The sequence below is a fragment of the Trichoderma ghanense genome, assembly GCF_004382785.1.
Source record: "Trichoderma ghanense strain CCMA-1212 chromosome Unknown scaffold_1, whole genome shotgun sequence".
NCBI classification, from domain to species: Eukaryota; Fungi; Ascomycota; class Sordariomycetes; order Hypocreales; family Hypocreaceae; genus Trichoderma; species Trichoderma ghanense.
Genome location: NW_027395664.1, coordinates 2,145,385 through 2,993,629, shown reverse-complemented (window position 1 = coordinate 2,993,629; position 848,245 = coordinate 2,145,385). Strand labels below are relative to the sequence as shown.

The window sequence follows — 848,245 nt, the reverse complement described above, 5'->3', positions numbered from 1 at the left end:
ATCTTATTTATTAAAAATATTAAGAAATTTAATATATTATTATCTAAGTACAATTGTCTGATTTATATTAAGCTAATTCATAGTAATAGGATCTGCCCTGCACCGTAGTTCACCTTCACATGTGCTTGCAGCCTAACGAGGTAGATCGCCTCGTCCCTTGCATGTGCCTCGGCCCAGCCCGTTGTCGCTCACCCCACCTAATCCTCAACTTCTAGCAACAACTTTCAAGATGGACAGAAAGCCTGACTGCAATAGACCAGACGAGGTTGCATCTTCATACTCACTTCCATCTAATGGTAAAAGCCCACAGCTGAGGTCAATGGATTCCAAAGGCAAACAAAAGGCATGGCCGGAATCGGCAGCTTCTCGCCTTGAGGCCTCCACCAAGCTGGTGGTGAACGCCATCACATCCTCCCGGGAGATGCCAGCTTTGGCGTCAGAAACCAAATCGTCCAGCGGCTCAGCGAATCTGGCTTCGCTGTCCGGCATTGCTGGCGAGCCCTCATCGTCTTCTTCACATCAGCAGACGCCGTTTGAGCAAAGGCGAATGGCGGCAAATGAGTGCCACAGTGACTTATTCGACAGCTTCACTGAGAGTTATACGGATGTATCAGCCGTTGATGGCTACCACGAAGTCATATCTGAATCCTCATTCGCGAAGCAAGAAGCAGCAGACGGCCTGGCGGTTGTGGACCTGCTCCGTCAGTCAGGAGGTGAGGGCCGCTCGCCAATGTTCGGCCAGGAGCATGACCTGCGTGCGTCAGCAGACGACGATCCATGGCTTGAGGCTGCGATTGGAACTGCCGATGATCCAGAAGACCAGCTTGATTTCACACCCGACTTTCTCACCAGACCCGAGCTGTCTGAAGAAGCAGCATCGTACCTAGGAACGGGAGATATCCAGGAAACAAGCCGCACCTGGTTTGGGTATTGGAGTGGAGTGTTTGCGACCTACAATGCACGGGTTTGGGGCAATGCGCCTCCGACGTCGTCAGGAAGCGATCTTCAGCAAGAGCACTGCAGCAGCGAGCCGACGACGATAAACCGAGCGCTAAGTCGGCTAAAGCAGATACTCTATCATCTCAAATAAGAGCTAATTTGAATTGGAACAACGGGAGTTGAAGTTAACCTCACGTTGGTGATGTTATATAGCAGGCCTGTCATCCATCGTTTACAAGGACGCAAGGATGAAGGGAACATGTTTCAAGCACCTCTAGTAATAAAGACTACACCTGTGAATCTCAGCCCACAGTATCTAATCTACCAACATTGCAGTCCTCAGGAACCTCGAAATCATTGTCTTCCTCCTCTAGTTCGCCAGTATTCTTTTACGTTTGGAAGAAGGTTACTTGACTGACGTGGGGTACGAAGCTATTCAAGCTACCGGCGTCTTGGGTCCCTAAAATGCGCTAAGCCTTGATTGATCACGCCTGGGTACGTCGTGCTATCAAGGCCGGAATTATTTCCATATTTCATCCTCGCATCGCGCTTATCAACACCTACCTTGAGTGACCAGTGAAGCTATAACAAGTACGCGATCGCATTCTCTCATGGTCAACCCAGTGGCTAATCAACCTTGGCGATTCAGTTGGTAGGCCCCTACCGGGCCTCATCGCGTGCACAGCAAGGCCAATCTGCGCACCAAGCGACAGCGCTTCTCCTGCAACCAGACACCGAGCCGATCGCCATCCACCGCATTCTCCATGGTCGACGCTGCTGGACAGGGCTACGCAGGACAGAATGCCTAGCGCGCAGCATCCACAGGCGAAGTTCGACCCGATCCCCCCAGATCTTGATCTACCCTCGCTGGTGGATCGGACACCGAACTTCCGATGGGCTCAGCGGGTATCTCGAGCCCAGATCCGCAGTCTGAGCCAGCAGGACTTTGAGAAGCTTGTCGCGATCCATGTCATAGCAGGCGGCAAGCCCCTCGTCATTGAAGGCTGGGACGCCGTTCTGCCTTCGTCGCTATTCAGTGCAGGATGGCTTGAGCATTCTTACGATAAGAAACGTTGGTCAACCCNGCCCCCCCCCCCCCCCCCCCCCCCCCCCCCCCCCCCCCCCCCCCCCCCGGATCTGTCGCGATCAGAGCATAGCACTAACCCACCTGCCCTGCAGAGGAGAATGTCCGTGACATTTCCAACGGCACTGATATCCCCATGACCACGGGACATTATCTGCGGTCTATGAGGCAGCTCACCAACCAGTGGACCCCGAGTACCTACCGCGATGAGAGGCGCCAGCGACTGTACCTCAAGGACATCGACTGTCCCGTCGAATGGCGCGAGGCGTTGCAAAAGATCATACACCCTAACCTCTTCTACCTCAACGAGAATGTCACCAGCAAAGGGGGCAAACGGATGTACGACGAGGAGGTTTCCGAGAGCGAGACGACTGCTGCCCCGGCCGGAGATCTCATGTCCAGTTTGCCAGAAGAAATGCGAGCCCAGAATCTCATGTGCTACATTGGTCATGAGGGAACCTACACGCCTGCTCATCGGGAGATGTGCGCATCGCTGGGGCAGAACATCATGGTCGAGGCGTCGCGAGACGAGAACGGAGAGAAACGGGGGAGCTCTGTTTGGTTCATGACGGAGAGCAAGGACCGCGAAGTTGTTCGCGAGTACTTCCTATCGATGCTCGGCCATGACATCGAGATTGAGAAGCACTTCGCGCAAGTCAACGCCTGGAAGAAGGCACCGTTCGACGTCTACATTGTCGAGCAATGTCCGGGCGACTTCATCCTCATCCCCCCCCTCGCCGCGCACCAAGTCTGGAACAGAGGGACCAGGACGATGAAGGTCGCCTGGAACCGTACAACAGTCGAGACGCTGGACCTCGCACTGCACGAAGCGCTGCCCAAAGCTCGCCTGGTGTGCCGCGATGAACAGTATAAGAACAAAGCCATCATATACTACACGCTTCAGAAATACCACGCACTGCTTCAAGGCGCCCAGAAGAAAGCGGAGATGGTCCAGATTGGCTTTCCCGGCTTCGGGCGCGATGTCTTCAGAAGCTCCCCGCGTGTGAAGCAGTTGGCAGCCGACTTCAAGAAACTGTTTGCGCTGTTTACCGAAATCCTCGTCGATGAAGTCTTCGCCTTCAAGGAGAAGGACGTCGAGTTTCTACCGTTCGATTCCTGTGTTACGTGTTCTTACTGCAGATCCAATATTTTCAATCGATTCTTGACCTGCAAACACTGCATCAGGCCACTGATCAACGGGGAAGAAGACGCATACGACGTCTGCATGGAATGCTATGCAATGGGCCGATCATGCGCCTGCCTCTCTGGTCTTCAGTGGTGTGAGCAGTGGTCATGGTCAGAGTTAACTGACGATTATGAATCATGGAGAGCAACCGTTATCGCCATTGATGGCCATGTGGATTTGGAACACTCTCCGCACCCGCTCGAGGTAGCTAGACAGAGGACAGGGAAGAAATCTCTTGCCCAGATCTGCCAAGAGGCTCTACGACGGCGTCCATGGAAAGACATTACAAAACCGGAGCGTGAACTCACGCCCAGTGACAGTGAGCCGGGCGACGGGGAAGGCAAACCAACGAAGAAGCCAAAGAAGAAGAGAAAGAAGAAGGGCGAACTTCAACGATGCCACGTCTGCTGTCATCCGGATTACAGCTATCGAGTACATTCATGCACCAACCCCGGGTGTTCCGAAGCCTACTGCTACGGCGTCTTGTATCGGGCATTCGATCTAATGCCGCAAGCTGTCTTGGAAGATGAAAACTGGCAATGCCCCAAGTGCCTCGGAATATGCAACTGTGGCCACTGCCGCCGAGCAGGCATCACGCAACCGTACATGCCCAAAAACACATCTCTTGGGCACGATACTCGCCGAATAGCCGACGACCGCAGCGTGGAGGCGCTCGTCGATTTCCGAATCCACAACCTGTCTTGGTTGAAGGCCGCAGGGGAGGAGAGTCGTAGCAGAGACAGCAAGAGAATGCAGTTGCTACGGGAGCAGGCGGATAACGCCAAGGCGCAAGACGTGCTCACACAGGATCAAGCAGAGCCCAGGATGCACCCCAGTAACGTTTTCAACACGCAGCTGTCGGAGGTTCCTACAGTCAATGGTTATGGGGACCAAAGCCATGTGCTTGGTCGGGACGGAGGACATCCTCCAGGCTTCCCTCTCGACGTGCCTAGTGTCCAACCTCGCAACGTTGACAATGCGCAGCAGGACGATGTTGCGGCGCCTATCGCGGCCAACGTCGGAGAGGGTGAAACAGCGGACTCATCTCAGTATCCCGATCCATCGGTGTTCGCACGCCAGCGTATAGGAATGGGTTATTACGAACAGGATGACACTCCGGACAAAATCCTCTTTGATCCATATCAGGCGCCCTCCACAGACTCCATGCAAGCTGACGAACCTACGGTGCCGGAGTTTGTAAAGAAATCCATCCGGGCAGCCAAGAGAAAAGCGAAACGGGAAAATGAAGATCCCGAGTTCACAATTCGCAAGAGTCATTACAAAAAACCCAAGCTCATACCAGAGTCGTCCGATTTCCTTGACAACATGGATCCGGCCCTTTTTGCTGACGGAGGCTCAGCGGCAATGCCTACTCCAGCGGCTCCTCTGGCTCTCATGGATAGCGCAGCTTCTGCGACTCCGTCTGCAGCCCCCGGAGGAGACGCGGAGCCCAAAGTGCCGAGGATATCCATGCCTCAATATGATGCAAATGAGCCAATTCTTCGGCATGCTAAGCCACGGGCGTCCTACGTGGAGGTCGACGACCTAGATACAGATGAATTAGAGGAAACAGCTGTTCCTTCTTGGCCCTCCCCACCACTGGCCGGGAGTTCGACGAAAACTCAGAACGCACCGGGTGCTGAGACAACTCAAGCTGTACTTGCGAATGGCGATGGACAGGAAACGAGCAAGCCCGAGGGACAACGATCTGACCCATCAGCCCGGGAGGCAAATGGGGAGGCGGCGCCAAAGCGACGGGGCCGACCCCCGAGGAACTCGTCCAAGAAGCCCTCGTCAGCGATTGCGGTGGACGATTCGCCGGCGCCCCGAGCTGACAACCGCAAGAATAAGCGACGGAGGGGACGCCCAAGGAAGTCTCTGTCTACATCCTTGATGGAGCCAGACGATGGTCACGAAGAAGACGAAGACGATGGTGATGCAGATTTCATGCACGCAAAGGCGGCGTTTGATGATGCGGATGATGCGGACTTTAGCCCAGCTCAGACCTCTCGGAGCCGGCGTTGGCCCTCCAGACGTCGAGGCATCACCACCATCGCCGCCAGCAGTGCACGGGACGATGAAGATGTTGATACCTCCACGGAACTGCCGCTCGAGGATGAAGCAAGGGACCAGGCACCAAAGAGGAAGAGAGGCCGGCCTCGAAAATCCGACGTAGCTTCTCGAGGGACATCCTCCCTGGATGTGGTCATACCGGTGCATTCTCAATTCATGTCCATGGCTGAACGGATGGCTCTTAAAGGGAGGTCTATCAAAATCGGCACACGGAAATCATTGAAACAGTCGAAGGTGTCTCGAGCGGGGCAGGACACGAATGATGACAAGAAGGAGCAAAATGAAGAGCACTCCGCCGCCGAGAGAGGCTCTCGCCTGGACAAGGCTGCCCAAGACGGCGTTGAGGGAGAAGAGGGCGGCAAGAACTCAACATCGGAGAAGCCCGACGACAGTGCCGAGAGTCACCATGGGCGCACGGGCCGAAGGGCGGAGTACAATAAGACGAGAAATCGTTCTCCGTCGAGCAGCTCCAAGGAATCAACGGACGACGAGGATATACCTTCGAATGGTCGCATGGTCCGAAGCATCACCAGGCGTTGATGAAGAGGGAGTTGACAAAGCAAGAGGGGACGCCGCCGGAGAGGGGGGGCAAGCTGGGCTGAGTGAACGTAATGTTGAGCCGATACAAGAGTACTGTATGAGATGAAATGTAAACTGGAACGGGAATAGTAGTGTAATTAAATAACGAACCTACGTCACGACCGTGTGCTCATCGTCGCTTTGTACTGCGTCTTGCTTGAATGGTCCTTGGCTTGAATGGTCCTTGGAATGACTGGCTTCATGCTCACGCCAGAGAACCCTCGACGGCGAGAAAGGCCACTGCTCTTCTCTTTCTTGTACTTGTTGTTGGTCTGTATAGTAGGTACCTAGATTATCAATAGTACGTCTTATTTTCAAGCTATACTATCGCGTTTATACTTTGTCTTCTTTTCTTTTGCCTAAATCTGATTAGGACGCTGCTTCACATTCCTGCATTCACTCCTTAGTATAGACTACTATATGCAACCCATGAGCTGTGACTGCGTTTAGGTGGCCCTCGAGTGTTCCAAAAGATTTCTACCTGTTGGCTACAGTGCTGAAAATACAAAGAGCTGTTGCAAGAGCCGGTTGGATTAGCTTCCAATACTCGGTTGAATGACTGGGGGAGAGGAGGACTCACATTGTTGGTTGCGGCTATGGCAATACTGTCCTCAAATGGATGCCAGCTCATGTGTAGTATCTTCTTGTTGAAGTCAATCTGGTCCGCATCCGTCTCCTTCCGCATCCTCTGACCCTGGGCACCACCGGCCGGGCTCCCCGCTCTTGAGCCGCCCTTCTTGCCTCCGTTCGCAGCCGCGGGACTTGAAGACGAGTTGATGGGCGTAGGGACGCCCACCTTCTTTGCCTTGAAAGCCGACTTGTCCGCCTGCAGGACCACCTCCACCTCCTTGTCCGGGTCGGAAGGATAGATCATGAAGTTGTTGTTGTAGCTGCCGGTCATTACGTTTTTGGCGTCGCCAGAGAACACGACCTCGAACTTGTCGAAGATACTATCGTTTTCGTACGTGTCGCATAATCGAGGGCGCAGGTGCTCGTGGATGGGTATCGTCTTGACCGGTTGCCGCTCCATGTTGATGTCCCAGATCTTGACGGTCAGGTAGTCTCGAGACAAGATATATCTTCCGTCGTAGGAGAATCGAACATCTGATATTGACGAGATGATTTCGGAGAAAAACGACCTCGACGAAGGGTCCTCTTCTTGTTCGAATACTATGAGTGGATCACCCCCGGACCCCCTTTGATTAGCTTCTTCTTCGTTCTTCTTCTTCTTCTTCTTCTTCTTCTTCTCGTTGGAAATGTCCTTTAGACGAGTCTGGAGAATGGGGATGGCTTGGATTGGTACAAACATTTTGCGTGCTGGTCGCACAAGGCGCTCTCTCGCATGTCGGCAAGCTTGATGGTGCCCTTGGAGCTGGCATACATGAACCAGTTGCAGCTGATGGGGTGGAACTCGGCAGCGGTGATCACCTCCGTCAGCTCCTCCATGTTGGCGGGTTTGATGTCAACAATGTTGAAGCTCTGGTCCTGAATGTTGAGGTTCCAGAGGTTGATGCGCAAGTCGTCACTGCTAATGAACGTTTCGCCATCGCTGTTGACGGATATGCTGTTGATGTGGTACGCGTGAGCGTTGGCGTAGGTACGTCGCGGGACGGCGGCCACAACGGTGTCATGATGTGTGAGACGAGGCAGCTTGAGATCCGCCGCGTTCCTGAAGTGCTGAGTCGTGGGCAGAGCTCGAAGGCCGCCGCCACCGCCTACCGGGCCGCCGGGCGTTACGTCGTGAGAAAGATTGTTCTCGGCCACCACTTTAAGAGACTTCTCGAAAACTTTCCACAGCTTGATCGTCTTGTCGTTGGTTGATAAGAGGTAATGGGAGGCATTCTGTCGACGGCACCACTTGATCTTGTTGATCTTCTCCTCAATCTCGAGCGACTTGAGGTAGTCAAACTCAGGCTCGTGGGACTGAAACTCGGTGTGAAACTTGTATTCACATGATTTTTTCTGCGAAGAATGGCCATTAGAGACGAGCCGCGAGCTGGGGCAGGGAGGCAGAGGGGCAGAAGGGCAGATAGAGGGGCATAGGGGCAAGAAGGGGAAGGGCGGCGAGGTTTACCGTCTCGTTCCGCTCAAACAGAACCACTCGTCCTCCCTTATCGCCGGTGGCCAGATAGTTGCCTGTGTGGTCAAACTCTACCGTTGAGATGATGTCGGCTAGGCCCCGCGGTCAGTATCTCACAGCATACGTCAGAGGGGGAGGGCTGCTTGTCTGGCGGCGAACCTTCGGTGATATCCTCGACATCGCCCTTGTCGCCGAAGCATCTGCAGCAATCCGAGTCAGCGGCACGCTCAACAATTCAATTCCATCATCATCGGCAGGCTCAGAGACGGGGCACGTACTGGGTGAACTTCCAGGTCGGCGAGCTCGCTTCACTGTCGACCATTTTGGTTGGCAGCGATAGCAGGGATCCGAGGTGAGAGAGGTCAGAGGTGGCACAGGCAGCCCAGGGGTGACGAGATGCGGGCGGAGCAGGACAGGAGGTCGATGGCGGGCGCTGGCTCGGGGCGCTGGGCAGGTCGCTGCAGCTCGGTGAGGATTCGGGGCTGGCAGAGCTCGAGCTTGGGTGGGTTTGAGTCGGGGCGGTGGTAGAAGCGCAATCAGTCGTGATGAGGCGGATGATGTCGTTTGCCGTGGCACTTTGGCGGGCTGAAGAGAGTCCGCACAGCTCGAGGTTACTAACGAGGTGCCACAAGCTCTAGTCGGTGGTGGGGCACGAGAGCAGCAAGAAGCCAGATACACTAAGGAGGAGCCTAGAGGAGCAGCAGATAGAGGGGTTGGTTGGTTTGGTTGGTTGGGCCGCAGCAGATGCTGGTTTGGTTGAATTGGGATGAGGTGATGATGCACGTTACGCTGACGCCAGCAACAATCCAAGTGGTAGGTGAGTATGCATTACCACTCCCAGCTGCTATAGAAAAGAGGAGGGGGAAAACAGAAGAAGGGGAAAAGAGAGAGAGAGGAGAGGGTGGCAGCCCAACTTTTTGGAGGCTTAGTACCTGATGATGAACTAGACTCTTGTATGCACTATTGCATTGCCTGACGTGCAAGAAAAGCGGGCTGCTTTTGGGCAATTGTCTACTGTGATGATGAAGAGGTACACACGATCATACCGCTGATTGGTTTCTCATTTGGAAAAGCAGAAGACGTCACAGATTGCGTGTGATGAGCATGAAACAGCTGTCTGAGAATGCAATCAAGCCTTTCGGATGCCCATGTACCTCGGCGGATGCTTGGGTGTGCATCATGGTGGCGTATTTAGGGTCTCGGTACCAGCACTGCCTCTGCTCTGCCCGTGAACTACACCAACTCTATGTACATGAGTAGTTAGGACACAGAATCAAGCAGAGGTAACTAGAGACAGATATGGAGGTAGTTGGAGAAGGTTTTGTTTGTTCCTCTGTTTCGGTAGGTAACGTAGAAAAGTAGTTGGTTATTACAAGATCAGAAGCAGCCCCTCCCCCTCCCCCTCCATCTCCATCTCCTTCTCAACGCGTCCGTAGAATCTGGTCGATATGCTCTCGGCTATTCTTGTGCGTCGTCTCCAGATACAGCAGTCTTTGATTCAGTCGGTCAACCTCCCCATCGAGGTCCTGGATCTGGCGCTGTAACTTTTCTTGTAGAGTACTGGGAGGCAGAGAAACAAACCTGGAGAGCGTCAACGTTCGTTCCGTCATGGCGCAGTCGCCATGCTTTTGCAATTGGCATATCAACGTACATTTTCCCGACGCCTTCATACATGACAGAGTCGCTCGGAAAGCTCTGCACTTCGCTCATGGTCAATCGCAGCAGGCGCTGTTCTCGCTGTTTCGCTGCTAGCTGGGTTCGGACGATGCCAATCTGTTGCTGCGCTGCGATGGCTTGTGACTCGATCTCAAGCGCCAGCTTATCACGACATCAGTACAGATGGCAAGAGCTGAAGAGCCACGGTACTCACCTTCTGCAGCGCCTCATTCGGTATGGCCATGGCTAGCAGCTGGTTGTCACCTTGAGGCAGCTCAAGGTCAGTCCATGAACGTCGCAGAGCAAAACGACCAGTACGGCGATCGAGCAAGGGACCTACAGGCAAGGCAGCTAGTAGCGACCTACGGAGTGTTTATCGATACAGTAGACGGCGCCTCCTGAGCCGATAAGGTACTTCGTCCCGGAGTGTCCAGTACCTTAGGCTGCTGCTAAAGTTGTAGAACCAGACATTCAGCTGTCAGCTGCAAGAGGCACTCAGTTTACATAACAGACTCAAAAGGAAACAGGCAAAGTTGATTGATATATATAATGAATGATCTTCCAGTCGAATGAAAATGATTTGGAATGATGAAAATGAAGCAGCCAATGCTCATATGCAAACGTCTTGGATACCTACTAGTAGGTACCTACTTACCTAGTGCCTATTGTATGGCTGGCCTTTGTACCGGATACCTGCTTAGAAGTGCAAGTGACACAAAGCTGAGGTCGGCGTAAGGGACGTCTCCACTTTATCAAGTTGGCTCGAGATTTTTTTGCCCATACGCCTTCTTGCGTGCAGCGCCGGTACAGACCAAACTTCCATCCATCATCACTCCTTCAACTTTCGCGTTCCAAGGCTCTGGGAGTCTTCGCACAGACAAAGAGTCGCATACCTATACTCAGGAGTGCGGACTCTCGGCCTCCGCTGCCTGGATTGATAATTACTCCCGCGGACGACTTAAATCTCGACCACGAAATCTCGACCACGCGTAACCGCGTTTCTCATCCTTCTACCACCTCACCTGACGAGAATCGCCCAGCGGCACCAAGCGGTTGTATTTTTCTCATCACATTAGTCGTAGCCCAACATGGGTATCCCCGCGGCCTTCCGATGGCTATCCAACAAATATCCTAAGATCATTTCACCCGTGATAGAGGAGACGCCCATCACCACCGAAGATGGCGTTACCATCCCGGTTGACACCACCAGACCCAATCCCAATGGCGAGGAGCTCGACAACCTGTACCTCGACATGAATGGCATTGTCCACCCATGCTCGCATCCAGAGGACAGGCCTGCGCCCGCCGATGAGGAAGAAATGATGCTCGAGGTCTTCAGATATACTGACCGTGTCGTCAACATGGTCCGCCCGCGCAAGATCCTCATGATTGCCGTTGGTAAGTACTGCATGCGCTGGTCGCTATACTCGTCCTCCTTCAACAGCCTACGATGGCTTTGCAATCTCTCAGCGTTTGCTAACGAACCTTTTTCAGACGGTGTCGCACCAAGAGCAAAGATGAACCAGCAGCGGTCGCGACGATTTCGATCAGCTCGGGAAGCCAAGGAGAAGGAAGAGGATAAGCAAGCGCTCATCGAGTTACTCAAGCGCCAGAATGGCGGCGTTTTCGAAGCTGCAGACTCCGAAGCCGTTGTCAAGAAGGCGTTCGATTCCAACTCCATCACCCCAGGCACGCCATTCATGGATATCCTCGCCGTCAGTCTACGATACTGGTGCCAGTACAAGCTGAACACGGATCCCGCCTGGGCTAAGCTCAAGATCATCATATCTGATGCTACGGTCCCAGGTGAAGGCGAACACAAAATCATGTCGTTCATCCGATCCCAGCGCACCTCCCCGAATTACGATCCCAACACACGCCATGTCATCTATGGCTTGGATGCCGATCTCATCATGTTGGGGCTCGCCACGCACGAACCTCACTTCCGAGTTCTCCGTGAAGATGTCTTCTTCAACGAAGGCAAGAACAGGGCTTGTAAGCTCTGTGGCCAGAAAGGGCACGAGGCAAACAACTGTCGCGGGACCGCAAAGCCCAACGACATGGCCGAGGGCGATGAACAAGCCAAGGCCGTTCAAGCCCCCTTGAAGCCTTTCATTTGGCTGCACGTCTCCGTCTTGAGGGAGTATCTCGCCATCGAGCTGTCTGTTCCTGATCTTCCCTTCAGGTTTGATTTGGAGCGGGCCATTGACGATTGGATCTTCATGTGCTGCTTCGTCGGTAATGATTTCCTGCCTCACTTGCCAGCTCTGGAGATTCGCGAGCATGGAATCGACACCTTGACCACGATTTGGAGAAATAGCTTACCATCCATGGGCGGCTATGTCACCAAAGATGGCCACATTGATTTGGAGAGAGCACAAGTTATACTTGATGGCCTTGCCGGTCAAGAGAGTGCAATCTTTAAGCGAAGAAAAGAACAGGAGGATCGGCGGGAAGCCTCCTTCAAGCGCAGGAAGCTTCAAAACGAGGGCTTCTCGAGGAACGGGCAGCATGGTGCTTCTTCCAAGATCAACGGACATGCAGATCCTTCCAAGGGCCTGCATCTCTTCCCTATTGCATCGCAGACTGCGAACTCGACCAACAATCTCACCGTCACCCACGACATGGTAGTCAGCCGCGGCGCGGTCCAAGATGCAACGCTTGCCAATAGGGGTGCCGCCAGCGTAATCCGAGATCGACTTCGCGCTGTAACAACCAAAGTCGAAGTGGTATCCAGCGCCCCAGCAGACAGCACTCCGCAGACTCTACCTTCATCTCTTGGCAAGAGAAAGGCCCCAGATTCCGATGACGTCGCCAACTCTTCTTCGGCGGAGTCATCGGCCAGCAAACCAGTGGCACCCCAAGAGGCTGAGCCGGTTGACAATGTTCGTCTCTGGGAAGATGGCTACGAAGATCGCTACTACCAGCAGAAGTTTGGAAAAGACCCGCAAGACATTGAATTTCGCCACAAAGTAGCCCATGCGTACGTGGAAGGATTGGCGTGGGTTTTGTTGTATTACTTCCAGGGATGCCCGTCCTGGGAGTGGTATTACCCTTACCACTACGCCCCCTTTGCCGCTGACTTCAAGGACCTCGCGAAAATGGAAATCAGCTTCGAAAAGGGACGAGTTTCCAAGCCTTTTGAGCAACTGATGAGCGTCTTGCCAGCGGCGTCTCGTCACGCTCTCCCTGATGTGTTCCACGATCTCATGACAGAAAAAGACAGCGAAATTATCGACTTCTATCCTGAGGAATTCGAGATTGACCTCAATGGAAAGAAAATGGCATGGCAGGGTGTGGCTCTCCTCCCATTCATCGACATGAAGCGTCTCCTCAAAGCTGTACAAAGCAAGTATCCGCTACTGAGCCCAGATGATATTGCACGAAACACGATCGGCAAGGATGTTCTGATACTATCCGACAATCACGAAGGCCTCTACGACGACATCTTGACCACCTTCTATTCCAAGAAGCAAGACCGCTCAAGGCTCACCATTAACCCGGCAAACAGCAATGGTTTGGCAGGAGAAATCGAAAAGCAGGAGGACTCGGTTCCCCACGGAGCCTTGCGCTATCCCCTGGAGAGAGGATCTATGCCAGATCTCGATTACGACCATTCCATCAGGTATTTTCACCCTAACTTTATGTGACACTCGGCTAACCAAGCGCAGCGTTTACTATGACATGCCCCAGGTATCGCAAACCCACAAGTCAATGCTACTGCGCGGAGTGCGAATGCCGCCGCCTGCTCTGACCAGAAGTGACATTGAGGAGATTCGAGGAAAAGCCAACCGCGGAGGCCGCAACTACGGAGGACCGTACGGAAACAACAATGGCCGACAACGCGGCGGTTATTCTGGCGGCTATAGGGACAACCGGGAGCCTTACAACGGGCGCAACAGGGACAACCAGCGCTTCCAGCCATACCCTCCCAATCCACCTTATGGCATGCCGCAACCGCCGCCTTATGGCATGCCACAACAACCGCCCTTTGGCATGCCGCAACAACCGCCTTATGGCATGCCGCAACACGGTGGGTGGCAGCCGTCAACCGGGCCGGCGTTTGATGGGAGAGGAGGCCCGTCGTCATTCCCCAATGCGCGACACCAACAAGGCTGGTCTGACGGTAGGAATGAGTATCGGGGCCGAGGGAGGCGCGGACATGATTCCGGGCCTCGGCCTCCGTATCGTGGCGGCCACTGGCAAGGACGTGACCATGCGTAATTGACATAATTCGCCCTCATGTGCGTGTGTGAGAACGAGATCTTTTGCCCTTCTCAAACCGAACATACACGTCGTAGGAGCATTATATCTGAAGCGTCTTGCTATCCTGCCCAGCAAACCATGTCCATGCCAGAGAGCCGTCCTGCGTAAACCAGTCATCTCACATACATCAGAGCTTTTCATCTTGTCCATGTGTACGACGAAGTAAACATTGGGAGTAAATAGAATTAGTAATGTCAGTTTCTTGTCATTTTTCTTTCGCCTTTGCTCATGCATATATTCATATCAACCAAGACCGCCCCAGATGCCTCGAATTCTCCTCGCAAGCTGTATGTCTTTCTGCATCAGGGTGACCCTCTTGGCGTGCACAGCGCACAGCTGCGCATCCTCAAACAGATGTACCATGAAGGCCTCTGCGGCTTCTTGCAGCGCCTGAATGGCCTGGCTCTGCCACCTGAACTCTTTTCCCCTCGGACGACAATTCAATCCAATCTCTCGAACCTATCCATTATCAAAAAACACGTCCCAAGGTCGACCGGGGGTTTTCAAAGCGCGGCACTCACGAGGCGCATAAACGGCAGCTTCAGCAGCAAAAGCTTCGTGTTGGCCTGGTATTGCCTGATTTCTCGCAATGCGACGGTGCCCGGGCGGTATCGTCGCCGCTGTCTCGTCGGCAATGGATCGCCCGCTGACGAATGGTTAGCGAGAACGAGGGCAACGGAAGAATGGGATTTTGTCTTGACAACGCACGCTGTACATCGCTCGGTCTAGAGCGCACTTTTTGCGAGGTCCCCGAGGTCGACTGACGAGGAGGCATGGTGGGCAGAGTAGCAATTTAGTGAGGCAAAGCGCGGAGAAGCGTAAAAACCATGCGCGATGGCCAGCTCGTGGCCTACATCGAGGCTCAATCGAGGCGAGGAACAAAAGGTTGGTTGCACTATTTTGTCCTTGTTACCTTTATGTGGAAACGACGCGTTTCCCTGGTCAACCCGGTGACAGCCAAGCTCGGCCGATAAGATAACGTGAGGTGATCCATGCTGGGTCTATCTTTAGAAACAGCTCTCCCAGGGTCTCTGCATGTTACTGTACTTTACCTCTCAGTGGCCCAGAGACAACTAGATGTCACCTGAATATAGAAAGGGAAGACGATAAAGACCATTTAAGAGAATGGAGACGTAAAGGAAATTATAGATCAAGAGTCGCGAAGTTGAAAAATGATATGAGTTTGTTGCCCATATGTATTATGTTTCTTTGCTATTATCATCGCCAATGCAATGGAAATGGCCAAAATACAGGGCGATGCCCCTAATTCGCCAATCGATTATTAGTGCTTGGTAAATTGGAACGTGTTTCTAGAAGGTCTCCGCCGAGCTCGAGTTCCAATCATTGCTCGCTCCTCGAAGCACTCCTCCTGCAGCAGCCAATTCCTTACGCCAACTGCCGGCCAGGGACATGGGTGAGGCGACGACATGTTCTCCATCTCCAGCACGCCGGCGAAACAATCCGTTGGCGATACCATCAGCGTCCTCAGCGGCCGACTCGGTTCCGCAACCCTCCTCGAAGACCGGCGCGCTGCTGTGCTGGGCCTGCGAAGCTTCGCAAAGGACTACCCGGCAACTGTAGCATCAGGAGCCCTGAGGGGTTTGATCGGCAGCCTGTCCAAGGACGCCGAAGATGTCGACACAATCAAGATCGTGCTGGAGACGCTGTTGATGCTCTTCAACCCCAACCAGGAGTCCCCCGAAGCTTCAGACGAAATCGCACTCTGGCTGGCCGACGAGTTCACCCAGCGCCAGGAGAATATCACCCTCGTGCTCGACTTCCTCGACGCCCCCGACTTCTACTCGCGCCTATACTCTCTCCAGCTGCTCAGCTCGATCCTCACTGCGCGGACGCAGCGAACGGAAGAATGCGTCCTCTCGGCACCCCTGGGCATCAGCCGTCTCGTCGCTGCGCTCGACGACCAGCGGGAGGCGATCCGAAACGAAGGGGTCAGTCTGTTAATATTGCTGACGTCCAGCTCGCTGGAGATACAGAAACTCGTTGCCTTTCAGAATGCGTTCGAGAAGTTGTTCGACATCATTGCCGCGGACGGCTCACTCTCCGAAGGCGGCAGGACGGTAGAGGACTGCCTGATACTCCTGGCCAACCTACTGAGGGGCAATGTCGCCAACCAGGCGCTCTTCCGGGAGTCGGGCTGCATAGGCAAGCTCACGGAGATGCTCAAGGGCCTGCTCGAAGCGCAGAAGCAAGAAGATAACCTCGCCAAGTGGGCGCAGATTCAGCACAACCGCAACATATACGCATTCCTCTCCATCATACGGCTGTTCCTGTCGCCAGGCTCCGCGGAGACTCACATGAATCAGACTACGTTCTGGAGACATGGCCTCAGCTATCTCGCCCTGCAACTCGCGTTCGACCACGATGTCCAGTTCCAAATCAAGGCCGAGGTGCGAACGCCTGCCACCCCTGCTCTTTGCGTTGTTGGGCCACAATGATAACATTTCGAGTAGGCCTTGCTCGCATGTGGCGATCTGATCCGTAACAACATGCCCGTCCAGGAGGCATTCGCCTCTCTCATGGTCCCTCCACCGCTGGAATCCGCGGCCGAGACCCCAAGTGCAGTCAACGGCCAGGCCAAGATCTACATCATTGACGGCCTGCTTGACTTGACATTGAATGTGCACGAGCTTTCTGCGTTTGACTTACGATACGCTGCCTGCCAGTGCCTAAAGGCTTATTTCTCCAACCACGCGGAAGTAAAGTCTCACTTTCTCGGCAGAGCCATAGAAGGCTACCAGTCTGGCCGGGACGAATCTGCCAATATTCTGAGTGTTCTGCTGAGGCTCCCAGGTGACGTATTTCTCGGCGACCCGTATCGCGTGTGGTTCGCCGCCGTCATCGCGTTCCATCTGCTCTATGACAACCCCGCGGCCAAGGCAGTGGCAAAGGGCTTGACCGAAGGGGATGCCTCTAAGGGTGAGGAAGTTGTGACCAGCATCCAGACGATCACAGCACATCTTCTCATGCGGATACGCCGAGATGATGATACGCGGATATTGGTGGCATACCTGATGCTACTTCTCGGCTGGCTCTTTGAGGACCTTGACGCCGTCAACGATTTCCTGGCCGAAGGGAGCAACGTTCAGGGGCTTATACAGGTCATCACGCAGCCAGTCCGTGTGGCGGGAGAACTTGTCCAGGGGCTCTGTGCCATGCTGCTGGGGGTTGTGTATGAGTTCTCCACAAAGGACTCGCCCATACCACGAGCAACGCTGCATGCTATTTTGGAATCACGGCTGGATAGAGACGGGTACGTGGATCGACTGACAAAGCTGCGGAACCATCCTTTGCTCCGAGAGTTTGAAGTCACGCCGCAAAAGCTCATGTCTTCGCCTGATGGCGAAGAGGTCAACGTGTTTTTTGACGATGTCTTTGTCGATTTCTTCAAGGATAACTTCAGCCGTGCCATCCGTGCCCTTGATAAAGCGCCCGATATTGAGGTCTCGGTGATCACGAATGGGACGGAGCAGGGTGTTTCCAGGCAGCTCGTAGACTCCTTGCGGCAGCAAATAGAAGAAAAAGACCGCGCACTTGAAGAAGCCAACAGCGCCAATAAATCCCTTGAGGGAGTCATTAAGGAGGTGCAGGAGGCACATCGCCGTGCAAAGGAAGACGCCGAGGCCGCGAGCGCGAGACTGGCGGCAGAGATGCGGTATGTTTGAAGCTTTTTTTTCGGAGAAACGAATTTTCTTTGCAACGGCCAGCTGAACAGGTAATAGCAAACTACAAGGCGAGCAGGCTGCTACAGTCGCCGGGCTTGAACAAAGAATTGCGCAGATGCAACAGCAGCTCAATGCCAAAGATCAACAACTTCAAACCCAGCTTGCTGCCAAGGATCAGTATCTGCAAACGCAGCTGAGCAGCAAAGATCAATACCTCCAGGCCCAGCTAAGCCAGGCTCAGAAGGCGCACGAAGTAGAAGCAGAGCGTGCAAGGCAGAGAGCGGAAGCTGAAATTGCAGATTTGCGAGCAACTGTTAGCAGGCTTGAGGTCGACGTGATGAAGGTGAGTTAGAACACGCCGGGCGACTCATGGGTATCAATTGCTATGCTATCTACTGGTTAACTAACTGGCGCTCTTTCTAGGCCAACAAGAGCAAGGCTTCTGAGCTGCAGGCCCTTCGCAAGGAGCATGCAAACGCGCTCGCGGAGCGCGACTCCCAGTTGAAGAAGGCCAATGAGAAGGCGGAAGAAGGCGAAAAGCAGCTACGCGGTTTGCAAGAAGAGGTTGAGAAGCTGAGAAAAGAGGCCGACGCGCTTCGAGAGGAGGCTGAGAAGCTACGGGAGGAAGAAGAGGAGAGTCGGACAGAGGTTGAGAAGCGACAGAAAGACGTTGAGAAGCTGCAAACTGAGGCTGACAAGCTGCGGCAGGAAGCTGCAAAGGTGAGAAACACTATCAATTTTGATTGCCAACGTGACATTGCTGACGCTCAGCCTCAGTCAAAGCAAGCCTCGGCCGATGCTGAGAAGGCCAAGGATTCGGTGCAGTCGGAACTCGACGATCTCCTCATGGTGTTTGGTGATTTGGAGGAGAAGCTCGGCAAGTACAAGGTAGGCAGCTTTGCCCTTCACCCAACCAATGCCTGCAGGATTGGAGGACAGCATGATGTGCTAACGTGAAGTTGCATCAGGCTCGCTTGCGGGGGCTTGGACAAGAAGTATCCGACGGCGAAGACGACGACGGAGACGATGGTAGTGAGAGGGAGGAGGATAGTGAAGATGGCGAGGACGATAAAGCTGTTGACTGAGTGGTGAGTAGCTGAGATGAAGGTGTCAAAGCCTGTGCAATATTGCCACAGTATAGAGTACTATGTAACAAGTCAGTTGTCTTTATCAAAACAGAGGGAAAGAATAGGAAAGAAAAAAGCATAACAACACCCCGATGAAGCCGATCTCTTGTGTCGCCGTTGACGTAGATGTTGCTGTTGAGATACAGAAGCTCCCTCCCATGTTGTGTGAAGTAGGTTGAGCGAGTAAAAGTATATAAAGGGCTTTAGAACAAGAACAAATTGGAGTGGGACCTCCCATCGAACTCACCTCTTGCCTTTTACCAGATGTGACCGTGGGATTGGCCCAACAGACTCCATTCAAACAATCTTTGGCACTTCCTCATCTGGAGCTTCCAGGTTCGAACGCGACTTGAGGATTTTTTCTCAAATCACTTTTTTTTTTCTTTTTTCCCTCAAATTTTTTTTTTCTCAAATATAATATGCCACTGTAGACAGCAACGATGAGATTCATTTTCATTTATCCTGTTCTTTGAGTGTCATTAATGAGTTTGTTGCTCTTTTCAATCTTCACTTTTGCGGTTTGCAGATTGGAGCAGATCCCGCTGGGTGGGGCCTTGCCGTCCTCCAAAGACGAACCGCCATAGAGCACCGCTCGACACCCGACACACACTAAAAAGATTTCGATATATACTTCCTTGGAGTGAAAGTTACCCCATACAAGGCCATTTATACACAGTCTATAAAGTATCTTCTCTGACTGTGAAGTAGCATTCGCGTGTAGCTTGTACTTGGTTGGTCCCTTGATGTCCCTCCCGGCAGCAGTTACACTAACAAAAAAAAAAAGTATGGAAAAAAAGACTATAATTTTCAAGATTCGTTGAGAAGCAACAACAACAACAACTGACCAGCAATCAGTTGAAATTACGGAAATTGTCTATATATCTTGAGAGAAGAGAAAAGAAGCCGGAGAACAAAAGAAACTTAAATAAAGAGAAGCTCAGCAAAATGAGTGCAAAATCAGTATCCGAGTCCTCCTCGGCCTCAAGCAACATCTCAGACGAAGCAGAATGGCTCGACGTCGAAAACGACGAAGAGGAAGCCATCCCCATCGTCTCCCTCTTCGACCCCCAACAGACCTTCCCCAGCTGGGCAGACATGCTCGACAGCTGCAAGCGGGACCACGGCTTCGACCTCGTCGCCACCATCAGGGACCTGCAGCTCGACTTCCACGGCGCCGTCAAGCTCGTCAACTTCATCCGCAGCCGCGTCCGGGACCAGCAGCCCGTGCCGTCGCAGAACCTCACGCTGGCCGACTTTGAGGATGATGCTTTCTTCAAGCCCGTGCTTGACAATGACGCACTGATCGTGGCGCTGGACGAGATTCTCGACAGCGACCTGGTCAAGGCGGATGCGGGTGCGGGTGTGGACCAGCAGCTGGATGGCTCTCGTGAGGAGCTGCTGACGCAGAAGAAGGCGCTGGAGGCCGAGCTGGAGGCTGTCCGAACGCAGTTCTCAAACTACCGGCTGGCCGTGCAGGAGACGCTGGATCGTCGCTGGGGAGATGACGAGGAGCAGAGCCCGGCCAAGGGTAAGGCTGGCGGCGAGGACCGTGGGAACTACTATTTCGAGTCTTATGCCTACAACGGTAAGAGAGCTTCAGTCTCATGACTCAATGATGGATGATCAGTCCAAAACAAAAATGCTGACCAGTCTCATAGATATCCACGAGACTATGCTCAAGGACACGGTCAGGACGGAGGCTTACCGTGATTTCATCTACAACAACAAGGACATCTTCAAGGGCAAGGTCGTGCTCGATATCGGCTGCGGCACAGGTGAGATAGTGTTGCTTGACTGGCTGATGAATTTTGGCCTCGCCCAGCTTGACCTAACCTAATCAAATCGTTCTCCGTAGGCATTCTGAGCATGTTCTGCGCAAAAGCCGGCGCAGCTCGCGTCATTGCCGTCGACAAGTCAGACATCATCAAAAAGGCAACTGAAAACATCTTCAACAACGGCCTCTCCGACATCATCACCTGCGTCAAGGGCGGCATCGAAGACGTCAAGCTGCCCGTCGACCAGGTCGACATCATTGTCAGCGAGTGGATGGGCTACTGCCTCCTGTACGAGGCCATGCTTCCCAGCGTTCTCTACGCCAGAGACCGATACCTCAAGCCTGATGGCCTGCTGGTTCCCAGCTCCGCCACCCTGTGGATGGCGCCCGTCCAGGACACCGAGTACACGCTGGAACACATTTCTTATTGGAGAGACGTCTATGGTTTCGATATGAAGGCTATGCAAGAAGGCATCTACGACGAGGCGAGAGTCGAGGCCGTTCCCAAGAGCACCCTCAGCGGAGAGCCGTACCCCTTCAAGGTCCTCGACCTCCACACGGTAAAGCCTGAGGAGCTCTCCTTCACAGCCAAGTGGGAGTCACGGCTGTCGCGGCCGTCAGAGGGCTTGGATGGCTTCCTCATCTGGTTCGACAACTTCTTCGCCACTTCCAGAGACGAGCCCGTGCCCGAGCCCTTCACGACCCCCGAGGATTTCGTAAAGGCGAAGCCGGGCAACGTCGCATTCACGACCGGTCCATCCGGCACTGTGACCCACTGGAAGCAAGGCCTGCTTTTGGTGCCCCGAGAATCCACTCCGTCCAAGCTCCCAGAAACAATATCGGGGGAAATCACCTTTGCAGCCCTCGAGGAGAATGCGAGAGCGCTGAGGATCGATGTCACATGCTCCCTCGAAGGCCAACCTACCGCAAGCCAAGAGAAGAAATGGTCCTGGAAGTTGGACTAGCGGGCAGTCTCGAAGCCTTGAATGGATTTGGGGAGAAAATCGTAGAACAGGGGAGCTAGAGGCCGCATATCGCTAGTAGTGAGGTACTTTCAGTGCCTGTAGCCACAGATTCACAATGCTAAGGAATCCCTCTCCCAGGATGAAGCCCTGCAACACACACCCAAGGTCAGCGAGCGTCATTTTCGGTAAACTCCAAGGCTCTTACCGATGCGACAATGATGAGAGGCGTGGTTGACTGCTTTCGTATACTTAGCCAATACCAGCTGATGATGCCTCCAATGGCTCGAGCGAGCGTAAACGACGGCACGTTGTACATGCCTTGGTTCTAGAATTAGACAAGCTCTCCTGTACAAGCCTGGTCGAGATTTGCTTACCGACTGCGACGGCAATGCCGCCGGGTATCCAAGAGCGCCATGGCCGCCCGACCGACAAAGTCCGCGCAAGGGTCGTGACGGCAAAGAGAGCGCCAGCCCCCGTTGCCCATTCCTTGGCCATAAATGGCAAGCCTTGCCCTGTGACGAGCCTGGCCGTGAATATCCAGACGTATGCTGTAGGAACCTGGAACAGTTTGCCGGGGATCTCGTATACCCTGCCGCCAGTGACCAATACGATTAGCAAACTCATCCGAGGCAGCCGGGCCACAGGAGGGCCCAGTCCATCACTGACTGCCGCGGACAAACTTACGCTGTGTAGATGTGATAGGCAAAGGCACTGAACACAGCGCCAAAAGTAGCGCCTATGATTTGTCCCCAAAATTGTGCCTTGGGAGCAGCGCCCAGGAGGTGGCCGGTCTTGAGATCTTGCATCAAATCTCCAGCCTGCAACGCGCCCTATTGTCAATGTTAGGAGATAGAGTTTGATCTATGAACTGCTTCGACGTAAGGAGCTTACAGCTTCAGACTGAATAAACCCCATTGTTAGCCAAACTAGATCGGACGAAGGACAGCATGAAAGGGGCGAGTATACATACGATAGCACCAGCAACCAAGTTGATGAGAACGCTGGACTTGTGAGACTGCGGGATAATCAGAGCGAAAAACAGCTGCGCCAGTTTGCTGATGCCGGATACGGGGTTAAGGTCGGTCTCTCCAAGGGCCCTCACACCCATAATGCTCAGGACTAGGGCCATGAGAACGGCAATAGCAATGGCGTATAGTGGCACAAGGTCGCCAAACACGATTCGGGTTGCTAGAATGCAGACCAGAACGGACGCGAGGAGTCCCCAGGAGACGATTTGGCTGCTAACCTGTTGTTCAATTGGGGCATCATCCAAATCATCCTCCTCTTCGATGGCGGAGGACTGGTCATCCCGAAGTATTGAGGGCTCGTTCTCTTCTTCCTCTTCGTCCCTATCTTCTTGAGCAGGAATTGGAGAATAACGATGAGATGACCCAAACAAGGCCGCGATCCTGCCATGACGAAACCGGCGCTTTAGTGCAGACGCAAACTTCACGACGTGGGTTTCGAAAACAGGGCGAAAAGCAATGTAGGCGAGACTGACAACAGCATCGACAAGCATAATAGCCAGAGACACCCAGACAATCCAGCCTTTGCTGCCATTTTCCCAGTCATCCACTGGGCCGGGAGCCCAGCCCTTCATCTTGGCCAAGGGGCTGAGAATGCCCCAACCGACAACTGCGCCGAGAGTCATGTGCAGCGTAGTCTCGGTTCCCATGATGATGCCTTGTCCGACGTATGCAAGGCTTGGATTCAGCGTCCAGAGCCAAGTAGACGCCGCGGCAGTCCCAAATACCGGGAGGTCCCGCAAGATGGGCAGGAAGTAGTTGCAGATGGTGAAAATGCCGGAAACGAGGAAGCTGAGAAGCAAAAGCCTCATGTTGTATGCCCAGTCCAGGTCCTTGGGTGCTGTTGGCTCTTCCTCTTCCGCCACAGAGCCGCCCTCGTCAACCAGCATAGGATCTTCATCTTTGGGCACAAGGCTGGCGAATCCGCCTTTGGCAGCGGCGTCAAGCTCCTTGGGAGATGAGCTTTGTCCTTGGCTATGGAGAACGCGGATAAGCACCGCCGTGCTGAAGCCGCTGGGGAACCTGAGTCGCTCTCTGATGATGACTTGATGGCGCCTGTGCGGTCATACAAAGAAAACCGTCTCAGCCAACTCGCAATATCATCACTGGAGAGCCGTTCGTTTCAAGGACACTTACAAAGGAACAGCAAAGACGACTCCGAAGTAGCAGAGACCCAGGGACCATATGATGAGCTGCCATGTACTCAACGACAACGGCCCCTGCTCATCAGCCCCGAGGAGGTAGTTCATCGCGGGAATCTACAAGTCATCCGAATGAGCAAGCCTGACGAGCGGGAGAGCAACAGCGTAAGGGAGTGGACGCCTACAACACCAACAAAGCCACAGCCCAGAGGCATAATGGCCATGCCGCCAGCTACGCTCTGCACCAGCACGTTCTCGACCGGGCTAAAGGGGAATCGCAGGTACGGCTTCAGCAGCTTGAAGACGGCGAATCCCATGAGGCTCGAGGGCATCGACATGATGGAGACCCAGCCGGTCTGCAGGCCGAAGTACATGTTGGCGGCGCATATCACGGTTCCAACAGCAAGGCCGGCAGCGACACCGCGGACGGTGAAGCTGCGCCCTTGCGGCGACGGAGACGTCATTCTCACAGGCCCTTTGACGATGTGTGCATCTGGACCGGGAGACCCTCTGTTAGATGACTTCGATCAATCAGCGGCGACGTTGGTAAATTCACGGTGATGATGACGATTTTGGCGTATCGACTTGTATGTTAGCTCAAGGGAAGCTCCGTCCGTCAGCTTTATATAAGGGAGTGTCTCGGTGGCTCCCTGATAGCAACCATTACTAATCCAAGCATGCATTAGCGCGTCTCCCAAGATCCCAGACAGGCAGGAACCCCCGAATATCGATCAACTACATCATTCTCCTGCTTCATTGGAGCTTCATCGAAATAGCACATCTCTCATTACTGATCCATGGATAGTATTCCCACGGTACCTCATGGATCTGCTGCCCAATACTCGTACTATCCGCGCTAATGCCTTGAGCTTCCAGAGGCTCACGGACCGATCAGTGATCCAAGGCCGTGCCATGGCGCTATTCGACCCGGACTGTCCACAGTTTGCAGATTCAAGCTTGGATCTCTTTGAGCCTAGGGTCGTAGTCATAGAAGATGATTTCTTTGTAGGTGAGTAGGTTTGCTGTATCGGAATCTATGTATATGGCCCTCGAGCATTATACCAAAACGCCCAGCACAACCCCGTATCTGCTTTGTATATCCCGTAGGTGAAATGCCATCGCCGAGGAAACGTCTACTGATCCTTCTTGTCCTGGTCTTGGCCATTCTCTACCCTTTGTAGATACGGAACGGATGTCAACACCCTCGGCCAAACGAGGATGTAATTGCTGCCTTGACCCGAGAGACAATGCCGCAACCAGGTCCCCCAAGTGATGTAATAGTAGGCTAGAGACAGCATCAGTCGTCAGCAAGCGCGAACACAAACACGTCTAGGGTACTGCGTCTGCCCACGGTCGGGCCAAAAGCGCCTATCCGAGGCAGTACGTGAGGTGCATGATGTGGAAGAGCAGATAGAAAAAGAGGCAGAAAAGAAATGGGGCATAGGGCAGTCGAGTGTTTACCTCCTAGTAAACATGTTAGTGACCCTGTTAACGCACAATTATGGTGCGAGGGGAGAGCTTCATTTACCAAGACCTGTCATGAGGTGCCACCAGGCGTGGCCTTCAAACAGCACGGCCCAGGGAAGACCAACAGCATGCCTCAGTTGCCGCACCTGCGAGCAAAAGACATTATCGAGATTCCAAATCAAAAAGCCGCCAAGAAAGACGCTCAGTCCTATCATAAACGGTTAGATGTGCTTTGCTAGTTTGCGCAGGTCATGAATGAGACGAACCGGTAGCGATCATGGCCCACATCGTGTTCAGCACCTTGGCCGCCTGCTGTGGATCGCGAGCACTCAATACAGGTCGTAACTGCGACTCCATCACCCACATGCTTCGAAAAACAACTGTAGCTGTAAGGAAAGCATAGGCGACCTGGTGGAACACAGGATCCTTGGTGACGTGGTAATAAATCTGAGCCTCTCTTAGCCAGTCGATTCGGAAGTAGTCATCTTCTTGCATTCATGCATAACCCACGAAAGACTCACCGTGATCGAACCGGCAAGCGAAAGCAGGCCAATTCCCAAGAGAGCTGAGAACGTTCGTGAACGTGAGTATGCAAAGCTGGCATGCATCATCAAGCAGGTAGTGTATATCATAGACAGCTCATCAATCAGTTGCATCGGATCTCCATGTGTCGTCTGTTAGTCAATCCACTTGTATGCTCAGTGATGCCACCATGGGCAGCAATGCTTACATTTCAATGTCGTATGAAAGAGGATGGAGCCCAGTCCTACCACCATGTAACCAAGGTAAGAAATCAGAAATATCGACGGATGCTTCTGTTGCAGACAATTCACAACCCCTCTTATCCCAAGCCACATGAAAATAGCGTTTGTCACTGTCTGCTGTTGTGTCAACAGAGAGAACAAGTTGAAAGGGTGATGATTCATGGCCGATACTGACATTACAGAGCTCAGCGCAGTACGAAGTCAATGCATAATCCTTGAAGTTTTTAGCATTTCTGCAAGACGAGATGAGCGTCTATAGCCGGGCCCAGCTCACCTCTTCGCAAAAGTTGAGCGTTGACGTCTGTTCGCCCCAGAATCCATTGCCGGGATCGGCGGTTGGATATGGGTACGAGATGGCCGTACGGAAAGCGGACAGGGTCATTTTGACGTTGCTTAGCAGCCTTCGATATGAGTATTAGAAAGATGGACAGTAGATAATCCGGGAGATGGAAGTGCCTCTCTGATGGAAAAGAGAAAATGAAAATAGAAAGGAAAAATGAAAACGATACAGGAAAGATGGAGAGGCCTGGGAGCCTTCGCAAGATCCCGTGCTTCCCGCCGTCTTCGATCTACCATAGGTGGGGCCGAGTCTTGAACTCGGAGGCTTGCTCGTACTGGGGACCTCAGCGGTCCATCGGGCGTGGAGCGGATGCAGGTACTCGGTACATTTAGCCCCGTTGTTGTGACGCATGCGCCCTGAGGTTTAGGTGCAAACCCGCTAAACTTTCAGGTTCCATGCCTCCCGTCCCAACCTGGAAGTCAGCGGCAGCGGGCAGGCATTAGGTTGTTATTCTGCGCTGGCAATCTGATCCAACGCTTTTCCATGCCGCGCCATTCGCGCCCAATGCCGTGAAATCTTCCTCGTCGCGATGCTTTGATGATGGATTAATGCCAAAGAGCGTGTTCAACAACCTCGAGTAAGTCGCCGCCTCCGACAAGCGATTCACGTCAAACAGCTAGAAACTCACAAGCATGTCTGCAGTGGCATCCGTGCAATCTCCCTACGACGATGGCTCTGCGCCCGACAGCGTTCGCGCATCCCCCAGTCGCGGCCTGCCGAGCCAGGAGCCCTACTATTCGAATCGAGGTACGGCGCTTCACGACGCCTCGTCCATGTTTGCTCGTTGGTTGACAGTTTAGACATTGCTGTGCTACACGCGATCATCACAGCCGCCCAGGAGCACCTTGACAATGCGGCCGGCCCGAAACCACTGCCCGCCGCTGCGCTCTTCAAAGCCTACGACGAAATTCTTCCCCAGCACGGCATCGATCCCGAGTCGGACCATCATCTCTCAGCTCTTGTGTTCAGGGTCGGCGGCGAACAGGGTGGTGGCAGCTTACTGGACAAGTTCCAGTCAATCCTCGGTCGTATAGGCATCGTTCTCGAATTCAGCGACGACTCCACCACTTCTCCCGAAGGCTATGCCGAGCACCCTTTGTCTCCAGAGCCGTTGGACACTCATCGTTGGTACCCCGACGACCTCCCGATCGATGAGGATGAAGACGCCCCTCCAAAGAGACCTCGGGCCTATAGCGCGACTTCCTTGGGAACCGACTCCGCTCCCCAGAAGATTCAGAGCCAAGAGCCAAGCAGCAAGAAGGATTACCGAGCGAGAGATGACCACGCTCCTGCTCATACCGACGCAAAGGCGTACTCCTCGGCCCAAATCTCCTCCACTGCAACGCGACACGTTGATCCATATCATCACTACCCAAGTCCGCTATTCGACCACCTACCTATCGATCTCGATGCTCCAGATGACGACCCCAAGGCTCGCCTGTTGATGCCACAAAGCGACATCTCCCTCCACTCAGCAGAAAGGAAGTCCGAACAGTATAATCAGACTTTGGACCGACCACTGGGACGCGTCAAAGAACACGACAAGAATCAGTTTAGCGATGTCGAAGACGATGAAAAACTCGCCCAGGACGCTGCGAGACAAGAGAAGCGAAACTCGGAGAAGACGATCGAGAGACCTAAGCACAACGACAGGACTGAAGACGAAGCCAGCGCACAGCCCCCCCATTACTTACCCAAGGAAGCCCAACCGGCAGCGCAATCAGAGCGGGATGAGCCTCCAGTATCAGTTCAGTCCGACAACGAGCACACCTTTTCGCGCTTGCATCAAGAGCGACTGCTTACAAGAGCGACACGAGCTCGCGAGATCTACTTGGCAAGCAAGGTCTTCAACCACTGGGCAGACCGAACCGCAGGGCGACTTGAGCGGGAAGGCGTAGCTAGAAGACACATGATTCGCTTTCGCTGTTTCCAGGGCTGGAGCTGTGCGCCGAGTCTGCGATATCCGATCATTGAGAACCTCAAGGCCCTGACGGCGGTGCAGAAGCTACACCGCGCCGTGTCGTATCAGCAAGAGCAGCTGCGTCTGGCAGCATCGGCGATCGCACAGAGGCATCGTGCTCGAGTCGCGTCGCGCGTCTATGACCAATGGTGCTCACACCTGGTGGCCCTCGCCTACCGCCGGAAGTTGGAGAAGAAATCGAAGCAATTGGCCCTGCTGGCATGGAAAGTGAGCACCTCCAGCAACCTCGTCAAGACTCAAGCCATAAGCAGGTTCAATCGGCGCGAGGGCATCATCAACGCACTGTCAAAACTGCAAGACCACACCATAATCAACAATCGCCAACTTCATGCAGCCAGGCAACTCGGGTCACTGCAGCTGCTATTCGGCTGTCTCACGGAATGGAGAGATCAGGTCCAGGTCAGAGCGCAATCATCTGCCTATCGTGACAAGCTGTCGATTGCAACCGTTGGCCGGACGTTGGAGAATTGGAAGCTGTCATCACGAGTGCAAGCAGTTCGATGGAGGGCAGATTTCATATCAGTGACGCGCGCCCTTGCAAGCTGGCGAAGGCACTACATGCAAGAGGAGTGGCGGCGAAACTTGTGTGCGAATCACCTCAAGTCATACCGCATATCAAATCTCCTAGGCGCCCTACAGCGCTCCAGCAGCATCGAGGCGCAGCGGTCGCACCTCAGCAATCGAGCCAGGTTGTTCATCGTCACAACACGGGTATTGCCCATCATGGACTCGGCTGTTCAAGCGCGGAAAAGCCAGATGAAGGAGATGATCAGACAGTACTTGATGATGAGATATACGCAGGTCTCCTCGGCTCGAAAGCGGCGAAAATTCTACGAGGCTTTGGATCAATGGCGAGCCGTGACAGTCCAGGCGACCTCGGAAAGCGATGTTGTCACCATGTACAATGCAAAGTACTATTATGGCCAGGCTGAGCTCGCTCTCACGAAGTGGAGAGCACGTACCGAAGAAGATCTACAGGCTCAGCTGGCTGCCTACAAGCATTATGCGCAAGGCGTTTTGGCGACCTGGGGCGATATTGCCAAAGAGCGTGAGCGGGTGGAGATGCAATCCCTGGAGCTATGGGCTGCCCGCAGGCAACGGCAGTATCTCAAAGCGTGGTCGATTTGGTCACTGCAGCGCAGTGGACAGGCCCATACCGCGACAAAGGTACAGCAGAAGAGATACGGCGAAAAGAGGAATCGCACATTCCATCACTGGAGACAGGTTTGCTTGAGCGGAGATGCTGCTCGCTCAGAGCAAGACCTGAGGTTCACCCCACGAGCCGAACCCCCGAGTGGCCGCCGCAGCGGGTGGCGGACACACTCTGTCCGTCGACAACTGCTGGTGGACAGGCACGGCAAACAGGATGTCACCGCTGTACAGCTTGAGACGCCAACGCGCTGGACCGGCAGGCCGCTGAATATGTCCTTACCCCTATCAGCCAAGCCATTAGCCTCATGGCGAGAAACTGACGAGGAGTCGGCCACGTCCAGTGATACGGAGGATGTCGGAATGCAAAAGTCTCCAAGCAAGCCCCCATCCTTTACAGGGCGCGTCACTCTACCATCTACGACTCCCCGAGGTCCGGTGCCCGTGCGTTTGGACCTCAAGGCCATGCGAGCAGGCACGTCTCCTCACCGTTGGAGCAAGAGTCCTTCGAAAGCTCAACCTGGCACAGTCCGAGACACGTCTCGTGGACCACAGTCAACACCTCAATCGATTTCCAAGCCGAATTTTGGCAGTTCGGTGGGTGCACTTGGTCGTTCTATCCAAGTACTGTCGGAATCGAGGAGGCGACCAGCAACAGCTCCGAAACAGCCAATCGGCCGACCAGTACCTTTGTCTGCGCAGCGCTCAAAAGCAGGGCAGCCATACGATTCACTTTCGGCCGACAAGCAGGATTCTGCCAATTTCGGGGACATACAAAACTTGCGAATCTCATAAGGAAAACCGCTGTGGCGGCTACCTCACGCATCAACTTGAGCGATCAAAGTCACCATGAAGATAGATCTAAAATGAAATGCCTCTGTGCCTCATGAGTCTTACGGCTGTTGATGGCTTTGCTGCTTGACTTACTCTGTCTCTCATGTGGATTGATTGAATCATGCCTACTGAGTAAATCGTGTTGTTCTATACCGGAGTGTGCCCAATGGACTTTGAGAGCTATCCATAAAACAAGGGTTGCATGCAGTGTGACGATAGGACGCAAATATGTAATGATCTTATAAGGACTGTGATGAACTCCAACTTCGTTGATGAAACAACCCTTGAAGTTGATCTCGTATGACATTCTATGCTTACTAATAAGTCTAGTAGAACCTGGGCAGTACTGTTCCTGATTTGTGCAATGCCACTAACCTCCTTCGTCATACCGCCCAGCTTAAAGCTACGACGCGTGCAGCCGCAGAGACGCGGTTCCAATTACCTTTACATTTCCACGCCGTCGAAGTGTGAAATTTGGTACCTTCATCTGTCTTATCTCAAAATCATTACCCTATGCACTTTGTCCTTATTTCCTCTGAGATGCATCCATCAACAAGGAGCTGTTAAACGGAAGAGAAGAAGAAGAGATAAGAGCGAAAAAAAAAAATCATCGAAAAGGCTAGGCCATAGCCGCTACCAAGAGAGCTATCTACGTCATGGAACAGCTTCAACGCATCCGCAGCATGTGGCAGTTTGCCAACCTGTGCCAATGGATTTACATCTTCGGTGATGCTGCCTCAATTGACGATGCGGTTGACGTCGATGTGAGCACGGACTTGTTTTCCTCACTTGATAATTCGCGAGTGCATCCTGACCATTGCGCTAGTATCTCGAGACGGAGTGCCTCAAGCCGAACTCACCGGGACTGAACGACGTTGCTTTGGCCCTCTTGCGGTTGGTCTCTTCACAGCGCGGTCTCACGTACGTATTGTGTCTTTCGACTGCTTATCTCGCCCTCCTCTTTCTCAAGGGCAATGACTAACAACCGGCGCCTCGATGAAGGCATGCATCGTTCGATGACCAAGCTCGAAAGCAGTACCTGCTGAAGTCGCCAGACACCAATCCTTTCGGCGACGATGACGCTCCCAAGTCTTTCTCTGAGCTCGATGTATTCAGCAAGGTAAACCTCATCTCGAGCTGGAATTCCTTCTCGGCATCAGCATTGACCATGACGTGATAGATCAGAGTGATGCAACAATTCACGCAATGGGCTATGATTCGCCCGGAACTGCTTCGGGAGAAGATGAAGGAACAAAAGGATACTGAGCAAACGACCTGGGTGCGTATTGTCTCCTCTCATGATGCGTATATCCTCTAAATGACTTGTAGCGGATCGAACCCTACGGCTGGGATAGCGAAGACCGCACCTACTACGTCCTCGACGATAACCGAGTATACCGTTTATCAGAAGCGCCCCCCAGACCCAAACCGGCTTCTTCCAAGTCTAGCCGCCAGTCTCGACGTACGGGGAAAAGGAGACGTGTATCCGAACCGGACGATGCCGCCGACGCCTCCGTCAACGATGCTTCGAAAGAAGGGCTTGAACTGGACTATGAGGACACCCATCTGGGGAACATGCTTTGGGAGTGTGTGGCAGTGACTCTTCCAGAAGTCCAGGCGCTCGTTGAAAGCATGGCCAAATCACGAGACGAGAACGAAAAGATACTTCGAAAACAGCTGCGAGATCATCTGGTGCCCATTCTGGAGAAACAAGAACAGGAACGAAGCCGCCGGGAGCTGAGGCGCGAGAAGGAGCTGGCAACTCTCGCCAAGATGGCCAATGCCAAACGATCAAGTCGAATTGCCTCCAAGGCGGAGCAGCGAGAGCAGCAAGAGAAGGCAAGGATCGAGCAAGAGCGTCTCAGAGAAGAAGCCGCCATCCAACGCCGGGAAGAGCAGAAAAGAGTCAAAATTCAGAGGGAGCTGGAAATGAGGCTCGCTTCCAGGGAGCAACGCCTGAAGCAAAGAGAGGAGCGCCGCGTCCGGCGAGGCGAGAGCGGCACCCCGGCATCTGTAGGTGAAGATAGCGAGGTTACAGTGGCAGATGCGATATCCGGACAATCCCGGCATGAGAATGGCGAGAATGGCCGCGATCTCCAGGGGAAGCAGGAGGAAGAGGAGGCGTGGGTATTTGACTGCTCATGCGGCCTGTACGGGCAAGTCGACGACGGCAAGCACAGCGTCGCCTGTGAGAGCTGCAGTGTATGGCAGCACAGCAGGTGCCTCGGGATCAGTGAGGCTGCTGCAGATCACCCAGATTTCCACTTCGTCTGTGCCTCTTGTCGTCAAAAGAACCCTCCTAACACGGAACCGAGGAGCAAAAGCCCTGCTGCTGCACCGGAGAGCCATCCTGCACCGGAGAGCCTTCCTGCACCGGAGAGCCATCCTGCACCGGAGAGCCATCCTGCACCGGAGAGCCATCCTGCACCGGAGAGCCGTCCTGCACCGGAGAGCCCTGCTGCTGCACCAGAGGGTCATCCTGCACCAGAGGGCCCTTTGGCACCGAAGAGTCCTGTTGCTCCGAAGAGCCCTCCTGCACCACAGAGCCATTCTACACCAGAGACCCATCCTACAAAGAGCTCTCCTGCACCCAAGCTCGACGTTGCAGACAACGCCGAGCCTGCCGCTGCCTCCATCCAGATGGGATAGGTATGCAAAATCAAGCACGTCCTTCTTGGTACAAACCCAGACCAAGACACATCACTACAGAAGCAAACCTGACGACAGTATTACTTACTGGCTGCTTGCCGCTCGACCATGAGTTCTCGTTCTTCCAAACGACTCCACGGACATGTCAAGATGACACCGCATACTCTCACCCAAGTCACGCATGCGTTTGGCAGCCAATGTTGCTCACCAACGCCGGCGTATAATACCGAGGACTCAAGTATCTGGGTCCATGATCAATTTCACATACTGGTAACCATTATCAACTGCGCCACTCACAAACGTCAGCTGATCGTCGTCCTCGAAGCCCTAGTCGTGATAGCCTCCCGCTTTTGTAATACATCTGTGCAAGTATACAACTGGCAGACACTGAAATGGTATTTTTAGAGCCATCGATCCCCTTGCAAAACTTGGGAACGCAGCGAATCAAAGAATGCCGCTGCTTTGCTCCGCACGAGCAAGTCGAGTTTCATCCACTGGTGTTAGTTGCTCGCAACAAAGACGGAGACGCTGAACAGAAACGGAGACTCTGAAGCTTTCAAAGCCGCCTTGTCTTTTGCTTTGGGACGGTCATTGACGGATCTTTGTCCGCTCACTTGGCCCATTGAAATACTCTCCATTGGTTCGAGCGTCGACTGCGTTGGGAATGTTAGCTTTCGACTTGGTGGTTTGTCCGAATCGCAACAGGCGTCAAGACGACATCATCGACCACCTCGACTCAACTACTCCATGTGTATCTCTCTACTTACCTGTCCATGTCTCTATCCAAAGCAATCACTGGTCATCTCTGTCTGTCATTTTATTTCCTGCGTGTCTCCACTTCTACTCATCTGTGGGTAGAAGAAGTTTGATTGGGAACAAGCCGCGATATGCAGCACCAGCTGAGGCGGACTCGCCCATCGGTCCGGCAAATGGCGATATGCAAGGGCCCGGCTTGTCCTGACAAGCCATGGCTCCCTCCGAGGGACTGGATGGTCCAATAAAGCTGTCCCTTCCAGCGGGACGGCGAGACTACCGACCGGATGAGCTGCATTCGAGCATCCACGGGGCCGCACGGCCAATGGTTGTTATTGGCGAGCATTCCAACCGCTGCAGCGCTTCGAAGCTGTCCTGTGCGCTTGACGGACGCTTGCCACATGCGCGCCGGTTGTTCCCCTCTTCTGAGCTTGGCTGCGTGTCACTGCCTCCGCAGTCTGTCGCTTTGGGCCATCTGCGACTGAGTTTGGGTCCCATGGTTGTCACAGCGTCCGCAGAGTGGTCCAAGGGGCCAGGGGAAAGCGAAGGCTGCCAGATTCGCAATACCGCATGCGGCAGAAGCTTTGATGCTCGTTTGTTTGTAGGCTTCACGTGGAAGTCATGCGTCCAGGGACGAGGTTGTCCATCGCAGAATGGGGTGCGGCTGAGGGTTGGCCGTCAAGGCCTACTCTGGGGAAACAAAGACAACAAGCCATCTCTTAAAACAAGTCGAAATGTCATTTAATGCATCTATCCCGTCAGCCCTCGATGAAAAGCGTTCTACATCAAAGAGAATCGAACTCGACTTCATGTGCCATCACACCACATCCTGCTTGTCATATTCAACATCCTCCGCATAACTCGTGTTGCACCCGAACTTCAGCAAGCTGACAACTCGAGACAAACAAGTATCTCCAAGAATCGCTTTCACATTGACATCTGCCCACCGGACATCTCCATGGAGCACATCAAGCGGGAGTACGGCGTCTCAAAGCCAACAATCCTGCGTAGTCATTCTGCTTTTGGCGAGGCAAACGACTCGACAATTGTCTCAGTGCCCTATTCCAACCAAGCCTTCATCTCCGTGAGTTCTACCTTTGGAGTTTGAAAATCCTTCAAATAGAATGCTGATAGCTCCCAGCCTCCCCATGAACAGAACGTTCTCCAAAGCACTTCACGGTATGGGTTGGAGACATCCCCCCTGGGCTTCTCTAGTATCAGCCTCGTGAGACGCCCTCGAGCGCGGTCCAAGTCATCGAGGCCCAGCAGCTCCCGTAGTCGATCAAGATGTCTCCCCAGCAAGGACCGGAAATCAGGTAGGAGGACGCGAGACTCGGATGGAAAAGGGAGCAGCAGCTCTCTCACCAGGCCGCTCTCGGTCATCGCGGCCGAACTGCCTCACTGTCTCGTTCCCGACGCCGCAGCCTTTGCAACCCGCACAATCAAGCAGCGAGTGGAAGAGTACAACCACTCCGGAAAGATCAAGCGCCCCCTCAACGCCTTCATGCTGTACCGCAGGTCGTACCAGAACATTGCCAAGGCCTACTGCAGCAAGGACAATCATCAGCAAGTGTCGGCGATTTGTGGGCTCTCGTGGAGGAACTTGGAGCAACAGGAAGTCAAGCTCGCGTTCAAGGACCTGGCTGACGTCGAGAGGAGGAAGCACGGCGAAGCTTTTCCGGAGTACAAGTACGATCCTCTGCACTCGAAGAAGGGAGACGACAAGAACCTGCCCCTTTCTCTCCCGACACCAGACGGCAGCGATGTTGAGCCCATCAACGGCCATGGGTCTGTCAAGACGAGCGTGGCGAAGCGCAACAGGACAAGTGCGGCCAAGTACGAGTTTTCGCACTCGGACAGTGAGGGATACCTGAACACAATCGACGCACACCAGCCACTCCAGGCCAGGGCCTTTTCGTCCTACCCTTACTGGACCCCTCCCTCTTCGCACGCTTATCCCGCTGTGTATCTCGAGGAGCAGCACACACACGTTGATCCCGCCCCTTTCCAAACATACCCACCACCATCTGACGACAACCGTTTGGCTTGCAGAAGCTCACCACCCGTCGTCTGCGGTCTTTACGATGACGCAGCGGACCACAGCGTCGGCTATGCGGAGATCTTCATCGACCCTTCACTTCTTCCATGCCAGCCCAGCATGGTGTACGACATCTCCGGCTGCTCGGTTTCGGTTCAAGGGCAGTGGCATCCCTTGACCGCCGAGAAGTCACGCACGGAAACGATGCTGTCAGAGCTGAGTATGCCGGCGTCGTCTTATGACGCGTATCTCAGGGGGGTTGGGGGAGAGTGGGACGTGGAAGAGCTGGAGGAGCTGGAGGAGCCCAGCCACTTTAGGGATTGGATGCGCCAGACGGGTGCATAGTGCAAATGATTGGGTGTGCTTTTGGTTTGATTAGATACGGTTTGTTGCGTTGTTTGTTGTTTGGTGTGTGTCGTGTTGTTTCTGAACCTTGCATAGAAGGGAGGGTTTCTGGAAGGAGTTATTTTGGGGGACGGTTGGTGCGTTGAGCTGGCTTTGACCACCTGTTCAGTGTAATTGTACGCGGAAGATATCTAGGTACCTAGTGTTTAGTGTGAAGTAGCTGGAAACGAGATGCAGACATGGAGTCAATGATATTGCAACTACAAGTTAGTATATGCAGTGTGTGATGAGTTGCCCCTCAACTGGAGATCTGCAGCATTCCAGTGTTGCTTAACAGAGCTAAACGAGCTAGGCAGACGAAGAAGACAAGAGAGTTGGAAGACGAAACAGGGAAAATGAGGCTTGCGAAGCTGCAGGTTAGTTCTGTTGTTGGCTTATAGTGGCAGACGGTGCTGATGGAACTCGCGTCTTTCTTAGAGAAACTTGCCATGCTTTGCTATTCATAGTACTCATCCGGCCATAATCGCAGTGGGCTTACAAGAGCCATCGGTCTCCAAGGCGATACAATGCTCGCAATTGTAACTTTGTGTCGAGATGAGTTTTGCTCATGAATTTGCAGTGAGAAACTGAGCTCCCGCGATAGCTGCAGAGTTGGTGGTACTCGCAGTGGACTTGACATGTCAATGCTTGATTCCACACGGCTGGGCAAAATCAGGCTAATCTTCACCCCACCCGCACAGGTACTGGGCAGGTACCGCGCCTTAGTGCGTCCAGTTGGCTTCCAGACACCTGCACTCTGAAGGCGAGAATAATTCTTTATACTATAAGATTGATAGAATGAATTGAAGACTATTTACTGTCACTTTGAATACTAGATAGGTACTGAGATACTATCTCAAAATCTCAGAGTTTGATATTGATATCTATAGGGGAAGAGAAGTTCTTGAGTGAAATAAGAGAAATTACCAGCAAGTGATATTGCAGCTTACTAAGCGAGCATACATACCTGGGTAGGTAGGTACCAAATACTACCTAAGTCACCGGCATCAAGTATAGTAGCGGCTCCCCCAGAAGACGGATTGACTGCTGGGCAGTGCTGCAGTGGATCCTCAATATTGCGGCAGAAGCAACCTGTTGGACAGGGGGTCACTCCGTGCTTCTCTGGGCTCGTCCATCATTACTACCTCAGCACTTCCGCACTGCTACCTTACCAGCATCTCTCGCCCATCGCCTGCCGCATCGACGGACTAATGGAGTTCACTCGCTAGCACTGCTCGGGACTGGCTTGCTTTTCGTCACTCAGTCAGTTGCTCGTACAGCCCGATCGTCTCCCCTCGATACCTCCACGCCAACGAAGCGCAGTTCCAGTCCAGTCGAAGCCAGTCCAGTCCACGCGTCGGAACCATCCGCACTTCGAAGCTGCGTCCAAACCGGGCCAAACAACACGGCCAAGATGGGCTTCCTGGGCATCTACCGCGCGCTCTACGACTACACGCCCAACGAGGATGCCGAGCTGGCCATCAAGCAGGGCGACCTGCTCTACGTCCTCGAGAAGAATGACGACGACGGCTGGTGGAAGGCTAAGAAGAAGGCCGGCACCGATGACGAGGACGAGCCGACGGGCCTGATTCCCAACAACTACGTTGAAAAGGTATGCCCCCTCTTCACTCCCCTCAGTTGGCGCCCTGGAATGGCTGCCCTCGTGTCTCCCGTCTCTCCCCCCCTTCCGTCATGATGTCTCGCGACCCCCAACGTCAACCCTTCCATCAACTATCAACCGTCAGCTGAACTCAGGTGCTGGCCGAGCTGCGCTGCATGCCTCCGCACCCACCTGCGCGGCCTCACGAAAAGTTGCGCGCATGCTAATCTAATGTCCCCGCGTGTGCAATCAGGCCGAGACCGTGGGCCACGCCCGTGCCATTTACGAGTACACCCGCCAGACCGATGAGGAGCTGTCCTTCCCCGAAGATGCCGCGCTGGAAGTCTTCGACACCAGCGATGAGGATTGGATCCTTGCTGGATACGACGGCGAGTACGGCTTCGTCCCGGCAAACTACATCGAGCTCCAGGCTGCCGCTCCTGCCGCCGCGCCGGCACCCCCAGCAGCCCCAGCGCTACCACAGCGGCCGACATCTCAGAGCATCACCACCGACGACAGCACTCCCCTATCTGAACATGTGCCTGCTGCCGCTTCCCCCGTCTCCGTTGCTCCGCCCGTTGCTCCGCCCGTTGCTCCGCCCGTTGCTCCAGCCGCAGACCCAGCCGCCGCCATTGCCAACGTTATCCAGAACCGACAATCCACCAAGGAGCCAATGACGATAAGGTTCAAAGAACCAGACCTGTCCGATGAAGAATCCGTCAGGTCCCCTGCGCTGCCCACGAGGCCTCGCCCGCAGTCTCAGGCGTACTCAGTCTCATCGGAGCCACCCAGCAAGCCCGAGCGAATCCCTGAATCCCAGCCCAAAGGACATCTCATCCCCGGCAACTTTCACCTGTACAACATCAACGAGATGGTGTCGGTCATGGGCAAGAAGAAGAAGATGCCAACAACCCTGGGCATCAATCTCCTGACCGGCACCATTCTCATCGCACCCGAGAGAGCCGAGAACGACCCCCCTCAAGAGTGGACTGCCGACAAGATGACCCATTACTCCCGCGAAGGCAAGCACGTCTTCATGGAGCTTGTTCGCCCTAGTAAGAGTATAGATTTTCATGCCGGAGCTAAGGATACTGCAGAAGAAATCGTCGCCTCTCTCGGTGAGCTTGCAGGCGCCGCTCGAGCAGAGGGGATACGGGAAATTATTGCGGCGGGTTCTCAGAAGCGTCAAAAGAAGGGAACCATTCTGTATGACTTCATGGCACAGGGCGAGGACGAGGTGACTGTTGCTGCTGGCGATGAGGTGGCCATCATTGATGACACACGGAGCGAGGACTGGTGGCAGGTTCGCCGCTTGAAAAACGGCAAAGAAGGCGTTGTCCCCAGCAGCTACATCGAGTTCTCCGGCACCATCACGCCGCCGTCAGGAGGCCAGATTCCCGCCAAGTCGATGGTTGAGCAGAACCGTCTGGAAGAAATACGTCTCACCAAGGAAGCAATGAAGGCTAGCAGAGAGCCTCAACAGGTAGGCCTTGGAACGCCTTTGCCTCGAAGAGGCAGCAGTCTCGGAACTACGGATGATGGTAACACTTTGGGACAACAGCGGCCTCGACGTGAGAATGGACGAAACGACAGTGGCAGCCACTCTGCGAACAAGTCTAGTGAGTCTTTTTCCCTTCAAAACCGTTCATACAGAGGGAAAAGAGAAGGACAAGTCTCTCGAAGAATATTCATACAGAGAGAAAGAAGAAAAAGGACAAGAAATGCTGACAATCCACCCTAGAACCTGATCCCTCCAAAGTTCGTGTGTGGACAGATCGATCAAAGTCATTCAGTGTTGAAGCGCAGTTCCTCGGACTCAAAGACGGCAAACTACACCTCCACAAGATGAACGGCGTCAAGATCGCTGTACCCATAGCAAAGATGTCGCATGAAGACCTCGTGTACGTCGAGAATCTCACTGGCATCTCCCTGGACGACGAGAGACCCCTGGCCGACGTCAAACGATCAAAACCTCCGGAACAGAAGAAGGCTCCTACGGTTGGGGCTACCGTGGACAAGGGCCCGAGTCGACCAGAATACGACTGGTTTCAGTTTTTCCTTTCTTGCGATGTCGCTGTGGGCCTCTGTGAGCGCTACGCTCAGGCGTTCACGAGGGACTCGATGGATGAGAGCGTCCTACCAGATGTCGACGCCGGCGTCTTGCGGAACCTAGGCTTGCGGGAAGGAGACATCATCAAGGTTATGCGTACTCTGGATGCCAAGTTTGGCCGTGAGCGCGGCAACAAGGTCAATGGCGACGGCGACGGCGGTCTCTTCTCGGGTCCTGGCGGAGCTCTTCGGAACAACACAAGAAAGGGTCGGCCCGCCCCTGCGGTCCAGACTGGCGATGTGGTCGATGCCGCCGTGTTCGCGACCAAGGACGGAGACAGCACTGCCGAAACGGCCGCGAAACCAGCATCTCCTCCAAGCCCTGCAAAGTCGCCCAAACGTCCCGCGGGTGGATTTGACGATGACGCTTGGGATGTGAAGCCTACAAAGCAGGAGCAGCAAACACAAGCGCAGCCATCAGCTCCGCCGGCCGAGGCACCTGCAAAGAACGCGGCTCCGGCTCCCGCTGCGGCCCCGGCCCCAGCCCCGGCTCCCGCGCCTGCTCCTCCAGCGCTCACTGGTTCCCTGCAAGAGCTCTCGCTATTGACAACGCCTTTGGAGCCGAGCAAGACCGAGCCCCAGCCCCAGCCCCAGCCCGTGGCTCCGCTCGTGGGTGAAAACAAGGCGCCTGCGCCGGCGCCCCAGCAGCCACCGTTGGGAGCAAGCCCGGCCTTCTTTTCAACGGTGCCGCAGCCGAACCAGGTTCAGCCCTCTCTCACCGGTGTTCACATTTCCCCCAAGACTCTAGGAAGGCAACGCCCTATCGCGCCGTCCATTTCGCCGCCGGTTCAGGGGTCGCTTGGCGTTCCTCCGCCGCCGCAGCGACCCCTTTCTGCTCCGCAGTCGACTCTCCCCCAGGGCATGTTTGCTGCTCCCGCGCTCGTCCCCCAAGTCACCGGCCTCGTCCAGGGCCAAGTTGCGCCCCCGGGACAGAGCCTCAGCGACCTTGCCCAGGCCCGGCTGCAACAGCAATATGCTGCGCAGATGCAAAGCATGCAGCCGATGCAGCCAATGCTCACGGGCTACGTTGGACCGCAGCCGCAAGGCCTGGGCCAGTTCCCTCAAGGAGCTCCTGCGCCGTACCTGCAGCCGATGATGACCGGCGCGCCTGGCTACATGGACCCAAGCCGCATGAGCCAGTATGGAGGGCTTCAACCTCAGCCGACCGGCTTCCAGCCAGGGTTGGGGCAGTCTCCCTTTGGCAGCGGTAGCATCAACAACTTCCTCCCGCCGCCTCTACAGCCACAACCCACTGGCTTCCAGAGCTTGCAGCCCCAGCAGACAGGGACTACGAATGAGCTGAAGGCACCCATGCAGCCTCTTGTGCCGCAGAGGACGGGACCTCCTCCGCCCGTTCGGTTCGGCGTCACGCCAGAGACGAAGAAGCTGACGCCCCAGGCAACCGGCCGCCGGGCCAACCTGGCGCAAGCGAGTAAGTTTTCTCTTGCCCTTGTGGTTCTTTGAAGAAGCCGTGCAACTAACCATATCCCCCTTCTTTTGTAGCTCCCGACAACCCGTTCGGTTTCTAGATGGAAGGGGTTTTCTCGCGACAAACCTGTGATATATAGCTAATTATATAGTCTGATTTCCACCCAACAAACACTGCCTGCCTGATCTAGCCCTTGTCACGAGTAGAAAGCAAAGCTAGAGATGTTTTCTTTTTGAGTTGTATGTAATTTTAATACGAAGGCATGTTGAATAGACGGGGTTCTGGGCTGGTCCACATTTCAGAGGCTCCATGGCAGTCGCAGCGACATTATTGTAGCACCTATCCTTCAGTGGGCTGGCCGCTATCTTACAGGGGGCCGATAGCTTGTCTTGTCACCTTCAGTCCATCCATGTTCATTCAATGCTATCGCACTAACGTGGTTCGTTAGCCGACCCCTTCACTCCTGCTCTCTCAACCCAAACCAGGCCATCATCACGAACTCGCTCACCCGTCGCTTCTATATGACCGCTTTGAAGCCAATGCATATTCCGTAGCCGCCTGAGCCTCACTCCCTTCATCTCCCGCCATGGCAGAAGCACTGCAGGACCTGCTGGGCCTGGGCAGCGGGCAGAAACTGGATGCCGCGACCTCGGACTACATCGCCTACCTGGCCGGACAGCCAGTCGATGCCCTGCGGACGACGGAGCGCCAGCAGCTGTCGCAGGCGTCCAACTCGGCCCTCCTCTCGATCCAGGCCCTGTCCAAGAAGTCGTACAAGGCCGTCGTGGGCTCGGCCGACAGCCATGCGTCCCTGCGCGAGTCCATCCCCGCGCTGGCGGGCGACGCGCAGCAGGTCGGCCGCCTCATCTCCAGCCTGGACTCGCAGGTCGAGCACTTTTCCGCCAGCGTCAGCAAGGCCGGCGACAGCAAGGCGATTGCGCGCCGCAGGCAGGTGCTCAAGCTGCTGGACAACGCGGACCGCCTGACGGACCTGATGCAGGTGCCTGCCCTGCTGTCGTCCACCGCCAGCATCTCGCCGCTGGGCTTCTCGTCTACGTTGGATCTCTACGGCCACATCCAGCGGCTCGGGGCCCTGTATCCGGACTCGCAGCTCGTCTCGTACGTGCTGAGCGAGTCCGAGGCCTCCATCCAGCGGCTGGCCACGGACCTCATCAACACCCTCAAGGCGCCAAACCTGAAGCTGGCTGCTACGTTGCGCACGGTGGGATGGCTCAAGCGTGCGATTCCCGACCTCGTCTCCTGGGCACCGGCGCAGGACATGATACCCGCCGTCTTCCTGGTCTGCCGCTTCATCACCCTTGCGGCCACTCTGGATGCGCTGGAGCCCCTTCGACTGCTAGCGGAAGAGGAGCGGCTCGGCCAGGGGAAGCCGGGACAGCCACGGTCCTCCACCGGCCAACACACGGAGCGGTTCCTGAAGCGCTTCATCGAGGTGTTCCGCGAGCACAGCTTCGGCATCGTGTCCATGTCCAAGAGCGTAGACACCAACCTGGGCGGCGCGGCCCCCGACAGCCCCGATCTTGTCCATCCCCTGCCGTCCGCGCTGTCCACGTTTCCCGTCCACCTTGTCGGCATGCTGCTCGAGCCGCTGCGCCTCTATCTGCCCGCTGTCAAGGACAAGGTCGCTCGCGAGAGCATCCTGACGCAGGTGCTCTACTGCGCTGGCAGCTTGGGCAGGCTAGGGGCTGACTTTGGCATGTTGCTGGCCACGGTGGGAGTGAGCGAGTGGGTGGATTTAGTTAAGCGGCATAGGCTGCTGGCCGGGCGGCTGGAGTCGGTCATCGGGGATTACCGGTAACAAAAAACAACCAATTCCAAGCAAAGCAGGCAAACAGCTTCGGCGGCCCGGCAGTCTGCACTGTGCGCCAATGCGCGTCATCTCAGACGTCCGGACACAGGCGACAACTTCTCAACAAAGCAAACCGCTGAAAAGGCTCAAGCCGGCATAGAGAGGGCCCGGGCCACGATATCATGAGCACAACAGCATCATCGCAGGCGAAACCGGCTGCGGCAGGTGCGCACTTCACATTGGCTTGTTCTGAGGAAATGTCTCATCCCCATCAATAGCGCAACACTTCTTCTTTGGCCTCGGGTCTGGCGTGGCATCGGCCGTCCTGCTGCAGCCGCTGGATCTGCTCAAGACGCGGACGCAGCAGTCGGGACATCATCCCTCGTCGCTGCTGGGCTACTGGCGGGAGCTCAGGCAGTCGCCGCAACCGATCCGCGCGTTCTGGAGAGGGACGCTGCCCTCGTCGCTCCGCACGGGGTTCGGGTCAGCCCTGTATTTCTCATCGCTCAACTCCATCCGCCAGTTCCTGCAAAAGTCCAATGCCTTCAGCCAGAGGATCCATGCCAGCAGCGCCTCGTCGAGCCTGCCCACGCTGACGCCCACGGCCAACCTGGTTGCGGGAGCCGCGGCACGGACATGGGCGGGCTTTGTCATGATGCCTCTGACGGTCATCAAGGTCCGCTTCGAGTCGAGCCTCTACTCTTATCCGTCCATGTGGGCCGCCGTGAGCGACATTCATCGCAGCCACGGACTCAGAGGCTTCTTCTCGGGCTTTGGCGCCACCGCCATCCGGGACGGTCCTTATGCGGGCATGTACGTATCCATCTACGAGATGCTCAAGAAGAGGCTGGCGTTCCTGGTGTCCGGCAGCCGCTCCTCCGCCGAGGGGACAAGGGCCATGACCGCGTCGGTTGCCAGCTCCGTCAACTTTGTGTCGGCCATCTCCGCGGGCGCCGCGTGCTCGGCCATATCAAACCCCATTGACGTGTGCAAGACGCGCATCCAGCTGCAGCCGCAGCGATACCGGAACCTGTTCCACGCGGGATACCGGATGGTGGTGGAGGAGGGCTTCCGCTCGCTGTGGCGCGGGCTGGCCCTCCGGATGAGCCGCAAGGCGCTGAGCTCTGCGCTCTCGTGGACGATATACGAGGAGCTCATTCGCAGGTATACCGCCAGCTACGGCGCAGGGCGCAGTCTCAAGTCGGTATAGATTATGGCTGGGTACGAGGTTCGAAAAAGACTTAATGATGTACGATATATGAGCTTGGGGACAGGTTATACATGATGGGCACTTCGCTCGGTTTCTTCTGATTTCTCGTTTTCAATTCATGTACTCTTTAGACATAACGTAGCCTGAAAAAAAAAAAAAAAAAAAAACCAATCAAATAGCAGCAGCATACGGACTACATGAACCAAATCAAAAATCATTTCGGCCTGAACGCACGTGTGGCAAAACAAAAAACACGCCATACATAATCTCGTAAAGGACGTGAAGGGGGGGGCGTCATTCATTACGAGGGGCGAGCGCCGGCCAGGTACATGAGCAGCGCGGGCGACTTGCTCCTCTTGCGGTCGTGCTTCTTGCGGACAAACTCGAGCTCCGTCTCGCCGCGGTGGTGGTGATGCTTCTTGTCCTCGACCATGAGCAGCTTGCTGCGCTTCTCGCGGATGAGCTCCGTGTGCCGCCAGAACTGGTCCTGCTCCCATTCGGGCACCCATCGCTTGATGAGGACGTAGTCGGGGTCCTGTGGGGAGAAAGTGTTTGTTAGCCAACGTAGCCCTGCTATATCGCGAGTCCTTCAAGGAAGAAGGAAAGGAAAAGGAAAGAAAGAAAACTTGCATTGTCGTATTCAAAGTCGATGCTAAACGTCCGCAGCGTCTCGAGCGACAGGTACTTGCGCGACATGCGAGTGTACGTCGGGCGCTCCACGGGATGCTCCGGTGGCGGCGGCGCCGGCAGAGCCAGGGTAGGATATTGATTGGGAGGCAGAGCCGGATGCTGCGCCGGGTGCTGTTGAGGAGGGGGCAGAGCCGGAGGCAGACCGGGAGCCTGGACCGGTGTGGACGGCACCTTTTTGTTGTTGAGGATGGCGTCAATGGCGTGCTCGTCGAGGCCCGACTTGACGAGGTCGTCGTGCAGGCGGCGGCGGTACTCCTTGTCGCTCTCCTCCTTGCGCTTCTGCTCCTGGGCGATGCGCTCGGCCTCGGCCTTCTTGTACCTCTCGACGGCCTCGTGGGCCTCCTTTTCGCGGCGGCGCCGCTCCTCGGCCGCCTCCTGCTCCTCCTTGAGGCGCTTGAGCTCCAACTCCTTCATGAGGCGCTTCTCCAGCTCGGCCTCCGTCTCGCGCTTCTTGATGCCCTCGAGCTGCTGCTTGGCCTGGCGGAGCTCCCACTCGTCACGGTACTCGCGGTCGAGCCGTCGCTTCTCCTCGGCGGCCTCCTGCTCCTCCTTGAGGCGCCTGTACTCGAGCTCCCTCGTCATGCGCTTTTCCGCCTCCGCGTCGGCCTCGCGCTTCTTGATGAGCTCGAGCTGTCGCTGGGCGAACCGGAGCTCTGCATCGTCTCGGAACTCCTTCTCGAGCCGCCTCCTCTCCTCGGCGGCTTCCTCGGCGGCGTCTTCCTCCTTGAGCCGCTGGTACTCGAGCTCCTTGGCGATGCGCTTCTCCACGTCCTTCTCGGCGTCGCGCTTCTTCATTTCTTCGAGCTGTCGCTGCGTCAAGCGATGCTCGGCTTCCTCGCGGTATTCCTTCTCAAGGCGGCGCCTCTCCTCGGCAGCTTCTTCGGCAGCCCCCGCGTCTTTCAAACGCTTGTACTCAAGTTGCAGAGAAAGGCGCTTCTCAACGTCTTTCTCGGCATCACGCTTCTTCATCTCGTCGAGCTGCTTCTGGGTAAAGCGAAGCTCAGCTTGCTCGCGGTATTCCTTCTCCAGCCGCCTCCTCTCTTCGGCAGCTTCCTCGGCGGCCCCTTCATCCTTCATGCGCTTGTACTCAAGTTCCTTGACGATGCGCTTCTCCACCTCTGCGTCAGCGCCACGCCTTCTCATCTCCTCAAGCTGCTGCCTGGCGATACGGAGCTCGGCTTCATCGCGATATTCCCTCTCGAGCCGACGCTCATCCTTTGCGCGCTCTTCCCTCATGCGCAGCTCCTCGAGCTGACGGCGTGCAAGCTCTGCCTCCCACGCCTCCCGCGTCCTGTGCGCCGAACGACGGGACGACGACGACGAGGATCGAGAGCGCGACCGGGAAGACCGGCGGTAGATGGTGCGGCGGCTGCGGCGAGGGCCGTCGTCGCTGTCTTCATCAGACGAATGCTCATTGTAGATTCGGTTGTTGATGACGATCGGGGCCGGGGCGGCGGGCGGCGGAGGCGGGGCAGCGCCAGAGGTCGAGGCAGAGGCAACGGCGCCCAGGCCTGCGCGGCTGTTACGAGGGCTCTCGCGGCTCAGGCGAGGCGGCGATCGAGGGCGTGAGGGCGGCCGGGCGACGGCGGTGGCGCGAGGCTCGGAGCGAAGATAGTCGGTCCCGCTGCCATACTGGACTCCCCGCACGGGAGGGCCCTGGACGTAGCGGACGTTGGGGGGCGACTGGCGGCGGGCGACGTGGATGCGGTACTCCTCGTCGGAGTCGTAGAGGCTGCTGCTCATCTTTTGGTGTCGTGAGCAAAAAATAGCTGGTGGAAAGACGGAAGAAAGAAACAAGGAAGAAGAAGACGAGGAAGGAAAAAGAAAAAAAAAAAAAAAAACAAGAAACAGAAAGAGTCACAGGCAAGACGTTTGCTCGCTCAAGACAGAGCCGATAAGGCAGAATCACAAGGCAGGAATTGTGGGGGGAGGGGGAGAAGAGGAGAGCGAGAGAGGAAGAGAGGAGGGGACGATGCCATTTTTGATTATTCTCACATACAGCAACCACCGCCTCTTTATACCGCTACTCGCCCTCGATGCGGCTCATTTGCTGGCGCTGCGCTCCACAGGGTGCCAAAGGCAGCAGCTGCAGGTGCGCAGGCGGCGCTTCAATGCATGCATGGGATAGTACTAGAGGGACCTCGTTGGGGAGTCGAAGGGCGGTTCTTTGTTTCGCTGGGAGCAGGTTGATTAGCGCTTATTGGCAGCAAAAAGCTGAGCGGGAGGATTTGGGGGGGGGAGTTGATGGAGGAGGGGGGAAGACTAAGCCGGGTGTGGATCGAGGGGTTGAATGTGCAGTTGAAAGCATCAAGTCACTGTAGATACCTTGGTAGAACAAATGGTACAGGAAGAGAGATTTGATAGTCGATATCGGGTGAACTACCGATGAGTTAAGATGATCTTATCTTGGGTTTCATCCCATCTCATGTCCAGTTTTCTGTTCCATTGATACCGACTCAATTGCTGGCGCGATATAGTATGATTACTACTTGTATTCGTCGCTTGCGGGATCAGCTGGCCTCGGCCATCACCTGCCCCCTCTAAACCGCATTCGGCCTCGCTTTATGCTTAATGCAAGGCCGTCCCCGTCCGCTCTAGCGCTGAGGAAGAAACAGAAAAAGAAAAAAAAGTAGAAAGGGCGAAAAAAAAAAAAATTCCCCTGTGGCAGATGACCCGCCAACGACCCCTGCCAACAAGGCACTATAACCCACTGCAACTTGCTGTAAGGCTACCAAACTCCCACTTGCACCATTTCCCAAGGCTGTTGAATCATACATCCACCATCGTCATCCCTCACACACATCGACCGTCGCATTCTTCTTCTTCTTCTCTCCCGCCAAAACATCTTTGCGCCGCCCGCGTTACGCAACTTATCCTCAACTTCCACACATTACAAAGAATCATAAATCTACGCTCAAAGTCATAGTCGGATAATCAGCAACGCCACATGACTGCCCAATTCGCTTCCCACGGCCGCGGCGGCGCAGGCAACATGGCCGACGCCGCAAAGTCCGCCAAAATCAACGCCTCCGACCTCGAGACCCCCGTGCTCAAGACCCCCGTCGTCACCACCGGCCGCGGCGGCACCGGCAACATGACCCGGAACGACGATCCCAAAGAGACCCGTCTCCGCCAGGACGTCCAGGCGTAAGTTCGAATGAATGATAGGAACGAGGAGCAGCAGCGATCCTTGCCCCTATGTACCTTGATGGCGCAATGTGCAGATTTTTCAGAAAAAAAAAACACATTTACTAACGTATCTTCTTTGTTTTATTTGTACAGAGTACCCAGGCGACTCAGTGCCGGAGCCCAGCTGGGCGGCCGCGGCGGCGCGGGCAACGTCTTCAAGGGCGAGGAGGAACTCGAAGAGCTGGCGCGCAACCGGAGCATCGAGCAGGCCATTGACGAGGCGCCCGAGAGGACGTCGGACAAGGCCTCTGACAAATCGGTCGAGAAGACGGACAAGGACAAGGCCGAGGCAACGACGAAGCGGCGGTGGCTGTTTGGCAAGAAGTAATGGAGTGTCCACAGGCAGGATGCTGGACTTTTCGCGGCTCTCCTATACCCTTTTCTCTCCCGCTGGTCTTTTCTCCGTTCTTCTTCAGATACCTTTTTTTTTTCATCGGCTTTCCTCTTTTGTTTCATGGCTTTCTGTTTCGTGGTTTTCGACGGCGCATTATGCCAGGGTTTTGCCAAGGTACGGAGTCTTCTCGGTGGTCCAAAAGAAAAAGAAAAGAATTGTTTGTGGGCTTCAATCAGGAAATGGCATCCAGATACAACAGGGTTATCAACAACAGACGGAGCGGTGCTTGGTTTTTGTTTCTTTTTTGGATCGGGCTTACAGTACATCTTTGCCAATGCAATACACACTCTGACTCTGCTGCTGAGTTGAGAGTTGGTCCTTTTATTTTTTTTTCCTTTGCTCATCTTGATTCTTCATTCCATCCTCTTTACTTTTGCAGTGACTTTATGATTTAGTCAGGCGATGAATCTCCTCAAAGAAGAACTTCAGGTTATCTGGGTTCACTCCTGGTGTGATGCCTAGAAACGACAGCAGTCAGCAACGTGAAAACAAACAGGTTCAACATCAAAATCATCCTACCGTGACCCAAGTTGGCAATCCAGCCCTTGTTTCCAACCCAGAATCCCTTAACCATGTCCTCAACAGCCTTGGTAATGGCGGCTTTTGAGCCGTACAAAACTCCAGGGTCGGCATTGCCCTGGAACACCACGTTCCTGTCGCCTCGGATCCGCACAGCCTCGGCAGGGTCCTGCAGCCAGTCCATGCCGACGACGTTGTATCCCAGGTCGCACGCCGAATCGAGCGCATACCAGGCTCCCTTGGGGAACACCGTCATGGGCACCCTGTCCAGCCCCAGCTCCTGCAGCTTCTGCGGCAGCTTCTGCGCAATGTGGGCGAGGTAGGGCTCTGAAAACTCCTTGAACGACGCAGGACCCAGCTCGCCGGCCCATGAATCAAACACCATCACCAGCTACACAACCCACAGTTAGCTTTGCTTCCCACCGAACATTGAACGAACTACTCTTTTGTAGTTCTGTAGTTGGGGCCACGTCATACCTGAGCACCAGCCTTGACCTGCAGAGCCAAGTGCTCCACGCAGACGTCCGCAATCTTGGCCAACAACTTCTTCGACTCCTCGGGGTACTTGTATATCCACTTCTTGCTCTGCGCAAACAGCTTCGTCCCGCCCCCCTCAACCATGTAGCAGAAGAGCGTCCACGGCGCGCCGCAGAAGCCAATCAGCGGCACCCGCCCGGCCAGCTTCCTCCGCGTGAGCGTAATCGCCTCGTACACGTAGCCCAGCTCGGCGGCGACGTCGACGTCGCCCGCGAGCACCCGCCCGTACTGCCCGTCCTCGGGGTCCTGCAGCGGGCTCGGGAAGTGCGGGCCCTTCTTGTCCACCATCTCGACCTGCATGCCCATGGCCTGCGGGATGACGAGGATGTCGGAGAAGATGATGGCCGCGTCCAGCAGGCCCGCGAAGCGCTCCACCGGCTGCAGGGTCAGCGTCGAGGCGACCTCGGCGTCGCGGCAGCACTCGAAGAAGTCGCGGGTGCCCTTGGCTTCATGGTATTCCGGGAGGTAGCGGCCGGCTGTGACGACAGTCTCTTGGTTAGACACAAGTCCTGCAGAAGAAGAGACCGAGGTCACATCATATCAGACGCAGCGTACCTTGGCGCATCACCCACATGGGAGGTCGTTCCACGGTCTGTCCTGTCGATGGGCGCAACAACAACGTATAAGCAAACACCGTCCAGAGAACTCTCAATTCCGCAGCTCAACCGGGCAGAAACCCACCCCATGCCGCCCGCAGCAGCAGGTCGTTCTTCAACGGCTCAAAGTTGTGCTCCATCGCGTCCAGGCGGAGATCAATGCGCAGCTTGTAAAATGGTTCCTCACTTGAGCAGCTGCTGCTGGAAGCACTCAGTTGCATAACTGCAAAAAGGCAGAGAAACAGCTTTCCATCAATGCTGCAAATCCCCCCACCACTCAATCCTCAATCCAGTCAAGGCCTCCCCGCGGGGTACGTACCTGCCATTGCACGGATTTCGGAGCTCATTCGGCCCGTATCAGCTTGCCTGGTGCCAACTTGAGGTACGTACCCCAGCTGTGAAGCTGTCTGTCTGTCTGTCTCCAAGCTGTCGCTTGAGTTCATCAGCATCATCTCAACTCATCTCAACACATTGAAACCATCCATCAACCGCGTCTCATCACCACAGCCATGTCGGAAAAGGAGCTTCAGATCAACCCCATCGTCCAAGACTCAGTCATCCACAACACAAAGGTACATCCAATGTCCTCATCCCCCAATTCTCCCATCTCCTTCACCTCATAGCTGCCCATAAAGTCATTGCATCAGCAACGTCCAACTGAAGTCTAACCCACTCACTTACACCTTCCACCAGACTCTCACCAACCTCCACAGCCTGACGGCCTCCCTCTTCGGCGTCAGCGCAGGCATCCTCGGCCTCGAGTCCTACTACGGCTTCCTCTACTACATCGCCCTCTCAATAACAACCAGCCTCCTCTTCTACGTCTTCAAGCTCGCCCCGGGCTCCCTGGCGGAAGGCCGCAGCGTCCTCGACACGGGTCGCTACTACAAGGGCGCCCTCGAGCTCTGGACCAGCCCCATCTTCAATGGGTTACCGGGATTCATTCTGACGTGGACTTTATTCTATGGCTTGGTGAGAGCTTGAAAGCGCAAGGGCTGTCTTGAGGAGGGGGGATGTGCATGTATAGTATCAACTGGCGAAGGACAGGGACGATGCAGACAAGCGACTACCCATGGCTTTGTGTCGAACCAAAAATCTATTACGAATACTATAACGAAACAAGTAACCTACTAATGATGTGCACTTTGCAACCTGGATGTTGTTCATGTCAAGGTAGAACGTCCGTTATCTTTCCAACAAATCCCTGTAGTCCTGACCCGTCCTGACTGCCATTTCCCATGATGATGACCGACGTCCCTAGCTCAGCCCATTTTCGGCTGTGAATCAGCTCTACAGATACCTTGGTCACTTTTCCCTCCGGAGGATGCGCTGCAGCTTCGACTTCTTCGTCGGCATCGGACGCCGCAGCTGCCTCAGTTGCTCTGTCGCGGCGCTGGGTCGAGGCGTCAACGATCCGGGCAGCAGTTCGGACACAAGCAAAAAGCACATTGACTGTTGTGCCCAAGGGAGGAAACTGGGCAGCATCCTCATCAAACTCTGCCGTAAATCCACGAGCGGCCTGGAGAGTGGCTTCACTGCCCAGCGCATCGACAGGCGGCGTCGCCATGACCATGCCTCTTCGGATCTGCGGCGTCTCCGATTTCAGAGGCATCAGCTCGGTTTGGATTTGCTCAAACATGATGCCAATGGTCCCCACCTGGCCAGCTTCCAGAGTGCCCACAGGTAGCCGAAGATTGCGGATGCTTACAATGCGGCCCCTTTGCCACTCGTCTGCAGCAATGACAGGTGGTGTGTCAAATATCCTGGTGCTGCAGGCATGTTCGGCGGCCACGGCTGTCAGCACCGGCGATCCACGATCATCAGGCGACGACTGCTCCTCGGAGCCAGGAGCACGACCGTGGCCTGTTGAAAAGGGCCCTACAACGATGCTCTGTCCTACTGAGAAGCCGCCGAGACGAACGTGACCGGATATGATGACCCCGTCCGCATTCGATAGCGAGTCGTCAAAGGACCTTGGCAGACTGAACGTGTCGTCAATGTAGAAGAGGTCCTTCGGCTGTTCCGGCTGTGCCTTAATCTCCGCAGAGCTAGTCTGCGGCGTCGTTGTCGCCATCTCTGGCAGAGGCAGGCTTGCAAGCAGAGCATGGACAAGGCCAACGCCGACTCCCTTCAAGACACTGGTGAAAACAATGGGAACATGCTTCAGCGGGCCTCCCTGCTCAGCAATGTTCTCAACTAGGTTCTGCACCTTGTCCCAGTCTGCTTGGGGGATCTCAGCCAGCTGATCTTGCGGCTGCTGGTCTGGCTGCAGGAGCTTCGGTATTCGCTTCGCATCCCTGATAGCAGCGAGTATCTTCGTCATTGTCTTCTGCAGGCTTGCCTTGGACGCGAGGTCCAGCTTGGTAATGACGATGGCTAACGGAACGTCTAGCTTGAGCGAGAGGTCCAGATGGGCCTTGACTAGATCAGTGTCTGCCGAGTCCATCACCGCAGATGCCATGTCATGAGTCACTTCAGCATCGTCTGCAGCGATGCAGAGCACCATCCAATGCGGAGCCCAGTTCATCAGCCCGCGGAAGACTGTATGTCGATATCTCGGATGGCCGCCTGAATCAGACATGAACACAAGCCGGCCGTTGTTGGCGTAGTCGTGAATGTCGAGCCACGACTCAATGTTGCGATGAGAGAAGTTGAAGATGAGCCGCTCCTTGTATCCAATGAGCTCCTGCGCGATGGAGCTGGTCATCCCGGATGCCATCTCATGGCGATGCTTCAGCAAGCTCAAGCGACTCTTGCCCCGGCCGTTATCCAGAGTGCCTGTCGACAACGTCCCCGAGAGACTCGACTTCCCTGACGCTATGGGGCCCGTCAGCGTCACCCGCAACTGCGGCGTCGTGGACTTGGCGTGACCTGGTGGTGCCGTAGTAGACGTAGATGACTGCAGAGAGGTTGTGCCACTGGACCCGCCATGGCTCTGGACATCCTGAAGCGACTTTGAACGCTGCACTTCTGTATTGGGCGTGATCAATGCCTCGGCCACCCAGAGTTTGTCCTGTCTTGTACCCGGGGCCGGCTTCTGGGCAGCATTGCCGTCGGGCTCTGCAATCTCGATCCATTCGCAGTCGCCCACAATCACCATCCGCAACACGGTAACGCCGCAGCCAAGGCTCGCTGCCATGTTTTTCAGGGTAGCAATGCTCTCGTCCAGCTCGTCCCTGCTGAGCCCGACAAGCGTTCCATCGTCAGCGACGCCTATCTCGTATAGAGCGCCCTGAGACTCCTCAAGGCCCGGCATTTGGGTGCCGCGAGAATCCGGCGACTCGGCATCTCCCTTGCCGTCGGATAGCTTCGGTATCCTCACTTCTCGGGAGCTCGACGCATGATACGGCGACGACTGCTGCAGGCGCCACAGCAGCTGCGTCGTGAGGCGCTGGAGACGCTCCTGGCGAGGCTGGCTCGACGAGGAAGGCGTCGGAGACGCCGAGTACAGCGCCGCGGCGTCTCCCGGCTGAGCGTGAAGCTTGTCTCTCTTCTGGCGCACGGTGCTCATGTACACGTAGCTCCGCCGTGACCGCAGCAGCAGATGAAGCTTGTACTCGATGGGGCCGGTCTGCGGCTCTGCCTCCAGTCTCGTGACGCCATACTCGGACAGCAGGCCGGTCTGAGTCACGGCCGCTCCGGAGCCCGGCGAGCTGTCTGCATCATCGGCCTGGATCCAGGGCGATGAGACGCGGGGAGGGTCCGGGTCGTACGTGAAGACGGAGGCCATTGGTGGCGTTGGTGATAGTTCGATCTGGTTTTCCCTGCTCTACTAAGGCGATATGATTCATACTCTCATGGTCCGATACACTTGCGCAGAGCAATACCGAGCGATGCGTATCATCGTGAGCTGTTGCGACACTGGCTGTAGGTAATGCGAGGCGCCTCCTAAGGTCCAGGGATCACGCGTGTAGATACAAGCATATAGACGATGAGCGGTGGCAAAAAAAGAACAGCAATTGGAATGAGATGATGGATGAAGGACAGGGGAGAATATATACAAGCAGAATCGAGGATCAAGTCAGGCCATGAGCGAAAGTGACAGACTGAGCCAAGCCACTGACCAGCTTGTAGGTGTGACTCAACGGAGCTCCTGATGCCTGCTTGAGAACCGAGGTGAGGTCAGGTAAGGGAAGGGGATACGTTGAAAGGGGGATAGGCCGGTACCTGGTTGAGCCACGATGATGTAACCCGCTGGCAATGCCATTGAAGGTATTGATGCTAAGGAGCTGGTATGGCACAGTACCTGCCTGACTAAGATGCCGTTAGCTAAGCCCGACGGTTTCCATTCTGTGTAAAAGTACCGTCATATCATGGGAATTCCAGGTCAGATACGGATACGGAACATCACACGACGCCAGCTCTATTACCAACAGTCTACCTGCATCCTAAGAATAAAAGAATGATCATTCCCAATAAGACATGTGGCATGTAATGTATCTCAGAAATCACTACATTATATCGTAAACACACGTCAAGCCTCGCACAACTCCGCAGTCTATAACATCTAGACACCGAGCCTCTATTCATCGCTTTACCTGATACGAGCCAGCCGTTCTCTGTTCATCCTCGTGGCGTCATCAACCGCGTCGCTCTGTGATAAAAGCATTAGCCATCCGATACCGGCAGTCGGAACGTAAAAGAGTCAGAGGGCAATTACCTTGTTCATGATCCGGTCAATCTGCTTGTTCTGAGAATCCACCTCGTTACCGATGGCTCGGCCAACCATGTTCATCATCTTGACCTGTCCCTCGAGCTCGGTGAGACCCTCGTCGATCTGGTCTTCGAGTTCGTCGGCGCCCTCCTCGTCGTCCAGGTTGAACTTGCCGTAGTCCTTCTTGCGGCCCTGCTGCCGGCCAATGCCCGTGTTCAGCTGGCGCATGTTCTGCTCCATACGCTGGGTGGCTGCGTAGCCATCTCGCCGTGTGGTTTCTCGCTGCTCTCGCTCCGCCCGATGACGAGCCAAGATCTCTTCATCGGCTTTTTGTTGGCGCTGTTTGGACGTGAAAGGGTTCCCCACGTGGACCGCAAACATGCTGCCGTTGAGCGTCTTCAGCTCTGCTGCCCTGTCCTGGGCGATCTTGTTCTGGTTGGCTGCAAGGTCGAGGTTCTTCTCGGTATTGTGCAGCCGTTCGCCCTGCGCACCGAGACGAGCCAGGGTGGCGCGCCCGACTTCGTTGGCCTGCCTGGCCATCTGTACCGAGCGCTGTACTGACGACACACTCTCCTGCTGAAGCTGTCTCTTTTCGGCGAGAATGGCCTGGTAGTCGGCCTCCTCTTGCTCCTCCTCTGTCAGTTCCCGCTGCTCGCCATAGCCTCCATAGGAACCGCCGCCCGAGACGCCTGACGCTGAGCCGTAGCCCCCAGCTGCTGGGGCGGCCTGCTGCTTTTGTTCGAGTCGCTGTTGCGCTCCGCCGAAGAGGGCGTCTCTGTTGTTGTCGGGAGCGTCACGGCCAAAGCCGCCGTAGCCTCCAGGGCCTCTAGCTCCCGCCGAAGCATTCTGAGGAGGGCCGCTGTCGTAGCGGTTGGAGCCGTAGCCGCCGCCGGAGCCGTATCGGTCGCTGCCGTAGCCTGAGGAGGCCGTCTGCGGAGGGCCTGCGTTCTGTCCGCCCTGGTACGAGCTGTAGCCGCTTCCAGGGGGCGGTCGGGCGCCGTTGTTCGGCCCGCCCTGGCCCGGCTGGTGGGAGCCCATGTTGGCATATTTGGTCTGCTCGGCATAGGGGTCGCTGGCGCCTTGGTTGGCATACGGGTTGTCCGAGGGGGCGGGCGAGTTCTTCTTGCGACTGCCGAAGAGGGCGTTTCTATTGGCGTCGTCGCCGTCGTCGCTCTTCTTGCCGAAGCCGAATTTCTTCATCGTGCTTTGCCTTGGTGTTTGTTTAATCCAGAGGTATGATTGCTGTGTCGCAGGTCAAGGAGATGAAGGGAAAAGAGAGAAAAGGGCGGCACGTGGATGATGCGAGAGAAAGGAGATGTCACAGGAAGAGAAACAAAGATGCAGTGGTGAGGCTTGGGTGCCAACTCCCTACTCGGTACTCAAACTAATCTGAGCCACTGCAATGCGTACCAAGTTGCCCCGTAAGGAACTAGCGTGCAGGTGGGACGAGGACCCTGGGGGACAGTTGGCCCACCCACAGCAGGACAGGATACCCCTAAGATATGGATCTACTGAAGGATAATCAGCTCAGATATCGACGATGGAGTACATGGATCGTCATCAAGAATAATTGTTCTACTTTATTTACTGGCGTAGATTTGAAACAAGAATCTGAGTCAATGTAAGCCTTCCAAACGCTCTTCCGCAGTATCAGGTAATCGAGACTAGTACCTCCAGCAAAATTCACACCAGATGGCCCACTTCGGTACCTGGCCGCCGCCGATATCTTATCAGTGACCTTCCTGCATGTGAAATTTTGAAGGACATCACCGAGCAAGGGAAAAAAAAAAAAAGGCAAGCTCTGACCAACAATGACTGGCTGGTGACATATTCTGTGCAGCCTCTCCCCAATCCTCTTCTTCCTCTTCTTCTTTTGCCGTACCTCGTCTCTCGACAATGGCCGCCCCAAGCTCGACGGAGCATGCGCCCAAAAGACGAAAAGTTCGACAAGATTCCGGATCCGTCACCATTGGAGGCAAGACCATCTCGGTGGCAGGATATCTTTCTGCTTCTTCCAAGCCCAAACAAGCCGAGGCAAGCAGCCTGAAGTCGACACCTTCAAACCTGTCGCAGGATCAGCCCTCGAAAGCCACGCCACAACAGCCGCCGAAATCAGCGCCGCGTGAAAACAACGAAACACGCAACAAGTCTCGAAAAACAGGAGGCACAACAGAAAACCCGTTGTTTAAAGCTCGCCGAGAGCTGCCGATATGGCAACATCAAGACGAGATCCGAACGGTCGTGAAGAGAGTGGGCACCGATGTCATTGTCATCGTCGGAGAGACTGGTTCCGGTAAGAGTACGCAGGTGCCCCAGTTCCTATACCAGGAACCCTGGTGCAAACGACACAAGGTCAAGCTGCCAGGCCGGCAAGAGGAGGTATATGTGGGAGGCATGATTGCCATCACACAGCCGAGACGAGTTGCTGCCACGACTCTGGCGCAGCGCGTTTCAACAGAGGCGGGCACCCCCCTCGGCAAGGGACGGCCGGATGGGCTTGTGGGATACTCCGTTCGATTCGATCACCAAGTGCCCAAGGGAACCAAGATCAAGTTCTTGACGGAAGGTACTCTGCTGCAGGAGCTTCTGCGGGATCCCTATCTGAGACAGTATAGCGCTGTCGTCATTGACGAAATCCACGAGAGAAGCCTAGACGTTGATCTCCTGGCCGGGTTTCTGAAACAGATTCTGTTTGGGGATCAAACGCAACGGGGAGGCATTCCGCTCAAGGTGATCATCATGAGTGCGACGGCCGAGGTGGGTGTTATCCAGGAGTTTTTCGGCAACGCGGCTGCGGAAGGAAAAGAGAAAGCAAGCAATGTCGAGCTGCTTCGGATCGAGGGCCGCCAGTTCCCCGTCACGATCTTGTACGAACCCCGGCCGGTGCCCGATCTCCAAGACGCGTTGCTGAAGAAGATTTTCAAAGTTCACGTCGAGGAGCCGTTGCCTGGGGACATCCTGGCTTTCCTCAACGGCCAGGAGGACATCGAGGCTGCGCAGCGGCTCATCGAGGAATATGCCACAACTCTCGCGTCCAATGTGCCCAAGATCGTCGCCGTTCCCCTGTACGGACAGCTTTCGATTGAAGCACAGAGCGTGGCCTTTCGACCCGCCAAGACTCCTCGCACGCGCAAAGTTGTTCTCGCTACCAATATTGCCGAGACGTCCGTCACGGTGCCCGGCGTGAGATATGTCATAGACTGCGGCAAAGCCAAGGTGAAGCAGTACCGGCCGCGGCTCGGCATGGAGTCGCTCTTGGCCAAGCCCATCTCGAAATCATCCGCGGTGCAGCGTGCTGGTCGTGCCGGCCGTGAGGCCCCAGGCAAATGCTTCCGGCTTTACACGGAAGATGCCTTCAACAGCCTTGAAGACTCAGACCTCCCGGAAATCTTGAGAAACGATGTCCTAGGGGCCGTTCTCACCATGAAAGCGCGCGGCATACAGGATGTCATGGCATTTCCGCTGATAGACGCACCAGAGCCCGCAGCGATAGAAATGGCCTTGCTTCATTTGCATTTCCTGGGGGCTCTCGCGGACGATGGCACCATTACGGCGGCGGGCGAGACGATGGCCAGGTTTCCGCTTTCAGCTCCCCTGGGGGCTGTTCTCCTTGCCGCCGCAGGGCCCGAGTTTGACTGTGTCCTCGAGGTGATTGATGCCATCTCCTGTCTCACGTCCGGAGACGACATATTCATGCACGTACAGTCAGAAGAGGGCCAAGAGGAAGTAGAAGCCTACCGCAAGGATGTGCAGAGACGAGAGGGCGACATCATCACGTACCTGACAGCGATGCAGATGTATGCTGCAGAGAACTCGGACCGGATCGACTGGTGCAAGAAGCGCAAGATCAACATCCGAAACATGAAGCAGGCGCTCAACATTCGCCGGCAGCTTCGAGGCATGTGTGTGAAGGAGAAGCTTCTCTCCGAAATGCCGCCGCCCGATCCGCAGCCGTTCACGCCTCTGTCGCCGGAAAAGGCAGAGTCCGTCATCAAGTGCTTCCTCAGGGGCTTCGCCATGAGGACGGCGATGCTGGCGCCGGACGGGAGCTTCGTGACTGTGCACGGAAAGCATGTGGTTGCCATCCACCCTTCGAGTGTCATGCACGGGCAGAAGAAGGAGGCCATCATGTTTCTTGAGCACGTGTATACGAACAAGAACTACGCAAAGAAAGTGAGTGCGATTCAGGCGGCATGGATTGCCGAGGCATTGGGGAGGTAGACGAGCGATTAGACAGCGTGTTCCATGTCTGCACAACGCAAGAGATAGACGGACAGTCTTCTTATACAGGCCTTAATATACAGTTCTAATTCTACAAATATCTCGGTCCACAAGATGTCTTTCGAGCCGGGCTATTCGGCATCTTCTCCCCTGTGGTGCTTCTGAATGGCCTGCATCAACTCGTATAGCTGCTGGATTTGCTCGTCTGGGAAGGTACTCGTTCAGCTGCGGTGCTCATGACGGCGGCATGAAGACTGAGTTGAAAAGGCTTACCGCTCATTTTCTGGAGTTTGCTCTGGTCAATCTTTTCGCCCACCCAGGACTCGCCCTCGATTTGCTGAGCGTACATTTGCCATTCGGTGAGGAAGCCGATCTAGAAAGAGCCCAGACACAAGTCAGTAAGTGTCACATGCAAACCACGCATATATCGAGTACACCGAAGCATATCCGTAACTCATATATCCATCCCCATAAGGCACTAAACCGTGAGCCCAACATAGATGAACCCCAGCAAAGGCAAAACAGAACCATCTCCCCGACTCTCCCCTTTTCACCACCACTGCATCAAACGCAAACACACAACACACGTACCAAATGCGCAGGATTGTCCACGTTGCGATGCGCCCTAAACTCCGCCTTGACATACTCGTCGCCGAGGACTCTCATGTCCGGCGGGAGGTGTTTTCGGTGCGCGCGCAGGAGGCGTCGGTAGAGCGGGATGGGAGGCAGGAGGGCCATTGGCTTGGGGCGCAGGCCGCCGCCGTTTTGCATGGCTGCGGCAGAGGCCAGTCTTGCAATTGACGGGCGCATCGCTGTGTTTCTTTGTTGTGTTTTTTTGTTGTCCTGGTGGGGAGATGGGACGAGATTTAGATGAGATCGGATCGGATGAGATGGGATGAGATGATGCTCAGGCGAGAGGGTATGACATCAACTCGTCGTGAAGCGCAGGTGTTTCAATTCGATTGTCTCGGTCGTATCATCTCACGTATAAAACTTCAGAAGCACAGCTGAAAGCAACTATGTTTTGAATCGTCAAGCTCGTATGCAGTGGCTGTCCATCAGTCGGGTTGGAATGATAAGCTAGATTGGTATGATATAAGGACTCGAAGTCGCTCAGCATGTCTCGAGGCTAAAGGCAGGCGCCGTCTCGTAGCCGCGGGCCCTAGCAGAGCAAAAAAGTCAATGGGCAGCCCCACCAAACAGACAAACAAACAAACCACCAGCCCCGAAACTGGAGGGATCTTATAAAATCATTCATCAAGATTTGACACGCTCTTTTCGATTACACAACCCTCTGCGTCTGCTTGGACATTCTCTTGCTCAGTCATCTTCACTAAGGATCCTCAGTCCACTCACTTTGCCAACTCGCGCCAGCATCAAAGACTGCTGCTCTTTCAAATCACATCACCAAGAGCAAAAAGCATTTGAAAATGGCCTTTTCATTTGGCTTCTCCGGAGACGACATAGACCCCGATCTCACCGAACCTCAACCTCAACTCCAGGCTGAACCTGCATCTCAACCCCCCTCCTCATACAGCGCCTTCCCCGTCGCCGGCAAGCCCCAACTCCCCGCCACCATCCACCCGCTCTCCTCCCTCCTCGCCCAGCTCCCCTCCAAAATCGCCTACGACACCCTCGCCATCGACCTCGCCAACGACATCATCCCCAATGACAGCAGCTCCTCCTACTACCCTTCCAACCTGAGCCTTCCCCGCCGCGAGCTCTGGGACGTCAGGGTCCAGCTCATGGCCGAAGACGACGACGTCCTGTCCGGCCCCAGCGGCGAGGACCGCGTCGACGACGGCGGCCTCGGCAAGCACGACGTCAAGACGGGCATCTACGAGGGCGGCTTCAAGAGCTGGGAGAGCAGCATCGATCTCGTCCGGGTGCTCGCCGCGCAGGACGAGCTGACGGCCGCTCAGCAGGCTTCGTCTCTTCGTGTAATCGAGGTACGCTCACAGACTCGACTCAACTCAAGTCATCTTTTCCTTTGATTTCTGCTTCATGTCATTCACCCCCAGTATATCCAACCCAACTAACCTCCCTCAAAACAGCTGGGCTGCGGAACCGCCCTCCCCTCCCTCGCCCTCTTCACCTGGATCATGCACCGCCAATCCCTCTCCCAATGGCCCCAAACCCCCTGCTCCCTCGTCCTCGCAGACTACAACCCCTCCGTCCTCCGCCTCGTCACCATGCCCAACTTCCTCCTCGCCTGGGCCCTCCACAACGCCAACGACCCCATTCTCGCCGACGCCTTCGGCATCGAAGGCGAGCTCGAGCTGTCCCCGGCCATCGTCCAGGCCTTTGAGAACTTCCTCTCGTCCAGCGGCATCCACCTGTCCTTCATCTCCGGGGCTTGGTCCCCTGAGTTCATCAGCTGCCTGTACGAGTTGCCGGCCTTCTCGGCGGAATCGCCCGCACCGAGGACGCTCATGATTGGAGCTGAGACCATCTACTCGCCGTTCGCCCTGCAGGCGTTTGCACAGACTGTCTTTGCTCTGCTGGACCGCGAGAGGGCTTCTGATGCTACGGCAGCTGCATATGTGGCTGCAAAGCGACTCTACTTTGGAGTCGGTGGCTCATTGGACGACTTTATCGGGGTGGCCCGGTCAAAGGGCGCCACGGTTACAGAGCTGAGAGAAGAGAGCGAGGGTGTACGACGCGGTGTAGTTCACTGCGTCTTGCAGCAGTAACAACAACAGCAGCAGCAGCAGCAGCAGCAGCAGCAAAATCATTAGCCATGATGCGATCCCACGGCATCGTCGATACCAAGGCGAGAGGCGGCGCAGCCGGTTATCAAATATTATTCATTATCAGAGACCCTCCCTCCCTAGCACTCAACAGGCCTTGTTCGATTGACTACCTAGGCAACGAACACCCCTGACAAGGGGACGTTGTCATGGGGAGTTTGCCACATCCAAACATACCATGACCTGCGCAACAATATCCCAAGCTTTCATTTTCCCTTTCGTTGAAACTTCTCGGAACACTCAGGGCAGTACCAAGTGCCATTGGGTTCGCTCTTGAGCCCAACACAGGACCAATGGAACCACTCATAGGGGCAATTGTCGTTGTCGCAGGCCACCATGTCTCCATAGCTCACGTTGTGGCATAGGCAGTACCGTTTATCGTCGCCGCCTTCTTCGTCGTCCTCGGCGTCTCCAAGCACTTCATCTCCGTCGCCATCTTTGCCGTCCACCATGGCGGCCCTCGGCCGTGACTCTGGACCGTCGTCTTCTTCGCCGCTGCCGCTACCAGCGTCCGACAGGTCACTATCAGCCGTCGACGCAGGGGAGTTTCGATTAGACGCCTTCTTCACGCGTGAAAGCGATGACCTGTTGGGCGGCTTCTTCCGGCCGGTCATGGTCGGGGTGCCTCTGCGACCCCCTACACCCACCGCGCCTTTGACCGATCCCGCTCTCGGCCCAGCACTGCCTGCCCGGACAGTACCGCCGGCTCCGGAGCCAATGGAGCCGCTCTTTGGTATACCTGGTCCAAGGGATGAATGTCTCGCCAACCCACTCGACGTTGTGGGCAGGTTTCCGGGCCCCGTAATAGACCGTGGTCCTCTCTTGGTTGCCGGCCCAGCCGAGCTCTCTCGCTGCCTGTTCAGGATGATGCTTGCAGCAGGCGTGGCCGGTGCAGAGGATGGATGCTGGTTGTATTGTGCGACATGTTGCTGGGCCTGGGATTGTCTGATCTGGGGGTGCGTGGGGAGCCGGACCATGGCCGGGTTGGCGGAGCCGGCAACGGGATTGCGAGGTGAGGCCTGAGGACCAGCCGGGTTGATGTTGTTGGATAGATTCAATGTGCGAACCGAGGGGGCGCTGTGATTTGCCGCACTGGGCCGGATGAGCGAAGGGACCTCGTCAGGATCTGTGAAGCCTGGCTCGGCGCGGTCGTAGAGCAGCTTGATCTGGACATCCAAGCTCCGCACGTGCTTGTCCATGACAAGCTGCAGCCTCTGCATCAGGTTGATCTTGTCTTGGGAGAGCTGATCGGCGCGGGCATAGCTCTCTCGGATCTGGGCTCGCAGCATATCCTCCTTTGGGTTGGGCTCATGACTCCCATTTGTCTTTATCCACTTCTGGATCTTTGCATCACGGTCGTCAATCATGCGGATGCATTCGTTGTACTGGCGGTCCTTGTCTGCGACCTCCTCCTGGATGAAGCGAATCTCCTCGGGGAGGTTCTGGACGCGGTTGATCCAGTCATCGAGGATCAAGCCGGGGTCGAGAGGCTCTGCCTGCGGCATCCTCTTGACGAAGTCGATGGACAAATCGTCTCTAGGCATGATGGTTAACGACTTGGCGACGCCGAGATGATGGAATCTGACGATGAACAGATGACGAATAGACAACAAGGACTAGCCACAAGACGGCCAGGCTAGCAGATGAGCTCTGAGGGTGGTTGAAAATTCGATGGAAATGGAAGGCTATTCTGAACAGGACAATGTACCGCTCGATGTTTGCGAAGGATGGCAGACAAAGTAGGCAAGAGGAGCAGCAGCGGCAGGCTGAGTGAAACAAGAGTAAATGAGCTGAAAAGCAGGCTGGTGCTGATGTCAAGCCATGTGCATCTGAGGCGCGACTGTTGCTCTCATGTGTATATGTTCCCGTATCCACGATATTAAAGGTGGATTCTTCAAGAGGACGAAAGTAGATGAGTCAAAGAAGACGACAAGAACTCGTATGGGATATATATGCTAGAGAGGGCATACGCCATCTAGTTAGGGACACGAAGCCGGCACAAGGCAGACGAGGGTGCGTGACAGAGCGGGCAGCAGTGCGGTGCTTCGTGCTTCGTGATTCGCAGCTCTAGCAGCTCTGGAGCAGAAAAGGCAGAACCACGACCAGACCAGACCAGCTGTCCGAGCACGAGTCCGAGTCCCCGCAAAGGAGAAGCCGTCGGTCCCCAACGAATGGATGCGCCGTTCCAGCTGCTGCTGTGGATAGGAAACGGGTCCCAACCAGCCCTATCCCAGGCCAAGGCAGGGGAAGAAAAGAAAAGAGAAGAGAAAAAAGAAGAGCAGCGGGTTGTCAAGAGCAACGGCAACGGCAACGGCAACGCAAACAACGGGCGCAGATCGGGCTCGACAAATTTGGGCCGGGCTCACCTCGATGGCCAACTGCACGGAAGCGCAACAACTGCCTGGTCCCTTGCCTTTTCTGAGTCGGCCGAGGATTTGTGGAATGGAGTGTGAGGAGTAAAGGAGTATTTGTTTGTGAGTGAGTTGAGTGAGCTTTCGTGGAGCTTCTGGAGGCGGAGCGTTTACGTGCTTGGCGGCGAATGGGTGAGTGAGTTTGGGTTGCCGATTTGGAGGAGATGCAGAATTAGCTGGTGAGGTTTATGCAGGCCTGGGATGAGTTTGCTGGGGGGGGCAGGACGAGGGTGGTCTGGACTTCACTGGGCGGGCGGTTTCCGAGGCTTAGCCACGGGGAAGTGCAAGTACAGGTACAGGTGCCTCATGGTGTCTCTAGCGGACAATTTGAAATGGCCAAATTTTGAAACAGCTGGAAGCTACCCTGTATTACAGTACTGCAGATTACATGGACTCGGATGAGTGGTTCTTCCTCATATTCAGCTAATTCCAGAATCTCATCAGAGGCACGGTTGTCGCCTTACCAATCACTAATTGCCCCTTCGAGAACGTTCCAGTCTTCATCCTCTCTCACACAGCGCCAGTATCTGGTACCATCAACTCAACCGACTTCATCCCAGCCAAGCCACAGATCAAGTGCACGTGACTGGAGTTTCAATCTCAAACTCAATCCGTTTTGTATTAGTCACCTTTCACTCCAGAGGCAAACAACCTTGAACCCTCAAGACTTCATACCTAACCCATCCAAAGAAACCATAGAAAAACAGGGATATCAAAAGGGATTCAGTCGGCGTTTGGTATCTTGGAATTCTTTGGGATTTGTCTTGGTGAAGCAGCATAATGCACACTCACACACATTCTTATTGCTGAAGCTGAATCAGCAGCCTCACTCACTTCACCCCTTGCCGGTCTACAGCCAGCTGAAAGACGCAACGCCTCATCCGCCAGTTCCATCGTTTTTCGCTACATCTCATACTCGCTATTGATATCCGCCATCAAGCATCACACTCGACAGACGCTCATCTCATTCTTATTCTCCTCATATTCTCATCAGTCACCCGGTTCGCCGCCATGGACACGTACAGATATCGGGTTCCCAAGCCCAACTACCTCCCTCACAAGCTCGACATCGACCCCGATCGCGACATAGTGGAGGAGTACACCCAGCCCCTCGGCATAGCCAGCGACGCCGACAACGCAAAGTTCTACCAGCAGTGCAAACGCCTGGCCGAGTCATCGGGCATCACCCGCCCCAAGGGCTACAATGTGTCCTTCCACTGCAACCCCGAGATGGAGAAGCACCACTTCGGCATGACGCATCCCATGAAGCCCTGGCGCTTGACGCTCTCCAAGAGCCTCATCTACTCCTACGGCATGTCCTTTGCCATGGACAACTACCTCACCAGGGCCGCGACGTACGAGGAGCTGGCCTCGTTCCACTCCACCGACTACCTCGACTTCCTCGGCACCGTCCTCCCGGAGGCGGTCCCCAGAGACCTCGAGAACCAGAACCCGGATCTCAAGTTCAACCTGGGCGGCTCCGACTGCCCCCTGTTTGACGGCCTCTACGACTACTGCTCCATGTCCGCCGGCAGCGCGCTGGACGCCGCGCGCAAGATATGCTCGCAGCAGTCTGACATCGCCATTGCGTGGGGAGGCGGCCTGCACCACGCGAAAAAGGCCGAGGCCTCCGGCTTCTGCTACATCAATGATATCGTCATTGCCATTCTCGAGCTGCTGCGCTTCTACCCGCGCGTCCTGTACATCGACATTGACGTGCACCACGGCGACGGCGTCGAGGAGGCCTTCTTCTCCACCGACAGGGTCATGACCGTCTCCTTCCACAAGTACGACCCCAACAACTTCTTCCCCGGCACCGGCGCGCTCGACGACAACGGCCCCAAGAGCGAGCACAACCCGGGCGCCCACCACGCCGTCAACGTCCCCCTCCAGGACGGCATCACCGACGAGCAGTACGACTCCCTCTTCAACAACATCGTGGGCCGCATCGTCGAAAAGTTCCGCCCCGGCGCCATCGCGCTCCAGTGCGGCGCCGACTCCCTCGCCGGCGACCGCCTCGGCCGCTTCAACCTCCAGGTCCAGGGCCACGGCGCCTGCGTCGAGTTCTGCAAGCGCATGAACATACCCATGATCCTCTTCGGCGGCGGCGGCTACACGCCCCGCAACGTCGCCCGCGCCTGGACCTACGAGACGAGCATCGCCATCAACTGCCAGGACAAGATCAGCCCCATCCTGCCCGAGCACGCGCCGTGGAGGGAGCACTTTAGGCAGGACACCCTCTTCCCGACGATTGAGCAGATTCTCGGCGAGGCCAGGGCGAATAAGAACACGGCCAAGAAGATGCAGGACATTGTCAACCACGTCACCGAGCAGCTGCGCTTCGTCGAGAGCGCCCCCAGCGTGCAGATGCAGGTCATTCCGCCTGACCTGGGCAGCTTCAGAGACGAGGTGGAGGAGAGGCTCAAGGAGGAGCAGGAAGAGAAGAACGAACAGCTACGTAAGGAGAGAGAATCCGGCGTGGGAACTGCCATGGAATTCTAATAGAATCGAAAGAAAAAAAAAAGAAAAGGGAACAAGCGAAAGAAAAAAAAAGAAAAAAAAAAAACGGAACGAAAGAATGGCAAAAATGGATCAACGACTCATTAATGATATATCTTCTCCAACCCCCCTCCAGGATTCCCAACTATCGCCTGAGCGGATTCTTGAATCTGGAAGCAATAACCCACAGACAAAGACACATATACAAAAGGATGAAGAATAAACAGTTCAAAATAAAAAGCATTGAATCAGACACCAAGCGCTTGTACCACCACCGGAGAAGGGCCCGTGTCTACTACGGTAACATGCATCACACGCGGCGACATGGTGGGCCACGCAGCCAGGGAGACGGCAGAAGAGAATCGCAGGTGCATTAGTGGAAGGCCGTATTCTCTCTTTCTAAAGGCCTTCCCTGGTATCGCGAGATGCCCCCTATGATCCATCTATCCCAAACTTCCCTATGCACACAACGAAGATGGCCGGCGAAGAACAGCCAACCCCCTTCTCCTTCCACCAATGTGCTCCGCGGCTCCGCGGCAAGGACTATGCACACAAAAAATATCCAATTATATGGTTCAGGAGAAATATAAGACAAAGCCAACCCGTCAAGAATAAAGGAAACTCATCGCCCAGCTACCCCTCCTTAAAAGTATCGGATAATGGCCTTGCCACCAGAGGGCATCGACGTCTATTGCACCTTCGTTAGCTTTTCTTTCTTGCCCTATACCTCCTAAATCTTACGATTGTCGATGGTCTGACAAAACGCAAGGCATTGCCCACCACCAACGTCGTACGGGAATCGGGGCTACTTACCGTGCAACCGTTGTCTCCGCCAGTCCACACTCCGTTGATGTAGGAGCATTTGCTGCTGACATCACCCGTGATCTCAATGTTGAAGTCCAGCAGAGCCGTGCTGGTGGGGAGGTTCTGGAAGATGGAGAGCCAAGTGGTGCCGTCGGCAGTCTTGCCGGTACCAATGATGACAGGAGACCAGTTACCCGCTCCCTTGGGGTCGAGAGGGCTGTTCCAGACGCAGGCATCCTCGACGGCGTAGCCCTTCTTGTTGACATAGTACTGGGCGGAGGTGCTCTTGCCATCCCACACGTAGTAATCGGACTCGTTGGGGTTGGTGAGGTCGATCGTCTCGCCAGCAGTCGAACACGCGGGAATCACCATGCTCTCGATACCGGGGTAGTCGGTACGGCACGTGCAGACGGAGTCATCGAGGTCGTTCTTGATGGTCACACCGCCAGCGCCAGTCTCGCAAAGCTTGGGGTGGTCGGGACGAGTCAGCTCAAGGAAGCCGTCCTCGTTGCAGTAGAGACCGCCAATGGACTGCAGAGTCGCGCCCTGGGCCTTGGGCCACTGGGTCTTCTGGTAGCCGGGAGGGCAGGCATAGGAGCACATGGCTCCCTTGCCGCACGTCTGGCCAACGATGCCGGTGATGATGTCGCTGATGCTCTGCGAGTCCGGGCTATAGCCAGGCACAAACTGGAGACCGGACCAGCCACCGGTGCCCAGCCAGTCGAGGGCCACAGCGCCGTATTCGCTAGGGAAGGTATCGCAAGAAATCTCGCCGCTGGGGAAGTCGGCGTCCAGCCCGGTAGCGCCAGAGGACGGGCTCGACTGGGCAGGCTTCGAGGTCTTGGGAAGGGGCGCAGAGCTGGTCGTGGCCTGGGCCGTGGTCGTGGGAGGCGGCGGCGGGGCGGACGTGGTGGTAGGAGCAGCTGACGACGAGATGGGCTCCTCGACGAACTGGGCCCTCAGGGGCGCCGCGCTGGAGGTCGCAGGCGGAGGAGGGGGCGGCGGGACGAAAGTCGGGGTGGTCTCTCCAACGATGATGTACTCGCCCTCAGCCAGACCGGCCTTGGCCGTTGCGGCATCGACAATCTTGCCGTCGAGCTCGAAGACGGTGGCGGTAGCTCCGACGACGACCTCGGTGACAACATCCGGAGCGCGTTTCTCGACCTTGGCGGCAGCGTGCTTCTTCGCATGGCGATGCGCGTGGTGGTGGTGGTGGTGAGAAGGCGTGGCAGCAACGCTGGCAGCCAGAGTGGCGGCAAGGACCGTGTACTTCATCTTGGTGGGCTGTTTCTATTGCGCACTGCTCACGAATTGCCACGGGTTAGAACAAGTCCCATAAGACGGTTTCATACCGTATCGCCATCTGAAATGAAGGGTCGAAAGAGCGGAGGAGAAAGGTGTTGGTGAGGTGAGGGCATAGGGAGGAGTTGGTTCATGACATTGTCTGTTCCCCGGACGTCGTTACTCACCTGACAATTGTAAACAAGAGCTGCCTGAAACTCAGAAGGAATAGCGTATCAATACGAGAAAACGAGAGGAAGCGTGATGAGCCAGAATATAAAAGAGCGTGATAGAGAGCAGACAAACTCTCAGTTGGAGAAGAAGGGCCCAACGCAAGTGATGATGATGATGATGAACAAGGAACGAAGGAGTCAAAAGGGAGGACAGGACAGGTAAAAACGGAGCTGCAGAGCATGGGGGTCGAGGCCCTTGTCGGTCTCCATGGCATTGACCCACGGAGATCAGTCCCCTAGAGGCCAGGGATGGCCAAAGCGAGACAAGGGGGTGCCACTCCTGAGAAGGGGTTGGCGTCTGGGAAATTGCCCTCAACCACTGGTCTGGCGCCAAAAAGCAACGGATCGTCTGTTCGCAATATGCCTCGATATGCATGTACTTGTACTGCTACTTCGTTCCTGGGTTCCATGCATGGTGCGACTGTGCTTCGACTCGCACATGCGGTTGGCGATGTGCTGGCGCTGCTGGCGTGACTGGTGGGAGCAATGTTGTTAGTACGTTGCGTTTGTCTGAAGCATTGCACGAGCTTGTATCTGTACCCAGAGCCCGCCGGCAAACGGAGTGTGTAATTAGCCATGCGGACGAAGAATTCCCCCATCACTCCATCACCCCATCCCCCCCCATCTCTCTCCGTCTCTCGATGAAAGAGTAGTAGTTGCTTCATTCGGGCTCGAAGCAGTTTTGAATGCCTCTGCTTCTCCGACTTGCTCACCGCATTCCTCACTGCCCGATGCCCGGCACGGAACCTGTTATCCGGCACCTCGCATCAGCCGTGGCCCGTGATGCTGTTCCAGATCCCAGGGGGGAGGCTGCTTGACTGTCCAGGGCCGCTTCCATCTTGTTTCCTTTCTTGTCCATGTCCCGTCACGACTTACTCATGCTACAGGCACGGGATGCCTGCGTGCCAGGTAGTAGCGCCAGTGATTCGCACAAGCATGTATGTACTTGTACCATCGCGAGCACAAGCGCTTGCGTGGACAAACTGCGAAGCATTGACGGCAAAAGGGCCAAGATGCCTGGACTGCTTGGCGCACAAGCCCCCCCCAGAGTCCTTGGTAGCGGATATACAAGCACCATCACCAACGAAAACGAGGCGTGGTCCAAGGCACTGAAACGGCCGGGCCTGGACAGAGAGACCGCTAGCAGCTTCTGCTGGTGCACGATCACCGCCGCAAGCAGCAGCGTGAAGAAGCCGGGGTCTGGGAAGATTGAGGGAGGGAAGTGATGGGAAGACGAGATGATGGCAGTTGTGGCGATTTGGGTTTACTAGCAGGACGAGGAGGGAGCGGAGCTGCCAGGCACAGGGAAGGTGCATTTCGCTTGTGCCAGTTAATTTAAAATTTCCTAGTGGTACGTATTGCGATGTGCACAACTTAGAGTGCTGTGTGTGAGGTACCTGTGATCTGTGAGTCGATATGCGCATAACGAGACGGTGCTGCCTTGATTGAGGGCAGCGTATCCAAGTTCCTCAACTATACTATCTGTTTTGTTCTAAGTTTTAGATAGAGCTACTGTGGTACATAATCCACTCACACGGAAAACAAGCCATGGAGAGCATGTGCTTTGATTCGTACCTACCTACAAATCGATGAGGCTGTTTGCGACAAAGATACGCGTGTTTTTTCCCTGTTTGTGTGGTGTTTGGGGTGTCGAGAGCACCGCGCGTTAGTGCCCTGGAGCTAGCAGTAGTCGTACAGGTGCCTGGCGCTAGTCCCGTCTAGGGCAGATTCTGTCCCATCTCCTGAGCTGGGCTCTTTTGGCCATGGGACACCGGAGGGCGCCGGTTTCTCAGCCGCCGCTTCTTGTATTTTGACCTGAAGCAGGTAGCGGTATATATTTCAAGGCTGTCTTCTAACGACGCACAGGTACCTTACCTTAGGTAGCGGAAAGGAGTGATATCGATACTGTGCATCAAACGAGATCCGTGATGCTGCGATACGAGACAGTACGGCATCTTGCATCTGGGTACGGGTGTTGGTTTGTCCATACCAGCAGTTGCCAGTTGTCAGTTGCCTCTGCCTCCGTCTTCATACCTTTTCCCTCGCAACGTGGCATCGAAGAAGGAATATTGGCGCAAAGAGTTCGGATACAAGTGGCACCCCCCCTTTGTTTCCGCCTTTGGTTTCCCTTTCCATTCAAAGAGGCAGATCTATCCTGAAGCTGATGGCATTCTGCGAAGCACACGGATCGCCACGGTACCTTATCATGTGTATCTTCTTCTCCAGCCTCCGATCCTGGGCTTGGGTTCAGGGGGCAAGCTTCCTTTCTCTTCCGCCTTTCCTTCTTTTCGTCTTCCTTTTTCTTTGTTCGATAGTCTGTCAAAGGAGCCGGGAACTGGGTTCATCAGTCTCTGTCTTGCGCAGGCGATAATGTTCCGAGACAGGGCATGCCCGCAGTTTGCTAATAATAACAACATCATCCAGGCCACGGCATGTTGGCAGACAAGGTATTGCTTCGTAGGGACGGGTCATCGTAAGGAGCGCGGATGACAAGTGACAGACGCCACGTTCAGTACAATGACGGCGAGTCCAAGACACCGCCCGGTGCTGCTCGATGAGTGGAAATGTGATATTTAGCCATGTACGGGCCTTGCTCTCATAGTATCCCATTCGTACCAGACGTTGTCGCTGACACGTCTGTCTGGTCTAAGGAGGCGATCTCATTGCGACTTCTGGAATATTACCTCCAAGAACGGCACTCAGCTGAACTGCTTCTGCCATCTGTGGATGATGCCTGGGCAGTCGTCCGTCGATCGACGCTCTTCGTAGCAACTGCGGCTCGTATGTACTCCATACGGGCATTCCGGACGGCGCAGGGAGAGATGCATGCTTCGTACGGCACCGCCGTTCCGCACAAAGGAGCACGACCTACTCGACACCCAAGAAGGTTCTATGCATTTCTCAACATCCAAAACTCCGTAGTTGTGTACACGATCATGCCGTCGGGTCAGTACAAGCAAGGAGGTAGCAGCTGCTAAGGAGCAGCATGCGATGAGCCAGGGTCAGTCGCTGGAACGAGAGGCTGATTGCAACTTCATCCCCCGTACCTGGCAGCAATCGGGTAACTACCGGTACATCGGTGAAAAGTAGGCAGCGTGAAGCAGTTGGGACCATGAAGCCTGTAAGATGACGTCGCCCCCAAGTGGCTGAGCCGAGATTCAATGTGGTCTCTTGTGCTGAGTGTACGAGTATGGAAATCGGCATCTTGTTGCTTGCATGACTCATAAGAATTAATCCTGCTAGCTTCCTGTAAGTACAGCACAGACTGGCCCTGTCAAGCCATCAGCAGTGGAAAGTTTAGGATGTAGATAAGAGAGCATCAAAGTCAGGAACAAAAAAACAGATGAACTCGCCCTGATCGCGATCCGACGCCTCGGCCCAGAGAACGCGGGTGGAGAGCTCCATCATCCCAGCAGCATTTGACAACCTGGAAGTGGCTGACGCTCGGCCGCTTGGCCTAGTGGCCGGTGGTTGACACCGCCACGACGCGGACCCAGTCATACGGACAGTATCAGAGCCTTGCTGCAGCACGGAGAGAGCGCGGGTTTTCTCAGGCTGTTGTGTTCGCATCTGCGGAAACGCGGTCAAACATGTGGCTGGCTGAGACGAGGCTTCAAGGCTCTGCCATGTTCGACTGAGTAAGTGAGCGAGTGAGCGAGTGAGTTCAGATGAACGAAGCGCAAGCTCAAAAATTGGCCCCCTTCACAAACGCCGTATCGCAAGACTCAACCTCTCCATTGGTCCACCAAACTGACGTATCCTCTCCAGGCCTCGAGCAGGGCAGGGGCCTCGCTCTCCAGCCACTGATGTAGACATTAAAGGGGAGAGCCCTCTCTCACCTGAAAAAACGGCGCTGGCGTGGCACTGCCGCCGACGCCGTGCATGCAGATAATGCACAACGATTCGCCCAGTAATCTCTCGTTGTTTCTGCCTGTCGGTTCTCTTCAGCGGACAAGTTCGATTCGACTGGGCTCCGGGCCAAGTTCACGAACGGGGCCTGACAAAATTCAGCCCGCACCGCTCTTCTGGGCTTCCAAGGCTTCATACCAGCCACTTCTCCAACCGGCTGTCAGCATTTTGCCACTGGCGGGCTGAGGCAAGCATGGGGGCCATTACATGCCCTCTCCTTCTCCGCCTGGAAGGGAGGCGCAGGCTGCAAGTGTGTCAGCGCGTGAAGCCTTGTCCGAGACAGTACGAATGCTCGTCCATGATATGCTGAGACCTGGTGGTGGATAGGAACAAAGCACGCCTCAACTCCCAGGAGGTGATGAGGTGTGAACAAGCTGCGGCGCTGGCCAAACTCATGGCATACAGTACTGTTGACTGGCTCGTAAGAGAACGGAGTTGGCTCCGTGAGCGAACACACACAGTGCGCAGTCTTGACCAGCATCAGCCCATGATATCGCAGTTGCTGTTTTGGATTCGGATGCCCTCTCGGGGGGAGGATGAGGGACTGTGTCTCAGTAATAGTACACCGTACCTGAGGCTGTCTGCTGGACAGAGCGTTGAGGCGCAAGTATTCGGAACAGTCAGTGGTTGTCTGCTTTATTACGTGTAACTCGATGCCCGTACGGCAGCTGCGGATCGAGATGCGCGCTAGCTGGCCGTTATTACAGTATTCGAGATGTTTTTTATTTTTTGCTTATCCTTTTGAAAAGGAAATGGAGTGCTTTTTTTTGTAAAAAGGTAAGGCCGGGAACTCTTCTGTAATCCATACCGTGTAGCAGTCCAGTAGCAGTAGAGAAAGGAGAAGCAACTTGAACAGGCAGGAAATGGCGAGCGTTGCCCTGAGACTCCGTATGCGGAATGCTCTTTTTGCACTATGACGGCATTCATGATCGCATGGACTTGCAGGTTTTTCTGCCCACTCACTTGCCGCAAGAGGCAGACAGTTTTTTCATCCACCAAATCCCTATTACCAACAAAGTATTACATAGCGCGCTACTGCATTATTAGTACCACTGATTCATCACCAAGCGAAAAGAGCGTTTGTAAGTCGAAATTGACAACTTTTCCCATCCTCTCAGGCGCGTGTATGTACAAGCAACAAAAAGCGGCTCCCCGGGTGGCAGGTGCGAAGAGTTGTGGCGCAGGCAGCCCACCGTCCGCCTTTTATTGTCCACCGCCCTTGGCCTGCCTGCCTGCACGACAACCTGAACGCGCTAGAGGCTAAAGCTGCCAAGGTCCAACCAACTTCAACCGCCTTCTTCCCATCCCCAGCCTGTCATCCAGCCCCAATCCACGTCTTCATCTCCATCTCCCGTCTGCCATCCTCGCCCGCCTTCTGCCATCGCCATCGCCTGCCAATTCCGGGCCCTCGCCGAGCATCCGCCTGCTGCATGCCATTCGCCTGCCTGGCCTCGCAGTAGTCAGCGCTTCTGTGCCGCAAGGCTGTCGAATCTCTCGTCGGGAGCAAAAAAATTACCCTAGCTCTCGCCACAATCTCCAGCCACACCTCGAGCAGCCTCGAAATGGTGTCGCTGCTCTAGCTGCTCTCCCATCTTTGCGACTGCATGCCACCCGTCCCTCTGGCCTCGCCGTCGCCTGAATTCCTCCCGCCCATTGCATCTTCATATGGCCTCTCACGCCGCTGCCATTGCTGCCGAACCCCCACTCTCTCCAGGCCCGACTCCAACCCCTCCCCCAGCTCTCCCTTTGGACGACGTCGCGAGACTGCCCAACAAGCGCCGTCGTGAGTCTGAATCCGACCCATCGCGTGCTGCTGCCTCCCACCGGCCCAGCTCCCAATCGCCTCCCTCGAAGACCGCCAAGCTGCTGTTGGCATCCGCCCAATCCCCGCTTCCGTCGACCGGCGCCGTGGCTCTGGAAGACGAGCGACGGCATCGAGAAGAAGAGGAGGGAGAAAGAGAAGAAGAAGTTGTTGTTGTAGCACCAGCACCAGCAGCGACGTCAACAACAACTGCAGCAGACGGAGTGGCTCAGCACGACCAGACTGCTAATCTAGGCGCAGACGGCGAGAGTCACAGCCAACCCGCCCTCTTAACCCTCTTGTCTGCAGGAAACCAAGCCATGAGCCGTCCGTCAGACGCGCCTCAGCTGGCTCCCACAGCCGCCATGGAACCCTCCTCCAAACTTGCCACGGCTGCCTTGTCCATATCGCAGAACAGTGGCGACCGCATCGAAGAACGGAGCGAGATAACTGCCCCGAGTCCTGCGAGCATTGCCGGCGCGCAAGTCACCGAGAGCCCGACAGCCATGGATGTTGACGTCAAGGGCGATCCGCTCGCGTCTCAGCAGGTGGCCGTGCAAGAGGAACGGCCACAGCCCGGGTCCCTATCATATCCAGGCTCCTTACAAACGACCGGCAGCATGCCGGAATCGCCTGTCCGTAACATGAGCTTTCCGATGCCCTCCCAGAGTCAGGGCTCTCCGCCGCCGTCGGCGAACAAGAAACACAAGTGCCCCTATTGCAACACCGAGTTTACTCGGCACCACAATCTCAAGAGCCATCTCCTGACGCACAGCCAGGAAAAGCCCTACGTATGCACCGACTGTCAGATGCGCTTCCGCCGCCTCCATGACCTGAAGCGCCATGGCAAGCTTCACACAGGCGAGAAGAACCACGTGTGCCCCAAGTGCGACCGCAAGTTTGCCCGAGGCGATGCCCTCGCCCGCCACAGCAAGGGCATCGGCGGATGCGCTGGCAGACGATCGAGCATGGGAAGCTTTGCCGATGGAGACGAACTGGATGGCGGCATGGAGGGCGACGAGGCGGTCATGTCGGGCATTGCATACGACAATGTTGACGAAGAAGAGCTCAGGCGGCAGAGCCTGCCCAGCATGGGTGTCCAGCATATACCGGGTGGCCAAGCGGACCAGTATAGCAGTCACTCTCGGACTTATCCCCCAGCTGGAGCAAGAGGAGCCACTGCCGCCTCGCTGTATGCCCCCGGCGGCGCTCAGAACCCTGCGGCTACCGCCGGTAGCTCGAGTGTCTCCAACAGCCTGGGGGGGAGCCACACGCCGAATACCAGCATCTCTTCTGTGGCGGTTGGCGGCGCAACCGCTGGTCTCTACGCACAGGCTGGCGTGGCGGATGTTGCGAAGCCGCTGAGCCCCGGCGGGGTGCAAGCCCACGACGGCTCTGGCGTCGTGCGGCAGCGGTCGCCCAGCCTGTCCCAGCAACTGCAGCAGCAGCAGATGGGCAGGCGACAGTCGGACATGCAGTCTCCTCACGGCGGACAAGGCAGACCGAAGCTTCCCGGTTTAACGCACCCGGGATACGTCCCGGCGGGCTCCCCGGCGTTCTCCCACGGTCGTCCGCCTACTGCAACCGCAACCGCAGCCCCGGCTCCGGCCCCAGCTCCGGCCCCGTCGAGTGGCGATAGCGGTAACATGTTTGCCCAGAGCGACCCGAGCGTGTGGGCTTACATTCAGACATTGGAAGAAAAAGTCAAGTCGCTGTCGGATAAAGTCGTCTCGCTCGATCACGAGATGTCTGTGCTCAAGAAACAGCTCGGAGGCAATGAAGGGGTGCCTGCTGGATGAATCGTCCCGCATGTCTCGTTTCGTTACTCAAAAAGCGTCTAGGTGTTCTGGGAGGGGCAGGGGAGCAGGGCTTGCTGAATCTACATTAGAATGCGTTTTGCTTTCTTTCTTTTCCCCTGGAGCCTCTTGCTGGTCTCTCTTACGCGGTGGACACCAGAAGTCGTGCCTCAGGGGGGATGGCGTTCGGGCATGGGGAATCAGGGCGGATGATTGAAATCCTCGACGCCAAACAGACGGCGATCATGGTATAACGATTGTTCCTTGTTATCATTTGTTGTAGTATAAAGACTTGTGCGATTAACCCTGGCTATGGCATTTTGGAAGGTCATGTCTGTTGTTGCGTTCTTGTTTTCCTTCCTGGTAGTAGGTTACGAGTAGAGTAGTGCAAGAGTGAAGTGACGCCTTGTCTCTCAAGTGCCCCATACACATAAAGGCTGATGCTCACACTGATGGTCTTGGGCGAAGTTCGACTCTCCTGCATCTTACTTGATAGCACCTAGTCACCATCTTACTGTGTGAGGTGGCGCAGCAGTTCTTGATGCTTCGAAATAAAACTGCTCGCACTGTAAAGGCTTACTGTATGTACACTGTGCACGCACTTGGACGGTCACGTCACTTTGGACCAGGGGCCGCACAAGCCCAGAGCTTGGCGCATCAATGAGGTAATGGCACCTGCCACGGGTTCGATCAACTGCCCGGTCCTTTGCTGGCACGCCGATAAGGTGCCTGGTGGCGCGCGCTGGGGCTTGCGCCATCCAACCTCCATCATACACTATTATCCATCATCTCCTACGAATCATTTCTTGACTTGACGAGCGGAATCGGGGACAAAGACGGATACGAAGAGGGAAGGAGAAGAAGCAGAACAAAGGGAAGGACGACAAGAGGAAAAGAGGCAAAGAGGAGGACACGAGCACCTAAAAGCGAACGGATCCGGGCACATATATCCCTTACTCCTCGATTTACTGAGCGGAACCACCGGGTCACTCGGCCAAGACACACACCAAAGAACGAGCCGCGAATCCTACAGACAAAGCGACTCCGATCGAACGAACTAAAACCAATGCTCCTTGCAGCTTGAAGACGACGAGAGTCAGCACAAACCATCGCGAGCTGACCCCGGGTCGAGCGAACCGAACCAAACCACCATGGAGGCAACCAAGAAGCCTCTCCGCACCGACGAGAAGGGCGCCGCGAATCCCGACGGCACCGTCATCACCAACGGCGACCACGACTATTTCGACAACTCCGAGAACCGGCCGTACCCGGTTCTGCCGGACGATGGATACCCCCAGAGCTACGAGTTTGGCGCCTGGAGGGCCGGAGGCATCCGCTTCGCCCCGTTGCGCATGCCCTTCCCTCGCCGGCTCCAGACCGCCGCCGTCTTCTTCCACTGCATGACCATTGTCGTCCTCATCTCCATATTCTGGTTCACCTGCGCCAACCCGCTGACGTGGCCCCTCCTGGTGCCCTACCTGGTGCATCTGAGCCTGTCCAACGCGGCGACGGACGGCAAGCTCAGCTACCGGTCAGAGTACCTGCGGTCCCTGCCCCTCTGGCGGTTCTTTGCGTCGTACTTCCCTATGAGGCTGCACAAGACGCACAACCTCCCGCCAAACAGGCGGTACATCTTTGGCTATCATCCACACGGCATCATCTCTCACGGCGCCTGGAGCGCGTTCGGCACAAATGCCCTCGGCTTCTCGGAGAAATTCCCCGGTATCACCAACACTCTGTTGACGCTCGAGTCTAACTTTCGGCTGCCCTTTTACCGCGACTATATCCTGGCCATGGGCATGGCCTCGGTGTCGAAAGAGTCCATACGGAACATCTTGTCGCGGGGCGGCCCCAAGAATGACGGGAGAGGCCGTGCCGTGACCATTGTCATTGGCGGGGCGCGGGAGTCTCTGGAAGCTGAGCCAGGCACTATGCGGCTCATCCTCAAAGGCCGCAAGGGCTTTGTCAAGATGGCGATGCGAACGGGAGCCGATCTCGTGCCGGTCCTGGCGTTTGGCGAAAACGACTTGTACGACCAGCTCAGCCCGAAGACGCACCCGATGGTCCACAAGTTCCAAATGTTCGTGCTCAAGGTGTTCAAGTTTACGCTCCCTGCGCTCCACGGCCGAGGCATCCTCAACTACGACGTTGGCCTGATGCCGTACCGCCGGCCCGTCAACGTTGTGGTGGGGAAGCCGATTCGCATCGACGCGGAGCCTTGCGAGCAGCCGCTGCAGGAGGATGTGGATCGGTACCACGACTTGTACATGGAGGAGATTGAAAAGATATGGGAGGCTTACAAGGATCAGTTTGCCAAGGACCGAGCGTCTGAGCTTGTGATTTCCGCATGATTTCGCGATGGCCGCTGATGTCGACGTCTTTTTTCTTGGTTTTCTTGTTCTTGTTCTCGCTTTATCTTCCTCCGGCGCTTGTTCTGTTTATATACTTGACATCAGGCTTATGGTTGCTGAAACTTTTGGATTGCTCGAGTTGTATCTGTCTATTGGTTCATCAATGGTAACTGTTGAGCTGCTGAGGACGTCGTGGCAATGAATCCTTGAATCGCAAGGCAGGCCTTTGGATATCTTGAGATCGAAGGGAGCTCTTTTTTCTCGCTTGGCTCTTCATCTTGTACATCTTGTACTTTGTCTCTCCCTGTCAGTACAAAGGCTTAGCGGTAGCTTTTTCTTCCCGGTTCTTCCCTCTTGAAGCAGTTTCACATGATATCTCGTCGCATATGTCGTTCGTTTTTAAGTTGTTGCGATTGATGTAAGTGGCGCGCAGCTTGAGCGGGCAGTTCAGAGAGTCACCTGATCTCGCGTCGACTTCCGACGCGGTCCTTTAATTGAACCGCGAACCACATGATCTGACTTTAACCTCCCACTTCTGGCTCAACTGCTGCACTTTCGTTCGAGTGATATCCGCGTTTCTTTGCGTTTCTTCTTGTTGCATGTAGCCGCAGTATCAAAGCTGTCAAGCAAGAATGCCTCGGCCCACCAGAAGCAGCCAAAAGGCAATCAAACGCGAAGAAGAAGACGTCAAGGACGTCGCCTCCTCCAAGCCAGCAAAGCCCGCCGCATCCGCGCCGAAGCGAAAAGCCGACTCCCAGCCAGACGCCGAGGAACCCCTCGCCAACGGCTCCGCAAAGGAAGAACAGCAGCAGAAGCCCAAGAAGCAGCGCAAGACCAAGGTAAAAGTAGAAGAAGAAGCAATGGTCCTGGCAGAGAGGACGGATGTGTCTTCCCTGGCGAGGGCCATGTACATTGGCGCCCACGTCAGTGCCGCAGGAGGTTCGTAACAACAACAACAACAACAACAACTACTACTACTTTTACAAATCTCTGCTCCCTTTTTTCTTTTTTTTTTTTTTCTCTTCTTCTTTTTGGCATGCTGTGAAATGAATCTTGTCTCTGATATCCAAGCATCTATCAGGCGTCCAAAACTCCGTGACAAACGCCCTCCACATTGGCGCAAACTCCTTCGCCCTGTTCCTCAAGTCTCAGCGCAAATGGGCCAACCCGCCCATGACGCCCGAGTCCCAAGAAGGCTTCATCTCGCAGTGCAAGCAGCACCGCTACCGCGCAAACGAGCACGTCCTCCCGCACGGCTCGTACCTCGTCAACCTCGCGCAGGCGGACGCCGACAAGGCCCGCCAGGCGTACGACAGCTTCGTCGACGACCTCGCGCGGTGCGAGCAGCTCGGCATCAAGCTGTACAACTTCCATCCGGGTTCGACGGGGGGCGACGCCAAGGACAAGGCTATCGGAAGGATCGCCGCGCAGCTGAATAGGGCGCACAAGGAGACCCAGACGGTCGTCACGGTGCTGGAGAACATGGCGGGCGGCGGCAACGTCGTGGGCTCGACGTGGGAGGACCTGAGGGACATTATTGCCCTGGTGGAGGACAAGACGCGGGTGGGCGTGTGTATCGACACGTGTCATGCTTTCGCCGCCGGCTACGACCTGCGCACCCCCGAAGCGTTCAAGAAGACGGTCGATGCGTTCAACGACATTGTCGGCGCCAAGTATCTCAAAGCCTTTCACCGCAAGCCCCCCTCCCCCCTCCCCCCCTTCAACATCTAACGCCTCAAACATTTGCGGCTAACAAATACTTCGTTTCTTACCAGTAAACGACAGCAAAGCCCCCCTCAACTCCAACCGCGACCTCCACGCCAACATCGGCACCGGCTTCCTCGGCCTCCGCGCCTTCCACAACGTCATGAACCACCCAGACTTCCAGGACAAGCCCATGGTCCTCGAGACGCCCATCGAGAGGAAAGGGCCCGACGGAAAGACGATCGAGGACAAGCAGGTCTGGGCCGACGAGATCAAGCTCCTCGAGAGCCTCGTCGGCATGGACCCGGACACCAAGGAGTTTGCGAAGCTCGAGGCGGAGCTGCAGGATAGGGGCGCGGATGAGAGGCGCAGGATCCAGGAGCAGGTTGATAAGAAGGCGGTCAAGGATACGAAGGCGAAGACGAAGAAGAAACGGGGCTCGAAGGTGAAGAAGGAGGAGACGAGTGATGAGGAGAGCGGGTAGAGGGAAGGATAGACAAAAGTAGTGATTGGCATGACTTGGCATATGCGATTGGAGTTTTGGTTAGGGGGGCCCCTTTATGTGCAGTACGTAGCATTGGAACTGTTCTACTACCTGGAGATCAAGGCTATGACCCCTTTCGAACAGAAAGCAGATACACAAAGGAAGCTTTGCTTCTCTAATTATCAATAATATGGACAAGTGTATACAAGAGCAACGCTCCCTAGAGTGAACTTGACAAAACCAAAACAATTACAGGAGAGAAATAAAGGAAGGAGAAGGATGAGACGGAGAGAGCAAAGATGAATGAAGGAGTATCATAGCATTGCTGGGCATAACACATGCACTCTTTGCGAACAGGGGCTATCATAACAGGAAAGGATACAATAGAAGAAGAGCAAAAGAAGAGCAAACGCAAATAGACGACCTCAAATACCTCTCCAAAGCCTAGTCAGCCTCACCTCCGACTCTTGACAAACGCCTCCACCCTCCCCATCAAAGCCTTCAATCCCGCCCCCCTCTCGCAGTTCTCCTCGAGCCACGCCTCCATGCGCTCGCGGATGCTCCTCATCGACCGCAGCACGGGCATCCTGCCGCCGTCCTCGTGCGCCACAAACGACGCCGGGTTGAGCAGCACCTCGAAGCAGTCGGCCCAAATGTCCGTCTGCCAGTACCGCTTCAGGCTCTCCCGGATCCTGTACCTGCGTCCGCCGCGCCCGAGCCCGCCCTGGTCCGCCCGCACTGTCTCGAGGTATTTGCCAAACAGGAGGCAGTGGATGACGCCCGCCAGTCCGTAGTAGTCAATCTGCCACGTCCAGGGCCGGCCCTCGCGCATCTCGGGGCAGTCCTGGGCCGTCGTCTTCCAGTCCGCGACGAACTGCACGTCCGGCACAAACGCCTTCATGTCGATGCCGCGCCCAAAGTCAATCAAGACGACGCCCCGTGAGCCCCAGCCGCCGCTTCCATCCGCGTGCCATTTACTGGACAGGCCCTGGTCTGAAGAGAAAAACGCCGACTTGGCATCGAGACGGAGGAGGCAGTTGTCGGGCTTCAGGTCGCCGTGAAGGACGCCCTTCGAGTGGAGAGCCTCGACGGTGCGGAATATCTCAATAGCAAAGAACATGGCAAGCTGCTCGTCCATGACACCTGAGGGCTCTGCTCGGAAGATGTTGATGACGTCGAGCAGTGTGCCGTGAGGATGGAACGGCAGGAAGAGGAAAGCCTCGTCCTGGTAGAGGTGCATTTCGTGCGCCAGCGATATTGAGGCTGTGGCCCGATGCTGAGGCCCCAAACGCGTATGTGCGGTACGCATGATGTAAAACTCCCACGGCGTAGGGGGAGACTCCATCTTCAGAGCTTCTACAGCCGCACGGTGAGATACGGCAAACGGCCCCCTGCCCATCATGACTCTGTTGTCATCCTGGTCCGGATCTGAGTTCTCGACCAAATAAACTGGTGCAAAAGCGCCAGCGCCAAGCTCTCTCTTCACCGTGTATCTCGACTGGCAGTCGGCGAATCGAATCACCACAGGGGCGATCCCATGCCCAGCTCTATCCGGGTTCGCCTTGCCCAGCCTGCTGACAGCTTTGGCAAATCTGCGAATCTCTCCGCCGCGTTCGTACCTCTGATTGTGGTGGTCGTAGAAGCCGGGATACGCCGCCAAAGGAGGCTGCATGTTCGTCAAGATGGTCCGTCGGATGTTATCGTCGATGGGACTGCACTGCGCTTCCTTAACAACGGGGCCTTTGACAGGAACACCCCTATTCGGGCCGGTCTTACTTAGTGCTTTGGCTGCCTTGGACCCCAGAGGTTCTCGGCCTTTGACAAAGGGGCTCTCTTCTGGGAAGAACTCTCTCAGGGGGCTGCCTGATGATTCCGAATCCAATGCCTCCTCAATGGACGTAGCTCTACCATCCCGCTTGCTAGGAGTCTTGAATTGATAGGCTCGGTCCATGTCGACATCCATCGAGTATTCGGTCCTCTCCGTGATGGGCGTCATAAAGGGCAGCCGATTATTGGCCATCGTCGCCGCGTCCCTATACGGGCGTGTCGGCGGCTCATAATCTTCTGGAGGAAGGGGAATGAAGATGGTGCGTGTCCTAGGCGGTTCCATTTCTTCGTCCTGGGAGAATGCCTCTTCTGCATCGCCGTCCAGGTTGTGTGATACCTCATCTACGTCAAAGGTGATTAGACTCTTGAACCGTTTTTGTCTCCTCTTCGAATGCTGTCATCATCTAGAAGTGCGCCTCTGGCTGAGAAGCCCAATCCTTCGCCGATGCCCCCGACCCCCTGTATTTCATCACCTTTCCTGCTCACCTTGTTGAATCTGCCTCGTAGTGCCTGTACTCTCGACATCACTCGCAAAGTCGGCGTCAGTCACAATCTCGTCCTCATCGCCATCGTCGTCGTCATCATCGTCTTCATCTTCGTCATCGTCGTCATCGTAATCGTCTCCAGCCTCATCACCCTCCACAGGTGCTGGCTTGAGGGGTGCATTGAAAATCTCGTATATGTCGTCCGTGGCGGCTTTCGTGTGGATAGTCATAGTAGGTTCTGCTGCTTTCTTCTTGCAAAACTTTGGTCCTGACGGAGAGTCGAGCTTCGCCTTGACTAGAAAGGCGTTAGCGGTCGCATGCAAGGATATTGAATAGTTTGAGAGGCTTCAAACACTTACTGATCTGAGTCTCATTGACCTCCATAATCTTCTTTCTCCTACCCGCACGGGGTTCTCGAGGCTTCTCTTGTGCTACGCCATTCTCATCAATATCCATTGGGTCATAGTCTTGGTGAGTAACCAATTGATCTGTCGTCGTCTGTGTCAAATGGTGGGCATCACGCAGTGGCACCATGCGATCTGAGGTGTAGTTCTCAGTCGCCATGTCAGTATCCCACACCCGATCGAGCCAGCCACGATGTGCGGCAATAATCTCCTCGAAGCTCAACTCTGTACCAGGTTCCTCAGGGGTTGGATATACGGCCGCAAGGTCAACAAAGATGTGCTCCCTCTTCCCCGTTTGTGGATGTACCGTTACTTGATGCTTGGACGGGACAACAACAATATTCTGTATTTGAGCAAGGGACTGAATTACATGAATCACCATGGTAGAGAATGAATTAGTCCTATTCTCATCAACAGCTGCACGTATCTCGATGAAGGAGGAGGTTCACATACCGGATCTCTGAACACTGCCAGCTTGGCTCCCCCAGCCGCAGGCTTTCTACCACCCGCCTTGAGCGTCTCTCCAACCCAAGGCTTCGGCTCCATCGTATTCTCCTTCTTCCGGTCCGCCAGCGACCCAATGCTATCCCAGCCCTTGGATGCCGCATCTCTTGACGAGAGGGCGGGCTGTTGCGCATCGGCATCGGAGAAGATGGCCATCTTGGACTTTGCAGGCCGGGACGAACTCCCACCAATGCCGCTTGTTTGCCTGGGGGCCTGTGGGTCGACTGGATGCGACGAGCTCGCAAAGGGATCCGTCTTGCTGGCCAGCGCAGGACGGACGGTGGGTAGAGCTGGTGAAGAGGGCTCCGCGAGCGCGTCTGGATGTTGAGCCAGCCTCTCGCCAAACTCCTTGAACTTCCGCAGCAGCCTCTGCACTGGCCGCGCCTCGCGCTCGATCCCGAGCTTGTAGACTTCTTCCGCTTGTGCCCATCGGCCTGCACCCTCTAGCCACGCAGCGTACTCTTCGTAATACAGTGCTAAGCTTTCGCCAATTCCGTGCCGCGAGAGGAACAGGAACGTCTCGCGTGGCGTGTCGGAGAACAGCTGGATGTAGTACATCCACAGCTTTAGGTATCTGGGGTCGTTCTTGTACTGAGACGATGTGATGAACGCCTTCGTCGCGCGCTCGAGGATCGTGTGCAGCTGTGACTCGGCCGTCGCCTGCGCTGATGGGTACGCGTCGATCGCCCAGCGCACATATCGGTCAAAGACGTCCAAGGGGTCGTCGGATTCGGAGATGTTCTCGATTTCCGCCTCAAATTCTGCGCGGATGGCGTCGTTGAGATTTCTCGTGTCGGTCGGTGTGGGTGTGGATAGTTTGTGGAGAGGAGATGAGGAGAAGAGGCCGGCAAGCTTTCTTGCTGAACGGCCGCCGGGCAGCGACTGGATGTTTTCCTTCTGGTTTTCAATCACCTCGAAGTCGGTAATGTCCTCGGAGCCCGCCATGTTGCTTCGCGGTGAAGGGCGATGACCCTGTGGCTTTGGGATTGATGTGGATGCCGAAAGCCTCCAAGATCAGTCAGAATGACGCGCCTCTAGTGATTATTTCCAGAAAGAAAAAGAAAAAGAAAAAAAAAAAAAAGAGCAGGTTGATATACCTGAAGTCAGATAAGGGACAGCCTCAATATTCAATAAAAGTCCCTTTGAATGTTGATCAACTTGCTACGTGATTTAGTTGCACGCTGCCGCGTTCGGTGGCATTTTTGATATGTTTTGACCCCGCGTTGCTCTGGTGATGTTTATATGGCAACAATCCCAAGTACTCTGTACTACGTCTGGTCCCTCCCACCTTGTTCTCCTGCTGTTGAATGTAGAGCCTAAAAGGGACCATCTGGGTGGGATCAAATGTTTTCCCTCCCCGCTCCAGAGGTACTGAGTACTTGGACACTAGCTGGCGCCGGTGAAAGCCACCATTCAAAAAAGTTCATGCAAGCAATACTAAGGTAATGAGCATCGACGGACAGCAACGGTACTGAAGCTTTTTATGTCGACTCTGATACCAGAGGCACTGATAAAAGCTGTTTCATACAACCCAGCGGCGTCCTTGAGCAGCGACTTCACATTGTGCAGGATCATGGGTAGAAGTTGGTCATCATTCAGCTCATTTCATTTTTCATCCGCCGTATGGGCGTCTGGATAATTATTATGTTTTTTTTTTTTCATACGCCCATATTTGGTCATTTCTCCGGGCATCCGTTCTTTTGGTAGTTGTCTCTCATAGCCATTTACAGGTTAACGGCGTTGCGGAAGTTGGCGCCAGCGTAGACGGCAAGGTCACCAAGCTCCTCCTCAATACGGAGGATCTGGTTAAGCTTGGCCAGACGCTCAGATCGGGCGGGAGCACCAGTCTTGATCTCACCGGCACGGATGCCGACGGAGATGTCGGCAATGGTGACGTCCTCAGTCTCACCAGATCGGTGAGAGACCATGACACCCCAGCCGTCGGCGTAGGAGTCCTTGGCGGCCTGGATGGACTCAGTCAAGGTACCGATCTGGTTGACCTTGAGGAGGAGGGCATTGCAGGCCTTGAGCTCGATGGCCTTCTTGATGCGGATGGGGTTGGTGACAGTCAGGTCATCACCGACGATCTGGATGTCCTGGGTCTTGTAGAAGTAGCTCCAGGCCTCCCAGTCATCCTCAGCAAAGGGGTCCTCAATGCTGACGATGGGGTACTTCTTGCAGAGCTCGGAGTACTTGGCGGCGAGCTCCTCGTAGGTGATCCACTTGGCAGGGTCGCTGTCGGGGTTCTTGAAGTCGAGGTCGTACTTCTTGGCGTCCTCCTTGTAGAACTCGCTGGAGGCAACGTCCATGGCAATGTTCATCTTGCCAGTGTAGCCGGCCTGCTCGATGGCCTCGGTGATGAGGTCGAGAGCCTCGTCGGCAGTCTGGATATCGGGAGCGACACCACCCTCGTCGCCGACGTTGCCAGCGGACTGGCCGTACTTCTTCTTGGCCAGGGCCTTCAGCTTCTGGTAGACCTCAGAGCCCTGGCGAAGGGCCTCGGAGAAGCTAGGAGCATCTCTATTGCGGGTTAGAAAAGACGGGCCGTGTTGGGGTCAAAACATTCGTCGGCGACTTACGAAGGAACGATCATGAACTCCTGGAAGGCAAGGCGGCCACCGGCGTGGGAACTAATTCATAATTAGGGACTGTTGTTCGCTGATGGTTTCGACATACAGATAAGACTCACCCGCCGTTGAGGACGTTCATGAAGGGAACGGGAAGGACGTAGGGCTTCTTGGTTCCGGCGAGGTCGGAGATGTGGGCATACAGGGGGACGTTCTAGTTCAAAATCAGCTTCTGCTCGCGATTACGGCGTCTAACCAGAGCACTTACCTTCTCAGCGGCACCGGCCTTGGCGACGGCCAAGCTGACACCGAGGATGGCGTTGGCACCGAGCTTGCCCTTGTTGGGGGTGCCGTCAAGGCTGTTGAGGAACTCGTCGACCTTGGACTGGTCCTTGACATCAAGGTTCTCCTTGATCAGAGCGGGGCCGATGATGGTGTTGACATTCTCGACGGCCTTGGTGACACCCTTGCCACCCCACTTGGTCTTGTCGCCATCTCGAAGCTCGACAGCCTCGTGCTGGCCTGTGATTCCGGTTATTTTTCTGCGGCTATACGGTATGAATGGAGAGGGATCGGGGGGGACGAACCGGTAGAGGCACCGGAGGGGACAATGGCGCGGTGCAGGCCAGTGTCAGTGACGAGGTCGACCTCCACGGTGGGGTTGCCACGGGAGTCGTAGACGGAGCGAGCGTGAACCTTTGTAATGGCCATTTTTGAAGCTATTTCAGGTTGCTAGATGGACCGATTTTCTGTTAGCGGGTGTATTGGAAGCTTTGTTAGGAGATGGGTAGCTGAGCGATCATGACATCGACCGCGAAGCTCGCGAAAGGACGGAGCAAAGTCGTGACATTGCATCCTTCTTCCGATAAAATAAGCTCCCGCGGATAGCGAAACTCGTCCAGAGGAGCAAAATAAGTATACTGGAAATATGCCTCAACACGTTTCGCCTGACGCCGCGTCGTTCAGCAGCTCTGCTCCCAATGGAGGGGTAGCTGGAAAGGCTGAAACGGGAAAGAGGGGCAGAAGCTTGGACGACAAAGAAAGAGACGCCCTGCCTCTTGTGGAGGTCAAGTAAAGGGAAGCACCGTACCTATAATGGAGGGTTTAATTGAGTGTTCTCGGGCTCTTGCTGTGAGGCTGATTGAGCAAGTCGAGAGAATCTTGGGGAGGAAAAGGAAGAAGGATGGTGTTTTTGTTGTCGAGAGAAATGGAGGGGTCCAAGAGAGCGAGGCGAGTGGGGCAAGTCATGCCTTCCTTCCATCACAGATAACTGCAGTGGATTATTAGTTACCTAACAAGAAACGGAGCTCTCAACCGGCAGGGCAGGCGCAGCTGGGCTGCTTGTGAGGTAATAATTGGCCCACTTCCTGCCGGGTTACGTGAATCGGTAGACAGCGAGAAACGCTAGTCCTATTTCTCCGGCCTCTCAGCGAAAAAGTTTCTATCGCAACGCAGCTGCCGCTTGCCCTGATGTGGGCAGATCGTGGACGAAAGACGCAGCGCTTTTGTATGTATGTTTGCACCTATGACTATTCCGTGCCGTATCCCGCGCTCCTCTCTACTCATCCTCTCGTCATTTGTCTTACTCCCTACTGGTACGCCTCCGTTGAGCCTCTACACATGGATGCGTCACATCAGTTCGGGGCCGATGTCGCCTCTGCGGTATTTGAGAACCTGCAAGAGCAGCACCAATGGGCTTCGCTGCAAATCCATCGCCTCCCAGGCCTGTCGCGGCCAATGATCCGCGGCCTGCCGCCACGCCTCTTGTATCTCCACCCCGACGACCAGATAGCAGCGCTTGCATATGAAAAGTCAACAGGGACAAGGGCCCAGCACGACGCCGAGTTCGAATGGGTGCTGGCCGTCCATCTCGCCGAGAAGTGGACGCTGTCCAGCCTTGCCGCCGTCATGGACGCCCTTCCGGAGGCTCGCAAGAGGGCAAAGCGGATTGTCCTCGCCGCGCTGCATAATGACTCTACCGTCGTTTACTACATCGTGCAGGAGGGCATGATCAAGCCTCGACAGAACTAGAGCTCGAAGCGAGATCGGATCGAATTTGTGCTCTTACGGCGGCCAGCAAGGCTGTCGAGCGTTTCAGGGCAAGGGACATCTCTATCGGCCCGTTTGGCGCCAAGGAGTTGGCAAATCCAGGACGGAATCACGGAACACACCCGACTTTGTTTTTCACAGGCTATGATACCCATCGAACTGGTAATTATGAGCAAAGAATAAGGCTTTTCATTTCAACTCATTTGCCGCTTGTCAAGGCATATGAACTACATACTATATCCCTCCGCTTGGTCGCATCTGCAACCAACCAAGCAGACCAGAGATGGGCTGCCATTTCAAAGAAAGCTTCATACAGAAGAACGATTCCGACATATATAGACCACCATATCCGCCAAAGAAAACAAGAAAGACATGAATCATGAAGATATCCCCGCCTGAACGCCAAGACTACCGCACATGCTTGTCCCATCCCGCTTAGAAACGCTCCTTCATCCTGGCAGCAACCGTTCTCAGGTTGCCATAGACCTTTCCAGGGGGCTTTCCGAGAATCAAGCTGACGACGGATTCTCGGGCCATGTGGATGTTCTTGAAGCCTCCCAGGATGTGGATCTTGGAATCAGCCAGCACAATTCGTGTCCGGCTGGCGTTCTCAATGGCAAACTTGGTCTTTCCCTGGTGGCCGGCGATTCGGCCGATGGCACGGCTCTGGCTATCTCCGTGGACAGTCTTGACGTCCTTGATTTCAAAGGTCTCGATGTAGAGGTCGTCAAGTCGCAGAAGAGCAATGGCGTCGTCGACGTCGAATCCAAGGGTGAAGGCCTTGACGAAATCCTCGCCCTTTTGCAGCGCACCAGAGTCCACCGTGGCCTTGGACGTCCTCAGCTCGACCGTTTTCCGCGCAATGTTCATCCGGCACTGCAGTTTGAGATGCTCCACGATGGGAGGGTAGATGGAAGGCCAAGCCTGTTTCAGCGGCGTCATTCGGTGCGGCGGGATGGGGATCTTGCGCGTTTCAACTCTCGTCATGGGGTCCTAGGAAGCAGAAATTAGACTATCAATTCATTGCAGACTTGAGAGGTATTGGTTTCGGCGTACGATGTCTTTAGACGGGGCGAAGCGAGGTCGTCCCTCTTCGTCGATGGCCATGCTGTTGCTTGCGTCTGCCGTCTCGGGCACCATGACTTCAGCTTCGGCCGAAGCAGCGTCGGGGGCGTCTAGCAGGAACTCCTGATCATTGTCTGTGTACGTGTAAGCTGTTGAACATGTACTCAGTTGCATGATATGTACCCTGAGCTGGTGATGGCACATCTGCGACAAGCGGGGTGCTTTCGGTCTTCTTGAGGGCGGTGGGAGCAGGCATGATGCTGGAGGATAGGTCACGCCTCTATCTATTCGACTCTGTGTTGCCCAAAGTGTGTGAATGTGTTATCGGTAGATGAATCGTCAACGATATCGCATGTATTTCGTTGCGATAACCCCGTCTTTTCGTCGGTCGTCAAAAAATTCTAGGGTCCAAGGCCAAAAAAAAAAAAGTTGTACGGCTCTGGTTTCGCAGGCGGACAAGCCACACCTTTGCTGTTTCTGCCGCCATCGAAAATTTGTGGACGGGCTATCGCAGCTTATCGATTGGCCAGCCACAAAAGCACACTGTAAAACGTGAGTGGCGCGTCATGCAATGACTTTTGCTTCGCCGCCCTGCTTCGGTTCCGTCCTGCAAGTCCACCAACTGATTCGGGGAACTTTGCATCTCCCAGCGTCTTTTCATCCCGTCTTGAGGTTCTGAAGGCGTTGCCTCAAACGCCTTCTCTTCTTTCCTTTTTCCTTTTCCTTTTCATTTGGCGCACCGCCTCCAGATCGCTGGTCGCCATGAGCCTTAAGCATGTCTAAGGGCATCTCACCATGGCTGATTGTGCGCCGCCATCGTCCATGCCGCTCTCAAACCCCTCCAACATGGCCATCTCCACATGCCGTGACATTGTCGAGTCGTCGATCAGCAGCTCTTGCGCCGTTCCACACGCAGACGCCAGGGACTCAACGCTCAATATTGGCCTTTGGAAAGGATGGCCGTCACTCGCCAACGTTCATCGGGCTGGGCATCCAGCTGCCTCTGCATGGTAGTCCTCGGCGCCTCGCTTCAGTGAGCATCCTGGACAGGCATCGTGTATCGCTCAGTGTCTCTCAATGCTCTGCGCGGTGGTCAATTCAGAGCGGCCAGTACAGCACCAATGGCGCAAACGACACAAAGGATGTCGCAGAGGGTGCCAAGAGCCAGCTGGATGGCCATAAGTCTGCCACTGGAGCGCATCAAAACTCGGGAACTATATCCCAAAGTCACAGTAACGAGCAGGCTCCAACAGAGCCAAAAGACCACGAACATCATGAATCAATAGCAACGTCAATGTCAAAGTATCTAAATTTCCCAACAATGCCTCACCATCCTACGAAAGCAGAGCTGTTGGAGGCTGCGAACGGGTTCTGGGAGCGGTTCAAGGTCCGGTTCAAGTGGGTTTCCATCAGGAGCATGCGGCCCTGGAACATTGACGAATGGGGTGCTTTCGTGTCTTGGTTCATGCTGGGCCATATTGTCTGGATCCTGGTGGGCACCACGACTTTCTTTTCCCTCCTCATCTTCTCGATCAACACAGTGTTTGCTCAGGGTAAGTTGAAGCATTGCACTCTCCGATTGCACTTCAGGAGGCTAACGCTTGTCCAGAAACACTCGCGCGGTGGGTTGGAGACTATCTAACCCAGTCGGCCGGCGTTACCGTCGTCTTCGAGTCGGCCATTGTTCCCAAGTGGAAGAACGGCGTCATCGCATTTCGCAACGTCTTCATCTCGAGACGGCCTGGGCAGATCGAATCATCCGTCAGCAAGGGCTCCTCCGACGCTGCCGCCGTTGCTGCCGTGTCTGCTGCAGGGCGCCAGGCCCCGCATAAGGACGCTACTCCCGAGGATGATGGCAACTATACCCAGTTCGACGTGACGATTGCCAATGTCAACGTCACACTCTCCTTTCTCAACTGGTGGAACGGAAAGGGGCTGCTCAAGGACGTTGAGGTGAATGGCGTAAGAGGAGTCGTCGATCGCACTTCTGTCCGCTGGCCCCAAGAGCAGGTTGATCCATTGTCTTATCGGCACAAACATCAACCAGGCGACTTTGAAATAGAGTCCTTCAAACTGGAAGACCTCCTGCTCACCATTCGCCAACCCGACGGCTTCCGCCCCTTCTCAGTCAGTATATATTCCTGCGAACTACCCCGACTGCGAAAGCAATGGCTCTTTTACGATTTCCTGTCCGCGAGCCACATGTCTGGGTCTTTCGATGGCTCCCTCTTTACGATTCATCCGCGACAAGTTCACGGCACGGTTTCCAGTCGATATCAGGGCGTCATGATGGGGCTGGAGGAATCCAAATCGTGGAAGAAGTTCAACAGGCTACGAATCGATGGCTTGAAGATTGACCACTTGAACCGTGGAGTGGAAGGGCCATTTGGCTGGATTTACGAAGGAAACGTCGACATCGTCGCTGATGTCATGTTTCCCGAGGATATGGACGATAGTATCACCAAGGTCGTAACGGACTTTTACGACCAGATAGAGGGCACAGTCATGGCGCATCGCTATCGCTTCTTGCCGAGAGCCCCTGCACCCGAGAGCGTCTCGGAGGGCGAGCGCTCAACGAGCGACAAGAAGGCCCAGAAACAGGCCAACGAAGCCGAGGAGGATAAGCGTCTTGTCATCATAGACTTGCGCATCCACCTCAACGACGTAAAGGCTGCCGTGCCTTTATTCACCCGCGATCTCTCCTACGTCAACCAAGCGCTCGTCCGCCCCATTGTGGCCTATATCAACGCCAAGAAGACGTACATTCCTATCTCGAGCCGCATCATCAAGCCCCTCAGCGACTTTGACGGCAGCTGGACCGTCTTTGACTGTGGGCTCCTGGACGACGCCTCCGCCGAGACGTACGAGGCTTTTGCCAAGGACGTGGAGGATCAGCAGAGCCGCGTCCGGCGGTTCCGCAAGGTCGGCTTCTGGACGCTGTCACTGGCCATTCACGCCTTGTTCATGGGCATGGCCGGGAACATGGTCTGAAAAGGAGAAGAAGACGAGGACGAGAGTTGGACTTGCTTCTACTTTACTCCAAAAAGGGGGTTGGGCGGCGCGGAGGGTTCCTGTAGAATTGCTGTATATTTACAAATCATGATGGGACGGGGCGGCACATGACGGGATTTCACGATAGGCGTTGTTACAGGGGCTTTATGATTCCAGGCATTTTTTTTTTTTTTTTTGGCGACGGGGAGAGTGGGATTGTTCATGGACTTTTATTTCTCTCTCTGGTGAACAGAAAATCATGTATTGCTTCCTAGGTAGGAGAGGCCATCTATAACTGATACCCTAGCCTCTCATACACTGGAGCATTGCAAATACAAAAGGAACAACCACACTTTTAACGAATCACCAGCATCTCTTAACATGGAGGGGGGACGGTATCAAGTTAGAAGAAAAAAAAATGTCTTTATTCTAGCCTCAACTTTTGGTGTATACCCGAAAGAACCGCCGTATCAAGTGCATCAAAACCTTTTATCTTGGCCCAAACGCTTTGTGAAAATGGAAACAAAAGACGAAAGGGGATCAAGCAGGTTTCCACCACGATTCCATTCTAATATGTCCCGCCCGCCCACTCATTCTAACAGTCCCGTGAAATTCGTCCAATCCTAAAAGGAAACCGCCAATTCGAACATGATGGCCAGCCCTGCGCCATGCTTAGATGTTGCTCTTTGGTATCAGATAACCACATGATCAGATTAGTGGCAATGATATGGCCCGTTCTCGAGGGCAAAGTAGGTAGTCCAGGAAATCAAACGTCTTGCCACACTTTCGTTTGTTGACGGATGGAGCAAGATGCCGAAGACACCAACATGATGCCTGTTCTAGCATCCCCTCAGTTCCGTTCTCCTTTCCTTCGTATAAAACGCTTGTATTACGCGTGCTGCTTGGGGCTTGTTCACATGAAGTCGTCACTATAGGGGGAAAAGGAATTAGCACAATCCTTTCGACAAGAATCAAGGAGCCAGACGAGTTCGTAAAGCAAAGCCCAGCATCCACTTACTCTCCAAAAGCGTCATCATCATAGGTAGCCGTATCGGTAGCATTGGCGCGGCTAGTGACGAGCGAAGTCTTGGTCTTGGCAGCCTTGGTCTTCTTCTTGTCGCCCGCCTTCTCCTCCTTCAGCTTCTCGTTGCTGGCGCGGGTCAGGGTGCTGGCAATCTTCTTGATCTGGTCGCTGTTGAGCTCCTTGACCAGCTCCTTGGCGAACTCTTCGAGGAAGAGGCCGTAGTGAGCCTTCTTGCTGTTGGCGGTGATGAGCGGCGTGAGGAGCGTCCTCATCTTCTCAAACTGCAGCTTCGTCTGGGGGTTGAAGATGGGCACCGCGGCGAGGTTGATGAGGTTGGTCGGGTTGTTGGGGTCCGGGATCATGGTGCCGGAAGGGTTGGCCTTGCGGCCGTCGCTGATGCCGATGCTGCCAAAAAGGTCCTCGGCGTGCTTGAGGTCGGCATCCTGCTCGGTGCGGCGGAGCCGCTCGCGGCGCTGGGCCTCCGTCTCCTCCTCGCTCTCCTCGTCGTCCTCGGCCTGCAGGCGGGCGCGCTCGGCACGGTGCTCGGCGATGCGCTGGGCCTTGGGCTTCTTGGCGGCGGCGGCGGCAGCGGCGGCCTTTTCCTTAGCTTCGGCGGCCTTGCGTGCCTTTTCGCGCTCGACTTCGGAGTCTTCGGCGGCGTCCCAGGAGTCGAGGACCTGCAGGGGTTCGATAGCGGGTTAGCCACGGGGGAAGGTGCATCGGGATGTTTGCTCGCTGGCGATAACTCACATCGCCGTCATCTTCCTCGTCGCCAAACTGGCGTCGACGGGCGCCGGTTATGATGGGGGAACCGGGGGCGGACTCGCCGCCACTGCTCTCTTCGTCATCTGGTTGCAGGACATGTCAGCCGGACGTCTTCGTATGTGCCGCCGCGGTCGCTGAGGTTGGCGTGTCGCAAGGGACTCGCGAGGCTGGCGGCATTTTGCTGGCAAAGTGTGCGCTCTGCGGCTTCAGTGACTCACCCCACTTCTTGGGAGGCATATTTGCAAATTAGTTGAAAGTAAGTTGAAAAGCAGATAGATGGTCAGACGGGTGCTTTGCGCTCTTGCGACGAGAAGTGCGGCAGCTGGGGGCTGGTGGTGATGGCGGAACCGTCGAATCGTGTGATCGGTTTTGAGGATGGATTTGGGTGGAAGATCAGTCGAACCGATTTGGCTTCTGGTGTATTATGTACGTAGTTTTTCATGGCGGGGTTCTAAAGGCTGTTGGGGGGGGCAAAAACTTTTGGCTTTGAGGCGCAACGGTTGGCTGGGTAGCCCGAATCAATTTTTGGAGGCTTTTGGCTGCGGGCACTAAGAGGAACGGAAAAGATTTTTACGTGTGCTCGTTGGTCTCTGACTGAACAGACGGTGCTTATTCTATCTCAAAGTGGCCATTCTATAGGCGCTCATTGCCTTGCACATCTTGAGTGTTCTTTCTTACAACAGAGCAGACGTTGACGCATCAAAGTGCCCCTCCATGATGATGAATTTCTTGGTTCAGCCAGATGCAGTAGCTACCCTACTTATTCGAAAATGAAAGCGTTTACAAAAGAATGGACATTCGAGTAAATCCAGTCGTTATCTTAGATTTTATATCATCATTTCATCGCCTCAACCGTTCATGTCTCGAACATCGAGGCGAAGAGCAGTGTAGTACAAGTGCTCTGGAGTGCGGAACACCGGCGGAACGAAATACCGTGCAAAAATTCCAGTGAGCCCAGCCAAACCCCCACCACACACACATGCGAATCATTGGTGGGGAAGCATTCTGGCCAACCTCCAAGTTCCTGCTACCAAAGGTCCAAAACTGAGTCACAGGTACCGTCGCCCCATGAAGATTTGCAGGATTTCCTTGAGCCAAAGGAGTCATCATATACACACACCAAGTCTCTTCCCTGCGTGGACTGCGAGATCGCTCCTTCAGCAGCCACTGACCACCTCGGCCAGGCCCTTGACGTCGTTGCGTGAGCCGAATCATTCAGCCTTAGGCGCTCGGCAGACGACCTGCAGGACTTCTTCCTTCAAGGCATTTCCCTTTACTTTGCACCGCTCAAGAGGCATCGCAACAATGGCTCAGACAGCGGGCATCGACCAGCTCACAAGCTTGGTCAACGGCCTGACGCTCGACGCCGTCACCGAAAAGTACCCCCAGGCTCACCCTGAGATCAACCCTCTGGATCTCTACAGGGCACACCTCAGCAATGTCCTGGCAGGCATCTCCGGCGTGGACTCTCAGATTGTATATCCCGCCATCAACTGGACAACCGGCCTCGACAAGGGCGACTTTGTCCTTGCCGTTCCAGCCTTGAGGATCAAGGGCCAGAAGCCGGATGCTCTCGCCAACAAGTGGGCTGAAGAGGTATACCGCCTATTCTCGAGCTGCCATCACTCCCACATCTAACAGTCGAATTGCACAGTTCCCCCAAGATGACGCCCTCTTTGACAAGCCCACAACAAGCGGTCCCTTCATGTCATTCTTCCTCAAGGGAGCCCCGCTGTCCAAGTCTTTGATCCCCATGATCCGGAATCTTGGTGGAGAATATGGTAACTCTTGACTTACATTCCGTCTCTTATTGAGTGAAAACTGACAAAGCGCTGTTAGGCCGTAACCGATTCAACGGCCTGAGGGATCCCAAGGACCCCAGCCAGGGCAAAAAGCGCATTGTAATTGCAACCCCCCCCCATGCATGCTCCTGTTCGGGCGTTAATCGTTGTGCAGATTGTCGAGTTCAGCTCTCCAAACGTTGCTAAGCCATTCCATGCCGGCCATCTCCGATCAACCATCATCGGTAGCTTCTTGGCCAACCTCTACGAGGGCAGCGGCTGGGACGTGGTTCGAATGAACTGTGAGTGGTCCAGCCATACGTCACCAAGAGGAGAGGAGGAAGTACTTTGTGCTAATGCCATCTTACAGACCTGGGAGACTGGGGTAAGCAGTATGGACTGCTGGCTCTGGCATATGAGAAGTATGGCAACGAGGAGGCACTCAAGAAGGACCCCATCGATCACCTGTTCAAGCTCTACGTGCAAATCAACGCCGAGATGACTGCAGAGAAGGAGGCTATTGAGGCGCAAAAGAAGGAGGGCAAGGATGTTACTGAGCTTGAAGCCAACAGCCTGGACGAGCAGGCTCGTCGGTACTTTAAGCGCATGGTAAGTGATGGGCACACTCTAACCCCGGTTATCAGTTGCTAACGACGACTTCTATCTAGACTGATAGGGAACCGGAGGTGCTCCAGCAGTGGCAGACCTTCCGGGATCTCAGCATTGAGCGATACAAAAGTGGGTTATTGCGCATCGCAGCCCTGTTCTTGGATCAAACCGTACTGACGCATTTGGTAGAAACATATGCACGACTCAACATCGAATTTGACAAATACAGCGGTAAGCTTTGATCGTCGTCGTTGCTAGGCGAAAGAGACAACTAACTCGTCGCAGGTGAGAGTCAAGTCTCAGAAGAGGCCATGGCCAAGCTTGCTGTGGAGATGGAAGAGAAGGGCATCTCCCGAGTGGACAACGGCGCCACGCTTGTCGACTTTACCCAGCTTCTGCCTGGCAAGGAGGGCAAGCGACTGGGCGTAGCGGTCATCCGGTACGTTTTGAAGTCTTGTCTTCTGTGACGTTGTGCTAATGCCGTGGATCATAGAAAGAGGGACGGTACTGCCCTGTACCTCACTCGCGACGTTTGCGAGTTGCTTTCCCGAGTAAGTAAACTTGCATCTCCGATGTCCTGATGGACATTCTCTTCTTTCAAGAGCGGGAACAAGGCCGTTGACAACCCTTAGTACGAAACCTACAAATACGACAAGATGATCTACGTCGTGGCGAGTGCACAGGATCTCCATCTCAAGCAGCTCTTTGAAATTGTCAAGCAGCTCGGCTACAAGGACATTGCCGAGCGCTGCCAGCACATCAACTTTGGCCTGGTTCTGGGTATGAGCACCAGGAAAGGTACCGTCAAGTTGTGAGTATCCGCCCCAAAATTCGCACGGCCAGTTGGGCTGTAAGGTTGGCTGACACGGGATGCAGCTTGGACGACATCTTGAGGGACTGCGCAGACCACATGCACGAGACGATGAAGAAGAACCAGGAGAAGTACGCCCAAGTCGAGAACCCTGAGGCTACGGCCGATATCCTGGGCATCAGCAGTGTCATGGTCCAGGACATGAGCGGAAAGAGGTGAGTGCTTCCCAAGCCTGACGGTGTAGCTTTCACCATACTCATGGAGATTCCAGGATCAACAACTACACGTTCAACATGGACGCCATGACCTCGTTCGAGGGCGACACGGGCCCCTACCTGCAGTACGCCCACTCGCGACTCTGCTCCATCAAGCGCCGCGCCAACTTGACCGACGAGGAGCTGCAGAGCGCCGACCTGTCCCTGCTGACGGAGCAGCACGCCGTCAACGTCGTGCGCATGCTCTCGCAGTACCCCGACACGGTCCAGAACACACTCAAGACGCTGGAGCCCACGACGGTGCTCACGTACCTGTTCAAGATGTCGCATGCCGTGAGCAGCAGCTACGACCACCTGCAGGTGGTTGGCAGCGAGAAGGAGCTGATGAAGGCCCGCATGGCGCTGTACGACGCCGCGCGGATTGTGCTGGCCAACGGCATGAGGCTGCTTGGATTGACGCCCCTGGAGAGGTATGCTTTTAAAGCCCATTACTTCTTTTCCCCTTTACTTCTTTTTCCCCATTTGATTGATTCTCAGAGTCAACTTGACCCCCTTGCGCTGTTTTTCTTCTTTTATACTGACTTGGGACCAGGATGTAAAAAAATGGGTACCGGTGCTCCGTATTTCGTACTCCGTACTCCGTATGCCGTGCCGCTTTGGGCCGCACAGTTGCCGCAAAAAGGCTCCGGTTTTATCTGTTAGACAACAAGATGGAAGATGTAGCCACAGAAGGTCTCGGGAAGAATCGCAATAAACATAAAGTCTCTGACTCAATCGTAGTCCAATACTCCATCAGGCTGACTCCGCAATGATTTTTGTTTCTCCCTCGGTGACAAAAGGGAGCATTCCCAGTATTTTCATCCACTAATACCACCTAATGCCTCGTAGGTACATACGAAGTACAGGTGTAGAAGAGTTCCGCTATCATTGACGCCAAACGAGCTTATGCTTGATAGCTCTCCTTTACACATGTCTTCGTCTTCAATGATACAGCTGTGAATTTACTAGGATTAGGATTCATCGCTTGATAGTTTTGATGACTTGTTGTTGTAGGCCTGGCCCGGTGAGCCGTTAGCGAAGAACAGACCCGGGACAATGACACGTCGAATATGCTCCATATACGCACTCCATAAACGTGCTCAACATAACGAAACCAACGCAGCAAAGGAAAAAAGAGAGCGTCCAGTTCGTATACGGACCGACAGCCGCAGAGAACAAGACGGATGTAAACATCATAAAAATAGAAAGCCAATGAAGGAGCCTCTATTGCTAATAATTGGAGATTGAAGAAAAAAAGTTCCTAGCGCCCGACAGCCGACAGGCCGTCACCCTTGCCGCTCATGCAGCCTGTTGCCCAGCTAATAAGAGAAAAACAGAATCCGCCGCTGCAGATTCCTTTCACGGCACTGTAGCACGCTTCAAACTGTATGCATCCTTGGATATGTGAGGTAACAGATTTCTCTATTTCCGGCTTCGCAACTCCAAGCTGTCATCATGCATAGCCCAAGGAGAGTATAGGAATCCGGGCACCGATCGAAACGAGAAACTGGAGCCTCGAGAATTATCTAGTACTTTAAGTGAAAAGAAAGAGCAGGTTATGATTTCATCTGTCCTGCTACTTTTCGCTGACCGAAATGAAGAATCGAAAATAAATCGGAAAAGGAGCACTCGCCTGCACGAGAAAATACGAGTATGTAAGCACGTAAGAAGAAGAGTCATAGGGGAAGAAAGGGGGAGAGGCAAGGTCGTTGCAACCCGAAAGGTTCCGACTAGCCTATCGAGCGCCTCGGACTTCGTCGTCTTGAGGAACGCCGAGAGCCTCCAGAGGGTGTGAGAGGCAAGCATTTTGCCCTGTAGGGGATATCCGATTGAGTTTCTGGTAATAACGCGGTCAGACATGTAACATGTCTGTTTTCCCGTTTTTCTTGTCCAGAGTTCTGACTCGTCTTAGCATGCGAAGGGGCCTGATATAAAGCATTCCGGCGCCCCGGGACCAGAGGGGGGTGCTTGCTTACATGCATTATCATGACCATCAACACTTGTCGCGGAACCATATAGCCTCCCCTTCATAGCTTATATTTTCGCATAGTATAAGCTCCGACATGACCTACACCAAGACCGACGCCCCCAGACAAGCCGCCAAGCTTGCCAAGGTCGTGGCCAACAGCCATGGAAGTTTACGCCTCGCCGGCCATCCGGCCCTGACACGAAGGCTTGCATGCACCGTCCGACCCGTGTGCTCTTCTCACCTCCTCCACGGCCAGACCATGCGAGCCTTTTCGACGACGCCCGTCTCTCAGCTCAGAGATTTCTTCCCTGCCAAGGACACTCCTCACATCAAGAAGACGCCGCCGGCATGGCCCCATCCCGGCTTCACGATCGAGGAGCTCAAGCAGGTGACGCCGTCGCATCGTCCGCCACGTGGCTTCGGCGACTGGGCGGCGTGGAAGATTGTGCGACTGGCGAGGTACTTTATGGACAAGGCCACGGGCATGGACCGGGAGCAGCAAGTGGACAAGAAGCATCCGACAACCGCCGTCAAGGCGGAGAAGCCACTGACGGAGGCCCAATGGGTATGATAACTCGCTTGTTCTGAATGACTGTCTGTATCACGAGACGCATAGATGGCTAACTTGCCTTTTCGGCATTGCAGCTCGTCCGGTTCGTCTTCCTCGAAAGCATTGCCGGTGTCCCAGGCATGGTGGGCGGCATGCTCCGCCATCTCAGCAGCCTCCGGTACATGAAGCGCGACAATGGCTGGATCGAGACGCTCCTTGAGGAGAGCTACAACGAGCGCATGCACCTGTTGACGTTTATGACCATGTGCGAGCCCGGCTGGTTCATGAAGCTCATGATCATCGGCGCCCAGGGAGTCTTCTTCAACAGCCTCTTCGTGGCGTATCTGCTGCACCCCAAGATTGTCCATCGCTTCGTCGGATATTTGGAGGAGGAGGCGGTGCACACGTACACTCGAGCGATTCTCGAGATTGAGGAGGGCCAGCTGCCCAAGTGGAGCAATCCCAACTTTCGGATTCCTGATATTGCCGTCCAGGTTAGTGACACGAAGCAAGAGAACATGGTGGAGAGCAAGCCGGCTGACACGCGTGATTGCAGTACTGGCGCATGCCTGAAGACCACCGCACGATGAAGGATCTCATCATGTATATCCGAGCCGACGAGGCCAGCCACAGAGGCGTCAACCACACCCTGGGCAACCTCAACCAGAAGGAGGATCCGAACCCCTTTGTCAGCAAGTTCAAGGACAGGGACGTTCCGAAGCCGGCACTGAAGCCCGAAGGCTACGAGCGAGAGGAGGTGATTTAATCGGACGCTCGCTCGCTGTGTTGTCGGTTGATGCTGCAGAAAGGAGAAAGTAGAGGGTTAAGGTACCTATGCGTAGGTAAGACACTGAATGGCGTGTTTGATTTGTTTCGTGCGCAGACAAGAGTCGGCTGGGAAGAAGGGACTCGGAGAACGAATTGCATCATTACGGAGTTTTTGATTTTGGCACAACTGCATCGTGCCTGCCTTGGGTAGAACACTTTCCTCTCTCGACTCTCTTACAAGATTAGGTACATATACACGCATGATTGATACTGCAAAGGGGCATGGCATGATATTCCTTAATTCAAATTCAAAAAGACGAGAGTGGCTATGGTCTCGTGCTTCATACACCTCGTCGTCATTCGTAGTGACAATCCTTCTTTCTCAACTTGGCAACATGACACATGCTTTTGGACAACGAGCAACGGCTTAGACGCTGCGGCCCGGGACGATGACCCGTTACCAGGAACTGCGATACGAGAAGCCACGGAGAGGTGCATGACAGGGTAGTAACCAAGGAATATCCCTTTGTTCTTCATATGCCTGTAGTGGTGAGTACTACGTTTAGAGGGGGGTCTTGCGACTCCAGCTATAGACCGAACACCGTCCGACACAGGCCGCAGCACATCAAAACGGGACGTCGGATTTGGTGGCATCCACAAAAACGCGCAAATTCGGCAACGACCCCCTTAATTCGGACGATTACCGAGTTTGATCAAAAGTTGGCTGCGGCAATTTAGAGGGAGAGACTGGATTACGGGGAAGAACCAGGGGGGAATGAATAGCATAGAGTTCGCGAGGGGATAGTGACGACAAGTCTGTGTGTGTGTGTTGGAGGATGGAAAAAGCCTTGCGGAGAGCCTTGCAGCTGATCCGAATCAAAAGGGCCTATGGTTAGCCAATGGGACGACGGGATCTAGATTTGCTGGCAGGGCTGGTAGCCGATTGGCCGTCGGGAGCCGAGGATTGGCGGTGTCTGATTGGATGCTTCCCGGGGAGCTCCTTGCGTGTTGAAAATGGCCGTTGACTTCGCAGACGCTTTGAACCACTGTGGAGAGAAGAGCGTTGATGCATTATTGCCTCTCGTAATATATACGGCAAAAGAAGCCATCAGAAGACATCCTCATCATATTACCTGAGATCTTGATCCATCTCTGAATCGAGTTATTGTCAAGCTAGATACCAGCGTTCTGAGTAATACGACCCCAGCGTAAACTTACCTCGCTCGCCGTCGACTAAGTACGTCACTCGTGTGGCTGTGGCCGCCAGGATGGAGCACAAACCCACCTCACCCGCGTTTCGCAGGATCCGAATTCTGTCAATCTGTCCTTCGTCCCATTCGTCCCATTCCAAATGATCTGATCTGGCTCCATTTCGTCCCATCCACATCCACATCCCATCACATCACCGCCGACAGGGCAAGGGGGGCACTTTTGTTTCTCGTGTTGTGCCTGTGCCTGTGCCTGTGCCTGTGCCTGTGCCTGTGCCTGTCAACGTGAAACTGCTGCGGCCACGCTCCTTCGGTGACGGTTCATATTATCTACAATTGCTCTTCGTTGTTTCGGAGACCCTTACGTGTACTTGCACCTTTTTCGGTCTGTTGGTTTGGTTCCCCACTGCTTTCCGTAGCCTGAGGTAGCCTATATGCTATTTTCGGATGGACCCTGGAATTGCTGTCCCTTCACATCATTCTTCCGATCCACAGCCACATACAGTATGTTTTCAAAAACCCCTTGATTCATGTGAAACATGCAGAAAACACTTCACGGGGATGAGATTACGAAGAGAAACTGTGACAGACGAGGAAGACGGGAAATATAATGCCCATCGCTTCAGGCTACACGCTCTGCGAAATTTCGTACACTGTACATACTAGCTCCTAGGTGAATTTAGCACACGACTGAAGACAAAAACAGTGCTGCTGGGCGTTCGGTATGTGTTGCGCAGATCATTGGGGTCCCTGGTTCGGCCAGTTGTCGTCAGCTTCTGGATGTTTTGCAGATAACCCGTCACAACTGGGCTAATAAGGTTATTTGCGATTCTGCGACATGACACAACATGGCCCTGGTCCTGGGCGTGCGTGCTTTATTCTTCTCATCTCACCGTACGCCTGGGCGGGCATGTGTTCGCGAACAAGAGAATCAGCATGGTCATGGTTGAAGTAGCGTACCAGACAAGGGCCCTTCGCTGTTTCTCCCTACAAAGATGGAAAAGTCGTCATCATCATCTCCACCACGGCCGGTCCATGTGGGGGAGGCGATCACGCACCCTGCTCTCAAGCTCTGCTAAACGCGGGTTTCAGGGTTCGGTTCCTTCATTCAGCGTTGAGCTATTTGACGGTGGCTGTACCGGTCGAAAACGGGCTGTCGCTAGGCGAGTTTGTTAGGGGCCTTTGAGAGCATGATTCGCGTCCTTCCAGAGAGAAGCGTGTGGTTTGATGACGGATACTGGCAAATCCGAGGCTTCTCTTTCTCTACAGGTGTGCCACCATGATTCAACATGAGAGTGAGAAGAACAAGCTGGTGGTATGACTTGTAGATGCCCGTAGCATTAGGGGGTCGCTTTTGCTAAACCTTGTAGTAGTAAAGTCAACAGCCGAATTTCTCACTACCTACCTTGGAGCCACGCGGCACCACAGGGTTGTCGATTTGGGACATATTCCAGATCTTTTGGAATTCTTCGCTGACCCCATTTGGAATACTTTCCGTTTCCAATCAAGTTCATCTTCCCGCGTTCCTGTTCTTCTTTCTACAGCATCTCACATTTCACTGCCGCTGTGGAGGGGCGCCAGCGACAGACTACTAAGGCCATCCATGATCCATACGACCTTGTGCGGGGCCGTGCTCGACGAGCCTGGCACAACCGTGAGCTTGACGAGGTACGAGGCGGTACAAGGCGCTACGCAAGGGAGGTTGAAATTGGTCTGGATTGTTGGCTGGCAGATGAAGATTGAAGGGACGGAGGCCGCTCGCGTTGCTGCTCGGCGCCAACTGCCGGGTATCGCTAAATGTCAAATTCCAATCATGTTTGGCCGTGTACTCAGTACTCGGTTCTGTGCCCTTCAAAGGTATCGCTCAGCTATCCTAAGGCGTGCTTCCCCTCACGCTGGTCTGGAAAGTACATGCAGCAAAGTACAGCCCACGTATCCCAGACTTCAAATCCTCAAACAAACAGCCTTTCTTTGGTGCCCCTCGCCTAGACGATTTTTCTCTCTTTTCTTTTTCACGTGGATATGACAGCACAAACAGAATCCGGCCAGCTCAAGCTCCAGCTGCTGAAAGCGACCTCCACTGGGCTACATGTGCTAAACTCTAGCGGCTTGCTCGCTGCTAGCACAGTTCCCCAGCAGCATTTAGCAGTGCTGCTCCGGCAGCCTAAGCCGTGGCCCTTCAGCCCCTGCTGCTGCTAAAGCCCCAGCGACCCGAGGCCTGGAGCGGCCACTTGGTCCAGCTCAGTCCCATAGAATCCATATCCATCCCACCTTTTGCGATCACTTTGGGTAGTAGCTTCTGCCTCCTCCATCATCATCATCCTCCCGCACCTCGACCAGCCCGCAGCCTCTCCAGTTCCCGTACCGGCTGCGTCGTCATCAGTGCCGTCACACGCTGTCACTGCACTCTCCAGCACCAGCTCCGGCTCCTGCTTTAGCTCTTGCTCCTGCTTCCCTAGCAGCAGACTTGCGGCCACAAGGTTGCTGCTCCAGTTTGTGCACAGCCTCGCGGGTCCCCGTCTCTGGTCGATGATTTGGCGCCCAACCCGAACGAACCCCGACAAAGAAAGGTCGCAGAACGATCCTCCCCCTTCCCGTCATCTCTCTTGCTGCCAGTGCCGTGCCGGACTTCCAAACTTGTCGCCAGCATTTCTCTAGCATCTCTGGCCTCCAGCACCCGTCATCCAGCATCCAGCATCTGGCATCGCCTCGCCTCGCCTCGCCAGCAGACCCTCGGATCCAGGCCCAGCCCTATTTGATACTACTCAGACGGCTATACCCACGGCTCATCCACCCCATACCTGGACGCCCGCACCTGCTCGGAGATCGAGTTGCAGCCGGCCTCAGGACCGCCCGTCTGAAACAATTGTCCAGACTGTGATTCGCACCGCTGTACGCGTCCTGCCGCTGTGATAGGGCCGCACCCCCCCCCAGCACCTTGCATTGCTGCCGCCAGTGCACAGCCTCCCCGCTGTAGCCCGGAAGGCTGACTGTGGAATCTGCCTCGCGACAACGAGGTACAGTACGAAGCAGACAGATCAAGCCCTCGGCCGCCATCATGGCCCATGAACCCCAGCGTGGAAGGTCGCCGTCGGCCGGTGGCTTTCAGTCTGATATAAACCAATCTCACTCGCCGGCACGGAGCCCGTTGCCACCCACAGGCGAGCAGCCATCCGCTGGTCTTGGAGTTGGACTCGGCGTCGACCTGGATCCGTCACAGCAACAACAACTGCAGCAGCAGCAGCAACAACAACAACAGCGACTTCAGCAGCAGCAGCAGCAACGAGCTTTCGCGGCGCCTCTGCATCCCAACTACGACTCCTTCGGCGCAAACGGCTTCCTCGGCGCACAAGCCAACGCCGTCGACCCGACAAACGGCTTTGATCCCAGCACCAGCTTCGGACAGCAGCCGGCCACCGGACCCGACTCCACCCTCTCCCTGAACGCCCAGGCGCAACACAACTACCTCTCGCCAAACCTCCACGACGGTGACTTCTCCCTCTTCCCCTCGGCTGCTGAGCAAGGCGATCAGTACAACGCCCCCCTCTTCGACCAGCCGCCCCTGGGCGACCTCAATGCCATGACCTCCCCGCACTCGCACCAGTCTCCGACCCCTCCACAGCTCTTCCAGCCGGACAGTCTGCAATCGCCTCCCTTCAACCGACATCAGTTCTCGTCGCCGCCGTCGGCTCATTCGAGGAATGCTTCTCTAGGACCCGAAGCCGCGCTTCTTCCAAGCCAGATTGGAGACTGGACCCAGCCGCAGTTCCAGGGCCATCGGCGAACTCCCTCCGAGTATTCGGACGTCTCCTCCGTGGCCCCTTCGCCCCATCTTGTCAGCTCCGATACGTTCGACGCCGACCACTCGGGCCACTCGCCTCTGCAGAGGCCCGCGGATGTGAGCCTCTACCAGGAAGTGCTCGGCATTGGATCCTTCAGCCTGGCGGATCACGGTAGTCCGGGGTATCATGGTCGAAGTCCCTCGCACAGTCCAGCCATCAGCCCTCGAATAATGCCCCAGCAGATGCCGGACAACATGCAGCCCTCTTTCAACCTGATTCCACCGAATGGCGGCTTTGACGGGGTGTCAGGATACCCGGACCTGCAGCCCGGCCACGAGAGCTTTCCCTCGCTATCAGGCGGCATGGGTGGCGATGTGCACCAGATGGCGCCCCCAGCCATCAACATCGACTTTGCACCGACCAATTCGAGACAGGGCAGCTTTGAGCCGCCCAAGTCGCAGATGGATCAGGATTCGCTGACGCCGCCAGAAAGAGGTAGGTCCTTCTTCACCTTGCAGCGTAGGTTTACCAACTGTAGGCGCCCCGAACTGACGCGAGTATTACAGGTCGTCCAAAATCTCGCCCGAGAGCGGTCACGGACCCGTTCCACCCCGGTAGCGGAATGCTGCCCCCTGGCAATCTGGGATCCTCTCTCGGCGTTGATCTTGCGGCCCGTTCGGATACAGCATCTCGATCCTTGTCCCCCCTAGACAGGCAAGGAACCAGCTCACCAGCATCTCGAAGACGACAATCGACGTCCTCGGTGCCGAACAACGTTATAGCCTTACGCCTGGCGGACCCGGAATATCAGAATAGCCAAGAAGCCGGCACAAGCAAGCGCATGCAGAAGCACCCGGCAACCTTCCAGTGTACCTTGTGTCCCAAGCGATTTACCAGAGCTTATAATCTTCGGTCTCACTTGCGGACTCACACCGATGAGCGTCCCTTTGTATGTACTGTCTGCGGTAAAGCATTTGCTCGACAGCACGACAGGAAACGGCACGAAAGTCTTCACTCTGGAGAGAAGAAGTTTGTCTGCAAGGGGGATCTCAAAACTGGTGGCCAATGGGGATGCGGCCGACGGTTCGCGCGAGCGGATGCCTTAGGAAGGCATTTCCGGTCTGAAGCAGGCAGGATATGCATCAAGCCCCTTCTGGATGAAGAAATGGTCGAGAGGCAACGCCAATGGCAGGAACAGCGGATGCAGCAGAACATGGCGCAGAACATGGCCAACCCGCAGGTCATGGGCATGGATGCCGGCCCAGCTTATCCCATGGACGCCAGCGGAAACTACACTCTCCCCCAAGCTCTCTTGGCTCAGTATCCAGCACTAGCACAGATGAACTGGTCGGCGACGGATATGGGAGGCGGACTGGACGATGAGCTCAGCGGAAGGTCGTCATTTGATGCCAGTGACTACGATGACGGCGACGATGGTGGCTACATGAGTAGTTCTGGGAGATATCCAGAAGAAGGCATGGGTCAGAACTATGCCGACATGAATTATATGGGCGAATACGGGCGCTGACGGAAGGTCTCTGGAATCTTTCGTTTTCTTCTCCTTCTTTTTCCATAGTTGTCCTTTTATTCCGCCCTTCACCCGTACCCCTCTTCGACTTGCTTCGATTATAACCCAACCCCCCCCCCAGCTCAGTCCCATAGAATCCATATCCATCCCACCTTTTGCGANCCCCCTTTTTTTTTTTATATATATATTTTTGGACTTCAACGGCCGCCGTGCCTTACTAAGTTTTCTTCGATCTTGTCCTCCGGACCCTATGTCGGGAAGCAGCGAGCTTGGATTATATAGCGCGGAACGGGCGGCAGGTTCTTCGAACCTCTTTTTTCCTTTTTTGAATAATGCGTTTGCTTTCGCTTTGAGGGTCACACGAAAACGAAATTGAGATGGCTCGGGTTACCAAATAGACGGCTTGTCGCATACCTAGATACCAATTCTTTGAAGCTCATTCTCACCCGGATTGTGAGATGTCACAAACGTTATGGTGTTGATAGGGATTGAATGAAGCAAGAGACCTACTGAATACGAATAAATCTTGTTCATTCAGGCTAGGTGTGTTGATGAGTCAAGATCGTATCTTGTTGTGAGTGTTGATTTGGGCTACTTGCTGGTGATGTGTACAGGTCTCGGCTGTCAGGAACAATATTGAGGTCGAAGGGGCAAGTCTTTCTACCTTATACGCACAGTCCATGAGACAGTCTACCTTGCCTACCAAAGAGCAGACCAGACTGGGTCAAATGCATCGGAAGCAGCACATCAGGAGCGACCTGGAACAGCATAACATGCATTTGACTATGTCGTATCCCAATACTCTACATTGGAGCCTTGCTCGAGTAGTGAGCGGTGTTAGTAGAAGAGATATGGATCTTGGACGAGGCATGCTGCTGGATCTATCTCATCTTCGTAGATCCGCATATTAGCTTGTCAATGTAGCCTCAGTTGTTGGTTATGAATGAACAAGTGCTGCCGCTGTGGTGGAAGTTGGGAAATCAGCCAAGCAAATTACCTCAGATAAACAGACAGTCTACAAACTAGGTAGCCTTGAAAGCCTCTCATGGGCCACGACCTACCTTAGGTACTCTGAAATCGATCACATCGGGACACCAGTCAGATGAGGAGCGCCTGCCTACGTCCGGCGCCGAAGATGTGGAGACCCCGGCTCCGGGTTTCGAACCGGGATTACGGGGGCTTGAACTCGATTGTCTGTGCTTTTGTCCGGCCGGCGTTCATGGCGCAAGCCGTGGTATGTATGTCCGTGTATGTATGTGCAAGCAAGGTTCCCTTGGGCGCAGCTCCAGCAGGGTCTGGCGAACAGGGCAGGGTCTGCTGTGATCATGATGTGCATGCCGTGCGGTTCTCGCAAGCATCGTGGNGGAGGGCATGGATATATGCCCGACAGCACCATTTGAAGGAGCTATGTAATAGTGGCTGTGATCAATGTCCTTAGATAGCGAGGATCGGGAGTTTGCCAGTGGCTGACGCCTAGTTGCAGTTGCAGTTGCAATTGCAGATGTGGTGAATATGAAGTCCGAGGTGGATCAAGCGTCTAATCATCATGAGAATGCTGGCACGTCATTCATCATCTGACAGCAGAACCACAAATACAGAGCGTTGCTGTGGCCTGATAGAAGCGCGAAAGCAACCGAACTTGCCGCTTGATTTGCCAGACGTCAAGCTGTTGCCAAGTCGACTTGGGTCTGACCGCTTCAAAGACCCCTGTCATGTTGGGGTCCTGAGCTTTCGTTGCTGTCGCACAAGGACACCCACAGCCGACTTGTACTCAGTTTCTTTCCTCGACTTTTGATGGACGATGCGATAGAGCAGATGTCTGCCATTCAATCCTCTTGCCGTGTCGTTTCTGTCACCGATGTTCGAGCATGCTCCTGCGTGATCCCTTCTCTCAATCCTTGTCCAGAGCAAGGAAACGCGGTTCGGCGATTGAGGGCATCCCACGAGAGGGGCACGGACAGCCCTTGGCGTGGCGATACCATCAACCCTGAAGTTACTGCTACCTGCACGTCGCAGCATGCAGCTGCGCGCATGAATGGTTCCGTGTACGGCAGAATGACTCAAGGGGGTCAGCTGAGGGCTGGGGAACAAGAGTTGAACCCTGATGAGACGGCCGACAAGCGGTCAAACGAGCATCCCAAGTGACCTGTAACAAAGCAAAAAGCCCGCTGAAAGCACCCAGACGTGTACATGTACCTGGCCGTATGCATTTGGCGACGGATGGATGGCCGCAGGCTCTTGTTGAGGGCTTCGTGACAGCCGCTGCCATTGGCCGTTGGGCCTCGAATCGACGTGCCCTGCATAGCTGCGGCAGTACCAGTACATGCGCCTTCAGGCACCTGCAGAGGGGCTTTGCGCATGCGTTTGATGTGCGGCATGCGAGATATTTGTCTTTCTTGATTCAATCGGTGATGTGCAGCCGGGTGGATCGAGGGCCTGCCTGCATGAGCCCCCATGTGCTGAAGGTCTATCTGGACGGAGCTTCTGCGTGCGTGCGTGTGTGTGTGTGTGTGCTCATGTGCATGTACTCTGTCACGCGACGAGGCGGCCGAGTGGAGGATCGAATGGTCATGTTCATTGATTTCTGTTGCTTCTTCTGTCTGCATCTTCGGGATGGTGATGGTGGTGGTACATGAGATGGCATTTTTGTGCTTAACTCAGCTCGACGCCTCTATGAGCGCGCCCTTGATCCTTCCAGTGCCACTCGGTACTGCAGGGCATCAGAGACAGATCAACAAAACAAACAAACAGCTGCTGAGAGTCCATGCTCTGCCTCGCAGCGGTGGGACATGCATGCATTTGCAGCGATGCATGGAGTTGCATCAATAAAACAGGATGTGGCTGCAGAAAGAAGGGATGGCAGTCTTGGACCCACGAGGTGGTCTTGTGAGTACCGCGGCGGTAGCGGGGGGTTTTGATGTTTTGAAGCAGGACAGAGGAGCAGCTCATACAGAAGCAATAAATGGTAGGAGACTCGAGACGGAGAGGCACTACTAGGTACTAAGAGTCCATTGTCTTCCAGTTGGCCTCCATCGTCTTCCTGTCAATACCTTGGTAGGTATTGAATGCCATACACCTCGACTCCCAGCATCAAGCAGCGCCATTCCCACCATCAATACCTCCAAGGTACACGAGAACTACAAGAGGGAGGTGAGCCAGAGACGCCAAAACGCCGCAGAGATCCAATCCGCATGCGAGATTCCTTCTGGCTGCAGCCTCTTGCAGAAGGGATCGAGAGGCTAATCAGGGACTAAGACAGGCGCTAGACGCATTTGGGGGTCTGGTGACAACCTCGAGCAAAGGCGACCCGCAGTTCGAGCCAACCCTCCCGCCCAGTGCCGCTCTGATTGGCCGGGCCGCTGCCTCATTCCTGGTTTACATCTTGGGAAAATCGTCGAGGCCCGTCCGTACCTGCTCTTGCAGGTTGTCGCGGCGTGGTGCCTTCTCATTGTAGGTGCAATTCGCTAAGCAAAAAAATCAGGTCCAATCCGCGAAACTGCAAGATAGGGCAAGGGCGAGGCAAGACGGCAAGCGTAGCGTCACGTTGTCGCTTCAACCCGCCTCTAGCTCTCCAGATAGGCGCCTTCCACGTCTAGCACCTGCTTTAGTAGTCGCCTTCCGTTGCGCTTTCCTGGTTGGCATGGGCATGTCCCACGAGGGCTCACGCACGTCTATCGTAGGTCAGTCCCGGCGGTACCCTGCCGGCTGGTAGCTGTTACCCCCCATCGTCCATTACAATATGCTGCAAGGCGGTGGTCATTCTACGAGACACAAGGGTATCCTCTGTCTCTCCAGCTGCCGATTCGCAGATGGCAGAGGCATGGAGGATGCGATATTGGGGCGGTACATCGTTCGTACTGCCTGTTATGAATGCCTGCTCTGGCACGGGTCGGATGCAGTTGCCGGTACTTGTCTGTACATACTTTGCACCGCTAAGTAGAACTGCCCTCCTGATAACGCCCGCTGGGATTCTATCAGATGTATGAAGATGGTTTAAGGTGCCGCATCACCATGGCACTTATTGCATATCTGCTACTCCTCACCTTGTCATAGTAGCTCTTTATCATCTGCAGTGTCCCGGACCACTGCGAGAAATTCCTAGTCACACCCAGAGTCATGATCTGAGCAGCGAAGAAGAACCAGCGGAAAAAGAGGGTGTCAAGGTGCTCTCGGAAGCAGCCCTTGTGCCACCTCGAGCTGAGATACTCGCCTCTTTGCCTCCACGGGCTGCCAGACCCCAAGCAAGGGCGCCTGTATCAGTCATTGGTCCCTCCGCATCTCGCATCTTTTGGGTGTCGGTCGCCTTGGCCGGACATCTTCTTCCTGGGCCGCGGTCGGTGGTTTGTGTTGCCTTCTTTGGCTCAGCCTCGCCAGCAAACGACGCTTTGGGTCCTTGATCCCGCCAAATGTTCATTGAAAGTTGCTTGGCTGCCGCACCAACTCCAAGACACCGCACTTGTTAGCCTTGTTCACTCATTACACGCTCCTCGGCCTACCTACTTGCCTATAACTCTTGGAGCCTCACAACCACAGACCGCCCAGTACCTTTAGTTAGGCGGTGCCTTGTGGTCCTTGTGCTACACACCGATCAGTAAGTATATACTACCTCCAGGGCAGTTGGTGGCAAGGGATCTCGAGAGGCAAACGGTCCGGCACGAGCATCGTCAGCCCAGCAATCTCTATCGCGTTGCACGAAGGGCGAGCACATGCTGCTGCCGCCACGTTTGGGTCCTTGGTCAGATAATCAATCTGAGCTGCCGGTAGCTGCGCTTGCGACACACCTCGCCAGATGCTGCAGAATTCTCGGGTTAGTAGCACCATATGAGAAAAAAAAGTTTTTAGTAAACAAAAAAAAAAAAATGCAGACTCAGCTAATACAACCACCATGGTGCAGTAACACTCCATTCGATCTGTGAGTACTGTGGTGTGTTGATTTCTTTTCTCCCTTGTCCGTCCTTCTCGTGGATCGCAGCTGTCGGAGATGAATGTCAAGCGGGCCGCCACAACTTACACGATCGCGACAGCTTCTTCGACGAAAAATTATACCTGCGCGCTGGCGAGTTACCACGTCTCTCGGCACCTGTTGACGATACCGTCTTTTAGGGGCTTCTTTTCCCTCTGCTGTGTTGCATTTCCGACAAAACATCGACCAAGCCATACGTGCGAGCGCCGCCGCGGAGTCGCCTTTCTCCCTTGTTTCTTTTGTAAGGGACCGAGCTTCACAAGGAAGCTTCCCTTCTGAATCACCCTCGCCTTTGGTTTCTCTGCTCTACGTCAAAACGCATAGCTTCCATGATTGCGACGTTGCGGTGCCACTGCATCAGCTCCCATTCTCACAATGGCTGCCGCCGATGTCCTGGCATTCGATCAGCCTTGGAGGAGGTACACACAATGGTCGTTCCCCAGGTGTCCGGAGCCGAATACTCGGTGGAATGAGCGCAACCTGCAGTTCCAGCTGCAACTAATCTCTCGAGCTTGGATCGATGGTAGAGAGGTGCGTATCGGGTCTTTTTGCGGGGAAAGCTCATTGATATGTAGGCCTCTTCGCTTCTCGGTTCATCGCACTGACATGGGATTCATAGCGTCGCTCGTCCTCGAATTGCACCTCGCAGCAGGGCAGATCACTGATTGTGCCCAATTTCTTCCTGCAGCGGCTCTCTCGACATCATGCAACATCTGCAGCGACTTCTTCCGTCCATCATGTCATAGGGCCTTGCCACGCCGACTCGACTGCTCGCCGACATGCACCGCACATTGAACCTCTCCATCCACCGGCCCCGGCCCAACCGGAGCGGCCCAGGCGATCCGGGTCTAGCCTCCTTGATGAACCGAATTCCAATGTAATTATCGATTTCACCTCCGAAGACGGCTTCGTCGCCTGCAAAGGCAAGAAAAACAAGAACAAAGGCAAGTCCAGCAACAACAGCAAACCTCCAGACGGGCCCTCCAAGGAAGGCAGCAAGAGCCCCGACGGAAATGGCGGTGGGGATCAGGGTGGTAGTGGTGGTAATGCGGACCAGGGCGGAGCTGCAGGTGACGGAGATACTAATGCTGGTGGTGGCGGTGATGGGGACAAGGATAGCGACAAGGGTGCAAACAATGACAACGCGCAACGTGATTTGTCGGTGCCTCCCAAAGGCAGCCAAAAGGATACCAAGACCAAAAACGGCCCTGAGACCGAGTCTCTTCATCCTCCAACCAACGCGATCGACGACGACTCTCTTCACGACGTAAACCTCAACGACCACGGCGGCAAGGCTTCCGATTCTGGGCTGCACGCGCACGAGTCCAAGAGTGGATTTGGGGCCTGGAGTAGTAGATTGGTGTCGCTTGTTGGTGGTGCCGCCAGCGGATCCTCGAGTGGTAACGATGCCCATACCGACGCTGGCGACAAAAACAACAATCTCGATAGCAATCCTTGGAGCGCCAGCGACTCGAAGCAATCCAGCTCTGTAGCATTTGCAGTCGCCGATACCGATGCGACACAGAGAAAGCCCCAGGACCAAGTTGAGACGCCCCAGGACGCTGTAGGCGGGGACGATGACCTCTGGGGATTTACTTCCAAGAAAAAGAGCAAAAAGGTCACTACCGCACTTAACTCCGTTGCTGCGACAGCGGCTCCAGGAGTGAACGACGGCCTCACCAAAGGCGACACCGAAAACACACACAACAAGACAGCAAGCGACCCGTCAGTTGAGGACGAAGTGAAGCCAGACCCCATGCCGCCGCCCAAGGGGACGTCCAGGCTGGAGGCGGAGCAGAAGAAAAAGCAGGAAGACGAGGGTTGGTCATTCTCCTGGGGCTTTGGGAAGAACAAAAAGAAGGCCGAGGAGAGCGTGAAGCAGTCCGAGCAGCAAATACCCGTTCCGCCGCCGCCTCCCCCTGCGCCACCTGCGCCATTCGCAGCCCAGGCGGAAGCGGCTCTCCTTTCGGAGAATGTGTGGGACTCCGTCCCTACTTCAAAGGACAAGAAGAAGAGGAGGGACAAACTAGCGCAGCCCGACATCGTATCCGTCCCGGAGCCAGAGTCAAAGGAGCTTCCACAGCCGGACGACGACCCCTGGGGATACCCTGGCAAAAAGCAAACCAAGAGGGAGAGGGAGAAAGAGCGCGAGAAGGAGGCGGAAAAGGCCAAGGAGAAAGACAAGGACAAGGACAGGAAGAAGTCGAAACTGGCGACATCCGACGAACCAGCTGCGGAGAAACCTGCATCGCGCATACCTCTTCCTAAAGACAAGCGTCTCAGTGGCAATGAACCTTTGGTAGCCGGCAAAGAATCATCGCGAATCACCAAAGAAGCAGTGGCAAACGGCAAACTCAAGGAAGCGGAAGTCAAGAATGAGCCAGATGAAGCGAATGCCGACGCAGCCAAGACCGGGCCTTCTGAAGAGGGCTGGAGCTTCTGGGGTTTTGCAAACAAGATAAAGGGTGATTCAATTACTGGGTCTGGCGCAGACGAAGCAAGAGAAGGGTCGGCAAAGGCAGAAACGCAAAGCCCAAGTTCCTCGGGAGAACGCGTCGGCGAGACGGCAGACAAAACGGACAAGGACAAAGATAAGAAGAAGAAGAGCTCGACTTCTGAACCGTCCAAGGGCGACACCAAACTCGACAAGTCCAAGAAGGAAGACGTCTCAGCCTCCAAGAAGGACAAGAAGAAGGGAACAACCGATTTGGTTCAGTTGGGCGGCCCGTCCGCGGACGACTCTAACAACTTAGGGCTGGACGCGACAGACGCTTTCGGCAGCGAAAACTTCTTCGGCTCTTGGGGTATCGGGAAGAGCGATAAGAAGCGAAGAGACGTTGACGATTCTTCATGGAGACCCGACGTCATCGAGGAGCCAACCGACCACACCTCGCCTCAGGACAAGAAGAAGCCCACGTTCAGGGGCGGCCCAGTGGAAGTTTTGGATGAGACCACCGGTGAGATTGTCCTGCCTGACGACGTCGAGGAGGTCAGGGACGGCAAGGCCGAGGGTGTCGACAGCTACATCTGGACAAAGTCCAGCAAGGCGTTGTCGAGATCTCAGAAGGGGGCCCTAGCTGATCCACCTCCCCGTGCGCCCACACCCCCCTCGATGCATTTTACTGAACCTGAAGATGAAGCAGGAGATGCCGATGCCAAATTGAAGCTCAAACCGTCGAAAGACAGAGAAGCGGACAAAGTTCCCAAGTTGACCGATAAGGACCTCAAGAGGCTCGAGAGGGAGAAGAAGAAGGCTGATAGGGAAGCCGATGAACGTCTCCGACAAGAAGAAGCCGATCGAACGGCGGAAGAGCAAAAGGCACAGGAGCTCGCTCGCGAGGCAGAAGAGAAGGCCAGAATCGAGGAGGAAGCTGAAGCTGCGATTGCTGCCAAGGAGGAGGCTGAAATGGCTGCGCTGGTTGGAAAGAAAGGCAGGAGGGGTAAGCTGACGAGGAGAGAACAGGATAAGCTTACCTCCCTCGAGGAGAGTGCCGCTATCCGAGCCGAGAGACGAGCTGCGCGAGAAGCCAAAGCACGGGAGGCTGAAGAGCGTGCCGCCGAGGAACAGGCAGCTCGAGAGGCCGAAGAGCAAGCAGCCCGCGAGGCCGAAGAGCAAGCAGCCCGCGAGGCTGAAGAACGAGCTGCCCGAGAGGCCGAGGAACGTCAAGCCATCATTGCCGGGGAACGAGCAGAAATGAAAGCCTTGCTTACGAAGAAGATCAAAAAGACTAAGTTGCCTCGGAAGGAAGAAGAAAGACTCGCCCAGCTTCAAGAGAACGCCGCAAAGCGTGCCAAAGAGCGTGCTGCTCGCGAGGCACAAGACCAAGACTCCAGAGAGGCTTTAGGGCAACAAGAGACAGACGAATCCCGGGCTGAGCCTAACGAAGAAGTGAAGAATGCCGAAGCTGCTGTTGCCACCCCAGCTGGGGATGGAGACGATGTCGATGATGAACAGCAGCAGGCAGACCGCGATTCCGAGGAACAGGCCATCCGTGAAGCAGAAGAGCGAGCCGCCGCTATCGCCAAGGAGGAAGAAGAGGAATTGGCAACGCTTACTGCAAAGAAAACGAAACGGGGCAGGCTTCTCAAGAAAGATGAGGAGAGGCTTGTTGCGCTGCAGGTCAATGCCGCAAAACGAAAAGAACAAGCAGCCCAGGAAGCGGCACGGATAGCCAAGGAGGAAGAGCGTGCTGCCCGCGAAGCCGAGGAACAAGCTGCTCGTGATGCTGAGGCTGCCGCCCAGGAAGCCGCCCGTCAAGAAGAAGAACGCGCCCGGGAGGCTGAGGAACAGGCCGCTGCTATCATTCGCGAAGAAGAGGAACTGGCTGCTTTGGTCGCAAAGAAAGCTAAGCGAGGCGGTAAGCTTCTGAGAAAAGACGAAGAAAGACTTGTTTTCCTCCAGGAAAATGCTACTAAGCGGGCCGATGAGCGAGCTGCTCAGGAAGCTGAGATAGCTGCCCGGGAAGCTGAGGAGCAAGAGCGGGAAGCCCAGGAACGAGCGGCTGCTATCGCCATAGAAGAGGAGGAGCTAGCCGCTTTGCTATTGAAGAGAGCGAAGAGGGGCAAGTTCCTAAGAAAGGACGAGGAGAGACTCGCACTACTTCAAGCCAATGCTACAAAACGGGCGGACGAGCGCGCAGCCCAGGAAGCGGAACGGGCTGCACGGGAGGCCGAAGAGCAAGCCGCTCGAGAGGCTGAACAGGCAGTAAAGGAAGCTGAAGAACGGGCTGCGCGAGAGGCTGCAGAAGCTGCCGAGGCTGCCGCGATCGCCAAGGAGGAGGAGGAGATTGCTGAACTGATCAATAGGAGGGACAATTCGTTCATGGGCATCTCAAGCAAAGGAGAGCAGCGACTGAAACTCCTTCAAGCCAAGGCAGCAAAGAGAGCTGAAGAAAACGCGGCGCGTGAAGCGGCCATTGAAGAGGAGCGGGCCAGGCAAGAAGCTGAGCGTGTCGCACGTGAAGCTGAAGAGCAGGCCACGCGGGAAGCCGAACAAGCTGCCAAGGAGGCAGAGCAGGCAGCCAAAGAAGCCAAGGAGCAAGAGGAGCGAGAAGCCAGGAAGGCCGCTGCGATTGCTAAAGAGGAAGAAGAATTGGCTTACCTCCTCGAGAAGAAGGCCAAGGCGTACAAGGGCAGACTTCTCAATCAGGCCGAAGAAAGAATCGTCCAGCTTCAGGCCAACGCCGCTCGACGAGCCGAAGAAAAGGCGGCCCGGGAAGCTGAGGAACAAGCGGCTCGGGAAGCTGAGCAGGCAGCCAGAGAAGCCGAGCAAGCAGCTAAAGAAGCCGAGGAGCTTGCCGCTCGGGAAGCAAAGAAACTCGCCATGATCGCCGAAGAAGAAAAGGCACTGGCAATGTTACTCGAAAAGAAGGCCAAGTCGAAGCTGTCGTCCAAGGGAGAAGAGAGGTTGAAGATCCTCCAGGCCAACGCTGCCAAGAGGGCTGAAGAGAAGGCTGCCAGAGAGGCCGAGGAACAGGCCGCCCGGGAAGCTGAGCAAGCGGCTAAGGAAGCCGAGGAGCAAGCTGCTCGGGAGGCGGCAGAGGCCGCTGCGATCGCCAAGGAAGAGGAAGAACTAGCGTATCTCCTTGAAAAGAAAGCCAGGTCGTATAAAGGAAAGATGCTCAACCAGGCAGAAGAGCGGCTGGCCGAGTTGCAGGCGAACGCCCAACGGCGCGCTGAAGAGAAAGCGGCACGGGAAGCTGAGGAGCAGGCAGCCAGGGAAGCCGAAGAGCGAGCCGCACAGGAGGCGGCAGAAGCTGCCGCAATCGCCCAAGAGGAGGAGGAGATTGCCCTTCTACTCAAAAAGAAAGCCAGCTCCTTCAGAGGCCTGTCAAGCAAAGCAGAGCAACGGTTGAGTGAGTTGCAGGCCAATGCGGCAAGGCGATTGAAGGAGAAAGCCGACCGAGAGGCTGAGGAAAAGGCCGCTCGGGAAGCTGAGCTGGCAGCCAGAGAGGCAGAAGAGCGGGCCGCCCAGGAAGCTCTAGAGGCTGCAGCCATCGCACAGGAAGAGGAAGAGATGGCAGCGCTCCTTGATCGGAAGGTCAACTCGTTCATGGGCTTGTCAAGCAAGAACGAGAAGCGTCTACAAGAGCTTCAGGCAAATGCTGAGAAGCGGGCAGCTCGTAAAGCCGAAGAGCAAGCTGCATACGAAGCAGAACAAGCTGCAAAGGAGGCGGCAGCCATCGCCGAAGAGGAAAAGGAACTGGCCGATCTACTGCACAAGAAGGACAGGAAGGGCAAGCTGTCCAAAAAGGACAGTGAACGATTGACTCATCTCCGAGACAACGCGGCAAGACGAAAGGAAGAGCAGGCCGCACGCGAAGCCGAGGAAGCCGCTAATGCCAAGCAAGACGACGACGGAAACGAGGACGCCCTTGATGATGCTGATAATGCTGACGACAATGATGACGACGACGTCGACGCTGACGACAATGACGATATCGATGCCAACGACGACGAAGAAGCCATTCGCCTGGCTGCTGAAGAAGAGGCAGCCCGCGAAGCCGAGGAGCAGGCAGCCCGGGAGGAAGAGATGAGAGCTGCTCGAGAGGCTGAAGAAAAGGCCGCACAGGAAGCCGAAGAAGCCGCGAGGAAACTGAAGAAGAGCTCCAAGAAGGACAAGAAGGACAAGGACGACAAGAAGGATAGGAAGGACAAGAAGGACAAGAAGGACAAGAGGTCTCGGGATCTCCCGTCCGAACCTGAGGCGGAGCCGGTTGTAGAGGAGGAACAGGCAGAGGCAGGGACCAGACCGTTCCCCGATTTCGACATGAGCCCTGCCGAGATTGAAGAGCTGCTTGCGCCCAAGGAGAACAACGCTTCCGGTGCGTTCAGCTTCTGGGGCCTAGGCGGCAAAAAGTCGAAGCCCAAAGGTTCGTATTTCTTTACATCTCCACTCCGTTCAACCTCCTGGCTTAGCCGCCCACGGGCTGGTGACACATTGAGGATTTCTGACTGACATCGCAGCATCAGAGGAACCAGAGTCCCGATCCGTCGACGATACATCTCTGAAATCCTCGGAGCAGCCAAGATCTCTCGGCGGCAGAATCGCCCAAGGCCTCAAAGCTTTCCAAGAAGAACCGGAAGAAGTAGCCGATCCCACCCATCCACCAACCCCCCCACCGGCATCAGACTCGGACAAAGAAGAGGAACCCGCGGATATACAAGACAAAGAAGCGGCAGATGATGAACAGGTGGCGAGAGAAGAACCAGCAGCTAACTTTGAACAGGCGGCCGAAGCTTTGCAGTATGGAGAGGATGTAGAACAACAGCCAGCCACCAAGAAGGAGCCTCCGCGAGAAGACCGTACACGGAGACGGCGAAAGGTGGATGAGCCCATCATCACAGCGGACAGAGACCTCCCGAGGAAGTACCGCAAGGCTTCTGATGTTCCAGGCACATTTCCTGAAGACGACAACGAAAACGAGATTGTTGCCATCATCGACGAAGCGCCCAGGAGAGAAAAGGACAGCGCAAAGAGGCACAAAAAGCGACGTCCGAGAGAGGATGTGGTAGTACCACCGCCTCCTCCGCCAATGGTCCCGATGCCGCCTCCTCCTCCTCCTCCTGCGGTCCCTGATCCGCCTTTGACGCCCCCTCCGGATCCGAAACCGTCAAGAAAGGATCGATCGAGATCCAGTCGAGAGAAGGAGAAGTGGCCCGCAGTGGCATCCCCTCCACGCAGGGAAAGGGAAGAAAAGAGATCGTCAAAGCACAAGTCGGAAAAGTCGTCCAGACGGGCTATGGAAAAGACGTCCTCCAGAGACTCCAACTCGGACAGGGTGGAGCGACCGGAAAAGCCGTCAAGGTCATCGGGGCGAGACCGAATCTCAGGAATGTTCAGCGGCAATCCACCTGCTCGGTCAATGTCGATGCGAGAGAAGGAGAAGCGACCGGGCATGAATGGGAGCAGCAAGCCATCCAGGAGACACTCCATCCATACCCACGGTCTTGCTTCTCCGCCTCCAGAAGAGGTCCTCACGTCAAAGGCGGCCAAGATCCTCGGCTTCGACAAGTCAGGCTCAAAGAGGAGATCTCGCAGGACGAGCCCACAGGATGACGAGGATATTGTCATGATGGGCGCGCTCAATACCGATGCCGATGTTGGTGCCGATGCCCACGCGCCTTACGGACACGAAAGGCACCGAAGCAAACGATCCCGCGATGAGGACATCCTCCCAATGGAGCCTCCCAGCCCGGAGCGGCCAGACAGACGGGGAATGTCAGCTTCCAAGAAGACTGGGCTCTCTGGGCTATTCAGCGGCTTCATGACACCCAGGGCGTCCAAGGTTGAGACGGGCGTAGATTTTGACGTGCCTGCAGCAGATACCGATCGAGAAGGTCCTCGGGTATCAAGCCGGAAGACCAGAAAGTCGGAGCGAGAAGCAGAGCGGCCTGCTGAGGACCGTGAACGGCGACGGAAGCGCAGAGACGATAGCGAGACCCGCAAGCTTGAAGAAAAGGAGGCTCGCCGTGAGCGACGTGCTGCTCGCCAGCGGGAGGAGGAGGAGCAGCGCGCGGCGGACGAGCGAGAGGCTCGGAGGGCTGAGCGGCGCCTTCGTAAAGAAAGAGAAAGGGAGCGGGAGCGGGAGCGGGAGCGGGAGAGGGAGAGAGAAGAAGAGGCTGCGAGAGCAGCCAAGCGTCAGCGTCGCAGATCACATCCCGATCGATCCGAGGATGAAGCCGCTGAGCGGCAGCGCAGACGCGAAGCGAAACGTGCCGCAAGGGCTGCTGAGGAGGAAGCAGCAGCAGCAGCAGCGCACCGGCAGAGGAAGAGCAGTCGACGATACACCGAGCCGACGGCGGATGACCACATCTATCCAGTCAAGGAGCGTCGACGTGACGGCAAGAGAGCGGCTCCGACGACTTGGCCACACTCCGGGACATCGTCATGGGTCAAGGAGCATTCCGACCCCCCTCCGCATCTCGATGATGCCGGACATACGACAGATGCGGCGCCGCATACTGAAGACGAACATGCCCGACGCGAAGCGCGGCGCGCAAGGCGGAGAGCCAAGTACGAAGAGGTGGCCGTGGAAGATGCAGACGAGAAGCGCCGCCGAGAGAGGCGCGAGCGACGAGAGCGGGAGAAGCGCAATGGCGTATCTGAGGGAAGCGATGAGCGACATCGCAGCCGTCGAAACTCTGCAGCGGCAGCAGAGCCGGCGCCTCGCAGCAGCTGGTGGAGGAGGTTTGGCTGAAACTGAAGGTCGCATGGAACCATGAGCGAGCGTGTTTGGCTTTGTCTTTTTCTCTTTATCCTTCTTCTTCTTCCTCTTATTCTTCTCTCTATGATTTGTCGACTCCTTTTCACGATTTCTGTCATCTGAATGTTTTCTTGTCGGTTTTCATGATGAATCTCTCATGCCAGACCATACCTAGTACTACAGTTCTGCCGATTCTTTCCGGGATTTCGGAGACGCCCTGCATGGAAACCAGTCCATCTAGGACATCTCCAGGCATCTCCGCCTTGTTACAGTGTAAGATGGAGCTGGTGGTTGTTTTCCTTTTCTCTCCCATTTGCTTGCTCGTTTGACGACGTTGACATGATTGATGTACGAAGAGCCGGAGGATTTGTTTTTGATTTTTGGTTGCTGAAGACGGATGTGTCTTTTGTGTATCCCTAGTCATGAGATGATGAAATGCTGCAAATTGCCTCGCATACGTTGGATTTCTTTATCTTGCATATGCGCAGTGGGTATCTGGGTAGCCCTTCTTTTTTTTTTTTTTTTTTTTTCCCACGAGTCTCTGGCTCGCAGAATTACATCAATTGTCATTCCAAGGAAGATGTGCCCCGTGCAGTAGCGCAATGTTGGGTGTGATACTTGGATCGGGCAAACGGGCCGTTGAGTTGTACAGCGGATATCGTGTCAATCTGTGTCGAGATATACGGAGGACGAGGGTAGTTTGTATATGAGGCTGAAGAGTAGAGGGGACATTGGGTGGGATGTACTGGCGAGAGCAGAGAACCCGTGGCACAAAGTAGAAGCAGATGCAATCATGATATGTGATTTGCTGCACATTGGATTGGATGAGGTTGGAAGAGAGTGTGGTTGTTCCCCACCCTTTGGCTGTGCTGTCGATAACGTAATTTGGACAAATGGAGATGCTATCAGTGTCCGGCTGTCGGGGAGCAGGAGTTGGATTGGTAGACATATTGGCAGTGAAGAGGCAGAGACTTGCGATGGATGAAGATGGGAAGCTCTGTGAACGTCATCACGGATAGTTTGGATCTCAACGATCGGTCTATACAGATGGTTTCTTAGTAGTACGGGGATCTATGTATGTGCTAACAGATGACCAAACTAGTAGCAGCTTAGCGGTACATGGAATCCCTCAACCAAGCCAAAGCAAGGCAAGTACCTCCAGTACTAGTAGCAGCACTGCTAGACGCAACTGTCCATTTGTTCCTGTACGCGTGTCAGCTTTCCCCGGAACCTTGTAACACTGATCAACATCCACCCACCAAGAAAGGTGGCATGTTGTAGAATACGAGGGAAAGAAAGAGGGGCCGGAACGAAGCTGAAAGATTGCCGGATCGGAGTCTCAAGGCTTAAACCAAGCACTTGCGAACCTCGAGAACCGACGGGCCTCTATCCGCCAGCTTTTATCCCGACCTTGATCAATTGCCATTGGTCGGGGACAAAGACGAGAAAGCTGAAAGGACAACCGCCGAAACATCAGAAAGAGGAAACGTACGGATATTGTTCCCCCGTCCACGCCCTTGCGCCTCCAGGGGCCGAGGGGAAAAAAGAACGAATAGCAAAACCGGCAGCGAATCACCTCAAGGCGCATCGAAGAATTCAGAACCTGCTGTGATAAGAGACCATGGCTGCGTCCGGCGGCGGCAAGGCGTCGTCGCGATGGGGCTCGTTCCTGCAGCAGGCCGTGGCCGGAGTTGAGTCGCGCTTGGACACGATTCTGGCCGAGTCGGACGACGATCGGGGTGCGGCGCAACCTGCTGCTGCGGGGACGAACAACGCAGCAGCCGGCGCAAAGGCGTCCAGTGCTGGTAAGTTTTTGCTACAAGACTTCAAGTGCAAAAAAGGGCTTGCGGGACAAGGAGGCGGGGGAAGTTTGGAGGGGGAGGGGGAAGTGGGAAGAGGCCTTGTTCGAGCAACCCGCAGACGCAAGCCGAGGGCTAACCAGAGTCATGTTTCCGCTACCACAGCAAATTCCCGAGCGTCGTCAACGAACCGCGCAAATGACCGGCTGCAGGCGAGGCTGGCCAAGGCCATGGCGGGCAAGAATGCGGCGGCGGGTGTCGATAGGGCCAGCGCCTCGCCGCGCAGCTCCGTCGACGTAGCCAGTCGGAGTTCCATGGAGAGGGCGTCGATGGACAAGGGGGACAAGGCGGAGGCGGAGAAGCCGGCGGCTGAGACTGAGACCGAGACCGAGTCCGAGTCCACGCGGACGACTGCCGATTCGACGGCTACTGCTATTTCTGCGACGGCAACGGCGACGACGATACCGATACCGATTACGATAACGGACGGGGATACGGCTGCTGAGGTTGCGGCGCCGACAGGTGCAGACGAAGTGAAAGGCGGAGAGCTTGTGTCAGGGCCTCGGGTACAACAAGAGTCGGAAGAGGCACCCTCAAAAGAAGACGGGGTTGGGTCATTACCACCAGCCAAGGATGAAGCCACAACAGAACCCAGTCATGGAGGCTCGGAAGTGGTGGGAAATGGCGTCGACGTGTCCGAACTGGCCCGGGAGCTCGAGGAGGCCAAAAGGCAACATCGGGAGGAGATGCAAGAATATGTCGAGCGGATAGATTCCTTGCAGTCCAAGCTCCAGTATCTCTCCAAGAGCGCCGCCGACGCAGCGAAAGAGGCTGCATCTTCAGCTCCCCCCGGCAGCCTGGAGAAGAAACTGGCGGAAAAGGACGAACGGATCGCGCTGTTGATGGAGGAAGGCCAGAAACTCGCCGGCGCAGAGCAAAAGTACCGAGCGACGATCAAGACACTGCGGCTGCAGATTGGCGAACGTGACAAGCAGCTCGACGAGGCGCGGAAAGCGAGGGATAAGGCGGTATCGGAAGCTGAGGCGTTGCGCAAACGCTTGGACGGGGATGAAGAGAAGGAAAGGCGGCAACAGGAGGCGATCAAGGCGACTGCGGCCCTGCGCAAGGAGATTGACAGTTTGAAGAAGGAAAACAGCAGCAAAGACGCAGCCATCCGCCGGCTGGAGCAGGAGGTCAAGGCCAAAGAGGAGCAAGGCGAGGCTGCCAAGGCCGACGCCCTGAGCAAGGCAATAGCCGCAGAGCGAGCGAAGCAAAAGGAGCTTGAAGAGGCCAGTGCTGCCCTGAAAGCCGAGCTGGAGGCTCTGAGCGACAAGGCCCGACTGGACGCCATGGAATGGGCCGAGAAGCTCGAGCGCGCGGTCCAGCGTGGCAGCGCCGTCGAGGCCGAGCTGCGGCTTGAGCTCCAGAACATGGAGAGCAAGCTGGAAGGCGTGCGGGTGACGGCGGAAGAGGCCGCGTCAGGCACAGGCGGCGAGGCCCAGGTGAAGCTGTTCCGGCAGATTGAGACGCTGCAGTCCCAGTATGCAACTGCCAGGCAAAACTGGCAGGGCATCGAGGCCTCCTTGATGGCCAAGACGACGAGCCTGGAGAGGGAGAGAGACGAGGCCGAGCGCCGTGAATCGGAGATGCGCAAGAAGGCGCGGGATGCGGTGAGTCCTACGTTACCTTTTCATACATCGTTTGCCGTCAGTACTCATTCTGACTGCATCATAGGCCAAACGCAGCAGGGCCTTGGAGGATGAGCTGCAAGACGCTCAACTACAGCTAGAGGCTTGCCGCGAGGAGCTGGCCGCCCTGAAAAAGTCTACCAAGGCCACAGAAGCGGCCCTCGAGCAAGTCCGCGCCGAATTCGACAAGGAGAAGCGCGCAGCGAGCAGAGCCTTTTCCGCCGAGTCGGGACGGCAGTGGGCCGACGAAGTCGCAGGGGCTACATCGCGGACCCAGAGCCGTCCCGAGTCGCCGCTGCTCTCCGTGCCGCGGACCTTCAGCTCGGAGGCCGTTGGGCTGTCCGTGCCCCCCAGCCGCATACGACGATCCCCTACCCCCGTGAGCATCACGGACAATGCGACAGAAGGGCTGGGCATCCTTCGACGTCCTCCGCACATGCCGACTCGTACGGGAACAGGCACATCATCGATTGCGGGATCGATACCCGCCACTCCTTTCTCGCCGCTCGAACCACCCTTGGGATCACCTCCCGCGATCCCCCCATCCGTGACAGAGAGGGAGAACGGAATCAGCGACACGGCCCCCTCTTCGCCTCGAAACATTGCGCAGGACATGATTTCCGTGTCGACAGTCGCGGCGGGGCCATCGGTCCAACTGGTGGAGCGGATGAGCGCCGCCATCCGCCGCCTGGAAGCCGAACGAGTGGCCGCCAAGGAGGAGATGGCCCGGGTGTGCAGCCAGCGGGACGAGGCGAGGGCGGACATGGTCGGCCTGATGAAGGAGCTGGAGGAGGCCAAGGCGGCGACGGCGAGGGTGCAGCAGCTGGAGAAGGAGGTGGCCGAGCTGGACACGAGGTATCAGACCACGCTGGAGCTGCTGGGCGAGAAGAGCGAGCTGGTGGAGGAGCTAAGGGCGGATGTGGACGATGTCAAGGCCATGTATCGGGAGCTGGTGGAGCGTACGGTCAAGTAATGTCACGAAATCTTGGTCGGCGGGATAGATATAGAAGGGGGGNTGTGTGCTCCAGGCGGGGGGGAGGAACAAGGAAGGATGAAAAAGGGGGGGAGGGGGACGTAATGAAGTACAATGACTTGAAATGACGGTTACGGCGCTCAGCTGTAGATTAGACTTGTACATTTCTTATTTTATTATTTTATTGCATTTTTAGTTCAATCTTGTCCATTTCGCACGCAGTGTGATGAATGAAGATGGCTGACGGCTCCAATATACCGCGCCGGATAACTAGTCGACCAGCGAGATGCCTTCCCTCTCCGCGCCCTGGATGATGAACTGGCGGACCTGGTCGGCAGGATTGTCAGTTGTAATGTATCTTGGAAGCTTTTTTATGTCACAGAAAAAGGAAAAAAAAAACTGACCTCTTTGTCCGGGGCCAAATCAATGGCCAGCTCGCCTTCGTTGGTCTTGAGAGTAAAGTCGGCTTCTTCCTTGAGCAGCGCAACGGCTGTGTCTCCTATACCACACAATTATCCATACACACATCAGTCTCCTTTCATCGCCCACCAAAAAAAAATTCAAATCCTACTCCCATAACGAAAGAACAGAGAAAATGGGGGGGTGGAGACGCACCGTGACCTTCAGCAACAGCATGATGAAGCGGAGTGAAGCCCTCGCTGTCGGCCACGTTCAGGGGGCTCCTGTTCCTCAGGAGGAGCGTCACCATGGGGACGGAGCCGACGGCGGCGGCGCGGTGGATGGGGTACTGGCCGCGGCGGTCGCGGACGCGGGTCGATGCTGGGGGGGTGGCGGCGAGGAGGAGGCGGGCTACGTCGAGGTTCTTTTTGGAGGCGACGAAGTGGAGGGCTGACTTGAGGTGTGTTAGCCTCTTGAGGGGAATAAGCTTTGAGGAGTTAAGGGATGTGTGTTGCTGTTATGCTTGCTGTTATCTCGGGCGGGTAGTAGCCCCGTGTGAGATATGTGAGATGATGGTGTTTTTTTTTTTTTTCTTTTTTTGAGAAAAGGGGTTGAAAGGGGGTTTGGTTGGGTTTACTTGGCCGCTGTTGTCTGTACGGGGTGAGCCATGGTTAGAGGAGCCGTGGATCAAGGTTGATGGGAGGGAGCTTACTCTTGATGTTGACGTCTGCGCCCCTCTGAAGGAGCAGGTTCAGAATGGGCTCGCTGTTGGGAACACTCGCTGCGATCATGAGGGGCGTCCAGCCGCTGTCGTCCTATCAAGAATGTGAGCGAGAAAGATCGAGTGAGACTAGGGAGGAGGAAAACAAGTCTGCTTCGGTTTGGTCTTGTATCGAATGATGACGAAAGCTGGGGGATAGAGAGCAGAGTTGTACCTGGATATCTGGGTCAAAGCTTGCTTGGTTCGCCAAGAGGAGGACAATCTCGTGGCTGTTGGAGGAGGCTGCCCAGTGGATGGCATACCTGCCGTCGTCGTCTTTGCGCTTTGAGAGCTTGGGGTCCGTCTGTGAGAGGTGGTTGGTATTGTGAGGTTGAAGCTTCGTCTTTGCATGTGATGCTGGATGGAAGACATGTGAGCCGACTCTTTGCATACCTTGAGAAGGCCTTCAGCTATGGCGACTGTGAATCATGTTAGCTGTGGTGCCTGCTGCTGCTGGTATAATGGATGAATGAAAGAATGGTTTGAGGATGCCGTGCCTCTGCCTTCTCTAGCCGCCGTGTGTAGGGGAAAGCGATCGGATCCCGTATCAGCCATGACGGCGATGGATTTTGGTGGAGGGTGTATATCTGCAAGTGACTTCACGAGGATAAAGACAACGAGGATTCACAGCAGAAAGATGAGACAAAAGGTGTAGGAAGAGCTGGAAGTTGAATGTGTTTGGTGAACGATTTTACTCAGCGTACAGGGTAAGGCGAGGCTCAAGTTGAAGTTGCAGCAAGCTTCCAGGCGCCTGCAGTCTTGCGTTCCAGGTACAGGGCGATTGTACCGAGTGTTGCGCCACAAGTTCACTCGAGCAAGAGCTGCTGCGCCACAGAAGGCTGAACGGAATTCAATTCCAACTTCGCCTCTTGCCTGCTTTTGGCTCTCCCAGAACGCGGATTTTCAACATACGACGACAACTTTCCCCTCTCCCTCCTCCTCCTCCTCCTCCTTCGCCCTTCACATCGCAATGGAGGCGCCACAGCCCGCCCAAGACGCGCTTCACCTCAGCGCCCTCGCGTCACAGAATGCAACCTCGACGAGGCATCTCTACGCGCGCCTCGAGCTGGCCAACGGCAAGCGCCAGAAGCTCGAGGGCGTCTTCCAGGACCCCGTCATGAAGCGCCGCTTCGAGGCCGAATACGCCGCCGTCCAGACGCTGCCCGAGGCCCTCGCCGCGAAGCAGCCGTCGTCGTCGTCGAAGCAGCCGGGGCGGAAATCAACGGCCGTAGCGAGGACAGCAGGGGCGGCGGGACCGGCGCGCAAGACACCGAAGCTGCTCGAGGCGGGACCCGGCGCTGCACCATCATCATCAGCAGCATCATCATCACCATCATCATTACCATCGACAGCTACGACGGCCGGAGGCGCATCGACGACACCGTCGGCACGGCAGAACATGAGCCTGACGGTCAGGGGAGCGCCGGCCATACAGCAGGTCAAGCCCGAGTGGCATCCGCCGTGGAAGCTGATGAGGGTCATCTCGGGCCACCTCGGCTGGGTGCGCAGCCTGGCCGTCGAGCCGGGCAACAAGTGGTTCGCCAGCGGCGCCGGCGACCGCACCATCAAGATCTGGGACCTGGCGACGGGCTCGCTGCGGCTGACGCTGACGGGCCACATCAGCACCGTGCGCGGCCTGGCCGTCTCGCCGCGGCACCCCTACCTCTTCTCCTGCGGCGAGGACAAGATGGTCAAGTGCTGGGACCTCGAGACCAACAAGGTCATCCGCCACTACCACGGCCACCTCAGCGGCGTCTACACCCTGGCCCTGCACCCGACGCTCGACGTCCTCGTCACCGGCGGCCGCGACGGCGTCGCCCGCGTCTGGGACATGCGCACCCGCAGCAACATCCACGTCCTCTCGGGCCACACCGGCACCGTCTCCGACGTCAAGTGCCAGGAGGCCGACCCCCAGGTCATCACCGGCTCGCTCGACTCCACCGTCCGCCTCTGGGATCTCGCCGCCGGAAAGACGATGGGCGTCCTCACGCACCACAAAAAGGGCGTCCGCGCGCTCGCCGTCCATCCCACCGAGTTCACCTTTGCCTCGGGCAGCACCAACAGCATCAAGCAGTGGAAGTGCCCGGAGGGCGCCTTTATGCAGAATTTCGAGGGCCACAATGCCATTATCAACACGCTCAGCGTCAACAGCCACAACGTCTTCTTCTCAGGCGGTACGTGTTCACCATCCAACCCCCCCCCTTCCCTTCTGCTCTTTTCTCCCTGGGTTCATTGTGAAAAAAGGAGTATCTCGTGACTATAGATTCTAACTGTGTGCTCCAGGCGACAACGGCTCAATGAGCTTCTGGGACTGGAAATCAGGCCACCGCTTCCAATCCTTTGACACAACCGCGCAGCCCGGCTCGCTCGACGCCGAGTCAGGCATCATGAGCTCGACGTTTGATCGATCGGGTCTGCGTCTCATCACGGGCGAAGCCGACAAGACAAGTATGTGTGCCCCTGATATCCCCTACAAATTCCAACCGACAACATCTCCGTATGCTAACTTTTTTTTTCCCAAATAGTCAAAATCTGGAAACAAGACGAAAAGGCGTCTGAGGAGACGCATCCCCTACAATGGACGCCGTCGTTGGCACATAGGAAGTTTTAGCCAGGAGTTTAGGAGTACCTCGTTTTTTTCGTCCCTTGTTTGCTTACCATTTCCCTCTATATTACATCAGACAGAGACGCAATTGTCATGGAGCGTTGCGCCGCTCTCAAGAATTACAGATGGGCACCATGTACATTTCCGGGATTTTACACAATTATGGGTCATTGGACGGACATCCTTGCACGAAGTCTCAGATTGCCTCGTGTCGGTTGAGATTAATGAACTAATTGCGCCATGGCTTTTGCAAACTCGAAAACAATGCCGATATTCCCCATGATCTAGCATGCTGTTGTAAACCAAAGGTGCTAGGTATAGAAAACGACAAGAAACAACACTCGAAATAAATCATCCTATAATCGTAGTATCGCTGCTGTTCCCAAAACCCAGCAAGGTGGCCTTGTTGTCCGCTGAGAAATTCAAGGGTATCACGGAGAGAGTGGTTCTGAGTGTATAATGCAGATAGACAGATTCCACGCTTCTTTTAGACGCTCAGACCCATGGCCTTGAGATCGGCGTCATCACGAAGCGCCATCTTGACCTCATCATCCGCAATGGCCAACCGCAGCCTGCTCGATCGGTCTGCACGATGAGCCTCGAGGTTGACCAGGCCAGCAGCCACCAGCTCCAGGGCGGCCGTGTGGATGTACATTGGCCGTCCCACTAAGCGTCGACCAACGACCTGAGTCCCCTTGGCGAGACCGGGGAGTATCTGTGCCATGCCTGGAGGAGGCCTGGCCCCAAACGCGGCAGCGCGCTGGAGCTCATCCAGAGTCTCCCCCAGCGTCGTCTCCGCCAAGCCGCTTCGTCTGATCCTCAGAAGGAGTGCTGCCATGAGCATCTTGGACGTCAGCGGGAGGCCACGCAGATGCTGCTGGATCGGGTTCGTCGTGGCCTCGTTGATGGCCCTCTTGATGGTGGAGATGGTGACCCTTCCGCGTTTGGACTGCTCGGGGGCTCCCTTGTCTTGGGCTCTCCTGCTCGGCGTCATGGGATCGCCGGGGGCGTCGCTCTCGGCCAGCTCGACAGCTCGACGGCAGATGTCCAGGGCTCGCCTGGCATCTCCACTGACGGCGGCGACTTTGCGACTGGCGAATTGCACGGCGTCCGCATCGACGATGTTCCCTGGAACGCCTTCCAGGCGAGACTGGATGATCTTCATGAGCTGCTCGTGGTTGTAGCCCGGAAATGTGATTCGAGTGAGGCCTGTTGTTGAGAACGTTAGCTCATCCCTCTTGAACTCTGTTAGTGGCATCTAGTGACGCACCCAATCGACTACTGATCTTGTTGCTCAGAGTTCTCTCTGGAAGATCCATCGTGTTGGCTACTGCGAGCACAATCAGACGGCTGTGTCGGAGGGTCGGCCAGTTGAAAAAGTTGTACATGACAGCCTGGTTTTTCGTGACGAGCTGATCAAGCTCATCCATCAGCACCACGCACGGGATGCGTCGAGGGCTGGGATTGTTGAATTCTCGCTCCAGCAGATCGAGGGCTTGGGCAGGGCTGGCGCGCTCCCCCTTGAGTGCCTCCCAGAGCAGCGAGTACGCCTGGTGAGGGTCCGTAATCTTCATGCCATTGATCTCGACAAAGATGAAGTCGTCCAGCTCGTCCAACCAGACGCCTTCTTCAAGGCGGGAGATGACTTCTCGCACCGTGGCCGTTTTCCCGGTACCTGGCGTCCCGGAAATGTAGATGCAGTTACCGGTACCCTCGGTGATGGCAGCCTCCAGATGTGAGTATACAAGCGAAAACTCCCCCTCACGGCAAGGCAGACTCGAGGGCACTGCCGCGACATGGAGGCGTGAGCGGGCTATTTGGAACGGGGACGACTGAACCTGGCTTGGCGACAGCTTCCGCGTAGCCAATGGGGTGAATTCAAGCTTCTTCCCTCCGCTCCGTTGCCCTCTCTTCGACTTCGGGGTGGTAGCAGAATTTCTGCCAGTCTTTGTCGGTGTCTGAGGCGGCAGATATGTGTCTCCTGCTGGCGGCGATGTTGCTCGAGTCTTGCGACGGGTTGGCCGAGTGCCCTTCTCGACCATTTCTAGCAGTGCAGGCACATCCTGTCCGTTTTGGTACACTTCCTCCCATACAAACTCGTCCGTGTATGTCGTTGACCGGGTGTTGCAGCCGCGCCGACAGACAAAGGTCTTGCCGTAGTCGGGAGAGTTGCGCGGAATCTTTCCAGAGGGATATGAGCGGAGAAAGGCTTCGAGGGACATGATGGTGGCTTTGCCGTCGATCGAGGCGAGGGGATTAACGTCGCAAGATGGCGATATGTAGAGCTCATTCTGCATCACTCGTCAGACGCTTGCCGCAGCAATGCATGAGCAGGATACAGCGGTGGCTGTACTTACCCAGTAAAAGTCCTTTCGTTTCTTGTCCTTGTTGGGAATCTCCTTCTCCGTCGAAAACCACATGAAGTTGGCAGCCATTTCATCAACGGCATCGTCGTCCCGGAAGTCGCAGATGATGGCGACCCATGTGCCATTCGACCCGTCGGCCTTGAGCATCACCGTGTCTCCCACGCGGCACTCAAAGTCGCCATATCGAGCCCCGACAATCTTGGAGTTGCCTGCGACTTTCCTCCTCTTCCGATCGCCCGCACCCTCATCCTCGCCGTGCTCTGACGGGTCGCTGCTGTAAATCCATTCCCACGCCAACTGCTCGCTTTCGGCGCTGCCGTCGTCTGAAGCCTCGTCTAGGGCGGCGGTTGAAAAGGCCCGTTTGCGCCCGCGGGTCGAAGGAGTGTCGGGTTGGGTGGTGGATTGGGCGGGCATTGACGAGGTGGCGATGTTGTCTGAAGTCGCGGATACTCCAGATTGAGGTTACCGTGACACTGTGTCATATGCAATACCGCTGAATTTGAGTGATGGGCTCTGGATGTGAAGTTGTTTGTGGAATGCAGAGCTTCCCTCATTTACGGCTGCTGCTTCATAAGGTAGTGACAGGGTAGCTTGGTCAATTAACGCGTCTAGCTTTTGGTGAGACGCGTTCGGCAAGACTCTGTAGATGCATAGCCACCTCATTGATGCATACTCCAATCCACCACCAATTCAGCCGCTTATACGTCTGATGCAACGTCCTGAGAATGTTGATGTTTTCATTGTGTACCAAGGAATGGTAAATACCCATGAATGACTCAACGAAATTGATGTTTCGCAGGCTTTTAGATGTTTAGATAAATAATGTACTGTTCCTTCTATTCTATGAAGAGGAGACCAGAGGAAAGCGGTGCTAAAAACTGTACAGAAACAAACGGTCATTGGCAACTCGACAGCAGTGTCGTATTGCAATCAAGGCGCATCTTCCAAGGCCACCATGACCAGACAATAACTGTAGATTCCTTATTTATCTTCAGGAGATGAACTCTGATACAGTGTGCTGCACAGGAGAAGAGCACATGCTCCGTTGCTTGATAGAGCCTTGACGGCACCCTGCATAGACGAGTAGGTAAGATACTTTGATGTGACTAAACCTGGTGTCACTGCCAGACCGATTCACTGCTGCTCGAGTTAAGTAAGTATGTGTACCTTACTAGACCTACTATTTCTCACCTTCCTCTCGCTTCTCTCACCGACGGCGGTTGCCTCAGGCTGTCAGACATTATATAACCCCAGCCAGTCTGAATCTGATTCACCTGTGCTTAATCTTTCTTTAACCACCATCGATACTCTTCTCCGTTCCCCGTCTTTGACTTCGCAGCACAAGCTTTTTGACAGTTGAGTGTCTTGGCAACTGAACCAAGATCGACGTCTCTCCAGTCTCCAAACAAACTAACAGCATGAACAAGGGCAAGGGCCGAGACACTCCGTGGCCTGCCCGAGATGCCCCGTGGCCTCCTCGAGATAGTCCTTCGAAAGATGGCCGCTCCGGAGGAGGCCGCTCCAGAGATGGGCAATCCAGCTCTCGTGGACAGTCCCAACGCCGACAACACGAAGGGTCAAGGAAACCTTGGGCCTCGCCCCAGAAAATGGCCTCTGCCAAAGCTCAAGTCAATGACAAGCGCCTGGTCGCTGAAGTGGCCGGCAAGGGAGACTATTCTGACGAGCCGCCTGCCGACCTGGATCTGATCCGAGTACGTTGTAAACCCCGTCCCTGTCCAACTCAATACCCGTTGCTCAACACTTGCTGACTCCCAGCAAGGCCCGAGTCGTGCTCCCCCCCAATTGGCTCATATACCCGTCTGGCCTCGAACTGCCGGAGATGCTCAACGACATCCGCGAACGATACCAAGTGTGGATTGTCAGCTCGGAAAGCACACAAGCCTTCGACATCTACAGTGACTCGATTTCTCGGCTGCAGGGTGCCGTTATTGCATTCAACCAGCTTGTACACGATCTGCGCTTGCGCAAAGAACTTCTGGCCGAGGTGCTCACCGTCCAGCACTGCGCCAGGGCGAATAAAGACACCCGGATATCACTCAAGCTCATGGCAAGACCTGAAGTCATAACCCCACTGGTTGGGCGCCATGATATACCGGCGACCTCAGCGGCGCTCCTGGAAAGCCTTCGCCCTCATCTCATCAACTCTACAGAGTGTTTGATGAGTATTAGCTCCAACCTCAGGATGCGTGTCAACTTTGGAATACTGAAGGCAGTACGGAAAAAGAAGGAGATTCCAGAAGTACTTACCTATGACGAGTTCGCGGAGGCGGCCAAGACGTTTTCCATTCGCGGAGGCATCGGCCTACATGACAGGTAACTCTAACCAACTGCTCCCCTTGATCTCTCCTTGCTGATCGTCTCAAGGTTTTCCGAGATCAAGCTCTCAAACCACATCATAAAGCACTTGCTAGCTTTGGACGGTAACGGTGGTATTCGCTTGGTCAAGGACAGTGTGAGACGCGCGTACTCGTTGACGCTGCGCTTGAATCAATTGGATCAGAAAGAAGTATGGCTGCAAGACTGGACCGGAGACGGCGAAGTCGCATTGCCCCGGGCCAAGATGGGCGTCGCAATGCCCACCAGCTACCTCAACTGGGTAATGGCCGCCCCAGACATGTAAGTTGCACACGAAGGACCGTCGAGCATGACAACCCGGCTAACGCAAGCCGTGTTAGGAGAATAGACTGGGGCCTCAAGGCCGATGAATACGCTGTAGAGGATGTACCAGAAGAGTTCCATGGCCTCATCAAGGAGCTGAAGCTCAAGCCGGCCAGATACAAGGAGAGCGGTAATTTTCTCAGGCCGGCTGAGGTGATATTCCCTCGACCCGGGGGGTGGAAAGACCGGATCCAACAAACCCGCTTGAAGACGTCATTCATCGCGGAGATTCACGACACTCCCTATCTGCTAGAAATAAGCATCACCCAGATCTGGGACAAGTACAAGACCAAGGCAAGGCCAAGAACCGTGTGGGGGATGGAAATTTATGGCAAACACTGGGACTCGGCTATGAATCATGTCGATGCCATTAGCCGGAGAAAGGACTGGGGAGAGGCGCAAAGGAACGTTTGGGTTGGAAAGGATCCAAACATGTGGAAGAGGTTCCAGAGCTTCCTTGAGGTCGTGCTACACGTCCAGAAGCATGTGGAGGACATACCGCCGCTGACGGAAGAGAATCTCGAGAACACCGAAAGCGAAGCCGAAGAGTAGAGGCAGGACAAGGGTAGGTTCTGCCTTGGAAGGATACCAATAATTAGCCAGGAGGGCGCTCAATGCACTTGATCATTTGGTCTTTTCTCCTTTCTTTTCTCCAAGCTATGATTCTCAACTTTGACCTTCTGCTTGACTGGCCATGATCTTTTGCCGTAATACTGTCGACGATGCAACGTTAGTACCCAGGTAGTCGTGGTGTAACCAAGTGAGACGGGACAGGCATACCCTCTTCTATTGTGCGAACATTCATCTGTTTCCTCTGAACGATTCCCTCGAGCTCCTTGAGATTGCTGCCTACTTCTTTGACCTTTGAGTCGTAGAACTTTTCCGCCGATTTCAGTTTCTGTCGGCCGTCAGCTATCCGTCGCTGGTTGAGGAATGAAGAAGGAGGCAGCATAGGCGCAGCGCAGAGTAGGTAGGACAACCTTTTCAATCATGAAGCCTGTGCCCACGTCCACCAAGACGGTCTCGGTGCTCGTCAGCTCGCCGCTGACATAGAGGGAGTTGGTCAACGGGACCAAGACGGATTTCGAGCCTGTTGTATGTTTGCCCATTTAGCCTCTGTTCTCCCTTTTTCTTCTTCTTCTTGTCCGGCCTTATTTCTTGTTTCTTGCTTTCCAACAATTGGAGAGTAAGTTCCCATATTGTAGTATTTTCGCGGCGTTTGGGCCAGAATCGGAGACGTATATCGTTGTTTTTGGGTAAATAAGTTGGTATGGTAGTAGGGCGGCGCGTTGCGTTTTACCTTTGCTATCGGCGGCGCGAGCCTGTACGCATCGGAGGCACTCCTTGAACTTGTTCTGCGCGCCGTGGAGCTGCGCGAAGGAGGTGGTCAGGTGCTCGAGCTCTTCCTCGAGCTGCTTCTTGACCTGGGCGAGCTGTTGCGGCTCGAGGGTGTCGAGGTTGACTGGAGGGAGATGGAATCCGATGGTTAGCGCTGCTGCACTTGACTTCAGGCCCTTGGGCAACGATGTTCTAGACGAGGGGGATTGTCGTAAAGTATGAAGGGTAACGTTACTCGTTTCTTTTTGGTCGCTCGACATGGCTGCTTCGTGGGGTGTCGGGGTTTTAGGGAGGGAGGATGAAGCTTGGAGCTTGGGGCGAGCTTGGATGGATGGATGGATGGATGGATGGAGGTTTGGGAGGTGAGCCCCTCCAATGCACAACTGTGGGTGCGGGTGGCTTTAGAGGGGCTGGTGATGCTTGTAGCGAGGGCGATGAATTACAGCTTTTTGGACGAGCTCCGATATTCACGAGGATACAAACATTGTCTTGAGGATTCTTTATTTTCATTTCTCTTTTTACATGAATTTTACAGACAATTCCTGGAGCGGAAAAAGTCGTTGATTATCATCGCCGTCACAGCCGCTCCAGCAAAGCCGTCACATACCGCGGCACATCTTCCGCCTTGACATTCTCCTTGACAGAGAGCCTCCTGCACTGCACCTCGCACTCCCCCCTTTCTCTCCAGGCCTTTCCGAGCACAATCACAACGGGATACCCCGTCATGTCCGCGTCCTGCATCTTCCATCCAAACGCCTCCTTGCGATCGTCCAGCACAACGTCCAATCCCGTCGCAACGCCATCGCGCTTCGTCAACGAATCGTAAAATCCCAGAGTCTGTTCGTTGACGCCAGAGCTTGGAATGACAACCACTTCAAACGGCGCAATTGCCCGGGGCCAGTTGAGCCCCTTGTCGTCTGCGAGCTGCTCTGCCACGGCGCCGAGGATGCGGGAAACGCCGATGCCGAAGCAGCCCATCTGGACGGGGACTTGGACTCTTGGGTTTTGCGGGAGGGCTACGGTCGCCTCGAGGGGCTCTGAATAGCGTGTTCCGAGGAGAAAGGTGTGGCCCAGCTCCAGTGCGCGGTGGATCTCGAGTTTCCCCGTCTCGCAGCGAGGACAGCCGTCGCCGTCCATGATGCGTAGCAGGTTGAGGTCTTGTCCAGCGGGCGTCTGCGTTATTGAAGTCTGGGGGATGTTGTCGATATCGAGACCAGTGGGGAATAGAGGAAGCTCGCCGCTTAGATCTTCAAACGCCGATGCAAGCCTTGAGTCAATGACATTCAACAGACGAAGCTCTCCGCTCTGCCCTTGTGCCTGGTGTATGGCCTCCTTCCAGAACGTCTCTGTGTCTCTGACGCTGTGATCTAGCTCGGGAACAACAGACTTGACTGCATGGATATTCCAGCCGTCGTCAGACGATGCTTCATCTGCCAAGCGCGGATACCACACGTTGACCAGCGTTGTCCTGTCTTTTGTAATGCCGCGCCAGATACCAAAGTTTGACGGAGAAATAGTGCCCTCGAGCTGCCTGGATGACCGAGCCGCGGCCACTTCGTCGTTGGCGCTGTAGCCACAACTGCTGCAGGAGGCAACAGTGTCCTCTCCAATGGCATTTGAAAGGTGATATTCGTGGCTGTGCTCTCCGCCCATGTCGCCTGAGCTGGCTTCAGCCACCAGTATGGGAAGCTTCAAGTCTGAGAAGAAGGCAGAGTAGGCGGCGGCAACATCGTGATAGGTCTCAACCGCAGACTCAACCGTCAAGTCGAATGTGTACAAATCCTTCATGATGAACTCGCGGGATCGTAGTAAGCCATGTCTCGGACGAATCTCATCTCGGTATTTTCGTGCTGCAAGATCAGTCAGGGGTGAAGGGAAGATGAATCGGTTCGTGGCCTCTTACTGATCTGGTATAACTTGAGGGGCAAGTCTTTGTATGACTTCAAAGTGCTCGCAACCAACGATGTGATTTCTTCTTCGTGTGTGGGTGACAGCATGATGGGCACACCTTTGCGGTCACTGAGTCGGAAGAGCTTTTTCAGATGTTAGCCATGAAACGAATCGCATCAACCCGCCAAGATAATCCTACCTCGGGAGAGACTTTGTCCAGGCGACCACTTTTGCGCCATAGCTCTTCGGTTGTGAGGGTCGAGAGGGCAAGTTTGGAGGCACCTGAGATCAAGGTCAATCATCGAGTCGACAGTAACCGTGGATGAATTGCTCGATGATGAGACGAACCCAAATTTTGCATGTGCTTGTCGACAAGCCTCTCGATCTTGTCCTGAACCCGCAGCCCTAGAGGCAGAAGTTGGAAAACTCCAGATTGTGCCTGAGAGAATCAACCCAGGTCAACACGGCTGTTCTGAACAGACTTAACCCGACAATTGTAGGTAAGTGCTCACCTGGCGTAGAAAGCCAGCTCGAATGAGCTTGCCATGACCGGCTACGAGCAATTAGCCTCGCAATACTTCAGATTCGATGGATAAATTGTGCCCTACTTTCACCCTCCGTGGCAGAGACGCCGCCAGTGGGAACCCATATCTTGGACAGCGTCGATCTCAGTCGTATTGACTGGGCGAAAAGAGGCTGTGAGAATGTCCGGATGAGGTTCGAGCTACGAACCGGACGGAACCCGCCATAGGCCGAAACTGGAGGACGCATTTTCAGTGGCTAAGATAGCAATACATTCTGTATTTTACATATTCATCGCCATCGACAACAAAACATCATCGCATCTTGTATGCAATGAGACGAAGCATCACCAATGAGCGAAGCTTGTGTTAGATGGCGGGAATGAACGCAAGGCGCCTAAGGCATAGCCGCGATAAGCGCCCGCATTCTGCGCAGGCAGATAAGATAAGAATCTTTTTTTTCCTCCAAAAATTACGGCTGGCCTCGCATCTGCAGATTTGATGCTGGCAATCCCCTACAAACACCCAGCAGCATCTTTTCCACCATGGCGAAGCATTCGAAAAAGACAAAAGGGCCGCAGCGCCCTCAGGTCGATGCTGCCGAGCTCCAGAACGGCATGAGCCGAATCGCCTCCCAGATCGAGGCGAAGCTGAACGGCAATCCCTACAAGCGAAAGAATCCGCCCACGGAAGCCTCTGGGAAGCAGAAGCAGCGAAAGCAGCGCGAGTCCGAGGCTGCGCCGCCTGCGAAAGGCTCGAAACCCGACGACGAAGCCCTGCTGGCTGAGATCAAGGCCCTGGGAGGCGACGAGGATGACTGGCGCCTGATCAACGAGGTCGCTTCGGACGATGAGGCGATTGCTTCCGAGTCAAAGGCGCCGGTAGACAAGCGCCTCAAGGACGAGCTGGCCGCCCTGTCAAAGGAGCTTGGATTTTCTGCCCTTGCGCCGGCAGATGCTAGCGACGAGGAGGAGGACGATGAGGAAGAAGACGACGATGACGACGACGAGGAACAGGACAATGCCAAGGCGGGCGCTGGCAAGAACAAGATCAACGGCACGAGCAACAGCAAAACCACCAAGGAGCCCAAGGAAAAGGGCCCTGCAGAGAACGACATGCGACGAGTCGAAGGCCTGGTAAGCTGACATCCTCGAGTCTCAACGGCATCTCTGACAACTAACTCTCAAGTGAACCAGATCTTCGAGCCGCGCGCAGACTGGCATGCTGCGAGACTCGCCGCTCTGCCGACGCCTACGGTAGACGACATTGGCCCCTTCATGTCGGCCATTAACTCGCTGAAGGAGCACGGAAAGTACCTGCTGGAGACGGAGGCGGCCAAATACAGAACAACCATCTTTGCGTCCTCGTCCCACAAGTTCCTTGCCACCATCATGACGTCCGGTACTCTTACAGACAAGATTTCCGCTCTCACACTGGCCTGTCAAGAGTCTCCCGTCCACAACATCCGCGCCTTCGACTCCCTGATGAACCTGGCCTCCAAGAAAAGCCGAGCGCAAGCCATTGGAGCTATAGGGGCCCTCGTGGATATGCTCGGCCCTGGCACGCTGCTGCCATCGGACAGGAGGCTGAAGACGTTTCAGGCTCAGCCGGGGCTTCTGGGCTCACTTCAGCGGGCTTCGGTCAAGACGTGGGCGCCAAGCCAGCCACTGCCCGGGAAGATTACACAGGCGCACCTGATTTCTTGGGCATACGAAGACTGGTTGAAGGATACCTACTTCAAGATCATCCAGCTCTTGGAGGTCTGGTGCTCTGACGAGATTGAGTACTCCCGAATGAGGGCTGTCGACTTTGTCTATGCCTTGCTCAAGGATAAGCCTGAGCAGGAATCGAACCTTCTCACCCTCCTGGTGAACAAACTCGGCGATCGCGATCGCAAAATTTCGTCCCGGGCATCATATCTCCTCCTCCAGCTGCAAAACTCTCACCCTGGCATGAAGCCGGTCATTGTGCGGACAGTGGAACAAGAGATCTTGCTGCGACCCTCGCAAGACCATCGCGCACGCTACTACGCCATCAACACTCTCAACCAGACCATCCTTTCGAGCAAGGAGCCCGCCGTGGCCGAGTCTCTGCTTCGCATCTACTTTGACCTCTTCGCTACAATTCTCAAGACGGGAAAGCTTGGTATGCCGATAGAAGATGAGTCTGGCAAGTCCAAGAAGCCTGGCAAGGGCCCGTCATCTGGGAAACAGGCCGGCCAGAAAAAGCCGGCAGCCACCGCTTCAGTCCCAGAGACCGAGGCAGCTGACAAGCTTGTTTCTGCCCTGTTGACCGGTGTCAACCGTGCCGCACCCTTTGTTGGCACCAATGACATGATGTAAGTGCCTAGATCTAACAAAAGCTACACCAGGTATCAGGAGATAAGGTATGCTGACTTTCTGATAGTATGGAGCGCCATCTCGACACGCTCTTCAAGATTGCGCACTCATCCAACTTCAACACCGGCATCCAGGCCTTGCTGCTGATCCAGCACCTCTCCGCGGCGAGAAACCTTGGCAGCGACCGTTTCTACCGGACGCTGTACGAGTCGCTACTGGACCCTCGTCTCATCACCTCTTCGAAGCAGGCGCTGTACCTGAACTTGCTGCTGCGCGCGCTGAAGAACGACGTCGACGTGCGAAGAGTCAAGGCTTTTGCCAAGCGAATGCTGCAGGTGGCCGGGCTTCACCAGCCCTCCTTTGTCTGCGGCTTGCTGTACGTCATCTCTCACCTGAGGCAGACATTCCCGGACCTTTCGACTCTGGTTGAGTCGCCGGAAGAGTCCGTGTTTGACGACGAAGAGCCTGAAAACCGACCGACGTACGATGGACGGAAGAGGAACCCGGAGCACAGCAACGCCCACAGAAGTTGCCTGTGGGAAGTGGTACGTTAAACTTGCATGCTGTGTAATGAAAGAGAAAGCAAAGCTAACATTATTGTCCCAGATTCCGATCCAGAGCCACTTCCACCCTGCTGTCAGCAAATTCGCCTCTTCGCTGTTGGATAGGAAGCAGAAAATGCTCAAGCCCGATATGGAGAGCCACAGTCTCATCAGATTCCTGGACAAGTTTGTCTACAGGAACGCAAAGGCCACCGATTCACGCGGTGCGTCCATCATGCAGCCTCTCAAGGCCGCCAAGGATATCGGAGACATCTGGCTGGGCAGCGGGCGGACCAGCTCGTCCACGACGCAAGTCAACTCGGCTGCCTTCTGGAACAAGAAGGCGGAGGACGTTGCCGCGGAGGACGTCTTCTTCCACAAGTACTTCCAGCAGGTCGCCAAGGAGGGCAAGGAGTCCACGAAGAAGGCTCCAGCGGCTGGCGAGGACGGAGAGGAGGATGCGGAAGAGGATGAGATCTGGAAGGCGCTGGTCAATGCTCAGCCCGACATTGACGAGGATGCCTCGGATGCTGGGTTCGACGACATGGACGACCTGGACATGGCTTCCGACGACGATTCTTCGCCTGCCCTGTCGCTCGACGAGGACGACGATGACGAGGATGACGTTGGTGTGGAGTTTGGCGACGAGGACGACGAGGAAGGATCCGACGAGGACGACGACGGCCTGGTCGCTCCAGACGTGCCTGATGAGGACGAGGAGAAGGGAGACAAGCGCAAGGCTCGGAGAAAGATGCTCAAGGGCCTGCCTACGTTTGCGTCCGTGGATGATTACGCGGAGCTCTTGGCTGGAGAGGAGGACTTGTAGAGTATATATGGGAGGTTTCGTAATGTTTAGATATCAACCCGAAGGCGGGGATTTCATGCTTGTTCAACTGAGTCTCTGTGTGTGTGAAGTGACATGCTGGGATACGTTGCCACGGAAGATGGTATTTTATCTTTGCCTCTTGTCTTGGGCAGGCATCAAGTCATGAGGACCCCCATCTCTTCGGTATCATTCAATAACAGCCAAATTACCTTTCAATTTCGAAGATGGAAGCAATAGGCAAATGGGGAATAATTGTCCGGTCCTCATACTTCGAGGCTTCAGCTCTTTGTCGCAACAGCCCGAAGTCGGACAAAGCCGAGCCCGTCGCCTCCTTTTGGCTAGCATCGGCACAACACGGACCGCTGATAAGAACATTTTTTTTATCAGCCTATCTTATCGGCGCCAATGTGCCGATTAGTTGTTCTAAAGGCGTGATGCAAGGCTCCGAAAGAGGATCTACTTTGCCTCGGCAAGTTGATGTACGGTCTCCTTTTGCGGCTTTCCTTCCTTTTACTTGCGTGTGCTTCATTTCCTTCGTTCATTTTCATTCCATTGTAGGAGAAGTATCGTGTGAAGAAGAGGAGGGAAAGAATCAGAGTAATAGGAAAAAAAAACCGGGAGAGGCAATTCAGAGAATGTTTAGCCAGCAAGTCGCCCGCGGTGGGCGGCGAATCGGCCAGATGGCTCGAGGCGGGCAGCGGCCTTCGCTCGCTGCGCTGAGACGAGCCGGGCAGCGACGATGCTATGCTGATGCCGCAGCACAAGGTACGTCATGTCCTATTTTCCCCCTCGCATCAGTCTTGTGGAGGAGACGGCGCGAGGTAAAGACAGGCAGGGAGAGAGAGTTAGAGAGAGACCAGAAGGCTGACTGGAAGTTGTTCGCTCTCCAGCAGGCGCCCCCAAGGGCCGAATCGGACGAGCCCTCGGCCTGCTCCTGTGCGGCGCGGCCTTCAGCGGCCTCGGCGCAGCAGCGACCTTTTACGCCATGGTCCGCCAGGGCTTCGCCTCCTTCACCGACGCCGAGTCGGCCAGGCTCTTCGTGCCGGACAGCGAAGACCTGCAGCGCATCGAGGACACCATCAACAACCACCCGCTGGTGCAGGAGCTCCGGTCGCGGCCCGAGTTCAAGGAGTCGCGCCCGCACCTCAAGATGTCGGACGAGATCCGCCGGCGCAGCCTGACGGCGGGCGTGCTGCAGGGCGAGGGCAAGATGGTGGTGCCGCCGCTGGCCTTTATCGAGGACGGCGGCAAGTCGATCGTCAGCGTCACGTACGTCGGCGACCGGCTGTGCGGGCACCCGGGGCTGGTGCACGGCGGGATGCTGGCGACGATGCTGGACGAGGGGCTGGCGAGGGGCTGCTTCGACGCGCTGCCGCACAAGATTGCCGTGACGGCGAGCCTCGAGATTAACTATCGCAAGCCGACGCAGGCCAACAGCTTCCTGGTGCTGCGAGGCAAGACGGTCAAGGTCGAGGGGCGCAAGGCGTGGGCCGAGGGACGCATTGAGACGTTGCCGGCGCCGGGGGAGAAGCCGGTTGTCTTGGTCGAGGCCAAGGGCTTGTTCATCTCGCCCAAGTACGCGGCGGTAAGTTTTGCGAAGAGCCTCTGTTGAATTGAGTTCTGATGTGGCTGACTTTTTCTTATGCAGCTGATGCCGCGAATTACCTAAGATGATGACGCGGCGGATGGGGAGATGAGGATATCAAAGTGCTTCTTTATTTATTAATGTTCTTCTTTTCTTCGACATGAGTTTTGAAAGCGACGGCGGATTAGATTTACTAGAGCCATGTATGTTGCATTTACACTACCTAGACATGAGGCAGATATAGGAGCCTGCAAGAGGATACCCTTGTTTGCCTTTTCCTCTTTCTTTTACACGGCAGATACAACAGAGGCGGATGACTTGCATGAGATATACCTCTTTTACCTTTGAGTAAATAACTTGCGGTTCAAAAAAATATACAACTTAGTATTCACAGTTTCATAGCACGTGTTATATAAACACAGAAACACTTAACCGTAGGTGAGGTAGAATACCTATGCTTAAACAACCAAGACAGAAAAAACGCGGCTCTTTCACAGCGGGGAACAAAAGCGGAAGTCGGCGGTTTCGGACTGTCGCCATCAGCCTCCCCAATGAGCACATCATGCGCCTTGGCCAATCTTGGAAGGGGACGTTGACTTGTAAGTGGGCTCAACTGACACTAGCATTTTATCCTTCTTTATTTTCCCTGCCCGTCTTGACTGCAATATGTCATGTCTCATCGTTTACCTGGCCATGTTATTCCTACCCAAGTAGTCTGTATGTATAAGCAGGATCAAGGGACTAGTATCTTTGATGGAGGGGCGGCGAGGGCCCGAGGGGTTTTGCCATTAGTGGGAGATTCGTTATAAAGCCGATCTTGAAGATCATCATCAGCCTCCTTCTTTCATAATCACATCTCGACTCTTGTCCCCTCTCCCGTGTCTCCCTCTTCTTCTCTTCTCTCAACCCCAACTTGATCTCTCTAGTTCCTCCATCCTCTCAACTAATAAACCAAATCACCACTCCAACACAATGGCCACGTGAGTTCCCCCCCCCTCCTCAACACCACCCCTCAAGCATCACCACTAACAAAACCACACAAGCAACATCACCTGGCACCCCTCCCTCTCCCGCCGCGAGCGCAACCAGCTCCGCTCCCAGCGCGGCCTCACAATCTGGCTCACCGGCCTCTCCGCCTCCGGCAAGTCCACCGTCGCCACCGCCCTCGAGCAGCACCTCCTCCACCTCGGCCTCGCCGCCTACCGCCTCGACGGCGACAACGTCCGCTTCGGCCTCAACAAGGACCTCGGCTTCTCCGAGCGCGACCGCAACGAGAACATCCGCCGCATCGGCGAGGTCGCAAAGCTCTTCGCCGACTCGGCCACCATCGCAATCACCTCCTTCATCTCCCCCTACCGCGCCGACAGGGACCTCGCCAGGGGCCTGCACGCCCAGACCGGCCAGCAGGGCGGCGACGAGCCCATCCCCTTTGTCGAGGTCTTTGTCGACGTGCCCCTCGAGGTCGCCGAGCAGCGCGACCCCAAGGGCCTCTACAAGAAGGCCCGCGCCGGCGAGATCAAGGACTTTACCGGCATCTCGGCGCCCTACGAGGAGCCGCTGAACCCCGAAATCACCATCAAGACGCACGAGAACACGGTCGAGGAGTGTGTTGCGCAGATTACAAACTGGCTCGTCGCCAAGGGCTACATCCGCAGCGGCGAGGCGCAGGTCAAGAACTAGAGATGAACGACGGGTAGGCGGCTGTAGAAGGACAAGAGAAGAGAACAAAAACGGATAAAGGATCAAAAGCCAGCCACATATAGACGTAGAACGTGACGAGATTCAGCCGATCATGTCGGAGAGCAGCACCTGCAGGATTCGCTAGGCAAGGATCGTTGCTGCACCCGTCATCATCCCTGAACAACATCATCTCGTCGAGATCAAGGCGGAAAGGCAAGTCTGATTACGGAGATGGCAAATCAACATAGAGTACAGGCGTATGACGCTTTTGAGAAATGAAACAACATCTATACCCGCTTCAGGGAAATGCGGCCTCGTAGTACACAAAAGCCGTGTACTCGTTTCCCTCGCCAGTCCCCAGTCCCGCCGCGGCCATCTCCGAGCTGAGCGCGGCATCGTCTTTGGTCACCCTCCCGTGCTTGTCCCTTCCGAATGCGTTGCCGCCGAGGTACGAATATTTTGCGTCGAGAGCTGCCTTTGCCTTAGGAGCCAGCTTCGACGTTGTCTGCGTTACATGAAGTTAGCCATCTGTATACGAAAGATGAATTGGACATCATGCTGTGTACCTTGATCAGAGCTGTGGCATAGTCCAGCGGCAAGCCGTATCGCAGCACGGCCTCGACAAAGACGCGCAGGGTGAGCACATGGATCCAGATCATGACGCTCTCGCTCCATCCAGTCCGTCCCATGCGCAGGGCCTCGCCGCAGACCTTGCGCTCCTCATTGGTCACACGATCCAGCTCGCGCTGCTCTTCTTCCAGCCCGCCCTCGACGTACTTGTACTGGCGCGGCGTCCACTTTTGCTCTCGACACTTGTGAATGAACTCGGCGCTGTGTTTCTTAAACGTCACAACGGCAAAGAGCGTAAACTCGTCGTCGTGGTCGACTTCGATGCATGATCGGGGCACCACCATGGGCGCAAGGGTTTCGTAGCTCTTGATGAAATCCTTCTTCGCATTCGTCGGCACGGCGATGAGGTGTGTCTCGAGGTACTCGGAGTCTTGGACGAGAAGCGATGGCTTGACAATGGGGGTGAGAGACTTGGTTGCTAGGTTGCCACTGCGGCCGAGACGGATCAATTAGCTAGGAGCAGGTGTGGCAATGCGCGGTGCTTACGTCTGTCTCCTCTGCAGAGCTGCGAGGTTCGTCTTGACGGAATTGTACTGGTTAAACTTGGACTTGACATCGTTGTCCACCGTGTTGAGCTCCTACGCCACAAGTCAGATGACAGCTCGTTTGACGAGGTCGGTCCAAGTTCATGGACGGAGGAGAAGGGTGAATACCTTCTGAAGAGTGTTGATGAGCTCGGCTATGGGCTTATCGGCTCGGTATCTCATCTTGTTCCAGCTAAAGTTGCGCAGGTAGTGGTCGGTTGGCTCTGCCGCATGTCGTCAGTCTCCCCCACCAGGTCCAAGGCACGCAGGAGCTTCGTCTGGCTCGACTAACTGTCATTGACCATCTTGTAGGACGCCATTCGATCCTCATCATTGTTGAGCACCGTGCGCAAAGAATCTGCCACCTTGGCGACGACAGCTTGACAGGTCGAATCCAACTTTGCCAGATCGTCCGCTTGCTGCACGAGAAGGTCCAGGGTCCCGATCTTGAACTCTGGAATGTTGAAGGGCAGGACGGTTCCGTTGTCTGAAGTAATGGTAGCGCTCAAGGAGGAGATGGCATCATCGCTGTCGAAGACACTTTGGGGCAGCGATACCAGCGCATACTTGGTAGACATGGTGATGTTTCGACTCGGGAGACGGAGATAGAAGTAGAGCCGATGAGGAGGAGAGGCGAGAAAGGACAAGTCGAAAGTGGTGAGGGAAAAGAAGAGCAAGAGGCCGGAGACAATGACTAAGGAAAGGTGCCCCTTGCAAGAGTACTCGAGGAAGGTATCTCAGCTTGCTCTTGCCTTGAATCGAAGAAGCAGAGGAGGAGGAAGGAACGATGGTTGGTGTGATAGAGTCGTTAGAGTCGGCAACAACCTAGAAGGCAGTTCGCACGCAAGTCCAGTCCAGTGACAGTTCAGCTAAGCCCAGCTCCAAGCAGTTGGGGGTGGGGGCCGTTAGAGCCTAAAAGTACCGGTTACTCGCATGTCGTCAGTCATGACATCTGAAACAGAGGCAGAACAAAGTATTGGATACCCAGCCCACTGCCCACTAGTCCTGATCGGGGCTGGTGAGTCCCCCGTTAAGCACCAGCCCCTCGCCTTGCGTGGAAGAATCTCGGCATCTGCTCTCCCAAGCGTTATGCATCTATCAAGTTCCTTTTGTCTGCTTCTCTGGCGGCGCTGCATCACCCCCGTACATGCATACGTCGTCACAGCGCTCCCAATCCGCACTAGTCCCGTCTCGGCAGCACAACTCAGTCGGACTACTAAGGCAAGTACCAGACTAGCATGAAGAGAAACGATTGCGCCGTGCACCGCCAAACTTCTTTGTCAGGCCATGGACATCAAATGACAGCCGCCTGCAACGCGCGACATCACGGCCTGTGACGGCGATACAACCGACTGCTGACCGCTCCTCGGCTGCGGACCATGTGAGGCGCCTCGAGACGGCAATTCCAGCGCCCGTTTGCCCGCCCTCTGCCCTCTGCCTCTGCACTCTGAAGCCTCGCCTTGTCTCGCCCAGCCCAGCGCCAGACCAGACAAAACGACACAGCGGCAAGGCTTCCACGTTCCCATCTCTGCCCTCCCCGGGGCCCTCCAGCCTCTGCCGGCCCTCTCGAAGCTCCAATTCGCCCGGCCCTCGCGCTGGGCATGAGGCGGTCTGCAGGCGCATCCTCCCAGCGCCATGGCCGCAGCTCCTGGTTCGTCTCGCTTGCCCGTCTCGTTCGTTCTCTTCGTCGTCATGTCTTCCTGCTACCGCCCCGTCTCGTGTCGCCTCTGACCTGTCTACTCCAGCTTCTGCGACGCTTGCCATCAGCGACTCTCCTCCGGCCGGGGACTCGCCCGCAAAAGCTGACGCCGCGACGGAGTCGTCCGCGACTCCCGGCCCAGGATCTGATGCCCCGGTCCGCACCTCTAGTCACGGTATGTAAAGAGGCGAGGAAGCTCTGCCCGACCCCGAGCCCCGATGCCCGCTCGGCAGCAGTGGATTGCAATGCTCATCGCAGTGCCTAGATGTGACCGATCTCCCGGACGGAGCCTCCATCCACACCACGGATGGCCGCGTCAAGAACCCTGTGCCGAGCAAGCTCAAGGGCAAGGCCGACAACAAGAACGGCAACTTTGGCGTTATGCACATCGACATAAATAGCTCACAGGCCGCCCTTCGAAACGCTGCCGCAAAGCGTACGAGCGAGGAGACGGAGGCCGCGGCGAGGCTGGCCAACATGCGCGGCTACCAGTCTATCAAACGCAGCAAGCTGGCGTGGATTCCGCCGTCTGAATCGGATCCGCGCTCCTCCGCCCCGGCCTACGGGGCTCCGCAGAATGGCTACCTGAATGCGGCTTACCCTCTGCCTGCCCGTCCTTTGGGGCCCTTGCCGCACGAGGCCAAGGCTGAGCAGGCTCGTCTTCTCACGCTGCTTCGCAGCTTGAATCCCCTCGTGGTTGTGGATCAGCTGTGCAAGGCATTGGCCTACTTTGGGGGCATCCCTGGAGCTCCTTCTTCTCACGACTTTGTCTTCCCTGAGAGCCAGCGTAACAATGGTCAGGGCTCCATTTTCGTCGGCTGGGTTGCCGAGATATTCCCTCCGGTCGAAGGAAACCCTGCGGCCATAGCGCCGCACCCCTCGCTGCAGAGCGCGGAGATTGCCTCTGCTGCTGCTGCTGCCGCCGACGTCGCCGTCGCCTCCTCAGATATGCCCGCTTCAACTCAACCTGCGACCCTGTCCCAACCCGGCAGCGCTCCTCCCGCTCAGCCTACCTCCACAGATGCTGCAGCAGAAGCTTCCAAACCCCCAGAGACGCAAAACGCACCTGCTGCGACTCCAGTTAAGAGACCGAGAGGACGGCCAAAGGGTAGCAAGAGCTCCAAACCTCGGATCGACAAAGGCATCAAAAAGTCGGATTTGGCGCATCACCACGCGTCCAGCCAGGCGGACGGGCACGGCTCACACAGTGCGCTCAATCTGTCCCAGAATGAGCAGGGGTCCAGTGACCAGCGAAATGGGCTGCATAATCCGGCCTTTCCTGGTGATATCCCGGCGCACCTCGACCCCGACTCCAGCATGGTGAGCACTCCGGGGACGGGCAAGAAGAGGGGTCGACCGAAGGGGTCTAAGAATCGGCCAAAGAACACTCCAGATGCAAGCCAGGCGGCGCCTCCGGCGTCTACGGACGCTGCTCACAGTCTGCTGCCCGCATCGACAAGCTCCAATCCAATCGCGCCCTCGCCTTTATCACATAAGTCAACGGGAAGTCTGAACAACATCCCCTCCTATGCAAGCACGATGCCATCCAGGACAGACCAGCAGCAACAGCAGCAGAACCCCTCGCCGACGATGCAAGAGAGCGCAGTTGGGCAGCACGGCGGACACATGGCGATGCGGAATCCTCAGACGAGCCAGACAGCGAGTATACCGGCTGTCAGTAGCTGGGCCGGCTCGGGAATGCAGTCTCTGGATCACTATCGCTCGGCTAACAACCACTCGCATGTCAAGAAGAGGAAAGTCGGCGACCCAGCGCAGGTGGCCAGGGATTCCCTATCGGCACTCGCAGCCCCCGATGCCTCCTCCCAGATGCGCCACGGCGACGAGACCTCGCTACAGATGGCTCCGACCGATTCGGCTACCATGAAGCGCCGGCGGGTGTCGCGAGAGTCGATGCAGAACCCCATGTTCAGCAATATCGACGCTCAGTCCGGCCGAGTGGGCATGAATACGTCACCTATACTCAACAATAACTACAACAGCATCTCCCAGGCCATGGCCACCAATAACTTTGACAGTCAGCTGGCCAGTGCTGCGGTTAGAAAAGTATCGACTCAGCAGCATCTACAGCCGCAGCAGCAGCAGCAGCATCACCCCCAGCGATCACCAACGCAGGCCCAAGGCCAGAATGTCGGCCAGTCGCTCCAGAACCAGCAACAGCCGCAGCAATTTACGCCTCAGCGGGCGCAGCAGCAAAACCCAGGAATGCGCCCACCACAGCTCCAGCAAGGGGGGCACATGCCGCCAGGGTCTTCGAGGCCTAGGCAGGGCCAGATGTACGGCAACAGCCCTACAGGCATGACCTCGCAAGGGTTCTACGCCCAGACAAGGCAATTGCCCGGACAGCTCGGGCACGTCACCGGCGGCAGCTTTGCCAGAGGCGCGGGCAGTGGCCAAGCGTCGCAGTTTGGGCCCTCCAACATGTCGAGGCAGAGCTCCGACGACCGCGCCGTCAGCCTGTCGCAGCAAGCGTCTCTGGCCATCTCGCGCAGCCAGGCGGGCCAGCAGCAGACGCCCACGGCTCGCCACCCGTCCTCCGGCTTCACCAACGGCCAGCAAGCGCCCGCGACATCGGCGTCGGTGCCGACGACGTCGAGCCTGAGCCAGTTCCAGAACTTTGCAGAGCACAGCTACCTCGACATGGACTACGGGCTCAACGAGCGCGACGTCCAGGATGCCGCCGCGGCATTTGGCGACTCGACGCAGCTCGAGGCGGCGCTGGCAGAGGGGAACATCAGAGAGAGGCTTTACCAGGCCATGACCAATCGCCAATAGGAGGGCAGCCTTTTCCGGTGGTTATGGTTATAGTAATGTAGCGTTTTGCTTGCTGGCTGAGCCGGGTTCGCATTTGGCTTATATATTGCATTTCGGCGTTTCCATCACGAGACAAAAAACTGAGGAAAAGCAAAAAAGTTTTCAACGCATATTAACGTGTTAACGTGGGAGGGGGCCAGTCGTTTTCTCTTCCTTTTGCCTTTCCACGAGGGTTTCGGTTTACTTTTCATTCGACTACAAAAAAAGAAAGAAAATGTGTTTCCGTCGTTTTCTTTTTTTTTTTTTTTTTTTTTTTACTGGGAAGTTAGTTTGGCGCGCAGGGTCTGAACCGGACGGGTTTACTTCTTTCATGTACAAGAGGAGTTGCAAAGGGCAAAACCGGGTATCTGTTTCTTCAACTTCTATGTTTCCGCTTGGCTGCTTCTAGTGGGCCGTGTCTTGTTTTCTTCCGAGAGATGGGGAAAGGTGAAATGCATGGAATTTATGATGTTGATGCCAACAACTTGTTGCGGAGGGATGGAGGTTGTCAGGCTATATGAATGTTTTCGAGTTGGCTTGAAAGACAAAAGGCTGTGTGATATGTGTGTGTATGTGTGTACGTTTTTGAAATGACGGGGTGTGTCTGATGGGTGATGACATGATGAGTTTTTTTTTTTTTTTTACCGGCGTTGGTCGTCTTTTTGCTCTTGTGTCCTCCTTTTCCGCTTCATCGTCATGTCTCACAAGTGCTTCCGTTTGAAGTCAAAAGGGAAAGCGAAGGGTCTTGTAAACAGGGACGCATAATAGACAATGCCACGAAAATGATCATCAATGACACAAAACGGACAACTACTTCGTACTCTCCTCACTCTGCAATGTTGTGTCACAGTTTACATACAATTTCCTCAAAAGAATGATTGAATTGGTCTCCTTTTCAATTTTTTTTTTGCAGTCAGCGCTACATAGCTAAGCAAAACCGCAAAAAAAAACCCCAAAAGGGCATTCACGCTGATTTCGACCCTGAAAAAAAAAATGAGAGTCCACGATATCAGTAGCGTCGAAAAAAAGTCAACAAGCAAAGAGGAACGAGGATGGAAACAAAAAGAAGAAGAGCGCTGTTATCAAGACCAGTTGTGTGCGTCAAAGGAACAACAAAGGCTCAACAAGGCTAGACAGATAGATCAAGAGAAAATAAAGCGAACTGTCGCAGTTCTATGCATTCGTATCGAGCAATAGACGGCCCAGCTCCGTAAAACAACACGTAAGAAATGAACGCAAGATATAGGAAATCTTTGATGGAATATGAGAAAAAAAAGGAGAGAGAGTATGACAAAGAGTCCATAAGAGGAACAGCAACAGCGAAAACGACAAAGAGCCACACTCTGTATAAAGCCCAGATAATCCGCACCCAGAAATGCCCACGTTAACGCGGCTATTTCTCCAGATCCCAGAAAGCGTCTTCCCATCCAGCAAAAGAGAAAGAAAAGATGATGAGAAGATATAAAACGCCTGTAAATGCTTCTTTTGGTGTCGACGAGGACACGCAACAACGCAAGGAAATGTGGTATAGGCCAATGGTTATGCTTGGCTCGGCAAAGGAAAGATGGCAAGCTCGTTTCAAGCAAGCGTGTATAGAGACAAGAAATGTTGAGAACCCGTGTATGTATCGGAGGAGTAGATATATCATGTATGGTAGGGGATCAATCCGCGTCGTCATGGAGGGCTGAAACCGGGGGCCTGACCGAGTCGGAGATCTGGCGGCCGTAGCACCACTCGTCCTCTTCGTCCAGGCCATCTTCGCGAATCAGCTCCAGCATGACCTGCTGGTTCCGCTTGATGTCCTGCGGCCGGTTCACAATCTTGCGATCCAAAATCAGGGCCTCGGCCGTGGTCAGCCAGATGCTCTGCAGCGACGGCAAGTCCCCCAGCAGATCCTTGGCCTGGTCTCGCTCAAGAGGCGCCATGGGCGCATCGGCCGAGAGACTCGTGTTGAAGACGCTGTACGGCATCTCCATCCCGGAGGCGGTAAAGTCGACCGATCCCCACGGACTCCTGCGCCCGCTCTCGCTAAACGATGACCGGTGCGGTGGCCGATCGCTGCTGGTCGATTTCTTCCGTCCAAAGCTCTTCAACAGCCGGCCCTTGGAAGGAGCCTCGTTCGCAGGCGGCTTGGTGAGAGAGGCGTACCACGTGTCAACGGCAGCCCGACGGTTGTTGTAGCCCTTGGTCTCCCACAGCCTCTCGACTTGACGAAGGCCGCCAAGGCACAGAATGGCGACATGGACCTCGTCCGGGGGTCGCTCCCTCAGGTAACCACGAAGCGATCGCTCCACGCGACCAACGTACGTCGGCGGCCGCAGGCGGCGGCAGAAGGACGAGATGACGAGAGGGAAGACTTCGTGGACCCTCAATAGCGTCCGGTCGTCGTACATGTCCATGATCCGCTTCTCGATCGGATTCACCGTGTAGGGCTCCTTCGTCAGACCGTGTCCGTTTTCCGCAATATACTCCAGATGCAGCTTCCTATACGTCTCGAAGAAGTGGAAGACGGTGAACAGTAGGGGTATCAATCGTCGGCGCATGCGCTCGTGCTGCGGTGCGAATGCCAGCCGCTGGGCTTCGGTCTGTCTTAGAAAGATGTCTTTCGTGATCCACTCGCACATCAAGTAGGAGAGCTTGGCCGCGACATGAAGCCGATGCCACAGACTACACAAGTAGTGGAAATTGATCTCGGAGTTGTCCGGCACGGGATACAGGCGAGTGGCGTAGGCGGGTATGTGGTCCCGTAGTAGGTGTCGAACGATGAATGTTTCGTTGAGGGTGATGCGCGCGTGCCATGATTTCGAGGCTAGTCGGAGGTTAAGAATGTCTGTCAAGGGGAGGGATGAGATGATTTGGAATTGAAGTTCGGTCGGCAGCCCGAAGAATAGTTGATCAAAAGCGACGCTGGTCAGAGCAGGTGCTGTTAGCAGATGTGACTCTACTAGGAATGGCGACTCGCAGAGGAATCCAGATTGTTTCCAAGCCTTCTTCTTCCTTGCTCGTCTTGGGTTAATTCATCATGACGAACCTTTTTCGAGTCGAATCCGTCGAGGCTCTTATGGGTATGGCCACACCGGTCGAGTCCGCATCGCTCTTGGTGTGCTTTAGGGCGACCTTTTGTCGGATGCCGCCAAAGAAGCGTCTATTATGTTTCGAGTCGTTGGGCTTGATGGCGTCGACGTCCGGGACCTTTGCTTCTCGCAGCGGCAGGATGAACCTCGACGTCGCCTGGGCGTTGGCGGTGATGGTGGCCGTCGTTGCCGTCGTCGTCGTCGTCGAGGCGCCGGAGTCGGCAGATTCGGCCTGCTGGCGGCTCGCGTGCAGCTGGTTGAGCTTCTCGAAGTAGCGCTCGGAGGCGAACTCGGTGAGGTGCGGCGGATCCATGGCGACGCGCCGAGGAGGATGTTGTTGATGGTGAGGCTCAGCCATGGTGGGCGGCGGAGACGAGGTGAACGAGCGACGAGATAGCAGAATCTATGAGTGACGAGCGGCCGCGGCCAGCTCGGGGTGTTGAAGGCGTCCTCTATTGTCGGACGCAGGGAGACAGCAGCCGTCTTAACATGGCGGGGACCGGTAATATGGCGAATCCGCCCAGCAGGGAGGGAGAGATGCAGCGAGCAGAGAGGAGAAGAGGGGGGAGCGGAGGATTGCGGCGACTCCAAGGGCGGCGTCTGTTGTCTTTGGGCGGTGCGGTCGTCTCGTCTCGTCTCGGCTGGAGGTTTGCTCTGGCTGTTGGGACTGCGTGCCTCGTGTAAGTCCAAGCAGGCGAAGAGTTCTATCGGATGCGGCGCGGTAGAAGTTCTTGAGAGTCGAGAGGGCGAGCAGAAACACAGGCCAGAGGCGACGCGATGCAGAACCGGGCAAGGCTCTCTTGGGCCGGAGGGAGGAGAGAAGATGAGGTGTGGACGAGCAGAGGATTGCGATAGGGAAGAGAAGCGTTCAAGGGCAGAAACAGAACAGAACAGGGCAGTGGAACAGGGCTCTGCTGGGGGGTGGGAACGGGTAGTAGATACCTACGTATGTACCTGCTGGTGCTATCGCTGGGTGGGAGGCGGACGGGGAGGCGCCGGGGGGGGCATCTTTGGGGGATCCGGGAGCTGCTTGGGGGCGCGCAGACGCTGTAGCGACAGTGCAGTGCACCGCTGAAAGCAGGCACCTCCAGCGTCGGCACCTCACCCTTCTGGCACCCCCCCCCCTTCTGCCAATCGCTGCAAAAGGGCGAGGCATTGCCGCGGCGCTGATTCGCCCAGGACGGCGGTTTGGCCGGCGCAATAGTGGAGCTGCTGAGTGAAAAGGTGCCAAAGGCTGCTGGAGCCAGCGACCGAGAGCCACGTTTGGGGGGGGGGGACGGGCACACGGTGGCGGCACACAGTCCAACGCACCGTGGCGCCGCCGCAAGCAGGGGGGGGCAGAAGGGAGACGCGGACGCCCCGTACAGTGCGCCGTCTGCCTGCGATGCGGCGTCCGGGGCATTATCTGGGGCGGGAGGCTGTCATTGGCACTCGAGTCTGCGCTTCTCCGCTTCCTGCTGCCAGCGGCTGTCTGGAGGCTTGTCGCCATGAGCAAATCGGCCCTCTGTGGGCCAGGCCAGTCGGGCCGCACAGTAGCGCCGCGAGCAATCCGCACGATGGCGGATCCCCTTCTGCCCTTTGTACCCTTTGGACACTGGACGCAGGACAGGGGAGCGATAGCAAGCATTGAACGGGAGTCCATCACACGGTCGCTGTCCAGCAGTCACAAAGTATCCATAGCGGCAGCTCATCGTCGGAAAAAAAACAAAGCAGTCGGAGACAGATAAGGTACTGCGTGCGTGATGACTCGGTTGCCCCGAGGTACTTCCTGAGCGAACGTCTTAGCCCAGAGATGCGCAGCGCTTGCAGTTCGTCGCGTGCACTGCTGAGATTTCACCAGTCCTGGCATTTAGCCGAACAGCCATCAATCGCTGCGCTTTCCGCTCTCCTTCTGTCATCCGGCCCCAGAAAAGAAGGAACCTAAGGCTTTGCGCGTCGGTTACAGTGCGCGATAACGTCACAGTCCGGAAAAGACCAAGAAAAGAAAACCCAAGGTGGAGGGAAAAGGGAAAGTCCACGGAAGGAACCTGGAGCTAGGGCAAAGATGCCTTGCTGGGCGCAAGTACCTCGTGCCCGCAACGTTCCCAGAGCCACTCCATCGGAGCTGCCCGTTTCTTCTCTTAGCACCTTCAAGTCCCCTTGAATGTTCTTTCGCTTTACTGTACCGAGCCGCGGGGCCTCGACTAGCCCCAAGACGGCCGTAGCGTCTGGCTGCCCATTCGAGCGGCTGTCTCTGTTTCTAGCAAGGTTCCCTTTTCCATTTCCATCTCGTGCGTACCTTACGAGGTACAGTATCAACGCAAAAGTACGGGGTACTCCGTCCGTCCGTCTATCCGTACCGTCGCTTCTCTTGATTTCGTTGGATCTGATTCGACAGCCTTGACGCTACAAGTACTGTATGTACCTGCCATCGTGTTTGATGTTGGATTGCTTGCGTGCGCGAGCCATTTCGGGCCACAATCGCGATCCACAGCCGCACAGCATCCCCAAGATGGCCGAGGCTCCATATGGCAGCAGCCGGACCGTGGAGATATCACGACTCACCTTGGGAGCTTCAATCACCCGGACCGTTGCGCTGCTCCATCTCGACTGACTGACGATGCGGACAGACGCTGGTGGCGAAACGCGCTTGTTCGTGTTTCCTCAACCGGGTGCGTTGACCTGTATCATCTTTTCTCATCTCTGCATCACTTGAGCTTCCTCGTATTCCTGCCAGGCCGTGCGCCGTGATGGCTCCTCAGAGGGGGGGGAGGAGGAGGAGACGGAACGGACAGACAAACAACGCACACCAACCGCCCGATGCCGCTACTACGACGAATAGGGCACGATGCCCCCAGGCCCGAGCAGATGCCACTTGTGCGAGTGTTATTATCTAGCTTCATGCGCGGGAGAGCGAACACACATCGTTCTTGCTCCATCCTATTCGCACATGGCGCCGTCCGCGCATACAACGACTGATATAGCCAGTGCTACGCGGCTCCAACGAGGGCCGTGGACTCTCAATTCCCGACGACCTCTTTTTGCTTCTTTTCCCGATGGCGGGCTATGCGGCGAGATGGGACGCAATGCCTACCTGTACGCCGAGTCGAACACGGTCTGCCATCTCTTTCTGTCTGTCATCTGTCAATTCTCAACTTCAGCTTGGTCCATCTGATTAGTTTCGTCCGATGATAACATGCAAGCACAGACGCAAACCTGAAGGCTGCCGGCATGACCTTGCCGATGGCAGGTTCAACCGTCATTGTGAGCCGAATGGCTTCCTGTGTGGAATGCTCCCTGCCCTCTACCCTGCTTTCACCACATCATGCCGGAGTCTGGAGCGCCCAACATGCCCATTGTATGCCGTACGCCAACCGACATGCATGAGATTACTCTTATCCATGCATCACGAAGCCGACGTTGCGGCGCTACCACTATGGGATGCTAGCCGTGGCGTCGCGGCAGCCCGTCCCGGCCGGATTCCCTCCCTAGCTAGAGTTGGAGATCACAGACTCGGAAAAGCCTGCGAGGGGGGGGGGCACCGTCAATGCTCCATACATCACGGATAGGGCTGGGCAACGAAGCAGACTCGGCATGAAATGAGAGAGCAGGCAGGCACCTCGGTCTCGAAACGCCGTGGGCAGAACAGGGCAGTGTGGGAAACAAGGACGATGCAGAAGACGAGACAAAGAGGGAGGAGGAGGCCACCGCGGCCCTACTCCGGCCGTTTTGATGTCTCATGGAATTGTCGATCCAAACACGAGAGGACAAGATTGCAGCAGCGAGTGATGAGTGGCCCAGTCCATGTCCATGCCTTAGCCTGACCCCGACGAGCAGGCTCCCCACACCAACCAGGTCTCGTCGTTAATTGGGAACAGAGAGAACGTTGCGCAACACAAGGGACGATGGCAACTTGAAGTCACCAGGTGCTACAATGTACCTTGGCATGTCGCATTGCCTGTGTTGGTTAGGATCCTCATGCCAGGCTGGACAAGCATCACGGAGCTGGCGCCAGATGCTGGTTGCTGGTTTCCGTCTGCCTTGTTGATAGTGATGATGGGCGGTCCGGTAGATGGGGGCAGATGATGAAGTCATGCCATCTCGAAGCCATCGAGCAACTACCGAAGGTGCCGCCCTTATTTCTGGCTGGATGTGCCGGCATGCATCCAAAGAAGGTAATGCTGTGATGCCCCAAACGGACAAGATGTGCAGTGTGTGGGCTGTAGGAAAAAGACAAAAACAAGCTGTGAATCGCGTACAGGAAGCAGTCAAGGGGAGAAGAATAGTTTGTGTCTAGTGTGGTGTGTATGACGCTTGGCGTTGTATCGGCCTTTGCTGTATCATCCGGGAATGCCTTATCATTCGATAAGCCTGGAAAACAGCAGGCGAACATACAGTTTCCTGTCTCTCTGCTCTCTGATTGACTGCTGACTCTGGATTCTCAGGTACACAACTCCGTACCAGTATTAGCACTCATCAACAGAGCATCACACCTGTTCCTCGCTCATACTGTAAATTAGTCCAACTAATTGCCGTGGAAGATCGCCCGCAGCAAGTGGAAATCAAAGCACCGTGGCCGTTTCACTTTATGGACTGTGGTCTAGCAAGCATCAGAACTGCAGACGACGACGATCTTATCAATTTTGCCGGTCAGGGCAGCTCTTCATATTAATTGGTAACTATATTTAATTCATTCGCTGCTATTCCGTATATAGCAGTCCCGCAGAGGCTGTCAAATCGGAGTTGTCACCAAAATGCTTGATTAGCCAAAAGCTCACCTTGAGATACCTTATGCCGTACAGTGTCCTGTTGTGTGTCTTTTTACTCTATTCAGGATAGGTAGCTACATTATTTTCGAACGATTTGCCACGCATCCGGCCTTTGCACTGTATTGCAGTGACGTTGAAGCTCTCTGCAAAAGAGCGTGTCATCTATCAAAATAAGTCCCCATATTTTGCATGCCGACGCCGGGGAGCTCGGAATGGAACTTCATTGTCCTTGTTCAACTCGTCCAAGATATTAAACCAGCTTCCATCTGCGATGCACAGTACTCAGATAATGAACTTGTTCTGCATGTGTTACCTGGTCATTGGAAAGAAGAAGAGATGGATGCTACCGTATCATGTCTGGACAGTGCAGCAAAAGAAGATTGACAAGAGTCCTGCGGCGGAAAGGCCAACCGGGGGAGCCATGGCTGACCGGGATGACACAGTAGCACCGACCCGGAGCTGAGGATTTTCGCGTCGATTTTTTTTTTTTTTTTTTTTTTTTTTTTTTTTTTTTTTTTTTTTTTTTTTTTTTTTTTTTTTTTTTTTTTTTTTTTTTTTTTTTTTTTTTTTTTTTTTTTTTTTTTTTTTTTTTTTTTTTTTTTTTTTTTTTTTTTTTTTTTTTTTTTTTTTTTTTTTTTTTTTTTTTTTTTTTTTTTTTTTTTTTTTTTTTTTTTTTTTTTTTTTTTTTTTTTTTTTTTTTTTTTTTTTTTTTTTTTTTTTTTTTTTTTTTTTTTTTTTTTTTTTTTTTTTTTTTTTCTTTGTCTCAATGCAGAGAATAGCACTCGTATGGAGCTCGTTCAGGTGTTGCGGTACGGTAACATCAAGATATATCACGAAAATGCCCGCCAAGCAAAATTAAATACAAGAGTATCACCTTGACAGATCGCATGTGAATCGAACAAAGCGTCCAGAATGGCCGGACCACCTCACACGGTGAGCGTAACGTCGAAAAGATGCGAAATCTCGCCTCGTCAAAGGACCGATACGGCGAGCCAACTAACTTCCCGATTGGAGCGACAGCTCAATGGGTTTGATGCACTGCATTCTTTGCTGCAACTCTGCTAGGTTGTCTACGAAGAATTATTACTAGGTAGCAGGTAGTACACGGGTGGATGGATGGATGGTTTCCTCGGAGGATTCTTTGCAAGGTCGAAGCGTATTGCCGCGTCCATTCGGATGGCTTCCGTGGAACAACCACCCTCTTTTTCTTTTTCACTCCCTCCTTTTGTCTTGATGGACTCTCAAGACCTCTCTCCCTTGCTCAAAGGACCTACCTAGGCAGTGTGACCTTAATCTCAGCTCCCCATATCCCACCCGGCCCAATTGAACAAAACACTGACGGGGATTCTACTGGGCAACGCGCATGCTTCTAAGCCAAGCAGCGTAACAATGCGTCCACAATACTCCCTCCGAATTGACCGAGATGACAGTCGAGAGCAACAAGAAAGGCCCCAGAAAAAGCCACAAGGCGCGAGTAAGGTAAGCCTGCAGCATCACATCACATCACACAGACAAACCGGACAGCCGACAGGGCAAGCGAACGTGATGGTGAGAAGAAGGAAAACGCCAAAAATGGGTCGGAAATATTATCCGAGGATGCAGTTATCATCGCCCTATCAGGCGTGCTAGTACTACCTAGTAGGCTATCAGGGGAGGGAGACCCGTATATCATCTCGGGCGGACTATTTGCGTTCGCTTCGGTTTCTTTGTTCCCACTCGGCAAGCCCACTGCCTGAGGTATGATACGGGAGAGAGAGTTGAAGCTTGGCTGATGGAGCCTGTGATCCATGATGCTCGAATCCACGGGAGAGGAGGGGCACGTGGAGTATATCGCCGAGGTGAAAGTGGGAGCCTGGCGATCATTGTTTGACGGCGGTCCTATTTCTCCGTCACGACTAGCAATCAAGCTGTGGTGGCGATGCTGCAGGTACTTGATATGGATAGTTCTCATCAACAAGAGGCGATACCGGCCTGACTGCGGGCAATTGAAGCTTAATTCGCAAGAGCCTCGCCTAAGACACAGTCAGAACCGTAGCTCAGGACTGGTGATGGTATTACAGTATGCAGTGGTTATAACCATCTTGATAGAGTTGCTTACTGTACAACTTCGACGCCTTTATCCGCGCATTTTAACCGGCGAAATCCTCGACGGAGCTGAGGATATTTGATGGCACACATTTCTGCCTGTCCAACTCCCATCTTGACTCGCACATGGCCGGGTTCGTGCAGGAAAAGTGCCCGCACCAATAAAGTCCTGCACCTGTTACACGCCTTTGTGGCAGGCAAAGAGAAGAGGAGATAAAAGATCTCGGCGAATTAAAATCTACGGCTTCATTCCGGTGGCATTGCAGATTTGATTTGGGGGCCATCGTCCATTTTCTCTTAGTGCGAGTTACATGCAAGAAAAGAGAGAGCAAGCAAAAATCAATATGGAATTGACACTGTGCATTTAAGCAAAAGATCAGGGAATCCCCGTCTCAGCTGATTGCCGGCACAAGGTCAGATAACTCCGTACCGTACGAGTACTATACATGCCGATAGGGCCTTTTCGGCGGCTCTCGGTGGCGATGGGTGGAGATTGTGGAGGGAGTTTGGACGGCGTAGAAGATGCAGGCTTGGCTTTTGACTGCGTGAGACAAGCATTTGGCAAGACGACCTACATAGTAGTAAGACCCTCTCGAGCTCTTGTCTATCCCGCTGACTCATCACTGGAGGGAGCTTTTGAGCTTTATTACCTCGGCTGGGTAGAGAAAACGAAGAGGAGACGAACCTGTCTTGATGCTTCTTGATGGATGCGCGGTTTGCGGGTCGATGCTATTTATAACAGCTTAATCTATGTATGTACCTATGTATGCAGGATAGCATCACAAATGGAGGACCAGACTGGGAGCTGCAGGGATCGGATTGGAGCCGCACCGCTGATAAGCTGGCCCTGGACCCTCTTGAGTGCGTGTGCAGTGACATGTGGTGCATCACGGGATGATGAAAGAGACAAGGCAATGTTGGTCCATGGCTTTCTACGATGTTGATGGTGAAGAACAAAGAAGGGTGTATTTGAGGTTGACATTCATATGATGCCTTTCACTTCAACTTGACTTGACATGTTACCTTGTGACTCTAACTCTTCAAGTAAGTAGGTAGGTACCTACTTTGCACCCTCTACCAGAAATAGATCGAGGCAGCTCGTACCTGGACTAGAGCGCCATCACATGGAGGGGGGCTTGTGTCATTCATCCCAAGTTATTCGTTCATCCATGGACCTTGACCCTTATTCCGGCCGTCAATACCAATTGCGATGCTTGAGCCGACGCTGTGCTGCAATACGTACAGTACAGAGTACTATTGCCGCCAAGACGCAGCAGTTTGAAAGCAGAATGAGCCCGAATGTTACCGCTATACCTACTGGGCATTGACTGCAGGACCTCAACTCAAGATCCAGAGCATCAAAGGATGGAAAAGAAAACGAAGGGAAACAAGGCTACCTTATAGCAAGCAGTGCAAGTACATACATACAAACAGCATCAACTCCAACTCCAGCAACCGCATCATCATCGTCATGACCTCAGACAATGGAACGGGTACAGTTACTCCCACTCCCGCTGGCTCCGCACGCAAGCTACAGTACCTAAACATGTAATACATACCGTAACCCCCGAAAACCCCCCCCCCGCGACCTCTCGCCCTCTTACCAATCACATCGCGGCAACACCGCAGAAGCTCGACTCTTTCCTCCCTCCACCTCGTCTGTTTGCCCGTGATCCCCCTTGTTCAATCTCTCTCCGCCGTGGAGAAACGATCCCTTTTTCCCACTCAGAGCAGCCATCATGTACCGCCTACTGCAATTCTAGGTACCGCAAGACAGAAGCAACGACTGGGAGTGAAAAGAGACAGGACAAGGCGGAGGGAGAGGGAGAACAGGGAGAAGAACAAAAAGATCCCCCGACTCTTGCCCCGAGTGTCACCGAGAGACTCATCATACACCCCCCCGGGCGAGCGGACATTTGCCTGCGACACACAGCAATACAGTACCTTGCCTCGTACCTACAGACCGACCACCGCTGCTATTACGGACTTCGGCTGCGTGCTACCTGCGACCTGCTACTTGCTACTTGCTCCTTGCTGCCGCCCGCCTGGAACTTTGACTTGACCCAACGAGGCCTCTTTGTCTCTGATTATCAGATCAGCTTCTCTCGCCATGGACCCATCCTCGGGGCCTCCTCGGCCACCTGCCGATGCTGCTGAGCACAAGCACCAGCATCAGGAGGTCCAGCATGAGGCCGAGCCTGGCCTTGTCAAGCACGAGCAGCAGCAGCAGCAGCAGCAGCCGCGGCATGAACCCGAACCTCAGCCCGAGCTCCATCACCACCACGACCATCGCCAACACCAGCCTCATCCGTCTCAGTCCCCGTCTCACTCTCAGCCCAATCAGCTGCCCGCCGTCGACAGCGCTGTCGTCGCCAGGGACGACGATGCCGAGGACAAGCTCGCCGCAGCCCCCGAGGCGAGCTGGGACGCGCCTCCCGTGGCCACCCATCTGGCTCGCTTCGAATTCAGCGATCATGGCACCAAGATCTTGATGGTCGAGTGGTATCCTGGCGCCCCCACCCTGTCCGGTCAAGATACGACGACGACTCCTAGCGTCGACGTCGTCTCCAGCGATAAGGCCCATGACGACGCCGTCGACGCCGCAGCCTGGGAGGTCTCGTGGGCCGGCAAGTCGATTTTCCTCCCCGCCAGGGACACGGACGACGACGACGACGCCAGGCGTCGCGTCTACTTTATGCTGCCCCCAGAGGCCCCCGTGCCAGCAACCGTGACGGTCGCCTGCCCCGGCCGCCCCAGCATCGTGCTCAAGCCGCTGCCCGCCATCTTCCCCGAGCACTTCCACGCCGAGTCCGGGCCCCGGGGCGTCCTGCACACGATATGGGCCAAGAAGCGCCTGCGGGAACTCGAGCTCGAGATGGAGGCCGAGATGAGGGCCAACGCCGAGAGCGTCGGCCTCGAGATGGCTCTGGCGGAGAAGCAGTGGATCGTCGACAACTTCCTGCGCGCTCCTCCCTCGTCTCCTCCCGCGAGCAGCAGCAGCAACAGCAGCACCGCCGCAGCCGCCATGTCCCCCCGCTCCCCCGTCTCTGGACGCCTTGGCGATAAGCTCAAGGGCTTGCGCCTGGCCACGTCGCCGGCAGATCTGGTGCCGAGCCCAGCAGGTAAGCAATCTGATAGTAGTCGTCTCATCCACCCCCATCATGCCATCCCACGCCCCTTCACTTCGCTTCGCCTTCGCCCGTTCAGTCTCGGACTAATACAATGAGTTGCCCCGAAACCAGCAAATACCTTCACCAGCCCCGACAGCCAGTCCCACATGCTGTCCCCCCATGGAGGTGACATTGCCGTGTCATCCTTCTCGGCCATTTCGCGCAGCCGCCCAACCGGCCCGATGTCCCTCGACGCTGCCCTCCAAGGCGGCGCAGTTCCCTCGCAGCCCGACGCGCAGGATGCCGAGGATGACCTGTTTGCCCTGCCCATGAGCCCTCGAAGCCCGGACATGATCAAGAGTCCCTTTAGCGCCCTGGGCGTGGGCCTCTTAAGGTGAATACACGGCGCCTCTTTCCATCTCTTCGCTCTAGACAAAAGGATAATCCATGGGAGGGGGGAGAGGATTGGGGAGAGAGAGTGAGAAGCCCAAAATTCGGTTCCCAGCATGTGCATATAGCCTGTTGTCTATATTTGTAACATTTGATACGATACCCTTGAACGCAATCGTTTGTTTGTTTTTTTAAGTCAAGGCCACATTAGAGAGTTCTCGATGATAGACGTATTATACACCCCCGTTTGAAGAGATGGTTGCAAGGCTGTTCACCATCTAGATCTATGGCTATTATCTTGATGCTTCTATGTGAACTCATATCAATTGTGCCCTCGACCTGTCAGCTCCATCCTCGTGTTTACTTGCACAGATGACGGTACGTATGTAACGCCCGGCCTCTGATGTCAATCTCCGAAGTGTATCATGACTGAAATGTAGAAACCTTCTATAGAGGGTATATGTCAAACCGTTCCACCTCTAGTGACCAGCAACGACATCTGACCATGATATCCGCGACAGGAACAGTAAAGCAAGCTCATAAACGGTCATGATAAACCCGCTATTCCAACCAAAAAAAAAGAGAAGAAAAAGACGCCAATCCCCCTTAAATTCAACAGATCCCAAGAGCAAAAGAAAAGCACGCCTCACCTCCACCCCCCAACCCTCCCCTCATCCCACCTCTCCTTCCTCTCCTGCCTCAAATAAAACTGCACCTTGGCCTCCCTATACCGCCTAATCCACTCCGCCGCCTCCCTCTCCCCCGTCGCCTCCCCCCTCCCATCAGCATCATCCAAAAAGCTCTCCTCCAGGGCCTGGCACACGGCGCCTTGCTCCTGCACGCTCTGCGCGAGCAGCTGGTACAGCGCGGCGGGGCTGAAGCGCGCGAGGGCCGTGTCCATGTCCGTCTGGCGCTGGCGCCACTGGCGCTCGAGGGCGTGCATGGAGAGGAGCTGGGCCTGGGTCGCGGAGCGGTGGCGCGAGAGGCGGGTTTCGAGGTCGAGGAGGCGGGTCGCGAGGTCCATGTTGGAGGAGAGGGCGGAGGAGAGGGCCGCGTGGGAGGCGTGGAGGGAGGGGTGGATGGTTTGCGGGGCGTGGGTGAGGGCGTTGAGTAAGGATGGGCTGGAGAGGATGTCGGCGATGTCTTGTTTCCTGGGTACGAGTTAGCAATGTCCTGTCATTTCTCCTCTGGTCTATCCATCTCTCTGTTATCCTGGGAGGGGGGGGAGCTTACGACTTGTCTTGGACGACCTGCGGCAGCCACTGGTCGCCCGGATCAGGAATCTCAGAGGCCGTTGTCATGGTGGATGGCGGAGGAGGAGGGGGGGGGAGAGGCGGCGTTGCTCCGGTTGTCGAGACGAGGACCGAGGCCCGGTATTGCTGCCCCGCTTCGGAGAGGGAGGACGGCGGAGGCGGAGGCGCGCCGGAGGTTGGCGTGCCGATGCGGCTGGGCTCCTGGCTGCTTGGTTTGGGGGGCGGAATGGGGGGCGTCGGGGCGTGGGCGTCTGGTGGGAAGCTGGACATTTTTGGCGGCGGTTTATGGGAGAAGTTTGTTGAGGGGGGAGGAAAGGAGAGATGTTGATGGGCTGGGAGCTGAGGAGTGAGGTTGAGGTTGAGGTGAGGTTTAAGGTATGACGGAGCTGGAGTGGATGATGGTGGGGTGGCGGCACTAGGACGGATTCGGTCGTTGGACGCCTCGATCTTCCATCTGATAAAGAAGACGGAATCTCTTTACTTGCACAGGCAAATAGACTTGGATGATTTGCTGTAGGGTTTAGGCAAGAGCAGCATTTCGAAATTGTTCTATAGCAACCGACGCTCAATTTGACTCTGTAAGCCCAGTTAGGTGAGTAGTCATGCATCACGTTGTGATGATGGCGTACGGAGTACACTAGGAGAAGATATATATATATGCGTATTGTCTATCACCATCAATATAATTCAAAGAGTACCATGCCTTGATAGATATTCTCTCTACCACGGAGAATCACGCCGTCTACAGAGAATATAAGCAGCGCTGCAAGTTTCGCGCATCACCCAGAGTTGTCGACTCCCACAGCAAACTACTATTACCCTGCACTCGTCACAGGAGGAGTGTATCCGTATATAGATGTAGGATTTTGGCCCCCCTCATATGCCGTCATATCCTCAAGCATGTAAAACCCAGCATCCCACAGCAGACATGGCAGCCAGCCGAATTGCTACATGTATATGCGACGGCCGCTTCAGCTCAATGCACCGCACCGCACAAACGAACTGCCCACCTCCTCGAAAGGATCCCGACGTTCCCGGCTTCCCCGCCATCACGCGATGATCGATGAGCTGGACAACCCTGATCAAGTCATGTCGAGCTATGAGCCAAATGGACATTTGATAACTGACAAGCTTCAAGACAAACATCTCTCGACAGAAATAGAAATAAAGCAAAGCTTGAAATTATAATGTGATGTTCTTCCACCGTCGAGCCGACTTGTCCCGAGGTTCCAAAACGAACTGTTCGTCCGCAGCGGCCGGTCACAGGGGCGAGCGAAAGGATTCGACCTCGCAGCAACACAGGCAGACGAATGATTTGCAACAAGCCAATCACAGAACATCAAACACCGCCCAACACTCTCGCATGGCCGTGTAAATAGACTGGATAAATGCCCAGCGCACTTTGACTAAAAGCTTGATGGTACCCCGATGCTACATGCTATTACACCTGGCATCCGCTGCCGTGGCGTGGTATTGTAAAGTGTCCATGACCAACTAGTTCTACAAAACACGGCAGATTCCCACGAAGCATTGATGCCGAGGCAGTTTCGACTCCGCCATGATCTGCAAAACACCGCCGCCTGGCACCTGGAAAAGGAACCATGGCCCGAATGCCCTCCTCCTCGCCTCTCCGCCCGCTATTTTTAGCTCTCCCGGACGGGCCCGAGATAGTTCGCCCTCTTGCCCAGGAATGTCTCGTGCTTGGGAACTTATTTCTATCCTGTCTCCCCCCACTGCGGCTCTTTCTTTATAGTTCTCAATACTCTTTGCCTCCCTGTCTTATCCGCCGCAATCTGCGGTTATAAACATGTGAATGAACGTAACTCACGATTGGGCTTGAACGTCTTTATACTTGTCGTCGAGACTGGCGCCTTTCACGCTTTGAGACCTACAATCAACAGACTCAACCAAAACATCCCTACAGGATACGAACATTTCCTAACCAGAGGGCTTATCAACGATGGGCTTCATCGAACTTCTGGCCCAGCATGTCTCCATCAAGGCATTCGCCCTCGTCACACTCGTCACATGGACAGCCCTAATGACCATCAACCGTATAAGAGAGCACCGCAAGATCAAGAGCATCGGCAACTACGCCCACACTCTCCAGCCCCGTCTTCCATTCGGTAAAATGACCATAGCCATCTCACTCATCACTCCATACTTATCCAACCACCATCTACATCTACTAACCTCCGTCATCCCCTCCCCCCCCAGGCCTCGACTTCATCTACTACGGCATCCGCTCCACCATAGCCCACAAGAACCTGGAACTATGGCGCGACATCTTCTTCGCCAACAGCACCTACACCACCTACACCTGCGAAATGCGCGTCCTCAACGAGCGCGTCATCTTCACCGTCGACCCGGAAAACGTCAAGGCCGTCCTGGCGACGCAGTTCCACGACTTCGGCAAGGGCCCCGGCTTCAAGGACGAGTGGGCCGAGCTCCTCGGCGACAGCATCTTCACCACCGACGGCGCCCAGTGGCACGACAGCCGGCAGCTCCTGAGGCCGCAGTTCACGCGGGATCGCCTGAGCGACCTGCACTGCTTTGAGAACCACATACAGACGCTGTTCAAGGCCATGGCCAACGGCGGTCCGTTGGAGGGGGAGGACCAGGAGGTTGACCTCTCGCGGGCTGATGGACGACGGCTCGACATCAGCCAGCTCTTTTACCGATACACACTCGACGTTGCCACCGACTTTCTTCTGGGCAGCGACGTCAAGTCCCTGTCGTATGTCAATTCGCTTCAGATCTCCTCACTCCATGTCACCACATCTATCGTACATCCCCAGCTGACCATCTCTCCAACGACACAAAGAACCCCCAAGAACGACTTCGCAGAAGCCTTCGCCCAAGCCCAGCGCCTCCAAAACATCATGGTCCGCGCCTCCCGCCTCCGCTGGCTCATCCCCAAGGGCACCTACCGCGCCAGCATCCGCAAGATCGACGCCTTCGTCAACGGCTTCATCCAGCGCGCCCTGCTCATGGGCCCCGACGAGCTCGCCGCCCGCTCCTCTGACAACAAGGGCACCGGCAGCTATACCTTCTTGCATGCCCTCGCCGGCTTCACCCGCGACCCAAAGGTCCTGCGCGACCAGATCCTCGCCGTCCTCATCGCCGGCCGCGACACCACCGCCGCCACCCTCTCCTGGGCCGTCTACGAGCTCAGCCGCAACCCGCACGTCGTCCGCCGCCTGCGCGCCGAGATCCTCGCCACCGTCGGCCCCGGCAATCGCCCCCCTTCCTACGAGCACCTCAAGGACATGCCCTACCTGCGCGCCGTCCTCAACGAGACGCTGCGCCTCTACCCGGTCGTCCCGTTCAACGTCCGCGTCGCCCTCAGGGACACGACGCTGCCCCGGGGCGGCGGACCAAGCGGCGCCGAGCCCCTGCCGGTACTCAGGGGCACCAGGCTCGGCTACTCGACGCTCGTCATGCAGCGCCGCCCGGATCTCTACCCGCCTCCCTCCGAGACCTTTGCCGACCCGGCCGTCTTCAGCCCCGAGCGCTGGGCCGTCTGGCATCCCCGGCCGCACGACTACATCCCCTTCAACGCGGGCCCGCGCATCTGCATCGGGCAGCAGCTTGCCCTGACGGAGATGAGCTACACGCTGTGTCGCATCTTTCAGCGCTTTGAGCGCGTGCAGAGCTTCATGGGGGAGATTGATGGGGGCGAGCCGCTGCTCAAGTCGGATATCATCTTGTCTCCGGGACAGGGGGTGCATGTAGCCTTTTGGGAGGCAAAGAAGGGAACAAACTAACGATGATGATGATGATGATAACGATGATGATGAGGATGATGTGTAAGAACTAACGGCCAGATCGAGCAAATGGGGAAAAGAAGAAGGGTAAAAAAATTTAAGGAAGAGAAGGGTAGGGAGAGGAAAAATGCGTGGTGGAAGGGGTATGTGCCCCCTATATGTATGAGTATCATGATTTTACGAACTGGTCCCCTCTCATTCTCTAAGATATTAGGAATCTTCTCACATGGCAACGATACCAAGGATAAAGCATGAAAATCTTCGCTATGAAAAAGCCTATGCTGTAACAGTGCAGTCCTGGACCCCTTTTGGTCAATTGCAGCAGACACGGGACGGGCAAAGGTGCAAAATCAGAAATTCGAGAAAAAGTCATACATGCCATCGTCAGACGCTTCACATACACCCAACCCAGGCCCATCACTACCTCTCACTTCCTCCCAAAGCTATCCTCGACGGCCTTGCCAAACCTCGCAATCGCCGCATTCATATTCTCAGGGCTGGCCGCCGCAAAAGTGGCACGGAAGTGCAGGCTCGTCAACGGAGCGTCCTTTTCGGTGAGGAACCACGATCCGCGGGCAACGAGCACGCCGCCCTTGATACACGAGTCGAAGATTTCCTGCTCAATCTCTTCGAGGCTGCGGGTGCCCGCGCTGGGATGCTTGGTGTGGTCGACGGTGAACCACAGCTGCCAAGATTAACTGGTTAGAGGATTATGTGCTAGATTTTCTTTTCTTTTCTTTTTTTTCGAGACGATGATCAACTTACAAACATGCCGGCGGCAGGGGGCGTCCAGCTGACGAGGTCCCGCGGCAGGTTATCCTCGCAAGCAGCAAGCAGCGCATCCCGCTTCTTGGTGTACTCCAGCCGCAGATTCATCAGCCACCGCAGGTATCCCTCGTGGCCCCATGTCTCATCCAACAGCTTGTGGACAATGACCTGCGAGAAGCCGCTCGGTCCCTGGCTGGCCACCTCGGCGTGGCGCTGGTATCGCTCGACAATCTGCTCCGAGGCGACAATCCAACCAAGACGAGATCCGGGGACCAGCACCTTTGAGAGAGAGTCCATTCGCATCACTCGACCGTCGACATCCATGCTGACGTACGTGGGTATCAGAGACGACACAAAGTCCTCGACGTTGCTCGGCGCAGGGACGTCGGGCTGGCCACGGCCCGTGTACGGCTGCATCTGGAGGAAGTAGTATGGCTCATCTTCGAGAATGAACAAGTCGTGCTTTTGCGCAACTCGATAGATGGCTTGCCTCCTCTCGAGACCCTGGGTTGCTCCGGTTGGGTTCTGTCCCGAGGGGACGGTGTACAGGAGATGAGGCTTTCTGGATCCCCTAGCCTTGGCATCCCAATTGCTGAGAAGCTCGTCCATGGCCTCGGGAATGAGACCCTGCTCGTCGACCGGCACACCAAAAGCCTTGACGCCAAGGGGAGTGATTGTTTCAAGAGCTGTTGAAAAGCTAAAGTCTTCTGTCAAAACGGAGTCACCGCGGTTCTTGTCCAGAAACATGCGCAGCGCCTGTTCCAACGCTCCGGTACTGCCAATGGTCTGGCATACCCTCCAATCGGCGTAAGGAGGCTTGCAGACAATCTCGGTGTGCTCGGTCAAGAATCGAAGCATCTGAGCAGATCCCGTGGACTGGCCATAGTTGAGAGCAATGGACAGATCGTAGGTGCCGTCTCGGTCGCGCACGTCGTATTTACCAATGGTCACATGCTGTCCGTGGTTGGCCGTTGCTTTCTCCGAAAAGTCTGGCGGCATGGCGACCTTCATGTTGAGTTCGTCGAGGGGGAACAGCTCGCTGGAGGGCAGGCCGCCGCCGAGGGAGATGAGTCCGGGCTGTTTCAGATGTTTGGCGGCTTGCTTGAGAGAACAAGGCTCTCTGGATTTGCTCTCTTCACTGAGATGGTCTGCAAGGTGTTCACGTCAGTCAACTAATGAGCCAGATGATTCGGTATATAGGCTAGTCATGTCTCTTGGTCGAATGAAAGGGTAGGTTATGGGAACATACCGTCCCATCTTTTTGCTCTTGGTTTCCCCGTTTGCTGCGAGACAAGTCAACCGTTAGTTTCTTGTGTTTATACAACAGCAATATAGAGTCTCTGTTCCACCACGCTTACAGGACCCTTGAACATGTCACTGTCCGATGCCGCAGCAATGCCTGCAACCAGCTTCCCCGCCTTGGCTCTTCTCGCAGCAATCTCACTCAGCAATGAGGGTGCGTATTCTGCTTCATGCGTAGCTGGCTGAGCTGCGGCAGCTGCTTCGGCGCTGTTGAGATGGCTTGATCTGCTGTGAAGGGGTCTGGCCGTGCGGAGGGAGATTGTGGCGGTGCCATGGCGAGAGACGACGAGGGCCCGGAGACGGGCAGCTCTTGCAATGGGGAGCATGTTGGCGGTATAAACAAAGCTGAGTGTTTATACTCTCTGTGGCTCCGCCTGTATGAGTGTAGGATTTGCCTGTAAACTCAAGTTGTAGTAATCGCCACTGCCAGCTGCGAGAACATGTAGCTTGCGTCTGCTATAAGCTATCTCTAGTAGATCTTGTTGTATGAAGAAGGAAGAAATGGAGGCGAACAAGACGGAGGTCGGTCAGTCAGTCACGCAGGAGTCGATAGCGATACGGACGTACAGCGTACATGTACATGCATGCACATGTACAGCTGGCGCCCCCCTCCAGCGATTTCCACCGACTCGACATAAGCGATAATGCAATAACCTGAAAATAGACAGACCGGCGCAAAAGCAGGCACGCTTTACGCGATAGTCGGGGGAGCCGGCCGACCAGTTCGGGGGAGGCGCCGGGATCGGGGTTCGGCCGCGAGTAGCCGCCAGTATCCCGTGATGTGTTCCCTTGCATTGGCATTGGATTGGAGGGGGAACAAGTTCGAGCTTCTCCAACTGGGATTACGTACAAATGCCAATACATACATGTCGTACACTGTAACGGCGCGCCCTGGCCGTTACGTGATGGACGAGGAGGGGAGGAGATCTGGGGTTGCTATTTTAGGGCGTGCGAAGCTGTGGGTTCGGATAACTGCCTACTTGGGCAGTAATTGTGAGACGATGCCGGCAGACACTAACAAACATGACACTGTCTGCCTTCCGACAGCGGCATCGTGGTACTTGTATCATTGATAAACGTGCCAGTCTATCATCTGCGGAGCACCTTGATAGCGACATTGTATCGGTATGATAACAAGGAGATGGGCGTTGCATGGTTGGCCTTCTTACTATACGTACTATACGGAATCGATACCCGATCACCCATGAGTTCGCAGTGGCAATGGTATACGGTATTCTTAATGGACACCTTTTGATCAATTAGACGACTGATTAGATTAGATCTCATCTCACTGCTATAATCAAGCAAAGCCTGTATGCTGGTTCCATCCTAGGTAGTTCTGACCATGACCTCTGGAAGCTTGCATCAGCTCCGCACTGATTACATAATACCACCAAGCTCCCCATTCACCTTACACCTTGAACCTTAGCTCACCTCACCTCACCTTGTTGACAGACGGACCCTCCCTGCCAAAACGATGGCCTCACCACCACAGTAAACGCCTCTCACTCCGCATCGCAGCATCTTCGGCGCCCACACATGGACCAATGCTAAGCCGCCGCCCCCGGAAATGACTGAGACTGAGCGTCTGCGCTGCGAATCCCCGACAGCTGCCGCCTCTGGGCCTCCGCCTTCGCCATGTACTGGCCTATCGGAACTCCGCGCATCCATGCCACCAGCAGCAGCAGAGCCTCCGACGCCAACATCTACGTCTCCTACGACGGCCTGCAGAGCCTCTCGGGCTCCTCTCTAGCATCGCCCCAGCCCCAGCCCGAGGCCAGCGCCCAGGCGCCGCAGCACGACGACTCCGACGATGCGCAGCCTCCGCCGACGCCCATCACGCCCGCCACGCCGGCCGTCAAGCCCGTTGATCGCTACGAGTTCTTCCCGGACGGCGGTCCTGCCAAGGGCCAGGCGGAAGACGGCGGCAGGGTGCCGCTGAAGGACCCGGTGCTTGCGCTGCGCATTGCCCGCACCGGGCAGATGTTTGCCGTCATCACGGCGACGTCAATCACTCTCTGGCAGACCAAGGTGAGTTTCATGTCAATCTACCTTACATCGAAGCCGAGGTCCACGTTTATACCATATTCGACGGCATTGGCTAACCACGCAGCTGCACGCAGCCTGCAGTGGTCCTCGCTTTGGTCGTTCGATCCGACTCATCCCTCGAATCGTACGGCACCAACGTCGATCTGCTGCTGCGTCCCGATTCCGCCATTCTCGTCGTCCATACCTCCAAGGGATACCTCATCACCTACTCAATCGCATCCGACGGCGAGTCGAGAGTCTACAAACCGCACTTTTCCAACTACCACAACGTGCAGAGGAGAAAGCAGAGCCTCATTGGCCCGCAATCTCATCTGCGGCCCGATCAGATCCTCTGGGGCCCCGGCGAAGGAGGCGGGGTTCGCGATGTCAGCGTGCGGTTCCGCATGGTGATCAAGGTGGACGCCGGCATAGAGAGCGCTCTCGCCCTTGACGACGAGCTGGTGGTTGCGACGAGGAAGCCTGCCGCGGTGCAGTGCATCCGCTGGACCCCCGACAGCAGCGGAAACCAGACACGGACGGAGATTTTGAGTCGCATGGGCTGGGTCGAGAAGAAGGCGTCCATAGTGGAAATGACCCACGACCGGCCGATGAATCTGGCCACCTGGATCACAAGCGACGGGCGAGCATATGCCGTCCAGCGCCAGCAGCGCAAAAACGGCACCGAGGAGGAGTCCGACGGCGCTGACTCGAAGCGGCTCTTCAAGGGGCACTGCTTCCACATTCCGCAGGATTCGAGGGGAAAGGCGGTGCGCGCCGTCATCAACGCCCGATTCTCGCTCATTGCCGTTGGCTGCTCGGACGGCGCAATCCATGTGTACTCCGTCAGGGACTACGAAGGCAACATTGTGCATTCCCACTCCCATCGCATGCCCTATTCAACAGCAACGGCTGGCTCCTTTACGACTCTGACGTACTCCCCCGATGGATACTGCCTCTTTGCGGGTTTTGAAAAGGGCTGGTCAACGTGGAGCATGTTTGGAAAGCTGGGAAGCAACAGCTTTGGAGCAGAACCCAGCATCTCGGCCCTCAACGGCGAGCAGTGGCTTCTGGGAGTCAGGGGCGCCGTCTGGTCGGGCGGCGGCTCCGAGATTCTCCTGATAGGGCATAAGCATGAAGCAATATGGTCGCTCGAGATGGCGAAGAATGCCATCACTGGCTGCTACAACGAGGCCAATGTTTTCCGCACAGTCCTACAGACACCGACCAGCGTCATGATATACCGGGGCTATGACCTGCCCGACTTGACGAGTATATCGGCTGAGCCGTTCTTGTGGCACACTTCTAGGATCCCGTCATCATACCTGCTCAACCAGTGGCCCATCCGCCAGACGGTCATTTCGCCAGATGGACGCTACGTCGCCGTCGCCGGCCGCCGGGGGCTGGCCCACTACAGCGTCAACAGCGGGCGCTGGAAGACGTTTGCCGACGAGGTCATGGAAAACTCCTTCTCGGTCCGAGGAGGCATGTGCTGGTATCAGCATATCCTGGTTGCGGCGGTGGAAGATAGCCGGACCTTTGAGCTGCGGCTCTACTCGCGCGAGGCGGCGCTGGACAACTCGCATGTGCTGCACACCGAGCGCCTGCCTGCTCCCGTCGTTCTGGTCACGGCCTCTGGCGAAGACTCCCTCCTCGTCTATACCTACGAGAACCTCCTGTACCACTACATCTTCGTGCCGACCGCTGGCTCGGTCCGCCTCATCCAGGTGGGCCAGATTGCGTTCCACGGAATTGTGAGATCCCCCGCCAGAGTCCGAGGGCTCAGCTGGATCTTGCCAGACAGCCAGCTCAGCGACGGCGACCCTTCCCAGGACGTGGCCGTTGCGTCCGTGCTGTTCCTCGTCGACGGCAAGCTGGTGTTGCTGAGCCCCTCACTCAACGACGAGGGCCAACTCAAGTATGATATGCGCATTATTGCGCAAAACGTAGAGTACCATGTGAGCATGCGAGACCAGCCCCCTCTCAACGTCAGCCACTCCCCCGAAGAGACTCAAGTGCGGTATGGACCGCCGGCCCTCCGCGACTCCCTGTGGCTGTTTGACGGGATGGAGATCAAGGCATGGACCGATATCCACGACCTGTTGACGGCGGCGAACGGAGATGGCGGGACGAGAGAGCTGCCAACGCCGGTATCGGTAGACGTTGACTTTTACCCCTTGTCTATCCTCCTAGAAAAAGGCATTGTTCTTGGGGTGGAGTCAGACCTGGTGCAGCGACGCGACGTGAGCTTTTCCTTTTTCCACTTCGCAATCAGGGTAAGTTGCGTGAGAAACTGTTTACGTTGATGAGGCTCGTTGCTCACCTATTCATCTAGACGCACCTCGTCCTGCCAGATGTGCTACGGTTCTATCTTGTCAACAACATGACGGTGGAGGCGGCAAATCTCTCTCAGCAATACGAAGGGCTGGAATATTTCTCTCATGGACTCGAAGTGCTCCTTCATCGTGTGCTGGACGAAGAAGCAGACACATCGCCGAAGCCGGAAGACGCTGTCCTGCCGCGCGTCCTGTCTCTGCTGTCATCTTCCAAGGAGTATCTTGACATTGTGTTGCAGTGCACGAGGAAGACGGAAGTCCGGCAGTGGAAGACGCTGTTTGCCTATCTGCCTCCAGCGCAGGAGCTGTTTGAGGAGTCGTTGCAAAGGGGTTCGCTCAAGACAGCGGGTGGATATCTCATCATTTTGCATACGCTAGACGAGCTAGATGCCTCCTTGGAACAATCGGTGCGAGTGCTCTCAAGAGCAATAAGAGAAGGCGACTGGGAGCTGTGTAAGGAACTCGCCAGGTTTCTGGCTGCCATGGACGAAACCGGGGAGATTCTCAAAGAAGCCATGAAGATGGCCAACGTGGGCTTGACACAGGTGTCTAGCCAAGACAACATTTCAAGCAGACTCGAGCTTCCTGTCACGGGGCTGGGATTCATCACTAATGGACGAAACAAGAACGGGAGCGATGACGGGATGGGATCCGACGTACGGTCTCACAGCGATGCTAGCAGCATGGGCTCGACGGTTAGCCCCTGATGAAGTAGGGACAGGAAGAGCGGAAGAGCGAAGCGACGGTGCAAGTTCAATGCGATGGATATCACGAGGCGAGGGGCCTCCTGTCTTGTTTGTTTCTTCTAGTACTCCCTTAGATGGCTGTCGTCTTTTTCATGGGTCTGATTGAATTGGCGAAACGGATGAGATGCGGGATTGATTTTTTGGGTACAACGCAGCAATCTGGCGAGAGGCATAAAGGAGACACATCCCAGTGTATATATTGCGACCTTACTTGGCAATCAGAGTGGTGCTTGTGTATTTATATCGGGTACAGACATGGTATGTATGGCATTTGACTGGCTCTTTTCCAAGCCAGGATGCTCCTTGCCTCTGTGGGAGCTGTTCATGCTGTGTCATGGCGGTTATAGTAACCGCGCATGAAATAGCAGGATCACAGCTGCATGCATTAGCAGAGAGGCAAGCACCGGCATCGTCTCTGCATCTCTGCATCTCTCACAAGCTGCCTCCTAGTTCAAGAAAGCAAAAGAAAGGCAGCGTATGTTTTCTCAACCCTGATAGCCGAGAGCCATCCACTGCTGTTATCGCAGCCATACAGACCGCTCCCGCGCACTAACAGCTCCCATCACCACCCTCCCTTCCTCCCTCCCGCCTTAGTCACGTTATCGCCCAAACGACCAACCAACCCCACCATCAACCACCATCAGCCAAACCTCCCCAACTCCCAACTCATCGCCAAACCTCGACGAAACTTTCTTGGGGCTTTCGCGTCAACAAGCCACCCGATTCCACGGTCTTACAACTCCCCTCGATACCCTCTCGAAATCTCTCTTTTGAGGGCATCTCCGCGATCCGCCTTCTGCCCCCCTTCCGCCCGCCAGCTTTCTCTCTCCGCTCGTCTTTGGGCTGCCTCGTCCTTCTGTCTCGTGCCTTTCTTTTTCTTGCTTCTTCTTCTCCTTCTTCTACCCTCTTTCTTGTCTTGCGCGCGCCTTTCGTCTCGACCTGTCGCGCGTACACGATGGATGACTATGTTAGCGAGTCCGACAGTGACTACACCAGCTATTGGCGGGACTGGGTAAGCCTTCTTCTTCTTTTTTCCCTGCCATCTCTGCCATCTACCCTCTCTTTATGCAGTTTTTCTTCTTCCTTGTCTTTCATCCCATCTTTCCTCAGAGCCGTGTGGCTCTCTTGTCACAAGTACCATCCGCTCGTTTCCAAACAAACGGCAGACGTGACACGAGAAAGCAGAAGAAAAAAAAAAGAAAATACACAAAAACCTTCAAACGAAAAACATCAGACCAAAGCACACGTCCAAAAAAGAAAAAAAATGTCCCAGCTAACAAACTTCTTCCCCTTCCGCCTCCAGTTCATCTCATCGCGCGGCAACGAATACTTTTGCGAAATCGACGAAGACTACCTGACGGACCGCTTCAACCTGACGGGCCTCAACACCGAGGTGCAGTACTACCAGTATGCGCTCGACCTGGTGACGGACGTGTTCGACCTCGACTGCGACGATGACATGCGAGAGACTATCGAGAGCTCGGCTAGGCATCTCTACGGCCTGGTGCACGCGCGATACATTGTGACGACGCGCGGTCTGACAAAAATGGTACCGTCTCTTCCTCTCCCCTTCTCTCTCTCATTCTGCCCGAGCTCATCCAGCTCAACTGAGCCTTAAACATACGTAGAGAGTTGCTAACTGGACGAATACGCAGCTCGACAAGTACAAAAAGGCCGAGTTCGGCAAATGCCCTCGCGTCAACTGCCACTCCCACCCCCTCCTCCCCATGGGCCTCTCCGACGTCCCCAACCTCAAGCCCGTCAAGCTCTACTGCGCCCGCTGCGAGGACCTCTACAACCCCAAGTCGTCGCGCCACGCCTCCATCGACGGCGCCTACTTCGGCACCTCGTTCCACAACATCATCTTCCAGGTCTACCCGGCGCTCATCCCCTCCAAGAGCATCGAGCGCTACGTCCCGCGCGTCTACGGCTTCAAGGTGCACGCCGCCGCCGCGCTCGTCCGGTGGCAGGATCTCAAGAGGGACGACATGCGGAGGAGGCTGCGCAAGCTCGAGATTGAGTCTGGCTTCAGGGAGGAGCAGATTGAGGATGACGAGGAGGAGGATGACGATGTCGAGTTTGAGGGCGTCGAGGCCAACAACGCCGCCAACAACGTGAGGCTGATTGAGGGGCCCATGTGAGCAGCAAAGGGGAGGACGAAATGAACAACACAAAACACACAAAACACATATTATACCTGGGAAAAGAAGCAAATGAGATCGCATGAGAAATAATCTTCAAGGGGAGGCGAAACGAGCAACGGCTAAACCTCTACAAAGCAAAAGGAGAGCCACGATGAATCAATGCTCTTTACGCGACTTAGTCTCGGGCTTCTCCGTCAAAAACACCCCAGCGTCTTGCTCAACGCAGACACCATGCTACATAAATGCATCTTTGTTTTCTTTTTTCTTCTTTTCATCCGTTTGCACGGATAGGCGTTTGGCAACAGCGGTTGGGAGAGGGGGGATAGGCAAGGGAGGGAAAGGAGGGAGAGCGTCCATGTATGAATTCCTGTTTGTTTCACTTTCTGTCTTTGTGAATGCGTATTGTTAGTCTAATAGTGTAACCTGATCCCTTTACCAACCGTTGCCCATTCATCCCAAACTCTTAAAAGTGGTGGGTATATCAGGAACGAGGCTGACTGCACTGCTGATCTATGCCTCGAAAGAAACAAAACCTGCAGCATCTAGCACGCTCCTCAAACAAGATGACACTTTCCCAACTGAGACGCTTGAATTGTTCAAGGTGGTGCCTCGGATTCTGCACAATTCACCAACATACCAACAGACCAGTACACCCGTGGTTCTTGCGGCTCTATAAACAATCAAATGGAGTCTATATTGATAACGAAAACTTGACTATTCCAGACATGCAACCAGCCTTTTATACAAGGCAAATATTTCAAAGACCATTTCGCTCCTCGACCAACATCCCCTCAATGCTTTTCAAAGTACAATCTCCCGCGGAGGAGATGGGTATCATCATCAATAAACCCCAAATCAATTGCTTCGTTGCGTTCCTCGGCTCGGCTCCCCTTGCAAGTTATGCAGCTCTACGTCCTGGTACGGATTATCCCTCGATACCGGAGACCGATAGCTCATAGCTGCGGGCATCGCCAGAGAAGCGCCCCGAGCCTCGACATCCGTCGACTCTCCAAAGGTGGCAGAACGCGGCGTCGCACGCTCAACATCATTGTCGGCAACATAGCCCAATCGGCCGACACCAGCCCAATACGCCCTGTCTGGACTGCGAGGGCCCCACGCCCAACCAGCTCCCACGGTGATGGGCAAGTGGTAGAACCTGAAGCTGAAGATGGCAGTGAAGACACCGATGAGGAAGCCAAACAGAATGTCGAAGCCGTGGTGTCGGAAGTCGAACCAGCGGGAAGCTGCGATGAAAATAGCCAGGCAAAAGGGCGCCACGGTGATGACGAGAAGGTAGACGGGGGGAGCGGCTGCCTGGCGACGCAGAGCTTGGATGCTGGAGTTGTATGCGATGGTCGGGTTGGCGCCTTTACCCGTCATGGGAACGGTGGCATCGTCGTCGTAGTGCTCGACGGCGGACCCCAAGCGGGAGGGAAACGCGGCATGAACCTCTTGGTTGGACGAATGCGTTCCTGTGGCCACGAATGGCATGGTCACGGCAAACTTGCTGGCAAGGAAAAGCGACAGGTAGAGGAGGCCGCCCGCAGAGGCAGCAGAATGGCCACTGGGATAGCTTCGGAAGCCATCATCGAGCTTCGCCTTGTCGGTTTGCTGGCAGATGTCGGCGGAAAAGAGCTGACCGATGCTGTTGCCCAGCTTGAACTCGCCCTGGAAGCCGCCGATGAGGTACTTGGCCGCGTTCTCGAGATCTGGCTGGCATCGAGAGAGCAGGTCGGGTCGAGGCTTGCCGCACATGTTCTTGATACCACTAATAAAGAAGAAGCCACAAGCAACGGACATGAGAAGTCCCAGCAGACCAATGTGAAGCTCCCATAGCTTACGTCTCCATATCAGCGAAGCAGGGGTGTTCTTGGGGACTGTGGCCCCGGGCACAAAGATGATGGAGACAATGATGATGATGACGACAGGGACACCAACGCTCAAGACAAAGAGCAGCCAGTCGGGCACAGTCTCGTGTTCTGTAAAGGGAAAGCTAGGGCACTGCTGTCAGTGGTCAAGGTCAAGACATGCCTTGGTCTAGTCTTGGCACAGATGTAGCACGGCACTCACGAGATGTTTGGATCAACCAAGGAAAAGGGCCGCTTGTTGGGCGTGATGACTCCGAGAACGTAACCGACGGCAGCAACGGCGAGGAGGATGACCCAGTCGAAGATGTACGATGTGATGAGGCGGATCGAGGGCCGTCCCCTTTTGGCGTCAGACCCGGAGCGGGCCATTTTCTGATATGGTCGCATCAGCTTCCGTCAAGACAAGAATATAGCACAAGAGGCTATAAGAGGCGGGGGGAGAGGAGGGTATAAAGGGAGAGTCGAGGCTAACGGTGGGTATGGACGAGATGGGTGTCTAAGGGGAGAGCTCAGGACGGAGTGCAAAGCATCAAGGTTGAGAACCCGAGCCGGGGTTTGGCGAGGTGTGGACAAGACAAGCTCAGATCTGCCTCCGTTCAGTGGATGCGGCGCCCACTCTAAAGTACACAATCGCCCAGCTCGGCTCTCGGCTTTATGAGGCCCAAGATGGATTCCACAGTGGTGTCGATCCATAGGGGCCGCGCGGCAAAGCAGATGCACAGCCTTCTGGTCGGTCGCTCGACGTGGCTAGCAGCAGCAGTATGTAATAAGGTAGTAATAATAATAGCACTCGCGGCAGTCTGCTGTCTCTGCTTGCACAGGCTCACACGGTTGCTGCAGGGGTTGGGAATTTCGAATGGGGGATGGAGGCGGTTGTCCACCAGCAGCAAGTCATGCTCATGCTAGGAGGAGGGGCTGAGGATGGAGCAGATGGAGAGACGGAGCCAGATCTGAAGCAAGACGGAAGAGCGAGAGGGACGGAGGAGGAGGGAGAAGTGAACTCATAATCACCTTTGTATGCTCGATTCTGCTGTTGATCGAGTTCGATCAAATGCCGAGTCGACTGCAGGGAGAGGTTCAGTCAGGAGGTGAAGCCAATGGAAGGGCAAAGCATGCAGGGTTAGTGCAGCAATATGGCACTGGATGCCGGTTTCCAGTTATAACGAGCAAGGCTTGGAGCCCTACCAGGTGGTACCAGCAGGACGGGGCAGGTGACAGAGCACCCCGTGCAGTTACAAGGGGGAACACGGGGCCGCAGCTGGTACTCCGGAGTCACCTACGATATCCCAGTTCGGAGGTATTGGAAGCTTCTACGTCTGCAGTGAAACGAGGACAGGTACGGTACGACTCTGTAAAAGGAACGACCTGGCGCGTGTTGTATCAGAACGCCCTGGAGGGAGAAAAACCCCAAGCGTCCATGTTTCGATCTGGATGTGGAAGTGGGTCGCGTGGCCTGCGCTTTCCCAGCGGCGGTTTGGCAGCAGTGGAAGGAGCATTAGAGAAATCTTGGCAGGCGTCACCCTTGTCTCATTCGCTCTTTCTGCCGTCGCTCGCGCCGGCTCTTGGCTCCTTGGCACCTTTAAGACCTGTAGCAAGTGCCTTACTGCCGCACAATGAGGTTACCTGCAAATCACAAGGTAACGTTAATAGTTAAGCATAATGTCAGCAGCCTCTTCTTCTTTTGATTCAAGATGGGCATAAGGTACTATACATGAGCTTCAAGTGGCGAGAACCCTCCAATTGCACTATTCTTGTACTGTACTGCCACAATAGGGTCTGAGTCATCCTTTACAACGCAAAGATGCAGCACTAAGAATCATCATGGCTGCGATTGGTCAATTTGAAGAAAGCCCAAACAATGCGCCCTAGGTACCTTTGCTGGTCATAGAAGGTATTATGCAAGTCTTTTTTACTTGCCAATTTAGCGCCTCTTTCGCCTGTCCAATCTCTCTTCTCTGCAAGGGCGCCAAGGGGGTACACGAGATGCTGCTTCTCCTTAATAAGCGGAGATGCCTCGTATATACGACATGGGCTGCTTTAGCTCACTTTCATGCTGCCAAAACGAGCAAGAAACAAGAATAGGAGAGATGGATCGTAAGCTCGTGCGTTTCTGAATTCTGTTGGATTCTTCTTGGGACATCAGTGGCTTGCTTCCCCGTTTGAGCCAACGAGGAATCGGTAAAGTGCCTAAAGCAAGGCGGCGCTTCATATTGAAGCATGCGAGAGATTAGGTACAGACGCAATGGCACTAAGAGGCAGTATGGAATGCCAGCATATCTAATACAACTCTCGCCCTGCCGGTAGAGAACAGAAAAGAGAACCATTCTTCAGTCCAGAAGTGTAAAGTTGCTAAGATGATTCCAGGAATCATTAAACCAAAATGCTACGATCTCGGCAGTGCTTAGCCCTGTTGGCAAAGTAGCGAGATTTGCCTCTCAACCACGTATACCTATCAAGGTAGGAGACATCTGCAGCAAAAAACCACTCCTTACAGACAATCCGGAAGATCAAACCATAGGGACTTTTAAGTCAGAATGGCGCGTGAATCGTCTACAAAGTTGTTGGCCCTCAAGGCATGTCGATAATGGCACATAATATACAATTGCGCAGAGCTACATCATGCTCGCTGCCGGCGCATATACATAGCTTCGTGTCGTTTCCCCTCCGTCACATCACAGCGTCTATTGGACCTTAGAATCACTCCTTGGACGACCTCTTGTCTCTCCGCTTGCCGTGGTTGCGTGGCCGAGGCGTCACAACCCACTTGTTGACATTGTGCACACGGCGAGTCTTGTAGCCGCTCTTGGTCTGGTGGTGATATTATCATTAGCCTCACCTTTACAAATTCGCAGCAGGTGAATAATCATGAAACTTACCGGTCGGCCCCAAGGAGTCACAGGATGACGGTTACCCTTTGACTTTCCTCGACCACCACCGTGAGGGTGATCAACTATCGCAAATTGTCAGCAACTTGACCAAGCCAACGGATATACAGAAGCATTTACCTTTGTTCATGGCCACACCACGAACGGTAGGCCGAATGTTCAACCATCGGCTTCGGCCAGCCTTACCAAGCTGCCGGTAATGGTGATGGATGTTGCTGGCAACTCCAATGGTGGCACACGCATCCTTGCTCACACGACGGACCTCGCCGCTCTGAAGCCGGATCTCGACGTACTTGCCCGTCATGATCTTGGTACCGTCGTCCTTTGTCTCTTCGTTCTTGTTCACCACCGTGGCGGAAGTGCCCGCACTGCGGCAGAAGACGGCGCCCCTCTTGGCTGCTGAGCCAACGCAAAACACCTGCGTTCCAACGGGAATCATGTGCATCGGCAAGCAGTTTCCTCGGAAGGCCGTCTTGGCCGCAAGGATACCGGGATCAATGACACCACCCATGCTGTCCAGCAGATCCTGCGGGATACCGGCGCGGTAGCTGTGGACAATGTCACCGGCCCTCAGCCCATCGGCAGCGATAATGTATGACTTTTGTCCAGTGGCCTGCTCCGTGACCAGAGCAATGTGAGCACTGCGTCCGGGGTCATATTCGATCCGTTCGACCAGGTGCGGGCCGGGGCGCCATCTGATGAAATCAACCGTTCGTATCCTCCTCTTCGCACCGCCTCCTCGGTGTCTGACGGTGATTCGACCGTAAACGTTTCGTCCACCCTTTCCTTGGCCCTTCTTCGGAATTGTCAGAGGGAGGAATGGCCGACCCTTCCAGAGATGGTCGTTTATAGGCCGCCGTAAGTGTCGAACGCCGGGAGTCCTGGGTTTGTAGGTGCGCAGCATGACAGATTGGGTCGAGCGTCTCTCCGTGGTGGCCACCGGCTCGCTGGTGGTCTTCGCCTTGGTGGCATAACCCCTCAGCGAGAGATTGTTGAACGCCGCAAGCAGGTGGCGGCTGCTGAGCGCCGGAGCGATGGAGAGCCTTGGCTGCAGCATTTTGGAAGCTGTCCTCAAACTTGCGAGGATGAGGATGTCGGTATGGTGAGGTATGATTTCCCAATGTCGTCGATGAGCATTGGCGGTGGTGGGGGGAAGATATTGTATGCGCTCGACGTCTCACAGACCCCAGCAATTGGCCCAGAGCAGCCTCGCGAATTCCAGATCCAAATTCCCCGGAAGCTGCACAAGACGATCTCCAACCGCTCACAGGTCTGCAAGCGCCGTGCCGGTCGTCGTCGAGCAATTCGGCGTGGAGTCGCAGATCGAACGACTCGGCCTTGTCGTCTTTTCGATGTCCCACGTTGAAATTTCAACGGAGCGCTGAAAAACGTTGTGCCGGGAGAGTTGAATGCTTACCTAAGCATACAAGCAGCAAAGCTCACCAGCTTACCAGCCTCGCGTGAAGAAGAGCGAGCCGTGCTGACTCAGCCCATGCCACGCTTCCAACTCGTCAAAGGCGTCCAGCCACTCAACTGGCGCGACTTGAGCTGCCAGCTCGCGTCCGGCCAATCACAGCCCCGTTGCCCCGCGGTTGCCAGTGTTGACATTCGGCCGGTTTCAGCATCCCAGCCCCCGGCCCGCGAAAGCACCGCCAAACGTCGCGTTGTGAGTCGTTGCTTGAGCCTCCACTCGTCGCCCGCCGGCTTCTGGCTGCAGTACCTGTACAATCCATCACAGCCCAGGATCTGCTCCATTCTGCAAGCCGTCTCTTAGTCTTGTTTTTTTCTTCTCGTTTCTTTCTCAGCTGTGTATCGTATCGTATCGTATCGACTCTCTCTGTCTCTATATCGGTATCTCCATCCCCCAGTCCACTCGTTGAGCATCGATCCCGCCGGAAGCAGTCCTTGCTGGTGTTCAGTCCAGTCCAGCCCGGCATTGACTCCCCTCACCTCGACTCGACTCAGCTCAGATCCCGATCCAGGCCCTCGCCAGACTCCCCTCACCGCTGTCGCGAGACGCATTCAACAGCTCGCCCTCGTCAGCATCAACCCACGAACTGCCTACTTGACTGCATGCCTATCGTCCTCACTGTGCCCCCCAGCCCTGGCCGCCACTAGCCCCAGACTTTCTTTCACCCACAGACAAAGCCAAAAGTGCATTGTCAAGCGGCCATCTTTGTTACTTGCCTTGACTTCCTGCCTGGCAACCGCCGAAAATCGCGAGCCCAAGCACAGGTACCGGTACGGGCACGCCTCACACTGGCACAGGCTCAGGTACGTACCCGGCCGCGCTCCACTCCGCGCTCCCTTGTCCGTTTTCTCCTCAAAACACCGCTCGCCCTCACCACCATCCTCTTTCGACATACGCAGTTTGCATCATCCCCCCCAATCGTGCTCGTTTGATACCCTTTTCTGTCGCCTTTCCTTTACACTTACCCATAGTCGTGCTGCGGCGCCCTCAGCCTGTTCATTTCAATTACCCTTAGGCCAGTCATTGACTCTACCGCGAAGCAGCAGCATTCCTGCCAGACAGCTAGACGTGCCGGTTCCTGGATTCGAACTGGCCATTCAGAGGTCAGTAACATTCCCAACCCCTTGTCCTGAGATGACTGTCTCAGGAGAGCTTCACTCGATCTCTTTTCACCCCGGTTGATCCATCCTTCGTTTGTTGCATGCACTCTTTTCTCTACCTTGTCCGACGCGTTCTGTGCTTGCTGACATGTCGGCAACTACAGTACCAAGCCTCGACGCTACTTACACAGCCACTAGTTCTTCATCTCAGTTCATACTCTCGAATATGCCTCCTGTGAGTATCTCGTGTCTTTCATGGTCCAACAGGAAGTCGCGCTTTGGTCGGAAGAGTGCTGACGCGATTCCCAGGGACGACCTCGTACCCGCGTCGTCTCCAACGAGAATGACGAAAACAGCACCACAACGCGTATGACCCGGGCCAAGTCGGCGGCTCTTAACGTGGCCGATTCAGCAGTGCCCTCGAAGGCTGGCCTCCAGACAAAGAAGACTGTCGGCGTCACCACTAGCACCGGACTCAGAAAACGCGCTGCTCTCGGCGATGTCAGCAATGTCAGCAAAACGGAAGCCGTTGAGGCAAAGAAGGTGACGGCATCCAAGGGCCTGGTGTCCAAGGCCGCTCAGCCTACGGGCATTCAGAAGAGCACTCGCCCAACCGCGGGTCGGACGGCTTTGAGCAGCAAGGAGCTGAAGAAGCCCGAGACAAAGAAGTCGGGGGCCGGTACCATTGGACCCAAGAGAAAAGTTCCCACAGCTGCTCCCAAGGAGGAAGTCGTGCCCGAAGCAGCGGAACCGGCTCGCAAGAGGGCCCATCTCGATGCCGAGAAGCGGGCGCGCGCCGAAGTTGAGAACAAGGCTCCCGAGCCTGCTGCCGCCAAATCCGCGCCTGTCAAATCCGCGCCTGTCAAGGCTGCTCCCGCCAAAGCTGCCCCAGCCAAAGCCGCTCCGCCCCAGCTCGACCCCAAGGAGGCTGCGAAAGCCGAACTGCTGGCCAACATCAAGAGCCTCGACGAGGAGGACCTGGACGACCCTCTTATGGTTGCCGAGTATGCCAACGATATCTTCGACTACTTGAGAGAACTCGAGGTTCAGTCGATTCCCAACCCCGACTACATGTCTCACCAGGACGACCTCGAGTGGAAGACGCGTGGAATTCTCATTGACTGGCTCATTGAGGTCCACACCCGATTTCACCTGCTCCCCGAAACCCTGTTCCTAGCCGTCAACATCATCGATCGGTTCCTCTCCGAAAAGGTTGTCCAGCTCGACCGCCTGCAGCTTGTCGGCATCACCGCCATGTTCATCGCCTCAAAGTACGAAGAGGTCCTGTCGCCTCACGTGGAGAACTTCAAGAAGATTGCCGACGATGGCTTCAGCGAAGCTGAGATTTTGAGCGCGGAGCGTTTCATTCTTAGCACCCTCAATTATGATCTCAGCTATCCCAACCCCATGAACTTCCTTCGCCGGGTTTCCAAGGCGGACAACTATGACATCCAGTCACGTACCATTGGCAAGTATCTTACGGAGATCAGCTTGCTGGACCACCGGTTCATGGTCTACCGTCCCAGCCACGTCGCCGCCGCTTCAATGTACCTGGCGCGACTCATGCTTGATCGCGGCGATTGGGTGAGTGAAGGACCAGCACTTTTACGCTATCAGTGTTCAGCGTTGCTAACAGTGAGGACCATAGGACCCGACTATTGCGTATTATGCAGGCTACACAGAGGATGAGGTTGAGCCTGTTGTCAACCTCATGGTTGACTATCTGGCACGCCCTCCTATCCACGAAGCATTCTTCAAGAAGTATGCTAGCAAGAAATTCCTCAAAGGTATGCTTGACAGCCAGATGTTGATGGTGTCTGGAAGTCCCGTTGCTGACGCCTTTGGCAGCTTCTATCCTTTCCCGCCAATGGGCCAAGAAGAACGCGCCGCTGTTTGGCATCGAAGATGTCCATCTTTCTTTGGACGAGATTTCATGATCATGACAAAGTTGGCCGTCACTCGCATTGTTCTTCTTCCAGTTGGTTGCCTCGAACTATACGAGTCCCGTTCATCCGTTTGGCATACGACCATTTCTCGTTGGACACTTTCATGACCTAATTGTTCAACAGTAGTGAGCATGACCACGCCATAATGTCGCTTTACTTGTGTGCACGACACGCGAAAGTGTTAGTCCTTGCATTGTTAATGGCGACTACGAAGCATCAAGGTCTGGAAGCCGCACTGTTTCGGCTACATTGCATTGCCATTCCCATTGTTTGATATCTAGCAGGTTATGTCTGCAATTGTCTGGTTTTTCAATACTTCAGCATGGAATTCCGCTTCGCGTTTTTGTTTTTCTTTCCTTCTCTTTCGTTTTTTTTCTCTTTTGATACAGGCGCCTTGGAGTCATGGGTGAGGAAAGGGTAAAGGTATTGGTTTGCCAATCTTTGGAGTCGGCTTGATGCGGTGGTCTGGTACAGGGTGACTCAACATTCGGAGGACGGACTGGTCGCGGCATCTGCTGCTCTCGGCTGGAGCTGCGCTTCGATCCTGTTGGACGAGCTTCATGGCCTGCGGCCGTTGAGCAATGGCAAAAGTGTCCGCGCTGATGCAGTCCGGCCCTTGTTGACGGGCAGGGTCCGAGATAGAAAAAGTGTACACATATCATGATTGGTTTACGGAAGGCTTTCAAACCTGAATGAGAATTGACTTGTATGAGACTTTACTGGTTGCTGTTGCCTTTGTTGTTTTACGCCCTTTGACCATCTTTCCTTTATCGTGTTACGTCTCTCTTCATGATGCGTATCCCGACTTGGCATTCCTTTTGTGTCATGCTTTTTTCTTTTGATCCTTGGCTGGATGTAATGTCGCTGCTAGATTACACTAGACTAGTTATAATGAGAGATGGGGGATGGTTTGGTCTTTGCGAGTCAATCAACACAGACTGCGATGAAAGGTGTAGATGAAAGTGACGATGGGCATGACAGCGTCACAGAGAATATTGACGGTTGTGAGGGCAACTGTTTCCGATGAGGTTTTCCTCAGACGTTACGTGAGTCAAGGAGTTATTCTTGGCTACCTTGACTACAGTCAGTGACTGTGAGGCCATTGACGTTGACTGTCACTGTTCGATGGCACTTACAAGCAAGTCTCAGGACCAAAGGTGATCTGTCTGTGAGCACCACCAGGCAAAAGGCGTTTGCATGGTGCTTGCTACTGCGCCACACCAGTCGCGGGCCACTAGCCACACTGAGATCATGTCACTAGTGGCTCGTCGCCGCCTTCAGCCTGGCCTAGCCTTTTACACCATCCTTTGACGATATTCGACGACTGCTTCCATGCCGACCAGACTTTGAAAAGCACTCCATTCGACACTCGTACGACACTATTACGCTCAAAGTGCTCTTCAGCCGAGCTTTCCCCGCGTAAATAAAGTCTTTTCTGTCTCCAATTGTCGCACGTTTCCCACGGAGAGAGAGAGAGAGAAGGCAGAGTCTCAACGCGCGACACTCGCTGTTGAATCGGTGAGAACAAGGCAGAGCACAGTGACGCGGCCATGGCGCCGATTTTGAGGCCTCGCGTGAGCCTGTCCAAGGAGAGGTTTCCAAGCTACTTCAACAGCCTCAGAAGTCAGCCGTATACGGATCCGAATTCATCACGGGCCGCCGGGCCCTTGAAGTGAGTGGTGGCTGGATTGACCTTTATGAAGCGGCTTAAGATGCGGGAGCTGATGCAGCTACATAGTTTGAGATCGATTGCGTGGAACCCCCCCGGCACTCTTGTTGCTACGGGCTCAGCTGATAGGACACTCCGAGTCTGTAAGTGAGCCTGCATGAAGTGAAAGGTGACGAGCGAGGGAGAAAGCGGCTGAGATTGACGCGTGCGCGCGCCGTAGGGAACCCGGAAAAGCCCAACGTCAAGTTTTCAACGGAGCTCAAGGGCCACGCGGCGGGCATCGAGAAGGTGGCCTTCAATCCCACAAAGGACGCCGAGCTGTGCAGTCTGAGCAGCGACGGGGTCGTCCGGTTCTGGGATGTGCGTACCAAGGCTTGCTTCAACGAAGTCACGGGCCTGGGTGATGCGATGACGCTCGTTTGGGCCCCGGATGGGCAGACGCTGCTTGTAGGAAACAGGGTATGTCTCATTTCTTTCATTCGCCCTACAACCCTATCACGTCGATTGGTGTTTCATCGCTTGAATATGAACAGCTCACGGTTTCGCACCAGTCAGATAATATCTTTGTTCTATCACCAACACAGTCGACCCCCCTGGCGTCACACCAGCAGACGGTGCAGACGAACCAAATCGCCTTTTGCTGGAGCGGGAAGAAGATTTTCGTCACCACGTCCGAGGGCCAGATACGGATCCTGTCGTATCCCGAGTTCGAGCCGGTGCTGCGCATGGGCGAGGGCGACGGCGCCCCGGAGTTTACGCTCAAGGGCCATACGGCCGCATGCCTGACGGCCGAGCTGCAACCTACGGGCAGGTACCTGGCCACGGGGGGAGCCAACTCGATCATCGCGCTGTGGGATACGACGGATTGGCTGTGCCAGAGGACGATTACAAGGATGACGGGCCCAGTGAGGAGCATAAGTGAGTTTTTTCTTGGATCCCGCGAGGCTGGAGGTCTTGCCGTGCGCGAGGAAGCTTGTCAAAGGCTTGTCTGAAGGTTAACCACCAACGTGTTTTTTTTTTGCAGGCTTCACATTTGACGGCAGCTACGTCGTCGGCGGCAGCGACGAAGGTGAGTCGGCCAGGTGGCATTCCGCGGTTCAGATATCCCGTCCCAGACCGACCCGTTACAGCATTGGCATTGGATCAAATCCCGGACACGCTCTTTGCTGACGCATCATCACAGGCAACGGACTAGAGGTGACACACGTCGAGACCGGGGAGCACGTCCACACGTTCAAGACGGCGGGTTCGTGCCCCGTGGTGGCATGGGCGCCGACCCGGTACTGTCTGGCGTACAGCGATCTCGGTGTGCTTCGAATTGTGGGGGTAGATCTCGACAGGAAGTAAGCAGCCACATTTCAAGGAGAAGGGAGTAGGGGCTAGTGGCTCATTGTTCGCTGCTCACCCCCTTTCCCTGTGTCTTGTCTGTCTGCTGGCCTCCCTCCTTCTTGAGGTGCTCTTTCAATCCTGCGGGAGTAGAGCGAGAATGAAGGCGAGCTAGCTACCTAGTTGAGTAGCATAGCCACTGTGGTTTACGTGGTTTGGCATTATGAGCACGGAGTCGTCGGCAAGGACATTGTTCTGCATGTGAGGATGTACGTATGTATGTATGGCCTAGGTAGGTATATCTGATGTCTGGTGGCACCTGAGCCATCTTAGCCGACACGTTTTCTTGGCCCCCCCTTCTCGGATAAAGCATCCCGATGGCGTGTGGAAACAAAGCGTCATGCTATTTATTCCCTTGTCCCGTTATATTCCCAGGACGAAGTAAGCATGAGTGAGTGGCCATGCCATGCAATGTGCTGAGGGTCGATGTATGTAATCCGCGCGGACAATGATCAGAGAGAGAAGGCTTGGAACTAGAGGAAATAATTCGGCATCGCTGCTCGTGTGTGAGAGTGGATGGAGTACGAATACGTGGGAAATGATGGGGAATAATTATAGCGGGAGGATGATGTGTTTGGATCGTGAAGGGAAGCGGCCGACGTGCCGACGCCACGGGGGCTGTGATGTTTGATAGTTGGCTTGGAAGTCTGTGGAATCATTTGTCTATCTGCGTGGTATTCCAGAGGGATGTAAGAGAACTTCCTCCTCTCTGTCTTTTCTTCTTCTGTTTCTCCTCTTTTTTGTTTGACAGTTCTCTGGGTGGCTTTTTGATAGCACAGTTGGCGTTCGCAAGTGATAAGCTGCCTATAGATACTTCCTAGTATCAACGCGCCTACTTTCTCACTCCCGCACCCTGCCCTTTTCCATGTTTCCCATGGGATTTTCCGCCATTACAGCATGCTGGTCTTCGTCGGGATATTCCGTGGGTGCGTCTACGATATGCAGATGGTAAGACGATTTGCGCTCCTTCTGCCGCTGATTGTCATGCAAGGAGCAATCAACTGTTGAGCTTTCGGAAGGGAGCGCTTGAGACTGATTTGGGGAGAATGGGCAATCCCTTGTGCCTTGGAAGAGAAAATCGTTCTGCTGATGGTCCGGAGAAAGCGTGGGCATGGCGAGATTGCCTCCTTTTCCTTTTGATGTGAAGCGCGATTGGGAATGCATTCGAGTACGATAGTATAAGGGAATTGGAACTAGATGTTCGGCGGGGGAAGCCTCCATCCCGGGGTTGCAGGCTCTTGCTGGTTGCAGGCATGGCAACTGATGAGCTCTCCCCATGTTTTGTTGACAAGTGAGCCATCTTCCCAAGGACCTCAAAAAATGAGATGCCTATTTATAGAAACTTCAAGGTTCTCATCGAAGCCACCGGAGAGCCAACCCGGCAGTTCGAGTACGGCAAGCCGGGGTTGATGACCTATCGCATCCCTCCTCTCCTCTCTTTTCTCTCTCTCTCTCTCTCTCTCTCTTATCTCAAAGTCGAATTGAATAAACGAATGGTCATACTATCTGCACAAGGGGAACATGCTTAGGGCTGAGTGGGGGTTTGTTTTCTTCCTGTTACTTCTGCGGCGTCATCAACACGGCACGTCTGCTGTTGTCTTACCAACCATCTTTGTTCTGACCACATGGGCTGCATGTGTGCGCGGAGTAGTAGTGCGGAAGCATGTAAGAGCAAGGAAGGATGAAGTAGGACAGGGAAACGAGGCTCCAGGTCCGTTGATGTATGAGCCACGGATTTGGCGAGGGTGAGAGCCGGGAGCCTTGAGCGGGGAGCATGACAAGATCCGGGTCAAGGAACGGAGCACAAGGCTGGCCTGAAAGGTAATGGACCCAGGATGGCAACAGACGGAAGACAAAGGGAGTAATGCGTGCCATGCGTGCTGCTGTTGATGCTACCACTTGTCCTAGTCACTGAGATCGGAGCTCGCAGACTTGAGGATCCGAATACGCTGTTGCATGAGGGCGCTAGAACGGTGAAGCAGAGAAGAGATGAGGTAAAAAAGGGCTTGGGCTGTGCATCTCGCTGCTCATCCAACGGGGCGTCTCTTTCCCAGTCTCTCTCACTTCGATTCTCGCCTTTCGCTGCAGTTACATAGCTGCCAGAGAAAAATGTGAGGCCACCCAGCCTTTGATGTTATCTCCGGCCTCTGATGCTCGCAGCGTCAACAAAGTCCGCACAACAATCGATATATCAGATCCGGGGATATACGGAGAGCCCGAAGTATATGACTGCTCTAGCACTAACAGTATGAAATGCAATGAGGGATACTGTATGTAAAAAGGTAGCAGTTGGAGGAAGGGAAAAAGGATGCCTCACATTAGCAGACCCCCAAAAATTGCAACAGGAAGAATTTGAGCCTTGGCAAACTCACTAATAGAAGCTGCGAATGAACCGGGCTAGATGGGCCGGAATAGGTAGGTCATCTTTTCCTCTTCCCGTCTTGTCCGTGGTCTGGGGCTTGGGATTTTCCCCTGCGTGTCTTCAGTGTTGTGATGTGTGCACCGAGTGTCTTTTTCTTATTGCGTGCTTCTTCCCATGAACTGCACTTTTTTATACGTCGAACGACGTCAAGATCTTGATGGTGAAGAAAAAAAAAAGGACGATCAATCAGCCAACAACAAACAGCAAAGAGAAACAAGCCCGGAAAAGGGCGGAAAAGCAGACAAAATAGTTCGGAAAAGGTCGCCGAACGGGCCAAGGCTCCCAAGTTGGCTCTCTGCCGTTGCAAACCAGTGGGTGAACTTCTTCAGTCAATTCTCCTGCAGAAGAAGCAGCCTGGAACAAGCCATGAGCCAAAGTACACACACTGTAATAACCGAGCACTGGAACGTGGAGCCCACAGCGGATGTCAAAGAGGAAGATCACTGGACTGACTGGCTGCTGAGAGGGATGGGGGGACTGGGACTGGGACTCGAGGTCAGGGTGATCCGTCCCCTGTCCTTGCCCCCTGTCCCTGTCAAATTGTTGCACCCTTGTTTGACGGTCGAGGGTTTCCTGCCTACAGGATTCTGGGTACAGGAACTCAATACTCACCATTGCTGGATTTGCTGTAGCCTCTGGGCTTGTTCATGATGCTGGCGGTCGTACTTGATGTTTCCTCTTGCGATCGGGGCTGGTCGGGGAGGGCAAAGAAGCCAAGTAGCAGTTAACAGCTCCATGGCGGCACGTTCCGCCCCCCCCCCCAGGCTTTTACAAAGCTTTTACACAGCAGCACTATAACTAGTTGCAAGTCCCATAGCGGTTCATCATGGTAGTGGTGGTGGTGGTGGTGGGGGAAATTGGAGGAGGAGGAGGAGGGAAAGAATTTGAAATAACTGCCCCCATGTCGTTTGACACTTCGTTTCCGGGTTCTGTTTCTGGGGACATTGCTGCAGAAAGGCTGGGTCCATCCGGCACGAGGGTTGTATTTGGCACTAGCACCGAAGATGATGGGCGAGAGGTCGATGCGGCAAAGCTGGGCGATCGCAAAGTCTTTCCTCGGGAGGCCTTATCGGACACGTTTGAGTGGCATCATGTGGCGCCGGGGGAGGGCGGACCATTGGCTGTACTGTAAATGGTAACCTGACAGCTTGACAGAACCTGTAATATCTGCGATGTGTGCTCTGTAGGAGGCTGCTGTGATGGTATTCAGACTCACTTTAGAGATAACAATAAGGTGGAAGCATACATACCAAACTCATAGTCCGGATCTCTTGCATCGCTCATACAGCAACTAGCCCGGGGGCATATTGTGAACTTTGATTCGCAACTATCACAGCGGCAATGGATGATGGCATGTATCCTGTCTTGCCTGTAGGTACGACCTCCCAGTAACCTCGCTACTGTGCGACTACAGTCCATCCGATCCATCGAACCCCTGGTCCCGGCAGCTGTTGGACTCGCGCTCAACTCTAATAGCCACTACGTCTCCATCAAAAGCGAACAGCCTGCTCCGTGTGTCATCGATCTTAGACCAAAGCTACTAACACCATGATTCCAACGCACCTACGCGTATGGAATCGCCCCCAAGTTTTGTCCGTCGGTGCGTGTGAAGCGGCCGGATGACGCCAAACCCGGACGCGCCACCAGCGAAACTGCATCGCCACTCGCTCGATGCGACGACTAACAGAGACGGTCGATCTCGAAAGCCATCGTGCTCGCCTCCTGGGATTACCTCGTTGATAGTGGTAAAAGTATGGGGTACCCAACCCAGCCAGTCAGAGTGAGACAAGAAGAAAGCAACTGATTGAACGAGAGTAACATGAGCCTAATCGGATGGAACCAGACATGCGTGAGTCCATCCCAGCAGCAGCAACGACAGCATGAGCACCTCCGCAAACACGGTAGCATCGCCTGTAATCATCAGCAGCGGTCCAAGCAGGTTGTAAGTGTGAGAAGCAAGGGGATCTACAGCATCATCTCGAGCTTGCTTGCGATGAGAGGGGAAACAAGAGCCAGGGCCTCACCACAAAGAGAACAAGGGTGGCCGCTTCGCAAGCTTTCCCATGGAGAGTGCGACCTATGTAGGCTCGATCTCGAGCTTGACGTTGACATTGGCATCGACTCGTGCTCCTTGACGCTATTAGCGAAGAATCAGGCAATGCTCAATGCCCCAGTGCCCATTCTCTAGCAGCCCCTCCAGCGCCCTCTCAGTGTCTGTCCACTCGCTGCCGTTCAGCAAGGTATCGTATCGGCCCAGTAGGCTGTACCCGCTACAACTCAACTGCCCCCAGGGCGAAGCGACCCACGCAAGTGGAATAGCTGGCGAGCCAATTCCAGCCCAGGCTCAGCGGAAGCGTGCAGGTCACCGTCTGGAACGAATGCATGAATGAATGGATTGGACCGTTGAGGGTGAGTGGAAGACGGGATGGAGGGGAGGGGGAAGAGTCACCCTTAGCGTGTCTGCCCGCTGAGTTTCGGCGAGGTGGATGCCGGTGCTGACGGGAGGCACGCTTTGGTGCAGCGCTGTGATGCAGCGCTGTGATTGACGGACGACTTGTCGAGTCTTACTGGCTGTGCGTGCATGCTTGTTTGGTTTGATCAACTGAAGCTCAAGTCCATCTGACATTTAGTTCATATACCTAGGTAAGCATTCCGGATTCCACTACAGGCTGAGGAAGTCGTCAAATCTCTGCTAGGTATTACTGAGGCTGTCGAGGTGCTTTACATCTGATCCGCTGTAAGTAATCACGGATAGCGTCTGTAGCGCCTGTAGCGCCTGTCCGTCGCCCGGAGTGGTTCTTTCTCGGCCCCTCTTGTAGCTGGTACCTGGCCAGCACCGAGCCTCACCGTTGCTGCACTGGTGCGCCCCATGCCCTGCCCGCGCACGCAGTGCTAAATATAGCAACGACCCTCCATTATTAATGCAGGCTGCGACGTAGCCCGGCAGTACAGGGTACAAGCGTCCCTGGCACCTGCCTTGCGCAACCCACTTCGATGATGCCTCGCGGCCAGCGCTATTACCCACTCGCAGTTTCCCCAAACAGCCAGCCAGCCCTGGAGGAAGGAACACTGGACTCGAGCTTGTACGGCGGACTCGCCTCACTGCCCGGCTGCCCGCATCCACAGCCTCCGGCAGTCTCAGCTGTGCTTGCACCAACCACTGGAACCACTGCAGTACCCTTTTGAGCAGGTACCTTCTTCAACAGCCGTCATCTCTCTGCTGCCTTTCCTCCTCCTCCTCCTTCATCCCACTGCCGCGTCGGACCCTCAATCTGCTGGCTCGACTTATCTCATCTCTTTACTCATCTCTCCGCTCCCTTTTCCTTCCGTTTTCTTTTCATTCTCCTCGCCTTGCATCTCGGTTCAAACCCTTTTGCAGCTGCTTCGACCAATCGTCCCGCCTCCCGCGTGGACGGCGACCCCCAAGGCGATTTTTGCTACAGAAACTGGGATTCAGCAAGGGGGGAAACGAACCAGCACTTACTCAATCGCCACCACCAGCAGAGAACGTCCGATCCAAGCCCATCCATCGCCTGCGCCCAGCCGCAGCGCTTCTTTTGCGCCGACGCCCATCACCGACCAGCACCATGCCCGGCTCCTCAGACAACGGCTCGTCGAGCAACGGCTGCAACCACTCGGGCCTCAGCCCATCTCACGACGACTCCATGGCGCCTCGCGATGCGCATCCCGACAACTCCAGCGTCCCCAAGCCCAAGCGCCTCGCCTGCATGATCTGCAGGAAGCGCAAGCTCAAGTGCGACGGCATCCGGCCCAGCTGCAGCACCTGCTCGCGCCTGGGACACAACTGTGCCTACGACGAGCAGCGGAGGAAGAGCGGGCCCAAGCGTGGCTACGTCAAGGCCCTGGAGGAGCGACTGAGTGAGGACCCCCGAAAAGTCTCCTTGTTGTCGTGTTATTTCTCTACTTGTATTGTCTGATTCTTCACATCGTCGCTGCGCTGTCGGTCGGTCTCTGTGAGGACGCGCGGGGAGAAAGGGGGGAGATGGTGGGGGAGAGGAGAGAGAGAGCAGAGGACGGGGCAACCATTGCGACCCTGGTTAAAATATCGACAACTAATGGGGACGACACTTCATCATGCGGAAATGCTAACCTGAATTCGCAGAACAAGTCGAGACGTTACTAAAGACCCAGGAACCACCGGCAAAGAGCCCGACAAAGGGCGTTGGCATCCAAATGCCGAATGCCCACAATCAGACCCATGCTCCTGCGGCTATGCCTATGCCCAATCCCAACATAGGCATGAATGGAGAGGAACGCTGGCAATTCAACAATGGCGAGTCGCCTCAAGCAGCGCCCCTTGATGACTTCGGCTTCAATGCCAACATGGGCATGCCCGTCAACAACATGCCTGGGAACTTCACCTGGGAAATGATTGGCCTGGGACTGGAGGAGCCGCTACCGCCACAAGAAACCATTGATGAGCTACATCAAATCTACTTTGAAAAAGTTCATCCGTCGATGCCCATGATTCACAGATACCGGTACCTGGCCGCAATGAACCTGTATGTCGCCTCGCCCTGTGGACTCTGGCACTCATCTGCGAGACGAATCCGCACTCTTCTTGTTCGAAACATATAGAAGCAACTCGTTGAAGGTTGAAGTGGCTCACAATTTGTATAGGGCACCGAGTGCACGACCCCCAGTCTGTTTGCGATACGCCATGTGGACATTGGCCTGCTCCATCTCGGACAAATACACGGATCTCAAGGATCTATTTTACCAGAGGGCACGCAAGTATGTGGAAGCTGATTACATGAAGGGCTTTGGAGAGCACATGATTTCCGTCGCGCATTGCCAGACGCACATCCTCCTGGCGAGCTACGAGATGAAGATGATGTACTTTCCCAGAGCCTGGATCAACACGGGCTCTGCTGTCCGCCTAGCACAAATGTAAGCCCCGCCTCCTCTGCTGCCAATCAAGGACGTCGTGGACTGACAAGCTACAGGATTGGACTGCACCGCATGGATGGCAGTGGCCTGGACGTCAAGCAGTGCCTGCCGCCTCCCAAGGACTGGACCGAGAGGGAGGAGAGGAGACGAACGTTTTGGATGGCCTTCTGCGAGGATCGCTATGCCAGCATCGGCACTGGTTGGCCCATGACGATTGACGAGAAGGACATCAAGACCAACATGCCATCGTCGGACCAAGCCTTTGACATGAGCCGTCCGGAGCAGACGCTTACTTTAGAGGAATGCACGAGCCCATCCGGAGCCGGCAAGCTCTCGTCCTTTGGCGGCATCATCCTCATGGCTTGTCTGTTCGGCCGCAACCTGATCCATCTGCACCGGCCCGACGACGATGACCTCGACCACGACATTAATGGCCCGTTCTGGAAGCGCCACCGGCAAATGGACCACATCCTCCTCAACACCTCTCTCTGCCTCCCCTCCCACCTCAAGCTTCCCGCCGGCCTGGCCAATCCCAACGTCGTATTCACAAACATGAGCATCCACACGTCAACTATTTGCCTTCACCAGGCGGCCATCTTCAAGGCAGAGGCAAACAAGCTTCCGGCATCTGTCAGCTCGGAGAGCAAAGTTCGATGCATCACTGCCGCAAACGAGATTGCCAGCATAATGCGGACAATATCGCACATGGATTTATCTGCCGTAAGCCCTTTCCAGACGCACATTGTTCATTTGCGATTGGACTTAGTGGCAGTTGCTAACGTGAGATTCCTAGATGAATCCGTTCATTGCCTTTTGCCTCTATGTCTCTGCCCGAGTTTTCATACAGTATCTGAAGAGCAAGCCTGATGACGCGCAGACGATTGATTCGCTGCGATTCCTAATCTCGGCCATGAACGCCCTGAAGCGGCGGAACCCCCTGACCGAGTCCTTCCTTGTGCAGCTCGATGTGGACTTCGAAACTCTAGCACAAAAGATTCCCAAACTGAGAGGCGCTTTCCCTCGCCCTGGCGATAGTGTAAGCCTTTGTATCTCTTCCACTTTCTCTCGTTTCAAACTAATTGTTTGGTGTAGCCTGCCGAAGCCCCCAAGGGACTTCCTGTACGGGCCGGAGCTGTCTGCGATGATCCAGAGGGCGTCAAGGGCATCCTGTCTTACCGAAACGAATGCCACTTTATGAAGACGACGGGCGATACCGGTAACGTAGCCACGGCTCCCGACATCACTGAAGCTACCACCGATTCCCAGAGCATGTCGACATCAAACTCCAACAATTTTGGAAACGGAGCGTGGCTTACGGCCGAGCAGCAAATGCACGTATTGACGCCCAATTCCAGTAGCATGTATGAGAAGAACATGGGCAGCGGCGGCGGGTTAACCGGCTTTGGCGATGGTCTCGATCAAGATGCGTCCGGATCCCCCGACATGCAATCTGCTGGACGGACTCCTAACTCGAGCGGCGGCGCATCAGACACACGGCCTCACCTAGCACCTGGCCAACTTTCCGGCGGTCAGTCGGGACACGAATCGTACCGCGCGAGCCCCATCTCGCCGCAGCAAACGATGATGAACCACGGCGGCATGGACAACGGTGCTGCTCAAGGATTCTATAACGACCCCAATGGTTTCACGATGGCTGCGGGCATGGGAATGCCACAAGCACCGTACGGCATGTCCAATGGGTGGGGAGGTCTCAACGGGCCAGCTGCTGGGATGCAACCGGTCGGCGGCGAGGGCGTCCTGAGAGCGCTGATGAACATGGGGCCTATGGACGCCATGGACCTATCATCGTGGGACTCTGGAAACCCTCATTAGTGAGCCATATTCAACAGGCTTCTAACGCGCCAGCATTACATTACATATGAAAGAGGAGAGAAGGGGGCGGAAAATCACAGTCTCGGCTAGATTTGACTTCAAAGTGAGGAAAGGACTTTTTGGGGGGGTTTTTCTTATACTGGGTATCTCTTGTCTTGCACGAGGAAATGTTTCGACGAGTATATACGGACTTTTTTACTCTCGCTTTACGGCTTCACGTTGTCTGGTGGATTGGACGATTATATGGCGTGTTAGGGACTGGGCGAAATTGGTTGTTCTACTTGCCTCTTTTTGCCATTGATTTTACTCTTTTCCGATGTTCACATCTTTCTATATATCTTGACATTTCATCGTCATCTTCTCCTCTTTACATCTTCTCAACTATGCTTCATATTCTTACCACCCAGTTGTTCCAGCTGTGTAACTTGTGAGACGGTTTGCCAGGGGGGGGAGTTTGTGACGGCAGGATGACATGGAACCAGACAACTGTTTAGTTTATACCCGGCGTGAAGAATGTAGCTTGAATGAAGCAACGAATTAACTTGCCAATGTGTCTCAGTAAGGCACGTCTGTTTTCCTCGACCATTTCAGAGGGAGTCTCACGACAAACACCTTGTGGCGAACATGAGCAGCCTGACAAGATCGTAGGGAAAGAAGAATCGAGGTGCATGCGTCTGAACAAGGCAGGTGGTCCGTGCACGCATTGCCGCCCTGCAACGCTCCTTCCCTGTGCAATTGCTTACTTTCCCCGCTCTGACCTCGTCTATTGGATAAGAAACAGGGAAGCTCCGATTCTCTCTTAAAGCAGCGACCGGGGATTGTTAAACCAAACAAACAACAGCAGCAGCAGCAGCAGCATCATCATCATCATCATCATCATGATTATTTTCATCAACCCGATGACAATCTATTCAGGCGCTGCATGATATCTTACCTTATTCAATGGATCTCCATTTCTTATCTTATACATACAGCAACTGTTGATCTTTTACTTGGATAAAGTTGTCATTCTTTACCGCCACCTTTCCGTCTATTTGTTTCGGCCCTTGAGTGCCCAGGATGGCGGCCCCAGGGACCTCATTTGGCGCTCCCTCGGCAGGCCACTATCTAGGTGTTGGATTGGACCTTGAAGCTGTCGGGATTGCTGCTTATTCGAACCTGGAGGGTGCGTATCACGGGAACGTTGGCACTGGTAGTGGTGATCAGGTTGATGAAGGCGACGAAGGTCGCGGGAATATGAATGGGAGCAGGAACAGCCGTAATGGTGATGGTGACGACAGCAGAGATGTCAATGGCGATGGAGGTGGAAATGATGGATGCTCGGCGGCTTTGCTGAGTAAGGGGAGAGTAAGGGGGAGAGAAGGCGGGTTTGGCGGATATCCAGGTGCGAGACATGTGACGGCCATGGCTGCGCAGCAGCAACGTCAACACCAGCACCAACAATTTCACCATCATCATCATCAGCAGCAGCAGCATCATCATCTTCCGGCTGTTCCAGTCCCTCACCAAGCATACCCTCACAGCACCTACCAGCAACAGAGACAAGTGTCAGGAGGGCAGTTTGGCATCCTCCAGCCGACTCCCATGTCAGCTGGCATTCCAGCCCACAATGACTCGTCATTGCAACCTCGAGACCACAATCACACCTATCACGGCCATAATGATGTTCGAAACATAGCAGAAACACCTGATTCTGCAGCTGTGCCTTACAAGCTCAGCCAAGCCAGGCTCGTCGTCGACCCTCCTGATCTCCAAGCGTGGCGCCAAAAGCTCTTCGACGTGGACGACCTCATCATCCTCACGCACGAGCAATTCGAGACGTACTTCCCTCACGTCGACAACGTCTACTCCCACCGCTCCACCCAGAGGTACAAGCGGAAGCCCTTCATCTCACACTATTGGGACTGCCGCATGAAGGGCCGGCCGCCCGGGACGCCCAAGTCGGACGACCCGAGCAAGAAGAAGCGCAAGCGCAGCGCCCGGGAGCGCGACCTGTGCGACGTCAAAATCAAAATCACCGAGTACTTTCCCGATGCCGGTGCCGAGGCCGCGCTGGACCGGGACGTTGCCGCTGCCATTGCCGCCGGCACGGCCGCCGCTTCGGTTGTTAGTGCCGGGAGGCGCTTCTGGACGATTCAGCGGGTCAACGGCAACGGTGGTAACGGAAAGGGAGACGGAGTGGCGGGGCCGCATCGGCATACGCTGGAGAGGAGCGACGACATTAAGAAGAGCAGCGTGCAGCGCTTGGTGGCGACGAGGCTCAAAGAAGGCAAGAAGACGCAGGTTAGTTGGTTGAAAGGGGCTGAGCTTACGGTGCAAGGATAGGCTGACACGCAGTTTTTCTTTTCGGACCTGAAGAGAGCACTTCAAACAAAGGCTGCTGGAGCTGCGCAGGAGACGGCTCGGCTGCACAGCAAGGAGGCTGATTTGAGGCTATACGCGGCATGCTTCTGGTACGCAACCTTTGCTTCTTCTCACCTCTTCATCTTCTAGCTTCTGACCGCGAACTGTAGCCCCTTTTCCCAGCGCGTCTGGATCGCTCTCGAGGCCAAAGGCCAGCCATACCAGTACATCGAAACAGATCCCTTCAAGCGGCCCATTTCAACGCCCCTTCGTGAGGCCAATCCGAGAGGCAGCGTCCCGGCCATTCGCCAAGGGGACTGGGCTTGTTCTGAGAGTGCTGTTATTTTGGAATATGTACGAACGACCGTCCACGCGTAGCGATCTATGCTAACGTGAAGCTTCGATGTCTTGGAATTAGTTGGAAGACATCTACCCCGACATACCGCTGTTCCCTTCTGACCAACGCCTGAGAGCCAACTGTCGCCTCTGGATCCATCATGTAAGTCACATCTGACTCCCTGTCGTCATCCTGATTGAAATCAAATGCGCTAAACCTTCTTTGAAAGATCAACACCCGCCTCGTCCCAGCCTTCTTCTCCCTACTTCAACCACCATCACCATCCACAGATCCTTCTCAAGCCGCCATTGACGCCCCGACAACGACAGCATCATCCGCATCATCCGCTTCCACCTCCTCTCTCGCCCTCCTTCAATCCCACCTAACGGCCCTCGTCCTCGCCGCCGACGAAAAAGGCCCCTTCTTTCTCGGCCCGTCCCTGTCCATTGTCGACATTCACTTTGCCCCCTTTGCCCTCCGCCTCAGCCGCATCCTCCATCATCGATATCCAGGTTTGCTTCTGGCTGATGCCACTCCCGGGACGCGCTGGCATCGATGGCTGGACGCGTTGGAAAGGGATCCGCATATTCAAGCGACGACGAGTACAGCTGACTTTTACTTGGATACAGTCGAATTGCTTCTTCAGACGTTGAACGAGGAGAGCTGACGAAATTGTTTGACGGTTTCATGTACCTTGTTCCACAAAATAAGCCAAGATGTATAGGAGGAAAAGGAATTCGAAACAAATGATACCCGTACACCATCTCTTCAAAATGCCCGTGTGGTATCGAGAAATGTACATGCTGACCGCCAAGCTGAATATAAGGCATGTATACAGTAGTATGTCCAACAGGTCTGATCCTAAACCACATCATATCTAGGCTTAAGTCTCAAAATTACCAACCCAAGAGGTAAGAACAAAGTATAGCTATACAGCAAGTGAATGATAGGTATCAAGAAGATGTGCGTCGGAACTGGGCCGTGTCTCTCCTCCGCCTCCTAATGTCGGCCCATTTCTCGCTAAAGGTGACGACGTCGCCGCTCTGACGAGCCCGGACGCGGCCCTCGCCGAGCTCCTCGAGATCTTTGGTCTCGAGATACTTCTTTCCTTCTCCGTCGTCCACCCACCGCTGTGGATCGGGCAGATACGCCCAAGAAAAGACGGCACCAAAGGCTGCCACCGAGCCAAAGAGAAGAAAGATTAGGCCCTGGCGGCTGTCGCTATTGTACGCCCGGTTGATGCCATACACAATAAGCAAAGAGAAGATGCTGCCGGCCTTGCCTGCTGCCGCCGAGATTCCATGGCACGTCGATCGGTAGCAAGTCGGGAAGATCTCAGCCGGTATGATAAACGTCAGTGTGTTTGCCCCTGAAACGCTACGGTTAGCATCAATTTAATGGAGAAACTGAAGCTGTGCTTAGGAGGCTTCTTACCCATGTTAAACATGAAATGGCAAATGGCCACAAACACGACCGTGGCGGGCGCAGCCGACTGTTGGTGGACGCCGTAGTAAACGCCTCCGGTGATGATGAAAAGAATGGCCAGAACGAAAAAGGAATTCGTGAGCCATCGCTTGCGCGGGATGCGATTCGCGAAAAAGATGAAGCAGACGCTACCAGCAATAGAGGCCAAGGAGACTGTCAGTAGATACTGCTTTGTCTGCTGTATCAGCACGTCGTAGATGGTGTTGCACGGCTCTGTCTTGTCCGTCTGCCATACGGGGAGCCCCGCTGTCACCCAACTAGGCACCGTCGAGTTTCCTCCCGGCAGTGACGATTTCCAGCACGACAGTGAGCTGTTGATGGGCTTCGGCTTCGACGTAGCCCACATATCGGCCAGAGTACCCCGGTTGTCGAGCGAGAGGCCATAGAAGCTTACGTCAAGAAAGAACCATGCTGCTGATGTGCCAAGGAGGTAGTACCAGTTGCCGTCCCGTATGAAGTAGTTGTAGAGGTCCTCCTTGGAAAACTGGATAGGCATCGGCCCATGGGAGTTTTCCGGGTGTATACCGCGGGCGGGGTTCATCTGGACATTGTTGGAGTTGGTGCCGGGTGGTGCCCCGTAGACACGCTGCGTATTCATAATGGCAACAGCGGGCTTGTTCTTGACCTCGAGGCTGTAGAGACCGCAGTCGAACAAGAAGAATCGGAAAATGATGGCGAGGAGGGCGGGCACGGCGCCCGAGCCGATGACAATGCGCCAGATGCCGTCAACAGCTCGGCGACACTCCTCCTCATGCAAGGTATCGAGCCCGCACCGCTTCGCCTCAAGTCCATGGGTATTGTTGAACCCTATTAGGACCAGCAAGCCAATGATCTGGGCCAGGGCTTGTCCAACGGGCTGCATGAGGAAAACACTGGCAAGCATGCTTGATCTAGACTGAGTACTAGACCATTCAGAAGTAATCGTGGCGCTTAAAGGATATTCAGCTCCAATGCCTGACGGAGAATTGGTAAGTCCAAGATGCAAAGTCGCGGGCATAAAGGAGGAGGTAGAGGAGGGGTGCTGGGTGGTGAAGCATACCAATGCCCATGACAAAGCGCCACCAGATGAACAAGCCGAGGAAGGACATGTCGCCGTAGCCATGGCTGCTGGTAGCCACGCCAATGGTCGAGACAATGACAAGAACTAGCTCAATACCATAGAGGCGGGTACGGCCAAAGCGATCAGCGAGGTAGCCAAAAAGCACCTGTCCGACGATGGAGCCAAGGAGGGTAAAGAAGTTGATGAGGAGGCTAGCCCATTCGCCTCCATGTGGCCAGTACACAAAGGCGACAGAAGCAAGAATGACATTGGTCGAGAAGAGGTTGTATCTGTTAAGAAACAGTGTTTAGCACGAGGAGGAGTGAGTTGTAATACCTTATGCACGGTGATACCGAGTTGAGGATAATGGAGAGGATGAAGAGGGTATAAAATCGAAGCACAGCAGAGACAGATTGAAGACAATCGAGAGGAGGAAGAGCATGAAGAGCAAGAGGGTCAAGAGGGACACAAGCTGGCAACTCACGAGTCGGTAAGGAAACCCGAGGCGGCAACGGCCCAGATGCGGAAGTTCCAAGAGTTGAGATCAAGCTCGTAGCGCAGCTGATGGCGATCCTATGACAGGCAAAGACTCGCAGGCCGAGTGTTAGCAGGCCGCAGGTTGTGGCAGAGGCAAGGCATCCGGTTTGCGCGGGACAGTGGGGCGAGCCCCCATCTAACGATCCGCAGCCGCAGATGCAGATGCAGTCGCGACGAGGATGGAGAAGCAGCAGTAGCAGCATGTGGGATATTCAGATGTAGCATAGAGTCGTGGAGCTGGGCCGCGGATCAAGATGGGGACGGGGATGGGGAGAGCGGTAGGGGATCGAGAAACGGCGCACCTGGACGTCCTGGGCTGACAAGGCAGAGCTGTCGGCGCCGAGAAACCCTCGATTCCTCCGCCCGGAGCTGGTCCCCAGTTCCCAAGGCATTGGCCGCGAGACACGCTGCTCAGGCGTCGCGCCCAAGCGGACAGACGGGCGGGGAAGGGTTGCAGCAGCTGATGATGTGCTTTCTGCTGCTGAGACTGAGACAGTCTCGGGCTGCTGTTGCGTCCCTCTGTTTCCAAGTCTCTTCTCTCTGCCTTTGTTCCCCCTATCTGTCTGAACGGCTTCAGTCAAGAGACAGGGCCCTCAGGGGGGAGGCGGAAAACGGCAAGAGACGGCTGTTGCTGTAGAACGGGGCACGAGAGGCAGAAATCGGACGCAATACCAGCGGCCGGCTCATTACGAAAGACACGATTCGACGTTAGCATCTCATGACGGCGCAGCAAGATCGTCGTGCGTGAGTGAGTGAGTGAGTGAAGCGGCGAGAGGAGACCAGAGAGAAGCAGAGGGGGGATGGAGTGAGAGGACGGAAAAAAGGAGCGAGGTGAAGACGGAGAGAAGAAAATTTGTCAGAGCGGCGGCAAGGCAGAGAAATGATGAAGAGAAGACGAAACGGAACGAGGCGTCTCTAAGGCGAGCGGGCAGGAACTTGAAGTGAGCTGGAGGGTCGAGAACATGAACTGGAAGCCATCGCAGCCTGTGTTAGAGAGCTACGCGGTTTGCAGCAGCAGCGCCAGGCGTGGCCCAAGTATTGGAGCATTACTGGGTACCGCAGTAGCAGGTAAAGTATTGAGGCAGTAGCCTGCCAAGCTCGCGATTGCCTACCTTTTGCCTGAGGCTGAGGACAGGCAGGGCAGGCACAGCGTCTGGCGACTTCCAGCTTCTAATGAAGTACTCGTACTTGTACGCTTTGGACGCTCGGTACCACATCTTGCACCAGGGGAGGTGGGACGCGTGCTAGGACGGCCCGTGGGTGGACATTGCCTGATACCTGGCTCTGCCGCCACTGCGACCACGCACTCCGAGTAGCAGCTGGTAGCAACGAACGTACCTTGTTAGGTCTCTCGGGTCTGTCCAATGTCTGGGTGCGACCTCGGTTGGCTCCTGCAATTGCAGGTTAGGCTGGCATTGGTGAGAGCTTAATTCTGCGCATGCCCACGACTCTGCTTCTTCAATCGCCATCTGCTGGGATCCTACAAAAAAAGGGTCCTTCGTGCTTCCTGCTAGCATTGCGACTCTACAGCATTATGGAATGGCCCGTTCCCACTTTACTTGCCAGCCATGAACCAAGCACGAATCCAGACTCGGGGAACGAACCGTGCCCAAACTTGGACGGGCTAGGCGTAGCAGCAAGAGCTGATGCTACGACGAATACGGGGGACGGGGCGATTGGCTTCGATTGGGGTTGGAATTCGAAATGTCACCCCAACCCTCGACGGCCTTTGAGGCAGGAGTCCAAATTCACCGTGACGGAAGCGCATGCTAACCAGCTGAGCTGAGTCGGGTGGCCCTCGGTGGTTTACAGGGCAGCCACGACGAATTGACTCTACCCGCTCCCACCATCTTCCAGTCAAGCACATCAACCCTGCTTCCACACCACCCGTCCACGAGGAGCAAGACAACGAAGAAGCAGGAGCAAAATCAAAAAAGCATAGAGCCAGCCATGTCAGAATGTCATCGTCACACAAGGGCGGTGGGTCGGCAAGGCATACCTACCTACCGCACTGGCTCGATGAGCCATCAGAAACCCATTGCTCGGAACACTCGAACTTCAATCATCAACCAAGGCCGTGAATCCGTGGCTCCCACGCCATCACGCGGCTGCCCACGCTAAAGCATGGGCAGAGACAAGACCGGCCAGAGGTGTCGGGGAGAGCACGTGGAGGCCGGCGCTGGAGACGGTTCCTGAAGACGAGTGGGGGAGAACCGAAAGGTGGCTGTCGCGAGTGAAGAATCCCTGGACTACCGTACCGTCCTAACGGCGCCAGCCCGCCAGCCGCTAAGCACTTGCTCGTGGCCCCAGCAGTGGCCATTAGCAACAGCCGGCCGTCCTCTGATTCCCTAGTACTCGCCGAATTACTTGACCATCGCTGTCGATGGCCTCATCTAGGCCTTGGCCGGGGTGGGTGGTCTTCTCGAGAAAAGCACGTTATGGGAGGGGTCTTGAGGCTGGAGCAAAGAGGCTCTCTGGTCGCATCGCACCGTCGCATTCGAGCGCTGTTGAGGGATGATAGGTAGGAGAGGAGAGGAGAGGAGGATGGATGGATGGGACAGACGTCTTACATGATTTGACGAGCACAGATACGGTCGCAGCAGTGATGATATCAAACGGCACACGGCGCACACAGCTGAACTCTGAACTCCAGCCCGCATCGCCGAATCCGGGCCACTGCGACTCTGGAGTGCTGCAGCAGCCCTCCATTCCGGATGGATACGGCCTGCCGCACGCTTCTTCTCTTCCTGCTTGCTCTCCCCGTCGCTCCTCCTAGCTGCCCTGCCGCTGCTGAGGGATACATAGGGGACGGGAGACCTGGGCTCGCCTCTTCGGTAATGCTAGGAATAACTCGTACAGCGACAGACGCCATTCCGAGAGCCCGGCCCCCAACCCGCAAAACTTCTGGCATAGCATGGCGGCGGCTCACCGGCCAATCAGAGCGCCGGATGGCTCCCCGTGCACGCTACGTTCGCTTCCAGTGGAGCGGGTCTTACAGCCTCTTCCGCGAGAGAGACAAGCGACTCGTACCACAACCGGAGATGTGCTTGAGAGCGTTCGGTTGCCTTGCGCTGCATCGCGCCAAAGCCGTCGCAGCTAGACGCCTGATTGTCTCATACAGACGCCTCACATGCCGGTCCATGAGGTCACGCCGCAAAGTCTCTGGTGCTGCTTAGCCGGATTACCCAGACCAAGTTCACCTTTCACTTGAAGTAGCTCGTTTGGTGCCAAGGTCAAGCCTACAACTTTGCGTCGGATTCCGGACGACCATGAATCAAGCAACATGGTGGGCAAGATGCCCGGATGTTGGGGGTGCTGCCAAACCGCGGGCTTGTACCGAGTACAACACTGACTGCAGCTCCCCGACTCCGGTCCCCCAGCCTCAAGCAATGCACTGTCACCACCCATTGGCGACTTCACCACAGCACTCGTGCATTCGGTTTGCAGGCGAGGTCTGCCAAACGGGCTTTCTGCATCGTCGCGGCTGTGGGCCGGGACAGGGGGGGCCACGAAGGAATCGTCCTAGAGAGCTCCCCCAGCAGGCCAAATATTGGATCGTGCTGCTGCGTTGCTTGTAATTGGAGACGCAAGCCCTTGCAGTCGCATGTCTGTACGGTCTCAGACAAGTCGTGCAGAAGCCGGACCTGCGAGTGACGACGCATCAGCAGCAACCCCGCGAGATACGTATGGTGGAAGCGTATGGCCTGGGGGTAGTCTTCTCCCATTATCTTTTTCTTTCCGTCTCCATCATCATTGATCCCCCCGTTGCATATCAACAGCGTGAACAAAGTATAGAGTACGAGTGCTACGACTGTGGTTCGTCCTCGCAGTGAGCAGCAATCTGCCAGACGGCAAATATCTGGTGCTAAGGGCTATTAGTAGCTTGAACCTTGTTCTTATCCACCTGCAGCAGGACGTGGGACTCGATCCAGAGCTAAGGCAGTTCGCATGTACATGTACAGTCGCAGCCGTCGTCGCAGTTCCTGTTCTTGACCCAAGAGCCTAGCACATTGGCTGTACCCTGTACTTGGACGAGGGTCCAGGGAGTCGTGGGTAAATCCACCTCACGGCAGCAGCAGTTGGTTAGAGGTACTAGCAGACCTTAGCACTCCAAGTACCTACTGTATTGCAGCCGGGGAGGAAGGAACATGCTCCCAAGATCCGTTGCTTCTTTTTGCGTCTGCTTCCTCTAGATGAAAACCTCTCCCCGTCCTTGCCTCCAACCCGCCCACCAGCAGCGTCGCCATCGTCGTCCTGTTGTCCTTCTTCTGCTTCTGCTTCTCTTTTCCTTTCTTCTCGTCTCCCTCTGTCATCTGGAGCTGGGGCATGGCGGCAACGAATCCTCGCACCCGTCCAGATTCAGCCCGTGACGGCGCCGTAAGCCATACCGTGCCGCCAGTCTCTCCTCGCTCTGTGGCCAGTGTCATGATAGCTTCGCCAGCGCCGGTCCAGCCCGCGGATAGCAGTCGTCTCCGGTGACTCTGAGCGCCCGTTCCACCCCTCGTCCGGCTGCCTGTAGCATCCCAGCAATGGCCGCCTCGTCCTCGTCCGGCTCCTCCTTCACTTCGTCTTCTCTCGGCCGCCCTCCCACCTACAGCCGCTCCTACGTCAGCCCCGTGGACTCGACCTGGACGCAGACGTCGGAAATCTCCACGATATCAGCCACTTCCGCCAGCGAGTCCGTCGTGCCCGCGGCCTCGCTCCGGCCTCTTGACCTCGGCCCTCCGGGTTATACTGCCACAATGTACGATGAGCTCCTCCGTCATGCCCCTCGCTTGCTGGGGCTTCCTCCGCTTCGTCTCCATTGCAAGTCCAGTCTGACAGTGCCTGTCTTCTTCCCTCTCTTCTCCTCGATATAGAACCCTGTTCCAAGACACTCCCAACGAACGGACTGTGTATCTGGGACCCTGGGAAGTGGTGGGGTCCGAGCATCGACGCATTCGCTGGCAATGCAGCTACCAAAGCGAGCTGCTCGAACACTTTTGTAAGTGCTAGGCAGAAGCCCGTCGTGACCGTTTGCTGTTGAGTTTGCTTTGCTATTCACATGGTTCTGTCCGCATGCTTCCTCCACTTTCTGGCTTTTTTCCCCCATAGCCTTGTCGTACCCAGCCCGAGCTCATCATGCCATCAAGTGCCCTCAGATATACCTTCAGATATCCACCCTCACACTCTTCACTCTCGACATCGACAATTCAATGATCCTCCGGACATGGAACGCTTTCTATCCTTCAACGACCCTCACCGCATCAGGTACACCACGGGCGAGGGCATCTGCGTCCACGATCACTTCATCCCAGTCAGGTACGAGTTCACCACCGTCGAGGCTTCCATTCAGTTCCAGGGCGACTTGCGCAGGAAAGATCTCGTCGACTTTTACGACGTCGATGTTGTCTGGTCCAACCTTCAGAGCCGCACCGACAGCTTCGGCAAGGTCAAGGGCATCGGAGCCATTCAGAGGCTCAAGCTTTGGAGAGACCGATATACCACCTTCCACTCCCTGACAGTGTTGGCCAATAAGACGGACTACCAGTACCGCGAGTATGACGTTCATCACTTCGAGGGCGAGCTCCGGAACCGAGATGACCGCGCAAAAACCCTCCGCCTCAACGTCCACAGCCGCCGAGGAAGCGTGCCCGACGAAGCTCCGTCACGCCGAACCTTTCGCATCCGCCAACGGGTCCGATCCGCGGGCCAGGCCAGCCAGGCCAGTCCCGAGCTGGGCCCGTCATATACAGCCAGCGCCCTAGATATTCGCTACCTCTCTATTCAATTCACGCACAAGCGAGGTAAGATGGGGGGAGAAGGTTCCAAATTGCAGAAGCTGGGGTAGTTGCAGGAAGCAGTCGTCTAACGCAGAGCATGGCAGACTACAAGCGATTCATCGAGACGTGGGTCTACGCCCACAGCTCCGACCGCGAATTCAACGGCGTCCCGTTTCCTCCCAACCACTTCGAGCTGCCTTCGCCGGAAATCCCTCCCGGCCGAAGTGCCGATACTGGCTGAGCCGTGAGCTTCTAGGAAGCTCGCATTCTGTTGCATTTTGCCCAGCCGGCATGTGTGACGCAAGTGTACGCCGGGCATTGGTCCTGCAGTCGTTTTGACGACCACGCGTGTCTCCAGGGAAGAAGTTATAGACCATTTCTTCGCCTTCTAAACCCCCCGGATCTGTTCCCGTTCAGGCTCCTCGGTGCCTCCCCTTTGTCAGCCGGAGCGCCACTATCAGATCCGGCTGAATTGAGGACGTCACCAAGGGCCGACTTGCATGGCGTGGCACGAGCCCCGTCTATCATTGGCCCCCCCACCACACCACCAAAAGCCCCCGCGATCATCAGGCCATCACTTATCGTCAGTGTCGTCATGACCACCCTCACCCGTTCTGCAGCTGTCGGTCGACATTCTCTTACCATACTTGCTGCTCTAGCTGCCCCTGGTGCATCTTGACGGGCAGGTGGGAAGGAATCGATCGAATTAAAAAGACGTAACAAGAGCAGAAAAGCCCCAAACTTCTTCGAGACGCTGACATCTCAAGGCTATCCACGGCCGCAACTACAGTACTGCGCAGTTGCCTCCCACCCACACGCAAGAGTCAAAACAAGAAAAGCAGACGGGCGCTATCACAGAAGTGTTGTCCATTCCAGACACAGAGCTGCCTTCTCTTTCTCCCTCCATCTCACACACAAAGATTGCCTGCCATGAAAGTCATCCTCGCCATCAACGCCGGCTCTAGCTCCGTCAAGATATCCGTCTACCTGGCCGACAAGGGAACAGCGCCGCGCCAGATTGCCGAGTCTCAAGTCAGCGGGCTTACGGCTCCGCCAGCTAAGCTGAAATATTCGCGAGCTGGCGAGAGCATCATCAAAGATCAGAACGTGGACGATGCCGTCAACAGCCAGGACGATGCCTTTGCCTTGCTCCTCAAGACACTGGTAGACGATGCTGAACTGAAAGAGATTGGCTCCAAGTCGGACGTGGCCATTGCCTGTCACCGCATTGTCCACGGAGGCGACTATGCCGAGTCTCAACTCATCACCCCGGACACGTATAACCATCTAGAGGTCCTCAGCGACCTTGCACCCTTGCACAACGGTGCCGCGTTGGCCATTGTCGACTCGTGCATGAAGCAGCTCCCGGACGCCATCAACGTTGCCTGCTTCGACTCCCAGTTCCACTCGACGATACCGCCGCACATCTCCACGTACCCGATCGACCCGACGATAGCCAACAAGAACCGGCTGCGCAAGTACGGTTTCCATGGCATCAGCTACGCCTTCATCTCCAAGTCTGTCGCCGGCTTCCTCGGCAAGAGCCTGGATGAGCTCAACATCGTTGCCCTTCATCTCGGCAGCGGAGCCAGCGCCTGTGCGATCAAGGGCGGCAAGAGCTGGGACACCAGCATGGGATTGACCCCATTAGCCGGGCTCCCTGGCGCCACCCGCAGTGGCAGCGTAGATCCTAGGTGAGCAGAGCTCTGTCTTGCCGTGCCAAAGTACGAAGCTGACAAAGATGGCTTTCCAACAGCTTAGTTTTTCACTATGCCAGCGATGTGGGCAGACTCTCGCCCGCTGCCACTCAAAAGCTGCACATCTCCAAGGCCGAAGAAATCCTCAACAAGCAGAGCGGTTGGAAGTCTCTGACGGGCACCACGAACTTTGGCACCATTGCTTCCTCGGACGAGCCCCAGCACCGCCTTGCCTTTGACCTGTTCGTAGACCGCATCTGCGGCTTCGTGGGGAGCTACTACGTCTCGTTGAGAGGTCAGGTGGACGCAATCGTGTTCGCGGGAGGCATTGGCGAGAAGAGCGTCCGACTCCGCAGTGCCGTCGTGGATCAAGCTGGCTGCCTGGGATTTGCCATTGACGAGGCGCAGAACAATGCCGAGGGCGATGCAACGGTATGGGACGTAGGCAGCAAGGACTCGAAGCACCGCGTGCTCGTGTGTCATACGGACGAGCAGTTTGAAATGGCCAGAGACTGCACAGAAATGGACGCTCTTTGGAAATAACAGATGGAACTCGAAGCGTCTTCTCTCAGATGGTAAATGGCTAAGGTAGAGAATATATAGTGTGTATATAGGTACATAGGTTGCAGCGTTTGTGATATAGCGGAACGAATATTTCCATGTCCAAGTTGATTGGTTATCAAGAATGAAGAGAAAGATCGAAGAGAGAAAATGGTAGCTGAAGAACTTGAAGCCATTCGCGTACAGACAATAAAGTCCCAGGGTAGGTATGAAGCCTGATGACAGCTGAGGCATCCTACAACCCCAGATAGTAAGAAGCACAACTATTACCTAGGTAGGTAGTACATCCTCACTGACAACAAAGCCTGGAATCACATGGGCAAACTGCGTAGGAACAAGGTTTCTCAAGAAAACGTCAAAGTGGTATCAATTAGCATCCCAATCCATCCATCCCAAGCTCCCAAAAAAGAGACTCAAGCGCGCTGCCGTTTGTTATATAGATATATATATATATACAGCCATGAGCATGCCGCTCACGCGCACGATCCAACCACTTCCCCTAGTCTCGACCCATTTTGTTTCCCAATGCGCGCAATCACGTCGTCTAAAGGGGGAATTATTTGTACCGCCCAAAACGCCTTGATATATATATGACGGAGCCTCTCTTCCTTTCTTGGATGAGCACCTGTCTTCGAACAGGGTCCGTCCAACCGCCTGAGAGCCGCAGATAATACTGCACAGCGACCCCCCCCCCCTCTCTCTCTCTCTCCAATCTCAGCAGAGACGTTCATGTGCATGAAAGCATGGGATATCAAGAAGCGTAAGGTAGAAAACAGATACCCTGACCCAAGGAGAAGGAAAACCAGTAAAAGCCCAGATAGTTAGGCAAGGAAAAGGGTGGAAAGTGGTGGAGTAGAGGGAAAAAAAGACAACCCAAGGCGCCACTCGTGTATCTTGCGACCTTTTTCATATAAGATGCCTCCTGTATGCCCGCCCAGCCGTAGCTTCATAGATGATCCCTGTGTCCGAACTGAAAGTATTTCGAGGGAAACCTCAAGGAGTGGATATGTGAAGATTCCACAAGGAAGATGAATGAGAAAGGGGAACAAAAGAAAGGAATAAAAAGTATAAGGAAAAGTCAACCAAGACATGGCAATGCCATAGTGCAAATCGCATCCAAACGCCGTTGACGCCAAGCCGAGGCAGCCGCCAGTGCCCCGCTGCCTCTGATCAAATATGTAGTACCGAGGGTGCCCCGTTGGTTCCCTGGCCGAGAGATTCAGAAGGTGTTTAATACCGTAGAATAACCAAAATCAAAGCTTCGTTGTGGCTTCTTTTTCTGATATTTCGTGGTTGAAGCTGGCGGAGCATTAAAAATTATAGTCTTCCCTCTCTCGCTTCTTTGCTTTATGTGATTGTCTGTGACGCTTGTGTGCGCTTTCTTCTTGTTTATGTCCTCCTTCTCAGAGTCCTCGGCCTTCGCGGCAATCCATCTCCACGGCCATGGCCAGAGTGTCGAGGCCGCTGGGCATGCGACCGACGGCAGAGGGGCGATTGAGCAGTGGAAGCTCGATACCGCCCATGCCAGGCTCCCAGTCGCGAGTCGGCTGCGAAAGCGGAGACGTCGGGGAGAGGGTCTGCTTCTGGCGAAGTTCGCTCTCGTCCCAGAAAACAAAGGAGTCAGGCCCCGTGGTGGAGGACATGCTCCGGCTGGATGCAGTTGAGCTGCGGCGCGCATTGGATGCAAGAGAGGCCTTACTGGCGCGCTGGCTGCCCGACGAGCTTCGGGTCTTGTCCTTGTAGTGGGTTTCCAGATGCTGCTTCATATTGTCGGCTCTGGTGAACTTCTTGTGGCATCCCGGGTATTGGCAATGGACCGCCTTTTCCGCTGTGTGGATCTTGGAGTGGCGCGAAGCGTGCCCCGAGGTGGTGAAGGTCTTTTCGCACCCATGAAGGTCACGGTAGCGGCAGGGGTACCGCTTGACGGGGCGCTCAGGGACACAAGTCGCAGCGGAGCTGTCCTCTTCGCCAGAGGTTGGGGGGCTGCAAGGCCCGTACGCAGGGCGCTTAGTGGGAGGGCCTTCGGCGTACTCGCGCCCGTAGGCGTAAGTCAGAGGCCGCACGCTTCCGTAGTAGCTGTCCCCCGGGGGGGTCAAGGGCGAGATGGCGGCTTCGCTGAGCTGAGAGTCGAAAGAGTCCGATCGGAGGAGTGCAGGAGTGTTTGGTAGCGAAGATTCACTGCCAGAGTAGAGCTGAGATTGCGCAGACGGCCAGGAGAAGGCCGGGGGGCGAACAGTCGCCCTGGTCACCTCGTCATCGTTGAGCAGCGAGACTCTGCGGCCACTGGCGTCGCTGCCGTGCATGCTGACGACGGATCTGTCGAGCTGTGACGAAGAAGTAAGAAGATGAGAAACCGGAGGGCGCGTTGTCTGCTTTATACCGCGCGCAGTTGGGCTGTGGGAGGCACCGGAATTGTAGAAGCCAAAAGCTTAAACAACCCAACGAAACTTTGAGGCTGGAGTGACGAGATGGCGTCGATCAGGAACCACGCAGCTTCGATTCGCTGTTGGAGCGACTGAGGCTTTCAGACTCGATGCTGGAGAAAAAAGAATAATGGGCGCAAAAAGGTCGAGATTGGCCTCAGGTTGCAAATTTTGTGCTTGTTTGAGGATTCGCTTAATGTCGTTAATGACGAGGGCAGGAGCGTTTGGAGCTGCAGCAGGCGCAATGCGGAAAGAGAGACGACAGCTGCACGCGAATTGGGGCCGAGAGACTTCGGACAACAGGGCTGTTGAGAATATGGACGCTTTTTGTTTGCTCGCTTGTTTGCTTGTGATTTCTCTCTCTCTCTTTTTTTCTGCGTCTTCTTTTCTTTGCTCGCTACAGATTGATATGCAGCGCTGAGAGCAAGGCAACGTGAAAAGTGACGGCTGTTGCGGTGCGCGCTAAGCCTTGGGCCAACGGGTGTGTGTGCGATGGCCGATTTGGAGGCGAGATGAATATGCACGCTTGCCGCTGGTGGTTCTCGCCAAAGCAGTGGCTGGCAAACGAGAGACGGGAGACGGACGGAAGAGACAGACGCTATGCTGGGATCTGGCGTGAGGCAGAAGCAGCAGCAGGAACAGTTAAGACGAGGATGGAAATGCAGGAGGATGCCGCCTAGGTAGTGCTATGATGGCTCCTTAGGTAGGCAGGGCGAGATAAGAGGAAGAATGGTGTGGAGAGAGGTAAGAGAATATGGAAGAGGCTTCGAGGTAAGAAGGAGAAGGAAGCTGGAGATGTCGGAGGAGAAGAAGGAGGAGGGGCGCAAAGAGGGAGGACCTGGAGGTTTTGTTCAGAGCCGGAGAGGCGCAACGGGAGCATCCATGCCATCCCATCGATCGAGGGATCGAGAAAGTACAAAGCCGACAAGCCCACTTTGCTCCGTAATCTGTGCCCGTCCTGGTACCGCGCAGACTGCCTTAGCCTTGCTCGGGCCCAGTACGAGTACTTAGCACACACCAGACACCCATGGCTGCCGCCCAGGGGACCCCATACCTCTAAAGTGCTAAGGCACTGCTTGCGAACTGTATGTGTGTACAGGTCCTGCCGAAGTACCCCAGAGAATAGACGGAAGTGCAAGGAGGGGGAAAAGGCAGAGAAAAAAAAAAGAAAATAAAAGAGAGAGAGAGAGAGAGAGAGAGGAGAGAGAAAGAGAGAGAAAAATACAACGCTCTCAGAGAGAATAATATCACATTTTCCCCCTTTCCAGAGCGCGACTTCTCTTCCTTCACCATTTCAATTCTTTTGCATTCTCTCCGTCTCTTCGTGAGCCCTGCAAGCTGCATGGAGAGCAAGTTGCAAGTGGGCGCTGGAGCTGCGGCGACAAGGGGGGGTCCCCCTAGAGGGCCCAAGCGGGCTTCTGGTGCTCCCAGCGCTGCGTGTGTGGTAGGGCCACAGAGGGCCACAGAGGGGCCACAGAAGGCCACAGGGTGCTGGAGCTGGTGCTGGAGCTGGTGCCGGGCAGGGAACCAGGGTCCAGCAGGGGAAGGAGAAAGGGCGGGGCCTCAGGCTGGGGAGGGGGTGTGGAGCTGCGCTTTTGGAGGGGAGGGGCGCCTGGAAGAGGAGAAAGAGGGGAGCGACATGCGGTCACCCTGGAGTACCGCGACGTGGGCGGCCATGTACCTTTCGGAGCAGTGACGGGTAGGGTAGGGTGCTGTCTTTGAGGCACACCATGAAGTGCGAGCCTCGTGTGGCTTGACGCGCAACGCTGATGGCAGGCCTTGCCCGGTTTTGATGCCAGTTGTATGTACCGCCAATTGATGCGAGCCTGGAGTGAGATGCAAGGTAGTTTATTCTCTCGCTTTTTTTTCTGCTCTACTGTCTCTCGCTTTCTTGGAGCAGAGCTGCTTGGCTTTGCGCTACAATCTGGTCATAGTCGCGCCGCTGCGCCGCTATCAACCACTTGGGGCTTGACCTTTGAACCTTAACTGGTACCGCCGCGATACACGTACCTGGCTTGTACAGTAGAGTACATTCCACCATTAGAACTCTTCAGGTTCTCTGCGCACCTCCGGGTTCCTCTTCTTCTGCCTCTTCCATTCAACTTCCAGCTCCTTTCCCTCTTCCTCCAATCTGCATCTCCATGCTTGGCCCGACCACGCGTGCATGTGCCGCTGTGCCCGCCTCTGTCCCGCTTGGGCGTCGAGGTGCAGCCGGTGAAGATCCTGCCTCTTTAGCGCCCTGTTGGAGTTGCGTCGAGGCACGGAGAAGATGCGGGCAGATGCAGATAGACAGCGGAGGTGGTATTAGGGACTGCTGCAGTACTCGTACATACAAGACACAGAAGCAGCATGCAGGTGTAAGATGGGTCTGGGTAATTGTCTCTCGCTTCTTCACTTCGTTTCTCTTTTCTTTTCTCGCTTTTTACTCATCCTCGCAAAGTCAGTCACCTCGCTCTCTCCGGACCCGTTTTTCGCGCCGGAATGGTAAGCCACCTCATGTGCGGTGTCCCTGCGCGCGCTTCAGCCACGATACTTTGGCACCAGGCTCATCGCTTTCGCCCTAGCACCTTTTGACGTCGAAGACTAAAGCCTTCGTTGTGGGCCTCTTCTGCCCCCGATGGAGACCCTCTTTTCTCCTTCGTTTCTTCTCGTCCTTGTCCTCTGGCGTCCAGCCAAGGGCTGCGGCCGGAGGGCTGGCAGAGACAGGCCAGAGACAACACGTTCCTTGGCCGTTGCGGCAGTTGTACATACACACAAGCACTGAATCCACGCGCCTGGAGGACCCCTCAGCAGCGAAATCTCGATTGCAGACTCCGAGCCTTTGCCTACGACACAAGCCGGTGGATCACAGGGCCCTTGTGCTCCCCTACAGGCACTACGGACAAGGTACGAGTACAAGGGACGCTGGTGATGAACGGACGGCCCTTTGAATGGTTGACGTCACAATGGTAAGCCGAGGGTCACGTCAACTCGACTGTTCCGACCCTGGGACCCATTAAGCGTCTCGCGTTTTCCCATCAATCTAGAGCAGCGCCGCTCCCCGTCTCGGCGCAATCTCGACATGGAAGCAACAGAAGCCATGCGGACCAGGGTAGCAAAGCCTGACGGGGAAAGAGAAAAGAAGGGGGACGGGGGAGACATTGGCGTTACACGGGAGTATCACGCAGCCCTTTCTCTCGACCTGGTGATGGGTACGAATACTATACTCATACATCACGACTGGCACGGCATGTTGCGGACAGTGAGCCGGTCAACGAGGAACTGGGCGCATTATCCCCATCAGCAGGGTAAGCAGCATTTGTCCGTTATCTGCTCTGGTACAGTACAGACTCGGTGCACGATGGCCGTCTTGGAGGCACGGCAAAGTACGCGCATAAGCTTGAAACAGGGCAAAGGTGGAAGCACCCCAGACATCGTCCACGCGCTTACAACCTTGATGTAAACGCCAAGGCTAACCTTCAGCTCTTGCTGACCTGCGAGTACAACGAAGTTGTATGTACCTTAGGGATTATGTGTAAGAAGTACTCGTGCTAACAGGCAACAGCCCTGCTCCAACGATCGCGATGAGCATCCGTGCATACTGCAATCTATCCACAATACACAATTCAGTCGGCTATCAAACGGCATCCCCTTCCGCAGCCGGAAAAATGGTCGAGCGCTTTTGCAACTAGGTCGCGAGGCCGCGGATACAATTTGCAAATCTTGTCCCGAGTGTTCGCCATCGGGGACCATGCGCAATTTGCAAAACGCGGTGTTTCTGGCCAGAAAGCGCATCGTCAAGGCATCGCTCAGCCCTTTGACCTCATGGTGTCGTCATTGCGACTGTGGATAGGCCCCTAAAGATCCCACAGGGGACCGGAGCAACAGGACCAAGTGGAAGGTGGGCGCCATACCCACAACAGCTTCGGATCCCATCTTTCGCAGGGGTGCAGTGACAGCCGGCTCGAGGTCGAATGGAGGAAGAGACGGACGGGTCTTGGGGGAGCCCAAGGACAGGGGCCCTGGGGGCGCTCGACAGGTTTTCTGTACTCGTCAGTACAAGCATGGCACGGTGCTTGGGTTTGAGCTCGCAAGAGATCCTTCGAGAAGATGGAGAGGCCCAAGTTCATTCCAAGTCCCCAGTACGAACAGCAGGGCGTCCATGTCCTGGAAAGGGGAGCGGGGACCGGCGCAAGGGTAGGCAGAGCGCTAGCGCCATCCAGGGTCGTTCGCATTGCAACGGAGACACCACAGCAGAGCCAATGATCGGGGAGATCGAGCAACTGTCCAGCACAGACTGCATGGCTGCGGATCTCCTGGGACGTCCGGAGAAGGTTCCCAGCAACCCTGAAGGTACCTCTGGGCACGGCTCCAGCACACCCCGCTATGCGAGTACTTCCAGGTATCGGCCTTGCTATGGAGCAGGTACCAAGCTCCAGCTCCAAGGGTACATACAGGTAATACGCTGCTTCACTCTTCTCGAGGCTACTCCGCAGAGTCCGAATTCGTTGCTTTCGCCGGGCCATTCGCTTGGATTCTGAGAGGCTCCGTTCGGAGCAGGGAATGCGACTACTATGCACGAAGGATGGAGAGAATAGTCGAGAGTCTGGCGATGGACCCCGCGGACGGCCAAGGCACCCTAGCCAACAGTCTGCTGTGCGGCGCAAGCCAATTGGGGCGAAACAAGAGGTTGTGCCGCACGCAGAACGCCAAAGCCGTGTTGGGACTTGACGATACGGATGGTGAGCTCGATATGCCGACGGCGCAGCACGACGTGAGCAATACTTCGATACTACTTGGTTGATACTTGATGCCCCCTCTTCCGCTTGCGCTTCGCAGCGCATCCGTGCGCTAATGCCTTAGATCCGTTAGGATGAGCAGGAGATGCGATTCTTTGGAGGAAAACATGCGGATTTTCGTTGGTACCAGATTTGCCCCCTCTCGAGAGCTCCAGAAGTTTTTACACGTTGTTGCTTGCTGCGCCCTACTGGGTAGAGTTGCAGTGCATTGGTGCATCTCGCTCTCTCTCCGTCTGCCTGGGCTTTTTCCCAGTTTTATGCATGAGTTTGTACCTGCCCACATGGGGAAGTGAGAGACATTACAGGCTGACGAGACGATCAGGGGGGTTTTCGATGCTCGTCCGGTGCTAGGTAATTGAAGAGCACAGGCACAGCGTTGACACGCACCAGCTTGTATTTTTAGGAGCAGTCATCAGGGTCTTACCGGCTTGCTTGTCCCTTTCCAGCACTGCGGGCTGTTACAAGGGCTTACGGGCCTCTCTAACTTTGCGCGTTGCAGACACCCAGGCATCTTCAAGGCGTCACTTACATGGTACTTGGTAGCTTGACCCTCCTCGTTTGCAGACGCGGAAGGACCTCTCCGGACCAGCGCCCGGCAAGGCGTTTCGGTTTCTGTCCAGTAGCTTGCACCCGGCTTGCACCAGGCAATAGCCTACACGGTTCCGGAGCAGAGTGCGGAGCTCGTGTGATTGGCTGCTCGAGGTATTGGCATTGCGAAGACGAACAAGGGCTGGAAAGTATATTTCGCGATTGTGACAAACCATCAAGGATCAGCCTCCGACGAACGAGCGGAAGCAGTGGAGAGAAGAGAAGGGCACAGAAGAGAGAGGACCACGGACAGAGACCGGACGAAGGAGAAGGGAACAACGACAAACGTCACCAGAACATCAAGACCTGCAGAAAGGCCCCGGTCCTGCCCTCAAGTCGACGGCCGATATGATGGGCATGAGAGAATGGTGACAGAATGGACAAACAGAGCGGCATCTCATAGCCGTCTAAGCAAGGGGCAGCGGCAAGGCCAGTGGCACTCTCGTGGCCACGCACGCAGGAGGCGATTTGCTAGCGGCTTTGCTTCTGCAATGATTACTGGGTAGCATCAGCTGTTCGTCGGCAGAAAAGAACAGGCGCCTTCGATAGTACGGGTTTCGTGGTGATACTGTTTTCCAGCAAGTCGCACGACGTTTTGAGTCGTACGAGCTGTTTGTAAGTTTTTCCACATGTACAAGGGGCTGCCGCCACGAGGGTTTGGGTTTGGGTTTGGGTTTGGGGAGCTGTGGCTGGTGAGGAGGGGTGAAGCTGTTTTAGTGCGCACGTTCTCGCCAGAGGCGGCGGCGGCGACATGTTCCTGTTCCTACTGTAGGGGCACTTGACCAAGCTGAACGAACGTGAGGGCTCACCACCCGTACCTTGGTAGAAGAGAAGCAAGCATACACGTCCCGCAGTTCCGCAGTTGGGGAAGCGGCACACACGCAGGTCTGCAAGTACCGCAAGTACAGCTGCGTCAAGACTAACACACGAGCTACAGACAGGGGATTTAATGCAGCATCTTATGATATGCGTATCGGAGCATCATGCTCTGATGAGCTTGAGATCTCGAACGACGTATTAATTAGAATGCAACGATAAGGTCAGCTCGGTTGCTCCGGGAAATCGAAGAAAGGACTAAGGGATCAAGAGAAGGAACGGCGAGCACCAGCCGGTGGAAGGCAGAGGAGGGGAAAGATAAGAGAGACGATGTAGCCGATCATTGCCAGGCAAAGCTAGCCTGTTGTCCTTGTCTCTGTGAAAGTCCTCGATCATCTGCACTTGCCGGCTATCAAGGTATCGATTGCTATAGTACTTGTCTTCTCCCGTGGCATCACGGCAGGAACGGGCTTCTTGTGCTTGCTTGCTTGCTTGCTTGCTTGATACATTTGGTAATACTTCGCTCCCGAGCGAGCTGTGTGCGATTATAGTAGTCGTACCTTGATAAGAAGGATTACGAGAGGAAAAGAGGGACGGATCCCTTTGGCATCTGCAAGCCTAGAGTTTGTTCTTGCATCGTGGCCCACCGCGCTTTCCTTCATTCCTATCGTCCTCTGCTAGGGTAGGTGCGAAGCACGAAGCACGAAGCACGAAGCATCTACGAGTACAGTACGAGGCGACGATGCTTAGGACCCCGCATTGCTCCTTCCTGCTGCCTGGCGAACTACTAATACTAGCTTTTACTAACACGATGCGCCTCCAAACTTTGCTGCCCTCCTTCTCATACTACTAGCTCTTCGTTCGAGGAAGAGCCCTGAGCCGGGGAAGCCACGATAGTGCCGGTTTGCTCATTGACTTTGGTTTAGCGACTTGGGCACGTTTTCCTTCATTCATTGTCCCTCTCGTCTGCTTCGTTATCCCCTTTCAATCTCCGGGCCGGTGTCAGCCTTTTGCGTGCATTAGGCCCTGATTTTACTCTCTGCTTGATGCTTGTTCGTTGACAGGTACAGTCATTCTACTTCGTTTGCTTACGGGCCTATTCTTCACATTTGCTGCAGCATAGATTTCAATTTCAGCCTGGGGGAGAAGAAACAGAATGGCCCAGCCCGCAGACTTCAGGCTTGTCAGGCACATGCATGGAGACAAGAAAGAAAATTTTCAACACCTCTTTTACTGCACTGCTTGCTCGGCGACAGCCAAAAGGAGAACATCAAGAAAGCAAAAAAAAAAAAAGTTGAGAAAAGAAGGGACATAAGCGGCCCCCTTTGGAAAAGACGGAAAAAAAGGTTCCTCTTCACAAAGTGATGACGTTCCTTTGACCTAGCCAGCTCTGTCGATCACACAGGCTTTTTGCACCCCCGTTGTTTCGCTCTCCACGCCGCGCATGGGCTGCGAGGATCTCGAATTTTGCGGAGGGATCGCTGGAAGGCAGGAAAAAAAAAAGGTCGTGGTCCCTCCGTGAATGGACCAGCAGAGAAAGAGGAAAAACCGCTTGACCGTTTGACCGGCCTTCCCCCGGACCCCAAGAGCCCTGGGCGTCGCTCCGCCTGACCCCACATGGGCCGTGAGAAGGGGGAGTGGTGGAAGAGGAGGGAAGAAGAAGAAGAAGAAGAAGGAAAAAAAAGCTTTTCTCGGGCTGATGAGGTGGGCGTGCGAGTTGGCCTTTTTGGGTGCGTCGACGAGGGGTTTGGGGAGGGGGAGGAGGCTAATGAGATGCCACAGGGACAAGGGACAAGGCAAGGACATGAATTTCGGGCCGGGGGTTTACGCGGACGAGGGACGACACGATGGGGCCTTGTTGCTGGCTGCATGCGGCTGCATCAGCCTCTGGAGCTGTGGCTGCCTCGTGCGGAGTTGGTGATGATAATGCGAAGCCATCAGAGTTTCGGTTCAGCTCAGCGACGACACGACGCAAGCATACAGAGTTTCGATACGAGGGCGACAGAAGCGTGAAGCTTTTCTTGCACACAGCACGCAGACGCTCCCCGTCCAAGCGACCAAACCTTCTCCAACACGGCCATCCCATCGAGACGGTGTTGCAGCAGCAGTCAGGACGTGTCGCCAGCAGAGCACGTCCCATTGGATATCGAGTAGACGACCAGGCCACCACCAGCTGTCACTTCGCGCCCCTACCCTGGCTGTGATCGACAGCACCATCTCTCAAGCAAGATAAGACAAAGGATTTCCCCTACACCCCCCCTTTTCTCCGCAATGGACATTTCCAAGAAATCGATCCCGGGACGGCTGCGCTTCCTGGACTTTTTCTCTTCCAGGTCAGAAGGGTCCCCTTTGAAGATCTCAAAGGGAAAAAAAGGCGCAAGACCTAGGTCGGGATCCTTTGACAGCTTTGCGCCACATGGTGTCGAGTTGGCACTTTGGATGCTCGATGTCGCTCACGCTCACTTGAATACGTCGCTCACTAGAGGTGCAGAAACCTTGTACTATGACGGGTGCATGTCGTCTCGGAGGACTCCGTATTCCGCGCTACTCTATCGATTCTTCTCCACGCACTGCTGCCTCTGAATTGTGGACGAGGCGTGTACACGCCTCTTGCTGCTGGAGCTGCGGCGTGGGACTACGAAGACGCGATCATCATTACTCGTTTCGTATTTCGGCTGCCGCTCATGCTGCTTTCCGCGTACCCATGTGATTGTGGCAGACGCCGACTGTGATATGGATACGGGGCATCTCAAAAATCAGGGTTTTCGAGATGCAGGGGTCCTTGGGGTCCTCGTCCTGGTTCTGCTCGAGGACTCTGTTTGGATGCATTGTCTCGAACATTCGTTCGTGATGGGGCATCAAAGGAATGGGCATGAATTTGGGATCGAGATGGTGCTTTTGCAGCAAACTCGTCTACCCACTTTGTAGGACCCGTCCTTAATATTTCCTCGAGCTGGGTGGAGAGCATTGACTGGTTGGCAGCGTCATCACTTGTTGCTTCCGATCCCTTGTTTTCTTGTCCCTTGGATTCTTCCCTCTCCCTCGGGTCTTCTTTTCAGCTAGGGGTCCGGAGCGCACGGTCGAGTCCCACAGCCACCAAGAAGAAGAAGAAAAATCATCACGATCATGAGCATCCCCCTCATCCACACAACACTTCTTTGCTATTAGTCGCAACGGTTGGATCCCTGGCGTTGACCTGCATCTTCCCGGTGCCGCCAGCGTGGTAGCTGGTAACTGACCTATCCCCATAGAAGCTGTGCAAAACGGGGCCAGGAGTATGCACAAGCTCTTCTCGATCGCACATGTACTTGCCTTCTCACACCTGCTGCAGGACCGAGCAAGTGTACTTTGCGTCGTCGTTTCAAGGTACCGACGTGCCTGCTTGTGGGGAGTGAGTACGACTCGTCCCGCCGAGGATTTGGGCTGATCTCCGGGCCTTGGTCTGTCGTGGACTGGCATCGAAGGAAAGGGGGGCTCTCATCGAGATCTGTGAATTGGACTGGCCCGTGATTGGAAAGCTTGGCTGGCCCCCGTGCATACAATGTATGCACGTACGTGTACAGAGCTTTCAGGGGGTGCGTTATACCATTTTTCGTATCCGCGGTGAGGAAAGAGAAAAGAAGCTGCTGGCTGTGTGCAAAGTAACAGGTAAGTGCTGATGAGGAAGATGTGATTGCTGTGATGTTGTGTTGGTCTGTTGCGTTCCAGTCGTGCTAACTGCTGAGTGTGCATATCGACCATGATGAAGAAGTGCACGTTCTTCACGCAACAACGTGCAGACGAGAGCGGAATTGCACCTCGTGAAGATGTACGGGGGATCATATCAAATGAGCGGCTGTGACGTGAAAGGGATGAACAGCTGGCTCACGTCCAGGGTTCTATGCCCTCTCTACTTGATCACTTGATGACTACCGTCTGGTCGTTCTCACGGTAAGATGACTTGCAGATTTCCCTTGTGGTGCTTCCGTATGATGTCCGAGATGGATTGATGTCCATTCTACAGGCAGGATCTTCCCAACCATCTACGCACAACGCGCTACTGTGAATCGATGCGCATATCTCGATCTCCTCCAGGTCAGGCCCGACCTTCGAGAAGAAGACGACGAAAGAGAAACTCAGCCCATGTAACCCCAGAGGCAAGCCGCCGCTCAGCAGACGCGAATCTGTGACATCCAGGGGACGATCAATCATCAACGCACGCCCCCCTCGCCCCCGCCGTATCGCGTCAATCCTCCCGAATGCCTCGTCTGTCACATATCCTTTCAACTGGCTTTATACATCACGATATTGGGTATCCCTGGACGCAACCCGGTCAATATTTCGTGCCTGGCGTGATTCATTGGTTGGGTACCTTCTCACCTACTCACTCTCACTCACTTACCTTGTGGTGTAAGTGGGTGAGCTGCGGGTTTCTAGCCTGGCAGCTTGGACAACAGCCACATTTGTCGGGTTCTCCTCTGTGGCGGAGGAGTTCTTTGGTCTTTTCTTACACATGTTGAGGCTGAGGCTGAGGCTGAGGCTGCGGTGCGGTGCGGGAAGGGAGATTGACAGGGGAGATCTCCGTGGCACGACAGGATCGTCAGTCGTTCATGTCAAGCTTTCATAAAAGTCCGATTGACAACAGGGAGATCTTTCCTGCAGTGTCGATTTCCTGATATGTTTACTCGAGCGGTTGTTGCAAGAGAAATTCAGGACCTCAAGACGCATTATGTGCATACACGGAGACAAGACCAGTTATTTCGAGAGGGGTTAAACGTGGCCAAGATGTGTGTGTATTGGATCTTGGTCTGTGTGCTGATCGTTTCTCGGTTCCCTATTCTTTTCGCAAAATGCTCTCTACATATGAAGCTTGGGGGGAAAGAAATCCAATTTCGAATCGCAGAACGAGGTATGGAATTTGATGGGATCGGACGAGAAATGAATATTAAGCCTCGTCGGATGCTCGTATTTCTTCCTATATACATCCCTGTGCGAGCCTTTAAACGCCTAATAGAACAACCCCCTTCGAATACCGTGCCGAGAGGTGAAAACATGAGAAATAATACACCAGATATAAGCAAAGCAAAGCGACAACCTCCCAGTGTAAGGGCATTTTCCCCAACTTCCACAGACATTTTCATTTCCGGTTTGGCACCGGAGGCGGCCCCATCTTGGTGGCTCCGGTATCGACCTTTTTCGACGCCGGCAGATCGGGCACCTTGAAGCCTCCTCCTCCTCCGCCGCTGCCAACCTGTGTGAAGCTGCCGCCCTTGAACCACTTGTCCTCCTCGGCCTTGCGCTTCCGGCTCAGCTCGGCCTGCATCTTGGGGTCGACCAGCTCCAGCCCCTGAACGGGCGTGAAAGCCAGCGACGACTGGATGCCCGTCGCGGAGCCGACGGTGGTGCCCACGCCCGACGTCCGGAGCCCCTTGCCGCGGAGGTCCATGCCGGGCGCCATGCCGAAGCCGCCGATGGACGACGCCGTGCCTCCGCCCAGGGTGCTGGCGCCGCCCCAGCCCTTGCTCTTGACGCCCAGCTTCGCCCGCGTGCGCTGATCGACTTGCATGCCGCGGATCCGCCCGTCGTTGGCCAGCCCGATCATGCCCATGCCCACCGTGCCTTCGCCCGTGCCGTAGCCGACCTCCTTCTCCTCCTTGCCGAACGCCATGCGGTTCTGGGCCTTGCGCAGCTCCGTCATGGCGAGCGCCTCCTTGGCCTTCCTGGCCCGGCGACCACCGCGCTTTCGGGCGGGCTTATCGTCCGGCACGGGCAGCGCGCGCTGTCCCTTGTTCGGCGGTGGCTCGGTCAGCTTCTCTAGCCTCTCCAGGCAGGCGGACTTTAGCTGCTCTCCTGTTGAGCCGTCTGGGCTTGAGTGGATGCGATCTACTCGCGCGGCCAGGACGAGCTTGGCTGCTACGATTCTCATTGCCTGCTTCTTCAGGTCGTTGGGGATGCCCCGGATGATGTCGGAGTTGTAGAGGTAGCCTTGCTGGCGGATGCCAATGTTGGTCGCCAGACCAGCCTGGCGCTTCTTGGACCCCCAGGAAGGAATATTGCAGGCCGGTGTCTTTGACAGCCCTGTCAGGCCCCCGGCGGCGTTTAGCAGTTGCGCGGCCGTGAGGGATCCAATAAGGACTGTCAAGTTGGGGGCAAAGATGTTCATGCGTGATTGCACGTACTCGGTAAGAGTCTGCTTCGCTCGGTGCAGGGCAATCATCATTTCGCAGGCCTGACGCACTCGCTGCAGCTCCTCAGGCGTCATCTCATGGCCCTTGGAGGTTGTGGCTTCTACCGTCACGATCATGAGCGACGGCCCGTCGAGGACGGCCTTGAGTCCGACTCCGAGAGGGTTGTCTGTAGAGGTCTGGAGCGCCTTGATGTTCTCCGCGTCCATTGGGCCGTTCCCGATGATGGCCACCACCTTTGCATATTCTAGCGGCGTCGTGACGAGCCGCTCCAGTTCGGGGAATCGCGTTGAGTAGTGGTCGCGGATGAACTTGTGCACCAACGCGACCTCGCCGTCGATCATGGTCGAAAGGCTGTTGGACTGCGTCAACAGGTGGTACTCGGGGTGGTCCTCGATGTTGCCGACGCTGGTCTGCTGCGCCGTGGGCTGCGATCGGTAATGGTTGATTTTCTGCAGGAGTCGAGCCAAACACGTCAGGGCTAATTGCTCATCTCGAAAGCGATGTAAACGAGCCATCCAAGAGAGAGAGAGAGAGAAGAGGGACTATGATTTTGGGGGGGAGGGTGATTGTACTAACCTCGAGAACGGGCTCCAGCGTCTGCATCAAGCTGGCGACGCTGCGGACGTCTTTGACAGCGCCCAGCTGCATCTTCTCGACCTTTGCCTTGGTCGCCTCTGCGTCCTCCATGTCGTTGAGCGCACCCGCATTGGCACCCGCGCCCTCCTCGTCCGACGCTTCGTCGTTGTCGTCGTCGTCATCGTCAACATCCATGGCGTCGCGGTCGCCATTTACTTTCTTGTCGGCCTTTTCCGGGAGCACGAGGCCGCCATTTTCCAGCTCCTCTGCCTCGTCTCCCGAGCTTCCAAAGTCGTTGAGCAGATCGTCTGCGACGGTCGACATGGTGACGACAGGCGGGAGCCCAGGTGTCGTGTTTCGCTTGGCTTCGTTCTAGAAAAAGGTACAAGTGAGGTCAAGTAGAGAATGCTTTTGAAAGGGTAATGCAGGGCCCGCTGGAGGGCAAATTGATGCGGAAGGCTTCTTTGATCAGTGTCAAGTTGAAGCTGCGAGGCTGAGAGACGAACCGAAGTTCGCTACTAAAAGGCCCAAGTTGGTCCGTGCGCCACTGCATTATCATTTCTTATCGATAAGAGCCAATTCCTCCGTATCCACTCCAGCCGCCTTCGCAGCAGCTTCGTGTTCCAACAACTTCCAACGTCTTTCGACGCCTCGCCCAAGCTGCTCGTACTGCCTGAGTGGAGTCTCTTCATTGCAAGAGATCGCTCCATTCAGTCAAGTGGGAGCACCTATCTTCATCTTCATCTTCCTCTTCCTCACCACCATCATCGTCACCCCCCTTGGACACGCAGTCCGCCGCCAAAATGGAGTCGTCGCGTGGCCCGCCCAGGGTCAAAAACAAGGCCGCGGCGCCTGTCCAGATCAGCGCCGAGCAGCTGCTTCGAGAGGCCGTCGACCGGCAGGAGGTCCAGATCCAGGCCCCGACGCAGCGCTTCGCCGATCTCGAGGAGCTTCACGAGTACCAGGGCCGGAAGCGGAAGGAGTTTGAGGACTATGTGCGGCGGAATCGCGTCAAGCTCAGCAACTGGCTGCAGTACGCGCAGTGGGAGCTGGAGCAGAAGGAGTTTGCCCGCGCGCGGTCCGTCTTTGAGCGCTGTCTCGATGTCCATCCCAACGAAGTCCAGGTGTGGACGCGGTACATCGAGGCCGAGATGAAGTCGAGAAACATCAACCATGCCCGGAATCTGCTGGACCGCGCCGTCACCCGGCTGCCCCGAGTCGACAATATGTGGTACAAGTACGTGTACATGGAGGAGATGCTGGGCAACATCCCCGGCGTGCGACAGGTCTTTGATCGGTGGATGCAGTGGCAGCCGGGCGAGGCGGCGTGGAGTGCGTACATCAAGCTGGAGAAGCGATATGGCGAATACGACCGAGCCCGCGAGATCTTTCGGACGTTTACCATGGTTCACCCAGAGCCCAGGAACTGGATCAAGTGGGCCAAGTTCGAGGAAGAGTACGGGACGAGCGACCAGGTGCGCGAGGTCTTTGGGACGGCGGTTGAGACGCTGGGCGATGAGTTTGTCGACGAGAAGCTCTTCATTGCCTATGCCAGGTTTGAATCCAAGCTCAAGGAGTATGAGCGAGCGCGAGCCATCTACAAATACGCCCTTGACCGCCTGCCCCGATCAAAATCAAGACTGCTGCACGCGGCATACACGACGTTCGAAAAGCAGTTTGGCGACCAGGACGGCGTGGAAGACGTGGTCTTGTCCAAGCGACGGGTGCACTACGAAGAGCAGGTGCGCGAGAACCCCAAGAACTACGACGCCTGGTTCGACTATGCCGGCCTGGAGGAGGCCTCCAGGGATGCAGACCGTGTTCGGGACGTCTACGAGCGAGCGATTGCCCAGGTCCCGCCGACGCAGGAGAAGCGGCACTGGCGCCGGTACATCTACCTCTGGATATTCTACGCCGTGTGGGAAGAGCTCGAGGGCCAGGACATTGAACGCGCCCGGCAGATTTACACCACATGTCTGAACCTGATACCCCACAAGAAGTTTACCTTTGCCAAGATTTGGCTGCTGGCGGCGCAGTTTGAGATTCGACAGGGCGATCTGGCAGCAGCCCGGAAGCTGCTGGGGCGCGCGATCGGCATGTGCCCCAAGGACAAGCTGTTCAACGGATACATCGACCTCGAGCGGAAGCTGTTTGAGTTTGTGCGGTGCCGAAAGCTGTACGAGAAACACGTCGAGTACAACCCGACAAACTGTCAGACGTGGATCAAGTTTGCCGAGCTAGAACGCGGCTTGGACGACCTCGACCGCGCGCGGGCCATCTTCGAGCTGGCCGTCAGCCAGCCGCAGCTCGACATGCCGGAGCTGCTGTGGAAGGCCTACATCGACTTTGAGGAGGAAGAGGGCGAGTACGAGAGGACGCGCGAGCTGTACGAGCGGCTGCTCGAGAAGACGGGCCACGTCAAGGTCTGGATCAGCTACGCGCACTTTGAAATCAACATCCCCGAGGACGAGGGCGCCGCGGGCGAAGACGGAGAAGAAGAGCAGGACGAGGAGCAGCCCGTCAGCGACGAGGCCAAGGCCCGCGCCCGCCGCGTCTTTGAGCGCGCGCACAAGAGCATGCGCGACAAGGACCTCAAGGAGGAGCGCGTCAGCCTGCTCAACGCCTGGCTCTCGTTTGAGCGCACGCACGGCTCCGAGGCGGACGTCGAGGCGGTGCAGAAGCAGATGCCGCGCAGGGTCAAGCGCCGGCGCAGGGTCCAGGACGAGAGCGGCAACGCCAACGAGGACGTCTACGAGGAGTACTTTGACTACGTCTTCCCCGCGGACGACCAGCAGGCCAAGAACTTGTCGAATATCATGGCCATGGCGCAGAAGTGGAAGCAGACGGGCGGTGATTTGTCGGGGGCAGCTTCGTGAGGCGCCTGTCAAAAAAGGGGGGGGGCGAGTGAAAGAAAACATTCGCCGCCCTCACATGCCCCCATCTATAGTGGCAAGACCGGGCGGTGTTTTCTTTCACCCTGTTTGCCCTATCTCCTCCTACCATTCGAACGTCCTAATGCAACACACAGCTGCATATCTCTCCCGCATGCATGTCCCAACCTACGTACAAATACATACGAAAACAAACACGCACATTTCACGCAACACAGAGTCGTGGAAACAGACATACATACTACGTCCTATCAACGAAATCCAAATCAGCCCCCCCCCGACTCCAAAGAGAAATGCACGACGACGTCACCCTCCATGCAGGAAAAGGGTACACGATGTGGCGGCGCGCTGAGCGAGGGTCTTCGGGCCGTGCTGTGACGTTTCCAGTCTCACTACCAGGAGGAGCGAATAAGGAAGGAAAAAAAGGGGGGAGGGGTCCATGATTGTTCCAAGATTTTTTGCTTGATGCAGGTTGGGATTTTGTCTCGCAAGGGCCCAATGATGTCATAGACTGCTGTAAATTTGAATGCCTGGATTTTGTTCATCAGGAGCGGGATTAAGGATTGCCTGACGAGTCGTCGATTTATGTATATGCGAATCTCGAGTTACTGAGGCCTGGAATCCAACACGGCGATTCTTTTTTTCCACTCACTCTTTTTCATTATATAAAAAACATACATCGTAAACATCAGCAGTCATGATTCGTAAACGGCATCGAGATTCATCCAGACCCCGCATCCAAGGAATGTATTTCCAACCAATCCAACAGTCATCCATCCTTCAACCTGTATCCAAGTCCGAGCGTTCCCAAGCATCCGTACCTTGTAGATCTGCCCCTCTCGCCATTCGTCCGTCCCGAGCCGTCTTTGCCGTGGCCGCCGCCCAACCCCTTCCCACTTGATCCAAAAACGGGCATCACGTTACTCTGGCATGATTGTTGCGCGGATACTGCAGAACAAACCCTGCGTCTTCCTCGTGTCGATTTCCATGCATATGTGCAACCCACCTATGCAACTCGCCAGACTCGGCTCCTGCATCTGAGAAACAGCTGGCTGCTTGCTTCAGTCGATCAGCATGTATCCGTGCCCAAGCAGAGCAGCGGCCGCGATTCCACCCTGTCGGATGCGTTCCTTATTCTCCGGAAAGAACAGAAAATCAGTAGCGTCGGTGGTCTGTAGCAGATCAATCGTCATTAGTCATTCTTGATGCAGATGTCAAAATAACAGTGAAGAGGACAAAAGAATTTGGCTAAGCTTGGAGCTTAATCTATATAGCGTGTCACGCAGCACAGGAGTTTGAAATCTTTCGCCCTTGGAATAATGCCATGTCTTCAGAAGGCGGAACCAAATTCCAAAACAAGTGCCAGAGGCACTTCGCAATCTGTGGTGCCACGCAACGTGTGTAGGGAATGTGAGCGAGTGGTATGACGTGATAATGTAGCGACGCTTGTCGCCATAATGAGCGTTGGTCCCTTGGAAGCGCAAGGCCGAGTTGGCGAGATCCGAGATGTAGAAGCTGGATTAGGCTGCCGCGTGAGTGCCTCTCAACGGCTATCGCGCCTGACAGGTGGTTGGAGCAGCGGAGGGACTCCGCTGTACCTGTCGAGGCCGTAGTCTGGCTCATCTTCGCCGTCTCCAAAGTAGTCGCCGTGTCTTTCTCGCGTGGGAGTCGACCAGCTTGACGATCGTTGCCGCTCACCAAGCTTCTGGCGCTCCAATCGCTTCTGGTGGCGACGAATCTTTTCTTCCTTCCACTTCTTGCACTCCCGGGTCATTTCTCGGGCTTCCTTGAGCTCTCCAAGTGCGCCCTTGATACCAATGGCAGCAATGCCGATCGAAGCTGCGTCTTGCATGAGGGCTTTGGTCTTGAGCTTCTTGGCCTCCTTTGAGCTGAGTAGACCCTCCTTGACAGCTTCTTTTCGTGCCTTTCTCTTCTCCATGCTCTTGTAGACTCCATGTGCTGCGTGAACTGTGGCAATGGTCGCAAGACCGGTGGTTAATATCTGCTTACCTCGCATCTTCTTGGCTCTCCTTTCATCCTCGGAAGAATCCCCCAAGTCGGACTCAGACCCATAACCGCCTCTCCGCCGCGACTGGTCGCGAGAGCGAGAACGCTCTGGCGAGGAGCGATCGCGGGACTCCCCGCGATGCCCACGACTGCGGCGGTATCGGGGATCGTCGTATACATGGTCGTCGTCTCGTCGACCAGAATAGCGTGAGCTTCGGTCATCGTAGTCGTCGTCATAGTCGCGACGACGACGTTCATCAGCGGCCACCAGGGCACCGCCGCCCAAGCCTAGCTTGGCAAGACCGTCTCGTGCCTTATCCACGATGCTGCGGCTTCGGCTGCGATGACGGTCTCGCGAAGGGCTTCTGGAGTCGTAGCTCCTGTCGCGTCCGCGAGATCTCGATCGGTCAAGGGCCTTCTTAGCCCCGAGGGCTCCCAAGCCGGCCGTTGCGAGCGCAGCAAGGCCAACGCCTTTGTGGCCGTCCTTGGATCGTGCACGAGATCTCGAGCGGCTCCTGCCAGTGCGGCGGTCCTCCTCGATGTCATTCCTGGAGCCGTTAATCAAGCGGTTGCCCACCAGGCCACCGATGACGGACTCGGCGAGGCCCAGCTTTCCGTGGTCGGCACCGTGGGCGGCGTCCACCGTAGCGGCACCAGCGGCGGCAGTGAGGATTCTCTTGGTCTTCTCTCCCCTCCAACCGCCGGGCTCCTTGGCGACCCGGAAGGCCTCGGTGGCTCCGGCAAGAAGCGATGCAATAGCCGCCTTTTGGACTTTGCTGGCACCCTTGCCGCTTCTTGATCGAGAGCTCGAGCGGGAACGGACGCTCCGAACGCTTCGGGAGCTGGGGCTGCCACCGCGGCTCCTGGCATCAGAGTGCCTGTCGTCGCCGACGCCAGCGAGGGATTTGACGGCCGCGCCGAGGCCAGTGGCGGCTAGGGCGCTCTCGAGGAAGTTCTTGTGTCCCTTCTTCTCCTTGGTGTCGCTCTCGCCATCCGAATCATAGTATTCGTCGAGGTGGCCATCCCGGTCTCGCTGGAGGATATACTTTGCCTTTTGATCCTTCCTTGCCTGCTGCTTGCTGTAAAACTCGGCACCTGAATAGGCGGCGAGCGCGCCAAAGCCGGCAAGGGCAGCCGACGACAGTGCATTGCGCTGCACGGGAGTGCCGCCTCCTTCCTTCTTGGCTTCATGGCGGTCATAGAGTTCCTTACCACCGACGAGAAGGGCGGCACCGGCAACAGCAGCAATGAGCTTCTCCTGCTTCGACAAGGTCTTGTTGTGCTTGGGCTTTCTCTCGCGGTCATCGCCGCCATGGCTGCTGCCGGCATATCTCGAGTGGCGATCACTGTCCCGGGCGTCGAGCCGCGGTCCGTAGACGCGGCGGTATTCGATATCCTCCTCGCGGTAGTAGCCGGGCTCCGCAGAACGGGCACGACGCACGTCATGGACGTACTCGCGTCCGACGGGCGGCGGGAAGTCGCGGCGGACCTCCTCTACGGAGGTGCTGCTGTCGCGGGGATCTGCGCGGGGGACGAGGTCGCGGCTGCTGCGAACCTCGCCGTAGTTGTCGAAGTAGCGAGGATCGCGCTCATCGATCATGTCGCCGCGCAAGTAGCGACGGGAATAGTCATAGTCGTGCGGGCTGTGGCTCGCCATTTGGTGTCTCCGGGAGTCGTCTGTGAACAAGGGTGATGATGGCTTTGGTTCTGCGAGATTCTGCCTCTCAGTGTGCTGGCGGGGTAGCCGAGCTTTGTATAATATGCCGCACACAGCTGAGTGAGTACTTGTGGCAGTAACTGCCGATGGACTTCGTATTGCCTCGCTGCGTTCAAAGTCTGTCGGATGTGCAGAGCTGAATAAGCGTTTCTGCCTCTGCTGCGTTTGCTGATCTCCTTTGTGTCGAATCCCTGATGCTGATGTTTGCAGCAGGTGATGTCAAAAAGCGGTTTGGTTGAGGGAGGAGGCAGGAAAGGAGGATTGAGAGGCAGGAACTTGTGAGAGGCAAGACGAAAAGATATTGTCGAATTGGGGCCTTGGAAGGAGCGACTTGGCCGCAGCGCCTGCATGAAGCGGCGGGGCAAGACGTAATGGCGACACACGAGGACCGGGGGGGGCAGGAGCACCCCTGCTATTGCCTTGCTTTGTGCCCTGTCCCGAGTCTTGCTGATGGCCGGCGATTCGCGATTTCATAGGGCGAGGCGGTCTGAACGGCGGATTCAGCAGCAGTGACGGCCTGGTACTTGCGGGTGTTGCGAGCGTCATGTGCGAGAACCGGTACTCTGGATGTATAAGCGATAAAGGCAGCCCAGGGCGTCTGCATTGGAAGGCATCTGCAGTTCCAGGAGAATCTGCGAGAGTTGTGGCACAGCAGCTGCGCCTCCTTTGGTTCACTCAACAGCTTTGCACTTGCACGATGCTGTCATGCACCGACGAGCACCTTGATGGTATCTGTCTTAGAGTATCTTACCTCATGAAGCAGCATCGGCGGGTATCATCCAAAATTCAGCCCGAGTCTCGCATCTCAGCAACACAGACAGACTCGGCCATACCGAGTCCCTACCGGTTCGCCCTGTGTTCAGCTCATGCCGCCCACTCTCAGCCTCTCGCGCAGGCGGAGAGAGAGGCAAGAGGGAGAGGCATCAAGGGCTTCTTGGGCCTCTAGGCTGTTTTAGTTGGGTCAGCTTCTGGTCAACTGAGCAAGCCTTGAACTAGACGCTTTACCCGGTGACCGACAGGTGCCTTTTCCGCTACGGCTTTCCACCTCCATGGACCGCACATGACGCAAGGACGTGAGTGAGCCCATATCGCCTGATCACTAGAACTACAGACTCATCTCGCTCCTCTGTCTCTCTTGGGCCTTGTGCACATCTTGCCGTCGCAACAACCTACGCGGGACAGCCCACGGCCACCCGCAGCCCCATCCCCAAGCCCCCAACGCCACACCGAACCCAAAGAGGCCCGAAACGTCCTCCTTCGCCTTGTTCCCTCTCTCAATTTCCTTTTCTTCTTTCCATATTCCAACCCCGCTTTTGCTCCCGAAGCCTCACCCGCCTGGAAATCAAAGAGCCACAAGCGTCAGCCACCCGAGCCCTTGACCTCTTTCGTCTTGGATGTGGCTCGTGATGCAATGCTATTGGCCCGGTGAGAAGGCTATTGCTCAAGCCACTTTTCGCGGGGGTGTGAATGATGTCATCTCTCCAGCTGCCGGAATGACGACTGCATGGGGGGATTCGTCGTCCATCCTTCGAGGCAATGTTCAGTTTTCTTGGTTACTTGAGGACTCATCGCATTCATCAAGCCCAACTGTATCACAACTTGAAAATACCTACGTGTATGCCAAATCGTCTATTATACCTTATGTAGGTACTATATCGATTGGATTATATGGAAAGGGTACACCAACCGCTATACGAGGAATCTCATTCCCATTCCAGCCTAGCCGCCAAGCACCACTGCCTCGTCCAAAGTCCATCTCGCCATGCTCTCGAGTCTTCCTAACTCGGCAGCCGAATGCGACTCTAGTATCGTATCGGTTCTTGCTTCTGAGAAAAAAAAAATACACAGCTTGACCCGTATCGTATGAGCTTGCAACGTACTTTTGTTTGGGTACTTGTAAGAAAAGAAACAGTGTGTGTAAATGGGGAACAAGAAGAGGTGCAGATCCTGCTTCGTGTCGCCGTTGTGTGACGACGTATGTAACGAGGCTCAGCCTGGGGCGACTACTAACCTACCTTATCTGCATTCCAGCGTTGTACATAATGCCTTTTGCGCCCAGCACCTCATCTGAACTGCCTCTTTGAACTGTCGAGTATTGCTGTGTGTTGGCTATCGCCGATGATGTCGCTCCACCGCTTCATCGCCATTGTGCTCACCGCGAGCTCTCTCGCTATAGCGCAAGGCTCGTTGTGAGTCCATGTCATGCTTCAACCCTGCACTCTGAAGTTTTAGACCAACGCAGACCCGATTGCTCATCGTCTTTGGCTCTAGATTGCCGACACGACTTGTCTCCAATCCCGTCCAGCCAACTGCCTTTTCAGACGATCCTGCTTTGACCACCCACAGTCCGCTCGTCATCATCACACCAAGCGAGTCCGTCTCTGGAAGCGATCAAGCCGAAAGCACCCCAAGCATCCTGTAAGCCATGCCCACCATCAAAACACAAATCTCACCATCCCCATCCTAACAACCTCCCAGAACACCCCCCGAAACAACAACAACAACAACAACAACCACCCAAGAAACCCTCTACGTTCAAACCACCATGCCCACATCCTCATCCGCAACCTCAACTTCAACAGAATCAGGTTCAGGCTCCTTCTTCCCGCAAACGACATTCCCCAACGCAACGACGACCGCAACAGAGACTTCTTCTTCTTCTTCTTCTCCTTCTTCTCCTTCTGTCACTACGCTGACGGGGACAAAAACGTCGTTGACGTCGAATCCGGCTTCCGTGCCGACGGCGTTTGCGAATGCTGCGGCTGGGTTGATTGCTCTTGTGGGTTTGGCCATGGCCTTGTGAGCTTGATGCGTCTTTTATATTGGATTTTGCTGTTCAGATGTTGTGTGGTTTTGCTCAGATGGCCGCTGTCGTTTGATTATTCATGGGCAGCTCAGGGTATGGAAATATGAAAGTCTTCACTCGTTTTTCAGGGACGACTTCAGGGCTCGGAAGGTGGGACAAGATACGACATGTATGTATGCTTGTTCTCTGATTCATGAACTTGAAGCGCTTTCCAACTTCCGCATATACAGTAGACTCAGCGCAGGTTGTAAGTCAGAAATCATCAACCATCTTTCGAGTTGTATCGGACCATCTCATCGATGAAGCAACATGAAAGTTGATCGACATGAACCAAGACCATCGACCAAGGACAAGGGTATAAATGTTCCTATGCGGTTCATCAGTCTCTCCTGCTGCGTATGCTCGTCCGTTCCCAGACATGAGTCAAAAGTCAAGAAATATAACAGATGGACATCGAAGATACAACACGATACAAAATTCAGCAGGTAACACGCCAACAGAAGAGTGTCTTGTTGCATTCCTCACATCTTATATTCAGATCACACAGCAATGCCTTGGATAAGAGGGAAGTCGAGCTCCCCTGAATCATGAAATATGTCTTTTTTTTTGTATTATTCTTGCTTAAACCTTATCGTACATATCAAACACTTTCCACGGCATCACCACCCTGCGTTGCCTCAAATCGAAGTCAATAAATGCCAGGAACAAAATCCAGCTGCCAAAGTAGCCCTCCAAGATGTAAAGTATGAACGCAAGAAATCAAATGAGAAGAGAAAAGAGAAAGGAAGATTTCAACAAAAAAAAAAAAAAAAAAAAAAAAAAAAAAAAACTCATTTTGTGCAACCGTTTGCCAAATTAGCATCCATGTAAATGCCCATGAGCAATTTGCCCGTCTTCTTCATCTTGCTTCGTTTGCCTTGTCAATTTTGCAATTTTTTTTGTCCCTCAATTTTTGTTGCCCATCCATCAATCATGCGTTTAGCAAGAAAAAAAATAACCTCGAATGAAAAAAAGATCGTAACGGAGAACCCTTGTTTTTGTATCTTTCTCATCAATAGCATGGGGTAGCTGGAGCAATCTTGAACTAATGCCCAGGAGGGAAAACATAGAAATGGCCCCCGTTTATAAAGGGCCACCCCGAGATCCCAACAAATGCAGCAGGACTAGCGTATGCCTTTCCAATCCAGATCCTGCAAAGGAACATCTCCTTCTCCCGAGCTTCTCCTCCCCAAAAGGGCGTTTGAAAGAATGCCATCCGCCCTCTATCGCAAACCACGTCAGAGATCATGATGGTTGCCCGCCAGGGAGATCGGACTTCCATGTCAACACAGGGTCTCCAAATGCCCTTGCCCTCGAGCGCTGGCTCTATTGCCCCCTCTCAGACTTTTTGTCCACTTCTTTCCTCTCCCCCTATTTACTTTCCATTTGCCATTCTTCTTTTTTTTTTCTCCTTTCATATTTTCTTCTTCGAGAAAAAAAAGCCAATTCCCAAACCAGATTGCCAGACGCTTTGCGCGTGATAGGATCCGGACCCAAGATGAAAACACAAGTCTCCGGGGGTATCTTCGCCCCCGCCCCCTTTTTTTTGTTATGCTCTCCTATAACAGAGCAGCGAAAACGCCCCGTCCGCATCGTTTGGCCGCGTAGGTAGACACAAAGGGCAAAAGAAACGAAATCTCTTACAAAAGCCAAAAAAAAAATCCTCAAATAATTCACAGTTTTGTTGCATCGCTTTTTGTTTTGCCGTTTCCCACGCCCAGCCTTAGCCAAGAACAGCTAGGCAGAACTGACGAAAAATGAAAGGTTAAATGCACGATCACTTGAGCCAGCCGAGGACAAGCCCATGACAAGCTGTCCGACCCAGCACAAGGGAACTCATATGCGACGCGTGTCTTCAGAGGCCATGGGCTCAGACACTCACAATACGAGAGGGGCTCCCAATCGCCAGGAGTCAGCAATCGCAGCTCCGTGACCAGCTAGGATAGAGTACTGTCCTACGCCGACTGTTCGTGGGAGACGCCATTCGTCAGCGCAGTCTCGACGGCCTTCTCAACGTGCCCATTCGCGATGACCGGGCCATCAGTCTTGGTCTGCTCGCCCAGGTTAAGAACACCAGAGGGAGAGAAATCGGGTACATCGGCGGACAGCTGGCTGGAGCCGACATGGCCGTTGGAGTGGCCGTTCACGAATCCGTTGACTCCCTGGTTGACGAAAGAATCATCGGGGAGTTGCTGCTGGAACGCAGCGTCGGTGGGGACTGCATACGCCTGAGGCGATGTCATGCCGTAGGCAACCGGCATTCCGTTGAACTGAGGCGGCATCTGCGCTGGTCGGTTCTTGAATGTGAGGTGGGCAGGGCCGTGGTTGCGGGCAAACTCATCCCGGACCTCCATCGGGAGGACAAAGCTTTCCCATGCCTGGCTTCGTCGCACGCGTTCAATGTCGTCTTCGCCAACGACGAGATCAAGCTCGGTGGACATTTCGCACACGGCGCGAACCAGGGCGATATCGGCAGAGAGCTCTCGCACACGCTTGAAGGAGGCAATGAAGTGCAGGGGCACGAAGCCTTGCGAGTCCATCCGCGCGCGGAGGTACACGTCCTTGCAGAGGTTCTCGATGGAGAAGTAGTACTCGACCTGGCTCTTGAGAACCGGCACCAGCATGTTGTCCCAGTAGGGCTGAGGCTGGAAGGGCATTGCCGTCATCGGCGTCATCGGGTACTCAAACGGAGCAAATTGAGTCTGGACCTGAGGAATGCGTCCCGATCCGTTGGGGAGCGACATCCGATGGTAGTTGCCGGCATTGTTTCGACCGCCTCTGCCGCGACCTTGAGATGGCATGTACATCTGACCATGGGCACCTTGCCTGGGAGGCGGGCTGTAGGGGCCCTGGGCGCGTCCGCCCATAGCACCCGACGCAGAGAAGCTGGATGCGGTGTGTTGATGCTGGTGCTGAGCGTTGACGGGATGGTGTCCGCCACGTCCACGATATCCACCTCGTGGTCTATCACCGCGGCTCTCTGTTCGCTCACGAGCGGCATGACCCTGCTCCTGAAAAAAGACGAATGTTAGCACGTCACTCCACAGGGAAACGGCGGTGACGTCGGTATGAGATTTCCCCCTCCCTCGGCTGTCTGCAATACCGTCGATCATCGAGAAAAAGCTACTTACGTTGGAGTTCGAGATGGCATCCTTGTTCTTCTCGTTGCCAGTGTGGCTCTGAGGTTTCCTCTGTTCACGTGCGCCAGACATGTCTGTCGATGAACGCTTGCTCGTAGCCTGAGGGGGCTGCGCAGTTCGGTTCGGGCCGTTGGCGCCGTCACGAGGGCGATCCTTGCCGCTGGTACTGCTGCTGCTGCTGTTCTCGCTGGGCTTGCCCTGGCTGGCGGCGGGGGCGGCAGCCTTGTCACCGGCATTAGATGCCCCCGTGGCCCTGGAGCCGTTGGCATTTCTGGCACCACCGCGGGGCTTGGAGTTGCGCATCTGGGGGAGCTGGGTCTCAAAGTTGACGCTCGGCACGTAGTCCATCGTCACCCACTTTCCCTTCTGTCTCGGCTTGGACTGGGAGCCGTCCTCTGAAGCCTCCTTCTCGGGACGGTCAGACTTCTCTGCGGGCTTCTTCTTGTCTTCTTGAATGGCCGTCTCGGGAGTGGGCCAGGCCGTGGTGTCGGCGACTGAAGGGGGCACATCGCCCCTGCTGGCATCTTTATCTGTTACCCTTGAGCCACGGCTGGCGTTTCTCTCGGATCGAGGGGCATCGACCGATTTCCGAGGAGGCTTGACGCCATTCGGTATGCTCTCACGCTGGGCAGCGGGCGCTGGAGTGCCATTCTCGGCCACTTTGGGGGACGCTTCGGGCTTTGGCGAGCCATTGGCGGTCTGCTCTGCAGAGGGGGCCGGAGACGGCTTAGCCTTTGCCAAATGGGCCTCGGCGCGCTGCCGCCAAATGTTGACAGAAGGAATGGGCGCCTCAAACAGTTCGACCTTGGGGGCCTCCTTCTCAGGCTCCTGGTCCTTGTCCGCCGCTGACTGGTCGTTGGCTTGCTTTTCAGAAGCCTTGGTCTTCTTAGACTTCCGCGGCCTCCTGGCATCTTGTTCGTCGACCGATCGCGTGGTGGTGCTCGAGGACCTCGTGCCCTTGTCATTTCGTCGCCATGGGCGATCTAGCCGACCGGACTCATCGTCACGTACGGGCTCGCGGCGGGGCTCCTGGGCATCCTCTGATCGGGGCTCGACCTCGGGAGCAGTGGCGCTGGCAACATCCTGCTTTTCCGTGGTGGCAGGAGATTCGGCGCTTCGAGCGGCCTCGGCGGGCTCGGTGGCGCTCTCGACGTCTGTGGCAACCTTGGGAGCAGCTGCTGATGGCTGGGCGTCCTGGACGGGTTGCCCAGAGGGAGCATTTGACGGGGCAGTGCCCTGACCCTTGGCGGCCTGCGCATAAGAGAAAGCTGAAGCGGTTGCCATTTTTGCCGACAACCGGGATGGAGAGGAGAAGTGGTAAATGGGAAAGAACGAAGAAAGGAAATGATACGGAAGCGAAACCGATGAGTGTTGACGAATTACGAGAGACGGGATCCTCGGTCCAGGGTCTCAGATCGCTCCTCGTCGCGGTCAGGCTGTCCGTGTGGAAGGCAGAAGGGTCCGGAGTTTCCTTTGGCGAGTTGGAAAATTATCGCTAAAGAGGCACCAGACACCGACGATGCTGCTGCACGAGGGCGAATGTTGTACTTTTCTTTTCTTTCAGATGCCTCTCGGAAGGAGAAACAAGAAAAAATTGCGTGGGATCCGTAGCTGTGAAGCGTGACGGTCGTCTCTCGAACCCAGGCGAAGGGACCAAGATCACGTCGGTAAAAGTTGTGGCGGAGGGGCCCGAACCTCTGTAACTGGTCGAAAAAACACACGAAGGCGGCCGGTCGGCAAAAGGCACCTCAGGTCGGTGGCTTTGTCGTACACTTGAGAAGCCTTGGGAGCGAGCTGTCGCACGTAAGAGACGTGCGAGCCACGGGCAGACGGGCAGAGACGCAAGGCCGGAGCAACAGAGTCAGTCAGCCAAAGGGAGAGGCGACAACAAGCTGCCGGAATGAGCGTCGACGAAGAAGTGACCGGGGTGCAGCGAGGACGACAAGGCGTTGCGTAGTTGGCACGCGGGCAGTGCAGGGAAGAACCACAAGGAAAAGGGAAGAAAAACCAGCTGCGCTGCTCGACAGGTCGCGGCGCAGCCTGTCAGAAAAGGGTCAAGCAGAGGCCAGCCGACGCGGCAATCCTGGAGAATTGACTGGACAAAGGTGGTGGTGAAGAAGATGAAGAGGGCACAAAGGGCAAACGAAAGAGGCAAGTTGATAATTTTTTTGCGGTTGTGTGAATAATAAAACTTTTTTTTTTTTTTTTTACGTTTGGTTCCCCTCTCTTTTTTTTCCTTAACGATAGGGCGCCCAGACGGGTTTGGCGGGTTCGGCGGGCTTTCTGGACCACAGGAGACCCCCGAGAGAGCAAAGAGCGTGCTGATGGAAAGCGGAGCGCGAGTTACAGCGGCGAATGGGCGCTGGATTATGGAGCGCAGTTGGCCCCTACAGCCGACTAGCGGGCCTATGGAAGCACGCTCTTACAGCGCTGCCGGTCCCAAACGAGTAGGTCAGAGGATAGAGTCGTAAGAGGCTGGGCGTTTGATGCCCGTTGTTGGAATGGGCTGGGGATGGAGGGGAGGGGAGATTACGATGACGATTAATAAGAGTGAAATAGGTATTGAAATAGACAACACCGGGTAATGATGATGAAAAGACAAGACAGCCAGCGAGAGGAAGGACCCTTGCCGGGACGCAGAAGAGGCTGAGCTGATGCAATTCGATTCCAAACCGCCCGGTTCGAGGGCAAACCGCTGGGGCTTTCCGAGGCCGGCCCACAGCTGGGTTTGATGGAATTGGAGACTAAGTGCAAAATCGTTTGCTGCGCTGCGCTGCGAGTGGAGTGACCGGGCTTGCCAAATGCGCGAATAGGGACTCTGGCAAACCGGACGTCGGGTCGAGTCGGTGCTTCTGGTGACTGAGAGAAAAAGAGGTCGAGACAGAGGGGAGTGCGCGTGTTTGTGCTTCCGAAGAGCGAGGCGACGTTGTAACATAGGTACTTTTGTGCCTGTTTGCCATGTGCACTCCTCACGGCTGCCATGCGTTGTCCTTATATAGCGCTGCCTGCTTGAGTATCGCGTTTACCATCTTCCATTAGACTTTTTCACGATCCCCAGGCCTTTCTTTGATTTTGACGCAGTGCCTTGGCCATTTTGGCGTTGGATACGGAGCACCAAGCCTTGAGCAGCAAGGCAGCGAATTGGAGGCTGGCGGCCGGCGTGAGACATGCGCAGTTTTTAGCGCCGAGTCATTTCTCATTCACATTCAAATTCATTCAACCAAAGGACCGTGTGTGGCCTCGATTCGTGTTGATACCTACTACCTACCTTGCCTTGCCTTACCTGCCTTTGGTGCACAAGCTTGCGCAGAGGTTGCACTTTGCGGCCAGCCAGCGCTTTTCCGGAGCATTTTCTCTTTCCTCGGCCGGAATGCGCCGCCAGGGTGCGTCCCGCAGCTATTCCTGAAAGTAGCCATCAGAGGCCGCGCGAGGCCTCGTCCTGCGGCCATGCATGATAGCACCTACAGTACTTCGTACATACAGGCAGGTAATCACTGATGTTGGCCCTGTGTCTCACCCCGATCGGGCTGATTTCGCTTCGTGATCAGCAGGCAGGATGCCGGGAGATCGCCAGCCTCTTTTGCTGCCCTTTCTCACACGGCACATCAAGTTGTTGTCCAGAAACCTTATCCTCGGCCCATTTATCGTTTATCGCTCTTATCGACAAGCGATAACCCGCGATAAAGTTGAACTTCTCCATCATCATCTTCTATCAAACAGATCCTAAGCAGTAATGCTGTATGTGACTTGGTCATGGAAAGTGAGGGAATCAAAGGAAAACGTCAGCTTGATTCATCACTGCTTTTGGCTCTCTGTCCCCTCTGGCATGATATTGCTCGCGCTTTTAATCTCTCATGCACTCCACGCGTGAGGCCGCAGTACATGAGACGAGGTACCTGCTGTAGCAGCAGGTTTACACGGCTTTAGCAGCAAATGCTCCGCAACATGCTAAAGAGTCATCTTTGCCGAGGGCCACGCTTGAACTTGTCTCAGTCCAGCCCTTGCGGATGAAATGTGCGCCGTAACCCGGCACCAAAATGGATGTGACGGGATCCCCATCGAGGATACCTGGGTATTCTGTGCTTCGCAGTCCAAGGCCAAGGGAAGCAACTCTTGGAGTCACATTGCTGCCTCCATTTCCTTTACTTCTGTTCGGTACCGAGCCCCGGACGAAAAACTCCCGTCTACCATAAGGTACCTATGGAAGCAGATACATGTATACTCGAATATTCGTCAAGCCACTCGTGTTATCTACCCTCTCAGCACCTTATTCCTACCACTACCAGCAGCACCCGGGAAACCAAATTGTTCCGGTGTCAGTTCGCCTTTGCATACACACAAACCACAGCGCACCTCTTCTACCCAATCCATCAACACAAAAGACCACCACACACAGTAACAATTCCTCTCATCCACACTCAAAGTAACGTTCATCCAGCATCCCTCATTCCCCTCCCCTCCCCTTCCCCTCCAACACCCGCGCCCATCCCCCATCCCGAATCGTGTAACCCCAAAAACATGATCGTCATCGCAGGCAGGCACATAGACATCCATATCCCAGATATTGGTCCTACGCAGCACCAAGACTGGAACTGTCTCAACATACCTACCCAGAAGAGCCTACCTTATCCAATCAAACCCTTGCCCCCCTCTTCCCCTTCAAAAAAATACCTTACACTCCTTTTACAACTTCAGGTATGTACTTTGTACATGTCAACGACCCTCGTTCAACCCCCCCTCTCCCCTCTCCCCTCTCCCTTGACATGGCAGGTGACCTCTTGCCCGCTCTGCACATCATCTTTATCCCAGTACATGCTTGTGTTTCCGGCACGTGCATGAGATATGCCGTGTCTGCTCAGGGCCAAAATGTCCGGAGAGATTCATGCATTAGTTCCCTGTGAGCGGTTGATGATGGGCACTAGATTATGCACAAGCACGGAAGTCGAGCTTCGGCACTCCACTAGACAGGCACGCTCTCAAGGGCTGGTTCCTACTGCTACAGAGAACTACTGCCCGGGTACAGATACTGCTGAGGTGTTTCAGAACTCCAGGCTGCCAACATAATACATATTCATCGTACATTAAAAATCGCAAAAAGCCCTATCCAAGTGGCATCACGCGGCTGGCGTGACTTTGGCAGGGCGAGAATCCTGCTTGACAGGACTTCTCAACCAAGGCTCACCCCGACAACCACGCCGTAGCCTGTCTTGCTCCGTAGGAGGTTGCCAGGCGCAGTCCCGTGGAGCCCATGGGAAAATAACTGACTAAATACCACAGCAAGGCAGCAAGTTGTGCCACCGCCGAGAAGAGGGTGAGGATGGTGCTTTGGACCTTGTTCGAGTTAGCAGGCTTCTTGGCTGTCGAGTACGCGGCATCACCCCCGCCCATTCTCTCGCAAAGGGTGAGGGGGGAAGGAAAGAGGGGGGCTCCTTGACATACCTTGATGGCGAACACGAGGGTCAACGCAATGGAGCCAAAGTAGGCAGCGGTAAATGGCAGTCGGGGAGCCGAGAAGAGGTGGTAGATGTAGTTCATCGGTCCCATAATGGCAGCAAAAGATGCCAGGAAGAGTGTCGATCCAACCGTCCATCTAGGTGGGGGATTAGCATTGCGCAGCAACAGGGGTGCTTGGTCTCGGCAGGTATGGAGGCATGCAAGTGATTGATGCAATACCGTCTACCGAGAATTCCGGCTAGGCATGTTGCGGGCATGCATGTCTTGATAGGACAGGCGTGACAGGTGTCAAGGACAGATTGTTGGGGATAGGAAAGGGGAGCTAGGGCAGCAGCAAGAAGAACAAGGGTGGGGAGAAGCATCGCAAACGAAGGCAGCGACGTCATCAGAGACTTACAGAATCACAAACTTGCGAGGTCTCAGAGAAAGGACCGGGAATAGGGTGAAGCAGATGACGAAACAGGCGGCGGCAGCCAGATTACAAAAGGCGAATACCAGCATGCGGTCCCATCGACTTACTACACTCCATGTTAGCTACATCCAGCCACGAGGCGTAGCATCTGCATCACATGCAGCATCCAAGGTGCGAGCTAGAGCTGCCAATTGCACATGTTTCGCCTGCAGGGGAGCAATGAAGAAGGAGGGGGGGGAACAAGAGGGCGCGCCGTGAAGGTAGGCGATGGGACAATGTGAAGGCTTGACTCACGCACAAACCAGCCCTCCTCCTCTTCGCGCCGACTGGGCGCCGGCAGAGGCGCTCCTGGAGCCTCTGATGTGGGAAGGATCGTATAGCCACGATCCTGGAACGGGTTCAGGTTCTGGAGGGAGGCTAGAAGGCCGGACGACTGCTGAGACGTGGTGATGGGCGCCTCTTGACGTCGGCTCCAGCCCAGAGAGTTGATGGAATCTCGAAAACTACTGGAAGCCATGGTCGAAGTCGGCGACAAATCGGCAAGCTTGACAGCAGCAGCGGGCGGGCAAGACACCCCGATCGACGCGGCAGAGCTTCGAGGTAAAAGAGGCCAAGGGAGACGAGGAGGGGGGGTGTGGTCCGTCTTCTCTCTTTCTCTCTCTCTCTCTCTCTCTCACTCTCTCTGTCTCTCGCTGCGCTCACACTCAGCGCTTGATAGATGACAGCCCTAAGAGCTTGGAAGCTGCTAGCTCCACTGTGGACATGGTCAGTCGAGGGGGCATGATCAGATATGTATAGAAGCGCTGGGTGTGGCTGAGAGCAGGTACGAGGAGAGGGCGAGAGGGGGGGGGGGACGGGGCAAGCAGAGTATTGGACTGCTTACCTTTTCAAGCTTCGACTATCGCGGGCACGAGGCAACGGCCGCGTCGGCAGCGATGGCGACGGCTGGGAGGAAGCGGGCGGCACGGGCTGGTGGGGGTGGGAGGAATGCGGCCGGAGGCGTCGAAGCGATGGACGTCGTCTGAAGATGGCTGCTATCCTAGAACAAAGCGCGCGCGGATGGGGAATCTGGCAGCGGGAGCGCGATGGTTGACGAGGGGAGGTTCGGGCCAGATTCAAGGGGTGTGGGATGAGAGACGATACGTCGTTGGAGGGGGCACATGATTGGCAGCACTGGGCCAGGCGCTACTTAGCGCGGTCGCACCGCTGGGGTTCAGTGAGCTTGAGCTCCAGAAATGCCCCCCCAAGGTGAGAGAGAGTGCCGCTTGTTAGGTACCAAGTACCAAGTAATGCCGCTCACCTGGGCGCGGATAAGACGATAGCGATAAGCGGCAGCACAACGTCATCGTCGCGCTTTGGTATGGCCGAGTTTCTGGCCTGGTTGCAACGGCGACGGAGTGAGGAGGTGGCCTTGCGCATTCCGCAAAGGCATACCACGTTCTGTTTTGTTTCGAAGTACGAGGCTGGCTGACCGACATTTGAGCCGTTTAAGGCGTTATTGCCGGAACTTTGAGTCGTGGAAATAACAGTTATCTGATCGATCGACCTCGCATCTTTGCAGTTTGTAGCACCAGAGTACTACCTACTTAGTACCTACAGTACATGCAAGTTGGTGGCAAGCGTTGCTACGCCGTATTCCGTGCTCCGTGTTCCGTGTACACCATACCCAGACATCTCTAGCCTAGCCCATCGCTGTCTGTGCCTGGCCTGGGCCCGACTTGATCCGCCTGCCTGCCTACCGAACTTACCCAGCCACAGCACTCGTACTCATCCAGCCCGACCAAGGTGCAGGGCATCGCTACGGCAAAGCGGAGTCAACAAAGGGCCAAGGACAGCAGAGCAGAGCAGAGCAGAGACAGGGCGTCCAGAGTCGTCATCGTCATCGCCATGGGGCTGACCTCTGGAACCCGGTGCCTTACATGACCGCGTGGCCCAAGGCGGTAGACGGCTCACGGAAGGGCTGGCAACGCATGACCAGGAGAGACACTGCGATGGTTCATATCGTCTGGCGATGGGAACCACCCCCGGAGAGCAATAGCGAGCCTGGCGCTGAATGTCTTAACGGCATCGAGTCACGCTCAACCTGGTCTCTCTGCCTCCCCCCCCTCCCTGCCGGGCTGTAACGTGGGTGTGGTTGCTGGAGGGGAGCGGGCCAACCAACCACTCCATGGCGGCCCTCTCAACCGAGTCAGAAGACGAGAAAGGCATTAGAGATTCCTCGTTACTGGAGGTACGGTATTTTTAGCTGTCGGCACTGGACAGACGAGTATAAATTGCGAGGTCCGGGTACCTTGATGCGAAGTTTTGGAGAAGGAGGTTCGGAATGATCCTTAATCTGCATCGCCGTGCATCCATCTGCACTTGCCATCTGCTGCTGCTTTTGTTCTGACTTTGCCTCGCCTCGAGTATCAGCGTTTGTAACAGGCTGCAGCCTAACAAGTCCTTCCGCATTCCTCATACTTCAGACCTGCCTACCTACTACACGCCTCACATAAGAAGAGCCCACACGGCCCCATTCTTCCGCCTCAGCCAACAGCAAGCATCAAGGTATTTCCTACCGAAGGATAAGGTAGCAAGTGCTCAAGCTGTGGTCCATCTCATCACATACATTTATGTATAAGCACTTGCATATGCGCATGCACGTTCGAGCCCTGAGAGAAGACGCAGCGCAACAGCAGAGACTATCACGAACACCGTCTGGTCCAGCTAGGCCACACCTGGGACATTATAGGCTGGTCCGTCTACAAGCGGCATCTAGAGCGACCCGAAGGAAGGGCTAGATACCTTACTCGGGACCATTTTACTCTACCTTGCCTTACCTTGGCTGGCGTGATTCACATTTACCCGCAGCTGTGCTTTGTTCTGCCCTTTGGATCGTCATCAGCTAGGCGTCTGCATCGGGCTTGATCCAGTCCTACGCCTCGTCCTCATTCGCCGACGGCTGGCTGCATGCGAGAGAGTAAGGCTGCAGGCGACAGAGCTTAAAGCAGGGACTCGGCGAGAAGACGAGAAGAACGAGGCCCAGGAAAACAATAAAGCCGCAAAAGGGCGCCCCAAAGCCCGTTGGACGCACAGCTCAGCGGCCTATCAGCTTATCGCGGGCACCTCCATCAAGGCCGCCACGGCAACAGGACTTCCGCTCTCCTGTCCATCCACCTCACAGGCCTACCGGCAGGCAGATATCCAGTACACCAATAACACGACCACACCGGCGCGCTACTGCCGCTACTGCTCTCCCTCTCAACCCAGGAATACGGCCATCGGCTTCAGCTCGCTTGGTCGGAGGGGATCACTACAGACAGATCCGAGAAGACGTGCGTCTCTGGCGGCTGGCCTTTGTGTGCACTAGCAGGGGAGGGATTTGCTAACAGCCGCAAGAGGCAGAAAGACGAACGCCATCTCACCTCACCATCCCCCGTTCGCCAGAAGAGGGAGGGATACTACTTTTTATAGGAGCTTTGGATGGAGCACGGCGAGGGTACAAAAGGCCAGAGTTTCGATATTTGAGCGCCTCATATCCCACCGAACGGCGCCGAGCCATCCTTGATTCCTGCTCGACTTTTTTTCCTTTTGCGTTGTGGCCTCTAACGGACTCAACCTCACCTCACCTCACCTCGCCAGACCACCAACAGCCTGCGGCTGCCCAACACGGCGCCCACTCACATCCACTACCAGTATCAGCCTCCTGCACAGCATCCCTCGAGGACGCATATACGCGCATATACGTGCATTGCTTTGGTGCTGGGCCACATACCTACCCACAGGCCGCTCTATCCTGGCAATATCCCGATTATTGCCTTTCCCCGTCAGCTCTGTTGTGCCACGTACCGAGCAGAGTTACCATCTCAACCACCGCCACTAGTGCCCGCGCGCCCCCTCAAGCCTCCCGTCTTTCGCTGCCTTCTGGAGCGAAGTCTGTTCACCCAGCGCCTCATCCACGTTCTTTGGGGATTGTGGGCCAGCAACCTTGAAGTCCTCGCCATTTCGTCATTGTGCTACGCGGCACGCAGGGTTTGGCGGCCGCTTTACCGAACCAGACGACGCCAAGGCCATCCTGCCGCAGCGACGCAACGAGGGCATATTGCATGCATTGTTGTTGTGGGCAAATAGGCGCAAAGAGTTGGAGCTTCTGTCCAAGAGCTGCGACGCCGCTGCCTCCCCACTGGAGCGCTATTTCGTGCCAAGTCCACACGATACAGACCATACCCTCCCGCGATAAGGAGGTTTGCCTGCTACCACCAACAAACATACATCGCCATATATAGCACGTCTTTCGTTCTACACCGACCTTACCTACAGTGTACACCTATTCTGCTACAGGTACTTACTCAACATCTACACTTATTTCCTGGTGAGTCGAATCGGCCGTCATCTCCTTCGTCCGCCTCCCCCGTCCCTTGTTGCATCCCTCCCTCTGCATATTCCCCCCTCCGTCACATTCTCCTGCCCCGCGCAGGTGGCATTGCATCTAGACTCGCTGCAACGCCCCTCACGAAGAGCGCAGGGAAGAAAGAAATACACACTACACCAAACCACGGTGGGCAGATCGTCTTGGCCCGTTCTTCTTCCCCTCCCCTCCTCACCACCTCACTGCTTCTTCCCCCCGACCCGTCTCATAAACGTCCCATCGTCTGTCTATTCGTCCGTCCATCCCTACCTAGAGCCCCATGAGCCCCTCCGCGGTGTCTCTGCACCTCTTCTTCTTCTACTGCTACGAGCACAACGGAAGCGCCTCAGGACCCCCGACGGGCTAATCAGAAAAGCGCGCAGCAAAGGGCACCCTGTCCGAGACTCTTGTCCGTCACCAGAGGCTTCACCTCGCGACTGGCATCTTCTCGCTCATCAGCGTCATCGCACCTCGACCTCCTGCGCATCCCGCGGGTTCTCACGCTTTTTCTGACTGCGCATCGCATATTGCGGGTTCCCAAGCGCCCGTCACCGCCTGCACCCCAGTTACACAACAGCCCGCCATTTCCGCCCCTCCTCAATCGACCGGCTGCCTGCACCCTGCAACCCTGCCACTATTCCGTGCTATTTTCTATTTTATTTATTTTAGTTTCCTCTGCACCCGCACGCACCTCTAGCTGCGTTAGCAGCCAAGTTGCCGAGACGACTTCGGCCCTTGGGCTCACAAAAAAGCAATCGTCGCCAAACCCCTCCGACGCTCGCATCGCATCTTTGACAGCCCTCACCCAACCCGCTGCCTCCCCGCGCCCCTTTGAAACGCTTGGAGCATTTCTCGCCGCCTCGATCTCGATCTTGATCTTCGCATCTGCCATCTGGCATCTCGGTTCTCGCATCCGCCATCTGCACCCGAGTCCGCGCCATCGTTGTCTCATCTCGCAGCGCTGCCCTTGTTTTTGTGTCAAGTTGGTCTCTCTCTTGTCAGCCCCTCCTACACATTTCGTCTTCCGGTCCCTCCATTTCTCTCCCCGACCGCTTGCGCCACGTCAGGCCAACAGGCTCCGTCGTTGCCGCCGGCTATTTGATCAGCGTTTGTTTTGTCGCGCACGGGCTGAGCAGTTCGAATCGTTTCTTGCGCGCACTCGGACTGACTCTTTTTCTTTCTTCTCCTTTCGCTGTAGCCGCGACCCGATCCCTCATCAGGCATTGTCTGCCGACTTATCGAAACTCCGAGACCGCTGTCGGTCGCCTCGTCGAGCAATCGCCAAGCGTGCTGAAAGAACGGCTACAAACACCGACAAGACCAGGCAAACCCGTGTCGGTTACTCCTCTGCCCGCCGACCGCGAGCCTCTTGCACCGAGCAAAAGCCATCCGACTTCTCCTTGCGATGGCCCAGCACGGCTTCGCCCAGTTCGGGTCTGGCCCAAATGGCGGCCACATCGACCCCAACGACCTGGCCATGTCGGGCGGATACTCCTCCCCGTCCTTTGCCAATACCAACTTCAACACAGCCTCCAACACAAACGGCTTCTCGAGCGGCTCTGCCGTATTCGCCGACGACGAGCTGCTGGATGGCCTTCCTTCAGACGGCCAGGCTGGCCTTCATGGCCAGGGCCAAGACTTCCATGGCATGAACATGGGCTACCAGAATACCTTCCAGTCGCACCGCGGCTCTTCTCTTCAGATCGATCCATCACACATCAACGGCTACTCCAACACGCCCGATGGTGATCCCATCCAGAGCCCGTACGCCTACAATACCCACTACCGCGCCCTTGGCAACCCCTTGCAGTCTCCACTGTCCTACTCGCAATCCCCGCTGGCCGCCGCTGATATGGCGGACGGAAACGACCCCAACTTCCTCAACGCCAAGGCGAGGGCCCGGATGTCCCAGCAGATGCAAAGGAAGGCCTCCAATACCAGACACCCAATGACCCCCAAGACCAACAGCATGCACAGCATCCCCATCGGCAGTGCCCAAGACTCTCCCGGCTTTGGCCCGCAGTCTCTCCGGACGGACAAATCGCCATCTGGTCATTGGCTCAACACTCCCAGCGGAAGCATTCCTGCTTCTTTCAACTCTGGCTTTTCATCTCCCATGCAGCCAAGCATGGTGCAGATCAACGAGGTGATGATGAAGGGAGGCACTTCCATGCCTGCCAAGCTCGGCGTGGGCAACGCCATGTCTACCCAGGAGATGAAGCGGAAGCGCCGCCGTGAATCCCACAATCTCGTGGAGCGCCGCCGCCGTGACAACATCAACGAGAGGATCCAGGACCTCAGCAGACTCGTGCCCACACATCGACTGGAAGACGAGAAGATTCGCAAGCTGATCTCCAACGGCACGCCCCTTTCGCCCACCCTCACCGGCGTTTCAAGCGCTACCTCTGGGCTTGCCGGACCCGGTGCCAGGAGGGCTGCCGGCGCCGGCGCTGGCAATATTACCACCGGTCTGCCCATTGAAGACAAAGACAAAGGTCCCAACAAGGGTGATATTCTCAACGGCGCTGTCAGCTGGACGCGAGACCTCATGTGGATGCTGCATCTCAAGCTGCAACAACAGGAGGAGCTGATCAACACCATTGTCGAGCTAGGTGGCACTCTGCCCTTTGAGCAGACCGACGACGAGCGCCGGATGCAGTCCGAACTCATGGATGCCATCTCGCGGAATGACTCGGGATCCTTCTCCTACAGCCGCACCTCTGGCTCAGGCCTGCGTGTGCCTCATCACACCGACTACCGCGGTGAGCCCACCAACGGCTTGGGCGGCAGCCTCGACTCTGTCGGCATCACTCCCGAGGGCAGTGGCAGCGGTGGAATGCCTGGTGACATTGGAGACACTGCTCAGTTCTGGCACGACCCGGATGACGATCCCAATGCCCCCTTGAACTTTAAGGAGGAGGACGAGTACGACATGGACCTTACTCAGTAGATATGAGTATCTAGTCTGTGCGTCTCCGTCTCGTGGACTCCACTGTCTACTCTCCACCCACCTCGCCATCTCTGCCCGTCTTCCTTCCGTTTGCTAGCATCTGTCTTTCAAGCATCTGATCGATCTGCTACCCTGGTTTTCTCTTTGTGCGCCGTTGCGTTCTACTGGTGTTTACCTGCAATTTGCAGTCAACATCTCGGAGAGGAGGTCCGTGTGGCTTCGACGTATTCCAAGGAACTCGTCTGAGTGCCCATACTGGCGGCGTTTTAGGTGTCATCTATTACATCGGCAGGGCCTCGTTTTTATTCTCCCTTTTCCTTTTGTGTGATAGGGTGTGTCAGGCATATGGCATTGGGCATGGCTTTCACATATAGGACGGATCATGTTTTCTTTTTCGTCTCTTGTTCTTTTTTTTTTCCACACCTGGTTCTTTCATATACTACTGCATTACAGCACAAAGAGACTGCGCGTCTCTCCTCCTTTGCTTATCCCACACACACCCACACCAACACCCAACTTTCTACGTTCGTCTCTAGCATTGAGAAATCTTTTCTTTTTTTCTTCTTCTCCTTTTTTTACAGCTGTCGAGCGCTCTATTTGGTACTACAACCCGTTATGAGATATGCATTTGTTGGTTTCGTTTAGGCGGGGCACAATACAGAGGGCTCTCATAGTGTGAGTTGTCCCTACGACTGGTATGGTCTTCTTTTCATCTCCTTTTCAAGTATCTCGGTTTTCATCTCTTTGTTTTCCATTTTATTTTATTTTTCTTTTAGGGGCACCAGTTCTGGCGGACGAGGCTTCGGCCTCGCCTGGGGCGGATACCCGGGGATGATGCTGATATAGGTCTTTTCACTCCTTTGTCTGTTTCATTTCTTTTCATTTATCACTCTCATGTTTTTTTTTTTTCCCGAAGGGGCGCATGCGGCTCTTCTTACATCTGGTGTATTTAATTTCTTTACCAACATATCATCAACATCCCCCGCCTTGTGTGTCCCGTTTTGACTCTTGCTTTGCTTGCATTTCAGTTCTTGTCATGTTTACTTTTCAGATACCACTTATGACCAATAAACGGCTGAGATGCAGTCTTTGCTATTATTCAGCAATGTGTCTTTTTCTTTCGACGTGATGTAGCCGCTATGTGGCCACTATGCTGTCCAGGTGAAATACCGGTTTATCAAACATTGTCCTCTCTCTGGCGCCTAGATACACGCTCATTATACCAACGCCGTCTCAAGTGCATTCTACCAATGCCTTGTCAAGAGCAAATACTCCCTCATCCCCGTCAACAAAGCCCATGCCTCCCTCCTCTTCATATCCTCCTGCAGCGCGATCCTCTCGAGCGCACACCGCCCGTCAAAGTACTTGCACAGCAGCTGCCACCCGTCCCTGAGCTTGTCGTCGCGGAAGCGCCGCGCGATGGCGGCCAGGTAGCGCGACTCCTTGCCAGCCGCCTTTTTCGGGTCGAGGATGATGTGCGGAGTGAGGCCGGCGAGGTGCGGCGCGTCGTTGAGCGACGGGTTGGGCGTCGGGACGGGGGCGACTTTCCGGGCGTGGGCGGTGGCCTTGTCGGCGGCTTCGCGGTGGGCCTTGATGGCGATGCGCTCGAGGCGGGCCATTTCGGCGGAGTGCTCGGCCGCGGAGAGGGTCGTGGATGGGTTGTTGTTGGGGGCGTGGTCAGGGGACTGGGAAGGGGGATGTGTCTCTGGTGGTGTCTCTTGTGGTGGTTGCTGCGGCTGGGATAGCGGAGACGTGAGTGATGAATGCGTCGACTGTGCGTCGAGGTTCTCCTGGGTCGTGTGGACGCTGGTGGCATCGCCGCCATCGACGGAAGAGGTGGCGATGCCCAGTTCCTCGGCCTCCATCTCGTAGTCGACTTCGTACAGAATCTCGGGCCACACGACGACGTAGGCAAACGTGCACAGCTGCGTCACCCAGCCGCCGCGCATCAGCCAGGCCAGCATGCGGAGGTACAGCGGCCGATGGGCCTTGCTGGGCGAAATGTGCTTGTAGGGCCTCGGCAGCACAGACAGCTCCGCGAGGAAGGTGGACAGGGGCGGCGCCAGGGGGAAGGCCCTCTGCCAGTCCTGGGCGTCCTGGGGTAGCCTCTCCAGGTCACAGTTGGGGGAGACGATGTAGACGTCGCGGGGGTGGAGAGGCGGGATGGCGATGGCGCGGCGCCAGAAGATGAAGTGCTGGGCGTACTTGCGGACTTGATCTAGCGTGAGGATGTTGCTTTGGCCGACTTGGTAGAAACTTTACGAGATATGACAAGTTAGAGATAGAGTGAATCGTGAGCATGAGGGATAAAAGGGGGGCAGAGAGAGTACTGACGACACGGTGGGTTTCGCAAGCCGCACAAACTCAATCATGGACAGAGTGGTGGGGTCACGGTCGTTTTGCAGCTCGGCGATGATCTTCTTTTCGTCGTCCATGAGCAGGAGGGCAAAGTTGCGGTCCAAAAACCCGGGCTCCTCAAGGGCGTCCTGGCTCAGAAAGGCATTCGATGTCGTGAGCCAAAGGCCACGATGGCGCTCGTCGTCCTCTGCCGGCAGATCGGCCACAAAGAAGGGTACAGGAATCTGAACAGACGGGGTCAGGATGCCGTCCACAGTGTCGAGGTGCAATGTCGCAATCCTATTCTGGGAGATGGCGTTGTAGACTTCACACATTGAGGCGGCCAATGAAGAGTTTTGGATGAGTTCCCTCCACAGAGCACTCATCTTCTTTTCTAAAAGGCGAGCGGTTAGCCCTCTCACTGTCCCTATCACAAGTCTGCAGGGTTCTGCGGACAAAGACTCACTATCTTCACGAGCCTTTTCTTTTGCGGCCAAGATACGCTTAGACTCTTTCCACACAAACTCACTGTGCTGCTGGCTATACTGATATGCTTTGTTGACCTTCTTGACGATGTTGGAGAACAACGAGTCGACGAGCTCCTTGGCCTCGTGCCTCTTGGGATTCAGGAAGAAGACGAGGTTGAACATGGTCATGGAGCTGCGCTTGTCCTCATCTGACTCGTCCCTCTTGCCATCCTTGGCCTTTTCCTCGGTCTTGGTGGTGGCGGGAGGATTGGGCTCGTCTGGCGCAATGTTATCATCCACCTCCTTGTTGGCCTTTTTCGTCTTCTTCCACTTCCCATTCTCAGGCACATGGATTGGATAGGAGATGCAGAGCAGCGGATCGAGAGAGAGCTGGAAGATCTTCTTGTGATAGGGCCTGGCCGGGGTCAAGATGCCGGCAAGGTCTCTGGCCGGAAAGCCGGCCACGTGCTCCCAAGGAACGACCTGGACTCCCGCCTCGGTGGTGTAATGGTCATCCCGGACTCCCCCGTCCTCGGCGGGTTCAGGGGCGTCACCGGCGGGTTGCGCTATCTGCTCGGACAGAATGTCTTCGATGTCAATGACGTCCGACTTCTCATGCCCGTTGGTGAGGGCGGGGACATGAGAGGGATAGTGGAAGACGAAGGCCGGCCCGTCGCGAGAGCGGTTGATGACGAGTGCGACGGCGACAAAGTTTTCGTCGTTGACGCACGACATGGCCGCAGATTCGGGGAGCTGAGGCGGCCGGGCGCCTTACATGATGCGGCGGAACCAACAACTGTCGCCGTCACTGTCCGGACGATTGGATGCTGGTGAGCGTCACGATGGAGGCGCAATTGGCTGCGTCGTGCTCGTGCTTGTGTCCCGCCTTTGTGCGTAGATTCTGGACCGATGTTCTGCAAGCAATCCGACGTCGGTCGTATATGTGCTGCAGAATAAGAGGCCACTGATTGCCGATGCAGACAGTCACGAGTTGAGTTGACAAACAAAGACACGGCTGTGGTTGGATTTGGTGATGTTTGCTGAGATGTTGACGCTAAGCGGTTTGCGGTCGTTGCTGGTGGTAGCAGTGCAGCTGGGCTGAGCGAGAGCTTGCTGATTGTGTATCAGGGCGAAGTCGCGTCTACCTGCATCCACTGCGAAATGGCGTGCAACGACGTGTACATTGTACTGCTCCACAGATGCTGCGTTAGCACCAATCTTTCAGTCGCTATCGGCTGCTATCAATCTCAACGCTGCAGGTATCACGAGTAAACGTTGACCGGCGTCTTGCAAGTAACAAGAGCACACGTGGGTTTCTGATGAGGTGAATATGCCCCCCCAGAGAACGATTGGTCGCATCATGTTTTCGCAGCAGCACGTCGTTTCGCTCTGTCCTCTCAAGAGCAGGCTGGGATGATGCCGAGCTGTCTCAGTTGGTAGCGAATGCGGGGCAGCAGGGAGAGGCCTGAACCTGGCGACAGAGAGCGAATCTCCGCTGCAAAATGCCCCTGTAACCAGCTTGCGCCTTCACATGCCAAATGCCAACCGCCAAAGCTGTGCCTCAAAAGGGATGCAGATGGGGCTTTCAGTTCAATGTCAGGCCCCAGACCTTACATGGAACTTCGCTAGGTACAGACGCAAGATACCGCACCTGCGCAAGGCCGCAATCTGAGCTCAGTAGCAGTACCTTGAGTGCTGTTTACGAGCCCAATCACCTCACGTTTCAAATCCAACCTGAAGTCGTCGATCGTGTGCTGTTCGTGGTGTTTTCTGCACTAGGGCGGTGAACAGATGCGATGAAAAGGGACCTCAATCTTAGGACAAAAGACTAGCGCGGTCACGCTTCAAGCACGTGCAAAGTACCTTTTCAGCGTCGGACAAGTATAGCACCCATCGACTTGAGTGGTGGCCTACTTATGCGCTACCTCTGATCAACCTCAGTCCCCTTGGCCATTCTGCCGGGATGCTGGCGCTCCGCTAGCCCCATGCAGCCTAGCGCCAGCAGCTGCTGGCCGGTATCCCAACAAAAATTCGCAGCGCCAGGCTGATGCGACCTTTGACCAGCGACTCCAACATTCTGGACCCTGCAGCTTCGAGAGCAGCCGGCGTCGTCATTGCGCAGAAGTACTCGTACGTGTAGGTACTTTGCCGTCTGCGCACAATCGCCGCCGTTTTGCTGGGGTTTCGCAGCTGGCCAAAGTACCCCTTGCTCCCGCTGCTGAAGGCCGTCGTTCGCCGCTCGCCTCGCCCCCTAATCTAATCCCCAATTAATAACCCGGGGGGGCTTGTCTCGTGCCTCTGGATTGCAGCCACCGTCACATGGCAAGCCGTCCTGCCCTTCCACAAGCGGCCCACCCCCGTTCGACGCCTCTCGGTCTTTTCACACACACACAACGTCGAACCACTACGGAGGGCAACAGGTCGTGTGCGATTCCTCCAGCCTCTCCCGCGCTTCCGCCATTCGCCAGCCCGTTTGAGCCCATCCGGGTGCTTTGGCATACCATTACGAGATCCCTTATTCGCCGAGATCACGACAACCATCGACCAACTCTCCCGTCCTACCTGCTCTTGTGCTTCGTACGACGATTCTCATCAGCGCAATTCCGACAGGCCAGACGGGACGGAACCACCTCGCCGAGCTGAGAACGGCAGAGAAAAGGCGCCCCTGATACGTAATCTACTGCGCCAGTTTGTTGAGCGGTTATACCCTGAACAACGTTGCACGGCCCATGGTCCAGAACCCAATCGACCGACTGATATACTAAGAAGAGAGTACCGAAGGAGGAGGAAAGAAAAGCGATATATCACGATATCGCCGCTCGTGGACCCCGTTCTTTCTTCCCGCGGAATTCTCATCACCTCTTCCGCCGTCCTCCCACACACAACCCTGGCCAACTGCCACACTATCACCTCTTGTCGTCATGTCACCAGCCGCCACCACCAAGGGCAATGCCCACGGACACGTCAGGTTCCTCCCAATCACATACGATAGCAGCGACTCCCAGTCGGCGCTGAAGCTCATCTTGAGCCTGTTCCCCGATTGGGCCAGCGACGACTCCAAGGTCGACTTTGTCCGCTTCACCGATGGCATCACCAATACCCTGCTCAAGGCCGTCAACCGTCGACCGGGCCTGTCCAAGGCTGATATCGACCGAGATGCCGTGCTGCTCCGGGCGTACGGCAACGGCACCGCCGTGATCATCGACCGGGAGCGCGAGGCAGCAAACCACGAGCTGTTGATGAAGCATGGCCTGGCTCCGGAGCTGTTGGCTCGCTTTGCCAATGGAATGCTGTACCGCTTCGTCCCCGGCACTGTGGCCCAGCCCAAGGACCTCTCCGACCCAGCATTGCTCGCAGCCGTTGCTCGACGGCTGGCTCAGTGGCATGCCACGGTTCCGTGTCTGCCTGACTCGGCCATCAAGGGAGAGGAGCCGGCCGAGGACGGGAGTTCCGACAGCGACGACAGCCGCCGCAGGGCCATGATCGCCAAGGCAGCGGCGGGCAAGCCGATTCCCAACCTGTGGTCGACCATGCAGAAATGGATCCTGGCCTTGCCAACGGATACGGAGCAGCAACGCGAGCGACAGGCTCGGCTGCAGCGTGAGCTGGAAGAGATGATTGAGAAGCTCAGCCAGCGTCCCGGGTTGGGGCGGAACGGGGTGTGTACTTTTGGTCTTCCGCGACTCTCTGTCCTTTGTAGCTAACCTGGCGATCTAGTTGGTGTTTGCCCACTGCGATCTCCTCAGTGCCAACATCATCATGCATCGCGAGCCCGGCCAGGAGCTGTCCGTGAGCTTCATCGATTACGAATATGCGACGCCATCGCCGGCCGCGTTTGACATCTCCAACCACTTTGCCGAGTGGGCCGGCTATGACTGCGACTACTCAGCCATGCCGACCCGGCCGCAGCGACACGCCTTTATCCGCGAGTACGTTGCCTCATACGCCAAGCTGTCAGGCGAAGCGATGAACCTGGAAGAGGAGACGGAGAAGCTTATGCACGAGGTGGACGTTTACCGCGGGGTCCCCGGCTTCTACTGGGGCATCTGGGCGCTGATCCAGGCAACCATTTCGCACATTGACTTTGACTACGCCTCGTACGCCGAGTCAAGACTTGGCGAGTACTGGGCTTACAAGGCAGAGGAAGACGGAAGCCGTGCCGCGGCAGGAAAGGAGATGCCGCTCCGAGAGAAGACGTGGTCACGAAGCGAATAGAGGCCCGAATCATGACAAAATAGAAAGGGAAGCAGGGATAGAAAAGGATAGAGCTGGACAAAGGAAGCGGAAAGGGGGATAAAGCGAAGCAAGGGGAAAGGCGGTTGGATGTCAAGCTTACAGTGCTTCAGGCAGAAGCTGTCCCCCCATCAGCGGGCAGCTACGGCTACAGCATGATCAGCCTACGGTATGCTCTACGGACATGGCGGTGATGGCAATGAGAGGCAGCAACGGGACATGTCTTCCAGGGGGTGATGGCAAGGAGGGCGTTGGCGCTGGTGGGTGCTCTTTTTATATATCATATCCCGTCCTGCATTCCTGCATTGTTATATGGACTGGGACCGGCATACATCTTTTGGGGAGACAGCCATGGGACTTTCAACCAGCTACGGTATCATGAGCACCGGGGAACGGGGAATGACCTGACAGACAACGAAAAGGGGGAGAAGAAAGGCGAGACGAAGAAAAAGGGCCATGCATTCACTCAACATGAGCCTGGTATACTACAGCTATATGGTATCGGTGGCCCTGTCTTGTCTTGTCTCGCCTCCGCTCGGGATTGTTTTACTTTTTCGAGTTCTTATCGCCTGAGCGGCTACTAGCATGCGCTTCACTATCAATTCTGATTCAGACGACGCTTGGCAAAGGGCATGAGTGAGTAAGCACCCGTTACAACAAGTGCGGAGTGAATGGTTGAATTTATATAGAGAGCAAGGTCGAAATTGAACAGACGAGAGCAGGGAGAGCGGAGCAGAGCAGAGGGCGCAGAGAAACCCAGTGGAGAGACGAGCGAATGGGCAATCCTTTGGCGACCCTCCCGATGCCGTTTGTGTTGTCAGTAGTGCCGTTTCCTTTGCCTTGACCTTGCTCATTCTTGCCATGCAAGGCCATAGAGTATTATGCATACAGCAAAAGGTGTCTCGGCAAGTCCTTCATTGGCGGCATGTACATAAACCCGCAGGAATCATGCAGATTGGTCGACAAGGAACAAATGACCAAACAGGCCATGACAGGCTGATATGCGTTTGACTAGGCTAGAGATGACATCAGGCATGGGGGTCTCTTTTTTTTTGCCATTTGTTGAGCGGACTTGCGGAGGCAAAGGCAATTCCGAGGAGGTCAAGTGTGCATACAGGTGAAGCTGTATGGATGGATGGATATGTCCGAGAATGTATCATGTTGCTTTGTGGTGATTGGGGTTGAAGGTCATGTAGACCGACGTCGTTATACGTCTTGGAGTCAAGATGTCCCCGTGGCCTAACCTGTTGTTGATCTCTTTTTCATCTCCCATTTCCTGGTCCATCTCCTTTCCATTTTCCGTTTCCTGATCCATGTCTTATCAGGTTCATGTATTGTATGTGTATATATGGGCTTTTGTCCATCTTTCTTGCGTGTGTGGGGGGTTGGATTGGCGATTGGCGGCAGTCAGCAGGCTTGGATGCCAGGGTGCTACCTCCACGCTTTTTGTCCCTTTTTGCCTCAACTACCTTGCCTTTGCCTGTCAGTATCACTATTTGCCCATGCAAGAGCATGGATCGACAGAAGCTATGTGGAAGAAGAAGGATTGGGTGTCAATCCCGTAGGTTGTGTGTACGTACGTACACGGATGGAGCGGACTCGGCCATGGGATTTAAATGTAGGTACGATTGCCTGAACAACAGTTATAGGCAGGGTATGTGAGGTATGTATGTAGGCTACTGTAATGTGATGTAACCGGTAGTTATGAATGGGAAAAGAAAGAAAACCCGGGGGCAGACTTTGAAGCCTGGCCCTTGTTTTGTCTGTCCTGTTGTTTATCTGGTTGGTTGTATTTTGCGCATCCCAAGGCCGTGGGATGAAAAGAGGTCGACTCCATTCTGCTTGGGCGTGCGTTGCTACCTTGACTAGGCTACCGTGTGACGATGGAAAGCAGACAATCCATACTGATCTCCTGGGAAGTATTAGGAACATCTCTGCAGTTAAGTGACATACTCGTATGGATGGGTTGTGTGCATGTGAGGTAGCATGGATTTGATGACCGCGCCGACTGTTGCTGGCTCCAGCCAAGGCTTGTGATGATACTCTGTCCTCCATAGATGGAAACGAACACGAATCTCACCTTTTTTTTTTTTTTTTTTTTTTTTTTCGTGCTGCTTTCACACGTTTCCGCCAAGTTGATTGCCTTGTTACAACCTACTACATACTATACACACTTACTTGCACATGCTGTATCACACGGCGGCTGTTTTGATCCTGACAATCTCGACTTGCCACCCCTGGGAGCTTTATAGCCTGTTTGTCTGTAGCTTTGTACACACAAGGTCGATCATGCAGAATACCTACATACAGTACATACTACTCCCCCCATCGGGCAGGCTCTGGTCGGGGGATAGGCAAGGTAGCTTGGCCTCCTTTCAGCGGGTTTCGCCTCTGGCCAACTCTGCTCCATCTGGCTGTGACAATCTGTCCCCGTCTTTTGCTCCGTACAGTAGCGATAGCAGTTACATAACAAGGAACGAGGACGAGCGTCTGTCTATCAGGGCAATGCCAGATTTACCCCAGTTGTCTGATACTTTGCTAGGTCGAAGCATGTCTCTCAAATGCTTGTCTGCGTGTGTATGTATTAGGTATGTGTGGCCTGTTGTGTATATGAATGAGCACAGACATTCATGCAATCGCCTCATCTGATAGAACCTCGATGGAAAAACGGAGTATTGTAATGGCATGACTTTTGTAACAGACAGGCGGATGGAGCAGATAGTGAGAGTGGCATTGCATGCGACGCGCATATACTCGCACCGCACGGCGTATAGCAGGCATGTACATGCCTCCATATCTTGGCCTGCACGAGCGGTTACGCCGTGGCTTGTTTCAAAGGCGGGCGGCAAAGGCGAGGAGCAAATCAAGCGCAGCGCAGCAGAACTCGTCTCGGAGGAGCATCGTCATCCCTTTGAAGAGCGGAAGTATGGGGGACGCCCTTTTGCAGCAAAAGCGGGTTCCATGAGGCGGTTAGGAGGAGGAGAGAGACAATTCGTAGGGGTGTCCGTATGTACGTTACCTTGGGTACCTTAGGTATGTGAGAGAGAGCGGGTGAGTGTAAGTACGAATACATGTGTATGTGCATAGTAGGTAGGTAGGTACTGTAGCATGTGCATGTACGTCCCTTTTCCAACTACACTCTCGTACATACAAAAAGCACCTCCAGCGAGTGGCTCAAACATCAGTCTAATGTTGTCTGACGCAGCGCTGGCATGACAGGCAAGGCAAGGCAAAAAGCTGTTCCATCCTGCTTCTCTCGTCCTGTTGATTCCCTTGCCTTATTTCTAATTTGCCAGGCTTTGGGCTGGAATTTCCTGATTGGGGGTGGAGCCCTTTGAGCGGATACGCTTGAAACCGTTACAGGTCGCTGGTATAAGTACAGTACTTGCTGGCATTTTAGACCCGGCACTGGAAAGTGTTTTAGCGTGAAAAGAGGGTTAGAGACAAAAAAAAATCTAAAAGAAAGGCTTCTTTTTTTCCCTTTTGGCCTGCGCGTTGCGGCTAGCCGCATTGGGGAATGATGGAGAAGAGGGACTAGCGGTAGGGGTTGCTTGGGTGTGGCGAAAAAGGAACGGGACGAGTCGGCGTTGCCTGGCGCGCAAAGTACCGGTACGAGCGTGTGCTTGTGTGTGTGTGTGCTTGTGTGTGCCTGTGTGCTTGTGTGTGCCTGTGTGCTTGTGTGTGTAGGTAGGTAAGTACTGATGTACCTAGATACACGTGTGTGTGCGCGCATGGCCGGTGCGGACGCGCATGTACCGCCATGAGCCGCGGGTGAAACGGCGTTTGAGAGCAATTGGCGGCCGCGGCTCCTCGTTTTGGTGATGTGCCGAGCGATGGAGTCTGTGTGTGTTCTCTAGCATGGACGAGCGGACATCGGAGGAGCTGCAGGCGAGGCTTGACGGCTGCTAAGAGGGCACGAGGACCCCGATCATCTCGTCCCTACAAGATACCAGCACCCCGTTAATCCTAGTAGAGGAACGCTTGCGAGCAGCAATAGGCGGTATCTTGAGTCCTCGAGTCCCAGGCAACGTTGGGAGCCGGAATCCCCAGACGCCTCTGCTTTAGCGAAGCCGTCGAGAAGCGGCAGAGATTGTCGTTGGCTGGCGCTGCGGCGTCATATTGCGGCATCAAGCGCAGCGCCCTTGCCCATGTGCCGATGGGCCCCCCCCCCTCCCACTTGCGTCGCCTGCGACTTGGCACGGACTTTGCTTGAGGGGGGAACGGAGCACTCGTACGAGAGAGAGACAAGGACACCCGGACATGGTGCTTTGATTTGGCTTGCGTGCGTGAGAGAGAAGCTGGCTGAGTGGCTGAAATTGGACGGGATGGATGGCTAGCTGGCTGTTATTAAATTCACTTCAAGTTGGTGCTCTGTACAGGTACCTTTGTGCGAGGACAAGCAGCGACCACAAACAAGCAGCAGCAGCAATCGCCGCCCTCGCAGTCTTGCGCGTCCCGTACCGGTCGGTGCCCTTGGAGCAGAAACCGGCTGGTCGAGCGGGACTGGATGGATGCAACATCAACCATCAACGAGTGAGCAGGGCTTGCGTGGAGGTTGTCAGTCAGGTCGTAGCGCTGGGTGACAGGTGAGGCGAGGCGGTGATTAAAAACAAGCCCTGGCCCCCAGAAGCAACGCACCACGCTCAACCGGTACTAGTACGCGTACACTAGACGAGACGGAGGCGGCAGGGGTGCGAGAAGGAAGCTGGACGGGGACGAGCAAGAAGGACGAAAGAGACCCGAGACGAGTGGGAAGAGATGGAGACGGGACATGTCGCCGGGTAAAAAGATGGGGACAAGGTGCATGTGGTGCTAGGATGGAGAGGGAGTTAGCATGAGCGTCTAGAGAGAGAGAGGCTAGAGACCAGCAGAGGGAAGATGTTCGGCTCCAGGTTGTTGCTTGGTGGTGGTTGAGTTTCGGCGAGGGAGGAGGCGGGCGATGGCATCAAATGCAGGAAACGTCAGTGTCGCTGTCAGTGTGTGAATGTGTGGAGCAGGACGAGTTCGACATCTTACTCCGACAGACCAGACCAGACAAGGCCAGGACCACACAACGTGTGCGCACAAAAGCCGCAGCCCATCCATCCAAAGGACTCCGTGGAACGAACAATGTCCGCAGCCGCTTCGATCTGCCTGCCACTCTTCCTGCTGCAGTCGATGGGTTTGGTGATGCCACCTTCCACGCCGGGGCCTTTTGGAGTTGCAGCACAGGCGACGGCCGCGGCGTGTGAGGATGGGTGGGGGGAGGAAGAGAACAAGGGAGGCAGAGGATCGATATCTTGCCGTTGTACCGATACCGCGGGCATTTGTTGAGCTGATGATCTTGATTGCCTGTCTGATTGATTGATAGCAAAAGGCCAAGACGAAACGAAAGAGGTGCGGAGCCAGACCCTGTGACTCTTGTTTTGGGGGTGGCTGTCGGGAAGCTTGTGCACCGGCCACCTCGTTTTGGTTCCCTTCCATTCGCCCTGCTCTTGGTGCGCTTGGACGTTGTTTGGACCTTATGCTGCTGTTGTCCTAGTGTCGTCGGATGTATTCCGAGGCGGCTCGTGGTGGTTGGGCTTCTTTTTTTTTCTCGTCTTTTTCCTCTCTCTCTCTGGTTTTCCTCCCTTGCCTCTTTGGCTTGACCGTCCCTCCTCCCCGCTAGGTTCTTCCTTGTTGGACAGTCCTTGGATATTCTCTGCGATTTCCCTTCTTTGACTCTGTCATCTGCCCAAGCAGACGAGTCAGTCATACAAGTATGTACAAGTACGGATACAGTCAGTCCACTTCATCTCCTGTCCACAGTCGCACAAGCACGGAGGAGAGATTCCGTGCCGCGATGCTTGAGGCGGCTGCGTCTCCATGATACATAAGGTAAGGTAGAGGCGAATTGATATCGCTGGTACTTCGTACTCTCCAGTACTTGCCGGCACCTGTTGTGCGGAGTCAGTTCGTTGTACCTCTGCAGTATTCGTGCCATCTTTGGCCATGGCATGGCATGTCCCTCGTGCGCTAGCTTGAGCAGTTGCGCTAGTCCTCTTGCAGCAACGCACTGCTGCTCCGTCGCCCTCAGTCTAACAGGTACTGGTACGAAATGCTATCAGACGGGCAGGACAGCAGGTTGAGCTTCCCGTCAAGCTTGACTAGGCCTGTACAGTGCGGAGACAGCCACATGGCATGCATCCGAGGTCTCAGACACGTTGCAACGGCGGATCGGATGGGCGTCGAACACAGTGCCCCAGTCCCGGGCCTTTTTTCCTGTCTTGTCATGTCCTTGTCTCTCGTCTTTGTCTTGTCTTTGTCTTGTCTTGTTCAACGCTCTCACCCGCACCCGTACCCGCATCCACCCTCACTCCCACACCCCGCGTGAGACATGCCGTCCAGCCCGTCCAGCCCGTCCAGCTCGAAAAAGACCTGGATTACGGAGCCTCTCGGTCTGCAGAAGTGGGTGTGCATCTTGTTCGAGTACGTAACTAGGGAGGTACCGACTACCTACGTATTTCGTCTGCCCGCCATCAGCCCGTGCGCTCTCCCTCGCCGCCGTACCGATACGCGCTGCTGGCCTGCCGAAAGGGCCCCGTGGCCGTTGTGCGCCCGTTGTATGGCGTAGTAGTACAACTAGGTACCAGCGCGGCGCCTAATCGGATGCCGTGCCTGCAAGGCTGCGCCCCACGCGCCTCGCAGCCGGCACCGGGAGCGGTACCTGTACCTGTACCTGTACCTATACGGAGAGGTAGTACCTGTACATCTGCCCACGACGAGAAAGAACGAAAGGAAGCGAAAGGAAGCCGCGAGAGAAAAAAAAAACCGTTGCGCCTTTTGCCAGCCATGCGAAGGCCGTAGCACCCACCTTTTGCAAAAAGGACACACACACACACAACGGAAACCCACCCGCATCGCCCTGTTGATAAAACACCCCCAGCCCGCAATTCCCGCGAAACGGCGCCAATGGACGATGCAGGGGAGGGACGAAGGGGGCAGGCATGGCACAGGCCTGTGGGCGTGCGGTTGGGAAAATGGGGTGGTGGAGGAGGAGGAGGGAGATGCAAGTGAGAAGAATGGTCGGACAGCGAGACCGACAGTAGGCGCGCAGGGGACGAGAGAGACGGACGGACGGCAGAGGAGAGGAGGGAGGGAGAGGGACGAGAAGAGGAGGGAAGAAGGAGGTCAGTCTGATGGAAAAGGGAAAGGGGACAGACGGAGGACCTCGTGCGGTAACGAGCATCGTTGAAGCGAAGAGGAACAAAGAGTGTGTGTCATCATCCATCGCCAGCCGAAAGGGAAAAAAAAGGTCAAGCTGGGCGAGAAAAGAAACGAGGAAAACCGACACGGCTCCGTCATAAAGGACCGGCGGGAATCCTTCGCCAGGGACCAGCAAAAAGGCAACCCGATCGCCTCCATTCCCCGCGAGATTATCCCACGCCCTTGCGCCCATTCTCCCCTCCTCAGCTTGCTGTTTGCCTGCCTGCCCTGCCTTGCCCTGCTCACCGGTTTCGCTCGCATCCACCAGCCCTGCCCTGCCCTGCTTGCCCTGGGCGCGTGCCAGGCTCGGCGTCGACAGCACCTTCTAAGACCGCGATGCCGAACCCCGGCGATGAAGCAGCAAAAGGCAGCACGCAGAGCAGCAGAGCAGAGTTGGGCCAAGCATGGCCAGGAAGAGCAAGGCGATGGCAGGATGCCAAAGCAAAAGCAGCATCAAAATGAGCAAGAGTACTACCCTCACCCCCGCGAGACACCACCATGGCTGGGCATCTCGACTTTTTGACTCTGCCGTCCCCCAGACGGTCGACCAGCAGGGCGAGATCCAGCTCCGACCGACCCCTTGCTGCACGTCTCCCACCGAGGCCTCAAACTGCCCGAATAGCTCGCCATGCTGCGCCACAAACTGCGCGTCCTCCAAGACCGTCGTTGATCTCCACGGTATGTCTCCATGTTTCTCGTCTTCGGTCCGCCCTATCTGCGTCTGTCTCTAGTCTATCTATAGTCTCTGGTCGTCGGAGCTGTCTTGCCCAACTCTTCATGGCTCGCCTGTCCCGTCTCCCCCCAAAGCTCCCACACCTGCACCTCCCACCCCCGTGTGCTGGCTGCATGCGTGTACATGTACGGGCTGGAGCCCCGTGTGTGTGCGTATTCGCAACCCACAGCCTCCCCCCTCAGTAGCTGCTCTGTCTGCTTTCTTCCTTGCCTGTCAACCACCCGCCCCCCTTGCCCTGTCGTCCTGATACAGCCTTGTCCACATTTGAGCCCGGCCTCAATTGGCACACGCTTTGCCCCCTGCCTTGCCCTTTTGCCTTGCCTTGCCTTGCCTTTCCTTACCTCACTGGTTCCTTATTCCTCCATCCATGCCTACAGTACATGCCGTATGGAGTACATGCAGACGCACTTGGACTAAGGTAGACAGAACGGACTGGACAGGACAGGACAGTCCACACCAGACGACACCAGACCAGGCCCAGACAGAAGATAGCCATACAGAAGAGTGCGCCGTACATGCCCTCACATGCTCGTACATACACACTTGCACCTTACGAGCCGTCTCTCGCCTTTTTCTCTTGTGGTCCGGCAACGGAGCCCATGTGCTGACTCGCAAATGTTTTATCAGGCCTGGCGTCGCGCGTAGGGCCCCCCCTTCTTCATGTCCGACATGGAAGAGGCTCGCGCGATTCATCACCGTTGCGAAGGCCTCGAGGCTGCTTTATGTTCGCGATAGTAAGCTGAGACCCTCCTACCGCTACTTGATTAGCTAGCTGCCCATCTCCCGTTCTCCACGCAGCCCGCCGCCGCCGCCACCAACCCGCCTCATGCAAGCCCCCAATTCCACCTGTCGAGAGGATAGTACTGCTACTGTTGCTGCCGCTGGTGCTGCCATTGCTCCATGCTACATCTGCCTTGTACTCCATACCTCCATCGCCAGGTTAGGCCCGAAGAAACAACAAGCCGGGTCCGAGTCTGTTAGGGTTCGCCTCGCCTTGCCGTGCCAGACGCTGACCTGACTCTCACCCTCACTCCTCCTCCCGCCGCTGCTGCCAAGTAGAGCGTGGATGCCGTCGAGCCCCTGAGGAGAGAGCTCTTCGCGATCGGCGCCGCCAGGGTTCGGCTCTTGGCTGGACAAGCATCTGGAGCTCCACGGACGGCCCTGTCCTCCGGGCTCAGCGGGAGCGCGGCAGCAAAAGTTGTGTCCAGCGCTTATCCGCTTCCCTCTCTGAAAGTGCTGGGACGACCGGTGCATCCACTACGTCCTACGGTTTTCCCACCGAGCTTGATCGGAGCAGCCACGTCCGGATGCATGCCTCTCACGCAAAGAGAGACTCGGAGCTCTCTGCCGCCAGCTCGTCGCTGTCAACCTCGTCACTCTTCGCCTCTGGTCACGGCCCCTTCTTCTCCAATGCCTCTGAACCGCTGGGCCCGTCGCCTCTCATGCACCTCCCACGCCCCGCCCTCTCCTCCAAGCTCCCTCCTCTCAGAATCCCGACGCCGTCGACCGAGCGGCGAGACTCCCTCATAACCTACGCCTACTCCAGCCAGCGCTCCGCCGCCCCGAGGAGCGCCGTCGACGCCGATGCCGAACCCCTCCTCCCGCCGCTCAAGAGGAGCAGGGTCGGCAGCTTGCCTCGCCTCCAATCCATCGGAGAGCTCCGTCTCTTTCACGACCAGCAGCCGTGTCTGCGCTGTAAAGCGACCCAGAAGGAGGTGGGAACATGGTTTTCTTTCCTCTCCCGTCTGAATACTGGTGTGTCTCTCTGGGCCTGGACTAACTCGTGCTTCGTCTCCTTGTCGGGAATCCAGTGCGATAGAGGCCAGCCGTGCTCGGCCTGCTCGAACCTGCCATTGATAAGCTCCGAGGACCATTGGGCCGTCGTTGGGTGCTTCCGCGGCTCTCTCAGCGCATTTACCGATTACTTACTGCCAGGTACAAACGATTTGATTTTGCTTCTCCTTGCCTCGAGCCTCCTCTCTCTCTCTCTCCCCCCTCCCCTTTATGCACAGGTCGCCTTTGCTCTAAACTCGTTCCTCTCGGCTCTCACAAAACCGGAGACCTCCAAGATGTCTAACAAGGCCCAAAGGCACTTCTTTCTCACAGGGACAGATCCACACACCCACGTCTTCCACATCACCCACACGACGACAGAATGTAAACGATTATCTACAAAGGACGTGTATCTTCCCAGCGGACATCGCTGATCACGTCATGACCTGCATGGACTATCGGGATGCGTTCTGGTGGTCAGGACAACAATCGTATAGGAGCTTTGATGGACATCGTGAGGCACAACAGCCAACCAGGGATATGGCCGACCGCCCTCCGCCGATTCTCTGCGCCCTGGCCGCTAGCTGGAACTGCCAGGAGACGTCAAGTAGCCCGCTCGAGCTCTTGAGGTATACCGGATACATATGCCCCTCCCGCGAGGTTGAGGAGTCACAGTACCCGGCCTTGTATCATGCGAAAGTGCTGCTCCGAGAAACCGCGTTCTACTGCCTATTGCACCCCAAGCCCGTTATCCAACTGGATCCCAGCTACGGATATCGACCTCCCTCGGACCGCCTGGACTTCACGGGGGAGCACAGCCGCCTTGTCGAGCAGGCCATGGTGGTATTTTTGCAGACCTTTGAGGCGATTGTTTTGCGAAGCTCCCCTCTCCACTCGAAGGAGCGGCTGGCCGTCTTCTACTCCCTGTGTATTTTCAGCATAGTTCGGACTCTGCTCATGGACCTCGCTTCAGTCTCCGTGCTGCCTTATACCGCGTTTCGACATCGACCACTCCTCAGAGACAGTCCTCCTCAGAACACGATAGACAGCGTATACAAGGCCCTTGTCCACCTATTCATCACGGGCGGACCGATGTTGATGGATGGCTCACCCAGCGACGTGCCACAGGAAGACATCCCCGTGTACGAGCTGACGCGGCGCATCATGCGCATGGATACATGGCAAGCCCGGGATATTCGCTCCAGTGCAGATTTCCTCATGAGCTTGGGGAGCGCAAGGACAAAAGACGTGTACGGGTACAACGGCTTCATCCGTCCTTTACAACCAATCGCTACGCCCGGCAGTGATGCTCAGCTATCGACGCCCCAGTCCGTTTCGGCACGTGAGCCGCGCTGGTCATCCGTGGGAAGCTCCGCGTTTCCCCCTCCATCTTCCCACAGGGAAATACTGCTCGGACCGCGTCCGGAGGCGTTGGACGATGCCAACATCAGTCGCGGCACCGTCACGTCGTCCCTCAGTCAGCCGGTCCCAGAACACGTTGGACGTGCCAGAAGACATACGGTTGCGGAAGCACCGACCAACATCAACCCGTCGAGCTCAATTTTTGGAAACCACTTGACGCCCATGAGATATAAGCCGGCCTATCAGAGACCGCCTCTGCGGCGCGTATTCTGTCGCAAGTGTCACGAATACCCCGAAGGATTCCGCGGCGAGCACGAGCTGAGGCGGCATACGGATGCCAAGCACGCAGCGTTGGTCAAGCGATGGGTCTGCTGTGAGCCCGCAGGTCAGGGCCCTGCGGCTCCGCAGCCCGCCATTCCCCTGTCGAGCTGCAAGGCCTGCGTGATGCAGAAGCACTACGGCGCCTACTACAACGCGGCGGCTCACCTCCGCCGAGCTCACTTCAACCCACACCGCGGAGGCAAGGCCAGCGGGGACTGGCCCCCTATGTCACTCCTGAAGGACTGGATGCGGGAAGTGAGACAGTCGGTCGCAGAGGCGGTCGGGGACGCGGACAATGACATGTCGAGCGACGGCGAGGAAGACGAGGAGGTCAAGCAGCCCACTAGGACGGTGCCACTGACGGCCATACCGCCGGCGCCGGTGATGGAGCTCCCGCCCATGCCCATCAACAGCGGACATTTGTCGATGTCGTCTGTCGGCTCGATGACGGTATCGCCGAATGTCATGGAAGAGCCGGTGCCGTGGGAGATGGTGTCCAGGAGCCCTGCTGGTCGACTGGCACCGCCGCCGCCGCCTCCCCCTCCACTGTCGCTGCCGCCCCCGTCATCATCAACTCAGCCGCCGATTCCGCACCACTTACCACGGCCGATCCCGACACCGCCAGCGCCCGAGAATCGTAGCCGATGTCCGTTCCCCGACTGCGGGCGCGTGTTCAAGGACCTCGCAGCTCACATGCTCACGCATCAGGAGGAGAGGCCGGAGAAGTGCCCTATTGAATCGTGCGAATATCACACAAAAGGGTTTGCTCGCAAGTACGACAAGAACCGGCACGCGCTCACTCACTACCGAGGCACCATGGTCTGCCCATTCTGTCCCGGTGTCGGCTCAGCGTACGCAAAGGCGTTCAACCGAGCCGACGTGTTCAAGCGCCACCTTGCCGCGGCCCATCAAGTCGAGCAGGCGCCTCTGCATAGCCATACGACCAACAGAGGCGGTCGGCTCATCACGCTGTCTGCAAACTCGGGGGCCAGCGCCATCTGCTCCATCTGCAACAACCGCTTTGCAGCGCCACAGGACTTTTACGAACATCTGGACGACTGCGTGCTGAGCGTCATTGTCCCGGCGGGAACCCGAGCGGCCATGGAAACGAATAACGATGCTAACGACGACGAGAAGAAGACAATAAGAGGAGGATCAGCCGGAGCCGGAGGAGCTGGCACAGCCGGAGAACGAACAGCTGGGAATGGAAATGGAAATGGAAATGGAAATGGGACAGGGAACGGAAACGGTACGGGAACAGGAACAGGGTCCATTGACGGTACACAGGGAATGATTTATATAAGAAGAGCGAAAAAGTCTTCCCGGATGGAATAAGGAATAAGCTCTTGCTTTGTTCATTTTATTTTCAACTTTCTCTTCTTCTCTCTTCTTCTCTTGTCTATTCTGGTCATGTCATTGTTTTTGTCGTTTGACTTGGTGTTCTCTCTTTCCCCGTTGTATCCTCTTTCATAGGTTTCCTTGGAGAGATTTTTCATATCAACTCTGCCTCGTCCCTTCGGACAGAGGCACAGAAGCGGCATTTTTCCTTTTTCATTGTTCTGTTTCCGACGGGTATACGCCGCACGTCACCAGCATGTCTACATACCCAACCCTCACGAGTGCAGATTTCATTTCATGTCATGGGATATTGCGAGCGAATGTAAATACACGAATCATAGCGTAGCGATGCTCATTGTTGACTTTTTGGAGGCTTGGGCCGGATGGAACGAGAGCGAGTTGTCGTTGAGGCTGAGATTTGTAGGCGTGAAGCGTGACTGACGAGCAGCGGAGTGACGTACAGAACATGGATATGGGCAGAGGCTGACGAGGCATTCTATCTGTAGCTCAACTTGATCTGTCTGTATACTCTGCACGTACGTATGTATGCATGTCGAATTATGGAAACGACTGCAGCATCGCCAGGATGCAGTTGATACTGTCGATACTGTACGGCTTACACGGGGGCTGCGGAGCGGATTTAGGTGGGACCCGGGCCGGACTTAAACCTGTCCGTAAGAACGACGACGCGCCAACGATCCGCAACTACAAGAAACAGCATCTCGACGGCTTTCCGCAAGGCTCGTTTTGTTTCGTGCATTGTGCGGCATCGCAGCAAGATGATGAAACATCACGAGGCTATGCTTTAGAGCTTCATCAACACAGCGTCTGATCTTGGGAGTGCACGGAACACCATGCCAGAAGCCGCGAGTGCGGAGGTGGAACGGGAGGGAGAAGAGGTGTCGAGTGCGGCTGGGCGGCGGAGGTTGCAGAATCGGCTGAACCAGCGAGCCAGTCGTAAGTGGCAATGCCCTGGCGCGATGATGTTGATTGATAATCACGATTGAGTGAATGCGTGAGATGAAGTGGGAGCTGATAAAGGGGATACAGGCCAGCGGAAGAGAGAGTCGCAAAAGGGGCAGCAACAGGACAAGAAGAAGCGGCAGTTTAGCAAATGGGTCTTTTACGTCGATCCAAGGAACGGCAAGACGCAGCAAGACGGACAGCGTCCGGATCAGGATCACCACCAGCATCAGCATCAATACCGGCTGGCCCAATCGCACCCGGCGTCGCTCACCGAAGCATGGAAAGAAGCCTCTGCCGACTCGGCCACAGCCGCCGCCGTCGTCAACTGCAGCCCCTTTGACGCCGACATCGCAGACGTCACGGACATGTTCCTGTCCAAAGAGTACCAGAACAAGGTCTTCCGCTTCTTCTGCACCATGACGGCCGAGGACCGCGCCGTCTTCTTCCGGCGGCTGCACGAGCTGGTGTCTCGCCACGTTGCGCAGCATACGCTGGACAGCCAGCTGCTGCTGTCCGTCATGCAGTTCAACGTCATTCGGGCCGTGGTCGTGAACGCGAGATGGCTCGGGCTGCCGATGGAGAGGATGGGCGAGGACATCATCTCGCCTTTTTACGTCGGTAGTGGTAGCCTGCCTGCTTTGCCTCCTGCGGCGGGCGGTCAGCAGCATGTGCCGCTGGCTTTGCGGCCGACTGCGCTGCAGAGGCAGGTCGCGCATCACCCCTGGATCGACCTCTGTCCGCAGCCGTCGCTGCGGGACGCGCTCCTGAGGCGGCTGCACGAGCTCGACGAGGACGAGTTCTGCCACCACATGTTTCTACAGAGCCACATGTCGGACGACGGCATGATTGGAATGGTGGTGTGGGGGGAGGCGTGGGATCCCGCGTCGTACGAGATGTCGGCCACCATGGTGCGCAAGTGGCCGTGGCTGGCGGACGAGTGCCCGGACATTATTCGGACGACCAACTACTGGCGGGCGACGAGGCGGGAGAGGCCGCTGAGGATTTCATGATGCAAAGATGTCTTGTTTTTTTCCCTGGATTTCTATCGACGGAAAAAGTATAACTGATGCTGATGAGAGAAAGATGAGCATGGCTAAGGGGGACATGAGTGTCTAGATGGCAAAGGGCTCCCCGATGAGTTTCTCGCTAAGCTCCCACAGCTTGACCCAGTTCTCGCGGTTCAAGATCCAGGACGTCAACTGCTCGTCGGCCACCGCGTTACGAGACAGGAAAGCTCCGCTGGCGTCCTCAATGGTCGGGTCGACCATGGCGGTGATGAGCGTCGAGGCCCCCTCGGAGGCGCCTGTGAAGGGAGGCATGTGATATGGGCGGCCGTCATAGTCCCGCAGGACGGCTGCAGAAACAGTCAGCAGGGAGAAGAAGAAGATGATGATGATGATGAGAGAATAAGGAGGCTTACGGTCGGCCGACTTGCTCATCTCCTGGATCTGATCGAGAAACTCGCCGGTAAAGTTGCGCTGCAGCCCCGATGCAACCGCTGTCAGAGTTGAAACATCAACGTTAGTCGCCATCCCGCAGTGTTCAGCTCTCACATTCATCGCAGGATACATACCGCCCGGGTCGACGCTAAAGACGCGAATGTTTTCTCCCTTGAGCTTCTCAGCCAGGAACTTGGCAAAAACAGCTCTCGCAGCATTCGACTGACCGTATGCGCCGATGGCGTCATACGTCTTGCCGTCCTGTGCAGCGGCAGCATGTCAGCATGTCTTGCGGAATACAACATGTATCATATGGATAGTCCACTGGCGGGTTATAGACGAACGTTATAGTTGACATCGTCAAAGTTGACTGAACCCGACCGCACAGCCGAGCTAGCACAAATGACAATCGACGACCCTGGCCCCGCCGCCCGAACTTTGGGCAGCAGCTCCTTGACGAGCAGGAAGTTGGCCAGGTAGTTGACGGCAAACTGCAGCTCGGCGCCGTCGACCGTCTTCTGGTACGGCGGCACCATGACGCCCGCCACGGCAACCAGGTGGTCGATCTTTGGCACGTCGTCGCCGAGCTCGCGGGCGGCCCTCCGGACGTCGGCCAGGGAGGCGAGGTCGAGCTTGAGGAAGCGCACGGCGACGTCCGGGTGCTTGGCCTTGATCTTGGAGACGACGGGCTCGACGCGGGACTCGGAGCGGGCGGTGACGATGAGGAGGGAGGGCTTGGCGGCGCTGAGCTGGAGGGCGAGCTCGCCTGCGATGGAGTCGTTGGCGACGCCTGTGATGAGGACTGGGCGGTGTTGGTACATGTTACAAGTTGGTGTGAGAGAGGGAAGAGGGGGGGGAGAGAAACGTACTCGTCTTGCCGGCGAGGGACTCTCCGTATCTGCCGAGGACGAACTCGGAGGAGAGGATGACTTGGTTCCCCCAGTTGGCTTTTGCGTTGGACATTTTCAGGGCTTTTTGCTGTGAAGGATATGGAAGAAGGCAATGGAGAAGGCACCGAATGAGAAGGCTAAGAAGAGACGATGGAGAGGATGGCTTGAGTTGTTGAAGGACCGAAGACGAGTCCATCATGAAGATATATATACCCAAACGAACCGTCCATAACCGACTTACACGCAACTACGCAACAACCTCCCAACTATACAGTCCGTCCTCTCCGTTCCAAAAGAGGCTAGCAACAAAGTCATCAAGTGAGAACCTCTGCCAGTACCAACCGGAGACGGGGTTAACGAAAACTCCTTTTTCTTTCTAGTGACTTTATTCATTTTCTTCGTACGCGTCTGTCACTGAGCTCTTTCATAATAGGGGAGAAACCAAGGTGGCAAGGTCAAAAACGAAAAACGAAATGTCGTCCGAATCTCCGTTGCGCCAAAAAGCCGTATTTCCAGATTTGGTTAGTTTGGCTGTCATCAAACCTGAATCAAGCCTCCATGAATTTTTTTTGCCCTTCTAGGAGGGACCAATTCAATCAGACAGCAGATAACCAAATTCAAAATTCACAATTCACATAACCGTATCAAAAACACTGCCCCGAAAGAACAAAATACAAAAAAGAAAGGAGGCGAACAAAAAGATGCACATTTCACAACGGGGAATTCATGCCTGTAACCTTTCCTTGTAAAGCACCCCCCCACCCCCCTTTACCACGCCAAAGGGATATCACGGTAGTAGTTGTTCTTGAGAGTGATAGCGGGAAAAAAACAAACAAGATATCGGGGTATCAGGATCGTCAAAGCCTGCGTCCTGTACAAAGTAACAAGACTATTGTTATGTTCGAGACATAGAAGAGCTTTGCCTTTCCTGGTGGNCATCCGCCACGAGCTTCGCAGTTTAAGCCGCTTTCGACGACCGAAAGACAGATATATATATATATATATAGCCATTAATCATCATCAAGATGGGACATACTTGACTCGTCATCAATTTCGACATGTTGACAGAGTTGGTGTTTGCTCTCTCCAGCCATTTCTCTGATCCCCCTTGAGCCTCTGTATGTTAATATGCACTGCACCTCCAAAGACAGCACGTGGCAGTCAACAAAGGGGTCCCAAGAATTCGACAGTCATCACTTCGGCCCGAACCTTCCATCTTGGGACTCATCACGAGCCGAATGTCAAGTCACTAAAGTTAAGGGCACTCAAACGCTGCTGTAAAAATATCGTCATATATACTTTTATTCATACCATAGCCGCTATCAGCTATCCTCCCTCTATCGGGCAATGTCGTCGGGGAATCATGACATCCAACAACGCGGATACGCCGAGCATCGTGCGCATCCGTCATTCAATCCACGCTTCGCAAGTGATACAAGCCGCTTCCTCAGGCACCGCCTCATTCATTGGTATAACGGGAGAGAAAAGAGACCAAACCCATCCCTCAAGCAAAACTCCCCGATGCAAATTCCGCAAACAAAATCATCATGTAATAAAAAAGGTGTAGTACAAACATTCGTCAGGACGAGAAGAATGAGCAATGCAGAGGGGAAATGTGTGCAAGGTTAGCTCCCAGATTTACTCGGAAGAAGCCTCGTCAGTAACAGATTTCTCATGCAAGACACCGTTGGAACGCGGCGCACGAGGACTGGAGCGCATGAAGAAGTTGTGGATCTCGGGAGAGAACTCGCCATCTTCGGGCATGCCACTGGCATTACCCTCCGTCTCCTTAGGTCCGCGAGCAGCCTGAACAGCCTCCCACTCGGCCCGCATGTCCTCAATCTTCGCCTTCCAGTCCAGCTGGGGATCGTAGGACTTGCTAGCGCCACGGAAGCGCTCCCACATAGACAGGTGGTGGGGGTGGACGGCAACGCCGTGGTACTCTTCAGCCTTGCCGTCTCGGATGTAGCGCCATCGTCGCTCCTGCTCCTTGAGGTCGAGGCCGGTGGTGTCGGGCAGGAAAAGCCAGGTGAGGAACATGCCAGCAAGGCCGAACCAGGGGACGACGTAGAATCGGGTCTGGATGTCGATGTAGTTGTAGAGGATCGAGGCGAGCAGGGCACCAGCCTTGCCGAGACAGGCGGAGAAGCCGTGGGCGGTGGCACGGATGGGGGTGGGGAACACCTCGCCGGCGATGAGGAAGGTGACCGAGTTGGGGCCAAACTGGTTGAAGAAGGACGACAGGAAGTACATGGCCTGGAAGGCGTGGATGCCGGCGGGGCTGGTGTAGTACTCGTACTTGAACGCGGGGATAACAAACATGAGGAAGCACATGAAGAAGCCAACCTGCTGCATCCACTTGCGGCCGTAGAGCTTGTTATCGATGAGGAAGGAGGCGGAGTAGTAGCCGGCCAGGGAGACGACAATGTTGACCAAGCTCCAGGACCAGGTGGTCAGGAGGGAGTTGGGGTTGTCGGAGATGACCTTGATGAACTGGCCCTGGAAGAGCTTGTTGCCGTAGAAGAAGACGTCGTTGCAGAACCAGGTGCCGGCGGTGGCGAGCAGGCGGCCACCAAAGTGGGTGAAGCACGACTTGAGGGCCGTGACATCGTAGCCGGTAACGCTGGTGCGGCTCTTGGCTTCGGCGAGCTGCTTGGAGGCGTGGGGCATCTTCCAGGTTCTGTAGTAGACGAGCCACAGGGTGCCGATGGCGGGGAAGGCAAAGGACAGGCGGAAGGTGAACTGAGCGGCCTCCTTGCTGTACGGCGGGCCACCCTTGCCGCTGTTGAAGATGACGAGCAGGACAATGAGCAGGACCTGGTTGACAAACTGGCCCCAGCCCTGCATCAGGAAGGCCATGGTGACACGGCGGCCACGGTGCAGACGATCCTCCTTGGTCGACAGCTTGCCGGCAGTAACGGCGCTCTCAAGGGAGGAAGTGGCAGTGATGGGATACTCGCCGCCGACACCGAGAGAGTAGAAGAACAGAGACCAGGCGTAGCAGATAACCCAGCCCTGGAGACTCATGCCCCAGCTGGCGGTGAGCATGAGAAGACCAATGAACATGACAATGGCATCCTGAATGAGACCCCAGCGACGGCCAATCCAATCACCAATGACCTGCAAAATGGGTTAGCGTCTTGCGTTCCTGCTGCTGCTGCTGCTGCTGCTGCTGCTGCTGCTCCAACCGGCTGATGTGAGAGCACTTACACCAACAATGACCTGGCCAATCATGATGCCCACGACTTCCAGATATGTCACACTGGCAACCCAGTTGGCGTCGCAGACGGTAGGCTTGGAGCCCCAGCACTCGGGCCAGACCTGGCTGAAGAGAGGCGCCAGGTTACCAATGGAAAAGAGGACATATCCCTCCAGACCAAGGCCGGCACCGGGGATGACGGCATGGCGGAAGTACCACGAGACGGGGGATAGAGGATCCTTCTTCATCATGGACCAGATGGTGCTCAGCTCTTCTTTGGCGGCTTGTCGGTCGACAGCCGAGACGAACTTGACGCGCTGGGCAAAGGGCAGGTCGGCCCAGTAGGTGCCGTCCGAGGTGTAACTGTCGTCGGGCCGGGTGACATGGCTAAAGACGCGGCGCTCATCACCGTCCAGCGGGTAGTCGTCGCGGTCGTCGCCGTCGCCATGGGGGCCGTGGGGGATGGGAATCTCGCCGGGTATCAGGCCGCCCAGGCCGTGATGCTCATGGGCGACGGGAGCCGGCTTCTCACTGGCCATGATGGTCGCGACGCTGCTCGTAGCACGAGCGAGTTATGCAATGCACAGTAGAGATATTCTCGAAAATTGTGCTGCTGCTGCTGCTGCTACCACCAGAGGTATGTGATTGGCGGGAGAGTCTGGAATTTGCGGGGGAAAATGTCCAAGGGAGGGAGGGAGGACGGTGCCCTAGCCAGGGATGGAGGTGTCGCTTCGGCCGTTTCCACCACACCAGCAACCAAACACACTTGGACAGCAAGCGTGGATGAGGATGAGGATGGAGGAGAAGAGAAAGAAGAAAAGGGATGAAGACGAAGGGCCGCAGTTGCTGTATTTGTTTGTCGCAGTCGCCTCGCGCTTCGTCACCCTTGCCGGATGGTATCGGTCAAGCTGGAAGCTAAAGAGTCGCGAAAAACGCACCTTTTGCTGGAGCATTGAACATCCGCCACGAGCTTCGCAGTTTAAGCCGCTTTCGACGACCGAAAGACAGCATTTCAACGGCCAGTCAGAGCTCGAGAATCAGCATCGTGGGCAGGCCGTGGACTTCGAGTGGCTTCGGCCGGGGGGGCGGATTCGCCTGGCCCAGCTGCTCCATTCCGTTGCCCGCCTCGTGGTTCCTTGGGGGCTCCCCACAAGCTGCCCACACAACTTTGTCCAGCCTGCGACCCGCTCGCTGGCATCCCTCGCCGTCGGCCTCTCTGTCTTGCTAGGCGGCCCAGGACCCGTTAAAAAGGTGCAACCTGACAACCTGGTCGGTCGTAGCGGACAAGTCCCAGGGTCCAGACGGTGCTTCGTCCTCGCCGAGGCAACAGGCGCACAGTTGCGAATCTGGAAGAATGGACGTTGCGACTCGCAGTAGCAGAGGGGGAACGCCATGGCGCGAAGCCATCGCAGTCTTTCGCCGCCACCATCTCGAATCTGTCTGTTAGGCCGTTGTGGCGCTCTTGATTCGTCGTAGTTTCGAGAAGGTTTTTTTTTTTGGCATACGGAGCAGGGTGGCCTGTAGCTGGTGCTACTGAATTTTTTCCGATTCCCCCCCCCCGGTTGCTCGCCCTTTGTTGGCTTGTTGAGCAAGATCTGCTGAGAAAATCGGGCCATGATGACCCTCGCCTCTCGTCTATGATGGCGCTGCAAGGGCATGAATTGGCCACCTAGTTCTAGGTACTCGTATGCAGGCCATCCATCCATTCGGTCAGGGTTCCTGTTTGCCTGTTGCCTGTCTACAGTACAGTACATACATAGACGCCGGACATACGAACCTTGTTTTCCTCGGTGGCCTTTTTGGCATCCCCTAGCAGTTGGTGTGCCATCCTGTTGAAGCCTCGGTCAACCGAAGCGCAAGGGCCTCCCGCTGATGGGCAGACAGGCCCTAATCGTTCACGCAAAGTGACAATGCGACGAGTGAGGGTGCATGAATTCTGCGCCGGCGGGGAAACCTGATGATCCTGGCTGTAGCCATTTGAACAGGTACGGTGACAACAACGAGAGGGGGGAAAGGAGAGAGAGAGACAACACAACCCCCACCTGGTTTGCTGTACAGACGTGCAGTTGGTTTGGATTGGTGGTTTGTTGGTCTGGTCTGGTTTGTGTGCACACCTTGGCGTCCGGCCTCTCCTCCCTTTTCCTTCTCTAGAGAATTCTGGAACCAGTGCACAGAAGCTTTACAGTACACTTACAGCGGTCTGCAGAGCCCTTCAGCGCCCTTCAGCGCTCTTCGGTGCCCCATTGGCGAGACGCACGGCTCTGGTCAGCATCTTAAGCGTCCCTTGGGCAATACGAAGGTGCGCAGAGGGCAGGGGCGTGGTGCAGCGTGCCTTCCCGGTTGGCGCTGCTGCTGCTGCTGCTGCTGCTGCTGCTGCATCCGGATAGGACGGCAAGAACGGCCACCCAGACAGACAAGATGCGTGCCGATCTTGCCCAAAACTACAGGGTCCCCGCCAAACAAAGAAGAAGGCGCATGGGCAGCTCCTGGAATTGAAAGAGAACGCCTCACAGGAAGCCAAAACCACCTGAAATGAGGCTCTGGATTGCTTCTTTTCCTGTTGCGCTTCGCGATGCTTCTTTCCCATCGCATCGCATGTCGTCCAGTCGAGGTCGGCAGTTGCGACCTATCGCAGGCCGGATGATCTTGGCGACCGCTCTTGTGCGTCAGGCAATCCACCTTTGCCAAGCACGAACCAACCGAAGCGGGAAAGCTGTCGCGTGAGTCAAGAGCTGGCAAAGAGTCGAGACTTCTCTCTCGGTGCTACTCGGGTCGTAGTGGGAAAGTGCGCCGCGATGGGCCGCACATGCAAGTGAAAGGGGTGACGAGGAGAACGTCAGCAACACCAAAACCACACAGGAAGATACCTACCACCTATACGGGTAATGTAAAAGGCAACGTGTCGAGCTGATGCAATAGAATACAAACAATCTGGTATCAGACCAAGTATGGAGTAGGTATTGAGCGACAATATCCGTCATGTACCTCAAAGATGCACCGAGGGTCCTAGAGTGCGGCGCTACTCTCCACACGCAAGTACCGAGTACAAGCGCTGCAAAACTTTTCACCGCGCCCTTCTGAGCAGATTCTGCACTTCGGACACAACTCGGGAAGTACCGAAGACCTGTGATGGACAGGATTTTAGGTTGGATGGCAATTTCGTTTTCTCGGCCTCGCCCGCGTGCCTCGTGCCTTTTGCCTCTTGCTCCTTGTCCAATCAATGGAAAACGTGCAATGCCCATGCGTGAGGCTGACCGAAGATCGATCTTGAAGCGATGGTCCCTTGCAAGTGATGACAGTGCTGCGACATTGACGGAGATTCGCTCTCCAGTATCTCCCCGGCAGCACTTTGTGATGATGATGATCCCTGCTCAGGTGGGAGAGATGCACTCCAGGGTGAGGAACGAATGGTGACCACGAGCAATACGAGAACCGCTCAGAGCAGCTCATTGCATCATACGCCATGTCGCAGAAGAGAAAGGAAAAAAAAAAAAAAAATGAACGACGCAAAGTCAAATCAAGCTCGAGCCCTCGTCAGGCGATGGCGCTTCCCTGCAGTTGACTTTCCGGCCCGCGCTTGTCTCGCCAGGATGATTTTGCTCAGATCATTGCATCAGCTAACGAGAGCACGTGTCTACGGCAGAAACAACAACAGGGAATCAACCGAGAATTACAAGGGGAGTGGAAAAACTTGGACTTGGACGGCCCGCCGGATAGTACATAGACGTCTGACAGAGCCGACGCCACTGCCACAGAACGGCCGAAAGCCTCCCTTATTATGTCACTATAGTCAAGGAGCAAGCATGGAGATTCGTCTCGTGTTGATGATGCTCGATTGAAACTCCGTGGCGGCAGCCTCGTCAATGGATCGAGAGACTCCCGGCGCTGTTTGACAGACGTCGGCCTTTTGCAATCTCGATGATCTTCTTTCAGCTTGCTTTGGTGTTTGCGCCAATCCGCGATCTTCGCCAATGAAGCAATGGACGCATGAAGCTGAACTATAGACCTGTGTTAGCTCCCCAGTATTGCTTCATGATCATCATGCAAGCCTAGCCGAATATCACGAGTTACCCTGGAGAGTCCTTGAGACCGTCATTCAGCTTTCGTTCCATCGCCCAACGACTTGATGTCACACCTCCTTGCATCTTGCACTTACATCACCGCACATCATCCGCAAACTATCCAACCAGACCTCCGCTTGGAACCATTACCCCAGACACGCATCACGGGCCCCAGAAAAAGCCTCCATGGCGTAGTAGAGACAGACGATGTCAATAAGCGAATCGACCACCAAGCCACAACTCCTCATACTAACATGCAACCGTTCACCGAGCAAGCCAAAGCCTAAAGTATATATCTATCCGCTGCGACAGCCACAGACGCAACGGGTTTCTTCACCCAGCCGCTGTCGCCACCATAGGCAATGCCTCTTTGCGACGGACGAACAAATCACTGAGTCTGTGGAATGCCTTCCGTCTCAGGCAGCTGATTCGGCCGCTGTTCTCGAAGGGTAGGGACTTGTTGCGTTCATTCAGATGTGCATGATGCTTCAAGTGCTCCGAGTCTGTGACCTTTTGTGGTGAGAATGATGTACTATTTCGACCTTGTAAACCCTTCACAAGTCAACCCCCCCCCCAAACACCCCTTGTTCAATGACTTTACAATGCTCCGTGGTAACACGACATAACGTAACAGTGTCCGGACTTTATGTCCACATGGAGCTCAACTCCAGTCATCTACCGCCTCCTTACTGACCAGGTAGAGGGCCGAAAACGAGCCTTTAACAACCTAGCCAAAGGAGTGATAAATAGTAATCGAGGGCAACCACGCAAAAAGTCAGGAGGAAGAAAAGTTATAAGCCAAAGCAAACTGCCCATCCAAACACAACAAAAATGCTCAGAAAAGGCCTTCTTCCCGTGGCCATCCCACCCTCTGCAATCCTTGGCAAGTATCGCGGAGCTCCTGGGATGACCTGCCAAGGTGAAGAAACTTCCGGTTTCCTTGAAGAAGTCGTCAAAGTCCAGCCCCCCTCCCCAAACCCTCTCGTATGTTTCCCCTAACAAACTATCTAAATCAATGAGCCAAGAAAAAGTAGAAAGCTCATCTTCTTCTATGGAGAAATACCTCCGCACTTCTGCCAACTGAGTTCATAATCCGTGGTGAGATGGAATACCCTTGCGCAGGAACTGCGTTGGACTTGCATATTAGAGCTCAACTTTGTCTCATAATGTAGAGTCACTTATAGAACAACTCATATAAAGAAACTTCAATGAGCTCAATTGAGATATCTACCAAGAGCTTTCCCCATCAACCAGGAAACAGCGCACAAAGATGTAGAATAGGTTCAATCCAAGTTAGACATCTGACTATTCCCACAACATCAAGATACATCCTCCCAACCTAGAAGTTCTCCATTCCTCCAGCCCCCTACACCTGATACTTCACCTATCCCTCCCTTCCACCATCCTTTCTCAACATCTTCACAATGGACCAAATCTCCACACGATAACCACAAGCAAGGGCAAGACAGAGCAAAACGTACAAAGTAAAAAAACACTCATGATAGATAGCTAAGTACTCTTCATTCCCAGCCGTCCAACCCTCTTCTATATGTACAAACACACCGCCGCACTACCAAAGATGAAACTATAGGCCATGACAAACCCTAGCAGGTCGAACCGTCAAAACCACCCGAATGACAGAAGCCGTCTTTCGTTGCTCCCTCTACAAAACAGATGTTCATGAGAAGAACGGAAAACAGCAAAGGCTCGTTTGTATGGGTTCGTCCGCTCCGTTTTCACCCGTCATCCACCGCCCCTTCATCTGCCACCTTGTTACCTGCTAAATATGCTTTCGCTCTGATCATCTCGAGTCGTCATGTCCCATTAAACGCCTCGCTGCTGTTTTCGTACAAAAGAAAAAGACCCAAGAACATCTGGGTTTCACTCGTTCCCGAGCAAAGAATATGTTGTAAGTGCACAAAAAAGCGGCTTCAAAATTGGAATATTTTCCCCATCTGGCATGCCAGGAAACAATGAAGAGAAGATGAGCGGGCCAAACAGAATGTAAAAAAAAAAAAGGGGGGGGGATTGAGCATCATAAATGAGTGAGTGGGAGGCGAAAAAGCGTGCAAAATAAAGGCACGACTATCTCGACATGCCTATTTTCCCAAGGCCCTTGGTGTTGGCTCTTGTTCTTCGTCCAGCTGAATTCTCACCAATGAATTCCCGCTTTCAGTCCGACCAGAGCTTGACCCGGCTCCGGGCGGTCTTGGGGTTGCCTCTGTGCTTCCAGGGCCCAGGAAATCGTCATCCCCGGGACCGGCCGCTTCGATCCTACCCGGCGTGCTATGCACCGCCGCAATATCTGCATCAACCAACTGCCTCTCCAGCTCAAGCGCAGGTGTCGTCGCTACCTGCGTGACGGCTTCCGAGGTGCTGTCAGAAAATGTGACACTGTCGTGGCTGTCCGCTCGCATCATCTCAATGCCGAGCTTGGAGCTCGGCAACGTGCCCTTCCCAGCCACGGCCTTGCTCCCTCGCCTCAGATGCAGGTCTCTCCTGCCATCGGGCTCTTCGTCTTCGTCATCCGCCGACTCTGTACCCTCCGAAGGCTTCTTTTCAAAGATATCTTGTCTGACTTTGAGTCGGTTATCCAAGCCCCGTGACATGGCCTCGAGGTGCGCCGGCGCCGACTGCTGGCACAGGAGCAATGGAATGCTCTTTGGAGAAGGATCAAATCCCGAAGTCGCGTCCATATCAGTGATTCCAAGGCCGCCGCTGTCTTCCCAGTCCCCGGTTGCCTTGCGGCTGATGACGACCGGGATCTCATCCGTAGTGTAAGACTCCGAGTCACCAAACATGCTAGATGTGATGGAATCCTCCCGGCTTGACACCATTGCCGATCCCTGGCGGCCCGTGAAGGCGGATATGCTCGACGTTGGGCTATCGTCCATGGGACGTGGGTGCGCTCTTCTTACGTTGAGCGGGACGGCTTGCGACATGGACGATATGGCTGGCCTGTGCGGGGACTCGGGCTGCCACTGGCAGAGGCTCCGAAGCACCTCCGTCAGCTTCGAAGAGCTGATGGGCTTCTCAATCAGGGAGTCAAAGTAGTGCGGTGCCTGCAGCTCCTTCAGGTAGGCCGTAATGGCTACGATTGGCGTGTGAGAGTTGGCGTTCTTGGTCTCTCGAATCATACGGGCCACGTCGGCGCCGTTGATCTGCGGAAGCCTGTATTCGAGAAAGATGATGTCGAACTTGATCTCGCTCATCGAGTACCGCACTGCTTCCGAGCCATTAGCCACGGAGATGGTGCGACAGCGTAGCTTCTCGAGCAGTTTCTCCATCACCATTCGAGACACGGGATGGTCTTCACATATCAGCACATCCAGGGGTCGGAACGTCGGCCCGTTGTCAAAGGCGATCTGAGAGAGCCGTCGGGAGCTTTGCCGACGCCTCTGGACTCTCAGTAGAGCATTGTGCTTGTCCCCTTCATTGTCAGATGACGAAGGGGACATGTCAAATACCTGACTCCGGCGATTCCGGTGATGATGAGAGAGCATGTCCGTCGCCACGGGGCTGGCTTCCTGCGACCCCACGGTCAAGGACCTCGACCGGCTCGTTGAAGATGTGCTTCCCTGTCGAGCAGGCGTTGCCATTACCTTTCCGGGCGACAACGCCAACGGAGGTGGCACCGTGCTTCCTGCACGGGGCTTGACCGGCGAGGCAGCCGCCGATGTTGCCGCTCTCTGCAAGCTGGGAGGAACCTTTGGAATCTCAAAGGCGGCATTGGGTTGCAATGAAGAGGAGGTCGATTGGTACGACAGGCTGGACGAGTTGCTCGATGCCTTTCTACGGCCATCGGGCTGCATCTGTCCGGCCGTAAACGAAACCAACAAAGGAGAGGACGGTTGCGAAGGCTGGTTGACCTGTGACATGCGATTGGGAGAAGCGTTTGCGAGGCTCAGACCGGACGGCGATTGCGGGCGACCCTTTGCGTTAGACAGCGTTCTCTGAACATGGGTCGCTACCACGGGGCTGCCTTCGAGGGACTGAGCCGGGGACGGCATTCCGCCAAGTCCTCCGGGACTAACGGACGACTGCTTGCTCTGGGCTGCCAGGGCCTCCGCTCGAAGCTTCTGGATCACGTCCTTGTTCGCCTTTTCCAGCACGGGGAGGTTCTTGAAAGAGAAGCTGCCGAAGTCATCGGCGGCGATTGGCTCGCTCAGCCTCCGTGACTTGAGGTCTCGCACGTGAGGGGGAATGTGAAGCGGCATCAGCTTTCTCCCCGCCGAATTCACCTGCGAGCGGACTCGCGAAAGCGCGTCGTGTGGTCTGTCTGCGTAGTCGTTGGATCCGGTTGTAGACGACTGCGGCGACATTTGGTCCTCCATCTCTTCCACGAACGATTGAAGGACGGCGCCTCTCGAATCAAAGTACTCGGTATCTTCGGGGTTCTCCGGCTGGGGAACAAACTGGGCCTCGTCTTCTAGCAGGGTGTCCCAGTTGACGCCTTTGAACCAAGGGTGGCTTCGAATCTCTTCACCACCAGAGCCATACTTCTCTTCGCGATTCGCCCCCAAGCGCTGGTGGGGGTCCATGCACAGCAGCTTGTTGATCAGATCCTTGGCCTCGTCAGACACGGGCTCACACTCTGCTGGATCTGGCCATTGAATTCTACGCGCCAGGATGTTCTCAAACACCTGCTCGGCTTCGCTGGCATGGAACGGCGGGATCCCGTACAAGAACTCAAACATGATGCATCCGACAGACCACCAATCGCTCGTCTCGTCCTGTTTGTCACCCTTGATCGTTTCCGGCGCGAGGTAGTCCGGGGTTCCGACAAAGCGACGATTTGTGTCCTCAGGATCGAACAGGGCCATGGGCGGCGGCATCATGTTTGGCGGAGGGAGAGAGTTCCGGCCATGGCTGTCCATGCTGGACCGGGTGGTCGACTGATACGGCGTCAGGTCTGGTGAGCCGTGAATCACGGCATCCTCGTCCATCAACATCCTGGCGCTCGGCGGCTGAGAGCCGGCCTCGGAGTCCTGGATGGAGAAGGCCGTGAGCATGCGGCTCAGTGTTTCGCTCCCACCACTGTCGCTTCGATGGCTGTTCGAAATGCGGCGTGGGTCGGACTGAGCAGGCCCAAGACTAAAGTACGATGGCTGTCCTATACTGCCGACGTCTGGCGTCATCTGGGGGGTTGCACCGGGGGAATGCGACGGAATGTCGAGTGAAGTCGAACGTGATGATGCCATGGACGTCGAACGAGCGAACGGTCCCTGCTTGAGCAGGTCGGGCGTGGAATCCGCGTGATCATTGTTCAGAGCTCTCTTCTGGCGACCTACTAAGCCCATTCGTGAGAGTCCGAAATCAGTCAGCTTCAAATGGCCCTTTTGATCAATCAATAAGTTGTCCGGCTTGAGGTCGCGGTGGATGACGCCTCGCTCATGAAGATGTTCAACCCCCATGACAACCTCTGCGATATACTTCTTGACCCAGTCCTCGGGAAGGCCACCCAGCACCTTGATGAGAGAGGCACAGTCACCTCCGTTGAGATACTCCATAACAAGGTACAGATAGTCCTTGCTAGAAAACGTCCAGTACAGCTTCGCAACGAAATCGCTTTGCCCCTGCCACATCATGATGGCACGCTCGGCCTTGACATTGCCGACCTGATTCTTGGCAACCATGTCCGCCTTCTTCAACACCTTGATGGCGAAGTACTCCCCCGTAGATTTCTTCTTGGAGAGATAGACGCTGCCGAAAGCACCCTTGCTGATGGGCTTGATGATCTCGAAATCTTTGATCGACGGCTGCGACGACCTTGGCTGCGGCGGCGGTTGGCTGTTGGCATTGAGACGCGGAGACGGCGGCGGCTTCATTACAAAGTCGGATACGGCAGCGGAAGACTGCCTTCTGTGGTGCCTAGATGGATGGGTAATAGGCGAGCTGAATTCGCTGCTGGGAAACATGGGCGATGCCTCTGGGGACGCAATGTTCTCGTGCGCTTGGGGCAATACCCGAGCCTTGATCCTGAGAGGAGAGGACGGCTGCGTCATCATCCGCGACGGAGATTCCTGCCGTCGAGGAGAAGCCGTATCTGGGATCACCAAGCTCCGCCTATGCCTCCTGGAGCTCGCTGCGCGTCTGAGGTCACCAAACTCGGAAATGGGCGACTCGGTCCTGTTGTGCCCTCGCGAGGCTACCGACGAAGACCGCAGGCTTCCCTCACTTTCGCCGATCTCGCTCTCGACCGGGAGAGTCGACCCTCGACGCGAATCTCGAGACTGGCTCAAGATGCTCAGCCCTCCGGGATGAGATCGGGGAGTTGGGCATTCTCTAGGACTGCTAGACCTAGTGGAACCCACAAATGATGTCGGGCGAGAGCGTCCAAGTCCCCCAGACATGTCGACCTGACGAAGCGCCGCAGCCAAAGCAGAGGGGCTAGTCATGGTGTGCTCAAATTGCTCGTCACCACCGCGGCTCTGAGGCTCTTCCGCTTCGCTCCTCACTTCGACATCCTCCGTGTACGGTATCTGCGACTCATCGAGTTCGTCCTCGGTGGAATCGCTGTAACGGCCCTCGGCGATGCGAGCGGCTTTCCTGGTAGCCTCATCAACCAAGTCTTGCACAAGAACTGCGAACTCGATGCGGATCCGTTCCGCATATTCAATGATTTGCCGATGGCGAAAGACGGCATCCACCTTGGCTCGAGCCACCTTTTCAGTGTCCTCACATAGCAAGGCCAGGCCTTGTTCTTGCTCGAGCGTGTTGGAGCTTGGCGACTGCCACTGGAGCACCTGTGAGATTCTCGATTCTGACTGAGGCGACTGGGTACGCAGTTCCCAGTGACCCTGCTGGGAAGAGCTCTCCTTGATGCCCGGGCAGCTGATTTCGATGGCGGTGTCGCACAGATCGAGGAGGAGCTCAACGATGCGTGCCTGTGGCCGACGGATGGCGAACGAGCGGGCCCTGGAGTGTCCAAAACTGCCGGGTCTTTCGCGCGAGCGAGTGAGCGATGTTCCCGGGGACGACTGTGCAGAGGGGGGAGGCCCAATTGGCTGCCCCTTGTATTCGGCCACTGGGAGATTGGGCGAGTCGCCGCCACTCAACGATCGGCTCTTGCGTGTTTCCAAAGCGTCGAGGACCTTGACGATGTGATTCCTATGTTCGCTCAGGTTCTCCTGAGCCATCTGCACTTCCATTTCGGCATGGTGTTCCTGCAGACACAGGTCCGTGTGCTTTTCGAACCACCAGGGCGGGATCTGACGCTCGCAAATGCGGCAGAGGACCGGCGGCGGGAGTTCTGGCTCTTGTCCGTCTTCGCCTGCAGCTTCAGCTATGCGGGTGAGGATGCCGGCAAGGATTTCGGCTCCCGATCCCAGGGAGTCGACAATCACAGCGGGGAGGTCGATTTGCACTTCGTGGGGTATCCATGGACGGATCATCCACATTGTCTAGAGCATCCACCAGTTAGTAAACCAAGAGAGCAAAGCCAAGGAGTAGCAGCAGCACTCCTCGAGGTCTCTCCCTTCGCTCTTTTGTTCATCTGCTCAACGTCAGAAGAGCACTTACATGGCTTTCGCCGCCCGACGCAGGGTCGTACACCATGATACCCTGTGCCTCGAGGTCGGCCACCTCCGTCGGTAAGGCCTGAGATGGGTCGAGAGGCTGAAGGCTCTCCAGCGAGCGTAACTTGGACAGGGGGCCCAAGGCGACAGAGAAGCGGACCCTGTGGCTCTTGGAGTCATCCCGCTTCATCGACTCGACCACATCGGTGAAGATGTTCTTATTCTCGCCGACTATCAGGTCGGAAATGGGGATGCCCTCGACGGACTCGGACGGCGTGCCCACGACATCGGTCCACGAAGGGCTCACCCACTTGATGGTGCCGTCGAGGTTGAGATAGGCAATCGCATTCAGCGTCTGCTCGGCAGCCTCTCGCAGTTCCTCGCGCTCCTCCCGGATGTCCTGGCTGATGGACCGTTCCATGGCCGTGGCCTGCTGGGCACGCAGCGACGAGACGGCCGGCGGGGCCAGCGAGGCGACGGCGGGAGAGGACGGCTTGTCCATGGCGGGCGAGGAGGAGGCAGCGCCGCCGCTGCTGAGGCGCCCGAGGTGCGGAGGGGACGGTGGCCGCGGCTGACGGCGGTGACGGCGGGGGGAGCTGGAGTTTTGTTCGGTCGAGAGACTCAGGGTCTGGCGAGGCGGCCAGAGCTACAGACCCATGGAGGTCGGATACATGACTGAAGACGGCCGGCTAAGGGTCACAGCAGTCGCTCTGATTCCGCTCTTTCGGTTTCTCGCTCTCTCGATTCTCGCTCCGTCGGTGGCGTGGCTTCGTGCACTCCGGCAGCAGGCAGGCCTGGCAGGGTGCCACGGCGAGGGGAAAAGCCCTGGAACTTGGGGAAGCAGAAAGAAGAAAAAAAAAAAAAAAAACAGGATGCCCTGCAGGCGAATACCCACGGCCCAGGCGGACGCAGCAGCCAGGAACGAGCTCGGCGGCCGACTCTCTCTCTCTCTCTCTGTCTCTCGCGCTCTCAGCACTCCGAAGACGACACGACGCTTGCTGCGAGCTGCGAAACGACCGATTCGAAACGGCGACGGATTCGTCCGGGAGCAAACAATCGCTGGCGAGGCACCACGCGCAACAGGGACAGAGAGACCGCAGGTCAGCTCACGGGAGTGGTTCGGTTCGTTTTCACGATGGCTCAATTGCCCGTTCGCCCAGGTACGGGAATACCTCTTGGGAAGCCATCGCCCTCTTCCCCCCCATGACACATTAAGCGGGGGGCCAGCGCCTGTGGGCCAATCATGGCACACCATCTCGGCTGGCCCTTTACCCGCCTGATCCAACCCTCCCAAGCCGCCTCCAAACTCTGCTAGCCACAGCGCAGGCATAGCGCGGGTTGTAGCGCAGCAAGGCGCTGCACGGCGCTGCACAGTGAGGCCTACGGGGGGATCCTTGGCGGCTCTAGCGGGCTTGGAGGGCTGTTGGAAGCGTCAGGACGTCCGCCCCATGCTGTGAAACGAGCAAGAAACATCCGCCCATGGCTGGAGCAGGCTTGAGGAGGTGGGCGATAGGCGAGCACAGAAACAAAGCAAGAGCTGGAGTTGAAGCTGAAATGACGCCGTCACCTCTCCAGACAACGCCCGCTCTCTACTACCCTACTGCTGTGTTGATACATGCGCATGGCACTACTGGGGAATGTTTATGCCATTACCGGCTCCGTTATCACTACCTACCTTCTCATGTTGTTCTGCGAGACTGACTGAATTGGCACGGCACGGCACACGGCTGCTGCAACCACGCCACGTCACGTAAGCGGTGCGGTGGTTTCCAGCACATAACATCGAGGTAATGGCATTAATAACACCAGCAGAATCGGCGTCCCGGGTGGCACCCCGCTGGATCGGATTGGGCCGTGAATTGCTGTAGCGGCGGGGGTAATTGCCGCTGCCCCAGGCCCAATCGTCACAAGCAACGTGCGGTGCGAGAAGAGGCATCATCACTGGGCCAACAGGCCCCAACTTTAAGTCGAGCATCGCATCCTGTGGGTGTCGTCGCAGTCGGCTGTCGTGGTGACGGCAACGGGGGGCATTCACCGGAAGCAAGCAAGATGCGAGGGCATGTGAGGGGTGGCGATGATGAGGCTTGTGCGCTTTCGGAGAGAAACGCTCTAGAACCGTCACACCACCAGGCGCCATCGTCGTGCAGGTTTGGTAGGATCGAGCAAACCGGCGAAGCTGGTGTGTACACCGTTGAAAGAAGAAAACGCTGCGTTTGCAATGCTTCGTATGAGGCACCCAGATCAGCAGAAAGGGCTTGTTTGGTCCTGGAACATCCCCTCCATATTCCCTCGCTCTCACTTGTTCCGTCAGTGTGATGCCTCGTAAAGTAGCTTCAAGCTCAAGCTCCCTCTGCAGCTCTGGCAAAGGGCTTAATGGCCGTTCGATCGGCCGTCTTCACGCCTCCTCCTTCTGGCTTCTAGCGTTCAAGCGAGCGGCGGCGGGACTGAGAGAAGGGAGCGAGAGGAGTGGGAAACACAAACAACCCGGAGGAGAATGTATGTACAGTATCTCCCAGGGCAGCAGACCAATACACACTGGGCATTCGCACCGTGTGCTGCTTGCTAAGCTCTGCAGGGAGCTGCATCTCGAAGGGGCGGTGCGTTTGGGACGCATATTCCGCTAGACGGGCAATTAGGGTACTACAAGTACACTATCAACAGCAACCACAGGAACCGATTTCCCATGTCATCTTGCAGCCCAACTGAAGTTGAAGGACCGTAGCGATCTATCAGAACTTGTCAAAATATACTGCAGCTCATCCAGTCTGAGGAGTCCCGAAATCCCGAGATTGGTCAGCCGCGGAGACGTACAGTATGGAGTCGAGAGAGGGACATGGAGTCTGTGACTCGTAAATGCATGTACCTTATCGACCCATGATGCCCTGGACCCTGCCTGTACTCGGGACGGCACGAGAAGAAGCATCGACGCTTCTGATAACGGTACTGTATTACTTGTATGAGCGCAGCAATATGGTCAATGGCGCACCACGGCATGTCCAAGGCCTTGCGAGCCAGACACTTTTGCCCTTTCAGCCCCAAGCCACTCTCCCGTTACAATCCATCACTGCTCCAGCCAGCCAGCCATCTCATGAAGCCTTTGGGTGCGGGAATGCAGGAGATGCATGGGATGGCGGCGTTCCGTCGGCTTGTGAGCGACTCTTGGCGCTTGCGCTGCTAAAGCGGGTGGCTTCGCTGAAGCTGATGAGTCCTTGACTTTGATTCTCGGTTCTCAAAGACCTCGGCCCAGGAGTGGTGATGGGAATTGGCGATGAGTGGGAGTCTCAGTGACAGCGGAATGTCTGCTAGGAGCAGATACGGGAACCACGGCGCCGTCAGCGCTATACCGTGGACATGTCTGATCAGCGAATTGAGCGCAATGGCCGGCGGCGTCATGCAAGGTGGAGCACCAATCAGTTCAAGTCTGCGTCCTTATGATGAGGAGCAAGAGCAGGAGTCCATCGCTCAGCCCCGTTGTGATGGGATTCGGCATCGGGGTTTGGGCCGGATTTGGTCTCCAGCTTGGTGGTCAGACAGTGGACTCACATGAGGCCCTGTATGATCGTGTGGAGGGAAATGCCCGATGAAATGCAATGGGCATCCAGGGAGATGAGCTGAGTAGGAGAGTGCAACGGTCACCTCATACAGTGCTGCAGATAGTCGTGGCTTGTATGTCCGAGCTAATTGGCAATCCCAAGCATAGTATACTGACTAGTAGGTGATCTGTATGATACAGAGAGACTAGGTTGAGCTGGGAGCGAACAGTATCTCTCGCTGAATAGATAGGTAGTAGACGTAGGCAACTGAATATCCTCCCCGAAAGCAGTGGACTTTATATAGATCTAGGAGATAATCAGATAAAACTTCCCGTAATTTGTTACTATCTACCCAAATTCTCCTTGGACCTCTTGGGGTTATGAGATGTCTACTACTGAGAGCAAGGTACAGTTATCAATCATCTCGAAAGCCTCCAGCTCTCATGGTTATCAGATCCACTCTCACGACCGATGAGCCAGACTTGCCAGAGTCAACAAAAAGTGCATCGGCAGGCCACCTGCTTCCTATCCGGCTGGCTTTTGAACGACTGCCTCACCGCAATACGCTCTTCATGCGCAATGTCTCACATCCTGCATCCGCAACCCGCCACAATGCCCCAACTTACACAGTGTCTCGGTGCCACCACCAAAATGGTCCCCTAAACGGCCTCTCCATCAATTGTCTTGCAACCAAGCAAAGCACAAGTGTACAGTATTACATACTCAGGCACGGAGTTAAGAAGCAGTGCAGACTCCGGTCAACTTGCAGTGCTTGCGGATTCTCAGGTTTAGCATTACAAAAGGAACATTCCTCGCATTCTTCGGCACTCGAGGCCGTCTGTTGCGTGGATAAGCCGCCACTGGGTGGCCATTGGCGCATGAAGAGAGTTTTGATAGGTTGGCTCGATGCTGCTGCACCCTCATCTGCTATCCAAGTCTCTCGTTTCAAGGACTGACGCAAGAGGTGGCTTTGCTCGATGGCGGGGAGATGACCCGTTTCTGCTTGCAGGAGGATCATGAAGCTCGAATTCTGGCCGTGATTGGGAGCTGAGATAATACATGCAGCATTGGGTTGTTCGTACTATCTCGCGGGTACCTGTACAAGTCCTCGGGCCCTACTCTGGCGGTACGAGTAACATGACGGCACCCCGAGACACGGACCCGCGCTTCGGAACAGCTTTCCACTAGCAGCAGCTGCTGTGCTGCCCTTGGCTGCTTCTGCTCAGACAATCGGGCGCTCCTCTTCCTCCATTTCTCCAAGGCTGAGCATCTCACGACCCGTTCCGGTGGGCTGGGGGGCGCGCTCAGCGGGATTGGATTGATGCAAGATAGTTCTGCCGGCGCTCCACTGGCTCGCCTGTTTTTGCCCTGCACTTCCCGCTGGGCTTCCATTCCAATCCCCTGCGCGCCCGGGCCAAGCACCCCGTACAGGTACTACTGACTTGGTGTTGCTCCCCCGTCGCATCGAGAAGCCTGGACGTTTTGACGAAGCAGGGCAAGACCCGATTGCTGGGAATCGAAGCGTCCAGGACGAGCTCTTGTCATATTAACACGAGTGCATCCCACTGCGATACTGCGGTTACCTAGTGAGTGTTACTGGCCTTGGCCTTTCCGGGCTGTTTTGCACGCCTTGCCCTCATCCGATTCCTTATACTGCCCTACCTTACCTCCGAGTTGCCTGCCAGCTTCAATCCCGACCAGTTGAACTGCCTTACCCAGGCACAATTCCACTTGTTGCGTCTCCTCTGTTCGCTGTGGAAGGGGGTGACAGCTCGCCCCCAAGGCTATCGCCCTATCGGACCGTGCAGAAACGCCGCCTCCAGCAGCCCGCCAACATCTCACTTCAATTCCGCGAGCTTCATCCCTCTCGCAGACCTCAAGAGCACCATAGCCAGCGACCTCACGCAACTGTGGCCACTCGCCCTGACACGTCGGCAGCTGGAACATCACTTAACGCATAACTACCTACCTAGTAATACGCCTCCCACCCCCTAACGAGGTTCTCGACTCCCACTGCTCCTTTGTGCTTCGGGCTTGGTTTTGCCACACCGTGGCTGCCACCCTCGTCGGAAATCTCACGTCGCACAGTGGCTTACCCTTTCACAGCCCGGCCGTATTTTAGCATCCAATCTCTCGCGCCTTGCCGCCGGGCAATTGGACCTTCTTCCACGCTTTTGCAGAGAGCACCGCTTCGAAGCATCGCGAGCTGCCATGTCGTCATCGCTATCTCCAGAGCACGCCGAGGGCAGCACCTCCCGGGCCTCCACCGAGGGCACCGACAAGGGCGTCCTGTCGTCGCTGAACCTCAACTTCTTCAAGTCCCTGTCGGATAAGAAGGTTACTCGCAGTAAGCAATCCCGGACATGCTGCAACCCCGGCGGCATGAGCAGGACTGGCCGACTGATTACTTTTCCTCGCGCCTCCAAACAGCTGGGAACCCGCCCAAGCGACGTGGACCAAAGCCGGACAGCAAGCCTGCCCTGACCAGGCGGCAGGAGCTCAACCGACAAGCTCAGCGGTAAGCATCTGCTCAAAACCTGCGGGATAAGCCGGAGCGTGCAACGTCTAACGAGCTGTTGTTGGTCGCCCGCAGTACCCACCGCGAGAGAAAGGAGCTGTACATCAAGGCACTGGAAGACGAGGTCCTCAGGCTAAAGGAGGTCTTCAGCACAATCTCCCAGGACAAGCAGAAGCTGTTTGACGAGAACAAGCAGCTCAAGGAGATCCTGGCCCAGAGGGGCATCCAGCTTCCAAGAGGGGGCGGCGTCGACGAGTCGAGCAATGTCACGCAGCCGATGAGTGTAAGTGCCTCGGGCAATAGCTTCGCACATGGCTCCCAAGGCGGCTTCTCGCCAGCTGGCACGTCACATTCAACCTCCATGTCAATGTCGCCAGACAACCGCCAGCTGTCGCCTGCTGCCAACGGGGCTGATCTGGAGCAGGCTGGTATTGACTTTGTCCTAACGTACGAGAACTCCTCCGCGAAGGCATATCTTTCACCTCCCCCGCAGTGAAGCCTCGAGAGAGGCTGCCGCTTCACAGCTGCGCGAGCCAACACTGTCGGGGACCTGATGCGCAAGGGCCGGTATGCTAACGGGTGCGACTTTTTGTCGAGGCATCATTTGTAGGCTCGAGAGACCTTGTATGGCGCACATGCCATTCTTGGTTGACAGAGCGAGCGACGCCGACGGCGCGCCGTGCGGCCACGCCCTCATGGCGTCCTGCCCTCCCACGCCCTTTCAAGACCTGAAACCGGACACTCCCTTTGGCCATACGCACACGCACCCCCACGGCGGCGGCGGCGGCTGCGATGAGCCTCTTGCGCAAGGCACGTGGGAGCTCACCAAGGCCGACCTGACCACGCTTCTGGATCTCAGTCGGAAGCTCAACCTAGACGGAGAAATCACGCCGGTCATGGCCTGGGGGATGGTCCTGTCTCACTCCAGGTTCGCCGAGTTGGCTCCGTGCGACTTTGAAAAGATTTCTGGGGAGTTGCTACGAAAGGTCAGGTGTTATGGGTAAGTCACAACCGGGCACTGGGCGCTTTTGCTGTGAGGATCTCGGCGTACTGACCATGACGAACAGTTTCGGCGCTGTTCTGGAGGAGTTTGAACTGCGGGATGCGATTGAGAATATCTTTTCGGGTCGTCCCGAGGCAATGGTTTTCTAACTCGCTGCTACCCCATCATATCATTCTACTTCGCGTATTCTAAGGGGTTATTTCTTTGGCTATTCTATTCCCTCTTTATTCAAGGTTGCGTGTTTGTATAAAGGATCGACGGCGAACTTTGGCTGCGGCCAACGCCAACGGTGGCTCTTGTCTACTGGGTTACGCCGTCACGATGTATATAATAGTATCCACTGTCCAATGCAGAAGACCAAAGGCTCACACCGCAATGGTGAGGACTGACTATATACTTGTGAATGAATCTCATCGAGCGTTAAGACACTATATGCACGGCATGTCTTGGAGAGAATACGAAGAGAAAGAGGAGTTGTGGCTGAAACAGGATACAAGCGATAAGATAAGGAACCGTGGCGGTGCACCAGCAGGCGCGGGGCTTGGAACTTTTTTCGTTAGGCTGCTCCACACCCCACCACAATTTCGATTCATTGTTGGAAACCAAATTCATCCCAGAGCCGGGACGGCGAACCATCACGAACACGGCGAAAATCCTCTCTTTTCCTCTTTAGGTCCCCCGACTCGTTGCCTCCATATCAAGGCATACGAGAAGACGATAAAACAGAGGACAACTTCGAGGCTTACCACCCAAGATGGCCGACTCTCTTGACTATGTCAAGATTTGCGAAAGCTGTCCTCCCGGGGACGGCTGGGGTCCTCCCGTGACCAACGAAATCACCCTCAACGGCGTCCCCTACGCGCCTTTCTCCAAGGGCGACAAGCTGGGGCGCATGGCCGATTGGACTGCTGAGGGCAAGGACCGCGAGCGCGGTGGACGCCTGCAGTACAGCCGACAGTACAGAGGTACAGTGGCCACCATCCCGATCATATATCTTTTCAATGAGGGACGAATTGCTGACGAGAGACAATTCGCAAACGAACAGACCAGCAGGTGTACGGCACCGGCCACGCCGTTGTCTTCAACGCCCCTCCCGCCGAGGACGAGACCAGCTTTTCCGTCGTCAGCAACGTCAGAGACTCCGCCAAGTCAAAGTTCGGCCGCGGCGCCATCTTCACCCGTGGCCGGGGCCAGCGCGGCGGCCGGGGCGACACCCGTGGTGGACGAGGAGGCCAGTTCCAGCGAGCCCCCGGCGGCCGACAGGGCGGCTACGGCTACGACCGCGGTGGTCGGGGCGGTGCCGGTGGCCGTGGCGGCCGCCGCTTCGGCTGGAAGGACTACGACAAGCCGGCGCGTAACCGCGATGCCAGCATCAACATCAAGGCCGACTGGGAGCTCCTCGAGGAGATTGACTTCAACCGCCTGGCCAAGCTCAACCTGGATACTGACGATGGCGAGGACCTGGACGACTACGGCTTCCTGTACTACTACGACCGCTCGTACGACAAGCAGCCCGTCAAAGGCTCGGAGAGGAAACTGGTTGCCATTGACCGTGCCGCCTTCAACGTCACCACCTCGTCCGACCCCGTCATCCAGGAGCTCGCCGACAAGGGCGAGGCCACCATCTTCGCCACGGACAGCATCCTCTCCATGCTCATGTGCTCCACCCGCTCCGTCTACCCCTGGGACATTGTCATCACTCGCCAGGGCAACAAGATCTTCCTCGACAAGCGCGACAACTCCAACCTGGACATGGTGACGGTCAACGAGAACGCCGCCGACGCGCCGCTCGAGGCCGCCGACGGCGGCAAGGACCTGATCAACCAGCCGTCCGCCCTCGCCGAGGAGGCCACCTACATCAACCACAACTTTGCCAACCAGGTCGTCCTGGAGAGCGAGACGAACAAGGTCGAGATGAGGCACCCCAACCCCTTCTACAACGCCTCCGAGGACACCGACCCCCCGGCCAGCAAGGCCTACAAGTACAGGAGATTCGACCTGTCGACCAACGAGGAGGAGCCCGTGTACCTGATTGTGCGCACCGAGGTCGACGCCGTCCAGAAGAACAGCATCAGCGGCGAGGAGCAGCACCTGACCATCAAGGCGCTCAACGAGTTCGACAGCCGGGCTCAGGGCAGCGGAGGCGCCCTCGACTGGCGGACCAAGCTCGTCACCCAGCGCGGTGCCGTCGTGACGACGGAGATGAAGAACAACAGCTGCAAGCTGGCCAGGTGGACGACGCAGAGCATCCTGTCCAAGTCCGACGTGATGAAGCTTGGGTACGTTTTCTCAGTCCTTATTTCTTATCAAATAACCTCCCCCCTCCCCCTTTATTTCACTCTCCCCCTTTTGTCTGAATATCAAAACTTGGCTAACAACTTTTTTTTTTTTTTTCCCAACGTACAGCTTCGTCTCGCGCGCCAACCCCCGATCCAACGATAAGCACGTGATCCTCGGCGTCATCGGCTGGAAGCCCCGCGACTTCGCCAACCAGATGAACCTGTCGCTGTCCAACGGCTGGGGCATCGTGCGCACCATTGCCGACATGTGCCTCCAGAGCGGCAGCGGCAACGATCAGCAGGAGGGCAAGTTCGTCCTCGTCAAGGACCCCAACAAGGCCATCCTGCGGCTGTACCAGGTCCCCGCCGGCAGCTTCGAGGACGACGACGACGAGGGCGAGGCGGAGGCTGCGGAGGAGGAGGCTGAGGAGTAGAAAAAGGTTTCGAGGGCGTAAGAGGAACCAAAAAAAAGAGTTCTTCCGGACCTGGCTGAAACCCAAAATGTCGTGTCAATTTTCTTTCTCTCTGAGTATCATCCGTCCCCTGTGTTCCCCAGCTTGAAATCACCACTTCCAATAATAAGGATGAGTGAGCCGGTCTGTATTTAAAAGACTTGGGGAACAAAAGAAAGTCATGAATGGATGCAATAAGCTAGATTGGTCTCATTTCAGGAGCAAGGTAGCTTTCTAGAAATGGGCAAAAAACGAAGATATATGCAAAAGTTCTCCTTCCCCCTTCTTTTCTCTCACTCTCCTCCTGAAGTTTCTCTTATATCCGTATCATGTACTCCAATTCGTGGCCTGCTTCACCAACTTCATCTACTGCATGGGTTAATTTATGATACATCTCACCATCACTTTGACGAAACTTGAGCTCAACTCTTACACTGTTTTTCTATTTTATTCTGTCCTTCCATACAAACTACTCTAACCATTCCCACCCTGAAATCAAAGGTCTACCCCCCGCCCCCCCCCTGTCCCATACCTGTAGTAGTAACCAAGCTTTCTAGAAGCAATCCGTGGCTCATCTATCGTGGGTATCTCATTCGCCTTTTCGTATCCCTTCCCTCGACACATGCTCTGGAAAAAAAAAAAGAAAAGCCCGTCTCCCCACCCTCGTCGAACCTCTTGTCGAATGTCTCAACACTCAGCAGTTCCTGCCCAGATCCCTTCTGCTAACACTGAGCCTGTCGCAAATAGCGAACGCCAACCTCGTGCAAAAAGTCCATCAACGGCACCGACCTTATCGACTCGTACCCCATCTCCCACAACTTCTGCTCCTCCTGGCACATCCACTCCCTCGCGGCATTCCCCTTGGGCGACAGACCCAGGCAAGTGCTGGCATAGTACGCCGCGGAAAGGAGGCGGCGATACCGGAAGCCCGCGTCACGGTCCTCGTTGATGAAGGCGGGAGACATCCATACGGCCTGGAGCTCGTCTCGCAGGCACTGGTCCAGCGGCTTCCTAGAGGATACGTGGCTTGCACGAGCTGCGTTGGCGAGGCCGTTGCCGAGGGAACTGACATATTCGTTCAGAGGCCACGCCTCGCTGGCGATGGGCTGGTCCTCGCGGTGGAAGCGTTGCTGCGGACGGCTGTGCATGTCCGGGGTGGTATGGGATGGGAAGCACGGGGGCCTACCGCTGAGCAAGGACGCGACGGGAGGCAGGACTGGCCGAGAAGCCGCAGGTTGAGAGTAGCCGTCTGCCTGAGGGACAGGATACTGGGAAGGCTGTCCTGTGGTGGGAGCTGCATAAAAGGGGTCTTCGTCGGAAGACGTCCGGTAATGTCCATGGTCATCGTCACCGTAGATCTGGCGCATGACGGGTAGTCTCGACTGGTTGAGAGTCCTTGTCCCCGGCTGATAACGGGCATCGTACGTGGGCGGCATCGTATCCTGGTGTCGTTGTTGTTGTTGTTGTTGTTGAGCTCGACTGGCAGGAGGATGGTAGGCTTCCTGTGCCACAGAAAGCCGCGGTTCAGGGGCGGGCTCCATGAGACCAGCGTGGCCATAGACTCGATATCGGGGCTGGCCAGATTCTGCTCGATCGATCTCCATGTCAAGCGTCGAAGCAGCTCTGTCAAGCATCACCCGAGGAGACGCAAAGCTGCCCCTTGCTTCGCCAGCAGCCGCTGGCTCGCCGCTTCGTCCTTGTCCTGGAACTCGCCGTTTGATAATGATCCGCTGCTTCCTGACTCCCTTTGGCGGCTCCGGCTTGCTCGCGATGGCCCGAAACCGCTGCTTGCGAAGGCCAGGCGGCACATCCCAGGCCACAGCCGCAGCGTCGATGGAGTGTCGGCGATCATTCTTCAGGCCGTCTCCGATGCAGCAGTCATGGCAGATGGAGAGCTTGCAGACGCGGCACTTTTGCAGCGTGCCACAGCGCTGCCTGTGACAGAGATCGCACTTGGCCGTGGGCACGTTGGACGCATCCCATCCGTGGTGAGCAGCGTCGAAGCTCGGGAGGAGCGGCCGCGCAAGCTGGGGGAGAGCATCGGATGGCTGGGAAGCTGGGCCTCGGGGGGGTTTGTTCTCCTTGTCCGAGGAGCTGGCGGGACTGTGCTTGTTGGAGGAGCTGATGGATGTGTTGCTGGGTGGGAGGGGGTTTGAGAAGCCGGATGAGTGCTCGCCTTGGCTCGAGGAGATGGAGATGGTGTCGTCGTTGGAGGTCGGCATTGTTGGACTGGAGTGATTGCCGCCGAGGGCGGAGGCAGCCTTTCTTTGTGATTGTACGTCTGTTGAGGGGGATGAATGATGCCGAGTATTCTGATATTGCACTATCAGCTGAACAAAAAGGAGGCCTGCCTGGAGCCCAAAGGCGATATTCAAAGTCCGTGACGAGCGAGGTCACGTATAATCACCAGAGACACCGCCAACAAGAGAGGCAAATGAGACAAAGAGGCAAAGTTTGAGGTCTCGGGAGAGAACTGGGCAAACCTGTACGACGGGGAGGAAGGGGAGAGGGGGGAGGGAGGAAGGCTGGGTTAAGTACACGGAAGGGGAAGAGCAGCCGCGTTGTTTGAAGCGGGACTTGAGAGCTTTGGACGCTCCATTCCGTGGGTGCAGGATTCACCGCTCGAGATCAACTTGACGGCCTCGAGAATGAAGGGTGTTGTTTTGTTGGTGGAGAGGCGAGCGGTCAAGAACGGGTGCTTTTGTGATTCAGTGTTGGGAGGAGAAGCACGACTAGAGTTCTCTTGGGGGGGAATGAATGAATGAGTTGCCGTGCTTTGAGCTTGTGCGTTTGGTGATGCGTTTGATGTGGATACTTGGCGTTGTTTATTGGCTGGAGGAAGCAGTTCTGGAGTAGCTGTTGATGCGTTTTCTGTGGTGTTTCTGTCAGTGAATCAGAGAGCTGGAGCTGGATGGCTTCGAATGCGAGCTGAGCCACGACGAAAGAATGGCGAGCCATCAAGGTAACAGAGTTATCAATGATAGAGACGTGTTACACAATAACGGGCACTTTGTTGACTCTGGTGATTATGTGCTTTGCAATGTGATGACCTTTGCCACCTCTCAAGGATCTCGCGTATCACGAGCAAGGCACACGCATTCGAGGCTACGATAGTCCCGAGTCTGGATACCGACTCTCAAGTCTGGCAATGGATCGATTCTCAGTGCAGAAACACCAAAACACATTTTCATCTAGAAGCACGCTCACAAGGCATCATCTACTGGCATCCAACATTTTCCGTCGCAGTAGCAGCGCCTTGGGGGCCAAAGCCAAACGTACAGGATTTGCCGTCATGTCAGATCGGACGAATCTGCGGCGCTTTCATCTCCAGTTCTACTTTGTCCTACATGAAGCTTGGGAGACCTTGGCCCTGGCTGGGGGAAGCTATTTCTCCGTTTCCAAGGCCACGTACAAGTCGGGTTGGCAGAGAAGAGGATAGAAGAGGGAATCGGCGGGCAGAAGTTGGGCCGATGGGGGAACAGATATGAATGCGCCACGCATGTAAGAATCATCGATGACTTTGAACTTGCCTTGGTACGAACTACATACATACCTTACCTTGGCCAGGTACCGGTCCTAACGAGCATTTCCATCGTTACAGTTAGAAACAGAGCAGCTTCAGTGAAGCTATCCCACATCATCGCGCTGCCCAAGGCTCGAAGCTGACGCAAGCATCAAAGCACCAGCATCCTGAAACTTCCATCTGCACCTTCAACTGGTACCCTGAAACAGATGTGCAGAAAATCTGAAGCAAATCTCGCAGAAAATAAAATAGAAANCCCCCCCCCCCCCCCCCCCCCCTTTTGAATTCCGGCACTGATTTGTTATCACGGAGGCTGGACATGGATTCGCAGCTGTCCACGTGGGGATGATGATGTTGCATCCGGCCAAGATGTTATTTTTGTCGCCGACTGTACAGCGTCCTCTTCATTAATCTCTCTTTCTCTGGCCGGGGGGACTTCTCCCTGTCGATTATATGGGATATATACGGCTGCGTACAAAGTACATCATCCACGGCGGGACAAAGGACAAGAAAACAAAGAGACTGCCCACAACCGCTTCCGGGGCTTCAACATCAGTTGTCTCGCTTGCCATTCTTTACCCTGCGAGCGAAATCTTGTCCGGGGCCGGGATGAGCGCATCTCAGCCTAGTTCCATCGAAATGCCGAGCGCATCCCGCAGCTGGTGCTTACATGTACGATTGCTTCAAGCGCTTTGATGCTACCTACATACATAAGCTGGCACTCAGCCATCTCCTCGCCTTTGTAAGCCAATGGAGACGGGGGAAAAGGCGAATACAAATCAATCTTGTCAGCAGAGTAGCGCCGGCAGTGGCTGTACACGCCTCCCCCTTATGCTTACCTTACTTTATCGTTACGAAAGTATTTCACGCATGATCATAACAGTACGAGGGCCAAAAAGAAGCGTTGATGATGATGTATGACTTGACCGGGGGGACGGGGAACGGCCCGCTCGGGAGTTGCGGCCTCCACTTGTCTAGATGCCGGGATATGCATAGATGAAGGTAGCTAGTAGGACGGAGGACGTGGATGATGAGCTGCTGTCAGCGCTGCTGCTTGTGAGATTGAAGGTGGCTGTCGTGGTGGTTGCTGAGGGCTTTTTCTAACGACCGATGGCTGCGTTGAATTGTGCTCTGCACTTTAGAAGAGGGAGTAAAAGATGTGTGAGATATGGTGTAGGATGATCGCATCTCGTGATGACGGTGCTCGTGGTATGGCAGCTGCTTGATTATAGGCTATTAGTTATCTTTGTTTGTGCTCTACGTTGAGATGCTCTCTAGATGAAGCCGACTGTTTCAAAAAAGGCATAACTGACTTGGACTTTGAGGATACCTATTGGTTACTCTGTCTGGGGCCTAGTTATAGCTCCAAACAGATGTCTGAATGGTCTGAGATTAATGGCTCGATGAGATGTACGCCATTTTACATGGCCAGGATGCTCGCAAGGCTTGATATGCGTGTCATCGTATAAGTAGACAACCACCCGAGGGAAAGGGTCTTGATAGGAAGATGGTATTGTATACTAGAAAGTTTGATCCAAGAATTGTAGAGGCCAACGAACTGATGGACGCAGCTTTTGATCTTCTTGATTGTATATCTAGGGGCTTTCATGTAACATGCTGCGGCTTTATGATGTTGTGAAAGGACTCAAGCACGCCACCAAGTCGGTCACCAAGTGGACTAGGAGCCATCAATGAGATGCGCATAACAGTCACAATCCCGATAACCGTGTGCACGAGCTCTTCAATGGCTACTCCCCTGAGTTGGCTTTTCCTTATCTTCCTTATCTTCTCGGGTAGACCTCTTCACACCAGGTACAACTCCCTCTCTCCCCGTCATTCTCCCCCGTCTCTCCTCGATACCACCTCAAGCAACTCCCCCAGCTTCGCACCCTCTCCCTCCGTCATCCATCTCCAACCTTTTTCATCTACTTCTTATCCTCCTCCCATCTCTCGTTCCTCGTCCTCGTCACAATTCGACGCCTTCTCAACCGAACTCATCATGTCCATGCATTCTCACATCCCACGTAATGCACCACCACTTCTTATGTCATTCCTGTTTCTCCCAGAAACACTCATATCCCATCATCCACGACCGTCCTTCCCTCCCCCTCTGCTCCTATTCGCCCATTCCCGTCCATCCGCTCTCAAGCCACCTACTCACACAAGCGAATCATCTCACCCCTCCTTCCAAAGCACCAGCTTCCCGCCGCACCTCGCATTGACCCCAAGCCGCGCCATCATGATCACCGTCCCGTAACACCGCAGGTGCCGGGCTTACACAACATCCTCACCCACTCCCCATCAGTTTACAAAAAAAAAAAAAAAAAAAAAAAAAAAAAAAAAAAACCAGACGCCACAGCAGCCTCGTCAGCGCATCGTGCCGAGCCAATGGCACGCAGAATGACAGGGGAGGGAGGGTCGCTCAGCCGGAACCACGGCACCGCCAGCTCACCAGGCAGCTTTGCTTCTTCCGCGTTCTGCAAAGCTCTGGAGAAGAAGAGAAGGAATGGAAAAGAACGAAACAAGGGTGTGCGTGTGCGTGTGCGTGCGCGCGCGTGTGTCTGTGTGTGTGTGTGGCTGAGATGATGATGCTCGGGGGTCGGGGCATGTACCTCCAGGTACCGACGAGGCCGCCAAGTTCTTCATTTCCCGCTCCCTCGTCTTTTTTTGTCTCGTCATTATTTCCCGGCTTGGACTCAAGACACATTGACGCCTTACACAGCATTTCACGTGCATCTCCAGCTTCATCAAACAGCCGGCATCGCCTCGCCCGTCACCGTCTCTAATGCCCACGACTGCTCAGCACCTACTACAACTAACCACATGCCCCTACTCCGTATCCACCCCCAAGAACTGCAATCCCTGGCCTGGCACAGACACTGGCACTGGCACGCCCCGTTCTGAATCGTTGGAGCTCAGGGTCCGCCATCTCTCCGCCATCTCTCTCCCATCGCCTTCACCATCGCCTTCACCATCGCCTTGAAATGCCGTGGACCCCGGTTTGCGCTGCTGGATGCCGGTGCGTGCCAGCCCAGCCTCAGCTGCTGGCTGTCCATGGAGCCCGTCCACCAGCAGCACCGTTTAGCGCCTGGGACGCCCGTGGTTCAGTGGGCACGGCGCTTCTGCTGGACCTTGAACCGCCACAGCCTCCTCCCTGACGTGCCCCATACCCACTGTAGCCCGCTGTTCGTCGCCCTTCAATCCCAGGCACCTCCATGCTTCTGTAGCACCATTTCCTGCCCTTCCTTCGCCTTTTGCGCATTGCCGTCCTCAAGGTTCCATCCATTTGCATTGCAGTTACCGTAGAACCTTGCCGGTACTTGGCAGTACTCCGTGACCTCCCGTTTTCGTACCCGTACCTGCGCTGTTCTTCTTCCCCAGTCCTCCAAGCTCCGTTCCCCTTCCTCTTCCAATTTCCCTTCCTTTCTCTCTCACATTCACATTGTTCCAATTCTCCAAACCACTTTTACCTTCGTTTTTTTTGCCCATCTACCAACCTTCTCTTCTTTTCTCTCATTTGATCCCAAAAAACCTCCGTCGCAGCGCGATTCCAATCCGAAAAGAGAACCAGCACAAAGCTCACCAACCCGAACAATGTCCAGCCAGGAATACTATCAACAGGGCGGCTACCCTCAGCAGCAGCAGGGCGTCTACCCTCCGCAAGGCTACCCTCAGCAGGGCTACCCTCAGCAACCCCAAGCTGTAAATACTCCTCCTCCTCCTCCTCCTCCTCTGCCCCAGATCTCAAGATTCCCGATCGATCCTCCCCCTCCCCCGATTCCAGAGCTTCTTCTTCCACCACCATGGAAACTCGGCAATCGGGGGCGTCGCAATCTTGCAGCCACATCCGTCCGTCGCAACCCATCGCTAACACAGAACGCGTTTCTTCTCCTTTAGAGCTACGGTCCTCCCCAGGGTCAATACGGCCCCCCTCAGGGCCAATACGGGCCTCCCCAGGGCCAGTACGGTCCTCCTCAGGGCCAGCCGCCCATGCAGTACGAACAGGCGCCTCCTGCCCAGGACCAGCGCGGCCGCGGCGGCGACCAAGGCTGCCTGATGGCCTGCATTGCCGCCCTGTGCTGTTGCTGCGCCGTCGAGGAGGGATGCGAGTGCTGGTATGTTTTGCTTGCTCATGATGTGCTAAACGGTAAATGTTCCGCCGTGTGGGCTAATGCGTCGCTTTCTTTAGCATCGATCTCTGCGAATGCTGCTTCTAGATTGTCATTCGACCCCAACATATCGGACACCCATACCGAAAACATGCCGCACAACACGAACAATATCCAGCGTGGATGGAAAGCGAAAGAGTTGAAGAAGCAAAATCACCCCCTTCGTCTCGATCCGGTTGCGCCCAGCAAGGGGGGATTGGCGCTAGAACCACACGAAATACTACTACTATGTCATTGAAATTGGAATAATACGCGACCCGTCCTTCTCCCGCTATTTCATTATTTCAACTTGTTGTCATTTCATACCCCTCTGTTTTACACGTACAAAAGATGGGAGAAGAGGCGGCTCTTTATACTTTAATCCGGTGGATTCTACAAGTCTTGATGGAAAGAGAGGAGGTGAGAAAGCAGAAGAGAATGAGAGCAACGTCTTTCACATATCCAAGAAAAAATGTTCACGTACCGCAGTATTCGTGCTTTTTACTTTCCAGCTTGTATGAAACGATTCCGTCAAGATTATGGCGAATGACCATCTAGTAAAATTTTACGCCCAAGCTTCATTTTCACATGTCAGACGTGCGAGAGAAAGAAGCGTCTTGTTGGTTCCGCCATCCGCCTGCTAAACCTGTTCTATGGAAAGCAATCCATTTACATATTGTACTGCAAACACCAGCCTCAAACGGCATAAACATGATGATATATTTGTTTGTACATATACCTCTCTCTCCTTTGAACCCTCCAGCAGCACTCTTGCATGCCCTCGACATCGGAATCCCCTAGTAGCTGGGTTGGGAATTGTCTACTCGTCGAGCTTGACATAGTTGGCAGGGAAAAGACCAGAGTGGCCGCCGTAGTGGCCGAACCACCAGTCCTCGTCGGGGAACTCCAGGTTCGTAATCGTGGCGTCCTCGGGGAAGCTCAGTTCTGCCACGACGCAAAAAAAAAAGTTAGCAATGCCCATGACAGCATCATCATCATCATCATCAGTTCAGGGGTTCTCCTCACCATTGTCTTCGGCAGCTTCATAGTCGTACAGAGCCGTCGCGGTCGGGCCTGCAGCCGCGCTGGCCGGTGCTGCTGGCGCGGCAGCGGGAGCCGCGGGTGCCGGCGCCGGCTCCGGCTCTCGCGCGGCAACGGGGGCGGCCGGGGGAGCGGGCGCGGCGTCTCCGCCCTCGACAAGCTCGACGTAGTTGCTGGGGAACAGCCCGCTCTCGCCCCTGGCGTTGGTGCCCATCCACCAGTCGTCGTCCACCATGTCAATGTTGATGACGTACTCGCCCTCGACCAGGTCAATCTCGTTGTCCTCGGCCTTTTCGTAGTCGTACTGCACAAGAGCGCGCTTGCCGCCCTGCTGGTCGTCTCGGTCGGCCGCGTGAGCCGCGTGCTCAAACGTCTGCTCGGCCACGGCGCCCGCCGCGGCTCGTGCAAGGTGACCAGCCTCGTGCTCATCCTGAAGCTCTTCTTCTCTGGGAACGGGGACCTGCTCCACGGGAACAGGAGGAGGTGCACGATCCTCGGGCCTCTCGACAACGGGCTCGGGGCCACGGGGAACCGGGGCAGCGACGCGGATCGGGGACGGCGAGCGCTCCTCCACAGGCTGGTACGCCGTGGGGTCTTCCTCCTCTTCCTCCTCGTCCGCAGGGACGGGCCGGCTGGGAAGGCCGGGGAGAGCGAACCCTCCGGTCGGCCGAGAGCTGTCGGGGACGGGCGGCGGGGCATGATGCTCTTCCTCGACTGCCCGTGTCGGCGGGGGGGCGCCGGCGCCAATGGGAGCGGTGTTCTTGAAACGATCTCTCAAGGCGGACACGCCCGAGGGAGTCGAGCCCTCGTCCTCGGCGGTCTGTCTGTTCTCCTCTGGCTCCGGTTGGTCTGAAGAATCGGCGACACCACGCGTGGCACCTCCAGTCTGCACTGGAGCCCAGCTCTTGCCCGTGTAGCCGCTCTTCCAGGAGCCACCGGTCTGCTGGGCAGCTGGCGATGGCGCTGCCGGGGTGGGGACGCTTCCAACGCTTCCGCCTTCTCTGGCCTTCTTCTCTGCCCAGATCTGAGCCGGGGTCTTGCCGCCTTGGTCCGCAAACGTCCGGCTAGCAGCTCCCACCGGAGGAGCAGCCGGGGCAGCCGGGCCGCCGAATCCAAGGCCACCGGGAGTTGGGGCCTTGGTGCCGGTGAATGCGGAGGCTCCAGACCACTTCTTGGCAACGGTGGGCTTAGGGAGGGAGGTCAACCGTGCGGCACTTGGCTGCGAAAAGGCAGCTGCGCGTTCAGACAAGGACTGGGTTTCCTGCTCCTCTGCTGCTCCGGATGGTGGTGTGGGCTTCTGTGCCTTGGCCCGAATGGCAGCAATGTCGACCTTTCCGACCGGCTCATACGCTCCCTTGACCGGCGTGGGTCTGTCGTCACCGGTCTTCTGAGCCTGTGCCCTGATGGCCGCAATGTCAACCTTGCCCACGGGCTGGTAGCCGCCTCCAACGACATCAGACGAGCCCGTCTCCTGTCGGGGCACGCCGGCGAAACGCGAAGGCTCCGGCTTCTGACTTGTGAGCTCTGCCATGTTGACCTTGGTGGGCTGATAGGCAGGGGCGACCTTTTCGATCTGGGTTCGAGTGACCGGGGGAGCGTCGGCTCCCCATCCATCCGCATCGACATTGGCTTCTTTCCGTGATCGAGCAGCAAGAAGGGGGTCGGCAGGACGGCCGGCCGATGACGAGGGCGTGAAGACGGGCTTGGACTTGATGGGCGGGGGAGCTGATGCAGACACTCCCACGGAGGACCCGGCCGAGTACTTGGCGCCCGACGCGTCGGCAACCTTGCGCATGATGGCTTCAGGATCTAAGTCGCTTTCGGAGCGGGCGGTGATTTGCACGTGGTAGCCATGGAGGATCTTGGACACGGCCGCCAAGTGGCTTGTGAAGTAACCCTTTGTGCGCTCGGGAACGCCTCCTCCGCACCAGCCGATGAGGATAAACTTGGGAAGACCCGAATTGGGGTCCCTGACCTTTGCAAAGGCGAACTGGATCCGGCCCTCGCTGAAGTCTTCAAATAACTCGGAGAGCTCGCCATCTGGACACATCATTAGCATCTTGCATCGGTGAGTGCAAAGCGCAAGGGCTCGTCATTGGGCTCGCGTACCGCCTGTGCTTTGGACCTTGAGAATGCTCTCCTTGGCGCCGCTGTCCTGGAAGGCGTTTACTAGGGGCGCCTGGACAGAGAAGAGAGCCCATTGAGCGTGCGTGGGCGAGCCGGATGAGGGCGCTTCTCCGCCAACAACGGCATTGTAGCTGCTCTTGATGGAGGCGCCGTTTGTAGAGGTGTTGAGGGACGCCATCTCGGGGCAGGTTTATCGCGGACGTATAGCGACGTGAGGACAATGTTCGTGTGAGTCGAGAGGATGACGGGGGAGGGATTGCGTCCCAGAAGCTCCGCTTAGCAATGGCTAGTGAGGCTTCGTTAGCATCCAGCTCAGGGGAGACTAGCAGAAGTCGGGGAAAGGCTGGCTTCTCACGCAGTCACGGCGGCGGCGGTTCGTCCAGCAGCCCAATAAATAGCAGCGGCTTGGTATGCAGTAGGTACGGAAGTACGAGAGAAGAGGAAGATGTGCTCAGGCACGAAGAGCAAAGGGGGATGATCGGGGATGCGTGGACCTGGACCTGAGCCAAGCTGGCAGAGCTGATGGCGGGACATGCGTCGACGCTGCGTGGCGCCGAGGCGGGGACGAATAAGCGTGGCAGGCTGCGTAAATGCATGGCCCCGGGGGGGGGCGGGTGGGAATATGCACGTACCGGGTCGCGACCAGCTAGGGGGAGCTTCAAATGACGCAGCGGTGCCCCTCTCTGGTTCTTTGGCCTTGATTGCCTTGAATTGCAGCATTTCCTGTGTCCAGGCAGCGCTAATTTCAAGTTGTTTCTATTCCTGTTTCCTTGATGCCTGAGAGTATGAGATTAAGCTCAGATCAAGGTTGTGGCTATCATTCCAGGGGATGGTGCCAATGCTGCAGCCTAACGCAATATTAACAAAAGGAACGGCCATAATAGTTGGTGCCTAACGTGAGAGAACTTTCCTTGTCCGGTTTTACCGAGCCTTTCATCAACGAAGCCCAGAGTCCACGTAACGTCCATGGCGGAGCAACACGACTTCGCAGGCACCTTTACGCGGATCCATGGGGGGCCTCATGCAACCACGACTACCAAGATTCACATCCCACTGGCTTCAATCCGGGAGTGGCCGTTGAAGAGAACCACGAACCATTTGATGGTCGTGACGCCTTGCCCTGCGTGCGTCACTGCTGGTCCAATGCAGAGGATCGCTAGCCGAATACGTATGCAAGGGGAGCATAACCACCACTTTGTGCTGCAAGATCAGTCCGCACCCTAGTGCCTCTTCGAATCTTCGTTCCGGAATCAAGTCTTCGTTACAAGCCGTGCTATATTTGGCCTTGGAAATTGTCGAAATACGGAAAGGAGAGGAAATGCGGTCGAAGAGCTCTAGATCGTCGCACTGGGCACGAGTGATCAGGGCTCCATAATGCGATGTCAGCCTTCGCCATCTGAGCTACGAAGCCACTTCTTTCGAGTATCTTGAACTTACCTAGCCCAAAGACATGCAATTTGTCTCGCCGCTAGCCATCCACATCCCCAATGTGCCCCGAATCACTCCAGGTACACACTTTTTGATCGGGGACAACTGACAGCCAATCGGAAGGATTCCCACGGCCTACCCAAAATGGAAATGGAAGTACCAGCTGAACCTGAACGTCCCAATGACTCTTGATATGCTGTAGATTTGGGTGATTCCCATCGTGATATGAGACGATTTTTAGTTACAACGGAAACACTTTCCCTGTGTTTCTTGTGAGTGTCTTGTAGCTGATTATTTACAGCGTTGGCTCAGCATTTACATTTCGAGACTTCAAGATGGTACTAGTTCCTGGCTACCTACCCTAGGACGTCAATAGAGATGAGTACCTTAGGTAAGCGCAATGGTGAGGTTATTTAATGATGCTTTGATACGTACAACTCGAGACTGAATCTTCCATATTCTCCAGCGAGGCTCGAACCCCAGGCACTCAGTTTACTGTCTCAATCTCTGTGAACTTCGATCCAGGGGAGGTGTGCAGGGTACCTACCTACCCAAGGCAGGTACACGTTCAGCTCTCGTCACCCGTCAGTTCGTGTCCTTCCTCCACGTAACATCTGGTAGAGAGGCTACAAAAGATGTAGACTAGGTAGTAGACCAGTCCATCAACTACCTACCTTATCGATTTAATATATCAATGCTGTGCTCAACTCTGCCTCTTCCATGATACCGCCTCGCCACCTCGAGACCCCCTCGCCTTACCTAAGAGCGTCCACCAGCCACACCGGTGTCCAGCTATCAACGGCACTGATTTGAAATGCCTGCGATGACCTACTTCCTCCAGCACTTGCGCCATCAATTACCCCGCTAAAAACCCAACTCTGATAGCCCGTTACTCCAATACTACCACAACCACGACAGGCCGATTTTCGCCGTCTTTTGCCCACGATTTGCCATACCCAAACCAGCATCCGTCACCACCACAATTCCTCGACTGCGGCCAAGTCGAAGATGTCGACGATTACCGAGATCGAGACCGACGAGCAGTGGCAGCAGCTGCTCAGCACCGCGCCCCCCTCAACCCTCATCATCGCCTCCTTCCACGCTCCCTGGGCGGCACCATGTGCACAGATGGCCACCGTGCTGTCGACGCTGGCGTCCGAATACCCCGTCACCGAGCCCCCGAGCACCAAGTGGGTGTCCATCAACGCCGAAGAACTCAGCGACATCAGCGAAGCCTACGACGTCACGGCCGTTCCCTACCTGGTGCTGCTGCGGAACCGCCAGGTCGTCGAGACCGTGAGCGGCAGCAGCGCCGTCAAGGTGCGGACGGCCATTGAGAAGCATGCCAAGAAGGACGGAGGCGCGGCACAAGATGCGGCGGCACCTAACGGGGTCGCTGCTGCGGCCGAGGTCGCCCAGCCTGATGCCGCTGCCGTTGATCCGGCCAAGCAGAAGGAGGAGCTGTTTAAGCGCCTGGACGATCTGGTCAAGGCTGCCCCCGTGATGCTCTTCATGAAGGGCACGCCTAGCGCTCCTCAGTGCGGTTTCTCACGGCAAATGGTTGGAATCTTGCGGGACCACTCTGTTAAATACGGCTTCTTCAACATTCTTGCCGATGATGATGTCAGACAGGGCCTGAAGGAGTATGCCGAGTGGCCGACATTCCCCCAGCTGTGGGTGGATGGCGAGCTCGTCGGTGGACTGGATATCGTGAGTGCCGTGCAATCAACTACCATAATCTTTCTAGCTGACGTTTGATGCAGGTCAAGGAGGAACTCAGCAGCAACAGCGACTTTTTCAAGCCATACAGCGTCAATTCTGAAGAGACGGCGGCTTAAGAAAGGAGTCGGAAAAGGTTGTTAGCAACGCCTGCCCACGCTTCCACCTTTGGCACTGGAGGATTGAGCCGTCTCCGCAACCGGCAGAAATGCGATCTGAAGCGATATTTGAATGGAACGACCTCTTACATCCATTGAGTTGCGTGCCTTTGCAGTGCTGGGAGTGTCGGGAGGCTAGAGGCATAGGATGGGAGAACGGGAAGCATAATTGCCCCTCCATGTTGAGGTGTTGGATGAGCGAGTTTGAAAGTGGAAGATGATACCTGTGGTTAAGGCGCCCACAACTGCGTTATGAGAGCCAAGCATGCGTGGGCAGGAGCAAAAAAGAAAGAAAAAAAAACCCCTTCCGGGATGTGTGTGTTTTGTAGCTAAAAGTCAGAGGAGGAGACAAGACGAAGAACTGAACAAAGTCAACAACAGCAACTTGACAAGGCCTTTGATGCCAGCAATCGTCGGGATGCTCCGTGATGTCCAAGAATAAGTTGGTATTTGGGATCATGAGTGAACAGCTGCCGCTGGTTGTTTACAACTGAATGACCTGCATTCACTCCACTTGGAAATTGAGAAGCCTCCAGCTTTTGAGTCGCATTCGACGTGACGTGACGGCAAGTGCAAAGTACACGCACAGGTGCAAGCCGGGTTGATCATCCTTCGTCCTGAAGCGTCCCGTGGCATCGGTATCGCAACTGCCGCTAGAACAATCCAGGCCGCCACGAAAAAGAGGAGACGGTCGAAGCAGTAGACGGAGGTTCCACGGCTTCGTCTCCGCTCTTCATTGGACGGATACCCTTGAAGTGGGGGGTTAATGTTCTTTTCCTTCTGGTGACGAACGGCGCTAGAAATCGACAGCTCTTTTTTTTTGTTGCATGTGGTGAGTGAGTCACAGATTGGAGATTTGGAGGATCAAGGGTTGCAGCAGCTGTTCAAGCTAAGATACCGTTAGGGAGGGAGGCTACGCCATCTGTAGTACGTCAACTAGTAGGAGCCTTGTTGCTACATGGCTTTCCCTTGCTTGACCTTGTCTAGCAGGGGTTTTGCTCTTTGGTTTCCCCTCTTCGTATGGTGCGAGCTTCTGCATGAGATGGGCTTTGGATCGGCTTACTTCCGAGCCTGTGCCTCCTGTCGCAGAATTTTGCGCTGGGAAACAATGGTGAACGAAGAGTTTCTACTGCTCATTCGATACAGCGGACTTGATGCATCATAGGTACCTTAGTAGTAGCATCAGAATCGACACTATCCGAATCTCTAATGAACGACTTAACCTAAGGTAAGGTAGGTAGTTAAGGTATGTCTGGGGTTGAATTACTAATACCCTTAGTCAAAAGGTAGTTTCGATGCAGGTCAAATGACGGAGAGGCTTTTCCAAACTGCTTCAATGCCTTAGCTGGAAGTACGTAGGACAACTGCAACGTGCAAGGAGTCTGGTGGCATCAGGGTGCCCATGGATCAATCAACGGGCCGCCAAGTTCCCCATAGCTCGGGTCCGGTGTTGGCCATGAATGCCGTGCACTAACACGGGGTACATGCGGTGGCTGAGCTGACAAAGCAGCTGTGCGTATTGATGAGCTCGCAATGCTTCAAGATAAGGTATCGCTTGCTGCGGGTTTGATAAGTGGAGTGGTGAGCAGTGCAGATGGACTCATTCGGGATACAGTGAATGCTTTGCAAGGCTTGGGATTGGAAGTCTTCTTTGATAGACCTTTGAGATGAAATCACTTGTAAGAGCGCATGTAGCTGCGTGAAGCATGGAATGAGAGTTGAGGCTATGCTTCTGCTAAAGCTGCTAGCAGCGCAACTCGTCGGGCGCCGCCCAGGTGGAAGACATCACAGGGGCCGGCGCCTGATGTAAGACGCATGTACCATCTCCTAGTGCTTGGCTTGGACCTGTCTTCAACAGGCACTGGATCGGGCGACTCTCACGCCCCCGGGCTTGACACCACTTCCCTGCTGCCCCCCCCACCACCGCGACTCTCGGGGGTTCCTTTATTATATTTTGTGCTTGAACCTCCAATTCCAGCAGGCGTCTCTCTTCTTCTCCAGTCTCAAAACTTTCTTCTTTCCCCTCTGTCCTCGTCGACTCTCCGCAGAGTCTCCCGCGTGACCGAAGCAGCTCCTCTACACTGTTTCCGCCGCTTTTGGATTTCCGCCCCCAAGTCCACCGCAAACGCCTTGGACGCCCCTCTCCGACGGAACAGATAGCCTGCCATATCAAGCCACCAAGGCAATCCCGCTCGCTTCTCGTCTGATTTCCCATCGAAGCCGCGCAACTTTTGGCATCTCCAGTCCGGGCTTTGCAACCAGCTCCCTGCCTCACATCGCATCGCAATCGCAGCCCGAAGCCGCGAATCGCCTACCTGTTTCACTTCCGGCGAATGCTGTGTCTTCGTACTGGTTGCCGGTTGAGCTTCTAGACGGCCAGCGTTCTTCTCTCTGGCGTCGCATCGAGTCGTCGCTTTGATTCTCGCCCCTTCCCGGCCTGGCTGCTTTCTAGCAATTGACAGGCTGCCTCTCCCGCCTCCTCCGAAGCCCTCAGAGGTCTGATATATGCGCCGCATCAATCATACCCGGCAAGCCGCTTGTGAGGCCGGCTGAAGATCAGAGCACCGCGGTGTGATCCTTAACTCCGAATCGCCTCCTCAACCAACGGCGGCCCTTTGAGACTACGACAAGTCCTCGGTGTCGTCCCTCCGTTCTTCCACGATGACGCCCACCCCGCCTTCGACCAACTCTTCCACCGGGGGCCGCTCCCCCGAGGAGCAATTTCGCGTTGTGAGGAAGAGGAATCGCGTGCCTCTGAGCTGCTACCCGTGCAGGACAAGAAAGTACGTTGTTATCTCCGCGTTGTTATGAATGAGGGTGTGGGTGTGCTAACCTCTTATGTAGATTGTGAGTGCCAGCCTTCGAGCTCGATCGATGATTCAACGAGCTGTACAACGAGCGGCATCCTTCCGAGTACGTTGTACCGACTAACGCGGCGTAGGAAATGCGATCGAAACCACCCGTGCAGCAACTGCACCAAGCGAGAGGGCATGGATACCTCGTCATGCTCATATGCAGCGCCAGCCACTCGGAAGAAGAGCCAGAACCAGGTCGACGCCACTCCCGACGACATGCAGAACAGGATCGACCGGTTAGAAGGCCTTGTCCTGTCTTTGATGCATGGCGGGGCTAACGTAGACCCTGCTTCAGCCGCTGCGGCTGGCCGTGCTGCCTCCACGTCGCAGTCGTTGACCGACAGCGGCTCCTCCGCCAAAGCCGGCCGCGGCGAGGGCGTCACAATGGCCGAAGACGACAGTGACTCGGAAGATGCTCTCGCGGCCTCGCTGGGTGTCTTGAAAGTTGACCCCGACAAGGGCAAGTCGATGTATATCGGCCAGGAGCATTGGCATACACTTTTGGCGGACATTGCCGAGGTCAAGAACTACTTCATGCACCACAAAACAGAGTTGGAGACGAGTTACGAGCGCGTCAGGCTATCCAAGCCCATGGCTGCCCGCGAAGGTCCGACACTGTTGCTTGGAGCTCTGCCAGCATCCGAGATCGAGCTCCGCGCCGAATTACCTCCCAAGTCCAGCATCCTGACCTTGTGTAGCCGCTACTTCAACTCCATGGACAACGCCGTGTGTATAATACACGGGCCGACCTTTTTCAAGCAGCTCAAGAGTCATTGGGAGGATCCGTCAAAAACACCAATCATGTGGCTAGGGCTGCTGTATTCCGTGCTTACGCTCGCGATGCTGAGCTATCACAAAGTTGGCGATGAGCCTCCTGAGTGGAGGGGCCGGACTCTGGAACTGGCCTCGCAATATCGGCTGAGGACGGTGCAGTGCCTGATCAAGGCAGACTATACGAAACCGGTGGAGTACACCGTGGAGGCCATGCTTCTCTACGTCTTCGGAGAGTACTCCTCTCGGTGGGATGCCGACCTCGGGCTGTGGTTGATTGTCTCCGTCATCACCAGGATAGCCTTTCGGATGGGATATCATCGAGACGCGAAATGGTTTCCCAACCTTACCCCATTTCAAGCTGTAAGTAGTGGACTTCTGAGACGCATTCATTGTCGGACAAGCGGCTGATGCCAGACAATGCAGGAGATGAGAAGAAGATCATGGGCGCTGGTGCGCATGTCCGATGTCGTCTTTTCGCATCAGGTCTCATTGCCCAATATGATTTACGAGAACGACTGCGATACCCAGCTCCCGAATAACCTGTTTGACGACGAGTTCCACCCAGACAGCAAGGAATTGCCACCTTCCCGCCCTGCCTCGGAGCCGACACCTATATCGTACATGATTGCCAAAGTGAAGCTCTGCTCCGAGCTGGGCAACATCATGCAAGCCACAACCATGGTGGGAAAGACTGTGCCTTACGATGAGATTATCCGATTCGATGCAAAGCTTCGCCAGGTGATGCAGGAACTCCCTCCTCACCTCCGACTCGGCGCATTAGAAGCGTCCCAGGATCCCGTGACGTTGATCATTGCCAGGTACAACGTTGATATCCTGTATCAGAAGATCCTCTGCCTGCTACATCGGAAATACCTTGCAAAGGCCCGGCACAACCCGAGATATGCCTTCTCACGGCGCAGCGCTATCGAAGCCTCGCTGCAAGCATTGGACCATCTGGCCAAGCTGCATCGCGAATCTCAAGGCAACGGCCGGCTGCGTTCCGTTTCATGGTACATCAAGTCGATTGCGACAAAGGAGTTTACCTTACCGGCCATGCTCCTTGTACTGGATCTTCACTATGACAACATGGCGAGACAAGCAAACAGCCCTCCGGAAGAAGGCGTTTTCTTGTACACTCAGGAGCAACGCGATAAGATGATTGGCGCTCTCGAGACTGCCAAGGCTATCTGGGCTGACCTTGCCAACTCCTCTATGGAAGCATTCAAGGCCACCAAAATCATCGAAATCATGATGGAGAAGATCAAAGTAGCCCCTGCAGAGACCATGGACTCCAACAGCGATCCATTGTCAAGTCGGACGGATTCCTTGTCCGCCTCCATCGTGGGTTCACAAATCGATCAAACACCGATGTCTTTCCTCGGCTCTCCGTTGGGAATACCTGGCGTTGGTGTTGGTGGCCAAGACCCGTTCATGCAGAACAATGCTTTCATGGGCATGGACTTTGGGCTTCGGGGTTCGAACGCGGCCGATTTCCAGCAATTCGATGCTCTCAACGCTGGGGGCGCCGCCTCTCCGCTGTCCATGTTTACCAACCTGGGCGGCACTGGGCCAGGCGACCTGGCCAACTTTGACTGGGTAAGTCTGCGGTTCTCATCACCGACACTCCTTTTCCTATGTAGATGAACACTAGCTGACCTCTTCTTTCCATAGGGCGCATTTGAGAACTACACACAGATGACGACTTGGGGGGCCGACCAGAGCTTCCAGATTTATGGTAATGTAGAGCCGTCATCTACAGATCAGGGGCTCGACGATGGCATGTTGAACGGGACTGGCAACGGGCAGCAGTAACTCGGGATGTAAAATTAGGTATATCGGGATCTGTTGTGTATAATAGAGCACATTCGTTGGACATATCTATCGAGTTGTTGATCATTGAAGAGGGCCTGCCAGGTGTTTCTACGGCAGGAGTATCTATAGCTACCTTATCGAAGTCTCTTCTCCCTGCATCATAAAGACGAGCAAATGTGTTCTCCCTTTCTCTCTTCTTTCTTCTCTTCTTCCGGGACCTCACGTTGGAAAGCTGCATGACGCCAACGCACCAGATGCCTGTGGTCGCTTAATCATCTCTATCGATAAAGCTGCATTTCCCTAATTCGTTTGTCAGGGTGCTTTTGGCTCTTCGCCATTGGAGCTCTGGAGTTATAGGGGATCTAGTGCTCTGTCACTGCTGCAGCCCAGCACAGACCAAAAGCTCCAAAGGCACCTCGAGGGCAGGCTCCTCCTTCCTTGTGTTTACCTATTACTTCAACTTTCCTTTCTCCTCACTCTTCTCTTCCCTTCCCTTCTCTTCTCTTCTCTCCTTCATCACACCTTGATGGTCATCCACTAGAGCCTCTCATCTTCCCTCTGATGATGCTCTATCCAGCCTTCCGGTTGCTTGCTAGGACGGTTTAGCAGGGGTTGAATCCCTTGCGTCTCTCCTTCAGCTTCACCCAGACGCTGTGAAGTCTGCATCACCCCCAAGCACTCCTTCAGTTCATGTCTCTACCCAGACAACTCCGGTTCTCTTCTCTCTTCAGCCATGGATGGCCGTCCGCAGAGGCCTGAGGCTGGTGCCAACCTGGTGTTTCTGCAGAAGCCCGATGAAGAGCGAGTCCCCAGCAAGAGGCCTATGGACTCGCAGCGTTCACTCGCTTCGTCAGAGACCGGCAGCAGCGGCACCATGGACCAACCAAATGCTGCTGACGAGAAAAGAAAACGAATGGCTGTCTCAAGTCCAAGCGAGGCCGGAGCTGCCAAGAGGGCCAAGATCGCTTCAACTGATCAAGACCTTGTTGGCGTTGGCACTACCAAGCTTTCTCACCACGATATCTCGCAGCATCTTCCAGCGGAGGTGTGGCAGCGTATCTTTACCTCTTTGCCTCCGCATTCGCTTGGGGAGTTGATGAGTGTCAACCGATTGTTTCACAAATATCTCGATCCTACTTCCCCATTCCAGGTTTCTGCTCCAGACTCGTATCTGCCTTGTTCGTTGCCTAAGCTATCACCAAACACTATATGGCGAGCATCGAGACGATGTCACTGGCCGAACATGCCCTCGCCGCTCAGTGGAAGATCCGAACTTGACATGTGGCGTTTTGCCTGTACGCGGTCGTGCCAATTCTGCGGCCAAGTGGATGAAACTGACTACACTGGAAATCCCTTGCCATGGAGCCGCGGACCTGGTAATGATACTGTGTCTCTTGTCTTCCAGTTCTTCGTCGCCTCATGCGGGCAATGCTTGGCTGAAAATAGCGTCAAGGTGAGTGCGGTACCGAGCCTCCCCTTGGTGGCCATCTATCTGCTTGCTGGCTGACATGAAGCTTTACAGGAAGTCGAGTTGCTATTGTCAGCGTCGAATCCTTCGTTCATCGCAGCCGGGGCCCCTACGGTTTTTTTGACGGCTGATCTGAATGTTGTCACTCGTCAAATGATGCGGAATACGCCAATGCCGACTAGTGTTCAGCTGACGAAGGTGTTTTGGCCAGCTCAGCTGGAGAGCCTTCGAGCGGAACTTGAAGATGCCAGGCGGTTTGGTGCCGGAGCTGTCGAAGAATGGGTCAAAGGCCTAGAAAGTCGCGGTGCAGAAGCCATTCGTGACGCCTCTCGATGGGATGGCTGGTACTTGTCGGGAGGAGTCCGCCAAATGCGCAGGCGATCCTCTTCTACTCGAATGACATCGTCCTCCAACAGTCGACATGTTCAACATGCTCAAAGTCGACAAACCCGGGAAGAAATGAAAGAGCTCAAATGCAAGAGGCAAGCGGAGATAGAAGCTCGAGCTGCGCAGCTTCATCCTCCTATTCTTCCAGGCGTTCTCCATAAGCTTCAAGCCTTTCAGGTGGCTTCGGAGATGAATGCACCACTTGATGACAATGAGTGGAAGGTATTGAAGCTTCTTCTCCTGGACCAACGAGACAAGGCAGAACTAGGAGGTAGAAAAGCTGCACCGAAGAAACAGGCTACTCATAAGTATCCAACTCGAAGCAAAACAGCGGGCATCGAGACCGCTGAGCCTCCAGTTCAGGGGCTCGTTGACCCCACCATACGAGCTGAAGTATCCAAACTCGCAGACACAATCATCAATGGTCGATGGGACGAGGGTCGAAACATCAAGAAGAAGAACTGTGCAGCCTTCGCCTCACAAGTGCTGACCTGCGTCCGCGATCAGTTCTATGCAACCTCCTCCAAGGCCAAAGCATCTCCGATGCGGAGACTGACTCTGGATGATATGAGATGGATATTCACTCACAAAATCGCACCCCTTACCGACTGTCACGGGATAGACATATTCTCCTGCAGCAAATGCCCGACATCCAAGCTCTACTCTTTTCAAGGCGTCATGCAGCACCATTGTCAGACACACTCTGGAAAGGGGGGGAAGATGTCCGTCCACTGGAAATCAGAGTGGACTGCGGAGCTTCCGTTCAAGCCAGCTCCGGTGGCAGAAGGTCAATCACTCAGCCACGCAACCGTGAAACAGAGGGCCAGCACCTTGGCCAAAGATCTGGCACCCGCCTGGTATGCGCTGAAGTCTGTTGAAAACATCCCTGCCTCGGTCAAAGTGAGTGCCGCGATTCACTTCATTGCCAAGAGGTATCAGGAGCTGTACCAGGAGCCAGCACCATGGGAGTTATTGTTTACGGGGAAGTGTTATAACATAATCGCCGTGCAAGCATGCTTGGCTTGCAAAGTTTGCACGCAAAAGCCAGCCATAGGAAAGAATAGGACGTTTAAGCTAGCCGGCTTGGCCCATCATTTTCACCAAACTCATGAGCACGTTGATTGGCGTACAGGCATGGTCTGGGTGCCAGACTTGTGCCTATCGCAGGACGTCGCCATCCGGAAGAACAAGCGAGCCTTTGAGCTGATATCAGATGCTTTACCCTGGTTGTTTGAGGACAAGGAGGCAATGTGCCAGGGAGATCCCGTTCTCTTGCGGGGTCGGCAGACTCCTCTCGATGCAAACCAAGAAGCGAATGATGCAGTCGCTGGACCGGCAATGCATCTCTATCCTGCCGAAAGGTCTGGCGAAACGCTCCGTCTTTTGCCAGCAGGCGCTGTGTACTCTACACCGGGCGTGGCCCACAGGCAGCTGGCATACAAGGCCGATATCGCGTCTGGGCCGAATAGTAACGAGACGGGACTTGGAGACCATGAAGCACCGGGCAAGATGGCTGCTCGACACTCTGCCAGAGAGGTTGAGGACTGGGGTGGCGCAACCTGGGAAGCAGCACACGTCAGTTTGAGGAGCGTCAATCCAAGGCATGCTGTGCCAGAGCCAAGGAGCTATGTGGAAGCCTATTACGTGCACCGTGAGCATGTGCCTCACACAAGAGAACCGCCGGTCAGCTATCCATACTATCCCGACATGGAGCGGCAGGGACAGCAGACGCACGCGGCGGTTGAAGTTCGACACCCCAGCCGGCAACCTTGCACGACCAGATATTACGATCCGTCGATGTCTTCCACAGCCGCCTACCACTATGCTGAACCGATCCCGTCCTACGACAGATATAACGTTGTGGACTTGCGGAACTTGCCGGATCACCACTATGTTGAACGTCCCGTTGCTTATCACAGGCAGAGAACTACACCGATGCCGACCATCTCAACTATACCCACCACGAACTATATCGATACCGCACTTGCATCGCGGGTGTATAGCGCATATCCTTCACGACATTAGCTGGTTGAAGGAAGGTCTGGGGTGTTGGAGTGTGATTTCGAGTAGAGCCCCCACACGGGGGGGTTTTCCGCCTTTTCTCTCTTTTTCGAGCATCAAGAGGGTCACATCGGCAAGGGCGTGCGGGTTATAGAAAACGGAATATCGTCTTGTTCAGCATCGAGGCAAAGGAGAGAGGCGAGAAACACCATGAGTGTATGAGTATTACGTACGAGTTCAATCAATCATATCCACCACGACTGGGTGCGCTTTGATGATATGGCGCTGAATATATTTCCTAACAATGAAGACATGGCAAAAGTCGAGCAGTGTACATGTAGTTGTAGAGATGTATGAGGATCGCTTGTAGCAGCCAGCCATGCTTTACGGACATCCACCCGTCCATTCGTCCATCCTCCTGCCTCCCCCTTGTCCCCCAGTTGCCTGCCTTGAAGGCTCATGTACAGAGTTTGTTTACACATCCAAGAGGAACCTCCCCCGACTTACTTCCCACCTCACACTCTCTGGAGATTTTTTTCTTTCTTTCTGCTTTCTTGATTCATTCTTCATCTTCTTTTAAATCTTCCTCGCCCTCTCTCCATCGTCCGCCTTCCCCCTATTTTTGAAGCCTTCGTTTAAGAATCCCCCGTGACGCCTTCGAATCGCACCCTTTTTTCGTGTTTTCTTTCTTTCGAGAGAAAAGATAACCTACCGCTTTGTTTCTTTTTTATACAGACATATAACCTCCCAATTTCCTTTTTTATCAAACTCACGTGTATAAATACCCAGCACACACAGATACACACACCGCTCTACAAGACCTCGCCAATAATCTTGGCCGCCTCGCGATACGTCTGGAGCAGCTTCTCGCACTTTTCGCGCTCCTTCTTGACGCCGTCGTCCTCGTAGAGGAGCTCCTCGAAGAGGGCCTCCTTGTAGAGCTCGCTGACGAGGCGGTTCTGGACCACGTCCTTGCAGTGGTTGACGAGGAGGTGCATGATCGCCTTGGGGACCTGGTCGGCGATGGACTCGCGCACGATGTTGAAGTAGGAGGAGATGAGGGCGCGGATGAGCTCCGCCTCCATGGCCTCGCGCTCGGTCATGGCGGGCTCGGTGGATTCGCCCTGGGAGAAGGACAGGTTTTGCAGTTAGTCCCCAACGTTCGGCTGTGGAGTTGAGGGTTGGGGGGGGGAAAAGAGCAAAAGACTTACCAGATGTGATGCCAGGCCGTAGCTCCGGGATGAAGGATCGTACTCGTCCGTCACGGAGGGGGGAGCGGTCCGGATCGGAAGCTTCTCCTCGCGGCGCAGGCTCTGCGAAAAGTTGGGCTCGGAAGGGTGGCTGCTATGTCTGCCGTTGGTGGTGGGCGTGATGGGGGCGCTGACCGGCGCCATGCCATCCTTGCCGAAGAAGTAGTTGAGGAATGTGTCTCGGGCGCCGCCGATTCCCTGTCCGTTCATGCCCGGAGACGACGGGCGGATGCCGTTGACGGACGCGCCGAGGCCGACCAGGGAGTCGTGGTGGACGGCAGGCGACATGCTCCGTGACGTCTTTGACGTGGCGAGTTTGCGCAGGCTGGGCTCGGGTCGGTCGGGACGCTCCGCGGTGGGAGTCTCCTCGCCGTCTTCTTGCCCTTCGGTGCCGTTGGGCCCAAGCTCCTTGATCCGCCGCTTTTCCCGGCGCTCGCGCTCCTCCTGGATGAGCCTCTTGCGCTCTCGCTCCTGCTTGGCGCTGACAACGTTGCTCATCGCCGCCGCGGCACCCAAGAAGTTGGGGTGGTTTGTGTTGATGTATGCGCGCTGGATGGAAATGAGAGACTCGACATAGTTCGAGGCTGGACCAAGTCGTTCTCGCAAAAGGTCCGAGACCACCTCGATGAGCTTGGCCTGGAGCCTTGGGAATCTGGACAGTTCTATTGAGCCGCAGGTGTGGCAAATCTTGATGAGTTCTTCGTAGACGAGCTCGACGCAGCGTTGGCTGGGAATCTCCAAGAGCTTGATCTGGGGCTTGACGAGAAGGTCAAAGGCCATCTCGGGAACGAACAAGCTGGGCCGGGGACCGGTAGAGTTGCGAATTGCCGTTCTAATGTCCAACGCCGACAGGTTCGAAGTAGGGTCAATGGTGTCTAGTGAGCTTCCAAAGACAGAGTTGAAGATGTAGTAGATGCGGGCACCACCGCAGAGCTCCTTGGTCGAGATTTCGGTGGACGTGCCGTCAATGGAGGAGATGAAGGAGGTTGCGAATCGGGTCATGAGCTGCAGGATCAATGAGCCGCGATGCTCCTTGCCGCTAAAGTGCATGTCGCCGTAGCCGGCCAGTTCCTGCTGCGTCTGACCCATCAACGTGTTGAGGCGGGCCTTGATGTCGGGCAGACGTTCTCGGATGTGAGCCATGAGCGTTGTGTTGAGCGTCTTGGCCAAGAACTGGGTGCCGCATCGACTCGCGATGTTACGGTAAGCCGGGTGGTGTTTGAAAAAATCCATCTCGGCCTTGAGAGCATCGTCCATGGGCTTGTTGCCCTGGATATCCTGCTGTGAGCGGTTCACCACGCCAATGAAGCCGAGCTTCAAGGGGTACACACGACCGGACAGGATGTCGAGGGCATTGGTGCCGTGATCCATCAGGTCGATCTTGGTGAGGACTCCAATCGTCCTCCTGCCGAGAGGATCCACATGCCGGGCAAGCTTGAGGGAATCCGAGTTGACAAGGTCGACGTTGGCCGGGGAAACAGCCAGGATAATACTGTTGGGCTTGGCGATGTACTCGGATATCAAGTTTCTCGTCTGCTTCTCGATATCAGACGGCTGATCTCCGATCGGCACCTATTCGCGGTTTGATTCCCAGGTTAGTCGACAAGAGCATTCAAGAAGCGGTTTGAGCGGGCGAAAGTGGTCAAGACGAACCTTGGTCAAGCCGGGCAGATCGACCAGCGTCAGGTTGAGGACATGCGGTGAGTAGATTTTCAGGTTGATGGGCTGTCTGTTGATGCCCTTGTTGGTGCCGGCAACCCTGGCCGTCTCGTTCTCAATCTCTCGCTTAACGTCTATGAAGTCGTTGAACCGCCGGTTCGGGATGTGATGGAACTCGGCCCATTCCGAGCGCCGCGCAGCACCGGGGGACCGGTACGGGTCGTTGTACGGATCGGGCACGGTCTCGTCCTCGGGGATGTTGATGAGCTGCAGGATCAGCGGCCGGCGGGTGACGATGCCGCTGCCTCGGGGCAGAAAGTCGCGGCCGACGATGTTTTCGAGGACGGAGGATTTGCCGGCGGACTGGGATCCCACGACGACCTGAGCGGCGGGGCATCACGAGCGTCAGTATCAGCATACCACTTATCGGGCATAGCAAGCAGGCATGTCAAGCGAGGGACAAGGGTTGATTCTTTTGCAGCCACGCACAATTTGCGGCAGATCGAGAGAGTCGCTGCCAATGGTGTTGAACACCAGGTCCTGCAGCTTGTTGACCGTGGTGAGCAGATCTTCGCCGAGGGCCGCCATTGCAAACGGCGTCTTGGAAGCCTTTTTTTTCTTTCGTCTGTCGTTCTTTTTCCGGCCCTGGTTTCTCGCTTCGGCGGGCGTGATCGCAGGCAGATGCAGTTACCGGGTTGTCAGAGCAGCAGAAATGCCTCCAACCAGGTGATTCGTGCAGCAAGACGCAACGCGACGGCTTGCGCTGGGCTCTTGGGGCGATTTGAGATGGAGATTGAAGGGCAGAAGCAAAGGCCGAAACAATCAATGGCTCTGGCTCTTGTCGGGCTGTTTGGCTGCGAGCCGGTACGTACCGAGTTCACGTGTGGGTGGTGGGGCTCGTCGATTCCGCGCCACAGGTACCGGATACTCTGTTGGCGCGAGGATGGGCAGTGCTGGTCGGCGGTAGACAGAACCTCACCCTCTAGACTGCCTCCAAGTTCGTTTCTTTTCAAGGTTGGTGATCCGCCACCCCCAGTTCTAAGATAATTCGCGGAACATATTGAAGTGGCTTGGCTTGACGTTCTACAGAGGCTTGAGGGAAATTGTTGACGAGAATGGAGCCCAATTTGAGACGTTAGCAAGGCTAGACAATGGACTGCGTCTCAAACATTGGGCGAGCTGATCAAGGCAGAAATACGCCTGCATCTGGGCGATATCGGTTATCGTCTTCATCTGTTGAGAACTTCAGGTCACTGATATTCGCGATAAGGGCTATCCTCGGATCATGCACGACTGTCAACGCTCGCTCTTCAGGCCCGACATTTCAGGCAAAGCTCAGTCTCTATGCCATTCGCGAAAAGCTGCAGCATTGTCACGAGCTCTCGCGAATGCTTCAACTACAGCTTGCATTGAAGGAATGGCGTAGAGATGTGTCCAGACAGGGCAAGATGTCATACTGCGCACAATGCCGCTCACCTGATTCTGTGTTACACCTCAGGCCGCTCCTCATCAAAGACATGGGACGGCATTAAGTCGCCTCATTCGCACATCAACCACACCCCAGACGATGCTTTGCGACCCGATAACTCGCGACAAGAGGCGCTCCCGAGCCAGCCAGCCAAGGACGAGCCGCCTGCTTCAAACGCCCTGTCTCTGGTTGGGCGCCTGTGGAACCCTCCCGCAGTGCTCGAAAGAACACGACTGCTGCAGCTAGCGGTTGAGCTGGCTTTGCAGTGTGTCACAACGCCAATGGTCCGTTCCAAGGCCCAGAGAGGGAGGCCCTGCAGGGAAGAGAGAATTTCTCTGTCTTCCGTTGTCGACCGGTTTTGAAGTCACGGCTGCGTTGCCTGCCACAGCGTAGTTGCGCCTATTCATATCCGCGGACTGTTGTTACCGATCACATGCCTTACCATCTTGACAATCATTGAGAACGAAGATGATGAACAGCAGATCCCTAGGGATGGAATAGCGTGTAGAAGTTCTATAGCAGCCTCCGGCCAAGTTCCTTCACAGCAGAAATCCTCCGTCTCGAGTGCCGTCTTACCCAATGCGGCCAAGGCCCCAAATTCCTGTTACAGTACTAGTACGACTATGCAGCTATGCGACCTGATTCGCCACCCGGGTTGCATCCAGTGCCAGGGCCGTGATTAGCTAAGCAATGCGTGCCGCTCTATCGGGGCCCGGCCCCACCGCTTTTCGACAACTGAACCATCATGCGCGACAGACGGCCTGAAAGTCTCATCCCATGCTACTAACGCAGCAAAAAGAGAGAAGGGAGAGAAAAAGGGATATGCCCCTGTTGCGGCACCTGGAGAAATGAGTACATTCGGCAGCCCTGGGTCGCTGCCAACAACCAAGCCAACCCCGTACGTGTCCCCTCGACCCTGATTTGAAGCTCAGGAGCCGGGCTGACCCGCCGTCTCCATACCTAGGCCTCAGCGAGGGAGCTTCCCCTTGGACCACGATGGTAAGTAGGCCTGCTTGCGGCAATGGCATTGCTCTCCTCGGCTGTTGAATCTGACTGGACCAGGCGAGTGCAAAAAGGCCATGACCAGCTATCTTGCCTGCATGAAGAAGGTTCGTGGCGTCAACGAGGACGAGTGCCGCAACCTGGCCAAGGCGTATCTTTCGTGCAGGATGGACAGGTAATCGACGAGACAAGAATACGGGAGCAGTGAGACAGTCGTTGTGGGCTAACACATTGGCAATTCCTAAAGAAACTTGATGGCTCGCGACGAGTTCAAGAACCTGGGCTTCGCAGAGCCCCCGGCAGAGCCAGAAAAGGGCGTCAAAGGCGAACTCCGGTGGTAGCAGGGCGAGTGGGCATCTCACTCCGTAGCCGGAAAGGCGTCCCCCCAGTCGCACGGGCACAGGACAGGCACGGAGTTGCAAAGGGGGAGGAGGGAAGGCTTGCGGCCATTGGCCGTTCCCGTGTTGACATTTGCCCAACCCGTTATCCCATCTGTCCCTGTATGTACACACATGTTATTCTAGCAGCGATCTGGAACTTTCCAAAGAGCCCGCTGTATCATAGCGCCCTCCCCCCTGCTAGCAAATCTCTCCTCTCCCTTTTTGCAAGTCAGTGGTATTACTACATGCCTTACACAAAAAGTTGTGTCTCTCTCGTCACTTGTACGCAGTCAGCGAACCTGATGCTAATGGATGGATGGGATGCCAGCTCACATGCAGAGATTTGGGTTCCATTGGCGTTGCACCAGTCGACAGCTGAGCTGGACGGGCTAGTGCCGGCTAGCGGTGCGGATTACAGGCACACGCAGCGCTACGGCAGCACCCAGGACCGCTAGCCAGCCGCTGTGATGCAGCCATTAGCAGGCGTTGGGCGCCCCTGGTCTGGGGTCTGTCTGGTTCCAGCCCAGGCCCCAGCTGTCTCGGAACATGCCAATTGAACAAGGGTTGCCCCGTCAACGATCAAATGGCTGGGGACCCGACGATTGATGACTTGCACAACTGCACTCGCAGAGCACCAACTTTTGTTCACGCCTGCATTGCATACAAAACGTCACGCCTCGCATGCGAACCTCTCTAGCCTCCCGTCACCGCCAGCCTGCGGTACCTCGACAGCAGGCCGAGTGCACCCATAAAACCCCCGTACCGCCCCTCCGAGACCAGAGCCGCTCTCCCTTCGCCTCGTTACGGTCACGGTCACGATCCCGATTCCCGCGTCCAGAGAAGCGTGCGTGCGAGCGAGCGAGCAAGAGGGATCGAATATGAGGCAATCGGGCGAGGTCAGGTCGCGGACGGCGACGCCGCCATCACCATCTTACATGACGAAAGACGAGTTTGGTACGAACCTGCGGCGTGGCTTTTGCATCTACCTACATGTAGACTGGACGACGGTGTTGGAGCTGGATCGCTAACGCACATGGTCGTGAGCAGCAAGCTACCTCGCAAACCTTCGAAACAAGCCCGTGGTCAGGCCCGGAGGTGCCAGGCCGCTGCCCCCCAGCAACCGGCCGCAGGTAAACCGGAACAGTCTCAGTCACATTAGCTTCGACGCATCGACGGCGCCATCTCGAGACTCTCCGTCGCCCGCCCCTCATGTCGGTCATCAGCGGTCTCAGTCTTTCACCCCGAGCCTCGTTGGCGGGAGCATGGTATCGAGTCGCCTTTCGACAATCAGCTCCCGGAGCCGCGACTACTATCCCTCGCGACCAACCCCCCCTCCAGTGAAGCCCGATGACGTGGTGCCTACGGCTAGCTATATGGAGCGAGGCCGGCGGTGGATGGAAAGGGAAGAGGCCTCGTCGCTGCGAGACGCAATGGAGGAGATGGACCTAAGGGACAGCAGAAAGAACACGCCCGATGTCGACCCTGCTGCCGAGGACGAGGAGACTCGCATCTACAACGCTGCTCTTAATGAGGCCGCCGAGCTCGTATGGGAGCACCAGCACGGAGTCAAGCCTCGACCGCCAGAGGGTGCGTACCGGTACCGCTCACACCTTAGAAAGGATAGCTACGCACATGCCCGGGCGGCCACTCTGGGCAAGGGAGAGGATTCACCCGGGGCGAACAAGTCAAACAGGAACTCATATGCCTCCTTCCGCTCATCGTCGGCCACTTCGTCCGAGGAGGACAACGGCGCCCGGCTGAACGGATCCCCGGAGAGAAAAGGCGCCCAGGCCGAAGAGTCCCCAACCAGCAAAATCAAGTCGTATGGAAGTGTCGGCGGGCGCTTCCCAGGCGGTCGACGCAGCAGCATGAAGAGGAACATCAGCGGAGAAGTCGAGCGGCCGTTTTCAGGGGATCAGATATGGGAAGAGCCCGAGGCCCAGCCGGGCGACGGCCCCGCGACGTCGACTCCTCCGAACGGTGATTCGCCCGTTTCGCTGCATCCCAAGCCGTCCAACCCGATGGGCCGCGCTCCCTACCAGCGCAACCAAGGCGAGACGAGCCCGACCAAGCGGCTGGAGCGCATCGAAATCCACAGGAACCCGCCGAGCCGATCGCGTAACGCCCAGTACCAGGTCAACACGCCCGTGCCTAACGCGCAGCAGCCCGCGGACGGACAGCACCTGAATGGCGTCGAGATCCGCAGCCAGGACATCCGCGAAGCCACGAGCATGAGGCTGAAGGACCGCAGCTCGAAGCTCCCGGAACCTACTGCGGTCAGCGACAGCCCTGGGAGGCCCATTGTAAGCTTCGATGCGAACTGGAAAGCCCCGGAGGAGGCCAAGTCCACTGATGCGAGCTCAGACCGACGACCAGACCCGACAACCCCAGCATCAAACCGCTACCAGTCCCAGCCACAGCCCCAACCTCAAGCCCAGCCCCAATCCCAGCCCCAGACACCGTCGCGGCCTATGGATATCCCTAGTATCGTTGTGGCGGAAGACCCTGCACCGCGGCCACGGGCGCAGACGAGCACGGGTGTGCCGTCCATCTCGATAGCAGAGCCGGACGAGGCTCCAAAGCGGCCGACGCCTGCCATCAACATACCGTCTATTTCGGTGGACGAGACGCCGACTCGCCGCGGCATCCCCAGCATCTCCACGCCACCGGTCAAGGACTCGCCTGTGAGGGACTCGCCGTTACGAGGCTCTCGTCCTCTGCCGACCCCGGGCGGTCGAGGACCTCAGGGAGCGCGGGACCTGCCGCGACCGCGCGGCCACTGGTCTCCAGCCTCGAGTGTCCATGCGCGAACAGGAACGATCTGTAACCAGTGCGAGCTCCCCATCGAGGGCAAGTTTGTGGCGCTGGCTGGCCTCTCTGAGCGCTTCCACCCTCACTGCTTCCGCTGCTACACCTGCAGCACCCGGCTGGAGGCCATGGAGATCAGCCCTGAGCCAGAAGCAGCGCGCAGTGAGCGTCTGGATCGGATTCGGCGACGCGCGGCGGGAGAGATACTGGAGGAGAAGCCCGGCATGACCATGGCGGAGGACGGAGACGAGCGCCTCCGCTTTTACTGCCATCTCGACTGGCACGAGCTCTTTGCTCCTCGCTGCAAGCACTGCAAAACTCCCATTCTCGGGGAGCACATTGTCGCCCTGGGAGCGCACTGGCACTACGGCCACTTCTTCTGCGCCGAGTGCGGCGACCCGTTTGAGCACGGCATGACGCACATTGAGAAGGACGGCTACGCCTGGTGCATCAACTGCCAGACAAAGCGAACCGAGCGGCGGGCGCCCAAGTGCAAGATGTGCAAGACGGCCGTCATCGGCCAGTACATCAAGGCTCTGGGAGGCGAGTGGCACGAGCACTGCTTCCGCTGCGCCGAGTGCAAGGGGGGGTTCGACGACGGGCAGATCTTCCCCAAGGAGACGGCGACGGGGGCCATTATCCTGTGCACCAAGTGCCGGCAGAGGGAGCTCAAGTTTTGAGGCAGAAGAGGAAGAAGAATGAGAATCATGCGACTGATGCCGGCTACGGGTATTGCGTATTACTGAAGGACTTTTGCTTTCGACGGGGCGTTTTGTTTGATTGATTTAAAGGGGGGGGCAAGCACTGGGGTGGATAGGTAGCATAGGCAAGGAATAAAGAAGAGACTTTGCACAGGATGACGAGCACGAGGGAACAAGAGACGTTGAGTCGTGATGGTCAAGGACGGCGGGTTTTCCCATCTCTCTGCATTTGACGTCTGGCTCTCTGCTCTAATTTATTTCAGATGCCACGATTACTCCGTAGATAGATCGCAGTACCCGAATGTGTGTGTGAGATGAAGAAAAAGAAGGGCAAAATAAAGCAGAAAACGCGCAACCATAAGAGAAAAAAAAAGATATCACCCCAGCTCAGACGCCCGTGTTCCATTCCTGCACTGCCTCTTTGCCCATTTGACGTTTTAATTTTCTTTCTTTTTTTTTTTGTTGCCCCTCAGGTCTCCGAATTCGTAAACGTTCAATCATTTCGGTCTCTTCTCTTGGCTTGTCTCCGCCATCGTTCGTGATGGGATGGAGTTAGGGCGGTGTCGTCATCCTAGCAGGCGCCCTCCGACTTGTTCCTGATGGACCTCGAGGGTGTCGCCATCCGCCATTTCGAGCTGTCATCGCAACACAACGCGTCAGCAACACTTTTTCGCACAAAGTCTCGAAAACACTCAAAAGCGCAATAAGCGGACAAGGAAGAAGAGGGAGAGGGAAGGGGAGGAGAAGGATATAAACGTACCGCGTCCGGAGTGTCCGTGGGCTGGACCCGCGTGCCGTCGAAGAGGAAGCGCACCGAGTTGAGGGACTTGCCCTGGCGCTCGCAGAAGGCGGTCATGAGCTTCTCGAGCTTGGTGCTGCGCTTGATCTTGAAGAAGACCTCGTTGTTGTTGTCGGTGACCTTGATGTTGAGGTGCTCTGTGTTGGGGGGAGGGACGTTGTCCTGGGGGGACTGGTTGTCGTTGTCGGCCATTGCGTTTTTATGTACTTTGTGCGCTTTTGCGATTCTGTTGGTTTGTTGTCTGTTGAGAGAGTTTGGTGGTTGTTTATGGGTTTCTGGTTTGCTGAGAGGCGAGTTTATGCGAGAAAGGAAAATGAAGCTTGACGCAAAGATTGGGCTTGGGCGAAAAGTGATGTGATGAGCAAAGGCGATGCAAGAGGGTGGTGGCCTTGTTTGGGGACGGGGAGTGGGGGAGGGGAGAGGCGAGCGGAGGCTTCTGATTGGGCGGCTGAGGAGGGAAATGTGTTCGAGGGTACCTGCGCCGCTGAGCAGAGGAGGTACAGTGTCTTGCACGGCTGGGCGGCGGTGATTGAGAGCGCTGGAGCGCAGCTGTGCTGTTAGAGCTCTTGTTCAGCGGCTGCGGGTTGCTGGGGGATGGTACCCTGAGTGACTTGCACGGGCGGCGGGTTTGTGGAGCTGAGATTGATGGGAAAAGGTCACGGCTGCTGGGATTTGATGACATCAGTTGACGATAAATTCCCCGAGACTTTCGACGTGCTTTGGTGGATGATATATTCGGGACTCGGTCTTCACCTTGCATCAATCGCGTGCTCTCGATATTCGTTTCCACCATTGAAATCTTTTCGGTGCCTGCTGTCTGCTCTGCTACCTTGTTTCGTGTTGACTTCTTTGTCTGCTGCCTTGGCTCCGGTATTCCTTCAGTCATGGTTCGTCTCACCCCCTTCACATCATTGAAAGCTGAGATGTGATTCATGTGAACTGACGGCAAACATTGATGTTGCAGCCGTCCCCCAAAGACGACGTTGAAGCACGTCCGCCGTGTCATCCTCGAGCAGTAAGCATACCGGCAAGTCTACTTTGACGCATGGAGCTGACAAGAGATTCTTTGCCTTGCCTCGAATTGCAGTGTGCTATTCAGGGTAGGCTGTCTTGACGACCGCGCACAGAAAGACACGAGAGCTGAAATGCCACAGACTGTCTCACCAAAAACAATTACAACGAGGCTCGCTGCCAGGATGCCGTCAAGGCGCTGTACGAATGCTGTGACGCCTTTTACCGGCGTTACGGCGACGACGCTTCCTCTCCCAGCTGTCCGAAACCGAATCTGCTGCGGTTGAAGATGCAGCAGCAGAAGGAGGGCAAATGAGGATCCAGCAGACAAAGAGTTACTGTCTCTGCGGCCAGAGTCGGGTTGCAACGCATTTAGACACACGCACAGAGCCTACGAAAGTTCTAGATAGAATGTACATCTGCCAGTTGGGGGAAAGAGAATGCGAGGCAAGAGAGGATTTGTACGCTCATCGTATGGTGTGTCAACCAGTGTAGAGAATTTCAGGCAACGTTTATGAGGAGCGAGTTTTTCTAGGCGATCGTTGAGCACGCGAGAGATCCTCATGGGACCTGAACAAGCATCGAAGCGTCTTGTTCCGAGACTCTAATACGAATGCCGATGACATTATGATGAAGAAGAAAAAGAGGAAAAAAAGAAGAAAAAAGAGCGAGACGAAAATTTGCAGTAGTAGTCGGATTCACCGGTGCGCTGGAGCCCGCTTTGATGCATATCGCAGTATGAGGGTGCGAGATCCACCAGGGACCTATCGCGGTCTAGCGCTGCCTTAGCGTTGAGCAAGCCATTCGTGTGCAAGCTCGAGCGCGTGAAGCAACAAAATATCAAGCTGCTGAGTTTCTGCGCTCGCAAAACCCACGATTTCCGCCCGATAAGCATCACGAACTCCTCGAATCGACGAAGAACTCCTCAACGACTGCGACGGCATCGACTCTTTCTCAACTACTGACTGCGACTCACACTTGGGTTATGCGGCCGAGGTCAACGCTCTGAAGAGTCGGCACCTGGACGCCAGCCAGACTTTCTTTGTGGTCGCTGTTTGGGGACGTTCGAGGGCGAGACCAACAACTTTGCACAGCCCTTGACGTGTATTTTCGTCTATTAATACACCGCAGAAGCTTCGCGGTGACTCCCATCAAATCGCCATGGAGCAAGGCTTGTCGTTCGACCTCAATGCCGGCCCCGAGGTGGAGGAGTTTGCCAACGCCCTCGACAACTGCCTCTCGCCATACCTATCGCCAGAAGACAAGCAAGCCCGCATCCTCGACCTTCCCCGAAAATACTACGAAAATGCGTCCAGACGGCTGCAGCAGGTGCGGCCGAAGCGAGCTCGCAGCGGCTACGAGGATGTAGACATGGATGCCGACGACGCTGAGACGGCGGATGGAGAGGGCTTCTCTGGGGACGTCGATGAGGTCAAGCAGCTGGAGAAGGAGGTGCAGACCTGGGACCTGGTTCGAAGGCTACTACCTCTACGCTTCGCGCCGCAAGAAGCAAAGACAGACGAACGGCAATCGATAGAAGCAACAAACCAGACGCAGTCCGACCTGCTGCTCGAGTTTCTCCTTGCGGACCCCACAGCCCGAGAGCGCCATGCTGTCCTTCAGTGGCTCCAGAGCAACGCGGCTGCTGGCCCGGACATTGACGATCTGGCCCGAGATCTGCTGAAGCAGGCCGATCGAGGGGACATCATTGCCCATGGCTGGCTGCACACGCGCGCGACAATCAAGCTGCGGAAGAACTTGACGGCATGGCATGGGCTTTTGGATCGTCAAGCGCCCAGAGTCATGGAATCCCATGTCAACAAGGACGGCGCCCCCCTGATCACGCAGCTTGACCCCGACGCCATCACGCGCCAGGGCCGGAAGCTGGAGCCTGCGGACGAGTACTTTGAGCGCGCGATTTGGCTTGGCTGCTTTGAGCATCTTCGCCGCGGCAGCAGCCTGGAGGAGTTGCGCGAGTGGTGCCAGGAGCGGACCGAGATGTGGCGAGCCGTGTCCATGTCTCCCATGCTTCTGTCCGTCGACGACGAAAGCGCCCCGATGGACGACCTGAAGCCCGAGTCTCTGGCCCTCTGGAGGCGCATGTGCTTTGCCCTGGCTCGCCAAGGCGGCTCGGATGACTACGAGCGTGCCGTATATGGCGTGCTTTCGGGAGACATCAGCAGCGTCGAAAAGATTGCCAGGAGTTGGGACGACTTCCTCTTCGCCAACTACAACGCCCTCTTGCGGACCCAGTTTGACACCTACCTGCTGAGTCGATGTCCGGCAAATGTCAGCTCGACATTGACACAGAATTTCTCCTCCTTTGACGCCGTGCAGTTCTTGGGAAAGCCGCAGGGTGTCGAGAAGCGTATTGTTCGTTCGCTGGAAGCTCAGCCCAATACCCGCGATGAGGCGACGGAGCCTAGTAAAGCTCTGCAGGCCTCACTCATCGCCAAGGACGTCGAGCGGCACTTGTACGAGCAAGGACTGGTCATGACTGCGGATGCGAATGCAGACGGCAAATCCATACTTCTGCCATCTTCTCCCGAGGGCGTTAACCTCTCCGTAGTGAAGAAGAAGTACTTTAGCCTGGATCAGCATGACGGACTTCGTATTGTAGCACACGTCTATGTGCTCATAACGCTCATGAACAAGCTGCTGAACAAGGCTGCCGCTGCCCAGAGGAACATCCCCAGCTCACAGTGGACGTTTGGCCAGGAGAGTATCTTGGCGGGATATACAGACTACTTGCGCCGTGCCGGACTACAGGAGCTCATCCCGCTGTATTGCTCAATACTGGAGCCCCCTCGGCAGTACGACGTTTTGAGCTGGAACTTGATTCACGAAGAGGACCCGGAACAGCGCTTACTGCAGTTGAAACTCATAAGGAAGGCCGGTATCGACGTCTTGAAGTTTGTGGATAGGCAGGTGCTGCTCTTTTACGAGGCATTAGGCCCGAAGCCAGCTCAGCAAGCCCCCTTTAGCATCATCAGCGACGAACCGGCGGGGCCGCAGTTTGGAAAGCTTATCAAGGCCGACTTCTTTGGCTACGACGAGGGCGCCGCCCAGGAAGATGACGACCGTGCGATTCGTTCGCTGGAGTGGCTTCTGATGGTGGACGGAAAGTGGGCGGACGTCTTCGCCATGGGGACAAAGGTGTACAAATTCTTCTTGCGTACGTGAACTCGCATTCGCAGTTTTGGTCTTGGGGGGCGCGTGGCTGACAATCTTGACAGGGAGCGGACGGCTTGCCTCTGCCCGACGGCTGATGGAGAAGATTTCTCTCGACAAGGTCATTCAGGGGATATCAGGGCAGGAAGAGGCCGACGACAGCTGGTACGAGGACGTGGACTTTTGGGCCGGACTGATGGAGCGCAGCGAAATCTCCAACATGACGCCCGAGCAGGTGCTGGCCGAGGCGCGGAACTTCCGCGGGCTCGAAGCCCTCGTCCGCGCCTTGGATGGTCTGGAGACGGTTGCGTCGTTGATGGTCCTCTCGACCGAGTATGTTCACCTCCATTTTCCAGCAATACATGGTGTGAGATTTGACTGACAAACTCTTGGGTGTAGGCTGACGCACGGAGACCGCGACTTTTGGGGCCCGGCGGCCGACACGTTCAGGAAACTCAAGGGGGACATGAAGCCCTTGCTGAAGGGATGGCTGATACCGGCCATCAAGGGTATGTTTGGCTTTGTTCGCCATCGCTCATGTCGTCCGTCTAGTCTGCTAACGAGTTTTCTTTTTTGTCACAGCTGGCGACGTCGAGATGCAAGAGATCCGAGCGGCCTACCTGCCCGAGACCATCCTGGCGTACATCAGCGCCCTCCACTTCGCCGGCACCGGCCTGTCGCGGGACAACCTGCTCGAGTGCATGGAGCTCGCGGCCAAGATTGCGGACAGCGAATCGGACCTCAAGGACGCCTTTTCCGACGCCAGGCGCATGACGGAGCTCGTCGAGGCGTTTGCGGCGTGCAGCAAGGCGCTGGCCGTTGCCACGGGGGACAAGAGGCCGTCTGGGTCGAGCAGCAAGAGGCAGCGGGAGTCGGGGTGGTCGAGGGACTTGTGGTCTGTTAAGGCAACGGCGGCGGCCGGGGTTGGGAATGCGAGTGTTTAGGGCCCGCGTGAGTCTGAGGGGGGCTTTGGTTACGTTTGTAATGGCATGGATTCAATTTCGCTTGTTCTCTTTTTTCGGTTATGGGTAGTTGGGATGAGTGAAAGATTATGGATTCTTCTTTCCTTTTGTCTTCTCTGATGTTGTTATGGTATTTATAATCGGTGGACGCAAAGATGTATGAGGGAGAGCATGACGTGCAAAAACAGAGAAAAGATGGGAGGAGACGAGAGGAGAGGTTGTGTGCGGGAGGTTGGATGACGCTTTATATACACGGGTACATAACTCCCCCATTGCAGATAATAGAAGCATCAAGCAAGGCTGACTGAGATATTGTTGTCTCCCATCTTGAAAAGATTTGAGTATTGTTGACAAGTATACTCACTGCAATAGTGATACTCATTAAGAATAAGATTATATATACAAAACGCTTCAAGGCATGCCCCCCAATGTCATGATGCATACCTTATTATAACCCCTATACACTTCACAATAAAAGACCCCAAACATGATCGAAACAGTGGAACAGACGCTCACGGGAAAAGGGTACAGGCCGTGGCGTTGAGCTGCGTGCAGTACGTCATCTGTATAGGCATGGCGCTGACCCCCCTCGCGAGCATCCTCTCCCTAAACTCGTTGAGCCGGGGCACGACCTCGAGCTGGCTCCGGTTCTGGCCCGTGGCGGCGTCGACGTTGCCGGACCACCAGACCTCGCCGGCGGCGCTGGCGCGCGGCCAGATGATGTTGTCGAGGTTGCTGGCGTCAATCATCTCGCTCCAGACGGCGAGCTCGCCGCCGAGGACGTTCTTGGCGTGGGACGCCGAGATGCCGGCGGCCGGGTCGTGGGAGTAGATGAGGCGCCAGTTCTTGGTCGGGGCGCACCAGTCGCCAAAGGGGTAGTACGTGTCGAAGGAGGCGCCGTTGGGGAAGTTGACCCATTGGCCACGGCCGCAGTCGAGGTACTGTTCAGACGGTTTGTTAGCATCTTGCGACCGTTGGGACGTATGTAAAGAGTGCGCCGAGGGATTCAAGAGACTCACGTAAAAGTTGTAGTCAGTGTCAATGACCTTGTGGCCGCTCTCGGCAAGGTCCTTGACGGCGGTGCCTCCCAGCCACGACTGCACGACGGTGTCGCTCCCGAGCGTCAGGTTCCAGGTGGTGACCATCTCCTCCCAGACAAAGGGCGACAGGCCGGCGGCGCGGATCTTGGCGTGGGCAAAGTTGAGGAACTTTTGCAGCAGGGGCTGCAGCACGTCGGTGGCGTTGCTCCTGATGTGAGGGTCCAGCATGGAGTCGTTGGCGTTGAGCTCGTCGCCGCCGGTGTGGAAGTAGGCGCTGTAGGGGGCGACGCGGGGCAGCAGGTCGTCGAAGAGGGTGTCGAGGAAGTCGTAGACCTTGGAGCTGTTCATGGAGAAGGCGCCGCAGGGGGGCTCGGCGCAGAAGTACTGGTAGGGCATCTCCTCGTAGGCGACGATGAGGTCGCTGTAGGCCAGGTCGACGACGCCAATGTGGCCGGGCATGTCGATCTCGGTGATGACCTCGACGCCGCGGGCGACGCCGTACTGGAAGATGCCGGCGAGGTCGGCGGGCGTGTAGACGAGGCTCGGGTGGTAGGCGCCGGCCTGGGACAGCTTGGGCAGGCTGGGGATGACGAGGGGCCAGGACTGCGAGTCGGTGATGTGCAGGTGCAGGCGGTTGAGCTTGTTCCAGGCCATGGCGTCGATGGTGCGCTTGATGTCGTCGACGGTCTGGTAGTTGCGGGCCAGGTCCAGCATGATGCCGCGGTGCGGGTACTTGGGCGAGTCGGTGATGGCCACGGGCGCCTGGGTGGTGTAGTAGAAGGGGCCGGCCGAGTGCTTGTAGAAGAGCTGAGAGAAGGTCTCGAGGGCGTGCAGCACGCCCGTCGACGACTTGGCCGTGATGCTGACCTGGCCCGTCTTGGACACGGTCAGCGAGTACGACTCGTCGACGTCGCCGGCGCGCGGCTTGAAGGTCGAGGCCGAGTCCTTGCCCGTCTGCTGGATGGCGATGGTCTGCACGCGGTTCTGCAGCGCCAGCTTGGGCTCGAAGTTGCTGTTGCGCGGGTGCAGCTTCCAGGGGACGTAGTTTGTGCTGAAGATGGACTGCAGGGCGCGCGAGACGCCGCCCTGGACAATCTGCCGGCTGTCGAAGTGGGAGCTGGCCGGGGGCGTGTAGCCGATGGGGATGATCTGTCGAGGTGTCAGTCAATATCTGTACCACCACCACCATCATCATCATCTTCATCGTCTTCTTATTCTTCCTCAACATACCGGCACTCCATTGTACGTCACCCGGACGGCCTGGTCGATGAAGAGCACGCCGTCGCCGGTCGAGATCTTCTGGGGAATAGGCCACAGCGCATTGGCAGGGCTGAATGCCAGGGCGGCAACGGCCAGGACGGCCTTGGGCAGCATCATGGCGGCGATGGTACTGCTACTGAAGTCGCGATAGTGGTATTAGTAGACCGGCAACAGCAACACGTCGGTGGAGATGGAACCGCCGCTGACGATCCCCAGACACAGCGCGAGGGCCCAGCGGCATTAAGTATTTAAAGGCCTGGTCAAGGGATGCTTGTGCGGACTTGGGTCGAGCGGCCAACATGATCCCTCCCAAGGAGGAGCAGCCGTGGTGGGCGGGAGCACGACCCTTGCCACGCGACTGGCGAATTCGATGATCCAGACGCCAATCCGCCCGCCCAATCCAGTCCAGTCCAGTCCAGGTCCGTCCCAATGCGATGCTACATGGCAGCTGATGCCTGTCCATGGCAATATGCACCGAATTGCATCGTTCGTGATACCACCAGGTTCCATGCCCCATGGCCCCAGCTCCAGCTCCAGCGATTCGGCAGGTCGGCAGCAAACGAGAGATACTCGCCGCCCTGAGGCTGAGCAGGTGCTCCGGATATGGAGCTGGAGCCCGTCTGTCCCTTGTCTGCGTGGCGAGGCCGGCCCTGTCCTGTGGCGCTTTTCGCTGCCGGGGGCCGAGATGGCTTGGTGAGGGCAACGTTACCTTAAGTCGACCTCGATCTTGTCTGGTGGTGTTTCTGCACATGCAGCGCTCCTCCACACGGCTGGCGACCAACAGCAAGTGCGTCTCGTTGGCATCGTCTGTGCTTACATGATTGCTGGAGGAGAGAGACAAGGCAGAAGCTGAAAGGTCACTTGTCGTCGACATCGGATGAGCCTGTGCATGCGTGATCCAGGTAGAGACAGACGGCTGAAAGGGTCGTGTCGGACAAACTATTACCGGCATCGCAGCACATACAAGGTTGTGCCTGTCCTTGTCCCGGGGGCTTGAAACAAGACAAATGACGCCTGCCCATGGGTGGGATCTGACGAGATCCAAGTCACTCCGTGATGATTCTCCATACCCAAGGTACGCCACGGCACCGCCGCCTGACCACGCCGGCCGCTGGTTATTGAACCCACCTCACGAGAACCTCCCGTCTTTGGAGCGATTCGGTCCCAGACCATGGACCGATCGAGGCCGCGAGGTGAAGCTGCGGTGCGACTTTGCTAGCTGGTCGTGAATAGCCGCCGAATGCCAGCTGCGTCCATTCCGATGGTCATTCAGCCAGTCATTCATGCCTTTGGCCAATGCAGCCATCGATCGATCGCGTGTCGCCTATTCACGGGCGGGCCAAGCAGTCGTAAAGCCGACGCTGCGTCCATCTTCTCTTGCTGCTGTCCCTCTCCTCTTGCTGTGGGAGCCGGTAAATGTTAGCGGCGGTTGCCTTGGCCCGTCTCCTCCCCTGTAAGCCGCTGCAGCCCCGGGACCTTTTTTTCTGTGTCTCTTGTCGCTTCTCGTCAAGGTCGCTAAAAGGCATTCTCGAGTGTGGTTGTACTGTGGTAATAAGGACAAGGACAGAAAAAGAGCCGACAGAAATGGTTGGTCGGATCCGTTGGAGAATCCCTGATTGCGATCGTCATGCGGGGACGCCTCCCCCCAACGGGCCGTTATCGCGGGCCAATCACTGGCCGGATAAGCCCCCGGTCCGTTGGCACACGGGGTTAGTCTCGATCAGGCATCTGTCAACTGTCCACTTCGGTTCTTATGGGGGTTTTCGGTGGTTTGCCGGGTCATTTTGCGGGGGGCCGGAAATTACTGGTGAAATGCTGCTGACGGTGGTGATAAAGACTTTGGTCGAGGTCGAGTAAGATATGAGAATGCCGTCTATGGTGCTTGGGCACTTGAGTTGAAGTCAGTTTCTTGACAATATGGAGTATGGACTGATAGAACCCCCACCTGCGGATAGGGAGGCATGGTCAACCTTGTGTGCAGGAACAGAATCCACAGTACATTGGGCACCATCTCGTTGCTTTGTCGATATAGTGCAATGGTATGTCGACCCTTGGCACGGCTGTAACCTCACCTCTCCAGCTCCTCCTGTGGCGTGGCGTCAGGTGGAATATGCAGCCCTTGCCGTTACTTGTCCTTAGGAGGCTATTCCAGCAGCGTCCACTCTTGGACCATCAACTAATATCAGTAGCACCTACATAGCTTCATCTTGCTAGGTTACACTCCATGGCGCTGGGCAGACATGGGCATCTCCGGCGATGCGGCATGTAACACTGGCTCGTGGTGTCTTTCAGCTCTGTCCGTCACGATGCCAATCTCTGCCTGGTCCTCGACAGGCTGGATCCGATGTGCGTGATTGCATCTATACCCCAGCTTATCTCGTGATGCTAGAGCTACCTAGGAACCCTCCTTGATGCCTTGCTGTGCTCCATGTCATGACCAGGCGCATATTCTTCGTGCCAGGTCGGGTCATCTCTAGCTTCGTCCGCCTCTTACCCCGCTATGAAGCACAGGTAACGGCATCAAACATGATGAAACGGGTACCTACCGACATTCGTGATACAGCATGCTCCGTACCACTCCCCCTCAATTGCTTCACAGACTTTTGTGTTCTACCGTCGAGATGAAATCTATGCCATTGGGGAGAACAAGTACCACATAGCGTTTCATCTGCGCACAACGGTCACCTGTGGGACACGAATGCCAAGCTATCGATACCTAAACTTCATATAGACTTTTTGAAAATGGGTTCATATTGTACACGCGAGCGGTGCCCCGGAGTAGCTAAACAGGAGCTTTGATCCAGGTCCTAAATGGAATGTATCTAGAGGGGAGATGGTTTTCTGAAAAGTATCGGACGCAGTTGATTGTGAAGAACCCGCCTGAACTCGAAGAGTATGGGGAGAGCTCGTAGTCCCAGATTGCCGCATCAACGCTGGTTGTTGAAAAGGTAATGGTTCGCACGGTGCCACAGAAACAATTGATGGGAAACCTCAAAGAAGCAACAAGTCTTCAGCAACAATGCAGACAATGGCCATAAATAGCACATGCTGTTCAGCTCGAGAATAAAGAAGCCTTGTCTCTTCGTGATGACGGTGGCCTTGCATGTGGCTGGTTGGTTTCACCTTAGGCATCATTACAGGTACCTTGTAGTTGTAAGAGAGCAGACAACTCGCATTCAATTGTTATTAAATATTTTATTAAGATTCTTTTTCATTATAATTTTTTGATGTTCCTTGGAAGAGTCGCATGCTGGCACGTGAGGCTACTGCAGGTGCAGTTGGGTGCATCTTTTTGAAAAGGGGCCATTCGTTAAAGACGAAGCAAACAAACGTGCGCAGAGGCCGTTTCACGGTACTCTTGAGTGAACAAATCACCAAGAAGACAGCTTAACGGGATGCTGATACTTCATCTAAGCTACTACTAGATATCCCTTCAGATGAAAGCTTCGAGGCTGAATAATGGAGATACATGGTAAGTCGATGAGAATCCATCTTCTCGCAACTGCACAGCCACAGGCGGCTGATGACAAACCGATTCGCCACCAGCGACGCCGCATCACGTGACGGCCTTCTGACCCAATCTTTTACCTTGCCTAGCACTCTCGGAGAACTTTGTGAACTTCATCTGCTACCACCATCCGCCATTACAGACTTATCTCACTCCTGCAGCGGCTTCGCACCACCTCGCGACCGTCTTTCCATCGCACGCTCGCTTCGACAGATACCGTCAGGATTGAGAGACCTTCTGTCGCGTCCTCATTTCCTGCCGTATACCTAAAACGCGTCTCAGAAAGTCGGACACGGGCAACACTCCACCGTCGCACTGGTTGCCCAGACACAACGACAGCGATTCTCTCGCCTCGACACCATGTCTGTTGAGATTGGCCTCGGCACCCCGCTGGCGGATGCACTCAGCGCTGCGATCCAGCCCAAGCTGGTGGAGGTCGGATGGGGCACGGGAGGCGGCGATGAGTCCGCCCTCGCCGAATACATCATCCTGATGCTTGTCAACGGCAAGACGCAGGACCAGATTGCCGCAGAGCTTTCAGGAGACCTTCTCAACCTCCCGCTCGACGATCCCGTCGTCCACGACTTCTCCAGATGGCTTTTTGAGCAGATCCACATGCTTAACGCGCATGGCGGGCAGGGAAACAGCGGTGACTCCATGGGCGACACTTCACAAGGCGATGCCGCCGGGGCGATGGACACCGATATGGGTTCTAACAACATGTCCGAGCTGAATGCGTAAGTCACTTCTATTATGATTGCTTGCCCTGGATGAAGCTTCCATGTCTCATCAGCGGCGCTGCCTCTGCCGGAGCTAACTGGAGCTGTCCTTCTAGGCCCACCGGTCCCCGCTCGATGCGCAACGGCAACATGAGGGGAGGCCGAGACAAGCGAATGTTTGGGCAAATGTCCAAAGCCATGGACCGATCAAACGACAACGTGCTTCACCGCGTTCGCACACAAACAGGCGGCGAGCGAATCAACACACACGGCCGTGCGCCCCCCAGTGGCCCTCGTGGCGGCCGAGGCGGGATGATGCGGAATCACAACAACAACCGGGGGATGCCTGTCGGCCCCATGGGTGGCGCCCCCGGCGCTCCTGGATTTCCGCAGTGGCCGATGCCGCAGGGGCACCCTTCTCAGCTGGACGTCATGGCGCTGCTGGAGCAGCAGAGCCAGATGATGCTGGAGCTGTCTCAGCAGATGATGAACAATGGAAACCGAGGGTTTGGCAACCAGCGACGAGGCAAGTCGCTGTTTGAGAGGACCCAAGATCCTCGCCACAAGAATAACTTTCGCCGTGGCCAGGGTCAGGGCCAGGGCCCGCCCGATGCCAATGGGGAGGACTCGAACATGGAGGGTGGTGCGGAGGGCGAGGACGTCGACATGGGAGGCAAGCGCGAGCCTCCGAATCCGGACGAGACGGTCTGCAAGTACAACCTTCACTGCACCAACAAGGACTGCAAATATGCGCACCAGTCGCCGGCCGCGCCCCCGGGAGCCTCGGTCGACGTCAACGATGTTTGCAGCTTCGGCGCCGCCTGCAAGAACCGCAAATGCGTGGGCCGCCACCCCTCACCGGCCGCGAGACTTGCGCACCAGAGCGAGCAGGACTGCAAGTTCTTCCCCAACTGCCAAAACCCCCGGTGCCCCTTCAAGCATCCCTCAATGCCTCTCTGCCGCAACGGCGCAGACTGCACAACGCCAAACTGCAAGTTTACGCACGTCAAGACGAAATGCAAGTACAATCCTTGTCTGAACCCCACCTGTGCCTTTGCACACGAGGAGGGCCAGCAGGGAGGCTTCAAAGACAAGGTCTGGACTCCTGGCCAGGGACAGGAGCACGTCAGCGAGAGGAAATTTGTGGATGAGAATGCTCAAGAGCAGCTGATCCGGCCGGAGACGGAGAACAAGCAAGAGGTGGCACAGGATGAAGAAATCACGGCTTAGGAAAACATGATGGGAAAGAGGTACGAAGAGAGACGAGGACAAAAAGAGAGAGAAGAAGGAAATTCCTCCCGAACAAAAGACGGAAAGTCTCTGAATACCGCGCATCGCTCGAGTGATGCTTTTTCTTTTCTGCTTCGGTTGCTATAAAAGATGGGCACTTTACAGCCTCCTGTATGAAGTTTTGACTTTGGGCTTGGAGGACCTGTACGATTATGCTGGACGTATGTGTGTTTCTTGTCAGGCTGGGCGTGTCATGGAAAGGCGTTTTCGGCTGGGAGATGATGGTTACTCCTTTTCTTTTCTTTACCAGAGAGTGTGAAGCTTGGTGGCAAGCGTTTTTATACAGCGTGCTCGGTTGGCTTGGAGGCTGCTGCCGGCGGGGACTCTGGCGGTTGGCCTCAGCCATGAGAGCTGGCGACGGATGACAACAGAGGTCTTACTTTCTTTCTGTCGCTCTAGAATTGGTGTTCCACGCTTGATATCCGTGAAGTCTATGAAGTAGTTGTTACAATTACCTAAGGTCCCTATGTCGACGTGACAGTGTTCGAGGATGCTGTTGGTTCTGACAAGGTGCCTCGTCTTAGTCATGTCCAACGGCGGAGGCGTTCGATTGCCGGATCAAAGTGGGACCCGATCTCCGATCATCTCATGTCATACATCACCCGGAAGAAGCTCCAGAAGTGGCACCATCTCGGATCCTGGAAGCTCTCGAAAGATGAGCAATTGAGCTGCCGCAGCACCATGAGCCTCAAGCGCGCGGATGGCGCTGCAACGGCTCTCCTCAGGCTGTCGTCGGCCGTCTGCAGGAGGAGGAGAATCCCCGCCGTCTTCCCACCAGCAGTGACGACGACGAGCAGCAGCAGCTTGCGCTTCTCTCCGGGCCGCCGCTTGAGCTCCGCCCGCGACAGCAACAGCAGCAGCAGCTCGTCGACGAGCGCAATCGACAGCGACGGCGATGGCGGCGCAGGTTCGGCCGAGAAGCGCAAAAAGGCCGGAGGGCTGCCTGCCGACGCAAATGTGGCCGTCCTGGGCGGCGGCCTGACGGGCTTGACGACGGCGTACTACCTTGCCAAGTGGCTGCCTCCGACGACCAAGATTACGCTGCTGGAGGCGAGCGATCGCCTGGGCGGGTGGATCAGGACGGACAGGGTGCCGGTCAAGGTCGGCGGCGTGGATGGGGTTGTGAGTTTCGAGAGGGGCCCGCGGTCGTTGTCGTCGTTGAATAAGAGCACTTGGAGGTTTGATGACTTAGTGCTGTGGGATTTGGTGCGTCTATACATGATGACGGATGGTGATTGCGTGCCCGTGTATGATGAGAGAAGGCTAATGGCAGTTTTGTAGGCCCTAGACCTCGGCCTCAAGGTCGTCTCGCCGCCCGATAAGCCCCGATACATTTACTATCCCGACCATCTCGTGCCGCTTCCTCCTCATACCAGCTTGGCTGCCTTTGCTAGCGAGCCCCTTGTTCTCGAGTCTCTCTGGGCAGGGTTTGGATACGTGCTGCGACGCCTGTTCAGCAGAAAGGACGGCGTACCCGTACAGGATCTGTCCATCGCCGACTGGATCCAGCACATCACCGGCAGCAGAGCCGTGGCGGAGAACCTGGCCTCGGCCATGGTCCACGGCATCTACGGCGGCGACATATATACCCTCAGCGCGCGGAGCGTCCTGGACAGGTTCTACTGGGTTCACTATCTGCCGGCCCTGGGGCCAAACGTGCGCCACATGGCCCTGTCGGAGCAGGTGTTTATGGAGGCCATGGGCCAGGACCCCCTGATCCGGAAGCTGGCGCAGCAGCCGAGGGGCGCGCTGTTGCACTTTGGGGAGGCGGGCATGGAGACGCTGCCGATTGCGCTGGCGGATGCACTCAATGGACAGGCGAATGTCGAGGTGAAGCTCGGGGCCAAGGTTACCGGCCTCGAATATGAGTCTGAGACTGAAATGATGAAGGTATGTGATGCAGAAGCAGCTCTGCCACCATCGCCACTCACCATGGAATATAGATCACAACGAGCGGCCAAGACTCGACACCTGAAAAATACCACAAGGTCATCTCCACCCTCCCATCACAACATCTCGCCCGCATCACCGACGCCCTCCCCAGCCTCGCCTCCTCCCACGCCGTCTCCATCATGACCGTCAACATCTGGTACCCCCAGACGAACCTCAAGCCCCCCGGCTTCGGCTACCTCATCCCCCTGTCCGTGCCCGCGGAGCAGAACCCCGAGCGCGCCCTGGGCGTCTTCTTCGACTCGGATGTCGGCGTCAGGGGCCCCGACGAGCCACCCGGCACGAAGCTCTTCGTCCTGATGGGCGGCCACTACTACGACAAGAAGCAGCCGGGCGCGTCCGTCCACGTGCCGTCCGAGGAAGAGGCCATCCAGCAGGCAAAGAGGGTGCTCGAGCGACATCTCGGCATCCCGCAGTCCACGCCGTGCTTCGCCATGGCCCGCCTCGCGAGCGAGTGCATCCCGCAGTACGTGTGCGGCCACCAGGACACCATGGCTGCTGCGGACGAGGACCTGCGCGACAGCTTCGACGGCAGGCTCGCCGTGGCGGGAGGGTCGTACACCAAGATTGGCGCCATGGGAGCGCTGCGCAACGGATACGACATTGCGAACACGGTGGTGCGGGAGGACTGGCTGACGACGGGGCTGGAGCAGCTCGAGTTTCCGACGCAGTTTTGCGGGGTGCCGACGGAGAGGATTCCTGTGAGGAGGTTTTCTAGACGGTGATGGGGGGGGGGGGGGGGGAAAGATGGAACGGAAGAAAGAGGAGACGTTTGATTCTTGAATTGTAACTATATAACTATACACCATTTATACAACTGGATGTCCGACTATCACAAGACGCCTTGTCCATGTGGCAGCACATCTCCTTTCACGTGGGGGCAAGCATCGAGACAAGACAACGGCAAAAGAGGACCTGGAACCCCCTCCCTTACACCGGCGAGAAATTGCGGAGAAAGGTGAAGTTCTTCTTTCCCGAAGTTAGTATCTTGTCCCTTGAGCTGCCTGGCTACTATTTGCCCCCTTTACGTAGAGAGAGGCTTGGACTATATGAAAACTGCAGCTGGTTTAACCCAGGAACAGCGCCATCACGCCACAAAAGCACCACCACTCCCACCCTTGCTTCTACGTTGGTAAAAAAAAAAAAAAAAAAAAAAAAAAAAAAAAAAAAAAAAAAAAAAAAAAAAACTCGAGGAACCGCTTGCTGACTTGTCCCCCTTCCTTTCCTTTCTCTTTAACAAAAAATTCGTACTCTGGCGCGACATGAACTCCTTCTCCCCGTATATATATATATATATATATATGTCTTGGTATATGCTAACCCTAAACCCCGTCTCAGCAACGACTTTTCACCAGACGAAATCGCTTCGATAAGTTACAGCCACTGGGGCAAATTCATGAATAGTTTCAGTTAGAATGCCAACTCTTTCTTACCTCTGAGGCTAATTCCTATCTGTATATGTCAGTCAATGCAAAAGTGTGGCTTCTGTGCGAATACTACGTAACCCACACAAGGGTCTCAAACTCCACCCCCCTTTTGGCAGAGCTAGAGTTCCAAGGAGATAGATAGACCTCTAGAGATCACGCGCGCATGCAGACGGCATAAGAGATGGACTCCTACAGTACTCTTATCGCAAGCAGCACAGCAAAATGTCAAGTCACCAATTTGAAAACGGCACTTAGCATAGATAGAGACATTCAGCATCAATAAAGTCAAGTCATGACAAGCAGAAACGTAGCAGGTTGCGCGTCATACACGTAACACAAACATTATTCCACTGACATCTATCGTGATACATCTCCCTCGCCGCCTACCCCCCCTCCCAGCCCTTGAGCCCTTTCAAAGCCGGGCGAAAACACCAGCAAGGTAAATCATAAAAGGCCAAATCCAACGCAGCCAGACCAAAAACCCTCTTCCGTCCACCCGTCCCATTTCCTCATTCCCCCCTCACCCCCCCTTTCTTCTCAGGATCCGAATGCTTTTTCTCTCTTTGCTTGCTGCTTCGTCGTCAAGGTATCATTAGGTTTGAATACTAAATGTTAAAAAAAAACCAAAAAAAACCAAAGAGTGCCGCACCCGCCCCCCTCACAAAACCCCAAAGCTTGTCTAGCCATGTCGAGCCCCTGAGCACACAGCCCTCCCCCCTTTTTGTTGTAGAAGTGAATCCCATTCCGCCCCTCCCTATGAAAAGTTCGTTGTGGATGGAAATATATATAACTGTAATCGTAATCCTCGTCGTAAACCCCTGCGACTTCAGTCCAAGGCAATCACCTCTCTCTGCACGCCATTCCCCGGCGGAGCAGAAGACGCCGCCGCCGCCGCCGCCCGAATCGCGCCATCAATCGCAAACAGCATGTCCATGACGCCCTCGTTCGACGCCGCCGCCGCCGCCCCGCTCGACAGACCGATCCAGTGCTTCCCCTTGCCGTCCCACACGGCCTTGAGCGCCTGGTCAAACTCGTCGCCAGGCGGCGGCGGGCCGGCACCAGCAGCGACCCGCTGAGCGTGCCACCAGCCTTCTCCCTTGCGCGGCCGTATCCGCAGCTGCAGGCAGACGACCTTTTTGGTCCTCTCGCCGTTGCGTCCCTTGGCAAAGGTGTTGTAATTGATGACGATCCAGCCCACGGACTCCATGCTAAAGTCGAGGTGGCCCAGTTCCTTCGTCGACGGCTCGAGCCACTGCGCATCCAGCTCTTTGATGGCTTTCACTGCGTAAAAGGTAATGGGGAGCCAGACCATTAGCAAGCCGATGCCGTCCTCCGAGTTGGCCAGTGTCCTTGCTATGTCGATGACCTTGAGATGAGGGTTGTTCGGCTCCATGTGGATATCAATGTCTTCGCTCGACAGATCCAGCTGTACCCTCCACTGTTCAGGGGCAGCCGTATCAGGAGCAGAGGCGCCAGCTTCCTCGTCCGATTTGGACGGCGGCTCGGACGACGGCGCTCTATAAGAGAACTCGACCTTCTTCAGCGTCATCGAGGGGCTCGTGATGGAGCCCTTGGCCTTCTCCATCGCCTCGAGGAAACTGACAAATCTGTCAATGGCCTTGATTCGAGACTTGAGAATGTCGAATATCGGCTCCGTGGCGCGACGTCTGACGCGCAAGATGAACTCGCTTGTTCCGACGTTGTAGCAAACATCGCGATCCCTCAGGCCTTGCAGAGCCAGGAACTTCATCGGCCGCCGGACTTTGATTGCCACTTCTGACGTGCAGATAAGATCGTGCATCATGTGCCCGCCGTCGCCTGTTACCGGTCTCAACTCCGAATCGGCACGCTTGAATTTGATGGCCACCACGTTCTCTGCCCATGGTTCCTTGGCCGATGAAGAGATTCCTGCCTTTGACCGTAACAGCGCGAGCATGTCCCGATCGCTATGCAACTCGAGATTGTTGTTGTTGTTGTTCTGAGAGGCTGCCTCCTCTGGATCGTCTGGCAGTATTGATGGGAAAATGGCCGACAGCGCAACTTCGATAGCTGGTATCCTAACCTGCTGTGGTAGCGAAAGATCGATGCTTCCGTTTGCCTCGCACTTGATCCTTCGTCGATGGAGCTCTCTCATATCCACCGACTGGGTGATCATGCTGGCTGCAAACTGGTTGAGGCTATCCCAGAAGGCTCCTGACAGCTGAGGAGTCCCTTTGTTCAGCGGCAGTCGTGTGTGGAATCTGGACGCGCCGCCATTCGGATGAGCGGGATCCCTAAACATGCTTGGGTTAGCAGTCGAGACAAAAGAAACGGCGTAGAGAGAACCAATGAGAGTGGCAAGGCAGATCAAACTGCTGGCGAGCAACTCACGTCTCAATCAACCACCATTCATCCCCGTCCAAGCTGAGAATGACACCGACAAACCACGTTGGGCCCCATCCTCCGTGCTGGAGCCATAGCGCGCGACTCCATCTCCGCATCTTGGTGATTGATCTCAGCTCATCAACATTGATGGGCGATTTTCGGACAGACCAGCCCCTAGCAGTTCCCATTCGACCCAATTCGTCTTCGATGATTGCACATCGCAGGTGCTCCAAAAAGGTGACTCCGTCCTCCGCCGGATTTTTGCCATTGTTGAGCTGCAGCTCCGGCTGGATGGAGAACTTCGAATGCGGCTTCATCGCGAAAGCGCCGCTCGTCGGCTCCATCAACAGCGACACCGTGCTACCGTATCCCACCTGCAGAGTCAAGGAAGACGCCCCCGGATCGGCTTTGGAGATGTTGAGCACCACGCCGGTTTCGCGATTCTTGAACCTCGGGGCTGTCATTAGTCCAGAGTAAATACTTGACAGGATGAACTCGATGTGTCGTCCGACGATGTCGTTCAGCAAGGATTCCGCGGACAGATTGTCGGCGTTCACCTCGATCTCGGCATCTTTGACCTCCTTGCCGTCGCGGTACCATTTTGCCACCAAGTGACTTGACGCCTTCGGATCCGGCCTGCCTCCTTGTTTACGACCGCTGTTTACAGCGACGATAACCCAGCTCTTCAGGCCTGTGGCGGGCGAACGGGATGTCCAGTACTGAATGGCCACGGCCCGGTTCAAACGTTCCACCGCCAACGTGCCGGTCCACGATGTCCGGCTCAGTTGCAGAGCTTGACGCCTGAGCTCGTTGATCTTGGCCGTCAGTACGAATTCGTGCAGGAATTGATAGCAGCCGGTTAATCCATCTTTCGCGAGCGCCTCGTTTACACAATTCTCCAGGAGTGTCCGTAAGGAGTCGGGCAGCGACGCGGACGCCGGCCGGAAGGCAAATCTGAAATCAATGAACCAAAACTGCTTCTCAAAATCCTCATCAGCAATCGTCAAGTCCACCTCGAATTCTCCAGCAACTTTGAACGTGACCCGGCCTGATTCGATCGTGTAATCCCGGAACTGGGGTGGGATTTTGTCAAAGTCATCCAGGTTCAGTCGCAGGGACAGCAGCGTATCTAGATCGCCAATGCCCCTCAGCTGCTCCTCTGTTGTCAAAGGGGGCGGCTCGATGTAGTTGAGCTTTGAGACACACAAACCCGTCAGCAACAACACTCCACTGTCATGTGAGTATCTAACTTACGTCAGGCATCCACGGTGCAGTTCCGGTGGAGAGCACTTGTAGTGCCGTCTTGAGGTCGGGGCTCGGTATCCGGGCATACGTCAGGTCTCGCTTCACATTGATCATGCCATCCAGGGCTGCATCGTAGAGGATCCGCTGCTGGTCGATGTGATACTTGAGATCGATGAGCTTGCTGACCATGGAAGCCTTCCTGCTCCATTCCACAATGACCAGCGCCTTGACCCATTTCGCATGCATGTCCTGGGCGAAGTGCAGCAACGCGGCCTTTTTCCTAATGTTCTCGTTCGACGTGTCATCCGGGGCGCTTTGCGTGTAGTTTGTATTCCCGTTCATGGCGGTAGCAGGAATCGGCATCTTTGCCAGCTCGGCGATCTTGTCCTGGACCATGTTGTGCGTAGACTGGGCGAGGCGTGTGAGCAGGAGGGAGAGCGGGACGAAGCCCTGGGTGATGTGAATGATTTCGTCGGGGAGGTTGTTCATCCGCGATGGCTGTCCGACCGGAGAGACTGCTTTTTCAGCCTCGCCCGCGGCTCCTCCTCCGTTGACGGCATTGCTCCCATTGCTGGCCGCGGCCGTAGCTGGCGCCTTTCCCTTGTCCGGCGCGGCTCGTGGCCCGTCAATGCTCTTGACGCCGTTGACGCCGTTGACGACCGAATCCTTGCGGTGGTCGGAAAGCGCGCCATTCTGGCCTCCGCTATCCATCTTGACGACGCCCGGCATTTATCGAAGCTGCGAGAAGCTGTAAGAAGAAAGAGGAAAGTCGCCGCAGCCCTCCACGCAGAAACTGCTACTGCCAGCAACCCGCGCCCCCCTAGCGACGCTATTCGCGTGTGCTGAAGTCTGATGTCACACTACCGCGCGCGTATCATGGAAGGGTTGAGTTCTGCCTTTGTGTGTTCAGCAGCGGCAGTGGAGCACGGCCATCGAGGTCGTTCTGCACCGATGCGGACAGTCGCGGAGGGCGCGTTGGAGGTCGTATCGCATGGGAAGGGAAAATGAGCACGGCGAGGGTCAAGCAGCTATTCCAGAGATGCTGCTGCGGGCGAGGGGCGCTGGATGGACGATGGCAACAGGGCTCAGCAACGGTCGAAAGCGGCGGCACGTGTTCGGATGGCTCGATTCGAAGACGGGAGATCCTTGCGGGAGGAAAATGGCACCGGCGAGACGGCAGAAAAGACGTCGGGACGCGGCGCAGAGGCAGGCACCGGATGCTGCACAAGGCTCGGCAATTTCGCTGTCGTGCGGGATTCAGTGCGCGCGAGGCTGCAGAGGCATGGGCGAGAGGCGCGGTTTGCGTTCGTGGTTGGGGGTTGAGGGTTTGAAGGTTGAGGGTGTGTGACGGACGGGAGATGCGCCAACAAAGCCGCCCTTCTCCGTTTTCACAGCTTCGACGTAACACGGGCAAGGCGGACGCCGAGACGCTGAGAGCGAGCTGGGCTGGGCGCTGCGGTCACGTGAGCGACGGGGTGCACGGGCCGTGTGGACTTGCAGGGCGCGCAGAATCACGGCCCAGGACAAAGTACCCGACGATTTACCTACGAGTACCACCTACCTACCTAAGTACCTACCTTACCTCTGTGCCTCTGCTAGTTCGAGGTCGGTAGCAGCTTCGGGTGATGCCGACCATGGAATCTGGGGAGCGTTTTCTGGCAATTGGATGCTGGTGATGCAAAGGGCTCGTCGTCGTACCACTACAAAGATGAATGAAGGACTACCTGGGGAATTCTCGCGATATACCGTATTGGCGACTTCGTAAGCGAGCTACTCAAAGCCATCATTGCATCACCTGTACGAACCAATCACGCTGATGATCCGTCATAGTCTCACAGTCTGCTGGACAACCACAGAGGACTTATCCTATGTCCGTATGCCATCACTAGAAAAGAAGCAGAGAAATTAATTGTAAACACCCGAGTTGGAGCAAAAAGTTGTTCGTTTCTTTATATTCTCAAATTCGAGCTTCAGCTCCTATAAATCCAGTACATGCCACTGCAGCTCAGACGACGCTCAATTTTCTTTTTCCATGAAAACCACACTGCCTCACATGCCATGCCTTGCCTGACACCCAATGGTAGATACGTCCTACATGTCATCTTATATTGGGAGACGAATGTATATATAACTGATAATTTCCCCCCCCCCCCTTGGATATTCATTTTTAACTGCAAGAATTGTTACTTATGCTTGCTCCGCCAGGGATCCAAAGCAATACATGACAAAACATTGCACCAGCATCAAGGCTCCGGCGACTTACAACTTGGTAGGAGCAGCAGCCGAGGTTGTCGGCCATTGGTAGCCGGCAGCATCGCTGAACTTGTATCCGTAGGAAGCGGTGAAGTCATCCAAAACAGCAGGACCTCGGGATCCTATGATGATGCGTTAGCTATGAGATGCCACAGATAGGGGCGGTGGATATATCTTACCGTAGGGGTACTCCATGGGAACAATCTCCTTGTTGTCCTCGAGGTAGTGCAGCAGGGGAGTGAAGATGCGCCAGCTGGCATCAAGCTCGTCGTCGCGGACAAAGTTGGAGTGGTCGCCCTTCAGGCAGTCGAGGATAAGTGACTCGTAGGCCTCGGGGATCTTGAGGTCGGAGAATCGGCGTCGGTAGGTGAGGTCGAGCTCAGTGACGACGGTCTGGGTGCTGAGGCCGGGGAGCTTGGAGTTCATCTTGATGTAGACACTCTCGTTGGGCTGAATGCGCATAACAAGCTCGTTCCGCGGAATGTCCTTGAAGATGCCAGAGGTGACGTCCTTGAACTGGATTCGAATCTCCGTCTTCTGCTCGTTGAGGGCCTTGCCCGCCTTCATGATGAAGGGAACGCCGTCCCATCGCTCGTTCTTAATGTAAGCGACGAGGGCGCAGAATGTCGGGCATCGGGAGTCCTTGGGCACGGTCTCGTCCTCCTTGTACGCCGGCTTGGTACCATCCAGTGACCTTCCGTACTGTCCGATAATGACATTCTTGGGCTCGATGGCGGGCATGGCGCGGAGGACGCGGACCTTTTCGTCTCGGATGTCCTCAGAGTCGAACGAAATGGGGCGCTCCATGGCCAGGAGGGTGAGGACCTGGAGAAGGTGGTTCTGCATGACGTCTCGGATGATGCCGAACTCGTCAAAGTAGCCACCACGGCCCTCGGTGCCAAAGGGCTCCTTGAAGGTGATCTGGACGTTGTCGATGTGCTGCCTGCTCCAGGTGGCACCGAGGAACGAGTTGCCGAAGCGCATAATGAGAATGTTCTTGACCATTTCCTTGCCGAGGTAGTGGTCAATCCGGTAGAGCTCCTCCTCTTTCCAGTCGGGCTCAAGGGACTTTTGCAGCTCGCGAGAGCTAGCAAGGTCCTTGCCAAAGGGCTTCTCGATCTGCATGCTGTGGTTAGATGGGAGTCAAGGCCAAAGACCAGTCAACAATCCACTTACAATCACTCGAGCGATGCCATTGGTCGGGTAGCAGCATCGCTTCAGGTGCTGGGAGACAATGGTGAAGACGCTGGGGGGCAGCGCCATGTAGAACAGACGGTTCGCCTCGGGCCAGCCCTTCTCCAGCTCCTTGAGGTGGTCGTTGAGAACTACAAACGACTCGTCCTTGTCGTACTGGCCGGAGATGTACGAGCACAGCTCGGCGAACTCCTGGAGCTGCTGCTCAATCTCTGGGGTGGGCGTCTTGATGTATGACTTGACCCGTCGCAGGAACTCGTCGTGGTCCATCTTTGTCCGGGCATAGCCGACGATCTTGACGCCTTTGGGCAGGAATTGGTTTCGGTACTGGCAGAGAGTCACGGTAAGCCGATGATGCACATTTCAAGACCGGCGCGTTTCTTCCATTTCCATCGAAGGGCCGCATAGCCAGTTCTGCTGTGATCATATGGGCGGTTGGGCTGCTTGCTTACCAGGCCGAAGAGCGCGGGGAACTGCGATGATGCAGAGGTGCCAGTGTCAGCGCAACGAGACTCGGAGCAGAACGTGCAGACGCCGGACAGCAGCTGTCTCTTACCGTCTTCTTCTTTGCGAGATCTCCGGAGGCACCGAGAACGACAATCGTCGTGTTCTCCTTGAGCTCGCGCGTTTGGCTGCATCGCAATTGTTAGCAATTCGAGCCGTTGCCGCTGTCTTCTTTTCTTCTTGATTTCTGCATCATTTTGGTGTTTTTTTCCCTTGTTGGCTCGACCCCGCGCTGTGAAGCTGTCGGCGTCGCAGTGACGATAGCTGGTGTCATGGTGGGGTTGCCGGTACTTACGGCTGGCTGTGGTCCATGGCTGCGGCTGCTGGCTGCTTCGGTTTAGACTCGGTAACGCTGTAAATCGGGATCGGGAGGGTTGCTGAGTAGACGACGAGGAGAAACAGCCGGAATGCTGTTCTTTTGATCGAAAACAGAGGGCGAGAGCGCGGTCGTCGGTCCAGGCCGGAGGGGAGGCAGCAGGTCCAGGGCGAAGAGTGTTGGGTTGGGGGAGAGAAGAGAGAGAGCTTGGGGGTTCCAGAGGTGGGAGGGACGCGGTGGGCTCTGGCTTTTAGGGCGACGGGGTTACAGCTGCGCTGACGGAGTTTATAGCTCTGGCAGGCAATTAGTGCTCCAGGCTGGCCGAGAGGTGAGGTGACGAGCTTGCTGCTACGTTCCAGTAAATAATGGGAAATAATAAGAGGAACCTGGAAATGCTAGCATTTAGCCCAGCCCCTCTGCCTCCATCTTCCGCTCTCCGTCGGTGCCGCTCCAGGTACAAGTACCCAACGTTCTTTGCCTTGCCTACTGCTGAGGTGCTGATGAGCTCAGTCCCCAGTCCAGTCATCATCGAAAGCTCGTGCTAGCCACACTTCTTTGGCCCTGGACTCCCATTTCGAGGGTCGCTTCTCCACCATCCAGCACGTTTAGTTGGCCACTTTGCCCGGCCTGAGTCTGGCCGGTGGCCAATGGAAGACGCGGCTCCGGTTCGTGGGCGATACCGGGCGGACGGTGGAAGAACATCGAGTCTTGGAATGCAGCTGCTGCAGAGCGCGTCCATGCTTACATGTGATGCATTGCTGGTAGTATAAGCGAATAAGTCGAGTTGACGGCAAAAAACAGCAACAGGTCTGCGTTGCACATACGAAGCATCATCACCGAGCATCAGTTGCCGCTGAGCCGTTTCTAGACTCCGCATTCCGGTGCAGTATTATCAATCTCAACCATCGAGGTAATACCAGGACACTCAAACGGCAATAGCCGCTACTGGGCACCAGATGCCTATTTCGTCGGTACATCCAGAGTAGCATTGAGGGGTCATCTGCAGATTGATTGAATTGGAGAGATGATATTAACTCCTCTTCGACACCAATTACCCAAAGCGGTCTCCTAGTTCGTGCCCTTGCCAAAGCACTGCTGCTGTTACTGAGAACGAGGTTTCTTCTGCTAACATCTGGCGCGTTGCAATCCATGGACCGCCCTTGTGAAGCCATGCTGCTTACAAAGTCTGCGAGAATCCACCCGGTGTTGGGCTAAGCGGTCTTGCTGGGAAGCAAAGCAAGAAGAAAAAAACCGCAGCCAAGATAGCGATGGCCGATCCCGGTGAACGTTCTGCGACTGATATTGACATTGATGCATGACTCCTGACAAAGTAGCCTTGCCTGATTGCTGCTTTTATCCCAGATGTAGGAGGCTCTAGATAAGTTCACCTCATCTGTTTCTCAGCGTTGAGCCGTTATACAAACGGACTTCGAAGATAATTCCGCTGGCACCGCACCGGTGGACCGAGGACAGGAGCGCACGTACGAAGTATCTGCGAGTAAGGTAATAATACCACCTGAAGGGATTGGTAATCTTGCGACTGCCTGGCTTTGTGCTCGCCCCGGCTGGTCCCCCCAAAGGCCCCCCTCTCAAGAGCCGGGAACTTTTACACGGCCTGTGGTTGATCAGTCGCCGCATCTTCCGAGAAGTGCCCGGGGCCGGGCTAGCTGTGGCCTCGGCGGTTTTTGCGAATTGATGGAAACTTTGCCCGAGCATTCCATGCCGATTATCCCAGCATCTATATAGTCTGTGCTAATGCTGCATCCTACGCTGGCCGCGGGTTTTCTGTCAACGCCCCGGATAATGGCAGTTACGAGTAGCATTATCAATTTGTAATATTTGTCTCCAATTTTTGGTTTCACCACGGTGGGTGATAACCGAAGGGACTGTCGTCGATTGAGTGTCTACATACTAACTTACATCCCGCACTGGGCTCGATGACGTAGCTTTCCGCCAAGCGGCAAATAGTATGGACCCTGACTGGTGATGATAAAAGACGATGGAAGGAAAACGAAGGGAGCAGCGAGTGAGTTCACGGTATCGCAATATTTCGTACTCGTTCATACAAGCGAGGAGCTGATAGGTTGCATCCGGTAATCAATGGACAGTGGCAAGGTATGCTCACTCGCAGCCCAGCTTTCTCACTCATGGGTCAAAGCTCGGGACAAAGATACCCAATTTCCAATAGCTTCTCCGCAGAGACAAAAGATATACATCTTCCGAGGTATAGCCTCAACAAACGTTCTTCAGAGATGGAAAGCATCTCTTCCAATTCATGGATCGTGGTCAAGTTGCAGGCTTCTCCCAAATCGGCTAGTCATAGAACCTTGATAGTAAGAGAAGAACCGCAGCTATCGATAAGCTCACTCGCTGCACATGAGGCGGTGCACGGCCGTTTGAGCCACAATCGCTTGTCACCAAAAATGCCCTAAGCCACCACGTGATGCCCAGGGCTCAAATTTTCGTGCTAGAGCCACCACACACCATATCGCATCCACCCCATTGCCCTCAGTTCGACATCACGACAAACGACGAGCACCAGACCTCCTAGTATCCCGGTTACTTGAGGGCGGAAGCTACACAACAGACACGATGCCTTCCGAAAGTGGTCACAGATGTGAGTTGCCTCATTGCTGGAGTTTGCGATATTGGCGTCTGATTGTACTAACTTTCCGGCAGTATACGTCAAGTAAGTCATTTCGACCGCGAACCTCGAATCGCAGCGAACACGGAGAGGGAAATGGAGATGACCAGGGAGGAACGGCCAGGGGCAGAACGGGCGCCTTTTCGGTTCCAGCAAGAGTCGCCTCTCCGTGTCTCGAAACGCGTGCACCCTCGACTTTCAAACCTTCAACTGCTTGAACAACTCCGAAAGACAATCGCGAACGTTTTTGGCTAACGACGATGACCATAGGGGACGTCACCTGAGCTACCAGCGCTCTCGTCACATCACCCACCCTGGCACCAGCCTGATCAAGATCGAGGGTGTTGACAGCACAGCCGCTGCCAAGTACGTTTTTTTTTTCCCCAAGTGGCGAACGCCGAAACGATGGGGGAAGGGGAACGTCCATACTAACATCGCTTGAACCAGCTTCTACCTCGGCAAGAAGGTTGCCTTCGTCTACCGTGGCCAGAAGGAGATCCGCGGCACCAAGATCCGCGTGATCTGGGGCAAGGTTACCCGACCACACGGTAATGATCAATCTGCCTCCTTACACTTTGACGGCAAACTCGATCCGACTAACGCTCTCGACTAGGTAACTCCGGCGTTGTCCGCGCCAAGTTCGCCAAGCCTCTTCCCTCAAAGTCTTTCGGTGCTTCCGTTCGCGTCATGTTGTACCCCTCGTCGATATAAAAAACCGGATTTCGGATCGGAGTTGGTAGTGAGGGCGGTTCTCATTTGGTTGCATTGGTCGAGGCAAGGATAAAGCATACCGCCTTGCTTTGAGGCATTCAATTAAAAAAGACGTCAAATTCTCAACCCTTCTATCCCCCCCCCCGAAACGGTGCAGGAACAGAAACAACAACATCAAACAAATCTTTGGCGCATCTGTGACCTCTTTTCTTTGACGTATGTGGGCAGAGAATATTCGCGGAACACTGCAGAAAACGGGGATTCGAAACGAAACGAACTGAGGCTATGGCAAACCAATTCTTCCTTCTTCTTTCTTCCGACCCCCCCTTTTTCTCTTTTTCCTCCGAAAATTGGCGCCTGTCTTGTTACGCGGTCTCTGGGCTTTTTTTTTCCTTTGTGTATCCATTCAGCAGGAACTGCCAATCATGGTGGCTCGCAATTCGAAGGGATTGCACATATAAAGAAAAGAAACACAACATGATATACGACATATGGCGGACGATTCGTGAAGGATATCCGCTTAGTGTTCGGAATTGGCGTTAATGGAACTTGATCTACAGAGTGACAGTTCAGAAGCTTGCCTCCAGCAGCTCTCCTATAGAGAGAACAACGTGCTCCATTGTTACGACGTTACTTTGTGCCCCTGCCCTGTGTTCCTTTGCCTCGTCGCCTTTGCCCATTTGTCAATGCGAGCATGCCAGACTGATGCCAGACTAATGCCCATGTCAACCGCTATTGGAAGACGACGTCATAGCCATGGGATAGAGGTGTAGACGCCCTACTCCATCGTCATACCATTCCCACCTGACGAGGAAGCCTAACATGGACGACTGTCAGGGGTTGCCGTACTCGTACAGAATCAGCATTGTTCGGCATTCCCAGATGATGTTCACCATTCCCTTTGTATGATAGCCGGTGTCTACTATCCCAAGATCACTCGTCTGAGGTATCTATTCATATCTGGCCCAGATGCGTGAAAGTCCTACTTGAGAACCCAGCCATCTCCTCTGCGGTCAATGTCGAATGTATCGACCCTGCACTGTGAAAGGCGTCCCCAATTATGACATTCGATGATATACACTGAAGTGACGGTCCAGGGGCTGTGCGGCACCAAAGTATATACGAACACGCTGATGTGAGTAGGTGGCCAGCATGTTTAACCCCTCAACAGCGACGGCCAAAAATACTTTTTTTTTGCGAGAGAGGAGAGGGCAAGATTCATTCATCCAGAATCGACGCAACACCGGAGTTCCGGATGTCCAACCGCATGATCGTGCCCAAAATCGATATGTAGACACTCTCACTTCTTCAACTACCCGGGGTGTCACGCACGGCCAGCAACTTCCATGCCAGGGGACGGATATACCAGTCCCGTGGAGGCCATGCATACATCATCAGAGTATCCGTCGTCAAATGTCCATTATCAAACACCATGACTTTTGGTTCGATAGCATCTGTGCGTTCAAGGACTATCGCGGCTCACCAGCTGCTGCCTACGTTACCTGGTGTCTTAGATACTCCATCGACATACTTCTACAATCTGCGGCAAACGCAGGCCACACACAAACTCAAGCGCAACACCTCTCAACACCCTCGACCACAAGGTGCCCACACGCAGCTCGATGCTCGCTCCAATTCAACACCCCAAATCAGATCCCAACGAGTCCTTCTCCCATCTCCACGCAATCATCCAGTCACGAGACAAACACCCCCCCAAAAGTCCACAAACACACGTATCTGCAAAACTCCATCGTATCCACAAGTACGACATACGCGTAAACGATAAACCTCAACGTCCTCTCCTTTCTTCAACAATCTCATAACTGGCCATTGTTCGTTTCAGCCTCCCTTCCAGCATAGCCCCGAACCAGAGTCAAACCAGCACAGAGTCCAGTGAACCCTTGCCATCAGGGGTCTCAGAACCAACAATATCATCGGCCTGCATTCCACGCCACTGAATCATTCTTTTTGCATTCCGCATGCTTTGAAATCAGTATGACAAAGACGTCGGCGCTGATAATGCATAATCCAACGTACGGAGTACCGTTACGAATTATGTGGTAGTACAAGGGGCTCACCCGACGGCATCTTCTCACTCTACAACCCAGGTTACAACAAATTCAAGATCAAAGCTCATACCTCGATATCGCCCTATGTACGGTCTATCTGTGAATGTAGGCAGCATCTCATATATCCTTTCATCCAAATCCAAAAAAAACATACAGCCTCATACACGTCCCTCACTCAAGGCACACGTAAAACCTTCATACATGTACCTTCACTGGACGAAAAAAAAAAAATCGTCTGAGACTTTCACGGCCTCCTGCATTGTCTCAACAATCCTGATTCAACCGCATTTATGGAAACGCCGCACACCCTTCCTTCATGTCTTGTGAAGTCGCCTCAGACTTGGGGCACCCTTCGGACATGCAGCTTCCCGCGGTTGAGCCTCACTTCCTGCAACACGGCATTTCGGTCCTATCAACTTTGCACGTCTCAATCTTGCCATCGCAGCTTTAACAGTCATTCAAAGCCCGTGTTGGCGCTTATTCAGAATCACTGGACCCGATATCAAGGAGCTTAGGTACAGAGTGAACCCATCAATGTGGAAAACCTTCAGTAAACCAGGATATTGCAATCCAACCTCCAACAAACAGCAAATCGTTATCTATCCAGCCCCCCAGCAAACCTGCAAGTGCCCTCTTCCTAACCCTCAGCAATCACACATGCCTACAACCAACCAACCAACCAACCCCAGCCACACAACAAGCCACTCCGCCAAAAGTCCAACCATTCTTCCCTCTTCCCAAGCCCAAGGCGAGCCACGTTCTCCGAACCAGCTCAACCAACGGATTGGCCAGCTCAGAAACACACAAAAAGACAAGCTTAGTAGCCGCGCTCCTAATCAACCCACCGGGTACTCCGTACATGTTCCTTCACCTTCGTCCACACATCCATACAAAAAACCTGAAAGCAAACCCAGCCTAGTCCCTGAGCAGGTCTCGTCCGCCCCTTGCTTCCTTGCCTGCTTCCTTGCTTTGCTCGCCTTGCTTGCCGCCCTTCCCCTAAAGATCCTTGTCCCTCCAATTGCCTTGTCGCCATTGGAGAAACCAGAAAAGGTGTCAACGAGCAACTTCTTTCATTGTCCGGAAGGCTCGGGAAGAACGCACAGAAGACGCCCTGTTGCTTGCTGTTTGGAATCAGGAGCGTTTAACTACCTACAGGTGGTACTATGTATGTATGTATGTATGTATGTATGTATGTATGTATGTATGTATGTATGTATGTATGTATGTATGTATGTATGTATGTATATATGTGCGTGGCTTGTTTTGGGCGCCGATGCATATAGCCCTTCCCATTGGTTGCTGTCAACCTTGGGGAGAATGGTTTCCGTGGTTGTTCGTGTCCAACTTTTGTGCAAGTTCGAGGCGAAGTGAGCGAGGAGGAGCTCAAGTACCAAGTACGGAGTAGATCACTACCTAGTACCTAGTAATTCCTCGTGAAGCGCGACATGATGATTACAGGAAGCGCCCGGAAAGTCTTACTTTACGAAGCAACAAGCCATACTAGTAGTAATATCTAATTGTTGTAGCACTAAGCACTCGTACCCCGGATCTAAGACACGCCACAGTAAAGAGTTATACTTTGGAGAATGACGATTGGACAGGCAGATCAGAGGGAGATCAAAGGCAGATCAATGGAAGCCTGCATTTTTGCATTCCATGCACCAAGAATAGCATCAGAGCTACTCGCTGTCTTGGTACGTTTGCCTACCTACCTCAAGGTATCCTGGGCCCCGAGCTGGTATCACGGTTTCAAGCCTAGCAAGCAGCATCCAGCCACCAATCGCTTGCTGGCTGGCTCCTCTCAGTCGCCAGGATTCACATCACCGACACTTCAAGAGTAAACGGCAGACAAGTAAACAGAGCCGAGAGGAGAAAAGGCGGCCAAAATGTCAACAGATGAAGTCACTGGTCTATGCAGAGGCACCTTCCAGCGGCAAAAAGGGAAAAAAGGGCCCAGCATGTATCGAAAGAGAGAAAAGAGAGATCCGTGTGCTCTTTTACCGATCGGGACGATCGACGATGCTCCTGTCTCGGGCATAGGAGAAAGGATTGAAACGTGGCTAGTCGCAGCCGCCGGGAGGGCGTGGGATCGACGATTCCAGTCCATTTGCTGCTGCTGCTGCTGCTGCTGCTTGGGCTTGGGCTGCTATTTCATGTCTGGGTGCTTGGCTGCCGGAGGGGGATCCCAAAATGCAGCATGTCGCCAACATGACAATTGGACCAAGCTGGGGGTGCAAAGTACAGTAGTGTGTGCAGGAGAAGGGGAAAAAGGATGGGAGGAGGGATTCGAGACCCAGGCCAAGGCGATCCCATCGGAGACAACCCACGGATACGGAAACAAAGCAGAGGCGGCAAGCAAGCAAGCAAGCAAGCAAAGCAGGACATGGGCAAAGATAAACTGGCAGCATGGGCAAGGGAAGAAGAAAAAAAACTGGCTGAACGGCAGCCAAAGTGCCCCTGAGACAGCGGGACCAGCAGCTGCATCCTGGCAACCCTGGCAAGCTCCGAGGCACGATGAGGTGGGAGATACGTCAACAGTCATCTGGAATTGGTTTTCGGTCGCGGAAACAAAGGCAATTGGCGGTGGCTGTTCGCGCCGTCGATGAGCAGCTTGTCGCATGGTCGAATCAGCTCGTGCAGGCCGTCGTGATGGTGGTGCGGCACAACGCATGCGAGGCAGGCAACTGGATTGTCTGCTTTGTTGTTGTGGTTGTTGATTCCATGATTCTTGGTTCCTTGCTGGACTCGACCACCAGTTGAAGGCTGCGCGGGTTTCTGTATGCCTGCATCAAGCTGCATCCGCTACTGTCGGTGCTGTGGAGAGAGAGAGAGAGAGAGAGAGAATTGCGAGTGAGAGGGAGCTCGGAGTTGTCATGGGAGACTATTGAAGCAGCGACATGGATAAGCACCGGCAACAATGCCTGCATGACGCCGTGATGATGCGCTCCCACCCACCGGCATCAACGTGCCTCCCGTATTGCAGAGGGGAGGGCAGAAGATGAGATGCCGGTCCGTACATACATACTTACGGAGTACTGCTACTATCAGCAAGGCTTGTCCCCATACGGAGCGGTGGACGAAGCTCGAGCCGTTAAACGACGGACGCTTGCAAGGTTGTCCGGCAAAAAAAGATGAGAGGGTGTGAGCCAGCGCCAGAACACGAAGCCCCCGGTTCCCACGCTTGTCCAGGAACATTCTGGCAGAGGCACACCATTCCGTATCGTGCAGTCGCCGTTGGCCGCAAATGGTCGCACTGCTTCATGCGCTTGTCCTTGTACGGGACACTGCAGCGTGCAAGCCTTCAAGTTGATGACGGCGTCACTGACTACAGTAGATGATAGATAGTAGTTAGTTTTCCATCACCAGCCTCGTCGCGTTGAGTCGTCGTGATGCCGTCATAGGGTCAAGAGATGGAGAAACGGACGTGTGCAACGGACGACTCAGAATTGTCCTGGTGCCTGGCCGAGCGCCTAGGTATTAAACCATGTATGCAAGTACCTACTGTAGCATCCGAGTTTCCACAGGTGACGCGGCGTCCCGCGATAAAATTAGAAGAAAAAGATAAGCAAAGGTTAATTCACAGAGGCAACCAGCAGGGCAAAGGGGAGAGAAGAGGGGGGGAAAAGAAGCGGGCAGAGAGGCAAAAGTCGGTTCGGCTGGAACATCGTGAAGATCAATAGCTCCTCTTTCGAAGCTTTAACAAGGTTTGGTTCCAGGCGTGGAGGTGAGCTGATCCCACGCCACCAATTGCCTACCCCGGCCATCTATTTCTGGATGCGATTCTGAGGATATGGACGATTGCAGATTGGATGACAAGCACGATGTCGATGAGGAGGAGCCTATTCTCGAGACGTGGGGACGGACTACTGCCAGACGGGAGCCTGGGGAATGGCCGAGCCCAGAGCAGCTGATGGCGATACGAGCACTGCAACCTTGGTGCTCCATATAAAAAATGCTCCGTTTCTTGTGCTGGCTGCCTCTCTGGATTAGTAGTTAGAGTAGTAGAGTAGCAGAAGCAAGGTAGCACTCGATTCCATGGCTGCCGGATCACGCCAGACCGGGCAAGTCGAAGCAATCGTGGCTGTTTATCTCCCCTCTCTTTCTAGTCTTCCGTGCGGATATTGCCATGACGCTGCAGAGGGAATCATGATGCTTCACGGAAATGAATATGCGAGGCGCAAAGAGGGTCCCTGCTGTGGTGAAAGTGTCTGCTGAATCAAGTCCCGATGCCTCGTAACGTGCATCAGCCCTCAGCCACAGTTGACGCACACCTTGTTGATCTTGGCAAGTCTCAAATCGCATCATATCCCGCTCACGATCGTCCAACGGACGTACGTATGCGCATACCAAAGTCTGGAGAGCATGAGACGGAGGAGCTTGGGGAAGATCAGCCAGCGCCACGCGGGCATCATGGCGCTCTGGCGGTGCTCTCCCGGTGTCTCGAATCTCGTTCTTGCGCTGCCGCACCCGCATAGCAGACGCGGTGCTCCATAGCTCCGTACATATAGCGCGCTGGGATCCTGCAGCGCGTCTTGTCTGCTTTTGCCGCCGACCTCGTATTCAGCCAGCATCACGCATCACGGCACCTCACCAGGCCTGGGCGTGTCCAATCCCACCCAGCAGCCATTGAGAGTCTTGTGGTGAGACCGACCTGTCCTGTGATGAGCCCTTTCTGCTTCTGCTGATTTTCTCGCTTCTGTCTCGTCATCTTCTCTCTTCTTCTTCTTCTTCTTCTTCTTCTCCTCCTCCCCTCCTCTGTTGGTTTCGTATTCGGTTCTTGCGCATCATCATCAGCAGTAGCAGCGACTGAACAACGGGCCAATCGCAGCATCGATGTCGTGTCGCGCCGAGCTGGACTGAAAATCGTCGTCCGCTTTCCCTTCTCCCATTCCCATCTCAGCCGCCGAATCTCGATTCCTCGCCCCAAGTGGCGCCGAGACACACACGCTTCCCTCAGCGCACACCCTGCGCTCTCCACTTGTTTATATTGACCAGCAGCCGCATGCGGTCTGAGACAACGGGCGGTTGTGTCATCGTCGCCCAAGACCAAGAAGCCGCCAGTGGATACGCAGCAGGGGGGACCCAAGGGGAGCCGGCAGACCAGCTCCAGGAACTCCGTATCGCCAGCCAGCAGCTCCATCGTACCATTTCGCACCAAGCCCTGTAGTGGTGGGCAGCCTGTTGGCCGGCAGCCAGTCGCCGCTCGACATCGCGGCGTCGCATCCACCGCCGAAGAACAAATACAGGAAGAAAAAGAAGAAGCGATTGACACGGAGAGTCAGAGGCGCCGACAAGCTTGTCTCGTCCAGCTGGGTCAAGCTGGATCCAGGGAGTTGCGCTGATCCTGTTTTTTTTTTCCCCCAGCCTCGAACTTCTAGCCTTTCCAGGCTGCTTCTCCTTCGCCCATCCCTCCCTCCCCTTCCCCCCCTTGCTGGCTGTACACGTACGAGGCTAGGTCGGACACGCAAGAGCCAGAGAGCGAGGAACCAAGCAATTGACGTCAGCAAAGGCAACGGCGTCTCGTCTGGTGCGGTGGCAGCGCGTCAGAGCACAGGTTTGATGTGACTGGGACGACACCAGCCACACTGCGCCAGAGGGAGATCAATCACCCAGGCCTCGTAATCGAGCGTGCATTCACTAGCCGCACCCCGTCGGTGAGCGTATGTACAGTACGAGATACCGACTCTGGACGGCCTGTCTGTCCGGAGCAGAATCCAATCAGTGCGATACGAGTTGGAGAAGCTGTGGGCGGCTGCTTGTTTGCTTGGTTCAAAGTCAGTCAATTGGGCGCGATGAGAAAGAGATGGTAAAAACGAGAAGCAAACTCAACATCGAAACAAAGACGTAAAGGCAGCGGCCACAAGAGCGCCTCCAGCTGACAGGTACCGGCGCCACTGCCCAACTGCGGTCAAGGCACCTCAGCCACAAGGCCAAAGTCAATCTTTGCAGGCATTTTGCAGTATCGTATTGCAAAAGCCCGTCCTATTGCCTGTCGAGCACTTCATCGTCGTTTTCATCGGCCGGCTCTGGGGTTGGTTCTGGCTCCCACCTCCATCCCAGCTGCTATTTTTGCCCTGGGGCCGGCGGCTTCTGTCGTGTTGTTCCACCTTCTTCTTTCGTTTTCGTCCATCTTCTCTGTCATCCTCTCTTTCTTCTCTGCCTCTCCGACTCCTCTCCATCTAACTCTCTCTCAACACTCTCTCTGCCTTCGTTCGTTCTTCCTCTACGCCCCTATTCTGATCCCTCTCTCTCTCTATCTTTCTTTCCCCCCATCTCTCCCCCTGCCAACGGCCCGTCCATCGATCCATCCACGCAGCCAAAAAGGGTTCAGGCTTTCTTTTCTCCTCTCCTCCAAGACCGAACGTCACGCCGCTTCTTGTGCCCTGTCACAACCCCCGGCGCCGCTACCAGAACCAGGACCACTCCATCCTCCATCCCTCCTCCTCCTCCTCCTCCTGTGCAGCAGCTTTCGGGACCAGACGTCCATACACCTTTTAACGGCCTCCCAAGTGCGAATCAGATACTACAAGGGCTCGACCTCCCGTGCTTGGCGTCATAGGCCCGGTTGCCAGGTACCTAGCGCGTACAGCCCGGAGCTCCCTGGCCTGCAGCGCCACGACACACCCCTCCCCCCCCTGGCCATTCGTGCTGTCTAGGGCTAGTTCCCTCTATCGTTACCCGCTGCCACGCAGCTCTGGCACCACAAGCTGCTGGGCGACAGCTTCTTACAGGCTGCCCGGTTTCCACTTCTGCTGATAGCCAAAAGGCTCCGGAAACATCGTTCGCCTTGCCCCCAACCTCTCCCGCCAACCTCCAGTCTTTTTTCCTCTCTCCCCCAGCCCTGTCCAGCCCAGCTCGCTCGCGGCCTCAGTCAAACACCATCGCGAGACTGCTTCTCCCCCGCCTGCCACCGCCTGGAATTGTCTCTCTGGCCGTTTTTTTTTTTTTTTTTTGGGCTCCTCGCAGAGAAACACAGCGCCGCTCGCCGTCCGCTCTCTCGGCATCCCAGCATCCTCTCTACACTACTCGACTCAGGCTGCAGTCGAGCCGTGCACGCCCCGTTCCTGTGCCTTGGCCGGGGCCCCCCGTAACATTAACATTAATTACTGGCACTGCTGTGCGACGACGACCGTCCGGTCTCCTCTTTGGACATTATCGTCCGCTGAGTCTGCGACCCGCACTGATCGCTCGATCTCCACGACCGTGCCGAATGCCCTGGGCATCCTCGTCACAGAGCCCCAGCTATCTCGTCTAGCTCCCTCAGAGATAAAGAAGCTGCAGTCCCAGACGCAGGCGCCATGGCGACTCCAGGAGACAAGGAGCGCGGTCTGCCGTCGCCCACCCAGCAGGCTTTCCCGCAGCAGCAGCAGCAATCGCAACCGCACCAGCACCAGCAGAGGCCGAGCTCGCGAAGATTTAGTTTTCTCTCCGACAAGTCTCGCAAGAACTCCGCCGGCAACAAGGTCGACCTGCACGAAACGCACGCTGAAAAGGATTCTAGACGCCTCCACAGCAAGGCTGATCCAACGTTGGCCATGAACGAAGCGGAGCCCTGTACGTTGTGTCCCTTATATCACGCCTGGCCGCGCTTTCACTGACAACTGGTGATATCTAGCTGTCGAAGCTGTCATGACGGCGTCCTCACGCCCGCCTCTGCGCTCTATTCAGCACAAGGATGCGTATGGAAATGTAATTGGTATGTTCATATCCCCCTGACTGATGCCAATTGCCACCTCAACTCACACTCTGGTCTTCTCTAGCCGACCCTGACCTGTCCAACCCTACCCGCAACCGTTGGGAGCGGCCCCTCGACACTATCCGAAGCTTTGAGGCGGCAATCGAAGGCGACTTTGCGCGCAGGTCCATGCATCGCTCAGGTGAGTTTGATCTCCGGGTAAAGCTGCCTGAGAAGAACGCTTCCAGCTAACCTTTTCTCAGACACGGACCCTTCAGCAAACTTCAGCCGTCGAAATAGCTACTATAGAGGTATGGGGGCGCGATGCTCATAAACGCAGCTCTCGTGGTGGCCATTCTAACAATTGTCATAGCAAATCAACCACGTTTCCCCCAGGACAGCTACTATGGCAGCCGTGCCGCCTCCTTCAGAGGAGAAGGCAGCCAGTCCGGGCCACCAGCGCCCATGTCGGCGAGGAACAGCTACTACGACAACCAGCATTACAGCAACAATGGCGGCTACTATACCACGAGTGCAGGCCCCAGCGGCGGGCGACGTCCTTCGCGCGAGCAGACCTCCAGGATGGCCATGGCTTCTGAGCCCCAGCTCCGAACGTACGGCCGCGAGCAGAACGTCTACCCCATGCCTCACAAGGATCGCTCTTATGAGACAGTGACATCCGCAGCCGCCAGCGGAAACTCGGATCCCGCAGGTTACCAAACCGACCCTACTAGCAGTGACAACAGCTCGATTCACCGGACCTCCCCCGCCAAGCAAGTGAACGACTATGGCATCGCCTTCAGCCAGTCCCAGTCCTACAAGCCTCCCATGTTGACGGTCAACCTCACGACCCCCGCAGGCAAGATGCCGACGCCGCCAAACGCGAGTTACCAAAACCCTCAGTCAGCGATCCCTAGGAAGGATGCTACGTTGCTTAAGAGACAAGTCTCCACGACGCCGTCTGGAGGAGAGAAGCGAAAGAGCTGGTTTTCTCGCCGGTTTAGTAAAAATTCCTAAGTCTTCTGGAAAGTCAAAATACCCCGTTTATAACACTCCTTTGCGTTTTCTTTGTACATCTTCCTGGACCCGAGTCTCTTCCGCGCACTCACACACGCTCCCTCACTCTCCCAACTCTCTCTTTTTGGCGGTGTGGATGGAAAACGGCTCCATCCAGTTGCTTCACGATTGGGTCTGAACATTTCTTTGCTTGCTGCTTATAATTACGCCTTTACTGCCGGCCGGAGAGAGATGCATACGAATTGGGTGGTTGTCAGTTTTTTCCTTCTTCTTTCTGTTCCTGCATTTATTCTTTCGGACGATTGGGAATCTCGTTTGTTTGGAAGCTCTGTAAGACGAGCGTTTAGCACATGACACTGTGGAAAGGAACGGTATATACGCGGACAAGCTCCGCCATGCGGCGTTGCGGTGTTGATAAATCCTTGCCGTTGGCTCTGGAGGAGAAATAATCATGTGCCGTTGAGATGCGCGGCAAGAGCATGGCACGGTCCATGGCAGTGATGCCACTGCATTCCCCTGTCAACACGCTCCTTGTGGCATATAGACGACGTCTCCCGGAAGAGGGACGACCAGATCAGCCCGTCTCGGCGACGGGCTCTACAAACATAATGAATAGGAGACGATTATTTCTTTCGTGTTTTCTTATTTTGAATTCATTTCTCTTTAGTTGGACATGATTGCTCCTTTTTTGCGCCATGCAAAGTGAAGTGTGCTGTTGTGATGAATACGACGCGACTTTGTGAGACATGAAGTGGTTACTGTGTCTTTTTGCTGTCGGGTTTGCCGCCCTGTTGGAGATCCGTCTGGTCCTCCTTCATGGCTACGATGATGTAAGAGATGAGGACGACGTTGGCCAGCACGGCGGCCATTCCGCCCGCCAGCGATGAGTTTCCTACGAAATGCGAATGTTGGTTAAAAGCCAAGATTCCAATTGGTTCACAAGAAGTGTGAGAGAGAAAAGGAGTTCTTACCGTTGAAGATTGTGTGCACGGTCATGAAGTAGGATCCGATGGGGATGATGATCATGGCTGCGGAGAAGCCGAGGAGCTTGTAGATGACGTCTCTTGTTTCATGTGTCAGTACATTGTTCAGGAGACAAGAAGGAAGGAAATATAGATAATTGATGGATGAGGGTATAGGGATATGAAGAGATGTGTAGGTATTTCCTTTTGCTATTTTGATATGGGGTGTTTTGAGTGAGTGAGTAAGGTGTATTGCGTACTTTGGGACGGCGGGGCTGATGTTGGACTTCTCCTGGGCGGTGTCGTCTTTTTCGAGGATTGTCTTTTCGGAGGCGATGATGCGGCGGGTTGCCATTTTGGCTGGTATTGTGTTTTTTGGTTGTGAGGGTGAGTGTTGTCGTGTTGTTCGGAGGTTGATGGTGGAGGGCTGAAGTGATGAGGTGAGGTTGAGTTGAGATAGGTAGGTGAGATTGGGCCCAATGAGATATGAAAGGAGGTATAATGATGGAGCTCTCGACAGAAGAGGGTCCCAGCTGTTATAGAAGGGTAACGTGGCTGGGGTAAATGTCTTTTGTAATTGACCTTGTCCGTGTGCCTTTTCTTCTGCTCCTTACTGATGAGTTACAATCGAAGTCGAGCCTTTCCGCTTACTATTGTTGGACAGATTGCAAAATATGATGTCGTCTCTTTCCGCGCTCAGCAAGAAGGTGACGTTGTCCTCGCAAGCTTCCGCTTCTTGCTTGAACCAGTTCAAGAGCAGTAAAGTGGTCATGTGACTTCGCGACTTGGTGTTCACACTTCACGGCGCGTCTCGGATCGTCGCGAAAATTTGGTGCCGGAGAAAAAGAACCAAAGAAAAAGTGCCACTTTCAATGTGGCGGCCACTGACCGGGCTTCATCCCTCCATCTCCTCCCCCCATTGATACAACCTCACGCCTACGAAAGCACGGGGTAAACGCCTACCGATTCCGATACGCCACATTAGTAGATCTGGCCAGCGGCTGTCCCTGGTTTCTCTCTTTTCTTTTTCTGGTCGTGCCATTGAGCGTTTCTGTGATTTGAATTTGTTCTCATTTGCTCTTCACTTTTGTGTCACTTTCATCTCAGCTTTGCATTTGGGTTGCGGGTCTCTCTGTCGACTCTTCACTTTGCTGTCTTGGAGGTTTCTTTTTCACTTTTCTCCCCTCCCCTTGAGGGCCAATTCCTCGTTTCTTCCTCTTCCTCTTCCTCCTCTTCTTCCCCTCTTTCACATCATGGCACGAAGTTCGTCTCCACTGCCGCCACTATCGCAACTGGGCATCGTGCCGCGAACGCCTTCTCGACGAGTCCCGCTGCCCGCCCACGACATGGACGAGCTCGCCGGAGACACCATCCCCTGCTCGCCGTCCGCCTTCATGAAGGGTCGCGACGCCACCCAGGCGACCCAGATCCTCGGCCGTCCTGGCCTGGCGATGCCCGAGTCGTCGTCGCCCGCGCCCAGCGTCATCGAGGTTCCCGCGTCTTCGCCCTTTCAGCCAAAGCAGCAGCAGCAGACGCGACTGGGCTCTCGCCTGGCGCCCGCCGGCACCGTCTTCCGCCCTCCTCGACCGCAACCTTCTGCTGTTCCTGCGCGGAAACCAACTCCAGAGCCGATCGATCTCATTTCGGACGATGACGAGGACGATGTTACGCCTCCGCGGGGAAACATCCGGCCTACCGAATTCAAGGCGCAGATTGCCAACTTTGCGTATAAGCCTGCCTCGCCCGCCAACGAGGAGGTGACGAGGAACAAGATGCGGCAGATATTTGACATCTTTGGCGCGCGATACCCGTCGGACAAGGTCAAGGAGGCGCTCAAGGCGTGCAGAAACGACCTGGACGACACCATCGCTTGGCTGGAGCGCAATGTGCCGCGACAGGCACAGCCCCGGGCTTCGAAATCGGCTGCTCAGCCTGCCAACCGACGACTCGTATCAAAGGGCCAGATGCTCGCTCTCGCGAAACAGGCCCCTCGTGCCTCTTCGCCTTCCGTCACTTCCATCACGTCGAGCCCTCCGAAGCCGCAGCCCCCGCCGCCCAGACGACGGCTTATTCAGGGACTGCGCAAGAGACGTGCTTCTTCCCTTGAGCCTGATGAGGAGGAAGCGCCGGCGCCTGTGTCGAGCGACGATCCGCTGGTTATAGACCTGGTGGATGATGGAAGAGAGGACTCGTACCAGGCCGAGGAATCCCCCGAGGCGTCACAGGAAGACGACGACAAGGTGCTTGTGTGTATCAATGAGAGTAGCGTTCAGGAGCTGGCCGCCATGACGGGCATGAAGGAGGACCTGCTGAAGCCCATCATCGACAAGCGCCCCTTTGCCGACTTGATGCAGGCGAGAAGAGTCAGCGTCAACAAGAAGCCTGGTGCCCGCAAATCCGCCAAGATCAGCATCGGAGAGACCGTCGTGGATGCCGTCGAAGTGTTCATGGACGCTGTGACCGCCATAGATCAGGTCGTGGCCAAGTGCGAAATCAAGGGCCAGGCAGTCAAGGGCGTTGTGGAGTCGTGGGACCTCAACATGTTTGGCCAGAACAAACGCAGCACGCGATCGACTCCCGCGGACGACGATGGCCCCCTGACTCCGACGAGCTTGAGCAGCACCAAGTACTCGAAGCCGCTTGTCCCTCGTCAGCCGCAGCTGATGGACGGCCACTGCGTCATGAAACCCTTTCAGCTGTATGGTCTGAACTGGATGTCGGTCCTCTACAACTATGATATTGGCTGCATCCTTGCCGACGAGATGGGTCTGGGCAAGACCTGCCAGGTGATTTCCTTCATTTGCCACCTGGTCGAGGAGGACGAGAAGAGCCCCAAAGACAGACGTCCGTGGCCGAACCTGATCGTCGTGCCCCCAAGCACGTACAACAACTGGCTCGGCGAGTTCAAGAAGTTTGCGCCCGGCCTATCCGTCATAGGATACCGAGGGTCTCAGTCCGAGCGTGCCGAGATTGCCTACGAAGTTGAAAACGATCCTGACGCCTACCATGTCGTCCTGGCGACGTATTCGCAGATCAACTCGGAGGAGGACATTGCGGCCATGCGGTCGTTTGACCTCAACGCAGCCATATTTGACGAGGGACACAAGATGAAGAACCCAGAGACCAAGATCTACAAGGACCTTCGCCGGATTCCGTCTGCTTGGAAGATGCTTCTGACAGGTATGTCTCGCCTACAGTGACTTGGGATAGGCCGCTCGATATGCTAACGGTATCACATGCAGGCACCCCAGTACAGAACAACTTGCTGGAGATGACCTCACTGCTCAACTTTATCAACCCCAGACTCTTTGACGGCTACATGAACCAGATTCAGTACATTTTCAGCCAAAAGGTCACGATCCGCGACGTCACCAACGGCGCTTTCCTGTACAGCGAACGAGTCAAGCGCGCCAGGACAATCCTCGAACCCTTTATCCTTCAGCGTCGCAAAGACCAGGTCCTGTCCGATATGCCCCGGAAGATCTGCACCGTTGTTCACTGCGACATGCCCAAGGAGCAAAAGCAAGTATACGATGAATACGAAGAACTGTTCAAGATGGAACCGTCACAGCGTACCGCGCGAGGCTCCCGCGGTCGTCAAAACGATCAGAACAACGTGTGGATCCAGCTGCGAAAGGCGGCGCTGCACCCTCTGCTCTTCCGCCGCCAGTTTAGCGACGACAAGGTGACGGAGATGGCCAAGATCTTGATGGACAGGCTCCCCCAATCCGAGCTTCATCAGCCGGACATCAAGCACCTTATTCAGGAGCTCAAGAACTCGTCCGATTTCGAGCTTCACCTTTGGTGCCGCGACTACCCCCGCCTGCTGAAGGAATTCGACATTGCTGCGACAACAGAGCTTGAGAGCGGCAAAATCCGAAAGCTTTTGGAGCTCCTGAAACAGTACCAGGACAATGGCGACCGAGTCCTCGTCTTTAGCAAGTTTTCACGCATCATTGAGCTGCTGCAAGAGGTGCTTGCGCGTCAGGGCATCGATCACCGCGTGCTCATGGGCAACACCAATGTGTCTGAGCGGCAGACGCTGATTGACGAGTTCAACCAAGACACGAGCATCCCCGCGTTCCTGCTGACGACGGGCGCGGGCGGCACGGGCATCAACCTGACGTCGGCGAACAAGGTCATCATCTTTGACCAGTCGGACAATCCCCAGGACGACATCCAGGCGGAGAACCGCGCGCACCGCCTGGGCCAGAAGCGAGACGTCGAAGTGATTCGGCTCATCTCGACGCACACCATCGAGGAGCTGATTTACAAGGCGTGCCAGAAGAAGATTGAGCTGGCGAACAAGGTGACGGGGGCGGTTGACGAGGAGGACAGCGCGGCGGACGCGAGCAAGAACCTCGAGCAGGAGGTGCGCAAGATGATGGAGGAGCAGATGACGCCCCCGTAGGACGAGGGCAGTCCGTTTCCGTTTTGAGCGTTGCCGGCATTCATTTTTTTTTTCGGCCCCATGGATGTTGGCACCATGAGCGTGTTTTGCTATTTTCTTCTTCTTATTGTTTCTATAGGTTATATACTCTTGTGTCGAATGCGCTGGTCAGTCATGCGGTGGACATGATCTGATGAGTATTGATTCGGTACATGCATTCATGCATGATACAGTGCTTTTGAGGATGGAGTAAGGGATGCGTGTAATATGCTTGATGGATGGCATGAGAAGCTTGGTGTCTATTTACGAGCTTTCATCTCTGATTCGAGGGAGAGGAGGGCGGTGGCTTTGAAGGCGGCAAGGTGGGCTAGATATAGAACGCGAACGAAGACTACGTTACGTGAAGACTGATTAAGAAAGGAGAGATCGGGGTGAGCTCGGAAGGGAGCAGCAGACACAACGGTGACTTTTTAAGGAGTACGTGTGGCCTGCTAAGAGGCTCCCTGCTATTGCTCGTAAGATCACATGATGTTTCGATGGCGAGATCTCGATACGTTTGGAGCCTGAGAGTTCGAGTTTCCCTTTATGAGAGCGATAGTGCCCCCTTTTCTTCTTCGTCTCGTTTTCAGGAGATCAGGGAGGTGCTGTGCAGTTTTGCCGTTGCTGGATTCGTGTTCATTTGCTCTTCCCGAGGAAACCTGATGCCCATTGATTGATTCATTCATTCACTCATCAAGACAGAGGATATCTGCTCTGAGCAGATGCTCGGTTATACATACAAGAGCCCTACTCTACGAACCACTCCAACTCAGCCATACACAACAAGAAGATGTCTTCCCAGAATCCACTTCATCCATGCCCTGCAGTACATCGATTTGACTTCTAATAGTAAGATGCAAAACGAAAACGATCGAGATCTTTGCCCTCCCTCCCTTGCCTTAGTTAAAGGGCAGCCAAGCGGAGGAAGGAGGAGGAGGAGGAGGAGGAGGAGGCTGGAAACTCCTTTGTCTGAGACCTTTTCTACTCGTACAATCGATGACGACGATGGTTTTTTTTTATACGTGGGGGAGGCTGAGACAAAACGTGGCTGATTCCTTGACTTTTCTTCCTGGTTTACTTGATGGTCTTCCCAACATTTTTTGCCTTTTTCCTTTGTAAAAAGGAAGGGGTTGGGTTAGAGTTGGGTTTTGTTGCGGTCTGTTTGGTTAAGCTCGTTGACTACCTACCTCATTTATCAGTGATATAGACGGTACATGTCATTTACCAATAACAACATGGCAACGGCTGGTGAGTTTATATCATATTTTTTCATTATGCTGGTTCAGCTTGTAATAAGGTAGGTAAGGTAAGGTAGTAGTAACAAGTACCAAGGTAAGTAAGTGGTAGTAGGTAAGGCAGCAGGTAGCAGTTCTGCCACTGGTGATGATAATCCCAGAATGATATCCAAAGGGCATCCAATATCCGAAATGCCTCAAGTAAACAAAACCAAAAAGAGAGAAAGAAGGTTAATGAAGAAAGTAAAAAGACACTCGAAACAGCGTACGGATAGGTGCCAGGTGGCACTGATTGCCCTCCCCAAGTGTCCGTTGGTTTTTTTTTCCCCATCGACGCCAGTTGTTCCCCCAATGATGCGCTGTTGTGACAGGTATTGTAGTACATGGTAGACCGAGATTGACAGGATGTGAGAGATAAGATGATGTGTGATGTTGGTACAAAGAGCTGGTCGGTTGATTTGACAGGTAAAACCAAGACAAAGGAAACAGGAGGTATCCAAGAGACTGTACAGACAGACATACTAGTTGAAAACAATACACCGCTAGCTTTGATCAAAAAGTCCACGCCTTTCCGTTCCCACGAAAGAATAAAACACAAGGATATAAAAAACGACACGAGGAGAATCGCGTAAAAGATGGTGGGTATGGTTGTTCGTCACCGCCAGGAAGAAGGCAGCCTCGCCCGGCGACTCCTCGTCTTGACGCCAATGTCGCCGTTCATGACGAGGCTCTTCCAGCGGCGGTTGACGCTGTGCCGGTCCTTGCCCAGGCTGCGCGCGCAGTCCTGCCACTCCATCTTGGACAGCTTGAGCTTCTCCAGCACCAGCTCGACCAGGACGCGGTCGTCCTCGACGCTCCACTCGGCGCCGTCCGCCTCGACCTGCACGTCCGTCCCGGGCTTGCGCGCGCTCTGGTCCAGCGCCGGGCCGCCCCCCATGAGGTGCACGGTGTGGAAGTCGGACCGCTCCAGGCCCAGGGGCAGCTGCTCGGGCGAGATGCGCGCGCGCTTGGGCGTCGAGGGCGCCTGCGGCGATGACGATGTAATAGCAAAGGAGGGCATGTTGCGCAGCGCCTCGGCGTCCAGCTCGGCCTCGGTGTCCATGTCGGAGGAGGAGTAGTCGTCGTCGCGCCCCATGTCGTCGCTGTCTGCGCGCCGGCGCTTGTTGGCGCCTCGCGGGGGCGCGCGCCTGGCGATCCTCTTCCTCGCGACGGGCGTCTCGTCGCCCTTTCCGTCGGCGGCCTTGACAACGGGGGGGCGCGCTCGCAGCCGCAGCTTCATGGGCGTCGGGGCGTGCGCGAGCGGCGGCGTGGGGAGCTGCGTCAGGGTGGGCGCGGGCGCGAGCGCGCCGTGGTCGACGGGGGCGGCGGTCATGGAGATGAGGGACTGGAGCGAGCGGCAGGTGTTCATGATGTTGTCGATGGAGTATTGCGCCGAGGACAGCGTCGACGGGCTCGAGGGCGGCGATGCGAAGCGCGCGGGCTGGGACCGGGGCAGAGGCGTGGCTTGCGCTCCGCCGTCGCAGGAGAAGGCGGATGGGAGGAGCATGTTTGGTCTGATGAGGCGCGTTTTGGTGGTGGTGGTGGTGTCTTCGATTCAATGGTTTTCTCTCGAGAGGAGCGGCTTTGCGTGTTGGCGCTCGACAGTGCTTGAAGTGATGCGTGTGGTGTTGTGGTGGTTGTTGTCGCGACTTTTGGCTCTTCAGATGCGCGTACAGATAAGCCAGCAGGCAGAAGTCGAGTGACTTGAGGCGACGGGACACAAGTGAATGTCGCTGAGGCGGTGTTTGTAAGTGTGAAACGGACTGGTGAATGGCGATCGGATGTCAGCAGCCGTGAGTCGGGCGAATATGTTGTAAAAGAGTGTTGCTGTTGACGCGGTTGTAGAAGCTTGGAGATGCGGGAAGCGGGAGGGCGAGGCGCAGGTAATATGAGCGCTGAGCAGTGCCTCTGGGGGGGCAGATGGCCGGGGGCTATAACGGGTGAGACAGCCCGGGTTAGGGGGCCTGAGCAGCTAAGGCGATGGTGCCCTGTGCAGTGGAATTAGGCGGCGGGTTAGCGCTGAAGTGCTGGCAGGGCTAGAGGGCATCCGTCTGGACCCTTTAGGCGCTAGAGACATTGGCAGCGGGAGGGTCAAAGGGCTAGAAGAGCGAAGAATAGGTGGTTCACGGAAGCTGCACCGTGCGAGAATACACAAAGGGATCGAGAAGTCAAGCAGCAACCTGAACCCAAGGCGCCAATTTTTCAGCAGACAGGGGGGTTGTCCTTTCAGGGGGAGAGCCTCAACGAGGCCAGCTCGCTGCCCTGGGGCAGGGGTGGCAGCGCCTTGGGTGCGTGTGCTTGCGCTGCACAGTGTGCGATGAAACAGTGGCCGGATGCGGGCTGAGTTGCAGTCATGAGGTCTGAGGGTTGCAGGTATCGCGTGGGTATCTCCTGCGTCCCTGCTCTTGTACCTGCCAGCGCACCAGCTGCGCGCCGGATGCGTGGGTGCCATGTGAAACAGCGACGATCCTGCACGAGGCGCCCTACAGCCGGGGTACCTCACTTACACGCAAAGGAGACCGGAGACAGGCACAGACAGTGTCGTCTCTGAGCAAGCACACGAACTCAATTGGCACTGTGCGCTGTCAGGCGCCTTCTCCCGGTGGGTTGGACCCACAGCGTCCAAATGCGGCTGTACGAGTAGTACCTCGAAGTTGTTCGTCTCATCCCGACTTGTTCTTCCAACGCCCGACTTCTGGTTCCTCCCAAGATGCAATTGTTCTGTGCTCTCTCTCCCTCCCTCTCCTCTCTTTCTAGGGCTGATTGCTTCCTCGTCTTCTCCCCATTCATCTCTCTTGCGGCAATCCGTGCATCTGCATCTCGTCGTCCGCACGGGCCAAATCAAACGTATCGTGACGCCGTGATGCTTCTACCTTGTCATTCGTCTGTTTCTGCTGATGTGATGCTTTCAGCTGCACCGCCTCCCCCGCGACTTCGCTTCCGCCTCTCTGTTTCTACTCTCTTGCCAAGCTCGTCTGTCTCTTCGCCAGTCCCCAGTCAGTTGGTCAGTCCGCCTACAGCGTCCTCATGCAAGCACTTTACACGCGCCCTGCAGGGCCACGAAGGGTCAAGATGCGCCGGTGCAACACCCAGCGGAGCCTACAGTACGAATCCCACCCTCCTGAGCCGCCCTCACTCCAGCTTCCAACACTGTGCCGCATGACGGACGGACACACAAGAAAGACACTGCGAGCATCTCTCCGTGGCCGCTTCTGCGCCTCGTGTCTCGCCTTGTCCCTCGCTGTCGAAGCCCTTCTAGCCCTCCCTCGCCAAAGGCTCCGGGCTTGTCTCGATCCGGCCGAGCTATCGATGGCTGTTGAGTCGTCATATGCAAAGCATTGCGGGGGATCTGTCTTCAGCGCCGTCTCACGGCAACGCCCTAGCAGACAGGAGCCATGCGAGAGAGAAGAAAGGAGGAGGCAGGCAAGTCGATGTGAGCCAAGAGTGCTAGTTCTCCCTCTCTAGGTCTGTCTCTCGCGCCTTTTTCTTCTCGTTTTCCTTTCCCTTTTCTTCAACAACCGCTGTGGCCCATCCTCACCTACATGTTCTTCTTGTCTCGGCCACTTTACACTTACACGCTGTCTTTTCGTGCACCATCTCCGCCTCCCCTCTCTATGTATCTCTCCACACACACTGTTGTAGCTACGGCCTAACAACCGTCAAAGGTGTGGCATGACTATTAGTGCCACCGGACCAAGAGGCACGGCTCGCCCTTGTTAGCTCACTCCTCTTGCCATCACTCCCATCAAGGGGACAAGCAGGGCTGCCGGCAGACCAGCATTGCCAAGGACGTGGGCAGAGCTGATCAGTTGAAACCGATCGTTTTGTCCAATGACGTTTCTACAGTCTAGGCCAAGAGATGAGAGCTAGAATGCTGCTCGTCCTGTACACGACCATCCAACGTCCTGGTGCCGGACGCGAATCGACCTACTCTTTACTCCAAGGAAACGTGCAGATCCCGGGCCAGGTTCCGGCAGGATGCGCCGCTGACAGGTTCTGTTGTTCTTCCATGTGCTTCTCTCGCTTCCTCTGTCCCGTGTGTTCCTGTTGGCTGCTCTTACCGTATGACGATGACCGCCTCGACCGTCCCCGATTGTCCCTCAAGACAGAGATGGGCATGATACCAGTAGCGTCATCAATGAAGTCAGCGTCTCCCTCAACATTGGAACTGCTCACCCTGCCCTAGGATACGATGGTTATCCCCAAGAGTCCGAGAGTCCTTGTGAGGAGTGCAGGCCTCCGCCATCTCGATCCCTCTTCCCCTTTCCATCTCGACACCTCCTTTTAGCTGATGAATGGGTTGGCCTTCGCTAGCTGTGTTAGTTGTCAAAGTCATGGTTGCAGATTCTCCCTGGGAGGACTCGCGTGTTTGTCTTGCCTGCGTGCAAGTGGCTCAGAATGACGAGCGCAAGCCGAGCTGACAAGCCGAAGGGAGGATGCTGTTTCCTCCTGCTGTCAATAGCTGGACAACTACTACAGTATTGCCTTGGGGCCTCGGTTCTGACAAGCATCATACGGCTTGCAGTTTGACGCTGCAAGAACCGTCTTCTCCCTGTCTTCTGCGCACCAACTCGACCGCCTGATTGATCGAAACGCATCGAAATTCGGCCCCCCTCTCTGCCCGTCATGGTTACCAGGAATTGCCGCACACCAAGCTCGTACCTTAGTTATCGATCTACCCGCCGCTGTCATGATCCGGTGACGATGTGAACGCGCCTAAACGCGTGTCTGACGCGCTCTGACGCGCCCCGTTAATGACGCAGCCTTGGAAACTCGGGCCAATGATGCCTCGCAGCCCTGTGGGCCGAGCGACCAGCCCCCCCCTTGTTCCTCATATTCCGCTTAAAGAGCTTGCAGCCACAGCCGCCAAATTGCACGTCAGGGGGGACCCCGAGGCTTTTGACCTGCATATCATGGAACCGTCTCGATGGAACGGTCGACGCTTGAGAGAGAATCGCCAGAGTTGTCCATGGCTGATGCCTTGTACTAGCAAGTTCAGAGTTGCTCAACCATTGTCGCGCTCCAAAGCCTCTATAATCTCCACACAGAAACAGGAGCTCTGCAGCCGGCTTCCTTCAACCGCCATGATCTCGACCCCATCATGGGCTCAACGTTGTGGAGCTTGCAGGGGCCCAGCTGCACAACCCGCACGTGTCAAGGTGCAAAGCGCCGGCCCAGCCTTTTGCTCGTACCCTCACATTTTATCAACGCAGTTTCGATACAGCCCACATGCTGTCCTGCCAGGCACTCACTCCCCTTTCCTTCTCCGTCCAATCGAGGCGCTCCAGTGACGGCACATGTCGTTTATGGACAACTGTACGGACGTCTGCCAGATGTCTGCGCCAAAAGTTCGACCTCACCGCGCCAACTCCAGCCTCGTCCCGAGTCGGCAGTTTGTAAAAAGCACTGTGAGGCTGGAGCGCATTGAACCTGTGGCCCAACAAAGGACGAGCTAATTCGTGATGCCTCGTTTCGTTCACTTGTTTCACAGACCGCAACGGCCCTCGCCCCGCAGAAAGCCTTACTTCAACGTCCCTTACACAGACGGGAATATGCCGTCATCTGACCGAGCGTCGGAGGATGGAGACGCGGTGTGACGCTCGGGGAATCTCGATCCGTTTGTCATTGCGGACATGTTTGCGACCTCCTCTTCTCATCAGCGCCAACCTTCGTTTTGCGACTCATTTGACGCAATGCCATGCCATGGGCGCAGGGTCGTCTGGGTTGGACCAAGCTTTGCAAGATTTGCCCACCCACCATGTCATGTCGCCAGGTCCTCGGGGCAACCAGTCTGTGCGACGACTCAAGGACAGGACAGGGCATGTTGTTGCGCTGCAGAATCTTCTGGTCCCATGATGTCCTCGCCATGCACCACCATGCAGGACAATTCATGCGTAGTTCTGCGGCCTCTCCCAAGAACGAACCCCAAGCAAAGCTGCGCCTTCAGCCACCCCTTTGAACAGGCGTGTCCACCACCATTGTGCTACCGCCTAGGGAAATGCTTGATGACTGGTGATGTTCGGCGATTTCCGGTTCGCAATGGGAGCCGTGTTGGCCGAGGTCCTTGTGTGCTCCTCAGTAGGTGTAGTAGGTAGGCGCCTTGACGTTGTGATGCCATTCGATTCGTGACACGGGGACTATCGACAGTTCAACTTCAGAGGCAACTCACACAAAGTCTCCGATACAAGGAGCAACAAGACGACGACTCAATCTACAATGAGAGCCGTCATATGCCTTGCATGACGATCAAGTATCATTCATTACCAGGTTAGGTTTTAAGAAGAGGGGGAAAAAATAATAATTTAGCAAGCCATCCATGCAGCGTGGAAGAAAAGAAAAGAAAAAAAAAAGCCTCTCACGATGTATACCCTCTATTTCACGTTTGTATCGAGACAAGATGCAATGTGACATGTACCAATCTGCTTCAAGCAGGATGAATGCAATCACCTCAATTATGTATGCTTGCTTTGCTCTGCTCTGCTTTGCTCTGCTCTGCTCTGCTTCTGCTTCTGCTCCTGCTTGCTATTTCCCTCCAACAACAACAACGCAAAAATACAGCAGTAGGTACTCAACAGCAGATAACCATACCCAGATGCAACTCCCAAAGCGCCGCCCTGGACAAGATCAAGTAAAAGAAGAAACAAACAAAAGGAGAGACAATCATGGCAAGAAGTGGCAAGAAAGAAGATAAAAAAGAACAGGAAAGAAAAGTGAAAAAAAAAAAAAAAAATACAAGACATTAAGCAGAGACGACCGGGAGCTTCTCATCCTCCCCTCGTCTCGTCTTCTCGTATATACCCAGGACGAAAAGGAAATAGTTCAGTCAACTGTAACAATATGCCTGCTGTATCAACCCTTGTTTTGTTTTGTTTTGTTCCTTCTTCCCTCTTGGCCAAGATAATTTTCGTTAAAGGGGGCAAAGGTCCCCAAGTCCGAGGTCCTTTCGGCTCCCACTCCATCCCTCTCCTTGTCCCCTTCGGCGCCTCCCTCTCAACTCGCTCGTCTCGCCTCATTCGCTCCAACTCGTGTGTTCTAGACGGTCCGATCCAGAAAATAGCAGCATAGTGGGTATGCGCTCGAAAAAAGCATGTAGGCCACAAGAAAAACTTGGCGTAAACGTCGTTGAGGAGGCCACACTCGTAATTATCAGTTTAGAGTAATGCCGGTATGCAAAAGATTCGAAAGGCCAAAAAGATTATCAAGGAGAGATTGTGGTGAGAGACAACTCCGTCTCTAAGATATCCAAAGGGAAAGGAAGCCGTCCGGAAAAGGTACCCAAGCTCGCTTGTTTGTATCAACGTCGTGTCGTTTTGCTCTTGTTGTTCATGTTATGCCGTTTCCCCCCGAGTTTTCGCCCGCGTGTAGTATTATGGGATTTCTTCTCCTCTTCGCTTCTCTTGTTCGCTTCTCACATGACAACGCAGTCCTTGTCATCTTTGCCTCCCTTTGCCAGCTTGCCGTTTCGCGGAGCGGCAACCTCCATGGGAGTTCCTTTGCCGCTGACGGCTGCCTGGATGATGGCCAGCCGCTGCTTGGCCCTCTCGTCGCCAGCGTCTGCGGCCTTGACGTACCAAACATTGGCCTCGAGGATGTCTCGTCTGCATCCGATGCCCATTTCCGTAAAGTAGCCAACAGCGTACTGCGCCTTGACGTAGCCTATTTTCTCAGATTAGCAGGCGCAATTGACGCAAAAGTGCACGTATCCGTAGTGCAACGCCTCCAACTTACCCATATCGGCCGCTCGGCGAGCCCATTCATACGCCTCTTCCTCGTCCTTCTCCAGGATGGGCGGGGCCCCAACCATGTACCAAGCACACAGGCCCATCATGGCGGCGGCGTGTCCTCGTTCGGCAGCGCCCGTGTAAAAGTGAACGCTGAGCGCCGGGTCTCGCGGGCAGTTGAGACGCCCGTGCTCGTAAGCGTCGCCCATGCGGAAGTTTGCCTCGGGGTGCCCAAGCTCTGCGGCTTGCGTGAACAGCTCGGCCGCATAGTTGAGATCTTGGAATATGTCGTCGCCATAGCCCGTCTCGTACAGGCATCCCAGGTGGTAAGGGGCGGCGTTGTACTGCGCGTCGGCAGACTCTGCAGCCAGCTTGAGCCACTTGATGCCCTCGCGATACCTCTTCTCGCCCAGGTCCCCGGAAAGGCACGCCTTGCCAAGGCGGGTCATGGCGCCCGGATGTCTCTTGGAGGCAGCGGAGCGCAAGAACTGAACCGCCTTGGCAGGGTCCTTCCGGCAACCCCAGCCAAACTCATAGCAGAGAGCCGTGCGGTATGCCGACTCGGCATGGCCGTGCTTGGCGGCAAGGACGAAGAGAGGGAAGGCTTGGTTGTAGTCTTCCTTGCCCTTGTTGAAGAGACCAGAGGCGAAGCCATCGGCCAGGTAATACTGCGCAAACGGATAGCCTGCGCTGGCCAGGCGTTGCAGAATCTGTCGAGCCTCTCGGACCAGCTCAACGGGGCTGGCCACGGTGGCCTCGACAATGGGGCTGTCTAGGTCGCGGAACGGCTGCGGGTTGTGCTTGCGCCCCTTGGGGTCGGAAAAGTCCAGACCTTGCTCCTGGGCCACGGAGATGAGGAAGACGGCAAAGGAATACTGAACGGCAAGGTCATTTGTCTTTTTGACGTTCTGGCGGTACATCTCGAGCGTCTTCTGGACGCTGAGCAGCGAGGCATTGTTGCCCACCACATTTCGAAGTCCAGAGTTGTCCAGCGTGATGGGAGGCGGCGCCTGTTGGGGATAAGGCGTGTTGAGAAGCTCGACGTATGTTGATTGGCGGACATCAGGCGACTTCCGCGACTGAACCGAGGGGGCGCGCATATGCGAGTTGCCAGGCATCAAGGCAGGCGAGCGGCCTCGCTGTCCATCTGAGAGCACCGAGTAGGCAGACTGAGGGCGCGGCAGGGAGCTTCTGCTCACGTTGTTAGACATGGGAGTCAGGTGGCGCCTGATATTGCCTGCGCTATCCACCAGCTCTGGGTTGGATGGAGTGTGGATGCCTTCAATCGGTACACTCGACACGCGTTTCGGGTAATCTTGCCTGCGATTCTGGAGGTGCTGCAACGACTGGCCTCGAGGCAAGTTGCCCTCGATAATCGAGCTACCGGGAGAGTCCTCGTCAGGCAGGTATTCGGGTCCCTCGTTGATACCTGATAGCGAGCTTGCGCTCGTCGTTGCCGAAGACTTGAATGAGATGGGCTCTTGAGAAGTATTTGTTGCCTCATCGGACTCGCGGCTGTTCCTGTAGATGTCATCTTTACCCAACGAACCCCGAGAGCCGGCAGCAGTTGACTCAGCTCTGTCGGCTACCTTTGCGATCGGAGCGGGCGGTGGCGCACGGTCAGGTTTTTGATAGCTCTTGTCGGCCGCGGGACCGGATATGCCATCCTTGGATGACTCCTGCTTCGAGGTCTCGATGAATGGAAGCTGCAAGTCCAGACCACCAGAGGCAGGCTTGCTCAACAGCTCCGCGTAAGGCTCCTGTCCATGAGGCCTTTGCTGATGCGAGCCAAGCTCAGTCTCTGGCTTCTGAGGCGCATCGTTGAGACTCAGATCGAGGTTCAGATCGAGCGGCTTGCTCCAGCTATCCAGCCGCGAATGCATCTTGTCAGACGTCACCGGGACATGCTTCGGCGACGGCGCTACTGCTGCCACTTCAGAAAGCGCCGCTGCCGATGGAAGAGGCTTGCGCACAGTTCCTGCGACTGGTTTCCTCGGCGGCGACAGGGGCTGGGGAATAGAAACTGAGTCTCGCTGGCTGGGCGAGCCGGGAGAAGCCACAGTTGGTGGCGGCGAGGCAGTAACTGCGGCCATGATGGTGGCGGACGGGCCGTCCACGTTGTGACAAGCCTCGTCGAGTCCTGAAGCGTCCGAAGTCGTCCAGGCACAGAGAAGAAAGTGAAAGTTCCGTAGCAATGAAGTATGTCAAGCCGTGAAGAGGCTGCCGCTGAACGAACGCCGGTTGCTGGCGAATCCTGAAACGAATGCGAGAGCAAGGCCGCTGGCGCTGCGACTGGTCTCCTTCCTTGTTCTTTTCTGCTCTCTCCTTTTGGGTCGTATGACAGACGATGGTGTTCTTCAATCTTCTCTCTTCTCGAGGCAGCAGGTGCTCTGTCGGTGTCGACCGCAGCTCTCTTGCGCGCCGAAGCCTGCGATTCTAGTCGGTGGTGCGGCGTCTAGACGCAGCGGAGAAAGCGAGCGACTGATGTGGTCTGCGACGGCGAAGCTGGCACCGGAGCGTGAGGAAAAGGCGCGCACAAACGCCAGAGGGCAAGGAGATGCAGCGAGTGAATGGCGGTGGTGAAAATCACTGGCCCGGCAGCAGCAGCAGCTCGCGGGAAGCTGGAGGTTTGGCTGGCTGGGGGTGGAGGAGGAGGAGAGGCGGCTGCCAGGCAGGTTGGGGGAGGGTTAGCCAGCGATATTCAGCGAAGGAGGGAAAATTCCACAGCCCGAGACAGGCAAAGACAAGGCCAGGTCCCGGTACCTACCAAATGAGTTAAAGTGGAGGGAGCGCTGCGGCTCAGCGAGGGTGCAGGCGCTGAAGCACTAGACTAGCAGCCCGCGAGGTACCTTGGACGGGGAGCCGCCCGGGCTGGTTGCAGGTCGCCGGCAGCGGGTACCTTCAATGTGGGTGTCCGGGCAGCTGGAGCGCGCTGTAAATTGAAAGTGCCTGTACTCCACGCTCGTGCTGTGCGTCACTCGAAGCTGTTCGAATTGGAAGTTTCCAGTCGGGTGCCTTGAGTTTCCACATACTAAATGTCAGTCGATCCTGTGATACTGGAGCTGGACAGGCAGAGAGTTCGGATTCCAGAGGTGTCTCGAGGCTCGCACCTGTCGAGTAACAGCACCTACTTGCTTTCTGTGTAAGGGGCCCTTCCACACGAAGTAATCCTGCGAGCAGCCACCATAACAGGAATCTGCTGCGGCTACGGTACTGGACCTGTTGAGGTCGGTGTTAGCATCCATCGCATCAGCACCCCTCCATGGCATGCGGTGGCGCGAAATGCAGTAGCGGGAATAAGGGGGTAGAGTTTGGCGGGCGATACGGGGTGTGGGCAAGGTTCAGCGCCTCCAGATTTGGGCTTGCACAGCAGCGTCTCGCAAAGGGTTTAATGCGTCGTCGTGCTTCTCTTACAGGCAAGGTCCCCAGCACGGGTGCGTCCCACAGGTCAGATCTCAGCCGAGAAAAGTCATCAATAACTGGAACTCAATTTGAATTCGGCCAGCGGGCGATTCAGTCAGATTCGGTGGGCGGCCGTCTTCGGCAACGCGCCAGTCGTCGTCGAGCTTTCGAATGGCTGCCACCAATTCCTCGCAGCAATTGGACCAGCCTTGCCTTTTAACGTTGCCCTTAAGCCAGGCACGGAGCACCCCAAAGCTGAGCCCACCACCACGCAAGGGCACGGAGAAATTGGTTGAATTGAAGGATAGTCCAAGGGGCGGCATGATGACAGAGAAGAGCCTTGTCGACGCACGCCATTGACTCAAGTTCAGCTCCAAGGCTGCCGCAGCGACCCCGACTGCCTATAAGCTCCGTGCTATCGCTTCCATCCAGCAAAGCTGAATGCTAGAGCGGTGGGGTTGTTCCGAGCAGAGAGCCTCATCATCCCGCTAGGCGAGAGGGGAAGCAGAAGCGCCGAGCTACATGTACCCAGTGGGAAGGACGAGCACCGGGACAAAGAGCCTCAGTCGAACGGACAGACAACGGTCGGGGAGGCAGCAGAGGCTCCAGCTGAGTGCGATTGAGCCTTGGCTGGGCTGCGTCCCAGTGCCCCTTGATACGTGGCCCCTCTCGCAAGAGGGGGACGAAATATCGGTCTTGCATATGTGCTCGAAACACTCGAGATCCTGCCGATGGCGTTGACTGTCTAGCCATGCTGTTAGGCTTCAACAACTAAGCAGCTAGCGAACTCTCCATGCCCTCGCAGACGGCCTCTAGCTTCAACTTGCACATCAGCCCCGACTCACAGCCGCAGCGCCAAAAGAGGCTCTTGCGTCAATGCCAAGGGCCAGGCTCCATAATGTCGAGTCCACTAACGACCTTGAGGACGATCAAGCAACCGGGGCGCAGACGAGCTCGCAGGTGTCGAAACCGCTTCGACTCAACCATTGACCGAGTGAAGTGGTTGATCCATCGCCGAGTCGCGGCTGGAGCGGATGCTCGTGCATCAAAGGCGCAGTCACACGCGTTGCCTGGTGCGGGCCTTCCAACGGGACTCTTCCTGCCAAGCACGAGTGCACCTTCGTACAGACTTTGTCGATGCATGCACGTCTGACGCAGGCCCGAAGACCCTGGGCTCGTAACCTTCTCTTGCCGGCCCCGTCATGCAACGTCCCAAGACGAGCACTTGTAATACTCCTACTGGCGTACCCATACTGGTACCCATATTGCGTGCGAGCCCCCTCTGCTCGTACAAGTGCGGCATGCTCTGTGGCCACGGTCCCAAGTACGAGGACAAGGACGTACGCAACGCGGTCAACCGCCAGTCAATTCCTCTCTTGGCACGGGACGCCGGCTTCGCGGTGCCATGCCGCTGGATCTGAGAAACACGACGTTCTGCGCCTCAAGTTGGAGCAGCGGGCTACAGCCACGCCCAAACCCCGGAATCCCGTCCCGCCATGGCGTCCAACCACTGCCTGCAAGTCGGTGCCGTTCAAGGGGACATATCGGGCCTCGTGCTTTCGCACACCGTTTGTGTGCGTACGCATATATGTCGAGAACGCCGCCAAGATCCTTCTCCCAGCATCCATTACATCAAGAATGGGCGCCCCCCCTTTCCGTGACATGGCATGGCATTAGCATGGTGGCATCATACCGCGTCGTATCCAAGACTCGCTGGTCATCCGACACTGCCAAACCTCGTACAGAAAAAGGTCTCGCCCAGTGATCCGTATTACCTCCCCTTTGCGGCGGAGATCTGCCGGTGTCTGTACCGGCCACGGAGTGAGTTTTGCTTCTTCTTCTTCTTCTTCACCTGCATCTCCTAAGCGCAAAGCACTTCAGACCCCATGTAATTTCCACTTTTCCCCAATGGACTTTCTCAGTCCCTGCGTTTGTCTAACCTTTCTGTTGTTTTCTTCCCCAATTGTTCCTCTTTCTGTTCTTTTTTTAGCTCTCGTGTATGTATGTATGCTTCCTCTGACTCTCGTGGACATGGGATGAAATATCGAATTGGCGGCACCTCCTACATCGTCTAGACAACCCTTGATCTACCAAGTGAATCCCTGAGGCCGACTGTCTGCTAGGGTTGTCCAAAGCGTATCAGGGATGGCCGTTGGAAGAACACATGGAAGAAGACAAAAGGTTTCGAACCAAAGAATGGATCGCCGCCAAAGGGAAGCGAGGCTGCCACCCGCATCTTTGGACTTCCGCCCAAGATCCTGCCAAAGGGCCGGCTTCTTCCTTAAAGCCGCCCTTGTGATCGAATCTGGACAGAATGGCAACACTGCAACCCTAATCCAGGCAAATCCCCTTGACATCCGGCATATGGCTTGCAATCTCAGGGCGCCATCGCAATAGTGGTGCGCCTCTCAGTGCGACTTACCCGTTTTGCGCCAGCACTCGACAGCATACAGCGTCTTGTGGAGATGCTCCTTTGGGTGTGTGCGCATGCAGCCTGCTTGGCAGCGAGTTTGCTTCGTCTGGAACGGATGTATGTTGTCGGCATTCCGTACCGCCCGAGTGAGCGCTTCAGCCGATAATTCCTCAGCTCTGCCGTTGCCTGCACCAGTCAGCGTGCTGCGAAGGCGCCTTGCTGGCGGTCAAGCTCTTTCTACTGCAGCAATGTGCCAAATGTGCAGTGGTGAGTCCGTCCTCAGCTACACTCCTAACCGCCCAGCATCCAAACACTGCATACTGTCAAGCCAGGCCCTCCGTGAAGAGTGTGTGTAGATATCCATGCAGTATTAGAAGGATCTAGCTGCCGTTTGGCGATACTACCTAGGTTGCACAGGTAGGTAATGCGCGAGGCACTTGTCCTTGAAAAACCTGGTTGATACCAGGGTTGAGTTGATTGTTATGCTTCGTGACAGGAGAACATTTGGTCTTCTATTCCAGCGAATCGAAGCCAACGGTGGCAATTTTCTCATAATCGGTGCAGATGGTGGAATGCCCTGTGGTCACATGGGTACCAGCCGCCCCTTCGTGCACATCGCCCGTGCAGTCGTCCAGCAAGCAGGTGGGCGTGTTACCGTTCACTGGAGAACCGCCCTGCGAACTGCTGTGTTCTTCTTTTCTTTCTACTCCTGAGGCTTGAGGATTGATTTAGCATTCTGAACACTTCAAGCATGGAGCAACGCCGTCCGAGTCCATTGATCGATTCTCAAGACTACTGCCCAGTGGTGGTAGTAGTTGCCGTAAGAGTCCTCGGGAAGAATCTCTTCTTGGGGAGAGAAGAGCCAGAGTTGGGTCTGAGCACTGCAAATGGTGCAACAGATCTTGCCGAACACATCCATGAATGCCTGCACTGTGCTCGTGATTCGGCGGAGCCCCCTTTTGCCAGACCACCAAGTGGCCTCGTATTTGACAGGGCAATGGCCTTGGCGTTCCCCCATCCCAGCACATCGGAATAAGAGCGTCCATCAATGGGTCGTTTTTTTGTGGTCCCTGTCGCTGCACATCACCCTGCCTGAATGGGCGACATCAAGTGCACACGGCTTAACGGCCCAGAGATGGATACCAGTGGAAGAAGTCGACCGGAGCCAGCCCACACGTCAACGTCATACTCGTAACTGATGTAGGCGCTCCCATTCTATCAGCATCTCCGGGTTTGGAGAACGGGCTCTGGTTGCATGCCCTCCCTACCGTTGCATATGTCGGCTTCTGTTGCTCCATGGTTGTGCGACGAATTCACGGGCTGTCGTGTATGCCGGTGGTAGATGAATAATCAGAATGCATGCCTGGAATAGATTGTGGGTAGGAAAAAAAAGAACAGGGCTCGATGGAGAGACAAGGCTCGTTGCAAGTGAGTGCATTAGGATGCTCGCCTCTTGGGCGGTTTCGATGCTAGCTGCAGTACTCTAGGCCGAGCCTAGCTTGGCGCCGGACAGTGCGCCAACTGCAACACCGGTCAGGGGCTTTCAATCAACATCTGAAGCTCGAAGTCTCGTACTCGTACGAAGTATTTCATGTGCAGGGCACAGCATGACATCTGGTTAATGTTCGGTAGAGCCTATGAGGCCTTGAACTCGAGCTCTAGGTGGCTGCTGCTATGCGCTGCTACCTCGATATTCAAGTCAAAGTCCAGAGACAACCCGAGCGGTCCAGCAGTCGGTATTTTGCGCGGCGAGAAAGAGCTGTGAGCAGTGATACTCGCTCGAGTGGTCTCGGTGATGCCACTGCTATGGATGCACCTTGCCGGCTGCGAGTTGAACCTTGATTTTGGGCCGCCCACCCACTATACTAATAGTGTAAGCAGGTTCCGTATTAAGCTTTTGAAGTCGTCACATGGTGAAATCGGGGGTACAGGATGTTGGATTGATTGCTCCAATCACGGCGTGGTGAGACGACCTACTAGCGCTCTCATTAGTCGAGGGATCTGTGAACTCGGCAGTTTCTCGTCAGGCTTCCGGCGGTCTTACCCTAGGTTGAAATACCCAGGTACGGAGAGAGATGTAAGTGCAACTTGAAGTTATACTCCTCGGTCCGGTGTACCTGAAACCCGCATCAATGATTCCTCCTCGAGCTCTGCAGCGGCTTGGCAAGTGCAGGATTCGCCTAGCTAGGGATTTGACAGATCGATGGTTTTCGGGGGTTGGTGACGGACATCTAAGACGCCACTGCCAGGCAATCAGGCCTTGTAGCAGTAATTTGCCTTGGTATATCTGCTGTTGGCCATCTCCTCAACTCGTGAGGTTCGGCTCAAGACGTTTCGTACACTGCATGACGGAAAAGTGCAATTGTAAAAGGAGGGAGAATTTGAATTTGACGCAGCTCTGCAGTATTATATAAGACAGAAATCATAACAAAACATACAGAGTGATGTAAGGTGAGAGAGCCATTGCTTCTAAGGTATAGTACCTGACTGGCAAAGATACCTCGAGGTCCGACAGAAAAAGCTGCACCTTCCATTCAATAGGTGTACAGTCGAGGCTAGCACGAGGTACCTCGTGCCTGCCACCCGTCACCGTCCCAGCAATTTAGAGTTTGGCAAGAGCAACCAGTTGAGCGGCAGCTCGTGTAGCAGCGGGCGTGGCGTCACCCGATCTCTAGGTAAGGTAGGCGCGCATGGTTCTGCAAGCCTCTTGCCAATTGGAGCTGCCACAATGTGAATCTTGCTCGGCACGACAAATCGAGGCAATTTCCCGACTGAGGTTGATGGCATCGGGATGTTTGGTGGACATACGCGTATCACATCGATACTATAATAGAAGATGGGACCAGCCTTCACGGTGAGCAGGCAACAATGCCAGAGTTTGATCCTTCCGTTGATGTCCCGGGTAGCACTCATACGAAGAAAGAATCATATCAGCTACCTATGCTTCGTCCTAATCTGCCAACCCCAGATCTTGGAGATTACTGGTCAGACGAAAGCAAAAAGGCACACAAATCCCATTCGGCCGTCTGAGAAAACGCGTGTGTTACGCTTATTACCTACCTTACGGAGTACCTATCGGAACTCCATCGAGTACTACGGGGTAGTGAGTACAACTGTATGGGGAGATCGACTGGCTGGGGTTGTCTTTTATTACACCTGTGGAGAATGTCGTCCGTGCATGGGGTATTTGAAACATCGAAACTCGATGAGAATCGACAAGAAAAAGGGACGCCAAGAAGAAGAAAAAGAGGAAGAAAAAGGCAGAAGGGAAAAGGAAGCCCCCGCAGCCAGCGAGACAACTGCTCGATATTCTCCGCAGAAAGGAAAAAGCGTCAGAGCACGAGATCACGGTCCAGGAACGAGGCAAGCGAGACGGATTCGACCAGATGGGCAGGTACCCTGCACCGCGCCTGTACCCGCTGTCTAGGCCACAGCAAGGGCTTGAGAGCGGTACCCCTGGGCCATGCATGACCTTACCGGGCGGACGTACGAGGTACCCCTCCGTCTGCATCCCGCACAAGCAGGTCAACTTGAGCCGACATCCATGTCGTATCGATCCAAGCCGTCCAACGCTGGCTCGGCGCTTCTTGCGGGCTCCTAGCAGACCACCGCCTAAATGCTGCCCCGAGTCGCCCCCCCCCGCGTGCTCGTGGACAGGAATAGGTACAGGTACTCGCCTTTTTTTTTTCCTTCTGGTTCTCTCTGGACGAAACTCTCCCCCCTAACCCAACCGGATCTCTGCGAGCGCTGGGGACGAGGCCGCGCTCATCTTGTCTCTCGTTCAGTCCTTCACCCTCTCCCTCACTCTCGTTCTGGCGGCGTGTTTTTCCTTCGTCAACAGCCTCACAGTCGGCGCGAACCTTGTTCGCCGCGCCTGCATCCGTCGCGAGCGAAGTGCATCGCATCGCTTCTTCAAATTTCCCTCTATCCGAAACGGTTTTCGCCGGCTCGTGTCGCTCGCTGCCAGCGCCCCTACTCTCGCTTGTCTCTCTGCTGAGCGCGGTACTTCGTACTCTGGGGAACCATCGATCGTTCTGCATTCTCTGCCGCGGTCGACTTTCTGTTCCTTCTCCTTGAGCCCCTTCTCGACTATCGCTTAGGATCGAGTTGCTTGAGCGGCTCTGAACGGCCAGCGCAAGCTCGTTGCCAGTGGGCCGCCGTGGTGGAAGCGGGCTGACCCAACCGTCGCCTGCCCGGATCATTTCACCTTAGCTGCTGAGCTCCAGCTGCTTCTTGGGCACTTCGGAGCTGCAGCGACCGCTGAGAACAGCGCTCTTTGGCTGTTGGTCTTTGTGTGGTCACGGCCTCCATATTTCTCCCTCCCCACCTGCGACGCCTTCTTTTAGCGCTGTTTCTCTTTTTGGCAGGCTGAACGACGGTCGCCCGTCTCCCAAACAACCCGCCACACAGCCAGGAGCAAGCCAATTGGCTGCGCATTGTTTGTTCGCATCGGGTGAGCATTTTGTGTTTATTTCCTCTGCCCGTCGTCGCTTCACTGCTGCTCTCCCCTTCACCCTCATCGCTGCGGGCTTTAATCAACAGGGAAGCAGAGCAGCACAGTGGCAGGCCGAGCGTCTCCCTCCTGTGACTGTTTGTTCCCTTTTCCCTTCTTGTTCCCTCGGCTTCGACCACTGCTTCGTCGCCTGCAGCGCAAGGGCGGTCCTTTGCCTGTGTGTCGCTCTGGAATGCTGTTTCCAACGGCCACCCTGCTGCAGCAACCGGACGCTTCGTAACTGACATCCTTTTTATAAGAGCCATGTCTCTGCCTGAGAGGCCCGGGGCGAGCCCCAGCTACGACCGCCGAACCAGCTATCGAAACCCGCCGGCATCGCGACGCGCGCGACCCATGGACATCGAAACCGGCACGTACGAGTCGTCAGGTCCCGGTCAGCATTCTCGTGGGAAATCCGTCTCCTCGTACGCAGAGACCATTTCGAACTCTAATGTGAATACAGAGAGTATGCCTCTGTCACCCACGGAGCCACATGCCTCGTCGAGGACTCCCGACCCTACCTTCACCCGCAAGAGGAGTCTCATCAGGCCGGAAAGGAACCGCATCGACAGGGACCACAGAAACTACCACTATCATCGCCATGCTGCCAACATGAACGTTTTGCCCTCGTCAACGGGAAACGACCCGCTGTTGGAAAACTTGGCTGGATCGACTGAGCGATCGGTCAATAGTGAAAGCATCACCGACGAGACTCCGCGCCCGTCCCGCAGCCGCACCGCCAGCGGCGACCACGAAAAGTCCGGCGCCGCTGTCAAGACCTCGCAGCGCCGCAAATCTGGCAAGATCACAAAGGAGAACAGCAGACGATCCTCAAAGCGCAAGAGCAAGCCTATCGAAGAGCTACGGCCGCCCAGCTTCTGGAATGTCTACTGCGCCATTGTGACTTTCTGGTGTCCTGATTTTATCCTCGGATGCTGCAAACCGACGAGAGCCCAGCGTCGGGCGTGGAGAGAAAAGATGGGACTGATCAGCATCATCCTGGCCATCATGGCCATTGTCGGCTTCCTGACTTTCGGCTTCACCGCTGCGGTTTGCAGCGCTCCTCCAGTCCGTTTACGCGTGAACGAGGTCTCTGGCGGCTACATGATTTTCCACGGCGTGGCCTACGATTTGTCCAACTCTCACCATCCCGTCGCCGAGGGTATTCCCTTGAGGCAGGACGGCCTCGGCGCCAACGTCTTGTTCGACCTTCCCCAGAAGCACTCCGGCGAGGACGGCAGCTTTCTCTTCCAGAACGTCAATGGTAACTGCAAGGGTCTCATCACCCTCGCCGAAGGCTCCGACGTTCCGACTGACCCCTCTGGTGACCTGGCTTGGTATTTCCCGTGCACAACCTTCAAGCAAGACGGATCCTCGGAGCCCAACTTGACTATTCCTTACTACCTTGGTTATGCATGCCACACCTCGGCCAATGCTCGAAATGCCTTCTACGTCGACCTCCGCGGCACGGCTGATGTGTATTTCACATGGGATGACATCAAGAACAGCTCCCGCAACCTCATTGCTTACTCCGGCAGCGTTCTGGATCTCAACCTGCTCAACTGGTTCAATGAAAGCCAGGTCCAGATCCCTGACCGCTTCAAGGAACTGCGAGATACAACTTCCGACGTGAACAAGGCGATCCGTGGTCGCGATGTGACGCGAATGTTCCAGTCCTCGGCCGACAAGAAGAATATGCAGTGCTTCCAGGACATCATCAAGGTTGGCTCCATCGACACGGAGACTGTTGGCTGCATTGCCTCCAAGGTCGTCCTCTACTGCGCCCTGATCCTGATTCTCTCTGTCGTCGGAGCCCGATTTGCTCTGGCTCTTATCTTCCAATGGTTCATCAGCCGCAACTATGCTGCCGCCAAGACGTCGCAGAGCTCTGACCGAAGGAAGCGTAATCGCCAGATTGAAGACTGGTCAGAGGACATTTACCGCGCTCCCGTCAGGCTCCCCGGCGATGGCAGCACTGTCGTGACCTCGGAAAGGAGCAAACGAACATCTTCTTTCCTCCCCACCACCTCTCGATTCTCTGGAGTATACGGTCCCGATCGAAGCTCCTCGTCCCGCCGTATTCCCACTACGATGGCCAGTCAAGGCGGCTCCAGCACTCTGTATCCGCCAACACCCATGTATAAGCAGAGCAACGACAGCCGCGCGAGCTTCCTGCGATCCGACCCGTATGGCTCTGGCCCCATTTCTGAAGGCCCTGGTCCAGCTGGCTTCATCCACGAAGCCGTGGTGCCCCAGCCTCCTTCTGACTGGATGCCCTTCGGCTTCCCTCTTGCGCACACCATGTGTCTGGTCACGGCCTACTCTGAGGGTGCGGAAGGTATCCGGACCACTCTGGACTCTATTGCCACGACGGATTACCCCAACAGCCACAAGGTCATTGTCGTCATTTGTGACGGTATCATCAAGGGTGCGGGCGAAACTGTGTCTACTCCGGATGTCTGCTTGAGCATGATGAAGGATCTGTCTATTCCCCGCGAGCTTGTGAAGCCTTACTCGTACGTCGCCGTAGCGAGCGGATCGAAACGACACAACATGGCCAAGGTATACTGCGGCTTCTATGACTATGGGTCATCGTCGCGAATTCCAGCCGACAAGCAGCAGCGCGTGCCCATGATCACCGTTGTCAAGTGTGGTACCCCTGACGAGGAGAAGGCATCCAAGCCCGGCAACCGAGGCAAGCGTGACAGTCAGATTATCCTCATGTCATTTCTCCAAAAGGTCATGTTCGACGAGCGAATGACGGAGCTGGAGTACGAAATGTTCAACGGGTTGTGGAAGGTCACGGGTATCTCTCCCGACTATTACGAAATCATTCTCATGGTAGACGCCGATACAAAGGTTTTCCCCGACAGTTTGACGCACATGGTGTCTGCCATGGTTAAGGATCCGGATATCATGGGCCTCTGTGGCGAGACCAAGATCGCCAACAAACGAGCCAGTTGGGTGTCGGCCATTCAGGTCTTTGAGTACTTCATCTCTCACCATCTCGCTAAATCGTTCGAGTCTGTCTTTGGTGGTGTCACCTGCTTGCCCGGCTGTTTCTGCATGTACCGCATCAAGGCGCCAAAGGGAGGACAAAACTACTGGGTGCCCATTCTGGCCAACCCCGACATTGTGGAGCACTATTCTGAGAACGTGGTTGAGACTCTTCATGAGAAGAACCTGTATCTTCTCGGCGAGGATCGCTATCTGACCACGCTCATGTTGCGAACCTTCCCCAAGAGAAAGCAGGTCTTTGTTCCCCAGGCTGTCTGCAAGACTACGGTCCCAGACGAGTTCATGGTTCTGCTCTCTCAGCGGCGTCGCTGGATCAACTCGACCATTCACAACCTGATGGAACTGGTCCTGGTCCGCGATCTCTGTGGCACGTTCTGTTTCAGTATGCAGTTTGTCGTTTTCGTCGAACTCATTGGTACGCTTGTGCTTCCGGCAGCCATCGCCTTCACCTTCTATGTCGGTAAGTATCACCTGAAGTCTATGAGACCGTATTCCCCGAAATGGTAGACATTGCAGCAGCTGACCTGACGCGATCTTACAGTCATCACATCGATCATCCACCAGCCACCGCAAATCATCCCGCTTGTGCTCCTGGGTCTCATTCTCGGTCTTCCCGGTGTTCTCATCATCGTCACCGCGCACTCGTGGTCTTATGTCGTCTGGATGTTCATCTACCTCGTGTCTCTCCCCGTGTGGAACTTTGTCCTGCCGGCCTACGCCTTCTGGAAGTTTGACGACTTCTCTTGGGGTGAAACCCGCAAGACGGATGGCGACAAGGGCAAGGGCGGCCACGACGAGAGCAAGGGCGAGTTTGACAGCAGCAAGATCACGATGAAGAGATGGGCCGAGTTTGAGCGCGAAAAGCGAGCAAAGAGCGGCTACTGGGGATCGAGGGAGAATGTTGTTGGTGGCAGCACCAACAGCTGGGCCATGCCCCCCCCTGGGCACCACAGCGAGGAGTATCTCTCCGACGCGTGAGTGAACCCGTCATGGCATATGATGATGTGATAACCTAATAATCTTGTACCACCTTTTCACTATTTTATGTTAATCTCTTGGAAAAATGGAACACATACGGCAACATACGCGTATTTAGTACAGCACAATCTTGTTCACCTGCGCATATGATTCAGAGTGAGCTCATTTTGTCGTCTGTATCCTATTTTGTACTTCTTTCACCTTTTACCGTTTTCTTCTTATTCCTTGCGTCAAACCTTCTGATGGAGGGGAATGACTGATGGCTTTTACGAATTGGCGGAAATCACTCACTTAGAGGAGGTAATATGACTAGAATGGGGACAGGAGATGATATGAATGGCATCCAGTTTTGTATCTTTTTTTCTTTTTTTTTTTTTTTTTTACTTTCTATCTGAAGAAGGCGGTGATTTTGACCGACTGTAATGTGACTCGTTTTGATGGATGAGTTGACGAGTTTCTGTCTTGTACATTAGGTCATTTGTTTTGTTTTATCCAGTTCTCACGATGCCGGTTGGTGTTTCAATTGTCGTCATGTAACTACTCGTTTTTAACATTGGATGAGGAGAAAGGTGTATAACTGCAGAATAATGCTTGTGTCCCCCCCTTTTTTTCTCTTTAAGATACGTAGGTAGCTCGGTGGGTAGTAATAGTATTTTACCTACCCAATATCACGTTATCCTCTTCTTCCACTTCTCTGCTGCCCACAGAACCATACACCAAGTCTTGTTTTATCCATTCCGAGTAGAAAACGTAAAACGAAGAAGCTATGCTAGCTCTACCAACGACACTGAACCAACCCTCTTATCCTTCCAACCGCCCCCCTTAACGCCAGCATTTTCTCCTCCAAATCAACAAAAAGCCAAAAAAAAAAGGGAAGAGACCCTCAATAGACCAAGTCCGTCGACGCCGTTGAATGCCGGCTTATGCTCATGAAGAGGTAATAGAGAGAAGAGAAGGCGAATCGAGGCCAACGAGGCCTCCTGGATACTGGAGACGATGTTTTATTCATAACGGCCTTGCTCTCTCCTTCCCTCTCTCTGAACCTCCCTCGATGATGATGATGATGGGTTTCCAACAGGAAAAAAAAAAAAATTACCAAGGGATCAATCCATTGCCCCAGCCTGCTTCATAAACCCCAGTCGCCGCGGTATATTCATTTCTTTGAATTCTCCACCTCTTCGCCCAGCTCCCAGGGTTTGCATGGGTCGACAAGCGTTGATATGCGCTGGTCGCCCCAACGGGCACCGATAGTGACCCAGACGTGCTTCTGGGGGGCCGTTGCGTGAACCGTCTCTCGGTATCCGGTCCACCTCAGGCGCGATTCCCTCTCCATCGAGCTGTTGCCGAGGCCGCCGTTGGCAACCCACTCCTTGACGACGTTCTTGATGAACTCGACCTTTCGGCGGAAGTCATTCGCTGCAGGGATGCCCTGGATCTCCGGGTCAATCTCGGGGCGCCTCCTCGATGCCGTAGTCGAAGCTCGCGCCGACGATTTCGTCTGGAAGTTGAGCAGAGTCTGCAAGGGATACGAAAGCGTGGCGCGGTCGTCCAGCGCGGTGGCACCTATCGAGCCCGTGCTGGCGAGCCTCTCCGCCGCCTCCTGAGGGAGGTGCCAGAAGTGGCACCACGTCCCTGTTGCGTCAAGAACAATCTTGGTGTGATCAGGGAAGTTGAACTACACACATGAATCTGTTAGCATTTCGTCAAACGTCGCCGAGGGTGTTTCTCAGTGGCCGTCCTACCTGGAGGTGTCCGTCGCAAAACACCCAGCACCCGACATCTCCGAACCTCTGATAAAAGGTCACGAGCTCCGCGGGTGTGCCCCTTTGTCCTGGGGACATTGTGCTCTCCTCCTCGTCTTCTTGGGCCGGTATCTCATCCCGGCCGTAAGCAATCATATAATTAGCAAATTTCTTCCACAGGATGATCCGCTCTCTCTTCCGATGTTGAAAGACGTCTTTGCCGGGTGCCATCTTGCCGGCCGTTCCATCCTCGTTGATGGACACGCGAAACTGGTGGGGGGAGATTGTGACCTGTGAAAGGCCAGCCTCGCCGTTGTTTTCAAAGAATTTGATGGGCTCCATCATGGGTACTGGTTGATGGCGGTCTTGGTACGATTCGTCTTGCCGACGAAGGATATGCTTCTCCGCGCCACGAATGAAAACGCCAGCCGGAGGAAGTAGAGCTGTTTTGCTGCCCTCGGTGGTGGGAATGTCACGTAGGATACATCCCACGCTGCCGTCGTTCAAGATGTAGCCGAGGCCAAACTTGTTAGTGTAGTCCACCCACTTGACGACGATGTGAGGGTGTGGCGGAGGAACCGTTTTCGCAGAGATAATGGCCATGGTACGGGCGTTCAGAGCTCGCTCAAGCTCTGCCTGGAGTCCGCGCAATCGCTCGAGGATCTCGTCAGGCTTCGTTCCCTCCATTTCCGTAGGCGACTCGGATGGGCTGAACAGAGTGGCTGATCGAATAGACTCCGAGTTTCGTCTCTTGTGAAGTGGCGCAGACGACGAGACGGCTCCCGCTCTCTCTGCAAGTGGCACACTTGGTGCAGATCGAGTCCCTGATGGCTGAGTCCTCGCTGACACGCGCATGGCTCTGGCGGTGGTGGAGGAGGTGGTGGAGGCAGCAGCAGTGGAGTCAAGAGCTTCCCTCGAGGAAGATGGCGTTTCGCGAGTAGCCGACTCTAGACGCTCTTGACGTGGTCGGACTCTGGTGCTTTGCGAGGCTGAAAGGGCGGTCTCGGGAGCGGATCGAGTTCTCGTAGAGGCGGAAGTGGCAGGTCGACCTTGAGTTCTTTGCTGAGCCGCAAAGCTCTGGGGTGGCTGGCGCAGGAGGCCCGTGGGAGGAGGCATCTTTTGCGAGCCGGTGGTCGAGTCTTCCTGTCCCTCGCTCGACGTTGACCGTGAAGAAACGGAGGCTGCGTACTTTGCGCGGATTTGGTGCTGCTCTCTAAGCCAGTCATCAAACGGTCGATAGACGACGCCATCCGAAAGGGGGATGACTGGAGTCAGGCCAGCTTTCTCCTCAGCAGCCATCTCCTTCCAGATCTGAGTGTGCGTCCTCTTTTCCGCAGCCCAGGGCCCAACGCCGCACTCCCGACACTGGTCCTCGAGGTTACGGAGAGATTGAGCCATGGCAAGGCCGCTCAGGCGGGAGGCGTAGTACTCGTCGGCGTCAGGGGGCACTTCTCGCAGCTTGGACGTGATTTCCGCAGACGACGGCATATAGCCCGCAGTGAAGAAGGGATGCTGGACAATGGCATCGGGATCGGGTCGCTGATCTGCATCCTCCAGCATGGTGGCCACCAGGTCCTTAGCCTCCTGGCTAATATATTTCTGGGACACCTCTGCACTTGGCCACTCGTAGTCTCGCTCCCTGGCACGTCGATAGATTTCGTCTGTCGTCGAGGACTGGAACGGCGGCTTCGAAGTGAACATGGCGAACCTATGGCTCTCGATTAGCAACGGGGGGGAGCCAAGATGCTCAGATAGCCCTCACATGATGATTCCCAAGCTCCAGATATCCACCATGTGGTCATGGCCTTTCTTTCCCTTTTCGAGAATTTCTGGAGCAATGTAGTTTGGCGTGCCGCAAAGCGTCGTTCGTCGAATGGTCTGCATATCCCTGCCCGTGACCACCAACGCAGCAAGTCCAAAGTCGCCAATCTTGGCGTTCATCTGTGAGTCCAAGAAGATGTTGCCCATTTTCAGATCTCGATGAATGATACCCTTGCTGTGCATGTACTTGATGGCGCCGGATATCTGGACGGCGTAGAACCGAACCTCGGGCTCGGTGAGGCCCTTTCGTCGCTTCACCATGTCCATGAGGGAGCCGTTGGGACAGAGCTCGAGCACCAAGAAGGTGCAGTTGACAAACGAAAACGCCCGGAAGAACTGGACAATGTTCCTGTGCCGCATCTTGGAATGGATTTGTAATTCGGTTTGAAACTGCCAAATGGTGAGCGCATGTCGAGACCCAACCCCCAAAAGTCTGAGCGGCACCAACCTTTTGTTCCATCTTGGAGGGCATCTGGCTCTTGACGATCTTGAGAGCAAACTTTTGCCTGCTCGGCTGCAGCTGGCCGCTGTAGCAGATCGCGAACCCTCCCTTCCCCAACAGCTTCCCGACATGGTACACGGCGCCCTCGGGACGATCTGTGCTGCTCGGCTCGACGACCTCTGGCGGCGGAGGGGGCGGGTGCTCCTTGTCCTTGGCGGCTTTCAGCTGGGCGGCGGTCTTGGTCGTCTTGGTCTCCGCGGCCTTGGGCATTCGCTGGGCGTTGACATCCCTAGGGGACAAAGCCTCCATGTCGAGGGCGCCCCTGGCGACCAGCCTGTGAGCCATGGCGGCAGACGAGCGGCCGGTTGGGCGACGGAGCTGGTCGAGATCACGCGGCGACGGAGGGCCTGGGCAAGCTGTGGGAATCAACAGCTGCCTGGGGATCGTGCCGTGACGAGCCTAAGAAGTAAAAGAAAGGAAATGAACGCGGTTAGAAGAGGAGTCACTTTGGATCTTTTGTGTTTTCTTCAAGAGAGTTGCGCTGCAGAGCCTCGCGTGCGCCCGAGGCCCAGCAATGCGGCAGGGAAATGACCGAAAAAAGCAAAACATGGCTGAGGCTGTCTCGACTGTGGCGTAGGCCGCATCAAAAAAAAAAAAAAAAAAAAATAAGGCAAGGAATGCTTGTGACAAGGGAAGGGAAGAAAAAGCGACCAAACTCACAGGATGCTCCAGGTCACGCACGGCATGCGAAACGAATCGTGACGCGGCGCAGGCCTCTTGTTGCGAATGGCTTCACAGCACCCGACTCGCAAGGCGGCGCTCTGCAAATAACTGCTGAAAGAAGGTCGAGGCTGACGATGCAAGAGAAGGTGAGGGCAGCGCAGTGACGGCAACGACCAGTCAGTGGCAGCCACGGAAAACAGCACACAACAAGCCCTGGCAAGTTCCAGCTGTCGTCGGCCCCATGTTCATGTTGTGATTTGTGTACGTTGTGGGAGCTGGTTGCTGCTGGCAACAGCATTGGCCTCTGGGCGGGTCAACACCGCCCTTGGGCTTGGCCGAATCGGCTGCGCCCATTGGGCTGAGCGCCTGAAGATCCCCATAGCGGCCAGATGGCTGCCGCTTTGGAGGCGCTGCGAGGGAGGGCTTTAGTGGACGTTGGTGGCTGGCCGCCACTGTAGCTGTGCCCGCTGCAGCTCTGGGCTGCCACTCCATACATACGAGTAGGTACCTGTCAGGCATTTGACGCCCAATTCATGTTCCAAAGGGAAAAGGGCAGCACGAGACATTCGTCGATTAGCAACACGCAATATCCAGAACAGTGTAGTAAACAGCTCTGAAGTGTCTCGAATCTGCAATTGATGAGCCTCGTGGGGTAGAAAATACACACCCGGTCTGTATGAGCTGGCAACAGCTTAGGTACTACCTTAGCAGAATGCCTCCGTAAGGCGTTCCAAGCTCGAGATTGGGGGGCCAGCGCCGGTGGGCACCGGAATAATCGCGGGCTCCGGCTCAGATGGGCAAATCCACGCCGATGGCCGTCCAGATCAAGCCAAGGCAAGGACCTGTAGCTCTTCCCGCAAGGCCTCCACGAGAGCCTCTCACATGCGCAGCTCCGGCAATCACGAACTCACGATAAAGCCAACAATGAAGTAGCCGACAAAAAGTCACAAGACGCCGAGACACATCGAATTGGACAGGGACCAGACACCAACCCCGCAGACAAACCACCCCCCGCGAACATCACCATGGTGCCCCTCCCCCTGTTCAAGCTCGCCTCTCTCTTTGTGCGGCACGTCTCCAAATATGGCGCGGTACGTTCAATTGAGCTAATCTCCCGTCGAGATGCCCTGCGACTGTCTTCCGATACTGACCCCTCATGGCTCCCCCCCTCTAGAACCGCATCAAGGCCCAAGCCCATGAACACCCGCGCTTCCGGGCCCTCGCCGCCAAATACGGCCAGGCCATCCACCAGCTCAACATGAAGCTGTCCGTCGCCCTCCTCCGAGACCCCGAAGCCGAGCGGCGAGCAAAAGAGCAGGCGGAAGCGCCGACAGTCAAGACGGAGGAGCAGGTCAAGCGGGAGGAGCTCAAGTCCAAGAGGAAAGGAGAGTCCCAGCAGCCCAGCTACCCCAGGTTCACGCTGCAGAGCGTATGGAGGCGCAAATTCCGGCCGTTGCCCGAGAACAAGGCGGTGGACCTGTTTGCGGATGTTGCCGGCGACACGTTTATACTCGGCGTGGCGGGCGCATTGATCATTTACGAGTACTACAAGTCGTCGCAGAAGCCCGATGCCAACAAGGAGCGGATAGACGAGCTTAACAGGAGGTTCGAGGAGCTTCAGAAGAAGGAGGAGGAGCTTGCCGCGGCCGAGGAGAGGCAGCGGCAGCGATTCGAATCGCTCGAGGAGGCGCTCAGGTCGTTGAAGGATCCGAAGACGAAGCAGCCGCTATTCCCGTCATTGCAAGCCAATGCATAGGCGACTTGCGTACTGTCTGCCCAGCAGTCATTACGACCTTGACCGCTGGATAACTACCGACGCTGGCAGCGTGACTCACCAGATACGACGTGGCAAGCCCACGAAGCCGAGGCGCTCATGGATAGCATGCTTGACTCGAGAAGAAGGGCGAGATTGGATATCGCACAGCCAACTGCGACGCAAGCGGGACTCAAGACAGGCAGCCATCCATGAGACTTTCCATACTCCGCTCACTACCGCAAAGAAGATTATATTCCTTTGTTTCTTTTGCACAGCATATAGATCGTTTGGAGTAAATATTGAGGGATCGAAAAGAGTGATCAATGGGAAAGGGTCTGAAGATAGTCTCGAGAAGGAGCAAAGTGGCTTCTGACTGTTTTGGGGACAGATAAGGTTAGGTACTACTATATAGACTTCTTCATGAGTACCATGAGGTACTTCGTCACGCGGGTTTCTGGCATCGCTGGTGACGGGTCCCAGGTTTGCCCGTGCAGGTCTGTCCACATTGATTGCCAACCAGTCCATTGGACCGACTTGCACGTCCAAACACGGGATTTGTCACAGGCAATGCCAGTGCCCTGTAGCTCAAGCTTTATATGAAGAAACGTTTCAACTTCCAAACCAAGAAACCTGCGTTGTCGAACCTGTCGCCGCCATGTTTTGCTCATCGCTGAGGCGGCGTAAGGACTGGGCGGCAGTGGTCCCGGCTCTGTCACGAACCACTTCTTCAGGCTGGAGAGGCAGGTCAAGAGGCTCACATAGACGGACCATTTCCAAGAAGCAAAGACTGACACCGGGCGCTCAACAGAGACGCGGCTCGACGGCTATGACGTCTCCTTCACCCTCCCACCGCAGGACAAGTCTCGCCCTGGCGGCTCTTTCAAGGTGCTGCTGCTCTCGTCCGAAGAAGCCAAGACAGCGACGGCCAAGGCCAGAATCGAAAGGCTTTCCATGCTCGACGGCGGCAAGAATGTGGCCATTATCCTCCTCATGGAAAAGGGCGGTTGCGTTGACTCGCTGGTCGGCCTACAGATGAGGTAAGAGACCGATCACAGGCATATCCTTATCCGCAGGTCCTCTGCGCAACATGAAGTGTTCGTTCCTAACATCAAAGCCCAGCATCATGGCGCACGGCATATCCTCCATGCCCATCATCCCCACCTCATCAGCATCAGAGCTGGTCTCCCGCCTAGACGCCCTACGCCGCCAATTCGCAAACGCAGCCAACATCTCCATCTCCCGAGCCGACGAAGAAGCCGCACGCGCGGAGCAGCTGCGCGATCTCGTATCCCGCTGCGTGCACGGGCAGCCGCTCCCTCGCGAACATGTGGACGTCGTGACGGATCTCTCGGCAGGATTGGCAAGCTTAGCACGGCTGGTCTTTAGTGCCGATGGGCAGAGAAGGATTCGCGATCTGCTTGGCGATGCGCAGGGCGGCAGATTGATTGCCTTCTTTACGCATGGGTATGAGAGCAGTCGCCGGCTGGGTGTCTGGAGTCGAGATGCGGCGCTCAATGACGGCGCGGCACAGAGCGTTGGTAGAGAGGCGATGTTGCAGTGAAATTGTTTCTTTTGTTCTTTCATTTCTTCCTTTTCCCAACGGTGCCCGATCAGACCGTCATTGCCGTCTTGGAACAGTGGGCGCTTGCGCACTGCTCAACCCGCACGAAGACAGAGAGTCCCCGGAACCGGGTATCGAGTCACATCGTCTGATGTCTGGTCATTCACATGGTTACCTTAGTCCCGGACCATTATTTCGTCACCGCGCCATGAAATGAACCGTCACCGATTCCATAGCCATGGCCGTGGTCTCCGGGTCCACGTGAAGAGACACAAAAATCGGATGAAATTTAGTTCGGCGTGGCGGTCAAGGCAGGACAAGAACCTTGAAGCCTGCAATAATTGGGCAATTCTGGCGATATATCGGTGATGGCGGCCGTGGTTGGCTGGGCGTCGGCTGGAGCTACAGGAGGGGAGCCAATCAGCGTTGGTGTAGAGCCGCCCTGCGGCTGAAGAGGGCAACTCTGATTGTCAAGTGGCCGAGCATTGTGATTATCATCTGTCAGTCATCTTTGGCATGCCGCGGTCCATGAGATACAGTTCGCTCTTGTCAATGGAAAGTGAAAGTGCCTTTCAGGCGGTGTAATATTTCGGCCCGGTGAGGGGATATCCAACTGGGCTCCAATGATGCTAATGTCGAGTGATTTGATGTGACGAGCAGAGGTGACGGGTGATGCAGTCAACATCAGCAAGAGGGGGTGATTGATGGTCTTACTGGATCCGAAGACAACGAAAGCAAATGACAGAAACAGTTTCTAGATTCCTACGAGGAAGACTATTGCATTATATGTAGAACTCATGCGAAACATGACGATGCAAGATCCAACCAACAAGCGAACAAACACACCGTCGCATCGCCTGGTCCCCCCATCGTGGCAAGCAGGGAACGATGATACATCAAGCAACAAGCATGACAGACGGGAACGAGAGTCGACCCAACAGCGAGATCTCCAAGAGGCCCCCCACGGAAACCGATGACTGATGCCGGAAGGAGAGACTAGGCTGAAAATTAAAAAAAGGCAAAGAAGTGAGTGACTGGCATCGAGTTGTTGACCCGCACTTCTATTTTTGAGATACCCTGTCACTCTTGGAGCTAAGGTACCTACCTAGCTCAGGTTGAGGTAGCTGTTCAGCGAGTGGTTGGTTATTTTGACAGCGTCTTTCGTCATTGTCTTCTCGTCTTCGTTTCTCAGACATTAAAGTTTGTGCATGTTTCCTGATTGATGAGCAAGATGAGGGGAAGTGAGATTGATTGAGCAAAGTGACTGGAAACATGGGCATCGTGGTTTGGGCAGCTCCCGTGGCTAGTTGCCTTGGGCGAGTTTCGCGCAGGGGCAGGCGGGGGCGAAACAGGCCAAACGCGGCGTGCTTCACATGTTCGTGGCGTGCCTCACAATTTGCCAGGTGAGACTGCGAGGGTGTCGCGTCGGTTAGAGATGTCACGAAAAAGAGGCTGTGTTGAAAAAAAAAAAAAAAAAGCGTCTTCCTACATTCTACTTTGGTTTCTTCGTGAGGTTATATGAGAGAGGAAGAATTGAGTTGCGATATCAAGGATTGAAGGCCTTTGTCAAAGTTTATCTGCAGGTAGGTGAGGTACCTGCGTGTAGGTGCTTGCTGACGTGCAGCTACATGTATGTACATGTAGCCCGCGTAAACGGCTGCAAGGCATGCGGACCAACAAGTTACCGGATCTAGAGTGTTCCGGAGCTGCAAAAGAAGAAAAAGAAAAAGAAAAAGTAAAAAGAGAGACAGCACCTTTCCAGAACAGGCCTCCGAGCTTCCCTGATGCCGAGACTGTCGCTTGCAGCGGAGGTGCTTCCAAAGTCGCTACAGTGGTACCGCATTGGCAGCCATCGGACTTCAGGCGGGTTTTGAGAAGAACCAGGGTCGTCGGCCAAGGCTACTCAACCTGTACTTGGCCACCAGAGGCATAACCTGCAATAACAGAGTCGTTTCCCATGTATCATCACCACCACCACCCGGTACCCCCCTCGGTAGCAGCTCCTTACAGGGCATGGGGTCCCTGAACAGCGCCCACGACCACCTGCAACCCGGTGGAGCCGCCGCCCCCTGTTCCCCCGACGCGCAGGAGCAGCGGCATGCGCCCTGATTGGCCGGCGCCGCCTCTGTAACCGCCGACGACGCACCAATCGCCGCTGTGATTCGATTCCGCATGAGAGAAACACCACCGCTCAACACTCACATGAGCCAGAGACACGGCGCCGTTTTTGCGTGACCATCATGGGCGGCACGAGAAGAAGCAGCAGCAAATCGGAAAGGCAATTATGGATGAGGTACTTTTCTCGCAGGCGCAAGCCACGGCCGCGCGCCAGGTACCGCCGCTAAACCTTGAACCTCTCAACACCCCCATCTCTTCGTCCATATGGTAAACCGTCCTTGTGCTACTTGCAGCTCTCAAAACCCTCCCCCCTCCCGCTTCCACATTTCTCTTGCTCCCACTGCTTCAGAACAACCTCCTTCGTGATACCCCCTCCCTCTCTCCTCAGCGTTTAATCTGCTTTTACAAAGACCTCCTCTTTTGTTTCTGCTTTTCCCAGCTTGTCCCCTGTTCGAAGCCCCCCCCGTACGAGACCAACGAACCTCTTTTCAAACGAAACCACTGCTACGCTACCACGGACCTCTCCCACCTCAAACCGCCTCACCTGCTACTACCTACTTCTTTGTACCGCCACTGCAAACGAGCTTCGCGGAGTGACTACGCTTGGTCCAGCAACGTGAAACTCAAAACCTGCTCAACATCAAGCCCCCCTCTTCTCTCTGGACAAGACCGGATATCTCCAGAGTACACACCAAGCTTCTTTCGCTCGTCAGGCTTGTGCCTCAGGTCTACCCGGGCCCCCCCCTGCTCGAAACGGATATCGATCTATCCGGCCCTTGCTCCTCTCGCCCACGAGCCTGGGACGATTTCATCAGAGGGCATCGTCGTTCCATGTTTCTGCCCGGACGCCCATGCCTGCTTGCACGGCCGCTCTGAATCCCAGCCAGACACGAGATCGCCCAAAGCTGAGGCAGAGCACGATCTAGCTACCGTTTAGCTCCCGGCCCTGACAACACTCAAACCGGTTTTTGTCCCTTTGGCGCCAGACGAGACCACAGCCGGCATTGCCCCAAAAGGGCCCGGCCGCGTTTGGGGCCAATATAGATTAGAGCGCCCTCCGTCGGCTCTCTGTCCCTCCTTCTCGACCTCTTGTTCTTCCCTTCGTCAACTTTCGTTTTCCATTCTACGGGTTCACCAGCTGCTAGCCTGCTCGGTGTCTCTTTTCCTTTTCTTCTTCTTCTTTCGTATTACAGGTCCGGTACCTGCTTTTTCGACGCCTTTTTAATCAAACTTGTTTCATTCTCTCTTATTTCCTTATCTTTTTTTCTGGAGGATATTCGGTTGATCCGATTTGGAAAGCGATCTTGGTGGTTCTTCGACGGGTTTTGAGGATACCATCTTCGAGAAGGGAAAAGAAGGCCGACATCTGGGAAGGTTTCGACTTATCACGCCTTACGACAAGACCAGAACAAGGAAGCCATATATCAACACATCTTTCTACTCCACCAAACCGCAACAATGGGCAAGCTCATCAAGAACCACTGGGCTCGTCTCATCATGCTCACAGCCGCAACCTGTAAGTCAAAGTCTCCTGCCTCTCTCACTTCACTCCCCCCCTCCCCCATCATCCTCCAAAATGACTAACACAAACCCCCCCCAAAAAACAGACCAAATCGGCGCCGCCATCGAGGGCTACATCTGGCCCAAGATCTTCTGGGACTTCCTCACAAAGTCCCTCGACGCCGCCGTCAAGCCCGCCCCCATCCTCCAGACCATCAACCTCGTCTTCGGCCTCCTCATGCTCGCCCTCGAGTGGCCCCTGCCCCTCATCGCCGGCACCAGCATCCACCGCTCCATCGAGTTCCGCCTCGCCATGCTGCCCCTCACCGCCCTCGCCTGCCTGCTCATGTACCAGTCGACGAACCCGGGCATCTACTATCTCATCGGGATGGGCGCCTACTTCTGGGCTTACAGTGAAGGCGAGGTACGTTTCTTTCTCCATTCCCCCGTTTCTGCATCTCTTGGGAAGCTGACCCTTCTGCTAGATTATCTGCGCACAGCCATGGACTCTACCTCCCCGAACACCCAACTCAGGCGGCAAGGTCTGATTCCGGGAAAGGGGGGAGAGGAAGAAGAAGCCAGTGGAAACTTCACACGGTAGGCCAGAAAAGGCGAGGGGAACAGAAAAACAATTCATACAATGAGCAAAGCAACACAAGAGAGACAAGCCAGGGATTCAGGATCAATCCTGCATGTACACTAAACTTAACGAAAGCCCGCACAATACCCACGAGGGTCAAGGATGGAAAGGAACATGGGAGCAATAGGCGAAGGAATTAATTCCAGTCAAGACTCAGATCAAGCAGTCAGGCGGTTACGAGCCCCAGGTCGGCCAAATCAAACTTGCTACAAGATGCCTCACGAATCTCATACAGTCTCCAATTCTTTTTGTGGCGTGCCGTGCTTGTTGATTGCGTCTTTTCCGGCTCCCGTGGACGTTGAGGCGTAAGCCATGGGGATAATTCTCGAGGCACGTGAGGCTTTGACCAGCCTCACAGCAACAGGGCGGACCAGGTCCGTCTTGCCTCAGGGCCAAGTTGATGGCATCATGCACTCGAACCACAAGATGTGTCGATGAACAGTATCGCTACGAATCACGAATCCACAAAGCACACAGGAGTCAGGCATGTCTTTAGAATTTAACCGCTTTATTATTCCCGTGTCATGAAATCTCCACAATACGTAAGAAGAGCCTCCATGCAGGCACTATGACCCTTCGCCGGACTCTGAGCCCTGGCCCTGAGCCTGGGCCTGCATGATCGCTCAACACGACACCTAGGACACCTACAACACGCCTATTTTGTCCTCATCGAGTCCATGGTATCGTTGGTAGGACCTTGCCGTTCGGGCATCTGCTCACAACGCTGTCAGTATCTCTCCGTCTTCGGAACAGTCAAGGGGAACGTGGCGGATGGAAAAGACTAACCTCCATAGTTTGCAACGTGCCCTTCTCCAGGATGATCGGAATCACGTCGTCCGTCTTGTCGGTGTCAAATTCGGCCGAGAGGGACTGCTTGGATGCCGTGTCATAGGTTCCCTGAGCACCTTGCCTGTGAAGGAATGCTTGTTAGCCGCCGGCGTTCATGTTTCCTTGGCAGCATTGCGCAACACATCGCGGTTGGCTAAGCGCTCAACGCCTGTCCCCCGCCCCAACGCATCCATCGCCACCGTTTCCAAAATTAGGAGCGGCAGTAAGATGGCCGAGCAGCTCGAGCCATATCGATGCATTCAAACAGATAGAACCCCAAGCCTATACATACCTGTGCGTCACGAACACCTTGAAGGCAGAGATGAAGTGAGCCAACGGGACGCTCTTATCCTTCAGCCACGTCCTGTACTCGTCGACATCGTCCACAAAGACAAGGAAGTCGTCCGCCTTTCCCTTGTAGTGGACCTTGGACTTGATAGCTTCTCCTCGAGTCATTTTGGCTGTGGATTGAGGTTGTGAGACGGAGGGGTGTTGCTTGTTTAGCTGTTTGGTGTAGGCGGATGGAGCGGTCGCGTGACGCTGAGCTTTAGAACGATTGTGTGGTAATTTGTGAAAGTAGAAAGAAGAAGATTGAGGATTGGCGTGTTAAGGTGGATGGATGATGGTATGCTTGTAGAGAGTTGAGAAAGGTTATGAGATTGGAGGAAAGAAAGAGGCAGAAGTTGGGACGAGCAGCAGTTCTTAAAAGAAGGTAGAAGAAGCTGCTCTTTCCTTGTCTCTGTGAGGAGGGGAGCTGTCAACTGCCAACTACGTCATCGTGGCGTGCGGAATGTGTACCTCTGCGCGCACCTGCAGCGAGTAACCAGGTCGTTCTTTCCCCATTCCGACCGTACCAGATTCACTGCAACCTCCACAAAAAGCAGCGCAACGGGTACATGATGACCTCATCACGACTGTATCCGGTACTTGGCGAGACGGCCAATACGTAAGGCTCCCCCCGTTTCCATGCTTCACGGTGGATCGTCCTCCTAGCTGGCGATCCAGGAACAATTGAATCCGACGAGCCTCATGAGCTGTTCAGCTTGTTCGCTGCCTGTCAATTGCTTCTTCCGTCTTCTACGCATGTGCTGTTCCCAACTGGCAAGGATACTTTAGCTCAGTAGGTAAGCGATTACCTTGGTCGCCCAGACATGCATACCTACCGGCTGCCGTGGTGCTATTACATACGTTCAAGTACAACCAACGCCATCAATCCGCGATAGCACCAAATGCGTGCGTCTATTGCAGCGACCTCTGTGCTTATTGCAGATTGAATAATCAATGCTCCGCCTCCTCCGGAGTCCCTGTAGACATGCTCCATCTAATTCTACAAAACTCCAAACAGATCCCTATCGTTATACTCGGTCTAGAATGGGATGATGACTTACCCACCCGCAATCCTGCGGTCCCCATTTCCAAGTGATGCATCCAACATGCCCGGGGCCTCCACGCATAAGATTATCACCGCTGCTACAGTTATTTGCCAATTGAAAACAGCTTCCTGAAGCTGCCAGTACCCTCGTTGCTCCCCACACCAATCCTGGCCCAGCGGCCAAAGCTTCGGGATTTTTCTGCTGACGCCTTTCTCGTCCTATCCAGGTTCTCGGGCAAAGATGTCATGGTCCGGGAGCTCGTGGAATCTGACGGCAGTAGTATGTTTGCAGATGCTGCGCGTGAGGGAAAAGAGTGCATGTCGCTGACGGCATCTTGCTTTGGGGATGCATTCACCCGCGCTCCTCGGCGTCGGAGGCTCCCGGAACCATCTCTCGAGCTATGAACGGGTGCTTGGACAGCTGCATGCTCCTTGGCCGTCCGCTGTCGCTTGACCTTTCTGCCTGCTTCGTCGTCCATGCATGCATCATCCCTCAGAACCGAGTCCATTGGGGTTCGCATACCCCGGCGTTTGATCGTTTCCAGGGCAATGGTCTCGATGGATTGAGCTCTCTGAGCGGAAGCGGTTGACTTCTTTGCAAATGAACTGGCAAAGCTGGCCACACTGAGTTTCCTCATGACCGTAGATGCCGAGCTACGAACCATATTTTCGCTTCGAAACTTCATCGGCATTCCGGGAAACGGGAGTATTTCTCTCGTCCACACGTCGGAGAGAAGCGCTTCTAGCCGGGCTCTCTCACCCCTGGGCGGCGCAAGCACCGGGATCCGGGTTGTGGTTGTCAGAAGAGACTGAGAACGCTTGATGGTCGAAGCCGTAGGTACATTGCCGCCGTGGTCTCGCAAGCCGTTGGTATTCTTCAAGATGACTTGGCATAGAGGAGATTTGGCGCCTCCAACAGTAGTTGCCCGTTGAATCGATATCCGCCGCGCGAGCGTGCCTTGAGTCTGCGTCAGGTTGCGGAAACAAGATGCATGTCGATATAAGCATTGCTCACCTTGCTTTCCAAAAACAGTCCCCAGGCTCTTGATATCCATATGAAGAGTACTAAACATGTCCGGCGACTTCTCCTCTTGGCCTTCGGTCACCGGACGGGTCAATCGTGTCTTCCACTCTGTCTCTTCTTTTGGGGTGCAGGCTGTCATGATGATTTCGTATAGTTGATGATCGCATTCAAATACTAGTTTCCAGGAAAAGGGTGCGGTGTGACATTGCAGCCCTACCGATTGTTAGTACTCTTCGCTCATGGAAGACTGTAGACGCCTGTTCGTCTTACCTCGTCCATTGTCTACGTCTTCGATCCTGATTCCGTCAATGTTGATGCACGCCATGATGGTGTATATCGGGTCGACCTTGCCTGCAGAGGCAAGGCAAAGAACGTCTCGATACAGGAGACAAATGAAGTATTGCCCGTCGACTCCGTCGTCTGTCTGCTAGCATACGTGAAGCGTTCCACAGAGGCGAATGTGGCCGAATGACCGTATTTGTCGTTTAGAAATGGCATCGAGTTTCTAGGTCGAGCGTTAGCTTCGGTAACTGGGCAATGCTATGAATATTTGGCAAAGAACACCCTGTCTGGAAACACGAGTCGATCTTGCAGTATCCACGTCTTTTCGAGCGTGACTCTGATTTGATCATCATTTGATGCCCGGTTGATTTCCGTGGTTGCTTCGCGGAGTCTTGTCAGAGTGTTGTCAATTTCCATGTGCGAATTTGGGCAGTCTGATATTGGGGTGCACTTCAAGAGTTCGCAGAACAAGAGGGGGTATTTGCAGATTCTCTGAATAGGCTACCATGTGCGTTAGCCCATGCCGGGAACAAGCGTAGTCCGCAGAAGGGTACCTTGACGAGGAGGTCATTGATCGTGAGAGCCTTCTTTGTCCCTTCTTCGCTACCCTTGGCAGAGCCCAGGGCCAGTGCCAGAGCTTCGAGTCCTTTTTGATAAGTCTCCCAGTCTGGCATGGCTTCCTGGGCTGAAGCAATGTCTTTAATCATCATCTCGTATGTGGCTCCATATTCTTCGTATATAAAGAACCGACTGATCTGGGTACGAGCCAAGGTCTGTTAGATTTATTACATATAAAGGCACTCGAGCGGTATGGCAAACAAATACCTTCTTTGCAAAGACTTTGGAGACCTCGGCAGCGACTTGCGGATCTGACAGCATGCCTGGGGCTTTCAAAAGCCACCTCGCTTTCACATTTTGCTCCGGTATGGCGCCGAGGCTAGACCATCGCCTGTGGGTATGAAGGCCATCGGGATTTGGCAAAAGTGACAACGAGGGCGTCAAGTCAGCTTGCGTGTATTCCGAGTGTGGAACTACCCGATGTAGTCCACCCAAGAGCTCCTCGTGTAACTTGACAATCTCTGTCAAGTTCTGGTTGATTGATGATCGCAATCCGACGCAAATGGAAGGCAAAGCAGCCAGAATCGTGACATATACCTTGACGAGCGGTTAGACGAATGATGCCTCATGGACGCGAAATCACCTCGACTTACATTCATGAGAAAGCGTACGTCACCAATGTACCCTTCTTCTGTACTGATCAGCTCCTCCAGCACCTTTCTCCGTTGCAGCGATCTCTCGATGGCGGCCAAGTCGGCTAGGGGTTGGTGATCCAAGAAGCCGCTGTCCTCCGAAGCACGAGGACCCGAGATGGATGCTCTGCTGCTACGCTCCGTCGTTGAGAAGGCTTGGGAGCGCACCGTGGTCCTTCGTGATCGTGCCACTGCACTGACACTGACGAGACTGGCACCAGCACTTCGAACCGCTGCAACAAAGGCAAAAGAAGACCCCGAGGACGAGTGTCGATGATGCGTCCTTTTCCATGGAGATGCCCGGCTGGGGATGTCATTGTCAGAAGGTGACCGCAGAGAATTGATATCTTCATTCGAGAGCGTGGGCCGATGCCGTGCTCGACGATGTATCGTCCGCATCCATTTGTGGAATGGCCCTTCGGATCTGAGCTGCTCTGGGCATTCCACGTCTGTCACGAGAGCGTTGCTGTCATCAATGGTAATCTGAGGCGCCGGGACAGCGGCAGCCACAGAGGTACTTTCGCCAATTGTTTGAAGCTCTATATCGGACTTTTTGACAGTGGAAGGAGGAGTATCAGTCGCTTCGATATCGAGCTGGGCCATTTTGGCCACCACTTCAGCGTCGCCGTCGCCGTCAGATCTGGCGTCGTCGCTTCGATACTCGATGGCATCTTCATACTCCTGCATGAGAGCAGCCCAGCTTGAACGCCGAGAGCTCGAGGCAGAGCCACTGGGACTGGCAGCTGAATCGTGGGGAGCCATTTTGAATCAAGGTGGAACGTGAACTGGATAGAATGAGAAGCCCAAAAAGAAGATGCAAAACAGGCTCCAATGCGCCAAAGATCAAAGCAATGTCGAGGACTAATAGCCAGGCATGACGAGGTGCAAAAACTGGAATAGAATAATACGGACAGAAAGAACATGGGCAGTGTAGCGAGAAGAATCGAGATGGAAACGAGTTGAACTGCTAAAGGGAATATTAAGTTGTTCTAAGGTAGGTAGGTACCTCAAGGTACTAGGTAAGGTAGGTAAGTATAGCAGGCATAGTGATGGAAGCGTCAGGAGCGATTAACTGCTGGTTGGCAGGGCATTGGCTCTTTCCAAGAACCACAACTGCTGATCAGAAGAAGGTGCATCACGACAGTTGCAAAGGGACAATAAGTCACTCATGGCAGTAAATGAGGAATGGGGGCGTACATAATGATGCTATACCTTACCTGGTCAGCGTAAGTAGAGGTAGTAACTGAAGCAATGTCTAATTGAAGTATCACATTGGAGGGAGCTTTAACAGTCCATGTTGAATGTGTAACAGCAACCAAGTACTTCGAGTCGGTCTGGACTAAGTTCCTAGGTATTGGACACAATAAACAGCTGAACACAGCATCTAAACGGCCGATGAAGGCATCCGCGTCTTCTCTGTATGTGGAGTAGGTTGCCGAAGGCTGATAAGATAAACTGATGCCGCTGAAACAGTGTTTTCTTACGATCGAGGTCGGTTATTTGCCACTTCGCGGAGCCATGATATGTGGACCGACACGGAGGAGAGGTGTGGAGTTGACCGGCTTCAGCTGACAGAATGACTGAAGAGGTACACTTGGCACAGTAGAGAGACTGATTGATGCGGGCATGGATTGCCTATCCCGAGTGCGTTTTGAAGTTGTCGTTCCCTCTCAGTAATTTGATAATTCAACTCGTCTGTAATAATACTAGTTCAGGTTGTTATTGCAGCGAGAAGAACGCCTGCCAAGAATTGACCTTGTTTGACCATGCAAGGCAGACTGGCGGCGTTATCGATATCTGGAAATGAAGATATCGAAGAGCAAAGATGAGTATGAAGCAAAAATAGCATCTTCCACGATATCCTTGGAAATTACAAAGAATGCCTCTTCAGCTAACGGCATGGGAATCATGACAGGGATCTTGAGCTGCCTTGCTACACTATACTTCGTATGTGCGTACAGTACATGGAGAGCACAATAATAACCGACTTCCATCCCCTCCATCCGTCAATCTATTAAATCCATCAAATGTCTCCAAACGCAAAGGTGGGAGATCGCACTGTGGCTGCGTCGTGTTTCAGCATTTCTCCCCCGCCAAACCATGCCGCCGATGGCCCGTCGCCTGCCGACCACTGTGCGATGCACCGTCCGGGGCTGCCACTGCAATTCCAGCGAGTCCGCCGGGGCCGAGTCGCCTAAAAAGGCGCTGCAACAGGGCCCTGAAGCTAACCGCTCAGGGACAAGCCCAAGGCCGGCTGGCGCGAGGCAATGCAAAGGTCTGCCCCTTGGCTCCAAACGAACACGTTGAACTTTTCCCACGGTGACGGCAATGGAAGCCCCTCGACTTTTCTGCTCTTATTCCTGCGGGTGCTGCTAAAACCGACCATTAGGTACTTACACAGCGGTAGCCTCCATTCTTTTGCCGCCCACCACGTGGAGCCTTGCGGGAGACTTTGACAAATCCCATGTTGGCAATCCGCTGAACTGGCCTCGCCTCTTCCTCGCTCTCTGCCTTGTTCACCCACTCCGTACTTCTTCCTTTCTTCCTTTCTGCTTCTTACATCTTTCTTTACTTCCGTCGAGTGTGTCCTGAGTCTCTGGGAGTAGCATTGTATTACCCGACTTTGCTGGAGCGCATCGACACCCGCGATAAGGATCACAGATCGTCGCCCCGCCGCTTTCGGCGCAACCCGCCAACATGGACAACGCCTACGCTCTCCCCATCGACGCGGTGCTGGCCAACTTCAACGTCCAAGAGCGCAGCGGCTTGACGGACAGTCAGGTTGAAGAGCTTCGGAAGAAACACGGCCGCAATGGTGCGCAGTCCCCGAACCCCCCAAGTTGTGCATACCTCCCCCCGCCAGACCACGGGAGGAAAGAACATATCTCGACTTGATATGATGCTAACACCAGCATAGCGATCCCGGAAGAGCCTCCTACCCCCATCTGGGAGCTGATTCTCGAACAATTCAAAGATCAACTCGTTATTATCCTGCTCGGTTCCGCCGTCGTTTCCTTCGTCCTCGCCTTGTTTGAAGATGAGGGTGGTTGGAGCGCATTCGTCGATCCCGCAGTTGTAAGTGGTCTCGCGTGCAACTGGCTTGGTTTTGGTCGCTAACTGGAATCTGTCCTCTGCCTCTAGATTCTCACGATCCTCATCCTCAACGCCGTCGTGGGTGTGTCCCAAGAAAGCAGTGCCGAAAAGGCCATCGCCGCCCTTCAAGAATACTCCGCCAACGAAGCCAATGTCGTCCGCAACGGCGGCCACGTATCCCGAGTCAAGGCCGACGAACTTGTTCCCGGCGACATTGTGTCGGTTGCTGTCGGAGACCGCATCCCCGCCGACTGCCGTATCGTTTCCATCGAGAGCAACAGCTTTGCGGTGGACCAGGCTATCCTGACGGGAGAGAGCGAGAGCGTTGGTAAAGACGCTACCGCCGTCGTCAACGACGACAAGGCTGTCTTGCAGGATCAGGTCAACATGCTCTTCTCGGGAACCACGGTGGTCACAGGACGAGCCAAGGCTATCGTTGTTCTGACGGGCTCCAACACTGCCATTGGTGACATCCACGAGAGCATTACCGCACAAATCTCCGAGCCCACGCCCCTGAAGCAGAAGCTCAACGACTTTGGCGATAGCCTGGCCAAGGTCATCACCGTCATCTGCGTCCTCGTCTGGCTGATCAACATTCCCAACTTCAACGACCCCAGCCACGGAAGCTGGGCCAAGGGCGCCATCTACTATCTCAAGATTGCCGTGTCCCTAGGCGTGGCTGCCATTCCCGAGGGTCTTGCGGTTGTCATCACGACTTGTCTTGCTCTGGGTACCCGCAAGATGGCAGCTAAGAACGCCGTTGTGCGAAGCCTGCCCTCGGTGGAAACCCTGGGAAGCTGCAGCGTCATCTGCTCCGACAAGACGGGTACGCTTACCACCAACCAGATGAGTGTCAACAAGGTCGTCTATCTCAACGAAGCCGGGACCGACCTGACCGAACTCACCGTCGAGGGTACAACATATGCTCCCAAGGGAAACATTCTCCTCAATGGCCAGGTTGTCGAGGACCTTGCCACTACCTCGCCCACGATTTGTCAGATGGCCGAGGTTGCCGCTCTCTGCAACGACGCGAAGTTGGCCTACGATTCGCGCACCGCTACCTTCTCCAGCGTTGGCGAGTCCACCGAGGGTGCCCTCCGAGTTCTTGTTGAGAAGATCGGCCCTTGCGCCCCTGCTGGAACTGCTCTTGAGGATTGTGGACACTTTGCCAGCGCTGCGCATGAGAAAAGGCTTCCCCGGCTGGCGACTTACGAGTTCTCCCGTGACCGGAAGAGCATGTCTGTTGCTGTACAAGATGGTTCGGCCAAGAAGCTGCTTGTCAAGGGAGCCCCTGAGTCTGTCATTGATCGCTGCACAAGCACCGTGATTGGTGCCAACGGCAACCGAGTTCCCCTGACCGAGAAGCTGCGTGGCCTCCTGCTCAAGGAAGTCGTCGAATACGGTAACCAAGGCCTTCGCGTCATTGCCCTGGCCAGCGTCGATGATATCTCTCAGCACCCGTTAGCTGGATCGGCCAAGACCACCGAACAGTATGCGCAGTTGGAGCAGAACATGACCTTCCTCGGACTGGTTGGCATGCTGGACCCCCCTCGCCCCGAAGTGCCCGCGTCCATCAAGAAGTGCAAGGAGGCTGGTATCCGCATCATTGTCATCACCGGCGACAACCGCAACACCGCTGAGAGCATCTGCCGGCAGATTGGCGTCTTTGGTCAGCACGAGGATCTCGAAGGAAAAAGCTATACCGGACGTGAATTCGACAACCTCAGTCCCAGCGAGCAGCTCGAGGCGGCTAAGCGAGCCTCGCTGTTCTCTCGTGTTGAGCCCGGCCACAAGTCCAAGCTGGTTGACCTCCTCCAGTCTCTCGGCGAGGTCGTTGCCATGACTGGCGACGGTGTCAACGATGCCCCTGCTCTGAAGAAGGCCGATATTGGTGTTGCCATGGGCTCTGGAACCGACGTCTCCAAGCTGGCTGCCGACATGGTGCTGGCTGACAGCAACTTTGCCACCATTGAGGTTGCCATCGAAGAGGGCCGCTCCATCTACAGCAACACGCAGCAGTTTATCCGCTATCTGATCTCATCCAACATTGGCGAGGTGGTCTCCATCTTCCTGACGGCGGCCCTTGGCATGCCCGAGGCCCTGATCCCGGTGCAGCTGCTCTGGGTCAACCTCGTCACCGACGGTCTTCCCGCCACGGCCTTGTCCTTCAACCCCCCCGATCACGGCATCATGAAGCGCCATCCCCGTAGGAGAGACGAGCCCCTCATCGGCGGATGGCTGTTCCTGCGCTACCTGATCATTGGCACCTACGTGGGTCTCGCGACCGTTGCGGGTTACGCCTGGTGGTTCATGTACAACCCCGAGGGCCCTCAGATCAGCTTCCGCCAGCTCTCTCGCTTCCACCGCTGCTCGACCGAGTTCCCCGAGATTGGATGCGACATGTTCAGCAACGACATGGCCAAGTCCGCCTCGACGGTTTCGCTGTCGATCCTGGTGGTGATTGAGATGTTCAACGCCATGAACGCCCTGTCATCGAGCGAGTCGCTTCTGACCCTCCCGCTGTGGAACAACATGATGCTCGTATACGCCATCGCCCTGTCCATGGCTCTCCACTTTGTCCTCCTGTACACCCCGATTCTGCAGAGCCTGTTTGGCATCCTGCCGCTGAATGCGCTGGAATGGAAGGCGGTCACCATCATCAGTCTGCCTGTCATGTAAGTTCCAATGCAGCCCCCCCAGATGTCTTTAATCCGAGTGCTGACGATTTCTCTCTAGTCTTATTGACGAGGTGCTCAAGATTATCGAGAGACAGTTTTTCATGCAGCAGAAGCCGGCTGCCAAGGCCATCAAGGCGAAGAAGGAGGAATAGGGGAAGACATAGAGGATATATCACACATATACATATACAATGCATACAGGTATAGAGGAAAGAAAGGCATCGCATCGCTATTGTTTGCTGATTGTGACTGGATCATCGACGTGCTGTGCACTGTGGTAGTCTCATGTGTGAGGTTGATTGATTCTATTTGCTTGAATTTTATGGCTCACCTGCAATGTGATTCATGTTTGGTGCAACTAGAAGGACAATTGAGGCATGAACTGGTGTGAGCTGGAAGTGGAGGCGCAATAACTTGGATAAAGCTTCTCACAAGCGAGCTCCTTTTCTTTTTTCCTGTCTCTTTACCTTTTGTTGCATAGTACCTTGGTTATGCCCCCCCATATGAATTCGGCCTCTCCATGAATACAGCACGACACATCTCTCAGTCACTCGCAGGGACGCCCAGGTATGGATAGTAGTTGATCATATGCCCCATCTCTATAACGTGTTTGGTATATCGTATCTAGTCCTGTCTGCCCTTTAGTAACCTCTTGGTGACCTTGTCCTTCTCGATGATGTACACGTGGGCGCCCCATCCGGAGAGGGCGTCACGGTCGACGGCATTTAGGAGGGCTTGTGAGATGGTTTCGAACAACGCATCGGGCTCCTAGGAAAGTTTCACAGCACGTCAGCAATCCTCCGTCAAAGTAAAGCAAGTGGAAGGGAAAACAAATAGAGAGAGAGAGAGAGAGCATACCAAATCAGGCTCCCACAAGCCTTCGCACATGCCAAACAGCTGCTCCGACGCCGTCCCCGAGACGATAAAGTCCTTTGCGAAATCGATGCACCCGATACTGTCGAACCCGCAAATAAACGGGCTGCCCGTCTTGGGATCCAGACCCGCGACGACGGGGGACACAAAGTAAGGGCCGAAGCGGCGCTCGTAGAGGGAGGAGGAGACGAGGTTGGCGAAGGTGCGCGGGGCGATGGCGCGCTCCTCGCGGAGGCGGTACATGTTGACCTTGTAGCGGAAGAGGTCGCTGACGGTGCTGACGTCGGTGGCCAGGCCCGTCAGGCCGAGGAAGACGTCGCCGTACTGGAAGATTTTGGGGAAGTTGTTGGAGATGGTGAGGGCCTGGAGGCCGAGGCGGAGGTCGCAGGCGATGGCGACGCAGTCCTTGCCGACCATGGCGACGCAGGCGCCGCCGTCTATTGGGAGTTAGTTGGTTGTACGAGAGGTTGAGCTCGGGGGGGGATGGGGACTGACTGATTGAAAAGGGAGAAGACTGTTTGCCAGAGAGAGGAGAGAGTCAGCTGGTTGTCTTCTCTTGTCTCGGTGATGATGCTATCGAGGGGAGCCGTGGATGATCCTATACAAAACGTACCATGATGGCTTCTGCTTCTTGTTGGAATCCGCAGCGGGCAGAGCAAATCAAGCGACCCTAGTCCACGCCCAAATGCCGGTTATTTCGCCTGGAGGTTCGAGGGAATCAATGCCGTCGTGATCTTCGGTTCGTGTGTAGTCGTCGAGTTGTAAGTTGAGGTTTGGTAAGTTGGTTCAGTTGCTTGCATCAGAGCTTCCCACGCATAGCTCGCACCAGCCCCAAGCAGCTCCTCCCACAGGCAAACATGGTCTGGCGTGGCCCTTGCCTTGCACCTGGTACGGCAGCAGCGCAACTTGTGGCGCGTGCCTCGCTCCCGAGCTTCTGCCGCTGTGGCTGGTGCTGCTGTATCGCATAACTTGTGGCTTATGTAATGCACATGCGTCGTCTTGAGAGGCTGCCTGCGGATTGTTCGAGAAGTGCTTTGTCTGAGCGGTTGATGCGGTGGGTCCCTTGATATCTAAGGTATCTAATCTGGCTTGCTTGAGCTTCGCATCGAATCAAGCGGTTGCTTCTGTTTCATTGACAAGCAGAGATACACAACAAAGAGACTGGGCGCAGTCTTTGGTTTTCACCACAGCTTTTGCTTTATCTTTGCGATACGCCGATTTGCAGGATCTTGTGCTACTTTGAGTGCTTCTACAAACTGGTTGATCCCGGCCTTATTACGACAACTTGCCTCCAAACCCCCACCAATACGTGCTACACAGCTCCAGGATCGCCTGCTGTCATAAGGTTTCCGGTGCTGCAACGACTTCAAACTGCGACTCCAGCTTCTGGGGATCATCGCAGTCTCTGCCTAGTCTTCACGCAAACACCAGCCGCCATGTCGTCGCACGTCGTCGTCATCGCCACGGATCTGAGACGCACAACCGTCAAAGTCAGCCCGGGAACATACCTGTCCGATGTCCTCGCGGAAGCCTGCAAGAAGCTCGGCCTCGACAGCAACAAGTACCTGATAAAGTGCGTACACGCAAAGCCCTCGCCACTGCACTGTCGCCCCCATCGCATCTTTCCCCATGATCTAACAGTCGTTCCAGACACAGGCAGAAACAAGTCGACCTCTCCATACCCTTCCGCACCTCGGGCCTCATCGCCGGCGCCAAGCTCGAGCTCGTCCAAAAGTCAAAGACGCCCTCCGCCGTCCAAATCGCCCTCCAGCTGCCCCAGCCCGAAGCCAAAGACATCCCCGGCGGCCGGCTGATCAACAAGTTCCCCTCGGACCTGTCAATATGGCAGGTTCTGCGGCAGTTTGAGAGCGGCGAGGCCAGCGCGGGCAAGAATATCAACATCACGGCCAGGGGCGTGGCCGAGACGGCCGGCGGCGGCAGCTCGGGCGCCGGGCAGCTGTACTACGAGACGCCGGTGCTGAACATCATGGGGCGGGAGCTGGCGTCGTTGGCGGACTTTCAGAAGACGCTGTCGCAGCTGGGGCACAATTCGGGAAATGTCCTGATACGTCTGACGTTTAGGAGGACGGACCAGACGCTTTATGAGGCGATGGAGCAGATTGGGGCCTTTTTCAAGGAGGAAGAGAGAGTCAAGGAAGAGGAGAAGAAGGAGGATGAGAAGAATGCGGCATCGAGCGCTGAGCAGGACAAGCCTCAGAATCCGCCCGCGGATGGAGATACACCAATGGCCGAAGCTCCGTCAGAGCCCCTGGGCAACTCGACAGACGCTCAGGAACAAAATGATGCTTCGGCGCAATCTACACAAGACACAACCACCTCACCATCACTACAAAGCGATAGCCGGCAAACACCGCAGGAGACGAACAACTCAGAACCAAAGTCACGCTTCCAGCCAGTCAACGTGTTTCTTGCGCCCACAAACTCGACGCCCGCCGCAGCTCTGGTCCCAGCCGACGAGGACGACTTCACGCCCACCGTCGCCCACGCTCAGCTACACCAAGCCCGGCTACAGGAGAGCTCCCGCAACAAGCGGCTCCTGTCCGACAAGGAAATCGAGGAAAAGGAGGCCGCCGAGCAGGCCAAGCTCGCGGCCGTCAAGTCCGTGCTCATCAAGGTGCGGTTCCCGGACAACACCAGCAGCGACTGGGAAGTCGGTCCATCGGACACCGGCGCGTTCCTGTATCAAGCGGTGCGGCATGTCATGGCCGACAGCGAGCAGCCCTTCCACCTGGTCATTCCGGGCAGCAAGGCGGTAATCAAGGACGACGACGCTCCGCAGCATAGCCTGATCAGGGCGTATAAGCTCTCCGGGAGGGTGCTTGTCAGTCTGGTGTGGGACGACGGCGTGCCGGCCGACGTGAGGAAACGGCCGTTTTTGAAGGCGGATTTCGCGCAGCAGGGGCAGGCTATCAAGGTGCCTGAGATACCGACGGTGGAGGACGACAAGGATGGGCCGAGCGTGGTGCCGCAGGTGCAGAAGGCGCCGGAAAAGAGGGATGGGGGAGAGGGTTCTGGCAAGAAGATGCCCAAGTGGCTCAAGCTGGGGAAGAAGTGATTTGACGAGAAAGAAGGCGAGCTGTAGATTAGCATTTCCTTTTACGTGTTCTAATGTTGGGTAGCGTATTGCGTACGGATCATTAAATCTAAGCAGACGATAGCACGTATGGAATCACTGCGCAGCAGAAGTCTCTTCCATGAACATTGATCACGGCAGTTTTGTAGACACATTATTCGGAAACAACTGGTAGAGGGAGCGAGGGAATAAACGTCTCGGGTTTCTGGGTCATAAAAGACGGATTGTCCTTCTCTTTGAAAGAATTTTTTGTTCAGAAACTCCGACAGGCTATAACAATGCGCCGCACCGTGACCCTCAAGTCGGATCAAAAAATCACGACCACGCCCGAATCCCATATGAAACCCGTTTGAAAATTCCCAATTGATTTGGTACTCTGTCATGGAATGTCATTTTTTTATTTTGTTGCCATTACCAAAGGTATATATTCCTCCCATCGCTCCGCTGTTTTCTTTTCCGTTATTGTGAAAAAGTACACCGTTTAGTGAGCACGACGGGACTCGGCGATGACGCGCTGGAGCTCGTCGACCTTTCTCTTGGCACGGCCGAAGGTACCGAGCTGGAGACACACACGACTGTTAGTATTCCTTGTCGTGCTGAGCGTCGGATATGTGTGTGTTTTGGACGTACCCTCTTCTTGGCCAGCTTACGGGCACGCTTGTCCTTGCTGTTTCGGAGCAGTTCGATGACACGGCGCTCGTAGGGGGCGAGGCTATTAACCGAGTAAAGCAGACAAAGATTAGCACGAACTCTTCTCTCTAATTCTCCCAACAAAGAAGCAACATCAAAACAGGATTGAACAAGAAGTTGGAAACTCACCCAGCAACCTCCTTGACGACCTCACGCACGAAAGCGGTTCGCTTGCTCAGGTGGCCCTTTGTGCGGGAAACACGGGGCTTGACAACACGAGCAGTGGTCTTCTATATTGTGGGAAAACAACACACAAACCAAAACGTCAGCGTCCATCGTCTGCCAGCGAGAGCATGGGGGGCGGCAGAGATCCTCCACGAGGTGAGATCGCGAGTTGACGTACGTGGCCCTTGTTCAGGCCAACGGCCAGACCGGTCTTTGCAGGCGCTTCCTTGGCCATCTTGTTCTTCTCGTCGACGTTGGGGAAAATGTGTCGAGTTGGGAATTGAGTGGTTGACGAAAGGGAATCCTTCTCTTTTTTTCTTCGCAGAGGTGGTTCTGGGCCGAAAGACGCTAGTGGGTTAATTTTGGCGAATGGCTCGGGTGTGCGTATTTTTCCGGGTGGGAATGTTGTGGGTCACGTGCGCGAGGGTAAGCGATAAGATAAGAGTGATGGTTGAGTTGAGTGGGAGGTCAGGTAGAGCCTGTGCGGCGTGATTGGTCTGCTTTGGGGCGCTGTCTGGGTTGGGGGTAGCAGTTGGTTTATTATGTAATTGGAAGATACTAGAGGGAGATGCAGATTGCTGCTCGAGCTGTGGTGATTGATGTCCATCGCTTACCTCAGGATGGAATCCATACAAGCAGTAGCAGTGGTTGTGATATCGCTTACTACCTCATACTCGGCGCTTTGCAATTCATATTGCTCAATTGAGCTGAATATCGCGACAGGCTGCTTGCCAGATTGCCCCGTACTGGAATTCTTCTCCTCAAAAGCACAGTCCTCTAATAGCTAAAAGTCCGTCCCTTCCACAAGCCGCCTCGCACGTATTATCGAGCTCGGCGAATTCTAGAACAAGCTTATCGCAAGACATCCGCCTCGCGAGTCATGGAGCGGTTCGCGGCGGCAAGTCAAAGCTGTTGCTTCGCGAATTGGTTGCTACGTAATGCAATGAGATACTGAGTATTCCCGCCGGCTACCCGGCTGTCAGGCGAAGAAATGGCGTGAGGTTGCTTTGAGGTTGAAGCAAGGTGAACGGAGGCATTGTCCCGATCGCCAATTGAATCGGGATAGACGTCGATCATATGGCCTGATCGTAACCGAGCTCAAGTACTCCGTCCAGTAAGGGGGGGGGATAGTCTTCGTTACGTCAGAATGGCCATCAGTCTGCAAAGCCGCAAGAAGCACAACAAGAGGAAGAAAGGCACCTTGCTCCGCCGTTTTGGCGGCAGCACTGATGAACGAGCTCCCCCGCTTCGAGCCTCGGAGCTACCATGTCAGCTCGCTGTTGGTCGTTGCAACGGAGAAACAACAGACCAAAATGGCCGGCAGTTAGAGGGGACACTAAGAGCACCCGAGTGTCGTCTTGCATGCCGCCATCGAACTCCACTGGCGTTGTCCCTTGTATCGTCGTCGAAAGCACGCAGTGTTGCGTCTAGAGCGCTTATTCCATGATAAGACCCAGCTTCTCAACGAGCGTAAAAGTCCATCCGCGGTACTCATAGCCGGTCATGATGAAGAGGCGAGTGAGGAAAGAGACAAGAGCTGCCTTGGCCCCATCCCACCGTCACATTATGGGCCGTCTTCCGGATTGTCGTCAGATAACGGCCGCGTCTCACAAGGACACCTTCTCCGTTCGGCAACACCTTTGACAAGCTGCCAACTGCTTTTCCCGCCTCCATTCACAGGCGATTGGACGGGTGGTTCATCAAGGTAGGACATGACGTAGGCTTCGGAGGACGGGGTAATGGTTCGGCTTGGAATTGTGCCTTCGAGGTTGGCAGCACGAGGGTTGAAGGGTTGAAAGGGTCTGGTTCACGGCCTTGCTTGACTCGACTGCGGGCGTGTTAGCGTGCTGCTACCAGCGCTGACCATGATGGTGAGATAAGGCAATGTGCACTCCGTTGGAATCGGCAACGGCTGTTGTCCTCCCAACTCTCACAGATGCACTCCTTGGCTGCACGTGTGCCCTCTCCGGCATTCGTTATCAGGGGGCTGGTTGATCAACTGCCCCTGGTGCTGGTTGACTTGCGGTCTGTCTGTCTGTCTGTCTTCTGGCAGTCTGTCACGGTAAGGCAAGGTACTTGTTTTCTGCACCTCCGATTGGTGTGACGCTGTCCGTCAGTTCTGTGGTAGTACATTCGTATCTCATCTCCCCGTCTCTCCTCTTTTCTTCCCGCTTCTCCTCACCGTCACCCCGCAGACGCACAAGACAAGACATGACATGACATGAGCATACAAGCAACAACAGCTTCTCTCCCTCTCTCTCTTTCCATCACTCTCGATGCTACCTTACCTCGACCACTTGCTGCACGGGTCCCTGCTAGACCAGCCCCAAAAGCGCGGGGTGACCCAGCCCAAGTCGAGCCTAGCGGAGGGGGGCCGGAACAAAGGGCTGGCCAATGGCCGCCGTCCGCCGCCTCCAGGGCCTGTCGCCTAGCGCCGTGGCCTAAGCCTAAGCAGAAGCAGCAGCAGCAGCAGCAGCAGCAGCAGCAGAGGGCAGGCAGCTAAGAGATAGGGCCCGCTGCGACATGTGCAGCTTCCCCGACTCTTTCGATGCACCTGCTTCAGTCAGAGTGCGAGCTACTTCAGTACGTACGTGATGGCAGATAATGGAGACCCCCCCTCTTAATACCTCAGCCTGGTCTCTCTATCTGTCTGTCTTATTATACCGAGAGAGAGCGTGACTCGCCGTCTCCCTTCCTCTCTCTCTTCCTGTTTCCCTCCCCCCTTCTGAGTCCTCTCCCGGCTTTGTTCCCCATCAACTTCTCTCTAGATTCGCAATGACACGACGGTAATACGCCTTTGCTACACCGACGTCATCAGCACCCACTCCGCCGGCGCGCCCTCGTCGAGATAAGGCGGCTTCACCTCCGACGCTTCTGCCCCCATCGCGGCCGTCACGCACCCAATTCCGCCGCGGTCCCTCAGTCACGGCACTGTTTCAGGGCGATAAAACAGAAAAGGATAGAAGCAAACAAGAAAGAAACAAACCATCATTCTTCTACCGAAAGAAGACGGAAACAATAAAACGGAGGGAGGGCCGCAGCGACATCCAACCCCCCCAGGCCTCTTTTCCCCCTAGAAACCACGAACCATCGTCTCCAATCCTCATCACCAAACAAAAAAAAAAAAGTCCTCAACATGTCCAACCTCCCCTCCCAACATCCCACCCTCGCCCTCCACCTCACCGACCTCACCCTCACCCCGCTCATCACCTCCTCCTCGTCGCCCGCCCACCTCGAGTCCCTCACTTCCCTCACCTCGAGCGCAATCACCGCCCAGACCGCCGCCCAGCGCGCCAACCTCGGCCGCCCCCAGCGCATCATGGTCGAGTACCCGGACTCTGGCGCCGTCGTCCTGCAGTCCTATCTCGACCCGCGCGAGTCGGGCGGCGGCGGTTTAGCGGAGAGCGAGGCCGGGTCCGTCTCGAAATACAAGCACGATCACGGCCACGATGTGGATGCCGATGCCGAGGTTGACGTCGATGCTGACGATGCGACTGTGAGGACTGCCGACGACGCCGGTCCGCCTGTTCTCATCGGTGTCGTCGTCGCCGCTTCGTCAGACGATGCGAGGGAGGCCAGGCGCGCTGCTGCGAGGCTGGAGCGCATCGGGCGGGAGATTCAAAAGGAGTGGGCGGCTCAGGGGCTGGACAACGACACCGACGGGAGGAGCTCGCCAGAATGACGGATGCATTCAAAGCTCAAGGGGAGGAAGACCAAGAACCATGAACGGCCGCTCTCTGCCTTATATATACTACGCCTGCAGCCATTCCGCATCAGCGACAGTCCCGACACCGAACCAGGCGGAGTCGGACAGCATGAGCAAACAGCTCAGAGAGCATTTGGGGGCAGCTGCATTTACGACGATCGAATAATTACTACCTGCACAGAGAGAGCAAGGGGAGAGAACAGGCAGCATATTTTGGGAAGCGTTGGCGCAGATCAAAAAGGGAACGGCGGTTAATTACACATGCGCATCTAATGAGAAGACGGCTGGCTTGCTTTTGTTTTGTTCTTTTTTCGTCTTTCGTTAGACTGCACGCAGAGTCTGGGTATACCGGAGATTCAAAGGATCTGCATATTAGTACCTGAGTGGCTGCATGTTGGCTCCAGATGGCGTTTACAAGAAGTCGGAGCTGTTTTGGAGTATAGGCAATTGAACTTTACTTTGTTCTCTTTTTCGATTCAAGATGCCTGTTTCCGATCCCAGGTTCATCATCTATTTTGTAATGCTCTTTACAACAACGAAATCCCGACATTTCCCTTTATCCCGGGTCTTGTCGTCGCAACGCAAAATCCCTCCTTTTTTTTTTCAGTCGGACACACTTCTTTCCACATGTTTTTTTTATTTATTGAAACTTTTAAACTAGATTTCTAAGCGATATATCCTCTTACACCCTGCTCCCAGCTTAGATGAGCTGCTGGAAGGCACGGTTGATGGGAGAGCGGACGTTGGGGACGTCCTTCCAGAAGTCGATGGTGAGGAGAGCGCGCTTGGTGATGCCCTCGGGGGTGAACTCGAACTTCTATAGTGGCGGGTCAGCAATCTGTCTCTTTTATCTGTTTCTTCTGGTTTGTAGCTTATTCAAACGCACCTTGTAAACATCCTTGTAGGCGCCAGAGGCACCGAATCGGTTGAGGCCAAACTGCTCGTGAGTGTATCGCTCCCAACCCATGGTGCTCATCACCTCAATGGACAGAGAGGGGATGCCGTCGGGCAGAACGGAGAGTCTGTACTCCTTGGACTGAGCATCGAACACCTCGAAGCAGGGCATGGAGACGACACGGGCCTTGACGTTGTGCTTCTCCAGCAGGTACTTGGCGGCGTCCACGGCAATGGAAACCTCGGAACCGGTGGACACCAGGGTGATCTGGGCACCCTCGACCTCCTGCAGGACGTATCCACCCTTGATGGCCTTCTCGATGACGGAGCCCTCGAGCTGGGGCAGGTTCTGGCGAGACAGGGCAATGATGCTGGGGGTGTGCTTGGAGGTCAGGGCAATGTAGTAGGCAGCGCTGGTCTCGTTGCCGTCAGCAGGGCGCCAGACCATGCAGTTGGGCAGGGCGCGGAAGTGAGCCAGGGTCTCGATAGGCTGGTGGGTAGGACCGTCCTCGCCCAGGCCGATGGAGTCGTGGGTGGCGACCCAGATGACGCGGACGCGGGACAGAGCGGACAGGCGGACGGCACCGGCGGCGTAGGAGACGAAGTTGAGGAAGGTACCACCGTAGGGGATGATGGTTCCGTAGGCGGCCAGGCCGTTCATGATGGCACCCATGCCGTGCTCACGGACACCATAGCGGATGTATCGTCCAGAGTAGTCGCCGAGGCCGGTGGAGGGGGGCTGGAAGTCAACAGCGTCCTTCCAGCGGGTCAGGTTGGAACCAGTCAGATCGGCAGAGCCACCCTGGAGCTCTGGCAGGACGTCGTGGATCTTGGTAAGGACGGTCTCGGACAGCTTTCGGCTGGCAATGGCAGCATCGCTGGGCGAGTAGACGGGCAGGTTCTTCTCCCAGCCCTCGGGCAGCTCGCCCTTGAGGCGGCGCTGAAGGTCAGCAGCCTCAGCGGGGTACTTCTCAGCGTACTTGGCGAACAGCTTGTTCCACTCCTCCTCGGCGGCGGCACCCTCAGCAGAGTGGCGGGAGTAGAGGTCGGAGACCTCCTTGGGGACGACGAAGCTCTCCTCGGGGTTGAAGCCAAACTTCTGCTTGAGCTGCTTGATGTCGTCGGCCTTGAGGGGAGAGCCGTGGACTCCGTGGGTGCCCTGCTGGAGAGAGCCGAAGCCAATGGTGGTTCGCAGCTTGATGATTGAGGGCTTGTCCTTGACCTCCTGGCACTTCTTGATGGCGGCCTCCATGGCCTCGAGGTCGTGGTCGCCGTTCTCGACGACCTCGACGTGCCAGCCGTAGGCCTCGTAGCGCTTGGCCACGTCCTCGGTGAAGGCAACGTTGGTGTCGCCGTCAATGGAGATGTGGTTGTCATCGTAGATGCAGATGAGGTTGCCGAGCTGGAGGTGGCCGGCCAGGGACGAGGCCTCGGCAGAGACACCCTCCATCAAGCAGCCATCGCCGAGGAAGCAGTAGGTGTAGTTGTCACACAGGGTGAAGCCGGGCTTGTTGAAGGTGGCGGCAGTGTGGGCCTGGGCCATGGCCAGACCGACGGCATTGGAGATACCCTGACCCAGGGGGCCAGTGGTGACCTCGACGCCGGGCGTATCGTGGGCCTCGGGGTGACCAGGAGTCTTGCTGTCGACGGTCTGTAGAAAAGTTGTGTTAGTGCTGCAAGGCTGCTTCCGGCCGCTGTTGTGTCCGGCCTATGGTGACGGGGGCTTTTCCCCTCGAGTCTTCGTCATCTTCCTCGATTCGGTGTAGGCGGAAAACTTACGCGGAAGGCCTTGAGGTCATCGATAGTCAGGTCGTAACCGAACAGGTGAAGCAGAGCATACTGGAGCATGCAGCCGTGGCCGTTGCTAGATTGGGCCGAAAAAGCACTTTGTCAGTCTCACGATTCCGCCGTGCGGGGAAGTTCTGCCGCTTCCCACGGATTTCTTTTCCTTCGTAACTTGTTTGTTCTGGGGGGGTGAAGCACTCACGAGAGGACGAATCGGTCACGGTTCAGCCACTTGGGGTTCTTGGGGTTGAACCTCATGAACTTGTCCCAAAGGACGTGGGCAACGGGAGCCATGCCCCTGCGAATTGTCGTCGTTAGCAACCAGCACAGCACGGCGGAAGTGGCGGGAACTGCGCGTCACAGGAGGCGCGGGCAGACTCACATGGGGGCACCGGGGTGGCCCGAGTTGCTCTTGAAGGTGGCATCGACCTGGTATTCGCAAAGCCAGTCAGTCAACTGTTTGTCATTTGTCGTCGTTTTGCTTCATTTTCCGATTCGTCTTGATCCTCCTTTTGTCGCATATTTTTTCCCTTCTGAGGTGCTCCGCAGCTTCGGTGCTTACGGCGACCCCTCCTCGTCACCACTGCTCTCGGGCGTAAAAGCCGACCATAGCTGCTCTCGCATGGAGGGGCAATGGCGGGGTAAAGAAAAAACAGAGCAATTGAGAGAGAAAGAAGGAAAAGGAACGTACCGCGAGCAGGCGGATGGTGTTGATGGCCTTCTGGTCAACCTCTGTGTAGCCCATGATTGCGAATGGTCGATCAGCGCTCTGACAGAGAATAGGGTATCAAGATAAAATTGGGGGGGGGATGGAGAGAGAAGAGATCGGAGGTGCGAGACGGGGGGAGGCAGCAATATAAGGCCAGCGGCAGCTTGGATCGGAGCTGGTGTTGAGGGAGCCTCTTTTTGTTGAGGGGTTTCCGTGCTAACACGGTGTTTATGTCATGCACGGCGTCGTTTGTAAGGCATTAGGGGATCGTTTCCAGCGGACGCCCCTCTGGAGCTTCCCAGTTCCAGGGCCAGGCGCCCCTCCAGACGCTGCCACGAGCCCCTCTGATGCCGCCCTACTGGAGCCCCGGAGGCAGCGCAGCCAGGCGTTCGGCAAATGGAATTCGGAGCGCAAGTTCCAGCGGGTCCGGACCATGTCGCCGCTAAGGGTCAGACGTTGCCTGGGCTTGTCGTCAATTCGATGCAGTTCGCCCTCTTTTTGTCATGAAGCTTGATTGCATCTGCCTACAACGAGGTTTTACGACTTCTTTGAGGACTCCGCCCTTGCCGTGCTGCGCGTAAATTAATCAAATCAATCAATCAATCAACTTCAGCTATTGACACCACGGCTTGCTTGTATGGTGTCACGGACACGGCCATCGTTCTCTACCTACAGCAAATGCTTCTCTCACCTTCCTGGAGCCCCCGTCGAGGCAATGGATCTACCGCCGCTTGACGCAATCTATGCCATCCACCGGGGAAACGGCTCCAAACAGCGGAGAACTCCCAGAAATCTCGTACCACCAGAGGCAAAACAAAAACCCAAGCGGCCGCAACTTGCTGGAACCAACCGTCTTGTATGTACCCTGTCCTCAGCAACCGATGGCTCCATTGGGATACTCCGTTTCGGGCCGGTGACGTAGAGCACGGTATCTTCCACTTCGGCGGCTTTCCCGTCTCGTCACCATCAAATGCTGCCATGGTCGGCATCCATCTCGCAGTAAATGCAGGTTCCCAGGCAACCTGACAATGATTCCATCGAGCCATAGACGTAGCCTCGATAGCCCGAGCAAAAGTCTCTTCAGCAGCTTGCCTCGGTCCCCAAACCCGGGCAACCCGCACATGCAGCCCCATGCGCTTCGACACCGCAAAGCGATGCCGACACCATTCACAACTCACAGCATACGAGTACGATAAGCTACAGTATCATTTCTCAAATGCCTATCCACGCATCCATCTCCCCCCCTTGTATGATGTGTAAGCCCGCCTCAAGCATTTCCTAAGCAATCAAATCCAATCGCAAAGTCCTCCTCACGGAACCCCCACCACCAATCAGACGGCCCGGCTCAGACACCTGTAGCGGTTGGCGCTATCCCAGTACCCGACCCAGGCATCCCGGTGTTCCGCGTAAACCGGACGTTGAAGTTGAAGAGAATGGGGCGGCGCTGGCCGGATCGCTGCTGGACGTCGATTTCAGGCTGTTCGGGCTAGTTGGCTGACCGAAGTGTTCAGCGTTTCTCGGCACTCCAAGGGAATGACCGAAGACGGACTTTGAAACGCGGACTCAATGGAGTCTGCGATGCTCCATGCCTTTCAATATACGATTGAGATTATGCGAAATAAAAAAAACAATGAGTTGATCCAGTAAGATGAGTCCGCTCAAAGTGAAGCATGCCAAAGCCATGTAGTACCGCCTTCATACCCACTTTCCACGAAACACTCAATTTTTTCACCACTCACTAAACCACCACTCTCATCCCATCATGCTCCATCACAATCACAAACCAACATACATCAAACCAAACCCATAAAACCACAATCATGGTCAAAAAACAGCCCACCAAGAAATCCTCCCAACCCAAAAGAACCCCCCAGCCACCCCCATCAAAATCATCATCATCATCACCGCCACAACCTCCCATCGACCCCCAACTCCTCCTCCACCAGCAGCGCATCCTCACCCTCTTCTCCGACGCCTTCAACCCCGTCCTCTCATCAGACGACTTCTCCGCCCGCCTGCAATCCATCAAGCAGGCCCTCTTCAACAGAGACTTTGACGCGGCGTTTGGAGCGGAGGAGAATCTTCAGGCGTATGCCGCACGATGGAGTCCCACGAGGGCACTCTGCTACTCGTCCATTTTTCAGACCATCGCTCACTACATAGACACAGCATCTCCTTCAGATGACATTGATGTCAATGCCGATAGTTCAGAACCCAGGGGCACAATTACAACAACAAAAATGCTCTGCATAGGAGGCTGCGCCGCCGAACAAATCGCCTTCGCATCACACATCCACCAACAAGCCTCCTCCGGCACCCTCTCCCTCCTCGACGCGGGCCCCTGGGCATCCGTCACGCAACTCCTCCAAAAACACATCACCTCACCCCCAACGCTATCAAAATACGCTTCCGCGGCTGCAAAAGCATCAAACACGCCTCTTCTCCAACAAGGCCGACTCGAAACCACGTTCACGCAAGCCGACGTCCTTTCCTTGGAAAGCAACGCCCTCCAAGAAATCATTGGCACGGAACCGCTCACCGTGACGATGCTGTTCACGTTAAACGAGCTCTACACGAATGGCGGCATCGGCAAGACGACGCAATTCCTGAAACTCCTGGGCAGAGTCCTGCCGCATGAGAGTCTGCTTCTCGTCGTGGACAGCCCGGGCAGCTACTCCGAGGCCGCGGTGGGCAAAGAGAAGAAGCGGTACCCGATGCAGTGGCTGCTAGACCACACGCTTCTCGATCCCCGGCCTGCTGCGGTGCAGAGTCGCGGCGATTACGAGTGGGAGAAGCTCGAGTCTCATGATTCCGTGTGGTTCCGTCTGCCGGAGGGTCTGAACTATCCGATTCAGCTGGAGAATATGCGGTACCAGATGCATCTGTATCAGAAGAAGAGGACTTCTCAAAGTGGTGAAAACACTGTGGAATAGCTTCCAAACACTCCAGGAGAATAAAGTCGATAAAGCTGCTTTGAAGTTGCTCTGTATCAAGAACCACGCCGAGAAAGGCCTCTCTATCTTAGGGATGTCTACTCTATGCCCACACCAGCTTCTTCAGCGAGTGTCCCAGCTGCTCCAGCAACCCCGTGTTGCGCTTCGCCGCGTCCAGCGAGATGATGTCGCCCCTTTCCACCAGCCTCTTACGCTCTTCCCCTTCCTTCACCAGCTGCCGCTCGAACGCGAGGCGCTCAATCTCCGAGCAGATCGTGTCGATCTTCTGCAGCTCCGTCTGCCCCGGCCCGGCCTCACTCACCGACATCGAGGAATCAGCGTACGGCGCCTTGAAGGCGAGCTTTCGAATGGCGGGCTCCTTGGTGGCGTTGCCTCCGAAGAGGCCCGCGAAGCCACTTTGGGCCGGTTGAGGCTCGTCAGAAGATGTGAGCTTCGGCGCCTCTTTGGTCGATAGCGAACGGGTGTTCCTCCTCCGCACGTCGCTTTTGCCCGGTTGGTAGGACACCACGAAGCCCACGTTCCTCGACTCATCCATGTGCGCCGGCGAGATTGTAGAGGTGATATAAGTGCCAATCCTGATGTTGGTGATGCTCGCTAGGGTCACCCTCTCAAAGGACGACACCTTGTCCAGGTCCCAGTCAAAGCGGCAGAGGTACAGCGCAGCATCGGTCAAAAGAAGGACGGCCTCTTCCATCGGCCACGATTTGAGAACATTGGCGGCGTTGGGAGTGATCAAGACCCAGCCTCCGTGGAACTCTTCACTGACGTCTGCCACAACTCGCTTCTGGCACAGCTCCACGGCACGCTCCCGCATCTTCTCAACGGAAACGGCTGGGTCTTTGGTCATCATGTCCATCTCAAACTCTTCAAACACCTTGGCCGTAACGTTTCCGAGCAGGAAATCGATGGCAGCTTGACTGAAGTAGTCATTGACCATACTGGGAAGTAAATGTTGTTAGCCACAAGAATTTGCACTTTCATGGAGGGTATCAGAGACATGGAAAAAAAAGAAAATTCAAAGAAACGACAATAAAGGAGACTCTTACCCCGAATAAAGACGTGTGAGGGATATTCCCAAGTCGTTGAGTGCCCCCCTGTAATCTCTCTTTCTCGTCCTCGTATAATCACCTTTCATAGCGGAGGTAGAGGCGTACTGCTTCGAAACGGCATCGCCGTTATCAGCCCAGAGAGTATTAAACCAGGCCGTCTCTTGGTCTATCTGAGCGCTCATGTCTATGCCATCTTCCTTCAGCTGCAGTTCTAGCATGTGCTTTGCAAAGGAGCTCTGGCAGACGTTGGTTCGGTCCAGGCAGTCCATGCAGTTTGTCCGGATGACACCTTGCTGCCTGCGGACCAGCTGGCCGTTGCTCTTAACCGTGCTGCCAAGCCTCTCTAGTTGGTCTTTCAAAGTCAATAGCAAGTGGCTCACGTTCTCAAACTTCATCCCCCGACAAGCGTGGTGAAAGTCAAACCACTCAAAGGGAATCTTGGCCTCGTCGTCCAGCCCTTCGTTGATACGGGCGACAGTGTTTTGATATTGTGTCCCAATGGGTGCTTCCACTCCCCGCTTTTCCACCAGATTGACAATCTGTATGCCGCCGTAAGATGCTGATAGCCTTTCAAAGTGCCGCTTGGCCGCGTTGTAATTTGCCTCCTCGGAATGCTGCAAGACTGGCACGGGCTTGAGTGAGTATGCGGTCTGGGTGAAGAAGAGCGGTATGCTGCCCCGGATTTGAGTGAATGAATAGATTGGAGAAGCTGCATCCCACGTAGGGGATGCTAGAACTTGCTCTGTCTCAACAAAGTTCGCCGTATAGCCATCCTCGTCTATGCCGCGTCGCAGATATCGCAGACCAGCTCTCTTAATTGACCTTCGCGATATGAGCGTAATGAGGTAGCTCTTCTCGGTGGGACGCAGCTCTAAAGATTGCCGCGCCGTGCCAGGAGGGGGTGAGGATGGAGCGGAGGGCGACGGCGAGAGGTTGGCAAGCTCCATGGATTCCATTCCAGGATCATCCGCCTGGGGAGGTTGAGAATCCACCACAAAGGTTCTTTGGCCAACAAACCCTTGCATCAGAGGCAAGGCCAGGGCATCCTGCCCGGCATCTGTGAAGGGCTGAAGAATATGCCGGTTCCAAAAAAATGTCCTCTTGACCTGCGTATGCAGGGAACTGTTGGGGTTGGCAGTCGAAGCATTGTCAGTTGGACTGCGAGTGATGTCCAGGTCATATGAAAAGTAAAAGCTATGTGATGAGCCAAACAAGACTTGAATGGTTCGAAGCAGCTTCGGGAGGAGCGCGGATGCCGGAACCACAGGGCTCTCATCGGCCGCTTGTAGGCTGGAGGGGCCGGCCGCCGGGGTCTGGGGTGCTGATTGCGCAAGGGGCGGCGTAGAGGTCGGCGAGTTGCTCATTCCCATGGTCCTTCTCTGGTCGGCCGTCCAGCCGCTGCGACTGAACCAGCGCTGTGCGAATCTCCCATAGCTGCCTCGCTTCCGGATCACGTCCTCGGCCACGCTGCTCTTTGGGTCCGCCGGCACGCCTCCCTTGTCGACCACTTCGTCGTCCACCTCCTCGTCAGGAGTCCCAATGGGCATCTCGCCGTCCTCGTCGCTGCTGCTCTCGGCATCGTGATTCACGCTGCTGGACGTTTCGGTCCGCAAGAGGCGTGCCGTCTTGCGCACTGATTCCTCCGCTTCGCTCTGCGACGAGCACGGCGTCACGGCCACCTGCGTGACGACGTAGATGGGCAGTCCAAACACCTGGGCCACCTGCTCTCGGCGCGTAATCGTCACCAGGTACGTCAATCGCGACACGGTGATCAATCCTGGGAGGGACTGTTTAACACAACACCGTCACATCACCGCCCGTTCGACACCGGCTCACACTCACCTATGACGCCCAGCGCCTCAAACCACGAGTCGGGCTTTGTTTGATCCGGCGCCTGATCACGAGCCGCCGACACAGATGCATCGCCGCCATACTTGATCCTCGCGGACTGGAATGGCTTCTGTCCCTTGGACGCCAATGGCTGGATGACAAGGCCGTCGACGGCGGCGAAGACGAGAATCTTGCGCGCAAGGCCGGGCATCGTGCGGGGTCTGTCGGTGTCTTCTGTCTGTCTCACTGCTGGAAAGTCCGGAATTTGCTTCATAAGTCAGAGGCGCGGCTCGTGCCTAGAGCGAATGGGCGGAAGAAGCCATTCGGGAAGGGTGCCCGACGTTGAATCAAGACGAAATAAAGGCTGAGGCTTATAGGGGAAGCTCAACGTCATCAATTGCATGTATAGCCCGCCATAGAAGGTACCTGGCCATACTTTACCTTAGGTACAATCACACCGCGGCGCTGTGACGAGTTTAGTGCTGCTTTAGCCGTCGTGGAAACGTGGGTGAACCGCCAACCAGAGGCTGGGGGGGGACAATGGGGGGCTGAAGAGAGACTCCATCAGATTCGACGGACTGCAGCCACTGCCTTGGATGGAGGATCGAGGCGTTTTGACAGCGGCCCAGCCAGTGACACCTCGGGTTCGATGCTAGAGCTGCGACGCGAAGGTGACAGCAGAGCAAGCATGCTCGATTGATGTATTACCAGCCTGTAAGCCATCCTGCTGTGCTATCAGAAAGCCAATGCCAAACAGTCTATTTAGTAGGTAGCTTCACGATGGATTCGACACGAGAGAGAAGTGAAAGTTAATTCAATCTTGGAAAAGAGCTCGAGCTACCCTGAAGACATATCGAGACAAAACGCCTTCCGGTTCGACAATCACCGTCGATCATGGCTCCTCCAGGCGACTCTCAGATGTCAATTAGGTACGTCCAGACTGGCATTCTTACCATGGACTGGGAAGCTGTACTACTCGGCAATAGTCACGATTGCATGCTCGAAGCACGGAGCACAAGTCAGGCAAGCTGCAGCCTGCGCGAGATCAAAAGGCGTCATCTCTGTGCTTCGTATTATGTGCATTGATAGCCCAGGCGTCGTGGTTGGCCAGGCCAGGTCCTCCCAGAGAGCATCTGCATTGGTTACATGTCGCTGTCGAGCACTCGAGGCGCTCAGTCCGCGGTCCAGAAAAACCCGTGGGGTAGCTCAAGCCAGCAGAGCAGGCAAAGGAGCGAGAAGCCATTTGCGTGAGTGGACGGGCAGGCAGCAATGCATCCAGACGCCCCAAAGGACGGAGTCGGCAGCTGCGGCCTCTGCTGGCCAACAGGACGAGCGTGATTGATGCCACCTGTGGAGCATCCAGCGTCTCATATGCAGTTTGCACGTCGTCCGGCGCATGAGGTCGGCGACTCGCTGTAAGCAGGGCCAGTGAGGGGTTGCGCCGCTGGCTGGCTGGACGACTGGACAGGACAGGAGCTCGCCTACGCAATGCCCTCTTCACGCGCATGCATCCGTGCCTGGGCCTGGCCGGCTGTGAGTGTGGTCAACAGCGCGACAGGGCGGCGTGATCGGGGCCGTCATCGTGATCGAGGGTATTGGAGTATTAGCATGGCGAGCATCGAGCCCTAGAGTAACGCCAGTACAGGGGGCTATTGGATCAGAAAGCTAAAACACCCAAGGTACACACTCGTGGAAGCTCCGGACATGGGCAGAGAGGCTGGCTGCATCCCATTTGCTGCGATCGCCCATTCGACAGATTGGATCTGTCAGTTTGTCTAGTCGTTGGTGGTCGGACGTTTTGTGACTGCCACAGGTGCTCGTCGTTGGGCCACCCAGAAGGGCTGCGTAGCTGCAAGTGCACCGTGCTAGCCTTTGGTATGAACTCGACACTGCTCGCTCTATCGGCTTCTACGCCACTGGTACACACGGCCATGGCGCCGAAAGGGGAGCACCGGGGCAAGTCACCGTCCACCCAATCTGTGCGCGCAGCTACATGGCCGGGAGGGGGGGCAGCACCGGCTGGATTGGGCTAAGCGGCCACCACCTCACCTCACCACTTCGCAGGCCAGACACCAAACCAGCACTTTTTCTCGGGCTGGCGTCAAATCTGCCGCTTTCTGTCCTGGAAACCACCATCACGAACCTCCCATCTCTCGCCGTCCTGGGCCTTGCATCATCATCAAGGCGCCAGAGCACAGCTGTCTGCCCTGTTCTCGTCCTTCCCTCGTCCCCTGTTGGCCCCTGTGCTGCAACCCCCGCGGCCCTGCCGAGCCTGTGTGTTTGCTCGCCATCTGCTTCTCTGCCGTTCTCTTTGTGTCTAGCACCGCGGGACGGGTTGGGCTCCTCGTTTCCACCTCCCACCTCCCGGCCCTCTGCTGCTCAATCCCACGCCGACTCGCCGTCCATTCCCGCACACCGCCCGCCGCTGCATGGTCTTCTCTGATCCATCCCTCGCCCCCTCTCTCCGTCCCCGACGACCCCGTTCGTCTGCCGTCTCATCGTCTCTGCTCAAGCCGCCAACTAGAAAAGCCCGTCATGGCTGCTGCCCCCCGACGTAGGAAGCTCATCGGCCAACGCCGCCGAGTCGAGGACGAGGGCGACGATGAGGGCCGTCCGGAGACGCTCGAGCTTGATGACGACTCCTTGACGGAGGGCTCCGTCATCTCCGACGACCACGACGGTGCTGACGATAGCGACACCAGCAACATCGACGAGGTGTCGCCCACCTCCCCCAACGCCCGGAAGTCTGCCAACGGCACCGCGGCGGGGGCCGGCCGCAGGGGCTCCAGGCCCGGCCCTCAGGGAGAAACCAGCAAGTCAGTCTCGGACACGGAGGTCCTGCTTCGCGGCATGTCTGTTGCGGACCCTCCGGAGGCTGCAAAGGAGGTGCAGGTCGACGAGGTGACGGTGTCGCCACCCAAGTCTCCCTCGGCTCCCGTCATTGTCAGCTCCTCGAGTGCCTCGCGGCCTCCGCCTGCGCAACCTGCCAATCGACGCCGCCAAGAGCACGAAGATTACAAGCGCCGGAGGGATGAAGATCCAGCTTTTGTGCCCAACCGGGGTTCGTTCTTCATGCATGACCATCGGCATCCGGGGCCGGCCGCGAATGGGTTCAGGCCGTTTGGCAGAGGCCGGGGCAGAGGTGGCGGCCGCGGCGGCGTGGGGGGGCCGTATGCTCCGATCAAGTAAGTGATTGCAATTCCATTGTCGTCGTCGTTGCTGTTGTCTGTCGTCTCCCGTCGCTTCTGCATCCCTCTGTTTGCTTGATGCCCTTTTCGCTAACCTCACATTGCTAGCCAATTGCACCAGCCTGCCGATCCGACCACGAACTCGCCATGGACGCACGACATGCACGAGACTGTCGCGGACGTGATTCCACGTCGCACTCGACAGGCAGCTCACGAGGAGGGGCCGCCTAACGGCAATGGCTTCATCCCTACGTGTGAGCCTAGTGCTACTCCCATCAACAGGACCTTGTCGACCGAGAAACACATTGGCAACACGCAGGTGCGCGTCGCTTTGCCGGTGATTGCGCTTTCCAGGGTCTTTGCCGGCTTCCCCGTCAAGCAGTACACAAAGCTCCCTGACCACCGCCCACCCTTGCGTAGGGACAAGCCTGTGCGGATCTCACTGCCGAACCACCCTCCGAGATACATATTCCCTGCCTCGGACCGGTCATTCACCTTTATCCCACGTGCGCTACGCCCCAACCAGCAACGGCTTAGAGGTAAGCCCCGGTCTACATGGGGCTCCATGGGCGGATTTTCAAGGAGGACCAGCATATTTGGCGGCAGCTACTACGGCGGCAGCATCTACTCTCCCAGCGCTGCCGTCAGCAGGCGGTCGTCCATCGTCATGCATGACAGGGACGCCGTCTTTTCGCCCACGGGGTCCATCATCTCCCGGCCCGCACCCCAGGCAGATGCCAGGCCCGTTGTCCGTCTCCCTCCGGCTCCGCAAACGTTCAATATGCCGATGCCCGTCGGAGTTGAGATGCAAGCAAGCCACCCTGAACCAGTGCCGATGGCTGGCCCGGAGGCGTCGATTGTCGACATGCCCCAGCCACAGACGCATCCCCTTCCGCAGAAGCCAAGCTTCCAGGAGAACCTGCCTGCGTCGATCCCCATGCACCAGCCTCGCCCTCAAAAGAACATTTCTGTTGCGGACATCGAGTCGCCAACCATGACACAAAATGCTCCCGCCTTCCAGCAAGCCTTCCACCAGCAGGTTCCCGTGCAGATGACGAACGGATATCAGGACCCGCACGCTCGTAGGCCGTCATACTCGGCCCACGTCTTGACGGGCACGCCCCTGTCCCAGATTCCCGAGCGAGCCATACACGCGGCGCCGTTCCAGCCAACTACCTATGGCCAAACGGCCTACTACGGCGGCCAGATGTACCCTCCTCAGCCTCAGCCGGGATACTACTATCCGCACGGCTACTCTGGTCCCGGCATGCCCGCTTCCGCGGTCACCGCACCTCCCTTTGTCCCCGGGGGACAGCCGGGCATGCCTGGAAGCTTTGCATCCCAGAATCCGGTTGAGCAGCCTGGCGTCCCTGTGACTGGGCCGCCACCGCCCCCCAACACAAACCTGGTGGCCCAGGAAGTCAACGGCATGGTTTATTATTACGATGCATCCCAACTGCCGTCCGTAAACCCTTACCAGCCTTACCCTGCCTCGCAGCCATACCAACCTAGTGTGATGGGGATGGGAGGCATGGTGACACCTAGCCCCGACGGCTTCTACTATCCTCAACCCGCACCGGGCATGGTCTACTACCCTCAATAGTATTGAGGACTGGGCGGGTGGCATGATCACCAGCTCCCCAATGCCTATCGACCTTAATCGCCCTATCGCAATTCTCCCGATACCTCTCTCATTCTCCTGCAATTTTTCTCCGACTCCTTTCCGCTTTGGTGTCATGGTTTGGGCTTCTACGTATCATTGTTATCTTTATTCGCGGTTGGGTGGTTGGGTGCTCAAAATCACGGGTTTCTTCTTCTCTACTTTCTCCTTTTCGTTCGATGTTTCATACTTCTGTCAGATCCTGGATCGACCAGCTGGGAAATCCGGGAGCACCGTAGCGTTGACGTGTGTGTGTCTTTGTGAGTGCGCGCGCGCTGTATTGGGAGCATATTTTTCTTCTTGAAACAAAAAAACAATCATTTGGAGTTGGAGGTTGAATTGCGCTCTTTGTGGCCTTTGTCGTGTTTATCATCAGTTGATGTCGTTACTTTGGGTCATTGTCCTCTTCACCTTCATCAGGAGACAGTCGACGACCAAGCGTTGTGGAGGCCGAGATGCATTATTGCGAGCTACAGTACTTGTTACGTCTTTTTTTTTTTTTTTTTCCGGTCTCAAATCCTCTTTTTCTGGCCTGAGCTCAAGGGGGAGAAAAAGAAATGCACAAATAGCAGGGAGCGATTCTGTAGCGGCTTCTTATTTGTTCATTGCCCTTTTCTTGCCAGCAGGGATTTGTCCTGTTCACCTCTTTTGCCATGCAATTCTAGGGTGATTTCGATTCTTCCTTCTTGTTCTGTTTCATGGCAGCGGCGTCTATGGCAGTGTACTTCTTCATGGGTCCATTTTATGTGGTAGCTTTTAAAAGAAAACCTGTGGGAAATGGGAGTTGTTTTATGCGGAATACTATTGAGATTCTGGGATTGCTTGTATGTGCTCTTTGAATTTGTGGAGTGAACTCGTCTTGGTTCCTGGTGATACTTTAAAGTGAAGGTTGTAAATGCTGTTTTGAGGTTTAACAGGACGTGATCACAAAGTTCTCAGTATCTTTCAAGTTGTAATCCATCGCAGCTTAACTTGGATCGGGTTCGATGAACTTGGTCACTGTGTTTTGATAGCATTATTCACCATAGCCCGATCGCTTTAGACGTAGGCTCGTCGTGGCGGCCACAAACATGGCGAATTTCCGGGCTGTCCAAGACATTCGCGCATTCCATTAAGCTTGAAGCCGAAAATCACATTGATGAATACAAGGAGGAGAGTCTATTATTTCTTTGCATGTGTAGGTACGCAATGACATTCAAGTCTACAGAGTAATACTACTCCCCCTTTGCGAATTACACGCTTTCCACTCCGAATTATTTTCTCATCTTTCCCACCTCATCGCGTCAACGGCCTTTGTTCAACATCTATTAGAACTTGAAAGTTGCTCGGCGCCTCGGGAAGCTTTTGCCCGGCGTGCCTCCGCGAAGGGGCTTGTGGCGCTGAGAGAATAATTGCGTAGGCAGGATTGATGTCATTGTCAGACGTGCGGCTGGGAAAAAAATGGAAATATCTTTTGGAAGGGGTTGGTCAATCACTTGAAATCAATGACGAAGCTGGACACTGGTAAAAAAAAAAAAAAAAAAAAAAAAAAATCGTTGTCCTAAGGGGGTGTTGATAGAGGAGGGTTGATGGAATATTAGGGTAGCAGTAGATGGGTGTAGAGAAATGCTCGGTGCACGTGAGCATCAAGGGTCGCATAGAATGGACCTCCCCTTCTGCGTATAATAGGAGCTTAACTAATTAAGCACTTGCGTCTTACACTGGGATTCCATGGAATCAAATAAGATGCCTCAAGTTGCATCACGAGGTGGTGGAACTGAAGCCGGAAGGCGATGGGTGAATGGTAAGGCAGGCAGGCAGGTAGAGGTACTAGGTAAGGTATGCCTGGATGACATCGAAATGGCAATGCTGCCAGACATCCTTTATCGTACTGCCTCCCATCTCGGTTCACCCTGAGTTATAAACCCCATTTAATATAATGCATTGCTGTCTGAATCTCATATCTACTTCCGCTCCTCGAAATGGCAGATAACGGTTTCCCCCAGCGCGTTACCATTTCACTAGTGAATGAGACAGGTCAACCTCTTCTGCGACATCAGTTACTTGGGGATTAGTCCTCATCTGTGTCTGAGTAGCACAAGGCAGAGACACAGATTCGTGGCGAAGACGAATCGCTTTTCTGACTGGTAGCACAAAGTGTATGCTAGCTCTGAAGTGATCAGGTAGAAGAATTGGCTGGCATTTTTATAATAATTTACAGATCCATTAGGATTTGCTAAGAAAGTTAAGTAATACGTGTTTTTTATTTAAAATAATAACCGTAATTTAGTAAAAATCTGCTGATGCTATTTCGCAGGTAGGCAACGAGCATCCAACGCAATATTTTCCATGTAATACTCTTTATGAATAAGTGGGATAATTGACGACGCCAGGGAGGACGCTTTGACTTGGCATAACGATACAGTTGCACATTCTTGGTCTTTCTCTTGTTGCCCACAATGATGGGGTCCTTGAGGTTGAATGTGGATAATGACAGGATACGATGTGAGAGGTCGAAGCTCTGAGGCAGTACAAGTACGAAACACTGTAGCACTCGCACCTTGTTCAATGGAGCTACTAGCAGCACCAATCTCACGATTCAACGCTAAAGCAAGACATTTGAGAAAGATCGAACGTTGGAGTATTCCATGGGTACCTCATCGTCCTGAATGTAAGTATGCTGGAAGTAGAACGGACTAAATACCAACGCCAACAGCTTCTTCGAGTCAAGGATCCGCGCTCCATCTGGTGTAGAGATACCTAGGTCCGAGCAAGTAGACACTACATACTGGGGCTCATGAGTGGGTTCCGAGGGTGCCGCGAGCGAGGAGCCTGTTTGCACATCAGTCGATCGAATTCATCGTGTTGAAGAATGAGCAAGAATCGAAGGCTGCTCGTCTGTGTGCGATCCACAACATGGCTTGTCCTTCCCAAATGGCCGCTCATCAGTCAGTCAACGGATGGAAAAGCCCTGCTTGCGATGCTCCGAGATGCTGGTCGTCGTGACACGATGCGTTGCCGCATTCGGCTCGTCACGCGGACCCTGCGGAGCCATACAAGCAGCGATGCTTCAGGCATAAAGTGATACTCGCATCATGCTCTGTACAAAGTATCGACCGTAGCAACGGGACAGATTGCCCATTGCACCATTGTAAGCAGCGAGTATTGGTTACATGACGGCAGCTTACCGATTGAGGTGACATCGGGCCTCGGGGCCAGTGTTTGCCTCGCTACAAGGTCCAGCCTGCAAAGGAGCTCGAGTTGTCGTGAGTCGGTGTCTGCACGATTGCACAATCCTGCGCTCCTCAGTGGCGGCGAAATGCGAGCGCGAGTCGAGATGGAGTCCTGAAACCGGAGTCAACACCACCACTGGCCAGGAGATGAGCTCATCCGCTGTCTCTGGGATGGTGGCAGGTGGCCAAGGACCGAGCAAAGGTGCTAGCAGTGTTAACACGTACTCGGTTTGTCGCCTGAGAGGGGGCGCCAACGAGGCAAGGGAGGCCTTTTGAGCTATCGAGAGAGAACTCGTACATGTTTGTAATTGTGAGGACAGTGTGAGCGTCGAGAGTGTGAGCGTGGACGGGCTTGACTGGACGGGAGGGAGGCAGAGACGCTGGCGTGGCTCGTCTGCAGCCTAGACTCTCCTGTGTCCCGTCTGGTGCTTCGCCTCATCCGATTGCTTGCTTTTGCGGGCGAAGTGGCAAGCCTCCAGCGTCCAGGCATCCGAGCCAGCTAACAGGCAGCTATTGCCTGTACGTAGAAGTGATGCAGAACTAGCACCGGTCCAGCCCATGATCGCGTTGAAACCTTGAGCTGTTGGCCTCCCGATCGTAGCGGCAGCCTAGGAGCAGAAGCTGAGGGAATGGGGAGAGCCGAGGATACCGTCCGAGTAAGCTGAAGCCGCCTCCGCGGCACCACAAAGTATCGATAGCCACTGTCTGTCACTGCCTGGTACGAGCAGGTCAAGTATAGATACTTGCGGTGCGACAGAGGCCGACACAAGTTGAGGCAGCGTTCTGAGACAGGCATCAGCTCTCCTCGGGGTTGTGATCCCTCGCCTTCCCTTTCTTTTCCTTTCCCCTTTCCTTTTTTCTTTTCCATCAATCATTCATCCATCCACTCATTCATTCATTAGCTATGCCTCGCTCACTCTTGTTGATGCAGCGACACATGCAACAATTGAATCGATCTGCGCTTGACCGCCTTTGGGCTGGAATTCCTTCGCTCCGCGTCGTGATTGGTCGCCATCCGGCCTCCACCAGTGACTCCTAGTCCGGCAGGGCTTCCTTCCGTCATCCGCTCCAGGGCGCATACAGTAGACCACCACTCGCACTGCACTGTGACTCTGCCGCTTCTTACGTGAATCCTTCTCCAGACTGTCTGCAGTCCGCACTGTGCCGCCCCAGCCGGCTAAGGGTAGCGAGTTATCTCGGTCCACTTGGCACTGACATGCGCTGCAGCGGGTACGGTACCAAATACTGCCGCGGTACCTGAAGGGCGCCGAGCTGGTGCTGCTGGCCACGTCGCTGCAGAGGTCGCTGTGACTCGCCGAGAACTCGCCAAGATGTATAAGTTCTGGTACTTTAGCCCCGCCCGCAAAAAGGGTTCCGGTCCACCTCAGTTCACTGTTGCCTCATCGCCCCGACGCCGCTCCCTGTCGGTGTGCCAGAGCCAGAGCAGAGCCGACGCCTGCGTCACTGCGCTGTCACGTAAGGTCGCCGCAGAATTACCAGAGCCCGCTGCGCACAGGTCCAGGCCACGGCCAGGTGTGCAAAGGACGCCCCCAAGTACCCGGTACATGCGCCAGTCGCGCCAGTGCCAGCGCCTCCACTGCACGTCTCCAGTCCCCGGCTCTTCGCCTACCCCAGTCAGCGGCGTCTGGAGCTTCTCTCCCAGGCCAAACCGTACTCGTACCAAGCCAAAACCAAAGCAACGCAATCGTCATCTCTCCTCCTTCTCTCCTCCTTCAGCCATCGCCCATTTCCTTCTCCACAACACATCATCATCCCATCGCCTTGCATCGCCTCTAAATATCGCCATCTGCCCTCCATCGGCCGTCCTTTGAACCTGAGCAGCCTGCTCTCGATAACACCGGCCGCCGGGGAAAGGTTGTTATCGCGTGAGTCCTCGCTCCACGGTCGCCCACCGCCTCCACCACCGCGTGTGGTTATCGAGGTGCATCCATTTACATCCACCATTGCTAACACGGCGTCATCGCCATCATCACCACAGGCTGCCCATCATGTCTTCCATCCCCCAGCCGGGCCCTGAGGCCTTGATCACCGTCAAGGTGACTTACGAGAATACTCTTCGTCGGGTCAAGATGCCGCTGCGTGACATGGTGCCGCGCACTCTTGAAGACAACGTGGGTGCCATCAATCTTTCCTTATTTGTCCATGACCCATCACGCTTGGCTCTTCTCTATCCCCCCACTGCTTTTTCATTTCCTCGCCGCAACGCCGCTGTTCCTCAGGCACCTCTAGTGGCCGCCGCAGGCAGTTTCAAGTTTCGATGACATGCTAATGTTCACTGGCTAGATCCGACTCTTTCTTCGCATCGCGCCAGAGGACCGGATCATCATCGAGCGCTACTCCGACTCTGCTGGCTCTTTTGTCGTTCTCGACCCCATCAACGTGCCTATCTACAAGCAGCTCTACAGAGCGGCCAAAGCCAAGTCGAAGTTGAAACTGCGTGTTTCTACTCTTCAGACGCAGCCAAGGCCTACGCCCAAGCCTGCTACGGTGGAAGACGAGCCGGAAGAGTCGGTGGTAGAGACGTACGAAACCACCGACAAGACTACTCCTCTCGAGAGTGACGAGTCAGCCTCGACAAACGAACCTGCGACGGAGATGTCAATGCCGTTCGAGGCCCCTCCATTGTCAGCCACCCTGCTCTCGGGAATTGACCTGCCTCTGCGAACAGCTTCATCCACCCAGCTCGAGACCGCTGAGACTACTAAGGCTGAGGAGGAGACTGAACCTCTAGCTCAAAAGCTGTCGGCTATTTTCGCAGCTCCTAACATGGACTCTGCTGTTTTCGACCACAGGTCCACCTACTCTTCTTTCGACAACTTCTGTGCTCCTCGAGCAGCTGAGCCTCCTGCTGAGCCGCTGGTGGAGCTGCATCCCGTCATCACTGCCGCTCCGTTTGCCGTCTGCTGTAACAACTGCGAGAAGACGGTCTCGGACGTGCACTACCACTGCCAGACGTGCGATGACGGTGACTTTGATCTCTGCCAGCACTGCGTTGACGAGGCTGTCAGCTGCTATGATGACAACCACTGGCTCATCAAGCGAACAATGGTCGACGGCCAGCTCATTGCCAGCAGCACCGAGAAGATTGAGCCCAAATCCCAGATGAAGAAGCACGTCGAGGACCTCTTCAAGGCGGCCTCCGTCATCCCGTCAGTTGAGACTCCCGAGAGAGAGGAAACTGAGGCGCTCAAGGCTGCTCGCCTCGACAAGGCTCCAGCCCTCTTTACTGCCAAGCCGACTCTCGAGGAGCGAACCGCAGCTGCCGTCAACGCATTCACTCCCCACAACGTTCCGTTTGTCGGCGGTGCCATCACTAGGTGGTCTAGCCTGAGCAACATGCGAACATGCAACTGCTGCGTGCAAGAGCTTCCCGAAGCCGAGTTCCTCCACTGCACAACTTGCGAGGACTACGATCTCTGCCATGCGTGCTTCGGCAGGGATGCCCATGGCCACCATCCCAAACACTCCTTCATCCCTGCCGTTACGGGCAGCCGAATCCCAGATCACATCGCCATTAAGATGAAGGCTGGCCGCAACCAGGCGCACAACGCCATCTGCGACGGCTGTGACAAGTACATCACTGGCGTCCGTCACAAGTGCCTGGACTGCCCAGACTGGGACTACTGCGACACCTGCATGCTCAGCGCAGCTATTACTCATGTCAGCCATCGCTTCGTGCCCATCTACGAGCCTCTTGCGGACGCCGCAGCGGTTGCTCAGCCGGTGCACATGGGCATCTGCTGCGATGGGCCCCTGTGCTCCAAGAACCAGGGCTATCCCACCTACATCAGAGGCGTGCGCTACAAGTGTGCAGTCTGCCACGACCTCGACTTCTGCGCAAGCTGCGAGGCCAGCCCCGCCAACGAGCACAACAAGACCCATCCTCTCATCAAGTTCAAGACGCCTGTTCGCCATGTGAGCGTCACCACTACTGGCGAGCACCAGGATGGCAAGCGCATGCCTCCCATGGGCGACCGTGCCAAGAACGTCCCCAAGACCTCGGAGTCGTCGACCCTGAGCGACAGCAACACCATCAACACCATCAACCGCGTGCAGACGGTTGTTGACGTGAAGCCCGAAGAGCCCAAGATGGAGGTGGCAGAGCTCAAGCAGGAGCCTGAGCCCGTGGTCGAGACCAAGCAGGAGCCTTCACCTGAGATCAAGGAGGAGCCCAAGGAGGAAAAGGTCGCTGAAGTTGCGGCACCAGTCGACGAGAATGACCTCCGGGCCGTCTTCCTTCGCGATTCGGTGTCTGATGGCACAATCATGCCTCCCAACCACGTCTTTGAGCAGACGTGGGTGCTCCGCAACGAGGGCACCGCCACATGGCCTGCTGGATGCTCTGTCAAGTTTGTCGGCGGCGACTATATGGGCCACGTCGACTCTGCCCACCCTGCCGGCATCTCGGAGCTTGTCTCGGCATCGGAGTCGACAGTGTGCTACGCCCCGCTTGCCCCAGGCAACGAGTTCCCCTTTACCGTGCTGCTCCGCACGCCTGCCCGCGTCGGCCAGATCATTTCCTACTGGCGCTTGACTACGCCCAGCGGATTCAAGTTTGGCCACCGCCTCTGGTGCGATGTCAGTGTGCGAATGCCGCCGCCGGCTGAGGCCCCGGCCACGCCCGCACCCGCCGTTGAGGAGCCCAAGAAGGAGGAGGACACTCAAGCCGACAGTGTCATGATCTTCCCCAAGCTTGAGAAGGAGTCGCCTCAGGCTAGCATGCACGAAGAGCACCAGGCTGAGTCTGTTGCTGGAACCGCGGCAGAGACTGAGGGTCTGACCGCCAGCGGCGAAGAGTATGAGTGGGATGGCTCGGATGACGAGTTCGTGACGGACGAAGAGTACGACATCCTGGATGCGTCTGACGAGGAGTACCTTACGGACCGTGATAACAAGAGGCTGAGGAAGTAAGGGATGGGCTTGACGAACAAGAATTTTTCTGTCACGGAGTATGGGCTTTCAGTTTTTGGCATGCGTTATCGTTTCCTTCGTTTTCCTTTTCCCTTTTCCCTAACAACTGGGCCACAGTACTGTGCTCTTCTCTTATCTCCCCTTCTTGGCTGGCAGCCAGCACACTCTGACATCTCAGCCTCTGGGCTTCCATGGCCGGCACCACGCTCGCTTTGATTTGCGTGAGTAATTGTAGGATTCGATTAGGTTTAGGACGCTCATATCTGTTGTTATTCCTAGCTGTTATTCCTTAACTCTTTTTGGTCGTTCCGTTCCCGTGCATGTCTCGTGACAATGTTCAAATCCTTTCATCGTCCTCTTTGTTCTCTGCCCGTCACTCCATCGTGTGCCAGGCGTCCTGGTGTGATGAGGGTGGTGCTCAGTATGGGGTACCCGATAGGTACTTTGCACCTGCACGGCGTCTGCGCCCGGCCGCGGCGTGATTGGCTGGGGCTACGATGCGTCAGTGTGCAGAGCAGCAGAGGGACGGCTCAGTCCGTGTGTGAGGCGAGAAAGAAAACTTGGCAGTGACGTTAAGAGGGTGCCGTGTGGTGGTAGCGGGCAGGTAGCAGTGACCTCGGCCGAGGGTCAGCCGATCACTTGCGTCTGGTCGCAGCCATCAAGCTGACTTGGGACTTTGACGGACTGCTTACCTAAGGGAGCACAGCTCTTGACTTTTTGCTCGCTTTTTCCCTCCCGCCTTCTCTTCACTTCTTCTCGCCTGAGGCACAAGCGACAGCCAGCCAACCACGGCAAATCCTGGACCTGAGGGGCGCGGAAAAAGCGGGCCCTAGCGCTGCTTCCCTGCCCTGCTCGAGAACCCACTTGCCCACTCACCTCACACTCACTCAGCGCTCGCTCTTGCCCGCCGCTGTAACGTATATTGATAGCCCCTTGCACTTGCTCCTGCCGCGCCGCCCGTCTCTCTTTTTCCCCCTTCTCTCCTCTCTTGCGGTGCCGCCAAAGCAAGCTTGCGGGCCATCACTTCAAACTCGACCACCTTTCTTCCCCTGCCATCTGGACTCCCGCCAAAAAATTCACACACGCCTCCCGCTGGTTGTCGTGTCAACTCTTCTTGCACCGCCCAGGGCTGGATGCCATCGACTTGCATCCGCTGCATCGCGACGACTTTTTCAACGAGCTCCTGATCTCTCTCTGGTCGCTGTTGTTATTTTATCTTGACGGCGATTTTTCTTTTCTGTTGTCTCTCTAGTTGCATCTCCGTTTTTTTGTGGTGAAATCATCGCCGCATCATCTGGTGCTCGTTTGCGAGTGCTTGCCCTTGGCCAGACTTTTTTTTTTTCTTCCCTTTTTTTTTTTTTTTTTTTTTTTTTTTTTTTTTTTTTTTTTTTTTTTTTTTTTTTTTTTTTTTTTTTTTTTTTTTTTTTTTTTTTTTTTTTTTTTTTTTTTTTTTTTTTTTTTTTTTTTTTTTTTTTTTTTTTTTTTTTTTTTTTTTTTTTTTTTTTTTTTTTTTTTTTTTTTTTTTTTTTTTTTTTTTTTTTTTTTTTTTTTTTTTTTTTTTTTTTTTTTTTTTTTTTTTTTTTTTTTTTTTTTTTTTTCTCCCCTTCCTCGCCTCTGGCCTTGCGGGCATTCACCCACCCCTTGGCCGCATTCATCCGCATACCCTGACGCGACGCAGCAACACTTAAGCGTCGTCGCGCCGTGTTTTCATCTTCCTTCCATTCCCGAGCATAACCTCCACCCATCTCTGCGTTCTCTCCAACTCCCCCCATCCTCATCCCCCCCTCTGGCTGACGCCATGGTTACCTTCGCCCTGCCCGGCGATTATGACGCCGCGGATGCTGGAAACAGCACGCCCAAGTCACGTCCTCCTTTGCCCTTTGCGAAGCGCACCTACGTCGCGACGCCCTACGCCAAGCGCCAGGGAACCCCCACGACGGCCACATCGCGCAAGCTGCTGATCAACCGCGATGCAAACGTCCACCGCGATGTCGCCTCGTCGCGCACCAACCTCTTCGGCGCATCCGCTGTCGACAGCCCTCCCACGGCGAGCACCTTCTCTCCCACCCTGCCCAAAAGCACGATGAAGAAGGTGTTCGCTCCCGGCGTGACGCCTGAGCCGAGTCGCGTCTATCGCGAGATGACTGCTCGCCCGACGCCGCGCGGTCTGGCCGCCAACTCCTCCGACAAGGAGCTGTTCAACATGCGCATCTCATCGCCGCCCCCTGAGTTGACGGGCGAGGTCCTCGCGAGCAAGGTCCCCAAGGACTGGAATTCTAAGGGATCCATCTACGCCGACCAGTTCCTGGCCGACCTCTGCCCCCCCAACCTTGACGACGAGCAGCGTCGCCAGTTCTTTTGCATTCTCGATCTGCGCCGACTGAAATACGCCGCCAACGAAATCTTCTGCAAGAAGAGCTGGAAACTCAACATTATGAACTTCGCCAAAGAGTTCGAAAAGAGCCGAAGCCTTATCCTTCTTCGATACGGACTCTACGAGTTCCAGAGCATCAAGCCGTCCAAAGAAGTTCTCAAACGATGGCGACGGGAACATGGCTTGCCCGATCCCGAAGAAGAAGAGGAGGAGGCTGCCGAAGAGTTGAACGGCACCCCGACCAAGCGGGCCCCCTCCATGAAGCGAAAGGCCGATGACAGCCTGTCCAAGGAGACTGCTGATGCTACTGAGAATGTGGCCACGGCAAGCAAGCGAAGGGCTACCGTCAGTGAAGAAGTGGACGAGCCTACTGCTGCTACTTCGGCTCCCGGCAAGAACAAGAGAAAGACATCCACCAACGAAGAGTCACCATCCAAGCTGCAGAAAGCGACACCTTCCAACGCCAAGTCTCTCTTTGAGAAGATTGCCAGCAAGCCGGCCATTTCTCCCGTCCCTGTCAAGGCGGCCGAGAAAAACGGTGCCAATGGTAGACTTTCCCGCTCCGTTTTTAACAACAGCCTGAAGCCCCCGGCGAACGGCGTCAGCAATGGCAACAACATCTTTGGTTACCTGTCTGATGCTAGTTCTGCCAAGAACAGCGGAATAGAGGCTGATGCCGAAAGCGAGTCTGAAACCGACAACGAAGAAATAGAAGAACACGACGAGACGGAAGAGGGCCAGGAAGCTACTCAGAGCGACGAACCTAGCGGCCCTGGTGAGGCTTCGCCTCAAGTCGGTTCCAACCTATTCAACTCTAAGCCGTCTACCCTGTTCGGCACCGGCGCCTCTACCACTGCTGGAACCAGAGAAAGCACCCCGGGACGCAGCCTCTTTGAGCGCATCACCAAGGGTTCTGATGGTCAGCCTGTTCGTGCCGACGACTCCGCGGAGGAGGTTGTCCCCAAGGCTTCAACCTCATCCCTGAACCAGACTTGGAATCCCGCCAGCACTCCTCTCAAGTTTGCCCCTGCGACGTCCACTTCTCAAACTGGCTCGCTTTTTGGCAAGCCTGCTTCGACTTCTGCTGGTTCCATCTTCGCACCCAAGAGCACCGCACCATCCAACATCTTTGGTGTCTCCAAGCAAGACCAGAGCTCCAAAGCAAACACGCCTGTTTCGGAGACTGACATGACTGGCGGAGAGTCTGATAAGGAAAATGACTCCCAGCCGGCCAAGAAAATGTTCTCCGAACCCAAGGTGTCTGCCGTCCCGACCTCCGCGCCCTCGCTCTTTGGCTTCAAGCCCGCTGCAGCCGAGCCTGCCAAGGCCAGCGAGCCCGCGAAGCCCGCAGCCACCACCAACCTGTTCGGTGCCATTGGAAACTCGGAGTCGACCTCCAAGCTGTTCGGCGATGTCAAGACATCCGGTCCCTCGGCGCCCATCTCTACCCTCTTTGCCCCCCCGAAGGCATCTGCGAGGGTTGAAAGCGAACCTCACTTCACTGGCGATTCTGCGGCCCTCTTTGGCATCAAGCCAGCTCCTGCCACTGCCCCCCCTGCCCCATCTCGTGGCCCCAAGTTCAGCCTCTCCGGCGATGCGCCTGCACCGCCCGCAGCTCCTGCGCCAGCTGCTTCGAACAACCTGTTTAAAACCCCAGCCCCAGCCCCTGCCCCCACGCCTACCAATCTTTTTGGACTTGCTTCTTCTGAGCCTGCCAAGGCGACGCCGACTCTCGGGTCTGGTACAAACCTGTTTGGTACTGCTCCGGCTCCTACCACTTCTCTGTTTGGTGCTCCGGCCTCTGTGGCGGCCAAGAAGGATCCCTCTCCCCCTGCTAGTACCCAGCCCGCGCCTTCGTCCCTGTTTACCTTTGGATCGGCGGCTGGTCCCAAACCGACCGAGACCTCTCAGGCGGCTGCCAAGTCGCTGTTTGGAGCTCCGAAGTCCCCTCCTGCTGCCACTTCTAACCTGTTCTCCGGAAGCCCCATGAAGCAGGACGACGCATCGCCGGCCAAGAAGCAGTTTGGCCTCGGCACAGATACTTCAACAGCGCCTCCCCTGTTCAGCTTCGGCACAGCCGGCGCAACGGGCACCAGCTCAGGCTCCAACTTGTTTGGAAACACCAAGAGCTCTACGCCCACGCCGGCCCCCATTTTTGGCGCTGCTTCTTCAAATACGCAATCGGGGTCTGGAGACAACACTGGCAGCGGCGGCTTCAACTTCAACTTTGGATCGGGAGGGGCCTCCGCCTCCACGGGCGGGTTCAGCAACCCCTTCTCGTCCAACACTACTGGTGGAAACTCGACCCAGGCATCGGCACCGACTTTCTCTTTCGGATCGTCTTCCCAGCCGGCAGGCTCGGGAAGCACTGGAGGAATGTTCCAGTTCGGCAGCGGCAGCGGCAGTCAACCTTCGCAAACACCGGCACCGCTGTTTGGTGGCGCCTCGGCGTCGACCAGCAGCGTGCCGGCCTTTACTGCCTCGGCTCCTGCGAGCCAGCCGCCGACATCCATGTTCACCTTTGGATCTGGATCGAGCCAGCCTTCCGCCGGGTTCAACCTCGCACCACCAGCTGGTGGGTCGTCGACCACCGGGACAAGTAAGTCACCTTTTCCGCACCGGAAAATCGCCCCGCTAAAGCGTCGGGTCTAGACTCTCCATTCAACTTCGGGGGAGGCTCTAGCTTGGCCACCACCCCAGCCGGAGGGACTCCGGAGCCATCGGCCCAGGTGAAGTCCAGCACTGGCGCCGCTGATAACAATGACGAGGAGGGCGAGAAGCACGAGCAGATCAGCTTGACGGAGGGCGCAGAGAAGGACGAAGACATCCTGCACGAGGTTCGCGCAAAGGTGCTCAAATTCGTCCCCATGGGGGAGATTTCGGAGGGCGAGGAGAAGAAGGCCAAGAACCCCTGGGTCACCAAGGGCGTTGGCTCTCTACGCTTGCTGAAGCACAAGGAAACCAGCGCCGTCCGCCTGCTCTTGCGAGCGGAGCCCAGGGGCAACGTCGCCATGAACCGTATCGTGCTGCCGGATCTGTCGTACAAGTCGAACGAGAAGTATGTGAAGATGACTACGTCCAACGAAACGGGCGACGGCCTTGAGACTTGGATGATCCAGGTCAAGACAAAGGAACTGGCCAAGGAGTTGAGCGATGCGTTGGAGAAACACAAGGCGCTGAACAAGAAATAATGCGGAGGAACAACATGTACCTTACGACTGGACGGTTGTCAAGACCAAGAAACGAGGGATAAGGGAGCTTGCGGTTTGTCGATTTCAAGCATTGCGGGCGTTGGAAGGTTTCGAAGCTGATGCCATTGGCTTCTTCCCCTTTGATTTTTTCGGCTAGGGTTTGTGAAGAATGAGCTCTATATATCCCCGGGGGCCTTGATGCCTATTGATTATGATGATTTGTTCTTCTTGCCCCAACATCACGATACTGTAATTGTTTGTTGTACGTTTATGGAGGAATGCGGCGGCGGAGGGGTGTAGAGATCTAAAAGTCTAGCGTTTTCACAATGTACAACATGCATGATGTTCACCATGCACGATGATTTACTCCTCATGATTTGATATCCGTGACGAACTCATCAATAGCCCAGTGCGATAACTAACTGCATGCGAAAGACCACACATGTTGACAGTGAACGAACGTCAATAGAATACTACTATAGATATACCTCTAGTCGGTCGGTAGCTTCCTAGCCGTGGGGGCGGGGAGGTCGCTATCGATAGCGGCACTGGGGAACCCAAGCCCAGTGGAAGGTTGTTGCGCTGCGCGTTGGCGCGTCTGGCAGCTAAACCTCATTCTTTCGAACCACGGGGGGAATCGAGAAGCCTTTGCAGTTCGGAAGACAACGAAGCAGCTATGCCGCGGTATGACTTGATTCTGATCCTCGTGATTTGATTGAGGAAGCTTGAAGGACCCCAGATTTTCTGACTTTTTTTTTCTGGCGCAGCGAGATCATTACCATTCAGGCTGGACAATGCGGTAACAGCAGTGAGTGTTGCGCTTTTCGGTTCTTTTGTCCTCCCTTTGGGTTTGCTTGCCTTGCTATGGTTCGATTACGTTGTCGCGTGATCGTCTACATGCTACGCTGCCAGATACGACTGCTTCAAACCGCTGTTTCATTGGAGTTGAGGACAAACTGACGAGTCTTGGGTGTCTTTAGTTGGGAGTCAGTTCTGGCAGCAGCTTTGCCAGGAGCACGGAATCAGCCAAGACGGCAACCTCGAGGACTTTGCGACGGAAGGGGGCGACAGGAAGGACGTGTTTTACTATCAGAGCGACGATACGCGATATATCCCGCGGGCGATTCTCATCGACCTCGAACCTCGAGTATGCTTTCCTTTTCCCCCATCTCCCTCGTCGTGTTATTCTGGCTTTGCCTTGCTGTTGCGCTTGGAAGCTCCGTCAATTGCTGGGAGTGCTAATGTGTCTGCTTTACTCTGTGGCATAGGTGTTGAACAGCATCCAGACGGGGCCGTACCGAAACATTTACAATCCAGAAAACTTTTACGTCGGCAAGAATGGCATGGGAGCGGCGAATAATTGGGGTGATGGGTATCAGAGCGGTGAGGCGGTTTACGAGGATGTGATGGAGATGATTGATCGAGAGGCCGACGGCAGCGACTCGCTAGAGGTGACGAATCTTCCGCATCGTTGCCTGCTTTGTTCAAGCCGGAGCTCTTTGCTGACTGGAGTGATCGTGTGCGCAGGGCTTCATGATGCTGCACTCCATTGCTGGAGGTACTGGCTCGGGTCTGGGATCGTTCCTCCTCGAGCGGCTCAACGATCGGTTCCCGAAGAAGATCATACAGACGTATTCGGTCTTTCCTAACACGACGAACGCGCCGGATGTTGTGGTCCACCCTTACAACAGCATCCTTTCCATGCGGAGGCTGACGCAGAATGCTGATTCGGTTGTCGTGCTGGACAATGGCGCGTTGTCGCACATTGCGGCGGATAGGCTGCACGTTCAGGAGCCTTCGTTTCAGCAGACGAACCAGCTGGTGAGTGCCATATATGATACGCGACGGTCTTGCGCAAATGAGAGAGAGCTAATGCGTGTTAGGTCGCCACTGTCATGTCGGCGAGCACGACGACTCTCCGCTACCCTGGCTACATGCACAACGACCTCGTGAGCATCCTGGCCTCGTTGATACCCACGCCGCGATGCCACTTCCTCATGACGGCCTACACGCCCTTCACCGGCGACCAGGTCGAGCAGGCCAAGACGGTGCGCAAGACGACGGTGCTGGACGTGATGAGGCGGCTGCTGCAGCCAAAGAACCGCATGGTGTCGACGGTGCCGGGCAAGAAGAGCTGCTACATTTCCATCCTCAACGTGATCCAGGGCGAGGTCGACCCGACGGACGTGCACAAGAGTCTGCTGCGTATCCGGGAGCGCAAGCTGGCGACGTTTATCCCCTGGGGCCCGGCGAGCATCCAGGTTGCGCTGACCAAGAGGAGCCCGTACATGCCCATGAGCCATCGGGTGAGCGGGCTGATGCTGGCGAATCACACGAGCATTGCTACGGTTCGTATTTGCTGACCCTTTGTCTCTCTTTGTCTGTTGCGTCACTGACTGACTGTTGGTGCAGCTCTTCAAGAGGATATTGAAACAGTACGACGGCATGCGTAAGCGCAATGCCTTCATCGAGGGCTACAAGAAGACGGCGCCCTTTTCCGAAAACCTGGACGAGTTTGACGAGGCGAGGCAGGTGGTGTCTGACCTGGTGGCAGAGTACGAAGCGGCAGAGGACGCCGACTACTTGAACCCAGACAACGGAGAGAAGCCCACGTCTGCCGAGACGGATAGGCGAACAGCGTGAGGGGGATGGGAGGTGTGACATGTTTTGGTTTACCGCCAAGGTCGATGAGGTGGCACGTTTTGATAGAAGCTGCAAAGGATTTCTGGAGCGGCTGGCGTTTTTAAGGCAAGGACATGCATTGCGATATATCATCATTCTTGTTTTTGTTTGCTTGCTTTTCGTTTCAGCATTAGGTAGCTAGCTGGTTTATGACAAATCTAAGTAACGGTGGCTTTTGATGAGAATGCTTTCGTATGAAGCATCCGCGATGATGGCGGAAATACCATCAAGACCGGAATCCCATGGGCCCCCCTTATTATCCTGGCCCATTCGTCTACGTGATATCGCAGATAGGAACAAAAACTTTTTTTTTCTGTGTCATTACCGTCATGAAACCCCAGTCCCGTCTAAACCAAGCTCCCAGCAAAAATACCCTTTTCCATTTGGCATCGCAACACATATATCCCCCCTTTTCACCCTTTTTTTTCACGCCAACGCCTTGACAGCCATCTCCAACGCCCCCTCAAACGTCTTATTCCCACCAATGAATCCCGCGGCATGCACAAACACGCACCCCTCAACGCCCGCCACGCCGTCAAGCTCAGCATCACGGAACCCGCGCCAGGCCTCAGGCAGAGGCTTCCTGCTGGTAAACGAGTCCGCAGACTCGGGCACGCACTGAATGCGCCACTTGGCGCCCGGCTGAGTGCTCTCCGCGTAGAGCACATACAAAACGCTCGGCTTCCCCTCCGCCTCCTCAAGGCTGTAAAGGTGATCCTTCCAAGGCACGCTCTGTCCCTCGAGCACGAGAACCCTCCCGTCCGCATCGTGCTTCGTGCGGGCATCAAACGCGCTCTTGACAATCGATCGCGCGGGCAGCCACGCCTTTGTCATGAAGTCGAGCGTGCGCTCAAACTCCTCGCCGATGCGCCGGCTGGCCGTCAGGAAGAGGGAGTCCTCCTGCGCCTGGGCTTCTTGCGGGTCGGACGGCTTGGGGTCGTTCCAGTTGGGGTTGAGCCGGCCGACCATGGCGCCGAGGGTGAAGCCGCCCGAGGAGAAGCGCGGCTCGATGGACGCGGCGGCGAGGGCGTCGCGGGGATACTTTGATATGCCGTTGTCGTGGGCGTCGACGGCCTCGATGAAGGATTCGTAGATTTTGTTGTAGAGCAGGTCCACGTCTGGGCTCTCCTCACTGACGACATCTTCCGAAGCAGACGCAGCAGCAGCAGCAGCAGACTTCTCCTCGGCAAGGCGCTGCGCAATCAGGGCCCGGCCGAAATGCATGTACACCAGCCCCGCGCTCGAAAGCTTCGTCTGCTTGCCCGGGAACGTCGTCTCGAAGCCGCGCTGGTGGTGGTCGTACCGGTTCCGCTGGGCGTCGTACTCGCCGCCGACGTCGACGACGGTGTGGCACGTCTCGAGGAGCTTCGGGTCGCGCGTGCGCACGAGACGGCTGTCGCGGTAGGAAGGGAGCATGCGCAGCATGTGCACGGCCAGGGCCTCGTCGGCGTGGAAGTGGCCGTTGTGGGTGCCGACGAGGAGGCTCGACGAGGGGGAGTCGGTCTTGAGGCGCTTGGGGGCGGATTCGGCCATTTTGGTGACGAGGCGGCGGAACATGTACTATATAACTCCTTTGCTCGTTATAAGATTGGGGGGGTTGAAGAGGGAAAGTAGAGAAGGGGGGGAAAAGAGAGAGAAAGAGGTGAGGCTGGGGAGATGTTTGGGCTGGGCAGAAAATTTGGTGGAGAGGCGAGGCGAGGCGGCCAATTGGAGGGACCCTGCTAGTAAGCAGATTCTCTGTGTCCAGCAAGGTGCCCCTCTAACTATTGCGGGTAGAGCTTCTGGAGATGGCCTCTTTTCGATGGAATACGGGACCTTCATCTCCTAGATCCAATACCATGTGCTGATGCGATGAGTTTGGCGCAAATCGAAGGAATTGGTGTCCTGAAAACAGGTTATACAGATATGGTACGAGGGACTCATATAAGGAAAGGGAAATGTCAGATACATGAGAATTTCATGACTAGAACCCTACAGCAACAATTCATCCACTACAGACACAGAACAAATCAATGGACAACAAGACAGCCCAATAGAACAAGATAAAAAAACCTGGAGACAAGGTCGTCCATTCTGCTCAAGGCGTGATCGTTCTTTTTGTTCTTTTCAGATTTTCCGGTGCAAGGCTCTTGACGCCCGAGCTTTAAGACGCGATAATCAAACATTTCCTTCCGCCTGGTCCTAGATAACGCCCATAAATCAGGAAAGAAGACGGAGAAATCAACTGCTGAAGCAAACTATGGCTCATGAAACAACGGAGATTTTCTCATCTCGCTCCACATCGATCCTTCTTTCTCAATCTCGTGCCGCCTCGTAGGTAGTCTCCCTCCTCGGGATGGAACGTCATGGTACGTGAATTGCGAAGCAGAGCAGAAAAAACAAAGCCAAGAAAGACAGAAATCAGCCATGCATGTTTTGCTACGGCACAAGTTGCTGCGTTGTGCCTCGTGTCACGTCGCCTTCAAACTTGGAGGGAGGAGCCTGCGCAAAAGTCTTGCTCTCGCAAACCTGCTGCCTCCCCATACCATGCTGAAAGCCCGACAGGGTGAATCGGGCGTATCATCAAATGCATCAATCAGACCACGCGAGCGAGGCTATTGCCGGACCGGCATGGCCCCTCCGGCGACGATGGGCGTTCCGTCGAGTCCAGTGCCGACGGGTTTGGCATCCTCAGCCGCCTGCCCCTGGCCCTGCCCCTGCTCGTCCTTCTTGTCGTCGCCGCTCAGCGTCACCTCGCCCTCGGCCGACGTCTCCCTGTTCAGGAAGCTGCCCTCCTTGACGGGGCTTCCCGCCTGGACGCCGGGGATGGAGCCGCGGTGCGTGTGCCCGGGGGTGTTGGGCCCGCCGTTGGTGGGCGACGTCAGGTGCGGGATGTTCTCGGGGACGGGGTGCTGCGAGCCGACGGCGCCCGCGTCGACGCCGTCGCCCTTGCCGGCCTTGGACATGGCATAGTCGCCCGAGTCGAAGTACTTGCGGTCCTTGAGGTGCTTGGCGAAGTGGTCGGATCGCGAGGGCAGCTTGCCGTAGAGACGGAAGAGGCGCTGCTCGTCGGGCGTGAGCGACTGGAAAAGTGACGCATTGGCGGGTTAGCTCAGCGTGTTCTCTTGGAAAGACGGCATCTCCAATCTGCTTCGGCTCGACAAAGGGCGGTCAAACGGTGCCAGCAGACATCATCGTGCTCCCATCTGGCACTTGTGGCATCTCTACCCCAAGGCTGCTGGGCCAGGCGGGAGGAGGGGTAAGGTGTAAGGGTCGGTAAGCTCACATTGATGTCGACCTTGTTCTTCTGGTGAGGGTTCATGGTGGCTGTAGGGTAATGGAAAACCAAAACGAAGGAGTCAATCTGTCGCTCGTCGTACGCGCACAAACAAACGAGGGTTGGCTTCGAGGCGGGTTCGTATGTCGTCGGAAAAGCTGTCGAGTTCGAGGTCAGGTTCGGTGTGGGCTGCGTGCGTGTGTGCGTTTACGTTGTGCCAGGGACAGCAGCTAATAATGGCCGTCGTTTGTTCGCCAGTCAGAAGCTGAGAGGGGCGGATGCGGGGGAGGAGAGACAAGCGAGGTCAATCGAGGTTGATGAGAAGCTTGTTGGTTGGAAGAGGGAGATGGAATGAGGACAAGAAGATGAAAAAAAAAAAGAGAGTCGGGAGTTGATGGATCAAAGTCAGGTAGGCAAATGCTATGAAGGTCGAGATAGAAATAGGAAAGGTAAGGTAAAGTAAGTGAATCGAAGATAGTCGGTCCCTGAAGGCTGGCTGGAAGAGATCGGTGGAGGACGAGGAGCAGGTGATGCAGCTGAGGGTCGATTGAATACCTTACGTTCCCGTCCAACTCCCACTGTGTTTAGGGGCCTCTTAGGGACCTCTTAGGGGCCTTGGGCTCAGCTCTGGTTGGCTCGGCAGTGGAGGCTGGAGCTGCTGCAACCGCTGCTACGGCCCAATTGCCGCTGTTTTTACAGCTTGGGTGTGCCGACTCTGGGCTTGATGCATGCCCAACAGTGGACTCTAGCTTCGGAATGACTGAGCATTGCATGAATCTGCAATTAAGATGTTGACAGTTGAGACGAGAGGTTTGTAGTTGATCGTATTGGCTGCTTCCATGAGCTGCAGCATTCTTACTGTAGATGTGCAGGAAGGGGATGATGATCCCATCCCGAGATTGACGTTGCAAATCGCCAGGAGAAGAGCAACGTGACCAGCATCGGATCGACCGTTGGCAAGATGCAATGAGCAAGTGCAGCTGCTTCGATCTTCCGAGGAACTTGATAGAATACACATGTCTGACAGCTAGAGCAAGCCCTCCGTCTTCAGGCTGAAGCAAGCCCTGACGACAGTAGCAGAAACTTGTGCGAGACCTACCTTATTCTGATGCCGTCACTCTAAAATCGTTCTGAAACAACAACGGGGGCGTACCAGAGTACAAGCACAGGGCGATCATCTGGCGTTCACAAGGGTCTTTGCTCAACAATACTTTATTTGCTTATCCTCACTCTCATCACGCACAGCCTTCCATCGCTGCCATTCTCTTCTAGCCCTCACTCATCAGCAGCCGTCAGTGACACATGCTCAGGCATGACGTAATATGGCGATGGTTTGTTTGTCTCTTTCTTGAGATGAAAGGACCTGCAGTTGTTGCTACTTGTACTGTACATAATGACCAATGCGCTTTGATAGATAAAAGGATGGACACAGGCAGCCAACAAAAGGCATGGGAACACGCACTGCCAAACCATCGAGCCATTCCCCTTTGCCTCACGGCCATCATCTAAGCCAGAAGGGGCCAAGAGTAGAATCGAGATACCCCACAGCTTTGTGCTAATCATCATCATCATCATCATAAGTTTGACAGAACCAAAGGCTCGACGACGGAGCCTTCTCCTTTTGCTAGTCCGGGCCAGTCACGTCTCTCCCAAGACACACATCTCCCCCCTCTTTCACACTGTAGCCAGTCACGATTCGCCCACCCTCCTTTGTTCCTTTCCTCTCACCCGTTCACCCTCCCGCTTACGCCCTTCTAGCCTTGGTCGTGCGTGTTGCATGGACGAGACCCGGACGGCTCATAAAAGTCAATCCTCCTCCCGTTCATTCTGTCGTCCCTGTTGTCCCATGAACCATAGGGACCGGGCCATCCGCTGTCCGGCGCACTGGGGGCGTTGGAGAGCTGCACGCACTTGGCTGATAGTTTCATACCTCTGCCACACACACCCATAGACAAGACAACAGAGAGAATTTGTCAAAGAGTCGGAACTGCCGCATTCCTTGAGTTGATCGGGTTGGTGCCGTTGCTCAAAAGGCCAATCACAGGCGATAATGCGTTCTTGGAATTGCATTGCTTATCCATCCTTTCTAAAGTACATGGGTTTATTCTTTAGGTGAACAATGAGTGCGTGCAATAAAGGCCATTCATTCATTCATTCACCATCCGCGGCCGATCTCACCGGTTCATCCCAACGATGTCATCAGGAATGCGCAAGCAACAGCCTCTCTTCTTCCACTCATGCATGCACCTGCCAAGCCCATCATGCATCCGTGCGTGAATCCTCCTGCGTAGTGCTAGAATCAGTCACTGGCAGGGCGTCGACAGCATTTCTCAGCAGCAAGGGAAAAAAAAAAAAAAAAAAAAAAAAAAAAAAAAAAAAAAAAAAAAAAAAAAATCGACCCGTGGATGCTCCTAGCTGTAAAGTCCGGTGCGGAGATGCGGGCACTTGCCGATTTGGGAGCCGTAGGAATTTCCGTGCTTTCGTCGGCTTTCCACGGCATGGCATGATGTTGGTGATGGTACATGTTTGACATTTAGGTATATGATGTGCATATACATGGAAAGAGTAACAAAGAGACGGTGAGCCCCGAGGCCATGTTTCGGTGAGTGCAGGCATGGACCAACAGCTCCTCTGTCCTTCTAGAAAGCAAAAGAAGCCGCCGTGTCTGCAAGTTCCGTGCATGTCTTGGGTACCGTGTCTTGAACTAATTCCGCTTTGACAGCTGTAGATTTACATTCCAGCCATGCATGGAGAATGCTTCAAACAATGAACCCTGATGGCGAGCACGCCTCTTCATCAACAAGAAGAAATATGAGAAAATGCAAAATGAACAGTGATACTCGAGCCACGCATGAACCCAGTCCTCGACGGCTACCATACCTCCTACTGCAGGTCGTGACGGCTGACGGAAGCTACTTCACTCATGTGTATGCGCCTCACTCGTAAATGCCGAAAGCCAAGCCCCGGAGAACCAAATCCGCAGCACGAATCTCCGCAAGGGGAACGTCTTCCATGGTCTATTGAATGGTGATTGCAATCTGCAGGGTTTGTCTGGTTCTTGATCGTGAGACACATCACATACATTCACATGACGCAATGCAGCCGTTGCATGTTGCCATCGCCAGCCGAGAGTTGGGGCTTGATAATGGAGAAGCAAGCAGAGCTTTCATATCACGAAATGCCAGCTCCTTGCCAGCTAATAGCAGGTTCACCTCAATCAAGGTGACTGAAGATTGTGTGTGACTTTGCATTGGTAAGTATTGTGGTTACCAGGTAGTCTGGCGGAATGCGAGAAGAAGCAACTGCATCCCAGACCCGTATGTAGCTTCAACAATAAGCACGGTCTTGTGGAATCATCGCGTACATCAGCACAGAAGGCACGGCTCTCTTCCTGTCCCATCAATCCATTCCTACTGCTCGCCGCAGCAATACGCTCCTTCCCTCGCGCCGACAGTCCGACGACGAGGAAGCGACGTTCCAGATGTCGGGGCTCCATTGTTTGCTGTTGGATTTCTAAGCTCTCACCAATCTTCGGCTACCGACTTGCCGCGGCGGCTCCACTGCTCCTGCTGTTTAGACCTCTTTGGCTGGGCGGAAGCGGAGAGGAGGAAGGAGCAGGGAGGCTTGAGGTTATTCACTCGGATTGTTTCCTTTGCTCTAGGTCCTATTAGAACACTTTTCTTTGAGCTATTGATAAGGTAGTGGCTTTACTGTTAGTGGTATCGCTACACGCTCCGGGGGTCGTTGCTGTCTGATAATCTTGAATTCTCAGCCGCAGAGGTGGGGGAAGGAATGATAGGTACAGTGCCTAGTAAGTAGCAGTACCTATAGGTAGTTGTAGTATACCGAAGTATGTAGAAGAAGAGATGGAAGATATGACACCCAATTGGGTCTGTATTATATCATCCCACTATCATCATCCTTTACAATGACTCCCGTCACTTCCTCATATCGCAGCCTCCATCTCTTGAAGTCGAATTGACTCGTGGATCCGTGCTTTCAATATCCGTCATTTGCTGCATCTTTTTTGTCCGCCTTAGCATCCCGGTCTGGCCTGCCAACCTTTTGGCGCCCTTCTCCCGGAGTGGGGGCGTCCGTCTTTCGATTAATCGAGAACTTTTTTTTTTTCCTCTCTCTTGCCAAAATAATAACCAGTCCAGCGCCCCCAATATCGCCATCATCCTTTTTCTCGGTTGGTTGGATTCGAAGAAGCAGAGAAAGCCATAAGGGTGTCCGTCGTACTCTCTTTCATCGGGGTCCGAGCTTGGGGACATAGCTTTGACACTCTCGTGGCATCGCGCCCATTAATAATTCAAGAGGGTTCGTGCGACTTCAAAGAGCACGTCTTCGCCGCTGTGGTCGGCGTCTTTGTCCGAGGAGAAGAGCAGCACAGCGACTTCATCCGGCTTCTTCTCATTCTTTGCCCTTCTTTGGTGGAATCTTCTGTCGTTGCATTGTTTGTCTCTGTCGTCACTAGTTCCGTCTGGGGTCATACTCGAGTTTCGATAAATTGTCACCAGCTCGCCTTTGGAATCTCATGCTCTCAAGATCTTTCAACTTTCACACTTTCAGATCTTCAACATCCTACATTCAACTGATCATCTCGCTGCCAACTGCCGACATTCCACTCAACAGCTAAACCATGGGTCTCTTGTGCGTCTTTCTCCAAATGTTTGTCAACTGCTGATTCGACTAACGAATGAGTGTTCCAATAGAGCCCTGGGAACGGCACTGGAGTGGCCAGAAGCCAAGCTGCGCGCAAACCAAGTGAGAGAATGGGGCATCAGGGTTGGTTGACTTGACATTTTCTGTCTTTCTGAGCTTGAACAATGGCTAACATTCGTCACAGCAACTTTTGGAGATATGGAACAAGGCCAAGGGCAAGGAACGGGACGCCATGTTATGGGGAGATGAGGTTATACGCCCTCACCTCCATCCGGCAGTGTGCTGCTTTCACTTCAATCCACTAAACAATGCCCTAGGTCGAGTATCTTGTCGTCATGTACTCCAAAGACGATCCAAAAGTTCTGCTTTCCCTTCGACAAGCCGAGATCCTCAAGGCTCTCTCCAACAATGAGGCGCTCGCCGAGGCCGGCTCCGTACCTGCGCTTCAGGACGAGAACCCTGCCGCGAAGCCAAAGTAGGGCTGCCAATCCTTTCTCAGTGCCTCTGTTTCATTATCTGACGCCATTGGTGTAGCAAAAACAGCGGGGCTCTGCCCGTCTTTCACCCCGAGTTTGGCCGCTTCATGCTCGAGGCCACGCCAGGAAAGCCATGGGGCATTGGACTCAAGGAACTCCTCGGGGTTGAGCCCGATATGAAGCTCCGGAGGAAGATTGCAAAGGAGCACATGTTGTCTACCGAGTACCCCATCACCCTGACAACCTTCCCTCAGATCGGCGTCCCAGGACAGTTCACTCACCCATTTTACCCTCCCTCTGGGCCCAAGCTGCGGTCGCAATTTGTGCCGGACGAGATTGCCAATCCACATATCCGATTCCCAACATTGGCCGCCAACATTCGCGCTCGGAGGACTCGCAAGGTACAGGTCAATGTTCCCATCTTCCGTGACAAGAACACACCGATCCCATGGAAAGATCCTACCGTCAACTATGACCTGCACAACTGGCCCGAGGACGATGACGTCCGCAATGGAGCCGCTCCGGACAACTTTATCCACATGGACGCAATGGCCTTTGGTATGGGAAGCTGTTGTCTCCAGATCACCTTTCAGGCCAAGAACATTGTCGAGGGCCGGGAGCTGTACGATCAGCTGCTTCCTCTTGGCCCCATCATGCTGGCTTTGACGGCGGCGACGCCCATCTACAAAGGCTTTGTGGCGGGCACTGATGTGCGATGGAACCAGATCAGTCGCTCAGTCGACTGCAGAACACCAGAGGAGCTTGGCGAAAAGGTAAGCAGAGTTCTTCTCTTTCCCTTTGTTTTCCTCAATTGAAGAATCACAATATGCCCTCGAAAATGTGTGCTTTATGGTGATACTAACTAGCGCTTACGCAGCCCCTGAAGCATGATCGCTGGAGGATACCCAAGTCGCGATATGCCCCCAACTCCACATACATCTCGACGAACCCTCGACTTCGACCAGAGTACCTGGATCCCAATCTGGTCTTTGATCCAGACCTCAAGGCCAAGCTGATCGAGGGGGGCATGGATGATCTTCTGGCCACCCATTTCGCTCATCTCTTCATTCGAGACCCCATCGTCATCTTCGAGGAAGACCTTCAGGAACTCGACTTGACAAAGACGGACCACTTTGAGAATATCCAGTCGACTAACTGGCAGCACATGCGATTTAAGCCACCGCCTGCTGACAACAACATCGGCTGGAGAGTCGAGTTTCGATCGATGGAGATTCAGGTGACCGATTTCGAGAACGCAGCTTTCTCGGTCTTCATGGTTCTGATCACAAGAGCGATCCTCTCGTTCGATCTCAACTTCTACATCCCCATCAAGAAGGTGGATGAGAATATGGAGCGAGCCCACGGCATAGATGCCGTTCTCAAGGACAAGTTCTACTTCCGCAAGAACCCCTTCCCAGGCCGACCGTCGCGCGCGAATACCGCCTTCAACGACGATAGCCGGCCAGGGTCTGCGATGCCCAGCCGACCAGGATCGCCCGGCAGCCTCCCTCCTGTCGAGGAAGAGTACACAGAGATGACGATCAACGAGATTATCAATGGTTCTCCAGACGGAGACTTCCCAGGACTAATCCCCATTGTTGAAAGCTATCTCGACAGCGTAAACCTCGATGTCCAGACGCGGTGCGAGCTGGCAACATACCTCTCTCTCATCAGCAAGCGGGCGAGCGGCGAGCTCGACACGGCCGCGCGATGGATCCGCAACTTTGTCGATGCCCACCCCAACTACAAGCACGACAGCGTCGTCGACGACGTCATCACCCACGACCTCATTGGACACGTCGTGGCCATTGGCGAGCGGGAAAGCACCGGCAGGGGCTTCGCCGGGCTCGGCGTTCCCGGGCTCTCCAAGTTCTTGGGCAACTTCCGCGCCATCGGCCGGGAGGTGAATGCACCGGATGCCGGCGAGAACGGAGAAGAAGCGGATCGTGTGTCGCGGAAGCGGAAGAGCGAGTGGATAGACGGGGCAACGGCCGAGGTTGGAGCGTAGATTTCGGACGTGAGAGAGCCTCTGGAGTTTGGATACCTACTTGTGCGTTGAGAGCAGCAGGTTGTCTGGCGAGTTCAGTTCATGGATACCAAGCATATAGTTTTGAGTTCTGGTTCCGTTGATTTACTGCGTTTCTAGCTATCTCTATACATAATGACAACAGCTCGTGGCATCAGTTTACCCCCGTCATTTGCTTGGCCTCCTTTTCTGAGCATCTTGAGGGTGAAGATGTTCAGGGATAACCAGCAAGGACCATCTCGCGTGATGCGGCCAAGTTGTAATCTGTAGAGATTGAATTCCAGAATCACTGACATACGGGGGAGATAGCTGAAGAAAGGGGTAATACCCATCCTTTTGGATCAAGTTACTATATGTATATTGAGCCTCATCGCAATGAGTATCTTGAGGCCCTTGACGAGGTGTCAACGTGAGGCCAAGTCAATCAAATATACCATCTTAACGACCTTCCACTCATTGATGGAGAGAAATATCATGCTGCAATAACGGCATCTACCCTAGGCAAGATGTGTAGACACGAAACGTGATGATATCAGAGCGAAACGTGAATTGCTCATATCAGAAATAAAGCAGTCAAACAGATCGTCTCACCATCTTCACCCAGCTCACGAGTCTCATGCACAATCACCTCGGCGTGAGGCCACATACTGTTTTTTTTTTTTTTTTTCCCCCAATTACGCCCATACCCAAGGACCGTAAACAACCTACCCTACGTGATAGACACAAGCACACCCAAGCAGAACACATCACCGAAAAAAAAAAGCACGACATATCCCGGAATCGTCATTTCCAAGCTTCCTTTCTTCTCCCCCTCGCATTTGCTTTCCCGAATACTGGTCACCCGATACCATGGCCCCCCATCAACAAAACAAAACTCCACCCGAGCCGGTCAAAGTAGTAGTATCAACACAAGCGTTTGTTTTGCAGCCGAGCACTTTTCCAACGGTAATGTCTCACGGTGTCGCAGTCGCTTGCATCCGTCTCCATACACGACACGTAGTCGTATATGAGTGAGTACTTGCAGTATACACCATACCGTACACCGTAACAAAGCCGTAAGCAATCCACCAACCTGATAGATCAACCCCCCGTTGCCAAAATCTCGTCCTGTCTCACAATCTCCAGGTGCCCGAAGCTTCTTGACCCCCGGCCCCCAAGGCATCTCAATCTCCAGCCAAACCATCAGATAGACAAACAAGGGAGGGTGTGCGAGATCGAACATCTCCCGCAAGTTGAAGGGAGGGGAAGGGGGGGGGGGCCATCTGGCACAGCTGACATCAGATCTCTTTGTGCCGACCTCCCATTCCAGACGTTCATCTGCCTCGGGATGGATGCGCCTTAAGATAGCAACAGCAGGATCGGAAACTGACCAACGGACGCCGTCCCTTGAGTATCGCTCCCGCCCTCCATCTTGGTGTCGTGGGTGTCGACAACGATGGACCGGGAATCTCATCGCCCACACAAACGATAGCGTGACCACCTCCAAGAAAGCCAAGCTTGTTGCAAATTGTAGAGTAGCACTCGGTACTCCATAGTCATGCTTGTAAGCCGCATGTTTCAACACCACCGGAAGGCAGATAAGTTACCTGCTAACTGCCAGAGCAGCCAGTTCGCCGAGACGCTCGGCTCCGACCAGCGGCGAAACGGGAGCATGCGATAACACGACGGGCCACCGGCACCTCGCTGCCTTGCGACGGTCCTCTACCCCCCCGTAATTGCTGTCAAATCAAGGCTGGAATGGACCACGTCAGGTGGCCTCTTCCACCAGCCTGTGTCTCGGAGGACAACCGATCTGTCGGTCAATAGCATTCCGCGGAGGACCCTTGCTTGAGAAAAAAGGCTTTGTCTCGGGTGTGTCTCCCGCTCCGGACAAGCCCTCTTGTTGACTACTCCAGCCGAGTTTTGACGCAATTGAGACGTGTCTGATAATGCTACGATACTGGAACCTTGCCAGTGGGGGAGAAGGAACAAGACTTGTCAGGGGCATCGGAAGTCTCTGTTTGATGTCTCACACTTCGCTGGCAGCGCGTGGCAGTGAACACATGAGAGTACCGACATGTGAGAACTGACAGCTACAGGCTCTCACTCTCCTGTCATTTCGTTTACTTCTTCATTTAGGCATTCTCTTGACCGGGCACAATGAGAGACAGTGTAACTCGCTTGGTGATAGCATTGACAAGGGTTCATATCGTCGGGATAAGCATTAGTCGCGTCATGATTCAAGCAGACAAAGACATGGAGCAGGGCCAAGTAATTTGCAACGAGAAACTGTAGCTAATCAGCACTGGCCTGGGGTTCCTGCTCTATTCGGGTGTATAAAGGACACGGCTATTCATCGAGGGGAATAACCTCTCAGAGCTGGTTTGCCATGTGATGGCTCGCACAGTAGCATCCTGAAAAAGGGGTATGGTAACCGACCTGCCTCGGAAATCTAGACTCTCGGTAGAACTCGGTACGAAGAAAATCGCATGATTCTACGGAACCATGCCTGCAGGCTCAGTTGTGGAAGCCAAAAGCTCGACGTTTGCTTCTTCAGCTGTGACCATACTTGCGCGGTTCCTCGGAGACAGGGCGTACAAGCACCATAAGCCGGGGGAAGGCACTAGTTGGCTGGGATGTTTGCAAAGATGCAGTAGTAGCGCCTGTAGGCATTCCAAGATGCCACCGGTCTCGTTCGCCGGCTTCCAAGTGAGCGGGCGTTCGTGATGCAGCTCGGCTGAGATTGCGATGTATTCGGATGGAGCCTGTTCAACATCCGTCTACCCAGCTTGCCAACTCAACTCCACCTCTCGCATCGGTGGAGCAGCATGTATGTATGTATCATGCCGAGTGGAGATGAACCGCAAACACGGAACTGGACAGCAGAGTCCAGAGAGGTCGAGTCCCAAGTTTGCAGCAAGGAGGCGTCGATAGCCTTGGTTGACAGGGCATAGAGTCTGGTTGCCGTGTCCTGATGCATCGCGAAGTCGCAGGAACAGTGGGGATATGGGGGGCGTGAGAAGTTTTGCCGCCAGCAGAGATCTCGCGGCAACAAAGAATGACCTCCTGATCTGATCTGATCTGGCCCCCTGGGACTCTAGGGGCGATCTGCGGTCCTCCATTGGGGTTGGCCACACAACTCGCTGGGACCGGAGAGGGCGTGCGAGGTGTGTGTAGCGGAGGAGGCGTGTTCGTAACAAGCCATTAAACGCTGCGGATAGTGGATATGGTCTGTCTTGTGCAGGCCGCCTCGTTTGGAAGCGCAGAGAGTCCGCTGCTTGTCTGGCTGGGGCCGGGCCTTGAGCTGGAAACTGGAAACTGGACGCCGACCATCTGACAGACCCTCACAGACCCTCAGATCCCTTGCCTCTTGAAATGATGCCCGAGCGGAGGAATCTGTCCGGCGGGCCTGTCTGATTCGGGCCCTTGTAGTCGTGTCTTAGGTTGCTTCAGCCGCAAATCCCCAGTTCAAACGTCACCGGCACAAAGAAGGGAGATGCGACGGGGGCCACGTGCCGACTTGGCCGTTGGAGGAAAATAAAAAGGAATGAAGACAGAGACGAGAATAGCCGCCGCTGCTAAACATAGCAGCGGCAACGAGTAGTGCTGTGTCGTACTGTAGCACCTGGAAACGCATCTCCAGGGGCATCGACTCCTCGCGTACTTGCAAATGGCCGGGGAGCGTGTTAGTCTGTAGTAGTCGACGGTGCGAAGTCAGTGCTCGCATGCATCTTGTTTTGTCTCCGGGCAGATCCGTTGGTCCACTATGCGGCTGAAGGTGTTGGCGCTCATCGACTCCAGAAGATGTTTCAGAGATGCCCAGGCCGGGCCAGAAGCTAATCTCGCCGAGCCTGCATGGCTTGAGGAATCGGCGAACTTGGTGTTGCATCTAGTGTCGGCTAGTTTTTCTCTGAACACTCTCGCTTGCCCCAGATATACGATGCTCCGCTCACAGTTCCTTGGATGGGTAGATGCAGTCCATGCTTTTGTACGATCGGCCCATATCTGACAGGCGAGTCAACTCCCATGACAACTGGACGGAGCACTCCATTGATGGTTCATCGTCACGGCATCGATCTTCCCTCGTGCTGCAGCGCAACGACATCTCCAGGCAGCCCCCTCTTTCTTGTGGCCAAAACTCCGAATCCCCTGTCACAATCTGAGTCGATCTTACTTCCCATGTGCTCAAATCCCTTGGACCCCGTGGATCGGAGCACCCTTGGCAACGGTGCGAAGGCAAAAGTGGCTCAAGTGATGCCCACACCCTTCCAGCAAGCGCCCACACGCTTACAATATGGCGCAGATTGTTGTGTGTGAAAGAGTTTCAGGGCAGTTGTGTCCAAACGCCCTGGTCCCGAATTCCTGTCGAGTGGGAATTGGCTGGGCCACAAGGGAAGCTTCCTCGCATTGGACCCATAGTGATAGAGCATTCTCGTGCGGAGTCCTCCGTGCTTGTGCCCGATAGATAGCCATCATCGATGTGCGATGCCGCAGGAGATGACATGGCAAGGCACAGCAAACCGGCCGGCCCATTTCGAGTTGTACGGGCGACAATGCGAGGCCAGGCCAACTCCGCTCCTCTTCTGCGAGTATCCGCTTGAACCGGCCGTCGATACGAGAAAATCGTCGATTTTGCTTCCGTGTATCCAGCACGAGCCGGCGCGTGTCAGAGACAGCCGCAGCCGGGCGCCAAGTCACAAGTGGTTTCTGCTGTCAAAGAGTGGTGTTTGCCTGTTCCTCGCCTTGCTGCTCTTCTTGTATAGCCTTGCGGCCAAACACTCCCCTCCGACCTCTTTAGAACCCGCGACGATATCATGTTTCTCTTTCCTTTCTTCTGCTCTCCTCTCTCGTGTGCTTGTTCCTCCGCCGATCGGAAGGCGAAAGAGGCCGCCAAGTCGAGGAGAGCAGCATGGCTGAGACTCTGGACCCGCGTGGCTGACTGCGGGCTCACATGAATATGAGCAGGATTTGATACCCGGCAGCTGTTCAGGTCTTCCATTGGCTGCAGTATCCTGGCTGTGGCTTGACCGTTGAAGGTCTGGATTCTTCTGGTATCAGAGCAAGTCAGTCAGTCGGTCAGTGAGTAAGTCAAGTCAAGGGGGAGAAGACGATGACAAGGTAAGGGAAGAGAATGGCGTTTGTTTGTCTGTGATGCTGAGCCGAAAGGAAAGCTGAGCTGAGCTGAGCTGAGCTGCAGTTCCTTCCCTGTCTGTCGCCTGGAGCCGGATTAGCACGGAGGTACCCTGCCCTGGGCTGTACCTGCCGTTGTGCTGGCAAGAGCACTGTGACCCTTGTGTCCGGTGATGCGAGATACTGCAAGCACAACTGATGCACAGATAAGATAATACGGTCCCTTGCCTCGATAATCCCCCTAGCAGTTTGATAGCATAACGAATCTGATAGCATCGCTAAATTGGGCTTCTACCCGACCTACTGCGCCAAAGACCGCCGTCAACGATCAACGATGGCTTCATCCGTGATTGGAAATGACTCAAAACCCTCCCCTGCTTCATACGGGACCCGGGATAATCAAAGCACGCACTCAGCTCGGCCCTTGCTGCCGCTGAGCCCCGGCTCGTCACATCTTTTGCCTTCACCCCCTTCTGCTGGTGGGTTGCGCAGCATGAGGCTTTGGAGCCATCAAAACGGCCACTCACATGATGCACACGCGCACTCGTGCATACGGTATGCTCAAGGCAGTATGCTTGGAGTAGTAGTTTGCTTGCTTGCTGGTGGACAAGTACTTGTGGCATCTTGCATGTTTGCATACTGGGATGGTGTAGAGAGTACGGCACATGTATACATCGCGTACATTGCACGCGCACTGGTGATACCACCGAATCTAACGCTGCATATGCCATGATGCCCAAAGGTAACCATGGCTGGGCAGCCTCCGGGACTTGACGGAAATCGAGATCAAGATTTCGACTCAGATCAAACGGGCTGTGCCGTTTGCAAAGTCCCTGCGTAACCGGGGAGAGGGCGCGCAATGCAACCGCCGTCGCTACGAACGCCAACGAGCGGCACGACTTGTTGCCAAGAGGCGCATGGAGTTTTGCCGATTCTTGGTCTGCAGGTTGGCGTATGGATGATGATTTGTACTGACCAGTTGTATGCCGTCTTTGTTGTCAATTCGTAGAGTGAGGGCCGTGTCTGCTTGCCCGGAGTTAGTTCGTAGTACGGACGTGATAGATCAAGTGTTGCTGCCACGTACAAGTACAGGGACAGACTAGTTCGCAACCAGGACAACTCGCAATCTATCCAAAGCGAGCCGAGTAGCGTCTACTGCCGCCTGCGATGTGATGTGATGTGACTGATGGACTGATTGGGACAAAATGAGATGAGATGAGATGAGGGCAAGGCTGCGTCTCTTCCAGGCGCACGGCAAGCTGTGTGGGACGGCCCACGATCGCTGCAGGGTATTGCTCCGCGTGGTTTCTGGTTTGCTGGTCATCGCTTGCGATCGATGCAGGGGCGGCTGGTAAGCTGTGGCTTTCCCGGGATTCGACCCTGGCTCACAGCTGTTCCGAGGGGACGAGATGCAACTTCAGGTGTCAGCGTGGGAAAACAATGCCCATGGGTGTAGATTGTCTGTGACTCGTATTCATACAAGGACAACTACCTACTATAGCTGTCTACCAAGAATCTTATCTTGATCCTCCCACCATTTGGATTGCATGCATGGCCCAAATGACCAGTATATCACGTTGGCTTACCGCAACAATCTTCAAAAAGCAAGCAAATCAGACCACTTCAGCTCGCCTATACAAGCCGCAGCTCCATACACAAACAGTTGGCGGGCCACGCATGAAAAAGGAGCGAAGAGAAAAAGCCACTCAAACAGGGATATCTCCTCTGCAAGTACTACTCCAGTCCTTCTTCACTTCTCCTGCAAGAACACACGGGGGTACAAGGATACATTCGTACAATCGCACATCACGAACGCGCACTGCATACCAAAAACGGCATTCTTGTCTCTCGATATCCTCCTGCGCAAAGGAGACAACATGCCTCTTTCGCCGCCCCCCCACCCCCTGGCTGCAAAGAGGCGGGAAGCAAACTGGAATACTGCCAGAGGCAGATGCAGGAATTGAGGAAAAGGAGCAAGAAAAAGAAATAGAAAGCAGCATCCCATGGCATTTGCCATGCGTTCTCTGTGCTCCGTCTGTAATACAAGCTTAACGCCACCGAGCCCGGCAACCTTCCCCTTTTGCCTTCAACAACAAGTAAAGAAGACACGGCAGCTTGCCTTTTCATGCTCTGTGAGGATAACACGTCACAGAGTGCTACCGGGCGGCATCCTTGAAGATACCATGGATTTTTGGCCTAGCAGTTGCCGTGTCTCTTACATGACAAGTACACTTCGAGTCATTTGTCCTAATAGACGCGGTTGATATTGAGTCGCGATAGATGCTAAGCCCGAGTTTAACTGACTCAACTAGACTATCGTCCTAAACATGCCATAAAAGCACACACTCCTGATACAAAGTACTAGACCCAACTCCTCTCCCTTACATACAGTATAACAAATCATCTGCATCTGCATCATGCATGCACCTATATCCAACTCCATGCTCATACCCATACCGACGTCCGCGTCCAACTAACCACAGTTGCACAACACCTCGTCCGCGGCGTCACTCCCATGATTACAAAAAAGAAAAAGAAAGAAAAGCCTGGTGTACCCGTAACACACGTTTCTTTTGCTCTCTACCTCTCAATAAGCCTTGTGGACGCCAAAAGCCAACGCACACAGCACACTCACACACACACATACATACGAAGGGGGAGGGGCGCACGAGGAGGGGGAGCACCAAGGCACAACGAAGCACGAAAGCATGAGGCCGTGCCACAAGACGCAACCCAAAAACGATTTCTTGCAACACAAACGCAACGCAAGAAAAGAAGTGAGAAAGAAAGACAAGATTCCGCGTCTTGTGTCCGATGAAGTCCAGCAGGCTCCCCGCCTGTCCGATCTCTTTCCGCGAACCCCCCCTTTCCTCCTGAACGCCCCCCCTTTCGTTCTTTCTCACACTCACCAGCCTCGTACGACCTCTTAAACTAGGCGTATCGTCCCTTTCTCACTCTTCTCAGATGAGAGGCAGATGCCCTTGTCTGGATGTACTTCCTGCTCCCTGTTTCATGCAACACACATGCACACTCCTTTGTACTCCGTACGCCCGCCACATAGTAGCAGAGCAAGACCTGCCTTGTTTCCTCCATCTCGGCTCCTTCCAGCAGCAGCCCTTTTCTTTTCTTTTCTTTTTTTTTTTTGCCCCATGTATCATCTTGCATGCGTCTTCCCACACTTTCACTCGCCCACTCCTCACCCCAATCGCCCTTGCATGACACGCCGGACCTCCTCCCGGCCCGTGGCTTCTATTTTCCCTCCCCCTGTTGATGAGATGTGACGAAATTTTGTGACGAGTCTCCTTCTCCTCCTCCTCCTCCTGCTGCTGCTGCTGCTGCTCCCACTCGTCCTTCCAACGCGGCTACGGGCAACAACGCCGAGAACTCAGATGGGGATTGGTGCGGGAAAATGTGGCGTCCGCCCAAGTCACGTTTGTTGCTTCTCCCCCTTTAGCGATGAGCCAAAGTTGCCGAGCTCCCAAGGTATCTCATCGTTCTTCCTTGTCGGTTTGTAATCATGTCTCACTAACGAGCCATGTCGTGGTTTCTGTCCCCCTTCCCGTGCGTAATGGAGAACGGCGATTGATTGATCGATTGAAACTGATTGATTGATTGCCAGCAGAGCGCATCCCCTGCTCTGTGCTCTCATCCGTGTCCAGAAGGTGGCCTCTTTCGTCATTCGAAACTCGGCCAGTTACCAGCAAAGAAGTGGTCCAACTTCTCCCCGTATGTACACGGAGCAGCACATGGCGGAGAGACGGGGCAGAAGAAGAAAAGCGCCGCCAACGGCTATTTTGCATCGGACTCTCCGAGGCACGGCACGGCCCCGGACGAAAACGAGCGAACGAACGACCTGCTCGATGCCGAGTGGCTAGATGAATCGTAGTCGTAGTGGTACCGCTGCTAGCCCGGGCCATTGTGTGTTGGGTGCCGTTCTAAACGGGCCTTCATCGAGATATGAGACGATGTAGTGCAAGTCCGAGCCAACAAGCGATCTCGTTGCATAGTGCAGGGATGCCCGTCCTTCCAATCAAGTCCACCAGCACGAGCAAAGCAGAGACTCAAGAAGCCGTCAACCAGCAACCAAGAGAGATGGATATAGAGAGGTAGGCAAAGGAGGGGAGAACCATCAATCCTTCCACCTGCGAATCACAAGCAGTGACACATTGCAATATCACACCTGCAATACCAGCGTCCTCTCTCTTCCTCCCTCTGCACGCGGCGCCCACCCGCTCACACAAAGCATCTTGCCGGACAATGATAGGCCCTCTCTACCCCTTCTTGTCTCCTCGCCTTTGTCCCATCATCCATCTTCCCATTCCGTAAGGCCATGCATATCCGTCTCTGCAGCTTCCCGCCTGCCGATCCGTCCGCCGTCAGTTCTCAACCCCCAAAGCCCGCGGCCTTTTGCCCTTGTGATAGTAGAGGCCCCCAACCTCTCGTCTTTCTTGTTTTCCGTTCCTTTTTTTTTGGTCCCCCTTTTTTTGTTCTTTGCTATTTATGTAGCCGAATGCAAGTTCTATCGCCTGCATGAGAGGGGCAGGGCAAACAGCTGAAGGGTTTTTTGTGAGAGAAACCTGGTGCAAGCGAGGGAGAAGAGTATACATGGAATAACATGCAAGATGTAAGCTTCGCTAATGTCGAGTCCCATGTCCCTTTTTTTCGCTCTCGGGGTTCATGAACTTGCCTCGTTTTATACGCACTCCATACCGTACAGATAAGACGGATTTGGGCCCCCATCATGATCGTTCATAGTTAGGGACTGTCCAGAGTCCACACGAAAAAAAGAAACGAAAAAGATAAAGGACATGAACTAAAAGGGACCGTTGCATGTAAATCTCCGTCCCCAGAAGCAAGGCCCTTGTGGCGGTCACGCCATATACCATCTTCGAAAGCAATGTTGGTTACTGCAACAAGCTGTACAAAACCCCCCACCATCCAAAAAAATTAACAAGCAAAGTTGGAAAAAAAGAAAAGAGAAACACGACGCTAGAAGCCCAGTTTGTCCCCAGCATACCTACCCATTGAACAAGACCTTTTACATACACGTACCCACAGCTGCAAAGAAAAAAAAGCAAACAAAGAACGAGTTCATGGAACAAAAAGAACAAGCAGTCGAACAAACAGAATCTCTAGCTTACGTACTCGTTCTCCTAAAATAACCACTAAAGGTGCTTGCAATAGTAAACACAAAACCCAGCCTCGCCCATCAAATCGAAAAAAATCAGCACTAATACCCCCTTAGCCGCGGACCGAGTGCTACAACCTAATCTCACGTCCAACCCTTCTCTACCCGAAACACAGCATCACTTGATCTCCCCCTCACCCCCCCCAAGATCTCATTCCCTTTTCCCTTCCCTTGCCTTGCCTTCCTTCCCCCTTCCCCCCTCCTCCCACCCCGATCCTTTATTACTAAAATAGCAAGATAGGCCAATCACCGTCGTATCTGTCTGCAAAGCTTAGCATTAGCCTGCCCTGCCCTGCCCTGCCTTGCCTTGCCTGATTGCGAACCTATGACGCGCACCACGGGTATCTGGGTAAATTTGGGAGCCAAACCTGATACCTTTCGACGATGGACATTGTAAAACGCAAGATTGGATGATAAAATAAAGTAATGAGTCATTACTGAGCGGCAGCAATGGTCGTGGTAGCTGTAGTAGAGATAGTCCAAGATGCCTCAGATAATGCAGCGCACAAACAATTCACGTAGACCAGCTGGAAGCCATCACGCGCACGGGGTGCTCATGTTCGCTTATTTGCGCCTCACTCTATTGAGCATTACGTAGAGGCAGCAAAAGCAAAAGAGAGCGCCAACGCCGGTTGCTTCTTGTACTCCCTTCTGACCCAAGGCTTCCATCGCACAGATGAGTCCTTAGCTTTCATTAATCTCTTCTTCATTTTTTTGCCTCTGCCATGGCAGCAGTACCGGCGAGGTAATGGCAGACGCAGTAAGCTATTTTGTCTAAAGTCCTAAGCAGGTTTGGCATCATTGCTCCCGAGACGAAATGTCATCATGAAAGGCAAGGTCGCCCAGAGCCTGGAGTATATAGGTGTATATATATTGAACGCCTGCAATGCCACGGCGATTTGCCGCCCAAGTCCAGTGAAAAGGTAAGAAAGAAAAAAGGAAAGCCGAAAAGGAAGGAATCCCCGCAACCAAAAGACACATGTACAGTAAAACCCTCAATGCAGGCCCTCGAATAAATGAAATGGGTATTTTGTTCTGCAAAAGATTTTGTTTTCTTTGACTCTGAAAATGTTCATCGTTTCTTGGGATCATGAATGCGCTCGCTGCTTTTGAAACCCCGCGCCTCGCAAGGATCAATAAGCACGGTGCAAAAGGATGTGAAGAGGCGTCGTGTGTGAGCCGCGCTCTAGCTTCGCTCCTCGGGCTTGGGCCGTAGTGATCTTGCTTCCAGCTGGCGCTTACGCTCCAGCTTCGCGTAATGGAGACCGCAGGCATTGCACAGCGTTCTGGCACCATCGGGCCCCCGTCTCCATTCTGGTGTGTCGATGCGATTGCAGCTGTGGCATCGGCCAGGAGGAGCAGCGCGCTGTCCATTGTTAGCGGAGGCCCTTCGAGACAAAGACGGTAGTGGCTGAAAAAGGCGGCGTCAACTTACCCCTCGGCGCTTCTTGACTTCCGTCATGCCATATGGCGGCTTGATGGAGTCCCCATACATGGGAACGTCTTGATCTTCTTCATAAGGGCCCTTTGGCGGCTTGGCACCTTCGCGGGCCCTCTCGCTCTGCAGCGATGCCACGATCACCTCTCTGCATTGTTCGAGGGAGCGTTTGAGGTACTCGACGTTGGAAAGCATGTCGCTCACTTCCCGTTCAGTCGGGAGGCGCTCAGGGATGGGCTGAGATCCGTGCTGTTCCTGGGCAATGCGCCCGTAGGCCTCGGCGAAGTTGAAGATGGTGCGCGAGCAGGTCCCAATCTACAACTCGACTCTGGTTAGCCAACATCCTTGTCTCAACAAATTTTTCGGGCTCGCCACTCACTCTACTCAGAGCCTCCTGGTAACTCCAGCTCTCAAACGATCGGGATGTCCCGTTGTCGTATCGAGCCCGGGCAGCGTACTCGGCCTCTTCAACGTGCGTGGGCGCCGGCCTAGCATCATACTGCCCTGACAGATGCGAAGCCGGATGGCCTCGAGGTGAAACCTGATAAGGAGGGAGCGGCTGCTGGCCTGGAGGGAGCTGTGCCGGCTGGTAAGGAACAGAGGTCGGCGGCGGCGGCGGCGGTTGGGAATACACGCCATTCAGTGAGCGGTGATCAGACGGCTTCGGCGGCTCGGCCATGTGATGGGGGAGTGGATGGGCATCGTGCTTCGTCGGGGGGGTTGACCGGCGCTCAGACACGGGCGGCAGACCGGGTCTGCCATTGCTAAAGGGTGGTCTGGGGGAATCCGAGTAGGTAGCGTGTGTTTCCTGTCGAGGAGGGAAAGCAGCGGGGTGCAGAGGCTGCGATGAGTGCTTGTCGGCCTCGGGATACTGTCGAGCAGAAGGGGCAAATGGCGACGGGAGGCTTGAGCCAGGCTGCAGAGGAGGATGCGCAGGCGGAGGGTACTGCCCGGGTCGCGCACCCGAAATGACTTCTGAGATTGATGGTAGTGACTGACGAGTCGACGACTCGTTGTCGGGGGACTGTCGTCGAGGCTCTGAGGAGATCATGTTGGCGACGCTTGGTCCAGATGAGGGCGGGTGAGAATAGCTGGTGGGATATGGCTGCGGCGGATAATGGGCGTTAGGGGCGAGAACGGAGGCTGCTGCCATGACAGGCTGATCCAGGTACCGTCGGTCGACGGCTTCTCGGTGTTGCTGTTGCGAATGGGGAGGTTGCAGAGGTTGATGCTCAGGTCGCGTAGGAGTAGAAAGAAGACTGCTGTCGGGGAGCGAGGGGGGAGATGCGAGTTAATAATTCCGCCGGCTGGAGAGGGGGGGGGTGTATACGATGGAGCAGCTACTTAAAGGCCTGGGGGAATGCACGAGTAAGAACGTACCTCTGTCGGGTTCCAACGTCACCCGCTTCCATAGCGCGTGTGGCAAGCAAAAGATCTAGCGCTCAGGGTCGTCGATACATCTGACTTAGCACGAATGCTAGGGGCACAGAGCGCTGGGTCGAGCTCGGCGTGTGCGGTGGAGTGACGGCTGGGCTGACAACTTGGAAACGGGGCCAAGGATGATCGCAGCAGACACGCATATGTACAAATATGTACAGGCAGTATGTATAGGCAGGCCGGGCCCAGGCGTGGTGGGGGGGCGGCAGCGATAAGTTGCGAGTTTGGATCGAGAGAATGAACAGGCAGCGCGGGATGCGAGGACAAGGCTATGTATAAATGATGATGCTGGATGGTAATAAAGGCCCATCGCCGAGTTGGCCAAGCCCTGTTGTCTCCCAAGAGCAAAGACCGGGGTCCCAGGCAAGAGATCTAAACTCGTGGTGGCGTCGAGAAGTTGGGTGATGGCGGCCCCAAAGCTGGGCCAGTACGGAGGCTGCTCCGTACACCTCGAGCGGCTCGACCAATGGGCAGGGGTCCGAAGACAGCCTTCTGAGATGGGAGGATGCCCTAACGAGGCCCTTGGCCCGGCCCCAAAGACAAGAGATTGAGGGACAAGCAAGATGAGTGCGAGTGGGACCCCGGCCCAGGCAAATCCGCGGTACTGGATTGCACTTGCTTCTGCGTCCGAGCTAGCGATTTTAGGCGGTCATAACGTGGTCCTGGGTGGTGGTGTGAGCCTAAGAGTTCGAAGTTTGAACCTTGCTTGTCTAGCGCCCGAAGGGGTGAAGATGATGGACAAGGGCGGGAGTGGGCGCTGGAAGCCCGTGGGAAGACGATGGCGCAGCGGACCCCTCCCCGGTTCCTAACGGCACGCCTCGTGCTGCTGGAATGCTGGAGCGGCAGTGGCAGGGGAGGCTGAGATGGACGAGGCCATGCTTTCTTCGCAGAGAGCGTGCGCCTTCGACGGCCCGGAGGCGTGTGGGTAGGCACTGTGCGATTGATGGTACGGAGCTTGGTCGCCGAGACCCAGGCCAGAACAGAGGTCGCAGCATGCGCGTAGGGTGTGCTCCGTATTTGATCTCGATTCGCGCCCTTCCTTGTTGACGCCACGATATGGAGTGTTCGCGCGGCGAAGAATGCTGCTTATTTGCCTAGGCGCTGCGGAGCTGAGAAAAGTCGACTGACACTGACAACCCAGCTGATGGAGTCAGCCATCGCCATGCACTTACGTACGAAGTACTTGCAGTCTGATCGCGGTCATTCAGCCAGCCCGGGTTAGCCAGCCGCTGTTGGTTAAAGACGGGAGAGATGATGAAGCATGAGGAAGATGGAGCACGGAGGAGATGAGATGATCAGTGAGGGAGAAATGATGGACCAGGTTGCTTCCATTGGCCATGACGGCGCACTATACAAGGTACCTTGGAACTTCTTATACAAGGACCTCGAAGCCAAGAGCCCTGAAGAATAACCTCAGTTACTCGCACTTGCCGTACCAGATACCAGATCCATCAGTTCGAGGTAATGAGTCTTGCCTGCAAGGCAAGGCGAGGGCGGGTAGCATTATCATGCATGTATGTCCTGATAGACGACGGCAAGAACAGGCGGCAGTATTACCTGGTACTTGTGTGCGCAAAAGCGGAAAGAACATCAGGGGTTTCTGGCCCGCTTCCAGGTCCAGATCAGCAGAGATTTTGGAAGGATACAATGACGGGGAAGGAACCAACGGCTCTGGCTAAGCCAGTCTGGGAGCGCACTTGCCCATACCCATTCAGCACCTTCATTATGCGCGGCCTCACCGCAGACACACGGCGCAACGTGTGTCTACAAAAAGTACATGGTACACGTCCACTGGACGGAACGGACCAAGTGAGCGTCTGTTGCGACCGAGGGCCACTTGACGATATCTCTCCAGAGAGGCTGCCGAATCAATGGTATGTCATCACCGCTGCCTCGTGGATACCGTTCGCCCCTGTGCTTTACTCCTTCTTCCAATCAACGCAGTCAAGGGAAGGAGTAAGCGTGCATGAGCTCGCGTTGTTTGGGCGCAGCAAGCCGAGTCAACATAATGGCGACGCGGCCAGGTGCTTCATGGCTGTCTCAGAGGTACCTGTCAGAGTGCTGTTACGGAGAGGTAAGGTATAGAGGACCCAGATAGTACCTCATGGAGTTGAGCCTGCTAAGTACCTACAGTACCCAGACCAAAATGCCAGGATGCGGCTTCCTTTTGAAGTCAAGTCCTTCCACAAGTGAAGCGCTATTATCTATCTACTCGGTACCTTGCCGCTCCACTGGCGTTAGTTCTGGTACGGCACGGTGAGATGCGCCTGCCTCATCGGTATCCGTACGATCAGACAATCTGCAATCACGAGTCGCGGCCGGAGAGGGTCGAGGCCCTCACGAAAGACGGGATGACGCTCAGCTGTCGCCATCGTCAGCCTCTCGTCTCCCGACGTGCGAGGTACCAGAGCCACTGTTCTGTTGCGACAACCAGCAAGGTGAAATATCTACTGTAGGCAGATATGGTAGCTCCTCGCAACGGGGGGCTGTGTGAGAATCCCATCATCCACGAGTTGCACGATCTCGCCAGACCAAAGAGCTGACGGGGAGGATCGTGCATTACATCTTCATGCAGGAGCACAGCTGACCACTGGCAGTAGTCGCGCTTGCTACTCCCACTCTTTCGCACCAGGTCTGGACGAGACGGGCCCGCCAAACGCATCTCAAGCAACCCAGAACGGCGGTCGACTGCTGGTCGACTTGTACGTGTACGGTCGCTTCATCTCGGGGCTGGGGCGGTGCCAGATATACGGTCCCCAGATCGGGCCTCTTCATGCCGCAGCTTTGACAATGATTCCTGCATACAAAGTGCCTACAGTTTATATCAACCCCTTATTGTACTGCGCCCACTGCCGGAAAAGATCCTCCCCAGGCAATGCGACGTCAGACTGCCCGCTTCGTACTGGGTACACTGTCTCTCATTTTCACTTCGAAATCGCTCCCATTTAGCGCTCTGTGCCGCCCTCAACAACCGCCGATTTGCTTCAACCAGCGCTTTAGTGATTCGCCTACCAGGAACCTTGGCGCCATAGACGGAGCATCGTCAGAGCGGTAAATCTGGGCCCCTCGGCTGGGGTGCTAGTTACCGTGCATCGTGCTTCTTCAGTACATTGCTCGTGCATCTCCCGGTGGTTGACCATTGTCTTGAGCTTAGCGACGGCCGCAGCTCAAACAGCCCGGAACATATAAGCATCTACACGTTACCTCAGTCGTGGTCTGCTGAGGATCTAGTTCGTATTACTGATGATGTTCGCTTCTCTCATAGGTGGCATGACCAACAGCACCGTCTCTATACATACAGGCGTTCTGAGGATCGTGAGGACTATGACTACTGAAGTATAGGCAGAACAAACCACAGAACGTTAGGTGGGTGTAGGGCCAAGGCGACGCTTTTGAAAGTGTCCAACTATGTACCGCCCAATCGATTGACAAGCAGACACCCTTCCCTCAGCGGCTAGTCTCTCGAGAGGTCCTTGCAGCCATTCTTTGCACCAACTTATCTGTCTTGGCAAGTTTAGGGCTTTGATACGACGACGACGTCCGCTGCTACCATTGTACGAGGATGCAGTCAAGAAGTATACGCTTTGCTCGTACGGAGTTGAACCTCCCTATGAACTTACTCCCGGTTGAAACCGACCCTCGAAGCCAGTGGACAACCCCCCTTACTACCGATGCCCAAGCAGCGACGGCGCTACAATAGCTGCGTGCGGGTGGCACCCCGTTGCAATCGCGGCCTTGCAAGATGGCGAGATGGCCCGCCGACCCAATCTCCCTGAGATGACGACTAGTCTAGATCAGATGCCTCTGAATTATGGATCTTGATCACGCCAGGTCAGGCGAGCCTTGTCCGCTCCTGGGTTGGCACCAAGGTTAGTATGCCGATGAGCTTTACTCTCCCTCCGTCACTGTAAGTCCAGTCCTTTCCGCACTGGTTATACACCACGCCTTTAATTTATGCTAGATGAGCGATGCGCTGCTTGGGACAACTGGTATTTATGATCGCAGCTGCTCTAGTGGATGTGGAGGAAGACTTAGAGTTCTCTGTCCCCTCGGACCGCATCGAGCTGAAATGTTGGAAGCGAGCGCTTTGTTGGGATGCACTTGTTCTTGCAGGTGCTACACCATGTGCATCTACGACATGACTCCTCAGATCCTGGAACATGAAGCAGGCTAGACACGGAGTATGTTCAGTGGCACTGGTATGATTTCTGCCCGGTTGGCTCTCTATTGCGGCGAAGCTCAAGCCATGTTGAACCTCAAGGGCATCGACCGCAGTCCGTCTCTATCATCGTGGCGTGCAATTTTGACAATACCAAGGCGTTGCCTCGGTATCATGGAGCAAAGCGACTTGACCAGCCATATTGCTTCGACTACCTATGCAGCCTCTTCAACCTATCAGACTTGCTCTGGCCTGATTGTAGCACATGCGCATGTAGGTCAGCCGTGCTGTGCAACCGACTGGATAGCGCCATGCGGACGACCCGCGGCACCAGCTTCTGAGGATGAGACGGCAGACACTCACCACGGACTCCGGCCGAGGGTTATTGCAACTGTTCGAATCTACAACCACGGTCATAGTACGTCGCATTACTTGTTCCCCTTACTTGTTCCCCTTACTTGTTTGTTGTCTCTTTGATGGCGCATCATCTCTCCTTCTCACTGTTCCCAGCTTCGGACAGGTCCCTTCGACGGAGCAGCAAAAGCCGTTACATGCTTGTACCGGTGCTCGTACGTGCATCAGAGGATCACGGCCATACGGCGACTGCTGCTATTACTGCTACGTATTACTCAAAACCCTCGAAGTGGTATGGGCGCAAGCGCAGGATGGCATCCACAACGGAGCACTAGCTTCGATCTCTTCCCGGCAACTCCTCCTAAAGTCGATATTTGAAATCAAGCCGCTTGCTTCTGGCCCGTGGACAGCAGGCCGGCGATACACAGAAGCGTGATATTTATCCTGAGTGGTGCGCCGTACGAAGTTTACGCGCGCTGAACAGCAATCAAGCCGCCGAATTGGCAGTTTATAAATTTGGGTGGCTGAATCCTTCACGCTTCATATTCACCCACGGTGGCTGATGGCGATGCGTCTGTTCAAGGGTGTAGCCCGGCCAATCTGAAAAGTCGAAGGCTACGATTGTGCTCACGTACGCACACATCACCATAGCCTCCGCTCCTTGTGCCGCCAGATTGACCGTTCTGCGAAACTCGGAAATTTTCATAGCATGGCGGAATCTTGTAGTCGGCGCAGCGAGCCGGTATACCTGGTTGTGTTACCTCTCGGCGAAGGGACATGGCTTAGACTATGCAGCCAGAAGTTGCGGCTGGCCGTCATACTCGGTGCGAAGTATTAGCGAATCGACAACTTTGCAACACAGGCACGGCAAGCTGGTGTTCGTCGTCATGAGAACGTGCAAAGCGGGGTTCAACGCATTGCGTCTCGGTCTAGAACAAAGGGCTCTTCCCTCTCACAAGGAAGCTTCCTCAGCTGGTTGCTCGTGCAGACGGAAGTCGACTGGGAGAGCCAATGGACGCATCAAGAGACATATACAATGCACGAGTACTTTAGCTGACCGGGAAACCCTTGCCCGTGCGGATTGAAAGCCTCTCACATCTGTGGCCCAATGGAACACCCCACAGGTGTCGGAATCGCACGTGGCGTGTGCTTTGAGCTTCTAGGCCGGGAGGATCGAATTTTCTTGCAGCTCCGAGCCAAGCAGACAGTCCACTTCTGATTTAGGTCGAGCAGCGGTATCGATCAATAGCGCCGATTGTCTCTTCAGGATGGATCGATCAAACGGCGTCCCACTGCAGAGCCACTTTTACGTCTTCTCTTATTTTCCCTTTTTTTTTTTCGATCACACGCGCACGCGCCAAACCTCAACGTCCGACACGAGCCTTCTCCATCGCGAGCCCGTTTACGAGTCAACGAAATTAGCATGCATTAGTCTGTGTATAGACAAGCCATGTACGAGTGCAGACTCGCTGAGCCGCTGCTTAAAATCACGCTCTCGCCGTGGTCCATGCATGTCCTGCGATCAGTCACATCCAATGTGACGAGCCTCTTGTCTATTACTCCCTTTACATTGACGTTCATGTTCTCCTCAGTGAAGCTCGTTGACGGGCTCGGCAGTCATTAACCCGATGGGAAGTGGCGGCTTGGCGGCGAACAAAGGGAAAGGGAAGGGATAAAAGTGTGACACCCGGGTCCAACAACTAAAAGATGGCCACCCCAGGGGCTCACTGGCCCGCCATGGTGTTGCGAGCATTCGAGATCGGCCGTCCCGTTGTCTGCCCGTTGATCAATACTAGCAAGCGAAGATCCGCTGGGAAATAATGACAGTTCCTCCTATCCAGTGTGTCCTTGATGTGGAGGAAAGCGACGGATCATCTCTCTGAAAATTGCGTATTCGGCACGTTTTGTCTAAGCGAGCATGGCCCTCCTTTGAACAGCATCAGAGTGATAGGCCGGGATGCAAAGGTTCTGCCATCAACGATACGGGCACCAACCAAGGCACCAATACCCCGTAACACGATCAGTATCATTCGCTGTGCAGCCCTAGAGGCGGTCATGATGCTTGGTTATTATGTCACAGCGGCGGGTGGATAATCTCAAGGGCCTGTGTCGAGGCCATCTGCAAAGCCGTTTAGGCACCTTCTTCACTTCAACACCCTCATCGCCCAGTACAATCTGGCCATCTGGTGTGGCAGGCAATCTGCAAAATTCACCATGTAATAAGCGCACAGCATGAAGAACGGAGCATTTCCGAAGCTGGAAGCCTCCCCGGAACAATCTGCCTACCAGAACAGATCCTTCTCGCATGACCTTCGGATGGCCAGAGCGAGAAGCGTGGCGGGCTATATCCGAGGACGGACAAGGGAATACTTCGCACAAACAGTATGATTTACGGACGGGGTTACGATGTGGCCGATTATTCGCCTGCTTGCACTCTTAACGCTGTCTGGCTGAATTGATCTCAGCAGCTGCATTCTCCGGCTTTTTGGCGTCTTGATATTTTGATGCACAGGGCAATCACGCAGCCTCCAGCTCACCTCCATATCCGCCGTGTCTCTCATCCGGACCTCCTTTTTGCCCTCATCGCGCAATCTCAACGCCAGCTGGGACCCCGGTACTACCGATTTCTGGACTGGCAACTGCCCTCTTTGATGAATTAGTCCAGAGCAGCAGGAAGGGTCTCATGGCAGGGTACGGCGTAATACATGCTATTCTTGGGCTACGTCTATCTGAATTTCCGCCAGGGAAATCGAGGCTGTTGTGGGCTGGCGTCGGATGACACCGCCCCAGCTTCGTCTCCATCTGCTCCCATGGAATGATGGCTCCGCAATACAGGTACGAAGCACTGCAATGCTGGACACGATGGCATCCCATGTCATTTCTCGATGGCTGCCTCCGAGATGGGGCACGGGCATGGCATAGCACAGATGGCATTTTCCGTTCGTCATTACGCACCCCGTCCTGCCCCTATGCAGAGGGTCCATGACCAAGCTCATTCTCCGGGCAATGTGGACGACTTCAGCCAGAAAGCCTGGCAGAATGTTCAAGAAAGACTCGAAGCTGTGAAGGGAAGTCCGACTCCTTTGGCTTTGACAGGCTCACCCTTTTACAAGCGCTATCATGACTCGAGGAGCGGGTTAAAACAACCTTCAAGTCAATCTCGACCGGTACGAGCTACGAGTACTACGCATGTTTCACCACGGCAAGACATGCCAGTACTCCGTACCAAGGCGAGTGCCTCATCATCTCGTCGCCTGGTAGCTGGTTCTACGGTGCCGTACGGTTGGAAATAGAGTTGCAACCAAATTGCATGGACTCGGAAACCTACATGGGTAATGGGAGGCACAACAATCTGGAACAGTGTGGATCTCAAACATTGACCTAATATCCAGCAGTATCAAAGGAGGTCAACATCTTCACTCTCTTCTACTTTGCTCTTCAAGCTGAGCCAGAAGACCAGCTGTCTATGCTGGAAGGAGGAACGAACACCGAGTACATGCAAATCAAAGCATAGGCAATGGGGCGATACTGGCCGCCTTGACACTCAAAAGAGAAGGGCCCAAAGTTGCTGACAAGGACCTCTTTCACAACAGGCACAGTAGGCGCTGGGCCTAGCGGTTAACCATGACTTTGTTGGAGACACCGAGGGCTGACAAATGGCGGACTGAAGATCTGGCCACGATGCTTGTACAATGAGATGCGGCGGAGGCTGAAGCTTCCAAAAATCCACGCCCATGCAGCAACTACAAGCAGAGGTACTAGTAGCATACATTTCTGGTGGTGATGCTACGAGTATGACCCAAGAAGGGTGAAGCTCAAAACAAAGGGGGTATCGCCGGTGCCATTGGTTTGGCTACCCTCACGCCCCTCTCGGCAAGGGCCGGGTATGTTGACATTTTTGGGTAAAGGGACGATTCCCGATTCTGGGACGCAGCCTTTGTGTGAGATAGCTTGGCTTATATCAGATGTCCTCGCCGATGTTACTCAATCGAGGGGTGCGCAGATGGGTGCGAATTAACTGTACTGGGCTGCTGAAGAAACGCGACAACGCTCCAGCGCCCGGATGGGACAGGCGGATTAGAGGCGCTTGGGAAGGACAGAAGAAGAAAGAAGACGAGAGGAAAAAAAAAAGGGAGAAAAGAGGGTGGACCATCCCCGATCGTCTGATCTGAGAGATCGGCCGTTGTCAGCGTTGAAGAGCTACGGTACAGTATACAGGTACGGTGCTCCATGCATTGCTCCGTACTCGCTTCGCGCACGCAAATTCGCACGCGTTTAGAGCTGGGATGTAGGGGGCGTCCACATCCAGCTTTCGGCGTGAGATTTACCCTCCGTGTGACTGATCGTAGATGGATCAGATGGGCCGATTTCCTGCGGTGAGGAGGGGANGGGGGGGGGGCAACAGCCTAAGATTTGGGGGTCAAGGAGTGGCTCTAGAAGGGCGGGTTGCCTTTGCGGCAAAGGGCTCTGCTGACCAGTTCCAAGGTCTTCTATTTTCAGGCTGCACCTACGAAAATGGAGGAGGACTGTACTTAGAAAATAGCGTCGGAAAAGCGCCCCCTTCCCCAAAGGTGCTATTCTGGGTGGCGATGGTGGTGGTGTTGTCGAACTCCCGGGTTGAGGGGATTTCTCACTGCAAGGGATTGGGACGGGAGTTCAGCGATGCCTTTGGCTCCTTGGCGAAGGGATGATTTCGTTTGGCTTTCGGGCTACAATACTGTACGTGATATCATGGGCTCTCATAGGGTGAAGCCAGAGGAGCACCAGCGAGATGAAGGGTTAGGCTGCAGCTTGCATCGAGGGGGGGTAGAGGCCTCGGGAGGGCTGGAATGTCATCGAGCCTACCGGGTCGAGGACGTTGCGAGAACTTTGACGGGATGAATTCTAGCTTCGAAGCTGTTGGCAGCCATGATGTCAAGGACCCGTGGGAATGGCTCCGCTGCCGGCAAAATACAAGCTGCAGTAGGGAGCATGTACGAGTGTGTGCAGAACGCCCACGAGACATTCTCCGTAAGAGGCCTCTTGTCTGTGGCTCCTCTGCTCCTCCGTCTCAATTGTTATCATTGCGGACGACTAATCAGCTACCCCAGGACTTCAGAAGCACCCATGTGTGGAGGACACTGCATGCAAGCGACAGTTATTGGCAAGGTGAAACGGGCAAGTCATGGGCAAGCATTTGCAGGAGTTCCTACAGTATGTCTCTGGTTGGGAAGAAAGCGCCGTGTGACGCATCCTCAAGTAGAGATATCTGGGATTCTCTTCCAATCGCCGCCACACCCACCACTGGACAGTGCTGTAAGCCCTTCGACCTAACGGAGGATGTGAGTGCTCGAGTGGTTTAGCAGCTTCTTTTTCGGCTTTGCATACGGGAGATTTATTTTCAGCCACTGGGATCGAGCTGGGGGCGCGGCTGTGCCCGTCGAGGTGTCAGCCGGACAATGCGCGATGCTGCTAGCAGTGCTCATAGTGCTACTCTACTCTTACACCATGCAGATGCAGATGCAGACAGAAATGCCATACCGAGACGGAGTATAGAGAACATGTATACCTACAGACGCACACTTGGACGTATTGTACGAGAAGCCTCTCGTAAGATTTCCCCCCCTTCTTAGACGGGGATGAAGGCCCGGGGGGTTACGGATTGGGATGTTGCGAGGGCGGGTTTGGGAGAAGCATAAAGTGACGTGTAAGAAATGACAAGACGAGCAGTTGACAAGAACTGAGGTGGTAATATCTCGAATAAGTAATGACATCAAGGACCCGACAGCCCTGCGCTCGGGAATCCTTCTGCGACGTTTGATTTAGATTTGGAACAATGACGGAGATGAGCAGAGATGTAACGGAGCTGAGCTCCGAAGCTTGGGCGATTTGAAGAGGCAGCCCTTCTGGACGAAACCCTGTCTATTACTTTCTTCGTCGGTAATGATGAGGAGGGAGAGAAGCTTTTCTGCTTCCTTGGACTTTCACATGTTGCCTACGGACTCTACATACGGCTGCCAACGTCGTCATCCTACATGTGGAGGCATGCAGACGCAGCATCGGACTCCCGGAGTCACATCACGATATGTAGCATCTACGGCAAACCAATATACCTGTACTGTACTGTTTATCCGTACGCGCTGCCATGCTCCAAGCGATGCACGAACTCGTAAGTGCATGAAGGGGGCGGTCGGGAGGCCTTGGCGCGACAGTCTAGACAGAATCGAATGAGAGGTTCGAAATTGTCTTTATGCCAAAAAAATCGTAGCCAAAGGCCGGGCGAAGGAACACCTTTGTTGTGCTCGGTCAAACTCCCATTGGGTCTTTGTCAGTTTGGTGGGATTTTGGATGTTTTATATTTGGACGTGCGCCTTTGAAGATTGGTGATGGCCGTATGCGTGACCGGGAGGGGCTGAAGGGGGGTGAGATCTGGGGAGGGTTGCATCTTATTGCTGACGGGTATAGGGATCTTTGTTCTCTTCGGAGTTTTGCCTTGAGAAAATAAGATGCGGCCTGCTGCTACGACTATTCTCTCCTGGCCATGTCAGAACGGCATCCCGTTCGGGGTGATGTTGCTTAGGAGCCAGGGGCCACAAGGGGGGCGTAATACATAGAAGCAGATTCTCAGGCAGATTCAGGGCCTGGTGGATCGATATGGAATAGTCGCCGAATACGCAGCGTCGTAGCAGCTGCCCCAAAGAAGATGCTTCCCGGCAGCTCTTGTGTTGATGACGCTCCTCTGCTGTGTTTACGGCTGTTTATCAATCCTATGGATCGTATTACCTATCATTGTAGGACGGACGTTGCCTTGATGCCTTACATAAGCCTCTAGGAGGTCGCGCGTGATACGGACAAACAGAGCAGCTTGATGGGCAGGAGCAAGGTACGTCAAAACAAAGGCAACTGTAAGGTACCTGGAAAGTAACTTGCTCTTCTTTCCTTTTTCTCACATCACGGTTAATCAATCTCTCTAACGACACGCCACCATTCACGATGCATCGTCTCCCATCTTTCTCTCATTCTTCCTCCTCTTCCTCCACCTCCTCCACGTCCTCCTCTTCTCTCAACACCCTCAACTCCGCGAGCTGCAAATAAGCGAAGTCCTGCTGCTCACGCATGCGCGAAGGCTGCCGCCCGTCAGCCCGCGATTTCGCCCTGCGCTCCTGTCGAGTCGAATCAACCCCTCGACTCGCGTCATCCTTCAAGCTAGGCATCTGGTCGAGCCAATCATTCGGCCATGGGCTTCTCGAATTCTGGGCAGAGGTGCGCGAGTAAGTTTTGCTTCGGTTCGCCTAAAGTGACGAGTCTCTCTTTTTTTACCCCGTTTTGTCTCTGATGTTCTTTGCTTTTCTTGCCGGGTTCGAAAGCCACCCGACGAGTAGTAGGTATTAAGGAGGCTCTTGTCGACCGTTAGACAGGGGGGCCCCAAGGAGGGAGGGCTGATACGACGCCGTTGGCCCTCGTCATCGCGTGGAATAGCCGGGCCATCGACGCCGTCTCCAAGTCTTGGGCCGATTCCATGTCGATTTGCTACGGCAAATTTCCCCCATTGGGACTGGGCGACATGGGAGTGTGCTGATGTGCTGTGTGCAACTTTGACCTCTTAACGACCTACATACGGTGCATGCACCACTTAGGATTCCATACACGCCGGCAACAGGCCAAAACGGCACAGCGCTATCTCACCAACAAAGAACGAAGAAGAGGGCGAGGTCACACTGGCGGGGTGGGCGTGTTTCTTGGATTGTCAATGCCCGGTCATGGTGCTTCTCACCTCGCCCCGGCCTCTCTCCCTTCCCCTGTCCGGTCGAAACGACAAGCTCGATCTGGGCCGCGGCGATGACGCATTACCGCCCATGGCGGCACAGACGCACCTGCATGTGCATACACGGAGTGCTGCTGCTGCTGCTGCTGTACGATACCATTCGAATTGGATACCTGTGCCGTACGAGCGAAAAAGCAGCATCAGTTGTATTTGCAAATCGGTACCAGCATGGATCGCCGGGAGGCTAATATCGACCCGCTCGCGCTCTGGCGATGGGCTGTGATAGCTTTGCATATGCAGTTGCAACGGCAACCCTCCGGCTTCAACTTTCGCTGGCAACTCAAACGCCACTGGAGAAAACTTCTGGGACACGGCCGATAGCGCGCTTTCAGTGCGCCCGGCTTCGTAAAGCCAGGCTATCCCCGCTGTTCCCACCCAAGCATTGAGATGAGAACGACTCAAAGCCGATGGCAGCTGGCGCTGGTCACGGCACAAGGATGATACTGCTGCTGGGTTTTGGGTACTCGTACCAATACTAGACCACCTAACTACCTAGTAGCTGGGACCTCCATGCAGCTACCCATTTCGGCGACACTGCAGGCATCACAACTGGCCCGCCAAAAGCCAAATCACAGCTTGCGAGCTGGGCCGTCAAGCCTCACGTTGGCAGGCCTCGCGGATCTGTTGCCTGCCTCCTGCTGACATCTCAGCCTTACCGCATCAATCAAGCATCAAGTCGAATCCCAGCAACTCCGATGCTACGCTCCAGTTCAGAGAGACTAACGATGATACGAAGACGGCCACCTTCTATTCATCTCTTGCTGCATCATGCCGTGCTACCATCAGCCCACCACCTCTGAGGGAGAGCAGACCTGCAACTGGACGGCCATATACAGCCACCGATCCAATTTCTCTCAGCACTGTCCCCTGCGGTACCAGCCATCGGAAGCATGGAAAGCCTCTTACAGCTGTTTGTCTAGGCCGGAGATTCGCTCCTCGATTCAAAGTATCGACAGTATGCCCCCCTGAGCCGACACCCTAGCTCTATTGTATGCTTGTGGTTTACCCTTCTTTCTCCACAATCTTCAAGGCCTTTTCTCCACTTCATATCCGCCGTCATCTGGAATCGCACTCAGACAAGTACGACCACTTATCTAATATTACCGGTCCAAACTACGCAATCTAGGTTGGCGTCGGGCCAAGGACTGCTAGTTGACGTTCAGTTGACTACCCAGGTGAAAGTACCAGCCACTCCGTGTGACGAGCACGATGCTTCTGCTTACTCTTTCTTTACAGGTACGAGAGGGCTCCTCTGTAGTCCAGAACGTCAGTTCTGCTCTCGGCTCGCAGTCAGCAATCAGCTTTGCACCGTACCCGGAGTCAAGTACCGCTGACCAGGAGTCGGGGATTGCGTTGCCAGCTCCTTGACCAAGCACGGGTGCGGTCAACTCCGTGCATGAACGAGGCAATCTTCTGGCGGAGTTGCACTTTTCAGTACTTGTCTGCTCCTTACTCATGCACAGTCTAAGTTGTACGCTGCGAGTATGATTCAAGGTAATCCTGCAAGCCTACGATCAGCTCATGAGAGGCAAGCACAGGGTTCATAGCGGCAATGATGCTTGTTGAGCATGCACAAGCACGGAGTAAAGCCTCCATCGTTACGGTCGACAGATGACGAATGGTGTCCTCTTCTCACCCTTCGATTCGTTACTAGATCGCGCGTGAGGAGTCGGAAGATCTCGCTTCTACTGACAAGGACAAGGGACGGACCGACATCATGAGCTTGGGATGCGCTAACAGGGGGACTTTGTACCGCATCGACCTGGCTCTCCGACAGCCTTGCCTTGCAGTCGACGGCGCAGATTGGTGCTCCGTAGCATCGGTCAGATCCCTCAATGCTCGGCCAACCTTGGCCTAGAGTGGTCTTTAGCCGCTTCTTCTGAAGAGTTGGCCGAGGGGGGTGAGAGAGAGCAGCCAGCAAGTACAGACCACGGGGTATAGCCCGCCTCCTACCTTGCGCATGCGCAGCAGTGCAAAATCACGTCAAACGCCGACTTTTGGGGTTCGAAGCTCGGCTTTGGCGATGAGGAGAGGGAGTGATGCACGAGTATCGTCTCGTTTCGTATGCTTGCGTAGACGTCTGTGTGTTCTAGGTACGCCCGGATCCTGTATGCAGGCCTTCTGGGAGATCACACGGACATGGACAGCTAATCGCAGAGCTTATTGGAGGTTCGCCATGCAACATGCTTGCCGTGTTTCCTCGTTCTGATTCGGCCATTTCCTCTCCCCTCTTCGATTCACGCAACCGCGTTTGTCCGCTGGAAAGCGTATGATTGTCAGCCCTTACAAGTTAGTGTCCAATGAGTGGAATGGCTTCCCGTCTTCGTGCTCACATGTACGAAGACCCCGTCTAGCTTTCTCCCAGTGTGGGGTGATTGGGCGAAGTGACAGCTTCATCCGATGCCACTTACGGGGGAGAGGGTGTAAAGCTCTGCTTTGCGCACAGTTCCTAGCCCCCCTCCATGAGACTCTCTCGTCGAAACTTGGCTCATGTTGCTCGCCCAGCCGGCAAGCTGACCTGGACAAGCCGGGCTGGCGGATATCGGGCGATAATGGTCTTGTGCGCCGGTGATCTCTCCAGGTTTGTCATTTCGCAGCCTCTGCTGCTTCTGGTGCGCTAGGCTGAGCTTGCTGTCCTCCTCGCAGGTACCCGGTGAGAGCTCTTGTCGGCTGCTATGGATCTCCAAACCTGATTCTAGGCATCTCGGGGTCATTGGAAAACACAGGAAGTATTCTAGACACCCAGAGGATATTGACTGTCGAAGGGCCGTCCCGCGCCGAAGCTGGTTTCGTATGTACACCCTCATGCGCGGTATCATCATCGACTCGCTCCTGATCAAGTCCCTGATATCCTGTCATTCAGCATGTCTGCCTGGGTGAGCGGCGGTGGCGATCAGGCAAGCGAATCCCGCTTCTGCCTTGAGCCTGCAAGGGTGATGAACCAATTGCTTCAAGCTTCGCCAAACACACATCACCTGCAATGCACTGCAAAGGAGCAACCGAAGGCAGAAGCGTCGATTCGATTGGGATATGAGTTGAGGATTGCACAGAGTACGCAACTTGTTCTGACCCTTTCGGGCGTCGCACTCTGATCGTACTTGCATCAGGCATCTCGCTCTGCGATCAACGGCTTCCGCCACCCGCAGAACTGCAGTCCGAAGCGGGAATTGGGTGCGTCTGTGCAACAGCCTCCACTCGGTGCTATTCTGCTTGTCAACTCTGGTCATCGACGCCCCCCTTCCCAGCGAGGCGAGTGATCCTGGACCAGAGTAACTGCCGGCCGCTTACGCGCGAAGCCACATCACATCGGGGCACCGGATTACTAGCCTCATCGCAAAGCATCATATCACATTTTGACACTTCGCGACAGAAATGCTTGAAATATCCGGGCCGAGATTCTCAAGGGCGGTGTCCTGGACCTGATACAGAAGCCGCACGCCCCCTGGCGGGCCATTTTTCCTTTTCGCTTCTTTCTTCCACCAGTGCCGCGGGCTTCTTCCGTGTCTCTGGTCGCCCACACCCCTGCTATTGCTTCTTTTTGATGTTCCCAGTTGGTGCTCCGTTCTCTCTGCACATGGTATGAACAAGACAGGCTTTCGATCCCATCGAGCTAGGCATACCGGGGTCCAGAAGAGGCATCGGCACGCGTGTACGATATGTACTGTACATACTCGTACAACTACGTCCATATGGACCCATGCTGGCTTCACAAAAGGGCTCAGAACGTGGCGATAGTTGTTGCACTCCGCCATTTCGCTCCTCCTTGTAGCCGACGGGCTCTTCCGAGATAGTACTAATCGATGCGACAATTACGGAGCAGTTTCAGCGCGGCAGCGGGCAGAGAATCGGCGATAATGCGGGTGCTCGAGCATGCGATACATCTAGATGGCGATTAATCAGACATCACCACCAGCACCACCACCACTATGGAGTCGCGAGATGTGAGATCGCCGGGCTGTGATGCACCACTGCAGCATCGCTCGATGGACGATGGCCAGACGTCACCCGTCCGTCCTCCGCCATACAGTACGCAGATGCAGACACGCGCACATGCTGCCGTTCCGAGACACGGAATCTAATGGAGCGGCCCAGATGCACTGAGCAAGCCCCCCGGCCGCTAGTCTGCGCTGCAGGGCTCTAATATTACGAGCTACCAGGAAAATCGTACGATTTTCTGGCCTCTAAAGACGTGGGGGGAGGGGGGAACATCAAGACATGTTTGTCCGAGCCATGTCTGCGACCCAGATGCTCCGTATTTTTCTCTTTTTCCTTTTTTTTTTTTCCACCTCTTTCTTTTCCCTTCATTCTCTTCCCCAGCCCCTCCGGGACATGGGCAACCATCGCCTTTGCCTAAAGAAGCATCGTGATTGTGCCGAGAGCCGCTCCCTTACCACCAATGGCGATTATGGTATGTATCTATGTCTACCATGGCTCTGGTAATAAGGGGCGTCGTTGATGGAATCGGGTTTGCCGAAAGGGTTTCTGCTGCTGTCAAGCGTCCAGGATGCCCGGCCCTTTGTTGAGATCAAAAAAGTCATGGCCCTGGAGCCCCCAGCGTCCAAACCCCGGCTAGGATCTTGGCCATGGGGGAAATAGAGAGAGCGCAGGGATGTGCCCCTGCTCGCCCTGTCCGCTGTCAATGATGCCGATCGCTTAAATCGAGCCGCACTGTCCATTGTTGCAAGGAGGGGCCAAACTGGGCAAGACGGAGTCTGGAGTTCCGGTACGAGATGTGCCTTGGCCTCTCGCCCATCAGGGCCAAGCAATTTGCGACGGAGGCCACTTTTTCTGTTTCGAGCAGGAAACGGTTCATGCGATCGTCGATCGTGTGACTTTTGGTCCGCGCTGGTGGCCGGGGCTTCCCTTCTATTCTTTCTCTGTCCCGTCTTTTCTTCTGGCTCGCCTTGTCTGCCCGTCAGCTTGTACGGTATGGAGTACGGTACGGAGCAGTACACACTTGGGAGCAGCATTGCTTAGAAGGAGACTCGAGGCCGATCTCTATTCGCAATCTTGTGGATTCCACGCCGCTCGCTCCAGATCCAGCCAGCTAACAGCTGCTAGTCAGGTTTCTAGCGATGCCCTTGGTAGCTTCTCCCCCATCATCTATCTAAAGCAGCCGGTCTGGTTCTTTATTCGATGTCATCTCGGGGGGCCCAGAAGCGACGATGTCAATCGCACGGCAGACCGGCGCCTTTGCATTGAATCGTAATCTCGCCGGCCGCACATTTGGAGAGGATCCCATCGGAGATAGCCAAGAGGCGTGTGGAGTTTTTATGGAGAGAAAGGGAGAATGATGATGATGATAATGATGACGATGATGAGAAGCTAGCAGGCATTGCATGTCCGTAGTATCTCGATTTGTCTCGCCATGACTTGTTCATCAATCAAGATGATGGGGGAGGCTTTGAAAAGTGGCGTGTTTTGCGTGTTGTCAGAGCATTACGATACACGTATCGACGCTACAGCTTACAAAGGACGCATGAAAAGATGGCGGCACATGACAGTGGTCCATGACATCAAATCTAGCCTGTCCACACCACCCCCCTTGTTGATGCACTATTATCGCCTTCCTTCTAGAATCTGTTGCTGTTTCAACGTTTCATTGCATCTTGCATCCCCCCCGTGCGAGAAAGTCCTTGGGGAAGAAGTAGTTACTGTACAGTGTTGCCAAGATCCTCGAGGTTACGAGTAATGTGCTGTATGGATACACACTAAACAACCCCGACCACTTGGCGGAGGCCCCGAGCGCTTGAAGAATTGAGCGGCCGGAGCGAAGTCCGAACTAACAATGGATGCCATGTACGACTAAGGAATCTCCTGTTGATCGCGTCTCTAGAGCATATGGCTCTGCATGGCGAGCACGAGGCGGTGAAGATGTTATGTTGGATGTAATTGCTGGAGAACTTTGTTCGCATTGAAGTTGAGTTTTGAATTCGGGGTCAAGCCGTTGGTTGGTGTGTTAAGTCTTGAGTCGGGCCAACACGTTTGCCTAATGGAGCATGCCCTGGCATGGGGAGGGATGCAAAGTACGGTATGTAGTCCTCGCAAGCTCAAGTGAGATATGGTGTGTCGAATAGACAGTTTTCTTGTATAGTCGTGATTCTTCTATTCGAGACCGCAGAGCTGTATTCGTCGATATATGTACAGATGCAGTATAACCACCATGGATGCATGTAGTTTCTGCCGTGAAGCGTCATCATTCAGTATAATGATGGGCCGGTGCTCTCAAAACTCCAGAGCCCCGTTAAGATGCAGTCGTCTGCTGCTGCTCCCAACGTGAATCTTGTATGTGCCCTGCTGCAGCTGCCACTTCTGCCTCTCCACGCTCCAAACGCTCAAGTCCCTCCTTGTGAGGTGGAACGTCACCGACTCCGACCCGTTGGGCCGCAGAAAGGGCTTCTCAAACCCACGAAGCTGCTTCGCCGGAGCTCCTGGAATGCCAATGTAGAGCTGTGCCACTTCGTAACTCGCAACGCCGCCCGTGTTTCGGATATCAACGCTGACAGTGGCGATGGCATCCCAGAGGTCGGTTTGTCCACCGCTGACAATGGGGCCTCCAGGCCATGGATACGTGTTTGCCCCCGGAACGTGGTTGATGGACAAGTTGGAGTACGCAAAGGTAGTGTAGCTCAGTCCAAAGCCAAACTCATAGCGAGGTTCGATGCCCTCCTTGTCAAAGTAGCGATAGTCGAGATAGACGCCTTCTTTGAAGTCGGCCTGGGGAAAGTAGGCAAACTCGCCCATCGCCTTTGCCGGATCGAGAACGTCGCCGTAATCGGCATCGTTCTTCGCAACAGTGTACGGCAGCCTTCCGGAGGGGCTGGCCTCTCCGTAGAGAAGCGAGGTGAGCGCTGGCCCGCTCTCCTGGCCCGGCAAATGCGCAAAGATGACTGCTGTGACGTTTGGATGGTCTACAAATCCGTCCACTAGCCGAATGCCTGCGTTGTGGAGGACAACAATGGTCTTGTTGCACTGGTCGGCCACCGCCTTAATCATGTCGTCTGTATAGTCATCTCGAATAGCCGGACGGTCGTTTCCTTCACAGGCATATGCGTTGCCAAAGACGATGCAGGCGTCAGATGTTGGATCAACATCCGGCCTGTCTGACAGGAAGTTGTTAAAAACTGCCGTTCCATCTTGGGCAGCCCTCCACTTCAAGGCTTCAAAAGGAGAGATCGCGAGTGCGGGTGTGATGGCACCAGAGCCACAGCCACCAAACGTTGTGCCGTTTCTGCCAAACGTGGCGAAACCGTCCGGCGAAAGGTAGTTGGAGTTGTACGCCTCCTTACCGAAGATCCAGCTGTCGCTGAGCTGCACATCCCTGGAGGGACTGAAGAAGTCGGGAGTCGTGGCTGAATAGCCGAGGAGCGAGAGCTTTCGCGGCTTCTTCAGAGGCAGCGTATTCTTGGTGTTCTTGACGAGTACGTGGCCTTCAATGGCGCCGTTGAGAAGAACCGGTGCAGCGGCAGGATCTCGGGCATCAACAACCTCGTGAGGATCCATGACATCGGACGGCATCCCGATTCCCTGTGTTGGGATGCCGCTGTCCTGATCAAACCGATACCAGGTGGCGATGATTCTGCAAGCACGTCAGTACATGTAAAGGATGACGATCATCATTGTCTTCACCTCATTGCCATATCCGTTACCCGTGACTCAGGCAATGAACCATTCTTCACAGCTTCAACCAGGCGCTCGCCCCAGAATCCGGCCGCTCCGGGCATGGCCATGTCCAGACCAGCTTCTGCAGAAGCCACGCCAGCATGCTGAGCGCCCCAGTCGGAAACAACAAACCCCTTTATTGAGAAGTTTTGGGTCAGTGCCACTAAGTAGAGAGATGAACGGACGGGGTGCGAACCTGAAAGCCGAGCTCGGTCTTCAAAAGGCCATTCAAAGTCTTGCTGTTGGAACAGCCGTACGAGTTGTTGATACGCTGGTAAGAGCACATGATGTTTCCGCTGCCCGCTCTCACAGCATCTTGAAAGGGCCTAATGAAAGATCAGAACTCCATTGCAATGGTCGACGGGGAGCGGCTTAGACTAACCATAAGTAATACTCATGCATCGTCTTGTCGTCAATATTGGAAGACACGGCAGAGACGTTCCCTTCCGGCTGTCGGTGGGTCTCCTGCTCGTTGAGAATGTAATGCTACACGCATGATAGTCAGTATCCAACTTTTGGGAGAGGGTCGGTTGTTGCAATGGGAAGACGACCGACTTTGGTACTCGTAATAACGCCCTGTCCCTGGACGCCAGAAACGGTTTCAGACACCAAGACTCCCGCCAACCAGGGGTCAACGGAGAAGCCTTCCCAGTTCCTCCCTCCACGTACGGTACGTCCGGCAGGGCCAACCACGGGACCGAGCAGGACATTGACGCCTTTCTTCTTGAACTCGGCGCCCATGGCAGCGGCACGCCGGAAAGCCAAGTCCTTGCTCCAGCTGGGCGCGGTTAGCTCGAGAGCGACGCTCAAGGGGCAGCTTGGGGGCATAAGCTCAGATCACATAGACTCTTTGAACCACTCACCTGGCACCAACATGAATTCCGCTGGGAAAGCCGCTGACAAAGTCCGTGTTGCGAAGGCCATTGCCAGCATCGCTGAGGCACATGCCGGGGAACTCGAGACGCTCGATGGCGGGAATCACACCGCTGCAAGTAGTATTGGGCGGGACCCCAGCTGTGAGATCAACCTGATGAATGTTAGACCAGCCAGTCCCTTTGTAATAAGTGGCAAGTGTCTCTGTGTGACCGTCTCTGCTCACCTTTTCCTCCAAAGTCAACTTGCCGACAAAGGCTTTGGCCTTTTGATACGCCGCCTCCCACTCATTGCCACCAGTCATTTCAGCTATTAGATGATTCCATCAGTATCATGGTCTTCCAACATTATTGAAATAGATCCGGTAGAGCATACGTGAAGGATAGACAGGGGGCGATTGGCCGTAGAAGTGAGTGTCGTTGGTGATGACCTTCTCTGCGGCGTCCGCCCAGTGGGCAAGGCCCGCAAGCAGGGCAATCTGCTTCACAGCTACCATGATACCGATCCGGCGGTCACAAACAAACTACATGTATCAGTTTAGGGGTTGCGCTTCCACTGCCGCTGTCGAGCCGAGTTTGTCGTCTAGCTTCGAGGATGGCCGGCTGACTAGGTAAGGAGCAGCGACACGCCCTCGGGGTCAACAGTTGGAATCCGAGGGAAGACGCAGTAATATGGTATATAGCTTGCCTATCGCGAATCGCACCTAGCATCCACAGGAACAATACCCTACCCCTTGGCGGAGACGTAGAAGAAGGGAAGTAGATCAGAGGAGACGCAAGAAGGGAGGTGGATGTAGGAGTGAAACAGGATGATACACTTCTGATGCTCGCCCTAGAAGCCGTGAACCGAGACATGCATCAACACCAAAGATTTCAAGGCAAAGAAGCATCATGAACGCCGCCTCTTTTCCCGCATCTCCTCAAAGCGGTCGTATTGCTCTCCGCTAGGCGTGCAATCCCGGCCTCGGCCTGTTCGGGTCCCTGTTCTCACCGCAAATCTCGAGTTTTGCCAATAATGCCTAAATTCACCATCTTTCCACTCGTCACGAAGCATTTGGGTGGTAACGGCACGTCATGTCACACCCCACGATATGCCGTCTGCTGTGGCAGGAAACAGAAACTTGCAAGTTTGCAAGTGCAACCCGCAGCCGGCCTGTCTTGTCATCTGCTGCTTGCCCACCTGGCTTTACTGCTTTCAAGCTAGGCGGTTCCTTCCCCGCGAAACGAAAGCCGTAAATGGGGGAAAGAAGGCGGGAGGAAGGAAGGGGGGAGGTGCGGGAGTTGCGGGAGGGGAATTGCGACACCCGATTGGCGGATTGGGATGTTGGAAGGTTACTTCCTCCTGTTCGCGTTCTGGCATGTTGCGTACTCGGTATGTGCTCGCGGGTTAAATTGTGCGGGGTTGAAGGTGACGAGGACGATCTTGGTATGCAATGACGTTGACGTTTCTTTCGGGAGATTTGTGATTGAATTCGTGCACAGGTGCGCCGTTGGACAGATTAGAGAGCTGACAGATTGATTAATCATGACAGTTCTGCACAGAAAGGGGAAAGGGTGAGTGATGAGGAAGGTTGATACTACTCTATATAGGTCAGCAACGACAGAAAAGGAAACATCAATGCAACAGCCCCAATCCTGGTGCAAGGCAATGTGTGAATCATCAGAGACGTGACATTAGTTGTCAACGAACTCTGAATCAAGGCACTGCTCCATGCCTTATGGCTGGGTTCAGAAGGAAGCCGCACCGACTTGAAGCTGCGAGCTGTTAGCCACGGAGACGCTCAATCTCAGAGGAACATGTATCCTGCTCATCAAGTGAGAAATCAAGAGGCTGCCGCAGTATTTTTTTCATTCTGTACATTCAACTTATAAATATATGTGAGCATCTTGGTTAAGGAAGAGAGAGTTCGTATATAAATCTACACTTATCATCACATCAAGTAGCTTTAAGGACAAGCCCATGTCATCTCCGCCCTCTCTTCACCATCATACCACGCCCCCACAAAGAGACAAGTGTACCTTGGACATTGCCAGACAACAATTCCTTTATCTCCTTCTCATTTACCTTGATGAGATGCACCGCAAAATGACATCCACCAGGCGTACTCATTTATATATTGATAAAGCATCCTTCGTACAGAGAAGCCATCCGCCTCGCACTCTCTGTGCATATCCAGCCATCACAAAATACCTATACCTGTGACAGAATTACCGACTACAACTGTAATAGAAAGAGATCATGTTTCCCCTCCCTTCATACCTATGCACCACCACATTCAAGTGATCATATGCAAGTGTTTCCTTCTCTCACCTTCCCTTATTCAACGACAAAGGAAAATGAAAATAGCAAGAAAAGGTGGACAAGGAAAAAAGAAAACTTGTTAACCCTAGGTGAATATAAAGGTTAGGGGAGAAGGGAAAAAGGACAAAAAAAAGAAAGTAAGCAAGTAGCAATTGCACGTTTCGATCGTGCGACCTCCGGGTTATGAGCCCGGCGCGCTTCCACTGCGCCAAATTGCTTTTTCGTTTAAACTTGCCCGCGGCTCGAGTAGCCGCGCTAGTGGATGTTGGATGGTGGCCGTCAACCCAACTATAAACGTTAAGCTGACTTACAGGGCAAAACCCACACAGGGGAGAAGAAAGCTGAAAAAAAGAATCTTTGAACGCTGATGAGGATATCTGCTTCTCAGTGGTCCCCTTTGGTTCTCTTCAAACGCTCTGCAATTTTCTCACTTCCGTCGCATCTCCTTTCCTGGAGTTCGTGGGGTTCAAAGGGGTTGAAGATTTTACTACTTACACATGCCTCCACTGAGGTCGATCAAATGCTCCATCATAACAAGCCATCACGAAGATGATCAGATCCTTAGAGGCACCAATAAGAACAGTTTTCAAAGGATGCGCCAAAGGCTCTTCAATTAGACACCACCCTCCAATCTACACGTCAGAACACATTTCTGCAATAGTCATCATCCAATGATCAATATACACCTGGAGTTTTTTTACAGCTAAGCCAGATAGTGCCTTCAGGAGCTTTGCCAAAGGTAACAACCTTGAAGCTCCCAGATGCAAAACAGACGTCACTCTCGCACTCACGATGTTGACCCAACATTACTACAAAACAACACCATAAAACTCTTCATGTACATACCTCATCCGCTTAGGCAGACTGACCAAGTCAAATACTAAGGCAGAGATGATAAGAGACAAGAAAAGAGAAGATTTAGGTATCATTGATGAAGGAAAATATGTATATCCACCGATCCTTCCTTAAACCCAAGAAGGACCTCCGATCCCCTCCTCATCCTCCTCTTCCTCGTTTAGCCACTCTGCAATATGAAAAGAAAAGAAAAAAAGAAATCTTTCTGATGATATCAACAACATCAACCCCGTTCACGGAATGAAAGCTCAAGCAGGCTGCCTCCATTTTTCCATCCAAGTCTTGCAACAGCCCGCCTTCTCCTGTCCCCAAGCCTCGAAGCATCTGGCTGGAGTAGACAGATAAACAGAAAAAAAAAATACCAAACAAATAAAGGCAAATACAAAAGTGTAGATGAGTGAAAATGAGAATCAACGGAAGAGTGGCATGTCCCCGCTAGATGTATATGTGTGTACCGAGAAACGCGAAGAGATGTAGCCGGAGAGAAATTGTTGCCAATGTGTATAATGAAGGTAAGCCGTAAGATGCCATAATCATGCATGAAAAATGGGGAGAAACTGAGTGGACTCAGGCAGCCCTATACCGAGTGGAAGGCTGATCGAACCGGAGATGTCGAGACTCGGAGCTGGTGTGTATGGTGGTGGTTGTAGTGGTGGTGGTGATGATGGTGACGAGTAAGCGATAATAAGCGACAAAACTGTAAAAACACTGGCCGAGAGACGAAAAGGAGCGGATCAAATGAGCAACCTGGAGAAGAGCAACGTGTTAACGGACACACACTGCGGTGCAATGTAGTGTGATGATGAATTGTGAAAATAGGTATGTTGGGCCTTATAATATTAACTTTTTGAGGTTTCTCTGAATAATCATGTCTTGCACGGAGCCCATTGTGATTTTCAGCAGGTTCGTGTCCGTGGCATTGGTAAAGTGGCCGTAGATTTCCTTTTCGGGGTTTCTGCTCAGCGCGCGGAACTTGTCGAGGAAGTACTTGCTGGCCGCCTTGTAGTCGTCGTCGGGTCCGTGGTAGTCGGTGAAGCCGTACTTGGAGATCGGGCTCTTGGGGAGCTTCTCCTTGAAGAGATCCATCTTGTTGAGGAAGAGAATCAGGGAGGTCAAGGTGAACCAGTGGGAGTTGGCGATGGACTCCCACAGCATCAGAGCCTCGTTCATTTGGTTCTAGCGGCCGTCTCGTGTTAGCTCATCGGGAACGCCAGGCGGTCATGATCCCAAACCCATCCACTTACACCGTCCTTGTCTTCCACGAGGCACTGGTCATAGCCACTGATGGCGACGAGGAAGAGCAGGCAGTTGACGTTCTCGAAGCAGTGGATCCACTTCTTCCGCTCTGACCTCTGGCCACCGACATCGAACATGCGGTATGTCAACTGGCCAAGATCAAAGACGCTTTCTGTGATACCCGTGGTCCTCAGACGAGAGCGCAGCAGATCCTGGTCATTCGGTACGTAACCCTCAGCCCATATCCGGTCAATGTCCGTAACGAAGCTAGGTGGGGGGTTAGCAATGATAACCACCAAAGTGGGAATCTTGAGCATCTAGGGGCGAACTGACTATGTCAAGTTATCGTGCAGGGCGTATTCATTGCCCTTGGAAACTGCCGTCAAAACGCCGCTGTCTTTCCACAATGCCTGGATGGGTTCTAGGTAGTCCTGTGGCATTCCGCTGTCTGGGCTGATTTCGTTGTCAACCAGGATGTGAGCCATGTTTTTCTAGAAATAGTATGCATGTCAGTCAATGATCTATGGCATCATCAGCTGGACGGAGCAGTGCCAGCCTTATTAGCCGGGTGACGAATAGCATCCCATCCGCGGATAACGTAACACAAGCACAGCCTCTGGGGCGCATAGAGATGTACTTGAGGCATGCAGGTGGTACGGGAAGGAGAATGGACTGGAGCCAGTGCTCGCGGATGGTGACTAACCTCGTTATCCGGAAACTCATATTCGATACCCAACTCGCCCATAGCCTCAGAGATGGTCCTGAATGACTGGATAATGTTGTTGAAGATGACGGGCTTGAAGTCTAGCCTTTCGCTCTTGTTGAAGCCCTGAGCATAGATGAGCTTCATCTGCTTGAGGATCGTAGACTTTCCAGACTCTCCAGCACCTGCAGACGGAAACACGGCACGTTAGCAATTTTTTGATACATTTGACAGCAGTGAACCAGCATCGCGGTTGGTACAAATTCTTCGTCAACTGCTTCTCTTCCAGCGGGCAACGGGAGCCAGAGCAACAAGGAAAGAAGATCGTAGGAGAAGATGAGAAGAGATGAGAGGAACAAAAAGAAGAAGAAGAAGAAGAAGCACAAAAGTCGAGCAACGTATCGCAACCAAGGCTTACCAAGCAGCAACAGCTTCACCTCCTTCGCCATGCGCTTCTCGTCCTGGCGGAGGACCTTGTCCACCTCCCGCGAGCGAGCCTCGCCATCCTCGTTCTTATTCCGGGCGCCAAAGCACATGCTGGCGTTCTGTGGCCACGGATGCGCCGTGGTGACGGTTTTCTAATGCCACTGTCTCTCTGACGGGGTTGCGGAGGGCTGTCAATTCGGCAGCCCGGGTCGGTTCAAGGTTGGTGTCCACGGAAGCGGCGGGCCTTGCGGGAAAAAAAGGGCTTTCTGGATCAGACGGACGGGTAGCGGCAGCGTAGACGGATGACACCGGCGCTGTCTTCGATTTTTCTTCTCTGCTGTATTCCCCTTGTCCTTTTGTCTTTCCTTTTCGGTGTTCGTGCGCGCGCAAAAAACGTGGGTGTCTGAGAGGTGACGGAAGGGATGGCAATTGCTCAAGATTGTCGCCTAGCAAAGAATTGCTCCCGTTCTGCCAATGTTCGGTTTTGGGAGGGAAAATGCGGTGCTGTCCAGCCGTCTCTCTCTAGTATCTCCTTCGCCCCTTTGTTTCGGCGGCGGTCGCTGAGCTGCGTGAAAATGCCCCTGTCAACTCTCGAGGTCCCCTTGTCGGCCCGTCGCTCTTCAATGCAGCGTCCGTCTATCGTCGCCGTTCGGTCGTCGATCGGGGGGGGAACGGCGTGGAGGGGAATTGGGGATTTCAAGGGCACGGATGGGAGAGGAGGAGGAAAAAGGGCAGAATTCGGCGTGGGAACTCGGGACTTGGAGAAGGACTGCTCTTTGAGCTACCGACGGGTAGGTTCCAACAGCCACTTACAAGAAACTCGATCTTTACCTTGTACGGCCACACTAGCAGAGCAAGGCCCGGCAGAAACGTGCAGGATACTGTACTAAATACTGATGAATAATAGGAAGAGAAGGAGAGAGAGAGAAGGGGAGCAGGCAAAGATTAGGCGGATGATGGAGATCGGCCGCACTGTCTGCTGAGGGCCGTCCAAACGCCGGACATGAACAAGCTGCGACAGCCTAGTCCAAAGTATTTAATTCTGCCTGCTGGGAGGAATGGGCTGGGCTGTCTCTGCCTCTGCAGCACTGCAATTCGGGAGCAAGTTAATACAACTCATTCGTTGAAGCACCCAAGCATGGCATGGCATGGCAATTGCATGGGGGCGTTGCATGGGCTTTGCAAGGGCTCAACATGGTGCTCGGCATGGGGCCCTGGGCAGTTCTCGCTACTAGCAGCACCTTCTCGACATGAATCCTGGGTGCAGTTGACCGGGGGTCCGTTAGCGGCTGCTGCGGCCAGAGCCTGTGCTGGCGCTGCCATCGAGCTTCTGTTCGAGCGCTCTAGCGGCCTTCGACGCTACGCTACCGGGGGAAGGGGGGGGGAATAAGGGGGCTGCAGCGATGTGGGCTGGCCCGCGCGGTACTTGGGCACTACCCCACCGTGGCGGAGAAGGTACCTGAGTCCGGCCGGGACGGCGTCGACGGATGCAGCATTCATCACCGAAGCGTGCGGTATCTGCGTCCCGCGGCCAGGTACTGCCTCGGTTCCTGCAGCATGTCCGGCACCGGTGTAGAGGTTACCGCGGCGTCTGCCACGATTCCAGTCTCTGCCGTACCGGATACCATTGCACAGCAGTCCACGTGCAGCACTGCTGCTCGCTGCTGGAGAAGCAGAGCCGGACCGCTGAGGTTGCGAGTACCGGTTGACGTCTATTGCCTAGCGATTCGCAGGTATACGGTACAAGTACGTGCCCTCCCCCGTCGTCACCCACATCGCATGGCTTCCCTGGAAGTTCTCTCTTCCTGGACGTACCACCACCACCCGAGTTGAATGCCGCGTGTCTCCTCATCGTCAAGCCAGACTCCATTTAAATGCTGCCTCTTGAGTGGTCCCTGCATGGGCAGCACGCGTCCTTACACACCAGAACAGAGCAGACGGGGTGCGAGAGAGACATTTTGGCGTAAAACTGCCGGAAGGGCGGATCGAAGACGACTCGTGGCATGGCCGTAGGAAAAAGGGTGGGCGAAGATCCCTGTTACACATTTGCCCTGCGGAGCATCTTCTCATGGGGCGCGAGTAATGGCAGGAAAAGAAGCGGCGAAGAAGGCAGAGGAACAGGCCAAGGAAGGGGAAAAAATTACAAGGAAAAGAGAAGAGGTCTCGGGAATGTGGGGGACAGGAAGCAGCGGGAAAAGGAAAAAGAAGCAAAAGCAAAGGGAAGAGGCAAAGAGAGAGAGGGTGGAAGAGATCACATCACAGCACAGGCACAGACCTATGGCTGGAAGAGGGAGGCCTTCTCTGTTCTGCCATGGATGCAACACAAGCAGACGGCTGAACTTGCATCGACGTCGACTTGCGAGGCTCCTACTGTACTACTCTCTGATAGGCATGCGGAGAACGGAACGGCAGGACCAAATGCTTGTTTGCTCGTGTTTTTGTTCTATAGTAATAGTTTCCTTGTTTTTTTTTCCAAGCGTTCTTGTTTGCCTTGGGGGTCTTCTCCTCTGCTCCTAGCGCTGCTGCATCACCATCACCAGCTGCAACCTCATCCATCCGCGCTCGCCCCCAAGCCAAGCCAGGCAGACAAGGCAAGACAGGACGGAACGAACACGAAGACTCATCTTCGGCCTACCTTACCCGCAGGTTGTGGCTTACTTGCACGAGCCGCGCAACTTGCCAATGCTTACTCCTCCATACTGATAGGCATCCCGTCTGAGAGGCTGGCTCTCATGCGCTGCAACTACGCACTGCTACCCCCCCAAAAGAGACACCGGACCGTGGCCGCTCCGAGGCAATAGGCCGTGCCTTGGGATTTACCGTGCAGAACCGCCCCAAGGCGTCGTTTTACTCGTAACGACATGACGAGCACATCGTAGACCTAGTAACTGACTGAGGGACTGACTGACTGACGTCTGGACGACACTAGCCTTAGCCGGATGCTAACGGCGTCGAGCGCACGATTAATCCCATACCATCTCCGGCAGACATTGCGCCACCCCGAATCTATGGAGTCGTAATGGTGTTGACAACCTATTGCCGCACTGCTCTGCTCTGCCACGACTATAATAGTAACCATTGCTGCTTTGTGTGTACACACAGAAAGATGCAGTAGTGCCAGTAATTACTGGCAGCAAAGACTAATGCGGCCTCGGTCCTGTATCATCTCCTCTCGGGTTCGGCTCCCCAAGATCAAGGGCGACGTTTGATGACCCAAGGACGCAATTTCGTGCCTTGCCCGCCCATTCAAGGATGTTCGACTTCGGCAAACAGGGCCATCGTCACCACCAGACGCTGATCCGTCGTCTCAGCCAGCAAGCATGCGAAACACGATCCATCTCGCTGCTTTTTCCTCTTTTTCTCCATGCTTTACCCTTTGGCTCTTCTTTTTCCCTGTTTCTCGGGTGCCTATCTTTTCCCCTCCAAGCAGCTACCGTCCTTTTTGCTACCAATCCGCCCTCTGCCTACCTAGCGAGAGACGCAGACGCGCAAGACATCGCCAACGGATGGCGAAAGACGGCCCGTGCCAGGGGAAGGCTGTCCGGCTGTCCGCCCCTTCGCGTGCTGGGTGGAGCAAAGGTGTATGAAGTAGTTTGGTTCAAAACTTGCTAGCAAAAGAGGCCGGTCGATTTGGTGTCTTTGCTAGCTTGAGCCTCCAATATGCCGTTTTTACGAGGCAGAGGCTCGTGCTAAAACACAGGTTCATCTCGCGCAACAAAGCCCGTACAGTAGCGGCGATGATCTTTCTTATTTTTTTTTCTTTGCATAGATTGATAGATTACTATGATTATTATGAGGCGCAAAAACCAAGGACAAAGATATGAGGCGGATCGAGCATGTAGGCGAGTGCTTACTCGCATAGAGTGTGTGCCTCTGCCGTAGCGTCGGCAATGAGCCATTACATCGCACTCCCTCCGCAAACGGAGACTCCACGAGCGTTTCAAGGCTGGCTGTAAACTTTGTCTTGGAGTTGTCGCAGTGGCTTGGCAGCCTCGTGCTTCCAAGACACGATGTTGCAGTGCAGCCTTGAAAGATCGGCATTATATGGGGTGTCTTGCTGGGAGGCCCGGCGAGTGGGAGGTTGAGGGGGAACGTGGAGGCTCTCTCCCGTACGAGCATGTATTTACGCCGATTCCACGGAGTATCTCTGAGATGCAGTGACGCTACGGAGGGTGTGTACGTCTTCCTCAGGGGCGAAGATGCAACAGGCATTGCAGACTTCAGCTGATGAAGCTGGTAAAGAGAGGTGATCGAGTGGCTGGATATGCAGCGCCGCATGAATGTTCACCCATGTGCCATGCAAGTCATTCGCAGCATTCGTTGCATTCAGCAATCTATCGTCAGACGAGAAACCTGGAGGACCTGCCAAGCAGCTACGTGAGTACGGAATCTGATAGCTATTGAGCAGCATAATCGTCGGGCTTTGCAAGGCTTCCCAGACTTTGGACCAGGATGTAACGACTTTGTGTGAAATGAAAATGACTTTGTGTAAATGAAAATGCCTCATTGGGCATGAAGCATCTCGGAGCTCCGTCGTATTAGCTCTAGTTCTTGACGAAACAAGAGAATAGGCTCAAAGTGCTGCTCGGCATTCGGATGCTCGTACTTCGTGTACTTGCTACGGAGGATGTAGAAGTAGGTATGTAGTAGCTTACGCGTAGAGTTCTGGCTCTGACTCGGCTACATTCCGTACCACCGGATTTTCAAGACTCGTGATAAGTTGGCGTGTCTGAATATCCTACAACTTGAAGTTAGTACAGATACGGATATGGTAGCAGATGACAAGCATTGACGTCGAACCGCTTCCCACGTGTGCAACCCTCCCTCGTGCACGTCGTCTGCCGAAGTAAGATGGTAGCGTCCAATGATTTTGAACCATCCCATCACCCCTCGTTTACGCCTAGTCAAGTCGTCAAAAACGTGCAGAGGAAAGACTACGCATCTCCGTGGGACTGTCAACCCGCTACTATCATGTTGACCAGAAATTTTGAAAGGAGAAAAAAAGAAAGGAAGGGAACAAGCTTAGTGCACCCGATGAGCGGGCCAGGTCTGATTTGAAACATCGGCGCGAATGACATGGGTTCGTAGCGTGGAAGACGGTTTGTATCGGGTGGGTTGATGGGTTGACCCTTGTTTGGCTCCCTGATGAAGCGTGACAATCGCGGACCGGCACAAGCACAAAGTACTTGTACAGTCGCAGTGGGAAGCTCTGCAGAGTCGCAGCGTGTAGGTCGCATGTCTGTGCCAAACTAAAGAGACAACACAGATGTGCCTTGGGGGCAATAGAGGCATGAGTTGCCACTTCGCATCGGGCTGCGGATGGAGTGTGGATGGGACGGTAGAAGGGCTTTTCTCGTCGCCTCCTCCGCGATATGTGTGTGAGAGGCGTCCTCAGATTGGTGCGCGTGCGTTTACATTCATGTACTGCCATGCTGCTAGAACTTGTCGAGGGACCGAATCCTACTGTACAGTTCGAGACGGACTAGTTCGACTGGAATCAAAGTCCCGAGTTGTCGATTCGATTCTGTCCTCTCGCATTTCCTGATACGTCATTTTCTCGTGCCCGTGGCATGTCGATTGAATCCATCGTGAACCTCTGGCGAATATTAGTTACTACCACTCCCGAGGGTGTCGCCCACGCACGTGGCACGCAAGCAGGTAGGATCCAACGTCAACCAACACACACGGGATGATCAAGCCACATTCCCCAGTTCCATCGTCTACGACACACCGCTTGCTTCTATTTTGATAAGGCAGGTAAACGTGCATGGGGGTGGTATCGTCCTGTTTTCGACCTCACACATGCCTTGGCGCGGTGCTACCCTATAATCCCTCGGTGGGAAATGGGTGCACTTGTTGAATCTCTGTTATGTTCTACAACCCCAAATCCGGCTTCCTGTAACAACAGCGTGCTGCTCGCATTGGTGGCATTGTGTTGCGACTGCGCGTAAGCAGTAAACGTCCTTCTCGATATCTACAAGGCTGCGGAATACATGCAGGTGAGAGCAACTTCAACACCACCGCATCAAGGAGTTCCCGAACAGGTGTAACCGACTGTCACAGCGGAAACAACTCCAACGACAAAAGGAATCACTAGCAGCAACACAACGGAGTTACCAGAAGGGCCACCGCCGCTCACGGAGGGTCACCTCTACCCTCCACTCCAGAACCATCTCCGGCACCATGTCAGCACGAGGTGATACAACATGTCACAGCCTTTGCGTATAAGGACCGATAGCAATGTCGTATCCATATTCCGAGCAGGATAGAATGCCTCCGCAAGGCTTAGCTCACAACGTGGCCAGATCTCTTGGGGCTTTCCCCGAATTTGTCGCAAAGCCACATGGAACTTTGACAACCGTTGATATATGCCTGGGGTCGTTGCCCGAACCGGAGGGGCGCCCAAACGTGCAACGGGCGATCGCCACGTGGAACAATGTGCGGTTAGATGCGACCTGGGCATCCTCCTCATCCTACGGTGTGATTTGGAGGAAGGCTTTGTTGCAATCTGTTGTAATCCCGATCTTGAAGGGGAGCATAAGCTAGCCTCAACTTTCAGTCTGGTGCGAAGTGTTCGGGAGCGTTGATGTTGGACACGGAGCAACTCTGGCCCCGAATGCCTTGAAACTGCAAGGCAAGGCTATCGGCCTTGTTCACAATGATTCATCTTCTTTTTCGCCGAATTAGCTCGAGGGATCAGGTTGAGAGCTGGAAGTGCCGTTGGGACATACGGCCTCCCCTTAATTCGCACCGAGGCCTGTAAGCATGTGTAGGTTTGCCCCAACGGTCCCCTCCAATCATCATCGGAGCACTAGCAGAGCTACAATTCAATACTCGGAAGGCAGTTAGGACCCATTGTGTCCCGCCAAGTAATGAAGAACCACTGTCGGAAGGGGGGAGCATCATTGACTAACATGAGGTTGAGCAATTGACGGCATGACAACGCCTAGCGCCCCAGGAGCTTTCCATCTGAATTGTAAGCTCTGATCGTACCTTGCGTGGTGATCGCATTCATCTTATAATTGAGTCCAGTCTTGCCGGCTTTTGAAGAGGCAGTCCAGGCCTGCATGCCATTAGAACTTCGTGAGGAGTCACCGTATGGCAGATGCGCCCCTTAAGTGGTAGGAAAGGGGAATTTCCGCTGTTTTATTGACGCCGTACTCGAGCATAACGTTGGAGACGGTGCTTCGTCCGTGGAGTTTACGGTCTATTAACGGTCAACGCAGCGGTCTCGTCTTGTTGAACTGCTCAAGCTATGTTTCGATGACGCTCCTCTGTGCCCCTAGGTTTCTTAGTCCACGACCGTATAGGCTCATTTCGGTAGCCATGCGTGTTTGGGCAGAACTTGTAGGAGATCCCCCTCAATTTGTCCTGTAGATACTCTAGGAGGTCCTACAGTTTATGTCGAACTTGTCTGCATCACGCATGTCTTGATCTGTTGCGAAGGGGCTAAATCCTCGATACAAGTAGAAGAGCTTCAGTCAGTTTAGACTGACTTTGGCAAGTTTCGTGGAAGGCACGGTGCTGAACATTCTAGTATCGGGAATCTGTTCCTTGATCGAGTGACGGGTGTAGACAGTCCCAGCCTTTGGCCAACGGCGTCTTGGTCAACATCTTGAGACAACGCTTCTGGGAGATAGTGGCCACTTTCAGCCGAGACTCGGAGTAAGTTGCTTGCTAAACGCATCTACTAAGCCGCGAGAAGCACTAAGCCGCGAGACTACTAAGCGCGAGACTACTAAGCCGCGAGAGTAACTCTCATGTCCTTTCTGACGACTTGCGAACTCACCTGTACCAAGCATCATCGACTGAAGCTATCTGAGCATGTACCCGAGATCGGAAGGGTTTTCGGCGCAAAAGGAGACACCGACATGATGAATCGATCAAAAGACCGCCATCCTAGGGCAAATACTCAGTCCTCAAGTAGCTTGGCCATTTCGGTGTTGGATAATTAAGGCGCATCCTTGATACCGTCGAAGCTAGGCTATGCGATATCCCCCAAGAACACTTTCACTGCCACACGATATAGTCAAGTTGTCAGCCAAAAGAGTAGGTCACCACTTATGACACCAGCTCACCGCAGAAACAGAAGCAGTATCTGTATATGAATTGGGAAGTTGAAGTGCTCGGTAATGAACGAGCTGATTCAGTAGACGACCAGCCACCACATGGAGAACGGAACGGGGCAGCAAAACTTTCCATACTCCATCTGTTCGGCAACCTTATATGGAAGCTTGGAGTAGCCTGAGATATTGCCTAATGAAGCAATTTTATGAGAATTCGAAGGGTTGGTGGATTCACGACTGTTGAAAGCGGATCTCGCCGACCAGTCATTGCTCAAGGATGGTGATTTCGTGGGTGCAAACTTCTGCTTTTACCTCCCCGCCCTGCTTGTGGCTTCAGGTACATGGTTGCATTCCGTAACCTTATAAAGATACCTGCGAGAGATTCCGTTTCGGTTCTGGAGCTGGGAGTTTGAGCCAATCAGCAGTTTTCTGGAGCAGCTGTAGCCCAATGACTGGGCTCGGTTAGCTCGAAGCTTTCGGACGTCACGCAGCTCAGCAAAGTAGACGAGTGGTACCGCCAGAAACAGACAAGGTACCGAGTAAACTGACATAGCACTCAACTCTCCTGCAGCATCTGCCTCGCAGCCACCGACAGCGTCAATATATGTTGAGTCTCTGTTATAATCGAATGAAGACTAGATAAATTTTCTCACAGGCATGATTCAGGAACTGTCGACCTGCGTGCACCAGCAAAACAGAACCCTTGGGCTGCGTCTTGGCTTCAGGTTCAGGCTCGAGGCTGGCAAAAACGCGCCAAAAATTTTCACCCCACCAAGAAAGCCAATTGCGCCTCGAATTTTGCTGGCCTCGTCTACGACGGGCGCTCGGCGCCCTGCTTTCCCCTTCCCGGCTTTCCCTCCGTTAACTTGGACTTCTTCTTTTACCTCTCTTCCTTTCTCTTCCTCCTCATCTTCTTCTTCTTCTCTTCTTCATACTACCTTGATACCCCGTTGTACGCCCTCGCGCCGCTTACACACCACCTCCAAGATGTCTGGCGAGATTGTTCACCCCACCATCCAAGGTTTGTAGCTGAATCTCGTCCTTCCGACTCTCGTTCATACCCCGCCTTGCCATGGAAGTTTTTTTTATTCCAACTGCCCCTCCATGCCAGTTGAGATTGTCATGAGTATGAAGGCAATTGCGCTTGTCTCCCAGCTTCAAGAAGCTTTCCTTGATACGGGGACGAAGCAATTGCTCTACAATGCCCGACCCGAAGCAGGAAAGTTCCTTTGTCCATCCGGGTATCGTGATAAGAGGGTATCCCGATAAGAAAAAATGTTGCCATAGTGGGATCATCGCCCGACGCTGAAAGAAAAAAAAAAAAAAAAAAAAAGAGAGATTCTGTGCAAAAACAAATCAGCATCCGCACCTGATTGTCTTCATATGATTGGCAAGACTTGATACTGATCACCGCTGCTCCGACAGATGGATGGTTCCGCGAAATCTCCGACATGTGGCCCGGCCAGGCCATGACCCTCAAGGTCGAAAAGGTCCTGCACCACGAGAAGAGCTTGTACCAGGACGTGCTCATCTTCAAGTCCACCGACTACGGCAACGTCCTCGTGCTGGACAACGTCGTCCAGGCCACCGAGCGCGACGAGTTCTCCTACCAGGAGATGATCACCCACCTCGCCATGAACTCCCACCCCAACCCCAAGAAGGTCCTCGTCATCGGCGGTGGTGACGGTGGTGTCCTCCGCGAGGTCGTCAAGCACGACAGCGTCGAGGAGGCCATCCTCTGCGACATTGACGAGGCCGTCATCCGCCTGTCCAAGCAGTACCTCCCCCACATGTCCGTTGGCTTTGAGCACCCCAAGGCCAAGGTCCACGTCGGCGACGGCTTCAAGTTCCTCGACGACTACAAGAACACCTTCGACGTCATCATCACCGACTCTTCCGACCCCGAGGGCCCCGCCGAGAGCCTCTTCCAGAAGCCCTACTTCCAGCTCCTGCACGACGCTCTCCGCGAGGGCGGTGTCATCACTACCCAAGGTTGTATGTCTCTTTTTTCTTTGAGAAGGCGAGCAGCCCCCCATGGGCTAGGCCGGCATGCTGGAAGCGACCCGTGCTGTTTTCTTTCCATATGGGAACAGCGTTGGCGATTGCATCCATCTCCGACTCCCTAGGGGCTGCCAGAGCTAGTGCTGCTTTCTCAACCGGGCCGCTCGGTAGTTCCGAGAATGGCAATTTGTCTCGTCACAGAACGCATGGGGGCGAAGCATTTCCTCCCCTGGCCGGAAATCCCATACTATACTTCATATCTTGGGGGACAACCAGCTAACGTTTGTGACGCGAACTAGCCGAGAGCCCCTGGCTGCACCTCCCTCTCATCGCCCGCCTGAAGAAGGACTGCAAGGACGTCTTCCCCGTCGCCGAGTACGCCTACACCACCATCCCCACCTACCCCTCGGGCCAGATCGGCTTCATGGTCTGCTGCAAGGACGCCAACCGCAACGTCCGCGTCCCCCTGCGCAGCTGGACCAAGGAGGAGGAGGAGGAGAAGTGCCGCTACTACAACGCCGAGATCCACAAGGCCAGCTTCATCCTGCCCACCTTTGCCAAGAAGGCTCTGGAGTAAGGGGTGTAATAAGTGCTTGGGTATAAGTGGCTTTGGAAAGCAATGGCTATGAAACGAAAAAATAGAAGGATGAGGACGAGAGCTCGCCCTTATTAATGAGAATGGCTTCATGACGAAGAAGAGTAAAAAGAAAAAAGTCCGGAATGACACCACTATTGGAAACATTGAGGGCCACATGAGGAAGATCTACACCAAGCAAACGTGACATATATCAAGGTTGAATAGATCGTTCTCTTACGCGGAGGCCGCTCCATATCCTGTGATGGCGAGTAGGGATGTAAAAGTCACTACAATGAACAGCCGTCTGAATGGCAGTTATACAATGTCATGTCCACATAATGAATTATTCGCGAAATGACGTCTCCAAACTCCTAGGCTAGCAATGTTATCCAATTCATATACGACTTGTCTTGGCAGTATTTGTCCATCTTCATCTATAGCTTGTCGAATGAAATATCTCCTTTGCTGAGATCAGGATACACATCAAATCTCCTCTGACTGTTCAACGGGATGTTCTTCCGAGCCTCAGCAATGTTCTCGCCCACCAGCTCCCCCTGAACAATCGTCTCATGCTCATCAGCCTCGACCAGCACCTTGGCCATTGGATCGACTATCAAGCTGTGGCCCCAGGCGTTGTAGGTAGCGCCCATGTCTCTCGCCGGACTGCACAGCGCCACATAGATCTGGTTATCCACGGCGCGCGCCTGGGCCAGCAGGCGCCAGTGCAGGGGACCGGTGGTGAGGTTAAAGGCACCAGGGTAGATGAGGGCAAATGCGCCGCGGCGGGCAGCAATGGTGGCGAGCTCGGGGAAGCGCACGTCGTAGCAGATTGCGACGGCGATGGTGCCGTACTCGGGCAGGTCAATCAGGGTGACCTTGTTACCGGGGCTGAGCACGTCGGACTCCTTAAACTTGATCTTGCCGGGGATGTCAATGTCGAAGAGGTGGACCTTGCGGTGCGTGCCCAGCAGGCTGCCGTCGGGGCCAAACGTCAGGCTGGTGTTGTAGTACGTCTTGGTCTCGGGGCTGAGCTCCGGGATCGAGCCGCCGACGAGGTAGATGTTGTTGTCGGCGGCCATGGCGGACAGCGCGTGGAACGAGGGCGACTGCTCGCGGGCCGGCGGCGAGGGGAGCAGCGTCTCGGCGTACTGGGGGAAGTAGTCGCAGCCGTAGGGCGAGTTGAAGCACTCGGGGAGGACGACGAGCTTGGACCCGGACCGGGCCGCCTCGGCGACCTTTTCGGCGGCGTGCTTGAGGTTGGCATCCTTGTCGGCGCCAGAGGCGAGCTGGATGCACGAGATCTTGATGGGCTTCTTGAGCACCGGGGACGGGGAGGAGGAGGACATTTTGCGGGAGAAGAGGAGGCCGGAGCGGAGGAGGAGGGGCGCGACGGACGTTTGGGGCTTGAGGATGTATTTGGGGCCTTGCAGGATGGGGACTGTGATTCTCCGTAGGGACGTTCGCATGACGCAGAGACACACTTGGAAAAAAAGGAAAAAGGAGAAGAAACGAGAAACAAGGGCGAAAGCAGAGCAGAGCAAAGCGATGGTGATGATGAGGAGAGATGATGGACCTCCAATTGAGGCCCGATAGCGATGCCGGAGTAGCGGCGGTTCGGATCGGCTACGGAAGGAGACGTGCACTAAAGCTTTACGGGGAACCACTGCAGCAGCGTAACGTACAGCCTACCTCTGATGCAACCTTGAGATGAGGGGCAGCATAAGTACAGGTACTAGATGCACGTCATTTGGAGAAGGTGCAGCTGAGCACGAGACTGCCACAGAAAAAAAAACGGCAAGGATAAAAAAAGAGGGAAAGGCCGAGAGATCAACAGAGGCACGTGGAAAGGATGGTATGGAAAAAAAGTCAAGAAAAAAAATGATGAGAACCAGTTAGCAATTGCACGTTTCGATCGTGCGACCTCCGGGTTATGAGCCCGGCGCGCTTCCACTGCGCCAAATTGCTTTGTTTGCTGGTGATGTGGTTGAATGCTATGAGTCATTATATAGGTAGCTTGACTGAAGGTGGATCGCTGTTGTGGGCGTAAAAGGTAGCAGCATCGTCTCAAACCGTAATTGTGGTACTGTGTATGAAAGTTAGTAGCATCTGTAAGCTGTTATCGCTGCTGCTGTCCGGATAATCAGTTGCCATACCTCTTATCACCAATGTGGCTGCTGCTGCAGTGTAAAGGTTGTCAAATGGCTGATGACCCTCTTGCGAGGCTGATGGATGCCGCACGCTGTGCGTTCATTGGCAGCGATAAAAGATTGCAGCGTCATACATGCAAGGGAAAACGACGACATGTCGCATTCGTCATTGCGATTGGACTAGCAAGGACTCGGAGGTGACAGGGAGGCAGCGTTTGGTGTCGAAGCCGTCGCAGCGTCATAGGCGCCTAACACTGTCGGTGAGCCACGGTGCTGCAGCACTGTTAATGCGCTAGCCTCAGCCACGTACCGTTTACCAGGCACCTCAATCTGGCCAGGCAGCTCTCGGTCGCTTCCTCTTCCATTTCATTGCTCAATTCCCATCTCGACACCTGTTCTCAAACGACCAGACAAGAAAAGTCACAGGAATCATCATCCACTAGTTTCTTGGTCTCTTGGCCCTCATACGGACAGCGCCAGCGATTCGATTTGCGTGCCTCAGTCATGACCCGGGTCTACGTTTACACGGCCGGCCTGGTGGCTTTTGTCGCCGGTACGTCACCATCTCCAACGATCCGAGCTGTCCAGCTCGATGAAGCTTGTCGCGATGCGACCGGTACATTGCCGAGAGGCAAAAGACAAGTTGTGCATGAGCAAACAGGGGAAACTGACTGAATCGCAAAAACAAAACAGCCACGGCCATGATCGTCGCCTCCATCATCCAGCCTCACTGGATCTCGTACTCGGTGACCACGACCAAAGGCGAGACGCTCGAGAAGCACATTGGGCTGCACAAGAGCTGCTCCAGCCTCGACGACCCCTACTGCCGCGACTTCCCGTCCCAGGAGCTCTGCCAATACGGCGAGCGCTACTTCTGCTCCATGTGGCGGACCGTGGGCTTCATGGCCTCGTTCGGTATCGTCCTGTGTCTGGCGACGCTCATCTCCTTTGCGCTTGTCATGGGCGGCGGCAAGTACAGGCGCGAGACGGGGTGGCCCTTTGTCGTCGTCCTGCTTACACTCGTGTCCGTGGTCGAGTTCGTTGTCATCTCCATTGTGGTGCGTATAGATAAGGGCGCTGGTTGCTGCAGCTTTCCGTTGTGTGTGTGCTTCTGTGGCGCAGCGATACTGACGGTGTACAGGCATTCTTGTACGACCATGACGCCCAGTTTAACATTCCGGGATGGAAGCTCGATGTTTCGTGGTATCTTGGCACGGTTAGCGCTGCGCTGTCGTTGATCACGGCGGCTGGGCTGGCTGCGTCTGCCTACTTTCTTCCACCGGAGGAGGGCTACGACTTCCTCGACGATCCGCTTGATGCTTGATTTTACGACTGTTCTGTCTTTTCACGTTTTACGGGCATGCTTACAACGGCTTGGCTGATTTCTATCGCATCTTTTCTTCAAAGCCTTTCCTTCTCCTTCTCCTTCTTTGGGACCGGACATTTGGTATATGGTAGCTTGGCGCTTGGGAGTGTACACGCACGGTTGACTTGAGTCTGGAGTTTTGTGTGGCGCCATCCGGACGCGAGGTCTGGTCGCTGTTGCTTCTTGCTTTCTCAGAATGCAGTTTGCCATGACATGTATGATGAGCCCTCGTGAGAATGATTGAGATATTTAATCTTTGCCATACTCTCCAAGTGCCGTATTCCGTTGTTATCGTGGCTATCGGCGTAATCCGACTCCGGAAAGAGGCCCGGGGCGACACGAGGCGGCTTCCGGCGGGGTTGATGCAGGGCCTGGAGCAGGAAAACGAACTTCACCCCACCTGGGGACACTTACAACCACCACCGGCATTGTCATCAAAGGTTCGCTCGGCCGTAAGACGCTCACAATAATCTCCAACGACTGTCTCTCTTCTTCACCTCTCTTCACCAGCCTCTCCGTCTCTTCATTCTCCAATATTGCCTCATCTTCACGTCTCCGCCATGGCTGATCCAACCCCCGGCCTCACCCCCGAGCAACTCGCCGCCTTCCACAAAGACGGCTACCTCATCATCCGCAACGCCCTCACCCAAGACACCGTCTCCTCCCTCCTCACCGAAACCCACCAGCTCCTCGAGAGCTTCTCCCTAAAGGACCACCCCCTCACGCGCTTCTCCACCGGCGAGAAATCCGACCACGTGGGCGACGACTACTTCCTCTCCTCTGGCGACAAGGTCCGCTTCTTCTTCGAAGAAGACGCCTTTGACGACGCGGGCAACCTGACGAAACCCAAGGAACGCGCCGTCAACAAGATCGGGCACTACCTGCATGCCCTCTCGCCGCCCTTCAAGGCGCTGCTGGACGACGCCCGGGCGCGGAGCAAAGGCGAGGTGAGCCCCGCGGCGGTCGCGCGCGACCTGGGCTTCGCGGACGCGCGCTGCCTGCAGAGCATGGTGATTTGCAAGCAGCCCGAGATTGGCGGCGCGGTGCCGCCGCACCAAGACTCGACGTTCTTGTACACGGAGCCGCCGTCGGCCGTGGGCTTCTGGTACGCGCTTGAGGATGCGACGCTGGAGAATGGGTGTTTGAGTTTCTTGCCGGGGTCGCATCGCTGGGCGCCGATTGAGAAGAGGCTTGTGCGCAAGGAGGGGGGCACGGGGACGGAGATTGTGGATAATGAGGGATCGAGGTTTCCGCCTGGGGAGGAGTATGGCGGGGAGAGGAAGAAGGAGGGGGAAGGGAAGGAGGAGGAGGAGGAGGAGGAGTATGTGCCTGGGGAGGTGAAGGCGGGTGATTTGGTGCTGATTCATGGGAATCTGCTGCATAAGAGTGAGCGGAATACGAGTTCCAAGGGGCGCATTATTTATACGTTTCATATTATCGAGGGCGAGGGGAGGACGTATGATGAGAGGAACTGGTTGCAGCCGCCGAAAGACGGCTTTACGAAGCTGTTTGCCTAGAGGGATAGCTAGAAGCGAAGGGTGCCGTGGGCAACTTGAGAGATTGCTGTTTCTCTTAACCCCATGTGCTCATTATGTTGTTGAGTCTATCCGTCGCTCATGCGCTCTAATGATACATATAGGCGTACACAGAATCAAAGAAGAAAAAGAAATGTAGCAATTGATACCCCTTATAAAAGCGAATCCCAGTATAACTCAAGAGGCCCATCCCGGGTATCATGATATCCGCCACCCTGCAGCGTGGCCACAGCCCGTTCCCAAAAAGACGGCTTACACCTCGCAAGCTTACTCCATGAAGTCGTATTATGTCCAAGCATAACGCCCGCATGCGGGTCAAGATACTATTCTTCGTCGCTCGAGCTCTCGTCATCCGAATCAGACTCTTCCTCGGTATCGGACGAGGACGAGGATGAAGATGAAGATGAGCTGCTGGAGGACTCGTTGCCGTTATCGTCTTCCTTTCCCCCATCACTGTCATCGTCGTCTGAATCATCGTCTGAAGAACTGCTGCTCGAGTCCGAGTCGCTGTCCGACTCCGAGGAGCTGCTGCTGTCATCGACCTGTGTACGCAGCTTTCTCCGCCGCTTGCCCGCTCCTTCGCTCAGCTTCACCTTGGCGTCGCCCTCGGTAGTCTTGCTGCTGTCGCTGTCGGCAATGCTGGCCTTGCCGGAAGAAGCCGTCGCCGTCGTTGTAGTGCTTGCGTCCGTCTCTTCGCCATCCGACAGATGATCCAGCACCAGTTCCGCGCGCATGCGCTTAATCACACGCATGATGACATCGTCCACATCTTGCGACGAGCTTCGGTATTCCGCCTCGTCAAAGGCCTTCCGCTTCCGCCCGGCCTGTGAGTGCAGCACCTGGGCCAGCACTTGGTCGTATCTCAGTTGCTTCTCCGGGAGGTTCACTGAACCTTCTGGGAAGCCTGCGGCCCCTGCTGTGCTGTCCGTTGTCCGCAGCTCCATGGCGGTTTCTTGTAGTCTCGTGCGGACGAAGCCCTTGAGATCGCGGATGTATGCGTAGAAGGTATCAATGTTGGCGGAGGGGACAAGAGTAGGGTCGAAGGCGAACTTGATGAGGGTCGATTGGTGGTTCTTGTTGAACTTCCACGAGTCTCGAGCCGTGTTCCACTGGTTCAGGTACTCCAGCGCAGGCTTGATATCGGAAGGCGGAGGAGCAGGAGCCTGCTTCTTGCCGGGCACCTTGGCCTTCTTCGGCGGCGGCTTGTTGCCGGCGGGCTTCTTGGTGGTGGTGTCGACGACGCCGCTCTTGGTGGGCGTCTCGCCGAACGAGACGGACTTCTTCCTGTTGAGCTGAGGGCTGGGCGCCGCAGCGTGCGATTCGCTCCGCGACCTTTTCAGCGCCGACAGACGTTCGCCCGCCGGCGGGGCCTCGGGCTTCCGCTTGAACGGCGTCGACTGCTGGGGCCTGCTGCTGCTGCTACTGCTGCTTGGATGCCCAACCTGCAGGGTTTCGTTTGCTGCCTCGGGGGCCGAGTTCTGCTTGAGCTTCAGGCCCAATCGCTTCCAGGCCGGCGCACGAGCCGCCGCTCCGTCGCCTGAGGAGGCCATTCTGGGGATGGTGACTGGAAAAGGTCTGCTTTGGTGGTGGTGGAAGGCTGGTGAAGAGTTGATGGTCGAGTTGAGTCGCAAAGGATCGTCAATTGGGCTCCAAGCCCGCGGGTTTTGGTGATGGAGCCAAAAGCTCGAAGGCAGCTCGACAAGAAGCGATTGATTGTTCCTGAAGGAAGATTGAAGAAAAGAGGCGATTTCCGCTCGAAACAAGCCAATGCAGGTCCCCAATTGCCTGCTGCAGCCGCAAATCAGGTGCCAATCGATCTCTTGGGAGAAAAAAAGTTGCGCGAATCATCTTTTGTTCTGATTTCTGCGTCCCGAGACCGATAAGATGCCCCGCCGGCTTTTTTTTTCTGGGGCTCCACAGAGAGGCAGGAGGTACCTCTCAAATGTACTTCCTGGTGGATGCTTCAGTTCTGCTCTTGCGTTTGCTTGGGCGCCTCAGGCTCCGAGATTACGTAAGGAAGCGACCTCAGCCTTCCCAGACAAGCTGCCATGCTCCAGGCAAGCTGTGCTAACGCGTACGGCCGTAGAAGCTCAGCAACTTGGCCCATATCAACGACATTGCGACATCTCCAACTCATCTGCTCTAAACTCGATCCAAGACGCTTCTTAACAACTTTCTGCGCCTCCATTTCCTCCGGAATTGCCCTCCATAGGGCTGCCATACCGCCAACATGTCTGGTTAGTCGCTGTGACGGCTCTCCCCGCCAACATCATGATGCCCGCCGCTTACTGACATGCAACACTGTTAGCCAGCGCATACGACCGACACATTACCATCTTCGCCGACAATGGTCGTCTGTACCAAGTCGGTAAGTTGCCGCTCTCCTCATCTAGGCCGATTCGAACGCATAGCTCGAACTGTCGCACCCACCTTGTCACCCAACGCAGCCCGACCTCGCTGACATCCCGTCTCCATAGAATATGCCTTCAAGGCAATCACAGCCGCAAACATCATGTCTGTAGGCCTGCGGGGCAAGGACTGTGCCGTCGTCCTGTCACAGAAGAAGGTTCCCGTACGTGTTTCGGCCACAGAATGCGGCATGGACATGGACTGATCTCGAGCGTGCAGGATAAGCTTATCGACCCCTCATCCGTCTCCCACATTTTCCAGATCTCGCCCTCCGTGGGATGCGTCATCACAGGCTCTATTGCCGATGCCAGAGCATTTGCCCAGCGTGCTCAGGGAGAGGCTGCCGAGTTCCGGTACAAGTACGGTTACGAGATGCCGGCTGATGTCCTGGCCAAGCGACTGGCCAACATCAGCCAAGTGTACACGCAGCGTGTAAGGATGGCCTCTTTTATTATATCAATGCCTGAGAACTACGTCGCTAACTCCGTGAACCAGGCTTACATGCGGCCCTACGGCGTTGCCACCACAATCATCAGCCTAGACGAAGAGCGAGGACCCCAGCTGTTCAAGTGCGACCCGGCCGGATACTTCATCGGTTACAAGGGCACTGCCGCTGGTCCCAAGCAGCAAGAGGCTATGAACCACCTGGAGAAGAAGCTGCGGAACAAGGACCATGCCGAGGGATCCTGGGAAGAGGTTGTCGAGCTGGCCATTACAACGCTGAGCACAGTTCTCAGTATGGATTTCAAGAAGGGAGAGATTGAGATTGGCATCGTTGGCGGACCTCGGGCGGACGGCAAAGAGGGCACCGAGCCCGGTTTCAGGAAGCTCACCGAGGACGAGATTGAGGAGAGATTACAAGCCATTGCTGAGAAGGACTAGAGCACTGCATAGATGGGTTAATGAAGCAACTTTGAGACGTCAATCTGCCGGACAGAGCCAGATTCTTGGGACAGAAAGATGGCCTTTGTCTATCACGTGCTGACAGCTCGTGATGTATCGCTTGCTCTATATAGGTGCCTAAAGCAATATGGCAAACATGAGGCGGCTGCTTTCCATGGGAAAAGACAATAGCCAGAGGTCACGTCCAAGGCAGCAGCAATACTCGGAGCCAAACATTGCGTACGGGGCCCTCGTAATATGGAAAAAGGGATGGCCATCCTTATTCGTAAACGAAGCATGGCTACATCAGGACGGATGCCTGTACGGGGAAGATCCAGGCAACCGGATAAAGGAGGTGAGGCTATTCGTAGCTCATGTGACCGGCACCCAATCCCCAAGCTGACGATCGACCAGGTAGGTATCCGGGGAACAATGATGATAGGCATCAATAATAGCACTCTGAATATGTTCAGGCTGCAGCGTTCTTACTGGTGGTAGGCAGCACTTCAACTCCGAGCTTCGTACCCGTACCTCGGAGTTCAATAACCCTTCAAATGGGAAATCTTGTGGTTGCTTATGCTCGGTGCTCACGGCCACGGCGCTCACAAAGGGGACGATGAGGCGGTAATTGGGGTCTGATATGGAGCCCCGCCGGTGGGGATGGGGAGGCCACGAGCAAGGGCTTCTCGAAGTGCGACCAGGGGGATGCGGAAGATGCAGCTTTTATTAGCCATGACAGGCGCTATTGAGTGTTTAAATGAAGCTGCTGTGCGTTTGATTGGGCATGTGATGGTGACGACTTGGTGTACGAGGATTGAGATGATGAAGCAACTGACGTAGAAATTGGACCGGAGAAGCTGTCATGCTCCATAGAACTTGTAGACTAAGATGCGCAGGTGCATAAGATATATCGATCAAGTTGACGTGCCTGGATCGTGTGCATCTCAAGTGGTGGATAGAATATTAATGATGAACAAACACACAAAATCCGCAATAAAACAGGAGACACGATGAAGAAGCCCCGAGTGATCCTTCTTTCAAGTTGCCCTGGCCATGGAAGCAAAAAAAGAAAAGGTCTACCCCCTGATTCAAAGCCCCTAAACCAGGTACAGACTCGTAATATCGCCACGACAGCTTAGCACAGAATTTCCCCTTGGAAATTGTCCTTTGAGCTGCGGACGCAGTTCATATTGGCAGCTCCCAATCCGGACTAGCGCCATGCCCTTCTTCAACCGGAGAGCTAGACCGGATCATCCCGTAGCCACCTAATCCTAAAAAGGCACTGCTTCTGTGTTTATTTTCGCATTGTTTATCTTGCAACTGCCTACCGCGACTGGCCACCCTCGACTGGGCCTCTTTTTATTTTTTTTTTCTTATTACCAACTCGCCCTCCCTCCTTCTCCCTTCCCCGTCTCTGCAACTCGCACCTCTTTGCATCTCTTCGCATCTGAAGCTGCAGCAACCCGATTCTCCTATCTTCCTTTTAATACCAACTCTTTTGTTTCTTTAGCTTCTTCGACAGCCTTCAAAATGCGTGAGATTGTGAGTCCTGATGGCTTCTCTTCCCCCCACCTTTGAGAGCTGGGCGTTTGGGAGCTTTCTCTCACGCGCCCAGCGCTATCCATTGGGCACCTGAGGTTCAACTCTGGTGGCTTGGATCGAGAATCAAAATGTCTTTACTTCTGGAATGAGAATACGAGCTGACTCGTGATTTTCTCTACTACAGGTTCACCTCCAGACCGGTCAGTGTGTAAGTTGCTTCTGCACCCTCCTTTGCCCCTCCTTGTGCATTGGGCTCCCCGCACAAAGACGCGACATCGCGATGCTGACTATTTGCGCAGGGTAACCAAGTTGGTTCTGCCTTCTGGTACGTTTTTCTCTCGAAAGCCACGACGAAAAGCTCGAATCGACGCGTTCTCGCCGAATCTCATACTTATACCTCGATATAGGCAGACCATCTCTGGCGAGCACGGCCTTGACGCCAGCGGTGTTTACGGTGGTACCTCGGACCAGCAGCTCGAGCGTCTGAACGTCTACTTCAACGAGGTGTGTAGAACTCGCCAGCGAGCGGGGCAGCCAACATCGATCGAGACTCGAGGGTCTAACGTTTGCTCTCTCTTCTAGGCTTCCGGGAACAAATATGTCCCCCGTGCTGTTCTCGTCGACCTCGAACCCGGCACCATGGATGCCGTTCGCTCGGGCCCCTTTGGCCAGCTGTTCCGCCCTGACAACTTTGTCTTTGGCCAGTCTGGTGCTGGTAACAACTGGGCAAAGGGTCACTACACCGAGGGTGCTGAGCTGGTTGACAACGTTCTGGACGTCGTCCGTCGCGAGGCCGAAAACTGTGAATGCCTCCAGGGTTTCCAGATTACACACTCGCTGGGTGGTGGTACCGGTTCCGGTATGGGTACCCTGCTGATCTCCAAGATCCGTGAGGAGTTCCCCGATCGCATGATGGCCACGTTCTCCGTCGTCCCTTCGCCCAAGGTCTCGGATACCGTTGTCGAGCCCTATAACGCCACCTTGTCTATGCACCAGCTGGTTGAAAATTCGGATGAGACGTTCTGCATCGACAACGAAGCCCTGTACGATATCTGCATGAGGACGCTTAAGCTGTCCAACCCCTCATACGGCGACCTCAACCACCTGGTTTCTGCCGTCATGTCTGGTGTCTCTACCTCCCTCCGATTCCCTGGCCAGCTCAACTCCGACCTCCGTAAGCTCGCCGTCAACATGGTGCCGTTCCCTCGTCTGCACTTCTTCATGGTGGGCTTTGCGCCGCTCACCAGCCCTGGAGCGCACTCCTTCCGTGCTGTTTCCGTCCCCGAGTTGACCCAGCAGATGCTGGACCCCAAGAACATGATGGCGGCCTCGGATTTCCGCAACGGCCGTTACCTGACGTGCTCCACCATCTTCCGTGGCAAGGTTGCCATGAAGGAGGTCGAGGACCAGATGCGCAGCATCCAGAACAAGAACTCGAGCTACTTCGTCGAGTGGATTCCCAACAACATCCAGACCGCACTCTGCTCTATCCCCCCCAAGGGTCTCAAGATCTCCTCCACCTTTGTCGGTAACTCCACCGCCATCCAGGAAATCTTCCGCCGTGTTGGTGAACAGTTCACTGCCATGTTCCGGCGTAAGGCCTTCTTGCATTGGTACACTAGCGAGGGTATGGACGAGATGGAGTTCACTGAGGCCGAGTCCAACATGAACGATCTCGTTTCCGAGTACCAGCAATACCAGGATGCTTCAGCCGATGACGGCGAAGAGTATGAGGAGGATATGCCCGTTGACGAGGAGTAAATGCACCCCAACCTTGTGGCATTGCTCTTACCCTCTGGGGGTTTGGGATAAGAAAGATTGTTTGTTTTCAGCGGGGTTAATTGTTCGAAGCAAGCCCCTTCCCTTGTGATAAGATACTGTTTTAACTAGGCTCATCAATATACTCGCGGGCCCAATATTGTATTTGACTCTTGAGTGATGTCTTAGCGTTGTGCGTGTCTAGTCTATTGTGGCTCATCCCGATTGGGAGCGTGGCCGAATGAAGGGCTTGTGGGCTTGTATGAGAGCTTATAATGTCAGATGAAGTTACGTCAAGCGTGCTTGATATCGTTTGCTTCTGAGACGAAAAGAACCCTCTGCTCTTCTGTGGTGAAGTGACCCTCTGCTGGAAGAGAATCAGGCAGTGGGCTAGAATGATATTCTTTGACATTTCCTAGAACGTGGGTGACTTGACATTATGGGCGTCAAATATGATGCGTGTTGATTATTTAACCAGAGAAATGTCACCGGTAGGATCATTGATTATCTGAGTTGACGTGACCAAAGGTGCGGTAATTGAGCCCAGACGACACGGTGTTTTTCTGGCTAGGGCGGTGTTGAGATGCCAGGGAACATTGGCTTGCGATTTGAGGAGCGAACAAGGCGTTGCTGGGAATCGTCTCCCGTCTCGTGGGTTGTTTTACGGGTACGAGTAGATGGCGTTCTGCAAGAGGTGACGTCGTGCCTTAGGGGTGCTTCATTGAGGATTCCCGAGGCAGCCGCTTTGTAAACGATGCTGTTATCAACCAAATTTTGATAAAACTAGTGCAGAATTTTCTTGAAGGGGTCTTCAGCATACTGCTCGGCAAGGGAGTTCATCCCGAGGCTCGGTTTCTGCGGGATACGTACCGTTGCGGACGAGTCTCATGGAACATGTCCGAATGAGTTACACCACAAACGGCGAACGATATGCAAGCAATGGCGTTCACGTACCGGGAGATTTTCATCCCGAGATTCGGTATCCGGTTCCATAGGGGGCACAGAGCGGAAATGTTGCAGCTTGTATCATCTGGACTGCGCGGCTATTTGCCTGCCGGCGCAGTCGCAGCCTTGGCCCAACAAACGCCATGAGATCCCCAGCTCAGGCCAGCCGTGTCACCGCACAATGAGGCAAAGCAGACCGTTTGATTGGGGGCGCAGGGGCTCAGCTCCATTGTACAAGATCTGAGCTTCCGGGAGGGAGCGAAGCGAAGCCATCGCCCTGCGATATGTTGCCATCACGAAGTGCGACGGGCGTTTGAGGGATCCTATTGGCAATAGCTGGGTCTCTCTGTCACAGTGGCGTTACAGGAGGGTGTATTCTTCGGGGCCGTGGAGCAAAGGGCGTGCGAGTGCTGGTCGGAGGTGGTTGCGGCTAGGAAGGTCTGATCACTCGGGGTATTTCGCTTCCGGAGAGAGTGAGACAAAGGTGGCCAACGTAGGGATGAGTTCGCCGCTTCTGCATGCCCATGTTGCCGCTTGGCGTAATGGTTCTTGTCTCCAACTTGGTTTGATGCCCGTTCTGGGCCGTGATTTGTCCAGTGAAGAAGCATCAGGATACTCGAGATTGAGGTGACTCAGATGAGATGAGGAGGCCCCAGGACGGCTCGATTCCCAAAGCTGTAATCAGGCATCATTGGGCCAATGCTTCTTCAGTTGAGCTTGACATGTCAAGAGGAGGTGGTGGAATTGTCGTCCAATGCCCTTCTCATCTCTCCCGTCTGCTGCCTACGACCAACCTGTTGTAAGATGAGCCAATGTCTTTCCGGACATCAGCCGTGTCTCTGTCTTTGCTGAGTCTGTCAATCATAGCTGAACAATCCCTCCAGACACGAGGACTTGGTACGTAAATCGCTTCATTTCAAAGCATGTAAGCAAGCGTGATGAGTGATTCATCAGCCAAGCCATCCATCTGCATGTTCTCAGCTGCACTTGCATCAACACGAACACGGCCATGATGCAACATGCGAGCAACCATCGGCATAAGGCTGCATGTCCACGATGTTCAGTAGGCAGCAGCCTCGTCCGAGGCCCTGGCTCCAATCACGGCCCCTGAACCCAGTTCCGCGTCTAAGTCGTCGGGGCCTCGGTCAAGGGGGTCCGAGAGACAGAGGGAGATGTGACACTGCATATGGCCCTTGCCGTGAATCATCGGGCCACGATCAAGGGACCGGCTCAGCAGGCGATGGTATCGAATCAGGCACATCGCCTCGAGGGCCGCATATTGAGGCGTAGATGCAAACGCCAACCACGGGATCAGCGACGTGTCTCCTGACTGATGACGCGCGCATCTGTTTGCCATATCGAGGCGTAGCTCTGCGCTGGGGATGTATGAAGATGAGAGTAAGGATCGGGAGAAGTGAAAGAGTGAAAGAGTGAAGGAAAATATCGGGATAATAAGGCTGTCACATAAACCGATAGATTAAAATAGATAAAATCAATGTTGGACTAAAACGGAATAAGTGAGATCAGATGAAACAAATTGAAACAAGTCTACAGAGGAAGGGAAGGAGCGTTGCCAGGCACTGCCTCTGAAAAATCACCCTCCCCGACGGTTCAAGAAGGCTCGATGCGCTGTTTGACAACGATCGCAGGGCGCAGCGGGTGTGTCTGCTGAATCTCTTGCCTCTGCATCATCATCACTGCTTGCATGTATGCACATACACATGCACATGCACACACAACTCTCCCTGAAAGAGGCACCAGCAACGTCGTCGACTCTCCCAAAACGAACAACTGAGCTCACGATGCATCTCCCGGCAGGCCTCAACGCGCCGTGATTGGCCGCTGGCGATGATCCCCGGCACACGCAGCTCATGCAGGGCCCATCACTCTGGCTTCGTTCGGCAAGGCTGGCGTCGTAGCGCCGCTGAGCCGGAGCTGAAGCATCGTTTGGGACAGGGCCAGAATGCACGCCATAGGCCCGATCATTCGTGGCCCGACTCCACCGGAGGGCAGGGCGACAGGGGCGCCAGGCGAGGATCCAGCATCGGGTCTGCAGCGTGCAGTAGCAGCGCAGCAGCGTCGAGACGGGCGGACGGACAGACCAGACACGATGATTCCATCATTCGTTCGCTTCCCTCTCCGTCTCCAGCAAGGGACATCCGGATGGCATGGACTCGCGGGCTTGGCAGGCAGAGCCGGGGTATGGAGGACCTAGGGGCTTTCCGCTTGGGGCTCTGTCGCTTCCCAATGAGTGCGTGCTGCAGCATCAGAGTCACTCACCCACGTCGACAGCCGGCAAACCGCTGTCCGGCGGTGCGGCGTGCATCTACAGCGTGCATCTAGTTGTACAGCGTGCGTCTACGGCGTGCATCAAACGGCGCTGCCGGGACACCCCACCTGTGCATGCTCTGCTCGTGGCTTCGTCACAGGTCAAATCGATGGCCTGATGCACATGTCCCTGAACGTTTGGCCCACGCAACGGGGACCAAAGCGCTTCCCCCCCTGGCAGGCAAGGCTTTCCTCTGCCTCGAGTCGTTAGCCTCGTCTCGCTCTGCCTGACGTTTGCTGCTGAGATCGACGGGTCCCGGTACTGGCGCAGAGTCACCCACACGCAATTTGCGAGTCCCCAGCCTGTCTAGCACCACACAAATGCCCAGCCTCGGGCCTCAGGCTGCTGGCCCAAGGGGGCATCAAGGGGCTGGATAGGGCTGACAGCCGCTCCGGTTGGACGGCTCCCCAACTGCCAGCTTGTCCGGGGTTCTTCAGGTCTGAGCTTGCGAGAGAGCCACCGGGGTGGAGATGACAGAGAGACCTCTCGTTGGTGTTTGCTGGAGGCTTCGTGGTAGCTGATGGTTCAGCCTGTTCGCCCTCTAAGACCCTCAGATTCGATCCGTCTGCCAAAGCCCAAGTCCACCGTCGCTGTAGGGCCGAGATGGGCATCGAGCCCTTCAAGGTCCAGGCGAGAGCGATGCTGGATCCTCCCACAACACCGGACGGGTCGATCATGGACGAAGCATACAAAAGGATGGAGCATCTCGCTCGAGGCAAATCGAGCATAGCATCCCGCCCAAGTCTTCCTCGCTCTACATTGACCTTGCCACGCTGAACGTGCCCTGCTTTCGACCATTCGACTCCATCTTGCCACGCCGTCGGACACAGCTATTGATTTTGGTCTTGCTGTTCTCAGCTCAGTTGCTCGTTTCTTCAGCTTCAGAGTATCTGCATCTGTTTGCTCCGCCTGTCTCTCCCACTTCCTCTCGAGGCCACCAACTGCGCCAACTGTTTCTAAGCGGCAATTGATCGGCCGAGAGCCATTGCTGTATCCCATCATTGGGGGTTTCTATCTACAGGAAACACCAGCTAGGCTTCTTTGGCATCCCCTTTGCGTCTGACCCCCAAGTCTCGCCGAAAGCTTTTCTCTCGACGCCATGGACGGATGTAGGTCACCAGCCACTTTGCAAATTGTTTTGTTTTTGCACTATTCTTCTCCCCGAGCTCCCATGTGAAGCATATCACTTGCAGACCCAAAGAAGCACGCCCCCACCCCCCCTTTAAAGGTTCAAGTATATGCGCTCGCGCGTAATCTAGGAACCCACTCTCTCTTACAGACACGGCACTCTAGGGCCCTCTATGCGTGAAAGATGGCCACCGACTTTCTCGATTGCTTTCTTTTTTGGTGAGAATGATCGCTGACGGAAATTGCAACACAAAGTGAACGAGTGTCGCACCGCCCGCGTTGCTGAGGTGCTCTCCGACTTCCGAACACTCCAGTATTACATTGCAGCCGCCCCTGTCGAGCCGGAGAACGAAGAGGACTACTACACCGAGGGATGGGCTCTCCTGCGCCAATGCACTGTCGACGGGCAGTACATTCTCGACGTGGCCGCCGATACCAGGGTGCCCGCGGCCCAAGGGGGAGAAGATGAGCAGGCCAAAGCCGAGTTACAGCAGTACGTATTTCCCGATGGCTTTCTGATATCGGAGCCGACTAACACCATGATTGCACAGGGTGTTGCTTGATGCGTATGCGCGGCGGCACGAGGCGCAAAAGATATTGCTGAGACAGGCAGCGGCGCAGCGATGGATTGGGTACCGAGAACAGGTCTTGCAGGGCCAACGTCCGCATCCGGGGAACCATGCCCAGCTGCAAGCCCTGGACAACCAGCTTCGAGCGGTAAGCTTACATGCGCTGCACCACCATCAAAGGCTCCCTCCCTGTCCCAGTTTCTCGGGCGCAGCCCTGTCCCATTGCTGCCGAGTGGCAGATGGCGTCTCCACCCAGACGATGTCGGGGAGAAAAACTGGCCATGCTCGCCCAACACATGCACGGCCAAAGCAGTAGTGGGGATGTCACTAACATCACCCATTCTTATTAGGAATTGGCCGCCATCAGTGACGAGTACGTCTACAACGAGCTGTTGACTGCAGACCAGGGGCAGGGCCGCTGGACAATGGAAGATCCGAGTTTGCGGAGAATCCAGCGCTGGCTTCAGTCTCGACGACGATAACAGAGCCCGAGTCATGAGTCGGTCGACGATCATGAGTCCGAAGCTATTTGACGGCTATGAAGTACTACCCGCACGAAGTGCATCTAGCCTCACCTCCACTACCGGCACACTGGCAGGGGCTTGACACCACCAGTACCTGGCTTCGTACTACGTCGGCCTTTTTTCCCTTTCTTTCTTTCTTCTTCGGTTGCCTTGTACAGCAGATGCTGCAAGGTCTGTTTGTTACCCCCTTTATTTTCTATTGGAGTTTTCCTCTTTTCGCGGGCGTGGCTTTGGCGTATTGGCATGGACAGCAATGCCCAGATGCAGCAACGGGGCAACAGGGATGCCTCTTTTTTTCTGGCTATACTTTTCTTTTCTAGGATGTATGGGAGTCCTGTTGACATGGGCATGGCGTGCTGCAGGTTACATGGTGAAAAGCAACTATTTTGAGGGCAAAAACTGGAGGACAATGGGTCTTAGAACTTCTCCCTGTTGGGACTGCCTGGAGCAGCTTCCCTTCAGCGAAGCAATTGTTGGTTTTATTTCGTTCTGTATCATCTACGCATCAGTTGACTTGAAGCAATTTGAACCTCGATAACTTTATAGTATATATAAGTCTTGGCACGCGGCAACGACATGTTTGAATTTAGTTCTTGCTTTGAACACACAAGGCGATTCCCACCAGGGACAAGACCATGCCAATGCCAGTTTCTTCGGCGCCAACATTAGCACTTTGATCAGATGATACGAACATGGATCCCCATCGGCATCCAGTTCCAGTTGGCAAAGCGTTGCACTTACCTCTACTGATGACTTTACCTTCGACGAGCCACTCGCCCAGAACGGTGAACAGGAAGGCCATGGCATTCACAATCGGGACGGTAAGACTTAGTTCTAACACGCAGCCAAACGAGCAACGAACATTGGGTCAGACGTGGTGTTTTCACAGGTGGTACGAGAGATCAGAGACGAAATGGGGAAGTGGTGGCCAGCCCAGCAGAGCGGTTAGGTGTGGGAGTATACAGTAGAGGGGAGGTCCAGGAAGGGGGGTCAAGGTGGAGGGGGAGATCTGAGACAAGAAGACCCGGAGGCCTTTCTTCCTTGACTGAAAAGCCAAAGACAAGATGAGCGAATAAGAGAGCAAGGAAAGAAAGAAAGAAAGAAAGAGAAAAAGAGAAAAAAAAGGGGACTCACCAGCCTTGCCAATGAGGAGAAAGAACCAGACGCTGCCGGTGAGGTTGAGGACGAGCGGGACGGCGTAGCGCGGGTTGCGCAGCAGGTCGAGGGTGGCGAAGAGGGCGGCCAGGAGGCGGGACCGGAGCCAGCTGGCCTTGACGGCGGGGCTGTCGAGGATCGGGTGAGGCTGCGGCTTGTGGGCGCGGGCGGCGCGGCGGATGAAGGGGGTTGTGAGGCCCCAGGCGAGGCCGACGAGGATGAAGGAGAGGATGTAGTTGATTGCCGGGGGATTGGGAGATGGTTCTGCTGGTGAGGTTGATGAGGTCATTTTGGGGGGTCGTGTTTTCGGTTAGTTTCGGTGTGTTTTGTTTGGGTCTGTGTGAGTAGCTTGGAGAGGGGATAGAGAACGTGGTAGGGCTTGACGGAGGGTGGAGAGTGCGAGGCTGTTGGAGGCCCGGGAGGTCTGTACTGTAGTTGATAGCCTCGTGGGTAATAGAGGTGGAAGAAGAAGGGTGACGAACGATGGACAGTGGATGGGATGGGAGATGCCAGATGGGGTGTTTCAATGTCTGTGATTGGCCAATTTACGCCTTTCGAGAGGGAAGCCCATTCCCGTATTGGTGTAGCGCAAATCTGGTCGGCGGGCACAGCCTTCCTTTCCACTAGCTCAATCTTTTGCCACGCGACGCTGCGTCATGCAGGGCCGGAGCGAGCGATTGGGACCGCTGCCGCAATGGGGATTGTGTGGCATTTTTTTTTTTTTTCCTGGACTAGGTTGAGGAGGGCTATCAATTCTCGGGTACGTTCTTTTCCCGGTCGGGTAAGGTAGTTAAATGTCCAGAAACGAGGGTGTGTGGTATCTGGTATCTGAATTGAGATTGAGACAAGGTATCTGCTGGACCAAGGCTACCTCACAACTTGAAAGCAAGGTACGGACTTTGTCCATGCCTCACCAGCTACCGCCAACTACCATAGCAGATTTGCTACTGCGTGCTAGCATGTACCGGCCGAGAACACCAAAGAGCTGCTGGCAGTTGTTAGCAGCGGCTATGCCCGGCGCGAAAAAGAGGCAGCCAAAGCAGCGAAAAGCCGCGCTGGACCGTTTTGTGATGTCAAAGTGCCTCGGCAAGTTGGTACCTAACATGCTAATCTAGCCAATGAATCAGGTTCTCGACTGAGTCACCGCACGATACATGCAGTCTCTGCTGCATACAGATAACTGCTGAGGTATGACGCAAATGCCACCACGAGCCTTATGTGCAAGAGAGAGTTCGGAGGCGATGGAAAGCGAACTACAGCCTTAGTAATACAGACTCAATAAGTCGCCTTTCCCATCTCCCGCCCACCCTCTTTCTTCACGACCAAACTACCCATGCAAACACACACACACAAACACACGCACGCACACACTCGTCCAGAAAAAGACGTCGTCTGTTGTCCAGGGGTCCCGCGCCCCGGTTTCTCAGCTACCACTAGCGTACCCGCGAAGCATCCCTGTCCAGCTGGAAGCCTCTCCTCAGATCACAAAAATCAGTGTCGCTACACAAACAGACAAACGACAACCACTCGTTTTCGGCCCCCCGAGGACCCGGGAAAACTGTCAGCTACTTCGCCTGTTTACGTTCAGGGTTGGGTAGATAAGGTATGTATGCAGTGTGTCGATATGTAGACGCGACCCCCCCCTTCCCCTCCAACAGCTGGACAAGACCCCTGACGAGGCTCGAGCATGCGTCGGGCTCGTCATCGTCTACAGGAATGCGCGGGCTGTCTGTGGGCAGGGGTCGTGGACAGATGTTCGAACACATGGGAGAGTCGTTATGGCTCGCCCTCCCGCGCGTCTTGGAGCCAATCGGTGGTTTTAGAGGACCCATTGCTTGGCCTTTTCGCCTTTTCTGCACGATGCAACGGCGCCGCGTTGAAGAAAAGAGACTGCCTACTATATGACGGGTAGAGCAGATTTGGCCGAAAGCCTACGGATCTTGCCTACCCGGAAGCCATGCTCGCGGATCAATGCTGATGTTTTGAGGCGGCTGAGGCAGCCACATACGGCGACAACTTGCGACCAAATATACGTGAGCTTCGTAGCCCTGTTCGCTGCTTCGGCTGAAGCCTCTTCCCTTTCAGCTGTCCATATCGTAACAACAACCTAAATTGCAAAGACTTAGTACAGAAACACCCGTCCAAAGCCTGTACTATGTAGCTGAGAGCGTCCATTTCCTGAATCCTACATCAGCTGCTGCCATGCATGTCCTCGCGCCTTTGGTCTGACGAAGCGCAAATCCGATGACCCTCAAAGCCGGCCAATCCAAACGTTCCAAACGCAGTATACCTTGTATCACCGAAAGGCTGAAAAGTAACAAGTGAGCAAAGAATTACCAGAATAGCAACTACCCAACGCCGCGCCAACCAAACCGTGGTTCTCCAGGATCAGAGTTCTTCCCGTCGTGCCGTCTCATGCATTAATCGCAGCCAAGAAAATCATTCCTTCAAGAGTCTCTAACGCGTCTCTGAATAGTCATTGAGCGCTACGCATACGGCTCCTCTGTGGTGGCCATTGTACTGGCGTATGATCTGCTGACTGTGTAGCTCCCACAGCCGCGCATAGTGATCTGAGCATGCCGTCACTAGGTACGCCGAGTCTGCGCTGAAGGCGCAGTCCCAGACCCACCGCTGGTGTCCCTGGAGCGTGGCCTCGAGGGGAAGTGGCCTCTTCTCGTCGGGGTTGGACGCCGGCTTGACGTCCCTAATGTCCCAGATCTTGGCCGTGTGGTCGGCGCTGCACGTGGCCAGTTTCTTGACGTCGGGAGAGAGGAGGATTCGGGTAATGTACTCTTTGTGGGCGCTAAACTGCGTGACCGGGAGCAGCTCCGTTTGATCATAGTTTTGGCGGAGTTGCCACACAAACACATTGCCCTGAGAGATGTTAGCCAGGGCCAGAGCAAAGGCAAAGCACAATTCTGTCGGACATACCGCTGTGTTGGCGGCGCACAGCAGCGTTCCGTCACTGGCAACCGTCACGCTTGATACGCACACGTCTTCCTCGGGGATGAGCTCGTGCGCGCACGTGTTCTCGGCCAGATCCCAGATCCTCACGCTGCCCGCCCTGTCGCAGCTGATGATTTCGCCCTGGTTGGGGTGAATGACCACGTCGTTGGCCGGGGAGCCGTGATTGTAGCTCCGCTGGATCGACCCCGTCCGCGTCTCCCAAATCTTGACTGTGCCGTCCTCGGAGCTCGTCACCATCCACTTGCCCTCGCAGTGGAATGCCACTCCGGTGACGTTCCCCGTGTGGCCCTCAAAGGTGAGCAGAGGATTGGGATTCGTCGACTTGATGTCGTAGAGCTTGACGGTGTGGTGGCCGGCCGCGGCGAGGAACCGCTTGTCGGGGGAGATGCAGAGACGGTTCACTTGAGAGTCGGGGTGCTGGATCGTCCGCGAGCATATCCCCGACAGTGCCTCCCAGAACCTGCGTCAAAGGGAGTCAGCACTGCGCGTTCAGGCGAGGTTTCTATGGCGCACGTCTGCGAACCTGATCGTGTGGTCGTAACCGGCTGTGTCGTCATTGGTGGTTAGCAGCTGGGGAGGGGGGAACACAAAACGAGAGGGACAGAAGCTGGGAATGGACTCGAGACTGACCGGTACACAGAATGACGGACATTGCGACTGCTTTTGTCACCTGCTTCGGGCTCACAGACTTTGCTGCTTGTTGCGGCGACGAAGCGGGAGTCTGTTTGGTTGGGATGGTTGGCGAGGCTGCGAGTTCCGCTGGGTGATTCCGCGCTTAGGTAAGTTCTACAGAGCTCTCCAGCATTCTTTTGGCGGTGGTTGACCCTCCCGTCGTCTTTCTTGCTCCGAAGAAAAGCCGTGGGCAACCGTCTTCACCTTCCATGTCTCCTCTCCGTAGCTCAACCTTCATTTCTTGCTTACCTTGACCCGCCTCGTGACGAGACCAGCAGCGAACCTTGCTCGGGATACACAACCAACCATTTCCATTCTTTCACCATCCGAGCACCTGAACTGGACTCTGGACCTGCAGCTCGCACAAAGGAATTTGTACTCTCCAACGATTGGTTTTGCTCGCAAGCACGTGATAAGCCGCAAATGCGCCTGGCCGTCGATGCCATCATGGGGCCGCCTCTAGATGCTTTCGCTTCCTACCTTGACTCACCGTTTGCCGGAGCGAGCATCCCGGGCTGTGACCAGCAGAGATTGATGATATCACAGCACAGAATGGCACAGCTCACACTTGGCCGAGTGGCTTTTATGCTTTACCCGAGGAGCGGTTGCCGGGCTCAATCGTCGGATGCTCTCCTTCACGTTGCTACGTCTACTCCCTCTGGATATGTGCTCAGCGTCTCATGACCTTGACGTGGTACAAGATACCAAGGCACGCATGAACTACAGTTGTAAGGCAACAGCTTCCGATACAAGCGGATTGTGGCTGGGGAAACATGGCTCCTCGTCCACTGCTTCATACTACCGCCCTCTCTGGATACCCTCGTCTGCTACGGATTGGGAGATGACTTGCAAGTTGAAATTGCCGGACTTTGGTGCGAGTATCCACTCGTTGAGACTGTTTCAATTGAAATAGAGAAGAATGATATTGACCGTGTCTAACTCGTGTACAGCAGATCATCCTCGTTACATGACCTCGCTCTGGATAAATGAAAAAGTCACACATACGTGACACCTTGCCATCTTGCTTGGCTACCGGCATACTCGTCGCCAGGTGGTCCTATATGTCCCCCAGAATTCAAGCCAGGCCTCCCTGCCTCCTTGGGCAGGTGTGGACGCCGCCATCCCTTTCATCTCTTTCCCCATGTAACCATACCATGAGACCGAATCTCGTCTTTTTTGGAACCGAATATACACCAAAAGAAATTTACACAAACGAGCTGATCATGAAAGGAGGCAGCCAAGTGCCGGCTAACTGCGTTTTGAATAGACTCCCGAGGATCTGTGCCCCGAGTCTGGATGGTTGCTTTTCCCTGGTGATGACGTGCCGGCCTTGTGGGCGAATGGTGCAGCCGGCAACGATGAGAGATATGGATAATCATGAGGGACCATCCTGACGAGCGAGCCTCTGCAGTACTCGCAGTCCAGCCTTCAACTTTGGTTTTAGCAACTGGACTCTCGAAGCAGATCTCAATGGCAGAACATACTGTCTCATGCTGCACATGTCGCAGCTGATTGGCACCATGCCTGCCTTCATGCCAGCAGCAAATTCAGAAGCCATTGGTGTATATCTGACGCTCGCTTTTCTGGAGCGAACTTGATTTTTGAGGCGAAGCGAAAAGGGGATTGGAGAGAAGCAGCGGGTTGATGCCTGGAGAATGACTGATATGAACGCTTGAAGGGATGATTCGACTCGAAAGAATGACCGGCGAGCCTTCTTCTTATATACCCATCTCGACGTTACAGGGGGCGCGGCAGCGTGGACAGCATCATCCTGCTTGCCTCTATTATACGCTATCCAAAGGACCGTGAATCCTTTGACCGCCTGGATCATCATCAGACCATCGTTTAGCCAACGCATCGGCTGCAACAAACCTCACGATGGCCTCTATCTCAGCCTGTGTGGTTGCCCCGGCATATAGTCGAAGCAACTAGGCTAAAAGCAACGTGATACCGACCCGCCTGGCTGGACATGGATTCTACGTGGAATGCTCTCTGCTCCAGCATCATAAAACCCCAAAGGCACGGCCTATTATGCGCCACCGTCGCGGACGAGTGCTCGGTTATGTTGAACAAAGTCTTACCGCCTCATCACGTTGCCTTCGCCTTTTCTTCCGCCCACGGCCTTTGTCGAATGAGAGATGGGTTTGACAACTGCCGCTCTGGCATGGATGAGCCGATTTGGGTGTTTAACTGCGACAATGGGCCCGTACTCCTGTCCTCTCCTAAACCCGGACCGTTCCATTCTGTGCGCTGGGGCTGAGATCATGCAGCCACCCGTGATGGCTGATCTCGATGCCCTCTCATTTGCCAATAACCGGACCGGTCAGGTCTCCGAGGATTTGCCTCGTCGACGCTGCTCGCTATTCTGGCCTTGGAGGAGACGGGACTGTAGGAGCTTCAGCCCCAAAACGTGCGGTCTGCAAGATGACGATTGCCCTCATCTTGGCAGTGGCATGGCGTCCATTGTTTCGGACACGGGAGCCGCGGCTATTGCACTTGTCATGGCCCAGCGCGAACGGCTGATCATTGGGGGCGCGCCCCTGCCTGTCTCGAGGATGATGGATCCGACGCAGTGGCTGGTGTCCCGCAACACAAGCAACATGCAGCTATCCCTGGTCGAATGCCTCCCGCCGCGAGAGAGCCACAACCCTGGACGGCTCAGGCGGCCAGAAAGCTTGAACATCGTAGTCACCAGGCCTATATCGGCACCCTTCCTGGCTCCCTCCGATACGGATTTGGACCATACAATACGGGCCACGAGTCTAAATCCGCCCTGTGTACCCTCTGCCGCTATACGGACGATGCCCGTCTGGGTCACTGTATGCCCGTCAGCGCCTTTGGTACGGAATTCCTCATCACTTTCGGCCGCGAGCTCTGCAGAGCACCCACCGTCTATAGCATATTCTCAGCAAGCAAAGGGAACCCCTCAATGATCGATCCATGGAAAGCTGCATCAGGCATCAACCGATGCGGATAACCCTCCCGAACCTTTTTGACCGGCCCGCCACGTGGGGGCTGCTGCTCCCTCTCTCGCACACCGGTCGGTTGGCCTTCTCGCCTCTTCGCTTCTTGCACTCCCCTCCCAAAAGCCCTCACCGGCTTTTCCTCATTTTGTGCGCACACCCGTCATGGCGGCGAGCAATGACACCTCTCTCTCGGATTCGCATTCCGACATGCGGCTATTCGCTTCGTTGAGGGGACTAGGCTAGGGAGAGAAGAAGAGAAGAAGAAGAAGAAGGAGGAATAAGGAGGAGCACAACACCAACCAACCGAAGAATCCATGAGGTAGTAGCAGCAAGGAGACGCCGAGTAATTGGAGAGCGGCTAGGGAAAAGGCGGCCACTGGATTCGCTCTCTGCTGCAACACGAAGCGAAGGCTATCTCGAGAGGCTTCCCCCCCTATTGATTGTTGCCTCCCAGGCAAGGCGGTGACTCGATGCTCCTCTCGTCGATATTCGACACCGAAATAAGGTCCCTGCGGGTAAGCGTTGGGTCGGAGAATGGCGTATAGGTACACGACCGTGTGTGTCTACCTGCCCAGACGAAATCTCTCGCGCCAGAACTCGGTTTCCGAGCCTTCGGCACTGGCCTGATTGTTAAGAAGGAAGTTGGGGGAATGAGGAGAGAGGTCGTGCTTCTCTTTCTGTGGTCGTAGGATCTCATGGCGTTTTATTTTCTTTCCTCCCAGCTCCTTGAGCATGGGGAATGAAAGGGGATGGATTTCCTGTGGCGTTCCTTTTGCGGCGCCGCCTACAATGTCCCATTTCGTCGACCTAAATTGACATCTTCTTCATCTTGTCGAAATTGTTATGGGCGAGTATGTCTCTAGGGTCTTTGCCCTTTCGGAACCGACAAGAACTCCTCAACGGCAGATGGCATATTTTGCTTCAATGTAAGCGGAGCACAACAATCCACATGTTGATGTTACCGAACGAGCCAAGTCTTTCTTGGCACCTTTGGGCAACAACAACAAGAACAACACATTCAGCAGTAACGATGGCAGCAGCAGCAGCAGCAGCAGCAGCAGCAGCACCAGAGTTACAAACACCAAAAAACATACCGACGAACGAAACCCCTTCCCTCTTCCCGAGAACATAAGAGAAAACAGGGTTGTTGAGAGAAAAGAACTGTAACGTCCGAAGGAAGAAAGAACCGAAAATATAATAAAAAAAAAAAAAAAAAAAAAAACCTGTTCCAGCTCCAGCGTCAGCTCCCATTGTCCCCCTCTTCCCTCCCCCCTCCTTGCCAAAAAGAAGGGGGCGTATCACCGGTATTACGCGCTGACGAAAATATTCCGTAACGAGAAAGCTGTGATTGGGCGACTCGGGAGTCCTTTCTCTCCCCTGTGAAGCGTGCGTTTTCGGAGATTCATTCAAATGGCATTTCTTTCTTTTGTCTTGTAGTGCGCTCAGTAACACAATCTGGCTGGTCAGGGAATATCCAGGCAATAAACGGATGCCTTATTGCCAAGATATAAAAAGTACGATGGGAATGAGGCAGTTGAGGCAAGTATCACTTCACGGGGGCGTCATCTAAATACCTAGCGGAGGCACACCAATCTAGCCTTTCCACGATACAAGAGTCATAGAGTGTAAAGAAGAGAAAAGAAGAAATGGATTCAATTTATTGACTATCCCTTCTGGGTATAAAAGTTCATTCTTCCTAAAAGTCCCCGTTACATCAAAGACGAGTCAATGTTCCCCTAACAAAGATACCGGGTAAGAAAAGATCGTAACTACAGGCGTTCATAAATAACAAACGAAAAACACATGAAGGTTATAGGTGGGTAAAGAAGCTACCATCAGGCGGAGTCCAATCCATGTCCAATCGACTAAAGGAAGCTGATAGTCAGATGAATCCATGGCAAGCAGCCTCACAAGTGGTTAGCGGATAGTGAACTCGTACACCGCAACGCCAACAGATGGAAACTCGGGTGCGGGTCAAGACATTCCGACTTCGTCAAAAGCAAACAGGGGGTCGACGAGACGAAAGACCGTATAAAAGAACAAAAGAGAAGGCAAGTCAAAGGCAGACACCGATTCTTCGAAAGTCAGTGGCCGACAAGCGTCTACAGCGTCGGAGCAGTGGCAATCAAAGCAGACATGACTGCGACTCCTCCAAGTGCGGCATATCCGAATATCTCGGCAGCTTTGCGCAGTCGCTTTGCCTGCGGTCCCTCAACCGCAGAATGGCCGGCGGCTGGAGAAACGTCCATTGCAACATCAAGGGCTCTGGGTCTCAGAGAGGGCGAAGCTGAGGCCTGAGTCGGATGAAGTCGAGAAAATGCAATTTCCTCGACTGTTACTTCAGAAATTTCCTCAGCTTTGCGCTTGTTTGGAGATGCTCGCTCCTGCGGCTCTGCATGCTGGTCACTCGGACCTGCGCTGCTAGACTCATCATGCTGCTGCTGATGAGGTGGTTGTTGTTGATAGTAGGTCTTGGTCACCTGGAATTGATAGGCGGAAGTCTCATCCAACTCAAGAGGATGTTCGACTGCAGGCTCTGTAAGAGCTTGCTCCTTCAACGGAGTCTCAAGGAACTTGGCTCCCGAGTCTAGCAGGCGACTTGATTCTGTCGCTCGGCTTTCCGCAACATCTTTAGGCCAATTTGGCCAGTCCCGCTCAAGGGGCGCCGCAGACTCGTTTGCGCTCTCCGTCTCAGCGACTGGGTCGCTTGGAGCATTGCTTTCAGTTGTTGGGATCTCCTGCGATCGAAAGCAGTCAAAAAGAGAGGGTAGATGGACACTGGGTCGAGGTTGGTTTGGAGCAGGGGCAGCATTCGCGCGCGTCATGTTCAAGATCGGAGGAAGGCAGTCATCCTCGAACCGATCATATACCTCAGCCTCGTGGATCTCAGTAGCATCGGGACGAGAGACGTCCTGGGTCTTGTCCAGGAAGCTTCCGCCCAAAGTGTCGTGAGGAGAGGGGTCTTCCAGTGAGGAGCGATCTAGATGGACATGATGGTTAGTAGGCTGAATCTGATGAAATGCTCTCTCAAGTCTCCTGAAGCGCAAGAGAATACTCACCATCATCATAATCAGTCACCTCGTCGCCGTCGTACTCGTCTTCGTAAAACATGGGATCCTCGTCTGAGACATCGTCCGGAATATCAATCGTCTCCGGGGGAGTATGAATGCGCGAGGGAGACTGGTCAGAGCCAGTGTTGTCGGTCATATGGTCCTGGATGGACCTGGCGGAGGCTGTTTGCTCTTCGGTCTCAGGCGCTGGTGAGTCCATCTCGTGGTCAGATTCGTCAATGGTGATGACGGGTCTTCGAGAAATGCAGTTTTTGGCTGGACGGATACCGTTGTCCCGGAGGATCTTGGTGCTCCATCGGATATTCTCATCCTCGATATACTCTTCTTCGCTCTCTTCGTCGCTATCATCGGGCACTCTGAAGACAGTTGGGCCTTGCACGGAGCTGTTGGCACGTTAGATGGAACTGCTTCAGATCGAATGAGATGATGAGAAGTGTACCTTTGGGGCTTATACTCGAGGCCGACTCGCATCTTGCAAGGAGGACATGTGTCTGTTCCTCTAGCAATGGCAATGCCAAACTGGAGGACATCACCGTCCTTCAAGGCCTGCACTTGATGCTTCTGGAGTCGAGTGTCATTGTAAAATGTTCCGTGGAGAGACCCGACGTCTCTGATGAAGACCCTCTGCAATCGAGTTAGTTTGGGCCCAGGCAGTGGCGGCCGTGTGGGGGATGAAGGCGTGCGTCTTTGCTCGTGGGCACTACGTACCTGAGCTTGGGGATCGAAAAGGAGAGTGGCATGGTTTCTGGACATGACGGCGGATTCCATCCAACCGTTGCTTTCCTTGGCGGTATAGTCGCCATTTCTGCTGCTCATGCGGCCGATGGAGGCCACTGACTTTGAAGAGTCAAGCAGGAGGCGGCGAACTGGAAAGGCAAACCACTCAGGCGGATCTATGGCCGTCAGATTGACCACGGCTGCACCACAAGTTAGCTTTGGAGGATCTCGACTGTTGCGACGCAGCTTGACGAGGGGAATGTCACCTTCGCTGGGAGAGGCCATGATGGAGATTATCTTTATCGCTCGATGTGCCTCGAACGTCGTCTGGAAGTGTAAAATCGGTCGGAATCGAGGCGCAACTCCGGCTAGGCTGCAGTTCGAGAGCCAAGTCGGGGTGAATCTCAGCTGTCGACAGCCTGGCGAGGGAAGGGAGGCTGTCCGGGCTGCTTCTTCTCGCGGGCGGCCAAACGTAGAGGCGGCAGAGGACTCGAGCAGCAAACGAGCCGGTCGAGACAAGTAGAAGAAGAAGAAGAAGGCACTGGTGCGAAAGAGATGAAGCAGGTTAAAGAGCAGGTAAGGAGAGCGGAAAGTTGTTTGTTAAGAGGGGAGAGGAGGTCGAGGTTCGGAAGTCAAGGAATGGGTGGGGCTCGAGTCACCTTGGTCTCAGAGGTTAAAGCACTCGGGCGCTGTCCAACAGCGGCCTGGACTCTAAAATACAGTGCTTCAGAGGGGACCGAGGCGCTGGAAGTGAACGTAGAGGCCAGGCAAGGTACAGGTACTGAGCAGTATCCAGGCGGTACAGGACGGGGGCGCCAGGCTTGGGTATCCTCACTGTCCGGTTGTCGGTTTGGCGCCGTGCCCAAGGGGAGGTCAAAGGGTTGTTTGTCCGCTGGGCGCCGTCTGAGACTTCAGACAGACCCTGTAAGCAATATGAGGCAGGGTTGACGTATAAAATGGGTGACGGGCCGGTGGACGTGCAAGGTACTTGGGATGGAGGATTGCAGACTGAACAGCAGAGGCGCTGCATGCAGAGAAGAAGAGGACTTGGATGGAGAGCGCAATGAAGGTAACGGTACCTGCCGAGAACCTCGAGGCGTCTGACAGTCGACAGCAGACGTCAGTATCGAGACCTTGCAGGCAGCCCCAGGCAGACGCAGTGGAGGCAGCGATAAGGTAAGCCCCGCGATGGGAGGGCTTATCGTAGCTTGGGTGGGGCGCTATTGAGCAGCCGAGTGCGGAGACTGGGGTACCGGTACAAGCATGTCACTGACAGATGGAGCATTCAGGGCACTTGGGAGATTGGACGGGCATCCATAATCTTCGCCAGAGCCTGATGCGCCAGGATGTTGAAGTTGTGAACAGGAAGATGTTTGTTGGAGAGGAGCATTCGAGTGCCTCACTGTTCGAGTCTACGAACTGCAGCGCCGCCGTCAGCGAGGCTGCGGGTCTCTGCAGCTTTTTGCGTGGCCGCCGTCAAGGAACTCGCTGCAGTGCCTTGCCGACCTCGAAATCGGACGAGCCGCAGTAGCAGTACAAGCCTCGCACAGTTGCCGATGGCGCTGGCCGTGTAGCCGCATCCTCTCAAGCAGGTACAGGTACGGGCAGCCACCGAGACCTTGCTGTACCAATTAACGGGCCGTGACGGGTGCAGGTCAGCTGCTGCAGCTGCGTTTGCTTTGCCTTAGCGCGCCAGCCAGGCATTCCGCTTCACAATTGTGTTTGATCGCGGGCTGTTCGTGTTAAAGGAGTACAAGTAATACGGCCGGATCCACAGGGAGCATGGTGAGTTGTACTGCTAATGGGAAGAGAGATATGAGTAGCAGCCTGGGCTTACGATGGCCAAAGGAGAAGGCCGACGTCTTTGTGCCGAGTCAGATGCATTCAATGTCTGCAGAGCTGCTGATGGATGGTCTGCAACGAGAGCGGAGCATCTCGCCATGCCCGGTCAGCTGTTTATCACGGTTGCCCCGGCAAAGATTAGGTTGAGTTAGAGGCCAGGAGGCTGCGAAACCTTCGTATCGAGTTTGCTCAACATACCTTAAGCCAAATGCGCTCTCTTTAAGCTTCGGCCAGCTGGTGTTAGTCTCGAAAATCCTCAACAAGGGTCCATGGAGTCTGTCCGGAAAAGTTCCTCCTCTTGAGCGCCCTTGGGCTAGCTCCAGCTCACACGCTCGGAATATGACGGCCTGCTGACCCGATGCCCAAACTCCCAAAGAGCGGTCCCGCCAGACGAATCAAGCCAAAACTTCTGCCTGATTGGCCGAGTGCGCCAGCTGTGCTGTATGCAGCAGCTCCGTCGCATGGCATAGGAGCTTTTTCATACTAGTAGGCAACAAGTCGGCCGGGAAGCGAATCGCAGTTGCAGCTCGGGGTGCGTGAAGATGTGGCGCGAGGGGAGAGCAGCAAAGCGAAGCGATCGGGCATGAGTCGGCGTCGCCCTTTTGCTGTGTCACCGAAACAGAAGCAAACAGAACTGGAATTGTTCTTGAATGAATAAATCGACATCAGCCCAGACTCACAGACAAACCGGCTTTATCTTGACGGTTGCGCGTTAAAGTGGCTACAGCAATGACGCATGACCAGCAGGGATGATGGCCCGTCGCTTTGCGGAGTCGCCCGAGCTTGGCTGGGGCGATGGAGCCCCGAGGCCAGCGGAGGTACCGCTACTTGCGGACAACTTCAAGGTTCTGCGTCTCTATCAACAGTAATGCCAGCGTCATCACCACCAGCAGCGCTTTTGGAGGCGATTGGGAATACTGGCCAATAAGGTAGCCGGCCATCTCCTGGAAAGACTCAGTAGGGCCGAAGCAAAAACCGAACAGCATGGCAGCGTCAAAGCAAACATGGCTCACGTTGCTGTTCGTGATGCACCAAACAGCTGCAGAGTCTGTAGCTTTGATGCCCTGATATCAGGCAAAATGAAAGCAGAAGTTAAGGTAACAGCACTTCACGTTGCACGAGGCAAAAGTACCAGTACAAGGCCCGACACTGCAGCTCGAACTTGCAGCTTCTCACATGTCCCGCGGCGATCGTGGTCCTTGCCCTAAGCAAGTACCGGCTACTCAGTGCTTGCCCCGGTCAGCCTAGCGGAGAACCACTTTTCAGGTAGCGTCGACATGGGAAGACAAAGCTTGTGAGCCGGTCATGCCCACAAAGCGAACGCCACCGGACCACTCGCCTTGTTTCTATATTTCTCTGGCCTCACCTTTGTCTCATCCTTCTGCCTTTCTTCTTCTTTCTTCCTCCCTTTCAAACCTGCGTCAGCCGTGCTTCTTGTCTCGCTCACCTTCATCTCACGCTGTCGTCCCTGCGCTTTCTGAATCTCGCCTTTTCAGCGCCGCAGCTCTCCGATATCTGCTTCCCAACTCTCGACGCTCGATTCTGATGGACGGTCTACTCTTCCACAACCCCATCAATTCATCATTTGACGCTCTCGCCCACAATCTTGGCCCATCCAGACCAAAGCGCAAACCGACGTGACGCAGTCTGTGCTTTCAGCGATCGAAGGGAGAACTGAGACCGGCCACCAAGGGCTGCAGGACTGGGACGAGCGGCACGTTTGATTCCCAGACATTTTCCTACATCAGACTTCGGGCACCGGCGACATTTGGTGTCGACATTCTAGCTTGGAGGCTGCCTGGCCATCAGAAGCACATAGGCGACCTCGCAGTAATCGAATATCTCTCTCTTCTTCCTTCACCTTATCAAATCTACTCACGCAAGTTCTTGTCCAACAAGTGCGCAATTCAAAATGATGAACCACGCTCGAGTCAAGGCCCTCAAGGGCAACGTCGGGAAGACAGTCTCCAAGAAGGCGATCAAGTCGGGTCGTGCGTCGGGCGCTAGCACGCCGCGACACTCTCCGCTGCCTTCGCTATTGACATCTCCGACCCATTCCGCTGCACAGAGCCGCGTTACATCCGATGTTAGTGACGAAGATGCCGACTTCGAATTGGACGACATGGCATCCAGCGTCTACTCTGGCGGGTCTGGCGAAGAAGCGACCGACGAGCCCGAGACTCATGTCTTCGACGTCAGCGCCTTTATAACGAGTATCAAAGACCGAAAACGCAACAACGGCGAGATGCGCGAACATTTTCTCAGTCTCTACATCAACAAGGTCCGGCATCAATACACTGCCGAGACCCATCTTTGGCTGGATGATGCCGCGAGCGAGCTCGCAGAGCTTTTCCTCAACGACGCCAATCGTGCCGCCACGGCCAAGGAGCGACTGCTTAGTCTGCAGGCCTTTGTCCTCACGGTTGGAACGGTCGACAACCTCGAGATTTACGACGGCGCCCAAAGGATCCTCAAGCAGATCATTATGGACGATGATGACGACGATTGCCGCGTCTACGCGATATACGCACTTTGTGTGACGGTGCTCTACGCCGGTGGCCTGGAACAGGCTGCCCTGGAGGTGATGGAATATTTCGTCGAAATTGTGCGCACCGACGGAGAGCTCGTTGACGCACACGACAATGTCGTCATTGTCGCAGCCGCTCTGCAAGGATGGTGCTTTGTTGCCAGTCATGTTGGTGACTTCTCCGACTATGCCGACGCGGCCATGGATGCGTTTGTGGATCAGCTTGATAGTGACGACGTCGAGATCCAATCCAACGCTGGCGGATGCATCGCCCTCATCTTTGAGGCGTCGCGGCACCATCTGGAAGAGACGGGCGAGCCATTCCAGCTCCAGTACGATCCGCAGAGGCTTGCCGATCGCATGAGGGAACTGGCCAAGCTGAGCGCCAAGTCCGTCTCCAGAAAGCACCGCCGGAATCTGCGAGAGAGCCTGGTCAGCGTAGTGACCTCCCTCGAGAGGGGCGTCGGCCCCTTTTACTCTACCGCTCAGTACATTCCTGAAAGGGGCGAGCATGTGCCGGCCTCGCTGCTTACCGATGAGGGACGGGCAGAGTATGGTTACCGGTGCAAGCTGAGGCTGGGCAACCAAGTTGCCAAGGTCGACAACTGGTCTCTCTACTTCAGAGTCAACTTTATGAGAATCATCTTCAAAGGCGGGCTTCAGCACCACGTCTTCATCAACCCGGTTGTTACGGAATGCTTGGATGATGCAGAGTTTGTCCAGGACTACTCACCACTTCAGAAACCACCCAAAGGCCGGAAGAAGTGAGCTGACGTCTTTTCTCTCTCTCCTGTAAAAATTGTTTGCCTGTCTTTTGCTTTCTGAATACGGGGTACGAAGCGCTTAAGAATTAGAACTGGGAGGGGAGATGTCCTTGAATATCAGGCGAACAACGCTCTCTATTCCTCTGTCCTGTCTGTGATGATTGCGCGTGCGAGATGACACAGACCAGCGCCTTGTTTCTTGTTTGTACTCTTATACGGTATTAGTAGGGACTATATTTGGTAGTTTCAGATTGTACCTTAATAGACACCATGTTGCAAGCACTTTTTGTGAAGAATTACCTGGCCACGATGAGGGTTGTGATGCCGACGCAGTGGAAGGACAGTATCTGAGTGAATGACTTGAGCTTGCTGCCCTTTCTCTTCTTATGTGACGTCTTGATGATTTATACTTTAGAACTTCATTATCGTCTTTATCTCATTACAAACATTTTGTTTACCCCTCAAACCGTTCCCTCCAGCATACAGCGTAAAAGGACAATGCCAAATATGTGTAGCCCAAACGCCTCCATGATATCTCATCTCTCGATCGTCTCACTTTCTTGCTTCATAAATCGTCCAACGCCAGAAACATGCCGCCAGTCAAGAGCTAGATTCTCGCCAGAGCCCAGAACCTAACAACCACAACAACTTGTTCCTCTCCCACCAAGCTGGAAAGAACCAAAGAGGGAGCAAGGACCAGGGGGATCATCATTAGGCATTTCAGAAAACGGCCTCCTCCCCAAAAGGCCTCCACCAAAACCGCACGGCCAGCAGCATCCCCGCGCCGGCCAGCGTGATGGCGGCGGAGAAGGAGAAGACGGAGAGCCAGGCGGTGGTGGCGTCCTTGATGGCGCCGCTGGCTGGGCCCCCAGCGAGGGCGGCGAACGAGGCAAAGGCCATCATGAGGCCGATGCGCAGGCCGATGCGGCCCATGTCGGGCGTGGTCTGGGCGACGCAGGCGGAGCCGAGGGGCACGAGGCCGCCGGAGAAGAGGCCGAAGAGGAGGGCCGAGGCGGTCATGCCGGCGGGGGAGGTCATGCTTGCCCAGGAGAAGGTAATTGCGGCGGTGAGGACGCCCATTATGAATAGGATGTTGAAGCTGCGATGTCCATTTTGTCAGTTGGAAAGAGAGAGCGAGAGAGAGAGAGAGAGAGAATAGAGGAAAAGGGGGGAACTTACCGGCCGAAACGGTCGGCGATCCAGCCGCTGCCGACGCGGCCGACGACGGAGCCGGCGTATCCAATTGCCAGCAGGTTGTTGGCCATGGTCGCGCCGAGGCCGTGCTCGATGGCAAAGAGCGGGATGTAGTAGAAGGGGATGAGCATGCCGCCGTAGATGAAGAAGAGCGAGAGGCAGAGCGCCCCGAAGCGGCGCTCGCAGACGGCCTTGAGGATGCCATTCTCTTTGGTCTCTACCTTGGTTCCGTCCTTGTCCTTGTCTGCTGCGCTGCCGTTCAGGTTGGCCTCGGTGTCGGTGATGATGATGACGGTGGGGGGTGCGACTTTGCGCTCGCGGACGAGGAAGCACGAGACGAGCAGGATGGGGACGGAGATGAGGGCGATGATGCGGTGGACCCAGGGGGCGGGGACGGAGGCGAAGAGCTTGTTGATGATGATGGGCCAGAAGATGCCGCCGACGGAGGAGCCTGAGAGGGCGATGCCTAGGGCGAGGCCTCGTTTGTGGTTGAACCACTCCGAGATGGCGCCGGTAGCTGGGTAGAAGCTGTGAAATCGAGGTGTTAGTCTCACGATGACGGGTTGTTGTGGTATGTGGAGGAGGGTTTGGGTTGATTTACAGCAGCGCGCTTCCGATTCCGAGGAGGATTCCTTGAGCCAGGAGATACTGGTAGTACTGAGTAGCGAAGCTGGAGCAGATGAAGGAGAGCAGACAGACGGCTGTGCCGGAGAACATGAGCGCGCGGGAGCCGCATCTGTCGAATATGGGTCCGACGACGGCGCCTCCGAGGAAGAGGATGAAGAGCTGGAAGTGTTAGCCATTGAGTTCTTGGGTGGAATCGTGCTTGAGCTTTGGGGGAGAAGGGGGGTTTGACCTACTTGAATGCTGCCGATCCAGGTGATGGTCGAGGTGGAGAGCCAAGGCCATTCGCTTTCATAACGAGCTTGGAACGTACCAAAAGAGTTGACGAGTCCTGTGCAACAAAGATGTGTCAGTTTTGATTTGAGTCATTGGCGTATATCAAGGGGGGAGCCCAGCCTCACCGAAAGCAATCGCAAAATCCAAGAAGCCGCCGAGAACAACCAGCCAAGCACGAAGTCCACCATCCGGAACACCACCACCAGCGGGAATTCCATCCTCCTGAGCAACGATGGTCTCTTCACTCCTAGCACAAGAAGTCACTGGCGAGTCGAGGCCTTCCTCAATTGCAGAAGTGACGGGCGGGATGCCGATGGTGCGAGCTTCCAGGGGGAGAGGCTCCTGAGCAGCGAGGCTCGACTTCTCGGGGTTTAGCAGTGTCATCCTGATGAATCTTGCCAATCAACTTCTTCCTTTTGGGTTTTTATGAATCTGGTGATTGTTTGTTTCTTTTCAATGTTCAAAAAAGGCCAAAATGAGGGACGTCGAGATGACTGTCCTTGAGCCGAGGGGCAGGATTGTTGAGACGGAAGAAGGCGACTTGTGTGTGTTGAAAAGAAGGGAAGAGAAAGGACCAAAGGTTATCAAACGAAAAATTTTCCTTCCGTCAACCCCATTCAATGGGGACAAGCAAACGGAAGATCAGATGAAATAAGGGGGGCCGTTTGGTTCAGCATGCAGGTCGGTGGGTGAGTGCAAGGGCGGGCGAGCGGCTGGCCAGCTGGCAGATGTTCATGGAGGGCTGCTCGACAGGACGTCGAAGCAACCAGGATGACGGAATTGCCGGTGTCGTGAGTGGCTTTATATTTGGAGAAATGGAAAAGAACGGAGGGCTGGTGTGGGAAAGATATATATCGTGCTTGTCATGTATGAACAGCCGAGGTGTGTTCCCGGGGGAGCTATCCGGCAAATCCTGGAGGCTGAACCACAGCTCTGGGTCAGCCCCGAATATTTGGGTCGAGATGCTACATGTCATTTCTCAAGTAAATCTGATGATTGCATGGAATTGAGTTGATGAGGTGGTGTGATGATGTGTATGTTTCATGCTGTCTTGTACAGCTCATTTCCGGTATAAAAGCGCTCCGGCATAAGTAGCCAAGGGGTGTATGATACGAACCGAGCCGCTGCTGGCGAGGCCAAATGACATGGTCCAATGCAAGGGCATTCGGGATCATTGAGTCAGTAGTGGGCTTGAGGGCTCGTTCTCGTGGCTGACGCAGAAGATGAGCACCCTTTGAGTGTTTGATCTCGTGATGTCTGCAGGAATGGATTTCGCGCGTTGGGTGGCTGACTGATATGAAGTCGTTTGGAGCCTACATTTCTGACGGCAGAATCCTGAGCTTGATTCAGATATGGTCAAGTGTCTCAGGAGTACTTGACATGGCTTCCCAAACGTCGTTGGCGTACATGGTTGATACTCCTCTCTAGGGGTAAGACGAACTACATGTGAGTAGACACTTGATATGTTGTATTGCGTCGGCTGACGCACTCATTTCTGTCTCTTGTCCAGATACTGCATGCTAAGCCTCATACAGTACACCCTGGACACCTTCTCAAGGGATGCCCCCGTTCCATCAAGTTGCCACCATACTTCATGACTCGAAGACGATGATATCTAAGCTCTCCCATCTGGAGATCTCATTACAAGGCATCAGCTTCACCTGTAAACCGCCGCAGAATATAACGTCACGATCCACCAAGCTACAATCGAACAAAATTACTTCAACCCACATACCGGTCTGTAGATGCTCCTCATCTAGACCACGTGTGACTTTCTTCACCGATCGATTCTGCAGGCTCGTTCATCTGCGACAGCCGACGATATCCTCCCGAGCCAATCATATGCCCTCGTCTCCCAGCTTCATTTCCACTTTGGGACAAGCGCCAGTGCACTGGAATTGCCTTCTGGGCCTTCTTCAACTATGTTCGTTGACCCTTTCGTTCAGCTGCCTCGCGAGGAAGCTTTCTTCATTCTTGCTATATAACCCTTCATTCTTGCTGCAGAATCATGTGGCACTTCTCTTTATCGGCAATATGGATCCAATGGCGGAGGACAATGCAAACCTGCTCAGAGGTGCGTTCCCAGACGTTCTTCGGCTTCCCCGTATCAGGGCTCTTCACCTACTTCCATGTAATTGTAATGCGTCTTACCCATTAGCTATCATTTTCCTTCAGTAACTTGATCAAGGCTTTTACCCAAACTTAGAACGTAGATTATACGTGTTTGTCCAGGCAAAAAGCGACAACAGCTGTCCCCTGGCTCATCTTCAATAAGCCACCGACTACCCATCGAGTCATTCATTACACCAACGGCTGGGCTGTAGCAGACAAGCAGAAGATTGCAAGCATCAATTGGCAGCCTGTGGACGCCATTCTGGCTCAGCTCATGGAGTGAAGAGGCTCTGCCAGGGAACCCCCCAGTACCAGCTGGCCACCGCCATTCCGCCAACACTCATGGTCACGGCCATCAGAAAGTTGACGTCGTTGTTGTCAAGCAAGTCCCAGCCATTCTCAACAACGCGGGAAGGCTGCTCGTCCCCGAAGCTAGGCTTCCGGTGCTTGTTCTTGGGGTCGAACTTGTCAGTTGCCTCGGCAGACTCATCGACTGCTTCATTAGCGGCCTCCCCTTGGTGCAAGGAAGCCTTGACGTCGGCCCGCTTCTTCGAGCCTCCGGCTTCGCTAGACACCAGCACTCGGGAGCCGCCATCGCCTTCGACGATCTTGCCCGTCCGCACGTCCTTGACAGACCGCTGGAAAATGGCGCCGAGGAAGCTGTCCAAGACGCTGCCCAGAGCGCCCCAGATGACCAGAAACCCCATAAACAGTCGCCTGTTGTCTGCTGACCAAGGAACACCGCCCGCACGCTTCGCAGCAGTGGTCTCGTCACACATGGGCAAGAAAAGCATGGAAGCCGTGACGATGGTGAGCGATCCCAAAAGCCCAGCTCCCAGGCCCAGCAGCGTCACCCCGCCATTTGTGCCGCGGGGCACCTTTCGGAGCGTCAGCGACGTGATCAGGCGGGGTTCGCTCTTGGACAGGATGCCCAGCTCCGAGCTGAACGTGTCGGCGGCAACCGCAGCGTAGTTGGCGATAATGCCGACAACAAAGAGGTCGCCCGGCCAAGAGAAACAGAGAGATCCGCTGGGCTCGGCAGCGCCTGGGGCCTTGAGGGCAGCTGCCCGGGCGTAGAGCTGATTTGCGTGGAGGACAGACAGGACAGATGCCACGAGCGAATTGGCGAACACTGGAGCGCAGAGTCAGTTTGAGTCGATCCAGACTCCAGACCAATGGAGGGGAAGAGGACGCCTAAGCACTCATCGCACCTTGAACGTGTGTCCGAGGGCCCTCGCCGCCCGAGGTTCCCTTTGCACTCACTGTGAGCTGGGCCTTGACGTTTTCCTTGACCTGCTCCATCGTCAGCACCTCCAACTCCAGCAACGGCGGTCGCACTCGGTAAACTCACATGCGTGACTCGCGTGCCCGCCAGGAAGAAGACAACAAGCAGAACAAAGGGCAGATTCCACGGGTGGTAGGCATGCGCAATCGCCGTGGCGGTAGCAGCAACGATGCCTGCCGGGGTGAGAGACTTCTTCTTCCAGGCCCTCAGCACAAGGGCCGCAGTTGCCGGAATGGCGATGATGGGCTTCATGATGCGACGAGGCGGCGCTGCATTCAACTCACGAGCGAGTCTGTGGTAGTTTGAGCGTGATCAGTGGTGAGCTGTCCAGAAAGAGAGGCTGGTGGAATTGTTTGGGTGCTGACCTTTGCTTATCTCACCTGTAGCTGGGTATATGCCGGATACGTAATCGCCTACCAGCGGCGCTGTATTCACGGCCTGTTGCAGCGCAGCCAAGAACTCGTTCAAGTTAGCAGCTGTTGTATCTCGATGCATGTAATCGATACCTTGCAACTTGCCCTCAAGGTCCCCGATTCTTCAACAATCAACTTCTCCCCTCTTTCTTTCTTTCATCATCATCCGCTTTCTCTGCAGATTGACGAGACTTGGGCATCGAGGCCTTTCCACACGATACGTCATGGACAAACCGCCAAAACCCTGATAATCGCGAATGAGGCTTACAGAAACACAGAGCCTAATCATCTGCCTTCCAACGCAACGTGGCGTGCTACAGGCCATGATATAGGTAGATCTATCATTCTCATTGTAGCCTTTGGTGCTGACTCCCAATCAGATTCAAGTTTCTAGTTGTGACGCGGTACAAGAATTCGTACCGTTGGACTACTGAAGAATCATCAGGCCTGTGAGTCGCACCGCTTGCAGATCCTTGGGCTCTTCAGGTCCTTCGAGGATCGGTGCCAATGATATGCCGCCGTCGTATTCCAGTCTGCAAACACCCTTTACGCCCCTGCTCCCTTGGAGAACCAGGCCTTTGGAATTCAGGGCCCTTTCTCAATTTGATCAGCTGGGGGAAATCACCCAGACATCACCTCAACCATCTTGAGATGTGATGAGCATCAGTGTTTAGTCTGTCGTTGAAACGCAAAACAGCCAGGCAAACATGGCCAGCTTTCAAAGCTATGAAATGATCCGTATAACGACCAGGAGGCCAAGGCAATGACTGACGAGTGCCCATTCCACAGCAGCACCCTCGCTGTGCCTGAAGTCAGACGCATGCTTGTCGCCGAAGCTTCGACGAAGATGGCGCCCCCAGAGGTCGGCTGCCTGCTGGGTGAACGACATGCTTAGTCTGCGAGTTCAAGTTCACCTTTGCACCACACGCCGGCCAGACCACGTATTCCAAAGGGTTTCACAGTTTCACAGTCGTGGCCGCCTGGCTATACGGAATATTATATGTGAGACAACCGTTGAAGCCTAAAATAACCACTCGTGTATTTGGCCCCAGAGATTACAACACTAACAAAGCATGGATTTCAGATACCGCCACTTGCGCAGTATAGCTTGGGTATGGAGGCGGAACTTGGACATCAGATGCAGTCTGCCTCGTACAAGTCGAGATGGCACATATCATCGTCTCCGGCTCGGTTATGGCTTTCGTTGTCATCGTCAGAGGCAAAGATGTCGAATACCAACAGACTGGCAGCGGAGACAAGATGATATGAATTATAACAGTCGCGAATTACGGACCAGAAGCCCAAATAATGCTCATGATCATCTTCGATACAGTCATTGGGATCTAATCCTCTTATTGATACGTCAGCGGAGCGCGGGCCGGCCCGGCATAAATATCGCCAAGAGCGTTGGAGTTTGCTGTCGATCTCTCAGCCGTCCGGGTGCATGCAACCTTAGGCCATGAAAGAGGCGCTGGCCAGGTGACAGAAAAGCGGCGTGTGATTTTCATGGCGTTCTCTTGCCTTGACTTGTTCTGAGTGGCTGAGAGTCGGAGTGCAAACCCCCCTGTTTGCCCTCTGGCGTCCCATGAGTCTCTCGTCAACGAAGGCTCTATGAGAAACACCTGACAACGATATTCGAAAGGGCAAGCCGATCACTACAACAGAACGACTGATGCCATGTGAAGATCTCTCTCTGCCAGGGCATCTCAGCCAGTACCTTTGTCCTCTTCTTCATTAGCCCTAGATCAGGCACCTGTGCTTCCTCCCTGCGAGCTTCGGGCATCCCTCGTCGTCTCTCGGCTTTCCAGCAACGCAACAGACCATCCAACTAGTTCAGAGCTGACGGTCTGCAGAGATCATGCTGTATGTCGGTTTCACGTCGATCAACCTCCTCACACCGAACTTTCCACAGCCAATTATCAGCCCCTTTCATGGAATACATACCGCGCCTAGAAGAAGGGCGTACGCGCAACACAAATTGAGTTCATTGCGCACAAAAGGCATCCTTCTTCTCCCAGCCGTCGTATGCAACAGCGGTTTGTTCGCGGCACCTTCTCGAACCGGTTAACATGAGCTTTTAGTCGCTCTCGGCGTTGATGACGAGTTTGCGGAACGAAAGCATCGTCGTAAGGCGGCGAATTTTCCCAGTTCTGCTGATTTACAGGAGTTCTGAGAAGCTGCAAAGCAACATACTGTTCCTGCATGCTAGCCATATTTCACCGCATCTTTCTTTTCTGTCAGAGAGGTGACGGACACCTAAGACTCTACGGAACTCCCAACGTCTGTCGGTGTCTCCTCGCCGCTGTCCGTGAGATCTTCTAACTGTGAAATCATTGCAGATCCTGCTCATCGTCTGCAGCGTGTTCTCTCTATTTGCAAGCTCTGGTCCAAAGTTACACTATGACGCTTCACAGGCCGGGAGGCTATGTCGAGTCCTCCTCTGAATCTGCTAGCAGTCCGTGTATATCAGGACGCACGCTCATTGCCTGTCAAAGCTGCGCGAGTGCAAAGACTGGCTGCGATAAAAAGATCCCTTGCACGAGATGCGTGGAGAAGAACATACAATGCACCGCTCGATATGCCCGCCGGGCATCCAAAGCTGCGATCCGGGCAGCACAATCTGCGCCGTCATCGACGAAGACTCAGACGGCCGGGTTTGGCTTCGGTTCACGACACCGTCAGAAGAACTCTTTCTCTTTTGAGATGGAAAACTACCCTGAGACTGTCTCTCAGGAGCCTCTACAGCAGCTGTGTTCAAGTGCGGGCCAACGCGGCGATACCATCTGGGATCTTGTCAACCCCCTTTCGCCGCTTTCTGGCTATGCAGATCACTTAAACATCCTTGAACGCAAACAAGAGTCACCTATAGCTATTGGCTTCTCGGAATACACCACATCTGTTGACTTCATCAACCAAGATCCGTCAATGAGAGTGCCGAGGAGCCATGATTTCTATCCGCAGGATCAAATCAATGGCTCCCACAAATCGCACATTGTCTCCGCAATATCCTACTCGCCAGGGCTGAAGGGCTTCTCTAATCTGGTACAGACACCGGACGCCTATGAAGTCACGTCCGGCTTCTTTGGCGGATGTCGCAACATCGAGATCGAGATCGGCAGCGCCCCCAACGAACCGCATCTGTGGGAAAGGCCAAGTCTTTGCGGCGCAAGAATGTGGATGAGAAGTCTTAGATCCAAGGGACTGTTTGACAGTGCTGCTCGGGATGTCGCTGGGAGCGAATCGATGCGTTTGCACCAACAACCAAGAGCGAAGACTCAATCCTCCACTCTTGATATGTATGAGTTTCCCCTTTCTTTCCATCGCATCTGCTGCTTGCGTTGCTAACCATACATGCAGATTGGCATATGACTGGGTCCAAACAGACCAAGAGCTCAGTCTCTTTCACGACACTGAGCAAACCCTGTCTGCTTGCGACCTGGAGCGGCCCCTCCCCGAGCCGAACATCTCCTGGAATACAAAACACATTATTCAAGACAGTCACTTGTATCTTTCTGGTGGCTTATATGCGGACGCCAAAGCACAAGAAGCATTCGAGTACGACTTTCGCCCAACCTTGAGCCAACTCTTCAAAGACTTGCTTCACGATACGTCATCGGGCAGAGTGCCACCGAGGCATCTTCGTCTCCTTCTCCATCCGCTGCAAGCCCTGGTTCACCAGTCTCAGAGGCTTCTTTCGCTTGCAAATCCCGATTCTTCGTCAGTGCTTTCCCAAGCGGCGAACTCTGCTCTCTTAGAAACTCAGAGGCTTCTTCGTGCGTGGTACAGAGTTGCAATGGAGGCCCAAGAGGAAACCGCATATATGCCCGATGCCGACACCACGCTGGGCATGATTCTGTATCACTTGATATGTCTCAACCTTGTAGCCAACTCCGTCGACGTCGAGCGGCTCGCCGATCGACAGAGCATCGGCACGGGCTTTTGGCAGCAGTCCCTCCAGCATGAAAGAAGCATATACAGCCGACAACAGGTCATCTTTCACTGCGGCCAAGCGCTGCGATACCTACGGGCGGTCAGTATAGACTCACTCCCTTGGTGGTGGCCAACCGCCGTGCAACGAGCAATCACAACGCTATGGGCTGCTTCAATTCTCGGACCCGGGCCAAGCGAGGATAAAGAAACGACACCAGTATACTCGCCGAAAGTCTTCTGGCCACGGGACCCCATGGACATCGAAACGGCAACGAACCTGTCGGTCGCCCCTGAGCCCTCCTCCATCATTGCAATCGACAATGTCGCCCCTGAAGATCCGGCCTTTAGCGATGCGAACTGGAGCGAGAGACACTTGCTTGTTCTCACTAGTCGGGACGAAGGGGTAGTGGTTTTGACTGATGCCATGGGCATCCTGCAATATGGCATTTCCCTCATTCATGCATTTCCGAGTTCGGTCGATGGGGAGGCAAAAGTTGCGAAGCTCAAGGATTTGGGACAGGCTTGGGAGCGGAACAGCAGTGACCAGATGTGCTATCAGGGTTGATTGTTTGTTGTCCTCGTCGATGGTTAATATTGAATTTTGCTCTCGGCAAACACGACATTTGGAACATTTCGGACGGGTTAGGTTATATTAAACATCAAGCCAAGCTGCTCATAGCATAAATTCATATACTTCGTAGAAAGTCCCTCAAACGCCGATGAGAATGCGTCCAGCGTAGTCTAGACAGCACTATTCGAATCCCAAGATCATCATCATCATCATCATTTGCCATACCATCTCCATCTTCTTCTTCTTCTCCCCCTTCCTTATCCAACATTCCCAGATCTTCTCCTCCCCCTGCCTTATTCGACATTTCCAGCCATCAAGCTCTGCAACTCAAAAGGACTAAGCGTACTCCTCCTCCTCGACGACACCTTGGCCGCCCTCCGATCCCTCTTGCGCTTCTCCGGATGCTCGCCCTCCGGCTGCGCAGCCTCTCTCTTCACCACGGGACTGGCTCTTCCCATAGCGGAAGCGCCGCCCCTCGTCGCCATTTGTCTCGCAGGCTCCGCGGCAGAGGAGGCTCCAGCGGTCCGTTGCGGGGTGCTCCGAAGAGCCCTGAGCTTCGCGCGGTTGCGGGCGGCAGCGGCCTGTTTTTCCGCGGCGGCGAGCTTGACGGCAATCGCCGTCTTGGACGGCGAGGCATCCTGAGGCCTGGCCGGCCGAGGCTGTGCCAGACGGACGGGCACGCGGCGGGGATTTGCCCGCAAGGAAGAAGAAGGGGCGGCAGCGGCACCACCCACGGCGGGTCCGCTTCTCGAAGAACCGTGGTCTTCGGACCGGCTGTTCTCTCTCCTATCATTCGACAGCAGGACTTCGTCCAGAGACGTCGTCGACCCGATACGGATTCGGTCATCGGCGTTGGGCGCCTTCGAGGGAAGGGGACGCGGCCTTTGAGCTGCGTCGAGAGGTCTAGCAATAACTCTGCCGACAGTCTGTCTGGCCGTTTCGACGCTGGCCATTCCGGCCGACGCTTGTGAGCCCCTTGCTGTATTGGCAGCAGAGCCGATAGCCTTCTGTCGGAATCTGCTCTGCTGAGAACCGCGATTGCCAGCCGAGTAAGAATTCTGAAGAGGGCCTTGTGGAGCCGGATCAGTATGCGCCCCTGGCTCTACCGATCGTCGAATATCCTCGACCTCTTCCGGTTCTGGTGCGTGGTGGTTGTTCGGTTCCTCAGCCTCACATCCATCGGCTTGTATATCATCGTCTTCGTCGTCAGAATAGACAGTGGCTTCCTCGTCGCTGTAGCCGTACATGTCTTGCTCGGGATCTGCTTCTTCCTCTTCCGCTTTATTAGTCAGTACACGGCACGATATATCAGGAGGGAAAGGCGATGGCATACCCGGACGATGCTCCATCTCGTCTTCGCTCTCCTCCTGGACGGCCGATAGATCGTGCCCACGAGCAGCAGCTCTCGTCTCCTCCACATCGGGAACACGAACCGGGCTCAGGTGCAAGCCCATCCGAATATCGTCCTGCCCGACAGGCCTGCCATTTTTCGCCATCCTCTTCCGCCAGCCATCCATCAGATGAACGGCATCCTCCCATCGGCTCTCCATCTTGACAAAGCCCTTCCTCAGACGGTCAATCTCCTCCTCGCGCACCATGACCTCTTCGATGGGCACAAACGACGGGTTCGTCAAGATGGTCCGCATGTGGTCCATGACAGCCCCCAGCTCCGAGGCGATCTCCTCCCAGCCCTGCGGCTTTACCACCTCAGAGTCCTGCCTCTCCTCGCCGTCCCATCCGCTCATCTCCCGCAAGTGGTCTTTTGCCTGCTGCATGACCCTCAAGAGGGCCTCGTTCTCCTCGCTCAGACTCTGCGCCAGACTCGCCAGGAAAGCATTCGACTCGCTGCGCAGCGAATAGTCCCTGTCGTCGAGGTTCCCCCCACGAGCAGGCGACCTCCGGTCCTCATTGCCCACGTCTCCCGTCACCGTAATCGAGAGGACTCCCGAGCTGGACCTCGTTCCCCTGGCGCGCCCCGCCTCGCCGACCTGCTTCTTGAGAGTCTCAATCTGGCGGTCGCGCCTCCGAATCTCCGTCGCGCACGACGCTCTCAGCTGGGCCACCAGTCCCTTTGTCCGCGCCAGCTCGTCCTTGAGGCCCTTGATGGCCGACTCGGCCGACTTGAGCTGCGTCTTGAGCGACGCCTCGGACGTCGCGGCAATGTCGCTCCTGCGCTGCGCATCGGCGCACTTCTCCGTCAGGCGGACGATGTCGCTCGTGTGCTTGAGGTTCTCGGCTCGAAGGTTGCGGACCGCCGTCGATAGCGAGTCCCGCTGTTCTGCGTCGCGCTGCAATGATAAACAAACGAGTTTTGTTAGCCAGGATATGGGAGCTGACGGGAGGAGCTGCTGCAGAAGCCTTACGTCTCGTCGGAGGATCAAGTCGTTCAAGACGCTGATGATGCGGCTTGCGCTGTCCGCAGTGCCAAAGTATCCTCGCGGTCCAAGGTCGGCAAAGTCAATCTCGTGTCCATCGCGGAGAAGGCCTCTCGACAGCAGCTGGTTGTTGATGTACAGCGAAGCGGTCCGGAGGTTTTCCGCGTCAATCATGGTGAGCTGGGTGTAGCAGCTCAGAGGCGCTCAAGAGAGTGGCTATAAGGAAGGACGTATGCAATCGGTTTTATTCTTGGCTATTTCAGTGTCATTGCTCTTGTTTGAAGCTGCAAATCTCGGTCATGGTGGATTGGATCGGATTTGGGCTGCTGGCCCTATGCGACGTGGTTGCCATGCGGGAGAAGTAAACAATGCCAAACCCGCATGACTAAGCCTCACACTAAGCACCATGCATGCATGCACTGCACTGTCATTTCCAAGAGTAAACAAATATCGTTCCCAATGATTATTTATAAAATGCCATGTATTTGTTTGAAGATGTGTGTCCAACATGTTCTTTGTTCTTTATATATAATGGGGGTATCATCATCCACCTACGCTCTTGCGGGGCGATGTCTCATGACTTGCCCCCTGACTACCAAATATCTACATATAAGTGAGCCCAATGGCGGTCTTCAGGGCAGAGCAGCCAAAGGCTGATGTATTGTCCCACCAGCCGCCCAGGAAGTGATGTCCGCAAGCTGCCAGTAGGTGATGGCGTGGGGATGAGTTGGCTCCACGAAAGCATCGATTGGTGTCGAGCCGTTCGAGTTCCCCGCTGAAATGAGATGGGTATACGTCCGTGTGTCCTGTACATGGCGTTAACACACTCACTCCATTCTGGACTATTGTGCACAAGGGCCGTTGGGGATTCATCCAAGATTCAGAAAGTTTGAGAAGATTATTGTAGCGCGGTTTTTGTCGACAGCAGCCAGGACAGGTCCCAGGCGAGCCCAAGCCCATCCCAGCTTCTCGATGGCCCCGCGTGCGTCATCATGGTAGGATTTTGCAAAAGAAAAAAGAACATGACGAAATCTCGACTTACTTGACATGTTCCAAGTTCGCCCATCTCATGTCTCAGGCTTGAACTTGCCCCTCTTTTCCCGCATGGCGCTGACCTTCTTCTTGTCCTCCTCGAAGCGCCTCAGCAGCTGCGCCTGCTCTTGCTTCCGCCGCTCCCGCAGCTGGAACCGGTAAAAGTCCGTCATCTCCGACTTCTTCTTGGCCGCCTTCTCGATCATCTTCCGCCTGGCCTCCTCAGCCTCGAACTGGTTCGCAGGAGCAGCCTTTCCGCCGCGAGTGACAGTGACGAAACCGTCTTCATCGGGCTCGTTGCGCAGGCGCTTGCTGAGTTCCGCAGCCTCCTTCTCCTTCCGGTTGAACACGTTGAAGAATGCGTGAGTCGCCTTCTGCACCTCGGCCTTGTCGGCGCGGCTTAGGCGTAGATGGGAGGATATCCAGGGTGCACCTAGTGGCGGGATGTCGCCCACCAGGTGTTCGCCCCATATGGGATACTTCATCGTCTTTTTCAGCTTGGCAATGGCCTTGAGGACGAGCTGCACGCTCTTCTCGTCGGCGAGCAGCACAATCGCCGTGCTGCTGCTCCTGTGCAGCTGGCGCGTCCAGATATCGGGTAGTCGCGCAGCTTCCTCCTCGGCCTTTTCCTCATCCTCCACGTCTCCCCTCTTTCGCTTCCGCGCAAAGCCAGCCGCCTTGATCGCTCTGGCAGGGTCAATGGCAAGCGCAGCCTTTTCGTCGCGCTCGAATGTGATTGACTCGAATCGTCCAGCACCCACGAGAAAGGCAAAGACGGCCCGGAAATGGGGCTCTGTGCTATCTGCCGGGATGTTTTTCAGGAACAGACTGCGTGAATCGTTGGGAGTCGGGATCTTGGGAGCGTTTCTTCGTACTCGCACTTCGTGGACAGCGGTGTGTTTGAATGACGGCACGGGCGGCATCTGGATGGGAAGAATGGCGAATTGATCGCCGGCTGCGTCGATTGCCATTTTGAAGAGATGTGTAGCACCCTCGTGGGGTGTGCGAGCTCAGGCGAAGAGATTCGGTTGCATAGGGTGCGAAGACAGCAGGATGAAGTTTTGCGGAAGCTCGACAACTTTCCTCAAGTCGAGAAAAAACGGGCCCCACTTTACGTATCGATACGAACGGGTTGTGTCCGTCAGCCAGCATTTGCACTTTACAGTACAGGTACCAACAGAGGATTCAACGGCAACATATGACGAGTACAATTGGGACCAAAAAAAACCGAATCGGCATTGACGACTACATTTTCATAAGATTCTCTCTCTCTCGTCAAGGCCATGAAGCCCATGACGGTGATTTCTGCAAAAATAAAAGTGCAAGAACATCAAAAAATGACGAGAGTGGGACTCGAACCCACGCGGATTGCTCCACCAGGAATTGCTGTTAAGGTAGCCTTAACCTGACGCCATAACCAACTCGGCCATCTCGCCGTTCGATGGAAACTCTACTACAAAAGTGTACTATGAGGCTATCCCATCTGCCAGCTCCCAAGAAGCCCTCGACAAGCACCCGGCTCATAAATCTCACGATGCATAATCTTGATATCTTTGAAGACTTGAAGGTAAAACAGATTGACTCAAAGAGGCTCATCTATATACGTATGCGGGCTTCCCCTTGCGAAACCATAAAGAACTCCTCGAGTTCTATACCTCAATCGCAATCCTTCCAACACCACGACTAACACACGTCAACATGGCCGAACCCTTCTCATCAGGCATCAGCGCCGACCCACGATGAATCACCTTTCCGCTCTTGAGGGTAACCTTGCAAGTCCCGCAGTTGCCCACCTCGCAGCTCGAAGGAATATCCCCAAACTCTCGCTGAAGAACCTCCAGGAGACTCTCCTCCTCGCCCACCTTGACAACCTTGTTGTTTCTGTTGACGACCTGCGCTTCGAAAGGGTCGCCGGCGGTGTCGGCGGAGAAGGCTTCAAAGTGGATTTCTTGAGGGGCAACACCAGTCTCTTCGGCGGCGGCTTTGGCTGCTTCCATCATACGGTTGGGTCCGCATACATAGAGGAAGCTGTTCCACGGAATGGTCGTCATGGTTTTGTTGATATCCATCCTTTGGCCCTTTGACTTGTCGTAGATGATGACTCTGTCTCCATAAGACGCCAGCTGTTCTCGATAGGGTATATCGTCCGAGGACCGCACAGCATAGTGCAGTTGAAAGCTCCAGTTGATAGAGTCGTATTTCTTCATGAGTTCCAGAAAAGCTGTGATGCCAATGCCACCCGCAATAAAGACGTGATGGCTCGCCGCGCTCGCCGGCCCATGGACATCGCTCACCACCCCGCCCACCTCAATGATGTCGCCCACTTTGACATTCCCGTGGATATACCGCGAGCCGCCTCTGCTATTGTCGTCAAGGGCGATGCAAAACTCCAGCCTTCTGGCGGACCCACCATCTCCTTGACTAGACACGACAGAGTACTTCCTCACAAGCCCATTCGCAAGCCGAAGCTTTGCGTGAGACGCCCACGGGAAGCCGTCAAACTGGGGCTTGACGGGAGCCTCAATGACGAGTGAAAGTGCCCTTGGCGTCTCCCTCTTGCGGCTGACGACTCTGTAGGTCTCCCAGGCCTCTTCCTTCTTCTGCTGCTTCCGTCTTAGTGCCTTTGCCACGCGACTCTTGAACTGGCCGCGAGCTTCGTCGCCCAAAGCCTCGATCGCGGCCAGCTTCTCATTCATCTCGTCGTTGTCGGTTTGTCGATGCAGATATTCCTGGATACGCTCGATTGTCCACTCAGGCCACTTTCTCTCGACCAGTCTCAGCTCATCGCCAGGGCTGACATGACCCTCCTTCAGGACTCGGTAGTACCATCCGGTGCGGCTGCTCTTGTACGTCTCAGGGGCAAAGTTCTTGAGTGAGAAGCGATGGTTGAGTTTGAAGCACGGCTGTCTGGGAAGGGAGACCTGGAGGACCACCTCGGGCCCAACTGATATGACGTCTCCAATGCAGACATTTCGTTCGTTCATGTGCGCCGTGACAAAGTTTTCTCCAAAGCCTCCTGGGACGAACTTGTCGGCGCGTTCGGGGTAAGATTCTTGCCAGGATGGGTAATGCGAGGAGCAATCTAACGTTGGGAAATGCTCGTGTCAGCTCTCTTCACTGGGTAAACGGCTATGGGAAACAATTACATCCGAGAATGGCCTTGTCCAGGCCGCCGTGAAACGTCAGATCGTGTTCATCCCCTTCGAGCCCCAGCTTGTCGACCTTCATGGAGACAGCACGAAGCTGCTTGTCGATGCCAGACATGACGGTCAAGCCCGGCATTCGCTTCATTCCAGATGTGCGGATTTCAAGGAGCCGGTCGGCCTCAAAGGGCGCCGCAAGATCTTCCATGTAGGCTTCGATCATTTTCTTTCATCAATATTGTCAAAAACGTGTGGGAGTGGTATATCGAAAGGAGTAGAGTGACATACAAAGGTGTAAGTGGGAGTTCTGCCAAAGAAATGTGCCTTACATGCATTTGTCGTGTACAGTTTGCAATACTGTCAAGCCTTCGCTGGCTCTTGGCAGAAAAGGGCAGGTAGTGGCGACAGTTCCAGCACGCTTACAAGAACCATTTCCCGCATGACTTTCATCGAACATGTCGATTCCATTTTTCCATCTTGTACAAATTGTGTGTATTCCACCACAACGGCCACGGCATTGTCAACGAAAGCGAGGCGTCGTTCTACCCTTCCCTCCTCGGCCACTGCTTGAAGCGATCTTCCTGGCGCACTGTGCTTGATCTTTGCGGTTAGACTCCCGAGCTTTCTCATCCTTCATGCAACTCAGCGTTCGGCATTGCACAAATCGAGACAAGAAGGCGTGCAAACGGACACACGGTGAGTATTTGCTTGTTTGGGTCCATCTCAAGCCCTCGAGTTGTCGCAAACCCAACACTTCTTGTCAGCAATACGCAGCGTAGTATCACTGCTGCTCTGGGCGCGCGCAACAACCCCACGAGACAGTCAGTCAATGAAAGCCGACAACGCAATCCTTCCTTTCACTCTTGACTCTCGTTGTACACTTTTGCAGGCGAGCACCTATTTTCGCGGAGTTGATGCGTTTGTTACCCTAGAATAAGTGTGAAATTTGTTGAGAAAATTGTTGTCCAGGTGAGAAACCTGTATAAGCCAGAATTTTGGAATTTTTGGTCATTGATGAACCTTGACGGTTCTATGGTCTAACGGTTATGACTCCGGATTTTGATTCCGGCAGCGAGGGTTCGACTCCCTCTAGAACCTTTTTTTTGTCTGTCCCTCTTTGTCTTTCTCTTTTTGTCTTTTTTATGGTCTTTAGGCTGTTGGCTGAGTTGAGCTAAAAGTTGGGCTCGTGCCGGGTCAATCCACTTGGCATTTGCATGTCCAAGCGTGGCTCGGTCTTGTCAAGTCCTCATCCCCTCTTGATCTCATTGCTCCATTTAGTTCACTCGCCGTATCTCGCAGTATCTCGCAGTGAGTCAGTCTCTTCTGATGACTGAAAGACGTTCCGATCATGCGTCAACAGCTCAACGCAATCACTCACTCATTCTCCGTAGACTCCCAAACAAGGTCATCTTCCAGTCAGTCATGAAAAGCAACTGCCGGTTTTCGGCCCCGAAATGCCACTTTGCGGGTCGGCACGTCGACTCCGGGGCGATGATACCCCGCGCAGCCGGTTCCGTCCGGTCATTTCCCCGGATCTTGCCTTGTATATCCATCCTTATACCATACCTTATATATCACCGTGCCTACCTTATGATTTGTACAAATCCTCGTCTTTCTTGACTCTTTGATACAACAACACCACCACCACCACCACCAGCGAATCATCCAGCATGCGCCTCCCCTACGTCCCCGACCCTCCCCCAACCTCCTCCCCCCAAGACGCCGCCATCGTCCAGCGCATCCGCGACCGGCGCTCCCCCCGCCCCCTGCAAGCCCTCGACCTCACCCTCCTGCACTCGCCCCCCGTGGCCGACGGCTGGAACTCGTTCCTCGGCGCCATCCGCACCAGGACCTCCCTCGCCGACGACGTCCGCGAGCTCGCCATCTCCCGCGTCGCCGTCTGCAACAAGGCCTGGTACGAATGGGCCCATCACGCGCCGCTCGCCGTCCAGGGCGGCGTCAGCGAGGAGGCCATGGACGTCGTCAAGAGGGAGGACTTGAGTGCTGGTCGGCCCGAGGGGCTGCTGAGCGAGAGGCAGTGGGCGGTGTTGGTGTATGCGGATGAGATGACGAGGAACGTGCAGGTCAAGGATGAGACGTTTGCGGTGTTGAAGGGGCTGTTTAGTGATCAGGAGGTTGTGGAGATTACGGCGACGGTGAGTTACTTGAGACGATTTTTGTGCTATGGGGGGATTCTCTTCTGATATGTGGCATTGTAGGTTGCTGCTTATAACTGTGTGAGCAGATTCTTGGTTGCTCTGGATGGTAAGTTCAATCTCATCGGCAATCCCATTTATTATATCTAGGACCCTGGTCTAATGCTGCATGCAGTGGGTGAAAAGAATGGCACTGGCCCAGATGCTGCTCATTGATGGGGGCGTCCTCTTCAAACTGAATACCCATTTGATGATGCGATAGGGGGTAAGAATACAGGGAAGAGGGCTAGGCATGAAGACGAGTCGCGATAAGTGGGAGTTGCATGGGGGAACCGAAGAAAAGATAACATTATTAGCCATGATAGAGTACATAGTGGGCGAGGAGGAGTATCGTGCAAGCCAGGTTAGTAGAATGAAACGAAGGCGAATTTTAAGGGATGTCCCATCTTATCGTAAAGCAATGTGATGAAGTAGAAACAAGAGAAGGGGGGAGAGCCGTTGTAGAACTTTAAACTCCACCGCCCATGTCCCATGTTCCATATCCGCGCGCCCCTCGGATAGTAACCGAATTGTTTTCTCATAAAATATCATCATTTCCTCTCTCATACGTCAGCTCTGTTTGCTGCTGAAAACTTGTGATCGCTTGTCAAAGGCCTCTTCAAAGGGTGTTTTCGCTGCTAGTGGTGGCATGTATCGTGAGGAAAATCATGGCCATATCATCATAAACTTCTACTGTCTGTATGTCGTTGAGTTGCTGTAGGTGTAAGGCAGGTGTAGATGTCATATCAAGGTGGTCGACTGGCTCAGCCCAAGACCGAAAGAAGAAAGCCAAAGTGATGAGTAGGGGTCCAGCAAGGTAGAGGCAGAATCGGCCCAGTAAAGCATCAGGGACCATGTCGAGGCGATGCTCTCCCACCATCAGGGTGACGAATTCTCCATGAGCTTCTCGATGGAGGCATGCCGTTCCCGCATCCGCGGAGACATCTGCAACTCCTGGACGACTCCAGCCCAGCCACTGCGCTGGGGTGTCTCGACGTGCTCGTTGTGGCCGATGGCCTGCGTGGTGAGCCTCCGCGCAGGTGTGCGCCGAGGGAAGTCGTCAAACGACTTCTTGGCCGACGGCTTGGTGGGCGTCGCGTATGACACTGTGTCAGGCTGCTGTCTGGGCATGGGCGGAGGCGGCGGAGGCGGAGGAGGCTGTTTATCTGCGATGGAGGTTACGATGCCAAGGTAGACCATCATGAAGCGCATGCGCAGCGTGTCCAGACGCTTCATCCTCTCCTCCAGCTGCGCTCGCTTCGACGCCCACATGAGTCTCGAGCTGGTCCGCAGCGTCGTGGCGCCCTCCTCGAGCACCAGGCGGCGCAGGTCGTCGCGCAGGTCATCGCCGACCCTCCGGATCTCCCTCAGCATGCGGCTGAGCCGGATCTTGTCCTCGAGCCGCTGCACCTTGGAGACGTCCCGGTCGTAGCCCTCGCTCTCCTCGATGGAGAAGTCGAGGGTGTCAATGAAGCTGGCCACCTCCTGCGGCGCAACCTTGTACGCCGTCCAGTACGAGTTGGCGGTCTGCGCAATCATCACGATAGACACGCCGGTGGCAGTGGTGGCCAGGAGATAGGCCCACTGGAGCCAGCCCGAGTCGGCCATTATGCTGCGGCGGAGGACAACGGAGCACGAATCGTGATGCCGTCCTGGAGGGGCAGAGGCATGGTCCGGAGGGAGGAGGCAGGGAGCTTCGAAGGCTGAGTTGAAGGTGGAGGGGGAAGAGAAGAGATGGAAGAATAATAAAAAGACTGGGAAGAACGGAAGACGAACTTGCGTAGAGGAGGAAGAGGAGGAGGAGCCCTGACTCCTAGCCCTGATCAGGCGGATGTTTGGCAGCAAAGGTGAATAGTACTCCCTACACCAAGGGAACACCAAGGGGATCTCCAGCACAACGGCATCGTGGGCCTAAAAAAACAACGGCCAAGGGAAGAGGAGAAGCAGGTAGCCTCATAGCGCTACTACCGGAAGGGCAGATACTGTGTGTCCGGCTTTGCTGGCACCACGAAAGAGGCTTTTGGAAGCGAACACGAGAGATTCGACCTGCGTCAGGCCTCTGCAAGGGCATCAGCTAACGGCTCAGTTATGGCGAAGGGATCATTTTGGTTGGGGGAAGCGGAGAAGCGTGTGTGTCACATGGATGTTGTCGTACAATGTTTTTCGTGAGGCAGGAAGTTGGATGCTACTGGGAAAGCCCGAGTTTGGTGCTGGTTCAGTCAGTCACTTGTACCTAAAAATGCTGGTGTCTCATAAGGTCCTACTAATATCCGTCAAGGTACCAGGTATGCTTTGGGAAACTGTCCAATTCGACTTGAAGCATCATGATGGATCGCCATTCTCTGTTGAATCTGTCAGACATAGCCCTGCAGAAGTCGGGACCCAGTCCAGTGACTTGCGTCGCCAATTCCTTCCTTCATCCTGCATATCGGCTTCATCCTCGCGCCTGTTGCTGCTGAGCCGGTCTCGATCGTCAACCAATAGCACCGGCCAGGACCCCTCGCTTTCCACCCCACCACAGTGCGTCACATGTAGGCTTTTTTTTTCTTGGGCCATGATTTTCCCTTGACAGCTTCCGGGGGCCGCTTGTCTGCGATGGACCTGTGCTGTACCCTGCGATGACCTGCAGACTGCATCGCAGCGGCTGTCTTGTCCATCTGTAAGGTAGTACTAGCTGTGCATTGTGCCTTGCTAGTTGCAGCGGCTGTATTCTTTCCTTATCTTATCCGGGACTGCGCCCGAACAGCTCTAGACCTTCCACTCTCTCTTCTCCTCCTCCTCCTCCTCCTCTTCGTCCTTCTTCCCATCATCTATTCCTCCCCTCCAGCCGCCATGACGGCCACCGCCGCAGAGGCCGCGGCGCCGCACGAATTCCCGCTCCCCAAAATCCTCACCAACCCCGCGTCGACCCCGCCAACCCTCATCACCCAAGGCGCCGAAGGCCGCCTCTACAAGACGACGTACCTGCTCCCCGACATCCCCTGCGCCCTCAAGTACCGGCCGCCCAAGCCCTGGCGACACCCGGTCCTCGACCAGCGCCTGACCAAGCACCGCATCCTCTCCGAAGCCCGCATCCTCTCCAAGTGCCGCCGCGACGGCCTCCGCGTGCCCGACGTCTACGCCCTCGACGAGGCGGCGGGTTGGCTGATGCTGGAGTGGGTGCAGGGCACGCCCGTGCGCGTCAACATCAACCAGCGGCTGGGCAGCAGGACGGAGGGCATCGAGGACGACGAGGAGCTCAAGGATCTGATGCGGAGGATTGGCGCTGCGGTGGGCAAGATGCACAGCATTGGCGTGATCCACGGCGACTTGACGACGAGCAACATGATGCTCAAGCCCCCCGCGCAACAGACCGATGGCGCGACCGGTCTCGAGGGCGAGATTGTCATTATTGATCTGGGGCTTGCCAGCGGAGGGGTTCACGACGAGGACAGAGCTGTCGACTTGTACGTTCTTGAGCGTGCCTTTGGGAGCACGCATCCCCGTGCGGAATGCATCTTTAGCGAAGTCCTGGACGCATATAGACAGTCGTTCAAGCAGGCTGGTGTGGCGCTCAAGAAACTAGAAGACGTGAGGATGAGGGGTCGCAAGAGGAGCATGCTTGGCTAGAAGGGGGACATGACGAGTCAAAGACAAGCAGAGAGACAGCATGAGAGAGTTCGAAAGCAAATGTCTTTCTTCTCATTTTCCCCTTCTCGGTAACCAGAGAGAGAGAAGGAGAGCATATTTGGTGATATAGACAGCTCCCTGTAATGATGCCCGCTATTATGATATCCATATGGACAGAAACCAAATCAAACAAAAAAATCCAAGTATATCGCTTTTAGTGACACAAAATAACCATGGTTTCCAAGAAACCCTTCCCCTCTTCTTTTTTGTTCAAGCAAGTTCAGCTCCCGCAAAGTAGCCCTTGTTCTCAATGACGCCGCGATCCTTGACCAGCGCAACATAGCGAACCACCCACTGCGGCGTGAGCTCGCCCTCGAGCCCGGCGCCGCCGTGGGCCGGATCCGCCAGCACGCCGGCGCCCCTGGGCCCGTGGCCGAGCAGCTCGCGCAGGGTGCCGCGCGGCAGGATGTCGGTGCAGTCGGTGTGGACGTGGAGCTCGACGCCCTGCTCCTCGGCGAGCCTCTTGAGCGGCGCGGGCACGTTGCAGCAGTCGCGCAGGTTGACCTGGTCGACGGCCGGGCGGACGCGGGCGCGCTCGAGGAACGCGCGCAGCTTCTCGCTGCCGAACTCGGCGACGCCCAGGCGCTTGGCCAGGCCGGCGGCGTGCAGGTCCTCGAAGACGCGCCACGACGCCAGCTCCGCCTCCAGGTCGCCCTGCTGGGCGTTGATGCGCTCCGCCGCCTTCTCGCAGGTGCCCTCGAAGGACATGCCCGGGAAGGAGACGATGAGCAGGTCGATGGTCTGCACGCCCAGCTCCTTGCGCACCAGGTCGAGCGCCTCGCGGGCGTACTGCTCGCGCTCGGCGACGGGCGTGCCCGGCAGCAGGAACAGCTTGACGGTGATTTCGTAGTCGCTCGGGTCCTCGCGCAGGCCGGCCGTCCGCCAGTCGATCCGGGGGATGTAGAGCGTCTTGTCGTCGCGCTCGGTCCACAGCTCGACGGGGGTCTGAGGGGGCGAGGGGAGGGTGCCGGAGCCGTCGGCCGGGGAGGCGTCGGCCGCATAGTCTAGCCTTGTGGAGAGGATGTTGTCTCGGAGGGCATTGACGAGCTCGAGGTTCGATTTGGAGTTGCTGCCGCCTTTGCGGATGATGGAGGGGCCCGCGGACATGACATTGCTGCAGTATTCATAGTGATATTAGCGAGATGGCAACAGAGACAGAGAGAGTAGGTCGTGTCGTTGTTTCCAGCGGCTGGACGAGGAGAGAGACGAACCCCGTAGACAGAATGATCTTGGTCATTGTGATGGTGATCTGAGGTCCTGTGAAAGGTTTGCAATGGGAAGTTGAAACCTTGATGGACAACTCGTAGAGGAGGAGGAGAGGAAGAACCGTGCTCTGCTCTATGTTATACCTTGGTATGCGGACTTAGAACCCAGAGCACCGACCCGGTTCCCGACCCTATATATTGCGACCAACAACTTTTTTTTTTTCTCTTTTCCGCGATCTTCTCGAGATGCCTAACCAAATGTGATTATAATCTTCCGTACTATATCTACTCCAGATGGCGCTTGTGGCGGATGATAAAGGGTATTACTAATGGGCAGGTTGCCCGGAGTGGATATCAAAAGATCGAGGGTCTTCCGCAGGAGATTTCTCGCCTTGTTCGTGAAAGCGTTAGTAGGGTGGTCCTGTTGTAGTGGTAGGTGTAGTTGAAGTTGCGCTGCGATCCTTGGGCTATCTTAAGCACGTTGGAAACAATAATGGCGACACCGGGAGAGGCGCTCGGTTGAGGAGGGGGAAGGGTGATATATGTGCCGCCCTCTTGGTAGCCGGCGTTCTCTTCTTCTTTTTGTTTGTTTGTATGATGTTTACATGTGCTTGTGACGTTCAGGATCTCCCCACCTGCTTCAACGTTGATTAATGATAGGGCGTCGGACTTTTGGTCCTTCTCGTCTACCTGGCCTCCCTTTCCGACAATCACAAGCCATCTCATTGTCTTAGATTGCCTTTTCGGAATAGTATTTCTTGGTAGAAAAGACCCCTTTCTGAAAGTGTCAACGGAATAGACTTGTCGTGCAAGTTGAGCGCAGCCACGCGGGGTTGATTGAGCCTTCGAGTTCGAGCCGCCCGGCTCAGATGGCTCGAAAAGGACAAGGCTCTGGTTTAGCAACGCTGTCATTTGTCAAGGCGACAAAGACGGAACGAGGGGCATAAACGCAGTACTGGTACCTGCACCACGGCGTATCAATGGCCACAGAGCAAGTACTGAATACTTGACCCAATGTACAGCAACTGCAGCAGAACAGTGCAGTGCAGTGCGACCAGTGCAGTGCAGTGGTTCTGTCCAAGTGCCAGGCTCTCTGTGTCCCGAAGCACGCGCTACTGCCTCGTCACCGACCTGCAAACCTTCAGCGAGTCCATACCTACCCTTACATACACCGGCTCAACTCTATTCAGACCGCACCTCGTCTCTCGCCTTCAACATCGTCGGCTTGCGCTCGGTGATGTGAGAGAGAGCTGTCACAATGGCGATCCAGTGCGTCCACGCCTCTGCTGTCGCGCTCGTCGGAGTCGGACTGATGCTGACTCGCATCTTGTAGCTACTTGATTCTGCTGTCCCGTCAGGGGAAGGTGGTGCGTTGCTCCCTCGCTGCTCCTATGGCTGTCGGCGCCGTGATGGCGATGACTTCTCGATTTCTATCATCAAGATGCCCTGCTGACCCTTCATTCTATTCTCGCCAACAGCGCCTCGCCAAATGGTTCACCACGCTGTCCCCCAAGGACAAGGCCAAGATTGTCAAGGACGTATCACAACTGGTCCTCGCCCGGAGAACGCGCATGTGCAATTTCTTGGAGTACAAAGGTACGCTGCGAACACAGCCATACCCCGTCGCTGCATGAGAATGGTCGCTGACGCGCATCTGCCATCCCCCAGACACAAAGATCGTATACCGACGATACGCCTCGCTCTTCTTCATCGCCGGCTGCTCATCCGAAGACAACGAGCTCATCACCCTCGAAATCATCCACCGATACGTCGAGCAGATGGACAAGTACTACGGCAACGTGTGCGAGCTCGACATCATCTTTTCCTTCACAAAGGCATACTACATCCTCGACGAACTGCTTCTTGCGGGAGAGCTACAGGAGAGCAGCAAGAAGAATGTGCTGCGCTGTATCGGACAGCAGGATTCACTGGAAGACATGGAGGTAAGTGGATTTTGCATTGGGTCTTGAACTGCTGCATCGCCCGACTCTTGGCGCGCCTCCGGCATGATGCGCTCTTTTACTATATCTCATTTCGTCGACTACGGCCATGCGACTTGACACAGCTGACACCGAATCTCCTCAAACGCAAAAGGTCGAAGATGAGGTCACCAAGCTCATGTAATGATGACAACCACGACGAAATGGCTACGCATCCGCGCCGCCTTGGACGAGCGATACGTTCTCGCCGACTGGGATTCGAAATCCGCCCGCTACCTTACCTGTCAACACCTACGTGCCACACAATGAAAGCCCCCTATCGTCCCCACCAGCTGCTTGGAGTCATGAAGGCGCAAGAGTTGAGATGGATCTGATAGTTAACACCTGGCGTAGCAGGCCGAGCAAGTCGCAGAGAAGCTTCGCGACGTGGGGATCCTCTGATACACAAAGTCTCAGAAAGCTGAGCATCTCTTCGATGGGAAGGGAAGATACATTGGCGAGAAGGGGACTGAAGAGTCATGTGCAGTGTATTGGGAGGATGGGAGAATATGGCGTTATTTCCTTTTGTGTTTATAGATCTTGGAGGATGGAAAACCATCCTCTCTCATGTCAAGAGAAGCAGAAGCAACCGGTGGATGTCCCCGGAGTCGGCAGACGTTGTGTGCCCTCGACCATGGGCAAGGGTCATGACTTGGCCTCTTCCTTGGAGGAGGCGTGAATCTAATGTACCAGGAGCCGCGGAGGCAGACGCAAGAAGCGCGAAGCCAATTCAAGAAGATTTACCCACGTCATTGAGTCCCGCTCAACCTGCTTCACAGTTGTCTCTCATCCGGATCATCACGTTGGAGAGCACGACGCTTCATCGTGTCGAACGTTTGCGCGTGGCAGCTCCATGGGCCGTTATTCGTCGCAGGGCCGAAGCTGACGCCGACAAATGGGCTCGCCAGAAGCGCCCACTCCGTCGACTTGGCCCCCCCCTCTTTTGCCGGCGCCATGACTAGCAGCGAGCATCGACAATGCTGCGGTTCTTGTTACTGGCATGCTGGTGGCATTATGCCGCTCTTTGTCGTCTTACTGCAGTCCACACAGACAGCCGTTGCCGGACGAAGCCGACGCGCGAGCGAATTCGGGGCATTCAGCAGAGGCGACGCAGCCGCAGCCGCACCGCCACAGAAGCAAGTCCCCCCGACCGACTGAGAAAAACGTGGGCGATGAATGGAATGGCGATGGACGGTGATGGCGCAGTCCGGCTCCTGGTTACCCTCAGCCCGATCAAACAAGAAGTTGATCCGAAACGGCCCAAATGTTGTCGACACATGGAATTGAGCCCTGTTAGCGAGGCGGTTGAGGGTTCAATCATTCGATCAGACCAAGCCCGGCTATTACAGGTGGTGCAATGCGCTGCTCTAGCGCCCCAGCTTCCCCTATCGCTCCCCCGAAACTACAGCGAGTCCAGCGATCGCATCCTCCCCCCACCGCCCGCAGCAGAGACCCCCCCACCATCTGCCGACTCGGGGCCAAGTTGATGTCACTGCCAACCGCTGATGAATGCGTGTCAACCCCCCCGATCCGGCTCCTGGCCATCCATGCACTAACCAGACGAACCGCAGCCCATCTCACGCTCTTCTCCTGATCCTGCTTCCAACCGTCCCCCCTTCTTCCAGGCTCGTTCTCCAAACAGAGTCTATCCGGTCTTCACCCAGCCAAATCAGCTGCGCTTTAGCGTCGACAAACGGCAATCAGCGCCTACTACCATACCGGTCCTCGACACTCTTAGACTTCAGACTGCGAGGCTTGCCGCATCACATCATCGCCAATCCCTCACCCCTCCTCCTCCGTCTTTCTCCTTTCATTGTCCTCTACTTGGGCTACAATTGTTACCAAAGCCACTGCCCGACGTCGACTCTACTTATCCGACAGCAATCGACAGAGGCTTCGTCCCGCGTTCGTATCGCATCACCGCTTCCCCCTGTTTCGATCTGATCGACGTGCGGATCTGCGACCACGCACCTCTCCTCGAAAGAGAGGCCCGACAATCAACAAACAATCGCGGCCCGACCTCGTTCTTTGGGGTTTCTTTGCGCGCAGCACGACCACCTAACGGAAGAGACACTGCATGATTTGCTCTTAATCATACCCGCTCCGAGACGGCCTTTCTTCCTCCTCCTCCGAGTTCATACATACTCCCGTCGCATTCACCGCTCATCCCTCGAAGAGCCAGCCTCGACGCTGTTCACGATATTCACCGCACATCATATCCCGAGAACAGTTCTTCCCCCGTCATTCATTAATGCAAAGAATCGCAGCCGCATCTGTCAGCCAACATGAAGGTGAGCAGCATACACCCAAACGCGCGCAGCTCAGCTCCGACCTGAGACATTGCCGATGCTGACGAGACATCTACGCCGCAGTACCTCCCAGTCCAAGAGTTCGAGGCCGTAACCGGCGCTCTCAACTTCAACACTCCCGACTGCAACGTTACGGGCGGATGCGATCTGTACACGACCAAGTCCACCGGGTCCGACAAGAAGCTCTACAAGAACATCGACAAGGACCTCAGCTCCCAGCATGCCGCGCTGCTCAAGCTGGGCGCCAGCCTGTCGCCCCCCGACCGGGAGCACATGCTCGCAACGTCGCGCAGCATGCAGCTCTTCTCACACTCGAGCGCATTCGGCCCGCTGTCCGAGCTGTCCAGCCGGCGGACGTTTGCTTACCTGATTGCCACGCTCAACGCCAGCCACCCTCACTACGACTTCTCCCACGTCCTGCGGCCCGGCGACTTTAAGCGGGAGCGCAATCTGAAGCGCGTCATGGCCAACCTGGACTCGATCCTGCAAAACACACGGCCTGGGGTTGAGGTCGGCACCTCGTATGATTCCTCAGCGGGCAGTGACGTAAACGCCCAGTGGGGGCCCCATTGCTGGTCCCTCATCAACAAGGAGATGCGCCTGAACGAGTGCACCATCTTCAGCTACCACCCAGAGGTCGACCCCTTTGAGGAGGACGAAAGCGCCATCTGGGCGGTCCACTACTTCTTCTTCAACCGGGCGCTCAAGCGAGTCGCTTACCTCTACGTCCGCGTCGTTCCCGTCATCTCATCACAGAGCCCGAATCTGCGGCCCGTCAAGGGCGGCATCCACAAGCGACACACGGCGCTTGAGTCGGACGGCGCAAAGAAGCGCGCCAAGTACTGGCTGGGCGATCAAGACGCTGAGCTGATACCGCCGTACGAGGACGACGAGGAGCCATTGGATGATGGCCTCTACTGGAACCGTGGCGAGGACGGTGACATTGTACAGTTCTCGGACGACGACATGGCTGAAGACGAGCCCATTGACGAGGACGAGGACGAAGACGAAGACGATGATGATGACGACATGATGATAAGTCCTAGGCGAGAGAGGCTTATGAGCGAGGACATTGCAGGACGGATGGAGATTTAAGCTGTCAGGCTGAAGTCAATCAGACTGGCAATCCCCTGGCCCCGTGTGGGATCGATCAGACTTCATGTCTTTTCAACAAGGACATGCACTTGAGACATGACAAAGCTGGCAGGATCATGACTTCAAGAGAAAGGACTCGGCCTGTTCATTGCCCCGGGGCCACATCTACACCTGGCCTCGCTCCATGAGGACGACGAGTTGCAGCCGCAGATGCTCTTCTCCATTCCGTCCAACTCTCTGTTTTCTGCTTGCCTTTACTTTTTCCATTTTGGGACTGGTTTCATGGGCTTCTTCTGCCCGTCGCAATCTGCTCTTTCCTACGGTCATGATGTGTATGTGTGTGTGTGCGTGTGTGTCATTTAGCGGGGCGCAAGGGTCTGGTTTCTGGTCGGTGAGAGCGGCTGGGAACATCGTCGCCGGGAGTTTGTCTTTTTTTTTTTTGGTTGTCGTTTGGCCTATCGTCAGCATTTATTTTCACGAAGTTTCCTTTCCATCATTTCCTTTTTCTCTCTCTCTTTTCTGTTTAGTCATGATGCATTGTCTAGGAGAAATGGGTGGCCTCTGTGAGATGGGTGGCTACCCCTTTGTTGCTTTGGTCTTTATTTTCTCTTTTACCGGGGTTGGATCGGGTGTCATCCTTATTTGGTATTCGATGCCTCTCCGAGCCATGCTTTCCTACGCGCCTTTATTCAACAACGTTTCTTACGAGGCCTCTCTCCTTTTGTTTTCTGAACTGGTTCCGGTATCGGGAATGCGGACGGTTCAAACGTACATATATGGTATAACGCTGTAATGGCTTTTCATTGCGCCTCGCTGGGGAGAGGCTTCATATCAACATGGATTTTTTCGGTGGAATTTGATTCGTACGCGGCTTCAACTTTCCGCTGTGCGAGTGTGGGAAGGGCTTTTATGCAGTGTAGGGTTTTCAGTGTATGGTTTTCAGTGTATTAATGCTCAATATTTCTTCTCAAAATGTTTGAATATGGTGAAGACTAAATGATGTCGAAAGACTGAAATAAATGAAACGTGCCATACGCGTGGTACATCAACCAATGTGGCGGCTTTTGGTCATCTCCATTGATAGGTAGACAGGCCATGGAGACTCGACTCCTCCATACTTGTTCTTCACTCAGTACACGCAGGATATTGCAGCACGAGCTTTCCATTCATCTATATAACGCAACTCAACGACGCTGACGAAGACAACCTCGCAGAAAAAAGAGAAAAGAGAGAGACAATCAAAGAAGAGGTATGAAAACAGAAAACCTGGCCTTTGATATGTTTGTCTTCCAACGTGACAAGACGTGCCAGATCATTCTCAAACGGCCCTATATCTCGGCGTGCATGTCCATCCCTTCCTTGTGAATAAGCTCGGGTATCAATTATGTTAGATGTGATAAAGTGACGAAAGGTAAATCTGAAGAGCACGCTGCCGCCAAATGCCCCTATCCAATCTCCATAGATTGGACAATTATCTGTTTTGTAGTTGTAGTAGTATGGGGGAAAATGCCTTCAAGGGGGGAACTGAAGAAATGCAGATTGTAGAACGAAAAGGCAAAATGCAGGACGCAAATTTGTGCCATGCCATGCCATGGAGTGGATGGCAAGTAAAACGGTACCAAGAAAGGAAAGCTCATAGATAATAAATCTGGAGATCCCGGCTTAAGCTACCGACGCCTTCCTTCTCCGCCCAAACATCTTGGAGAATCCGCTGGGCTCATCTTGCTGGCTGGCAGTCTTCGGAGGAACAAACTCCGGCGGGGGCTCTGATTCGCGCAGGAACCTTGCCAGGTCTGCCGTCTCGCCCAGAGACGCAGGCTCCCGGGGCTCGAATCGCTTCATCGTGACTCGGCCTACAGTAGGAGGCCGCTCTATGGAGACTTTTCTCACGGGAGGAGGTCGATCCATCGAGGCGTTACTCACGGGAGGAGGGTTTGCGCTGATCGGTCCGTACTTGTCGTACCCCGGCGGCATCTGGATCGGAACGTGCTTGCTGGCGGGTCCCACGCGGCTGTTCAGCGAACGGACATCGTTGGTGAAGCCCATGGCGCCTGCGCGGCTGCTGATTGATCGAGAGTCAATCAAGGTATTGGTCTCCTTGGAGCCGCTGCGAGTAAATCGGCCAATTAGACTGGGCGTGCTCGTCCTCTTCTTTGGCATCTTCGCGGACGAAGCCGGAGGTGGCGGCGGCGCAGGAGGAGGTTCGCAATTGAGCAGGAACTCCGCCAAGCTCTCTTCTTTCTTAGCAGGAGGCCTGGGGGCCAAATCAAAGTCGTCCTCGTCCTCGTCTTCATCGCTAAAATCGATCGCGTATGGATCGCGAACACGGCGGGTCTTTCTCACTGGCATGGGCATGACCATATCGTCATCCTCTTCTTCTTCACCGAACATCTTGCTCATCTTGGACCTGCCCTGATTCTTGAGAAGCGCGGAGCTGGAATTGATGGACGACTGTACCGACGGCATCGAGTTGTCCGTGGAAGCCTGGCTATGCCGCATGTCGGGCAAAACCGCATCCACTGCTCGGCCACCTCCAGCACCAGACATCATCTCCGAATCCATCGTGTTGCGGAAAGGGGCCACATGCCGGGGGATGTGGTTCTGGCTACCTGGGATGGGTGGACCTTGTCGGATGAAGTCAATCAGGTCCGAGTTGTCGTTTCTGCTAGTAGCGGCGGCCTCTCGGGGCTGGTAGCGACTTCGGTTGTTGTTGCGACTGGCCATTGTGGAAATGGATTGCTGGGATTCCATGAAGCCCTTCGTCGAGGTGACGGGGTTATGGGCATTGCGCAGAGCTGCAGGCGCTCTGTCGCCCGGAGGACCTGTAGACTTGAGGAAGTCGGCAAAGTCTGAAAGCGACTCGCCTGGCGCGCGAGCATCACGAGCCTGGGAACCGCCGATGCGGCCAGACAGGGAGGTAGCTCCGGGCGGAGCCCGAGGAATTGGCCCAGAGAGTTTGGGCTTGTTCTCTGTAGGAGCTTTTTGGCTGGGGGGCTGCGTCCGTGAGTTCGAGGGTGAGGCATTCGAAGGCGTTGGTGACGGTCGCATCAGATCCTCGCTCTTCCGAGTGGTCTTGGTAACAACCGGACTTTCATGGGGAGTTGGGACCTGGCGGAGGTGTGTTAGCAAACTATAGCTGTTGAGAAATATGGGCCAAGACAGCGAAGAGAGTACATACATCGATATCACGCATGTTCTCGGGAGTCAACGTGTATGTGATGGTTTGGTTGCTTTGAATAAGCTCCTCGAATGTGCGTGCCATGCTCTCCGCGCGGCTCGAGGCGTCGTCAGAGATGGTCCTAACCGCTTTGAATCTGCCGGGAATCGAGGACGTAGACGAGTTAGACGTATGGATCGGTCGAGGGGGGATGCCGGAGCTCCGCGGCGACGCAGCCTCCTCGCTCTCTTCCGGCACTGTCTGTTCGGCTGTGGGCCTGGGAGACTGTCGACTTGGATATGCTGCGGTCCTGTAAGGGATATCCGAAAACTGGGTATCGGTGGCGCTTTTGGTGGCTCTCAACAACTCTCCTCGGGCACCATGGTGAGACTGGTCGCTTTGGACAGCCGGCAGACTCCGATCAGCAGTCCTCATGTTCGTCTGCAGGCCATGTGGAAGGCGGCCGAGCTGATCTCGGGTTCGAGACGACGATATGGGCGTGATAGTAGTGCTCACTCGGTCAGTGTCTTCGTCAGACTCCGAGATGGTTTCTGCGTTTCGAATCGCTGGCCTCGTCCTCTCTACAGGCGACCGTGCGGCAGCTACAGACACTACCGTCCGCAAGCTGGTGTCGAGTGCCTTAGCTGCCCGTAGCTCGTCGGTGCCTCCCGCGCGCGACAGAGGACTAGAGCCAGATACGGTCTTTGCGCGCGGTCGCTCGGCCAATTCCTGCGATGGTGGACGAGTAGTGACGGGACTGCGGGGTGGAACGTCGATGAGGCGCGCAGAGCGTACACTCGAAGACCGGCTCAGATGCAGAACCTTACCCGAATCTGAGGCGGAACGAGAAGAACTGCTCGAGACAGACACTCTCGACGAAGTCAGGATCTCGGCCTTTTCGTATACAAACTCATCCAGGTCGTCTGAGCCGCTGTCCTCCGAGTCACGACCTTTCTTGAAAGAGCTATCCGGGTTCTCGGGAGTTGCTTCTGCCTCCTTTGGCTGCGCGGCATCGCTTTCGGCTTCGAGAGGCTTCGAGCTCGGCCGTGCTGTGGCATAGAAAACCGACCCTCTGGTCGGCAGGGAGGTAGACCTCCTGTGAAAGCCTAGCAAGGTGGCATAGTGGCCCGACTCCGAAGCCAGTGAATTCTCAAGTAATGAGGTTACTCCAGAGAATGACTTGACACGGCGCGCGTCAAGGTCATCTTCTTCCGCCTCGTCCTCCTCTTCTTCATCACTGTAGTGGGCTAAGCCCGGCACCTCGATCTCGGCGATATCATTGTCTCCCATAGGTAGCGGAATGTTCATGGGAAGAATGTCCTCAACCAGGGCACTTTCCGGCTGTTCGCGCACCTCGGTAGGGCTAGCCTCATCTTCATTGGTACGAGACTTGCGGCGGTCGTCGAGGCCATTGGCGAGACCATCAGTTATCATGTGGCTTATATGGGGAGATCTGCCGGGGGCAAATTCGACCACCGGCGCACGCAGCCTCTTCTTCCATCCTCGCCATAAGCGACCCAGGGTTCGATCAAGCGCCACTCGTTCCATGTCGACATCCTCCACGACAATTCTTTCGACAAGGGCAGCGGGGCTACGCGTTCCATCCTTGAGCTCCCTCTCCAACTTGGAGCGCATTCTCTGGCCGGCCGCCTGTCCTGCCACAGTGAGCGTGAGCTCGCCGATGTATTCCAGGACCGAAGTCAGGAAGATGGCTACCGCAGGCGAGATGATATCGGAGGACTGTTCATGCTCGCCCACTTCGAGATGTTCTTGCTTCATGTACTTGTCTTCGTCGTCTTCCTCCAAGTCTCCTAAAGACGAGTAGACCATGCAACGCAGTCGGGCTCGCTTCCAGGCCAACTCAACATCCCAGTCTCGGCCATTGGGACTCTGAGGGTCGGTGTATTCTTCGTCCTCAGAGCCACCAATGTACTCTTTCAGCTCTTCGTCGGCATTGGTTATGGTTTCCTTGGCCAACTTGGGCTTGAGCACGTCCGAGACTGCTGGTCGCAGAGCTGAGAGCGCGGTCGATCTGGCAACTTGCAGGAAGTTTAGGAGCAGCTGGTCGAGGAAGCCGTTGACGAGCTGCAGGGCGGCGGGGGATATCAAAGCGGCTTCCCTAGAGGGCTCGACGCCATGCTGGTCGTACCAGAGATCTCTCTGGCCATCGTGATCGTTGGTTATAATCTGGGAAGCTGCGGTGGAAGCGATGAAGGCGGCTTCTGGGGATACAGACAGCGGAGGTGCAAAGAATGAGTGGCTCGCGGTCGAAGGCCTGTCGCTTGAGATGCTCAGTGACCGCGATTGGCGCGCAGGCCTGTCGCTGGAGATGCTCTGCGAGCGCACCTGGCGCGACGAGTTGACGCTGCTCGCCGGGCGCGACTCGACGGCTGAGCCCGTCATGGCTGAGGCTGGGTCTCTATCGGATGTGGTTGTGAAGAATATGTGGCTTCTCTCGTCCCTCTGCTTCTCGCCTATCACCTTTGCCGGAAAGGCTGGCCTGTGTGCAGCACGAGATCAGCGTGGGAAAGGAAGAAGGAAAGAGAGGCCAGGCGAAGACCCGTGTCGGAATTTTTGCAGTTCGTCGGGAGGCGATGCGGATAGGCGACGAGCAGAGTAGTGCGACTAGGTCCCTAGCTGTTCGTGGCAATGGGACCGTTTAAAGGGTGATAATCAATGCCGTCGATTAAAAGGGCCCCCTGGTCATTGTTAGTCTATGAACCAGGACAATCGAACGACTGGAATGGCGACAGGCCCGCAAGCACATGGCTTCCCAGGGACCGGGATGATGAGACACACGAGAAATGGCAGATGGAGGCTAAAAGTGGTTTCAGCCTGGGGTCGTTTGGGAAAGAAACAGGAACAAGGTGAGCAGCTGGATGTGCCACGGTGAGAGCAGCAAGCAGATGCTGAGTTGACGGGATGGCGGCTCGATAGGACGCAGCAACTCAGCAATCAAGAAAAGACGGTCAAGTTTGCTTGCTGCGAGGGAGATGCAGTGGAAACAGGCCAGACCCTGAGAGTCGAACGCAGTACAAAGAAAAAGGCATCAAGGCCAAGGCAAGGGAGAGGAGTGAAGAAAAGCCGGTACCACTCGGTAGCAGCCGACTCCACGACACGACACCCAGTAGGTACCTTGCTAAGTGCTGGAGGAGTGCTGAAGCTCAGAGTGGCTCATAGCATCGCAATACCTGTTTCCCCATACCTGGAATGCGAGCACTTGGTTGGGGACGTCAAGGACTGTGCGCTGGCCGTCAATGCAGAAGATGAAGCACGGCTCGTTCCGTGTCCGTTGCTGCAGAGGGGAGGAGCAGGGATTGAATGTGTGCAGGTAGGAAAAAAAAAAAAAAGGCGATATGGTAATACCTACATACAGACAAGTAAGGGTAAACTTGCGATGATGCGACACGAGGCGAGGGACTCAGGACAGGCCGTCTAGACGGTAGTACCTTAGATTGACGAAGACGGCAAACTGAGAAAGAGAAGAGAGAATCGTGAGAGGCGTCAGTCTGAGTGTGTCCTCCCAGGTATCATCAAGTGATTGTGGTAGTTTGGATTCGACTATACTTTCTCTCGTTCTGCTGCTGAAATGAAGACCCCTTTCGCTAGCGGTGGTGCCACGATTAACGCCGTTGCTAGGTAGCGAGTAGGTAATTTTTTGGAACCTGAGAATCAGTGCGTGGGTGGAAAGCGGTTTGATGTGTGTTCTGCTTGAAATAACATCAAAGGCAGAAGAGCCGGGGCTTTTCTAAATTAAGCCCGTCAAGGATCGGCGTGCCACAATGATTTTGATTCCTGACTCTTGCGTCCGATGCCGAAACTGCAGTCTCCTCTTCGGAGGATTGCCAGTCTTTGTGCTGCGTCCAGGTACGAAGAGGTACATCTGGGTACCCTGGATTCTCGCTGCTGATCCTCGCCTCATCCGAATTGGACCTGACACAGAGCCGAGTATCAGCAGTTCGTCGTGCCTTCCATGCGAGCAAACACTGGGCACTTTCCATTTGAGCCCTCCATGACTAATCGTTCTTGTACTTCCGTTGTCTAACCTCGTCTCCTCTCTCAGTCAGATTTTTCTCTCTTCACCTCTTCATCCTCCCTTTATCGATTTTTTTTTTTCCCCATCTCTTACAGTACGATATTTGTCGCCTTCGACCCGGTGTCTGACCCACGACGGCCGACTCGCCCGCCGCCTTCCAAATCTCTTCCCAATTCCCCATCCTGCAGACTCCCGCCTCCACCCATCAGCCATGGCGAGACGGCCCCTGGAACTTGCCTTGGCCCGGATGCCTGAAGGAGCCTAGCGCAGAGGCCCTAGCGCTTCTCTAGGCTCCAGAGGGCCCCTGGCGGCGTTCCCACACCCGCTAAGGGAGCTGCCAGTGCTCGAATCAGCAACGATAGATTTCAGGGGTCGCATCAACGATGCCGGTCAAATTCATGTCGGATCAAATTGATTGCGGGACGTCTTCACGCATCGGCGATGGGTGCCATTTCGTTGGCTCTTGATTGCTTTCCCTGGAACCCGGAAGATTGGAGCAGCACAGGCCCGTTGCTTGACGACGAACCTCTGGCTCGCCTAGTCCAGATGTCGCCTGTCGTACGAAGGGCCTGCAGGTGCTCCTCCTGGCCTCAGTCACCACAGCCAAAGGACGCTGCGTTGACAGATGACCGTCCTTTGACTCCCTCGCATTGCACGGGCCTCCACTGCATCCATCTGCAGCCGCGTTTCGTCTCCTGCTTGTTCGTGCTCTCTTACCTCTCTGAAAGCCTTCGGAGCTTTACGGTATGGAGCAAGTCTCAAGGTCGCATCGGCAAGTTGGCTATCGGCTAATTCAACACTGCAGTCCTGATGTCGCGATGTCACGATCCAACGCTGCTGGTGCTACGGAGACTCTGCGAGGGATTGGATTTTGTTGAATTATTACTCCGCAGACGAGAGCAAAGCCATCCTACACTAGTGATGGAGCATCCGCAATGAAGGCTGATAGTTTGTCTGCTATCTTACTAGCCTCTCTTCACTGAGGGCGACTGGACACGAGATAAGATGCGCTGCTTCGTCTGCTAGCCTCGCCGGCTAGTCAGTCGCAAATGCGGCCCTGATTGCCCGCTCCGCCCATCAGAGAAGGATGCCCGCACAGGTAGCATTCGACGCCGACACTTGTCTCAAGATTGGTGTTTTCATCTGCTTTGATAACGTGCAGGGAATTTGCAGCCTCACGACTGGCGTCCCATGTATGAGCATCTCGACGCTTCATCAGACGGCAAGCAGTACGATCTCGCCATAACTCGAGATGGACGTCTGTATCGTACATAATTCTAGTCTCTCCAACACGCACTGACCAGCCGCCACCCGCTCGCTACCTTTGCTCCCAAGAGCTGTCGTCGCAGCGCCAATCCAAGGCTAATCTCGGCTCTCAGCCACTAGGACGAGGCCGAATGGCTCGGGGCCAACACCAGCAGGAGCATTTTGGTTTGCCAGAACGCGATCCTTTGGGGGCGAGACTCACAGATCCTTTCATACTCGTCTGCCTCGCACTTCGGAGCAGTGATGGCTGTTCTACTCACCACATACGTGTACTCGTTGGCTGATCGCAAGGCACGACCTGATTTGATGCGGAGCATTCGAGTAAGTGCCCTGATTAAGTGCCCCTTCATCCACAAGCCCAGGAGCATTGGTCAATCTCCATGCCCGACAGAATCACTCCCAAGTCCCGAGCCGGTGTGACCAGCAGGGCCGGGCCTTGTGGCGTTTTCTGTCTCTGCTGGTGCTGAGCCAATCAACAAAGTTCGTCTACGCAATGGCCAAGAGACGAGACGAGCCGAACTCGGCTAAGAGTCGAGAGTTGTTTCGTTTCGACGCTGTCGGCGAGCTTGCCTTCACGCTGGAACCTATCCCGTCCTCGCCTTTCTATCCTGCCCGTACGGTTGGACAGTGGAGAAGAGGACCAGTAGCTGGGCAGAGAGACTCAAGGCCATGCGGGTTTCAGTCAGCAAGTAAGACTGGGAAGGACTTGTCAGGCCTGTCCCATCCGCCGATCGCTTATCTCAGTTGCTTGGTCCCTCCCTGTATAAGCCGCCGCCCTACATCCATGTGATTTGGACCTCTGCAGGTCTCGACGCCGATGTATGACGAAGCGTCCAAGTACGAGTACGAGTCCTCCCTACTAGGTAGGTCGAAAGAACTGCCGAGGCATGGTTACATACAGTACACAAAAGCTCAGCAGCCGCCTTGCAAGTACAAGTATGCCGATGATCTTCGTGCTAGGAAGCGCAGCAGCGGGTGCACATCCATGCATACGAGTCTTGACCTGCCCGAAGGTGGATGCTGACTGCATAGAGCGCCAACGCGTATGAGCAGCACGACTTAGGACTTCTGCAACCGCATGAAAGCTCTGACTATTGTCTAGGTACCAATAGAAGCGTGGGCTTTCCATGCAGCAGACGTTGGCAAGGTATTGTCCAAGCCGCCGTGAAGCGGCCAGCCGGTCTGCAACCCCATCCGGGGCAGCCGCTCTTGTATGACGAGGAAGCATGTGTAACAACTGACATTCTTGTCACTTTGGAGGATGTTGTTGGCCACCAGCACGGACAGCGGCAGTTGGAGATGCCAAGGTGTCTGGTGTTTCCAACCAACACTGTCCTCGAATATGCAAGGGATGCATGCAGCGGCTCCTCAACCAACATGTGCACAAACACTTGAAGATGCAAGTCGGGGCATTACTCGTTGGTTACGGATCTGGAGTGGCTATGAATGGTACCATCTGAGTATCGCTGTGTGCATGCATGCATGCATGCATGGCAGATACATCACCTGGTCATGGCCAGCCTCGCTCGTTCCCAACATGAATATGATCTCTCTCATCCTTTGTGCTTCCACCCCACAAGGGGAATACATGTGGCTCCGCCGCCCCGAACATTCCACATCGGCATCCTTCATCCTTTGCAGCATCAGGCGCCCTCGAGCAAACAGTGAGGGCGAGTAGAGGAGCGTGACGCAAAGGTGGCCTCCCGTCTACCCCAAGAAGACACACAAACTTCCTGAAGTCGGCTCGGCGAAGCCCGATGCCCGCGCCGCCGCTGTTCAGAAGAATTCGGAGGCGTGCATATGCCGGAGACCGACTTGCTGCACGTACATTGACCAGGCTTTCTGGATACGTTGTTCCGAGGGATTGCCTGTGGTGTAACAGCTGCGCAGGAGGCGATGTTGTAAGTCGCATACAGGTCTGCGGACTCTGTATTCGATGAATAGGTCTACCAGCTCCGGAATGGCTCTTCGACGACGGGCTGTACCTACTTCCCAAGGAACTGATCTAAGGTGCATCATTTCATGCTTTTGATGCTTGATATTGACACGCTGGTCTTTGTGCCTTTCCTCCTGATGCTTTTGCTGGATGGAAGAGGTCTCACCATGGCTACATGCTTTGTTTGAGAGCAGTCTACTATGATTGCACTGTAGACGAGATGGTTCTGTCCAAGGGTGCATAAAGGTAAAGAAAAAGAATCTTGACGCTGCTGCTCTGGAGATTCGACGATATGCGGATAGGGGCCTCGTTCAATATGCCAAATGAATGATGGCAATACAGCTGCTGCACGCGCAGGACTCGTGCCACAAGCAAAGACCATGAGCTGAAATTGATATAAAAAAAACAAAGGATCGCACGGCATCAATAAAACCAGGTTCAATAGCCATCAATAACAACCACGCAAACAAATCCCACCACGACCCTGATGATAGTTCCTTACATACATATTTGCAGGAGTTTCTGCACGCTTTTTGCCGTCCGTGCAGAAAAAAATCGATAGAAGCGGGAAGCCGCATAAAAAGACGTCAGCCAACATGGCCACAGCACCTTCAGCTGAAAAACTTGCCGCGACGCATTTGCGGCGGCCAAAACAGCCCATAACAGAAGGCTCTTCGATAAGGGGGAACGAGAAAGGAAGGAAAAGAAGGTGTTTGCTTTTTTGCAAATTTTTGTCTATGGGCGGCGGCGGCATGCATTATTGTCGTTGGAAAAGAAAAAGGGGGGGAGAGAAAGAAAAGCCAAACGCCCTTTTGAATGGTTGACGCTATTGTCTTGGTTATTCTCTTCCCATTGTTTTGGTTTGAGCTGGGATGGAAAAGTGAAAAGCGTTGAAAAGGAGCCAGTCGCCTTTTCTCTTCGGTTTGATCAGTGACAACAGCCATATCTACTGTGATAGTATCCTTGGCTTCAAACTTGTCTCTTTATTCCCTGCATGCTCCAGAAACGAGACTCGACGCCGTATAAGTCGACCCAGGAGGACATATCTCAAGCATCCCCAAGCACTCCTACACAACCACACACAAACCCTCACCATCTCTCAGCAACAACAAATCAGGAAATCACAAAACGAGAAAGAAGAAAAGGAGGAGTAAACAAGCCATGGCCCCGAAACTCCGCCGTCCCACCGTCCCAACACCATGGCTCCTCCCCCTTCTCGTCGTAAACCTCTTCGTTATCAACCTCGGCCTCTCGATAAGCGACTACCCGTCCATGAAGCTCTGGCAAGACATCATCTGCAAGCACCACCTGGGTCTCTCATCAGACCAGCTCCTCCCCGAGCGGGAATGCCATGATCGAGCTGTGCAGAGAGAGCTCAACATCGTTGACATCGGATCTTCTGTGTCTTCTACAATAGGGAGTACGTCGTCTCACTACGCCAACGACAGAACAAGCACATCCCAAATCATAGACATCACACATCCCTCCCTTGTTAAGAGTAAAAAACAAGGAATGACATACTGCTAACGCAAAAGGTAAAATAGGCGCCCTCGTCGCTCTCCCCCTCGGCATGCTATCCGACAAACTCGGCCGCGTCCCCATCCTCGCCCTGAGCATCACCAGCCTCTTCCTCTCCGAGGCCTACGACCTCCTCGTATGCTGGAAATGGCGCCACGTTCCCCTCCGCGCAATCTGGGGCTCCGGCGCAATCATGCTCCTCGGCGGCGGCAGGGGCGTCGCCGAAGCCATGGTCTTCACCAGCATCTCCGACGTGATTCCCGAGTCGAAGCGGTAAGAAAGATGCCGTCTCCAGTTCCCAAGATCCCTCCGATATATCTATACGGTTGACCCCCCCTGAGAAGAACGCCGATACTAACACACCGAGTGTGTAAATAAAAACAGGGCAACATGCTTCCAATGGGTCGTCGCCGCCGTCCTCTCTTCCGAACTCTTCGGCCCCTTGATCGCGAACCGCCTCACCGAAATCTCCATCTGGTGCCCTCTCCTCCTCGAACTCGGCCTCATCGCAGGAGGCGGCATCATGCTCCTCCTCCTCATGCCAGAAACCCTCCCGGCACGCAACTCTCCCGTCCTCATCGGCGAAGACACACCCATCATCACTTCCAACAACAACAACAACAACAACAACAACAACAACAACAACAACACCAACAAAACCACACACAACACCATCGACGAGGCCACCACCACCGCCGAATCCCCCCTCACATCCTCCTCCTCCCCCTCCTCCCAAACACCCACAAAATCCGTCCTCGCAACCATCTTCCGCCGTCCCGCAATCTACCTCCTCCCAGGCTCCATCCTCGCCATGCCAGCCGTAACATCCCAGTACGGCATCGTCATGCGCATCATGCCCCTCCAATTCAACTGGCCCCTCTCCCGCGCCTCCCTCCTCTTCTCCCTCAACGCGGCCGTCACCCTCCTCACCCTGCTCCTCCTCCTCCCCGCGACGTCGTACCTCCTCCTCCTCCTCCTCCACCGCCGCAGCAGCAACCCGTCGTCCTCCTCTTCGCCGCTCCAGCGCGACAGGATCCTCGCTCGGGCCAGCGTCGTCTTCTTCCTTCTCGGATCGCTCTTCCTCGTGGTCGGCGGCAGGGTCAGCCTCGTTGTTCTCGGCGTCGCCGTTTCTGCGCTCGGATCGGGTGTCCCAACGCTGTGCCGCACGCTGCTCCTCGCTCTGGTCGGGGAACATAGAACGGGATCCGTCTTTGGTGTCATTGCTGCTGGTGAGGTTCTGGGGATGCTGGCTTGCGAGCTGATCATTGGCCCGCTCTTTGATATTGGCCTCAGGACGTGGCTGGGCTTGCCGTTTTGCCTTGGCATGGTTATCTCTACGACGACTTGTGTACTGACGTGGTTGGTCCGGAACATCGATGTATAAGGTCGTGCTCCTGGAAACACAGCCCGGTACGAGCCACAGGACAGGATGCTACATGTCGTAGATGGATCACGTAGTCACGTAGTCACAGCTGCGATACAGAAGGTAGCTGCTGGGCTGACAATCATGTCACATTGTTCTTGATATAGCAAACATAGTCAGTGCTTGGTAACAGCGAGTAACGTACACAATCGTCCAAGATGCTGAATACCCCGGCTACGCGAAGTAGAGAGCACAGACTAATCATAGCAAGCACGATATTGAGGGATCAAATCTTTCAATTTGGCATCGATCAAACTAGGGAATAATCACAGCAACGATATTCGTTTATGACTAGGGGTATCTTTCCACGCCATCAGGCTTCTCTCCATCCATCCATCCTCAAGTGTCCACTCTAGTAGTTGGCCTCGGCCTGCTTCTGAATGTCCACCTCGGCACCGCGCTGCTGCGTCTTGCCCTTGTCGTGCAGCTCCTCGTATCGTTCCTGGCCTTCCTTGTCTCGCGCAAGGCCCGCGACGGCACTGCCGACCGCGCCCTGGGCACGGTCGCTAAGTCCGTGACCGTAGTCGCGCACCTGGCCCTTTGCTTCTTGCTGCTGGCCCTCGAGGTTCTGCTCACGTCCAGACTGCTTCAGGGACTGCAAACATCGTGTTAGATGACTGGACCACTGAAATGTAAACTGCATTAAATGGGAAGCTTACCTCGTTGCCGGTGAGACCACCAAGCGTCTCCTTAGCAGCACCCACGGTCTGGTTCCACGAGCCCTCGGTCCTGTTGGGGTCGTCCCTGGTAAAGGTGCCCGTGCTGGAGATGGTGCCTCCGGGGAGCTTGGCCGCTGCCTGAGAGGCCTCGTACTCAGCCTCGGCATTTTCCCGGCGAGCCTGGCCCTTGGCCTGGTCACCCGTGCTGCCCGTCAGGTTGCCGACGGCATGCTGGACTGCGCCGGTGGCGGAGTTGATGTAGGACGAGAGGGTGGAGGGCTTGTTGTTGGTGTTGTCGGACATTTTGCTGGAGTAGAGTCTGGATCAAAAGATGTATAAGAAGTGGTTGTTGTGCGTGTTGCTGGGTTTGTAGGTTGTTGAGATGGTTGTAGTAGTAGTTGTTTGTGTTGTGATGTGCAAAAGGTGAAGAAGGGCAGCAGAAGCAAGCTCTTATATACATACCAGGTCCAACCATCCGCCGCCTCAAGGGAAACCGCAATCCTGATCTCCGATGACGATCGTTGCAGCCGCCATCCACGCATGGCTCCTTCCAGCCAATTCACCACATGCCTTCTTTGCACAACCCATCAAAGCCCACAGCTGATGTCATCGCAACCCTGATGTGCCGTTTGAGCTTGTGAAGCTGCTTGGCAGGTTCTTGTCCAGGCTGTGGCGCAGGAGGTGGCCGCGATGACGTCACAGCGTCGTCAGTGACGGCCATCACTGGACGGTACGAGTTGAACGTTCCTCGAGGCAAACACTGGTGCCAGCTGGATGGATCAACAACATGTTTGACATGTTTGATGCCATTCTCCGATCAATCGGTTATTGGCTGCCGCAGATCTCTTTGAAACAGCGTGCATTGCCAATTTGGGCTGCATCGCGGTATCGGTTGGACGGCAGAGGATCATCGTCTGGGAAGCATCTCGAATGTTCCGCTCCAATTCACGACTACGAATTCGAAGCCAGTGCCATCGACGAGAATATGTTCATCTTTGTTGAGAATTGTCATTATTTCGTGCTCGCAGATAAGTGAGCGTTGTTCAGGTATCATACACTACATACATTGTTTGCTCTTACAGCGTGGCCTGTACTGGCGCAATATCCGGCGCCTATGGCCACATTCCCATCAAGATTTCGCTTATAATCCGTACCCAGACCCAGTAGACGGGTAGCCTCCCGCCCCAAAACACCAGATGTCGTCATGTCAATCTCGTGACGATCCTCAGTGCTGGCTCCACTGGATCGTGTTCAGATCGATGCCCTCTTGCACAAGCTCCCACAGCGGGCTCAGCTCGCGCAAGAACGTGACACGCTCCCTAACCGCCTTCAGGACGTAGTCAATCTCGGCCTCGGTGGTGAAGCGGCCAATGCCGAACCGGATGCTGCTGTGCGCGTTCTCGTCGCTGTTTCCAAGCGCTCGGAGCACGTAGCTGGGCTCAAGCGAGGCCGACGTACATGCGCTACCCGAAGACAGCGCAATGTCCTTCAGGGCCATCAGCAGGGATTCACCCTCGACGTAGGCAAATGAAACGTTGACACAGCCCGGGTAGAATGACTTGGAGTCGCCATTCTGGGAAGTGTGCTCCATAGCCAGCAGTCCACTCAGGAGTCGATCTGACAGGAACTTGATCCTCTTTGAATCGTACTATACAGTGATGCTCGGTTAGCCATGCCGAAATCCGACAAGATGATTTCAAAGCCAAGATTGAGCAAGAAAACGAAAAGGGGAAACCGCAAGAATCAGACAGTTTGCTACACTCAACACGAAGGGCCTTGTCACGGGCCATTCAGAAAGCCATGCATGTAGAAGCAGATCATCACGCGAATGCGGAAGGGGTAACGCAGGCAGTTAAAAGAGAAACAACAAGAGAAACAACAAGATAAACTTACCTCCATCTCCTCCTTGGCAACGCGGCATGCCTCACCAAAGCCGGCAACCAACGGTGGTGCCAAGGTACCACTTCGCAGACCTCGCTCCTGTCCACCACCGGTGATCAGGGGGTCCAATCGAACCCTCGGGCGTCTCCGGACGTAGCATGCGCCAATGCCCTTGGGGCCGTAGATCTTATGTGATGAAATGGACATGAGGTCAATGTTCAGGGCATTGACATCGATGGGGATCTTGCCGACGGCCTGAGCGGCATCGGTGTGGAAGAAGACCTTCTTCTCGCGGCAGAGCTTGCCAATCTGCTCAATCGGCTGGATGACTCCAATCTCGTTGTTCACAGTCATGATGCTGACCAGGGCCGTCTCAGGCCGGAAGGCAGCTTCGAGATCCTCCATCTTGATCAAGCCGTTGTTCTGGACAGGAAGATAGGTGATTTCAAACCCCTCATCCTGCAGATGCCTGCAGCTGTCCAGCACACACTTGTGCTCCGTCTGAGTGGTGATGATGTGCTTCTTCTTGCCGGATCGGCCGAAAAATCGAGCAACACCCTTGATGCTCATGTTGTTGCTCTCCGTGGCGCCGCTGGTGAAGATGATCTCCTTGGGGTCGGCGCCAATCAGGTCCGCCACATGCTTCCGGGCTTCCTCGACAGCCTTTTCGCTCTCCCAGCCGTAGGCGTGAGTTCTTGAGTGGGGGTTTCCGAACTCGCCGACGTAGAAGGGCAGCATCGCGTCCAGGACACGGGGATCAACAGGCGTGGTGGCCTGCATGTCGAGGTAGATGGGCCTCTGGCCCTCTTCCATGACGGCTGCGGTCTTGAGAACCTCTGCAATGCGCGCATTAGCCTCTGTGTATGCTCTTCACTCATGCTGCTGATAACTGAGGTTGGTTGAGGACGACATACCGGCCATCGGGCTCACCTTCATGTCGGACGAGCCCACCTCCATCTGCGGAGGAATGTCCACAAAGTCCTTCTTGTCGAGCTTGATTGCCGTCTCGACCCGCGCATTGTCCTTCTTGGACTCGGTCACATATCGCCGCCGTGAAGCCGCCACCAGGGCAGCCCTCTGGATTCCGCGCAACGGCGCGGCAGCAAGCGTCGAGCTGGAGCCGAGGCGGCTCGCCGACCTCAGCGCTGACGATGCAATACTAGCCATGGCTGATGTGCGGATGGATAGTTTACATGGGGAAAGAATTGCTCCAGCCAAAGCGAGAGGTTGGAGGTTGTTGAGGGGAGGCGATGGTTTTTTTTTCCTCTTGGAAGTGAAATTTGTACTGGGGCTGGTATTTGTCAATGATCGGCTCGGTGGCTCGGGGATAACTGCGGCACTGTGCAATCTGATTGGCTGGGCAATAAGAGGCATCGTCGGCTCAACGCCGGCAGGGCCGCTGATGGGCGCAAATCGATCTGACCCGGATATGCAAAGGCCGAGATTGGCCACTTGCTTTGCCGCGGGGGAGCTCGAGGTTACTGCTAGGGAGGGTACTTTGGCAGTGAGATGACGGCTAAAGGGGACTCGGATATCGAGGCAAACGACGTCATGTCAGAGAGCTGGCGGTGGTTCGGTTGAGCGCCTCTGCTTTACAAGCGTGCGTGAGCATTCGCCTGTGTTCCAGTCGAGATTGCTCATCAGTGGAAAGCACTGGGCATCTGAAGAGAGATCCGTACTCTGTATTAATTTCGTTGCCTGTACCTGCAGGAATATCTGCTCTAGAGCTCTGCTGTCAGTCAAACTCTGTGTGCAAAATACGACAAGTTTGAGTGCGCCACCGATCTTACTTGCGCCTGATGCCCAACTTGTCGCTGCAAGTCAATCATTACAACGTCTCCCAAGGCTAAGCAGGTCGCTAACAAAAGCATGGCCCGTCATCAGATGACGGCGCATCTCACACACAGCCATGGCTCTGCCCCCCCAGGCAAATTCCGGCGGCTTCCACCAAGGCCAAGGCCAAGACCCAAGCCCAGCCAAGACGGAGTGCCGGAGTTTGAAATGACATGCGCCACATGCTAAAAAGCTCGGGCACAGCCACTCCACCCACGTCGTCACCGTCCCATTTGCTTCATCAACTCAGCCCTCGGACCTCGAAATCAACAATCAGATCCAAGCTCGCGAGTTCTCCCGGATCGCCGGTGCCTTGCGCGCGCAACTTTGCTATCCGCCGCTGCCACAGACCTCGACTCTTGCCTTGCTCCCGCACGCAGATTGCACCAACTTGCTCGCCATCATGAGCTTCAAAGGCTTCCAGAAGAGCCTTGTTAGGGTAAGACGCTCGCCTCGCATCTCCCCTTTGCCCCTCACCCCAAACACCGCAGCAAACACACAGAAAAGAAGAGCACGGCCAGAGCAGCTGAACCCGTGCTTCGCATAATTCTAGGCGCCGCAACAATTCAAATCAAAGTTCAACATCGGCGAGCACACCAAGGACGCCGTATACATCGACGCCGAGCGACGCTTCCAGGAGCTGGAAAAGGAGACCAAGAAGCTCCACGATGAGTCCAAGAAATACTTCGAGGCCATCAATGGCATGCTCCAGCACCAGATCGACTTCAGCAAGGCAATGACGGAGATCTACAAGCCCATCTCCGGCCGCGTGTCCGACCCCGACTCCATAAAACCCGAGGGCAACCCGGAAGGCATCCGTGCCTGCGAAGAGTACGAGGCCGTTGTTCAGGAGCTACAGGAGACCCTGGCGCCGGAGCTGGACACCATCGAGACCAGGGTTATTCGCCCGGCCAACGAGCTGCTCGACGTCATCAAGGTTATCCGCAAGACGGCCGTCAAGCGAGACCACAAACAGCTCGACTACGACCGGCATCGCACCACTCTCAAGAAGCTGCAGGACAAGAAGGACCGCTCCCCCAAGGACGAAAAGGCAATGTGGAAGGCCGAGGGCGACTGCGAGCAGGCAACGCAGGACTTTGAATACTACAACAACCTACTGAAAGAGGAGCTGCCCAAGCTCTTCCAGCTGGAGCAGGAGTTCATCAAGCCGCTCTTCCAGTCCTTCTACTACATGCAGCTCAACATCTTCTACACATTACACGAGCGGATGCAGCGGTGCGATATTGGCTACTTTGACCTGACTAGGGACATTGAGGAGGCCTTCATCGAGAAGCGGGGCGATATCCAGGAGCGCGCCGAAGCTCTCTCCATTGTGCGGTTCAAGACCACCGGACAGCGGCGGCCGCCTCCCAAGGCCCTCGGCCGCCCTGCCCTGGAATCCAGCAAGCCCCAGGGCCTGCTCACCGCAGGCTCCGCGACATCAGAGAAGACGAGTCCCAAGTTCGGCAGCTTCCAGACGGAGCACGCAGACGCAGGCGAAGCGTCCGCCGCGCCGCCGCCGTATAGCGCTGCGACGAAGCCCGGCGCGGGCGCCCTCTCCACGCTGGTCGCCGGCAAGGCCAAGCCCCCGCCGCCGCCGAAACCGAAGCCCAGCCGCCTGAGCGGCGCTCCGCCGGCCGAGACGGTGACGGCACTGTACGACTACGCGGCGCAGGCGGAGGGTGACTTGAGTTTCCGGGCGGGAGACGTCATTGAGATTATACAGAGGACGCAGAACGAGAATGAGTGGTGGACGGGCAAGGTGAATGGCAAGACGGGACAGTTTCCAGGTATGCTTGTTTCCTCTAGATGCTATGCTACTCTTTCAAACATTGAAATGCTAATGCTGCTGCAGGAAACTACGTCAAGCTGAATTAGACCACAAAGCAATACAGGGGAGATAGCAACGGCGAACGAAGCAAACGTGATGCGGAATCATGCAACCCATCAAGTCCAGGAACGGCGACGAGGATCAGAAGAAGGAGAAGTGACGATGTCAAGTGGACGAAAGTGCCTTAGAAAAGGGAGACGGAGCGTTTCCCTTTTCCCCAACTTCCCGTTTTCTCTCTTCTTCCCTCCTCCAACTTAACACCTTAGAGCAAATGCCAGGGGAATTCACATCGCATCACCACAGGTTTAGGCCCTACAACATGTACATAGTGTACTTTTGATGATCAGGATTCACAAAGCGGAAATACCTAATTTTCTTCTCTCGAGCCTTCCCGTATGTTGATGCTTGCTCACTTTCGGGCTGTGTAACATAGGCATGTCTATCTGGACAGCGCCTTGGAGGTGTGAGACTCGGTTTTTGCGAGGATGACTGCATCTTTGCCTGGACCTGGGGATTCGTGTGATGTTTTTTGATGACGAGGAATGAGCACGTCACTTGGCGTCACACACATCATATGATTGATTGATTGCATTGCACGATACGAAGACAACATGTCCTCGTCGGAGTTGTACGACCGCCTTCTTACAGCACTTGATGCAAAGCGGATGAAGCTGCGGCTACTTGACCGACGTCCAATGGAAATGTGACAATTGTCCAGGAGAGAGAGTAAGTGATTACACAAGGAGCTTCAAAAAGCAAAACATATTAAAAGAAATGAAATGCCGGTGATACATCATATATCTATTACCGTCGAATTGTGTTCATCTATGGACAGTAGTATGCGGCATGACTATATCGATAAAGCCACGTTTCGAGCCCAATGTGCGGCATACGTGCATGTATACATATGTATGTGCGTAGATACGGTGCTTTCCCTGACATTTCCCAAAATTCCGCGTGTGGGAGTTAATGTTGTGTTTGCGACATGTGAAACGTGAGAGAGCTTTCGTTGTGATATTCGTGACACATGAGAAAAAGTAAAGGACCGTACTGTGTATCAGTAGATACATTCGTGGACAATAGAGGCTTATTGCGTGTTCGCTCGTACCCGTTGCATCGCTTAGTAGACGCAGCATCCAATGCAGATTCCAACCAGGTTTGTCTTAGCCAAGGTAGACTCAGCTGGCGAGGCAGACAAAGAGTCCGCACCCCTGCAGTAATGACGAAGTCCTTGTATGGTGGTCCGTCTCATTCGTCGAAGCGGTGGTGCCTATTGAGTCGTACATACTAGCCAATGTTGGGCAGTATCAAGATTCGGTGTCAAACGTCGGCAGGTCTCGGGCTTCTCCCTAGAAGCACCAGATAGAGATACACCCCGACATGATGCCAAGAGTAGTTGAGCGAGTTAGTCTTCAACTGATGTACCTCAGGTTTCGGCAAGGGAGCTTCTGTCTCCTTGCGTTGGGTTTCCAAGGCTCTCACGGCTGAGCTGTGCTGATGAAGCGGCAGGACCCAAGAGGAAGGGCTTGTTGTCAAATCCCATGTGCCGTGATGATAGCTCACTTTAGGTCTTCAACCAAAAAGCCATCTGCAGTACAATTGAGCCGCGTTCATCGGTATGAAATCTCGGAATCGGCTTCTCCCCGAAAGTGAATGCACCTAGATGCCCTTCGGTGATGGGGTGGAGGATGTATGGGTCGTCTTCTCGCTTTTCTTGGGCAAGCGAGAAAGGTCCAGACCGCGAATCCTCGCGAATTGTTGCTGGCTCTCCGTAGGGTCCCGCCCACATTGCGAAAAGCTCAGAGAGGCGTTGTCCTTTTCCAGCTGGCTGCTTGTCCCAGATGGCGGTGTCGAGCTTGCATGGCATAGCCCCTCGAAACGCAGGCTGGGATCAAAGGAAACGACGACGATGGATCGTGGCTCATCAGGGGGATACACAGACTTGGGAGAGTAAACAATGACGCTCTCGTCCATTGCTGAGTCGATGTCGTCAAAGTACGCCACGGGATTGAGAAGCTCGTCGATATAATGGTCCCAAGGCTGCTCTGGAGACGTGCTGCGTTGCTCGTCTTGTTCCAAGTGGTCCACCGGCCAGAGTCTGACGTGTTGATCTTCCGACTCGTTGGCAGCATCGGCCACTCCGTTCGGCGATGGTGGTAACTGGCGTGATCCCAGAGTTGGGCACGACTCATGCGGTCGGCTTCTGACCCGCAACCGCAACCGCTTGGCTGTCGGGCTCGAGGCCATGGTTGTGCTTACAATGTCCACAAAGGCTTGGCAGCTGGGGTTGTAAGAACGAACCGGAGAGTTGCGGAAGTCGAACGTTGAAGAGCAGAAGCCATTGTCGCCACGGTGAACACTGTCCCCCAGTTTCGTTTCCTTTGGGGGCATGACGTTCCACCCATTGCCGCACTTGCCATCGCCATGCCAGTCGGTGTTGTCGCAGAAAGATGGCCAGGAGAGTTGCTTTCGGTAACAGGATCGCCGACTCCACGACGTGAGCCACTCCTTTCGGGTTTCGAAAATGGACACTCGGCCGGTTTTCTCGTCTTGTCCAAGCTGAAGTTGGTTCCAGCGGTCGTCGATTGGACCGTCTGTAGCACCTCGCCTCCACAGAGCAGATCTCGGCAAGACTTTGATGGTGGGATGGTCTCCCAGAGGGAGCTGAAAGGCGTAGTAGAAGGAGTTGAGCGGGCTTCCCGGCGAGCCCCATTCGGCATCTTCCACTTCGGCCACCTCCTGGCTCGAAACGCCGTACAGAAGGTCGTCAAAGAGCTCGAAGCATATTGTCGATCCGACATCAGCGCCAACCAGATCCCGAAGGATGAATCTTCGAGGTAGCCAGCTTGACGTATTCAGATTGAACCCACAGATAGACCATCGCCGCTGTCCCTCCACTAATTCGGACCTTGTGCCGTAATAGAGATATCTGTCGTTGTTGCGAACAAAGATGTTCGAACTCGAGCGCAGCGGGTGGGAGCTTAGAATCCTGTCATCTTTCAGGCTATATATGATCAACCAGCGACTAGAAGCAGGAGATTTTCTCTGATCGTATAGGCATGAAACTATGCCATCTGCATGATACAGCGGTTTGAACTGGTACGGCCGACTCTCCTCGAAATCTGTTATGGCGGAATCCCCTATCAGCTGAAGAACGTCTATGCTCACATCCTTGGCAGATGGACCCTTCAGAGTCAGGATTCGCAGATGGTGTTGATGGACAGGTGAGGTTTGCTTCGTAGTATAGCACACGGCGCCATTTGCATATGTAAAGTGAACGGCTTCTCTGGAGACTTCCAGCACTTGAAAAGGACGGGCCATCTGAACGGCTCGGCGCCGTTTGACAAGTATCCTCAACGCTCTGGCATATTCTTCCGGTTGTGTTGCTTGATCTTTGGCGTTTCTGGCTTTGCATTGTCTATATTCTGGAGAATATCTGGCATTCTTTGCGGTGCCCGCGGTCAGTATTCATACATGTATCAAGCGTGGATTGAGTAACAGTGGAATATCGCAATGACAAACCTCTAGGACGCTTCGGCAGATGACCCCGTCATGAATAACGTGCTCGAAATGGCGGCTAGTCAATGCCAGATTGAAGAGATCATCGGGATCGAGGCTCGCTGCTATGAGCCGAAGGATTTCGGAGGGGACCCGACAGAGGCTCATGGCTACGAACCAAAGTAGGTGAAAGAGCGCGAGTCGAAAGGAGGCCACAATAAGTGACAAAAGGAAGAGAGACTTGATTATTGGGAGGCTTGCGGGGAGAATCTTATGGCAGAGTAGAGTACAGAACTAGGTAGTGGCGATGGAACGGTCCAGGACGGCATTTACAAGGAAAGACAGGACCTATAGCTTCAATCCTGCCTCCTCCTTTCTGCTTGCTGCACCCCGGGCACTGAGTCAGATCACCGGAAAGGCTCGGAAGCATGCCGCTGGATCAAGAATGATGCTCGCTCGCTCGCTCGCTTGCTTGGCTCGAATAAAGAGAGGCTGAAGTTCCAAGCCGGGAGCTCGTGCAAGTGCCTCTAAGGCCAGCACGATCACACCCAGGCCCGTGGCATGGCTTCATTCGCACTTGAACGCGGGAGATGCTGCTGAACAGCCCAAGGTTCGGTGAGCTCAGGCCGTTGTACAGATAGTGAACAGAGGGCAAGAGCAAGACATAGTCTGAGGTAAGGGGGTCGATAGAGTTATTATTGGGGTTCACGTTACATATCAGGAGACCCTGGAGTACAGGCAGGGTAGGTAGGAGGCTGAAATCTTAGTGCGGACTAGAGGTAGCAAAACATAAAGCTCGAGAGCACCAGCATTTTGAGCCGCCAACAGGGATCAATGCTAGACCGCGCGTCAGCTTTCCATCCATGTCTCTCGCGAGGGGTCGCTTGGCTTTATTTGTTTGTGCTCACTGAGAATCACGAACCTCGTCGTCGAGGCTCGTAATCGGCCTGAGACAGAGCAGCGTGGGTAAAGTATCTATTAAAGATGCTGCCAAGGACATTCCGGAAGGGTGAAGGGGGTTCATCACAGGCTTGACCAAATTCATGGTTGGCTGCCTCGCTTGGCTATAGATATACGGATCAGCTCTAGTGAGTCGCTGGTTGAAGAGAGGATGTGCAGAGGATTGAATCGCGGATATCTATGTCCATGTATTCTTTCCCTTTGTGACCTTTATGACAGAGGCATGAACCATTGGCTCGAGGCAGGGATGGTACTGGTCGTACCATCACACCCACTTGTTTGCTGCCTGCCCACTACGTCGCAGAGCCTCATATCACATGCAACAATGTTCAAAACGGGCTGACAGATACTTAGGTAAGTTACCACTCTCTCTCTCTCGCTCTCTCTCCTTGCCTCCGTGCGGTTAGTGTTCAGGGCAAACGGTTCTAGAGAGGTACCACAGCCTACCTACTTGTAGAGGGATAAGGAGGTCGTTTGGAGTTTACCTTATGCGTGTTGTCAAGAGTTGACATCCCATTGGCAGCGTTATGCCTCTGACCCTCACCAAGAGCGACGAATCTCAGTGCAGTACATGTACATGTACCCACGCACCTGCAGTGCTTGTATGCATGGGCATTCGTACCTAGGTAGTACCTTACATGCAGGCGGTGCCTCCGAGTGACGAGGAAACGGCAGCACCGCAGAGCACCAGACACATACATGTAGACACGAATGATGATTGGCTTCCAAAGTGCCATTCATACCTCATAGCATCGAGAGCGAGGTGCTGATAAGGTACCTTGAGATTGGTGGCTTCAGCCTGTCGGGCTCCTCTCCCAGGACGCGAGGAGATGGCCATCACGTGACAGCTTTACGCGACCGGGCCAGAGCCAGCCCAGCAACTTTTCCTTCGCGTCACCCGTGATCCAACCTTGGCCTTGCCTCACCTGCGCAAATCCACCCGCTTCTTCTTCTTCTTCTCCCGCCAAATGTGCATCCATTAACCACAATGGCGGAGATCAAGATCGACAGCAAGCTCTTCCAGGAGCGCCTCTCGCACCTCGTCACCGCCTGGAAGAATGACCTCCGATCCAAGGATGGGCTGTTTGGCGGCGCTTCGTCCCTCGTCATCATGATGGGCAAGGTCGAGGAAGTGCCTGAATTCCACAAGAACAACGCCATGCATGTAAGTGCCGACTTGCGCGCCGGCTACCACCTGGCTACGAGAGCTAACATTGGGTCCAGTTCTGGCTTCTGGGATACGAGTTTCCGACGACGCTCATGCTCCTCACCCTCGACGCTCTCTACATCCTCACCACGGCAAAGAAAGGTTTGTTCCATCGCCTACCAGGCTGAGCTGCTGCTGGACCGACCCCAAGGCTAACCGGCACTACAGCAAAACATCTCGAGCAACTCAAGGGTGGCCGGTTTCCCATCGAGGTGCTCGTAAGAGGCAAGGATGCCGCCGAGAACGAAGCGCTCTTTGTCGCCGTCACAGATAAGATCAAGGAAGCGGGGGTAAAGCCGCCATCGACGCCTATCCGTCTGCACACACAAAGCTGACTCAATCCCATCACAGAAGAAGGTTGGCGTCATCACCAAGGATACGTCCAAGGGCCCCTTTGTCGACGAGTGGAAGAAGGTGTATTCCGAGCGCTGCAAGGACGTCGAGGAGGTTGACATTTCCACCGCCTTGTCCACTCACGCCTTCTCCATCAAGGACGAAAGCGAACTGCGCGCGATGCGAACGGCCTCAAAGGCTTGCGTGGCCCTCATGACGCCCTACTTCTTAGACGAAATGTCCAACATCCTCGACGCCGAGAAAAAGGTCAAGCACTCGGTGCTGGCCGACAAGGTCGACAAGAAGCTGGACGATGCAAAGTTCTGGAAGACCGTTGAGCTGCCCAGCAAGGGCAAGCTGCCTCCGGATCTCGACCCCAGCCAGCTCGATTGGGTCCTGGGACCCTCCATCCAGAGCGGCGGTAAATACGATCTGCGCTTCGCTGCCGAACCGAACGACGACTACCTGCACGCCGGCATCATCATCGCCGCCCTGGGCCTGCGATACAAGTCGTACTGCTCGTCTATTGCGCGAACCTACCTCGTTGATCCCAACAAGTCGCAGGAGAGCAACTACAAGCTCCTTTACATGGTACACAACACCATCATCAAGGAGATCCGCGACGGCATGGCGGCAAAGGACGTTTATGCAAAGGCATTAGCCGTCATCAAGAGCAAGAAGCCTGAAATGGAAAAGCACTTCTTGAAGAACGTTGGCTGGGGCGTTGGACTCGAGAATAAAGACCCTACCCTCGTATTGAATGCCAAGAACCAGCGAGTCCTCAAGGACGGCATGACCTTGATCATCAATACTGGGTTCCAGGATATCGAGAATCCCCAGCCTCAAGACAAGAATAGCAAGATCTACTCGCTCGTTCTCACCGATACCATCCGAGTCACTTCGGCAGAGCCAGTGGTATTTACAGCCGAAGCGCCGACAAGCGCCGACGCCAACTCATTCTTTTTCAAGGACGATGAGGAGGCACAGCCCACGCCCAAGAAGGAGAAGAAGGATTCGAGGGTCGGTGCGGTCGCGACTAAGAACATTACCAGCACTCGACTCCGCTCCGAGCGCACGGCAACAACGGACGAGGATGCAGATAAGAAGCGTCGAGAGCATCAGAAAGAACTGGCCGCCAAAAAGCAAAAGGAGGGCCTGGCCCGCTTCTCCGAGTCAACGGGCGGGCAGAATGGCGGCGAGGTCAAGAAGTTCAAGCGCTTCGAGTCGTACAAGCGAGACAACCAGTTCCCCCCAAAGATCAAGAACCTGGAGATTGTTGTCGACTCAAAGAACAACACAGTCGTCCTTCCCATCATGGGTCGACCCGTTCCCTTCCACATCAACACCATCAAGAACGCCAGCAAGAGTGACGAGGGAGAATTCGCCTTTTTGCGAATCAACTTTTTGTCCCCGGGTCAAGGTGTTGGCAGGAAGGATGATCAGCCGTTTGAGGATGCGTCTGCTCACTTCGTCCGCAGCTTGACATTCCGGTCGCTCGATGGAGACAGATACAGTGAGATAGCGACTCAGATCTCGAACCTGAAGCGCGACGTTGTCAAGAAGGAGCAAGAGAAGAAGGATATGGAGGATGTTGTGGAACAGGACAAGCTGGCGGAAATCAGAAGTAAGTCTGACATGTCTGGCCCCTCAGGCGAACGATGGATGCTAACTATTTGCACCAAGACCGTCGTCCCGCTGTCTTGGATAACGTGTATATCCGACCAGCTATGGAGGGCAAGAGGGTACCTGGAAAGGTCGAGATACACCAGAACGGTATCCGATACCAGTCGCCTCTCAATGCCCAGCATCGCGTCGACATTCTCTTCTCCAACGTCAAGCACCTCTTCTTCCAGCCCTGCCAGCACGAGCTGATTGTCATTATCCACATTCACCTCAAGGACCCCATCATTGTGGGCAACAAGAAGAAGACCAAGGATGTGCAATTCTACCGTGAAGCGACCGATATCCAGTTCGACGAAACCGGTAACAGGAAACGAAAGTACCGCTATGGAGATGAGGACGAGTTCGAGGCGGAACAAGAAGAGCGGCGCCGCCGTGCCGAACTGGACAGGCTGTTCCAGGGCTTTGCCCAGAAGATTGCCGAAGCCGGTCGCAGCGAGAACATTGAAGTAGACATGCCCATCCGGGAGCTCGGATTCAACGGTGTGCCGTTCCGCAGTAATGTCTTCATTCAGCCAACTACGGACTGCCTCATCCAGGTGGTGGAACCGCCGTTCATGGTGATTACGATTGAGGATATCGAAATTGCTCACTTGGAGCGTGTCCAGTTTGGATTGAAGAACTTTGATATGGTCTTTGTCTTCAAGGACTTTACACGGCCTCCATACCACATCAACACCATCCCGGTCGAATTCCTCGATCAGGTCAAGGATTGGCTGGACTCTTCGGACATCGCCTTCACCGAGGGTCCTCTCAACCTCAACTGGCCGACGATTATGAAGACCGTCAACCAAGATACACACCAGTTCTTCGTCGACGGTGGTTGGTCGTTCTTGCAGGCCGACTCTGATGATTCAGGCGCCGAGGACGAGTCCGAGGAAGAATCAGCTTTCGAGATGGACGAGGATGAGCTGGACGAGGCGTCAGAGTCCAGCGAGGAAGACTCTGACTTTGGCAGCAATGCCAGTGACGATGATGAAGATGACGAGGCCGATGTTGACAGCGAGGATGAGGGCGAGGACTGGGATGAGCTGGAGAAGAAGGCCAGGAAGCGCGACCGCGAGAGTGGTCTGAATGACGATGAGGGCCGAAGCGGCAAGAACAAGCGCAAGCGATAAACTTGCGAGGATATCAATCAACACAGGTGGAAGAGGCTCGAAGCCGATTCGTCGTTGAATAGGGAGAGCCAAGAAGGCTTTGATTTGCTTACCTACCTATTTTCTTTTCTTTCCTCAGGTAACTTGGGCAGTGTTTTCAGTGTTGGAACTTGTATGAAGAAAGAAAATGTGTGCCGATACGGCTGTGTAATGAATACTGGTAGCCCTTGTGGCTTTTGTTTACGTCTCATACTATCTTGCCTTCCATCTTATTTGCGTGTTCATGTCGACGTACCTATTGTGACTCCAATAGGTACCTTACCTTACCTACTCCCTCACTACTAGGTACCTAGGTACCTATCACTTTTTCTGATTGATTTGTCAACATCACGGTCATACCTATGTACCGTTTCGTTACGGTAGATTCCATTTCAGTAATGGATTAAAATCTCGACATGCCCGAACAGGTAGGGTTAACAAGATGCTACATTTTTCTATCAATAGCCCCTTGCCAGTCATTTTCGAGGAAAACCAGCTGTAGGCCAGTAACAGGGCAAACAAAAAAAGTGTGTTTGTCTGCGACAAAGAACGGCCTCATAACTCCGTAACTCCAACAAGGGCGCAGAATCCTTCGTCCTTCCCTCTCTCCTCCCAAGGGAATGTTTCCATCCACGCATGTTTCGTCATGTGCTGACGTGAGCGTGAAGCGAAACACCGCCTCTTTTTTTTCATGGTTGTGTTTTGTTTTGTTTCCTTTTGAGTAATGATCGTTTTGGCCATGAAAGCGTGGTGTAGCAATAGGAAAAGGGAGGAAAGGAAGGGGTCGCCGTGCCCCTTTAAACAGACTCAACCAAAAGATGTGGAAAGGGGAAATTGTAAGGACAAACTTAAACAAAAGCCGGCCAACGAGGTAGGAAACAACAAAAAAAGCAATGCATTACATCGATATAAAGCCACATGAGGAATAAGAAAAAAAAAGGGGGGCGAACCAGCACCTAGCTCGTCACTTCCTTTGGCCACCCGCATTGAAACCTCCCGGCTGCTTTTTGTGTGTCTTTTTTTTCTTCTCCTTTCCCATCTTCTTCTTTTTTTTTTTTCAAAAGTCTACGCAGGTCGGTGGCTCAAGCGGTCGTAGAGCTTGCTGTGAAACCTCGGGCTCATGGGCGCCCGGAAGATGCGCGAGCGGAAGCCGCCCCCGGGATGATGCATCGGGGCCTTGCGGAGCGCCGTGCGGGAGCTGTCGCGAGTCGCCTAGGCCTCGCCGGGACGGATCTCACGGCCGGAGGCCACGGCGGTGCTGCCGCCGGGCTTGGATGCTGGGACGTTGTTCCACGACAAGTAGGTGTGGTCGCCGAGTTTTCTGATAGTCGACATGTCAGCAGGAGGAGAAAGGAAGAGGGGGGAGGGGGCGTGTAGAATGGTCGAGTGGACGGGCATATATCAAACATACCTTGGCTTGATGAGATGGGAGGCGAGGAAGATGACGCCGAGGACGATGCAGAGGCCGGCAACGACAATGTAGGCGATGCCCAGGAAGTTGTTGCGACCGCCCACAACGGTACGGGTGGTGATGATGATGGACTTGGTGCCCCTGTATTCGGTGGTGGGGAAAACTGTCATGTCACGGTTAGCACGACGGCTTTGCGCGGACATCTGGGGCGCAGTCAACATATATCACATACAGTCATCAATGGCAATCTGGTAGCGTCCCTCAGCCATGGCTACGGTGTCATTGCGCTGGTAGAGCTTGCTGAATGTCGGCAAGCCGGCAGTGCGCATCCAGACCTGGAATGCCTCCCATGTCTTCAGGTTGGGCGGAGGGTTCTCCTTGGTATAGCCGTCGGGCCAGCGCTCACGCCAGTTGGGCGGCGGCACAATCTCGCTCAAGGATTGCGTCGTAGGGTTGTACAGCTCTCTGTCGCTGCTCCAGGCGATGTTGGTGTTGTTCTCCATCCGATATGTTCGCGTCTCGTTACCACGGCCTCCGGGAGGGTTCAGGAGCTCGGGGCTGGTATACGTGTCGTTGAACATGGAGTTGGCAATGAGGCCGCACGGGTAGTACGGTTTCTTAACACCGTCGACGGTCTCGCCATACAGAGGAGTGCATTTTCCACTATGGATGTCGCCATACGATCTGTTGTGTCCCTTGAGCTGATCAACGTCGAACGAGTCGGCGTAGCGGCGGTGGTTCTGGTAGAAGTTGGTGAGCTGGTAGTAAAACAGGACTGGCGGGCCCATGCTCTCGGGGATGTTGAATCGCAAATAGCATCGGTTGCCAGTCACGTTGACGCCCGGGTTGACTGTGATGTTGACGCCGGACTGCACGGCCCATTGCGCGTCAATCGACGAGTTGGAGCTCTTGAACGCAGTCTCTACGTCGCTGCCGCGCATGGGGCCGAAGCCCTTGTTGAAGTCGGGAGCATCGGTTCTGCAGTGGGTGTAATCCAGGCGAATCTCTTGCACCTGCGCGAGGTCCCAATCCATCAGCATCCGTGTGCAGCGACTCGAAGAAAGCAAACAGAAGAGTCTGAAAATACCTGGGTGCTGGCATATAGCAGCAGGCCGCCGATTGGAGCGAAAATGACGCCGATGGCGAAGAACAGCGGCAAGACTGTCTTTGGCGTAAGAATGGGTCTGCGAGGCTGTCAGCATGCGCGGACTCGGGCTTCTTGCGCCGTGGAGTGATCGAGGACACCCACTGCCAGGCTTTGAGTCGCTGTTGTCGAAAGGCCGTGTCTGTGATGGTCTCGTCGTCAGCACTCGCGCGTCTCTCCCAGGGGCGCATCCAGAGGCATCCTCCAGCACTCACTCGCAGGGCGGCGGCTCTTCTTCTTGTCCGGCTTGTTCGGGGCGGAATCGTGGGAGTCGATCGAGTCGGTATGACCGCCTCGCGGTGAGTCGGACATGACGGCGGGTTCGACGGGCGCAGCAGCAGCAGCGCGCGAGATTCGAGATGAGGCTGGGCGGCTACAGGACGATGGATGATGGAGGTTGTTCCAAGGGGTTTGAAAGGGCCTCGAAACACGGACAGTTCAGAGCGTTCATGGCTGTGGCTGGTGTGCGCATTACGAGTCTGCCAAGGCTGTGTGGAAACGTGGCGGTGCACGCTGCGTCAGCAGGATCCGGGCTTTCCATGCCCGTGAATCTGCGTGGAAGGTGATGGGACCGAGAAAAAGAGTTGTGGCGCAACTCGGCACATAACTCTAGGGTAGGTGCTGTATCAAACCGACTGGAATTGCGACGATGCGAGCGCCGACATGGTGTTTTCTGTCTCTCTTCCTCATTCATTTCATGGTGACGTGCATCGGCCAGCATTTGTCCGCACGATAAGCTAAAAGGTAGCCAAGTGTAGTTGAATCAATGATTAGTCATGTCCCATTCAAAGTGGTGGTTCGTTTATCGAGTTAGCATCGTGTAATTCGCCAAACAAGAGGACACAGACGGACGGTAAACCGCCAGAGTAATAAATCCAAGTATCGGACTACTCTTTACCCGGGTCTGGCTGCTCATATGTGATCAAAATTACTCAAGATGCTGGCTCATGATTCTCCCGACTGACAAGACGTCCAGTGCTCATTTCGCTGATGTCAACTTGCTAGTTAGTTCGATGTGCCGCAACTGATTTCCCATAAGGCGGAAAGAAAGGAGGCCAGGGATCAACGCCGCATGAAGTGGCAGCCAAATGCCCATCTCGCTTCTACCAGACAGCTGCACGCATCGTCGTGGAGCTCATTCACTGTCCTGATACTTCTGCCCTTAGTCGCCGTATATACTATATATACCATCTGCCTCCGGTATTCTAGAGGATCGAGCGACGAATCCTCATATAGAATGATGGAGCTATGAGCTGCAATATCGCGGCTGCTCATCTCTGACAGACCAGGTTCTGAAGTCCTAGAGGTAAAATTTTGATCAACGGCCCCTTGAAAGCAGAATCACGCTTCTCCTTCTCAGGCTTGATGTCACTGCTCCGACTTGCCAAGCACTAAGCGTGCAGGCGGACACTCCGGACGAGTGATTTTCATTGCGGCATCTCCATCAGCGGAATTAGATGCCACATGGGCCTTTCATGAGTGTGCGCAGCTGATCAACCGATGGAAGCTTTGCCGTCTTCCACGAGAGACGATCACTTGTCACGGCAGGCCGGGTATCGTTGGATCGGCTTTTCGCATATGCCTTACGAAGGAGCTGATGTCCCCTGTACTCCGTGATTGACATCCATTTGTTCAACCAACGCCCCAATGCAAGCGAACGATACGTGCATATCACCCGGAGCCTCTAGATTGTAGAGCCATCCCAGGACGACGGCGAGAGAGGAGGTAGCGACCGAACAACCTCCGATGCACTTGTCCAAGTTACTCGGCTTCCCTTCTCTGTCTTGTCGTCTGGAGAGCTGAAGCCAGTGGGCGCCATGCAGCTTCCAGTTTCATGGCTGGCTGCCTGCGGCTGCGAGACGCGCTTATGCGGCCCATTCGAGTAAAGCCGGGGACGAATCCAAGAGAGCAGGCTGTCATCGATACATGTGTTCGTATGCACATGCACCTCGCAAATCGTCCATATGAGCAGGGATATTCGGTTCGAGAGTTCCAACATTTGTCGTCCTTGGGACAGCCCATGGGCCAGTGGCATTCTGTACTTACTGTGCATCGACCCTCGCACTCGCTGAACAGGTACGCAATCAAGCAGTCCATCAGGCATCCGAGTAAGTCCTGAGTAAGCCGCGCACAGGCAAATCGGCGACGGACAAAGGGGCAGTCGGCCTATTGTCTCCAGTTCCTCCAGTGCTCGTGCTTCCGCAGAATCCTTCTGCACCGAATCCCGCACACAACGCTAATGCGGGCAGCTGTACGGAGTGCTGTACATACGAAGTAATGCCTGCCTCGTACCCCATGATGCGAGACCAGACATGGTCAAATCTGTTGGGAAAACGGTGGCAGCGATTCATCCCTGGAGACATCCGCGGGGACGGTATGCAAATAGCAGTAGCACACCACTAAACGTGAATGCCGCTTCGGCACGATGTATCCGAAGTGGCCAATTCCCACGCTCGACGTCAACAGGAAGGCTGACGACAGCGCCGAGCCCCGGAGGGAGGCGGATGCTCCGTTTGTAACTCGTCCCAACTCTGTAGGTACGTAATACTTGGTGAAAGCCTGTCATCAGGGCACATGTCGGACTTACGAAGAAGAGACTTCTGGAGGGCCAACGTAACTGTCGAACAAGTGGCATCGTCTCGCAAACGGGCTCTGAACCTCACCTCCCGTTGACTGGTCGAGGCCGCTCGTTTTTGAAACTCTGTGTCTGGTTTTGTCTTGACGCAAGAACGGTGTTTGATAGGCTGGATCTTAGCCGCCGCTCCTCCGCATCCTCCTGCAGAAGCACTTTCTGGGTACGAATTCCATTCATTGCCGGTTCGCGTGGCGCTGTTTGGGTTCCTGGGTCATCTTTTTCCACACGATTAAGTGGTATGTGGTTTCCCACGGCGCCTGTATCGTAGCGGGAGGAAGAAATGCTGCCGGCTGTTGCCAAGCGCCATGTATATACAAGCAGCTGCAGAATCAAGTCTGGCGGCTGTTCAGGACGCCAAGGGCCGAGGCTAAAAGCAAGCCGTGTGGTAGCCAAGGGCTGAGGACAGGGAATGTCCCAGCACGAGCTCGACTGACTCTGGAAGCATTAGCCTGTGGCTGTTATTTGTGCCTCACGCCTTTGCTGATGTTTGCCTTGATCTCATCTCACACCCTTCTTCACATTTAGAGTTCGCCGTCTTCAAGAAGTGGACAGTGCTTTTCTCGTGTAATCCGTAGCTTGTGGTCACTGGCGGTGGTCAGGATTCATCGGTTGACCGCCAAAGAAGAGATGGAGATGCAAGGGTGAGGCGTTGATGTCTTGGCCTGCGCTGTTGCGTGCAGGAGTGCCAACTCTCAACTGATTAACACGTATCGATTAGCCAGTATGTAGTACATATCGTTACCAAGTGACGAGGAAGGTGCGTTTCAGACGGAACGTGCACCTGCAGCATGTATCCAACCACACGTCATACTCCCGTTCTGGACACTGTGAAACATTCATTTGTTCCCCCGACTTCTTCCTTTATCCATCTGTCCGTCAAGTCTGCGATATCTGATGTGCTACAGGTGCAATTATAGACAAATTGGAAGAGACAAACAATTGACAAACAATCACAGAACAGCCTGCAAAGGTCCAGAATACCAGGCACACAACTCAGTACGAAATACGAAGTAGATCGCGCGACTGGCTTGGCTCTGTTTTCTCTGGTTGTTCGCTAACAAAAGAGCCAGAACTTTGTCTTTGTGCTTCTCGCCTGCCTACATTTGCCTACCTACACTGTACGAATTCTCAACTTTTCCATGCTGGCTGCATAACGAGGGTCTGTGAAGTACTTCATACTTCATCTACAATACATGCCCACCCACAAGAGAGAGGCGCAGCAAAATGGACTGACCTCCAAGTGCTTCCAACTCCCAAGGAGAGCCCCATCTGACGACCCCCTGCTTTGCCGCCCACACTTGGGAGACACAGATTTGGCAGGCCTGGATAGGTCAGGACGGGCTGGGTCTGACACCTGGGCTCAGCAGGGCCAGCGAAGTGTGCTGCGAAAGCGAGCTGCTCCGTACGAGCCACTAGGTGTCGCATCTGGCATCAGGCTGCGGTCCATGTATGACCTGTCTCGGAGGCTGCAACGCGGCAAAGAGGGCTTCCGTTGACGGGCTTCCCATCGACAGGGCGAAAACGTGTGTCCAGGCAGCCCCCACAGCAGAGGCTCGCTGGAACCTCGAATCTCCAGGCCAGCAACGGCACTACGGGAGCTCGCAGTACGATAGTTGCAGTCGTGGAGGAAGTTGGACGAATTCCGAGCCATCGGCGAGGGAGACGGCTGCCGGGGGGCTATGGACCGCTGGTAGCGCCGGGTCGTTCTCGTTGCGGTGCCATCAGCTGCCTCCGCGACAACAAAGTGCCCACTAACCGCCATAGTTCGATGCATCGCCTGCATGCATGCAGCGCCTGAGCTACGACCAATGCAATAACAGCACCCACGGCACAGACTGCTCTGTCCTTCGTCCACACCACATATAAAGCGGCAGACTAGGTGACCAGGCCGATGCTGCAAAGTATCTGTACCCGGGCCAGTCGCTAACTCGGCACCGGGGAGCACACTGGTTTGCTTTACAACCTCCACTGAGAGTAGCCGCCCTCATCTCGCTGAATTTCCCACACCCTAGACGCGGGCGGTTCGGCTCCTTGAACCTCAGTCAAAGCCATCCTTGCTGGGGGAGCCAATGCAAATGAAGGGATTCATTTGACTTTCCCCAAAGCCCTCGACGCCACCTTGGAACGATTAGATCTCACCGAGACCTTTAAGAGTAACCTTGCCCCCCCGCCGATATTTCCGTGACGCCTGCAGACTGGCCTCCCTTAACCTTGGCTGCTTGGCTCTACATATACCCAGGCAGCATACACGCATTCCCAGCGGGGCAGCTCACTCACCCGCCACCGAACTCTCTGGACTCCCTCTTACAAGGCCACGCGCCTCTGCTGTCATTCGGCTATCTACGCCCGTCAGGCCCATCAGTGGCCATTCTATAATATCCTTCTCCCTCTTCTTCTTCTTCTTCCTCATTCTCCTTCTTTCTTTCTTGAATTGTCTCCATATCAAAGAGACACTGCTGAGGACTCCATTTCTTTCCCGTTTCCGCCTTATTATTTCCGATCGACGCATCTAGCCTCGGCTTGTTTCTCACCATGGCTTCTCAACCGACATCTCGTAAGCCCCGTGTGAGCCGGGATACTGGTTTCCCGGAGCCATTTGATCAATGTGAGCAGACCACACCTTTGCCACGCCGCCGTCTCTCATCTTCAGTGGAAATTTGGCTAACTCTTCCTTTTCCTCCTTCAAGTCAGCAACACTACTCTCCCTCACCCAGACGCCGACCTCTCACCAAACGCTTGTATAACACACGACGACCTGGTTGGCGACTATGCTCTCAAGAGAAAACGAATGTCGTTCTTGTCCCGAAACAAGAACAGGCGAACCCTCACCCATGGAAGCCTTTGCGCCCAAAGCGGTCTCGTCAACAGTGTCATGTCCCTGTCGCTATCCCGCTCCAGCAGCAGCAGCCTTCAAGTCGGTGAAGCAGCCCCTAGGTTGACGAGTCCTTCAACAGCCAGCTTCCAATCCAAATGCGGCAGCGAGAGCGCAGAATCGACCAAGAAAGATGACGAGACACCGCCGTCCTCGCCCGATAGCATAGGCCACAGCCCACAGAAGTCGCATCGGTTCAGCAAGTGGAGGCGCTCTCGAGGTGAAGACCGGGATTGAACCACTGGCCACATACATACCGCCTCTTTACATATCGTCGACGGCATACACCGTACATTTCCTTGCTTTCTTTGGACACTGGATGCGCAAAGGGAAAGGGGACAAAAAGACTGGAATGAATTTACGACTCTCCTTTGTTACCTGGCTTAAACAATTGTTTCGTCCTTCTAATCTATAGGCGACGGAGTTATGGGGCGGGGCTTGGGATTGAAAATTGGGAATAGGGCAGCAACAGATGGATGACAAGGCTTTTCTCTTGAAATCATGCGCATTGCTGCTGGTTGAAACCTTCAAAGAGAGGGAGTCTGTCTTTAACTCGGCAACGAGCATACAATGGCCTGGGATCTGGATCTACTTTTTGAAACTACGACATGCAGACTGAGAAGTGTAGTAGTAGATGTGTTTATAAAGCTGAATACAGTGGCTAGTATTGAACAATCACGACCAGCAAGCCTTCATGATGAAACATTTGCCATGTTTCTCGATTGCAATCTCAATTCTCAGGAACTGAATCATAAGAGCCACTATGAAAAGGCGCATTGCGCTTCAACTCGGCTGCGGAGCTCCATCTTCCGTCTCCTTTCCCCTGAATGACACGGATGGCATGAACGTCTCCTCTCCACTCTAGCTGCCCCGGTAGGTGGTGTAGCTGTACGGACTCAGCAGCAGCGGAACGTGATAATGCTGCCCCTGATCGACCCGGAAGACGACCGTCGCCTCCGGGAAGAAGGTCTGGTCCTCGCCAAAATAGCCGGCGGTGTCGAAGCGCAGGGTCCAGCGCGAGGGCCCCTGGACGGCGCCGAGGACGTCCTCGAGGGTGTAGATGGGGACCTCTCCGGAGTCCGTCTCGGAGCTGTAGGGCAGCCAGACAGTGATGCGGCCGTCGTCGTTTGTGAGGGACTCGAAGGTCTTGAGGGCGTTGTGGGCGTTGTGGCTGGAGGGGGCGGCTCCGGAGGCGGAGGAGGAGGAGGAGGAGGAGACGGGGGCGGGACCCTCGAGGCGGACGCGGAGGCCCTTTGCGGGGCGGCCGGCGGTGGTGTCGAGGACGTGGCAGGTGATGCGGTCTTTGCTGGCCATGATGGGATGTTTTATGGGGTTTTGGGGTGAGTTTGTTTGAGAGGTGGTGAAGGGTAGGTAGTGAGAGAGGAGATGTGTGAGATGGTGGGGTAAAGGCCGATAAACAAGATGCTGCTTCTGTCGATGCGAGATGCCGGTTCTATAGTGTAGATGAGGATCGAAGCTTGAGGAGGAACAGAAAAGAGAAGCGCCCATAAGAGGGAGGGATCTTTGCTTCTTTATATGCACTCGGCCGTCTGCCGTCTGTAGCAAGGACCTGCGCCTTTCGTTCCCCAGGCTGTGCGTGATTGTGGGATGAGTTCAAACAGCACAGCTCAATACAGACAGGATTCACCAAAGGCCGGGTGCAGTTCAAGTGTTTAGTGTAGGACTTAGAGCTGGTGTTTTTAGGTATAGCGGGCATCCAATCAGTGCGAGCCACGCTGTGCGCCGGCTGCCGTTGGTGGAGGTGGCCGCCTGTCGAGTTGCTTCTGTTCTGAGCCTGGATCTGGATTATTGGTTCGGCGGGCTGTGATGGGTTTCACGTTTGGTGAGCGTTCATTGCTTGATTTGATTGCTTGATTCGGTCGCAGCCAGGCCGGGACTTGACGAGATGCAAAGCCAACGTCGCATGCTACCTTTTGACAAGGCTGTTATCAAATGTCGTCACATCCCTGGGTATGTGCTTCTATATAAAAGCAACGCTCAACTTATAGCATCAATCCGCCCCCCAAAATAAAGCCTGTGGCCTCCCACCACCTGGCCGGCATCGGCTGTCGCCCTCTATTCTGTCCGCCGTTGCCCCTCCATCGGCCGTCGCATTTTGTTTTCTTTCGCCTTCCAAACGCCTCGAACCGCTCTTATCCGCCCCCTTCTTGCGCGTGCCTTTAGCTCTGTAGCCTTGCAAGTTATCGTCTGCGTCACTGCCAGCCTCGCCTCCTTCTCTCCTGCCTTCCCTGCGACTTCTTTTTTTTCACTTTCCTCTTTTTCAAACCAGCTTATCTAATCTTTTCTTCGTCTATTCTGATACTCACTCGCTTTTCTCTTCTTCCCTTCTCTCCTCCGTCCCAGACCCTTCGCATCACCCCGCAATCTACCTACCTACATACAGCCACAATGGCCGCCGTCATCGACGACGACGCCCTCGAGCCGTCCCTCCAGTCGCTCCTCGACCAGCGCTCCCTCCGCTGGATCTTCGTCGGCGGCAAGGGCGGCGTCGGCAAGACGACCACCTCGTGCTCCCTGGCCATCCAGCTGGCCAAGGTCCGCCGCTCCGTCCTGCTCATCAGCACCGATCCCGCGCACAACCTGTCCGATGCCTTCAACCAAAAGTTCGGCAAGGAGGCCCGCCTCATCAACGGCTTCGACAACCTGAGCGCCATGGAGATTGATCCCAATGGCAGCATGCAGGACCTGCTGGCTGGGCAGGGCGAGAACGCGGAAGATCTGAATGCCATGGGCGGGGGGATTGGCGGCATGATGCAGGACCTTGCCTTTGCTGTACGTTTACTCTCCAGCAGAATGCTATCAATCTGTTACGGGCTCAGCTAATCGTTACTGTCATGTCGCAGATTCCCGGTATCGACGAGGCCATGTCCTTTGCCGAGGTCCTCAAGCAGGTCAAGTCCCTCTCGTACGAAACCATCATCTTTGACACCGCCCCCACGGGCCACACCCTCCGCTTCCTGCAGTTCCCCTCGGTCCTCGAAAAGGCCTTGGCCAAGGTCTCCCAGCTCTCGTCCCAGTACGGCCCGCTGCTCAACGGCTTTCTCGGCTCCAGCGGCGCCCTGCCCAACGGCCAGAACCTCAACGAGATGATGGAGAAGCTCGAGTCGCTGCGCGGCACAATTTCAGAGGTCAACGCCCAATTTAAGGACGCGGAGCTCACCACCTTTGTGTGCGTCTGCATCGCCGAGTTCCTCAGCCTGTACGAGACGGAGCGCATGATCCAGGAGCTGGCCAACTACGGCATCGACACGCACAGCATCGTTGTCAACCAGCTGCTGTTTCCCAAGAAGGGGAGCGATTGCGAGCAGTGCAATGCCCGGCGGAAGATGCAGCGCAAGTACCTCGATCAGTACGAGGAGCTGTACGCCGAGGACTTCAACGTCGTCAAGATGCCGCTGCTGGTGGAGGAGGTGCGAGGAAAGGAGAAGCTGGAGAAGTTTAGCGAGATGCTGGTGAAACCATATGTTCCGCCGCAGTGACGGTGAAGAGGGGAGGGGATGCGGTTGGCTGTGGGGAGAGGCAAAATACACAAGAGTAAAAAATTCATAAAATTCGAGACGATATACGGAGTAAGAGTCATGCTGTATGGGATCTGTATGTGTCTAGATGCTTTCCGGGATAGATTTGTACAAATAAGAAGCCTCGGTGGTGTTTCTACTAGGTGGTTGTGCTCTCTCACACGACTATGAAGAGACATCATGCCAATATTAGAACAAAGTCATTCACTAGACCAGATAAAAAGGCACATGTTGATGGATATTCGTTTCTTCAATTGGAGCTTGCTATACTGCCCCCGACCTATCCTACCGAAACAAATCCGTATAAGGCGCTTTCATCACGCCTCAACTAAACCATCCACCCCTCCCACCCTTCAATTCAAATCGCCAAATTGCAAGCAGGGTAGAAAAAAAAAAAACTGTCTGCTGATCCCCCTCACCCTCTCTCTCTCTCTCTCTCTCTCTCTCTCTCTGAGAAACAGTAAACAAACAAGACCTCCGCTCTCTCTCTCTCTCTCTCTCTCTCTCTCTCTAGGGAACACCGATATATTGAAAACCAAGTGCGAATACCGGTACCAAGAAATGGCATGGGTAAAAAGTATTGAAGCGTTGTGAAAGATAGGGGGGACGGGAACGCCTATTCAATCAAAGCCCAGCTGGGTGAGCAGCCCTGTTGCTAAAGAGGAAACTGCGCAATATGTCCTCCATGTCGTGTCCATTGTATGTTTTGTGTTGTGTGTCTGCCAGCTGTTTTCTGTGGTTTGTGAGGGTATGTGTATTTATGTGTGTGTGTGTGTGGGTGGGTGTATGCGTGAAGGGGGTCGTTCGTGGGAAGCCAACAAAGGGGGAGAAGGCCTGGACAGCTGAATGCATGTCGCCGTAGATATCATGGATAATCCAGACAGACTCTTCATTCTGCCTTTCCGCACTCAAAGCTCGCGGTAGTCGCTTGGCCGTACTCTGCGTTGCTTGTTCTGGTGTCGATGAGGGTTGACGGGTTTCCGGAAATAGGCATCCTCTTCGCCGCCGCCGCCGCCGCCGCCCTGAGAAAAGTTGCCGCCGTTCTGGTAGCCGTTCATCACGCCTCCGGCCATGCCGCCGCCCATCCTGCCCATGCCGTTCATGTTGTTGTTCATGCCACCCATGTTGTTCATACCCCAGTTGCCGTTGACGCCGCCGCCGCCGCCGCCCATGTTGTTCATGCCGTTCATGCCGTTCATGTTGCTCATGTTGTTCATACCGTAGCCGCCGTTCATGTTTCCGTAGCCTCCGCTCATGTTGTTGAAGCCTTGCATGCCCATCATGGGCATATTCATCATGGGCATGCCCATCCCCATCCCCATGTTCATACCCATGTTCATGCCCATGCCGCCCATGCCGCCCATTCCACCCATGCCGGGCATGCCCATCATGTTTGGCATCATGCCCATGCCTCCGTTGAACATCATGTTGTTCATACCCATGTTGGGCATGTTGGGCATCATGTTGCCGTTGGCCATGTTGTGGGACTGTTGGTTCTGCATCGCGCGGGGGCCCTTGGGTATCTTGGGATTCTCCAGGAAATCCTCGGCGGGCCTCTTCTTTGAAGTGACAATCTCTGCCTTGACAACTTCGACCTTGCCATCTGCGGTCAGAGTGCCAGAGACGAGGCTTTTCGCCTCGGTTGAGGGGGACTTGGATGTCGAAGCAGCCCGTTCTGTAGCAGCAGCCGGCGTCTCGGACTTCTCCCTTGGGGATTCGATGCTGGTAGGTAGCAGCGCCTTGCCCTCGGCGGCATCTCCCCCTTCGTCTTCCTTCTTCTCTGCATCTTTGGCTGAGTCGTTCTCCGCGTTTCCCGCACCTCCTTCCGAGGTGTCCTTGGGTGAAGACGGAGGCGTCGCCTTGGCAGCTTCCTTCTCCTTAATGTACTCCTGAATCTTCTTTGACGCCTCCTCGTCTGGCTGAAGATCATCGATTAGCACGCCTTCGGTCTGACAGGCAGGGCAGACGAAGTCGCTTTCGATGAGTGCATTGGTTATGCAGTCATTGCAAAACGTCTTCTGGCAGCACGGGGTTTTCATTGGCTCTATGAACATCTTCTTGTCAATCGAACACTCGAGCCCACGCTCCCGCACTTCCTTGTCCTCCGCCTGCGCAGTCTTGGCAGCGGCGGACGAGGACTTGGCCTTGGCCTGGAACTGCTCCCAAGATGCCTTGTCTGGTTCAGCAATGACAAAGTCTCCCTCGGCGTTGACCATGATTCCCGAGGGCCGCTTGGTGTCATCACCTTCTGACTGAGCTAAGATGACAGACTTATCCACCTTTTGCAGAAACGAACGGGGGATACCGGTGGTACGCTTGACGCGAGGTCGGTTGTCGAAGTCAGGGTCATCGTTGGTCGGGCACAGTTGGATCCAGTGGCCCTTGTTTCCGCACCGGTAGCAAATGTAGCCGTTGGGAGGATCATGGTCCGGAACATTTGCTGGCCGCTTGGAGCCAGGCTTGAAAGGAACTGGTGCTTGGCTATTTTGAATGAAGTGGTTAGCGACTATGCCAGATGAAGATGGGGAACATCATAGGCGTCAACTTACTGAGACAGCTCTTCCTGCTGGGCTGACCACTGCTCCGTTTGGGCAGCAAACATGGCGGCCATGCGGTCTTCCTCCGTCATGGCATCGTTCATCTGGCTGAAGGCATTCGTGCTCGGCTTGGAGGCCGACACTTTCGACGACTGCTCCTTGCGGCCGGCATTCTTCGCCGCCACGGGCATTTTCCCAGAGACATATCGCGCAGCTCGGCCGGCTCCAGGCTTAATAGCCGGCTGTCGCCGGGCGATTACTGTCGTGGATCTGGGGACAATCGTTGTATCGTCATCATATTCTAATCTCGAGTCAGTAACTGATCACTCACGGTGATGCAAGGGATAGGCTTTGTTCGTTGAGATCTCACCTTCACTGTTGTCGTCTGTGTAAATAAACAGGTCGAAATCCGTGCCATCGCCCAGCCCGCTCTTGTTGATGATTTCACGCTTGAGCTCAAAGACTGAGATACCTGTGCCGTCAAACTCCACTCTCGTGGGCTCCTTCTGCGACTTGAACTTGAAGAACACTGAAGAAGACATTGTTGCTGTTGAGGAGGGTGACTCTTTTCCTCCTCGTTTCGGTTACGGGTAACAAAAGCAGTAAAGAGGAAGAGTTGTAAAGGTGTGAGGACGTCAAGACTCGTCAACGGCAAGCCCGAAGTGGTTATATAGGTATCTGTGAAGTAAATACGTCGGAAGACCTCAGTCGTAGAACAATGACTAAGTGAGTATTGATTTTCTTGCTGCTAGAACCTTTTTTCTTTTTTTTCTTTTTTCCTCTTCTCTTCTGCTCTTTGTGTGTGCACCTCCGTGCTGTTTCAACTCAAGCTGAACTCAAAATAATCAATTCTGATTGTAATTGGAAGAAAAGAGAACAGAGACAATAGGGCAAAATGGGTATTGTGAATAATGGAGTACAAGCGGCCAAAGCCAGAAGGAAAGACAACCCTAGAGTTCCCCCTCACTTCCTGATCACCATGATAGACCAGCCTATGCACCAGCAGATAAACAGCCCTTTGTTAGCCGTCTCCGGAACCTCCGTGAGACAGACTGAGAGAAACTCCAAGAAAACGGAAGCAAGCGAGGATGGAACAATGAGATGTAATCAGCAAGTCGATGGTCGGCGGCCGATGGAATACGAGAGACGCTTCGTGGGCGACGTCGCCAAACGGCTTGGTTACGAGTGCCGATTCACTAGAGGCTGAGATTCACAGCGATCGCACAAAGCGAGGCCGCGAGGGCTTTCAGAGCTGCCGAAATCGCTGCTCAGCGTGTCAAGAATCGATGCACAGATGGCGAGCAGTTTCCTGTCCGCAAATCGTCGATGGATCGGTGATGGCTTCGATGGCGGACGCTGGAGTCGGTGATGTGTACAGGGAGAAGTGAGGAGAAAAAAAAACAAGCGGAGGACGGGGACTGCTTAAGGCCATTATTAATGGGACGCGTTACTGTACGGTATTGATAACGAGCCGGGGCCGCTTTTCGTCCCAACGGCGTTCGCCAGTGACGGCAAAACCTTTCTCCGGGACGCACCGCTCACGTGCTCAGGCGCCGTGTTTGAAAGGCAACTGCAGCCACCAAAGGCGATTGGGAGCGACGGAACCTTGAACGATAAGGTAAGGGAGACTTGAGAGGTACTTTTGTCCCGGGACGGCTTTTCAGTCTCCGCTCACGCACACCGGGCTCCGTCCACGATGGGCCAGCCTTCGGAGCAAGTACCGCTATGGTACCCCGTCCCGTTGCAGCACCTTGATCGTTCGCACCTGCCGCTGGTAACCGGCTTGTCAGAAAAAAAGTTCCCCTCCAATCTGCCCCGCCGCGTGAAGCTTCTGCAGCAGGTGCGACTTGCTGGAACTTCGCGCTGAAGGAGGGCAGTTTGAGGTAGGGCGACATGCCCCGCACCGTTCTTTCTTCATGACTTCTCTGCGCTGCTCGCGACAAATCTGGACGAGAATCAAGCCCTTCTCTCCATTCTCTCCTTTTGCTCTCCAATCTCCTCAGATCCCTCGATTTGCGTCCCGGCCGTATCTCACCGACTCGATCCGTGCTCACCAAGCAAGAAAGATGGCGCCTCAACTCGACAGCTTTTTCAGCCAGGTCGACAGCTCTGCTGACCACTTCATCGAGCGTCTACGCAAGGCTGTGGCTATTCCTTCCATCTCGGCCGAAGATGCCCGCCGTCCCGATGTTGTTCGCATGGGCCACTTCTTGGCCGACGAGCTGAAGGCTCTGGGTGCCGAGGTTGAGCTGCGCCCGCTCGGCAAGCAGCCTCACAAGGAGCACCTCGATCTGCCTCCCGTTGTCCTCGGACGATATGGCAACGACAAGAACAAGCGAACGATCCTCGTGTACGGACACTACGATGTTCAGCCTGCCGAGAAGAGCGACGGATGGGCAACCGAGCCGTTCGAGCTCACGGTCGACGACAAGGGCCGCATGTTCGGTCGCGGTTCGACCGACGACAAGGGTCCCGTCCTGGGCTGGCTCAACGCCATCGAGGCCCACCAGAAGGCTGGTGTCGAGTTCCCCGTCAACCTCCTGATGTGCTTTGAGGGCATGGAGGAGTACGGCTCTGAGGGTCTGGACGATCTGATCAAGGCCGAGGCCAAGAAGTTCTTCGCCGATGCTGATGCCGTCTGCATTTCGGACAACTACTGGCTGGGAACGGAGAAGCCCTGCTTGACCTACGGTCTCCGCGGCTGCAACTACTACTCTGTCGAGGTCTCTGGCCCTGGTGCCGACCTGCACAGCGGTGTGTTCGGTGGACAGGCTCACGAGCCCATGACCGACCTTGTCCAGATCCTGTCATCTCTTGTTGACTCCAAGGGCAAGATCTTGATTCCCGGCATCGCGGAGCAGGTCGCCCCTGTCACTCCGGAGGAGGAGAAGCTCTACGACAGCATTGCCTTCACCATGGAGAACCTGCACGAGTCTCTGGGCAGCACCACCACCATCCACGAGGAGACGAAGCCCACTCTGATGGCTCGCTGGAGATACCCCTCGCTGTCACTGCACGGTATCGAGGGTGCCTTCTCTGCACCTGGTGCCAAGACGGTCATCCCCGCCAAGGTCATTGGCAAGTTCTCCATTCGAACTGTCCCCAACATGGACATTGACACGACCAACGCCGTCGTCTACAAGTATGTCGAGGAGCAGTTTGCCAAGCTTGGCAGCAAGAACACCATGAAGGTGTATGCCCAGCACACCGGCAAGTGGTGGGTTGCCTCACCAAAGCACTGGAACTTTTCCGCCGCTGCCAAGGCTGTTAACCGCGTCTGGGGGGTTGACCCCGACTTTACTCGAGAGGGTGGAAGGTGAGTTACAATTCCATTTCTCATTCGTTCCGCAAGCCGTCGCCTCTGCTTTAGCCATCGAATGCTAATGTCATTCTGCAGTATCCCCGTCACCCTCACCTTTGAAGAGGCCACTGGCAAGAACGTCCTGCTGCTGCCCATGGGAAGCTCAACGGACGGCGCCCACTCCATCAACGAGAAGCTTGACAAGCGCAACTACATTGAGGGCATCAAGCTGCTGGGTGCTTACCTGCACTACGTCGCCGAGGAGCCCCAGAACTAGCTGGACACAATAAGTAAATGGATACATAAATTGAAGCGTTTGAAGCATCGGCACCGTTTTATATGTAAATGAGCTTTAACCCCATGCTAGAAGGCTGGATTCGTGTGAATTTCTGTCAGCTCACTATCCTTGGTCTGCTACGAGGTGCAATCAGGCAGTCCCATCCTGGGCTTGAGTCATGCCTCCTCCAAGGCTCGTCTTATTGACGAAGCCCATGAAAAGAGCATTTGCCCGTATCATCCAACCCATCACTTCAATACCATACCGTAGATGGATGTTTACGAGCACCCTGAACAGCACGATCGAGTCGCTCAGGCCCTCGAATTATTCCCCATCACCACCGTGACCCTTCCCCACCCGTGCGTCTGACGGCTCGTCCGGCTGTTCTAGCGGCCCAACTTAGCGGCATCTGGGCCCCAAGTGACACGAGGAAATGGATCGGTTGGAGGCCAAAGTTGCAGAGCCAGCGACAAAGTCCCGGCGCTGCAGCCCGCCGCTAATCACTAACGGGGCATCTTGACGCCCCATGACCCTTGAATCGGGCGGCCCAAGGGAGCTCGAGCAGTTAGGCTGAGATGTCATTTGGAATTGCTCTACCTATCTGATGAAGTGCTATATGTACGAGTGAGCTATATATGGAAGTTTGGCGGCAATATTTTAGATGTAATGTCAATCTTAGTAAATGGTCGTCGATATGGCAGTAAACAGCTCTGGAGAGGGCAGACGACACCCCGACCCCCAATGCCATACAGGAACCGACGTATGATGCTGAGAGCTGTGTATCACCTGGTAGTGCCGCTTGTTCATCGGGCGCAAACGAAAGGATTTAAGACGTCGGGTGCCCGTATGCGGGGTTATCTGGGTGATCAATCATAGCACCATACGTAGTCTTATCACTTTTGTAGGTAAACGGCGATATTACAGTTCGAGATGGTAAGGCGGTGTCGGCTGTTGGGGTCAAGCCACCGGGAACATCAAGGTTTCAAGCACCTCATTTCTGGGCCGAAGTTTGTTTCTATTCTCAGACAATCTCCCTTTTCTTTTCTATCGCCTCTCGCTGCTGAGCATCTCCTCTTTGGTAATCTTCTCCGTCCTTCTGGTGATTTGGAGAACCCAGCACTGCCAGTGCATGGCGAGCTTGATCTGGGGCGCCTTCACTCTCAGCAACGACGACACGCCCGCCATGGTGCGCGAGAGCGGCATCTCGGCTACTAAGCCCATCTTCCCCAGCTACCTCCTCCCCAGCTTCAAGTTTGCTCTCTCCGGCCGTCGCCGCCACTCTGCGTCGTCCACATCCTCGACAGCATCCACGTGCTCGGAGTCGTCCAGCGTCTCATCAGCAGTGACCACGCCGGCTGGCTCTCCTCCAGATAACAGCGATTCTGCCTTCGACGCACTGAAGAACAAGGCATCGCCGGGCCGACGGCTCTCTCGGACGGCGGCGGATACGCTGCGCTGTTCAAGCTGCTCGACGGACATTGCATTTACGTCGCAGATTGTTTCCAAGGGATTCACCGGTCGCTATGGCCGTGCCTATCTTATTTCGCCGGCCACGCCAACAGGACTGTCGTGGTCATCGGCGGTGACGGCGCCTACGCTGCTGAACATACGGATCGGCAAGGACGAGAATAGGCAGCTCGTCACGGGGTGGCACGTCGTGGCGGACATTTGCTGCGGGATATGCTCGCGCAAGCTGGGATGGAAGTACGTGGACGCCAAGGAGGAGTCACAAAAGTACAAGGTGGGCAAGTTTATCTTGGAGACGGAGCGGGTGGTGACACATCGGAGCTGGGAGGACGTGCCTCTTTCCGAGGGCCGGGAGGCCGCATATGGGATGGAGGGGGGAGGGGAAGATGAAGAAGAAGAAGGGGGCGAGGGGGAAGAGGAGGTTGAGTTTGATTCTTCGGATGAGGAGGAGTGCGAAGCTATTTTTGCTGGGGTTTGGGATGCGAAGACGGCTGCTAGGCGGAGGATTCGCTTGGGGAAGTGAATGGCTGGCTTGATGGCAATTGATGAGGCTGCTGATATGTTTATGAGATACCATTTTGCTGCGACACTTCCGAAGGGGAGAGACTACCCAAACAACAGTTGCGTCTTCTTCTTCTTTCTTCCTTGTTCAAGCTTTAACCGATGATTTAATGATAGTCCATCAGTTACAGGGATGTACGGCCGATTCGAGCCTTGGCTTGTTGATTTCTTCCATGAGTAACACGATTACTTGCTTCGATACCGTGAAATCGGCGCATGCCTTGTCGGTGCAACATAATGAATCCGTCCAAGTCTAGAGGTGGTATTGACGATATCCAGATTCAGCCCTCCATTTCATAGACCGCAGCCTCCTTCGTAGCTGTACGCCAGCCATCTGGTTCATGGTACTTTGCCATACTTTGGGCATCCGACATCGCGAGGAGTGCAACCGACGCACACGTCTGAGCTGACAAGCCACGCTTATTCCTCCTACAGACGCCTATCTGTACGACGCGCAGCCGGTGTGTAGCAGACATGTATGTAGGCCAATGTGGCATGAGTCTGCCTGATAACCAAAATTTTGGCAGCAAACACTGTCCCAGTTTATCTGTCCAGAGGGATATCGCCAGAATGCAAGGGGGTTGATGGCTGATGAGCCGTACCGGAGGTGAAGTGAGGTAAGGCAGGTAAGACAGGTAAGCTCATAGTGTCAGTGAGGCGTGGACAATCCTTCCGCGCGTGCCCTCGCTTTCATCTATCAACGTGAAGTAGACGGTACATGCAAGGATCCAGGTCACTTGATGCTTTTTTCAAGCTGCCTCCCCCCCTTCATCTCCCATCTGGTCTAGAATCCTTGTGGATGGATGGGGGAACGCACACCGGCTTCAAGCCCCTGAGCGGGATGATACGCGCCTCGTACGAGCACTGAGATGGTGTTGAGGGAGGTGCCTGGAAGTTGTCTGCTAATCATGTTTTGTACAGATTCTCATAGCATTCCGTGCCTGCCCAGTGCATTCTAGAGTTATGTCTTTGGCTACCTTGTCTGTTGTCGTGATGCTACAATCGGTGGAGCTGTCTAGCGGGTTCAACTCCAGCCGTGAAAGGCATTTTACGGAGCCGTATGGTGTCACCGGTGGGCATCAATGACTTGCAGGTGCCCGTATGTACAGCGCTGCACCACCCAAACCTGTACTGCACTGGTCGGGTATGGACATCCGGAACAGCAGCGCTTGGATGGGATGTTACAGTACCTAATACTCGTGCGCAATATCATCACCGTTGACGGGCTGTAATTGCTAATAGAGGAGGGGGGACCCTTTGGGGGGAACCACTGCGAGCCCTGCCAGATTCCTGTTGGACTCCAACGAAAGGGGGACAGGGGTCGACAGCAGCAACTCCAGCCGTCAAGCCCCGTAGGAACCGAAACGTGGGGGGAGTTTCCAGCGGAAGCCATTGGAAGCTGGCCCCAGTTAATCCGGCGGCTTCCATTTGCTGGCTGGCCAGAGCCGCAGTGCGTCATATCGTCACTTTGTGCAGATGACTGCATTTTTTTTCCTTTTTCTCGTCTGAGGTATCTCTTATTTTCTTTAGTAGTACCTTATTAGGCCAAAGCCATGAGTACCTAAGCCAGCACTGCTGTAATAAGAGTGGGCAGTGGACTTTAAATGTCTGAGCAGGTGCCACAGCGGGGTGGGCGGTGAACGAATTGTGTCGAGCAGCCCAAACAGCTCGAACCCACAGCTGCGTAACTGGTTTGACGTTGACGTGTTGATGCAACCGCATCCTCTGCCCTTCTGCCTCTGCCTCTCCCCTCCGTCGATCGTCTGTCCCGACTTCTCTCAACACGCCCTCTTTGTATCATTATTACCACGGCCGTCTCTCGCCAGTACCTACAGCTACCTACCAGCCTCGCCCAGCTGCCGCCCTGCCGCCTCGTACCGGTACGTCGCTGCGTCGCCTCCCTGGGCCAGATTCCGAGCCCCGCAGGGTCCATGCATCCCGTCGCCGTGGCCATCCATGCCAGTCCATGCCGTGCCATGCCCTGCTAGGCGGCAAGATGGTGGTCATGGCGAATCAGGGTGGTGACGGAGGGCGGACGAGCTGGCCGTTGAAATGGGAGCTCGCCCACGCTCGTGACCCCCCTGATGCCGGCCCTGCGTATCCTGTACTTTGCATTCCTGCTCCTCCAGCCATTTGCTGACCTGCCCACTACTACAGACCGGCCATCGGTATCACCTCCAGAGCCCTCGACGTTATCTATCACGCCCCCCCGAGATTGTTGGACGAGAGCTGGCTGCGTTGTCCCCGGGCCCTCCTTCTACTGGTCCATCACGACACCCACCATCATCGCCGCCGCAACTGATAATTGATACCCCTCCGACAGCTTCGGTCATCGCAGCCGATTCGAGAGGCGTCCGATACATCCATACTTCGACACAAGCGACAAATTGATACATCCCGCATCCCAGATGCAAGGCACGTCGAACCACCGCGCTCGCGGTTCTGACGACTACGGGGTCTACGACGATGCAAAGACGTACTATGCGTCCGAGGAGCGGCACAGCAACCGCTATGGCGTTCGGACCCGAACCTACTCCCAGGTGGGTGCCAATGGCGGAAATCGAGGCAACTTTGCTGGGACTGAGAGTACTAACGCAAAATGCTACAGAACAGCTTGGTGAAGCAGCTGGAGAGGATGGGAGCCTCGGAGCCGTTCCGGCGCGGAAGTCACGGTAAGTCGTCTCGTCCTCGTCCCTGAATCTCGTCCAAATGGTGGGAAACATGTTCTTACCCTTTGCCCTACAGATGAGAGCACCATGGATCAGGGTCGCCGGTTCCTCGTCAATGTGGATGCTACCTTGGAAATCCTCAAGAACCAGGAGGACACGGATGGAAACATGCAGATTACGATTGAGGACAATGGCCCCAAGGTCATTTCTCTCCGAACGGCTGCCTCGGCTGGCCACAACCGCTTCGAGGTCCGAGGGACGTACATGCTGTCGAACCTTTTGCAGGAGTTGACGTTGGCCAAAGAGTATGGCCGGAAGCAGATCATCCTTGATGAAGGCCGCTTGAATGAGAACCCTGTGGACCGCTTGTCCCGCTTGATCCGCGATCACTTCTGGGATGGCCTGACGAGGCGAATCGACGCATCTAGCATTGAGGTCGCTGCTCGTGATCCCAAGGACTGGACAGACGACCCTCGCCCGAGAATCTACGTGCCCCTCGGCGCTCCCGAGCAGTACGAGTACTATCAGAAGGTTGCTGCGGACAGGCCAGAGCTCCGCCTCGACGTCCAGCAACTTCCGGAGAAGATCACGGTGGAACTGATCCGAGACCTGAACGACAAGCCCGGTTTGCTGGCCGTCGCCGTTGAGAAGGTGGAGGAGGACGACGGGAAGGGCAACAAGACGACCACCTTGAAGGGTCTTCCCTTTGTCGTTCCCGGCGGCCGTTTCAACGAACTCTACGGTTGGGACAGTTACATGGAGTCTCTCGGCTTGCTGATCCACGAGAGGGTTGACCTGGCCAAATCCATGGTGCTCAACTTTTGCTTCTGTATCGAGCACTATGGCAAGATCCTCAACGCCACCCGGTCTTACTATCTTGCCCGATCTCAGCCGCCCTTCCTGACGGACATGGCGCTTCGAGTGTACGAGAAGATCAAGCATGAGCCGGATTCCAAGGAGTTCCTGAGACGAGCGATTCTCGCAGCCATCAAGGAATACCACAGCGTCTGGACCAGCGAGCCTCGATTGGATCCGGTGACGGGACTTTCGAGGTACCGACCCGACGGTCTGGGAGTGCCCCCGGAAACGGAAGCCACGCACTTCGTCCACATCTTGGAGCCCTACATCAAGAAGCACAAGATGGAATTCAAGGAATTCGTTCGAGCCTACAACTATGGCGAGATCAAGGAGCCCGAGCTGGACGAGTACTTTTTGCATGACCGTGCAGTCCGCGAATCCGGCCACGACACGTCCTACCGCCTCGAGGGTGTCTGTGCCAATCTCGCCACGATCGACCTCAACTCTCTACTGTTCAAGTACGAGACTGACATCGGACGAACCATCCGAAGCCTCTTTGGCGACAAGCTCGTCATCCCGGCCGAGTTCTGCGCGGGCACGCCCTATCAGCCCGGCGAATCCGTGTCTTCGGCGGTCTGGGATCGGCGTGCCAAGCGGAGAAAGCTGACAATAGACAAGCTGATGTGGAACGAGGAAGAGGGCATGTTCTTTGACTACGATACGGTCAAGAAGGAGAGGTGCACCTATGAGAGTGCCACGACTTTCTGGGCTCTCTGGGCCGGACTCGCCTCGCCCAAGCAGGCTGCCGATCTGGTAAAGAAAGGCCTGCCTAAACTCGAAATGTTCGGAGGTCTGGTAGCTGGCACGGAGAAGTCTCGAGGCGAGCTTGGGCTGGACCGCCCCAACCGGCAATGGGATTACCCCTATGGCTGGGCGCCTCAGCAGATGCTGGCCTGGACTGGCCTCCTCCGCTACAGCTTCACCGAGGAAGCCGAACGCCTCGCCTACAAGTGGCTCTTCATGATCACCAAGGCGTTTGTCGACTTCAACGGAGTGGTGGTGGAGAAGTACGACGTTACGCGGCCCATTGATCCTCACCGTGTCGATGCCGAGTATGGAAACCAAGGCCTTGATTTCAAGGGCGTCGCGAAAGAAGGGTGAGTCCTACCGCCTCTTGTCGCCGGGGGGGATGTGATTCCGAGATCATGCTAACGCGAATGTGTGATAGATTTGGATGGGTCAATGCCAGTTACGTTTATGGTCTTCAGATTGTGAACGCGCACATGCGACGAGCGCTGGGAACCCTTACCCCATACGAAACGTTTGTCAAGGCCATTGAGCTGAACAATGAACGAGCCATGGCCAATTTGACCCTGTAATGATGTCTTTTGACTGCGGAACCCGATTGTCGAAGCGGTGGCCGTCCCGAGGCATTGCACCGCCAGGGGTGAAATGCGGAATGAAGAAAACCTAGCCTGAGGGGACGGGCAAGTCGAACTAGAAAGGCTGTGAAAAGCAATTTTTGCAACTCATTGACCGACTGGGACGCAATTAAGAAAGTAAAACAGAAAGCAAGCAATAAAACAGTGTTGTTTGGGGCGGTTTGGTTCGATTCGGTACGGTTTGGTTCGATTCGGTAGATGAGCTTTAATGTAGTCGAGTATCTCTTGAATAGAGGCTGATTTGCTGTGTGAGGCAGCGAGTGCCTGGGATGCAGCTGTTTGGGTTGCATTCAGGTGCAATTCCATGTGATCCAAGACTGGCTCTCCGTGGTGGTAGATTGGCAAGGCTGGATGACCGGACGGGAGTTGTTGGGTTTGCGTCAACTCGACGAGAAGGATTCGGGAGTCATGCTGTTTATTGCACACCTTAGGCTGTCAGAGTTGGGCCCGGGATACCGCGGCTGATTGATCTACCGAGCCGATTCAGTCCGTGCCTTCTGGAGAAGCTTCATGTGTATGTCGTGATGAGAACATCCGGCCGAACGAGAGTGCATCTGATGTTGATGAGCGCAATGGATCTATTGTGTAAAGTCAATGAAGGTATGGGACATTCTTCTCTTGAACACATATGAACAATCACTTCAATACAATCTGCCAAATTGGGATTGAATATTCATCTACGCGACTACAGCTCTTAGCTGAGAGCCATGTCTCACTGATGACTCCTTGTGCTCTCGACATGCTACTTGTAGATGCGTCACTTCACATGCCAGAGTCGAGAGTTCCGGTGGGCCGTCCGTTCGGGTGGGGAAGGAGTGGATTGGCTGGCGAATTGCCGATTTGAGCGTGAGGAAAGTTGTGGGGGGAGGAAGGAGGGCAATGTCGCCACTCCTGAAAGCCGGAAAGAAGGTACAACTGGGCATTTTGGAGCTGGAAAGGAAGGCGCAGGGATGAGAGGGAAGGAGAGAAGGAGCTCGTTTCGACAGTGAAGATGAAAGGAGCTGAGATTCTCTTGAAAATCTACCTTAGTTGGCTCCAGCAACTCCCGCGATGCTTCACTGCGAAAGCGCCTGGATGAGCACGACGATACCTTATATAATACTGTACCCATCGATCCGTCTTAGTGCGAAGGTACGGACACATGGAGGCCATTCGACCAAAACGCGGGGCCGACGGCTGACCCTCGTTTCGGCATCTCGGCCAATGGCGGCTACCAACCACAACTCGAACCCACGCCCATCACCTTGGTTCCAGAGCTCCCCTTGAGCCGAGCTGGAGCCGCGCCGCAATCTGGACTCCGGGGCAACGCTCTTTCAGCTATCCTTTCCGTGGCCCTTGCTTTGCCTCAGCACCCTGGGAAGCTCGGGGGTACGTCACGATGTCTGGGTCGCTGCAGGGGGGGTTTGTGGGATCTTCAAGCATATGGCCTTTGTCTGAATGCCGAGCTCGGATTGTCACTGGCCCTCGTCTAAGTGGATGGCGGGGAGTCGCAGAGGGTGTCGGGCTATTCCGGCGCTCCTTCAGAAGCTGGGGAGGAGTCAGACTGCCAGATCCGAGGTGAAATGGAGGAAAGGGAGAGACTGTGACAGCTGGGGTTGTGGCTTGGCTCGGAGCACCATGGCTGGGACGGCGTCTGTTGGTGCTTTGCGTGAGGGCGAGGGTCGTAGCCTGTGACTCGGCTTAAACTTTAACTCGGTCCTCTTCTTCTTCTTCTTCCTTCTTTTTAACAATCCCCCTTCTGCTCTACATCTTATCTTTTTGAAGCTCCTTGGGTCGTGCGACATTCTCCTGGACCTTCATCTGCCTTTTTTACACAATTGACCTGACCCGTCCCTAGATTGACAAGCAGCAACCACTTGCATCTCTCCATCATGGCTTCCAACAATATGGTGACGCCGGCTGTAAACCCGGAGATTGAAGACGAGCTCTTCCAAAAGGAGGTCGAGCAGGTCAAGGAATGGTGGCGCGATTCACGATGGAGGCACACGAAGCGTCCCTTTACCGCCGAGCAGATTGTCTCCAAGCGAGGCCATCTGAAGATTGAGTATCCCAGCAATGCTCAGGCTAAGAAGCTGTGGAATATCCTGGAGAACCGCTTCCAGGTGAGTCATTCAAGTGATTCGTACGATGTGATAGAATATCTAAAATGGCCTACTAACAGCAGAATTAGAACAAAGATGCCAGCTACACCTATGGCTGCTTGGAGCCTACAATGGTCACTCAGATGGCCAAGTACCTCGACACCGTCTATGTCTCCGGCTGGCAATCATCTTCAACTGCCTCGGCATCTGATGAGCCAGGTCCCGATTTGGCAGACTACCCCTACGTAAGTTCTTCGAACGCCTGACATACGCACAAGGACGCACAAGGACCGCTTTGGCTGATAGTCCTTCCTAGACTACTGTGCCCAACAAAGTCGGTCATCTCTTCACGGCCCAGCTCTTCCATGATCGAAAGCAACGTCAGGAGCGTCTGAGCGTTCCCAAGTCTCAGCGATCTAAAGTGGCCAACATCGACTACCTCCGACCCATCATTGCCGATGCTGATACTGGCCATGGTGGCCTGACTGCTGTCATGAAGCTCACCAAGCTCTTCGTTGAGAAGGGTGCTGCTGGTATCCATATCGAAGATCAGGCGCCCGGCACAAAGAAGTGCGGACACATGGCCGGCAAGGTTCTCGTCCCCATCAGCGAGCACATCAATCGCCTGGTTGCCATTCGCGCGCAGGCTGATATCATGGGCGTTGACTTGATTGCTATCGCCCGAACCGACGCTGAAGCTGCGACGCTCATCACCACAACAATCGATCCTCGTGATCACGCCTTCATCCTTGGCTCTACAAACCCTAACCTGCAGCCCCTGAATGATCTTATGCTTGCTGCCGAGCAGGCCGGAAAGACTGGTGAGGATCTCCAGCGTATCGAGGACCAGTGGATCGCTTCTGCTGGCCTAAAGAGATTCGATGACGCCGTCGTGGCTGCCATTGAGGCCAGCGGCTCTCCCAATGCTGCCAAGATCAAGAGTGACTACCTTGCTGGCTCAAAGGGGAAGAGCAACGCTGAGGCTCGTGCCCTGGCCAAGAGTCTCCTTGGAAAAGACGTCTTCTTTGATTGGGACGCCCCTCGGACCCGAGAGGGATACTACCGCCTGCAGGGTGGCTGTGACTGTGCCATCAACCGTGCCATTGCTTATGGCCCCTTCTGTGACGCCGTCTGGATGGAGAGCAAACTGCCCGACTATGCTCAGGCCAAGGAGTTTGCCGATGGTGTTCACGCCGTGTGGCCGGAGAAGAAGTAAGCCATCCCGTCTCTCTCCCCTTTCTTTCTGCCATATGACTAACCCGTATCGACACAGACTCGCTTATAACCTTTCGCCCTCCTTCAACTGGAAGACCGCTATGCCTCGTGACGAGCAGGAGACGTACATCCGCCGCCTTGCAAGCCTGGGCTACTGCTGGCAGTTCATCACGCTTGCTGGCCTGCACACCACCGCTCTGATCAGCGACCAGTTCGCCCGTGCCTACGCCTCCCACGGCATGCGCGCATACGGCGAGCTCGTCCAGGAACCCGAGATGGAACAGGGCGTCGACGTGGTGAAGCACCAGAAATGGAGTGGCGCCAATTACGTCGATGAGCTGCAGAAGATGGTGACTGGTGGAGTTAGTTCTACGGCGGCCATGGGTAAGGGTGTGACTGAGGATCAGTTCCATTAGAGAGGGATCCTTGTTGCCTCTCGTTGTACCATTACCACCCTCCTTTCGCCATTCTTTATACCCTGTTCCAGAGGATGAGGGGAGAAGCACGTTGGACATAGTGTCCCCGTAATAGTTGGGAGACTGCTTGAATCGAAGATGAATGCACGATGTTCATTCCAGCTGTCATTGTCATGATTAGGCACAGCCATGCCAGTAGCCAGATTTAACAAAATACAAAAAAATTGTTACACATTAAAATATGTACCTATAGTGACTACCGTCTTCTTTCTTCTCACAGCTTCAGCAAATTCAAAAGGCTGAAAGAAGGAGAAGAAGAAGAGAGGCCTGCGCAACAGCAGCAGTCCCTCCTGTTCATTTGCTTGTTGTTCGGCATTCTGAACGTTTTGCGACTCATCCATCGTCAAGAACGAACCCGGCCCATGCCCATCGGCTCGCCCGATACCCTTCCGCCCAGTTTTACACTTTCCATGCCCAGTCATCCCCCGCCGTTGGCGCTGACAATAAACGCTGCGCACCCCAAAAGTTTCTAAACCCAGATTTGACGCCCACCCAGAACAAGAGGGAAAAAAAAAAAAAAAAAAAGGGAAAATTACGATGCGAAAGGTGAGTGAGAAGTTAGAAAGGAAGAGGCAGAGGTTGGAAAGCAAAGCAACAATGGAGGAGACTTCCGAATGTTGCAGGGCCATCCATTTTGAAGAGAAAGGGTGAAGAGATAGGGAGCAAGGTGAAAAGGGGAGGAAAGGGGGGGGCAAAGTACAAACAAAGGAACCACGAAGCTCAAACACCAGGAATATGAGGGAGAGCAGACCTCTGAGATCATTCCTAGTGGTTCTCTCGTCCTTCGTCCTTACTCGAGGGTATATGGAGAACCCTCAGCCAGGAATGAACTTGGTGGTCATCGACCCAGTGGGCCAAAAGCGCCCAAAGGCAGCAAAGCCGCGGCGAACCTAGTCGGCCTCGGCCAGCTGCATAATTAGTTTGGCCGCCCGGTCGAGGAACGGGAACGGACTGGTGACCTCCTTCTCCTCGAGCAGCCTTCCGTCCTGGGTCTCGTAGCCCGAGCACTTGAAGTCGACGAGATAGACCCCTTGCTCCATCTCATAGATTTGGATGTCCATGTGCAAGGCGACAAAGTCCTTGCGTGAGGTCGAGTCTCCACGGGTGTAGACGAAGCTGTCGGGAGATCCGGTCTTGGACTCAAGATCATCTCGACGGTCTGCCTCTGCTTGCATGCCTAGTTGTTTAGTTCCGCTCGTTAGACGACAGTCTCTCAAAGCCCGGAGCATGGAACAAGACACAGTTCGAGACTTACTTGTTGATGGCCATCTGACTTGGATGTGCCACGGATCCGCAGGCAGCTTATACCTCCTCGCGGGATCCTTGTCATGTCCGTGGGGTACTTTTTCTAAGGGGGCGCCGTTTGCGAAACTGCCATCGCGGCTTGCGGCATCTTCGACCCCTCTCCGCTGCGCCTCATCATAGCCTTCGTCGCGGAGATGGGATGCGCCCAGCTTATTCAGGGCCTTGTGGATGCAAAGGAGGGCCTCCCAGGGTGCATTGCGAGATCTTATGCCAAATTGCCAGCGCACAGGCTTGGGCTTCTTGACTGGGGCGGTGATCGGCGTCATGCCCTGCGGGCGTTTGCTGGACTCGTCCAGACGCAGAGCACTGCGGGAGTGGGGATTCAAGCGACGTGCTGCCTCCTCTTTTTCGGCCTCGGTGCGAGTGACGGGCAGCTCGTCGTTGATGGTGATGGCCGGAGTGACGGGGTCGTGGCCGGTCCCGTTCTTTTCCCTCTCCATGTAATCCTTGTGGTAGGCGGGAAGACTGCTGGGTAGAATACCGACTTTGGTGACATACGGGCGAGGGGATGCGCCTCCTGGCGAAATGGCGGATCGTGTAGATGATATGCTCATCATAGGACTGCCTTCATCCCCAGTGAGGCCGGCGTCTGGGTCTCGAAGGCAGTTAGTAAACGGCTGGCTTGGTTACAAACGGGCGGCAAGAAAAGGGGAGGAACGGGAAAGCCTTGTGTGGACTCACTGTTCGCTAGCATGAGCTTGTTTTCTCGGACAATCATGTAGGCATCTTTGATGGCGGAAGGCTCATCAGACTGGAGAGCCTCCTCCACGTCGTCTTTGCCATAACCCATCGTCTTGCTGATCTTTTCAGTGACTTCGTTATGCAGCTTCTCCTGCACCTTTTCGGGGGCATTGGGCGCAATATCACTCTTCTTGATTGCCTTGTTGGGGTCGACGCCGGTGTTGAAGAACTCCTCGACGGGAGGCTGCAGGTACGCAGGCAAGTCGGTGTTGAACCACGGGTCAGCCCTGATCTCGTCAATCGTCATGCGCTGCACGGGATTGACCACCAGCATGCCCTTGATCAAGGCGGCCGCGCCTGGCGGCATCCACTGCGGCATGCTGTAGGTGCCCCTTGCGATCTTGGCAAAGAGGCTAGGGATGTGCTCGTCGTCAAAGGGCAGCCTGCCGACGAGAAGAACGTAGAGGATGACGCCGCAGCTCCATACGTCGACCTCGGGGCCGGCGTAGAGCTTCCCGCCAATGACCTCGGGGGCAGCGTAGTTGGGACTGCCGCAGCTCGTCTTGAGAAAGTTGCCGTCGGTCATGATGTTGCTGAGGCCGAAGTCGGCAATCTTGACGTTGAGGTTCTCGTCCAGCAGCAGGTTCTCGGGCTTCAGGTCGCGGTGTACGATCTTGTGGCGGTGGCAGTACTCAACGGCACAGATCATCTGCTGGAAGAAGCGGCGTGCCTCTGCCTCCTTCATGCGGCCGTTCTGGACAATGTAGTCGAATAGCTCGCCGCCTGCGTACTCGAGCACCATGATGATCTCGGAGGGGGTCTTGATGACGGTATAGCTGCTCGAACGGTTAGAGTCTTGGAAGCCCTAGCATAACAGACAGAAATTGGCCAGAGGTCAGCGTACAGCTTGATGATGTGCGGGTGCCGCAGCAGCTGCAGATACTCAATCTCGCGCTCGACACGGCCGGCCATGTCGCGGCTGATGAGCTTCTTCCTGGTGATGATCTTGAGGGCGACCTTCTGGCCGGTGCCGTTGTGGATGGCCAGCCGCACCTTGCCAAAGGAGCCCTCGCCCAAGGTCCGGACGACGGTGTAGGCGCCAATCCGCTGCTCCGTCTTGGTCTTGTCCTGCGGCTGGTCGGCTCGCGCCATGGCGGTGGGCGCATTCGCAGCGTCGCCCTGCTGCGGCTGGGACGGAGGCGGCTGCTGCTGTTGCTGCTGCTGGTGACGCCGGACGTGGGTGGACGACATGGAGATGGTCAACTCCTCATCGTCGAAGCCTCGGGGGACCATGGCGAGCGGCAGGAGGCTGGGCTGGACCGCGCTCGCGGGGAGGGGAGAGGGCTTTATATGCTGCCGCCGGAGGATGGACTCGAGGAGAGATAAGGATGATGGATAATTCGAGATTAAACTCTCGGATCCGCGGTCAATCAATGCCAGACGGGGAAGAACCTGGAAATGCTGGCTTTTGGCTTTGGGGCAACCGGGCAGAGAGTTTCTGGGTCCGTCTGGGTTCAACTGGGTTGGGCTGGCCGAGATGGAGGGGTAACGTCACTAGCAGTACCAAGTCCGGAAAATTACAGCAGGGCCAGCCGCCTAGACGGCGCGGTACCGCAGTACGTGTGCGCGCTAGGGCGGCTGGTGTGGAGTGCGCCCAGCAGGACAATTAGCGGACAATTGGAGGGCAGCAGCCGCCAAGGCTCGACGGATTACAGGCGCCTTCAGCGGCCTGGCCGTTCACAGCTGGTCACTACCTAGTACTCCGTACCGCCCGAGCTGATCCATGTCCTCCATTGATATGAGCAGAAAGGACTCGACTCGCCTACTCGTCCGCTCAGCCGTTGCGCCATCTCAACTCTGCAGATATGCTGAGACCAGATCCGTGAGCTCCATGGAATGCCACCAATGTTTCAGTCCAGCATCGATGTTGTGTCAAGCTGAGGGGAGCTGCACTTGGATGGTACCAGAGGACAAACGGGCTCGATGCTGCAGTACTACTAAGGTACCTACTTACCTAGTATGAGACGATGCCCGTATCGAAGACGGCCGGCCCTCTTCTCTCTTGGCCAGATAATAATTCATGGATCAACCAACGAACTGTCTGCACGGATAGAATCACCGTTGAGACATGAAAGCTACCCAAATATGTCGGTATCCGTCGACAAGCAAGCCACTGAAGATCTCTTCTGCATCCGCCTCAGGCAATACGCACGTCTCCCAGCCAGCCTCTTCACATGTCATTTCCGTGTACATACGGAGCACCATTGTGCATCGTCAGTAGCAACAGCCTCGTCCCGCTGACAGCCTTCACCAGCATTAGCCTGAGACCTGCATGAGATGTATCGCATTCCTGCCAAAGGCTTCCTCTGATTGGGTCTTCGTAGCCCGATTGTTTGGGGCAACCAAAGAACAGACGGCTTCAACCGCTCTCTGACAGCACCACCATCCATCATCATCATTGCATTGCCACTCGGCAATTGTCATACGACTTTGGCGACATAACATGGGCTTTTATCTCCGGAGCATCTCTGACATTTATAATTAACATGCCTTGAATAAGCTCGCAGTTGAGCAGAGCGAGCACCTTTGCTTCTATGGAATTCTTGGGCGTCGGCTGCGCACGTGTCATTGCAGCGTGGCTGAAGAGCTATAGCGAATTAGAGGGCGTAGGGCGAAGAAGAGCTTACAGGGACGAGTCAGTCTAGTAGAGAACAGCGTAAGAGAATAGAAGACGGCAAAGATGGAGGAGGGGAAAATGAAAGTAAGGGGAGGAAGATACATCGGGAGCAAGGAGTAAGTCGGCGCAAGGGTCAAAAAAAAAAAGAGGTCTCTGCGTGAATCGAACACGCGACCTAGAGATGACTGCGCGAAACTGCAATCTCTCGCTCTAGCCACTGAGCTAAGAGACCCATTGATGACGTAGTTTCTTTTTATCATAGCTTATAAAGCTTCAACCTCAAATTTAGAAGCTCCTGATCCCCTGAGGATGTAGAACGGTAGTATCTTGTAGAGACTCGGGAATGCAAGTTCCAGAGGTAGATTGATAATTCTCGCGATATCGAGTTCAATAAGCCGCTGGCGTTCTGAACCCGCTCCTTCAGATACGTGGCTTGAAATAGCTCAGCCTCTGTTGTGAGGCTGTTGACGAAAGAGCGGGTCCGCCATTCTCTGCAAATGGTGTTTAGGATCTCACCAAACTCACTTACCCGACAATCGCGAAGATTAAGCAGATCAGTTGATGAGCGAACAGGACACATTCGCTGCCTCGCCTGCCAAATCTCGGGCCGGGTAAGATAATCAATCTTCGGCTTACTTTCCTATTATTTCCTTTAGTATGGTAGTTCAAATACTGTGTTGCCTTATATACCCGATACAATGTGCGCACAAGTCCAAATGTGCAATACCAAGGAAGGCACGTCCGTAGTCACAAGTCGCGTCTTAGTGACAAAAAGCACCACGCAAAAGAGAAACAAACACTGGGGCGTTTAAACAGCGATGTCCGGACTCAATGATGCAGTTTAGAGATTCGGCGTGTCAACTAAAAAGCTGGATTGGACTTTAAAGCCGCGAGCACCTACCGCATGGTTTCCACTATTCCCAACACATGCGTCGAAGAAAGGTCCTGATTGATGAGTCAACGAATCGTATACAAGCAATTTGTTGCAGAGCGTACAGATGTCCTGGATGAGAGTATTCATCCGTATCTCGTAGTCGAGGTAAAAAGGAAATCAAAAAAGAAAAAGGAAAAGAAAGAAATGCCATCGAAAAAAGAAACCCAATGCGTAATCTGGGAATCGAACCCAGGGCTCCCCGACGTTGCGGATGGCAACGGAGAATTTTACCACTAAACCAATTACGCTTGTTCTTGCTTGTTTGGTGCTGGTGTATTGGAGCTGATGAGCCTATGGGACAGTCCGGAAGCTAATCGTGCTCCTCAACAACGCCATTGGGCTTGCTCCAGAAAGCTCAAGGTACGCTTCTTGTCTACGATAATGCCAATTGGCGTTTATTAGAGCAACCTCGTCGTTATTTATTCTACTCAAGACTCATCCAGGCTGAAGACTGTTTTCTTGAGGCTCCACCAACCTCTCTTGACCACTACTAGGTACGTAGTTTGGCGTCAGAAAGCTACCTAATAGCTGCAAATTTTCACACAGAAAACATCTCCAGAACTTTGGTCTCCCGGCGGTTCTGCACATCTTCTTGCCATTCTACATTGGAAGTAAGGTATGAATATCATCATAGCTAGGGACAACACAAACCCCCTTGAAGTCTTTATACGGCTTTGCCGAAAAGACTAGTGTGGCCAAGAGGAAAGTGACACAAGAATGGCAACACAGAATTCGAGGGCAAGCCTCTCTCACGTTGGTATGCGCACAAGGTCCTCTTTACACGTAAACCAAGGCCAAAAGGAAAAAAAAAAGAAACAATATAGAGAGCAAAAGAGCAAAAAAAGAACTTCTTGACGAGAGTGGGACTCGAACCCACGCGGATTGCTCCACCAGGAATTGCTGTTAAGGTAGCCTTAACCTGACGCCATAACCAACTCGGCCATCTCGCCAGATGCCGTGATATGATGGAGTGCTGCCTTGTTCAGAGAGACGTTTCTGGCACACGGGAACACGTCGAATGCTTTGTTGCTGTGGCAGCAAGACTCACCCGCGAGCAACGTCACCAGCATTCGTTCGTTCCAAAGGCCTCACTAAAAGGGGATTTGCCTCGGGCTTTTTGTTTGATAGAATTTATTACTTTGCCCTTTGGAGATTCATGCCCAGTAGTTCTTCGCATGGTGGCAGATCATGGCATAATGCGTTCCCTTCTCGGGGCTCAGTTCAGCGGAACCGTGCTTAGGTTTGGTATGTATACATCTGCGAGACGGCCAAGTCCGCATGCTGAGTGACCCATCGAGACTAAAAGATTCAGGCAGCGGCGGAGAGAGCTTGAGAGATGCCGGCAGCCGAGACCCATCGAAACCATTGGCAGTCACATCGATTGCATGGCTCTCTTCGAGCTTCTGAACACGTCCGGCTATATCAAACGCCCCTCTCCTGTGCCTCCTCCTTGCGCAGTCTATCGATCAGCTTGCCTCTCAAGAATGGGCTCAGATTGAGGCTGCAGTGCAATGATTAGCCAAAAAGAAGGACAACATAATCGGTTGCAGTTGCTCAACTTACATTCCTTCGTTGGTCACGATCCTGTACGTTCCGCTCGGCTGCAGCTTGCCGACAACCTGTCCGGAATCGTCCACTTCAACGCTGCCCAGGATGTCTTCTGGCCAGGCAATCCGACCAAAATCCGGCGGATTCCTGCGGTCGCTCAGATGGACAAATCCGCCCCGGCCTCCACCTCCTGGACCGCCCTGCGCGCTCGCTCCTCCAGCTCCGTCTCCCCCAGCTCCGCCTCCACCTCCTTGCTTCCGAGAGGACCCTTGATGGCGCGACTGACGTTGGCCAGGGAAGAATGAGCCTCCAGATCCGAGGTTGAAGCCGCCCGGGCTTGCGAAGGCTTTTGCCTGTGAGATTACATCCTCGTCCTGATGGCCGTATTCGGCCACGACTTCATTGAGGATCGAGACGAACTTGGGGTTTTGTTTGAAGGATTGAGGGGTTGGGGGGATGGCTGTGGTAGAACCAATGGCGAGCGATTTTGAAGGAGGATCTGAGTCTAGATAGGTGAGGATATGTGATGAAGGTGCTGATGTATCTTTGAAGACTTTCTGAGATGGGTTTGGTCAGCTGTGGGATCTCAACGGAATCTGTATGGAACCGCTGCAACTCACAATGAAGGCGTTGTTCCTCAGCGTAGATACTGCTCTGATGAACAGTCCAACTTTTTGGGATTTGACTCGAAACTTTGTTGACATCATTTTTGCGGTCTTTGAGTCTTTGTATTAGAGATGGTGAAGTCTCCGTTATGACGGGATGAAAAGATGATCCCGGCAAGTCCAAGGTCCAATGAGGTCATTCAGAGCGGCAGCTTCCGTAATTGAAGCTCCAAGACTGGACGTTACCCCACGCTCCCCGTTTTGCGCATTTATGCATCTACAAGAATCAATTAGACGCGTCGACGCGGTCCCCCCTCCAAAAGTTCGCGATAAGCTTGACCATGTGAATTGAGTAAAGGTGGGATTTTTAAACATAACTTCAACACCAAATCTCCTGTCAAGCAACTGGCTCCCCCCCTCGATATCTCCCTCTACTGCGGCCGAGCGATGCAGGCTTCAAGCTGTTAACGCCTACCACACCGAACCATGGACAAAACACCAGCGCCCATCTTCCGCAAGCAGCGGCCTCTGGTCCCATCCTCATCCGTGGCGCCCTCCTCCTCTCCAGCGTTTGGAACTCCAGTCCACCCTCCGAAGCCATTCAGTATCAATGCCCCTAAAGCTGCGATCCTCCCAATCATCCTCCCGCCCGCGACCCTCCGACCGCTCGCCTTCCGTACATTCACAAAGAAGCACTCTCTAACCCTCACATCGTCTGCACTACAAGAGCTTGCCTCCTTCATTGGGCGACATTGCGGCTCAGGATGGCGCGAGGAAGGCTTAGCAGAAAGGGTGCTGGAAGAGGTGGCCAGGAGCTGGAAGAACCGTAACGGCGGCGTCATAGTGGAAGGGTCTAGCAAGGAGCTGCAAGATATCCTCAAGACCCTGGAGGGAAATATGAGTGGCGGCAAGATCGTAGGCCAGGCCAGAGGGCTCCCGAGAGGAGACAGCATGCTGGATATCAACGATAGCGACACATTAAACGCTAGACTGGGCATCAGGCCGGTGGCGCTCCCTCGACAAGACAGCAACGCCAGCTTTGGCATGTCTGGACTGGGCGTGCATGAGGAGGCAGAGGACGATGACGAAACCAGCGATGCCCGGGCTTGGTTGAAGGTCATTGACGCCTACGAGCAGCCACGACTCCTTTACAATGTGGATAAGAAGCACTTTGAAAGGTAAGATAAGCACCTCTCAATGCTCCGTATGCTGCCTTTTAAGCGGTGTCTTCGAAGCTCACACGTCAAACCAACCATATCAGAGACACGGCCAAACCCTCATTACTACCTCCGGCTTCCCACAAAACCACCGTGTTTCGGAACCGATACCACGTCATCCACCAACGCCTCCTCCGAAACGAATCCTTCCAGACGTCTTCCGTCACTTCATCCCGCAAACACACTCTTCACCGCTCACTCTCCAACCAACAATCTCTCAAAATCACGCCAATTGCCAACCTGCTCGGTCGACATGGGAGCAATCACATGCTGCTAGGCCAGCTGAACTTGTTGCCGACAGGAGACCTTGCAATAAGCGACCTGACAGGCACCATTGCGCTCGATCTTTCACAGGCCGTCGTCATTCCCGAGGATTCGGCATGGTTTTGTCCCGGCATGATGGTCCTTGTGGATGGCGTCTACGGGGAAGAAGAGGAGTCGATCGGCAAAGGATTGAGCGGCAGTAGCGGCGTTGGAGGAACCCTGGGTGGCCGGTTTCAGGGCTTCTTCATCGGACAGCCTCCTTGCGAGAAGCGAAAGGCGACACTGGGCATCACCGGGGCCGACTCGGCAGACCATGGCCAGACCATTGGCGGAGGTTTCGGCTGGATCGACTTTCTCGGCGTCGGTAGTGAGCGTGCAGTCGGATCGAAAATGCGAAGGCTAGAGAGGAGGCTGCTGCAGCCCGCCCCTGAGCCGGACATGCCGTCTCGAAACCGGGTGGTGATCATCGGCGAGATCAACCTCGACCAACCTCGGGCCCTCCAAGCCCTCCGCAAGATCCTGTCGCTATACGCCGCCGAGCCTGAAGGAACCTCGCCACTCACGTTTGTCCTGGCCGGCAACTTCACGCAGCACGCCGTCATGGCCCGAGGTGGCAGCGGCGGCAGCATCGAGTACAAAGAATACTTTGACGCCCTTGCTTCCGCCTTTTCCGACTTCCCGACCCTCCTCCAGTCCTCGACCTTTGTCTTTGTCCCCGGCGACAATGACGGCTGGGTCTCCTCCTTTACAGCCGGCGCCTCGGTGCCGCTACCCCGAAAGGCCGTCCCTGAAATGTTCACCTCGCGCATACGTCGTGCTTTTGCAACCGCCAACGCCGAGGCTGGCAACACTGGCGTCCAGGGCTCAGCGATATGGACCAGCAACCCCAGTAGATTGTCCTTGTTTGGGCCAAATCATGATATCGTTCTGTTCAGAGACGATATATCCGCCAGGCTAAGACGCACAGCAGTCACTCTCAAGCGCAAACCACCCGCCGAAACAGACGCCGGACAACACAACACTTCCCATGATGCCACAAAGGAACAACAAGACCACCCAACGTCATCCGCGCCCGAAGAAGACGCCATGGACCTCGACTCCGCAGCCCCCGAAAACCCCCCCTTCCCTTCTCCCGCCGCCGCCGCCCCTCTCCCCCTCGACACCAAGACCGCCCAGAAGCTCGTCAAGACGATCCTCGACCAGGGCTACCTCTCGCCCTTCCGGCAGTCCACGCGCCCCGTGCACTGGGACTATGCCTCGGCGCTGCACCTGTACCCCCTGCCTACCGCCATGGCCCTGATCGACACGACGGCGCCTCCGTTCTGCATCACGTACGAGGGGTGTCATGTGATGAACCCGGGGAGCGTTCTCGTGCCGGGGCGGAAGGGCGTGGGGAGGTGGGTTGAGTATGAGATTGGGCGGTTGGGCAAGTTGAGGGAGTGTACGCTGTAGGTTCTCATGCAAAGGACATTGGATTTGTGTTTCTTTTTGTTTGGTCGGAGGGTCATGGTGTGAGAGAAGGGGGGGAATTGGGAACCAAAGGAAAATCTTGCATGGTGGAATGTGTTTATAAAATTCAGACGTAGCGTCAGTCTGTACGCATGATGTATGAGCCGGGTTTGTGAATACCAAGGTCAATGGATATGAAGCATCATGACTCCCAGTGAAGATAGAAGATTTTATCTACGATATCCCAGAAATCAAAAGCCGTGTGTGATCACGGGAACCCGCTGCGTATGCGTCATATGCCCATCCAGTCATGATATTACCCAGCCTTCACCCCGGAATTCGCCAAGGACAAGGAAAACAAAGTCGTATACTTCCGGTCAGGACCTCGGTACCCCCCAGAGCCCTTAATCATGTCGAGCCAGATCAATGCCACATCTCCTTCTCTTCATCCTTTTACTCCAAAAGAAGTTCATCCTGGCGCAGCACTCCAAACAAGCCCTCAATTTCCTTCTTAATCTTCTTCAACTCGGCAGCCACCTGCGCCGTGACGAGGGTATACGCATAAAGCAGAGCATAGTCTCGCTCTTGTGTCACGGCCTGCACGGCGTCCTCGTCGTTCCTCAGGTTCATCTCCATGTGCTCCTTGCGGTACTGATATATCTTGTTCAACAGCCGGTCTCTGGTCCGGTCGATTGTGGGAATGGCGTCCGTGAGAGGGTACTCTAGCATGACGCACGAGGCAAGGACTTGGAAAACGTGGCAGATGCGTTGACAGAGCTGCATCCTTTCGGTGGCCGTGATCTCTAGCAGGGCACTCTCGCCCTCTGAGAGCGTGTCTCGGCGCTGCGTGATGAGGCGCATGGCATACATGCCGTCCAGAATGTGCTTGGTTGAGTGCATGATCCGGCCGTAGGCAGCGTTGGGGAACGGCCCGCGGAGCTCAAACTCGGATTTGGCAGATTCTCGCAACGACTCCAGTTTGTAAACTGAAAACAAAGACGCCGTTCAGTCAGCCGGGTGCAACAACACCGACTCCCATAAGGTGTAAAACTTACCATATCTTCTGAGGGCTGTCTGCTCCCCCTCCTTCATGAACTCCAGACCACCGCGGTTCCCTTCGAGTAAAGGAGCCAAAGGACCGCGCTTCCAAATGAGTCCAAGCTGCAGGTATAGTACTGACAGCCCCTCTCTAAACTTCTTCCTTCCAGAGATGGGCCACAGCAGTCGACAGACGAGGATTCCCCACAAGATTCCCAGTGTCACTGCCACTACACGATGGTATGTAATCTCGAAGATGAGAGGATCTATTCCGCCCTCATCGTCGTCGTCGTCATCCACGTTCTGCGTCAGGCTATAAGCATACAAGACGATGACATTGTACGCCAGCAGCGAAATTCTGCCCAGAGGAGCTTTCTTCAACACCAGGATCACATAGAAGTTGGCCAACGCCACAATGGCGGTGCAGAGCTCAAGAAGCCAGGGGTTGGACATGCTCGCCAGCCATGCGAGGCAAGCACAGGCACCACCAATCAGTGTGCCAATGAACCGAGCGCTTCCCGTTGTGTTGGAGGCACCAGTTGTCATACCGACAACAATCATGTAAGACAGCAGGCCCCATTCGCCTCTCCAGTGTTGATATACCGGCCTCGTAGCTGGTATAAAGGCAAACATGGCCCACAGAATGGCACCGATGCCGACCTTGATGCCAAAGAGCACATCCTCACGTGTAAGAACTCGAAGAAACCCGAGTAGAGCTTGGGATAGTTTGCGAACAAGCATACTCGTCTTCTGCGGCGCAGCATCCCAGTGGAACGAGTCTCTCTTCTTCAACATGGCTTTGGGCAAATCACCTGGTGTAGGCAATTTCACCCGGCTGCGCTTCGGCTTCGAAGCCAGCAGCGGCCGCTGCTCCGCATCAAGATCGCTGCGACGTTGAAACACCTTCCACTGCCTCCAGAACCTAAGCCACTTCCAGCTGCGATCTAGAGACTCCGTCGAGCGCTCCAAGGATTCGAGGACGTCGAGATAAGCATCCATCTCCTCTGCCACAGCCTGCAAGCAGAAGGAGAAGTGGCCACAAGCAGCGGCAACCTCCTCAATATCGGCTTGGATATCCTCGGACCGTGATCTCCCGAGCTCGATGCTTCGATATAACTGGCGAAGGGCCTTGCCTCTAGCAGTGTTGTACAGGTCCAGCGCATCATGGAGGCTCGCGCGCAAATGGTCGTTGACAGCCACCTGCTCCTCGGGATGTCTGCCAAAGGGATTCTCTTTCAGCGTCTCAGACAGAGTGTATGCCAAAGACTTCATGGAAGGACCCAAAAGTGCCAAAAACAGTGCAAATATGTCGGACGGGACGCGAAAGATGGGCGACTTGTCCAAGGTAGGGTCTGAATGGCTGTTGAGGGCCGAACGGCGCTCGAATTCGTCCTCTTCAATGACCGACAGCCGATCTCTCGTATCATCGGAAAAGTACGAAACACTTCGAGACATGCCGGACGGCTCAGGAGAGAAGAAGCTCGGCGGCGGCGGCGGCGGCGGCATGGCAGAGCTGGGTCCCTCTTTGAGAAGCGCCAGCTGTGTCTGAAGCGCACTACGCAGACCCCCGATTGCCTGTGACAGCGTTTCCAACGACTTGATGAGACGCTTGTCCAGGGAGTATATTTTCTCCCTGCCAAGGACATACTGCTCAATCTTGGCCTCTCGAAGAGTCGTCGTTATTTGAGCATACGTCGAGTTGTACTGGGCAGATGCCCGAGTGTACTCGGGAGAGCTGACCTCGTCCTCCGAACCATTCAAGAAGCCACTGGTGACGAGGGACAAGCGGTCGCTCAATGCTACAGCCGCGGTGCGGACAGACCGGCGCAACACCTTTCTTGCGGACACGCGCCACACCAGGAGGTTGACAGCCACGGTGAAGGATATGCCAAGCAGCAGCAACTTGAACATCTGTACAATCTTGCCCGTGGAGAAATAGCCGCTGGCAACAGACTCTTCCTTTGTTATGACCGATATAATGGCCATGGACGCCAAGGTAGACGCGGTATTCACAAGGGGCTGGTTTAATCGCTGCTTGGTCCAACCGACCAATCCAAGACCGCCCCCGATGCAGACAACCAGGACAATGGCGTGTGCCGGGGCAGTCGATCCCGATATGGCGCGAGTGGCCATGGCTATGCCCATGGACAACATGCAGACCAGCTCGGCATATACCACGGCCACGCAGGCGATCACGACAGCCTCCAGCATGGATCCGGCGGTGCGAGCGGGGTGGAAGTACACCGTCAAGGTGGCGGCAATGTGCTTGCCATCTCTGCGGCCCAAGAAGTTGGAGAGCGGCGGCCAAAAAGTCGCCGTAGTGCCCAAGAGGTATGCCAGAGTACACTTGAGCACCTGATGACCCGCGTCGGTCTGGAGCCACGCCCACGCCGCCAGGGCCTTTGTCCGAGCGAACCTCGAGGCCGCCCGGATACGCTGTCCAGCCGAGATCCCAGACGCAGCCGGCGGACGCTGCTCGGGTGTATTGCAATGAGATCGGTTTCTGGGCGCGCGGAGGGTGAATTGGCGCCGTGACCGCTCGCCCGTGGCAGGGATGACGAAGGTGCCATTGCGCATTTTCTATGTACCGGAACGAGTCTGAATTAGCGAGCGAGTCTGGCGGACAGCCCTCATGCAGAGCAATCCGTAACGGGGACGAGGCGAGTGACATACGCTCCTCTTGGAGGGCCGCGAGGGCGGCTGCGTGGCCGCTGTCGAGTTCGAGGAGCCGTTACCGTTGGAGCTGCTCATGGCTGCGGTTTGTGGCGGGACAGCATTCTCGTGGGCTCGACGATGGCCCGCGGCCGTCTGTCCGGTTGAGGCCGCGAGCGGTCCAATTGTGTATGTCAAATTGCTGGCGATGCTGTGGCAGGAGTTGCGCGGGCTCGGGTCTGGCGGTGGGCTCACGCTCGAACGGCTGAAGCTGGGACGAAGCTTGCCACGACGATGGATAGAAAGTTGTTGGAGTGCAGAAGCGCTAACAGCGGAGGAGCAACGCCCTCAAGGATCAATACCTACTACCTAGTAACAGCTCCCGATCCAGTGCTAACCTACCTATGGAAAGTTTGAGCCCAGGTCCAATGACCGTGCGATTCCCCAGCTCTGGCAGGGGCCCGACTGCCGGGAGCTATTGGGCGCAGAGGCCAGCTAGCGGCCCTGAGCGTGTCCGCCTGCAGCGCTGGCCAGGTACAGTACCGGCAGTGACAGTTCCAGCGGGGTAGCCAGTGGGCCGCATGCACTCCGGGCTTGGAGGAGGGAGTGCTGGGCTGTCACTTGTTGCGAGATGCCGCCAGATCGTGGCCAGAATCAGACTGGAGCTCTTCCTTGGCGACCTGGCCGAGCCAACATCCATCCATCCATGTGATACTCGTGCTTAGTGCCGGCATGAGGTAGGTTGCAATAAACGGGATGTCACTAGACAAGAGTCCAACTGGCGGTTGGTTCAATACGTCCATGGATCAGAACGGGTCTTTTGGGCGCGCTTCTGCACGCCGCCAGCAGTTCAGCGGCTCCAGCAGCACCTCGAGCGACCTGGACAGCTGGAGGCCATTGGGCTCAACTGCGCCACCAGCCGACCACTAGCCACCCGACGCTCAATGCCTCCCGCATCACCCAACAACTATTCGCACTCGCAATCGAGCACTTCGTCTCCTACAGTAGCCGCTGACACGAACCTTGCTCCTTGTCGCTGGTCCCTAATTGAGCCTCTTGCATACGTCTAGACGCAGCGGATCTTCGCTCTATTTGCTTGGCATTGTGCACGTTCATGGAGCCCAAAGAAAAGAGCTATAGTCAATTCCATTATTACCTGACCTCTTAGCTGGAAAACCACGATAAGCCTGCGCTGTCCCTCTAGCCCTTTCACACGCCCTTTGTCTTGGCATTCTCTTCGTCTTTGTCTTCCTCCTCCTTCATTCCTCTCCCCTCTCCACCCCGTCACGCAGTCTCCTCAGCGTCTGGAGCCTGTGTGTGCCTGATCATCTCACTTACACCCCCCAGACGCACCCGCTATCGCTTCCAGTTTCGTTCACAAGCTCAATCGACACGCTGGCCGCGTACTCGTATATCCGCAGACGGCTCTTGTCCGCCATGGCTTCCCCCAGGCCCAGACGGTTCGCCCCTTTGCGAGGCACGGCAGATGTGTCACCGTTCCATGCCGATCCGCCGCTCAAGGGCATCATTTTCGACATGGACGGAACGTTATGGTATGAGTGACCTCGCACCGGCTTGGCTGTTCACGCCCTTAAGCCCCTTGCAAGTTTTTCAAGAAAACAATACCCTTGCCTCCCTTCTTCTTCTCTTCTCTTCTCTTGAGGATCTCTGTATAAGCATGCCAAACCTTACTCTATATGAAGCCTGATATCTTTCTGTCCTGTTTGGCAACCTGCGACCTGACATTGAGGTCTGCTCGGATAGCCTCATCGTCCCAGCTCCTGGCTCACTCGCTTATACCACCCCTCTCATCCTGATGATACAATGAAAGAAGCATTCAAAATCACACAAACCCGTCAAGCAAAAGACAACACTTACAACTCCACTCAGATCTCATCTGCCTACATGTACCTAATACTAATACCCCTTCACAGTGAGCCACAAACATACATGTTCAGGGAAATGCGCTCCGTCCTCGGCATCCCCAAGTCCGTCGACATCCTCGAGCACATCGACAAGCTGCCCGCCCACCAGCAGCCCCCCGCCCACGAGGCCATCCGCGCCATCGAGCGCAAGGCCATGGCCGCCCAGACGCCCCAGCCGGGCCTCGCCGCCCTCATGGCCTGCCTCGACGCCTACCGCGTGCCCAAGGCCATCTGCACCCGCAACTTCGACATCCCCGTCCAGCACCTCCTCGCAAAGTTCCTGCCCGAGTCCCCGTTCTACCCCGTCATCACCAGGGACTTCCGCCCGCCCAAGCCCCATCCCGCCGGCATCATGCACATCGCGCAGAGCTGGGGCCTTGTCGATGGCTCCGGCGCCGTGGACACGAGCGGCTTGATCATGGTCGGGGACTCCATCGACGATTTGACGGCGGGGAGGCTAGCGGGCGCGGCCACGGTGCTGCTGCTCAACGACGTGAACAAGGAGCTGGCCACCCATGAGCACACCGACTTGGTCATCACCCAGCTTGACGAGTTGATTCACATCCTGGAAAATGGGTTTGAGGGGAGAAACATAGAGCCAGCGCGGGTGTTACTGTGATTTCGACGGACATCTGGAACGTTTTAGACCCAAGCGCTTCTCGGCACAAAGCATGTTGCATGTAATCAAGTCCATCAAACAACTCATGAGGCATAGAAGCATACATATATCTGCAGACTCTTTTGCATATGGGAGGCGAAATGGCAAATCCAATAAAACTCAAAAGCTTAATGCTCAATTGCAAAAGTCCTTTGCCGCTGTCCTCCGTCTCTCACGCTCTGTCTCTCCTTTTTGTGTATCCAACTCAGCCTGCTTTGCTGGATTCCAAGCGCGTAAAGCGTGCTCGCCGCATATACGTCACTGATAACATGAAACAATCCAAGCACCATGCATGTTGCGAGAGACCAAGAAGATGTCCTTACGCATGTGCAACGTAGAATGACTGTCTTCACAAATTTCACAGCCCATTCCTGAAATGTCATTCTGTCTTGTTTGGCGTCCGTAGCCAGATGTGGCATAAAAAGAAGAGACGCAAATCCATCACAAAACTAATATTTGCGCCGAGTTGATGCTAAAGCAGGAAGCTGACGAGGGTATGTAGATACAAGTTTGGTCAGAGGGTCTAATCGTATGGTGGCGGCGGATCCTAAACGCCGTATGAAGGGTTCGGGGGCAGCCCATAAGTCTTGACCTGCCTCCGGCTCTGACCCCGTGCCTCGTCTGCCGCCGGCTTTTGCGGTCCTTCTCGCGAAAAGGAGCTTGTGGGTGGTGCTGGTCGGACTGGGAGGCTGAAGGTGGTCGGGTTGGAGGAAGAGTGGTGGGAGCCGTCCGAGTAGCCAGACGCCGGGCTTGAGGTGACACCCCGAGGGGCGAGGCTCGGATGGCCGGTCCGGCTAGTCGCCGCACCGTTTCGCGAGGGTGAGCGGTTCTGTGTGGCCGCTTGGTCTCGGGGCGAGAAAAGTCGGTCTCCAGCGATCGGAATGTCGCCAAAGACGGGGGTGTCGAGCGGCACCTCTTCGTTTCGCGACTGTGGCGATGAGTCGCTTGATCGGAGCAGCTCGTGGGTGCCGCTGGGTGAGAGCTGGGGCACAAGATGAGACTTGCGGTTGTCCCTCTCCATGAGACCAACAGCCCACTCTTTGAGGTCCACCGGTGTCCTCTTCGCAGCCTGAACAAAGGGGTCCCGTTCCTAAAAAGCACGTCTCAGTCACACCTGCTTCTGATGACGTATGGGGACACACAACAAAGGGATGTCAACTTACAAACAGCTCCTGTGGAGTGGGTCGCTTCTCAGGCTCCTTGAACAGGCACTTCTGAACCATATCCTCCAGGATGCTAGGGAACGCGTCGCTCTTGGGCAGCTTCGGAGCCGGCTCGTTGACAATCTGCTGCAGCAGATCCAATATGCCCGCCGGGGCTGATTCGGCGTCGTCAATGTGCTCGCTTGCGTTGAAGGGGAATTTCCCAATGGCAAGCTCCATGATGGTCAAGCCAAAGCTCCAGACGTCTGACTTGACAGTGTACTTCTCGCCTTGGATTCGCTCGGGGGCCATATACGTCGATGTGCCGACAAAGGTGTCGGCGATGGAGTTGACCAGCTCTCCAGACACACCGAAATCGCACAGCTTGATGGAGCCGCGAGAATTAATGAGGATATTCGACGGCTTGATATCTCGGTGCATAATGTGGTGCTTGATGTACAGATAGGTCAGGCCGCCCAAGGTTGCCTCTGCAATCTTGCCCAAGACGTCCACTCGAATTGGGCCAAAGACTCTCGAAACTCGGTCGAGCGCACTTAAGCAAGCAATCCCAGTCAGCCAGGTTCCCATAATACTGACCCAGACTACGCAATGTGACTGCATAGAACGAAGTGATACTTACCCAACATCCATGTATTCCATGCACATAATGACATCGTTATTATGATTCAAAAAGGCGCCATAGAATGTGACAATGTGTTCGGAGTGGCATCCATGCATAATCTGGAGCTCCCGAACGATTCGCCTTCGCATCTCTTTCTTGGCTTCGACGTGTATTATCTGGACACTTGGATGTCAGCTCCGAGGCTCCAACAAAGCAGGTCCAGAAGATGTCCAGCTCTCAGGGGCAACAAGTCTTTGTGTAACGCACCTTGCGAGCCATGACAGTTCCCGTCGTCAGATGCCTGACTTTGCTAACGGTACCACCGTTGCCAGACCCGAGTTCTTTTATGACTTCGAGCTCCTCCGGTCTTAGATCGAGCTTGTACTCGATGCCAATCTCCAACTGCTCCTCCTTGCCGGCTTCGTCTTTGTTAATTTCTGAGCCGCGTCTGCTCGTATCGGCCGTTGGTGAAGGGCGAGGTGCTGCCGGCGTCAGAGCAAGGCCCTTGACGTTCTTGCGCTTCATAGTGCGCGGCGCAAACGGGTCAGCCATGGTGGGCGAGGTGAAGAAGTGCTGAATCGGCGAGGTTCGGTATCAGAGGCGGCGGTTGATAAGGGGGGGTCAAGTCTCGGGCCAGCTGAAGAGATGACTGGGCTCCCAAGCACGGGTTGGAGGCAAAAAGAACGGCAGACAACACTCCTTGGTAGACAACAGGCTGCGTTCGTCGAGGAGATGTCGGGTGAAGTGCTAGATGGCCAGAGCCTTGCGTGTGGAGGGAAGGGAGTGTTGCGTCGTCGCTCGGAATAGCGCAGCCTGGGGCAGATTCTTCGTCAAGTCGCAGGCGGTCGGGCTTCGAATAGGTGCGGGCTGTGGCGACGCTCCCTGGACGGACAGGCAGCCAGAGATGAAGAAGAAGAAGAGGCAGAGGATCGAGTAGAAATGCCTCCGAGCCTTGTCGCTGTCTCGCTTCTCCGCAGATGAAAGGACACACCCCTCGAACTCGCTCCTGTGCCGTGGGGGATATTTACAGGTCGACGGCAGCAGTGGTGCTCCGTTCTCCGTGCTCCGTGCACCAAGATCCCAGGTCCAAGAGACGGGTGGCGGCTAGCGAGCGGTGCCCAGGCCTGGAGTAGCGGTTACACGTCCAGGCGGTACCCGTAGCCTGTAGCCTGTAGCCTGTAGCCTGTAGCCTGTAGCCTGTAGCCTGTAGCCTGTAGCCTGTAGCCTCTCGCTGCGGCGGTCCAGTGTGGGGTCCTGCAGAGATAACGTGATCCCGGCCGTTCCTTTGGCGGTCCAGGACGGTGAAGCTACAAAGAATTGAGGGCTGAGATCTGTTTGAATTCAGCTTGTCTTCTCCTGTTTGCCTCTGCTCTTTTTAAAGTCTCTCTCGACAGCAAAAGAGCACATGAGATGAAATGCCGCGCATGGAGATTTTCGCCAATCATGCCGGACCAACTTCTATTTTTGTCGCCAGCAGCCACACACACAGTCGCTGCTCGACATGCACGATGCCTGTTTGGGGCGACCCCAAGAGCCACCAGAGCCAACCCCTGGGACGCTGGCTCTGGTTTTAGGCGCCGGAGCGCGCTGGGCCCCCCTATCAATGGACAGCATTGGCCCTTGTTAGTACAGACGCGGTGCTGTGCCTCTTGCACGATGCGTCCAGACGCACCGCATGCTCAATCATACTGTACAGTACCCAAGGTATGGATCAATCAGTCCATGCACCTATTACTCGCATCCTCAACACCAAAACGCTGCTCACACGAGTCACGTCCTAAGGGTTCTTCCTCGTCCGGCGGGGTCTCGGGCCATTCCCGCGTACCCTAGCGAAGAGACGGCACGTTTGGACATGTCCTCATGTATACGATGCGCAGAGGGATGAAACCCAGCTAACATGCTAAACGCTCCTGAGCTCGCTCAACCCTCGCCAATCATGCAGAGCGATTCTCGTCCAGCATCCCTTGAGCACTCCGCGAAGTTCACCGCGCTGAAACTCTAGGTAGTGTATGCGGGACGATTCAGGTGACGGTGCCTGTGCCTGTCCATCTCCTTTCCGTCTCCCTTCCAGAGTGCCCTTCTAGACGGCTTCGGCGGTTGAACATGTCAGCTCAAGGGCACGTTTGCCGTCTCATCCCCAGGAGCATTGCCTGTTTCGATATCGCCCCATTGCTCTTCAAAGCGTCGCTTACAGTAAATCGTTTCAAAGCCACTTCCCTGGCATGGCGTGCCCCCGCGAACATGCAATACTGAGCGACTCCTTCTATCGCAACCACCAGGAGAACCTTCGCCCAGATTTCGTCCTTTTTTGTCCCTACACAAGCATCAATGAAACACAGATTGCCCATGTAGGTAATTGCTACTTTGTTCTTGAGGCCTTCGAGGGTCATTTACACAATCAATAAGCACCGGCAGCCCTTTACAGGGGATCGTGGAGGCTCGAGATACGTCTTCACCAGCTACCTACCAATAGATTCTTCTCAGGCGTGACGTTGATGGCATTGGGGTAAGCTTCTTGTCATAGTCTTGAGTTGGGTATTCACTTGGCAATGACCGATTCACCTTACAACACCGGTTCCCAACCTCTCCTCTGCTTCCAAGTCAACGTCCATGGAGAAGCTGCTGTCAACGGTGGGGTCTTCGATCCGTCTTCTAATTTAAGTCTCCGGCTTGCCGCCCATCTGCGGGGCTCAGCGTTTAGATGCCAACATGTTCATGCTCAGGGACTTTCAGTTGGTATCAATGAGAACTGCGACTCCACACCGGCCGTGTGCTTCAAAAGCTGAGGCCCGATCCTTGAAGCTAGAGCGAGCTGCAGCAGAAGATACTTGCCGCTTCCCGAGTGCTCGGGAGCGGGGAGCATACGAATATAAAGGACACTGACTTGGCTGCATGCCGAATCTTGCAGTGGCATTGTTCTCACCCTGAGACTGATAGGTAAGGTACTTTCACTTGGTTGAAAGAACATTGATCCAACGAGTATTTGGGCAGTATCACTGGGCAATTGGGGGAGGAGGCTGCGGAGCTGGTAGCGACACGTAACGTAGTCTGTTTGCAGCGTATCTTCGCTTTATGACATCTCTCAATCCATGGATCTGGAGTAAACTCGTCCGCTTCCCTCCTTGATCATTTAGGGGAAAAGAAGTAGAAATCGTAGCAAAATGGAAGACGCTCAACACTTGATATCCTCGCAGTGTGGCTTGTGGATGATGTAAGCCGAGCAGACCGGATGAATATAAGTCCGTGTCCCCCCTGCCACACGCGACACGAGGCTGAAGGCTGCCGGCGAGAGCAACTCAAAAATTCATTGTAGACTTCTCAGGAGAGAGAAGCCCAGCTGGTCTCATCCAACTCTTCGACATTATTTGCGGGAATCAAGGCCATCTCCGCGTTTCCATCGTTATCCACTCCAGCCACCGCCTCAACTGCGTCATCCGCGCGCAATTTGGACGCGAGCCTCTCGATCCAGCTTGTGACATTCATCCAACGCGATAGCGCCCAGCACCGGCAAGATGAGCTCCGCGATGCGCGATTTGATCTCGGGAGAGGCAGAGCTGGATGACGAGGAAGATGACGAGTCCTTTGACGAAGAGACTGGCCAGGAGCGCCGGAGGAAGCCTTCCGCCCATATCGACGACTCCAGCGAAGAGGAAGAGGACGACGACGACGAGGAAGAAGCTCGCAAGGTAACACCGAAAGCGCTGTCTCGCTGCTGACACGGGTTTCCACTAACGCGCACAATCAATTTAGATCCGCGAGGGCTTCATTGTCGACGAGGACGAAGAGGAAGAAGAGGTCGAGTCTGACGTCGAGAGTCGACCAGTAAAGCGAAAGCGAGAGCATCGGAATCGCGAAGAGGAAGAATTACTCGACGAAGAAGATTTGGAGCTCATTGGCGAGCAATTTGGAGAACAGCCAAAGCCCCAGGCACCAGTTAGCCCCTCAACTTTCCGTGATGATATAGAGTGATTTCATGTCCTGACACCGCATACACAGTCAAAGTTCAAACGACTCAAACGTGGCCACCGAGACGAGGACGATGCCGCCCACGAGAAGCGAGGACTGGAAGAAATCTTTGCGGACGAGGAAGATGATGCCGCCGAGCAACGTGGCTATGGTCGACCCGGCTTCCGTTCCCAAGTCGACGAGTTCGATGACTTCATCGAGGAGGATTACCCCGAGGATGAAGACGAGCGCATACGCCAGCAGGAGGATGCCGAAGTTGCCCGCCCTAGAGATCGCGGCGTCGGAGGCGTCGTCGATACGACTGGCCTGGACAAGGACGCCCTGGATGATATGGAGGCCATTTTCGGCAACGGCGAAGACTACGACTGGGCACTTCAGATGGAGGAAGAGGAAGAGGACAGGGAGAGAGAGGAGCAAGGCATCGAGCTCAAGGATGTCTTTGAGCCTTCACAGCTTAAGGAGAAGCTGCTCACAGACGAGGATAACGAGATTCGGTTCACGGACGAGCCCGAACGCTTCCAGCTCGACCGCAAGCCTTTCAAGAACCTGCAGCTCACTCCTGATCAGTTCAAAGAAGAGGCTCGATGGATTACCAACCAGCTGTGGCCGAAGAAGGGCTTGATCCAGGAACTCCAGGCTCCCTTTGGCAAGGCCGTTGGTAAAGTTCTCGAGTTCTTCATTGTTGACGAAGTCGAGGTGCCGTTTGTGTTCCAGCACCGAAAGGACTACCTCCTCCATTCCAAAAAGATCCGAAAGTCCACGAGAGACGACCCTGACGGCCCCGATTACACGATCCAGTCGGACAAGCTGTTGAACCAGGATGACCTGTGGAGGATTCTTGAGCTTGACATCAAGTTTCGCTCCTTCGTGGAAAAGCGGAATGCACTGGAGAAGTCGTACGATAACCTCAAGTCCATGGATGTCAAGGATGAAATGGTCGAGGAGATGATCCCCGAGGCCACGACCATGGAAGAAATCCAGGATCTGCAAGACTACCTGCAGTTCCAGTACGCCAACAAGCTGCGAGACCTCGCCTCTCTATCCGGCAATGCATCACAAATGAAACGACCGGGCTCAAAGTCTTCACTGCTCGATCGTGTTCGCAACGGGAAGGCCTATTACTTTGTCAAGGCTTACGGCATCACTGCTGATCAACTGGCGAAGAACGCTCTGCGCCAGGGCCGAAAAATCGCACCGGATGATCACGAGCAGTATCCGATGGACCTTGCTGATACTCTGACTGACGAGAGCTTCAGCACCGGCGATCAAGTCATCAATGCTGCTCGTCAGATGTATGCCGAGGAGCTCTTTGCCAGTCCTCGGATGCGCAAGTACCTCAGAGCATCCTTTTACCAGGCAGCCGAAATCAGCTGTCGCCGGACGGAAAAGGGACTGCGAAAGATTGATGACACACACCCGTACTACGAAATCAAGTATATCCAGAACCAAGCCATTGCGGATCTGGTCCACCAGCCCGAAGTATTCCTGAAGATGATGCGCGCCGAGGAGGAAGGCCTCGTGGAGATCAAGGTCGAGATGCCTTCGCGGTATGACTTCCGCAGACAACTCTACCAGGAGTTTGAATCAGAAAATTTCAGCGACCGAGCGGAGCAGTGGCGAGAGGAGCGCAGAAAGGTGCTGGACCTCGCCTATCCCAAGCTGGAGAAGATTGTGGCCAAGAACATCAAGGAAGTCATTCGAACCTTTTGCCAGGATGAAGTTCTCAAGATGTGCCGGCAAGAGTTCTACCGCAAGCTTGACCAGGCTCCTTACAAGCCCAAGGGCATGATTCTGGGAACCACGCCGCGAGTCTTGGTGCTGTCCAACGGAGGTGGTGACCCTACCCGCGACCCTGTGTGCTGGGCTTGGGTGGAAGAAGAGGGCCGGGTGCTTGAACAAGGCAAGTTTGGCAATCTCGGCAGAGACGAGGCCCAGCGCGAGAACTTTGTCGAACTTGTACGACGGCGACGGCCCGATGTCATTGGTGTCAGTGGCTGGTCAGCGGATACGCACAAGCTCGTTCGCGACCTGGAGGGCCTGGTGAGCGAAAAGGGCCTGATGGGAGCAGAGTTTGAGGACCCCGAGACAAACGACTACCGAACCGAGCTGCTCGAGGTCGTCGTCGTCGAGGATGAAGTCGCACGCCTATACAAGGACAGCCCTCGCGCCATCGCCGAGCACCCCTCCCTCAACTCCGTCACACGATACTGCATTGCCTTGGCGCGGTACCTGCAGAACCCGATGAAGGAGTACGCCGCGCTGGGCAAGGATGTGGCGTCTCTCTCATTCCATCCATGCCAGAACCTGCTGCCCCGGGATAAGCTGATGAAGTACTTGGAGTCGGCCATGGTTGATACTGTCAACATGGTCGGAGTGAACATCAACGAAGCCATGACGGACACGTACACGGCCAACCTCCTCCCCTATGTCGCAGGGCTGGGCCCGCGAAAGGCCACCAGCGTGATCAAGACCATCAACGCGAACGGAGGCGTCGTCAATACGAGAGACGAGCTGGTTGGTGACCCGGACAGCGGCAAGCTGCCGGTTGTTGGGCCTCGCGTCTGGAACAACTGTGCCAGTTTCCTGTATATCGAGTACGATGCGACGAATCCCTCATCAGACCCCCTCGACAACACCCGTGTTCACCCCGAAGACTACGAGCTGGGCCGCAAGATGGCGGCAGATGCGCTCGAGCTGGACGAAGAAGACGTCAAGGCGGAGACTGACGAGAACGGACCCGGCGCCATTGTGCGGAAGCTCTTCAAGCAAGACGAGCAAGAGAGGGTCAACGAGCTGGTGCTCGACGAGTATGCCGACCAGCTGCAGAGGAACTTTAGCCAACGCAAGCGAGCGACTCTCGAGGCCATCAGTGCCGAGCTGCAAGCGCCCTACGAGGAGCTGCGTAGAAGCTTCGCGCTCCTTACGCCGTCCGACATCTTTACCATGTTCACGGGCGAAACCAAGTCAACGCTCTGCGAAGGCATGATTGTCCCGGTCAATGTGCGCATGGTCAGAGACGACTTTGCCATTGTGAAGCTGGACTGCGGCATCGAGGGCAGGATAGAAGGCCACGAGGTATCGAACCGGGCGTCGGTCAAGGATGTCCTCAGCACAGGGCAAACAGTGCAAGCCAAGATTCTCGAGATGAACTACAAGGACTTTATGGCCAAGCTGTCGATACGGGAAGAGTCTTTGCGCATCCCCTACAAGGTACCCATCAACTTTGGTCGCGATGGCTGGGACTATGCCCTCGAGGCCGCCGACAAAGAGGAGCTGCGCGAGAAGGACAAGACCACAGGCCGGACGCAGCGCGTGGTGAAGCATCCCAACTTCAAGCCCTTCAACTCGATCCAGGCAGAGGAGTACCTGGGATCGCAGCCTCCTGGCGAAGTCATTATCCGGCCGTCCTCCAAAGGCAACGACCACCTGGCTATTACCTGGAAGGTCGCCGATGGCGTCTACCAACACATTGACGTGCTGGAAATGCAGAAGGAGACGGAGTTTTCCGTCGGCAAACTTCTTCGAATCGGTGGCAAGTACACGTACAGTGATCTGGACGAGTTGATCGTGGACCATGTTAAGGCCATGGCCAGAAAGGTCGAGGAGATGATGAGGCACGACAAGTACCAGAACAGGTCGCGCAGCGAGACTGGTAAGTTATCGTGCACCATCCATTGCCCAGATTTGCATTGTTCTAACTTTGATACAGAGAAATGGCTCATCACATACGTGGACGCCAACCCCAACCGATCTGCTTACGCCTTCTGCATCGACACCAAGCACCCGGGATACTTTTGGCTGTGTTTCAAGGCGAGCAAGACGGCGCGTGTCATCGGCCTGCCGGTGCGAACCATTCCTCAGGGGTTCGAGCTGAGAGGATACCAGTATCCCGACATGCGCGCCCTGTGCAACGGTTTCAAACTGCGGTTCCAGAACGAGTTTTCCAAGATGGGGGCTCGCTAAGGGCCTCATGAGGACCACCTAGACGGGGGGGCTGGAGGAGGACATGGAAAAGCGAGATTTAGGGTTACAGATTTAATGACTCGTGTGTTGATTACTTGGCATCATTGTGTAGAAAGTCGGCATTCAATTGGCTCAGGAGGAACTCGATAGCAGTCTCTGGGAACGAAATAACTTTTTTTTTTTTTACTTTATGTGTTCATTACTGCAGAGGAGGAGGCTTGGGGGTCAGGAAGCAATACTCATGAAAAATAGAATACTCGTTGGCATTGTGATTTCTCGGATGAAGGATTCAGGATCAGCTTGCGAGTTATCCTTTCCTCGATACAGCTAGATTGGGCATCATGAGGTGCAAAAAGCGTGCATCTCATCAAGGTGAATCGTGATCATATGTATCTTGTCCCACCCAAGCTTATTTGATCAAAAGCATCTACCACCTCATGTCCGTCCATTGCATGCATACGGTCCTTCATTGACACAGGGGCAGTCAGCAGATTGACGGGCAGATAGATGACGAGCGCAACCAAAAAGAGACTCTGGAATCCATCATCACCCAGCATCACGAAACGTCGAGAAGAGCAAAAAAAGAATTTGAGCGACACCTGCAGGATTCGAACCTGCGCGTGCGAACACAATGCCTATGATAGTCTGTGAAGAATAGCAGGGCATCGCCTTAACCACTCGGCCAAAGTGTCTTCTGATTGGTCTGTGCCTATCTCATCCATATCCCTCTCCATAAGCCAACATCACATGGAGAAGCGGAGATGTTTCTGTGGAGACATATGGTTTGCTGAGAGGTGAGGTATATGTATGCCGCTAGCAGCCAGGCTGATAAGAATTGATAAAGACACTTTGGCCGAGTGGTTAAGGCGATGCCCTGCTATTCTTCGGATTATCATAGGCATTGTGTTCGCACGCGCAGGTTCGAATCCTGCAGGTGTCGTTTCTTTTTTTTCTTTGCCTCTGTGAGGAGCTGCGGCATGGGATATGTATGGTCTTTTTGCACTTCTGGTTGATCAATTGTTGTATCAGCATGGAAGTCGTAGTCTTTCTGTGGCAATTCTTTATTATGCAAATGGCCCTTGAGGTCGATGAAGCTTCGTGGCCAGTCCCCTGTTTTCTGCATCCGCTCACCTACGAAGAGTGTATGTATTCCAGAAGTGCTTCCAGTCAAACCCCTTGCCCAGTTGCAATTTCTCTATTAGTGACTTACATAGTGCTTAAATTTGCTTCGCCCTGAACTTGACTCCCGCAGATGGACACTGAGCTTACATCACGACTATTCTGCTTAGATTCCCACAGCGTAGCAGCCGTTTCCACCTCAGATGTACAATGCTTGTCATGTACCGCGATGTTGTAGCACTGGATGCTGAGCACCTACTGTTCACAGTCAACTGACGCCTTGCCGCCCGACATCCTTTGAAACGGGACTCGCTGTGTTACCGTTGATGCCATTGTGCTACCTGGACATGATCTTTTTATTCGCTGGACGACGGCGGTATCCTGTCTCCGTGGTGCTCTTCTTGAACAATCTTATGGGTTTCCAAGTTTTCAACAGTGACACCAGCTGCATATTGCATAGCGCAATATTGACATATAAGAAAGTACACGGCGAGACAGGCAGAAAGATTTCTTCTGTAGGTAGTCCTTCCTGAGGACTCAGTCACGCTCTACCTCCTTGTCGTCCTAGATAGCCTCCTCTGGCCTTTCGAATCAGCGACCTTGGTTGCACGTCGGCCATTGAGAAGATGATCGCTGCCATCTCGATCGCGTTAATCGCGGTCTGCGTGTTGTCAAGGCCTCTTATATCGGTATGGTCTATCGCCTCGCTACTAGTCCTTCTCACGGCATCCCAGCGATATCGCACTGATCATGGCTCTAGAGGCGATATGGAGAACGACCCCCCAAGACACAGCACGATGGCAACACCAAAGACAGGGCTCGTGATAATCACCAGCTCTCTCAAATAGAACCATTGAAGGATTTCGATTACACCAAAGTGCCTCCCATCCAAGACAAGCCGTTCCTGACAAAGCCTCACGTCTCACTCGGTAAGGAGCACACACACCAAAGCACATCACCCTCAGCATCTTTCTTTCACTGACCTCCCAAGGCGTCAAGAAAATGTCCAGAAACGAATGGATGCGCAGCGACAGAGACTACTCCAACCGCAATCATCAGCGCCAAACAACCATGCGCGACCACGCCGCCGACGCCTTGTCAACCAGCCCCATCGCCAACCCAGCCATCGCCGAGCTCTACGAACAAGTCATGCTTCACCACCTCCCGCTTCGCTTCCCAACCATGTTCTGCATCTCGGGATCCAGACTGCTCAACCTCGCGACGGGAAACTCGCACGCGATCGATGTCAAGGGAGCTCGCGCACGCCGAGATGCTGCGGAATCTGGGCGAGAGCGTGGAAGAGGGCTTTTACATCATGTGTCCGGACGAGCAGGGCGACGAGATCCGGCTGCAAGGGTACGTTGCCTGCTTCCCGGGCGGGTTTCTGAGCCATGCGAGGGTGGGCATGTCCGTGAGGGAGATCCATCGACCGGTGCCTGGATATACGGAGAAGGTTGCGAGGAGGGCGGAGCGTCACTTGGAGCTGCTCTCGCCGGGGAAATACATGGGACGCATGAACGTGAGCCATAGTGCACGTTTTCTCTTCTACGCTTTCTAGGCTTTCTACAGTTTTGTCTAGTTATGCTACTTATAGCAGAAGAACTGACTGGCATCTTCTCCAGTGGTGTCTTCAAGTCGACAGCCCAGACTTCTCTCGCGTCGACGGGCGAAATAGCTTATATCCCGAGAAAGACGAGAACCCTCCCGAAGACCAAGAGAAAGACGCCGTCGACTTCTCCGCGGCATATCTCAGGGTAGAGCATCAGACGCTGAACCGCCCGCCAAAGACCAAAGCCGTCATCTTCTGCGTGCGGTCGGTCATACCTGACTTCTCTGGAAGACGTCAAGAGGGAGGGGGACGGGCCTTTGCTTCTGGAGGCTATCAAGAGCATCCCTGAAAAGCTGGGAAACTATCAGAAGCGTCCGTTTTGGTGTGCCAGACTGTGTGTGGCTACCTTGGGCTCGTAAATGCGGCTCTTGGTTTGGGCTCGGTCCATTATCCGAGACTGCTCTGGAATTCTGTTTAGATTGTAGACCATGTCTTGCATCTTCTAGGCAAGGACTTGAGCACCTTGATGGAACTGCGGTAGAAACCCAATTGGACGCTTCAGTGGGCCAATGCCACGCGTCAACTCATGGCAGTCTTTCGGCAATGGATCCCCGTTTCCCAGCATCAGCATCATCTGGAGCCATCGTGTGAGAAGTGGCTTCTGTAACGATGCCTCGTAGGGCGCAGTAGACCCTACTAGAATCACCGCGTCAACCATATCAATCACAGCTCCAGTGGCTCCAACATGCCGCTTGCCACCTCTTCACTGCCTCCATACAGCGACATCGGCAAGAAACCGGCAAGCTGATGATAACAGAACCGCGAAGAAATGACTCTTGACGTTCACACAAACGTGTTCTTGTTCCCTTGTCCAGATAATGACCATGTCCAAGAGTGACTCCTAAGCATCCAGGGACCCAGTGGGGCCTCGACTAGCGAGCTCTACAGTACATACCTCTGTTATCTGGCCATGTCTTGCATTCAATCGTCAAATGTCGCCATCCGGACCCGGAAGCACTGTCACTCGGTGGAGCGGCTGCGACTATTTGCCACGGCGAGTCCGGCGCTCCGTGCAGAATGTCGAGATAGTGGCAGACGATGAGAAAATCCCGCCGAGATCCATGAGAGATATGCCGGAGGCCGGCAGACGGTGCCGTGATGACTCTATAGAGCTACGGTAGACGCTCCATTGGAATGGTTGGGATAGTGAGGAGTCAGGCTGATAGTACTCTTCCGCGCTCCGTATTCCGGAGCATTTCGCCACCTCCAAGCACCGGAGGATTAATGGCGTCTGCATGCAAACACGAAACCAAGTACACCGTACCCCGCCGTGCTGTGGCTGTCTCACCGGGCAGACCGTACCCAGGTACTGTGCAGTACCAAACGCGCAGAGCAATGGAATCCACTTCAGAGCGTCACTAAAGTCTGGGGTAACCGGGGCCAGCTACTGTAGGGGTCCAGAACAGGGCGAGAGCAAGTGCCGCAAGCGGGCGGAGCATTGTACGTACAGTACGAATTACGGTACCTAGTAGTGTACCAGCCGAGGTAGACAAGAAGCCAATTGATTGGGAGAAATTGGAATGGATTGGAAGAGGCAAAGAAAACGACGGAAAAGGGACCACAGCAACTGATAAAGGAAACGGAGAGAAAAGGAGAGAAAAGGCAATGGAGCCGCAAATCGATGGGGACGGCAAACTCCCACCAAAAATAGGAGAGCTCCATTCACTCCAATGGTGCCTGGAGAGGTACTCGTATTATCAGTACCACGGACCGTGCAGTACAGTACGAGTACGGAGTGACATGTTGCGTCAGGTCACGCGATAGATGATGCTATTGAGCCACCACCCGTCGATATTGGGCAAGCACGCACGGAGTCGATAGTACGCGGTACCTGGCTTCCGGAGGCCATTCCACGTCATTCGCGGGTACCGGGACTGTTCTCGATTGATGCCAAAGGGAAGGTCCAGCCCAAACGCTGCTTCCGCTGTTTGCAACTGCCCTGAACCTCGCCGTTTCCTCCCAATTCTCCCCCAATTCTTCGTAGGGGTACGAGTACGAGTTGATTACGTACTTCCTTACCCGTAACGTGCTCAATTGTAATTGCACCCCCTCCGAGAAGATCAGACGAGAGCCACACAGAACAGCAGACGGACCACATCCGGTCTCCAATTCTCGAGTCAATGCAGCAATTCCCGCCCGAGTCACTCCAGCCCTTGCTTCACCGTTTGCCTTGCTCCCCTCCTGCCCTCCCCGCGCCCCTGCTGGTGTGATTGGCCAGTTACTGCTTCTGCTTCCTGCGTCTTGTTGGCGCCACCCCCGAGAAGCTTCTCGCGTGACACCTCGTGATACAATGCTACAAAAGCCCAAGGTGCCCAGCATGTCTGTTGCCCTGCCCTCGACTTCTCTCGCCTCGTCTTTATAAGCATATCATCCTTCGTCTCTGAATCACTGCCATCTCTCACACAACAACAATCTCGATACCACACGCTCACACTCAATCACCTCGACTTGTCAACCCCAATACACCTCTTTCGTGTTCTTCTTCTCCTCTACATACTCTCCACCTCTGCCCGTCTACACAACACCCCAAACACGAGCAGCACCCGTTCCGGTAACGCCTCCTCACCCTTACTCCAACTCTGCCTCCTCGACGCAACAGACCGTCTCTCTCCGGCCAATTCATCTCCCCCCCCGCTCGACCTCCGTCTTACCCCTTCTGCGCCTAGCCCTCGTTTTATCGCCTCTCGCCATCCATCCGTCAAAAGTAAGTTTGTCCAGCTGCAGCTACGCACCCCCGCATCTGTATCACGCTCGCTCTTTGCGTGTTGCATTGGCACTGTCTCTGCTTTCCATCATCCCCTTTGCCCCCTCTCACCCCCCAGGCCTGCCATAGACGTCTGCACTACACACTTCATCAGCAACACCAGAGGTCAACTATCAGGACCTCTTTCCATCAAACTTCAACCCAAAGAGTCAGCTCGCAGCCCTTGTCCATGCCCATTGATGCCCATGGTCATCTTCACATGAACTAACACCGTCCCCTATTAGTGACTCGCTCTCACAAGTACAACGACCGTGTCCACAAGGGCCATGCCGAGGGCAGCGTCTCTCCAACAGAAAACTTGCCTCGCTTCTTTGCCAAGCACGGCCCTGTTGGCGCCGACCCCAACAAGATCAAGAAGGACGGCCATGGCAAGGGCAACTGGTATGTCCTGACGCCCACCATCTCTCATCACACCACATCGACTAACACACCTTGACAGGGGAAATCCGGGCGATGAAGTCGAGGACGAAGACTTCCACTTCGCCCATGCCCGTCGCCGTTCCAACAGCTTCTCCCAAAACCTTTCCGACTTCAAGACCAAGTTTGAGGTGAACGAGCCCGATCCTCTCTTTGAAGAGTCGGTCCACGGGCCCGCTGATGAGGAGAACGGCGATGACCTCTCCAAGACGGACTCCGCCGAGAGTGTTCACTCCGTCTAGACGAGACAAGGCGTCTCGCGCCCAGAGGCGCTGCTGTCGGTCCTGTCCTATCCTGGATCTGTCTTGATGCATTCCACTATTCCTGATGATGATTCATATTTACTTTGGCTCTGGAACTTTCTCTTTTTCTCTTCTTTTCTCCATCAGGAAGGACGGGAAAGTGGTAGTCGACATTCAGGAACTGGACATGACAGCACTCATCTGCGGCCAAAGTTCTGATACATGCCCGCCGTGACGTTGCTTTGCCGGCGAAGGAATGTATTGCTGTATAATATGCTATTGCTCTTTACCTTTCAGTCACACTATATGAAGGCTCGGTCTCTCAGATAGATCCAATCAAAGCCGTGTAACGTTTTATGAGGTTCTTGCGCTCTCTACAGTAGTGATTATGATAGCTCTGCCTATTACACTGACACAGTGTGTCGATTTAAGTTCTTCTCCCTAAGCCCCGGGTATCAACATTTTCAACGTGATGATCCTGCGAGTCATTTCATTGATGCTTACTCGGTCTCCTTGGACGGGACACGCAAGGTCTTACTCGAACGAGCCGAGACTGCCTCGACCGTGCCTCGACCGTGCCAGAAGTCACCGTGTCGGTGGTTGCCGATAACGACAGCGTACCCCGCTCTGGGTAAATGCGAGGTTTGAATAGCCCACGAAAGGGCTGCAGATCCATGGGTGAATGGGGGAATGTATCGGCAGCTTTGATGCTACGGGATGATGTGCTCTTACTTGGTGCTTGCATCCGCAGATAACAATGGCTCCAGGAGGAGTTCTGACGTCTGGCGGTTTGGGGAGAAGGACGGTATGATGCCATCCGGGATGCTGTACTGTAGACGACTCGCGCTGTCCTACGTCCCCAATTGCTTCCGCTCTTCATGTGGCAGAAAGTTCTATTCGAAACCAACAGATCTATGCCATAGTCTCATGTTCCCAGGGAGCCGTAATAAAGTGACTCTCATATCAATGCTCCTCATCCTTCCTCACTAGAACCCCCGTCAGTTTCTATGCCATCTTCCTTTCTTTCTCCGTCTCCGCAACCGCTCTCCCCCGGAATTTACACCAGCGGCCGCCCGCCCCCATCGCCCCCCACTGGTAGTACACTTGGTCCGTGCGCGCGCGCGGCAGACCAAGGAATTATCAAAGCATCTTTGCAGAAACGACGCTAAACCGCTTTCTCCGCTCTGCTGGAATGCTGTAGGGAACTGATTAGATAAGCTAAAGGTTCAGCCTTGCGTTGCGGTTTTGTGTGCAAAACACGTGCTGGTTGGCTGGGCTGGGTTCGGCGCAGCGCTGAAGTTGCTGCAGCTACCTTTTTTTCTTGAGCATTGATTTCTCTTTTTCTATACGAATGAAGCTTTGATTGAACGACGAGAAGACACATTTTCTTTTTTTTTTTTGTGCCACGCGAAATACCACAAAAGAAAAGACACGATTAATGAAAAACTAATTCCTCTGGCCCTCAAGATACCGTTTGTTGTTTCTCTGCTCGTCTTCTTGCGGCGCGGCAGTAGCATTCCGCAAAAATAGAAGAGCGCGAAACCGCGATCAACTTCTTCAGCCTTGCGAGTTTCACGACGAGCCTACCACGAACCCGGCCGGCCAATTCGTCCCATCCCATAGTCCTTGTTCGAAAAGACTACCAGGGCTCATCATAACACCAAAGGGCGGAGAAACGAACTCGGAAATCGCAAAAAATGGCCGTCGCCCCAGCCTACCACGAATCCCTCCCATGTACGTCGTCCTCATCCCGCCAATCTTCAAACAAACCCAATAGTGCTCCCCTTGCCTCACTCTGAGAGCCCAAACGCGCAGTTCAACCGCTAACCAGACATTCCCCAACAGACATCGACCCCGAACCCACCCCCGAAGCCCTCTCCGCCGCCCGCGCCCTCGTCGCCGCCGAACAATCAATCTCCTCCCCCCCATCATCAACCACCTCCTCCCTCCCACCCCTCAAAGAACCATCCTTCTCGCCCGCAATATCCGCCCAACTATCCCGCATAGCATCCTCCCAACCGCCACAACCCCCCCTCGACCTCTCCCGCTACGAAGCCCAGGAACTCCCGCCCCCCGAATCCTCACCCTCGACAGACTCCGAAACCGCCCAGGCCACGCGCCGAGCATTGCAAAACGCCTTCGTCTCCTCCGCGTACCTCGCCTCCCGCGCGCAGAACCTCGCCCTGCTCGACGCCCACGGGCGCAACGCGTGGCTCCTATCGAATTACCACCTCGAGGCCGAGCTCCGCTCCCTCGAGCGCGATCTCGCCGCCACCAAGCGCGACATTGACCTCGTCAACGCCGCGCGCGCCGCCCGCCAGACGGACGTCAAGGCCGAGATGCAGGGGCTGGAGCAGAACTGGCGCGAGGGCGTGGGGAGGGTCCTCGAGACGGAAATCGCCGTCCAGGAGCTCAGGGAACAGATTCGCCACGAGTTGAGGAGCAGGGCTGCCACCGCCGAGCCTTCTCAGTCATGACGAAAAGGATTCACTGTCTTCTCTTTTTCATTTTCTCTCCCTTTTCAACTTCCTTATCGTGCGAGTTTCCTGTTGCATGTACATATAACTCCGCCATAGAGCTTTCACTGTCTTTTGTTCCTACATGTAGTGGTACAAGGCAACGTCAACAGAGGACGGGACCTTGTGAACTACAGCTACATGAGCCAGGCACTGCTGGCGCTACACTTTTAACTAGCAATAAATGTGACGGACAATTCACAGCCGACAGCTCCACGCTCCATGTAAAGTACAATATATTCCTTTCCTGCTATGAATAAAGAAAGTAGGCGCAGAGGGCAATTACGGCCGTATCAAAACGAGCGATCACCCCATATCATCTCTCAAAGAGATATTAGTCGCATTGATAACGGTATCAAACAAGGTATCTGCTCAAATAGACATGTCTCAAAGGGAGTGAAGAGCGAGGGTGAGACGTAGGAGTAAAGGAAAAAAGCAAGAGAGAAAACACATAGAGTATCCCGAAAACGCCGGTAGCCGTGCCCGTTACAGAGGGCCTCCGATAGAGCGAGCAGTCGTTTGCACAATGTCGCAATCGGCCAATGTAAAATGCAACCCTTTGCCAATACCCCAGCCCGCTCCCGTCACCTCCGTAGAACCGATCTGTAGAGCCCATCTATGGTCGGTAGCCTTTTCATGTCCAGAAAATCCTGCCTCTTTAAAACTGCTAGTGTCATCACAACCCCCTTAACTTATACCCGTGCAGACATTATACACCTTGACAAAACGACACAAACGTTCATGTCGATATGTCACGCTTGTTCGTTTCGCAGCTTACTCCTGCTGTAGGGGGTCCATCTCCTCGACGCCCGTCTTGACTCCTTGGTATCTTGTCCTTCGCAGGAGACCCTCGACGGGACCGAGGAGCCGTTGGAAAGCGTTCTTGCCCAGCGTAGCCACCTTGACGTCCGTCACAGCCACGACACTAGCGGCTCGCGGAGCATCATTGAGCAGTGCCAGTTCGCCAAAGAAATCACCCTTGTTGTAGGACAGCACCTTTTCAGTTCCCTTGTAGGCAGCTGCTTCGCCACTCTCGAGAAGGTAGAAGGAGTGGCCAGGGTCACCTTCGTGGATGATGGTGTCGCCGGGCGCGAACTTTTGCGTCTCGAGGGCATCGGCAATCTTGGATCGTTCGTAGGGGGTGAGCGAAGAGAGGATGGGCACTTCCTCCAAGAAGCTCTCGTACATGCGTCTCCGGGCGAACGTCGACTCCATCAGGATGCGACGGAACGTCACTCGGTCCAAGGCCCACAGCGTGCAGCTGCCTTCGGCGGAGATGATGGTTGCCGCACGGGGCGCGTTGTACATGAGAGCAAGCTCACCAAAGGAGCCCCCAGCCTGAATGATGCCGACCTTGTTGCCCAGTCCGTCCGGTCCGGGCTCAATGAAGCCACAAGCGTTGACATAGACGTCGAACGAGCCTCGCTCAACCACGTAGAAGTAGTCGCCAGCGTCTCCTTGGCTAATGACCTGTTGTTTCGCTGTTAGCGACTAGAAATGTTGCGGGCGATCTGATGAAGATGCGCCTTTTTATTTGATCGGGACCGGGGAGTGCTCTTACCTTGATGCCCCTGGCGGGAATCGGCTTCTCGACGAGGGCGCCCAGGATCTGTGCACTCTGCTCATCGTCTAAGTGGTTGAAGAGGAAATTTCCTTCAATGGCATGCTTGAGTCGCTCAATCTGCTCGGGCGTCTTTTCGGTGAAGGGAGGAGTCCAGTTGTCATAGCTGTCAGCGCTCGGCTTCAGAGACTCTGCTGAAACGGATGTCCGACGTCCAAAGTTGTACTGTGCCGGATAGCTGTCGTTGCTAGGGGGGGCTCTCATAGTGGGTGGAGCCTCGGTAGATGCGTCGCCGCCAAAGGCTCCTGAGAAAAAGGGGCCACCGGGGGCCAAGTGGTCATGGTCGTGGTCGTTCTCTTCCTCCTCCACGACGCTGTGCATCACGCTGGAGGCCATCGGCGAGGTGCTCCCGCCAAAGGGGTTGCTATTGGCCCCAAATGGGCTCGAGAATTGACTAGACATCATGGCAAAGTGGCTGGTGGGCGAGGGAGAGAATCGCGGCGAGGGGGCGAATCCTGGCGAGGGGGTACCTCGGTCGCGGAAGATGGAGAGGCTCGCCGCTCGTTCGGATGCTAATCGCGAGTTGAAGAAGTCGGCGCAGAACTGGAGGATATCGGACGGACAGGTCTGCAGAACCTGCCGGTTGAGAGCTTGAATCTCATGTTGGTAAGCTTCTGGCAGAGACATGACCAGTGAAGATGTGTTTAAACGCTTTGAGTGCTTTTGAATGGTCTTGAGTGCTTGGTGATGGCTGGTATTAAACAGGTAAATGACGTAAAACTTGAACAAGAAGAAGCAACTCGGAGAAGGAGCGTAGACGAAAGGTAAAGACCGGAGCGAGTTGGACCTACAGCTTGCGCGGGAGCGGGTCTGGGAAGCAGAGCCGTTTTGTATGCGCGAAGCTGCGCGACGAGAATTAGCAGCACGCTACCAGGCGGCCGGGGTAGGAGAACCGGGTGGCCCGCCATCGCAGACAAGACTGACGGGAAATTCAAACAGAGGGGCCAATCGACAAGGGCTGTCAGTCGTGGGCATTTTGGCACGCCCCCCAGGCCTGGCCTTGACGGCGTCGTACCGGGGAGGCCGACATGCGAACGACTAGAGGGAAGGGCAGGACAAGGACAAGGGCTGCCTGGCACCCGATCGGGCGGCATGGCAATGGGCTGGGACGGGCATGACGAGAGCGAAAATGAAGGCAGAGGACGACGGAGGGCAACCCGACCAGGCTGGGGGTTGCAGAAACGGCGGCAAACGAGGCACAAACGCAGCGCCTTTGTTCTGCAACAGGCCCAAGGAGCACAAGTAGGGGGGAGAGGCAGAGGTGGCGGCCAAAACGTCACCAGCGCGCTACCTGTCCAGCCGAGGACAACCCCCCCAGTCTGGCGCAAAGAAAAAGGGAAAGGATGCACACATAGAGAGCAATGAGAGAAGAGGAAAAGCTGGGACCTACCGGCAGTTTAGCGGTGCAGCAGCTGGATGCGGGACGCTGCGGGCAGAGCTCGACGAGATTAGATGAGGGAGATGAAAGAGCAGAGAGGCGATAGCGCGAAAAGGGACGGAGGAAGACGAGGGGACGGAGGAGGGGTCGTGCGACTGGACAGGACAGGACCCAGAAAGGCGCCCGTTTGGATCGACCGAACACACGGGCAAACGAAGAGGCACGACAAAGAGGGGCCGAGCCTAGAAGGGCGAAGCGGCAGAGCGGGCGTGGGGAAGGGGAAAAAAAAGGGAAGGGAGGAAAAGATGACGAGCCAGAAGGTGAAGGTTTTTTGGTGGGCCGATGCCCGGATCAATGATCAATGATGCTCGCGATGAACGGTGGCGATGCTGGTGAATTGTGTGGGCTCTGAGGGATGATGATGGGAGAGAGAAGTTTTGGAGCGATGGTTGGAGGAGAGAAGAGCAGAGCTTTGGGTTCTACAGCTTTGGCAGGAAGCAGGCGGGTGGTGGCAGTTGCTCAGTGCGGGAATGGGGCAAGAGCAGCAGCGAAGAACGAGCAAGAGCTGGCCGAGCTCGACGGCGAAAAGAGCAGTGGCCACCCGGACGCCAACAGCTCAGATTTACAAGGCAGGCGTCAGCCAGCACTCAAGCTACGCCTTAGCCTTCTACGTAATGGCAGGAATTAGCGGATGGCAGCACGACGCAGCGGGTGCACTTTTGCCTCCTGTTTCATTTCTTTTTTGCCTTTCTTTCACAGTAAGAAGCCATGAAAATCCGCAAGCAAAAAGCGCAAAATGCAATGGGCTAGCAGTCGATCGATACATTTGGCTGATCAAGAGGCGCCATCCATTCACCTAGGCAGAGTGAATTAGAGTGAATGCAGCAAGAAGGTGGGGGGAAGCCGCAAGGCAAAGGCATGGGAAGGAGCGCAGAGAAGCCCAAAAGAATGAAAGAACAAGCAGCAAGGGGCCTGCGGAAGCTTTCTAGAAGCGTCGCACGGGCCCTCGCCTGCCCAAAGTCAAGCCCCACTCCTCCCTCTTTCCCTTTCCCTGGACCTTCCCTGGCGCTGGCGCTGGATCCCTACTGCCTGCCTGCCAGCCCAGCCCACCAAAATTCATTCCAGCGCCGTTCCGCCAGCCCTTCTGTGGCCTTTTCTTCCATTCTTCTGCAGGGCCCAACAGGGCGCCCTCGCAGCCTGGCGCAGCTCAGCTCAGGCGCCTGTTCTAGCGGACGCCTGCCGCTGTAGCGAATGAGGTGCAGGCCGGTTTTAGGCTTCAAGTCCCCCGCCGTCACTCAGGAGGCAGCCCTGGAGATCTGATGGTTTGCAATTGTTTCCTTCAGCATGTGACGGCCGCGTGAAACGAAATGGCCGCCATTTCCCACCACAACGCCCACAAAGAGAAGCAGTAGGTGACTCTTCTCCCCCCCCCGTCAGGTGGACAACTCTCGAGAAGCAAAAGAGAAAAGAAAGAAAGAAAATGTCTTACCCTCATTCACACCCTGTCCGTCACCGCAGAAAGAAAAGTAACATGACTAGCTCGACCCGAAAGGACACCCCGTACTTGCATGGGCTTTCATCTCGTGGCAGTGGTGCTATTCGAATTGTCTTCATTTCGGGATCTCTCACGCGCCCTGCTCTAAGTGGCCACGACCCTGGCTTCCACGCCTCTGGATGCCCAACCCGGCAAGCCACAATTTTTAGGATCTCGTCTTTTCTTTCATTTGGTCCCTTTTTCTTTGACGGCTGGAAGATCAAGAGAAATTCAAAGAATGACTTTTTGTGTCCAATGTGACTCGTAACAAATACCCCATCAGCGCACGTCTTACGAGCACAACTGATGGGCAGCACGATAAGCACTTAATCTTCTGACCTGAGGGATTGCAGCGTGCATCACCGTCCTTCTGGCGCTCCTTATGGTGCTTTACATCGCCCACGTGTAGGCCTGGGAAAAAAAAAACAAAAAGAAGGCTGAGCTGCCATCACTCCCACCCTTGAGCCGTGACTCCAAACACAGCGGGATCACCGCATCGATGGGCACGGAGTGCTCCGTATTGCATCGGTCAAGAAATTAATGGTGTGTATAGAATCGATCCAGGGGTGGCCGAATTAAGCTGGCAATTAATTACTCGTCGAACCCAGAACATCCAGCAGATTCAAATCACGAGCTAGATACCCGTAATTAACGTCAATAGATCTGTCACGAAAGAACTGTGGAACGAAACCAAAGAATTCTTTGGTTCGTCCTACCGCTTGCGGCCTTGTCAGTCAGTCGTCACAGAACCACACACACCTTCTTTGTTCTCGTCCCCTTTCGGAGATGACCTTCAAACAGGAGACACCTTATTGACCAAAGACAATCAAACGAACACTCATGCCATGATTCTGACAAATCGTTTCTCTGCCACCATCTTCTCATTGTTTTAGAAGACTCAACGTTGCATTTCCTACTTTGTGAGTACCTACCTACCTACATAGTGTGAATCGTCTCCTTTTCCCGCCAATTTGCAACACTCCCGTAGCTGCTTCAGAATCTCGGGGCTTCCCAAGTACCGCCATCTGCCGGGCCTCAATCTGACGTCGTTGCCTCCTTTGGTGGCAAATTATGAAGATTGCCTTCCATACCTGATGACATCCACTGTGTTTCTTCCAGTTTCATCGTTGCCAAACCAGGTTCAGTCAGGAGAGAGTACGAAACACAGATTCGTCCCCCCTTTTAGGCTCCTAGAGGATTCACGCGATGGCAAACGGGCAGACAGCTGATATCGCAACCCATTGATATTTTGCCGCTTTCACAAGCCAGGATTCCCATGCACCAGCTCAATCGTCAGCGCCTTCCGAGCGAGACGTGCTTACGAGTACCTTACATGTAAGGTATGTGTGAGTCGCTGCAGGTTGAGTCAGAGCCTCGCACACCTCTTCAGCTTCCATAGATGGGCAAAGTAGCTATATATAGAGCTCTTCTCATGCGAGTGTCTATTTCTTGCATTAACGCCGCCTCCAACTCGGCATATGTCAATTAACAGCATCGTGGGTAAGACGCTGACTCCGGCAGCCCAACGGAAACGCGGCTGTCCTACCAATACTAGACTTTCTCCCACGTAAGATTGAGCGGCCTGCTCCCTCTGCGGCGCATCAAAATCCCTCCGTAGGTACATACGAACATTTTGGCCCGACTTTGCGGGCCATTTTTGCCCTCTGCCCCCTCTTTCAACTAGGGTATCGTTCCATATCGAAAACACAATTCGTAGAGATGAACAAATCAAAACCATGTATCCCCTCCCCCATTAGCCTTGAGAAGAAGAACGCTGTGGTGAATATACTTGCAGCCCGGCAACGCCGTTGAGTCCCCCACCAGTGTGAATAGATGTTACAGAGCAATAAGAAAGAAAGGGAGGAGATAGAAGGAAAAAAAGATGACAGAACGCAAAGAGAAAAGCCCAAAAAAGAAAAAGAAAAGGAGTATATCCAGGCTTGCTAGTGTTAGCCAAAGCCTCGTGCCGGAGCATCCCGTCTGCCGGTACTTGTAGCGCTGGCGAGGCTGCACCTTGCTTCCCGACTTGCGATCCATCCACTCTATTCATGTGTGGATGTCCCGTTAAAAGCCTGGCCCCCCATCGTAATAGGTGCCTTGTCAGCCACTTAGTCTATCCAAAGCCGCTTACCTTGAGGCTACACCTCCCCTCTATCGGGTTTGGGAGGTGACTCTGGTCCTCGGAATTGCCGCCAAGGTCTCCTGCTCAGAACGGCAGCGAATAAGCGTCAAAGCCGCTGCTGTGTCTCTCCTCTTTTGTCTTTTTTCTTCTTTTTGGTTTCATGATCCAACAGCCAAGCAAGAGTCCAAGACGCTATCCAGCATATCCATGTCGGTGGTTTCTGCTCCTTCCCACCACATGTCGTTATCGATATCCATTGCATCGGGGTTTGTGCCATTGGCCAACTCTGCCTCGCCGTTTGGCAAAATTTCCTCGACTCTGGGTTCTGGGGGTTCACCATTGACCCAGGTGTAGTCTGTCCAGTTCTCGAGCTCACCCTCTCGGTACCCGTACAAGATCTGGGCTGAGACAATGGGAAATTGTGAGACTCCGCAGTCCGCCATCTCCAAGGCAATTCGAACATCTGCTATGCCCAGGGGACCTCTCTCGCTGGCCGCCTTGGACTCGATGGGCAACAACCCTGCCTTGTCTCGGGTGATCTCGCCTCTCTGAGCCGCATCTTCTTCGCGATGAAGCTGTTTGCTGTACTTGTGCGTCTGGATCCATGTGGTGCCCACGCCGTAGCCTGCGCTACCAGAATCGCCGGGCCCGTTGCTTCTGGTGCGGCTGAAGATTTGCGTCAAGACTTCCTTGATGAACGTCTCGGTAGCAACAGACATGAGCTGGGGTGCATCCGATGCGTGGCCATTGACAAGCCCAGCCTCGTAGCAGAAGGGAAGCATTCGTCCCGCTATCTGTCCAGTATCCGGAAACTCGCCGGATTCCACGGCGAGAGGCTGTGTATATCGTTTTCGAATCTCCAAGTCAAAGTCTGGAAGAAGCCAGGTTAGAAGAGGCAAGAAGAAGAGGGATCGAGGCCAACCACGCACTCATGTTATTGATGCCGCCGGCCGCGCTAGGAGGCACGTCGGCAGCCACCGATGGTTTCCGATGTGACTCGCTAAACATATTCGCCAAGCTCTCGTGAGGATCATACTGTTTTGGGGGCTGGTCAGGACTAGGACAGCTGCCAAAGGGCAACAGACTGATGGAAACAAACCTCATTCTGTGTGAGCTCCTTGATGCGCCGTCGATCCCGGGCGGGTAGTTGCATCACTTCTCCCTTGACCCTGCGCTCTGCTGCGTCACCCGACACAGGTTTGCTGCCTGTCGTCGCCGTGGGTTTGTCGTTGGCACTGACCCATGGCGCAAGGCCCGCGTCGGGCATCTCCCGGGTGACATTGCCGTAGATTGCAGCAATGAGCTGGTTATGCAGGTGGTCCTTCTCGCCCGTTGGTGACGACAAGATCGGGTCAATTCGACTAGAGTATTCGGCCTGGTTGAGGCGGCCTGTGATATCGCATGATGAGCATACAGCGCAGTATCGATGATTAGGGGATAGGGAGCGCCATGGTAGTCCCCAATCAAAGTGGTTTGTAGAGCCATACCAGTCAGAAATTCCGTGGTGGATTCTTTGTATATCAGCCATTGCTCGGGGCTAATGGCGGCTTTCAGAGCGGTATAGAGCGGTTCAAGGTCAATTCGAGACGGTATGATCTGGCTGGTCTTGACAGCCTTCTGGGAGCCCGGCGCCGTGAGCGTCAGCGACTTTGTCGATAACACAGGCGTCGAGACGCTGACGGCCGGGCGGCTCAGGGCCGCGGGGTCGATGTCGGGCATCGTGGATCGCGGAGGGACGACGGGAGTTGTCGCGTGCGGCGGTTGAGCGGCGCGCAACGCGAGAGCAGGCTCATGGGGTGACGGGCGGAATCAGAGACACCATGCGATCGCGGCAGTGCAGCTATCTTGATGAATAATGCATGGTGAGGCCGAGCAGCTGATGGCGGACGTCGCGTGTTTTGGCTTGCGGGCGGTGCGAAGGAGTCGAGCTGGTTGGAGTGAAGTCGGAAATTTTGCCGCAGGAGTGACGGATTCGGAGGCATGTACTTTGCAGCTCAACCGCGGCGGCTGCGGTAGCCGGTACATCCCTGTCGGGTGCAGCGTCGCCCACAGCTCAGGTTGCGGCTACCTTGGCGCTGGCGAGACAGGCCAGATGCTACATCCCACTTTATAGACTTCAGCGCGTCTCTTTCAGCGCGTTGGAAGACAATTGAATACCTACAAGCCTCAACTCACTTCCTCCTTCAACCTGACTTGACTTCACCTCATCTGTCGAAATATCCCTTCAGACTCACTGCTTCTCCCCTCTTTCTTCTATTGCATTTCTCACCCTCCTTTCAAGTCGTTGCTGGCCTCGACAATGCAGCCATGGCACCAGATCGCGTCGCTAATGCCCTCGACAATCTGATAACCCAAATCGTCCCCCCTCGAGGCCCAAACGAAGGCCAGGACTCCTGGCTGGCACGGTATAACCTGAGCCATGAGCTCGTCAGGACCATAATAAACAAGTAGGCCCGTCTCTGCAGAACTGATATTGCTCGGCTTGCTCAACGACCGTCTGTCACAGTCCCCCCGATCCCGACATCTTATCGGACGTCGACCGAGCCGCCGACTCCATCAAGCGGAAGCTCATTCAGAGCAATCCCTCCCACGCGCTTAGATTCTCAGATCTCTACTCTCGGCTGCTTGCGCTCCCCGTGCTCAAGTCAAAATGGGCCATCCTCTATCTCCTCTACGCTCTAGCCGACTCTCCAGATCCCAGAGCCCCGCCTCCTCCCCTTAGCATAATCCAGCCCTCTTCCTCGAATTATCGCGAGGCTGTTGCGCGAGATGCAGTCAAGAAGCGCGCTAGGGCCCGCTCCAAGTCTATCCCCCTCGCAAGGCTCGAGGACGAACCGATGAGAGACGCTCCCGCCGCCGAGGAGCTACCACACAAGCCAGCACACCAACCGCCCAGAGAACCGAAGCGCAGCGCCGACGAGAGGCAGCCCCAGAGCGAGCCTGTGAGAAGAGATGTGTCAGTCAGGTCTAGCCTGCTGTCCAACAACTACGCCGAGATCGAACCTTCGGAGACGGCCATCCTACGGGATCTCCCATTTACACTACAAGGCGTATCATCCACAACCCTACCCTTTGTGAAGGACGATGTCTTGAAACTTCCGCCTACGCTTCCTCTACCACTCGTTTCCATCCTGCACACTCTTGCTGAGCCCTCGTTGCTCTACCGACGCCTCCACAACTTTTGCCAGACCCCCGCCAATGGCCTTCTAGCTCAGAGCCTGCGCTCTGCGATTAGCAACGAGCTACGATCATATCTAACATTAGTCGCGACCCTTGAGGGCCAGATCCGAAAGGCACTGTCTTCCCTGGACGAAAACGCACCCAGAGGAGGGATTGGAAAGACTGGCGTCACACTGAAAAGATGCGTGGTATGGACACGAGAGGCTACAATGGGGCTGAGACTCTTGTCCCTTATTGCCGAAGAGTCTGAGGAGAAAAAGGGCGGCCAACTCATTTCCCTCATACACAGTTTTGCTTCCTCCAACGGTGACCCCGTTGTCGCCGCGTTCGCGGAGCGGCTGTTGGGCAGCTTCACTCGGCCTTGGTACGGCATCCTTCGCCACTGGATTTACGACGGAGAGCTATCAGACCCGTCCCTCGAATTCTTCGTCCGGGTAAAGAACATTACTCAGGAGACTGCGAGAGTCAAGGGCAATGTTTGGGAGGACCAATACGAGATGGCCCAGGACATGATTCCGAGCATCATCTCGCAGGAGTTTGCTCAGAAGATTTTCCTCATTGGCAAATCGCTCAACTTCATCCGTCACAACTGCGGCGACTCGATGTGGGTCGAGGAATACTCCAAGGCTGCTTCCAAGGAGCTCAGGTACGGCGATACGGCCACTGTCGAGGTATGGATCGATGAGGCGTACAAGACAACGATGAAGCGCTTGATGGACTTGATGGAGACAAAGTTCCGCCTGTTCAACCACCTCCAGGCCCTGAAAGACTACATCTTACTTGGAAAGGGCGATTTCATCGCCCTGCTCATGGAGTCCCTTGCCGCCAATCTGGATCGCCCTTCTGGCGCACAGTATCGGCACACTCTTACAGCTCAGCTGGAGCATGCCATCCGGGGCTCAAACGCCCAATACGACTCGCCCGAGGTGCTGCGGCGGCTGGACGCCCGAATGCTCACGCTGTCTCACGGCGACATTGGCTGGGACTGCTTCACCCTGGAGTACAAGATCGATGCCCCCGTGGACGTGGTCGTTACCGAATGGGGCAACCGCCAGTATCTCAAGGTGTTCAACTTCCTATGGCGGATCAAGCGGGTCGAGTTCGTGCTCCTGTCGACGTGGCGGGAATGCATGACGGGATCCCGGCGAGTGCTACAGAGCCCCAACCAGGCGGTGGTGCAGACGTGGAAGTCAACGCGAGGCGTGCTCGCCGAGATGATTCACTTCGTGGGCCAGCTGCAGTACTACATCCTCTTCGAGGTCATCGAGTCCTCGTGGGGGGAGCTGCAGAAGCGCATCCGCAAGGAGGACTGCACGCTCGACGACGTGATCGAGGCACACAGGCGCTACCTCGAGGACATTACGCACAAGGGCCTTCTGGGCCCCAAGCTCCGCCACCACCCGTCCGATAACAGGGAGCAGACGACGTATCTGGACCAGCTCAGCGAGATCCTGCGCTCCATGCTCAACTACCGCGACACCGTCCTCGGGCTGTACGGGTGGACCAGCTCGGAGTACACTCGGCGACAAGAGGCCGAGCTGCGACACATGACGCGCCGCGACGACGACGGCGGCCTCGCAGCCTCCGACAGCGTGCCGTCCGAGTTCCCCGCCCTGCAGGAACGCCTGCGGCACCTCGGCGCCTCGTTCCGCAACAGGCTGCAGATTCTGCTGGGCGACCTGGCGTACCAGCCCGACGTCGACATGCGCTTCCTGGGCGTCGCCATGAACTTCAACGACGTGTACCTGCCGTCGAGGAGGAGGTCCAAGGCGGCCTCGGTGTCGGCAGGGGCAGCGTCGGCCGTGGCTCCGTCTGCCTCTGGTGCGGCATGACGATTCGTCAAGAGGACCAAGCATGCAGCCACTAAGTCGTTGAGGGATGGGGGGCAGATACCCAGGCACTTTCACTTGTACGTCTACCAAGGTGCCTATCTATGTCAAAGCAAAGGGGGAGGGGGGAATGTATGATTCTGCTCAACAACTCTTGAGGTTCCGGGCGCAAAGGTGTGACGATGGCACGATGTTATGTTATGTGATGCATTTCAGTTATCCAATGAGCCTTGTACGAAAGTGACGGCTTCTCAGCTTCGTGCACCGGTGCGACATTTGACACGATGCCCGCTCCGGTTTTGAAGAATAATAAGCTGATCATGACAGAGAGCAGCGAGTAGCTCGAATGGCGAGAAACACCCATCTACAAAGTTCCTCTACCCGTGTCCAAGTAGGTGCATAGTAGGAAAGGTAACCACTTCGCGGGCTTCGCTTGTTTCGGCCGCCTGGTACCCTTTGACTCACCTACGAATCCTGCTAAGATCGAAAAACCTGATCTGGCCCCTGGCGTTCCGTGTCTTGGATGCGCATGCATGCACGATAAAGGCCGGTGCTTCATGCGAGAAATGGGCCCTTTTACGGGCGATCACCTTGTGCAGGATGCGCAGAGAGTCACTGCGTGCGACCTGACGTCCGCATGATAGCCCACCATGTCATAGACATGGCACGGCATTATATCGAGTTTGAATCTTCGTGCCCATCGCAAAATGTCGTTGGTTTGGGGTCACAGCAGGGAGAAGGGGAGAAAAGGGGGGAAATCGGGATTGGAGATAGACCTTGGTCTCATAGCCGATACCTAGAGACAGGATACGGAGTTGGATGACGAGTATATGGATGCGTGGCATTCCAGACCATCCGAGTCGGCCAATAAGCTTGGATACCTCTGTCTTCACGGCCCCTTGATGATACATAGCTCATCCGCAGGGAAGCTTTGGTAAGACATGGGGTAGAAAGCCTACTACAGCAATAGTCAAACAAATCCCAACCGACCTCGTATGTAACCGCAAAAGACCGAATGCCCCTAGGAGGGGGTATTCGAGAGACCAACCACTAGTATCGCTGATAGTCCAAGTGTCAATCCAATGAGCAACTATCGTGACTCTCTCGATGAAAACCAAGTGAGACAGTAAGACAAGTCGTCCAATAGTATATAGTAGTTCGCGTCCTGCTCCACGGTTCGTGCTGCTGCTTGCTGCTAGCTGCTAGACATCTTGGCAGGAGCGCAAACCAGGACGAGCTCCTCCAATCATTCCGATATGGCCAGTCCTTAATGTTGCACCAATCTTATTTGGTCCTCGTCAACCATTTCTCAGACGGCGGCGCTTTTGGCCGAATTATCGATCTATTCAGGTCCGAAGGGATGAGTACCCGAGCGAGACGAACAGAGGTCTCGAAGGGAGTCGGCTCAACCTGCTTGCTGACAAGCCTGAGGTCACCAAAACTGGCAGCTGTCTTAAATCCAGGTTGGCAATCCTCAAGGATCTCAAGAGATGGCCAATCTAAGGCGCAATTGCGAGAAGGACGCGGTCCGGTCTGAGTAATACTATGAGCAGCTGGTCTCTGTTGGCCTGCACTCGTATACTCTGCTTGCCAAAAACGAAAAGGCTCGAGGGAGCTGTTTGCGTTCTGTTGGCGCACAGGATATAAACTTTCGACGAGATGCCGTAGTACGCAGAGAGGGAGCATACTAGGTAGCTACCGACATGGACTTGTGTCTTGCAGAGCCGCATCGCTTGAGCTAATCCAGTTGTAGTAGCAACAGTAGGTGGTCACTTGGCAGCATTTGACCGCCAGGCGACATTAGTTGGTAGATGAATCGATTCGCGAGCACATGGCCCTGACTCTCATGACTGTCGTAATCTTCTAGAAAGGAGGTGCAGCCAGGATCCATTACCGGTACACATGGGCTACCGGAGAATGCGACGCTTCCGCCAGGGAACCTGGTGCCGTCGCCAGTGTAGCCTGTAATGGGAAAACGAAGCCTGGCCGGCATTACTCGTGTGCGGTGCTACTACCCAGCACTGTCCAGATATGAAGCTTCCACAGGAATTCTCGAAACATGGTCAGCGTCGGGGAAGCCGTGGGAGCTTCCCCTGGTCACTTCTCCTCCCTATAATCAGGCAAGCCGGGGTAAGGGGGTCCTGGAGATGGTGGAGCCACGCCATGGAGGTCGTCCGACGCAGCGTCTGTATGTACGAGTAGGGCTCCGACAACCTTTTCTGATGGTACAATGACATGTATGCGCATATATGGCCCGTCTTTTTGGCCCGGCCATGAGTGGTAATCGTGCAATAATCGATGAAGACTTGCCCGGCGGGTTCGGCCACCCTTCATCAGTCGGCTTGCCACGTCAGGCCCAAGTTCTGCTGGGCAGCATCGCCAGCGAGTGGGAACATGGGGGCTGCCTCAGACGAGAAAGTAACTTTCGAGGCAAACAGGCTGGCGGCAGCAATCGGGTGAATTTGCGTCTGGGCGGCAGACGCATTAATGCCCTCGGGCGGATGGATGGATGCCCTATCGGGGCTCGTTTGCTCTCCAGGACTCTTCGTGTTGTCGTCGCTGTTGTCTGGAATCGTACAAAGCACCTGACGTGATCTGTTCTATGGATTGATGTTGGGGGCACGAGATGGATGCCTGCCTGTCCGCTGTCATGTTGTCTGCCTCGGCCTCGGTTTAAGACACCGTTGGGAGCTACTTGCTGCTTGCTCGTACGAAACACGCCGTGCGCTCGAGTTCGCGGTACCAACAGCAGGCAATGCTCGAGTCGCGATTTGTTTGTTCACTACTAGGCATTAGGGGCCCAGTCAGTCCTCACAGTATCTGTACTTGGGTGCGAGTTTCGACAGAATCTTGCAACATACGGAGGGCCATGTTCCGTGCCTTTGCACTCTGCCCAAGCGTCGCCTAAGCTCCCCAGTAAGACCGCCCGAGGAAACCCGCCGAGCTCGAGGTCTGCTCGTACGAGCAGCAGCAGCAGCACTCGCACTAGCAGCAAGCTTCGAACTGCTCTGCCTCTCCCATGGTTCGCTCGCTCGCTCACTCAGACTCTTGCGCTGCTTCTCCCCCTTGTCGACCAGCAACCCTGCAAGCCGGCCTGTCCCCACAATACCCCAAATCTCCCAATTAATCGGAACGTCGGGGCTACGACTCTAGCAGCTTCGGCGTGTGGCCTAGAGAAGATCCCGGTCGTGACGGGTTCCGTTTGCCCAACGCTTGGGGTTGTTCGCGAGGTGGTTTTGTGTCATTTTGATTAGTGGCGTTGGCGACGTGTACAAGCATGAATCAGAGAAGAGCGCTGAAATGACAGGATGAGAAAGACTTTTGGATACACGAGGTGCTACCAAGCTCAGCTTAGTGCGCTGTCGTTCGTACCTACCTACTCCGACTCGTACGGGGCAAGGCAACTCCAGGTTTGTTTGTACCTGCCAGCCCAAGGCACAACACAACGCGGAAGCCAGGACAAACGGGAAGGCTCTCGCACGATGGAAGGCGCGTTGGTGTTAGTATAACGCCTTCACGGGGTATTTCGGGCACAGTTTGGACAGAGGTACAACTAAAAGGTGCTGGTACCTGCCAGGCAGCTGAGGTCCGGCAGCATTTTCGGTTCACAAACTTTGAACTTCTTGATCAAGGGCTTCATCAGGGTTGTTTTTCCGCCCTCCCCAGCTGCACGCCCCCCTTTTCCATCCCGCTTCCCCTCACACGCCCAGTGGCATTCTCGGCACAAAGGCTCTCGTGCCTGGTACCTGTGTGGCTGATTCCACGGCTGGCGAGATTGCTACTAAACACAGAAGACGAGTCCGAACTGATCTGTGAACAACATCATGGATGTCTCTGTCCAAAAAAGACTTGTCGATGGTAGTACCTACATTACAAGCTGCTAGGTACTACCTAGGTAGTACATGCCTGGAGCCGGCGATGGTGCTGGGAGTAAAGCTCCCTTGAATTCCTGCTGCATGCCCCATGCCTCGTACTAAACCTCGCACACACCCCCCGAGCTCCATGTTATGCAGCTTGCCACAGCATCCCCGGATTCTCAAGAGTTTCCCCGGAGCGTCTCTCGTGCGCCCCAAACTGGTGATATCTGACCCCCAGACCTGATTCGCACGCCCTCAAGTCTCTGCCAGCACCGACCAGGTACTTTTTTGCTTTTGCGACCGCACGAGAGGGCGGATTGGCTGATGCCGAGGAACAGACGGCGGTACCAGCACGAAGCTTCCACTGCTAACCACACGCCCCAGACTCCCGGCTCTCCCCTTCAAACGGCATCTCTGCTCTTACACGCCCTCCTCGTCTGGCAACCGCCCTTCCTCCCCCCCCCTCTCTGTCTCCTCTCNTTTTTTTTTTTCATTTTTCCCTTTTCCTTTTTTCTTGTCCCTTATTTTTTCCCTGCCACGGTCTAGGCCTCGATCCCCGACCAATCTGCCCTCTTTCTGTTTATAATTCAGCCTCTCCTCCCGTCTGCTCTTCTCGGTTGAATGTGAAAAGAAAATAATAACAAGAGGCCAAGGTCCCTTTGCTTCTTCCACTTTCCGCCTAAGCTTGTCCTCGCTTTGAAGGCCCCTTTCCTCTCACAGCAATCCATCATTGCTCTTCATCTTGTCTGCTGAGATAGCAACGAGTTTCAACTCGCCGTCGTTCTCTTTCTCTTCTTCCGGCACCGACATACCGTTCGTTATCCGTGCTGCTGTTGTCTATCGGCGACTATCTGCCATTTGCTACGAGCACATAGTCGAGCCCGTCGACAGGCCCCTCCATTCTACAGGAGTCTCTTCGTTTTGCAGACTACCCTTGATACTACTCTGCCGGTACAAGAAAGTGTTGGTCTTTTCATCAATTTTCTCTTCTGCGGTCGACTTCTATACTAACTCTTCAAGTCAGAGCTTCATCACCGCTTTCACCAACCCTCTCTTGCGTCGACTCAGCTCGTCGCCATCTTCATTCCAAACCCGCACGACACACGATATCCCACAGACTACCAACAACATGTCAAGCGGTCAGATCGCGGCGCCTTATGCTATCAAGCCTTCCCAGCGGGCCAACATTCGGCTGTCGACGTCCCAAGACCTTTATACCACGCTCAGCAGTTCTCTTAGCCCGCTAAAAGGACACCAGCGACCAGCCATTCCTTTCGACAATGCCATGACCAAAGAAGTCGACAGATCCCCAACTTCCGGCCCTCGCATCCTTGAGGATGATTACGCCGTTCCAGCGCCTCCTCCACCTAGCCCTGTTAGTTTCAGAGCCGACCGCTGGCCCACGCCAGCTTGTCACTGAAGGGGCTCGGAGTCCTGTTGCACTACCTTCAGCCTTGTCCATCGGACCTCAGAGTGCCCAGCGCACAGCTGAAAGCACAGTGTGGCCGGGCTAGTCCCGGCATGATCAATCCTTCGTTTCGTTTCTCATTCACTTAGGGTTTAGACGGATGGTATTTCTTGTCAGCCCCCTTCTCTCTCCTCCGAGATATGAAGAGGCGGCCTCTTGGGAGTTGGGTGTCTAGGTATGGTTAATGGTCAAATACAGTGGGAACTTGGGCAAAGGGTGGAAACACAAAACAAAAGCAGTGAGTTTGCCTGCATTTGCCCAGGCCAGCACTTGGCGGATAGCAAGGTACAAGTGGCGGCGGGCTATGGGATCACGGGTCAGGAGTCTTTGTCTGCTCATTATCATTATCCGGTCGAGTCGTTCTCCTCCTATAATCAAACTTTTTTCTTGATGCTGTATCACCTGGATTTCTCCCCACTGGCAATAGCAAGCCTAGCACGGCAGACATGCAAATTTCGCGATGCGTACCAGAAAGGAGCTAGCGATGGCTCAGCCTCGAAGTGATACAAGACAGGTTGGAGGAGATTGACTCATAAAGAGCGGTCAGAATACTCGTAGTTCGGCCATTGGATATTATGCCACCTTCTTGGTGAGGAGGATGTAACTACGGAATCTGCATGCGCCCAATCAGTCGAGGCCGTTGCCACCGTCATTGGCTTACACGAGACGCAGCTTGGGGAGGAAGCCTGCCGCTATTGCCATTAGCGACTGAGGCCGGACGGGGTGGCAACGGGCAGCTGTTTTCTGACCGGTGCAGAGAGTAACGAGCGGATTTATTTAGCCGGGGGTTTGCATATGAGCCATGGTATTTATGTATGTATGCATGAGATGCACGCCACGATAGAATCATCTGGAGAGTTGAGATGAGTGGTGATTCGTCATGTGCAGCCGGTCTGATGAAGGTGGTACAATATGCCGGGTATGCATGAATGGCGGATTTTGAAGCAAGATTGTGATTTCGATGAGGCTCTGCATGTTTCTGTGGTATGGGATTCGATTGTTGCTGGATTTATGTTAAAAAGGCATGATTCTGCATCCATTCTGCTTCTATTGGAGGCGTCATTTATGCCTTCGGAGCTCTGTGGCTTGGCATGATGGTTGTACCCTTTGGTAAAGGCCCTCAGGCCATCGAAACGTATTCAGATTGTTGCGACAAGCAATGTAATTGTGAGTGTGGTGCATGATGTAGCTTTACAAGATGCTGTTCAAGGTATCATCGTGGCTTACAGGCAATGAAAATTTCATATATTGTAGCTTGGCTCGCATCTATGACGCGCGACATTTACAGCTACATACAAGGTTACCAACTATTGCTTTCACGACATATCCCTCACGGCACGAGTGTGGCCGGCTTCATCAAACGTCAATGGTACTCATTGATATATGTGAGGCATAGCACCTCCAATCCGACCACACCTCCGCCGGCTACGGTTTCTAGAAGCGTGGTCGTCACGATACTTATTTTGTTAGAAGGGTATGGAGTCCGCCTCACCATTCGCGGTATATGACGAAAAAGCCAAAAAAAGAATCAGTCAGTATCCGGCAGTATATGAACAATATCCCAGGTACCTGAGCATCTTGACAGGAAAGTAGTAATGTGTCGTCGTCAACTTGAAGCCCTTCTATTCCTCTCTTCGAGGCTTCGGCTACTTGTCAAAAGCTTACGATCAATCGCGGATATTCTTTTTGTGATTCAGTGTGATCTTTTCGCTCTCAGTGCTGCCGGCATCGACTAATCGCATGTCGTTCGTTTCTGATTCTTACGATTGCTCTCTCTGTGGGAGATATGTGGGCGCATGGAAATTACATGAACAGCCGTCCGGACAGATACTATTGCGGTGCACTCGAGCATCGGTGAAATGATCTACCCAGTGAGAGACGTTTCAACATACCCATTGTCGAAGGAGCCCACGAGCAAAAGACTGTGTTCCCTTGTTACTGAGCCACATTCGGTGATGTCGATGGTTTATATACATATATAGTATCTCCAGCAACTTCTAGCGCTAGTAGCGCATCAACAAGATACAAACACCTGACGAGCCAAATGTCACATGCCACTTCTGTGAATCCACGTCGACGAGACCCAAATCCCACATAGCATATAGGATATTCTACCTTGTTATATGAAGGCCCAGGGAACGAATGCATCTTTCAAGCGTCAAAATGACAAACGGTCAATGTGGGGGAGGGGCCACCACTTTACGCGCCGCTCAAAGAAACCATGTGTGTTCCTCGTGCCAAAAAATACTCCCGAAAACCGCGTTCGTGTTAGTGCTCCCGACCCCGTACCGCGTCTGCGGGTCGCGTCAACCTGGAATCGAATTCTAGCGCTTGGCAAATTCCGTTGTCGAGGCAATCTCACTCCTTGTTCTTTCTTCTTTTTCTTCCTTTGAGTTTCCCAACATTGCAACTTCCTCATCAATTCGACACTGCGCGTTACGTGGGATCCCCGGCTTTGACTTCCTTCCCGTTTCATCTTCGAGCAGTGTCTCTTTCCCAGTCTTCATTCTGCACGTTAATTCTTTCTTGGCGTATCTCACCGTTCCTGCCATTTCACTCTCTTCAAATTGTCGCAGCTGCAGGTTAGGCACTCCAAGGGAAGGAGCTTAGGACACGTGCAGGACCTCCAGGGACCAGAAGGAAGGAAGCCAGCACTTCATCGTCATGCCTCGGACCACGAGAAGACGCCAGGTCGAAGCTCCCTCTACAGCTCAGCCCATCAGCAACTTTATTCGCGTCTCCAAGAGTCAGGCGTTCCCCGAGGCCACCAAAAAGGACGTCATCTCCCGCACTGAGTCCACGAGGAAGAGGAAAGCCGCCGTTGACGATGCTGAGAGCAACCACGCTCGAGTCACGAGAAGGACCGTCTCGTTCCACCCCAGCAGCGACGAGGAGCCGGTGGCAGCTACACCATCGAAGCGCGCCTGTCGAAGAGACTCGTCAGATGAGGCGGCCCTGAAGGTGGAGGTGAAGCTTGCGGTCAAAGCCGCAGCGCCAGCGGCTGTTGAATCTGCGCCAAAGGCCCTGGTCAAGGGCAAGAGAGTCGCCAAGTCGACGCCTTCGCGCGCCGCTGTTGCTCACAAGCCAAGCGAGTCAACCATCATCGCAAAGTCGAAGCAAGACGTCAGGACCAAGACTGTGCAGACAAAACTCGACGCGTTCCGCCTGGCTGGCCAGAATAAGGAACAGGGCAAGACGCAGGGCATCGATTCCGAATTCGCACCCGAGCTGGTCGACCTTATCCGCCTCCACAAGGCCTTCCTCAAGATTGTCACCCTTCAAATCGCTCACAGCGGAACCATTGCGCCCATTGACATTTCATCCATCACGCCCAACATCTCCCGCTCCTGGGGCAAGCGACAGGTCACAGTCGACGACATCCGAAGATGCATTGCCATCCAGACTTCCAGGCGAGCTCCCGATGTCGTCTCGCCCTTCATCGTGTCCGACTATGGCCGTGGCAAGATTTGCATAGAGCTGCATCCCGACCACACCAATGGCGCAGTTTCCATCAACGAAGATCGCCTCTGCCGGCAATTCGAGGAGAATCTCCGCGACCTCTGCGCTGGCCGGGCTCATGATGACATGTCGGACGACGTGGACGTGCCTCTGGCCAGCCTATCTCTGGACGAGCTGCCCCGCGCTGAAATCAGAAACATGGCCACTGGCATCAAGGCCAACCCGATCCTCACCAAGGGGCATAATGCCCTGTCAGCACTCAAGGGAGGAATGTTGGCGAAGCAGCAAGAGAAGGAGACCAAACAGCAGGCCACCGCCGCCATGGTGAATCCAGACGGCACCAAGATGAGCCTGTTGGACCGTCTACGATACAAGCAACTCGCTAAAGCCAACGAGCCTCTGCCGCAGTCAGGACCGGAGCTGCAGCGCCGGGCGGCTTTGAACCGCGTCATTGACGTCGCTGCTACGATTTCCATGCTCAGCCTGGCCAACCCAGCGTCTCTGCCACGACAGGCCTTTACCATGGGGCTCATCTCGGACAAGCTCAAGGACTCTCTGCGTGTTCCCCTTTCAAAGGAGGAGGGAATGATTTGCGTCCGACTGATTGCCAATGAAGTGGCGCCAGAATGGCTCAAGGTTGTCACCATTGGCGGAAGGGAGAATGTTGTTGTACAAAGGGGCTCGCAGCCTGTTGATCGGATACTCCAGGAGCGAGTGCAGAAGCTGCTGGCATGATGGTGTGGGCTGATTCTGTTCATCTACTTTGGCGTTTCGCACAACGTCCAACACCCCGACACAGAGGAAAGTGAGAGGTTTCTACATCCTTATGTGGAACAGGTTGCGGCATGTTTGTTGGTTTTATGCATTGCATTGCGTTGTGTTTTGTCGGTACTTTTATACACTTACCGCATGGAAAGAGGTGGTTGACGAGCTTCCGATGTACAAGACGATGCATGCGTTGGAGTATGGAGTTTTGCATACACAAATGATTCAAGTAGTAAATCAGAAGTACGCTAGACACTCTGGGAGTGTAACGAGAACAATTCTACAATATCATCAAACGCGCCATTCGTCTGAAGATGATGTGCTGAGCATCCAAATGTGTGGGTTTGGTAAGCATGTGGTGACGCATGGGAAAGGAGCTGCCGAACGGAGCTTGGCCGATATCTGTATCATCTGCTCACTCGGCATCTCGGGGAGACCGTTGTGTTGACAGCAGATGGATTCACCATGCATCAGGTCCCAACGAGCTCTTACGAAAAGCGTGAAAGGACGTCGGCTCCCTCTCTCGATCGGCAGCCTCATCCGGCGCAGGCACACCAGTGAGCCTTTGACTTGTATGTTTGGAAGCAACCGGCCTCCAAGGAAAGACGCCGAGCCACGGCCGGGTATTAAACGGCCATTGACGCAAAGATAACGACTTCGAATCAGGGCAAAGGAGAGAAATCGTCCAACGATAAACCCACCTCCATGCAGCCACCGATCAAATCCGATCCGATGCTCACAGCAGACAAACGAAAAAAAAGAGGGGGCCTAAAGGCGGGCCGATGGCGGCGGTCTCAAGGGCTGCAAAACAAGAGCAACCCGGCTTGCGCCGTCCGGGACAGATTCGTCCGACAAGTTCGACTGAAACGGTGCCTGGAGAAGGCTATATGCGGCTTCTTGGCTCGGCTACTTTTGCGGCGAGCTCACCGGCGCATGGAGCAGAGCACGGCATGTTGCGTTGTGATATAGCTCGGCCATGATTCGCTTCTTGTTGGCAGTTGGTTTTTTGTTCTCAATCATGGTCAGTGTGCATCGTTTGCTCTCTTGAGGCAGGCTCTGATATTCTTCACTCGTTTGCCATGGAGAGTTTGTTCCTGTATTTCTAGGTACGGCATCGACGACTTGCATTCTTTGCATTCCCAAGAAATTCCATGGCGTTTCGCACGCTGCCTTTTGCTTTGATGTACTGAAATCCTCTGCGTCTCGAAGCCTTTGGAGTCAGTCAGTTCATCTTTGACAAGCGTGTCTCGAGTCATGAGCCGAATGAACGTCAGATCACAACCATGACTTCCACTGAGAAGACGTTACCGCTATCCTCCTCCGAGGGCGATGGCATGTCCAAGCTGTCACAATCGCTGCCGAACGAGAAAGCCAACAAGTCCGTGGTCGAGCCGGCGGGCGTCGTCTATCGATCAATGTCCCATGTGTCCGGACCAGACGTACTGGAATCATCCTCACCACAGGAACAACGGCAGTCTTCGAGCCCCTATATTGAAGCCGGAGAGGAAGTATACGACCGCGTGTCGTCAAGCCGCAAGCATGTCATCGTGACTGTCCTGTCCTTTTGCGCTTTTCTGGCGCCCCTGTCAAGCACGAGCATTCTAGCCGCGGTGCCCGAGGTTGCCAAAACATACCATACAACAGGCTCCATCATCAACGTGAGCAATGCGGCATACATGGCGCTGATGGGTGTCTCGCCCGTGGTATGGGGACCGATGAGCCAGGTATTCGGCAGACGACCTGTAAGTCTGGCCCATCCTTGTTGCCTTCTCCTGACAGTACGCATGCTCAACATTACAGATGACACTGTTAACCACAGTGTTGTTCTTCCTACTGAGCATAGCAACTGCTCTTGCTCCGAATCTGGCATCCTTCTTCATATTCAGAGCTCTCTCGGCATTTGAAGGAACGGCGTTCATCCTGCTGGGAGCGTCCTGCATAGGGTATGCCACCCCGTAGTCCGCAATACTGCCAGGCTAACTCGCGTATCAGAGATATATATCGGCCCACGGAACGAGCAACTGCTCTCGGGTGGTTCATGTCTGGCACACTGATCGGTCCTGCCCTTGGCCCTTGCATAGGGGGCATTTTGGTGACTTACACATCGTGGAGGTCCATCTTCTGGCTGCAGACGGCATTGGCTGGCACGGGTTCCCTCGGTGTCTTCTTCCTTGTGCCAGAGACTATCCACCACAAGAAGATCGACGACCTGGGAGGCCGCTCCAGGAAAGAAAAGGCCAAGGCTATACTTCACATGACGAGTCCCATTCGGGTGATGCGGCTGTTTAGATACCGGAACCAGGTCCTGGTCGCGCTCGCCAGCTCAGCGCTTGTGTGGAACATGTATAGCCTGCTCACGCCGATCCCGTATGTGTTGAACCCGCGGTTTCATCTGGAGTCACCGATGCTGTCAGGCCTTTTCTATCTAGCCCCTGGGAGCGGCTATTTGTTGGCAACGTTCATGGGAGGCAGATGGGCAGACAGGACGGTCAAAGAATGGATCAAGAAACGCAATGGCGAACGTGTTCCGGAGGATCGGTTACGATCCGCGATCCCGTTTATGGCCTTCGTCGTGCCAAGCTGCATTCTTGTATATGGATGGGCGGTTGACAGGGCCGTGGGTGGCATTCCTGTTCCAGTCATCATGCTCTTTTTGCAAGGTGTCGGGCAGCTCTTCTGCTTTCCTGCCCTGAATACTTACTGCTTGGACGTGATGCCTGGACGCGGCGCAGAGGTGACGGCGGCTAACTACTTTGTTCGGTATATGGCAGGCTGCGTAGGCACAGCCATAGTCCTCCCGGCCATTGAGGGCATCGGTGTTGGCTGGTTTGAAACCATCTCTGCCGGTTTAGTGCTTCTCTCGACACTGGGTGTCCTGGCTACCATTCAATGGGGCAAGGACTGGAGGGAAAAGGTTGATGCGAAGAAGAAGTCGTCAGTCGAGGATGACGCCGGCGAAGTGACAGAGGTGGACGATCGCCAACGGGAGGAGAAAGCCGCAGACGGTGAGAAGCCTAAAGAAACAGCCTGATGAGGTGTGTTGGCGATGGACGGCATTTCTTTGTGGTTGTTGATATGCGAGCAGCGAGTGTAGTTACCCATACATCCTCTATACCCTTCTTTCACCAGATCATCTTCTCTGCATCAGACAGCGTTGGCTGGCAGCCGGGTTATTGCCAGCCAATAGGAGCCATAGCCCGAACATCATGTATCGAGTGAAGCCATCGTTGCTGGCTTTCGGCAGAGCATCCGTTTGATGCAGTCAGACTCCCAAGACGCTGCTTCGTTTGCAAGTAGCGTTGAAATTCTGATGATCAGCACAAGGTAGGCATCTGCATCTGCATGATGCCCCGTGAATCCCATGAATTACACGTCTCTTGCCGGACTTGCGCACTTGTATGTATCGCGTACGAAGTAATACAGCGTAGCAAGACCAACATCGCGGCCCCGAGTAGTTTGAGCATTGCTATAAGTGGCATCCGACCTCGTAGTTACCGGCAGTAGTGGTCAGTTCTTCAAGCTGATGTCCTCCGTCTTTGGGGTGCAAGTGCCTCAAAAGTTCGGTAAGAGATACAGCGAGGTTTGCACGACAACTGCTGGTTGGACTGTGACCACCCTATCGCATTGCGTTGCCAGACATGATGGTGGGCGGACTGCATTCGTATGTACGAACACCATTATGAACCCTCACGTCCAGGCGATCCGATCATTCAATGGCAGAGCGCTTTGGGAGGTGGCTTAACGAAGCTTGGCGAGTCCTCGCCGATTGCTGCACGAAAATACAATCCGCAGCCAGTTTCTGGCGGCCGAGGTCTGTCACCCTTCGCAACGGCCGGCCCACTTTTATGACCTAGGCCAAGAATCCCTCCACGGGGACCCGGGAAAACGAGATGACAACTGAATCCGAGCTCCACAAAGCAGTCGATAGTGGACTGGCAGTCTGCTGTCCGGTCGTCACATTTGATGAGATGTTTGGGAGCCCCTGTTCTTCAAAAGGAGAACCTTACAAGGAGACAGGCCGTGAACTTTGGGCGGTAGGCAGATCGCGAAGCGTTGCGAGATACGTGTAGCTTGCGTTGGCTTCGAAGGCTCTCCTTTCCGATGGCAAAATCGAGTAAGCACTGGCCAGGTGATTGACAGGCCGTGAGGCAACGAGACCGGACTTCGGAAGCCCTTCAGAATGTGCCAAGTGTGTACTGCACCATTCTACCCCTGTCGTTCGACGCGTTTCATGTCGCCAGCGGGATAGTAGAAACGGCAGGGATCCCACGCCACAGCGTCCCGCCGGTCTTTGCTTCTAGCGACAATGGATTTCCACCGTCAGCTGCGAGAAAGCCCCGATCATCCCGGTTGAAGGCGCAGCAGATGTCGCAAGAGATTGTTTGACAACCAGAGTTGAGCCCCTTCTTTGGTGGTAAATTGCGAAAACTACGCAGCCGTTTGGCGTTGGCTCGATGGCTTATGGCTCGATGGCTCGATGGCTCTCTTGGTTCCTCGTCTTTGGCTGTTATCATCTGCCGCATCAGGATGACGCAATGGTCGATCAAGAGACCGGCAAGGCAAAACCTCACGGAAGGCTTCACAGGGATCATAGGGCGGCACCCTCGGGACAGTCGTACGGGGTTCCGGCCAGTGCTCGTGCAGTTCTGATTGGTCTGGGACAAAGTAGACAACGCTGAGAGCGACAAGGGCTGTCGAGGTTATTGGGATTCTTTGGACTAGCGACGCCCTGTGTAGTTTTGAAGAAGCGCCACTGCTTATCGCTCTCCTGTTGACGCTGTTGCGGTTTGCTGGTTGCGGCATCAGAACGAGAGCCACGCGTCCATTCTCGTGTTTGAGCCGTGTGTCGTCGGCTTCATTATCTTGCCCGAACCGCAAGGCTGCTCCCCTATAAGCAGTCACAATTGTACCAGAAAGAGCCTTCCCGCATGCAAGCGTAGCAGCAACTCATAGCAGGGGACATTGCATGTAGACGAACCGACCCCAAGCCTGAATGATGATTTCCCGTTCCTTCACCGTTGACGAGCGCGGCTGATTGGTTGTGAAGATGAATGAAGCCTTATGCCGATTCGGGAGACGTTTGGCTGTGGGCGCCGCTTGGCTTCTGTTCTTTCTTCAATAGGTACCCAACGGAACTAGGTAGTACTTGCTGTAGCCCTTCTGTGTGTCTCTCGTCGAACATGCTGTGTCAGTGCGGCTGCGCGCGGATGGCAATGCGGCTCGTATCATGGCTGCAGCTCCATCGTCTCACTTGCGTACTCGCTCACACCTTCTCGTATGCGGGCACAAACGCGGCTGCGATTCGCCAGCGAGGATTGGCCGGATTGGTCTTTGGAGGCGTGGAGCTTGTGTACGCTGCCCCAAAATAGCCTTTACGCTGTGTCTGGTCTTCGAAACATTTTCTGTCTGTGCTCTTTGTAAGATAGCGCTAAGCTAGACTGTGAAGAGCCGGGCCGAGATTCGATTAATCTCTGGGTGAAGTGAGGGCTTTGATGATGATGATGATGATAATGGCGACGATGAAGAAGAGGAGGAGGAAGAGAAGGGGAATTACTAAGGTGCACTCAGAGGTAGCATCTCAAGCGGCTCTTGCCAAAGGTTCTTGCGCATTTGCATGGAAAAGCCGATCCTCACTGCGCTGCACTTGCCTTGCCTTGCTCCTCTACACCTCTTTCCTCAAATTGTCTTTGTCCTGCCCTGAGCCTGCCTGTCGATCGCTGTTTGCGCGCGCGCGCATGGGCAAGAGCGAGCTGAGCTCAGAGGCTCCTGCCAGTTCCCACTTGGCCTGTCCCTTTTGAGGGACCCTTGGCCGACGTTTTTTTCTGACTTTGACTCCTGTACAAGGTTTATGGTTATTACAACATCGCAACCCCAATTCTTGTACATATCACCCATTTCTGCACAAAATCCGCTCTTCTCCCCTCTGTTCAGCTTTGCCCTCCTTCCCCTCGCCCGAAGCCCGGAGTTGCTGACTCTGCAGGCTCACCGGCTTGTCACCAGCTGTTCTTCGTATCTCGCCATTCGCTCCCATTTCCACCGAGACGCAGAAGGCAGTCGCCACCATTCGCTCACAAGAGGGGCACTTCACCTAAACCGTCAGCCTCCTAAGCCAAACGTCGATTCCCTCTAACTGGTTGCGACAATTCGAGCACTTTGCTAGAGGGAACCAGGAAACTTGCATAGTAAACAACTTCACATCTACATCCTCCTCACGATTGCGTTGCCTCCGGAAATACAGAGCCGCGGGTGATTCTCACCCTGCCACGCTCCAGCCGCCATGGAGCGCACGGCTTCACTTCTCAGCTTCAGCACCCGCTCTAGCTCTCACGATTCGACGAATAGAAACAACGATCCACTACTACCATACGCCGAAAATGTCTTCGAGAAGAAGGCGCTCCGGGGACATTCATTCTTCAGACGATGTCTATATCGGAGGGTTTTGATATGGACCGTCATAAGCATGATCCTGGTTTCATTTGCCCTCTTCCAAGCGGGCGATGGCATGGTATCCTCACGAGTTGTTCAACCGAGCGCAGCCCCTCCAGCAGCAAAGCCTCCCCTAGCTCAACCTACAATTATTGGCAATGAAGACGGTGGCCCTATCTTGGTGATTGTGGATAAGGATAAGGAAAACCAGAAGGATAAAAATAGCCAGAAGTCCGACAAGGTAGCTGAAGAGAAGATGGAGCCAAGCGGAGAGAAGAAGGCCGAAGGGGAGGGCAACAAGGACGAAGAGAAGAAGGCCGAAGGGGAGGGCAACAAGGACGGAGAGAGGAAGGCCAAAGGGGACGGCGACAAGGACGGAGAGAAGAAGGAAGAAGGAAAGGAAGAGAAGGCAGCCGAACAGGGGGAACATGATCAAAAGAACCAGGCGTTCCTCGATGCTCCAGATGAACTGAGTGCGGAAGAGGACGCAGCAGCCCTGAAGAAGTGGGAGGAGGACTTGAAAAAGATGCCCTGGCTTCGATTTATCCCGTAAGTCGCCCATCCGCTTCGAAAAGCCTTGCACCACTAACGCGGCTTCTTACCTAGTTTGAACGGCTACTTCAACGGCCTCAAGTCCTTGGTTCCGAAAGCTGACCACACTCCCGAGTATCCGAACCCTAATGTCGAAGTCCCTCTTGGCGAGCCTCCGCTAAGCCAGGATATTCCGAAACCTAAGCCGTACGATCCTTACAACTCATCCGACTCGAGCGTTAAAACTTGCTATCTTGACAAGGACAACAAGATTCCGACCCCCAGCGTATTTGCGTACGATGGGATCCCGCAATATATGCCTGATCCGGCCATTGGCTCTCACTCCATTTTTGGCATTCGCGATGACGTTTGCTTTGATCGATTCGGTCGTTACGGGCCTTATGGGTTCGGTTACAAACTGGTCGATGGCGGATCAGACGTTGGTGTTGATACAGAAAGCTCCGGCAGCGAGGCTATCTGGGGAACGACTGGTCAAATCAATTATGGTCAGATCGACTGGGGCGATGTCCAGGAGCGATGTGCTACCGCCAACAAGCACCGGTTCGCAGAGCCCGATCCAGACACCGAGACGCTCAAATTTGACGAGGGCAAGAAGGGTCGGATCGCTGTGGTCATCCGCCTCTACACGGGCTTCCAGTGGACGCAGCTGGCGGTGCTAAACTTCCGGGCCATGATCAGCGAGTTGTCTCTCAGATCTGGCGGAGAGTACCACGTCCATTTCTTGTTGCACGTCAAGGATAACGAGACGCCGATTTGGTCCGACGACGTGACGGTACAGATGCTACTCGACTCCAACGTGCCGCCGGAGTTCCACGGTCTGGTGACGCTGTGGAGCGAAGCACAGATGGAGTTGTTCTATCCCGGCAAATTTGAAGATCCCATCAGCAAACCTCCCATTAACAACCCTGCCGCAAGGGGCGTTCACGGCGTCTTCCGCAGCGCCCATTTGCCCCTTCAAGTCTTCGCCTTGCAACACCCGGAGTATGAGCATTTCTGGAACTGGGAGCTGGATATGCGGTACTTGGGCAACTGGTACGAACTGTTTGATCGTTTGGGCCACTGGGCGGACCAGCAGCCGCGCAAGCTGCTGTGGGAGCGAAACGAGCGCTACTACGTTCCAGCCCATCACGGAACCTGGGAGAACTTCACGGCTGCCGTCGAGCAGTATACGAAGGAGTCGGGCAAACCTGGTGTCTTTGGCTCCGTAGAGTTTCCCGAGCGAGGGCAGCTGCGGTTCGAGCAGCGCGGAGGATCCGCCGTGCCCGCTTCCTGCTTGGCTGATCCAGAGAACCCAGAGTGCGGTGTCGGTGAGCCGGCTGATCTCATTACTTTGAACCCGATCTTCGACGTCCACGGCTCTGCCTGGGCTTTCGCGAACGACGCAACGGCCTATGGCAAGACCCCTCCAAGACGATGCGCCATCATCACGGCATCTCGGCTGAGCCGCCGGCTTCTGATGGCGATGCACGAGCAGGTGTGGCGCCACCACCATACCATGTTCTCTGAAATGTTCCCTGCCAGCGTAGCCTTTCACCACGGGTTCAAGGCCGTATATGCACCTCACCCCGTATTTCTGGATCGTGCCTGGGAGCCCCTAGGCAGTGCCGTGGACAAGGTGTTCAACGGCGGACGTGATCACTCGACGTCAGCCGTGGGAAGCCCCTTCGACTTGCGCAATGAGCACAATTTCAAAGGGGCTACTTGGTACTTTAACAGCGAGTTTGCCGGTCATCTGTGGCGGCAATGGCTTGGATTCGCTCAGCTGGACGCCAGGGGAAAATCCGGCCATCGGAAGGGTGGAGGCAAGATGCGAGGCGGAAAAGCTGAAGAGGAGAGCGACGCGAGCAGCGGCCGGATGTGCCTGAGGAGTTTTCTTGTGCATCCCATCAAGTTTGAGAGCCCCGACGAGAAGAAATGACGAGGAAGCCCGTGAGCCAAGGCTCGGGACTCTTTTGGCGCGCGCTGCAATTCAGTTTGGCAAGCGGATGCATACAGGAACGGCGTTTTGTTTTCATTTGTCTCTGCTTTCTCCTACATTTGCCTCATCATTTCTCGTCTCCATATACATCGGTGGATACTAATAGTGTAACTTGTCATAAAGGGGTTTCACGGCGTTGGATCTCACACAGAGAGCGTTTGTTGGTCTTGTGAGACTCGCTGTGCGGGCAAGACATGGTTCATTGTTGTTCTGTTGTTTCTATATACCACCTCAGCAAGTGGTGTCGAAGTTTGAAAGCATTAGACGTGTGGAATTTGGTCATGATGGATCATGCATATATAGAGAGGATTTACAGTACATAGGTGCAACGCAATTCAGGGCACGATGTTGTACTTGGCACTTTTCTCTCGCTGCAATGGCGACACATTATACGCCACTTGATCGCACTCCTGCAGTGGCACACAACAAGATGGACTGGAAAGATGAGGTGCAAATAGATTTCTCGTTTCACTCATAGCCCAACTCTCCTCCCACCGTTACAAATACCCAATTCCCATTCACAAAAAGCTACCAAGACTAACCCATTTTCAAAGGAAGAGTAAAGAATAAATAACCCTTATTGCACGATCAACCCCCGCGCCACAAAGTAGATTTCAACCCCCCTCCCCCCTCCCNTCCTCGACCGACGCAAGCAAGCCCCTTAAGGGGCCAGATAGAAGCACCCCAACTACAGACCCCTGAGATGCGCCGAGACGAGAGCATCAAGCGAGCAAGGTTTTCAAAGTGTAAGTCATTGGAAACCTTGCTTGCGAAAGAGAAAGGAGCCAATTCACCGACACACGATGAAAATGACGTGAAAAGTGGCTTGCCCTTGTCTCGTACAAGAGAAAAAAAGAGCCTGCTTGCTTCATACCCAATTATGCCAATCAGCATTTCGAACCGGTTCAGAAAAACGACCGAAAAATGGGCATGGTATCGAATCGATGGAAACCAAGATAAAAGTCCAGACGAGAAAAAAAAAGACGACAATAATGGAGAGCCGCGCTTTGACGCCGTCGACACCTTAAAACGCCGCCTTCCCCTCCCTTTCCCCCTTCTGCCACGATCCCTTTCCTCTCAGACAGGTCGTGGCAGCTTGGCCCAAGATATCGAGCTGTAGCAAATGTGCTTTGATGCACGTGAGAACAAGAGACTTGTGATAATGCCCATGGTTGCGGAAGTTCTCGTCCCCCAACCGCAATATCCCCCTTGGCTCCGTTTATTTCTTCAGCACCGCATCATAGATGCTCATCAGGCCCGTAATGGCGGTTCCCGTGATCACGCCCTTGTAGCCGCCATAAACAGCCCCGTTGAGCCGCTCGATGGCGGTTTCAGAAAGGAGTCCACCAAAGGTGACGCCTTGCGCATAGACAAGGTAGGAAACAAGGGCCTTGGTGATGCTGTAGGTCAAGGGGTCGACAACACTCTCCTGAGGCTGAGCACGGGAGCGGGTCTTGAGTCCGGTAGGGGTATTGGCCGCGCTGAGGTTGAAGAAGTAACCGAACAGGCTGGGCAGGACGTAGCTGGTGAAGGCCCAGGTCAGGGCAGGCGACCAAAAGCTCGCAGTAAGCAGCAGGAACATGTCGGGCAGGTAGACGGGATGGTCGGAAGTGCCGAGGAACTCAATGGCGGGGATGGTAAAGGCATAGCGGTTGGCGAGGACCTCTGGGCGAATGTGCCAAAGCTCGAAAGCAGAGACGCAGAGGAGGATGCTGGTCACGTTGCTGAGCGTCTCGCGGGTGGCGTTTGAAACCTCGCTGATGCCGCTCTCCTGGTAGAGCGACGAGACGTGACGGCGCACGGCGACAGTGGAGCGGTCGACGGCCTGGGCCACGTCGGCTGGCGTCGCAGGAAGAGAAATGCGTGAGGCGACTTGCGACAGGCTGCGGGCGGGAGTCTGGATGAGGGCAGTGGAGGCGGCGCGGACGTCGTCGGCGTCTCTGTAGAAGTGTGTTAGACAGGACGAGGAACAGGCCGAAGAAGAATGTCGCGGCTTTCGGTTTTCCAGCGGCGAAGGGGGGGATGGTGGGTACTCACGCAGACATGATGTCCTCGGCAGCCTTGGTCACCCGTCGCTTGGCTGACTTGAGGGTCTTTTCCAGCTCTTCCTTGAGGGGCTGCTCCTTGGGCTCCTTTGGTTCCTTTGGTTCCTTTGGCTCTTTCGGTTCCTTGGATTCGCGCTTCACGGGGGAGCCCATGGCTTTGGTGCGGCTGTTGAAGTAGCCGGACAGATCTGGTCGGGAGGAGAAGCGGCTGCTGTTCCCCGCAATGAAGTCGTCGAGAGCGGACTCGAGCTCCGTCTTTTTGAGACCATCGTAGCTAGTTCCCGGGGCGGGCGAGCGTTAGCTTGCTTTTTTCCTGGATTGTTTTGATTTTGCGTGTTTTTTTTCGTCGTCTTTTGCCGGAGCAGCGAGTGAGGAAGCCGGATGGCGTGGCGACGCGCTAAACGATGAGGGCAACGGAATGGGATCGAATGCGAGAAAAGAGGCAGACGAGGGCGTCAAAGGAAGGGAAGGGCAACACGAAAGACCCGATCCTTGGTTCTCCGAAGTCGCAGCTTCGGGGAATCGCGACGCCGCAATCGTCAAGGATTGCGCGCCTCATCCTTGGAGAATAAATCGCAGGTTGACAGCGGTAAACAAAACCAGCGGAGGCAAAACAGCAACCAAAACAATGACGCAAAGGAATGTATGATGTGACGACAACACAAACGAGATGCGCCGGGCTAAACACCAGAGGGCCAAAAAAAAAAAAAAATACGAGTATCCAAAGCACGGTGAAGAAACGGTAAAGAAAGCAGAAGCAAAGAGAGACTTACTTTTTGAATCCGACGCTCTCCGCCAATTCAACCAAGTCGCTCTTGCGCTGGGCGCGCAGCCAGCTGTTCGACGGCGCGGTGATTGACATGGTTTCGTTTTGTTTTGATCGGGCCTGTTTTGTTTGGAGAATTGAGAAGCTTTGACAGCGCGATGGCTTTTCGCTTTATCGGGATTGTGGGAAAATGCGCCGCGAGATGCGTAAAATGCGAGCGATAAAATATGGATATAAAAATTGGAAAGGTGAAAGAAGGGGCCGGTGGTTGTCGAATCAAGAAAGGATGAGAAATGATTCGATGCCTAAATGGTGATTTCTTGCGGTGTGTTCCGTTGCGCTGCGTCCCCAGCAAGAAGATACCGGGAGGAATCGATTGGATTGATTGGCTGATGGAGGGGGAACCGAGCTGCAGCTGAGTACCTATCTGTGCCTGTCCGTTGAAAGGAATCGCGTGTTCTTCTTTTCCTTCTTCTTCTTCTTAGTTGCAATCCAGTTTGAGTGAGGGTGCAAGTTGTTTCTGTTTGGTGGTTGCGGAGGACAAGGCGCTAATCAGAGTGCAGCTTAAGCTGTTATCGTGCGATCGATTGATTGCAATCTGTACACTCTGCTCTAAACCAAGCCGGGTTCGTGCCGGATGAGATCAAGCTCGTCAAGATATTTTTCTTCTTCTTCTGTTTCTCCAACGCTTGCTGGGGGTGGTCCCTCGTAATAATAAAAGTAAAAAAAAAAAAAAAAAAAAAAAAAAAAAAAAAAAAAGGAAATCGGAGGGGGGGAGAGAAGAGAACTTGAAGCTACGCAGGTTATTGGCTCTTGTTTACGTTGTCCTCTTCAGGACTAGACCCGATTTTCCCGCGATCAGCTTGCTTCTTTTTTTTTTTTTTTTTTTTTTTTTTCTTTTTCCTCCCCTCTTTGCTTTCTCTGGTGTGGGAAGAAGAGAGAAAGAGGGGGAAAAAAACAAGAGGGCTAAAAAGTCGCTCGCTTGTGTGCCCGCGTTTGCGAGGTGCCACGTTGGCCGGGCGGCGGGCGGCGGGCGGGGGAGGTACCGCACTATCGTGCTGGTACTTATGTACTACAGGTAGGTTACTTTGCGAGTTGACGGGAAATGGATGACGGGATTGGATGGGGCTTGAAGCGCCGCTGATGACTGGTGCTTGGTTTGCGATTTTACTATTTGATGCGCGTGGTGATGAGTGATGATGGGCAAGTTGCGGTGATGCATGTGTGAGACGAAGATCTGATGATGATACGATTGATGATGTTGTTGATGGTTTCGGAGTGCTGGATTGTTGCAGCGTGGGATCGTGGATGGAGTTTGTCGAGAGCTGCAGCAGCTTCTCCGCACTTGTTGATGCCCGGACAGGCTGTTCGATGCGTTGTCCCTGTCTGATGAGAAGCAAGAGTGTGAAAAAAAAGATTGATTCGAGACGTGTCGTTGTGCTGCCCCTTTCGAGAGGAGATGCGTAGACTTGAGCAATAAGCTGAGCTCTTCTTGCATAAGTAGGTATACATCAGACAGTAAGTAGTAGTCAACACCAAACTCACTCCCTGTCCACCCAGTCAACAAACTTCTCCTCCCCCCTCCTCACGAGCCGCAACGGCACGTGCATCCCGTCGCGCAGGTTCAGCGTCAGCCTCGTCGACGCCTGTCCCACCGTCCACCGGCTCTTGTCCTGCGCCCGCCGGTACACCCGCGCCCTCTCCTCGCGGCCCATGGCCTCGACCTCGCCCTGGCTCGCCCACTCGTCCACCGCCAGCTCGACGCTGTAGCTGCGGAAGATGACGGCCAGCGCCGCGATGATCTCCACCACCGCGATGCGCCGCCCCAGGCACGACCGCGCGCCGTCGCTGAAGGGGATGTACGACCCGCGCTCCGGCTTGAAGAGCTGCGCGTTGATGTCCGACCCCTGGAAGCCGCCAAAGTCCTCCGAGTCGGCGCCCGCCACCGACTCGCTGCCCTGCTGCTGGCCGCTGCCGCTGCCGTGCTCCTTGTCCTTGTCCCTGGCCTGGAGGAGGAACCAGCGGTCCGGGCAGTAGTCGAGGATGTTGGACGCGCCGGGCGTGATCTTGCTGGGCCGCGTCGGCCAGTACCGCGGGTTGGCGTGCGTCGACACCGTCACCAGCGAGATGCCCGTGCCCTTGGGCAGCACGTACCGCGTGCCGTCCATGACCAGGCTCTCGTCCGCGGCGGCCGAGATCTTCTTGGGGATATCGGCCACGGCCGGCACCAGCCGCAGCGTCTCGTACATGGCCGCCCCGATCATGCTGGCCGTCATCGGGTTGACCAGGCTGTCGTAGTCCCAGTCCTGGGGGTCCTTGCCGCCCAGGATGTCGTCAATGTCCCTTTGCATCGCGCGCTGCGCCTCGGGGTGGGTGGCCAGGTAGATGATGGTGAAGTGGATGGCGTTGGCCGTCGTCTCGTGGCCGGCCACGAACATGATGAAGGCGTTGCCGATGATTTCGTCGCGTGTCAGCGTGGCCTCCTTGGTGTCGGTGCCGAACGACGACCTGGCCAGCTGGCCCATGAGGTCCATGCCCTCGGCGTGCTCTCCCTTGCGCGCTTCTTCAATCTTTTCGTCCAGGAGCTCGTTCATGTAGCTGACGTACTCGTCGTAGGACAGCACTGCTTTCTTGATGTTTTCAAAGGGGAGCATTCCTAGAGTCGCCAACGTGAGCATCTCTCACGTCGTAGACAAGGGGGAAGGGGGGCATACGTACTCAAGATCCGACGGGGAACAATGAGCAGAAGCAACAGGTAGTGCAGCAGAATCTCCATCGTGTCCGTAAAGCTCAGCTGGTGCCCGTCCGTGGGCTCATGTGAGCCGTACTTGACAATCTTGGGATCCGTCCCCGCAGGATGCGTCTCGCCCGGCCACAGCAGACGCATGCCGAAGCCGACGTAGCTGATGATGTTCAAGGCCAGCTTCATCGTGTCGCGCTGGAGCGTCCTCAGCGGCTCCTTCCTGGTTTCCCCCGACGGACCCGTCCACATCCGCAGCATCCCCTGCGTCTGGTTGATGGCTTCGCGGAACACCAAGGCCGCGTTCCTCTCGTTGAATGACGCGGACGTGACCTTTCGATGCATCCGCCAGACGCTCCCCTCCGTCGTCAGCACGTTCTCGCCAAACTGCCTTAGAATACTGTAGGCGGCCGTCCACTTGGGGAAGTGCTCCCTCTTGAGCGTGACGGTCCGGATCGTCTCCGCATTGTCCGTCATCATCATCAGCCCCCCGGGAGAGACTACGAGGAAGGACTCGCCCAGCTTGGCGAACCACTCATGGCGAGTGCGGTACGCAAAGTTGGGAATCATGATCCTGGAAAGAAGAACACCGTCAGCACGATTTGCTGTTCTTGTAATTCAGCTCGGTGTCTGGTCCAAGCCATACTCGAGCCATCCGTCCCACCATGACTTTGGGAACAGCTTGATGACGGGCACCCAGAGCTTATGTGAGACCTGCCACGGCAGCCAAAATGGGTTGCACGCTACAGTATTTGAAATGGCTTCTAGTCAGTCTTTCTTGAACGATGCCAGAGCAGTAATTGAGCGAGGTGGCATGGAGTTTTGGACGCACGCGTGACAACGTAGGGCAACCCGCTCCGTTTCGCCTCTTTGATGTGGTATCGCAGGTTTACGGCCCAGGTGATGATGCCGTAGGCGACCAGCACCGCCACCGCCATTGGAACCAGCGCCATTGCTCGTTCAAAATCGACGACTGTAAGCAAGTCGAGGCAGTCTGTTTGTCGGTGGTGAAATGAATAGGAACCGAAGTTTTCGTAAACTGCGCCCCGGAGGTTAATAAGGGGGCACCGGTTTCAGCATCAGCTCGAATCCCGCGCCGCTAAGCAGTATGACCCCCGGCCCTTTTGTGAAGCGGACGAAGACGCAGGGCGGATGAGGGGGACAAAGACAAGAGGGAAAAGAGACAAGGATGTATGATGAGGACGACACAGCAGAAATACTACCTCCTGATATTATATAGAAAAGGTAGGCCTGCATCTATGTATACTACTACCAACTAAGTGTCAGATGCAAGCTGGATAGTTCCGCACCAACGACACACTACCCATTACTATTTTATTTATTGCCATCCATACCATTCCATTTCCAGACTTTCTCATCTGGCCCGCTCCGTGTCGAGTGCCATTTTGTTCCATCGATGCTTGTGTTTTTTAGCCCTTTCTACCCCCGCAACGAAAAAGCTCGGCCATGCAGTCCATATCAAGCACCCTCACTACCATCGGACGGCAGGATGGCAAAACAGAGTCACAAAAATAGATTAAAGAATCGATAGATTTACCGTCCTCTTCCGTGGCTCTCGCAACGATTTGCCAATCGGATAGAAACCCGCGCGCTTATTCTTGTCGAAAGAAGAGGAACGAAAGAGAAAAACAGCGCAGACAGAGTCACTGAAGGAGCAGGCAGCCAAGCGCTATAGATTAACGGTAGCAAATCACATGAAGCTTGGCTTCCTGCGGGATTGGGCGAGACACACATTCTTTGCCGGGTTCCCGGTCTCCGGGGTTCTGCAAGTTCGCCGCCCTATTACCTTACTTACAGGTGCAATTAGTAGCTCTTGAGGTAGGGATGAATGGAAATTGTAGCCTCGTCATGGATCGAAAATTGTAGAATATCCGTTTGCTGTATTAGCCATGAGAGGCCTTCTGCGATTCGTAGAGTGTTCTTGCATCTTTCTTTCACTATTCGAAGTCTTCTTGGGAGTCATCATGCCCTTGCAAACTTCATGTAGATTGCAACAGACCTGTGAGAATCCCGTGTCTGTAGCACCCATACCCATAGTATATACATGACTTACATATTATACCCAATCTTCTCTTCGGTTGACTGAGCATGTCATCTTCCCAGTCTTGATTCCGTATTTCACTCGCAGACCACTGATACGCGTACAAATACAGCCTAACCATCATTGATCTCTCCATCTCATCTACTACTTACAACCAGTACACATTAGCAACTCGATATACCTACCACCTCAGTCTCCCAAGCCATCGTCACGCCCAACAAAGAAAAAGAGGCTTGATGTGTGTTTCCCTCAATCCCGCCTGCTTCCTCGTTTTGATTGCCCCTCCAGCAGCTGAATCAACTCGGCCGAGAATTCCTCCGAATCCCAACCCGGATCGATTCATCCAACCGACTCAATCTCAGCCAAATTACCCACCACTGAGCAATACCATCTTTAGAAATTGCCAATGCCTTGTATTAACCGACCAGAGTGAACAAATGAAGGGACAGCTGTCAGCAACCACAGACATGTCCAACTCCGTAAGCTCGACATTGTCAACACACTTTACACGCGCTTGGTCATACCCAGGAAATCCCCGCAAAGGGAGGGTAAAGGTGGCCTTCTAGAGCATTTCTATTATTCTCAAAATCTCTCTTGGTTTACTCTAAACGGGTCAATCATCCAAATCATGACCCTGTATCCTGCATGCCTGCGCCATATGTTGAAGATGCACCTGCCCCGGTAAAATCCCATATTCTGTATATCCTTAGTCGTGCCCACGTTGAGTCTCTGGGTATATAAATGTTTTCATCACCATATGAAAGAAAGAACAAAAACAAAACAAGCAAAGTTAATGCTTCGCGCTTAGAAAAGACCATCAATCTCGCCAGTCTCCAGGTCCACATCGACGTTGAGGTAGCCGGGAGCGGTGGGAAGACCGGGAATGGTCTGGATGTCCGCAGCCAGAGCGTACCTTGAGGCAAATTAGCACAAGCCATTTTGACATGCGTTGAAAGGAGAACACGGGGGAACACTTACAGATATCCTGCACCGGCGGCCATCCGGACATCCCGGATGGGCACCGTGAAGCCGGTCGGCGCACCCTTCAGGTCAGGGTCGTGCGACAGCGAGTACTGGGTCTTGGCGACGCAGATGGGCAGGTTGCCGTAGCCCTGCCTCGTGTACGTGTCGATCTTCTTTTGAGCAAGCTCGCTAAACTCGACGCCAGCAGCACCGTACATCTTCTGGGCAATGGCCTCAAGACGCTTCTCGATCGAACCGTCGAGATCGTATGTCAGCTTGAGCTCCTTGGGCTTCTCGCTAGCAGCAATGACTCCCTTGGCCAGGTCAACAGCACCGAGGCCGCCCTTGGCCCAGTGGTCAGCAAGGATAGCATCCTCAGCACCGGCGGCAAGAGCCTCTTCGCGAAGAACGGCGATCTCGGCCTCCGTGTCGGTGGCAAACTTGTTGATGGCAACGACCACGGGGATGCCAAAAGACTTGGCGTTGGAGATCTGCTTCCGGAGGTTGACGCAGCCAGCCCGGAGGATCTCAACATTCTCCTGCTTGTAGACGGCATCGAGGGGAGCGCCGGGCGCAATGGGCGGGCCACCACCGTGAACCTTGAGGGCACGGATGGTAGCGACCACCACGACAACGTCGGGCACAAGACCTGAGGTGCGGCACTTGATGTTGAAGAAGCGCTCGCCGCCCATGGTGAAGTCGAAACCGGCCTCGGTGACGACAAAGCCCGTCTTCTCGTTGTGGTCCTCGTCAGGCTCGGTACCTGCAAGCTTCAGAGCCAGTCTGTCGGCAAGGATAGAGCTCTGGCCGATGCTGATGTTGGCAAAGGGGCCGGCGTGGACAAAGACGGGGGTGCCCTCGAGCGTCTGCATCAGGTTGGGCTTGATAGCATCCTTCATCAAGGCGGTAAGGGCACCGCCGGCACCAATGTCCTCGCAAGTGACGGGGTCTCCGCTGCGAGAGGTGCCGATGACCATGCGGCCCAAGCGCTCGCGCATGTCGGCAAGGTCGGTGCTGAGCGCCAAGATGGCCATGCACTCACTGGCAACAGAGATGTCGAAGCCCGTCTCGCGAGAGTGACCCTTTTCGGTAGGGGCGGTGCCGACAGTGACGCCTCGAAGGTGGCGGTCGTTGACATCCAGCACACGTCTCCAGGTGATGGTCTCCGGATCAATGTCCAGGCGGACGAAGCGGCGGATCTCTTCGGGAGTCAGCTCGTCGGGGTTGGTCTTGTCGATACCAAGCTTCTGGAGGCGGCGCAGCATGGAGGGCAAGAACTTCCTCACGCCGTTCTTGGCGGGCACCAAGCGGCGGTAGAGAGGACCGTCCTTCTGGGTGTTCTCATGGAACATGCGCGTCTCGATCGCGGCAGCCAACAGGTTGTTCGCCGCAGTAATGGCGTGTATGTCGCCCGTAAGGTGCATGTTGAACTCGTCCATAGGGATGACCTGGCTGTAGCCACCACCGGCAGCACCACCCTTGATACCGAAAGTCGGTCCCTGGCTGGGCTGTCGGACGTTGGCAAACGACACTCGGCCAACGTGAGCACCCAGGGCCTGAGCCAAACCCATGGTCGTGGTGGACTTGCCCTCACCAAGAGGAGTAGGGGTGATGCCGGTGACGACGACATAGCGGCCGTTGCGTCGGTGCTCGAGTCGCTTGAGCAGGCCGAGGTCGACCTTGCCCTTGTAGGCTCCGTAGGGCTCCAGCTCGTGGGCCTCGATACCAATCTCCGCGGCAACACGGGTGATCTGCTTGGGGGCCTGGGCCCGGGAGATGGCAATGTCTGACGGAACGGGGTCCCTGAGGTGCAGAGGGAGAGGAACGGTCTGCCTGACCTTTTCCTTCTCGAAAAAGTTGTTAGTAGCCTCGACAACGTTCTCCAAGAGCATGGCAACGGTCATGGGACCAACGCCGCCCGGAACGGGAGTGATGACGGAAGCGACCTCGGCGGCGGAATCGAACTCGACGTCACCCACGAGTCGCTGACCGGACTTGCGCGTCGCGTCGGGGATGTAGTTGGTTCCCACATCGATGACAACAGCGCCGGGCTTCAGCCACTCGCCCTTGACAAAGTTGGGAGAGCCAATGGCAACGACAACGATGTCTGCGTTCTGGAGGTGGAACTGGAGGTTGGAGGTCTGGGCATGGCAGATGGTGACCGTGGCATTGGCTCGGTTCAGGAGCTGAGCGACGGGACCACCGACGATGTTGCTTCGGCCGATGACGACGGCGTTCTTGCCGGCAAGCTCAACACCAGCCTCCTTGAGCAGGGTGATGACTCCCTTGGGGGTGCAGGGGGTGAAGATGGGCTGGCCGCCGCGCTTGGCGAGCTCGCCAATGTTGTTGGTGCCGAATCCGTCGACATCCTTCTCGTGGGAGACGGCGGAGGTGATGTTTGGCTCAGAGATGTGCTTGGGGAGAGGGAGCTGGACGAGGATGCCGTTGACTGAGTCGTCGTTGTTGAGGCGAAGGATCTCCTCGAGAAGCTCGATCTCGGCAATGTCCTCGGGGAAGTGAAGCAGCTTGCAGTCGATGCGGGCCTGGAGGAGATGGCATGTTAGTCCGCCATTGCCTCTGAAAGGGTAGCATGTTTTTCGTCGAGATTTACCTCTTCAGCGGCCTTGAGCTTCATGCGCACATAGGTAGCTGCGAGACAAGGTCAGCAGCGGTTCAAAGACGAGCCGATAGGAGCGTGGGGTCAGATAAGGACTGAGGGGAGATTTGACTTACTGGAATCAGAGCGATCGCCAACTGATATCGGAGACGAGAAAAAAAGTCAGTTACAAAATTTTCCCGCGATAAAAAAGGAGATTGAGTGATGAGGAGAGTCTGCTTCTTCCTTTGACTCGGGTTCGCTTTCGTTTCCCCGTCTCTTCTTCATGCAGAAAATAATCTCTCGCGAGTGTCAGTCGTACCTTGGATGATCCTCAAGCTGGGGCGGTAGCGGGGGTTCTTCTGCTGCTTCTCTGCAATTTCTGCGCCCAGCCGTTCGCGAATGGCCTTGGCAATGGAGTTGCCGTCGAGCTTGGTGGCGACCATGGCGGCGGCTGTCGTCCTGAACGATCGCTGCTGCTGGAGTTTCGGGGGCAGTCTGCCGGTGGAGAGCAGAGGCGAGGGCAGACGAGAGGAGATAGAGGATGGAGAGAGGGAGGACGGGATAGTCACCGAGCGGGACGCTGACGCTGCAGAAATATGGCCGGCTCGGACTGCGCCAGGGCTCGGGTTAGTGGACACAGGCCCTGGCGCAGCCGCCGAGGGGCCCCAAGGCGCCGTGGCCAGACCCCTGTGGCTGCCGGAAACAGACGGCAAGTGTCGGGCGACTGCCACTGAACTCCGAGCGAGTCCAGCGATGCAGCCGCGGCGCAGCGATGCGCTGCAGGGCGATAGCGGTCGGAGGGACGCTGCCATGCGCAGGCGTTGGTGAGGCGCCATTGGATTGGATTGGATCTGACCAATTCTCGTCAAGTGCTGTGCTGTGCTATGTTACCTGGATGGCTGCAGCTGCAGGTTTGTGCCTGGGAGGACGAAGGACGTCGGGTGCGATATCGCTCGTCAGCCAGGTACCAAGTCAGCGCCTTTCGGTCCTGATAGGGACAATTGCCAGCGTGCAAATGCAAGCAAGAATCCGTCTGGACGTCAAGATGACCGCAGCACAGGACAGAGGGAATTGACCAGGTCTGACTTGGTTTTTTTTCTTGCTCGACCTTGTCTGCCCTCTTTATTTTCTTTTCTTCCCACTCAGTGCTTCTTATTTTTCCGGCCAGCAGCGAGCCTAATGAGGGACGACGGCACGCTATTAGTGGTTGACTCGCTTGTCGGTGGTCCCTGCGTCGACGGTGCCGAACGGCTCGAAATGTCAATGTCTGCCCTCCGAACCAACGGCCCTATTGTGTGCAGCCCGTGATACGATGCACGGGCGGTGGTTTGCAGTGTCCGTACGGGACAATAAGAGAGTTGGAGAGGGAGAGGAGAGAAAGAAAGGCCTCGTGAGAATTGGCCCTGCCTAGACCTATTACGCCGAATTTGGTGGCGAGCAGCTGGACGGATTTATAGAATATTTTTTGTCCAGCAGGGTCGATTAACCGCCATGTGGGGTGTGGATTTGCGACCAGCGGAAAGGGCTTTGCTTGGACTGAGTCCGTCTCGGCCAGGACCACGTTTGCACGCGTATCATGGGATTGCCCTTGTATGCATGCTACATGTCTGCTTGCCGGAGTTGATAGACTATAGCAATCGGGTCCGCCTTTGATGACAGCTTCGGGTGTGTCATCGGATCCTCTGGCCTTGTCCGTCAGACAGAGCGGTCCGGCAAGATCAATTGGCATCGTGTACGACTTGGTCCACGGCCTGGACAAAAACATCGCCAGTCAGGGTATCATTGGCGTCAAGCGAGCATTTACTTGACGTTTTGGGCGAGTTTGGCTTTCAATGTCGGCAATTCGACGTGGCAAGGGCAGGTGTAGCATCGACTATAGCATCTGCTAGGTACCTCATTTATCCAGTTGAACCGTACTCCGGAGCTTGGTAGCATTGCATGTGCGATCGTACATGGTCAATGATGCCGGGTCACGGAGGAGTGAGACTGGCGCCTGATATATTATGTACATACCGCTCCGCTCTGCCTATCAACGAATGCTTGGCGTACCTTATGGTAAGGTTAAGTATGATTGCAACTGTCTGAGACTGATATGAAGTGTAGAGATTAGTACTATGCCATCTTACTCCACGTCATCGACACGCAGACGGTCAAAGGCCGTCGTAAACGAGTTGATCAAGGGGTTTGAAAAGAATCTTCGACAACGAGACAGATTCTCAAATGCTGGACTCGGCCCCTTCCCTTTCAACCTGACAATGATAACCTCTTGCTTCCATGTGGTATGGTATAGATATACCATAGCAGCAACAGGCAAATCAACGTTTGACTCGACTGAACTCTGCCTAATAATGGGAGTGACTCAGCAGAGTCCCTGTGACTCACCCTCCAACTATCCCGCTGGTTGATGAATCAAGCCGTTAGCTGCAGAAATGCAGAACGATAGATCGTTCATTAATCACGGATGTAGAATGAAGTAGGTAGTTGTGTGGCAGAGCAAGTTCCAGAGACTTCTGCCTCCTTGATGAGTGAGTTGTTGACGTGCATGAGGTGTAGGACTACTACTAGGTACATATGCCCAGATTCTGTATGGTGCAAAACAGTCAAAATCCACACATGGCTGCCAGTTACTCACCCGCCAAATCCCCCTTTGGGTCACGCCACCAATGACTCCCCGCGCCACAACTCGCAGCCCCACCAACACGCACAATTATCGCCAAAATTTCAAAGCACCACCACCTCCAACTGCGTCCCTCGTGCTGGCCCATATTATATTTCCCCCCCTCCGTCCCTTGCTAAATCGTCTGCCTCAGCCTCTTCCAGCACCAGCATCACCGACCAAAATGAGACCCATCCTCCTTGCCGGGCACGAGCGTGCTCTCACCCAGATCAAGTACGTCGCTGCTCCAGGGAACGGAGGAGGAGGAGGAGGAACGGGCAGCTTCGGCGACAGCTTCTTCTTCCTCTTCCTTTTGCTCTTCAAACCAGCCCCTCCCTTCTCGCGACTCTGCTCCCAACCAATGAGAGGCCCCAGCTAACCAAAATTTGCTGCGCTCAAGATACAACCTCGACGGCGACCTCATCTTCTCCGTCGCAAAGGACCAGCAGATCTGCGTCTGGTTCTCCCACAATGGCGAGCGCCTAGGCACCTACCACGGCCACGTCGGCGCCATCTGGACCGTCGACGTCGACCCGACTTCCACCTACATCGCCTCCGGCTCGGCCGACAACACCATCCGCATGTGGGAGGTCAAGACGGGCAAGTGCCTCAAGACCTGGGAGTTCCCCACCGCCGTCAAGCGCGTCGAGTTCAACGAGGACGGCACCAAGCTGCTGGGCGTCACCGAGAAGCGCATGGGCTACCTCAGCAACATCGTCGTCATCGACATCAACCCGGACATCACCGCCGAGCAGACCGACGAAAAGTCCCTGACCATTGTCTGCGACGAGAGCAAGGCCACCGTCGCCGGCTGGAGCCAGGCCAGCAAGTACATCATTGCCGGCCACGAGGACGGCAGCGTCAGCCAGTACGACGCTAAGACCGGCGAACTGCTCGACAACGTCCCCATCCACGAGCTCGACAAGCCCATCGTCGACCTGCAGTGGTCACCCGACAGGACCTACTTCATCACTGCTTGCCGAGACAAGACCGCCAAGGTACGGCCTCTTCCAACATTTTCCCCCCTCTGACATGATGTATCTCGTTGCTCACACGGACTCTCCTCTCATTCAGCTCATCTCTGCTCGCGACCTCGCCACCCTCAAGACATACGTGGCCGACACGCCCCTCAACAGCGCCACAATCTGCCCTAAGAAGGACTTCGTCATCCTCGGAGGTGGTCAGGCCGCCATGGAAGTCACCACTACCTCCGGCCGCCAGGGTCGATTCGAGGCCCGCTTCTACCACAAGATCTTCGAGGACGAAATCGGCCGTGTCCGCGGCCACTTCGGTCCCCTCAACACCGTCGCCGCCGACCCCACCGGCCGCAGCTACGCCAGCGGAGGAGAGGACGGTTACGTCCGCGTTCACCACTTCGACAAGGGCTACTTCGACTTCAACTACGAGGTGGAGAGGGAGCGGTTGAACCGATCGCAGTAAACGCTGGGAGAAGACAAATTGAATCTCTTAATTCTCTCCATTTCTTTCTCTTTTGGCCTAGATTTTGTTTGAAATCGAAAGAAAGCGAAAAGGGGGGAGAAGGAGGCGGAGGGGGGCATTGAGAAAGCGGGGGAAAGGGAAATCAAAAAAAATGACCAGTCTGTGTTTTCATGATTGCGGACTGCTTGCTTGCTTGCTTGCATGCGTTACATATATAGTACGGCGTTATGGGAGGGCGGAAAGGGAAACAAACAAACTTCTTCTTGAGAATGGAGGAAAGGGGGAGAAAGGGAGAGAGGGCTATGTAATCCATACTAGGTAATCTCCTTATATGTTGTAGTAGAAAGAACGGGAAGAAGAGGAAAATATTGTGCCACTTCAAGTTGAGTCTAGCTTCTCCTTTGAAACACTGAAAAAGGAGTGAGAAGAGAGCGAAGTCTTGCAGATGGCGCAAAGATGCCAGAAGATGTGTATGGCTTCTTTTGGCTCCCACTTCATACGATAGATAATGATGAACTTGACCACCTGCCCATGAAGTGAGACCATAATTATAGGACAAATCGACAGAATTGCTGGAGAAGTGAAAGAACAATAATATATCAGCCATGCAACAAGGACGAATGTGTACCATTCTCTCAATTTGAGCGGCTTCTCATTACTACTGTACACCTACAAAAGCAAATCTTCTTTTTTTTCTTCTTTTGACACAATCAAAGTCCCAGCACTGTCAGGTGTCGTTGCCGTTCCTACACGACTCAATGCCCGGGACCGAAAAAGGTAACACTGTCCTGTACCAACAGGAGCTTTTTATCCTCCCCTTTCCTTCACCAAAAGCTCAATGCAAATCCGCATTTACCCCCCTCCCTTACGCCAATATGGTTTTCGTCAACAACAAGGTACAAAAAAGAGATCCCTCATCTAAAACAAGATTCATACCCACGGGGGCCTGGCCGCCCTTTGTTTGTGCTTTTATGCCTTTTTTCGTCTCTTCATTTCTTCTTCTTGACCGGGGTCTTGGTCTTCTTGCTCTTCGACGAGCCACCACCCACGGAGTTGGCGTTGGAAGCGACGCTGGAGGCTCTGGATGGGGAGGCTGAGCTAGGCTTGCTGGACTTTGACTTGACGTTATCAAGGGTCTTATTCTGATAAGACACGACATGTTAGTATTCGATGTTTGAACGCGTTCGCATTTCGTCACGTACCTTGACGCCGTTCTTGGACTTCTTCTTCGCCGGTGCCATGCTCAGGATGCTGTCCTCATCATTCTCCTCGTCCGGGTCCCGCTTGGACTTGCCATTGACCCCATTGGAGGCCTTTCCGGTGGTAGCTGCGGGGCCATCCTCGAACTCCTTCACAATAGTCGTGAGCAGCGTGTTGCATCGTCGCGACAGCTCAATAGGCGTGCGGCTGAGGAAGAACCAATCGAAGCGGAAAAGGGGAGATTCACGAATGTCGTCCCGCATCTTCTCATACAAGCCCTCGGAGTCGATACCATAACGGTCCAAAAGGACCAGCAGGAACCTGTCCTCTTCTTCGGTGTAGACCTTCTTGTTGGTGGTGGACACTGAGTAGTTAATCTTGAGCTGCTGGAGAGGAACACGATACTGCTGCATCTTCTTGCGAAGAAGCTTGCCCTGGTGATCGATGCGCCTGGTGCGCTCCTCTCCGTCTTCAATGATCTTGATGTACTTTTGATAGTCGGCGATTTCCTTGTACCGCTGCCAAAACACCTTGGCATAAGCCCGGATCTCCGCCGTCGTCTTGCTGTCAATCTCATTGGAGATGCCTTGGTAGTCGGTACGTCCGTATTTGCCGGACCCGTTGATGAACTGCTGGAAATCACGGCGGTTCCAGTTGCCAAACCCTTGGCTAGAAAGCTCCTCCTTTTCAGCTCGTTCTTCCTCTGTGAGGGGGGTTGCATTATCAATCTCTTGTTGTTCGAGTGCCCTCTCGGCTTCGCGCTCCTCTAGAGTATCGTCATCGCCATCTGCCAATGGCACCTTGTAGCCAATCTCTTTGCGGTAGAAGGCAGTCTCCCTGTCCTGCAGCTCCTGCAGACGGGGAGGATAGAACTGGTAGTCGTGGATCGGTACTTGCTTAGGCGCTCGGGGAGCCTTGGGCTTGACCTCAGTCTTGGGGTTGGGATACATGGCTTGCCGGAAGTACTTGTCCATGGAGTAGCTCTGCTCTCTGCGCTCTCGCTTGGATGGGTTGATCCAGTTCATGCCAATGTTCTTCTTTGCCTGTGCGAAGTTTTCTCCGTTCCACTCATAGGCTGATTCCGACGTGAACTTTTGAAGATCCTCAATGCCTAGTTTCTCGTATCTGGCATTCAGCTCCTTGGTACGGGACTCGCCTCGAGTCAGGATCTCATCGATATCCTCATCGTCGAGCTCCTTGTCCTTGTTTGCTGCGTCGTCTGTGGAGCCCTTGGATTGGAAGACCTTCTCAGCGCCATGCTGAATCATGGACAAGAGCTCGTCCTTGTTTGCAGCAGCCTTGGCAGCAACCTGAGCGCGACCCTGCTGAATGACGACCTGGTCGAGTCGCAGCTTCTGGGCTGCTCGCTCGAGGACCTTTTCTTCAATGGCATTGTCGGTCACGAACCTGTACACCACAACCTGCTTCGTCTGTCCGATACGATGCGCGCGATCCATGGCCTGCAAATCGGCCTGAGGGTTCCAATCGCTATCGTAGAGAATGACAATGTCGGCCGTCGTCAGGTTAATTCCCAGACCGCCGGCTCTTGTCGTCAACAAGAAGACAAACTTGTCTGAGCCTGGCTTGTTGTACTCGTCAATGGCCGCAATTCGATCCTCGTGCGCGGTGCCACCATCAATACGGCAGTACTTGTACTGTCTGAAGACGCAGTAATCCTCCAGGATATCCAGCAGTCGACTCATTTGAGAGAATATCAAAACTCTGCTGCCCTGCTTCTGCAACCGCGCAAGCAGCTTGTCCAGGACTTTCATCTTGCCGGCATTGTAAATCAGATGCTCATCGGTTGTGTAAGGAGGACCCGGCTCGGCACCTTCAAAGAGGTAAGGGTGATTACAGCACTTTCGCAGCTGCATCACGATGTTCAAGAGTCTCGTCTTGGACTCTCTCTTCCCTCCGGCGCCGTTGACCGCATCAATATCCTTCTCCAGGATCTTCTGGTACCATTTGACCTGCATCTCAGACATGCCCAGGTACACGTTGATCTCCTTCTTTGGCAAGAGACTCTTTTCCACGTCGCTCTTGACACGCCGGAGCAGGAATGGACGCAAAACTCGATGGAGTTGTTGCACCACCTTGTCCTGGTCTTGATCTTGCCCTGAAAACCATTGATCAAAGGCATCGGCATCGCCAAAGACGTCGGGCAAGAGGAAGTTGAGCAGAGCCCAGAGTTCGTGGAGGTTATTCTGTAGCGGGGTGCCTGTAATGAGCAGTCGGTTGCGGGAGTTGAAGAGTCGAATGACCTGCGACAAGGAAGACTCTTCGTTCTTGATACGATGAGCCTCGTCGATGATAATGTACTCCCAGGCGAATTTCTTGAGGTGGGCCTTTTCCCTCAGGACCATTTCATAGCTCGTAATGCAAACATCAAACTTCTCGTCCACCAGGCGTTCATTGATGAGGTCGTGGCGTTCATCCTTTGCACCCTGGAGCACCAGGACATTGACCTCGGGGGTCCATTTCGCAAACTCTCGCTTCCAGTTGTCGAGTGTCGACTTGGGCACAGTAACAAGGTGGGGACCAGTAATGCCCATGATGTGGCGGAGATAGCCCAGAAAAGATATGGTCTGCAGGGTCTTTCCCAAGCCCATTTCGTCGGCCAGGATGCCTGAAATGCCATTTTCGTGGAGTGAGATCAGCCAGTTGAGACCTGCCACCTGGTAGTCCCTCATGGTACCCTGGATGAAGGAGGGCGACTCTCTAAAGACTGTGTCCGCGGATCCACCGTGCTTCTCATCGCTCAAGAGTTCCGCGTCTTCTTCAGCTTCAGTTCGTCGCCTTCTTTCGCTCGTAGCGCCTCCTTTCCTGCCGGCACCCTTTTTGGCTCGAGCGGCTTCGGCATTCTGATTGTCGATCTCGGCCATGATCTCGCGAATCTTGGGATCGGGATTCGTCTCGATGAAGTGTCGGAACAGGTCGGTCAGGCCGAGCAGATAACGGAATCTTCGAATGGTATCATCTTCCTGTAAAGGAGAGAAAGAGAAGGATCACGATGCGTTAATATCAGGTGCAATTCCAAGGCATGCTGTCTTATGGCTGGGTTATTGGGGGAGGGCAAACCTTTGACTCTCCCAGGCGGTCATGTTTCTTTCCGAAGATGCTCCGACGCAATTGGTTCGCCTCGCTACGTCGCTTCCTACCGTCTGTGAGGGGCTCGCCAACTACGCTGCTGGCTGTGGTGTTGGGGTTGGTGTCGGAGTCGGTATAGTCGGGAGTCTCGTCGACGTCCTGCGGTTGAGCTCGGTCAATATCATCCATCACGAGGCGAGCGCCCCCGATGACACAGGCAACAACTCACCATTTCCTCGACATGAGGCTGCTCCGGGGCGTCGGACATGGACGCGTCAGTGTCGACGCCGTTGGCTCGAGGTCGCGGAGCCATTGCGCCTGAATTCTCAAAGGGTCGGAGGGGCGCCTCTTTACGCGACTTTGCGTGCACGAAACGCGCTTCAAATGCGGCAGTTGCCGGCGGTGCGAATCGCGGAGGGGGATTCCGATGATCCGTGAGGGCACGCGGGCGTCTGGAGATGAATTTGGGCGGTGGTTGAAGCCCTGGACTGCGCTCCCTGCTGCTGGCGGCAAAGGAGGAAGATGTTTTTTCGAGAATGCGCCTGGCAAGAGGCACGACGTGCTCATCCAGAGGTGGCCGCCTTTTGGGCCTAGCGCGCGTGCAGGTCCCACCCCTTGTCTCTCCGCGCCAAAGACAGCCGATTGAGCTCTAATTGGCCCGCTTTCTTCGACACTGGGCTGGAACAAGGAAAGTCCGGAAATAATCCGCGGCCAACGACGTCAACAGTGTCAGGGGCTGCTTTTCTCGCCGCTGCAATAGAGGCGCAGAACATGCGGGCAGGCGGTTGGCAGTGGGCAATTGGCAGTGGAGGGCAGCATGCGCTTAGAGGTACTTAGGTACAGGGGACCTGGGCTCTACCTTATCGCAGCAGCAAACCGCCGAGCTTCTAGTGCATGTGTCTTGGTCGGTTCATGTATCACGATCAGCGCAAATGCTTACAGAAGGCATAACATAAGAAACTACCTCAGTTCGTGTCAGCCTCAGAAAATGTTCCATCTTCAGTCGCCGCTTATTTGGGGACTTGTCTCATAGCGATAGCTACTAGTACCTTCCTACGGATTACTGCACCTTCTCCCAGCAACTATCAAGGTCACGTGAAAATGACCAGGGTAAGGTATCGACCCATCGACCCCACGTGCCGTTCTACCGCCTTCGCCCGCCTTTCCAACCTGCTGACCTCGAACTTTGCCGCCTTAAAGCATTTTGCAGGATTTCCCCTCCATCGTTTGATCCGGTTTAGGAACCTTCAACAACCTCTTTGCTCTCTCCCCCCAACAATTTCAAAAGCTTCACCTTCGAGAGCTGGAGGCTCTGGGGCTCGATTCTGGCGCGTCTCTGCCGTGCGACCCCCTAAAACACAGTCAGCGCAGCGAAATTTCCCTCCCTGAGCTGAGCCTGCCCACCCCGGACTTCTTGATATAACCCCCCTGGTAGGAACACAAAGCTCCTGCTTGCTGTTACGCCACCCTAAGTCGACATCGACTGTAGATCGCTACACACACGCACCCTCGCCGTCGCGCACCCTTCGCTATAGACAAACAACGCTCTCCCAAGATGGACTCGTCGAAAGCTCGAACCGCCGTCGGGAAGCAGGCGGCCCACTATGACTCACCCGAGCAGCTTCTCGACGTCTTCAAGGCCGCAGCGCTCTCCGTCACCAAGCTCTACAAGACTTCCGCCAAGGCCGAAGCGCGCGCGCGCGCAGATGGATATCAGGAGTGCTTGGACGAGCTGCTGATGTTCCTCGATAAGGAAAATATTGGGCTGGATGATGGAGAGGGGTGGAGGATCCGGAGATGGGCCACGGAAAGGCTCGATGGTCGGGACGCGGGACAGCAGAGCGCTGAGAGCGAGGATGAGGTCGACAAGGGCGAGAGGAATGCGACTCCCGAGATTGCTAGAGCCAGTACTGAGCCAATCACCTCGTCACCAATTCAGATCCAGACACAAACCGTCTCTCCCCCCGCCGCCGTCCCCGTCCATGTCTCTCCCATGAGCGAAGAGCCAACACACTTTGTTGTGCCCACGCAAGAAGCCTTTACCTTCCATTCTTCATATCCGAACATTGCCACCTTGGATTTATCAGACCAGCGACCGCAGGAGCCATCCTCTTTCGCACCCGCATTCAGTTCCAAATTTGGAGGCAGCTCTTCCAGAAGCGGCCCTCGGTCTTCATCACATCTCGGTCGAGGGGCCGGAACGAAACGAAGGATGGACTTTGACGACTTCTTCGGCGGCTGTCTAGGGGGCAAAGACCCCATCGGCAACGGAAGCAAGCGCAGTCGACACACATGACCGCTTGCAACTTCAACAACACGTATCTTGTTTGTTCAATTTTTTACTTCTACCAGCGATCACCATGTCAGTCAGGGACTAGCACGCCGCATATTTCGTATACACCGGATGGGAACATAGGGCAACTGTGGGACATGGGAGGGAGGTAGCATAGATATCAGGGGCGTTATTTCATTTTATCTGGAGGAAACGAAACTGCTTCGACGGTGTCGGAAGATTGAAGGATTCTCACCATGTATACCTGGGGCCTGTTTCGAATAGAGGGTACGGATGGGAGTAATCCACCTGTATGTAGTACCTACACTGTGAATCAGAATTCACATGCCAGCTCTGAATCGTCTGGACGAGCTGTTATTTTCCCTTTCGCAAATTTTCTTATGCTGTAGATGAATTCAATGTTGTGAACCGTTATGTACATTGAACGTAACATTGGCAAGACCGCTGTTTTCGTAGGAAATCATGACCGCTTCTTTCAGCAGTTTCCCTCGTTGCCTGAGTGGGTGGATGACTCGATGCCCAGCTGAGCTCGGAGTCTGCTGTTTTCAGCTTCGAGGTCCTCCAAGTGTTGCTCGAGAACCTCCATTCTCTCTGTAGCGCCCAGCACCACCTCTTCGGATATCTTGGCCAGCCTCCATAGACGAAGAACGACAATGAGAGATCCGATGGACTCGGTCAGACCTCTGGAGGTTACGTCTATGATGAAACTCGCAATAATGACGGCAGAATCGAAGAGATGAAACCAAGAGGCAAGGTAGCTTCGGCTCAAGAATTAGATAAAGACCCACAGGCATTTCAACAAATAGATAGGCGAAAGAACATTCCCGAAAGAAGATAGCATAAGATAAATTCAAGGGAAGAAAATACGAAACGAAACGGAGATAAAGATGAAACAGGAGCTTGAAAGCAAGCGAACCAAAACTCTTTGACCTACCTCAACCCAAAAGCAAACAAACACGCAAATAGTTCAAGCAGAAACAGGCTGCTAAACACCAGGCCAGCAATTTCCAGGCCCTCTGTGAGCTGCTCCACCCAGGGCTCGTCGTTCTCGTGCATCTCGCAGGCGATCAGCTGGATGAAGATGTTTGCGAGCAGCGCGGCCACATCCAGCGCGACGACGCTCATGACGACGAAGTGCTTGGTGCGAGACTCGAGGAGGCGCCGGCTGGACTTGCGACATTGTCGCCAGTGTCGCGAGGGGGATGGAGGCGAGGACGGAGACAGTTGGGAGGCTTGAGAGTCGTCGCTGCTGTCGTCGTTGTCGTCGTCACGGTAGGGTTGGAGCAATGGGACAGATGAGCGATGTGCCATGATGGTGTCAGCTAGGTATTCAAAGGTCAATGTTAAACAGGATAAGCCTCTGATATGTATTGCGAGGAGACGATAGCAGGGTCAAGGGCATGTGTAAGTTCGGAGAATGGCCGCTGGTCACGCAAATGAGTTGAATTCGATCGATGTTTTGTAGGAACCTGGAAGTGCTCTCATTAAATGGCGCTACGAGGGAAACTGAAGCTGGCATTGCAGTAGATGCATTAGCCCAGCAGGGGATAATCGAGAATCGCCCTGCTGCTCGTCATCTGAGTGGTTAAGCTGCAAAACGCTCGTCTCGATGAGACGTTGGCATCAGCTGCTGCTGTCCATCCATTTGAAGCCTGGAGGGGCAGAAATGGCGCTGCAGCTTCAGGGCCCGGGGTAGTTTAGCTAGTACCTAGTGGGTAATAGCGAGTGACTCGGGAACGACTTTCAGGGCAGCTGAGCAGCTGGATCTCTGGCTGTCCAGCTCCATCTGACTCCCCCCACAACGGCTGGGCCCCATGCTGTACGAGTAGCTGTCTGGTACCTTGGGCTCGGGCCACGCTGTAACTGCAGTGCAGCCTTACCGCCGGAACAACTTCGGCTCTGCGTCGCGGCAACACGAGGCTCAAAGTGACGATTGTTTCCATCTCGAATTCTTTCCTTTCGTCTGCCTGATCACATCCGTACTGTCCCTTTCGTCGCAGACAATCGTGCTGTCGCGTCCGATATCGCTGCAGCCAGTTAATCCAGGTCGGTGCCATCTCGCTTTTGCCAGAGAAATCTAGATCCTCTGGGCTGCAGAATTGGAAGCGGCCGCGCTTCAAGGCTTAGCCAGAGGTTATTCCCAACGAGAACGGGGGCGCATCCTCACCTTTTCCCCCGTACCTTTGTCCCCCGTCTCAACAAAAACCATTTCCGTTCTCCGCCATTCTGCAAACATTCATTGCTGACAGCCATTCTTATCGGCTCAGTTATCCCAGCAGAGACTCTGTCGATTCATTCGGTCAAAGCACAATGTCGGACGCAGACAAGCCTGAGGCAATCCCCGAGGGGGAGCGTGAGCCGGAGCACGAGACTGCGGCCAGTGAAGAGGTGGGTTTAATTTCGACGCGCGCTTCGAAGCGAGAGCTTGCTACTTGATGGAACCTGACACGCCCGCCCGCTAGGAGGAGATTCAGGCGATGAAACGCCGAGTTGCAGAGATGGAGGAGGAGGCCAAGAAGCTCCGCGAGATGCAGGCGACGCTGGAGCAGCAGTCTGCCGATCTCGCCGACGACAAGGAGTCCGTGGATGCGCGCAGCATCTTCGTGGGCAACGTCGACTACTCGGCCTCGCCCGAGGAGGTTCAGGCGCACTTCCAGAGCTGCGGTTCCATCAACCGAGTCACCATCCTTCTGGACAAGTTCACCGGACAGCCCAAGGGGTAAGCATGGCATTTCACGATTCCTCCTCTGCTTCGCACTACCATTTCGCCTCGCTGTTTCTCATCAACGACCCATACTAACGATGATGCTTTTCTCTCTCAGCTACGCCTATGTCGAATTTACCGAACCTAGCCTGGTGGCCCAGGCCCTCGTCCTGAACGAGAGCGTCTTCAAGGGACGCAACATCAAGGTCACTCCCAAGCGTACCAACATTCCTGGCATGAGCCGCGGCCGTGGAAGGGGAGGCTTTCGCGGCGGTGGCCGAGGATTCCACGGACGCGGTGGGTTCCCCCGTGGCGGCGGCTACCGTGGCGGTTACCGGGGCCGTGGACGAGGCTACGCCCCTTACTAGGAGCAAGGACGTGTTTCTTCAAGCACGACACCTGCCGAGAGTAACGGTTTGTGCGAGGATCCTGTAGGTACCTCGTCTGACGAGGGGAGGTTCATCATCCACCGCTACTAGAACGGTAACCTGCTTTTCTTTGTTTTTTTTTCTTTTGTTTTTTCCTTTCTTTTGGAGAACTATGGCGAAATATTGTTCTTCTCCTTCTTTTTCTCTATCTATGCAGATGACGAAAGATATCCAGCACCTAGGTTGGCATAATTGAGGAGAAGGGCTGGGAGGGCACACGGAGGGTCATGAGTGGCTACAATGAGAAAGTAGAGGGATAAGTGGGCGGTCCGTACGGCTTTACTTTGATGGACAGTTGCGTGTTCATCCGTAGCTGGATCCAAGTTGAGAAGGGCAGGGACGGAAATGGGCGTGTGTGTATAGTATCAGAACTTTGACAAAGGGAAAGGATCTGGAGTTTTGAGGCCTTGATATTGACGCCGGATGCTATCAGCAGGCTAGATGAGGAAGCAAAAATCGATTTCTCTCCTTGTTGGCTTTGGGCGGACAGCTTCGTGCCTATCTCACTCACGCTGGTGCAGTACATCTAATTGTCGGCCTCTGGCCAAATTTCTAGAAATTCCACCACCACTTGCGGCGATGCTGATACATGGACTTTTAAAATATGAGATATCTCACCGCGGCAGCTTTCTGTGGTGCGCTCATGCATAACGTAGTGTGCAGCAACGACACGCCCCTCATCGGACCTCCGCCGTATTATTGACGCCATCACCACCTTGTTCGTCCGATGCTCGCATCATAGACATAGGTTGCACGGCAGATCCATACCTTACCCGTAATGGGAGTCATCCTCAAATACCTACTCTACTCATACAGTACCTACAGAATACCGACGTGGAAAAGCCCGAATAATATCTTGGCAAAATTACCCACCATGCGATGGCAAAACCACTTTGCTGTGGCGTTCCTGATTCTATCTCCTCAAGTTGGATGGCGTACTGTCGTACGTACTTCGCAGATGCGTGTCCTCCACAGACACTCAAGGTATCTGGGCAGAGAACCGATCTGGCGACGGATTGGATTCGAAGCGCCTTGACCAGCACAGCGTTGTTCAATCCGAGACTTAACTCCTGCCCAATGAATGTTAAAGAAGGAAACCCCAGTATTACATGATTCTTTCGCAAATACTCAAGTACCTACTTACCAGTAGCACTGACGTGACCTTGAAGGATCCGCTCTTAGCCGCTTACTGTAGACCTGATGACTGCCCAGGGAGCCATTCAGGCCTGCCAGCTAAACTGCGCCTTAGACGGTTGAATGCACAATGTGACTGTTGGTCATCGATGGTCATGAGCGCTTCCTTCCTCAGCGTAGGAGCTGACAAGATTACCGAGTAATGACAGACGAAGCCAGGCCCCAAGAAAGCGTGATTTGGCAGCATTAGTCAACGAGGGCTGTGTATCTGGTTAGGGCCAGCGAGATCTCGTCAGATATGGGCGAAGCATTTTGAGCACCTTAAGAGCCTGAGAACCTTTGAAGTTCTCAAGGTACATGCTACATTCTAGAAGGCCGCCGTGAAAAGGACTCCACCCCGGACTGGAGGCAGTGTCAGTGAAATTCTCGCCGTGTTCGTGCTTTCAGAGGCATTGCAAGCTGTTGATTTCCCAGTCGGACGCCCTGCGTTGGCTCGCATGTCACGTAGGGCGTATCTTCCATGTCGATACTGCAGGTAGGTATGCTCGCGTGGTTGTTCTGGCACCGATGCTCAGGGCCCTTGGCCATGACGACAGGTACCCGTACAGATCTGTATTCCATTCCGTGGATTCGTACCACACGAAGAAAGAAAAACATCGGCACGGACTGCGTGTTGCCCAGCAGGACCATCTAAGGAGACGTCCAATCAAACGTCACGCAGCGGCGACTAGCGGCGCGCAGAGGGAAGCTTCCTGTGGCTGTTCTGTGCCGAGTCCCCGGGGATCGTGATGGCGTCGTGGACAGCGTACCCAAAACATCCAAACGTTTCCAGTCTGTTTCCGGGAGGGGGGGAAGAAATGTGAGATTTATTTTTCATTCGGTGCTCCCACATTGATGAGGACCACAAGAAGAGATTTCTGTGAGGAGTGAGAAATAGCGAGAGGCACCTTATGTGCTTGACGGTCAGAAACAGCCTCGTGAATCCTGAACCTGTCCGCATGTTGTATGTAGTTGTACCTCGCAACGGCAGTCCAAGGAGGCCAAAGGAGGCCGCCTCTGGGCCCCAGTCCCCCACCCTGGCTGCAACAAACAGGCCCGTCGAAGCGCCTGAGCAGCGCTGGGAGGGGGATTCCACTTGTCAGCCCGCCTCTGCAATCCCTGGATTCCATCTCCTCCATCATCAACCCGCTGCAGCGCTTCGTTAGCCACTCTTGCCAAATCACCGCCGCCTCGTCCTTTGCTGCGGTCTTCTCACCTCAGCCTTTTTTGCTAGAGGTGCTGCCCAGGCACAACATCTCGGTCACGTGCCCCTTATCGCGCCCGCCACCCCGACCCAGGACTCAGCCATAGAGCGGGGAGTCTGGCCTACACTGCACAGCCCCAACTTTGTCTGCTCAGCATATCCTCGCCTCGCCTTGTCCCCGTCGTCACTTTCACTTGCAGCGTCGCCGCCGTTCGTTCCGTTCTCCTTACCGTGCAGCAGACGTCCTCCCAGGGGCGCCATCTCATCACCGCCGGGTCTGTGCTGGTGTCTAAGTCGTCCGCATTGCCCTGACCCTGACTCTCATTGCTGTGCCTTTGTCGCAAGGCTGGTGCTGCCGTGCTTGGAGCGCTGCGATACCCGACACCGAATCTCGTCAAGATGGCAAGTCGAAACGACAATGGGTAAGACGCACTCCCTCCTGTCCCTCTTGCATGTGGCCGTGGAGTCTACGTAATTGATGCAGCTCTCATCTGACCCGCATGGCTTGCAGGAAACCCAATCTTCGCGTTACAAGTGCGTCCCTCGATCCAAAGCTTGCTTCCCGCCAAAGAGATCCCTACGATGCTGACCTCGATATATCGCCATAGTCATCGCCGCCGATGGATTGTACAAGCGAGATGTCTTCCGTATGTGCCCTGCCCTACCCTGCCTTCGTCTTGTCGATACACGCACCCTTTCCCTAGGGAAGTCCAGCTGCAGCTTACAATCCATTCATAGGCTTCCCCGACCCCTTCGCCGTAGCGACCATCAACGGAGAGCAGACCAAGACGACCACCGTTAGCAAGAAGACGCTCAACCCGTACTGGAACGAGAGCTTCGATTTGTACGCCGATATCCGCCCACTCCCCCTTTCATAAAATCGTGACATCGAGAAGCTAATGCTAAAACGCTGTATCCAGTCGGGTTGACGAATCAAGCATCCTGGCCGTCCAGGTATTTGACCAGAAAAAGTTCAAAAAGAAGGACCAGGGTTTTCTTGGCGTTATCAATATCCGAATCGGTGACCTGATTCCAGAAATCGGACCCGACGCCGACGGTATGTCTCGGGCCCTCCCTGCCCCCTTTATCCCTTTATACTTGCTCGCAAAGGAGCTCGCTAACACTCTAGCGCTTGCCAGACCAAATGATTACCAGAGACCTCAAGAAGTCGACTGACAACCTCGTCGTGCACGGCAAACTCATACTCAACTTATCTTGCAACCTTAGCACCCCCATCCGCGCAGGCCAAGCGTCATCCAGCCGACCCACGCTCGGAGCGCCCAGCGCTTCTAACCTCTCGACCTTGTCTGCTCCGGCCGGCGATCGGCCGAGTTCTGCCATGTCCGGCGTTAATAACAACGCGCTTGTCCCTCAGCCCAGCCTCTCTCACCATCCCGCCAGCGTCAACGCCGTGCCGTCTTCTTCAAGCGTCAATGGCTCACAGTCACGCCCCACCAGCCAGCTGAGCCCGTTCGAGGATGCGCAGGGTCGTTTGCCTGCAGGTTGGGAACGTAGGGAGGATAATCTTGGCCGAACGTACTATGTCGACCATAACACTCGCACCACCAGCTGGAACCGCCCGACCGCGGGCGGCACCGCCGCCGAAACCCGAAACGAACGAGAGGCCGTTACCCAGGTTGAACGCCAGAGACATCAGAACCGAACCCTCCCCGAAGACAGGACGGGCACCAGCTCCCCCACTCTGCAGCAGCAACAGCAAGGCTCTGGCGCAGGCAGCCCTGGCGGCGCCGCTGCTAACAATGCCGCCGCCGGCAGCAGCCATACGGCCATGATGCACACCGGGGCCACCAGTCCAGGCTCCGGCGAGCTTCCCCCAGGCTGGGAACAGCGCTGGACCCCCGAAGGACGGCCCTATTTCGTGGATCACAACACCCGCACCACGACTTGGGTCGACCCTCGCCGGCAGCAGTTCATCCGCATGTATGGTCAGAACAACACCAACGGCCAGATTCAGCAGCAGCCCGTATCCCAGTTGGGACCCTTGCCCAGCGGTTGGGAGATGCGTCTCACAAATACTGCCCGAGTCTACTTCGTGGACCACAACACAAAGACGACGACCTGGGACGACCCGCGTCTTCCTTCCTCACTGGATCAGAATGTGCCCCAGTACAAGCGTGACTTCCGGCGAAAGCTCATCTATTTCCGGTCGCAGCCTGCCATGCGCATTCTCAGCGGGCAATGCCACATCAAGGTCCGACGCTCTCACATTTTCGAAGACTCGTTTGCCGAGATCACTCGCCAGTCCGCTACGGACCTCAAGAAACGCCTCATGATCAAGTTTGACGGGGAGGATGGCCTTGATTACGGCGGCTTGTCGCGAGAGTTCTTCTTCCTCCTTTCCCACGAAATGTTCAACCCATTCTACTGCTTGTTCGAATACTCAGCGCACGACAACTATACCCTCCAAATCAACCCTCACTCTGGCATCAATCCCGAACATCTCAACTACTTCAAGTTTATTGGACGGGTCGTTGGCATGGCCATCTTCCATCGGCGATTCTTGGACGCCTTCTTCATCGGAGCTCTCTACAAGATGATACTGGGCAAGCCAGTCACGCTGGCGGACATGGAGGGTGTGGATGCAGACTTCCATCGCTCGCTGCAGTGGATGCTGGATAACGACATCTCGGGGGGTATTCTCGAGCAAACCTTTTCTACGGAAGATGAGCGCTTTGGAGTTGTGACGACTGAAGATCTGATTCCTGGCGGTAGGGATATTGAGGTGACGAATGAGAACAAGAAGGAGTACGTGGAGCTCATGGTCAAGTGGCGTATCGAGAAGCGCATCGCGGAGCAGTTCCAGGCCTTCAAGGAAGGCTTCCAGGAGCTGATTCCGCAGGACCTCATCAACGTCTTTGACGAGCGGGAGCTCGAATTGCTCATTGGCGGTATTGCTGAGATTGATGTCGACGACTGGAAGAAGCACACGGATTACCGAGGATACACCGAGTCGGATGAGGTTATCCAGAACTTCTGGACAACAGTTAGGTCCTGGGATGGCGAGCAGAAGTCGCGTCTGCTGCAGTTTACCACGGGTACCTCGAGAATCCCGGTCAACGGATTCAAGGATCTTCAGGGCAGCGATGGCCCGAGAAGATTCACCATTGAAAAGGCCGGTGACCTCAGCAACCTTCCCAAGGCGCATACCTGGTAAGCCGTGCCCCCCAGCCTCAGATGACAAACGGCAAAAGCTAACAGTGACACAGCTTCAATCGAATCGATCTTCCCGCATACAAGACTTTGGAGACGCTACAACAGAAACTCACCATTGCCGTGGAGGAAACCATGGGCTTTGGCCAAGAATAAACGACAGGTCTGGTGCGTTGGTGTCCCGGACCAAGGGCCACTGCCCCCCAGCCCTCTACAGTGGTCTTTGTAGTGGCATTGCTTTTAGCACGGATCCTTTCCTCATTGATCGTATTTGGGTTTCTCTTTGGGTACACATGCTCGGCTGAAGAGTCAGCAGACAGAATTGGTATGCTTGGTTTGGCGCTGGCTGGTTTTATTGCTATCAAACGAGTTAAGATGAGATGAGCGAATCGTTGTCATTAGGCATGAGTGAAAAGGGGGAGGCATCAGAAGCGGGTCCGTGATTAAGACTTGCCGTGTGGTGTCTGAAGCGAAGAGGAGGGCTGTGGGAAATGGCCAGAATTGTCATGCAAGGTACGACGGCGTCAGTATCCGGTTGGTGATGGTGGCCTGAGTGCTTTGCTAGCTGCGTGCCGTATGGGCTTCCCGAGGATGGATTTGGGATGCCAATGGTTATTAATGGCGGAGGTCTCGCGATATTATATATACACACACATACATGTGGTAAAGGCAAGCATGAACTGGAATTGAACGTTTGCTTTTCTCATCTTTTCGCGTATATTGTACGTTAGTGCTAGAGAAAAGGATTTGACGTTCACGCACTATACGCCATGCTGGATGTCGTTGGCATTGGTACAGTCTTTTTTGTCAGATACTCTAAAAGGTATATAACCTCCGCAACCCAGAGAGTGTATGTACACTTTGAGAAAACAGAACCACATCTCAAAGACAAGAAATTAGAGGACTCGAGTCTTGCCAAGCTTGACATGGCGTTGCCCTTTTGAGTTGTTCTTTGACCCTCTTCCTTCCATTCTTCTTCCTGGAATCCTACTGAATGACCCTCGTTCAGATCCCATTCGCCGGTAAGCCCTCTCCTCCACGGACCGACAGCTCTTTGCTCTTCAGCCCGCAGCATATCCGTGCCGTTGCAAGGCACAGCCCCTATCCTGCCGCGCGCGCGCACACACACACACACACACACACACACACACACACACGCACCGCCCCAACCTTTCCACTCTCGTCTCTCGCTTCCACCTCGCCCTTTTACCTCCTCTTTACCGCCTGTACCACATCCGCGTAATCTTGGTGTTGCGCATCTTCCTCTGCAGCTGGAAGATGCCGTACATGAGGGCCTCGCTGGTGGGCGGGCACCCGGGGACGTAGATGTCGACGGGGACGATGCGGTCGCAGCCGCGGACGACGCTGTAGCTGTAGTGGTAGTAGCCGCCGCCGTTGGCGCAGCTGCCCATGGAGATGACCCAGCGGGGGTCGGGCATCTGGTCGTAGACCTGGCGCAGGGCGGGCGCCATCTTGTTGGTGAGGGTTCCCGCGACGATCATGACGTCCGACTGGCGCGGGGAGGCGCGGAAGATGATGCCCAGGCGGTCCTGGTCGTAGCGCGGGGTGGAGAGGTGCATCATTTCGACGGCGCAGCAGGCGAGGCCGAAGGTCATGGGCCAGAGGGAGGACTGGCGGGCCCAGTTTGCGATGATGTCGAGGGAGGTGCTGTTTTACCCGAGTGGTTTTGTTAGCAGCGCAGACGCCTTCTTTGTTTTCAACCGCTCCGGCTTGGGGGGGGTTCGATATCAAGGGGAGGCGGATTCAAAGACGTACAGCGCATATTGGATGACGCCCTTTGTGCCCTCCTCGCTGGGCAGGGCGACTTCCTTGCGGGCCTTTCCGAAGCTCGGGGAGTGGGGGGAGGGAGTCAGCGAGGTGGCATCTTGTCTCGAGGTTGTTGAGAAGGCGGCGGAGGCGGCTCGGAAGGGCATCAGCGCGGAAGCGGGTTTGACTGCGAGTGATTTGACGATTAGCTATTGATTTCCAAAGGTCCAGGGGGGGGAAGTGGGCGTTGCCGTCTTCGTTTTGATCGGTGGTTGCGGTGTTGTTGGAAAATTTGACGCACCTCGGAGGGCCATTGAGGCCGCAGATCGCGTTGCCGGCAGCATTTCTTCTGTATAATCAGGCAAAGCCCGTATCCTATAACCCTCGTATTTCCTTTCCGACGGCGGGAGGTTTGAAAGGATCGTTATGCCCCGCGGCGTTTGTAGGGGGAGGAAAGGTGCTAGGATGCTAACGAAGGGCAGTCGGCGGAGGGAGTTGGAAGATCAATTGAGGCGAAACTCGATCGATTTCGCCTCTTTGGAATTCCGGGGTTACTGATTGGTTGGAGGGAGATTTGGGGGTGGGAGCGAGGTTTAGCCGTGGCCCGGGGGGTTCGCCCCGCTATTTCATGAATGGGTGGTGGGTTACCCTGGAGGGTTGACATTCAATGTGGAAGAGGATGTGATTCTTGATGAGACGGGGGAATCATGTAGATCTTAGATCCATCAAGATTATTTGAAATTTTTTCTTTTTTTTGAATGAGTGAGATTCAAGATGAAAAGCCGTATCGGATTATCGCGTACAAATTTCACGGCAGTGGTAGGAGGAGATAACGGATAATCAGCTTGGTTGGTCATTGAGTGGCATAGATCCAATATGCTTTCACGAGACAAAACAGCGACAGATGACAATGCCAACTGAGGAAAGCTCAACCACAATTAGATTCATTCACACCTTGCTTGACTACGGATAATGTGAGATGAGACGAGACAAGACAAAAAACGCGGGCAACTTACAAACTAGTTGATGTGTCTACCGATTCGCCCAATGACCGTTGGCTGGCGTCCATGTAAGTCGACATACAGCCGTAAAACCTCAAAACAGACATGTCATCCACAGAAGAAAAACACAACTTTGCTAGCAGCAGCCCTATCTCCTGCATCAAAGTAGATTCCGAAATACAAGTTGCGTCCCTCCTATCCCCGACCCCCTTCGCCCCTTTCGGCCTTTCACACAAGCCGCAAACAGCCATTAACCATTATCCCCGCCGGTGAAGTCACACTGACTTCAGCCATGGCACTAGTATACCCTCTGCCGCCCAGCTAACTCGCCCGGATCCTCATGGGCTTTTCGCTCTTTTTGATGGTTGGTACGTCCCAAAGCTGAAAAGAATCTGTCTCGGTCATTGGTTGATATGATGCGGTAAAGGAAGGGATGCCAGTATCCAGCGTTGGATCACGTCATTGCAGCCTTACTCTATGGTGAGCAGCCTGTACATGAGAGGCAAAGGATGAGAAAGCAATATATAACTAGCGAATTCCTTGCCGTTGGAGCTGGTACTGTGATGAAGCTGTCACCAGAAATAAGCTGCCTGTCGCTTCACCGAGCCGTGTCAGCACTTTGATCTCAAAGCTTAAAGACAGGCACACAAAGCACCGTAAGAAGAACATCAACATGGCACCCAACCTCCCAAAGACGTACAAGGCCGTCGTCCTCACCGAGCCAAACGCCCCCTTCGCCATCCAAGATGTGCCCCTAAAGCACCCCGAGGCCGGCCAAGTCCTCGTCAAGGTCCTCGCCTGTGGCGTCTGCTGGTCCGACATGGAAGTCTCAAAGGGCAACATGGGCAACGTCTTCCCGCGCACCCCGGGCCACGAAATCGTGGGCGACGTCGTCGAGCTGGGGCCCGACGTCAAGAACCTCTCCGTGGGCCAGCGCGTGGGCGCGCCCTGGCACGGGGGCCACGACGGCGTCTGCAGGGAGTGCCAGCGCGGCGACTTTCAGTACTGCAAGAACGAGGCCATCAACGGCGTGTCGCGCGACGGCGGCTTCGCCGAGTACGTCGTCCTGCGCGTCGAGGCCGTGGTGCGCATCCCGCGGGACATGGACCCCGCCGAGGCCGCGCCGCTCCTGTGCGCCGGCGTCACCGTCTTCAACGGCATCCGCAAGCAGAGGGTCGAGCAGGGCCGCCTCGTCGCCGTCCAGGGCCTCGGCGGCCTCGGCCACCTCGCCATCCAGTTCGCCGGCAAGATGGGCTACGAGGTTGCCGCCCTCTCCCACGAGGCCGACAAGGAGTCGTTTGCGCGGCAGCTCGGCGCCCACCACTTCATCGACACCTCCGCTGCTGATGCCGCCGCCGAGCTGGCCAAGATGGGCGGCGCCTCCCTCATCGTCCAGACGGCGCCCAACCCAAAGGTCGTGGGCGCCCTGGCCGACGGGCTCGCGCCCAACGGCAAGATCCTCAGCCTCGCGCCCGTCGGCTCCGTCGACGTCAACACCGTCACCCTCATCGTGAAGGGCGCCAGCCTGCAGGGCTGGGCGAGCGGGCATGCGCTTGACAGCGAGGAGGCGATTCAGTTCGCCATGACGCACGGCGTCAAGTGCATGATTGAGAGGTATCCGTTTAGCGAGGTGCAGAAGGCCATTGAGAGCCTGGAGGCCGGCAAGCCGCGGTTTAGGAATGTCTTGACGATGCAGTGAGGTGATGATGTTGATGTTGATGTTGATGATGATGATGATGATGATGTGCTGGTGTTGGGAGTTGGGTGATGAAGGGAAAAGATTGGGAAAGATTCGCCAAGCAATGCTCGGTACCCGGAGGTCGTGAACGGGAGGCTAGGGTACATGTGTATGGGTGAGTGGAAAGGGATGCTACAGGCTTGTGCCTCGACTTTATAATGCAGTAATAAATGCTAATTAATATTTGAACAAAATCAGTGCCAAGAACTAAAGCTGAATGAATCAGCTTCACGATAGCCCCCGTCCTCAACCTGAACCCATCATTGTTACCGTCCTTGTCAGGTAAGTACTATACTGGAGCATGCTGTCAAGTAGCTACTCCTCTGACAAAGTCCACAGCCTCTCGTGTACAAAGCAGCTTCAAGATAAACATGCATCATCAGCCTGCCGTCCATTCATTCCATTTCCGTTATGCGCCATCCCTCAAAAACCGCCCCATGCCAAACTCCTCCTCACTTGTCCACCATGACATTCAGGACCCTCCTAAGGCGTCGCAGTAGGCTTAGACGTAGGCGTAGGCTTGACGAAAATCGTCTCGGCATCCGCCGGACACATCACTGCCAGGCAGATGCAGTCGATGGCGGGCTTGAACTCGCACCGGATCTTGCTGACGCTGGGATCGCAACAGCAGCACAGCTTCGGCAGGCCTGGCACCGGCTGGGGCTTAGGCTTGGGCTTCGGGCCCGGCAAGTGAGGCGGAGCCGGCGCAGGAGTGGGACGGAAGGTGGGAGGCCCGGTGACTGGCGGCGGCGTGCCGTGCCAGACGGTCGGCGCGTTGGCGGGGCAAATAACCTGCGCGCAGACGCACTCCGACGCCGGGATGGACCGGTCGCAGTCGATTTGGCCCTTGGAGATGTCACAGCAGCAGCACCCCGAGTCGGCCGCGGGTTGCGTTGGCAGCGTGAGGGCCGAGGCGCCCAGCAGGAGCGCGGAGACGAGGGCAAACGAAGGAGTCTTCATGATGTAGGTTGGTTCCGTGTAGGCCTTTTTTCCTGAGCAATCCCCTTTTCAAGGCCAGAAAAATGAGAGTCTGATTTTTGGTTTGCTTGTCCCGTTCCTTTGCGTACAACAGGTATTAGGACGGGCGATTCGTCTTCTTTTATTCCTCAGCGTCAGCGCTCGCAGGGAGGCCAAATGTCTCAGAATCCAAGACAAAGCTGTGGGGTCAAGAACACTTGCCTGCTTGTCTCGGGCGGAACTGCTGTGTTTCCCTGTTCCTTTGGTCTTGTGCAGGCGTGTGTACTTTTGTAGGGAAACGCAAACAAAAGAGGCCGAGAATCTGCAAATCAGGAGAGGGTCAGGAGTGCAGGAGCAAAGTAGAAGTGAGCGGAGAAACGAAGAGCGCTCTGTAGGTGAAGACGTGAAGCGGGTTATCGTGAGGATCTGTTGAGAGCGTTGAACGAGGTGAAGAGAGGGGGAGAAACCAAAATCAATCTGTGCGTGATGCACATAAGTGTGTCTCAAAGGTAAGGTACTTGCTGCTAAATTTGCAGGTCCACGAGGCACACCCGCTCTTTCCCTTGCTGAAGTCCTCTTGTTCAGCTCCTACCTTGGCTGCTCTTACCCTCCGTCACTTGATGCCTCCTTCCCTCGTCTAATTCGACCAAGAAAAGGGTTCAATTCCAGACCCTCATTCCTCACACATTCTCGGCCCTTCTGCTCCTCTCCATCTCTCACCGATAGTATGACCCCTACTCCGAGCCTACCGGTACTCGTAAATAGCAAGGTACCTTCTCTCTTGGCTTCATATCACCTCTCCCCCGTGTGTCCTCTGTACTCCCCGAGTCCACCTCCCACAGCCCCATTCCAGGCAATCCAAATTTGGATCTACGGCTTCCAGCTCCCGTCTCTCCACCCGAGCTGGTTCCCTCTCCCTTTTCTTCTCCTGAGACCACTCTTACATAACATGTGCTCCATGTATGCATACATATGTGGTCATGTATAAGATTTGCCGGGGGAACGGACCATCGGGAGGAGTCGCTTCTTCGCCCGCTTCGCCAAAAGGGGCGCCACTCCGGGCCATTTTGTCCATTCGTCTCCCTTTCCGGCTCGGACCTTGGCTCCTCTTGTCAGTATCGTCAGCCTCATGATAGTCATCAAGCGTCACTAAGAGTCAACCGTGTTCTCGGCCGTTGCTTTTTGCGTCAGTTGTGCTCGGCGTCTGTTACACACACAGAGCTGTTCATGAAGTCAACAGGCCTGCCTTCCTACCCATGCTGCTGCCGCCTGCTCTCAAGGCTTGAGCTGAATCACTCTGCTCTAAAATTAGACTCCTGCAATAGAGCAGTGACTGCGCCAGCTGAGAGAGTGTATTCCTGCGCCAAGGCTTTGAGGAAAATGACACGCTCAAGAATGTTCATCCACATCACTTTCGGCTCGTGCCTTGCTGGCAAGGAATGTCGTCAAAGGCATGGTATAGTCATTGCAAACTTTTTTTACACCAACATGAGATATCCTTCCGCCAGCCTGAATCGTACATAAATTGGGAATAAACAGAGAATAGACCTAGTAACACATACGCCAATTGCGAAGGGATTGCATTGCGTCAACTTAACCCGCCGACAACCATCGACGTAGATCGTGAAAAGAGAAGAAAAGATAAAAAAACGGCCAGTAAGCCTCCTCAGGCATAGGCATCATGATGCATGCAAGGTTTAGGTCCCAGGAACGGGAAGGACAGGGTAGAGAGAGTTACCCTCCTTGGACTTGGGACGCTCGTTGGCAAGCGGGCTTTTGGGCTTGCCGCCAAGGTCCATGGCATCGACATCCTTGCGAATTCTGGCGAGACTGGGATACCCCTCCTCGTACTCCCCGCGCTCAAGACGTCCTCGGACGTAATCACGGAGAGTCTCGATCACCCGCATGTTGTCGACCCACATCTCGTACTGTTCCTCTCGTTCACGGGTGGCCTCGCTGACATCAGATTCCGAAGATGGAGATCCAGTCGATGCTGCAGACTCGCTGGCCTTGGGCGTGACGGCGCCGCTGGGCTCCTCAGAGGACCGTGGCGGTGCACCGCGAGCCCTTTGGAGCATGCCACCCGAGTAGCGGCGGCGCTCACCCGTGTCAAAACTGGGGCCAAGTGCTGCCGTGGTGGACTGCCCGAATCCTTGACTGACGGCAGGCAAGCTTGTTGGAAGGCTAGGATACACGATGGACGAGGCCGTCGAGCTGTGACGAGACTGCGGAGAGAATCCCGAAGAGGCGGAAGGGCTTGGGGAATGGCCCGAGGTATAGGACAAGGCGCTGGACGGAGGCGTCACTGCAGGAGTGCCGGTAGACGAGATAGCAGTTAGAGGCGACGCCATGCTTGCCGCCGAGACAGGATGATGGTAGCCATCGGTGGCGATGTGCATGCTGCCTGGGCCGCGGTGAAGTGTCGTGGGCGACTGAGTGCCGCGGTATGCGGCGAATGGGCCGTCGTGGGCGTGCAGTCCGGCGGTAATTTGGGGAGCTGTCTCGTACACGGTATCTTGCATCTGGCCTAGGATCTGCTCGAGCTGGACAAGGTCCTTCTGAGTCCTCGCATTCGGCATGGGCAGGTAATATTGCTGCGCCAGAGGGTTCTGGGTTGGCGCGGGAGCGTGCGTCGCGTGGGCGACAGCATGCCCAACAGCATGGCCAGTCGACTGAGGGAAGTACGATTCTGTGGCGGCCATTGACCCGCTGGGGATTTGCAGCGCATTTTGAAGAGGGAGCAGGGAGCGTCCGATCTGGGCATAGGAGGTTGGGTCGATCTGGCGGCGCTTGGCGCTGGCAAAGAAGTCGTCCACCAGCTCGTGAGCGTTAGTGCGCTTGCGGTCATAGCCCGCCGAGTAGCCAACGTGCTCGGAACGAGGTGCCGTGTTGACATGCTGCTGGTTAAAGTAAAGACCGTAGTTGGTAGAGGGCTGGGGAGCGTAGTAGCCGCCAGGGTGATGCTGAGGGAAGCCGGCGAGAGGGCTTCGCATCTGCCCAGTATGATCATAATAGCTCGGGGCTGGGGATCCGTGTTAGTGGCGACGAAGAATGCGGGCACGTGGAATAACGCCATCAGGTACTCACGTTTGGGAGCTTGAGGCCTGTAGTTCATGCCGGGTTGGTTGTCCTGGCCAGGTCGTGAGAGAACCGAGTCATCGGCATGAGTCTAGAAGACGGGTGAGCCAACCTGATCCGAGCGCATGGAAGAGAGAATAAGTACCTTGACGTGCTTCTTCAGGTCCTGGGGTCGCTTGAAGGACTTGCCACAAAATTCGCACTTGTGAGGCTTCAGGGGAACGTGAACACGGATGTGGGAAGTGATGTGATCGCGCTTGACGGTGGTGGTGCGACAGGAGTTCCACTGGCAAGTGAGGCTCAGGTTATTTGTGCTTTTGCGACCAACGTGGCGCTCACAGATGTGTTCCTGCAGGAGTCTCGAATCAGTATCCGCGGATTGAGTTTTGCCGCCCCTGATATCACCACATTGACATCTTGCCTCTCGTTCGTCCTTCCATTTTCATGCTCGTCACTTACATAGAGCGTCTCGGCGTTGGTGAACTTCTGGCCGCACTGGTTCCAGCGGCAGACGAGCGGCCGGGGCGCATCCAGGGCATCGCCGACCGGCGGCGACACCTGCGAGTTGGACGAGGCGCTGCCGGCGTTGTTGCTGGTGCTGGAGCTGCCGTTGGGGCTCGTGGTGGACGAGGCATCGGTGGACGAGGCGGACTTGAAGGTGCTGTCATGGCTTGGAGACAGAGCCGAAGCCTGGTCGGGGACTTGAGCCGACATTGTCGGGGTGCCTTTGATAGGCCTGATGCAGTGGGGCAGCAGCGAAAAAGGGCAGCCAGGAGGAGAGAGCGATTCTGTTTCGGGGGAGGGGCCTGAAGCCAGAGGCGCTTTGGCGCAGGAAAAAAAGTTCGGGACAGGGCAGGAAAGTGATGCAGATGCAGAAGCGCAAACGCAGCCTCGATACGCAGCAGGTGACGATTTTGTATTTGGCAGCACCGGATCTGGGGGACACGGGCCCTGATATGCGATATGGATCAGGCCTGGGATTGCGATGGACACACAAGTTCAAGCTCCGGGGAGAAAGACTCGCGCCTCTGGGCGAGCCGTTTGGGGGCAGACGCTCCCTTTACATCGACACAAAGGCCTGGGCAGGCGCGAGAGGGCCAAGCGGGAGGTCTTGGCGGTCTTGGCGTTGTCTTGGCACCGCTTGGCTAGTGGGTGCGATGGTGAAGACTGGGAGGAGACCTGCGCACCAACTGCTTTTCTACGTGATGCATAGGTACCCCCAGGTGCCCCCTTAACAGATCAACTCGCCGCAGCACCGCAGCGCAGACGGTGCCAAGCCGTGCCAAGTCTTGGCATTCTTGGCGTGGTGCCCACCCGGCGCTCTGCGATTGGCCCTCGCGGTCCTTCGCTCTGGTCGCTCCTGTCGCAGTCGCTCGCTCTGGCCGCCGACTCCGTGACCTTTTGCGGGCTGCGTCGAGTCCGCGTCGATTCCTCGCACCATCCAGCACAAGGCTGTGTGTCCCTCAGGCCGACCTTGGGGTAGTCTCTCTCTCCTCCTGATCTCCCGCCCGGCTTCAACTCGCCACTCTGGCTTGGTGCCGTCCTGCTGCCATGCGTGATACAGAAGCTCCTGCTCCTGCTGTTCCATACGGTGCGTGCGCATGGTCATGGCATGACGGCACACGTAGGAACTCGTATCGCCTGAGAGATGCAGCAGAGGAACAATGCAGGAGAACGGGACCGAGATGCCACAAGGGACGAACCTCTTCTTGCCTGGCCGGATATTACTACCTAGATTGAGACCAAGAACGCCAACGCCAGCGGATAGCAGCAGCAGCAGCAGCAGCAACACACACATGCAAACCTCGTCGATATCCAGCGGTCGCGCGGCCTTGTCCTGATGGAGGTACAAACAGCGCCTGCTCTGGACTGTGCCGGATGCTTGTACGAAGTAGTTTGCACCAGCAAAAAGTGCCCAGCATGTCGGGACTTTCGTGGCCTACACGCTTGTACGATATAGATTTCATACGGAGTCGCCTACCGGTATCGCTTCGGGTCTGGTCTGCTTCAACCCCTTTACCGTAGCATCCAGCCGCCACCTTTTCTCTTCCGCCTTCTTCTTCTGTGGCACAATGCTGCTGGGTGCCCTCCATCTTGCTGTGTCGCTCATTTGCCTTGGCGTTTCTTCGAAATCACACCATACGACGAGTGTACGCTGCTTCAGCGATTAAGCCTGTCGTTGCCCGATGACGGCCCATGTGTGGGATGATGTGGAGTTTCCAGATTGCAGACGACTACAGATTGCCTACTGCAGACTATGGATGACCGTGTCTGTACCTGCCTGGCCATATGAGCCCGCCAAGTCGGAGCAGCGTTATGCATATCTCCAGCAGCCGAATCAAGCTTTCCGCCGCATTAGGGACAAAGCCAAGTGCGCCGAGACAGACAGACACCACGGACTAGCTCTGGGCAAATCAAACCCTGGCACCTCGTCTGGGCCGTCTGAATCCCGCGTCAACGCGTCTCCCTTCCCTTCCGCCGGGTCGCCTGGAGGCAAAAGGGACTCCGGGGCAGCAGAAAGGAGGATAGCTGACGAATGCCGCTAGCCTGTCGCAGCCAACATACACGCACGTTCACACACGCACGCATGCACCGAGAGCTGGACGAGTTGACAGCGGGCCAGTCAGTGGCTTGTTCTCGGGCCCTGATCAGCTCGTGCGGCCTCCAAACTGTCGGGACCTGCTCCTGGGGAATCTAAATGTTGGAAATGTTATTGGGTCTTATTCAAATTGCAACGACTTACAATTACACCCCCCACGACAGCAGTACGTCTGCGAAATGCTTCGCATGGAGTATCAGCCGTACCCCATACAGACGGCAGTGTGACGACGAATGCAAAACAACCCGAAGGGTGGAGAGGTCGACCAGGATACGACAACCTGGGCGAGAAGCAGCGTCAAATCGCGATCCCGACTGAACTGCAGACTCAGGCTTCGGCCTCGTTCGTTGCAGTTGGATCCGATCACAGTCGTGCAAAGGCGACCCAGCTCCTTCATCGGGATTATGCAAGTCCCGGACCAGTCCCGACAGCTGCCGTAAACGGTACAGACAGACGCCCACAGCATCTCGTGTTTATCGCCTTATATTGGGAGCCAGACTTTCGTGATGATGCGGATCTGTGATCCTGACCTCTGCGTACTGGGATGGTGGACAGTGAATCAGGAACGGGAGACTGGACAGTAACGGATACCGGGACCTGGATACCTTCAGATTAGCACAACGGCAAGGATTGCGATATATTTCTTGCGATGAGTTGTCGGCCTCTATTTAGAGCAGCTTGGTTTCTTCAACAGGCGCTGCTCTGCATCAGTTACGGTCTGTTGAGTCATTCTTCCCACCTACAGGCCACCAAACTCAGCCAACCAGAACCGCAGTCTATGGTCACTCAGGATATTGCAAGCTCGTATGAGTTGGCTGCCCAGCTCCTCCCATCGTTTCTTTTATTGATTGCTCCTAAGACAGACACACTCAACAGTCCCTGCAATATCGAAGACTCAGCACATGCTTCCCCCTTTTGCCAAGATACATGGCACCCACCTCCAAGTCTCATTGCCACTTTGCCAAGGAGCCGCTACAAGACACATTGGCCCCGGAAGCGGCAGTGCATCGAACCAAGCTGAGAAGGGGAAACGGCCTCTTTGCGTTGTCATTATGACTACATCTCTTGCCGCGACTGAAGGCTACCCGAAAGCCGAGGGCAAACTCTCCAGCAACCTTTGAATTTGTTCGTACGTATATGAGTAGGTAAGTTTGGTCGACGAACGCTGCCTCACATCACCAAGCTGTGATTCGTGCTATTGCTCGTTACCACCGAATACTACAAGCGCACAAGGTCAGGACATTTACAACCACTCGTCGGGTGATGATTCATATCCTCATGATGATGATTCATCTCGCTACGAGAACTCACAAACCTCGGAGTCTCTAAAAGGTATCGGCACATAGGGCAAGTTGTCACCCACCTCCATACGAGGAGTTTCTTCTTCGCCTCAATTTACTTCGCTGTCCACTAGGTATCTCTCAGCTGTCCATTTCGACTGGGAAGCATACAATACATGGAAGCACGTAAAGACGCACAAATGTCATCTTACCTACATCAACTCCCCTCACTTAGTAGCAAGCCCAATGCCACAACACATCACTCACTAACAAGCACATCTTTGCCTTCAGTCGTCTTCTAACTTTTCACCATCGCAATAACAGATGGTTCGTACACCGCACTCGATGTCTTTCCCTTCAGTGCCAATTGTCATTCCTTCCTTTTTCCACTGATGTCCCCTCATGACCCCCTCAGTGATTTTCATCCATCTCCATCTCCATCTGCACCCCTCACCAAACCCGCCAACTCGCCAACAAGCGTAATGCAAATCGTAACCACATCTGCAGAGACAACTCAGCAACAAAAAAGGGCCGTTAGTCCTTTTCCACATGTCGTACTTCTGCCGGTGAGAAAAGGACGAGTTTACATTATTCATCGCAGCTCCCTTGCAGGAGAAAAACAAGCTACCCCTGTGCCTCCTCTAGCCGGCGCTGTGCGTGCTGCTGCGGCATGCATGTATGGAAAGGTCAGGTAGCTTCACGAGGACGTGTAAGATGGACTGCATTCACACTACATGCAAGTTTCAAGCCCTGTGAGAACAGCAGAGTTACCAAAAGAAAAACTATTCACCATGACCTAGACACATCACAAATGGCAAATGACTCAAGTTTGAGGAGGGAAATGGTCGATACTTCCATTCTATGTAACCGAGTCCTATGACGAGACCAGGGAAGCTAATCTGGCTATGCCAGTCCTCCATTAATTCTGCCTTTTTTTTCCTCTTTGATTTCTTCCTTCCACGCCCTCTCCGTCGCTGAACATGCCCGTTTCTTGTTGAAGGGCCGCCCTCCAAAGAGACAAGCATCAGCAGCGATACCAGAGTACGGGGACCATCACCCGCCCACTTCCTCTTTTTTTGTTCTCGCATCGCGCGTTGTGTATATATTCTTTCCCCACTAATACCATCCAACAGCCAAGACTTCCCAGTCAGTCGTGATGCCGTTCCCAAATCTATAAAGCCAACCGATCCCCTCTCCACTTGTGTAGCATCGAGCAAGGGAGTGTAGTAAGTGAAGAGAGAAAATAAATAAAAAAAAAATGGAGAGAAAAAACCCCCCCATAGCAGCTGAAGTGGAGAATGGTTGCAGATCGTGCCTGAAGTGCCGCCTTTGGGCAGCCACGGCAGGTTGAAAGATCCTCCGCAAGTGGTGTTGAAGAGCCAAGCGCTTTCGGGAGGCGCCGCATGATTAATATTTTCTTGATTTGAAACAGGCAAAAGAATAGAGAAAAGGTGTATGTGCAAGAAGATATGCCATCGTCAAAGAAAATAAATGCAAAAGGGGCAAGCCATCCCAGCTAGGGACAGCCACAGTTTCGTCGTGAGACGGGGGTATAAGAGTTGTCCGTATGCGGCAAGGCAACTGTTTGTTCGACGTGCATGGCAGCACATCAAGTCGTCCAAGCCGCGCAGAACAGTTCTAATGGCCAGCGCTGGCAGAGTGAATCGGATCAGCGCGTCCGTTTCTCTCCTTCTTAAGAGAAACTCATCCAAGGGCGGTACCAAGGAGAGGTCGCAATGAGGTCCAATGCAAGGCGTCCAATTTCGTCCATCTCATCCATCTTGATAGACGGAAAAGAGTAGTGATCCCCGCTCCAGGGAGGCGAGGCCAAAACGCAAAGTCAGAAACATGCCGCGTGCCGCGTGCGGAGTATCAAAGGTGAAAAGGGGCCCAAAAATTAGCATCAATGCATGCAGAACAACCGTGTCATCATCAGCATAAACGGGTTCGATCCGGGACGCCGCCCTGGCCAATGTGTGACACGTATTCCAAGGTCCAGCCAGCCAGCCCGCCAAGATCCGAGTGTTGCGTGAACCCTCCCACCGTGGGAACCCGAGGTATAAACAAGCGACGCCCAGCCAATTATAAGGAAAATGCCAAAGAAATAGGAATAAGCAAACGCCATGCATGCAGGTGGTGTTATACAGAGCCAAGTCGAAGGAGGGCTTCGACAGCCTCGCGTTCCTGAGCGTCCGAGGGGCCGGGGAACGCAGAATAATCAAATCTGGCGCGTGATGGTTGCGCCGCACCTCCAAAGGTAGAGGGCAGCGTTCGCATCCCGCCAGCGTAGGTGTTGGAGGACAGACCGGACTCGAAGGCTGCGGCCATGTTGGGGTATGACTCGGCCCGCAGGGCAGCGGCGCCGACGGCAGCCCAGTCCTCGTCGTCTGTCACATCCTCCGGGTCGTCATTCATGGCGACATCGTCGTCGGGGGCCTCGGAGCAGGAAGCCGACGCAGAGTCGTCCATGGACATCCTGTCGGCCTCGTGCTCCATCATGGAGACGTCGTAGCGGTCGTCGTGGGAGAAGTGCACCGAGTCGCCGCCGCTGGACAGGGCCATGTTCAGCCTCGCCCTGCTCAGGCCCAGGCCCCGGCCGCTGGCCCTGGAGATTGGGATCCCAGCAGTGTACGAGGACGGGCCGCTGGGCGGGGTGGCTTGACGGTGTCGGGCAGCCTGTCCCCGTCGGCGCGCATCCCATCGCCCCCAGCCCACCTTCTCGAAGACGACGTCACCATCGACGCCGCGGCCTTCGCCTCCACGGCCTTCCAGCGCAGCAACCACGACCCTGCGCGCCTTTGTCGGCGGGATGCCCGAGAAGCCAGGGACCGACGTAGTGAGGTATCCCATGATGTGGCGGATGGCCAGCGGGCCGTGGTTGAGCAGGATCTCGGGCAGGTGGCACTTGGCCAGCATGGAGCTGGTGATGGCGCCCGCGGACTCGAGGGCCGGGGACAGCGACCTCTCGTGGCCGCTGGCGTTGTCGTGGAGGTCCAAGTCGGAGTCGATGGGGTCGAGCCTGGCCTTCTGGAGCTGGGCCTTGAGGCCGTGGGCCGGAAAGGAGGGAGAGATGGAGTTTGGAGGGGTCGGGAGGTCCCGAGATCGTGTCACAGTCATCGCAGGATCACTCCGAGCCGCTACAGCAGTTAAGTTGTCTCGGCTCAAGGAGGAGGCCTGGGGGATATCACGGGCAGCAGTCGCCAAAGAAGCCATTGTTTTCTTTCTCTTTTGCTTGTGTACCGGAGTTGCAAGGTGCTTTTGATAAGCGAGAGTCTGCGGCAAGGGAGGCGAAACGCGGTCAGTATATGTACTCGCTCTGGCTTCTTTGTCGTCTCTCCTCTGTCCCCTCTTCTTTGTTCAGGTGGTGGCGCAAAGCAATATAATGACGAAAACAGAAAAGAAGCAGAAAGAAGGAAAAGAAGAAACGGAGCAAGGCAAAAGCAGCCGCAAGAGGCGGTGATGATTCGAACAGCGGTAATGCACGTTTTGCTGGCAAAGGGGGTTGAGTCACTGCCAGGGGTCGTGCAGCGCTGCGGAGTACGTACCAAAAGGAGCAAAAACCAGTGACAGCGACAAGTAGCAGCGGCAGTGGCAGTCGCAGTGACAGACAGGCAGGCAGACAGGCAGACAGCGGTCTTTGCCGTTTGCGACTGGAACTGGCAGAGGCAGAGAAAGAGGGAAGAAGACTTGGCTTCTGGTGGCGGGATGCTGGCGCGACAGTCGAGACTGCGACAGATGGTCGTTTGCACGGATTTGCGGTGTTGCGAAGTTGCTTTGCAGGAGGGAAGAGGGAGGAAGGGCGACGAGGCGAAGGGTGCGACTTGATGCGATTATGAATGGCCGCCTGCTCTGTCCGTCTGCGTGTGTGTGTGCGAAGGAGGGACGACGTACCTTGCCGGCGCAGCACAGGCGCTGAGGTACCTCGTGCCTCCCTCAGTACTCCGAAGTCTCTCTCTGGCGACTGCAGGCACGAGATGCAGCAGCAAAGAAGGCGCGACTTGATTGTGATGAGTCCGGGTCGCTACAGCCACGCCCCTGCGACCGCGTGCAGCCGGCCCGCTATGTAAGAGCCCAAGCCGGGCGCCCCCTAGGGGAGACAAACCGGCTGGGGGTCCCACTGTGCGCTGGTGCTTGCGCTGTGCTTTAGCGGGACGGGCGTGGCTCCAGGACAGCCCGCCTAACCAGAACGGAGCGCGCCTGAGATACAGCGCGTCTCTGGCTGTGGCTGCGCACCAAACAAACCCATTCGCAGGTACCCGGCCGTCACTCCTTTGTACCCTCCAAGAACGCCATTTCCGTTCCCATGACTTCCATGACAAGACATGTTCCTTGGTGCTGGGCACGCCGGGGGAAGATCAATCAACTGACAGACGAGTACCCCGACTTGAGACGACGGCAGCCAATGCCGCCGCAAGATTGAAACTCAGATGCCTGGTTTGACGCAAGCATGATGGAAACAGACAACATGCAATCAAATAGAAACATCCAAACAATCTGGTGGGAGTACGATACATCCATGCGTACGTTGGGAGTACCTTAGCTGCTCGAGCACGCTTACCTTACATGCAAGTACCTCTTGCGTGGGGACCAGCCCCGGCCTCTAAATGCTGATACCTGCTTCCGCGGCACGGCGCCCCGGAGCCCAATGCGACCACCTGCTAAGGCAAGGCGATGGATTCATTCATTTGTTGGCGTCGATTCTTTGTAAAGGGGGAGGAGCAGCTGGTTTGCGTGGCCAACAAGCGAGAAGCACGCGGAAACAAGGAGAACTTTGGTTTGCCTTTGTTTGGCTGCGGGAGGGCAATCTGTTTGTATCGGTGATGAAGCCCAACTCGTGTAGATATTTGATACTGTGTTGTGTCACTGGAGGTATGGAGTAGTAGTTGGAGCATCGTTATGCCTCCGAGTTTCTCTGCATGCTTTATTATTTCAATCAACTCACAATGACAACAAAGAGGGCCGAGTGTTCCTTTGGTAGGCATGATAATCCATCGTGTGCATCTTGAACGCCGTCGTATCAAGTCAGCGAAACCGGAGCATGATAAACCCCCCCCCCCGGCCGACACATGTACTTTCCGAGATACTGGAATGCCTGCTGACTTCCACGAGACTGCGACTCTGCAAATGTTCCCTGTTGAGCTGACTGTATGTACCTTACGAGCAAAAGCAACAAAAAGGTACCTGACCTTGCACGTATGCCTGTCTTCCTGCATCGCTAATAAGGCGCCGGCATGGGGCTGCTCACCGGAGTTCATGTAAACGTCGGTATGTATTTCTTACATGCGATGCGACGCGATGCGATTCATCACCACACGCCATCGCAAGCTCGACTAACGTAAGTCTGTGTGCGTGTGGGCAGCGAGTAAGGAGCCGACATCATACCTCTGGTAGTTTAAAAACGCACAAAATAAATATCATCGCTAAGATTCTTGTTTCCAACCCCCAAGTCGGTCATTGCTCTGCCAAGCAAGTTGGGTCGACTGCGGGGATTCTGCGTCTTTCGTCGGAGCTTTTCGGGGCCAACGGGCTGGACAACGTGCAAAAAGCAGAGGCCGCTTCGTCGACGGCTTCCATGGGACCCTCCCCATGCCCTTGGCCCCAGAGTCTGGGGAACCTGCTAGCGCGCACATTCACAGCGGGCTGGCTCTTATTCGACGGCGAGCCGACAAGACGTGGTCCTTCTCGTACAAACACCGGGTTTCCGACAACCGCGAGCCTTCCGTTCTATGGAGCACATGTACTGATAGTAGTACTCGTCTGTGCCTCGGAAAGGGGTGACTGAGCCGGTTTTTGGGCTCAGCACCTGGCCCAGGTCAGAGGGGGGCATAAACGACGGTGTAAAAAGGAAGAACGATCTCCACGAGATGTAGCAAAGCGGTACCACCCTGTATGGATACGACTCGGTATCAAACGAGTAATGCCTTCAACATCGCAGGTGGCTCTGCCTGAAACTCCCGACTCTTACACTTGGTACTCCCAGTACTAACACTATTGGCGCATCACGAGTCGTAGCCTCTCTCAGAAATTACCCCGCCGGATGTTGTGGACAATGTTGTTGCTTGCCTGCTGCTCAACTCTTTGCAGACTTGAGTTCAAGGAAGGCGATGGGACACCAACGGATCCTTGTGGCAAATACCACCTCGCATGTCAGCAACCAACGTCATTGCAGCTGGGGCCTGCCATGGCATCTGACACTTTTCGTCTCGTGCACAGATCAAATCACCAAGCCCTGATATTAGGGCTTCTGCTCGCGGGGCGGCGTCCGTAGGCGAGAAGGAACCTTGCGCCAATTTCCATCGCGATAAGCATCAAAGACCCATGGCGGGAAGTCGACGTTGGTGCGCCGCCTTGGTATCGCTGCGGCATCGCGGCCAACAAGACTCCGTACAAGAGCGGGGTGTGCCGTTAGCTGTCCAGCTAGGACCATGAGACGATCTCCTCGGCCGCGCTGAATAAACCGTCCAGTACGGAGCACATGGAGGTCGAGTCCACTTGCATCTGTCACGATGCTCAAGGCAATGGAGAGCCGTGGGCAGACCCGATAGCCCGACTGGGCAACACCAGAGAGCCGAAACACCTAGCTTTCCCCGCCGGCTCTTGCTTGGGGAACCGCCGGTCCAGTCCCCCATCTGGGTCTCAACCCTCTGGCGCAAACCAGGTCTGTGATTTGCAAACACTTCAAGCGCTGAGAAAGAGCATCCGACGTCAAAACGCGCATCCGCTGGTCGTTTGGACGGCCTCATCACTGGTTGCCGCCTAACGAGCGTGAATGGCGTGTTGAAGAACTAAGCGTTGGCCATCAGCCAATCGGGGTAGCCCGACGGCGCAGCTGGTCGAAGTGATGAACGCCTGTGGGAGGTGGGAGGGCAATCAGGCGATCCCGATCTTAACACTATCCGCAAAAGCGGCTTCTCGACAGAGTTGATCTTCATCGTCCTGTGCACGGCATTCTGCCCGAGTGACCAGCCCAAGCGAGAGCGAAAGCCATCGACTTCGTCGGAACTCTGCGCAAGCAGCCTTTTAAGCACACATACATGGTCGTACCTCCTGCTTCCGAAGGTGCGCACACGGATCTGCCTGGGATGAATATGCACGCTGCCAACGGGATCTATCATGTAGCACGTAGTGAGAACGACCGGACGAGAATAGACACCCGTGGCCGAACGTTTGCGGACCGTTGAGCGGCTACTTACTGTGTACCTCCATCTGCTCAAAACGGTCCATGGGCTTCGTCTAAATCGATACTGTGTGATTTCCCCAGCAGCGGCTGTTGGTACCCTCTCTTCAGCGTCCCCTTGAAGGACAGTTGAAAGCTGGGCAACCGTCACGTTGTTCGATAGATAAGCTGATTGGTAACCATCCACTTCGCGCCTCCATGTGACCCCCCCGATTCTCGATCCAGGGTGTGCGTTAAGGAGTGTGTAAGTGGTGGCTAGGCTGGCCAGGCGTGTATCTGCGTGTGCGCCAGCAACGCCGAAGATGGACCCGATTCTCGAAAAAGGTTCAATTTAGCGACGGAGGTCATTTTGTTCGACTCTTGCTCATCCCACTTTTTTTTCTTTTCGATCCGGGTATGGTTGAAATTTGCATTTCAGCATCAGCACTTAAGTGGCTTCGGATGGTGGTTTGAGGGCTGAAGCCCCGTTTCCAGACGACGGCGGGAGCTTCTTCTGTGGAGTTTCGTTTTTATTGCTCTCTTTGGTGACGTATGGATGATCAGGTACCTCGATATCTCCTTTTGGTGATCGACAGCGACGCTTGTATCGTGCACCCCCCCTTAAATGAGTCGCGAATTAGTATCGTGGAAGCTCAGAGCTGTTATTTATAGGCCAGTAGTATCGAGGAGGCGGATGATGACGCGCGCGTGTCGAATCAAGGAAGTGAAATTGGAATATTCGTTTTTGTGTGGTGACGGCAACGGAGAATAGGGTTTGCTACCCCTAATCAGTAAGATTGGGATTGTAGTACGCATCGTCGATTTTGGGATCAAGGACGATGCACCGGTCTTCACGCCGCTGAGAATGAAGAGACGCGTTTCTTGATAGGATTGAAGCAGAAGCACGCACAGAGGTGACACGCTTTGGATCGGGTTATGCTCTTGGCCCCTGGCCAAAGATAAACTCGCGGCAGGCCTAGATGTTCCCACGTGTTATTCAAGAGTCCTCTGTCCATGTGGTCGAGAATAGCGCTCACCTGCTTAAGGACTCCTACTTGTTCCTGGGACTGCAAAAACACCTGTCTGTACTGCGCTATGCTGCGGTCAAGCACCTCCCGGCGTGTTGTGCTGCCTTGGCAGATAGCCTTCATCTGAAGCTCCATTTCTTTGCGCAAAAAGGGCTTTCCAAGGCTCGTTTCGAAACTCATCCGGTCGAAGCCCAGGATAAGGGCCACGCCAAGTTGAGTTGGAACGAAGACCTTCACGCCGCTGCCCCTAACCCCTCTCGTTGAGCCGCCGCCGCCTCCTCGGCCTCGGCCACCTCTTCCACGTCCACGACCACCTCGGGCAGCCGGTGCATCATCATGTTCTTCGTCTTCACCATCTGCGGCTGCCGTGCCTCCTCTCGTTGTAGTTGCCACGTATTCTCGGTCTTGAATCTTTTGGATGTGCTCAGCCATGGTGGCATCCGTTCCAATGCCGTTGGCATCCATGAGCGCGATCAGATCCGCTTCTGTGAGATAGTTTGGCGGTGATGTCCTGCCTTCGGTCATCATTGCCTCGGTAGGCTCGAATTGCTCACCGACGGTGAATCGCGGCAGCTCTGTAGTGTTGGTCCAGTTTTCATAGATGTACACATCCAAGTAGTTCCTTTCGAGCACAATGACTCCTCGCGTACTGAAATGCTCATCACCAAGTTGGACGTCAATATCCGTCGCCATCCCTTGAGCGTCTTCCGAACAGCATGCCAGAAATCGGCGCACCACATACTCATAGAGCCGTCCCTCGTCATAGCTCAACGCGCTTGGTGCCACATGCGCGATGGGATGGATCGGAGGGTGAGCTTTGTCGTCATGTTTTCCCTCCCTCGGCTGTCGAAAGCCGCCGTTGACGAGTCCCTGAGCATACGTGCCCCAGCGCTGGTCCGTCGCCTGTTTCTGAACCAGGGCCTTCAGATTCATGCCTTTGTCGAAGCGGTCGGTTTCTGTCCTCGGATAGCTAATGAATCCTTTGTTGTATAGGCCTTCGGCTATCGTCATGGCCTGCTGACCAGACATCCGCAGCAAGCGAGTTGCCGCTTTCTGGAGCTCGACGGTGGTGAGAGGCAGTGGCTTAAACTTTCGGGTCGGCTTTTCTTGCACCTTTGTGACCTTTGCCTTTTTGGCAGCAAGGCACCTCTCGTATAGGAGTACAACTGTCATCCGGTCAAAGAGACGATTCCGAGCCCAGGAAAACCGAACCTGTTTGCCATCTTTGTTGTGAGTCAAGGAAATGCCCCAGAACGGCTCGGGGACGAAGTTCTTGACACGAAAGTATCGATCCACGACGAATCCGAGCGTTGGAAACTGGCAAGACCCTGCATGTTCTGATTAGTACGAGATCCAGTGGTTCGGCCGCTTTTGGGGGGCCAGTAGATCCTTACCGTAACTCAATACCAAATCTGCCAGAGGCCCGCCTAGTTGCTTGAGATTGTTGGTGATGAAGCGAGTGAACGCGTATCCGATGCGGAGATCCAGTTCGATTCTTGCCGCAACAGCGTTGACCTGCTTCTCGTCCAGCTCAACGAGGCGTCTGGCAGCGGACAACACATGCCTGTGAACAAATTGTCAGCTTATGGGAGGCAGAGCATCGTGAAGTGCAAAATCCGTACGCTCGTTCGACATTACTGAATCTGGCACGCTTCACTTGGATAGAGGCATTGCCCTTTTTGGCAGCGTCGACAATCTCTTGGCCAATGTGCTCCCCCTCTCGATCACAATCAGTCCATATCACCAGCAGACGCGCATATTTCGCTTGATCTGCTATGTTCTTGGCAATATCCTTTTTGTCCTATGCACTGGTTAATGACGGCATCTCCCCCAAGTAGATCTGCATCACTCACATCATGGACGTTGGTGACTATCGGCGCCGCGAAGAGCGACTCTGGCGGAGGATGGCTCCAGTTCTTGTACTCGCTGGTGAACTCGACATTGGTCAGATGGCCTGTCACGGCGGTCATGGTAACGGATGAGGAGCCCCATTGCTGGCCAAAGTCAAAGTCGAAGGAGTAGTTCTTGATGTATTTGTTGCGTGTGTTATGCTGGTGGATGGTATTTCACGTCAGTAATTCCATGTTGCTGCAAGGGCGCCATGGGGTTGCTTTTCCGGTGAGGCTTCGCGTACGCACGGTTGTGAAGGAGCCTCCAGAGAGATGGCCGGCCACCGCCTTGGAGATGGATGGCTTTTCAGCCACGCAGAGGACCCTCATATCTCGAGGCTTGACGGCGAGTAACCGAAGCTGCGTGAATCTCATGGAGCTCTGGATCCGCGGTTTTTGTGGTTCGTTTTCATCGCAGGAGAGCAGTTGCGCAGCAGCCTCTACCTGCAGTCCTTGTGTCACCAGCTAGTGATGGTTCGCTCAGCTGCCATTCTGCGGAAGCTGTTGCTGAAGCTGTTGAAGTGGACGAGTTGTTCGTTACTACATGTAGTAAGTAAGGCAGAGGTTGAGAGTATCAGATTCCATTGGATGGAAGATTTTACTGGAGCAGGCCCCACCAGAGCTGTAACTTGAAGGTACAAACTCTCGGTACCTCGGATCCTCCATCCGATCAAGGTGGATGCCGAACAGCTTGAGAGAGCCTGGAGGATCCCCGCCTGGAGCTTCAGCGCTGTGACGCGCTCATCAGCGGGAGGCTCCAGGCTGTGGCACCCACAACCAGCCGCTAGCCAGCGCCTCGATCAGCGGGACGGCAGATGCTGGAGAGCATCGCTGGCCCAGCATCTGGATCAGCCTGAACCAACACCAGCCGCGCCGGACACCGCATTTATCGGTCTGCCACCGCCTGAGATCCAGCCTCTGCTCCGTCATATTGATCGAACCCTGTCTTGCCTTTGACTGAGACTCCGGCTGTGCTCGATCCCTCCACAACGCCATGGCCGCCCTCGAGTACATAAAGTCCATGGCGGGCGTCGAGCGCTTGCCATCCTTCGGCTCGCTCGTCTCAACCCTCAACTCTTTCGGCATCTGGCGAACTCCCGCAATGGCTCTCCCCCAGATCAGATCCCTGCAGGAATGCGTCGACTACGCAAAGGTCGTCGAGCCCTTCCTGCCCCAGCTCTACCAGCTACCCCACCAAATCTGGCAGAGCCTCGACAGCCTCGACGCCCTCAAGCAGGTCTACGTCACGACGAACCCGCTGGTCTCGGGCTTTGCCGTGTCTCTTGTCGTTGGGCTGCTCGCCTTGATCGTGTCCGAGATCAACCGCAACTATTCGCAGGTTGACCGGCTGTGGAGCATCGTGCCGAACCTGTACGTTGTCCACATTGCTCTCTGGGCACGTGTGGCTGGGCTGCCGCATAGTCGAGTGGACCTGATTGCTATGTGCACGACTCTATGGAGTGTACGTCAAATATCATTACACTTACCCATATGTGATTATCCCACGTTCAGAAGAAGGTTAATTTAAGATATGTTACAGATTCGACTGACGTATAACTACTGGAGACGTGGCGGCTACAAGGTCGGCTCGGAAGACTACAGATGGTATGACATGGTCTCTCTTACTACCGCGTCAACTTACAGCAGTTAATGCTCAGCAGGATGATTGTCAAGGGGCAGCTCAACTCAGTCGTCTGGTTCATCTTCAACGTCACCTTCATTTCCTTTTTCCAGAGCATTCTCCTTTACCTCTTCTCCGGTATCCCGGCGTACGTCATCCTACTATCATCTCAGTTCGAGACCGGGATCCAGCCGGTTGATCTCGTCTTCGCTGGTGTTGAGATTCTCCTCGTCCTCAGTGAATGGATAAGTGACGGCCAGCAATGGGGTATGTCGACTCATGAATCTATTACTTTGAAACGGTGTATTGTCGAATCTCACTAACAAATCGTCAGCCTTCCAAACCGCCAAGTACAAGTACAGAGACACCGGCAAACTGACCCCTGGACACACCGCCGCTGAGCTGGAGAGGGGCTTCGCTACGAGGGGCCTATGGGCATACAGTCGACACCCCAACTTCTTTGCCGAGCAGACCTTCTGGTTCATGCTCTACCAATGGAGCTGCTTCGCCACCAACACCCCGTACAGCTGGGCTGGCATCGGCGCCGTTCTGCTGGTCTTGCTCTTCCAGGGCTCCACTAACCTTACGGAGAGCATCACGTCTAGCAAATACCCAGAGTACAAGGCCTATCAAGAGCATGTTGGCATGTTCATCCCCAAGACGCTGACCCCGTATACGACCCCTGGTCCGAAGATTATCAGGTCAAGCGAGCTGGTGAAACGTTCTGAGCAGAAGCAGAAGCACAAGAGGAAGCAAGGCTAAGCTGGACATTTCGAAAAACGCATGTCCATGTCAATAAGCTGTATCTATAGAACCTTGGTGGGCGTTGTGATCCAAAGACGATATTCCAGTCTGACAGGTAGGTAAAGGGTTTGGAAAGAAGTTATTGGGTAGATTTATATTGTCTATGCTGTCATATCCGCATCTTTAAAAAAAAAAAAAAAAGGAATACATGAATCTGCTCTAGTCATTCCAAATCTATGCGCCCTGAAGAAGATCACTCAGCTTATCCGCATAATACGCCGGCACCGCGATGGCGTCCTCGCGGTCCCAGTCAGCCTTTTGGTTGACGCCCGTCAAGACGTGCAGCGTGCCACCCAGGTTCCCCTCGATGCCGAACTTGATGTCCGTGTTTAGTCTGTCGCCGACCATGCACGTCCTGGCGCGGTCGAGCTGGAACTTGCCCTCGACGGCGTCCATCATGGCCTGGCTCGGCTTGCCGAGGACGGTGGGCTGCTGGCCGAGGGCGTTTGCGAGGGGGATCATGACGGAGCCCGCGCCGAGGAAGAAGGTATGGTGCATAGGCAGCGTGGAATCCGCGTTCGTCGCCAGGAAGATGGCGCCTCGCTTGACGTAGTGGAAGCCGAGCGCAAGCTTCAGGTAGTTGACGTGGAAATCGAGGCCGCACAGCACAACGCCGACTTCGGGATCCAGCAGCGAGCCGTCTGCGATGCCCGCAAAGTCCGCGGGCGTAATGTCCCTCCTGAAGCTAGGGTCCGTGCCGCCGATGAAGGGGATCCCCTCGGAGGCCAGCTCCGTCTCGATGCCGGCCTCGCCGATGGCAAAGACCTTGTTCTTGCCGGGGGGCAGCTTGAGGATGCGGTTGATGTAGATGGCGGCTGAGTAGGAGGAGCCGAAGACGTCCTCGGTGTCGCAGGGGATGCCGAGCTTTTCGAGTTTCTTGACGTAGTCTTGCCGCGACTTTGTGGAGTTGTTTGTTACGAAGACGACTTTTTTGCCTGGGGGGTGGGAGGGAGTGGTGAGCCTCATGGATGTTGTGTGTCTCATCTTTGGGGGGGCGAACCTTTTGATTTGAGCAGGGCGATTGTGTCGGGGATGCCCTCGTATACGTGGTCTCCGTTCCAGAGCACGCCTGGGATAATGTGAGATTTCAGCTCTGTTCAATAAAATTCAATCACACGAACCATCACAGTCGAACAAGAATGTCTGTCATCTTCATATCAGTGACCCGTCATGAGAGTTGAGTCTGAGCTCAGGTACTAAAATCACTCACATCGAACTTGTCAATGAACTCCTTAATTCCGGCAGCATCGCCAGTGAGATATTTGGGGCCTGCAGCCATTTTTGATCCCATTGAAATCACAAACGAAAGGCTGGAAACTTAGGAGGCAAAAATCGTCTTCTGGAACAGTTACGGTCTTGAAATGAGCGATGATTGGGTTTTCGCCATCTACGGTGTTGAATGACTCGGGATATAATGACGCTTAGTCACGATTTCTACGCCCAAAGATCTTGCACCTGCTGTACTGAGACGTGACAGCACATGATGAGCATTATGAAGAGGGTTAATCATTCTATTTCATCTTGAAATTCATTGCGCCAATAGTCAGATGTTCGAGTGAGATTGAGATGCGCTCTCACCAGAGGACAAAGAATGCCCAGTTGGTGGTGGCCAAGGTATAGGGTAAGTAGAAGGACTGGGATGTCGCTGGCTGGCGCAGAAACAAGGTACGTCACAACCAGAGGACCTGCAGTTTGTAAGCAGAAATGCATCTTGTAGTAGAAGTCTTCCATTCTTCTATATCATTCTTCATCCATATGTTCTCTTAATAAGCTCGCATTTGACTCCGTCTTGGTCATGATGCGTGAATATATTACGACTCTTCGTTCTGCATGCTGCTGTTGGTGTCTATGCATGCAGGTATGATTTGAAGCCCAAACATGCCGTATCATGCACTCTATATGCTCTTCATTCCTTTAGGCAGTCAGCGAGCCGGTGTGTCTGGAGCTCTCACGATGGCTCATGCCAATAGGCTCCATCGTGGGGGTTACTTCTGTGTAATACATATTGGTTTCTTCATACCTTACAGCTGATGGACTTCACAAATGTGTTGCTGCCCTACTGACAACTCGTACATGCTGCAGTGAAAGCCGGATAACATGGGTCTTTTGTCACGGGATGGAGGCAGCTTCCGATCAAAGTTGGACGATGACGAGTGCATTTTCCCATTTGACTTGTTCACCTTCGCTTAACACAGACGTTAAGCTTCACTGTATCATTTGTTGTTGGGTAAACAAAGAGGAATTGGGTTTGCTTGTAGTTAAGCTGCCTATTAGCTGTGTAACCATCGACCTTAGTCTTCCCATCCTTACCTCATTGTCGCACCGAGCTTGTGTAAAAAAAAAAAAAAAAAAAAAAAAAGCCTGTGGCGTAACGTTCTGGGTAACGCGCTCAGCTGAGGCGAACCAACTCCGTCTCACAAATCCCACGTCTCATGAGTACCGAGAGGCCAGAATCTCACTCCATACTCGTGAACTCAACCGCGGACAAGCAACCCGGAGCAACAGGATTCGTGTCAGACGGAGCACGAGCATCAAGTACGAGGATGTGGCACTTCTGGCCATCGGCAAAACATGCCCGGGGTTTCGATTCCGGACCGCCGCCGTTGTGCTTCTTTATCGGCAAATCCCTTCCCTGGTTCCTTAGCTGGATCTCCGGTAATGGCTGGGCCTACAATTTTGATTTGCCCCATCCGAAGACCCTTGACGGGCGGCTCGTTATCAAAGAGGCATGGTGCCCATGTGGCGTCAACCAAAACAATGGACCCTGTGGCGCCAAACCCCGGCCAAACCGAAGTTCAAATGGAAAATCCAGTAGAACCCCTTGCTCGACGGGAGATAAGGGCGGCGTTTAAGTCGGCAGACGTCAGGACAGAAGAGAGCGGCTCATAGGTGATACGAAGGGCGAGAGGATAGGGCCACGGGCCGGAGCCGGAGGGCAGATGACGAGTTTGCTCCGGGGAGAAAGCAACCAAAGAACCAGAGTAAACAACAGAACAAGAAGAGGAGGAAGAAGAAGAAGAAGAAGAAGCATCAGGCTTGATGGCTTAGCACATGCTTTGGTGCCTAGGGTTTTGATTTAGCATTTTCGCCTAGCCTGAACGAGGTTCCACGGCCCGGCAGCACTTGTCAAGCCCGATGGGGGGCGTCACTTGCATCGCCGAGAATGACTCCTTGTTACCAGTGTTTGACTCGTGGGACCGTTAGAGGCTCCGATTACGTGTAAGGCAGAAGGGGGAGAAAAATTAATTCTGCATTAAAAAAAGATTAAACGAAATAAAAAATAAACTCATCCTCAAAATAGAAAGACGAGACTTTCCCCCGTAGCCCAAACCAATATTTCCTTCATCGACCTCCTACGGCTCTGCCTACAAATACCTTACCCTCCCCCATCCTCTCCCGCCTCCTCGAGTCCCTCCTTTTCGCTCTGCACACCAGCTTCTCTGCTTGACCAAGCTTGCTTTCGTTTGCTTTACCAGAGAACCTATCGCAAGCATTGCTTAACATCACCTATCAACCAACGCAATACCAACATACAAACATACCAACAACAAGGGTCACGTTCCAACTGTCACCAATGGACACCAAGACTACCAACCCTCGCCTGACCACAGAGTCACTCGGCCTCAGCGACAGCACTCAGACCACTCCTTCTGTCTCGGCCGTCTCAACACCCACGCTCGAGACTCACGAGTTCATCGGCGGCTTCCCCCACAAGCTCTCGGCCAACCTTCTACCAGCTCTCTCGCGAGACTTCCCCAAGCCCACCGACGAGGTCGACGTCAAGGAGGCCCTGGAGCGCCAGCCCGGCAGATGGAGCCTCCAGGGCCAGATCAAGGCCAACAACATGAGAGCCCGGAGCGCCGCACTCCGGCTCGACGACAAGGAGGGCAAGGCGAGAGCCTTTGAGGAGGCCAAGCGCGAGTTGCTGGCGTATCACCAGAGCGCCCTGCAGAAGCATTCCGGCGCAACACGATGATCTTTATCACGATGACGAGTTCACGTACGCTGCTTTGTCATATTTCTGCTGTTTTTTGGGTCCTATTTGTACGGCGCATTGGTTGGGAGGATATACCCGCGGAGAGTGTCCAAGTGGCTTCTGGGATTTAGAGCGTCATTAGCAGGATAGAAATGGTTGTCCGGGGGATGGAATTGACTTTTCACCACAATGAAACTGTTCACTTTGATCTTAAAAGTATTTCCCATTGCGTGACTAGTGAGGCTGCTTTGACTTTGTGCACTAGACGCAGAGAGGGTTTGGCTGCAAGAGGGGGATCCAGGAAGGTGTATACCAACAGGTATCAATAGATGCATAGCAAGCAATGTTTCTGCAATGGCGTGAGATTGCCCCGAGTCTACTGGATGCGAGCTGCCAGCGTGAAGCCGTACGCCACCAGGGCGCCGAACTCGACAAGGTTGACGAGGGAAGAGATTCCGTGCAGCATGCCAAACTTCTTGTTAAGGGCGCGCATCTCATCCGACTGTGCATCCTTGTCATACCACTCCTTTCCGTCTCGCTTGGCTGGTAGGAAGGGGGTTAAACAAACCCATCGTCAGTCTTCCGGGGGTCTCAAATCAATGGCGTGCGTGCGGAGTTGGAGTGGCTAACCTTGTCCATGGCGGTCCTTCATGGTCTTGATAGTGGCGGGAAGCAGCACGACGAGGTTGACGAGGCCGCTGACGAACATGGTTGCGATGGGCACCAAGGAGCTCCACTTGTTGGGAGCGTCAACGAGGCCGCCGATGCCGCCCTTGATGCCCAAGAGGGCGTTTCCGGGGAACGTGAGGGCGAGCAGCGCGGGGATGGCCGTCTGCATGCCAAAGTAGATGGGGAACAGCTTGCTCTGGATGGCGGAGAAGGAGGGCCGGCTGACGGTGCGGAACATGACGATGCCGTTGATGAAGGACTGCAGTAGCGTAGTGCAATGGTAAGCAGCTGGCCGGTTTCATGGTGTTGAGGATTGGGAAACGTAAGAGGATGGCGTAAAACTGGATCAAGAGGCGGACGAATTGCCTCGGGGACGTACGTGGAAGAATGTCGTTCCCAGGAGAGTTCCGTAGCTGTATCAGACGAACGATGAGGCCCAACTGTTAGCTCACCGGCTATCAGAGAGACAAGCTTAGATCGAGTTATGGTGCTCACGATATGACGTGGTACGGAGCCGCGGAAGCGAAGATTGAGCCGGCCATGGCTGCGTATATGATTGGAGCGATGCGAGCACCGGATCAATCCGCCGTTGGAGAGAGGAAAGACGGAAACAAAAAGCAGAAGCTGTCGAGCTGGGCTGGTGATGTCGGATCGTCTTGGACCCGATCTCTCCGACGGCAGCTTGAGGTTGATGAAACATGAGCTCATAGATGGTCACGTGATGTCGCGATACACGCGCGTTTGTAACTGGAACTGGTCTCGCTCAAGCAACGAAGCTGGCGTCTGTCTGCCTAAATCTGAGCGAGGGTGCGGTGCTCGCTATAAAAAGGAGGCTCAACACTGCTACAGATGGAATGAACAAGTGTCAGACGGTTCTGTTTCTTTTTTTCTCTTGCCTCCTCTCCAATTCTTCATTTCTTTCTGGTCCAGACTCATCACCATCTTCATCTGCCCTTCTCAATTGAAAGTCAAGATGGCGGACAAGGAAGCAACCGTCTTCATCATCGACCTCGGCGCGTCCATGGCAGCCGTCAATGGAGGTCGAGAAGAATCCGATCTCGATTGGAGCATGAACTACGTCTGGGACAAGATCAGCAACGTCGTGGCCTCGAACCGCAAGACGCTGTGCGTTGGCGTCGTGGGATTCAGAACCGACGAGACGAACCACACGCTGAGCGAGGATGGTTACGAGAACATCTCCATCTTGCAGCCCCTGGGCCCGATGTATATGTCTAGCCTCAAGGCTCTTCAGCCCAAGGTGAAGCCAAGCAGGACGGTGGAAGGCGACGCCATCTCGGCGATTGTGATTGCTGTCGACATGATTGACAAATACACGAAGAAGAACAAGTGGAAGCGGCAAATTGTTCTGATTACCGACGGCCAAGGCGAGATTGATCCAGATGACATTGGCGACATTGCTAGGAAAATTCGCGACTCGAACATTGAATTGACAGTCTTGTGAGTGAGCAAGTCGTCTGACGAACGGTAATGGTGCTGACGGCGATGCAAGGGGCGTCGACTTTGATGCTCCCGATTACGGCTTCAAGGAAGAAGACAAACCTTCAACCAAGGTACTCATTACCATCGCTTCCTTTTCTTCGAAGCTTCACTAACACCCCGGCTCAGAAGCAGAATGAAGAGACTCTGAAAAAGCTGGTGGACGGCTGTGGCGACGACTCAAGATTCGCCTCCATGGTGGAAGCCATTGACGACTTGAACGAGCCACGAGCAAAGTCGGTCAAGCCCTACAAGACGTACGAAGGTCTCTTGACCTTGGGAGATCCGGAAAAAGCTCCCGCGGTGGTGGAAATCCGCGTTGAGAGATACTTCAAGACCCATCTAGCCAGGCCACCCGCCGCTAGCACCGTGGTGGTCAAAGAGGAGCAAGCTGGGGCATCGCAGGCACCCGAGGACGAGCAGATGGATGGGGCGGAACTTACAGCTGTGAGGCAGGCTAGGACATACAAGGTCAATGACCCAGATGCCCCTGGCGGTAAGCGTGACGTCGAGTTTGAGTCCCTTGCAAAGGGGTACGAGTACGGCAGGACGGCAGTCCACATCAGCGAGTCCGATCAAAACGTCACCAAGCTCATGACAGAGAAGAGCTTCAAGATCGTCGGCTTTGTCCAAAAGGAAAAGGTATTGGTCGACTTTCAGCACCTGGCCGTTGCTCTCTGCTAACCCTGGCTTAGTACGAGATGCTATTGAACCTTGGCGAAACCTGCGTCACCGTTGCATCCAAGTACGATGAAAAGTCTGAGCTGGCCTTCAGCTCTCTGGTGTGGGCGCTGTCGGAGCTCGACGCCTACGGCGTGGCCCGCCTAGTAACCAAGGACGAGAAGGATCCTATGCTGGTGTTACTGATGCCTTATATGGAGCCTGACTATGTTTGCCTATACGATGTGCCTCTACCTTTTGCAGAGGACATTAGGACGTATCAATTTCCTCCCTTGGACAGAGTCGTTACCGTCAGTGGTCAAACGCTCACCAACCATCGTCTCTTGCCATCGGATGAGCTCAACCAAGCGATGAGCGATTACGTAGATGCCATGGACATTTCAAGTTATGGCATTGATGAAGATGGGTTAGTAAATCGCCCATTGTTTCTATCTTTAACTTCTAAACACCGTTCCTAATCTAGGCAACCGGCTGAATATGCCACCATCGATGAGTTATACAACCCCGCGATACATCGCATCGGCCATGCGATCAAACAACGAGCGATCCACCCAGAGAAACCCGTACCCGAGATCCCCCCAGTCTTGCTCAGATTTGCGGCACCTCCAACAGAACTCGTCGAGACCGTGCAGTCAAGTATTGACTCGCTGATCCACGCTGCAGACGTGAAGAAAGGTAAAAACACATATATGCTCCACGTATACTTAAGACTTTCAATGTGCTAACGTCCCCCTCAGTGCCACCCAAGGCCAAAGGCAAACGTCAAAGAGAAACGGTCAAACCCATTTCGGGGTTGGATGTGGATGCTCTTCTGGGAGAAGAGAAGAAGGGTTCCATCAGTCCCGAGAATGCGATTCCTGACTTCAAACGAGCCCTCGACTCGTCTGAAGAAGTGGAGCAGATTGCCGACGCCACGAAACAAATGGGAGCCATTGTACGATCTCTCATTACGGACAGCTTCGGGGATAGCAAATATGCTCAGGCAATGGAGGGCATTGGTGCAATGCGTGAGGAGTTGATAAACCTGGAAGAGCCCGGTCTGTACAACGACTTCGTGCGCGACCTGAAGAAAAGTTTGCTGTCTGGGGCGTTGGGCGGCGACAGGCGAGACTTCTGGTTCAAGATGAGGTGGGCGAAGCTGGGCCTGGTAGATCAGAAGCAGTCAGAAGTGTCTACGGTTACTCTTGAGGAGGCGGACGAGGTGAGTAGCGCAGCATGCTGTCGGATTATACAAACGTTGTTTGCTAACTTGCGGTATAGTTTTACAAGTCGAGGTGAAAGATTTCCGTTGGTCAGAATGGTAGTATGTACATGAGCGGTGTAACACCGGAATGCGGTTCTTTGAGCATTGTACGATATGATATGATAGTTGATGATATATGAGCGAAGGGAGCAGGGAATTGACGCTATCACGACCCCTTGACCGGACCCCAGATTCTCGCACAACATGTTGCTTGTTTCTTTGACTTTACGAGGTAACATCACGGAAAATCATTCTATTACTTGTCATGATTGAATCATGCGTCTTCGGGTCCTAACTCCGTCTAATTGTTGATCTTGAGGTTGTGTGATTCCACTCAAGCAGGCGGCCGTCTGCCAGTGCCTGCCTAAGCTGCACCGGAATCTGCCCAATCAGCTGCCCTTCAGTTTCGTTTGACCCTGCAGCTGCCCTTCACCTTTCATCCTGCACACAACTTTTCTTCGTCTGCGCATTTCTTCTTCTCTTCGACTTCATTTTTGACCATTTTCAGACCTATTTGTCTTCAGCCACAAGACATCGCGATCTATCGTCTTTTCATTTCGACTACTACCAGCAAGCAACCAGCGGTAATCGATCTTCAGCATGGCTACCTTCAACCTCACCGTTCGCCTGGAGATGCTCAAGGAGCTTGGAGTCACCGTCCAATACAGCGAGCATGTGCAGGAAGAAGCAGCCAACGACGAAACGGCGAGGGATTCCGAGGAAGAGTTCCCCGCCGTTGTGCCGCCCAAGCCAGAACAATACACCTCTGTTCACGACGCTGGCCACGATGCGTGGAACTCGGTTGTCCACACCTCGAATTCGGCACAAGAGCAGCAAAAGCTGAAGGGAATGGACGACTCGTCTGCCGTGATGCCGCTAGACTACTCAAAGTTTGTCGTGGGAGAGCCTGCGGATGAGTCCATCAGCTTTTGCTCGTGGAAGGTCATCGAGGCTTATCCTGACCAGTTCATTGGCAAGGCAAACAGACCTCGTGTATGTACCGATTTGATTCCATGCAATATGGAAAGTAGAAGAGAGCAGGGGAGGAAATATCTGACAGCCTGCAGGCCAAACCGTACTTTGACAAGATTCTGGAAGACAGAGTCTGGGATTTGTAGGTACCTCAAACTGATGCATCTATAACAACAACCCTGCTGATGATAATGATCACTACAGTTTCTATCTCTACAACCCCGAGAAGCCTTCTGAGAAGCCTCGCGTGCTGGTGCCTACTGTTCAGCTTGAGGGCTTTCTCAAGGGCATCAACAGAGCGCTCGGTACTTCTCTCGCCATTCCAGGAGGGGCAAACCAGGACCGTTTCTATATGAGGTTCGGCCAGGGAGGCACCCCAAGGCCTCGATATCTCCAGAGATCGAGAGACCAGAAATCTTTAAAGGTTGAAAGCTTCCCAGACTTTCAACAGGCAGACTACGACAACTTCAAGAACGCACATGGCGCCATCCAGGAGGACTGGTTGAAGAACTGGCAGATGCTGGTACCCCGGCCGAGTTTCGACAAGAAGAAGAACGCAGACAAGAGAGCAGCCAAGAGAAGACTCGAGCGAGAGCGGATGCTTCACAACGCCCAGGAATATCTTCATCTGGCAGGCAAGGGCAACGGGGCTGATGTGGTATTGGTTTGCATGGATGTCGAAGCCATCGAGATGCCACCGAACCCCATATCTGAAATCGGAATTGCCATCCTGGATGTTAAGGATCTCGAGGGCGTGGAGTCGGGCCCCGGGGGCCAGAACTGGTGGCAGTTGATCCAGGCACATCACCTACGAACCAAGGAGTACTCAGGTCTGATAAACCACCGCTTCGTTCGCGGGTGTCCCGATTCCTTCGACTTTGGGTGAGCAGCTCAAGCTGTATATTTATCGCTGCGCAGCTTTGCTAACATTTCCAACAGCACCAGCACGTTTCCCCGAGAATATGAGCTTCCCGAAACCATCATGGCCATCCTGGAGCCCTATGTAAGCAAGAATCGTCGGGTGGTATTTGTCGCGCACGACGCTGGTTCAGACATCAGGTATCTCGCGAGCATCGGGTTTGATATTCTGGGACTTGCAGGCCTCGTTGAGCAGTTGGATACAAAGGAGATACACCTGGCTTGGAAAGAGTCTGATCAAGGCAAGAGCCTGGCGAGCGTCCTCAACGACCTGTGCATCCACAGCAAGCACCTCCACAACGCCGGCAATGACGCTGTCTACACTCTCCGTGCCCTCCTCGGCGTTGCCATTGAGCAGATTCGGGAGAAGGATGCCGAGGCAAAGGGAGAAGGGTACAAACCGGCTCTGTTCGACGTGAAGCAGGAGACCGTGGTTGAAGACCTAAACAGCGCATGGTAAACAGTTCACGGGATTGATACTCTTTGAGTTGAGACTTTGGTATTTCTTGCCGTCCCTGGTAACTGTTGGCAAGCCGCGAAATCTTTCGTCTGGCTAGCCCCTCTTCCTCTTTCTTGCGAAGATGTTTCCAAACACCTGAGCCACTATGTGGTCGCTTATGGGGTCATCAAATTCAGCCCACCAACCAACCCAACGCCATCGCTATGGAAAAGGAATATCGTACAAGACAAATATACACGGCCACACATGGCTCTTCTTGACCTTCTATGACCGAACACAGATCGCTCGTTCCGCTCGTTTGCAGCTTTCTTTTCAATCGTTGAGTTCTTGCGCATCAGACGGTTTTATCCAGTAGTTCTTTGGCCTCGTTGACCTTTGTAGCGAGATAGGGGCTGCCGCCTCGATCGGGGTGGTTCAGAAGCATGAGGGTTCGGTGGGCCTTGCGGACCTTGTCTTTTGTGATGGATCGCTCGCTATAATCCAAGTCAGTCAGCTTCGTCGGGGTTCTCGTATCTCTTGAAATCGTAACAGTGGGCGTGTGTGTCCGTACTTTAGCGAGAGAATGAGCGAGGCTTCCTTCTTGGTCATGCGCGGCTCGAAGCCGCCCTTGTAGAAGGCCTTGCCCATGGGGCCTACGCCGCCGCGGGAGCGACGGAGGGCGACGAGGCCGGCTCGGCCCTGTGAAGTTCAGTTAGTTTTCTGCTCCAATCTGAACATGCGTAGCTGCGCGCGACTGTGGCGGTTGGGCTGTTATGCGCGTGGAACGTTTTCGATGGATGGGGTGTTTGAAAAGTCGTCGCTTATGTGATTCGAAGAGTTTTGAGTGCGAGGGAGGAGAACGTACGAGAAAGGCTGCGACTGCGACGCCGGCGCCCCAAGCCATTACCGAAGCCATCTTGGATCAAGAGATGCAAAAGATGCTGTATTTCGTCGGAGTGAGAAAGGTTGTTGTCTGGCAGATGTTTGGTTTGAGGTTTGGGCGCATTGGCATCTTGGGGTGGCGCTGAGAAGTTGGAAGTTTTGCAAGGGTTCGGGGTTCTTCTAGGAGCGGGGTATTGTTTTTCCGGGGATACGCAAGCACCTTTTGGAGGTGGAGTGCGTTGATTGGTTGGCGGGGTTGAGATACTTGAATGTGCACGAAAGTGTGTTCATGTTGGAATAGGATGTTCGGGAGACCTTGATAAATTTGTTGATATGCTTGTTTTTGTTGCATTGTTTCTCTGAGAGCGGATTCTCATGGCCAGCATGAAATCATGTAGCTTGTAATCTTGCAGTGTAAGCAGTTGCCAGGAATGTTCCACCCGGCCTCTCTTTTGCTCTTGGGACTCTGGCTGCACATGGGTATATGTCCCGCTAAGAGTTGAAGCGTCTCAGCTGATATCCAACCTCGCCTCTTCGAACATCAGCGAAGACGACGCTCGACCCTTCACCCCTGTTCCTCTTCATCTTCCTTGTGCAAATGGTGATGAACCTTGTCCGGCAACTTCAGCGCCCCTTCAACCGCCTCCTTGATTTTTCTATCGAGCTCAGCCCTGCTCCTCCCATCCTCCTCCTCCCGCGCCCTCTCAGTGTCGGCAACCTGATCCGCGTGAAAGTTGCCCGCGCCGCCCCTCCCCGACCAGCCCGCGCGGTGAGGCTGCGGATGCCTGCTCACCGCCGTGCCCGTCTCGTCGGCCTGCAGGTTCTCTTCCTGGGCGGCGTGCTTCGGATCGATGAAGTTGCCTGCTCCCCCGCGGCCGACCTTTGCGGGGCCGTGCGGGTGCTGCGAGGGGGTTGCCGATACGGAGGCGGCGGCTTTTAGTTGCTGCGCTTCGAGGTCCTACATGATGCCATGCCGGCGCATTAGAACGGGTGGAACGAGCTGGGATGGAAGAGTTGAGAGGGCAAGGCTGTCGTTATGATTTACTTTGGCTACCTCGTCGGCTTCTTTCGATGAAACGAAGTTGCCTGCCCCACCGCGGCCGACTTTGCGCAGCGCATCTTGATCCTGAGGCATCGCAAAGAAGAAAACGGCCAAACCCGCAAAGGGGGGTGTGTGGTGTGTGAGGTAGTAGTAGAGACAGGAGAAGACGAGAAATAGGTACGAGATGGTACAGGAATGGAGCCTCAATGGAAAAGCTAAGTACCCGCCGCGTCAAATGGCACGGAATGTGGTACCTTTTGAGAGTTTCCCCTGGGGAATTGCGCACAAATCCGCCAGGATCCCACCCTATTTCTGAGAATTCGACCAGGATTCCGCTTCCTTGGTTTTAGAAGTAGGGAAAAAAAAAATACTGGGTAAAAAGAGGCTGCCAGGGCGTGATGCTAAGAACGACTTGATGGCTTCGCTGACGTCACGAGAGCCGAGTGGGTCCGTATTTGTCGTGATGACGTACGGGGTTGCGAAGGAAAGGGATTCTCCCGAAACAGCTAGAGAAATAGCCTTTTGGCGGAAGGAGGGTTTTTTCGTTCTTTCTCTTTTCGTAGACGCCATGTGCGAGAATGCGGAAGTTAGAAAAAAAGGTTGGTTCTTTGGTTGGCCCTGGCATAAGGGTCGACCCTAAGTTGGTAGCTGGTGGGATGAAGTTTGAAGGGGGATCGGCAAGCCTCGTATGACGGTGGTTTTGCTGTTTAGGGAAAGTGATGAAGATTGGTTACTTTCATTCTTCTTTTGATAGCCTTGATAAGTCAATTACGCATCCTCAATACGCTATCCGTAGTGTCAAGATCACATCTGTGAAGTTGTTCTATCTTGTCTGTGCCGCTGGGGGGGTAAAAGATTGAGATACAAGTACGAGAAATCAACATGAAAGTTCCAACTTCGAAGCCTGATTTATGGAGTCATGTATCGTCAAGTACCTTAGTCGATGTATAAAACCTTCAAAGCTTACAAATTCCTGCACTCTCCCATCGGAAGTGACGGACAGGCACCACTGACATCAAATCTTGAGCGTCAAACTCCAGGTTCTGAGGCTCTTGCTCGGCTTCCATGCAATCATCCATGCACGTCAACATCAAGCTCCAAGCCTGAACCATTGCGCGTATTCTCTGCGGCTTTGCCCTCCGTTCGAGTTCGATCCGCAGATTCCGACAAGCCACGAATGAGATACAAGCAGGAATCCAAACTCCATCCACTTGACACAGACTGTAGCCCAAAAAAAAAAAAAAAAACCAAAAAAACCGGAACCGTTTCCCCAGCGGCCGTGCTGATGCAGGAAAACGTCAGCGCTGTTTCGTACCACAGTGCGGACGGTTAAGCGCTCACACATGACGTTACCTAGTACTTGGAGAACGGGGCAACGCAAAGTACACGCCTCTGTGCCAGCTCCTTGATGGGGGCCAATTGCGTGTGCCCAGTGCTTACTACATGCTCGAGGGAGTGTAGCCATGAAGTCGACAGTTATGTACAAACAAAAAGCCCATGCGAGCTCGCGAGGCTTTGGGCAGCATTACATAAGAATCGGACGTTGGTGGGTTTTGTTACAGCATGGATGTGGGAGGTACGAAGTTCGAACAGGATGGACGTCGATATGCCTGATGTGAGATTCGTCCGGCTGTTTTCTCAGGCGTCGACGGCAAAAAAAGAGGAAAAAGGCACTCTTCTTTTCTCTGCCCGGATATTATTATTGACTGATTCGTGTTACCCGAGTGTTGATGCCCATACATACATCGGCGCCGAAAATATAGAGCGTGCATTTCTGTGCGACATGACGTTCGTGCGTTATTGGCGAGTTATCGAGCGTGCTTTAATTAGGTGGTGCATCCTCCTCGTCTTGATACCGGCAGCGGGAGATGTCTTGAAGAAAGCTGGACGAATGATGATGAGACGGGCGTGTGTGTGTGTGAATGCATCTTCGGTAAGAAGTAGGTCAGTCATCAAATAATGCCTCCCTCCATTTCATGTTCCATATGTGCTGTCATGTTAATTGATCCTTTGGAGAGGATCGAGATAAACTTGGAGGCTTGAGCTCGTCACCAACCCAACAAGGTGCTCGGGAAGTCGAGAGAAGACGGTGATTGGCTGTGAGGCTAGTGGGCTGCGATCTCCGATTGGCTACCGATTGGCTGCCGAAGGAACTGTGTATCAAGACTTCGAGTTACGATGGACGGCACGCAATCACGACGAGGTATAATACAATCCTGGGCGAGTCAACGTGTTGACAGCGAAATGAAGAGTAGATGGTGGGGGCAGGGATCAGAATATGGTAGAAGAATGCTGGTAGCCACTGAATGTTGTGTGTACAGACGCTACCTATACCTCTCGAGTGAAGCACTGCGTACAGTGTGGTCAAGAGGCCTCATGCTGGCTTGTGTGGGTAGAATCAAATGCTTGTTTGACAAGTCTATTTGAACGGCAAAACACAAGCCTCATCCAATATCAATCAATTTCATACCGACCAAAGCACTCCTACACGGCTTAAAGAATCGACAGCTCAGCGTAAAGCATGAATCATGCACCAAAACTTCGAGCCATGACTTCACCCATCACATCTCCCAGCCCTGGACACGCCCGGCTCGGCTCGTTCCCAAGCTGATCGTCCATGATACCACCTCGTCCGCCATACCATACCTCGTCAGTTAGTTAGCCTCGACAATCCATCGCCATTGCCATTGATATTCAGGCACGATTGGCCCTAACTCTGAACCCAAAGGAACCATCTCCGACGATCAATTGGCTACATTGCCCGTCAAAAAGCCTCGGTGGTTCGTGCCATATGGATGGTGTCACTCATCCGATGGCTAGGTACATGTAGATAGCATCAGTTGGGCATCATTTCGCCACTGCGGCTGCACGTCGTATATAACGAAAATTTTTTCATTCATTTCCCTTTCAATTTTTCATCGATTGCTTCCTTTCGAGCGGATATCATGCATCTCGTTCTGCAGCATCAGGGGTTCTTTATGTGAGTGCTTTTTATTTACGGGCAGTGCGTTGGCAATCCTGTATGGGTGCGAGGCCGCCGAACGCCGGGGGTGCAAGTCGGTTAGGCAGCGAAATTGGATACATGGACAGAGATCCTAGAAGAGGCCAATTCGTTCGTTCTCGTTGGCCGCAGGTGCAGAAAGGCTGCAAGGAGTATGAGATTTTGGTGTATGGTGCCTGTTCGTGAACGTGGTTGCCCTTATCTGCCCGTATGATACTATCAATCTGTTGCCTCGTCTGGCAGACGGTTTTGTTCTCGCCTTGTATCTCCGCAAATCGGCAGTCATGCTGAAAAGGCTTGGTCGAAACGGTGACGAAAACGTGGCCAAAAAGCAACAAGTCCAAAGAATTGCCGGTCTCTTTGCCCGGCAGGCTTTCAACATCAGATCACCATCCAACATCGTTTCCCGCTTTGCTCTCGATGCGCCTACCATGGGCAAGATGCCCTTAGCTCGCTGCCGGAAGTCGTGACCTGCGTAAGCGCACGGCCGGGGGGGTGCGTCGACAGCGCCAATTAGCGGGTGGTGTTGGCGCTGAGTAGGGGGAGCTAGAGCGTGGCTAGTGCGCTAGAGTGCCTGTAGGAAATACTGTGAGGGCTCAGCATATCGCACTGTATGACCGCCCGAGAGGCACTCAAGTTGCGCGGGTTCCTGGTGTGGCCTTTGACTTCCATGCCTTTTCGTCTTCTTCGGACATTCTTTGTTGTGTTCCAGAAGTGATTCCATTCCACTCCCGGAAACCTTTGCGCCAGGGGCTTTTTTCCCCCCCCTTTGTCTTCATCTTGTTTGTATTTTCTTTGCGACCATAACTTCTCCCCTCTTCTTCCGCTTTCAGTTGGTCTTTGTTTGACGCTCTTGACCCCATCATCTGTTGCTGTTAGTTCCAAGCCGACTCCGTACAAGGTGCTACTCATCACAGCTCCAAGTCTCCATGATATCCACAGCGTCTCCATCATCTCCATCAGACCGGCTGCCTTTATACCTGAAGCCGACAGGACCCGGTTCAAGCTGTGACTCTTACTTGTTTGTACATGTTTGCTTTTTGTTCCACAGACGAGCGGTGACTGCCAGATCATGAGCCTTGTCTCCTCCGCAACTTGGCCCTTATGCTTAACGATTCCCCAGACTTGCCGTACTTAGCCGCTTGCTGTTGCGGTGTTGTCTTTGGTCATTGCCTAGAAGAGGCAAAAGTGGTGAACCAGACATGCATGTTCCTGCTCAGCCGTTGGCCAATTCGTTGCTTGCTGGCAAAGCAGAGGCCATGTCGTACCTCGTGAGAAGCTGCATGACTGGCCGATTGGTCAATTGAAACTTTCGGTACCCTCAACCCTGGCTAAGGTAGTACATACTCGTACAGACATTGCCTCGAATCAAACAATCACTGCCGATTTCCCCTGGCACCGACAGCACGCAGCTCGACGCACCCGTCGGTCCCCAACGGACAGAGAGCTCTCTTCCCCCTTCCCCCGCTCCGGAGCAGCCCCTCATCCAAGCCGTATTCGGCCCAAGGAGTCGAAGCAGCAGAAGGCCTGGGGCGTACAAAGGCAGATAAGTGCATGTACTCGGGCTCCGAGGTAAGGTCCCTTGCGTTTCTTTTCCCCTCTCTCGTCGGATGCGAGAACATAGTAAGATGAGATGACTTTATTTAGCAGATCGACGATGGCTCACTAGGACAAGTTGCGAATACACGGAAAGTGAAGCCTGGCGGAGCATCTTGCGGGGGTGGAACGGGGCTTCCGGGGGGCACTTCTGATCCAGTTTGCTGTATCCACTTCGGCCTGGCAATAGTCGAGTCCGATGCAGCATTCTATCGACGATGAGCGATTCAGTTTTTTGCGGGCAGCTTTGGTTCGGCCATCGGGGGGGGTGACGAAAGGGTTGAGAGGGGTGAGGGGGGCCATGGCTCCGACGTCGTTGGAGGGAACATAGGGCTGGGGCTCTTATCGATGCAGCGGCGAAATCACCCGCGAGCCTAAGGTAGCTGGTGCGAGTATAGAAGCGAGAGCTGAAGATTCGGGATTGTTGAGCTATCGACGTTGTTCAATTTCCGCGCTGAAGCTGAACTGCTTCTGCCGCTGGCCCCCTTTTCGAATCAATGCGGCGTCTCAGTGGTATCAAGCTGAAGTACCTAGGTAAGGTACTTGAAAGTGTCAGTACCTGATACCATTCTGTAGACTTTGTAGAAACTGCTCCGACGCAATGAAGCTGCATGCATTCTCGCCAATCGACCACGAAGCAAAGCCGCTGTCACTGTAGTTCGCCTGCATCGATGCCGCATACGAGAGTGCTGATTCCCTCGACCGGGCACTGGGTTGGGCGACGCTAAGCACGGGACGGTGCTTCTTCTCATACTCGTATGGCTTAGCACCTAGGAGATACTCTGCGATACTTGTTGATGTCGACTTGGAGCGTTCGTCGTTCCCTCCGTCAGTCAGCCACTCCCCCTCCACGAATGGGATCAGGTGCCTCCGTGCGAGAAACGTCTGGCGCTGGTCATGTGAGCCGGACGGGGGTTCGGCCGGAGCACGATACGTGAGACTACAAACGAGCGATGGGCTGAGTAAGGAGGTTTGGATGCGAAGGTGGCCAGTTCTGGCGTCAAACCGCGGTATCAGAAGGTAGTCGCATTGGACAGGACCCTCGAATCTCTTGCGATGCGCATTTCCATACTGACACGGTGTTTGAGGTCGCTCTCTTGCGTATAAGTCGAGTATTGCTGCCAAGATGGATACTGTATTTATTCACACTGGCGCTGCCAATTGGTCCCCCTCCCAAGTATCGCTCGCTGAGCCATGACATGGTCCCGATAGGGAGTCAGGCCTCATCCCCTTTCGCGGAGCATTACGGGCCGTCCGAAGTACAATCACAATCAAGCACACACTTCAGCGTCCCTTGATAGGGCTTGACACCGACAGGGAACCCGGAGGCAGGTTGCAGGTACTTATGCGTTATCAGTGCCGGCATGTATAGGTATTTCACCAGGGTAGAACAGGACACAACAATAACAGCCCCCATGCTGATGAGTTGGCCGGTACGGAGTAAACATTGGACGAGGACGTGCCTGTTGGTGTCAGCGCCCCCGTTGAAGGAACCTGGATGGGCGCAAAGGGGAGCGTATCCGGTACCTGCGCCTCAATCAGACGGATGGAATTCGATCATCCAGCTTCCGCAGCGAAATGGTACCTTAACTGGACACGTCTATTTAGCAAAGGGAGACACACAGCAGGCGCCAATGTACGAATACAGAACTCGTATTGATTGCGATGCGTCTTGTAGGCGACAAAATACACTGTACATACGATAGAGGCCGACCCTTCTCTCCATTAGCGTTACAGGAGTGCACTTGTTTCCTGCGTCGTCCTTCTCGTCTTCGTCGCCACACACCCCCTGGCCAGCGCCAGAAACCTCCAATTGCTCCCTCGCATGCCTCCAGCATCCCCCTTTACGGCCTCTCCATTCGACCTGGTGATCAACCCGGGTCAGCGGGCCCCAACTTGGCCCCAGGCCAGACCTGGCCAAGCAAACCAAAGGTACACCCCCACATACGCCGTACGTACGGTGCTCTACCCTTAGGCGACGCGCGAACTTGTGGATGGGACAGATGAGGTTGAACGGAGTCAGGAGAGACAATGGAAGAGGGCGGCCCAGCATAGTCGCAGGTACAAGCAGCCTGTGGAAGCCGCTGGAAGGGAAACCGAAACGGCCTGCTAGGGAGGGCCCCATGCGCTGGAAAAGCGCCTGCCTGGAGCCCTGCCTCTCGCTCTCTGTCTCTCTTCACGCTCAGTCTCTCGTTACTGTGGGCTCAAGTCCTTCCTCACCAGCCCATCCGATGGATTCCCTGCGCCCCACAGGCTGAACGTTTGGGCCGTGCTAATCAACCAGAAAAGCAACCGCTGCTTTGCCGTGCCTTGCTTTCTTGGTGCTTCTTTTTTCTGGGTCCTCACCGTCGACATCACAGTACAGCGTTGGTGCTCAGGCGGCCGTTTTCTCCTGATTCTCGTACTGTCGAGGACGGGTACCCAGCTTGCTGGAAGGTTCCGTCCCCGACACGGAGTACGGCGAGGTACATGCAGAGTACGGAGGGTGTTCCGTGCCCTGTTTTTCGTCACTGGCTTTGACGCAATTTCAACTCCAATCTCGACAAATAATAATGAACGTCAAGTAAGGTACAGGAATCTGCGGAATCAAGTCGAAAGACGGAACAGAGAGGTGCTTGTTGTAAGAGACAAACATGTGCGCTGCCTCCTTTGTTGCGACTTACACGCGTACTCTGTACCAGCAAACGCAAGTACACGACAATTGCTAGAAGGCGCGGATAACGACTGCCTGAGGGTACCTTGTACTCCGTAAAAGCAGCACCTCCAGCGCCGCGAGAGCCAGAGCGGGACACAGTAGGAGTCGTCGTGTACTCCCGGACAAGGGACGAGAATACACGCCTCCCTCCTCCGGCCTTGTAGCTAATACACGCGCCCCCGCCGTGCCGCATCTACGTACACACACTCACCCTCACAACTCACACACACTCCCCTTGCCTGTTGCTCCTCCTAAAATAATTATTTCTCGTTCTCACTACTTGCTCAGCGAACCTGGGTGTTTTTTTTCTGACTCGGAACTTTTTTTTTTTTTGGCCTCTCCCTTCACAACATCTGCCCGCGCTGAGAAACTTCATACGGTAGCGAAGCATCGTGATCGAACCCCGACCGCTTTGTTGCTGGACATCCTCTTACATCGAAAGCGTTGCTGCTGCAGCCCCCGAGCCTGCGACAGTCCAACGTCTGTGTCGATACATCCCCGAACGACTTCAATCGCTCCCCCCTCCTCCCCCCCCTTTTGGCAATGGCCTCCTCAAAAGTATGGCAATGATCGCGTCGTCCCGGAGCCGCCGCTCAGCCTCCGGCTCGTCCCCTGCGCTCGCGAGGCCTCGTCTTTTGCTGACGTCTTTGTCCACCCGCAGGAGATGCATCCTTCTACGAGGCCATTGACGCACCAGCGGTCGCCGTTGTCGAGCTCCGCAACCTCGGTCCTCGCCGGCCGGCAGTCCCACGCCCGAACCAACTCGCACTCGCACTCGCACTCGCTGCTCGCCGGTGCCCTCAATCCCACACACCGCATCACCCGCCGAAAGTCCGTCACCACTCCCGGCGCCAACGTCGCGGCTCTGGCGGCGGCCCTGCGGGAGAGCGAGCAGAGCGGCGCCATCCCGATTGCCAGCGGCGGACGGCGGAACACGAGCAACGCCATCACATCCAAGCAGGCCTCGGCCCAGCGGACGGGCCTCGCCGACAGCCTGCCCTCACCGCCGGCCAGCCTGCCGAACAACAAGTCGCTGCTCGAGGCCAAGCGGGAGGTGACGGACAGCGCCATTGACGACGATTCGAACGAGCTCTCGGCCGACGAGGCGGCGGCCCACCAGGACCAAAGCCGGATAAGGCGAGCCAGCGACGGACAGCCTCTGACCAAGGATGGCAAGAAGAGCAGCCGCGTAGAAGTTCGCTGCGAGACGTGCGGCAAGGGCTACAAGCACAGCAGCTGTTTGACGAAGCACCTGTTGGTCTCCCTCCCCTCTTGTGCCTCTGCTATCTGCACTTGCCTAGGTTCGGGTGCAGCCACATCCTGCCTCTGGTCCTCGACACTCTCTCCCTTGTCCCATCTTGTCCCCCTTCCTCCTTTCCTTCTCCTTTCCTTTCCCTGTCTTACATCCTTTACGTTGGCAAAAGCATGCGTGATTTGAGTTTCATTTTGTTGACTCGTTGGCTAGATGGGAGCACACGCCTGAGTGGTCCTTTACCTCCAAGCTGCTCATCTCCAAGCACCAACAAGTACAGCTGCTGGAGGCGGCGTCTGTCCTGGTGGCAATGAACGGCAACCCCAAGGAGAGATCAGTCACCCCTCCGGACTCTGCCCGAGACTTTGCGAGCGAGCCAGAAACGGCTTCGTCCCCCGCGGCCTCTGGCTACTCGGACCAGGCTGATGGCCAGAGTTCCGCCGACACCACCCCACCCCCGATTTACGAGCAAGGCGTTGCATTTGATACCTCTGCATATCGCGACAAGCGCTACAGCATGGGCAGCGTCTTCTCTCGGAGCTTGGCATCGCCGCAGCCGTCCAACCCTCTGATGTACGGCAGCATCCCCAATGCACGCGGATTTGACCATGGTCGTAGCCCCAGCATGGACCTGCGGCCGTCATCATCCGGCGTCAATGCCAACGGTGAGGACGACCACGAGCTGGCCGCAGCTGTTGAGCTGTTGAGCTGCAGTTTTGGCAGCAACACCGGATCGCGCGCCGCCGTAATAGCGCACATCGAGGACGCGCCGCCCGTTCCACCGGTCCCGACGCAGTTCCTAGATCAGGCCGCCTCCTTCGTCAGCGCCGGCTTCATCAACAGCTTCCCCAGCAGACAACCCGAGAGCTACACGCGCGGCGAGATGCGACGTGGGAGCGAGGATGTCAAGATGGAGGAAAGTGAAGATGACTTTGACATGCCATCTCGCGCCCGCAGCGACGAAGACGACGACGGAGTTTTTGGCCGTATGGAAGAGTAATCCTTGGGTACGGACTGGAGCAACTCTCCTGGGAACTCGATTCGTGACGACGTTTTTTTTTTTTTTTTCGCTTCTGCTTTATAACATGACACCGGGAGTCGGATTGCTCTGGGACGAATTATGGATATCACCAACTGGGAGGAAATCGGCGCGGTGTCTCTTTTGTACAATGAATATACTCGACGGAACTGCATTGGGGGATGGTTCTGCTCCGCTGTCGCATCTTCAGCACCGAAGAGTGGAGGGCCTGTCCGGGCTCGTCGAGGTCTGGGCGAGATTGCTCCTCCACGAGGTTAAAGTGAGGGTCCGGCGAGGCGTCGAGCGTACGCCCGAATCAAATTCTGAATAAATCATAAAAACAGGAAGTTGAAAGAAGAATTAAGAAGAAACTTCACACCATCACTACAAAGCCATGTCGATGCCATTGCATGAAAGCACGCGCGCAGAGTGACGATTGTATATGCATCTTTGAAGCCTGTCAACGAATAACATATGTAACCAGCAAAACACGGGCAAGTCGGTGAAATGAGATGCAGTCAACATGGAACTCTGAAGCAGCCACGACGAGAAGACAGAGACTGTTTTTCTCGATTTTCAATGGTGCGAGTGTTGTGGAAGAGTTGTGGGAAGAGAAAATCCTGCAGAATTTGTACGAGACCCTGGACTAGCAGCACGAAACGGAAATTGAGCTCCAGCTGTGTACTAAGCAGCTGCTAGTAGTACTTAGTAGACTACTGGTAATAGAACTGCACGCACAAGGTGAGCTCCATGAGGAAATTGCGGGGACCAGCAAAGCACCTTTCGGTCCGTCAGTTTCCCCAGCGACCCAAACGTCACGTTTCTCCACTCGCAAAAGCTCTGGGATCAGGTCAGAGCAGCTCTCGACAAGACATTGTCGATTGGAAGCAAAATTTGCGCATTCTGGACGAGAGTCTCTAGACGGAATCCCGGTGCGAATATCTGCTACTCATAATAGTAGCTGTGCCGACCCGGATTACCTGATCTGATTGACACCGATTCAATTCGCATCGACCGCGTAGGAGACGCGCATTACATATCGTTGCGGGGACAGGACACGACGCAAACCTGTCGCTACCATTGCGACACAGCTCAGACAACGCACATTCGCGAGCAGAGGAAGCAAGGATGCCGACGTTAAGGCGAGCGGTGAGGGGCGAAAGTGCGCGGAGACATGTTGACGCGGGCGCGGATGAGGTGAATGGGGTAACTACGCCGGAGAAGTCGAGAGAGAACAACAACAACAAGGCGGTCGAAAAGGCGACACCCAAGCGTCGCGGTGGTGACGATGCTGCTCTCGTTGCCAGCACTCCCCGTGGCGCAAGTTCGGGCGGGGAAGCAGCTTCGACGGCCAGGATCCCGACGCTGGTGCAGTTCCCGCTGGTCGCGGCCATCAGCTTCGCCACGGCGAGCCTCGGATACAGCGTGGTGGCCGAGCTGACCCAGGGGGAGCTGGCGGGCGTGAGCCGGAGCCCGGGGGCGAGGGAGGAGATTGCGATCCTTGCCGGCTGGAGGATGTGAGTGGGCTTGCTTTTGTCTTTGACCGTTTGTGTGGAGGAAAGTTGTTGTCGCTTTGCTAACCAGATTGGCGTAGATTTGAGCTTGCGCTGAGCTGGTTCGGCGGGTTGGACGGGCTGGACGTTGCCATGATGGATTTCTTGTCCCACGGGCCGGCGGTAAGTTGTCGTAACACGCTCTGCTGTTACCTTCACCGTGGTGGAGACTTTGAGACATGTGGCGGTTGAAGCTGACTTGGCGAATTTCTTACTTCTTCTAGATGTACCTCCTGTTCGCCTTTTACAACCTCAGCGCGAAGACGACGATTGCTGCCCTCCTCGTTGACGTCGTCTCTGCGTCGGTGCCCTTTTCGCTTCTGCGGCCCCTTTCGGCCGTCCACAAGCCGTCCTCGGCGCTGCCCAACCGCGAGCTCATCGGCCTGCCACTGCAGCTGCTCACGGCGGGGCTCGCGACGAGCATATACTCCGTCGTCCTGGTTCTGTCGCTGCGATTCCTGCTGCCCAGCATCTTTGTCGTCCACTTCGAGGGCCTCCGCAATCTCGAGCCGGCGTACTCGGCGTCGTACCTCGCCGTGCTGCCTGTGACGCTGCTGTTTGGCGTCGCCGCGAGCACCTTCATCTTCCCGCCGTTTGCCACCACCGGCAAGACCAAGGAGGACGAGCGCGTCACCAACTTTGACCCCGCCGAGGCCAGCCTGGGAGAGACGGTGTGGTGGAACTTCTGGGGCTATACCACCAAGGCCAAGGTGGCCATTTGGCGCACGGCGGTGACTCTGCTCGTCACGGGCGTCAACACATATCTGGCCTGCGCCATGACCATCCCGGGAGTTGAGCCAGAGGGTGCTGCCGCATATGCGGGCGTGTGGGTGGTTGCGGCTCTCTGCACGGGCCTGGGATTGGGCCTCGTGGGACGCGACTGAGAGACGCCCGGTTACGATATTGCACGTTTGCCGTGCGGTTCCCGAGGGTGTGGGCGGCGGCGGCAGCGGCGTCTTCGGATGTGGCTTGAGGACAGGTATGGAGGGGGCAATCATCAATGTAGGTCTTTTTTGCTTCTTCACCGTCTTCATTCAATCATGTATTCTAGTACCTCGTCATATCGGATCCTTGAGTTGGGCTCGGATGGTGTCTTTTGGCGTTTGTTTTCTCTTTTCTTCCTTCTCTCGCTATCTAATTGGGGGGGGATGGACAAGGTGAAACTCGCTATCGGCTTGGCTTACATGTTGCTTGCTTCTCGTTTCTTTGCTTGTTGCGTACGGGTTGGGTATATGGTATATATGGTATGAGCTGAGGATGAGGATTAAGAAGAAAAAAAAAGAAGAAAAACACTCATAGGCATCTACTAGGCATCTCCGTGTGTATGTAGCTGTGAGTCAGGGGGTCAAGGGGCATGACGAGGGTGATGTAAATGGAAACAAACAGAAACGAGGTCACAATGCATGAATGTACTGTATCTCGAGAATGTAAATCATATCCTTGTCTGGGGTGTGTTGTTGTGTGCTGGGTAGGTATGTTCAGCTTGTCATGGGAGATTGGCACGGTGAGTTGGGGCATGGACTCATCAAGACGCGTGCGAAGCCGACTGACTGATCTTGTCTGGCCGGTTCAATAAGTATGCATGTTACCAGATTCGGAGGTAAATCACCTCATTGCTATTCGCTCTGTAAATAAGGATGGATCGTAGGATCTGGAAAGGCTAGGACGCTTGTGGTATGATCTTTCGAAAAGGGGTGGCAGTCAATTCTAAATGTATGTACATGTCAATGGGGCTGAAGGTTTGGGCAGGCCGGATCGAGATGCCTTGAGATTGATTGAGTGCTTGATTCAGCCTCAGCCTCGGGTATAATTACTCGGAGATGGATTGCGATACAGGATGCACTACCGTAGTTTGTGTGTGTGTGTGTGTGTGTGGGCGTATTGGCCGTTATAACCGCCGGGTTCTGGGGGCGAGGGTCACGCAGAGCGCAGAAAGGAGCCCTGGGATGGGTGTTGGCCTTGTCAGTTGGTTTGTAGGTAGGGTAAGCTATGAAGAGAACTCGGAGAAAGGCGTTGTATATTTGCTCCGATGATGACATTATTTTGAGAAGAGATATACATACCCAGTCTTCACTGACGTCTGTGACACCTTGAAGGGAGGAAGGAAGAAAAAAAAGAAAAAAAAAAAGGAAAAAAAAAAAAAAAACAGCCCCCAAATTCAGGTGCACCAATGCAAAGTTTCTATATTGGGCTTCATCTGCACACACTTGCACACGGGAGCTGAATGTAGGGGGAGGGGGGAGGCTTGCAGGGGTTGAGCATGAGCGACACGTGCGAAGAGGGCTGAATAAAGAGACAAGGTCGGACTTTGACTGGGGGGGACGGAGACGGTATTACTAGGTAGGCATGAGATGGGCTGAAGGGGTGAACCTGAGCTTCGGGTCATTTTTTCTCTTAGCTGCGGTGGTGTGGTGTAGTATTCGGACTTTGGGGGGACAGGGATGATGATATTGGTTTGGGGGCCTGTCGGATGGTTGTCATGTCTATTTGGGTCATTGTGATATATCTCGTTGTAGATCTGAGGTCAAGTAAGAGCTCAGAGATTTTACTTTAGGTTTCTCCTCTTGCTTTATACATACATCTCGTCATGTTTTGCTCTTTTGCGAGTATGAGAGGAAACTCTCGTGAAGTGATGTGAGGGGTTATAATTCGAGTTCTTCAGTGAAAGTTTAGAAGGGGAGGGGGAGAAAGGAAAGCAAACAAAAACAAACAAGACAAGAGCTAGAAATGGCCATGGACGAACTAACTGCTGGTATTACTCCGCATACCCGGTAAGATAGAAAGGCGGCTCCATAAAACGAGCCAGGCGAGAAACAGAGAGAGGCTCTAGGCCAGATTTTAGACGGTTTGAGAGGTGGCCAGCATTTCTTCATCTTTAGTTTTACGTCTTTTCCTTTTTCTGCATTTCCATTTTTATCTCCGCGCAAACAAACCGGCACTTACACCAAGAAGAGAAGCACCTGTTTTTTTTTTTTTTTTTTTTTTTCTTTTTACTCCTCTTTTGCTGATTCCTCCGTCTTCTCTTTCTCCACCGTCCACCAACACCTTCGTGCGGAGTCCGGCATTCTTGTGAGGATCTTCCAATATTTGCTGGTCTCAAACAACCAATATTACCACGTTGCTGCTTGGGACTCAACAAGAAACGGGAAAAGAAGTTCAAGAGCCGAGACACGACACACACACACGGAAACTGGGACAACTAGGGGGGGTGGGCAGCAGTCACACAGCCCGCGCAGGTTGGGCGCCATATCGAGCTCTCTCTTCTGTCTCTCACTGTCTCGTTGTCTCCTTGTTGGTGTGTGTGTGTGTGTGTGTGTGTGTGTCTGTGTGTGTTTTCTCATGACAAGGGGAGAGAGCAGGCAAGGCGGAGAGACAACATTAAAAAAAAAAGTAAAAAAGCTCAACGGGAACCTGGAAAGAGCAGAACAAGGCAAGGAATCGTCACTTGTTCAGCTCGCTGTCCAAAACGGTGCTGAGCTGAGGTAGACAATGACCGGTGTGCCGGCAGGGGTGCATCAGGCGACGGCGGAGACTCATCACCAACGATCTTACACCTTCTGACGTGCCCTCTTTTCCCAAGAGCTGATCCCCGGGGTGTTTGCTTCCTTTGCGCGGTCACTCTCTCTCTCTCTCTGTCGTCCAGCTCTCGGGAAGAAAGACGAGAACGAGGACGACTCGAGGCCACACGTCATCCGGCCGCGGGAAGCCCTCGAACGAGCGAGAGCCAGGTCGTTACACGCCATTCCCCGACTTATGGGTATAAGATGCCCCTCGCCCGGGCCCTTGGATATAAGAAAACAAAGAAGAGAGAGCATCAAGTTGCCATTTTTTTTTTTTTTGTTGTCAAGACAAGCTCGTCCATGAGATATTCTCTCGGCTATCGCGCAGACAAGGGGTGTGAGCACTAACAAGCCGATACCCTAAACTCCCAACGACTTACAAGTTGCATTTCGTTCTGCGTTGCCCTTTGCTCTGGACGTGGGGAGCCTCTTCTTGCCCCCCAACTAAGGCATATTCATATATACCTGCCACCGCTGTTCAACAATCAACAAACCATCATCCCTCTTGCCGGCCATGTCCGAGCACTATGCTGCTGCATCTGCGTCGGGAAACAGGACGAAGAAAGGCGTCAAGGTGACCAAGAATATCTATACCGACAAGGAAACCGATGTCCAAGGGCCGCTCGAGGTGACTGGCTCGGTCCAGTGTAATGGGAGCATCAACTTCCAGGGTAACGTCTCTGTGAGGGGAGCCGTCGAAGCTTATGGCAACATCACCACAAAGGGGCAAATAGTTTGCGAGTAAGTTCCATCCATCACTCCCATCTGAAAGGGGGCAGCAGAAGAGGAGGGACATGTGGGGGATGGGGGTCTGCGCTGGGGGGAGCAAGTAATATAAGCAGACTGCTGACTCGTGGGCAAAAAGGGGACTGGTCAAGGCGCACGGCAACATGATGGTCAATGGCTACCTAGCCTCCAGGTGAGTTGTCGATCTGTATGCATCTGGCTGTTGCTAACGCAGATCTGATGTAGTGACAAAATCTCCGCAGCTGGAAAGCTGAGAGTCGAAGGCGTCCTGGAGGGCAATGACCTCGAGATTTATGGAAACGTCATCGTCATTGGCTCCCTGTAAGACTGAGTCTCACACACATGGCAAGCTTGCTGTTGCTCTTGAAACATACCAGCTAACTTGATGACGCGAACAGGACATGCAGGCGCCTGCTTGTGTACGGCTCAGTGACTCTCATCGGGCCGCATTCCAGCTGTTTTGCCGCAGAGTCGACAGAAGTTCTGGGGCCCTACCTGACGCGGGACTCGGAAGCGGACTGGGATTTCTGAGGCGGGCAGAGGATCCTGGCGGATGTTGCGACTGTATACAAAGTCATGAAAAGGGATGTAGAGGCTCTGAAGCCACCGAGGAGAGCTGAGGTTTGAAGTCGGTGGTGCAGCACCGCCTGTGGTGTAATAATAGATACTGGACTAAGAGACAAGCTCAATAGGACAAGGATAAACTGCACAAACCAGGATCTCGTTCAGATTGCCGCGTCAGCATATAAAGATTATTGCTCCGTGCCTCGTATTACCGCTTGGGATATGCAAGGTTTGCTGCAAGATGGGAAGGATTGTCAGAATCGCCGGGACGGTTGGGTGAACTGGTGGAATGAGGCAGCAAGAAGCAAACACAGTCGTCTGCCAGCAATCTCGAGTCGTTGGTTGCAACATCAACCTCCGAGTGCAAGTTTCTTCACCATTGCAGAATCTCTGGGTGCCTTGAATTTCGAAGCCTTGTGTAAGGTGAACTCTCCGCTGAGGCAACATGGCAGTTGAAGTTGTCGTCTTGCTCGGGGTGTACAAACAAGAGGTACCGCCTCAGCTTCAAGTTCAACGTCAATGATGACTCAGCACAGCCGTCACCATCACGGCGCACGGGCCAACTTCGTCCCGTCGGCGCTGCAGCAACCCCAAACCGAAGCGACCAGATAAAGTCGCCTCAACGCGGTTTGCCAAAAGTTCAACGCCAGCGAGTCAACGGTTCGTGTCACGTCCAGCCGCATATTGAGCGTCGCCGCCAGATGGACGGCATCGGGCGCGAATATTCAACATCCGACTGTCTTTGATATCATTCCCGCTAGGGCGTCCAGCGGCCAGTTGGTAGCAGCAGCGCGCCAGGAGTGAGGCTCCAGATAACGGATCCAGGTTGCTGCGCTGCGAGTTGGATGAACCGCCCACCATCACCATGGCCGCCTCGACCGAGTCCGCAATCGCCCCAGACGCCATGGATCACGAAGAGGTCGTCTCCCCCAAGACCAAGACGGCGACGTTTGAGCTCGCCGAGGGCCCGTCCATGGGCCCCATGAGCAGCGTCCTCACGGCGCGCGCAGACCCCGATGCCCAGACGACAGTCACCGATTTCCTCGACTTCACCGAGTACCTCCCCGCCGACATGATGCGCTCCCTCACGCTCGTGGGCAAGCTCGACCAGAGATACGCGGATGCGTCGCACAAGGTCGACGACCTGACGACGCTATGGGGCCAGCTGCCCGCCCTGCCAGCCCGCGAGCGCCCCTCGCCGGTGCAGCTGCGCGCCGAGATCTCGGAGAACCTGAAGCAGGCGCTGGATGCGAGGATATTCGCCCACGCAGAGGCGGTCAGGATGGCCGACAACGTCAACCGCCACTACAACAAGGCGACGGCGCTGCTGTCCAAGCTGCAGGCCATGATGGACAACTACCCGACAGAGGAGCAGGCCCCTGCCGAGCCGAGGTCTCCTCAGATGACTAGGGCGAAGCTGACGGTCAGGGCCACGGGGGAAGATGGACAGAAGGTGCGGCGGTCCCGGGTCCCGCGAATCACGGTTCCTGGCGAGGTGCTCGCGCCATACGAGATTGAATACGATACGTTTAGCGACGATAGCGATATCAGCTCCGACGAAGAGTCTGAGCCGCCCGCCACAACCACCAACCGCAGAATGCCAGTTGCCGCGCCCCGCATCAAGCTGGTGAGCAACAAGAGTCAAAAGTCCAGCGGCCGCTCTTCGCGAGGACAGTATGCTACGCCTGCCTTGAGCGCCGCTGCTGCTGCGAATGCGGCGGCGCTGCTCAACCCTCCGCCCGAGAACGCCGTCATCGGCAGCCCTGATGCGCCGTGGCTGCAGTTGACGCAGTACGAGCTGGCCAAACTAAGAAAGAGGATGAAGAAGAATGCTACGTGGACGCCGAGCGAGACCATGATCGCCAGAGAGCTCAAGGCCCTGTGTCGAGGGCCAGATGCCTACAGAGAGGCCAAAAGGAAGGCAGAGGAGGAAGGTCGAGTGTTTGAGGCCACGGTGCCGACGGCCATTGTCGACAACGAGTCGGGAACCAAACAGTTGCCCGCTGGTGCCATCAGCGTCGACTCCTTGGCTGCCACAGAGGTGCCGACCAGCAACCGGGGGATGAAACTCAACGAGGCCAAGAAGCTCAAGAGAGAGCAGCTGGCCAAGCTTGCGGCAGAAGAAGCCGAGGAATCCGCGAGGAAGATGCAGCAGGCGGCAAAGCTGTTCCTGGGCAGCAGTACGACTTCCAGCATGACGCCCGAGAACGCAAAGAGCCCTGGACCACAGCCCAAGCCGCGGACCAATTCCAGGTCTAAGCGGAAGAGGGACGGCGAGGAAGAGGGCAACGGCGACGTAGCAGCAGCGGCAGCAGCAGCAGCAGCAACAGCAGCTGCAGCGCCAGAAGGCGGTGAAGCAGCGCTGTTATCATCGCGGCCGACAACGAAGCGCACCAAGACGTCTGAGACACCAGTCCCACCACCGGTGCCCGGTCTGATTGTGCAGGGCGGCTCGGTGTCCTCCGACAACTCCGCACCCCCAGCTGCCACGTCGTCTGGGGTTCCCCAGTCGGAGACTCCCGTCCCGATCCCCATCCCTCCACAGTCCTCCGTCACGACGAGGTCAGCGACGTCTCCAGTGCCAGGCTCTACCCTCGCCATCACGACCAGTGCTGGCAATGGCACCGTTACTGTGTCTGCCGGCGCGCCTGTCAAGACTCCACACGAAACCCCTGTGCCTCTTCCCAAGACGGAGCCGAGGATGTCTACCACGCCGATCCCTCCGCCAACAACGATTAGAGAACTACCCGGGCGAGAGGCCAGTAAGCGCGAAACGCGGGGAGAGGCGGCAAAGCGATCACAGCAGCAGCAGCAGCAGCAGCAGCAGCAGTCTGCGTCTACGTCGCCTCAGCTGCCTCAAGGCCAATCAGGAGCTCCCGAGGCGTCCGTCAAGCAGTCAACATCACGCGGTGGCACGCCCAGGTCAACCCCGGTTCCAGACTCGCTGCCTTCTCGCCGGCCTGGCTCGCGGGGCAAGGCCGCAAGCCAGGAGCCGCAGCCGTCGCTGGCGGTCGATAGATCTCGCCGTGCCAGCACGGCACGCAACACTCCAGTCCCGGAACTCATCAAGCAGCCGGGCAAACGGACTAAGCGTCCAGCTCCAGGGGTCGTCACTACGACTAACAGCGGCGGTAACAGCGCCGTTGGCAAGCGGAAAGCGGCACCCAAGAGAAAGCCTCGTGCGACCAAGAGGGACAAGGGCCAAGTGACTGAGGAAATGGTGGAAGTGGATGACGAGGGCAATCCCATTGATCCCGACGAGCCACGGTACTGCCTCTGCAACCGGGTGAGCTTTGGGACCATGATTCAGTGTGATAACGTCGATGTAAGTCCAAGACACAATCTTCCATCTACGCATCTCCTTCGGGCAACGAAAGCCGCAGAGGTATCTTCTGAGAGATCTGAAAGAACCATGGCGCTGACAACGCAGCAGAATTGCAAGCAGGAGTGGTTCCATCTCGAGTGCGTGGGCCTCTCTGATATCCCTGCGCGGACGACAAAGTGGTACTGCCCCGATTGTCGTAAGCTCCTCAATATCGGAGAGAAGGGAGAGATTAGTGCTCGCGGAGTCAAGAAGTAGGCCTTTTTCCTATTTCTCAAGCATGTTGTGTGCGTTTTATTTGTCGTGTGTTAATTTTTTTTTTTTGAAGCCTGGAGTCTGGGGGCCTTGGAATACGGGTACTGGGACGGATTACGAGGTAGGTGATTTGCCCGCCTTTTATATACCTGAGGGCCATCGGGTGATGGCGGGGCTTGATATGGCTATAAACAAGATACCGGATGCCTTGTTCCCTCCAGCCTGACAGTTCATATATCGCTTATGATGAGCGTTCTAATATTTGTTTCACATGGCTGTTGAAATAACGTGCCGAGTCGGTACTGTGAGTTATAAACATGAACGCAGCATGCTATAAGAAACTGCAACTTTTTTTTTTGTGCTGTCGGGAACACATCCGACGCCTTTCGGGAACTTTGCCGCAGCGCCGGAAGAAGGGATCGGAGGCGGGGTTCCGATTGCAAGCCGGCATTTGTTGATACTAGCAATGGATTACCAACCAAGGCCAGCTTGATAAATTAGTAAAAAGTGTTCGTTTCAATGACGGAGAGAGAGACCACGGAGACGGATCCGATCACGTAGTTTCGTGTGGGTTGAAGGGCTCAAGCGTCCCAATATATAATAGCAATCTTGTCCCCCCCATTCTGCCAAATCTCACACCAACCCAAGCCAATTTTATCCGTTTGTCTGCATTACCTTGATCCGTCTATCCGGACTACTTTCTCTCTCTCTGAAAAGAAAACAAAAAAGGGCAAGAGAAAATAACAAGAGGGAGAAATGGCGGGCTCGGTCGACGAAGCGGGATACACGCCTCTGTACGCGGCGGACAGCAGCCTGCCCGACGAGGCCGGGATCCGGGCCTTCATCAGCGCCTTCTACAGGACGTCGGACAGGCCGGAGGAGAATGAGCGCTGGGTCGGGCAGTTTACGGCGGATGCGCGGGTTGTTATTGGGTCGGGGAGGGCCAACGGGACAGAGGGTGAGTTTTTCCTTTTTTCTTTTTTTTTTCTTTCCTTTTTCCATTAATCCATATCTACATTGTTTTGCACCGGAGACGAGGCTTGTTGTGAGCTTTCCGGCGTTGAGCTGCTGCTGCTACAACATGGATCAAAGCGCGTGAACTCATGGAATTCATATAGAGCTCCGCACCATGCGTCAGGGAATGTGGTCCGTCGTAGCAAAGCGCAAGCACACCGTCACCAAGGTGTTTCCCGGGCGTTTCAGCAACGACGATGATGGGCTTGCTGCTGCTGCTGCTGCGGAGAGCAGCAAGCGATGCGAGCTGATGCTGTACGGGGACGTGGCGTATACGACCAAGGAGGGGGATTCGAGCACGGTTGAGTGGGCGGGACATGGGGTTTTGAGAAAGGTGAGGGATGATGAGGGAGGAGACGAGGTTTGGAAGTTTGCAGAGTATCGGGTTTATATGTTGAAGTAAGAGGAGGTGCCCTGCGTTGAGGTTAAGCTGTGTAAGATTAAGGGTTGATATCAACTCTGTTTGAACGGTGTATGAGTTTGCATCAGTACATGTAGTGAGTAGACTTGTCTGTACGAAACGACTTGTGATCAATCTCAACTGCTTGGTTGGCAACTTGACGTGGGCGTGTGTGTTGTGTTGTGTTGCTTTGCTTCCCCGCTATGAGGTGCTTGGACTCCGTGTTATACGGATAGTATTCGCAATTGACTGGCGTTTCACATGAACAAGCCGACCTGTTACAGACTACAAACTACGGACAAACAGACGAATCACACAGGCTTTTCTAAATCATGCGTGCTCAGTTCCTCAACTTAACGTGCTGACGCTCCCAAAACGAACCCTTTCGTTTGCGGAAGAGGGGATGTTCTAAAAGACTCAAACCCCCCAAATCGAGAGCAAAGCCAGCCACAATGCAAGCTTCCCCCGCCCTGCCTAGAAGATAAGGAGCCGCTGCTTTGGTTCATTGCCCATCTGGGCTTATCACAAGGTGTATCTTGGTAAGGTAGGGTGAGGTACCTTGCATGTAGACAGTTAAGGGGGGGGTGCGCGATACCTGGAATTGGGAAGCTAAATGGGGGGCCGTTCTTTGGACGTTTGGTTTCTCTGCCTCGAGTGAGTGAGAGTGAATGACGATGACGACGATTGACGATGATGGAGGGGAGCATGTTGACCGCGTTGTTTGTCCAACCAATACTGCTTGATGCTAGAGGTAGCAGTAGGTAGGTAGTCTAGGCAATAGTAAGAGAGCTTCCCCGGGAATCCCAGTGGCGATCCCGCGGCAACGTCACCGTCCCTTGCATTAACTGGAGGGACAGTCGCAGCGTGGCTTCACTCTGAACTCGAACTAGAAAGACGCTATGAAGTAAATAGTCGTATCAAACAACGTACAGAGAGAGAAAAGGGCCTTGATTTTGCCATGGGGGAACCCTGAGAATGGGCTTGTCTCTCGTTTCCCCCCCCACTCGTGTCCATGGCGTAGGAGGCACCCATCACCTGACGCCTTGTCATGCCTTCGTTTGGGGGGAAACTGAGCGCCGTTATGTAAATGAAATCATGGTATGGGGACCGGGTTATGGGAATACGCAAGGTAGGTAGGTAGCCAAATTGATCAGGTTCTTCTGTGGGCTTCTACGGACGCCCATTCCTGGGGGTTTGGGGGTTGTTCCGGTGGTTTGATGAGTGTATGTACTTGGATGAAGGGATGGGAAGGGGGCGTGAAGGGGGAGAGAGAGAGAGCCACATGAAGTGTGGCGCAATAGGGCCAGTTATTTGCATGCTGTGAACGGGAGAGGAGCTTATCAGTTTGAATGCCCTCTTTGGATTTCTGTTTGTCCTTATTCAGCACCTGCTCGTACAGTTGGTCAGACAGCTCCGTATCGGGACGGGCGTCTGGTGCAAGTCGAGACAGAGGGGAGATAAGGAGCAAGGGAAAGGAGGCCCTCGCGATAATGACGGGATCTTAGTCATTTGCCGGGGGCAGGCTCTCGTCCCTATTCGGCGGGGGGACGTCATTTGGCTGCGGCTGATGGGTGATTGACGCGCCGGAGCCGGTCAACTGGTCACTGGCCCTTTTGCGCTGGTCGGGTGAGGTGGCTGAGGGGTTGCTTTAGTGCTTTGGAATTTTGCCGTTTTGTTGCTGTGTCTCTGTGATGACGGGGATTTTGTTTCGTGATGTGTTCTCTTTTTGGTACCAAGGGTCCATGAATGAATGTACTCGGTACTTGCATATAACTTGCGAGCATTCAGAGACAGTCGGCATCAGAATGACCGAGATCATTCATACGCAACGGGGTCCAGCAGCAGCGTTACTATGCATCTCTTCTGTCCTCCAGACGCTGGACTCCCCCATCTGATCCCTTGCCTTCGGCACTGCCCGGGACGGACGGAATAGTCCTTACCGTATGGGGGAGCGCCGACGCCCAGGTCGTCTGTACAAGGGCGACATCGCGATCACCGCCAAGCGGGCAGCGAGCTGAGATAACGGCGTGCCTGTGCTCGGGGTAGAGGATACCTACCTGGCCTGGTCCATCGAGTGTTGTCTCGTTCGGGGAAAAGTGGCTGGCGGCCATCGTGCTTGGGCTGCAGACGCGCCGCCAGCACCCGAAGCCGCAGGGCCACTCAGCGATGGGATGCTGTTCGCGCGTGGCAGCCCGTCGATGCGATTGGCGGCTCGCGGCCGGTACAGGTACGAGGGCTGTACATGCATGTGCGTCTAGATACCTACGTGTGCCTTGTGACGAGAACCGTGTGCTGGATTCCTGTTCTGTCCTGCCTGCTTGCTTTGTGAGATAGAGTACCTTGCATAAACCAGATGTAAGGCACCAGAGCAGCAGCACAGGTGATGATGCACGAGGCATTTCTCCGTAGGTCCTTGCATCGTGGAAGCGCTGGAACTTGACCAGCTCACACAGAGAGCGAACCCGAGGTGAACATGAGGCATCAGACTCTAGGGCGCCCAGCTGAGATTAGCGCTGCTGCTGCCCCCTGTGGGCCGCTGACCACAGCACAGGACCAGGCTGGGAATCAGGACTGCTCTTGCTCTGCTCCCGATCGGCCAGCGTGGCCCCGTACCTCGCCGTANTGATGCGCGAGGCTACGCAGGAGCTCACCCCCCTCTCTGGCCCAGACCCCCCTTGGGCCCCCCTGGCGCAATCACGCCCCCCCAAACCGCTCTCACTGCAGCGCCGGCCAGCGGACCTGGAACCCCCCGCGTTATCAATGTCACTGACAGCAGCCGTGGGCGTCGCGGTACCGGGCGGTACATGCAGCTCCCAGGCATTCATGTGCACTTGATGCTGTAATTGGCGGGCGGCGACTCATCAAAGCTGCCGCCCCCGAAACGTCTTGACAGACTCTTCTCTCCATCATCCACTGCGTCTTCATGTTCTTACAACTCAAACCGTCAACTTGAACCGGCTACCATCACTATCATTATCGTCTGCCTACTGTACCTTGCATACAAACCTGAACGTTGAACGATACCAGCTGTCACGGCTCTTGTCTCTCTCTTTTGATGAACCGGCCCTGCTCTGTTTAATACCTACTGACCTATCCTTGGATCTTTCAACAAACTATTCCTTATCATCTCTTTTTGCCTTTGCCCTTTTTCTACCGTGTCATACATCTTTTATTGTTATCTTTATATTGACGATAGACTTTCGCATTTTCTCACGAACAAACGAAAACCAACGACCCCCCGTGGCTGCGCCATTCCCCTGCCTCAGATACCAACCCTTAGAGAGCGCCTGTTTCCCTTTTGTTGCACGAACCAGCGTGTTACTGCACCTCGTTTCCTCTCCGTCGTATTGACCTTGTGCCAATAATCCCTTCCGTACGACGATACCCGCCCGCCTGCCTGTCAACCGTACCCAGACGTGCCCAGGCAGTAGGTAGGCAGTACCTTGGACGCGAGCCCCTCGTCACCGTCGATACCCCTCTGTTGCTCCCGCGGGCAAACCCCTTATCGGGCGGTACCTCCAATCTCGTCTACGCCGACTGCCTGGCCTGGCCGAAGCTCTGCGAGAACCTCTTTGTCCGCCGGCTCTTGCTCCGTCATCGAGGGGTTCGGGATACCTGAACAGCTTCGTCCGATACCTCGACTCTCGTCCTCGATACCCCTTCGCTTCTTTGCCTTCATTTCGTTTTCCCACCTCATTTTGTCTAGCAACGAGCTTCTCAGAACCCGTCTCGTTCTGCGGAAGCAACAGGCACCTGGAGCGGGACCACTGCTCCAATCCCCTTACACAGGTTGAATGCCGGGTGAGTTGACCCAGGCCCTTTCGCGCCCGTCTTATCTTGTGCCACGGGCTGTGACGACACTGCGATAAGCCGTGCATCTCCAATCCATCACCTTGACCAGCACCAGGCGCATCACGCACGTCGACCGACCGAGCGGCCGGACACAGACATGCAGACACAAACGCATAAAAGGGCGCCTTGACTGACTTGATGCATTCGCGACAGCCAAGAAGGAACGGAAACATGCAAAGCACAGCGGCGGCATTGCCGCGGCGGTGACCAAACAGACGGCCGGCAAGTTCGCGTGAGTCCTCAGCTCCCACTGACGTCCACCCATGGCACGGCACCGCATCGCATGGCCCTCCTCGGCCTCGTGACTCACGCCGTTCAGCTGCGCGCCTCCTCCTGCCCTCTTCTCTTCCCTGTCCTCTCCGCTCGGCTGCCTGGTGTCCCGGCACGCTACCATTTGATGTCAAGACTGCCCTGGTTCGCTGACCCGGCGCCTGTCCATAAATAGGAGACCTGTCAACGACGGCGACGAAAGTGGAAACGACTCTGCAAAGAGCATCCCTACTTCCAACGCCTCCTCTCCTCCGATCAACACCCCCGAGATCAGACCTACGGCCGCTCCTGAACCTGACAATGAGAACCCCGAGCCGTCGCCTTCCCTGGATGTCTTGTCCACCACGTCCGTCTCCGCGAGCACAGCTCCGAGTGTGATACACGACTGGGCGAGGAGCGGAATGGCAGCCTCTCCGAGCAACCTCGTCGCGCTGGCCGGTGAATCGCCGCCCACGCAGCCCTCTTCCTACGAAGACTCGGGCCGCCTTCACCATGGCTGGACCGCCCAGAGGGCCTTCATGACGCCGTCGCCGGCATCGCCCTCTCCGCCCACCAGTCACCCGAGGCGTCCTCTCAGCTACCAGATGGATCCCCATTTCGTCTCTCCAGACAACATGCCCAGGCCCTCTTCGACTGCCGCCCACCACCGCCGGAGCTCCCTCCACTCGCCGGCCCCGTACTCTCACACGCACTCCCGCATCGGCTCGCATCCCCCTCCGCTCCCCCACCAGCCCCAGGCTCACTTCTACGGCGTCTCAGACCTCGACCTTACCCTCAAGCCGCAGTCCGGTATGAAGCCCGGCGACCACGGACTCTACTTTGGCTTCGACAAGCTCCCGAGCCCCTACAGCAGCGCTGGCTCTACAAGTGTCGTCTTGGCCGGCTATCAGGGCGGGTTGGAGGTTTATGGCGTCAGCAAGAGGGGGTTGGAGCACATCGCCAGCCTCAAGGGCCTGCGGGGTGGTGTCCATTACGCCAAAATCCTTCCGTGGACGGTTGGCGGAGACAAGGACTCTGTCTTCCCCTTGGTTGCTCTGGTAGTGCACGGCCCTGTACTCCCCCAGCGTCCAGCCTCGGCGGCAAGCCCGGACGATGATGAAGACGCCACGACCAAGGCCGACGGTGCGACAAGCCCCCGGTCTGCTTACGCCCATCACGACGCCTTCTCCGGTCGCGGTGGCCAGGTGATTGAAGCCTACCAGACAGCCGTCGAAATCTACTCGCTCAAGACAAACAAGCTAGTCGACGTCCTGCTGCAGGCTCCAACCATTCCCATCAGCGCAGAGGTGTCTCTGACGAGCCCCATCTTCCAGCCTCCTCCTCCCACTGGAGCGTTTGCCATCAAGGCAGATGCAGGTACCGTCGCGGTGTGCTCTGGCGCCACCGGCGAATGCTGGATATACACGCAGCTCTTGCAGCCGCAGAACGGCCACGTCTTTGCCTGCACGGCCAAGCTATGGACCTGCGTTCAACAAGGCCAGCGGGGAGGCGATGTGGCCGAGGAAGGTGACAAGATGAACCCCCTCGGCACGAGCCGTCGACCGAACCCTCCCACGGCCATCATCGCCCTCAACGGCCGCAGGATTGCGTACTGTCCGGCGGCCCCGTCGTCGAGCATCGCCATCCGAGCCCATTTGCCAGTGCCCATCTTGGGACGAGGGGCCGGCGTTACCTCTCACACGCCACCTCACCTTCCTTCGCCCACCGCGGCCGTGGATCTTCCCATTTCCGACAGCGTTGTCAACAAGGTGATGCGCGAGGCTACGCAGGAGCTCATCCAAGGCGCGAAATGGGTCGGCCAGCAGGGTCTGCAGGCCTGGAACTCGTACTGGAACCGATCATCTAGCCCACAGTCGCAACAGTCGCAACAGGCGCAACAGCAGCAGCCCCGGTCGCCGCCTCCGCAGTGGGCTGCTCGCAGTGACGGTGCCGCGTTTCCACCGACTCATGGCACGTCTGGACAGGCGGCGCCGGCCAAGGACCCGGGACTCGTCTCCGTCGTGGACGTGGACTCGCTGGTGACGTCTCCCTCCGTCCACCCCATCTGCACCTTCGCCACGCCTCTAGGCTGCAGTTTCCTGTCCTTTTCGCCCTCCTCGTTGGCTCTCTTCACCGCGAGCAGCAAGGGAGATGTGCAGACTGTGTGGGACCTGCTCCGTGTTCAACACACCCATTCCTCGCCCCTGCAGGCGTCACTGCCTTCCCACGAGAGCGTCGGCCCTCTTGTTCGCCAGATTGCCCAGTTCTCACGCATGACCGTCGCGCGCATCATCGAAGTAGTCTGGACGGAACCGCAAGGCGAGCGGCTTGCCATGGTGACCGAGAGAGGCACGGTCCATCTCTTGGAGATGCCCTTTAGCGCTTTCATGTGGCCACCACCGCGCAGGCGCAAGGTGACGACCCAAAAGCCTGCCGTCGAACCGCCCGAGCCTTCGAGCTCTGCCGTTTCCCTCGCGTCTGGCGCCTTTGGTGCAGCATATCAGGCCGCAATGCCGTTTGTCACCCGCTCGCGCCAGGGCAGCAGCAACAGCTCAAACACTGCGGGCAGCATCCTGAAGGACTCGGCAGCCCACGGAGGGCGTGCGATTGCCGCGAGCATCACCAGCTCCCTCGGAAAGACAGGCTCCGCCATCAGCCAGCTGCGCAACACTGGTGAAAACCGGGTCTCCTTGCCTCCCGGCGGCGCACCGCCCTCGGCGTCGTGCGTTGTCTGGATCAGAGGTAGACGGAGCGCCGCTCTTTTCAACCTCGGCGGAGGCCTTGTACGAACGTATCCCAGCAAGTCTCGACGTCACGCAGGCCACACCGGCGGTAGGCGTCATGCCCGCGCCAATCGATACACCGATTATCGAGTGCCATTGCTCCCAGACGACACTGTTGCTCCGGCAGTCCGCCAGGTCGTGGAGCTGGGCGCCCAAGAAGAGTATCTGGATCTCTCAGACGCCGAAATGGACGTGGGAACGACGCTGACACTCAGGGGTCGTCCACGCGCGGTAGCCAACACTCTCCACACCATGGGCGAGACCATTCCCCAGGCGGAGATTGACTGCAGTGCGCCATATCAGCCTTTCCACACTGATCGGCGCGTCGTTCTTTGCGAATATACCCCCGGCTACGGCAGTCAGCTCGATGGAATGCCGGAGGCTCTCGCACACTCCTCGTTGGATGCCAATGCGACGTCGGTTTCCAAGAAGGCAAAGAAGGCCCAGAACCTCGCCGTGAATGCGCCAAGTGGCGCGTCAGATGCGTCTGCTTGGGCGTTTGGGCAGGACATTTCCGTCGTCAAGTTGGACCTGGGGCTGCCCTCTGCTTTTGAGGACGAATACGACGACCCGGAGGACCACCGGCCCCTGCCTCCGTCTGCCATGGAGCGTGTCATGGAGTATGGTGATTCCGAGCAGATTGTCGTCACAACCCGGCGACGACGCGGAGCCCACCAAGGAGATCCCGATGGTGACGGATTCTTTGAGGACGACTGTGAGGTTCTCGATTTTGCCGACCAGAGAGTCTAAGCGGCTTTCAGGCGATTTTGCGAGTTCGAGAACCGAGCTCTTCACGATGGGATATCGGGGACTCGAAATGTTGTTTTTTTCCTTCTCTCTCTTTGGGTATAAGCTAGGTTCTACTAATTTGACAACTTCTCACATAGTGGTTGATTGTTTGCTTGGCTTTCCCCCCCCCCCNNTTCTTAAGCAAAGTTGAGCAACACTGTTGAAGGATTGGCTTGACGGATGCTTATACTCTTCGAGTCCCTCTCTGCGCTGCTCGGATATATCTAGATAGATGCGTTGCCTGTACGGCTGCGCATTGTGTCTGTTACTTAGGTAGCATCTCTTCTGTTTAGCAGCTCCTGTTGCGCCTCAATATCGAATAGACACCACTCGAGATACCCAACCAATGCCTCTCTTACCTTGCATCATGATAGAGCTCTGCTCCCATCCTACTTTTTGCACAATGCATATATGTCAATTGGGATTGTCCACGATGGTGCAAATGCACTATTAGGTTGATTGCTATGGCCAATTCTAACACCTAGATTCCCTCGTGCATACAGATGATTGACGGCGGGCCATTATCGTACATGAGCGCTAATACTGTAATTACCTATTTTTTTTTCTTTCTCTTCTTCCCCCTCCCCCTGTACTTGTTCCTGTCTCCTGTCCTCTCAATTGTTTCTCTCTATGTCGTCCCTTTTTTGCTGCTTTACGCCTTCTTCTTGGCGGCGGCCTTTGCCTTGGCGGCCTTCTTCTGGTTGCTCCGGATCATGACCATGCCGACGAAGGAGCCGACGACGGCGGAGCCGAGGAGCAGGAGGATGACGGGGATGCGGATGGCCCAGACGCGGGGGAGGAAGAGGTTCTGGAGGGGGTGGTCGTCGTCGACAAAGGGCTGCGTTTTGAAACATGTGAGTATGAGTCGTGTCCTGGGCGAGGGATGAAGAGATGTATGTATAGAGAGGGAGAGGGATCGTACCATGAGGAGGGTCCAGACTGTGTAATAGAGGAAGATGACGGAGGCGGCCACGAGCATGGCGAGGCCGACGAGTTTATCGAGCTGAGCAGGAGAGTTGGTTGGTTAGCTGCTGTGTCCTTCATTTGGAGATGTCGCGACAAGGGGAGATGGACTGGAAGGCGCACCATGGTTGAGAAGCTTTGTATTAGTAGAACGAAAGGGTTGAAGGGTTGTCAAGTTTCTGTGTTCTCTGGAGAGAGAGAGAGTTGGCGATCGAATAGGCGTTGGGTCGTCGTAAAAGGAGCGTATTGGTAGATTGAACTTGGTGACGGACGAAGATGGAAGCTTGGATTGGGTGAGGCGCGGATTGTGCCCACGCTGGCATGAAGTCTATAGGGAAACGCGCCAGAGGTGCCAGTGAGAGAGCGAGGCCTGGGCTGGGATTTTAGGGGCTTGGTTTGGGTGAGAGGTACGGTGCGTGGCGTTGCAAAGTACGTGATTTATGCGGCGAAGTGTAGGCCAGCCCAAAGTAGAGCCTCAAGCTTGAGTATGTACTGCTGCTTGGAGCTGGCTGCTGTGGCGCAAGTGACGTGGCCCGTGCACGCCTTTCCATCTTTTTTTCCTTGTTCTTGCTCAGCCTTAGACTCTCGCAGCCTTGAATAAAACCCATCCGCGCCATCACTCGATCCTGGGTGACGACAAGGCAGGCGTTTTTGTTTCGTGCAGAGCATTGCCTGTGCCTCGTACCGCCATCCAGCCCAGTTCCATTCCCTTCATCCATCGTCACCGCCCCTCACCGCCCATCTCTACGACTCGGACGACACCTTCATCCAGCCGGATCGCGAACACGATGGCGGCCGTCGTCGACATGCCACACCGCGAGCGCGGCAAGCAGCGAGATGGCGGCGACTCGTACCGCCCGTCCAGGCCTGCGCGCTCGCGATCACGCTCGCCCCCTCCCGCGCCCGTGCCCGTGCGGACGGAGGAGGAGAAGCAGGCGGCGGCAAAGGCCGAGTACGAGAAGCTGCTCAACATGCGGTCGGGCGGCACGTACATCCCGCCGGCGAGGCTGAGGGCGCTGCAGGCGCAGATCACGGACAAGAGCAGCAAGGAGTACCAGCGGATGGCGTGGGAGGCGCTCAAGAAGAGCATCAACGGGCTCATCAACAAGGTCAACACGGCCAACATCAAGCACATTGTGCCCGAGCTGTTCGGCGAGAACCTGGTGCGCGGCCGCGGCCTGTTCTGCCGCTCCATCATGAAGGCCCAGGCCGCCAGCTTGCCCTTCACGCCCATCTACGCGGCCATGGCGGCCATTGTCAACACCAAGCTGCCGCAGGTCGGCGAGCTGCTGGTCAAGCGCCTCATCATGCAGTTCCGCAAGGGCTTCAAGCGCAACGACAAGGCCGTCTGCCTGTCGTCGACCACCTTCCTCGCCCACCTCATCAACCAGCAGGTCCAGCACGAGATGCTGGCCGGCCAGATCCTGCTTCTGCTGCTGCACAAGCCGACGGACGACAGCGTCGAGATCGCCGTCGGCTTCTGCAAGGAGGTTGGGCAGTACCTCGAGGAGATGCAGCCTGCCATTTCCATGGCCGTCTTCGACCAGTTCCGCAATATCCTCCACGAGTCCGACATCGACAAGCGAACGCAGTACATGATTGAGGTGCTGTTCCAGATCAGGAAGGACAAGTTCAAGGACCACCCGGCCATCAAGGAGGAGCTGGACCTGGTGGAGGAGGAGGACCAAATCACGCACAAGGTGGAGCTTGATGGCGAGATTGATGTGCAGGACGGACTCAACATCTTCAAGTATGACCCGGAGTGGGAGGAGCATGAGGAGGCCTACAAGAGACTCAAGGCGGAGATTCTGGGCGAAGCCAGCGATGACGAGGAGGGCGACGAGGACGATGAGGAGGATGAGAGCTCCGAAGACGAAGAAAACGAAGAGACAAAGGCCATGGAGATCAAGGACCAGTCCAACGCTGACTTGGTCAATCTGCGGAGGACCATCTATCTCACCATCATGTCGAGCGCCGACCCAGAGGAAGCAGTCCACAAACTGATAAAGATCAACCTGCCCGTCGGCCAGGAACCCGAGCTGCCCTCGATGATTGTCGAGTGTTGTTCTCAGGAGAAGACGTACACCAAGTTCTTTGGCCTGATTGGCGAGCGCTTTGCCAAGATCAACCGTCTGTGGTGCGATCTCTTCGAGCAGGCCTTTGTCAAGTACTACGAGACGATCCATCGATACGAGAACAACAAACTCCGAAACATTGCCATGCTGTTCGGCCACATGTTTGCTTCCGACGCTCTGGGCTGGCACTGCCTGTCCGTCATCCACCTAAATGAGGAAGAGACCACGTCGAGCAGCCGTATCTTCATCAAGATCCTGTTCCAGCACATTTCAGAGGAAATCGGCCTCGCTAAGCTCCGGGCACGGATGACTGACGAGACGCTGCGGCCCAGCCTCGAAGGCCTCTTCCCCAGGGAAAACCCTCGAAACATCCGATTCTCCATCAACTACTTCACCAGCATCGGCATGGGCGTCTTGACCGAGGAGATGCGAGAGCACCTCTTGAACATGCCCAAGCCTGCACTGCCCGCCCCTCCTGCCCAGGATCGCTCGGATACGGACTCGGTCTCGAGCTATTCGTCTTACACTCGGTCATCGTACTCTTCGCGCTCGCGCTCACGCTCTCGATCCGTGGGTCGTCGGAGCGGTGGTCGAGGCCGATCTCTTTCCCGGACTCCGCCTCGACGTGGCGTAAGGGATCGATCCTACTCTGCGGACTCGCGGTCACCGTCGCGATCAAGATCACGATCCCGCTCCGATTCCGCCTCTACTCGCGGGCGAGGCCGAGGGTCCTACTCGGCCAGTCCCCCCCGGCGAGGAGGCCGTCGGGATGCCAGCAGAAGCCGAAGCTACTCGTCGGGCTCCTCACGGTCTCCGCCGCCGCGGAACCGCGGTCGCGCACGAAGCGGCTCGTATAGCTCCTACAGCCGCTCCCCATCTCCACCACGACGCGGCAGAGACGCAGGCTCGGCCAGCCCGCCTCCTCGAAGGGGCCGACCTCGTCAAAGCCCCGGCGGTCCCGCGGGCCGGAGGAATAGCTCGTCCGTCAGCAGCGGAGGACCCCGGAAGAAGCTCCGGCGAGGCAGTCGATCGCGGTCCCGCGACTATTCGTCCCGGTCCCCGTCGGGATCCCGGTCGCCCCCGCCGGCTGCGCGTGGCCGAAGGGGCTCTTACACGCCGTCACGCAGCCGCAGTCCGCCTCCGCGCAGGGCAAGAGATGGCTCGGCGGGGCGTCCGAGGGGCGGGAGGTCGCCTAGTCCTTTGCCAATGAAGAGGAGAAGGCATGATAGCGAGAGTGTGTCTCGGTCGCCGCCTCCATTGAAGCGTGGGAGACGGGATAATTAGTCTTTCTATCTGACGAGTGGGCTTCATCCTTTTTTTTTTCTTTTTTTTTTGATCTGGAAGATGCAGATTGAGACGGATAAGCGGAATCGAATGCGGTGGGATGGGATGGACGTGTAATAGATTGGTTGACGGGGTGGGAACAGGAGGATTTACTTGGGTTATGCGTCACATAGTTGCACCCTTTTTACCCCCTTTTTGATATCATTAGCGATTCAATAAACTAATCATGGGCCATGAGGTCTGCTTCCGTCGCTCCGCCATTTTTTTTTTTTTTTTTTTTTCAGAAGGTCCTATACTGGTCGAATGCCGCACAACATACATCAAAGCCTGGTACTGCTACCCCTATCATGGCAATCTATCAATGGGCCAAAGAAGAAGAAGACGCTTCAATCTTCAACGACGCACCATCCGCCCCAACAAAAGTCCACAACAACTCACCCGCCCTCAAAGCGCCCCCAACCGTGACAACATGCTTCTCCCCCGGCACAACATCGAACCCGTTGTCGCTCAGCCTCAACCCCTCCACCTCCTCAAAGACGAACCCCTTGACGGGCTTCTCCGCGGAAACGACGACTTTATCGCCCGCAGACGAGACCTCGAACGCGATGCCCCTGTCAGACAAGTCGAGGTACTTGATGGGTTCGGGCCACGCCGTGTCCGTAGCGAGGACGGTGCGAGTCGCGGCGTCGGCGATGGTAGCGTGGACGACGTAGGGATCGTAGTCTGCGAGGGGGAAGGGCTTGGTGACGTCTTCCGGGTGGGGGATGGATGGCGGGAGGGGCTTGCACAGGAGGATGTCCGTCGTGGAGTTTGCGGCGGCGGTGATGCGTGAGTTGATCGGCTCGACGACGTCCCTGCCTGTGCGGACGGAGACGAAGCGCACGACGAGGTGCAGCTCGACGGGCTTGGTGTCGCTGCTGACGACCCAGACGTCAAAGGTGCCCTTGCGGGCGGCGAGCGTGTGGTCGACCTGGCCGGTGACGAGGCCCGAGTTCTGGTCCACCCAGTCCCCCGTCTGCGTCCAGTCGTGCAGCGTCCGGTGGACGCCCACGTCGACGCGCCGCAGGGCCCGCGCGATGGCGTAGTACGCCGGCTTCTTGACGAGACGGTAGTCCACCACGGCCCACGACACGGTCGGCCAGCAGTCGTTGAGCTGCCAGACCAGCGCGCCGCCGCACCGCCTGGCCCCCGGCACTCCCCACTGCCGCCTCCAGGCCTTGTAGGCGGCGCGCATCGTCTCCGACTGCACGACCTGCGTCAGGTGCGTGTACCCGCCGAGGTCGTGCCGCGGGCGGAAGTTGTCGACGACGTAGCTCATCATGCGGCGCTCGTGGCCGATGGCCTTGTTGTGCGCGTCGAGCACCATCGAGCCGGGGTGCAGCTGGGCTGGGTCGGTGGCCATGCGGCGCGTGGTGCTGAGATGGGGGTATGATTCCATGCCGAACTCGCTGACGAAGCGGCCGCCCATGTTGACGGCCTCTTGGTACTTGTTCATGGTTCCGTGCCAGACTGTGTGAGAAGAGTTTCAGTGGATGTTTGCGTGGGAGAAACTCGATGAGATAAGGGGGATAGCTTACTGTTCCACTGATGAATGTCGCCAACGGTTGGGTCGGCCGTGGGCTTTCCGTCGCCCCAAGGACTGCTCGGGTGATAGATCTTGCCCGCATCTTCCTCCTCAACCAGCTTTGGCAGGAAATGCTCGTAAATGTACCGCGCCGGGAACGACGACTTGAGCCACGACTCCGGGTCCTTGTTCTCAAGGTCATAGTCCAGCTTATACCTCTCCTGGACCTGGTAGTCCTCATTGTTACCGGCCCAGATGATCACAGAGGGATGCGTCCGCAGACGTCGGATTTGCTGCCGTGCTTCCTCCTCCAATGTCTTCAGATAGGATGGGTAAGCGGGATAAGACGCGCAAGCAAACTGAAAGTCGTGGAACACCAAGATGCCCAACTCGTCGCATGCTTCAATGAGGGCATCTTCTTCGTAGACGCCTCCTCCCCAGACGCGCAGCATGACCTGGTTGCCCTCCGCGATGAGCTTGGCCCATGCGTGATACCGCTCCGGGGGCACGCCAGCGAGATAGCTGTCGGCTGGGATCCAGCACGAACCACCGCCAAACACGTCGACGTTGTTGATGCGGAAGTAGAACGACTTGCCGTGGGCGTCCGGCTCCTGGACGAGCTCGGTGCGACGGAATCCAACCAGCTTGGACAGGCTGTCGATTCCGCCGGCGTCAGACGCCTTGCGGTGCAGTTTGGCGTTGAGTAGGTAACGGGACTGGCTTCCATATCCTCTAGGATACCAAAGCTTGGGTTCCTCGAGCTTGAAGGGAACCCTGATCAGACCATCTTTGGCCGAGGCGACATCGACTGTCTGCTGAAAGACAGCCTTACCGTCCAACGACAGGGTCAAAGAAACTTGGTCGTCTTGACTCGGCCTGCCCGCTACACGGGCAAAGATGGATCCGGATACAGTTGTCAAATCCTCGCCGACGTCGCTCTGAGCCCAGACATCGTCAATCCTCGCAACATACGTCTCAAGCGTGACGGGCTTCCAGGGCCCCGCCGTCATGAGGATGGGCCCCCAATCCCAGCCCCAGTTGTACTGGGCTTTCCGCACCGGGACGCGGCTCCTCTCCGTCTGTCTGACGAGGAAGTTGTGCTCAGGGTGCTCCTTGATGAGCTCTTCGCCTCTGACGATGGCGGAGCGGAAGACGATGCGGAGCGTGTTCTCCGAGCCGGCCCTGATGCGGTCTGTGACGTTGACGCGGTAGGACACGAACATGTTTTCCGCTTCAAGGATTTTGTCTTCGTTGAGGTAGACCGTGGCAAAGGTGTCGAGACCGCTGAAGACCAGGTCTCTGGTGGCATCTTCGGCGTGAGCGGCTTCGGGGGTGAATTTCACTTGATACTCCCAGTCCTTGTGGCCGATCCACTGGACAGCGCGCTCATTCAGGTCCACGAAGGGATCTGGGATTCTGGAAGGTTGTTAGTCTTGCGCTGCCGTCTTGCAGAGGAGCTTCATCGCACATGGCCATACTTCTTGTTGGCCAGCAGATCAATGTGAACCTGCGTTGGCACCTTTTCCACCGGCAGCCATCCTGCGGAAGGGCCTTGGTGCTGCCGAAAGGTCCAGCCCTTGTTCAACTGAGTGCTCTGGTGAGCCATGTTGCGAAGAGTAGCAAGTCGATGGTGTACTGCTCCTGTAGTCTGGCACAAGGTGCTCCAAGTCAGAGCAAGTCGATACCAAGCACAGCTCAGCTCTTGTCAGTCCTCTGCTTCTCCTTCTCTTCTCCTTGCCGTCCGGACCAGGCAATAGAACGAGAAAATCCTCCGAGGCACCGGATCCGGGACCGCGGGCTCTTTTATCATACAGGGCCCAGCACATCCAGCTCCAGCAAGACAAGCTCTCTCCTCAGCCAAGTCTCCAACTTTCATCCTCTTCCTTGTCTCTCCCCCCACGATAAATCATCAAAAGAGAGAACCCCTCCCCCACTCTGCGGGGAACCCCGGACGAAAGAAAATAGCTTCCTTTCCATTCATGGTCTCCGAAAAGCGGCTTGTCGAAAGGTGAGCAAAAGGGCGTCGGAAGCATTGCACGGAAGCTCTTGTTTTGGGGGAAGCAGGGAAAAAAAAAGTCGGGGCTGGGATTAGGTGCTCCGTCTTGTTGCTTTGGTAGGTCGGGTTTGCTTTAACTAGGGGTACTTGTTCTGCTGCTTCTGGCGAGGTGGGTTATCTGGTACCTCGCGATGGCTCCCATTTGAGAAATACCCGGGCTTGAGCTTCTGGCTCGGAGTCGTGGCTGAGAAGATGGGCTTGACCGACAACAGGAAATAAGCAATTGGTCAGGAAGCTTGCCGGAACTGATGATGTGTTCGGAAGCTCCCTTTCGACTCGACAGACGGTTTTCGCCGTGCATATTCATGTACCTTTTCAGGCACATTGAGACATCTCGAGGTGCTTTGGCTTCAACCAAGCTGAAAACCCCCCCTTGGGAGGACTCATCTATCAGCGGTCGCCATTGTGGACGGAGTCCCGAGATGATATTGGGGGCTTTGGTGTGGCCCTGATAAACCCCCACGGTACGGCTAGTGCTGAGAATCAACGTTCCATGGAGCTCAAGGGTACGATTAGAAGGATTGCATAGTCTCGAATCTCAGGGTTCGGCATGAGCCATCAATTTGGTTGATTAGAGGCGAATCATTCTGGAGAAAGACCCAACGGACCATTAACTATGTAGTGCTCTCAGTTTCCCATTATTGCCGTTGAAGCAGTGCTGCCGGCCTCCCAACGAACCTGATGTATTCCGTTCATGATAACGCCGGGCAGTCAGCCAGCCCAATCATCCATTCTGCCGTCCGTTGCATTCAGTTTCCCGCCAAAATAAAAAGAAAGATTATCCAGGCCATCGCGGTTCCTCAGTCAATGACTTGAGTGTCAACATTATGCATCTCCTTGGGGAACCAACACTTATCCTTATGGCAAGGCTCCCTCGGACACCGGTGCCCGGCCACGCAGTCTCTCTGGCTGCAGCTCAGTCCGTTCAGACATGGAGACTGACGAGCGATACCTCGCAAGGCTTCCAGCTGCTGCGCAGTCAACTTTTCCCCATGTTCGTGATGGCATTTTCCGTACTTTTCGAGGAAATAGCACTTGCCCAACAGGTGAAAGTTGTTGCAGAGCTTGCGATCTTTCAGATTAGAAAAGTCGGCCTGCGAGTATGAAAGGCGCGAGTCCACTCGCTGTCCAAGCCTGTTCCGCAATATGACTCCAGTCGCAGGCGGCTTCGGCTCTGGACAGTACAACTGAGCTGGGGTGCTTTGAGCTGGGCTGGGCACTTTTGCAGCAGCCGCAAAGTTCAAGGGGGACGTTGACGGCATTGGGGTCCCCGGCGGTGTGATGTGGAAAGACGTCCTGCGATTCGCATCGTTGGGAAGCTTTTGGCCCCTGAAGATGTTGTCGAATGTCACGTTCTGAAACTTGTCTTTGATGGCCGCCAGCTCAAATGCAAAAGGAGGGCCTGCCAAGAGCGTGATCTGCCCCCGAATTGTTTGATCTTCGAGGAAGGAGTCGAAGACGCGCGCGTATCCGTTGTCTCCTGGTCCGCCGAAATATATCTGCTTGCAATGGCTGTCCTCGAGACCAAACTTGAGGGCGGCTTTGTCGTGTCAGTCTCCCAGATTGAAAATCAAAAGCGACATTAAGGCGAGAAGGGGAAGAGACAAGACTCCATGTCACGGTGGTAGCTCACCTTTGATCTTCTCATCCGCACACTCTTTCCCACACCCAGCGTCGATGAAATCGCACGTGGGATGGACTGTGTTATATCCTCGAATAAAGTCTTCAAACGGTCCAGAGTCTGGCAGAAGCTCTCTATATTTCTTGGACAGCCCTTTCAAATTCGCATACACACGAATCATCACCTGCGCATTGGCGGGTAGGGCTGGAAATCTCGTCTTGATATCCTCGGCTATCGCTTTCCTCAGGAGGCTAGCTACCCTCTTGCCTCCAGGCATGCCCTCTCTCACGAATTCATCATGAAACTGTTGAGTTTGTACAAGGTTAGAACAGCTCTGCCCAGTAGCAAGCGTTTGAGGGAAGAGTAGGTGAACCTGTTTATAAGGCACTCACCGGCATGTTGTCGCCATCGATTATCACCATACTAAAACCATGTTCATCCTGTCACCATGGTTAGCTCTCTGTCGCCTTCAGGTAATGTTGGCTCGACCCTAACTGTTTTGCGTCGTAAATCTTCAAGCTGCTTCTCGGCGTGGTCAAGCTTGGTGCGTTTAAGCTCAAGCATGTCCTTTCTGTCTCGAAGGTCCATATGCGCCTCGGCGAGCTGTGCCGTCAAATCACTGATATGTCCGAACAGGTCCTAGGAAAGATCTTAAGTCTTTGCGCCGGAGACAATGACCCTGGGGAGCAGCAGATTTTGTTGAGTGGGTGGTGGGAAGGGGGTCTTACAGAAATCAGTGCATGTTTACGCTCGTCCTCTGCCACGACTACACTCCATTGCTCCTCCAGCCTCTTCAGTTGCTCTTGGTTGTCCGTCATCATCTCCAATACTGGGCCGTCGAAGAATGCCGAACATAATACTCACACTCGCGGAGAAGGCGCGCGTGTTCTGTGAAGAGGAATAAACCAAGTATAGATCGTCAGTTTATATGCATGGTGGAACGACTGTGCAATATTCTTCTCATCTCGGCGCGCGTCGCCCGTGACTCTGATTTGGCCACCAGGTGGCGCTCGCAACAGCATTGCGCTGGTCGAATAGCAGCACGACAGGTCGCAACGCAGGAACTGATAGAGCACCAGACGTCCAATCGAAGGGTCGGAAGCCACAGGCCCGAGGACACGACACGACAACATGACTTCCTTGTGAGGTGAAGCGCAGCCACCGCTTAAGCAAGCCGCTCCGTCCCATGCAGCGAACTTTGGCTGCATAGGTAGCTCTCGAATTGTGATGAAAACCAAGGATTGAGAACTCGCTTCCCCCCTCGCTGCGAGGATCGCATATGCACCTTGCATATTACATGTCTCGGAACGCCCCCTTGTTCTGCGATGTTTGCTGCCTTTGGGCAACTTGGACGATCGACAGCCTGACACGGGGCATGCACGCGCATGCAACTCGTAACCAGTGCATGACGCTGGAGCATCGCTTCCCCGACGGCTTATTAAATGCATGAGAATCTGCGATGCAGGCCGCCTTGGCGCTCACTAACAGGCCGCTCCAAGGCAACCATGAGCCAAACGATGCCGCGGAGCAACAAAGAGTCCCCGCCCTTCCATTCATCTTGATGGGATCAAGCTCGTCGTAGGAACCAATGTTGATCAGTCTTGCCGGAACTGGATCCCATTGGCTCATGCACGCCCAGATATCCATGAGTCTTGTTTCCCCTTTTTAAGAGCGGCCGGCATCGAGCCTTCCGAGTTGTTGTCGCAAATCACTAGATAGTACGCCGTCGGCGCTGTTCTGAGCAACATGTCGGCTTCGTCAAGACCAACCTGGCAGCCATGATTTGTTTGAGCTTGTCTCTTTACTCCCCTTCAGATGTATTGCTCTTGGCTTTCTCAAGAGACTTCGCCCCAAAGAATATTTGGCTTCAGTCTCCTGCGGGCTTCAGCGCTGGTCAAGTCGCGACAATCGAATTCGTTCTGAAAAGAAGAGCCATTGAATATGATCAATGGCGCCCAGGTGAAGTCCTGTACCGCCGACAGACTTCCTAGTGAGCGGAAAGCTGCAACGGCCAGATTGACATTGCGCCAGTCAAGTAGTTCAAATGTCGACTATCAGCAACAGCTCGACGTCTCATGGAGAAAACCTATAGCAAGTTGATCTCCTAGGATGTCGACAATAACGGTCTCACTTGAGAACCAGCCGCGACGCTTCTGCCCCCAGTAAAACGACAGTGGCGGCCCGAGACTCGAGGTCCCCGTCCCACGATGCCCAACGCTGCGAGGGTTGGAACAAGCGAAAGATGCGGTGGCGATCATGGTGGGGAAGTCGAGTTTGAGAACACCGTCAGACGCTCAAGCAACGGGACGGGACGGGCGGAAAGCTCCTGTCCTTGAGAGTAAGATTGCTGTTCAGTCTGTTATGCAAATGGGTTAAGGCCAAATTTGGGGAGACAGGACTGACCGCAACTCGACCGGGGCTTCCCCAGATTCTGACTGCTCCAGATGACGGCGAAGCGAGCCAAATGACTCGTGTCATGGCAATTTCCGTTTGTTGCTGAAACTCCCCTGTTGTCGATCGTCTGCATCTCTTAAGACGCATTTGCCTTTGAAGCTTGATCGGTACTCATTGGTATTCAACCACTGCCGACTCTGCTTATTCACGAATTCGATAAAACTACCCTCGACGAACTCATCGAACGAGAAGAATAAATGAAGTTGAATGGTCATGAAGGAAAATAGAGGGATGATGAAAATTGGCAAGTGGGAAGCTATGGGAGGTGAGAGCAGGAAGGAACGGAATCGACTACCGATAATCCGATCCCCATTCGCGATGTCGTCACTCTGTCTTTCTGCCTCTCCCTCCCTCCGCCTCTTTGCTGCTTGTTTTCCTATCACACAAGGCAAATGGTGGGGATGCGGCACTTCAATCAAGCCGCAGCCAAGCCAGTTCATTGTGCTGCATCATGTGAAGCCCCATCAAGTGGATGGCCTCTTCAGAAAAGGAAAGCTCGCTTGGCACTTTTGGGACCAGAGTCATTTGCCTCTGCCCGTCACAAGTTCATACGTGAACCAGAGTGAGTGGTCCTTCTTCGAAATGCTACATGCGGTTGGAACTCATGGCATTGTATCTATACTAGGTGGCTGACCTTGGCTTATGCAGTCTCCATCAACTGCGATGGCTTCCTACATTGCTGTGTAGGCGTACTCTTCCTCATACTACAGGTGCTCTGCCTCTGCTTGGTGGAGCCCGGCGATGTGTGCAACTCATTTGTTGTGTCCCAATCGAAGGAGTCGGTTTCAGAGCCTTTGGGTGCATCCCAAGCATCTTCTATCCGTTCCTCAGTCCGCTTTTCGAGAGAAATACACTCTCCCCTCTGCCATGATACGTTCTCCTCTATTCATCGTCAGTGCCCAAGGCACTATATCATACAACATGGTTTTGAAGGAAAGGCGACCAGCCATTTTGGCTCTTTGTTTCCTCACATATCGGGCCGTTGTTGTCTCAGTCCAACGTCGGCAGCATGATCCTTCACCAACGAGAACCGGGCAGCATGAAGCGGCCGACCTGCACTGCCCGATGCTCGAGAACAATACCCCATCAACAAAGACACATTACGGGGTGCATGCAACCGCACGTGCGTATGTGCAAGAGGTCCTCGGTGTGTTGGGATTATCGACGCAACCTTGTAATATGATATGTAGGAAACCAACTTGCCTGGTCCGCTTGATATTTCTCTTGAGTTATTATTAGTTTCGAATGGGATCCTGCACCTTGCTAATCTCTTTCTCAGCTCAAACATAGATAACGCAGCAGACAACGAATCGAATACGAAGCTTGATGGACACAAACTAGCAGGCCCAAATCAAGCCGGCTGCAGTATGCTTGCTCCCAACTACCTACCATACCGACTGCACAGTCACTCACGACGGCTGCATACACAGACGGGTGGGCGAATCAAAAGAGTGAATTTGGTCCTAGAGGGGGGCCATCGAGTCAATTAATTGCCGAGTGCATATTCACCACCTGCATGCAAACGGACATGGCTCATTTCACTGGCTGCCGCTCCCTGCGGTGACAGTTGGCAGACTGTTATTGGAACAATCCTCCATTTACGCGTCACGTAAATTAATACACGCCTGGCGCTTCCCAGCTCTGATCCTGATCCCCCTGCGGAACCAGCAGGAGAAAGCGAAAACAATGTGACAGAACAGACCGAGAGAACAACAGAAGTGAGGCAGACACTGCAGGATCTCGTTTCGGGACTCATCATGACGCCTGTACAGTGTGTAAGTTATGACTTGCATATTCCGTACACCCAATTTCCTCGAAAGCCATCCTTATGCAATAACCACGTACTGTACTAATGGTATCATATAATCATAATTCCAGCTTCAGCGATTCCTGACCGAGAATCCCGTCCAAGCTGCGATTCTTTTCGGTGGAATAACGGTGGCTACTGTTTCAGGGCCCTTGTTAGGCGCACTTGGCTTCGGTGCTGGTGGCGTAGGAGCTGGGTATGTCGGGTTGACCCCTTGATAACCGGTGGCAACGCACAACTTGATCAACGGCTGACTAGGTTCGCAAGGCACTCCGGCTGCATTCGTTCAATCGCTCTTGCACCCTATCGGAGAAGACAGCCTGTTTGCCATTTTCCAGAGCGCGGGAACTGGAAGCCCTCTACTGGCTACTATCAGAGCTGCCGGGGCGGCGGCGGCTTCAGGACCGGTGTACACCCTTGCGCAGTGCATCGCCGGTAATCATACGGCAAGATGAGCATCGAAGCCAAGCTTCGTGAGGGGACGGGTAGAAGGAAGGGGCAAACTGGTATCAGCTCTGTGTCTATGCCGTGAGCCTGGGGACATTGCATTGGCTCGGCGGCGTCTATTCTACCTGCTTGGTAGTACTCGTATGCAACGTAAGTTTGCTACCCAACTCCTGATGGGTCTTTACGCTGGTCTTTTCAACCCCCCTTGCTTTCTCGCAATGGTGTCCCTCATCCGGAGACGAGCTCGTCTCTGGATGCAATCTCCTGCTTCGTCTGCTGCTGTGTTTCCGTCTCTTTCTTGTCTTCCGCCACAGCGACCCCATTCTCACTCTTCGCCTTGCCATCAACCTTCTCTTTGCCCTTGCTCTTTTCCTTCTTGAGCGAAATGGCCCCCTTGGCCAAGGCCTCGCTCGGCAGCGGCCGAATAATGGGCTGGGCCACCCACCAGGGTCTCTTGCACCGCTTGAGCGTCCCCACGGAGCTCTCTTCTTCAGGCACGCCCTCGATGGTGCGCTCGGCAATCGTCCTCTCCATCTCCTCGTCGAAGCTCCGGCCGCCGGTGCGCTCGTACTCGAGCAGCCCCTCGGCGACGCGCCTCTCCACGGCATCGAGGACGCGCTCATAGCCGGCCATGCCGTCTCTGCGCGCGCGGGCGAGCATGTCCCTGATGTCGGTGTGCCGGGTGACGAAGTGGCGGAGGACGTGGAACAGGTGTGGCTGCATTGCGGAGAGGTTGGGGGACTGCTGCTGCTCTGCGGTGAGCTTCTTCTTGGCGGTAGTGTTGGTAGTGGTGTCGGCTTCGCTGGCGGTGGTGTCCGTCTTTCGCTTCTTCTTTGCGGGCTCGTCTGCGTCGTCGGGGGTCTCGCTTTGCGTTAACCATGCGGTGTCGTCGCCGGGGATGAACAACGGTCTCCGTTGCGGGGGCTCTTCGTCAAAGACGTATTTGTGTAGGATGTCCAGATAGCGTCTGGTGATGGCGTCGACTCTCCAGCCACCGTTTCCGTCCTTGCCTCTCCAGTATTCCCTGCTGTTCTCTTCTTTCGGCGGCGGGTTGCCGAAGAGGCCCGGGTCGCTGAGGTTTCCCTCGGCCGACATGATGCCGTCTGCTCCCGTCGCGTCCAAGCACCTCTGTAGATCGCCTGGTTGTAGGATATTGCCGTTCGCGAAGAGCACGGTCTCGGGAGGCAGGTTATCTCTGAGGAAGCGGATCATGTCCCAGTCCGCCACGCCAGTAAGATGTCCCTTTTGCTCCCGCCTCCGCCCGTGGACCGTCAATATCGAAGCTCCGGCCTTGAGCACGTTCTGAGCGTATTCCAGAGTCTTCTCCTTCGTCTCCAGCACACGTATCTTGGCCGTGACCGGAATGGGGAGCTCCCTGTGCAATATGTTGACCAACTTGAAGATGAGATCCTGATCCTCCTGCAGAAACGCTCCGTAGTGGCCCTTGCGCGCAATCCCCTGCGGACACCCAAGATTCAAGTCGACAGCATCGCAATACGGAACGACGTGCTTCGCCGCAGCGAGCAGCGCCTCGGGATCGTTCGCGCAGAATTGCACGAACAGAGGCCGGTCGATCTTGGGATTCCCATCCAGCCACGGCTCATCGGAGCCCGGCCGCACGGCCTGGAAGTGCGCCCTCCTGTATTTCTCGTCCTGCGAGAAGAGTCGCGCGTGTAGCATGGGGGTGTAGGCTAGGAGCTTGGACTGCTCCTCGGGCAGCAAGAAGGATCGCGTGAGCATTCTCCAGGCCTAGAGAGATGTGCGACACACGAAAGCGTTAGTCGAAACATGGAAAAAGCGAGATTTCATGGGGGGTTGTTGTTCGGGTGCAAGACAAACAAACTCGGATTGGTCCACCATGGGAGCCACGATGTACTTGGGACTCCCGATGCTCTCGTAGAACGCCCGTCCATGGAGCTTCTTCCTCTCGGGAGGCGAGGCCGCGGCTGCGCTGGCCGCCTCTGGCGCAGTCATTGTCGCGACGCCGCGAAAGGTGTTGGGAACAGCGGAGAATCGGGGCTGGAGCAGCAGCAATCGATGTGTCACCGTCTTGGGTATCAAAGTCCGCCACATCTAAAGGAGACCCTTTTTTCAGACAAGCATTGTCCTGCGCGATTTGGTAGGTAGGGAAGAGAGGTGACAGGGAATTGCTTCAAGCGATGGGTGAAAAGACGTCGTGTTTGAAGCTTGAAGATATTGGGAGGGAAAAGGTTTGGGAAATCGATAGCGAGATAGGCTTGACGTTTTACTATGCTTGGCGGGGCTGCCCATTTGCTTCTTTCTTCTTTCAGCTTTTCCTCTTTCCGCATTGGTGGCTGATTAATACGATGACAGCACTGCCAAGATTCGCGGAATAGCATCAACCAGATGAGCACCATGACAAGCATCTATCTACATGACAATACAATTCTGATGATTGGAACTAGAAGGAGATCTATTCATACTTTGTATGCTGTGTAGAGTCCTCCAGATCGACACTAACATTGTATTGCAAATGCGGGCTAGGCTAAATCTGCTCGACTCTGGGTAGAGTGATGGTGGTACGAGGCCTTTGGACAACCAAGGCAAGGCAAATCAAGGCGAAACAAGGATTGAATAGAAGTACTGAGAGATTTTATTTGCTGAAAAAGGAGAAACCCAGATACATCACGCTCATAGACTGAATCCGGCTATAGAGACATGCTTGAAATGAACCAGAGAGAAAGAAAAACACAAGTTGCCGGCCTATTTATCACCCTCCAATCGGCCGAGCGTGCCATATCTCAACATGTTCGCCTCAGCGGCCAACTCTGAAATGTTCCTCCTGCGCCAACGTGGCATTGTGTCGGCATTTTTTTCCGGCGTGCCACTGCTCTTCGACGTTGGGTTTTCGTGGTTGAGCTGCAAGCTGCAACGACAGGTTTCCCATGTTTCAATGACAGCAAACAGAATCATCTGACACCGGCTCATCCCGCTTCCCCTTGGTGGCCCATTTCCTTGCCCACGACTCCAACTGAATATTAAGGAGATGTACGAGTCTTTGGGGCTAAATACCATGACAAGTGTAGTGAGGTAGTGTGACAAAACGCCCATGACACCTTACTATGCTGTCCCTAAACGCCGCAAAATGGTAAATGTGAAGAAATACATGGCAAGGTCTTTATAAACCACAGTAGCAGAGGTGGAGAGAAAAAAAATAATCAGCTGACAAGATTCTCGTCCATCGGATAATATCATCAGAAGAAGTGCGTATAAATCTTGGAATTTTCATGGACTTCCATTTCCTATCATCGCAGACTTCGTTAGCAACTGAGTCCACACGGAGTTGGCGGTTGTGTTTGACGAACCATTTTGAAGCTGTTCAGCTCTTCCTTGATCTGCTGAGCAAGCATCGGGGTGAGGCGATTGCAGGTGGCAATTTCACCTCGGCGATCGTACTCCTGGCTGGGCCAGGTGTCGTAGAAGATGATGCGCGGCGAGAATGTGGCATTCCTCTTGGGGCCAGTTTGGGGAGTTCCCGGTCGGCTCTTCCCAAGCCGCAGGGCCGACATGAAATAGTCTTCATTGCCAATAGCAATCGAGTTGGATCTTTTACCGTCGTCATTCGGCGTACTAGGCGCGCTTGAGTTGGGCGAGTCGGCGACATTTGGTATGTTTGGCAAGACGAGGTCGGGTGACTCCGATGGGCGAATGGAAGGGCTTGAAGAGCCTGGACCTATTGTCAGTTAATTATCCGCGCAAGTGGGACAGATACAGGACACGGAAACTGTACGTACGCTTCAAGATGCCCTTGCGAACGGCCGCAAGTACCTCGGCGCGCTCTTTCTCACCGCCCACGATGCTCTTACGCGGCCCGTTGTCCGCTCCCGAGCTGCCCGCACGCTCCGCTCCACCTTCGGGGATCTGCGTAGCGTCAAGGGAGTTGCGCTCGAGACGAGGGAATCCCGTGCCGCCCTTGCCGCCCTGAGGATCGGCAGTTACGTTGACACGTCGAGTCTCTGCTTCCACGGTGATCATGGACACAGCGGCCTGGCCAGCCTCCGTAACAGGAGCATCGCCGGCCGGCGTGCCCACAGCGGACTTTGGCCGGAAGAGGCCAACCAGGGAACGGGTACTCTTCTTCATGCCACGGCCCATCTTCCTGATCATAATAGAAGCAGACGAGGCGGTGGATGAGATGGAGAGGTTATCCGTCGACCCACCAAAGAAACGACCACCATAGATATTGTTACCGATACCGGCAGCTTCCTGCGCTTCAGCGATTCGCGCTTGCTCAGCATCATAAGCCTCCTCGGCCGTTGGGTCTTTGCGGAGCTTGGACGCCTCTACCCTCTCCATGCCCTCGCCGTCTGGCCCGGCAGCCTTTCGAAATTCGGCTGCGCTCCCGAAGGAGAAGGCTCGACGTAGCCTAGAGGTCTTGGTCTTTCCCTTGACATCCTTCTCGTTGATGGCAGCGAGCTGCTTTGCCGCCGGTGATGCCACGGCCTTGCCCTGTGATGATGTGGCTGCGGTTGTGGCGGCGGCAGCGGGAGTGGCGTCTCCAGCTGGTTCATTAGCCATCGTGGCGGGTTTGGACAACGGAGAGGGACTGAGTGTCCGCTTGACTCCATCGGCAGATGAGCCTCTTGGCGGAATGTTCGCTACCTTGAGCTGGTCGCTCTTGGTCGGTGTTTCGTCAGCGGCCGGTGAAGAGGGGTTGCTGGTGGAGACCGTCGCATTACGGTTGGAAGACTGCACATCAATCCCTGGTTAGCATGCACAACCTATCAGGGGCCCCTAGCCCATTAGGTGACGAATGGCAATGAAATGCCGACTTACCGAGGCAGACGGTGACGGAACGCTTCGACCAGACGATGCGCTGTCAGAGCTTCCTTTGCGGGCATGTAGCGGCATCCTTTGAGCAGCCTGAGGCGACTTTTCACTCTTGGCGATGGCAGTTTGCTCCAAGCGAGGGGAGTTCTCGGGCTTCAAAAGAGGCCGGAATGAGTCCGTGGACTGAATGGTATGCACGCTTCGGCGGCGCATCTTCTTGGCTTCATCCGGGGATGGCCTGCGGTTCAGGTGCGAGTCATCCATGGATGCTCCGGGGCTCCGGGTGGGAGACGCCGTAAGATTCGGAACGGACCTAGAGTCACTGGGCGCGTGGTACATCTGGGGTTGGCTGCCGGGACTGAGCGGTGGGTTTGTGCTCTGGGATCGCGAATGCTGAGAGCCTGAATTGCTGGGCCTCCTGTATCGATCGGGGGTGTACTTGGGCGTTCCACTGGAAGGTAGCGTCGGATGAGAGCCGGTAGAGACAAGCTGCGGGCGCGAGGTGGAAGAAGAAGTGGCATTTCGGGAGGGAGATTTCGCGGAGTCATCGCGTGTGCCGCTGCTGCCGTGGCTGCTCCCGTGGCTGCTGTGACCGCTGCTATGCCCACTGCTGTGACTGCTGCTGTGACTGCTGCTATGGCTCGAATAGGCGGGAACCAAGGCCATGTTCGTCACGGACGGGTTGGGGCGGTGAGAACGTTGAACCAGGCTGGGGTCGAAAGTCTGCGTGGGAATGCTGGAGGGGGATGAATTCGTCCGATAGGACCCGTACTGCTGCCATTGCAAGCTCTGATTCAGATTCGGCGTGGGTGCAAAAGCATATGACTGAACAGGGACAGTGCTTCCGCGATAGCCGCCTCCTCCTCTCGGTGCCGAAGTGGTGTATTGATGATGCCCGTTTGATGGAACGGCAGGCATCATGCCGCCTGAGGGTGTTGAGCGACCCTGGAGCATCGTCACCGTACCAGTCTGCTGCTGATACGTTTGGATCAAAGCAGCCATACTCCTCCCAGACTGGGAATCAGGAATAACTGATTGGACCAGCGAATCCTCCTCGTGATTGTATGAAGATTGGGCTACGCGGCTTCGGATTCGAGCGTTGCTGGCGGTCCAAGATCGAAGCTGGCAGTGCTTTCACAATGAATTGGCAGTCGATATGCTATCAGATCACCAAATATTAGCTGCTGGTCGCTCAACGGTGAAACTGGCGGTTGCCTATTCGAAGAGAATAGAACTACGACAGAAGAAGAAGAAGGGAAAGCAACGTATCGAAGATGGGCGAACCTTTTTCTCTTTTCTCTTTTTCTTCTTTTTGTTTTTGGTCGTTTTCAGGAGCTGGCAACGGGATCAACAGCAAGTAATTGCGGTTGCTTTCGCTTTCGAGTTGTTGTTTTTTTTTTCTTCCAATGATTCGCAAAACAAGAATGGCCGGTTCGACGACTGTATAAAAGGACGCCAGCGGCCGAGGGTGCTAAAGAATTGCTTGCTTTGTCGAAATGAAGAGCTCACTATTACCACGATGCCACAATCGACTATTACAGGACAGACGGCCGGACTGGTCGAGCAGGATCAAGTGTCACCCAAGCCACGCTGAACCACGACTAGCTGCAAGAGAACATGGGGTTCTGCAGATATCGGCCGTTCGTATCGCGGTGAGGCTTCTGGAGGTCGTCGGATGGGTCCTGAGGTATCACGGGCTCCGAAGGGGGATTGACGGGATAGAAGAAAAGATAGAGCTTTCTAGCAGAGCCAGTCACCAGAACAGACGAGGAGAAGAAAAATCGGAAAAAGGAGAGGTAAATGCACAGGACAGAGACGATGGAGTCAGAGATGCTGACGTATGAGCAGCAAAGCGCAACGCCCCAAGGTGGTGGAAAAGAGAGAAGAGAAAAACAAGACGTGGTCGAAGACGAAGAAGGCTGGGAAAGGGGGCACGACAAAAGGCGCTGCTGGAACAAGCGTGCTGTATAAAGTCGGACAGAAGAGAGACAAGGGCGCGCTCGAGAAACGGCAGGCGAACCAAGAAGCAGAAGGGGAAGGCGTTGAGGGGCTGGAGAAGAAAGAAAGAAGGAAAAAGAAGAGAGTGAAGGTGGACGAGCCGCAATGGGTCGCTTGGGGGTGAAGGTGAAGGTCCTGGCGATGGACGGGCTGAGGAGAAGAGCAGAGCAGCCACCGGTTCGACGCTTGGGACGGGAGGCAGAAAAGTCGAGGAAGGGCCAAAGAGCGAGCGGGCGGGCGGGCGTGGGAGTGACCAGCATAGACCCAGAACCCAGAACCCAGAACCCAGACCCAGACCCAGCGCAAGCAGCCCAGCAGAGATGGAGCACAGCACCAGCACGCACAGGGCACCTGGCACCTGGCAGTGGCGACGGCTGGGCGTGGGCTAGGGTCAGAATTAGCGGGCTGCCAGGGGTGGAGCACGCCCCTAACGTGCTATCTCGCGGGGCCTTGGAGGGCCTGCGCCGAATGGCGGGCTAGCCTGGGCTGCACGTTCGGGGGAGGGCACAGCACGCTGGAGGGCTTGCGGCGAGTGCGGGTGCTGGTACGGAAGCAAGTACAGGAACCTGGGGCATCGCCTGCCGGTGTCCAACTCCGGGCCCCCTCTGGCAGGCATGCAAGTACAGGTACTCTGCAGAGGCGCGAAGGGACGCACGCGGGTTGATGGGAATGGCCTGTCTTCCACCTCCTCCATGTCCCCGTAGGTACCTACTTCGAGTTGTTGTACGTACCTTGCCCGTACCGGAGGGAGCAGGCAACCTGTCTCGTACCGAGGGGAAGAGGAGACTGGAGAGAGATACCTATGAAGCCAGAGCGGCGCCAATTGAGTCTGCAAAAGCGAGACCAGCGACCAGCAGCAACTGGACGAGGCGGAGAAGCAGGGAGAGGCAGCAAATGGACAACATCAACGGGCGGTAATATCTGGCATGATCTTTGCTATTTGATCCCTATTGCAAGATGGAAGGAGCGTTCAAAAGGGACAGTGCTAATAAGTAATAGTATCAGCATCAGTTCTGGAAAGCACGGATAGATTTCTCGTAAACAGAAGCCGCAACCCAGTCAACAACAAATTCCGGGTCCCGAAAGGCCACCAGAACAGCTTCATGCTGATGAGTCGCCAGCCATCTGCTGCAGTCATTAATACTGCATGCTGTTGCGAAGCGCAGGCGCATGTACCGGTACCTGCTGCGGTCGGGGCGGGCGCAACGACGGGGTTGCACTGGTTCCTGCACCAGGAACCAGACAAGACGTGTGCAGCAGCGCTGGGCGCGCCGCTTCGTCAGACTCGGGGGATACGAAGCACTAACCGGCGCCTCCCCCCTTCGCCGGCGACCCTTCGACCTAGCTCTGAAACCAGAGAAGGCTAAAAGGAGAGCGTGTTGCGGCCGGCTGCCAATGGGCATCCAGGCGCTGTTTTGCAGTTGTATGGTGCGCGTTTCTGTGTGTATCTCTCCCCCAAGGATTCGATGAGGGATGGACGGATGGCTGTTTGACGGAGGACTCGTCACAGGTACCGGTATCTACTGATACTCCAGGGCCCGAAATATCAACTCTCATTTCGATACCTCCTGGGTGCAATGTCCTTGCAAACCTGCACATGATACTCGTACACGAAGCAATGCCGCTCGTGTGCTCCCAGACGGACCTGTCAAGTTCCGAATTACCTGCATTGCCGATTCTTTATTTCAGCGCCCAATGCCGCTGCGACAGCTCCGTTGCAGTAGCATCCCGCCAGCTTCATTTGACATTGATCGATACCGGTAGCTTGTCCGGGCACCCGTGCTCGCTTGATCGCATTTGATGCCACATTTTGCTTGATGCAATTTGCTTGCACATGCGCTGCAGTCAGTCCTTGGTACAAGTACCTCTCCGTACCGGGTACAAAATTGCAGCGCCGCATGGATCGAGCAAATTGAGCGTCAGAGACAGCGTTGGTACCGTAATGACTGTCGCCCGCAGCGGCCCCATGCCCTCGCCGTCAGCGTTGCGCGGGGATTAGGTACTCTTCGCCTAGAGATGAAGGACTTTCGACCCCGAATACAGCCGCAGAAGAGAGATCGTGATGAGATGCAGAAGAGCCTGGAAGAAGAGGGAAGGCCGTGTCTCTCCTCGTGATGGCATCTCATGCCCTGCTTGCAACTTTTCATCCATCCTCCTCCCCCCGAAAGTGAGCATCATCGCGATCGTGGTAATGTCCTCGTACTTGTACCTCTACTCACATGCCTTGCTGGGCTAGAGCCGCTTTGGACGTGGTCGCGTCGATGCACAGCGAACAAGCAACGGCTCGACGCGACTGATTGGGCGGCTCCCCGACTCGCTACCACATTATCCACAGCTGCTAAGGTGCGATAGCCAGGGGCCACCGACCAGGGCCGCAGGAGATGGGCTGCAAAAAGGTGGAAGCAGTGCAGCACAGCTCGTACGAGAGTGCCCGTACAAGTACAAGTACCTCTGCTCGACGGTGGCGCACCTGGGAGCTCGTACCTGTACCTGTGCGTTCATGCCGCATCCTCGTTGGTCTCCCTCCAGGCCGGATGCAGGGCGTCTTTGTTCTTCTATGGTGGTTTCGATGCTGCTTCCGCCGGACGCTTCGTCTGTTTCGGAGTCTCTGTTTACTTTTCGCATCTTGCCCAAAAGCCACCAAATCTGCATCTGCATCTGCATCCGCCTGAGGTGGTGAAATAGATATTCCACCCCCCACAGCGAGATCGACATCTAGCAAACGCCAGATCCCCAAGTCGCGCAGCATCCAGACGGGAAAAGTCGAGGTGCGGGAGGCTACTAGCAGGTACTTCGACCGCGGCCTGGCCGCACGCTTCCCTCAGTACCGGTACAAGCCTCATCGTGCCCTCTCCTCTCATGTTCTTCTGTCCGGCACCTCCAGACAAGCCGGCCCCAATACGACAACTGCTGCATCGTCCCATCATGACCGTTAGGCAACCCATGCAGCAGATTTCTTGCAAAAGCCCGGGGGCTCTCTTCGATTGGGTGGCTGGAATCGCAGTGGCACCATCGATCCGGGCCAAAAAGTGACCTGCCTCTTCATAATGGCCGGCCGACGGCTCGAGCGGTGCTGCCGTGCTCAGGCGAGGCGGCAACGGCTTGCTTCTGCCTTGCGCGTACTGTACATATGCGGAGACCGAAGTCGAAGCACAACCAACGGCTACAGTACTAGGTGCGAGCCCTGGAGACGTCGATATCTGATGCACAATCGCTTCTTTGCTTGGTGGTGATTCTCCTCCGCAATCCCGCTTACGAATGAAGACTAGAGAAGGAAGACTTGGACCCTGATTAGATGACATTGGCTGATAGTCGTGCCAGACGTGACAAGAGCCTTGCAACTACCCCAAGCCTGAGCCCGTGAGATGAGGCCAAATCTCCACGAACAAGCACGGGGATCGACAAGCACTAACCCTGGCTTCTCTATCGCTTCTCCATGTTTCTACTCTCGCGCCCACGGATCGTGGATGCCACGGCGAAGCCTGCACTTGTACATACAGTATGTACGAAGGTACAGAGACAGAGCCACAGGTTGGCGTGGGTCGTTTACCCATGGAGACACCACCACCAGCAGCCCACACGCCTTCTGGCGCTATTTCATGCAGTAGGCCCAGGTGAGGCAATATACCCGGCGAAATGCATCTGGTCCTTTATTTTGTATGGTACTTTGTGTGTGCTGGTATGCACGAAATGCGCAAAGGGAAGCGCAAAGAGGCGCCAGAAGTCGGATCAAGGAGGTGCGTCTTCTTCAACGCCAATGCAGTGATCCGCGGGGGTGGTGAAGATTTTCAACGAGATTTGAAGGGTTGCCTCCTGGATAAGCCCAATTTCGACGCGCTTACAGCAACTACTCACAGCTAAGGTACTGTATGTGCACATTTGCCTCGGAAATTGCGAGTCATAAAAGGCGAGGATACGTGTAAATTGCGCGAGTCCTGTTCATTTTACCGCGTCCCAGGAGAAAGTAGCTCTATCGCTTGTGCCGGCATGATCAAGGTTTCTTTCGGTAAAGTGAAGACATGAATTCGAAGGTCGGCGCGGGCCTTGATTGAGTGGTCCGTTACTCGTCAGCTTCTCGTCGCTCTCCTCTTTTGATCTCGGAGTTCGAATCCTCCTGTTCACAAAGCGAGCACGATTAGTGACGTAACGAGAGAAGGGAGAACCCACATGGAAAGCTTAATGAAGTGCGCTATGGGGTTCGCAGCAGCATTGCATGCGGCCAATATCGTATTCGCAGAGGGGAAATGGGTATTTAGCATACCTTATGGTCGTCTCCAGAAGATTCTGGCTTGTACCCTTATATCTAGGTAGGTACCTTACTACTGTGCAGGAGAATAGTTGAGAGACGACTCTCAAGGGCATGTGATGCTCCAGCCAAGGACGTTGAAGAATCGAGAATCCCTCCACTCCACCACAGAAACACGAACACAGGAGGGTCCATGTCGGTTATTTTTAGGCCCTTCCCAATGGCTCGGGAGCTCTTTGCGATGACGAGCCAAAAGTGGCGCAAGGGAAGTCTTCTGGCTTCATCGGAAACAAGCAAAGAGAGGCTTTTCGAACCAAGTACCACGACAATCTTGCTGAGCCGATTCCGGCGAGATGCGGGCTGATGGCGGTGGTGTGTTGCACGGGACGCCTTGCCCGCCTTCATGTTTGTTGATATACTGCCAAGTACATGTCCATCGACGCACCTGCACGCACTTCGTACATATACGAATACTAACCTGACACACCCAACTGTCAACCTGGCTGCATAACACCTGGATACGGGTAGGACTGCTATCGTGAACGACGCAGCCAACAGATGGTCTACATGATGCGGCAAGGATAAGGCAGAAAGCCGGCCCGGGAGGTGGAGAGAGTACGACTGTCAGCGGAAGCTTTCTGTGGAAGAGGCTTAACGACGCCTTTCAATCTTGTCGTAGAAGTCCCATGCTCTTTATCCAGAGTGCATGTGGGTGCGGCTCAAGCGAAGCAGGGGAGGAGCAAAAGCACCGCTCGCATTGATCCTACGAGGAAAAAAAAAGATACATTAGTACTCGTATGCAGTACCCCGGAAGAGGCGTTGTCTACTTATCGTTGAAGAAACGACAGCCGCCATGTCATGACTCGATGTAACACCGAACGAACATGCGTATAAGCAAGTGATATATTACCAACATCCCATCACCGCCACGGCCACAGGCTGCCGGCAAGCCGAAAGAAAGCAAGGTCCTTCCGCACACCCCGTCTTGAAGTCTGGTTCTCGAGTCGAACGCGGGCCGCTGCTCGTTGACGCCACGCAGATCCAAGGCAACTTGTACCTACCGTACAGTATATGTAAGAATCTCCAGTGTCAAAATCTACAACACCTCTGAGGCTGGTCTAGCGAATTTGCCCGACTTGCCACAAGAGAGAGGGTGAGAGAGCATAAGGATGGATGGTTGCAACCGGTTAAGCCTGTGGCCTGGCCCTGGCGTTCTCTGTTCGCGGCAAGGCCAATCTATCCGACACGGAACTAATGGCGAAGAGAAATCTGCTGTGTCGATGCCAAGATCTGGCAGAGAAGATGGGTTAAGTGCTTTGCAGTACGTAGTGATTAGCGGTTGTTTTGATTTAGACACTCCATGTAGGGTGCATGAGATCAGCTGTCAGGTTGTCACGATGTTGAATGTATATGTACTTTGCACTTCTGTAATATGAAGCATGTAGGGAGGCATCTCACGATGCGGGGAGGCTGGTGTAGTATATTTGGCTGCTCAGATGCCTTGGAGAACGCTGTGATTTGCCTGTCAAAAGTTCACACCACTGTCACCCTATCTTGAATAACTAATTCATCTTGCTGCCTGCAACAATTTGTCTTGTTCCATCGGTTGATGGAGAGGAGTGCCAACTCGATGAATTTCAACGTCCATTTGTCTGGATAATAGCTAGAAGGTCGGCTAACCTAGAACCCCAGTTTCCTCGAGTAACCCAAACGGTACTAGCAGTCGAGGATCAACCTCCCTCAACTCACTCAATAGCAGAAAGGCTTCTCGCACTAACGCCGCCGCCGGTTGCTAACAAGAGGTGCCAAGTTCAGCTGGATCCTTTGCGTCCAATGTCGCCAGCCAGACCTGCATCTTGTACCGTTCTTTATCGATTCTTGACATCTGTAGCGGTGGCATAAATCCTTCCTGTGAGACACCAGATTACACCCTGCCTTGCACTTATACATCACATTCCGACGTCCTTCCAGCTACGATACACTCCTGCAGAGCGCCACGAAATCGACTCGCGCATTGCCCTCGCGATAGCATCAAGCCCATGGTGCCCACGACAGCATAGCGCCTTGTCTTTCTCGCCCCTGTCCTGCCCTGCGTCCCGATGGCTTCAATCTCTTGCCTTGCCAAGAGAAAAGCCGCGCCCGACGCCTGGAATTTGCCCCAAGCCCATCGATAGCTTCGAGCGTGCGACCTCAGGCCGGACGGGCAAAGGACTCGCGCGCGGATTTAGCCCGTCGCCATGGTCGGAGTTCCGCGAAGCAGCGGCTGTCAGCTGTGCAGGCAGAGGAGAGTCAAGTGTGACGAGGCCAGGCCAGAGTGCGGCAACTGTCGCAAGTACGGCGTCCGGTGCCCCGGCTACGAGCGAGCCATCAAGTTCGTGGCTGGCAAGCACGCGGTCCGGAGCAAGGGCTCTCGAGCGTCGAGGACGGGCCGGCAGAGCAGAGCTGGCGGTGCGGTATCGGAGACTTTGGCTTCCACGGCCTCGACTTGGTCTGCTGGCACTACCGCTTCGCCTGATGATAACAGAAGCAGCAGCAGCAGAAGCAGCACAATCGCGAGCCGTACTGCTGCGGTGGTCATGCCCCTGGTGGCCTCGCCTCAGCCCAGCCGGGCCCTTTTCGTTGGCACACTGATGGACATGGCCCAGACCAATCTAGCCTCCAAGGACGTAACTACGTTTCTGGGCTTCTTCGGCCAGCTCAGGTTCGAGGCGCTGGGCACGTCTGCAGCCCTGGATGGCGCCATCTGCTCGCTATCTCTGCATCTCATGGGCAAGGAGCTGGGCGACGACAGCCTCGTGGCCCGGAGCAGGACCGTGTATGGTGGTTCTCTTGTAGCTCTTCAGGCGGCATTGAGACATCCCATCAAGTGGAAGGCGTCCGAGACCTTTTGCTCTGCCGTCTTGCTCTGCTTCTTCGAGGTAAGCTAGGGGGTTTGAAACATCATGAATGCACGCAGCGGAAAGCAGCGTGCCCGATTTCTCATCGCTCTTACGAAAAAGCCTGACCGAGCCTTGCTGACTCTCGGCGGGAAAATAGCTGTTTGCGGGCACGACTTCGCCGGACACTTGGTTGCATCACGCTCAGGGAATCGCCACTCTGATGGAGCAACGTGGTCCTGCAGCTCATGCGCAGGGCAACGATGCAGCTATACTGTTTTCCTTCCGAGGCATCCTGGTAGGCCACACTCCCAAATTACCCACTCCCCTTTTTGTCCTGACACTATTGGTGATTGTGTGATTGTCGTGTTTCCCCTTCCTCCCCTTCTCCCGGGACGTGAAAGCTGTCTGTTCCTGCATCTTCCGAGGGAGAAGCGTCGAACAATAGGCGTGACTTTCAACGTTGCCCACCCAAAGTTTGCAAGGCCGCATCCGAGCTTCTTTGCTGGGAAGGGCATGCAGCGGCCGCGAAACTAGGGAAAAGGACAAGATGCTCGTCTACTCCGACCCCCTGCCTAGATATGCCCAAGTAGCTGACACGTTCTCTTGCTCTCTTTCCTTTTCCATGATCTAGATTATGAGCTCGCTGTTCTTCCCAACCAGCGACAAATGCTTCCTAGCCCGCCCAGAATGGAAAAGAGTGCTCACTGGCCCGCGGCAGTCAATCTACTCTCCCGCAGCGCCAGACTTGACGCGGCCAGTGATCAGTTCATTTCTGCTGTGCCTGGCAGACATGCCCGAGGTTATGTGGTGGGGGTATCCCATCCGCGAGGCTCTCCTGGCCGGCAGACAGGTGAAGCCTCAGCGTATACAGCATCTCGCCGAACTTACGGCCGCAAATCACGAGCGCTTCACTGCGTGGTACGAGGAGTTCAAGGAGCTCGGCGTCATGCCCAAGGAAGTTCCCTCCGATGACCCCAGCTCGCCGTACCCGATAGTGCTGGAGCACCCGGTCGGATGGCTTGGGACGATGCTCATGGGCTACTGGGCCAGCATGCTGATTCTGCAGGAGCTCTTGATTCGATGCCACTGGCCAGTGGACTTTCAGGACTCTCAAAGGGAGCTGGTGCAAAACATTCTCCGATCCATCGAGACGATGGGGAGAGGCATCATGGGGCCCTTCCGGCTGGGCTACTCGATACGCATCGTGTACGAATTTGCGAATGCGGAGACGCAGCGATGGATCATTACCATGCTGGACAAGTTCTCCAAGAGATATGCGGCGACGGATAAGGGGAGCTATCCGAGTCCGCGGGTGGACGCGCAAGGGTACTCGTGAGACTTTTCGAGACGGTGAGCAGCACCGAGCAGATCAGACGCTTCTTTTTTTTTATGTCCCCTTTCTCTCCCTGCTTTGTCTGCTGAGCGTGAGAAGAAGGCCTTGGGTTGCAGCGCCAAGGTGCGAGGACTCGCATGCCGGAGTCGACCGATTGGGACAGAAAAGGGGGGGGGGAGGATAGAGGATCTAGAGTGTTTTGAGTATTAATTTGCTTGCTTTCGATGTGTCAGGATGCAGGTACATGTGAAGGGGGGGGGGGGCATCAGACTTGTGCTCACCGATAGTGTGAAGGAATGACCAGTTGAGGAGGCATGACTTTTGACTGACCGTGGAGCATACGAACAACAACAAGCTTCTCGTATGGGGGGTTTGTCTGGCATGCAGGTCATGCCTTGCGTTTATTATGAGTCTTAGTAATCTCAGGACCGATACCACCCCTCTCTGCGTGCTTGTCTGATCCCTCGTGTGCACGGATCTGGCGATCGGATAGAGATGGCTTTGCTTGATTGGCGATGGGAGGTCAAGGCCGTAAGCAGCCACGTCGATGATCCCGCGTGGTCTTCGTAAAGAGAGTACGAGCAAAAAGGAGGTGGCATTCTTGGTACCTTGGTAGGTTGTACTAGGATATAAATAGCAAGCCACATGAGACGTTTTTTTTTTTTTTTTTTTTTTTTTTTTTTTTTTATATTAAATATTTTATTTCATGTTGATTTGTTCTATCTGGAGTTCCTCTCTGGCTTCCAAGATGATTATAGGTTAAGGTGGTGAGGTAGGTATCATTAAGACCACATCCCGAGCCGTATACATGTAATAAATCGTACTACCTTTGATGTTTTGTGCACCGATCCAGCCAGCACTGTAAGTCGTGATTGCGTGATGTGTGATGTGTGAAGTAAAAGAAGAAGAAGAGAACCCGGGAAGATGATTATGAAGGATGCAGAGCCAACAAATTTCCATCAGCCTTGTAGCAACACGCTTGTCCAATTTCACATGGAGCTTGGCGCTTGTCAATCCAGAGCTGGTCGAAGGTGTTGTTCTGGTGTTCCCTTGCGACAAGCAACATCTGTCTTTTCTTGTCCGGCTGCGCAAATGATTTTTAGTTGCCGGAAACCCGCCTCTGCTTCTTCTTCCACAGAAAGGCGCGCGCGAGGCCGGAGAGGGATGGACCGCCAAAGAGCAGCTGGTCGGTGTGGCGGCCGCAGGTGGTGTGGACGTTGACGGTGGGCGAGGACTTGATGAAGCCGAAGGAGGTCCTGCGCTGGGGGGAGGAGATGGACGGGGGGCCTGTGGCGGCGGTGGAGCTTGTTCCGACTCTCTGTTTGATTGCCGTTGTTAGTTTACATGTATGAAAATGTGTATGCGTGAGGGAGCGATTGTGGAGAGGTTTGCATAGGTACTTACCTTTGATGGAGAAAAGAGTGGTGAGTCGAGGGAGTCGCGGGAGCATTCCATGGTGCCCAGGGAAGCTTCGTCGAGGTCCAGCGGGGGAGGGCGAGGGGCATGGGATGAGCGAGGCATGGTCAAGGTATTGAATGCGTTTCTTTCGTGATACTCGTTGCAAGAGGCGTGAATTCAGTGGTATTATGGTAGGTATTTCAGACGAGGGCTCTCTGCTCGGTCTGGCGGATGAAGAAGGCTTGCTTCAATTCTTTGCGCGTGTGCTGAGGATAACGATAGGACTGACCCGTGCCGTCAAGGCAGCTGAGGGCTCTTGCACGCCGGGTGCGAAATGAAGAAGAAAAGAAGGGTGAACGGGTTGAGAGACGTAGACTAACTCATCGACTGGTTCAACGCAGGATGAAATATGGGATGGGAGAGGGAAGAGGAGAGGAGAGAGGGAAACGGGGGGAAGATATAGGGCTGGGCTGGGTGGATGAATGAATGAATACCCAGAAGGATGGATGCCTTTGTTAGGAATTTTTACGACAGGTTACATGGGCTACTTGGTGACTGATGACTGGGCACAAAACGAGGGAGAATGTGCATGTTATTCATTTTTTTCATTTCGATTTTTTAACGTCTGTTGTGGGCATAACATTACTCGGGAGGAAGAAAAAAGCACAAGACTAGGTGGACTGGACTGACTTGCTGGTGGCGGCTGACCGAATCCGTGTCAGGCCGCAGATGCAGATGCAGCACGGCCAAGACGCAGCGGTACGACCACCAGCCGGTCGGCATTCCAGTCATCAGGAGCCAGCGTGTCGGTAAAACATCAAAGAATGGAGAGGCTATCGAGGGGCGTGTGTTCCGGGGGGCCGCGTGGAACCAGTCGGGGGGGGGCATCCATCACATGATGGGAAAGGCAGCGATAAGGCAGCCAGGGATTTGGTGACGGGGGGACAAGGACAAAGGAGAGTGAGTTCTGTGGTTCGAAGAAGCTGGAGGAGAGAGAGAAGGAGAGGCGACGGAACGGGAATGGGAGCGAGCTGGCGTCGTGGCGGGGATCCCCTTTGGCTTCTTGGCTTGGAAGCCTGATGGGATGGATGGAGGGCTTTTCTGTCTCTGTCTGTCTGTCTGTCGGTCTGTCTGTCTGGTGTCGATCACCCTGACGAGCTAGTGTATCGTCTGTTAGGGACAAAGAGGAGTGTGCATTGGCCAGACAAGACAAGCACAAGACCCTTTGCCGATATTGACATGTCGAGACGAGACAAGACTTCAAATGGCTGCTTGCACGACATGGAGGGAAAACGGCACTAGTATGCCAACAAGGAGAGAGACTTACCACGGTTCATTCCGACAGCCTGCAGGCAGCGGGCATCACCAGCCCCGTCTTATGGAGCAATGACTTTCGTGGCTCGTCGTCGTCTTCATCGTATCTGCCCAGCAAGGAAGCAAGCATCAAACGCTCCTCCGTCCCCATCAGGGTCCCGCACCGCATCGCATCGCATCGCGGAACGGCTGTCGGCTGGCCGCTCCAGGCGTCGGCAACCAGCTCCAGACCCAACAACTCCAGCCAACCCCCCCTTGCCCCCTTGTCGTACCTTGTTATGATGCCGCTTGTAGATTGCTACGTAGTCTCAAAGCGCAAGTCAGCTCGGGGGCCAAAAAAAAAGGGCGGCCTGGGACAGACAGCGAGCGATGGAATGGCCCTAGCTGAGCTGCCCCCTTTTTTGCTGCCGCTCTGGTCGTAGCACCGGCCGTATTATTGCGTGAGCTGAGCCGTCAAAGAGGGAACGCCGGACCAATGGCCTCGCGGCACGGCAAAACGCACATTTCGTCGGCTTCGTTCATTCTTGGCCGTTTGGCAGTGATCTTGGCCCTATATGAGTCACGCCTTGTATTGTGGTGAGAGAAAGCAAGCGACATGACATTGTCCACCTTGTCAGAACATGCAGAGGCGACCTGGCGAATGAGAGCGCAATGGTCCGTTTGCCGAATCTGCTTGGCCGATGCAGGACGAGGACAAGAGGCTAAAGCGATGCAAATCTAGGACTGACGTGGGCTGCAGACTGCTGACATGCGCCCGAAAGCTTGGCCCAAGTCCTACGGTGATACCACTGCAGTTGGCCACATGAGGAAGACGATCCCTTCATTGTTCCTTGCTGCGGATGAAACGAAAGTCTTACCCTGGAGCAGCGTATGAAAATTGGGGTTCAAGCCTCAGGCAGCAAGGCACCAACTCTGCGTTTTACGATGCGCTTGGCCTGGCCACCTGACAGTCCCTTTTCTTAGGCGTGGGGTTCAGAGCTGACCGGGAGTAGTGGCAGCAGTTCTTCATCAGCCCTACGGTGCAAGCCCAGAAACTGCTTGAGCCGCATCAGGGGGATCAGTGCCGAGGACAGATCTGAGAAATCCGGGGAAGCTGGCAAATTAATAACTCGATGCCCATCATGGCGGGCCGGGACGCAGTTGATGATGGTGCACTGCGACTCGAGGGATTGGCGTGTTGTCTGTCTGTCTGTCTGTCGGAAGAGTGTCCAATCGCTGCATTCACTGCATCGAGGCAATGCTGCTGCATCAATTGTGCTCTTGTCCTTTTCACCGTTGACGCCGCAGGCTCAATTGCGTAAATGTGTCCTCGCCACGACATTCGGCTGCTTCACCTGAAGCCCTGGTTGCACATCGTCATTCATGGGCCGCTTTTTGTGGCCGTGAATTAGCGGGCCCTGCAATTGGGAGCAAGGCTCAGAATTGGCGTGCTGACAAAGAGGCAGAACAGAGCGGGAAAAAAAGTGCTGGAGCTCGGGCCACTCACGGCTGTGGCCTGTGCCTGTGTGGCTGCACGTGAGGAGGAAGCCTCCGGTTTTTTTTTTTGGTGGCCTCAGCGCTAGTACAGATGCTGGACGCCTTTAGCTTCTCGCGACGCGCGAAGACTCGTTAACCTACCTGGTCTGGTTCGATATGCGACCACTTTGCTGCGTTTCTTTTCTGTGCCCGCCAGGAAGTCCGACGCTGCGCGATCTCGACGCGAAGCCTCTGAGCCGCTGATTCCCAGACCATCGCCGTGAGCGCAGCTTCCTCCTCGGCCCTCTGACGGCGCCGACCCTGTGCGGGATCCAGTGTGTCATTGCGCGATTCCATGCACGCCATATACTTCAACCTTGCGGCGTCATCCAGGTTCTAGGTCAGTGCAGGCTTCATCACGCAACCACCGGCGACGTGAAGAGCGGGAGCTCAGATTCAAGTCAGTTACTGACTCGGTTTCGACAGCTTCGGGGCCTGCAATTCCGTGACAGCGCTGTCCCCCGCATACGTAATCTATCGCATCGTTCATCTCCCGTCGGCTGAGCATCTCCACGTCCCTTGCCCAGCACACATCACCACACCGCACCCCACCATCACGCCGCAGCAGTCGACAACATGGTGAGCAACAAGAGGAAGAGGCAGCACGAGGAGGTTTTCGACCCCAACATCTCGGATCCCGAGGACGAAAACTTCGACCCGCGGGAGGCAAGACCTACTCGAGGTTCCAAGAAGACTCGCCAGACGAAAGGCGCGAGAGGCGGCTCGAAAAGGACCAATAAATATCGCGGTTCTGACATTGAAGATGACGACGACGATCTGTCTGATGACGACGAAGACTCCTTTGCTGAGGCCACCGAAGAATCTGATGACGAGGTGCCCCTGAACGCGGCCGGGCGGCGGGCTAGAAAGGCGGCAGTCAAGCCGCAAAACTACAAAGAGAGCAGCGAGGACAGCGAAGACGAGTCCGAAGAAGAGAAAGTTGGCTCGAAAGCGAAAGAAGAAGAGGAAGAGAAGCTCAATGAAATAGCCGACGCTAAGCCGGCAAAGCGGGAGGCGACCAAGGTGGTCAAGCTCAAGGTCTCTAGGACGGCGTTGGCGCAGACACGCAGCACCCGGTCACGTACTGAAGATGCCCAAGCGTTTGTCGAGCTGTCCGCTTCTGGTCGACACGCCGTTGCACCCAGGGGAGAGTCGCGAAGCAAAAGCCCCGAGGCGCTTGCTCGCAGCGGCAGGCCATCTCGCGCCGCCAAGGGGCTCAAGAAAGCACCCGAACCAACCGAGGAGGCTGCCCACGAGGACACAGCTGAAGCCGATGCGCCGGATGAGCTTCTACAAGACACACCGACCAATGAGATCAGTGAAGTTCTCGACTCTGATATGCCGGATGCAGCCAAGGATGCCGACGAGGAGCAAGCAGCGGAAGAGGCACCGGCCGAGGATCCTGCCGCCGCAAACCAGGACGAGGCCCAAGATGACGACGACGATGAGGACGTGCCCATAACGCGGAGGAGACGAAGCACTCGCGCCAATGCCGCCGCTCCTACGGACGATGCCGTCGAGACCACCGAAGGCGCCGAGGCCGAAGAGGCCAACAACGGCGGTACCCGTCGGTCTGGTCGGCTGAAGAAAGTCGCCAACAGATCCAATAATGAGCATAGCGACTTTGAGCCGGTTGATGATGACTCCGAAGCCTCGGACAACGGACGCAACGGGAACAAGAATGGTGCTATGGATAGCCCGACGCCTCGTGGGAGACAGACCCGATCCCAAGGCCGCTCCGCCCGCAGCTCGCGCCGCCGAGACTCCTCCGCCACTGACTTCGACCTGGATGAGCTCAATGAAGAAGCTCGCGAGCTGAGAAAGTCGTCCAGATCTCGCCGAAACGCCCGGACAGAGTCTCCCATACAATACCAGGAGAGCGGCCGCCGACCCAGGCCCAGGGTCAACTACTACATGGCTCCATTGACTGCCGTCAACATCGAGGAGGAAGCGGAGGACCCCGCCCCTACCCCGGCCCGCAACCGCCGGCGAGGCGGCGCCAGTGCCGGCTGGGACCGCAACCTCAACACCACATACGGCCCCTTTGGCGGCGGCGGCGCTGTTGGGTCGCTACTTGGCGGCCCATGGGGGACCGGTGCCACCGGCGGAGTCGAGTCTGACAGTAGCGACGATGAGATGGTGCACAGGTCCACCGCTGCAGGAAACGTGGGCATGACGCCGACGTCTGCAGCCCCGGCCGGTGGCCTCGTCTCTGGCGGCCAGGGCCTCGGCGTGGACGGCGTCGGAGCCACGCCCAACGTCGGCAAGATCAAGGACCGCAAAGCGCTTGCAGACGCCGACCCTCTGGGCGTGGATTTGAACGTCGACTTCAGCAAGGTTGGTGGCTTGCAGGGCCACATCGACCAGCTCAAGGAAATGGTCCAGCTTCCTCTGCTGTATCCCGAGCTCTTTACGAGATTCCATGTTACACCGCCCCGCGGCGTCTTGTTCCATGGTCCCCCGGGTACTGGTAAAACGCTTCTGGCTCGTGCTCTGGCCAACTCCGTCGGCTCTGGTGGCAAGAAGATTTCATTCTACATGCGCAAGGGCGCCGATGCTCTCAGCAAATGGGTTGGCGAGGCTGAGAAGCAGCTTCGTTTGCTCTTTGAGGAAGCAAGGAAGAACCAGCCCAGCATCATCTTCTTTGACGAGATTGATGGATTGGCGCCGGTCAGGTCGAGCAAGCAGGAGCAGATTCATGCCTCCATTGTCTCGACTCTGCTGGCCCTCATGGACGGCATGGACGGACGTGGACAAGTCATTGTCATTGGCGCCACGAACCGACCGGACAACATCGACCCTGCTCTTCGACGGCCGGGGCGGTTTGACCGAGAGTTCTACTTCCCCTTGCCCGACCTCGAGGGTCGCAGGTCCATTCTCAACATCCACACACAAGACTGGGGCCTGTCGGATGACTTCCTACAGTCGCTGGCGGAAAACACCAAGGGCTACGGCGGTGCCGATCTGAGGGCTCTCTGTACCGAGGCGTCCCTGAATGCCATTCAGCGAACCTATCCGCAAATCTACTCGTCCAAGGAGAAGCTGCTCGTCGATCCCGCCAAAATATCGGTTCATGCCTCGGACTTTATGATCTCCATCAAGAAGATGATACCTTCGTCGGAGCGTTCTGCGACGTCCGGAGCACGGCCGCTGCCCGCCTCTATCGCGCCTCTTCTCCGCGACCAGTTTGAAGAGGCCAAGCAGGCGCTTGACCTGGTCTTGCCCCGGAAGAAGAAGACGACTGCACTGGAGGAAGCCATGTATGAGCAGTATGATGACAAGGACCACGGATTCGGCCGTGAGACGCTGCACCAAGAATTTGAGCGCTCTCGCGTCTTCCGGCCTCGGTTCCTCATTTCTGGCGCCCATGGCATGGGCCAAGGATATCTCTCCTCTGCAATCCTCCACCACTTTGAAGGAATCCATGTACAGAATTTCGATCTCCCTAGCCTGCTCAATGATGGACGGGTAAGCCCACCCTTTTTTTTTTTCTTTTGTTATTCACCGATAACTTTTGATTGTCGCTAACTGGAGCGTAGCCTATGGAGCAAGTCATTGTTGGCCTGTTCACGGAAGTGAGGCGTCACAAGCCGAGCGTCATCTTCATCCCAAACATCGACACTTGGTACGCGGTGCTGGATAAAACGCTAGCCCTCGTTACCTTCCGCACCATGCTGAAGTCTATCCCCCCGACGGACCCAGTGCTTCTGCTTGCTACCGCGGATTGCGAGAAGAGAGATCTTCCGCAAGACTTGGTTCGCGACTTTTTCGGCTACTCTAGCAAAAACGTGATGGAGATTCAGAGACCTGAGAGGGTAAGTGAGAAGAAGAAGGCGGTGCCTGCAACAAACGTGGCGGAGTGTGATGCTAACACTCAGCAGGTCAATCGTATCCATTACTTCGGAAGGACGCTTGACTACATCAGGTTGCCGCCTCACCAGTTTCCGGATCTCGAAAATCGTAAGAAGAGAGTGCTCGAAGAGCTCCCGGTGGCTCCTCCGGCACCCGTCAAGCCGCCTACCAAGGAAGAGGTCAAGGCCCTCAAGAAGAGAGACCACCAGCTCCTCAACGCGCTCAAGATCCAGCTGCAGCCCATCATGGACCAGATTAACCGCAGGTATAAGAAGTTCAGGCAGCCAGTCATTCCGCAGAACCAAATCGAGTACCTGTTCATGGAGGCAGACCCCAACTACGTCCGGCCCGATGTAGCAGAGGGGGAGAACAGGCCGTTTGAGATTGTCAAGGACAAGTACGGCAATGACGTGCTGATGCATAAGGAATCTGGCAAGTACTACTACAACCTTGAGACCACGACCATTGAGGAGCGCCTGTCGAACGGGTTCTATGCTCGGCCTAAGGATTTCCTTTTCGACATCAAAGCTCTCGCAAGGGACGCCAAGAACATTGGCGACAAGGAGCGCACCCTCAAGGCCAACGAGCTGCTCAGCAACGTCGAGGTGGACGTTGCGAGCATCGAGAGCAGCACGGCCCACATCGACTGGGAGGCGCTCTATCAGCGCCAGCAGCAGCGAGCCAAGGAGGCGGCGGAGAAGGAGCGCAAGCGTAAGGCCATGCAGTCCGTGCTGGAACGAGTGCAGTCGGACCTCGGCGGAGGCAACGACAGCGACTCGCAGGGTCCCCTTACCCTTGGAGAACCGGTGCCGGGGGCGCGCACCATGGCCCGCTTCCAGATCCGCAGCCCCCTGTCGAATGGACATGGCGGGTCTGGCCGCGACGAGGAGCATCAGCTCAGCAACGGCGTTGCAGATCTGTCAAAGGAGGGCGATGTGCAGATGAGCGGGACCGACGACAGCACTCAGGTGGCGCTGAGCCAGACCCAGTCATCGCCCATGGGCCCGCCGCCCAGGTCTTCGGAGGGAGGTTCCTCGAGGAACCTGGCGACTATGGGGACGCAGGTATCTCAACGATCTGCCGTTACCGCTCTGCCGCCTGGCGTGTCGCCGTCTGCTGTGATTAACGAGGCGTCCACGACGAAGACGTCGAGCCTGTCAACCTATCGATCGAACCACTGGAGCTCGGAACAACGGAGCTCACAGAACACCAACGGAAATCACGAGCATGAGGAGCAGCTGCCGGACACTTTGGTAGTTGGGCAGTCCTCAGGGCGACTGTCTCTGAGCGATGACAGTTGGGTTCATACCCAAAACCCGGGACCGGCCCCTGAGCTACACTCGTCGGGCTCGCTCCTAGAGCGAAGCTCGTTCCAATCACAGCCGAACCAGGAGTCGGCAGTCGTCAAGTCTGGGGTTAGCTCGTCTCCCCAAGAGTCGAACGCCGAGGCCCGCTCGAAGTCGACCCGAAGTTCCCAGCCGTTGGAGATTGACAAGGAGTTGGAAAAGGCCTTGATGCTGGTGACGGACCTTACCGCGGGCTGCACAATCGAGCAGCTTGAACAAGTCAACCGTGAGATGATGGATGAGATTTGGCGCGGCCGACATGAGTGGAACCGGGTCAAGGTGGTGCTCGACGTTTCGGGGGTGTTTAACCGGACCATCGAGGAGATTGTTGGTCTCCAGGGCGTGGTTCCGCTGAGCCAGCTGCAGGACAGGGACGACTAAGCAGGGCCACGCTCAAGGGGTCGACGGATATATTTTCGTTTGCCCGCCCGCCGGCTAGATCGATGAAGTGAGAGTCGAAGGTGGGAGGAAGCCATGTTTTGTTCTTTTTGTAAGATTCATTATGGATAAAGTCTTGGGTTGGCACAGCGCTTGTTTCTTCCTTTCCACCTTTCACCTTTTCCTTTTGTGTAAGAAGAAAAGAAGAGGAAACAGCCAGAGAGAAGGAAGGTCCTGAGGTATTTTGAGATGGATGGCACCGATGGAAAAAGAAAAGGAGTGGCTATATGTGGCGTGCCTAATGCTTTAGGGGAGGTCTCAAAGGGAATTTGTGTGTTTTGTTATATTTTCCTAGCCTGTTTCCTTTTGAGATTAGGTAGATGATATACCTTGAGTAACTAGATGTATGGAATATGCGCTTTATACGATGTGGATTTCATGGCACAAGATGAGAATACGCGTGGTTTTCATTGTTTGTTGTTTCACTTCTCTTCGTCGAATCTCGCTACACAAACTAACTGAAGCATTGCTATATCAGATTATCCCAACAATATTCTCAAAAACCCATTCCTACAAATCTTCATCCC

The 848,245-nt window shown here is 55.0% G+C and overlaps 267 protein-coding genes across 267 annotated transcripts; 139 read left to right on the top strand and 128 right to left on the bottom strand.

Moving 5' to 3' along the window:
• Nucleotides 1-229: 229 nt before the first annotated feature.
• Nucleotides 230-1,090, top strand: CCMA1212_002376 (uncharacterized protein; the record flags this gene model as incomplete). Its single annotated transcript, XM_073699760.1, has 1 exon — nt 230-1,090. The coding sequence occupies one exon, from the start codon at nt 230-232 to the stop codon at nt 1,088-1,090; it is 861 nt and encodes a 286-aa protein (XP_073562516.1).
• A 650-nt stretch (nt 1,091-1,740) lies between these two features.
• CCMA1212_002375 (uncharacterized protein) lies at nt 1,741-5,822 on the top strand (the record flags this gene model as incomplete). Its single annotated transcript, XM_073699759.1, has 2 exons — nt 1,741-2,011; nt 2,119-5,822. The coding sequence occupies 2 exons, from the start codon at nt 1,741-1,743 to the stop codon at nt 5,820-5,822; spliced, it is 3,975 nt and encodes a 1,324-aa protein (XP_073562515.1).
• A 527-nt stretch (nt 5,823-6,349) lies between these two features.
• On the bottom strand, nt 6,350-8,985 carry CCMA1212_002374 (Protein phosphatase PP2A regulatory subunit B; the record flags this gene model as incomplete). The annotated part of the gene is made up of 7 exons (XM_073699758.1): nt 6,350-6,373; nt 6,442-7,031; nt 7,169-7,823; nt 7,936-8,033; nt 8,101-8,141; nt 8,220-8,575; nt 8,980-8,985. The coding sequence occupies 7 exons, from the start codon at nt 8,983-8,985 to the stop codon at nt 6,350-6,352; spliced, it is 1,770 nt and encodes a 589-aa protein (XP_073562514.1).
• A 377-nt stretch (nt 8,986-9,362) lies between these two features.
• Nucleotides 9,363-9,941, bottom strand: CCMA1212_002373 (uncharacterized protein; the record flags this gene model as incomplete). Its single annotated transcript, XM_073699757.1, has 3 exons — nt 9,363-9,522; nt 9,593-9,759; nt 9,812-9,941. Coding segments are annotated over 3 exons (456 nt in total), but the record flags the coding sequence as incomplete, so codon positions are not given.
• Nucleotides 9,942-10,685: 744 nt separating this feature from the next.
• On the top strand, nt 10,686-13,821 carry CCMA1212_002372 (5'-3' exoribonuclease 2; the record flags this gene model as incomplete). The annotated part of the gene is made up of 3 exons (XM_073699756.1): nt 10,686-10,995; nt 11,092-13,222; nt 13,269-13,821. 3 exons carry the CDS (start codon nt 10,686-10,688, stop codon nt 13,819-13,821), a joined length of 2,994 nt encoding a protein of 997 aa, XP_073562519.1.
• A 285-nt stretch (nt 13,822-14,106) lies between these two features.
• Nucleotides 14,107-14,638, bottom strand: CCMA1212_002371 (Histone H3-like centromeric protein hH3v; the record flags this gene model as incomplete). The annotated part of the gene is made up of 3 exons (XM_073699755.1): nt 14,107-14,322; nt 14,385-14,509; nt 14,572-14,638. 3 exons carry the CDS (start codon nt 14,636-14,638, stop codon nt 14,107-14,109), a joined length of 408 nt encoding a protein of 135 aa, XP_073562518.1.
• A 4,980-nt stretch (nt 14,639-19,618) lies between these two features.
• Nucleotides 19,619-21,412, top strand: CCMA1212_002369 (Ribosomal protein arginine N-methyltransferase rmt3; the record flags this gene model as incomplete). The annotated part of the gene is made up of 3 exons (XM_073699754.1): nt 19,619-20,258; nt 20,332-20,448; nt 20,529-21,412. 3 exons carry the CDS (start codon nt 19,619-19,621, stop codon nt 21,410-21,412), a joined length of 1,641 nt encoding a protein of 546 aa, XP_073562006.1.
• A 72-nt stretch (nt 21,413-21,484) lies between these two features.
• On the bottom strand, nt 21,485-24,089 carry CCMA1212_002368 (Putative oligopeptide transporter; the record flags this gene model as incomplete). The annotated part of the gene is made up of 7 exons (XM_073699753.1): nt 23,765-24,089; nt 23,575-23,696; nt 22,383-23,493; nt 22,097-22,242; nt 21,787-22,001; nt 21,618-21,730; nt 21,485-21,559 (listed from the first exon to the last, which is right to left on the bottom strand). The coding sequence occupies exons 1-7, from the start codon at nt 24,041-24,043 to the stop codon at nt 21,485-21,487; spliced, it is 2,061 nt and encodes a 686-aa protein (XP_073562007.1). The 5' UTR covers nt 24,044-24,089.
• Nucleotides 23,796-24,140, top strand: CCMA1212_002367 (uncharacterized protein; the record flags this gene model as incomplete). The annotated part of the gene is made up of 1 exon (XM_073699752.1): nt 23,796-24,140. One exon carries the CDS (start codon nt 23,796-23,798, stop codon nt 24,138-24,140), a length of 345 nt encoding a protein of 114 aa, XP_073562008.1.
• A 572-nt stretch (nt 24,141-24,712) lies between these two features.
• CCMA1212_002366 (Alkaline ceramidase 3) lies at nt 24,713-26,211 on the bottom strand (the record flags this gene model as incomplete). The annotated part of the gene is made up of 7 exons (XM_073699751.1): nt 26,085-26,211; nt 25,986-26,063; nt 25,777-25,924; nt 25,568-25,684; nt 25,313-25,531; nt 25,108-25,254; nt 24,713-24,864 (listed from the first exon to the last, which is right to left on the bottom strand). The coding sequence occupies exons 1-7, from the start codon at nt 26,190-26,192 to the stop codon at nt 24,713-24,715; spliced, it is 969 nt and encodes a 322-aa protein (XP_073562009.1). The 5' UTR covers nt 26,193-26,211.
• A 443-nt stretch (nt 26,212-26,654) lies between these two features.
• Nucleotides 26,655-32,763, top strand: CCMA1212_002365 (uncharacterized protein; the record flags this gene model as incomplete). Its single annotated transcript, XM_073699750.1, has 8 exons — nt 26,655-26,659; nt 26,793-29,877; nt 30,780-30,878; nt 30,941-31,035; nt 31,117-31,234; nt 31,295-31,393; nt 31,444-32,241; nt 32,326-32,763. The coding sequence occupies 8 exons, from the start codon at nt 26,655-26,657 to the stop codon at nt 32,761-32,763; spliced, it is 4,737 nt and encodes a 1,578-aa protein (XP_073562010.1).
• Nucleotides 32,764-34,169: 1,406 nt separating this feature from the next.
• On the top strand, nt 34,170-35,899 carry CCMA1212_002364 (uncharacterized protein; the record flags this gene model as incomplete). The annotated part of the gene is made up of 3 exons (XM_073699749.1): nt 34,170-34,174; nt 34,426-34,600; nt 34,673-35,899. 3 exons carry the CDS (start codon nt 34,170-34,172, stop codon nt 35,897-35,899), a joined length of 1,407 nt encoding a protein of 468 aa, XP_073562011.1.
• Nucleotides 35,900-37,352: 1,453 nt separating this feature from the next.
• Nucleotides 37,353-41,176, top strand: CCMA1212_002363 (Actin cytoskeleton-regulatory complex protein sla1; the record flags this gene model as incomplete). The annotated part of the gene is made up of 4 exons (XM_073699748.1): nt 37,353-37,550; nt 37,792-39,157; nt 39,280-41,079; nt 41,151-41,176. The coding sequence occupies 4 exons, from the start codon at nt 37,353-37,355 to the stop codon at nt 41,174-41,176; spliced, it is 3,390 nt and encodes a 1,129-aa protein (XP_073562012.1).
• A 486-nt stretch (nt 41,177-41,662) lies between these two features.
• On the top strand, nt 41,663-44,096 carry CCMA1212_002362 (uncharacterized protein; the record flags this gene model as incomplete). The annotated part of the gene is made up of 4 exons (XM_073699747.1): nt 41,663-42,814; nt 43,047-43,111; nt 43,165-43,363; nt 43,410-44,096. 4 exons carry the CDS (start codon nt 41,663-41,665, stop codon nt 44,094-44,096), a joined length of 2,103 nt encoding a protein of 700 aa, XP_073562013.1.
• A 301-nt stretch (nt 44,097-44,397) lies between these two features.
• On the bottom strand, nt 44,398-46,529 carry CCMA1212_002361 (uncharacterized protein; the record flags this gene model as incomplete). Its single annotated transcript, XM_073699746.1, has 2 exons — nt 44,398-44,669; nt 44,723-46,529. The coding sequence occupies 2 exons, from the start codon at nt 46,527-46,529 to the stop codon at nt 44,398-44,400; spliced, it is 2,079 nt and encodes a 692-aa protein (XP_073562014.1).
• Nucleotides 46,530-47,733: 1,204 nt separating this feature from the next.
• On the top strand, nt 47,734-48,303 carry CCMA1212_002360 (uncharacterized protein; the record flags this gene model as incomplete). The annotated part of the gene is made up of 2 exons (XM_073699745.1): nt 47,734-47,933; nt 48,069-48,303. The coding sequence occupies 2 exons, from the start codon at nt 47,734-47,736 to the stop codon at nt 48,301-48,303; spliced, it is 435 nt and encodes a 144-aa protein (XP_073562015.1).
• A 450-nt stretch (nt 48,304-48,753) lies between these two features.
• On the bottom strand, nt 48,754-50,161 carry CCMA1212_002359 (Uroporphyrinogen decarboxylase; the record flags this gene model as incomplete). The annotated part of the gene is made up of 5 exons (XM_073699744.1): nt 48,754-48,827; nt 48,889-49,279; nt 49,366-49,901; nt 49,981-50,022; nt 50,107-50,161. The coding sequence occupies 5 exons, from the start codon at nt 50,159-50,161 to the stop codon at nt 48,754-48,756; spliced, it is 1,098 nt and encodes a 365-aa protein (XP_073562550.1).
• Nucleotides 50,162-50,530: 369 nt separating this feature from the next.
• Nucleotides 50,531-51,005, top strand: CCMA1212_002358 (uncharacterized protein; the record flags this gene model as incomplete). Its single annotated transcript, XM_073699743.1, has 2 exons — nt 50,531-50,593; nt 50,715-51,005. The coding sequence occupies 2 exons, from the start codon at nt 50,531-50,533 to the stop codon at nt 51,003-51,005; spliced, it is 354 nt and encodes a 117-aa protein (XP_073562549.1).
• Nucleotides 51,006-51,189: 184 nt separating this feature from the next.
• Nucleotides 51,190-53,751, bottom strand: CCMA1212_002357 (GTP-binding protein 2; the record flags this gene model as incomplete). The annotated part of the gene is made up of 1 exon (XM_073699742.1): nt 51,190-53,751. The coding sequence occupies one exon, from the start codon at nt 53,749-53,751 to the stop codon at nt 51,190-51,192; it is 2,562 nt and encodes an 853-aa protein (XP_073562543.1).
• Nucleotides 53,752-54,555: 804 nt separating this feature from the next.
• CCMA1212_002356 (Protein transport protein SEC9) lies at nt 54,556-55,885 on the bottom strand (the record flags this gene model as incomplete). The annotated part of the gene is made up of 2 exons (XM_073699741.1): nt 54,682-55,885; nt 54,556-54,615 (listed from the first exon to the last, which is right to left on the bottom strand). The coding sequence occupies exons 1-2, from the start codon at nt 55,873-55,875 to the stop codon at nt 54,556-54,558; spliced, it is 1,254 nt and encodes a 417-aa protein (XP_073562542.1). The 5' UTR covers nt 55,876-55,885.
• A 686-nt stretch (nt 55,886-56,571) lies between these two features.
• Nucleotides 56,572-58,896, top strand: CCMA1212_002355 (putative ATP-dependent RNA helicase prh1; the record flags this gene model as incomplete). The annotated part of the gene is made up of 1 exon (XM_073699740.1): nt 56,572-58,896. The coding sequence occupies one exon, from the start codon at nt 56,572-56,574 to the stop codon at nt 58,894-58,896; it is 2,325 nt and encodes a 774-aa protein (XP_073562544.1).
• Nucleotides 58,897-59,027: 131 nt separating this feature from the next.
• Nucleotides 59,028-59,706, bottom strand: CCMA1212_002353 (Succinate dehydrogenase assembly factor 3; the record flags this gene model as incomplete). Its single annotated transcript, XM_073699739.1, has 3 exons — nt 59,028-59,101; nt 59,170-59,269; nt 59,488-59,706. 3 exons carry the CDS (start codon nt 59,704-59,706, stop codon nt 59,028-59,030), a joined length of 393 nt encoding a protein of 130 aa, XP_073562546.1.
• Nucleotides 59,707-60,326: 620 nt separating this feature from the next.
• On the top strand, nt 60,327-61,589 carry CCMA1212_002352 (Histidine protein methyltransferase 1; the record flags this gene model as incomplete). The annotated part of the gene is made up of 2 exons (XM_073699738.1): nt 60,327-60,845; nt 60,951-61,589. The coding sequence occupies 2 exons, from the start codon at nt 60,327-60,329 to the stop codon at nt 61,587-61,589; spliced, it is 1,158 nt and encodes a 385-aa protein (XP_073562545.1).
• Nucleotides 61,590-61,852: 263 nt separating this feature from the next.
• Nucleotides 61,853-63,190, bottom strand: CCMA1212_002351 (Chromatin modification-related protein YNG2; the record flags this gene model as incomplete). Its single annotated transcript, XM_073699737.1, has 1 exon — nt 61,853-63,190. One exon carries the CDS (start codon nt 63,188-63,190, stop codon nt 61,853-61,855), a length of 1,338 nt encoding a protein of 445 aa, XP_073562548.1.
• A 627-nt stretch (nt 63,191-63,817) lies between these two features.
• On the top strand, nt 63,818-64,099 carry CCMA1212_002350 (uncharacterized protein; the record flags this gene model as incomplete). The annotated part of the gene is made up of 1 exon (XM_073699736.1): nt 63,818-64,099. The coding sequence occupies one exon, from the start codon at nt 63,818-63,820 to the stop codon at nt 64,097-64,099; it is 282 nt and encodes a 93-aa protein (XP_073562547.1).
• A 969-nt stretch (nt 64,100-65,068) lies between these two features.
• Nucleotides 65,069-66,559, top strand: CCMA1212_002349 (Histone deacetylase phd1; the record flags this gene model as incomplete). The annotated part of the gene is made up of 1 exon (XM_073699735.1): nt 65,069-66,559. One exon carries the CDS (start codon nt 65,069-65,071, stop codon nt 66,557-66,559), a length of 1,491 nt encoding a protein of 496 aa, XP_073562038.1.
• A 640-nt stretch (nt 66,560-67,199) lies between these two features.
• CCMA1212_002348 (Secreted beta-glucosidase sun1) lies at nt 67,200-68,635 on the bottom strand (the record flags this gene model as incomplete). The annotated part of the gene is made up of 2 exons (XM_073699734.1): nt 67,200-67,244; nt 67,370-68,635. The coding sequence occupies 2 exons, from the start codon at nt 68,633-68,635 to the stop codon at nt 67,200-67,202; spliced, it is 1,311 nt and encodes a 436-aa protein (XP_073562039.1).
• A 1,252-nt stretch (nt 68,636-69,887) lies between these two features.
• Nucleotides 69,888-70,100, top strand: CCMA1212_002347 (uncharacterized protein; the record flags this gene model as incomplete). Its single annotated transcript, XM_073699733.1, has 1 exon — nt 69,888-70,100. One exon carries the CDS (start codon nt 69,888-69,890, stop codon nt 70,098-70,100), a length of 213 nt encoding a protein of 70 aa, XP_073562046.1.
• Nucleotides 70,101-74,448: 4,348 nt separating this feature from the next.
• On the top strand, nt 74,449-76,383 carry CCMA1212_002346 (C2H2 finger domain transcription factor crzA; the record flags this gene model as incomplete). The annotated part of the gene is made up of 1 exon (XM_073699732.1): nt 74,449-76,383. One exon carries the CDS (start codon nt 74,449-74,451, stop codon nt 76,381-76,383), a length of 1,935 nt encoding a protein of 644 aa, XP_073562047.1.
• A 1,148-nt stretch (nt 76,384-77,531) lies between these two features.
• On the top strand, nt 77,532-78,731 carry CCMA1212_002345 (Diacylglycerol O-acyltransferase 2A; the record flags this gene model as incomplete). Its single annotated transcript, XM_073699731.1, has 1 exon — nt 77,532-78,731. The coding sequence occupies one exon, from the start codon at nt 77,532-77,534 to the stop codon at nt 78,729-78,731; it is 1,200 nt and encodes a 399-aa protein (XP_073562044.1).
• A 632-nt stretch (nt 78,732-79,363) lies between these two features.
• CCMA1212_002344 (uncharacterized protein) lies at nt 79,364-80,919 on the top strand (the record flags this gene model as incomplete). Its single annotated transcript, XM_073699730.1, has 3 exons — nt 79,364-79,670; nt 79,813-80,404; nt 80,517-80,919. 3 exons carry the CDS (start codon nt 79,364-79,366, stop codon nt 80,917-80,919), a joined length of 1,302 nt encoding a protein of 433 aa, XP_073562045.1.
• A 454-nt stretch (nt 80,920-81,373) lies between these two features.
• On the bottom strand, nt 81,374-85,084 carry CCMA1212_002343 (Checkpoint serine/threonine-protein kinase BUB1; the record flags this gene model as incomplete). The annotated part of the gene is made up of 4 exons (XM_073699729.1): nt 81,374-83,088; nt 83,233-83,526; nt 83,591-83,996; nt 84,089-85,084. 4 exons carry the CDS (start codon nt 85,082-85,084, stop codon nt 81,374-81,376), a joined length of 3,411 nt encoding a protein of 1,136 aa, XP_073562042.1.
• Nucleotides 85,085-85,863: 779 nt separating this feature from the next.
• CCMA1212_002342 (uncharacterized protein) lies at nt 85,864-87,561 on the bottom strand (the record flags this gene model as incomplete). Its single annotated transcript, XM_073699728.1, has 6 exons — nt 85,864-86,659; nt 86,719-86,769; nt 86,829-86,920; nt 86,975-87,228; nt 87,294-87,425; nt 87,555-87,561. 6 exons carry the CDS (start codon nt 87,559-87,561, stop codon nt 85,864-85,866), a joined length of 1,332 nt encoding a protein of 443 aa, XP_073562043.1.
• A 765-nt stretch (nt 87,562-88,326) lies between these two features.
• On the top strand, nt 88,327-88,737 carry CCMA1212_002341 (uncharacterized protein; the record flags this gene model as incomplete). The annotated part of the gene is made up of 1 exon (XM_073699727.1): nt 88,327-88,737. The coding sequence occupies one exon, from the start codon at nt 88,327-88,329 to the stop codon at nt 88,735-88,737; it is 411 nt and encodes a 136-aa protein (XP_073562040.1).
• Nucleotides 88,738-89,190: 453 nt separating this feature from the next.
• CCMA1212_002340 (Pre-rRNA-processing protein PNO1) lies at nt 89,191-90,080 on the bottom strand (the record flags this gene model as incomplete). Its single annotated transcript, XM_073699726.1, has 3 exons — nt 90,004-90,080; nt 89,812-89,954; nt 89,191-89,748 (listed from the first exon to the last, which is right to left on the bottom strand). Exons 1-3 carry the CDS (start codon nt 90,074-90,076, stop codon nt 89,191-89,193), a joined length of 774 nt encoding a protein of 257 aa, XP_073562041.1. The 5' UTR covers nt 90,077-90,080.
• A 600-nt stretch (nt 90,081-90,680) lies between these two features.
• On the top strand, nt 90,681-92,811 carry CCMA1212_002339 (Mitochondrial distribution and morphology protein 31; the record flags this gene model as incomplete). The annotated part of the gene is given in 3 exon segments (XM_073699725.1): nt 90,681-90,685; nt 90,700-91,373; nt 91,430-92,811. The coding sequence occupies 3 exon segments, from the start codon at nt 90,681-90,683 to the stop codon at nt 92,809-92,811; spliced, it is 2,061 nt and encodes a 686-aa protein (XP_073562560.1).
• Nucleotides 92,812-93,825: 1,014 nt separating this feature from the next.
• Nucleotides 93,826-94,837, bottom strand: CCMA1212_002338 (Eukaryotic translation initiation factor 3 subunit J; the record flags this gene model as incomplete). The annotated part of the gene is made up of 3 exons (XM_073699724.1): nt 93,826-94,512; nt 94,586-94,683; nt 94,819-94,837. The coding sequence occupies 3 exons, from the start codon at nt 94,835-94,837 to the stop codon at nt 93,826-93,828; spliced, it is 804 nt and encodes a 267-aa protein (XP_073562559.1).
• A 1,068-nt stretch (nt 94,838-95,905) lies between these two features.
• Nucleotides 95,906-98,615, top strand: CCMA1212_002337 (Arginine-tRNA ligase; the record flags this gene model as incomplete). Its single annotated transcript, XM_073699723.1, has 13 exons — nt 95,906-96,196; nt 96,255-96,381; nt 96,440-96,501; nt 96,557-96,683; nt 96,752-96,990; nt 97,050-97,119; nt 97,180-97,221; nt 97,276-97,429; nt 97,484-97,541; nt 97,623-97,801; nt 97,867-98,016; nt 98,073-98,486; nt 98,609-98,615. The coding sequence occupies 13 exons, from the start codon at nt 95,906-95,908 to the stop codon at nt 98,613-98,615; spliced, it is 1,920 nt and encodes a 639-aa protein (XP_073562558.1).
• A 1,490-nt stretch (nt 98,616-100,105) lies between these two features.
• On the top strand, nt 100,106-101,340 carry CCMA1212_002336 (Alternative oxidase; the record flags this gene model as incomplete). The annotated part of the gene is made up of 3 exons (XM_073699722.1): nt 100,106-100,589; nt 100,670-101,068; nt 101,131-101,340. Exons 1-3 carry the CDS (start codon nt 100,119-100,121, stop codon nt 101,338-101,340), a joined length of 1,080 nt encoding a protein of 359 aa, XP_073562557.1. The 5' UTR covers nt 100,106-100,118.
• Nucleotides 101,341-105,608: 4,268 nt separating this feature from the next.
• CCMA1212_002335 (C2H2 finger domain transcription factor crzA) lies at nt 105,609-107,860 on the top strand (the record flags this gene model as incomplete). The annotated part of the gene is made up of 2 exons (XM_073699721.1): nt 105,609-106,827; nt 106,899-107,860. 2 exons carry the CDS (start codon nt 105,609-105,611, stop codon nt 107,858-107,860), a joined length of 2,181 nt encoding a protein of 726 aa, XP_073562556.1.
• Nucleotides 107,861-109,929: 2,069 nt separating this feature from the next.
• On the bottom strand, nt 109,930-110,238 carry CCMA1212_002334 (uncharacterized protein; the record flags this gene model as incomplete). Its single annotated transcript, XM_073699720.1, has 1 exon — nt 109,930-110,238. The coding sequence occupies one exon, from the start codon at nt 110,236-110,238 to the stop codon at nt 109,930-109,932; it is 309 nt and encodes a 102-aa protein (XP_073562555.1).
• Nucleotides 110,239-111,974: 1,736 nt separating this feature from the next.
• On the bottom strand, nt 111,975-112,274 carry CCMA1212_002333 (uncharacterized protein; the record flags this gene model as incomplete). The annotated part of the gene is made up of 1 exon (XM_073699719.1): nt 111,975-112,274. The coding sequence occupies one exon, from the start codon at nt 112,272-112,274 to the stop codon at nt 111,975-111,977; it is 300 nt and encodes a 99-aa protein (XP_073562554.1).
• Nucleotides 112,275-113,198: 924 nt separating this feature from the next.
• On the top strand, nt 113,199-122,023 carry CCMA1212_002332 (uncharacterized protein; the record flags this gene model as incomplete). Its single annotated transcript, XM_073699718.1, has 3 exons — nt 113,199-113,354; nt 113,443-119,695; nt 119,790-122,023. The coding sequence occupies 3 exons, from the start codon at nt 113,199-113,201 to the stop codon at nt 122,021-122,023; spliced, it is 8,643 nt and encodes a 2,880-aa protein (XP_073562553.1).
• Nucleotides 122,024-123,650: 1,627 nt separating this feature from the next.
• Nucleotides 123,651-126,489, top strand: CCMA1212_002331 (uncharacterized protein; the record flags this gene model as incomplete). The annotated part of the gene is made up of 2 exons (XM_073699717.1): nt 123,651-125,498; nt 125,563-126,489. 2 exons carry the CDS (start codon nt 123,651-123,653, stop codon nt 126,487-126,489), a joined length of 2,775 nt encoding a protein of 924 aa, XP_073562552.1.
• A 270-nt stretch (nt 126,490-126,759) lies between these two features.
• On the bottom strand, nt 126,760-128,065 carry CCMA1212_002330 (uncharacterized protein; the record flags this gene model as incomplete). The annotated part of the gene is made up of 7 exons (XM_073699716.1): nt 126,760-126,816; nt 126,894-126,988; nt 127,105-127,375; nt 127,526-127,539; nt 127,601-127,703; nt 127,824-127,952; nt 128,042-128,065. Coding segments are annotated over 7 exons (693 nt in total), but the record flags the coding sequence as incomplete, so codon positions are not given.
• Nucleotides 128,066-128,618: 553 nt separating this feature from the next.
• On the top strand, nt 128,619-130,259 carry CCMA1212_002329 (Pre-mRNA-splicing factor prp46; the record flags this gene model as incomplete). Its single annotated transcript, XM_073699715.1, has 3 exons — nt 128,619-129,822; nt 129,932-130,096; nt 130,174-130,259. The coding sequence occupies 3 exons, from the start codon at nt 128,619-128,621 to the stop codon at nt 130,257-130,259; spliced, it is 1,455 nt and encodes a 484-aa protein (XP_073562076.1).
• A 481-nt stretch (nt 130,260-130,740) lies between these two features.
• On the bottom strand, nt 130,741-133,033 carry CCMA1212_002328 (Origin recognition complex subunit 1; the record flags this gene model as incomplete). Its single annotated transcript, XM_073699714.1, has 3 exons — nt 130,741-131,462; nt 131,524-132,544; nt 132,611-133,033. The coding sequence occupies 3 exons, from the start codon at nt 133,031-133,033 to the stop codon at nt 130,741-130,743; spliced, it is 2,166 nt and encodes a 721-aa protein (XP_073562077.1).
• A 1,193-nt stretch (nt 133,034-134,226) lies between these two features.
• CCMA1212_002327 (uncharacterized protein) lies at nt 134,227-135,850 on the top strand (the record flags this gene model as incomplete). Its single annotated transcript, XM_073699713.1, has 4 exons — nt 134,227-134,331; nt 134,400-134,953; nt 135,005-135,256; nt 135,316-135,850. 4 exons carry the CDS (start codon nt 134,227-134,229, stop codon nt 135,848-135,850), a joined length of 1,446 nt encoding a protein of 481 aa, XP_073562073.1.
• Nucleotides 135,851-136,206: 356 nt separating this feature from the next.
• On the bottom strand, nt 136,207-139,297 carry CCMA1212_002325 (Proline-tRNA ligase; the record flags this gene model as incomplete). The annotated part of the gene is made up of 8 exons (XM_073699712.1): nt 136,207-136,388; nt 136,599-136,828; nt 137,244-138,486; nt 138,540-138,669; nt 138,726-138,808; nt 138,875-138,965; nt 139,039-139,079; nt 139,135-139,297. 8 exons carry the CDS (start codon nt 139,295-139,297, stop codon nt 136,207-136,209), a joined length of 2,163 nt encoding a protein of 720 aa, XP_073562074.1.
• A 295-nt stretch (nt 139,298-139,592) lies between these two features.
• Nucleotides 139,593-142,754, top strand: CCMA1212_002324 (Ribosome biogenesis protein NOC1; the record flags this gene model as incomplete). The annotated part of the gene is made up of 4 exons (XM_073699711.1): nt 139,593-140,183; nt 140,244-141,385; nt 141,454-141,931; nt 141,993-142,754. 4 exons carry the CDS (start codon nt 139,593-139,595, stop codon nt 142,752-142,754), a joined length of 2,973 nt encoding a protein of 990 aa, XP_073562075.1.
• A 434-nt stretch (nt 142,755-143,188) lies between these two features.
• CCMA1212_002323 (Adenylyl-sulfate kinase) lies at nt 143,189-146,019 on the top strand (the record flags this gene model as incomplete). The annotated part of the gene is made up of 3 exons (XM_073699710.1): nt 143,189-143,519; nt 143,645-144,329; nt 145,383-146,019. The coding sequence occupies 3 exons, from the start codon at nt 143,189-143,191 to the stop codon at nt 146,017-146,019; spliced, it is 1,653 nt and encodes a 550-aa protein (XP_073562069.1).
• A 298-nt stretch (nt 146,020-146,317) lies between these two features.
• On the bottom strand, nt 146,318-147,751 carry CCMA1212_002322 (V-type proton ATPase subunit C; the record flags this gene model as incomplete). The annotated part of the gene is made up of 5 exons (XM_073699709.1): nt 146,318-146,524; nt 146,586-147,078; nt 147,136-147,227; nt 147,303-147,397; nt 147,466-147,751. 5 exons carry the CDS (start codon nt 147,749-147,751, stop codon nt 146,318-146,320), a joined length of 1,173 nt encoding a protein of 390 aa, XP_073562070.1.
• Nucleotides 147,752-148,808: 1,057 nt separating this feature from the next.
• Nucleotides 148,809-151,665, top strand: CCMA1212_002321 (uncharacterized protein; the record flags this gene model as incomplete). Its single annotated transcript, XM_073699708.1, has 3 exons — nt 148,809-148,824; nt 148,919-149,047; nt 149,138-151,665. The coding sequence occupies 3 exons, from the start codon at nt 148,809-148,811 to the stop codon at nt 151,663-151,665; spliced, it is 2,673 nt and encodes an 890-aa protein (XP_073562071.1).
• Nucleotides 151,666-153,344: 1,679 nt separating this feature from the next.
• Nucleotides 153,345-155,115, bottom strand: CCMA1212_002320 (uncharacterized protein; the record flags this gene model as incomplete). The annotated part of the gene is made up of 2 exons (XM_073699707.1): nt 153,345-154,590; nt 154,715-155,115. 2 exons carry the CDS (start codon nt 155,113-155,115, stop codon nt 153,345-153,347), a joined length of 1,647 nt encoding a protein of 548 aa, XP_073562072.1.
• An 8,585-nt stretch (nt 155,116-163,700) lies between these two features.
• CCMA1212_002319 (uncharacterized protein) lies at nt 163,701-165,098 on the top strand (the record flags this gene model as incomplete). The annotated part of the gene is made up of 2 exons (XM_073699706.1): nt 163,701-164,712; nt 164,833-165,098. The coding sequence occupies 2 exons, from the start codon at nt 163,701-163,703 to the stop codon at nt 165,096-165,098; spliced, it is 1,278 nt and encodes a 425-aa protein (XP_073562563.1).
• Nucleotides 165,099-165,736: 638 nt separating this feature from the next.
• Nucleotides 165,737-166,613, bottom strand: CCMA1212_002318 (uncharacterized protein; the record flags this gene model as incomplete). Its single annotated transcript, XM_073699705.1, has 2 exons — nt 165,737-166,241; nt 166,324-166,613. The coding sequence occupies 2 exons, from the start codon at nt 166,611-166,613 to the stop codon at nt 165,737-165,739; spliced, it is 795 nt and encodes a 264-aa protein (XP_073562562.1).
• A 1,690-nt stretch (nt 166,614-168,303) lies between these two features.
• On the top strand, nt 168,304-170,110 carry CCMA1212_002317 (Cytochrome P450 52A1; the record flags this gene model as incomplete). Its single annotated transcript, XM_073699704.1, has 2 exons — nt 168,304-168,469; nt 168,561-170,110. 2 exons carry the CDS (start codon nt 168,304-168,306, stop codon nt 170,108-170,110), a joined length of 1,716 nt encoding a protein of 571 aa, XP_073562569.1.
• A 427-nt stretch (nt 170,111-170,537) lies between these two features.
• Nucleotides 170,538-172,525, bottom strand: CCMA1212_002316 (uncharacterized protein; the record flags this gene model as incomplete). The annotated part of the gene is made up of 4 exons (XM_073699703.1): nt 172,237-172,525; nt 172,128-172,161; nt 170,876-172,026; nt 170,538-170,795 (listed from the first exon to the last, which is right to left on the bottom strand). Exons 1-4 carry the CDS (start codon nt 172,504-172,506, stop codon nt 170,538-170,540), a joined length of 1,713 nt encoding a protein of 570 aa, XP_073562568.1. The 5' UTR covers nt 172,507-172,525.
• Nucleotides 172,526-173,790: 1,265 nt separating this feature from the next.
• CCMA1212_002315 (uncharacterized protein) lies at nt 173,791-179,428 on the top strand (the record flags this gene model as incomplete). The annotated part of the gene is made up of 7 exons (XM_073699702.1): nt 173,791-174,211; nt 174,304-176,481; nt 176,541-177,236; nt 177,844-177,880; nt 178,106-178,299; nt 178,591-178,836; nt 178,943-179,428. Exons 1-7 carry the CDS (start codon nt 173,819-173,821, stop codon nt 179,426-179,428), a joined length of 4,230 nt encoding a protein of 1,409 aa, XP_073562571.1. The 5' UTR covers nt 173,791-173,818.
• Nucleotides 179,429-180,286: 858 nt separating this feature from the next.
• On the bottom strand, nt 180,287-181,686 carry CCMA1212_002314 (putative diacylglycerol pyrophosphate phosphatase 1; the record flags this gene model as incomplete). The annotated part of the gene is made up of 2 exons (XM_073699701.1): nt 180,287-181,424; nt 181,502-181,686. 2 exons carry the CDS (start codon nt 181,684-181,686, stop codon nt 180,287-180,289), a joined length of 1,323 nt encoding a protein of 440 aa, XP_073562570.1.
• A 230-nt stretch (nt 181,687-181,916) lies between these two features.
• Nucleotides 181,917-182,408, bottom strand: CCMA1212_002312 (uncharacterized protein; the record flags this gene model as incomplete). Its single annotated transcript, XM_073699699.1, has 2 exons — nt 181,917-182,154; nt 182,311-182,408. Coding segments are annotated over 2 exons (336 nt in total), but the record flags the coding sequence as incomplete, so codon positions are not given.
• CCMA1212_002313 (uncharacterized protein) lies at nt 181,966-182,306 on the top strand (the record flags this gene model as incomplete). Its single annotated transcript, XM_073699700.1, has 2 exons — nt 181,966-182,058; nt 182,121-182,306. 2 exons carry the CDS (start codon nt 181,966-181,968, stop codon nt 182,304-182,306), a joined length of 279 nt encoding a protein of 92 aa, XP_073562565.1.
• Nucleotides 182,409-183,996: 1,588 nt separating the features above from the next.
• CCMA1212_002311 (54S ribosomal protein RML2) lies at nt 183,997-185,241 on the bottom strand (the record flags this gene model as incomplete). Its single annotated transcript, XM_073699698.1, has 3 exons — nt 183,997-184,107; nt 184,176-184,249; nt 184,305-185,241. The coding sequence occupies 3 exons, from the start codon at nt 185,239-185,241 to the stop codon at nt 183,997-183,999; spliced, it is 1,122 nt and encodes a 373-aa protein (XP_073562567.1).
• Nucleotides 185,242-186,981: 1,740 nt separating this feature from the next.
• On the top strand, nt 186,982-188,692 carry CCMA1212_002310 (G2/mitotic-specific cyclin-B; the record flags this gene model as incomplete). The annotated part of the gene is made up of 4 exons (XM_073699697.1): nt 186,982-186,990; nt 187,065-188,339; nt 188,404-188,542; nt 188,604-188,692. 4 exons carry the CDS (start codon nt 186,982-186,984, stop codon nt 188,690-188,692), a joined length of 1,512 nt encoding a protein of 503 aa, XP_073562566.1.
• Nucleotides 188,693-190,251: 1,559 nt separating this feature from the next.
• On the top strand, nt 190,252-191,717 carry CCMA1212_002309 (THO complex subunit 3; the record flags this gene model as incomplete). The annotated part of the gene is made up of 6 exons (XM_073699696.1): nt 190,252-190,373; nt 190,440-190,513; nt 190,591-190,829; nt 190,904-191,288; nt 191,395-191,439; nt 191,554-191,717. The coding sequence occupies 6 exons, from the start codon at nt 190,252-190,254 to the stop codon at nt 191,715-191,717; spliced, it is 1,029 nt and encodes a 342-aa protein (XP_073562080.1).
• A 3,362-nt stretch (nt 191,718-195,079) lies between these two features.
• CCMA1212_002308 (uncharacterized protein) lies at nt 195,080-195,310 on the top strand (the record flags this gene model as incomplete). The annotated part of the gene is made up of 1 exon (XM_073699695.1): nt 195,080-195,310. One exon carries the CDS (start codon nt 195,080-195,082, stop codon nt 195,308-195,310), a length of 231 nt encoding a protein of 76 aa, XP_073562081.1.
• A 2,455-nt stretch (nt 195,311-197,765) lies between these two features.
• Nucleotides 197,766-200,922, top strand: CCMA1212_002307 (Asperfuranone cluster transcription factor; the record flags this gene model as incomplete). Its single annotated transcript, XM_073699694.1, has 6 exons — nt 197,766-198,057; nt 198,302-198,701; nt 198,820-199,089; nt 199,146-199,809; nt 199,883-200,125; nt 200,182-200,922. 6 exons carry the CDS (start codon nt 197,766-197,768, stop codon nt 200,920-200,922), a joined length of 2,610 nt encoding a protein of 869 aa, XP_073562084.1.
• Nucleotides 200,923-202,183: 1,261 nt separating this feature from the next.
• On the top strand, nt 202,184-204,269 carry CCMA1212_002306 (Glutathione S-transferase U2; the record flags this gene model as incomplete). Its single annotated transcript, XM_073699693.1, has 6 exons — nt 202,184-202,192; nt 202,357-203,205; nt 203,260-203,375; nt 203,436-203,619; nt 203,684-203,764; nt 203,832-204,269. 6 exons carry the CDS (start codon nt 202,184-202,186, stop codon nt 204,267-204,269), a joined length of 1,677 nt encoding a protein of 558 aa, XP_073562085.1.
• A 286-nt stretch (nt 204,270-204,555) lies between these two features.
• Nucleotides 204,556-207,055, bottom strand: CCMA1212_002305 (uncharacterized protein; the record flags this gene model as incomplete). Its single annotated transcript, XM_073699692.1, has 5 exons — nt 204,556-204,971; nt 205,037-206,041; nt 206,127-206,416; nt 206,611-206,699; nt 206,966-207,055. 5 exons carry the CDS (start codon nt 207,053-207,055, stop codon nt 204,556-204,558), a joined length of 1,890 nt encoding a protein of 629 aa, XP_073562082.1.
• A 3,726-nt stretch (nt 207,056-210,781) lies between these two features.
• Nucleotides 210,782-211,090, bottom strand: CCMA1212_002304 (uncharacterized protein; the record flags this gene model as incomplete). Its single annotated transcript, XM_073699691.1, has 1 exon — nt 210,782-211,090. One exon carries the CDS (start codon nt 211,088-211,090, stop codon nt 210,782-210,784), a length of 309 nt encoding a protein of 102 aa, XP_073562083.1.
• Nucleotides 211,091-211,092: 2 nt separating this feature from the next.
• Nucleotides 211,093-212,666, top strand: CCMA1212_002303 (uncharacterized protein; the record flags this gene model as incomplete). Its single annotated transcript, XM_073699690.1, has 5 exons — nt 211,093-211,302; nt 211,523-211,647; nt 211,805-211,913; nt 211,965-212,371; nt 212,482-212,666. The coding sequence occupies exons 1-5, from the start codon at nt 211,193-211,195 to the stop codon at nt 212,664-212,666; spliced, it is 936 nt and encodes a 311-aa protein (XP_073562363.1). The 5' UTR covers nt 211,093-211,192.
• Nucleotides 212,667-213,355: 689 nt separating this feature from the next.
• CCMA1212_002302 (uncharacterized protein) lies at nt 213,356-214,665 on the top strand (the record flags this gene model as incomplete). Its single annotated transcript, XM_073699689.1, has 2 exons — nt 213,356-214,119; nt 214,182-214,665. 2 exons carry the CDS (start codon nt 213,356-213,358, stop codon nt 214,663-214,665), a joined length of 1,248 nt encoding a protein of 415 aa, XP_073562088.1.
• A 1,421-nt stretch (nt 214,666-216,086) lies between these two features.
• CCMA1212_002301 (Transcriptional regulator NRG1) lies at nt 216,087-216,986 on the bottom strand (the record flags this gene model as incomplete). Its single annotated transcript, XM_073699688.1, has 1 exon — nt 216,087-216,986. The coding sequence occupies one exon, from the start codon at nt 216,984-216,986 to the stop codon at nt 216,087-216,089; it is 900 nt and encodes a 299-aa protein (XP_073562086.1).
• A 3,307-nt stretch (nt 216,987-220,293) lies between these two features.
• Nucleotides 220,294-222,824, top strand: CCMA1212_002300 (uncharacterized protein; the record flags this gene model as incomplete). The annotated part of the gene is given in 7 exon segments (XM_073699687.1): nt 220,294-220,297; nt 220,435-220,598; nt 220,651-220,918; nt 220,949-221,209; nt 221,229-221,510; nt 221,543-221,859; nt 222,384-222,824. The coding sequence occupies 7 exon segments, from the start codon at nt 220,294-220,296 to the stop codon at nt 222,822-222,824; spliced, it is 1,737 nt and encodes a 578-aa protein (XP_073562087.1).
• A 5,580-nt stretch (nt 222,825-228,404) lies between these two features.
• Nucleotides 228,405-230,355, bottom strand: CCMA1212_002299 (U4/U6 small nuclear ribonucleoprotein Prp31; the record flags this gene model as incomplete). Its single annotated transcript, XM_073699686.1, has 2 exons — nt 228,405-229,904; nt 230,032-230,355. The coding sequence occupies 2 exons, from the start codon at nt 230,353-230,355 to the stop codon at nt 228,405-228,407; spliced, it is 1,824 nt and encodes a 607-aa protein (XP_073562610.1).
• Nucleotides 230,356-230,834: 479 nt separating this feature from the next.
• CCMA1212_002298 (Pre-mRNA-splicing factor clf1) lies at nt 230,835-232,907 on the top strand (the record flags this gene model as incomplete). Its single annotated transcript, XM_073699685.1, has 1 exon — nt 230,835-232,907. One exon carries the CDS (start codon nt 230,835-230,837, stop codon nt 232,905-232,907), a length of 2,073 nt encoding a protein of 690 aa, XP_073562611.1.
• Nucleotides 232,908-234,465: 1,558 nt separating this feature from the next.
• Nucleotides 234,466-236,586, bottom strand: CCMA1212_002297 (uncharacterized protein; the record flags this gene model as incomplete). The annotated part of the gene is made up of 1 exon (XM_073699684.1): nt 234,466-236,586. The coding sequence occupies one exon, from the start codon at nt 236,584-236,586 to the stop codon at nt 234,466-234,468; it is 2,121 nt and encodes a 706-aa protein (XP_073562612.1).
• Nucleotides 236,587-238,767: 2,181 nt separating this feature from the next.
• On the top strand, nt 238,768-239,449 carry CCMA1212_002295 (uncharacterized protein; the record flags this gene model as incomplete). The annotated part of the gene is made up of 3 exons (XM_073699683.1): nt 238,768-238,835; nt 238,918-239,064; nt 239,125-239,449. The coding sequence occupies 3 exons, from the start codon at nt 238,768-238,770 to the stop codon at nt 239,447-239,449; spliced, it is 540 nt and encodes a 179-aa protein (XP_073562613.1).
• A 1,997-nt stretch (nt 239,450-241,446) lies between these two features.
• CCMA1212_002294 (uncharacterized protein) lies at nt 241,447-243,915 on the bottom strand (the record flags this gene model as incomplete). The annotated part of the gene is made up of 2 exons (XM_073699682.1): nt 241,447-242,502; nt 242,623-243,915. 2 exons carry the CDS (start codon nt 243,913-243,915, stop codon nt 241,447-241,449), a joined length of 2,349 nt encoding a protein of 782 aa, XP_073562614.1.
• A 3,894-nt stretch (nt 243,916-247,809) lies between these two features.
• On the bottom strand, nt 247,810-249,014 carry CCMA1212_002293 (Protein transport protein SFT2; the record flags this gene model as incomplete). The annotated part of the gene is made up of 4 exons (XM_073699681.1): nt 247,810-247,962; nt 248,071-248,221; nt 248,483-248,603; nt 248,792-249,014. 4 exons carry the CDS (start codon nt 249,012-249,014, stop codon nt 247,810-247,812), a joined length of 648 nt encoding a protein of 215 aa, XP_073562615.1.
• A 1,085-nt stretch (nt 249,015-250,099) lies between these two features.
• CCMA1212_002292 (uncharacterized protein) lies at nt 250,100-250,420 on the top strand (the record flags this gene model as incomplete). Its single annotated transcript, XM_073699680.1, has 2 exons — nt 250,100-250,152; nt 250,273-250,420. The coding sequence occupies 2 exons, from the start codon at nt 250,100-250,102 to the stop codon at nt 250,418-250,420; spliced, it is 201 nt and encodes a 66-aa protein (XP_073562616.1).
• Nucleotides 250,421-254,289: 3,869 nt separating this feature from the next.
• Nucleotides 254,290-255,834, top strand: CCMA1212_002291 (uncharacterized protein; the record flags this gene model as incomplete). Its single annotated transcript, XM_073699679.1, has 1 exon — nt 254,290-255,834. One exon carries the CDS (start codon nt 254,290-254,292, stop codon nt 255,832-255,834), a length of 1,545 nt encoding a protein of 514 aa, XP_073562617.1.
• Nucleotides 255,835-257,078: 1,244 nt separating this feature from the next.
• On the bottom strand, nt 257,079-259,373 carry CCMA1212_002290 (Nitrogen permease regulator 3; the record flags this gene model as incomplete). Its single annotated transcript, XM_073699678.1, has 3 exons — nt 257,079-258,090; nt 258,169-258,565; nt 258,638-259,373. 3 exons carry the CDS (start codon nt 259,371-259,373, stop codon nt 257,079-257,081), a joined length of 2,145 nt encoding a protein of 714 aa, XP_073562618.1.
• A 2,186-nt stretch (nt 259,374-261,559) lies between these two features.
• CCMA1212_002289 (Ethanolamine kinase 1) lies at nt 261,560-262,853 on the top strand (the record flags this gene model as incomplete). The annotated part of the gene is made up of 2 exons (XM_073699677.1): nt 261,560-262,297; nt 262,356-262,853. 2 exons carry the CDS (start codon nt 261,560-261,562, stop codon nt 262,851-262,853), a joined length of 1,236 nt encoding a protein of 411 aa, XP_073562142.1.
• Nucleotides 262,854-267,728: 4,875 nt separating this feature from the next.
• Nucleotides 267,729-268,177, bottom strand: CCMA1212_002288 (uncharacterized protein; the record flags this gene model as incomplete). The annotated part of the gene is made up of 2 exons (XM_073699676.1): nt 267,729-267,841; nt 267,898-268,177. 2 exons carry the CDS (start codon nt 268,175-268,177, stop codon nt 267,729-267,731), a joined length of 393 nt encoding a protein of 130 aa, XP_073562141.1.
• A 2,376-nt stretch (nt 268,178-270,553) lies between these two features.
• Nucleotides 270,554-277,598, top strand: CCMA1212_002286 (uncharacterized protein; the record flags this gene model as incomplete). The annotated part of the gene is made up of 7 exons (XM_073699675.1): nt 270,554-270,773; nt 271,251-271,339; nt 271,601-271,712; nt 271,888-272,985; nt 273,023-275,533; nt 276,448-276,579; nt 276,673-277,598. The coding sequence occupies 7 exons, from the start codon at nt 270,554-270,556 to the stop codon at nt 277,596-277,598; spliced, it is 5,088 nt and encodes a 1,695-aa protein (XP_073562145.1).
• Nucleotides 277,599-277,700: 102 nt separating this feature from the next.
• On the bottom strand, nt 277,701-278,990 carry CCMA1212_002285 (Retinol dehydrogenase 14; the record flags this gene model as incomplete). The annotated part of the gene is made up of 5 exons (XM_073699674.1): nt 277,701-277,942; nt 278,009-278,086; nt 278,162-278,288; nt 278,372-278,829; nt 278,897-278,990. The coding sequence occupies 5 exons, from the start codon at nt 278,988-278,990 to the stop codon at nt 277,701-277,703; spliced, it is 999 nt and encodes a 332-aa protein (XP_073562144.1).
• A 1,565-nt stretch (nt 278,991-280,555) lies between these two features.
• CCMA1212_002284 (uncharacterized protein) lies at nt 280,556-283,127 on the bottom strand (the record flags this gene model as incomplete). Its single annotated transcript, XM_073699673.1, has 3 exons — nt 280,556-282,037; nt 282,128-282,668; nt 283,123-283,127. The coding sequence occupies 3 exons, from the start codon at nt 283,125-283,127 to the stop codon at nt 280,556-280,558; spliced, it is 2,028 nt and encodes a 675-aa protein (XP_073562143.1).
• Nucleotides 282,834-283,493, top strand: CCMA1212_002283 (uncharacterized protein; the record flags this gene model as incomplete). The annotated part of the gene is made up of 1 exon (XM_073699672.1): nt 282,834-283,493. The coding sequence occupies one exon, from the start codon at nt 282,834-282,836 to the stop codon at nt 283,491-283,493; it is 660 nt and encodes a 219-aa protein (XP_073562149.1).
• Nucleotides 283,494-288,276: 4,783 nt separating this feature from the next.
• On the bottom strand, nt 288,277-294,352 carry CCMA1212_002282 (Serine/threonine-protein kinase RIM15; the record flags this gene model as incomplete). Its single annotated transcript, XM_073699671.1, has 3 exons — nt 288,277-293,580; nt 293,699-294,290; nt 294,345-294,352. 3 exons carry the CDS (start codon nt 294,350-294,352, stop codon nt 288,277-288,279), a joined length of 5,904 nt encoding a protein of 1,967 aa, XP_073562148.1.
• Nucleotides 294,353-299,407: 5,055 nt separating this feature from the next.
• Nucleotides 299,408-300,897, top strand: CCMA1212_002281 (uncharacterized protein; the record flags this gene model as incomplete). The annotated part of the gene is made up of 5 exons (XM_073699670.1): nt 299,408-299,574; nt 299,658-299,745; nt 299,821-300,192; nt 300,356-300,745; nt 300,813-300,897. Exons 1-5 carry the CDS (start codon nt 299,439-299,441, stop codon nt 300,895-300,897), a joined length of 1,071 nt encoding a protein of 356 aa, XP_073562147.1. The 5' UTR covers nt 299,408-299,438.
• A 577-nt stretch (nt 300,898-301,474) lies between these two features.
• On the top strand, nt 301,475-303,461 carry CCMA1212_002280 (Eukaryotic translation initiation factor 3 subunit D; the record flags this gene model as incomplete). Its single annotated transcript, XM_073699669.1, has 3 exons — nt 301,475-301,713; nt 301,794-303,027; nt 303,155-303,461. The coding sequence occupies exons 1-3, from the start codon at nt 301,503-301,505 to the stop codon at nt 303,459-303,461; spliced, it is 1,752 nt and encodes a 583-aa protein (XP_073562146.1). The 5' UTR covers nt 301,475-301,502.
• A 740-nt stretch (nt 303,462-304,201) lies between these two features.
• Nucleotides 304,202-305,701, bottom strand: CCMA1212_002279 (uncharacterized protein; the record flags this gene model as incomplete). Its single annotated transcript, XM_073699668.1, has 1 exon — nt 304,202-305,701. One exon carries the CDS (start codon nt 305,699-305,701, stop codon nt 304,202-304,204), a length of 1,500 nt encoding a protein of 499 aa, XP_073561923.1.
• Nucleotides 305,702-310,596: 4,895 nt separating this feature from the next.
• CCMA1212_002278 (uncharacterized protein) lies at nt 310,597-311,219 on the top strand (the record flags this gene model as incomplete). The annotated part of the gene is made up of 3 exons (XM_073699667.1): nt 310,597-310,704; nt 310,900-311,117; nt 311,192-311,219. The coding sequence occupies 3 exons, from the start codon at nt 310,597-310,599 to the stop codon at nt 311,217-311,219; spliced, it is 354 nt and encodes a 117-aa protein (XP_073561924.1).
• A 751-nt stretch (nt 311,220-311,970) lies between these two features.
• On the bottom strand, nt 311,971-314,496 carry CCMA1212_002277 (uncharacterized protein; the record flags this gene model as incomplete). The annotated part of the gene is made up of 3 exons (XM_073699666.1): nt 311,971-312,095; nt 312,177-314,231; nt 314,301-314,496. 3 exons carry the CDS (start codon nt 314,494-314,496, stop codon nt 311,971-311,973), a joined length of 2,376 nt encoding a protein of 791 aa, XP_073562657.1.
• Nucleotides 314,497-314,669: 173 nt separating this feature from the next.
• Nucleotides 314,670-315,038, bottom strand: CCMA1212_002276 (uncharacterized protein; the record flags this gene model as incomplete). Its single annotated transcript, XM_073699665.1, has 1 exon — nt 314,670-315,038. One exon carries the CDS (start codon nt 315,036-315,038, stop codon nt 314,670-314,672), a length of 369 nt encoding a protein of 122 aa, XP_073562658.1.
• A 1,716-nt stretch (nt 315,039-316,754) lies between these two features.
• CCMA1212_002275 (Monothiol glutaredoxin-3) lies at nt 316,755-317,584 on the top strand (the record flags this gene model as incomplete). Its single annotated transcript, XM_073699664.1, has 2 exons — nt 316,755-317,456; nt 317,510-317,584. The coding sequence occupies 2 exons, from the start codon at nt 316,755-316,757 to the stop codon at nt 317,582-317,584; spliced, it is 777 nt and encodes a 258-aa protein (XP_073562655.1).
• Nucleotides 317,585-320,284: 2,700 nt separating this feature from the next.
• On the top strand, nt 320,285-323,064 carry CCMA1212_002274 (uncharacterized protein; the record flags this gene model as incomplete). Its single annotated transcript, XM_073699663.1, has 4 exons — nt 320,285-320,406; nt 320,565-321,612; nt 321,667-322,848; nt 322,924-323,064. The coding sequence occupies 4 exons, from the start codon at nt 320,285-320,287 to the stop codon at nt 323,062-323,064; spliced, it is 2,493 nt and encodes an 830-aa protein (XP_073562656.1).
• A 733-nt stretch (nt 323,065-323,797) lies between these two features.
• Nucleotides 323,798-326,944, top strand: CCMA1212_002273 (uncharacterized protein; the record flags this gene model as incomplete). The annotated part of the gene is made up of 2 exons (XM_073699662.1): nt 323,798-324,517; nt 324,587-326,944. 2 exons carry the CDS (start codon nt 323,798-323,800, stop codon nt 326,942-326,944), a joined length of 3,078 nt encoding a protein of 1,025 aa, XP_073562660.1.
• Nucleotides 326,945-327,732: 788 nt separating this feature from the next.
• CCMA1212_002272 (Dynamin-related protein DNM1) lies at nt 327,733-330,417 on the bottom strand (the record flags this gene model as incomplete). The annotated part of the gene is made up of 4 exons (XM_073699661.1): nt 327,733-328,044; nt 328,132-329,742; nt 329,824-330,210; nt 330,319-330,417. The coding sequence occupies 4 exons, from the start codon at nt 330,415-330,417 to the stop codon at nt 327,733-327,735; spliced, it is 2,409 nt and encodes an 802-aa protein (XP_073562661.1).
• A 1,728-nt stretch (nt 330,418-332,145) lies between these two features.
• On the top strand, nt 332,146-332,640 carry CCMA1212_002271 (Cytochrome c oxidase assembly protein COX19; the record flags this gene model as incomplete). The annotated part of the gene is made up of 4 exons (XM_073699660.1): nt 332,146-332,195; nt 332,262-332,296; nt 332,360-332,474; nt 332,547-332,640. 4 exons carry the CDS (start codon nt 332,146-332,148, stop codon nt 332,638-332,640), a joined length of 294 nt encoding a protein of 97 aa, XP_073562659.1.
• Nucleotides 332,641-333,557: 917 nt separating this feature from the next.
• Nucleotides 333,558-336,167, top strand: CCMA1212_002270 (uncharacterized protein; the record flags this gene model as incomplete). The annotated part of the gene is made up of 2 exons (XM_073699659.1): nt 333,558-333,633; nt 333,727-336,167. 2 exons carry the CDS (start codon nt 333,558-333,560, stop codon nt 336,165-336,167), a joined length of 2,517 nt encoding a protein of 838 aa, XP_073561922.1.
• Nucleotides 336,168-336,754: 587 nt separating this feature from the next.
• Nucleotides 336,755-337,179, bottom strand: CCMA1212_002269 (Ubiquitin-like protein; the record flags this gene model as incomplete). The annotated part of the gene is made up of 2 exons (XM_073699658.1): nt 336,755-336,823; nt 336,949-337,179. The coding sequence occupies 2 exons, from the start codon at nt 337,177-337,179 to the stop codon at nt 336,755-336,757; spliced, it is 300 nt and encodes a 99-aa protein (XP_073562456.1).
• Nucleotides 337,180-337,942: 763 nt separating this feature from the next.
• Nucleotides 337,943-338,314, top strand: CCMA1212_002268 (Cx9C motif-containing protein 4; the record flags this gene model as incomplete). Its single annotated transcript, XM_073699657.1, has 2 exons — nt 337,943-338,015; nt 338,142-338,314. 2 exons carry the CDS (start codon nt 337,943-337,945, stop codon nt 338,312-338,314), a joined length of 246 nt encoding a protein of 81 aa, XP_073562455.1.
• Nucleotides 338,315-339,159: 845 nt separating this feature from the next.
• Nucleotides 339,160-342,113, top strand: CCMA1212_002267 (Nucleoporin NUP84; the record flags this gene model as incomplete). The annotated part of the gene is made up of 4 exons (XM_073699656.1): nt 339,160-341,173; nt 341,235-341,502; nt 341,569-341,678; nt 341,752-342,113. 4 exons carry the CDS (start codon nt 339,160-339,162, stop codon nt 342,111-342,113), a joined length of 2,754 nt encoding a protein of 917 aa, XP_073561769.1.
• A 530-nt stretch (nt 342,114-342,643) lies between these two features.
• CCMA1212_002266 (Beta-hexosaminidase) lies at nt 342,644-344,548 on the bottom strand (the record flags this gene model as incomplete). The annotated part of the gene is made up of 3 exons (XM_073699655.1): nt 342,644-343,072; nt 343,151-344,320; nt 344,402-344,548. The coding sequence occupies 3 exons, from the start codon at nt 344,546-344,548 to the stop codon at nt 342,644-342,646; spliced, it is 1,746 nt and encodes a 581-aa protein (XP_073561768.1).
• A 3,651-nt stretch (nt 344,549-348,199) lies between these two features.
• Nucleotides 348,200-349,888, top strand: CCMA1212_002265 (uncharacterized protein; the record flags this gene model as incomplete). Its single annotated transcript, XM_073699654.1, has 2 exons — nt 348,200-348,676; nt 348,775-349,888. Exons 1-2 carry the CDS (start codon nt 348,300-348,302, stop codon nt 349,886-349,888), a joined length of 1,491 nt encoding a protein of 496 aa, XP_073562130.1. The 5' UTR covers nt 348,200-348,299.
• A 648-nt stretch (nt 349,889-350,536) lies between these two features.
• On the top strand, nt 350,537-352,623 carry CCMA1212_002264 (Protoporphyrinogen oxidase; the record flags this gene model as incomplete). Its single annotated transcript, XM_073699653.1, has 3 exons — nt 350,537-351,154; nt 351,230-351,838; nt 351,892-352,623. 3 exons carry the CDS (start codon nt 350,537-350,539, stop codon nt 352,621-352,623), a joined length of 1,959 nt encoding a protein of 652 aa, XP_073562129.1.
• A 1,528-nt stretch (nt 352,624-354,151) lies between these two features.
• Nucleotides 354,152-357,645, bottom strand: CCMA1212_002263 (Mediator of RNA polymerase II transcription subunit 14; the record flags this gene model as incomplete). Its single annotated transcript, XM_073699652.1, has 3 exons — nt 354,152-355,598; nt 355,696-356,882; nt 356,944-357,645. The coding sequence occupies 3 exons, from the start codon at nt 357,643-357,645 to the stop codon at nt 354,152-354,154; spliced, it is 3,336 nt and encodes a 1,111-aa protein (XP_073561766.1).
• Nucleotides 357,646-359,193: 1,548 nt separating this feature from the next.
• On the bottom strand, nt 359,194-361,197 carry CCMA1212_002262 (Glucose-6-phosphate 1-dehydrogenase; the record flags this gene model as incomplete). Its single annotated transcript, XM_073699651.1, has 6 exons — nt 359,194-359,309; nt 359,367-360,306; nt 360,364-360,708; nt 360,834-360,854; nt 360,938-361,013; nt 361,181-361,197. The coding sequence occupies 6 exons, from the start codon at nt 361,195-361,197 to the stop codon at nt 359,194-359,196; spliced, it is 1,515 nt and encodes a 504-aa protein (XP_073561765.1).
• Nucleotides 361,198-363,793: 2,596 nt separating this feature from the next.
• On the top strand, nt 363,794-364,556 carry CCMA1212_002261 (60S ribosomal protein L33-A; the record flags this gene model as incomplete). Its single annotated transcript, XM_073699650.1, has 5 exons — nt 363,794-363,818; nt 363,881-363,890; nt 364,077-364,211; nt 364,293-364,393; nt 364,459-364,556. 5 exons carry the CDS (start codon nt 363,794-363,796, stop codon nt 364,554-364,556), a joined length of 369 nt encoding a protein of 122 aa, XP_073562128.1.
• Nucleotides 364,557-370,672: 6,116 nt separating this feature from the next.
• On the bottom strand, nt 370,673-371,835 carry CCMA1212_002260 (uncharacterized protein; the record flags this gene model as incomplete). Its single annotated transcript, XM_073699649.1, has 3 exons — nt 371,771-371,835; nt 371,212-371,401; nt 370,673-371,137 (listed from the first exon to the last, which is right to left on the bottom strand). The coding sequence occupies exon 3, from the start codon at nt 371,096-371,098 to the stop codon at nt 370,673-370,675; it is 426 nt and encodes a 141-aa protein (XP_073561767.1). The 5' UTR covers nt 371,099-371,137; nt 371,212-371,401; nt 371,771-371,835.
• Nucleotides 371,836-373,906: 2,071 nt separating this feature from the next.
• CCMA1212_002259 (uncharacterized protein) lies at nt 373,907-375,317 on the top strand (the record flags this gene model as incomplete). Its single annotated transcript, XM_073699648.1, has 5 exons — nt 373,907-374,179; nt 374,241-374,321; nt 374,386-374,502; nt 374,564-374,611; nt 374,674-375,317. The coding sequence occupies exons 1-5, from the start codon at nt 373,924-373,926 to the stop codon at nt 375,315-375,317; spliced, it is 1,146 nt and encodes a 381-aa protein (XP_073561888.1). The 5' UTR covers nt 373,907-373,923.
• Nucleotides 375,318-376,072: 755 nt separating this feature from the next.
• On the bottom strand, nt 376,073-376,634 carry CCMA1212_002258 (Vacuolar ATPase assembly integral membrane protein; the record flags this gene model as incomplete). Its single annotated transcript, XM_073699647.1, has 3 exons — nt 376,073-376,209; nt 376,289-376,380; nt 376,540-376,634. The coding sequence occupies 3 exons, from the start codon at nt 376,632-376,634 to the stop codon at nt 376,073-376,075; spliced, it is 324 nt and encodes a 107-aa protein (XP_073561889.1).
• Nucleotides 376,635-377,532: 898 nt separating this feature from the next.
• Nucleotides 377,533-380,690, top strand: CCMA1212_002257 (ATP-dependent helicase fft2; the record flags this gene model as incomplete). Its single annotated transcript, XM_073699646.1, has 2 exons — nt 377,533-379,459; nt 379,522-380,690. The coding sequence occupies 2 exons, from the start codon at nt 377,533-377,535 to the stop codon at nt 380,688-380,690; spliced, it is 3,096 nt and encodes a 1,031-aa protein (XP_073561894.1).
• Nucleotides 380,691-382,598: 1,908 nt separating this feature from the next.
• On the bottom strand, nt 382,599-383,489 carry CCMA1212_002256 (uncharacterized protein; the record flags this gene model as incomplete). The annotated part of the gene is made up of 1 exon (XM_073699645.1): nt 382,599-383,489. The coding sequence occupies one exon, from the start codon at nt 383,487-383,489 to the stop codon at nt 382,599-382,601; it is 891 nt and encodes a 296-aa protein (XP_073561895.1).
• A 1,520-nt stretch (nt 383,490-385,009) lies between these two features.
• Nucleotides 385,010-385,447, top strand: CCMA1212_002255 (uncharacterized protein; the record flags this gene model as incomplete). Its single annotated transcript, XM_073699644.1, has 1 exon — nt 385,010-385,447. The coding sequence occupies one exon, from the start codon at nt 385,010-385,012 to the stop codon at nt 385,445-385,447; it is 438 nt and encodes a 145-aa protein (XP_073561896.1).
• A 3,943-nt stretch (nt 385,448-389,390) lies between these two features.
• Nucleotides 389,391-391,796, bottom strand: CCMA1212_002254 (Protein SKT5; the record flags this gene model as incomplete). The annotated part of the gene is made up of 2 exons (XM_073699643.1): nt 389,391-389,638; nt 389,711-391,796. 2 exons carry the CDS (start codon nt 391,794-391,796, stop codon nt 389,391-389,393), a joined length of 2,334 nt encoding a protein of 777 aa, XP_073561897.1.
• An 8,478-nt stretch (nt 391,797-400,274) lies between these two features.
• CCMA1212_002253 (uncharacterized protein) lies at nt 400,275-404,006 on the top strand (the record flags this gene model as incomplete). The annotated part of the gene is made up of 2 exons (XM_073699642.1): nt 400,275-403,488; nt 403,570-404,006. The coding sequence occupies 2 exons, from the start codon at nt 400,275-400,277 to the stop codon at nt 404,004-404,006; spliced, it is 3,651 nt and encodes a 1,216-aa protein (XP_073561890.1).
• A 1,153-nt stretch (nt 404,007-405,159) lies between these two features.
• CCMA1212_002252 (Cell cycle serine/threonine-protein kinase CDC5/MSD2) lies at nt 405,160-408,356 on the bottom strand (the record flags this gene model as incomplete). Its single annotated transcript, XM_073699641.1, has 4 exons — nt 405,160-405,681; nt 405,749-407,456; nt 407,511-407,959; nt 408,018-408,356. The coding sequence occupies 4 exons, from the start codon at nt 408,354-408,356 to the stop codon at nt 405,160-405,162; spliced, it is 3,018 nt and encodes a 1,005-aa protein (XP_073561891.1).
• Nucleotides 408,357-409,545: 1,189 nt separating this feature from the next.
• CCMA1212_002251 (uncharacterized protein) lies at nt 409,546-410,490 on the top strand (the record flags this gene model as incomplete). Its single annotated transcript, XM_073699640.1, has 3 exons — nt 409,546-409,551; nt 409,583-409,825; nt 409,909-410,490. 3 exons carry the CDS (start codon nt 409,546-409,548, stop codon nt 410,488-410,490), a joined length of 831 nt encoding a protein of 276 aa, XP_073561892.1.
• A 655-nt stretch (nt 410,491-411,145) lies between these two features.
• Nucleotides 411,146-412,051, top strand: CCMA1212_002250 (uncharacterized protein; the record flags this gene model as incomplete). The annotated part of the gene is made up of 3 exons (XM_073699639.1): nt 411,146-411,170; nt 411,299-411,527; nt 411,610-412,051. The coding sequence occupies 3 exons, from the start codon at nt 411,146-411,148 to the stop codon at nt 412,049-412,051; spliced, it is 696 nt and encodes a 231-aa protein (XP_073561893.1).
• Nucleotides 412,052-415,627: 3,576 nt separating this feature from the next.
• Nucleotides 415,628-416,217, top strand: CCMA1212_002249 (uncharacterized protein; the record flags this gene model as incomplete). The annotated part of the gene is made up of 3 exons (XM_073699638.1): nt 415,628-415,685; nt 415,777-416,093; nt 416,155-416,217. The coding sequence occupies 3 exons, from the start codon at nt 415,628-415,630 to the stop codon at nt 416,215-416,217; spliced, it is 438 nt and encodes a 145-aa protein (XP_073562403.1).
• Nucleotides 416,218-416,964: 747 nt separating this feature from the next.
• Nucleotides 416,965-417,593, bottom strand: CCMA1212_002248 (uncharacterized protein; the record flags this gene model as incomplete). The annotated part of the gene is made up of 3 exons (XM_073699637.1): nt 416,965-417,021; nt 417,096-417,219; nt 417,430-417,593. 3 exons carry the CDS (start codon nt 417,591-417,593, stop codon nt 416,965-416,967), a joined length of 345 nt encoding a protein of 114 aa, XP_073562402.1.
• A 1,020-nt stretch (nt 417,594-418,613) lies between these two features.
• CCMA1212_002247 (uncharacterized protein) lies at nt 418,614-421,808 on the bottom strand (the record flags this gene model as incomplete). The annotated part of the gene is given in 8 exon segments (XM_073699636.1): nt 418,614-419,467; nt 419,525-419,746; nt 419,804-419,957; nt 419,970-420,038; nt 420,098-420,316; nt 420,370-420,570; nt 420,641-420,970; nt 421,027-421,808. The coding sequence occupies 8 exon segments, from the start codon at nt 421,750-421,752 to the stop codon at nt 418,614-418,616; spliced, it is 2,775 nt and encodes a 924-aa protein (XP_073562411.1). The 5' UTR covers nt 421,753-421,808.
• Nucleotides 421,809-423,662: 1,854 nt separating this feature from the next.
• Nucleotides 423,663-426,988, top strand: CCMA1212_002246 (uncharacterized protein; the record flags this gene model as incomplete). Its single annotated transcript, XM_073699635.1, has 4 exons — nt 423,663-423,880; nt 423,983-424,140; nt 424,207-426,833; nt 426,895-426,988. Exons 1-4 carry the CDS (start codon nt 423,763-423,765, stop codon nt 426,986-426,988), a joined length of 2,997 nt encoding a protein of 998 aa, XP_073562410.1. The 5' UTR covers nt 423,663-423,762.
• Nucleotides 426,989-427,460: 472 nt separating this feature from the next.
• CCMA1212_002245 (Proteasome subunit beta type-3) lies at nt 427,461-428,325 on the bottom strand (the record flags this gene model as incomplete). The annotated part of the gene is made up of 4 exons (XM_073699634.1): nt 427,461-427,604; nt 427,695-428,146; nt 428,205-428,223; nt 428,323-428,325. 4 exons carry the CDS (start codon nt 428,323-428,325, stop codon nt 427,461-427,463), a joined length of 618 nt encoding a protein of 205 aa, XP_073562409.1.
• An 820-nt stretch (nt 428,326-429,145) lies between these two features.
• On the top strand, nt 429,146-430,785 carry CCMA1212_002244 (Tether containing UBX domain for GLUT4; the record flags this gene model as incomplete). Its single annotated transcript, XM_073699633.1, has 2 exons — nt 429,146-429,282; nt 429,360-430,785. 2 exons carry the CDS (start codon nt 429,146-429,148, stop codon nt 430,783-430,785), a joined length of 1,563 nt encoding a protein of 520 aa, XP_073562408.1.
• A 499-nt stretch (nt 430,786-431,284) lies between these two features.
• Nucleotides 431,285-431,893, bottom strand: CCMA1212_002243 (60S ribosomal protein L36; the record flags this gene model as incomplete). Its single annotated transcript, XM_073699632.1, has 4 exons — nt 431,285-431,362; nt 431,434-431,515; nt 431,623-431,723; nt 431,837-431,893. 4 exons carry the CDS (start codon nt 431,891-431,893, stop codon nt 431,285-431,287), a joined length of 318 nt encoding a protein of 105 aa, XP_073562407.1.
• Nucleotides 431,894-434,794: 2,901 nt separating this feature from the next.
• CCMA1212_002242 (uncharacterized protein) lies at nt 434,795-435,340 on the top strand (the record flags this gene model as incomplete). The annotated part of the gene is made up of 1 exon (XM_073699631.1): nt 434,795-435,340. The coding sequence occupies one exon, from the start codon at nt 434,795-434,797 to the stop codon at nt 435,338-435,340; it is 546 nt and encodes a 181-aa protein (XP_073562406.1).
• A 724-nt stretch (nt 435,341-436,064) lies between these two features.
• On the bottom strand, nt 436,065-438,788 carry CCMA1212_002241 (Transketolase; the record flags this gene model as incomplete). The annotated part of the gene is made up of 6 exons (XM_073699630.1): nt 436,065-436,181; nt 436,251-437,909; nt 438,038-438,122; nt 438,246-438,341; nt 438,426-438,472; nt 438,735-438,788. 6 exons carry the CDS (start codon nt 438,786-438,788, stop codon nt 436,065-436,067), a joined length of 2,058 nt encoding a protein of 685 aa, XP_073562405.1.
• Nucleotides 438,789-440,572: 1,784 nt separating this feature from the next.
• CCMA1212_002240 (uncharacterized protein) lies at nt 440,573-441,685 on the top strand (the record flags this gene model as incomplete). Its single annotated transcript, XM_073699629.1, has 1 exon — nt 440,573-441,685. The coding sequence occupies one exon, from the start codon at nt 440,573-440,575 to the stop codon at nt 441,683-441,685; it is 1,113 nt and encodes a 370-aa protein (XP_073562404.1).
• A 103-nt stretch (nt 441,686-441,788) lies between these two features.
• CCMA1212_002239 (Phosphatidylinositide phosphatase SAC2) lies at nt 441,789-444,796 on the bottom strand (the record flags this gene model as incomplete). Its single annotated transcript, XM_073699628.1, has 3 exons — nt 441,789-442,644; nt 442,753-444,532; nt 444,598-444,796. The coding sequence occupies 3 exons, from the start codon at nt 444,794-444,796 to the stop codon at nt 441,789-441,791; spliced, it is 2,835 nt and encodes a 944-aa protein (XP_073561848.1).
• A 2,324-nt stretch (nt 444,797-447,120) lies between these two features.
• Nucleotides 447,121-449,376, top strand: CCMA1212_002238 (uncharacterized protein; the record flags this gene model as incomplete). Its single annotated transcript, XM_073699627.1, has 2 exons — nt 447,121-447,770; nt 447,882-449,376. 2 exons carry the CDS (start codon nt 447,121-447,123, stop codon nt 449,374-449,376), a joined length of 2,145 nt encoding a protein of 714 aa, XP_073561849.1.
• Nucleotides 449,377-453,549: 4,173 nt separating this feature from the next.
• CCMA1212_002237 (uncharacterized protein) lies at nt 453,550-454,477 on the top strand (the record flags this gene model as incomplete). Its single annotated transcript, XM_073699626.1, has 2 exons — nt 453,550-453,673; nt 453,873-454,477. The coding sequence occupies 2 exons, from the start codon at nt 453,550-453,552 to the stop codon at nt 454,475-454,477; spliced, it is 729 nt and encodes a 242-aa protein (XP_073561846.1).
• A 177-nt stretch (nt 454,478-454,654) lies between these two features.
• Nucleotides 454,655-457,577, top strand: CCMA1212_002236 (Next to BRCA1 gene 1 protein; the record flags this gene model as incomplete). Its single annotated transcript, XM_073699625.1, has 2 exons — nt 454,655-454,777; nt 454,950-457,577. 2 exons carry the CDS (start codon nt 454,655-454,657, stop codon nt 457,575-457,577), a joined length of 2,751 nt encoding a protein of 916 aa, XP_073561847.1.
• A 1,798-nt stretch (nt 457,578-459,375) lies between these two features.
• Nucleotides 459,376-463,142, top strand: CCMA1212_002235 (Nucleoporin NUP152; the record flags this gene model as incomplete). The annotated part of the gene is made up of 2 exons (XM_073699624.1): nt 459,376-462,550; nt 462,604-463,142. 2 exons carry the CDS (start codon nt 459,376-459,378, stop codon nt 463,140-463,142), a joined length of 3,714 nt encoding a protein of 1,237 aa, XP_073561844.1.
• Nucleotides 463,143-463,818: 676 nt separating this feature from the next.
• CCMA1212_002234 (Tubulin gamma chain) lies at nt 463,819-465,785 on the top strand (the record flags this gene model as incomplete). Its single annotated transcript, XM_073699623.1, has 7 exons — nt 463,819-463,826; nt 463,910-463,950; nt 464,123-464,289; nt 464,411-464,593; nt 464,670-464,963; nt 465,026-465,490; nt 465,555-465,785. 7 exons carry the CDS (start codon nt 463,819-463,821, stop codon nt 465,783-465,785), a joined length of 1,389 nt encoding a protein of 462 aa, XP_073561845.1.
• Nucleotides 465,786-466,250: 465 nt separating this feature from the next.
• Nucleotides 466,251-467,357, bottom strand: CCMA1212_002233 (UPF0160 protein MYG1; the record flags this gene model as incomplete). Its single annotated transcript, XM_073699622.1, has 1 exon — nt 466,251-467,357. One exon carries the CDS (start codon nt 467,355-467,357, stop codon nt 466,251-466,253), a length of 1,107 nt encoding a protein of 368 aa, XP_073561842.1.
• Nucleotides 467,358-468,418: 1,061 nt separating this feature from the next.
• On the bottom strand, nt 468,419-469,125 carry CCMA1212_002232 (mRNA stability protein mug134; the record flags this gene model as incomplete). Its single annotated transcript, XM_073699621.1, has 2 exons — nt 468,419-468,886; nt 469,090-469,125. The coding sequence occupies 2 exons, from the start codon at nt 469,123-469,125 to the stop codon at nt 468,419-468,421; spliced, it is 504 nt and encodes a 167-aa protein (XP_073561843.1).
• A 4,597-nt stretch (nt 469,126-473,722) lies between these two features.
• On the top strand, nt 473,723-476,229 carry CCMA1212_002231 (uncharacterized protein; the record flags this gene model as incomplete). Its single annotated transcript, XM_073699620.1, has 6 exons — nt 473,723-473,726; nt 473,798-473,868; nt 473,930-474,022; nt 474,063-474,220; nt 474,289-474,994; nt 475,099-476,229. 6 exons carry the CDS (start codon nt 473,723-473,725, stop codon nt 476,227-476,229), a joined length of 2,163 nt encoding a protein of 720 aa, XP_073561840.1.
• A 921-nt stretch (nt 476,230-477,150) lies between these two features.
• CCMA1212_002230 (uncharacterized protein) lies at nt 477,151-477,700 on the bottom strand (the record flags this gene model as incomplete). Its single annotated transcript, XM_073699619.1, has 2 exons — nt 477,151-477,264; nt 477,320-477,700. 2 exons carry the CDS (start codon nt 477,698-477,700, stop codon nt 477,151-477,153), a joined length of 495 nt encoding a protein of 164 aa, XP_073561841.1.
• A 10,030-nt stretch (nt 477,701-487,730) lies between these two features.
• On the bottom strand, nt 487,731-489,394 carry CCMA1212_002229 (GATA zinc finger domain-containing protein 10; the record flags this gene model as incomplete). The annotated part of the gene is made up of 4 exons (XM_073699618.1): nt 487,731-487,910; nt 487,980-488,297; nt 488,362-489,241; nt 489,363-489,394. The coding sequence occupies 4 exons, from the start codon at nt 489,392-489,394 to the stop codon at nt 487,731-487,733; spliced, it is 1,410 nt and encodes a 469-aa protein (XP_073562375.1).
• Nucleotides 489,395-489,459: 65 nt separating this feature from the next.
• Nucleotides 489,460-489,729, bottom strand: CCMA1212_002228 (uncharacterized protein; the record flags this gene model as incomplete). The annotated part of the gene is made up of 1 exon (XM_073699617.1): nt 489,460-489,729. One exon carries the CDS (start codon nt 489,727-489,729, stop codon nt 489,460-489,462), a length of 270 nt encoding a protein of 89 aa, XP_073562374.1.
• An 11,198-nt stretch (nt 489,730-500,927) lies between these two features.
• On the bottom strand, nt 500,928-501,125 carry CCMA1212_002227 (uncharacterized protein; the record flags this gene model as incomplete). Its single annotated transcript, XM_073699616.1, has 1 exon — nt 500,928-501,125. One exon carries the CDS (start codon nt 501,123-501,125, stop codon nt 500,928-500,930), a length of 198 nt encoding a protein of 65 aa, XP_073562377.1.
• Nucleotides 501,126-501,671: 546 nt separating this feature from the next.
• Nucleotides 501,672-502,085, top strand: CCMA1212_002226 (uncharacterized protein; the record flags this gene model as incomplete). Its single annotated transcript, XM_073699615.1, has 2 exons — nt 501,672-501,856; nt 501,977-502,085. 2 exons carry the CDS (start codon nt 501,672-501,674, stop codon nt 502,083-502,085), a joined length of 294 nt encoding a protein of 97 aa, XP_073562376.1.
• A 2,203-nt stretch (nt 502,086-504,288) lies between these two features.
• CCMA1212_002225 (uncharacterized protein) lies at nt 504,289-504,572 on the top strand (the record flags this gene model as incomplete). The annotated part of the gene is made up of 2 exons (XM_073699614.1): nt 504,289-504,296; nt 504,383-504,572. The coding sequence occupies 2 exons, from the start codon at nt 504,289-504,291 to the stop codon at nt 504,570-504,572; spliced, it is 198 nt and encodes a 65-aa protein (XP_073562378.1).
• Nucleotides 504,573-512,577: 8,005 nt separating this feature from the next.
• CCMA1212_002222 (uncharacterized protein) lies at nt 512,578-512,868 on the bottom strand (the record flags this gene model as incomplete). Its single annotated transcript, XM_073699613.1, has 1 exon — nt 512,578-512,868. A coding segment is annotated over one exon (291 nt), but the record flags the coding sequence as incomplete, so codon positions are not given.
• A 1,390-nt stretch (nt 512,869-514,258) lies between these two features.
• CCMA1212_002221 (uncharacterized protein) lies at nt 514,259-515,902 on the bottom strand (the record flags this gene model as incomplete). The annotated part of the gene is made up of 5 exons (XM_073699612.1): nt 514,259-514,603; nt 514,672-514,930; nt 514,997-515,154; nt 515,367-515,551; nt 515,785-515,902. The coding sequence occupies 5 exons, from the start codon at nt 515,900-515,902 to the stop codon at nt 514,259-514,261; spliced, it is 1,065 nt and encodes a 354-aa protein (XP_073562381.1).
• Nucleotides 515,903-517,151: 1,249 nt separating this feature from the next.
• Nucleotides 517,152-517,797, bottom strand: CCMA1212_002220 (uncharacterized protein; the record flags this gene model as incomplete). The annotated part of the gene is made up of 2 exons (XM_073699611.1): nt 517,152-517,511; nt 517,717-517,797. The coding sequence occupies 2 exons, from the start codon at nt 517,795-517,797 to the stop codon at nt 517,152-517,154; spliced, it is 441 nt and encodes a 146-aa protein (XP_073562380.1).
• Nucleotides 517,798-524,845: 7,048 nt separating this feature from the next.
• CCMA1212_002219 (uncharacterized protein) lies at nt 524,846-526,436 on the top strand (the record flags this gene model as incomplete). The annotated part of the gene is made up of 3 exons (XM_073699610.1): nt 524,846-524,879; nt 525,284-525,853; nt 526,159-526,436. The coding sequence occupies 3 exons, from the start codon at nt 524,846-524,848 to the stop codon at nt 526,434-526,436; spliced, it is 882 nt and encodes a 293-aa protein (XP_073561796.1).
• A 434-nt stretch (nt 526,437-526,870) lies between these two features.
• CCMA1212_002218 (uncharacterized protein) lies at nt 526,871-527,902 on the bottom strand (the record flags this gene model as incomplete). Its single annotated transcript, XM_073699609.1, has 1 exon — nt 526,871-527,902. The coding sequence occupies one exon, from the start codon at nt 527,900-527,902 to the stop codon at nt 526,871-526,873; it is 1,032 nt and encodes a 343-aa protein (XP_073561797.1).
• A 1,185-nt stretch (nt 527,903-529,087) lies between these two features.
• On the top strand, nt 529,088-529,907 carry CCMA1212_002216 (uncharacterized protein; the record flags this gene model as incomplete). The annotated part of the gene is made up of 3 exons (XM_073699608.1): nt 529,088-529,136; nt 529,277-529,641; nt 529,725-529,907. The coding sequence occupies 3 exons, from the start codon at nt 529,088-529,090 to the stop codon at nt 529,905-529,907; spliced, it is 597 nt and encodes a 198-aa protein (XP_073561789.1).
• Nucleotides 529,908-530,509: 602 nt separating this feature from the next.
• Nucleotides 530,510-531,466, top strand: CCMA1212_002215 (Phytanoyl-CoA dioxygenase domain-containing protein 1; the record flags this gene model as incomplete). The annotated part of the gene is made up of 1 exon (XM_073699607.1): nt 530,510-531,466. One exon carries the CDS (start codon nt 530,510-530,512, stop codon nt 531,464-531,466), a length of 957 nt encoding a protein of 318 aa, XP_073561790.1.
• A 341-nt stretch (nt 531,467-531,807) lies between these two features.
• CCMA1212_002214 (uncharacterized protein) lies at nt 531,808-533,034 on the bottom strand (the record flags this gene model as incomplete). Its single annotated transcript, XM_073699606.1, has 1 exon — nt 531,808-533,034. The coding sequence occupies one exon, from the start codon at nt 533,032-533,034 to the stop codon at nt 531,808-531,810; it is 1,227 nt and encodes a 408-aa protein (XP_073561791.1).
• Nucleotides 533,035-533,714: 680 nt separating this feature from the next.
• CCMA1212_002213 (Proteasome subunit alpha type-6) lies at nt 533,715-534,775 on the top strand (the record flags this gene model as incomplete). Its single annotated transcript, XM_073699605.1, has 5 exons — nt 533,715-533,721; nt 533,793-533,852; nt 533,962-534,056; nt 534,113-534,325; nt 534,389-534,775. The coding sequence occupies 5 exons, from the start codon at nt 533,715-533,717 to the stop codon at nt 534,773-534,775; spliced, it is 762 nt and encodes a 253-aa protein (XP_073561792.1).
• Nucleotides 534,776-536,305: 1,530 nt separating this feature from the next.
• Nucleotides 536,306-538,078, top strand: CCMA1212_002212 (beta tubulin-like; the record flags this gene model as incomplete). Its single annotated transcript, XM_073699604.1, has 5 exons — nt 536,306-536,317; nt 536,502-536,525; nt 536,617-536,642; nt 536,725-536,821; nt 536,900-538,078. 5 exons carry the CDS (start codon nt 536,306-536,308, stop codon nt 538,076-538,078), a joined length of 1,338 nt encoding a protein of 445 aa, XP_073561793.1.
• A 2,002-nt stretch (nt 538,079-540,080) lies between these two features.
• CCMA1212_002211 (uncharacterized protein) lies at nt 540,081-540,377 on the bottom strand (the record flags this gene model as incomplete). The annotated part of the gene is made up of 1 exon (XM_073699603.1): nt 540,081-540,377. The coding sequence occupies one exon, from the start codon at nt 540,375-540,377 to the stop codon at nt 540,081-540,083; it is 297 nt and encodes a 98-aa protein (XP_073561794.1).
• Nucleotides 540,378-540,889: 512 nt separating this feature from the next.
• CCMA1212_002210 (uncharacterized protein) lies at nt 540,890-542,077 on the bottom strand (the record flags this gene model as incomplete). Its single annotated transcript, XM_073699602.1, has 3 exons — nt 540,890-541,070; nt 541,301-541,346; nt 541,630-542,077. 3 exons carry the CDS (start codon nt 542,075-542,077, stop codon nt 540,890-540,892), a joined length of 675 nt encoding a protein of 224 aa, XP_073561795.1.
• Nucleotides 542,078-542,734: 657 nt separating this feature from the next.
• Nucleotides 542,735-543,528, top strand: CCMA1212_002209 (uncharacterized protein; the record flags this gene model as incomplete). The annotated part of the gene is made up of 3 exons (XM_073699601.1): nt 542,735-542,970; nt 543,029-543,194; nt 543,397-543,528. Coding segments are annotated over 3 exons (534 nt in total), but the record flags the coding sequence as incomplete, so codon positions are not given.
• Nucleotides 543,529-543,584: 56 nt separating this feature from the next.
• On the top strand, nt 543,585-543,890 carry CCMA1212_002208 (uncharacterized protein; the record flags this gene model as incomplete). The annotated part of the gene is made up of 1 exon (XM_073699600.1): nt 543,585-543,890. The coding sequence occupies one exon, from the start codon at nt 543,585-543,587 to the stop codon at nt 543,888-543,890; it is 306 nt and encodes a 101-aa protein (XP_073562333.1).
• A 266-nt stretch (nt 543,891-544,156) lies between these two features.
• CCMA1212_002207 (Transmembrane protein) lies at nt 544,157-545,014 on the bottom strand (the record flags this gene model as incomplete). The annotated part of the gene is made up of 3 exons (XM_073699599.1): nt 544,157-544,221; nt 544,312-544,404; nt 544,705-545,014. The coding sequence occupies 3 exons, from the start codon at nt 545,012-545,014 to the stop codon at nt 544,157-544,159; spliced, it is 468 nt and encodes a 155-aa protein (XP_073562328.1).
• A 2,168-nt stretch (nt 545,015-547,182) lies between these two features.
• CCMA1212_002206 (Target of rapamycin complex subunit LST8) lies at nt 547,183-548,344 on the bottom strand (the record flags this gene model as incomplete). Its single annotated transcript, XM_073699598.1, has 4 exons — nt 547,183-547,599; nt 547,657-548,152; nt 548,216-548,237; nt 548,323-548,344. The coding sequence occupies 4 exons, from the start codon at nt 548,342-548,344 to the stop codon at nt 547,183-547,185; spliced, it is 957 nt and encodes a 318-aa protein (XP_073562327.1).
• A 2,218-nt stretch (nt 548,345-550,562) lies between these two features.
• On the top strand, nt 550,563-551,341 carry CCMA1212_002205 (uncharacterized protein; the record flags this gene model as incomplete). Its single annotated transcript, XM_073699597.1, has 2 exons — nt 550,563-550,752; nt 550,875-551,341. 2 exons carry the CDS (start codon nt 550,563-550,565, stop codon nt 551,339-551,341), a joined length of 657 nt encoding a protein of 218 aa, XP_073562326.1.
• Nucleotides 551,342-551,490: 149 nt separating this feature from the next.
• CCMA1212_002204 (uncharacterized protein) lies at nt 551,491-551,646 on the bottom strand (the record flags this gene model as incomplete). The annotated part of the gene is made up of 1 exon (XM_073699596.1): nt 551,491-551,646. The coding sequence occupies one exon, from the start codon at nt 551,644-551,646 to the stop codon at nt 551,491-551,493; it is 156 nt and encodes a 51-aa protein (XP_073562325.1).
• Nucleotides 551,647-551,893: 247 nt separating this feature from the next.
• CCMA1212_002203 (uncharacterized protein) lies at nt 551,894-552,422 on the bottom strand (the record flags this gene model as incomplete). Its single annotated transcript, XM_073699595.1, has 2 exons — nt 551,894-552,137; nt 552,319-552,422. The coding sequence occupies 2 exons, from the start codon at nt 552,420-552,422 to the stop codon at nt 551,894-551,896; spliced, it is 348 nt and encodes a 115-aa protein (XP_073562332.1).
• A 1,010-nt stretch (nt 552,423-553,432) lies between these two features.
• CCMA1212_002202 (uncharacterized protein) lies at nt 553,433-555,403 on the bottom strand (the record flags this gene model as incomplete). The annotated part of the gene is made up of 4 exons (XM_073699594.1): nt 553,433-554,310; nt 554,390-554,784; nt 554,841-555,025; nt 555,110-555,403. The coding sequence occupies 4 exons, from the start codon at nt 555,401-555,403 to the stop codon at nt 553,433-553,435; spliced, it is 1,752 nt and encodes a 583-aa protein (XP_073562331.1).
• Nucleotides 555,404-558,872: 3,469 nt separating this feature from the next.
• On the top strand, nt 558,873-560,255 carry CCMA1212_002201 (uncharacterized protein; the record flags this gene model as incomplete). Its single annotated transcript, XM_073699593.1, has 1 exon — nt 558,873-560,255. The coding sequence occupies one exon, from the start codon at nt 558,873-558,875 to the stop codon at nt 560,253-560,255; it is 1,383 nt and encodes a 460-aa protein (XP_073562330.1).
• A 716-nt stretch (nt 560,256-560,971) lies between these two features.
• Nucleotides 560,972-562,729, bottom strand: CCMA1212_002200 (putative transporter MCH4; the record flags this gene model as incomplete). The annotated part of the gene is made up of 5 exons (XM_073699592.1): nt 560,972-561,350; nt 561,431-561,973; nt 562,047-562,231; nt 562,306-562,400; nt 562,471-562,729. 5 exons carry the CDS (start codon nt 562,727-562,729, stop codon nt 560,972-560,974), a joined length of 1,461 nt encoding a protein of 486 aa, XP_073562329.1.
• A 2,000-nt stretch (nt 562,730-564,729) lies between these two features.
• CCMA1212_002199 (VTE6-like protein) lies at nt 564,730-565,994 on the bottom strand (the record flags this gene model as incomplete). Its single annotated transcript, XM_073699591.1, has 3 exons — nt 564,730-565,589; nt 565,669-565,750; nt 565,809-565,994. 3 exons carry the CDS (start codon nt 565,992-565,994, stop codon nt 564,730-564,732), a joined length of 1,128 nt encoding a protein of 375 aa, XP_073562276.1.
• Nucleotides 565,995-567,886: 1,892 nt separating this feature from the next.
• On the top strand, nt 567,887-568,108 carry CCMA1212_002198 (uncharacterized protein; the record flags this gene model as incomplete). Its single annotated transcript, XM_073699590.1, has 1 exon — nt 567,887-568,108. A coding segment is annotated over one exon (222 nt), but the record flags the coding sequence as incomplete, so codon positions are not given.
• Nucleotides 568,109-568,555: 447 nt separating this feature from the next.
• Nucleotides 568,556-570,650, top strand: CCMA1212_002197 (uncharacterized protein; the record flags this gene model as incomplete). The annotated part of the gene is made up of 2 exons (XM_073699589.1): nt 568,556-569,451; nt 569,513-570,650. 2 exons carry the CDS (start codon nt 568,556-568,558, stop codon nt 570,648-570,650), a joined length of 2,034 nt encoding a protein of 677 aa, XP_073562271.1.
• A 299-nt stretch (nt 570,651-570,949) lies between these two features.
• CCMA1212_002196 (uncharacterized protein) lies at nt 570,950-573,205 on the bottom strand (the record flags this gene model as incomplete). The annotated part of the gene is made up of 3 exons (XM_073699588.1): nt 570,950-571,935; nt 571,990-572,944; nt 573,020-573,205. The coding sequence occupies 3 exons, from the start codon at nt 573,203-573,205 to the stop codon at nt 570,950-570,952; spliced, it is 2,127 nt and encodes a 708-aa protein (XP_073562270.1).
• An 893-nt stretch (nt 573,206-574,098) lies between these two features.
• On the bottom strand, nt 574,099-575,034 carry CCMA1212_002195 (Ribosomal RNA-processing protein 7; the record flags this gene model as incomplete). Its single annotated transcript, XM_073699587.1, has 1 exon — nt 574,099-575,034. The coding sequence occupies one exon, from the start codon at nt 575,032-575,034 to the stop codon at nt 574,099-574,101; it is 936 nt and encodes a 311-aa protein (XP_073562269.1).
• Nucleotides 575,035-575,712: 678 nt separating this feature from the next.
• Nucleotides 575,713-577,429, bottom strand: CCMA1212_002193 (Putative dioxygenase subunit beta YeaX; the record flags this gene model as incomplete). Its single annotated transcript, XM_073699586.1, has 2 exons — nt 575,713-577,145; nt 577,210-577,429. The coding sequence occupies 2 exons, from the start codon at nt 577,427-577,429 to the stop codon at nt 575,713-575,715; spliced, it is 1,653 nt and encodes a 550-aa protein (XP_073562274.1).
• Nucleotides 577,430-578,876: 1,447 nt separating this feature from the next.
• CCMA1212_002191 (uncharacterized protein) lies at nt 578,877-579,578 on the top strand (the record flags this gene model as incomplete). Its single annotated transcript, XM_073699585.1, has 3 exons — nt 578,877-579,362; nt 579,426-579,471; nt 579,538-579,578. The coding sequence occupies 3 exons, from the start codon at nt 578,877-578,879 to the stop codon at nt 579,576-579,578; spliced, it is 573 nt and encodes a 190-aa protein (XP_073562273.1).
• Nucleotides 579,579-580,280: 702 nt separating this feature from the next.
• Nucleotides 580,281-581,009, bottom strand: CCMA1212_002190 (uncharacterized protein; the record flags this gene model as incomplete). Its single annotated transcript, XM_073699584.1, has 1 exon — nt 580,281-581,009. One exon carries the CDS (start codon nt 581,007-581,009, stop codon nt 580,281-580,283), a length of 729 nt encoding a protein of 242 aa, XP_073562272.1.
• A 1,224-nt stretch (nt 581,010-582,233) lies between these two features.
• Nucleotides 582,234-583,010, top strand: CCMA1212_002189 (EKC/KEOPS complex subunit BUD32; the record flags this gene model as incomplete). The annotated part of the gene is made up of 1 exon (XM_073699583.1): nt 582,234-583,010. The coding sequence occupies one exon, from the start codon at nt 582,234-582,236 to the stop codon at nt 583,008-583,010; it is 777 nt and encodes a 258-aa protein (XP_073561761.1).
• Nucleotides 583,011-583,280: 270 nt separating this feature from the next.
• CCMA1212_002188 (uncharacterized protein) lies at nt 583,281-584,307 on the bottom strand (the record flags this gene model as incomplete). Its single annotated transcript, XM_073699582.1, has 2 exons — nt 583,281-584,184; nt 584,282-584,307. The coding sequence occupies 2 exons, from the start codon at nt 584,305-584,307 to the stop codon at nt 583,281-583,283; spliced, it is 930 nt and encodes a 309-aa protein (XP_073561762.1).
• A 1,226-nt stretch (nt 584,308-585,533) lies between these two features.
• CCMA1212_002187 (AP-1 complex subunit sigma-1) lies at nt 585,534-586,399 on the top strand (the record flags this gene model as incomplete). The annotated part of the gene is made up of 4 exons (XM_073699581.1): nt 585,534-585,544; nt 585,609-585,871; nt 585,944-586,218; nt 586,370-586,399. 4 exons carry the CDS (start codon nt 585,534-585,536, stop codon nt 586,397-586,399), a joined length of 579 nt encoding a protein of 192 aa, XP_073561753.1.
• Nucleotides 586,400-587,027: 628 nt separating this feature from the next.
• On the bottom strand, nt 587,028-587,210 carry CCMA1212_002186 (uncharacterized protein; the record flags this gene model as incomplete). The annotated part of the gene is made up of 1 exon (XM_073699580.1): nt 587,028-587,210. The coding sequence occupies one exon, from the start codon at nt 587,208-587,210 to the stop codon at nt 587,028-587,030; it is 183 nt and encodes a 60-aa protein (XP_073561754.1).
• A 1,329-nt stretch (nt 587,211-588,539) lies between these two features.
• On the top strand, nt 588,540-589,658 carry CCMA1212_002185 (Repressor of RNA polymerase III transcription maf1; the record flags this gene model as incomplete). The annotated part of the gene is made up of 2 exons (XM_073699579.1): nt 588,540-588,545; nt 588,627-589,658. 2 exons carry the CDS (start codon nt 588,540-588,542, stop codon nt 589,656-589,658), a joined length of 1,038 nt encoding a protein of 345 aa, XP_073561755.1.
• A 165-nt stretch (nt 589,659-589,823) lies between these two features.
• CCMA1212_002184 (uncharacterized protein) lies at nt 589,824-590,189 on the bottom strand (the record flags this gene model as incomplete). The annotated part of the gene is made up of 2 exons (XM_073699578.1): nt 589,824-590,128; nt 590,159-590,189. The coding sequence occupies 2 exons, from the start codon at nt 590,187-590,189 to the stop codon at nt 589,824-589,826; spliced, it is 336 nt and encodes a 111-aa protein (XP_073561756.1).
• Nucleotides 590,190-591,320: 1,131 nt separating this feature from the next.
• CCMA1212_002183 (uncharacterized protein) lies at nt 591,321-595,218 on the bottom strand (the record flags this gene model as incomplete). Its single annotated transcript, XM_073699577.1, has 2 exons — nt 591,321-592,766; nt 592,837-595,218. 2 exons carry the CDS (start codon nt 595,216-595,218, stop codon nt 591,321-591,323), a joined length of 3,828 nt encoding a protein of 1,275 aa, XP_073561757.1.
• Nucleotides 595,219-601,214: 5,996 nt separating this feature from the next.
• Nucleotides 601,215-602,955, top strand: CCMA1212_002182 (uncharacterized protein; the record flags this gene model as incomplete). Its single annotated transcript, XM_073699576.1, has 3 exons — nt 601,215-601,473; nt 601,589-601,844; nt 601,956-602,955. 3 exons carry the CDS (start codon nt 601,215-601,217, stop codon nt 602,953-602,955), a joined length of 1,515 nt encoding a protein of 504 aa, XP_073561758.1.
• Nucleotides 602,956-603,346: 391 nt separating this feature from the next.
• CCMA1212_002181 (uncharacterized protein) lies at nt 603,347-603,956 on the bottom strand (the record flags this gene model as incomplete). The annotated part of the gene is made up of 2 exons (XM_073699575.1): nt 603,347-603,589; nt 603,654-603,956. 2 exons carry the CDS (start codon nt 603,954-603,956, stop codon nt 603,347-603,349), a joined length of 546 nt encoding a protein of 181 aa, XP_073561759.1.
• A 922-nt stretch (nt 603,957-604,878) lies between these two features.
• Nucleotides 604,879-606,701, bottom strand: CCMA1212_002180 (uncharacterized protein; the record flags this gene model as incomplete). Its single annotated transcript, XM_073699574.1, has 3 exons — nt 604,879-605,301; nt 605,547-606,370; nt 606,449-606,701. 3 exons carry the CDS (start codon nt 606,699-606,701, stop codon nt 604,879-604,881), a joined length of 1,500 nt encoding a protein of 499 aa, XP_073561760.1.
• A 1,069-nt stretch (nt 606,702-607,770) lies between these two features.
• On the top strand, nt 607,771-609,245 carry CCMA1212_002179 (Regulator of cytoskeleton and endocytosis; the record flags this gene model as incomplete). Its single annotated transcript, XM_073699573.1, has 3 exons — nt 607,771-607,806; nt 607,921-609,157; nt 609,223-609,245. 3 exons carry the CDS (start codon nt 607,771-607,773, stop codon nt 609,243-609,245), a joined length of 1,296 nt encoding a protein of 431 aa, XP_073562242.1.
• Nucleotides 609,246-610,857: 1,612 nt separating this feature from the next.
• On the bottom strand, nt 610,858-612,519 carry CCMA1212_002178 (uncharacterized protein; the record flags this gene model as incomplete). The annotated part of the gene is made up of 1 exon (XM_073699572.1): nt 610,858-612,519. The coding sequence occupies one exon, from the start codon at nt 612,517-612,519 to the stop codon at nt 610,858-610,860; it is 1,662 nt and encodes a 553-aa protein (XP_073562241.1).
• A 2,125-nt stretch (nt 612,520-614,644) lies between these two features.
• CCMA1212_002177 (FACT complex subunit SPT16) lies at nt 614,645-617,994 on the top strand (the record flags this gene model as incomplete). The annotated part of the gene is made up of 5 exons (XM_073699571.1): nt 614,645-614,821; nt 614,881-614,965; nt 615,032-615,153; nt 615,215-616,820; nt 616,880-617,994. 5 exons carry the CDS (start codon nt 614,645-614,647, stop codon nt 617,992-617,994), a joined length of 3,105 nt encoding a protein of 1,034 aa, XP_073562248.1.
• A 1,230-nt stretch (nt 617,995-619,224) lies between these two features.
• CCMA1212_002176 (uncharacterized protein) lies at nt 619,225-620,940 on the bottom strand (the record flags this gene model as incomplete). Its single annotated transcript, XM_073699570.1, has 6 exons — nt 620,783-620,940; nt 620,673-620,709; nt 620,511-620,607; nt 619,656-620,436; nt 619,424-619,586; nt 619,225-619,333 (listed from the first exon to the last, which is right to left on the bottom strand). Exons 1-6 carry the CDS (start codon nt 620,877-620,879, stop codon nt 619,225-619,227), a joined length of 1,284 nt encoding a protein of 427 aa, XP_073562247.1. The 5' UTR covers nt 620,880-620,940.
• Nucleotides 620,941-625,734: 4,794 nt separating this feature from the next.
• On the top strand, nt 625,735-626,311 carry CCMA1212_002175 (uncharacterized protein; the record flags this gene model as incomplete). Its single annotated transcript, XM_073699569.1, has 2 exons — nt 625,735-625,807; nt 625,890-626,311. The coding sequence occupies 2 exons, from the start codon at nt 625,735-625,737 to the stop codon at nt 626,309-626,311; spliced, it is 495 nt and encodes a 164-aa protein (XP_073562249.1).
• Nucleotides 626,312-626,935: 624 nt separating this feature from the next.
• CCMA1212_002174 (uncharacterized protein) lies at nt 626,936-627,388 on the bottom strand (the record flags this gene model as incomplete). Its single annotated transcript, XM_073699568.1, has 1 exon — nt 626,936-627,388. The coding sequence occupies one exon, from the start codon at nt 627,386-627,388 to the stop codon at nt 626,936-626,938; it is 453 nt and encodes a 150-aa protein (XP_073562716.1).
• Nucleotides 627,389-628,483: 1,095 nt separating this feature from the next.
• CCMA1212_002173 (ATPase get3) lies at nt 628,484-629,574 on the top strand (the record flags this gene model as incomplete). Its single annotated transcript, XM_073699567.1, has 2 exons — nt 628,484-628,867; nt 628,939-629,574. The coding sequence occupies 2 exons, from the start codon at nt 628,484-628,486 to the stop codon at nt 629,572-629,574; spliced, it is 1,020 nt and encodes a 339-aa protein (XP_073562244.1).
• A 947-nt stretch (nt 629,575-630,521) lies between these two features.
• CCMA1212_002172 (uncharacterized protein) lies at nt 630,522-632,692 on the bottom strand (the record flags this gene model as incomplete). The annotated part of the gene is made up of 3 exons (XM_073699566.1): nt 630,522-632,094; nt 632,163-632,451; nt 632,521-632,692. 3 exons carry the CDS (start codon nt 632,690-632,692, stop codon nt 630,522-630,524), a joined length of 2,034 nt encoding a protein of 677 aa, XP_073562243.1.
• Nucleotides 632,693-634,066: 1,374 nt separating this feature from the next.
• Nucleotides 634,067-635,728, top strand: CCMA1212_002171 (Cys-Gly metallodipeptidase dug1; the record flags this gene model as incomplete). The annotated part of the gene is made up of 2 exons (XM_073699565.1): nt 634,067-635,466; nt 635,548-635,728. 2 exons carry the CDS (start codon nt 634,067-634,069, stop codon nt 635,726-635,728), a joined length of 1,581 nt encoding a protein of 526 aa, XP_073562246.1.
• Nucleotides 635,729-636,857: 1,129 nt separating this feature from the next.
• CCMA1212_002170 (Putative yippee-like protein) lies at nt 636,858-637,718 on the top strand (the record flags this gene model as incomplete). Its single annotated transcript, XM_073699564.1, has 1 exon — nt 636,858-637,718. The coding sequence occupies one exon, from the start codon at nt 636,858-636,860 to the stop codon at nt 637,716-637,718; it is 861 nt and encodes a 286-aa protein (XP_073562245.1).
• A 1,648-nt stretch (nt 637,719-639,366) lies between these two features.
• CCMA1212_002169 (Neutral trehalase) lies at nt 639,367-642,602 on the top strand (the record flags this gene model as incomplete). Its single annotated transcript, XM_073699563.1, is given in 7 exon segments — nt 639,367-639,581; nt 639,592-639,860; nt 639,914-640,108; nt 640,165-640,296; nt 640,365-640,428; nt 640,502-642,380; nt 642,452-642,602. Coding segments are annotated over 7 exon segments (2,904 nt in total), but the record flags the coding sequence as incomplete, so codon positions are not given.
• A 1,441-nt stretch (nt 642,603-644,043) lies between these two features.
• CCMA1212_002168 (Isocitrate lyase) lies at nt 644,044-646,377 on the top strand (the record flags this gene model as incomplete). The annotated part of the gene is made up of 5 exons (XM_073699562.1): nt 644,044-644,051; nt 644,503-644,767; nt 644,836-644,991; nt 645,063-645,958; nt 646,020-646,377. The coding sequence occupies 5 exons, from the start codon at nt 644,044-644,046 to the stop codon at nt 646,375-646,377; spliced, it is 1,683 nt and encodes a 560-aa protein (XP_073562710.1).
• Nucleotides 646,378-646,604: 227 nt separating this feature from the next.
• CCMA1212_002167 (uncharacterized protein) lies at nt 646,605-647,066 on the bottom strand (the record flags this gene model as incomplete). Its single annotated transcript, XM_073699561.1, has 1 exon — nt 646,605-647,066. The coding sequence occupies one exon, from the start codon at nt 647,064-647,066 to the stop codon at nt 646,605-646,607; it is 462 nt and encodes a 153-aa protein (XP_073562711.1).
• A 261-nt stretch (nt 647,067-647,327) lies between these two features.
• Nucleotides 647,328-649,716, bottom strand: CCMA1212_002166 (Carbon catabolite-derepressing protein kinase; the record flags this gene model as incomplete). Its single annotated transcript, XM_073699560.1, has 4 exons — nt 647,328-647,614; nt 647,693-648,331; nt 648,424-649,259; nt 649,328-649,716. The coding sequence occupies 4 exons, from the start codon at nt 649,714-649,716 to the stop codon at nt 647,328-647,330; spliced, it is 2,151 nt and encodes a 716-aa protein (XP_073562712.1).
• A 3,740-nt stretch (nt 649,717-653,456) lies between these two features.
• On the bottom strand, nt 653,457-654,289 carry CCMA1212_002162 (uncharacterized protein; the record flags this gene model as incomplete). The annotated part of the gene is made up of 3 exons (XM_073699559.1): nt 653,457-653,535; nt 653,598-654,139; nt 654,203-654,289. 3 exons carry the CDS (start codon nt 654,287-654,289, stop codon nt 653,457-653,459), a joined length of 708 nt encoding a protein of 235 aa, XP_073562715.1.
• Nucleotides 654,290-654,673: 384 nt separating this feature from the next.
• On the top strand, nt 654,674-657,120 carry CCMA1212_002161 (DNA polymerase epsilon subunit B; the record flags this gene model as incomplete). The annotated part of the gene is made up of 2 exons (XM_073699558.1): nt 654,674-655,365; nt 655,449-657,120. The coding sequence occupies 2 exons, from the start codon at nt 654,674-654,676 to the stop codon at nt 657,118-657,120; spliced, it is 2,364 nt and encodes a 787-aa protein (XP_073562713.1).
• Nucleotides 657,121-657,570: 450 nt separating this feature from the next.
• On the bottom strand, nt 657,571-660,906 carry CCMA1212_002160 (uncharacterized protein; the record flags this gene model as incomplete). The annotated part of the gene is made up of 3 exons (XM_073699557.1): nt 657,571-658,103; nt 658,173-660,735; nt 660,829-660,906. The coding sequence occupies 3 exons, from the start codon at nt 660,904-660,906 to the stop codon at nt 657,571-657,573; spliced, it is 3,174 nt and encodes a 1,057-aa protein (XP_073562714.1).
• A 1,235-nt stretch (nt 660,907-662,141) lies between these two features.
• CCMA1212_002159 (uncharacterized protein) lies at nt 662,142-662,336 on the bottom strand (the record flags this gene model as incomplete). The annotated part of the gene is made up of 1 exon (XM_073699556.1): nt 662,142-662,336. One exon carries the CDS (start codon nt 662,334-662,336, stop codon nt 662,142-662,144), a length of 195 nt encoding a protein of 64 aa, XP_073562194.1.
• Nucleotides 662,245-663,351, top strand: CCMA1212_002158 (putative hydrolase; the record flags this gene model as incomplete). Its single annotated transcript, XM_073699555.1, has 2 exons — nt 662,245-662,360; nt 662,742-663,351. The coding sequence occupies 2 exons, from the start codon at nt 662,245-662,247 to the stop codon at nt 663,349-663,351; spliced, it is 726 nt and encodes a 241-aa protein (XP_073562193.1).
• Nucleotides 663,352-663,521: 170 nt separating this feature from the next.
• Nucleotides 663,522-663,728, top strand: CCMA1212_002157 (uncharacterized protein; the record flags this gene model as incomplete). Its single annotated transcript, XM_073699554.1, has 1 exon — nt 663,522-663,728. One exon carries the CDS (start codon nt 663,522-663,524, stop codon nt 663,726-663,728), a length of 207 nt encoding a protein of 68 aa, XP_073562192.1.
• Nucleotides 663,729-663,937: 209 nt separating this feature from the next.
• On the bottom strand, nt 663,938-665,706 carry CCMA1212_002156 (Dual specificity protein kinase FUZ7; the record flags this gene model as incomplete). The annotated part of the gene is made up of 4 exons (XM_073699553.1): nt 663,938-664,480; nt 664,554-665,085; nt 665,173-665,330; nt 665,422-665,706. 4 exons carry the CDS (start codon nt 665,704-665,706, stop codon nt 663,938-663,940), a joined length of 1,518 nt encoding a protein of 505 aa, XP_073562191.1.
• Nucleotides 665,707-668,649: 2,943 nt separating this feature from the next.
• Nucleotides 668,650-673,083, top strand: CCMA1212_002155 (Transcription elongation factor SPT6; the record flags this gene model as incomplete). The annotated part of the gene is made up of 4 exons (XM_073699552.1): nt 668,650-668,840; nt 668,905-669,087; nt 669,151-672,772; nt 672,830-673,083. Exons 1-4 carry the CDS (start codon nt 668,667-668,669, stop codon nt 673,081-673,083), a joined length of 4,233 nt encoding a protein of 1,410 aa, XP_073562190.1. The 5' UTR covers nt 668,650-668,666.
• Nucleotides 673,084-678,754: 5,671 nt separating this feature from the next.
• CCMA1212_002151 (uncharacterized protein) lies at nt 678,755-679,234 on the top strand (the record flags this gene model as incomplete). The annotated part of the gene is made up of 3 exons (XM_073699551.1): nt 678,755-678,763; nt 678,817-678,956; nt 679,015-679,234. 3 exons carry the CDS (start codon nt 678,755-678,757, stop codon nt 679,232-679,234), a joined length of 369 nt encoding a protein of 122 aa, XP_073562189.1.
• Nucleotides 679,235-680,931: 1,697 nt separating this feature from the next.
• CCMA1212_002150 (Pre-mRNA-splicing factor SPF27) lies at nt 680,932-681,711 on the top strand (the record flags this gene model as incomplete). The annotated part of the gene is made up of 2 exons (XM_073699550.1): nt 680,932-680,968; nt 681,080-681,711. The coding sequence occupies 2 exons, from the start codon at nt 680,932-680,934 to the stop codon at nt 681,709-681,711; spliced, it is 669 nt and encodes a 222-aa protein (XP_073562188.1).
• An 813-nt stretch (nt 681,712-682,524) lies between these two features.
• On the bottom strand, nt 682,525-683,998 carry CCMA1212_002149 (cAMP-dependent protein kinase regulatory subunit; the record flags this gene model as incomplete). Its single annotated transcript, XM_073699549.1, has 2 exons — nt 682,525-683,220; nt 683,312-683,998. The coding sequence occupies 2 exons, from the start codon at nt 683,996-683,998 to the stop codon at nt 682,525-682,527; spliced, it is 1,383 nt and encodes a 460-aa protein (XP_073562688.1).
• A 4,565-nt stretch (nt 683,999-688,563) lies between these two features.
• On the bottom strand, nt 688,564-690,124 carry CCMA1212_002148 (uncharacterized protein; the record flags this gene model as incomplete). Its single annotated transcript, XM_073699548.1, has 4 exons — nt 688,564-689,276; nt 689,335-689,440; nt 689,505-689,794; nt 689,893-690,124. The coding sequence occupies 4 exons, from the start codon at nt 690,122-690,124 to the stop codon at nt 688,564-688,566; spliced, it is 1,341 nt and encodes a 446-aa protein (XP_073562689.1).
• Nucleotides 690,125-690,686: 562 nt separating this feature from the next.
• Nucleotides 690,687-693,417, top strand: CCMA1212_002147 (Spindle pole body component alp6; the record flags this gene model as incomplete). The annotated part of the gene is made up of 2 exons (XM_073699547.1): nt 690,687-690,852; nt 690,912-693,417. Exons 1-2 carry the CDS (start codon nt 690,713-690,715, stop codon nt 693,415-693,417), a joined length of 2,646 nt encoding a protein of 881 aa, XP_073562684.1. The 5' UTR covers nt 690,687-690,712.
• A 1,147-nt stretch (nt 693,418-694,564) lies between these two features.
• On the top strand, nt 694,565-694,951 carry CCMA1212_002146 (uncharacterized protein; the record flags this gene model as incomplete). The annotated part of the gene is made up of 1 exon (XM_073699546.1): nt 694,565-694,951. A coding segment is annotated over one exon (387 nt), but the record flags the coding sequence as incomplete, so codon positions are not given.
• Nucleotides 694,952-695,747: 796 nt separating this feature from the next.
• On the bottom strand, nt 695,748-696,285 carry CCMA1212_002145 (uncharacterized protein; the record flags this gene model as incomplete). The annotated part of the gene is made up of 2 exons (XM_073699545.1): nt 695,748-695,980; nt 696,276-696,285. 2 exons carry the CDS (start codon nt 696,283-696,285, stop codon nt 695,748-695,750), a joined length of 243 nt encoding a protein of 80 aa, XP_073562686.1.
• Nucleotides 696,065-698,691, top strand: CCMA1212_002144 (uncharacterized protein; the record flags this gene model as incomplete). The annotated part of the gene is made up of 5 exons (XM_073699544.1): nt 696,065-696,069; nt 696,332-696,644; nt 696,732-696,913; nt 697,510-697,551; nt 698,292-698,691. 5 exons carry the CDS (start codon nt 696,065-696,067, stop codon nt 698,689-698,691), a joined length of 942 nt encoding a protein of 313 aa, XP_073562687.1.
• Nucleotides 698,692-701,403: 2,712 nt separating this feature from the next.
• Nucleotides 701,404-702,933, top strand: CCMA1212_002143 (uncharacterized protein; the record flags this gene model as incomplete). Its single annotated transcript, XM_073699543.1, has 1 exon — nt 701,404-702,933. One exon carries the CDS (start codon nt 701,404-701,406, stop codon nt 702,931-702,933), a length of 1,530 nt encoding a protein of 509 aa, XP_073562680.1.
• Nucleotides 702,934-704,246: 1,313 nt separating this feature from the next.
• On the top strand, nt 704,247-705,994 carry CCMA1212_002142 (uncharacterized protein; the record flags this gene model as incomplete). Its single annotated transcript, XM_073699542.1, has 3 exons — nt 704,247-704,705; nt 704,764-704,906; nt 704,956-705,994. 3 exons carry the CDS (start codon nt 704,247-704,249, stop codon nt 705,992-705,994), a joined length of 1,641 nt encoding a protein of 546 aa, XP_073562681.1.
• Nucleotides 705,995-709,407: 3,413 nt separating this feature from the next.
• CCMA1212_002141 (uncharacterized protein) lies at nt 709,408-711,859 on the top strand (the record flags this gene model as incomplete). Its single annotated transcript, XM_073699541.1, has 3 exons — nt 709,408-709,414; nt 709,527-709,938; nt 709,996-711,859. 3 exons carry the CDS (start codon nt 709,408-709,410, stop codon nt 711,857-711,859), a joined length of 2,283 nt encoding a protein of 760 aa, XP_073562682.1.
• A 1,279-nt stretch (nt 711,860-713,138) lies between these two features.
• Nucleotides 713,139-714,826, bottom strand: CCMA1212_002140 (uncharacterized protein; the record flags this gene model as incomplete). The annotated part of the gene is made up of 3 exons (XM_073699540.1): nt 713,139-713,859; nt 713,957-714,238; nt 714,738-714,826. The coding sequence occupies 3 exons, from the start codon at nt 714,824-714,826 to the stop codon at nt 713,139-713,141; spliced, it is 1,092 nt and encodes a 363-aa protein (XP_073562683.1).
• Nucleotides 714,827-716,271: 1,445 nt separating this feature from the next.
• CCMA1212_002139 (Cytochrome P450 3A2) lies at nt 716,272-718,423 on the bottom strand (the record flags this gene model as incomplete). Its single annotated transcript, XM_073699539.1, has 4 exons — nt 716,272-717,386; nt 717,449-718,044; nt 718,117-718,213; nt 718,303-718,423. The coding sequence occupies 4 exons, from the start codon at nt 718,421-718,423 to the stop codon at nt 716,272-716,274; spliced, it is 1,929 nt and encodes a 642-aa protein (XP_073562168.1).
• A 1,913-nt stretch (nt 718,424-720,336) lies between these two features.
• On the bottom strand, nt 720,337-723,930 carry CCMA1212_002138 (C-1-tetrahydrofolate synthase; the record flags this gene model as incomplete). Its single annotated transcript, XM_073699538.1, has 4 exons — nt 720,337-720,445; nt 720,511-723,038; nt 723,107-723,144; nt 723,414-723,930. The coding sequence occupies 4 exons, from the start codon at nt 723,928-723,930 to the stop codon at nt 720,337-720,339; spliced, it is 3,192 nt and encodes a 1,063-aa protein (XP_073562167.1).
• Nucleotides 723,931-725,934: 2,004 nt separating this feature from the next.
• On the top strand, nt 725,935-727,190 carry CCMA1212_002137 (Eukaryotic translation initiation factor 3 subunit I; the record flags this gene model as incomplete). Its single annotated transcript, XM_073699537.1, has 3 exons — nt 725,935-725,984; nt 726,151-726,748; nt 726,825-727,190. 3 exons carry the CDS (start codon nt 725,935-725,937, stop codon nt 727,188-727,190), a joined length of 1,014 nt encoding a protein of 337 aa, XP_073562161.1.
• A 142-nt stretch (nt 727,191-727,332) lies between these two features.
• CCMA1212_002136 (uncharacterized protein) lies at nt 727,333-727,503 on the bottom strand (the record flags this gene model as incomplete). Its single annotated transcript, XM_073699536.1, has 1 exon — nt 727,333-727,503. The coding sequence occupies one exon, from the start codon at nt 727,501-727,503 to the stop codon at nt 727,333-727,335; it is 171 nt and encodes a 56-aa protein (XP_073562160.1).
• A 676-nt stretch (nt 727,504-728,179) lies between these two features.
• On the bottom strand, nt 728,180-731,790 carry CCMA1212_002135 (ISWI chromatin-remodeling complex ATPase ISW2; the record flags this gene model as incomplete). The annotated part of the gene is made up of 4 exons (XM_073699535.1): nt 728,180-728,332; nt 728,393-731,371; nt 731,469-731,636; nt 731,707-731,790. 4 exons carry the CDS (start codon nt 731,788-731,790, stop codon nt 728,180-728,182), a joined length of 3,384 nt encoding a protein of 1,127 aa, XP_073562163.1.
• Nucleotides 731,791-733,032: 1,242 nt separating this feature from the next.
• On the top strand, nt 733,033-733,773 carry CCMA1212_002134 (uncharacterized protein; the record flags this gene model as incomplete). Its single annotated transcript, XM_073699534.1, has 1 exon — nt 733,033-733,773. The coding sequence occupies one exon, from the start codon at nt 733,033-733,035 to the stop codon at nt 733,771-733,773; it is 741 nt and encodes a 246-aa protein (XP_073562162.1).
• A 2,264-nt stretch (nt 733,774-736,037) lies between these two features.
• Nucleotides 736,038-736,842, top strand: CCMA1212_002132 (Polyadenylate-binding protein 2; the record flags this gene model as incomplete). Its single annotated transcript, XM_073699533.1, has 3 exons — nt 736,038-736,158; nt 736,233-736,489; nt 736,593-736,842. Exons 1-3 carry the CDS (start codon nt 736,081-736,083, stop codon nt 736,840-736,842), a joined length of 585 nt encoding a protein of 194 aa, XP_073562164.1. The 5' UTR covers nt 736,038-736,080.
• Nucleotides 736,843-739,336: 2,494 nt separating this feature from the next.
• On the bottom strand, nt 739,337-739,540 carry CCMA1212_002131 (uncharacterized protein; the record flags this gene model as incomplete). Its single annotated transcript, XM_073699532.1, has 1 exon — nt 739,337-739,540. One exon carries the CDS (start codon nt 739,538-739,540, stop codon nt 739,337-739,339), a length of 204 nt encoding a protein of 67 aa, XP_073562166.1.
• A 138-nt stretch (nt 739,541-739,678) lies between these two features.
• CCMA1212_002130 (E3 ubiquitin-protein ligase RSP5) lies at nt 739,679-742,606 on the top strand (the record flags this gene model as incomplete). The annotated part of the gene is made up of 7 exons (XM_073699531.1): nt 739,679-739,701; nt 739,791-739,813; nt 739,888-739,926; nt 740,018-740,123; nt 740,200-740,336; nt 740,419-742,450; nt 742,507-742,606. The coding sequence occupies 7 exons, from the start codon at nt 739,679-739,681 to the stop codon at nt 742,604-742,606; spliced, it is 2,460 nt and encodes an 819-aa protein (XP_073562165.1).
• Nucleotides 742,607-743,667: 1,061 nt separating this feature from the next.
• On the bottom strand, nt 743,668-744,561 carry CCMA1212_002129 (uncharacterized protein; the record flags this gene model as incomplete). The annotated part of the gene is made up of 3 exons (XM_073699530.1): nt 743,668-744,118; nt 744,227-744,404; nt 744,519-744,561. 3 exons carry the CDS (start codon nt 744,559-744,561, stop codon nt 743,668-743,670), a joined length of 672 nt encoding a protein of 223 aa, XP_073562629.1.
• A 1,330-nt stretch (nt 744,562-745,891) lies between these two features.
• Nucleotides 745,892-746,917, top strand: CCMA1212_002128 (Alcohol dehydrogenase; the record flags this gene model as incomplete). Its single annotated transcript, XM_073699529.1, has 1 exon — nt 745,892-746,917. One exon carries the CDS (start codon nt 745,892-745,894, stop codon nt 746,915-746,917), a length of 1,026 nt encoding a protein of 341 aa, XP_073562630.1.
• A 522-nt stretch (nt 746,918-747,439) lies between these two features.
• On the bottom strand, nt 747,440-747,916 carry CCMA1212_002127 (uncharacterized protein; the record flags this gene model as incomplete). The annotated part of the gene is made up of 1 exon (XM_073699528.1): nt 747,440-747,916. The coding sequence occupies one exon, from the start codon at nt 747,914-747,916 to the stop codon at nt 747,440-747,442; it is 477 nt and encodes a 158-aa protein (XP_073562637.1).
• A 1,694-nt stretch (nt 747,917-749,610) lies between these two features.
• On the bottom strand, nt 749,611-751,705 carry CCMA1212_002126 (pH-response transcription factor pacC/RIM101; the record flags this gene model as incomplete). Its single annotated transcript, XM_073699527.1, has 4 exons — nt 749,611-750,935; nt 751,001-751,082; nt 751,137-751,340; nt 751,451-751,705. The coding sequence occupies 4 exons, from the start codon at nt 751,703-751,705 to the stop codon at nt 749,611-749,613; spliced, it is 1,866 nt and encodes a 621-aa protein (XP_073562638.1).
• A 517-nt stretch (nt 751,706-752,222) lies between these two features.
• On the bottom strand, nt 752,223-752,594 carry CCMA1212_002125 (uncharacterized protein; the record flags this gene model as incomplete). The annotated part of the gene is made up of 1 exon (XM_073699526.1): nt 752,223-752,594. One exon carries the CDS (start codon nt 752,592-752,594, stop codon nt 752,223-752,225), a length of 372 nt encoding a protein of 123 aa, XP_073562635.1.
• Nucleotides 752,595-757,009: 4,415 nt separating this feature from the next.
• CCMA1212_002124 (Protein STB3-like protein) lies at nt 757,010-758,083 on the bottom strand (the record flags this gene model as incomplete). The annotated part of the gene is made up of 1 exon (XM_073699525.1): nt 757,010-758,083. One exon carries the CDS (start codon nt 758,081-758,083, stop codon nt 757,010-757,012), a length of 1,074 nt encoding a protein of 357 aa, XP_073562636.1.
• Nucleotides 758,084-761,105: 3,022 nt separating this feature from the next.
• CCMA1212_002123 (uncharacterized protein) lies at nt 761,106-762,360 on the bottom strand (the record flags this gene model as incomplete). The annotated part of the gene is made up of 3 exons (XM_073699524.1): nt 761,106-761,420; nt 761,446-761,626; nt 762,071-762,360. Coding segments are annotated over 3 exons (786 nt in total), but the record flags the coding sequence as incomplete, so codon positions are not given.
• A 600-nt stretch (nt 762,361-762,960) lies between these two features.
• Nucleotides 762,961-765,318, bottom strand: CCMA1212_002122 (DNA topoisomerase 3; the record flags this gene model as incomplete). The annotated part of the gene is made up of 6 exons (XM_073699523.1): nt 762,961-763,002; nt 763,064-764,382; nt 764,449-764,618; nt 764,677-764,855; nt 764,908-765,105; nt 765,193-765,318. 6 exons carry the CDS (start codon nt 765,316-765,318, stop codon nt 762,961-762,963), a joined length of 2,034 nt encoding a protein of 677 aa, XP_073562634.1.
• A 619-nt stretch (nt 765,319-765,937) lies between these two features.
• On the top strand, nt 765,938-767,326 carry CCMA1212_002121 (uncharacterized protein; the record flags this gene model as incomplete). Its single annotated transcript, XM_073699522.1, has 4 exons — nt 765,938-766,405; nt 766,484-766,548; nt 766,605-766,831; nt 766,899-767,326. The coding sequence occupies 4 exons, from the start codon at nt 765,938-765,940 to the stop codon at nt 767,324-767,326; spliced, it is 1,188 nt and encodes a 395-aa protein (XP_073562631.1).
• Nucleotides 767,327-767,542: 216 nt separating this feature from the next.
• CCMA1212_002120 (4-nitrophenylphosphatase) lies at nt 767,543-768,647 on the bottom strand (the record flags this gene model as incomplete). Its single annotated transcript, XM_073699521.1, has 4 exons — nt 767,543-768,303; nt 768,369-768,437; nt 768,490-768,511; nt 768,579-768,647. 4 exons carry the CDS (start codon nt 768,645-768,647, stop codon nt 767,543-767,545), a joined length of 921 nt encoding a protein of 306 aa, XP_073562632.1.
• A 2,295-nt stretch (nt 768,648-770,942) lies between these two features.
• Nucleotides 770,943-771,344, top strand: CCMA1212_002119 (uncharacterized protein; the record flags this gene model as incomplete). Its single annotated transcript, XM_073699520.1, has 1 exon — nt 770,943-771,344. The coding sequence occupies one exon, from the start codon at nt 770,943-770,945 to the stop codon at nt 771,342-771,344; it is 402 nt and encodes a 133-aa protein (XP_073562109.1).
• Nucleotides 771,345-771,720: 376 nt separating this feature from the next.
• CCMA1212_002118 (putative mitochondrial outer membrane protein) lies at nt 771,721-772,555 on the bottom strand (the record flags this gene model as incomplete). Its single annotated transcript, XM_073699519.1, has 4 exons — nt 771,721-771,887; nt 771,975-772,272; nt 772,393-772,426; nt 772,509-772,555. The coding sequence occupies 4 exons, from the start codon at nt 772,553-772,555 to the stop codon at nt 771,721-771,723; spliced, it is 546 nt and encodes a 181-aa protein (XP_073562108.1).
• On the top strand, nt 772,512-772,715 carry CCMA1212_002117 (uncharacterized protein; the record flags this gene model as incomplete). The annotated part of the gene is made up of 1 exon (XM_073699518.1): nt 772,512-772,715. The coding sequence occupies one exon, from the start codon at nt 772,512-772,514 to the stop codon at nt 772,713-772,715; it is 204 nt and encodes a 67-aa protein (XP_073562113.1).
• A 271-nt stretch (nt 772,716-772,986) lies between these two features.
• On the top strand, nt 772,987-775,469 carry CCMA1212_002116 (ATP-dependent DNA helicase II subunit 2; the record flags this gene model as incomplete). Its single annotated transcript, XM_073699517.1, has 7 exons — nt 772,987-773,471; nt 773,524-773,584; nt 773,640-774,152; nt 774,206-774,597; nt 774,655-774,866; nt 774,929-775,392; nt 775,452-775,469. 7 exons carry the CDS (start codon nt 772,987-772,989, stop codon nt 775,467-775,469), a joined length of 2,145 nt encoding a protein of 714 aa, XP_073562112.1.
• Nucleotides 775,470-776,034: 565 nt separating this feature from the next.
• On the top strand, nt 776,035-777,784 carry CCMA1212_002115 (uncharacterized protein; the record flags this gene model as incomplete). The annotated part of the gene is made up of 4 exons (XM_073699516.1): nt 776,035-776,427; nt 776,502-776,548; nt 776,611-777,288; nt 777,346-777,784. 4 exons carry the CDS (start codon nt 776,035-776,037, stop codon nt 777,782-777,784), a joined length of 1,557 nt encoding a protein of 518 aa, XP_073562111.1.
• A 334-nt stretch (nt 777,785-778,118) lies between these two features.
• CCMA1212_002114 (Mitochondrial import inner membrane translocase subunit TIM14) lies at nt 778,119-778,679 on the bottom strand (the record flags this gene model as incomplete). The annotated part of the gene is made up of 3 exons (XM_073699515.1): nt 778,119-778,257; nt 778,335-778,462; nt 778,629-778,679. 3 exons carry the CDS (start codon nt 778,677-778,679, stop codon nt 778,119-778,121), a joined length of 318 nt encoding a protein of 105 aa, XP_073562110.1.
• Nucleotides 778,680-779,210: 531 nt separating this feature from the next.
• CCMA1212_002113 (uncharacterized protein) lies at nt 779,211-779,780 on the bottom strand (the record flags this gene model as incomplete). Its single annotated transcript, XM_073699514.1, has 2 exons — nt 779,211-779,603; nt 779,691-779,780. The coding sequence occupies 2 exons, from the start codon at nt 779,778-779,780 to the stop codon at nt 779,211-779,213; spliced, it is 483 nt and encodes a 160-aa protein (XP_073562117.1).
• A 7,863-nt stretch (nt 779,781-787,643) lies between these two features.
• On the top strand, nt 787,644-789,231 carry CCMA1212_002112 (uncharacterized protein; the record flags this gene model as incomplete). The annotated part of the gene is made up of 2 exons (XM_073699513.1): nt 787,644-788,233; nt 788,445-789,231. 2 exons carry the CDS (start codon nt 787,644-787,646, stop codon nt 789,229-789,231), a joined length of 1,377 nt encoding a protein of 458 aa, XP_073562116.1.
• A 1,146-nt stretch (nt 789,232-790,377) lies between these two features.
• Nucleotides 790,378-791,686, top strand: CCMA1212_002111 (uncharacterized protein; the record flags this gene model as incomplete). The annotated part of the gene is made up of 3 exons (XM_073699512.1): nt 790,378-790,766; nt 790,844-790,925; nt 791,027-791,686. 3 exons carry the CDS (start codon nt 790,378-790,380, stop codon nt 791,684-791,686), a joined length of 1,131 nt encoding a protein of 376 aa, XP_073562115.1.
• Nucleotides 791,687-794,876: 3,190 nt separating this feature from the next.
• On the top strand, nt 794,877-795,640 carry CCMA1212_002110 (uncharacterized protein; the record flags this gene model as incomplete). Its single annotated transcript, XM_073699511.1, has 4 exons — nt 794,877-795,103; nt 795,228-795,281; nt 795,335-795,430; nt 795,508-795,640. 4 exons carry the CDS (start codon nt 794,877-794,879, stop codon nt 795,638-795,640), a joined length of 510 nt encoding a protein of 169 aa, XP_073562114.1.
• An 898-nt stretch (nt 795,641-796,538) lies between these two features.
• On the top strand, nt 796,539-799,253 carry CCMA1212_002109 (uncharacterized protein; the record flags this gene model as incomplete). Its single annotated transcript, XM_073699510.1, has 1 exon — nt 796,539-799,253. The coding sequence occupies one exon, from the start codon at nt 796,539-796,541 to the stop codon at nt 799,251-799,253; it is 2,715 nt and encodes a 904-aa protein (XP_073562592.1).
• Nucleotides 799,254-799,998: 745 nt separating this feature from the next.
• CCMA1212_002106 (uncharacterized protein) lies at nt 799,999-808,298 on the top strand (the record flags this gene model as incomplete). Its single annotated transcript, XM_073699507.1, has 4 exons — nt 799,999-800,208; nt 800,369-800,446; nt 804,670-804,748; nt 804,962-808,298. The coding sequence occupies exons 1-4, from the start codon at nt 800,007-800,009 to the stop codon at nt 808,296-808,298; spliced, it is 3,696 nt and encodes a 1,231-aa protein (XP_073562595.1). The 5' UTR covers nt 799,999-800,006.
• CCMA1212_002108 (uncharacterized protein) lies at nt 802,515-802,775 on the bottom strand (the record flags this gene model as incomplete). The annotated part of the gene is made up of 1 exon (XM_073699509.1): nt 802,515-802,775. The coding sequence occupies one exon, from the start codon at nt 802,773-802,775 to the stop codon at nt 802,515-802,517; it is 261 nt and encodes an 86-aa protein (XP_073562593.1).
• CCMA1212_002107 (uncharacterized protein) lies at nt 804,167-804,361 on the bottom strand (the record flags this gene model as incomplete). Its single annotated transcript, XM_073699508.1, has 1 exon — nt 804,167-804,361. One exon carries the CDS (start codon nt 804,359-804,361, stop codon nt 804,167-804,169), a length of 195 nt encoding a protein of 64 aa, XP_073562594.1.
• A 691-nt stretch (nt 808,299-808,989) lies between the features above and the next one.
• CCMA1212_002105 (uncharacterized protein) lies at nt 808,990-809,416 on the bottom strand. Its single transcript, XM_073699506.1, has 2 exons — nt 809,260-809,416; nt 808,990-809,175 (listed from the first exon to the last, which is right to left on the bottom strand). Exons 1-2 carry the CDS (start codon nt 809,379-809,381, stop codon nt 809,049-809,051), a joined length of 249 nt encoding a protein of 82 aa, XP_073562596.1. The 5' UTR covers nt 809,382-809,416; the 3' UTR covers nt 808,990-809,048.
• Nucleotides 809,417-810,088: 672 nt separating this feature from the next.
• CCMA1212_002104 (Pre-mRNA-splicing factor cwc22) lies at nt 810,089-812,659 on the top strand (the record flags this gene model as incomplete). Its single annotated transcript, XM_073699505.1, has 1 exon — nt 810,089-812,659. The coding sequence occupies one exon, from the start codon at nt 810,089-810,091 to the stop codon at nt 812,657-812,659; it is 2,571 nt and encodes an 856-aa protein (XP_073562597.1).
• A 358-nt stretch (nt 812,660-813,017) lies between these two features.
• CCMA1212_002103 (Beta-mannosidase B) lies at nt 813,018-815,829 on the bottom strand (the record flags this gene model as incomplete). Its single annotated transcript, XM_073699504.1, has 3 exons — nt 813,018-814,168; nt 814,237-815,639; nt 815,702-815,829. 3 exons carry the CDS (start codon nt 815,827-815,829, stop codon nt 813,018-813,020), a joined length of 2,682 nt encoding a protein of 893 aa, XP_073562598.1.
• Nucleotides 815,830-817,079: 1,250 nt separating this feature from the next.
• CCMA1212_002102 (uncharacterized protein) lies at nt 817,080-818,718 on the bottom strand (the record flags this gene model as incomplete). Its single annotated transcript, XM_073699503.1, has 5 exons — nt 817,080-817,819; nt 817,913-818,204; nt 818,293-818,340; nt 818,396-818,539; nt 818,629-818,718. 5 exons carry the CDS (start codon nt 818,716-818,718, stop codon nt 817,080-817,082), a joined length of 1,314 nt encoding a protein of 437 aa, XP_073562599.1.
• Nucleotides 818,719-818,760: 42 nt separating this feature from the next.
• Nucleotides 818,761-819,348, bottom strand: CCMA1212_002101 (uncharacterized protein; the record flags this gene model as incomplete). Its single annotated transcript, XM_073699502.1, has 1 exon — nt 818,761-819,348. The coding sequence occupies one exon, from the start codon at nt 819,346-819,348 to the stop codon at nt 818,761-818,763; it is 588 nt and encodes a 195-aa protein (XP_073562600.1).
• A 2,884-nt stretch (nt 819,349-822,232) lies between these two features.
• Nucleotides 822,233-822,616, top strand: CCMA1212_002100 (uncharacterized protein; the record flags this gene model as incomplete). Its single annotated transcript, XM_073699501.1, has 2 exons — nt 822,233-822,357; nt 822,430-822,616. Coding segments are annotated over 2 exons (312 nt in total), but the record flags the coding sequence as incomplete, so codon positions are not given.
• Nucleotides 822,617-822,836: 220 nt separating this feature from the next.
• CCMA1212_002099 (tRNA-dihydrouridine) lies at nt 822,837-824,582 on the bottom strand (the record flags this gene model as incomplete). The annotated part of the gene is made up of 2 exons (XM_073699500.1): nt 822,837-824,357; nt 824,448-824,582. 2 exons carry the CDS (start codon nt 824,580-824,582, stop codon nt 822,837-822,839), a joined length of 1,656 nt encoding a protein of 551 aa, XP_073562500.1.
• A 793-nt stretch (nt 824,583-825,375) lies between these two features.
• Nucleotides 825,376-825,546, top strand: CCMA1212_002098 (uncharacterized protein; the record flags this gene model as incomplete). Its single annotated transcript, XM_073699499.1, has 1 exon — nt 825,376-825,546. The coding sequence occupies one exon, from the start codon at nt 825,376-825,378 to the stop codon at nt 825,544-825,546; it is 171 nt and encodes a 56-aa protein (XP_073562501.1).
• Nucleotides 825,547-825,823: 277 nt separating this feature from the next.
• Nucleotides 825,824-828,401, bottom strand: CCMA1212_002097 (Protein BNI4; the record flags this gene model as incomplete). The annotated part of the gene is made up of 4 exons (XM_073699498.1): nt 825,824-825,871; nt 825,935-826,296; nt 826,364-827,318; nt 827,406-828,401. 4 exons carry the CDS (start codon nt 828,399-828,401, stop codon nt 825,824-825,826), a joined length of 2,361 nt encoding a protein of 786 aa, XP_073562727.1.
• Nucleotides 828,402-829,502: 1,101 nt separating this feature from the next.
• CCMA1212_002096 (uncharacterized protein) lies at nt 829,503-829,877 on the top strand (the record flags this gene model as incomplete). The annotated part of the gene is made up of 1 exon (XM_073699497.1): nt 829,503-829,877. One exon carries the CDS (start codon nt 829,503-829,505, stop codon nt 829,875-829,877), a length of 375 nt encoding a protein of 124 aa, XP_073562728.1.
• A 6,003-nt stretch (nt 829,878-835,880) lies between these two features.
• On the top strand, nt 835,881-837,858 carry CCMA1212_002095 (Uncharacterized protein; the record flags this gene model as incomplete). Its single annotated transcript, XM_073699496.1, has 3 exons — nt 835,881-836,561; nt 836,680-836,817; nt 837,154-837,858. The coding sequence occupies 3 exons, from the start codon at nt 835,881-835,883 to the stop codon at nt 837,856-837,858; spliced, it is 1,524 nt and encodes a 507-aa protein (XP_073562499.1).
• Nucleotides 837,859-838,954: 1,096 nt separating this feature from the next.
• On the bottom strand, nt 838,955-839,376 carry CCMA1212_002094 (uncharacterized protein; the record flags this gene model as incomplete). The annotated part of the gene is made up of 2 exons (XM_073699495.1): nt 838,955-839,173; nt 839,260-839,376. The coding sequence occupies 2 exons, from the start codon at nt 839,374-839,376 to the stop codon at nt 838,955-838,957; spliced, it is 336 nt and encodes a 111-aa protein (XP_073561819.1).
• A 3,282-nt stretch (nt 839,377-842,658) lies between these two features.
• On the top strand, nt 842,659-847,661 carry CCMA1212_002093 (Tat-binding-like protein; the record flags this gene model as incomplete). Its single annotated transcript, XM_073699494.1, has 3 exons — nt 842,659-845,550; nt 845,622-845,897; nt 845,964-847,661. The coding sequence occupies 3 exons, from the start codon at nt 842,659-842,661 to the stop codon at nt 847,659-847,661; spliced, it is 4,866 nt and encodes a 1,621-aa protein (XP_073562091.1).
• Between the last annotated feature and the right edge of the window lie 584 nt (nt 847,662-848,245).

What these genes read in the sequence shown, in the direction of transcription:
- CCMA1212_002105 (XM_073699506.1), bottom strand. Translation starts at nt 809,381, where the DNA reads ATGAAGGACACAGCAGCTAACCAACCAACTCTCCTGCTCAGCTCGATA. An exon ending in CAGTCTGGACCCTCCTCATG is followed by an intron (nt 809,176 to 809,259) that starts GTACGATCCCTC and finishes TTCAAAACGCAG; the next exon opens with CCCTTTGTCGACGACGACCA.